Here is a 1,040,812-nt window from a genome sequence, read left to right as displayed (position 1 = left end):
ATCTGATCCTTCAGTGAGCCATAACTGTTTTTGCTGGTGGAGGATCTTGCCTCAATGTTGATGGCTGCTGACTGATCAGAGTGGTGGTTGCTGAAGATTGGGGTAGCTGTGGCAATTTTATTTTTCTTTCTTTCTTCCTTTGTTTTCTGAGATACAGTCTTATTCTGTTATCCTGGCTGGAGGGCAGTGATGTGTGATCATGGCTCACTGCAACCTTGGCCTCCCAGGCTCAAGCAACCCTCTTGCCTCAGCCTCCCAAGTAGCTGAGACTACAGATATGTGCCACCATGCCCAGCTAGTTATTTATTTTTTAAAATTTATTTATTTTTTGAGATGGAGTTTCATCCTTGTTGTCCAGGCTGGAGTGCAATGGTGTGATCTTGGCTCACTGCAACCTCTGCCTCCTGGGTTCAAGTGATTCTCCTGCATCAGCTTCCTGAGTAGCTGGGATTACAGTCATGCACCACCATGCCCGGCTAATTTTGTATTTTTAGTAGAGACAAGGTTTCTCCATATTGGTCAGGTTGGTCTTGAACTCCTGACCTCAGGTGATCCACCCACCTCGGCCTCCCAAAGTGCTGGGATTATAGGCATGAGCCACCGCGCCCAGCCTTATTTTTTAATATTTTTGTAGAGACAGGGTCCCACTATGTTGCCCCAGCTGGTATCAAACTCCTGGGCTCAAGTGATACTCCCAACTTGGCCTCCCAAAGTTTTGGGATTATAGGTGTTAACCACCACACCTGGCCGTGATTTCTTAAAACAAGACAGCAAATAAATTACTACATTGATGAACTCTTCCTTTCATTAAAGGTTTCTCAGTAGCATATGATACTGTTTGATAGCATTTTTCCCACAGTAGAACTTCTTTCAAAATTAGTCCTCTCAAACCCTGCCTCTGCCTTATCAACTACATTTGTGTAATATTTCTAAATCATTTATAGTTATTTGAACAATGTTCACAACATCTTCACCAAGAGTAGACTGCATCTCAAGAAATCACTTTATTTGCTTATTCATAAGAAGCAATTCCTCATCCTTTCAAGAGTTACCATGAGATTGCAACAATTCAATCACATCTTCACTTCAGGCTCCACTTCTAATTCTAGGTCTCTTGCTATTTTCACCAAATCTGCAGTTACTTCCTTCAGTGAAGTCTTGAATACCTCAAAGTCACCCATGGTGGTTGAAATCAACTTCTTCCAAACTCCTGTTAATGTTGATATTTTGACCTCCTCTCATGAACTGCAAATGTCCTTAATGCCATTAAGAATGGTGGTGAATCCAGCTAAAGCAGTGTTAAGAGGGAAATTTATATCACTAAATGCCCACATCAGAAAGCTAGAAAGATCTCAAATTGACTCCCTAACATCACAGTTAAAAGAACTAGAGAAGCAAGAGCAAAGAAATCCAAAAGCCAGCAAAAGACAAGAAATAACTAAGATCAGAGAAGAACTGAAGGAGATAGAGACACAAAAACCCTTCAAAAACTCAATGAATCCAAGAGCTGGTTTTTTGAAAAAATTAACAAAACAGATAGACCACTAGCTAGACTAATAAAGAAGAAAAAAGAATCAAATAGAGGCAATAAAATATTCTAAAGGGGCTATCACCACTGACCCCACAGAAATACAAACCACCATCAGAGAATAATATAAACACCTCAATGAAAATAAACTAGAAAATTTAGAAGAAACGGATAAGTTCCTGGACATACACCCTCCCAAGACTAAACCAGGAAGAAGTCAAATCCCTGAGCAGACCAATAACAAGTTCTGAAGTTGAGGCAGTAATTAATAGCCTATCAACCAAAAAAAGCCCAGGACCAGATGGATTCCCAGCTGAATTCTACCAGAGTTACAAAAAGAAGCTAGTACCCTTCCTTCTGAAACTATTCCAAACAATTGAAAAGGAGGGACTCCTCCCTAGCTCATTTTATGAGATTAGCATAATCCTGATACCAAAACCTGGAAGAGACACAACAAAAAAAGAAAACTTCAGGCCAATATGAACATCAATGCTAAAATCCTCAATAAAACACTGGCAAACCAAATCCAGCAGCACATCAAAAAGCTTATCCACCATGATCAAGTCGGCTTCATCCCTGAGATGCAAGGCTGGTTCAATATATGCAAATCAATAAATGCGATCCATCACATAAGGAGAACCAATGACAAAAACCACATGATTATCTCAATAATGCTGAAAAGTCCTTTGATAAAATTCAACATGCCTTTCTGTTAAAAACTCTCAATAAACTAAATATTGATGGAACATATCTCAAAATAATAAAAGCTATTTATGAAAAACCCATGGCCAATATCACATTCAATGGGCAAAAGCTGGAAGCATTCCCTTTGAAAACCGGCCCAAAACAAGGATGCCCTCTCTCACTACTCCTATTCAACATAGTATTGGAAGTTCTGGCCAGGGCAATCAGGCAAGAGAAAGAAATAAACGTTTTCAAACAGGAAGAGAGGAAGTCAAATTATCTCTGTTTGCAGATGACATGATTCTATATTTAGAAAACCCCATCATCTGAGCCCCAAAACTCCTTAAGCTGGTAAGCAACTTAAGCAAAGTCTCAGGATACAAAATCAATGTGCAAAAATCACAAGCATTTCTATACACCAACAATAGACAAGCAGAGAGCCAAATCATGAATGAACTCCAATTCACAATTACTACAAAGAGAATAAAATACCTAGGAATACAGTTAACAAGGGATGTGAAGGGCCTCTTCAAGGAGAAATACAAACCACTGCTCAAGGAAATAAGAGAGGACACAAACAAATGGAAAAACATTCCATCCTCATGGATAGGAAGAATCAATATCATGAAAATGGCCATACTGCCCAAAGTAATTTATAGATTCAATGTTATTCCTGTCAAACTACCATTGACATTCTTCACAGAATTATAAAAAAAAAAACTACTTTAAATTTCAAATGGAACCAAAACAGAGCCCTTATAGCAAAGACAATCCTAAGCAAAAAGAACAAAGCTGGAGACATCATGCTACTTGACTCCAAACTATATTACAAGGCTACAGTAATCAAAACAGCATGGTACTGGTACCAAAACAGACATATAGACCAATGGAACAGAACAGAGACCTCAGAAATAACACCACACATCCCCAACCAGCTGATCTTCGACAAACCTGACAAAAACAAACAACAGGGAAAGGATACCCTACTTAATAAATGGTGTTGGGAAAACTGGCTAGCCATATGTAGAAAACTGAAACTGGACTGCTTCTTACACCTTATACAAAAATTAACTCAAGATGGATTAAAGACTTAAATGTAAAACCCAAAACCATAAAAACCGTAGAAGAAAACCTAGGCAATACCTTTCAGGACATAGGTATGGGCAAAGACTTCATGACAAAAATGCCAAAAGCAATTGCAACAAAAGCTAACTAAAGACTTTGCTGAAGTTGCTTATCAGCTTAAGGAGATTTTGGGCTGAGACGATGGGGTTTTCTAGATATACAATCATGTCATCTGCAAACAGGGACAATTTGATTTCCTCTCTTCCTAATTGAATACCCTTTATTTCCTTCTCCTGCCTAATAGCCCTGGCCAGAACTTCCAACACTATGTTGAATAGGAGTGGTGAGAGAGGGCATCCCTGTCTTGTGCCAGTTTTCAAAGGGAATGCTTCCAGTTTTTGCCCATTCAGTATGATATTGGCTGTGGGTTTGTCATAGATAGCTCTTATTATTTTGAGATACGTCCCATCAATACCTAATTTATTGAGAGTTTTTAGCATGAAGGGTTGTTGAATTTTGTCAAAGGACTTTTCTGCATCTATTGAGATAATCATGTGGTTCTTGTCTTTGGTTCTGTTTATATGCTGGATTACATTTATTGATTTGTGTATATTGAACCAGCCTTGCATCCCAGGGATGAAGCCCACTTGATCACGGTGGATAAGCTTTTTGATGTGCTGCTGGATTCGGTTTGCCAGTATTTTATTGAGGATTTTTGCATCAATGTTCATCAAGGATATTGGTCTAAAATTCTCTTTTTTGGTTGTGTCTCTGCCCGGCTTTGGTATCAGAATGATGCTGGCCTCATAAAATGAGTTAGGAAGGATTCCCTCTTTTTCTATTGATTGGAATAGTTTCAGAAGGAATGGTACCAGCTCCTCTTTGTACCTCTGGTAGAATTCAGCTGTGAATCCATCTGGTCCTGGACTCTTTTTGGTTGGTAAGCTATTGATTATTGCCAAAATTTCAGAGCCTGTTATTGGTCTATTCAGAGAGTCAACTTCTTCCTGGTTTAGTCTTGGGAGGGTGTATGTGTCGAGGAATTTATCCATTTCTTCTAGATTTTCTAGTTTATTTGCGTAGAGGTGTTTGTAGTATTCTCTGATGGTAGTTTGTATTTCTGTGGGATTGGTGGTGATATCCCCTTTATCATTTTTTATTGCATGTATTTGATTCTTCTCTCTTTTCTTCTTTATTAGTCTTGCTAGTGGTCTATCAATTGTTGATCCTTTCAAAAAACCAGCACCTGGATTCATTAATTTTTTGAAGGGTTTTTTGTGTCTCTATTTCCTTCAGTTCTGCTCTGATTTTAGTTATTTCTTGCCTTCTGCTAGCTTTTGAATGTGTTTGCTCTTGCTTTTCTAGTTCTTTTAATTGTGATATTAGGGTGACAATTTAGGATCTTTCCTGCTTTCTCTTGTGGGCATTTAGTGCTGTAAATTTTCCTCTACACACTGCTTTGAATGTGTCCCAGAGATTCTGGTATGTTGTGTCTTTGTTCTCACTGGTTTCAAAGAACATCTTTATTTCTGCCTTCATTTTGTTTTGTACCCAGTAGTCATTCAGGAGCAGGTTGTTCAGTTTCCATGTAGTTGAGTGGTTTTGAGTGAGTTTCTCAATCCTGAGTTCTAGTTTGATTGCACTGTGGTCTGAGAGACAGTTTGTTATAATTTCTGATCTTTTACTTTTGCTGAGGAGAGTTTTACTTCCAACTATGTGGTCAATTTTGGAATAGGTGTGGTGTGGTGCTGAAAAAAATGTATATTCTGTTGACTTGGGGTGGAGAGTTCTGTAGATGTCTATTAGGTCCGCTTGGTGCAGAGCTGTGTTCAATTCCTGGATATCCTTATTAACTTTCTGTCTCATTGATCTGTCTAATGTTGACAGTGGGGTGTTAAAGTCTACCATTATTATTGTGTGGGATTCTAAGTCTCTTTGTAGGTCACTCAGGACTTGCTTTATGAATCTGGGTGCTCCTGTATTGGGTGCATATATATTTAGGATAGTTAGCTCTTCTTGTTGAATTGATCCCTTTACCATTATGTGATGGCCTTCTTTGTCTCTTTTGATCTTCGTTGGTTTAAAGTCTGCTTTATCAGAGACTAGGATTGCAACCCCTGCCTTTTTTTGTTTTCCATTTGCTTGGTAGATCTTACTCCACCCTTTTATTTTGAGCCTATGTGTGTCTCTGCACATGAGATGGGTTTCCTGAATACAGCACACTGATGGGTCTTGACTCTTTATCCAATTTGCCAGACTGTGTCTTTTAATTGCAGCATTTAGTCCACTTACATTTAAAGTTAATATTGTTATGTGTGAATTTGATCGTGTCATTATGATGTTAGCTGGTTATTTTGATCATTAGTTGATGCAGTTTCTTCCTAGCCTAGATGGTCTTTACAATTTGGCATGATTTCGCAGTGGCTGGTACTGGTTGTTCCTTTCCATGTTTAGTGCTTCCTTCAGGAGCTGCTGTCTGATTGTTCCTCTGGAAGTTTTGTCTCAGAGGAGTACCCGGCCGTGTGAGGTGTCAGTCTGCCCCTACTGGGGGGTGCCTCTCAGTTAGGCTGCTTGGGGGTCAGGGGTCAGGGACCCACTTGAGGAGGCAGTCTGCCCATTCTCAGATCTCCAGCTGCATGCTGGGGGAACCACTGCTCTCTTCAAAACTGTCAGATAGGGACATTTAAGTCTGCAGAGGTTACTGCTGTCTTTTTGTTTGTCTGTGCCCTGCCCCCAGAGATGGAGCCTACAGAGGCAGGCAGGCCCCCTTGAGCTGTGGTGGGTTCCTCCCAATTCGAGCTTCCCAGCTGCTTTGTTTACCTAAGCAAGCCTGCGCAATGGCAGGCGCCCCTCCCCCAGCCTCGCTGCCACCTTGCAGTTTGATCTCATACTGCTGTGCTAGCAATCAGTGAGACTCCGTGGGCATAGGACCCTCCGAGCCAGGTGTGGGATATAATCTCCTGGTGCGCCATTTTTTAAGCCCATCAGAAAAACACAGTATTAGGGTGGGAGTGACCCGATTTTCCAGGTGCTGTCTGTCACCCATTTCTTTGACTAGGAAAGGGAACTCCCTGACCGCTTGTGCTTCCTGAGTGAGGCAATGCCTCACCCTGCTTCGGCTTGCGCATGGTGCGCTGCACCCACTGTCCTGTGCCCACTGTCTGGCACTCCCTAGTGAGATGAACCCAGTAACTCAGATGGAAATGCAGAAATCAACCGTCTTCTGTGTTGCTCATGCTGGGAGCTGTAGACCAGAGCTGTTCCTATTCGGCCATCTTGGCTCCAGCACACCAGCACAATCTTTAATAAATAATTTTTGTTGTCTATGGCTGGGGACATGGGAGAGGAGTTCTGAGTCCTCTGATATTTTGGTTCTTTTTTGTCTTACAAGACCCTAAAGTAATACATTATAGGAGACATTTTATGTCTATAAGATTTATGATGGCCATCAGGCCACTGTAGTATCTTCTAGAAATTTTATAGTTGTATATTTGATGTTTAGGTCTAAGATCCACTTTGAGTTATTTTTTCATGAAACATATGAGGTCTATGTCTAGATTCATTTTGTTTTGTTTTGTTTTACTTGTGGATATGCAATTGATCCAGCACCACTTGTTGAAAAGACTATCCTATCACTATTGAATTGCCTTTGCTCCTTCATCAAAGATCAGTTGACTTTGTGTGGGTCTATTTCTGGGCTCTCTAATCTGTTCATTCATCGATTTGTCTATTCTTTCACCAACACCACACTGTACTGATTACTGCAGCTTTATATTAAACCTTGAAGTTGGGTAGTATCGATCCTCCGACTGTCCTTCTTCTCCCATATTGTCTTGGCTATTCTTTGTCATCTACATTGCCATATAAACCTTATAACTAATTTATTGACATCCATCAAACAGCCTGCTAGAATTTTGATTTGGATTGCATTGAATCTAAAGCTCAACTCAGGAAGAACTGATATCTTAACTGTATTGAGTCTTTCTATATCAGGGGAAATTCAGCCAGATATCAGGCAAAATTCACCCCCGATATTTCATGTAGGTTCTTTTCTATTTTCCATAAGTGTCACCCGGTCTGAGAAATAAAGGGACAGAGTACAAAAGAGAGAAATTTTAAAGCTGGGTGTCTGGGGGAGACATCACATGTTGGCAGGTTCCGTGATGCCCCTGAGCCATAAAACCAGCAAGTTTTTATTAGTGATTTTCAAAAGGGGAGGGAGTGTACGAATAGGGTGTGGGTCACAGAGATCATGTGCTTCACAAGGTAATAGAATATCACAAGGTAAATGGAGGCAAGGCGAGATCACAGGACCAGGGCAAAATTAAAATTGCTAATGAAGTTTCGGGCATGCATTGTCATTGATAACATCTTATCAGGAGACAGGGTTTGAGAGCAGACAACCAGTCTGACCAAAATTTATTAGGCGGGAATTTCCTCATCCTATTAAGCCTGGGAGCACTACGGGAGACTGGGGCTTATTTCATCCCTACAGCTTTGATTGTAAAAGACAGCCACCCTCAAAGCAGCCATTTTAGAGGCCTACCCTCAGGGACGCATTCTCTTTCTCAGGGATGTTCCTTGCTGAGAAAAAGAATTCAGTGATATTTCTCCCATTTGCTTTTGAAAGAAGAGAAATATGGCTCTGTTCTGCCTGGCTCACTGATGGTCAGAGTTTAAGGTTATCTCTCTTGTTCCTTGAACATTGCTGTTATCCTGTTCTTTTTTCAAGGTGCCCAGATTCCATATTGTTCAAACACACATGCTCTACAAACAATTTGTGCAGTTAACGCAATCATCACTGGATCCTGAGGTGACATACATCCTCCTCAGCTTACGAAGATGACAGGATTAAGAGATTAGAGTAAAGACAGGCATAGGAAATCACAAGGGTATTGACTGGGGAAGTGATAAGTGTCCATGAAATCTTCACAATTTATGTTCAGAGATTGCAGTAAAGACAGGCGTAAGAAATTATAAAAGTGTTAATTTGGGGAACTAATAAATGTCCACGAGATCTTCACAATTCATGTTCTTCTGCCGTGGCTTCAGCCGGTCCCTCCACTGGGGGTTCCTGACTTCCCGCAACATTTCTAACCATAATTACGGAATGTTTCTTCATTTATTTAGATCTTTTTTGACTTCCTTCTTCAGAGTGTTGTAGTTTGTCTCACATAGATATTGTACATATTTTGTTATAACAATTTCATTTTGGGGGGTTGATAGTGTAAATGGTATCATGTCTTAAATTTTAAGTTATACTTTTGTATTGTTGTAATAGTAGATAGGAAAGCAGTGGACTTTTGCACATTAACCTTGTATCCTACATTAACCTTGTATCCTACAAACTTGTTATAATTTCTTATTAGTTCTAGCAGGGTGCTTTTTGTTGTTGATTATTTGGGATTTTCTACATACGCAATGATGCTATTTGAAAAAAAGAGACAGTTTTATTTACTTATTTCAAGACTGCATGCCTGTTTATCTTTATTTCCCTTTTTTTTTTTTGTCTTACTGCATGAGCTAGAACTTCTAGTACAATGTTCAATAGGAGTAGTGAGAGGGGGTATCCTTGCCAAGTTTCTAATCAGGAGGAAAGCACAAAGTTTCACAGTTGAGTGAGATATATATATATATATATCTCACAGTTGAGTTAGATATATATATATGTATCTCTCTCACAGTTGAGTGAGATATATATATATATATCTCACAGTTGAGTGAGATATATATATATCTCTCTCACAGTTGAGTGAGATACATACATATATATCTCTCTCACAGTTGAGTGAGATACATATATATATATGTATCTCACAGTTGAGTGAGATACATATATATATATCTCACAGTTGAGTGAGATACATATATATATATCTCACAGTTTCTTTATCCACTCATTGATTGATGGGCATTTGGGTTGGTTCAATGTTTTTGAAATTGCAAATTGTGCTGCTGTAAACATGTGTGTGCAAGTATCTTTTTCATATAATGACTTCTATTCCTCTGGGTAGATACCCAGTAGCAGGATTGCTGGATCAAATGGTAGTTCTACTTTTAATTCTTTAAGGGATCTCCACACTGTTTTCCATAGTGGTTGTAGGAATGTGCCAAGTTTCTCACCATTAAGCATGGTGTTAGCAGTAGGTATTTTGTTGATGTCCTTTTGCAAGTTTGGAAAGTCTCTCTCTATTCCTGGTTTGCTGAGAGTTTTTGTCATAAATTGGTGTTAGATTTTGTCAAATACTTTTTCTGCATCTATTGATATTATCATGTAATTTTTTTTTGCTTTAGTCTGTTGATGTGATGGATTAACTGATTTTTGAATGTTGGACCAGCCTCACATACCTAGAGTAAATCACATTTGGTCATGACATATAGTTCTTTTTGTACATTGTTGGGTTCATTTTTCTCATACTTTGTTGAAAAGTTTTGCATCTTTGTTCATGAGAAATATTGGTCTATAGTATTTTTTTTGGTAAGGTTTTTGTCTGGTTTTGGTATTGAGGTAATGCTGACCATGTAGAATGAGTTAGGAAGTGCTCTGTCTGCTTCCATTCTCTAAAAATGATTGCAGAGAATTGAGATACATTCCATTTAAATGTTTGGTAGAATTCAACTGTTTGAATTCTACCAAATGTTTGGTGCTTCCTGTTTTGGAAGGTGATTAATTACTGATCATTTTATTTAACAGGTATAGGCCTTCTCAGATTATCCATTTTTCCTCATGTGAATTTTGGTAGGTTGTGTCTTTCAAGGAATAGGTCCGTTTTATCTAAGTTTTCAGATTTGTGGGCATAGAGTTGTTTGTGATATTCTTTTATTATCCTTTCAATGGCCGTGGGATCAGTGGTGATAACCCTTCTTTTATTTCTAGTACTAATAATTTATATCTTCTCCCTTTTTTTTCTCAGTTAGCCTGGCTAGAAGTTTATTAATTTATTGATCCTGTCAAATAAGCAGCTTTTTGTTTCATTGGTTTTCTCTACTTATTTCCTGTTCTTAACTTCACTGATTTCTGCTCTATTTATTATTGATTTTCCTCTCCTTACTTTGGATATAATTTGCTATTTTTTTCTGGTTTCCTAAGGTGGAAACTTAGAGCATTGACTTTTAGATCTCCTGAATGTTCTAATATATGCTTTTAATGTGAGAAATTTCCCTTGAAGCACTTCCTGCATTGCATCCCTCGATTTAGATCAATTGTGTTTTCATTTCCATTTAGCTTAAACAATTTTTAAATGTCTCTTAAGACTTCTTAAACTCGTGTTATTTAAAAGTATGTTGTTTAATTTGGAGATATTTCCAGCTATCTTTCTGTTATTGATTTCTAGCTTAATTTCATCATGATCTGAGAGCATGCTTTGTATGATTTCTATTCATTTAGATTTGTTAATGTGTGTTTATGGCCTCAAAATGGTCTATTAAGGTGAATGTTCCATGTGAACTTGAAAAGATTGTTGTATTAGTCCATTTTCACATTCCTATAAAGATATTACCCAAGGCTTGGTAATTTATAAAGGAAAGAGATTTAATTGACTCACAGTTCCGCATGGCTGGGGAGATCTCAGGAAACTTGTAATCATGATGGAAAGGGAAGCAGGCACCTTCTTTACAAGGCAGCAGGAGAGGGAGAAGAGTGAAGGAGGAACTTCCAAACACTTATAAAACCATAGCATCTCATGAGGACTCATTCATTATCATGAGAACAGCATATGAGAAATCACCCCCATGATCCAGTCACCACCCACCTTGTCCCTCCCTTGATACTTGGGGATGACAGTTCAAGATGAGATTTGGGTGTGGACACAGGAACAAACCATATCAAATGTGTATTCTGCTGTTGTTCTATAAATGTCAATTAGATCCAGTTGATTGATGATGCTGTTCAGTTCAACTATATCCTTACTGATTTTTTTTGACTACTGAAGCATCTATCAATTAATGATGGAGGGCTGTTGAAGTCTCCAACTATAAAAATGGATTTGTGTATTTCTCCTTGACATTCACTTAGTTTTTACCTCACATATTTCAACACTTTTAATTTATCTGTGTCTTTAAACTGGGATTCTTGCAGACAACAAACAGTTGGGTATCAGCTTTTTATCTACTCCAACAGGCTGTCTTTGAATTGCATTTTAACCATTCACATTTAAAGTGATTTTGATATTGTTGGATGAATACTTACCATATTTGTAGTTGTTTTTTATTCATCACCCTTGTTCTTTGTTTCCTTTTTGTCTTCCATTATTTTCCTGCCTTCTCTTGTTTTAACTGAGCATTTTGTATGATTTTAATTTCTCTCCTGTCATCTTAGATTATCAAATTAAACTTTAAAAAATATTAGTGGTTACCCTATAGTTTGCAATATATATTTACAACTAATCTAAGTCCACTTTCTTTTTTTTTTTTTTTTTTTTTTTTTTTGAGACGGAGTCTTGCTCTTTCACCCAGGCTGGAGTGCAGTGGCACAATCTCAGCTCACTGCAAACTCTGCCTCCTGGGTTCACGCCATTCTCCTGCCTCAGCCTCCCGAGTAGCTGGGACTACAGGCACCCGCTGCCACGCCCGGCTAATTTTTTGTATTTTTTTAGTGGAGACAGGGTTTCATCATGTTAGCCAGGATGGTCTTGATCTCCTGACCTCGTGATCCGCCCGCCTCGGCCTCCCGAAGTGCTGGGATTACATGCGTGAGCCACTGCACCTGGCCAGTCCACTTTCAAATAACACTATAGCACTTAACAGGTAAGGCAGGTACTTTATAACAGAATATTCTCAGTTCCCCTCTCTCATCCTTTATTACATTGCTTTCATTAATTTTACTTACCTATAGGCTATAATCACCCAATACATTTTGTTGCTATTATTATTATGAGCAAACTATTATCTGTTAGATCAATTAAAATAAGAAAAAAAGTTTTATCTTCATTCTTTCCTTGTCTAAAGTTCTTTCTTTATGTAAAACCAAGTTTCTGACCTATATCATTTTTCTTCTCTCTGAAGAACTTTTATGAATATTTCTTGTAAAGCATTTTTACTGTGATACATTCCTTCATTTTTTGTTTTTCTAAGAAAGTATTTCTCCTTCACTTTTAAAGGATAATTTCACAGGGTGCAGAATTCTATATTTTTTTCAAGACTTCATTTTATGCCACTCTTCTGTTTCTTTGCATAGTTTCTTTTTTTTAAATTATTTCCATAGGTTTTTGGGGAACAGGTGGTGTTTGGTTACATGAGTAGGTTCTTTAGTGGGGATTTGTGAGATTTTGGTGCACCCATCACCTGAGCACTACACACTGCACCCTGTTTTAGTCTTTTATCCCTCACTCCCTTCCCACCCCTTCCCCCTGAGTCCCCAAAGTACATTGTGTCATTCTTATGCCTTTGCATGCTCATAGTTTAGCTCCCACTTATGAGTGGGAACATATGATGTTTGGTTTTCCATTCCTGAGTTACTTCACTTAGAATAATAGTCTCCAGTCTTGTCAAGGTCGCTGCAAATGCCATTAATTCATTCCTTTTTATGGATGACTAGTATTCTATCATATATATATATATATATATATATGATGTGTATATAATACATATATATGTATATAATACATACATATATGTATTACATATATGTACACATATATACATATATATATATATATGTATGTATTACGGGAGAGATGAGGATCCAGTTTCATTCTCCTACATGTGGCTAGCCAATTATCCCAGCATCATTTGTTGAAAAGGGTGTTTTTCCTCTCTTTATGTTTTTGTTTGCTTTGTCAAAGTTCAGTGGGTTGTAAGTATTTGGGTTTATTTCTGGGTTCTCTATTCTGTCCCATTTGTCTACATGCCTATTTTTATACCAGTATCATGCTGTTTTGGTGATTATGGCATTATAGTGTAGTTTGAAATCATGTAATGTGATGCCTCCAGGGGAAGCTGAAATTATATCAAGCACTCTCTTAGACCACAGTGGAATAAATCTGGAAATCAACTCCAAAAGGAACCTTCAAAACCATGCAAATACATAGAAATTAAATAACCTGATCCTGAATGATCATTGGGTCAAAAATGAAATCAAGATGGAAATTTAAAAATTCTTCAAACCAAACGACAATAATGACACAACCTATCAAAACCTCTGGGATACAGCAAAGGCAGTGCCAAGAGGAAAGTTCATAGCCCTAAACACCTACATCAAAAAGTCTGAAAGAGCACAAACACACCATCTAATGTCACACCTCAAGGAACCAGGGAAACAAGAACAAACCAAACACAAAACCAGCAGAAGAAAGGAAATAACCAAGATCAGGGCAAAACTAAATGAAATTGAAACAAACAAAGAAACAAACAAATACAAAAGATAAATGAAACAAAAAGCTGGTTCTTTGAAAACATAAATAAAACTGATAGACCATTAGCAAGATTAACCAAGAAAAGAAGAGAGAAAATAAAAATAAGCTCAATAAGAGATGAAACAGGAGATATTACAATGGACACTTCAGAAATACAAAAGATTATTTACGGCTACTATCAACACCTTTACGCACATAAACTAGAAAACCTAGAAGTGATGGATAAATTCCTGGAAAGATACAACCCTCCTAGCCTAAATCAGGAAAAATTAGATATGCTGGGCAGACCAATAACAAGCAGTAAGATTAAAATGATAATTAAAAATTACTACCAAGAAAAAATCCAGGACCAGACAATTCACAGCTGAATTCTACCAGACATTCAAAGAACTGGTACCAGTCCTATTGACACTATTCACAAGATAGAGAAAAAGGGAACCCTCACTAAATCATTCTATGAAGCTAGTATGACCCTAATACCAAAACCAGGAAAGGACATAAGCAAAAGAGAAAACTAGAGTCCAATATCCCTGATGAACATAGATGCTGAAATCCTTAACAAAATAGTAGCTAACTGAATCCAACAACATATCAAAAAGAAAATCCACCATGATCCAGTAGGTTTCACACCAGGGATGGTTTAACATACGCAGGTCAGTAAATGTGATACACCACATAAGCAGAATTAAAAACAAAAATAGACGATCATCTCAATAGATGCAGAAAAAGCATTTTACGTAATCCAGCATCACTTTATGATAAAAATTCTCAGTAAAATCAGCATACAAGGGACAGACCTCAATGTAATAAAAGCCATCTATGACAAACCTACAGCCAACATAATACTGAAAGTTGAAATCATCCCCTCTGAGAACTGGACCAAGACAAGGATGCCCACTCTCACCACTCCTCTTCAACATAGTATTGGAAGTCCTAGCCAGAGCAATCAGACAAGAGAAAGAAATAAAGGGCATCCAAATCAGTAAAGAGGAAGTCAAACTCACTGTTTGCTGATGATGTGATTTTTTTTACTTAGAAAACCCTAAAAACTCCTCCAGAAACCTCCTAGAACTGATAAAAAAAATTCAGCAAAGTTTCCAGATACAAAATTAATGTACACAAATCAGTAGCTGTTCTATATACCAACAGGGACCAAGCTGAGAATCAAATCAAGAACTCAATTCCTTTTACAATAACTGAAAAAAAAAAAGAAAAAAGAAAAAGAAGAACAACTTAGGAATATACCTAACCAAGGAGGTGAAAAATCTCTATAAAGAAAACCACAAAACACTGCTGAAAGAAATCATAGATGACACAAACAAATGGAAACACATCACATGCTCATGGTTGGGTAGCATCAATATCGTGAAAATGATCATATAGCCACAAGCAGTCTACAAATTCAATACAATTCTCATCAAAATACCACCATCATTCTTAATGGAATTAGAAAAAACAATTCTAAAATTCACATGGAACCAAAAAAGAGCCCGCATATCTAAAGCAAGTCTTTTCATGGTTTCTGAATAGAAGTCTGATAGAATTCTTATCTTCATTTGTCTCTAAGTAAGGTATTTTCCCCCCCCTCAGGCTTCTTTTAAGATTTTTTTTTGTCTTTGATTTTTTGAAGTTTGAATATGATAAACCTACATGCAGTTGTAGATTTTTTAGTATTTATCCTTCTTGGTGTTGTTTTGAGCTTCTAAGATCTGTAGTTTGGTATCTGCTGTTAATTTTGGAAAAATTTTAGCCATTATTATTTTAAATATTTTTTCTGTTCCTTTTCCTCTCTCTTCTTCTTTTACTAATCCTATTACATGTAATGAAATGTAGACCTTTTGTAATTGCTTCACAGTTTTTGGATATTCTTTTTTTTTTAAATTTGTTCTTCTCTTTTCAGTCTGAAAAGTTTCTATTAACATATCTTCAAGCTTACTTGAAGATTCCTTCCTTGGCCATGCCCAGTCCTTTGATCATCAAAAACAATCATCAAAAGCATTCTTCATTTCTGCTACAGTGTTTTCGATTTCTAGCATTTCCTCTTGATTCTTTCTTAGAGTTTCTCTCTCTTGGTTTACATTACCCATCCATACTTGACTGCTGTCCACTGTTTCCATTACAGCTCTGGGCATATTAGTCATAGTTATTTTAAATTCCTGACCTGATCACCTAAAATTCCTGTCATATTCGAGTCTGCATCTGATTCCTGCTTGATTCTCTACAGTGTGTTTTTGCCTTTTGGTATGCCTTGTAAATTTTTTTGAAAGCCAAACCTAATATATTGAGTAAAACGAAGTGATGAGTTTTTGTTTATCTGGCTAGGGTTTTGGCTGTGTTTGTTTGCCGTAGCTATGGTTTAAGCCCAGTTTTTTGAGGGTTTTATCATGAAGATATGTTGACTTTTTTTTTTTTTTTTTTTTTTGAGACTGAGTTTCACTCTTGTTGCCCAGGCTGGAGTGCAATGGCGCGATCTCAGCTCACCGCAACCTCCGCCTCCCAGGTTCAAGCAATTCTCCTGCCTCAGCCTCCTGAGTAGCTGGGATTACAGGCATGCACCACCATGCCCAGCTAATTTTTTTTTTTTTTGTATTTTTAGTAGAGATGGGGTTTCTTCATGTTGAGGCTGGTCTCGAATTCCCGATCTCAGGTGATCCGCCCACCTCAGCCTCCCAAAGTGCTGGGATTACAGGCGTGAGCCACCGCGCCCGGCCGATATGTTGACTTTTATCAAATGTTTTTACAGCATCAATTGAATTGAATTTTTGTTCTTCATTCTGCTGCTAAAATGTTATCACATTGATTGATTTGTGTATGTTGAACCATTCTTGCATCCCAGGGATAAATCCCATTTGGTCATGATGAATGAACTTTTTAATGTGTTGTTGAATATCCTTTTTTGGGCTATTTTAAAAATAATTCATTGTGTAAAAACTTGGGTTTGCTGCTGATAGCCTTTTGAACTCTACAGCCTGTGGCTGGGGGAGAGTCATGCAAGCACTCCCTTAGCTGCTTTGGCTGGTGTCCTGGTAGGTCATGTGCCCCCCAGTCCACTGGCTCTGAGTCCTGCTCAGCAGCAGGACTCACGTAGGAGTTGCAGTCCTTGTGACCTAGTCTGAGTTTCAAGTTGACTTAGGATGCCAGAATACTTTAGCCTGGTGGTGAGGCTTGTCGGAACTCAAGTTCTGGCTGCTTGGATATGCAACTCCCCTCTGGCTAGAGCTAGTATATATGCTCCCTCTGTGGGTGGGCACCAGCTGAGTTACGCTAGTTTTGCTTTCCACTGTGACAGAGCAGCACTGAGTTTAACGCAAAGTCTAATAATTGCTGTGCTTTTCCTCCCCAAGCACACAGATCCTTTTCTCTGTGCCATGTGGAGGATGGCAGAGAGGAGGAATCAGCAATTCAAGACTGTCTTTCCTACCCCCTTCAGTGCCTCTTTCAGTAATATGAAGCTAAAATCAGGTACTCTGAGTGCTCACCTGATTTTTGTGATTTTTAGTTGTTATGAAGGTTCTTTTTTTGTGTGTAGATAGTTGTTAAATTTGGTGTTCCAGTGGAGCCTTCTATTTGTCATCTTGCTCCCCACCCTTCTGCGGGATATCTTTTTACCCACTAAATAGTGTCATTTGATGCACAAAAGTTTTTAATTTTGATGAAGACCATTTTACCTATTTTTTCTTTTGTTGCTTGTGCTTTTCATGTTATATATAAGAAATCATAGTGAAATCCAAGTAACAAAGATTTAGCCTTATGTTTTCTATTAAGGGTGTTATAGTTTACTTCTTACATTTGGATCTTTGATTCATTTTGAACTTATACTTACATATGAGGTGATGTAAGGGTCTAACTTCATTCTTTTGCATGTGGTTATCAAGTAGTTCCAGCATCATTTGTTGAAGAAACTCTTCTCTCCCCATTAAATGGTCTTGCTACCATTGTTAAAAATCAATTGATCATACATGTATAGGTTTATTTCTGATTTACTTATAGTCTCATTTATTTCTCAATTATATTCCATTATCTATGTCTATCTTTATGCCAGTTCCACACTGTTTCGTTTCTTGTCTCTTTACTAAGTTTTTAAATAGGAACATGTAAGTCCTCTAACTCTGTTTCTTTTTTTTTTTTTTCAAGATTGTTTTGGCTATTGGGGTCTCTTGCAATTTTGTATAAATTTTAGAATCACGTTTTCATTGGGGTTTTGATAGGAATTGTATTGAAGCTGTAGATCACTTTGGGTATCCCCTGCCAAAATTCATATTTCAAAATACGAACTCCCAATGTGATGGCATTAGGAAGTGGTGCCTTTGGGAGGTAATTAGATCATGAGGGCTCCACCCTCATGAATGGGGTTAGTGCCCTTATAAAAAGACACACAAACTTATTCTCTGTCTCTGCTCTTCAGCATGTGGAAGATACAAGAAAATTGCCATTTGCAGACCAGAAAGTGAGCCCTCAGCAGGTACTGGATCTGCTGGCACCTTGATCTTGAACTGTCTAGCATTCAGAACTGTGAGAAGAAATGTTAGTTGTTTAAGCTATCCGGTCTACAATAATTTGCTACAGCAGTCCAAACTGACTAAGACAGAAAGTATTGCCATCTTAACAATATTAAGTCTTTCAATCCATGTACATGAGATATCTTTCCATTAATTTAGGTCTTTAACTTCTTTCAATAATACTTGGTAGTTTTCAGTGTGTTAAAGTTTCACTTCCTTGGTTAAATTTATTCCTAAGAGCTTGTTCTTTCTGGTGCTGCTTAAATAATTTTCTTAATTTCATTTTCTAATTGTTCATTGCTAGTGTGTAAGAAAACTAGATTTTTATATGTTGATTTTGTATACTGCAACTACTGAAATCATTTATTAGCTCTAATAGATTTTTGGAGAATTCTTTAATATTTTCTATGTGAAAGATGATGTCATCTGTGAATATAGATATTTTTACTCCTTCTTTTTTGATTTGGATGCCTTTTGTTTCTTTTTCTTGTCTAACTGACTTGGCTATCAATTTCAGTACAACGTTGAATATAAGTGTCAAGATAAGACATCCTTTTCTTGTTCCTGATATTACGGGAAGAGCTTTCAGTCTTTTACCAGTATGATTTTTTCATACTTTCATTATTTTTTTCATTAATGCCCTTTAATTAGTTTGGAAGTTCCTTTCTATTTCCAGTTTGTTGAGTGTTTTAAAAATCATAAACATATACTGGATTTTTTCAAATGCTTTTTCTGTGTCAATTGAGGTAATCATGTCAGGGGTGTTTCCCCCTCTTTGTTCTGTTACTATGGTGTGTGTATTGGTTCAAATACTATCCCCCCAAAATTTATCCACTCAGAACCTCAGAATGTGACCTAATTTTGAGTATGGTCTTTGCAGATATAATTAGTTAGGGATCAAGATGAGATCATACTTAGTTAAGGTGTCCTTATAAGAAGAGGAGAGGACACACAGAGATGGAGATGTGGGCTGTGTGAAGACAGCCAGACATTGGAGTGATGGCTAAGAATGCCAAAGATTGCTGGGAGCCACCAAAAGTAGGGAAATATTTCTTCTCTATTGCCTTCAGTGGGAGCAAGACCATGCCAACAACTTGATTTCAGACTTCTAGCCTCCAGAACTATAAAACAGTACATTTTTATTGTTTTAAGCCATTCAATGTGTGGTAATTCATTTCACCAGAAACTAATACAGTATATTACATTGGTTTTCCTGTTTTAATTTACCGTTGCATTCCTGGGACAAATCCCACTTGGTCATGGTGTATAATTCAGTATGCTGCTGGATTGAATTTGCTAGTATTTTTTTTATAGATTTTTTGCATTTATATTCATAAGGGATATTGGTTTGTAGTTTTCTTCTGATGTCTTTGGCTTTGGAATTAGGACAATACTTTCCTCATAGAATTAGTTAGGAAATAATCTCCTTTGATGTTTTGGAAGAGATTGAGACATACTAGTTTTAGAAAGATAAGCTCTTTTTTAAGTATTTGGTAGAGTTCACTAGTGCAACCATCTGGTCCTGAGCTTTTCTTTTTGAAAGTTTTTTTGATTACTGATTTGATTCCCTCTTTTAAAGCTCTATTGAGTTTTTTTTTTATTTCTTCTTGAATAAGTTTTCGTAGTTTGATTCTAGGAATTTGACTATGTCATCTAGTATACATAATTTGTAATTGTTTATAGCGTTCTCTCATAACCCCTTTTACTTCTATAAGATTGACAGTATTGTCCCTACTTCCATTCCTTATTTTAGTAATTTGAGTCTTTTCTCCTTTTTCCTTGATCAGTCTAGCTAAAAGTTTATTAATTTTGATTTTTTCAAAGAACAAACTTTAGGTTCCATAGATTCCATTGTTTTCGTGTTCTCAATTTCATTTGTTTTTGTTCTCATCTCTTATTTTCTTCCTTCTGCTGGCCGTGGATTTAGCTTTTTAGTTTTCTCTTCTTGTTTTAGTTCCTCAAAGTATAAAGTTAGGTTATTAGTTTGAGAGCTTTCTTTTTTAAAATGTAGGCATCTCCAAATATAAATTCCCCACTGAGGGCTTTTGCTTTCGCTACACTTAACAAGTTTTGTTATTGTTGTGTTTTCATTTTCACTCATTTTAAAATATTTTAAAATTCATCTTCAAAATATTTCCCTAGTGATTTCTTCTTTGATTCATCTGCTGTTTAAAGAGTGTATTGTTTTATTTCTACATAGTATTTGTGAATTCTCCAGATTTTCTTGTTGTTGATTTTTAATTTCATTCCATTGTAGTCGAGATACTTTTTCAACTTTTAAAATTTATTGAGACCAGATTTGTGGCATAACATTGGTCTGTTTTGCACAATGTTCTGTGTACACTTAAGAAGGTGTATTCTCCTTTGGGTGGAGTATGCTACATATTTCTTTAGGTCTAATTGCTTTATAGTGTTATTCTGAACGTTTCTGTGAGGATGTTTTTGGGTGAGATCAGCATTTAAATCAGTGGACTTAAAGCAGATTGCCTTCTCTAATGTGAATGGGTTTCATCCAATGAATTGAAGTCCTAGATGGAAAGACTCACCTACCCCAGCAAAGGGAAATTCTGATGCAGACAGCCTTTGAACTTGAACTGCAGTGGCAGTTATCTCCCTGGGTCTTTAGTGTGATGGCTTTCGGACTTGAACTCATCAGCTCTTCCCTTCCCTGGTCTCCAGTCTGCTGGCCCACCCTACAAGTTTGGACTTGCCCCCACAACCATGTGAACCAATTCTTGAAAGTAAATCTTTATATACACACACATCCTATTGGTTCTATTTCTCTGGAAAACCCTAATTCTCCTACCTATAGAATATATGAAATTGTTGTAAAACTATAATCATTTAAATGAAAGAGTATTTGGAAAGTTTAGAATTAAATCTATCTATCTATCTATCTATCTATCTATCTATCTATCATCTATGTATGTATATATGCAGATGCTCCTTGACCTACAACGGGGTTACAATTCGATATACCCATAAGTTGAAAATATTAAGTCAAAAATGCATTTAATACACCTAACCTAATGAACATTATAGCTCAGCCTAGCCTGCCTTAAATGTGCTCAGAAAACTTACATTGGTTTACTACTGGGCAAAATCATCTAACACAAAGTCTATTTTGTCATAAAGTGTTGAATATCTTATGTGATTTATTGAGTACTGTACTGAAAGTGAGAAACAGAATGGTCATATGGGTACTTGAAGTACAGTTTCTACTGAATGCATACTGTCTTTGTACCACTGAAAAGTCGAAAAATCATTAAGTCAAACCATTGTTATGTCAGAGACCATCTGTATATGTACATATAATTAACCATAAAATTATATATAAAATTATACATAAGGGAATTAAGAATTCCTGAGGTTTCTTTTTTCCTCTTATTTATTTCCCCCACTTTTTTTTGAGACAGGGTCTTGCTGTGTTGCCCAGGCTGGAGTGCAGTAGTATGATCACAGCTCAACTACAGCCTCGACCTCCTTACTGGGCTCAGATGATCCTATCACCTCAGCCTCCAGAGTAGCTGGGACTACAGGTGTGCACCATCATGCCCAGCTAATTTTTTGTATTTTTTTGTAGATATGGGGTTTTGCCATGTAGCCCAGGCTGGTCTCGAATTCCTGGGCTCAAGCGATCCACCCGCCTCAGCCTCCCAAAGTGCTTTTTACTCCCTTTTGATAACATCCTGTTACCTATAGAGAGTAAGAAATTTAAGGATAAATCACTGCAGTTTTATTTAAAATTTTAGACAAAATTTAAATCATGTATATAAATACAAAGATGAACATTGGTTCTTTAAACACTGACAAAATCCTGAAACAATATAATGTATATATTTTAAGCCACATTTCCTATTTTTACAACATAGTTTACAACCTTCCCATTTTTACAACATAGTCTAAAACTAAGTTTATAAAAAAAAGTACATAGGAAAATATGATTGAAGCATTCTCAAATACATGGCTCTGAGGGTAGATTACTTGTTTTTTATCATTTAATCCATATACAATGCAGCAAATAGATACATTAATTATAACATTTTCCTTCAATTAATAGTTTATTCACTGTCATAGAAGCTCCATGAAGGGGCATCACTTAAGAAGCTCTCCAGGTTAGAGTCAAGCAAATTCTGAACACTTGGTCAAAGGCACATGAAAATGCCAGGTCCTGGCACAATGAGTAAATAACCCAGAAGGTGATATATGTCAGATCAAGACAATCTTAAGCACCATAGTAACTTTTGAGGCAAGTGGCACCGTACTCTTATTAAAGACAAGTCTTTACTGTTGAGGGCACTGGGTCTCTGGAGTAGATTTAGAAGACACATATAGAATAGGGTGTAATTTCTTACAAGTTTCTTTTTCCAATTTGCTTGAAGTTTCTTTTCCTTCTTTAACTTCTGTTTGAAGCTTTGATTCAGCAGCTAACCTACAGGCATTAAAGCATCCACTCTGAATTCAAATGTGGTTATGAAGGATTGAAGAAACAAACCCCCAGTATAATGGGCCTCCAATAAGGCATGGTATTCAAGGAAAAAAAATATAGTTGACTCTAATACTGTAAGAATATTAAGTCACTGGCTGTCTAAAAGTCTTTTTATATCAATAGGCTCAATTATTGTTATTATTACTTTTTGAGACAGAGTCTCACTCTGTCACCAGGCTGGAGCGCAGTGGCATGATCTCGGCTCACTGCAACCTCCGCCTCCCGGGTTCAAGCGATTCTCCTGCCTCAGCCACCGGAGTAGCTGGGACTATAGGTGCGCACCCCCACATGCAGCTAATTTTCGTATTTTTAGTAGAGACAGGGTTTCACCACGTTGGTCAGGATGGTCTTGATCTCTTGACCTCGTGATCCACCTGCCTCAGCCTCCCAAAGTGCCGGGATTACAGGTGTGAGGCACCACGCTGGGCCAATTATTTTTTAAGTCTAAAGAATATCTTTAAAAAGTCATGGCAAGCCCTAAATTAAAGAAAATATGACAGGGCACCTATCATGATAAGCACACCTAACACAAAAACTGAAATGTTACAGCAATATTTTAATGTTAACATGACATACAAAAGGCAAGACAAAAATAACATGGAATCTTGGGCTGCATGAATAGATGTCTATTTGTTTCATATTAAAAAATTGAGTTTCAACTAGTAGAATAAAGAAAAGATAAACAGTAGAGAGATTCTTAAAGGCCTGTAAAGATTCTCGGTAACAAGAACACCAATTAGTTTTGTAAAGCATGCAATAGTGAAGTTCCCAATAAAAGCCATATTTATTGTTCCAAAATTATCTTAGGATTGTGTATCTAAGTTAAACAGGCAGAAAACAAAGAGTCGGAAACATTTTAAGTTAGCAGATGGACTCACACACACACACACACACACAAATGTTTTGTGGTATTTTATTTTTTGTTTAACGAACAAGACAAAAAGTTTCCAACGTGCTACTTGAGTCAATTAGCCACATACATTTGCTTAAGTGATTTTTTATCAAGCAAAAAAAGGCAGAAAAAGGAATGAAGACAATACAGATAGCAAGGCTGGCACTTATCAATTCTGGAAATCCACCTCCAGAAATATACACTGGTCAAGGATGTTTATACAATGCATCACATATAAACAGGCATAATCTGCTGGATTCATTTCAGAACTCTTTGAAACCATGGGTATGTGGCAGATACTCATTTGAAGTTACTTTTTCCTTAAGAATGGTAAGCTTTTATTTTATGTGACTCAGAGGTTATAACATTCTATAAAAATCCAAGGAGGGAGTAATAAAATTACTATGCCTTATAATAATAGCAGCTAACATTGTTAAAGTGCTTTTACTGTTGAATATTACATTTAGTAGCACTGAAGACTTGGAGAGAAATCAGATAAAACATATAAGCCCTTTTAAACAGGGCTGTCTTACTCTCTCTACTCAAATGCACATTAGTAAAATGTCTTATTAATCTGTCTCCACTCTCTAAGACTAAGGTAGCCCTAGTAGCACCTTCAACATCTCATTTCATAGGAGATAATCTAGGCTAGTTATTGGCACATCTTTTTGAATGTCTAGATATTTGTTTTAAATGCCTCTAACAATCCCATTGCATGCAGACATCCTTCATCTTTCTTTTACTTTCTTCAATTTCCTCATTCACTTCTCCTGCTGCGCACATCCAGAACTCGAGCCTCAGCCACTGCTACTTACCTTTCCCTTCCATTCACTTTCTCTTACCTTCTGACCTCAATTATTTTTATTAAGACAAAGCCCTTGGGACATTAATTCCTTCAGACACACATATCTGACGCTATTTCTTTTAGTCACAAACTCAATTATGCAGAAACTAGAGGCTTTCAAGTTTTGGAAACAATGAAAATGAGTTAGCTTTGATATGTAAAAATGTCAAAATAAGTATTGAAGCCCATTTTTGAATGCCTAGGATAAGCAATTCAAAAGACATAAAAAATTCACCTAAGTTTCCTAGAAGGCTGAAATTTCTTAGACTACTGGAAAGCCCTTTGAGAAAGTAAGTTAATTTTTCTTTCATGGCCATGCTTGAACCAGGAGAAAAATAACAGTACATGTATTCAAACTGATAAAACATTCAGAGATGTGTTAAACTGTGATATTCCCTTTCATGAAACAGAAACGTGTAACTTTTTAATGTGATTGCCTTATTCAAGAGTCCTTTCCCTTTGCAATCAGTTTAGTCTTTCTTAAAGTTCTGGAAAAGTTGAAGGTAGGTAGATGAAACTGAGGAATTATACTGCATGCAATTGTAAGAAAGTAGATAAAGAAACAGACAGCACAGTTCATGCAGCGAGAGAGGAGAGATGGAGAGGTCTGCTGGCTGCCTGGAGGAAAAGAGGACACTGACCTGGGAGAGTTAGGGGTGTTTCCACTTCTTTCACTTAAGGCCTCAGCGTCAGCGGGAACTCCTATGAGTTTCACACATTTCTTTTCCTTCTTCAGCTGCATATCCACGGGCAGATTTTTGTGAGGAGAGAGACTGACTACTGGTGTGTATATAGAAACTGATTTTTCTAATTGCAAGTTGTTATCTTCTAAACTGTTAGGGCAGGACTGTGTCTCCTCTTTCTGAGGCGGTAATCGATAAACTTCTCCCCCGAGAGCACTGTTGTTGACACATGCATCTTTAGCGGTGGTTATATCCACAGGGAGCACCTCACGCCTCTTTTTCAGTACAGGCACTTCAACTGTCTCTGAGAATAAAAACGAGTGGGGAAAAGAAAAAATCTAAGAAAACAAAGACACAATCAACACAAGAAGCCAGAACTAGTTATATGTATACCTTTTTCCATTCTTTTAAAATGCAACCATCTCCTCACTGAAATGCATCCTTTGTTTCTACCTTTTATTCTTTATCATGGAATCTATATAAACTATATATTTTAAAGTTTATTTGGCTATATATTTTTCCTTGGGAATTCAATATTTTGACTTTAGGCATGAATGCTTCACTGTTCTCTCTTGGTGTTTTGAAAAAGGTGGTTCATAAGATCTCAGTGTGGAGATGAAGAGACAGCGGCAGAGTCCAGGTTCGAATCCTAATCCTCGTATGTGACAGCCATGTCTTTGGGGAATTATTTAACCTCTCTGAGCTTCATTTTATCTGTAAAATGGGGATTAAAAGCACCCACTTCACTTGGTATTGTGTATTAGAAGGATTAAATGACAAGAATAGGCCAAACTTTCTGAATATTGGTAATATATGCCTGTTAGCTCTACCTACAAAATATAAGCAGAATCAGACTACTTTTATGATGGATACTTCCCTAGTCCAATCCTATCATGTCTCATCAAAGACTACTGCAATGCCTTCTATCCTCATGGCCTAATATCATTCTATCTAAACAGGTCATAAACACAGCCACTGAATTAACTGCTCTAATATCTTTTCCCTATGCCCATTATCGATGTGTTTCATTTTCAAAATCAAAATGTTAGTGGAGTCTGAGGAACACTGGTAGCACAAGGGGTTGCTGTTTTTGCTCTACATTGTTGCTTTTAGACCATGATTTCCCCTTTTTCTGGCACTGCTCCTTTGAAACCCACATTATCAGGATTCACTACCCTGCCTCCTGTCTATTTGCTGTGTTCAGTTCAACAGATGTTTGAAATTCATAATGGATAATTCTTAATCAGGGGAGCCTATTAGAATCATGGAAGAAACAAAAAGAGTTAAGAGCAAGAGAAGCCTTTTAAAATTGTGTAAAAACCTTCCTATTTTTGGCAACCTCCCCACTATTGTTGAGAATCATAGCAGTTCACTGAGACAATACGAAGAGAGACTGAGGCATGTGCAGAGTGCGGGGACAAAAACTTGTTGAGAATCCTTAACCTAAAACATGTAACACTCTTTTAGGGAAGGGGTGTTGTAGAACCATCACATTCTTAGACTCCTTCACACTTGGCCTTTTGTTTTTGAATTTACATACAGTAAACTTCACTCTCTGTAGTATATAAGATGCAGAGACTGTATGGTTAGGCTACTTTCCAGCTCAGTCATTAGACTTGCTAGATATTCCCTAATATGTTTCATTGTTCTTTCCTTTCCCCCCCATTTTGGTGGAGAATGGGGTCTTGCTATATTGCCCAAGCAAATCTCAAATTCCTGGGCACAGCTATCCTCCTCCCTCTGCCTCCCCAAGAGCTGGGATTACAGGCACGAGCCACCACGCCTGGCTCACTGTTCTTCCTTAATAAAAGAATTCCCAATATTTAGTTAGGAACATGGCCCCTGAGAATCAAGACTGCATTTCTCAGCCCTTCCTGTCAGCAGGTGAGGCTGCATGACTAAATTCTGCTCCACAGGATGGCAGCAGACCAACAAACACAAGAAGCCTGAATCTTGATACCGTGGAGTGCTTTCCCAGTCCTGGAAGGCCTCCTCCAGACTTCCATCAGAGGCAGAGATAAAGACCCACCTTTTTAAAGTCTCCATTACTTTAGATTTTCTATAAACAGTCCTACCTCGTATAGCTTCCAAACATCAGCTGCTTCAACATAATTAAACTATTAGGTATGACATAAAATACTGTAATCTTAAAATGGGAAAGTCTCAAATCTCAAGTTTCTACTATACAGTATGATGAAATTAGATATCCAAAAAGGATACATGTTATATTCAGGCACACCCAGTATCCAGTTCTCCCTGAATTTTCCTACCTATTTTACACAATAAATTTGCTTTATTAACTATAGGTATATAACTACAAATGAGTTTGTAATAGAGTTGCATAAAACTACAGTAAGAAAATAATTTGATATAATTTCAGGTTACTCATAATTTAAAAGACAAAAATATATGAGACATATATACCTTCAGGTTCATATTTTAGTTTCAATTCATCTAGTTTAGCTCTCAGTTTCATATTTTCACTTTCTGAAAGCTGGAGGCATCTTTCATTTGCAAAAAGTTTTCGCTCAATATCTAGAGCCCGCTGGCTCTCAAATAATGCTTTCATTCGCTGTATGGACAATTCACCTTTAGTGCTTTCAATTTCTTTGCTATGATAATAAAAAAGGAGAACCAACGAGTATTAAGACAGCATATAATAAGTGTAGTGGTATAAATATTTCATCGCATATTTGAATTCTTAGTTAAAAATACATTTTTCTGGGGTTTTTAGTAACAAAGAAACAATAAACAATTTAAATAATCCTTAACAATAGTAGTGTTAAATTTAAAAAATACTCATGCATTCTTGAAAGGAAATGGACAAAGGAGGAAATAGTCTTTCAAATGTATTCACACATGAATATCTGCACAAAGATATTTTTGTTACCTTTCTTTTCGGAAAATTTCCTTTGGCAATTTCAAAAAAACTTTGTAGTCACTGACACTACCATAGTAAGCAAGTGACATGTTCATCTTTCCATCCACCAACCCAGACACTTACTTTAAGTTATCCAGCTTCATCTGAAGTAAATCTGTATAATAGGTGTTATCTTCCAGAGTACCAGAGTCGACTGAAGGCTTAGATTCCATACTGTCATATAAATTCTTAAAAAAGCAAAAGTTTGTATTACTTAAAATAAATAACAAATAAGGTTAGTGTATGTTTATTAATAATAGCACCATCACTTCCTGAATTTATATCCCTTGGCGTACTACGCTAAGAACTACCCATTTAATTTATCTGCCTTCTGAAGTAGGTAAATAATTAACATTCCTCTCTTACAGATAAGGAAACAGGCTCCGAATACAGATGAAAGTAAACCAAGAAGAGAGAACCTGAACCCAAATCTGACTACAAGGCCTAGGCTTCTAGCCTTACCTACATGCTCTGCCTTCTCTCTCCTGGCTTTGAAAATAGAAAAACAAATGCCTGCTGGATTAAATTCTGGCCTTTGTAACAAAACCATAAACTGGAAAAATATGAAAGGAAGATGAGAGCCTTACATTTATATCTGGTGTCCCCCTCTTCTGAGATTCTTCCCCCCACCCCAGGCAAGAATGTAGTGCAAGCTCTTCTGAGACTGATGGAAACTATACATTTCTCTAGTGGGATAGAAAAGGTAAATCTGCTTAAAAACTTGAAACAATTTCAGGTTATAAATAAAATTCCCCTGATTTAAGGCCATAATTTTCAGAGTATAGTTCTGAGCCCACTGATGGAAACATAAGGCTGCCAACTTAACCAAATTTGTAGTTCTTTCAACAGTTTTTATAAGACACAGAAATAAAGTTATGTAAACTTAATTAAGATTTTATGACATACTAATGGCTACAATTTAGAATGCCTAAGAGGTTATTAACATTTACAAAAATTTGTCATTTAGAACTTTAGTTCATTAGGAGGTTAATGAAGATATCAATGTTCCCTAAGTCAATTTATAAAATCTTAAATTGCATGCAATTTTAATAGAAAGCCAACAAGCTTTTTTTGGTGCTAGACAAGATGTTTGTAAATGAAAGCTAACATTCAAAAATAGACAGGAAAATACTGAAAAATAAAAAGTATAGTGAGGAAATAGTCCTACCAGATAAACATACTTAAAAGCCTTTATAATTAATAAAACAGTGTGGTACAGACACACAGAGAAGCAGACCAATGGCGTAGACAGAAAATTTAGAAACAGACTCAAGTATATATGGAAACTTGATGTATGATAAAGGTGTCAACTCAAATCACTGGGATCAAGATTGATTTTTTAACAAATGACTCTGGGACAACTGCCTACTTATTTAGAAAACATGGGTGAATTCTTACACACACACACACACACACACACACACACACACAAATGCTTACACAAATACCATTCTCAACTAAAATAAACCAATGTTCCTTGAAGAAATGCTAATCCCAGAAGTGGGCCAGGTGAGCTAGGAAACCCTTGTTGTGCCATAGAGTAAGGAAATATTCAAGTAAGAGCACTTCGACTATCAAATCTGGGACAATTTGAGTATCAGAGTAAATAAAGCAAGCAATGGATTATAACTCATAGGATAAAATAAGAATCCATGAGGCTATACTGATATAAATGAATGAGTAAGTGAGGAAAAAGATTTTTCTTTTCTGTCCCTTTACTAAAATTCCAACTAATAAATATAGAAGAAGTGATGGAATTACCCATTTAGCAATCATCACAGAATTATGTTTCAGGCAAGAATCACCAATGGATGTTTAAGTATAAGGAGAAACAGCCATTTACTTAGTCTCAAAGTATCTCCCACAAGATATTTATTAATAATTTAAACTTAAAAAACAAACCAAATTTTAAGATATTCAAATCAAAATTTGGATGTGTGTTTTTTTAACTGTTATACATACCTTAAATTTCTCCAGATTTCTAATTTCACCTAAAAGATGTTTTATTTCACCATTCTTCTGCTCCAACATGGCAAGCAACCGTTCCTGCTGCTCAAATTCAGTTTGAGACCCTTTCATCTGTAGCAACGTGGCAATTTGTAACTAGAAAAATAAAATTACCCCCTCTAATAAAATTAAGTGAGAGAAAGATTCTGATAACTACTTTTTTGATACAATTCATAATTTGTACTATATTACTTTGAACTCATTTTGGAAACTAAATTAGCTATTTCTAATCTAATAATAAATTTTTTTGTAGACATAACATTTGAATACTTATTTTGACTACTTATGAATGATAACTGAAGTCTGTAATGTAATTATTTGTACTTTTGTGAAACATAAAACTGACTTGCATGGCTGTGGTCTGAAAGCACACCACTGAACTGGTAAGTAAGCCTGGCCAAACGCTGCAGACTGCTTATCATAAGCACTCGCTCTTATTAAGGTTCTGATGGGTTTCTCAAAATTTTTAATTAACTTTAATTAAGTGAGGAAAACTAAGCTACTGACAGCCACAAATGTTAGATTCACAAATGACGTTAAAAGCAAAGATAAAAGGCTATCTTAGTATACTGGGGTAATCTTCAATATACCATGTTTTAATTTTTTTAGAGCAGCACTCAACTTACCTCATTATACCTCCCCCACCCCAAATCTGGAGTTGTGAAGCTACCAGAGGGAAATTAAGTAGACTCTAAATCTAGCATTTCTTTCTGCCTTTGGAAATTTCTGGAGTTGAAAAGAGTGCCTATTAGTTTAAATATAGTTTTGAGTAAAACAATCAATGATATGAGGTTGCAGATGACTTTTAACATTTTAAAGGATATCCTTTTTGTTCCTGTTTCAGATTGGAGGCTAGGCCCACTTAGCCTAAGACTCAGAATGCTTCTAGTCTCTAAAGATAGTTTGGGACATATGCAACATTGGTAGATTAAAAGTAACCCCAACAAATACTGTAAGAAAACTAAAGTAAACGTGAGAAAATTTATAAAGAAATACTTCCCAGACAGGGGAGAGTCTCAGGAAATGAGGCAGCACAGTCTGGAAACCCTTAGAAATAAAATTCACAGCTGTTGTTCATTAAACACTCATTTGCCAAGTAGCAGGTTAAGTATTTTACTACACTTTCATTTAACTGTAGGACAATTCTAAGAGGGGGTTCTATCATCTTCACTTAATAGATGAGGTACTGTTGCTTTCAAAGTTAAAATACTTGTCCAAGGTCACAGAGCTAGCAAGTGACAAAACTATGATTCAAACCCAAATCCACCTAACTCCCAAATTTAATCATTAACCTTTCCCATTTCTTTGGCAAAGCCCATGATTCTGAATAAAAGGAAGGAAGCCTTTCCAGATTCCAATTACTACCTCAGTAGAGTGAGGCACAATGGATGAGGGATCAGGATTCTAAGGACTGTTACAATACTGAAATCTTTCTAATTCCCACATGTTTTTCTGCTACCTCTTATTTGGCTAGAATGACAACCAACAAAACCCGTAAAATTAAAAGGGTCTATGTGCTTGACTTGAGGAGCTACAAGGAAAGGGAACCCTGAATAATCCAAATTTCACTCCATAATAAGCCTTGGTGAAAGAGCAGAGGAATGGTGAGGCAGCGAGTTTCAGCTGAAGTAGGAACCCTAGGGCTATGCTTGGAAAGACATCAGGCCAAGAATAAGAAATAAATACTTTTCTTTCTTCTACTCCACAAAGAAAGATTTAAGTCAAAGCTAGTGAGTAACCATTAAAACAAACAATAATCATTGCTAAATATACTATTACTAAATATTTATTCCAAGATTTTTAAACTATAAATGAATCTTTTAATTTCAAAATTGATTTTTTGAAATCATGCAGTTCTAGAAACAACTATATAAGTACACTCCTTGCAGAAAAAGCTAGTTTCTTTGATGTATTCATACATGTAATGCTGACACAAAATTTGTTTAATAAACCTTTGATAGTGAAAGTTCTATACCTTCATTCTCTGCATCTGTTCTCTGTTAAATACATTTTGCTTCTTTAGTGACTGATACTTGACTTTCATACTGATGAGCTGACGTTCCATTGCTGCCCTTCGATCTTCCACCTACAAAATATTAACATGCTTAATTGTTCTGGTAGTAAATGAAAATACCAATTTAGTAGTTAGGATACTTATAAGTACCTCTGCAAACAAAGAGTTGCCTTTACTATTGGGATCCAAGGCTTGCTGGAGTGCCTGGTCCAACTGTACCTGAAGATCTTGATTTGCTACACGAGCTTTCTAAATTCAAAAGAAAACAATTTAGGCAACAGAGATTACATTAGCAAGAAAATAAGTTATGATAAATTGGAAAACATGATGTTACTGTAATCATAGTACCTCTAGGGCATTATAGTAAGAAACTGCTTCTTTCTCTCGCTCCTCTTTTTCCTCTTTAAGCCGGTCTACCTGGCGCATTAGGTTAGTAATAAGAAGTTCTAGCTGTTCTTGTCTGTATTGTAGTTCATTCACTTCTTCTTTGAGGGTGGTCTATTTAACAGGAATTGAAAAGGAGGAAATTCTCTTGAATAATCTTTCATTTGGCAGCTGCTCAGTTTATCTCAGTTGTGGTTCACATCCAAAATTAAAACTAAAGAACCAGTCAAAAGTTGTCAGGTACATTCTAAAATAATAGAAATTACTATTACTGTTAAATTTTTCAACAAGGAAACAAATGGCTTTAGAGACTGCCCTTTTTCCTCTATCAATTTCAGGCTTTAATTTTTAATTAACCTTAGCTTTCAATGAAAAAACCAAGTTCACATGCATTTCAACTTCCACTGAGCCAACGTTTTACACTGGGCTCTTACGATAAAATCTGGGATCAGAGTATATGCCTCTAAATTCTTCCAGACGTTTCATTAATCTAAGAGAAAGGCTGCCTTACATAATCATATAGTCTAAAGCTATATTATGAATGAAGTCATCCACCTAAAAAAAACCCATTTTTTAATTAGTTAGATGCAAGTTAGGTCAAAAAATGTTTCAGCCTTCAAACTAGCTCTTAAGAATTATTACCAAAACATGTAAAAATATGCCAGAAAAAAAAAGAGAAAACCCTGAGAAACACATGCCATAAAAATTACCTTCATACTCTCCATTTCTGTCAGCTCAATTTGAAGAGCCAGCATCTCTGAAGACATGCTTTCCTGCACACGTTCAGACATTACGCGCAGTTCCTCTGATTTACAAGAGAGGAGTTCCTTCTGATGATCTACTTGGTGCTTCAGCTGCTTTTCACTAAGCCTGGCTTCATCTAATTCCACTTTCAGTTTTTCTATCTAAAGCCAAAAAAAAAAAAGTCATAAATTGAAAGTTATTTTCTTTCTAAAAACAATCACTGATTGAACTGATTGAACCAAACTTACTGAATGATGATACTATTGGAGTTTCCTATTTGCCCAAGGTTAGGCATCTTTTAACAGCTAGTGACACACCTTGTTTAATAAACATAGAAATAATCCATGAGTAATCGGGGTGGGTCTGGATGCCTCAGAAGCAATCTGGAGGCACTATGATGCGGACCACTTGGCTACTGTGTGAAGAATGACTGGCATGAAGAGAAACAATGGAAGCAAGCAACCTGGTCAGAAGGCTACAGCAGTAGTCCAGGAAAGAGATGATGAAGGTCTGGATTGGAGTGGCAGTAGCGTCATAGATGTTTTGTAGGTCAAGTTCTTAGAACTTGATGAATTAAATGTGAAAAATAAGAGAAGAAAAGGTATTAAAAAAATCCAAATTTTGGCATAAGTGATTTGAGAAAATCAGTAAAACAAAATATTTCACTAATGTACTCTTTGCTCCACCAAAAAAAAAAAAAAAAAAAAAAGCCATCTCTATAATTAGCCTTACCTCAGTCCTGAATACTCCCTTTATTACTCTTTTTTGTTTAGGTGATGAAAACTATTGCAAAAATAAAAATAACAACCAGAGGGGGAAGAAAGCACATCATTATCAGTCATTAGGGCCTCAAATCCGACTAGTTTCAGACAAGCTGGATGATATTATCTGTCAGAGTGGTATGCAAGATGATTATATATTACATGAAGGTATATTTAGATAGCTATGTTTGTTTTAGTGTATACTGGGAAAAAATAAGCAAGCTTAAATATGTAATTTTGGCCAGGCGCAGTGGCTCAGGCCTGTAATCCCAGCACTTTGCGAGGCTGAAGTGGGCGGATCACGAGGTCAGGAGTTAGAGACCAGCCTGACCAACATGGTGAAACCCTGTCTCTATTAAAATACAAAAATTAGCTGGGCGTGGTGGCGCACACCTGTAATCCCAGCCACTTAGGAGCCTGAGGCAGGAGAATCGTTTGAACCCGGGAGGCAGAGGTTGCAGGTGAGCCGAGATCATGCCACTGCACTCCAGCCTGGGCGACAGTGTGAGACTCTGCCTCAAAAAAAAAAAAAAAAAAAAGGAAAAAAAAATACTTTCATTGATGTTTCTTAAAATCAGTAAACATTAAAAGAGAGTCAATGAGAAATTAAGTAATAGTATAGGTGGTATACAGAAAAAGAAAAATCTTAGAGGCTGCTATACAAGAAGCTGAAAATTGGGTAACAGACTTCTGAGAAAGGAGGACAAAAGTCAGGCAAGTTTTGGTAGACAGTGTCTGGAAAAGTCAGAGTATAGACTATACACAAAGCAGATCCATGATAAAAAGTTCTGGATTCCTCAGAAGCAACCTGAAAGCACTGGCTAGCTGGGAAAAGGGAAAACCACTGACCAATCATTTATCTTGCGTTTATGTTTGAAATGGAGCCAGTGTAACATGCTGTTAGACTATGTAGTGATTCAGTAACACAGCCTTTGGAGTCAGACAGCCTCAGTTCAAACCTAGATGGAGAATTTCTAGTTCTTGAATTGTGTCCAATTTACTCAGTCTGTCTAAACACTGGCTCTTTCATCTGGTATATGGAAATGATAATGGTACCTTTCCACAATATTATTGTAAGAACTGGAGCACATGTATTAGTTTATCCTCAGTAAACAAACTATAAAGTGTCATTTGTAATGCACATTAACTAGTAAGAAACTACTGGTCTGTTTTACAGAATTACAAAGCATACCACTGACTGCAGGGAAGGCTAGGAGACGAGGCTTTCTGCAAGGGGCTGCTGTACCCACTATCAGCAAGGAGGCCATGCTAGTCACTAAACTAAACCTTCACAAATATCCAGCAACCAAAATTAAATAATTGTATTTAATTAATAGGATATAATTTATACAAGTCCCTTAGACAAACTCTTGTATCTCAGTGTTCCCACCCCCAATATTAAGATAATGAAGACTTAGATCTTGGCTATTTTGCAAAGCTGACACTTAAGAAAATCTTTATCATCTAAAGTTTACAGATGGCTGCATAAATATGGAATATTTTGTGCTGAAATACGCAGATATCCCAACCTTAGTTTTTAGTTCATTCACTTCCTGTCCATGGCTTCTGCTTAGTTGTTCTTCCAATTTCTCCAGGTGCATTTTTTGTTGTTGTTTAATAGCTTCACATTCGCAGCTCAAACTTTCTAACATTCGACTCTTGAGTTCAACTTCTCTTTGAAGGGTATATTTTTCTTGTTCATAACTCTGAAAACAGATTCAATTACAATTCAATTACATAAAAATAGCCTAAAGCCATTACATACAATCAGTTTTCAACTTCAATTGTTTCATTCTTATTTCAAGCATTTGCTGCTTTCCAAATAACGAAGACATGTTAAACCTGGAATAACTTTGTAGTTAATCAGTCTTAATAAACCCCTGAGGTGTATTTCGAAACTATGTTAAACCCATGCAAGGGATACCTTACTGCTTCTGTGCCTTGTCAAGGAAGTAAAATGTGCTCCATGGTATGTCAACACGTCAAGTCAAGTAATCTCTGCTAACAACAAAAAAAGATTTAACAGCACTTAAGCTTTCCTCATGAGAATTATTAGTTTGATAATGAGATGCTCTACTTGTAGCTCTGAACACAATGTAGTAGTAATAATAGTTGAAAAAAAAGAAATACTGAATTAGCCTTTACTTTCAGAATGTAGTCATCTGAGAAATGTCACAAAAGGTCTATCAGAATGAATGCAGAGCTGAGACAAAAGGAGTAATTAAAAGGGCTTTTGCTTACTCACAGGGAAGTTTAGACATTAAAAATGTTACAAGTACGAACTCCTTCAAGAGGCTTTAAAAAATGATAAAATATTCCCCTCAAAAACCATTTTATTTTAAAGGAAGACAAAGAGTATTAACTGTTAAACACTGAAATTTGACAAGTTATGACTCAAAATGATTAAGTATAACAGTTTTATTTTCTATTAGTGATATTTGTAATCTTTACTTTGCCTTTATGACTTTGCACTCAGTTCTTGGTTTACAACAGTACTATGTAGAAACACAAAGGTTGCCATCACTAGTTATTTTTACCTGCTACAGATATTTTTTACCTGCCATATTTACAATGTTGAGATTCAAGTTTAAATATGTTACTGAGCATTTGCTAAATTACCCAGATTTATTCATTCATTCTTTTAAGAAATAATCGTGTGGCAGGCATTCAGGATAGTGAACAAGGCATACAAAATTCCCTCTCTCATGGAGTTTATAATCTAGAGATAATTAGCAATGCAGATAATTAAGAGTGGAATCAGGGCCGGGCACAACGGCTCATGCCTGTAATCCCAGCACTTCGGCAGGCAGATTACGTGAAGCCAGGAGTTCAAGACCAGCCTGGTCAACATGGTGAAACCCCATCTCTACTAAAAACACAAAAATTAGCCGGATGTGGTGGCACACATCTGTAACCCCGAGCTACTCGGAAGGCTGAGGTAGGAGAATCTCTTGAACCCAGGAGGTGGAGGATGCAGTGAGCCAAGATTGCGCCACTGCACTCCAGCCTGGGCGACAGAGTGAGACCCTGTTTCAAAAAAAAAAAAGAAAAAAGAAAAAAAAAGTGAATCAGGGCAACTTTACATTACATAGTAAGGGCTGACCTCTCCGCTGAAGTGACATTTAAATGAAAGCTGAAATCTGAGGACTCAACCCAAGAGCAGTGAGGGGTAAACAACTCAAAAAAAAAAAAAAGGCAATAGCTGGTGTAAAGCCCATAAGGGAGGACCAGTATAGTCAAGAACAAGGCAAAGCAGTTTGAGGTGAGGTCAGAAGCTTGGCAGGGGTCAGGTCACATAGGGATCTACAAACCCAAGGATGGAGCTCAGATTTTGTTGTAAATAAAATCAGAAGCTGTTGTATGGTTTTTAGCAGGGCTGTGGCATGACCTTTGGTGTGTTATTCCACGACCACTTAGACGCTGAGTGAAGAATGAATGGCATGAATGGCAACAATGGAAGCAGGCAACCCGGCCAGAAGGCTACAATACTTGTCTAGGAGTGATGATGGTGATCTGGACTACAGTGCCAGTAGCAAAGATACATGCTTTGTAGTCTAGTTCTTAGAACTTATTAATGAGTGAAATGTGAGAAATAAAGGGAAGATATTGACTAAAAGTTCTAGATTTTTGGTATATAAAGAAACCAAAAATATACCAAAAATCTTTGGTATATAAAGATTTTTGGTGTTCAAGAAACTGAATGCTATTATATTTACTAAATAAGCTAAAAAAAATCGTAAAAGAATATTTGGTTAACGGACAGGGAATCCACTCTTCTGTCTGTGTTAAGTTTGAGAAGTCTATTAGTGGGCAGTTGAACACAAACCTAGATTTCATGGGGGAACTAAGGGCTTGGTGTAGTGTCATGGGGCACTTAGATGTTTAGAGGTCTAAAACAAGTGAGGTCTTCTAGGAAGTGTGCAGACAAAGCAAAATCTGGTAGTAAATGTGGCAAAGAGAGTAATGATAACTTGATCTTTCAAACTCTGAATACACTAGGGTGGAAAGAATAACAGGAATTCATTTAGTTCATTCTTTTTTAACAGGGACGGGGCAGGGCGGGAACTAGATCTAAAATCTTCAGAAAAGAATAAACTACTACTACTATTAATTGCTAAACAGGACAAATCTTCAATAGCTAAGCACACTCTTGCAGACAGAGGAGTCCAGAGTCCTACCTCAGTCATGGTCATCATTTCATTACGACATTTATCCAATTGATTCTGTAATTCATTTTGACTCTCTACTAGTTGTAAACCATACTGTGCAGCTTTTAGTCGCTCTTCTTCAGCCTCTTTGAGCCTGCATCGAAGATTTGTGATTATATCTGCCTCCATGTTCTTTTCTTTTTTTTAGCCAACTGTAAATAGAGGAAATAAAACTACTTAAGCTTATACAAAAAACTCCATGCAATAATATCAATAACAGAAGAAACATATCTACTCAATACTACTGTCGTATAAAAACATTAAAATTTTCTTCCTGACTAATAAGTAGTCAAATTTGCATTCTTGTTCCAAGAGCAAGAACTGTTCTGACAATTCTGTTACTGATTTGGGATCAAAAATTAAAGAGTGGAATAGAATACATTTAATTTTGCTTCTAAACAGTTCACCATCAGAAAACTGTTCAGTTGTTGTATGCTAAGCTTCCAATATGTTAAGGTAAGTTTGGTCTCATAATTGGACCACTATCCATATAATCAAAATTAAGGGAATAACAAAAAAGTAATCAAGAAACCTCATAGTAGCAGGTATGGTGGCTCATGCTTGTAATCCCAGCAACTGGGGAGGATTACTTGAGGCCAGGAATTCGAGACCAGCCTGAACAACATAGCAAGACTCCATCTCAATCAATCAATCAATAGAAATAAGGTGGGGATGGTGGCAAGCCCCCGTAGTCCTAGCTACTTGGGAGGCTAAGGAAGGAAAATTGATGGAGTTAGAGGCTTCAGTGAGTTATGATCATGGCACTGACAGAGCAAGACACTGTCTTGAGAAATAATAATGATAATAACAATAATACCACCAGAAAAGGAAGGTCTGGGTACTATAAACACATAAAATATAAAAAGGCAGCTGTGAATAAGGCTCATAAGGTAAAGTAAGAAATATCATGTCTGTAATTTTTCACAACAGTGTTAACTTCCTGAATATATTAAATCTGCTTTCCTGGAAAGAGATTCACTAGTATTTTTCTAGTTATTCATAAAAGTATGCAAAAATAGAAACCATATCCATAAGAATTAAAGGATGTTGCTTTCATTCTAGATTTATAAACAAAGACTTAAACATTATATATAGAAACATTCCACTTTAATCAACCTTACTAATTATCCTTTACTATTTGGTCCCAGCCTCCTAAGCGAGACTCAAACTCACCTTTGCCTTCAAAGGGCACCAGGTCATTGCAAGATGTTCCCCCATGTCTCAAGTCAATGTAGTCATTCACTGAACGAGTATTTCTTGAATGCCTTATATACTAGGTTCCATTCTGGGCAGTTCAGATTCATTAGGGAACAAAATGGACGAAAAAAAAGCTCCTCCCTCATGAAACTTACATTCCAGGAGGGGAAGATAAACAGTAAGTAACAGAATATTAATAAATTAGAAAGGGGAGATGAGAAAAAATAGAACAGAATAAGAATCTGGGAAGAAGGGACAGGTGATGTAACCAGGAGGCAGAAGATGAGAGAATCAGCCAGGCAGCTATTTAGAAGAAGAATGTTCCAGCAAGAGGGGAATCCTTAAGGCAGGAAGAAGCCCAGGGAGTGAAATTTGGCTAAGAGATAGTAGAGAGTGGGCAAATCAGGCCATTATAAGGACTTTGGCTCCTACTTTGGGTGACATGGGAAGTCATTCCAAAGTCTGGAGTAGAGGATCTGATATAATTTAAAAGAATCATTTTGGCTGCTATGTTGACTAGTTTAGAAGGGGAACAAGGCTGGAAGCAGAGACCATGTGAAATGGCTCAGACTAGGGTGGCAGCATAGGAGGCTGTGAGAAATGGCCAGATTTTGAAGGTTTTGAAGGTAAGGTCAATATGATTTTCTGAAAGATATAATTTGGGATGTGTGAAAAAGGGAAAAGTAAAAAATGCCTCCAAGTCTTCTGGCCTGAGCACCTAGTAAAATGGAATTGCCATCAGCTGAAGCACTGATGTAAATAATGTTTTGGAAATAAAATCAGGAATTTGAGTTTTGAACATGAACTATGTCAAGTAGGCAATTGGATATATGAGAAGAGGAATCTTGGCTGGATATGCAAATTTGAGAATTATCAGTCTATAGAGGATAAAAGTATTTAAAGAGAAATGGACCAACGACTGAACCCTGTTATGAGGTAGGGAAGAAGACAGCGGAGAATCAGGAGTGACCAGTGAGGTAGAAGGAAAACCAGGAGTATGTGTTGTCCTGGAAGGCAATAAACAGTGTATTAAGGAGGTGGGAGTAATCAATCATGCCAGATGCTGCTGCTAAGGCAATTAAGGTGAGAGCAGAGAACTGGCCATTGAACTTGAATTCCTGGAGGTCTCTGGTGACAAGAACAGTTTTGATATCCAGGTGGGGGTGAAAGCCTAACTAGAATGCCTTCAAGAGAGAATGGTAGGAGATAAAGATAGCAAGCACAGGTTTGCTGCAAAGGATAACGGATAAACGGAGCAGCAGTTGGAGAGGAAGTAGGGACAAGTTTTTTTATTTTTAAGATGGAAAAAAATAACAGTGTTTGTAGGTCATGGGATAAATCCAGGAGAGAAGAAAAACTGATGATCTAGAAGACACTGGAGAATTGCTAGTGATGTCCCTGAATAAACAGGATGAAGTTTAATGTAGAGACTGGTTTTAATAGAAGCATGGATATTTCATTTAAGCAAAGTATATGAGTTTAGATGCTGATAAGCAGGTACAGTGGTGGAAGTCTGTGTAAGTAACCTTTTAACTGCTTCAATTTATCAATGAATTAGGAAGCAAGGTCTTTAACTGAGAATGAAGACAAGGGAAGAGATACAGGGTTTAAGAGAGAAAAAAAGGTGTTCTAGGTAATCCCAGCTTGGCAGTCACTGCTCTAAAATGCAAGACCTTTTCAAAGCCTGTACATGATACGGCCAGCCAACTAAATGTTGTACTGTTCACAATAACTTACATTCGTTGAGGATTTACCATTTGCCATGCTAACTGCTTCAAATATATTATCTCATCTAATTATCTTGATGAGCTTGAGTTAAGTAAATACTGTCATCTCAACTACCAAAATAAAAATAGGGTTAACCTCAAGACATTCCAGCCAGGCATATCCAGAGAAGCCAAAAAAAATTTGCTTTAGTTTATTCAAAAAATTTGCTGGAATTCTTATTGTGTGAGACATTGTGCTAGTGTTGACAACACAATGGCAACCTAAAACAATATTCCTGTCTTCTTGAATCCTAGTCTATTAGTAAAAGACATTAAATCAAGTAATTGAACTATCAAGTTACAAGTATGATAAGTGCAAGAGAGACAGATGTATGCTACCTGAGCCTGTAACAAGGGGGAGCTGTCCTAATCTGGGGGGCAGCGCGTAGAAGGGAACATGGACAAAAAAATTTTCCTGAGGAAGTAACTTTTCAGCAGAGGTCTAATGGATGAGAAAGAGTTAACCTATCAATCTACAAAGAGAGATAGCCGTGGTTGATTAAAAACTACTAATGTGTGACAGACATTGTGCTTGGTGCTTTATACACATTCTTTTTTTTTTTTTTGAGACGGAGTCTCGCTCTGTCGCCCAGGCCAGACTGCGGACTGCAGTGGCGCAATCTCGGCTCACTGCAAGCTCCGCTTCCCGGGTTCACGCCATTCTCCTGCCTCAGCCTCCCGAGTAGCTGGGATTACAGGCGTGAGCCACCGCACCCGGCCGCTTTATACACATTCTTATTCAATCTTCTCAACAACTTCAAGAGGTTGAAGGTATTTCCCTCATTTTACACATGCAAGCTGAGGCATAGAAAGTTTTAAGTAACTTGCTTAGGGTTACCCGCAAGTTAAGACGCGAAGTGTGATGGGAACTAGAATCTACCTAGAAACCATGGTGCTGCAACCATTTTTCCTGTCCTGCTTCTCAAAAATATAGCACACACAAAGCATTTGGGACACAGGAAACTCTGGGAATCAAACTGCCTGAGTTCTTACCCCGCCTCCACTACTCACTGGCTGCATGAACTTGGACAAGTTATTTAATTTCTGGTTTAATCATCTATAAAAACAAGCACAATAACACCCACCTAATCGGTTACTGAAAGGATTAAATGAGATAACGAATGAAAAGCAATTAGGGTAGAATCTGACACACGGCTGGGGCAGTGCTGTCCAGCAGAAATATAACGCGAGTCATGTACGTGATTTTAAATGTTCTAGGAGCCATCATGATTTAAAAAGTAAACAAAGATGAAAAATTAATTTACATATTTAAACAAATACACTCAAAACATCATTTCAACATGTAATCATTATAAAAATTATTAATGAGATATTACTCCTTATGCGCTATCTCTGAAACCCAATATGTATCTCCCATCTGCACCATTTCTTAGTTCGGGCTAGAGGCTACCGTACCGCACAGCGCAGATCCAGTGGCGGTTATAATTTTGAGGACCCGGCAACCGACCCAACGTTCCATATTTGTCCAGAATCCCTGAGGGCGGCGAGGTGGTCCAGCGGAAGATAAGACCGGCTCGGAACCCAGTGTATAAGACCCCAGGGTTCCGGGGAAGGAGATGTTTCAGCTAAAGGCCTCGGCCGAGACCCCGGCCCCTAGCTTTCTTTAGGGCCTGTTCGACTCTCCCCACTGCCGCTCTCCACACCCACCTCCCACCAGGCCCCTTGCCCCTACCTCTCACGCTAGTCCCCTGCTGCCGCAGCCAGCGGCTCCTAATGGGAGCTCAGGGCGTCCACATTGAGGACGCTAACTCCACAGTCGCCGGCCCATTCGCTCAGCTAGCTCTCGAGTAAGCGCCTGGGATATTTGAATGCAGTTCCCGCGAGAAGTCCCACGTCTCACGAGACGTCCGCCCAAGCCGCGCGGAAAGGAAAAACCAAGAGAAACGCCCAATGGAGCGCCCACCCCCTCCTACAGCTACTGCGCATGTGCAAGTGGCGCGCCGTGGGCTTGGCGCAGGCGCAGGCGCAGACGTGGCTCCACATAAATTTTTCCTTGGGCTGGTTTCCTGCATGTCTTTTAAGTATTTGCTTTTAGTTTCCGTGTTTTGGTGTTTTGTTTGTTCGTTTTTTTTTTTTTTTTGTTTTTACGACAATGCCTTCTAGGGGAACAGTGTCGCTGGGCTGGGCGGTGGAGAGACACCTTTGGCACCATCGTGCGATCTCATGCACCCTACCAGTGGTAATACTGGCGTTAATATTTAAGTTCCCACCATGTGTTAAAGTTTACAGATTATCTCAGTTAAGCCCGCAGCCTTATGAGGCAGATATTACTCCTCGTTTTCTACAGAGAAAAAGCCCGAAGAAAAAAAGTGCCTTGTCCAAGTGGTAGAACTAGAATTGAATGCAGTCTTAGAGTCCAAGCTGTTTGCATGTGTTTTTAATAATAATATTTTGTAACCCTGATGCCTATTCAAAAATTGAAGCGATCAGAAATAATAATAGATAACATTTAATGAGCACTGATGAGTCCTAGTAACTGTTACATGAATCATGTCGTTCTTTCGAGCCCATCTTTTCTTGCCTATTTGAGAACTTGGCTCTAACTGCTCTTTTTTGCATCTTCAGTTTTTTCTTCTCTATTGGATCTTCCCTATCAGTTCATAAACATGCTGCAGTGATTGCCATAAAATCATTTCATGATTTCATTTTTTAAAAAATCCTCCTTGACACCAATCGGCAACCACCCCATTTGTTTTCTTCTCTTTATAACAAAATTTCTGGGGAAAAAAAATCTTTACATCCATTATCTCCATTTTCTTACCTTTTGTTCTTTTGTTTGTTTTTCCCACTTTAACCAGGATTTGGTCCCAACCAATACTATGAAGTGGCTCTTGTTAGGTTTACCAGTGATTCCTACCTTGCAAAATTCGGTAGTCAATATTTAGTCCTCACTTCTGGTGAAATTTGACAGAGTTGCTTGCTCTCATTGATTTGAGTCTTTATGTCTTGGGATGCCACACTCTCCTTGCCCTCTTCTTCTCAGTTTCTTTTGCAGACTACAATTTCTGCCTGAGCTAAGCCAGACTCAAAGGGTTGATCTGAGCTTTAAGATTGGCAACAAATTGCTCACAGTGTTGTCTCACAGATTTATCTGGGACTCCAATGAACCAGATGCTCATTCATTTGTAATCACACCTATGTTCTTGGAGAAATGAAACAAATACCATTTTCCCTATCACTGAACAAAGATTCCTTAACTCAGGGGCCAGGAAAAGATTGTTCTAGCTTAGGCCAATCATGACTGGCTGCAATTAGGTAATCTAAAATCGATCTGAACTTATTTTTTCTCCTTTGTTACAAGAGAAGGTATACCCTATGTTATTAATGTTTCTTCCTATTCTATTTTAAAAATATGTATTTTAAACTATTAATTGAGTGACTGCAATGTGTTAGGCATAGTGGAGGAATTCAGAGATGTGGTAAACTCGACTATTGCCTAGAAGATGCTCGCAATATAGTAGGAGATTTTAAAAAACAAATAGAACTTACAGGGCTGTAAATGCTATGCAAGTGGTATGTGCCCCACACTAAAGGAGTTGTGTGAAGGGAGAGGTATATTTTGTCTAAATGTTCCTTTAAAACTTCCCAGTGCATGTGACACTTCAAGCAGGGCCTTGAAGGATGGCAGAGCTAAGGAGGGGTGCATTCTAGGGGAGGGGACAGCATTAGGAAAGTCTTAGAGGTTACCCCATGTCATAATAAAGGTCATTCTTTAGGGATGGCCTGAATACAGGACTGCCAATACCACCACTGGACGCTAGATGTCACAAGTGAAATGAATTCTAGATGGGTTCTACTTTTAAGATAACTTAATGGAACTTCTGATTCACAATACCAGATGCAGATCTCCGTACTCAGGCAAGGTCCGCATACCATGGCCTAAATACCAAAGGTCAGGAAAAAGCAAAAAACAGCAACCTTGTATCTGTTATTTTCCATTTACGTAAGGAGAGATGGGACTTGGCCTCCTCACACAGTAGTGGATTCACCAAGCATAGGATGGGAGTTCAGATTCTGGGAAACAACACCCACCTCCCAACTCTGTGGCCCTCAGTTACAATTCCTAATATTATAGCTGTTCAGAACTGGGATAGACTCCTGTAGTGAACTTGTCATCATTTCTTCATTGTGACTGTTCTAGACGAAACGAGAGGATTAGACTGTTACGTTATATTGAAAGCTGCATATATTTTGACAGGAACTTATTGAATGATCATTTGTTTTGGGCATTACAAATGAATAGTCTCTGTATTAAACGAACTTAGAGTTTAGTGGAAGAGACATTTACCAAACAATAAACAGTAAATCCTTACTTAGAGGATGACTTAGACTTTCTTGTTCCTTCATGTTATTAAGTAGAGCTGCAAGCTAGTCATCGCTGGGATCAAGCAAAAACAAGCTCAGGACTCTGAGACACAGAGTCTGCAAATAAGAATGAGATTAAGCTGTAGAGTGCTGTGATTTATAGGATGGGCTGGAATATGAAGTTACGAAAGTTACACTCAAGGTTGTGGTCACTGAAACTTGGGGGATGGCCGAGATGAAGAAAAAAAGCTTTGAGAGAGAACGGAGGGGTGTGTGCAGGACTTTTGGGATTGTCCTAATCCATGGCACAGGAGGAGAATAAGGATCCAACAAGAAAAACAGGAGCCATATGAGAAGAGATCAGGAAATTGAATTGTCACAACTTCCACTGTGATAATTAGATATCAGAATGAATCATTGTACCAGGCAGGTGGGTTTGACTGTTTAATAGTAATAATGATAATGAAACCCAGTCTGCGATCTCTCCTGTATCAACAATGTATAGCATCAGCTTGAACTCTGAATGAGCCTAATAGCTATACTATTTTTTCTTTAAATAGGGGGAATCTTCTCTCAGAGAAAGAGTGCACCATCCCAATATAGTAGACATTTAACAGCTAACATCCTAGCATGAATTCCTTCCTCCTATTCCCACCAAGAGAATTCTGATTATTCTTTTGTATAATTTCTATTTTCTCAATTTTCAGCCATATGAATTCTTTAAAACTGATGCTACCTTTCATCTCTAGGATATCCCGTCACCCTGGTTACAGTAATTGATTCAAAGATGTGCATGTGATGGAATCTAAGCCAAAGAGATTTTTCACTGGGACAGCTGGAAAAATGGATTTTGTTAACTGCCTCTGTTATAGTCTGAATTGTGTCCTCACCTCCATTGCCCCCCACCCCATATTCATATGTTGAAACCCTAATTCCCAATGTGACTGTATTTGGAGACAGGGCCCTTTAGGTTAAATGAGGTCACAAGGGTGAGGCCTTAATTGATAGGGCTACTGTCCTTATAAGAAGAGGAAGAGACATCAGAGATAGATCCCCTTCCTCTTTATCTCTCCCTCTCTTTTCCCCACTACTCCCAAGTGCGCACAGCGAGAAGGAGGCTGTCTGCAACCCAGGGAGAGAGACTTCACCAGAAACCAACCTTAGTCTTGGACTCCCAGCCTCCAGAACTGTGAGAAAATGTCTGTTATTTAAGCCACCCAATCTGTGGTATTTTGTTACAGTTGCCTGAGCAGATTAATACACCCTCTGTACTTAAACTTTATAACCCAGAGCTTCCAGCTGACAACTTGGGTTCATGAAAGACAAATCTGCTTGGAAGAGAGGGAGCAAAGAGTTCTGGTCATGCCATTTGAGCCCTGCATCAAGCCTCTCATGAAGCTAGAGCTGTCCCTGGACTGTTCAGTTTTTGCTCAAACCACACAGCTTCACTTTGAGTTTTCTGTTTTCTGTTGTTTGCAACATAAAGGTTTTTTGTTGTTGTTTGTTTGTTTTGAGATGGTGTCTTACTCTGTCACCCAAGCTAGAATGCAGTAGTGCGATTTCGGCTCACTACAACCTCTGCCTCCCGGGTTCAAACGATTCTCCTGCCTCAGCCTCCCAAGTAGCTGGGATTACAAGTGTCCCCCACCACGCCTGGCTAATTTTTGTATTTTTAGTAGAGATGGGGTTTTGCCATTTTGGCTAGGCTGGTCTCGAACTCCTGACCTCAAGTGATCTGCCTGCCTTGGCCTCCCAAAGTGCTGGAATTACAGGCGTGAGCCACCGTGGCCAGCCAGCAATGTAAAGGGTTTTAACCAATACACATAGCAATACTTGTGTCTGATCTTGAGTAGACTAACATGTGATGTTTAACCTGTCAAGTTCCCATTCTACACTTAGGCTAAAATGGAAAGTTGCTAATTTCCAGAGACTGGATCTGGCTTCTTTGAGAAAAATGTCTCAGTTGAATGAAAAGAAAACTTATACTAAATAAAAGGGCTTAATCGTTTGTGGAGGAAAATAAAGATTCAAACAGCTTATGTGGAATCCCTTCCTTTGTTCCACTTCAGATTACCGCCACACCTCTAACTAACTTCTTCAGGTGATTTTAGCACCTAAGCCAGTTAGAATTAAGACTGCATGTTTCTATCAGTTATAGTTTTTACTTGCTAAGAAGTGTACTCACTCTGGTTAGTTTAAGATATACATGATATTAAAAACGAGAGTCCTAACTTTTGCAACCATTTAAAAGACTGTAGTTGTTATGGATTCCTCCTTTCTAGCACTCATTACATATCCCTTATATTTTTTGACAGTCCCTCCACTACTTGGAGGCTCTTTATCCAGTAAAGCAACCCAAAACTTCACTGTCCAATAAAACATATTCATTAGCCATGATTTACATTGCTCACCATTTTGTTGGCCCAAATTTATTTGGCCCAAGTCACAGAGGGATAGGATAAAACTTGGGGTCATTTTCTGTCTCTGAGGGCTTGAAACTGTGACACCATACTTTTCTGTTTGTATCTCAATTCAGTTGAAAGAAATGGTTGCTGATATCATAATGTTTAGGTTAATGTATTTTATTTCTAGATCAACCCTTTGAGTCTGGCTTAGCTCAGGCAGAAATTGTAGTCTGCAAAAGAAACTGAGAAGAAGAGGGCAAGGAGAGTGTGGCATCCCAAGACATAAAGACTCAAATCAATGAGAGCAAGCAACTCTGTCAAATTTCACCAGAAGTGAGGACTAAATATTGACTACCGAATTTTGCAAGGTAGGAATCACTGGTAAACCTAACAAGAGCCACTTCATAGTATTGGTTGGGACCAAATCCTGGTTAAAGTGGGAAAAACAAACAAAAGAACAAAAGGTAAGAAAATGGAGATAATGGATGTAAAGATTTTTTTTCCCCAGAAATTTTGTTATAAAGAGAAAATCCATTTGGGATTGCCCAGTGCACACAGTAGACATGGAAATTGATGATCAGCATCCCCAGGTAAGCAACTGGATATACCTCTTCAGAAATACCAGCCCAAAACCCACCTCCTGCCTGTTGCCACTAGGTGACAATCTTTGCAAATATTTTGTTTGAAGGAAGCCTCTTTCTGTAACAGAAATTAGATTCTGTTGGGAAATGTTTCTTTGCTAGTTTCAGTTAGATTTGCCAAGTGCACATATTTGTTATAATCTGTGCTCTTAGTCATTTGAGATTATAGTTATTTCTCATCTGGAACACTCTTTTCCTCCCTTTATTTAATTCACTCGTCTCATCCTGTTCTCTGGAGAGGTACTATAACTAATAGTTAAGCATACAATACATGTTCTGGAGTCAGCATCTGGGTTTAACTGCAGGCTGTGTTACTTCCTAGATGTGTCTACCTTTGACAAGCCACTTGCTCTTTTTGAGTCTCAGTTTCCCCATGCACAAAGTGGCAAAATCAAAGTATCTAATTCAATAGATCATCACTAACACTTTTAAAGCACCTTTAGCATAATGTCAGTAAATGGGAGCTGTTATTATTAAGAGTGCTGTCTTAGCTTAAATGTCACTCCCTCCAGGACTCTTTTTCTGAGTCCCTAGTCTAGGGCACGTCCCTTATATACAATTCCTAACACCCTGTGCTTCTCCTTCAGGCCACTTATAATAGCTTGTAGTAATTTGTGTAATTTATGTCTGCCTCCCTCGCTAAGCTGTATCTCCCAGCAAGTACCATAGTGCCTGAAACATGCCAAGGGCTAAAGTTAAGTTTGATGAATGAATGAAAAAATGCATACTCAAATCACTAGTATAAAATGAAATTCATTGATTTAAGTGGGAAATCTATGAACTCTTTTATATCTGTTAGAGATTAAAGTAACTTGTAGAAGAATTGTTATTCTTAATTCTGAGTGAAAAGCGCTGAGCATTTATTAATCAGTTTACGTGAAATCAAACTGAGTATACCAGTATACCAAATAACTAGTTTGGGATATTTGACACCCTCTGCAAGTTTAATTGCTTCATTCACTTATGACAATGTAGGTTTTCCTCACTTGAACAAGTATTTTTTCACCAAGAATTTATTTATTGATGTAGTATCTGTAATTCAAGCATTTTTAAATGTACTTGGGAATGTGCTGTGTAAAATAATTGAAGAGGCCTGGAAAGTAAAGAATGCTTGGCTGAAGTAAATGTTCACTTTTGTGTAAATACTCAATTTCACGTATTAAGTTATCTTAAAGCAAGAGCTACCCTTGATGAACTTAAAGCTTTAAAACATATATTTCCTAATATTTTATCATGTTATAGACAGATTTTATGTGTATCCTTCAAAACAAATCTGGCCCATGTTGTCATATTAATATTTCAAACTAGAAAATATTAAAAACATTGTATAATTTCAGGAATCTTTAAAGTCCTTTAGTTATGAAATGATCAACTGAGCAAGTAAGAAAGTTCAAAAGTACAGTCACGAGAAATGTTAGGTGTTTGTTTTTAAAAAATAATTTTATGTTTCCAAAGTTTTCTCAAAATATGAAGAATGAGAAGGTTTTGTGGACTTGAAATACCCTAGACAGACAGCAAAATCTCCTTTTCTTCCTACCATGGTGATAAAACCTGAGGTGGCCCTGACAGTAGATGTGTTCCTTTCTTTGTATTAATCGTTGCTTTTCTGGTCTGTTTACCTCTCCACTGCCTGGCAAGATGCTGGGACTCTGGCTTCATCACAAACGAATCCCATCAACTCACCCATGACATACTACACACTGCTAGCAGTATTTGGCCACTTTTGATAAATTGTTTAGTCGTGTGAAATACTTCCCTAAACTGAAGTTCTGGAACTCATCAGGTGTCTTCTCTGACAGTCATATCTTTCTTTGGCTCTCAGATTACCCAAGCAGCTGGGGTAAAGCCCATATCCTCCCACAAAGCATGCTTCTTTGGAAAGTCATATCTATTGGCTTTGGCACTCAAGTAATGTTCTTGCATTCTCTGTCAAGTCAGGGATGAATAATCTCTTGAGGGTGAGTAACGTTTTAAATGTTGGAGGGATCAGTGTGCATTTAGCAATTTGTAAGAAAGGTCAGCATCCCTTATGACCACATTTGCATTAGCAAGGCACAGATTATTCTTCTCCTTCTTTGACTTAGTCTGGAGGTTGGCATCACACTCTTCTCATGTCAATCCATCAGTTTGTGCAATCTTGATATACAAATGAAGTATGGCCTCCGAGTTCCATGGGTGTGTAATCGTTATCATTATATATGACTGAAAGCAGGAGTTGTAGAAGGGTCTTGGGTGACTGTCGTTCTCCCATCTATAAAACTCCTGGCAAAGGGATTAATACGCATCCTATAAAGAGAGCCAGAGTTAAGTTCCTGAAAACAACATCCCATTAATAAGGTTTAAATCTTGAAGTCAACATGGGAAAAATAGGTTTAAAAAGTAATATCTAATTTATTTTTCAATATGGTTGGAAGGTCAGATTTCATTCCTACTCCCACGAAAGTAATTAGAGCTGCTCTCTTCTTAAGAAACAGAGGTATATTAGGGTCACACAGTGTTTTCCACACTTTGTTCTGTATTAGAAAAGCCTGAGGAACTTTCACAAATCCTGATGCCCAGGCTGTACCTAGCACTAATTAAACCGAAATGTCTGGGGTAGGTGCCAGGTGTCAGTGATTTTCAAAAACCTTGGGTGAATCCAATCTGCAGCAAAGTTTAGGAACCTTGAGTTGAAATAGTCATACATTCTCTACCACACTTCAGCTTTTCTTCATTGCCTCTTTAGCTCAGTGCATCTTAACCTGACTGCTCTTTAGAATTAGGGAGCATCTTTAAAAAATTCCATTCTGATTCATTAGGTCTAGGGAAGGGTGCACTCATCAGAAACATTCAGCTTTCCCTAGTGACTAGCGTGCAGCCAGGGTGTAGAATCTCTGGACTAGCCGATCACATAAAGAGGCACATAAGGTGGATCTTTTGGCATTTTTCTGGCAGTTAAGAGCTTCATACATTTTAAAAATTCCCCTTCACTAGCTTTGTTGAATGAATTTTCTTCTTCAATGCACTAGGCTGTAAAGTCCAACCATCTTTCTGAATCTGTTCATAGCAGGGTTACCTGATAAAATACAGGATACCCAGTTAAATTTGATTTCAACTAAATGGATATTTTTAGTATAAGTATGCCTATGTGATATTTGGGATTATAATAAAAATTATTTACTATTATTGGAAACTCAAATTTAACTCGCACCTTGCAATTTTATTTGCTACATCTGGCAACACTAAAGGTGGGAGAGCATGGCTTATTCTTGGGAAAGTCAGCAGCTGAATTCGGGTTGAGGCGAGCACCATCCCTTGAAACTTCAGGGTTTGTGGCCTTTTAGCACTTACTTTCTTGCTGTGAAGGTGGTAAATAAAGAGCCACCAGCAGTATGGGAATTAAAATACTTCTAAAATCCCCCAGTGAGCCAAGAAGACCGAGGAGGTTTACTGTGCAAGAACTAGGATGTGGATAAAGGTGAAGACCTGAATCTGAGTATAGGTTTTGGTTCCAGGAACCCCAGCTCTGTACTCTCTAAGGGATCACTATTTTGCCACTTTGAACTTTTTTGATGATTTCAAGTGCCTCAGACTTGCTCCCATATTCCCCAACCCCCTTCACATTTTTTTTTTACACGTTATTCTTCTTAATCTATCTGAATATCAAATGCTTGCTGCCTTGGCTGAAATTGAGATAGTTTCCAGGTGGAACTGCTCTCATAACTCAGTGAGTCTGAACTAATGGAAACTTTGGAAGTCCTTTGCAGTGTTGTAAGAACCCCCTAATCTCAGGAGGCTTCCCAAGCAGTCTGGATGCTTTTCTGCCTCAGTCTCTAAGGACTGTTCACTACTAGCTGATTCCTGAAATTTCCTTCCTTCCTACCATCCCAAATAGACTTTGAACTGTAAATAAAAGTCGTGGGTGGGTGTATTTCTTAGCCAACAGCAGGTTCTCTACAAAGGGAAAAGGAGTGAGATTTCACGATAATTCCCAGAAAGCAGGTGTTATAATGATTTTACCAAATTGGAGCCTGACGTTTTGATGAATAACTCTTGAGAACCCCTCATAATTTCCCCCGTGGAGGAGATAGGCAAACAGGTAATATGTCAAATCCCCCTTTGCTGGTCCAAGTTTACTAATGGACGGAGGTGAAACAGGTGAAGCACATTAACTTTTAACCTGTTAACATTGATTTTTTTCACTAAGCATTAGCTACTTAAGAGAGAAATGCGCACTGGCAGAAAGGAGACAAGACAAAGGGTGATACAAAGGGGCTGGAAACTGGTCTGCATCTTGGAACATATTTGCAAGCCAGCTGGGCCCACTTTGCACAGATGTTTTTATAGGAACAAGAAGGAGGGAAAAGTGTGCTAGTGTTGGATGCATTAGCACAGCAGTGGAATATCTTTGTTAGCATTGTTCCTCCTTTCTCACTGTGGCTGGACGAGGATGGGGACTTGGTCAGAGGCTTTGGGATAATTTTATTGCCCAACCTTAATTAAAGGAAATTACATACATTGATAATAAGGCTTTTTACCAAGTTCATTTAAAAATGGTTAGTTTGTATTTGTAGGATGTCAACTCTGAAAAGCAAAGAATTGCAAGTTTATTTGCCTGTGGGTAAAACAATCCAATCATCACTAGCTATTTGGAGAAAATATATTCAAAATTTATCTCCTTAGGCATAAATGTTGTGGTTGTTTTATTACAATATAGGTTTACTCTTCCCCTCCACAGATGATTGGTTTGGTCTTCCACTGTTTGGTGTTTCAGTTGCATGTCTATGTGATTAAGGAGGTTGTCTGTAAGAAGGTTGCTTCTCTGTCTCTCTTCTTCCAGAAAATGGAAGAAGTCAGTTTTTCAGTATAAGTTGTAGGTTTGCAAATTAGTGGCCCACCATTGTGCTGTTTGGCCCACACACAGTGCAGAAGAAAAAAAAAATATTTGATTTAAAGCTGGAAACTTGGGAATTTACACACACACACACACACACACACACACACACACACACACATACACACACACACAATGTGGATTTCCAGTGTATTTTGAAAAATCAGATTTGGCTATTTTGTGTCCATACTCCTCATGTCAACAATCCACCAGTTCCTTGGATCTTATACTGGGTATGCTTTTTCCAGTTCACCAAGGCCTGTCACTTTATCATCGGCTTTTCTCAAAAGGGCCAGATATAAGAAGACATTTATATTACCTGTGTGTATGATTCCTGTATGCATTTGAATTTGCCATCCATGCCATGAGGCAAGATTCAATTATATTATCACTCCAATGTCCTCCAATCTGATTATAGGATTCTTCTCCTTTATACAAATGAAGTTCTTAATATTGCAATAGACTATCTGATACTCTGCTTGAGGAAAAATTTGTGTGGTAGCTCTAAAAGTCATTTTTGTCATATTTCAATTTAGTCTGCTTAGCATATGAATAAATTTATGACTAACATAATAACTCTTAAGTTGGTTTACTTCTTTGTGTTCTTACTGATGAAGAATTAAAGTATCATCTGGATAAGCTCATCTAGAAGGAAAAATAAAATTAGTAATTTGAATATTTAGAAGTGATTGCCTATACAGGTAAAATATAGCAAAGAGGTGCTTAACTGTTGACTCTGCTTCAACTGATATCAGACAACTTTAACGCTAGAAGGGACCTTAGGAATAAAATCTGGCCACTTCATTCTGCAGATAAAACTGAACTTAATAGAGGTAAAGTGATTTATTCTTTTTTTTTTTTTTTTTGAGACAGAGTCTTGCTCTGCCACCCAGGCTGGAGTGCAGTGGTATGATCTTGGGTCACTGCAACCTCTGCCTCTTGGGTTCAAGAGATTCTCCTGCTTCAGCCTCCTGAGTAGTTGGGATTGCAGGTGCCCGCCGCCACGCCTGGCTAATTTTTGTATTTTAAGTAGAGACAGTGTTTCACAATGTTGGCCAGGCTGGTCTTGAACTTCTGACCTCAAGTGATCCACCTGCCTCGTTCTCCCAAAGTGCTGGGATTACAGGCATGAGCCACCGCATCCAGTCAAGTAATTTATTCTTGATCACACTATGGGTTAGTGTCAGAGCTGGGGCCCAAATGATATCTCTTTCGACTTTAACCAAGGCCAATTATATTTTAATTACCCTTAATTGCCTGTAATTACATAGATACTGGTTTAGGTTTATTTCTTAGTTTTCATTGTTCTTTATTGTTTATTACAATAAGCATTATTTACAGTGAAAATTATAATGTCATAATTCTATAATTATAAGTATCAGAATTGTGATGAAATTCTAAATTATTTCAAAGGCACTTTTCTTGAAAATATGAAGATGACCCTTAATAATGAAAAATTTATATTTTAAGAAAGGCTTCCAGACGACAGGCAATGCTAACAGTAGTTGTCTTTGCATGTCTTTAGATGGCTTCCTCTGCTTCTTTGCTTTTATTATCTGTATGTACACATTTCCCATAATGAATCCACATCACTTTTAGAATTACTGGAATTTTTAAGCAGCTATGCAAAAGAAACAAAAGCAAATCCAGTCTGATAAAGACATGAAACATTTTTATGAAATTAAAATGTTCTCACACCTCATTCATTCCTATGAGTGGGATATAAAGACCATTTCCCGTGACTTAAATATGCACACGCAAAGAAAAACGATTCGACAGTTTCCCACAGTGAGAGAAAAATGTCTGGCGGCTGTGATTGCAAGGGGGCATGTGCTGAGAGCTGTGACCTAGAGTGCATTCCAGGCTGAGTAGCACCAACTTTAAAATTAAAAACTCAGCAGTTCCAACTCTCTCAACTATGATCCCTTCATAGTATCTGGCTGATATTCTGGTATAGACTTTTGGTTTCTCTGAAATTCTGAAAGCTAAAGAGAATTCAAATTTTGATTTACCTTTGCCTGGTTTGAAGGAACTTAAAGATAGGAAAGTTAGCACCCGCAATCCAACCTCTTTCCCAAAGGCGACAGCTGTGTGGTTTCCAGGGCAAGAGTTTACTTGGATGGCGAGAGAAAATACTTCTTGATAAATAATGTGTTTTTATGACTCCTGTTTCTGGGAAACCTGATACATACAATGCACCTACAAGTATTTGAGGTCAAGTTTCAACTGTGTTTTTATTAAATATTTGACTGTTTTGTGTGTGTGATTGTAATTGACTGAGTTTGAAACCTGAGTGATTAAGGAGCTTGTCTGTAAGAAGGTTGCTTCTCTATCTCTCTTCTTCTTTTTTTCTCTTCTTTCTCTCTCTCTATCTCTCCTTCTATATTTTTATATAATGTTAAGTTTTGTAATTAGCTGATTCTGCTTTCTCATGCTCCTTAATTTTGATTTCTTAGAAAGATGAAGCATTGGAAAGCACTGCATAGCTCCATGTTATCAATCAATTAATGTCTTCAGTCCTTTAATGTCCTCTGGACAGCTGGGATGCTTGGGAGAAGACTGTTGACAAGTCTTGTACGTGTGGAAGACACCATTTTACTTACTTTCCCTTTATTATGGAAGGAACACAAGCCTATCTTACAAAAAGATACATAGGACCCCGGAAGAACGATTTTTATTCTGAATCTCAATAAAATATTCTGTCACTTTGCTTTGTATCAGTAACTAACTCTTAGAGCAAACGTTCTCTTTTTAAGTTTTGGTATGTTTCTAAATAAGTCATGAATCCATTCACACACACACACCCACACACACACACACGCACACACTTCGACTCTGCATCTATAGACCTCTCCGTTGCAGTTGGGATGTGGTGTTGCTGCTGATGGGGTTGGACAAAGGATCCTTTCAGGCAATGCCTAGTGCTATTTCGTATAACATGGGAGTGAAATCCCTCCACTCTGATTTTCCTGCTGAGTATTTTGGTACATTGTCTCTCTTACTTCCTCAGAGTCGGGAGTGACAAGCTACAGCCTCAGGCTGGAGTGGCTGAGGCTCTAACACATAGACAGGAGAGCATTTAGGAGTAGCACAGAGTATCTTCACTCTGAAGGAAGAGTAAATGAAAAATCCCAAGCTGCTCCCAGTTGGTTCTTCTTAGGTCATTCCTGGAAACAAACTTTGATAGCCCAAACTCCCACTTCATGAATCTTCTTGCTTTTCCTCCTACAATGATGATTCTCACCTACAATTCTCACCCTGAACGAAAACGCGCTTGCACTTGCAGATGTTGGTAAGGACAATTCCAAAGGAGAGCTTTACCACAAGATTTAACTTCTTTGGAGAGTCTTAAAAATAATTTTTCAACTAGTTGTTCATTTAAAATGCTACTTAATTTGTAGAACAAGTGAACCTTTCAAATTACCTTACAGTTTATAAAGCACTTACAGATATATTATATATTTAGTAGAAGAAAATAGAGGTGTTCCACCTATGGGAAGTGGGCTGTGGGCCACTTAGTCAGATCCCTACTGACTAAGTGAGCCACTAAGTGGGCCCCTAAGTGGGCCACTTAGTCAGATCCCTACTGAGTGTGCAGTATTAATGTGCAATGTGCAAATTTGGGAAGGGAAATTCAGACAGGCAGTATAGCGAAGGAAAATGACGTGGGAAGCACCAGCTCTGAAAGTCCCAGCCTAGCACCGTGGAGTGGGAGGTCCTGCTGCTGGAGCCATACAGAGCTTGATTCTAATCTCAGCTTTGCTCCTCATAGGGTGGAGGCTTTGAAGCCACATTTCTTGGATCCAAATCAGGCTTTCACTACTTATTTTGTAAACTTGGTCAGCTTTCTGGTGTTTCTTATCTTAGGAATGGAGACAATAATACTACCTGATGCGTAGTATCGTGAGGACTAAATGAGATATGATGTACAATGTTGGGAAGGCGCTGGTGCATTTTATGTCTTCAGTAAATATTAGCTATTATTCTATGAGTGACCTTAGAAATGACCAGTCACATGACTGCCCCCTATTCACTGTCCACACATGTAAAAGGGGAAAAGATAATTGTTACAAGGATTCATAGAGAGCATGTGTTTTGTTAATTTAATTTTAACCTTTTAATTTAAAAAATTACAAATGCATGCAAAAGTAAAAAGACTAATGTAAATAACCCTCATGTGCCCATCATCAAGCTTCAACAATGATCACTTTTTGCCATTTTTCTTTCAATTATTTTCCCACCAGTTTTTGTTTCTGGGATGTTTTCAAGCAAATCACAGATAACATTATTTTAACTATGAATTCTTCAGCATGTAGCTGTGGAAGATTGTTTTCAAGATGACCGCAGTGATTCTTCCATGAGCAGCCCCTTTGCAGTGTGACTTTGCAGCTCATCCCATGAGGAAGTAGTCTGTTTCTCAACAACTTTGAATCTGGGTTGGCCTTGTAATGCACCTTGACTAATGAATGTGGCAAAAATAATGTGGGATTCTAAACCCATGCCTTGTAATTCCTAGGCAAAAGAATCGTCTAGCTGAACCTAATCCATGTTGCTGACATTACCAATTCATAAGTAAATAACACCACTAAATTTTGAGTGGTTTACCGTGCAGTGACAGCTAGCTAACATAGTAATGTGTTTTTTAAAATCCCTAACCTGGATCTTTATATATAACGAACATGAAACTTTTAGCTTCCTGTCCAAAGGACTGAACTCACAAGGCATGAGACATTTTATAACCCTGAGGGTGAGTGTCAGTAGCTGGGGTTTGTGTGGAAGTAGTATTCCATGACATTCATTCTAACCAAGAGCCTTCTGTGGCTGAATTATATATTCCAGCTCAAGTTCTAAAGGATACTGATCCTTGGTCTAAGATGATAGTTCCTAAGCTTTACTGGGTTACAGTCTCCTTTGAGAATCTGATGAAATCTATAAGAATTCTTCCCAGAAAAAATAATGTACATGTACACAGCCCCCTTGCTACACACACACACACACACACACACACGCACACACAGATCTCTATCTACCTATAGATTGTGTGTGTGTGTGTGTGTGTGTGTGAGAGAGAGAGAGAGAGAGAGAGAGAGAGAGAGAGAGGCTTGCTTATATCATAGGGTTTATGGACTAGCCAGTGCATGGATACCAGTTAAGAAACTCTACTGGGTGCTGTGGCTCAAGCCTATAATCCCAGCTACTTGGGAGGCTTAGGTGGGAGGATCACTTGAGCCCAGGGGTTCAAGACCAGCCTGGGCAACATAGCAAGACCCCTTTCCTTAAAAGAAAATTTTTTAATTGGCTGGGTGTGGTGGTGCATGCCTGTAGTCCCGGCTACTTAGGAGGCTGAGGCAGGAGGATTGCTTGGGTCCAGGAGTTCAAGGCTGCAGTGAGCTATGATTGTGGCACTGCACTCCATGTACTCCAGCCTGGGCCACAGAGCAAGACCGTCTCTTAAAAAAAAAAGGAGAAGAAGAGAGGGAGGAGGATGAAGAAAGCAGAAGAAGATGAAGAGGAAGAAGGAGAAGGAAGAGGAAGTAGGAGGAGGAGAAGAAGAAAGAGGAAAGAAGAAGAAAGAAGGAAGAAGTAGGAGGAGGAGAAGAAGAAGGGAAGAAGAAGAAACAAGGAAGTAGAAGAGGAAGAGGAGGAGGAGAGGGAGTGGGAGGAGGAGGGGAGGAAAGGGAAGGAGAAGGAGGAGAATAAACTCTGGTCTTACTTGAGCAGACCTCTACTTGTATACCCAAAATTGCATACTCAACTCTAACTGCCAAATAATCTGTTTGCCAGATATTTATTTCCATTGCTGTTGCTGTTGCAGCTACTTCTGAAAGAGGAGTAACTGTTGGTATGGGTTTCTGGCTGCATTTTAGGTTTAGGGTCTAAAACCTCCTTGAGCAGTGCTTGGTTTAACCAGATTTGGTTCAGGGTCTTTTGAAGCTCTGGGTTCATTCTTCCACCTCCCACCCCTTGACCTTCATTTAACCCAAGCATTGAGCAATATAATGCTCAGGAAGTTAGTTGGCAGCTGCCAGCAGGACCTCCGCAGCTGTACCTTACCATGCTACTGGCGCTGTCCAATGTGCTGGATCCTTCCACCATGTCTTGGCCTGTGTGCTTCTTGAAGATTTCAGTTGATAATTTATTGGCATAGGTAGGCTGTAAATATTGCCTTGGTTCATATTTTATCACTGCTTGATTGCTGTCTAGGCTCTTTATTTACCACACATTAGTTTGTTCATGGTCCTATTGATGGAGAAGGCTAGCCCTTTGGCCACTGAGTCTATACCTTGCTAATACCCCATAGGGCCAGAGGTCTCCAGGAATAGGTGAAGGTGGAAGGAAGCAAGAATATGTTGAGGACAAGAGAGGCAGCCCCAAACTCAGGTGAACTGAGAAGTTGGAATGCCTCTAAGATTGATATTAAAGTAACTTTATTGTTCAAAAAAAGAGACAAATGAAAGTCATAGATTATTAATAAACCTACAGTAGTACCCACCCCACATCACTGTCTTTCCTCTTACTTTGCTTTAGTCTTTGTAATAGCACTTACCACCTTGCATAACAATGCATGTTTTTGTTGTTGTTTGACTTCCTTCATTATAATGTAAGCCCTATTAGACCATGGGCTTAATTCACTGTTCCATCTCCAGAACAGTGGCTGGCACATTGTAGGTGCTCAGTAATTATTTTAATTACTCTTTGAACAAATGGATGAACAATCGAATGAACTGAAGGTACTAAATGGGTATTTTCCAAAGTTTTTTTTTCAAAATTTGTGCATGTAAGAATCTCCTAGAAAGGGCCTTTACAAGATGGAGCTATCTGGGATATATCTTTAAAGACTCATCTTTAGTGTCTGGAGGATTAAATTCCAGAATTGGATATTTAAGCTCTTTGAGTGATGCTGAGGCAAGTGGTCCTAGGAAAGTTGAAAAGTTGACTTATGTGATTCATACCCCCACAAAGATGCATACCAGGAATACTTAGCAAAACAGTAGTCTCATTTTTTCTCCTTGACAATTCAGGGCATGTCAAAATAATAAGTCGAATATAATCAAAATAAAAAATGATCAAATAGATAACTCAGTAACTCATTCTCATTTAAAATAGCTTTCTTCTGTTTTTTTTCCCCACATCTTTTTACTATTCCCTTTTCATAGACTTTTCTAAACAGATGCACATCTCACAAAGGCTGAAAATTCCTCTTAACCAGCTATTTCTTTCAAACTGAGAAAAATTTGGTAGCAGTCATTGAGAATGCAAAAAGAAATGTTTGGAATATTGTCAGACTCCCTTTTGCTGTTGGACTCTTTAATTTAAAGGGCATATAAGTCACCTGACCCCTACAACAAAAAATCCATTAAGCCTCTAAGGACACAATCAAATGATTCATTAAAAATATGAATGATTGGCTGGGTGCAGTGGCTCACGTGTGTAATCCCAGCACTTTGGGAAGTTGAGGCGGGTGGATCACCTGAGGTCAGGAGTTCGAGACCAGCCTGGCCAACATGGTGAAACCCCGTCTCTACTAAAAATACAAAAAAATTAGCCAGGCGTGGTGGTGCATGCCTGTAATCCCAGCTACTCAGGAGGCTGAGGCAGGAGAATCACTTGAATCCGGGAGGCGGAAGTTGCAGTGAGCCGAGACCACACCGTTGCACTCCAGCCTGGGCCACAAGAACCAAACTCCATCTCAATGTATATATGAATGATTAAAAAACACTTAGAAAATTTTAAACCTTTTTACATATTAAAGAAACGTGAATTAAAAGAGTAATGAGAATTCTCACTGCTGGTTTGGCAAAAATTAATGTCTAGAATGGGAAAATAGACCTTCCTTTACCCAAAAACAGGCAATTCCTACATGGCTTTGAACAAGCTTTCTAAAGAGCAGCTTGAAATTAATTGTCAAAATTTAAAGTGTGGATATCCTTTGGCCCAACAATTATATTTGAGGGAATGTATCCTTAGGACATTATTTGACAAGATGTATTTTCAAGGATATTAATGGATGGGCCATTTATCAAATCAAATATTTTAAGATAATTTGAATATCTACCAATTCAAGATTAATAAAATTAGTTGACATATTTCCATACAATAAAACTGGCTGACATTTATAGAGCTCTATTATTTGCCTGTCACTCTACTAAGTGCATTACAAGGATTAACTAGCTTAATTTGCACAACAATCCTGTACATAGATAGTATTATTATCTCATCTTAAATATGACAAAATTGAACCACAAAGAAGTTATGCAGCTGATAAGTGGTCACGTTAGGGGTGACACCCAGATGGTCTGGGGTGATCTGTGTTCTTAACAATGATACTTCATAATGGGATATAACACAGCAACCATATGCAGAGGGAACGAGGATATATTCGGTAGATGAAAGCAGATTTCAGAAGAACTTAGCATAGTTACGGAAAGAACAGAGTGGAGAAAGGAAGAAAATGTGCAGAACGCTTACAAAAAATGTTTTGAAGGGAATATACCAAATATGTAGGGAGTTACTTTTAGATGACTTTCACTTTCTTTTTATGATTCCCTACAATCAAAAATTCTTGTTAAATAAGCTTATATTTCTTTTACAATTAGAAAATATATTTTTTGAAAATCAGCCAACTGCTAGCCTTAATGTATTTTGGCAAACATTGAGGCAGTCTTTCCTGTTTGACTCAGTTGGTACTGGTTTTTCCTGCTAACATTTCCTATAAGCCAGTGCCTTCAAAAATCTCAGTTACTCAATAGTTTAATGTTGGCTCTATGTCCGTATTTTAGTCAAACCCTACCTAGATAACTATCCTGGGAGGTGTAATGAAGGAGATGTGTAGGGATATGAAGATATAATACAGAAATTATTGTGGTAGACATGGTTTCTTGGCTGACCCAAAAACCATAGAAAAGACTGGGATTTCCACAATTCAGGCTGGAGAAGCAAAGTCATAGGCACTTTGGACCTAGAGTTGGTCATATGACACATGAAACCAAAGGAGTTGGCTGCTGCAGGAGCTTCTATAAAATACTTTTTTTTTTCCCCATATAGAAAGATAAACCTGGATGGCACTCCTCCTGCCTCTACTAATCTTCCAGCTCTTCAGTCAGTCATGAGGATATGATTTTTGCAGTTGCGGCAGCCAGTTTGTGAACTTGAGGTGACAAGATAAGGGAAAGATCAAGGGATAGGCAAGGAATAGGCAAGGGATATGCTGACCCTAACATTGTGATGCTGCTGAGCAAAAGCCAGCTAAAGTCTACCTCCAGGCTGCTTGTTACGAGAGAAAAATAAAGCCTTATTTGTTGAAGCCACTGTTTACTTTCTCATTAGTTGCAGCCATGCATATGCCCAATGGATACAGTGCTCAAAATGCTCAGATATTACTCTTTCTTGAATTCAAGCAAATGTTTTATATCTTCCCTTGCAAGGAAATATTGTTTGAATCATTTTTAGGAAATCTAAAAGACTAAAATTCAAATTTAGAGTTCATCTGTTTAACTTTTTTTGACATGCAAAAATTAGTATTTAGGGAGAATAAAGGATTGCCACAGGGTTATAAGACTAGTGGTTATTTTCTCAACAGCAAAATTTTGCATGAGGACACCTTCAGGTGGCTATTTGTGTTGTCTACAAGTCATAAGCCATAAGAGTTATGGTATATGATGTACAAGATGATGGATAAGAACATTCCACAGCATCTCAATAGATAAACTTACTGACAAGAAATATGTCTGCTCCTTACCCTGAGCATGGGAACTGCTGGCTGATGGATTCACAGAAGATATGAGTGTAAGAATGCTTGCCTGGGTGTTCTGGTAGCTGTTCTTCATCATAAGCACTTAAGGAGTCATTTTGTTGGATGATTTTGGTCACTGATAGAGGCTGAGATATGCAAGTCGATGGCAGTCAACAAAGCAATGACCTCATTATTTTTGTCTAAAAGGCCAGCTCAATCCCTGCTGGAACATCTTTTTGGGATTTCTATATCACTTATAGCTAATGGGTCTAGCTTTGCCACTTACATTTTTAAAATGTCATTTTAGAATGAAGCTTAAAAAGGAAGTGGGAGGTAGCTGAGGGTATAATATAGAACCCTATCCACCAGGTGTGTATTCTAATCACTTCATTTAAATGTGCATGAAGGAGCCACATCATAAAATGACCTGAAAAATTAGACCATAGAGCTATATCCTAAACACTGGTGATTCAGGTCTCAGCTCATAAGTTACCTTCATTGGCACATTCCCTGATCTCTCAATCTGATGCAGTCCCACAGTCGCTCTATGACATCACCTATTTTAGTTTCTTCTTGGCTTTTACCATCATCTGGTGATTGTTTTATCGATTCTGTTCTTTGCTCATTGTCTCTCTCCCCTCTAGCACTTGAGAGGTAGCAGGACCCACTTTGTCTTGCTTGCTGTAGCATTCTGAGTGAAGATGTCAGGCCCCAGACTAGAAGTTCCATAAATGTTTGTGGAATGCACAAAAGATGATCATGATATTCTCTGTGACAACTTTGGCTACTTAGGTGACTACGTTGTCTTTTAAGGGTGGGAGGGATGATAGATTACCTCTCTTCATTTTCATTGGTATGTCAGACAAGCACTTGTGCACCTTAGTCCAAAGAGTTACAATATAATTATGTAAAAAAATGTGGGAGCGATTAGAATTGGCACATGCCTCAATCACAAATTCATATTTGCCCATGTGCATGTATGTGTGTGTGTTTATGTACATATACAGCTCAGGTTAATTTGTTTTTGCCTGAGTGGCCAGTGGTCTTGTTTACTGAGAAAAAGATATATATTTAAATTGTACCAGAATTTTATAGATATTTTCACATTTCACTGAGTAATATGTTATACAGATATTTTCACATTTCACTGAGTAATATGTTATACAGATATTTTCACAACCTACAATTGATCCTGTGCTCTACGCATGCATATGTATTGGTCGGTGAGCCCAATATAAAATGCACTGGAAACAAGGCAAGCATTAGCCTAGCTTAGGAAACCTGCAGCACGATTGATTGGAAGGAAACCTAGGCATATATGCAACCACTACATAACTAGAAGAAGAGCTTGACACTGAGCCCAAGAGAAAAGAGCCCATAGAGAGCCCCAGAGCTCCCCACCCCACTCTCAGGATAGAAAGTCATGTGGGACGTGGTGTAGAAAGAGCCTTATTCCGCTCCAAAGAGCAGCTAAGCTGCCAGCAAACTAAACTTTAGGAGTAAGATAAAAACATTAATTACAGATGTCAAGATTAGAGTTTGCTTTTTCTGCAAATTCCATGGGGTCTCTAAGCAACTTGATCTTTGAATCCCTGGGGTACTAAAAATCTACAGAGAAGAGATTGTTATCTTAATGTTGCAAAATCCCCACCTTGAGTGCTGCCAAGTAAAAATCCAGCTTAATGACACAAAGTAGAAGGAATATTTCTTGTCTTTTCTTTCTTTAAAAGAGGACTGACATTCAAACACAATTTAAGCTGACAATTATAACTGTAAAATTCTTCCAAAATTCTATGAGTATACAAAGTGCCTTGCCTGAGCTTAAGGAAACAACTATGTAATCACTAAAATTGGATTTTGATTTTAGAAAGCCTTTCTACATACTACTTTTAAAATGTATCAGTCAACTTAAAAATGTTTGTTACCCCGACAGAGAGGCACTTCCCAGAAGAAGAACTTGACTGCTGGAAGGCAAAAAGCTGAGCCCTCATTATTTGATATTCATAAATGTGAAGTCACCTTCTCTGTTCTCGCCCCAGTCCATTAATGCTGATCACAGGGGATCCCTGGGAAGAGAATACAGATTAAATTACCAGTGTTCAAAGTAGAGAATAAATTACTACTCTCCAAACAATATGTGTTTGCTAGAAAATATTGCTGTGAGTATAGACTCTCATGCCGCAGAAACACGGGTATATAAAAAATGTAATACTCCCTTTTTTTTTCTTAAGCACTGAACTTCATATCAATCCAGAGCCCCCATTCTGTGGAATAAATTTAGTGGAGTGGAATCAAATTAGTCAGTTGTGGGTGAGATCAGTCTTTCCAGATTAAACTCAGTAGTTTGAGCATTTTTTTCTCTCTACCCTTCTTCCTGGAATGGCAGGTAGCATCATGGCGTCAGGGAGAGAAGCCCACTGTCAGCCATTCACTAATTCCTCTGCAGTTTGGGAAATGATGCAAAGCCTTGGGTGATGTGGTTGGCTGCCCTCAGCCCTCTTGGCCCTCAACATCCCATGCAGCCCTCTTTACCTTATTCCTCTGTGCAAGGTTGCTGCCTCCCAAGAATCCAGGTGAGAAGTGGGGTACAAATTCCCTCTACCATCGTTTTCCCAAACATACTCTGGCATGTACTTTTCCTTTTGCAACAAACACTATCAAACACTATCTCCTTTGCTGAGAGTCCCCGACAAGCATCTCACTATTTAGTTTTTCTTTCTGATTCTCTTGTCTCCCATATAAAAAGTGTGTTTAGCTTTGAAAAACCTCAAAAAGTCTTACAACCTTCACAAAAGTTGTAAGACTAATATAATGAACATTTGTATACCTTTTATATAGATACAGCAATGGTTATGATTTTGTCTCATTTGCTTTGTTTCTCTCTATCCTCTCTCTCTCTTTTTTCCCTTTATCAATGGAGTTAGTTACCTACATCATGACATTTCACCCTGAAATACTTCATCATTTGTCTCCATAGAATAAAGCATTTTTCTACCTTATCAAATTTGGGGATTTAGTATCGATGCAATGCTATTACCAATATACATACATATACAACAATTTTCACTTGTCCTAGCAATGCCCTTCTTAGAATGTTTTCTTTCTCATCTAGGATCCTATCTGAAATCATTGACTGCATTCTGTCATCATGGATCTTCACTCTTCTTTAATTGAGAATATCAGCTCCAAGAATGATCTTGTCAGAGTGCAGCAATGGGTGGGGAGGTGAAAGTTGGGAGGGAGAAACTAATTTTATTCTTTAGGTCTGTCTAGTCCTTGGTTTTTAAGGTTTAGAATCCAAGAGATTAATTCTTTTGTCATTATTTGCATTTTTACATTTAGATGCCTAAACTGTGAGCAGTGAGTACCAGCTAAGGAAGACTGAAGGGGGAATAAAGCATGCTAGTTAATATTAATATTACACTTCCAATTATTGTCCTGCCCAATGGATTTGTATCTTTCATTGAAGTGGATTCTTGTACTGTGAGAGTTTTTGAAAGTCCCCCCGTGTCATCTTGTTCTGCCTTACAGAACTCAGTTTCTGGAGGACAATGTTCTTCCCTCTCATCTTGGTCTCTCTCTCCTCTGATTCCCTCCCTACAGGAGTATTATTGCAATTGATGCCAGAGAGCAAATTCTTTTAGCTGGCTTTTGGAAGGACTTTTTGGACATGCCCTAAGTTTTGAAGGACAATTATGTGAATCAAGTATGAAATCAGTGATATTGTGGAGGAAAATTTGAAGGACCCTGGTAATGAAGTGAATTGCTTTCACACAGGCCTAATTTAGCTAAAAGCCGCAGTAGCAGCCTCAAATTAAATATTGCAAGTTAAGAGTGTCTTTGTTTTTTGATAGTCTCTGAAAATGTTTTTTGGAGAATGAGCTCAATTTATTAATTACAGCTGATAACTTATGAACTTTAAATCAGTCACAGGCTTCCAGCTTAACAACGTCACTACTTTTGAGATGCTTGTATTATAAAGCCAACAACTTTATGACAATGAAATAAAAGCCCTTTGTGCTAAACAGTATTTTATTTGACATCAGGGAGATATTGTGTAAATATTCACTGGTGGAAACACAGAACAGTAATTATTCTTTTTCAAATAATAGCATAAACAGTTGAGCTTGGATTCTGGGATTTACTCAATAACTCTCAGAGCACGATTTGCTGCGGCTGAGATGTAGAGAAAAAAAGAAAAGAAAAGCAACAAAGAAAAAAGAAAAGAAAAGAGACCCTTTGAAAGACAAGTCACAGACTGGGAAAAATATTATCTATGTATCTATATGGCAAAGGACTTATATTGAGAATATTGAGAATTAAAAAATGGGCAAAAGGTGTAAACACTTTGGCTAGTAAGTACACAAAAAAGTGCCTAGTAACATTAGTCATCAGGGAAATGTAAACTACAGTGAGATATCACTTCACACCCACTAAAGTTAAAAAGGGTATGATATCCAATGTTAGCAACCCAAATGTCCATCAACATGTGAATGAAGAAACAATTTTTATCATGTTCATGCAATGAGTTTCTAGTCTGCAATACAATAAGCAGGGATGAGGCAACAGCATGCATGGATAAGCCTCAAAATAGTTATGCTGAGTGAAAAAGTTAGGTAAAAATGAGTCCATATTGTATTATTCCTTTCATATAAGATTCTAGAAAATGCAATATCATCTATGGCAACAGAAAGCATACCAGTGGGTGCCTGTGAATGGGGATGGAGAGGAGGCAGGGCGATGGGGGATGGATTACACAGGAACATGAAGAAACTCTTGAGGGGATAATGCATGTGTTCAGCATCTTGATTGTGGTGATGGTTTCATGAGTGTATAGATATGTCAAAACTCATAAAATTGTACACATTATGTATACATACTTGTGCACATAAATATATATAATTTATTATATGTCAATTATACCTCAATAAAGCCATTAAAACAAGAAAAGCATAGGTTGGGAGAAAATATTTGCAATACATAAAACTGATAAAGGACTAATATCCATTATATTAAAGATGAAAAAAAGTTGCTGCAAATCAATAAGGAGAAGAGGCAACTCAATAGGAAAATGGACAAATTTCTCTAATGGAATATATATCTGAACACAGACAGTAACATGAAAGTAAAAAGGCAGGAGAAAGGTAAATAGAGTTAAAATGCTTGCACATCTTTGAGTTTCTTGGGAAGTGGCCAAGATACTCATTTATATTAGACTTGGATACATAAAGAATGAATATTGTGATTTCCAGGAAAACCACTTTAAGGTAAGAATGTATGACTAATGAGACAATAGAGAAAGAAAATTTAATAATAAAAATATTTAATCTAAGAAAGATATAAAAAGAGAAAAGAGAAAATAGAATGGTTGAGAGATTTTAAGACTGACTTAAATTTACAATAAATTATTATTCATTTATAAAACTAGGACATATGTATATTGCTTAGTTTGTTGTGTTTGTGTACAAATTTTTTATACTTTTAAACTATTGCAAAATAAAAAAAAAGTAGACAAAAAAAGACAAATTACTCACAAAGAAACTAAAAACAACACTGACTTCTAAACATAAATGATGGAAGTCAGAAGACAATGGAACTATGTCCGGAAAACATGGAAAGAGAATAACAGTCAATTTATAATAGAGTGTCAAACAAAATTTTATATGAAGACAAAATTAAGACTTTTTATACAAATAAATACTAAAAGAATTTTTGAGCAACAGACTCACTGTAAAAAACATAATAAATTACTCAAGGGGAAGAAAAATGAACCCAGATTGTAGCACAGAGATGAAGGAAGTAGTGAAGAGCAATAGGACAGGAAGTGTGTGTGTGTGTGTGTGTGTGTGTGTGTGTGTGTGTGTGTATAGATCTTTTAGAATAAGTTGCACATGAATTCATTGTAGAAGTTTGGGTTTGCAGTTTGGGTTTCCTGGGATGCCAGCTCTGAGGACTCTGAGACAGTGTGTTGTATAGGATGTGTATTAAAGGGTTCCCTTGGGATAAAAACCTGTGAAAGTGAGGGGAAAGAAGAAAGAGTAGGCACAGAGATTATCTTAAACACACTATTTTGTCATTGTTGAAAGTGTAAATCAAAAAATTTTAAGGGTAGGGATTCTATCTTAAAGGTGGGGAAAGAGTCTTTGTTTTCATGTCCCTTGAGTTATAGTTACAGGGTTATTTAAGGAAGCAAAAATCATAGAGAATTAAAATATCCAATAAAATATTTGTTAATAAGCTGCCCATTTATAAAATTTGTTCTCACTCAGAAACACATTCTATGCTAATTAGCTTGCCAACAACTCTGCCAATCTTTTATAATAGAGAGCTTCTCTAAACATTTAACCAAATAATATAAATACTTAAAAAATGCAAGCATATTAGCTTTCTATTGCTGCATAAGACATCACCACAAACTTAGTGGCTTAAAACAACACACATTTACTCTCTCACAATTTCCATGGGGCAGGAGCCCTGGCATGGATTAGCTGGGTCCTCCGCTCAGGGTTTCATGAATCTCGTGAGTCTGAAATTACAGTGTTAGCTGGGACTCTGATCTCATTTGAGATTTGCAGTTGTCTTTCAAACATACTAGTTGTTGGCAGGATTCAGTTCCTTGTGATTATAGGAATCAAGTCCCCATTTCCTTGCTGGTTGTCAACAGGGATCATTTTCAGCTCCTAGAGGCTACCCTCTTGTCTTTGCACATGACCATCTCCATGGGCAGTTGTCTTAGTCCATTTTTGCATTGCTATAAAGGAATATCTGAGACTGGGTAATTTATAAAGAAAAGAGATTTATTTGGCTCACAGTTTTGCAGGCTGTACTTGTATGGAACCAGCATCTGCTTGGGTTCTGGTGAGGCCTCAGGAAGCCTTACTCATGCTGCAAGGTGAAGGGGAGCAGGCATGTCACATGGCGAGAGAGGGAGCAAGAGAGAAGGAGGAAGAGGTGGCAGGCTCTTTTTAACAATCAGATCTTGGGGTAATGAATAGAGTAAGAACTCATTACTGGGAGAATGGCATCAAGCAATTCATGGGGTATCTGTCTCCATGACCAAAACACGTCCCATTAGGTCCAGCCTTCAACACTGGAGATCAAATTTCAGCATGAGATTTGGAGAGGACAAATACCCAAACTGTATCAGCAGTTCACACATGGCAGATTGCTTCTCCAAGGCCAACAAGAGGAGCTCACGCCAGTTGGCTACAACAGAGACTTACAAAAAGAATAACATATTACAGGTGTGACTATCCTGTCATGTGTACAGTCCCCACTCTCACTCATGAGGAGGAAATTACACAGTTCATGTACACCAGGGGGCAGGAATCTTGGGAGCTGTCTTAGAATTCTACTTACTGCAGCAAAATTTAATGACATCAATGAAAATGATGTTTAGAGAACTGCTTGATTTCTACTCAGATCTATTGATCAGAGGGTAGGCTAGCTAACAAATAAAAAAAACACAGTAATTATAATGTTTCAAAAGAGAATGATTTGGCTATCAAACGATTAAGAGATGTCCTTGGGAAAAAATTGTTAACTGCCCTATTTTTACAAAACACTCAGATAAACTGTCTTGAAATGAAGGCTGTTGTATTCACTTCCATTCAATTTATTAGACAAATTTTGTTTCTCTAAATACAATTAAAAGCTGATTCTTTTTTGTCCTAATAATTCTAAGGCAATTATAACTTAAATTTTGTAAATTATAAAATAAAAACAGAAGTAACTTCATTTTTTAAAAAATTCATTTTCTAAAATAAAACCCCAATCACTTTTCCACCCCCTCTCATTTATTAGGAAATTTTGGTTCCTTTTTATACCACGTCATGTGGCCTTTATCTGGGAACAATTTCCGTTGGGTAATGAATGCCTACACTTGATAAATGCATGATTTGGGGGGAGATGATTCGGTGTGTCATATTCAGGAACTTTTGCCAGCTAGTGGTTAGCTGTCATTCAAAGCTGCCACCCAGTTAAGAGGACTAAAATACCATTTTTAATATCTATAGGTATCAGCTCAGCTAGTAGATTAAGCATGAAACTATTCATTGAACCATAGTTTTAGTTTTTCCCAGGGATAATATTCAAAGTTATTTACAAACAGTAAGGCATGGTTACCGATTAATCAAAATGGATGTCTTCCATAGCCAACCAGTAGGGGCATTCTGGGGCATTTCAGGCAAATATCATCTAGTTTTGGTTATTGCATTTCACACTGGATCAATGTCCTACTGCATTCGTAACCCCAGCTAATTTTACAAATTATTATGCTGATACCACACTAGCTAAAGAAAGAGGGTAAATTTCCTGTCAAAGCATTTAAGAGTCCAAATCTCAGTACTCAAGTACTTTAAAAGACTCATAGAAACTCTTCTCCTGCCCCTAAACAATCTCCTTTTCTCAGAATGACATCCCCAAAGGGAAGACTGAATAAGGAGGGAGAGAGACTTGTTCAGTCTGCATTCTGGGAGACGGTACATGGGATACCTCAGACTTAAACTCCAGATGTTAAAAATAAATTGTTATTATTACTATTTTTGTCTTGTAAAAAGAGGTGAGGAGAGAAAGAAGTCTATGCTATATGGTCAGAGCAAAAGCTTTGTGCAATACTGGCTGCTAAGAAGCAGGTGCTTTGACTTTGGTGACATTTTCAGTGTAAGGTTAGATCAGTGCCAAGCCTAAGGGTTGTGCATGTCATGGCCCTGAAGGTGGGTGCCTGTTAAAGTTTTTCATACTCAGCACCTCATCTGACTCATTGTAGTCCTGTCCTTGTATTAGACCCTTGACCTTAATAAACAGAGAATTCCTACATCTCCTTTCCTTAGAAACAGATTTTTGAAACACTGCAAACATTCACGTGTTCAGACTTCTTTTCACTGTTCTTGTTGATCCTTTACTTATCTACTGATTTTCAAAAATACGTATATTTAAAAGTATATATATATATATATATATGAATGAGTTGTGTTACAAACATATATAGATATATGTTTGTAGATATGTGTATCTGTAGACATATGTTTTACAAACATATAGATGTAGGTTTGTAAAACAACTCCCCAAATGTAGAAATACAGAGAGGAAGAAAGTGAAGATCTCCTTTCAGGTCTTCTGGTCATCAGATTACTCATTCTCTTCTCTAGAGATGATTGTTGCTATTGCCTGGTGCTTCCACACTCTCTTCTATGCATTTGTACACATACAGATGCACATCTGCCTACATGAACTCAAAAAATTAAGAGGATCATCCTTTACGTATTGTTTTGCAGCATTTTATTACCTCACAGTATACTTTAGAAAGTTTTCCATGGGAGGAGCTGTAGTTGGATCCTAGTCTTTTTTTTTTCCCTTCAACTTTTATTTTAAGTTCTGGGATACATGTGTAGGATGTGCAGGTTTGTTATATAGGTAAATGTGTGCCATGGTGGTTTGCTGCACAGATCAACCCATCACCTAGGTATTAAGCCCAGCATCCCTTAGCTGTTCTTCCTAATGCTCTCCTTCCCCTTACCCCACCCTCAATAGGCCCCAATGTGTTGTTCCCACCCATGTTCCTGTCCATGTGTTCTCATCATTTAGCCCCTGCTTATAAGTGAGAACATGCGGTGTTTGGTTAGTTTGCTGAGGATAACGGCTTTCAGCTCCATCCATGTCCCTGCAAAGGACATGATCTCATTCCTTTTTATGGCTGCATAGTATTCCATGGTGTATATATGCCATATTTTCTTTATCCAATCTATCATTGATGGACATTTGGGTTGATCCCATGTCTTTGCTATTGTGAATAGTGCTGTAAGGAACATAAGCATGCATGTATCTTTATAATAGCATGGTTTATATTCCTTTGGCTATATATACCTCATAATGGGATTGCTGGGTCAAATGATATATCTGCCTCTAGATCTTTGAGGAATAGCCACACTGTCTTCTACAATGGTTGAACCAACAGTGTAAAAGCATTCCTTTTTTTCCACAACCTCACCAGCATCTGTTGTTTTTTGACTTTTTAATGATAGCCATTCTGACTGGCATGAAATGGTATCTCATTGTGGTTTTCATTTACATTTCTCTAATGATCAGTGATGTTGAGCTATTTTTCATATGTTTGTTGGCTGCATATGTTGTCTTTTGAGAAGTGTCTTTTCATGTCCTTTGCCCACTTTTTAATGAGGTTGTTTTTTTTCTTGTAAATTTAAGTTCCCTGTAGACTCTGAATATCAAACCTTTGTCAGATGAATAGATTGCAAAATTTTTCTCTCATTCTGCAGGTTGTCTGTTCACCCTGATGATAGTTTCTTTTGCTGTGCAGAAGCTCTTTAGTTTAATTAGATCCCATTTGTCAATTTTTCCTTTTGTTGCAATTGCTTTTGGTGTTTTCATCATGAAATCCTTGCCCATGCCTATGTCCTGAATGGTATTGACTAGATTTTCTTCTACGGTTTTTATAGTTTTGGATTTTACATTCAAGTCTTTAATCCATCTTGAGTTAATTTTTGTATAAGGTGTAAGGAAGGGGTCCAGTTTCAGTTTTCTGCATATGGCTAGTCAGTTCTCCCGGCACCATTTATTAAATAGGGAATCCTTTCCCCATTGCTTGTTTTTGTCAGGTTTGTCGAAGATCAGATGGTTGTACATGTGCAGTCTTATTTCTGAGTTATCTATTCTGTTCCATTGGACTATGTGTCTGTTTTTGTACTAGTACCATGCTGTTTTGGTTACTGTAGCCTCTTAGTATAGTTTGAAGTCAGGTAGTGTAATGCCTTCAGCTTTGTTCTTTTTCCTTAGGATTGTCTTGGCTATGCGGGCTCTTTTTTTGGTTCCATATGAAATTTAAAATAGTTTATTCCAATTCTGTGAAGAAAGTCAATGGTAGCTTGATGGGGATAGCATTGAATCTATAAATTACATTGGGCAGTATGGCCATTTTCATGATATTGATTCTATCCACGTGCATGGAATATTTTTCCACTTGTTTGTGTCCTCTCTGATTTCATTGAGCAGTGGTTTGTAGTTTTCCTTGAAGAGGTCCTTCACTTCCCTTGTAAAAATATGGAATGCTTCATGAATTTGCATGTCATCCTTGTGCAGGGACCATGCTAGTCTTCTCTGTATTGTTTCAGTTTTAATATATGTGCTGCCAAAGCGAGCACCCCTAGTCTTTTTAAATGCTACATGATAGTAGGTTCAAAATAGCAACCATGCTAACATGAATTGTGTACCTGTTATGTCAGGCAGTGTTCTGGCTCTTTAAGAGTGGTACCTCATTTAATTTTCACAGCAAAACTCTACAAAGAAGAAAATCTTATCATCTTCTTTTTACATTTGAGGGAAACAGAATCACTGAGAAGCTAAGCAATTTGACCAAGGTCACACAGCTAGTAAGCAGTGGAACTGAGCTATGAACCCAAGCAGGCGAATTCTGGAGGCTTCGTTCCACTTTGCTCCTAATATAAACATACCATAATTTATTTAATATTCCCTTGTTCTTGGATACTTAAGTTACTCCAATTTGATTATTATAAATAATGTTGCACTGGAAATCTTTGTTTATGGCAAGTGTCCATCTGCAAATATTTCTGTAAGATAGAGCCCTAAAAATGCATTCTCTGGGTCAAAAGACATGCGCATTGCACAGTGTTATCATTCAGGTAAGAGGAGGCCTATTGCATTAGGTTAATTATTTACCTTGACCATGACTGAATTCAGAGCATGGTATAACAGGTATGTCTTCAGGACTTGAGAAATGCCTGAGCCCTCAAACCCAGTTTATCTTTTATACCGTGATCTCATTCTTTGTTTCCCGGACTCTCCAATACTCCTCCCCTGATTTGTCTCTGAGAAGGAGTTTGCTAGTCCAGATGTTGCTATGACCCAAATTACTGTTTATTTCGTTTGTATTTGACTTGTCTTATAATGGTGCAATTAGCATGCCTAGGAAGTCCTTTTGCCCAGGGGATTGGGAGTAGGGACCAGAGTTCTCTCTCACTGGGACCTCCTCAGGTTTTGTTGGTTGAATCCTAATAGTGCTGTTGGTTATGCTTTTTCTTGTGGTCACAAGAACATGAACACATCTTCTCTATCTTATTTTGTTTATTCAAAGATGTCATCAACTTATACTTTTTTTCCTAAAATTTTAAACTTTACTCATTTTGCTTTTACTAGTCTTACTATGTTTTTCCCTTCCACTGCAACATATTCACTTTTTGAGCAATATTGAAACTCAACATAGATGTCATTTGTTCAAGGTCACACATATCTATATTAAGTGCCTCATTTAGATGGGTGCCTTAACTGGGTACAGACAGCTAAAATATCTGAACAGTGAAGTATTTTTATCTTGATTTGCTGTAAATGCAAGCAGAAATTCATATCTGGGTGCCTTAGGCATGGAGTGAAAAGGGGATATGTTACCGAGTGTTATTTAATATGAACACTTCTCTTTCTTGGGAACCAGTTGAGAGTCCTCACCTGGATATACAAAGGGACCATTTTTGTGAGACCCTGACTCCATGATAATTTTCAGAGAAAACAGAATTTGAGCTTGTAGGTAGAATTGTATTCTGCTTTCCTAGAAAATATTCTTTCTATTTATACCTCAATAACAATCTATGCTTTACTGGATCTTTAATGAATATTTGATACTGCATTTTGTTCTTTGTCCTTTAGGCAAACTGATATAGAATGTCTAAATCAGGTGTTTAAGAGAAATTCAGTTACAAGCCTCCTTTCATTTTTACATCCACCCTACAACTTAGTCAAATACATTTTTTCCTGTATTTTAACTCTCCATTGCCTATTTAACTAATGACCTTTCTCACCCTCCACAAAGATGGAAATTAATTCAAAAGTCTTATCACTGAGTTAAAGTCAATTTCTGCAATATAACTTTGACCTCTTTATAGATTCTTGTGAGTCTCCCCCATGAAAATCTTCCCTGCTCATGAGACAAGGGGGTTATGAGGACAAGTCTTCTCACCCGAAGGGGGCTCTGCCAGTGAGCAGTGAGTGCAGTAAAGTGAGTTGCAGTCAGATGTGAACCAGCAGTGGAGATGTTGAGGGGTCTCCCGAAAATAGTATCTTCTGTTATCACCAAGTCTGCCATCACACAGAATAAGCCACTCAGGCATTTCGAGTTCTGGAGCATTTCCCAGATATATTCCATCTCTTCTGCTCTCCTTTTTGGTAGGAAATGCACAAGGTTAAGTAAACAAAGCACAAAGGCAGGCTGCCCGTGGACAATAAACTAGAGGGGGTAAGTGAAAGTTCTTGCATTTGTTGATTAGATTTGAGACACATAATCTGTTTTCTATTAAAATATGATGTCCTAGCAAAAGCATTTCTGGGGAAAAAACACTAGACAAAATACTAACAAAGATGTATCTATTTTAGTTGAAAAGTCTACCTTATACTCTCTTGGCCAACCAGCTGTCGTTAGATTGATTAATTGGAAAAGGTGAAATATGTATATCATCTAGTTTCTATTTAAGTTTCCAACATTTCCCTTTTTACTGATAATTAAAACATCATTTGAGTCTGTACTTTGAACTTATTTACACCTGATTCCTGAGACCTCCTATTTTCCACAGTAATAAGTACCTTGATAAAAGCTAAGTTCACTATCCTCCTCCTGCTCGTTGTCATATGACAGCACATTCTCACTGAGGAAAAGAATGTTTTGATGTTGTAAGCATCTCTGAATTTTCATAGCTCTGCCTTGCAGTTTCCATATGTTCTAAAAATGCATGGAAATTTCCATAGGAGACACTAAACCTGCCCATCACTTTGGTGTAATGGGCAAGTAGACTTTGTGGAAACTGTTTCCTTACAGAATTCATAGTTTGAAAAATATATCTCACTTCCCTGTGGGATTTGATTAAGTGGAAGGAAGGTACAACACATCTCTTACCACTATTGACATCATAAGGTAAATTAATTATATTCATGAGTCACTCTTAGTACAATCTAGCCAAATCACAGAGATGTCTGAATAGTTCTAACTATAGCCACCATGAGGTTTCATTTGAAGTCACTGCTGCATATTTACAAATAAATACATTTTTGCTGGGTTACCTCTGGAAAATATTATTAAATGGGGAAGGAGCTTGTCTGAGATGAATTCCTTTGAGCAGGAGAACATATTGAAACTACTGTGAATTCTGAATTGGTAGTATTTTTTAGGCTAAGGTCCATCTAAACAGAGATTCCTAGTTCATTTAAGTGTGAGATGTTATGATGAAGTTATTGGTTTCTTCGACTATTCTATTGAAAGAAAGGGGAGAATTTAAAACATATATGGAATTGCTTTATTTTTTGAGACTGTGTCTATACTAGAATGAGATTGACTTCATGAGCTCCATATAAAAATCACCTTCAGCTTCCTGCTATTGAATGCAGCACCATCCTGAACTTGAGACAGCACCATCCTGAACTTGAGACAGCACCATCCTGAACTTGAGACACGGCAACTTATTGCTGCCGTGACATTTTGCTGATCCCAGGCTCCCTTGCTCCAGCTGCTGACTAGGAATCCTCCTGGAGTAGCCTGATCCTGTGGGACCATGAGTGAAGAGCCCACCTAACGCTAAGGATCGTCTCTGCCTGGAATGCTAGACAGACAGACTCTACGACCAGACTGGGAACCTTTAGATATTAGTTCAAGCTTGGATCTAGGCTGACTTTCCCACATTCTTTTAGGCTTCCAATATTGGTAGCCTAAAGTAATGAGCCTCTAGTCTTGGAAGCCAGGTCTAGAGTCAGTTAATTCTCTGAGTCCTGGTCCTATCTATCCCCACTTTCCTTTTCTATCTACCAGCCTATGACATTGGCAGACATCACTGGAATTATAACAGACATGTGCTCAGAAAAGGAAAAAAGACAAATGAACTTGAATATGAGATCTCAAACAACTAGATAGGCAAATCTATTTTAATAATCTCCCAAAGTAAATCTAATGAACTATTGTCTAAGTATCATCTTCTGTTAAGAGTTTTATATATTGTCCTCCTTTTTATTTGAAAGGATAATGGAGAGCTGGTTAGATTTCCAGATGTATTACAATGAGTGGTTAAGTTATAAGCCACTGGATGTCACTCTTAGGCTATGCAAGTGTAGCTAGCTGCAGTGGAGATTTTCCAGAGTAAACTGAAGGTAGAGAGTTACAGGAGATAGCCGGGGATAGAAACCAATTGAACTGTTTGGATAGGTACATTTGAAATGTCAGTGAATTACAGCAAAGTTTACCCTTAGGTTCCTATATATTTTCTCTAGACTCATTTCTCAATGGCAGTTAAACAGGACTAATAATCAGAGAAAAATCCCCTTAGCACCAAAAAGCCAAAAAGGCATTCATTTATCCATTCAATACCTCCATTAATCACATGCTATAAGCAGGGTATTGGGCTAATGAACTATGGGATTACAAGAAAAAGTGAATTCATAGCATGCATACATTTAACTTACTGGAATTCAACTATGGCAAAAAAATGAAAGAAAAATAATATAAATATTGTAGGAAATTCTGCCTGTTATTTCACTCAATGAATTTGTGCCTCGGAGTAATTGTACCTACTGTCTGTCTCTCAGCCTTAAGCCCAGGCTTTTATACTCTGCTCTGTGACACTGGAGGCAGGAATCTGCAGACTGCATTTCCCAGACTTTTTTGCTATCTAGCTTCTGGTTAGGTTCTGCCGACTGGAGGCACTGGCAGGAAATCAGAGGGTGATAGGAGGGTAGAAGGATGCTCTTTCTGTTTTCAGTTCTGGTCGAAGTCCTTCCATCAGTAGCACTCAAGTAGGACTCCAGCTTATTTTAGCATTTCCAGCATTAGTTCCACAGTGGCTCCTTCAGAGGTACCAGTAGGAACTGCCACGTTCCCTCTTAGCACTCACCACTGGAGTCCAAGTAGCAATCACGTGACATCTCCTCAGAGGTTGCTGAGCCAGCTGTGCAGTGACACATTGGTGGTTGGAAAATCTGCTCTGTGGAGACCCTTCCCCCAAGAAATGGTGTCCTGGTAACACTATTTACTCTTTTTTAATCTTCCAGCCCTAAGAATCCTAGCTGCTTTCTATACTACAAATACCAGAGGTACCTGAACACCATTTTTTGTTTGTTTTTTTTTCTTTTTCTCTTTCAGCCCTCCAGACTCTGTATAACTGATCTCCTATATTAAATCACCTCTGTTTGAAACACTTGGCATGATTTCTGTTTCTGTTTTCCTGATGGGATCCTGACTGCAGTAAGAATGAGATGAGAGGCCAGGAACACGCCTGTAACCTCAGCACTTTGGGAGGCTGAGGCAGGTGGATCAGTTGAGGTCAGGAGTTTGAGACGAGCCTGGCCAACATGGTGAAACCCTATCTCTACTAAAAATACAAAAATTAGCCAGGTGTGGTGGCATGCACCTGTAGTCCCAGCTACTAGGGAGACAGGCAGGAGAATTGCTGGAACCCAGAAGGCGGAAGTTGCAGTGAGCCAAGATCGCGCCACTGCACTGTATCCAGCCTGGGCAACAGAGTGAGACTCCATCTCAAAAGAAAAAGAAAAAAAAAAAAGCATGAGATGAGAGACAGCAATGTTCTCTTTTCTTATCCAGTATCACACTTTGTGTACCTTTCATGGTTGAGACATCTCGTAACACTCATGTTTATATTTATATTTTCAAACAATATAAGCCTACTCACCAGCCAACTGGTTGTCAACCAAAACCAGTAGAATGTAAAGCTTCATAAAAATAAAGGATTTAATGATACACTGGCCTGTTCCAGCACTGAGAGAAAACTGGCCATGTTGGACTTAATGACCCATGGTTGTCAAATTGCCCCTTTCTAAGAAATTTCCAAGGATGATTTGGCCAGATAAGACTTTTGCCTTATATTGCTTTATAAACTGAAACTTTAATAACGATGTTTCCATAGCATACTCTTGCAAAGATGAGCAAGACCAGAGTTATTTCCTTCAAAAGCTCTCCAACTAGTAGAAGACATAAGGCATGTGCAAACAGAAAATGCATGGCAACATTTGATGGGAGCAAAACACACAAGGACCAACCCATTTGTCACCAGTTAGTAGTGAGAGTTTACGAAATAGGTTGGAAGAGGAGGAAAACATGATGCACTGGTTCTGCTACAGACTTCATTCACTGGCTTGCTCAGAGCAAGAAATGATCATTATTTCAATTTTAAAGACCTATTTGGAAGAAGATGCTTGCCTGATCATGAACCGTTGCTTAATATATAACTTGTCTTCTCCAGGTATATGTCAATGCCATTTTATTTTATTTTTCTCAATGGCCATGGAGAATACAGGTTTACTTCTTCAAGGACTCTCAATAATACACTCTTTAAAGGTTTAATACATTCGTGTTAATTTTTTGTTTTGTGCTGGGTTTCTTTTTCAGTGTGTTTATTTCCTTTCCTCTTCCTAGAAAACGTGATTATATTCCTTAGTTCCAAGTTCTATCAGCCCTAATTCTTCATGTCTCGCTTCTGGAGTTGATGAAATAATCACTCTCTTTTTAGCATAGAACACCAGCATAAGAAAGGCAAGAAAAGGGACCTTCCAGCTATAGTGCTGGGACCATCAGTCCATGGGAGCTTTTGAATCTCAGTATGTTTCATCTTACCAGGTCATCCACCTCTGAAGGTGGTGACTCACTAGGGTGAGAGATGACTTACTGATGAGGCTGTCTTCACAAGTTCTCATTTGAAGTGGCTTTTGAAGAATAAGGAGTAGATGTGGGAGGGGATTAGCAGTCAACTCTTTTCTTCCATTATTAAATATTTTGGAATTCAGCACTTTTTAAAATATATATTTGCCTAAAATTCTTAAGGATTCATTTAAAAGAGAGGAGCAAGAAGAAAAGAAAGAAGTTTGAAGCTGAAGAGAAAATACTTGTTGCCCTTTTTCCTCATGGTTTGAGCTTATTTGAACAGTTTTTGTCCTGCCATGTGACTTAGCTTAAGGAATTTTTTGCTGGTTTAGGACAGTAATGGGGATGTAGAACAAATTTTCCCTGAAAATGCCCCTCCTATTTCTTTGAACTATATCAAAGTACACTCCATCCATAATTCTATGCATTTATTTCCTCTTTTCATGGCAACTCGTTCCAGATGAATGTGACAACCTGATAGGTACCAATACAATGGAAGTAATAAGCTTATTTAAAACGGATTTTACTTTTCCCTAAAACAAAATATCTATGTAACTATAGCTTGCTAAGTAGAATGCAAAGCTTTTTTTTTTTTTGTAAAATGAAGGATCTAATGAGATACTGATATGTTTTGAATATTGGTCCATGAGATTGCTGGAAGAACTTGGCTGCCTTACAACATTACGTTATAGACAAACTTCAGCATGGAGTAATATAATTCATATACACCTTAATGGGAACCTCCTGGCTCTGACTCACAGCAAGAAATAAAGCCAAATACTCCAATCTGTGGTGCTTATTCAAGTTTCTGCATTTAAATCTGGAGTCATATTTAGTTTGTATTTATTTTCTGAAGTGAATGATATTGTGGTGGCCAGGATTCCAGGTATGATTAGGGGATGCCTCACCTTACAAAAAAGGTCAATATTAGATTTTCAGAAGGTAAGCGAGAAGAGAGACTTCATTTTCAGACAGAAAAGACATGGGCAAGAGCCCATAGACAGCAATCCAATGGGGGAGTTTAGCTTTATTTGAAAGTCATCTAAGCAGGGTGTGTGAAGGAGGCAAATGTGAGGTTATAAAAAAAAAAAGCAAAAAATAATTAAGAAGGCTAAATCTTAGCTTGCAGCACCTAGAATATAACTATCTAAAAGAATTGCAGATTTGCCATCAATTAAATAAAAATGTCAAGTCAGCTGTTGTTATCATTTGGGTTAGACAATTGGTTGATTAGTCATTTTGCTATCTTATAAAATGAAACTGGGAGAAAAAGTTTAATGTTAGTCATATCTATGTAATATGGTTAAATTGCTTTAGGACAATGAAATTAATATGCTTTACTATCCCCACAACTGATTGTGTTAAGGGTCGTTTGATCCACAGTGATGCAGCAAAATTCTGTTTTTGAGACAGGCCTCCATGGCTGGTTCAACTGTAGTCATTTTAGTTGTGAAAACACAGTTTCAGTCTCCATGACCTAACTAATACACATGGTTGAGGCAATTGTCCGAGTACTCTAATTCAGAGAAAACATTGGCTTTTCTGGAAATTACCTGGGTCATCTGACATGTGTTTTGCTTAAACTAGTTCAATAATTTTTCCAATTCTCTACTTTGGCCAGAAAGATACAATCTACAATGCCTGGACACAAAATATAAACTATATATGGGGAATTTTCTTAACTATAGGGCTTTAAATAGTTTTTTTTTTTTTTCTGAGCTGACAGGTGCAGTCTCACCTGAAAGTAGAAAAAAAATAGTTGATGTAGTTCTATGTTGCATTGAGGGTGCAGTGGGATGAAACAACAGAGATGTGTAGCTCCTCTGAATCAGGAACCAGAATGCCAGAACAGTAGCTTCGCAGTGAGACTTACAGATACGAGATCTTCCATACCAATGGTTTTCAAACGTTTCACTAACCATTCTATTCAATAATCAGGATTTCACTAATGTAGAAAAAAATCTATTTTCTAAACAGGGACATGTATATGATTAGAGTAGGAATTGCAAACTTAAATGCCGAGACAAGACGGCTAAATTAAATGACTAGGTGTAAGGTAATATGGAGTGGTGGAGACTATGGCAAACAGGAGAATTCATGTCCCATATAAAGGTGACAGCCATTACTCAGCTTCAGCCCAATTGATACCATGTGCAGATATGTCCCAGCCCTGCCAAATAATCCATTTTTTAACATGTCAGAAATCTAGATCTTTATATGAAATTTCCCAATGTTTAAATGCTGGCAGTCTCTTGGAGCTTGAGGCAGCCAATTAATAACAACATCCTCCTTCTCCTCTTTGTTCATTATGAATTAAGAAATGACACAGGAGTAAGACAGATGGAGATCAAGATGTCAGCATTATTACTGATAAAACTGATTGGAGAACAATGCTGCAATCTCTAGCCAAAATATATTTTCTAATTACCGCTCTCAGAAGAAATCTTTGGTATGCAGAACAGCCTTGTCAGGGGAGAAAGGGTAAAAAAAGAGAAATCATCGTGCTCTCAGATTGTTAATAACTTTACCCAATAAAGAAAGGACTAATGAATGTTGGAAATAACCTCCTACCCATCAGGGAGAGAGTTCAGAGAGCTCCTAGAGTAGAAATTCCCCCTACTTCAAACCACCACACTACTACATACACGAGAATAACGCAAAGATTTTGCAGGTTTGGTTACAGACCACTCCAATAAAACAAATATCATAATACAGCATATCACGTGAATTTTTTGATTTCCCAATGCTAATAAAAGTTATGCTTACACTATAATGTAGTCTATTAAGTATGCAATAGCATTATGTCCAAAAAGACAATGTACTTCATTAAAAAATACTTTATTGCTAAAAAATGCTAACGATCATCCAAGCCTTTACTGAGTCATAATCTTTTTCTGCTGGTGGAGGGTCTGGCCTGGATGTTGGCAGCTGCTGACTAATTAAGGTTGTTGTTGCTGAAGGTTGGGGTGACTGAGGCAATTACTTAGGATAACAATGAAGTTTGCTTCTTTTCATGAAAGTTTTCTCTGTAGTATGCAATACTATTTGACAGCATTTTGACCAGAGTAAACTTTCAAAATTGGAGTCAATTCTCTCAAATGCTGCCACTGCGTTATCAACTAAGTTCATGTAATATTCTAAATCATTTGTTGTCATTTCAACAATGCTCACAGCATCTTCACCAGGAGTAGATTCCATCTCAAAAAACCACTTTGCTCATCCATAAGAAACAACTCTCATTTGTTCAAGTTTCATCATGAGATTGCAGCAATTCAGTCACATCTTCAGGCTGCACTTCTAGTTCTCTTGCTATTTCCACCACGTTTGCAGTTACTTCCTCCACTGAAGTCTTGAACCCCTCAAAGTCATCATGAGTGTTGGAATAAATTTCTTCTAAATTCCTGTTAATGTTAATATTTTGACCTCCTTTCATGAATTATGAATGTTCTTAATGGCATCTAGAATGGTGAATCCTTTTCAGAGGTTTTCAATTGATTTTGTCCAGATTCATCAGAGGAATCACTATCTATGGCATTTTTAGCCCTACAAATTGTATTTCTTTCTTTTTTTTTTTTCTGAGATGGAGTCTCACTCTGTTGCCCAGGCTGGAGTGTAATGCCACAATCTCAGCTCACTGCAACCTCTGCCTCCTGGGTTCAAGTGATCCCCCTGCCTCAGCCTCCTGAGTAGCTGGGATTACAGGTGTATGTCACCACACCCAGCTGATTTTTGTATTTTTAGTAGAGATGGGGCTTCACCATGTTGTTCAGGCTGGTCTTGAACTCTTGACCTCGTGATCCACCTGCCTCAGCCTCCCAAAGTGCTGGGATTACAAGCTTGAGCCACTGTGCCTGGCCTACAAAATGTATTTCTTAGATAATAAGACTTGAAAGTCAAAATTATTCCTTGATCCATGGGCTGCAGAATGATGTTGTGATATCAGGCATGAAAATAACATTAATCACATTGTACATCTCCATCAGAATTCTTGGATGACTAGGTGCATTGTCAATGATCAGTAATACCTTGAAAGCAATTTTTTTTTTTTTTTGCAGCAGGTCTCAACAATGGGCTTAAAATATTCAGTAAACTGCTGGATGTGGTGGTGCATGTGTATAATCCCAGGTACTCTGGAGGCTGAGGCAGAAAAACCACTTGAGCCCAGGCATTCAAGACCAGTCTGGGCAACATAATGAGACCCTGTCTCAAAAAAAGAAGGAAAAAAATTCAGTAAATCATACTGGTAAACAGATGTACTTTCATCCAGGCTTTATTGTTCCATTTCTAGGGCTCAGACAGAGTAAATTTAGCATCATTCTTAAGGGCCTTAGGATTTTCAGAAAGGCAAATGAGCATTGGCTTCAACTTACGGTTACCACCTGCATTAGGCCCTGACAAAAGAGTATCCCGTCCATTGAAGTTTTGAAGCCAGGCATTGACTTTTACTTTCTGGCTATGAAAGTCCTGGATGGCATCTTATTCCAATAAAAGGCTGTTTCAGCTATTAATACATTGACAATCTGTTGTGTAGTATAGCCACCTTCATCAATTATCTTCTCTTCCTTTCCTTCAATTATCAGTTGTCCCTTTCACTTTAACACTTAGAGGCAATTGTAGGGTTATTAATTGGCCTTAATTTCAATTTTATTGTTTCTCGGGGAATAGGAAGGCCCAAGGAGAGGAAGAGAGATGGGAGAACAGCCAGTTGGCTGGGCAGAGAGTACACACATTTATCAATTAAGTTTGCTGTCTTATATAGGTGTAGTTTGCAGCATCTCGAAACAATTGCAATAGTAACATTAAAGATCACTGATCACCATAACAGATAACAATAAAAAGTTTGAAATCATAAAAAGTTTGAAATACTGTGAGAATTACCAAAACGTAACATAGAAACCTGAATATGTTGTTGGAAAAAATGGCTCTGATAGACTTGCTTGATGGAGGTTTGCCACAAACCTTCAATTTGTAAAAAAAAAAAAAAAAAAAAAAAAAAAAAAAAGCAATGTCTGTGAAGGTCAATAAAGCAAAGTGCAATAAAATGAGGTATGTCTGTATAAAATGTAAAGCCAAAAGAATGGAAGTTCCATTCTAACTGCAAGTAGTTCTTTTTAAAAAACACTGTTCAAGGCAAGCACAGATAGACTCAGCCCATAGATACCCAAGCTGCAACTTCTGGCTTATAGTCATTCTGTTTTTAATTTGTCAGTTAGTTTCAATTATTAGGACTAAAACTTGCAGTAATGTTGTAGGCATAAACACTAACATTGAAAATTTTCTTTACTCTTATGGAAATTCAGCACACCACTTAGAATACTTTTTGATGGCTTTGTACAATAATCGAGTCTTTCTCAGTAAGACAGGCTTTCCCAACAATGCATGTCAGGAAATAGATTTTAGTTGATGTCCAGCCCTATATTCTTTATTTACCCAACCTCATAAAGAAACGTGGCATGCACTGTTCACAGCCCCAGTTCTGACTTCCCACTTCTCTCCCACTTACGCTTTAGGTTCATGTCTGCTAAGGCTGCTACTCACCTCTCGATTTCTTTCCCTGCCTCACACTTCTATTTTGTTTTCCTGGTGACTATTTTGACTCCCCCATGATTCTGATTCCTCCTTCCCTACCCACTTCCAGCCATCCTCCCTCGAGATATGCTAAGTATACACTCCACCAAGTTCAACAGCGGAGACCCTCCTACACTGTGTGGGTCTCCCATTCAGTTTCCTGTAGACCTTTGAATGGGAAATGGCACTCATAGTTTTTCCATTCTTGGTGGTTCTGCAAATGTTTATTATTAAATGTAGTTTGCAATGAATAGTCTGTAGGCCAGGGCAATGACATTTGCCATAACAGGATCAATTTTGTTATCATGGTTTGGCATTGTAAATGGGTTTCTTATTCAGCAGTGAAAGTAAACAAAGGCCAGGTGCAGTGGCTCACACCTGTAATCCCAGCATTTTGGGAGGCTGAAGCAGGAGAATCACTTCAGCTCAAGAGTTCAAGACCAGCCCAGGGATTGTGGCGAGACCTCTTCTCTAATAAAAATTTTTTACAAAATTAGCTGGGCATGGTGGTACATGCCTGTAGTCCCAGCTACTCAGGAGGCTGAGGGAGGAGGACCACTTGAGCCTGGGAGATGGAGATTGTAGTGAGCTGTGATTGCACCACTGCACTCCAGCCTAGGCAACAGAGTGAGACCCTGTCTCAAAAACAACAACAACAACAACAAAACACAAAACAGTAAACAAAGTCACCCTTGACAGAAATGTCTTAAAAAAAGATTCCCACCCACCCCTACAACATGACTGAATTTCAATAAGTGATTTAAAATCTAGCTTTCATTTAAGAAAACTCCTTTCCTAGAATCATAATTAATTAAAAAGATCTTTTAAATTTTGTTGTAGCAGTGGTCTGGGGCATTTCTGATGTACAGCTCTAGTTTGCTGTTTTTTAGTTTGTTTCTGATTATTCAAAAGCTGTTTTTTAGGCAAATGGCATCCACATATCAAAATGATAATCCTTTCCTTGCATACTATTTCTTGCATTTCCTCATCTGGAGCTTTCTTCCACCAATATTCAAGGGAGGCCTAGAGGGACAGGGTGCTTTGAAGGGGGCACTAAATAAGATGTTGGAATTTATGCCTGTTTTGTCTTTTTGTTGAAAGATGACCCTGTTGGATAGATTTATCTATGTATAAGGGCATGGAGAAAAAAATCTCAGCCCTGGCTTTCTCAGCCTGCTCAGATATGGACCTTGAACTGCAGCACAACCCAAGAGTGAAGTTAATCTCCACCAAGGCAGACAGCCAGCCTAGAGGCTCAGGTCCACCAGCCAGGGCTGGGCAGTGATCCAGGTATAAAGTTGTAGCTTCTAACTAGAGTGAACCCTAGGCACGTGTCATCTACCAAAACTCAGCTACCACATAGCTTCTATTTATTGAGTACCAACCATGGTTTGGAACTGTGCTAAATGTATCTCACACATTATCTTTTTAATTTAATACTTGCTACCTCCATGAGGTAAGGAGCCTCATAGATGAGGAAACCCAGGCTCAGAGTTATTAAAGTCACACAAAATCACACAGCTAGTGAGAAGCAGAGCTAGGATTTTACTCTGGATGTCAGATTTAATGCCTCTCGAACCCGTCCATTGGCCTGTTCCTGCAATTTCAGTTTTACCTAGGCATTTTGATTAGCATTCTAGTTCTCTATTTGGCTAGGAGCCGTGGCATCCTGCCTGGATTTTAATAAGCCCTATCTAGGTGGATGCAGAGCTCCCAGTCTTGAGGTTGACTGTGCATCTCTTACTCTGAACTATCAGGTAGGGACAGTCTTAGTTTGCTGTGTCATCACAAAGTAGCACAGACTGGGTGGTGTAAACAACAAAAACGTATTTACTCACAAATCTGGAGGTTGAAAGTTTAGGATCAAGTGTCAGCAGCTTTGATTTCTTCTGAGGCTTCTCTTCTTGGCTTGCAGATGGCTACCTTCTCACTGTACCCCCACATTACATTTTCTCTCTAGTTGCACATCCCTGGTGTCTCTCCTTCTGTTCTCAGCTCCTCTTCTTATAAGGACACCAGTCCAGATTGGATTAGGGCCCACCTTAATAGTTTCATTTTCATTTAATTACCTCTTAAAGGCTCTGTCTCCAGTTATAGTCATATACTGAGGTTCTGGGGGTTAGGGCTTCAACATGTGCATTTTTGGGGGAGTGGAGAGACAATTTAGCCCATAACAGAGATTGAAGGGCCTGCTGCCAATAAATTGATTACTTGGGTCTCTGGTAATATATCTGACTGCTTTTGACCATCACTCTTGGCCCTGCTAGATTGCACTATTGTCTTGAACTACCTATAGGAGGGGACCCCTTTGAATGTGAAGACAGCTGGAAATTTAAGTCTTGTTTTTATGCCCCATTGCCGCATATTCTGACTTCTACCCTGCTATATAGTCTGAATGTCTGAATCCCCTCAACTTTCATATGTGGGAAGCTAATACCCAATGTGATGGTATAAAGAGGTGGGGCCTTTGGGAAGTGATTAAGTCATGAGGGATCCACCCTCATAAATAGGATCAGTGCCCTTGTAAAAGAAGTTAGAGCAAGCTCCCTGGTGCCTTCCACCACGTGCTTATACATAGAAGGTGCCATCTATGAGATATGGGCACCCACCAGACACCAAGTCTACTGGCATCTTTATCTTGGATTTCCCAGCCTCCAGAACTGTGCACAATACATTTCTGTTGTTTATAAGTTACTCAATCTAAGGCATTTTGCTAGAGAAACCTGAACAGACTAAGACATATTCTTTCCCTACTACCCATCCCGCAGAAAAAGATTTGAAAACACCAGTTTTTGTGCCTGGACTGAACAGACTGATGCTCAAGGCCATGCTAACATTCTCTTAACATAGAAGACTCCAGTTATAATACAGATTAAAGAGGCTCTTTATTTTCCCATTAAGGCCACCTTTTAATCTTTATACCAATAAGGTGACCCAGTGAACTTTATAGCTGGTGTTTAAAAGTATCTTTGGTGGGGGGCGGGTGGCAAGAGGTTCTTAGCAATAAAATATATCAATTAAGCACTCAAGCTCTGGGATATCAGATTGCCTGGGTTAGTATTTGAGTGCCATCTTATTACTGAGTGATCTTGGGCAGTTTTCTTGACCTCTTAATGCCACACTTTCCTCATCTGTTAAAGGAAAAAATAATAACACCTACCTGGTGGATTTGGGGTTAGGATTAAATGAGTTAAAACATACAATGAAGTTAAAACAAGGCCTGACGCATAGTAAGTACTCAATTTCAGCTCTAACCTTTATTATTATTGTGAGAATTTACAGAATTGCCTTTATTTCATCCTTTGCTATTAGTTTATCCTGGGTAATTTTTATAAAATGTACATTCATGTGATTTATTTGTCTATAAAAGATAAAAATTCAACCAAAACTGGCTTAAGTATGGGAAGGAATTTATTGTCTCTTGTAAATCAAGCAATTTAGGAGCATAACAGCATCAGATATGGCTTGGTACAGAGCCCAAGAGAACAAATGATGTCACCAGAACTCAATTTTTTTCTGTACATTTCTCAGCTATGTTGCTTCTATGTTTCTCTATTCTCTGTGATTTATTTCTTATGGTTGAAAGACTACTGTCATGAGCTCTTGGAACTGCATGATTCTAGGTTAAAATCCAGTTGAAAAGTGAGCATCTTTATTCTAGTATTTCCAAAGAAAATGCCACTCTTATTGGAGTAGGTTAGTCCATGTGCTTAGCTTTGGTTTGATTACTGATGCCATAAAAAATCAGGACTTTGATTGGCCAGATCTGGTTCATCCACCCCACTCTTGAGTTAGGGTTAGAGTCAACTCCATTGGAAGCACATGAGTTGAAAGTGGGGAAATTAGGGTATCACTACCAGAAAAAAGGTTACAAGATTCCAGACAGCAAAATAATAGATGTTCACAGCATGATTGTGTTTTAAATAGATTTGGAAGACTTTGGGCATATGTGGGGGCTCTAGCACATATCACAGATTTTTTCTGTTTTACTATGTGTCCAAATCCACAAATTGGATGTGAATTATGTCTGGCATTATATAAAGACAACACTAATGCAATTGAGATAGTGGGTCTCCTAAAGGAAGCAAGAAGACATATGTTAACATATACAATTGTGAGAATATGAAGGATTTTTACATTTTAGTTCTCATTAACTCTACTCTCCTTCATTCCAGCCCCTTTCCTCCACCTGGCAAAAGGGGAATTATGGATAGAGTCAGCCACTTTGGGTGGAGTGAGTCACTGTACAGCATTAAAAGCTCCATTTCCTCTCCTTCTGGGTGGTACACTGGCCTGGTCCTGTTGCACTGGGAGAAGGTCCAGGCATCTCTTTTTGGATGTTTTTCTCCACTAGATCCTAAGAATGCCCAGTTCAGCTTTAGGCACTGAAAGCTTCCCAGGGATAAACATACAACTAGTTAGGCTTTGTTCAGCCAGAATAGTCTTTCCACTTGCTTCTAGTCCATTCAAACCTGTCTTGCTTGACTACAGAAGCTCTCTATGGATTCTAGCCCAGCCAGCTTGAATTCCACTTTGGCTTTTGGGGTCAAAGCCCTTGTACTTTGTCTGCTTTGTTGAATATCTCCCTTGGAGATATTCTGAAAGAAGTAGTGGTGCACCCAAGGCAAGAATTTAGGTAGTGCTAGGGTCCTTAGCTAAAATATCACCATATTATCTTCCTATTACCATTTAATTGCACCTAATTATACATTCCAAACACAACTTTTGAGAATATTTAGTTTAATCTCATTGTCTTTAAGATCCAGAATTAAAGGTCCAAAGAACAAATAAAGGGGAAATCAAAGGCACTTTATATTGCTCATGTGCTTGAAGAATATGGATCAGTAGTCTGAACTTGGCTGTCAAAACTCTTCTTAAGAATAAAAGAATCTGGCTCCGACAGCCAAACTTGAGCAAAACATCTTAATGGAACCAACTGTTTACGAACATGATTTTCATGGGAGGATCTGGCCCTAGCTCAGAAAGATTTTTAATACAAACTAATCTACTAACAGGATTTGTTTTCTTAACCCAAAGCCTGAACACCATATCTGTGAAGTATACCACTGTATATAGTGTAATTGTTGTGTATTCCCCTCATTAGGAGAAAGAGTGGAAAATATCAAATCCTGTCAAATGAAGCAAAGGAAAAAAATTGGTCTTTCATTTGTAGAAGAGAAAATAACACCCCAGGGACTCCAAAGCCTGCTCTGTATTACCCAACATTCTCTAATTGAGCCCTCCTTAAAAAATCCAACTTCACAAGTGATGTCTTAGAAATTCCCTCTAATTTAAAGTACTCTACAGTTCAGCATCTGTGAATGTCCCCTTGTGAGCTAGAAAGACTAATGATCAAAAAGGAACCAGTGAGATATAAAGATATTTAACTTCTCTCATGTAAGTTTAGTGATTTAGAAAAGACTGATATGACAGTTTTTGTCTTATTTTAATGACCTTTCCCGCATGCAGCCTCCCTGATTCCCATAATAACACTTTGTTTATACAGATAATTTTCTTTCCAGCAAGAGCTCTTACATGCTTTCATAACCTTTTTCATAAATCAAGTCAATGCACTGTGAAGTTTGATGGGGCACAGGGGTCAGGAGTCTTCCCCTTGAGTCTGCCAATTGGGACACTGATTGCTTTGTTGCCCTTCCTGGACTTGTAAGTGGGCTGATGCTGGTGCAGGGACCTGGGGGAATGGCTTGATTGGGCAGGAAGGCCACCCCACAGTGGCCTAGGGGTAAGTGCAAACTCTATGAGAAACAGAATGTCTGAGAAGATCCCCCATGAAGAAACCAAACTCCGAATGTGTGTCCAGATTTTGGAAAGCTTAAGTCAGAGATTCTTGGGTTGAGCTTTGGTTATCTCTTAGGAATGCCATAATTTTTTTTTACTCGTGTCCATTTAAAATTAAAAATAACTTCACTGAATGACTCAAGCAGATCAGATGGTATTCTTTTGGTAGCACAAGAAAAAAAAAAGCCAGCCCAAATTGATATATACATATAAGAAAAAATAATGAATGATGTTACTGGGATATGCAAGGAGGACATCAGGTACAGTGTGATCCAGGGGATCAAATGGTATGAAGGAGTTTTTTCTTTCTCTCATCTCTTGCCTTAGGTTCCCACTAGATGTTTTCAGGTAGGCTTTTACACAGACTGAGAAAGATGGGAAAGACGGCAGGTAGCAACCTCCTGTTCTCATCTCATCCAAAGGAAGAGAGGAGCCTCTTTTCTCTTGTCATGTCTCTATCAGACTTCAAGGAGTTCTATGACTCTGTGATTCACGTGTATGGATGGGTTTCCCAAAGATGTAGTAGGAAGGAAAATGCAAAATTTCACTGTACTGACCCATCTTTGTCAGCTCTCTACTCCTCTTTTCTGAAACCTGCCCCGCCCCACCTCAACATGTGTGTGCGTACACACACACACACACCCACCCCTTGCTAAAATATTCTGAAAGGAAACCTCATATGATAAACATAAATAAATATGGCATGACCAACAAATTACGGTCATTTAGGATCTCATCATAACCCCACAGACAGTTGCCTGATGCCCTGATGCCACTTACAATATGTATTTCACAAACACTGTTTTATCTAACATATGTACCATGCACATGATTCTAAGTATTTTACAAGTATTAACTAACTCAGTTCTTTTTTTTTTTTTCTAAGATGGGGTCTCACTCTGTGGCCCAGGCTGGAGTGCAGTGGCACGATTTCGATTCACTGCAGCCTCTGCCTCCTCGGCTCAAGAGATTCTCCTGCCTCAGCCTCCCGAGTAGCTGGGACTATGGGTGTGCATCATCACACCCAGGTAATTTTTCTATTTTTAGTAGAGACGGGGTTTCACCATGTTGATCTAGATGGTCTCAAACTCCTGACCTCAGGTGATCTGCTGGCCTTGGCCTCCCAAACTGCTGGGATTAAAAGTGTGAGCCATTGTGCCTGGCCAACTAACTCAAATCTTTTAACAAACCTATGAGGTAAATACTGTTGTTGGGCCAGGCCCAGTGGCTCACACCTGTAATCTCAGCACTTTGGGAGGCCGAGGTGGGCGAATCACGAGGTCAGGAGTTTGAGACCAGCCTGGCCAACATAGTGAAACCCTGTCTCTACTAAAAATGTAAAAAATTAGCTGGGCATGGTGGTAGGCACCTGTAATCCCAGCTCCTTGGGATGCTGAAGCAGGAGAATCGCTTGAACCTGGGAGGCAGAGGTTGCAGTGAGCCGAGATTGCACCACTGCACTCCAGCCCTGGTTACAGTGTGAGACACTGTCTCAAAAAAAAGAAAAATACTGTTGTTATTCCCATTCTACAGATGAGAAAACTGAGGCTCAGAGTGGCTAAGGCACCTGTACACAGGTGGTAGGTGTCAGAGCCTGGATTTGAATCCAGATGGCCTCGAAACATTTTCTTTGAAAAGAACTTAAATATATTAAATACACTCTCTCCTGTTTATTAGCCCTTGTGCTATTGAAGTTACGGCATTAATGCTTTCTGTGTCCCTCTGCTTGAACCACACTTCAGAGTTACCAGCACACATCCTGTGTTCTCCACTGCTTTCCGATCCATCTCCTCATCAAGTACAGATAGCAAGGCTGGCATTGCTTTTAAGCTAGACAGACCTTAGAGATTCCATGCAAGGAATTTGACACATAGTGGACTCTCAATATGGGTTCATTCCTTCCACCTGTACCCTATTTTTTCCAGCTAATATTAACTTTGCTCATTTATTTATTTATTTATTTATTTATTTATTTATTTATTCATTCATTCATTCTTCTCTCTAGCTTTAATCTTGGAAAATGAGTAGGCTATTGCATCCCATTTGAAAAAGGCAACACCTTGAGCTTTGAGCAGTCAGGAAGAGCTTTGTATTCTATTTTTTCAACTTTTAAGTTCAATGGTACATGTGCAGGATGTGCAGATTTATTACGTAAGTAAATGTGTGCCATAGTGGCTTGCTCACAGATCCGCACAGATCATCCCGTCACCTAGGTATTAAGCCCAGCATCCCTTAGCTATTTTTCCTGATGCTCTCCCTCCCGTCATCCAAGTGCTTTGTATTCTTAGAGAAATGCAAATGCCTCTTTTCTTGGGATCTGCTATCCTATTGACCACTTACTCAGACAGATCATCCAGTGAATGAAGTCTCACTCCAGCCCTGGGCTCCTCCTAGCTTCCAACCCTGCCATAAAAGACTAAAGCCTTTGTACTAGGTTCAACAGTGTCCCCTCCACAATTTTTGTCCACATGGGATCACAGGATTTGACTTTATTTGGAAATAGGTCTTTATTTGGTAGATGCTCATTAGTTAAAATGAGATTATATTAAATTAGAGTGTCTAATAACTGATATCCTTATTAGAAGGCCAGGGGAAGACACGGTCACACAAAAGGAAGATGGCCATGTGGACAGAGGCAGAAATGGGATCAATGTAGCTACAGGCCAACAAATGCCAAGGACTGCCAGCTACCACTAGAAGCCAGAAAAGGCAAGGAAAGATTTTTCTCTACAGCCTCCCGCGGGAGCATGACACTATCAACATCTTGATTTCAGATGTCTGGCCTCAAAAACTGTGAGAGAATAAATTCCAGTTATTTTAAGTCACCTAATTTGAGGTAATTTGTTATGGCAGCCCTAGAAAGTTAGCATACCCTTTGCACTTCTTATTGTCTAATGCTTCAAGTACTCCTTTCTGTGTTCTGCTCCGTGATGCTGTGGCTGGGGCTTTGAAGCCACATTTCTACTTTGCAGCAGCTCCCTTTGCTCTTTGCCAATACAGACACTGGAGGGCTGCTTCGGAGTGGGTCAGAGTCATAGGACGTGCCTCTACCTGTTTGTCCCTCTTCCTTTGTGTATCAACACAACAGTGCTTCTGTAGCTTGAGTAGACAGTTGATCCCAATAGTGGTAGTTGATGATGTTTGCCATCGTGGCTGTGGAATGATGCAACAGCTCCAAATGTCATGGGAAGGGTGAGCATGTGCAATGAAGAAAAGTGAGATGATCCCTCTTAGGGAGTCAATCTTCATACAATCCCCCAAGAGATCCCCCTTAGGTCATATCAATGGGAATTGGGGCACACACCAACACTCCAGGTGGGGAGAGGTGTTGAAAGTGAGCACTTGGCGTTTGTAGTCTCCTATATGAAGGGCAGTCACTACCAGCTTACCAGCTTCCTGCACTTGCCAAGCCCTTCTCCAATCTGAGCCTCGATTTCTTATCTATTTTTTTGTTTGTTTGTTTTTGAGACAGGGTCTCACTTTGTTGCCTAGGCTGGAGTGCAGTTGTGCCATCAGAGGTCACTGCAGTGTCAAACTCCTGGGCTCAAGTGATCCTCCTGCCTCAGCCTCCACCACACCTGGAGTTTTTTTTTTTTTTTTTTTAGAGATGGGATCTTGCTATATTGCTCAGGCTGGTCTCGAACTCCTGGCTTCAAGGAATTCTTCCATCTCAGCTTCCCAAAGTGCTGGGATTACAGATGTGAGCCACCTCACCCAAGCTTCTCTTTTATTAAATAGGACTGGTAATAAGTATTCTTGCAGCAGTTTTGCAAGAATTAAATGAGGTAGGTGGGTAAAAGGTTTCCAGCATAATGTGTGGCATTCAGTGCACATTCAGTAAAAGCAGATCTGTTCTCCTGTTACCTGGCTGCTTGTCCAAGGGTACTGCCCATGCTTCATAACCAGCTGCTCTTGGTTGACTGAGGTATATCTGGGAACTAAGGGCTCAAGTCTCCTGCTCTAGCCTGTAGGTGTTCCATTTATGTGGCACCTTGTCTTTTTTGAAACATTGTCACCTCAGGTATATTCTTTACTCACAAAATCCCTGTGAGGAAGGGATTCACCCTCTTCCAAGTGTGTGAAGCACCAAGAAGGAAAGGGTTGGGATTTCTGTCTCCAACCTGTTCACCAGTATGGGTTTTCTTAAGCCTAGAGCTATGGAAACCATTCCTCCTTTAAGAATGGGTCTATATATCCGTAGTTATTTTGCCAGGAATAACGTAGACACCCTTCTGTGGTAACAGAACTCCTGTTCAAGGTCTCAACCAGTGAATTTTTTCTGAAGATTCCTAGGAGAAATATTTCTGTACACAGTTGCAAATGCATTCACCTACAGCCTGAGAAATATTTCTATCTTTGCACTTTGATTTTGACATCCAATTCCTCCACCTTGTTCATCTACACAGAAGACCCTCTTTAAATTCTGTCTGCTTTTGCTTAATTCACTAGCACATTGGAAGCATCAGGGAGAACATGAGGCTGTTGGATCTGGAGTAATGGGTTCTGAGGAAGGCAGGATGTACAATATGAAATGGCCCCGGGCAGCCTCTGGGACTAAGGGCTTCTCAGCTGGTTTCTAGGGCTTTTTGGGCATCTTCATGTTTCAGCCTTGCAGGATGTTGGGAGAATTACTCCTCTGAAAAATTAGGGATGCTCTGCCTTCTCCTTTCCTGTGTTTTGGCCTGTGTGTCATGCACATATCCCTCCTGGCATGGGCTAAGTGAACAGATTTCTTTACCACAGTGGATCAGTATGCAAAGAATATTCAAACAGATTAAGTGAGAGGTAAATTACCAATCTGCCTTGAATTCTAAGCATCCCTCTGAATTTTTCAGGAGTTTCCTATGGCACTAGTTTCCTTACCCTACCTTTCCCATGTTACTGTCGCCCTACCTCTAGGGAAACATTTTTTCTTTTTAAATCATGGAGACTCTTTTGCAGTGCAGTCACTCTCAAACCACAATGAAGATATTAGGTTCTACCACTTCATGTCTTGAAGGACAGTTTAGATGTGATCTGGTATGTGTGTGCACACACAAACAGCATATGGTGCATTGGAGGGTAGGCAATAAAATGTCACATTCTTCTCTAGGACAATGAGAATTTCTCATTCTCTTGTGTCCTCTGCAGAAAAAAAGCTGAAGTCCTTACAGTGGCTATAAGCATCCTCTTGCCATTTTTAATGGCGCCCCCCGCATGCCTTTCTGCAGTTAGTACTTAAAAGACTGCTTCTAAGTATGTGACTATTCTTGGAAGGGGACAGAGAGGGCAGGAGGTAGAAGGGGTGCAAGTTTATGAAAAGCTTCCCCTTCAGTCTGCAGGAAGCTTCTTGTCTGCTCTGTGGACCTCAGAGCCCAGCCAGCCATCTATAGAATCTGTGGGAAGTGTTATCAGGAAGGAAACTATTGACAAGTGAGGATTAAACTGGTCTTCTGAGTGGTAATTGGCATTCATGTATGCACAGTGATGAGGTTATCAGGTGAACTCGTCAGGGCTCCCTTTCATTTGAAGAAAATGCAAACAATGTCTCTGAAGCCAAATAAAGAAGGGCTCTCAAAGCATTCTGAGAAGTAGTGGAGACAAAACAACAAATAAAAACAAAGCATTTCCTTTTCAGAGAATTGGGAGGAACAGGAAACAGCCTGATTAGGAAGAAAGATTTTTCTCAGGTCTGGGTCCTGGTCTCAACCCTGCTGCTCACCCAGAGATCATGAGCAGGCCACTTAACCTCTTGGGGGATAAGTCTTTTCTTTTGGGAAATTTCAGAAGTGCGGGGGCATCCTGCTGTGAGTTGTGGGGCAAGCTGGCATGAACTTTCTGGTGGCAATTAGAGGAGAAGGGTAGAAATGGGACATCCACTTACAACTACTGAATTTTGTTTTGCAATTTGGAGTATCTAACACTTGGTGTATTTGTACATGTACAACATTATCTTTGTATTGCACGTTAAGCACAGAACAGTCACTCTGAGGGAGCGTTAGATTTTGGAATTCTGTACTTATGTGGCTCATTTGTAAAAAGTCTGAAATGAATTATTCTGTTTACCAAAAATGTTTTGGTGGAAAAGTTCAAACCTCAAATTTCTCTCAGTTCTTCTTCCAAGAAAGAGACCCTTTGGAGTTGAATATGAAGTCAAAATTTCTACACTTTTAAATAGGCTACAAGGGCCAAAAATTAATCTAATAATTTATCAGACTCAACAAATATGGTTCTCTGCACTGGAGACAAACTTTGATGCTCAAAAGATGGGGGGAGGTGAGGGAGATAATCATGGGTCTTAAATCTGCAAGCTTTTCATTTTCCATCAATCTGCCTCTTCTGTCACCTCTGCCACACCTTCCAACCTCTGACAAATGAATTCAGATACCTTCTTGCTAAACTGTGAGGACATCAACCATGTTGATTTCAAGAGTTAGAACTTAGCATTAAAAAACATTTTGTCTAAAGACATGATGCAATCACAAAAGCCACACTCTTGCCTCATACCAGTCCAAATTGTTTTACTATTAATAAGATAGAGAAAACCACTTTTTCATATCTTTTCCTAGGAAAATAACATGTTAACTAGTTCAATAATAGTTCATTCAGAGATAGAGCATATGACTAATCCCCAAGGACAAAAGTACTTCATTACATGCTATTATGAGCAAGGCTTCTATGAACATTCTTGCATTGTCTTCTGGTGCATGTACACAAAAGTTTGTCTGGTGCATGGGCTTAGGAGAGAAATTGTTGGAAGGTAGCAAATGTATTTGTTCAATCTTACAAAACAATGTTTCATTGTTTTCCAAAGTGCTTGTCTTAGTTCATTTTGTGTTGCTATGAAGAAATTTCTGAGGTTATAAAGAAAAGAGGTTTATGTGGCTCACAGTTCTGCAGGTTGTACAAGGGCACCTGCATCTTCTCAGCTTCTGATGAAGCCTCTTGTGCTGTGTCAAAACATGGTGGATAAAGTCAAGAGGGAAGCAGGCACACACAAAGAAGGACCAAATTTGAGAGGCATCTTGACTTTATAACAACCCACTCTTGTAAGAAGTAATCTATTCCCCCAAAAACCAATCCAGCTTCACAAGCATGAGAACTCACTTACTACTGTAAAAACAGCACCAAGTTATTCATCCACCCCCATGACCCAAACACCTCCCACTAAGCCCCACCTTCCAATACCACCATGATATGGTTTGGCTGTGTCCCCACCCAAATCTCAACTTGAATTGTATTTCCCACAATTCCCACGTGTTGTGGGAGGGACCTAGGGGGAGGTAATTTAACCACAAGGAGGGCTGGTCTAGTCTCATGAGATCCGATGGGTTTATCAGGAGTTTCCTCTTTTGCTTCTTCCTCATTTCTCTTGTGGCCACCATATAAGAAGTGCCTTTTACCTCCCCCCATGATTCTAAGACCTCCCAGCCCTGTGGAACTGTAAGTCCAATTAAACCTCTTTTTCTTCCCAGGCTTGGGTATGTCTTTATCTACAGTGTGAAAATGCACTAATACAGTAAATTGGTACCAGTAGAGTGGGGTGTTGCTGAAAAGATACCCGAAAATGTGGAAACGACTTTGAAACTGGGTAACAGGCAGAGGTTGGAACAGTTTAGGGGGCTCGGAAGAAGACAGGAAAATGTGGGAAAGTTTGGAACTTTCTAGAGACTTGTTAAATGGCTTTGCCCAAAATGCTGATAGCGATATGGACAATAAGGTCCAGGCTGAGGTGGTCCCAGATGGAGATGAGGAACTTGTTGGGAACTGGAATAAAGGTGACTCTTGTTATGTTTTAGTAAAGAGACTGGTGGCATTTTGCACCTGCCCTAGGGATTTGTGGAACTTTGAACTTGAGAAAGATGATTTAGGGTATCTGGTGGAAGAAATTTCTAAGCAGCATAGCATTCAAGATGTGACTTGAGTACTGTTAAATGCATTCAGTTTTATAAGGGAAGCAGAGCATAGAAGTTTGGAAAATTTGCAGCCTGACGATGTGATACAAAAGAAAAACCTATTTTCTAGGGAGAAATTCAAGCTGACTGCAGAAATTTGGGATAAGTAGCAAGGAGCCTAATGTTAATCCCCAAGACCATGGGAAAATGTCTCCAGCACATGTCGGAGGTCTTCATGGCAGCCCCTCCTATCACAGGCCTGGAGGCCCAGGAGGAAAACGTGGTTTTGTGGACCAGGCCAGGGGTCCCTGTGCTGTGTGCAGCCTAGGGACTTGGTGCCCTGTGTCCTAGCTGCTCCAGCCATGGCTGAAAGGGGTCAACATACAGCTTGAGCTGTGGCTTCAGAGGGTAGAAGCCCCAGTCCTTGGCAGCTTCCACATGTTTTTGAGCCTGCAAGTGCACAGAAGTCAAGAATTGAAGTTTGGGAACCTCTGCCTAGTTTTCAGAAGATGTATGGAAATGCCTAGATGCCCAGTCAAAAGTTTGCTACAGGGGCAGTGCCCTCATGGAGAACCTGTGCTAGGGCAATGTGGAAGGGAAATGTGGGGTCGGATCCCCCACATAGGGCCCCTACTGGGGCACTGTCTAGTGGAGCTGTGAGAAGAGGGCCACTGTCCTTCAGACTCCAGAATGGTAGATCCACCGACAGCTTGCATTGTGTGCCTGGAAAAGCCACAGACACTCAACACCAGCCCATGAAAGCAGCCAGGAGGGGGGCTGTACCCTGCAAAGCCACAGGGTTGGAGCTGCCCAAGACCATGGGAACTTACTTCTTGCATCAGCATGATCTGCATGTGAGACCTGGAGTCAAAGGAGATCATTTTGGAGCTTTAAAATTTGACTGCCCCACTGGATTTCGGACTTGCATGGGCCCTGTAACCCCTTTGTTTTGGCCAATTTCTCCCATTTGGGATGGCCGTATTTACCCAATACCTGTAGCCCCATTGTATCTAGGAAGTAATTAGCTTGCTTTTGATTTTATGGGTTCATAGGCGTAAGGAACTTGCCTTATCTCAGATGAGACTTTGGACTGTGGACTTTTTGGTTAATACTGAAATGAGTTAAGACTTTGGGACTTTGGGGGACTGTTGAGAAGGTGTGATTGGTTTTGAAATGTGAGGACATGAGATTTGGAGGGACCAAGGGCAGAATGATATGGTTTGGCTCTGTCCTCACTCAAATCTCAACTTGAATTATATCTCCCAGAATTCTCATGTGTTGTGGGAGGGACCTAGGGGGAGGTAATTGAATCATGGGGGCCAGTCTTTCCCATGCTATTCTCCTGATAGTGAATAAGTCTCACAAGATCTGATGGGTTTATCAGGGGTTTCCACTTTTGCTTCTTACTCATTTTCTCATGCTGCCACCATGTAAGAAGTGCCTTTTGCCTCCCACGGTGATTCTGAGGCCTTGCCAGCCATGTGGAACTTAAATCCAATTAAACCTCTTTTTCTTCCCAGTCTCAGGTATGTCTTTATCAACAGCATGAAAATGGATTAATACACACCACACTGGGGATCAAATTTTAGCTTTGGTAAGGACAAACAAACCATATCTAATCCATAGCAGTGCTTATACCAATTTACATTATTACCAGCAGTGCAGGTTGCTCTAAATTCTCACTGATGCTTGGTATTGTCAGACCTGTTAATCTTTGCCTAATACCCATCTACACGTTAAATCAATAATATACTAAAAAGAGTCACAAAAGATGACATAGGTTATATTATTTATATAAAGCTCATTTAAAAATAAAATAATACATTATTTAGGGATACATGCTTAAAACATTTTAAAAAATTAATGATAAGCCTAAAGCCCAACAATGGTTACTTTTGTGAGTGTAGTGGGATAGGATTGAGCAGGACCACGTGAGTATTGATAATGTTCTAGCTTTACTATTGTGATGGTTGATTGCAACTTGACTGGGTTAAGGGATGCCCAGGTAGCTGGTATGACCTTTTATTCTGGGTGTGTCTGTGAGGGTGTTTCTGGAAGAGTTTAGCATTTGAATCAGTAGAAAATCTCCCTTGTGAATGCCACTGAGCATTCAAAATTGAACCGTAGTTCAATCCATTGTGGGTCTGAATAAAACAAAAAGGTAGAGGAAGACAACTGCCGTCTCTGGTTGAGCCAGGACTTATTGGTGGTCCTGGTTCTTGGGCATTTGAATTGAGACCAGGACTTAGGACCAGGGCCATCACACTTCCCTCTCCCCGATTCTCAGGTCTTGGGATTCAGATTGAATCACACAAGCAGCTTTCCTGGTTTTCTAGGTTGCAGAGTGCAGATCACGGGACTTCTCAACTTCTATACCACATGAGCCAATTCCTATAGTACATCTCTTCATTTTATACACATGCACACACACACACACACAAACACATATAGATATATATGTGTGTGTATAAATATATAATCTTCTAATGCTTCTGCCTCTCTGGTGGACCCTTACTAATAAAACTACTATTCTTTGTAACTTACATGTATGTTGCATATATTCTTTTGTGTGCATCTTTCATAATAATTTAAAAGTAAAAAATACGTTTTCTTTCATTGAAGTTGAGATCCTGGAAAGGACTCAGAGGTTTAACTTAATTAGCTTTTTTAAACTTTTATTTTAAGTTCAGGGGTGTGTGTGCAGGTTTGTTATATAGGTAAATTACAGGTCATGGGGGTTTGGTGTACAGATTATTTTGTCACTCACATAATAAGAATAGTACCTGATAGGTAACTTTTAATACAACTAAGAAAAAGTGCAGTGGCAGGGAATGAGGAGCAGGGAAATGGCACTGAAAGGATTTGTGAGGCAGCTCAAATTGGACAGAAAGAAGGCCATTGCCACTTCTGAATTTGCGTCTTGATTCTGTCACTTAATAAGAATGTGGCTTTGGAAAGGTAACTTTACCTCTTGCTATTCCATTCTTCCTCTCTGTAAAATGGGGCTAATGAAGAGCATGCATTTCTTAAAGTTGTTGTGAGGACTAAATGAAAAGATGCAAGTAAAGCCTTTTATTTATAGCTGGCACCTTGAAATATTTTAGTGTTTGTTTTGCAAGAAGAACTCTTGTTGGAGCTTGAAGGCTTAAATAATAGGATGGGTATATTTACATTTGGAACCCAAGCACCTTTTGGAAGGAAAGCATTTGAAACTTTTCTTACTAGACACACACAGCAATTGAACTCCATCAGGATAAGTTGCAGTTGGTCTTTGCTAAGTCCTTGGGGCAGGAATGCATTATTATACCCTGAAGTAAAATTATCTTGGTGGTAGAATGATTTGGGGCCAGCAGACAGGTGGCTAAAAGAGGCTGTGACTTGACAGATGCACCAGAACTTGTCCTGATGCATGCATTGGACTTCAGTCATAGAACACACATGGCAGGAATGAATTGAAACAGTCAGAATCAAACCACCACCATCACACTGTGATAGTGATTTGCAACACTTGCGGTGTCAGCAACACAAACAGGAAACTCTGCCCCAGTCACATTTCTTCACAATGCTGGGTTTCCCTGAATTTTGACCTGGGCAGCAAAAAGTGGTGACATCCCAGGCTCTTATGACCCTGTTTGGATGCCTATTTCTGGAGTGCGCAGGACTCCAATGGGTAACACTCTAGCTCCAACTAAGGCATCTGTGGCAAACAGGCATTTCTTTGGCGGTGGCTGGGAAACCCCAGCCTCAATTGGAGTTCTGAGGAGAGAGCAAGCAGGTCTGGATCCTGGAGCATGATGAGTAAGCACCACACAGTTTGCATTTATGGACATGATAGAGGAAGGGAACCCCATGTGGGGGAAAGACAGGGCTTCCCTGCCAAGTTGGCCATGGGAGGGCTGAGTGGTTGCTGTATTTTGGACTATAACTGGGTAGGGAGTGAGGACCATTCACAACCCAATTTGTAAAACAAGATACTTCAACATGGATTAAAATAAGATGGCATGTCTTTGAGGGACCTGCATTACAGAGGCTGCTGCTGCTTGAGGTAGGTTCTGCAATTATGCTTTGCCATCAGGAAACTGGTATGTGTCCTCTTGCTTAGATATTGTGGGATGGGAGGAAAACTCTTTTCAGATGACGTACACTGGACAACTCAGGACCTAAAGCGGTAGGTTTAAGTCTTCCAAGTTACATTAATAGGTTTTTTAAAAATTACATTTGTATAATTTTAAAAAAAGATAATAATATATCAAACAAAATATAATAATATTCCCACCATATAATATTGTTGAGATTTCTTCTACTTGCTTAATTTTTAAAAAACAAACAAAACATTACAAATAGATCAAGTTTAAGTTCAGTTTGCTCACTCTTTCCATCTCACTTCTCTCCTGCTCTCCCTAAACCCACAGAGGAAACTAACTGATAGTGAAACGGGAAAGGTTCCCTTGCCCCCTCGCAGGGTGTGCAATGGAGTTGTGACTTGCTTCTTCAGTGCCCTGCTGCTCAAACCTCTAGGGGAGCATACAGATGGGCAGGCTGTGGGGCTCTGACCCCACGGCAGTGTCTAGGGGTTTACAGCTAAAGCCTCAGTAGGCGTGTGTTACAGGGTGCTCTTTTAGTTTGCCATCTATAGTTCGCTTGTGTTAGTCAGCTCAATTAGACCCCTGCCTTATTGCAAGGACAGAGGGATTTCTGTGTCCTGGGGTTCCTGCCTTGGTGTACCAGAAGAATTGGATCACACGTGGGCTTGGAGAATGAATGCAAGGTTTTATTGAGTGGAAGTAGCTCTCAGCAAATAGGGGAGCCAGAAGGGAGATGGTTTTCCTGTAGCGTGGGGCCACTCGGTGGCCAGGATCTCCTTTGACTGCCTTGGCCAACCTCCATGTCATTCTGCCAGTTGGTGGTCTGCCAGCATGCCGCTGTGCTCCTATGCCGGTGCATTCCTGTCAACATCCAGCTGTCTGTGTGTCTGCCTACTAGGCTCTCAGGGGTTTTTATAGGCACAGGATAGGGGCATGGCAAGCCAGGGTGGTCTTGGGAAATGCAACATTTGGGCAGGAAAACAAAAATGCCTGTCCTCACCTAGGTCCCTGGGCACAGGCCTGGAGGTGGAGACCTAGCCAGGGACCATGCCCTCCTCTACTCAGCACTTCCCTTCCTCTCTTCCGTAGCATTTAAAGGGACCATGCCCTTCTCTACCCAGCACTTCCGTATCAGTAGCACAATTTGGGAGGTGCTCTCCCCCTCCATGTTTGTATACCTTTACTACACATTGAGGGATCCATAAATATTAGATTTCTGTTCTTTGTTTTTTAAATCATCATCTGTGCATTTTCTTAAATTTTCCTTTTTCACACATTTTTTCTTTTTCGTTTTTTTGTTTTTGTTTTTGTTTTATGAAATGAGGTCCTGCTCTGCAGTGCAGTGGTGTCATCTCAGCTCACTGTGGCCGTGAACTCCTGTACTCAAGTGATCCTCCCAACTCAGCTTCCCAAAGTGCTGGGATTACAGATGCACACTGCACGCCTGGCCCATTTTGTTTTTGAGACTATCCATGTTGATGTATATAGAGCTAGTTAATGCATTATCACTGTGGCATAAAATGAATTCCATAATACAAATATACAATATTTTATTTATTGATTCTTTTATCACTGGATATTTAGATATATATTTTTAAATCTTCACAATTATAAACAAGGCTGTAATGAATATCCTCTTTAAAGACCTGCCTACTTTACAGGAATACATAGACTACTGTAGCATCAACATTAATATCAAGGACAACCAACTGCTTCTGTGATCACACTGTGCTATGCTGAGGTCAGCTTGTTTGGTCTGCAAGAGGTAATTAAAATTTCAAAAATGTTGTGAGCCAGTTACTAACACAGACATTATGAAAAATAAAATTTTGTAAATGTACAATGGAATAATTTATATTTTAAAAGATAATAATGACTCGAACCCCATCATTTCTCCTCCTCCTATTTTATAATTCTTTAAAAATGGGAAAGAAATAAAAAAAAAAATCAGCTAATGAACTTTCCAAAACTAGGAGCCCATGAGCTGTAACTGGCTAAGCCCTAGTGATAGAGAGAATGTTAATAATGCAGATTTAACTTAAAAGTGGTTGTGGGCTGGATGCAGTGGCTCACGCCTGTAATCCCAGCACTTTGGGAGGCCGAGGCAGGTGAATCACCCAAGGTCAGGAGTTCAAGACCAGCCTGACCAATATGGTGAAACCCCGAATCTAGTAAAAATACAAAATTTAGCTGGGCGTGGTGGCACACGCACCTGTAGTCCCAGCTGCTCAGGAGGCTGAAGCAGGAGAATAGTGTGAACCCGGCAGGTGGAGCTTGCAGTGAGCCAAGATCCTGCCACTGCACTCCAGCCTGGGCGACAGAGCGAGACTCCGTCTCAAATAATAATAATAATAATAATGAAATAAAATAAAAATTAGCCGGGCGCGGTAGTGTGCACCTATAGTCCCAGCTACTCCAGCGGCTTAAACTCGGAAGGCAGAGATTGCAGTAAGCTGAGATTGAGACTCCGTCTAAGTGGGGGGGGGGTGGGGGAGCGGGGAAAGTGGTTGCGTATATAGTTTTTACATTGTAAATAGCAGAAAAGCCTGAGGAAATATTCTTCCAATGTTTGAAAACTATTGCCCAGTTCAGCAAAAAAGTTACTCAGATCCTTCAAAAACAAACGAAGTTTTGACATATATTTTCATTACATATTTCACTTTCATCTTACTCATTAGTGTAAATGAAAATATCAACCAACATTCATCAGCAACTACACCTGGAAATCTAGTTGTTAAACATTCATCAACATCACATCCATTAAATTTATGCAGAGAAGAAGCCCTCATTCATCTAATTGAGATGTCGTATTACACTTAAATTGCATCTTTTCCCTCGCTCACATACACACACCACTCACATGGTTGCCAAATCTTCTTCTGTCTTATGTGTAGTCTTCTTATTTTTTACTTAAAACTGTATTCAAATGATGTTTATTATTAATATTATATCATCATTAGCAGCAGCATCACCATTTTACATCCTAAACCCCCACTAGACCATGAACTGCTCAAAAGTAGGGCCCATGGTGCAGTTATTCCCTTTGTACCTCAGTGTTCTCATCAGAAAAATGGGCTCAATAATAATAACTACCTCAGAAATTTCTTATGAGAATTCAATGATATAATATATGTAAAGTGCTTATAATGGTCCCTGGCATATAGTAAGCACTCATTACTGTTAGCTATTATAACCATTACTAACTGTAGAAGTATTAGTATTATCATCATCCTCAATATTATGTAGCTTTAAATCTCTGAATAATTCCTGGCCTATAGCAGGCACATTGCAATATGAAATTCATGTAGGTGACCTCTTTTTAGCATGTAGAATGTGACAATCAGAAAAAATAAATCAAACTAAACCACTTCTCATGTCTCTAGGACAGGGTGCTTGATGAGGTAGTGGTACTTAACTGAATAGGACATAAATGTCACTTGCCCCTACAACAGCAATCTACTAGGGAGGCTGACCACCCTAAACAGTAGAAGGAAAGAACCAGCAGAATGGAAGAGGCTCTAAGAGCCAGGGAAGCCAGTGGGGTGTTAAAGTCTCCCACTATAATAATTAATAAGTTCTGGCCAGGGCAATCAGGGAAGAGAAAGAAATAAAGAGTATTCAAATAGGAAAAGAGGAAGTCAAATTGCCTCTGTCTGCAGATGACATGATGACATGATTGTCAGATGACATGATTGTATATTTAGAAAACCCCACCATCTCAGCCCAAAATCTCCTTAAGCTGATAAGCAACTTCAGCAAAGTCTCAGGATACAAAATCAATGTGCAAAAATCACAAGCATTCCTATACACCAATAACAGAGAGCCAAATCATGAGTGAACTCCCATTCACAATTGCTACTAAAAGAATAAAATACCTAGGAATACAACTTACAAGGGATGTGAAGGACCTCTTCAAGGAGAACTACAAACCACTGCTCAAGGAAATAAGAGAGGACACAAATAAATGGAAAGACGTTCCATGCTCAGGGATAGGAAGAATCAATATTGTAAAAACGGCCATACTGCCCAAAATAATTTATAGATTCAATGCTATCCCCATCAAGCTACCATTGACTTTCTTCGCAGAATTAGAAATAACTGCTTTAAACTTCATATGGAGCCAAAAAAGAGCCCACATAGCCAAAACAATCTTAAGCAAAAAGAACAAAGCTGGAGGCATCAGGCTACCTGACTTCAAACTATACTACAAAGCTACAGTAACCAAAACAGCATGGTACTGGTACCAAAACATATATAGACCAATGGAACAGAACAGAGGCCTCAGAAATAATGGCACACATCTACAACCATCTGATCTTTGACAAACCTGCCAAAAACAAGCAATGAGGAAAGTATTCCCTATTTAATAAATGGTGTTGGGAAAACTGGCTAGCCATATGCAGAAAACTGAAACTGGACCCCTTCCTTATCCCTTATACAAAAATTAACTCAAGATGGATTAAAGACTTAAACATAGGACCTAAAACCATGAAAATACTAGAAGAAAACCTAGGCAATACCATTCAGGACATAGGGGCAAATACTTCATGTCTAAAACACCAAAAGCAATGGCAACAAAAGTCAAAATTGACAAATGGGATCTATTAAACTAAAGAGCTTCTGCACAGCTAAAGAAACTGTCATCAGAGTGAACAGGGAACCTACAGAATGGGAGAAAGTTTTTGCAATCTATCCATCAGACAAATGGCTAATATTCAGAATCTACAAAGAACTTAAACAAATTTACAACAAAAAGCAAACAACCCCATCCAAAAGTGGGTGAAGGATATGAACAGACACTTCTCAAAAGAAGACATTTATGCAGCCAACAAACATGAAAAAAAGCTCATCATCACTGGTCATTAGAGAAATGCAAATCAAAACCACAATGAGATACCATCTCATGCCAGTTAGAATGGTGATCATTAAAAAGTCAGGAACAACAGATGCTGGAGAGGTTGTGGAGAAATAGGAACACTTTTACACTGTTGGTGGGAGCCTAAATTAGTTCAACCATTGTGGAAGACAGTGTGGCGATTCCTCAAGGATCTAGAACTGGAAATACCATTTGACCCAGCAATCCCATTACTGGGTATATACCCAAAGGATGATAAATCATTTTTCTATAAAGACACACGCACAGGTATGTTTACTGCAGCACTATTCACAATAGCAAAGACTTGGAACCAACCCAAATGTCCATCAATGATAGACTGGATAAAGAAAATATGGCACATATACACCGTGGAATACTATGCAGCCATAAAAAAGGATGAGTTCATGTCGTTTGCAGGGACATGGATGAAGCTGGAAACCCTCATTCTCAGCAAACTAACACAAGAACAGAAAACCAAACACTGCTTGTTCTTACTCATAAGTGGGAGTCGAAGAATGAGAACACATGGTCACAGTGAGGGGAACATCGCATGCCGGGGCCTGTCAGGGGGTGGGGGGATGGGGGAGGGATAGCATTAGGAGAAATACCTAATGTAGGTGACGGGCTGATGGGTGCAGCAAACCACCATTGCATGTGTATACCTATGTTGCAAAACTGCACATTCTGCACATGTACCCCAGAACTTAAAGTATAATAAAAAAGTCAAATAAATTAAAAATAAAAATAAAAAATAAGTGCCCAAGCAAATACATAATCACAAGTCTTAATACATTGTATGAAGCAATCCAGCAAAAACCTGAGATAAAGAATAATGGGAGGCATTTAGTCATTTATTTAGTTAGTGAAGAAGAAGGAAAGGAGGGTCTCTTTAGAGAGGTGCATTCAAGCTGAGTCCTAGAGAGTAAGAAGACAAAGGTGGGAAGGGAGTAGATAGGATAACAGGGGTGTGAAGAGCTTTTTCTAGGCTATCTATAGGATTGACTGTTTGTTGGAGACAGAGAAAGCAGCCTAAACCACCCAATAGGGACTGGCCTGTTGGTTTTCTCTCTTTACGCAATGCTGACAGATTGGTAGTGGCTTCCCAGATTGTTGTGTTGAAAAGAATTTTGAGATCCTTAATGGCTTACTAGAAAAGTGGTCCATAAAAATTGGTCATGTATGCCATGGGAGTGGAGGGTTCCAGGGGCATATTTACTCTTCTGGCTCTATTTGTCCATTGGCCAGAAGTCCAATAAGTGAGCTGGGAAGACAATGGGGATGATGTCCAAGCCCTCTGCTATCCACCTTCATCCTTTAACAGCAGAAGGGTCAACAACTCATTCAGAAAACAATTAGCCATGAGCCTCAGGTTTGAATATACCTGACCCCATCTTACTATTCTGTGTCACTATTCCATAGCTCTCCTATGCGTCACTCACAGCAGATAGACAAATCCCTAGAGAAGAGAGAGATGAGGAATGAGACCTGCTTTCCCATTTTTAGAATCTTCTCATGTCTCTACCGTATAGAAAGCTGGGTGGGCTGTTCCTATGAGGTTGGAGAGATGCTGAGAAGTGCTTTGCAGCACTGGAGCTTCGGGAACTACTACCTCTTAAATTAAATGGGATTTGCCTCATTTAATAAAATACCCATTGACAAATGGGATCCCATCTCATGTGGAATGTGTGCAAACCTGCATACTCACAAACCATTTGGATTTATGTTTCCAAAACAGTGATATGCCTACCAAGGGTGATACAGAAGATAATGTTAGTTGGTATGAAAACTTTTAAATTTTCATGATTATTTTAATGCATATTGGAAAAGCATTGGCTTACCATTCATACAACAGATAAAGCTACCTTTTAACATAAATCTATTTTATGAAAACAAGGTGATGTATAAATATTAAAGGTGAGTCATGTGCATGGTGTGTGAATAGAGGAAATGTGTGATGATGATACATAAATGGCTGAAATTTGGGAAACACTGGTTTAAAGTTTGTTGTAGGTTGAACCATGCCTCCCTCCTCGCCCAAATTCATGCATTGCAGTCCTAACCCTCAGTTCCTCAAAATGTAATCTTATTTGGGTTGGAGTAATCAAGTTAAAATGAGGTCATTAGGGTGGGCCCTAATAATCCAATAGAACTAGTGTCCTTAGAAAATGGGGAAATTCAGACACAGAGACAGACACACATCAAAAGAAGACAGTGTGGAGACACAGGAAGAACACAGCCAACAACAAGCCAAAAAGAGGGCCCTGGAACAGAGCTTTCCCTCACAGCCCTCAGAAGGAACCAACCATGTTAACAACTTGATTGAGAACCTCCAGTGTCCAGAACTGTGAGACACTCATTTCTGTTGCTTAAGCCACTCAGTTTATGGTACTTTGTTACAGAGGCCTGAGGAAGCTAATAAAGAATTTATTTTCTTTGGTTCATGCCTGTAATCCCAGCACTTTGGGAGGCTGAGGCGGGCGGATCACAAGGTCAGGAGATCGAGACCATCCTGGCTAACATGGTGAAACCCTGTCTCTACTAAAAATACAAAAAACTAGCCGAGCGTAGTGGCGGGCAACTGTAGTCCCAGCTACTCAGGAGGCTGAGGCAGGAGAATTGGCGTGAACCTGTGGGACGGAGGTTGCAGTGAGCTGAGGTTGCGCCACTGCAGTCCAGACTGGGCGACAGAGCAAGACTCCATTTCAAAAAAAAAAAAAAAAGAATTTATTTTCTATGCTTGAAGCCAGTTGCCTGGTGGACAACTATTGCTATCCATGAGATGTGGGCTTCTAGTGAATGGGACCCTCTAAGTGCCTCTAATGCTCAGCAGCAGGTGCAGAAGATGGATTAATAAATCCTGTTTTCACAGAATGTCAATACTTCATCAAGTGTGGAAAATGGCAAAATGTGCCTCAGTGTCCAAGCCAGATAGTAGAAACGGCATGGGCTTTGGAATCTGAAGACCTAGGCTCAAGTTCTTACTCTGTCGTAGACTGTGGGGTCTTGAACAGGTTCTCTCCCTTGTAAGCCCTTCATAGCAGGGAGGTCATATGGTCCCCACTTAGTTCTTCCCCTCTCCTGCTTTAAGACTCCATGCTGAGAAGGTACACGTCCCTCAGGATTCCAGAATGTCAGTCATCTCCACAGCTGGAGGGAGGGAGGCAAAGGGCAGGGCTCATGGGAGATGTAAAGAGGTTTGCCTAGCTGTCTAGACAGATGGCCTCAATGTTTAAACTTGACTGCACATCTGTTAATTATCCAAGATGCTTCTGATGCTACACTGGCCTGCAGACAGTCACCAGGGGGCTGGCCACCAAAGATGTCATGTGATTGTGGAAACTCAGGGGCCACAGGATAGTTAGTGGGAAAGACACTACCTACAGCCTACTGAGAACCCAGATCCTAAGTGACAACTAGGAATTTGCCCGAGCTACTAGCTCTGGTCTACCACGAATGAAACTCAATTTTCCTTCTGACTGACAGGATTCCAGGCCCCAAATGCCTCATCACCAACTGTTTAGTCTGGATATAACAAAGTGGGTAAATTTTATCCTCAAAAAGTAAGTTATTTAGATTGGAAACAGTATCTCCTCCTCTAGTCTTTCCTTGGAGAGATGCCCCTTCCTCTCCAGCCACTCCCAACTTATTCTGAAATTGGATATTATCTCCTGATTCCTGGTTGTTCTCTCCCCCTTGGATGTGGCAGAATTGGGGGTGAAAATAAGAAAGGAATTTGCAAATCAATCAGATGAAATCAAATTAATCAAATTAAATGGTATCAATCAAATCAAAGCAAGTGTATAGCATGCTGCTTTGCGGGCCCCATCTTGGGGAGCAAGAATCAGACCAAAGCTCTAGTTTGGTTGATGTGGGTTAATTCCTATCTCCCCATACCATGACACTTACTGAAGCAGCATAGAAAAACAGGATCATTAGGTGGGAAAGAAAGAGGCTGTCCCTTAGCAATGTATTCAGCTGGCTTCAAATAAGGGGGGAAGGTGATCTGGGGAGGATGAAGTCCCTTTTTCAATACCACAATATCAATAACAGCAATACATATTTTCTGAAGCACCATGTTAGGAGTTGGGGAGTTACTGATTAGTAAATGCAGCAATGGTCCCTGCCCTCTTGGAATTTCAGGTCCAGTGTGTCAGGAGGGGAACCCAATGTTTGTAGAGCTCTCCAGATGTGCTAGTATGTGATGTGGATTATCTTATTAAATACTCCTAATGACCCTGTGGGGGGCATATTATGATCCCTGTTTTGTAGTTGGGAAACTGAGGGTGCAAATGGTTTAGCTTTGCTTATATTCACAAATCACAGATGTGGTGATGGTGGCATTTGGTTTTCAGGTACTCTAAGGCAGAAGGTAGTTCACCTAACCATCCTGTTACCCCACCTCCCAATGTGGTCTCATAGACAGAGTTAGATATCTTACCTCTGCCCTGTTTCTGTGTGTGCTGGTGCCAGGAAAGCCAGGACACACATCTAGAAGGCTTTAGCTGACTCATGGACATCTGCCCTCTCCCTGTAGGTCCTGGAGTTCAGGCTCGGCATTCTGGTTGGAACTCAGCTCTGTACCTTGAAAAGCTCAATTGTGGAAATGTTATTTCAGTTTTGCCATACAATTTTCCTCCTTCTCTCCACTGACCCTCTTGTTCTCTCACCACTAGTAACAATTTGATGAAGAGAGGTTATGCCTGAACCTGGGCTTTATTTCTTCCATAGTTTGGTTCTGTATTTGAGGTTTGAGGATGCCAATTATCCATTTATTTTCTCTTCTGGGTTCTTTATTAGCAGCCAGCAGAGGTTGAAGATAATCAAATTCCAGGATCAGTATCAACTTTATGAACTCCAAATTTGGGGCTGGATAAGAACTTGACATTTGAAGTCCTAATTGGGCTTCCCAATTCAAGTCCCAATTCGTCTACTTCCTCTTTTCTATGCCCCAAGTTTAAAATTTTGGTATGCTCTCAGTGTCTGCACAGCCGATATTTAGCCAGACAGTTATCTGGAAGGCTGTAGCAAGAACTACCTGGTGATTGGTGGGACAGGAAACTGAGGAGGGGGCTAAGACTCCAGGTCTTCCCTTGGAGGCAGATCCACAGCTGGCCTGGCATGCTTTCTGCCTGGCAACAGGAGCAGAGGGTGCAACACAGGCCACTTGCCGGCAGGTGGGATGTAGAGAGAGTGGACTGTGTACCACTGTGGTAGAGCATCTCCACTCATTAGATCCAGGACCTGGCTTTTCTGAGAATTCACTGGGCAGCGGGGTAGTGACCACATTAGAGGGTGGAGAGAAGAGAAGCATGGGCAGACGTCCCCTCTTTTCTGAAAGAGAGAAGGTGAGAGGAATAAGCATTTCCTTCAACACTCAGATGTGTGACATGTGATTTCTCCAGGTAGTAATAGACTGTAAAACTCTTCTTTCTGGATAGGAAAAAGAACCAGAGAAACAGAGGTGCAAGAGGCAAAGTCTTCATGTGGCTGATGAGAAAACTGAGAACCTTGGTGACTTGCCCAAGGTCACATGTCTGCTTAGGAACTGCATCAAGAGACCCAGAAGCCCCTCCTTCTAGCACCATGCCCCTTCCCTGAGAACATCCACACTCCTGCACAGGGTTTCAGCTTGCTCTTGATAGCCTCACTTAATAGCTGAGGTATCTTTGTTCAAGAGCTTTGATCAAGTGGCCTGAGGCAGTACACGGCTCATCTCATTCCCGATTCAATATGCTCTGTCTGTTGACTGTCACCTTCTTCCCAGCAGCTTTTTGTTTTATACGAGGAACCCTAAGGGCACAGCTGGAAAATCAAAGAGCCTTCTTGGTAGGTGCCATGCCACTCTGGACCAGAAGGGGACTGAGGAAGATGCCTCATTACCCTTCTTCCTTATCCCCTCCTGCTTCAGGAAGTTTTAGTATGAATTTCTATTTACTGTACAAATAATATGAGGACTAGAAAGAAAAGATGGTTTTTTATCACTCCAGAGAGGGATACAGGCAAAGGTCAGGCTTTGAATCAAAGAGGCCTAGATGCAAATTCCAGCTGTGCTACTATATCAACTTGCAACACTGAGCAATTGACTAAATTTCTTTGAACCACAGTTTCTTCATCTCTAAGTGGCAATAATAACAACTTCCTGTTTGTATGTGTGTGTGTGGAGTGGGGGGTTGGGGGTGGTAAAGAAATAATTTATTATATAAGGTCCTGGACTTGTAAGTTTAATAAATTTAGTTCTTTCTCACTCTCCTTCCTCAATGTAACTTTTAAATTTTGTTGTTCTCCATACAAGTTCTTATCCAAATGCAAAGATACTTTCACATATTGTGGATGTAATTTTGCTTTCTGTATTTTTCATGTAACATTAACCATCATCCCTTTTCCTCTGTTACTCTTAAGGTGAATGGGATAAAATTGCTGATACGCAACTATTTTGAGCTAGAAAGAACAATTTCATGATTCCACCTAATACATAGTTTTGAGAATCACCATAGTAAAGGAACAAATAATATTCTTTGGAGTTGATGTACCATGATTTATGCAAGAACTTCTTATTGTTGACCATTTTGGTTATTTTTCATTTTTCCCTATTAAAAATAGTTCTGTAATAACAATCTTCACATATGTAAATTATTTTCTTTCTTTGAATTATTTTTCTGGGATAGATTTCCAAAAGAAGCTCCACTTTTATTTTGAGGCCCAAGGTACTGTATTCATTTTGCCCATATTAATCACTTCCATAATCTGTTCCTTAGGTCTGGCTGGGAGTTAAATGTGTTGACAGAACCAACTCAGAAAACAATGGGAATTCTAGAAACCAGAACCTGGTGCTTGTCACAGCTGAGGCAGAGGGGCAAAGAGCAAAGATATGGCAGGAATTCTTCTCTGGAGGCCTGTTAAATTTCAGCAAGAATTAAAAAAAAAAAGACATTTCATTCATATTGACCTGTCAAGGAAGTCACAAAAAAAGAAATGCACAGAAAGGAGAACCTAGGGAGTCACTTACATGTCCATCAATGGACTAAATCTACATATAGCAATGTAAAAATTCTAAAAAGGAATGAATTTAAAAAATCAAGTCATAGTATCACATAGTATACCATTTATGTAAGCTGAAAAACCACACACAACAATATTTTGTATTTTTCATGGATATCAACACACTCATTTAAAATATTCAAAATACCTCTGGCTTTGTTCTTTTGGCTTAGGATTGACTTGGCGATGCGGGCTCTTTTTTGATTCCATATGAACTTTAAAGTAGTTTTTTCCAATTCTGTGAAGAAAGTCATTGGTAGCTTGATGGGGATGGCATTGAATCTATAAATTACCTTGGGCAGTATGGCCATTTTCACGATATTGATTCTTCCTACCCATGAGCATGGAATGTTCTTCCATTTCTTTGTATCCTCTTTTATTTCATTGAGCAGTGGTTTGTAGTTCTCCTTGAAGAGGTCCTTCACATCCCTTGTAAGTTGGATTCCTAGGTATTTTATTCTCTTTGAAGCAATTGTGAATGGGAGTTCACTCATGATTTGGCTCTCTGTATGTCTGTTATTGATGTATAAGAATGCTTGTGATTTTTGTACATTGATTTTGTATCCTGAGACTTTGCTGAAGTTGCTTATCAGCTTAAGGAGATTTTGGGCTGAGACGATGGGGTTTTCTAGATATATAATCATGTCGTCTGCAAACAGGGACAATTTGACTTCCTCTTTTCCTAATTGAATACCCTTTATTTCCTTCTCCTGCCTAATTGCCCTGGCCAGAACTTCCAACACTATGTTGAAGAGGAGTAGTGAGAGAGGACATCCCTGTCTTGTGCCAGTTTTCAAAGGGAATGCTTCCAGTTTTTGCCCATTCAGTATGATATTGGCTGTGGGTTTGTCATAGATAGCTCTTATTATTTTGAGATACGTCCCATCAATACCTAATTTATTGAGAGTTTTTAGCATGAAGGGTTGTTGAATTTTGTCAAAGGCCTTTTCTGCATCTATTGAGATAATCATGTGGTTTTTGTCTTTGGTTCTGTTTATATGCTGGATTACATTTATTGATTTGCGTATGTTGAACCAGCCTTGCATCCCAGGGGCAAAGCTTTATCATTTTATCCACAATGATAAAAGCTTATCATGGTGGATAAGCTTTTTGATGTGCTGCTGGATTTGGTTTGCCAGTATTTTATTGAGGATTTTTGCATCAATGTTCATCAAGGATATTGCTCTAAAATTCTCTTTTTTGGTTGTGTCTCTGCCAGGCTTTGGTATCAGGATGATGCTGGCCTCATAAAATGAGTTAGGGAGGATTCCCTCTTTTTCTATTGATTGGAATAGTTTCAGAAGGAATGGTACCAGCTCCTCTTTGTACCTCTGGTAGAATTCGGCTGTGAATCCATCTGGTCCTGGACTTTTTTTGGTTGGTAAGCTATTGATTATTGCCACAATTTCAGAGCCTGTTATTGGTCTATTCAGAGATTCACCTTCTTCCTGGTTTAGTCTTGGGAGGGTGTATGTGTCGAGGAATTTATCCATTTCTTCTAGATTTTCTAGTTTATTTGCATAGAGGTGTTTGTAGTATTCTCTGATCGTAGTTTGAATTTCTGTGGGATCGGTGGTGATATCCCCTTTGTCATTTTTTATTGCGTGTATTTGATTCTTCTCTCTTTTCTTCTTTATTAGTTTTGCTAGTGGTCTATCTGACTTCAAACTATACTGCAAGGCTACAGTAGCCAAAACAGCATGGTACTGGTACCGAAACAGACATATAGATCAATGGAGCAGAACAGAGCCCTCAGAAATAATGCTGCATATCTACAACCATCTGATCTTTGATAAACCTGACAAAAACAAGCAATGGGGAAAGGATTCCCTATTTAATAAATGGTGCTGGGAAAACTGGCTAGCCATATGTAGAAAGCTGAAACTGGATCCCTTCCTTACACCTTATACAAAAATTAATTCAAGATGGATTAAAGACTTACATGTTAGCCCTAAAACCATAAAAACCCTAGAAGAAAACCTAGGCAATACCATTCAGGACATAGGCATGGGCAAGGACTTCATGTCTAAAACACCAAAAGCAATGGCAACAAAAGCCAAAATTGACAAATGGGATCTATTAAACTAAAGAGCTTCTGCACAGCAAAAGAAACTGCAATCAGAGTGAACAGGCAACCTACAAAATGGGAGAAAATGTTCGCAAGCTACTCATCTGACAAAGGGCTAATATCCAGAATCTACAATGAACTCAAACAAATTTACAAGAAAAAACAAACAACCCCATCAAAAAGTGGGCAAAGGATATGAACAGACACTTCTCAAAAGAAGACATTTATGCAGCCAAAAAACACATGAAAAAATGCTCATCATCACTGGCCATCAGAGAAATGCAAATCAAAACCACAATGAGATACCATCTCACACCAGTTAGAATGGCGATCATTAAAAAGTCAGGAAACAACAGGTGCTGGAGAGGATGTGGAGAAATAGGAACACTTTTACACTGTTGGTGGGACTGTAAACTAGTTCAATCATTGTGGAAGTCAGTGTGGCGATTCCTCAGGGATCTAGAACTAGAAATACCATTTGACCTAGCCATCCCATTACTGGGTATATACCCAAAGGATTATAAATCATGCTGCTATAAAGACACATGCACACGTATGTTTATTGCGGCACTATTCACAATAGCAAAGACTTGGAACCAACCCAAATGTCCAACAACGATAGACTGGATTAAGAAAATGTGGCACATATACACCATGGACTACTATGCAGCCATAAAAAATGAAGAGTTCATGTCCTTTGTAGGGACATGGATGAAGCTGGAAACCATCATTCTCAGCAAACTATCTCAAGGACAAAAAACCAAACACCACATGTTCTCGCTTATAGGTGGGAATTGAACAATGAGAACACATAGACACAGGAAGAGGAACATCACACTCCGGGGACTGTTGTGGGGTGGGGGGAGGGGGGAGGGATAGCATTAGGAGATATACCTAATGCTAAATGACGAGTTACTGGGTGCAGCACACCAACATGGCACATGTATACATATGTAACAAACTGACACATTGTGTACATGTACCCTAAAACTTAAAGTATAATAATAATAAAAAAAATTCAAAATACACTGGGAAGATACATATTAAGATTATGATCCCCTTTGCCCATGGAAAGTGGCAATGGAGGAGATTTGAATTTTTCTGTACTATTTTTCACTTTTTAAACAAAACTACAAAAGGAAATATGACAAAAAAGTTAACAACCTATAAATGTTTGTTTATTATTTTTGGCTCTTTTCTGCATTTGTTAAATGTCTCAAATCATCATCAGTGTCAACAACAACAACTCCAGAGCATCTAAACATGAGAAATAGCATGGGTGGCAGATTGGAGGAAAGGACTATCCCAATGGAAGCAGCAGCCCTCCAAGGCAGCCATGAATTGGCAGGCTAGTACAGTCCCTTTGCTGCCCTATGTTAAGTCAGTTTTTCTTTCCACATTAAGTTGGCTCTATGCTGTTGTTGGCTTCTCAACATTTCCAAGTCTTTGGTCAGCTGGTGTTTCCAGGAAATGCTGAAACCCCAAAGATATCTTGCCAGTCTTGTTTCAAATGGACCACGGATGCTGACTCTCCTGGGAAGCCCTTCACTGGAGATTGCAGTGAAAAATTATTTGATGGGTCAGTTACTTATTTGATTCCAGAGCAAGTGCTGATGATTTGGACACTGACCAGTTACTGGTCCAGCTAATAAACAGTTTTTGATTCTTTCTTTTTGATAAGTGGAATAAGAAACTGCAAGGAAGGGAGGATTTGTGAAGGAGCAGATTTTTGATCTACAAGGGAATGTGAAGTCAGATTAAGCATGTAGGACATCATTGCCAGAAAATAGAATGATCCCAGGTAGAGCTGAGTGTCAAGCACAGAGGTTAAGATTAAAAAGTCAATAGCTCCTGTTGTCATGCTACCCAACTGTAGTGGATGATACTATGGTAGATTATCAGACTCTGCCTTTAGGAACAAGGCACTCATTCCCCCAGCTGCTAGGTGTGTTGGCTCCTGACAGCTGACAGCTGAATCCCTCCTATGGAATTATCGAAAGCAGTTGTCTTGCTCAAAATTGTTTCCTTTCCCCAGGTACACCCCACATCCAAAGAGTGGTCTTAGTGGACATAAAAAGACCTGGTTTCTTTGCTTCAATTGAGACAATTTGATGATCATGCCAGGACCAGAGCTCCCTATGAGACTGAATGAAGTCTGTTAAAACTACATCACAAATCAACTTCTTACTTCCTTCTCTGCCTCATCCTTCATCTCTTGTCTGTCATCCTCCAGAGGTGTTGATCCCAAGAGTGGTAACTTTCTGAATGCATATCTCAGAATCTCAAAACATCATCATCATCATTAATAACAACAACAACAACAACAAAAATCTCAGAATCTCATGATCTATTTTCCAAGAAATCTGGTCTATAACACCTACCAACCTTGAAATCCAACCTTTTCTTATACTTTACTTATTGCCATTTCAATAGTGTAAATTAGTCTTATAAATTGACATCTCTGGTTCCCATCATCCCTAGTAGCCAATCAACTACTGTGCTTGCAAGAAGAAGAATCAGATACAAGTCCTGATCTTCAGGAACTTGAAGTCCAGACTGAAAACCAAGATTTCAAAAAAAAATTAGCTAACCTCCTTTCAATTAAAATAACAATATAAAATTCTAGCTGAAGGAATACTACAAATTTCTTTGCCTAGTGAGTGGAACAGACATATTCTGTGACTTCAAAAGAGAGAACATGTAGTGGATTAGGGATGTTAGCAAAGAGATTGGAAAGATAGCAACAAATTTTTAAAGAATTAGGAAATTGACAAAGAATCAGAAAGTTTACAGATTATAGATTTAACAATGAATTTGATGGTTGAGGGGAGAATGGAGGTAATTTCATATTGGAGTTTGGATAGAAGCAGGAAATAGAGGCCTAGATGGAAGAATTGTCAGAAAAATGATAAGAAAAGTATGCTAGGAGACATAACTGAAAGCAGTTTAATTTCAGATTCTGAAGAGGGTTGACTATTAGGCTAAGGATCTTGGTTTTACCCTGAAAGCAATAAGGTAGGCATAGAGGTGAGGGTAGAGATGGGGGGAACAGACAAGCACTGAATACTTAGAGGCAGGCTAGAGATAAGAGGGCAGCAGTGTTGGAAAAGGCTGACCTGGGGGAGGGTGTGCAGGATGTACTAGAAGGGATGAACCCAAAGGTAGCCTGAGGCTTGTGCAGAAGCCCACCTAAAGGTATAAGGCACAGGATAATGATGGTGGGAAGCCAGTCACAGCACTGACCACTGAAAATTAGTGCAGGATGTTCAGTGCAACATATGTCACAATCATATCTACCTCTCTGCTTTTGATGCTGTTTCCCCAGTAACCTCCTCCTCTATCTGCTCATCTATATTCTACTTGTCCAACACTGCCCAGGACAAGTCATGCCTCCATGAAGTCCTGCCTGCTCCTTCAGTTCACAGTGATCTCTCACTCTTTGAACTTCTAGACAACCTGTTTAATGATTTGTTCTAAGTTTAACCTAAGTTAGCACTGTCTTACAAAATATTGTATTATAAGTCTAGAAAAGTGCTAGGATCTGACTTGGTACCTCCGTGCTGACTGATTTTTAATTCTTAAGCAGTTGGTGAGCTGCTCTTCTTCACCATCATCCCTAAAATATTCTTTTCATTTATCTTTTCATCTTCTGATTAACCAAAGACTTGTGTTTGGCACATAAGAGAGAGAATTTAAATTCATTAAGAACTTATCATATATTGAAACGCTGTTCTAAGTGTTTTGCATCTATAACTCTCTAACTCTCACAGCAATCCTAAGAGGTAAGTCTTGTCATTATCCCCATTTTGCAGATAGGAAAAGTGAGGTCCAAGAGGTTAAACAACTCTCTGAAATTTGCACAGCTAGTGAATAATAGAGTCAGAGTTTCAAATTAGGTGACCTGATTGCGGAACACCCATTTGACTTCCACCTTATTCAATAAAGGTCTCAAAAAAAGTACTTGACGTATGTATGGATGCATGAGGAATGAATTCAGCAAATGACACGTCCAAGTCTTGCTGCACAGTGAGAGATGAGGTCCTCGAATACTCTATGAATGTTTGCAAGGGAAGAAACTGCTACTGGTTTTGGGTATTCCCATAGTGAATCTAATGTGGTATATATGATCTGCTGCTGACCTCTTAGGCCCTGTCAAGTTCCTAAAGATTAAGAGATTGTAAAACCTGCTTTCAGGAAGGGTATTGAGACTTTGGGAATTCTACAAAGTGTGATTGACTTAGAGGTGTGTTTACATATAAGGTGCTAATTCACAAACTCTTTAAAGTATTGGTCATCTTCAGCTGTAGCTTCAAATCCTCATAAACCTTTCCAGATACTAGATAGGGCTATAGGGTTTGGGATTCCTCTGGGGGTCAGTTAATTTAAAAAGACTGAGGCAAATGCCAGCCCGGGTGTTTATCACCAACGCTCATCATTGTTTCCCACTTTCCTCTTTCTTATCAGAAGTCAAAAGCAACATGTAAGATATGTGGCTATCAGAGGGTTATCGCTTGTTGCCAAGTGAAAAAGCACAGCTGAGTTCGGTTTAGCTTGATGGCCCCTCTGTTGAAATTCAGGATCTCTTATCTTTGCTTCCACTTCTCCTGTCTAGACACTTGACAATGATTTGCAGGAAATTGAGGCACTTACCCCTGCTGAGAAGCCAGAGCTAAAACATTTCTAAATATAATTTTACTGTGTATGTGTGCGTGTGTTTAATGTGAGTTAATGTTAATTCAAAAGGAAAACATGTTTTTTTTTTTCTCTCTGGGAATGGGATTAGCTGACCCCCACTCAGGCAGAGCTATGTGATTTTTCAGTCTAGACTTCCTAGGCTAGTAAGCTTGTCTAGTTATTTAGGACACAAAACACCAGGCTCTCTTCTCTGACAAAAAATATTGTAGGATCTAACATTCTTGTATTCAAACACCTTTTCTTTTATTTGCTTTCTTTTTATTTTCCTTCTCTCATATAGATGGAGAAATAATTTTAGTCTCTCAACACTTGATATCAGAATCTCTTATTTGAAACATTGGCTTTTGTTGAGAAAATGCTCTGATAAATTCACTTTAAGATCTCAGGGCCTTGGTATTATCATCTGGTATCCAAGTTCTAAAAGAGTAAAAGAGAGGCTTTGCTACTAAACAGAGGAGAGGAGGACTGGGGATTTAACTTTCCTGGGGGCAGCCAGAAGGGATGCCTTCAGGGTGAAGCCTGCTGGGGAAAGAGAAGAGTAATGACTTTCAAAGTTGCCAAATTTAAGAAAAAAAATGGAGAGAGAAGAAAAAGGCTTTAAGATTTTCTCTGCAAGATGACTAGTGTAAAGTACTTCCAGTTCATTCCCCATCTCTCCTGTGAAACCTTCCAATTCAGGGGCTGGGGGGAGAGAAAGGGGAGCTAAGTCATATGTTCATGTTGATGACCAAAAATGCTTCCCTAGTTTCAAGAGCCAGAGTGTGGAGTGGGGGAAGCAGCTGCTTGGACCATGTTTTAGGGCTATTTAAAGGATTGATTTTTGCACAACATACCCAAATGGCCTCAGGTTGATCTGATTCAGTTAAGATATTTGGGGCCTCAATGACATTAGCTTTCATTCCAAAACACACTCAGGAAGGAGGAATTAAGGGCAAGCCAGCCATTTGTAAAATATAAATGAAACATTCCACATATAGTTTTATCTTGTGCAAATTGGTAAGTATATTAGTTTGTTAGGGCTACCACAACAAATACCACAAACTGGCTTAAACAACAGAAGTTTACTTCCTTACACCCCTGGAGGCTAGACATACAAAATCAAAGTGTTGGCAGGGTTGACTTTATTCTGAGGCCTCTTTCCTTGGCTGCCATCTCCCTTTTCTTGATGTGGTCTTCCCCTGGTCTGTTTTCTATGTGTCCTAATCACCTCTTCTTATAAGGACACTAAGTTCTATAGGAATAGGGCCCACCCACGTGACCTCATTTTACCTTAATTGCTCCTTTAAAGGGTCTATCTCCAAATACAGTCACATTCAGAGGTACTGAGGGTGACAATGAACATATGAATTTTGGCGGGGGACATAATTCAGCCCATATCAGTAAGGCATCTGCAGTTTGGGCAAATTTCTACACACATATACACACATTTAAATGCACCATCTACATCTGAAGACATACATGTTTTTAGCTGTTGCATTAAAAAGACACATACATCTTCATGAAGCTTGAAGGAGTTCTGCCATTGCTGGAGGCATGGTGGTGGGGGACATCCAGTAAATTCTACCTAATACAGCACAGTGTAGCCCACTAGAAATGTCTCCTCTTTTGCAGCACTCTTTGCAGTCACACTGGGGCTTCTTTCCCCATGTCTGTAAAATCCAAATGGTACTACTTTAAGTAATGTTACACTTGTGAAACTCAGACCTTGACTTTGTCTCCTGCAAGAGCCAGTGCTTTTTTTGCTTGTTTCAACCCAGTTCCCAGATTTCCTTAGTGCTTCTACAATTGCTCAAGCAGGACACTTATTCTAGTACCTATCAATGAAATTAGCAAGTCCTTTAAATCTCCAGCTTCCCATCTTGCTTTTCCAAGAAACCCATCAACTGTGACTGTGCCTAAAGATGTTCCATTTGTAGCTAGAGATGAAGTTAGCCATAGTGTGGCATATTTTCTTGTCAGAGTCCAGATTTGGTTTGGATGCCTCTTTTTGTGGCCATATGCTTGAGAAAGAGGGGACCCTGCTCTTGGGGAGCCTGTGTGAATCCTGATTTCCTTAAAGCTGTTGTGATACTTTCCATTGCTCTTACTAGTGATTAATTGGACCATGGAACCTTAGAGAAAGTCTGCTGGGTGGCTTCCGGAAAGGAGAAGCACACAGGAGACAGCACCCCTTCTCTTTATTACTGGTTCTCTTTTGGTTTGCATTTGGTACTTGGCATTGTTGCAGACCCTTGTGATGATGAAGGGCCTCTACCCACCTCGATATAATGGTATCTATTTCATAGGAGTGTTGAGAGGACCAACTAAATTAATGATTGTAAAACATTTAGAATTGTCTGGAATATAGCAGGCATTCAATAAGTATTATTATGAAAACAAGGGATAATATTATCAGCTATGTTGAAGATAGATAGCGTGGTTAAATGAGGGAAATCATCTCCTATGATGATATTGCTGAGTTGCTGAATTAACCCTAACCTAGCCCTGCAGTTGCCTAGCCACTGGAGATCTTGTTTTGTGAGATAATACATACCCTCCTTATTGATGACAATACTTTTATTGGGGCTTATGTAGCAAAAATCATCCTTACTGTTAACATAATTACTGATATCAATAGACTCTTTTGAGTAGAGACATGATATCCATAGAAGCTTCCATTGTTACCAGTGTTACTAACTGTGCTTGAGAAATTAGCCATTTGTTAAAGGTTAACCATATTAAGGGAAGCATTTTTAGTCTCCCAAGTTAATCATGCCAGGTACTCTGGGATTTCAAAAGCAGTTGGCTGGGTGCTCACACCTTTAATCTCAGTACTTTGAGAGGCCAAGGTGGGAGGATCATCTGAGCCCAGGAGTTCAAGACCAGTCTGGGCAACTTAGTGAGACCTGTCTCTACAAAAAATTAAAAAAATTAGCTGGGCATGGTGGCGCATGCCTATGGTCCCAGCTACTTGGGAGGCTGAGGTGGGAGGATCACTTAAGCCCAAGAGGTTGAGGCTGCAGAGGTCGAGGTGTGGTTGTGTCACTTCACTTCAGCTTGGGCAACAGAATGAGACCTTGTGTCCCCCCTCGCAAAAAAGCAATAAAGTCTGTGTTTCTTGAAGGCTGTAACAGTGTAGTAAAAAGGGCATGATATTTGTAGTCTAAAATAAATAGGTTTAAGTACCTAATGTGCCACTTACTGGTCTGTAACATTGGGCAATTTGATTAATATGTATGTGTCTCAGTTTCTTTATCTGTAAGATGGAAATAAATAATCTTCATGTATCAAGGTTAGTGAGAGGACTACATAAAATTACACATGTAGTATAATATTGAGGTTTTCCTATGTACCTCCAGTCACTTTATTAGAACAGACATTTTTTTCCCATTCGTGAATCTGCCTAAAACTGTATTAAATATTTTATCAAAGCAGGGTTCCATTTTACCCATAGATGTTTCAACTACCCTGAATGAAATTCTTGACACTGGGGCTCTTGAGCATTGGATTGAAACCAGTTATAGAAGAGCCTCTTTGTAGTTTATTGCAATTTGTGACATATTTGGAAATGGACATTTGGTTTTCAATGATGTGCTGAGAAATGAATTTTCCTCCCACTTGACATGAGTGCCTTAAAATTATCTCTCTAGTTTTGCTGTATCAGAAAGGCACTTATTTGATTTCAACATCCTTGAGAATGCTGCCAACTAAAAGGCTGTGGGTCAGAAAAGTTTGGATTGAACAAGGTCCTAAGCAGGCTAAAGGAAGGCTTGCCAAACACAGTTTACCTGGGAAAAACGTGTGTGAGGACTGGCTCACTGTCAGACACTCATGTAACTGCTGCGTTTTGAGTTCAGGTAAAGTGAGTGACAATGTTTCCATTAGGTTGGCCATTATTCCTTAAAATACTTTATAAATGAGTTCTGATTTTCATGTTCTTCTATTTAGGCAGAAAACAGTATGCTTTTCTTATATATAAGCTCATAATGAAGTTTACTTTTTATGCCTTAGATACCAGAAATCCCAGTGTTAGAATTTCCCAGTTAAAATTTCAATAGCAAATACATGGAATCAACCTCAATGCCCATCAATGGTCGACCAAAGACAATATGGCACATATATACCATGTAATTCTATGCAGCCATAGAAAAGAATGTGATCATGTCCTTTGTGCAACATGGATGGAACTGGAGGCCATTATCCTAAGCAAACTAACATAGGAACAGAAAACTGAATATTGCATGTTCTCACTTATAAGTGGGGGCCAAACATTGAGTACACATGGATTACAAAGGAGGGAACAACAGACACTGGAATCTACTTGAGGGTGGAGGGTAAAGGGTGGAAGGAGGGGGATGATAAAAAACAATTACCTATCAGGTACTATGTTTATTACCTGGTCGATGAAATAATCTGTACACCAAACCCCTGTAATACACAATTTACTGGCATAACAAATCTGCATATGAACTCCTGAACCTAAAATAAAATAAAAGGTAGCTCTTTTAAAAAAATTGTTTTTAATAGTGGTAAGCAGATTCAAGAAAGGGTTATGAGCAAATTATATTTCCCTTCTCCACCATTACATGGATCTTAATCAAATGTCCTTAAAATAGTCCGTGTATACTTTATGGTGAGTCACCTCAAATCTTCTTCTGGAAGTAGCTATTATTTGTGCATTTATTCACTCACCCAACTACCCAACAAATATTTATGGGTGTACATTATGTACTGTGCTATTTGCAGAAAAATCAGAAGTAAATAAGACCCTCTCCCTCTATTTTCATGATTCTCATAATCCACTGGATATTAAATAATATTACAGATAATTTTTTAAATTACCGAAAAAGGAGAAGGTACTATGAGAACGTGAAATAGGATTTATGGGAATTCATGGTCTTCACACGCACATTCTCTAACAAGGCTTCTAGTACTCCATGAATCTGAGTTGTAGATATCACTAAGCTCTTTGGCTGATTCATATAGACACAGATTGAAGGAGATGCTTTACACATTAAGAATTGGAACCTGGCCAGGCATGGCGGCTCACTCCTGTGATCCCAGCACTTTGGGAGGTCAAGGAGGGAAAATTGCTTGAGCCCGGGAGTTGAAGACCAGCCTGGGCAACACAGCAAGACCCCATTTCCGTAAGTTTTTTTTTTTAAAGAATTGTATCCTGATCATTATTTGGCATTTAAAAAATTTATTTATGTTTAGTTCATGACCGTCATCAACAAATATAATCTTTGAAACCCCAAAACCATAATATATACTTGAAAAAAATTTAGTTGGCATGCATTTTCTAAACACCTGGGTTCTGCTATTGTGATCCCTTTTCCCTTTATCTGCTAATCACTTGGAATGAAGTATAAGTTCCCAGCCGGAGGGTTCCACAGCTTCCTCCATCATTTTGCATCATGTAGTGCACCCGGTATGTGAGCTTGTTTCAAATAGGCATTTTGATCATTTTATTTTGAGATATATTTTCTCTACCAAGTCTTTGGAGACATGGTGGGCAGAAATCACAGCCAAGCATGTATGTTGACAGAGGCATAGGGAAAATTATCCAATAATTGAGAAATGTAAAATTTCAGAATTGGAAGGACCGAAAATATTATCAAGACCTAACCCCTCATTTGCATCTGGGGAAACTGTGTCCAGATAGGAGAAGTGACATAACCAAGAACACATTCTCTCTCAGGGTACTGCTTATGTCTTATTCCTGGTAGACTCCAAATTTCTTACCACTTATGATCAGTTTTACTCAAGTTGTTGAACTGACAAAGGGGTGACGGCAAAAGCATTCCAATATTAGGCCATGAAGAAGGTTGCATTTGATTGCAGTATTTAACTTCTTTTCTGAGCAGCATCTTGCTCTTTATCCATATATAAATCAGCATGCAATAGATTGAGTACAAAATGTAAAAAATGAAGGTTTGTACAAGGAAATACATTTATAGGAAAAGCTCAAGGAATCATTTTATGTTTTGGTTTTGTCTGGATACACATGGTTAGAGCACAATTTATGTGGAGAAAATAAAATGTGACATTGTTAGTTTTGAGGAAGGATGTGCCCTCTAAATCCAAGACAGTGAACTGATTATTACTTTTTTTAAAAAAAACCTATTTAGCCTGACCGAGAAACCTGCTGTTTCTTGCTACCCTTTGCAAAATTGCTGTTTAAATGTAACCTAATAGAAAATTTCATTGTTTTGCATCAATAATTTCTGTGGCCTTTTGTCTAACAGAAAGTCAAGGTCATAAAACGCTTTAAGTTATTACTTCGAAATAACTTAAGTTTCTGAAGCACAATGGCTGCCTAAGATGTCCTTTCAGGTGGCTTTGTCATTTTTTATGGAAAGGAGAAAAATGGGGCACCATGATATGAAATTTGCACCAGATGGTTATTTTGGATGGGAATTTTAAAGCAGTAGTTCTCACTTCTGGCTGAACGTTCCAATAATCTAGGGATCCTTTAAAATACTGTAAGTTCCCAGTCCTTCTGATTTAACTGGTCAGGGGTGAGATGGGGTCAGAATTATAATGGACACAAGCTTTGTGTACCTTCTAAGCTTCCCTTGATCTCTCCCATCTTTCTGAAGTCTCTTCCTGGCTGTCTGACCATGTCCTACTGCTTCTGTCTTTGCTGACCCTTACTGACCACTCCCCACCCCTCCAACCCCCACCTCCCATGAGTTGGCTGGAGCTCAAGGCAAAATCCTAGGAGCACAGCTCAAGACCCATATTCTGAGCTCATGGTACACCAAGTCATGTATCTTTTGATGTAGATTTTGATAAGTGTCATATTTCAAGGCAGGGGATCTGACTTTCTGAGAGCAGCCATTAGCTAGATGAGGCAGGGAGCAGCTCACTTTGACTGAAGAGAAAGTGGGGACAGGAGAGAACTGGGTGATAGATTCCCCTCTCTTTCTCTTCTGTGGACTGTCCCGAGGTGTGGCTTCTCCTTGTATATATCTGGACAAGTCCTGTTGAGCAAATGCTGTGTCTCTGCTCTGTCTCTTTAGTACTTTTTATAAAGTGTTGGCCAGCAAAGAAATACCACATAACAAAATGTAGCATCTTTCCTGGCCCACGTATTTCCTTGTCTTTATTACCCTTGCCTTATGCCACCCAAACAAAGTGTCAGCATTTTAATCCTTGCCTCAGGGTTGCTTCTACAGTACCTGAGTTAAGATAGGCTTTTTTCTTTATTCCCCTAGTGATTCTACAATATAGCCAGAATTGAGAAACACTGCTTCTGAAAAATACCTGAACTCCCATTTCTTTAACATCACATACAACAAAATTTTTCTTGCTGTCATTTTCTTTTATTTACTTTTCAAAACAAGTATAGAATAAAACTTAAAACTCTCATTTTTCCCATTCCCCTTTCTGACCATTTCCTATCCATTCACTTGCTCAGAGTTCCAGAGTTAACCACAGTAAACAGCTCAATGTGCTGCCTTGCAAAGATGCATTTCATACATAGACATAGAATCTCAAGGTTCTTTTATGTTTTGCGTGAGCATGATCATCTATCTATCTTGCTTTGTATTGGCTTTTGTCATTTAGCAATGTCTGTCAGAGATTATATATTACAAAGGGTTTCTTTATTCTTTTCAGTGTCACATGGTATTTCATAATGTGGATGCACTGGAAATAATTTCCTCTTAACCTTACTAATAGAGATTTAGATTACCTGCAACTTTTTGACATTAAAAACAATGCTGACTTGAGGCCAGGCACGGTGGCTCAAGCCTGTAATCCCAGCACTTTGGGAGGCCGAGGTGGGAGGATCACGAGGTCAGGAGATCAAGACCATCCTGGCTAACACGGTAAAACCCCATCTCTACTAAAAGTACAACAAATTAGCCAGGCGTGGTGGTGGGCGCCTGTAGTCTACTACTCGGCAGGCTGAGGCAGGAGAATGGCGTGAACCGGAGAGGCGGAGCTTGCAGTGAGCCGAGATCACGCCACTGCACTCCAGCCTGGGCAACAGGGCAAGACTCCGTCTCAAAAAAAAAAAAAAAAAATGCTGACTTGAACATCTTTACATGTGTATCTTTGTACACATATGAAAGTGGTTATCAAGGACAGATAGCTAGAACTGGAATTGTTAGGTTGAAAGGCACACACTCCCATTAGGTTTTGACAGATACTTCTAAAATTCCCTTAAAAATGGTGCCCCAAATTATATTCCTACTAACAGTATATGAGAATTATTGTTTCTCCATGCCTTTTGCCAACACTGGATATTATCCATTTTAAAGCTTGACAATTTGGGCAAATGATGCTGTCTCATAGTTGCTTTAATGTATTAAATAGCGTTTTAGAATCTTTATTTTAAGCCACTTTTGACCTTATATCTCCAGTTTGGAAGAACCTATTAAACTTTATTAGACTAGGATGTGAGTACCATGTAGCTGCTGAGAAGTTGGACTGTTCTTTATAGCTAATAGTCTTCTAAGCCGGGCCTCATTACTTCACACTCTCTATAATGCTGGGTCTTGGAATTTGGAGGGCTGAACCATTCCAGCTCTTCTCTGAGAGGAACCAGACCTGGGCACCAGACAAGATGATTGAAAAGACTTTCTAATATTTGGGTTACTGAAAGAAGCCTTCACACCTGCCTGGCCTGCTCGCCAAATCCCCTGTTGATTCTAACTCCACCCAGTCAGTTTGAACAGAAGCAGAACATGCTGAGAATTTTCCCCAAAGACAGACAGACATACTCTGCCAGGGAGTTTGTGTCCAGAGGAGCTGGGCCAAGATTTCCCTGGCAAACAAGCTTTAGGCAAAGCTGAATTAGATTTGCCAGTGTGGAACAGCCTAGCTCCTCAGTGTGATGGGAGCAGGATTGTTACATGAATAGGGAAAGTGTGGTGAAATTAGGCTTATGACCAGCTGTGGCTGCAGACCTCAAGCCTGCCCTGCATCGTCACTTCTTGCATAGATAATCAATATTCATGGGCACTACCTTTCCCCGGGAGAAAGAGTCATGGTCCTTATCCTTGGGATGCACCTGGTCTCTTAAGAAAGACATGGTCCTTGCTCCTAAAGTCTTTCCAAACTACCGAGAAAATGGGTGTTGTTATGTCTAGTTGGAATTTATAATATGATTGATGATATGAAACATCTTTGCCTAAAATGACTCAAAGACACTTCAAAAAGCAATGTGTAATGCATTTGGTATAAGCACATTCAGCACAGAAGGGAGCAATAAAAGTGGTTAATTTGGACACAGTTCTAAGCAGCAATGTTTATCACTTGGGAGCCCAGAAAGTTGGCATCCTTCCATTCTTTACACTTAATTTTCTATCCTTGCTTATTCCGAGGTATCTCCTTCACAGTGGCCAGAAACAGGAAGTCAGACAGTGCCCTGCACTGGATCTGCTTTCTAATCCATCCTTTCAGGAACAAGGCAGGTCCTGTTCAGTGTGATAAAGTTTCACTTAAATTATTTCTCTCTCCTCTCTCTGACAATTTGCCTTGTATGTAGGATTTAATTTAATTAAACATATTCATTGAGAAGCTCTTTAGTTCAGGAGTTGTGCTAGGTGCTAAAAAATGATAAAAACATAATCTCTGCTAACAATCTAAAGACAAAAAATATTTTAAAAAATGCAAATAGTGTGATGAATGCTACAGGGAGATTTAAACACGGGGATGATAGAAACTTGTAGGGTGGGGTGCTATTTATTTTCTACATATTGAGTTCAAGCAGCTTATGGGAATCTAGAAAAATATGACTAGTAAGTCATTGAATAAATAGGTCTAGGAATTAAGATAGACTGAGATGATAATGGAAATTTGAGATTCAACATATGGGTTTGTTTGAAACTTTGGAATAAGATCTCTTAGGGAGAAAGAGATGAGGTGAGGAATGGTTGCATGGAAAACATGAAGTTTTAAAGAGTGAACAGGAGCAATATCCATGAAAAACTGAGGAGGCACAGCCTTAATTGAAATCCTATAATCGGGAACATCCATGTTCACTTAATGGAGGATAAATGTGACCAAATTTGCCCTCCCACGTGAAACATCAGCATAAACAAAACAGAAAAATATTATAAAACAAAATTTAGAGACAGTATCAGGCAACAAAGGATGATGATGCATGTGGGATAGAAAACAAATGAAGCAAATCCTAAAATTGCACCAAGTTCCTGCCTTGAGAAAGTTTCTAGGGCTTCCGCCCAGAGGAGGGACCTCTGGAGGGACCTCTGGAGACCCTGGCAGTGCCCTCTGGAGTCTATGGGTTAAATAGACGGAGTGGAGAGTCTGGGAGATGAGGCAGATAGGACAGGATACCAGAGGAAGAGAACCGCACAGAAAAAAGAACTTTAGAGGGTGCCCCTTGAGTATTCAGAAGGGCACTAATCAATGCATGTGAGAAAACTACCCCCAAACCAAGGAAAAAAAATGACCTGACACCAGGGCTCATATATACAGGGCTGGAAGTAGTGTCAGGACTACCAACCAGGGTGAAAAGCTCATACTTAATTGTGTATTAATATAAGGGAGAGTACTCAGAAGGAGTTTAGCTAGTAGTACGGTAAATTAGCCCTACGATCAATGCTGATCTGTTTTCACCTAATACATATTTTTTCAATTCTTTCTTTTTTTTTTTTTTTTTTTTTTTTTAGTTTTCATACGGGCATGCAATGTGTAATAATCAGATCATGTAAAGTGAGATAGTCATCCCCTTAAGTATTTATCCTTTGTGTTACAAACAATCCAATTATACTCTTTTAGTTATTTTTCAAAGTACAATTAAATTACTACTGACTATAGTCACCTTGTTGTGCTATCAAAAACTAGGTCTTATTCATTGTTTCTACAATTTTTTGTACCCATTAACCATCCCCACCTCCAACCCCTTACTACTCTTTCCAGCCTCTGGTAACCATCCTTCTGCCCTCTGTCTTCATGAGTTCAATTGCTTTGATTTTTAGATCCCACAAATAAGTAAGAACATGCAATGTTTGTCTTTCTGTGCCTGGCTTATTTCACGTAGCATAATGACTTCCAGTTCCATCCATGTTGTTGCAAATTACAGGATCTCATTCTTTTTTATGGCTGAATAGTATTCCATTGTGTATAAGTACCATATTTTCTGTGTCCATTCATCTGTTGTTGAACACTTAGGTTGTTTCCAAATCTTTGCTATTGTGAAGCAGTGGTGCAACAAACATAAGAGTGCAGATATCTCTTCAATATACTGATTAAGTTTCTTTTGGATTTGTACCCAACAGTGGGATTGCTGTATCATACAGTAGCTCTATTTTTAGTTTTCTGAGGAACTTCCAAACTGTTATCCATAGTGGTTGTAATAATTTACATTCCCACTAACAGTGTACGAGGTTTCCCTTTTCTCCACATCCTCGCTAGTATTTGTTATTGCCTGTCTTTTTGATAAAAGCCATTTTAACTGGGGTGATATGATATCTCATTGTAGTTTTGATTTGCATTTCTCTGATGATCAGAGATGTTGAGCACCTTTTCAAATGCCTCTTTGCCATTTGTGTGTATTCTTTTGAGAAATGTCTATTTAAGTCTTTTGCCCATTTTTAAATTGGATTATTAGATGTTTTCCTATAGAGTTATTTGAGCTCCTGATATATTCTGATTATTAACCCTTTGTCAGATGGGTAGCTTGCAAATACTTTCTCCCATTCTGTGGGTTACCTCTTCACTTTGTTATTCACTTCATTTTATTTATTTATTTATTTTTATTTTTATTTTTTTCCTTTTGAGATGGAGTTTTGCTCTTGTTCCCCAGGCTGGAGTGCAATGGCACGATCTCGGCTCACTGCAACCTCTGCCCCACCGGGTGCAAGCGATTCTCCTGCCTCAGCCTCCAAAGCAGCTGGGATTACACCACCACACCCAGCTAATTTTTGTATTTTTAGTAGAGACGGGGCTTCACAATGTTGGCCAGGCTGGTCTAGAACTCCTGACCTCAAGTGATCTGCCTACCTTGGCCTCCCAAAGTGCTGGGAATACAGGCATAAGCCATGTTCCACCCGGTCCACTTCATTTTATTTATTGTTTCCTTTGCTGTGAAGAAGCTTTTTAACTTGCTATGATCCCATTTGTCCATTTTTGCTTTGGTTGCCTGTGCTTGTGGGCTAATGCTCAATAAATTTTTGCCCATACCAATGTCCTGGAGAGCTTCCCTGATGTTTTCCTGTAGCAGTTTCATAATTTGAGATCTTAGACTTTTTTTTTTTTTTTTTTTTGAGACAGAGTCTCGGTCCATTGCCCAGGCTGGAGTGCAATGGCACTATCTCGGCTCACTGCAACCTCTGCCTCCCGGGTTCAAGCAATTCTCCTGCCTCGGCCTCCCAAGTAGCTGGGATTATAGGCACCTGCCACCATGCCCAGCTATTTTTTTTTTTTTGTACTTTTAGTAGAGATGGGGTTTTGCCATGTTGGCCAGCCTGGTCTTGAACTTCTGACCTCAGGTGATCCACCCACCTTGGCCTCCCAAAGTGGGATTACAGGTATGAGTGACTGCACCCAGCCGGTGGTCTTAGATTTTAAGACTTTAATCCATTTTGATTTTATTTTTGTATATGGCAAGAGAGAGGGGTCTAGTTTCATTCTTCTGCATATGGATACCCAGTTTTCCAAGCACAATTTACTGAAAAGACTGTCCTTTCCCCAGTGTATGTTCTTTAAACCTTTGTCTAAAATGAGTTCACTGTACATGTATAGATTCATTTTTGGGTTCTCTGTTCTATTCCATTCATCTATGTGTCTGTTTTTATGCCAGTACCATGCCATTTTAGTTACTATTGCTCTGTAGTATAAATTGAAGTCAGGTAATGTGATTCTTGTTTTATTCACTTTGCTTAGGATAGGGTTGGCTATTCTGGGTCTTTTGTGGTTCCACATACATTTTAGGATTGTTTTTTCTATTTCTGTGATTGTCATTGGTATTTTGATAGGGATTGCATTGAATCCGTAGATTGCTTTGGGTAGTATGGATATTTTAACAATGCTGATCATTCCAATCCATAAACATGGATTTTCTTTCTATTTTTTGGCATCCTTTTCAATTTCTTTCACCAATGTTTTGTAGTTTTCATTATAGAGGTCTTTCACTTCTTTGGTTAAGTTGATTCCTAGGTATTTAATTGTTTTTGTGGTTATTACAAATGGGATTACCTTACTGATTTCGTTTTCAGGTTGTTCACTGTTGGCATATATAAATGCTACTGATTATTGTATGCTGATTTTGTATCCTGCAACTTTACTAAATGTGTTTATTAGTTCTAATAGTTTTTGCTGGTGGAATCTAGGTTTTTCCAATTACAATATTATATCATCGCAAACTAGGATAATTTGACTTCTTCCTTTCCAATTTAAATGCCCTTTATTTTTTTCTCATCTGATTGCTGTAGCTAGTTCTTCCAGTACTATGTTGAACAACAGTGGTGAAAGTGAGCGTCCTTGTTGTGTTCCAGATCTTAGAGAAAGGGCTTTCAGATTTTCCTCATTCAGTATGATACTAGCTGTGGGTCTGTTGTATATGGCTTTTATTATTTTGAAGTAGGCTTCTTCTATACCCAGTTTTTTTTAGGGTTTTTTAATAAGGGGATATTGAATTTTATCAAATGCTTTTTCAGCATCAATTGAAATGATCATATGGTTTTTGTCCTTCATTCTGTTGATGTGATGTGTCATATTGATTTCCATATGTTGAACCCTCCTTGCATTCCAGGGATAAATCTCACTTGGCCATGATGAATGATCTTTTTAATATATTGCTGAATTTGGGTTGCTAGTATTTTGTTGAGGCTTTTTGTATCAATATTCGTCAGAGATATTGGCCTGTAGTTTTCTTTTTTTCATTTTTGGTTGTGTCTTTTCTGGTTTTGGTATCAGGGTAACACTGGCCTTGTAGAATGAGTTTGGAAGTATTCCCTCCTTTATTTTTTTTGGAATAGTTTGAGTAAGATTGGAATAGTTCTTCTTTAAATGTTTGGTATAATGCAGCAGTGAAGCCACTAGGTCCCAGGCTTTTCTTTACTGAGAGACTTTACTACAGCTTCAATATTGTTACTTGTAATTGGTCTGTTCAGGATTTGGATTTCTTCATGGTTAAATCTTGGTAGGTTGTATGTTTCTAGGAATTTGCCCATTTCTTCAAGATTTTTCAATTTATTAGCATATAGTTGCTCATAGCAGCCACTAATGATCGTTCAAATTTCTGTGATATCAGTTTGTAATGACTCCATTTTCATCTCTGATTTTATTTATTTGGATTTTCTCTCTTCGTTTCTATTGGCATGAAATATCTTTTTTCTTTTCTTTAAGTCTATATTTATTTTTATAGATGAAGTGTATTTCTTGTAGGTAATAGACAATTGAGTCTTTTTTCATCATCCATTCAGCCATTCCATATCTTTTTACTGGAGTGTTTAGTCCATTTACATTCAACGTTATTATTGATAAATAGGGACCTACTTCTGCCATTTTGATATTGGTTTTCTGGTTATTTTGTGGTCTTCTCTTCCTTCTTTATTTACTACCTCTCTTCCTTTTAGTAAAGGTGATTTTCTCTGATGATGTGATTTAATTTATTGCTTTTTATTTTTTGCGTGTCTGTTGTATGTTTTTTGGTTTGAGGTTACCATGAGGCTTGCAAATACTATCTTATAACTCATTATTTTAAGCAGATGACAACTTAACACTGTTTAAACAAAGAAACCAGCAAAAAGAAAACAAATACTCTATGCCTTCATTTAATACCCCACTTTAAACTTTTTGTTATTTCGATTTATATCTTATCGTACTGTCTATGTCTTGAAAACTTGTTGTAGTTGTTGTTTATCATGTAGTCTTTCTACTTAAGATAAGATAAATTTACAGACCACAGTTACAGTGTTATAATATTTGGTGTTTTTCTGTGTACTTAGTGTTATAATATTTGGTGTTTTTCTGTGTACTTACTATTATCAGTTAGTTTTGTACCTTCAGATGAGTTCTTATTTCTCACTAATGTTCTTTTCTTTCTGATTGAGTATTCCCCTTAGCATTTCTTGTAGGATGGGTTTGATGATAAAATCCCTCAGCTTTTGTTTGTCTGAGAAAGTCTTTATTTCTCCTTCATGTTTGAAGTATATGTTTGCCGGATCTACTCTTATAGGGTAGAAGTTTTTTTCTTTCAGCACTTTAAATATGTCATGCCACTCTCTCCTGGGCTCTAAGGTTTCCATTGAAAAGTCTGCTGCCAAATGTATTGGAGCTCCATTGTATGTTATTTGTTTATTTTCTCTTGCTGCTTTTAGGATCCCTTCTTTATCCTTGACATTTTTTTCTTTTTCTTTTTCTTTTTTTTTTAATAGAGACAGAGTCTCACTATGTTGCCCTGGCTGGCTTGGAATTCCTGAGCTCAAGCAATCCTCCTGCTTCAGCTTCCCAAAGTGCTAGCATTACAAGTATGAGCCACATGCCTAGCCTAGTTTTGACGTTTGGAAATTTGATTATTAAATGCCATGAGGTAGTCTTCTTTGGGTTAAATCTGCTTGGTGTTCTACTACCTTTTTGTACTTGAATATTGATATCTTTCTCTAAGTTGGGGAAGTTCTCTGTTATTATTGCTTTGAATAAACTTTATGCCCCTGTCTCTTTCTCTACTTCCTCTTTAAGGCCAATACCTCTTAGGTTTGCCCTTTTGAGGCTATTTTCTAGATGCTTTAGGCATGCTTCATTGTTTTTTATTGTTTTTTTCTTTTGTCTTCTCTGACTGTGTATTTTCAAATAGGCTGTCTTCAAGACCACTAATTCTTTTTTCTGCTTAATTCTGCTATTAAAAGACTGATGCATTCTTTGGTATGTTGATTGCATTTTTCGGCTCCAGAATTTCTGCTTGATTCTTTTAAATAATTTCAATCGTTTTGTTACATTTATCCAATAGAATTCTGAACTCCTTCTGTGTTATCTTGAATTTCTTTGAGTTTCCTCAACATAGCTATTTTGAATTACCTGTCTGAAAGGGCACATATCTCTGTTTCTCCAAGATTCATCTCTGGTGCCTTGTTTAGTTCATTTGGCGAGGTCATGTTTTCTTGGATAGTGTTGATGCTTGTAGATGTTCTTCAGTGTCTGGGCATTGAAGAGTTAGATATTTATTGTAGGTTTCTCAATCTGGGCTTATTTGTACACCTGTCCTCCTTGGGAACACTTTCCGTATATTCAAAAGGACTTGGGTGTTGTGATCTAAACTGTATCTGTTTTGGGGGAACCCCAAGCCCAGTAATGCTGTGATTCTGGCAGACTTGAAGAGTTACTGCCTTGATGATCTTGGACAAGATCCAGAAGGATTCTCTGGATTATCAGGCAGAGACTCTTGTATTCTTCCCTTACTTTCTCCCCAGTAAATGATGGCTCTGTTCTGTTCTGAGCCACCTGGAGCTGGGTGTGGTATGACAGAAGCACCCCTGTGGCCACAACCACTAGAACTGTGCTGGATCAGATCTGAAGCTAGCCACAGCACTAGGTCTCACCCGAGCCCTGCTATAACCACGCCCTGGCTATAGCCTATGTTCACTCAAGGCCTTGGGGCTCTACAGTCAGCAGGTGGCAAAGCCAGGCAGGCCTGTGTCCTTCCCTTCAGAATAGTGAGATCCCCCAGGCCCTGGGCATGTCCAGGGGTGCTGTCTGTGAGCCAGGGACTAGAGTCAAAACGCTTAGAAGTCTATCTGGTGTTCTGTTACATTGTGGCGAAGCTGGCACTCAAACCACAAGATATAGTCCTTTCCCTCCCCTTTCCAAAGCCTGAGGAGCCTCATCCCATGGCCATCACCACCCCAGGCCAATGTGGAGTACTGCCAGACTGTGACCAATGTTCCTGTAAGGCCCAGTGGCTCTTCAATCAGCTGTGGTGAAGGCTGCCTGGCCTGAGACTTACCCTTCAGAGCAATGAGCTGCCTTCTGGCCCAGGGAAAGTCCAGAAATTCCATCCAAGAGCCAAGTCCTGGAATTGGGGGCCCCTAGAGCCCGCTTATCGCTCTGACCTCTGTGGCTTTGCTGGTACTTGAAGCCAGCAAGTCTCAAGAGTCTTATCCAAGGCCCTAGATATAGTATCTGGGCATTGCTGCTGGTTATTCAGGTCCCAAAGGCTCTTCAGTTGGCAGGTGATGAATGCTGCCAGGGCTGGGTCCTTTCCTTCAAGGCAACAGGTTCCCTTTTGGCCCAGAATGTGTCTAGAAATGTCATCTAGGAGCTTGGGCCTGGAAAGAGGGCCTCGCAACTCAACTAGTGTCCTATCCTGCTGTGACTGAGCCAGTATCCAAGATGTAAGACAAAGTTCTTCCCACTCTTCCCTATTCTCTCCTCAAGCAAAAGAGAGGGCTCTCTTTTGGAGCTACAAGCTGTGAAGCCTGGGGTTATGAGTGAGGTGATGCCAGCACTCCCATAGCCACCCCAGCTGGTGCCTCAGTATGTCACATGCACCCCTCAGTCCACTGTCTCTGGGCCCAGTTCAGCACTAGGCCTTGCCTAAGGGTTGCAGTCCTTAAGGCCTAGATTGCCTTAAGGGTGGGCATCAGCTCAGCTGAGTTTGGTCTAGTTTTCCTTTCTGCTCTAACAGGACAGCACTGATTTCAATACCTCACAATTGTTGTGTTTTCCCTCCCCCGAGGACCAGAGAAGCTTTCTGCATCATGTTGCTGGGGGTGGGGAGGGGTGGCATTGGCAATTTAAGACTCTTTTTTATACCTCTTCAGTGCCTCTTTCAGAGATATGAAATTAAAACCAGGTAGTGTGGTACTGTGAGTACTCACCTGATATTTGGTTCTTATGAAGGTACTTTTTGTGTGTATAGATAGTTGTTAAACTGGTGTCCTTGTAGGAAGGACAGTCAGTGGAGCCTTCTATTCCACCATCTTGCCCCGCCTTCTGAGCCTTCACATTATAAATCTTAAAACCAAGATTAAAAGGATCAAACTCTTTTCAATTAACCTAAGAATTCCACGGAAGAAAGCTCAAGAGTATTTATAGGAATACAGAAATATCCAGTAGCCCATAAGGTTAAATTCTCAATGTTTTGTATTCAACCAAAATTACCAGCTAACCAATTGAAATTGCTTCAGAACTGACACAGATGATAACAATAGTAGACAAGGACATTAAAACATTGTTATAACTGTATCCTGTATGTTCACAAATCTAGAGGTAAGATTGAACACATTAGCTGGTTAGTCATAGAAGATATTTTTAAAAGCCAACTCAGATGTTTAGAGATAAAAACTACATTATCTGAGATGAAAATACAATGTATAGGATTAATGTCACATTAGACATTGTAGAAGAAAATACTAGTGAACTCAAAGACATAGCAATAGAAATTATCCAAAATGAAACACTAGGCGAAAAAGAATTTTTAAAAATAAAGGGAATATCAGTGAGCTGTGGAAAAAGTATAAGAAGCCAGCATACATGTACTTCAAGTCTCTGAAGGAGAACAGGAAATATCTTTTTAAGAGTTAATTAGTGGCTAAAACTTTTTGAATTTTGATGAAAACTATAAACCCATACATCATGAACTTTAATGAACTCAAATATAAAGATATGCAAAAAATGATATCTAAGCACAACATAATTAAATTGCTCAAAACTGATAAAAAATGCTAAAAGCAGCTAGAGAGAAGCACATTATATACAGAGAGACATGGATAAGGATGACAACAGGCTTCTTACTTAAAAATGTAATAATGAAGACAGTAGGATAATCTCTCTAAGCACTGAAAGAAAAAACAGAAACTTTTAAAGCCATAATTATATACCCAATAAAAATATCTTTCAAAACTAAAGATATAATGAAGACATTTTCAAACATATAAGAACTGAAAGAATTCATCAACAGAATACCTGCACTACAGGAAATTTTAGAGAAAATAACTTAGGATAAAAATGATACCAGATGGAAATTTTTGCACAAAGACATGAGAAGAATCAGATATAGATTCTAATGGATAATTATATACCATTTTTCTTACTAAGTAAGTGTCACTAAAAAAAAAGTACTCTTTAAACAATGATAATAGCCATGTATTCTTGGATTTATTACATAGCTATAGGTAAAATATATGACCAAAATAGAAAAAAATGTGTAAGAACAGAAAGAAGTATACTATTGTAAAGTCTTATATTATGCATAAGGAATTATAATGTCAGTTTAAGGTAGACTGTAATAAATTAAACCTGTATATTATAACCCTAAAGCAACAGATAATTAAGAAAAGAAATGTAGCTAATAAGCCAACCAAAAATAAAAATGAAACAAATACAAATTATAAAAATATTTAATCTAAAAGAAGCATAAAGAAAAGGAAAAGGGGAACAAGGAACAAGTTAAACAAATATAATAAAAAACAAGTAGCAAGGAGCAAGGTGATAGACTTAAGCCTGACTGTATCACTAACACCATTAAATGTAAATGATCTAAACACACCATTTAAAAGGCAGAGATTTTTAGATTCAGTAAAACACAACTAGATACTGTCTATAAGAAACATACTTTAACTATAAAGACAAAAATGCATTAAAAGTAAAGGACTAGGAAAGATATACCATGCTAACACCAGTCAAAAGAGTGACTATATTATTGTTAGACAAGGTAGAATTCAGAGAAGATAATTTTACCAGAGATAAAATGGTCATTTTATAATGATAAAGGGACCAATAATTTAGAGGCTATAACAATTCTCCGGGTATATACCCGTAATAATAGAACTTCAAAATAGATGAAGCTGGCTAGGTACAGTGGCTCACACCTGTAGTCCCAGCACTTTGGGAGGCCAAGACAGGCATATCACTTGAGGTCAGGAGTAAAGGCCAGCCTGACCAACATGGTGAAATCCCATCTCTACTAAAATTACAAAAATTAGCCAGCTGTGGTGGTGCGTGCCTGTAGTCCCAGCTACTTGGGAGGCTGAGGCAGGAGAATCACTTGAACCTTGGGGGCAGAGGTTGCAGTGAGCCAAGATCATGCCACTGCACTCCAGCCTGGGAGTGTGACTCTGTCTCAAAAAAAAAAAAAAAAATGCGTGAAGCAAAACTGATTAAAAATACTAAGAAAAATTTTAAAAACTCCCAATTACACTGAGAAAAATCACTCAATCTCAGTAATTTTAGAACAAGTAGACAGAAAGCAAGCAAGTGTATAGTAGACTTGAATAACACTATAAACCAACTTGTCCTAATTGACTTTTATAGAACACTCCACTCAACAACAGCACAATGTATATTCTTTCCAAGTGTTCACAGAACATTTATGAAGTTAGGCCATATTCTAGGCTATAAAACAAGTCAATAAATTTAAAAGCATTCAAGTCATATGTAGTATGTTCTTTGACCACAGTGAAATTAAATTAGTTACCAATAATCAAAAGGTAAGTGAAAAATCTCCAAATATTTTGAAACTAAATAGCACTATTCTAAATAACCTGTGAGAGACAAAGAATAAATAAAAGGAAAAATTAAAACCTATTTTGAACTGAAGGAAAATGAAAACACAACATAGCACTTGTGGGATGCATTAAAAGAAGTATTTAGGAGAAAATTTATAGCAACAAATTACTACATTAGAAAAGAAAAAAGTCTCAAATCAGTGCATTCAGCTTCTTCCATTAGAAACTTGAAAAATAAGAGCAAGTTAAAACCAAAGTAAGGATAGAAAGGAAATAATAAGGATTCAAGCAGAAATCAATGAAATAAATAATAAATGGAATAAACAATGGAGAAAATAAATGAAAACAAATTTTTTGAGATGAATAAAATTGATAAATTGTAGCCAAATTGCTCAGGAAAAAAAAATCACAAATTACCAAATATCAGGAACCACTGAGGTAATATTACTATAGATTCTACAGATATTCAAAAGATTATAAAAGGGATATGATGAACAACATTATGCTGTACATTGAATGAACTAGAAAACTTGGACAACTTTTATTAAAAGACTCAAACTACCACAGTAGTTTCAATCAAGAAGCAATGGACAACCTTAATATCTGAAATATATTTAGAAAATTGAATTTGTAATTAAAAATTTTCCCATAATGAAGCCATCCAGACCCAGATGACTTTATTGATGAATTCTACCCAACATTTCAGGAAGAAAAATAATTACAGTTCTACACAAACTCTTCAAGAAAAATAAAGGAGAGGGAATACTTCCCTGCTAATTCTTTGATGCCATTCTTACCCTGACCCCAGAGTAAGATACAGACATCATAAGAAAAGAAAACTAAAGCTTGATAAGTTCGACTTCATGAACATTAAAAAACCTCTGCTGTTAACAGAATGAAAAGACAGGCCAAAAGCTGGGAGAAAATATTTACAAAGCATATATTTGATAAGTTACCTGCATTTAGATCATAGAACTCTCATAACTCAAGAACTCTCATAACTAAAAAAAATCAACCCATTTAATAAATGGGTAAAGATTTGAAAGGACATTTCATCACAGAAGATATCCAAATGGCAAATAAGCACATGAATAAAATGCTCAATGTTATTAATCATGAGAGAAATGCAAATTAAACCCATAATGATATACCCCTATTAGAATGACTAAAATTAAGAAGACTAAACCTTGTTAAGTGTTGCCAAGAATGTAGAGGAACTGGAACTGTCACACACTCTTGTTGCAAAATGCAAAATGCTACAATCACTTCAGGAAAACATTTGGCATGTTCTTAAAAAGTCAAATATATAACTTAAATATTAAGCTATTTTATTCCTAAGTTTTTCCCCAAGACATAAAAGCATATGTTCATATAAGGACCTGAACATGAATGTTCATAGCAGCTTCATTTGTAATATCCCCAAACTGGAAACAGCCCCAAAGTTCATCAACAGGTGGATGGATAAACAAATTGTCATATGTACATACAGTGGAATACTAATTATCAATAAATGGGAGTAAACTATTGATACAGGAAACAGTACTGATAGGTTTCAAAATAGCTGTGCTGAGTAAAAAAAGCAAGACTAGAAAATAAGTACCTTGCATGTTTCCATTTATACAAAACTCCTGAAAATGCAAACTAATCTACAGTGATAGGAAACAGATGAGTGGTTACCTGAGCGTGAGGGGTCAGGAGGGTAACAGGGAAGGATTACAATGCAGCATAAAGAAATATTTGCGAGATGGGAGAAAAATGGCAGATAAGAGGCAGGACTAGATTGCAGCTCCCACTCGAACAGACAGAGCAGTGTGTGGAGACTCTCATTGTGAACTTTTGCTCCAGAACTACTGCAGGAACATACCAAGAAAGCCAAGAGAACCCACAGACCCTCTGAAGGAAGCAGATTGCACCTGCTGGACCCGGGAGATGACCCAAATACTGTGAGTGCCCAAGCTGTGAAAGTGGGAAAGGGGGATTATCTGCCCCCAAACACACACCCTCACTGGGAAACATGACGATCTAGATCACAGGAGAAGGATTTGACCTTAACTGGGGCTGAGTCAATTTAGAGAGCCAAGCTAAATACAGGGGTAGAGGAAGCAGTGGGAAAAGCCCTGTGGGCTCTCTGGGTCCCCAGGACAGCCATTTCAGACTTGTCTCACAGGGGTCTTTGGGGAGGGCTGCCAGAGGTACATGCAAGGTACAGGGAGAAGGAAACCTCCAGCTGAACTTTGTAACAATTCCAACTGAATGCCAAGTCTCCTGGCCAGAATTTGGGGGAGAGTGTGAATCCAGTGTGCAGACTTGACAAGCAGGGAGGCGCAAAAGCCCTGCTTGCTTTCACAGCTGGGAGGTCTGTATACTGGGGCAAGTTCTCAGCCCTGCTCACCCACTGCCTGGAAACAAACTCAGTGCTGTTGTTGGAGGGCACAGTGGGAGTGAGACCAGCCTTTTGGATTGTATGGGAGCTGGAGGAGACCTGTAACTGCTGGCTTTCCTCCACTTCCCTGACAACCTGCATGACACAACAGAGGCAGCCATAATCCTCCTGAGGATATAACTCTATTGACCTGGGAACTCTCCCCCATCTCCCACAGCAGCCACACCAAGCCCCACCTAAGAAGAGTCTGAGCTCAGACACGCCTAACCCTGTCCCCACCTGATGGTCCTTCCTTATCCACCCTGGTAGCTGAAGACAAAGGGTATATTCTCTTGGGAGTTCCAGGACCCACCTACTGCCTGAACCTCCCTATACTAACACAGCTAATGCTCTCTTGAAATCCCCACCTCCTGGCAGGAGGCCAACCAGCATAAAAATAGTGCATTAAACAACCAAAACTAAGGACCCTGACAGAGTCCACTTCACCCTGTGCCATCTCCGCTAGAGCAGGTGCTGGTAGCCATGGCTGAGACACCTGCAGACAGTTCACATCTCAGGACTCTGTGCAGACAACCCGTAGTACTGGCCTAGAACCTGGTAGTCCTGCTAGGTGGCTAGATCCAGAAGAGAAATAACAATCACTACAGCTCGACTCTCAGGAAGCCACATCCCTAGGAAAAGGGGGATAGTACTACATCAAGGGAATACCCAGTGGGACAAAAGAATCTGAACAGCAGCCTTGAGCCCCAGATCGTCCCTCTGATATAGCTTACCCAAGTGAGAAGGAACCAGAAAAACAATTCTGGTAATATGGCAAAACAAAATTCTTTAACACCCTCCAAAAATCACACTAGCTTACTAGCAATGCATCCAAACCAAGAAGAAATCCCTGATTTACCTGAAAAAGAATTCATAAGGTCAATTATTAAGCTAATCAAATAGGCACCAGAGAAAAGTGAAGTCCAATTTAAGCAAATTTTAAAAAATGATACAAGAAATGAGGAGAGAAATCTTCAGTGAAATAGATAGCACAAATAAAAAACAATCATAACTTCAGGAAATAAAGGACACACTTAGAGAAATGCAAAATGTTCTGGAAAGTCTCAGCAATAGAATGCAACAAGCGGAGGAAAGAACTTCAAAGCTCGAAGACAAGTTTTTTGAGTTAACCCAATCTAAAAAAGGCAAAGAAAAAAGAATTTTAAAAGATGAACAAAGCCTCCAAGAAGTTTAGGATTATGTTAAATGACCAAACCTAAGAATAATTGGTGTTCCTGAGAAAGAATAGAAATCTAAAAGTTTGGAAAATAATACAAGAAGCTCAAAGAAAACTGGGAAATTCATTGTAAAAAGATCACCACCTAGGCAAATTGTCATCAGGTTATCTAAAAACAAGACAAAGGAAAGAATCTTAAGAGCTGTGAGGCAAAAGCACCAAGTAACCTCTAACAGAAAACCTATCAGATTAACAGCATATTCCTCAGGAGAAACTTTACAAGCTAGAAGGAACTGGGGCCCTATCTTCAGCCCCCTTAAACAAAACAATTATCAGCTAAGAATTTTGTATCCAGCAAAACTAAGCTTCATAAATGAAGGAAAGATACGGTCTTTTTCAGGCAAACGAATGCTGACAGAATTTGCCACTACCAAGCCAGCACTACAAGAACTACTAAAAGAAGCTCTAAATCTTGAAATAATTGCTGGAAATACATCAAAATAGAACCTCTTCAAAGCATAAATCTCACAGGACCTATAAAACAAAAATACAATTAAAAAACCCCAAGGTATACAGGCAACAAATAGCACGATGAATGGAATAGTATGTCACATCTCAATACTAATGTTGAATCTAAATGGCCTAAATGCTCCACTCAGATGATACAGAATTGCACAATGGATAAGAATTCACCAACCAAGGATCTGCTGCATTCAGAATACTCACCTAACACATAAGGACTCACATAAACTTAAGGTAAAGGGGTAGAAAAAGATATTCCATGCAAATGGACACCAAAAGCAAGCAGCTGATATAAGCAATTCTTATATCAGACAAAGCAAACTAAAGCAACAGCAGTTAAAAAAGCCAAAGAAGGACATTATATAATGATAAAATCTTTGTCCAACAGGAAAATATCACAATCCTAAGTATATATGCACCTAACACTGGAGATCCCAAATTTATAAAACAATTACTAGACCTAAGAAATGAGATAGACAGCAACACAATAATAATGAAGGAATTCAGTACTCCACTGACAGCAATAGACAGGTCATCAAGAAAGAAAATCAACAAAGAAACAATGGATTTAAACTATACCCTGAAATAAATGGACTTAACAGATATTTACAGAACATTCTACCCAACAACTTCAGAATGTAAATTCTATTCATCAGTGCATGGAACTTTTTCCAAGATAGACCATATGATAGGCCACAAAACAAGTCTCAATAAATTTAAGAAAATTGAAATTATATCAAGTACTCCCTCAGATCATAGTTGAATAAAACTGGAAATCCACTCCAAAAGGGACCTCAAAACCTTGCAGATACATGGAAATTAAATACCTGCTCCTGAATGATAATTAAGTATACAATGAAACCAAGATGGAACTTTAAAAATTCTTTAAACTGAATGGTAATAGTGACACAATCTATCAAAACCTCTGGGATACAGCAAAAGTGGTGCTAAAAGGAAAGTTCGTAGTCTTAAAGGCCTACATCAAGAAGTAAAAGAGCACAAATAGACAATCTAAGGTCACACCTCAAGGAACTAGAGAAACAAGAACAAACCAAACCCCAAACCAGCAGAAGAAAGGAAATAGCCAAGATCAGAGCAGAAATAAATGAAATTGAAACAAACAAATACAAAAGATAAGTGAAACAAAAAGCTGCTTCTTTGAAAAAATAAATAAAACTGAAAGACTATTAGCAAGATTTACCAAGAAGAGAGAAGATCCAAATAAGCTCAATTAGAAATGAAACAGGAGATATTACAACCGACACCGCAGAAATACAAAAGATCATTCAAGCCTCTTATGAACTCCTTTACATGCATAAACTAGAAAACCTAGAGGAGATGGATAAATTCCTGGAAACATACAACCCTCTTAGCTTAAATCAGGAAGAATTAGAAACCCTGAACAGACCAATAACAAGCAGCAAGATTGAAATGGTAATTGAAAAAATTACCAACAAAAAGAAGTCCAGGACCAGATGGATTTACAACTGAATTCTACCAGACATTCAAAGAAGAATTGATACCAATCCTATTGACACTATTCCACAAGTTAGAGAAAGAAGGAATCCTCCCTAAATCATTCTATGAAGCCAGTATCACCCTAATACCAAAACCAGGAAAGGACATAGGCAAAAAATAAAACTACAGACCAATATCCTTGATGAATATAGATGCAAAAATCCTTAACAAAATAGTAGCTAACTGAATCCAACAGCATATCAAAAAGATAATCCACCATGATCAAGTGGATTTCATACCAGGGACACAGGGATGGTTTAACATATGCAAGTCAATAAATGTGATACACGACATAAGCAGAATTAAAAACTAAAATCGCATGATCATCTCAATAGATGCAGAAAAAGCATTTGACACAATTCAGCATCCCTTTATGATGAAAACCCTTGGCAAAACTGGCATACAAGGGACCTACCACAATGCAATAAAAGCCATCTATGACAAACCTGTAGCCAACATAACACTAAACAGGGAAAAGTTGAAAGCATTTCCTCTGAAAACTGGAAGAAGACAAGGATGCTGCCCACTCTCACCACTTCTATTCAACATAGTACCGGAAGTCCTAGCCAGAGCAATCAGACAAGAGAAGGAAATAAAGGACATTGAAATCAGTGAAGAGGAAGTGAAACTGTTGCTATTTGCTGATGATATGATTGTATACCTATAAAACCCTAAAATTTCTCCAGAAAGCTCCTAGAACTGATAAAAGAATTCAGCAAAGTTTCAGGATACAAAATTAATTTGCATAAATCAGCAGCTCTTCTATACACCAACAGTGACCAAGCTGAGAATCAAATCAAGAACTTAACTCCTTTTGCAATAGCTGCAAAAAACCCCAAAATACTTTGTACCTAACCAAGGAGGTGAAAGACCTCTACAAGGAAAACTACAAAACACTGCTGAAACAAATCATAGACAACACAAACAAATGGAAACACATCCCATGCTCATGGATGGGTAAAATCAATATTGTGAAAATGACCATACTGCCAAAAGCAATCTACAAATTCAGTGCAGTTCCCATCAAAATACCACCATCATTCTTCACAGAACTAGAAAAACCAATCCTAAAATCCATATGAAACCAAAAAGAGCCTGCATAGCCAAAGCAAGACTAAGCAAAAATAAAAAATAAAAAACAAAAAAAAAAACCCAACCAACCAAACAAACAAAACAAATCTGGGGGTATCACATTACCTGATTTCAAACTAAACTACAAGGCTATAGTCACCAATGCAGCATGGCACTGGTATAACAATAGGCACATAGACCAATGGAAAAGAATAGAGAACCCAGAAATAAACCAATTTGTCAAATGATTTTTGGCAAAACAAACAAAAACAGAAAGTGGGAAAAGGACACCCTATTCAACAAATCATACTGGGATAATTGGCAAGCCACATGTAGGGGAATTAAACTGGATCCTTATCTCTCACCTTATACAAAAATCAACTCAAGGTCAATGAAGGACTTAAATCTATGACCTGAAACTATACAAATTCTAAAAACTAACATAAGGAAAACCCTTCTAGGCATTGGCTTAGGTAAGGATTTCATGATCAAGAACCCAAAAGCAAATGCAATAAAAACAAAGATAAATATCTGGGACCTAATTAAACTAAAGAGCTTTTGCACAGCAAAAGGAACAGTCAGTGGAGTAAACAGACAACCCACAGAGTGGGAAAAAATCTTCACAATCTATACATCCAACAAAGGACTAATATTCAGAATCTACAATGAACTCAAGCAAATTAGCAAGAAAAAACAAAACAATCACATCAAAAAGTGGGCTAAGGACATGAATAGACAATGCTCAAAAGAGGATATATAAATGGCCAAGAAACACATGAAAAAATGCTCAACATCACTAATGATCAGGGAAATGCAAATCAAAATCACAATGCAATACCACCTTACTCCCGCAAGAATGGCCGTAATCAAAACATAAAAAAATAGTAGATGTTGGTGCAGATGAGATGAAAAAGGAACACTTCTACACTGTTTGTGGGAATGTAAACTAGTGCAACCACTATGGAAAACAGTGTGGAAATTCCTTAAAGAACTAAAAGTAGAACTACCATTTGATCCCAGCAATCCCACTCCTATGTATCTACCCAGAGGAAAAGAAGTCATCATATGAAAAAGATACTTGCACATGCATGTTTATAGCAACACAATTTGCAATTTCAAAAATGTGGAACCAGCCCAAATGCCCATCAATCAGTGAGTGGATAAAAAAACTGGCGCATATATATATATATGATGGAATACCACTCAGCCATAAAAACGTATGAATTAATGGCATTTGCAGTAACCTGGATGGGATTGGAAACCCCAACCTGGATGGGATTGGAGACTATTATTCTAAGTGAAGTAACTCAGGAATGGAAAACCAAACGTTATTCTCACTCATAAGTGGAAGCTAAACAATGAGGATGCCAGGGCATAAGAATGACACAATGGACTCTGTGGATGTGGGAAGAAAGCGGGGGAAGGAGATGGGGGATAAAAGACTACAATTTGGGTTCAGTGTATACTGCTCGGGTGATGGATGCACCAAAATCTCACAAATCACCACTAAAGAACTTACTCGTGTAACCAAATACCACCTGTTCCTCACCAAACCTATGGAAATAAAAAATTTTAAAAAATTGTTTTTAAAAAAGAAATATTTGGGGATGGTGGATATACTGACTGTTTTGATAATGGTAATAGTTCCATGGGTGTAAAAATGTGTCAAAATGTATTAAATTGTAAATTAGTAGTTTATTAATAATGGATAGTTGACTGTATATCAAATCTTAATGAAGCAGTTTTACAAAACATTATAATCACTTTTCTGGATTTCTATAGGTAACATTCCTGCCCCATGTGAAATGTTGGATGAGGAAATCTTTAAGGTGAATTACAATTCTACATGCCCTTCTGTCCAACCACCATCGCAAATCAAAACAACCCACCATTTGACCATGATGTCTAAAATACCTTCAGTAGGTAACAGAGCCAATATTCCAACTTAGATAAGGCTTAAAGCTTCCAGGGGTACTTTGTGATTTCCCACAGATGTGCCATATGAGAGGAACCTCCTTTCTGTGTTTAGTAGATGTAACTTGGGATGGTATAAAATAGTGAGCAAATAAGAGCACTGGAAAGAGATTCTTTTCTTTGCTAGTAACTAGCTGTGGAACTTCAGGCAAGTCACTTTACTCTCTGTGCCTTTCTTAAGCTTTAAAATAAAGGAGTTGGACAAGATGGTTTCTAAGGCTCTTTTGGGCTGCAAAATTAAATTCTTAACTCGCCCTACCATCACAGAGAGGTCTTTAACACTGTTTCCAGCATGTGGAGTAATAATTTCACCTGTTATTCTTTAATAACATGATGATCCCACAGTTAGGTGGATTTACTGCTTACTGCAGCCACCTCCTGGCGTATTGCAGTGCAACGCAGGGCACATGAGCATATCAAGGCCTCTGGGGTGTCCTGCAGAGAAACAATGAATTTAATTGTATTAGCTCTCTCTTCCCAGGTTTTGACCACAGAAAACTTGTGGTCAAAGTTTTGACCACAGAATCATATGTTTCACTGAACACTTAATAAATATCTCATGATCCAGGGAACACTGATGTTGCAGGTTGTCTTCTAGAGAGCAAGAATTAATGTGGGGAGGGTGCTCTTGGAGGGCTGCTGGTATGCCAGCCATTTGGGACCAGGAAAGGGAGAAGTTGAAAAGGACGTGCATGAGAGTGACCAAGGATGTGGAAAGGGACAGCTGAAGGATCCCAAAAATGAGTAGACATTTTCGACTAGGCTGTTGGGGAAGGAGGGAAAGTGACTTCCTCCGGGGTGCGTATTCTGAGACCTTCAGAGTTGCCTTCATTACCTGCCCTCCCCAGCTCCATGCAGAGCTGCTGCAAAGTAGTTTCTGCACATCCATCAGTCTGCATGTTCTACTTGGCTTTGAATCTCTCTAATTGGATTAATATCAGATGGGAGTTTTTCTATTGCTTTGGCTCACTATCTCCTATTGTGTACAGAAGAAGAGTGTTTGGCGGGAGGGGGTTCTAGTCAGTACAAAGTTCCTCTGAGGCTGCTACTGCCGTCTCTCACAGACCTTTCAGATCCAGTGCTTCAGATACTTGAGGGAGCTCAGGTCTCACACCCCACTAAAATTGATGATTTTCACCAATGAAACAAACTTTGTTGCTTTTTCCTGTACATAAATTTGCTTTTTTATTTATTTATGTATTTATTTATTTATTTTTGAGGCAGAGTGCTGCTCGGTTACCCAGGCTGGAGTGTAGTGGCTCAATCACGGCTCACTGCAGCTTCAATCTCCTGGGCTCAAGGGATCCTCCCACCTTAGCCTCCTGAGTAGCTGGGATTACAGGCATGCACCACCACATCCAGCTAAGGTTTTTATTTTTTTTTTTGTAGAGCTGAGGTCTTGATACGTTGCCTAGGCTGGTCTCAAACTCCTGGGCAAAATAGCAAGCAATTCTCCCACCTCAGCCTCCCAAAGTGCTGGGATTGCAGATGTGATCCACTGCGCTTGGCCAGATTTACAAATATTCAAACAGATAAAACACTGCATAAAATTTTGAGAAAAACATGAAGTGAATTGACTTCTACTCCCTGTGAGAACCACTATCATTTTGATGACTTATCTTCCACTTTATCACTTTGTTACTTTACATATATATACATGCATTTCCTCTTTGTCACTTTATGTATCTATGCATCCACATTTGCACAAATGGGATCATAATGTATAAAAGGTGGAATAATGGCAACCTTAATTTCATCTGCTACTTTAACCCCCCTCACCATGAAATTTAACATCTTCATAGGTTCTGGGACAGGGACATCCTAATGTCATCCTGATGACATCACTGTCCTAATCTCCAGAACCTGTGAATATGTTACATTGCCAGGCAAAAATGTAATCACCTGGATCTTTAAATGTGGAAGAGGGAGGCAGAAGAGTCGATATCAGAGTGATGTGAGTTGACTAGCGAGTGCTGGCTTTGAAGATGGAAGGGCCAGGAGTTATGGAATGTGGGCAGCCTCTAAATGCTGAAAATCCATAGAACTCTATACATACCGTAAATACCGTTATTATCAACAACTTCTCCTCTCCTGAGTCTTTCGCCCTCCTTTCCTGGTCTTTACTTCCCCACCCCTGGTAAACAATGTTAATGACCTGGTATGTATCTTTTCCTGCATTTTCATGCATATACAGTCACACACATACATGCACATATTAACACATATACACACACAGATAGATGATTTTAAGATTATTTTATAGAAATGGAAGCACAATTCTCATTTTCATCATACTTGCACTTTTTAGATTACTTTCATAACTAAATACAGCTGCAAGTGACAAAACTGGGGTGGGAGTCTACCTGCCTTACAGTGATTTTCTCAGTGGTCTGAATGGGGCGCAGGGATGAAGCTAATACCATAGAAGGTGAAAGGAGAGATGCAAGGTTCTAAGCTGTTGGTGACCGTTTTTCAGCTTTTGGATTAAGCTTTGCTGTCTGTATGTGAGAGTCACCTTGGGACTTTTCAAGTACCTGGGCCAATATATTTCACTAATTTTTCAGCTGTTTTGAATTTTTTTTTTTGGTAACTTGGCAATACATTGCTTTGCTTTAGATATCCTAAAAGTCTCTTCCTCTTTGGCTACCATATTTTACAAGGTTTAGGAGGCTAGATGGCTTAATAGCTCCTTCCCTGCCACACCACCACATTTCAAATGCTGGCCACTAGTCAAACAACAGAAGCCCAATTCAAACAATTTTCCATATTCAAAAAGGAAGATTTATTAGCTCATGTACCCACGAAATGGAGAATCAGGAAACCACAGAAGTCATCCTCTCAGCTTGTTATCTTTCCATTTTCTCTGACCAGCTGCCTTCAGTGGACTAGAATGGTGGCTGCAAGCAGTGCTCAACTTATGGTACAACCAAAAAAGAAGGTACACTTTTCAATCCCAGCTTTGAAAAACCTAGGGAAAGGATTCTGATTGGCTGGCTTGGGTCTTGTGCTCTCCCACTGACCTAACTTCTGTGGACAGGTGATAAGCTCTGACTGGCTTAGCCTAGGGCACCCATCCACCCCTATGGCTATGGGCCGGGTCAGGGTCTGTTCCCAGATAAAGGAAACAAAACACAGACATTTCCACAGAGGATTGTCATTAGTCCATTACAGGGAATTGAGAGGTAAAAGGAGATAGAATCAAAGAAAGGTAAATCAGAGAACTCTCAGAGTTTCAGATTCTGTCCCTCTTGGGTCTCTGGGGTTTCTTGCTAAAATATGAGTAAATAGGACAAAATGAGGTATTTATGATGCACCACTGAGTGAGAGAAACAAGATGCATACAAGTGACATAAAATGCATGATTTGTCTCCTACATTTAACTCCTGGAAAGGTAGGCTGAGGCCAGTGGCTAATGAGGAAGATCCCTCTTGCCTCATGAAACATTCCCTAATAGGCCGGTAATTTTCAGAGGTCACAGCCTCACCTGTGGGCAGAAACACCTCACAGATGCTCACGTTCCTAGAGCTCTTCTGGCATGAGGGCTCTGGCTGTCGTGTTTTCTGTCCCTCTCTGCTGGATAAGTCCTCATGCTTCCCCTGGCAGCCAGACTGGATGGCATTTTGAGTCAAGCTGTCTCTTGGAAGCTGAAACCATTATGAGAGCCTGGGTTGGGATGGAGGGACAACTGGCATTCGGCTGAGTGGGAGGACAGGGAACAGCTTACCAGCTGCTGAGGAGCTTGTTTGCAAAGTATGAGAGAGGGGAGTGGGGAGAGAGAGAGAGAGAAGAAAAACTGTGTGTGTGTGTGTCTGTGTGTGTATGTCTGGGTGTGTCCATGTAACATTCAATTTATTATTACAAATACTTTGTTCTTTCATAACAGACTCTTTTGTCTTCTGAATGTTTCTAGAACATATGCTGACTTCCTTAAGATTATTCTCTCATCCAAGCCTGGGAAGGAAAAATGGCATGGGAGGCTCAAACCTGTCAGGGATGGAGTAGGGTCTCTAGGGGCTATGAGGCCAATGCCTACCTTACCTCCTGGGATAGGCTGTTTTGCATTGCTATAAAGAAATACTTGAGGCTGGGTAATTTATAAAGAAAAGAGATTTTATTTTGGCTCATGGTTCTGCAGACTGTGCAAGAAGCATGAGTCCAGCATCTTCTGGTGAGAGCCTCAGGAAGCTTTTACTCATGGCAGAAGGTGAAGGGGGAGGCACTGGGGGAGAAGCGTGTCACATGGCAAGTAGGAGCAAGAGAGAGAGAGAGAGGGAGGAAGTGCCACACTCTTTTAAACAACCAGGTTTTACATGAACTCAGAGCAAGAACTCACTCTCACAAGGAGGGCAACGAGCTATTCATGAGGGATCTGTCCCCAAGACCTAAACACCTCCCACCAGGCCCCACTTCCAACACTGGAGACTACATTTCAACATGGGATTTGGAGGGGACACCCATCCAAACCATGTCACCTCCATTGTCTGTGGAGGACTCAGTGCTCCTCCCTCATTTGCATTCCTGACGTGGGTACGTTCAGCTGTTTTGTGGGTTGGTCCTGGTGAAAGGTCCCTTCCATTCACTTCAGCTACCAGCCATCACGATGATATAACAGACCCTCTTTATTGAGCTCTTGTTATGTCTCAGTCGTTTTAAATCAGAGAGGTCATGGAGTGCAGTGGTTGGGAGTGTGGACTGTGCAGTCAGATGCCTTGACTTCAAGGCCTTCAAGGAGCTGGCCTTTCCAGCTCCTAACTTGGAAGCATCTCTTAAATGCTCTGTTTCTGATTTCTCACCTGGGACCCGGGGCTAAAAAAGTAGTACCCATTCCCATAGAGATGCTTGGAGCAGTTAATACGATAATAGGTGGAAAGAACTTAGAAAAAGTGTTTAGAAAACACGCAAAGTATGTTAGCAGTTGATGCTAATCCTCATAACCTTCTTGGAAAGGAGGTATCTTATCTGCATTTTGGAAATGAGAGAAGTTATTCTCTGGGACCAAAATAATAACTAGTCTGGATCACAAGAAATCTAAGTGATAGAGCCAGAATTCATATTCTTCCTTCCAAATGGCAAAGCTGACCCAAAAAAGGGGGGACCTCTTAACATTCATGAGCTTTTGGGAAGGCTCATTCCTAGCTACAAGACTTTGAGCAAAATATCATACATAACCTCTCTGACTCTGTTTCCTCATTTGTGTGAAATGGATGATAATACTTTTGCATACTGTTACGATGGCTAAATGAAATAATGTAGTGGAGATAGTAAATATTCATCTCTTTTCAGCTTCCTTTCTTGCTTTTTTATTGAAACAGGGTCTCACTTTGTCACCCAGGCTGGAGTGCAGTGGCACCATCTCAGCTCGCTGCAGCCTCAACCTTCTGGGCTCCTGAGTAGCTGGGACTACAGGTCTGCACCACCACACCCAGATAATTTTGGTATTTTTTTATAGAGACGGGGTTTTGGCATGATGGCCAGTTTGGTCTCAAACTTCTGAGCTCAAGTGATCCACCCGCCTTGGCCTCCCAAAGTGCTAGGATTACAGGCATGAGCCACCGCACCCAGCTTTTTCTTACTTTTTATTAAAACAATAAAATATGATGGACAAGGTAGATTTCTTACCTGAGAATTTGTTCTCAAACGTTAAATGAATCCTTTTTGGTTTATTCAGTGTTGGAGGTCATCTGCAGTCCCACTCTCTTTGTGCTGACAGAGTTAGCAGCTAAGGATCATCATTTTCTGCCCAAACAGCCTCTTTCCTCCCTGGAAGGACATGGGATATGTGTGCAGTAGTAGGTGGCACAGGGCAGTGACAAGCATTGGACAGGGAGCCAGAATATTGGAGCCCCAGCCTGGCTGCAATCACCCATCATGTGTGACCTTGCCAGTCACTGAATATTGTTTAGATCCCATTTCCAATTATAAAATGTTAGCAATGATGTGTACTCTGATGGCCTCACACGGTTATTATGAAAGACCTACGAAAGGATGAGGATGAAATATTAGTATTGAATATGATATTTTATCCTCAAAATCAAAATAAGTAACATGCTATACAAATCCAGGGATCTTGATTAATGTCAGACCCAAGCCTATCACTCTTCTTGGGAACTTCAGGTAGTCCCCACTTTCTCCTCAGTAGCCTCATAGTCAAGCCTGGCCCTAAATGGAGTTGGGCCCTGGAGGTCAGGCCATTTGGAGATTCATAAGGCCTCAGGTGATGGCCATCTGGCAGCCCCTCTGTGGTCCCTAGGAAAGTGCACAGAGAGAATGGTGAGCTGCTGGTGTGAAATTTAAACAGGCTGGACCCTCTTTAGTCTGGGAATGGAATTCACAACTGCCAGAAAGAGCAGGCAGGAAAGTGAGAAATGCAGAACGTGATAACAAGTGCTCGTTCCCAACAAAGCTGGGCTTGGCATCTACACACCACAGTTCAAATCTTAGCTGCAGGACTCAGCAAGCCACATCTCTTCTCTGGACTCACATTTCCTTCTCTGTGAAAATAGAATCATCACCCCTGCTCTGCCTACCAAAAGATTTGGCATGAAGATCAAGTGAGATCATGCATGTGAGTTTTACAAACTGTGTGACATCATATAAACTGTACAGCACCCAAAACAGGGAGTCATATGAATTCTTTTTTTATGTGAACAAGAAGGCTTCTGGTTTTTCTTCTCACCCTCAAAACTTTACAGTGACCCTGCCCCATTCCCCCGCTCTCTCCCAGCCTGTCCATCACCTCCATGCCCACACAATCCCCTCTAGCTATGATCGTTTTGAGTATAGGGCAGTGAGAGCATGGGACCAAAGGCAAGTTAACGACTGACATCAGACTGACCTGGTGACTGTTGTTCTCAGACCATCAGATGCTCAACCAGTGACAGTTAGGAGTGAACAAAGAGAGGAAGACTAGGGAGAATGGCAACCTCATTCCCAGGCTGCAGAATAAGGATTTCTGCACAGGGGTGATATTTAAAATATTTTACAACCTATAGGGCAGGAAGATTGGCCAATGCCCACTTGGTACTGGAGGAGGCCCCGGGAGCTCCCTGCAGTATTAGGCATACTCTTTTGGTTGCAGGGTGGTGTGGACGTCTTGGTCATGGGGGATGGACCAAGCCCCCAGTGTGATGGGTGGGAGCAATGGATACTAACCAACCAGTGTGCAAATCTTTCAGTATTTTCAGTTTACAACTATTTCAGTACTGACTTAACTGAGACTATCAGATGAGTATCAGACTAGCTTTGTTTATTCAGACAAGCGAACAAACGTTAACTTTATCTCCAAGGAGTTGGGCAAGGTGCCTGGAGCTGCCTTCACTTCCTTCTCCTCCTTCACTTTTCCTCCTCTCTCTCTTATTCATCCCTTTCTCTTTCTCTACCCTTCCCTTCATCTTTCTCTCCCTCCACACTTTTAACACAGTATATAAGAAAAAGTATGAAAAATAGTGGGTGCTTTCATGCACATTCAGACCTCATCAGACTTTGGCTCTCTCCCTTCTCAGTCATTATATTGAAATAATTTAATTCTCTCTTTAGCCTTAAAAAAATTGTTTATATTTCAGCCACAGGGTTAAGTAAACAATTGATTCAAACAGGAACAAGGCCCCTCCTTTTCTCCCCCAGCCTTCCTCTTAGAGCCAGACTTGAAGGTTTTCTTTTTAGAGAGGGATTTGTGATTGCCAGAGAGAATAATGGGGGAACCAAAGAGACGATTAATTAGGTCCTGCGTCAAGGCCAGGATGCAATAAAGAGCATTCATGGAACAAATTCATATACATTTACATGAAAACAATTTGTATGTAAAACTGTTTTTGTAACACAAATAGTGCTGCTTGTTGGTTTCTTCAAGAAAAGAGAAGCTGATTTGTGAACTAAAAGGTTATGTAAAGAAATTCCAGGGTGTGTGGACCCTGGGCTGGTCTATCTGAATCCTGCTCTACCCTTTACTGATTGTGTTAACTTAGGCAAGTAACTTAATAGCCCTGTTTCTCAGTTTTCTCGTATGTAAAATGTGAAAGAGGAAATAGTCCCTACCTCAGAGTTGATGTGAGGATCACATGAGATTGTACAAGAAAGCACTTAGAGCATTTTCTGGCATATAGTAATTGCTCAATACAAGTTGATTTTTTTCATGTGCTCTCATTCCTCACTGTGGTAGAGACAATACTCTGTGCCCATCAAAACCATGTTTTCTTTCCTCTTGGGTACACAGCTGGATGTTAATACTCAACTTTTTTTTAAGTTTGGTTCAGACATATGACTGAGTTCTGCCAATGAAATCTGAGTGGAAGTGATGTGAACCTCCAAACCAAGGTGATTAAGAGAGGGTTACTTTGTCTATGTCCTCTGCAGTGCTCCAGAATCTTAGGCAACTATGTGCAAGGAGGCTGGGTCCCTGAATGACTGCGTGGAGCAGAGCTCTTCCTTCCACCACCATTCTGTTTTTGAACTGTGACACAAGCAAGAAATAAACTGTTGGTGTGTTTTCTACAGATATTTGGGTGTTTATTTGTTATAGCAGTTAATGTACCCTGACTAATACAAAGTAAGCCTCTTTGCTTAAAATTTATGTGGGAATCACAGCTTTGTTTTCCCTTCTTCTTTCCTGAAGGAAAATAAGTTTTCTTTTTCTCACATGTCTGTTTTCTTAATTTTTTTTTTACAAGGAAACGCTTTCTGAAGAGTAGGCACAAGTTTAAGAAAATGCAAGGATGCATCTAATAGGCATTGGCTGTGATTCATGCTATCTGGGTCTTTCCAGATAGCGTCACATAGTAGCAAACACATGGAATCAGATAATTTGGGTTTGAATCTTGGGTCTGCCACTTACCAATTGTGTGACCTTGGCCAAGTTTCTTAACTTCTCAATATGTTTTCTTATCTTAAAAATTAGAATCATACAAAATTTAAAATGTACATGCCTTGGTCCGGAAGTCATCATATCAAAGTACTTCAGGAATTGATCGTATAAAAATACTCCCACATGTGTCCAACAATATATGTATGAAGATACTTGTTGCAGTATTATGTGTAATAGCCTAAAGTAGGTCTATCAGTGAGGGAGAAGCTAGATAATTTTGTGGTTTATCCATACTTTGGAATACCTAAAACTTTTTTTAAAGAAATGAGATTAGCATCATATATGCTGATCCCTAAATGCAAAAGCAAAATTCACAAAAATAGTATAATTCCGTTTATGTTCTTTAAATAGCTCTATATGTGTAAATATAGAAGTCTATTAGCACAAAGAAAAAGCTCTAGAAAGGCATAAGACTCTAGTGGTACATCTACAAAGATGTAGCATACCAGTAGGCACTTCTGAAATGGGGAGAATAATTGAGTTAGGTAAGAGAATAAAGGGGAATCTTTATTTTCACTCTCACATGTCTACTTTTTTAAATTTTTTACAATGAAACTTGTTTATGATAAAAGATAAAAAGAGAACATGGTGATAAAAATGGTAAATGTCTCACAAAGTTATAAAGTTAAATTGAGATAACATAAATGAAAGTTTTGGGAACACGGTAATCCTTGAGAAAAACAAGTTACTTTTGCACTGTTTTATTCTTCTTAGGGATTCAAACCTATAGGTTAGACTTTTAAACAATGTATTATATAACTTACAGACCCTTCTCATGTGGGCATCTGGCTCTCTCTGCTCTTTTCTCTCATTCCACTATTGTGTACCCTTTTCTTAGGAGGCTCTTCCTCTGCCATATGACCCTACTTTCTTCATTTTTTTTTTTTTGAAATGGAATCTTGCTCTGTTGCCCAGGTTGGAATGCAGTGTCACAATCTTGGCTCACTGCAACCTCCACCTCTTGGGTTCAAGCAATTCTTGTGCCTCAGCCTCCTGAGTAGCTGGGATTACAGGTTCACACCACCACACCCAGCTGATTTTTATATTTTTAGTAGAGACGGTGGTCTCTCCATGTTGGCCAGGCTGGTCTCGAACTCCTGACCTCAAGTGATCCACTCACCTCAGCCTCCCAAAGTGCTAGGATTACAGGCATGAGCCACTGCGCCTGGCCACTCTTTTTTTTTTTTTTTTTTTTTGAGACAGGATTTCATTCCTGTCCCCCAGGCTGGAGTGCAGTGGTGTGATTTCACTGCAGCTTCTGAGACTTCTGAGGCTCAGGTGATCCTCCCACCTCAACCTCCCAAGTAGCTGGGACTACAGGTGGACAAAACCACACCAAGCTAAATTTTTTTGTTTTATATTTTTTGTAGAGATGGGATTTTGCCATGTTGCCCCAGCTAGTTTCAAACTCCTAGGCCCAAGCAATCCTCCTGCCTCAGCCTCCGAGAGTGCTGGGATTACAGGCATGAGCCACCATGCCTGGCCATGACCCTACTTTGTGCTACCATGGCACTCTTGACTTTCCCCGTTTATGCCCCTTAAGCACTTTCTAGTTCTAAAGGGGCAAAAACTTACTCACTCAAAGCATGGCCTCAATCTTCTTCCAGCCTGAGCTAACTCTTCTGGTCATTTTATTCATACATTGCTGAGGCCAATACAATTGTGATCAGACACCAGCAGAGGAGTATCAGGACACTACTGCTTTTGGTCCTTGAGATTTTTGAGATTCGGAGTCTGAGTTTACATACTAACTCTGCTTTGTTGTAGATTCAATGGGTTGGGAATTTGGACAGGGCACAGAAGGGGTAACTTGCTCTATGCCAGGATGTCTGGGGCCTCAGCTGGGAGACTCACATGTTGGGAGCTGGAATCATCTGAAGGCTTCTTCACTCTCATGCCTGGTTATTGATGCTGGCTATTGGCTAGAGGCCTCAGTTTCTCTTCACATGGGCCTCACCAAATGGTCTCTCCACATGGACTTGATTGGGCTTTCTCATATGGTGACTGGGTTCCAAGGACAAGCATCTTGAGAAAGGTAGCCTTTTATGAATTAGCCTCAGAATCCATAGAGTGCCATTTTCACTGTATTGCATTCATCATCAGTCACAAGGTTTTGCCCAGTTTCAAGAGGAGGAGAAATAGATCCCACCTCTTGATAGGGAGTTACAAAGTTCTGGAAAAGTATACGGGACCAGAAATATTGCTGTAGCCATTTTTGGAATTATAACTTGCCACAGTTTACAAGCGCTGAAGTTCCTGGAATGGAAGAGACCATTCCATACTTGGAACTTCTGGATTGATGGCTAATTGAAGTGGTCTGGAACTTCTTGGGTTGATGGTTTGAGTTTATGGGCTGTGCTAAGGGCTGAGTGTGGGCCTGGATTTTAGGGTTTCTCCCAACTGTTTTTCTCTGGCAGGAAAGTGAAGACCTACAGCAGATAATCTTATTATATGTTCCCCACCATACTCTAGGCTGCAAACCTTCCAAAAATAAATTCAGCTCATAAAAGTTAAAAGAGTCAACTGAGCACATCTTCTACCTTTTTGATGAACATGTTTTTGGTACTTAACCTCCCAATATTTGGATTCCAAGGTCCTCCTAGTTGATGGCATGGACCTACATGCTTCCTTAGGACTTCTTGTGGGGAAGAGCCCAGAGTGGAGACCTGAACAAATATACCAAATTAGAAAAGCAGTCTTTCTTCTTGTAGAAAAGCTGCTAGTAAGAAATATCTGTCTCTTCCTCTTTACACATTCAGGTCTCTGCCTGGAAACATTCCACATAAAGATTTTAACCTGGTGATGGTGATAACAAACTCTATTTTTCTCTGCCCTAAGAGGAAAGGATTCAGTCCTAGGGGCCAATTGATGTATTTTTCTGTCTTTGGTACTCAAGCCACTGAAGATTGGCAACTGAAATTAATCTATAATGGAGTTGAATGAGATATGTCATTCTTTCTTATTCTGTTGGTTTCATTATATCTGCAGAAAACTCAGGAAATATAAATTTAGTTGTGACTGTAGTGGGGATAGTGGTGGTGGCAGATTACTGGGTGTGTACTAGGCTGGGGAGGAAGCTCTCCCTTTCTTAGGGCTGTATGTTGTCTTAATCAATTTGGGCTGCTATACCAGAACACCATAGACTAGGGGGCTTAAACAACAAACATTTATTTCTCACAGTTCTGGAGGCTGGGAAGTCCAAGATCAAGGTGCTAGCAGATCCAGTGTTTGGTGAGAGCCCTCTTCTTGGTTTGTGGACAGCTGCATTCTCATTGCGTCCTCATGTATCAGAAAGCAGAGAGGAGAAAAAAGCAAGCACTCTTGTGTGTGTCTTCTTGGGTTGATGGTTTGAGTTTATGAGCTCATAAGCTTATAAGGACATTTATCCCATTCAAGAAGGATTGCTCCACCTTCATGAACTAATCCCCTCCCAAAGGTTCTGCCTCCTAACATCATCATACCTGGGCTTAGGATCTCAAAATATGACTAAACGGGGAACATGTTCAATTTACAGCATGTGTCTTGTCTAGAATATCGAGTTGTGGCTGCTTGTTTTCAATCCATTTTTATTGTCATTGAGATACTCACTGTCCAGGCTGAAGACTCAACAGCTATCTAAAGGAAGCTCTTCTCAAGACAAGAGCAGGAGCACAAGATGGCCTGAGCTCAGAGCTTGTGCACTGCCACTTCCACTGCATCCAATTACTCAGGCAAATATCATTGCCAAGCCCAGAGTCAAAGGGAGGGAAGTATACTCCTCCCACAATGAGGCTGTGGCATAGGTATGGGTGCAGGAAGGGATGAAGAATGGGGGCCAATAATTCACTTTATCACAGTCCCTCTTTCTTTGTTTTCTCCCTCCTAATTATTTACTTGTTGAGGAAACCAAATCATTTGTCCTATGGTATTACTCACATTCAGAATTTTTCTGACTGCATTCCTGTAGTGTCATTTGACATATTTCTCTGTTCTTTGTGTTTTCTTTTCTTTCTTTTTTTCTTTTGAGTTGGAGCCTCACTCTGTAGCCCAAGCTGGAGTGCAGTGGCATGATCTCGGCTCACTGCAACCTCCGCTTCCTGGGCTCAAGTGATTCTCATGCCTCAGCCTCCAGAGTAGCTGGGACTACAGGCATGCTCCACCATGCCCAGCTAATTTTTTTTTGTATTTTAGTAGAGACTGGGTTTCACCATGTTGGCCAGGATGGTCTCGAACTCCTGAGCTCAGGCGATCTGCCCACCTTGGCCTCCCAAAGTCCTGGGATAACAGGCGTGAGCCACCATGCTTGGCCTGTTCTTTGCATTTTCTATACATTGGTAGTTAAATCTAGAGGCTTGATCTGATGTGACAAGGATCCTTTACAGGTAAAGTGAATGGCACTTTTATCAAGAGAAACATAATGTCTCATTGTCTCTCTTTTTGTGTTGTTAGTGGCAATCACTGATCCTTGCCTATATCTCTTATTTAGTTCGGGGTTTGCAAAAGGGTAATATAATTTCTTCTTCATTTATTTTAGAGAAGTCTTCCATCACCTGTTTAGTATCTGCGGTGCAGTTCTACAGGAAAGAGGTCTGGATGCTTGGTTCTTCCCTTTATTTACCAGTTTCCAGGGTAACGTATTGGTCCCCCAGAAGCTCCAAGGAGGACAATGAATATTGGTTTTAGTATCTTTATGAACGCATGGATTTTTGACATATTTGAAGTGTTTTAATCTCTTGGTTTGATATGATTTATATCAATGTTCAGTTCATCCCACTTTAGTCAGTAGAAGCCTCATTGAGTTGACTCCTGACTTTCTAACATGACTCTCAAGCTCTGACGGTGTTCTTGCCGTCAGTGTGACAAGACATTCCAGGATCTTGTCATAACATTTTCTTCTATGTTATTTTTGTTGTTGTTCTGAAGGTTCTTGGTTAACTCAGAAGAGCAGCTACATTAGCGTGCCAGATTGAAGATGCGTCAGACTGTCTGACACGTCTACCCTGTCTGGGGTAAGGCAGGGAAATTCAATGAGGAAATGGGCATTGAAGATGGATAAGATCATGTTTTTTGACTAGGCTACGAAGAAGAAAGTGGGAGTAACAAACTGAGGAGGAACCCTGGGATTTCAGGACTCTGACATTCTTATTTATCCCTTTTGGTCTGACTCCTGTAGACCCTGGGCCCAATGTTCTCGAGGGGCTTGTGGCTAGAACAAGAAATGCATGTAACAACTATTAATGAGTATAATGGATTCGTCCCAGGGCAAGGCTGTTTCTGGACAATAAAGCATAGCCTTCAGGCCCTGAGGCACAGCTTCATTTTGAGCTGTCTCCCTGGTTGTTCAGATAACCGTTTACAGATCAGCGCTTCATTCTTGGGTTATGAACAGCTGGTAGCAATTTTCCTGCACTAAAGAACTGCTAATTATCCTATACACCACACTTAATTCATTCCTTGTTGGCTGAGTTGCTAGTTCACCTACTCATTGTAATTACTCCTTACTTTCATCCCTTTTTTCACCGTCCCCTTCTCTCCCACCTTGCATCTTCAGCACCACAATACAGCCAAGTTTGATCCAATTGAACAGAAGTCCCTTAGCACTGGTGAGTCTCCATGGATCAGGAGTTGAACCTCTAGTTCTCTGCAGCAGACCACCTAATGATGAGAAAATGAAGGCTCCAGGGAGAAATTGTCATCTCAGCATTATGATGGAATCAAAAGGGTCACAAATGGGAGGCTGACACCATGGGATCTAGTACCAATTCTTCTGCTGTCATTCTGTTTATCTTTGACTGTGTCATTTAATTTTGTATCTCAGTCTTTTTTTTTTCTTTTTTTTTTTTGTTTTGTTTTTTTAATCTCTAAAAGAGATAATAGTTCTTGCCCTGCCCACTTTGCAGGCTAAAGAGGGATAATGTATATTAATAGAATTATGAAGTCCTATTAAGTATCCAAGTTGACAATTTAAGTTTTATGACATATTACTATATCCTAACAGTAAATGGTATGGAGAAGAAATTCCTCTAGGCATGTGAATAATAATCTGTTATTTCTAAAGAGTTTTTCCATGTGTTATCTTAATAGGTCCTTGTAATAAATGATGAGATGGATTGACAACTGGAATTATCCCTATTATGGGTTGAATGATGCACTCCCAAAAGCTATACTGAAGTCCTAATCCTCAATATCTCAGAATGAGAAGTTACTTGGAAATAGAGTGGTTGCAGATGTAATTAGTCAAGATGAGGTTACACTGGAGTAAGGTGAACCCTTAATTCAATATGAGTGGCGCCCTTTTAAGAAGAGGACACAGAGACACACAGGAGAATGCCATGTGATGACAGACAGAGCTTGGCATGATGCAGCTACAAGCCAAGGAACACGAAGGGTTGACAGCCAACACTAAAAGCTAGGAAGAGGCAAGGAAGGATTCTTCTCTACAGATTTTAGAGGGAGCATGGCCCTCTTGACACTTTTGTATTGGACTTCCATCTTCTAAAACTGAAAGAATGAATTTCTATCGTTTTAAGCCACCTAGTTGGTAGTATATTGTTCTGGATGCCTCAGAAAACTAATAAAATCCCCTATTTCTGGTCAGTATGCTGAGGTTTGAAAAAGTTTAATTGGCAAATGTTAATTGCCAAGAGCCTACTATGTGCTGGGTGGTCTTCTAGGCCTTGGGTATTCAGTTCTAAACCAAACAAAGTTAAAATTGTACTCCGGGGCACATGGCTTTTTAGAGACAAGTAATATGAAACCCCAGTCTCTAGGCTTCCAGATCAGCATTTCAGTTTTGGTTTATTTCAATTATGTCCTCTCTAAGTAAGGAGTGACTCTAATATTGACAGTGCTTATACTGACCATGAATGTGCCTGAGTCACAGACATCTCAGTGAACTCCTTACTAATGAACTTATATTTCCCCACAGATACCTTACATGTATCATTACAGCCTTTCTAGGCCTAAGAATGGACACCCTTTCTCTTTTCCTTGACCCAGAATTTGGGTTACAAATAATCCAATGGGAGAGCAGCTATTGATGATGGGGCATTTCGGAACAGAGGGAGGAAAAGGGGAATTCCAGATTGCTACAAGATTTCTAATTGTGGGATGGGTATTTAAAGCCCTGTGAAAGGTTGGAAGTCACTGGCTAAGGAACTTCTGCAGAATAGTCTCTTTGGAGCACCTGAACTTACTCTTCCAGGTATGGGGAAGAACAGATAAGGGCAGAGTGTGACCTGACTGCACCCCTCCACTACCCTGTCCCCTGAAAAACTACAGAGATCAAAATTTGGCCCCTCAGTTCCCTGGCGATAAGGGCTAAAGGACTTGGTTCTTTCATCACTTAAGGTAAAGAAAAAGTAAAATAAGTGTGTACAGGAACCCTACTCCATAAATAAAACCATCTATAACAATAGCCTTGAAAGACTTATTTCAAGACCTTCTCCCTCCCTCCCACCTTGACATTTTAATGGGGCCGGCAGTTTGAGCTTCATTGTAATGGAAACCAGAAGACAATCTTCAAAAGTGAAAGGCTACAATGGAGGTCCCAGCAGCCTTTGTGTCTGAATTTATCAGCTTTGTCCTCAGCAAATGGCAATGTTGCCTGACAGGCAATTACTGCTGTTCCTAATTGTTTCCATCAAACTCGGCTGTTTGAAATACCTAGCGCCCCATACCAAGCCATGTTTCAGCCAACACTGTTTTCTTGGCTTTGATTAATGCTTTATTTTTGGCACGCTGGTTTCTCTCTGGCAATTGAGTCGTTCAGAGCTGTTAAACTTTCCAAAGACCCTCTCTGATCAAAGCCAGAAGACAATCTAATTAGGTCCTGTCTTAAGTGGAAGATTAGCAAAGCAGAGTGTCTCCTGTGCAGCTTGTCAGTACTTGGGGAGAAGATGAAAGCTCTACTTAGAACTCTGCTCATAGATATACAGTCCACAATAGAGCTGCTTGACAGTGGCATTTTCTTGAGTGCATGTAGAAATGGGTATTCGTGTGGGGAACTCTGAGTCCCATGAGAAAAGATAAATGGTCTTATATTTTAAAGTATGTAAGTTTTGATAGCTTGCTATAGGAAGCATAATTTTTTTTCTTGACCTGAAAGGTTTCCAATGTGATTAAATTAGAACTCTTATTTCCCTCTACCCCACTTCAGTAGAGTTCACAACCATCTTCTGTTACCAATATATCTTAGTTCCCACCAGCTTGCACTTGGACTAGGATCATAGCTTTCTAACTGTTCTCACTGCTTCCTCCCTTGGCTCTCTCCAATTCATTCCCCGCAAGGCGGAGGAATGTACTTTAAAAAAATGTATATCCCAGAAAGAGCTACCTACTATATGGTCCTGTGTATACGACATTATAGAAAAGGCCAAACTAGAAGGAAACAATGTTTTCCAGGACTTTGGTCTAGGGGAGGGCATTAACTGCAAAGCAGAAAAAGGGATTTTTTTTTTTTTTTTTTTTTTTGAGACAGAGTCTCGCTCTGTTGCCCAGGCTGGAGTGCAGTGGTGCGATCTCGGCTCACTGCAAGCTCCGCCTCGAAAAAGGGAACTTTTTAGGGCTGATGGAAATATTCTATATCTTGATTGTGGCATTGGTTATATGAGTGTAGGTATTGTCAAAACTTATTAATCTGTACACTTAAAATAGTAAATTTTATTATATATGAATATGCTACAATAAACCTGACTTTAAAAAAATATAAAAAGATCCAATCTTAGGGCTTGTTTTATTTGTCTAATGCAGAGCTCTGCTCTGTATGGACAGCCTTATCTTTGGGGAATTTGTCAAAAACAAGCAGTAGCAATTGATTAACATCACAGCTGCCTGAGGTGTCCATACCATTTGGGGCTAACAAGAGACTACAGAAAACAAAAAACAAACAAACAAAAATCAAAAACAGAAACAAAAAAACCTTAAAAGGGAAAATTGGGGAATGAGATGTTTATAGGAAAATTTAAGAGACCTGACGTATTCTTGGCCATTCATAGGCAGGGCAGTGCACATGTCCAGGAAAGACATGAGAAGGCACTAATCTCACACCTCTGGCTCACAATCAAGAATCTAAGACTAAAGCAGAGTTGTAAGCTAACTACTAGGGTGTTGAAACCATGTCCCAACACAGATACAGAACCTCTTGACGACACCTGAGGGACATATTGGGTCAAGGCATTTGAGGAAATTTCTGTTGAATCATTGGTTGAATACTAAGCTAACCAAGTAGAGACCTCAGGAGCTGCACACAATAAAGAATACAGATTTTACAGAATTAGTCCTGAAAAGTCATTAAACAAAAACATAGAAACTGTCACAAACTCTGGGAAGGGACTGGAATCCAATTTCCAGAGTTGTTATATTATTTTAAATATCTAGTTTTCAAAAAAAATTATGACATATGCAAAGAAACAGGAAAGTGTGGCTCATACATAAGAATAAAAGCAGTAAATACAAACTGTTCCTGAGAGATCCCAGACATTAGACTTACTAGACAAAAAATTTAAATCAGCTGTTATAAAATGGTTCAAAGAAATAAAAGAATCCATGTAAAAAGTAAAGTATGAAAATGATATCTCCCAACTGGAGAATATCAATCAAGAGATAGAAATTATTTGTCAAAAAATAGAAATCCTGGAATTGAGTACAGTAACTGAAATGAAAAGTTTACTAGAGTAGCAGAAAAGTAAATTTTAACTGGGGAAAGAAAGAATCAGCAAGCTTGAAGATAAGTCAAAGTTTGCTTAAGAAAAGAAAGAAAAAAGAATAAAAAATATGAACAAAGCCTCAGAAATCTGTGGGAAACATCAAGCCTATCAACATACCCATTATGGGAGTCCTAGAAAGAAGAGAGAAAGAGAAAGAAGCAGAAAGAACATTTGAAGAAATAATAGCCCAAGCTCTTCAAGCTTAGTGAAAAACATTTAAATCTGCACTTCAAATATGCTCAACAAATCTGAAGTAGAAAAAACTCAAAGGGTTTCATATCTAAACACATAATAGTCAAGCTGTTGAAAGACAAAGAGAAAATCTTGAAAAAAGCAGGAGAAAAACAATAAGGGATATTCAATAATAATTAAAACTGATTACTCTTCAGAATATATAGAGGCCTGAAAGCATTGAGATGACACATTCCAAGTGCTAAAAGAGAAAGACTGCCAACCAAGATTTTACAACCAGAAAATTATTCTTCAGAAACAAAGGAGAAATTAAGACATTCTCAGATAAACAAAACCTGAGAGATTTTGTCACTAGCAGACTGCCCTACAAGAAATATTAAAGAAAGTCATTCAGGCTGAAATTTAAAAACATTAAACAGTAACTTGAATTCACACACACACAAAATATAAAGAACACCAGTAACGATAACTACATAGCTACCACTTACCTTGGTAAATATAAAAGAGAGTATAAATGTATTTTTTGTTGTAACTCTTTTTTCCTATTTGACTTAAAACACAAGTGCATAAAGTGATCATTGTCGATGGACTTTTAATATATAAATATGTAATTGATATGATGATAGCAGCATGAAGGGGAAAAATGAAGCTTTATTAGAGAAAAGTTTTCTTACATTATTGAAAATAAGTTGATATTAATCTGAACTAAATTATTTTAAGTTTAGATGTCAGAGCAACCACCAAGACTAACTTAAAAATATGCATAGTAAAGAAAATGAAGAGAATTAAAATGGTATAGCAGCAAATATCTATTTGTCACAAAAGAAGGCAGTAATGGTAAATAGATAAACAAGAAAGACATAAAACATATAGAAAACAAGTAGCAAAATGACAGATGTAAATTGTGCCTTATCAGTAATTACATCAAACGTAAATTAACTAAACACTTTAATCAAAAGACAAAGATTGGCAAAATAGATTTAAAAACATGTTTCAACTGTACATTATCCAAAAGAGACACACTTTAGAGTCAAATACATAACTAGGTTGAAAATAAAGTTATAGCAAATAGATATTTCACAAACAATAACCCAGGAGAACTGAGGTAGGGGGACTACACTAAAATCAGACAACATAGGATTTAAGACAACAAGTGTTACTAGAGACAAAGAAAAACATTTTGTAATTATGAAAGTGTCAATACACGAGGAAGATTTAACAATTATAAACATATATGCACCTAACAGCACAACCTAAAACACATGAAGCAAAAACTGATAGAACTGAAAGGAGAAATAGGTAATTCGTCAATAATAGTTGGAGATTTCAATACCCTACACTAGCTAGAACAACTATACAGAAAATCAAAAGGAAACAGAAGACTTAAAAAACAGGATAAATTAAGTAGACATAATATATAATTATAGAAGTGTTCTACCCAATAGTAGTAGAATAGATATTCTTCTCAAGTGCACATGGGACATTCCCCAAAGTAGACCATATTTTAGGCCATAAAATCCCCCAAATTTAGAAGGATTAAAACCACACAAAATACGTTCTCTGGCCCTTATGGAATTAAATTTGAAATCAGTAACAGAAGGGAATTTGGAAAATTTGCAAATATGTGGAAATTCAACAACACACTCCTAAATAACCAATGAGCCAAAGAGAACTCACAAAGGAAATTAAAAAATACTTTGAGGCCATGCACGGTGGCTCATGCCTGTAATCCCAGCACTCTGGGAGGCCGAGGCGGGTGGATCACTGGAGGTCAGGAGTTCGAGGCCAGCCTGGCCAAAATGGTGAAACCCTGTCTCTACTAAAAATACAAAAAAAAAAAAAAAAATAGCCAGGTGTGTTGGTGCACACCTGTAATCCCAACTACTCAGGAGGCTGAGGCAGGAGAATTGCTTGAACCCAGGAGGTGGAAGTTGCAGTGAGCTGAGATTGCACCGCTGTGCTCCAGCCTGGGAGACAGAACAATAATCCATCTCAAAAGAAAAAAAGAAAAAACAACTTTGAGATGAATGAAAACAAAAACACAGATCCAAAAACTTATGGTATGTGAAAGCAATGCTTAGAGAGAAACTTTACCTGTTACTGTTGATATTAAAACAAATCTCAAATCAACAGCTTAAACTGCCACTTTACAATGCTGGAAAAAGAAGATTACACTACATGCAAAGCTAGCAGAAGGAAGAAAATAATGCAGATGAGAGTGGAAATTATTAGGAAAAAAGGGATTAGAAAAAGAAAAGAGCAAACCAATGAAATCAAAATTTGATTCTTTGAAAAGATCAATGAAACTGACAAACTTTTAGCTAAATAGAGCAAGAAAAAAGAGAGAAGACTCAAATTGCTAAACTTAGGAAAGAAAATGGGAACATCACTACTGAACTTAACAAAATTAAATGTGTCATAAAGGAATACTACAAACAATTGTCTATCAACAAATTAGATGACATAGATGAAATGGACAAACTTTTAGAAATAGACAATCTGAGTAGACTTACAATAACTAAATGGAGTGAATTAGTATTAATAGTATCTTCCCACAAGGAAAGGCCCAGGCCCAGTTGGATTCACTCTTTAATTCTACCATATGTCTAAAAATAATTAATATCAACCTTTTGCAAACTCCCAAAATTTAGAGGAGGGAGCACATTCTAACACATTCTGTAAAGCCACTATTACTTTGATACCAAAACCAGGCAGAAGTATCACCAGAAAACTACAGTCCAATATCCCTTATGAATATAAATGAAAAAATTCCCAACAAATACTAGCAAACTGAATCCAGGAACATATTTGAAAGATTATATACCATGACCAAGTAGGATTTATCCCAAGAATGCAAAGTTGGCTTAACATATGAAAATCAATCAATGTAATACATCATATTAATAGAATAAATAACATAAAACACATGGTAATGCCATTGACTCTGAAAAGGTGTTGACAAAATGCTAACACCCTTTCATGACAGAAACACCTAACAAACTAAAAATACAAAGAAACTTTCTCATTTGGATAAAGGACATCTAAAAAATACAGACTTTTTTTGACACAGGGTCTCAAAAGGAGTGCAGTGGCATGATCATGGCTTACTGCAGCCTCAATCTCTGGGGCTCAAGCAATCCTCCCACCTCAGCCTCCAGAGTAGATGGGACTACAGGTATGTACTACCACATCTGACTAATTTTTAAATTTTTTTAGATGGGGTTTTTCCATGTTGCCTAGGCTGGTCTCAAACTTCTGGGCTCAAGGAATCCTCCTGCCTCAGCCTCCCAAAGTTCTGGGATTACAAGTGTGAGCCACTGCACCTGGCCTGTACTTCTAACATCATACTTAATGGTGAAAGAATGAAAACTTTACCCCTAAGACCAAGCACAAGAATAGTGTATACTATTAAAACTATTAAATGAGTTCAGGAAGGTTGCAGCATATGCATATTTCTATACACTGGTAATGAACAATCCAAAATGAAATTTAAAACATTCCATTTGCAGTAGCATCAAGAATAATAAAATACCTAGAAAAAATCTCAACAAAGAAGACAAGATGTATACAGTGATAAGTATAAAACACTATTGAAAGAAATTAAAGAAGAAAATTGGGGACTTACACTTCTCAAAACTAATCTATGGTAATCTAGACTGTGTGGTACTGGCATACAATAGGTTAATTCAACAGAATTGAAAAATCATAAATAAACGCTCACATTTATGGTCAACTGACTTCTTTTTTGTTGTTATTGTTCTGTTTTTGAGACAGTCTTGCTCTTTCATCCAGGCTGGAGTGCAGTGGCATGATCTCAGCTCACTGCAACCTCTGCTTCCTGGGCTCAAGTGATCCTCCCGCCTCAGCCTCCTGAGTAGCTGGGACTACAGTAGTGTGCCACCACACCCAGCTAATTTTTGTCTTTTATGCAGAGACAGGGTTTTACCATATTGCCCAGGATGGTCTTGAACTCCTGGGCTCAAGTGATTCGCCTGGTTTAGCCTCCCAAAGTGCTGGGATTACAGGCATGAGCCAGCACGCACAGCTCAACTAACTTTTGACATAGAGGTCAAGGTCATTCAATGGGAAAAGAATAATCTTTTAAACAAATGATGCTGGAACAACTAGATATCTACATGCAAAAGATAAAGTTGGATCTCTTTCTCCCATCACATACAAAAATTAATTCAAATAGATTAAAGACCTAAACATAGAGTTAAAACCATAACATTTTTAGCAGAAAATATAGAAGTAAATCTTTGTGACCTTGAGTTAGGCAAAGCCTTATTAGATATAACACTGAAAGCATCATAGACCAAAGAAACAAATAGGAAATTTGAACTTCATAAAAATTTTAAAAAATTGTTCTTCAAAGAACACCATGAAGAAAGTGAAAAGACAACCTACAGAAAGGGAGAAAATATGTGCAAATTATAAATCTGATAAGGAACTTTTATCTAGAAAATATAAAGAACTTTTCCAACTCAAAAATAAAAAGACAACCCAATTAAAAATGAGCAAATGATTTGAATAAGCATTTCTTCTAAGAAGATGTAAAACCAGCAAGAGACACATGGAAAGATGCTCAATATCATTAGTCATTATGGAACTGAAAATCAATACTACAGTGAGATATCACTCTATACCCACTAAGAAGGCTAAAATAAAAAAAGACAGACATTAATAGGTGTTGGCAAGGATGTGAAGAAAGTGAAGCCATCATAGGTTGCTGGTGGGACTGTAAAATTGTACAGCCATTTTGGAAAATGGTTTGGCAATTCCCCAAAAAATTAAACATAGAATTACCACATGAGCCAATAATTCCATTTTTAAACCTATGCCCAGGAGAAATGAAAACGTATGTTCACAAAAATAACTTGTATACAAGTGTTTATAGCAGCATTTTTCATAATAGCCAAAAAGTGAAAACAACACAAATGTTAATCAACAGATGAATAAAATGATATATTCATACCATATAATATTATTCAGCCATAAAAAGGGATGAAGTACTGTACTGATTCATGCTATAACATAAATGAACCATGAAAATGTATGCTAAGTGAAAGAAACTAGACACAAAACGTCACATATTGTTGATTCCATTTATATGAAATATACAGAATAGGCAAATCCATAGGAAAAAAAAGTAGATTAGCAGTTGCCAGGATCTGGGAGTAGGAGAGAATGGGAGAGGCTGTGAACAGGTATGGGGTTTCTGTTTAAGATGACAAAATGTTGTAAATTAGATAGCGGTAATGGTTGCCCAAGTATGTAAACATACTGAAAACCACTGCATTATACTCTTTAAAAGGATGAATTGTATGGTAGGTGGATTATATCTCAATAAAGCTGTTATTTTAAAAATATGTAGCTTATATTATTTTACATCCATGGTTTAAGTTGTGCAATAGCTTCTCACTCTTTGAATAAAGCCCAGATCTGGACCACAGCCATGCTGTCCTGCCCATGCCTCTGACTTGTCATGCTCCACAGCCTCTTGCTCAGTGTGCTCTGCTCACCCCGACCCATAGGCCAGATATTCTGCACTTTGAACACAGATTGCTCTTTTCTACTGCAGAGACCTGGCATTTTCTCTTTCTTCTGTCTGGAATTCTCTTCCCTGCTTTGTCCATGGCTTTTCCCATCTCATTTTTTCAATCTGTCTAGTGTAGTTGCTTTCCCATTCATACTTTTAGCACATCATGTTGTCTATTTTCTTTATTCACTTATATCCCAAGTTGAGATTCTCTGGCTTATTTATGTATTTATTTCTGTATCTGTTTTTTGGCCCCTAGCAGTACTCTCTACTATTAGGATATACCCTCTGCAGGGGAGGACCTTCTCCAGCTTATTCTTCACTGTTATCTCTAGTTCTGAGAAAAGCATTTGTCCAATAGTTTGTGTCCAGTACATGTTTCTTGAATAAGTGAATAAATTCCCAAGTCTGATGGCAGATATGACTCTAATTTTCTTATCAAAAACAATACATTTTACTTAAGAGTCTTCTTATAGGCAAACTCCACAAATGATTACTGAGGAACTGGATGGGTGGTCCCGCTTTTCCACTTGATGGATCAGGGAACCCCTAGAGACTGTGGCTCTTAACTTTACTTGGCATTTAATCCATTGAGCCCACATTCAGGTGTTTTGCCGGGCAGTAGAATACATAGGTGTGGAAGCTACCCTTGAGGAACTTACATTCTAGAGAGGAAAACAGACTCAAGCAATTGTGAAATAATACAATAAATGCTCCTAGAGAGCAACACAGTGCTAGGGAAGTAGCACATTGAAGATATTTAATTTTGGGTTGTAGAAAGATAGTGTTAGGGAAGACGTCACTGAAGAGGTTCAATTTATGTTTGGCCCTAGTGAGATAATGGCTCTAGACAAAATGTATCTTAAATTGGGGGTAGGGAGATGGGTTGGAGGTGATTTTGCATATTTGACCATGTCTTAGAGACTTTTTTATTGTCCCATCTAGAGGCAAGGAAAAGTGTTGCTGGCATCTAGTAGATAGAGACCAGGGAAACTGCTAAACATCCTGTAATGAACAGAACAGCCTCCCATAACAAAGAATTCTCCTGCCCTAAATGTCCATAGTACTCAGGCCGAGAAACTTGTTTAAGACAGTAACTATGAATGGCTGCTAAGACTGTTATGTGACAGTCTGATACGTAGTTTTAGGATAAATGGATAAAGCTAACAACATGTGGACCCACTGATCAATCCTAACATTACACACACACACAAAGACAACAGTCATTCTCTGTCACCTGGTATAATATATTAGAGAGTACACACAAGATACTCTTGCCAAAGCATCAAATCTGAACCTGATTAAGGCTCTCACATAGTGCTGGCCAATAAAAATATGTGAGCCACATATATAATTTTAAAGTTTCTCATAGCCACATTAAAAATAAAAAGATATTGGCCAAGTGCGGTGGCTCATGCTTGTAGTTCCAGCACTTCAGGAGGGTGAGGCAGGCAGATCACTTGAGCCCAGGAGTTCAAGAACAGCCTGGGCAACATGGCAAAACCCTGTGTCTACAAAAAATACAAAAAAGTTAGCCAGGTGTGGTGGCGCATGACTGTAGTCCCAGCTACTTGGGGAGCTGAGGCGGGAGAACCGCTTGAGCCCCAGAGGCCTAGGCTGCAGTGAGCCATGATCGCATCACTGCGCTCCAGCCCAGGTGATAGAGCAAGAATTTGTCTCCAAAAATAAATAAATAAATAAATAGATAGATACAAGTATAAATTAATTTTAATAATTTTATTCAACCCAACACAAAATGTTATTGTTTCAACATATAATCTATATAAACATTATTAGTGGATATTTTACTTTTTTTAAAACTAAGTCTTTGGAATCTGGTATGTATCTTACACTGACAGAACATCCCTGTTTAGACTAACCATATTTCAAGTGCTTAATAGGTACCTGTGCCTACATATTGGACAGAACAGCTCCGGAGTTAAACAAGTAGAGAACAGAGGAATATGTTTAATGCACACTGCAAAGATGCAATTGAAAAAGACCCACAATGTGGGTAAGTATTTAGGACAAAGAAAGGGCAAGTTTCTTTCACAAATAAATTAAAAGAAAAAGTTGAGGGGGGGAACAATGGATTACAAATTACTTATGAAGATACTAATCAAATAGGTTATGTGAATCTTATTTGGATCCTGATTTGAACAAAACAATGGTAAAAAATTATGTTTTGAACACTAATTATTTTATGATACTAAAGCATTTTTAGTTTTGTTGTGACCTACTGGTACTATGATCATAGTCAAAATAAAACTCCTTCTAAAGACACGTACTGAAATCCTTACAGGTGAAATGAAACCGTGTTTGTGATTTTGCCTCTCAGTAACACACTGGGGAGGGAGAAGTGGGTGTGAGTATAGATGAAACAACATTGGCCAAAAGCAGGTGATGGGTCCATGAGATACTGTTCTCTTTACCTTTGTAAATGTTTGAATTTTCACACTAAAGATTTTTTTAAATGTGCTTGGTTTTGTTGAATGTTGGCTATTGTTGCTCAGTGGCACATGCATGCCTCTGCCATTTGGTGATGGCTGTCCAGAGAGAATTCTGTCTGCTCTTCTCCCATGCTACTTACAGTAGTCACTTACAGGTGGCACTTTCCAGGGAAGTTGAAGAGTTCATGGTTACTTACGCTTTTCAGAAATTAGATGTTCTGGTGATTTTGCATATTCCTTTTTTTATATTATTTTTTAGACAGAGTATCATTCTGTCGCTCAGGCTGGAGTACAGTGGCACAATCATGGCTCACTGCAGCCTTGACCTCCTTGGGCTCAGGTGATCCTCCTATCTCAGTCTCCCCTCCTGAGTAGCTGGGACTACAGGTGTGCCACCATGCCCAGCTAGTTTTCTTATTTTTTGTAGAGATGCGGTTTCACCATGTTGCCCAGGCTGGATTTTGTACATTCTATACTTGAAATAAGAGCAGCAATTGGAAGTTGGCTTAAATGTTTACAATAGAAGCAAAAAATAAAAGAGAGAAGCAGAAAGGGAATCTTACTTCCCTACCTTCTTAGAGAGCATGCCCTCTATTAGGTATAAGAAGTGGGGTTTTCCCCTGAAAACTATGCCCCTGGGGTATGATGTTAGGTGGTACAAAGGTCAAAACTTTTAAACTATAATATTGTGTTTACTTTACAATGCAATAAAATAAAAACAATCTGGTTAGCATATCAAACATAATTTTATGAGTGCTGTCAATTGGGGCAGGTAGAAATAATTTTAAAATAATAAGTCAGTTTAAATAAAAATATTCAGTAAAAAAGGACCCAGTGCAGTGGATCGCACCTGTACTCCCATCACTTTGGGAGGATGAGGGAGGAGGATTGCTTGAGGCCAGGAGTTTGAGACCAGCCTGGGCAACATAGTGAGACTCCATCTCTACAAAGAAATACAAAATTAGCTGGGCATGATGGCATGTGCCTGTAGTCTCAGCTACTTGGGAGGCTAAGACAAGGGTATTGCTTGAGCTCAGGAGTTTGAGGCTGCATTGAGCTATGATCATGCCATTGCACTCCAGCCTGGGCAACAGAATGAGGCCTTGTCTCTTACAAAAAACAAAAGGTGAAAAAATAGTAAATATGAGCCACAGATATGGCAAAATCTCTAAAGTTAATCAAGAAATTAGTGAAGTTTGGGAAATGCTGGATATGGGAATTTTCTTCTCCTATTAACCTGGATCAGAGAGAATGGGAAATGCTGAAAAGCACATGGAGAAACAACAACACTGTATGAGTCAGGGTTCCCTAAAGGGTCAGAACTAGTAGGACAGATGTATATATGAAGGAGAGTTTACTAAGGAGTTTTGACTTTGATGATCACAAGGTGAACTCCCTCAATAGGCCATCTGCAACCTGAGGAGCAGAGAAGCTGGTCCAAGTTCCAAGACCTCAAAAGTAGGGAAGCCAACAGTGCAGCCTTCAGTCTGTGGCCGAAGGCCTGAAGGCCCCTGGCAAACCACTGGTGTAAGTCCAAGTGTCCAAAAGCTGAAGAACTTGGAGTCTGGTGTTTGTGGGCAGGAAGCACCCAGCATGAGAGAAAAGATGAAGGCTGGAAAACCCAGCAAGTCTTCATTCCACTTTCTTCTGCCTGCTTTATCTTGGATTTACTGGCAGCTGATTAGATGGTACCCACCGAGATTGAGGTGGGTCTGCCTCTCCCAGTCCACTGACTCAAATGTTAATCTCCTTTGGCAACACCCTCACAGATACACCCAGGAACAATACTTTGCATCCTTTGATCCAATCAAGTTGAAAATCAATATTAACCATCACAAGTCCACCCTTTGTCAACCTGAACACATTACACATCCCCTGAAATCACACATAATTGTCAAATAAAGACAATAATAAGGTCGCAATTATGCACAACATAATGCAGCTATCCTTCCTACAACTGGAAGTGCACTAATCCTTAATCTGAATAGTGTTACATAAAGTTAACAACTCTTAAATGCTGATATAAAGTCGATAAATCTTATGTCCCATGATACAGGAAAAATAAAGGAAATAAAATGAAAATATTTTCTTAGTACAAGTGTATACATGCACAGATGTTCTTAACAAAATAAGGAAATACTCATGACAATTTCAGTCCTCGTTTTTGCAACTGGTCACGTGGTTGTAGCTGGTATTGATAACTGCCTTCTTCTACTACACATTCTGTATTTCCTTTCCCTTCAGCAAGCACCTCAGTGGGTCATGGTTTTTTACCTGGTGGAGTGACCCAAACCTTCATTCCTGAAGGGTCTGGGCCATTTGTAGTCCTCCCTGAATTGGGTTGTTGTAGTTTCCTATTGACCTTAATCAAAGGCCTGGTAATACTGAGATGCCCTAAGGGATCTCCTGTATTCCACATGTACTCTTCCTTACCTCCATTGTGGAGTAATGGACTGATTTCACCTTGATAGTCTGGGTCAATCAGCCACCAAGTAGCTGGCTGATCACCCCAAGAAATGGTATCATATCGAGGGCTCAGTGTTGGTCTCTGGCGCTGGCAAATTGGGCAGTCAGTGGTGGCTGTAGCCAGGTCAGCCTTGGTGAATGGATGCCCATGTTGCTGAGCCTATGCATAACCTCCATCCCTGCCACCAGGGCCACTTTATTCATGGGCCTATTGGGCAATGACCGGGGTGGCTGGGGAAAGAGGCTGAGTGCTGTTTACAGAATGGGTCATCCTATCCATTTGATCATTAAAATCCTCCTCTGCTGAGGTCATCCTTTGCTGAGCACTCACATGGGATACAAATATCTTTACAACTTTTGACCACTCAGAGAGGTCACATACCTCTTCCCCAAATTTCATTGTCACCTATTTTCCTATCATGCTTCTTGCAAGTCCCTGACCATCCAGCCAAACCATTGGCTATAGCCCATGAATCAGTATATAATTGCACATCTGGCCATTTCTCCTTCCTTGCAAAGTGCACAACCAGGTGCACTGCTCAAAGTTCTGCCCACTGGGAAGATTTCCCTTCACCACTGTCCTTCAGGGATGTCCTAGAAAGGGGCTGTAGTGCTGCAGCTGTCCACTTGCAGGTGGCGCCTGCATATCGTTCAGAACCATCTGTGAACCAAGGCCTGGTCTCCTCTTCGTCTGTCAGCTGATCATAGGGAACTCCCCACAGGCCACTGGTGCAGGCTGGGGGAGAGAAGGCAGGGTGGCAGGAGTGGAAACCATGGGCATTTGAGCCACTTCCTCATGTAACTTACTTGTGCCTTCAGGTCCTGCTTGAGCCCGATCACGTATATACCACTTCCATTTGATGATGGAATGCTGCTGTCATGACCCACTTTATGGCTAGATGGGTCAGAAAGCACCCAGTTCATGATAGGCAGTCCAGGTCGCATGGTGGCTTAATGACCCATAGTCAAATGTTCAGTTTTTCTACCAAAGCCCAGTAACAGGCCAAGAGCTGTCTTTCAAAAGGAGAGTAGTTATCTGCAGAAGATGGCAGGGCCTTGCTCCAAAATCCTAGAGGCCTCCACTGTGATTCACCTGTGGGGGCCTGTAAAAGGCTCCAAACAGCATCCCTATCTGCCACTGACACCTCAAGCACCATTGGATCTGCTGGGTCATATGGCCCAAGGGGCAGAGCAGGTTGCACAGAAGCCCGGACCTGTTTCAGAGCCCTCTCGTTTTCTGGACCCCACTCAAAACTGGCAGCCTTTTGGGTCACTCAACAAATGGGCTGGAATAACACACCCAAATGAGGAATGTGTTGCCTCCAAAATCCAAATAGGCCCACTAGACATTGAGCCTCTTTCTTGGTTGTAGGAGGGGCCAAATGCAGCAACTTATCCTTCTCCTTAGAAGGCATATCTCGGCATGCCCCACACCATTGGACCACTAGAAATTTGACTGAGGTAGAAGGTCCCTGAATTTTAGTTGGATTTATCTCCCATCCCCTGGCACACAAATGTCTCACCAATAAGTCCAATCTGTTTGCTACTTGTTGATCACTGGATCCAATCAAGTTGACACTCAATATTAACCATCACAAACATAAAACAACTCAGGCTCAGAGATCATTTTAATCAAGAGTAATTTTCATTATGAGAGTGACATATTCATAGATTAATTCCTCTGTGTTGTGCCAAACCCGATTTTCCTATATGCAGTGCCTCCTGGAAGCAAAAATCTGGTGAGAAAATATGAGAGAAAGGATAGCAGCTTTTGTTTTAGGGACAACATGTGCTGGTTGAAAAGTCCCAAATAGGGGTGGAGAGACCTGTGCTTGCATCTGCTGTGTGACAGCCACTGAGTCCTGTTACTGTTCATGCTTCTATTTGGATTAGATAAAACCCCTCACCCTGGGCTCCAGGGTGAGCCCTGGACATACCTGGTCCCTGCTCCTCTTCAACCTCACCCTATAAGCTCGAGTTTTCTGCTCTCTGGCATACCAAGCTTGCTCTATCTCAGTTGAACTTGCTGTTTTTTCTGTCTACCTTCTCAGAGATCTTTGCTTGACTAGTTTCTTATCATTTATTCCCAGGACAAACATTGCCTCCTCTCAGCATCTTCTTATCTAAAGAACCACTTCTTCAATCACTCTTTAGCACAGTACGCTGTTTTGTCTTCTTCAAAGAAGTTTGCACTCCCTGAGATGATGGTATTTGTTTACTTGCTGCATGAAAGTAGAGCCTTGTCTGTCTGTTCGGTTTGTGGTATTTCTCCATCGTGCTGAATGGTGCCTGGCATGTGGAAGCAGCTTGGCAAATATCTGTTGAATGAATACATGAATTAAGATAAGCTGGGGTTTGGACTAGATCATCTCTGAGGGTCTCCTTCCAGCTATGAAGTACTGTGATTTTCAAAATCCATCACAAAAAGCATTCGTCTTTCCAACTGAGAGCTTTTCTCCACATATCGGCCAAGATAGGATTTCCCAGGGCTTAACTGCAATGGTGGGTAAGCAAGCAGAGTGAAACAGATGCCTCCGGGTGCCGACACAGCTTCCTCTGAGTTTTGAAGCAGAGCAAAGGGCAATCATCATAATCAGTACAGAGGTGGATGAGAGTTGCTAGGTCTTCTGCCAAATTGCCTTTGTGGATATCAGAGCCAGCTTCTCTGAAAACAGCCCTTTATTTAAAACATTACTCCAAGTGGAGCTTGCCCTCCACCCCCTACCCGCTTTTCTCTTACTTGGGCTCTCCACCTTTTCACATATGTGTTCAATTGCTTTCTTAACTTCAGTTTGGGTAACCCTGATTCAAGGGAGGTGTGAGAGACGGCCATTGGGTCTGTGAAGGTCTGATGAAAGCAACTTTAACACATAACCCTTTGCTTTGGCAGGAGCTTGGGCCAAGAGCAAAAGTCCTCTTGATGTGTCAAATTATAGATAAACACAAGTTTCAAAAACATTAGTGATATAACTGCAAATAAATGCTGGTAACTGGCAGGGTGCTCCGTTTACAAATAGTTCCTGTCATCCAAACAGTAAGAGGATAAACTTAAACACCACTGACTTCCCAAACATTTGAAAGCACTTTAATAGCAAGGCTCCAAGACTGCAAACATGAAAGAATAATAATTAAGGCTTAAAATACAACCCAGCCAACAGCAGAGCTGCTCAGAGCTGTGCTGTGGGATCTGGGGTTTATCATGATGACTCAGCTTCTGATTCCCTTGAGATGTTTCCTTGAGTTCCACCCTATCTTTTGAAACCCCTCTGAGTTGCCCACACCCCTGCTTTTGGCTTGAGTTGCCCTGTCCTCTTCAGGTCCAGAGTCCGAGAAGCATGACCTTGGGAACTGGCTGGAACAGTTGATACTTAAGAAGAGGTGGTACATTTCTTCTTTAGATGGAAAGCTTCAGGCCTCAATAGAATAGTGTATCTTGCAGATTCTCTTTAAAGGAACAAAGTCAGAAAGGACCCTTGTCCTGTCTATGAAGCTCCTTGGTGATGGTGGTGTGAGGAAGGTGAGAAGGGGATATATCTCCTTTTGCTCCTTGGCCACTGTGAGCTTTCATCCACCTATTTATCTTTGTGTCAAGAAATATGTACTGAGTTCTTCTGGCGTGCCAAGTGCTATACTAGGCACTGGAATACTTTAGTTAAAAAAAATTGGTTCTGGGATCTGATCACTATGATACAGAAAAACTCTGAACAAGGAAGCCAGAAATTTAGGTGCAAGTCTGAGTTGGCACTAACTCTGTCATCTGTGTGTTATAGCAGGGGCTTCAAATTCTACCCCTGATCGGGTAGTAAATAACTACAGCTGGTAGAGTGGAGACCCGGCTACTCTGGAAATTTCATGCCTCCCTCTGCAAAGGTGGTGCTGTGACCCACCTTTGGTGAAGTGTTTTTCTGCTGGAAAACAGCACTGGTGTCCAGATTTTCAAGACAAACAAGAAAGCTGACCTTTAAAATACAAAATTCGCTGATTTTTAAATATTAGTAATTATAGTAAAAGTTTTTTTTTTCTTTCTAAATCACTGATCAACACAAAATTAAGCCAGTTTACAGCCTCTTAGGGTAAAAATGAAGTCCTTCCTTCCTCTCAGCTTGATCATGGGTAAAATAAAGAGCTCTAAGTCAGTGGAGCCTGGCATCTGCATAGTAACCTTAGGGCTGCCATTGGGGCAGGAGGGAGGCCATCCTGATAGGGCACTGCCCCACCCATTTCAACCAGAGGAGCTCGGCTTCCATCAAGGTTCCCAGATGTCATTTGGGTTTTCCTTGCCTCCTGAGATCTTGTTTAAATTGCTTAAAATCCACCAATTCCAAAGTTCAAAATTCTGTGCAAGACTCTCAGAGTTCCCGGAATTGGAGCACATTTTTCATGGCCCCTCCTATCTCTCAGGCCACTGGATCACCCTGTGACATTGCACTGGGCCCAGACATGGGTCCTTTCTTTGGATTCCATAAAAATGAACTCGATTACCCAAAATATGTGTAGATTTTACAAAAGGCATTTTTTGATAGGGGTGAGAGGGAAGAAGTAAAAACAGTTTTACTTTACAGCAAAGCAAATTAACTTCAATAGCTGACATTTGTGGTTTTAAGATGCCATTTCCCCTACTCCTTGACTCCTCCATATTTGCTAGTTGTGGGATTTGGGCAAGTTACTTAGCCTTTCTGTGCCTCAGTTTCTCATATTTAAAATGAGGACCATAGTATTATAGTATCTACTTAGATTCATATGAAGATTGAATGAGTTAATGTAAGTAAAACAATTAGAACAGAGCCAGATATTATAGCTTATATATGCAAATAGATAGATACATGATGGATGATAGATATATAGATGATAGATAGATAGATAGATAGATAGATAGATAGATAGATAGATAGATAGATAGATCTCATATACGTGTACATGTTAGGCTATTACTACTATTATTTTAATTTCTGGTTCTTCTCAGTCCTGTCTCCATTCTTTCCCCCTCACTCACCAGTCCTCCTCCCATTCAGGAACAAAAACAAAAATTTGCCCATGTCCCTCCTCTGTTCTCATCCAGAATAGTTTGTCTTCTTTCTCCTCTGAAGTCTTGGCTCCCACTGATGTCATATCCCAGGCATGTTTACCAAGGTATTTTTTAAACAATGATAGCTTCCTCTCTTAGAGGGATTAAGATGTCAAATGTCAAGATAATATTTTTCAACTTGTTATATTTACACACACACACAAAGGGTTCCATATCCTTAAAAAAATATTAAAAACACCGGCCAGGTCTTCAGGGTGTTTACTCTCTCTAACTATCCTGTGATTCTGGGGAAATAAAGCTTCCTGGTGGTATGAGATGCCTCAATACATGTCTTATGTTAATGAACTCAGGAGCAGCATAGGTTGAGTGCCCAGTCTGACTGAGCTTCCTCCGGCTTGCTCGCAGGAGCTTCAAAATACTGTTGGCCCCTTTTTAAAGAGTCAAGGAGGCTGCAGTAATGGAAGGCCAAAACCTAGAAAAATATTCAGATAACATGCTTTTCCCCTCAAAACAATATTTGGTCTCCTAACTGTCAGAGTATTTCTAGTCTTTTTAATCCACCCCACTTCCAAAAAAAGTCAGTCACACAGATGACACAGATGGGCAGAGACTTCTCTCAGTAAAAATAGAATATTATTATAGAGTTTCTCAATCTTGCTTTATGTATTGATGTTGGCTTGTAGCTAGAATAAGCAAATACCGAATCCCCAAAGATCCATTCTTTTCTCATGCTCCAATAAAGCTGATAATCTCATATATATATATATATATATATATATATATGCTTTATAATTTTATGAGGCATATTTATATCTACTAGTATACTGGTAGAAAACAACATTAAAAAGAGAAACCTCCAAACCCTATCTCAGTTTCAAATCTGCCCTGTAAGTTCTTTCCTCCTTATTGCCATAGCCCAAATAAGAGGATGGGCATCTGATTTCTTCAGCCATTCAGTTGCTGTCCTTGGCATTTGTCAGAGGGAGAAGTTGACTTTGGAAGCGTAATAATAGAAACATAGTCTATTGTAAGTTTGGGAAGTAAACATTGACAAGATTAGAGGAACAGAAAAGGCGTGTTCTGCAATCCATCTCACACAGGTGTGTCATGGCCAGAGCATAGGAAACTTGGCTTTGAGTCTCAGCCTGATGCTAACCAGCTTTATGCTCTTGGGCAAACCACATTAATCTGTCTGAGCCTAGATTCTTCACCTGCAACACGGGAGGGACAGCACTGGCCTCTTGGTGCTGTGAAAGCTTAATAACGCTTGTAGCAGTGTTTGGTGCTCCTGTGTGAAACGTGTTCGTCTCTCAGAGTTTTCAACACCATCCTCTCTTGCATTTTGTTCCCACCTTTCTGGCTCCTCCTCTTCAGTCTCCTTTGCTGCCTCCCCAGCCAGCTTGAGTTGAAGCTCCTTAAGGCTCAGATCTAGAAACAATGGTCTTCACCCTTGATATTCTTTTCATGGGCAATTCTGCCCATACTATACCCATTCTTACTCCACTGGAAGGAGTGGGGAGATGGTTTTCCCATTACTTCATCGAATGGCACCAAGGGAAAGAAAATATATAGCAATATTTTGGCATATGGTTTGCATGTTTGGGATTTTTGTTCAGAAGACTTCATTCTACGTAGGTCAGAGCCTACCAGAGGAGCAGTGAGGGTTGACTGGATGGGAACATGCCCAGCTGACAAAACCTGTATTCATGACAGCAACATCCCAAGAACATGGAATTCTCATGAGACACTGCTATTGACTCCCAGGAATAATCAAGAGAGACTCTGAAGCTCTGTTTCTTTGCAAGGGGTGGTGGGGACACTGAGTTGCAGATGTGGCTGCGAATGTTAACATGGCCACATCTGTACTCCCAGGCTGGTGAGCTTAAGAACACTAGAGTGGTAGAGCGCTTAGCCTATTTAGGTTCTTAATGCATTTTAAATCTCTTCATCTCTCCTCCACTTATTGGAATCAGAGGCTATAAGTTCCATTTAGAGCTAATCATCTTGCTCTAATGATTGTTACTGAAGACTTCATAGAATTTTGTAGTTGAAAGAGACATTAAAAGGTCAGGTGACCCAACTCTTCCAGAGAGACTGAAGAAACTTACAGCTTCAATCACCATAGAATAAACCATTCAAGGGTAAAAGAAAACTGGGACTGTCTGAAGGATGCAAAAGAAGCTGATGGCTTTAGGCACCTGATTGGGGCTAATTATAACACTTGGGTAATACATCTTGGCACAAGCTTTCTGGCAGCAAAGAAGAAGTGGAAACATGTTGGGTTACTTAGTTTTGGTTGTATGACAATGGACAACATAAAAATTTTTCTGTAGAGACAAACTCTTTCCTGGAACCAGACTTAGGCATTTATCATATGAGTCATTGTATAAAGGACACTGAGAGACAGAATGGACAGTATCTTCTTCCATGGCTTCCTACAGAATTGTGCAGTTTTCTTCTGGAGGTTCTCATCTTGGCCACTCATGAAAGTATACATTTCCTAGTAACCAGGAACTCTCTTTCTGAGGCATTGAAAAAGTCTGAAATAAACCAAAAAAGGAAGCATTGATGCTGCCTGCCCTCCTCACCACTACCCTATGGAGACAAGCTGCAGAGGCAATTCTTTTTTGGTATAATCTGAAGGCAATCATGATAATAATAATTCCAATCATAACTACCTTTTATCAAGTGCAAGTACATTTTTAAGTACAAGCAAGTTAACTAGGGCTTCATAAGATTTAATAACTTTTCCACGCTCACACAGCTCATCCAGGTCTCCAACTCCGTTTGATTGGTGATGGGTCCCAAAAGCATGGTGTTGAGGAAGATTTAGAGGTCACATCTGATCACAGTAGAAATGAGAACCATTATATTTGCATATGAGAGGGGAGCGAGACATGCCTGTTATGAATTTGCCATCATTGTGTGATTCCATTTTCCTGCTAGCAAAGCAAATTTCATATGACAGTAATTAGCAGATAAACATGTTGCCTATAATTCCTCTACATTTGTTAGTGGAAATATCCCAAGATGTAAGCTACTTGACTACTTTTTATTACACACCACTTGGAACTTCAGAGCTCCCAGAAGCTGATTATGTGCATAGGAGGCAAATCAAACCAAACAAAAATCCCAACTTCCCCTTCCACCAAAAAACAACCCCTCAAACCCACAATGCAAATTGGAATTATTAATATGCTTCTGTAAGTCAGTTTACAAAAAATAGTAACTTTAAAAAAATCTTACGTTATAGCTAGTGACTATTTTGTTGTTGTCGTATTTAACTAAGTAATAGAATTTGTTAAGAGTGCAAGGGTCTCTGTGTGACATTTTGAATGATCCAGCAATTGCAGGCTGCATCCAGCAGCTGAAATATAGTGAGTCTGTATCGGGAAGGACCATGGCCCCTCAAGACAAAAGCTTGATTCCAAAGCTGCAAGAGGAAACTGAACAAAGTGGGCGTCAACTGCTTTTGTATGCCTAGCCTCTCTTAATCTGGTAACAGAGCCATCTCTTCCCCTATTCTTAGAGCATAAGGTTTTGGTGGAGCTGACTCCATCTCCTGGGGTGAGCATGTGACTCATGCTGGTACCACATTCTCTTGACTAACAAATGAATGATGCAGAGATAGGTGACATTACCAGGTCAGACCAATGAAGCCCTACTTTGGAGCTTTGCTGGATCTTGAGAACTAAGGCCTTCAGTATTCATTGGGTTGCTAAGCTGGTGGAATCAATGAGGCAGGTAGACATTCTCAGGGAGTACCCTGAGAATAAATCCAGCACCAAAGAAGGTAGTGTTGCATAGAGAAAAGGAGATTCAATGGCTTTGAGTATATTCACAGAGTTATCTATCCATCACCACAATCCCTTTTAGAATATTTTCATTAACCCAAAAAGAACTGTTGCTCCCCTTAACCATCATTCCCAACCCCTCCAGTCTCTCTCCTCAGTGCTAAGCAAGCATCAATCTATTTTTCTGTTTGTTCAGATTTGCCTACTCTGGACATTTTTAATAAATGGAATCATATAATACATGGTCTTTAGTTCCCTTTTTATGAACTTTCATAGCTCCCTTTAATTCTCCTTGCATCTCTTATTAGAATTAAAATTTAACATATATATATATATATATATATATATATATATATATATATATATATATATAATCATTCACTTAATGTTTGTTTCTCCCATTAGACCATACAGTTTCACCAAGGCAGGGACTTCATGTATTTAATTGCCATTACTTAACCCAATGCCTGTGCCTCACAGAATAGGCACTTAATAATATTTACACAATAAATAAATGAATAAATGGATTAATGAATGGATGGTTGAATGAATAAACTTGATACTCATCCTACTGCCACCACTAGGATAGATCCAGAAATACCAGTATATTTAGTGCAGTGAAAGGATTAACTTACTTCAAAACTAGTTCCCCATGTTAGGAGAAAGAGAAATAAATATCTATTTAACAAGAGAGAGTGTGGTTTCACATGCAGATGTGTAATATTTGTAAATAAAAAGTAGACTGTTTGTGTATAGGAGTAGAAGAGAGAGACTCAGTAGGCTGGAGCTAAGTTAAAGTAAACTATTTATTGCACTAACTAAGCCATAGTGGGGCTGCTGCCAACTGGTCACAACTGCATTTTTTTGGTTTTGTTTTTTTCTTAAAGGCCTCAGTCTCTGTAAGATGCACGTTGAGTAGTTGGAAAAGAAAGGGTCCTAATGCTCGGAATTTTCTTGGGCATCCTCAACTCTTTAAGGCCTTACCTATCAGTGTTTAGGTTGGATTGTTCTCTGCCTGTCCCTGTAACCAGACAGAAAAGAATGAGAAGGGAGATAAGTCAAACGTATGCCTTGTTACTTGAGCAAGCAGCTTGTAGAGTGGGACACACGCACTCCCTGCTTGGATGACTTCTCGATTCTGGGGTTTGGCAAAGCTGTTGCTGAAAACATTGAACAAAATAAACTGCAAAATATAGAAGGAATGCAGAAAAAGTCATGAAAAACAAATTGGTGATTCATACCGATTATGGTCTAATGGCTACAAGATTTTCCCAGCTTTTATTTGAACTTTTTAAAAAAATCAGCTGCAGTAGCGGCTCTGCTGGTGGTTTGACAAAAAGGGGATTTTCTATAAATAATGAGTTTATGTTTGGGGTGTTGATTCTATTTTTAATAAAGCAAATATCATTTTTATTTCTTTGCTCCTCTGTTGAAGACATAAATTCCCAAAGTAATCCCAGCTCTTAGATGGAGAAAGCATAAAGAATACATACAAACAAAGAGATTATTTCAGAGATGGGTCATTTTTTCTCTTTTGGTCATTCATAAAGACCTCAACAATTATATACAGAGTTATAAATGCCTTATGTGGCACCAGGAGGTGCATAGATATGTTCCTTTTCTTGGGCTCAGCAAATCCTTAATTAGAAATGCAGTGAAATTGATTTCTTGAATGAAGATCTCTATGATGATCCAAAGGTTATAATTTATTTCTTTTGAGACTCAAGATTCAAATGAAGAAGTCATCAGGACCACTTTAGAGAAATCCTGACCAGTGGGGTACTTCACAATATAGTATCGGAAGTGTGTACTCCCAGAATTACTGCACAAAGTTCAAATATCCAACCAAGCTCTAGCCGATGAAGGGATATACACACACCTACCCGGTGTAATCAGTAAAAGGAGACCTGTAGTGTGTGGCTTTACTTCCTTCCTCCCACCCCCCCCGTCAACTATCTCCCACTTGTCTGTAGCTTTTGCTATCAGAATCACCATTTATTTCTAATTTCTTTCAGATAATTCAGTGCCTTCTAAATTCTTCTGATTTAACAACCTGGCAAGCTTGTTAAAATTACAAATTCTAGGTCCCAGTCATGGAAACAGATTCCTCAGAGACATCTCTCTTTTTAGTAAGTGCCCCAGGTGATTCTTATGATAAAACAAATTTAGGAAAAATGAGGCAAATGATAATTTTTCAGTTTCACTTTATGATAGCAGAGTACTTTCATGAAACCCTTTCATGAGTTCTTCACAATGGATCTGTGACAAAAATATTATGTATTCCATTTTAGATAAGAGGAAACTGAGCCTCTAGAAGGTAAAGTAGCATGACCAAGGTCACGTGGGGCTGGCCTTTGACTCCAAATCGCTGGCTTCTTGTCCAGGCCACCTCCACCCCCTACCCCGCCAAGCTCTGCTGCCTTCCCAAAGCTTATGGTGATGATGGTGGCATTGGCACAGAGAAAGTCTTGTGGAAGCAAAGAAAGAAGAGAAGAGAATTATGATGGGGGCTTTGAGAACACCTAAAGGATCTCGAAGAAAGACAAATCATTTGATAGTTGAAGATGAGAGAAGAGAGTAGGTGAATAAAGTCATGGAGATCTGAATGGTAAATTGATCACTGATTAATGGAAAGCTATTGAAAATAGTTAGAGCCTAAGTAGCATTTTATAAATCTCTTCTTTAGAACACTAGTTCTACAAGATACTCCATGAAAGAGGGATTCTGCACTGAAATAAATTTAGGAAACTTGGTGAGCTTCCCTCCAGTGAATAGATTCCCAAAGCTCATCTGCATATCGAAGTCTCTGAGAAGTCCTGCGGCAAACACATCTAATTAAAAATTTAACAGGAAATATTCCAAACGTATTTGACTGTGGAACTGTCCCTCCATTTTTCTGTAAAATATGCATAAACAGCTATCTGAACACACTTTGGGAAATGCTGGCCTAGGATAGAGATTTAGAGTTGGGAATATATCCATGGGAGTGTTTAATACTATGTGCAATATTATAATTACACCCAAATAAGAAGTTTAATGTCCTACATTTAGGGTCAAGCTTCTACTAATTTCTTTTCCCTACTTAAAACTTGAGATTCTGTTCTTATGTGTTTTTCTATTGTGTCTTTGCTCATTCTGAAGACAGAGAGGGGAGGGGAGAGAAAGACAGAGAGAGCGAGCATAAAATAAGCAACAGAGTGTGCATTGCTCAAAAGTTTGTGGATTCTTTCTTGTTGCTAACACAAAGCAAGTGTATGGCATGAGAATCAAGTGGGAGTGGAGCTAAGCCCTGGAATGTGGAAACCCAGCCTGTCTGGAGCCCCTGGCTCTTTCCAGGCATCTGGATTGGAGGCCCAGCCTGTCTTCCTTTCTGCCCTTGCCAATCTGTCTCTCTGGGGATGGGACGACCTAAAGGTGTGCCTCACTGATGTGCTTCCTGCTCTTCGTGCATTTAACCGTAATTGAGAAGAGCTCTTGCATTCCGTGGACCTCTTGGGCCCCATGGCTGCCCTAATCACGGTCCATGTGGCCTTTAGTCATAGTCAGAAAGAATAGTAGCAGAAGCATAACTGGGCAGTCTTGCAACTGCATCAGTCTTTCCAAGATGTAGCACTACTCTGGCAAGAATGCGGATGCTATCTGCTCATGGTTATGAGTCCCATATGTCAGAGCCTGGTGGCACCCAGAGATGCCTCTCAGCTTGGGTGGGTAATTGGGTGGAGATGGGAGTGAATGTTTAATAGTTCAGATGATGGAATTAGGCTCACAAAGGGGGTGGGTAGGGGGTTAGGGAGGAATTATCCTCTTCCTCCCTTTATTATTTTTAAACTTAGCCTTTAAGCAGAGAGAAAACTTATTTCAGTTGTTTGTGCTCAGATACTTTGGAGATGATTGATTTCTCAACAGTGTGAGCTTGGTCATTATTACTTAATGGGGCCCTGACTTTGACCTGTCCTAGGTCTGATACAGCAAAAGAACAGTTGGAAGGCAATAGGTGAGAAAGTTTGATTTGGAAGAACAGTGTTTAGAAAAGTGAATTTGTATGCATTCTGAAGGGGTGGTGTACCACTCTCTCACTGTCTCCAGTGGTTTGCCGATAAATATTTAATGACCAACTCTCCAAAAATGAAAAAGTGTGTATATATACACATATGCATACACATGTAAGTTTATTATACATTTTACTGATATAAATGATATGTTGCAAGAAATTTATAAATGATACCATATAAAATACTCTTTATTGCAAATCTCATATAGTCAGTTGATTCTTATGGAATTATTTTGATGATTGCTATCAAACTTTTATATCCACAGATGATCTTTGGTTACAACTGATGAACAAGCATAGTTCCACTATGACTGCTGATGCTTTTGCTTATGTTAACAAATAAGATGAAAATGAAACAATAAAGATATATGTCTAGGATTGCCAGATTTAGCAAATAAATATAAAGGAAACTCCACGTTTGAATTGCAGAGAACAACAACTAAATTTTTAGTATGAGTGTGCTCTGAACAATATTTGGGATATACTTATACTAAAAATATTGGTTATTTGAAATTCAGATTTAACTGGGCATCCTGTCTTGTATCCAGCATCGAAGAACTTCACTTGTTCTTCAGTGACATAACTTCTATGCTGAATCACATGATGGTTTCTGAATGCTAGAAGAACATCTCTCAATTTTTTTGTGTTGTTTGGAATGTAACAACTGTACACATAAGACAATTTTAAGTTTTATCTTCATTCATGACATTTTCTTCATCACTCTCTTGAGCCTAGAGAATCAACAAAACTATAAACCACACCCTGATTCGTGGCATTTACCAGTTTCCATAATGTGTGTACTCCCACCATAGCCAGCTTTAATCTACCAAAGTGACATCCCTGAATGAGGAACTGGGAAGACACATGAAGGATTATATAGCATCCTACAGCATTTCCATTATACAGATACAATAGACACAAATGACCTTCAGAGCAACATTTAGTAAAATAATTAGAAAGTGATGACTTTTGAGTATTTATTATCTTTGTTTTTAATGTAATTTATTTATAATTTATTTAATATATATAATTTATTTATAATGTAATTTATTTAATGGTAAGTTAATAAAAGGTTTGTTTAAACTGCTCACAAAGTTCTTGACAATGACCAGCTAATAATGACCTGATAATGACCAGCTCTTGCAAGCGATGAACAATCATTCCAGCACATTACTGAATCTGTCCATATCGCCTTACTGTTTGATTCATTTCTAAAATATGCTTGGCTCCTAGAGGTGATTGAGTCAGTGACCTTTGTAAAGTTTCTGGGGAGATTTGAAAGAAAAGAAAAAACTACTCAAGGGAGCACTGAACATTTATTGGGCATTATCTCCATTTGAGTTATTGCTTTTTACTAAGGATTTAAGATTATAACCTTATAAGGCCCTATGCGATGTAAAAGCCAAAAACATAGAGGGATATGCACTCTAGACATAGACATAAAAAGTCACTAACATTGTAACGCAGAAGGTTAGGAGATGAAATCAAAATTTCTACTGCGATTATGATATTACTGATCATCTAGATATATCTACAGTAAAGGATTGGAAGGGATGGTTGTAAATAATTGTTTTTTTAGTAGTCTTAATGGGTGATGCATTTTCCTCTATGTTTTCCTTTGATCTTATGAAGATTTTTGGAAGATAAGTACTAAGTCCATGATACAGAGACAAATGCATTAGATTCATCAAAGAGGCAGGTTTCACAGAGCCCATGGGGAGCCTGAACTAGGCCTTAAAGAATGGGAGGGATTTATGTAAGTAGGGAAAACATTCCAGGTAGGGCACACTACATCAGTAAAGGGTTAGAGATAGGTATTTCTCTAACCTATCTCTAAAGGAACAATTAATAAAATTGTATGGCTAGAGAAGGTTCAGATTTATTTATAGAAGTGAAAGCTATTTAAAACCAGCCTCTGCAAAGTCCACTCTTGGCATGGAATCAAATTCAAAGAACAGTTGGAAATGTTGAAACTAATTTGAATCTTTACTACAACTTTTTACTTTTTATTTATTTTATTTTATTTTAATTTTTATTATTTATTTACAGACAGAGTCTCATGCTGTGGCCCCGGCTGGGGTACAGTGGCAAGATCATAGCTTGCTACAGCAATGAACTCCTGGGCTCAAATGATCCTCCAACCTCAGCCTCCCAAGTAGCTGGGACTACAGGCACAAGGAAGTATGCCTGGCCAATTAAAAAACAAAATTCTTTTGGAGACAGAGTCTCGCTATGTTGCCCAGACTGGTCTTGAACTCCTGGGCTCAGGCTATCCTCCTGCCTCAGCCTCCCAAAGCACTGGGATTATAGGTATTAGCCACCATGCCCACCCATATAACTTCTTAAAAAAATGCAAGAGCTGGACTACTTTTGCCCCTTACCACTGATCTTTCTCTCCCCTTAGGTTCTTATCCTTCTGGTGAATTACCCTTCCTCTTTCAGCGTGTCTCTGCTTCACTGATTACCTCAATCTTACTATTAAGTCTCAGGAAGCAAAGGCAAGGGACAGGGTTGAGTGGCAACCAGAATTTTCTTTGGTGGATAAAGGAGGAAATTATACTATGCATATTGTAAAGATGTGTTTTGTCTGACACATCTAATAATAATAGTCATACCCATACCTAACAATTACATCAATGGGTACCTATTTTATTCTTTCTTCTCTATCAACACTGCAATATTAAATTATGTTCGTTTCTTGATTTCTTTCTAGTATTCTCCCTAGACTTAGGGCTTTGTACTTGCTGTTTCCTCTGCATATACTATTTACTTCTTCTGTCTTTCACCCACTCAATCCCTGTTAATCCTGAAAGATTCAGTTTAGAAGTGACTTCACCCAAACTTCACTTGAACTGGATTTACTTGCCTTTCCTCTCGGAAGCCATAATACTGGTAGTTTCTCCTGTCTGAGCACTCACTACATTATCTTATAATTGCCTGTTTTACCCATCTTGTCCCCATTGGACTGTGAAAAATTTAAATATAAGCCCTAGATTTTATGTCTCATTTCATATATATATATATATATATATATATATATATATATATATATCTCCATATTTTCTATTTATGATATTTATATATAACAATATAGATATATTTTATGTAATATATATTTCTTGCTTGTGTATACACATACTATTTGTTTAGTACTCCTTTTATATTCTTGGGTAAATGAATCCATTTACTGGCACCATCTATATGACAGGCACTATATTAAGCAGGCAGCAAATTTATCTGTTTTCATGCTCTGACCAACCATACAAAGGAGTTACCCTTAATTCTCAAGAGGGAAATTCAGGACAGAAAGAGGTGCAATGATTGCCCAAGGTCACATAACCAAGTAATGACAGCACCAAAACCTGAACCCAGGGCTAGGTGATTGGCCCATGTATGTGCTGAAGCTTAAGAAAGCCATTACAGAGGCCATCTCTGGTTGGGTGAGGGGAGAAGATGTGTGTCTCGGAGGGAAAGGTGGAGGCTGGGGCTGTGAGCCAGGCCCTTTGTTGGCCACAGGGAGAGAAGCTTGTGCCAGCTGCTACTGCTGATTCAGTGACATGGTGAGAAATGGAAGGCAGAGAGCAGAGGCCAAGCACACATTCATCGTCTGTGATTAAGAGACTCTTGTTTATCTGTTCCTTTGCTTCTCTTATTCTGAGACATTTGAATACAAACAGCATTTCTCTTCAATAATTATTTCCTGCTCTCCTTCATGAAGGCTTTGTTCTGGGCAGAGTAGTCATGAAGCAGGCAGGCAAAGCCTGTCATAAGCTCACTGAGGGCCTGGATAACCATAGAGGACCATAAATAAAGATGTGTAGCAGGCCTCCTAGGTGACAAGCACATATTCTCTTTTGAAACTTATAACAATCTTATAAAGTTGTATGAGTCTTCTATTGCTGCTGTAACAAATTACCACTAACTCAGTGGCTTAAAACAACACAAATTTATCTTTAGGTCAGGAGTCCAACACAGGTCTCACTGGGCTAAAATCAAGGTTATCAGCAGGGATGCACTGGAGACTCTAGGGGAGAACTAATTTCCTTCTCTTTTACAGCTTCTAGAGACAGACTGAATTCCTAGTCTTGTGGCCCCTTGATCTTCAAAGCCAGCCACAGTGGGTCAAGTCCTCCTCATGCTGCTGTCTCTCTGCAATTGCTTTCATGGCCACATTCTAGGACTACAGCTGGGAAATGTTCTCAGCTCTTAAGGTTCATATAACTAGATTGGCCCTCCTGGATGTGACGCAAGATAATATCTTCACCTCAAAGTGCTAACACAGCTGCAACATCCCTTTTGCCATGTGAGATAACATATTCACAAGTTCTGGGGATTAGGGTGTAGACATATTTAGGGAGCAATTATTCTTCTTTCCACAAGTCTTTTTTTTTTTTTGAGATGGAATTTCGCTCTTGTTGCCCAGGGTTCAGTGCAATGGCATGATCTCAGTTCACTGCAACCTCCACCTCCCAGGTTCAAGTGATTCTCCTGCCTCAGCCTCCCAAGTAGCTAAGATTACAGGCATGTGCCACCATGCCCAGCTAATTTTTTGTATTTTTAGTAGAGATGGGGTTTCACCATTTTGGTTAGGCTGCTCTGGAACTCCTGACCTCAGGTGATTCACCCACCTTGGCCTCCCAAAATGCTGGAATTACAAGCTTGAGCCACTGCGCCTGGCCTGCTTTCCACAAATCTATGCCAAATAGCCCCATGCTACAGATGAGGAAACCATGACCCAGAGAGGCAAAGTGACTTTCCCGCAGTCACAGAAGTACTAACTGATTGACCTAAGATTCAGATCCAGGTCTGCATGACTCAGGGGTGCCTGCTCTTTCTGGGACAGCAAGCTGCCCCCCTCACATTTCTGTGCCAGCTGTAGGTGGCAGCTGGTAGAATGTAATGAATGGCTAGCTTTTCAGCTTGGAGCAGGGAAGCATCCTCCATTAATGAGAAAACACAGACTCCACAATCATCAAAAGGATATTGCTCCATTTCATCTCAGTTGTCTTTTTATCATTTCCCAGAACAGGTTACACCAGATGTGAGCACTATCACATGTTAGCTGTTGGACCATGGCACATAAGAGACACTCAGTAAATATTAGCTAAACAGACAATTGAATGAATGAATGAATGAATCCCATTGGTTGAGCAAATATTACATATCAGATATTTACAGGGACTTAAAATTCTTTGTTTTTTAAGTTCTTACACCACCACTATGGTATAATTATTACTATCTGTAGTTCTCTAGGTCTTGGTATACTAAGCTGTAATCCAAGGTAGTCTCTTAGTTTCCTTTCCACGTTAAGAATCTGTGATCTCATTAATGGCCTGCTGTGGGCCATTCAGGGCCCTTTTCTCCTGGCATCTCTGATCAGGAGTCAAGATTGTTAAGAGTCTTGGCTTCTGCTAAACTAGACTTTAGGTTATTTTCCTCAATCTTGCAGGTAGGTCAGCCTTCTGTGAGAGATGAAATAATATTTATTCCTGGACCAGCATTCTCAGTGGCTCAGAGGTCATTGGAAGGACAGACAGCATTGCCCCAGAGCACATTACCCAGAGTGGTTATGACGGAGGCGATTCACACAAGCAGAGCTGTGTACTATATGCACTCCTACCTGGTGCCAGCCCACACACATGCTTGCTTTGCACTTACTCCAACAATCCATTGAGCATCTGCTATAGTTTGGATGTTTGACATCTCCGAACCTCATGTTGAAATCTGATCCCCAGGGTGGCGATGTTGGGAGGTGGGGCCTAGTGGGAGGTGTTTGGTTAATGGGGGCGGATCCCTCATGAATAACTTGGTGCCATTCTCATGGGAGTGAGTTCTCACCCTATTAGCTCCCATGACAGCTGTTTGTTAAAAAGATCCTGGCACCTCCCCCACCCTCTTGCTTCTTCTTTCGCCATGTGATCTCTGCGGTCTCTGCACATAATGGTTCCCCTTCTCCTTCTGCTATGAGTGGAAGCAGCCAGAAGCTTTCATCAGAAGCAGACGCTGGTGCCATACCTGCAGAACTGTCAGCCAAGTAAGTCTCTTGTCTTTATAAATTAACTAGCCTTGGGTATTCCTTTATAGCAACACAAATGGACTTAGCATCCATTTTGCACCAGGTGCCAGGACTATAGAGATTATTCTACCCTTATGGTGTTTCTAGTCCAACCAGGTAGACGTATATGTAAGTCAGCAAGTGCAACATAGCATGCTAAATGCAACGTAAGAGGGAAGGGCAAGAGCTGCAGGAGTATAGACAAAGGGACACATAAACGAGTCTGGAAAGATAGGGTAAGGCAGGCTGAGTATGGAAGTATGAGAAGGATTTAACCAAGGCAAGAAAATAGAGGTAGGAAGAAAGGGTGTTTGAATTATGACTGTACCATACCTGTGTGTGCACATTCATAGTAAGAAACAGGGCAATATATATCAAGGTCCTTCAAAATGAGTATAACTCTTGATCCAGTAATTCCACTTCTAGGAATTTATCCTGAGGAAGTTATCAGATGTGCACATAAAGATTTATGTACATAGATGCTCAATGCTGTACGATTTGCAATAATAAAAAATTAGAAACAGCCTAAATGTTTACAGTGAATTGGATAAATGAATCCATATGATGAAATATAATATAGCACTTAGAAGCCATCTTTAATGAGGGAAAAGTGCTCAAGCTGTATTAAGTGGGAAAAACTAGTTTAAAATATGACTCCAATATGGTTAAAATTGGATATAAAGTGGGACAAAATGAATATTATAAGTTATGCATGGCAGAAAAGACTGGAATGAAATACATCAAAATGATCAGTGGATAGTAGAAGTATTGATTTACAAAACTTTTATTTGCATTCTTCCAAATTTTTAATAGCAGCATTCATTATGTTCATAATGTTAATGTACATTGAACCCCTTAAAGCTGCAGAGCATTGTTTAGGCCACTCATGCTTTCCCTGGCACCTTGCCAGTGCTCTATCCTCCACTGGTACCTGTGTCCTTATCACTACCTGGGCCTGTGCACTTGTCGGCAGCTGATCCCAGGGGCACCATTTGAAGATGGCCTTTCAATTTCAGTATCCGCAGCTTTTCTTTTTTTTTAATGTATCCTTTTCTACCTTCTTCTTCATTGCTTTTCCCCAGAAGGATCCTGTTCTGCCTAAGTACAGTTCCTGATCAGATCCTACTTTTAAGGAATAGAATAAGTACATTTACCTACAACACCCTATAAGATAGATATTACTATCTTCCATTTTACTGATGGAGAAACTGAGGGCCAAGGAAGTTAGGTGAACATTCCTGACTTCCCCTAATTCATAAGTGCTGGAACCTGGATTTGAATGCAGACAATCTGCATACACAGTACAGATTCCCAGAGATGCTGATACCGAACCAGGAACAGAACCTTTCCCAGGAAGGCATATATTTTAGTAGAAAGCCAAGTTCTCAACTGGCTTGAGCCAATGCAGTGGGCCTGGGGAAGTTAATGTCTAGGATATGTTAGGCCTCCCATTCCAATGAGATTCCCAGGGGCTTCTATGGACTTGTTGATATGTGGATCTTTATGATCTTATTTCTTTAAAGTTCACTTCTTGGCAAAAAGCCCTGGGAACAATGAAGAATTGGGCTCCTTCATGGAGCTGAGAGGGTGTGCCTGTAGAAAGGGTACAGAGAATTGTGTTCCATGATTTTGCAATTTCATGAGCCTCTCTGTTATTGTTTTTCTTTGTATCAAGGAGGGAAAGACTCAAATCTGTAAATGGTTATATGCAGAAAAAGGCTAGCTTGCAAAAAGGCCTGGCCAGAGCTTTTGTTATGTTGAGAACTCTGGATGGATAGGTTGCCATGTGAGCAATTCAGAAGGGGTCTCTCAGTGGGACAAGCTGGGTCAGCGTGGGCTGCAGAGGTGGGGGCCTAGGCCTGATGGTGAGGTGCACTGCCCGACATGCAGAAGCTGAAGTTGCAAGGAGCTCCAGCTTATTGACATTTACTAGCTTGGCCAAGTCCAACGGTGACCTTTTGCATTTGCACCAGCGTGTTCCATCCAGCTCAGACTGCCTGGTAGTTTTATCCTTCCAAGGGAATTCTTTGGCTTGCCTGAAAAGGAAATCAATTGTTGGAGGGGCAGGCTTCTGGACAGATTTATTTTAAGCTTTATTGTAATAGACTACGGTAGATAATAGTTGCAATAATATTGATAATACTCAGTTTTCTTTCACATATATCACCCAGGGGTAAAAAGAAGCATTCTAAAAACTACCTTGAGGTTCTTGGTCTGTTGCCTTTGTCACAGGGAGGTATTGCTTTGCCAGTCATCTTGGTTTCCTCTTTACATTTGAGTCAATAAGACAAGAGGAGTATAACTCTGAAGGCTCCTCCATCCTCCTCCTTGTTTCTGTCACAAGGCCTGAGTCACCCACTGCAGAAACAAGAAGCAAAGGCCACACAAATCCATACTATATGTTTCCAAAAGGTGAGATGGAAGGAAGTTTCTAGCGGATACCTTTAGATCAGTTTTCCTACCTTAAGACTAAAGGCGGTTGGGTTGAGGAAAAACGAGGGAGACCCCACAGTTAGAGAATGATGAACTAGGAGCTTCCAGCACAGCAGAAACTACTCATTACCAGAGTTAAATAGCAGCCAAGGTAGCACACATTTATCTTTGTCACTGTCACCCAGTGAGAATGACCAATCATCAGCCAGATAGTCCCCATAATCAAGTAATACTTGTGCTTAAGATGTTGCCTGGCCTCCATTCAAGCACCCCATGCAGACAACCCTTGTTTAATGGGCTTCCAGGATTCTCATGTATCCTGAAGAGAAGGGTGGACACTGCACTCTTAGAGGCCAGCTTCTGGCATGAGAGGGAAGCCTCTGCATTCTCACTAAGGTGGGACTAGATGGAGCCAAACCTGGAATTCTGACTGAGCTTGGTCAGAGGTGAAACTCCCTGTCAGAGTTGTGAGTGTTTTTTTGGCATCTGCTCTCCCTGTCTCAACAGCACGAGGTGTCTGAAAAGAATCCCAAACAGTGTGCAGGAACTTCAGGTTCAGTGCTGATTCACCAGTGACCAGTCTGTACCTTGGGGAAGTCCTCCCAGAGCTTTCCTTGGGTATCAGCTGTTTCAAGTAAAAATAACAGGCTAAGTGAGTTCCATAAGGTTTGGGGCTAGATCACCTGCTATCTCACTGCCTACCTTATGGCCTTGGGCAAGCTGACCCTCACCTCTTTGAACTTCAGTTCCTTATCTATGCATGGAGGATTTAAATATATACCTCAGATAATAAAATCGGACATGCGTGAGACAGTCATTTCCAACCCTGGCTTCATATTGGAATCATCTGGGAAGCTTTAAAATACACCAATGAAAATTATCAAGAATTCCATCACTGCGGGCCAACCACTGTTGATAATTTGATGCATTTTCTTCAAGTTATTTTTCCACCATGCTTATGCTCAGCAATTAACTTAATCAACAGCTATTTATCACTATTGATTGCATATCCACTATGTACCAACCACTGTTCTGGGTGCCACACTAGGTTACTACAGTGAGCATGACAAATGTGATGATAATTTTGCATTCTGCCTTTCCCACTCAACGTTTTACTTTGAGTGTATTATCCTACCTTGTTGAATATTCTTGCAAATCCAGGGTTGTTAGTGACTAGATTATAGTCTACTTCATGCTTATACCATGATATAACTGCTGCTGAACATTTATATTATTTCTCATAACTATTCAGATCTTTTAAAATTTTAAAACATTTTATTGCAGAAATATTGAAACATTATTTCTGCTCCTCCACTGGCTGACTACTTCTACCTTCTGCCAAACTAGGGGTAAAACTCAGCCACTTCTCCCAAAACACGCATCCCCCATATCCACACAGGCCCTCTCTGCTGCCCTCGGATTTTTACCAGAGCTTCAGCTTTGGAGTGAGGCCTCTTTCTGCACCTTCTGTCCACATCCCTGCTTAATTTTTCTCCATAGCACTTGTGTCATCCTATATATTTAAATTTTATTTATAATTTGTAAGCAGAGTTGTTTCCTACTTGGATCTCTTTACTATTGTATCCCCAGTGCCTGGACCAGGGATTTGCTGCATGAATAAGTAACACTTATCACAGCCCATTCCCAGTGGAGATGGGAAGGAGGGAACTACAGAGCCTAATTTCAGAACAAAGTTAAGGTGCAAAATCTCTTCTACTCTTGACTGTCCTGTCACCAGATTTGTCCTGGGACATGGAACTACAAGAAGCCATTCTCTAATGCCTTGCTCCAGGGAGCTGGGAGCTGGATTTCCTGTATCAGTATTGGTGCCGCTCTTTCTTCAGAAAGTTTGACCCTGAAGTTATCCACAGTGATTGGTCCAGTTCAATATCTATGAATATAAGCAACTCCCAAGAATTAAATGGTTCTGAGCAGACACAAAGGCATGGGCTCACAATGTCAGCTATTTGCAGGAGATGTTGACTCTCAGCCGTGTGGAGGCCTTTGTGTTTTTAGCTCATGGGTCCATGGGAAAAGTGTCAGCTGCCTGTAGCCCAGGTGAAAAGATGACTGGTATTCCCTATACCTGAGTCAGACAGCTTTGGGGGACCCTTTGTTATTTGTGTTCAGAATGGCAGACAGATCAATGAAATTCATTTTCAATCCCTAAGCCTTGTTAAACTGTAGCTACGGTCCAGCCTAGGGCTGAGGCATTGAGTGAAATAGCCTAAAGACAGGAAAAGGGCAGGGAAGGAAACCAGCAGTTATGACATATCTGCCAGAGCCGGCATCTGATTTATTTATTTGTTTATAATTTTTTTCTAAAATAGAACTCAAGATAAATAATACACACACAGGGTTAAAAAAATCAAATAATGTAAAGGACTTAAAATTGAAAGTCATCCTTCCACAGACAGCTATGAGTCATTTCTTCAGTCTCTTAGTTTTCCCCACCCAAAGGCACCACTTTTAGCAGTATTTGTGCATTCTCTTCAAAAATGTGTGTATGCATACACGTTTAAATACATGGCAGTATACTATACCCACTTTTCTGCACCATGTTTTTTCACTTAATATATCTTAGCAAATGTTCCATAGCAGATCAAATAGATCTTAATTTTTAAATGCTTCATCATATCTATTATTTGACTGAACTATAATTTTTTACCAACTCCCTCCTGTAGATTTTAGATGTTTACAATTTTTGCTATTAAAAAATTGCTGTGATAAACATCCATATATTTCTATGTTAAATAATCTTCTTAAATTGATTATTTAAAAATTTACTCATCTGCATAAAGAACTAAAGAAATATAGAAAAGCACAAAGAAAACAATAACATTAATGTAGAGATAGCCATCATTAATATTTTAGTATGTTTCCTTTGTTTTCTTGGTAGTTTACTTTTATATTAATATTAATAAAACAGTGCAATTCTTTATTCTTTACTTCACTTAAACGTATTGTGAGAATTTTCCTGTATCATTAAACAGTCTTCAAAAGCAACACTTTAGAACACGAGAAAATTATCTATCCTATGGCTAGACTGATTTATTTAAGAATAAATATTTTAGGACCTACTGTTGGATGTTCTGATAGTTTCTGTTTTTATTTTTTGTTTGTATATGCAGTGCTTCAATATACATGTTTGTACATAAATAATTTTCTGAGTTTCTACTTCCTGAGGGTTTGACATAAGAAGCATATAAACTTCCCGTTAGTTCCTTAATATGAACTACTAACTTGCTTTCTCCTCCTTTTAGGCATAATGTAAAATTACACTGCTCTACTGCCTTGAAGTTAGAAGAGCCTGTGTGACTTGCTTTGGTCACTAAAATTCCACTGATTGAAATTGACATATGTCACTTTCAGATGGAAGCTTACGTGGCCAGGTGAAAATTAGTTTTTGCCCTCCTGCCAGGACAACCAGGGACATTCTGGATGGTGGAAGCTCTATGTGCCTGGGTCTCTAGGGGAGGAGACTTGGGGCAAAGAAAACTCCCCGTCATCCCTCACTGGACACTTTGCATAAATGAGAAATAAACCTTTGCTTTTAAAAAGGACTGAAATTTGATTATCGTTTTTGATGGGGTTCCTCAAGAGCATTAAGTCTAAATGCCCCCAGACATCCATTGTAGGTAATGAATTATTTTCTCTCCTATATATCTAAATAGTGCTAATTATGTACCAGCCACGAGAGAATTGAGAGAATTGTCACTCTATCAGAGAAATCACACCCACCCTTGTTGCTATAGAAATTGTTTATTGTAACCAGACGTAAGGCAATCATCACGTGGTATTTCCTTAAAGGAATTGATTCAAGGATGCATCTGAAAAAGAGTGTGATTTTCTGAGCTATCATAAGCTAAATTTTTTCTTCCCTCTAGATACTGTCATGTCTGAATGGTAGTCCTGAGATTGCGGCAGCCCTCACATGATGAGCCAGAGGAGGAAGCCTCATGTGAAAGAAAGCAGGACCCACAGCCATAGTTGCACAGATCTATTCAAGCCACGCTGATCACTGCGCTAACCTCTGGATTTGTTTGGTTACAGCAGTGAGTTTTCAGTTACTTGCAGCCTAACACATATGTTGCTTGAGGTTTAGCTTTTCTGGATCGCCCTTTTTCTTAGCCCTCCACTCCCAGCCCAAGGTGGCAATAGAGAAGGTCAGCCTACCTCCCATCACTCCCTTGCCTTCCGCTCCTCACTCTGAGTGGGCTCTTTCCCTCACTCAATTCTTTTTTGGCCTCCTATCCTGGTGACCTGTAATGAAGAGGAGTCCTCATAATTAATCATTTGGACCAACCATGACTTTAGCTCTGAGGTTTGTGTAGAGCCCAGCCCTTCCATGGGGAACCTAGTGTGGATGCCCTAGCCTTTCCCAGAAAATCACCCTTTGAGCACTTCTCAGTTTGCTTGACAAGTTCAAAGTCATGAGCATTTTTGAGGTAGAGTGGAGAGGACTCCACCAGACTATTTCCCCCTAGGATGCTGAGAGAGTGAGAAAGAGGGTTGGTGCATACTCAACTGAAAGGAGATGTAAAGGACAACCGTGTGCTCTTCCAGATCCATTGACCCATGCTCTGCTCTTTTTCACCCTGGCCTGTGCCCTGTGAGACTGAGCTCTGCAGACTACACCACCCAAGCTCTCTTGCCTTCTGGCTTCTAGATTGGTAGGGCCAATAGGAGGCAGCAGCAGGAGATTAGAAGGAGAGACTGTCAGGTAGGGATATTATTCCCTCAACACTGGGAGGATTGGCATCCCTTTAGGACCACAGCTCCTGCCGAGTGCCCTTCATCCACAGCTGTGTCTCTCCCCAGAATCTGGGATCTTTGTCTCTCTTTACTCCTTTAGGCTAGGGGTAGTAATGGCTCCCTGGTATTTCTAGTCCCAGGGTGTTTCATCAGCTCTTAGGCATTCCCCACTGACCTCTGTGTATGCCTCTGTCAATAGAACAATTAAACTCCTTCACTTGAAACCTTTAAATGTGCATCTGCTTCCTGCCAGAACCCTGTAATGAATAACAGTTCTATGATTTTATTCCTGTTTTACAGATAAAAAAATGGGGACTCAGGAGTCCAAATGACCTGCCTTTAAAAAGTCACTGGTAGCAAAGGGTGAAGCTGCTTTGAGACCATGTTTTCCTGATCCAGGTTTTGTAATTGATCAACTCAATCCCTTGATGCCCACCAATCCCTACTGGACATCAAGAGTGAGAGTCACAAGCAGATGTCTCTCAAATGGGAACTGGCTGTCACATATGGTTAGTTTGATTTGTTCCAGGTTTTAAAAATCAGAGAATTTCACAGAATTCTAGATTTTTTACTTCTACTGAAAAACCAGAAAATCTGGAAGCAATGACATTATATTCTTTTGTGGAGTCAATGGCCTGGAACCAAACAGCAGCTTCCTCCTTTAGATGAGGTATGAGATTTCTGGTCCCCACAGTCCACACCTTTCCCTATTGCCTTGCAACTGGATCACTCTGCCCATGGCTGTTCCCTATCCAGACCCTGGATGCATTGGGTTTATGAATCCTGGCCTTGAATCTCAATGATGTGTTCCGCATTAGCCAGACAAGAATGCCTCGCTAGAATGTAAACTCCATGAGGGCAGGAACTGTCATCTGTTTTCTTGACTGTGTCTAAATGTGCCTTAGAGCAGTGTCTGGAGTGTACTCGACCTGCAATACAGATTTGTGAGTGAATGAATGAATGAATGAATGAATGATATCTTTGTGTGGTCTATGTGTTTTGGGGCTGATAGTCTGCTGAAAATGCGGGATCCCCTAGGGAGCCATGAGAAGTAGCAGAAGCCAAGAAAATTCTTCTGACTGAGACATATTTGCAGGGCCGTCTTGTTTTAAATCTCTATCAGACTATTTTGGTCTCTTCTTTCGCTTTTTTGTAGTTTAATACCATGGAGATTCCATCTCTTCCCCTTGCTGGGCTTGGGTTTGGGGACAGACACCCTGAATGTTGCAGACTCCACTTCTCTTACTGTCTACATCCTGCCCACTGGAACATTCTACTCCATCACCCTGAGGCCCCACAAGTATAAGCCCATCAGGCTTCTGGATCACAGCCAGTGTTGAGGCTATCTTTAAGGGTTCTTTTTTTCTCCTTCCTTAATTAGATTCTAGCATTCAATATACCTGCTTTACATTCAGAGCTCCAGATGTTTTGGGTGGATTCTTGGCAAAGAAAGGACATTTGGGCCTAGATGAAAGGTGTCAGAAATAACTGGGCTTGAAAATCATTGGGCTGCTGGAGATGAGATGGTTGGATTCAGAGATAGTGAAAAAGGAGACCTTCAGCGACTTTCTCTTCCTGTTTGGATCCACATAGAACCTCAAAGAGGCAAATTTCATCCTCCTGGCTCCACTGTGACTCCTTAGGCGGGAGTCAGGCACGCTGGGGCAGCAGATGGTCTATCTCCCCTAAACAGTGTGACAGAAGTGGGGCATGCTCATTTCTTGGCATCTGCTGGTGGAAGTCAGTTTTGCTGCAATGCGATGGCAACTTTCTATCAACCATGCAGAGACTGGCTTGGGAAGAAGTGAGCCCCCAGTCACTGGTGATTCTCAGGGCTTGTTTCCCCAGAGCTAGCTCCATGTTGAAGCATGGTGTTGGAGTTTGCCAGGCAAATGGCAACTCTTCACGAGCACATGCTCTTGCTGGGCACAGAGGTAGCTGCATATCGGTTGTCTCTTTTCATCCTGACTTTATTTTATATATACAGAAGCTGAGGCTCAGAGAATTTCAATGACCTTCCCAAAGTCACATAACCAGTAAATCCTAGAGCCGGAATTTGAACCCAGAATCCCAAATCCCCTGTTGTTGATGGCAGTACTTTGCTTTAAAAAAGATGGAAAGACCATCTGTGAAGAGGATGATGTGGATATACAGGATAAAGGATGAAGCACCCTTCATTTAGGGCCTGACATGGCTGGGGACCAGTAAGAAGTTCACGGTAGCTGAGGCAAGTTGAATTCAGTTGGAAACCAGATTGACCAGATTGCAAATGGCACCAGGGTAACTGTCCTGGGGAGAGAGGCCAGTTTTTTTTAAAGACAAACTTAATCATATTTTAAGAAATATGGTGAACAAACACATAAACGGTCCTGCTTGGGTATTGGAGTAAAGCTGAAAGATGTTAAAATCTAGACAATGAATAAGGAGCCCGTGCTCACTTAACATTTTCACCACTTAATCCTTAAATCCTCCGTTGCCCGCCCACACTCCGCAGCCAGGGCCAAAAGGGCTTTGGCTCCTCTTACACAGAAACTGTAGCTGCTTCTGTGGTGAGCCACAGCTCCCCAGGGCCCGGCCTCTGATGAGGGTCAGTGACGTCATCTTCGGCAGGAGTTTCAGACGGAGAATTCCCCCAAGACCTCGAAATCAATATGTCTCTGCCCCGCTTTGCCTTTCCAGCCAGAAAATATGCCCATTACTTGACTTTTGTCTGCTGCTTTAAGATCTCAGCTTGTTACCAAGCTTGACATGCCTTCTTATTCTCATCTCCGCCCACCTTCAACCCATTCATTGAAGCCCAGCTCGAGTATGGTAAACTTCAGAGCACTTCAGCAATAGAAATTCTCAAAGTTAGCAAAGTCATTTTCCGTTTGTCCTCTGTGGCTTCTTCAGTTACTAGAGAAGAAGCATCGGGGGCTCTAGAGTACCCTTCCCCCATGTCTTTTTGAGCAGATGCTCTTTTATCTGTTTTAGATTTTGAGTTTCTGCATGTAATTATTTTTGAACTGGGACTGAAACAGTTCAGAACACACCTCCTTATGGCATACTTGCACCAAGGTGGTGGAGGTGCTTGGGAAACCATCTGATTGCATGGCCTCTCTCAGTCTTTTCCCTCCTGTTTTTCTTTTTCTGGGAAAGACTGCATGAGACCCATATGGCAGGGCAAGTGGGAGCCATAATGTGGGTTCATGAAAGGAGCACGGATAATGGTCACTTCACAGCCTCACTTTCATTACTGAGAAGGTGGATGGAGGAGAATTACCATGCATCTCATTAAATCAATATTTTATTTCCTCCCTGCTCCCAGCTGCCCTCCCAGCTTTGATCTCTTTGCCTCTGGGGCAGTGCTGGACAGGTGACTTTCATGATGCAAATCAGGGTCGGCGGGCTGTCTGCCCAGGCTTTGATCTCCTACCTAAGAGAAGGCTGGCAAGGAACGCCATGGGCCCCAGCCCCAGGTTCTCTGTAACCTTAGGCGAGGTGGAGCCTGTGGAAGGACTGTTCTTTTGTCTTTGTGAACAGCAGGAGCCGTTAAACTACCTGAGTTCCAGTAATGTACACCATGTGAAGTGTTGGAGGAGCTAGACAGGAGAGGGCATCTTGTTTAACAGATATCTATTTATCTTATTCAAATATAGGTTAACTAGCTAAGTTTAGAACAAGGCCAAGGCATTGAGAAATAATAGATTCTCCACCTGTCATACTGGGGGCTTCTTTTCTTGACTCTGATAAAAGCTATGCATACTCTCCCTTTCCCCAATATTTGTTTTTCCTTCTTTTGCCATCGCTATTGATGCCTAGCCATGGTTCTGGGGTAGAGAGGAAGAAGGACATGACATAGCGGAAGTGAGAGTTCTTCCCTAAGCACAGTACAGGCTGACCAGGAAGGGGAGGTAAAAGCAATTCTCAGACGTTGCATTTCTGGAGCTTACAGGGAGAAAAAGGAAGATAGAGGGAGGAGAGGCAGGGAGAGACATAAATGTCTTCATCTCCTGATGACCAGGAATCTGATGAGTAACGCTTGGTGCTGGGGATCTGATGCTCTTCTGCTTCATATTTCAGACTCTCAGAGTAGATAATTTTACAGGCTGCCTTTATTAGTGTGAATAGAGTTAGGTTCATGAACATAAATTCTTACATTGTTTTTATATTTCTTATTACATTACAGAATTGTAAAAACCTTGTTAGTGCAAGTAATTATTCATAGACTAGCTTCCGGAAACCTCTGTCCTAGACTCTCTACTCACTAGGTTTCTATTTCTGTCTTGTTCCAGTTGGACTTTAGTTGGTTTGTTTATGTAATAAGGAAAGGAGATCCCCTCAAATTGCTTCAAATAAAAGAATGCTGTTTTAAAGATAGATATGGCTCTGTTGAGGGCTAGAAATCTTGGGCACCAATATCTGTCTTGGAGAGTGTCTTCTCTCCATCTATCCAATATCGTCTCTTTTTAAAAAAAAAAAAAAACCGTTTTTTTGGCCGGGCGCAGTGAATCACACCTGTAATCCCAGCACTTTGGAAGGCCGAGGCAGGTGGATCACAAGGTCAGGAGTTCAAGACCAGTCTGGCAAAGATGGTGAAACCCCGTCTCTACCAAAAATACAAAAATTAGCTGGGTGTGGTGGCGGGCGCCTGTAATCCCAGCTACTTGGGAGGCTGAGGCAGGAGAATCACTTGAACCCAGGAGGTGGAGGTTGCAGTGAGCCGAGATCATGCCACTGCACTCCAGCCTGGGTGACAGAGTGAGACTCTGTCTCAAAAAATTTTTTTTTAATTTTCTGAGTATATAGTAGGTATATATATTAGGTTGGTGCAAAAATAAGCGTAGTTTTTACCATGAAAAGTAATTGCAAAAACCACAGTTACTTTTGCACCAACCTAATATTTATGGTGATTCCTTCTCTATGGTCCTGTTGCTATGCCACAAACCACTCCCAGATGGAGTGGCTCAAAAGAACAGTGATCACTATTTCTCATGCCTCTGTGGGTTGACTGCACTCTCTAGTTCTTTCTCAAGGTGTTTCTTGTAGTTGCAGTCAGGTGGCAGCTGGGGCTAGATTGATCTGAAGGCTGAACCTAGCTAGACTTGCAAGGTGGCCCACTCACATGGCTGCTGGCTAGGAGTTTAGCTGAGGCTGCCAATTCCAGTAACTGTGTCCTCTCCATGTGGCTTGGATTTCTCTTGGCGTGGCAGCTGGGTTCGAAGGGAACATCCCAAGATACCCAGGTGGAAGCTGCAAGGCTTTTTACGGCCTATTTTTGAAAACCATGCTCTGTTATTTCCACCATGTTCGACCAGTTGTAGGGTCAGTCCCAATTCAAAGTGAGAAGACTATGAAAGGGCATGAATGCCAAGAGGACTGGTGGACTGGGAGGGCCATCTCTGGTACCACAGGACCACTCCTTTTCTCACCCATAGTTTATGCTCCCTCATAGCTTTAATTTACTCATGATCCACCCTGACAATTGCCCCTGGACTCTCTAGACACTTTTCCAGGATACTGTTTCAGTTCCTGTCCCTACTCTTACTGGCTTAATCATCCAGTTCTCAAATTTTAAATTCTTGATGGAGGACTCCGCTTGGTCTGAGATTCACTGGACAGCACGTGGATTGCTCTCAGACCCCGTCCCATCAGTTATGGCTAGATCTGGGTGGGGCCCAACAGCATTCAACATAGCGACCCAGATTTGCCTTCTCAATACAACCATGGGTAGGGAGGTCCCTCTAGGAGACATGTCTCATATAAATTATTTTTTCCTTTGCTCTTTCCCATAGGATTTGATAATAAAGTAGTGCAACTCTAAAGGGACCAGGAGTCCAGAGAGGTACGTTTGAGTCCCTCTGTCTTATTATGTCTGATGTCCAGTTTGCAGCTTTTTAAATTCTGCCACATATGAGTTCTATTAGAATAGACTCTATGAATCCTGGAATTTAACCTTGGCCTTTGTTGTCCATGACTCAGAGAATACACTCATGTATCTCAGTGCTTGAAAGGAGAATGGGTTATAAATTCTGGACCCCTTACTTTAGAGATGAGGAAACAGAGACTTTAGAAATGGATTGATTAAAAATTTTGTAAGTATGTAAAGGCAGAGACCTACGAAACTCACCTCTCAGTACTCCAAATACAGCACTCCTCACTTCACTGCACTGCTTCCCTGGGAGGAAGAGGCAACTTAGGAGCCAGTGAAGGTGGACACGCGGAGCTCAAAAGATAGCAGGTGGGCTCATGTTGACACCACCAACCCCCATGCTCACCACCTGAGAATTCAACAGCCAGATTTCTGCTGCCAGGTTGGCTGCTGGCATCTGCATCCAGCTGACCTGCTTCTAAGATTGAATGCAAGTTTCACTCAGCCCAACTCTCTACCCATCCCAGTGACCAGCATTGGCTCAGAATCTTCCATTCCAGCCCTTGTTTCTCAAAGGGAAAGAGGTCAGCATCTTGGCACATCTCTTTAAAGTCATGTTCACATGCTGCAGTAGGCTCTCTGGGGAGCTGGATAATATTCTGAGCTTAGTGACTTCAGCCTGTATAAACTCATGGAGTATTTACTTATATGGGATTTTTCAACCCAACTTTCCAATGTGGGCTGAAGAATTAGGCAAAATGCCGTGCATTTATCCTGGGAGTCATAAAATGGATTCTGCAGAGTGGTATTGGTTGAAAAATAGTTCTCCATATGGAACGTTGAAGAGTGCTGAAGAACCACCTCCCTGGAAGTTTTTTTTTTTAAGATAAAAACAATAATGCTTATGGCTTACAGATAAGTTGGGTGACAGGAAGAGCAAGATTTCTCAAGGTTTTGTTCAGGTGCAGCTCTTAGGAAGTAGTATTTTTCTTAAGTATAGTAAAGAAGAAGATATATTTCCCAATGTCAGATTTTTAAAAAATTACATCCTTGAAGCAGAACTGAGTCATTAAGGTCAACCAGCTTTGGGTCTACTTAGAAAAAAATTGTAAATTCAAGCAATCTTGCTTTCCCTAATCTATCATTTCTTTTGATATCTTTTCATTCCCATTATGGAAGCCCCTTTCTTTCCCTTGAAGTGGAATGCCATTCCTTTACTTCATTACTAAGATCTGCTAGAATGATGCATAATCTAACGTATATTGAGTGATGTTCATCAGCCAATATATTAATTAATTTAGGAGAGGAACTTCTCTGACATTTCTGAAATTGTTGCAGGCAGGAAGGCTCCTCTTTTACTTTATTCATGTATTGACCCTAGAAGAGTCTCTTGGCCTAGAGTAGTATCTTGGAAATAGCACTGTCTGTGGAGCCAGAAAGACCCATAATGTATTTCTGACTCAGCCACTTACTAGCTGGGTGGCCCTGAGCAGTTACCAACTTCATGAGCCTCAGTATTCTCCTTTATAAAACAATAGCTATTAGGGTGAACTCTATGAAATTGTCATTCCAATATCTCACCCTAATATCTCCCAGGGTTGTCATGAGATTTAAAGGAGGTAATGTGTGCAAATGGCAAAGTGTGGGCACATGGCTTATCACATATCAGATGCTCCCTTCGGGTTAGTTTTCCTGTTTGTTCAGTCTCCTCTAAGGCAATGACAATGGTATTATTTACTCTTTCTTTCTAAATATGAAAAACAGATCACCACCCATTTTCCATGGAAAGTCCCTTCATCATTTATTTCTGTTTCTGGTTCATGTGTTGAAATAACAGAGAGCTACTGAACTGGTAGGATTTCTTTACATTCAGAGCTTTCTTATCATAACTAATAATGGCCTCTTCCCCTCCAATCTTTTTTTTTAAATATTTTCCTCCAAAATATGCTTTGCCCCAGAAACTGGTTATTTACACTACGTATGTTCCAGAAATCCCTTGTAATGAACCATACAAATCTATTTGTCCTGCTGCTACTATAATTGCCTATATCTTATTATAACTTAATATGTAACAGATTTTTTTTGGCGAGACCAAAAGCAACTGAGCATTCACTGAAAACGCAGACGCTAAAGGTTGTTGAGGAGCCAGTGAACCCACTAATTGGATAAAGGGGGGATGGTGTGGAAATGTAATTAAACTGGCATTTGCTCTAGCTGCTGAAAATATTAATCAGAAAATGAGTTGTATAAAAAAGGTAAAAGGCAGGAGATGACATTAAAAATACCATCAGTGCTGTTCTTCCTGGCATTGATGAGAACAGGCTCTGCTTTCTTTCAGGAGGTGTTGGTCATCTGTCCATTGAGCTCTGCCGACAGCTTGCTTGGGCAGAGATCACAAAGAAAGACACTTGGAAAGCTGTGAGTTGGGAGGAGGAGTGTGAGATTCTTGATTTGGGGACCAGATGCATCTCTTGGCAGCCCTTGATACAAACATAAAGATAAAATATGTGTCTGAAAAAAAAGAAGAAAAAAGCCAATTTTCCCACTTCTTCTAAAGAAGTACTCCTCCCAACAAAAGATGAGCCGAACATCTGCATCCAGTCAAGCAATAATACTTAAACAATTGTCAAATTTGAGAGAGGTGGATGAGGTTTTGAACCAGGCATTTAAATACAGCCATAACCCAGGAGCCTCTGGACAGATACCACCCTCCCTAGGCCTGAAAACAAGAGTGGAGGAAGGCAAACACAGATGGGAACGCTTGTGTTTGGTCCAGGAGCTGCTCTGATAGGGCTGTTTAAGTGCTCTGAATGGCCTGCACAGTGGTCCCCCTAGAGACATTGCCCCCATCACCACTGGGGACACTTCCTGGTCCATGGGATGTTTCAGTTCAAGGGTGCCTTGCTTTAAGAAAATCTACTATGTGAAAATGGGAACTTGCACAGTGTGTTCTTGCTATTTTGTCAGGATTGCTTGTTTTGTTTTGTTTTGTTTTGTTTACCATTTGGGAAAACTCTGATGACCAATGCTGATCTGGGATGAAATTTATTGCAATCCTTTTATGTAAATTTCTACTTCTTGAGAGTGACCAGAGCCCTGCATACCTCTGTCCCCACATGTGACTCTGCTGAATGGGCACACTTTCCTGCAACCCCTGTTGCTGAGACCCCTGGTTACCTTCCCTGCTCTTCTTTTTTTGACCATGTAGCAAGAAGAGCGAGCAAGGAACTAGAAAGTGAGGGGCTATTTTTTCCTGGCTTCTTTAGTTTGCCCAGGATAGTCTTGGCATTAGTTTCCTAGGGCTGTTGTGACAAATTTACTATAAACTGGATGGCTTAAAAAAAAAAAAAAACAGAAATTTATCGTGTCACAGTTTTGAACAGCAGAAATCTAAAATCAGTGCTGATAGGGCCATGCCCCCTCTGAAGCTTCTAGGGAAAACTATTTTCTCGCCTCTTTGTAGTTTTTCGTGGTTGCTAGCAGTCCTTGGTGTTCCTTGGCTTGTAGACCCATCGCTCCAGTTTCTGCCTCCGTCTTCACATGGCTGTTTTTCCTCTGTGTGTGTCTCTGTGTCTCCCTCCCTTCTCTTATAATGACCCCCGTCACTGGACCAGGGCCCACACGAATCCAGTATAACCCCATTTTAACTTGATAACTCTGTAAAGATTCTATTTCCAAACAAGGTCACATTCACAGGTACTGGGGATTGGGACTTTGCCATATCTCTTTGGGAGATGGAATTCAACCCACAACAATGTTTATTGAGAGAAATGGTATTATTAGGTATACTTCTTCCACTTAGGTCCACATGCTTGTGTCAACCTGGATTTTATTTTATTTTTATTTTTTATTTTTCGAGACGGAGTCTCCCTCTGTCGCCCAGGCTGGAGTGCAGCGGCATGATCTCAGCTCACTGCAACCTCCGCCTCCCAGGTTCAAGCGATTCTCCTGCCTCAGCCTCCCAAGTAGCTGGGACTACAGGCACGTGCCACCACACCTGACTAATTTTTGTATTTTTAGTAGAGATGGGGTTTCACTGTGTTAGCCAGGATTGTCTCCATCTCCTGACCCTGTGATCCGCCCACCTCGGCCTCCCAAAGTGCTGAGATTACAGGCATGAGCCACTGCGCCTGGTCCAACCTGGATTTTAAATAAGGTCTATGATAGAAACAAAAATTGAATGTTCGAGCTTCTATTTATGTACTTCTGGTGAATGTGTGTTCCTAACATGATCAAACTTGTACCAAAAAATAAGTTACATTCAAAATAACACCACGAATTAAATGTATCTTGCCATTTTTCAACATTTAAAAGCTTTTAAAATCTCTATTTAAAAACCAGTGCACTAATGCCAACTGTCGTCTCTTAATTCATTTTGAGATTATAGCCTTTTTGCATTTTGGTGTTAAGATATCCCATCTATTATTATGAAATAAGGATAATTGCAAATGGTATTTATTTGTTTTTAACATTTATTTTATAATATCCTAACTTGGCAAAATAAAATATTGGCAGTCCTCTGTCAGTCCTAAAATATTTGAGGCCATTTTACTACTCAATAAAATCTAAAAGTGTGGGAATCATTGTAATAGGAGATATCTATTTTCATCCCTTATGCCTAAAGAGTTTCCTTTATGAAAATAATCTGCTCTTTAATAGAGACCACCACTAGTTTCACAAAGTTTGGGTTTTTATTGTTGTTTTTCATAAAATTAACTATTCATCTAGGAATGGGATGGAGTAAGAATTTGGAGAGAAACCTAAAACTGACCACAATGAATCACAAATTCAGGAACTTTGAAATGTGGTTGCCAATCCATATGGCAAGTTAATTCTGGTTTCCAAAAATTTTGCATGTTCCCAGCTTTGCAGGGGCCCATCTCCTACATCAAATTCACGATGTCATTTTCAAATTGTGATGCTGATGCCTGAATGCATGGAAATGATTCAATATTTTGTTTGCAAAACCCAAAATGCCACCAGTCTCCATCAAAGTGGCCTGAACATCTCTCTGTCTCCTGACTGTGATTTTGGAAGGCCCAGCTTGGCACCAGTCATCCTACAAGTTAGCAGGTCACAGATAGGATAGTAGAATGAATGAGTAGTTGAAAACACAGATTTCTAGATTTCCTAATGAGAAAAACTAGTTCATATCTACACATTTCAGCAGTAATGGCCTCTCATAGTGCAAGGGAAGTGAGGCGAGTCTTAGACCTGACAGTCAGACAAGATTGACTCTGGATATTGTCACTTAAGCTTATCAAAGCTCTCAGAGCTCTCAAGAGAGGTTGATTAATTATTGACAGGCGGGATATGAGGAAATGCTGACTGGATCATGATTACCTAGTGACAGGAGTCAACGCTGACAAATGGCTTAATAAAGTCCACCCACGCTTTCCAGCAAGGACCTAGGGAAAGGACATGGATTCCTATTGCAAGTAGACAACTGGAAGAACTTCCTCTCAGGACACTGAGGAGAGTTTTCAAATGAAATTGTGATGTCATTTTCCCAGAAATATTTTAGGTTTAAATGAAAGGACACGTGCCTGAAATGGGTAGACAAGTTATTTCCTCATGGGGTAGGAGAGAATCACTGAGCTGCATCCCATTGTAATGGCTGGGATTGAAGTTCCTCTTTGGAGGTAGAGGAGAACCAAGTGCTGAGAAGAGGCAACACAGCTTCAAAGACCTGCCCCAAATCCATCAAAAACAGTTCTTGCTCTGTCCCCTAGGCTGGAGTGCAGTGGCAGGATTATAGCTCACTGCAGCCTCGACTTCCCAGGCTCAAGCAATCCTCCCTTGGGCGGGGCCCCAAGTAGCCTCCTGAGTAGCAGGGACCAGAGTTGGTAAAATATGCAGATGTGGAACCTCAGGTTATGGAGGGCCTACTGTACGTGTGTGTGTGTGTGTGTGTGTGTGTATATATAGTTAACATTTGCAGTGCACAGATATTTTCATCCCCTTCCCTGAAGATGAGGAGGTGAAGATGGCTACACAACAGTCTCATGGCAGGTTAGCTGGTCTAAGGAGAAGGTGCTAGAAGGAAGAGGCCTTCTGAAGCTTGTGACTCAAGCACTCCCCACTGCTCTGCTTGTATGGTGTTAATAAATGCTATATTTCGCTCACAAAATATATACAGAATAAGAGCTATGTTTCATATAAAAATGACTCTTCTTCTACAGTCTCACTATGTGTTCCTGTGAGTACAAGGAGTGAGGGCTTGGCTCTCTTTACCAAGGCACTGTCTGTCTCCAGCTGTATTCACAGCACACATGTAGGTGCACTTATGTACAGATACGCCCTGTCTCACTGACACAGGACCCAGGGTCAGTTTTCATTTTGGTGAATGATAATTTCTAGATTAGGTCATTTTCATATGGAGTTTGCCTATTGGGGCATCCTAATCTGAGGAAAGGCCTTTGTGCAGAGAAGAAGAATTTCACCCCTCTTCTTCAAAATTCTGCCTAAGTCTAGAGGGAAGGAAGTTCTATACTCCCACTCCCACCCCTACATATATACATATTTACTTTAACAAAGCACTGCTAAGTCAAGGGGTTGAGCAAGGGGCATTTGCTGGGCCTCTAATGCTAGTGGGAGTTACCTGCATCAAGCCTCAGATTTGGTCTTTCTCCTCCTTGGGCCTCCTGATGCTACTTACAGGGGGATATTCTCACACTCACTCACAAAGAGATGAAAGATCTCTACAATAATTGGATATCATCCAATAGGGTATTAATATCTGGAATATATAGGGAACTCAAACAACTCAACAGCAAAATAATAATAACAACCTGATTTTAAAAATGGGCAAATGGTCTCAAAAGACATTTCTCAAAAGAAGACATATAAATGGCCGAGAAATATATGAAAAATGTTCAATATTGCTAATAATCAGGGAAATGCAAATCAAAACCACACTGATTTTTGGTAGGAATATAATTAGTACAGCCACTACAGAAAAAAGTGTAAAAGTTCTTCAACAAACTGAAAATAGAAATACCATATGATCCAGCAATTCCACTACTGTCTGTATATCCAAAGGAAAGGATGTCAGCATGTTGAAGAAACATCCGCACTCCCATGTTTATTGCTGCACTGCTCACAATAGACAAGATATGGAATCAACCTAAGTATCCATCAGCAGATACGTGGATAAGGAATGTGTGGTATATATACTCAGTGGAATGTTATTCAGCCATAAAAATAATGAAATTCTGTCATTTGCAGCAACTTGGGTGAGGCTGGGGACATTATGTTGAGTGAAATAAAACAGACACAGAAAGACAAATATTAGATATTCTCACTCATATGTGGGAACTAAAAAAGTTGAGCTCATAAAAGCAGAGAGTAGAATTGTGGTTACCAGAGTCTGGGAAGGGTACTGGGGGATAGGGAAAGGTTGGTTAACAAGGACAAAATTACTGTTAGAGCAATAAGTTCTAGTGTTCTATAGCACAGCAGGGTGACTATAGTTAACAATAATTTATTGTTTACTTCATAGTAATTAGAAGGGAGAATTTTGAATGTGCCCAACACAAAGAAATGATAAAATTGATTTCATCATTACACGTCATATACATGTATCAAATATCACATGTGCCCCATAAATATGTACAGTTATTGTTTGTCAGTTAAACACAAATTTTTAAAAGGTGTTTATAAATGTCCTAAATTAAAGACACAGCCTTATCCTACGGGATTTTCTGAAGCTGGCTTCCCCATTTTCTGTTCTCCATAGTTATAGGACAGGCTGGCAGGGGCAAGACTCGCTGGGGCCAAAGTAGACGTGTATGTTCTTGATGCGAGCTTTATATCCCAAACATATTGATTTTTATTCGGGAGTTTACCTAAACCATTTTTAGAGTTATTTCTATGTGCACAAGCTAATGAATCCAAGGATTCCTGCCTGCTTTGTAAAATAGCATTTTTAGCTACTGCTGATCTGACCCCTGGAGGTCTAGTTTTCTGGGACTGTCTGAACCTATCTCTGTTCACTCTATCAACGCCCAGCATGCTATTACACACCTCTCTTTAGTTCTTTCCTACAAGAAAGAATTTCTTCACAAGTACAGATACGTGTTTAAAGAGCCACTCACACATCTCCCTTCTCATCTCTTTGGTGTTCTAGGAGAAATGGAAAGGCTCTAAATATTGGATTATCTTCCTTTTTGAATCTTAACTCTACTCTTTGTTAGGGTGCCTATACCCCCAAAGGCAGTGTAACCTAGTGCCCAAATACATGCCTTAATATCTCACTATCAAGGTTCCCTCAAGTACCAAGAGTATGACTCCTCCAAATATAGGTCCTTATCTAAATGGGGATGATACTAATAATTTCTATACCATATGGGCTTTACAGGATTTAAATAAAACAAGTAATGTAAAGAGATTGGTATAGCATCCCAACTCACAATAATCCTCAGTAAATTAGAATTAGCATGAGCATTACCAATTGGAATTGAAATTAGAATTAGGACAAATATCAAATTAGTACCCATGTCTTTGCACATTTTTTGCCTCTATCTGTATTGGCCCTTCCCCTTGTGAAACTGGTATAAACCAAATCATCCTTCAACATCCAGTTCAAATGCCATCTCTTCCAGGATACCTTCCATGCTCTCCCAGGTAGAATGTATCCACTCCCCTAGTACCTTCTAATCTTTCTCCATGATAATACCAGTCCCTTTAAAAGGCATTCATGTGTTAATGTGGCAACTCACCTGTCCTCAGACTGTCCTTCTGAGAATGGGCATGAGTCTAGGTCATGTCTACACCACCTGTCAGAGAACTTGACAGAGCCGGTCCTTCTTAAATGTTCTGTAATTTGAAAAGAACTGCAAAAACTGCCTATGAGACAAGCAGATCCAGAAGTGTCCAGAGGTCTGATTACTGGGAAAAAAAAATCAAGATGGACCCCTCCAACCCAGATGCACTATATGAATTACAAACAGTGTTTCTTTTCATAGGAGATGGGCCAACTGTGCCGGTTTTGGGGGGCATTGAAAAAGTCTCTGCAAATTACACCATGTCTCTGCCAGAATGATAGGAACTGGTGAGTGTTTCTGCCTTGCCATGTTGTCAGATGCAGTGAAGACACTTGGGCATGTGACAGGGAACGTAGATAGGAGGCACATCACTTCTAGGTTGTTGGTATTGCTTTATTTATCTGTTTCATAGAAAGGAGAGTTGGGTGCTTTATGCTGGTCCTGATCCTTCCCTTGTATTCATGGAAGGCTTCTTTTTCTTCTTGGTATTTATTGCTGTGAGTCACTTCTCTGTGAACCAGAAGGAAGATTCAGAAGCTCCTGGCTGCCTGTGAAGAAACATGAAGACTGGGGTGGAGGTTCAGGCTGAGAGTGGGGAGAAGAAGAGGGCCTGGGTGGCGGACATCTAGATTTGTTTTTAGCTGGCTTTAAGCTCCCAGTCTCCTCCCTCTAGTCCCACGAGGTTTGATTGGCTCTGTAGAGATGGTTACTCTCATGTGTTTTCCCTCTTGCTCATTGAGGCCATCTGTAAATTTGCAGAAGAAACTTAATCACTGTGGGTCATTCATTCGACTCATTAAGCTATTGTTAGATTTGGTAGAAACCAAATCATCCTTCAACATCCAGTTCAAATGCCATCTCTTCTAGGATACCTTCCATGCTCTCCCAGGTAGAATGTATCCACTCCCCTAGTACCTTCTAATCTTTCTCCGTGATAATACTAGTCCCTTTAAAAGACATTCATGTGTTAATGTGGCAACTCACCTGCTAGACTGTCCTTCTGAGAATGGGCATGAGTTTAGGTCATGTCTACCCCACCTGTCGGAGAACTTGACAGAGCTGGTCCTTCTTAAATGTTCTGTAATTCGAAAAGAACTGCAATTTTTTGGCAAAGTTTATTCATGGCAGGCATGAAGGCATGATTTCCTGTGTGAAAAACGTGGGTGCTCAGGTCTGAGATGGTTGTTCTCCAGGCTGCTTACTCTGAAAATAAGTCTTACCTTTGTTTCAGAGAGTGCTGAAGAGGCTGTGTCTCCAGGCTACCAGATGCAACACTGGCATCGTATTTACTCTTCGAGGTTAGGATGACCACATCCATACAACCTGTAGCTTTGAGAACCTAAAGCTGTGGCCCTTTGGACTTGTACATGCTACATCCCTTCCAATAGCTGGGTTGACACGATCTCTTCCTTTGTTTTGTTCTCCTTCTACCTCTCTGATATCACTGTCTCTTTTCTTTCTTGTATTATAGATATAAGCAATATCCTTTACTAGATGATGACCAACTTGTAGGTAGTGCTTGAGAGTGCAGGCCTCAGGGGTTAGGAAAACCAGGGCAGCCTTGAGTTGATGGGTATATCTCCTTGGAAAACTCAAAATCTCTGAGCATTGATTTTCTATCTTCTTTTAAAACCCCTTAAAACTGTATAACGTGAAATAGACGTACAAAAGACATATAAAACATACATATACATAAGTATACAACTTAGTGAGTTCATATAAAGTGAATGCACCCAGGTCACTACCAATCAGGGCATGATATTCAATTTTACCAGGACCTTAAAAGCCCTCTCTGTGCCATTTGTCTATTACGCTCTGTCCCTTTTGCCTAAATAGACACACAATTCTGAATTATATGGTGGAATTCCTTGCATTTCTTTAGTTTTACCACCTAAATATTCCCAAATACTGTAGTTTGTTTTGCCTGTTTAGAATGTAGGTAAGTGAAACTCTGCAGCATGTATTCTTTTGTGCATGACTTATTTTCCTCTATGTTTGTGATTCAGCTTCCTTTTTGTATGTAGCTATAATTCATTTGTTCTTGTTATTTATAGTACTCCATTGTATGAATATACCACAATTTGTGTAGACCTTCTACTTGTGATGGGTATTTGGGTTATTTTCAGTTGGGGCCATCATAAGTAATGCTGCTGTGAATTTTGTCCTGGTCTCCTGGGGCACATGGGCATGGATTTCCGAATTGCTGGGTTGCAGGCATGCAGTATGTCCAAATTTTGTTGATAATGCAGAAGTGTTTCCAATGTGTGCTAATTTATAATTCTACCAACAGTGTATAAGAATTTCTGTTGCTTTCCATTCTCATCAGCATTTGATATTGCCCATCTTTTACCTTTTAGCATCATCTTTTCTTTTTTCTTTTCTTTTCCTTTTTTTGAGACAGAGTCTCCCTCTGTTGCCCAGGCTGGAGTGCAGTGGCTGCCATCTTGGCTCACTGCAACCTCCACCTCCTGAGTACAAGTGATTCTTGTGCCTCAGCCTCCCAGGTAGCTGGGATTACAGGTGCACACCACCACACCTAGCTAATTTTTGTATTTTTAGTAAAGGCAGGGTTTCACCCTGTAGGCAAGGCTGGTCTCAAACTCCTGGCCTAAAGGGATCTGCCTGCCTCGGCCTCCCAAAGTGTTGGGATTACAGGTGTGAGCCACCGCGCCTGGCCCAAAACATTATCTTAATTACTGTAACGTTACAATAAGTCTTAATGTCCAATAGAGCAAGTCTTTCCATTTTATTTTCCTTCTGTAAGTTGTCTTACTCTTCTTGTCCCTTTGAAATTCTATTTATATTTTAAAATCATATTTAAAATTTCCACAGCAAACAGTTTGGATTTTTTTTAATGCAAAATCAATCTGGGGAGAATTGAACATTTTTGCAATAATGAATCTTCTAATTCACAATCAAGGTATATCTCCATCTGTTTAGGATTTTTTAAAAAATTCTCTCATATAATTTTCCGTGAGGAGGTTTTGCAGATATTTGTCAGATTCATTGTTACAAACTTGATATTTTAAAATCTATTATAAATGGCATCTTTTTATAAAGTTGATTTTCAAACTGCTGTTTGAATTTAGAAATGCAGTTGTTTTTTTATATTGATCTTGTTAATTTTTTTAGTCATTTCATTTAGATTATCTTCATTATGCATTGACCCTTGCTGCCCATTATTTTCCTTCTGTTTGAACAGCATCCTTTACTGTTTCCTTTAGTGCAGACCCACTAGTGGCAAATTCTCTCCATTGTCTCTTTGGTCTGAAAATGTCTATATTTCATCTTCATCTTTTTCCAGTTTGTTTGTTTGAATAAAGATCCTAATGAAGTCTATACATCATAATTGCTTAATAAAAATTTTAGTTTTTTTAACCTGTAGTTTTATCTCCATAGATCTTTTCTTTTCTTGCAATTTATTTTTTGAAGCTACTGTTACTTATCCTGTGTAGTTTCCCCTTAACTTCCTGTAGTTTTATCTCCATAGATCTTTTCTTTTCTTGCAATTTATTTTTTGAAGCTACCGTTACTTATCATGTGTAGTTTCCCATTAACTTAGCTTTTGCTGATGGCCTTTCTGGAGTGTCACTTAACATGCTCCTCTCTCTCTTGTATTTTCCACAAATTGATAGTTAGATCTAAAGAATTTATTGGATTCAGATTCAATGATTGGGCATAACAGAAGCAGAGCTACACAGTACATGGCTATTTGATTTATGTCCAAGTGTCACTGCAGAGCAGTGAGGAAAGGATGGCATTTTCAATGAACAGTGCTGGGATAATTAGATATGTGCATGGGGAAAAAGGAATTTGACTCCTATCTTAACACAATACACACACACAAAAATAATTCTAGGTGGATTGTAGACCTAAATATGAAAACAAGCCTTCCCAGTTAGGCATAATATTGAGTGATAATGATAATATGCATCAAGAGGTGCATAAAATCAGATTGCCCTTTTTTGATGACAGAAGTTACTGATGATCAATTCCATCCATATTATGCCAATAACTCTCTCTTAATTTTGGTTATTGCCTTTCATCTAGTGCCTTCTTCAAAAGTACCAATGAGAATAATATTCTTACATGCTCATTGTTTGTTTGGGGCCTTTATCATTGAAAGAGAGTTTAACTGAATACATAACCATCCACATTCTCCTACGTGAGAATTTTAAATATATTACACCATTGTCTTCTGGCATAAAATATAGCTATTGAAATATCAGATGACAGTATAATTTTTTAAATAAGTGACTTCATAATTTTGTCTGGATGTTCAAAGGAATTTTTCTATTTCTATGAGGTTCTATTGTTTTTCTAGAATACATTTGGTATTAGTTGTTCAGGTTTGATTTTCCCAGCTAAGTAGTGTATCATTTCAATATGTATTTTTCATGTCTCTTCATTTCAATTCCCACAAAGTTTTCTTGAATTATAGTTTATTTTTATATTTTTCTGTTTATTTAGAGATGGAGTTTCGCTATGTTGCCCAGGCTGTTCTCACACTCCTGGACGCAAGTGATTCTCCTGCCTCAGCCTCCCAAGGTGCTAGGATTACAGGCATGAGCCACTGAGCCTGGTAAATTGTAGTTTAATATGGTTCCTCACTTGCATTCTCTTATTTTCTCTCAAATAATTTTAGTCTTTTCACTTCAGTTATTTTTTTTCTCCCTTTCACCTTCTAGTTCTCTTGAACCATTATCTATTTTGTTTGCTCATGTGTTCCCTCTAGTTTAATCATTATTTCTGAAATACATTTGTTTTCATTTTTTATTCTTTCTGGAATTCTACCACTTTGTTTCTGAGTTTTAAATTTCTATTATTTGCTCTTCTTTCATGTCTTTTATGGTTTTCTTAATCTCTTGTAGTTTGGTTTGATATATTAGGTTACAATCTTTGTGGACATGTCTTTGTGGTGTATCTTCAGTGTCTGTAGAAATGTTATTATATTCTTCATTTTATTTCTTTCATCATAACTTCATAAGGATAATGATTAATGTTATCTCCTGTTTTTCTTCTTTTTATATGAAATTTTTGTTATTGAACATTTAGGAAGAAGAGTGAATCAGTATAGTTTTTCTAACCTTGCTACTCAAGAGTTCCTCCTTCTGTTGTTTTGTAGAGTGTTAAAAAAAAATGACCTCATATTTCCTGAGACCTCCTGGCTTTTTTACCCTTCCCCTACTTTTATCTGGCTCTTCACTTTCCTGTGCCCTTTTTGATCCTGTTGTATTCAATTTGAAATATTTTATGGAAGTTTTTCTCTAGTGTGGGGTTTCATCCTGAAAGAAACTTTGAGCTGGTTAGTTTTGAGAATCTCTAGGGGTCTGGTTGTTCCAGCTATTGAAATCTTACCACAGGTCCCTTGCCTGCAACTGACAATTGTAATGTGAAAATTCTTCCCAGTTAAAGCTCCTAAATCTCAATTTGGACTCACGCTTTTCAGAGAATAACTACTGGGGATTCTGTGGTTTTCTTTTCAGGATAATCAAATGCCCTGTTGCTTCCCTCTGATTTCTTTTGCATACATGCTACACCACACATGTCCAGTAGCTACCTATCCAAATCACTTGTGTCTTGGGTAGGTGAAGATACCTTATACTTTATTTTTGTTTTATATATTGTTCTTGGTCTCTTAGTTTTGCAATCTCACTTGCTCTAATTTTTATATAATGATTTAGAAAGACTGAAAAACACCCTCTGCCATCACTATAGCTATCTTCCCAGAATTATTCTCTCACCTTTATTCTTGAAAATAATTTTTGCTGAAAATAGATTTCTATAATGGCATTATTTTCTTAAAGCAAATAAAAAGCTGTCACTCCACTCTGCTGGCTTTCCTGATTGCTATTGAAACTTATCTGTCACTCTTATTGCTATTGTTTTAAAGGTTATCTGTGTTTTCCTTTAGTTGTTTTAAAAAATATTTCTTTTCTAAAAAGTTCAATATAATGTGTTTCGGTGTGGGCTTATTTTTATATTTTGCTTAGGACTTATTAGTATATCTCAAATCTGTAGATTAATATTTTTATCAATTTTAAACCATTCTCAGTCGTTATCTCTTTTTCCCTATTTCTTCTGGGTCTTCAGTTACAGGTATGTTGGATCTCCTAACTATATCCTTGAGGATCCTACTTGCTCTTCTCTGTGTTATATACTCATTTCTCCTCAGGCTATTTTCTGAATAGTTTCTTCTGACCTTTCTTCCAGTTTATAAAATCTCTCTTCAGCTGTATTTAACAGACTGTTGAGTACAACCAATGAGTCCCTTTTTCAGCTCTATAGGTTTAGTTATTTTCCAAATCTGCTAAGCCAGCTTTCATAATTTCCAGTTCTTTGCTAAATACCTTAAATTCAACTTTCATATCTATGGAAATAGTAAGCTAATTGTTTTTACACTCTATGCCTAAAAATTGCACTATTTGAAGTATTTGGGGTACATTTCTGTTGTTCTGCTTTTCTTTTTTAATGTTTTCTTATCTCTTCCTGGCTTGTTATCGATTGTGGTCTGGCTATTGTATATAATAATTAATTTATAAAAATAATTTGATGACTGTCATGCTGTTGTCTTTGTCCAGAGAGGATTCTCACTTGTTTTTTTCCAGGTGCTTGTAGGGGTGGGGAATAATAGCAATATAAAATCATCTGAATTCAATTTTAGGGCTTGAAATTTTCTAGGCCACCCAAATGACTTACAACCAGGGTGCACTCCATATGAATGTGATTTTGTGATCATTTCTAGGATCAAGTCCTTCCAGGTCCTAATCCTAGGTATAGAGTGTTTTATAAGGACTCCTAACTTTGGCAAGCCCTGGATTTCGACTTTTGTTTCCCTAACTCTATATGACACTGTGAAAAGTACTGCTCAGCCTCTCATCTACTTCTCCCACATTAGTAAATATCCTCTGGGCTAAAAGAGGACCAAATGTAGGCTCACTTTTCAGATGTCTGTTTTCTCCCATATCTTTGCCTAATATTTCTAATCTAACTTGATTGCTCTTTGATGTTCTTAGAGGAGTATGTTTTACATTTTCTTCTAGAATTTTAAAAAATTTTCTTTGGCACGAAGATTGCTTAATCTACCATTACCCAACAAGATTTTATTTCTTCATTTATAAAATAAGGTCCATAAATATTGATCTGTGAGAACCCAAATGATATATAAACAAAATATTTAGCAAAATATGTGGCACATAATGAACTCTTAACTAAAAATAGCTATTGTTATCATCAAGTTATTAGCAAGGACTACATCTTACTAATTATTATATCTATGCAGCAACTATTAAATCTCTTTTGCAGGAGGAAAAATGATCATAAAATTAGCATCTCATTGAGAACTTTGAGTTATGCAAATTGAAAGAAAACATTTTCCCAGTTCAGATTTACTTCTGTGGCTAAAATAATCAGGAGGGAGTGGGCAGAAATCATTAAAGAATGGTTTGAACCCTTTTCTACTTCTTAAAAAGTTTTAACTAATTATCCATTGACTATAGAAGAGATATTTGACTGGTTTGTTTTTTATCTCATGTTTGTATCTCATATTTTTTGTTTCTGCTGGAAAATAAATCCTATTGGTCTTTCTAGTCTTCATCTACTTAACACTCTCCAAGATCACATGGTCTATAGGAGAGGCAACACAGTGTATTAATTTCTCAAAATATGGAATGAATAAAAGGTCACGAAGCTTATGGAGGTACTTTAATTTCTTCCCCTTTCACCTTTCAGCTGAGAGCTCTCTGTTGGCAGGAGCGACTGCCAAGTTTAGTGAGACTGGAAATGAGATGATATCAGTTTGGAGATTCAGATACCTGTCCTCCCATATCCAGTGGCTCTAATGACTTTTGCTTTCCTATTCAAGAGAAATAAAGGGTTCCAAGCTCCTTCACTGCTCATCCTGCCCCATTCTGTGTGAGGCCAAGGCAATCTGAACGCATTAGGCTTATGTTCCATTTAAGTTTCACTATTAAAACTATGCAATAATGACAGTAGTAAAATATAATTATAATCACTGACATGAATTATTAAATACTTTACATGTTTAAACTCGCTATGATCACAACAAATCCATGAAGTAATAGATGCAAAGAAAGTTTAATTAGTCATCCACATTGACACATTTAGTAAGTTCTTACATAGCTTTTAAACTTTATATTCTCCATCTGTAAAATGGTAAATAGTAATTAGCTTTGATGGGATGATTGGATAAGGTAATTATGCAATATGCCTGGCATGCAGTAGTACTCAATATCGTTACTTGGCTACAAAGGCAGATACATTTATGAACAGACACCTTTCAAAAGAAGACATACATGCAGCCAACAAACATACGAAAAGAAGCTAAACATCACTGATCATTAGATAAATGCAAATCAAAACCACAATGACACCGGTCATCTAACACCAGTCATTATGGCTACTATTCAAAAGTCAAAAAATAACAGATGCTGCCGAGATTGTGGAGAAAAAGGAACACTTATACACTGTTGGTGGGAGTGTAAATTAGTTCAGCCATTGTGGAAGACAGAGTGGCAATTCCTCAAAGACCTAAAGACAGAAATACCATTCAACCCAGCAATCCCACTACTGGGTATATACTCAAAGGAATATAAATCATTCTTTTATAAAGACACATGCACACATATGTTCATTGCAGCGCTATGCACAATAACAAAGACATGGAATCAACCTCAACCTAGTTTATCAATGACAGTCTGGATAAAGAAAACGTGGTACATATATACCATGGAATACTATGCAGCTATGAAAAAGAATGAGATCATGTCATTTGCAGGGACATGGATAGAGCTGGAGGCCATTATCCTTAGCAAACTAACACAGGAACAGAAAACCAGATACCACATGTTCTCACTTATAAGTGGGAGCTAAATGATGAGAACACATGGACACATAGAGGGAAACAACACACAATGGGGCCTTTTAGAGAGTGGAGGGTGGGAGGAGGGAGAGAATCAGGAAAAATAACTAATGGGTACTAGGCTTAAAACCTGGGTGATAAAATAATCTGTACAACAAACCCCCGTGACACAGGTTTACCTATGTAACAAACCTGCACTTGTACCCCTGAACTGAAAATAAAAGTTGGAAAAAAAAAAAAAGAACTGTAGATTCCAATAGACCATTTTCTTCTTTGGGTAGGCTATCTCGACTGTTATAACGTCTCAGTGCCTAATACAGTCCCCGATAAATATTTTTTAAAATAAAATCACCTAAATCTTAGAGTTATAAAAGGACCTTAGAAGTCATCTAATTCTACCTGATTCAATGAAAGATTCCTTTTTGGGGGAACATCCAAAGAGGGAGGGCAATTAATTGATTCACCATTTTTGCAAGGCAACACAGTCTATTGTTAAAGAATTCTTATTCTTAGAAAAGTCTTCTTTTATGATAAGGCAAATGATCTGCAAATTCAGAGTGTTAGCACTGATTCTACATTCTGGAGGTACATGGAATATGTCATGTTTCTTGTTTGTTTGTTTGTTTTTCAGATATTGTACTATAACTCAAGCTCATAGATCTACTTGATACCTTCCATTCCAGGCCAGACATGCCAGCAACTTGCATTATTACTCATGTAAACCAGATGTCAACAGAGGACACTTTGTCCTTTGAGATTTAAATAAAATTGGCTAGAGCCTCCTATCCCACATCCTGCGGGAAATCCAAAGCTCAAACCAAGGTTTCTGTGAATTCCTGGGGATTTATGTTCTTAAGGTGACCCCTTGTTTTGAGTTCCTAGTTCCACAGAGCTCATGTGTGGGTTTTTATTTTTATTTTGCCTTGGATTTTCTCAACTTTCCACATGGCCATCTTGACATAGTGGTACTCAGCCCCTTGAATCTCTAAACTGCATTCACAGAGCCTTTGGGTGCATGGCAGAGTTTTCCGACGGTGGTAATAGAGGCAATTTCTGCCGCCAAATAATTAATTTGAAAATAAAATATTTGACATTATTGTTCTTCAAATCCCTTATCCATTCTGTCACCAGGAATTAGTTATTTGCCTTTTTCCTTAGGCTATATTGTCTAGCATATTGCCCTAGTTCCCCCTCTCCATTACTCTCCCCATTTCCTACTCCTTTCTCTAACAACATTCAAATTCCTGCTCATTACTTACACAGAACTCTCTCCTTCAAAGCCATGCCCACAGGGTCTTATCTTCAATACCAAAGCTATTTATCAAAATATTTTCCTAAACAACAAAATTATCTTCCTAACAGCGCCCCTGCCACATATTTATGACATGATTTCAACCCTTCTGTCTCCTGGATGTCCTCATTTAACAAGCTTTATTTGTTAATCTCTGTCTCAGAATAGAGCTCCCAGAAGGAACATGGCGAGATCTGAGAAATCAGCTTTTGTAATGTAAAAAATGTACCTGATAGAGTTCCAGAATGGTGCTTAAATAGGGCCCCGCATGTAATATAAATGCCAGACATGAATAACATGGTGTCTGTTATTTCTTATCCCTCAAGGTGTTTCAGGCAGCTAGAGGTTTAATTTACATATGTATGCACCAGTAGAATCCTTAGTCGTTAGTCCAGCAAATATTCTGCACTAGGGATGGGACGCAGACACCTTGGACACATGACTCCCATTCTAAGTGATTAACATGTTTTCTTAATCTGCATGTTGTTGGGGAAAGTTCTATTAATGTTGCATGCATACTTTTAAATCTATACTTGATTGCTTAGGGATGTCAAGATGTGACTTGGACTTTTTAAAGCATCAGAAAGCAATCAGAGAGATCCAGAGTGATAATAGCCACTTAGGAAAGCCCCAGTTTTGGTCCACTAGTCATCATTTCTGTAGACAGCTTTGAAGGTACCTAGAATGCTAATTTGAGATTGTATTCATAACTGATGGCTTGAAGGACAAAGAACCTGGGACATTTTCAGCTATAATCGTGTATATTTCCTGAGTACTTGTTTTGGGGCAGGTACTGTGCTAAACACATTGCATACACATGACCTCATGTCCTCCTACCAAAAGCCTTAGGCTATAGGTAACTTTGTTCTCTGCATTTTATAGATGAGGAAACTGAGGTATAGAGAGATGAAGCAATGTGCTCAGGGTACCACGGCTAAGAATCAGGAGAGCAAGGAGCCAGGCCATGCTGGCTTGAGACCCAGTATTCTTAACCACTGCACTGCCCTCCTGTCCCACCCAGAGGCGGGAGAAAAGAGACCAGTCAGAACATTCTTCCTTATAATTTCTTTTTTTTTTTTTTTCCCAACGTGCTTCAATAGCCTCCTTTTGGGTCTCTAACATACCATTATTGACAAATCAAAACCAGGTGGCTGGTGGCTTTTTTCTCAAAGGGAGCCTGGGAGAGGAACTGCTGCTTTGTGGGAGCCAGAGCTGCACAAGAAGGAATGGAAGAATTCACTGAATCTTAAAGTGGAGTGAGGCTACAGCTCTGAGAGGGCATGAAGAGGTGACCAGAAATAGGCAGGGGGTCACAGCTATCAGAGATGAACTAGCCGCCACCTTCGTCTCTGCGGAAATGTCAGTCTCATTCAGAAATGATTGTTTTGAATCTTGATTAAAGTGTCTCAAGAGATGAGCCTTATTAAATAGAACCAATGGGTTGAAAGCGTGTAATTAAATGAAAGCATTTTTGTTCTTCTTAATGCCTTAAATACCTGTCTGTGTGGAGGCCTGAACATTGAATAACTTCCTCGGGCAAGACAGTGGGAACCATGGAGCTACAGTAGTGATAATTCTCTGCATGACCAAGAGCCCTCATATTGGCGCAGGGGCTGGGTCCTCCCTCCAAAACTCTCTGCTCCTATGTCACAGAAAATACAAACACGCATGTGGATACCCCCAGTCTGGATTAGACGAATGAGAGATATTTTTGGAGATTTCATCCACTCATTGATTCATTAATTGATTGATTCATTCATTTATGCAATATTTGGTAAGTGTGTGTCAGGCAATAGGAGCCAAGGAGTATATAAGATACAGTCCTTGACCTTGGGGAATTTATACTCTGTGTAGAAAGCACAGCAAGCTTCTTTGAGTGTTCTGCAGGGATGCATCCTGAGTTCCTTTCCTGTGCTTCTATTTTCCTTTTCTATTCTCACCTAGATGAGCTTGGTCATCCTCACAGATTCGCACCATTTCTATGAAGATGACTGAGAAACATATATCACCTGTCCTGTCCTCTCCCTGGAGCTTCACACCCGCATGCCTAACTGTCTATATGTTTTCTCAACTTAATGACTCATGAATCTCCAAGTTTACGTGTCTAAAACTCAACTTTTAACTGCCCTCCAAAACCGTTCTCCAATCTTGATAAATAGACCCATATTCCACCCAGGAGTCCAAACCAGAAACCTGGAAAACATGCTAAGCTTCCTTTTTCCTCTCACCTGAAATGGTTCCACAAAGCTTCCCCATGCTACTTTCGAAACTCATTTACTGAGACAATGTCTCTGCATCCTTCCTGCCACTGCCTTCCTCTGAACCTCGGGCATTTCCACCAGAACTACTACCCTGGCCCCCAGCTTCCATTCTCACCCATCTTCAACCTATTCATCACACAGCAGCCACAGGGGTCTTCCCAAAGGGTAAATTAGACCTCTCCATACTTTGTATAAATTGCATGCCGCTCCTAGTAATTACAGTGGTCTTTTCAAATCTACCTCAAATCTAGCCCCTGCCTACCCCAGCTTCTTAGAAATCTCAGACCCCACAGGCCTGGTGGGGTGTGGTGGGGAGATTATGTAAGAGAGTCTAAAGTCCTTGTAATAATAGCTACCATATGCTCAGCCCTGCACTTATAGAATTTATCATCTCAAAGCACAACCCTCTGCAAGAGAGGAATCACATACCCATTCTACAGATGAAGAGATGTAGATGTGAAGTCACATAGCTAATGGGTGACTGGAAGAACCTGGGACCCACCCCAGGCCCCTTTCATTTCCAGACAGATTCCATGTCTGGTTTGTCTCTACCATGTTTCTTCGTACCCAGGAAACATAATGCCTAAATTATACAGTATACAATATAACTATCTGAATCAGAATTTAAACTCAGAACTCCACAGCCTGGGCTTTTTTCAATGATGCTGTGATGACATCTCCTCTTCTACTAGGAAGCCTTCCATAGTGACCAGAAAGCTACAGGAATAGTCCTCGCTGTGCAGAAGGATTTTTAAGTTTGTCTGTCAGTGTCTGTCATCATAAGAGATCACCTGGAGAGTTTTTATAAAAGAATGGTGGTCCTACCCACAGGTAGTCTGATTTAATTGGACTGTCATGGATTCTGGGCTCCAGCTTCAGGTTGAGATGACCCTCTGGGGCTCTTTCTCATCTCCCTTTATGGTCAGCAGGCAGCTTCAGTATTGGATGACTAGAGTCTGATGGGGAGACCACAGCACTCCAAGTGCTGTTCTCGGACAAGAGAGTTCTTTGAGAAGCAGCCACAGTAAAGAAGGTTTTCTGGGGGCTTTTTGGTTACACTGGATCATGTGAACTATAGTTTTAGATCTACTCTGAAAATTCATTTCATGCTGAAAAACCCCAAGAGAATGCAATTCACATCTCTCTTCCTCCCATCCTCCAGCAATTTGTTTTCTAGCAGGAGATGACTGGTTCCTGGAAGTCCATCTCTAGGGGCTCCGGTAGCAGCAACTTGGTGAGCCTAGTTGCTTCCTGTGGGGAGTCTTGGGGGAGGATGAGGAGTTTAGGAAAAGGGTTGGATAGGGGAAGAAGATATTAATAAGCTCTCTCACTTTCCTATTCCACCAAGCTGCCCCTGTGTAGACATCACATGGTTCCTCAGCACATTAAGCTGGGAGTTAAAACACACTGTTTTCATTTTAAAGACTGGGAATAGCATTCATTTTGTTTGCAGTCTGTAGATCTTATCTTGTGGTGCAGAGATTGCCTTGACAATGAGCACCATCCTCCTCCTTCTCACCATCACATCATCATTGATCGCTGTCACCAGCATCCAAATCATTGAAGTCCCTATTTGCTCCCTTTGTAAGGGTAGAGCTGTATGGTTAGGCATCTGAACACTGGGGCTTGATTCTCTGGCTCATGAGAATCTGCCCCTTATGAATGGAATGACTTTAGGCAAGTTACTTTGCCTTAGATTCTTCATCTATAAAATAGGCACTCTGATTTATCTCATAAAGTTGTTAAGGGATTACAGGAATTAATATGCATAAAGGAATTACAGTAATTCCTGGAACTTAGCAAATGCTATATGAATATTTGTTGTAAAATATCATAAAATAAAGCCCACAACCAAATAGACTAACTGCCAGCTTGCCAAGCTCCTGTGAGGAATCCAGGAAAATGTTTGGTCTTTGAGTTAGGTAGCATTTCCCATCTCATCCACATTCTGCCATGAGGTACAGAGCAGAGAAGGCTTCTTGTGCCATCCAGCTCATCTGACAGGCTTGGGATATCAGCTGTAGCCTGGGGTGCTCCATGGAGCATGCCCCAGTGGTCAACAGAGGCATCTCACATCCCTTCTTAGGTGCCACTTTGTCTGTCTGCTCCCATATTTTCTTAATCCTTTCAATTCTTTTGTTTCCCCTATGTTTACTTCTTACCTTTCACCAAGATTCTGCCTAATCATTTGCTCTGACCAGCACAGTTAGTCACATATACAGCTCTTTTGCTTCCAACATTGCTTAAAGGTAGGAGGTTAGATCTTGAGAATGGAGCTAGGAAGGGAAGAAGATGCCTTTATCATGACTTAGCCACAGAATGAGTTTCTAAATGATCAGAACTTTCATCCATCAATATTAAATCTTTGCAGGTATATGTTTTATTTGGTATTGTGCTAAAAGTTTTTCTCTTCCACTTATTATCCTGGCTTACTATATGCCAGCTTCCATGGGAGGTGTATCTGTCCCACCACAAAATCATAACTAGTAGCTATTTTTTGAGCACCTACTATGTGGCACATATGAACTATATTGATACTATACATCCTAAGACCCCTCAAAAGGAGGCAGGTATTACTATTCTAATTTATAGTCAAAGAGATCAAGAATCAGAAGAGCTGGGTGCGATGGCTCATGCCTGCAATCCCAGCACTTTGGGAGGCTGAGGCAGGCAGATTCCTTGAGCCCAGGAGTTTGAGACCAGGCTGAGCAACATGGAAAAACCTATCTCTACAGAAAAATACAAAAAATTAGCCAGGCATGGTGGCATGCACCCATAGTTCTAGCTCCTCGGGATGCTGAGGTGGGAGAATCACCTGAGCCCGGGAGGTCAAGGCTGTAGTGAGCCATGATTGAGCCACTGTACTCAAGCCTGGGTGACAGAGCAAGACCCTGTCTCAAAAAAACAAAAATAAGTCAGAAAGGATTCCTTTTTCCATGTGCTGTTGCTTTTCAAGACGTCAAAAAGTGAGTCACTTCAAGAACCACAGCCACCACGAATGAAAGACTACTTTAACCGCATTTTTACATTTATTCTTTGAAACATCACAGTGAAGCATTTATTATCTTTCCCATTTTGTGAACAAGGAAACAGAATTGCAGAGAACTTAAAGGGCATGCCCCAGGTGACACAACCAGTATAAAACTGCGACCAAAAGCCAGGTTCATTGATTTGAATCCAACATCTTGTCTATCCTACCAGTTACTGTCATGATGTTGTGGCCTTTCTTAGGACAAAATTGGAGACTAGCATGCAGTAGATGATCATCAAATATTCGCTGAATGAATGAATGAAAAAGTGGAGCCCCCGGAGTCCCTTCTTCATTCCTTTTCCTGTGTACTCCCTAGAAGGCTCATCTTGGTTGACACTCGGGAAATATCTACCCTGTGACTTCCAGGAAGCTTCCAATTCCCCAAACCCATAAAAACATAGCCATCTTTTATCCTACTTTTACTAGGTTATAAGAACATAAATTATAAAACCAGAGAATAATTATTGAGTTAATTATACAAACTATGCATTAGGTACTCACTTATCCTATTAAACTCTTTTAGCAAATGTAAAGGTTTAGGATCATTATGTTCATTTACAGACAGAAAGAGAGAGACCTCAAAAATTACATGATTTACAGAGCTAGAAAGTGTAGGATTTGGTATTCTAACTCAGATTTATCTGACTCCTAAAGTTGAGGGTCAGCCTTGCTGCATTCTCTTGCCTCCACACGAAGCTGTCAGTGACTGCCAAGAGTTTATATTTTTACTCATCCCTTCTAGAGGGCATTTGCATTTTAATAAAGTTCTTCAACACTTTAGCTCAACGGTTATCAAAGTACAGTCTAGGGGTCTCCTGGGCCCTAAAAACCTTTCAGGAAGTCTGCAAAGTCGAAACTATGTTCTTAGTAATACTTAGATGTTATTTGCCATCTTCACTGTGTTAACGTTTGCACTAATGGTGAAAAAGCAATAGTGGATCTAACTGCCAGCCTAACAAATCAGGGTAGTGGCACTCAGCTGTTATTGCATTCATCAACATCATCCTCATAGGGGGGAAAAAGTCCATTTTCCTAAGAATATTTATGGTGAAGCAGTAAATATTATTAATTTTATTGTATCTCTACCCTTGCATATACTTTTAAATATATTCTGCAACAAAATGGGACGCAAACATAAAGCACTTCTGCTGCATAACAAATTTTCAAGGGAAAGCACTTGTGTGATTCAGCTGTGAGTTGAGCTAGCCACTATTGTCATGGAACACCATTTTTTTTCATGAAAAAATGACTGACAGGCCAACTGGTTATTCAGACTTGGGTATTTGGCAGACATTTTCTCAAAAATGAACAAAGTGAGCCTGTCGTTTCAAGGAAAGCGACTGACAGCATTTGATGTCAATGATAAAATGTGAGTGTTCAAGCAAAAATTAGAATTTTGAAAAATTTATATCTGCCACAGTGAGCTTGGCAGTCTCCCAATAGTTACAGATTTTTTTTTTCTGGTAAGATCAGTGGTGATATTAATAGATGTGATGTTTTTATATTATACAATGAAATGTGTCAACATCTAGAAAATCTACATAACTCAGAAAATCAATAATTTTCAAATGGTCAATGTTTGATTTTAGAAAATCATGCATGGGTAATAGGTGCAGCAAACCACCATGGCACATGTTTACCTATGTAACAAATCCACACATCCTGCACAGGTCCTCCAGAACTTAAAAAAATGTCAAAAAAATAAATACCCTGCACTGAGCTCCAGCACATTCATAGTGCAAAGACAAACCCTGAAGAAAAAAACAGGCAAAGGATAGGAATAGCAGTCGAATGGGAAATCCAAAGAGCCAAAAAATATGCTTAACATCATCAATACCATTCTGCCTCACAAACTCAAATACCATTCTGTCTCACAAACTCAAATTAAGAACAAACTCGTAGCCGATGGAAAGATGCTTACTAGTAAACAGGAAAATACAAATTAAAGTCACACCAAGATTCCATTTCTCATCCATCAGACTGGTGCACATTAAAAAGACTGCTAACTACAAGTGCTGGTGGGGATGTCAGAAGAGGGGTGCCCTGATCCATCATTTGTGTAGATGTGAATTTGTATAGCTGTTTGTGAGAATTAAAAAAGCAAAAACAAAAGCATGTCTTTGGTCCAGCAATCCTACCTCTGGGAATTTATACTTGCAGAAATCCAAGTACCTATTCATAAGAGTTTTTAGTAAAATATTTATGGAAGTGTAAACCAACAATACAATTCTAAACCCCTCCCCCCAAAAAGATTCATTCACAGTTCAAGACAGATCAATAGATTTTTTAAACTAATAGTTCTCATTTTATTTATTTATTTTTATTTTTTATTATACTTTAAGTTCTAGGGTACATGTGCACAACGTGCAGGTTTGTTACATATGTATGCATGTGCCGTGTTGGTTTGCTGCACCCATTAACTCGTCATTTACATTAGGTATTTCTCCTAATGCTATCCCTCCCCCATCCCCCCCACCCTACGACAGGCTCTGGTGTGTGATGTTCCCCGCCCTGTGTCCAAGTGTTCTCATTGTTCAATTCCCACCTATCAGTGAGAACATGTGGTGTTTGGTTTTCTGTCCTTGCGATAGTTTGCTCAGAATGATGGTTTCCAGCTTCATCCATGTTGCTACAAAGGGCATGAACTCATCCTTTTTTATGGCTGCATAGTATTCAATGGTGTATGTGTGCCACATTTTCTTTATCCAGTCTATCATTGAGGGACATTTGGGTTGGTTCCAAGTCTTTGCTATTGTGAATAGTGCCGCAATAAACATACATGTGCATGTGTCTTTATAGTAGCATGATTTATAATCCTTTGGGTATATACCCAGTAATGGGATCACTGGGTCAAATGGTATTTCTAGTTCTAGATCCTTGAGGAATCACCACACTGTCTTCCACAATGATTGAACTAGTTTACAGTCCCACCAACAGTGTAAAAGCATTCCTATTGCTCCACATCCTCTCCAGCACCTGTTGTTTCCTGACTTTTTAATGATCTCCATTCTAACTGGTGTGAGATGGTATCTCATTGTGGTTTTGATTTGCATTTCCCTGATGACCAGTGATGATGAGCATTTTTTCATGTGTCTGTTGGCTGCATAAATGTCTTCTTTTGAATAGTGTCTGTTCATATCCTTTTCCCAATTTTTGATGCGGTTGTTTGATTTTTTCTTGTAAATTTGTTTAAGTTCTTTGTAGATTCTGGATATTGGCCCTTTGTCAGGTGGGTAGATTGCAAAAATTTTCTCCCATTCTGTAGGTTGCCTGTTCACTCTGATGGTAGTTTCATTTGCTGTACAGAAGTTCTTTAGTTTAATTAGATCCCATTTGTCTATTTTGGCTTTTGTTGCCATTGCTTTTGGTGTTTTAGTCATGAAGTCCTTGCCCATGCCTATGTCCTCAATGGTATTGCCTAGGTTTTCATTAGATTTTAATGAAACAAAACAGAGTTTTAGAAGCTTACCAATGTGGGTGCATATCCCACAGTGCAACTAACCTGTTTGGTGAAGTTCAAGAAAAAAAAAAAAAAGAATCTCCACAGTTACTAAAAAGGCTGTTGAAATACTTCTCTCTTTTCCAGTTACATACTGTGTGAGGCCAGACTTTCTTCATAACCTCCAACCCAAACAACATATCACAACAGATTGAAAGCAGGAGCAGATATTCAAATCCAGCTGCCTCCCATTAAGCTAGACATTCAAGAGATCTTCAAAAATGTAAAATAATGCCAGTCTTCTCACCAAATATTTTTGTTTTGGAAAATATATAGTTATTTTTCTGAAAAAAATAATTTATGTTTACATATAATGGTGGATTATTTTTAAATGAACTAATACATTTTTATTTTAAAACTTGCTCAGTTTTAATTTCAAATATGGTTAATCTTGAGAGATAAAACTCACTACACAAAAGTCCTTTTTGGGGTCCTTGATTATTTTTAAGAGTAAAAAGGGGACTGAGGTGAAAATGTTTGAGAACCACTGCTTTGACCAAGGAGGTGATGATTTGGTTGTTTGGTTGTTTGTTTAAGAAAAACAGTGGAGTGCGTGTTGAGTAAGAGGGGCTTTTTATACTCCCTCCAGGAACCAACTGGACAATCTATGCCTGATCATCTGAGAGCACTGGCTCCCAGGGATCCCCCCACTCCCACCACACCGATCAAGACTTGAGTTCCATGCTCTGTACATCACCATTTCCACAACACCAGCTAATTATGTGCTCAGGCATCACCTGGGGGTGGTAGGCATTTGATTCAGACTTTTTTCATGGATCATGACCTTTAGACTACAGGAGAGGGCAAAGAGGGAGGCTATCTATATAGTACTGCTGGCAGGGTCTCTCTAACCCCCCATATGAACCTCAGTCTGCGAACAATTCTTGGCTGGGTCTGTGAGTCTGTATCTAATTAATCACCTCGTCAGTCACTCCAGTGGACGGCCCTTAGGGCAGGAAGGGAGAGGCCTGGGAGGTAGAGCAGAATAAACATCTTTATCCAAATCAAGACTGAGGCCAGCTGTCCAGGCTGTTCTTGTGGCCACAGCTCCCGGGGCTGCTACCCGCTGCTGCCTCTGCTCTGTCCCACTGTCCCTTGAAGGTGCCTCCTTTCCTGTCCTTCCCACAAAAGCAGCCAGCCCAGTGCAGGAATTTGTGGGTTGAACTCTAATTGCTAGCTGCACTGGAAAGCCTGCCTCCCTCTAATTCAGCTTTGACACAAATAGCTAGAAAGCTCACTTGCAAAGCCACAACTCCCACAGCAATGCACCGAGTTGGTCCCCTTCTAGAGAGTGGAGTTCTATTCCACTCAGGTCAACAATTGCTTACTGATTAGCATTGAGTTGGTGTTCAGTATACCCTGTGAAAAATGCATTCCAAAGACTAAATGGACAGAATCATAAAGGCTGGGAATTTCCAAGTATCTCAGTTTACAGTTCTACCCACACACAGGGACCACCGGCTTCAACTTGAGCCACTTGAGATATTTTTTAAAAGATTTCACTGGTAGAAAATTCTTTCTGTTTCTCTGAGAGAGGCAGCATAGCTCAGTGGTTAAATCAAATAGTCCTGGGTTTTAATCTGACCTCAGTCACTTACTGTGTGTATGAGCTTGAGCAGGTTGCTTTATCTACCTCTGTCTCAGTTTCCTCATCTGTAATGGATAAATAACATCTGTAATGGATAAATGGATAAATAACAAAACTCACCACAAGCCATTGTTGTATTCAAAGATATTATGCATGTGCAATGTATTGCCCATGTCCTAGCACCAATTAGCCTGTTTATTAAGTCAGTGTTCCATCATGTAGTCCTTTGGCCTTTGGCAAATTTGGTGGCTTCAGGCTCTTTTGTAAATGAAATAATGCCTACATCACAGGGTTCTGAGGCACCAGCTGACCAGCCTAGAGCACTTTGAGACCATCAACTTCATTATATGTGATGCAAAGCTTCTTAGAATACAGCCAAAGGTTAAATGGTAGACATGCCATATTGGTAATTCATACTGAGCTTGCAATCAACTTAAATCCCAAAGTCATTTTCACATTTACTGCTGATAAGCTATGTCTCTCCAATTTCATTCTCATGAAATTTAATGTTTTTAATTATAAATATAGGACATTTTCTCTTTTTTGTTTTTTATTCTTTTCAGCTGTATCAAGGATTCAATGTGTACAATGTGATGTTTTGATATATGTATGCATTGTGAAATGATTACCACAATCAAGCTAATTAACATATCCATCACTGCACAGTTACCTTGCACATGTGTGCATGTGCAGGTGCGCCTGTGCGTGTGTGTGCCTGGCGAGAATACTTAAGCTTTCTCTTAGCAAATGTCAAATACACAGTCCATTATTATTTTTTTGTTTTTATTTTTTCAGATAAAATACACTTCATTTCTTTTAAATTTTTTATTTCCATAGATTATTGGGGAATAGGTGGTGGTTGGTTACATGAGTTCTTTAGCGGTAATTTGTGAGATTTTGGTGCACCCATCACCCAAGCAGTATACACTGCACAATTTGTAGTCTTTTATCCCTCACCCCACTTCCTGTCCTTTCCCCCTGAGTCCCCAAAGTCCATTGTGTCATTCTTATGCCTTTGCATCCTCATAGCTTAGCTTCCACTTATGAGTGAGAACATTCAATGTTTGGTTTTCCATTCCTGAGTTACTTCACTTAGAATAATAGTCCCCAATCTCATCCAGGTCTCTGTGAATGCCATTAGTTCATTCCTTTTTATGGCTGAGTAGTATTCCATTGTATATATGTATACCACTGTTTCTTTATCCACTCGTCGATTGATGGGCATTTGAGTTGGTTCCACATTTTTGCAATTGCGAATTGTGCTACTATAAACATGCGTGTGCAAGTGTCTTTTTTGTATAATGACTTGTGTCCCTCTGGGTAGATACCTAGTAGTGGGATTTCTGGATCAAATGGTATTTCTACTTTTAGTTCTTTAAGGAATCTCTACACTGTTTTCCATAGGGGTTGCACTAGTTTACATTCCCACCAGCAGTGTAGAAGTGTTCACTGTTCACCGCATCCATGCCAACATCTATTATTTTTTCATTTTTTTTAATGGCCGTACTTGCAGGAGTAAGGTGGTATCACATTGTGGTTTTGATTTGCATTTCCCTGATCATTAGTGATGGTGAGCATTTTTTCATATTTATTGGCCATTTGTATGCTTTCTTTTGAGAATTGTCTATTCATGTCCTTAACCCACTTTTTGATGGGATTGCTTTTTCCTTGCTAATTTGTTTGAGTTCCTTGTAGATTCTGAATATTGGACCTTTGTCAGATGTATACATTGTGAAGATTTTCTCCCACTCTGTGGGTTGTCTGTTTATTCTAGTGACTGTTGCTTTTGCCTTGCAAAAGCTCTTTAGTTTAATTAAGTCCCAACAATTTATCTTTGCTTTTTAGTGCATTTGCTTTCGGGTTCTTTGTCATGAAATCCTTGCCTAAGCCAATATCTAGAAGGGTTTTTACAATGTTATTTTCTAGAATTGTTATGGTTTTGGGTCTTAGATTGAAGTCCTTCATTTATCTTGAGTTGATCTTTGTATAAGGTGAAAGATGAGGATCCAGTTTCAATCTCCTACATGTGGCTTGTCAATTATCCCAGCACAATGTGTTGAATAGGGTGTCCTTTCCCCACTTTATGTTTTTGTTTGCTTTGTAGAAGATCAGTTGGCTACAAGTATTTAGGTTTATTTCTGGGTTCTCTATTTGGTTCCATTGGTCTATGTGCCTATTTGTATACCAGTACTATACTACTTTGGTGACTATGGCCTTATAGTATAATTTGAAATCAGGTAATGTGATGCCTACAGATTTGTTCTTTTTGCTTAGTCTTGCTTTGACTATATGGGCTCTTTTTTGGTTCCATATGAATTTTAGGATTGTTTTTTCTAGTTCTGTGAAGAATTATTGTGGGTGTTTTTTTGTTTTTTGTTTCTTTGTTTGTTTATTTTTTGACGGAGTCTCACTCTGTTGCCAGGCTGGAGTGCAGCGGCACGATCTCAGCTCACTGCAACCTCCACCTCCCAGGTTCAAGTGATTCTCTTGCTTCAGCCTCCTGAATAGCTGGTACTACAGGCACGTGTCACCACATCCAGCTAATTTTTGTATTTTTAGTAGAGACAAGATTTCACCATGTTGGCCAGGAAGGTCTCGATCTCCTGACCTCGTGATCTGCCCACCTTGGCCTCCCAAAGTGCAGGGATTACAGGCATGAGCCACCACTCCCAGCCGATGGTGGTAATTTTATGGAATTACATTGAATTGGTAGATTGCTGTTGGCAGTATGGTTATTTTCACAATATTGATTCTACCCATCCATGAGCATGGGATGTGTTTCCATTTGTTTGTGTCATCTATGATTTCTTTCATCAGTGTTTTGTGTTTTTCCTTGTAGAGGTCTTTCACCTCCGTGATTAGGTATATTCTTAAGTATGTTATTTTTTACAGCTATTTAAAAGTGGTTGAGTTCTTGATATGATTCTCAGCTTGGTCACTGTTGGTGTATAGCAGAGCTACTGATTCATGTACATCAATTTTGTATCCAGAAACTTTGCTGAAATTTTTTTTATCAATTGTAGGAGCTTTCTGGATGAATCTTTAGGGTTTTCTAGGTAAATAATCATGTCATCAGCAAACAATGACAGTTTGATTTCCTCTTTACCAACTTGGATACCCTTTATTTCTTTCTCTTGTCTGATTGCTCTGGCTAGGACTTTCAGTACTGTGTTGACTAGAAGTGGTGAGAGTGGACATCCTTGTCTTGTTCCCGTTCTCAGAGGAAATACTTTCAACTTTTCCCCATTCAGTATTATGTTGGCTGTGGTTTGGTCAAAGGTAGCTTGTATTACATTGAAGTATGTCCCTTGTATGCTGATTTTGCTGAGAGGTTTTATTTTAATATACTTTATGTTCTGGGATACATGTGGAGAACGTGCAGGTTTGTTACCTAGGTATACACGTGCCATGGTGGTTTGCTGCACCCATCAACTCATCATCTACATTAGGTATTTCTCCTAATGCTATCCGTCCCCTAACCTCCCACCCCCCGGCAGACCCCAGTGTGTGATGTTCCTCTCCGTGTGTCCATGTGTTCTCCTTGTTCAACTCCCACTTATGAGTGAAAACATGTGGTGTTGGGTTTTTTTGTTCCTGTGTTAGTTTGCGAGAATGATAGTTTCCAACCTCATTCATGTTCCTGCAGAGGACATGAACTCATCCTTTTTTATGGCTGCATAGTATCCCATGGTGTATATGTGCCATAATTTCTTTATCCAGACTATCATTGGTGGGCATTTGGGTTGGTTCCAAGTCTTTGCTATCGTGAGCACTTTGCTATAGTGCTGCAGTAAACATACGTGTGCATGTGTCTTTATAATAGAATGATTTATAATCCTTTGGGTATATACCCAGTAATGGGATGGTTGGGTCAAATGGTATTTCTGGTTCTAGATGCTTGAGGAATCACCACACTGTCTTCCACAATGGTTGAACTAATTTACACTCCCACCAACAGTGTAAAAGTGTTCCTGTTTCTCCACATCCTCTCCAGCATTTGTTGTTCCTGACTTTTTAATGATCGCCATTCTAACTAGTGTGAGATGGTATCTCATTGGGTTTTGATTTGCATTTCTCTGATGATGAGTGATGATGAGTTCTTTTTTTTCATATGTTTGCTGGCCGCATAAATGTCTTTTTTTGAGAAGTGTCTGTTCATATCCTTTGCCCACTTTTTGATGGGGTTGTTTTCTTCTTGTAAATTTGTTTAAGTTCCACATAGATTCTGGATATTAGCCCTTTGTCAGATGAATAGATTGCAAAAATTTTCTCCCATTCTGTAGGTTGCCTGTTCACTTGGATGATAGTTTCTTTTGCTGTGCAGAAGCTCTTTAGTTTGATTAGATCCTATTTGTCAATTTTGGCTTTTGTTGCCATTGCTTTTGGTGTTTTAGTCATGAAGTCTTTGCCCATGCCTATGTCCTGAAAGGTATTGCCTAGGTTTTCTTGTAGGGTTTTTATGGTTTTGGGTCTTATGTTTAGGTCTTTAATTCATCTTCAGTTAGTTTTTGTATAAGGTGTAAGGAAGGGGCCAGTTTCAGTTTTCTGCATGTGGCTAGCCAGTTTTCCCAACACCATTTATTAAATAGGGAATCCTTGTTTTTGGCAGGTTTGCCAAAAGTCAGATGGTTGTATATGTGTGGTGTTATTTCTGAGGCCTCTGTTCGGTTCCATTGGTCTATATATCTGTTTTGGTACCAGTACCATGCTGTTTTGGTTACTGTAGCCTTGTAGTATAGTTTGCAGTCAGGTAGCATGATTGATGCCTGTAGCTTTGTTCTTTTTGCTTAGGATTGTCTTGGCTATACGGGCTCTTTTTTGGTTCCATATGAAATTTAAAGTAGGCTTTTCTAATTCTGTGAAGAAAGTCAGTGGTAATTTGATGGGGATAGCATTGAATCTATAAATTATTTTGGGCAGTCTGGCCATTTTCATGATATTGATTCTTCCTATCCGTGAACATGGAATGTTCTTCCATTTGTTTGTGTCCTCTCTTATTTCCTTGAGCAGTGGTTTGTAGTCCTCCTTGAAGAGGTCCTTCACATCCCTGGTAAGGTATATTCCTAGGTATTTTATTCTCTTTGTAGCAATTGTGAATGGGAGTTCACTCATGATTTGGCTCTCTGTTTATCTATTATTGGTGTATAGGAATGCTTGTGATTTTTGCACATTGATTTTGTATCCTGAGACTTTGCTGAAGTTGCTTATCAGCTTAAGGAGATTTTGGGCTGAGACAATGGGGTTTTCTAAATGTACAATCATGTCATCTGCAAACAGAGACAATTTGTCTTCCTATCTTCCTATTTGAATATCTTTTATTTCTTTCTCTTGCCTGATTGCCCTGGCCAGAACTTCCAATACTATGTTGAATAGGAGTGGTGAGAGAGGGCATCCTTGTTTTGTGCCAGTTTTCAAAGGGAATGCTTCCAGCTTTTGCCCATTCAGTATGATACTGGCTGTGGGTTTGTCATAAATAGGTCTTATTATTTTGAGATATGTTCCATCAATACCTAGTTTATTGAGAGTTTTTAGCATAAAACAATGTTGAATTTTATCGAAGGCCTTTTCTGCATCTATTGAGATAATCATGTGGTTTTTGTCTTTGGTTCTGTTTATGTGAGGGATTACATTTATTGATTTGCATATGTTGAGCTAGCCTTGTATCCCAGGGATGAAGCTGACTTGAAAGTTTTAATCATAAAAGGATGCTGGATTTTGTTTCTGCATCTATTGAGATGATCATGTGATTTTTGTTTTTAATTCTGTTTATGTGGTGTATCACATTTATTGACTTGCATATGTTAAACCATCCCTGCGTCCCTGGTGTGAAACCCACTTCATCATGGTGGATTATATTTTTGGTATGTTGTTGGATTTGGTTAGCTAGTATTTCGTTAAGGATTTTTGCATCTACGTTAATCAGGGATATTGGTCTGTAGTTTTCTTTTCTTATTTTTTTGAGATGGAGTTTCACTCTTTCACCCAGACTGGAATGAAGTGGTGTGATCTTGACTCACTGAAACCTCCACCCTCCAGGTTCAAGCAATTCTTCTGCCTCAGCCTCCCAAGTAGCTGGAATTACAGGCATGTGCCACCATGCCCATCTGATTTTTGTATTTTTGTAGAGATAGGGTTTCACCATGTTGGCCAGGCTGGTCTCGAGCTCCTGACCTCAGGTGATTCACCCATTTCAGTCTCCCAAAGTGCTAAGATTACAGGCATGAGCCCCCGCACCTGGCCTGTAGTTTTCTTTTTTGGTTATGTGCTTTCCTGGTTTTGGTATTAGGGTGACACTGGCTTCATAGAATGATTTAGGGAGGATTCCCTCTTCCTCTATCTTGTGGAATAGTGTCAATAGGATTGGTACCAATTTTTTGAATGTCTGGTGGAATTCTTCTGTGAATCCGTCTGGTCCTTCACATTTTTTTGTGTGTGTGTGTGTCGGTAATTTTTAAATTACCATTTTAATCTCACTGCTTTTTAATGATCTGTTCAAGGTATCTAATTCTTCCTGCTTTAAGCTAGGAGGGTTGTATCTTTCCAGGAATTCATCCATCTCCTCTAGGTTTTCTAGTTTGTGCATATAAAGGTGTTCATAGCAGCCTTGAATGATCTTTTGTATTTCTGTGATGTCAGTTGTAGTATCTCCATCTCCTTTCTAATTGAGCTTATTTGGCTCTTCTCTCTTCTTTTCTTGGTAAATCTTGCCAATGGTCTATCAATTTTATTTATTTTTTCAAAGAACCAGTTTTTTTTTTATTTCATTATCTTTTGTATTTTTTTGTTTGTTTGTTTCAATTTCATTTAGTTCTGCTCTGATCTTAGTTATTTCCTTTCTTCTGCTATGTTTGAGTTTGGTTTGTTCTTGTTTCTCTAGTTCCTTGAGGTGTGACCTTAGATAGTCTGTTTGTGCTCTTTCAGACTTGTTAATGCAGGCGTTTAAGGCTATGAACTTTCCTCTTAACACCACCTTTGTTGTGTCCCAGAAGTTTTGATAGATGTGTCACTATTGTATTTCAGTTCGAAGAATTTTTTAATTTCCATCTTGATTTCATTTTTGACCCAATGATCATTCAGGGGCAGGTTATTTAATTTCCATGGTTTTGAAGGTTCCTTTTGAAGTTTATTTCCAGTTTTATCCACTGTGGTCTGAGGGAGTACTCGATATAATTTCAATTTTCATAAATTTATTGAGGTTCATTTTGTGGCCTATCATATGGTCTATCTTGGAGAAAGTTTCATGCGCTGATGAATAGTATGTATATTATGCGGTTGTTGGGTAGAATGTTCTGTAAATATCTGTTAAGTCTGTTTGTTCCAGGGTATAGTTTAAATCCATTGTTTGTTTGTTGACTTTCCATCTTGATGACCTATCTTGTGCTGTCAGTGGAGTATTGAAGTCCTCCACTGTTATTGTGTTGCTGTCTATCTCATTTCTTAGGTCTATTAGTAATTGTTTTATAAATTTTGGAGCCCCAGTGTTAGGTGCATATATATTTAGGATTGTGATATTTTCCTGTTGGACAAGGCTTTTTTATGATTATATAATAATTGTTTATCATTATATAATTATATCATTATATATCATTATATAATGTGACATTATATAATGTCACAATGCTGTTTCTTTAAAATTTGTTTTGTCTGATATAAGAATAGCTACTCCTGCTCGCTTTTGGTGTCCATTCGCATGGAATGTCTTTTTCCACCCCTTTACCTTAAGTTTATGTGATTCCTTTTGTGTTAGGTGGGTCTCATGAAGGCAGCAGATGGTTGGTGAATTCTTATCCATTCTGCAATTCTGTATCTTTTAAGTGGAGCATTTAAGCTATTTACATTCAACATTAGTATTGAGGTGTGAGGTACCACTCAATTCATTGTGCTATTTGTTGCCTGTATATATATTTATTATTATTATTGTACTTTTGTTTTATAGGTCCTGTGAGATTTATGCTTTAAAGAAGTTCTGTTTTGATGTGTTTCCCGGATTTGTTTCAAGATTTAGAGGTCCTTTTAGCAGTTCTTGTAGTGCTGGCTTGGTAGTGGTGAAATCTCTTAGCATTTGTTCATCTGAAAGAGACTGTATCTTTTCTTCATTTATGAAGCTTACTTTCTCTAGATGAAAAATTCTTGGCTGATAATTATTTTGTTTAAGGAGGCTGAATATAGGGTCCCAATCCCTTCTAGTTTGTATGGTTTCTGCTGAGAAATCTGCTGTTAATCTGATAGGTTTTCCTTTGCAGGCTACCTGGTACTTTTGTCTCACAGCTTCTGAGATTCTTTCCTTTGTCTTAACTTTAGATACCCTGATGACAATGTGCCTAGGCAATGATCTTTTTGTGATGAATTTCCCAGGTGGTTTTTTTTTTTTTTTTTTTTTTTTTGAGACACAGTCTCGCTCTGTCACCCAGGCTGGAATGCAGTGGCGTGATCTCGGCTCACTGCAAGCTCCACCCCCTGTGTTCAAGCCATTCTCCTGCCTCAGTCTCCCAAGTAGCTGGGGCTACAGGCATGTGCCAACACACCTGGCTAATTTTTGTACTTTTAGTAGAGACCAGGTTTCACCATGTTAGCCAGGATGGTCTTGATCTCCTGACCTTGTGATCCACCCGCCTCAGCCTCCCAAAGTGCTGGGATTACAGGAGTGAGCCACCGCACCCGGCCAGCCCCAGGTGTTCTTTGAGTTTCTTGTATTTGGATGTCTACATCTCTAGCAAAGCTGGGGGAGTTTTCCTCGATTATTTCCCCAAATATGTTTTCCAAACTTTTAGATTTCTCTTCTTCCTCGGGAATGTTGATTATTCTTAGGCGTGGTCATTTAACATAATTCCAGACTTCCTAGAGGCTTTGTTCATATTTTCTTATTGCTTTTTCTTTGTCTTTGTTGAATTAGGTTAATTTGAAAACCTTGTCTTTGAGCTCTGAAGTTCTTCTGCTTGTTTGATTCCATTGCAGAGACTATCCAGAGCATTTTGCATTTCTATAAGTGCATCCATTTTTTCCTGAATTTTTGATTGTTTTTTATTTATGCTATTTCACTGAACATTTCTCCCCTAATTTTTTGTATCATTTTTTGACTTCCTTACTCTGGGCTTTGCCTTTCTCTGGTGCCTCCCTGATTAGCTTAATAACTAACTTTCTGACTTATTTTTCAGGTAAATCAGTGATTTCTTCTTGGTTTGGATCCGTTGCTGGTGAGCTAGTGTGATTTTCTGGGGGTGTTAAAGAACCTTGTTTTGTCATATCACCAGAGTTGGTTTTCTGGTTTCTTCTCATTAGGGTAGGGTCTGTCAGAGGGAAGGTCTAGGGTTTAAGGCTGTTGTTCAGATTCTCTTGTCCCACAGAGTGTTCCCTTGATGTAGTACTCCCCCTCTTTTCCTAGGGGTGTGGCTTCCTGAGAGCTGAGCTGTAGTTCAGCTGATTGTTATCTCTCTTCTTGATCTAGCCACCCAGCAATTCTACCAGGCTCGGGCTGGTACTGGGGGTTGTCTGCACAGAGTCCTGTGATGTCAGCCATCTGGATCTCTCAGCCGTGGATACCAGCACCTGTTCTGGTGGCAATGGCAGGGAAGTGAAATGGACTCTCTGGAGGGCCTTAGCTTTGGTTTTTTAATGCACTATTTTTGTACTGATTGGCCTCCTGCTGGGAGGCACTTTCAAGAGAGCCTCAGCTATGGTAGTATGGGGAGGAACAGACAGTTGGCAGGACCCTGGAACTCCCAAGAGTATATGCCCTTTATCTTCAGCTACCAGGGTGGCTAGGGAAGGACCATTAGGTGGGGGGCAGGGCTAGGTATGTCTGAGTTCAGACTCTCCTTGGGCACGGCTTGGTGTGCCTGCTGTGGGGGGATGGGAGTGTGGTTCCCAGGTGAATGGAGTGATGTTCCTAGGATAATTATGGCTGCCTTTACTCTTTCATGCAGGTTGCCAGGGAAGTGGGGGAAAGCCAGCAGTCGCCCAGCTCCCTTGCAACCCAGAGGGCCGGTCTCACTCCCACTATGCCCCGCCTCCAATAGCACCAAGTCTGTTTCCAGCAGTGGGTGAGCAGGGCAGAGAACTTGTCCCAGGCTACCCGCCTCCCAGTTGCAAAAGCAAGTAGGGCTTTCCAGCTTCCCCCACCTGTGGAGTCGGCACACCGGTTTCACGCCCTCCCCTGAGTTCTGGCCAGGAGACCTCTCGATTGGTTCAAATTGTTACAGAGTTCAGCTGGAGGTTTCCTTCTCCCCGTGGCCTTTTCCCAGTACCTTGGGCAGCCCACCCCAAGGACCCCGTGAGGCAAGGCAAAAACGGCTTGCGAGGGGACCCAGCAAACCCACAGGGCTTTTTCTGCTGCTTCCTCTACCCCTGTATTTTGCTTGGCTCTCTAAATTGACTCAGCTCCAGGTAAGGTCAGAATCTTCTCCTGTGATCTAGACCTTCAGGTTCCCCAGTGAGGGTGTGTGTTCAGGGGTGGACGATCCCCCACTCCCACTTCCACAGTTTGGGTGCTCACAGTATTTGGGATGTCTTCCAGGTCCTGCAGGAGCAATCCATTTCTTCAGAGGGTCTGTGGGTTCTCTCAGTTTTCCTGATTTATTCCTGCAGTTGTTCTGGAGCAAAAGTTCATGATGTGAGCCTCCATACACTGCTTGCTTTGTCCGAGTGGGAGCTGCAACCTAGTCCTGCCTCCTGTGTGCCATGATCCCCCCCACGGTACATTATTATTGACTATAGTCACCCTTCTGTACATTAGGTTAGGATGTTTTTTCTTTATCTCTGAAAAAATTCTTCTCTTTATTGTGACCCATTTTTCTCTTCCAGTTGCTTTAAAAGTAAATCTGGATTTTGATATCCAGCATGTTATCTACTTATTACTATCTCCATTCACAGATTGAGGACACCCTCAATTCATTTAATTAAATTTGAAAAACATTTTAAAAATTCAGTAGCCTTAGGGGTACGATGGTGGTTTTTGGTTACATGGACGAACTGTAGAGTGGTTAAGTCTGGGATTTTAGTGTACCCATCACCCAAGTAGTGTACATTGCACCCAATAGGTAGTTTTTCATCCCTTATCCCCCTCCCACCCTCCCCACTTCTTAGTCTCCAATGTCCATTATACCACTCTGTATGCTTTTGTGTACACATAGCTTAGTTCCCACTTATAAATGAGAACATGTGGTATTTGGTTTTCCATTCTTGAGTTACTTCACTTAGGACAATGGCCTCTGAGTCCATCCAAATTGCTGCAAAAGACATTATTTCATTCTTTTTTATGGCTGAGTAGTATTACATAATATATATATCATAAAATACTATTTTACACATGTAAAATGCAGTATATATACTGCATTTATATATATTCTACATATATACTATATATATACACACACATATATATGTATATACACATATACACACTGCATTTTCTTTATCCACTCATTGTTGATGGGCACTTAGGTTGATTCCATATCTTTGCAATTGTGAATTGTGCTGCAATAAACATACACGTGCAGGTGTCTTTGTTCTTTGTGTCTTTTTGATATGACTCCTTTTCCTTTGGGTGGAAGGGGAATGCAGGATCAAATGGTAGGTCCACTTTTAGTTCTTTGAGAAAATTCCGTAGTTTTCCATACAGGTTGTAGTAATTTACATTACCACCAGCAGTGTATAAGCATTCCCTTTCACTACGTCTGCATCAACATCTATTGTTTTTTGACTTTTTAATAATGGCCATTCTGCCCAGGCAAAGATTTCATGATGAAAACATCAAAAGCAATTGCAACAGAAGCAAAAGCTGACAAATGGAATCTAATGAAACTAAAAAGCTTCTGCACAGCAAAAGAAGCTATCATCAGAGTGAACAGACAACCTACAGAATGGGATAAAAGTTTTGCAATCTGGCTGGGCACCATGGCTCACGCCTGTAATCCCAGCACTTTGGGAGACCGAGGCGGGCGGATCATGAGGTCAGGAGATCGAGACCATCCTGGATAACATGGTGAAACCCCGTCTCTACTAAAAATACAAAAAATTAGCCTCGCGTGGTGGCGGGTGCCTGTAGTCCCAGCTACTCGGGAGGCTGAGGCAGGAAAATGGTGTGAACTTGGGCAGTGGAGCTTGCCGTGAGCAGAGATCACGCCACTGCACTCCAGCCTGGGCGGCAGAGTGAGACTCCGTCTCAAAAAATAAATAAATAAAATTTTGCAATCTATCCATCTGACAAAGGTCTAATATCCACAATCTACAAGGAACTTAAACAAATTTACAAGAAAAAAAAACATTAAAAAGTGGGCAAAAGACATGAACAGACACTTCTCAAAAGAAGACATTTATGCAGCCAAGAAACATGAAAAAAGCTCAACATTACTGATCATTAGAGGACTGCAAACCAAAACCACAAGGAGTGGCCAGTCAAAATGGCGATTATTAAAAAGTCAAGAAACCACAAATGCTGACAAGGCTGTGGAGAAATAGGAATGCTTTTACATTGTTGGTGGGAGTGTAAATTAGTTCAACCATTGTGGAAGACAGTGTGATGATTCCTCAAAGACCTAGAACCAGAAATACCATTAGACGAAGCAATCTCATTACTGGGTATATACCCAAAGGAATATAAATCATTCTATTTTGAAGATAGACACATGTATATGTTCACTGCAGCACTATTCACAATAGCAAAGACGTGGAACCAACCCTAATTCCCATCAATGATAGACTGGATAAAGAAAATATGGTACATATACACCATGGAATACTATGCAGCCATAAAAAGGAACGAGATCATGTCTTTCGCAGGGACATGGATGGAGCTGGAAGCCATTATCCTCAGCAAAGTAATGCAGGAACAGAAAACCAAATACTACATGCTCTCACTTATAAGCAGGAGCTGAACAATGAGAACACATGGACACAGAGAGGGGAACAACATACATGGGCCTGTTGGGGTGGGGCAAGGGGAGGAAGAATGTCAGGAAAAACAGCTAATGCATGCTGGACTTAATACCTAGGTGATGTGTTGATAGGTGCAGCAAACCACCATGGCACACATTTACCTATGTAACAAACCTGTACATCCTGTACATGTATCCTGGAACAGAAAATAAAATAAAACAAAAGAAACAAGCAAAAATGGCCATTCTGTCTGGGGTAAAGTGGTATCTCATTGTGATTTTAACTTGCATTTCCCTAATCATTAGTGTTATTGAGCATTTTTTCATATGTTTCTTGGCCATTTGTATATCTTCTTTTGAGAAATGTCTATTCATTTGCCCACTTTTTAATTGGATTGTTTTTTTTTTTCCCTTGCTGATTTGAGCTCCTTATAGATTCTGGATATTAGTTCTTTGTCAGATGCATAGTTTGCAAATATTTTCTCTCATTCTGTAGGTTGTCTGTCTACTCTGTTGATTATTTCTCTTGCTGTGTAGAAGCTTTTTAGTTTAATTAGGTCATGCCTATTTATTTTTATTTTTGTCGCATATGCCTTTGGGGCCTTAGTCATAAATTCTTTGCCTAGGCAAATGTCCAGAAGAGTTTTTCCTAGGTTTTCTTCCGGAATTTTTGTTTCAGGTCTTAGATTTAAGTCTTTGATCCATCTTGAATTAACTTTTGTATAAAGTGCAAGATACGGATCCAGTTTCACTTTTCTATGTGTGGCTGTCCAATTTTCCCAGCACCATTTATTGAATAGGGTGTCATTTCTAGAGTTTATGTTTTTGTGTGCTTTGTCAAAGATCAGTTGCTTGTAAGTATTTGGCTTTATTTCTGGGTTCTCTATTCTGTTCAATTGGTCTATGTGCCTGCTTTTATACCAGTACCATGCTGTGTTGGTTACTATAGCCTTATGGTATAATTTGAAGTTCGTTAATGTGATGCCTCCAGATTTGTTCTTTTTGCTTAGGATTGCTTTCACTGTTTAGGCTCTTTTTGGTTCCATGTGAATTTTAGGATTGTGTTTTCTGAGTCTGTGAATAAATGACATTGGTATTTTGATAGGGATTGCATTGAATCTGTAGATTGCTATCGGCAGTGTGGACATTTTAGCAATATTAATTCTTCCATTTCATAAGCATGGGATGTATTTCCATTTGTTTGTGCCATCTATGATTTCTTTCAGCAGTGTTTTGTAGTTTTCCTTGTAGAGATCTTTCATCTCCTTGGTTAAGTATATTCCTTGGTATTTTTGTGTGTGTAGCTTTTGAAAAAGGGATTGAGTTATTGATTTGATTCTCAGGTTAGTCCTTTTTGGTATGCAACAGTGCTATTGGTTTGTGTACATTGATTTTATAATCTGAGACTTTACTGAATTCATTATCAAGTCTAGGAGTCTTTTGTAAGAGTCTTTAAAGTTTTCTTGGTATAAGATCATATCGTTGGCTTCCTCTTTCCAATTTGGATGCCTTTTATTTCTTTCTCTTGCCTTATTGCTCTGGCTAGAACTCCCAGTACTATGTTGAATAGGAATGGTGACAGTGGGCATCCTTGTCTTCTCATTGTTACAGGAAATGCTTTCAACTTTTTTCCATTCAGTATGATGTTGGTTGTGTGTTTGTGATATTTGGCTTCTATTATTTTGAGGTATGTTCCCTCTATGACTAGTTTTTTGAAGGTTTTATCAAGTGTTTTTTTGAGATTCTGCATTTTATCAAATGCTTTTTCTGTGTCTATTGAGATGATCATATGGCTTATGTTTTTAATTCTGTGTATGTGATGAATCACATTTATTGACTTGGGTATGTTGAACCATCCCTGCCTTCATGGGATGAAACCCACTTGATCATGGTGAGTTATTTTTTTGATGTGCAGTTGGATGCAGTTTGCTACTATTTTGTTGAGGATTTTTGCATCTATATTCATCAGAGATATTGGTCTGTAGTTTTCTTTTTGTCGTTGTTGTTATATCCTTTGCTGGCTTTGGTATTAGAGTGAAACAGGCTGTAGAATGAGTTGGAAAGGATTTCCTCCTTCTCAATCTTTTAGAATAGTTTCAGGAGGCTTGGTCCCAATTGTTCTTTGAATGTCTGATAGAATTCAGCTGTGACTTCATCTAGTCCTGGGCTTTATTGTTGTTGTTGTTGCTGGCAGATTTTTTTTTATTACTCATTCAGTCTTACTGCTTGTTATACGTCTGTTCAGGATTTCTCTTTCTTCCTGATTCAAGCTAGGGGGTTGTATGTTTCTAGGAACTTATACATTTCCTCTAGGTTTTCTAGTCTGTGTGTGTAGGGGTATTTATAGCAGTGTCGAATGATCTTTTGTAGTTCTGTGTTGTCAGTGGTAATGTCTCCATTTTTATTTCTAATTGAGATTATTTGACTCTTCTCTCTTTTTTTATGGTTAATCTACCTAGTGGTCTATCCATTTTGTTTATCTTTTCAAAGAACCGACTTTTCATTTGATTGATCTTTTGTATTTTGTTTCAATTTCAGTTGGTTCTGCTCTGATCTTCGTTATTTCTTTTCTTCTGGTAGCTTTTCGGTTTGGTTTTTTTCTTATTTCTCTAGTTCCTTGAAGTGAAATGTTAGGTTGTCAATTTGTGATCTTTCTGCTTTTTGCTGTAGGCATTTAGCATTATAAACTTTTCTCCTAGTACTACTTTTGCTGCATTCCAGAGGTTTTGACAACCTTGTCACTGTTATCATTCATTTTGAAGAATTTTTAAATTTCCATCTTGATTTCATTATAAACACAAAAATCATTCCGGAAGAGATTGTTTAATTTCCATGTATTTGTATAGTTTTGAGGGTTCAGTTTGGAACTGATTTCTAGCTTTGTTCCTCTGTGGTCTGAGAAGATACTTGATATAATTTTGGTTTTTAAAAATTTGTTGAGACTTGTGGCCTATCATGTGGTCTATCTTAGAGGATGTTCCATGTGCTGATGAGAAGAATGTATATTCTGAAGTTCTTGGGTAGAATGTTCTGTATATATCTGTTAGGTCTGTTTGTTCTAGAGTGTAGTTTAAGTCCAGTGTGTCTTTGTTGACTTTTTCCCTTGATGATCTGTCCAGTGCAGTTGGTGGAGTGTTGAGTCCCCCACTGTTATTGTGTTGCTGTCTATCTCTTTTCTTAGGTATGATGGTAACTGTTTTATGAATCTTGGTGCTCCAGTTAGGTGCATATATATTTACATTGTTATAACTTCTTGTGGAATTGTCAGTTAATTAAATTATTGAAGGGCATAGATGAAACCAGAGCTCTGTGGATGAAAGAGAGCCCACCCCGCCCACATCCAGGTGGATTTTGATCAACATTATGGGGGTCTGGTCCATGAAATGGCTATAAACCTTCCACTATTTAATGAAATCCAGGTCATAGGTCTCAACCATTTCACATACTCAGTGATTGCAAAATGAGGAAATGAGAAGGTGATCTCATTTCCCCATGGCATAGGAGAAAGAGTATAGCAGAGAACTGGGATTCACATCTCTTTTCTTTAACACACTTGTAGTGTGTCTTGTAGAAAATTACTTAAATTTACCCTTGATTTGCTTATATGTAAAAAAAGGCAACACTAATCCCTTCGTCACCATTTATTGAGAAAATTAAGAATTGATAATAATTATAATAGATTCTCCATAAAATGCAAATATTGTGTTTCAGTAACTAGACTGGAACATAGATTATCTTTTATTCTTATATATGATTTGAATATCCTATACAAATAAAGAAAAGAGGCTCAGAGAAGTAAAGCACAACAAGAATCAAACTCATATCTGTCTTGCTTGAAATTCCATCATCTTTTCACAAAGCCATGGTACCTTGCTAAGATAATACATGTGAAAATGTTTTGTATTATAAAGCTCCAAATTGATATGAATTATTGTTATAATTTAGTTTACTAGTTGGAAATTCTACTGAAAAAAATTAGTTTTATTTGCTATAATTTGTCCTCAGTGAACCTGTGGCCTCCTGTGAGTTTCTTTTAAAACTATACTCACAAATTACCTGTCAATATTTTGTTTGCAGACGTGATAAGTTTATAAATTCTAGAATCATCTCTTCTTGCTTAAAAACATCAGCACATTTATCCTTCTACAGGTTTCTGGAACCTCTCCCATTGAAAAATATGGCATTTTTGTTGTTTTGGTTTTGCCTACAAAATTGTTACATGAAACAGAGAAACTAGACAATAAGTAGAAAGTTATATAAAATATAGTCAAGTACTAAAATGAATGACAAAGAAATGTTCAAGATGGTCAGGAAAGTGGTCAATGTGGGCTACAGGTATCAGCAAAGGCAAGGGCTATAACCTTAAACTCTTAAGAGATGAGTCTTTGAATGTAGACTTTTTCATAATCAAGCAAAGAGGCACTCTGTGCTTCTTGGAGATCTCAGGAATCTGTTTGCGTTATTCTGTGCCTGCCCAGTCTCCCTTCTCTCTGAATTGGTGCCTAGCAGCAAAGCTGAAACTCAAGGCTATCTGGTTACCCCTGTGAGGCTGTGGTCAGTGCCCTGAGACACACTGAGCCAAGAGAAGCCATCAGAGGAGTCTGTGGGGAATCCTATGATGACTGAAGAGCCGAGGAGTAGTCATTGCCCAGAATGTCTGCAAAATGGAGCTGCAACAAGCCCAGGCACATGTGCCTGAAGATTCAACTGTAGATTTTCAATTTATGAATATTCCAAATGTGTATTGAGCCCTTACTCTGTACCAGACACTGGGCTAAGTGCTGCAGATACAAAGTCAAGCTGAACATGTTTCCTAGGATGTTTCTCACAGAGATAGAGCTTGAGTTGACTTTTGAGCAGGCACTAGATATTGGTTGGATGAAAAGGACTGGTAAGGGGAGGTAAGGCATACCAAATCAGGGAAGCAGCTGAGGGAAAGGAAGCAAAGATACATCAAATAACTTGTCAAATTTTGGAAACTGCAAATGCTGCTGGATGGCCACATAATATGTTGACTATAAGAGAGTGATGGGGGCAGAGTGGTCAGCAGCCAGATGGTGAAGAACTTTGATTGCTAAGATAGGGAGTTTGCACTCTTATTCTGAAAATTACAGTGGTCATTGAAGGATTGTAATCAACAAAGTGAAATGATTATAACTGTCATTTAGAAAGAGGGCTCTTATAAGTGGTGTGGAAGATAAATTGGAAAAGGACCATTCCGAAACCCAGAGAGTCCAGGTAGGTTGCTGTGGCAGTAATCAAGGTTAGAAGTGATGGATACTAACTAAAGCCATAGTCAGTGGTGGAAATGGGGCAGAGGGGACAAATACAAATGATATTGGAGGAGATGGAATTAGCGACCTTGGCAAGAGGGAGGATGAGATGAGAAGAAAGCGGTTGTGGTAGAGGGGAGAGTCCAGAGTGATTCTCACATTTTTTATTTGGTTCACGGTATTGATGAAGGTTCCTTTCAGTGAGATAGGGCATGAGAAGGGAGGGTCAAGTTTTGGTGGTAAGATGATGTCTTCCACATGTTGAGATTTGGGTCTGCAGGGTTTCTAAGTGATATTTTTAGGTGGCAATTTTATATAAAAATCTAAATCTCATTTGAGAAATGGGGAGGGTAAGAGTGGGGAGACAGATATTCATCAATGTTTAAAAATGGTGGTTTGAACTTATGGATTGACTTGGGAGGAGCAGATACCAATAATCAATATTTTGAAGTATCTTTTTCTCTAAGAACTGTCTCTCACCTAACCCCTAAGTGGCATGTTTGTGCTGTGTGGCTCTGCCATATGTTCTAATAGTCACAGCAAATTGGCCCAAACTGGACCAATAAAATAATGTCGGCCAGGGAATCTAAGATTGAAAAAATCTTTACACAATAACTTGGTAGGTTTTTGACTGTGGAGATATAAAGTCGGGTACTGTGTGGCAGTCATATTTAGCTATAAAAAAGCTAAACAATTTAAGTCTAGAGGAATAGGGTTGAGGCTGGGGAAAAAACGAGAAAGAGAAACTGCATAATTCCTTACAGCTTTTGAGCCTCTGATAGTCCTTCATGAAGCCTTGGTGCCTGCAGAAACCTTAGAATCCTTCCAATATGTGTCACTCCACTCCCTCAAACATCCTTATTTTTTTCTTAATGTTGTAGAGAATTAAAAGTGCTGCATAAACCCAGAGGAAAAATTAGAATAATACCATTTTTAAACCCCTAATGAAATGATGAATTTATGCAATATTAATAGCTGCTAACATCACAAAAAATAAGCCATCTCCAAATGGAAGTACACAGTATTACCATGATATATTACTACCAGAAAATGAAACTTGAGTCTGATTAAGCATCTAAATCTCAATAGTTTACAGGAAATACAAAGTCCACAGGAACATGTTAAACTATACCAAGGGAATGAAATTGGGAATATTCAGACTATGGAAAGCACTACCAGACAAGTTATCCAATTTCATGGTGAAAAAAAAGAGATGTTGTTGTGATCCAATAAGTTAAATGAGACTTAAGGGACACATGAATAAATTTTAACATATAGGCCTTATTTTGATCTTGACTCACAGTTTTTAAAAGTTGTGAGATAATTAGGAAAATTTGTTCACGGACTGCATATTTTATATTAAAGAATTATCATCTTTTAATATGATGATGCTATTATGACTATGTATCTCTTAAAAGAGTCTCATACTTTCGATACCTATACTTAAGTATTAACAGATGAAGAATATAATTGCTGGGATTTCCTTCAAAATTATCCAATGTGGCAGAGCAAAGTGAGGAGTATAGATGAACAAAATTGGCTCTGGAATTGATAATACTTGAATCTGGGAGTCCATCATATTATTCTCTCTACTTTTTATGTGTTTTAAATTTTCCATAATAAACAGTTTTAAAATATATATATAAGAGTATTGACATACCTATGAATGCAAGATCGGATTAACATCTGAATATCAATTAATGAAATATACATATCAATAGAATAAAAAACAAAGAACATAAGGTCATCTCAATAGATGCAGAAAAAGCATTTGACAAAAATCTAACACCACTTCATGATAAAAACACCTAACAAACTAGCAATAGAAGGGGACTTTCTCAACCTGATGAGGGCCATTTACAAAAAGCTCACAGCCAACATCATACATACTTGTGGAAGACTTAGTGCTTTCCCTCTAAATATTAACAACAAGACAAAGATGTCTTCTCTTGCCTTTTTTTTTTTTTTTTTTTTTGGAGACAGGGTCTTGCTCTCTCACCCTGTGAGAGAGGAGTGCAGTGGCGTGATCTCGGCTCACTGCAAACTGTGCCTCTCAAGTTCAACCAGTTCTCATGCCTCAGCCTCCCAAGCAACCAAGATTACAGGTGTGCACCACCATGCCCGGCTAATTTTTGTATTTTTAGTAGAGATGGGTTTTCACCATGTTGGCCAGGCTGGTCTCAAACTACTGCCTCAGGTGACCTGCCCTCTTCGGCCTCCCAAAGTGCTGGGATTACAGGTGTGAGCTACCGTGCCCAGCCCTCTTGCCACTTCTATTTCAACATCGTACTGGAGGCTCTAGCCAGTACAACTAGACAAGAAAGTTAAATAAAAAACATACACAGTGTAAAGGAAGAAATAAAACTAGCTCTCTTTCAGATGATATAATCTTGTAAACAGATCTTGTAGAATCCTAAAGAACCTACTAAAATTATTAGAATAACATGACAAGTTTAGTAAGATTGTAGGGTATAAGAGCAATATACAAAAATCAATTGTATTTCCATGTACTAGCAATGAACAATCTGAAAATGAAATTAAGAAAATTTCATTTATAATAGCAGGAAAAAGAACAAGTAAGCTAAAATACTTAGGAATTAATTTAACAAAATAAGTGAACAACTGTACTTTGGAAATGACAAGACATTGTTGAAAGAAATTAAAGACCAAATAAGTATAAAGACACATCACATTCTCAGATCAGAAGGCTTAAAATTGTGGAGATGACAAAACTGCTCAAAGTGATTCATATATTCAATGCAGTCACTGTTAAAACTCCAGCTTGCATCTTTTCAGAAATGGACAAGCTGATTCTAAAATTCATATGAAAATGCAAGGGAACAAGAATTGCCAAAGAATCTTGAAAAATAACAATGTTGGAGAGCTCACACTTTCTGATTTTAAAACTTACTACAAAGCTACGTTAATCAGAAGTGTGGCACTGGCATAAGGATAGATTTATAACTCAAGGGAATAGAATTGAGAGCCCTGTAGTAAAACTCTCATATTTACAGTCAGTTAATTTTTTAAAAGAGTGCTTTGGAATTTAGATCTTAAGAAAGAATCCATATTTTTTGACTCCCAGTACAGTGCTATTTCCACTAAACAACATTCACTGAAAGAACAGGGCAGCCTCTATTGGGTTGGGGGAGAAGATAAAGGGAGGTGGTGAGCAAATGGCCCTACTTAATTTTGGTGACTTGAATATAGCCCATTCTACAACAGAGCTAAAGTCTTGCAAACATGTAAAAAGAGTCCATGAAAATCAGAGCATGCAAAAAGAAAAAAAAGGGATGGAGGAGAGGAAAGAAGACACTAACTACAACTCCTATGATGATGATCACAACAACAGCCAACTTTCATATAACATTCACTAAATGCTGGGCATATTTCTAAATGTTCTAAATTGATTGACTCATTTAATAGTCACTAGTCACCAAAACTATAATAAGTGTCATTACCATCTCATTATATAGATGAGAAAACTCAGCACCAAGAGTTTACATAACTTACCCATAATCAGAGAGTTGTAAATATGAAGACAGTGATTCTCAGTCCTGATTGCACAGCAGAATCCCCTCAGCAGCTTGCAAAACATCAGTGCTACGCCTGCCCCTCAGAGCAATTAAATCAGACTCCTGGTGGGTTTTAAAATCTCCCCAGGTGATTCCAATGTGCAGCCAAGGATAAGAACCATTGTATTGAGGTGCAGTCAATTCTTTCTCATTGAACAGGGTGAGAAGCCTGCTCACCTGATATACAACACCTCTGGATTGAAAGACAGAAGGTGGTCCCAGAATCTCGTCCCATGAGAACTTAAAAATAAAAATTATCAGGCCTCAATCCACACCTTGGATCAGTCAGAAGCCCTTGGATGGGTTGTCTCTAAGGTGACTTCTAATGTTTAAACTCTGCATTTCCCTGATTGCTACCTAATTTTCATAACTGATTCAAGTTCCTGGTGGAAGGAGGTTTTCCTAAACCATAGAAAAACACATTCTAATCTCCAGCCTTGAGAAGTTGGTATAGCAAACTGACTTCAGCAGAGCTGAGGAAGGCACCCAGAGGCATTCTTAGCTATGGGGAGGCAGTCAGTATGAGATGCTGAATGCTCTAGGTCAGAGGCATGAGAAGGAATTGTCAGGTGCAGAAAGCAGTTATGGAAAGGTTGAGAACAAATTTTACCCTCTTCACAATGTCATGTATTTCTGCCCCCTGGTTTGTGAAAATCTGTTACTCTCTCAGAAGCAGAGGAGGATGAAAAGTGAGAAACACTAAATCATTGCAGTGAAACATTTCTTTTTTTTTTGAGACGGAGTCTTGCTCTGTCGCCCACGCTGCAGTGCAGTGGTGTGATCTCAGCTCACTGCAACTTCCACCACCTGGGTTCAAGCAGTTCTCCTGCCTTGGCCTCCTGAGTAGCTGAGATTACAGGTGCATGCCACCACACCCAGCTAATTTTTGTATTTTTAGTAGAGACAGGGTTTGTCATGTTGGCTAAGCTGGTCTCAAACTCCTAACCTCAGGTGATCCGCCCACCTCGGCCTCCCGAAGTGTTGGGATTACAGGCATGAGCCACCATGCCCAGCCAAAACACTTGTTTTAAGAAACAGCTGTATTAGTTTCCTGGAGCTTCCAAAACAAAGTACCACAAACTGGGTGGCTTAAACAACTCAAACATATTGTCTCACAGTTCTGGAGGCTGGAAGTCCAAAATCAAGGTGTCAGCAAGGGTGGTTCCTTCTGAGGGCTGTGAGGGAAGATCTGTTCCAGGCCTCTTTCCCACCTTCTGGTGGCCCCAGGCATCCCTTGCTTATAGATGACACTCTCCCTATGTCTTCATATCTCTCCCTTCTGCATGTGTTTGTCTGTATCCAAATTCCTGCCCCCCTCCCCTTTTTTTCAAATCCTGACTTTGCCACTTGCCAGCTATGTGTGTGCCCTGGGCAAGTCACTTCATGTCCTCGAGTCTCAGTTTCCTCATCTGTAAACTGGGCAGAATTAAGAATACCTATTTCACAGTATCGTTGTGAGAAGAAATGAAATAATGTATAAAGTTCATGGCACAGAACCTGGCATGTAGCCAGTGCTCTAAAAATGGCAGATGTTATCATTTTTAATGGTTTTTTCTTTTAATCCTTATGAGAACCACCTAGGGCAGGTTATTATTATCCCCATTGTACTGATGAAGGAATGGGTTCAGAGAGGTTGAGTAACTTGCCCAAAGTCACATAGCTAGTGATTCAGTTATAGAACTAGAGTTCAAATCTGTATTTGTTCCTTAACACCCACTACCAAGGTAAGACTCCTACGAGCTGCTTTCTGTAAAGGGCAGAGTTGTAATCTTTTCTCCTTGGGGCTGGATCCACTTACAGGAAGCTTTCTATGGCTGGCAGATTTTTTTTTTCTTTTTGTTGTTGCTGTTGTTGTTCTGTTTTTCCTTTTTTTAAATTTTGTTTTATTTATTTATTTATTTATTTATTTATTTTGAGACGGAGTCTTGTTCTGTCACCAGGCTGGAGTGCAGTGGCGCGATCTCAACTCACTGTAACCTCCGCCTCCCAGGTTCAAGCAATTCTCCTGCCTCGGCCTCCTGAGTAGCTGGGATTTACAAGCGCCCGCCACCACGCCCAGCTAATTTTGTGTATTTTTACTAGAGACGGGGTTTCACCATGCTGGTCAGGATGGTCTCCATCCCTTGACCTCATGATCCACCCACCTCAGCCTCCCAAAGTGCTGGGATTACAGATGTGAGCCACCACGCCCAGCCTGTTTTTAATTGTATAAACATATGGGGTACAATTGTAATGTTGTTACAAGCATAGATTGTGTAGTGGTCTAGTCAGGGCATTTAGGGTATGCATCACCTGAATAACATACATTGTACCTAACACACATTGTACCCGTTAAGTAATTTCTCTTTATCCACCTTCCTCTCACCCTCTCACCCTTCTGACTCTCCATTGTCTGGCATTCCACTCTCTCCTTCCACGTGTACACATTTTTAGCACCCACTTTGAGTGAGAACATGCAGTATTTGACTTTCTGTGTCTAACTTGTCTCACTTCAGATAATGACCTCCAGTTCCGTCTATGTTGCTGCAAAAGACATGATTTCATTCTTTTTATGGCTGAATGGTATTCCAGTGTGTAAATGTACCACATTTGCTTTGTCTAATCACCTGTTGGTAGACATTATGTTGATTCCATATCTTTGTTATTGTGAACAGTGCTGTGATAAACATGCGAGTGCAAGTATATTTTTGATGTATTGATTTATTTTCCTTTGGAGTGATACTCAGTAGTGGGACTGCTGGATCAATGGTAGTTCTATTTTTGCTACTTTGAAAAATCACCATACTATGAATAGAGTTCATACTATGGGTAGATGTTGTATTAATTTACATTCCCACCAACAGTCCAACAGTGTTCCCTTTTCTCTGCATCCTCACAAACATCTGTTTGGTTAATTTTTTTTTGTCTTTTTAATAATAGTCATTCCATCTGAAGTAAGATGATATCTCATTGTGGTTTTAATTTGCATTTTTCTGATGATTAGTGATGCTGAGCATTTTTTCATATGCCTATTGGCCATATGTATGTCTTCTTTTGAAAAATGTCTATTCATATCCTTTTCCCACTTTTTAATGAAATTGTTTGGGTTTTGTTGTTGTTGTTGAGGCCCTTGTATATTGTGGATATTAGTCTCCTGTTGAATAAATAGTTTGTGAATGTTTTCTCCAATTCTGCAGGTTGCCTGTTCACTCTGTTCATTTTTTTTTTTTTTTTTTTTTTTGCTATGTAGAAGCTTTTTGGTTTAATTAAGTCTCATTTAGCTATATTTGTTTTTGTTGCCTGTGCTTTTGAGGTCTTATTCATAAATTATTTGCCTATATCAGTGTCGAGAAGAATTTTCCCTAGGGTTGCTTCTAGTATTTTTATAATTTCAGGTCTTACATTTCAATCTTGAATCCATCTTGAGCTGATTTTTTATATGGTGAGAGATAGGAGTGGTTTCATTCTTCTGCATATGGATATCCAATTTACTCAGCACCATTTATTGAAAGGGGCATCCTTTTCCCCATGTATGTTCTTGTCTGCTTTGTCAAAGATCAGTTGGATGTAAATATGTGGCTTCATTTATGGGCTCTCTATTCCTTTCCACTAATCTGTCTATTTTTATATTGGTACCTTGCTGTTTTGGTTACTACAGCCTTGCAAAATAATTTGAAGTCAGGTTATGTGATGCCTCCAGCTTTGTTCTTTTTGCTTAGAATTGCTTTCGCTATTCAGGCTCTTTTATGGTTTCATATGAATTTTAGAATTATTTCTTCTAATGCATGAAAAAATGAAGTTGGTATTTTGATAAGAATTTCACTGAATCTGTTGATTGCTTTGGGCAGTATGGTCATTTTATTGGTATTAATTATTCTAATCCATGAGCATGAAATGTTTTCCATTTGTTTGTGTCATCTACAATTTCTTTCATCAGTGTTTTGTAGCTCTCCTTGTAGAGATTTTTCACCTCCATGGCTAAATTTATTCCTAGGCATTTTATTTTCTGTATCCATTGTCAATGTAATTGCTTTCTTGATTTCTTTCTCAGCTAGATCACTATTGGTGTAAAAAATGCTACTGATTTTTGTACATTGATTTTTATATCCTGCAACTTTACTAAATTCATATATCAAATCTAGGAATTTTTTGGTGATGTCTTCAGGTTTTTTCCATTTTATTTCTATTTATTTTATTTTATTATTTTTTTAGAGATGGGGTCTTGCTCTGTTGCCCAGGTTGGAGTGCAGTGGTGAGATCATAGCTCACTGCAGCCTTGAACTCCTGGGCTCAAGGGATCCTCCCATCTCAGCCTCCCAAGTAGCTGGGACTATAGGCATAAGCCATCATGCCCAGCTAATTTAAAAAAATTTTGTTTTAGAGACAAGGTCTTGCTGTGTTGCCCAGGCTGGTATCAAACTCCTGGCCTTAGTGATCCTCTTGCTTGAGCCTCCTGAATCTGAAATTACAGTCACAGTCACTGCACCTAGCTAGGTTTTTCTAAATATAAGATCATAACATGAGAAAACAGGGAGAATTTGACTTCCTCTTTTCCAATTAAAGTGCCTTTTATTTCTTTGTCTTGCCTGACTTTTCTGGTTAGGACTTGTAGTCCTATGTTGAATAGGAGTGGTAAAAGTGGGCATCCTTGTCTTGTTTTAGTTCCTAGAGGAAATATATTCAACTTTCCCCATTCAGTATGATGTAGGCTGTGGGCTTGTGATATATGGGTTTTATTATGTTGAAGTATATTCCTTCTATGCCTAGTTTGTTGAGAGTTTTTATCATAAATGAACGCTGAATTTTATCAAATGCTTTTTCTGCATCTATTGAGATAATCATGTTTTTTGACCCTACTTCTGTTTATGTAATGTATCACTTTTATTGGTTTGCATATGTTGAAGCATACTTGCATCCCTAGTATAAAACTCACTTGATCGTGGTGCATTCTCTTTTTTGATAGGCTGTTAGATTTGATTTGCTAGTATTTTGTTGAGGATTTTTGCATTTATGTTAATCAGGGATATTGGTCTGTAGTTTTCTTTTTTTGTTACGTCCTTCTCTGGTTTTGGTAACAGGGTGGATTTACTGGCCTTGTGGAATAAGTTAGGGATAAATCCCTCCTCTTCAATTTTTTGGAACAGCTTCAGGAGGATTAGTCTTAGTTCCTTGTACATTTGATGGAGTTTGACTGTGAATCCATCTGGTCCTGGGCTTTTCATCAGCTTTGGACAAGAACAAATTTTCCCTTTTTATAAGAACACCAGTCATATTAGATTAAGACCCACCCTTATGACCTCACTTTAACTTATCTGCAATGACCCTATTTCCAAATAAGTTTCATTCACAAATACTGGAGTTAAGGACTCTAATAATATATTTTGTGGGGGACACAATTCTACCCATAATACAGCCCATGCCTTGCTCCCAACTTCTGGTTAACATCAGACCTGCACAAACTTTCCTTGGTTAATAGATTTCTTGAGCCTTCAGTTTTCTGACTCTAATTTAGGTCTGTGTGCCTTCCAGGCACATTCCTCAGTACTTCCTACCTGGAGAAGAATAAGGGACTACTGCAGCTTCCTGCAGGAGTTCTCTCCAGCAAAGAAAGGCCTCAAAGACATCTTCCTAGAGATTATTGTCAGACAGCTATTGCATGGAGAAGCAGCAGAGCTGGGAGGACCCTCAGGGGTCATATGGCCATTTTACAGAGGAATGGACTGGGTCCCAAAACAATTAAGTCATTCTTGTCCAGGTATGTGTCAGAACCAGGCTGCCAACTCAGTCTTCTCATTTGAAGTCTGGTACTTTTCTCATTCCACTTAAGACAAGCTCAGCTCTGTCCTAGACATTATAAGGGAATCAAAAAAATATATAATATTTCATTGAGTTAAAAATGCACATATTTCACATTTTTGAATCTCCAAAATAGAGATGCTATTTCCATTTGATGGCATGTCTAATCGGCAGCATTTTCTCTTTTTTAGTAGAACATAACAACAAACACACTTCTCACTTGGGAGTCTTAAGCCCAATAAAATTTGGTTTAAGGAGTATCCCCAACCTCTAGGGAGTCTCACATCTAATTTGGAAAATGAGATTGTGTCATTTAGTGTCACAAGAAAGTGTAAGACAGAACATAATTGAGATGTATGCATGAACAGCTTTGACTTATAGAAGGCAATACAAAGACTGAAAATTCACTACCACTTCTTTTCCTGAACCCTTCCCATGACTTCCTCTTGCTCTTCATATTAAGGCAATCTCCTTACTTGGGCTTCAAGTCCTGGCATGCCCTGGATCTTGCTAGTTTCCATTCTCATCTTTCAGCACACATCTTTACTCACTACAGTGGTCCTTCATGATCGTTCCCACCACACAGATTTTGCTCATGCTGTTTCCCTTTCCTGGAGTGCCTTTCTTCCAGTGGGGTTCACTTCCCTGGAGAAACCTTCCCTGAGTCTCTGCCTAGGTCAAATCTGTACCTTATAGGGCCTCAAAGCAACATGTATCTTTCCTTCTTAGCCCTTGCTATGGACACATACAGTTCTACACGCATTTGATTAATACCAGTTTCCTCCATTACACTTGAAACTCCTTGAAAATAGATTCCTGTCTTGTTTTCTCATCATTTATCCCAGAACCTAGCAGAGAGCCTGGTACATATATGATATCAGTAAGTATTTGTTGAATGAACGAATGATGAATATGTACATGTTTAGAGAAGATTTCATAATGGCTGTATGATTTGACCTTCATCTTGAAAAATGGTAGGCAGTAAAAAAGCACATATTGGGTCACACAAACATAAAGTAAAATCCCAATTCTGCCTTCAAAGGAATTATTGGGATAATTAAATTAAATAATATATAAAATATGTATACAGTGTCTAGAATGCAAATAACAATAACTCATAGTTTTTATTCTTCGTTTCTGTGCACATCTGTAATGGGCTGTTCAGGATGGGGGCATGCCTGATTCAATACTTTTGTCTATTTCTAGTGCCTTGTACCTACTAAGTGTCCATCAATGTACATTGATTAAGGTTAAACATGGTTTTTTATTTTGTTTGTTTGTTTTCCGTTCTGCTGCGCAGGCTGGAGTGCAGAGGCACGATCTTGGCTCATTGCAGCCTCTGCCTTCCAGGTTTAAGCGATTCTCATGCCTCAGCCTCCCGAGTAGCTGGGATTACAGGTGTTACCTGTAAAATTACCACGCCCAGGTAATTTTTGTATTTTTAGTGGAGATGAGGTTTTGCCATGATGACCAGACTGGTCTCAAACTCCTGATCTCAAGTGCTCCACCCGCCTCGGCCTCCCAAAGTGCTGGGATTACAGGCATGAGCCACAGTGCCTGGCCAAGGTTAAAAATGTTTTTGAGGAAAAGTACAGGAATGATTGAATTTGCTTTGTACCTAGATCCATATCTAAATAGGAACTATAAAAGTCACCTTCATGTTTTTTTTTTCTTTAAGCCCCATGCCAGCCTGGATACCTTTGTCATTTTTAAAGAAATTATTTATGAATGGTAAGAAATCATTCAGAAATGATTTAGGGAAATTCATCCAATCTCCCTCTCAGTGCAAATGTTTCTCATGCAATACCTGTGATTCAGCATCTTTTTCAGGTTTGTCATCAGTCCAGAGCTTTATGGGGGAAAGAATCTCCTAAAACAACTGATGTAGGCGAGGGGTCCATCAATACCACTGGCTCTGAGATTCCACTATAGCCCCCAGGACTGCCCACGGGCTCTTGGTTCTTTGCTATTTTCTCTGGTTGTCATTTTTGTCTGCAATCCCCATAATACAGAAAGTTTGACTCAGTGTGTTTAAGGATCAATTTCTTTTCCTTCATTATGCCTAGATTCTAGTGAGTCTTTTCAGTCCTTGAATATTGACATTTTTTTCAGCACAGAAACATTTAAATCTATTTTTACCTTTGACCATTGCTTCTAGCTCCATTTTACAGCACTATTTGTCCATATCTTGAATCTTTAATCTCTTGTCTCCAATTCTCTATGTCTTTATGACTTTGTTCTCTTTTTGTTAATTTTTAAATTTTGAGATCATTGTAGATTCACATTGTAATTGTAAGAAATAATACAGACACATCCCATGTACCCTTTGCTCAGGTTTCTCAGGGTAATATCTTGCCAAAATATCACAATCAGGATGTTTACATTTACATGATCCACCAATCTTATCAGATTTTCTGTTTTACTTGTACTGGTGTGGGTATGAGTAATCTGGGTGAGTGTGTGTGAAAGCGTATGTATTACTTAGTGTAAATACTTAGTTATGTGTAACTTTATTACATATGTTGGTCTGTGTATCCACCACCACAGTCAAGACAGTTTTATCTCCACAAATATCACCCCTGTTGCCTTTTTATAACCACATCCATCTCCCTTCTGTCCCACTTTATACTTTGTGTTTTTGTTATAGTTGTTGTTGTTTGTTTTTTTGAGACAGAGTCTCACTCTGTCTCCCAGGCTGGAGTGCAATGGCGTGATCTTGGCTCACTGCAACCTCTGTCTCCCGGGTTCAAGTGATTCTCCTGCATCAGCCTCTAAGTAACTGGGATTACAGGCACCTGCCATCATGCCCAGCTAATTTTTGTATTTTTGTAGAGACAGGGTTTCACCGTGTTGTCCAGGCTGATCTTGACCTCAGGTGATCTGCCCACCTCAGCCTACCAAAGTGCTGGAATTACAGGTGAGCCGCCAGGCCCGACCCCCAACTTCACACTTTGCTCTTTTTCTCTGCATTAAAATTTTGTATTTGTCAACTCTATTATTGACTTGATTTTCTGCAATATTAATTCTGACCTTTACTGCCTCTAGTAAAAATGGTAATTCTACTGTCATACTTTGTTTCCTCACAATCCTTTTTTAAAAATCTTATTTGTAAATCTTTTTTATACATCTTTATTTTTCCAGGTTTATTGATATATAATTGAGGAATTGTATAAATGTAGGTTGTAAAACATGATGTTTTTATATGTATACATTGTGAAGTGATTACCACAATCAAGTTAATTAACACCTATCATCTCATTCATTACCTTTGTGTGTGTGTGTGTGTGTGTGTGTGTATGTAGAACACTTGAGATCTACTCTTTTAGCAAATTTCAAGTATACAATACATTATTATTCATATCTCTTGTTTTATTGTCCTCTTTTCCCTTTGTGGCTATTTTCATATAAACATAAAATTGTGTAGAAGCCTGGAGAATCATCTAACCCAGGCAGGCAAATATGCTGACACATGTTTCTCTCCAATGGCAGACATTTCTGGTCAAATACTGCTTATGGGATGCAGTACACCCAGCAAATACAACTAATCGATTGAATATGGCCTGCAAAAGCAAGCCTGTTTGCCATTTGTGGTCTCTTCCAATCCTTCATTTTACAGATGGAGAAACTAAGGACAAACAAGAGAGCATGTACCAAACGTGTTCAGGTAAGTTAGTGCTAGAATTTCGTACTATCTGAAAATGATGAAATGGAAATCCATTGCCATTTGCATTCAGATAGTTCCGAGCGACTTGGCCTCAGGGAAGTTTTTCATCTGAGTTGGATCTATGGTACTTCTGGAAGGCCAAGAACTCTCGGGAAGGATCTGCTGACAAAGCTATTTTTCAAAGAGGAGAAGGAAGGATAGAGGATCCCACCTCTAAGGCTTTACTCTACTCGTTCTATTATTGGAGACTTCTCTTTTCTGCCTTTCTCTTGTGCTAGTCAAATCATGCTTAAAAAGCAAGTAGGATTTGGCCGGGTGCAGTGGCTCACGCCCGTAATCCCAGCACTTTCGGAGGCCAAGGTGGGCAGATCACCTGAGGTCAGGAGTTCAAGACCAGCCTGGCTAACATGGTGAAACCTCGTCTCTACAAAAATACAAAAAATAGCTGGGCATGATGGCAGGTGCCTGTAATCCCAGCTACTTGGGAGGCTAAGGCAGGAGAATCACTTGAACCTGGGAAGCAGAGGTTTCAGTGAGCTGAGTTAGAGCCACCGAACTCCAGCCTGGGCAACAGAGCGAGACCTCGTCTCAAAAAAAAAAAAAAAAAAAAAAAAGCAAGTAGGATTCAATTAGGCTGTGTGTGATTAAAAATACAAAATAGCACTGGTGAGAATGGATATTGAAGGACAATTTGCCATCTCTAACCCAAAGGATACTACCATATATGTAGACCTTACTTCAGAAGAGAGGCAGTTTTACTTAATGGGTGGAGCCATAGACGCTGGGTCCAGCTTCCTGGGTTTAAAGGCTTATTAGCTGTGCTTACCTCTAGAGCTTATTAGCTGTGTTCCTTGAGCAAGTTACTTCATCTCTTTCTGCTTCAGCTTCTTTATCTGTAAAATGAGGATTATAACATCAGTACCTGCCTTACAGCAATGTTGTAAAGATTAAATAAACCAACCTATGCAAAATACTTGAAAGGGTTCCTGGCATAAAGTAAGCAATATATAAGCATATAAATATAAATCTAATTACCATTTTCAACATGTTCCAGACACAATGCATATATTGGTCTTATGAAGTAGATATTTATTTTCTCATAAATGAAACAAAGACTCGGGAAGTTATACAACAAAAATAAATCCTGATAAGAATAGAGAAGAGAAGGTTCCTATTGCCAGCCTGGGGAAGTCCTTGAAAGCTTTAGGGAAGAGCAGGCAGATGAGTACAGATGAAAGGAAGGGGAGCATTGAAACATGAATAGATGGAGAAAAAGAAAAACATTCCATGCAGTGTCGTGGGTGCCAGGTCTCCTGGGAGAGGACATTAGATGCCCAGACTTGGACCAGCAATGACATTCCATTCACTATGCATTGAATGAGCATCCATTAAATACATACCATGACACAATTATGATGGGAAACGTAAGATAATACATGTAACCCCAGCCTCAGTATGTCTACTATATGTTCTGCCAAAATAGAATGAGTAGGTGAGGTGGAGGTTGCTGACCTTCATGCCCACCCTTTTATTGCATTATTTTCTAATAAATTCCTGAGCACTGAGCAGATGAAATATGCCAAAGAAATAATACTTTGAGGTCCATTCCTCTGTTACCAAAACTGTCATCAGAGTTTGTCTCCTCATTGGTAGCTTCAGAATAGGCTTTGCAAACACAAATGCCTATAGGGCCAAAAAGGCCCTTGAATGTTACTACACAAGTGAAACATTCTGGATATAAGTGCAGGGGCATCAGAATGTAAAAATCGGGGTGAAGACTCTGGAAACCTAGGGAGCACACCACCTGTACCAGGGATATCCATTCTTCACTTGCAGTGGGTTATTGCCAGGTCTTTCAATGCTTTAACAGAATCAGAAATGTGGTATGTAATGTAAAAGCTCCTTATCTTTAAAATGTTGCATCAAATATTGTAAACAAAACTAGGTGTGCCAAACAAAACATGTTCGAATGTCATTTTTTAAAAACTCTTGGCTACCAGCTGGAGCTCAAACAAACAATGACATGCAGTGAATGCTCTTATCCTTTCCAGGTCTCTAAGAAAACCCAAAGTCCCTGCCTCCAACCTTCCTCCCCGACAGATACCCACACTACATCCCCTCGCTCCTACTGGCTCCCCAGACAATGAGCTGGACAATATGACCCAAGAATTTCACTGCCAAGGTATTGCTGCCAAGGTTTTCGAGTTTCAAGTCCCTAGTTTAGAGTGAGTCATCTCAAATTCAATTAGTGGAGAGTTCCTCTGGGTTCAGTCACCAGTGGCAGAGGGAGAAATGACTCAGACGGTGGAGCATGCAGTGCCTAATGGGTCCAGCATGTGGGGGCTTTTGAGATTGTTGGGCACGGTGCTCATGGTGCCCGAGGGGAGTACAAAGCGGGGCTGGAGGTTGCAACATGCTCTCAGCTCAACTCATTGTTGGCTCTTTTGGACTGAAAGATATTTGAGATATTTGTATTTGACCTCAAACATATGGTGGATCTAGCACCTCAAGGATATATATTATTATAAGCCTGTTGGCTCCTATTCCAGCCTCGTTTCCTTCTGCCAGCCTGAACTGCACATTTTGCATTCTGGCATTACCAAACTATTGTAATTCCCCAGGCTCTTTCTTGCCTCTATACCTTAGTGGTGCCATTGTTTCCCTGGAATACCTATATGTGCTTCTGACAAACTCCTTTTTGTGCTTTAAAGCTCCAAACAGACATCACTACTTTTGGGAAAATAACTCTAACACCCCCCCATTTGTTAAACTTGTATTCTTCCTTTGTCCATCTATAATTTGAACTTACTTTTCACATTGTATAAAAACCATTTGCTTATCTGCTTGTCTGCCTAGTTAAGGAGAAGCCTTTAAGGTCAGAAAGCTTGTAATATTCTTCTTTACAGATGAAAGTACCTTATGCATGGGCAGGCAGTCCATCATAGTTTACAGAGCAATCTTGGATTGAAATACCACACAGCTCTGAAATGACTCAGCGTGGACTATCTCAATCCTATGGGCCAGACCAACAGTATCATTAACTCAGCCTCTGCCATGTAAGCCCTTCTGAGTTGTCTGTGGTCATAAGCACAATAGTTAGAGCAGGAAACACAGGAATGCACAGATAATCCAAAAGTCAATAGTTTAACCTAGCCCAATCATTCACTCAAATCCAGTAAACATCTTTTGAATAACTGCTCTGTCAGGCACTGTTCTGGGCACTTGGGATATAGCAATCAATAAGATTGCTCTTATAAAGCTTATATGTGGTAGGGAAGAGAAATTAAACCAGTAAATATAAAGAAGAGGATACCAAGTAATAAGTACCCTAAGGAGCATCACACAGGATAATGTGATACAGATGGATAAGGTGGGGTGGGATTTTAGATGGTGTGGCAGGGCTAGTCTTTCTAGGAGCACTGCATTTGTGCTGAGACCTGAATTATGAAGATCTAGCAATAATAAGATGTAAGGACAGAGAGAGCATTTCCATAGACCAGTGGTCTTCAACCTTTTTGGCACCAGGGACTGGGTTTTCCACAGATGGAGGCGAGGGTAGGGATGGTTTTGGGTTGATTCCAGCACATTACATGTGTTGCACACTTTATTTCTATTATTATTACATTGTAATATATAATGAAATAATTATGCAACTCACCATAATGCAGAATCACTGGGATCCCTGGGCTTGTTTTCCTGCAACTAGACTGTCCTATCTAGGGGTGATGGGAGAGAGTGACAGATCAACAGGCATTAGATTCTCATAAAGAGCACCCAACCCAGATCCCTCGCATGTGCAGTTTACAATAGAGTTTGCAGTCCTATGAGAATCTAATCCTGCTGCTGATCTGACAGGAGGTGAGCTCAGGCGGTATTGTGAGCCATGGGGAGTGACCGTAAACACAGATGAAGCTTCACCCACTCACCTACTGCTCACCTCCTGATGTGTGGCCAAGTTCCTAACAGGGCCCCGACCAGTACCATTCTACAGCCTGGGGGTAGGGGACCCCTGCCATAGAGGAAACAATGACTGAAAATACTTGGCACTGGAAATGAACCTTGTATGTTCAAGGAAGAAAGAAGGCCAAAGTGGCTGGAGCAAAGTGAGAGAGGGTAAGAGATAAAATGGAAGGTGTAATCAGGTGCCAAACCAGGAAGTGCTTTATAAGGCCATAGTGAAGAATCCAGATTTTTTTTGATGTGATAAAAAACCAATAGAGGGTTTTGTGCACCTTTCTTCTATTCTGTCACTTTCTTCCAGTGGGGATGTATGCTCTATGAGAGAAGGAGGAGAAACAGTAGAATGGAGTAGCTGAGGCTGAGATTGAGCACAAAATGTCCTTGTGCTTATGGGCCTAACTTCCAACTGAAAGGCATTTACTATTAGTGCTGGGGTCAAAGTCTTGGCAGTGCTATTAGGACACTTGCAGACTCCTTGAGGTGCATCATTATTGGAAAGATTAGACTACCTCAAAGTGCAGTGTCCTTTCTGATGGTTATAGGAATCTTTATGGACCTACATCCTTTTGCCCTATTAAATCGCCTAGAACATTGCTTCTCAAACCTTAACATGTACAAAAATCACCTGATGGTTGTGTTAAAATATGAATCCTGATTTGGTAGAGTTACTGCATTTCCCATCATCTTTTAGGTGATGATGAGACTGCTGGTCTGCGGTCTACCTTTTGAGAAGTCAGAGGACTAAAGTCAAAGTCCTTAGACTGCCTCCAGTTCTACTGTTCAGATCCAGTCCCATTGATTTGAGGGCTGGAGTGTTCTCATATAAAAAGAGGTAGAAGATGAAAAGTAACTGAGATTTGAAATCATATCTAGGCCACTGAACCCTGAACTAGGCAGTGAAGCCAGACGGACCACGCCAAATCAAAGCCCTGGAAGTTTCATGTAGTCATTCCAGACATGCCCCTGAGGCCACCAGAGCCATTTGTTCCAAAATCACTTGGAAGACAGAAAGCAATTTGAAATCATGCCTGAGCCCCAGGCACCCAGGGCTGCCCAGTGGGGTCAGCTGCCCCTGATTGAATGGCACTCCATTTCTGTCCCCCAGAAACACTGGGATCCCCAGCCTGTTCCTTCACGAAGGTTCTCTTTTTGTATTGCTTCAGAGTATTGCACAGGATATTAGCCACTTCCTTCTCTATAATTCATCCTTCCACTTTGCCATCTGGAATATTTCTCTTTTACAAGTGCCTAAGTTGTTACAGTTTGAGGCAGTTGAATCCTAACTTTGCCATTTGGGGTAATTTATTGTTTTTAATGCTTTCTTCCAAAAATTCAGATTCTGTGGTTTGAAACAGAATCCAGCCAAGATTTTTGCTTCCTAGTTGGACATCTGGTTGTCTGTCCTTTCCAGGTCTTCTCTGGGTTTATTTTTCAGCTTCCCGCAAGTGACTATCAGCTCACTCCTCTCACTACATCCATTATTTTCCCCATTCCCAAACACAAAGCCCTTGTGTTTTGTTATTATTGTTGTGACAAACACTGTCATGGCACTGTCATTGACTGTCCTCAATGTCACGGTCACATCCCTTATGTGGGAACTAAGAAAGTTCGTGGGGACCAGTAGGCTGTAGTTTCAGTTGTAACAAAAAGGTACTGTTTACCCTAAAACACCTTCCTACTGATACTCCAAATCCTAATAGATATTTTTTGAGTTACTTATCACATTCTTGATGTCTGGAAGACAGACAATAGGTGGAAATCAGTAAAAGATGAACAATGAGGTTGGAGGAAGGGGACCAAACATTTATTCAGTATTTACTATGTGTCAAAACTGAAACTGAATAGAATAGGTGATATCACCCCTACTCTACAGATGAAGAAACCAATACCCTGAATAGGTTTCCCAAGGAATCCTGAGTTACAGAGCAATGGAGTCAAGATTGAACAAGTTCTAACTCAAAGTCCTTATGTTTGTCATTATTTGATGCCGTGAGGTTAGTACTGGAGGGTTAGATGAGGAACAGGACACCAGGCAGAGAGATGAGAATTGGATTCTGGGAGTATTCGAGTGTGGGATAACTGAGCCTAATCAAGCAGGTAGCCAGAGTGGGCACAGAATTTCAGGACCAGGCACCAGCTACTAGACAGACGCTCCATCATGACCTAACCTTGGCATTATTGCAAGATTTTACAAGCTTCTTATTTATGGGAAGAGCCACACTCTGAATTTGGCTATCTTGAAGGTTACAAGTCAAAGTGAATGGCAGTAACCTGCTTTATGGAAACCCTGAGTAGGTGTAGAGCAAGACAAGTTTATCCCTGGAATCCCTTCCATGATCTTATTTGAAGAAGTATTCTTAGGTAACAATACCCCAATGGTTCCCAACCCATGGGAGCTTCTGAATAGTTAGTACACCTGGGACCCATCCAAGACCAACTGAGTTGGGTTTCTAGGTGTGGGGCCCTGGCATCTGTGCTCTCTGAAGTTCTCCAGACCTGATGAGCAGCCAGGGTTGAAACCACAGCCTTGGGTTAAATGAGCTTTCTGTAATATATGTTATTTCTCTGAGAGGTAGGACAGAGTTACAATGCTGCAGAATTCTAAGGGGCAGAGGGAGAAGGGGGAAAAGCTTCTGGTCCTAAAAGTTGAAAAACTGAGTTTTTCTCTTTTGGAAGAAGATAAAGGCAAGTTTTAAACACCTCACAATTTTGCCAAAGAATGGGCCACCTAGAGGTTCTCTGTCCCATGTTTGGTGAGTCTAACTTCTCATGTTTCACCTCTGTGTAGTCAAAGTAAGGTTTTACCATGGTAATATCTGACGCCCACTTTAAAAGCTTAGTTTTATAACTCATTGCACTACAGAGTCTCCCATTTGTCTAAAGTCCTAGCAGCCAGAGAAAATGGCATTTTGTCAGTTTTAGACCAGGGAATCCAAGAGACGGCATGGTTATTTGTTCTGTCCAAGGTTGCTTACTGAGTTATCAGGGAGCCAGACCTAGGTCTCTGTCTTCTCAGAGCTACTATGTTTAACTGGAGCACCACTTAAGATAGTCTTGGCATGTGATGAGAAATACAATCATGTCTATAAAATTAACAACAGGGGATTCAGAGGAGGGATAGTTTCTGTGTGCCCGGCTCAGTCTGGCCTCAAAATTGCTACCAGAGGACCCATGGGGGTGCTATGGTTATAGTTTTAACTCTTTTGCAAGTCGTTCTTTTTTTTGAAGTTGCTGCAAGACCCCAGAAAGATGAACTAAGTCCTACTGAGTCAGAAATGAACTGTAAAAAATGATGGGAACTTCAGAGAAAAATGAATTCCAGCTAGCATTTACCCTCTCCTGATTTATCCTGGAACTGTTTCTTGGGATCTATTTCAACTCATAAGAGAAGAAATGGACCAGAACTACTGTATCTAAAGAAGCTCTTTTCCTAAGAGAAGATATGGCCAAGAAAGGAAACATCGACATCCCTTAGAGTTGGACAAGGCTTGAGAGATCATCAAGGTCAGCAGATCATCAGGATTGAGTAGGAAATGAAAATCTCTCCCTTCTCTCACATGAGTGCATCTAAGTAGTGAAATCTAATCCAAATGCAGAACCCTAGCTGCAAGGAAGCCTGAGAAATAGTTTTTGTTCCTAACTTCTCCAAGCAGAAGGCTGGCAAAAAGCAAGTTGAGATCACAAATTCAAGTATCTGCCACAACCACTTCTCAAACTGCATACCAGAGAATAGCAAGAGAATGTGGCTAGATTGTTTTTGAGAGGTTTTGTTTCAAATTTATTTGAGCCATGCTGGGCAAAACAAAGTTAAATATGCGTCTTCTCTGTAATACATCTCAGGTTTCTTAATACCCACATGAACATCCCAGTTCTTCATATTTAAGGAACATAAATCAGCAAACATTTTAAGCCCATTTTACAGATGAGGAAACTGGCGTCCAGGGTAATTAAATAACTTGCCTAATGTTGAACAACCAGTTACTGGCAAAGCTTAAACCACTTAAAACACAATCTATGCCTCTTGACTAGTGAAGAGTGTCCTTTCTGCTAAGAGGGGATGCAAAGAAGTCCAGGGAGGCAGACAAGCAAGAAAGAAGAAACCCGATAGGAAGGCGAGAAGGGCTAGAAACCTAAAGGAAGGCTGTGGGTCTGTGTCTCCCCCAGTTATTGAAAGTAGAAAACACAAAATCACTCTGCCTCTGTCCCTACCCAGAGCCAGAATGAACTCGGTGAAGAGGTCAGAGCCCAGGACCCACATCTCGATTGCTGTCCACCGGTGCCTGGGATATGTTGGTGATGTGGCCTCAAGTAGTAACAAAGAAAACTGGTTCTGTAGGACATGTTTTTATAAATAGAACCAGAGTCCAGTGGTTTCCAAACAGTCAGGAGACACGCTGTCTTCCAGCATCAGCTATTTATTTGTATCTCTGCTTCATGGAATTCATTCTCCTGCATTCCAGGCTTTGCCACATTCAACTCCTGCTCTCCTACCCTGGATGTGTTGTACAGATTTCTTGGCCTCTTGACTCAAATCCCTGGATTGAGGACAGGGGGGACTTTCACCTCTGGTCTCTGCCAAAGTTGGGACCCTGGGGAGGATGTCTGTGTTTGTCAAGAAGTTGGGAGGACTTTGAATTTTGGCAGTGATTCCTCCCTAGATGATGCACTTAGACAAGAGGAGACAGAAAAATACCATTCTCAGCAGCCACGTCTCTTTCTCTTAATGAATCTGCACACTTGATTCCTTTTTTTTTTTTTTTTTTTTGAGATGGAGTCTTGCTCTGTGGTCCAGGCTGGAGTGCAGTGGTGCAACCTCAGCTCACTACAACCTCTACCTCCTGGGTTCAAGTGATTCTCCTGCCTCAGCCTCCTGAGTAGCTGGGACTACAGGTGCCCGCCACCATTCCTGGCTAATTTTGTGTATTCTTAGTAGAGACAGGGTTTCACCGTGTTAGCCAGGCTGGTCTCGATCTCCTGACCTCGTGATCTGCCCACCTCGGCCTCCCAATAATTCTTTTTAACCACTTTCGTGTGTGTGTCAGTTCTCTCTGGTTTGGGTTAATTTTGTCCCTCACCCAAAATGCAGACACTAAATAGTCATTCTGAAATAAAACTTTAGGCTAAACAGACCAAGACTTTATTAAAAGCCTGCTGGGCAGTCTGGTTGATATTATGATACAGATTTCCTCCCTCACTCCTGCCTTTCTTTTTTCCATGTTCATTTTTTTGCTTCAGGTAATAGACTCATTTCCAGCTTCAGTCAGCAAGGCTACAAGGACTTTGGGTTCCCCAGTAACAGCATTTCCTTCTCTGATAGGCTAGTGATTTTATGTGACTCATGTTGGAAATGGAGAACTCCATACTTTGTGAAGGATCCCATCCTATGGTCAAGACACTTTAGGTTGCAAGTAACAGAAAAGGCAGCTCAACTGGCTTAAATGCTGCCCCCCTCAAAGTAATGTATTGATTACCTAAAGAGCAAATAAGGGAGAAACCCACTTCTTATATTGCTGGATCCAGGAGCTAAAACAATGTCATCAGGATCCAATTTCTCTCTCTCTTCAGCCCCTAGTCATGCTTTCTCTATGTAATTTCATCTTCAGACAGATTTTATCCTTATCACGTGGTCCCCAGATTCCCCTGGCTGACATTCCACAGCTCCAGGTCCAGCAGAAGGTGAGACTGTGCTCTCCCACCACTCAACCAAGTCCCGTGATGTGTCTCGCTAGACCAAGCTTAATCACTTCCATTCTCCTGAACCAATAGCTGTGGCCAGTACCTGCTCAATTGTTTGACTGGCAAAGCCTGGGCCACGAGTCCACTTCTGGAGCCAGGGGTGAGGAACTGTCACCAGCAGTAGATGCTGATTAGGAAAAGAATACCCTCAGTCACACTCTGCTTATTCATCTTCATTCATTCATTTTGCAGAGATGAACTGAGGACTTATTTGTGCTAGAAACTAGAGACAGAATCCCAGATAACTTCTGCTCTTCCTTCACAATGTCACTCAGGAGTCATCAGTTCTATGATGAATTTGTTCATTTCCGCCCCCTCGGCAGAGTCAGTTATTCCCTCCTTGATGCTCTTGCTCTTCGCAGGATTATGTTGCTATCTCCCCATCTTTCTCCCTAACTTACTGTGAGCTCCTGGAGGACAGGTATTGTATCTTATTTATCTTGGCCTCCCCAGATACCAACAGCAGGCACAGACAAAGCATTCACAAACCTTTGTTGAATAAATATGCGAATGATGAGTTAATTATTTAATTAGTTAATTAATGCATATGCTCCTAATCCTGCAGGGATTTTTACAAACTATCAAGGAAAATAAATCCGTAAATAGCTGGAACACAGTGTGATCCACGGAGTGACAGCCACATGAGCAAAGGCTGGTGAGTGCAATGGAAGGTAGCATGTGTTCAACCTGAAGACAGAATTCTTAAAGTTGTTAAAGATATCCTTTGCTATTTCAAATCTAAATCATGCTCCCTATGACTTCTATTCACCTATTCTTAGTTCTTCATTCTTCAACACCCTCAAATAAATCTACCTAGTACTGTAGCATCTGGGATGATTCCTGACAACATATAAGCCATTCAGTAAATATTTCTGAAAAGAATGAATTGCTTCTTCTCTGCCATGCAACAATAGTGTGTAAAGATAGATATCTTATCCTCCTTTTTGGTATTCACTGCTGATGGCTCTGCCATCGTGAGAACTGAAATACTTTATTGTTGATAATCACCTGAATTTGAATGTCTGCATCCCCCAAAGGCCAATTGAAAATTGATTGTTTGGAACCTGAATCACATTTGCTTTTAGGTAAAATGTAATAAACGAGGCATGCCTTCCATGCTAGCCTGCAGTAGTTGAACTAGTGGATTCTCATGCTGACCCAGGATTCAGGAGTCAGAAACCTGACAAGAGTCACATTCTTCATTTGAAATGTGAGTTGAGTCTTCATCGTATAGTAGTTAGTACTCTGCATTGTGAAATGTGAGTTGGGCCCCCGGAAAAATTGGGTCATATTGGTCTTTGACCCCTGGCATCGTGCTGGTATCTCTCTTCCTCCCTCCCCTCTCCTGTTCATCTGTGGGCTGCTCCTGCAGTGTGGCTTCTACAGCTACAGTGGCCATGAAAATGTACCACTCAGATCTCCTTCTGCACCATGGAGACTATAACTGGCAGACACCACCAGCTGCTCTGCTCCAAATCCATGACAGTGTATGCTCTGGGCTTTACTTCCTTGGGCTGCTGTCTGCCAATGGTTGAGCACAAGAGGGATAGTAAGGTAGACCCATTCCTGTGAGATACTGGATAATTTGCTCTAAAATCTTCCATCACTGGTGAAACTTCCCTAGCACTGTGCTGCAGTGTGAGACTCTGTCTCTCAAACCCTGCTTCCTTTCCTCTCTCCTTCTCAGGATCAGACCTATCTTGCAGTCTGGCAGCACTCACTGCCTCCTCTGATTCCCCCCTGTTCCCCTCACAGACACTTCCTCAATAAATCTCCTGTATGTCTAATCCAAGTTTGGCTGCTGTTTCTTGGAGGACCAAGAGTAACACATCTGTGATCTGGAGATTGCACATAGGAAACATGCAGCAGGGAGACTTCCCCAACCCCAATGACTGGAAAGTCTAATGCTTCCTTATTTGAAGAGGAGAAAAAGAATGATTGGCCAGGGAATGAAGGAAGTATTGACTGGAGCAGGAAGAATTGGATCTACCTAACAGAGCTGAAAAAAAAATCCAAGATTCTTATACATGCCATCAGCACACACTGTCTCTCAAAACCCCAAAGCCAAATAGATGATCTGCTGTTCCCCAGTTCCTGGCTAATATTTGAGACTATTTCTTGTTTTGTTTTACTTCATTTCCATGTTAAATTTACTCTGAAGATTCACTTTGATCTGATTTTACATGGAAATAAATGCAAGTGGAAAGAAAAGATTTCCAGCACAATTTCCCTGAATTTCTGCCCCTCTGCCTCCCAGCACTATCCATGCATCCAGGCCAGACTGAGACAGGTACATGTGAGGTGAGTAACTAGGGGCCTCTTTATACTATTATTTCTTGCACGTCTGTTCAATGTTTAGCAGGAATGGAAATATGTAATAAAAGTATATGCTTTTTATGTTCAAAATAAAGATTTATTTTCCATGTACATATTACATGTGATTTTCTGAACTAGACAATTTCTTGAGAGGCATATGAAACTATTTAAATTCAGACATTCTAATAAATTGTTCCCACTAAAGAGCATAGACAGCATCATGAATTTTTTAGTTTCAGATTGTCAGCAGGCTAAACTGTTACAGGGAACTCTCAGAGGGCCAGTCTCAAAATTAGTGGTGAGGCCTTAGACACACCATGTAAATTGCACGCACCTAACACAAAAATATCAACAGAGTTTGGCTGGTAGCCACAGGGAGTGTTTAATTGCAGCCAAACCAATTTATGTTTCAACAGTTTTGTCAGCAGTCAGGTAGAGACCTGAATTAACTGGCTCCCTATGTGAATTTTATTCCAGGGACATTTTAGTTGCCCCCATAGATTGGTACTCTGAAGAGCTGCCCAGCAGCTCACTTATTAATCTGATCTGTGTCATCCTTAGCCTGGGTCATAGAATGGGCTGAGCCTGCAATATCATATCATGTCCATGAGATGCCCTCCTCCAGAGAGCTCCAGTGCCATCTGGCTGGGGGGAGACTGGGGACAGAGGAGCCTCATGGAGATAGATGAGGGAGTGTCGTGCTGATTTATGCACCTGGAAAAGCAGATGAAGGAGAATTGGACCTCACCTGCGAAGAAGGAGGGGGAGGCAGAGAGGTGTGGACCAATGAGCTCTCATTTTCCCTGGCTGACCTCTGACTTGCATACTGAGCCCTCAGAGGAAGCAAGACCCCTGCAGATGAAAGAAAGAGGCTGGGCTCAAGAACTGGTAGGATGCAGATTTGTGCAGAGAAGGGAAAGCTACAGGAAAACAGCTTTGTATTAACAATTTCTTGGGAGTAGAAGTGTATGTGTGGTACGGTTATGTTTCATTTGTCTAAATATTGTTTCCACAAGAGACCTTACCCTGTGTCCTGACTCTGTTAATGCATAATGAACCGCACTTAAGTGACTGAAAGCAAAATTATTAGTATTTCCCACAGTTCTTGAGTTGACTGGGCTTGTCTGGGTGCCTGTCACTTGGTCTTCTCAATATAATGATTGTCAGATGGTGGCTGGGGCTGTGGTCATCTGAAGGCTTGAGTAGCTGCCAGTGTAGAGTTCAGCTAAAGCAGTTACCTGGAACATCTGTAACCATCAACCACCTCCTACTTTTTGATGTCTCCAACCAACCCCCTCAACTTCATACCACAAACAAGAGCACCTAACATAGTGCTGTGCCAAGTATGTGAGAGGCAGTATGGTATAGTGGTTAAGAACATGGACATTTAGAGGCAGGCATACCTGGGTTTGAGTCTGGGCTTTTCCACTTACCAACTGTGGACCTTGTTTAACCTATGTGAGCCTCAGTTTACTCATTTGTAAAAGGGTGGTTACATAGATATAAAATCTCCATGTATGGCTGTGAAATTTAAATGTTGCCCAGAGAAGAGTAAGCATCCAATAATTATTTACTAATGGAAATAAAGATGAGAAGAGGCTGCTCAGTGCTTCCTCAGCACCCTTTGCTTATCCTGATCCAGCCACCTGGGTGAGCTCAGGGTGTGCTCCTCTACGAGGCAGCGAATGTTCAGGTCTTCAAAGCAAGGAGGCCATAGAGTACAGAACCTACAGTCAGGAAGATAAAGTCAAGTTTCTAGGAGTGGGTATTGCCAAGGTGACCTTCAGAGGACATAGAGAAGGAAGGAATTTGTCCTGGGGAATAAAAATGAAGAAGCAAGGTATAATCCAGGCAAAGCATATTGACAGAGGCTATGTAGTAGAAAAGGTGAGGGAAGAACTCTACCTCTGGCTCAAGTCTCTTCTCTTGTCTGAGCCTCAGTTATCTCACAACAATGGATGGGTGCAATTTGAAGACTGCCAAGTTCCCTCCAGTCTTGGCCAAGCTCTGCCATGTGAGAAATCCTTACATTGGTCCACTTCTTTCCATCAACTTGTTCCCCACTCTGGCTTAGGCTTCCATTCATAATTGCTCCCTTGATTGCTATAGATGCCATTTTACAAGTCCTCTTGCTCTTAATCTTTGTTTGTTAGCTCTCTGCAAAGCAGTCAGAATGATCTGTTTTGTAATACAAATGTGATCATGCCACTCACAGCCTGAAAGCCTTCTGTGCTTTTTATTCTCTACTTGCCCATCCAATGCCACTCCCTGTCCTTCTCTGCCCTGCTTTACACCCTGGTTGTTGGGAGAGGGCTCGCTGATTTTAATGGCTCCTTCTTTCTGGTTTCTGTTTGGATTCAGCCAATAAAAAAGATCCAGCAGGGACTAGAGGGCAACAGCAGAAAGAATGTGAAGTACCTGCTCCCTCCAGAGTGCTGGAGTCCTGACATTTGCTGTGAGCCTCCCTGACCGCAGCTCCTGCAGGGTGGGCCCCCTGTTTCCTCTTCTTGCTTCTTCACACCAAGAGGTGAGCATGGCTTCTCGATGTTGCTTTGCTTGGGTGCTTCAACATTCTTCCTGGGTTCCTTTAACTTCACCCACACCCATGAAAATAATGCCTTCTTGAAATTATCTCCAACACATCACTTAAGTATTGTTCGAGGAAACCAGCAGTTTCCCTCTGAGGCTTTAACTGCTACAGGCTCCAGTGGCTTCCTGTTGTTCTCAGGATGAGGACCAAGCTCTTCTTCACATAGCCTCCTGCTATGGTTTGAATATTTGTCACATCCAAAACTCATGTTGCAATTTCATTCTCAATGTGGTGCTATTAAGTGGTGGAGCCTTTAAGAGGTGATTGGATGATGAGGGTTCTTCCCTCATGAATGAATAAACTATAGATGAATTAATGGACTAATGGATTAATCATGGGTGTGGGACTGGTGGCTTCATAAGAACAGGAAGAGAGACCTGAGTTAGCATGCTTAGCCCCCTCACCATGTGATACCCTGTTCCACCTTGGGACTCTGCAGAGTCTGCACTTGCAAGGAGGCCCTCACCAGTTGTGGCCCCCAGTCTTGTATTAAATCGTGGCGGCTCACACCTGTAATCCCAGCACTTTGGGAGGCCGAGACGGGCAGATAATCAGGTCAGGAGATAGAGACCATCCTGGCTAACACAGTGAAACCCCGTCTCCACTAAAAATACAAAAAAATTAGCCAGGCATAGTGGCAGGCATCTGTAGTCCCAGCTACTTGGGAGGCTGAGGCAGGAGAATGGCATGAACCCAGGAGACGGAGCTTGCAGTGAGCCGAGATCACGCCACTGCACTCCAAGCTGGGGGACAGAGCGAGACTCCGTCTCAAAAAAAAAAAAAAATTTATCAGCCTCCATAACTGTAAAGAATAAATTTCTTTTCTTTATTAATTACCCAGTTTCAGATATTCTGTTATAAGCAACAGAAAATGGACTAAGACACCCCCAAGCCCCTGCTAGATCTAGAACCTGCCACCCTTTCTGCATCGAGTAGCCTGTCCTTCCCTGGGTTCTTATAATGCATGATACTCATTCTCACCTCCCAGTCTTCCTAGAAATCTCTTCTTTTTTTTTTTTTTTTTTTTTTTTTTTCGAGATGGAATCTCGCTCTGTTGCGCAGGCTGGAGTGCAGCGGTACCATCTCGGCTAACTACAACCTCCACCTCCAGTTCAAGCGATTCTCCTGCCTCAGCCTCTCGAGTAGCTGGGACTACAGGCACGGGCCACCATGCCCAGCTAATTTTTGTATTTTTAGTAGAGACAGGGTTTCACCATGTTGGCCAGGAGGGGTCTTGATCTCTTGACCTTGTGATATGCCTGCCTCGGCCTCCCAAAGTACTGGGATTACAGGCGTGAGCCACTGTGCCCAGTCTCTGGATTCTCATAATGCATGATGCTCATTCACACCTCTTCCTAGAAATCTCTTCTTCATTTACCCTTTTCCCTTGTCGAGTTAACTTCATTTACCCTTGGTGTCTCAGCTCAACTGCTGATTAGGAACATCTTCATGGATCACTAGATTAGGCATTTTACTGGTTCCTTAAATTTCCTTTATATCCCATATAGCAATTTTTGTAATAATTTGATCAGTCTGTCTCTTCTACTAGACAAAGAGACAGGAAAGCAGGCACCATGTCAATTTTGACTCACCTTTATGTCCTTAATATCTAGCATGGTGCCCTAGTACATTATAGACCCTCATAAATACTTTACAAGTAAAAATATAATCCAAAATCTCAAATGAATATAATTGCAAAATATATATCTTCAATAAATATACAAAGATATATAAGTGTATCTTCAATAAATATATATGAATTTATCTTCAATAAGTAGAATTCAAGATCCCATATTTTATGGCTGGAGGTCAGAAAATGGGTTTGTGCTCTATTTTTTTTTTTTAATAGAGACTATGATTAGGGCTCAAGTCATCAAATTTCATACAACTTAACTTGCACTCCCCTCCCTCATCAATTTCTTTTGGATATTTTTAGAAATCCTGCATCCAAACAAATCTCTGCAAGGAAGATGTATACCCCTACCCCCACCACCATGTGTGTGGTATGCAACAGAGCAGAAAAACAATCAGAAATCACTTGATGAAGGGGAATACAGCAGAACCTGAGTCCCTGGGCAAAGCATCTTGGGGAAGCCAGCCCAACAGCTGCTTGCATTAAAAATGATTGCTTTATATTTATGGCGGCCAGGCAACAGTAAGTGGTTTATAGCCTATAATCTAACACAAATGACTTAGGAAAATATTCTTAATAGACAGTTCAGCTGAGTGTCCCAGTGCATTAGGAAGCCCAGCAGGGAATGTGCAGAATTAGCCTTCGTTGATCTGACAAATCCTCCCTGGCCAGCTGGATGTTATACTAGCTGTCTTTGCAATCCTACATTCTCCCATTTAGGGAGACCCTGTAACAGAGTTACCAAACTCTGAGGGCACAGACCCTGCCAGATAGTCCCCAGTGTCCCCACAAGCTTCTTAGAAAACAGATTTTCAGCCCTGGGCTACATCAAGCCAGGAAAAATGAAGTGTGACCTTGTAAAATATCAGTTCCTGGTGCTTTTTTCCCCCTAATTTTGGGGATGTTATCATGGCAGAAGAAAAAATACCGTTTTTTCCACACTCCATCCTGGAAAATAGTATCCATCTGTGAAAATGCTGAGCAGGCATGATTGCTGTGGCCAAGCGTGGTATCAGACTGACAGGCTGTGGAGGGAGTTTGGGTTCTGTAAGGGGTCAGTTGGAAGAAAGGAAGTGGGTTCTGGGGGAATTCATGTTCTCTGTGGCATGGCCACATGAGAGAGAGGAACTGAATAATCAAAACAGCTGGAGGCCAAGTGGGAAGGAGGCAAGGTGGAATGTGGTGCCCTTGCTGGCTTAATGGAGCCCCTTCTTCTTGCCCTCTCCCCAATGCCCTGGGCTTTTGTGCTGCTTTGTGATGCCAACTGGAGCCTGGAACACTGTCTTATACTGTTGGTTCCTGTGTTCTACACGTTTGTCACTCACTGGACCACACGCTCCTCAAGGTCAGGTCCAGATCTTACACCTCTTTGTCCCTCCTGGACTTAATTAGCACAATCCTTTCTAGAAGAAAGCATCCACTCTCTTACTAGAAGGGAGTAGTTCTGTCTACTAGAAAGAACACTACCTTGTCCCACTGACCATGGGTGATACCTTGCATGGCTCCTTTCCCCAGTTCCATCACCTGTGTTAAATGGGTCTGCCTCCCCTGTTCTTCTTTTCTGTAATAGTTAAGAACTTAAAACCCAGAATCAGGGAGTCAGGGGCTGGAGTTCCAGCTCTCATAGCAGTGTGATCTTTGGGAGTTATTTTACACCTAAGAGCCTCAGTGTTCTTGTGTATAAAATGTGATAACAATGACAGCTACTTGACAGGGTCGTTGTAAAGATGGAGCGTGATGTGTATCGTGTGTTATTGCTGCTTGCATGGTGCCTGACACATAGTTGGCACTCAATCAATGTTAGCTTCTCCTCCTCCTCCTCTCTTCTTTCTTTCTTTCTTTTCTCTTTCTATCTTTCTTTTCTTTCTTTTTCTTTCTCTTTCTTTTCTTTCTTTCTTTCTTTCTTTCTTTCTTTCTTTCTTTCTTTCTTTCTTTCTTTCTCTTTCTTTCTTTCTTCTTTCTTTTTTTCTACCATTAGGAGAATAATGTCATCTTGGTCTACAAATACAGAGTTGCCAAAAATGTAGATGCTTACTACTAGAAAGGATTGTCCTAATTAAATCCAGGAGAAACAAAGAGGTCTAAGACCTGGATCCAACCTTGAGGAAAGTGCTGTCTAGTAAGTGATAAATGTATACAGTATAGGTACCAACAATATAAGACAGGATGCTCTAAATTCTCAGCCAAAGAAGGTATAAAATACTTTGAGCATAGAAGAAGGAATGAGTTCCATGAGTTTAAGAAATCTTATCACAGAAGCAGGGTCTTCAAGTTCTCAGAGACATGAAGAGAAGGTATAAGTATTCTGGAAAATAGTGTCAATAAACATCTTCACATAATAAATAGTGTAGCAAGCTCAAAGGACAACAAATAGACCATCTGACTGAGATGTCCTGTGTATGTCCTAGAGAGTAGCAATACAGATGGCTAGAGAAAGCCTTTGCTCCAGAACCATAGCCCCATGGGTATTTTTATAGACTAACTGGAGGCTATTCAAAAGATACACATGATACCTATGCCTGGAGCTTCAACTTACCTGAAAATTAAATTTCAAATACATCATATTGTCATTAAGTCAAATCCAGACATAATATGGAGTAGACTACAAAATTCACCTAATAATTTAAGATAAAACATGATAATTACAAATATTTTTATGACTATAAAATACTTAGAGCTGTGCCCCTGGACCTCATAGGAAACCTATTAGAGCACTTTGTGACATGTGTCTGAGACTCAGAACTAAAGCAGAGAAGTGCTTCTAGTGATGGAAACTGCATGGGGCAAACAGGGACATATGGGTCAGAGGAAAAGAGAACAGTAAAAAGATGTCAAATCTTTTTGTCTGCAGAGATAATGAGGTTTTGGAGAGAAGAAAGAAGGCCTTTGCCTGTGGCTCTCTGGTGCTCTTTAAATAACAACCAAGAAATACCTTATTCTTTGGAGTGCCTCTAATAAAAATTGTTCCTCTGCATCTGCGATGATCTCTCAGAATGAAACCTTACACCTTGTAGTAGAAACTTAGTGCAATGGTTTTCATGACTTGTAATTTTCCTGTGCCAAATGAAAAGCTTCCTGTTCAGTGGTCCTGAATTGAGACACCATTTCTAGTCTGCAGGAGGCTTGTAGGATGTCTTCCCCTGGCTGCTAGTGAGCTGTGGCTCATGTTGTGATTTTTTTTTAAGCCTCCAGCATTTTTCGCTTTCACTCTGATTGCATCGGGCGAAGTGGCTTCAGCCAGTCTAGGGTGACCAGTGGTGTACCCTGGATCCCGCTAGCAGTCAGGAGTACCAGAGAGATACAAGTCAGTGAGGTAAACCAATCCAGCTGCAAGTGCAGTGTCTGTGTGGGCTCCAGGGGAGCATGGAAATGTCACCTACTCCTGTGGCATCTGCACCACACCGTAGCAATGTGGGAAAAGCATGAGCAATAAATTACTTGCCAATGAACTCCAGACGTCTCCAGCCAAGTAAGCATTTCCTGGGACTCTAAGGATGGCGTCCAAGATAAAAACAGAGAAAACACATAAAATACGCAGAGCAGACAAAGGACTACATCAAAAAATATAAAACTTCCTCATAAATCAATAAAGGAAAGGCCAAGTCATGATAGAAAACTAGATAATTTACAGAAGAAACCTGGAAAGCCAATAATAATGGAAAAAAGCTTAACCTCATAGTAGCCTTATAACTGAAAATTAAAACTACAATGAAATAACATTTTAAATCTGTCATATGGAAAATAATTAAAAGGTTGAACAAGATCAAGTTTTGGCTTGGATGTTGAAGCGACAACAAACATTATATTCTCTGTTAAAATGCTTATAAGTTGGCACAACCATTTTGGACAGTAATTTGTTAATAAAGTTAATAATCTCCATATTCTATGATCCAGTAATTCCATAACTAAATATATAGCCTAAATACCCTTCTACAAATGTGTACAAAGAATATTCATTCAGCATTATAAGTTATAGCTAAGAATTGGAAGCAATTTAAATTCTAGGCCGGGCATGGTGGCTCAAGCCTGTAATCCCAGCACTTTGGAAGGCCGAGGTGGGCAGATTGCTTGAGCTCAGGAGTTCAAGACCAGCCTGGTCAACATGGTGAAACCCTGAGTCTACGAAAAATACAAAAATTAACTGAGTGTGGTGGTGCGCACCTGTAATCCCAGCTACTTGGGAGGCTGAGGCACAGGAATCAATTGAAACCAGGAGGCAGAGGTTGCAGTGAGCCAAGATCATGCCACTGCACTCCAGCCTGGGCTACAGAGAGAGACTCTGTCTCAAAAAAAAAAAAAAAAAATCATTAACAGAGAAATGGAAAAAGTTGAGTTACAGGGGAATACTACACAGTGACTAAAATGAATGAGCTGGATATATATTTATTAGCATATTTAAATCTTGAAAATATAGGAAAAAAACAAGTTGCAGAGAATAACCATAATATGTTGCCATTAGTATAAATTTAAATGACATATCAATACTATATACCATTTTTTAGACACATACATAAATAGTAAAAGTCTAAATACATAGATGGGAAGGATACAGCCCATCTTCAGAATACTTTTGGAAAGAGAATTGGGAAGTGGTACTGGGAAGGCCACAAAAGAGGCTTTAACCAAATGTCCTGTGGCTCAGAGAGGTCAGAAGCTTTCAATGGGAAATCTAATCCCCAACTGGTGCTTAGGGGAGTATGAGTCTAAATTTATACCACCTGCATAACATAGACATCTCCAAATGAGAAATATATGTTTAGAAAAAAACAGTCCTGGACTGATGGATTCCCAGAAGCACTTGGCAGAAACACTCTCACAACTTGGGGTACATGGGACTAACTAGCACACCCACACAAACATAAATCCCTACTGATGATCAGCTCACAAACAAAACATACAACACACGTGAGAAAGCATCCATCCTGAGGGAGAGTCAGTAGACACCATAAATGGCAGAATTCACCTCCCAAGAACCTGATATTATGGAACATTCCTAAGAAAACTATATAACAATCAAGGAGTTCCCATTCCCATTGTAGGGGCCCTCACAGCATCAGCCCAGTGCCATCTCAGAATTGCTACAGACTGATGACTGCTGTGTGTCTCTCTTTTCACCCCTTCTGAATGAATGAGTTTGTCGAGATTATCCTGCTGGTGTCCTGCCACTGTGTTGAGGAGAGGGGCAGATATATGGAGGGGTAGATATCTTGTCTCTATGACTCATAGGCCCCCAACTCAGAGGAGCGATGTCTAGATCTGATCCCATTCAAGCAGAGGAGGGCTTGACTGGGAAGAAGCAGGCAAAAGAATATTTGGTAATTGGAAGAGCAGAGACATTTACTGCTCACCAAGTATCTACGTGCTTCCCCATGTTTCTGGCCTTGTGCAATTAGCCAGGATCATGTGACAACTTCTAGGCAATGGAATGTAAGTGACACAAGTCCCTTCTGGACTGAAGCATAGAAGAGAAGGCATGGGATCTCCCACTTTCCCTTTCATTCCTCGGTGACAGTGGCAGCTGCGTCTTGAGACAGTTTAGCCACTAGATGGAAACAGCTGGATCACTGAATAACTTGCTTGAAAGGCAGCCTTAGACTTTGCATGAGAGAAAAATAAACTTTCATGTGTTAAGCCAGAACTCATGTTGTGTGTGACTCTTATACACAAACACACACACACAAATGCTCATTGAAAATAAATTCACATACAGGCTAGGTGTGGTGGCTCACGCCTGTAATCCTAGCACTGTGGGAGGCCAAGGCGGGTGCATCACCTGAGGCCAGGAGTTCAAGACCAGCCTGGCCAAAATGATGAAGCCCCATCTCTACTAAATATAGAAAAGTTAGCCAGGTGTGGTGCTGCATGCTGTAATCCCAGCTACTCAGGAGGTTGAGGCAGGAGAATCACTTGAACCTGTGAGGCGGAGGTTGCCAAGATCGCACCACTACACTCCAGAGCAAACTCTGTCTCGAAACAAAAAAAAAGAAAATAAGCTCACATACAAAAATTAAAACTACACAGGGAGGCAATCTACTATGAGGGGGACAGCCGACACACAAACTGAGAATTAGTGGCCCAGAAGCCCAAATAATAGAACTATTTGATAGAGGTTATATTAAAAAGTGCATTTTGAATAAAGTGCCATTTACAGAAACACAGGATACCATTTGGGAAATATGAAAAAAAGCTATTTGAAAAATAAATTAGTAGATCTTGTAAATTGAAAAACATTGCATTTCAAATTGAAAAGTCAGTGAAAGATACACACATCTATGTTTACCCCTTTATGGCAAAGATAAAACTGAAATGCAGTAGGAATTGAAGTGTATTTTCAAAAATTAATTTTTCATCAGTTGGATACCCATATGAGAAAACTGAATTTTAATTTATACTTTGTATTATAAAAGAAAGTCCAAATGTATTATAGATCTACATATAAAAATTAAGTTTTCTAAAGGAAAACACAGAAGAATATCTGTAGGCGAAGATTTCTTAGATAGAATAATCATAAAATACTAACAATAAAAGAAAGTTGGGCTACATTAAAATTAAGAATTTCTATTTGTCAAAAGACAACACTTTGAGAGTGAAAAGACAAGTTATACGGTGAGAGAAGATATTTATAGTACATATATCTCACAATTGATTAGTATTCATAATACCTAAGGAACTCATACACATTGATAATAAAGATATAAAACTCAATAAAAAAATGGGCAAAAGATTCAAGTAGGCACTTCAGAAAAGAAGCTTTTCAAAGGCCCATTAGCATTTGAAAAGATGTTTAACATCATTAGTCATTAGAGAAATGAAATAGGGAGACTGTCCTATTACCTGAGTGGGCCCATTTACAAGGGTCCTTAAAAATGGTAGCGGGAACCAGAAGAGAGAACAAGATGAAAGTGAGAAGAATTCAGACCAAAACTGCTGGAGGAAGTCAGCCAAAAAGTCAGTGAACGAAAAAAACTCAGGTGGTCTCTAGAAGCTGGAAAAGGCAAAGAAACACATTGTCCCCTAGAGCCTCCAGAAAGGAGGGTGGCCCCGATAACACCTTTATCTTAACCTAGTGAGATTCTTATTGGACTTCTAATCTACAGAACTGTAAGATAGTAAATTTGTGGTGTTTTAAGCCACTAAATTTGTGGCAACTTGTCACACCAGCAATGGAAAAATCCTTCTATGACCCAGCAATTCCACTCCTAAATATATACCCAACAGAAAGGCAAAGATATATGCACCAAAAGATGTGTACAAGAATGTTCATATAGCCTTCTTCATAATTAGCTTCAATGGGAAAATACCCAAATGTCCATAAATGTGCAATAGATAATCTGTAGCATCTTAATATAATGGAATACTAAACCACAACGAGAAATGAATGCTACACACAATATGATGGCTCTCCCAAACATAATGTTGAATAAAAGAAACCAAAGAGTTCAGATTGAACATTCCATTCCATATTAAGTTCAAAGACTAGTCAAACTAACATATGGTGTTAGAGTCAAAATTGTTGTTGCCTTGGCAGGGGGTCTGAGAGGGAGTGCAAAGGGGGTCTGCAGAGCGCTAGCAACATTCAGTTTCTTGATCTGGGTGCTGATTTCACAGTGTGGTTTGTGAAAATTATTTGAGTTGACATTTATGATTTATGCACATTTGTGTATGTATGCTATATTTCAGTAAAAAGTATTACTTTAAAAAGGCAATGGCATGGTTAAAAAACAGGTCAGACACAACCAAAGTGAAAATTGAAAATTGAGAAATAGATCTGAAGAAATTCTTCAGAATGCAACTAGAAGATACAAAAAAATGGAAAATATAAAAAGGATTTTAAAAATGTGAAGAATAAATTTCATCTATAATAAATGCTCCATAAAGAGAGAATAGAGAGAATGAGAGATAAAATATTTGAGGAGATAATGCTGAAAATGTTCCCCACTTAATAAAATATATGACTCCTCGGATTTGGAAAGCAGGATAACAAACATGAAAATAGACACATACTCTGAGATCTTGTAGTTAAACCAAGAAATACCGTTATACAATGACAGAGGATAAAAGGCAGTGGAGTAACAATTTTTAACTGCTGATGAAGAAACACAGCAGTCAAACTAGATAATTTTTTTTAACTCAGGTATGTTGAGGTATAGTTTCCATAATGTACAATTCTCTTTTCTAGCATATGGTTCCATGAGGTTGGACAAATGGATACTGTTGTGCAATCTCTTTTATAGTCAAGATTTAGAATAGTTCTATCACATACACGAAATTTCCTCATGCCACATTGTAGTCAACTCCTCCTCCCATACAAGTCCACGGCAACCCCCGATCTGTTTTCTCTCCCTATAATTTTCATTTTCTGGAACATCATATAAATGACATCATACCGAATATTGCCTTTTTGCATAGTCTTATTTCACTTAAAGTAATGCATTTGAGATTCATCTATGCTGTGGTGTATATCTGTAGTTCATTTCCAATTGTTGAGTAGTATTCCATTGGATGGATGGATGTAATATAGTTTATTTACCTTTTCACCAGGAGAAAGGCGTTTGGATTGTTTCCACTGTTTGGTATTTATTAATAAAGTGGCTATAAACATCTAGATAGAGAATTTTGTGTGAACATGTGTTTTCATTTCTTTGGGTAAATAACTTAGGAGCGATAGTGCTGGGTCATATGGCAAGTGTATATTTAACTTTACAAAAAACCTGGATAACATTTTTCTAAAGTGGCTGTACCAATTTTGCATTCTCACCAGCAATGTATGAGAGTTCTGGTTGCTCCACACCCTTACCAGCACTATTATTGATTTTTTCCCCAAATGGTGTGTAGTCATACTTAAATACAGGGGTTTTGTTTGTTTGTTTGTTTTTGAGACTGAGTTTCGCTCTTGTTGCCCAGGCTGGAGTGCAATGGCGTGATTTAGGCTGACTGCCACCCCCGCCTCACGGATTCAAGTGATTCTTCTGCCTCAGCCTCCCAAGTAGCTGGGATTACAGGCGCCCACCAATATGCTTGGCTAATTTTTTTGTAGTTTTAGTAGAGGCGGTGTTTCACCATGCTGGCCAGACTGGTCTCGAACTCCTGACCACAGGTGATCTGCTCACCTCAGCCTCCCAAAGTGCTGATCATAGGCATGAGCCACCACAGTTTTAATTGGCACCTTTCATGTGCTCATTTGCCACTGGTATACTTCTTTTGTTAAGTGTTAACAAGACCCATTTTTTGTGGGGTTGTTTTCTCTTTTTTTAAACATTTATTTTAGGTTTGGGGTACATGTGCAGGTTTGTTATATAGGTAAATTCACGTGATGAGGGTTTCATGCACAGCTTATTTTATCACTCAGGTACTAAGCCTAGTACCCAATAGTTATTTTTTTCTCCTCTTCTCCCTCCTCCCACCCTTCCCCCTGTGGTAGGTCCCAGTGTCGGTTGTTCCCCTCTATGCGCTCATGTGTTCTCATCTTTTATAAATGAGAACATGCAGTATTTGGTTTTCTGTTGCTGTGTTAGTTTGCTAAGGATAATTGCCTCTAGCTCCATCCATGTTCCTGCAAAGGACACGACCTTATTGTTTTTACGGCTTCATAGCATTCTAGTGGTGTATGTACTACATTTTCATTATCCAGTCTGTCACTGATGAGCATGTAGGTTGATCTCATGTCTTTGCTATTGTGAATAGTGTTGCAATGAACATATGTGTGCATGTGTCTTTATGATAGAATTCATATTCCTTTGGGTATATCCCCAGTAATGAGATTGCAGGGTCAATGGTAGTTCTGTTTTTAGCTCTTTGAGGAATCACCACACTGCTTTCCACAATGGTTGAACTAATTTACACTCCCACCAACAGTGCATAAGTGTTCACTTTTCTCCACAACCTTGCCAGCTTCTGTTATTTTTTGGCTTTTTAATAATGGCCATTCTGACTGGTGTGAGATGGTATCTCATCGTGATTTTGATTTGCATTTCTCTAATGATAAGTGATATTGAGATTTTTTTCACATGCTTTTTGGCCACGTGTATATCTTCTTTTGACAAGTGTCTGTTCATGTCTTTTGTCCACTTTTTAATGGTTTTTTTTTCTTGTGAATTTGTGTAAGTTCCTTATAGATTCTGGATATCAGACCTTTGGTGGATTCATTGTTTGCAAATATTTTCTCCCATTCTGTAGGGTTGTTTTCTCCTTTGATTGCTTTAACTGAATTTTGAAGGACAGAAGTTTTACATTTAGACAAAGCCTAATTTATTAATTTCTTTCTTTTATATATATGATGCTTTTGATATCATATCTAAGACATCTTTGCCTAATGTAAGATCATAAAGATTTTCTTCTATGCTTTCTTCTAGCAATTTTACAGTTTTAGGATTTACATTTTAGTCTATGCTTACTTTGACTTCATTGTTTATGATGCAGTGTATGGGTGGAGCTTTTCTCAGTCTGTATTTTTTTTCATATGGATGTCTGCTATTTTACCACAGTTTGTTGAGAAGATTGTTTTTCTCTACTGAATTACCTTTACACCTCTGTGGAAATCAGTTGATCATGTATGTGTGGGTCTATGTCTAAACTCTCTATTCCATTGATCTATGTGTCTATTTTTAAACCAATACCATGCTGTCTTAATTACTGTACCTTTATATGAAGTATTTAAATTAGGTAGTGTACATTTTCTAACCTTGTTCTTTTTCAAATTGTTTTGACTATTTTCATTCCTTTGCCTTTACTTACAAATTACAGCTTTTGTTAATTTCTACTAGAATATCAACTGAGATTATATTAAATCTGTATGTCAATTTGGGGAAGGACTAATATCTTTTAAAATGTTATGTCTATCAATACATGCTCTTGATATATTAATATTTCTCTATTTAAGTCTTTTAAAATTATTTTTAAGTTTTTTTTTAGTTTTAGCATATAGATCTCACACAAATTTTATTAAATGTCTATGTATTTATTTCATGACTTTGACAATATTGTAAATTATACTCCTTTTAAGATTTCTAGTATATAGAAAAAGAATTGATTTTTGAGTTCTTTTATCCTGTAACAACATACTAGTGTTAGTAACTTTTTAATAGATTCTTTGACATTTACTAGATAGCAATTTTACTATCTGGAATAGAGATAGTTTTACCTCTTCTTTTCTAATTTGAAACCATTTTTCCTTATTACACTAGTTAGGACCTCTAATACAATGCTGGGTAAGAGTCATGTGAGTGAATATCCTCACTTTGTTCTTGATAAAACATTGAATCTTTTAGCAATAGTACATCTACAAAACTCTCCAACTAACCTCACATTTATTGGGAAGAGATGAATACAAATACAAACATTGTGAACCACTATCTGTTGAGTGTGCTATGTAAATGGCACCATGCTAAGTTCTTTGTATATATTTTTTTACAACAATTCTATGAAGTAGATACTATCACTATCCTTTTTTTTGCAGATAATGAAAGTGAAACTCAGAATGATTAGGTAACTTGCCTATGTCATTTAGTCAGCAAATGACAAAGCTGGGTCTCTAATCTAAGTCTGATTAGTTCCAAGGCCACACTCTGAAGGATGCCCCTGACTGCTTTCCTGAGCCCTAGGCTCTGCTCACTAAGGACTCTGCTCCCACACTCGTGGATCTAAGATCTTTCCATTTCTCACGCCAGTCACCATGACATATTTTCTGACCTATACTCCATTCCATGGACAACCATTCTCACACACCTATGTTCAAAGATCAGTGGGTAGAAATGTCATCATAGACTCCTTCCTGCATGCATGATATGGTCGCAATGACCTAACTTCAGAATCATGAAGCCTGAACCCAGAGTTAAAGATGTGAAGAGACTTTTCCAAGGCACATTTGGAATGAAAGCAGAGGTTTCTAAGGGTCCTTTGAAATATAACATGCCTGTCATTCTTTTTAAAGTTTTATCTCAATAAATGATTTCATCTGAGCATATGAATAACTTGTCTTGGCATGGGTTTAATGGAGAAGCTTGGGTTTTGGAATTAGACATACCCACCTCTATTACCTACCATGTGAATTCAGGCAACTTGCTTATTAGATCATCCATTCAAGGACATTGGTTTGAAAACCTACTACATGTCAAGGTTTTGGGGCAGAAAGACTGGAAGGATGGAATTGCCATAATCTGAGATGGGGAAGGTTACAAGCAGAGAAGGTTTTAGAGGGGAGCCCAAGAATTCAGTTTTAAATATAAGTCTGGAATTTCCATTAGATATCCAAGTGGAAATGTCCAATAGGACATCTGTGTTTAAAGTCTTGAAACCAGAAAAACCAGCATCAGACACCAAAGCAGCATATTCAGCATGAAAGAAGGAAAACCCAACAGTATGGTAGAAGACAGTGTATTGAGAGTAATCCACTCTGTCAGATGGGTCAAGATGAGAACTTAGAATTGACCATTGATTCAGCAACACATGGAGCTCATTGCTGACCTTGATGAAAGCCTTTTTCAGTGCAGCAGTGAATGAGTTGCTTTTGCAGAAAGAAGTTTTTTAGAAAACTTCTTTTCAAAATGGAGCAAAGATGGTGATAAATGGTGGACTCAGGAAGAGTTTGATGGGATGAAAAAATGCATGTTTTTCTGCTGAAGGGAAAGGCCCAGTAGATAAATTTAATTACTTTGAAAAGACAGAAGAGAATTGCTAGAATGATAAGGGAAGAGAGGAGATGAAATCTGGTATGCAGGTCGGGGGTGCGGGGCTCAGCTAGATGGGAACAAGCCTACTTCAAACACAGGTGAGAAGTCAGAGTCTATGGATGGAAATCTAGCAAGCGGCTGGGTGTGCTGGAAGGAGCCTATAGATGTTCCCTTGTGATGGCTTCAGTTTTCTCAGTGACATAGGAATCAAGTTGGGACAATGGAGAGAAGAGAGGGGAGAGGTGTTTTTAGGGCATTTGAGGTGAGAGAAGATGTGAAAGTCACATATATCTTTTGACCCTCACTTGTATTATGAATAACAACTCATAACTTGCACAGATTTTGTAAAATCAAAAACCAGTGTTCAAAAATTCATCATTATCGTTATCCTTAAATCTAGTGTGTATATCTGCTTCTCTCTCAGGCTCTCAGTTCTCTGAGAGAATGAATCATGTGATACTATATTCTTTGGAGGCTACCTGGAAAAATATGAATTCCATTTGATTTTTTAATGTTGTAAAGCATAAGAAATTAGAACAAAAAATTACAAAAAGAGGAAAAGACAAACCACCCATAATTCATAATTCTCTCACCTCTCCTGGAGTTCTGCTTTATGTTAATTTTTATAGTAGTTTCCTCATAATTAGATATCACATCTCCATCCAATATTACATATTGTTTCCTTCATTTAATATTAAGCATTAAGCATTTTCCATAAAGTTAATCTCCAAAACCATCATTTCAATTGTTGCATAATTTTTCATTTGTCCATTTATGTGAATAAATGTACTATATGCTACACAACAATTTATTATTGGACATTTAAATTACTTCAAATGTTATTAAAATATATTATTATGAATGTTTTGAGCATATTTAAGCATAATTGATGAATTCATAATTCAGCTGTCTACCATTTAATGACCAATTATTGGCTGCCAGTTATGGTGCACTGTGCAAATGACTTTTCATACATCTCATTTGATCTTAATAGCACACAGAGTAATGTCTATGTTGAAGTAGTTTGTCACATATAAAAATGTAAACATAATATGGAAACACTCTTGAACTGATTGATCATTTTTGCTAAATATTAATATGTAGCCACATTTGTTTTAGAATTCTTTAAAAAGTAAAATATTTTACATAGAGTTGAAACTCCTCATCCTATTGCCTTCCCACCTTCCCCGTAGGCGACTACTATCCAGAACTTAGTGTTTACATCTCTATTTTCTAATTATTTTGCTCATATGAATGTGCCAATAAAGAACACAAGGAATTAATGTGCTTCTTTTAAGATTTATATAAATGGCATAATATACTGTACATATTTTTGAACTTCGTTGTTCACTTGTGTCTTAAAATTATATTTATGTTGATACATGATGATTTTGTTAATTTAAACAGCTGCATAGTTTTCCGCTGTATGTATAATCACAATTTATTTATGTGTTAATTTGATGAACATTTAGGCTTTCCCTATAATTTGCGTTTGCAAGCAATGCTATAATGAACATCTTTTTACATGTCTCCTTTGTGCACATGTGTGCACTTACATCTAGATGTGGAATTGCTCAGTTCTTTAGGACACATAGCTAGACGTGAAATTTATTAATCTAGAATGGTGTTTGAATCTGCGTAGTTTAAAGCCTCCCCTAAGTGATTCTAGTGTATAGTCAGGGTTGGGAACTGATGCCTAGATTTTATCTTTCTAGGCACAGTCGAATTATTGCCTACCTTTTTGCTTTGCACATATAGAACTAGGTGCATACAATCCTGGTTGCTGGATACTGCGTCAGTGTTCTGGGGGCTGACAGATCCTGAGAGCAGCTATATGAACAGAATCTCTCAGAAGAGAGATTTCAAAGCACACTAGTCCCGAGATGACACCTCTCCAATTCACCTTCCACCTCTCCAATTTACCGTAGAAGGCAAGAATCAAAATACAAGCCAAACAAGTTCATCTAGGACAGAGACCGTAAATGATTTTTAACTTATCTTTCAATGATAACCAATTGCCAGAAGCTGCTTTAGCAGAATAATGAGAATCACTGGGAACTAGCTATGGGCTCTATGGCAAAGATTGCTATGATTGATTAATGATGTCTGCTATGGATTGTATATATGTAAGGGTCATATGTGTGTGTAATTGCCCATCTGCCACCACAGTTGCCCACTGTCATCAAGGAAAAGCAGTTGTCTGGAGACTAGGCTCCGTTGTGATTAAAGAGGGAATCTTAAGGTTGTCAGTGGCTAGCTTATAGAGAAAAGTTTTGCAAAGCAATTTTTCTTTTTTTTTTTTAAATTTTCTTCTTTTCCATGAAACATAGGAACAAAGTAAGTTTTTGAAGTCTCATTTATTTTTCTTCTTCTAAAAGCTTGACCCAAATTAATTCCTGGGGCCAATATATCTTTGCTTATAGGCAGGGTGAGCTCTTGATCCTTCTCAGCCATGAGCTTTGCAGTCAGACCTGTGCTGGAGCCCAGATCTGCTCTTCACTGGATATGTGGTCCTGGCAAAGCTATTGAGACACACCCTGCTTCAATTCCTCATTGTAAAGTGGAGATCATACCTATGTCATGTGATAGTCATGAGGACTAGGTGTAAGTGTCCAGCATTGTCCTGAGTCCAACTTTCAACTAACGGTCATGGTTGCTATAGTATTATCATCATTATTATTGTTTGTTTTATATTATTATTTAAAAGCAAAATAATGACCATGGTGGTAGAGTTTGCAGATAGGTCTGATTTAGATCCAGATTTGGGTAGGGTTAGGTATTTGTCTCCTGTTGAAATAAATGAGTGGCAATTTGGGACCATAGAATGAGACACATCAGGACATTTGGGGGCTGAACATTTGTGAAGGTCAGATACTAAATTTAGGCAACTAGAATTACTGTTACCAATGGAATAGGATGCAAACATAGGTTGAGTTCTGAGGGCCAGTGAGGGAGTAATTTCAGGGGAAATAAAAGGGAAGAAATCACAAAACAGACTCAATTACTGAGAGTAATTATTATCAGCTATGAAAATGCATTTACAAGTCACACTGCTATATGTCAGCACCCTGATACCTCCTAGGCCATGAGAAATAAACAGTAACATTTTTGAGACTTCTTCTTCAACCCAGTCAACAAACATTCCATTGCAAAGTAAGAAAAGAGGGCAGGGCATGAATTTAAAAGCAAATTGTTCCACCATTGTCTGGAGTCTGGTGTCTGCTTCTTTCTGAAAAGATTATTGACTCTTTTCTGTTTCTTTTATTAAATGTCATATTCATTTAAGTGTTATGCAAGTTGCCAGTGTGTATGGAGCATAGTAATAGATGTTTTTCATAAATGCGTTTTATCTTTATTTATCAGTGACACAAAATGGCAAGTGATAATCAAAGCAATGACTTAGGAATCCTGACCAAGACAATCTTTCCATGGAAAAGGATCATTTTTAAGAAAATAATAATAGTGGCTACAATTTTTAAAATGAGAAAACTGAGGTTTAGGTGAGTTTTGTTTGCTTTTGTAAGGTTGATTGAAATATTTACAGATGGGAAAATGTGTCCTTTTTAAGAGTATACTGTGATGAGTTTTGAAAAGTGTATACAGTTGTGTAATTAAAATCATAACTAAGCTATAGAACATTTCCATCACGCAAATGTCCTTATGTCTTTTTATAGCCTATTATCTCTCCTCTCCACCACTCTCTAGCAAGCAAAAATCTAGTTTTGGGTCTGCTTTTTGCCTTTTCAGAATGCAATATAAATGTAAGAGAATTTGTAACTTTTGTGCCTTCTTTCACTAACAGAATGTTTTTCAGATTCATCTATGTTGTTGCCTGTATCAATGCTTTATGTTTACTGCTAAGTTATGTTCCATTAAATTCATGTACCACAAATTGGCTGTCCACTCACCAACTGATGACCATTTGAGTTGTTTCTTTTTTTTTTGAGAAGGAATCTCTCCCTGTCGCCTAGGCTGGAGTGCAATGGCATGATCTTGGCTCATGCAATTTCTGCCTCCCATTTTCAAAAGATTCTCCTGCCTCAGCCTCCTGAGTAGCTGGGTTTACAGGCACCTGCCACCATGCCCAGCTAATTTGTGTATTTTTAGTAGAGACGGGGATTCTCCATGTTAGCCAGGCTGGTCCTGGTCTTGAACTCCTGACCTCGTGATCCGCCTGCCTCGGCCTCCCAAAGTGCTGGGATTACAGGTGTGAGCCACCGCGCCCAGCCTGAGTTTTTCTATCATTTAATTATTATAAATAAAACTTCCATAAGCAGCTCTATTCAGGTCTTCTGTGGACATACGGTTTTGATTTTTCATGGTTAAAATATTAGGAGTGGGGTTTCTGGGTCATATAGTAGCTGAATGCATAACTTTACTAGAAACTGCCAAAGATGTTATCACTTTGCATTCCCATCAGTAATGTGTAGGAAGTTTCCAGTTGCTCTACATCTTCAACAGCACTTTTAAAATTTTAGCCATTCTAAAGGGTATGTGGTGGTATCTCATTGTAGTTTTAATTTGCATTTCCCTGATGATTAATGATGTTTAATTTCTTTTTATGTGTTTATTTGCCATCTATATTTCTTCTTTGATGAAGTGTCTATTCAAGCTTTTACCCATTCTTTTTATTGAGTTGCTTGTCTTACTGATTTTTGAGAGTTCTTTATATGTTATGGACACAAACCCCTTGTCAGATAAATGTTTTGCAAATATTTTCTCTTGGACTGTAATTTGTCTTCTTATTTTTGTAATATCTTTCAAAGAACAGATGTTTTAAATTTTGATTAACTCCAGTTTATTATTTTCTTCTGCTTTGATTTGTGCTTTCTGTATCTTATTTTTAAAATCTTTGCCTAACTCAAGCTTGAAAAGATTTTCTGTGTCTTCTTCTAGAAGTTTTTATACATTTAGCACATATATATATACCATTTCAAGTGAATGTTTGCATATGGTGCAGAAAAAAAGGGCCAAGGTTAGTTCTTCAGCCTATAGATAGCTAATTGTTCCAGCATCCACTGCCGAAAAGATTTGTATTCCTTAAACTACATTGGCATTTTGGTTGGAATGGAACATATATATATGTGTTTATTTCTGAACTCTTGATTCTATTCTTTTACTTTTTAAAATTTTTTATCATTTTTAAAAATGAAATTTATCATATATATTTTAGGTGTATAACGTGATGTTATGGGATGCATACAGATAGTAAAATGGTTACTCTAGTGAAGCAAATTAATAATTCATCATCTCACATAGTTACCCTTTTTTGTTGTTATTTTTGGGGCAATACAGTTAAAATCTACTCATTTGGCAGGAATCCCACATATAGCACAATTTTATTTTATTACCTATAGTTTTCATGTTGGATATAAATCTCTAGACTTGTTCAACTTACATATCTACTACTTTGCATTCTCTGACCTACTTCTTCCTGCTTCCTCCCTCCAACCCTGCCCCTAGTAACAACTGTCTTATCTCTGTATATTTGACTCTTTTCTTTTATTTTTCAGATTCCACATATGAGTGAGATCATGCAGGATTTTTCTTTCTGTGTCTGGCTTATTTCACTTAGCGTTATATCTTTCAGATTCATCCTTGTTGTGGCAAATGGCAAGATCTCCTTATCTAAGGCTGAGTAATATTCCATGGTGTCTATATATACCACATTTTTTTAATCCATTCATTGATGAACACTTGGGTTGTTTCCACATTTTGACTGTTTGAATAATGCGCAATGAACATGGGAGTGCAGGTATCTTTATGAGATGGTGATTTCATTTGCTTTGGGGATATGCCCAGAAGAGGAATTACTAGGTTATGTGGTGGTTATATTTTTAATTTCTGTAGAAGTCTCTTTACTGTTTTCCATAATAGCTGTACCACTCAACAGTCCCACCAAAAGTGTACAAGGGTTCCCTTTTCTCCACATTTTCTTGCCAGTATTTGTTATCATTTGACTTTTTGATAATAGCCATCCTAATGGGTGTCAGGTGGTACCTTACAGGGTTTTCATTTGCATTTTCTTGAAGATTAATAATATTGATCACTTTTTTTATATCCATGTTAACCATTTTTATGTCTTCTCTGGAAAAATGTCTGTTCAGGTCCTTTGCCTATTTTTAATTGGATTATTTGTTTTTCTACTATTGAGTTGTATATGTTCTTTATAAATTTTAAATATTAACCCATTACCAGATACATAGTTTGTAAATACTTTTCCCAATCTGTAGGCTGCTGTTATATTGGCTTTATTCTCTCAATCTCTGTGTCTCTCTTTTACCCAATACCACACTCTCTTGATTACTATAGCTTTATGATAAGTCTTAAAACCAGGTAATGTGAATCCTCTAACTCTGTTCTTCTTATTCACAATTACCTATTTTAGTTCTTTTGGGTCTTTTGTTCTTCTATATAAATTTTAGAATACTCTGTCAATCTCCAAAAAGAAATATTATGTTGGGATATTGATTGGAATGGCATTGAACATATAGAGCAATTTGAGAAAACTGACATCTTAACAACATAGAGTCTTCCAATCCATGAGCACAGTTACATCAATCATTTTATAAGCTCATTTTAGTTTCATCAAAATTTTGTCATATTCAGCATCAAATCTTGCACATATTTAGTTTTCCCCTAAATATTTCATGTCCTTTAATGCTATTGTAAATGATACTGTTTTGTAATTTCGATTTCCAGTTATTCACTCCCAATATCTAAGACGGCAATTTATTTTCATACATTGACCGTATCTTCTTATATACGACAACTTTACTAAACTCAATTAGTAGAATCTTTTCAAAAAGTTTTATTTGGATAATTTTAATGAGCACAAGAGCCGTTTTGTTACATGGAGATATTGTATAGTGGTGAAGTCTGGGCTTATAGTATAACCATTACTTGAACAATGTACCCATTAATATCTCATCCCTCTTCCTGCTTGCACCCTGGACCCTTCCGAGTCTCCAGTGCCTACTATTTCATACTCTATGTCCACATGTACTCATTATTTAGCTTCCACCTGTAAGTGAGAACATGCAGTATTTAACTTTCTGTTTCTGAGTTGTTTCTTTAAGATAATGGTCTCCAGTTCCATCCTTGTCACTGCAGAAAATACATGCTTTCATTCTTTTTGTATAGCTGTCACCTAGCAGATTCTTTGGGATTTCCTATGCAGATAACTGTGTTGTTTGTAAATAGAGATTTATGTCTTCCTTTCAAATCTGTATGTCTTTTTACTTTTTCTCATATTATTACACTGGGTAGAACCTGAAGTATGTGTTGAAAATGAGTGGTGAAATTAGACATTCTTGCCTTTATTTCTGATTTTAGGAGGGAAGCCATCATTCTTGCATTATTATGTACATTAGCTGCAGGGTGTTCTATAGATATTCTTTATTCAGTTTCAGGATGCTTCCCTTTTCCTTTAGCTTTCCGAGAATTTTTATCATGAATACATGTGAAATGTTGTCAAATGCTTTTTTCGCACCTATTGAGATGATAGTATGCTTTTTATTTTTTTTTAGTCTTTAAATGAACTAAGTGATATTGATTAGTTTTCAAATGTTGAATCAACTTTTCACACCTGGGATAAATGACATTTGATGATGATATATCATCTCTTTTATTTATTACTGCATTCCACCTTCTAACATTTTTGGTAAAGTTTTCTGAGTTAATTTTATGAGGGACATGGGTATATAATTCTTACTTTTATGATGTCTTTGTCTGGTTTTGATATCAGGGTAATTCTGACCTCTTTTAATAAGTTGAAAGGTGCTCTCTCCTTTTCTGTTTTCTGGAAGAGTTTGTGTAAAATTAATTCTATTTGCCAGTGAAACCATCTAGGCTTGGATTCTCTTTGTGGGAAGGTTTTTAAACTAAAAATTCAATTTATTTAATAGATACAGGGCTAGTTATTTATTTCTTCTTGAGTGAGTTTTTGTATTTTGTGTCCTCTGAGGAATTTCTCCGTTCCATCTAATGTTTGCCATAAAACCTTCCATCATATTCTCTTATTAGTCTTCTAATGTTAGTTGGCTATGTAGTAATAGTCCCTATTTTGTTCCTGATATTGATAATTGTCTCTTTTTTTCCACAACTACTCTGGCTAGAATTTAATTTTTTTTCATTTATCTTTTCAAAGAGCCAATTTGGATTTCATTGCTTTTCAAAACCATTGCATTTCTGTTTCAATTTTAGTGATTTCTGCTCTTTATTCTTTCCTTACTTTGTTTACTTTGGATTTAACATTCTCTTCTTTATCTGGTTTCTGAATGTGGAAGCTTAGGTTATTGATTTTAAACCTTCCTTCTTTTCTAATATAAACATTTAATGCCTTAATGTTCCCTCTAAATACTATCTTAGCTTCAGTCCACGAATGTTAAAATATTATATTTTAATTTTCATTCCATTCAAAATATTTTCTAATCTCTCTTGTGATTTCTCCTTTGACCATGATTTATTTAGAAGAATATGATTTAATTTTCAAAATTTTTGGTGATTTTCCACATATCTTTGTGTTTTTGATTTCTAGTTCAATTCTGTTTTGGTCAGGGAACATTTTTTTTTTTTTTTTTTTTTTTTTTTGAGACGGAGTCTCGCTCTGTCGCCCAGGCTGGAGTGCAGTGGCGGGATCTCGGCTCACTGCAAGCTCCGCCTCCCGGGTTCACGCCATTCTCCTGCCTCAGCCTCCCAAGTAGCTGGGACTACAGGCGCCCGCCACTACGCCCGGCTAATTTTTTGTATTTTTAGTAGAGACGGGGTTTCACCGTTTTAGCCGGGAGTCAGGGAACATTTTTATATAATTTCACTCTTTTTAAATTTATTGAAACTTGTCCTGTGCTTCAGACTATTATTTATCTGGATCTTCCAAGTAGACTTGAAAATAATGTCTATTCTTCTGTTGCTGGGTAGAAAGTTCTCCAAATGTCAGTTAGGCTTATTTGATTGCTAGTGTTTTGCAAGTCTCTCATATAGATTCTTACCGATTTCATGTCTACTTGTTCCAATAATTACTGCAATAGGAGTGTTAACATCTCCAACTATAATTCTGAATATGTCTATTTGTCCTTTTTGTTCTACTAATTTCTCTTTTTATGTGTTTTTATGTGTTTTGAAGCTCTGTTGTTGGATGCATACTCATTTAGGATTTGTGTGTCCTCTTGATGAATCGACTCCTTTATCATTATGAAATATCCTTCTTTATCCATAGGAATGGTGCTTATTTTTAAATCTACTTGTCTAATATTTGCCACTCTAGTTTTCTTTGACTAGTGTTTACATGCTGTATTCTTTTCCATCCTTTTACTTCTAACCTATATGTGTCTTTATTTTTAAAGTGGATTTTCTATAGATACCATGCAGTTGAATTTTGCTTTTTTATCCAATCTGACAAATCTCTGGCTTTAGATTAGATTGTATAGATAATTTACGTTTAATGTAATTATTGCTATATATGGGTTTTAATCTACCATCTCACTATTTGTTTTCTATTTGTCCTATCTGTTTGTCCTTACTATTTTCCTTATTTTCTTACCTTGTTTTAGGTATATTGAGAATTTTTAATGTTTTCATCTTATTTCCCCTATTGGCTTTAACTATATGTCCTTGTTTTATTTTATTTTATTTTTTTTGGGGGGTGGTTTCCATAGGGTTTACCACATATGTCTTTAACTAACCATAGTCTACTTTCAAATAATATCATACCATTTTACCTACAGCATAAGAACCTTACAACAGTATACAGTATACTTCCATTACTGTTCTCCCATTCTTTGTGCTGTTCTTTTCATATACTTTAACACCTATTATAACCCCCTTGGTACATTATTACTTTACTTTAAACAGTTATCTTTTTAAACACCTTTATTGTGAGGTACAATTTACATGTAACACAAGTCACTCATTTTAAGATGAGTTTGATGAGTTTTGGGAAATTTTTATAGTTGTGTGACTATCACCACAATCTAGCCTTAGAACACTTGTGTTGCCCCAAAGAGTGCACTCATGCCTGTTAGCAGTTTCCACTATCTGTCCCACCATCCCCTTGGCCTCAGGCAACCACTGATCTGCTCTCTGTCTCCATAGTTTTGCCTTTTCTTTACATTTCAAATAAATGGAATTCTATGGCCTGTAGTCTTGTCTTTGTGTCTGGCTTCTTTCATGTAACATCGTGCTTTTGAGTTTCAGCCATGTCATTCCACGTATCAAGAGTTTATCCCTTTTAATTGATGAGTAGTTTTCCTTTGCATGAATATATCATTTTTAGTTTTTCATCCAGTCATCAGTTGATAGACACATAGAAGTTTTCCAATTTTTGGCTATTATAAATAATGCTACTATAAACATTCATATATAACTAATGCTACTCTAAACATTCATGTATAAATCTTTGTGTGGACATATGTATATATATTTTTGTAGACATACATAAATATATACTTTTTGGTAAGGACTTAGAGTGAAATGCTGAGTTATATAAGTGTATGTTTAACGTGCCATATTGTAATTGAAACTGTTTTTCAAAGTAGTAGTACCATTTTCATTCTACTATCAATAAATGATGTTCCTGTTTTACCCAAACTTCAGTCTTTTTGATGCTGGTCCTTCTAGAGGTTATGGAGTGGCATCTGATTGTGATTTCAACTTGCATTTCCCTAATGACTAATAATTTTGAGCATCTTTCTATCTATTCATTATTTGTAACTCTTCGTATCTCTTCTTTGCTAAAGTGTCTCTTCAAACCTTTTGTCAATTTTTAATTTGTCTGTTGGTCTTTTATAATTAAGTTGCAAGAGGGGTTTTGGAGTTTTTTTTTTTTTAAACTAAATCCTGAATTCAAGACTTTTCGCTGGATTTCACCTGCTGTAAATTCTATCCAGTGTAATTTATTTTCCTGTATTGTATTTTACATCTCTAGAAGTTCCATTTGACAATTTTTTATTGTGATAATAGAAACACATAGCATGAAATCTACTGTCTTCACAAACATTTAAGTGTACAGTACAGTATTGTTAACTATATGCCTATTGGTGTATGGCAGATCTCTAGAACTTTTTCATCTTGTGCTACTGAAACTCTACATCCATTGAACAACAATTCCCCTCACTGAGTTCTCTCTACCCTATGTCACTGGCAACCACTATTCTACTTTTAGCCTTTATGAGTTTGATGACTTTAGATTCTTAATATAAATGGACTCATGCAGGATTTGTCCTTCTGTGACTAGCTTATTTTACTTAGTATTATGTCCTCAAAGTTCATCCATGTGTTAGCTTTTACAGGATTCATTTGGTTCTCTTTTGTATCTTCCACTTTTTCTTACCTTCTAAATTTATGAAGAATATTTATAATCGCTGCTTTAACATCCTTGTCTGTTAATAATGTCATCTTTACAATATCCAAGTCTGTTTCTATTTTTTTCATTTTTATAAGTTATATTTTCAGGCTGCCTTGTATTCCTGATAATTTTGATTGGATGTCAGTCATTGTGAAATTTAAATTGTTGGATGATCTTGCTATATTTCTTTAAATAGGAGTATAGAGTTTTGTTCCATCTCACAGTTAAGTTACATGAAATCAATTGCATCCTGTCAAGGCTTGTTTTTAAACCTTTTTTTAGGATGGGTCCAAGGTGCCTTTAACTCCACTACAAGGCAATACTCTTCTGAGGCTTTTACCCAATGCCCTAAATATTACAAGGGTTTCTCACTATGGCTGGTGAAAACACGAACTATTATCAGTCATGTGTGAATTCTGGGAATTATTCAGGCTACTGATCTTAAGTGTCTTTTCTTCCCAGGCTTATAGGGTTTCCCTCACAAATATTCAGCAAACACTCAAGGGAACCTCGCTGGAGATCTCTGGAACCCTCCTACTGCTCAGCTCCCACCTTTCAGGTATGCCGTCTTACAGTTCTAGACACATTGGACCCTATGATCTCTGTCTGCTCAACTAAGACAGAATGCTGAATCCTCCCTGCACTGCATCCTGGAAATTATTTCTAGACAATAAGCTATTATCATCATATAACTCACCTAATTTGTCATGTTAGAGAGCTCAGTAATGCACTTCCAATTTTCCAGCGTTTGAAAAAAAAAAAACATTTTTTTTCTGTATAGTTTGTCCGTTTTTCTTCTCGTGTAAGGTGGAAGAATAAATCCAGTTCCATTTTGCCATCACAGCTAGAAGCAGAAATCTGCATTGGAAGCTTTGGATCAGAGGAATGACATGATCTGACATATATATTAACATGACAGGACTGCTGGGTTAAAAGTTGACTACAGAAGGTAGGAAATGATGGCGGCAGGAGTTAGGAGTTTATTACTATAATCCAGTCCAGGAATGACAGTCACTTGTGGTAATGGCAGATATGAAAATAAATGGTTGGATTATGGACTTGAAGAAAAAATAAACAGGATTTGCTGATTTTTTTGGACGTTGAGTAAGAGAGGAATGGAAAAATGAGGGGTAATTCCAAGAATTTTGGCCCAGTTAACTAGAAGGATGGGGAGGTCATTGAAAAGAACAGTTTCAGTAAAGTGTTAAGGAGAAATTCTGGAAGGAGTGGGTTCAAGAAAGAATGAGAAGAGAAGTATCGGACCCAGTGAGGATGGACAAGTCTCATGAAGAGTTTGGCAAATCACATCTCATTTCTCAAGAGACTCACAGAGACTCATATTTCTCAAGAGACTCAAGAGACTCACAGTCTAACTGGGGAAGGAGGAAGATGTGTAAGGAGATGATTACATTAATGGAAGGAATGTAATGATAGAGGTTTATATAGCCACAGGTCAAATGAAGAAGTCTCTAATATGGTAGAGGAGTTAATAGGGAGGAAAGTATAAAATGCTTCACACATGTGTTGATGTATGGGCCGCAGGGGGAAGGACCAGGACACTGTGATCAGAGGGAGGAGGTGGGCAAGGGCATCCATAAAAGAGAGAAGAACATGGGGGAAGTTCACAGGTGAACCATCAACCCATCAATACTTTCAGGAAACGTTGAGTCTCCATAGCTCAGCCTAAGGCGGGAATAGGAATTAGTGAAGAATGAAGCAGGAGATAAAGACAGGGAAGAGAACACTTGACAAAGATCCTTCCTTACCATGTGTGTTTCTCAGACTTTAAGTAATGGAAAGCCCTCAGAGGCTCTGGAAAATATGACTGGACAGGAGTTGGGCAGGGAAGCCAGTTAAGGGGCCCAGGTGACAGGTATGGAGCGGAGGGGTGGATCTTACCACATATGAAGTCAAAGACTTGGAACCAACCCAAATGTCCATCAATGATAGACTGGATTAAGAAAATGTGGCACATATACACCATGGAATACTCTGCAGCCATAAAAAAGGATGAGTTCATGTCCTTTGTAGGGACATGGATGAAGCTGGAAACCATCATTCTGAGCAAACTATCGGAAGAACAGAAAACCAAACACTGCATGTTCTCACTCATAGGTGGGAAATGAACAATGAGAAAACTTGGACACAGGGCAGGGAACATCACACCCTGGGGTCTGTCATGGGGTGGGGGATGGGGAAGGGATAGCATTAGGAGAAATACCTAATGTAAATGACGAGTTAACAGGTGCAGCAAACCAACACGGCACATGTATACATATGTAACAAACCTGCACGTTGTGCACATGTACCCTAGAACTTAAAGTAAAATAATAATAATAAAAAAACAATAGGTCTTGGTGAGCTGATGAATGTGGGATAGGTTAAGAGGAAAAAAGGGAAGAGCTAAAGATGACATTTTAAGTTTTTGGTCTAGCCATCTTGGTAGATGATGGTGTCATTAGCTAAACTTTGGAAATGGAAATGTATACAATAAAATATTTTATAGAAATGTCCATGCCTTCAATGAGATGGCAGCTCCAAGGGCTAGAGGGGCTTTAACCTCCTACCCCAGTGGTCTTCATCAACTCCAACCCCTCGCCCTGAGCCACACTAAAAAGCTTAAAAGTTGTGGGAAAATATCATGCTGCCTATACAAGATAGCTTTCATAGCAATCCTCTAAGTAGATTGCCTTTGTTCAGCCCCCTGTATTCAAATACTACTAAAACTGCAATAGACTCTATGTCAAGTCAGATTCATCCCAAAGTTTAGGCTTCTCTTCTTTTTTTTTTTTTTTTTTTTTTTTTTGAGATGGAGTCTTGCTCTGTCACCCAGGCTGTAGTGCAGTAGCACAATCTCGGCTCACTGCAACTTCTGCCTCCCGAGTTCAAGCAATTCTCCTGCCTCAGCCTCCCAAGTAGCTGGGACTACAGGCACCCGCCACCACGCCTGGCTATTTTGTATTTTTAGTAGAGACGGGGTTTCCCCAAGTTGGCCAGGCTGATCTTGAACTCCTGACCTCAGGTGATCTGCTTGCCTAGGCCTCCCAAAGCGCTGGGATTACAGGCGTCAGCCGCTGCACCTGGCCAGACTTCTCTCCTTATACACAAATGAAAGGAGGAATGTCACTCACTGGAGTACTTCACATATACTGGGGTCAATGCAGTAGTGAAGGAGAAATAATTCCAACCTTCCCAGAACAGATCTCCTTCTCTATCTAGGATCTAACCACAGTGCCTTTCCTATGTTTCTCCAGCTATCGAAGTCATACCTTAAGGCCTTTGCATGTGCCATTGTCTCTCTTAGAATAATGACCTGCCCGCTTCCATATCTTACACGCCATAGCTAGATTCTTTTTATACTTTAAGTCTCCTTCCCTGACTACTTTTTTTGAAACTTTGCCAGTTTCTATTTATCTTTATTACATCACCCTATTCATTCCCTTCCTAACTTTTATAATTTGTAAGTATGTATTAATTTTCTTGTGTAATTGGTTGTTTTACATCTGTTTCCCATAAAACATTCTATAAGAATAGCAACCATGTTTCCTTTTTCATCACCATAACACTTACAGGATTATCGGCACCTAGAAAGTATTCCATAAATATATGTTGAAGGAATGTTAAGGTAAGTAAAGAGCAGATAATGAGGGTTCCTATTTAAAAGCATGTCAATGATTAACCAATAGGAGGAGGTATTATTTTGGGATGGAAGAATTTCCTGAAGTTTCTGAAATCATACCTCATAGGTAGCAGCTTTCTCTAAGATTGGTCCTGTGTGATTTGAGGAAACATAATTGCCAAGATTGCATCGGTGGTTCAAACCTTCAAATCTCAGTGGGAAGTTTAGTTTTTTTCTCATGGTACAGACTGTTTGGCCACCATCTTCTATGTGGTGATTTAGGGATTCCAGTGCCTTTCTTTCTGCGTCTCTGCCATTCTCTCAGGACACCCTGGGATCCTTCCCTGGATCCCCTCTATGTGTCCAGCTAATAGACAAAGAGAGAGCTGTGTACTGATTACATAAGAAGTTTCTAAGACCAAGTCTGGAAGTGGTATGCAGCACTTTTCCACATGCTCCTTTGGTCAGAATGAGGCACATGGCACCAACCTAACTGCAATGGAGGCTGGGAAAAGCAGTCTTCCCATGTGTCCAGAAGAAGAAACTAGATCTGTGAGCATCACGCTAGCCTCAGCAACAATAGGAGATTTCCTTTGGTTGTTGTGAGTATTCAAGACTTAATGTATGCAAAACACTCAGAATAGTGCCCAGCACTTTCACTCACATCCACAATTCCAGGTAAGTTGCAAGAGGAGTCCTCTGAGTTTTTCACTAATCGCAGCTTGCTAAACAAGGCTGGTGTTTGGAAGCCTCTGTCAAGCCCAACAGCTGGCTGGAGAGTATTGTGAGCCTCAGTGCCCAAGGAGGCCAGCCAAGGATACAGATGCCACAGCTAAGTCTGTGCAGCACATCCTCATGCTTTGTTTAACTTGATTCCCTGGGTGGGACAATTTTTATGAGCAGGTGTTCTGGTTAATTAGGTGATTAATGTTCCTCAAATTGGAGAGCCATCTCCCCAATGACAGTTCTTGCTTTGCTCAAATATGAGACAAATCTTCCCTGTACAATTTGGAGAGGTCCGTGATCACGTTAGTCTGTCTGCCAGGCCTCTCGGGTCAGCACTCTGGCCCTGAGGACCAAGAGCCTGACCCCACACCTGGCTGACTTGCCTCTTGCTGCAACAGTTTAGAGAACCAAGAGCTCCCAGATCATCTGGCTTCCTCTCAGACCAGGCAAAATTGAACTGGGGACATATTTCTGGTTCCTTTCTGGGGATTCCAGTCCGTATCACCTCTCAAAGTCAGAGCCATTGCCTCTACACAGAGTCCTCCAGTTTCTAAAGCAAGGCAACCAAGCCACAGCCAAGGGCAAATTAGGCATCAAAACTCTTTTTCTCCAACTGTCTCTCAGGCAAATAGAAATGTGCTCCAAATTCACTTATACTCCACCTTCTCAAAACCCTTTCCCACCTCAAACACAATTCTATTCCTACCACCCTCCCTCTGTTTCTCTCAATGCCAGAACCCTTCTCCCTCTCGTTGACATCAGCAAACCCATACATACTTCAAATGCCAGACTGAATTATTCAGCTGTCCTTCCCAGCTTAAAGTGATTTCTCCCTCTTCAGAATTTGTGTAGCACTTACTATGTGACCCATATCACGTAGCATTTAGTTATATACCATATCTTTTCTCTTCATTCATGTATCTTAATTTTGTCTTCCCAACTGGATTTTTGTCAGCTGTGGTTGTGTCATCTCCTGGGCATATATAAAGTTCTTAGTCAATGTTTATTTGATTGGTAAATTAAGCTGAATGCCACTTACACTTCTGGAAGATGGGTCAAATTTAGTCTCTTTCACCATGGTTAGTCTTGACTGGGCCACATGGATGCTCACTCCTGTTCCTCACATGTTCCAGTTTTAGCACCCCAGAAGGACTAGATCTCTTTCTCCAGTTTCAGCTGGAAAAATCCCAGGAAAGGACTCTGCTTGGCCCATTTCAGTGATGTGCCCGCCCCTTAAAAAATCAGTGTATTGAGAAAAGCAAGCTCATATACAAACAAGAAAATGTGGAATCATAATCACACGGTTGGAGCAGAAGGCCAATTAATAGCTGTCCACTACAGTTGAATATAGATTTTGAAAGGTTTTATCGCTCTGTCTTCTTCCTCATGATAAGTGTATTACTCCATGTCCATACTGCTGTAAAGAACTGCCCGAGACTGGGTAATTTATAAAGGCAAGAGGTTTAATTGACTCACAGTTCAGCATGGCTGGGGAGGCCTCAGGAAATTTACAATCATGATGGAAGGCGAAGGGGAAGCAAGACACCTTTTTCAGAAAGTGGCAGGAAGGAGAAGTGCTGAGCAAAGGGGTAAACAGCCCCTTATAAAACCATCAGGTATCATGAGAACACATTCACTATCATGAGAACAGCATGGGAGGAACCACTCCTAGGATTCAATTACCTCCACCTGGTCTCTCCCTTGACACATGAGGATTATGGGGATTACAATTCAAGATGAGATTTGGGTGGGGACACAAAGCCTAACTACATCAATAGGTTACTTATTGTAATATTCATTTATCAAATTTATTTTACATATTCATTCATTAAACATTTATGTATTCAGAGTAGTTCTCATCCCTTGGGGAGGCTCAATAGATTAACCAGCAATAAACCTTTATTGTTCATTCTTTTTCAGGGGAGAAAAAGGGAAGTATTTGCATTGAAAACAATGTCCTTCAGGCCGGGGCCTGTGGCTCACACCTGTAATCCCAGCACTTTGGGAGGCTGAGGCGGGCTGATCACCTGAGGTCAGGAGTTCGAGACCACCCTGACCAACATGGCAAAACCCCATCTCTACTAAAAATACAAAAGCAAATTAGCCGGGCATGGTGGTGCATGCCTGTAATCCCAGCTATTCAGGAGGCTGAGGCAGGAGAATCACTTGAACCCTGGAAGCAGATGTTGCCGTGAGCCGAGATTGCGCTATTAGACTCCAGTCTGGGTGACAGAGCAAGACTCTGTCTCAAAAAAAAAAAAAGAAAAAGAATAAAAGAAAACAATGTCCTTCTAGGTCCAACAGATGGTATCTTTTCCTTATCCTTTTTAGGCTACTTTCTTAACCCTTTTAGGCCATTTCTCCAGAAATGACCTAAAATTCACATACATGAGCTATTCTCTCTCCCAGGAAAATAGAATAGGGATCATAGTCTTAATCTCAAATTGGGGGTTTCATTTTCTCTCTCCCTGCTTCCTGTTCACCTACTCCTCAAAGATCTGCCTCAGCAGCTCAGTGAGGTAGTGTGTCAGTTTCAGGGTCCCTGGTAGGAAATGGATAATTCAAAGGAGTACCTGAAGAAAGTTTGGTAAAGGGACTATATGGAAAGGTGAGGCAGGGTTAAGAAATCAAAGAGGGGGCCGGGAGCTGTGGCTCACACCTGTAATTGCAACACTTTGGGAGGCTCAGGTGGGTGGATCACGAGGTCAGGAGTTCAAGACCAGCCTGGCCAAGATGGCAAAACCTCATCTCTACTAAAAATACAAAAATTAGCCAGGCGTGGTGGCTGGTGCCTGTAATCCCAGCAACTTGGGAGGCAGAGGCAGAGAATTGCTTGAACCTGGGAGGCAGAGGCTGCATTGAGCCGAGATTGCACCACTGCACTCTAGCCTGGGCGACAAAGCGAGACTCCATCTCAAAAAAAAAAAAACAAAAAAGAAAAGAAAAGAAATCAACCAGGGATGGGGACTGCCCAAAGTTTAGCAGCAGTGGAAAGCTATTTCCACTCCTGTCCTCTAAAGGCATAGTGAGACGGCAGTGGTTTCCAAGGAGACCCATAGCTGTAGAAGACAGCTGCTGAACACGAACTATGACCTTCAATAGGGAAAGGCAGCCACTGACAAACTGCAGTCCTGTGGAGGAAGCCTTGGCCTCTCTCCTCTAGCTCTCTGAGCTAGTTCCCCATATGGCTGGATCCAAGGGAGTTCAGGTGATGCAGTCTATAAAGGTTAGTTTCCTGGGGAACAGTACTGCCTCTGACAGTTGGCAGAGAGTGGATCTGAAGAGTCCACTGGAGAATAATGAGCAGAAATTGTTAGTCCTGATGGGGTGAAGCAAATATATCAGAATTGGGGGTGGCGAATGTGTATCATTTGCAAGAGCATTCTAGAAGAATGTAACCACACCCTCCCCCAAAAGATTGACTAACACTGATTAAACTGAATAAAAATACAATAGGAGAATGTCAAATAAGCTGGCTGATTGAGAAGATCATTCATTTGTTTATTCATTCATTCATGTATTCATTTATTCATCATCAAGATATCAAGATTTGCACCTCTAGATATCAAGATTACAAAACTTGATTAGACATCTCTATATGCCTGAAACTTTTTATAATACAAGTTTGAAAAAATTGGATTACACAGGGTCACTATCTTCAAGAACCTAATAGTCTGGACCAACAAGTCCAGAGGATTCCGCTTCTAAACTGGAGGATTCGGCTGCTACATGGACTCTGGGGTAGACAGACAGGAGAGCAGGAAAGGATGTTCTGGGACGGGTATTGAGTGGATGTGGAGGAGTGGTGGCAGATGAGGTGGAAGAAGCAGAAAACAACTCCAGAGTTCAAAATTGCATTGTCAGGTCTGTATTTAAGATCCTTGGATCATCAGGGCAAAGGACGGATTGGTGAAGCAAAAAACTAAGAAATAAAGTTAGAGAAATTATGTGGGGGCCAATGAGCAATACCTATGCATGAAACTAGGATCTGAACAATAGCAGGAGAACCAGAGATGAAGAGGGGATACATTGAAGAGATGGTCATGGGGAAGAATGAACAGAACTGAAGAATTAAATGGCTGTGGTGTGTGAGAGAGGGAAAATTCTTTGAGCTGTTTTGACTTCTCAATACTCCCACCCACTTTTCAGCTAATAGCTTCTGGGTTTTCCTTTGAGAGAAGGACTCCTACCTGCCCAACTGAGTGCAGTCTCCATAAAACTGTCACCCATAGTTCTTGTCTTCTCTGGCCAAAAGGGTGATCACGTGACTCAAGTCAGGACCATCAATTGCTCCCTCCTGGGAATTTGGAAATCTTGAGCTTGGCACCTAGATCCTGCCTTGGGTCTTGTCTTTGTTGAAGCCTCCATCTTCATTTTTTTCTGTAGATTCTGTGTGCTATCCATGGCTTTCTTTAAAAGTCATTTTTTGGGGAAATTCAATAAGGTAAAGTTTTTTGTTTGTTCTGAGGAACAGAACTGCCTCCGACAGTGGGCAGAGAGTAGATCTGGAGAATTCATTGGAGAACGATGAGCACAAATGGTTAGTCTGGCTGGTTGGAAACAGAAAACCTCCGCTGACTGTGGTGGCCACATGAAGGGTAGTATCTCACACAGGGAAATATACACAGGTTGACGAGAAAGTTTGAGATGGGGTTTCTTGCAGGAATGGGTGAGTAGTTTGCTTTTGAGAAACACAGGTTGAGGAGAAAGTTTGAGATGGGGTTTCCTGCAGGAATGGGCGAGTAGTTTGCTTTTGAAAAGCCTATGGAAAAGTAAAGGGGAAAATTCAAAAGTGTCCAGGGACTTTTACGCAACTCTAAAAATGACACCACAGAGTGTAAAGCCACCTCTGGCCCTTGGACATAGAAAGTTCTAAACAATAGCCTGACCTCCTAGTGATTTACCCAGTCTTCTCCAAGGAGGGTAATTGCTCCATGGGGTGGCTACCGCCTTCTGCAGATGCCCCAGAATCAGCTGAGGAAGTGGACAGAGCCACATGTTCAGCATTGGAAGCCCGGAGTCCTGGCTCTGGTTATTTCACTAATTAGCTAGGTGACCCTACATAAATGCCCGCCTTTCTCTGAAACTCAGCTTCCTTGTTCGTAAAATACAAGAGTTGAACTATATTTGGGTTCTCAAAGTATGTTCCAAGAGAATTTGCAGTTTACATGAAAAGTGGTCCTCTATACTGAGAAACTGGGTTAAATAAGCCTTAAACAGGTTTCCTTACTGCAGGACTTCTCAGGAACTTAAAAACACTCATCTGTGATGCAATTCTCCAAGAGGGGTGAAGGTGAGTAGCATTTCTCAATCTGTCTTTGCCCAAGGAGACTTTTTTCTCCTCCATGATGAAACATGTGGAATCAGTAGTCATCAGAAGGCACTTGTAGAAATGTTGGATTAGGTGATTTCTAAGGCTGTACCAGCCCAAACACTCCATGATTCTGTGTATCCTGGTGTTCTGGGCCCCTCCTGTATTTCCCACTTGCCTCCTCCTTGGGGATGATTGACTCTGAAGGAAATCCTCACCATCTGTTCTAAGGGGCTTCTCCCAGGAAAAGTCACACTTGAATGCCTATAAAGTCCCTTAAAGATACAGTCTGGCTCATGAAACCCCCCTGAGCAGCTTAAATGGAAAACGCAGTCCCCCACTGCGCTCAGAGCACAGATCCAGGACCAGCCCGAAGGGATTGCAAAACATGCTCTAGCATGCATTTGGGAAAACAAAGAAAACCGTACTGTTTTCTGCTCCAGACAGTCTGAGACGCTTTGTGCCCTTGGGCCCTTGCCCGGTTCTCTCATCTGCCTCAGTCCTGGTACTAAATTGGTTCAAGGTTTGGAGGAAAGCTTCAGAGCAAAGGGATAAAAGGATGTTTAGAGTTCTTAAATACCGAAGTCACCCTGAAGACCGGAGCATAGACCCTCGCCAGCCACCAGGGGGCGATAACAACAGCATCTGTACAGAAAGCCGTTCCCAAGAATAACAGCAGTAAATTGCACCTAATGTGTTTATGAATGATGAAGGGACTCGAGTGTGTGTGTTTGAGTGAGTGTGCGTATGTGTGTGTTTGTGTGTACGCGCGCGCAAGTGGGTGCCCAAAGCTAAGACTTTGAAAATCTGCTAAGTATAATACAATAAAATCTACAACTCTACTATATATTCACAGGATGTGGTCAAGTAGTTGAAAGTTTCCTTGAAGGAAAATGAGGTAGAAGAAATCAGAATAGTATTCTTATGAAAGAAAAGAGAAGCGCTCTCAGGAGTATAGTTGTCACTATGTGAGTGTGTGTGCGAGCATGCATGTACACGTGTGTGTGATTGCCGGTGTATAAATGGGTGTGTGTGAGCCTGAGTATGTGAGAGTGTGTGCGTGGCTGTGAATACGTAGGCACCAGTGTGTGTGTATATATATGCAGGGCTCATTCAGGCCTTCTCAGTGTGAGGGGACCTCAAGGAAATCTGGGCAATACTTCCTCCAGTTCCTGCCCTTTCCTTTCAAACAAACAAACAAAATCATTCCTACAAGTATTTATGGAGCCTCTAACGCACACGCCCCTCCCCACTGGCATCTGGAAAAGCTCAGACCTAGCCAATTTAAAGCGGGCGCTGGAAGAAAGAAGGCGCTGGGGACAGAAGGGATGCCTCGTCTGCGAATGACTTTTGCAAAAACACGTTCTCTTCTGTGATGCTCCAAACAACCCAGGGAGGTGAGGCCAGGTAGGACTGTGGCCCCGGATTTGAGAAAACGAAGGCTCAGAGATGACACGATTGGCCCAGAGTCACCCAGTCAGGAAGCAGAAACCCGAGGATGGAACAAGGCATTGTCAATCCAGGGGTCCAAGTCGCTGCCATCACTACTTTTACCAGTCCACCAAGCGCTGGGTCTGGGCAAAGCAGGGCAAGTTTCCGGGTAAGGTTTGCCAGCAGTGACCTCAACAACATGGACCACGGTGTGTGTGTGTGTGTAGCTGTGGAGTACATTGGTGTCAACCAAGGCTCTTCAGGCAAAATTGTGGATCTCTGCCATGAGTACTAGGTGCGGTAGGGAAGCGGCTTCGTGGGCGACACTGCCATGGTTTGGCGTCCCTAGCAGCTGTGCGACCTCCAGCAAGTCGCTTCACTTCTCTGAGCTGTTTTCAGACGACCCCTTGGAAGATCGTGGACTTAAGTAAAGAATATGAGTAGAGTGCTCAGCTCAGTGCAAAAATTAAAAAAAAAAAAGTGTCAGGAGCCTTATCCGTCCTTGGATCTTAACAGTGAATGAGTTTCAGTGTTTCTTTCCAGGGGCCCTGCTGGCCGAGCCCCTTTCCTTCCCTGGTTCCTTCTCTCTCCCTCCTCTACTGCCTCCTCCCTCCAGGCTCTCGGTCGCTCCAGCAAAGTTCCCAACTTAGTCGACATGACGCGCGGCGCAGCCAATGGGAGGCGGAGTTGGCGTTTCTTGGTCGGGGGGGGGCCGGAGGGGTGGGCCCCGCGTCTCCGGTGTCTGCCGTGCTCACTGAATGGAGAGAGCGAGCGCCGGCCAGCTCACCCGGCCGCCCCGTGCCCCAGCCGCAGCCGCCGCGCTCCCCAGCCCAGCCCCAAGCCGGACCTCCCCGGGCGCCACGCCCCATTGCGCTCGCCCCAGGTCCCCAACCCGGCCCGCGGGCCAGCGGGGCCAGGGGGCGCTCCGCACCTGGGCACTCCCAGCGATGCGCAGCGGGGCAGCGCCGGCCCCGCCGATGGAGCTGCTGTTGCTGCCGCCGCCGCCGCCCGGAGCGCCCCGCTCCGCCCGCGCCCCGTGCGCCTGAGCACCGAGCTCGCCCCTCCTCCGCGCTAACTCCGCCGCCCGCTCCCCAGGCCGCCCGCGCTCCCCGCGCGCCTCCTCGGGCTCCACGCGTCTTGCCCCGCAGAGGCAGCCTCCTCCAGGAGCGGGGCCCTGCACACCATGGCCCCCGGGTGGGCAGGGGTCGGCGCCGCCGTGCGCGCCCGCCTGGCGCTGGCCTTGGCGCTGGCGAGCGTCCTGAGTGGGCCTCCAGCCGTCGCCTGCCCCACCAAGTGTACCTGCTCCGCTGCCAGCGTGGACTGCCACGGGCTGGGCCTCCGCGCGGTTCCTCGGGGCATCCCCCGCAACGCTGAGCGCCTGTGAGTACCCCTGCCCCACCCCACGCGGGCCACCCACCTGGGTCCCACCGAGGGGGCCCCAGGCGCCAGATCCGTCCTTTCCCCTCGGCCTCCCTGGATGCAGTCTCTATTCTCATCCCTTCCTGGATACGATCCCTCACTCTCCGAGCTGGGGGTCTGTAGGCTTGGTCAGATCTGGAAAGAGAGGTCTCGAAACCCCCAGCGATGGGCAAAGAGCAGTGCCTCTCCAGGGGTGAGGGTTCCAGACGCAGGGCCCGCTGACAGCTTCCAAGGAGTAGCTGAGGAGAGGCGAGGGGAGGCAAGAGCACTGCAGCCTCAAGGTCTTAGGGTGAGGGTCAGGGGTCTGCGCTCGTTAAAAAGGGGGGCGGGCGAAGGAGAAAGCTATAGGATGATGGGCCGTCAAGGCGCGGAGGCGGGAGAGAGGGCCCGAGACTGTTGACCTGCTTGGAGATCAGAATGGGCCAGCCGCTCTCTGGCTGCCCTTGCAAGGAAAGTTGAGAGTGTGGGTGAAGGTTTAACTTCTGAGGAACTGGACAGATTCAGAGTGGGTGCTCGCAAAACCCGCTCTGCCTGGAGCGCAGTCTGGGAGATGCCAAGTTGCAGCCCCGGGTGAATTTTTTATGGCTCGGTTATAAATGCCTCCCCGAACGAAGGGGCCGGAGAATGGAAATGCTGACAGCCCTTCAAATGAGACCGAGCGTTATAATCTTACAAACCGCACTCAGCCTCAGATCCTGGGCTTGGCAGCGAATGGAGAGGCGCTTGGAGAATGGGGTGGATTGACCCTAGTTTTAGCCCCAATTGTGCAACCAAATATTTACTTTTCATATGTCAACGTTTTGGAAACATTTATCATTTTGATCCTCGGACCAGATTCAAAACTTGGACTCCGGGGTGGGCTCCTCTTAGTCCGCAGTTGGGGTGGGGTAAGGGAGTGGGGGAGAAACGCTGGAGTGGGTGGGAAGCCTTACTGGGAACCCAGCCGAGAAGTGGGTGAGGGTTTGCTCTAGTGTGGTAGATTCCCTCCGTGTCTTGCTCTCCCTCTTCTCCCCTTCCTCATGTGCCTTAGGGGTAGGCGCCTGGATCTTCCACTCTGCTTTCTTGACTTCAGGCTGGAAGAGAGTAGTGATGACAAGCATTGTCCTAGAGTGTGTTATTCCTGCTAGTCACCTCCTATCACCCCACCTCCTCTTCTCTTCCACTTCTTTGTGCATCTCTGGGTGGAGACTCAGCAGAACTGTCTTCCTTATTCCTGGTGCTCTCTTTTTCCTTTGGCTCAGTACTTTTTTGTTTTTCCACAAGTGCAGTGATTGTTTTGTTGGGTTGAACCACAGAATCCTAAAGGGTGAGAGCCGAATCTTTATTAACACATGTCGAAAACCAGGCTTGGAAGTGTAAAATGACTTGCCCAAGAAAACACAGCAAGTTGACGGCAATAAAGGGGCTAGAATCCAGGTTTTCACACCTTAATTCAGACATTAAGTTAGTCCATAGGAGTGAAAAACTTGTTTTAGTGGTATTTTTAGATACCTATAACTTGTAAACTAAGTTCCCCTCCTCGTCACACCAGTGCTAGCCACATGAGTTAGTGAAATAATAATTATAGCTAATGTTTGATAAATGCTTTTCATGCCTTGATTTGTGTATATGTATTATCTCATTGAATCACTCCAACAGTCCTGTTAGTTACATAGGCAATGCTTATTACTCCCTTTCACAGTTAAGCCATCTTGTCATTTACTCAAGGTCGTGCAGCTAGTGAAGTGTTTGGATCCAAGCCTGACTGGTTCCTAAGCCCACAACCGTTATCACTCTCCTGGTCATCCTTGGAACAAGGGTCAGTTTGGGCCACGATCTATAAACAGACAGTCTTGGGAGGGTTCTGGCTGGGCTTGGATCTTAGAATAGGCTGCTGTTGCTTCTGCTTCTGGTATACCCTGCAAATGTTCAGCTCACTTTGATGTTAGGTCTGCTGCTTGGGGTCTCGCAACTACATCTTCCGCATCTTCAAAATCGTGCTCCATGTTTGGGAAACCAAGAAGAGTAAGTCCCTCTCCTCCTGGTGTGTAGGAAGTTTTCCAGAGCTGCAGGAACCGCACCCATGCCAGCATGCCACCGAGTCATCTTCCTTAGGGGATCTGTGCAGCTCAGGGCAACCCATCAGCTCTAGAACTGGAGAAACAGGACAGAGACTGGAGTCCTGGTCATTCCCAGAGGCCCCCTGCTGCAGTCGTTAATAGGCAGTGGCAGAGCAGGAGCTTCTTTGATGTCTCTGGTCTCTTCTGCCTCAGTTGTGGTCACTGGTGCCACTTTGGCCAGGGTGCATGGGGGTGCCGCGATGGTATCTCATTCTAGTCTCCTTCCTCCCTGGGAATGGGGGACAGTCTGTAGGAGCAAGCTGGGTCAGGTTCACTGCAGGGTTTCAGGGCAACCCACCAACAGTCCTTCACCACCAAAGTCCTGCACCACACTCTCTCTCAGCCAACTCAAATGTAACATTTCAATTCTGAAAACTCTTGGGGGATATTTGGCATTTTTACTCTCTGCCAAGGATTTCTTCAGAGGAATCACTCATTTATTCCTGCCTTCATTCATTCAACAAACATTACTTGAAGCCGGGCGCAGTGGCTCATGCCTGTTATCCCAGCACTTTGGGAGGCTGAGGTGAGAGGATCGCTTGAGCCTAGGAGTTTGAGAACAAACATGACTTGAACCTCTACTGCATTCCAGAAACTGTATATAGAACCATTGCAAATACAGAAGAAAACCAGCACTTCAATGTAAAGAATGTAAGCAAAAGATAGAAGGAAACTTGCTTTGGTGAGCCTTTTGAACTTCCCAGGGTTCATGTTGCCATGGGGCACGTTTTGTCAGCACTGTCATCAGATGCTCAGGACCTTCCTAAAATCCAGTTTTCTGATCTCAAAGGTTTAAATTGTGTTTTAAAACAAAGAAACTGCATTTTCTCCGTTCTCCATTCTTGGTACTCTGCCTCCCAAAAAGGCTTTGATGAAGGGATTTGTGTGTGTGTGTGTCTGTGTATATTGCTTCTCTGGATGTTTTTGACTTCTGAAACCTTGTGTTATGACATTAAGGAAAACCTGAGTGGGGATAATGTGCTCACCATTTGGACTTTGCTTCAGGCCTGGAATGGGGCCTCAATTGTTCATAATTAAGCCAGAATCAGAATTGGGGGGTCTGTGTTCCAAGATCTTCCCTATAATGTCAGAACATCACGCAGAAAAAGAAACTCTGTCTTTTATAAACTACTGACAATTTTTCCCCCTCCATGAGGAGGTGACACCCACAAGAAAGCTAAATAAATGCAGAGAAGAATTCAGTGTAATTTATTATCCGTGCAGCAAAGATAGAGGACGAGAGGAGAGGAAGTGGATGGCGGTGCCTGAAACCAAACATTTACCATGGAGCACAGAGTAAACAGATGTTGCACTTACCCTTCTGACTACAAAAGGAGCCCACAGATGTAATTCTTCTCCAACCACAATCTCAGCCTGGAAAAAGAGGAGGCAGATGAAAATGAACTCTCACACGGGGCCACTTCTCCCCATCTTGCCGTCCTTGTCTAGAGGCAGGCAGAGGCCCACTTCTCACTGCAGTGAGGGGTGGCCTGAACGGTGGAGTGGGGGCAAGAGTGGACATCTTTGGTTTTTCACTTGGCTCTGGAACATGCTGGAGACTGCTGTATTTAAATAAACATTTCCTGTTTGCGAAGGAGAACGGGCGAAAGGCTGAAACGTGAGAATGTGGTAACTTAATTTTCTCCATCACTCCAAATGACGGCTAGCTTTGCCGGTGGTTGGGCCCAATAAAAACTGACACCATGTCATAGGCTTTCCCTCACTTGACCACAGAGGTCCTGAGGTCAAGTGAGAGACTTTCCAAGATGCTCAACAGCCAAGTCCTCTGTCCAGCCCTCAGGGCCAGCTTAGAGGACAGGAACAAGCTAGTGAATCATGGGGTCTCTCTGGGTCAACCACGGTGATGTGGCCTTTTAGGGAAACACAGTGCCCTCCTGGACAGACTAAGGAGCAGCTGAGTGGACCCGCCTCCAGTGGACCGGTATAGCCTCCATGGTGCTGTGCAACTCTGAACGGATTACATTACCTCTCTGGGCCTCATTTTCATGAAAGTAGAATTCTTGTATAGTCTTAGTGGTTTTCTTAGTGGTTATAGTCCACTGGGGGAACTGTAAGTATCCGCCTCCCTAGTGTCTAGAACAGTGCCTGGCACACAGTAGGTGTTCAGCAGATGTGTATTTAATAAAGGAATAATGAACCTCAAAACTACAAGTCTGTCTTTAGTTCTTAAAAGTGAAAGATGGGCCATTATAGATCTGCATTCTGGCATATGACTAAGGGATCCTCACTAGTAACCTATGACATGAGTTATTAAGGGTATCTAAAATTTGGATTTTATGAACTAATATTTATTGCCTTACTAGAGTTACCAAGGACTCCTGTTGAGTGATCTACTCTGGAGTCTGGTTGCCAGGCATTGCTTAGCAACCTTGCAAAACTCCTACTGTGCACATGCCCATGAAAAGAACTGGAAATCCTGAGCACTTAAACCACAGGGCTTTCTAATCAGGAACTCATCAGCGTCATCCTGAGTGCTCTGTGGGTTTTGATTGCTGCTCTTCTTGTATTAATTGATAAGTTCTGCTTTTGTTGATCATCTGGATTTTCTATTATTTCTGCATTTTTGCCGTTTTGATTGTTATGTTGTTTTCTCTCCAGTATTGTTTGTTGTCACAGAGTTCTGTCTCACCTGGAAAGTGAGAATGAACAGTGGGTTGCAGCTGTAGAACCTCTTGCCTTGGCAATGTGGGCTATGGCAAGAAGGTTCCCGACCCCTAAGCATCGTGGTTAGGGCAGGCGCTCCGGAGACAGACGACTGTGGGTTTGAATTGCAGCTCTGTTACATCTTGCTGTTGCACTGTGGGCATGTTACACTATTGCTGTGGACTGCAGTGTGTTAAATTCTTTAGTACCTTATTTCCACACCTGTGATACCAGGATGATGAGCGCACGGTCTTCATGGGGATGCTGTGAATGTAGCCTGAGGCAGTCCCTGTAATGTGCTCAGCACGGTGCCTACCATGTTGTTCACTCATTGCTGTGATTGTTTATCCCTCTATGATTTCTTAACTGTAAAATATGTATGATGACTCTACCCCATTGGGGGGATTAAACAAAATAATATACAGGAAAGTGCTTAACACAGTACAGTCATGTGTTACCTAAAATGACATTCTGGTCAACAGTGGACAACATAGAGGACGGTGGTCTCATAAGGTTAAAATGGAGCTGAAGAATTCCTATCGCCTAGTGACATCGTAGCTTTTGTAATGTCATAGTGCCATCACTTTATTTTTAATAAATTTAGTACAGCCTAAGGGTATAGTGTTGACAAAGTCTACAGTAGTGTACAGTAATGTCCTAGGCCTTCACATTCACTCAGCACTCACTCACTGACTCACCCAGAGCAACTTCCAGTCCTGTAAGCTTTATTCCTGGTAAATGCCCTGTGCAGATGTACCATTTTTTATCTTTCATACCATACTTTGATGGTACCTTTTCTATGTATAGGTATGTTGAGAAACACACATACTTATGATTGTGTCACAGTGGCTTACGGTATTCTGTAGAGGAACATGCTATGCAGGTTTGGAGCTTAGGAGCAATAGGCTATCACATCTAGCCTAGACGTATAGTAGGCTAGACCATCTGGGCTCGTGTGAGTGCACTCTATGAGGTTTGCACAATGACGAAATCGCCTAATGGTGAGTTTCTTAGAACGTATCCCCATCATTAAGTGATGCATGACCCCACCATAGGAGCCCTCCCTGAACTATTCATGTTAGTGGCCATGGCTATTACCTTTATATCTTCATCTCAGGCCCTATCCAGCTGGAAGGTTTGAGACGCCCATCCTAAACTTGCTCCAACCCAGAGCCCTGTGGAAGCGACTTCCTTGCCTGCCTGTGGGCTATGCCCAATACCCTCTTGGCTAGGCCCCTCCTTTTCTCTCTCTGCTCTTGGTCCTGCCCCCACAGCAGAGCCCAGGTTGGCTTCTGTTCCATAAAAAGGGAATTGTGGTGAAAGTGGTTTATATCTTTTCCATGGGTGTGTTGCTTTGTGGTATATTTAAATAAGGAATGCATTTTATTTATTTATTTTTGGGGGGTGGGTTTTCATGGGGAATTTTTGGCCCTGACTTTTTTTTTTTTTTTCAATGCTCATTCCTTCTATTTTTCCTTAAATACCTCCTTTTACTGACTTCCCATGTCTGCCTCTATTACTGTGTTTACTTGAAACAGCTGTATTTCCTAGCAGGCTCCACCCTCATTATGTAAGGTGGTCTTAACCCTTTTTAGGACTGCTGAAAAGAAAGGAAAAACAAGGGGTGGAGGCATTCCCAGAGAGCTCATCTGGACCACTGCTGATCACAAGCTAGATGGCTGTAGAGGGTGCCCTGGCACTGTGCTGAGCTCCCCGTGCTCTCCGTTCTTCATTGTTCTCCATCCTTGAATTCAAATCAGCCTTGCCAAGGTTGGATGCTCATGTTGGGAATCCTCTACCTCTCTGCTCTGCAGGCCTGGACGGTGATCTGTAACTACTGTGACTGCTGGCCTGTCAAGAGGCTAACCTTTCTTCCCCACTCACTGTGGTCTTCATAGTTGTGTTGTCAGTACCATGTTTGATACAGTGAAACCCTGGAAAAAAATTGGCCAAAGCGTGCATGATTAGAGCCTTCTGTACTGCGTGGACAGAGAAGATAGGAAAATGTGGCACTAGAGCCAGACTCTGGGGCCCAAAGCCCGGTTCTGTCACCTACTAGCTGGATGGGCCTCAGTTTTCCCATTTGCAAAATGGGAATAATAATAATACTCCCTTCAAAGGATGCTGTATTAATCCACATAGGCTGCCTGGAACCAAGGGCACCCTCCATCAATATTCCTATTGTTATTATGGTCAAAAGTCTTACTGAGTGTAGACCTCCTATCAGAGCATGATCAGGATGAAGCTTCATTAAGAAAAATACAGATCGTCAGCGTTGGAAGAGGTCCATTTGTCCAAGTTCCAACCACACGAAGGTTGGTCTTCCATCAGCATGATTTAGGGGAAGGTGGTCAGTTAGCCTCCTTTGCTTGATGATATCTAGTGATGAGGAGCTCAGTTCTTCCTAAAGCAATTTATTCCATTAAAAAAACCACAATCCTAATAAGAAAATGTTCTTTGTGTGGGGATTGGACTTATCTCTCATTGATTGTTGTAACCCAGAGCATGTATAATCTTTTTTCCAAATGACAGGTTTTCAAAAGTCTTATTGCTGTGGTGTTTCTCACCACCCATTTACCGGAGTCTCCTTAATTGCCTCAACTATTCTGTATGTGGTACAGTTTGGGCATAGGCCTCGTACTCCATCCATAGTTCTCTTCCTCTAAATAGGTTCCAATCTTCTTGGACTGTATTAGTTAGAAGGAGACCTTCCATGCCTTCACTGTTTTATTTGACTTCTATCAGCCAGCGCATTCAAAAGAACCTTTTCACTTTGGACAGCCACAGCCCTGGGTAGGCTCATTTTGACCAAGCTGCCTGACATCCCCATATCTCCCCAGTCTTCCCTGCTGTTAGCTTGTTGTCCCCTCTTCTAGACTTGTGCAGTTGACTTTTTGGAGTCTAAGTGCAACACTTTGCATTTATCCTAATTAACTTTTGGCAAATCATTTCATTTCATCAGCTTTTCAGGAGCATTTTCTATTTCGATTTCCTCATCTAGCAATTAACTACTCCTTTCCCCATCTCCCACTATTTATTTCCTCTGCAATTTTAATGAGCTTGCCCTATGGATCTTTATCCAAGTTGTCAATATAATCAGCAGAGTTCTCTGTGCATTTTTTTCAAAATCTTTCTACAATCTGGCATGTGGATTACATAAATATATTGCCCCGTTCTTTCCGGCTGGGATGGAAAAAAATGTTGAGGTCTTCTTGGCTTGTAGCATCTTCTTTCCCTGGGGTTCTGTTGGTTCATATTTTCTCTGGAATAATTTCCTATTAATGCTTAATTCTTCAGCTTGCTAAATTTTCTCTATACTCTTGGTTTCTCATGGAACTTTCCATAATGACTTTAGCTTCATTTTTGTCCTATTAGGCTAGTACCACAAGTCTCACCAACACAGGATATGACGCATGTATGTGTGTGTATGTTGAATGTGTATGTATATGTGTGTTATTCTCTCCTGGTAAAAAGTTCAGCCTGAGGGATTGAGCCTTTCTGCCAGTAGCAGAGCTCAGGTAGCTTCAGGTTTTTAAACACAGTGATTTCCCTTAGCATCTTGGGTACACATTGGCATCGGGCACATTTTCTGGAGTAGTTCTGGGAACAGACATGATGAAGAATGAAGCATAGGGGACCAGGGCCTACAGGGTCCCCAAGCCTCTGTAAACGACAACAACAACCATCACCACAACAATAGCTGGCATTTATTGAGCCTTTCTTTGTGCCTGGCACTGCTCTTACACTTTACATGCGTGGAGTCATTTCCTATTTGAAGAGTTATGTGAAGTAGGCAGGACTGTCTGCATTTTATAGATGTGGCAACTACGTCAGAGAGGTGAAATAACATCCCCAGTAAGGAACAGGAGAGGCAGGGTTCATCCAGCCAGGCTGGTCTCAGAGGCTGCACTCCAACTCCCAGTCATGTCATCCCTTCCAGAATCTTTCAAGTCAGCCTCCTTTTCTGTCTTCTAAACTCTATTCTCAAGTAACAACTAGAAGAAGACAAACATGATGAGTTCAACTTAAATCAAAGAGCCCCTGTTCGAGGCAAAGCATCAAGAAGAATGTCAATGATGTGATCTGGACACCTGGTGAAACAGAGCCATCATGTCCAATTTGGGGAAATAGGTGGCCTTTGTATTGGAGCGTGAAGACTAATGGGATCCCTGTGCGTAGAAATGGGAACGTGGTACAGTCACAGAAATTCATGATTAGATGCTCCTGAGCCCAACTTAAAATGATGGGAGCTGCACTTTGGGAAGTTTTATCTCATGGGGATGTTTAGAACAGAATCCAAATCTTAGGAAAATATCTCCATGGTATGTGTCCACTAACTGTTTTTTAAATTTCTGGTTTGAGGGGATACACCCTCCAAGAGTAGTTCTGATGAACCTTGCTGAATAATATTTTCCGCCTCAAGCATCTACTCAAATGTCGGCAGGAGTCATCTTCCTTTGCAGTTAGATGCACCACTTGCTTTCTCTTAGCCGGGATCTCTGGGCTCCTCCCACCCTGGCATCAGGTCTTGTTCCAACAGGATGTACATAAGATGTATCCTGGCTGGAGTCGAGTGTGACTGCACTTATCACGGCCATATCACTGCTTGTGTGGGCTCAGACTCCTCTTCTCTTGTCCTAACTGCCAATCTGGTTCCTGACCCCTGATTCATTCCGCACTTTGGCAGCAGTGTATCCTGTGGCTCCTGAAAGTCTGCCAGCACACTTAACCACCCACCTTGTCTACCTCTTGGGTTTTTCTACCTCTCTAGCTCCTGTCTGTTACCAGTCATATCCATTCTTTGCCCTAGCACGTGCCCTAGTGTATTCCCTAGTGTACACCCTAGCGTATGCCCTAGCATGTGCCCTAGCGTGTGCCCTAGTGGGTGCCATAGCATGTGCCCCAGTGTATGCCCTAGCGTGTGCCCTAGTGGTTGCCATAGCATGTGCCCCAGTGTATGCCCTAGTGTGTGCCTTAGCGTGTGCCCTAGCATATGCCCTAGTGCGTGCCCTAGTGCGTGCCCCAGCATGTGCCCTAGCGTATGCCCTAGTGCGTGCCCTAGCATTTGCCCTAGCATATGCCCCGCACGTGCCCTAGTATATGCCCTAGTGTATGTCCTAGCATGTGCCCTAGTGCGCACCCTAGTGTGTGCCCTAGCGTATGCCCTAGTATGCGCCCTAGTATATGCCCTAGCGCATGCACTAGTGCGTGCCCTAGTATGTACCCCAGTGTATGTCCTAGCGTGTGCCCTAGCATGTGCCCTAGTGCGCAACCTAGTGTGTGCCCCAGTGTATGCCCTAGTGTGTGCCCTAGTATATGCCCTAGCGTGTGCCCTAGCACATGTACTAGTGCGTGCCCTAGCATATGCCCCAGTGTATGCCCTAGCGTGTGCCTTAGCATGTGCCCTGGTGCGCGCCCTAGCGTGTGCCCTAGCATATGCCCTAATATGTGTCCCAGCATGTGCCCTAGCATGTGCCCTAGTGCGCACCCTAGCGTGTGCCCTAGCATATGTCCTAGTGCACACCCTAGCATATGCCCTAGCATGTGCCCTAGCATATTTCCTAGTGTGTGCCCTGGCGTATGCCCTAGTGCATCCCCGAGTGTGTGCCCTGGCGTATGCCCTAGTGTACGTTCTAGCATATGTCCTAGTGTGTGCCCTGGCGTATGCCCTAATGTACGTTCTAGCATATTCCCTAGTGTGTGCCCTAGTGTATGCCCTAGTGTGTGCCCTAGCATATTCCCTAGTGTGTGCCTTAGCGTATGCCCTGGTGTATGTTCTAGCATATGCCCTAGTATGTGCCCTAGCATATGCCCTAGTGTGTGCCCTAGTGAATGCCCTAACTCAGGTATGTCTGCATGCTGTGGAGTCCATGATCCTCTTCTAATCGGAGTTTTATGACTTGACCATAGAATTGTGCATGTTTGCATCTCTCCCTGAGCTTTAGCTACTCCTGGCTCCTGCCTTAATCCTTCTAGCTTGGCTTCTTGCCCTCTACTGCCCTCTATGTATTCTCCATAGCCTTAGTATTGAATTTGGACTGTCACCATCAGAACCCCAGGTCCTGAAATTGGATTTCATGGCCTGGACCTTCACTGGAGACTGCAGACTTGCAAGAACTCAGAGTTCTGCCCTGGAAACAACCTCAGACTTCGTCTTTATGGCCATCTGAAATCTTTTATCATGTCCAGGGTAGCATGTAAAAGTGCCCCAGGGCTGGACTCTATAAATGATGAATTACTTAGACATACTCCTGAACTCCCTGTATCCCAAATAGGACAGATCATTTTGTAATTAAAAAGCGCAGCAGTGATGATCTCATTGGAGAGCTGTCCTGTTCAATAATGTGTTGCAGAAATTTCTGGACTATCTAGTACTTTGCTGACATTCTTTCTCTCCTCTTCTTCTCTCTCCAGCTCTAGAATGTAGGTAGAAAGTGTTCTGAGTATGGGGATTCTAAGTGGAATTAGTGAGAAGCCAAGGGGGAGTACAATTTGGATGTAAGCCGAAATGAGTAGAAAGACCTAGGCTGAATCCTGGCTTCTGTCACTTTCTAACTGCCCGACCTGTCTGAGTACCTTTGCGGTCTCCATAGTCTCATCTATAACCTTTGGAATGGGAGAAATAACACTCATCTCAGGGGGCTGATGCAAGGTTTAAATGAGATCAGATGTCTCCAAATGCCTTCTAAATTTAGTGCTATGCGAATACCTTAATGAGTCCACCCACAATATCTGAATTGAACCACTAAATCCTGTATCTGGAAGACGATCAGGGTATATTTTAGAAGCTTTCATTTACAGATGAAGAAACTCAGGGAGCTCCAAAGCCTTGCTCAGAGTCACCCATGTCTTCAAACTCTTGTTCCAGTTTCCTTTTCATTTAACAAGATGCATCTTTTACAAATTAAAATATAACCTCATACCAGCCATGTCAGCAGCTTAACCAGGTGGAGTTTAGAGGACTGGGTAATTAATAAGTGACAGTGTCCAAGACAGTAGGACCAAATAAGGGAATCCATGAAGGATGGAGTCATTTAAAGGGGCCATTTATTGAGTGTCTACCACAATGAATAAAGCAAGTGAAATGTTCTGGTAACTAGAACAGTTCAAACTAACTTCAAAGTTAGTCTGGACTGTCTCTCCCTCTAAATGACTGACAAGGCAAAGGCTACCATGCTAGGTTCAGAGCAGGGAGATTTATGGGTTGGGAGAAATGCTAGAACCATGAAGGATGTAGCACCAAACCCTCAGGAATCATTGATGAAAGCAAGCCCCCTCATCCCTTTTAGTGGGTACAAATATGTAGAAAGCCTCCCACATCATAAAAAAATAGTACAAGTGGAATTAAAAAAAAACTCAAGGGGGAAATATTAATCTGAGAACAATTGTATCTGAGAAAGCATTCAAGTATGCCTCTGCAGCTAGCTGGCAAACAGCACAAGTTCTGCATTTTATTAGAGTTCTAACTCTGTGTAGAACACTGACCTTATTTGAGAAGCATTTCATAAACACTGACACACAGCACAGCAGCATTTGAGGCCATGAGGAGATACAGGGCCTTCTTTAGGGGGCCAGCTTCCCTTCCCCTCCTCGGCTGCAAGGGACCCCTAGGACATTGTTTCCCTGAGTGGTAATATCTTTATTTTTCTCTCTTAGGTTTAACTCAGCAGGAGGAATTTTCCTAGGGGAAAATGAGGGAGGGGGATTTGGAATAAAATTTGTACTTTGGGCAAGTTTGCCTAAGCATGGGGTAGGCGATGGGGAAGACCCTGCTCTGGGAGAAAGGGTCTAAGAACCTTCACTTGGCCAGTGGAGTTTCTTTTTGGAGATCTCACCTGGTGCCTGGAGACCTATGCTGTGGCTGTGTCAGAGGCAGGTTCTCAGGCAGCATTCACCAGGTCCTTTGGAATGCAAGACTTGTGGCTTGCAACCGCCCTGAGAAACGCGTCCACCACATCCCCTCCTGCTAGAAGCTGGCACCTCCCTTTCCATCTGCTGCCAGCGTACAAGTTCTGAATTTGTGCCACAGAACTTGGTTCTGTTCCTCCCCCTCTTGTTGGCTTCCCTAGCCAAGAGATTTTCAGGCTTTTGAGGTATCACTGGAGATCATCTGGTCTACTCCCTCCCCACTGATCTCAACCCATCTCCAAAGGGAAATGCATTAGAAAGGTCACCAGAGAGGACCTCAGCTTCCTGGTGTGGTCTGCCCTTATGAAAAGGTGCCTTCATTTCTGCCTCATCCTGTGCAAAGATCATGCAGAGCCATGGGAAGCCTCTGCCAATCTGGGAAGCTAGGGAGACAGAAGAGGGACCACATCTAGTACAAAAAAAAATAGGGAATCATGTGGAAGCAGAGGGGAGAGGCACCAGATGGGTGACTCGGGATGGCAGATCATATCCTGAGGGCTCTCAGCACCAAGCCTGCAGCTTATTTCGAGTCTAGAGAGGGAAGATCCCAGCTGAAGAAAACGGCAAGGGAAGGAACACTGGGAACCAGGACTGGAGCAGGAATCCAAAAATGGGAAGGCCAGTTGCTTCATGGGAGCTTTTAATGACTCTAGTTCCCTACCAACACCCCTCCCCTTCTAATTGCTTCATAGCACAAGATGGTAACCAATCTGCTCTGTTTACTCTGTTTAGGCATACATTTTAGTACTTTCTGAAACATTTCCCATAAGCTTCCCCCTGCCGTGTGCCCTCCTTGTACATTCTAGAAATTTTGCAAAGACCTAAGTCTCCTCTGGGTTCTTTCCTGACTGGAGCTGCATGCTGATTCAAGCCATATTCAGTCAGGAAGCTCTCTTCCCGTCTTTAAAACAAGAAACATCTTCTTCCAAGAAGACTGCACTACAGTTTTCTTTGTCTGTGTTGCTAACGAACAAAGAGGCCCCATTGCAAAACAGCATTTCACGAGCAGAGCAGGGCTGATAGCACCTCTTGCCAAATGTGACTGTGTGTAGTTGTGTGGGGGGAAAATAGCTTTGTCGAGAGGAGGGCCGAGGGAGGCGGCTCTGGGGAATTTTTAGCAACTGCAGCATGGTGTAGTGGAAAGAATGCTTGCCTGGGAATTTGGCGACCTGGCCGTACCTCTGACACACCATGTGACCTTGGACAAGTCATTTGACCTCCCTGGGCCTCAGTTTCCTGATCTTTAAAGGGGATGAGGGAAGTAGACTGGATGATCTCCAAGGATCCTTTCAGCCCTATGCATCCTCACTTCTGGGGGCTGGGATTTGGGGTTTAGACCTGAGCCAATATCCAATTCAAGAGACTTTCTAGAGGCAAGAGAGAGGCCAGGACAGCTGCTTCGGGAAGTGGCTGGTCCTTGATTAAGGCTCAAATAATTAGCTCAGCTCCACAGTAAGCCTTCTGAAATTAAGAAAAAAAAAGATGTTTAGTTTAAAAAAATAGCAGTCGGTGTTTCTTAAAACTGATTGGCTTGGGGCTTTGTAGGTTTTATTCAGAGACATAATTTTGCTTCCTCTATAGTACAGCAGTTTAGATTATTGATGCTTTGATGCTGGAGTTAGTGTGACCTGGTTTTGAATGCCATTAGTAGCTAAGTAATCTTAGGCATGGTCTTTAATAGTAACCTGCTTCCCTGGCTTACTAGGAAGATCAAATGAGGTAATACATGTCAAGCTTAGAGGACAGTGTCTGGCATTAAATAATCACTCCAAAAGCCATTATTATGGCTATATTTTGCTGCTTAACAATCCACCCCAAAACTTAGTGTTCTAAAGTGACAACCATTTTATCATGCTCAATGATTCTCTACGTCGTAGTGCAGTAGAGATGGCTTATTTCTGCTCCATACAGTCTGAGGCATCATCTGCAGAGTCTGGAATGACCAGGAGAGACTTGAATACCTGGGTGCTAGAATCCCCAGCAGGCTGTTCACTCACATGTCTGGCACCTAGGCTGGGATGACTTGAAGTCTGGGCTCAGCTGGGACTGTTGAGCAGGGTGTCTACACATGTGACCTCTATGTGGCTTGAGCTTCCTCACAACATGGTGGCCTCTGAGTAGTCTAACTTCTCACATGGTTGCTCCACACTCTGAGAAGAGGTGTGCAGCAACTCAGAACAACTCAGAAGTAGCATGGCTTTTTATGAATGGACTTAAAAGCAACATAGTACCCCTTCTGCTCTGCTCTGTGGCTCTGAACAGTACAAGCTTGCCCACATGCAAGGGTAGGGGTCATCTCTCCATGTAAGAAGTCTCAGAAGTTGCAGCTGTGTTTTAAAACCTCCACAGCTATATAGTTATGATCATCATTTTTCTGTACCATATAATCTAATCTCTTAAGTAGACAAAAAGTTCCTTGAGGACAGGAGCTGGCATTTCTCTATAGAAGCTTAGTACAATGCTTGTGAAAATAAGACAAAATCAACATATTTTCAAAAATCAAATTGAATTGGATAGGCAGCAGATTTGGTGGAAAGACCAGGAGCTTAGCGCCAAGGAGATCTGGATTCAAAAATCTGTATTCAGGCCCAGGTGCAGTGGCTCACACCTGTAATCCCAGCACTTTGGGAGGCTGAGGTGGGAGGATCAGTTGAGCCTATGAGTTTGACACCTACCTGAGCTACATAGTGAGACCCCATCTGTACAAAATATAAAGATAACAAAATTAGCTTGGCATGGTGGTACACAACTGTGGTGCTAGCTACTCAGGAGGCTGAGGTGGGAAGGATAACTTGAGCCCAGGAGGTCAATCTGCAGTGAGCCATGATTGCACCACTGCACTCTATCCTGGGTGACAGAGTGTGACCCTGTCTCCAAGAAAAAAAAAATCTGTGTTCAAAATGTGCCCTTTGAAAAATTACTTGTCTTTCTCATAAAAAAAAGACATAAAGACAATAATACTTATCTCAAGGATTGTTGTAAGAACTAAGGATAGTAAATGCAAAATGCCTAACACACATTCAATGCTCTAACTAAATTACAGATATTGTGAGGTAGTGTAGCATTGTGGCAAGCACCTGGATACTCCACTCAGACAAACCTGGTTTCAAATTCCATCACTTCTCATTGTGTGAATGTAGATAAGTCCCTTCATCTCTTTGGGTCTCAGGATCCTCATCTGTAAAATGGGTACTATAGTAACTGTCTTGTAGGGTTATTGTGAAGATGAGGAATGCTTCTGTCTCAGACCCTGACACATAGTAGGGACTTAAAATGGTACCTATATTAGCCACAGTTAACAATTTGTGTTCTTTTGTTTGTATATTGATTTGTCCATGAATTTATGCACTGAACAATGACTCATGCAATGCTAATAACTCACAATGGCTTCATTTTTCAAGTTTCTGCATGGTAGTGTCTGCTGATGCCTAGATCTGGGAAGATACCCTCATGGGATAGAGAACTAGCCCTTTGGAAAGGAGCTCAGGGTCCCAGGTAAGCTGCCCGGGACAGTACACTATTTTGACACATCCACAGCTGAGTTTTAATTGTCCCTGTTGGCTTTTGACCCTAGAGATCCCCTGGCTTCCTCCAGTTATAATCGTTTTGCTCAGAGGTTCACATTTTCTTTCCTCACCGGATAGATCCTGTCCCTTGCTGCTGTGCAGCCGTGGGCAAACATGTTAGCTCTTACCTTGTGTCTGTTTTTTGTCAGTGCCTTTTTTTTACAGCATTGTTTTATTGGCTGAAATTCAGCAAACTATACCAGCCTTGTCTTTGTGGTGTCAAGCCAGGTCACGGGGGTTCACTTTCCCGGGTAGTTCCTGGGACCTGAAGCTCTCTTAGGAACCATTGACTACGAGCTTCTCCTTTTCTTCCCTAAGACCTCCCAGGAGCCCCAACCTTACCTTTTCTGTTTTTTAAGAGTCTAAATAATCGGATAAAAGACATTTACCTTGTCTTTAGAAAAATGCACAGACCTCACAACATTTCGCAAATGATTTTGAGGCCATTCAGTGGCCACTTCTCCGGTGGCATATTTCTTCTGAATGATCCTTGTCTGTATTAGTGATTTTGATTGGATGAACCTTTGGATTTTTGCTGAGTTTGACTTTGGGATCATCATGTGGCTGTGAAATTGTCATAAGTCCCTCAGTCCCCTCCATTGTAGTAGACATGCATTGTTTTCTGGCTGCCTAAGACCCATTCACTCTTTCTTCCTAGCAGCAGCCTTTCTTTCATTATTGGGATGTCATCTTCTGCACCCATGGGATACAGCCTGGTAGATTTTTGATCAGGGCTCTTGGCCTCTCCTAGTCAAAGGCTAAGTTTATGACCCAAGTCAGGTCAATTGGATCCTTTCTTTCTGGAACTGGAATCTTGACCAGAGGAACAAGGAGATTGGACATAATGGTTTTCCATTTCATCTAAGCACTTTCAAAAGCATAGACCAGACTATGCCTGCTTCCCTCCCACCCCGCCAAGACCTGTTCTTAAGATGCTCATTGAATCCAGGAGTTCTTGATAGCTTTCTAGAGAATTCCCTTTCACTCAAGTTCATAAGATTGCAACCAAATTTCCAAATGAGTGAGAAAGCCACAAACAACAAACTTCTGGGGAGAAAATGGCACAATGAGAAAGATTATGCGTGGCCTTTGGAGAAAGGCAGACCAGGTTTGAATCACAGTTTTACCATTCACCAGCTGGGTGCCCTTAGGCAAGTTCATTTTTCCCTTAGGATGTCAGCATCATTGTAAAATAAGGATAATGAGTCCTGAAGCCCTGGTTCTCAAACTTGCCTGCATATTGCAATCATCTGGGGAGACTTAAAAAATTACTGATGCCCGGGCCAATCCCCAGAGAGTGTGATTTAATGATTTGGGGGTGCTTTTTGGATGTTGGGATTTTGTAAACCTTGCAGGTGTTTCTGATGTACAGCAGTGTTTGAGAAAATTGACCTCAAGAAATTCTTCAAATTATAGGGAAGAATAAATGAGGTAAGATATGTAAAACATTCAGCATAATGTAAGGATGATAAAAGTCACTCTGTTCTCCTTTCCTGTCCTTTCTTAAGGTGAACCAGAATCGCTTGCTGTTGCTTCTAGCACAGTTTTCTTTGTTTGGAGTAGTCATAGCAATGCATGACAACCACGATGCAATATAACCTCACTTATTTATCCCATTATAGGTGAAGGACAATCATAAATGTAGCCAGAATTATAGAATATACAAAAATGTGATTACTTTCACATCCCTGGAATAACTAGGGCGAGTTCAACAATCCTTTGTGAGAACGTTCTATGGAGTAACTGCTTTAATGGAGAGACATAATTGATTTATAATTACCATGGCAACAGCAAAATGGAGTGATGTCTTCCTGAGGGACCTGGACCAGGACCCAGGAGAATTCTCTCCTAGGTCTGCCCTGCAACTTGCTGAGTGACCTTGGCTCAGACGGTTCATCTCATAAGTCCACAGTTTCCCCAGAGCCTATTTTCTGACCTGTGCATCTTCAACAGATTTTTTTGAGGGAAATATATTGAGGTGACAGTTGCTAAGACAATGACGAGAAGAGGCTGTAGGAGGCAGAATGAAAGCAAGGCCTTGAGCCTCATAGAGGAGATAATTATAGATGCTGGTTCTCCCACCTGCCGGCTTCTCCCATATCCAACAAAACCTATCCAAGTCTCTATCTTCAAAAAGTTCTTTCTGTAGAGAGGATGCAAGGGGAAACTTCCACGTAGCTCAGGCTTTCTCACTTCAGTACTATTGACATGTTGGGTTGGATATTTTTGTTGTTTGGTGGGCTGTCCTGTTCATTATATTTAGCAACATTTCTGACCTCTTCTTCTTAGATTCCAGCTGTACCCTTGTTTCATAACAACTCAAAAATGTTTCCAGACATTGCCAAATGTCCCCTGGGGGGGAAAATTACCTCTGGTTAAGAAACACTGGCTAGCCCAATGTCAATGAAGTATGCTTAAATTAATAAAGCAACATAATTGTGTGCACACAGTGTTTAATCTCTGTAGTGCCCTCAGAAATTTTTGCAGATGTCCATGGAGCAGAGATGGTTATCAGGAATCTTTACATCCATTGTTTCAGGTGGGGGTTCTGAGTTACAGAGAAGTTAATAGTAACAGTAATAACGACTAATGCTATTGGCTCACATAATTTTTTTGTGTCCATTTCCCCCCATCAATTATTTATGTATTTATTTACATACATATATGCATACAACACAGTGTGGTTTTAAGAAAGGAACCGCAAATACAATAGCCTAGAGGAACTGGACAGATGAGATCAATGAGCAAAGCTGGGTCGAGTTGAGACAGATTCTTGCTCTGTTGCCATGCTGGAGTGCAGTGGCGCCATCTCGGCCTACTGCAACCTCTGACTCCCTGGTTCAAGTGATTCTTCTGCCTCAGCCTCCCAAGTAGCTGGGATTACAGGCACCCGTCACCACGCCCAGCTAATTTTGTATTTTTAGTAGAGACGGGGTTTCACCATGTTGGCCAGGATGGTCTCGATCACCTGACCTCATGATCCGCCCACCTTGGCCTCCCAAAGTGCTGGGATGAGCCACTGCGCCCAGCCTCCCCCTACCATTTTATAATAAGATTAGGGGAATACATATACAAATCTATTTCTAGTTTCTTTTCTAAAATAAAATCCAGCAACAGAAGCTCAGCTTGGCTCTATGGCAGTAATTGACTGGCTTTTATGTAGATGGGGTGTGTCTCCATTTCACTGCAGTCCCTACCACTCCCTATTGTGACCCCAACACTGAGACAGTACGTCAGCTGCCATTTGACATTATGTTTATTGTCTTTTGCTTGACCCAGCTTTGCTCATTGATCTCATCTGTCCAGTTCCTCTTGGCTATTGTATTTGTGGTTCGTTTCTTAAAACCACACTGTGTTATATGTATGACTGTTCTCGTTTTAAAAATAGAAAAACTGAGGCTCAACAAAAGAAAAGCTATTGCCCAAAGTCACACAGCAAGTCATCAGCAAAGCTGGGAGGGAGACAGACCTGAGCTTCCTACCTGGCCAGCAAAGCCCTGCCCAGCATCACAGAACAGCCACTGGTAGAGTCTCCCTGCATTCCGAGATGCTCCAGCCAGATCTTCTGCACCTTAGAGTTTCCTTGAAGAACCAAATCTCAGTGTCCCTTTTGCTCACCAGGAAACCCACATGTCACCAGAATGGCAAGAGTGTCCTCTGAGTGTAGCTTCCCAGACTACATTTTTCCTGCGTCTCTGCCACTCTTTGGGCTGTGTCCAAGGGCTGCTCACACACTCCCACATAGCCGAGGGGCCAGCTGGTGTGTGTGCTTCTGCCTGAGACGAGGCCGCTTGCCTGTGGGGAGGATGTGATTGCTTTAGGAAATTAAGTGGGAGTGATTAATTAGGAAATGTACTGAGGATGCTGGAAAGAAATAGCAGAAAAGAAAAAAAAAATTGGAACCCTCAATACCAAATGCTTCTGGCCACATGGCTAAGGATACTGCACTCAGTGGGACCAAAAGCATTTGATCCTGTTATTTCTGATGCTGCTGCTTTGATAGCACCTCCTTGCATGAGGATTTTGGAAGGAACCATAAAGTCAGCTGGTCCAACCTCTCCTTTCATTGAATGGCAAATGAAGGCACAAGGAGACCCCCAGCGGAAGCTGGGCAGCTTACAAGAAACAGCAGGACTTGGGACTCAGAAAGACCTGAGTTTGAATTCCTGATGCATCCTTGCTAGATGTATAATCCTGGGCAAATCTCCGAGTCTCAGGCTTCTCACTGTGAAATGAAGGTAGCATTGATGATTGCCAAGGATTTTTGCAAGGAATTAGTGAACAAAAGCAAGCGTGGTGACTGCTAATAAGTGACATGTGCCAGGCACAGTTTTAGCACTTTGTGATTTCTTAATTCTTACAACCATTCTGTGAGGTGGGTACTATTATGAGTTCATTTTATAGATGAGGAACAAAGGCACCAGAGGGGACATTATTTACTTCATGTCTGGAAGCTCATAAGTGGCAGAGTCAACTTTCCCATGCAATCCAATTCAAGAATTCACCTTGTCAACCACTAAGCATTCTGCCTCTTGTGCATATTATATAATTTATGGATAACATTATAAAATGAATAAAATATGAAATGTATGATATCCTTTTATATAGCTTATTAAATTATTATTTACATAATATGTTATGTTAGGTTGAACCCTGTGGAATTGGCACTTTTGTTAGAAAAGGTGGCATAGTAGTAATTTCAGAGAGTTCATCCTAATATGGAATATATGTAAGTCACAGAAATTTCTCTTTCTCTTCCTTTTCTGTATGTATGCATACAGATTCAGCTAGTTCCTAACTCAGAACCTCAGGTTTCCTCCTCCGTAAAATGGGGCTAACACTGCCTAACATAAGGTGCTGCTCTTCCATGCCAGTGAGACAGGATGTGGGGAAAGCACCTAGCCCCTTGCTCAATAAGTAGCATCTGTTGTTATTCTACACACACCTGCAGGGGTCTGCTATTTGATACTCCTTCCTTCACCACCCTTCACTCACACTTTGTTTTTGGTTAGAGAGTCTCCATGTCCAATAAAGCTTTTAAGTTACACACAGGTAAAGTATTGGGCCCAGAAGCTGTATTTTTATTTCACGGGACTTTGATATTTTCAATATGCTTCAGTGTAACACAAAGCTTCCTGTCAGGCCAAGCTGAATGCTGCCGTCTTCCCTACATGTAAGAATTACAGTGCTGCCAACATGAGATAATACCACCTTACCTAGCCTCATGGCTCATTCCTCCTGGATTTTCTCCCGGGTCCTCATGGTACAGCCCCCGTACCATGAATTCTTGGCCTGTCCATCAACCTTCTCTTTGGAAACTTTAACCAACTCCAGTGTCATCTGTGGTTTTAATGCAGTGAAAGTTCTCTGAGACCCCTTGAGCTGTGGGTTCTGGGCCTTGCAGGAGAGGCTGGTGGTGATGGCCCTGCTCTCTCCCCAAACCCCTTGCCAAAATGAGCTTTGAGGGATGGGTAGCCCATGTGAAGAAACATGGCGGAGGGGTTCCTTGTCTCAAACCTTGGCTCTGTACCTGGAAAATAATGAAGGAAATGAAGTCTGCCCTCTCATTCTGGAGCCACTTCTGTTTTCCCACAGACCTTGGGGGGTCAGAGGAAGTAGCAGAAGCAGGGTTTTCTTTGGGCCTGCGCATTAATACTGGAGCGTTACAGTAACAATAAGAGCTAACTTTTACTGAGACCTCACAGTGTGCCAGGCACTGTGCTAAGTGCCTTTATTGATTCATTTTAGTGCTCAGAAGAATAGGATTAAGTCCAAGTTAACGCACAGAGGGGATGAATAGTTTTCCCATGAATCCCCACATGGCAAGAGGCAGAACTGTAATTCAGGCCAGTCTGTTTAGCCCACTGCTTTGGTTTCTTAGTCACAACACTCTATAGCTTATCCTACTTTTCAGGTGTTACCAAGTGGGCTTCCTGATTCTAAAGCAGCAGGTTTTACTGATTTTCAGGCATGGAAACAATGCAGAAAGGTGGTACAGATGGTCGCTGGAGGAAAGCCCCCTATTTGTGATCTCAGTTGCTGCCTGGGTCTCTTCTGTGTCGCCAGGCTTCTATATGGGAGTTCCAGATCCTGTCAACAGGGGAGTCAGGGAAAAGTTGAGCAGGACATCACATCCAAAGGAATATTACAATATTGTAAGCAGGAGAGACCATTTATTCATTCAACAAAGCTATAGTCCATGCACCCATGTGCACCTCGTGCAGTGGTGAACAAGCCACGTCTTACCAATTTGCTCTTACAAAAAACAGGCTCATCACACCTACTGTGAAGGCTATAGTCAAAGAGAAAACATAACCCAGAAAATAATAAGTGTAATTGGAAATTGGAACCCTCCTACATTGCTGGTGAAACGTAAAATGGTGCAGCTGCTGTGGAAAACAGTAAGGCAGTTTCTTAAAAATTTAAACGTAGGACTACCATACGATCTGGCAATTCCAGTCTTAATTATATACCCAAAAGAATTGAAAGCAGGTACTCAAACAGATACTTGTGTGCCAACTTTCATTGCAGCATTATTCTCAATAGCCAAAATATGGAAAAAAACCCCAAGTGTCTATAAACAGATGAATGGATAAACAAAATGTGGTATATACATACAATGGAATATTATTCAACCTTAAAAAGGAATGGAGTTCTGATACATGCAACAACATGGATGAACATTGAAAACATTCTGCTGGCCACTCGTGGTGGGTCACCTCTGTAATCCCAGCACTTTGGGAGGCCAAGGCAGGCAGATCGCTTGAACCCAGGAGTTCAAGACCAGCCTGGGCAACATGGGACCTGCCTGAAACCCCATCTGTAAAAAAATACAAAACTTAGCTGGGCATAGTGGTGCAAACCTGTAGTTCCAGCTACCCAGGGTGCTGAGGTGGGAGGATCACCTGAGCCCAGGAGGTAGAGGCTATGGTGAGCCATGATCATGCCACTGCATTCCAGCCTGGGTGACAGAGCAAGACCCTGTCTCAAAAAAGAAGAAAAGAAAAAAGAAAGAAAAGAAAAGAGAGATTATGCTAAGTAAAATCACCCAAACACAAAAGGATATTACAGATTCCACTTACATGAAGTGTCCAGCATATTTCCAGAATAGGCAAATTTATAAAGACATAAAGTAGATTAAAGGTTATGATGGGCTGGGGAGGGGAGAAAGGGGAGTTAGGGCTGAATGGGTACAGGGTTCCTGTTTGGGGCAATGAAAAAGTTTTGGAAATATGTAAATGGTGATGGTTGCACCACATTGTGAATGTACTTAGTGCCACTAAACTGTGCGCTTAAAAATAGTTAAAATGGCAAAACTTATATGATGTAGATTTTACAGTTTTAAAAAATCTCATCACAAGAGAAACAAAAAGCCTGCTTTATAAAGGAGGAAAATTATAGAAATTCTTTTCTCATCCACCTCAGCCCCTAGACCTTATGTGTAGCGCACAGCCCAGCCTATAGTAGATGCACATTTCTGTTTTTGTCAAGCCTTACTGGGAACATAATCATTCTATTTGTAGTTGAAAATGGCACTGAGGCTGTTGAGTGTAAATTTTACTACCATGGCAACTGTGGAACACAAAGATGATAAATATGAACATGCAGCAATATTTTTGGCAGGTAGAGTCAGCTGGAGGTAACATGTCTCCTTGCAGGTAAGTGCAAGATTTGAGGGAGGGTAAATTGTTAGGAATTGTTACAAACTCTCAGAATCCCAACCAGGAAATATCCTCTTTGTTCCAATGAAGGGCATCCCGGCGACTCTTTGGACCAGTTGAACCAAAGAGGATAGAGGATGAAGTCCAAATTGGTAATGGACTCCAGGAATCTTTGTTAGCAGCTCTTGGAAGAAGATGGGAGGCCAACCACACTTTTCTCCGCTTATTGACGACACAGTTCAAATCATCAGGAAGAGACATTATGGGTCTACAGGTCTCCTGGGCTGTGAGCAGAGTCGCAGCTGGCATCTGGGAGAAAAAAGAAAGAAGACCACAATTTGGCCTTTAAGGAAATAGACCTGGGAGGAGATAAAAGGGAGTCATCTCACTGTGTTGTCTGATGGGCCAGAAACCCTCTTTCAGAAGAAATTGGTTTCTGAAAGCTGATGTGAATTTCGTGTAGCGTTCAATTGCTCTCTTTCTTTGTTTAGGCTTAGCTCACCATTTTTGGATTGAGGAGGCAAGACTTCGCGTCACTCCCCCGACCCATCCTACCCCACAGCCCACACACTGACATACACACAGACATGCACACAGACACATGTACACCCTTTATCACTGGCAAGAGGGACCAGTTTTACAATCCAAAAGCCTTATCTGCTGCAGGGTCCACCATCCTGACCCTAGCCCACCCATGACTTCCCTCTTCCAGGCTCAGTTCTGAGCTCCATCCCTGATATGGTTTGGCTGTGTCCCCATTCAAATCTCAACTTCAATTGTATCTCCCAGAATTCCCACCTGTTGTGGAAGGGACCCAGGTGGAGGTAATTGAATCATGGGGGCTGGTCTTTCCCATGCTATTCTCATGATAGTGAATAAGTCTCATGAGATCTGGGTTTATCAGGGCATTCCACTCTTGCATCCTCATTCATTTCTCTCTTGCTGCTGTCATATAAGAAGTGCCTTTCACCCTCCACCATGATTATGAGACTGCCCCTACCGTGTGGAAGTCCAATTAAACCTCCTTTTCTTCCCAGTCTTGGGTGTGTCTTTATCAGCGGCGTAAAAAAACAGATTAATACAATCCTTTTCCAATGCTGTATGTGACACAGCGACATCAGGACAAAGTCTGGCCCTCTGACACTGCAGCTAGGTGAACCTTGTTTGGAAAAGTCTTTAGGCAGCCTCTGAGGGAAGGCTGGGTGATTTTACAGCAGTAGAAAGGCTATGGGTTTTAGAATTAGGGCTGAACTTGAATCTCATTTTGACACTTGACAGTCGTATAACTAACTGATGGGTCACCAAACCTTAGTTACCTCATCTGTAAAATGGGTGCAGTGATACCTGTTGTCCCAGGGTTCATGTGTTCAGCACCTATGCATGAGAAGTACTTACACACCACCTGTGTGTAAGTACCAATCTCAGCAGCTACTGCTATTATGAAGGCACGTAACAACCATTTTGTGTTAATGGATCTGGCATTCGAGTGCACTGACATTTGTTGGCTTGAAAAATCTCAGCCCAGGCTAATTCTGCAGAGGTTAAGGCAGCATCAGCTGTGTGCCGTACAAAGCGCTAACGTTTATAGATCACTTATTATATTCAAAGGATCAAACTGATTTATACACATTATCATGTTTAATTCTCACAACAACCCTATGAGGTTGAACCTATTTATTACATCAAATTTCCAGAAGAAAAAGCTGAGGCTTAATGGATTTAAATGACCCACACAAGACCACCCAACTGGTAAGTATTTGAATCCAGATGGTCTGACTCCAGAGCCCAGGTGCATAACCAACACCCTGGGTGCTATGAGCAAGGAAGGAGGCTGAGCCAGGAAGATGCCAGTGTCAAGATTGGAGATGTTTTCTCACCACTCAGTCTTGGAAGCCCTTATCCTATCATGAAGATCTCCCTGTTTGCCCAGAGATTGTTGCTTTTCCAGGCTTGCCAAATCCAGTTCCCATCAGTCATGCCTGAATCAGTTCATTCTTTCCTTCATTCATTCCATCAACATTCATGTACTGAACGGCTCCCTTGCACCATGACTGCTAGTGTTGGAGATCATTTATTGGCTACTGACTAGGCCCCAGGCACTGTACTAGTGAATTTTATACATTATCTTATCTGTTTTTTATACAACTCTGCGTGGTTGGCCTCTAAAACTTAATGCTTCTTTCGATTTGACGAAATAGATGCATAAGGAGGTTAAAGTAGTTGCCTTTCATTGTCCCGAAATGTAAGTGTCAGAGCCAGGATTCAAATCCTACAAGGCTTTCATCAGCCCTAGCCCAAGGAGATGTCTTCCTTTTTCCAATTCCCACAGCATAAATCGGTCTTCTAGACTAGTGGTTCCCAACTTGAGCAGGCACCAGAATCACCTGGAGGGCTTGTTAAAACACAAATTGATAGGCCCACCTGCAAAGGATCTGACTCAGTAGGTTGGGATGAGGCCCTACAATGGGCACTTCTAGCAAGTTCCCAGGTGATGCTGATACTGCTGGTCCGGGAACCCCATTTGGGGGATTATGATGCTGTCTGAGCTCTTTGAAGATAGGGATTCTGCCTTTGTTGTTCCCCTAGTATTGTACAGTGCCTGGTACAAGGTTGCTTGATTGTTATTTTGGATTATTTTGAATTGTTCAGCTGCACATTAACTTATTTATATACCATATTGTGTTTTTGTATCAATGTGAAGATTCTTAGGCTTTACCATTTAGGTTTTAAGCTCCTTGGGGTCAGGAATTTCACACTAAGGACCTTCTGCAGAACATTGCACACACTAGATATTTGGTAAATATTAGCTGGTCCTTGTGGCCAAAGTCCTGAAGGTTTACCTTATCTTAAGCCCAATTCAAGCTTGTAAACTCAGCCTCAAAGCATAAGTTGGTGGATGGAATTTTCCAAGACTTGCCGTTCACCTCCAACAATGATTCTCAACCCTAGCTGCACATTGAAATCACCTGGGGCCTTTAAAATAGTATGAATCCTGGTCTCTATCCCCAGAGATTCTGGTTTAGTTGGTCTGCAGTGTGGCCTGGGCAGCAAGTGTTAAAGCTCCCTCAGGTGATTCTAATTTGCAGCCAAGACTGGGAATCACTGACCTAGAGCATTTGGCTGCATGACTTTCTCCTGGGCAATTTCAGAGGCTGTGTATGTGCATACACATGTACATGTGTGCAGAGAAGTGGGAAGCTATGCACGCCTCTTGAATGTACAGAGTGATCATCTCTCTCTCTGAGATGAGGATACAAAGGCCTGGAAGCCAAGCCTCAGGTAGAAACTTGGCAAAGCCAGAGGTACTTGAGAGCATCAAGGGTGCCTGCCTCCCTCTCCTGTGGCCACCTTTGGCCGAGTGCCGGTTGCCACATTCCACGGTGAGGGGACTCTGTTTCAAGGCCAGAGGCAGGGGGTGGTGGGCTGAATGCAGGTAGTATGGCTGTTGCAAGGCCTTTTTGTTCTCTCTCGGTTCAGAAGGGGCCGCCTTCCCAAGGGCTGAGGTGTGGGCCTTAGCATTTGGCACCATGTGTGTCGGTGCTGAGTTTATTCTTGGGTTTCTTGGTGGAAACACACACGGCTACTTGAGACCCATGAGCTGGCTGAGAGCAACGGGAAAGGTCATGCCTGGGCTCCCACCCCAGCAGGTTGACTGACTCAGCACAATCCCAGTGTAATTAAGCATGACAAGAAGAGAAAGGGGAAAGGGCTGGTGCTTGCGCGTGTGCACTCAGCCCAGGTCCCGGGGGCCCAGAGGATTCAGAAGTGCCAGCTGCTCTCAATTTTACTGGAGCCAATGTTTGGCTCACCTGCAGCCACCTCCATCTCTTTTTCCCTGGGAGCTGGGGTCAACTTCAGTAGACCTGCAGGATCAAGTCTGGCAGAGGGATGATGGGGTGAGTGCTTCTTGTTCCCTTCCCTTCTCGTTTCTCTTCTCACATGGTCTTGGAAGCTGTGAATGAGAGACACGATCACATCAGTGCATTCAAATCCCCCACTGTTGTTTAAGCAGTAGCCTGGGCAAGGCACTGTGCTGGGCACCAGAGTGAGGACTGATTCATGGGCTTGGTTTCTTTCCTAGCAGAGCTTTTACGCTAGGTTGGAAAACATTTCATAATTATGAAGTCTGCAGTTAGATCCAATTACCTACCTGGGCCAGACAGGTAATATAAATGGGTGAATTGGGCTGCTTGTGAAATCTTAGGAAGTAACAGGGACCTTGATGAACTAGGGACTGCATGCCCAGCTGCTTGCAGAGCCAACATTGCGTAAGCAGCCGAGAACATCTCCAGAGTAGAACTAGGCAAATCAAAACTTAACCTGGGATTGTGGGTCAGGGTGGAGGTGTGTGGTCAGGTTGCAAACGGAACAGGGACTCTGCCCTCCAAATGTGACATGAAGGTCCATTTCTCTCCTGTCCTTTTACAAGCAAGGGAACTGAGGGATGGAGAGAAGGGACGAAGTCAGATCCCCAGCCCCCTTACCCATGGGCCTCCTATAGCTCAGGCACTGCCCAGGCAGAGAATGTTGACATGGAGAGCTTGATGGGCTTCTGCCCCTGCACCTGCCCAGTTTCCCCTACTCTCCTCTGTACCCACTTGCCTGCTTTTCCCCAGCACTGTGCTCATTTGCCCATTACGAGTCTATGGACCCAGATGTCCCTTGGGATACCCTGGAAGCCTAGTCTGTGGTCTCAGCCTCAGAGCTCTACCCCATAATGATAGGGTCTACGGCAAGGCCTCTGTAGATAAAGAGGCCTGTATCTGCCCCAAGGGTTCTTCCTCTGAGAGGCTAAAGGAGACTTGGACTCATGGAATGGGAGTGGCAAGTGCTTTTCTCTGGAGTTTGAAGCACTCTGTAGCTTCCAGGGCTTTCTTGCTTCTGGTGTGATGCTATTTTGAGCATCTCTGTCTATATATATAGGATACTCCCGCAGTTGTTTTCTTTTTAATTGTCCATCCACGTGCTTGTGTTTTCCACAGAATATGTTGCGGTGAAATTGTTCCTGCAAAGCCCCTGCCTCCTTCCTGAAACCCTCTACCCCCTCGCAATGCCCCGTGCACCAGCACCGTGGCCCCAGGCCACGTCAGAGTAAACAAACCACAGAATAAAATTGCAGCCATTCAAGAGAGGAGCCTTTAATTTGAGCTTAAAATAGCCCACTGTCTGAGAGTTTGAGGGACCAGGAGCAAGGTGTAATCGCAGGAATGAGCGTAGGAGACTCATCTCAGGATGACTGAGAAGGGGCCGTGAGCTGGGAGAAAGGCAGGCATGGGGATTGTGGGTTGCACTGGAGCCCCCTATAGCTTATTCGAAGTTAGCCTCTTTCATGATGGAGTAGCACATGACATGGCAATAAAAATACACAGGACCTGCTGCCTCCATCTGGAATGCTTGTCTGCCCTCCTGCCTTTCCTCGAAACTATGAGCATCATTGTCATATCACCTACAGTCAGGACCACAACATTGCTGAATTCCTGGGCCACCATTCACATGATGTACTCCAGGTGTGCCATTTTCACTGTATACTGTTGAACGATGCCCCCTGGAGTTGTGTGAGCAGCAATACTGGCAACAATAAGAGCAAAGAGATGGAGCACTTATGAGCTAGGCATTGTCCTAGCCGTTTGACATGTATAACCTTGCCTAGTTCTTAACCCAACCTAAGGAAGAGGACACCCATTTTATAGATTATCCACATACTACAGATAAGGAAATAGAGGCACAGAGAGTTAAAATAACTTCCCCAGAGTCATGTTGCTACTTCTGTCCCCCAAGTGCAGAATAAGCTTCAGTCTGATGCAGAGTGAGAACCCACACTTTTAACCATTATGTTTCATCCACCATACTATTGTTGTGCTTGTTATTCTTATTTTTTTGACTGCCGCTTTCTTGTTTTCGACCCTCCTAGACTATATAAGCGCCTAGATCAGGGTCAGCAGACAGCCATGTCATACATGTATATTTAGGCTCTGGGTCTCTCAGTCTCAGTGGCAGCTACACAACTCTGCCCCTGTCGCGTGAAGGCAGCCATAGACAATGTATAAACGGATCAGTGCGGCTTGGTTCCAAGAAAACTGTATTTATGGATACTGAAATTTGAATTTCATATAATTTTTATGTGTCATGAAATATTATCCTTTTGATTTTTTCCAACCATTTAAAAATATAAAAACCATTCTTGGCTCCCAATCCATATGAAAACAGGCAGTGGGCCGGATCGGGCCTGTGGGCTGTAGTTTGCTGACCCCTGTCTTGGTGTGCGGGGATATGGAGCGTGATGTATTTATTTTAATCTGTGCCTTCTTAGGATTAGACTCGGTCCTGGCACTAAGTTGCCATTCATAAACGCTGATTGAATGAATTACTGTATACTCTTTCAGGTGTGCTGGATGACTTGGGGACACTGCTGCTTTTTGAGGAAAGAGTAAAAATTTTTCTGAGCAAGGGATGAGAATCCAATCTTTGTGGCAATGGCTGAGGAGAGGGCGGGAGCCTCCCTCTTGTGGGTCTTCATGGATGTTTGTAAGAGTAAAGAGAATTTTCATTTTTATGTAAAGTGTAGAGATCTATTTTTCACAAACAGACCTACAGAACGTGATTTGTAATAGGAAACAGATTTCCCTCCCCTTAAGATAAATGGAATGTCCCCACCTCCCAAACTGAGAAGAGAATTGTTTCCTCCTTGCAAAGGAAACAAATTGGATTCTCAAAGGAATAATCAGAAGTTTTAAAAATTGTCATAATAAGCAAGATATGGTTTCATGGATGATGAAAGGATGTTTGTCTTCGTTGGGAGTGGACATGAAGTTTTGGTTGGAGAGGCAGTTGGGCCCTTCTCCCTCCCTAATTCCTGCCCCTTGGCATTTTATCAGTGCCACATGGGAGAAGTGGCTTCTGCCTGAATGGGGTTGGTGGTCCCACTCTGGTCCCACTGTCAGACTGCATTCTCTTCCTTTCCAAATCTTCATCACTCTACTGAAGTAGGTCCCCATTCCTCAGCCAAGCTTCCTGACAGCTGCAGTTCATTTTGATCCATGGGAGAGGGTATTACAGATGGGAGAGTTGCCTGAGCAAAGTCATGGGGCTTGGAATGAGCCTGGTGAGTGCAGAGGATCTGCCTGGCTGTTTGGGGACACATTTCTAGGCAGCTGGGGCATTAGTTTGAGGCCTCTCATGTCAGTAAAGGTGGAGAACCATAGAGAGTGGAGGAGCCCAGTGCTAAGCACCTGGCCAAAGACAGCATCAGCTGTGTCTTGGGCCAAGGCCGGTTGCGTGGAGTCAACAAGAGTTGGTATATAAGTCAGAGTGGTTAAGGAGAGGGAGGACCTGCAGTCATTGGATCCAAAGGGTTTACCTCCCTAGTTCTTCCCTGGGTCCTGGAGACATGAAGGTGAACCCCCACAGCCCTTGCCCTTATTGCTTACAGGCTAATAAAGGAGACAAGCTGGGCACCTTCAAGTCCCTGAGAGTTTAGAGCAAAGAGCAGGGAGCTCAGACCATCCAGGCCTGTCCTCCAGAATCATTACTCCGTGGATAATACTTTGAAGATGTGTGAATTGGGGCAAGTTATTTAACCTCTCTGGACCTCACTTTCCCATAAATACTATTTTTGGCTTTCATAATAACATACGATGATGGTGATAATAAGAGTGTCCCCCTTATAGGATTCCTGTAATATTTCAGGGGAGATGAACAGTGCCTGATATGACATGATAAATCAATACGTGGGAAAACCATTATTAATTGTTATTTTTATAGTTTTCCAGCAGTACAACTTTTTAAAAAATTTATAAAATGCTTTGTCTTGCATTGGCTCACTTGAGCATCTCAAAAACCCTCTGAGGTTCTGCAAGTGCTGCTAACCCATTTTGCAGATAAGGGTGGTTTGCCCAAAACACACGAGTAGTAATGAAACTGGGACTGGAGGCCTGATGCTACAGCTGCTGTCCAGTGTTCCTCAACTCCGTGCCCTGTTGCCTTCTCTCATGGATATGGGGGCTGTGTCTGCTCTGTGGGTGATGCCCAGATGTGTAAGAAAGGTTCTCTGCTTTCAAGGAGTTTATATCTCATTCAAATTGGAAGAGCCTTGATCTGGAAATTGGAGAGTTCCGCCTGCAAGTGAGGGCCACTTCTGCTGTCTCCAGCAAGGAAAGACAGGCAGGAAAATGACTGGGAGTCTTATGTGGTGCCATCAGATGACATTCAGAATTTCCTTGGGTCGAACCTGCAGAGACCTGTCTCTGATTTCCTGCGTGTCACTCGGCAAATTCCCTCCATGTGTGAAATGAGCAATGAAGCTAACTCTCTGGTGCATGGTGTTAGCACCAAGTTGCATCACATTCCCCCCTCCGCCACTCCTCCTTCGCAACAGACCTTAACGTTATTCTGTGATTACTTCGCATCATCCTTCCCAAATGTGCATCAAATTAAAGAGTTATTAGGGCATGGCAGGACATGTTTATGGGGAAGAATTTCCTTTAAAGTCACAGCTCAGCCTGAACTCACTTTATTAGTGTTTATACAAAGTATGTAGCCTGTTCCAATGCAGTCCATGTTTATATTCCTGCAGCAATCATTGCATTCCTTGGGCTGTTCCTTCGTTTTCTTAAAGTGATTACTGCACCTATGTTAAAAGTTAATAGTGTATGTGCTCTGTGACTGGTTGGACTTGGGAGGTGGGCACCATTCAGAAAATGACACTTAACCAAGATGTGTCCTGCAAATAGCCATAGACTTAGAAGTGGTCTTCAGCCCAAGTGGACAGGAAGAAGGTCTCCTTAAGAACAAAGACATGGTGGGCAACCAGGCCCCATATGAGTATTTCCATTGTCACCCACTCCTGTTGCCGATATTTTGTGGCTCAAGCTGGGAATGACCATTTGTGTTGATCTGATCTTTGCCTGTTTCTGTGGTATAATTATTAATGACTTCCCCTTTAACTCACAAAAGTATTCAAGTTTGGATAATCATATGGTCATTCCAATTCTAACTGATACCCAGATTTACTGGTATAAGTGAAGTACATCAACTTTAGATCTCAAGCCATTGTCAATTAAGGGCAAATGTAACTCAGTTAAAACTGTCAATAAAGAGCTCAAGTTAACATCAGTCATTCAACAGATATTGATTTGTGCCTTTCATGTGCCAGGTATTGTGCTGAGCCTTAGGGATTCAAACATAAATCAGATATGGCCCTGGAGCCCAGTAAGTTGGAGCTTATTAGTTTAGCTAAACTTTTTGAGTATGTTACTAAAATTCTCTGACCAGGTCATTTCAATTTCTCTTTCACCCTTTAGGACTCTATATTTACTTGCTGCAAGTTGATTGCTAAATTTTCAGCCACTAATCCTTGTTCATTTGGTACTTCTCAGCTTGTGACCATAGACAGGTGTCTTAATCTCCCTGTGCCTCTATTTGTTCAATCATAAAATGGGACTAATAAGTAGCATCAACCTCATAGGCTGGTTGTGAGGATTAAAAAAGGCCCCAAATGTGAAGTGTTTAGCATAGTCCTTGGCACATGGTAAACACTCATTGTAGATTGGCTCCTGCATAGTAAATAGCAGAAAGTTATTTGGACCTTAATGTTGGTTGGGTGCAGCATTTGTACCTCTATTGACCGGAGTTAAGTGGCCTTCTTAAAAACATTGCTTAAGGTAATATGTGTTAGGATCCAAAGCCAGTGAGAATTATTGTGACCCTAGGGGATCAGTTTATTTTCCTCCTTTTAAAGATGAGGAAGGAAAATTTTACAAAGTCATGCTCTGGATTATCATGGATGAAGATCATGGATGCTTAACTTGGGCCATTCTTTCCTACTATGCCGTATTGCTAGGTGTATCAGTTAGCATAGACAAGGCTAAGCTGCAGCAACAAATAAGCCCAGATATATCAGTAACAAAACAATATAAAGCTGTATTTCTTCCTCTTCCTCCCACCCACCCAGTCCAGTAGAGCTGGTCTGGGTGGTGGTAGGTGGCTTATGATCCATATTGTCACTTAGGAACCCAGGCTGCTTTCCTCTGGGGGACCCCTCCATTTATGACACATGATCTCTACATGCCATGAAGACAAGAAAGGGAAGGAGAGTGTCATGCTTGCAGGATGTTTTATAGCCTTGCCTGGAAATGGCACGTATTATTTCCACCCACATTCCTTTTCTTCAGAAATCAGCCACATGGTCCCACTTAGATTCAAAGGGCACAGGAAATTTAATCTTGTTGTTTGCCTAGGAGGAAAATGGAACAGTTTGGTGAACACAGAGCACTATCCTTGCCATACCGTATTCCCTACATTTCTTGCCACATTTCCAAAGGTTGGCCCCAGTCTCTTCTAGGATTTGTTTCCTGCCTCCCGGTGATTGGAGGAGCCATTTTATCATGTGCTCTCCTATGCAGTGCAGGGAAGTGTTTTGAGAACAGGCCTTGCAAGGAGTTTGGAAGGGTTTGAGATTTCTGGGCATGATAAGGGAAATAAAAGGTGAAACTTTTGGACTGATAGTCGCCACCTGGAGGTTAGTGCTGAGAAAAGAATACGTTGCCTTAAGTCATTACAGGAAGAATTTAGGAAGAATTTTTTATTTCTGAGTGTGTTGGCTGGGTTGTCCTCTGTGTGACAGGAAGGAAGCACTGTCTCTGCAGATGCTTTGATGTGCCTGAAGTGGATGAAGGAGATTTGGGGTGGAGCTGTGGATTTGACCAGGTGCACCTTTGTGTTAGAAGCACGGAGGTCCTGCCAACATCATCATCTTACTTGTGCTCACATTTTGCCTGAATAATAATCAGCCAATTGATGGTTACTTCTTGAGTACTTACTGCATGACCAGCCCTGGGCTAGAATCACTTTATACGTATCATCTCATTTAATTCTTGCAGTATCCTAGGAGGTAGGTACTGTGATTATGGCCATTTAAGATGGAGAAACAGAAGCTTAGGGATGAGTTAAATAACCTGCCTAAAATCATGCTCTATTTGCTAAGATTTGAGCCCAGGCTATCTGATTCTAGGGCCTGCCACCTTAAGCGCTATGTTTGGCAGCAGGGATCTCAAACTCTGATGCGAAAAAAGATTAAGCAGGTAACTTGAGTGAGGGAATTGGATCAGGTGGACTGGTGAATTGCAGGCATGTACCTTATGCAAAGTGGGCAATTGCCTCTTAGTACCAGCTTATGATGGCCACTAAAATCCATTGTTATTTGATGGACTGACCTTTGGAGACAAGCCAGAATTGTAGATTTGTATTTGAAATGCTCCCAAATTGGCAATTAATTTGCATATGTGAAAATCACAGTGAGAACCAGACTACGCAGGTCTGCAGGCCAGAACTCACCGGTGGGCTACCAGTTTGCAAGTTCGTCTCTGCTGTTCCCAGTAAAGAGCTAGTTGTACGTTTTGTTTGTTTGTTTGTTTGTTTGTTTTTGAGCATGGAGCTGAACTGAGCAAAACAGGGGCAGGGAGTCCTCCTGGTGCAAGGGATGAAGGAAAAGAGACCCCATGCCCAATACTCCTCTTTACATGCCCTCACCATGACCACATCCAACCACCCGGGTTGCCCCTCTGTTTGGCCCATTCTTCTCCCTGCAGGTAGCTGTCTGCACAGGGCTGGCTGCAAGCTTTTGCAGGTGTAAAATTATATATGCGAGAGTGTTGCCAAGCCAAAAATTTAGCCCAGAGAGGCTTAGTTCCCAAACAACTGAGGTAGTGTGAAGCCAGTTTTTAAAATCAAATTCAGCTCATTTCTTTCCCAAATGCGTGTATGTTTTTAAACTTGCATGTGGTTATGTAACAGATGAGAACGAAGTGCAAAAATCAGAATAGTTAATAATGCCTCCTGTGGTGTGAGTCTGGAGAGGTAAAGCATGAGATGGGAGCCCTATAAGGGTGGCCCAAAGGGAAACACTGCTCTCCTTGACCTGGTAGGAAGGTGATTTGATGGTTTTCAAACACATGCTGTTTCTCTCTTTCATCAGGGTAGCTGGGTGGGTGGCATTAGGTCCTTTGGACTGGGGAGAGGAGACAGAGGAAGACACCCATTAGGACCGCCTGATGTGAGCAGTTTCAGAGGTCTGCCCTTGGGCTCATCAAAAAGCATCTTCCGGCCAGGCACGGTGGCTCACGCCTGTAATTCCAGCACTTTGAGAGGCTGAGGTGGGTTTGAGGTCAGGAGTTTGAGACCAGCCTGGCCAACATGGTGAAACCCTATCTCTACTAAAATTAGCCAGGCATGGTGGTACATGCATGTAATCCCAGCTACTCGGGAGGCTGAGGCAGGAGAATCCCTTGAACCCAGGAGGTGGAGGTTGCAGTGAGCCGAGATTGCACCACTACACTCCAGACTGGGAGACAGAGCGAGACTCTGTCTCAAAAAACAACCCCCAAAACCAAAAAGCATCTTCCTTTGGCTAAATGGCTAAAATTCCAGAGTCTTGAATGGCTTAAACTCTGCATGGTCACTTTATCTATGGGGAGAGTCTTAGGTTAACTGGACTCCTTTTTTCAGTGGTTTTTTTTGGAAGGTAGGAGGTATATTGAATAATACATGTTTACTCCAGAAAACATTGATAATACTGATAAGCAAAATGTAAAATGTTTAAAAAAAAAAAACCCCGTTTCTCCACCCCGAGAAACCTAGTGTACATTTTTCTGAGTGTCTCCATGAGGCCTTCATCCAAGGTGTCTGGAGGAAGTTGGGGAGTATCCTCTTCAAGGTCCTTTGGGAGACAAGGCAGACACACAGGAAACAGGCAGCAGCAAGGCAACGTGATGAAAGACCAAAATGAGTTGTGCAGAGAGAGGGTAAATGATCCAGAAGTTCAGAAGTTCAGGGAAGGGAGAAGCCAGCACGAGATGGAGCAGCTGGGGGAGGCTGCAGGGGGAGTGTGGGGTGTCTGTGCTATGGCAGCCCTAGCACACAGATACGCCCAGAGAAAGCCTGAACGTTGGGCGTATCTGTATGCTAGGGCTGCTGTAACAATGTACCACAAACTGGGTGCCTTACAACAGCAATCATCCTTTCAGACTTCTGGAGCCTCGCAATCTGAAATTGAGGTGTCATCAGGGCCAGGCTCCTTCTGAAATCTGCAGGGGAGGGCCCTTCCTTGCTCCTTCCTGGCTCCTGGGCTTGCCAGCAGCCCTTGGCATTCCTTGGTTTGTAACTGCATCACTCCAGTCTCTGCCTCTGTTGTCACACGGCACTATACCTGCATGTCTGTCTCGTCGTCTTTTTATTATTTTTCAGAGACAGGGTCTTGCTCTGTCACTCTGGCTGGAGCAGTGCAATCATAGCTCACTGCAGCCTCTGCCCCCCTGGGCTTAAACAATCCTGCCACCTCAGCCTCCTGAGTATCTGGGACTATAGGCAAGTACCACCATGCCTGGCTGGTTTTCTCTTTTGTAGAAATAGGGTCTTGCTATGTTGCCCAGGCTGGTCTCAAACTCCCTTCTGGCCTCAAGTAATCCTTCTGCATCAGCCTCCCAAAGTGCTGGGATTATAGGTGTGAGCCACTTTGCTCAGCCCTGTCTCCTCTTCTAATAAGGACACCAGTCCTATTGGATTAGGGTCCACCCTAATGACCTCAATTTAACCTGATTACATCTGCAAAGACCCTACTTTCAAATACGATCACACTCATAGGTAGCTGGGGTTAGGACTTCAATATATCTTTTGAGGCACACAATTCAGCCCATAACAGAGCAGTAGGATTTAAATGGACGCAGGACTTTGAGGGCTTCTGAGGCCAGCATACAGACAGCAGGAACATATGTGCCAATGAAGTGCCTAGCACAGTTCCTGGATCTGATAGGTGCTCAATACATGTCTGTGGCTATAAAGAAGAAAGAATTAAATGAGGCAAGCTGAGGGCAGTAATGAGAACCCCCTTCTTATTGAGCTGTGGAATGAAATTGACATTTGGGGGAAATTAATCTGGCAGGATTGATGGCAGGGGAATGAGGCTGAGGGCTCTTAAATTGGTGGTTTCCTTGCTCGGCCCCTTTTATGGTTCCAGTCCCCAAGCATGTTGTCAGCCCCATAGATGCCTCACAGCCTGGACACCACCTGCCTCTGTGATCCCATTTGGTGTCACTCTGCTGCCGTCACCTGGACCTTTTTGTTTCCATTCTTCCACCTGGAAACGTCTCCCTTCAGCCTGTCCTTCAACTGGATCCTTCTTTTCCTTCTAGTCTCAGACCAAATCTCACTCTCTAAGAGAGGTTCTTCCTGGACACCCTAGGGAGGGCAGTGCCTTCACTGCCTCTCACCATATCTTTATTCTCTTCACCTCACCCTGTACTGTTTCCTAGCTATGCCCATATTGCAGTCTGTAGTCTCCTTGTTTATTTGTGGTGGCCTATCTCCCCCTGTGTTTTTTATTGTCATATAATGATAGCAAACTTCGTGGCTTAAAACAACAGGCATTCAGCACCTTCCATTTGTCTCGGCCCTCTGCTTCAGGGTTTCATAAGGCTGCACACAAGGGTTTGGTTGAGGTTGTGATCTCATCTCAAGGCTCAACTGGAGAAGGACCTGCTTCCAAGCTCTCAAGGTTATTGGGATAATTCAGTTCCTTGCAGTCTATTAGAAGGCTTCAGGTTCCTGCTGGTTGTCTTGAATTCTTGGTTGGTTGTGGGTAGAGGCTGCCTCCAGTTCCTTGGCATGTGGGCCTCCCAAACATGGCCACCTGCTTCATCACAGCCAGCAAGAGAAAGAGTCCTATAGCAAGACGGGCATTGCCGTCCCATGTAACATGTCACAAAGGTGACATCCGACCACCTTTTTTGTGTTGCATGGGTTAGAAGCAGGTCTCTAGGTTCTGCCCACTCAAGGAGAGGGGAAGGTGTTGATACTGGGGACCACCTTAGAATCTGTCTGCGGCATTCAGCAAAGAAATAAAAGTTCCTTAAAAGGAACTTCTTTGCTATTGTTTTACTGTCTATCCTTAGCCATCAGCATAGTGCCAGGTCTGGAGTAGGTGTTTAATAAAAGTTTGTTGTAGGAAGAAAAGAAGCAAGGAAAGGAGGGAGGGATTTTAAAAAAAGGAAAGGAGATGGGGAGGGAAGGAAGGAAGGAATTAAGGAAAGGAGAGAGAGGGAGGAAAGGAAAGAAGAAAATAAGGAAAGAAAAGAAGAAAGAAGGAAGGGAAGAAAGATCTGTGTTTCTCTTGAAACATGCTTTAACAGCCAAATAAATCTGCTGGCAGTTATCCTGAGGCAATGCCTCTGGGCTTTTATACATGCTGGGGTTTTTTTTTGTTTTTTGTTTTTAAACCTAAAATTCTTTTTCTCTCTCTTGAATATTCCTATGCCAACCTGAATATAGCCAACTCTTTCTTGAGGTCTCAATTAAAATGTCACCTGTTCCTGGATGCCTCCCCCGACCCTACACCCCAATTACTCCATACTCCTTCCTCCATACTCTTCTGTAAGCTTTTGTTTATGCCTCTGGCATAGTAGAGAGCAGGAGTCTATAAACGACAGCCCCTGGGCCAAATCCAGCCTTCAGTCTGTCTTCGTAAATAAAGTTTTATTGGCACACAGCCATACTCATTTATTTATATATTGTCTAAGGCTACTCTCACACTACAAAGCTGAGTTGAATAGTTGTGATAGAAAACATGACTGGCAGAACCCAAATTATTTACTATCTGGCCTTTAAAGAAAAAGGTTGCCAACCTATGGTATACAGCGTTTATCATAGTCTATGGTAATTACTCCTTTATTTCTTCCTCTCTAAACTCTGAGTTTCTTATGGGCAGAGACCACGCCACTATTGTTTATAGCTATATACCAGCATTTAGCACAATTCCTGAAACTTAATGATGAAGACTTGTTGAATGAATGAATGAATGGTGTATCAGTAAGAAATAGAAAACAGGTAGAAAATTCAAATTAGGAATATTCCAGGAGAGTTGATTTATTTACACAGGGATCATTTCAGAGGTGTGGGTATGTTTCAGAGAGATACTGTAGAACCCAAGACCATAGAAGCAATGGAGCAATTATCACCTCTAAGCCAGAAGAAATAGGAAGAAAAGTGTCCTGGAACCAAGAAATGGACAGTCATAAAGACGAACTGTAACCTTTGTTGGCAAAACTAGCTAACGTGGGTGAGCTCTCAGGGAGGACGAATACCCCGTCCTCGGTCTGATCCTTCCTGCATCCCCTGCTTAGCTCATAGGGAAGAGAAAAAGCACAGAACCTTGCCCTTTCTGTGATGTGGCCCATTCAGGTGGAAAGCGTAGTGAGTGCATAACTGAAACTGAGGCCACTGCTTCCTTGCCAACTTGTTCTGATTTGGTTGGAACCTCTTTGCTGGTGGTAAATGAAGGGTCAGGAAGTGCTATGGGGGCCTCTTAATTCTGGCTCCTCTTACCCCTTTCCTGAGTAGGAGTCCTCAAATCACACTATGGGATTTTTTTTTTTAAAGTTGTTTATTTTTTTTAAGACTACTCAAGTGCAGTTGTGAGAAGGAGGGGAAAGAGTAGAACAACTACTTCAATCTGTAACTGAGTGAACAATCCATTGAGATAGCTATGCTGTGGGAACTTGAATGTGGAGGCGTCACACATTGAAAGGTTTATTCAGGAGCAGGAGGTCTTCTCTCTGACTTCCTGCTTGTCTACTCCCCTTGGTGTTTAGACCACATCCCTTAACGTTTCATTTTGCAAATTCTTGCCTTGTTCTCTAAGAATCTCCTGAGTCTTAGCTCATCCTCAGCTAGACTCCAGGCTCCTTGAAAACAAGGACCAAGCTATATTTCATTTTCTAAAAATTCATTTGGCTCTGGGCTCCCAAAAGATGACAATTACAGAGTTATTGACAGGACTCCATAGGTCATGTAGTTCAGCCTCCTACCCATCACAAGGATCTCCTAGACATCATGCCCAACATGAGTTAATTTTGCCTGCATAGCCTTGTAATAAGGAATAACTGCATTGTATGGTAGCCCCTACAGGTTTACTTCATGTTGAGACCTGATCTTCTTTCCTGAAACCCAGAAGGCAGTATTCTGTAAATACTCAGTGTACAGGGGACAGGTAGTCTTAAAAGTCTGGTCTGAGCAATGGTGTGCTCCCTAACTATCACAGATCTCACTATCACAGATGAACATCTTTTTAAAAGTCTATCCCAAGCTACACCATTGCATCCTCTCCCTACCTGTTGTAGCCCGTGGGTGAAAAATTAACCACTCTGAATGCTGTTTAGAAAGTACTTCCTTGGCCAGGTGCCATGGCTCACGCCTGTAATCCCAGCACTTTGGGAGGCTGAGGCGGTTGGATCACCTGAGGTCAGGAGTTCGAGACCAGCCTGGCCAACCTGGTGAAACCCCGTCTCTACTAAAAATACAAAAATTAGCCAGATGTGGTGATGGCACCTGTAATCCCAGCTACTCGGGAGGATCACTTGAACCTGGGAGGTGGAGGTTGCAGTGAGGTGAGATTGAGCCACTGCCCTTCAGCCTGAGCAAGAGAGCAAGACTCTGTCTCCAAAAAAAAAGTACTTTCTCAATTGAGCCTCATGGTGATCTGACAGACGTGGTATTTTGGGTCATGTTTTACAAAAGTCACAGCAACAACAATGGGAGTTCCATAAAGTTAAGTGCCTTTCTCAAAGCCACATAGCTAAGGAGTGAAAAGGTTGAGATTCAAATCCACACCATTTGAATTTATAATTGAAGCCCTTTTCCCCACACTATGCTTTCACTGAGGGCTGTTTTTTCACTCCTTGCTCTTCCCAGATGTGCCACAGCTGGAAGAAAATTTTGCAGGAATGCCACAGAATGAATAAAAAGAAGGGTATGGATATACATGTGCCAAGATAAGGCCAGTGGCCTGACCTAGAAAATGTCATTTTTGTTTCATTTTTTCCAGTGTTGTTCTGAATTCTTCTTTCTCCCTACCCCACCCAAGGTGTCAAACAGATGTGAAAATACCACAAAGCTCCAAGTCGCAGCATTGGTTTATGATTCACTGATTGGGATGGGGAAAAACAATCCAAATTACCATGGTGATGCCTGTTTATAGAGGCAACATGGCAGATGCTGAGCAACATGACCAAAACCAGACAGGGGTAAACACAGCAAGAAAGCTCTTCCTCCTTGAGCTTGCAGAGGGGCTCAGCCACTTCCCTTGGCCAGGACTTCACTGGGAGACAGGGTAGGAAATGTGCTCTGTTAGCTGGAGTGGGGGAAGCAAAGTTACTAAGGGTATGTCTTTGTTTTTCTCCAAGGCACGGGAGTGGGAAATTCTATTATGTTTGTTTGTGCATTTATTTATGCATTCTTTTAAAAAATTCAGTGGATAACCTGATGCAGTATAAAAAAAATGCTCTAATGGTAAATGAGCAGTAGGATGTGATAAGTGAAACTATGGCCTTTGCATTCAGAGAGCCCAGGTTCAAATCTCAGCATTACCCACTTCCCTGGTATGTGAACTCATGTCAAATTTCTTTATTGGTAAAAATCTTCTAAGCTTAGGGTGGGGATGGGGGAAACTAAACTTCAGCTTCCTCATGTGAAAAATGAGGTAATAGTACCTACCATATATGGTTGCTGTCTGGATTAGATAAATGAACACAAAGTCCTCAGCACAGTACCTGGTGCGTAGTATGGGTCCAGCAAATATCAGCTTTTATTAAGGCTGATCTACAGCATTTTAATTCGTTGAAGTAAGATTACCTACCTTTCAGAACTGTTGCAAAGAGAAGAAGAAGAAAGCATGGAAGGCTGGGCATGGTGGCTCATGCCTATAATTTTAGCACTTTGGGAGGCCAAGGTGGGCAGATCACCTGAGGTCAGGAGTTTGAGAACAGCCTGGCCAACATGGTGAAACCCCATCTCTACTAAAAATGCAAAAAAATTAGCCAGGCGTGGTGGCAGGCACCTGTAATCCCAGTTACTTGGGAGGCTGAGGCAGGAGAAGGAGAATCGCTTGAACCCAGGAAGCGGAGGTTGCAGTGAGCCAAGATCGTGCCACTGCACTCCAGCCCGGGTGACAGAGGGAGACACCGTCTCAAAAAAAAAAAAAAAAAAAAAAAAAAAAAAAGGAGGCATAGAAAGCTATTGTATCAAAGATATTTTATTTGTCAGCGTAGACTGCCATAACAAATAGTTTCCACATTTCAGTGGTTTAGGAGTTATTTCTTGAATAGGTCTGAGTTTAATGTGTGTAAATGGTTGTGGGGCGGGGTGGGGGCGGGGAGGTTGGGGTGGGGGGCTGTGGGGATCCAAAGGAGGAGAGGCCTCTGTTTCATGCAGTCATTCAGGGACTCGGGTTCTTTCAGTTTCCCATCCCTGGGATCCTCCAGTGTATCTACTGAATCCCACCCAAGATGAGAGAAGACAGTGTAAAGGATGGGGCAGAAAGTTTTATTCCTCAGGCCTGAAGGCAGCATATAGTACTTGTGCTCCTGTAATCGTGATGAGAATTCAGTCACATGGTTGCACATACATGCAAAGAAAGCTAGGAAATGTAATCTATCTGTATGCTCAGGCTGGTGAGTTGTCCACGATTATCATTCATAGAGCATTGTGGCAGACTGGTGAGTTGTCCATGAAACCTTTTTCCCTCTGTCTTGAGCACAACTCAAAACAACTCACCAGTCTGCCACAATGCTCAATGAATGATAATCATTACTGTGATTAGTAACCTAACATCATAGGTGATTCCCATGGTATCCTAAGCCCTACTTGGAGGGAGGGGCATCTCTAATTATGCAGTCTTTTCTCCTTTGAGCTTGAGAGAAGGAACAGTTCTCACCTCGTTCCCACAATAACTCGGGAGCCTTCTGCCCCCATGAGCCATCCTTGACCATAATGACAGGACTGAGGTTCTCAGAGGTGGCACAAAAGTCTCAGAAAGGCCTTGCCACCAAAAGCCATGTGAATGGGGTTCCATTGCTAATGGTAAATATTGTGTATTCAGAAGGTGGCTTTCTCCTCCTTTCTGTTCCACCTCTCTATTGTTATAAAATGAATCACCCCAAAACTTCATGCGTTAAGACACAGTGGTCACTTTGGTACAGTAATGTGTGTTTAACGACAGGGATACATTCTGAGAAATGTGTCCTTGGCAATTTCGTTGTTGCGTGAAAGTCATGAGTGCACTTGCACAAACCTAGATGGTCTAGCCTACTACACACATAGGAGATATGGGTATAGCCTATTGCTTCTAGGCTATAAACCCGCACAGCAGGTTACTCCACTGAATACTATAGGCAGTTGTAAGACAATGCTGAGCAATGGTGAGTATTTGTGTATCTAGATATATCTACTGTTTTGTTGTTGTTCTTTTAAGAGACAGGGTCTTGCTATGTTGCCCAGTCCAGTCTTGAACTCCTGGATTGCTCAAGCAATCCTCCTACCTCAGCCTCCTAAGTGGCTGGGACTATAGGTGTATATCACCATGACTGGCTAAATATCAGACATAGAAAAGAAAGGCACAAAAATAAAGATACGGTATAAAAGATAAAAAAAAAATAGTATACCTAAATAGGTACTTACCATGAATGGAGCTTGCAGGACTGGAAGTTGCTCCAGGAGAGTCAGTGAGTGAGTGGTGGGTGAATATGAAGGCCTAGGACATTACTATTCACTACTGTTGACTTGACAAACACTGTACACTTAGGCTATGCTAAATATTTGTACATTTCTTCAATAGTAAATTAACCTTAGCTTACTATATAACTTTTTTTTGAGGGACAGAGTCTTGCTCTGTCGCCCAGGCTGGAGTGCAGTGGCGCGATCTCGGCTCACTGCAAGCTCTGCCTCCCGGGTTCACACCATTCTCCTGCCTCAGCCTCCTGAGTAGCTGGGACAACAGGCACCCGCCACCACGCTCGGCTAATTTTTTGTATTTTTAGTAGAGACGGGGTTTCACCGTGTTAGCCAGGATGGTCTCGATCTCTTGACCTTGTGATCCGCCCGGCTTGGCCTCCCAAAGTGCTGGGATTACAGGCTTGAGCCACTGCGCCCTGCCAACTTTTTAACTTTATAAACTTTTAATTTTTTTTTATTCCTTCGTAATAACACTTAGCTTAAAACGCAAACTGTATAGGTATACAAAAATATTTTCTTCCCTTGTATGCTTATTTTATAAACTTTTTTTACTTTTTAAACTTTTTTATTAAAAACTAAGACACAAGCACGCACATTAGCCTAGGTCTACACAGGGTCAGGATCATCCATCTCACTGTCTTCTGCCTCCACATCTTGTCCCACTGGTAAGTCTTCAAGGGCAGTAACACACATGGAGCTGTCATCTCTTATGATAACAATGCCTTCCTCTGGAATACCTCCTCAAGGACATGCGTGAAGCTGTTTTACCATTAACTATTTTTTAAAATAAGTAGAAGGAGTATGCTCTAAAATAGTGATAACAGTATGGCATAGTAAATACCAGTAACACAGTCACTTATTATTATCAAGTATTAGGTACTGTACATAACTGCATGTGCTGTACTTGCATACAACTGGCAGTGCAGTAGATTTGTTTTCACCAGCGTCACATAAACATGTGAGTGATATGTTGTGTTATGATGTCACTAGGAATTTTTCAGCTCCGTTATGATCTTATGGGACCACCATCAGATATGCCATCCTCATTGACTGAAACATTGCTATATGTTACATGACTGTATTATCTCTTACAGCTTCTGTGGGTCAGGATTTCAAGAGTGGTTCATTCAGCTGGGCGATTCTGGCTTAGAGTTTCTCATAAGTTATAACCAGATGGTGGCTGAGGCTGAGTCCCAAAGGTATCTGCACCTAATGTGCCTGACCTCTGGGCTGGAAAGACTCAAGCCAGGGCTGGCATCTCTCCCTCATCCTCATCCTCTTCCTCCATGTGGTTTCACCAGCATGGAGGCTTCAGATCATCTGCTTTTCTCATATGGCAGCTCAAGGCTGCAGTACAAGTGAGGGGAGCGAGAGAGCAAGCCCCTCCCCTATTGCCTCTTCTAAGCTAGCCTCAGAAGCTCTGCAGCATCATTTCTGCCACAGTCTTGTTTGTCCAGCAGTCTCAAAGCCTGCTCAAGTTCAAGGGAAATTGGCATAGACACCATCTCTTGATAGCAAGTGTATTTAAAAAAAAAAAAGAAAGAAAGAAATGGCAGACATGTTTGGAGACCACCACACTTCCCACATCCACATCTGGACACTGTCCTTGGCCCCCATCCAGGATCACCCCTCCTGCTGACAGTTCAGAACCCATCCCAGGCTGACATACACTGACTCCCTTGAGGCCAGAGCTGAAGGTCATAAAGGTCTGGAGGAGCCTGGGCCGGGACAGTGGGGGCTGGCCTTGGGACAGGCAGCCTCTCCTCAGGGTCAGTGTAATCCATTCCCATTTCTAACCGCGTGTGTTGAATCCCCAGCTTTGTGTTTCTCATCATCCTATGGCCTGCAAGTAGGAGACAAAGCTCCTACAAAGCATGCAGGCCCAGAGAATGTAAGTAAGTTACTCAAACTCACCCAGACCCAGCTGTGTGGAGTTGGGGGCTAGAGGTATCTCACCTCAAAGCCCACGTGCTCCCTGGCCTTCCTGGCAGTATGTGTGTTTGGGAGGTGGGCAGAGGCAGGCAGCACAGCTCAGTGGGAGGGGAGAGCCCATCCCTCCTCCGTAGCCCCTGTGTCACTTGCACTTAGATACTAAGGAAATAGAGGTCACAGAAATGCTGCGAAGGACAGGCAGTGGGCTGGGGGAGTACCCTTGGCCCCATTATTCTATTTGTCAGCCACAAAATAGATGCCTTTTTTTACCCGTAGGAAGAGAGCACACCAACAAGGAGTGTCTTGGGGACCCCAGGATTCATCCGTGGGCACAAAGTTTGGGGTATGGGGCTGTCAGCTTCTGCTGGTGAACTGAAATTTCAAAGTTGAGATGGGAGAGATGCGCTTCAACTAATTACAGTAATAGCTGCCATGATTGAGTACTTAACAAGTGCCAGATAAGTGCTGTGTGTACATCATCTCATTTAACCCTCATCAAAGCTCCTGAGGTCAAGATTGTCAGCCTCATTTGTAAATGGAGAAACCGCACCTCAGAGATGAAGTGCACTGCCATTAGATCACTCAGTAAGTGGCAGGACAGGGATTCAAGCTCAGGACTGCCTGCCTCTGAAGCTCAGCTCCCAAACACTAACTCTGTGCCGGGGACAGTCCCACAGCACACCTTCTGCCCCCCGCCACATCCTTAGCATTTCAGCAGTGCACTTTGTGTGCTTTGACATAATAAATATTCAAAATATTAGTGCTGCAGATGCTGGCACAAGCTGCTGAGATACCATGCTGTGTCCTGGTAATTAAACCCTTGGTTGCATTGTCATATTCACAGTTGTCAAGGTCCCCAAACATCCATCTGAATTCAGATGGGAGGTAAGAAGAACACGTGTGATGCTTTGGAGTGTGTACAGATTTCTGTCTGCAGGTTTCCCATCCCTGCATGGATAACCCTTCTTTATTTTCCTGGGTAATTCTTGCTATGCTTTTTTTTTTTTCTTCTAAACCAGCACTCAGATTAGCCAGAGAAGTCTAAATACTGCTTTTCTCCATCACAAGCTAGTTCAGAAACAACTTTGATGCTGTTTTAGGTATTGGAAAACTCAAGGAGGAAAGGAGGAGGTACCTGTGTGAGGTTACTCAAGGACTCACTTGATTTTTATTTCAGTATTATGTCTGATACCAGGAGATTAATCCCTCCTCAAACTTGAATTTTTTATATATATATAAAGTGCTGGAATCTGAAAATGCCTTTCCTGTTCATTTTATGCAACTGTATAAAGGAGGCATAATTGCAGGGTGGCATCTTTAGGAAGCAACTAGGAAAACCGAAGAGATGAATGTTTGGATGGGGATTCATCATTGGAAAAATGGCTCTTAGTATATAAATGTTCAGAAAGAAAAGACAATTCACAGATACCTTGTTGAAACTCCAAGGGCCAAAACCCTGAAAAGTGAGGGTTAAAGAGGGCAGAATCTGTAGGGATCAATTATTCAGCATCCATTATTGAGAACTGTAGCATATTATTCATGGTTCCTTTTTTTGGCGTTCAGTCTTGTTAGATTATTTTAGTGAACACGGAATATTCATGCAGTTGTTCACAGGCTTGTTCGTGACTTCAGTTTTTCTTAACTGTTTTTCCATCATCCATGCTGCCCTCCACCCTCACTTCAATATCACCGCCACCACTTCAGCTCTTCTATGGCAAATCCTTCTCTTTGGGGCTATATTCAGGAGCTTAAGCCTATAAATTGAGGCAGGAGTAATCCATGCAAATGTCTTTACCTAACATGTGAAATGAGTTAAGTTACCTCTACTGGGTGCCAAGCACATACTCTATCTACTATGTTGGGTATGGAGTTAAATGAGATGTGGCCTTTGCCCTCAGGGAGTTTGCAAAGTAGCTGGAAAATAGACAATTTTTGTCTTGTTTGTTGGTTTCTAGCTACATACCAAAGTCAGGCAAATTCTTTTGATTTCAAGTGATAGAAAATTCAACTCAAACTGGTTTAAATCAAAATATAGGAGAGATGGGATAGAATGGGTCATACACTCTCAAAATACAGAGGTATCTGGCTTCAGGCATGAGTGAGTCTGGACATTCACAGGAGAGCACCATCTGCTCACTGTTTTTGTGGCGGTGAGATGGCTTCTGGCTACCCTGAACAGCTTAGCAATCCCAGTAGATAAACAGTTATTGGGATTTTGAGTCATTTAGGCATTTCTGAAACATTTGCTGTGGTCAGGAAAACTGAAGATACTTATCAGCCTGGCCTGGATCAGATGCCAGTGCCTAGAGCTGGAAAGAGGGGTCAGCCCCATTTGTATGACATGATCTGAGAGTTGGGGGAGGGGAAACTTCAACAGAAAAATTTGTTACCTAAAGAAGGGACCACAGAAGGCAGGCAGTTACATATAAAAGAGTTCTGCTATGTGCATAATGAATGGTTTATTCCATACAATATCCTTAAGGTTAGCCGGGCACGCTCAAGGGATATCGTTAATCATCAGAATTGCCGCCTTCTGGACAAGCAACATCCCTTCAGTCCAAGCCAGTCTGGATTAAATAGACCGTAATTGTAACCCACAAAAATCTGACCTGAATTTGCTCTCCATTGCAGTGACCTGGACAGAAATAATATCACCAGGATCACCAAGATGGACTTCGCTGGGCTCAAGAACCTCCGAGTCTTGTAAGTAGTTGATGGCTCTCAAGTGTGTTTTCATTTTTAGCTCTTCAGCCTCACAAAAAAATGTTCCACTGCCCCTGACATCACACTCCCAAGCCCTGGACAACAGGAATTCACCATTCTGCAGCAGAAAGCCCCTCGTTAGCGTACCCACATGCTTACAGGTATCACATTCTGTGTCTAGATGCTGCTGGCTGAGCTAGATCGATGGAAGAACTTAGTTCCAGTGATAGGGAAAGTGGAAGGCTATGAACAAATAAATCACCATGCCCAGCTTCTAGGATGACAGCGATGTCAGGTTGACTAACCATGCTTCCCTTTCATAGAGATGATAATTTCTTCTCCAGCCTGTGCATTAAAAGAGCAATCAGGACAAAAGTTATCTGTCTTGTAGCTTAATGGAGAGGAGGGGAGGAGAGCATCAGAAAGGGTCAGGGCCCTTGCTGAACACCCACAGCTGTGCAGACAGGTAGCAAAATTTGAAATGGGCATTGATGGACTAGAGGAGCAAGGAATATTAGGTTTCATTGCTGAATATTGAACACTTTCATCAATCCTTAAGTCTGTGAGTGATAAGAAACTTCCCAAGTGCTTGTCTGTCAAAAAGTCTAAGACATTCAGAGGTACAGGAAAAAGCAATTTAGATTTTATTTTCCATCTTTACTTGGTAGTTAATTTTGACCCATAAGTGTGGCTCCATGCAAGAAGTACAGACTGGGCCAATTGGCCACTGCCTTGGTATTTGTATGCCATGGAATCTTAGCTGGCAAATTGTTACTAGAAGTGACAGCTAAAGTCTTGGTACCTGAAGCTACCTTCTTTTTACTAATAGCCCTATATAATAAATATAATGAATTTTGTATTTGGTTCAGAAAGTACCAGGCTCTGGTCCTGATTCGGAATTAGCTACCCATGAAACCTTGGGCAAATTATTTTTCCTCCTTGGGCCTCAGTTTTCTCATCTGCAGTATAGGGAATACGTTGTTAGAAGTATTTTCAACTCTCATAGTTACACGTGTAGTGCTTCATTGTTTTAACATTTTCTGATTATTTTTGTGATTACTTGTGAAGCGTTAATTTTACAACATTGTTTGCCATTTCTGATTGAGTTGTTAGTAATAATGATGATGGATATGATACTTTCATGGGCTCAGCACAGTATTACATAGTGGTAACAAAAAGGTGGGGCATTATTATGAGCCCCTATTTGTAGCAGAGGAAACCAGAGGTGCGGATAGGTTAAGTAGACCCAACTCTACATAGCAGGTGACTGAAGGAGTTGGAATTGGAACCTAGACTCTGTGCTTTCTAACCTCCATGCAGTGCCACTGTGTATTCACATTATAGAAAGCTAAGAAAACTAAGACAATGATAGTCTACCCATTTTGTAAATGCAGCACTGATAATGTGGGGGCTTGTCAGAGTTTCTGTTATGTACACATGTGTGGGGACATGGGGAATCTGAATCCTGGGACTCCAGCTTGCAGATGCTCTCCACACCGACATGTTCTCCGTCTTTGGTCTCAAACACTCTCCTCTCACCACCCTCAAAGGGAAGGCACACCCTGTGCCAAGTCTTTTGCCCCAGCAGCCATGTATCTGTCAAGTAACTGGTAGTTCTGACAAGGTGTGCGTGGATCAGAATCGAGACTGAGATCAGGGTGGGGGAATTCCATGGTTCAGTTTTAGGGCGATTGTTATTGAAGAGGTATAGGTAGCAACTCTTGATTCTATGTCATTTGCCAGGTTAAAAAATAGATGCTTGTTTACCTTCTCACTTTATTTTTTTTTATTTATTTCCCCTGCATCTGTGAGAGATTTCCTTTTATATTTCACCTAATGCTTCATTTTCTAACAAAGTCAAAAACAACCCTTGATTTTCTTAGCGTTACATCAGAAAGACTAATAAAAACTCCAATTTTCATATCTGCTTTCTGCAAATAGAAAGTTTAAAATAATCACAAAAGATTGTTTTAATATCCCCTGGATGGTCTACAACATTCCTTTGACTACAGTTTATCTTTTCAGTTAATTGGTACATTCCTCTTATTTTGATAAGCAATGCCAAAAAGCCTTCCCCTACCCCCCATCCCCCAGTAGACTATTAATATACTCTGTTTCATTATCTTCCTTATCAACTCAAAGACAATCCCATTCAAGTGGCCCTTTATTACTGTGAAAGAATCTGCCTGGTGGAATAGCTGAAATGCTTTCTAACTAACACCAATAAAATATCCAGACATTTTTACCATATTTTTCCTCAATCGATTCTTTTTAGCTGAGTAACCTAGACAACTATCTTTTTTAAAAAGATTTTTTTCACACCTTGGCACATTCCCCATATCTGTTTCTTATTTACAATTTCTAGAGAAGCTAGAAAAGATTCAGTAGTCTTGAAAAATTGGCCACCCAACAGTTTCTGTGTCAAACTGTTAATATGGGCAAAAGCAGATAAAATGGAGATTGAGGAACTTCAGTCTCAACCCAGGGCAATTTTCCCCAAATGAAGAGCATTTAAGGAGAAGATAGAAGAATTGCCCAGGACATTTTTTTTTCTCCCATGGGATGGGAGTAGGAAAAAGTCTCTTCTGGTGGTATCAATTATGTCCCATTTCTTGGCAGTCTAAGGGCTCTGCTATGCTCACAATGTGGGAGCCAGCTTTATCCCAAATGGGGTTAATAAAAAAGTTAAACTCCACCCCAGCCGTCATCACATGGGGGGCGATTTCCGATCCTGATCCAGTGCTAAAGCTAAAAAAATAACAATGCCAAAAAAGCTGAAAATGAACACAGGCTCTGTTCTAATTCAGAACAGACTCCAGCCATGGACAGCCTTTCTGGGTGTCCAGCCCTTCCCGGATTCCCCTGTCTGAAAATGTGGGGAAGGTATCAGTGGCTTTTAGTGCATGCTCCTGGCTTGCATCTCAGCCCAGAAGTCTGGATGGGAGGGTCTTAGCTCATTCATTCACTGATCCATTTATTCATCAAATATCGATGATTTGTTGAGCCTCTGATTGCCAGGTTCTAGGCTGGAATGTGATGGAACTAGGAAGTAGATCTGGAAGGGATGTGGATACTTGGTCAGTGAGGGTCCCAGCAGAAAAGAGGGCAAATGAGGAGAGCGAAGTAAAGACTTATTTAGCGGTGTGGGCAAGATTAAGAGAAACGTAGAGGAGATAGTGTAGTTCCTTGAGGCTAGAGTCAAAACGGGGTCACTACTGTCCCCTGGGCCTTAAGGAGCACAGGGAGGAAGTGGTTATCAGAGCCTGGCAAAAGTAGGGACTGCTTGACAGAAGCTGTGGTCTTAGGTAGAGGGATGCAGTCAGCCTGAAGTGGCTTGGCAGGGAAGGAGAAGAGTAAATCCCCCAACCACACTCTTCCTCCACCCTCTGATCTCCTGCCGGTGACTCTCTTTGGCTGAACCTGACAGGAATCCAGAAGTCAAAAAACTTCTTGATGGTCTTGATGGCTAGATGTGGTGGCTCACGCCTGTAATCCCAGCACTTTGGAAGGCCAAGGTGGGTGGATTGCTTGAGCTCAGGAGTTCAAGACCAGCCTGGACAAGGCTGCCCAGGCTGGGCAACATCGTAAAACCCTGTCTCTATGTCCCCTCCTAAAAAAAATTAGGTGGGTGTGGTGGCATGCGCCTATAGTCCCAGCACCTTGCACCACTGCACTCCAGCGTGGGTGACAAAGTGAGACCTTGTCTTGGAGGGAAAAAAAAAACTTCTTGATGAAGCCAATAAAAGTCAGCTTTCCAGGGCCTGCACAAGGTGGAAACGGTGTATCTCATATAGATATCCTTGCATCTCTTCTATTCCCATCTCTGAAAGAAGCTTGAAGTGTTAGATTCATTAGCACAGAACTAAGATTCATTATAGAAGGGCTGGGTTAGGCTCCCTCAGAAACCCAGAGGGAATGTGGTACTTACAATACCCTAGAGTTGGTCCTTGTCATCCAGCAAGGAAATAATGACTACAAAGTCTGTGACTGATTTGATTGGTGGATGGATAGTAAAAACTTAGCTCAGCAAACCTCCAGTCAGTAGTGTTGAAGTGGGACCCTATTTAGCGTGACGTGCTAGTGTGAGACTATTAGCATTCCAAGGCCCTCCTTGCATATGGTGGAATGGAAAAGGAAGACGAGAAGGGAAAAACATTTTTTTTTTTTTTTTTGAGACAGAGTCTTGCTCTGTCACCCAGGCTGGAGTGCAATGGTGCAATCTTAGCTCACTGCAACCTCCACCTCCCGGGTTCAAGTGATTCTCATGTCTCAGCCTCCTAAGTAGCTGGGATTACAGGCACATGCTTAATTTTGTATTTTTAGTAGAGACAGGGTTTCACCTTGTTGATCAGGCTGGTCTCGAACTCCTGACCTCGTGATCTGCCTGCCTGGGCCTCCCAAAGTGTTGGGATTACAGGCGTGAGCCACTGTGCCCAGCCTTTTTTTTTTTTTTTTTTTTTTTTTTTGAGACAGAGTCTTGCTCTGTCACCCAGGCTGGAGTAGTGCAGTGGTACGATCTTGGCTCACTGCAACCTCTGCCTCCTGGGTTCAAGCAATTCTCCTGCCTTAGCCTCCCAAGTAGCTGGGATTACAGGCATGCACCACCACACCCAGCTCATTTTTGTATTTTCAGTAGAGACAGAGTTTCACCATGTTGGCCAGGCTGGTCTTGAACTCCTGACCTCCTGGTCCACCTGCCTCAGCCTCCCAAAATGCTGGTATTACAGGAGTAAGCTACTGCACCCGGCCAACATTTCTTAAGCCTCTAATTGTATAGCAGAACCTGGGCTAGATGATTTACTTATTTATTCCATTTTTGTTCTCGTAAGAACTTTTGCAGTGTTTTATTTTCTCTGTTTTACAAATGAAGAAACTGAATCTGAGAGAGGTTGGCTAGTTAACCCACTCTTATATCATCAGCTAATGTGCAAGCAAAACAGGGCTTCTAAACTAAATCTACTATGCTCACCAGACTGGGAGTTAGAAGGCCCACCCTACCTGGCTGTGGGAATTGGCATAAATAATTTCTCCTCGAGCAAGTCTTTTAGCCTCTCCCTTCAATCGTTTCTATAGGTGTTAAGTGAGGAGCTTGTAAGGGGCCAGAAGTAATAGAAATGTGAGAAGCAGAGCAGATGAGGACATGGCAAACTGTGGGGCTGGGGACCCTCGCCTGACCAGTTCTACTTCTGGTCAATGGATATTTGGAAATGTGAGAGCTGATTTGTCAAAAGGAGTTTCTTTTGCGGGGTGTGGGTGTGAGTACATGTGAAATATCTTGATTTTCAACTGTTGGCAACAAATTCACAAAAATGTAAAATATCATCGAGCCCAAACGAAACAGTTACCTGTCCCAGACACATATACAATCGGTGTGTGCCATGGCCCAAAGTCTTCTATAGGTTTTCATTCATTCAGTAAGGATTTATGAAGTGCCTGCTGTGCTAGGCAACTGTGTTAGGACTGGGAGTAGGATGATGGACAGAATGTCTATCTTCTTGCTCCTTAGGCATAGTGGGGAAGATAGACTTGGGAACTAAACACAAGGGCCCAAGTGTTAAGGCTGAGAAGTGCAGGAGGTTATGAAACATCTAATGGGGAGAGACTGTCATGGAGCATTCAGTTTGATATAAAGATGCAGCCTTCCCAGGGTTGCTCTTCCTCTCCATCTGCCATTTGCTTAGGTGCTTGTGGGTACCTCTCCTCCTGAGTAATCCAGAGGAATCCATAGCCCTTCCGAAACTCCACTTTCTAAAGAAACATTCTCCAATCACAATTGCATCCCCGTTAAGTCCCATTCAGCCACCATGTGCAATCTGTGTCATTTCCCAGCCTAAGGTCAGCCCCCAATGGAAGCTACATAGCTTCATTGTTTCTCTCCCCTGCTGTTCAGCTCATCCATTTAAGCGGCCATTTTTTTTTTAAGTTAGGGAAACAAACATTTCATTATATGCTAAATTCTTTGGATATACTCTATGCGTGAACCAGACTCACTTATACAGAGTGTTTAGGATTTGTAATCACCTGCTTGGAGGACTGAGGCGGGTGAGTGAAGCGTGTGGCTGGAGGGAGGGAGCCTGATCTTTTAGGACCATCATCATGAGATTGGGATTAGCTGGGGTCTCAGTGAGAGGAGTTCCTGGGACCAGGCTGGTTTTCTTAGCGACAGCCAGTCGTTTCACAATAGCCTCACCCTTTCTACTAGGGTGAGCTGGGAAGGCCCTTTTCAATGAAGTATTTTTGAATCCTTGGAGGAGGGAGCTCCCAGGGAAGAGATGCTGAATCTATGTGTGGTTTTTATAAAGAGCAGCTTTTACCTCTTCCTTTTCTGTGCAACATCCTGCAGTGCTTGGGGGGACATTTACTGAGAACATTCTTAAAATAGAGGCATGGAAACCAATCTGTCAGGTAGAAGTGTGCAGGCGGCAAAACCCTGGTTACCGTGACACCAAGCTGGGATATGAGTTATCTTGTCCCATCAGACTGATCCCAGTTGAAGGGACACTGACGATCATGGGAAGGGCTGAGTGACCATGCCTGCATGGCATGAAGCCTAGTATGAGGGTCCCTGAGCCCAGCTTTGTCCTTAGTCATTGCTGTCTCTGTGGTTGTAGGCATCTGGAAGACAACCAGGTCAGCGTCATCGAGAGAGGCGCCTTCCAGGACCTGAAGCAGCTAGAGCGACTGTAAGTACAGTACAGCCTCCTTTCTTAAAGTATTTATTTACATTTAGTGTTTTTTGTTTTGTTTTGTTTTGTTTTTGTAAATTGGCCTTATAACCTTGTTAAAAAAGGTCTCCAGTGTTTAAATAGAATGTTTGCTATTATACTTAAGGCACATTAGATGCATGTTAAAGAAACACTGAGATCCACTTACACTCCTTTTCTGTAAAAGTTGCTAGAATCAGCTTTCAGGGCTTGTTTCCCTTCTTCTCAGGCTTGAGCTCTGTCTTGGTACCTGTATAAGGGGCTGGTTTTTACCCAAGTGTAAACCTTCCCTTCCACGGAGGAGGGAAGTCTGCAGTTATCCCTGCCATGAGATCTGGCATCAGATAGTCCCTAGTCCTCTGCACGGGCAGAAGCTCCCTCCTGAGGCCTTCTCCTCCCTGAGTGTTCTCTGCCCCACTCTTGCGGGGAGAGGAAGGACTGGTGAGTGGGCGCAGCCTTCAGCGCGCTTGTATCTCCTGTGAGTGAGCATCAGCCTGTGTCAAGAAGCCCCCACGTTTCCACGAGAGAATGCATTGCCAGTGGTTTAAAAATAGGCCACTGTTCTGACTCAATGAGAGGGAAAGAGGAAAAGGGATGGGAATGGAAGATGGTTGGAGCCTCCATTTGTTTTGTTGATGAATACTTTTGCAGAAAACTCTTGGATTACTTTGAGGAGAGCTGCTCAGATGGTTAAGTAGGCAACTTCACCTTTCTTCTGTTAATCACATCTGGCAGCTCATAACATCTGGATATTTGCTTTCTGCCCTCTGAGCAGGGATTGTCCCCAAGAGCACTTAGTCATGCTGGTGGGTGGCTCTCTTCAAAGTTCTCTCTGAATCTTGGTTGCCCTGACATTTCAGCCTCTTTCTTCTGCAGTCAGAGGGATGAAGCTGCAACAGCTCACGGCTCTGCCGGCTTCCCTAGAAGAACTGTGTTCTGTTTACCTGTCTGGTTGCCAAATCTCATTTACAGAGGTGGGCTTGGGTAAGGTGGTGTGCTTGTCCCTGACTAGTTAGCTTTGAGATGTGCCATCTTTTCCCCTGGAGTCAATTTATCTGGGGCCACATAAGAACAGGGAAGGTCCCCATTGCACGTCAGTTAGTATTACCCAGAAAAATGCTTTCCTCCCTCTCTGTTGTGTGAACCGTCTCATTTATTGTTCTCCTTCTGGGTCAAATCCCAGCATATGTTCTGCTGGTGTTGGTTTGAAAATATGACATTTATTTCTTGCAAGGGAAAATAATTATAAAAAGAATGAATGTTGTCTCTGTTTACACGTTTATTTTTAAGTTTCTTAACACTCAAGTTCTTCTTATTTAGACCAAAGAGAACATAAAAGTATTTGTTGAACCTGGTTCCTTTGTATGAAATATTCAGCATTTCTACAGAAAAATGAATACGTGGTCCTTTGTGAAAAGGCCACCCCTTGCTTAGCCTTCTGATTAGAAGAGTGAAAACAATTCCCAATTCATTAATTTCCTGGTTTTGGGGAAGGAACTAATTGAGTACCTTGGACATGCCAGGAACTATGCCAGTGTTTTACATGCTATTTGTATTTTTTTATTGCCACAAAAATTCCTATGAGGTGTAATTACCCTCATTTTGCAGATGAAGAAACAGACCCAGAGAGACTGAGTCAAAGAATGGTCAGGAGGGGAGCCAAGATTCAAAGCCACTTCTGTCTGACATGAAAGATGATGTTCTTTCATACTCATGTGCAGCAGATACTAGATGAAGTGTGATCTTTAGTAAGGGCCCTGAGAGTAGCCTCTCGCATAAACATTTAACTCCAGGGAATATCGATGAAATATTTTGGCAAAGCCTCTTTTCTTTGGCTTGGTGAACAAGGCTGAAATACCCATGCATGTCTGGGGAAGTGAATGGATTACAGTTGCAGAGGAAACCTGATTATTTCTCCGTGTTGGTGTATTAGGTGGGGTAATGCTAGCTGCTGTGCTAGATAAACCCTCAAATCTCAGTGACTTAACACAGTGGACGTTTACTTATTCATGTAAAACCCAATATGGGCATTCCTGATAAGGCCTCTCTCCTCCAAGTGGAGACTCAGGGACAAAGTCTTCTTCTTCTCCTCAACTTTACCCTCCTTAAATCTTGGCTTCCAAGGTACCAGTGTTTGTCTGCATCAAGCCAGGAGAAGAGAAAACAGCATGAAAAATTTCACATGGGAAGTTTGCAGATTTCAAGAAGTACATGTCACTTCCAGTCTCACATACTTTGGGCTAGAACTCAGTCATGTGGCCACAGGAAACTACAGAGGCGGGAGGAAAGGTAGTTGAGCTTTGTGCCCAGGAAGTAGAGGAAACAGGCTTAGTGAACAGTTGGCCAATCTCTGACTTCTATTGCAAGTGATCTGAAGAAGTACTTAATCAGGAAGAACATTAGAAACACAGGCAGCTGGGTTCATATACACAGCTGAATAGTCATTCTCATAATACCTTTCAGTGTTAGCAAGAAGGGATGTGTGTGACATTAATCCTGATAGGCGTTAATCTGGTTTTGGTTATTCGTTCTGTTTTCATACAGACTGGGAGATGTAGAATTGGAAAACATAATACATTTGCTATTAATAATATGACGGTGGATTGTGCCTTTCTAGCTCTTTCTCCTGGCTCACCTTATCTGTGTCTTTGTATTTTGTAATAGATAAATCTTTATTGATCACATTCTAAGATAGAGCCTGGAAATAATAGGGGTTATAATACTTCATTTCTGGAGGGTTTATTTCCACTCTGAGTAGTCATTATTGGTTTGTTCTCTTGGGTCTTCCTGGGAAAGGGAAAGGAAGTCTGTCCTCTGGGTCTCAACTTAGAATTCTCTATTCCCCCATGAAAGTACCCTATGCCTCTGGCTGAGTTAGGTACCCCTACTCTCATAACACAGGTGTCTTCCTATCACACCACTTATGACACCATATTTTAATTCCCTGTTTTCTGGATTGTTTCTTCCCAAAACCATGACTGTTGAGGTCAGGATTCATGTCCCATTTAGCTCCTAATCTCACAGACTTGAGCGAGGCATGACAGTAAGTGCTTGAGGAATATTTATTAAAGCGCTTGAGTTTTTGTTCTATATAAGTGATTCTAAGCTGGGCCTAATTTTGCCTTCCAGAGGACACTTGGTAATGTTTAGATACATTTTTGATTGTCACAACTGGGAGATGCCACCCAGCCGATGGGGTATAGGAATATCTCAACATCTTTAAATGCACAGGACGGCCCTACAACAAAGAATTATTCAGCCCAAAATGTCACTAGTGCCAAAGTTGAGAAATTCTGCTCTTTATCATATGTCAGATAGCATGTCAGGCACTTTACATATACCATCTCATGTAATCGATGCAAGAATACTGTGAAGTTAGAATTATCATAAAATATGATGTGATAAAACATGAAACTCAAAGTATCACCTACGAAGTACTTTGCTTAATATATTTACCTAAACCTAATTTAGCTGGATCTCACTTCTGGTTGCCAGAGAGTGGATGGGATATAGGAAAAAGTTAAACCAAGAGGAAACAAACACACTTTGTAAGTGGGATATTCTTTGAGACAGCTGCCCTGATCTTTTAAAAAAGTCAATGTCAAGAAAAACATGGGAGTTGACTTTTAAGTTCAAAAAAAGCTTAGAATAGAATAGAAACAGTACCACAAAATTGGAAGGGTCAATGGAATTAAAATGTTCTAAGATCCTTAAATTATTCAGGAAGTAATAGTGCTAATATTTATTGCCTTATTAAGTCAAAGATGTATGTTGAAATCTGTAGCATAGCCTCTAAAAAAAAAAAAGCCAAAAAATTATGATAGTCTCAGGGGAAAGGAGCACAGTATGATACAAAATATGAATTAAAATGAAGGATAAAAGGGAAGGAAAATGAACATAGAACAAATAGACAACAAACAGAAAGATGATACATTTAAACATGAATATATCATATTACCTTATATGTAAATGCACTAATTCTCCAATTAAAAAACATAGATTGTCAGTGTATTTAAAAAATACCAAACATATACTTTTTACAAAAGAATAACATTAAACATAAGGATAGAGAAAACTTGAAAGTAAAAAAAAAAAAAAAAAAAAGAAAATGATAGCATGAAAACACTAACCGAAAGGTTAGTGTCACTCTATTAAAGATAATATAGACTTTAAAGAAAATATATTAGATATAAAGAGGGAATTTTGTAATGATAAAATAGGAAATATCCCAGGAAGATATACCAAATCTGTATTTGTATGTGTCTAAAAACATAGCCTGAAAATATGGAAAGCAAATATTGACAGAACTAAAAAAAAAATAGACAAATTTATAATCATAGTTAAGATACACTTTTTGGTAATTAATAGAACAAGGAGGTACAATTCTTGGTAAAAATATAGAATATTAAATAACAATATTTGTAAACCTGATGTAACTGATATATAGAGAACACTCTAAACAACATAGAATAGACATCTTTTCAAGGGCATATGAAAGTTTTATTATATACTGATCTAGAAAGCAAGTCAACAAATACCAAAGGATATCATATGGAGCATGTTCTCTGTCAGCAGGAATAATCAAGAAGTTAATAAGAAAAGTAGAAAAATCCAAAATATTTTGAGATTCAGTAATATACCTCTAAATACTCCGAGTTGAAGAACATATCACAGTGGAAATTAGAACATATTTTTCTGAATGTTAATAAACATACAATGTCTCACAATGTGTGGACTGCAGCCAAAGCCATGCTCAGAGGAAAATGTATAGCCTTTAAGCTATATTATTCAATTCATGGTATATATTATGTATAGTATCTATTTTAAAAGAAGCACATATCTTGATTAAAATATCCTCCTTACAAAGTTAGGGCAAGAACAACAGAACAGAAGAAAGGAAATTATTAAGAGCAGAAGTATAAGAAATAGAAATGAATGTATAATAGAAAAATTCTAAAAAGCCAAACTAATTCTTGAAGCAACTAAAATTACAGACACTGACAAGACATATCAAAACACAAAAGACTAAATTACCAACATGAAGAATAAAAAGGGGGATATTAGTATGGATATTATAAATATTAAAGTGATAATAGGAGCAGACTTTGAACAAGTTTATCTTAATGATTTTAAAGAGTAAATGAAATTGAAAATAGAAACAGGAAGGAATAGAAAATCTGTCTTATATCAATTAGAGAAATTAAATATTTAAAACATTCCATCAAAAAATCTAGGCTCAGATGGCTTTAGCAATAAATTCTAACAAAGTTTTAAGGAATAAAGTATAGCAACTTAATACAAACTCATTCTGTTAAAAGAATGAACATTTGTCTATTTAGCCAGCATAACCTTGAGAACAAAACCCAGTAAGGACATTTCAAGAAAAAAATATAAACCAATGTGATTCATGAATATTTTTACAAATTTCCTAACAAAATACTAGCAAATTAATTCAGTTATAGGTGAAAAGGATAATATATTCCAACCAAATTTAGCTTATTCAAAGAAGGCAAGGTTGGTTTAATAGTGGAAATTTCACCTCTCAAATAAAAACATGCTGAAAAACTAGGACAGCAAAACCAAAGACATACACAACATCTACAATAAAATTATTTGGAGCAGTAATTCAGTGAATCCCCAGTAGATGGTTTCAAGACTGTTGTGGTATCTCATCTGTGTGGGAGAAAGCAGAGGGAAGGCAGCTACGGTTCTTAGGACCCTGAGAAGAGGGCATCCCTTAAATTACCCATCTCTACTCATTGGAAAATACAGTGGCCAATCTGAGAAAAGCTGCAAAATATAGAAGAGAGTTCTATCAGATCCAATTCATGGTAAGTACAAAGGAACCATGATGTAATAATGACTGATAATACTTGGAACATTCTGGGGCCTATAAACTCTTCAAACAAAAATGAGGCTCTTTTCCTAGGAAAGGTCTAACATTGGTAAGAAACTTCTGGGAGCAGTTGATCAGAAAAGGAACAATAGTAGAAATAAAAAGAGAACTCCTTGAGAAGTATAATGTTAGAATTCACCAGAAGAGTCAAATCTTGGAAAATACAAGGCCATGTTTTTCATTGCTTTGCAAAAACCAGAATGAGCTCTAGAGTCTTAAATCTTAAAAAAAAAAAAAAAAAAAAGCTATTTCACTGCTCCATTCTAAAACTACAGGGAAATTTATTTCACTTAAAAAATAAGCAGTTAAAAGGATTCTGATTGAAGCCCATATAAAGGTTTTTAAATAAGAAAAAGTATGAGAAGCAGAACTTTCTTAGAAACAATGAAAACATATAAAAGGAGATACCCACAAAGCAAATAAACTGTAATAGAATAGTTGAAAACTGGCTAGAAGAATTTAAGAACATATAAATTATAAGAGTACAACATAAGTCTGAATTTCAAAAACTCAGAAATTTAATAAGAGAAATGTAGGATTTGAAAGGAGGGGTGAAGAACTCAAAAAAGAACTTAACAATAGAAGTACTTCAAAATAAGTACTGCCAATACAATACTGAAGAAAAACTAACTTGTAGAAATTACACTATCCAGTTTCAAGACTTACTGTAAAGCTATAGTAATCCAGACAGCATGATATTTGTGAAAAAATAGACACACACATCAACGGGACAGAATAGCGAGCCCAGAAATAGACCTATGCAAATACAGTTAACTGATTTTTGACAAATGTGTAAAGATAATTCAAGGGAGAAGGAATAATCTTTTCAACAAGTGGTGCTGATACAGAAAAATGAATCTGGATACAAATCTTACATCTTACACAAAATTGAAGTCGAGATGATTCATAGACCTACATGTAAAATGTAAAACTATAAAGAAAATATTTTCAAAACATGTATCTGATAAAGAATTTATATGCAAAATATACAAAGAGATTTAAAAACTCAACAGTAAGCAGATACCACTCTCCCCCTATAAAGGAAAGAAATGGACAAAAGATTCAAATAGGCACTTCATTGAAGAGGATATACAGCTGGCAAGTAAGCATACAAAAACATACTCAACAGCTTCTTTCATTAGGGTGATGCAAATAGGTGTGTAGTGAGATACTACTACACACCTATTACAGTGGTGAAAATTTAAAAAATTGACAATGCTAATTGCTGGTGAGGTGGAGTAACAGGAACTCTCATTCATTGCTGACAGTAATACAAAATGGTACAACCACTTTGGAACACAGTTTAGCAGCTTTTTAAAAAGTTAAACATAGTCTTATACAATCCAGATCTATGGTTGCTAGGGATTCAGAGCAGAAGAGGGAACCGAAAGTTGAATAAAGCACAGTGGGGGATGGTGGGGTTTAGGATGGTAAAACTATGCTATATGATAATGAAATGGTGGATACGTGACACTATGCATTTATCAAAACCTATAAAATTTTACAACACAAAGAGTGAACTATAATGCGTGCAAATTTTTAAAAAGTCATGTAGGAGAGTGGGGTATCCCGGGATGGAATGCAGACTGTGATGAATGTATGCATCAGCGTCACTGAACTTAAGGGAGCAAAGGTGCTGACCTAAGCTGTGGAAATGAGTGGAGTCTGTAAGACTAAAGGCAAAAGGAACTGCACAGAAGAACTGTACTCTAGTTGGTAAAGTTGTTTCCCCTGGGGATATGGGTTAACAGTTCTGAGACACTGTACACGTATACTGGAATTGAACAATAGATGGTGGATGGTGAGGACAGATTTCTTGCTGTTGAAATGGGTGGTTAGAAACAAACAGTGGAGAAAGCTAGAATATGTGGGAATGGACTAGAGTTTGAGACATCAGTATCAACTCATGTTTAGCCTACTGTAGGTACTTTTATTTAATATCAATGAATATATACATAGAAATATTTTTGATACATGTATTTATATGAATTAATATGCAAAAAATATTTCCTTGCTCTGGCTGGGTGTGGTGGCTCACACCTGTTATCCCAGCACTTTTGGAGCCCAAGGTGGGTGGATCATGAGATCAGGAGATTGAGACCATCCTGGCTAACATGGCGAAAACCCGTCTCTACTAAAAATACAACAAATTATCCAGGCATGGTGGCATGTGCCTATAGTCCCAGCTACTCAGGATGCTGAGACAGGAGAATCACTTGAACCCAGGTGGCAGAGGTTGTAGTGAGCCAAGATCACACCACTGCACTCCAGCCTGGGTGACAGGGAGATTCAGTCAAAAAAAAAAAAAACAAAACAAAACACTTTTCTTGCTCTGTCAGCAAGAGGGCCTGGAAGCAACAACACTGGAGTAGCAATGAGCATGCCCAGCACCCAGTTGATGATTTTTAAAATCATTTTCACACAAAAAGGAATTAAAGCGTCTTGGAAAAATGGTTTATTCTAGGACTGAGGCATGTTGTTGTGCCATAAAGGGAGTGCTCAAAACAAAATGTGAAACCCCACAATTTGGGGAGTATGTCAAAAGGACGTAAAAGCAAACAAAGAATTCTTAGTGGCCAAAGCTGGAACAATTTGAGTAACAAAATAATTATTGAATTATTACCAAAGTTTAAATATCCATGAGTCCATACTCACAGAAATAAATGAGTAAATAAATAAATGGAATAAAGAGAAAGATCCCATACAGAAAAATTCTAACTAATTTGTTGTGTAGGTTCTCTGCCCTCTAGGAGATTGAACCTAACTCACTGTTCCTTAAATGTGGACTTCACAGAGACACTTCCTTCGAAAGAGTTCTATGTGAAAAGGGAAGGGAGTGGGCAGTAGCTTTACAATGGAGAAATATGACACACACCACCTTAGCCGTGTGATCAAGGTCAGTGTCAACATTGATAAATCATTTGATAGTATGTACTTTCGATATGATGCAATGAAAATATTACTTTGTATCTGTGATCTTCCTCCCCGAAACCCATCATCTCAGTCTTAAGTGAAAAACATCAGACAAATCTCTATTGAGAAACTTCATAAAAAATACCTGAATAGTCCTCCTCAAAACTGTTAAGGTCATGAAAAACAAGGGAAATCAGAAAAACTGTCACAGCCAAATGGAGCCTGAGGAGACATAATGACTAAATGTAATGTTGTATCCTGGATGGGATGCTGAAATAAACACAGAAAGTAAAAACTAAGAAAATCTGAAAAAAGTATTGACTTTAGTGAATAATAAATGCAACAGGATTGCTTCATTAATTATGACAACTGTATTATATAAGATGTTAATAGGGGAAATTGGGTATGGGCTATATGAGAACTCTCAGTACTATCTTCCCAGCTTTTATGTAAATCAAAATCTATTCTAATATAAAAAGTTTTTATGCTGACCCATGAAACCCTTCTTGATTTACAGACTTACGAGCAAAATAAATGTTTTTTATGCCAAAAATACATACATATATTTTAATCTAGATGGATTTTAAAAAGAAATGGATGAATACTGCTTTAAAAGAAATAGAAGATGGAAAGAGTATTCTTAAGTCAACAAGAAATTAATATAGAGATAAAGGGATTTAAGAGAAAGTGAGAGTTAGGCAAAGAGGTTCTAACAAACTTATAATAGGAATCTCTGAGGAAGAAAACAATGGAACAAAACAAAACTGATAGTACTGATAATTACTATTCAAGAAAATGTTCTTAAAAGATGATTAGAAGGTACCTCGAGGAAGTGCACTGAATGTTTGGAAAAGTCAACTCTGAGGGGTCAAAACAAAATATGTTCTAATAAACTATTACATTTTAAAGGAAAAAGTCCTTAAGCATTCAATCAGAGACTCATAATGAAAGAAAATTGGATTTCTTGCCTACTTTTTGATGCCAAAACCTTATGTCAGAATACAAGTGAATAACCTAAAAAAATAAAATGTGAGCAACAGCATTTATATTTAGCCTTGCTGACATTCAAGTGCAGTGACTGCAGACTACCTATTATGAACATTCAAGAACTTAGGCCTCATGGTGCCCATGGACACTTTCTAAGGAGTCTACAAAGAACAAGCTTCAGGCTGGATGCGGTGACTCACCCATGTAATCCCAGCACTTTGGGAGGCTGAGGTAGGCAGATCACTTCAGGTCAAGAGTTCCAGACCAGCCTGGCCAACCTCGATGAAACCTCGTCTCTACCAAAAATAAAAAAAAAATTAGCCAGGTGTGATGGCACACGCCTGTAGTCCCAGCTACTCAGGCTGAGGCTGGAGAATCACTTGAACCCAGGAGGTGGAGGTTGAGGTGAGCCAAGATTGTGCCACTGCACTCCAGCCTGGGACAGAGTGAGACTGCATCTCAGAAAAAACAAAAACAACAAGCTTCATACAACCGAAAGACTGGAGAGACATTGGTATAGGACAGACACAGTCAACACTTCCAAAAATCCTAGAAGTTGGTGCGGAAATGTGACTGCGTCTGGAATTCTGTGGAATGAGAGTAGAAGTGACATGCCCTTCATGACCCTCCATACTTGTACTCTTTCCCTATGTTGGCTAAATTGACAGCACTCTAAGGAGGATGTAGAGCTACAAAGTAGAAGGATCCAGGGCCCCTGCTGACCTGAATTTGGCTGTGACATGAACAACAAATATACTTTTATTGTTTCAAAAATAAAGATGTAATTAATCACATTAACAGAAGAAATAAGAAAAGTCATTTCCTCTTCTCAGATACTGAAGAAAGTATTTAATAAAATTCAATACTAATTTGTGATTTAAAAGCATTTTACATATTAAGAATAAAAGGGAAATTCTTTACCTAAAAAACCTACAGCAAACATCGAAGTTGATGGTGAAATATTGAAAACGTTTCTCCTAACAGAACTAGACTCCTGCCGTCATAGCTTCTATTAAACACTGTATTGGAAATTCTGGTTCTGGCAATGATTCGAAAAATAGGAAAGGAAGGAAGGGAGAGAAAAGGGAGGGAAGGAGAGAGAGGAGCCAAAAAACCACAGAACCAAGGAAAAAGAATGGATATAAAGATTGGAATAAAACAAATTTAAGTGCCATTATTTAAATGATGGATTACATGAAAAATATAAAATAATCTACACATAAACTATCAGAATTCTTTTTTAAATTTTAAGTTCCGGGGTACGTGTGCGGTATGTGCAGGTTTGTTACATAGGTAAACGTGTGCCATGGTGGCACATTAGATTGTAAATTGTGTTGTTAGGTGCACAAAGGCTGCATGTATCAACCCATCACCTAAGTATTAAGCCCAGCACACGTTAGCTATTCTTCCTAACTATCAGAATTCTTAAGTAGATTTCTAAGGTCACTGGACACAAGGTCAATACACCAAAAAAAAAAAAAAAGACAATTTCTATATACCAACAACAAACAATTGGGAAATTAAAAAAAACTATGTTTACAATAGCACCAAAAAATACCAATGCCGACCGGGCGCGGTGGCTCACGCCTATAATCCCAGCACTTTGGGAAGCCGAGGTGGGCAGATCACGAGGTCTGGAGATCGAGACCATCCTGGCCAAGATGGTGAAACCCCATCTCTACTAGTAATAAAAAATTAGCTGGGCGTGGTGGTGCGCACCTGTAGTCCCAGCTACTCGGGAGGCTGAGGCAGGAGAATCGCTTGAACCCAGGAGGCGGAAGTTGCAGTGAGCCAAGATTGTGCCACTGCATTCCAGCCTGGTGACAGAGCGAGACTCTATCTCAAAATAAATATATATATGTGTATATATACCAGTGCCTAGGAATAAGTCTAATGAAAGATGCACAGGCCTTAACACAGAAAGACAGACATTACTGGAAGAAATTAAAGATGAGTCAAATATATGGAGTGCTGCATGGTGTTCATGTATTGGAATACTTAACATTGCAAATATGGCAACTCTCTCCAAATTGATGGATGGATTCAGGGCAGTCCTAATCAAAATGCCAGCAGCTTGTTGTTGTGGAAATTAAGATGATGCTAAAATTTATATAGGAATGCAAATGACCAAGAAAAGCAAAGACAGTCTAGAAGACCCAGATATAGAAGGATACTTGATTTTTAACAAAGGTGGCTCTGTGAGGCCACCTGGAATGGATGGTCTGTCTAAAAAATTGTGCTAGAGTAATTGGGTAACCATATGGAAAACTTGTTCTGTTGATCCCTACTAATGCCATTCATAAATCAATTACAAGTGGATTTTAGAAAGATAAAGACACTTCTAGAAAATAACAATATTTTTTGGCCGGGAGTGCTGGTTTGTGCCTGTAATCTCAGCACTTAGGGAGGCTGAGGTGAGTGGATCACCTGAGGTCAGGAGTTTGAGACCAGCCTGACCAACATGGCGAAACCCCATCTCTACTAAAAATACAAAAATTAGGCAGGTGTGGTGGCATGTGCCTGTAATCCCAGCTACTTGGGAGGCTGAGGCAGGAGAATCGCTTGAACCCAAGAGGCGGAGGTTGCAGTGAGCCAAGATCGCACCACTGCACCCTAGTCTGGGCAACAGAGCAAGGCTCCATCTCAAAAAAATAACAGAATATTTTCGTGGCCTTGAGGTAGTTGATATTTCATAAGCAAGGCACAGAAGACGCTAAAGAGAAAAGATGATTTGGACTACATTAAAATAAATAATTCGCCAAAATACATTATTGAAAGAACATGTCCCAGAGTGGGTGAAGATATTGGCAGTGCATATAACTGACAAAGGACTTATTTTAGAATTGAGAAGAACTCCTACAAATCAATAAGAAAAAGACAAATGACTCAGTAGAAAAATGGGTGAGAGTTTTGGACACTTCGCAAAAGAAGATAGAGAAGTGGCCAATGATCGTATGAAAAGTTGCTTAGTGTGTCATTAGTCTTTAGGGAAATATAGAATAAAACCACAATGACACATACCACACACTAATTGGAATGGCTAAAACTTACAATATCAAGTGTTGGTGATGAGGTGAAACAACTGCATTTACCATATACTGTTACGGGAGTTATTGATACAGTTACTCTCGAATATGGGCAGTACCAATCAGAGCTGAATGTACATGTACCTTCCACTCTTGGGTACATACCCTACAAAAAGACATACACAGGAATGTTCATATCAGCACTATTTGTAGTAGCCCCAGACTGGAAATAAGCCAAATACTCGTTGACATTAGAATAAATCAATAGACTGTGGTGTATTCATGTAATGGAATTGACTGGTAGAAAAAGAAAACAATGTGCAAAAAAAACTGCTGTCTGTAACCACATGGTAAATCTCAGAAGCATAATCGGGGACAAAAACCGGACATAAAAGAATATATATTACCTGATTCCATTTGTGTAAACTTCAAAAGCAGGCAAAACTAATCTATGGTGTTAAAAGCCGAGGTGGTGTTAAGCAATGGGGAGTTGCGAATGGAGAGGGGCACTAAGGGATTTCTGGGGCGTGTCATCAGCTGTTTCTTGATCTGGGTAGAGGTTTCATGGATCTGTTCAGTTGGTGAACATGCTTCAGGCTGTACAAATTTGATTTGTACATTTTTCTGTACGTGTTATACTTCAAAAAATTTATTTTAAAAAGAGACTCAAGAGACAGATATAACAACCAAATTTCATGCATGGCTCTGACTTGAAGCTGTGAGAAAACCCATACAGATATGGGACATTGCAAACTCCACAGAGACAGTGGTCTCAGCTGGGAAGTGATTTTTTTCCTAATCAATGTTACAATGAAGGGACATTGAAGGAAATGCCATTATTCAAGGATCTGCTGCACTTTAAAATGGTTCAGTAAATAAAATAAAACAAATGTAGCAAAATGAAAATAATTGTTGAATCTAAGTGGTGGATATAGGGATACTCAAAATATATTTATCCTTTTCTGTAAGTTTGACCATTTTCGTGACTGAAAACTTTTTAAGATGCATATTTAAAAAAAAAGTTTTATTTTGGCAGAGGAAAAAATCTGAAAGTCAGATAGTTAAAGAAATTTACCATTCTGAGATTTGAATCCAGGACTGTTCTGAATCCAGGTACCAGGAAAAGAAAACAACCTTCAGGAGTCAGAAGGAGATTGAGATATTGCATTATCCAATTTCCTCCTCTTACAGAAGAGGAAATAGGCTAGAAAGGAATTTGACTTTCATGAAATTTTAATGCGGAGTGCAACGTTTAAAGTTTAAGTTGCCTTGGTGTGTTAGCTCCGTTTTTCCAAAGAACAGAAAAACCATGACGTTTTTAGCTCTAACCCAGAGTTCCATTTACTCTTTCATTAGATGTGAAACAAATAATTAGATTACATATTTAAATGCATATGTGTGGCAAATATATTCTTTTAAATTACTGCAAGAGTTATTTTGCTCCTAGTAGAGAGGAATCGGCTTCTGTTATGTGCGTTATGTTCCTTAGAGGTTTAGTGGGTTCTAGCCTAAGTATGCAGAGATTCAGAGCATGAACTTTAGAGTTAGGATAAACCTGGATTTGAATCTGGATAAATCTTCTCATTTCACTTACCAGTCATGAGATTGCAGGCAACTTTCTTAGCAGCTGCGAGTAACATCTGTTAAATGGGGTTAATCATTGTTCAGTGGAGTTACCTTTTAAAGAGAGACCTGTTTGTAGAGTTAGCATGGAGGATAAAAATAGAATATATTCAAAATGATTGACAGGTATAGCTCCTAGAAACAAGACATGTAGGGCCATGTATACTGAGAAGTACCATTGATTACTGAAATTACACTCCATGAAATGCTTATACAGTGAGCAGCAGATGAGGACTGTGAGACCGAAGGAAGAGCAGATTCACATCCCTCGTCTCAGGGTCATTTGCGGGCACAGGTTCATTGAGAAGAATGGCTGTAGGATCTTCGGCACCTCGAATTTCTCACCTTCTCTTACTCCTTCCCCCTTAATTTTTGCTGGGTGCCTATGCTCAGGTTCACTTACAAGTTAAATGCATGTACGCCATGCCTCCATTAACCCACTTTATGAGGCTCTTATGAGATTACCTATATGAAGTGCTTCATTTTGAGATCGGCACAGCCATCACTCAGTGATTTCAGCACTGCTCCTCTCCCTCATCATCATCACGGCCCAAGAGTGATGAATAAGGAGAGAGAGAGAGAGAGAGAGAGAGAGAAGAATTTATTTGACTAAGTACGCTTTACATTTTTACTCATTGGCTTTAGTCCATCTCTTAGGTCAAACATCCCATGCCAAATACATACCAAACTGGCATTCTTTCCCTGTTCTCCCATCAGAAGCTGCTGAAGCATGCTTCTTCTCATCTGAAAAATGAACTTAATAGTCTTTTATGTCTGATAGGAATGAGGGTGTTGTCAGAAAGTATGTATGTGTTAAAGTACTCTAAAAAGACATACAGACAAAACAATGCGAGTTATCGTTCTTATTTCTATATTACTATCCTTAGTGGGTAAGCCCACATTAATCTGTTGAGAGTTGGGCCTCGCTCTTTCCCCTCAATGTCTTGAAGATCAAAAAAACTAGATTTTAGTTTTGTTTTATTCTTTAGATTCCATTTTTTTGGTAGAATTTGGAAAAAAAAAATAGCTGAAGGATCGACTTCTGCATTTCAAAGCATAACAAGGAGAATTGTTGTGAGCCTGGGTATATGTCAGCCAAGTTTTGAATCTCAAAATGCTTATGTCTCCCTCTCTCTCTCTCTGTCTCTGTCTCTCTCTCAATCTGTGTGTGTGCGCACGGCTTCTCCAAGATGTGGAGGTTTGGAATAAAAATGGTGATTGACCTTTAACGAGAGAGCTGAGAGAACTGCTTCTGTATATTACATGGCTGTGCGCTGGATTTTAAATGTTTGATTAAGTTATTAGAGTGTTTTGCTTTGGCATAATGTACTATAAATTCATGATTTCTGGCCAAAGCAGTTAGTCAGTGGAGAAGAATAAATTATTTTGAGAGGTGCTTCAAAACCAGGATTTTATTCTCTTGGAAAGACAAGGCTTTAAATAAATCACATAATATAAATGAGAATTTCCATAATTAAGGTTCTAACTAGGAAGATTCCTAGGAGCTTTCAGAGCAGGAAAATGAAGGAAGACATTCCAGTATGCTTTAATTCTCATGTTTTAAAAAAATTTGTATTCTGAATGTTCTATTTCGTTTTAGAGGCGCAGAGACCAAAAAGCACCAAACAAGCATACATGAAGTATATGTTGTTAAACACTTTGTCTCCAAGATGTGAGTGCTGTAGGGGGATTGACATGTTAAATGTATTAAAGCAAGTCCAGGAAGGCTCTGGTGTTGCATTGCTTCCAACAGTTTGAGGCCCCTGATGACGGCACCCGTGTCATTACTTAGAGAATTTCTCCGGGCAGTCGTCACTCCTTGTCACCCAGTAATTTCATTTTCTGGCAGCTTTTGTGTTTTCAGAGTATGTTCTCCTGCTTTGGTGACTTTAGAAAATCTCTCTTAAATGGCAGCTCCTCCCCTGGGGAGGCCTTTTTGGCCCTTGACCTCAGGTTCTCTCCCCAATATTCTTCCAGCAGTTTCCTCAAAGTCCCACAGTCGCTCTTCAGCACTGCTAGGTTTTTCTCCCAGGAGCTCCTAAGTAAATAAAATGCAATTAAATATATGTGATTGGTTCTTGTACTGTTTTATTTATGTGATATATGTACACACCAGAGAACTGTATACTGTACAGTGCACAAATGTACCATTTATAATTGATTCAGTAGGGCCATCATAGTCATTTCTAGAAAAAACATGCCATCAGGCCTTCCGTTGGGAACCTGGGCACTTACTTAGACATGTTTCTCTAGGATCAAATAAGATAAAGTTGGAAGATTGCAGAGTGCCCCCACCTGTATTGCCAAAATGCTGATATTTTAGACATCATCTTGAAGATGAGGAGCACAGGCTAAGACCTCAGGCTCCCCCTGCCTGAATCTCAGCTCCTCCTCTGCCAGCTGTGCAGATTTAGGCAAGTGCCTTCATCTCCTCATCTGCGAAAGGGGGTAATAGAAGTATTAGGTTAGTGCAAAGGTAATTGCAGCTTTTGCCATTAAAAATAATGAGAAAGGTCTGGGCGCGGTGGCACGTGCTTGTAATCCCAGAACTTTGGGAGGCCGAGGTGGGCGGATCACCTTGAGGTCACTTTGAGACCAGCCTGGCCAACACGGTGAAACCCTGCCTCTACTAAAAATAGAAAAATTGGCTGGGTGTGGTGGTGCGTGCCTGTAATCCCAGCTACTGGGGAAGCTGAGACAGGAGAATCACTTGAGCCCAGGAGGGGGAGGTTGCAGTAAGCCAAGATCGTGCCACTGTATTCCAGCCTGGGTGACAGAGTGAGACTTTCTAAAAAAACATAATAATGACAAAACCACACTTATTTTTGCACCAACCTAATACCTACGCTGAGTTGTTGAGAGGACTAATTAAGATAACGCATGTAAGGTGTCTAGCAAAGTGCCTGACACAAAGTAAGTCCCCATAATATGCATTAACCATTAACTATATCATCATCCTGATTATCAGATTTAAGTGGCGTAATTTAGTATATAAATCTTGTCCAAGAATGTAAGCAAGTGTAAATTAGAAGACAGACTGTTCAGCTATTCCCTACCTCATGCTTAAGTCTGTGCCTCCCATTCCTATATATGCCAGTGCCCACTAGGGGTGGCCCTGTCTCCTCTGTGTCTTCCACCCCTCCCACTTATCCATTATCTTGTAGACCTGTGGTTGCCTGGAACCCGCCCTTTTCCATGTTAGTGGGTTCCCCAGACACAAACACAGTGTGGGGGCTTTAGTGATAGGACTGAGGGAGGCAGGGCCGAGGGGTGTGAAGTATGCAGACAAAGTCACTGTCAGTCTAGCCTTAGTATATATCTCATTGAGGCATCCCCTTTGGTGCAGATGTTAAAATACCCGCCTCCAGTGTCCCACATTGTAAAACGTAGAAGTGAATCTAGGCCACGATTCTAGCAAAAAACTGAAAGTGAATCTTACCTGAGTCTTTGAGCCTCCTGAGACCCATTGTTACCACCTCTATAGATAGAGACAGAGTAAGAGAAGGGACTGAGGATAATATGGGGTAGGGGTTTTGATTCTGGCCTTAACCTCACCCCTAGAATGCATGAATAATGCTTACATTTATTAAACACCTACTGTGTCTCACACTGTGCTTGGTGCTTTGTGTCTACTGTCTGATTTCATTCTCTGAGCTAGCCTGCAAGGTGGGGACTATTATCAGCATTTGACAGATGAGGAAACAATGTCGGCGAAGGCACCCAATTTGTTTTTAGTCCCGAAGATCAGAGACTGCTACCTGGGACCAAAGCTCAGGCCCCTCTTAGTGTGTTCTAGGCCTTCAGGGACTCTTGTTTTGTGACTGGACTGAGTAGGGGGGTAGTGGGGATCAGGCCACTTTTTGTTCAATCCTGGAAGTGGGAAGGGTCAGGGGAAGAAAAGGGGCTGCAGAGGAGTCGAAGGTCTCCCAAAGGTGTGCCTCAGCAGGAGACTCTCTGACCCAGAAGCCCAGCCATTCAGCTTTGCCCCCCTACTCCTCTCCCCAGTTTCCTGAGAGCTCTGGTTTCTCTCCGGCTCTGTGTCTCCAGAGTGCCTGCTGCCCAGCTGTAAGTGGTTAGTGGGCATAAGGATGGGGATTCCACATCTGTATCGTTACACCCAGGGGCTGGCAGAGACTAAAGTGGGGTATGGAGGGCAGAGATGGGGGAGCTGCCTTCTACGGTTGGCCTTTCCCTCTCCCCTTGCCTGCTTATCCACTGTGCTGATCTCATCCGCGCCATTATCTTCTCTTGCTCAAAGGACTGCAGACCTCCTCTCTTCCCTGTCTGCTTCCACTCTGGCCCCACAGACAATGTACTCCACACTAGAGCAGCCAGAGTGAGCTTCCCAAACACAGACTATGCTTAACACCCTTCCTCAGCTTCCCTTGGCTCTTAGAAACCAAACTTTGGTTCCCTGCCATGGTGCTCAGGGCTCAGTAGCACCTGGCCCCTGGCCCCTGCCTCCCTCTCTAGTGTCACCTCTGCTTTTCCCTCTATTGGGAAATCACCCCCTGCCGCCCACCCCCTGTCTTCTCTTTTGTGGCAACTGCCATTCATTTTTCAGCTCAAAACAGTCACTTCCTCCGGGAAGCCTTCCCTGCCCCTCGGGCGTGGCCCCACTCCAGTCTCATACAGTCTTATGGGGCCTTTGTTAGTGGTGTTGGCTTGGCATCTCTCTCTCTCCTTAGACTATAAGGCCTCTAAGAGGGAAACCACATATTTGTGTGGCCAAAGCACAGTATCACTGGTACCTAGCATCGTGCCTGGCCGGAACCCACACTTGGTGATGTTTGCTGTGAGAGTGAGCAGCGTCCTGCTTTGGAATCCCAGTCAGAGCACTGAGAGAGGGGCAGCCAGACCTGGGAGCTCTGTGTTGCCCCTGCCATTGTCCTTACATCTCCAGTTAGAGAGATTTTGCTGGGTTATTCTTCAGCCTGCTCTTTTCCCACCCACTTGCAGTGGGAGTGGTAAAAATCTAGAAAAACTTCCAGTAGTTACCTTGTGGGGCCACACCCCTGTCCCAGTGATGGACCTGTCTGTAAAACACTTCTTGTAGAGCCTTGGCCTCTCCCTGGTTGTCATACAAGACTTGTCACATAGTGGGTGCTTAGGAAACATTTGCTGAATTCCCAGCAGCCAATTATTTTGAGTATCCTTATTAGTAGGAAGTACTTTTCTCTTATGATGTAATTTACATAAAATATATAGATTTTAAGTGTTACATATTTTAAAGTGTGTATTTAATTTAAAAAATGGGCCAAACGTGGGGGCTCATTCCTGCAATCCCAGCACTTCGGGAGGCCAAGATGGGCGGATCACTTGAGGCCAGGAGCTTGAGACCAGCTTGGCCAATATGGTGAAACCCCATGCCTAAAAATACAAAAATTAGCTGGGCATGGTTGCCGGCACCTGTAGTCCCAGCTTATCGGGAGGATGAAGCATGAGAACAGCTTGAACCCTGGAGGCAGAGGCTGCAGTGAGCCAAGATCGCACCACTGCACTCCAGCCTGGGCAACAGAGTGAGTCTGTCTCCAATAAAGAAAGAATAATAATAATTTTTAAAATGGGCCTGGCTGAGTGCAGTGGCTCATGTCTGTAATCCCAACACTTTGGGAGGCTGAAGTGGGAAGATCACTTGAGCTCAGGAGTTCAAAACCAGTATGGACCACATGGTGAGACCCCATCTCTACAAAAATACAAAAGGTTAGCCACGTGTGGTAGTGCACGCTTGTAGTCTCAGCTACTTGGAAAGTTGAGGTGGGAGGATCACTTGACTCCAGGAGGTCGAGGCTGCAGTGAACCGTGATTTTGCCACTGCACTCCAGACTGAGCAAGACCTAGTCTCAAAAAAAATAAATAAATAAATAAATAATAAAAAATTTTAAATGGACAAACCATTTGGAACCAGGTGGAATAAATACAGTATGTTGGTAAGCTGGGTGATCTCCTATCATAGTAATTTTCTATATGCCATCTAATTTCTGTAGTGATATCCTATTGTATGCCTGACAAATATGTATTTCTTGTTTTAATTCTTACCGTTACTCTATGGAGTGCATATTATCATCCCATTCTACCAGTTAAAAAAAGGACCCAGTGAGCTTAAATGAGACCAAAGTCTCATTGCTGTGAGAAGTGGAGGCAAGATTTGAAAGCAGCTCTCTTTAGCTTCAAAGCTAATGATCTTGCCATTTCCTAATCCGATGTATCTTCTTAAGACTACTTAGTAAAAGACGAGATATGATTACAATGTCAAAAGCCTGTTTCTTTTGTGTACCTTGTACACAGCCTCTAGAGGCAGAAACAAAGGTGAAGGACCCATTTATCAGCCCTCCCCATTGCCTGCAGCCTCCTCCTTTCCCTCCATGATATTCCTGCAGATGGTCCGGAAGACAGATTCACAGGCATTTCTACAGAAACAGATCTCTGAGTCAGCCCTTGGAAAAAAAAAGCAATCTCTTTGCTGGTTTTGTTTTTCTTGGTTGATTTATTTGACAAGGACCCATTTTGTACATCATTTTTGGAATTTCAAAATCTTTTTTATCTCCAAAGGTCTCTCCTAAAAAGCTCAAGGAGAAATAAAAGACAGGCTATGTATATGACTCCAGTGTGATGCTTACTGAAGCCTGAGCCCTGCCTTTGCACTTGGTTTTCTGACCCTCAGATCACCCAGGTTGCAGTATAGAGGCCTGAACAGAGCTAAATCCCATCAGGTAGGAGTCCTGATTTGCACTAATCCCTAACTGCACGTCTCTATCACTTTTGTTTGACTTGGCAGGACACCTACGCTGCTAAACGCCATAGAGGAAGAGCACATGAATTATTCACTTTCTAACAGAGGTTCCTTGGTGAGATTAGGTGTTAGAACCAGCCAGCAAAAGGAAAGGTCCCCAACTCTGGCTGGCTGCAGACTGCAGATTCAGTCACTCGTTCTTTACCTAGAGGTCATAGCATCCCCACTCCAAGGCTTTCTGCAGAGATGCTAGGCTGGTGTTCCTGGGATCTTGGTTTTGGCAACAAGTCATTTACAGAGGTATTTCTCATCCCGGCACATGGTATGTCAGATGCTATCAAAACAGGCACTGAGCTTCCCTGGGAATTCTCTCTGGTTTAACATGTGTTTCAGCTGTGGGAAAAGCACAGGAAAAAAAAATCCGGACTGAATTTACAGTTGCCTTTAATAACCCATGCAGCTAAATTTATTAGGTCACAGTGCCCCTTTGAACTGTGGCATGGAATTTTCCATGTAGCGTCTAGTTTCTCCGGTGAGAAGCAGACCTTCCCATTCGGTTTTGGCCATCTGTCTCCTTGTTGAGTGAACTCCCATGTCTCAGCCATTTTGGTTAACAACCAACTTTGGTCAACGGTGGGCTGGGGAGATTTCACCATGGCTCCTGGTGCTTCTCTCTGGGTGACAATGGCTGAAGTGCTAACCTGCATTCATGTAATGGCTCTGCATATACCAACACTGCATGAAAGGACTGGATCTGGAGACATTCTTCCTAAAGCAAAAATTCTGCATTATGTTTTGCAAGCTAAGCTTTCCTGAGTGCTTTGTTGTTTTACTAAGAGTAAGTTACGGCATAGCTTGTCAGTTTTCTTAGACCCTTCTACTTGAACCAAAAACTGAGGTGTTTTTTTCAGTAGCTTCCAAGTCTCAAGGCCTAGAAATCAAGGAAATAATTTGCTTAGATTAGATCCTGAACTATCTTTTTTTTCTTTCATCACAATCCTGACAAGTAATTGTCACCTGAGATCTAATCAATAATCACCAAATTGATATTGAGCATGTACTGTGTGTACGATTCTTTACTAGCAATGGTGGGAAATATAAAGACACAATGGAGTCTATTGACTTCTGAGTCATTATTTTCCTTCTACGTGCCCCAAGGTGTAGCCAGCATAGTATTTTCATGGATTTTTTTGGTGATGTATGTTAGATACACAGCTTTTCAAATGCATGACCCTACAGATACTTTTGCTTAGGACAAAGATATAGCAGACATTTAAGTAAAAATGAAACAGGAATTAATTCACAGAAATATATTAAATCATACAGATAATACATAGAAAGAATAACAAGGTAGTATGTGAATGATTAAAAATCTCAAAAGCCGCCATCCTAGGTGTACTTCAACACACATCCCCAAGGACCCAAGTCAGTTTATTATTCAAGGAGGTAAGCCAAGGGCTTTTGAGTATTTGACAACACCTGGTCATTAACTTGCATGGCTCAACCACACAGCCAAGCCATAATGGACTTTTAATGAAATTGTTGTCCTGTACATCCTATGTATTTCCCGGTGTCATTAAGATGTAAAGCAATCTCTGTACATCCTATGTATTTCCCAGTATCATTAAGATGTAAAGCAATCTCTGCAACCTTGACTGTCTGGATGAGGCAGAGACATAGTGGGAAGAAAGGAGCTTCTCAGTGAAGTGTGCACATCCCACTCTGTGCATTGGCATTGGAAGAGGGATACCAAGACGTGATGAAAGGCAGACACAGCACTAGGAACTGATGGCTGGCGGGGGAGTCAGAGGAGGAACGGAGGGCGAAGGATGTCTGAAGGCAAGTCACACACCACACATCACCTGAGAGGAGCTGGGGTAGTGACCACCCACCCTTGCAACAGAAGCAGTGAATAAATCCCACCCTGCGCCCCTGGGGGAGCCTAACACCCATTCAGATGTGTAATACTGTTGAGTGCACTGAGTAGACTAACATTGTCTTGGCATCTCTCTGGTGACTAATCTGTGGGCTCCCTGATTTGGTTCTGAGTTAAGTGGTCTTTATGTTCTAATTCTGGTAGCCCTCAACACTGATACATCATGTCCACGATTCTGCCCAGTGTATTGACACTCACATAATGACAGCCTGTTGAATGGGAAGAAACAGTGCATAAACAAAAGAGCCGGAGCCAGAGAGAAAGCACGAATTTTCTGAGCCATATTTGCTCTAATGGAATCATGAGATTTTCTTCTGTTGGTGTGAGCCAGGATTTCAAACCTCAAGTAGATTTGCTCTTGCACTTTGAGCTCTAAAAGAGCTTAAGTTTGATTATACAAAGAAATCAGAAACTAGCACAAAGGCAAAATTGCCTGATAGAGAAAATGGGTTCTGGAATCCTGAGCCCTCACAATGACTGCAGTGGGACCCTATGGGTTAGGGATCTCAGGGGTGTCCCACCCTAAGAAAAAGCCTGAGGGCACATCATGGGGCAAAGCACTTTGTCTCGAGAAACCAGATCAGTTGATTAATACAAAGAGTGAGAGCTGGAAATGGGAGCCAAGTGAAGGGTCAGATGCCAGAAGGGGCTGGTACAGAAGGGAGAAGTTGGGGGGTAGTAGGATTGTATAGATCGAGTGACCTGAAGGACACTGTCCCATGTTGGCTGACACCTGCACCAAGCTTTGGGAGTAGGGTTGGTTTGATGAGCCAGTTTGGAGCAGGCATGTGAGATGACCATATTTCTCTCAGCAAGTTCATGTATTTTTATTGTTACTATTGACTACTTTTGAAATTGAAAGTAGAAGTACATATTCATGGTGCAAAACTCTCAAGGATTAGAAGATAATATAAAAGATAAATATTCCTGCCTTACCCAATTTCTGGTTCCCCTTTCCAAATGTAGCTATTGTCGTCTGTCTTTTATATGCTTCCAGAAATTACTCTTATACAAACTTATGAGAGAGAATATATATGTGTGTGATCTCATATACCAATCAGAGCCAGCCTTATCCATAGTTGGAGAAGAGAATCATTTATTTGGTGTGATTAAAGAAACTCAGGAGGTCCCCTAGCCAAAAAAATACACATCCCCAAGGCCTACTGTAGATTGAATATTTTTCAACCATTTGAGAATTTTCCTTACATTGATTTTTTTAAAACCTAAAAATTTAAGCTTTTTTTTTTTTTTCCATTTGGCTAGGATCCATCTTCCAGTTTGTGAGGAAGAGGGCCTGTTTGCAAGTGAGTTGATTTTAGTATCTTCTCTCTGCCTGAGGATCCCCGCCATGGGACCAGTGGCTATACAGGGCACTGTGGTGTCCAGAGCAATGTGGGGTACCAAGGACAGGGCAGGAGGTGAATGGGAAAGCCATGAGTCAGGTGGCTTGCAAGAATGAGAGTGGTGCTGGGTCTAAAGAGGGGAGCCAGGAGACACTGCTGGAGAACTGGGGGCTGGGACAGGATCCCCATCATTGGGATTGGTCACCTCGTGTGTGAGTGAGCAGACGTGAGCTGAAGACACCGGCATGTAGCAGCGAATCACGGTATCCATGTCTGATTCTGCATCTGTGTCTCACACATAGAATGTCAAGTCTTGCCCACTGGAGACTTTTCGAGATCTCAAAAGGCTTTGAGAGCAATGAAGGAAAAGCCACTCAAGGAACACTCAGCTATGATCATGTTCCTTTGTTGACAGATGCCTGTCTTTATACTTGGGTGATAAACTGCTTCTGCGATTTCATCTTTTGAATTTCCATGTGGCTCTATCTCAGGATAGGAATAGACACCCCGGAATGTGTCACCACTGGCTTCTAGCTGAGGCTGAGTAAGATGAGAAGCCCTCCCTTGGGCAGGGTCATGCATCTGTGGGTCGTGGGGTGAGCCCCTTGCTGCATTCCTCAGCAGGGCCCACCCCTGCCACCTCTGCACAGCTCAGATAGCTCCCCACCCAAACAGGATGGACAGATAGCAGGTAGGTGTTGGTTGATGAAGGCACAGATAAGGTGAGAGGTGCATTCTGCACCTGACAGAAGTCCTGTTTCAGCCACTTACCAGTAGTGTGATGAGTTGTATGACACGTAACTTCAGTTTTCCGAGCTTCAGTTTTATTGTCTGTAAAGCGAGATTAATAATGGTCTGCACCTTCTAGGCATGTTGGGGGATTAAATTAATTAAAACCTACAATGTACTTATAGCACTGGCAGAATGCATTCGAGGAAGGTTAGGAGTTGCTGCTGTTACACTGGAACCTTATTCTGCCTGTCAGCAGAGGCTGTGGTCTGTGCTGGAGGTGGGACAGTCGTCTCCTGTGGTCTTTTTTCTTCTGATAATAAACCACCCCTGGGCAGGGCTGGAGCTGCTTCATGTGTGCCTCTGTCCTGGGGGAATGTGTCCTAAGGCGGCAGCGCTGGTGTGTTTGCTGATCTAATCAGGAGAGAGATTCAGGGTCCATTCTGTTGTTTACATTGGCTCTGGACCTAATCTTGTCTGTCTTGAACTGTAAGTCTAAGAGGATGGGCCAGATCTGATCTGGTTCACATACTGTTGCAGGATTGGAGCCTCCCAACATTTCAGTGATAAATCATTGCAGCTGGAGACCGTGGCTGGGTTGGTGGCAACCTCATCTTAATGTTACCAGTTGTATCCCTTTTTAAACATCTCATTACCTAAAGAGTACTCAGTTGGACCAGCATTCTGCATTCTGCCTTGAACACTGAGTTTTTAACAACCATGGGTAGCATGAATTCAGCAATTACCAGCTGCAAGCTCTGTGTTAACCACATCTATACGCATGATCTTAAGTAAGACTCAGAACTACCCAGTGAGTTAGCTCTGTAAGTCTCCCCCTTTGCCTAGATGAAGAAATGGAGTTTTAGGGGTGTTAAATCACTCGCCTAAGGTCACAGAGCTAGTGAGTGCAGAACCAGAGTTTAGGCAATCTAGCTGCAGAGCTCTAAACTCTCAATCCCTTAATGTTCCCGCCAGTCACCTGGAGATGTGGTTGTGATTGACAGGCAGAGTCAGAATCAGCAGATCTGGGGCATGGCCTGAGGTGCTGAGTTTCTCACAGACTCCTAGAAGATGCTGATGCTGCTGGTCTCTGGCCCATGTTTTGAGTCACAAGGCTCTCAACTAGGCAGCCACATAGCCTTGGCTGGCTTTGTTATCTAGTTTGTTTTGCTGGGTCTAAGGTGTGATATCATGCACAATTGCCTGGCAGCCATCCACTTACCAATTCATGGCGAAGGTGATATCTTGTGGCTTTCCTGAGATAATGATGATTAAGCAAAGATCTGAAGTGACTCAAAAGAATATGGGGACATTTGAAGGACATACAGTAAGCATGCAGCTGGTACAAACAGTCCTTGGTAGAAAGGAGCATGGCCTATGAAAATATCTTCAAGGAAGTCCAAAAGCAGACACCTTCTTCTTTCTTCACTACTCGGAGACCTCCAAAGCATTTTGCAACATGCTCTGCCCATGTTAGGCACTGAATTAAATTTCAAGTTTGGGTGTGAGACGAAAAGGTCTCGCTTTCTGTGAAAGGTCTTGCTTTCTGTGCAACCTCACCCATTTCTTCCTCAGAAATGTCTTAGCTGGACAGCCGGGAAACAGCAGCTGCCATTCCATCTCTGTTCTGTGTGTTTCAGCCAGTGAGGAATATTGTCTTTTTGTCTCAATGATCCTTTTTTACCACATGGTTAATGACCTCCCACCTCTCGGAATTGTGGGTATACTTTGGAAGAGATGTGGCCATAGGTAGGGGTTAGAATCACAGAGCGGCCTGTGTGTTGTATTCATATGCTCATTGATTCAGCAATTACTGGTTCGTTGCCTACTGCAGCAGACACTGGTGTTGAGCGTGCAGTAAAGAACCCAGGAGATAAATGCCCCTGACTTCCAGGAACTTGTGTTGTACCAAGGGCCCCCAGGAACCCCAGGCTGGATCAGGGCCACTAGCTCTTCATTAGACCTGTAGAGTGTTTGTGGCAATGGTGTCATGTTCTCCTGGATTACTACAACATTCAAATATGCTCCCCAAACCCAGTCATCCAACACTGGGGTCCCAATCCCTCAGCCACAAAGTCGAGCCCTGGGATTGCCACGTACTTCAGCTGTGAGCTCCTGGGACCTAGGCATAATTTGCTCTATATTTTCCCCAGGAACTCTGCCCTGCTTACAAGTGGAGAGTGTGTGAATTCTTGAGAGAGTCATTGTCTTTTAATAAGAAGAAAGAAAGAATTCCTTGTTTACACCCTGCTTGCTGTCTTCACACCAATTTATTCACACCCTTGGCTCACAAAAGAACTTAAAGTTTAGCTCCCCAAGGCTGGGGGAAGGGTAGAAAGTCTAAGTTTTTTTTTTTTTTTTTTTTTTAACCTACTCAAGGTCTTGTCCAAACGAGTTGTCACCGAAAAATGAAAGCCAGATGTTATTTTAGTGAGGAATAAATATGTGGCCAAGCTGTGGATTGAACCTGAGGTCTCCCCGGATGGTTTCCATGTGTGTTGGTAGCTGGACTCCCAGGTATCAGTGGCTCACATTCTTTCTCTTGTCTTTTAACTGAAGTACGGCACACACAGATGGCTAATGAGCAATTAACATCCGAGCCACGCATCTCCCCGTAGCAATACCTATCGGCTCATAAGTCGGTTTCAAACCAGCACTGCTGCGGGCTGCTGAATTTGGGATGACAGACATATAAAGACCCACATCCGGAAAAGAGAGAAAAGACAAACTCAGGCTGAAAGTGCTGCCTCCAGCTTCTCAATGAGTTATTTGCTTTTGTTGGGAGCCCTCACATCCTCACAGGTAGCATACCTCAGATAACCATCGAGGAATTACAGATGAAATCAGGGCTCAGGGCAAAGAGTGGCCCTTTGGGGTTTAACATTACAGCACGTTCTTCCCCAAGTCTGATTCAATGGTGAGCTTTTCAGCCAAAGAAAGTGTTTTCGGTAATTGGCCAAATCTCTATAGGAAGACTGCTGAACTTGCTACTGTTTCTATCAGAGCCTTTCTCATCTCTTGGATTTTTCTCACACTTTTCAAGTTCTAGATATAATCCATTGTGCATTAATCTTTGAAACGTGTCAGGTGGGTATTAGAACTTCCTTGGAGGCCAGAAAAATGGTGAGAGAAGGGAAAAGGGACGGAATGGAGCTCAAAGGGTCACTGGGGCCCAGAGCAGAGATGAATCCATTGGACACAGGAAAGCAGTGTCAGACCTGGAGATGGTGGATAAGGGAATTAGAGAGTTAGGTGAGCAGGTGATCTGCACTAGCCACCTGACCCCTGGCTGGTGGCACAGTGTGTGAGCTGATCAGGGCAGGTGGGAGGCATGGATTCAGGCCAGTCATGACAACTTTGGCAGAAGGAGGCCAACCCAGGGGCTGGATTCCAGGCACTGAGTGAGGGTCTCTAGGAAAAGAGGAATTGGCCAAGGGCAAGGCACAGCCCTGTCTTTAAGAAACCCCTCTAAGATTTCTTCCTATGTAAATTAGGGATAATAATAGGCATGAACTCTCATAATAGGTTTGAACTATCATAGGTTATTTTGAGCATGAAATAAATTAATCAATGTAAAATGTTTAAAAGAGTGGTACTCCATAAATATTATGATGATGATAAAGGGCTTTAGACATGAGGGAACAAGAAAAGACAATTCCTAAAATAGGAATTTCATTCTAGGAAAGAAGTTTTTCAAACAAGGTTAGCACTTGGCCTTTGAAATGTATCATTTATTTATTCAAATATTTATTCAATCTTTCCTTCTTTATTCAGGAAATCTTTAGGAGCTCCTTTGATGTACAAAGCATTCTGATCGGGCCAGGGAGATGGGCAGGGGATGGCAAGCAGCAGCCATGGGCCAAATTTGGCCCACTGCCTGCTTTTATAAATAAAGTTTTATTGGAACTCAGCCACACTCATTTATTGATGTATTGTTTATGGTTGCTTTTGCACTCCTTCAGCAGAATTGAGTAATGTTGACAGACACCATGGAGCCTACAAAGCCCAGAGTAATTACTGTTTGGCTCTTTACAGAAAGGGTTTCCTAGCCTTCATTCACTCTGTGATGAAAGAAACAAATAAATAGAAAATTATAGTAAAATAATGACAGAGGACTCTGGGAGTAGACAGGAGGATCAGACAGACTTCCTAGAATGGATGCCCTCTCAGCTGAGACCTAGAGGCTGAACTGGAGTTAATAAAGTAGAGGAGAAGGAAAAAGTATTCCAGATAGAACAACATCAGCAAAGGCCCAGAGGTGAGAGAGTGCGAGTTACGTTCAAGAACTAAAGGAAGTTCGTCATGGCTGGGGGGCAGAGGACAGATGACACAAAGCTTTCCAGGTAGGATTAAAACATTTCGATGATTTCCTGAGGGCAATGGGGAGCTACTGAAGGATTTCCAGCAGGAAAACAACATAATTAAGTTTGTATTATAGGGAGATCATTCTTTCTGCAATAAAGGTGGATTTAAGGCTTAAGTGGAAGGGTGAGGAGCGAGACTGGAGGCAAGGAGGTGCCCCTTTCAGTAATGCGGAGGGAAGATGGCAGCCTGGACCAGGGGAACGGCCATACAGTTAGGAGAAGGGGATTGTTTGGAGACATATTTAAAGATGCATACCTCATGGCATACAGCGATTGATTGCACATCATGAGTGTCAAGTGAAAAGGAGGGAAGCATGAGCCCTTGCTCAGAGCTATTCTCTGAGATGGGGACCAGGTTGGGGATGGAAGGAGATGACAGTGTCCATGGTGAACATGCCTTTGGGATACCCACAGGAGATGTCACGTTGGATTCATTGCAGAGCAGCATATCCCTTTCACTTTACTCTTGAAGACAATTAGGGAGTCTCCGTTAAATGTTGGGTAATACCCAGGTTCAGTATACTGGTGTTAAAGAACTCCACCCACTTCCACCACCACCATCCCCTCTACCCACCTTTTCACACACGGATTTGCCGCACCTCCCCTTTGGGAACTTTATTTGCCTCTCCAGAGGGCCCTCCCAGTCACCCTGGCCTCCTCCCAGTTTCCCAGACAAGCCTTGGTTGTTGCCACTTCCTCACTGCGGTTCCTGGGTTTTCCTCTGCCTCTTTTCTCTTTCCACATCCCAATTCCCCTTTAAGGCCCTTGTGGGAGCTGTTATAATTACTGCCTCACACAGTGCTTTCTCCTGAGCCCTGACTTCTGCTGCCTGCTGCCTTAGAGCAAACTCTGCATGGGACATCTTCTTTCCCCCTTGATGGGCTCTCCATGAAGCGGGTGTTGTCAACTTACTTGGAACCAGATATTGAGCACTTATTTTATATCAGGCAGAATACAGAGCCACTTATATGATTTCAATTAATTCTTACAACTCCCTTGGGAAGGAGGTGTTTGTCTTCTTTCCATTTAACAGATGAGAAGACTGAGACTTGATGAGTTTAGTCAATTGTTCTGAGTAGTAAATGACAGACTCTCCCAATGCTCATGGCTTAGCTCTCACCACCAAGTGGATGATGCCTGCTGTCTCTTTGAACTTGACCTATTACTTGCCATCTTGGTACCTTCGTTTGGCCACTCTTACTTTATTCCACACCTCTTTCTCCTTCCAAGCTTCTGAGTCTGTCAAAGCCATCACTATTATGCACATTTTTCTAGAACAGAAGCCTGGCTATTTCTTTGATTCATTTATTTAACAAATATTTATTGTGTCATGTGCCAGGCACTGTTCTTAGTTCTGGGGATATAGTAGGAAGAGAAAAAAGTTTTTACCCACATGGAATTTATATTCTAGTGGGAGACCATAGACAGTAAACAAAACAAGTAAAATGTGTAATAGGTCAGATCATCACTTGGAAAAAATTAAGCAGGGGAGTGAGTCAGAGAGCTCAGGAATGGAGTTGCAGTTTTAATGGGATGGTCAAGGAAGATCTCCTGGAGGAAGGGATATTTGAAGAGAGATCTGAAGAAAGTGAAGATGTCAGCTCTAGTTTGAAGTCAGATAGCATGATGCCTCCAGCTTTGTTCTTTTTGCTTAGGATTGTCTTGGCTATGCAGGCTCTTTTTTGGTTCTATATGAAGTTTAAAGTAGTTTTTTCCAATTCTGTGAAGAAAGCCAATGGCAGCTTGATAGGGATAGCATTGAATCTATAAATTACTTTCTCCTATCCATGAGCATGGATGTTTTTTTCTTTTATTTGTGTCCTCTTATTTTCTTGAGCAGTGGTTTCTGGTTCTCCTTGAAGAGGGCCTTCACAACCCTTGTAAGTTGTATTCCTAGGTATTTTTTTTCTCTTAGTAGCAATTGTGAGTGGGAGTTCACTCATGATTTGGCTCTCTCTTTGTCTGTTATTGGTGTATAGGAATGCTTGTGATTTTTGCACATTGATTTTGTATCCTGAGACTTTACTGAAGTTGCTTCAGCTTAAGGAGATATTGGGCTGAGATGGTGAAGTTTTCTAAATATACAATCATGTCATCTGCAAACAGAGGCTACAGTAACCAAAACAGATATATAGACCAATGGAACAGAACAGAGGCCTCAGAAATAACTCCACACATATACAAACATCTGAGCTTTGACAAACCTAACAAAGACAAGCAATGGGGAAATGATTCCCTATTTAATAAATGGTGTTAGGAAAACTGGCTAGCCATATGCAGAAAACTGAAACTGGACGCCTTCCTTATACCTTAGACAAAAATTAAGATGGATTAAAGACTTAAGCAAAAATTAAGATGGATTAAAGACTTAAACATTAGACCTAAAACCATAAAAACCCTGCAAGAAAACTTAGGCAATATGATTCAGGACATAGGCATGGGCAAAGACTTCATGTCTAAAACACCATGTCTAAAGCAATGGCAACAAAAGCCAAAATTGACAAATGGGATCTAATTAAACTAAAGAGCTTCTGCACAGCAAAAGAAACTATCAGAGTGAACAGGCAACCTACAGAATGGGAGAAAATTTTTGCAATATATCCATCTGACAAAGGGCTAATATCCAGAATCTACAAAGAACTTAAATTTACAAGAAAAAAAAACATACAACCCCAACAAAAAGTGGGCAAAGGATATGAACAGACGCTTCTCAAAAGAAGACATTTATGCAGCCAACAAACATGAAAAAAAGCTCATCATCACTGGTCATTTAGAGAAATGCAAATAAAAACCACAGTGAGATACCATCTCATGCCAGTTAGAATGGTGATCATTAAAAAGTCAGGAAACAACAGGTGCTGGAGAGGATGTGGAGAAATAAGAACACTTACACTGTTGGGGGGAGTGTAAATTAGTTCCACCATTGTGGAAGACAGTGTGGTGACTCCTCAAGGATCTAGAACTAGAAATACCATTTGACCCAGCAATCCCATTACTGGGTATATACCCAAAGGATTATAAATCATTCTACTATAAAGACACATGCACATGTATGTTTATTGCAGCACTATTCACAATAGCAAAGACTTGGCCCCAACCCAAATATCCATCAATGATACACTGGATAAAGAAAATACACCATGGAATACTATGCAGCCATAAAAAAGGATGAGTTGATGTCTTTTGCAGGAATATGGATGAAGCTGGAAACCATCTCAGCAAACTAACATAAGAACAGAAAACCAAACACCACATGTTCTCACTCATAAATGGGAGTTGAACAATGAGAACACATGGACACAGGGAGGGGAACATCACACACGGGCCGTCTGGGGACGGGGGGCTAGGGGAGGGATAGCATTAGGAGAAGTACCTAGTGTAGGTGACAGTTCAATGGGTGCGGGAACCCCCCAAGGCACGTGTATACCTATGTAACAAAACTGCACATTCTGCACATGTACCCCAGAATGTAAAGTATAATAATAAAAATATGCCAGCTACTTAGACATGTTTTCTAGGAATAAAAAAGGAAGAGGCCCAAAGGAAGGTGCACCCTAATGTGTTCCAGGAGTAGCAGGTAAAGCCACATGGCTGGAGTAGAGTGAGAGAGTAGGAGAGTGGTAGGAGGTGAATTTTGAGGGGTAACGGGATAGGGAGATGGACAGATCATGTAGGGATATATGGCCCATTGTAAGCACTTAGACTTTTACTCTGAGTGATGTGGGAGCAACTGAGGGGCTTTTGAGCAAAGGAATTACCTGATTAACATGGGTTTTAAAACGTTCACTCTAGCTGCTCATGGAAAATAGGATGTAGGAGCAAAAGCAGAAACAGGGGAACCAGTCATGAGACCCCAATCCCTCCTCCTCTGCATTACTCAGTTTTCCTTTCTAGCCAGACAACCTCAGAATCTCAGCGGCTTACAAAAATAAGCATTTATTTTCTTTGTATATGGGTCATGGGTTGGCTGGGTTTGGCTGTTTCAGATGGTCTTAGCTGGGCTCAGTTGGGTTTGGATTCAGGCTGTGATTTGGGTTCAGGAATATCCTTGTGACTTCTCCTTCTATTTGGGTTCTTGGCTATCAAAGGCATATTTTTTGATGGCAAATGAAATAAGAGATGAGATCAAGCCAAGTCACTCAAGCACATTTAAAATCTCTGCTCACATCACACTCACACCAACCTTCTGTTAACCAAATCAAGTTACATGGCCACACCCAACATCAATGGAACATGGAAATATATACTTCCCACTTTAATGGAAGATACTGCAAAATCACACGGCCAAACCCTTGGGTGTATAATTCTACTAGTGTGCGGAAGAATTGGAAACAATGAACCAGTTTCCACGCCCTGTCTCTATTCTAACTGTCTTCATCCCATTTGCCACTAAGTTTTGCCTTGTCTCCTGTTTCTCCTCTTACTTTGATTCATTCATTCCTACCTCTGGTCCCCTTTGACTCACACAACGGTCTTTGTCATGTTCAACTCCAGTTTCACCCCCACCACCCAACACATTCTGCATACCACTGCCCAAGTTCTCTTCCTACTAACTGACTTTCTTCATGCCAGTCCTTCCCAGGAAACTTCAGTGACCAGCTGCTGAGCAACACATCATTTTCCAAGTGCCAGTACATTCTATACCTTCTTCATGGTTTTTGTCAATTCATGCAACACCTTTACTCAAATTATTTTCTTTAATTTGACTTTAAGTCAACTTCCTTTCTTTTTCCTTGGCCTCTCTTTAATAATGACCATGAGAGAGTTACGCATTTTTGTAAAAACATAAAAAATATAATGCAAGTAAATTTTTTTGTGCATTTATTTGCCCTCTGAAATCTTGAGAGATTGGACAACTGCATTTTGGAACCCGCTGGCTTCCCACAAGGCCCCATACCTTCATCCTACCTGTCTGGCCTTACCTCTCATTTCTCTCTATGTCCGTTGCCTGGGTCATGATGCACCCCTCACTGTGGACTGCCCTGGGTAGCTATCTGCCATAGCGATTTCTCCCACAGCTTCTGTGTTTTGTGGCACACATCACATGTTCACACGGGGCTTATCTTGCTTATCTTATTCTGCTGCTAGATTGCAAGTTCCTTAAGGAGGAGGTCTTACTGAATTTTGTATCTCAGAGTATGATGCAGAATAGGCACTTAGTAGACATTGAATTTTATAATTTTTTTTTATTATACTTTAAGTTCTGGTATACATGTGCAGAACGTGCAGGTTTGTTACATAGGTATACGTGTGCCATAGTGGTTTGCTGCACCCCGTCAAACCATCTTCTACATTGGGTATTTCTCTTAATGCTATCCCTCCCCTTGCCCCCTACCCCCGACAGATCCTGGTGTGTGAGGTTCCCCTTGCTATGTCCATGTGTTCTCGTTGTTCAACTCCCAATTATGAGTGAGAACATGTGGTGTTTGGTTTTCTGTTCCTGGGTTAGCTTGCTGAGAATGATGGTTTCCAGCTTCATCCATGTCCCTGCAAAGGATGTGAACTAATCCTTTTCTATGGCTGCATAGTATTCCACATGTGGCATATATGCCACCTTTTCTTTATCCAGTGTACCATTGATGGGCATTTGGGTTGGTTCCAAGTCTTTGCTATTGTGAATAGTGCTGCAATAAACATACATGTGCATGTGTCTTTATAGTTGAATGATTTATAATTCTTTGGGTGTATACTCAGTAATGGGATTGCTAAGTGAAATCTGGTTCTAGATCCTTGAGGAATCGCCACATTGTCTTCCACAATGGTGGAACTAATTTACACTCCCACCAACGTGTAAAAGTGTTCCTATTTCTCCATATCCTTTTTAGCATCTATGGTTTCCTGACTTTTTAGTGATCGCCATTCTAAGTGATGTGAGATGGTATCTCATTGTGGTTTTGATTTGCATTTCTCTAATGACCAGTGATGATGAGCTTTTTTTCATATGTTTGTTGGCTGCATAAATGTCTTCTTTTGAGAAGTATCTGTCCATATCCTTCGCCTACTTTTTGATGGGGTTGTATGTTTTCTTCTTGTAAATTTAAGTTCTTTGTAGATTCTGAATATTAGCCCTTTGTCAGATGGATAGATTGTAAACATTTTCTCCCATTCTGTAAGTTGCCTGTTCACTCTGATGATAGTTTCTTTTGCTCTTCAGAAGCACTTTAGTTTAATTAGATCCCATTTGTCAATTTTGGCTTTTATTGCCATTGCTTTTGGTGTTTTAGACATTAACTCTTTGCCCATGCCTATCTCCTGAATTGTATTGCCTAGGTTTTCTTGTAGGGTTTTTATGGTTTTAGGGCTAACACTTAAGTCTTTAATCCATCTTAATTTTTAAGTCTTTAATCCATCTTAATTTTTGTCTAAGGTATAAGGAAGGGGTCCAGTTTCAGTTTTCTGCATATGACTAGCCAGTTTTCCCAATACCACTTATTAAATAGGGAATCATTTCCCCATTGCTTGTTTTTGTTAGGTTTGTCAACGTTCAGATGGTTGTAGATGTGTGGAGTTATTTCTGAGGCCTCTGTTCTGTTCCATTGGTCTATATATCTGTTTTGGTACCAGTACCATGCTGTTTTGGTTACTGTAGCCTATTAGTGTAGTTTGAAGTCAGGTAGCATGATGCCTCCAGCTTTGTTCTCTTTGCTTGGGATTTTCTTGGCTATACAGGCTCTTTTTTGCGTTCCATATGAAATTTAAAGTAGTGAACTCCCATTCACAATTGCAACCAAGTGAATAAAATATCTAGGAATACCACTAACAAGGAATGTGAAGGACCTCTGCAAGGAGAACTACAAACCACTGCTCAAGGAAATAAGAAAGGATACAAATAGGAAAACATTCCATGCTCATGGATAGGAAGAATCAGTATTGTGAAAATGGCCCTACTGCCAAAGTAATAATATGTAGATTCAATGCTATTCCCATCAAGCTACCCAATGACTTTCTTCACAGAATATGAATTTCTTAATTTATAAGTAAGCAACTGGAATTTTGATGTTTCAAAACACTACTATGAATTCTTTGAGGCAGATCTTTCCTTTTCTTTTTTTTCTTCCCTGTTTGCCCCCAGGTAAGCAAACAGTAGGTGCTTGTTAAATTTGACATAAGAATTGTGTAGTCTTAGTCCATTCCAGCTGCTATAACAAAATAGCATACTCTGGGTGGCTTATAAATAAATAAGGGGAAGTCCAAGATCAAGGAAGGTGCCAGTATACTTGGTGTCTGGTGAGGACCCACTTTCTGGTCATAGATGGCGCCTTCTAGCTTATGTGCTCACATTGTGGAAGATGCAAGGAAGCACTAATCCCATTCATGAGGGCTCCACCCTCATGGCCCAGTCACCGCCCAAAGGTCCCACCTCCAAATGCCATCATCTCAGTGGTTGAATTTTGAATGTGAATTTTAGTGGGGGAAGGACAGAAACATTTGGACCATAGCACAGGGGAACACAAGAAGGCAGCTAAGATGGATAATGAACAGTGATGATAATTCAGGTCATTTAGCCGTTCTTAGTTCTTTTAAGCCTAAGCTGAGTTTGAACATCAAACACATCATGATTTTGGTTATTGAAGGCACAAGAGTGTGAATGTGGAGCCCTTTGCCTTCATCCACAATTGAAAATATGTTATTTGTGTTAGGTAACTACCTCTGTTCATCCTATACTGGCTCTAACTTGGAGATGACGTTGAATTCTTTTCAGGATGGACTTGGTGCCGTGTGTGTGTGTGTGTGTGTGTGTGTGTGTGTGTGTGTGTGTGTGTATGTATGTGTATGTAAAACAGAGAAAGATAGTGGTCCAGAGGCCAACACACCTGGAATCTATTTGTGAGGGTCCCTGCTTCAGTCCACGAATTGGGCCATTCATTTATTTCTCAGTAAGTGAACATCTGGGATTCAGTTTGAAACGCCAATAAGTTTGGATGGGATCGCAAAGCTGTGGTTGGGATGTGGAACTGCTCGCCTGAGGTGGGAGTGAGCGAGGTGAGCGGGGGCTCTTAAACTATTTCTGCAGACTTCAGTTCAAATGCAATAGCCAGAGGGTTGAGAAATCCTTCCCGTGCTGGAAAAGCATTAAAAAAAAAAAAAGAATAAGGAAAAGATTCAATCAGATCGAAGTGACAATGCAATCTGAAAAGTGCCCCTTTCCCCCTTTTACCCAGCTCCCTTTCCATCCTACAGTTCTCATATTATCCAGGTATCTTCCTTTTCTAGCAAAAGAAAAAAAATAACAAAAAAACCTTGGACCTGAATCGGGAAGAAATGCTATGAGAAAATAAAAATTCTAATTAGTTATAGATGAGAATTGGTCACAGATAATTATTCTACGTTCTTTGGCTTATGCCAGAAAAGGCTTAAAAGAACTTTTTTTGTTGTTGCTGTATATGTAAATGTAGATGTAAATGCCTAGATAAACACACAGAGAGGCACACCATCATTAAGAGATCTTGCAGATTTTGAGTGTTTAGAACAAAAATGAAAGAGAAATTTGTCATTCACAAACTAGGAATGTTTGAATCGTTTACTGTCAGGACTTTGTCACTTTGAACTAACTCAAAACAAAAGAAAAGGCCAATGGGTTCAAACAGGATCATTTTAAACAGTACACTTCCAGAAAATTTGTGCTGAGTTGTACCTGCCCTCCCTGATATCTACTAGCTAGAGTATTTCTATTTCAATTTGCATCTGGCAGTTTCCTACCTGTGAGTCGAAGGGGTTGGAGACCTAGATGAAAGGCCTAGAATAACCCAGAGAGAACATGGAGAATCTGTGGTGGGCTGTGCTCATGCCATCTGATTTAGAACCAGCTTTGCTGCATTGTTTTGGGGGTCTTAAAAGGGGAAAAAATCCTAATAGCTGCCTGAAGTATTTTTCTCTTAATTCCTCATAGAAATGAGTAGATATTAACCACAGGCTGCCCAAGGCATGCTTAATGTCTTGATGGAGCGTGCTTTTGCAGAGTGTTGCTAACGCATTCTCAGTCCCTCTTCCCTGCCCCCAACATAGCCCTGCCATATTTATTCCCAGGCAGCATGGAAAAAGAGAAAGTTAGCTTTTGGGGGCAATCTGCTTTTTCCTTTTATTAATTGCACCCCTCACTCTTCTCATATAGAAACCTTATGTGGATGTCCCACCTGGTGTAAGAATGCTTGCCCTGACTCTGGCTTCACTCTGTTCTGAAGCTGCCTCTGCTTCTCTCACCCTACTGCACAGAACTGCTGGCATGAGCCTCTTGCTCCAAGCTCTCAGGACCCTCTTTCAAGCAGTATGGGTCAAAGTGTTTGATTTGTGCTACTGTGATTGTGACTGTTCAGTAACCTGGTTGCGATACTCTGGAAGGTGCCTAATGAAATACTCTAGTTTTAACAGCTGAAGTGAAATAGCCAGCACAGGGGGCTTGGGCAGCAGCACGCAACTTATAGCACTTTCAGTTCTTCACAAAGTTTGCCCCCTTTGGCTCATCTGTTCCTCAGTAATTCTGTTAGATAAGTGGAGTAGATATTCACTCATTTAGTCATTCAACCAACCAATGAACCAACCAACCGATGAACCAACCAACTAACCAACAAGTATTTATTGAGCACCTACTAGTTGCCAGGCTCAAGTGGCAGTGAACAAAACAGACAAAAATCTTCTCATGGCACTACACATTTGAATGGATATCCTAGTAGGTATCATTATGCCCATTTTCACATGAAGAAACCAAGGCATAGGGAGATTAAATCCTAAGGCCATGCAGTACATTAAAATTCAAATATTCTCTCCAGCTCTCAGAATAAGGAGAATAGAATAGGTCATCTTAGGACTCATCTCATCCAACCCACTGATTCTGTTGATGGAGGAAACCAGGGCTGTGGTTTACATGGAGTTGCATAGCTCTAGGGCAGAGCTAGAATTATATAGCACAGCCTTCCTAAGCCCCAGCGCCATGCCCTGTCCAAGAGTTCTTAGACCCTGCAGAGGCATATAATTCATAGACTTTGTCGTTTGTCACCATTCCTCACCCGCTTAATGAGGCCCCCTCCCTCATTACTCAGCATAGATTTCATGGCTCATTTTCATAATTGCTCTCAGCACATTCCCTCAATTCCTGGGCCCCTCTCTTCCTCCATCATAGTTGCCTGGAAACGCCCTAACCTTGGCTGAATTCAGCCTTCTATTGTTTGCACCCTCTCACCCAGGGGACTTGAATGTTGCTGAAGAAACACACACACTTCTGTGGACGAATCTCACTTACAGCTCATGACCACTAACCTCAAATGGGCATTGGCTGCCGCCCGGCAACCCTCCAGCCTTTCCTAAGCAGCGATGTCTCACCTTTCCTTCTCAGTCATCATACCTCCTCATCTCTCCCTGGCCTCTGCTGAGAATCTGGCTTTGTTTTTCACTGAGGAAACAGAAGTGGTCAGAAGAGACCCTCCACAGACACCCACCACCACATCTGCCACCCCCCGTCCCCTGACTTCTGCCTTCCCGCTGTTGCCACAGGTGACCCGTCTCTGGCCCTGCCAAAGGCCACTGCCATCCCTTTGCACTGGGATTACCTCTGTTGCCTGTTCAGGAGCTTCACTCTAAAATTTTTCTCCTCTCTCCCCTGAATCATCAATGTGCCTCGCTCCTATGTCATTCTTATCAGCACTGAAGCATGTCACGATTTCCTCCATCTTAAACAATAAAACCCGACTTGACCACATTCTCTCCTAGCTATCAACCCGTTTTCTCTCCTCCTTTATTTTGGACGTCTCAACATCATTGTTCCTTTTTATTTTCCCCCACTCTTTTTTGAACCACTCCTGCTAATAGGTCATGCCCATCTTTGGACCAAGCAACTCTTTGCAGGGTCACCAGTGGGCTCTTCATTGCCCAACCCAATGTTATCCTCATCTTTCTCTGTGTCTCAGCAGAAGTTGGCTAACCAGTTCCTCCCTCCCTCCCTATCTCCCTCCTTTCTTGAAACTCTCCCTTCACTTGGCCTTCACAACTATGCTCTCTCTTGCTTCTCCCCCACCACACTGGGGGCTGTTTCCTCCTCTCTCTGGCTCGTGTAGCCCAGAACTCAGTCCACACTCCTCTTGCCTTGTCTTCATCTCCCACGGTAACCACATCCAAGTTCATGGCTTTAAATTACCACCTACATCTCTCTATCTTGGTCTTATCCCTGAGTGCCCCATATGTGTATATCCAATCATCTGTTGGGCATCTATAATTGGGAATATTTGTAGGCATATCAAATTTAACATATCCAAATCTGCCCCCAACCCCCTGCTCTACCCACAGTCTTCCCCCATCTTGGCTAACAGTAGTTCCAAAGTTTTAGATGCACAGGCCAAAATATCAGCCTCATCCTTGACTCCCCTTTTCTCTCTTGCCTTGCCTCCAATCCATCAGCAAATCCTGTCTGCTCTACCCTCAAATTATTTATAGAATTTGACTACTTCTTAACACCTCTGCGGCTGTTATCCTGGTAGCAGGGTAAAGAGCATTCCCAGAGAAGGGAAGAGCATGTGCAAAAACTCTGATCCGGGGAAAGCTGCAAGAGTAGAAAATCTCAAAAGAGATCCAGGAGTGATTCTTGAATCTGGGGAGTTGTCTGCTTTCTTGGCCGCATTGTGAGATGTCATGGGGAAGAGGTCACTATAGGGATGCAGCTTTGGTGATTGCCAAGTGGTCTGACTGCCTGAAATGGATCTGGCCAGCTCTGAAGTTATAAATGACTATTAACTTGCATGTACATTATTATCTGCTGTGTGTGTGTGTGTGTGTGTGTGTGTGTGTGTGTGTGCACATTCACATGCACGCATAAATATGTGCTTTCTTCCACCCTAGATATGTTTTCTTGGAGTCTGAGCCCTAGTGTACTAATATATACCCTTGTACAATCTTCTGGGGCTCCCCAGAGACCCATGCCCTTGACTTTAGTCCTAGATAAAGCAACCTATTGGCTACGGCCTCTGGGGTTCCCCTGCATTGTTCTGGGCAAAATTTACTTAGGCCTGTGAGTCAGCCATCCTGGAACTAGAGGACTCACAGTGCCTTTTGGCCCATTCTCTGCAGAACCAGTGATTTTCCACCTCTGTGTAGACAGGACTCTTGTCCATCTTCTCCCTCACCCCCTTCGTTTCTCCTGAAATCAAGATCTTCTGGATGCAGGGGCATTTGTGGGCATCAGGGGCATATGGGAGTAGCCAGGGCAGGGGTCAGAGGCAAGGCAGGCTCAGGCCATTATGTACTCTACATTTCCCTAACAGCCATGTCATTGGAGAAAAAGTAATCCAATGTGAGGTACAGGAAAGGTCAAAAGAGATTGTTTGGTATGTGTGTGTTGCGGGCAGGGGTGGGGTGGGGGGGCTTTGTGCTTGTTTTCTTTTCATACTTGAGTCCTGAGCTGGATCTCAGTAGGATGTGATCCTGACCAAGCTCCCAGAGTTCTCTATAACCACATAAATAGGGCAAGGATTTCCTGAGACTCTCATAGCCTTCTTCTGAAACCAGAGAGGCATGGCCGGCAAATATTCCTTGTTTCTATCCTCCCTGCTGGGATTATTGGGCATCCTTCTGTCAACCAAGGCTCCAAAAAGTTAGAGAAGCAGAATGGCAAGGGGGTTAAAATCACAGGTTTTAGTGTCCAAGAGACCTCTGTTCAAGCCTTAAGTTTGGGCTGTGTGGTTTTGGAAAAGCTACATAACCTTGCTGTGCCTCAGTTTCCTTATCTTAATGACTGTAACAGTGTCTGCTTCAAGAGTTTCTTTAAGGACGAAGTGAGATAATACAGATAAAACACCTAACACAACACTTAGCTCATAGTAGTAAGTGCCCTATGTGAACATAAAAAAGGAAGGAAGGATGGATAGATGGACAAGGACAGAGATTTTTATTTTATTTTATTTTATTTATTTATTTTTGAAATAGGCTCTTGTTCTGTTGCATAGGCTGGAGTGCAGTGGGATGATCTTGGCTCACTGCAACCTCCACCTCCCAAGCTTAAGCAATCCTCCCACCCAGCCTCCTGAGTAGCTGTGACTATAGGTGTGTGGCACCATGCTCAGCTAATTCTTTGGATTTTTTGTAGAGATGAGGTTTCACTATATTTCCCAGGCTGCTCTCAAACTTCTGGACTCAAGCAATCCTCCTGCTTTGGCCTCCCAAAGTGCCAGGACTGTAGGCATGAGACACTGCACCTGGCTGACAAAGAGATCTGTGCTGTTTTGATGCTTAAGGCATACTGGTGGTTAAGATAGTCCTCAACAAAATATCCAAGTGTTCCTGTAGATTTCCCAGCTTCCTTTGCAGCTAGGTTTGTGCCATGTGACTAGTTCTGGCCAATCATGTGAGAAGTGGTATGAGTCACTGCTGGGTCAAGGGAGTTAAGAGCTGATGTACTTCCTCCTTCCTTCTCTTCCCCTGGCACAGCAGCCTTGGAGGCCACATGTTCTCTAAGGTATCATACCATATGGAACAAACCCTTTATGTGAGTGTGGAATAAGTGTTTATTGTGTTAACCCACTGAGATTTTGGAGTTCATTTGTTATTGCCTTGCTGACTGATATAGTCATCTATGAAGGAGAAATAAATCTCCTGAATTTCCAACCTCTTGGGACATCTAGGGACAATTATACTGATAATAACAGTAGCTGTAACAGCTACCACTTATTGAGCCCTTGAGAAACATTGCAAAGCCCTTTACAGATGTTAAACCATTCAGCCCTCTCAGATATCCCATGAGGTACATGTTTTGCTATTACATAATAATTGTGTTCCTAAAATAATCTTTAGGTTATTTTTTAAAAGGGTTCTTGCAAACATCTTCAGTGAGGGTAAAAAAAACTGCTTAGGGATCAGAATTTTAAAGTATGACCACAAACTTCTTTCTCCTATAGAAATGTCAAAAATAAAGGGGTTTTTAATTGCTATTAGGACTTTCAGAACTTACAAACTAAAAAATAACTGATTTCAAAACTGATGTAAGCCAGCCTAAATGTCATTGATCAAATACTGAATACCATGGAAGACAAATCTCAGGTCAACTTGCAGCTAAGCCATCAAAATAAATTGTGGGTTGGTCCACACTTACTATAAGGAAGCTCCATTATATCTCAATGAAGCTGCTTGTCCCTCCAAAAAAGGGAAGCCTCAAAGGCAAAGAATAGCATCATTCAACTAAAATGGCCCTGGGTATTGAGTCTGTAAGCCATTAGACTTTCCTGCCCCACATATGGGGACCATTCCTGATCATGACACTGGTATAAACCAACAACCATCACAAATTAGCTTCCTTGCTGAATTGCTCAGATTACATCCAGTTTGCATTATGAAAATTTGCATAGCAGGAAAAAAAAAGCCTGAATTGGCTGTTAGACAGGTGAGGAAACCAAGGAAGTAAGAGGCCTTCAGTGACTACAGTAAACAACTAGTGGGAACAGCCCCAGATCAAGGATCTCTACTCTTTTGACTCTCCAGAGTTCAAGTTTTTTGCCCCCGATTTATAGTGACATCTGTACATCTTCATAGTTGATGATGTCATCTCTGAACTGATGTTTGAGGCCTGTGAAGTTTGGTTCTGCCCTTGCCCGGAGTCTGTAGTCATCATCCCTGGCGCTTGCTGGCCTGGAGCAGCAGCTGGCAGGAAGCATTGTCCCTCTCCCTCTCTCCATTGGGGGTGACTTGGAGCTTTTGCACTAGATAACAAAGCTGCTTGGGTTCTTGTTGTTGAGACATGTGAGTGTTTCTGAAAGTACCAGTAGACGGAGAAAGAATTCAGGCTGCCTAAGAAGCTGCCTGGGGAAGGGGAAACAATTGAGTTCATTACTAAAGCAAGCAGTCCTGGTGACCTGTAGGGGTTAGCACACTTTGACTTTCTTCCTCCCTCGGGCCTGATTGGGCAGCTGACAGCCCACAGCTCCCTGAGGAAAGGAGGGGATTTGATGTGCAGTGGGCCATGCCCAGGCCCTAGTGGCCCCTCACCCCTTCCCTTTCCTGAGGGAGGGGAAGTAGTGACCCCTTCGCCCTGCTCACCTTGCTTGTCAGTGAGGTTGATACCTCTGAAAGCTGAGTCTCTAAGAAGTTTCTGAATGATGAAGACAGACTCAGGTAGGCAGGCCCTCTGGGAGCCCTGTTTACCCTCACACAGTGTGACTTCCCGGATCAGCAGGGCTATTGATTCATCAGGCTCCCCTAGCTGGCCTTTCCTACCTTTTGATTTATTCATGAAATTCAGCAGGCCCTTCTGGAAGGTTCTTTGTGTGCCTGATGCTGTGTTGGCTACTGTTGGGACGCAAAGGACTTTTTAGTTGTATTTCCCACCCTTAGTCCTTGAAACTTAGATGATAAGACAGTTTATAATGAAGGGCTAAATTAAGAATTCTCACTACACATAGTAGGTAAGAGCACAGGCTTAGCAGCAGGCACCTGGGTTCAAGTCCCACCAACTATCACGTTGGTCAAGCTTGACTTTGGGCAAGTTCTTAACCTTCTTAGGCCAGTATTTCCTAAATATAGGGATGCTAAGAGCACTGGCCTCCAAACGTTTCCATGGAGATTAAATGAGGTAGTGCATGTAAAGTGCTCAGTACAATGCCTGGCTCATGGTTTTAGTATTATTACTAACTACTGCTATTAGCTGTCAAAACATATTTGAGAGATTTCAGCATTGCAGAAATCCTGAATCTAAACACACCACCTTCCGCACAGTGTTCCTCCCTTCTCTATTCCTCTCATTAGGGATTGGTAATTTGACTGATCAGTTACCCCACCTGGAGCGACTTTTCATACCCGCACTCCTGTAACTCCCTGAATCCTCACGTACATCCTGTCACAAAACCCAGCCGATTATACCTCACTTCTCTCTCCTACACTTCAGCCACACTGTTATCCTTAACCAGGTCTTCACGCAGAGACCAATCCTCACGTACATCCTGTCACAAAACCCAGCCGATTATACCTCACCTCTCTCTCCTACACTTCAGCTGCACTGTTATCCTTAATTAGGTCTTCATGCAGAGACACTAGTTACCCAAGAACACTTTTAACTGGTTTTCCTGCTTCCGATTTCAACCTCCTCCAAACTGGGCTTACTGCTACTCAGGAGACATGTGTATATGTATGTATGTGTGTGTGTGTGTGTGTGTATTTATATATATATATATAAATATACACACATATGTGTGTGTGTGTGTGTGTGTGTATAGTTTGTTTGTTTGTTTTTTGAGTTGGAGTCTTGCTCTGTTGCCCAGGCTGGCTTGCAGTGGTGTGATCTCAGCTCACCACAACCTCTGCCTCCTGGGTTCAAGTGATTCTCCTGCCTAAGCCTCCCGAGTAGCGGGGATTACAGATGTGCATCCCCATGCCAAGCTAATTTTTATATTTTTAGTAGAGACGGGGTTTCACCATGTTGGCCAGGCTGGTCTCGAGCTCCTGACCTCGTGATCTGCCCACCTTGGCCTCCCAAAGTGCTGGGATTACAGGCATGAGCCACCACGCCCGGCCAGGAGAACTTTTTAAAATTCAAACCAGATTATCACTCCCTTGCTCAAACCCTTTCTCTGGCTCCCTCTTACTATCTGTAAAAAGCCAAACCCAAATTCTTTATTATGGATAAAAAGGCCCTTTGTGGTATGACTGCTGCCTAGTTGTACACCTTCATCACTTGTGTTCGCAGGTCACCTCTGTGTTCTAGCAGTGCAAGCCTGCTTCCCAAATGCTCCTGTCTCCTGGCCCTCCATGGAGTACAGAGCACATACTGCTCTCTCAGTCTAGAAGTCTCCACCTCTGTCTCCTAAAGAGTTCTAGTCATCCTTTAAAACTAAACTCAAAACCATCTTCCTTGGGAAGCCTTCTTTTAACAAGGACTGGGTTAGCTGCTGCTCCATTGTGTTCCCACGACACCTTCGCTTTCAAGAACATGGCAATTTTTTGTTTTCAGGTCTGTCTTCTTCACTAGCATATGACATTTTTAAAAGAAGGGGCTGTATCTTATTCATTTTTGTATGTTCATATTGAAAAACTGGAGAAATGAAAGAATGGATGGATGGGTAAATGGTGGTTGGACGGATGAGTGAATGCTTGGGTAGATGGGTTGGTTGATGCATAGATGGATGGTGGTTGGATGTACAGATAAATGAACAGTTGGATGGATGAATGGTTGAATGGATACATGGATGGGTTCGATGAAGTGGCAAAAACTTCTATTTATATCTTACACCCAGGTACATCTAGAAAGGCCTTTAGTGGTTCCACAAAGACAAGGGCCTATTTCTTAGTGCTTCTCAATTCAGGCTGAAAAGCAGTATGGCTTTGCAACTCAGCAGCCAGTTGGTTTTTTTTTTACCTTTATGCTCCCCATTGTTGCATCAGGAAAGCTGAGGAGTTTTGATCTTAGTGGGAGAGGGAATACCTAGGAAGGCCTTATCCTGTCATTGCCCTGGCCCACATCTCATTTGCTGACTTCCTCAGTTCTGTCCTCATATGAGTTCCATTCAGTCCTGTTCTCCATTCAGTAATCATGGATTTACTTCCAGCTTGAACTATGGCAGGAGATCTCCACCTCTGGACCCAGAGTAACAGAACAGCAGATGGCATGAGTGTACCATGGCCAATAGCCACTGTCTGCACCCGGCACTTACCTGTTTATCAGGAGAACAGCATGTCTCATTCTGTTCATTTTCCTGTTGAGGGGCTGCTTTCACAGAAGCCACATGGGAAGTGTACCTTATGCAGCTTGGAGCCTTCATCATCTTTTCAAGGAAGACTTTCCAGGCCCATATTTACTCAGTAAATATGAGTAAATCCTGGAGTTACCTGGAAATACAGTATCTAGCTCCTTCTGATATTGAGAACCAGCAGGCGACCTGCTCGAGCTTAAGTGGAAAGGTCCCAAGGCTTTTGGGAGCAGAGCCCCACCCATCTGTCCCAGAATCCTCATTCAGGGTTTATGAAGCAGTGGGCAGCACACAATTGGCTAAATTTAGTTATATTTTTATTTTTGTCCAGCCACAAATACCGGCAAAAAACTGAAAATGATTCCTTCCCTTCCAGGAGCCTTGGAGCCAAGCTGGTTTTATTTTTAGCTTCAACTCTGGTTTAGGGTTTTCAGCAAACCGAACACCCTACTCACTGAAGACAGCAGCAAGCTGGGTTTTAGGATTTTTGCCTGGAATGGAGTGTTGGTTCTCTGAATATAACTCTTAAAAGACTTTGTACAGTTGTGACAATAGAGGGTGGTTCCAGACAGACCCACATAGAGACTCAGTTCTTGCCTTAGGGACCTCCAAGAGAGTTCCTTTCCAGGGAAGGCAATGTACACAGGGTGGTTCATTGCCTTGGATGGGTTGGAGGAAGTGGCAACTCTGGATGAAAAGAAACAGAAAAATTAAGAAAGGGAAAGGGAGAGGGAGCTGTTGTTTATTGAAAGGCTTTGAGTAGCATGGTGGTTCAGAACTAGAGCTCTGGAGTCTGACCGACTGGGTGCAAATCCTGCCACTACCACTTCCTGACATTGTGGCCTTGGGGATGGCTTGACCTCCCCAGGCTTCAGGTTCATTCTGTATGAGACAGGATTAATAATGACACCTACCATGAGCACTGCTGCAGTTATGATCCTGCCTGTGTAGCACGTGGCATGGCGTTTGACATGCATGTAGAACTCAATCCATACCATTATCATCACTGTTGTCATGCTCTTATTGCAGTGCTGAACGCTTGCGTAGACACTGTGTCATTTAAGACTCACTGTAACCCATTTTGCAGATCTGAAACTGAGGTCCAAAGGGCTAGATAGCTTGCTTCAGATCCCACAGCAAGAGCACAATATAGCCAGACCTGTGCCCAGCCCCGGTGAATCCCACATACATCACATCAAGCCTTCTCCAGTTCCAACGGCTTCCACCTGTTATCGCTGAGTACATGGGAACTACTCAAAACATAAAAATAGATGTTGCCTCATCCTCCTCTTCCTGGAGTCCCCCTCTTTTTTTTTTTCTACTTTAGTGATGGGAACACACAAAAAGCAGATACTGGCAGTGGTCAAAGAGCACCAGGCAAAATCAGAGACAGACAGTGGAACGGTGATTGCCAGGGGCTGGGAGAAGGAGGGATGGGGAGTTGTTGTTCAACAGGGACAGAATTTCGGTTTTGCAAGATGAAAAAGTTCTGGAGATTAGTTGTTCAATGATGTGAATATACTCAACGCTACTGAACTAACTACACTTTTAGTGTACAGTTTTTTTATTGCTAAGAAGATAAATCTCATGATATGTGATTTTACTGCAATTTTTTAAAAATAAAAAGCACTGGGGTAAGAGTCAGGCTTCCCTCAGCCGGGCACGGTGACTCACTCCTGTAATTCCAGCACTTTGGGAGGCTGAGGTGGGCGGATCACTTGAGGTCAGAAGTTTGAGAACAGTCGGGCCAACATGGTGAAAACCGTCTCTACTAAAAATACAAAAATTAGCCAGGCATGGTGGTGTGTACCTGTAATCTCAGCTACTCGGTAGGCGGAGGTGGGGGAATCACTTGAACCTGGGACATGGAGGTTGCAGCGAGCCGAGATTGCACCATTGCACTCCAGCCTGGGCAACATAGCGAGACTCCGTCTCAAACAAAACAAAACAAGAGTCAGCCCCAGTGGTGGCCAGGGAATTAGAGCTTATCTTATCCAACTTTCCAGCCTTTCCTCCTTGCCTCCTCCTCATCAGGAGTCTCGTGGATGGCTTCCCTGCCCAGTGCTTACCCACTCGCTGCATGGCTGTCAGGCTGAGTAGCACCCTCTTGACAGTGGGCTTATTATATGTGAAGTCTTCAATGCTTCTCTATCACATGCTTTGTCCTGCTTGACCTCCTTCTAGTCGCTCATCCCTCTAAAGTTGTTGTCCATAGACCTAGGAAGAAAGGGGGGAAATGGGAGCAAAATCCCAAATAGGAAATCATGTCTGCTTGGTGGCAGGGGAAGGGGGCCAGGGCTTTGGGGCCAGGAGCTAGGGAGAAGCTCACCTTTTCTATTCCTTAGTTAGCTTTAGCTCTCAGATGGGGATCATATAGTTACATCATGTAATAGGCCATACTCAATTCACTCTAAGTAGAAAAATTCATCCAGGCTATGAACTGCTCTTTGGCTCTGAAAGATTCTGGGGGACTGTGGGGTGTATGCTTTAATCATGGTTTGGGTGGCTTCCTGTTTCCCTTGCTAGGCTGTGTCAACTCACTAGGGCAGAGGGGCATGGGGCTAGCATGCAGCAGGGCGTCTCTCTTGGCCCAGTGCTCCGAAGAAAGCAGCCTTCATGGAGATCATAATGATGGCTCTGTGTCACTTAAAAACTCAGGTAGCCTTTCTGTGGGTGTTTAGCATTGACCATGCTTAAGAGAAACTGGCTCCGTTGGCCAACATCCAATGTGAGCCATCCCTACTGGGCAGATTTTGCCACAAGCCATACCTCATGCCCAGACCTTGGTCCCTGACCCAGGGCCTACTTCTCCACCTCCAGGGATGGTGATAAGGGTCTACAATACTGTTAGGGGCCCATGAAAATGTTTTAATTTCTTCTAATATTGGAAGACAAAAATGAACTTTTGGGTAGAAATGTTATGTAATAATATATTTGCATTTATACCGACATAGTTATAAAATGTAATATTAAAAAAAAATTTGATGTAGAAAGCAGCCCACAAAGGCAAAATTGCCAAGGACCCACAAAACTCACAATGGAATCCTACTCTGGTCCACAGAGCCAAGATGGCCAGAATTCCATTTTGTTCCTCAGTCCAAGGTGATCTGCCATGCCCTCTTCTTTGTTCCTGAAGCAACTACTATCTGCTCCCACAATCACTGTTTAGGATCCTGAATATTTCCTCTGATATTTCATTTAAGGTTTCTTTTTCTTCTTTTTTTTTTTTTTTTTTTTTTTTTTTTTGAGACAGAGTCTTGCTCTGTCGCCAGGCTGGAGTGCAGTGGCACGATCTCAGCTCACTGCAACCTCTGCCTCCTGGGTTCAAGCGATTCTCCTGCCTCAGCCTCCCAAGTAGCTGGGACTACAGGCATGCAGCACGATGCCCAGCTAATTTTTTTGTATTTTTATTAGAAACGGGGTTTCACCATGTTGCCCAATGATGGTCTCGATCTCTTGACCTCATGATCTGCCTGCCTCAGCCTCTCAAAGTACTGGGATTACAGGCGTAAGCCACCGTGCCTGGCCCATTTATGTTTTTAGGTGTGTATTTCACATGCCAGTTTCATCACTCAGTAATAGCTACACGAAGCTCATGGTGAGAAAAGTTCAAAAGTCTTGTCTGGAGTCCATGGGAAGGAATATTGTGATCCATTAGTGATGTCTCTCCAAGACTGATGGAGGTGTGGCAGCACAGCGCATGTGCTGTATTTTTACTTTTGACTGACCTTTGCTTTGCATTCCCAACCTGACTCTAAGCCCCGCCAACAGGGAATATACCTTACATGTGTTGAGCAGCCCATACTGAAAGACGTAGAGAGTCTCTTAATGCCTATTGATTGATTGACTGATTGATTAAAGTGGTATCTGAATACGTTTGATCTGGTTTAATGTCCCCTTGACATCCTTCCATTCTCTTTCCTCTTTAGGCGCCTGAACAAGAATAAGCTGCAAGTCCTTCCAGAATTGCTTTTCCAGAGCACGCCGAAGCTCACCAGACTGTGAGTAGAGTTGCCTTGTGTTCTCTACCTTGTGCCTTGCCTGGCTTGGGTGATGTGGAGGATGTGGTTTGTGGAGCGCCGTGCCGTGTGGAGCTTGGCAGTTAGGCCCTGACATAGAGACTTGGAGCAGGGCTTTGACATGACGTCTACCCCCAACAAACACTTCCAGGCCTGACTTCTTGCTCCTTCTCTCAGACATCAGCGGCTTGCATGACCAGTGAGGACTAGTGATGTGTGGTAGTCCATCGTTGCCTTGCAAGGAGGGAGGCGATGCTTCCATGGATTGTGGGTCTGAACTTACTTCAGGTAAATTCCCTGAGGTGGGGTTTGAGATAGGTTTATTCACACGAGACTGTCAGTGGTCTCAGAAGGCAACGGTTTGGACCGAACATGGCAACCTCATCACCTTGCTGGTTGAAGCAGCTCCTGCCTTTTTCCCACTTCCTAGCGCTGCCAGTCTAGGAACCCTGGGTCTGGGGGTTTATGATTTTGTGGGAAAAGGAAGAAATGTGTTGAATTTTGCTTTATTCTCTTCAGAGATCCAGGGTAAAATGAGGAGAGGGGAGAGTTGGAGATACTTCTATTTATTCAGTGGGAGAATTTGGAAGCCCAGGAGCTGGAGTTGCAGGTGAGGGTGGAGACTGTGATTCATGTATTGTAGATGTCAGGCAAGTGCTAATTAAATTATCGACAGTGAACCTGAAATCATGCTGGCAGTGACTCAGTTCATGGGGTGTACTGAATTGCCTAAGGTACACCTTTCTGAATGAAGCGACACAGTCCTGGATGGCTTTGCAGTCAGGTAGCAAGATTTACAGCCTGGCTGGGAAGGCTTTAACATTGCAGGGAGGCTCCAACGTTGTGGCCACCATTCTCATTCCCAGTGGTTGCATTTAATGCCTACTTGTGCAGCCAAACACTGCATATAGGCTCTGGGATAAATTGGGAAACATGAAACACATGTCAGTGTGTGCACTTACGAATGAGTTCTGAATTAGGAATATATATTTCTATATGTCTATACACACACACACACACACACACACACACACACAGAGACTATATACATAAATTTATTTTAAAAGGGCACTTTGCTGGAACAAGAACAGGCAAGGGTTGGCTGGTATTCCAATCATGCAGTGGTCTCGCTTGCCTTCTCTAGGACACACCTGCACTTTGTCAGGTCTCCTCTTGCTGTGTGCCCCATCTCTCTGGCTCAGTCGCCCTAGCTGACTTTGCTAAATGTAGGAAAGGCTATACCCTCCTTTTTACTCTTCCAGTCTGGGTCTGCCTGGATGGGCATGGGGGCGGAGGAAATGCTGTTCAGCAGCCCGGGGGTCCAGAAGAGCTGGATAAACTATGCCAAATGGGCATACCAGAAACACCCTGGTTTGTAACATCCCCTGCCTTTCATAGCCCTGCCCTTAGATGCTCACGTAATCACTATCTCTCCACCCAGTACTGCATTGCACCTTTCAACCTGCTGTTAACTAAGTACTACAGCAGAGTATATACTATTCATCTGAGACATAAGCATCAATTTAAAGGCAAAGGGAAGGTACCTGGGAGGCTGGAATGCTGGACGACTTTATGTGGGTGGGGTCTGAGCATCCCAGCTGCTGCAGCATGTCAGGTGGGCTGGTTCTTGCTCACAGAAACCTTCCCATGGCTATCAGGTGATGGCCATTTTTTGCAGAGTTGGTCTTGATCCAGGCAAAGTAGGAATTTCAAGTGGTGATAACAGGTCTCTGAGATTCTGGGAGCCAGGCACGTGGGCATGGGGAACCTATGAGTTATGTCCTCTGCCACGTCCTGAGAGCTTGAGAGAGTCACTTTTCCTTCGGTATCTAAATATCATCAGTAAAGGGAGATACCCTCTCCTCCCTTTTACCTACCTTGTAGAGGAACTGTAAGTATCCAATGAGATCATGGTGTACTTGTGTTTTGTAAAGTGCTGTATAAGTGTAAGCACCAAGACAACTATTATTACTCCTACAATTCCTGTCTTTATAACCTCAGTTTCTGATCTCCTTTCTCTGGGAGGCATGAAGAGACTAGGAGTTGCAACAAGCACTGAGGTAAATTACCCTGAGCTTTTGCTTCAAGTCAGAGAGCTGCAGCTGGGAAGGCAGGAATGGTATTTGACTCATTTTGGTATCCATCTCTTGCTGGGTCCGTGTCCGGGCATAGCTCGGCACACATAGGCACTCCATCAGTGATGGTTGAATGGTTAGATGAATAAATGAATGATATAGGCCTAAAGATATAAACAGTGCCCTTGGTGAGCTTTGATTCTTTTATCCACTATTCATTCATTTATTCATTCACTCACGCATTCAGTAAGGTTTTCCCTGGGTGTCTGTTCCAGCATGGCCTCTGTTCTGGGTGTTGAGCTGTAGACATGAAGGATGCCCAGTTCTCTATGTGCCCTATTATGACACACTTTGAATGGCTGCCAAAAAGCTGAGAGCTAAATATAATTTTTTTTACTGAAGCAGCTATATTAACCCAAGTTTGGGCTATAATCAGCAATCCCTTTTTCTCTCTGGGCTTGATCTTTGATTTTTCTTAATGGCCCTCTTGTGTCATTGTCTTATTTTGTCAGCCACTCCAGAGCCTTTTTGGAAGTAAGCAGGGTACAAATTAGAAATCAATAGCTGTGCAATCATGAGTGTGTATACATATGCCACTGGCTCTGTTTTGAAAGAGCACTGCATCTCAATAGACACAGTGAGGCATTTTTCATGCTAAATGTGGATTCTATGTGGGTGGCTACACCAGAGTATGCCATGTGGGATAAACAATTCTTGATACTACTTTTTTTATTAGTCTTATAGGCAAAACTACTTAATATTTCGTGTTTATCTGAAGACTATCTCTTGGAAAGTCTATAGTCATGTAATAAAAACAGGCTTTGAATAGTAATGAAAAGGGAAATAATATTTATTAGAACCTATGCTGTGACTATAACACCACTCACTAGCAAGTGACAGAAGTTAGTTTAGTGACTAAAGTTAGTTTAGCCCAAAGAGGCAATATATTGATTCACATAACTGAGAAGAGCAGTGGTAGTTATGAATGGCTTCAGGAACAGCTGGATCCAGGGGCTTGGTGATGTCATTAAGTCTTCATCTTGCTCCTTCACTCCCTTGGAACCGTGGACTTGTTTGTGAGCTAATGCAAAAGACTCAAAATGCACTAATTCAGAGATCCTGGTGAAGAGGGCCTTGGTCAATGTTCCTGTCAGAAAGAACTGAGGGTAGACACTGATTACTTAGCTTGGTCATATATGCCCATGTCCCAGCCAACCAATGCTTGGTCATATATGCCCATGTCCCAGCCAATCAATGTTGCTAATGAGATGGTGTCCTCTGATTATCAAGCTGTGTTCATCCCACTTGCTTAGAGAATGGGTTCCCCATAGTAGAGAGTAATTTTGTTATCAGAAGACAGAAGAGGGGATGTGAAATGTAAAAACAACAGATGTCTGCTAGTGTATTGAGCATCCACTGTATGCAGTTCCCTGCGCTTTGAGTACTTTGGATCCTTACAATAGCACTTTTAGATAGATAATAGCGCTAGTAAACACGTTGAGTGCCAGGTGCTGTTCTGAGCACTTCATGTCTATTAACTCATTTAATTCTCCTAACAACTCTGTGGGATAGGTACTATGGTTAGTACTGTTCTATAGATGTGAAACAAGTGCAGAAAGGTTAAAGAATTTGAACAATATCATACAACTACTTAGCGGCAGAACCAGGATTCACATTTGGTTCACATTTTGGTAAACCTGACTCCAGAGTCTGCATTTGTCTCTACTGGGAGTTCCCTGCCTAAGCCTCAATCAATGCTCTTATTTTATAGAGGAGGAAATTAAAGCTCAAAGTTTAGATTACTGCATATATATATATATATATATATATATATATATATATATATATATATATATATCCCATCTATCTAAGAAGCAGTACTGTACTGGGCACTTTGCCTCAATGCTTAGACTTAACCATCACAACAATCATGCGAAGAGAATCATTAAATCTATTTCTAAAGCTTAGGGGTATCTAACTTACCCATAGTTGTATAACTAGGATGCAATGGAACTGGGACTCAGTACACATCTGTGTCTCTGCCAAGTCCTTATGTTTTCTACCATACCACACTGCCATGCTAATTACCGTGGGCAGCTGAAGTTATGCTCAAAAGGATTGGTGATGGACCTGTCATATATCCAAGGGATTCCCTTAGGATTTTGCTGGCTACCCTCCGTGCACCCATCCTCAGAGCCAGTGCCATCCGACTCATGTGTGTATTAGTGGGGTGTCTGTCCTCTTATTCTGTGTTCAAACACACAGAACATGAGCTATAGAATCCCAGATCTTGGAAGTTCCCTGAACTTATATCGCTGTGGTCTGCAAAATGCCCAGTGAGGTCTCTACGATGCTTGGGTCACTCAATAAATATTTGTCCCCTGCCATCCTGACGTAGATCATGGTCAAGTGTGGAGACTGGGCTTCTGTTCTTTCTAGGCTCTTGCAGCACCTGACCCAGAGCAGAGGACAGGAGGAGGTAGTCAAGTGAAAGGGTTAAGGGGCTGCCCACTGTGTATCCTGAAACCTTTGGCAAGTTACTTAACCTCTCTTGTCTCAGGTTCTTATCAGTAACATAGACAATGGTAGAACTGACCTCTCCATGTTGTTGTGAGGATAAATGGGAATTATCTGGGGGAAAATAATTGGCATTGAACAAAGCACGTAGTAAATGCTCCATGGAAGATGGCCACGGCTGACCTTGGCTGGTCAGCTGATGAGAGTAGTGCGTATGCTGGGGCTTTGGGCTCTGTGGTATAAACTTTGTAGCACCTAGGGAAGGAGTCCAGTCTCCAAATTAGAGGAGGGTTGGATGAACACTGCACTTGGAGTGGGAAGACCTGAGTCGTCATGCTGGCTCTTCTACCTGTAAGCTGTGTGGCCCTGGGCATGTTACTTGGCCTCTCTGGGCTTCATCTAGAGAGGACAGGATGGAGCATGATCTTGCATGGCCTATGGGCTATTAATTTCTCCCTTTGCCATCCTCTTCCAGGTTTTTCTTTAACCTACTCATGGGAGAGACAATGAAAGATTTCTGGTTATTTAAAGGCTGACTGGTTAATATTGCCGGAAATTCTTTAGAAGGAGCAGAAGGCAAGATGCAGACAGTGATTAAAATCCTCTGCGTGGCTGGAAACAGTGGCTCATGCCTGTTATCTAAGCAGTTTGGGAGGCCAAGGCAGTCGGATTGCCTGAGCTCAGGAGTTCGAGACCAGCCTGGGCAACATGGTGAAACCCCACCTCTACCAAAAATACAAAAATATAGCTAGGCATGATGGCCTGCACCTGTGGTCCCAGCTACTTGGGAGGCTGAGGTGCGGGGATCGCTTGAGCCCTGGAGACGGAGGTTGCAGTGAGCTGAGATCACACCACTGCACTCCAGCTTGGGCGACAGAGTGAGACCCCATCTCAAACAAACAAAATACACCTTCTGTCTTTTACCAGATGTGAGAGCTTGCGGCAGGGCGGAGGGTGAGTGGTGAGGGACACATGGGTTCACAACTTTTTTTTTTTTTTAAGAATTTATCGTTGCAGCTGGGAGCGGTAGCTGACGCCTGTAATCCCAACACTTTGGGAAGCCGAGGCGGGCTGATCACTTGAAGCCAGGAGTTTGAGACAAGCCTGGCCAATGTGGTGAAACCCCGTCTCTACTAAAAATACAAAAATTAGCTGGGCGTGGTGGTGCATGCCTGTCATCCCAGCTATTCCGGAGACTGAGGCACAAAAATCACTGATCCCAGGAGGTGGAGGTGGCAGTTAGCCGAGATTGTGCCACGGCACTCTAGCTTGGATGGCAGAGCGAGACTGTCTCAAAAAAAAAAAAAAAGAAAGAAAGAAAGAAAAAGAAAAGAAAAAAAGTTTATCCTTGCCCTATAAGGATGAGCAGACCAAGGGGCTCCTTTTGGCCCACCTATCCCAGATTCAGGTTCAAATAGTGTGTTCCATATTTGGTAATGGTTTAAAACTTATAGCTGCTGCCGGCCGCGGTGGCTCACACCTGTAATCCCAGCACTTTGGAAGGCCAAGGTGGGCGGATGACGAGGTCAAGAGATAGAGACCATCCTGGCCAACATGGTGAAACCCTGTCTCTACTAAAAACACAAAAATTAGCAGGGTGTGGTGGTGCGTGCATGTAGTCCCAGCTACTCAGAGGCTGAGGCAGGAGAATCGCTTGAACCCAGGAGGCAGAGGTTGAAGTAAGCTGAGATCATGCCACTGCACTCCAGCCTGCTGACAAAGTGAGACTCCGTCTCAAAAAAAAAAAAAAAAAAAAACCTATAGCTGCATAAGCAGTTGTACTCACAGCCAGATGGAGGACTTATTTATTCTCCATTCAGTTATACGAGGTATTTGACAGCTTTAAAAAAAAAAAATGCCACTGAGGCTAAACCTGCTGTCATTCACTTGGGCAGTGGAGTTGCAAGTGACTTGGAAAGTTAATCCCCAGGCACCCGACAACTATATGCAATGTGGCCAACCAACTTAGCCCCAAGTCACTGGCGCTGTTATCATGGTATCATGGTGGAGCAGATTCCCCACCAAAAAGTTCAAGGCTGCTAGACTCCAGCTTCCAGGGAACTTGCTTCCCAGGGCTGAGTCCTCCTCTGAACTCTCATCTTGGCTAGTCTGCGCCGCCTCTTCATATTCACCATTTTCTGCTTTTATCACAGGTGTCGCGTATACATGCTCCAAGCCCACACAAATTGGGAGCTGCATTCAGAACCATTATCTCATGTTTCTTTGAGGCAGTCCAATATTAGAGCAAGGATCAGAAACTTGGGAACCAGACAGACCTGGGTTTGAATTCCACCTTCTGGTGACCCTGGGCAAGTGACCTCACCTTTTTCAGTCTTGTGTTGGTTAGCTACACAATAGGAATGCTAATCATAGCTCCTATAATAGCTTGCTCAGCTACCATCACAAAATACCACACACCGAGTGGCTTAAACTACAGAAATATATTTTCTCACAGTTCTGGAGGATAGAAGTCCAAGATCAAGATGCTGGCTGGATTAGTTCCTCCTGGTGCCTCTCTCCTTGGCTTGCAGATAGCCACCTTCCCTGCTGCCTCCTCACGTGGTTGTGCCTCTGTGGTAGCATAACCCTGGTGTCTCCTCCTCTTCTTATGGGGACACCAGTTATGTTGGATTAGGGATCCACCCTAATGGCCTCATTTTAACCTGATAGCCACTTTAACAACCTGATCTCCAATATGGTTATATTCTGAGGTATTGGGATTAGGGTTTCAACATAAGCATTTCGGGGAGGGAGGGTCAGGGGCATTTCAGCCTTAATCAGTTCCCAAATGTGTGTGGTGAATTTACTAGGGGCAGGTCCTCTGCAAAGTGCTTCACCTATATTCTGTCACTTCCTCTCAGATTTCAGAGGTAGATACAATATTATCCCCATTTTAGAGATACAGAAACAGAGGCCTAGAGATTTAGACAGCTTGCCCAAGGTCACAGAGCCAGTAACTGGCTGAGCCAAAGTTGAAACTCAAGCTTGCCTGACACCAGAGCCCACATTCCTAACCGTGATTCCTGTACTGTACTTTGGAGAAGTTACTAACTAAAGTGCCAGGCGCCTAGTTAGGAATTTAGTAAATGCTAGCTCCCTTATCTCTATGAAGCCCTAAAAGAGCTCAGAGTTGTTGAATGACTGGAGCCCTGTACCTCTAGGTAGTGCTTTCTGCTACTCACAGAGCCCTTTGCAGTCACCTTAGTCTTCCAATTCGGCACTAAACTTTAAAACATAACTACAAGCAAAATGTGTCCCTATAAAACTCTGCATTGATGTGAAACAGTGCTATAAAAGTGAAAAACCAGTGGAGAAAACAAAAACCATACTACCCAAATTTCCAGTGGAGTTATTGTCTGATGTGGTGAAATGATAATAGCACAACAGAAAAACCAATCCATCAGGCTGGTGTGGGGCTTCAGAGGCTGCCCCCCTGCCTGAAGCTGGATGCGGAGACCTGCTCCCTTGTGCGCTGGCATGGATTTCAGAGGCCGGGGGACGGCAAGACCAGCCTCACCATCTCATACATGGGGTCACGTTTTTTCAGGGACACAGCCACCCAAAGCTCATGGAAAATGTCCCTGCAAACTGAGTCCCGATTTCCTGATTTTTCTCCTTGTTCCCCCAAACGCTGAACACTGCAGTGAGGCCAGCCTTGTGTTTGCTTTATGGCACATGTCATCAATTCCAGAGTTTGTGATGCTTTTGAAGACAGGTTTTGCTTTAATCTGTGTGTGGACAGAGAATGGATTATGGTGGTTGCTGTGTCATTCTCTCTGTAGTACCTGAAGCCAGAGCCAGGGATGAAGGCCTGGGAGGTGTCGTCTCTCTCCTCCGATAGGATGTGTCCAGCTGAGCATAGAAGCCTGCGGACTTGCCACAGAGTTGATAACAAAGCCAACATTTAAATTGCCTTGTAGATTCTTGCATTACAGAATTTTTGAGCTAGGAATAGCAATCTAGACCAGTGCTTCTCAAACTTTAGTATGTATCTGAACACCTAAGGATCTTGTTAAAATGTGGATTCTGATTGTGTAAGTCTGGAACACGACCTAAGAATCTGCATGTCTAACATATTCCGAAGTGATTGTGCTGGCCTAGCACCACAGCAGAGCAAGGACCTAGGCTATGGTTGGTTTTCAAACTTAGCATATAGAAACAAATATCTTGAAAGGATGGTTAAAATGCTGCATCCCAGGCCACACAGCCGGGAAGTCTGGTTCATTAGATTTGGAATGGACCGGGGGATTTGACTTTGTAAATAGGCACCCTAGGTGATTTTGTTGTGTGTCACTTAGGGGCATACTTTAAGAAACATCGATCTCATATAGCCCCTGTTATTTTATATATTTTGAAGGAAGGAACCAAACATCTTTTGAGCACCTAATGTGTGCTAGGTACCTTATGTTGATGCCAACTCCTTCAGTCCTCCCAAGAATCCTGCATGAAAGGTGTTTTTATGCTTGCTACACTGATGAGGAAACTGGGCTTGAGTTTCACTCACTCACCAGAAATGAACCCAGGTCTCTCTGACTTTCTCACCCTCTTACTCCTGTGAGTTTTTTCCCTACCTTATGATGTGCTTTCTATGCAGAAACACATCTTGAATGGGAGAGGGATAACAATCATAAATTTATGAAGCTTTCATGGTTCAGTATTTTGAACTTATAAGCGCATATGAGTATATATAAGCACGTGCTCTTATCTGAGATCTAGGATATTAATACTTGAAACATTGAAAGAAAAAGATTTATAGACCTAAATACATGCTAGCAAGTAGACCTTTCTAAATTCCCTACAATTTATCAAAGGTAGAGTTGGGTTTTACATTTTAGTCTCTTCAGCCCTGTGGGCCAGCAGAAGAGTTTTCTAAAGTGATCGGGCAATACTTGTACTGAGAAGTACATTCTGCCAGCTTGGAAATTGTTTTTAAATTTTTTTTAAGAAGGAAAGAAAACCAAGCTGTGACTTTACAATGCTTTGGAATTACAGAATATGCTTGTAATTTTTACAATTCTGCACAGACTTCTTTGCCACATCTGGTTGATATTACTGGAAGGGATATATGGGGGAATAAACCATGGTCTGGAATGTGAAACATCCCACAAAATGAGTTTCTTATAGGTTGCTGCATAAAACATTTTGAATCTCCTTCTCTTTGGAAGGGTGGCTTAAGTGATTTCATGGATTTAGTATTTTCTTTGGTTTGAAGGTAAGGGCTTTTGCTGGTTTACTTGGTGGGCCTTCCAAGATGGTTTTCTGAAGATGTTTGTGTCATCCTAGAGTCATGTCATGGACCAGAGTGAGAAAAGCCATCCTTTAAGGAAATCAGACCAACCTTTGTTGAACAGCACTGGACCATTAGAGATAATGGTGAAATGTGGGACCAACTGAATCCCTCACTGCAAGAAAGGAGGCATGTAGGGAGAAAGGGTTGTATGTGTAAGGGCTTCAGAAAAACCTCCTAAATCTTGGCCATGGTGGTACATTGAACAGCTGATGGCAAGACAAGCTCACCTCCTCGCACATACAGCTGAAAGCCTTCATACATCAGTGTACTCTCTTTACTACGTATGAAAGTAGTGAGTGAGGAAAATGGAAAAATAAAACAAACACCCAGCTTATACTTGGGACTCAGTCAATTCCCTGTTGTTAACATTCCTGCCCCCTTTCTAGGAAGAGAAGTATGTGTCCAGGGACAACTAAAGTATTGTTGAACGCCTACTGTGTGTGTCACTCCAATGTGCTGGTGGTTGGGATGCTGAGTATAGAACCCAGAAATGTCTAACCTGAGCCCGGAGGGTATAAGTGTGGGCTTCTTGCCACCTCGCTCTTTCTCAGACTTCCTTGGCTGGGACCCACCTGTGGAGTTGAAACTGTGACAGCTGAGCCCTTTCTGCACAAAATCAGTGCTGCTCTCAGCACCCTGTGACCTGTGGTGGGGTTGGCCAGCCTAGGCAGGGTTTTGTGGCATCACCAAGGGTACTCAAATAGTCATCTCTTTGTTAAGAACGAGAACCAGAAGCCAGCCTTCACCCATACCATTCTTCATTCTCTTTATCTGGAGTTAGAAACTATCCATGGAATTAAATATTAGGGAAATACTGCATTGTATATAGAAAAATAACAACCTTTTGAGGTGAGCAGAACCCAAACACACATTCTTCAGTTGTCTGAAAGATGCAAATGTACCCACATCAATAATCTTGAAATATTTGTTCCTGAACCACATTCAGCATCAACAGAAACATTTCTAAAGAGCCTAATTATCTCTCATTTTCAACCAACATTTGGGAATCCCTCCAGGGGACAAATAGTATTTTAATTTGATGCCCCAAATTCTAGCATAATTTCAAATCACCAAAAACATCTGTAACTTTGTCTTTCTTCTGGCTTTCCTATGGACTCAGTATCTTGGATTTGAACATTAAATTCCATTTGTAAGGTTTGCAGTTCATTTACAAAGTCCAGGAGGTTGAGGTCTGTAATGAAAGTGTTGATACAATATTAACAACAGCAAAGCTATGATAACACAGCACTGTCCAAACCAAATAGAAATGGAGACGTTTAAGTCAATTTCATGCTCCTTGCCTAAATTTGGTGAGCTGGACCTGAGTTTTTGATTCATGGTTTAGAATAATATTCTGATGTTTTATTCATGATGTTTCTTTTTTCCCATCGTTCCTTTTCTAATTCTCCTCACCCTACTTATGGTGATGAAGCCTGCTTAGAAGTGTGGCCCGCCCGCCCCTTGATTAGCACTGCCTGTTGCGTAGCCAAAAACTCTCCCCACGGTTGGCCAAGTGGAATATCCTGCTGTTGAACTGATGGTTTGGCCTCTTGTTGGCGTGTCTGGGGCTCTGGACTTGAATTTTTAGTCAACGAGTCAGCTTTTGATTGAAATATATGTTGAATCATGCCAACGTTTCTCCAGATAAAGGGAACATCTTGACTTTTGGAGGTCAAAATGCTCTGTCTAAAGAAGAAAACTGGATTTTCAAGAGAGTACAAGGATAACCTATGACTAATCTCTTCTATCTCAGTCTCATTCAATTTGGGATTTGTGAAACTGTATTGTGGATCAAGATACTCAGATAAATCTAACTTCAATAATTTTTTTTTTTTTTTGAGATGAAGTCTCGCTCTGTCGCCAGGCTGGAGTGGCAGTGGCACGATCTTGGCTCACTGCAACCTCCACCTCCCAGGTTCATGCGATTGTCCTGCCTCAGCCTCCTGAGTAGCTGGGACTACAGGTACGCGCCACCACACCCAGCTAATTTTTTGTATTTTTAGTAGAGACAGGGTTTCACCATGTTGGCCAGGATGGTCTCGATCTCTTGACCTCGTGATCCGCCCACCTCAGCCTCCCAAAGTGTTGGGATTACAGGTGTGAGCCACTGCACCCGGCCAACTTTAATAATTTTTTAAAGATGAAAACCAGTGGTAGCAATCTAGAGAGAAATGAAAAATCATCAGTTTTACTGATATTGCTCTAATAGTCTTCTTCCTATATCTGTCTCCCACTCTGACTCCTTTTTGTTAAAAGCACAGGCACATACACCTAACGTACCACGCACACACACACAAAACCTCTCTATAGGAGAATCCCAGACAGATAAATGAAGATCCTTTTTGGGCTGCTGAATTAACTCACAGATATAATTTCACTTTAGTGCAAGACATTGACTATTAAATTAGCTCAAATTATTGGGCAATGCTATGGTGAGATATTAGGGATTAGAAAGGCAGCTGCAGTGATGGTTGGGGGAAGCTCTTTGACTTCTTGGCTCATAATTGGTGTTTTTGGTCCATAGAGATGATAGTGGCAGATCTGTGTCAGAGACAGTAAATTATTACTGTAAATGTTTTCTGGCCTCCAGGGAGAGCTCTCTTTTCCCTGGAAGAGATGTGCATGGGTCAGGCTTCCAACTGAGACCTTCAGGGACTTTCATTTCATGTTAGAACTCAGAACAGACCATTGCCAACCACCAGTTCTCAAGGGCGTAGCCATCAAACAACATTATCTTAGGAAATAATTGTTAGGGGTTCCATTGCTAATGGTATTCTCTGCAGATCCTTTTCCCTTATGTGTGACACTTCCTTTATTTAAATGAGAGTGAAAGGTGGGAGATCATTAGGTCTAATGGGGCTAGAAAAAGAAGCAGCAGGGAAAGACAGAGTTGCTCAGGGAATATTCTGTTCTCCAGTTCCTCCCTGAGTAGAGAGCTGTTGATGTGAGTGATGTGCATATTGGGTAGAATTTGCCATCTCTGTCTTCACCATGCATTACCAATATGTTCACCACCTTTTGTCTCTGTTGCCATCACCGTGGACCAGCAGTCCTTCTGGCTGGATTTCAAGGACCTCAGTAATCTTCCTGCTGTGTCTCCTATTCCTGTGTTGTTCATTGTCAATCTAACAGCCGCAATTATTGTTTTAAGGGAAATCAGATCTCCTCTTTTCCCCAGTTAAAAGTTCCAATGACTTTACATAGTCCTGAGAAGACATCCTAAGCTCCTGCACTACATCATCTGACCCCTGGTACTTGTCCTAGTGCCATCTCATGCCACTCTCCCCACATCCACTGCACTGAAGCATCATGAGCCTTCTTCCTGTTGCTCCAACAATTCTCTTCTTGGCTTTGCTGTTCCTTCTGCCTGGGATATGCTGACCTCAAATGTCAGTGTGGCCAGATCCTTCCTGAAATTCAAGTCCTGGCTCAGCCATCACTTCCTCAGAGAACTCTCTCATGACAACCCTGTCTGCAGTCATGGTCCCCTTCCTCATTGGTCACTGTCTACAAGATGATCCTGCTCTATTTTCTTCATAGCACTTATCACTACCTGAAATTCTTTTTGCTCATTTATTTGTTTACTTGTTTGTATTTTGCTCTTTCATCCCCCCATAGATTGTAAGCTTCTTGAATGCAGGGATTTTATCTGTTTTGTTGACTCTACAGTCAGTTACCTACCACTGCATCTAGCACATGGTGGGTACTAGCTACACACTCTGGAAATGAGCAAATGAGAGAAGGAACCTGGTCTCTCCAAAATCTGCTATTCCCTCTCACTATATGGTCAAAGGTGCCTTTTGTTCCAAACCAGAGCTCTCTCCTCATTGCCCTGCAAAAGCCCCGAATGACTAGTTAACAGCATGTGTGCACAGACACACACACACACATATGCTCATGCACACTCACACAAGCACACACAAATGAGAATAAAACTAACTCGGTGGCAGGAGGATTTCATACTCCAACAGTGGGTCTCCCACCAAAGAGAAAGAAACAGCCTATGCTAGAATCTCTTCAAGCAGATGTGAGCCAGTGCTTGAGACTGAGAGCTGGGGAGGGGAATGTTGTTTTTGATGCAGTTTCAAAGATCTGGGAATAATATTCTGTGATACAGTGAAATGGAAAGATAAGCTGTGTTGGCTTCATCTCTAGGCCTCATTGATTTTTTAACTTCTAATAGACATTGAAAGGGATTGTCTAGCTATTGGAGGCCTCACCTTAGTGAAGGCTTTACAAAAATAACCTGTGGAGACTCAAACAAAAACCAAGCCTTGGTCTGGAAAAAAAAAAAAAAAAAAAGAAAAAGGAATAGGTTTCACTAATTTATTGAACATTGACCTAAACTTCCAAATTATTTTTTTTTCTTGATCTGAGATCTAAACCAGAGGTTGTTTGAAAGACCTCTGGTGAATTAGTCCAGACCTGAAATGAACCATATCTTCTAAAATAATTGAACCAGAACCACACTGGTGCAACAAAATATTAATGTTTTCCAAACTAACTCTGAGACTCTGGCTTGGTGTTGTATAAAGCTGTACCACCAACCTACTGTTTGTTCTTCTCCTACATCCTGCCCCCGCACCCCTACCTGTCACTTCTCCTTTCTGCAAACCTACCATCATTCAATCATGGGCCCGTCACCCACATTGCACCGAAGAATGTGAGCTCTTGAGACTCTCTTTATTTGCTCAAGAGCAATAAAGTCAATGAGAGAGGCTGCTGTTAGGAACAACCTGACTTCATCACTATCTTTAATCCATGTCACAAAGAAATAGAAGAGGTGTCTTGTGAGTGAGGATATATTCATTAAATGAATTGGGTGGGGGAAGGATTATAGAATGGAAAGAAAGGAAGACAACCTGAAGAATGGAAGAAGGGGAGGAAGGAAGAAAGGATAACAGCAACAATAAAATTAAACAGGGAATAGGGGTGCTAAAGATAGAGATCTGGTAATAGAAAGGAAAGAAAGAAAATAAGAATCGTGTGTGTGTGGTGGGGTGCGGTATATCTCAGGTTTGTTTTAGTCTTTTTCTGGCTCCTCCCAAAGCAGCTGGAAGAATCTCTGATCGCACGTGTGACTCTCCATTCTGTGCCAAGCTCTGTGTAAGCTCTTGTCTCTACAGCAACCGTTCAGTGTGTAAGGAGCCACCTTCATAGAATGCCAGAGCTGAATGGCACCTTCTGGAATTTCTATATCAATGCCCTCATTTTACAATTGGAGAAACTGAGGCAGGGAGCAGTAGGGGACTCACAAACCTCAGCACTCAGATTTCTGGTTTGTTGCTGTGGGCACAGCCCAAAGGTACCTGCTTACCTTAGCCGTGATTTTTCATTAAGCGACAGGGGAATCACAGAAGACAGAATCTTAGCTTACAAGAAGTAAAGGATTGATGCTTCCCTGGTTTGGGCCAGCTGGGATAGCAGTTACTTTTTTAAGAAAAGGATGTTGATGATACTGGTGATAGATTTGCTGCAGAAACTAAGGATTAGCAATTCTCACCTGTAGAAAAATTGTGAGTGGTTCTACCAAAGCACTAGGACTGCCTCCACGTGGTTGCTGTCATGATGTACTTTTTTTCTCAAGGAAAGGAGCTGAAAGGACAAACCTCACGTGAGAGTGATTCCAAGGAAAGAACCAACAGAAGAGGCAATCAGAAGGAAAAATTGGAAGATGACTCCCTAAGGATTCCATCCTGCTGTTGGGAGAGTGGCAGTGCCATCCAAAGGAAGGGAAGAGAAAGGAAGTCTCCTTGAGGTGGGGGTGACAGTGACTGCTTCCCAGAGCTCACAGCAGTTCTAGGGAAGACAATCCATTAGGAGTCCAGTCTCCACCCTCTAGGCATTTCAGAAGTTAAAAAGCTAAAGTCAGCTTTGAATCGGCATCATTTTCTTTTCCATCCCAGATAGTTACTTCTCCTTTATAAGGAGCCTTTGTATTTAAGAAAAGACCCCAGCCTGGTACTTAGAATCCCACAGCCACTGAGGACCTGACCAGGCTTTCCTGGTGGGCAGGGTCACTGCACCCTGCTTACCTACTATATATAACTCATTTACCTGCAGCTACTTAGCCAGACTCCAGTGAGGAGTCCCAAATTGCTATGCTAATGATGGTAGCCCTCCCCTCCCAAGAAGTGCTGATTTCCCCGCTCAGCATGAGGGACTTCAATAATATCTCTTTCCAGTGATATAATTTGATTCCTCCATGGGATGCTGCTTTGGTCCTAGTTCACTTAGCACTAAATCTCTCGTTAGATACTCTCATGACTTAATCTTTTCAGGCCCCAGATCAGCCCAGGCCTCTTATTTATTTATCTGGGGCCCTGTTTACTTCCCTGTTGTAAATTACTTCTGGCTCCTGGCCGTCTGATTGCTGCAGTGATAGACTAATAGCTCAGAGCTACTGCATTTGCCTTGTGTGATGAGGCAAATAATATGCTTAACTTATGGGAGAGAAATGCACCCTCCATTTATTTCAGTGGGGGAAAATATTACTCAGGGGAAAGGGCCAAATCATTTACCTAATGGCTGCTGGTGGAAGTCGATGTAATTACTGACAGAATTATGTGAAACAAATTGTCATGCCTATAAATCTAAACCTCCAGTTCTCAAAGGCAGAGGGGGGATTTCAGTGGCTTTCATGGGCTCTGCCTCTGGAGCCCTCGAGGTGGATTTCTAAGAGGGTGCTGGCAGAAAGAGGGAGGTTGGCCCTCTAGTTTTCTTCACCAGGGGCATGTTCTTCACCAGCTCCAAACCCAAGCCTGGGCAGACTACAGCCTGTGAGCCAGTCCAGCCCACTGCCACCTGCTATTGTAAATAAAGTTTTATTGGAACACTGCCACACCTATTCATTTACATATGCTATATGGCCCCTTTGGTGCTACAGGGCAACGTTACATAGTTGTGGCTGAGACTATACTGGCCCTTTACAGAAAAATGTTACTGATCTCTGATCCTTATTCTACCAGAAGAAAAAATGTCAAATATTTTATATGGAAATGGAGGGATTAATTTAGGTCACTCCTCTTAACTTCTTTCAAACAATTCAATGCCATAGTAAGGAAATTCGAAGGATCTAGGATGGTTATCACTTACTCTGTATTGCTTCTGCCTCTATTCATTGCATCTTCTCTCCACAATCTGGTGGCTAGTAAGTATTAGAAACCCATTTGACGGAAGAGAAAATCGAGACTCTGAAAGGTGTTTTAGGCAAGCTCATTCAGCGAAGAAATCGCAGACCTGGCATTCATACCTTGCCCGTCAGGCTTTAAATTCTACCTTCTTTCAGGTAAACCTCACTGTTTCCTGAGAAAAAGAAGGAAGAAGGCATTGGCTTTCTTGGGGAGACTTATCCAGGCCTTCCCTCTCTCTGCAAAAGAGCTGCTGAGAGGAGACATGTGAGCAGTCAAGGCAGAGGCACAGAAAGCAAGAAGAGGAGTGGAGGACTTGGTTTCCTTCAATCTGCACTCACTGTGGGCTTGGTGGTGGAGCAGGCCCAGAAGTACTTTAGCTGTTGAGAAACATTACAAATGTTTATCAAACAACAACAGAAAAGCCAAAGAGAAGAAACCCTGGGTGATAAAGAGCTTACTTCATGGACTTTGTTGCCTGAGCGGTGCTGACTGCTGGAGAGAGAGCAAGGTCCATATGGCTTCCTTATGGGGGACGTGGAAGTCACCAGCCCTGCTGCAGCCAACATGGAGACATAGTCATGGCTCTCACCCTGCAGGAGCAGCTCTCTAGGCTTTGGGGTAGCCTGGGGCCAGATTCTGTTGCCCTGAGCTTCAGAAACAGGCGAAGGAAAGAAAGGTGGTGTGTAGGAAAGGCCTGCAGATATTACCAGCTTGTCTGTGGAAGCCACAGACATCTCAGGGTGAAAACAGAGACCAAAAGTACCTCTTGCAAAATAGTCATTAGGCTGTGAACATAGGAAGACGAGAAGATATAGTGGAAATAATAGTCAATAACACAACCACGAAGCAGCAACTATTATTTGTTGAACGCTTACAAAGCACCAGGGGCTCTAAATGCCATAATCTTCAGAATCTCCTTTAATCTTCATAATTATCCTGGGAAATGGGTATTACCATTTCATTTTATTATGGAGGAAATGGGGCTCAGAGATGATAAATAATTTGCTCAAGCTAAAATTTAGATGGTGGCGCTGATAACCCAAATTGCCTAACCCATTAACCTTTCTGTGTACTAGGAGTGGGAAGAGGGGAAACCGCAGATTTGAAGCCACACTACCATATCCCACCTCCACCACATAGGTCCATAATTTTGTTTTTCTAAGCCTCAGTATTCACTGTGTAAATGGATATAGCAACAGCCAGAGTTGTGGAGACAGTCAAGGATAATGGTGTATTGTAAGTATCAGTCTATTCTCTGACTCATATTAAGGGCTCATCTGGCCCTTCTTCATTTTGTTCCTTCTTCCCATGACTAAGACACAGACCCAAGCTTTCCATCATTGCCGTCATTGTTCATTGTCTATGGTATTCCTCAGAGCTCTGCAGGAAGTGGGATCCACAGACCCACCTTCTGCCTTTGAAGTATTTGCCATCTAAAATGAACATACATTTATGGAACACACAGTCAGGAGCCAAGAACAGCCCAAACAGTTGTGAAAAGAGCAAAGGGTATTTTCATCATATGCATGTCAAAGGGAGTTGCATTTTAGAGGAAGATTTTTTTTTTAATCATTCGTCTTTGTTGAGCTTCAGCTCCATGGGATAAAGAGCGGAGAGAGATCTGGAAATATGCAGGTGGGACAGGTGAGGACAGGCTGTCACTTTTTTTTTTCTTTTGATCACACTGGGAAAGCTCTTGGCTCAGATATCTCCTCTCCTGGATTTTTCATAGATTGTGACATACTCTTAGATGAGTTGGCCTTCAGTAGAACTTAAAATGAAAGAAAATTAGCAGTGTTTTGTACTGTACTATGTGCTGGGCAGGTTCTTTCTCCAGCATCCTCAATTTATCTTCCCAACCCTGTGAGGGAGGGTATTAGTGGTATCCCATTTGACGTCAAGGGAAAGAGTTTAAAGAACTTGTGATCTAAGAGTTAAGAGATGAAGACAAAACCAGAACAAGAGTCTTTCCAACTTGGAAGCTGATCATACATATCAGATGCTCTGTCTTCACTCTGAGAAGGAGAGATGCTCTCTTCACTTCCTCTACCTTTCTAATGTCACCCCAGCTGCTGGAAAGAAACTCTAGGAATTATCGCAGGGGCTGTGTGTGGTCTCATGGGGGTCTGACTACTTCCACCCTAGAGGAACTGGTTTTTTTAGGACTCTCAGGATTATCATTGACAGAAATTAAAGAAATGCAGGATAAGGGAAAATGAACCAACAAGCAACAACATTGGCAGTGCAGAGCCTTGAGGTAGGATGGCCCGAAAGACCCCAGGCTCAGAGCCCACTAGGTCTTGTCTTCATCCACATCTCACCTCTGCATCTTGCAGCTTCTTTCAGGTGTGCCCTTGTGATGGAGCCCTGGCAGATTGGCACCATATCCTTACTGGTTTGTAACCAGAGAAGGGTCTTCTGTACCGTTTGTACCAGAAAACCCTCAGGGAAGGACTTCTGTTGGGCCTGGCTTGAGCCACATGCCTTTCCCTAGACCCATCACTGTGGATGGGGCCTGGGGTCTTGGATGAGCTGAGTGTGCATCACATGTCCACCTTTGGTGACTAAAGAAAGGGAGATGGATTCTAGGCATACAGAGACTGGAGCAAACACACTTCAGCCAGCAGGAGCGCTGAGCAGGATGTATGCAAAAGATGACAGTCAGCCTTCTATCCAGAGTACCAGGCTTCTTCAAGCCCAAAGTCAGGCCTAGAGTGCCATGCAATTTAATTCCCTTGTCCTCTGAAAATAGGGAAAATACATCTGCAGCTATTCTCAAGAACGACCTAAGGGAGCTACAGAGGAGCATTTAATACAGTGGAGGAGACGTCAAGACTGCTGTGGTAACTGCCCAGATTAGAACATTTGCATTCCTAAGACTGGGAAAATAATGTGAGGAAGGAATGCACACTCAGGAAGGGTGTGCCCTTGTTTTCAGATCTAGGAGACAGCATCCTTGAAGCTTGGCAGAACTATAGGACAATGGAGGGACTCGATGGAATTCTAGATTTCACCTCTTCCTTCTCCTCCCGCTTTCACTCCTTACGTACTCCTTTCAGTCCTAGCCTTTTGCGGTTCAGTTACCATGTTTTCTCTTCTCTGCATCTTTATGCCTTCTAACTCATACCTGGAACCATCCTCTCACTTTCTGCTATCCAACTGAATCTCATTCTTTTTTGTTTTTGAGATGGCGTTTCACTCTTGTTGCCCATGCTGGAGTGCAAAGACGCGATCTTGGCTCACTGCAACCCTCGCCTCCCGGGTTCAAGCGATTATCCTGCCTCAACCTCCCAAGTAGCTGGGATTATAGGCATGTGCCACCACACCCAGCTAATTTTGTATTTTTAGTAGAGACGGGGTTTCATCATGTTAGTCAGCCTGGTCTCGAACTCCCGACCTCAAGGTATCCACCCCTCTGCGCCTTTCAAAGTGCTGGGATTACAGGCTGAATCTCGTTCTTTAAAATTCATTGCTCATCTCTCCACCTCTAGGAAGCCCTCCCTGACTATGCTGGTCTTATTTATTAGAAAGACTTCTTCTAGCTCTAGCTTCCCCAGCAAACTATTATTGAGCATCAGCCATACTCCAACTCCGAGACTGGTGCTTTAACTGCCTTCCCCACCATGCTATGAGCTACTTGTGAGCGGGGAATTGTATTTTTATTTTTTATTAGCAGGGTTTAGTACAGCGCTAAAATATTTTTTAATGGAAAAAATGCATGAATGGGAAGTTGTGCTGTAAGAGCAGATGTCAATTTTATGGAATTCATTACCTCAGAGGTATTTGAGGCGGAGGATGTGAACATCAGCTTCCCAAATGTCTAGATGTGCGTTTCCCAAATGCATTCATTTTAATGGGTGTTCAGCAACAAAAGGATCCTGGTCAAATAAATTCAGAAAGTGTTGTGCTAAAGGATGTATGGAAGGCTTCTTGATTGCAGGACTTCTCAGGGTATTTACCATGTTAATATGCACCGTGAATTTCCAAGATGTGAAAGTATATACGCAGCTAGTTCCCAAACACCTTTTGACTATAGACTGTGTTTTGGATGCATTTGGTGGGACTTGAGCTTTATAGGACTGGTGTTAAGAAAATGGGAAGTTACAACTTCTTAATATTAGGTTAATTCATAGGTTAAACTGACATAAAAGGACCCTGAAATAAGTATCTGAGGACAATCTGGTATTTCTCCTGGGAACCCAGTGGTGATCAAAATGAACCAAAGATTTGTCAATGCAGGTTGGCAATTCTGTGGTCCCATTTCATTTCAATCTCAACATGGCCTTTGAGAACCTTATTGTTATTATTAGTCCTTTTGTAGCACCCATTTTCCTCTCCAGGACCTTTTATCCACTAAAGTTGAAAAACATTTCCGAGGCTTTCTTATCCCCCTACCTCCTTCCCAAAGCTTCCTCTGATTTGCTAGAAGAAAGGTGGCATTTCCCCTCCATGCCTACACTGTCTAAACTTGCTGGACCTCTTTCCTTCACTCTTTGTACACCACCCTTCACACTTTCTCAACTCTATTTCTGGCAGATTCCTCTAGCCCCAAGGGGGCAGAGAATAGCCGTAGGCCCCTTAGGCATTCTGGGTGGGTTGTTGGAACTCAAATCTCTTTCTGAATCCAACATCCCCATTCTCCACCCCACCCCATTTTCCTCTAGGGATAGAGTGAATTTTTCCCAGCTGAGTCCTCCGAGGTAGATGTCTGCAAATGTTCAGCAACTTCTCCAAAGCAATGAATATTCATGTATTCACAGGGTGGGCTGCATTCCAGCCTCAGGGCAGGGACCTTGTTTGCTCTGCCATCCTGTTTCTCAGGACTGAGGTCTAATCTGTGTACCTCCAGTTGGGAGACCACATCTTTGGCTGAAACCTCTTTCCTGAGGCTTTCAATCTAGGGAGTGCTATACAATCCTTGGGGCTGCTACAACCTCTGGAATCTTGCTGTTGGATATTTGTGAAAAACACACAAGCACAAAGGAAACTTGCAACAGACACTTGTACTTTTTCCCTCCACCTCCCCACACACATTTATTTTGCCCATTGCTGCTCTACACTTTTGCTCAAGACCATTCTCCCTGCCTGGGATACCTTGCCTTTTTTTCCAAGGATCATCCAAGTCTAGAGACAGTGCCATATGGTTCTTAAGAGTGAGGGTTCTAAACTGGAAAGTCATTGCAAACATCACGTGAAATAATCCTTACAAAGTGTTGAGTACAATGCTTGGTGTTCAGTAAACACTAGCTATGTTATCTAACCCTCAAGATTCAAATCCTCCTCAATCAGTGAAAATGCTGCAGCCATCTCTCCTCACTGAAGTCTCTCTATTCATCTGTGCCCTGAATTCCTCAGCATGGTCAGCAGAACCACATCAGTCACACCTTTTATGATGTCTTTGGCATTGTTTTAATGGACTGCTTCTCATTTTGGTGTTATTAACCAAGATGTTCCCTCTGTTTCTGCCTTTTCTTCCCCAACTACATGGTTGGTAACCATGATGTCTGCCAGGTAGACTTTGCACAGAATAGATTGTTAATTTACTTGTTTTTTTAATTGGGCCACCTGATTGGTCAAAGTCAAGGATTTGGAAAAACCACCCTTGTTCTCCCTTTTTTGAAACTGTCCTTTCAATGAAAGAGATTACAAAATGGCAGTCCCACAGGTTGATTCCTGCCAATAGGAATGTTTGGCCCATACCATTTTTTAAAAATGAGCTGACTATATTTAAAACTGGAGAGATTTTATATAAAAATTCAGATTGTTTGTTCCTGTCCCCAAATTGGGCGCTCTGGTGGCAGCAGCAACACAGGGTTTGGTGTCCTCTAAGGTAGCAGCCTGCAGAGCCCGTTTAGAGGGGCGTGTTGTCTCCAGCTTGCTTCCATTCCCATCAGTCTCACTGTCCCGCATGGGCAGTCTTTTAAGCTTGGGGGACAAAACCGTCTTCATTCCCCAACAGTGCTTCACAGAAGAGGTGACTGAAGCCTGCAAGCCCAGGACCAACAATTGGCTGCTGAGGCAGGCTGGCTCTTAGGACTCTTCCTCGCTCCTCAGGAGGAAGAGCAGGCCCCTAGCAGGGCTCTCTCTTCCTTGGTTGCCTTTGGAAGTTATGACTCTTCCGGACTTCTGTTTGATATTTCCGCAGTCTTTTCACCCCTGAGAAGTAGATGGGACCAACATCATGGTCTTCATCCCAAAGAATAGGGTGCCTAGCAACATTGTGGTCCTCAGATGCTCTTCCCAGGATCTGAAAGCCAGTGGGTGTGGAGGCGGCATGAGGTGTTCAAATGTGGGTGTCAGTGTGATCAGTTGATCTTCATAGCACATTTGTTACCTCCCATCCAGCAAGGCCACATCCCTCATCCGAGTGCAGTCAGGAAGGGTCTGGAGGTTCCCTCCTTGGCTTCCCTCCAGGAAGCCTTTTGCCTGAAGGGACTATTCCCTCTGCGAGGAAGGGCATTCCTGAACTGCCTGCCCACATCACAGGCTTCCACCCCAGGGGAGGGCTGGACTTGCGCTCTGTGGCCAGTCCCTGCAGCCTCTGGCATCACACAGTCAAGATCAGGACTTGAAGTTTCTCTGCCTGGTGGGGCTTTGCAAATAGAGGGTTTGGAGCAATGGGTAGATGTGTTTTGAATTGAAGCAGTTACCTCATTTCATCTCCTCAGTCAGGTCGTGTTTCTGTGGTGATGCAGCTTCTCTCTCAAGTTTAGTCTTCTCTTGTCTCCAAGTCTTAGTTATACTGTTGCTGGCAAGTAATTTGGGGTGTGCTAATTACCATCTGAACTGAGCAGCAATTCTCTGATAGGGACCAATTTGTGGTAAGGAGACTTTCCTTGCCAGGGATCCCCTCTCTAATTTTCGGAACCATGAAAACTTCTACCATTCTCCCCAGTTTGACATCTCAAGGGCCCCTGGCCTCAGACCTTTTTGCATGGAAAGGCTGGGAGAAACCAGCTAATTTATTTTCCTGAGTTATGTTATTGAAACCTGATTCCATTATTTATTTCAGAAAAAAATGTGTGTTTTCATACACTTCATATGTAGACAAGCCATGTAATGATATATTACTCTGGAAGCAGCCTTTGAGAGCTTCTAGTTGAGGCATGGCAAAGAGATTATGTCCTGGATGCCCACTCGGATTAGATAAATGGTGCTCAGGGTAATATATTGAACATGACTCTGAGGTCAGAAAAGCTCAGAAAAGGCATCTGGGGATATATTAGGCCTGGATGCCGTGGACCCAGGACAGGGAACGGAGCACATTCCCTAGGTGCTGTCACTCCCATGGAACTCATGCTCTTCATCTAGCAGGTTAGGAGCCGGCACCTAGAGATTGGAGGCAACTAGGATGCTGCTGTTGCTTACAACACCTCTGTGCGAGTTAGAAAAAGGTGATCCCCCCCCCACTCTGGGCTGACCCTGCTCTGGGATCACAGGGCTTGGGATGAATCCTAAGTGAATGCCTCTTAAGCAGGCTCCCTAGTGCTTTGGTGGAGGGAGAGGAGCATAGAGCTGAGTGGTCCCCAGTCTGTTGTCCCAGCAGGGTCTCTGGCCACTGGCCAATGCCAGCAATCAAGGAACTTCTCCATAATTTGCCCCAATTTGCCCCCATTTCCCCTTGTTCCTCCTGAAGGATGCATGCAGCTCAGACTTCAGCCATCAGCCATCAGAGCATCCCTGACAGTTTGAGGCCTTGAAGGGGATCAGGTGTAACTGAGTGGTTTAAAAGTATGAAAACCAGACAGATCTGGGTCTGAATCTCGACTTTGTCACTTTGGGTCCTTGGCCAACTGCTTAATTTCCCAGAGATTCGGTTTGGTTTGGTTTTGAAGTAGTGACTCCTACTACTTTTTGATTTAGTGACACCTAAATCATAGAGCCGTTGTAAAGATTAAATGAGATGCTGCATGTAGAGCTCCCAGCACAGTGCACAGCATTTAATTAACACTGTCTCAGTAAACATTTGCTATTTTTATCATCTGACTAGTGGAGTGCATTTTCCCCTGTCAGAAAGGCTTCAAGGCAGGGGAGAACTTAAAGCCAGATTGTGCAGCAGCCCCAGAGAGCTGGTGTTCTGCAGTCGTAGAACAATAGAAGACAAGATTGTAGAATATTTATTATCTTTTAAAGTTATTTTTCACCTTATTAAGAATGATTTGAGTGAGCGGTTTTGGATATAATACTAAATCACAGTTTTGTAAGATGCATAGCCTACTTTCTGGAAACTGTTTTCATTACTGCTAGACTGTAGGAAGGGGCTGACCCGTGCTTAGAGTGAAGGGCCCAGGAGGATGTGAGGGATTTGGGTTCTGTTGACCTACGGTGTAGGAGAAATGCTTGAAGAGATGGGGAGGAGCTCCCACAGGAAATTCTCATGTTTGTGCCAGTCTTTGTTGCCAGAAATCTCAACAGAACATGAAAGTTCAGATCCCCAGAGTGGACAGGCTAGGAAATTCTCAGGTAGAGTTCCAAGAGAGATGTGTGTACCTTCCTTCAGGAGGAGTAAGGGGAAACGGGGGCAAACTGGGGCAAATTATGGAGAAGTTCCTTGATTGCTGGCATATGGCCAGTGGCCAGAGACCCTGCTGGGACAACAGACTGGGGACTAGGTAGTGCAGCCAGAGTGTCAGTGAGGGGTTGCTGGGTGGCAGGTGGGCGGGGCAGAGGGTGCTAGGAAGTGGGTAGAGGAAGCAGAAGTTCAGGTACCAGAAGCCAGCCTGCCTGGGTTGCCACCCTCTGCTCCTTACCAGTGCAGATTAGCCTCTCAGGGTCTCAGTTTTGTCATCTGTGAAATGGGCATGATCATAGTACTTCGCTCCCAGGATTGCTGTGAGGATTAGGTGAATTATTGCTTAAAAGTGCTTAGAGGCCGGGCGCGGTGGCTCAAGCCTGTAATCCCAGCACTTTGGGAGGCCGATGTAAGCGGATCACGAGGTCAGGAGATCGAGACCATCCTGGCTAACACGGTGAAACCCCGTCTCTACTAAAAAACAAAAAAAAGTTAGCCAGGTGTGGTGGTGGGCACCTGTAATCCCAGCTACTCGGGAGGCTGAGGCAGGAGAATGGCGCAAACTTGGGAGGCGGAGCTTGCAGTGAGCCAAGATCGCACCACTGCACTCCAGCCTGGGTGACAGAGTGAGACTCCATCTCAAAAAAAAAAAAAAAAAAAAAAAAGTGCTTAGAACAGGGCCTGGAACCAAGAAGTCATTCAGTTCATATTGGTCAATATCATCGGTTTTTTTTGTTTTGTTTTGTTTTTGTTTTTGTTTTTAAGAGACAGGGTCTCACTCTGTTGCCCAGGCTGGAGTGCAGTGGCACAACCATAGCTCACTGCAGCCTTGAACTCCTGGGTTCAAGCAATCCTCCCACCTCAGCCTCTAGAGTAGCTAGGACTATAGGTGTACATTATCATGTCTGGCTAATCTTAAAATGTTTTTCAGACATGGAGGGGTCTCGTTAGTTTGCTCAGGCTTTTCTCAAACTCCTGGCCTCAAGCATCCTCTCACCTCAGCCTCCCCGAGCACTGTGGGATTACAGGCGTGAGCCGCCGTGCATGGCCAGTCATTGTTATTAACAAAGGGATAGGGGAGGTACATGGGAAAGTCACTTTGGAGAATATTCTACATTCTCCAAGTGACATGGGATCATACACAAACCTATCTAGATAGGAGGCATCATTCTTTTCATTTCTTCCATTCTGGAGTTACTCTCACCTGTGCTTTTTGGGCAATGACTGAAGTAAACCAGAAACTGGAAACAATGAGGCCTGTAGCATTAGGAAGGTGATATTGGGGATGGACTGGGTGGGTTGAAGAGGGCATGGTAATAATACCATGGAGCACCTGTCGAGCTCCCACCCTTTTGTTATGTGCTGAATTTACCTAACCACAAACAGATGCCAGGAGAGGTGAAGTGACTTGATCAAGATCCCACAGCTGCATTATAATGAGGTCTCACTAGCATGCAGACCGAGATGTGTGTGACTCTGGGACTCTCGCTGTTTCTGCCACCTCAGCCCACTCCCCCATTGCTCAAGATGATCTCCACTGCCCTGCGAACTGTAATATGGCTCTCATGGGCCTTGATGTGCCCGCTGCTAAATGAAGCATCTGAGCATGAACACGTTGAGAGAATAATTCACCAGGCAGCCCTTTTCTCATTAAGAACATGTGTCAGCAAACGATTCTCTAGCCCAGCATGAACAAGAACTTTGGGGGGAGTCTTTGGTCTCCATGGCAAAGACGGCTAAAAAACAAAGGCAGTGACCCCAGAAGAGGAGGAGGAGAAAAAAATTAGTAGCGTTAGTCTTAGATGGAAAGGTGAAAGAATGTAGTGCTTGGTTTCTGGAGTCAAATCCTGGCTTTGATCTTTACTGTGTGACCTTGGGCAAGTTATTTAACCTCCCTGTTTCTGTTTCTTTATGTGTAAGATAGGCATGATGATATGAATAGTGCCTACCTCTTAGGTTTCATCCCATCAACAAATATCTGCTAAGCACTCATTCAGAGCTAGGCACTCAGAAACTATTTCATTCTAGGTGCTGGGGACATAGCTGGGAATGAAAGAGCAAAATGCCTCTCCTTAGAGGGCTCATATTCTAATGGGACTCCCATTCTAGTGGGGGTGCACTTGATAGACAAGGTAAACACATAAAGCAACTGGTATGTTGGACAGTGATACATGCTAAGGAGAAAAATTACACAAAGCAATTGTCTTTGGGGGTGGAAGGGTGGAGTGAATTTTAGATAAGGTAGCCAAGGAAGGCTTTAATAAGAAGGTGACACTTGAGTAAGGACTTGAAGAAGACTTGAAGAAGGTGAGGGAAGGAGCCATATGCATATTTGGGGAAATATTGAATGAACGAATTTGTCAAATGAATGAATCCGTGAAAAAATAGGGTTGTATGGATGAAATGTGATCACAATAAATGTAACGCACTTAGAATAGTGCAAGATGCATAGTATGTGCTCAATAAATATTAGCTATCTTCATATTTAGCAGATTAGGCAGTGAAGTTGTTGCTGTCACTCCCCCTACTTCTGGCTTTCTGAAAGCATTTTCAAGATACGCAGAAAGGAAGGATACAGAAGCCTCTTCTGATTCTATTAGCAGACTGCATACAATAGGATCTCTCTTTTAGGTTGGCCTAGGCACAAGTTAAGACTCATCACACACACCTGGATTATAAAAATTCTCTTATGCATGCAGCCCTTCTGAGGTTTCTCATACTTTTGTGTAAATTGCATCACTTGTTTCTTCCAACATCCCTGTTGGGTAGCAAGGCAGGTGCCTTTAGTTACCCCCTCCCCTAGCAAAGGCAAGGGATCTAGCATTTCCTGAGCACCTACTATGTGCCAGGCACTCTGCTAGTTGTTTTGCCTATATATGTTGGCTCCCTTATCCCTCCCTAGAGTCCGGGAGGTCATGCATTATCATTACTGTTTGAAAGATGAGGAAATCTAGGTCTGGCTCCCCAGATTGGCACAGCAATAAGCTGCTTGCTGGGCCTGAAGCCCAGGCATCCAACGGCAGGGTATCTTCTGTGGCTCACGCAGTGAGCCTGCCCCCATCTTTGTCCCGAAACCTTGGCATGCCACCCCAGCAGGGCAGCCTTGCCTGGGAAGCCTGGGAACAGGGCGTGTTGTTGGCTTGCAGTTTAATTGAAGTGGAAAGCAGCCCATTGAGACAGGCCCAGATCTGTTAATCCTGCTTGTAGGAATGCTGGAGATAAAAGCAGCCATGGACCTAGAGAACAATAGCTCCACATACCAGCAGGAAAGGGCACTGTCATTGCCCCAAACCAAACAACTGCCAGGGCCTGGAGGGTCTGGCGGGGAAGGCCCAGGATGAGGCTGACTCATAGAGATGACAGAACAGCCCGGAGAGAATGGGAAAATGTAGAAGGCCAAGTTTACCCCAGTGCATATATACTTTGGGGCTGAGTAATGTGGTAGACAAATCACTCCCTTCACCATCCCACCCAGAGTGGAAGCACACCCTGAAGCCTCAAGGATAATTTCTACTTAAAACAGTTGAGTAAAATGGAACCACAGACTCTGCTGCTTCTTCAGGAAAAGGGGCTGCGGTCCTGAGACTCCCAACCCGTTGTGCTAGAATGGGACCTTGGGAAGGAAAGCTTTCTCCGAGGGAATTGAATTAGCCGGAAATATTTAAGATCCCATTTTCCCTCCCATTGGCTTGTATTTACTGGTCTTGATGGGGAGTCCGAGGATGGTACTTAGAGGCCCTGCAATGGAAATTCTAAAACAATTGACCAGACTTTCGAATGTGTGGTTATGTTTAGATGTCTTGGGTTGCTTTCCCCTGACTTTGAAAAGGAGCAGACAAAACATGTTGATTTGCGAACATCCTTCCAGAACATAAATCACTGGGGTGAGTGTGGGGTTGGAGTCTGTCATAGCTCACTGGGAGATGGGCCCACTGCCTGTCTTTCATGGTCTCCCCTTTGCACTCTGCCCTCTGCCCCATGGACATTCTCACTGGGGGCCCGCAAGCATCACCTCTGCCCAGGCCCAAAGGAACGAATGGGGCAAAAGTTTGAGGAATTTGCCTTGGTGAGTTTTATAGAAAAACTAGCCTGAAAGTGGTAAGATTGGAAGAGCGCAGGAGTGGTCACGTCACCCTTCCTTCCGTTGTCCAGTAGAATGACACTAGATAGTTCCTGAACTTCCTTAGTATTTCCCGATATGCTCTCTGCAATGATAAAATATCCAGATTTTATCTGGGCTGATAGCTCATGCTATCTGTCTAATCGCTTTGGTGAGGTTGCCAGCCTCAAGGAGAAATCAGGGAGAATCAGAAATTAAACATTTTTCAGTCATTTTTTTCACACATATAAGTTGCATTTTGGTTGTTCCTCTAGAGAGACACTAGGGAAAAGGGAGCCGCTATGATGTCCACAGCCCTCATTCCAAACACCCATTGATTAAACAGAGCCTGGCTCAGAAAGCCTGTGTCGGGATTAAGGTACTCATGTATCTTAAGTGCAACTTGGATTTCCCAGTTCAACCTGGGCTTCATGCATTGGAGTCTGCACGTTCAAAGTGAAAGTCATGTAAATCAGATGAATTTGACTATCAGCCTGGCACACCTTTTCATTTCCTTTTTTTTCCTCGCACGGTGGCCTGGGCTGGAATGCAATGGCACAATCTTGGCTCACTGCAACCTCCGCCTCCCAGGTTCAAGCGATTCTCCTGCCTCAGCCTCCTGAGTAGCTGGGATTACAGGCACACACCACCATGCCCAGCTAATTTTTGTATTTTTAGTAGAGGCGGGGTTTCACTATGTTGGCCGGGCTGGTCTCGAACACCTGACCTCATGATCCACCCACCTCGACCTCCCAAAGTGCTGGGATTACAAGCGTGAGCCACCGTGCCCAGCCCCTTTTTTAATGATCATCAGAGCCATTTTCTTCTCCCTCCTGTCTGTTATTGAGATATTTACTCTGTGTTGGAATCAGGTTCAAGTTCCCCATTCTCTGCAGGTCTTTCTCCCTTAGAGCTATCTCCCTACTCCTACCTTACCTTCCTATTATGATTTGGCAGTGAATCCTGTATCACCTGGCTGACAGATCTTAATGATGACCCTGGCCATTTAGCAACTAAGCCTCCTACCATGTGCCAGGCATCATACAAGGTCATTGCCCTAACTTCATTTTATCCTTACAGCAGCCTGAAAAGGTAAGGGGAGCCAGGCCCAGTGAGATTAAGTGACTTCATTAAAGTCCCACTCATAACAATCGGGGTCAGGAATGGTGTGAGCTCTGTTTGACCCCAAACCTCTGAACACGGATGCTTTGACTCATGGTGTGGTCAGTGCTGTTGGATAACTTTGCGCACATGCTTGTCTGGTTTTGATAATTAGGGAATATGCTTTGCAGGGCAGGAAGCTCACATTTCTTTGTGTCCCCATGGCATCTGGCACAGCACTTTTCACTCCAAAGACCTGCATGACTGTGTGTTGCTTGAGAGGTCTGAGCAGCTCATGTTCACTTTGTGCTGATAACCTGGAGACAGGAAGGAAAGGAACTTCTTCTCCTGCTGTAAGGGCAACATGGCGATACACAGCACATCTCAAACTCTGTGCATCCCAGTCTCCTGGAGGACTTGTTAAAACAAATCGCTGAACCTACCCACCAGTTTCTGAGCCAGTGGTTCTGCATGGGGCTGGATAATTTGCACATCTACCAAGATCCCAGCTGGTCTTGGACCCCACTTTGAGGATGACTGTCATACTGGGAAGTACAACCCAAATTCGAATCCCATCTCTGTGGCTTACTAACCACGGGCAAGTTTCTAGAACTCTCAAGGATCCAGTAGCACCCTCTGTAATGAAAGCATAATAACATCAACAAGTTGTTGTGAAAATTAACTGAATATCCCATATATACATAGTATTTCTTTAGCAAATACAGATACAGCACTTTATATGTGCTAAACACGTGTTGGCACCCTTTACAAACATGAACTTAATTCTCATAACAAGGCTAGGTAGTAGTCCCTCTGTTTTCTTCCTTGTACAGAGAAGGATACTGAAGCCCAGAGATGGTCTATGACTTGCCCAGGGTCACCCAGCTAGTAAGTGTGCAGAGCTGGGCTATAATCCAGACAGCCTGGCTCCTGAGGCCCCACCCTCAGCTACCACAGTGGACAGTACCTGGCCTGTCTCTTCCCCATTCCCAGGTTACACTAAGAATGGGCCCTACAAAAGGGCAGAGATTATTTTTCTAGTTCATAGGCAGATTAACCATACATGAAAAAAAAAAAAAAAAGACTGTTTTATGACCACAGCTTTGAAACCACATGGTTGGCCTCCCTTCTGATATCAGTATGGTCAGCCGGGAGTGACTGTTTCTCTTTAAACATCTCTGGCACCGAGGTTTATCATTGCTCAAGAGGACGGTGCTTTAAAGAGGCCTTCAGGCTGAAGGAGTGGAGGCGGCAGGATGCGGGTCAGTAATAAAAGTGAAGAGAGATTTGCAGCTCCCCCATGGAGGGCCTCAGGAGTCTAGCCAGTGGGCGGGTACAGAGGCTCGGCCCAAGGAAGGGGCAGTGATGGACAGGGTGGGAGGGGAGCAAATAGTTTCAGCATGGCAGAGTAACTGAAGCTGAGAGGGCAGGCAGTGGGAGAATTCCAGCTATGTCATGGGAAATGGCTATGGCCAGGGCTCTGAATTAGCGGCCGACCACAAATCCCCTGGGACCCTGCCAGGGGTCAGGAGACTGGGGCACCGCTGGGATGCCAAATGGTATGCCATATTTCATTGTCAGAGGAGGAGGAGGCGATTTTAACTGTTATCCCTAGATGTGAGTGCTGGCACTGCCAGGAGCTGAGAGCTGGGTGGGGACGTATGTAGGAGTGAGAGAGAAGCTAGAAAAATCCGCTTTTCATTCCAAGGAACAACATAGAGGAAAGACCAAGCCATGCCGCTGGGGATTCGCATGATCTCAAAGCTTTTTTGGCCACCATCTCTGAAGGCTTTCTGCCCTTTTTTCTTTTCTCTGCAAGGTGAGACATCAAAGTCTCCCATTGCCATGTTAGAGAGCTAAAAGGGAAATGCTGACCTGGATCCCTCAAAGTGTAGGTGGATGGAACAATGGGGCTTCTGGGAGAATGGGCTTCACGTGGTTGGCCTGTTTGACATCTTTGGCTTGGAGCTGAGCAATGAAATGTGGAAAAAAATCAGCTTTGAAAGTAAACGAGCTCAGTGCCCAGCCCACGCTGGGGATGCTGGGAGGGATAGGGTTGTATCACTTGATTCATTCCTCCAGCTTATCTCAAGTCCTGGCACCATGAGGCCTTTATAAATGTTTGTTGAGTGAATGAGGGGACTGATTGATTAATTGCTTAATTATGTCCAAACGGATGATAAATTCAAAAAGAATCTTGGCTAACTCTTTAGAAATGCTTGATGAATTAAAGGTTTTTCTGAACTCATCATCGCCCCCTGTGACTGTGAAAGGAAGCCTTTCACCCAGGCTAAGAGGAATGGACACGTCTCTTTTTTCTTAGGTATTTCACTGGATTTCATTTACACTGTAAATAAAGGTTAATAGCCTAGGCCTTAAAGTTAGACAAGTGAGGTTCACACTGGGCAGGTGAGATGTGTGCCCTTAGGCAAGTCACTTAACTTCTCTGAGCAGTAATTTTCTCATTATAAAAGGAAGATAATAGTAGTGTCTTCCTCCTCAGACCATTAAAATAATCTCTCTGAATGGCATGGCACAGTGATAGACATGTAATAGCCTTCAGTAAGTACAACTCTTTGGGATCAGTGAGGATTAAGTTCAACTAAAGGAACATAAAACCCCTTAGTAATGGCTTAAACAAGGTAGAGATTTGTTTTTCTTTATGAATCTACAATTAGGAAATCTATAGTTGGTATGGTAGTTCTGCTCTACCAAGTGCTCAGAGACCCAGGTTGATTTGGCTTTGTTCTATTATCCCTATGTTGTGGCCTTATCCCAGTAGTCTAAGTTGGAGTGGCAGCCATTATATACATTTTCTAAGAGGCAGAATGAAGGAAAAACAAAAAATGGGAAAGGGCATGTGCTGGTTGCATTTTAAGGGAAGTAGCCATGTAGCACTTTTGCTTATATCACGTTAGCGTATAGTTGGGTCATGCTTTTTTTTGTTTGTTTGTTTAAGAGACGGAGTCTTGCTCTGTCACCCAGGCTGGAGTGCAGTGGTGCAATCTGGGCTCACTGCAAGCTCTGCCTCCCAGGTTCACGCCATTCTTCTGCCTCAGCCTCCCGAGTAGCTGGGCCTACAGGTGCCTGCCACCACGCCCAACTAATTTTTGTGTATTTTTAGTAGAGACGGGGTTTCACCATGTTAGCCAGGGTGGTCTCGATGTGCTGACCTTGTGATCCGCCCACCTCAGCCTCCCAAAGTGCTGGGATTACAGGCGTGAGCTACCGCGCCTGGCCTGGGTCATGCTTTTTAAAAAAATCTACCAGTCTCTGTTTTTTGCTGCTGTTGTTGTTTTGTTTTTTTGAGATGGAGTTTCGCTCTTGTTGCCCAAGCTGGAGTGCAATGGCACGATCTCAGCTCACTGCAATCTCTACCTCCCGGGTTCAAGCCATTCTCTTGCCTCAGCCTCCTGTGTATTTGGGATTACAGGCATGTGCCACCATGCATGGCTAATTTTTGTATTATTAGTAGAGACAGGGTTTCTCCATGGCTAATTTTTGTATTATTAGTAGAGACAGGGTTTCTCCATGTTGGTCAGGCTGGTCTCGAACTCTTGACCTCAGGTGATCTGCCCACCTCGGCCTCCCAAAACGCTGGGATTACAGGCATGAGCCACCATGCCCAGCCTCAGTCTCTGTTTTTTAATTGGTATATTTAGACCTCAGGTGATCTGCCCGCCTCAGCCTCCCAAAGCACTGGGATTACAGGCATGAGCCACCATGCCCGGCCTCAGTCTCTGTTTTTTAATTGGCATATTTAGACCATTTACATTTAATGTAATTATTGGTGTGCCAAGTCTGCCATTTTATTTTTTGTTTTCTGTTTGTTCTGTTTTTAGTTTCCTTGTTTTCTTGTGGGTTACAAGAACATTTTTTAGAATTCCATTTTGATTTATTTATAGGTTTTTGATTCTTTTTCTGTATAGCATTTTTAGTAGTGCCTCTAGGTATTATATGTGCATAACTTATCACATTCTACTGGTGTTGACAATTTACTAGTTAAACTGAAGTGTAGAAACCTCACTTCCCTTTATGTTCCTTTGCCCTCCCCTATTACAATATAATTGTCTTAAATATTTCTACATAAACTGGAAAACCACACCAGACAGTAGTTATAATTTTTGCTTTAATCACCAAACATAATTTAGGAAATTTAAGAAGGAAATATATTTTCCCATATTTTTACTCTTTCCATTGTTCTTCCTTTTTCTGAATATTCTAATAGTCATTTTCTTTTTGTTTAGAGGATTTTTTTTTAGCCATCTTTTAGGGGCCATCTGCTAGTGACAAATTTTCTTAGTTTCCTTTCATCTGAGAATTTCTTGATTTTCCCTTCATTCCAAAGGATATTTTTGGCTGGATATAGAATTCTGGGTTGACAGATCTTTTCTTTCAGCCCTTGAAAAAAAATTGTGTCACTTCCTTCTGGACTTCATGGTTTCTGATGAGAAATATGCAGTCATTTGAATTCTTTTTCCCCTGTAGGTAAGTCAGTAAAGTATTGTTTCTCTCTTGCTGGTTTCAAGATTTTGTTATTTCCAGAAATTTTTCTATGGTGCGTCTTGGCATAGATTTCTTTGGATTTATCCAGTTTGGGATCTTCTCACCTTATTTAATCTGTAGGTTTCTGTCTTTTTCCAAATTTAGAAATGTCTCAACCATTATTTCTTCATGTATTTTTTAAGCCCCATCCTTTCTCTCCCTCTTCTTTTTGATATCTGATTATACAAGTGTTTGATCCCTGGGGCTCTGTTCATTTTTTTTTTTTAATTCTGTTTTCTCTCTGTTGTTCAGATTGTGTAATTTTTATTGTTCTACACTCAATTTTACGGTGGAACCCATTCATTGAATTTTTTATTTTGGCTATTTTTTCCTGAAATTTTCATTTGGTTCTTTTTTCTTTGTTTTTTGCTGAGACATTCTAGTGTTTCATTTCTATCAAACATGTTCCTTATTGTTCATAAAAACATTTCTAGCATGGCTGTTTTAAAATCCAAATCAGTGGTGGCATCTTTTGATTGTCATTTCTCATATAAGTTGGTTTTTTCTTATTCACTGCATGATGAGTGGTTTTCTATTGAAACTGGACATTTTGAGTATTATGTTGTGCGACTCTGGATCTTATTGAATCTTCTGTTTTAGCTGGCTTTTGATACTGCTCTGACATGGGAAGGGGAGGCATTGCATTGTTATGGCCAGATAGGGGTGGAAATCCAAATTCTCTACTTGGCCTCCACTGATACCTGGGGGGAGGGGATCTTTGTTACTGCTAAGTAGGTGTGGGAATTTCAGCTCTTCACTTGGTGTCTGTTGATACCACCTGGCTGGGAGGGCAAGCATGCCTTATTACTGTTTCCCACATGGCCTCCCAACACCTCAGGGTAGAAGGGGCAGGGGTGGCTTCTTTACTGCTGGGTGCTGGTGAAAGTACTGACATTCCATAGAACTCCTCTGACATCACTCCCACAATTATGTCACAGGGGAGGGGTACCTTTTATCTGTTGCCAAGTGGGCGTGGAAGACCAGCCACTCCTTACAGTCTCTGCTGACATTGTATGGAGGGACTTCATCACTACTCAGCAAAGTTCAGAGTCCTAGCTCCCTACTTGGCCTTCTCTGATACTACTCCAGCAGGGACTTGGGGTACTTTGTCTAGGCTCCCTATTCAGCCAGTGCTGGTGGAGGTGGGGGGGGCCAGATTTTTTTGTGTGTGGTATCTCGTTAGAGTCAAGTGATTATTGTCTTCAAGTTTTCTGTTTACTAAGCTGCCAGGTTGGAGATATATGAAGCAAAAGGAAAACCCAGAGAACTCACCACCATCTGTGTCATTCCTGAGGTCCCAAGTCCCTTGCCAGCCTGCCTTCTGCTCTCCTGCCTCTGAGAGTCTTCTGGTGTTTGTTTTGTATAATGCTCAAGGCTTTAAATTCAACTCAGTGTGATGAATAAGCAAAAGCACATCTACGCCATCTTTCCATAAGTAGAAGTCCTCTAGATAGCTTTTTATGTATATCATCAGGTACCTCAATGGTTCTGACAGAGCGACTTGAGCCACCTGGTGGTTTGCACCATCGTTTGCTCATGTATGATTACCTTTCAATCTCTTAGTGAGTATTTTTAGTGATACTGCCTGGTGCCCATCAGTAATGTTGTAGAAGATGCTCTCCACCAAGGGGAAAAAACAGCCCAGACAGGGCAGGAAATGGGCACAGATGTGCCTTCCCATCTCCACAGCCAGGGAATACGTCTGCAGATCCTAGAACCAGGCTTCTCGAACACGAGGACTATTGACAGGCTGAGAGTTCACTTGTCAAATTAGCCATTGGGGGTGAGAGATCAATTAGGGAATGCTTCATTAGGGTGATAAAGGGCATTAAAGAGGATGTTACTTGGCCCTGTACACGTGTGCATGTACACTGTGGCTTTCTGGGAGGCATTTATCTTAGAGGAAAAGGTATTTTCAGAGGCTTCCCTTTACTCCACTGTATTGATTTCTCACTCTTTGTCAGAAGGGAATGAGATAGGAAGAAAGTTGTTCGTTTTCTCTTTACCAGTTAGGAGAATGACCTGGGCATCTCATAGTAGTGAGCCTGACATTCTGCAGAATGTTTCCTGAGGCTTCTATGGGGTGAGAAGTTAATAAGTTTTCATGATCAAACACATTTGAGAAATATTAGGTTAAAATAAGTAAAATAACTTTCTGTGGAACCTTTGAAGAACCTTTAATATGCTGATGTACATTGCAAATCTTCAGTGTTTTTCAACTTTACCCCGTCACGGATCCATTTTGTTATGGAGCACTGCTCTCTGGACTGGTGTCCTGAAGAGGCAGCTTATGGGATGTGCTACTGTAGGCGAGGTGGAGCAGTTCATACGTTGAACAGAAGGAGTAGTGGTGGTCCTTCTAACCAGGGTGCACAGGCAACTTTTCTTACTATCTGTGGCCACTTCTGTCCCTTTAGAAAAGATAAAGCCAATTTACATTTGTCACTTGGAGAATTGGAGGGCTATGCCTTAGTCAGATCCATGTCCCCTGCAAACTCTTACTTCAAAGGAAAGGAAAAACCTCAGAATTCTGCCTTGGGTTTCCTCCAAAGAGCCAAGTCCCCCAGGTTACCCAGAAGCATAGACTCACTGCAGTGAGCAAAGACTCAGGCTCATATTTTCTCTCTACCTTCTCCCAGTCCCAGCCTTGTATCTACGTTAGAATTGAGATCTCTTTATATTTGGGGATCTTTTGCTCCAAGTGCTTTGATTTTTACCTAGGACAAAAGGTTTATACCTTTAGCAGCTTGTGGGGCAGTGGGGTTTTCAATAAATTAATTTCAGATCCAAATTATGCATGATGTTGCATTATGTAAATGTGACTTAGGCCAGGAAAAAGGTTTGGATCACTATTAGCTGCAGACACCGAGGTGTTGACGGTGGTTGGAACAGTCTTGCTTTGTCTGAGTAGGAATGCAGCCTCCAAAAGCTGACTGTTGATAGGGAAGACTTCAGTGTATTGTCCTTTTGTTAAGGAAAATATGTGGATGTGCTTGGCAAATTGGTCCCTATCTGACTCGCAGACACAGGGTTGATTGGCTCAAACACTAGCTGCTGACGCTAGGTTACCAAAAACTGCAACTTATTGTGCACACTGTCATTACTTTAACCAGGTCTTGGTGAAGCTGGTAAGCCAAACTGACTGTCTTCAACTTTGTCATCCTATCTGATTCTTAGAGCTGATTTTTAGATGATTCCTTCTGTTGATGTTCCTGAGGAAAGCATTCTTTTTACCATGAGATGTAGTCCAAAGATGGCTTGGTCTGAGATTGCTTTGAAGGTTAATTTGGAAAAGCCTCGATGAGCTTATAACATTCAAGAAGAACGTTCTGCTGATCATGCTTATTTTCTTTGATCCTTGTTCTCAGTTTGCTACATATTTCAAACTAAGTTTTAGAATTCCTGAATGTCCACACCACCCAAGGTAATAACTAACATTTATAGTGCATTTTAAAAGTACCAAGCATTGTGCTAGCCTTTATATTCATTACAAATTTACATTCATCACAAATTTAATTCCCTCAATAATTCCATGAAGCTGTCTTGACTTTATTAATGAGGAATAAAGTGATTGAGGAACATGTTCGAGTTTGCACAGCCAATGGAGCTCTGGGGCTGGGATTTGACCCAGAGCCTATGCTGTTAACTCAACAGTCCCTCTCTCAGGATGCACCTGAGCATGGCCTTGTTCTCAGCAATGAGATGTGTCTGCCAGGCAGGAGCTGGACCTAGAACCCTAGGACTAGGCAGAAGGGGTAGAGAGTCATGCCCACCTATAGGATGGCAGCAGGCAGAACTCAGGAAGTGCAGGGTATGGCCAAGGAGCCAGCAGCATAGGGAAGTACAATTAGAAGTAATAGAAGCAGAACAAAATGATGGAAACATTAAGAGTCTATGTTACCCAGAGCTCTGAAAAGGCTGGCAGCATCGGCCAGGCACGGTGGCTCACGCCTGTAATCCCAGAACTTTGGGAGGCCGAGGTGGGTGGATCACGAGGTCAGGAGATCGAGACCACGGTGAAACCCCGTCTCTACTAAAAATACAAAAAATTAGCCAGGCTTGGTGGTGGGTGCCTGTAGTCCCAGCTACTCAGGAGGCTGAGGCAGGAGAATGGCGTGAACCCAGGAGGTGGAGCTTGCAGTGAGCTGAGATGACACCACTGCACTTCAGCCTGGGTGACAGAGCAAGACTCTGTCTCACAAAAAAAAAAAAAAAAAGGCTGGGAGCATCAAGGGAGTCTGTCAAGGTTACAGCTGGGTGGCTGGGGTTCAGAGTAGGACCCCATGCATGAACTTGAACTAAGGGGCCAAGTAGTTCACCTTGATGGAGTCTGGCCGAAGGAAGACATCTGCAGCCAATAACCAGAACTAGAGTTCAAGGAGAGACTCCACACTGAAGGCAAAAGTTGAGCTAAAAGGAAAGGGTTAGAATCAGAGTCAAAGCAACATTCATGTTGGGGAGTCCTGGCCTGCAAGGCAGAAATCCCAACATCCCCTCTGCCCAAGAGATAATTAACTTCTTGTGCTGATTTAGGACAAGCCCTTCAGGCAGACTACTAGCAGCCTGTGCCTGACGTTCAGCCTGTCCTAGAGCCAAAGATAAAACGCAGGCCTGCATATTTAAGAAAAGCCAAGGATCTGAGTATTGTCTGACAGTCTGTTTGTAGAGAGAGTAAGACAGCAAACTTGGGTTTTGCAATACCACTTTGCTGCTCAAATAAAATACAGTCCACTGCCACAGTTTACAGGTTGTAATATTTGTTAAAAGAATTTGAATTCTGCAAAAGCACCTGAAAGCTGCCCAATATGCTTTCCATTGCTGTGTGAAGCCTGAAGAGTGCACATGGCAGTTGTGAATTTCAAGGGTTGTTCAGGGAGAGAAAATCGTTACTTGTCCATTTGCCAAATAATTGGGAATTTAGCTAAGTCAAAGTAGCGGGTGGGGGTGGGGTGGGGCTGAGGATTCCTCCTCCCCTCCCCATTGGCCCAAATGGAGTGAGGGGTGGGCGACATAGCTTGATTTGAGGCGACTTGTCAGTATCCTGCTGTGCATTCTGAACCTGGCCCACGTCAGCCGAAGTGATGTCTTATCCAGACACACACTATGGGAAATGTGAACTGGATTGAAATCAGAGCAGGGATGACTATGGGGACATTCAGAGCCTTCTGAAGGTATTTTTAGAATGCTTTTAACCTGAAAAAGGGAAAGTGCCACCTTTCTGGAGACCGTAGAGCTGAGAATGACTCACAGCGAAACCAGGCTATACCTAATTTGGGGGAAGCCCCCTTTGGCTGCTTCCTTGGGTCCAGGTGGGAGTGCCTGTTCTTAAGCTCTGGGAATGTGACATACCGGGGTAGGTGTCATTACAGCCCCTCACACTCTGAGTCTGAAACTAGGACACTCACAGTGTCAGGGAAGGAAATAATTATTCCCTATATTTCTGAGTATGGTTTACAAAACACATGGATAGATTTTCTATCACTGATGGTATTGGATACACTGGGCAGGCCTGCTGTCTTCCACTTTTCTGATAAGGATCTTGACGTTCACCATGTGCCACGCCCACACAGCTCTAGAGTAGACTCTCAGCCCATATACTCACCTGTAAGCCAAAAAAGGTACACGTGGTCAAAATTACCCCGCAAAATGCTGCAAGTCATCCCCACGAGGCGGTGCCCAGACACTTTGCCCCCGAAGAGCTGGAAGAGATTAGTTCCTTCAGTGGACTACCAGCCAAATTCAGGTGACTTACATTTAGAGGTCAAGTTTCTTAATACTCAGCCTGCTGAGATGCATGCACGCGGGACACCTGCAGAAGCTGAGGGATCAGCAGGTTCGAGTCTCCCCTTCCACGCTCACTGCAGGTATTTGCTTTCTGAGTGATGTGGCAGGTGACCATTTCAGTTGTTGACTTTCTCTTTCTTCTTTGTGAGAAATGCACATAGTTGAATTTGCTCAATTTAAATTTGTGTGTGCTGTGGTTTTCCTGGAAGTTACAGAGCAAGCATTTGAGCCAAGGCCCCCTGACTTCAAACCTGGGGCTCTTTGTACCATAATCACATGACCTCTCTGGGTCCAGTGTTGCCTGGTCAAGGAAACATTCATCTACTAACCTTTCAGCCATAATAACAAAACTAATAATGATGAGGATGTCAACAGCAAGTATTGAGATCTCATTTTGTGCTAAGTGTTGCACAAGCTTTATTCTATTTGCTTTTCAAACAACACCTTGAGACAGGTGCTCTGATCATCCTCATTTCATAGGTGGGAAACTAAGGCAGAATGATTGAATAGGGTTGCTCAGCTTGTAAGAGGCAGGGGCAGGATTTGAAGTCAGATCTAGCATCTCCAAAGCCTTCACCAGTTTGCTCTTCTGCCTCTTTCTCTATCTTTTCCTGACCACTGAGGGATGTGCCCACTTACTCGATGAGGAAGGCAGGCCTTTCAGAGGCTAAAAGGAGCCGACCCTAGTACTTTACAGGGCTGGGCTCTCTGGCTTGCTCTCATCACAAGCCTGGGAAGTTAGTAGCAAATGGCCAAGTCATCTCACTAAATAAAGTTTCCAAGAAAGATGACATTGATGCCAAGTGAACAGGCAGCCAGCATGTCTTCTCCCAGGGCTGACAAAGTACTCAAATTCTTTCTTGTGTACTCTCAAGGAAGCTCATTTTGGTCCCTTACAGGAGGGCTGTCCCAGCATTGGTTTTTCTCCCTGCCAAAGCTGTTATTCCAGGCTGGCTTTTAAAGTGAGTGAGCTCTTTGGAGTATTCTGCTTTCAGTGTGATAGGCCATTAGAACCCAGTCGCAGTGGTACTATGGATGGAGCTCAGGGAAGTCTCAGAAATGAGGGCAGGAGGTTTGATCCCTATAAAAGGGGAAGCAGGACCACTCAGGGTAGAGGGAAATACACTCCCAGGCGGCAATGGGCTGCAAATGATGCATTTAATGAAAGGGCCACCTGCTGTGCTGAGAGAGAGATGGTCAAGGCAAGGCAAGGAATCACTTGCTCAGTGGGAAGCAGGGGGTGGTCACTGCTTCTGTTTCAAACGTCGATCCTGGTGTCCCTTTCACTTCTCTTCTGTGTTCCAGCCCTGATTCCTGAACTGCCACCTGGGTCCCAAGTCCCAAATTGTATTTTTAGAGTTTTTTTTTCCTCACTACTAGATCCTTCTTATCTGGAAGTCCAGCTGTAGGGAGCTTAGGACCCTCTTTCTTAGGGTCAGAAAAGGTTTGAGTTTTGATCTTTCCAAATTACTGGAGAATTAATTTCAGCAGATGTTTCCAGCATCTCCCGCATGAAATCAGATTGCTGATTCCCAAGCTACGTGTAAGGGTGGGTTTTTAAGAATGGCAGGTAATTTACAGGGTGATGGCTGGATCCTGCTCCATATCCCCAGATCCTTTGGAGACCAGTAGATAAGACCTCTCTTATGCAGATGTGAACTCTTGTTCAAGTTCTTGTTCAAGGTCACAATGCATTAGTATTAAAACACAGCAGGAGGTAGTTTACCTGACTCTTAAGTCAGCCTTTCACCTCCTTCATCCTGGTGCCTCCATAAGGCAAAGAGGGGCCAGGGCGATTAAAACAGACATTACTGCTCCATTACTCCATTCAAAGTTTGTACATCCCTATGTGAGGTAAGGGTGTGTGTGTGTGTGTGTGTGTGTGTGTATGTGAGTGAAATAGAATGGGATGGGAAATTGTTCCTCGATCCCAGTCTGGGACAGAGACCATTTTTTCTTCCTTAGTTAGACCTTTGTTTAGGCCCAAGTGTTCTGCATGTCTCAGAGAACCTGCACAGCCTCACAGCTTTATCCTTATCTTATTTTGTATTTAACCTCATTAGCCATTTGTGGTCCTGGCCTAGACCAGATCATGGCAAGCACACAAGGCATCTGTGATGTTTTTCTCTGCCGTGAAGTGCCTGGTATAGTAATTAACTTAGAGATCTGGACTACAACAGGATATTAGGGGTTGGAGCGGGGAGCAGATTCAGAAAAACTCTTGCTAATTTGCAGAGGTCTTCATAAAACAGAAACTAATTATTTGTTGATTTGTTGCTCATATAAGGCATATTTATAATATCCAATTGCCCATCAAAATGTAATGGTGTGAAGAGCCTGGTTTTGGCATCTAACTTCCAGGGTTGAAATCCCACACACTGGCCACGTGATGGTGGGCAAGTTATTTTATCTTCCAGAACCTCGATGTCTTCATCTGTAAAACAGGAATGATCAAATGAGAATTAAAGGAGATACGCAGTGATAGTACTTGGCATAGTTCCTGGCATAGAGGGAAGTCAACAAAAGTAGAGGGTCTCATCTAGCCTGCTGCAGCCATCTCATGCCATCACATCCACTGTGGCTAGAGCTTAGATTCTGCTGAAGTAAGGACCAGCTAACATTGACCATCTCACCTGACTCGGGAGAGAAGAATCTGTTGGAATTTGATCACAAGTGTGTGCTGTCAGATCGTCCTAGTTCGGGACACTTTTGTGTAACCAGATTTTAAAAACCATTTTACGTTATTCATGCCCTTGATCTTTCAAGCTGTGGAACATCAATTTCCTCCTCTTCACTTTCACCACTGTTCACAAAAGTAGGTAAACGGTGGCCCCTTTTCCCCTCCCAGTTTCTTTGATTCTGTGGACTTGTGCTGATAGCCACTAGAGGGTGTACCAGGGGTCTCTGGAGTCTGGGTCTCTTACAGATGGATTTGAAAAGTCAAAAGTCAATCATTGCAGAGCCCTCAGAGGTGAAGAGCCAGACTGCAGTGCAGATGCAGGAACAGAATTTTAGAGCTGGAATTAATCAAGGAGAATTACCACAAGTTGAAAAAAAAAAAAAAGCCCATGTTGTATTCTCTCATAAGTTTAGGCTGTATCTTTTTTTCTAACAAGACCATTTACAATAATTTTACCGCCAAACAATCATTGACTACAAAATGCCTTTCTATAAGCAATCAAATAAAATCTGTTAGCGTCATTTCCTCTTAATTTGTCATGCAATTAGTGTGTGATTAGAATTTCCCAGGCTGTGTTTCTTCTGTTTTAGGAGATCGGACTAGCTTGTGGCCATGGAATTTAGAGTTAAGGAGATCTGGCTTTCAAATCTCAGTTTCCTCCACTTAATAGCTCTGTAGCTTTTGGCGGGTCATGCAGGCTTTCTGTCTCTGTTTTCTCCTCTATAAAATGGGAATAACGATACTGCTTTAAAGGACTTCTGTGAATAGTAGATGTACACTGAGCACAGCGTCTGGGATAAGGTTTTCCAATAAATGGCAGGTATTGTGATTTTTTTTTTTTTAAGTAACACTGTTAGTCACAAACATCACCGATTTGTCTTGGAGAGCAGTTTATGACTTCTAGGATATAATTAAATGTGTCAGCTCCACTACTGTTTAAATTTTATCCACTCCGTTTCCTTGTTAAACATTTATTACATTATTTAAGGAATATACATTTTATACTGAGCACCAATGCCAAATCACAATTAGTAACAATTTTTATACAACACATAACCGAGGTCAGGGATTGTTTATGCGAGATGACGACAGCCACAGAACAACGTGCAAAGAAAATATTATGCCTGCTTGGCCATTCCTAACATTTCAAGTCAAGGTGTTGCATTTAATTACTCTCTAGAAGGTTTAATCTCAGACTTATTAAGAGCATGATTTTGTGAAGGCAAACAAACACCTCTGCTAGCAGCACCAAACATGTTTATTCCAAATAGTTAATTAAATTGTGTCAGTTCCTGCCCTGGAGCTTTCAGGCTATTCTGTTTTTTCTGCCCGTGTGGACGTTTTGTCATCATCATTCATTTTTATTTCCTCTTCGGCCTTTTAAAAAGAGCTCTGAGCAGCAGCCCAAGCATGTGTATAGTTGGAGCATTTTGCAAAGTTAAATTGGTTAAATACGGGCCCGGCATTGGCTGCTGGGACCATCTACATTTTTCAAAATCCACTGAGGTTTTTCAGTGGCATCAAAACAAACGTGAACAATTCTGACCCTGAACATAAGCAGCAATAGTGACTGAGGCCTGGATTACTCTGGAAGGACTTGGAGCTGCATGGAAGGAGGACCTGAGATTGGAACCTGGTACGTGGAGATATGATGGCTGACTTCCAAAGCTGGCTAACCCACACCTCATCTTCTTTCCCTGACCTGCAAAAACAGACAGGAACGAATCTTCTTGGAATCTTTCTCTAAGAAAAAAAGGGGGCTTCCTTTTTGGCTTCAGGCGTACAGGGCACCAGCCAAGGAGGGGGCAGAGAGAAGACGGAGGAAAAGGGAAAGGCACACAGCTCTGTTTTCATGGCAGTAGGTGGGGTACTGAGAGAGTCAACATCAGGAGGGTTTTACTTCTTAGACATCTAAGGCCCAGGGATACTTGACAGCTGGCGCAGGTTGCACCAGACACCCTCTACTGAAAAGCAGGAGGCCCCTGGTATCTCTATACTCTCATCCTGGCCCTCTTCAGCTGGATTAGAGAGAAAGGGGCAGAGGGCCAAGAACTCTCAGATCAGTCCATAGAAAGATAAATACTTGCAAGTCAATACTAAGGATAAAACCACCTAACCTCGTGGATAGTGCTGTAATGTACAAAGCACCATCAAATATTGATTTATGGCCAGGCGTGGTGGCTCATGACTGTAATCCCAGCACTTTGGGGGTTGCAGATGGGCAGATCATGAGGTCAGGAGATTGAGACCATCCTGGCTAACACGATCAAACCCTGTCTGTAGTAAAAATTAGCCAAGCATGGTGGCACGTGCCCATAGTCACAGCTGCTCAGGAGGCTGAGGCAGGAGAATCGCTTGAACCCGGGAGGTGGAGGTTGCAGTGAGCTGATATCGTGCCATTGCACTCCAGCCTGGGCAAGAGAGTGAGACTCCATCTCCAAAAATTTTTAAAAATATTTTAAAAGATGGATTTATGTGTTTGTCAAAGTCCTGCTATGTGCCAGACCCTCTGACATTTTTTTCTGATGTGTGGCTGGAACAAATTTGGTGAAAGGTGTATCTACCCAAAGATGTATCTAGCCTCAGAAATAGCCCTGTGCTGGACCCACTGTGGGGGCTGCATAGGAGTATCAGATATGGTTGCATCTTCAAGGAGCTATCAATCCAGTATGACAGACAATAACAATTGACATTTAGCAAGCACTTACTATGAGCCAGACACTAGGCTAAGTAGTTTTCTTGTATTAACTGCAGACCACACTGTGAGATAGGCACAATCACTATCTCCATGCTACAGATGAGGAAACTTAAGGCACATAGAAGCTAAGCAACTTGTCCAAGTTCACACAGCTAGTAAGTGGCAGCTCCAGCATTCTGCTGCATAAAAAGATAATGGGTTGGTACCCTGCATTTAAAAATGTACTTGTAAATATCAGCTAGGCAAATATATGTGCAAGGTGAGGCCTAAAAGCCCTCAGGATTATATTGGTTTGAAGGAAGAAGGGGGGCTCTGTGAGCTGGGTGTTTGGCACAGGTGTCAACTGGGGGTGTGACTTGGGTTTGGAAGAGCTTAGAGAAGCAGGGAGAGCATCCTGGTGGGTGAGAGGTGTGCAGGTAGCAGTGGAGGCAGGAGGAGCCGGGTGATCTGAGCAGGTGGATAACAGAGAAGGGGGTGTGGAGGTCAGAAGGGATGGCTAGAGCCAGCTGGCTTGTGAAGGGCCTTGAACTTCAAGCCATTGTCATCAAACCAGAACCAGGGGAAATGAAGTGATGAAAGCCCTGCAGCTGATGGAATCCCGGGAGGCATCAGGCTCCGTCAGGGCAGTAGATTCCCTCGTTTGAAAGAGAAAACCGCCATTGGTTAGCAGGAACATGGGCCAAACACTGCGTCATGTATTATTTTGCAACATCACCAGCCTGTGCTTAAGAGGGAATACGTTTTGCGGTTAAGAACAAATACCTTGCAGCCTGGCTGCCTGGGTTTGAATTCTTGTTTTGCCACTTATTAATTGCATATCCTTAGAGAAGTGACTCAACCTATCCGTGCCTCAGTTTCTTCTCAGTACTGTAAAATGGAGAGATATTCGTAATACATTCCTCATGAGGTTCTTGTAAGAATCAAAAGTGCCTCACATGTGATAGGATCTCAGTATGTGTTAGCTATTATTTTTTTTGAGACAGAGTATTGCTCTGTTGCCCAGGCTGGAGTGGAGTGGTGCGATCTCGGCTCACTGCAGCCTCCACCTCCTGGGTTTAAGTGATTCTCCTGCCTCAACCTCCAGAGTAGCTGGGACTACAGGTTGTGTGTGCCACCACACCTGGCTAATTTTTGTATTTTTAGTAGAGATGGGGTTTCACCATGTTGGCCAGGCTGGCCTCGAGCTCCTGACCTCAGGCAATCTGTCCGCCTTGGCCTCCCAAAGTGCTGGGTTTATGGGTGTGAGCCACTGTGCCTGGCCAGTGTGTGTTAGCTGTTATTGTTGTTGTTGATATGTTATCATCTTCAGCTTTGAGACTTGAGCATTATTCCAGAGCCCAGAAGCTGGCAGGAATAGGTTATTACTCTGCATGTATGAGTATGCAGTTTTATCCATACAGAGCATCCCTCTCTGTTTCTTAGCCATCTGAGGTCATTAGCTCTGTTAACGGGTGACAAGGAGCCCAATGTATGTGGCTGGGCCCCTTAGCTATAAAGAAGTTAATTGTAGCTGATTTACTAGAAGGCTAATAACATAGGTGTGCTTCCTTTTACATGGAGAGCCTCATTAAGTGGAGGTCTGTGGGCTTTGCCTGCAGCTTTGGGCATCTCTAGCATCTGCACATGTATACCTTAGAAGCAACATTGACCTGGGAAGAAACTGACACGCCCTGCAATGTCTCTACCGGAAAGGCCCCTGTCCTCAGCAGACCTAGTGGGCATCGAGCAATAATAAATTGTGTTTCCTCTGTAGTCCAGGAGACAGGAAGCTCCAAATTGGACTCTAATTAACTCTGAAGAAACAATGGGTTTCTCCAGAGCCCGGCAATTCTGGTCAGGTCTAAGGAGGTGTCACGCAGCCTTGGAAAATAATTACAACCATAATGACGATGCCTCCAAAGTCGGGCTTCTGATGATGCACCTTGAACAAATGTGTGTTTCTCCTTCCTCACAAGGTTCGCTGCCCTTAATTGCTACCCTCCTTCATTAAGGGGCAATTAATTTTGTGCCTTGGTTTAAAACGGCGGTAATTATAAGGTGAAGACAAAAAGCCCATGGTTAAACATAATCAGGCTGGATGTAAAAGGTGCTCCCTGGCAGATTAAGGAAGGTGGGAGGGAAGGAGCATGCATCGTCCCAGGCAGGCAACATTTTCCGTCTTGCTACTTCTTTTCTCAATTCGTAACTGCTGTTGCAGGGTAGGGCTTAGGACAAAGCCCGTCTTTTTCTGCCCAGGTTGCAGGACTTTGCGTCTTGCGGGTCTTGGGTTTTGAGGTCTTGGCCATTGGGCATTCTCCTGCCATAGAAGTCAGCCCGAAGGCCTGGACTGAGCTCAGTGGCCCAGGGCCTTGGGTGGTGGACATGGCTTCCCAAAGAGACCAGACCCTTCCTGAGGATTCACATGTTAGGGGCACTTTTTATTTCAGTGTCATTCTAAACACACCTTCCATCATTCACTTACTTGTCAAACATTTATTGAGAGCATCTAGACGCTGTGCTAGATACTTGGGATGAAATGGTGAGGATGACAAGCATGTTCCATGCCTTTAAGAGTTTATACTCAGGTGGGAGAGCCGGATGTTAATGAAGCAATAACCCAAATAAATAATTAGAAGCAGTGAAACATTTGCAAAAGGAAAAGTACAGAGACTATGGGAACGTAAAGCAGGGGCCATGACAGTAATGAGGAAAGATGGCCCCGACAAAGGGACTTGGGGGCCGAGATCGGGAGTGGAACTCAGCAAGGTAAACATGGGAGGGAAGGAGCATTCTGCTCCTAGGGAAGAACATGTACAAGGACCCCAAGACAGGAACGAGTGTGACCTTCAAAGAATGGAAAATAAAGGGCACAGAGCTGGGCGAGGTGAGTGTCACAAGACAATGGGAAGAAGCAGAGATACCATAATGGCCCTCATTTTTCCCATCCATAAAATAAAAATGGTATTCCCTTGTCTCATCTACACCATGGAGATTCTACTATGCACCTTGCTTTTCTCTTACAGTGGAGAGTCAAAGCTGGAATCATAGTCCTTAACTCACACTACTTACTGTTGGCAGCTGAGAGAATAGGACATTCTACTTTGATATTTCTGTATTTTCTCTCCACTTTTTGCCATGGAGCCATGTGACTCTGCCCATTGTGAGTGCTCTCTCACTTTCTCTCTCCCTGATATATATTAATGCATGCATCACACACACATGTGCATACATACTGTTTTTGTTGTTTTTTTTCGTTTTCTGGCTCTGTCACCCAGGCTGGAGTGCAATGGCACGATCTCGGCTCACTGCAGTTCCACCTCCCAGGTTCAAGTGATTCTCGGGCCTCAGCCTCCTGAGTAGATGGGATTACAGGCATGCACCACAATGCCCGACTAATTTTTTGTATTTTTTAGTAGAGACGGGTTTTCGCCATGTTGGCTGGGCTGGTCTTGAACTCCTGACCTCAGGTCATCCACCCACCTCGGCCTCCCGAAGTGCTGGGATTACAGGTATGAGCCACTGCACCCGGCCAATGCATACATACTATTTATGCAAACAAAGTTGAAATCATACTGCAGCAATGTAGTGTGAGGGTTAGGGCATCGACTTTGGTGTCAGATTGAGTTTATATCCTAGCTGTACTAACCTTTAGCCACATAACTTGATGATGGTATTTAACCTCTTTAAGAATCAGTTTCTACATCTTCAAAAGGAAGGTGAGACTGTCTATCTATTGGTGGTGTTTGGATTAAATGACATTCCATGGAATGCCCTTAGCAAACTGTAAATCCAGAATAAATAGTAACAACAATTACATTGTTATTACTGAATGGCATGGTACAGTATCTGGCACCTAGTAGGTGCTCAGTTAATGATGATATACTTGCTAAATGTTTCATAATCTGCTTTTCAGCTGAAGATAGTATTAATAAGGTTTATTTGGGTTAAAGTGGCAGAGACACAACTTACATTAAAAATAGGGACTTACTGGCTATTAGGATCCACCCTCCTTTCCTATCTGCTTCCTTTTGCATCTCAGCATCATTCTCCCTGGGGCAGATGGGCTCCCTTCACATAGCAAGAAAGGTGGCCTCTGGCAGCTCCAAAGATATATTCTTTTATTACTGACCAACCTGGAAAGAAACATTCTCTTCCAGCTCCAATTTGAACAATCTCCATCACAGATTATTGACTCAGCTTGGAGTACATGCCTATCACGTGGACCAATTACTGTGGCCAAGACCTGAGTTGGAGCTATTGACAGTCTCCACCTCATGGTTGGAGTGAGGAGTAGGTGTGGGGGTAGGAGCAGGTTTTCCCATAGAGGGTGGCAAAGTTTAGCAGAGACATGAACATTAGTGAAATCCCCCAGTTAGGGCTTATGTCCAGAGTGTAGCACAGGCTCACCCTATGGGTTCTGTTGACCCAGCTTGGCCAGCCATGCAAGTGCCAGGGGTGGCGCACCATAGTTTGACTTGGAACCTAGTCATTCCAGGAGTCCCAGTTTATACTCTCAGTCTTAGAGCTAATGAACTGCTTTGCTATTTCACTGTGTCTCTGGGCTGAATCCAGTGGGCAGTGACCCAACACCTGAGTGATTTGTGGGCCTGAAGGAAGACGAGAGAAGCTGATTATGGAGTCAGCAATTACTCTGCCCAAGTCCCTGCTTGGCAGGGCCTTATCTTTATTTATAGCTGGCTGAGCTACCCAGAGCCCTGTTTTTACCCTTGAGTGACTAGTGCACTGCAGTTTTAGTTCATAAAACACTGTTTGTTTATAATCCTTAACGGATTCTGTTTTATTAAAAGAGAAGGCTCCATCCAGAGTATAAATAAAGTTAACTGGTTAAGTTTTAGCTTCTATTCACAGTGAATGTGCAATGGATGGGAAATCACCGTGGAATTATGCACCCTCATGACCTGACTTTATTTATTTATTTATTTATTTATTTATTTATTTATTTATTTTTATTTTTATTTTTATTTTTATTTTTTTTTTGAGTAGGAGTCTCGCTCTGCCGCCCAGGCTGGAGTGCACTGGTGCGATCTTGGCTCACTGCAAGCTCTGCCTCCCAGGTTCACGCTATTCTCCTGCCTCAGCCTCCCGAGTAGCTGGGATTACAGGCATGCGCTACCACGCCCAGCTAATTTTTGTATTTTTAGTAGAGATGGGTTTTCACCATGTAGGTCAGGATGGTCTCGATCTCCTGACCTTGTGATCCATCTGCCTCGGCCTCTCAAAGTGCTGGGATTACAGGCATGAGCCACCGCTCTGGGCTGAGATGTTAACTTTTTTTTTTTTCTTTTTTTGAGACAGAGTCTCACTCTGCCACCCAGGCTGGAGTGCAATGGCGCGATCTCGGCTTACTGCAAGCTCCGCCTCCCGGGTTCAAGCCATTACCCTGCCTCAGCCTCCAGAGTAGCTGGGACTACAGGCACCCGCCACCACGCCTGGCTAATTTTTTGTATTTTTAGTAGACACAGGGTTTCACCGTGTTAGCCAGGATGGTCTCGATCTCCTGAACTCGTGATCTGCCCACCTTGGCCTCCCAAAGTACTGGGATTACAGGCATGAGCCACCACACCCAGCCTGACCTGACTTTATCAAAAAACAAAAAAAAAAACAAAACAAACAACAAAAAAAAATCTTACAGTCTCTGAGGTCTCAGGCCTGGACAAAACCTTTTCAAAGATGGGGAGGTGGCAAGGAAAGAGGCAGAATTAAGATCCTAAAATCAGCTTTGTTGCAGTGGATTTGCTTTAAGTTTCCTTTTGTTTTTGTTTATTTGTGGGGTGATGTCGTAGTCAGTATGTCTTTGTGTATAGTTCCATGATTTGGGGGTCATGTCGGGGTAGACCTAATTCTATTTCTATTCTATTTTGAGGGAGAAAGGATCCCCAAAGCAAAGGGAATAGTGAAATCTTCTTGGAACAGGTAGCATCGAGCTGAGTCTTGAAGGATAGGTCAGATTCTGATCAATATGGGAGCAAAAAGAAAGGAAAAAACGTAAGTTGAGTTTATCGCATTGTGAAAAGGAATTGTTTTGGATATGACAAGAGGATTAGTTTGCATAGGGCATGAAGATGACAAGATGGAGATTGGATTCAAGGGTAGGGTTCTACTGTAGGGTGATGGCCAGATTTAAAGAGTTTTATATTTAATTTAGAAGGCAGTGAGGAACCACTGAGGTTTTGAATGGGAGAGGGGTATGGTTGGTCTAAACTTTGGCCTGCATTATTCTTTTTTGAGAGAGGGTCTCTCACTCTGTGACCCACATTGGAATGCGACGGCGTGATCATGGCTCACTGCAGCCTAGACCTTCTGGACTCAAGAGATTCTCCCCTCAGCCTCCTGAGAGGTTGGGGCTACAGGCACACAGCCATGCCCAGCTACTTTTTTCTCTCTTTGTAGACACAGGGTCTCACTATGTAGTCCAGGCTGGTCTCAGACTCCTGGCCTCAAGTGATCCTCTGCCTCAGGCTCCCAAAGTTTAAGGATTACAGGTGGATGTGAGCCACCGTGCCTGACCGCCTGCGTCTTTTTTTTTTTTTTTTTTTTTTTTTTTTTGAGTTAGAGTTTCACTCTTGTTGCCCAGGCCAGAGTGCAATGGCGCAATCTCTGCTCACTGCAACCTCCGCCTCCCAGGTACAAGCAATTCTGCTGTCTCAGCCTCCGAGTAGCTGGGACTACAGGCACACACCACCATGCCTGGCTTTTTTTTTTTTTTTTTTTTTTTTTTGCATTTTTAGTAGAGGCGGGGTTTTACCATGTTGGCCAGGCTGGTCTCGAAATCCTGACCTCGTGATCTGCCCACTTTGGTCTCCCAAAGTGCTGGGATTACAGGCGTGAGCCACCGCACCTGGCCCCGGAGCTCTTTGTGAGCACACCTTCGCCCCATCTCCAGCTGCCTGTGCCACTTGCCCACCGTCAGGACTTTATTTTAGTATTCCCTGGACTCTTGCTCCCCAGTCAGCCTTGGTTCTAGGGCCCTGCAGAGATTCCTCCACCAGGAAGAAGGACCCATTTCTGGCTGTGATGAAGGCCTTGGAGAGGTGGCAGCAGGCCAGCCCGCCCCTCCCTACTGAGGCATGTTAGCTGCACTTACAGTGTCTGAGCTGCGGTTAATATATCAATATTTGCTCGCGAGGGTATCTGGCACAGAACAGGTTCCTGGGATGCTGGCAGATAGATTGCTTTCTCTTGTAGCATTCTTCAGCGGCATTCTGTTTTGGCAGGGATGGAAGGGGTTACTAGCTGCTGGCAAGAGTGGAAAAGGAGTCCCCATTCTTCCCAGAAGTGCCTCAGTCTCACAATTTGGCCCTGTATGATATTGTCAGCACCTCGTGTTCCCTCCATCACTAACTATTTCCTGGTGTATTTTGCTCATTGCAGTTTTTCTGGAATTCTGTTCCTTATACCCATGTTTTGTTTTGATTGCTCAACTAGGAGCCCCTGGGGGGGTGGGCTAGTGCTGGAAGGAGTAGAGCTTAGTAGCTGAGTGTGGGGCTGGGATCAGATGGCCTGGGATGAATCCTGCTGTTGCTGGCTAGCTGTGTAACCCAGGCATGCTCCCTGACCTCTTGATATTTCAGAGGTCTGAGAAACTAGGATGATGATGATGCTGGAAGAGCTGTAAGGATTAGATAACATCACACATAAAAAGTAGTTTGCAAAAACTTGATGCGTAGTAAATTCTCAATAAATATTCCATTTTGTTAATCACCATTCTTCTCATTCAATAAATAGTGCTTCTTGGATCCTTTGGCCTACCCTAAGTTTCTTGAGGACAAGGACCAAACCTTGTATTTTTCTGTAGTTCTGTTTCTAAGAGCACAGTGCTAGGTACACAAGAAAGTCTTCCTTCAACTTTAGGGCTTTGAGAAAACAATCTTACCCCCAAGGCTGGTGCTCATGGCACTGGGCAGTAGTACCCAGGGAGAAATCACCAGTGACAGAGGACTTGTCTCCAGTCTTGAGACATGCTGGTGAAAAGTGAGGGAAGGAACTGTGATCTCTTCAGGAAGCTGAGAAAAGAGGGTCTGGGCCTGGAGAAGGTCTCCAAGAAAGGCTGGAGCAGTGGGGCTGGATGTGGACATCAGTTGTCCACTGCCATCAGTCATGAGCAACCTCTTAGGATAGTCCTGGAGCTTTCAAGTGATCACTTTAAGACTTCGAACAATTTCCCCATGATAATATCACTTAGGGCATTTTCATTGCGAAGCACTTGCTTGACTCGCAAGTCAGAGATTGTGGGATACCCAGAATGTGTTGCTGGATATGCCATGCAAGTGTGCCATGCGTGGGGGCATGAGATAGCACGAGTGGAACCACAGAGGGGAGAACACGCAAGGCTCGCAGTGCCATCGGACAAGCTCTATCCCAGACGTCAGGACAGAGCAGTTGCAACGTGGGAACTTAACATGTGCCAGGCTCTGACATAAGCATTTTCTGGACATTATCTCATTTAATCTTCCCAGCAGTTCTATAAGGCAGTTGTCTTAGATCACTTTCCCAGAGGCAGAACCTGAACCAGGGATTCTTGTGCAAGGGATTTGTGTAGGAAGTGCTCTAGGGGGGAAGGGGTTAAAGAAATGGGGGCAGCAGGAGAAGACAGGGGAGGAAGCCAGGCAGATATGTGGCTGCAGGAAAAGTCTAGCCTTAGCCTGACACCACAGGAGGACCCATGCGAATGGCACCACAGATCTGTTCTCACTTGAGGCAAGGGGGCAGGGCTTCCGCTCTTTTCCGTCCACCAGTCATTGGCTGTAGGTCACATCGCCCAGGACAGGGTGGGGTATAAGTCCCATGCGTTTACGGGAGAGCTCCCATATTGCAAGGGCTATATTGAGCTGTTAGCAGCCAAACTTCACAGCAGCCAGGGTCAAATGCACCAACACAGAAAAGGGGAATTGGGTGGTGTACCAACAGCATCTGCTGCTATTGCCCCATTTTCCAGATGAGAAAACTGAGGCCTAGAGTGTTTATGTAATTGGCCCACAGATGTGCTGAGCCAGGATCCAAACCCAGGCATCTATCTTGATAGTTTTTGGTTTTGCATGACTCCCTTCTCTGTTAAATCACATGTCCCACTCAGGGGCCAGGTGAGATCTAGTAAATGAGAGAGAGGTGAGACAAGGGCCCAGGAGTCCTGGAGATGAGGAAAAGGTCATAAAAGGAGCCCACAGGTCAAGACCAGACTCTAGGCTGCTGTGGTGTGACCAACTCATCTTGCTTTGTGAGGGACTGCGTGTTTGGCTCTGAAAGTCTCACATCGTGGGAACCCCATCAGTCCTTGGCAAATGGGGATAGTTGGTCACCCTAGGTTTCTGGGTGGGAGCAAGGCAAGGATGTGAGGGTCTCTGTGGCGCTATGTGGCACCGTATGAGGCAGTTTAAAGGTAATCACAGTTGTCATTCCCCAGGGCACCAAAGTCAGAGCCACCTAAGCAAGTGGCCATTTGGGGGATGTGGATGAAGGGACGTAAGCCAGGAAAAACCCCTGTCAGGAGGGTATCCTGGCCAGGAGCTGAGCAGAGAAGGTGGTCTAAGATCCAGGGTGGGCTAATGAGAGGAGAGATTTGCATTGATAGGAGAAGACGAGGGGAATAAGTTACCAGCCCCCTGAGGCCTCCTCAGGGATCTTGCCGGAAATAGATACCCTTCCCCTGCTTCCCGCTGTGAAGCAAACTGTTTCTCTCTCTCTCTCTCTCTCTGTGTGTGTGTGTGTGTGTGTGTGTGTGTGTATGTAGATAGAAAGAGAAGAGGGGGAGATTAATTGAGAGAGAGAAGGGGAGAATGAACATTGGAATCCAATGAGGAAATGTCCTTGTAAGTTCCTATCCCATCCGTAGAGTTGGGCGAGGTAAAGTAGGTTCCTGTGCTTTTGAAAGGCCTGATGGTCTGAATCTAAGGAGTCTTCCACAGAAGACCTGTCATGAGAAGCTGTCGGGAAGTCCAGATTTAAGAAGCTCATGCATAATCATGCTCGCCCCTTGGTGAAGCTTTCTGGGTAAGAGACAAAGAAACTGGCCAGGTGTGGTGGCTCACTCCTGTAATCCTAACATTTTGGGGGACCAAGGCAGGAGGATCACTTGAGTCCAGGAATTCAAGGCCAGCCTGGGCAAAATAGGGAGACCCCATCTCTATTTTTAAAAATTAACATATAAAAGAAACACATAGGGTGGCTAGGATCTAAAGTCCAGAGGCCTAAAAGCAGAAGTGGGTCCCAGATCCCCAGTCTTGCTCCTTGCGTTATAATGGTTCAACTCATACACACTCCCCACCCCCAAACACACACAACCTCCTCCTAGCCAGAAGAATACCCTGGCCCATTCTCCAATGGGAAAGCAAATCCAGGCCCATAATGAGGCATTGAGGCATTGGGCTTGTTTTTAGGCGTTGAAAGATGGGGCCAGAGGTCACCAAGTTTAACATCCATGATGGTCAGGTTAGCAGTTTCCACCATAGCCTTGTTGACATGTGATCCAGACTGACCCACGACGGGACTATTGTTTCCTGCCATTTCTGGAGCAAGGTTGGTCAAGGGACCGTTCACAGTCATAGGAGCGGTAACAGCAAAGTTCTGGCCACCACCTCCACCCTGTCCAGAATAGAGGAGCTGCTGTGCTTAGTGGCAGGAGTCCTTTGTGAGGGAGTGGCTGGGGCTCAGCTGTGTGGGTCTGTGGGAGATGTTGGGAAACACCTGCCCTTTAATGGGCAGGGTAGCAGGCACTTCAAAAAGGCAATGCCCTGACTCCCTTTTATTTGAGTCTTTAGAATCACCACTGCTGTTTCAGTCTCGTAGTTCATGCTACTTTTTCTTAAGTTTCCCATGTTGACGGAAACTACCCACGATTTCTGAGGCCTGATCTGGAGAGGCGATTGTCCCCCTCCCCTCAAGCTGGCTTCTGACTGTGATGTCCAGTCTAGCTCCTATTTGGTAGGAAAAGAGAGAAACAACTTTATTTCTAGTTCTCCCCTTCTGGTTTTCTGACCTATTTCCTTATGTTCAAGAGACTGTCCCAGGAGGGAGCAGGGTTGGAAAAGAAAGGAGTTTGTGTATCCGTGTCCGTGATATAGAGAAGTGATCTGTAATGTGAGGGGTGGTAGAGACAGGACGAGATGGTGACACTTTCTTCTGTGTACCAAGGCTGTGGCCTAAAGTTTCTTCTCAGGTTCCTTGGGGCAAAGTGATTCTATCCTACTTAGAAAAACCTTCCTGGCCTGCCATTGGTGGTGAAGGGGTTGTGGGGAGAAGGATCTTAGAAGGACAAGGCTGGAAGCAAGTTTAGAGCTCATGGAGATTGCCTAGTTCTGTCATTTTCCAGCTTCCAGTATTTTGCGACTTCCTGATGTTTTTTGTGTGCATCCCACAGAAAGAGATATGTATAATTTATATCATGACTCAGGAAACAGAAGCATATATAAATATTGGAAGAAGAGTGTCATGAAACAATACTTGTCCTCACTACCACTGATAAAAGGCATGACTGATGGTGAGGGTAAGTATTGTTTCTGTGTTCCTGCTAGTTTCTGTGCTATTTCATGTTTTGAAAGTATTTGTGCTAACAGCTGCTAAATTGGTCTTATGAACCCAGGAAAAGAGAACAACTCATGGATTAAAAAAAAACACTGATCTGCCGGGTGTGGTGGCTCACGTATGTAATCCCAGCACTTTGGGAGGCCGAGGCAGGCAGATCACCTGAGGGCAGGAGTTCAAGACCAGCCTGGCCAACATGCTGAAACCCCATCTCTACTAAAGATACAAAAATTAGCCAGGCATGGTGGCGGGCACCTGTAATCCCATCCCATTGACTCAGGAGGCTGAGACAGGAGAATTGCTTGAATTCAGGAGGTGGAGATTGCAATGAGCTGAGATTGTATCACTGGACTCCCACCCTGGGCAACAGAGTGAGACTCCGTCTCCAAAAAACAAACAAACAAAACACACTGATCAAGTCCACCCTCTCATTTGTTAGAGGGGAAAACAGATGCGTGGTGAAGGGAAGTGATTTACCCAGTGTCACAACACATAGTCCATGTATATTTATAGAGCAGCTACTATATGTCAGAAACTGTTTGGACACTGGATATATAGTGGTGAGCAAGACAGCTGTGCTCTGCCCTGAAGATGCTTAGTCTTGTGGAGGAGGTAGGCCTTATGAAAATAAAACATAACAAAAACCTACATATAAAATTCTAGTCCAAGCTGCAATAAATGCCACGGAGGGGCCTAGCCAAGAGCTCTAGTGGACCAGCTGGGGCATGAAGGGTCAGGGCCTACTTTTTTTATTATTAGTATTATACTTTAAGTTCTAGGGTACATGTGCACAACGTGCAGGTTTGTTACATGGGTATACATGTGCCATGTTGGTTTGCTGCACCCATCAACTCGACATTTTCATTAGGTATTTCTCCTAATGCTATCCCTCCCCCAGCCCCCAGCCCTCCGACAGGCCCCAGTGTGTGATGTTCCCTGCCATCAGGGCCTACTTTTTATAGGGTGGTCAAGAAAGGTGTCCCTGAGGATGCACAGTTTAAGTTAAGTCCTATGGAAAAGAATGAGGCAGCTATGGGGGAGTGGGAGAAAGGGAGGACAGAAGGCAAAGGAGTAGGGGAGGAGTGTTTTGGGCAAAGGGAGCAGCAAGCATGAAGACCTTGGGTCCAAGAAGACTTGAACTTAAGCTGAAAGAAAGCCAGTCTGGCTGCAGCATGTGAGAGGGACAGAGGCCCCAGGTGGTTGCAAAGAGACCGAGGGGCCCACTCCTGTTAGACCTTATTGGACTTGATTCTAAGCTCAGTGAGTAGCCATTGAGAAGTCTTAAAGCAGGGACGTAACATGATCTAATTTATGACTTTAAAATATCCTGTTGGCTACCATGTTGAGAGAAGATTTGAGCAGATAAGCGTGGAATAGGGGAATCAGTTGCTTTTTATCTATAGTCTCTAGAGGAAGGCCAGTGGATCTGCCTTTGCAATGGCCCAAAGCTTTGCACATTTAGAAAACCTGCATTATTAATGAAACATTTGCATCTTAGGAAATGATAAAACAGGCTGCTACATGTAAAAATTAAGTAACTCAATTTGTTTTAACAGCTTGTGCTCTAGTACAGCAATTTGTTTGGCATATACACAAGACTCCATCGGAACAGTAATTATGCCATGCTAATTATTTTACTGCATTGTGTACATCTGACGTTTAATTATGGGAAAGTATGTGAGGGTAGATTTTCTTCCTCCCTTTGCCTGCCTGACAGGTAGTTTTGTTTCCCATACCTCTTTTGCACCTACATTGTCTTTATGCCAACTTGTCATCTGCAGTGAAATTGTGTTTCCATGACAGCTTTGCTCAGCCATGTTGCCTGCAAGTTGCAGACAATCACCAAAATAAACAGTTGACACAGATGTCATTCTCACCCTCTCATTCTGCCTCTCCCTCCCCCTTAATCTAGCTCCTACTATAAAGATTTTATTTTTCTCCCACCTCGAGAAGGAAAGTGATCCCTGACAACCTTGAGCATCCTTTGATACGTCAGCATGTCGCTCAGTGACTTCTCTTGTAACCAGTGCCCTTCTCCATGGAGACTGTTGGCAAGCCAATTCCCATGGCTCTATGCATAGATGACACAGCTCAACGGCTATGGGCTGTAGACCAGCAGGCTCTAGGCTTTACATTCATGGGGAGGTGGCAAAGGTGGGCTCTCACCACTCAAGATTCCAAGAAGTTGAACCACAGCTGTGGCATGTCCTTCACAGAGTGCATTGACAAACACTGTAAAGTGAAGCAGGCTTGTGCCTGGGCCGTGCCCACAGAGATAATGGGCTTGAGGGATGCAGGTGGGGAAAGGGAATGGAGAAAGAGGAAGTTCCTGCCTACAGGTAGAAATATAATATCTCGACTTGGATAAAAGAAGGAAAAGAAGGATAAGGTGCAGATCATAAACTACAGGCACCTCTTGCTAGCCATCATCACAGCTAATGCACCTGTAACCGCCTCCCCACACACAGGAAACAGTTGTCTATGTCTCTCTACTGAAGAGGTAGTTGCAAAGAGAAAAGACATTGTGAGAGTAGAATAGGAACAAAAGCAATGGCTTGAAAATAAAAATAATACCAAAAGTCATCTTTTCAAAAAAATAAATGCCTGGCAACAAGACTGTACACCTCAAAATATAGCAAATGCCCATTAAAATATTTGCACAACCCTGTTATGAGTATAAAATAAATGTCCAGAGGGATTACAGATCACGGGAATCTTCCCAGAGCTAGACAGGAGTCATTCTTTCTTCTTGGTGTGCACCGTATTTCCTTGTATACTTGGGGTTAGCCAAGAAATTTAGTGCATCTCAGGAAAATAGAATAGACATACAGACCTTCAGCTTGATACGGAACATGCTTTTTGAGAAGTCCTGGTTCCTGCTTAGTTCATGCAAACTTAGATTTGGATCATTCCAGCTTATGTTTTGCTATTTCAGATCTACTGAAACTGCAAACCCTCTGGCCCAGGAATTTGCATAAGTCAGCCTTTCCCTTGAGTGCCAGGCAAATCTCTGTTGGTTCACAAGATGATTTTTGGTGGCACGTGGACCATGTTTAAAAAAATTTTAATAGTTGTATGTTCATTTTAATATGTATCAAAATATGTCTAACTGGCACCTCAACCCTGTGTTTTAATGGATATAACACAGTTTCTTGTGTAAATACAGACTTGGCATGCCTTCTTTTTCCTCTCTTTCAGGCCCTTATTCCCTTTACAAACTTGCTGAGAACTTACTACTTTGAGGTTCCTGTCTTCTGGAATTTCACTTGGCTCTCTTCAGCCCTCTGTCATACCTCTCTATTTCTTCCTCCGCCTTTTCCCCCTTCCTTTTTCTTTACCCCGTTATCGTCCACAGGCATTCCTTAGAGCATAGTGTGTGCTGGACATGTGGGGTACTTCAAACAGGAATGTGTACAACTATAGTGGCTTAAAGAAACAGGACTCTGAGTCCTGAGGAAGGCAGAATAGAGCTGATGTGGCTCTTCTAGGATGGTGTGGAAGACCCAGGCTCCTTCTGTCTGCCTGGGCTACCATCTTTACCATGTGGCTTCATCTTTAGGTTTGCAAGACAGCTGCTACACAAAAGTGATACTTGTGAAGTGCCCTCTCTCTAGACTTTGTTTGATATTTAAGAAGCTAAACCCTTTCCTTCAGATCTCCAAGGCCAGTATTGCTTCACATGTTCTGCAAGGGAAGTACAGGGAGTTCATGCTTTTGCTTTACAGCCTCAATTGTAGAGGAAGGCAAGGAAGAATCGGGTTATGAATGGTTTAGGCATAGCTAAGCCACAGAGTCAGCCAAGGAGGAGGATAGTAAGAAGTACAGATAATGATCTCTGGCCTTCCTTTTCCAAGCTGAAAAAGTAGGTGTTAAAAGTTAACAGCTTTCTAAGTTGGTGCATGATCGTAAACCTGCAGAATCAGGAAAGAATTTAGAAGTCGTTTGGATGAGATTTATATTTTAAAAGATAAAGAAACTAATTCAGAGATAAAAGGGACTTAGGGCTCAGTGGGACAAGAGCCCTTCTCAGAAGACCCTGCTAATTTAGTGGTTCTCATCTGGAAGTAAGCATCAGAATAACCGGCAGTACTTGTTAGAATACCTATTGCTGGGTCCCACTCCCAGAGTTCAGAATTCAGTAGGTGGTCTGGCTGGGGCCTGAGAACCTGCATTTCTAGCAAGTTCCCAGATGATATTGATGCTGCTCCAGGTACTGCGCTCGGAGAACCACTGTGCTAACCTATTCCAAGCATGTAATTTACAATCAGTAATCCCCAAACAGATTTTCGTATGTTTTACTATTTTAACTTGTGCATTGTTGTGTGTTCGTTAACAGCTAAGTAATGTAGTTGCAGATAATTAATGCAGCCAATGGGTGAGCTAACTTAATCTTAGACCTGTCTATAGCTATGTTATTTGAAACCCAGAGGGTCTTTGCTCCTATGACCTGGCTGTGCCTCAAAGGGCACTCTGCCCTTTTCCGGAGATGACCACTACTGTGTATTTAGTGAACCTCTGTGGTCCATGTTTCTTGATTTTTTTTCACCACTTAAATACGTATCTATATGTGGCACATATTGCAACATTTTGTATATTTTCAAACATTATACATAAATAGTATACTCTATCATTCTGTAGCATGCATTTTTCATTCAACATTATGTTGAGCTCCTCATGCTGACACATGATCAGTCTAGTTTAACTAACTGCTTTGTAGTATTCCATATTCATATACTAGAATGTATTTTTCCTTCCCTCATGTTTCAGATTATTTTTAAGCAGATTAATGAGGCTTCGATATTATTATTAACAGCAACAATATATTGAAGTGGATGACATATTGAACTATTTCCATATATTTGCTCATGTAACAAATATTTATCAGGTGCCTACTTTGGGCTAGGCACTGTTTTAGGCAGGGAGGATACAGCAGTAAATGAACAACCTCACGACCCTGATGATGCTTATTCATATGACACCTGCAACAGCTCTGTCAACCAGGTGTTATTATTTTCATTTTTACATATGAGGAAATGGACATTCTGTGAATTTAAGTGACTTACCTGGGTCCCACCAAAGAGAACAAGGGAGTTTTGAATCAGATCATCTCACTGTTATCTCAGCTCTTTCTACAGTTCCACCAGGATGTCTGCTGAGCCTAATAACAAACACCATTCCTTATCTTCCTAATTTTCTTTGGAGGTCATGACTTTTGTTTAAATATGCTTTTTATTTTGGAATAATTTTAGATTTACAGAAAAGTTTTAGAGATAGTACAGAGAGTACTCCTAAACCTCTAGTCTGGTTTCCTTCATTAATAGCATCTTACATTACTATGGTACATTTGTCAAAACTAAGAAACTGGCTGGGCACGGTGGCTCATGCCTGTAATCCCAACACCTGGGGAGGCCGAGATGGGTGGATCATGAGGTCAGGAGTTCAAGACCAGCCTCGCCAAAATGGTGAAATCCTGTCTCCACTAAAAATACAAAAATTAGCCCGGCGCAGTTGTGGGCACCTGTAATCCCAGCTGCTCAGGTGGCTGAGGCAGGAGAATCGCTCGAACCCAGGAGGTGGAGGTTGCAGTGAGCCGAGATTGTGCCATTGCACTCCAGCCTGTGTGACAGAGCAAGACTTCATCTCAGGAAAAACAAACAAACAAACAAACAAACAAACAAACAAAAAAAACCACCAAAGAAACTGGCATTTGTATATTACTATTAACAGAACTCCAAACTATATTTTGGTGTCACTGGTTTTCCCATTAATATCCTCTTCTCTTTTCCAGGATTTACTCCGCAGTGCCATGTTGCATTCAGTTGTTATGTCTCCTCAGTCTCTTTACTGTGACAGTTTTTTCAGTTTTTTTCCTGGTTTTCATGACCTTGACCTTATTTTTAGTTTATCCCAAATGTCCAAATGAGGCAGTGTCAAGAATTTAGAGAACTTTTTTTTGGGGGGACTGAGTCTCGCTCTATTGCCCAGGCTGGAGTGCAATGGCGCAATCTCGTCTCACTGCAATCTCTGCCTCCCGGGTTCAAGAGATTCTCCTGCCTCAGCCTCCTGAGTGGCTGGTATTACAGGCGCCCACCACCACATCCGGCTTATTTTTGTATTTTTAGTAGAGACAGGGTTTCACCATGTTGGCCAGGCTGGTCTTGAACTCCTGACCTCAAATGATCCTCCCCACTTGGCCTCCCAAAGTGCTGGGATTACAGGCATGAGCCACCACACCCAGCCTAGAGAACTATCAATATAAGTATCTCTTAAGAGAGTTTGGATTTGATTGCCATTTCAGCACATTAGAGAGGGGCATCTTACTCACACGTGCTCTCCTGGTGCAAAAACACAGGGAAACAATGGAGTGACGCATGGCCTTTCGGGCCAGGTGCTTGCAGAGTATGGCAAATTGTAGGTTTCGATGAACAAGCAGCTTACCAAGGAATTATAACCCCCGCTCCCCTGCCGTGTCCAAGTCCAATTCCAAGTGTCTTATAACCACAGTTTGATGCTGCTGGCTCCTCCCCCAGCTCCACCTTTGCCTGTGAGTATATGTATCTTTCAAAAGTCATCTCTTATTTCCAGTAACTCCAAATACAAGCCGCCTTTTAGTGACAAGCAGATGAGCGTGAGCTGCAGTCGCCTGGAGTGTGCAATGCTGTCACCAGAGAGAACTTAGTAATTACATTTGCCAGGCTCACCGTCCATGTTGGCTGGCAACATGAAGGGATCAGAGAATTCTTTGAAACAATATCCAAGTTCTTGGTTAAAAGAGATACAGGCTGGGCGCGGTGGCTCACACCTGTAATCCCAACACTTTGGGAGGCCGAGACAGGTGGATCACTTGAGGTCTGGAGTTCAAACCAGCCTGGCCAAGATGGTGAAACCTCGTCTCTACTAAAAATACAAAAACATTAGCCAGGCGTGGTGTTGGGAGCCTGTAATCCCAACTACTCGGGAAGCTGAGGCAGGAGAATAGCTTGAACCCAGGAGGCGCAGGTTGTGGTGAGCCAAGATTGTGCCACTGCACTCCAGCCTGGGCAAAACAGGGTGTCTCCACCTTAAAAAAGATAAATAAATAAAGATATATAGCATTACACTACAGGATGGAAGAGCCCAGAAAAAGGATTCCTTCTTAGAAGCTACTGAAGAGCGAAGTGATTTCTTAGGGCAGTGTTTCAGACAAATTTAAAAAATTTATATATGCACACATATAAATTATATATATATATATAAATATATATATGTATATATATATAAATGTGTGTGTGTGTATATATATAATCCATGACCCGTGTCCCAAAGAAAATTATTGACATTTTGCCTATTTTCTTCTATTTATGCTTTTTAAAGAACATTATATAACATGCTTTTTAATATGCTTTCATTCAACATCATAAGCATTTTACCTGTTTCTTTTAAATAATTATTAAATAAATAACAGTTTTTCATTTAAATAATCTTTAGTTCACCTAATCATTCTATGGTACATTTGGTAAGTTTTTAATGCCTTGAGAAATAATTTTTAAAATAGGATGCTTCCCTCCTTATTTATTAGATTATTTCTGTAAGTTAGATTCCCAAAGTGGGATTACTGGGTCAAATGTTATAAACATTTTTAAGGCTTTTGAGCCATTTTGGGGTTGAGGAAAAACCCTTCTTGTTAGAGCTCTACAGAAGCCAAGTAATGATGCTAAATTTCCTAATTTGCCGTATGTCACTGTTTGCTCTCTGAACTTAAGTGAACTTTGACTTGGCCACAAAACTACAGTTCTGATTTAATTCATTCATTCACTCACACAGGTTTAGGTGTCAGGTACAGTGCCAGATGCTAAAGATAAGAGACCAAGCGAAACCAGAGCCCCTGCTCTCATGTCCAGAATAGCATCTGACCCAGAAAGACCCTGATTTGCTTGACAATAGAGTTAGATAAACCCATTTGAAAGCATCTATTTTTACCAGAGACTTGATGCTTGAATGCTGACTATCTTCTTCCGGTTTTGTTCTTCTAAGTTGCTCCGATTTTAGACAAAGATGACCACTCCACATTCTATTTGAAAACCATTCAACTTGAGTTCAGGGCACAAAACTAAAATATTTTGTCTGTGCCTGGGCAAACCATTTTGTGTGGAGCCTCATGGGCCTAGCAGCTGCTGCTTCCTTTTAGTAATTGGGAAGCACTGGGATTTCTGATAAATAATTGAAAGTGTACTCTGGCAAGTTGCTACAGCAGTTTTAAGGGCAGTGCCTATTTTACCATTCTCTGCATTGGAGAGTAAAGCCCTTGATTTTATGACTCGACTTTTCTGATTGTCCTCATTGGTACTCTTAGCCTCATATAAAACATTTTCTTTTTCCTTTTTTTGTGATGATGACTGAGTGTGAGAGGTACCATCTTGAAATGGCTTCCTTGTAGGGATGGAAGAAGAAATTGTCTGATCAACAGGAGTAACTATCAGACCAACTCTCTGATGATGAAACCATGGTAAGTCATCTGGGGAATCTTTTGGATAAATTACTTGAGGCCTTGAAGTCAGTGCAGACTTTTCATTGTAATTATGTGGATCGTGAAGTCCTGATGACTCCCAGTGGATCTCAGTAAAGAGTGACTAATGGATCATGGGGTCATTTGGTTAAGTGGGAGAGAAAAATCTGGGCAACCAAGGATCAGGTTTGAAGTGATCCCCATCTGTGGCCTAACCTCTGGCAAATGCTGTCTCCTCCTGTCACCTCTGGGCTCTGACTCAGCAGGGCCTGCCTCTCCAGCCTGATTAGAAGAAAGATCCAGACAATTTGGCAGACTCGGGCATCTCCAGCATTGCCCCTTGCACCCTGGTGCCTCCACTGGTTAATGTTGTCGTGTCAAGGGAGCAGAGCCTGTGTCTGAGCAAAGCAGATGATGTAGTGCTTGTGAGAGGCAGTGCTCTGTGTCAACCATGATGTCATTTGAGAGGGCCACCCAGTCCAGGTCTAAGTTGTGCTTTTCATGATGTCACCACTAAAGTCCCTTGACTATGAATCAAAGACATTTCTCTTATGCTGACTTCTTTTGTTAATTGGTAGTAAGAGAGGAAAGAGGCTCTGAGGATTACAAAATATCTTACCCTTTAGCAACATCATGGTGTTGCCTGCGTGAGGTCTCACATCTCTCTCTGTCTCTCTTTCTCCTTTCCCTCTTCCTCTCTCTCTCCTGCTTTCCTTCTCTCTGTCTCTTCTTTATTTAAATACATTTGCTTTTTAAATTTTTCCAGAGCACTTGTCACTTCAGAACATAAATAGGATGTCTAAAATACATGATTTTTAAAATAAAAATTTATCAAAGGATCCTGCAAAGGAAGATAGTCCTACAAGGTCCTTTGATGTCTAACGATGTGCCATTGGAGAGCTAGAAGGCAGCAAAGCCCGACTTTCTAAGATAAATGTAGCATCTCTTGCAATAATTCCATGGGCCGCTTCTGTCTGTGGGTCTCAGTGCAAACCTGCCACCATGAGATGAGCTAAAAAGCAAGCTTGCAAAATGAAGTTCCTGAGGAGTGTGATCTCTAGGGCCCTAGTTGAGGTACTCTTACTACAGCCAGGCTGAAAGCATATTTCAGCTTGTAGCAAGCTGGTTTCGTCTCTACCTGAGGAAAGATAAAGAACTTTGCTCAGGAAATGTGAGCCCCTGTTCCCAGGCTTCATTCCTCTCAAGCTGATGGACAGGTATGGAAGGAATGCGTTCGTTGGCAGGAATTAGATAATGCCCAGGCACAAATGGCAGTCACGTTCTTTTCCTCCCTCTCTCTGCTTTGGGGGAAAAATGTGGTAGGAGGGGATGCTCTGCAGGGAGAGGGGTGCAGAACAAGCTGTCTCAGCTTCAGCCAGCTGCCGTTTGTCACTGGATTCTGACAATGGCATCTGGCTCCGTGAGTGTGGAAGCCAGGGACCTCCCTCACGGTGAAGGCCGAGTGACCAGTGGGAGTCAGGGTAAACCTTCACTGTGAGTCAGGAACAAGCTCCCCTGGATATATTTTCCCAAAGAAGGGCATTTCTCCACCTTTTTGTTAATAGGTTATATCTTCATCCTAACTACAAGACTTGGTGATTCCTTTGCTTTTGTTTCCAGCGAGAAGGCTTTCCATGGCATGCAGGTGGCTAAGACAGGAATTAAGAAACCTAATTGCGGCCGGGTGCAGTGATTCATGCCTATAATCCCAAGCACTTTGGGAGGCCAAGGCAGGTGGATCACCACGTCAGAAGATCGAGACCATCCTGGTCAACATGGTGAAACCCCATCTCTACTAAAAATACAAAAATTAGCTGGGCATGGTGGCGTGTGCCAGTAATCCAAGCTACTCAGGAGGCTGAGGCAAGAGAATCACTTGAACCAGGCAGTCGGAGGTTGCAGTGAGCCGAGATTGCGCCACTGCACTGTAGCCTGGCGACAGAGTGAAACTCCATCTCAAAAAACAAAAAACAAAAAACAAAAACAAAACAAAACAAAAAAATAAAAACAGAAAAACAAAAAATAAAAACAGAAAGAAAGAAACCTAGTTAGCCTGAAGTTCCAACCATAGGATTGGCCAAATGTGTAATAGGTCAAGAGAATGCTACATTTCTGTTACAAGGGGATGCTTGAAATATATGTTAGCTCATATGTGAAGAGGGCAGGATATAATAGGCTAAAAACAAAGGCCATGAAGTAGAAGGTACAGCACAATACCACATCGGTATTCTCCATATGTATTCATTTTAAAAAGAAGAATAGAAAGCATCACAACCAACATTTAAATAGGGATGATCTCTCGGTGATATTATTGGTAATTACTTTTCCTTTGAGGTTTCTCTGTTTTCCAACTTATTTCCTTGAAACGATAAACATTTAACTTCTTTCTTTAGATGGCTTTTAATCACTCTATTTCTCACAATCTTGACCTATATCCATATCTACATCTATACTTCTCTCTAGAGTTGCTGTGTAGAGCACTGCACCAGCACCTAGTTTAGAAGGGGTGAAGTGGTATCTGGAATCAATCCCTTCTTTGATCAGCTTGTTAAGTCATCCCTGACATGGGTCAGTGTCTGCCCAGAGGAAAGGGAGCTCTTTTCCAATTTTCCCCAAAGGAATGTCTTGTTCTAGTCCACACAGTGATACTGGATTTGCTCACAGCAACCCTGCTTGTCTATGTGTGTGTGTATGTGTATTTAAGGGGACTTCAAAAAGTTCATAGGAAGATGGAGTTAAAAGATACAAAATAAAGTTTATTTCCCAGTACAACTCCATCAAGGTCAAGATACTTTTGTAAGCAATGATACCTGCCATTCAGTCTATTCCTAAAGAACTGAGGGTCCTGGGAATTTAACCATATCAATGCCATCTTTTTTACATTAACTGAAGAAAAAAGGGGGCCCTTTACAGATTTTAAGACTAGGAAGTAAAAAGAAGTCAGAAGGAGCCAAATCAGGACTGTTAAGTGGATGCCTAATGATTTCCGTCTGAAACCCTTGAAAAATTGCCCTTGCTTGATGAGAGGAATGAGCAGGAGCATGGTTGTGGTGGAGAAGGGCTCTCTGGCGAAGCTTTCCTGGGTGTATTTCAGCTAAAACTTTGGCTAACTTTCTCATAACACTGCCATATTAAGCACACTTTATGGTTTTTTGGCCCCCTAGAACATCAGCAAGCAAATTGCCTGGAACATCCCAAAACACTGTCACCATGACTTTTGCTGTTGACCAGTCTGCCTTTGCTCTGACTGGACCCCTTCCACCTCTTGGTAGCCATTGCTTTGATTGTGCCTTGTCTTCAGGATCATACTGGTAAAACCATGTGCCTCCTCATTTCAATTCTTAGAAGAAATCCTTCAGGATCTAGATCTCATTTGTTTAAGATTTCCACTGAAATCTCTGCTCTTGTCTGCAGCCTGTTTGGGTACAACAGTTTTGGCACCTATCAAGTAAAGGCCTCGTTCAACTTTATTTTTGCAGTCAGAATTGTGTGAGCTGAACCAGTTGAGATGTCTGTGGCATTGGCTATGGTTTGCGCTTTTAATTATCAGTCCTTTTCAATTAGAGCACAAACAAGTTGAATTTTTTTTTTTGGAAAATTGATCTAGCTGGTTTATTGTGGGCTTCATATTCAACATCATCTCATTCCTTCTTGAAATGAGTTACCCATGTGTAAACTACTGACTGGGAGGTGGGCTTTGTCCCCATCAACTTTTCATAAAGCATCAATGATTTCACCATTCTTCTACTCAAGCTTTGTTATAAATTTGATGTTTGTTCCTGTTTCAATTTTAGCAGAGTTCATGTTGCTCTGATAGAGATTCTTTACAAACTGAAGTCTTACCTTTCTTAGTACCTCAAACTAGATCCTGTTCAGACATGTCATAACAAGCTAGTATAAGTTGATTTTGGTGCAGTTTTTTTTTTAATCCATGCATGGTTTTTTCATAGTAAACGTTTTCCATTAAGTTTTTGAAGATCCCTCATATGTATTTTTCCCATTAATCATTTTGGTCATTTCATAATCACCATATTGTATTATAAAGAGTAATTATTTCTCAGTCTACATGTATCAGGATTCTTTTTACTCAGGCCTAGATTTTAGAACTAGCTTTCTGTAGGGGTAGGTAAAGTTCAAGGATTTTGTAGAAGAATGAGCTTCTTTGGACCTTTCTACTATCCTATTATGTGCCTAAATCCATATTTCCTAGGGATGGGGATGGGCTGGGAGAGAAGCAAGAATATTTGATGTTGAAAGGTCGGTCATAGACATTGACCAATGGGAGACCCAAATAACCCTGTGGTGCCAATAGAATGCAGGGAGCTTCATTGTTCTAGGAGGTGGTGATGGTGTTACCGGTAACCTAAAATAAAGGGACACTGTGACCATGTGGCTATGCTCTGGGGTGAAAGATGGTGTCATCCTCTTTTCAATCTGTATCCCTTTGTTGTGTGGGGGGAAACTGATATAGCTTTACAGAGAGAACTGCCTGTAAGCCAGAAACACCTGGTAAACAAAAAGTGATGGAACCAAATGGCTCCCAGGGTTCTTGCCTCAAGTCAGAGAAAAGCTGTGATGAGCCAAAAAATACTCCAGGTACCAGAGCTCAGGGCCTTGATGCACATGTGAAAGGCAGGCACCTTCCAGAAATAGCATCCCTGACCCCAGAGACTTGGATGGCCTTGTTTTAATTTCAGGGTTAGAATAATGACCATTTTATGAGCAACCAAATAGTTATTCTTGGTTCTCCTCTCGAGAGTGTGGTCTGAGACCTTGGCTTGTATAGTCTAAGTATGTAATAACTGAGTGTGTTTCCCATGATCCTGTGACAGCCTTCACTTTGAGTTCTATTTCAGAACATCCTCTTTCTGGAGACACCTAAACATAGGCCCTAGTGAAATGGAATTTAGAAGCAGCATTATCTGCAGGGCAGTCTGGGGCCAAGCTGGCCAACTCCTCACCCTCAGTTCAATGGAAAGCAACCGGAAGTTGCCCCTACATTTGGGGGATGGTAAAAGGAGCTACCATTTGGTAAACCGAGTGAGTGTCCCAGGGCAGCTTATGAACAACTGGAATTCTCTGAGAAATCAGTCAAATTGGAGTGTTGGGCGGTGACTTGGAGTTGAGAAAGGAGCACTAAACTGGAATTCACAGCAGCTCCTGCATAACCACATGTGCGTCATTATCCTGGATACTGTCATCTCTGGGTCATGGCCAGGGCCCTTCCTGCTCTTAAACCCTATGCATGGTTTTATGCACAAGAACCACTAGCTCAGGATGCCTTACAGAAAACTTTTTTGCAAGAGGAAAAGCCTTCAAACCAGGAAGAAGTGTTGATTGTCCTCTCTCTGTCATAAATGCCTCCATTTTTTATGATAATGGCATTTTTTAAATGTTAATGATGAGATTGTTTTCACCTCATAGAATGGCTTCCAAAACTAAATACAGAGCAACCAGGAATATCGGAATGAATGATCCCTTGAACACTGGTTAACTATGGAAGTGAAACCCTTCTGAGTTTTGACAGGACGCAGCAGCCTCAGTGTCAGTAAATACTTAGGACAGGCAGGATATTGGGTTCAGGGGAACCTTTTGGAAGAGTCAGGTGATGGCTGGTTGCAGGGGCGGGTTCTTTTTGGAACCCCAGTGGCCGATGGGTCTAAAGCCACACAAACTATGCCACATGAGAATGTGACTTTAATCTAGCCCTCTCTTGAATGAAATCAAGTAGAGATTAAGTCAGTTTTGACTCTCATCAGAAAGGTTTAAGGTATTGGAGTTCCTAAATTTCATCCTATGTCTTTGGGGTTAAGAGGTGAGGCTCTGGGCCACAGCTCCTGATGTCTCCTGGAGGGGTGGTTCATGAGAATGACCATATCGAAGAGTCCTTGAGAACATAGACTTTGGAATTATGCAGATCTAGGTTATAATCCTGGCCCTACCATGTACTAGGTGTGTAAATTTGGCCATTTAATACCTCTCTAACTTTAGCCTCTGTATTGCTAAATGGGAAAAATATAGTATGTTCCATGTAGTGAGTAGTTAGGAGAAAGGAAAGAGATTTCATGATAAATTACCAAGGAATGGGGGCTGGGCTTATAAGAAAGGGTCTGGCATCAATCCTGTGAACAAAACACTAGGATTAGACCCATCACCTCTAAAGCAGGAAGAAGGAAGTTAGCTGGGATATGGGTGGTGGGCCAGTGATTGCAGAGGCCCATCAAGTAAACCAAGACTATAATAGGGAAAATAGAAGACCTACTGGGGGCTGAGCACAGGTAGGATGCAGCTCTCAAGGTGGGCACAGAACAGGCACGTGTGCAAGGTGCAAGTCCTTAGATCACTTGGTGTATTCGTTTCCTACTGCTGTCTTAACAAATTACCACAGATTTAGTGGCATAAAGCGACACAAACTGAGTCTCTTACAGTTCCATAGGTCTGAAGTCCAAAATGGATTTCACTGGGCTGAAATCAAGATGTTGGCAGGGTCACATTCACTCTTAAAATCCTAGGAGAGAATTCATTTCTTTGCCTTTTTCCTGATTCTAGAGTCCACCTACATTCCTTGGCTCAAGGCTCCTTCCTCTGTCTTCAAAGCAGCAGTGAAGCATCTTCAAGCCTCTCTCTCTGCTGTGTCATCACATCCCCTCTTTCTCCTCCCAGGCCCAGTGTGGAACTCTGTTGGATGGCACTAGACAGAAATCACATCCCTCCTACAGGATTTCTACAAAGCACGTGTTCCTGGAGCAACTATTATGAGGAAGATAGAGAAGGCCTAGAAAATTTGGTCCCTGTTGCCTTTGAGACTTGCACCATCACCCTGCAACTGAGCACTCTGACCAAATATCAAGATCAACTGTGCTTTCTGAAAGATCAAATTAAGTCTAATTTTAAATGGGACAAAAGGTAGCACTCTTTTTATATTCCTACTTAAGAAGATATCCTTCTTGGTTCTGTTCCATTTTGCACATGGAGTAGTTTTAAAGAGCCACATCCAAGGCTGGATTTGAAAGCTGATGAACGTAGCTATGAAGAGCTTTATGATGAAAAGGGTTATTACTGGCCTCCCATCTACTGGCTTATCTTTTTTTATTCTTTAAGTCATGTGACAAATGAGGGTTCTGATAGGATTGTCTTTGGTGTGGTTTCATGAGTTGACATAATTAAGAGCCATTTCCATTTGGCAATGCTGCAAGAAAAACATTTCCAGTCAGAAGAACAAGGAAATAACTTAATTAGCAACTCAGGTGAGCGCTGGCTCTTTAGAAAGATGTTAAGATTGGAGGGAAGACAGGAGACCCACAGAGGCAGCGTGCCACAGTTGGGTGTTTAGCCAAAGACACGTTCTTCTGTCTCTTTCCTCCTGCATGAGTCTTTTCTGACTGTTCACCTGAAATTGGATATGGAAGGGCTCTGCTGCTGCTGCTGCCAGCCTGGTAGACAGAAAACGTCAGTGTCAAAGAAAAATGATTGTGTGTTTGGTTCCCTCCAGTTTTCACGAAATAAACATCACTTGGCAATTCCTTGGAGATGAATTAGCCACTATTTCATTCCTGTTAGTCCTTCCTGCTGGGTTAATTATTGCTGTGAACAATGGCAGCATTAATCAGCATGATAACAGTTTCTAGTCATTAACAGTGTAACCAGCTTTTATGCATATGGAAGTCCCTCTATCAAACCATCATGAAGATCAGAAACTCATTCTAGGGGGTGCTCCTTCCTAGGAGACCCACAAGTGTCCAGGCTGGGAATTGTTCCTTTGGGTGATTTAATTTTGAATAGGTTCCAGGTGTCATCTGCGTAACAAGGCTGAAGAAGTCTGTTTTGGTGGAACTCCAAGACTTTTGCTCTGGGTCAGAGTCTTTGACTTCCATATGTATCAGCTTTGATGCTTTTAAAAGCTGCAGAAGCAGTCCAAGTATCATGGTTTAGTAGACAGATTTTGGATCCAGACAGGCATGGATTCAAACATGAGCTTCTGGACTAAGCGGTCGTGGGACTTTGGGAAAAATTTAACACTTAGGGATAAATATAATCTATGTAGAACACTTTCACATAGTGTCTGGCACACAATAAGTGGTCATAAATGGTAGTTTATAAAATGAGAATACCACTAAAACTGTAAAAAAAAAATTAAAAATTATGTGACTGCAGCCTGTTTTCTGGGGCTTTACCAGCAAGGGGTATATCCTCAGGGAAAGAATACCATCAGTGCCACTCCAGGTGAAAAGGTGGCTAGAGTGTTCCCTACTCTTAAAGCAAGTCACTATCAGAGTGGCAGGTTTTTACATGAACAGGTTCCTGAAAATGCCAAATGGCAGTACCACTCCTTGTAACAACTGCTGGTTTCATCTAGTGATGGCCAAGGTCCTAAATCCTCCAGACCTATGTATCCTACAAATTCCTGGGTCATTTCTTCTTTACAGAACCAGAACAGACTGCCTTGCCCGCTTTCTCCTGGGTTAACAATGGGTCTTGACTCGGTCCTGCCTAGGACCTCAAGAGCAGCAGAACAAAACCAGTAACTCAAAATTTTCTTTCGCTTTCTTGGTCTCACCTGGCCTTTCAAAAGTCCAAGAACCCTCAAAGACTAAAAGGAGCATTTGGGCCAGAGGCACCTTCAGCCAGTGTCACTAGGGAGACCAGTTCAAGAAGATGACCAACCAATGCATGGTCTTAGCTCCACCCCCAGCACACACATGTCCTCCATATATGACTCCACAGAATGCAACATACAACATATCTAATAAAAATCCTAATACAAATTATTGAGGAAATACAGATTCTTTTATATGTAGGCATTGCAAATGTGCACATTTCAAAAAATCATTTAAACAAATTTCTTTAGAGACAAGGTCTTACTCTGTCGCCTAGGCTAGAGTGAATTAATGTGATCATAGCTCAGTGCAGCCTTGAACTCCTGGGCTCAAGTGATCCTCCCGCCTTGGCCTCCCAAAGCACTGGGATTAATAGGTGTGAACCACCACCCCCAGCCACATTTCAAAAATATTCAAGTGGGAAGGCAAAAGGCACACATCATAGAATGTGACAACCATAACATTGTCCTAGTGTGTGATGCTGGGCCTGTATGAGAGCGTCTTTTCTTAGTTATGCTAGTTCGTGCTTAGGAAGCGCTGTGGCCTGTTCTTGGGTGTCACGTAAAGGGCCAAGGAGAGAACCTAGAGTTTTCAAATTTCTTCAATCTACTTCTGACTTCATTGGCAATATTTGGCACTCACCTTGTATAGGAGAAACAGAGTTCTCCTTTTGAGAATAGAGACCCCTTTGGGTCGCAGGGAATAGAGTTTGTTAGATATCTCCAAAGAACGGGAACCCTGGTACAGCTTGGGTGAGACTTTTTAAACAAACAGAATTCTGGCTAACACCTTCTCTTAGTCCCTAGAAATCCTCCATTCCTCTTCCCCACATCAAACTTTGAGGTAGAGCTGGGATTGGCAGCAGCTTGGCTCTGCCATCGTGTCCAAATTCCACTATTTCTGTCCTGAATTTGCATTTCCTGGCAGACTTGAGCCAAGTCCCAATGAAACAGCCATAGCTTTTCAAAATTACAGGCAAAATCAGGCTGGGAAGAGGTGAGGGGGGCAGGGAGGGGACGGGGGAGAACATGCACAGTAATTGTCACGAAGGGCCCAGTGATGTGGATCTGGACTGAGGAAGTCATTTCACATGATCTTTGCTCACTCACTTCCAGTTTGGCTCTTCCAGCTCCTCAATCCGGGCATGGAGCCGTGCTTTTTATAGATTGTAAGTCCATTGTGGAGTTATGTATCCTGGCAGTTTGTAAAGTGGTGTTTTCTCTATTTTTATGGGTGCCCTAGGACAGTGCAGGCACACACACCTTTCTTGGTACCTTCTCATTCCACGCTACTTGTGATTAATGAAGAAGGACTGCCACCTCCAGTCGCTTCACAGGATAGACTTGGGGCAGCCTCTGACTTGCTGTGTGTCCCTGGTGGAGCCAACCCTTTCAAGCCCCCTGCTCCCTGCCCCCTGCTGGATATTGTGGGAGTGAATGAGGGATGAGGATGACAGTAAACCCTCCCTGAAGGGTTATGTAAATCTGAAAGGCTCTGTGGACTTTGAGGCTGGCCTAGGGAAACCTCAACAAATCAGCTACTCCTTGCTTCCTTGCTTTTTATTAGATTCCCTATAAACAAGTAGGACATGATTGTGGGGGAATCAGAGGACATGGGGCTCCTTCATGCTTGAGGACTTTTCCCCAGCACTGGTGCCAAGTAGTTAGGGCCTCTTCTCCTGATGCAGCCCTGATTAGCCTGTTTCTCCCTCAGACCTCAACCTTTTGTTGAGGGGAAGAAACACTTGTGGTAGAAGGAAACATAATTAATGGAAGGATCATGTGCATGGACTATCATCTTATCAGTGATGATAATAGGCCTGGTTGCCTAGATCTTTCCAGTCAGCCGCCATGTTCTGTCAGCATAGCTTTCATAATGTCCTCTTCCTGTCATTAACAATGTCTTTGGGTTTCTGGGTTTTCTGTCCTCAAATTCATCCTGAACACCATAACTAGGTCGTTCATCCTGGAGAGATATCTTGGTACTTTGCCTCCCAATGTTTAAAGGCTCCCTATTGCCAATGATGAAGTCCTAACATTGTATCCTGACATCTGCATCCCTACACAGTATGATCTCCGCTCATGTTTATGATCTTCTGTCCCACTCTTCTTCCGTGGGAACCAGACCATTGAGCTCTTGGGCCTTCAGACACCTGTCTGCTCACCTCTCTGCTCAGAGTTCTTTGCCCGGACTGCCCTGCAGTAATGATTTTTTTGCCCTGCAATAATTATTGCAATAATAAATACAATAATAAATGCAAAAATAATAAAAATAATCCAAACAATAATTATTGCCCTGCAATAATTATCTCTCCATATCCTCATCTCTCACAGAGAAGCCCTGACAGCCTCAGCCCCAGGGAGTCTCTCTCTTTCTCTTTCTCTGAGCTCCATCAGCATTGGCTAGCTGGGAACTTGTCACTGGTTTATGTTATTATCTAATTGGTTTAGGTGCTTTATAGAGTATCTACCCTAAGGGCAAGGACTGTTGTCCACCTCTTTGCAGGGCGCACTGTGCCTGATATGCTGGGTGGCCCTTGTCCAAAGTGGGGGTGGCCTTCCATGGCTGTCAGGAGCACCGGCTCAAGTGTGAGGATCGGATCCCACCACAGGATCCAACCACAGGCGAGCTCCTTCATCTCTCTAGTCCAGAGTTTCCTCATTTGCAATGTGAGGAGTGATGACTCTCATTTTATACAAATACTTGTAAGGATTAAATTAGATATTCTGGTTTCTACACTTGGCATAGTGCTCAGTGTATGATTATCATTATCATCATCATTAAATCAATGTGTGTTGACGACCAGGAATTCTGGTAACAGGATCCTGGGCCTTTCTGAGGGGCTGGACATTGCCTTGGTCTGCCTGTGGAATCCCTCCCTGGCCTGGCTTCCATACATGTGCCTGTGTCTCAGTTTCCTCGTGTGCATATTGGGACAACAGGAATACCTACTGCCCAGGGTTATCATAAGAATTAAATATGACAATGGCTGGAAAATGCCTACATTTAGGAAAGAAAGGCTTGGTAAATGAGAAAACCATGGAACTCTGCTAATTGCTGTGAGTAAATGGTCAGGAATTATGGCCTGTGTCACAGCTTGAGCTTTCCTTGATGGACCTGTTTCCCAATCCCTGTGTTGAGTCTAGGTGGGATGGGGAAGAAAAGCTTCCAAGCTTCCTTCTGGCTCTGACTTTATAAATTCTGCTCATATGCCTCCCTTTACCCACTTAGTCTAGACCAGAGATGAGAAAGTTTTGGGATTTTGGAGAACGATTTGTATTCCTTGCTTAGAAGGATGAGACCCTTCAAGTGGCTGAGTTGGATGGGATCACCTGTTTGCCCCCAGGCAGCTCATGAGACCCCTGCAAACTTCTCCAGGGACACAGAGCACCCCTGGAAATATGTACATTCTCTAAACCATAGGATCCAATGCAGGCAGATTAGCACACCTCCTTCCGCCCTCCCCCTCCATTTCATCAGCTTTATGCTGAGGTGGATAATGTTTCTCTAACTGCCTAATTGGGAGAATTTAGCTGGAAAATTGCCATCGTGTTCTTTTAAAGGGTGCCAACAGCCCACGGCTGCCAGCTATAATGTCAGTGGGTAATCCCGGCTCTGCCGCCACGGAGCCAGGGAGGACCCGTCTTTCTCCAGACTCCTTCCCAGGTGGTGAGAGCAGGCCTCCAGCCCTAAGAGGAAAGAACACCAAGGAGGAGGACAGAGGTGGCCAAGAAAGCAGCTGCAGGCACAGGTCTGTTTCCCTCCCTCCTCATGGCCCTCCCAGCCTGCACCACTGGGAATTGAAATGTACTGAAATTGCAATGTCACACCAGGACACCCTGGCCCTATGGTGTACTGCTCAGCTTCATGGACTCCCACTGCAGCAATCTTGAGTTTAGACTGAGTCTGGGGGTTGTTCAAGAAAAGGGAAATCTAATTGCTAAGGCTTGTTCCTAAGTCTGCGAGAGACAGTGTAGAATAGTGTTGAGGCGTACAGACCTTTGAGCCAGGCTGCTTGCTTATGTTCTAATCCAGGCTCTGCTACTCGCTGGGCAAGTTACCACATCTTCTAGCTTCATCATCTGTAAAACAGAGGTGATAATACGAGCACTTTCCTCTGTTCACATATCAGGAGGCCCAGGCAGATGGAGGCTCTGCTATCTTTAACACGTGGCATCCGGGACCTTCTTGCCAGGTAGGCATCTAGCCCACAGAAAAAGAGAAGGCATAAAGGATTAGGTAGGGAGGTTTTTGTCCTACTCTGGTCACACTCCACTCTCTAGACTGCAGTCACATGGTCCCAGCCCAGCTAGGTGGGGGAGGGTAGTTGAGCTGCTGCTAGGGATGAAGAGTCTCTGCCACACTCAGAAAACCTCCCTAATCGTAACAGTAGCTGACGCTTATTGAGTGCTTTCTGTGTGCCATGCACTCACACATTCACTTGATTGATTCAGTTATTAAAAATGGCATGATGAGCCATGCACAGTGGCTTATGCTTGTAATCCCAGCACTTTGGGAGGCTGAGACGGGCAGATGACGAGGCCAACAGATTGAGACCATCCTGGCCAACATGGTGAAACCCCGCCTCTACTAAAAATACAAAAATTAGCTGGGCATGATGGCACATGTCAGTAATCCCAGCTACTTGGGAAGCTGAGGCAGGAGAATCGGTTGAACCAGGGAGTCAGATGTTGCAGTGAGCCGTGATCGAGCCACTGCACTCCAACCTGGAGACAGAGCAAGACTCCATCTCAAAAAAAAAAAAAAAAGAAAAAGAAAAAAAAGGCATGATGATATGAGATATACATTATATATCAGTGAGGGTCATGGTAGGAACCCAGATGGAACCCTCAAAAGGACAGTTAAAGAGGATCGAATGGTATTTGTACACCCATATTCATCATTTGTACAGCCATCATTAATTACGTAGCCAAAAGGTAGAAGCAACTCAAGTGTCCATCAGTGGATGGATGGATAAACCGAATGTAATATAGACAATGAGATATTATTCAGTCATAGAAAGGAAGAATTCGGACACAGGCAACAACATGGATAGACCTTGAAGACATTATGCTGAGTGAAATAAGCTAGTCACAAAAATACAAATACTATATGATTCCGTTTATGTGAGGTACCTAGAGTAGAAAATTCATAGGAGCAGAAAGTGGAATAATGGTTGCTAGAGGGGAAGGTAGGGAAGGGCAAATGAGGAGCTGCTATTGAATGGGTCCAGAGTCTCAGTTTTTCAGGATGAGAAGGGTTCTAGGGACGGCTGATAGTGATGGCTGCACAACAAGGCGAATGTACTTAACGCCACAGAGCTGTACACTTGAACGCCATTAAGATGTTAAATTTGATGCTATGTACACTTCACCACAATGAAAAATAATTTTAAAAGAGGGTTTCAGGAAGGAAATTTTTACAAATAGATGGGTGATAGGTGCTGATGAGTGATGGTTAAACATGAGGAAGTAGCAACTGTAGGAAGCTGCATCTACCCCTAGGCCTGAGGGGTGCATGGAAGGAGAGTTACTGGGACAAGTCGAGAGCAGTAGCCATGGGAGAAGGGCCGCCCAACAGAAGCTGTGGCTTTTGGGAACTAAGCACTTCCAAACCACAGCCCAGCAGAGAGGATCCAGGAGATAGATACCTGACTTCTGTCCTCTTGCCCTCTGATCTCCTGCTCATGACTCCCATTGGGTGCCCCTCTCTGGAAGTCAGCAGCCAAGGGAAGCTGGTGATGTAGTCCATGAGAATCAGCCTCCCCAGGGCTCAGAGAAGGGTAGAGGGTGAAGAGCAGACTTTGAGGTCCGCTAGAAAGTATGCCTTGCAGCTACCACCATGGGGCAAAAATGAGGTAAAGTCACTCGCCCAAGCTCACACTATTAGTGACCTGGGTTGGCTTTGAACCTGGAATGCTGACCCCAGAGCCTCCAGATGGAAGAAGGAGAAACTAAAATGTTATGAGGGTCTACCTTGTGCCTGGCACTGTGCTTTCTCCTCTCTGATGAGTGAGAAAAGAATCAGAGAACTTAATTAAGGAACGTACCCAAGATCAAGCAGCCAAGAGGTGGCAGATCCAGGATTTTACTCCAAAGCTGCTGTCTCTCCACCAACTGCATGACCTTCAGGCTGAGAGCCCCTCACTGTCAGCGCTGTTATCACCAGCATCAGGAGCAGGCACTGAGCAAGGGCCGCTTTGTGCTGTGTCAGAACAAAGGGAGCTACTGTGCATAGCCCCGGTGCCTCTCCTGCCCCCATTGAGCCTTCAGGCTGGGGCATCTACTTTGTAACAAGCCACACTAAACATGGACACAAAAATACTGTTCGTTCCCCATCAGCAGTCACCAGAATACTAGTCCTGAAAGGGACATTTGAAACCATCTTTCAAACTCCCTCATTTGCTCTGGACCCAAAGGACCCATTCATCCAGTGTGAGTTTAGATCCAGAGTTCCACATGGACTGAGCCCCTGGCTGAAGTCTACTCTAAACTAGACATAGGGAAGACCCAAGATGCAGAGGACACCCCCAGATATCTAGTACAGTATCCTCTCCTTTTCATTTGCATCACCGTCCCCTAGACCCAGAGTCCGAAACTGCAGTACACACTGGTCACATCAACCTTCTGCCTGTTCTAGTGAATAAAGTCTTTTATTTATTTATTATTTATTTTTTGACAGAGTTTTTGCTCTTGTTGTCCAGGCTGAAATGCAATGGTGCAGTCTTGGCCCACTGCCACCTCCACTTCCTGGGTTCAAGCAATTCTCCTGCCTCAGCCTCCCGAGTAGCTGGGATTACAGGCGTTTGCCACCATGCCCTGCTAATTTTTGTATTTTTTGTACAGATGGGGTTTCATCATGTTGGCCAGGCTTGTCTTGAACTCCTGACCTCAGGTGATCTGCCTGCCTCAGCTTCCCAAAGTGCTGGGATTACAGGTGTGAGCCACCACGCCTAGCCATGAGTAAAGTCTTAATGGTGCACAGACACACTCATGCTTACCTATCTTCTATGGCTACTTTCATGTTATAACTGCATGGTTGAGTATGGCCCCAAAGCCAAAAATACTTATCATCTGACACAGCTTATCATTTACAGAAAAAGCTTGCTGACCTGACCTAAGCCAACTGTATGAGTTCCCTAAAGCTGCTGTAACAAAGTAGGTGCAATTTATAGTCTCACAGTTCTGGAGGCTGGAGGTCCATATGGCCAATCACAGTGCCTGTGACCTAGTGAGCCAGGGCAGGGAAGGCTCCCTGAGAAAGGATGCTCAGGATAGAGTGTGAAAGGTAGAGAGGACATGAACAGGTAGAGACGAGGTGAAAAATGGCCTAGGCATGGGGCAGTTTACAGCAAGGCCCTGCGAGGAAGGATGCACGGGCAGTTTGAAAAACTGAAAGTCAGTAAGGCCGTTGCAGAGAGGGCAAAGGCTTGTGGGGTAGTAGTAGGTGGTCAGGGCAGTCAGAACAGACTGTGCGGCACCACAGCCCATGTTACAGAGCTCGGTCTTCACCCACTGGATGTGCACTGGAAGGTTTCCATTAAGAGGGTGACACAATCCCATCTGAACTATGAAATAATTATTCTGGGAAGTGGACAGTTGGCTGTAGAATAAGGGTTTGAGGGTGGGGTGAGCTACGCTGCAAAAATGGGAGACCCGTTAGGAAGCTATTACAATAGTCCAGGTGAGAAATAACGTAGCCCGGTGTTATGCATTGAATTGTGTCCCCTAAAAAGACACTGAAGTCCTAACCTCCAATATCTGTGAATGTTACCTCATTTGGAAATAGGGTCTTTACAGATGATCAAGTTTAGATGAGGTCTTTCGGATGGGCCCTAATCCAATATGACTGTGTCAGAGAAGGGGAAATTTGGGCACAGAGACAGACATGCATAAATGAAAAATGATGTAGGGTACAGAGAGAATGCCTTCTACAAGACAACGAACACCTAAAGTTACCAGCGCTAGGAGAGAGGCCTGCAACAGACCCTCCCTCACAGCCCTCAGAAGGAGCCAACCCTGCCAACACCTTGATTTTGGACCTCCAGCCTCCAGAACTGTGAGACTATAAATTGCACCTACTTTGTTACAGCAGCTTTAGGGAACTCATACAGTTGGCTTAGGTCAGGTCAGCAAGCTTTTTCTGTAAATGATAAGCTGTGTCAGATGATAAGTATTTTTGGCTTTGGGGCCATACTCAACCATGCAGTTATAACATGAAAGTAGCCACAGAAGATAGGTAAGCATGAGTGTGTCTGTGCACCATTAAGACTTTACTCATGGCTAGGCGTGGTGGCTCACACCTGTAATCCCAGCACTTTGGGAGGCTGAGGCAGGCAGATCACCTGAGGTCAGGAGTTCAAGACAAGCCTGGCCAACATGATCTATCTACAAGTGTAATGCTCCAGGGGTGTAGTGATTCTGGGATTACTATGTCTCCTTGTTATTAGACGCTCCATGAGGATGAAAAGAGGATCTTGATATTCCTGCTGTTGTTTGACTTCATATCTCAGCAACTGGCACACGGTAAGCCCTCCAAAACCATGTGACAAAGGTAGGAGAAGGGAGGAAAGAAAACAGAAGGCAGCCAGGGCCCCTTGAAGAGCTCAGAGCCTCATGAGTGAAGTCAATATGGAAACAGAAAGGGACAACATAGCATCAAAAGTATTATAGAGAAAACATAGGGAGCTTTGCAGGAACACACACCAGAGACTCCTAAGATGAGAGCAGAGTGAAATAGGGAGATGGTAGTGCCTAAACTTAGTCTCATGAGAGTCCCTTAGTTTTGTTCTTCCAGAGAGAGGGAAAAGTGTGATTAAAAGCCTAGAGGCTGTATTCATTTTCAATTGCCCTATAATAAGTTGCTACCAGCTTAGAAGCTTAAAACAACACACATTTACTATCTCACATTTCTATGTGTCAGGAGTCTGGGCACAGTGTAGTTGGATCTTCTGCTCAGGGTCTCTCAGGACTGTAAACGAGGTGTTGGTTGGACTGCATTTTCATCTGGAGGCTTGACTGGGGAAGAATCTTCTTCCAAGCTCATTCAGTTGTTGGCAGAATTCATTTCTTTCTGGCTGTATGACTAAGGGTCCCACTTTTTGCTGGCTGTTGGTGAGAAACCATCCTCATGTCCTAGCAGTAGCCTGCTGTTCCTTGCCAAGTGAGCTTCATGCCTTACTTCATCACATTAACAAAGAGAATCTCTCCAGTCCTCTGAGACAGAGTCTCATGCAACCTAATCTAATCACAGGAGTGACATTCTATCCCTGTTGCCATATAACATAATGTAATCCTGGGAGTGACCTCCTACTGCCTTTGCTATATAACTTAGCCTCATCAAAAGAGTGACATCCCATCCCCTTTTCCATATGCTGTCAGTGAGAAGCAAGTCTTAGGTCTTACCCACACTCAAGTGGGGGGCATCACAAAAAGACATGGACACAAGTTGGCAGAAAATCATCAAGAGACCCCCCAAGGGCCTGTCCACCACAGACAGAGGCCTGAAAGAGCATGTGGATGAGGATACTGACAGTCTTTTCTTCACTCAGCCAGGATTCGTAGAGTACCCACTCTGTGCTAGGCAATGTTTTAGTGCTGAGAACACAGTGGAGAACAAGGCAGACAGAGCATCCACCCTCTTGGAGCTTCTCCATTGCAGAGTAGTGAGAGTGTGCAATGAGGGGGAGGTGGCTCTTACGAAGGTGGCCTTTGGACATCTTCCTTCTGAAGTATGGCATGTGGAGGGACTTCCTTCTCAAAGCTACCCCATCCACCAAGAGCATTAAAAGGAGTCCTTCACCAAGCCATGGCTTCAACCATTCCTCAAGACCTCAAGGGTTACAGATACCTCCAGTCATCTCTAGCTGCCAAAGCTGCCATGGTTCACCCTTACAACAATTGAGCCAATCTCTCCTTTGTGCCCTTCATCTGCCTCTACCTTTCCTCCAACCCAGCTTCTTCCCTAGCCTGGAGGAACATCTCTCTGAAAGATTCCTCTGGACTTTGGATCCATGGTAGAATACATGCCTGTGATCCATTGTGCTGGTGGTCTTTGGAGTATGCTGTGCCAGCTCTGTCTATATCTGCCAGAAATCCATTCTCAAATGTGGTGACTCCAGCATCCAAATGTCAGGGCCAGGACTTGAACCCAGGTTGCTTGACCCTGAAGACTCTTCTCTTCCACTGTCTCCCACTGTCTGAAAATAATTGGTCCTTGCCTTCCATCTGGAGAACTTTTGACTTTTTGTTTACTCTGCATGTTCATTGAGTAGCTACTGGGTGCTACTTTTGAGTAGCTACATTAAACCTGTATCAGATGCCTTGGGGCAAAAACAAGCAGGGCTCCTACTTTTGATGAGGAACTATGGTCTGGTCTGCTGGGGGAAAGAGGTATGGATTGAAGCATTACATGTCTAAGGGGAAGTAACAGTCAAAATGAGTGTGAAGAATGAGCAGAACATCCTGCTTGGTGATAGGAGAGCCTGGGAGGCATCTCAGCCCGATCATCGAGGTCAAGAAGGCTTCTCTGAAGGAGTTCTCAAGCTGCAATTAAAAGGAAGAAGAAAGTTAGCCAAGCCTAGGGCATGAGGGGAGGCAGTTAGAACAGTAGTCTAGGCAGAGGACACAGCACAGGCCAAGGCCTTTATGTGGGAGAGACATTGGAAGAACTGAAAGAAGGCAAATTGGGCTGGAGCAAGAGAGCCAGGTGGCTGTTCTTACTGAAGCTGAAGTCGGGCAGCCAGACCCAAACAAGGAGAATTGAAAGGCTCCAAGCCTTCTGCACATTCCCAGGCTCCCTGTGATCCCAGCATGGCCGGGGCCTCCCATTTGTCATTCTAAAAAGCCCCGCCATGCCTCCTCCCTGGGGCTGTCACCCCTTGGGAGAGGTTATCACCACGCAGAAATCTAACCAATTGGCTCACCATGTTCAAAGCACAAAGCTTAGAATAATAATTTTTTTCAAGCCTTCAGGAATGTCAAACCCACATCTACTTGCAATGAAAGACCAGTGATATACAGCTCTTAGCTCCAGGGAGCTATGCAGACCACAGCTCTTACGAAATTAAATAAAGCTGAGAAATGCATCAGGGTCTATAAAATCAAGAGGGACGCTTGATTTTCCACCCTGTCCACCTCCCCAACACCTTCACACTTGGGAATACAAGCTTGAGCTAGGAGAAGTGTGAGCCACAGGGATCTATGAAAAAGAGAGAGGGAGACAGACAGCCTCACTCATCTTTTCTGCTAGCAGCCAGGAGCAGGGTCCAGCCATATGGGCAGCCATGAGGAGGCAAGGACTGTGGAGCCTGCTCAGTGTTAATTAGAAGCAAAGGAAGGCCTGGCTGAAGTGGCTGCAAGGACGCCCAGCAGCGACCATTTCCTGCACAGGGCAGGCGGCCTTGGATTAGGGGCTGCCAGGTGCTGCCTCCTCTGACACGTTTGGCAGCATCTCACCTGCTCCTGCAGCTTGTCCCTAGATGCAGGTGACCTTGGAATGCTAAGCAAAGCTGCATTTGGCTAAAGATTCTACAGGGTACTACTGTCTCCCCAGCTCTCTCTCTTTTGCAGGTTTGTCTGCAAAAACTGAAGGACTTTTGCTTTTTTGAAGTTCAACATAAGGATGGGTGATATTTGGCCCACTGCTTTGACACAGGGTCATTTTGATGTGACCTAGAAATGAAGTTAGTAAATTATCAGTATCTGTTGTGATGCCTAGCAAGATGGGATGCCTTTGCATGCTACAGGGAGACAGGGAGGGGATGCAGTATGTACAGTAGCATCAGGGATGGGGAAGCTCAGAACTGAGACAAAGATTGAGGAGGATGTCGGAGATGGTGAAGCATCAGGGATGATGAGGGTTAGACTCAATACTGGTGATTTTTTTAAAGAGTGTTTTGCATGTTGATACAATTTTGGCACTGGAATGATTATAGCAAGATGGCCACATCAAAATGACTCACTTTGCATTGGAGATACTAAGGAAGGGTTCACTTGACAGAAATGTCCATTGAGTTCCCTCATCTCTCCTCCCCTTTCATGCCTTTGGTACAGACCCTCATCACAAGCCACTCATACTATTTAACAGTCCCAGCACTAGTCGCTCTGTGGTCTCCCCTCCAAACTGCAGCCAGAGGGATTTTTCTCAAACACACCTGTTTGAAAGAGGACCCTTGGCTTCTGCATTCTGATCTCTGAATCCTGTTTTTGTTTTTCTTCAACTTTGAAGTTCCCGGGTTCAGGTGCAGGATGTGCAGGTTTGTTACACAGGTAAACATGTGCCATGGTGGTTTTCTGCACACATCAACCCATCACCTAGGTATTAAGCCAGGCATTCATTAGCTATTCTTCCTGATGCTCTCATTCCCCCTGCCCCCCCAACAGGCTCCAGCATGTGTTGTTTCCCCCCATGTGTCTATGTGCAGAAATACCATTTGACCCAGCCATCCCATTACTGGTTATATACCCAAAGAAATATAAATCATTCTATTATAAAGATACATGCACATGTATGTTCACTGCAGCACTATTCACAATAGCAAAGACATGGAATCAACCTAAGTGCCCATCAATGGTAGACTGGATACAGAAATTGTGGCACATATACACCGTGGAATACTATGCAGCCATAAAAAATGAATAAGATGATGTCCTTTGCAGGAACATGGATGGAACAGGAAGCCATATCCTCAGCAAACTAATGCAGGAACAGAAAACCAAACACTGCATGTTCTCACTTACAAGTGAGAGCTGAACAATGAGAACAGATGAATCTTGATCTTTCTACTTGCTCCTGCTCTGGAACATGTTGGTTTATCCAGGGATGGCCTCGGGATATTGTCTGGTGGGTGTGTCTAATCTGCACAGGCCTGATGCCCTTGAAGCTGCCTGCTACCCCAAAGACAACTCCAACCTTGGTAACGCTTGGCGTGACTTTGGACGAGTGTGTTCTCACCACAGTCATCATGGCGTGTCTGCATTTCTTTGCCTGAAAACTGCTTTTTCCATGAGGATAAAGATGGGGCGAGAAGTCGTACCTTGGGTATTTCGTTGGTTTAAAAGGAAAAAGAAAAGCCTCCTCGATCTGTGCAAGCATGTACATATATGTGCATTAGAATCATTAATAGTTCTTTGGAGAGAGGTTAAATTTATGTGCGGTTTAACCAAATGATGTGTCTCCAGGGGAAGGAGAGGGAAGCCGTCCCCCACCCACATTAAACAGTATTTGTGACGCATGGAAAAAATAAAAGAAACCCTGAACCCACGAGCCATGAGAAAACAAAGGGGAAATCGAAATTGTGGATCTGCCAGAAACCTGCCGTTCACAGAGCCCACAAATCACAGGCAAACAAAGGGAAATGGAAAGATTTGGTATTAAAAACCCATTCTTCCCTGAACCTGTGCCAGCATCTATAAAACAATTACATGTGATCGTACTTGAGGCTTTTCTGAGACACTAATTCTTTTCTTGACATGAAAATGGCGCGCATGTTTCTTTCAAAATGCCATACCCTGGAAAGAAGGGGAAACAATTGGAAGGGCAGACCCAGAATGTGGGGCAGGTTAGCCCAGCTCCTAAAAACTGATAAATCTCTGTGGTTTTCTTTCTTTTCTCCCCCTGAGAGTTTTCTTTTGAGCTGCTGATTCTTGAATGGGGTATGACAACCTTGTCTGGTTCCCAGATGGTTCCTTGGTTGCCAGGAGACCAGACATGGGGGTGAGTGGATCCACGAAGCGCCCCTCTCCAAAATACGAGAAAAAATCACCAAAGCTCATGACCAGGAGAAGATGATAAGGCTGGAGGCTTGGCCCAAGGTGGAATGAACGCCTGTGCTCAGTTTCCAAGGAGAAAGCTGACCTGCCAATCCATTTGTTGACCCAAAGTTCATCAATGCATTCAATGGTTCTTTGACTTAAGATTAAATAGGACCCCTGTGTGAAATTGGCTGTTAGTTTTTAAAGCCTTTTCATTTTGACAGGTGAAAACCTCATCAGAATTACCCTATGCAAAGATGTCAGGAAAAATATACAAGAGGAAATTGGAAAATGTGATTGAGCTGAGCGTACGCTTCCTCTGCCCTGGAGTTCTGCGTGGGCTTATTTATTTCTTGCCCCTTTGCTCTTCAGGCATTTTCCATCACTGAGGCCTAGATGTAAACATGCACAAAAGGCAGGTGATTCCACGGATGCTGGCTGCTTCCCGGCGCGGCTTCATGGGTGCACCTCTTGGCAAGGGACCCACCTTCAGATCAAATATGGGGGTATTTCCAAATTGAGCTTTGAGGGGTGGAGCCCAGAGAAGGAGAGGTAAGAAGAAAAATAGGAGAATTAAGTGAGAAGCATGTTGTGGGCCAATTAATCAGGGCTAATGCATCAGGCCCAGTATTGTTTTTGGAACTGGATTCGGGAGTAACAGGATCCCTGACAAGTTGTAGCCAGCCCTGGGAACGAGTGTCTCTGGAGTTCACAGACGGGTCTGGAGGAAACTCCAGCACAGAGCAGCAAGTGGCAGGGCCACTCGGCCCTGCATCCTGCCCCTGCCACCCATCAAGGGCTCGTTCTTTCCCTGGCCTTGCTGCCCTTCCCACTGGTGAGAGACGAGGTCGGGAGCTGAAGCTTCTGAGCAGGGTGGCGAGCCCCAGCCTGAGCAGGCCTGCCCTGGCCCGAGGAGTGAGCACACATGGGGATGGGTGGGAGGGGGATGCCAGGCCATGTTTTCAGAAAGTTCCTGTGTTGCAGGCTGCAAGCAGTTCCACCCTGGACCTAGGAACGTGGCAGACCCACCCACCTCCCGGTAACAGCATGCCCACCCTGGGGAAGGGGACTTTGAGACAGGGAACTTAATCCCTGCATTTTGCAAAGAGAAATAAAATATACCCAGAAGGAGAAAAGCCTCAGCCCAAGGGATAACTGGGGGACCTGACAGCCACTTGCTTTCAAAACTCACCAGGCAGAGTTGACTTTTCATTGCAACCAGGAGCACAGCATATCCTCGTCTTAGTTTTTCTCAGACTCTGAGGATCACCTGGGCCAGGGCTTTTCAAACCCTTTCTCAGAGGCTGTAACTCCAGAGGCTATAACATTGCCTGGAAGAAGGAGCCTGAACCTCCACTTCAAATAAAACAGGCTTGACTTGTCTATTTTACACAATGTGATGGGTAAATAAAAATCCCACTGCTTGGATCCAAAAGCAGTTTTCACTATTTCCGAGCTATTTTGTGTTGAATATATTATCTAGCCATTCTTTTTGTGTGCTCTGGTTTCCACCTCTGTAAAATGGGAAGAATAATTAAGAGTGCCTATCTCATAGGATTCCTGTGGAGTTTAAATGGGTTAATGCATGTACAATACCATGAGTAGGGCGTGGATGAAGTAATCACTCAAAAAATGTCACCATGACTATTTATTAGTATTATAACTTTTATTATCATAGTCAAGTTTTAGCGAAGATTCAGTTTGAGGAAAAAATGGGGTTTCTGAAGGTTAAAACAAGTTTAAAATCCAATGATTTAGAAGAGAGGTGACTTGTGATTTGTATGTCAGCTCAACTCAGCTACAGGGTGCTCAGGTATTTCGTCAGATATCATTCGAGTGCTTCTGTGAGGATGTTTCGGGATGAGATTAACATTTAAACCTGTAGACTGAGTAAAACATCTTGCTCTCCCTAATGTAGGAGATTTGGATATTCCAGCCTTGAAAATCATGTGAGCCAATTCCTAATGATAAATCTCCCCCTTTCTCTCTTTTTCTAGCTACACACACAAACACACACACACTTGTCCTCTGTATCCATGGGTTCCATATCCATGGTTTCAACCAACTGCAGATCAAAAGTATTTGGGAAAAATAATACGATAATAAAAATAATACAAATTTTAAAATACATCTAATAAATATTTACATAGCCTTTACATTGCATTAGGTATTATAAGTAATCTAGAGATGATTTAATATATGTGAGAGGATGTGCAGTGGTTATATGCAAATACTATACCATTTTATATGAAGGGCTTCATGGATTTTGGTGTCCTAGGGATAGGTTCTGAAACCAATCCCCCACAGGTACTGAGGGACAACTGTATATATATTCATGAATATGGATATATATAATCCAAAAATGTCTATGTTCTTTGAAAAATCAGGAGATTTGGCTGCAGTGGCCTCAAATTGGCTGGGAGTGATTTCAACTCTCCCCTTCAGGCAGGGGATGTCCCCAGTTCTCATCCCCACCCCAACACACATGTTTCCTTTTAGCCAGCTCCACACAGGCAATGGCATAACTTTCTGGGGACTGCTGGGCAAATTGCCTGCCCTCCAGAATACAGGATTCATTCACGGAGTGAATATTCATTGGTTAGGTGTCAGGGTCAAGGTGAATAGGACAGGGGTCACTTCACTCAAGGAACTCACATTCTGTTGGAAAAGACAAATAAGTCTAGAACTGTGGCGCTGAATGGTCAGTGCTGGGAAAGGCCAGGATCTCTGAGGTTATCCAGTCTGGAGTAGAGGGGATGTTTAAAAAGCCCACTGAAAAGTAGAGAATCCTTGAGCTGAGTCTTGAAGGTTGTACAGAAAGTTAGACCGGTGGAGAAAAAGATAAAAGACACTCTAAGCAGAGCAGAATAACATGTGCAAAGGCCCTGTGGTGAGGGTAGCCAGAGCATATTGCAAATAGTACCCAGGCATATTGTGGCACTCAGATAATGAGACCAGAGAGGGGTAGCGAGTGGCAGGATCATTAAGGATCATTTTTCTTGAAACTGATTCAAGATTATTGAGAGATTCTTTTAGCAATGAAATGCTCAGTATATTTCCATTTGTGGAAGTTCTTTCCAGCTTTGTTGTGGAGAATGAATTGAGGAGGCAAGGTGTAGGCAAGGAGACCAAGGAGTCCTGGAGGCAGATGGCTGAGCATTCATGGATCTCATGGAGTTGAAGATCTCCATTCTAGTAGTTAAAGCTTAGATTCCTATCACACTGTTAGTGGGATAAGAATTTAATCTCTTAACACACTTCAATGTGAATGAGACTGGGGACCTCTCCCAAGAGCAAGTTTCCATGGTGGGAGGTCTAGAGGGCACTAAGGCATTGAAAACAAACTTCAGCTTTACCCACGTCCTGTCCTGTGAAGAGGAACCATTCAAGGGACCAGTAATGACCTTGGGTGGGATGTTTGTGGGCTGTTCTTCTGGACTAAATATTGTGCAGCAAAAACCAAAGTGTTATTGCCTCCAGATGCCCACATTCATGGCTTTCTTCTTAGAAGATGACAGTCAAGTTTCTTTTACTCCCTAAGACCATCAAAGTGGAAACACTAACTTCAGCCTCCCATGGCACTCAGGACAAAATGAAATATGCTCAGTATTAAGTCACTATTCCTTTGTCAAAGCAACTAGAACTCAAAACCAGCTAGGCAGGATGAGCCCAAGGAGGACTCCAATGGTCAACTTTCACGCTGACTCCCATGCTGGGCTACTTATTTAAAAAACACAGAAGGACACTTTGAGAGGCAGCAACTAGCATTCTCTTGCCAGCAGGGTTTGTTGACACATGGGATTTTCCTGCATCAGCTTGTCATCTGCCAGTGACCGCAGAGAACCCTAATGAGTCAGCCTCTTAAACCCTGAGGTATCCCTGGTTCCTTTGGTGAAGATGGAGAGGATGGAGGTGCCTGGAATTGGTCACAGGATCACTGGAGGATGGAATGACCCAGTGTCTGCTTGGCCTTCCCACCACCACGGACTTAGTATGGAGGCTCTGGGGCAGATGGTTACAGTAAGGTTACAGATCATGCTTTTAGTGCGTTTGTGTCCCTCTTGTCCCAACCCCCAGGATCTGAAGGAATGACTTAGCATTATTTTCATTGGTTGAAGCACCAATCTCTCCTGAGCCTAAGTGACAGCATGGACCCATATTCCTGACGCCTTTATTCTGGGAAACTCTTTACCTGCTTTCATTTACAAAGCATTTTCTTCCACTCTTGCCTTTGTGCTACGACAATCCTGGGAAGTGGGTATCATTTTCCCCATTTGACTAATAGGTAAACGAAGCCTCATCTAGTTTGAAGGACTTGACCCCAGTTCACAAATCTTTCATGTGACTTTGCCAGGACTGATCCCAACTGTTAAGTCCAGGGCTTTTTGCTGTCCTCTCCTTCCCGTCTGACTCATGCTGTTTACCACTGTTTTCTTGGGCCCAAGGGGATTCCATGTTCACCATTCTTCCTAGGCTCTTCTAGCTTTGGACTGGATCCCTCATTCTGCTGGCTCTGCTGCAGGCTTGAACCTACCTGTTTGTATAGACCACACACTCTACTCTGTTTTTTCACTTACCCCCAGCATTAGCAGTGCCAGAGAGAGGCTTGGCAGGGTGATGAGATAAGTGTACGTGAAGCAGAACAAGGCGTTCCAAGCTAAAGGCCAGTCATCTCTCTGACATCTGCTCCCCAGGAAAGAAGCTGCTTTCTGGCTCATGGTCAGTCTGCTTTCGTTCAGATAAGCCCAGCAAGTGGGCCTGGACCTGCCTCTTCCAGCTGGCAGATGCCCTCCTTGCCTTCGGGGCACACCTTAGATGTTATCTTTTCCTTGCAACATTGCCTGCCTTCTTGACCTAATGCAGGGTTAGATGCCCGTCTGGTAGCACTTGTCACACTGTGTTACCATCCTCCCCTTACCTGACCACCTCGCCAGCTACACCATGAGCATACATTGAGGTCATGACCGGCATTCTGTGTCAGGATATGGCATGGTTGGGACTAAGATGAGCTGGGAAGGCAGACTGCCTGGATTTCAACCCCAGCCCCTAATAGCTGTGTGACTACTTACAGGCTGAATTGTCATATCTGTAAGATAGGGCTAATAATCATTTCTAATCAAAAGGTTATGAGAATAAAATGGCATAAAGTCTAGAAAACAGTCAGCACTGTGAAGAGCACACAGTAGTTGCTAAACATGTGTTAGTGATTCTTTTTGCATCCCCAGTGTCTAGCACATGGAAGGGAAGGAACAGGAGCTAGGAGGAAGGAAGTGTTCATTGAATTAAGGAATGATGAACAATTGAATGGATGATGAACAAGTCACACAAGCATGAGGATAAGAACAGCCCCCAGAGATACCCTGAGACCATCCTGCCAGGTTTGTATGTCAAGGCCACTGTCTTGGGGGCTTCTGTGCCTGCAAATCGCCTATTTCATGCCAACACAAACCGTAACCTGAGAGGCATATTCCTTGCTGAGCAGAGAATTTCCTCAGGTTGTTTTATCCCTCCAGAAACAAGGAAGGGGCTAGGTCAGAAGAAGATGAGATGACAGAACACTGGGGAGAGGGGCTGGGGTAGGGAAGATGCTTGCTTTAAATCCTCAAGGGAATTTCTGGAAGGTCAAGCAGAGGCGGTAGATGTAGCCACCAGGCAACTGGGAGTAGCCTATGAGCTTTTGTGCTGCTGGAAGGGTGCAGGCATCTGAGATCTGACCTGGGATCTCAGTGTTTTGGCCTTTTTCTGCCGGCCCAGGTGTGTGACCCTCCTACCCGCTGGAATGTGGCTGTGCTGGAGATGTAATCAGTAGAATTCCTCCGGCTTCTCAAGGAATGCTCCTTTGGGAGAGAAAAGTACAAAGAGGTTGGAAAAATGTGAATCCTGCTTCTTGCAACTGAACAATTGTCCCATTGTAATGACTGTGTCCGGTAAAGGAGACGTATGATCAAATGACGTCTTCATCAGAAACCATCTACACTTAACCCTCCTGTCATTTGACACATTTGTAGGTGGGCACATCAATGTCATCCACTTCGTCCACTTTTGCTCTTGTGTGTGTTTGCTGAGCTATTTCATGTCTACTAAACTGTACGGGACATCTGTCTGTCTGGAATTGTCAGAGCTGTGAACACTAGCGTCATGCAATGTGTGGAATAGGTGGAGATCCCACTGATAAAATGGAGTCCTCTGTGCATCCCAGCATTTGTTCAGATTCTAGCTTAAGGCTATAAAAATCATCTCTCCTTAGGCTGTGGGCTTGGGAGCCAAAACCTTCTGCATCTACTAATAGCGGATTCACATCTAGGCCAAAAATGTGCTTATGATTGTGCATAGTTATCGGTTGCATGTATACTGTGTGTATACACACACGTGTGTGATTTGGGTGTGGGGTGTCCTCGTTAAAAGGGATGACGTTCTTTTTATAGAAAGACACTTGGTCATTTGGCTCCATAGAAAGGGAAGTTCTTCCTGGAGTAATTCGTGACTGAATAATTAACTCTAAGGCATGAAACCCCATGTGTGAGAAGAAGCCTGCTTTCCAAAAAAAATCAAGCCGGGGCCCAGGGATACCCATTGGGAAGGCCCAGGCAGCTTGCCTGGGGTCAGAGTTTCTCTTTGCTCTGGGCATCCTTTCTGACAGGTTTTCCCCAAATGGGGAAAAAGCACTTGTCAAGTATATTTTAAAAATTTTTTAAAAGAACATTTTGAATAGCCCCTGCTTCAGGCTCCCTGGGGGTTCCCTACTTATATTTTTAAAAGCTCAGGCCTTGGCAGGTCTCAGCTTTTCAGTTGGCATGAAACGGACTGGAAAATGCACTTGATCCTCCAACTTGTGCCTGGGGAGCAGGGTTTGGACCTAACAAAGGGCAGATGAGAAGCAGCATCTGGGACCTTTTGCAGGGTGGTGGGGGGCTACAGAGCAAGCTCCAAGGCACCAGTGCCAACCTGACAGCCCTCCTGCTACTGCTGCTGCGCCTGACTGCCTCCTCCAACAGCCCCCTCTGGCCAGAAATGTCTGTGGCTGCTAAGCTGACATCATCGTGTAACTACTCTTCGTAGAATAAACATCTCCCTGGTAGTCTGCCTTTGATAGTTTTAACAGTTCTCCAAACTGTCCCAAAAAGGTGAAAGCATATTGGATAAATACAATTTTGAAAATGCGTCTACATGTCACAGTGGGATTCTTTTTTCTCTCCTTTCTCCCTCCTTCCCTTTCTTCCTTCTTCCCTTTTCTCTTCCACCTTCTACCTTTCTTCCTCCTTTTTTCCTTCCTTCCTCTCCCATTTCCTCTCCCCTTTTCCTCCTCCCCATTTATCTATCCATCTTCCTTTCATTCTTTTGTGGGTAAAACACAAGCAAACTGTAATACCACATCTCACACTTAATGGACTAAGTGGGGAAGAAAAGTGAGGATTTCTAGGCAGAGAGAGGAGTTTTAAGTTACAACTTCTTGGCCCTATAGGCAGGGAACAGTGCACATTTCAGGTAGAGACAGCAAATGGTAATGTTTCAACACTAAATAGGTTCCCAGCCTCATGGGTCCTAACAAGGAATCTTAACCCGAGGTTCATGGGTGGCACTCAGGAGCTCTGTTACCTGAAATTGCAGACAAACTATCTATGCATATTCCTGGGGAAATGGTCCACCAGAACCATCTAAAAACCATTGTTGTTACAACCCCCAGGAACTTAAATGTTGGACTAGCTGTCTTTTGACCTGTCTGCACTCTACCTCTTCTCCCTTTAACAGTAGGACGACATTGTAATATAGTGGTTAAAAATGCAGGCTTGGAGTCACGCTACCTGGGAAGGAATCTCAGCTCCACTCATTACCAGCTGTGTGACCTTAAATATTTAATATCACTGAGTTTCAATTGACTCAGTGGGAGTATGGATTCTACTACTACATAGGAATGTTGAATGGACTAAATGAGATCATGCCCATAGCGATGGGCTACATCTCACTGGCTCAATATATATCAGTAGCCATTGGTGGTGTGGTGTCATGCCCTAGATCCATCCCTAATCCATAAAACATAGATGTACTTGTTGGAAGGTATACTCTAAGCCAAAGGACAGCAAACTGTGACTTTGGGCCAAATTCTGTCCAATGGCTATTTTGTAAATAAAGTTTTATTAAATTACAGCCACACTCACTTATTTACATATCTATGGCTGCTTTTCAGGCACAAGGGCAGAGTCCAGTAGTTGTGAAAAGAACCTTAAGACTTGCAGAGCCTAAAACATTTCTATCTGGCCCTTTGCAGAAAAACATTTGCTAACCCCTGCTCTAAACAATTAGAAAACAATAAATCATATATAATCTACCTTGGAGACACACACAGGTACACAAGGAGTCATAGACAAGGATGTTTATAACATCATTATTTTACTCTCAAATAGCTGGAAACAATCTAAATGTCAATCACAAGAAGAATGCTATACTTACACTGTGGCAGTGAAGAAGAATGCATTCTATCTACATTGAGTAATGTGGAAAAATTTCCAGTAGGGATTGTTGAGTGAAAAAGGCAAAGATGTTACCATTTGTGTAAAATGTGCAAAACATATTGTATATTTTCTCACAGTGCATATGTAATTATGCAAATGCATAGAAGGGACGCTGGAAAAATATGCAATGGACAGATAATACTTGTCTTGCCTTGAGGGAGGAATGGAGCTTAGAGGTTTTTGTCAATAGAGACTTGAGCCCTATCTGCAGTACTTTTACAGAATGCATTATGATCAGGAGAATGCATTCATGTACTTATGTAATTAAAATTGTTTTAAAAAGTATTGTTTGTAAAATGTAAGATACTTGGGCAGAAGGTTGAAGAATGGGTGTAATTCTGCTAGACTTCTGTGGTGGGGCAGGAACGAGATGTCAAGGAACCACAAGTGCCAATCAATGGTGGGCTGGAAAGGCAGTGAGGCCGCTTGACAGTGAGGACACAGATTGGTATGGCCCATTGAAGGCAGGAGAAGGTGATGCATGGGAGGGAAGTCATTTTTCACAATAGAGGGCCCCCTAGGGACTTAAAATGTTACACCTAATGCCACAGCGAGCCACTCCAGAGAGAGATGGCAGGTGGGAAGTCCATGGATACTTACACAAAAGCTGGACAGAGCCCCAGCCTCGGTCTGGCCTGCCTGAGTCAGGGGAGGAGGCTTTACTCTTCTCAATACCCTCATACCTTAGTTTTAATTTCTTCAGAGTATGTCCTAGGGACCAGAGAACTTGTTATGCTTCTCAGGGCTTCCTAAAACTGACTGGGCAATTGGATTTGGATTTTTTCATTAGGGGTGAAAATGCCTGCTTCTAAAATGGCTGCCATAACATGTAAAAGTGCCAGTCAGATGTGGTTTTCGGTGCAAGATGACTCTGCATTCATATTTTTAACATTAGGCAATCAGTTCAGATGGAAGAGAATTTACATGTGCTTCCCGGGATGATCAGTAGTTATACAATGAATAAGAAGAAACTAAATGGCTAGATCAGGGGATTTTGATTGAGACAAGGGTTTGCCTTGGTAGGAATACTTGGCAGAAACGGGAAATAGGGCAGGGAGATAAAGTTTCAAAACTACCGAGATTATTTTCAAACTTCATGTCTTTGACTAGCTGTTAGGAAAGCAGTCATTTCGTGTCCTCCTCCTGGTCCCTGTGGTTTAAGGTGGTGACCGTGAGTCATGAGCCATCCTGGGTCCTCCCCAGGCAGGGGTGGGCCGGCAAGCTGTCTCTATGAAGTGCCAGATAGTAAATATTACAGGTTTTGCAGGACATGTGGTCTCTGTCACAGCCACTCAGCTCTTCTGTTGTGATGCAAATGCAACTGTGGACAGTAAATAAATGAATGGAAATGGTTGTGTTCTAATAAAGCTTTATTTACAAAGCAGTGGCAGGTTAGGGCCACAGTTAGCAAACTTCTATCCTAAAGCAATGATTCTTCACACCTTGGTGTGTCAGCACTCTATTCTGCCCACAGGGGATCTGTAGTACATTTGGAGGGGGCATAGTGAGTGGATAAGGGCTGTAATTTTTTTTTGAGACTGAGTCTTGCTCTGTTGCCCCTGCTGGAGTGCAGTGATGCAATCTGGGCTCACTGCAACCTCCATCTCCTGGGCTCAAGCTATTCTCCTGCCTCAGCCTCCCAACTAGTTAGGACTACAGGTGTGCACCACCATGCCTGGCTAATTTTTTGTATTTTTAGTAGAGACGGGGTTTCACTCTGTTGGCCAGGCTGGTCTCAAACTCCTGACCTCAGGTGATCCACCCGCCTTGGCCTCCCAAAGTGCTGGGATTACAGGCGTGAGCCAACACACCTGGCCTGGGCTATAGCTTCGAAAAACAATTTGGGTTGGAATTCTGGCTCAAAGTCATTATTAGCACCGTGACCTTGGACAAGTCGTTTAACTTCATGAGCCTCTGTTTCCTCATCTGTAAAACAGGAATAGTAATGACCTCATTGGGATCTTACAAATATTAAGTTAAATTAACAAAAAGAATACAGGGTGCAGATTTACTGGACTCAAATCCTGGCTCCAACATTTATTAGCTGTGTGATCTTGGACCAATTTCTTTATATTTCTATTTTCAGTTCCATCATCTATAAATGGGATTAACATTCATTCCTACTTCATAGTGTTGTTAGGACCATGATGTGAGTTCACAGATAGGAAATGCTTAGAACGGTACCAGGAACATAGTATACTCTTAACAAACATTAGGTAAGGAGAAAGGTATTACTTCTATTTAGATATTACTTCTATTCTTAGTACTTTTTAAGAAATAATTTTTACTTGAAATAAAAATTCATAAGGCCTCTTCAAGGCCATGCTTATAAGATCACACTTGATCATTTGTATTGCAATTGTGATCAACTGATCACACTTGATCAATTGTGTATTATTTTAGAGAGTGAGGAATGAATGGAGCATCAGCTTATAATCCATAGCCTGACTTATATCTGGCACAACTAATGGGGGATGCAAATAAATTCTAACAATAATATATTACTTCTTATAAAAACAAAGACTAAAACCCATGAGCTACTCTATTGTAAAACTCTGCTTCCCATAAGTTGGGGCAGGAAGGGTTGTAAGGATCTGCAGAGAAATCTGAGAACATTTTCAGGAATGATCAACTCGACCCTCAGCACAAGCCAGACCTGGGCCAATCAGCTTCTGTCTCCCACCCCCACCCCCAAGCCCCTGCCCCAGGACCTCATTGGGTTCTTTTGAATATTAAGTTAAATTGATAGAAAGAATACAGGGTGTAGATTTACTGGACTCAAATCCTGGCTCCAGTTTGCCCAGTTATAATCAGTTCCAGAATTTTGCTGGACCTTTTGGGAGAAGAGGGTTTTCTTTAACCTACAATAATCACTAAACTGGTAGGGTACAATCCTGGAGAAGCCGGAAACCAGGTGATGACTAGAACCCACCTAAGAATGAAACCAGTAAAGAAGAAGCAAGAGAGGTGAATTCTTGATAATACTTACCTCACCAGATCTGGCTGTACCTGGGTCCTGTTAACCCTCATAATTTACAGTTATAAATAAATTCCTATTGTTCTTAAACCAGTTTCTGTCACTTGCCCTTAAAGAGGCCTAACAAATATATCCAACTTATTGTTTTGTGACAGAAATAAAAAATATTGAAAACCGTTTTCCAGAACTCCGCCCTGGATAAAACACAGCAAGCTCTCTGCACTTCCTCCATCCACTTAGAAATAAGCCGCTACACACTCTGTATCAGGTCAGCATAATAGTTCTATGCCCACGCTAGCTGATGTAGATGGCAAATTGATGTACAAAAAATGAATCAGGAAGGTGTCAGAATTGCCGGAGATCTGAAGAATTGGGCTCAGGACAGGGATGAGAAGAAAGGAAGTGGGTACACCAAGACCACAAAGGGACAGGATGGAGAGAAGGGCACTGCCACCACTGGTGCTGGCCCTGGATGTGGACACCTCACTCTGGTACTTCTGCCCCAGAAATGGACTGTGCTGCCTGCCATCTCTGCAAGAATTATGCGTGCTGACAGACACTGCTTTTTCATCAAAAGCTCCAGATTCAAAAGTCTCAGGCTAGTGTGTCTCATTGGCTGAGCCTAGGTCACACGCCTGACTACGGAGGCAACAGGGAAACTGAGGACCTGACCATTTTGGCTTCTGGAGTGGAGGGTAGACTACAACTCCCACTGAGACTTCGGTAGCAAGAAATAAAAATGGAATGGGATGGAATACAATGGAATGGAATAGAACAGAACAGAATAGAATTGGTACATCTCCGCTATGGTCCATATGTCCTTTCCCAGAAACACTGCCACTCCTCATGGCCATTTACTCACCATCCTTGGTCCCTAGCAATGGCCACAGCTCCTCTCCTTCACTCTGTGGGTCAATATGAATCTGATTTGACCAACCCTGCCTACCTCTGAGTCTTTTTTTTGAAACAGAGTTTCACTCTTGTCACCCAGACTGGAGTGCAATGGCACGATCTCGGCTCACTGCAACCTCCACCTCTCGGGTTTAAACGATTCTCCTGCCTCAGCCTCCGAAGTAGGTGGGATTATAGCTGCCTGCCACCACGCCTGGCTAATTTGTGTATTTTTTAGTAGAGATGGGGTGTCACCATGTTGGCCAGGCTGGTCTCGAACTTCCAACCTCAGGTGATCCGCCTGCCTCGGCCTCCCAAAGTGCTGGGATTACAGGCACGAGCCACCGCACCCACTCTGAGTCATTTTTTCTGGGCCTCTCAGTGATTTCTGGTACATGTTACCATCCCAGGCTGTCAACCTTGGGCAATGTGATTTCCAGAAGGACCTTGGCCCAGCCCATGCCATCTGTGAGCAGACTAAATATGTTCAGAGCACTGGGTGATAACTGATTATCAGGCCGGTCCAGCTTCGCCACGAGGCTTTGCACACGTCTGCTTGCACTGTGGGGAGGAGAGCCAGGCAAGGAGCAGCCAGAGGAAACCACGAGCCCCATCAAGCCTGCCCTCCTTGTCATTTCCCTATGGTCTCCCTTGAAACTAATCTCATTCCTCTTGACGACTGCACAGTGAGGCTGCTTGCTTCAGTGATTGTCAAGGTAGCTTATCCTTTCGTTAATTAACTACTCAGAAAAATGCTGTACAACAGTGTGCTGTTTAGCTTCCAGCTTGTTAACATGGGGGACTCCAGAGGAACTTTGACCTGGCCCATGGCCATGAGTTGCATGAGTCAAGAGAAAAGCAGGATGGAAGAGGTGTCTTTTTCTCCATGGCTCCCCCTTATTGTCAGGAATTACAGGTTGAATGGGTGGGAAGAATGGGACCAACCATGCCGTTGGAAACACTGCATTTTCTGCCACCTAAAGCAAGAATGCATCCCTTACAGGGTCTTGGGAGGTAAGGGCTGGCTTATAGGGTAGGAAGATATGCCGTGTAGAGTCTGCCTAGATGACTAGAAATATTAGAATGTGTTAACTTCTTCATTTGGGCAATATGAAGAAATAAGAGATCAAAGTTAAGATGTGACTTAAAACCTAAAGTCAAGTTAATATTTATTTGTCATCCATTATATACCCGTCACAATGTTGAGAACTAGGGCGCTCTCTCTCCAAGATCTAATTCTGCCCTCAAGGAGGTCAGCCTGGTAGGACAGATAAGACAATGCAATAAGCTGCTTCAGCATGAAAGGACAATGGGCACGGGACAGAAGCCAGGGATGCTGTTTTGGGAATACGATGGAGGAGCACAATACACAGACTTGTAGCTTAAGATAACAGTCACGTATTCTTTCGCAGTTCTGGAGGCCAGACTTCTGAAATCAAGATGTGAACAGGGCTGTCTTTCCTCTGGAGGCTCTAGCAGAGAATTTGTTCCCCGTCTCCTCCAGCTTCTAGCAGCTGCCAGCATTCCTTGGCTTGTGGTGGCATCACCTCCATCCGGCCTCTGTCTTGTCTTCACATTGCCTTTTCTTCTGTGTGTCTGTCTATGAAGCCCATCCAGAAAACCCAGCTTCAGTCTCTCTTTTCAAGATCCTTAACACGTCTTAGTCACATCTTTTGTCATATAAGGTAATATTCAGAGGGTTGAGGGATTAAGAAGTGAACATTTTTGGGAGGCCATCATTCAGCCTACGAAGGCCCCTATTCCAGCCTGAGGTGGGGTGGGAAAGGCTTCCTGGAGGACAAGGCCTGCCGATCCTGGCCCTGTTTGCCTCAAACCCATTCTTCTTCCTTCACCTGCTCTGCTCTGTGACTCCGTGGGGTTGTTGATCTCTGCAGGCTGCAGTTCCCAGGCTTGCATGTCAGCTGGCTTCCATCTGGGCCCTGACAAGGAGAGTCATTCATGAGAGACTGGTGGTGGAGGCACTGGGAGGGAGAAGCAGAGTATCATTATTATTACTATTATTTCTCCTCCTTCTCTGCTCTCTTTTCCTCCCTCCTCCCCTTCACCCTCTTCTTTGGTTTGACAGCCTCTCTGGAAATGGCTGTGTCACCTTGGTATTTTCATCTCCTGCCAGACAGGCCCCTGGGCTCTGTAACATCACCCGTTCCCTTTATCCCTCTAGCGTACAGGTGGGAACAGCTCCCTGCTGTTGCTTATCTATGGGATGTCTCAGCATTCTGGGTTGGGCTCTCAGTTCTCTTGTCACCTGCATACACAATTCACCTGCATTAAATTCTTTCTGTAGGAAATACCTGAAGTGGTTTTGATTCTCTTGGTAGGACTCTGAATGATACCAAGTCCAAGCTGAGATTCAAGGATGTAGCCTAGGGTAGGAAGGATCATCGTGCCATGAGTTATAGTGGTCAGCCACACACACAGCCCCTACCTCTGGAACCCTAGGCCAAGTGGAAAATACACTAAGCAACTTATCACTCAAGTTAATCTATGGTTACAAACACTGGCAAGTGTGTGAAGGGGAAATGCAATAGTTGTAGAGAAGTACAGTGATGGGACTTCCAGTCCAGGATGGAGGGTCCTTAGGGCTCCCTGAGGAGGAGAAGTTTGCTGAGATCTGACAGGTACAGAGCTCTCCAGGGTCTGAAAGGTCAGTGTGACTGGTGAACCCACAGCCAGAGTGAAGGATTCACCACTAGGGGCACAGAGTGTAGGCAGAGAGTGCACGGGATTTGGGTTTGGGAAAAGGAGTCAAATGGTATTGTTTGCTTGGAGCAGAAGGGAATGTATTCTAGGCTAATAGCTACCTAAGACAGGCCTTAGCTTGTCCACAGGAGAACAGGGACAGACAGCACCCCTGCTAACCCTGCCTTGGAGTTTGAGCAGCCGGTTTTCTTTTCAAGAAATGAAGTAGCACGTGGTGAAGTAGAAGCCATGCAAGAGAACCTCAGGCTTTAGACACTCTCAGGAAGAGGTTTCTAGAAGTTTCCAGCACAAAGAGACCTGTCACTCTCCACCTCCCAAAGAGGTCCTTACACACAGTGGTGGATGACAAGCATGAAGGATGAAGCAGGTTCTGCCTCTGGTTGGGAAGGGGTCCTACATTTCTTTATTAGCACTTGTGTGCAGATAGCGGTACAGGGCTGCTGCATCAGAATCCTAGGCACATCGGTATGAAACACAGATTCCCTGGCCCTACCACTGGAGAATCAGAGTCAGCACTTCTTTTTTTTTTTTTTTTTTTTTTTTTTTTTTTTTTTTGAGATGGAGTCTTGCTCTGTCTCCCAGGCTGGAGTTCAGTGGCATGATCTTGGCTCACTGCAACCTCTGCCTCCCAGGTACGAGCGATTCTCCTGCCTCAGCCTCCCAGGCAAATGGGACTACAGGCATGCGCCACCATGCCTGGCTCATTTTTGTATTTCTAGTAGAGACAGGGTTTTGCCATGTTGGCCAGGCTGGTCTTGAACTCCTGGCCTCAGGTGATCTGCCCACCTCAGCCTTCCAGAGTGCTGGGATTACAGGCATGAGCCACCGTGCCCAGCCACAGTCAGCTCTTCTCAAGAAGGGCCTGGAATCGGTATTCCTCAAAGCTCCTTGGAGATTTGGATACCCAGCCAGGTGCAGCAGCCAGTGCTCAATCTGATTCTCGGAAAGACCCTTGCCCCAGCTCATGGTTTTGGTGTAATTATCAGTCTCTCCATACTGCATTCCTCTGACCAGTCTTGCTCACTCCTGGACTAGTTGTAAATCCCTGGCTCAGAAATGCCGTTGCTATGGAAAGGGTTTTATGCTGTGATTCTCTTTGGGTTTGCTATTCTTATGCCAATTGTTTTTGTTGTCATTGTTATTGTCGCTGTTGTTGTGGCAAAAAAAAAAAAAAAAATCGAAGAAAAAGAACTTTGACAGGGGAGTAGGAGGCAGTACGGATCTCAGCATTTTGCAAACTCCTGGATGATGGACCCTTTGTAATACGTGCTGTGTCTTCTGAAACACCGTGAACCACCTGGCTAAGATGAGACCAACTTAGGAGGGAGGACAGGCTTATTTATGAACACAAGCCATACGGCCAGCCGACACACTGCAGGAGATAGAGTTGCTCAGTCCCTTCCTTCTTGAAAGCAACTGTCCTTTGTTTCCTACTTTAGAGAATCTGGAGAGTAATTGGCCAAGAAAACAGCGGTAGGGAATGGCTACCATGCAGAGAATTGTAAGATGTTGGCAGCTAGGGGCACCTCTGCCCTCCTGCCTATTTCTCGAAGTAAGGAAAGTCCTGGCCTATAGGTGGCCCAGAGAAAAAGGGTGGTAGGAGGATAAAGAGAACGGAGGAAAGTAGGGGGATGCCAAGTTAGAACTCAATATGTTGGTCTACAGAGCAATTTGTTTTCCTTTCACTAACACTTATTTTTGATTATCAAAGGCATACATTCCTCCCTGTGAAAATTATAAAAAATACAGAAAGTATAAAGAAAGGAAAAAATCACTTAGGATGTCATCAGTCACTACTGGCATTTTGGCCTATTTCCTTTTAATTTTTGATATGCAATGTTTTTTCTTTATTGGTTGTAACTGTACTACAAAAACCTTTGCTGGTTTTCTGGGTTTTCATTTAACAAAAAACATACTGAGATCATTGTGCCATATTATTAAAAGCTTTTTGAGAATATTTAGATGATCATATAATATTCCACTGGGTGGCTGCAGCATGCCTTAGCTAACTATTCCCCTCATGTTAGGCACATAGGTTGTTCCTAATTGTACACTGAAATAAAAGCTCCCCAAATGTGCAGAGGCCAGGGGTGCATTCTTAGTCCTGACCTCACTTTTCTCTTGAAGCAACAGGAGAAAGCACTGCCTCACATCCCTACAAAGTGAGCCCAGCTCCAGAAATCAACAGCAGACAATAGAGATTTGCCTACAAATGCCCTGGGCCTACCTGGGAGATGGCAGCATTACCAACCTCACAGCAAAATATAGTTGAAAATCTCCACTAGACACTTCTGTCCTCTACCCCTCTCACCACCTTCTGGACTCTGTTTTCTCCTCCCCTGCCACAGCCACCCCCTGCAGGATGCCTCCCTAGCAGTTAGTGCTTTGCAGAATATCCGGGGGAAGAAGCTAAGTTGTTTTGTTGTTTTGTTTTGCTTTGCTTTGTTGTGAAACACAAAATAGCATGCCGGGAGGGTGCAAGATGTCAAGCTGCTAAATATTTACTCAGTTGCTGTATTGCTGACTCTTATTGCTGGCTAGTAAGTAGTTGCAAGATAGACTCTAGTTTTTGGACGGCACTTTGCATAGCACTAATCTTCAGCCCTTTCCTTTTATGCTCAGCAGTTTCTCACTTCTTAGCTTCTCCAAACTTGCATTCTCACACCATCATCCTGCCCAACAAAGACTTCTCCTTTGGATGTCCCCCTGTTAGAAGGCAGTCAAGGCCAAGTTAATTATACCAGTAGTGCTGAAATGAACATTTGGGCCTAAACCTTTGTCCACATTTCTGCTTAGGATAGATTTCCCGGAGATGAATTAAGGGTCAAAGGTCAAGGGCATTCTTAAGACTCTTGACCCACGTTACCAAACTGCTTTCAGAAAGTTTGCACAAATTTTCATAATCACCAGCAGGAGTTAAGAGGTCCAGCTTGACTGAATCCATGCTAATACTGACATCAGTTTGATTTTCAAAATTTCATCTTTGCTGTAGTGAAGTCAAGGAAAAAAATACTATCTCTGAATGGTTCTAATGTGCATTTCTTTTATTTTTAGTCAAGCCGTATATAGTTCATGTGTACTTTTTACAAATGAATTTTCAGGCCGAACTGTTCAACCACCAATTAGAAACAGATAAAGGAATCTCATTGGTGTTATATTTCCAGAACACATGCATTAACTAGTTAGATACCTGTGGGCTGGGAGTCTGGCCAACACTTGTCAAAAGCTTTAAAGAGAAATCATTCTGAGATCCAAACAATGGATTCACCAACACACTTTCAGAACTTACAATAGTGGTTGCCAGTTCCTGGGTTCTGATCCTTGCTGCTTGCCATCTTGCAAGTCATTTATATTTTGTTCATATGTAAAATGGGGTGGTTAGCCTATGTAACCCTCTACGCTCTTAAAAAACAAAAAGAGGTATTTGTGCCCCTTGGCCTTGACTGTTCTCACAGGGGCCACGAGAGCTTCTGAAGGACACGTTGGGGCTGTGAGGAAAGGCCGTTGGCTTTAGGGGAGGGTTGCCATTTCTGCTGAGGAGGCTAGCTGTAGGGAAAATGAGGGCCTCTGAAAAGTGATTTGGGGAGCCCTCATGGAGTAAAGGGTGCTGCTGACTCTTGCCGCTGCAGGCTGGTGCTCTGTGGCTGAGTCAGATGGAGGTCAAAGACACCAACGTTGGACCAGCTTTGAAAGGTGGCAAGATGGGGCTGCCTAGCAACACCCATGTCATTTCTGCCTGTGGTTTGCACGAGATCCACCCAGCTGTGAATATCACAGAAGGAATTTTCACGAACTCATGGACCTTTCATTACTCCAGAAATGAGAGCGATGACAGAGCGTAGGCATTGCATGTCTCTGGCTGGTCCCTTTAAGACGACGATTTGTCTTGCTGAGCTGGGGCAGGCTGTGTTGGGTTTGGGTATTGACACCAAACAGTTCTGATTCACAGCGGTAACCTCCTTCTTATTTCCATTTCATTAATTTTCATCAAGGCTTAAACAGCCATGCATGTGGCCTGGATTTGGGGAATTGGGGTGGATCTGGACAATTAAAAGTCCCTTAAGTTTTGCAGTTTATCTCTGAGTAGAGCAAGACCAAAGAAAAAACCCCTCCCACGCCCCTTTGCTGCTGTGTTAGTTGAAGCGATTTCAGTGGGATTAATTGACTGCTGGAATGATTTGCATTTTATTGCCCAGGTCTGCTCACTGGGTCAGAAGATGTCATAAAAGCAGAAACCCCAGGTTGCTGACAGCCTCAGAGACAACAGGCTGCTCCACAAAGAAATTGGACCAGCCGTTCTCATTCTTTATAACTCAGCAGTGTAATAAGCCACATGTGTTTCCAGCCGACCTGCTCTGGCTCTGAGAGTCAGATTTTGTGTTTTTCCAGGAGCCCAGGAAGCAAGTAAACCCCAGTAGAAGTTGGAGGGCTGAATTTAAGAAAGAAAGAAACCTGGAGTCTATAGAGAATTGGATGTGGTTGGTAACCCAGTAGGAATTTTCTCCAAGGTGTGGGTAGAAATCTCCTCCACGTGTTGCTGCTGTTAAACTTGTAAAACGTTTATAGCTGTAGGTTGTTGTTGTTGATAGCAGGGATTAGACACTCCTGCTGGGAGACACGGGTAACATGAATGGGTGAGGTTGGTCAGGTGGTGAGTGGAGGGAACTGGGCTCCCCTGGCCCATGGGAGCCTTTGTGTGGATTAGGAAAAGGGGCCCCTTCCTCCCAGTGGAAGCCAACTTGGCCCAGCTTTGATTTGCGCCCCTCTGGGCCCCCTCAGCAGGTACAACCTATCCAACAGCATGCAATGGCCCTGGCCCCTGAAAGAGGGGAACTCTGCTCTGCTCAGGACCAAGTTTGTCACCCAGGGGTATGGACCCAGTGTTGCTGCAGCTTCTGGTTTTTGGTTTTGTTTTTCAAAAGAAACTGAACATTTGATTTCATGTGTGTAAAATATCCCAATTTTGAGGCTGGGCACGGTGGCACACGCCTGTAATCCCAGCACTTTGGGAGGCCGAGGCAGATGGATCACCTGAGGTCAGGAGTTTCCAACCAGCCTAACATGGTGAAACCCCGTCTCTACTAAATACCAGAAACAAAAAAAAAAAAAAAAAAAAAAAATCTGGGCATGGTGGCGCATGCCTGTAATCCAAGCTACTTGGGAGGTTGAGACAGGAGAATCACTTGTACCTGGGAGTCAGAGGTTGCAGTGAGCTGAGATCACGATCGCGCCATTGCATCCCAGACTGGGCAACAAGAGCGAAACTGTCTCAAAAAAAAAAAAAAGAAAAGAAAAAGAAACATCCCTATTTCCCTATTTTGGAATGTAAGCCATGGCTTCAATCTTTTTTTTCTCTTAAATACTGTTGGAGTCAACCAACAGAGGTGTGTGTGAGGGAGCCTAGGCTAGAAGGCTGCAGACTCTGGTACTGTATTGTCTAGGAGTCTCTAATATCCCGCTCTCGGCCAAACTGAAACAAGAGTTGAGGATTCCAGAAATCTTTTGATTCTTACACTCAAACAAGCACACTTTTGGAAAAGAACAAATGCTAAGCATGATCCTGGTCACTGGTAAGGTGGAGACTGCCCTCCAAGCGAAGGGAGTAACAGGCAGAGAAAGTGAGGTACAGGGCTTGTGAGAGAGCAGGTTTACTAAGAAAGGCAAGCAGAGCTAACCACGAGGGACAATTTGCTCCAGGTGGGTATTCTAAGTAGGCCCTAGTGAGCGCTTCCTCTTTAATTGCCAGACAAACAGGAAGAGTTCCAGGTCACCCCCTGGGGTGCTGAGAATTGGGAAGAGGAAGGAGCAATCCTAGAGGGTGCTGGCATGCCAGCTCCTTGGTGGACAGCTGTGAGCCGTGCTGTGTGCTGCCCAGAGGCCTGTGATGGCTGACTGCAGCCCTGACCGTGTTTGGTCTTCCCCGCTGAGCCCAGATTGAGTGCATATAGATGGCTAATTAAACTCTGAACTGACAAACACACATGCTGGAGAGGCTCCCCTTTGAAGAGCAGGAGATCACAGGGACAATTTCCTGTTTGCCAATGTGCAACCTCAATCTCATCAGTTTGGGACTGTAAGTTTAAGGCGTGCTGATAGCCCTCAACACCATTCACCTGTTGCAAGAAGTGCTAAGCCTGGATTGGTGTTGATCTCTTCTGCCCCCACCCCCTAACGCCCCATTTCACTTTCAGGTGTGTGTGCTTTGAAGTGGGAGGAGAGATGTTAGACCAGTAAAGCTTTAAGGTCTCAGTTAACCTAGAGTCTTTTTGTATGACTCTCTTGAGGGAATAAGTAGATATCCTTCTGCCCATGTGTGTATATTCGCACATGTATCCAGATTTCCAAATGTATTTGACAGGTAAATGCAAATACCTGTCAGTGCAAATACAAATAGAGTCAACAATGAAATTAGTTTGGTTTGAGACCTTTGTGTGATCCATTCCGCTTCTGAGTGACCAGTTAGTTCCGAAACTGTGTTGAGTAATGATGTTTCTTCTCACCAGCAACTAAGACCAAATTCTTATTTTGAATAACATATGTTACATATGGTAGAGATTTAATAAAGATCAGTGTTTCAGATTCTGTGATCACTTTATTTGCTTTGGAGCTCTAAGAAAGATGCATAAGTTCAAATTGTGGATTTGCCCTGTATTGAACTGCTGAGAAGACATTTGTCAATGTGTGAGTGGTGTTATTGAGGCAGAGAAGGAGCAGAGATAAATTTAGCCGAAAGGGGTATGAAGTTGCATACAGTTGCTGATGTAAGGTACCAATCATGTAAGGTCGAAAGATAAACAATGGCTCTTACAAAAGAGAAGTATTAAACAACATCACATCTTCATCTACTATTTTTCTACTCTTCATGGTTGCCAGGATGTGCTGAACCAATTAAATGGCAAGTTGTGATAACTCTTAATCTTTTGGTTCTGATGCGGTCATTCCTACAATTCTACCACAGGATTCAGGTAGGTAGGTAGAGAAAGAGAGAGACACACACACACATAGAGACAGGTACTTTTCAAAATCCAGGCATTGGGGTGGGAAGAATAGGAATCAGAGAGTAAATAGACAAACATCCAACCCTTGAGGAGTTTACAATTTAGTTGGTGGAGGTGGCTTTGTGTGTTATTTTTTAAAGAAGCTATCTCATTACTCTTCTGAAAGTAAGTAAGGCATATTTTAAAAAATTACTCCAACATAATCGTAACTGGGCCTTTGGCCAGCAACTTAAACAGGAAACTCTGTAGGTTAAAAAACACAATCAAAGCATAATATATGAGCCGTGTGTCTTCAATGTCTGTGAGTTGCATTGGTGGGAAAATAGAAAAAGTTGAAGGCTTTAGACTTGGCATAGAAAGCAGGGGTTTGTTTGGCGTGGCTTCCACATGGCTTCTACTCGAGGATTGTATTGCTGGCATGTCTACGGCCTGTGGAGTCCCTGCTAAGGACACTTACTGCATGTCCCTACACCTCTCCGAGTTGTTTTCCTTATCTGCAGAATGTGCTAATAATAAGGATCTCAGAATTGTTTGTGTTAAATGGGATAACGAATAGGCACAATGTCGCTAAATGTTATGCTGTGGGGGGGTCTGGAGTCAGGCTGACCTGGTTTCAAATGCTGGCTCAGCAACAACCCAGCTGTGTGGGCCCGGGCAAATCACTTAGCCCCTCTGTGCTTTGGTCTTCTCAAATGAAGAACTGGGCTGCTAATACCGTCTCAGTGTTGCTGTGAAGAGTAAGTGAGACGGTGTATGTAAGAGCAAAGCACAGGGTCTGGCCTGGGATAAATTTTTTAAATACATTCGGGGGTTATTCCCTGCTTTGAATATAATTTGCTCTGTCCAACCTCCTACTGCCATTGTGAATTGCTGCCGGGACTCATGCCTTCCTCTAGCTGTCTGCTTAAGAGGACCATGTGCTGCTCAATGGAAGATCTTCTGGAGGCTTCTGGGACCTTCTCAGAGCAAGCCCTGCAGCCTAGCATCCCCTTCTCCTCGGGGGCCCTGAGGGAAGAAGACTCTAAAACATCCGGTTGCTCCAAAACATGCCATAAAAACCCCAGGAGGAAAGGGCCCCATTAGCACCTGCACATTTGGGGACCCTTGTCAGCAAAATGGCCAGGAGTTTCCTGCTGAAACCCCAGGGCATGGCAGGTTTACGGAGACCCTTCATTAAGATGAATTATGAACCTGTGGGTCTCTCTGGTTCCATTTGGCCCAGGCTGGGAGGCAGAGGCCCAGCTGCCCCGCTGGCTGCACTGCATGAAACCTCCTTCCTCTCCTCTTCCCAGGCTCCTTCCCACCCTGCTGTGTACCCCCTACCCTTGTTTAATGAAAGAGAAAAGCACTGCACCCCTCCAGGGGGCCCCAGAGCGGGAGGCAGAGTTCAACCTGAGAAAATTGTTTTCTTGTAAGTGGCAGGCACCTGGTGGGCCAGGCCTGACCCAGGCCTTTCGTGATTGTGCAGAGTTGGCTCCTGTCCTTCCCTGTTCCCCCAGGCCATAAACAAGTCCTGGAGCTGGAGCGGGGAGCCCTGGGGAAGGGGGGCGGGGGCAGCCACAGTGCTCTCTGTGCATTTGTTCCTATCTCATGTGACAGCTCAGGGGTTATCCTGTTGGCTTCTCCAGGGTACCTGGTTTTTTACATTTTTTTTTCTTTTTTCTTTAAAACCATGAAATATGATCAATGGTTGTTCAGAGAAGCCAAGCACAAATGCTCTCCAGAGCAGTGGTTCTTAGGGTCAACATGCTTTTAAATTGCCTGGGTATCCAGGCATAGCAGGAAAAGCACTACAGTGCAGAAAGGCAGCCAGCTGAGGACGTAACTGCAGCATGCAGGATAGAAGTTAAACAGTCAGTCAGGTCAGCCCCGGCCACAGAGTTGGCTGTATGGTAGAGTGGCTGATGGTTTGGGGAAGAGGCCAGGTTTGCAAAAAAAACAGCTTCCTCAGAGGTGTTAAGGAGGAGACCCATATTTACTAGGCATCTACCACGTGCTTTATAGCTCTCACCTCGGAGGCCCTAGAACACAGCTGGTGCCGGCAGGCTCTGGAACCAGACTCCCTGGGATCAAATCCCCTGCTCACAGGATGTGGGCAAGTCAAATCATGTCTCCCAGCCGCAGACTCCTTGCCTTGGCCGTGGAGGAGATCATAGTACCCACCTCCCCAGATTACCTTACTGTGGGTTAAATGAGATCTATGCAAAAGTCCCTAGCACAGTGCTTGGCACATAAAGGCTCAATACCTGCTAAATGCTATTATTTTTATTATCACCGACAAACACGCTCTCCTTAGCCAAACTTGAGTCAGGCTCCTCTGAGGCCTCTTTTTGACTAGGCCCTGACTTTGGGCCCTGACTTTGGCCTAGTTAGTCCAGTTTTAGCAAGAAGCCTGTTGAGTGGGTCTGGCTAGTATCCCCCTAGCCTTGATGTTTCCTCCTAGTAATTTTCCTTCCACCAGACTCCTACCTGCTCCTTAGCTATACATGTCCACTTGTCCTTATATTGGAGTTGAGCCCATCTCTCTCCCCTATGCAAACCCCCGTTGCAGTAGCCCCCCTTAAATAAAGTCTTTCTTACCAATTTTAACAAGTGTCGTGCATAATCTCCTCCTCTTCTTCCTTCTCCCTCTTCTCTCTCTTCCCTTTGCCATTCCTCTTCCTCCTCTTCTTCTTCACTCTTCCCTTTGCTCTTCCTCCTCCTCCACCTTTCCTCCTCCCTCCCTCCTCCTCCTCCCTCCCTCCTCCTCCTCCCTCCTCCTCTTCCCCTTCCCTCTTCCTCCCTCCTCCTCCTCTTCCCCTTCCCTCTTCTTCCCTCTTCCTCCTCTTCTCTCCTCCTCTTCCCTCCTCCTCCTCCTCTTCCCTCCTCCTCCTCTTCCCTCCTCCTCCTCTTCCCTCCTCCTCCTCTTCCCTCCTCCTCCTCTTCCCTCCTCCTCCTCTTCCCTCCTCCTCTTCTCTCCTCCTTCCTCCTCCTCCTCCCTCCTCCTCCTCCCCTTCTCTCCTCCTCCTTCCTCCTCCTCCTTCTTCCTCCTTCTTCCTCCTCCTCCTTCCTCCTCCCTCTCCTCCTTCCTCCTCCTCCCTCCCCCCCTCCTCCCCCACCCTTTCTCCATCTTCCACCTCAAAGTTTGGGATCCCATCCCTGACCCTGGTCTCTTAGCCTGGACAGTGGGAGTTTTCGTTTCAGCTGATGAACTTGACATTTTCTCTGCCTGGAGACCAAGGATGAGAAGGAGAACTTCTTTGTTTAGCTAGAACTATAAGATCTGAAAACAAAAGAGAGCTGAAAGCAGGCAGGTGTGGAACAACAGCCTCATCCCTTTGATTCTGTGGGTTACACACCACCTGGACAAACCCTGGCCTGAAAACTTGGGGCTCCTTAAAGCATTTTTTCTCCCAGATAGAAAAGGAAAGAATTCATCAGTGATTCATTGCCTTGAGATACGGCAGGATGAGTAGCCAAGGATCTGCTTTTCTGTCTCTGTCACTGTCTCTGTCTCGCCTTCTCTTCTTTCTTGTTTAGGGAGCTAAAGGCAGAGACTGAATTTTAGGAAGCAATTTTTTTTTCCAATCTCCTCCAGAATTCTGTGCCATGAGAAAGCTTAAAATCCAGTGTGATAAAGGATTTTGAGTTTGAACTATGGCATTTAAAAAACTAATTAATTCCTCCAAGTCTTAGTTTATTTCTTTTTGAAAACAAATAATAGGAATATTTCCTAGACTACAGCTCCTTGAGGACAGGAATTGGGTTTGTTTTCCTTATTTCACTTGGCGTGTCTGGTATGATATCTGCCACACCATCAGTGTTCAATAAATATTGGAATGAATACATATCACCTACCACACTGAGTAGCTGAAATTATGTATTGAGATATTGTGTGCAAAAGCTCCTAGCACAGTTATTTTCATTAGTGCTCATTTTTTCTGATTTTAGACATATTTCTTAGAAGGATGAAGATGAAGGGTAAAGAAAGGAAGGTGATAGGAGGGAGAAGCTGGAGAGTAACAAGGAAAACAAGGAAATGAGTGAAGTTGGTGAAGTAGGAAGGGTGCTGGGTTTGCGGGAGACTGGCCTTTTATTCCCCACCGGGTCTGTGATTTCTGCTTGGTCATTTGACTACTCTGAACCTCAGGTTCCTCTTCAGTAAGATGGGAATACAAATCTTCACTTTATCGGTGGTGGGTATCCAAGGAGAAATATATTTGTGAAGGCAGCCCCCAGAGTTCCTGACATGCCTTAGGTACAAAACGACATGAAACCTGAAGGTGGAGAGGAAACCAGAAACAGAGCGTAGAAAGGAGAATAGGAAGCCAGGGAATCTTTTGGCTGGTTTGCGTTGGACTTGGGCCTGGGGAGACATTGCATTTGGACATAAGCCCCTTATCGATGAACCCTGTATTTGTAACCTGATGTGTTGAAATTGAAGCAGTGGGTGGTTGAGGTCAGGAGTGGGTAGGCACAGCATGTGATCCCTGTGGGTGAAGCAAAATGAACACAAGGCCCCAGATCATGCCCCTAGAAAGTAAAGCAAGGTTTCCTAGGATTCTCCAATGCACAGACTCAAGCTGAATCTTGATCCTGTATGGGTTGGAGATTGTGGTTGTCAATGAACTTGGCAAGGCAGGCAACAAACTGGCTGTGTGTAGAGACACAGCCTTAAAAAAGGAAACTTAAAAAGTGTTGCTATTTTTTAAAATAATATTTTTTTACAATGACACTTTTTTTTTTTTTTTTTAGTAATTGAAGAAGTTGTGGACATTTATTCTGGAAATTTTGGAAAATGTAGAAAACACATATAAGCCCATCAAGTGATAACCCATCTCTCCGTGACATTTTGATATACATTGACCCTTGAACAACACAGGGGTTTGGGGTGGTGACCCCCCACACAGTCAAAAATCTCTGTTTAACTTTTGACTCCCCGAAAACTTAGCTACTAATAGCCTAATGTTGATCAGAAGCCTTACTGATAACATAAACAGTTAATGAACAGATATTTTATATGTATTACTGTTTTTTGTTTTTTGTTTTTTGTTTTTTTGAGACGGGGTCTCACTCTGTCACCCAGGCTGGAGTGCAGTGGTGTGATCTCGGCTCACTGCAACCTCCGCCCTCTGAGTTCAAGTGATTCTCCTGCCTCAGCTTCCCAAGTAGCTGGGATTACAGGCACCAGCCACTGCACCAGGCTAATTTTTTGTATTTTTTCAGTAGAGACGGGTTTTCACCATCTTGGCCAGGCTGGTCTTGAACTCCTGACCTTGTGATCCGCCCGCCTCAGCCTCCCAAAGTGCTGGGATTACAGGTGTGAGCCACCGCGCCCGGCCTACATACTGTATTCTTACAATAAACTAGAGAAAAGAAAATTATTAGGAAAAACACAAGGAAGAGAAAATATACTTACAATTCATTAAATGGAAATGGATCACCATAAAGGTCTTCATCCTTGTCCTCCTCACATGGAGTAGGCTAGAGAGGAGGAAGAAGAGGAGAGTTTGTTCTTGCTGTCTCAGGGGGACAGAAGCAGAAGAAAATCCACATACAAGTGATCCCAGGTAGTTCAAACCTGTGTTGTTCAAGGGTCAACTGTTTATCCCTCTAGGGTGTGTGTGTGTGTATGTGTGTGTGTGCGTGTGTGTATGAGAGAGAGGGATTTTTGTGTGTGTGAGAGTTGTATAAAATTGGGGCATATTTTTATTATATCCTAAGTACTTAGTTGTCCCAAGTCTCATCAACTGAGTAGCACTTGATTGACTGTCAAGTCCTGTACTCGATGAATTGAACTAGATTCTATTTCTGCTTAGCTCAAGTCTTTAAATTTAAAAAGAATATTCTTGGGAAAGGTTATATTCACCCACATCCTACAACCAGTTCTAGAGTTTTCAAGGACTAGAATTTCCAAAAACTGAGTTATAAAATGTTCCCTGTCTCTCTCAGGCTCTCAAGACAAATTTCTTCCACCCTCTCTCTCCTCTTAAAGTAAGTATGAGATCAGAAAAAAAAGAAATCCATTTTGACAATTTCTTTCCTGTTCTATAAAAAGAAGTTTTAGCAAGCTAGAGAGAGAGAGGTAGGGAGAAGGGGGAAAGGAGAGAGAAATGAGGGTAGAGACAAGGCAAAGATAGTGGAAGAAAGGAGGCAGGGAGATGGAGAGGGAAGCTCTAGTGCTGCTTTTCTTGCTGTGAAACTTGGGGAAGTCACTCATTTTACTAATATTTACTGAATGCCCATTACATAGCAGCCCTGGGTTATAATCACAGCCTCCTGAACAATCTCTAGTGCTAATATATGGTCTCTCTGATCTCTTTTAAGTCTGAAAAGGCCCTCAATTCCTTGGCTTTTGAATAGCACTCTTTATGAACTACTGGGGAAAAGTCAATGCATCTTCCTTCCTGTGATCCCCCAGCAACTCACTTTGGCCAGTGCCAGACCAAGGACAGGAGTCACCACCAGGCCCATCTTCTCCAGAATGAAACCCCCCTGAGGGTCCTGCCCTTGGTGGGCCACCTTCACTCTCATACAGAGAACAGAGGGGCTCAGCTTGTTAAGGAAACTTCCCTTAACACCTCTCACCACATTGCAGATTCTCAAAGAGACTGGGAATTGAGCTTATCACCCCTCCCCAAGATGTAGATTCTGTCCCCCAACTCTTCTGGCAGGTATTGGCTTTATTTAAGCCTGCAGAGACAAACTAGGTTGGTAGGTAAGTAGATAGACAGACAGACAAACTATGTAGATAGATAGACAGAAGGTCTGCCTTTACTAGCATGGCTGGAGAAAGTACTAGATGAAATCCGAAAGAGAAGCACAGAAGAGCCAGATCATGTAGGATTTTGCATGAAAGGCAATGGGAATTCTCTGAAGAGTGTGCTGTGGTTCATCATTTTCTTTTCTCCATTGTTCTATCTGCATATAAGAAGCCAAGTCTCTCTTTTGCTTCCACCTAGAATGTTGCTGGGCTTGAACCAGGCTCAGGCAACCCATCACAAATTTCCTTGAAGAAAGCTCTTATACAGCCCACTCCAGCATAGCTAAAATTTAGGTAAACACTTTCCTCACTCTGAGTTTTAGAAGCAAGTGTTTCTTAACAAAATGCCTTCAACTTCACGATATTTTCGAATACAGCTTTTATTCCAGGATTTAGAGACACAGACACCACAGCACCAAAACACACCAGCAGAGAAAGCTCCAGGTCCTCACTCAGTCCTGATGCAGACACTTTATTTCCCTACGTATGTACTTTATTGTTGTTGCTTCAGGAAAAATACATGCAAAAATCCTGGCATCAACAGATCCCCTCTTTCCTCCCCTTCTTACCCTAGTCACGATTACTTAGACTTTCTTGTAGAATAAGAAAAGATGACTAAAATGTCAAACCCCACCATCATCCCAAAATGTCTGGTCCAAAATTAGAACAAGGAGAAGACAATCAATCACTCCCAGGTTACGAATCATGACCCAGCCATAAGCAGAGTCTCTCGGTGATGTATTATGTTTATATCTGACTCTCCTTCTTGACAGTTGGCCTTCTGTGATCAGTTTCCTGCATTGTAAAACTACTCCAGATGTGAGAACAGCTCAATAGCAGAGCTCTCAGCCTAATTAATTCAATCACAGGATGGTGATTAAGAGGTCAGCGGTGACATTTCCAGAGTGCACCTTCTGTCTTCCCAGCAGTTAGCTTGTCCTAAGGCTCCAAAGCCCTCAGGTGGCTCTGGAGCCACAGGAGCCCTTGGGGGCCTTGTCCCACCCTCAGGTCTTGCTTCAGCTGTTTGCAACAAGGCTGACCAAGAAACAAGGCCACGGCCACAGTTTGGTCCTGCTGGGAAGTGTAAATGTTTCCCCGTAAAAATGTTCACCCTAGATCCAAACACAAAGGAGCCAGAGTTATGAGTCCCTGGTATGCTGACTTTAATTTTGAAATCCATACTTAAGTCTGCATCTTAGGAGGCAGCAGAAGGAAAAGGTGAAACTTGAGACCTTCAGAAAGGTACTCACCTCTCCGAGCTTTTACTCCCTCAACTGTAAAATTGGGTTTCTGATGGTTACTTCATAGGATGTGTTTTAGGAATACATGAGTTATTAATTGAAAAACTTTTGGGACAGTGCATAGAAGGTAGAAACACTCCATAATGCTAGCTATCATCATCATTATTATTACTACTACTGTTATTATTAATGTCATTTATACCTGAGTTGTATCACTCAGGATACACACTCAAGCCACAGAATCTGACTTAGCTGATTTAAGCAGAAAAGGAATGCGTTAAAAATGATATTGGGTGACCTACAGAATTTCTCTGAGAGCTGGAAAATGAGACCTGGAGACCACCCAGCTAGCAACAATACCCAAAATACAGTGGAGACTTGCCCTGTGAGGGTAACACTGTTGCCCCTACCCAGCTCCAGAGATTATAGGGTACATGTTAGACATCATCCACCTGGGGCTCTGAAAACTACTGCTCCCTCCATCCACCACTGCCCCAGAACTTAATCTTGTTCAACCAGCTGCTGTCTCTAGAAAGGATTTTTCCAAATCCCCACTTCTTTGAGGAATTCACTCCTTATTCCCTTGCGGTACTATTCTGTCTGATTGATAAAATATCAATGGTGTGTCCCTCCCCTTACTGCAAGAGAGTCTGGGAAAGCACACATCTGTCTGTATTGTCCAGCTGCATTGCACTAAAGGAATTCCTGAGGTTAGGAAATAAAAGAGGTTTATTTTTGTGCACAGTTCTGCAGGCTGTACAGGAAGTGTGGTGCAAGCATCTGCTTTTGGTGAGGGCCTCAGGGAGTTTACAATCATTGCAGAAGGTGAAGGGGGAGCCTTCACATCACATGGCAAGAGAAGAAGCAAGGTTGTGGGGAGGTGCCAGGCTCTTTTAAACCGCCAGCTCTCAGGTAAACTCAGGGCAAGAACTCACCCATTACCATGGGAATAGCACCAAGACATTCATGAGGGATCAACCTCCATGACCCAAACGCCTCCCACTAGGCCCCACCTCCAACATTGGAGATCACATTCAACATGAGATTTGGAGGGGACAAACATCCAAATCACATCACTGACATTGTCTGATTCTACTGTAGAAGACGACTTTGCCTCCCACCAAGACCCAGAGAATGGAGAATTCCCCAAATGTTGGAAGAAGGAGGTGCAGTACCAAAGATGAGAACGAATGACAGAGGAGGCTGTTGATGAGGATGAGGGCTTGTGTAAGATTGAACCTTGTGCAGCATGGTGTGATTATTGTATATCCAAGGCCCAACTGACCAACTGGACCACCAGGTGTTCATCCTGCGGGGCTAAGGATTGTCCTCTTACTCTTTTAATGTGCTAATGCCTCTGGAAGTACATGAGAATTAGGATATTAAGGTCTCTCCCCTCCCTTGTTACATGGAGAAACCAAGTAACAGGAAGGCACTGGGAAAAGAGAGGTGGCGGTGTATGAAAAGGAGCCTTCAAAGAAAAGCATCACAAGGGACCTGAAGGATCTGGCCTGAAGGATTCACGATTTGCACTCTCCCTGCGTTGTGTGAGCACTTACCAATAAATATTAAATGAATGTGCTGTAATTATTGGATGAGTCTCTGGCCACCTGAAGCTACCCACATATTTGAGGTAGGCTGGGATCTGCTGTGGAGGCTGCTGGTATTTCAGCAAGTGGCGGGCAACCTTTACAGCAACAGTTGGGTCTCCTGCAGAGTCAAATGCTGCTTTGCAAGAAGGAAGGTGTTGGAGACTGAGAGTGACTAAAGGTGGCAGGAAGAGCTCCCAGATGCTCAGACCAGGATTTGGCATAAGGCTGCCCAAAGGATTACTCTGGCCAGTGCCTCCAGCCGTGCAGAAGATCTGGTATGGCTTCTGTCTTCCGTGGCTGGGCCCCTACTGTTCTATGCTGACCCTGCCCAGCTGAAGTCTAGAAACATCCCTAACCTCCTCCATGGGTGGCTATGTCAAAATGATGATAAAATGTGTTCAGGCAGGCTAGATCCAGTACTTGCATGGTGGCTCTGTTTGATCCACCTGAGACTCTTCAGCCTTGAATAAGTCACATCTTCATTTGTACTAACCCTTCCTCACAGTCCCTTTGGAGCTGGAGAGACCTGGAATGAATAATGTGAGAGTTGCCTTTGTGCAGAGTCATCCATGCCTGAAGTCATTTGCTCCTCTCCACCCATTGGGGAAGGACTAGCAGATATTTATTTGCCTCATTTGACAGATGAGGCATCTAGGGTTCAGAAAGCTTATGTGACTTCTCTAAGGTCACAAAGTAGTACATTGAAGATAAATCTCAAGTCTCCTGTCTCCCAGTCTGATGCCAGTGCATTTTCAAGTTTTTCAAGCTTATCATTATTCTCTGCTGCTCCCTGGAACACTCTTACATGCATGGACACTACCACCATCACCACCATACCCCCATACCTCCATCACTGCAGGAAGACCCCTCTATTTGATGCAATACTTGCATGTGGGGACCATCTTCCTCTCCCCCTAACTGGTTTTGGAATCTGGATGTGGTCATTCTCATACATAAAGGATGCTTTGGCTATTTGGGGATCAAAGCTGAGCTATTGTTCTAGTTCCAACTCAAGCCAACTTACATCCAAGCAACATCAAAGGGAGCTTTTGTTACCTTCTACTGTCTCTCTGTGACGTTCCAAGAGTCTTGAACCTATCCTTTCTCCCCTTCTTCCTCTAACCAAAATGACCCAATCCCTCTGCCCTGCCCACTCATCCCACCCTCCTAACCACTCGCACAAGGAATTGATAAGGCAAGAGTGGCTATTTCCTGAACAAGAGGCCAAGCAGTCATTGTGGTAACTCAAGAACACAAGGTCTATGTGGTGGAAAGGGACCGCCAGGCAGTTTCCATTGCAACCACGACTTGGATTCTACACTTGCACACAGTAAAGATTCCATGTCAAAGGACTGCCACAAAAACTCCCCTGAAGTGGAGGCTGGCATTGCTGGGAGGAAATATGGAGCACAGCTTCATTAGAGGGGCTGAAACCAGGAAAGAAACTTCCAGAGTGAGAAAAAGCTCTCATAATACATTTTTCCACTATAGTCATTTATCGCTCTGGGTGCCCTCCACCACAGTAATCAGTGTTTTATGAACTACCTTTCCCTCAAACGCTCTTTCTCCTCTTTATTTTGCCCAAAATAAGAGTTTAATTAAACTCTAGATTTCTCCTGCTGCTACTTCTTAGAGAAATATAGTTGAAGGCACTAGGCTGTGGAGAAATGATTTTATTGGTTGCTTCTGTTTATAAAGAAGAAGAAAAACAAGCATAGTCCCTGGTTTTGTGTTCATTACATGAGCCCCATTCAGGGACTGAAGCCAACATGGCACTTTCTGGGGGATTAAGTGTAAAAAGGTGTTTTGATCGTGATAACCCCACTTATCAAAAACTAACCACAAATCACAGCCTGTAACAAGCACAGTCTCAAGACTCAGGGCATATAGCCTCTTAATTATGTTACCTGTGAAGTAAGTTCTCTTACATTTTACAGATGGGAAAACTGAGGCAGGTTTGAGTACCTGCCCAAGGTCCCACAGCTAGGAGGTGGGGAAGCCAGGATTCAAAGTCAGTATTCTGTCTCCAAGGACCAAGTAGCTAACCTCTATGGATGCTTCCTTTTAAGGTTAAAGGTTGATGACGGTTAAAGTGGCTCAGCAACATGTGATTCTAAATGTTTTTTTAAGGTTAATTTGGAAGTTAGGGCTTCAGGCTTTTGTTTTTTGTTTTTGTTTTTTGTTTCTTTTTTTTTTTTTTTTTTGAGGAAAATGTAGAGAGCAAGTCTAGGCAAATGTTGGTAGACAGCACTATGGAATTCAACACCCATAGATTTGGGAACTCAAGTGGTGAATCTGGCCTTTGCATCTTTAAATACCTTGGAAGGTCAGATTAGCACAGAAACCCTGATGCTGAACCGAACACTTGGTCCTCCCAGTTGGCAAACATTAGCTGGTTGAAATACTTCCTGATGGAAATACCGATAACACGCTGACAAAAGTTCAAACTTGTTTCTAAAGGTCATCTCGACTGGCAGAGTAATTAGTTCAAGTTTGCCTTTTGCTTTTCCCTGGTGAGAGTTTTAGCTGAAACCTCAGATTTTAGCCCTCTTTGCAACATACAGTCAGTGACAAGAGACAGCCTGAGATTCTACCCAATACAGAGTGTGTGGTCATCAAAAAGTTTCTCTTCATCTGGGCCAGAACTGGAGTTAGACATTTACACTGGAACTTAATGATAGCAGCAGCCTCTCCAGAGGAAATCTCCACCCAGTCCATTACTTGGATTCCCCAGGATGCCCCTTCAATCCCAGAAACATCCAGTTACTTCAAGGACACATCACTCGAACATACTGCAAACCCCACAATACCACCTGTTGAAGTCCCCTGAGTCCCCCTTTCTCTGTATTGCCTGTCACCTTTCAGCCAGCTCCCTAGGATTCTGCTCAACCTTCCCTTTTACCCAAAATCTAATCAGACCAATCCTACCTTCCAAATATCACTTTTCATTTCCTTTTCTCTTCCCACTGCTGTCACCTTGTGCATGGGCTATTACAGCTGTCCTATCTGCATCCCACCATCCTCTGCACTGCACGTGGAGTAACCTTTCTGAAACCTCCATTGGAGCTTGACTTGACTCCACTTAACATCTGAAGATCTTTCCGAGGGTTCCCCACTACCCAGACTCTCATCATTGCATGTGTTCCTCTGTGGTCTGGTCTGGTGCCTGCCTGCTTCTCTGTTCTCATGGTGTACACACTCACCACACTCCATTTGCTTCATATTCACTCTGTCTGTCTGTCTGTCTGTCCACCTCCCTACCTCCCCTCTCTCCCTCCCCTACTTCCTCTCCTCATACCAAACCTCTTGGTGATCCCCAGTGGGTCATGATGTATAAACATTTGCACATAATATTGCCTCTACCTGTCATAACCTTGTGATAACCTTACCGCACATAGAGTGTGCTAAGTGTCCAGTGCTCCCAGAGACCCCTGGGCATGCCTCTAGGGGACCACTCCTATAGGTCTGAGTTCCCTCGGCACCCAGGGTAGGGCCCTCTCTCTCTAGTGAATTGCAGAGGGCCTGCACATGGGAAGTGCTCACAGCCTGCCTGCCTCCCTGCCTGTGGAACAAATGGGATTGAACTCTGACCCTAAAAGGACTGTGACGGTGATCTCCTGGGACATGCATTCTAGGGCCCTCCAAGGCAGTTCCTCTTCCTCATATTTCACCTGTCGTGTGCATGTCACTCCTCTCTCGACTGTGAAATGGGAGCACCTGGAAGGTGGTACCCAGCAGCAATGGACGGTCTCTGGAGTCAGACTGGCACTCCAGACCCCTCTCAGGCACTGAGGAGTTGTGTGCCCCCTTAATATGTGCCAAACTCACTTTCCTCAACTGTAAATTGGGGGTGGTCATTGTTATCACCTCTAAGGATTGTTGCAAGGATTAACTGAGATAATTTGCATAAAGCACATAGTCTACATCTTTGCTCTTCAATAAAGGGCAGCCATTGCTTTGTTATTTCCTAGCTGTACCTTCTACTTGATTGTGGTAGGGTTCATGCCTATCCACTTATTTATTCTATGTGTTGTAAAGACCTAAAAGAAACACCCAATAAATATATTAATTGAAATTTAATTGCCACTAAGTCACCACTACTTTAGAAGGTAAACTTTTCCTATGGGATCATAATAAAAGGATTCTGCATTTTTTTTTTGAGGCTTTTAAAATGTGGATATTTAAGAGGGTTTTTCCCGTAATGAGTATGATAAAGGCACTGTGGCAGAGCTTCTCCAGCTGGGTGGGTTGTGTTGTGTGTGCTTAGTGCATGCTTGAGCCCAGAGATGTCACAAGAAGCCATCCTGAAACTTGCTGGGGGTTGGCCTACATGCATTGTTGGGAACATTGTCCTTTTCAGGATTCACTGAAGAATTTTCTGTCAACCCTGAGTTGCCAGAAAGGATTATATTTCTATAAAATGAGTGCTATGTTTGGAAATTTTCTCTCTTTGCTTTGGCCACTAGGAAGCTGAGTATAATATGCAGCCCATCTTAAACGAAACCCTCTGGTGATCAACATGGTGTTCTGACTTGGCCCCAGGCTTCGTCTTAGTGATCTACATTATTCTCCTATACTTAGTCTCTTTACCTCAGCACCTAGCTCGATACCTGGCTAACGGGTGAAAAATTCTTAACCAGTCTATTTCCCAAAGTCTATTTACCAACAGACTGCTCTTCATACATTTTTCTATACTTGTTTCATATATTTTTTGGAAAATGGCGAGATATAAGTGAAGAAATGTTATATTAACATTTTTTTCTTTCTCTTCCTCTCTTTTTTCTTCCCTCATCTGTCTTCTTAAAACATAGTGAGAGTTCCCTTACAGCAGATTTATTGTACTTTTACAACTGAGAGGGGAATAGTGCTTATCAGCTTGACTGGTGGAAAATTTCCAAGCTGCACAGTTCACTAGTTTATATTACCTAATAGAGAGATAAATAAGCCATGATTCTTCTTAAGGACTGGCTTTTAATTAGATTTTTAATGGATCCTCTTTGACTTTCCCAAGCATAAGTACTGCTGTATTAGTTCATTATTGTGATTAAAAGCAGCTAATAATTATCATAACTAAATAATTTTCCTCAAGTGTGCCAGCCCAGTTTGATGCCCTGAGCGTTAGCAGCCGCTGGCCTAAGCCTGTCTCTTTTTCTTTGCTGTGCATAGCAGAGCAGCTATTTTGAGTTGGAGGCTGGGAAGCCTGCAGACATAGGAAGGCACAAGGGACAGAAAGTGCCAGCTGTCAGAGCCTGTGTCTTGATGCTCTGTGTGGTGCTGCTTGAAACACCCTCCATTTCACTCCTCTGATGTCTCAAATTTTAACCCAACTGGAATATCTCCCCAAGTATCTTTAGGTCACTAGTCACGGCATAAGTCAGGATGCCCAAGTAGCAGGAGGTTTATGAGCTGCAAAAGGCTCATTCAGAGGCTCCGCAACATCAGCATTGGACTGAGAATCAAACTTGCAGCATCCACTTCTCAGCCTCCCAGCCTTTTGCCGTGGAGGCACAGAGATGGATGGATTGTCCCAGGAACCACACTGCCTATGTGGGGTAATTATTCTTCATTCTTTTTTGTTGTTGTTTTATTTTTTTTTGAGGTGGAGTCTCGCTGAGATGGCCAGGCTGAAGTGCAATGGTGTGATCTCTGCTCACTGCAACTTCTGCTTCCCAGGTTCAAGCAATTCTCCTGCCTCAGCCTCCTGAGTAGCTGGGACTACAGTTGTGTGCCACCATGCCTAATTTTTGTATTTTTAGTAGAGACAGGGTTTTAACATGTTAGCCAGGCTGGTCCCAAACTCCTGACCTCAGGTGATCCACCCACCTCAGCCTCCCAAAGTGCTGGGATTACAAACATGAGCCACTGTACCCGGCCAATTCGTCCGTCATTCTTTACCTTTTTAAGAATATAAGAATAAACAAAGATGTCATGGTGGAAATTTTTGAAAATGACTAACAGGAAGCGAATAATAATCACAATTAGTTTTATTACCAATATTGTGTGTTTGTTCTTCTTGTCTTTAGGCATGTATGTCTTGTCTTTTTTTTTTTTTTTTTTTTCAGGAAAGGGATCATGGTGTTGCCTTAGCAATATATCATGAATGTTTTTCCATGTCATTAAATTGTCTTCCACAAAATCATTTCTTAAGTTCAGCCAAGTAGGTCATTATATAAATGTACCATAACTTATTAATCTCTGCCTTTTGTTGGACAATTCAGATGATTTTAAGACTTGTATTATATTGTAAGCAACATTTCAATTAATATCCTTTTTAAAAAAATATTTGAGTATACCATGATGATTTCCTTGGGCGAAAACTTTACATGCCGGTCAAAGGGAGTGGAGAATGTTAATGCTTTTGCTATATAGTACCAAATTGCCTTCTAGAAAAATGGAGCAAAGTAAACTTCCACTAGCAGGGTATGAGGATTGATTACTTCTTCATATGTTGTCCAACACTGGGAATTATCATTGTTATCATTAATTATTTTCCTAGGTTTCAAGGCACAGGGAATGGTGGTTGATTTAATTTGCACTTTTTTTGGTCTTGTAAGTTGAGCGTTTTTTCATGCATATGTTGGCCATTTGAATTTCTTATTTTGCAGATTGCCTCCTCTTGTTCTTTGCCCATTTTGGGCTGTGATGTTAATTTTGGTGTGATTATCTTTTGAAGGATTCAGATGGTCCTACTTTACCAAAAATAATTTTCCCCACTTACTGTCTGTATTACCTCATACTAAAGGGGAAGATAGGATTGACCCTGGGCTTGGGACTGGAGAAATGTAATGGTAGCACTGCAATGGTACCACTGCAGTCAGAATATAATTTAACAAATTCCAGACTGCTCAAAAATAGTTTTTACATTTTAGTGCCAGCTATGGTTGTATTTGCATTATTTTAGTTAGACTGTGTTTGAGTCCTGGATTTGCCATTTACTAGCTTTGTGAGCTTGGGCCAGGTTACCGCACCTCTCTGAGGCTCAGTTTCTTCATCTGTCAACTGGAATGACACCTGCCTTGCACACTTTTTGCTAGTAACAAATGTGATGAAGTTCATGAAACATAGTACCTGGCACAAGGATGGCAGCCATTAAGAGATATTTAAGAGACTATATGTATGATACCTAATTTTCTACTCAAACGTGTTACTTTAAAGTAGCCTTGATGGAATCATAAAGGTCTCCCTCACCCTCTGTTCCTCCCTCTTTGCTGAAGGGACAGAGAAGCAGGGGTGCATGCTATGTTGGGAAGAAGCCTTCCAGCTCCTATGGAATGGGCTATCCGGGAGGATTTGCAGAGATCTTGCCCTCGTTGCCCCACAGTGGCATGGGAATAGCAGTGCTCCCAGGACCCAAGGATGCCTTTGGGAGGGTGACAGGGCCTTCACATTCCTTAGCAATGAGCAGGATGTCTGATGTGACGAAGACAAAGGTCAAGTTTAAAAGAGGACTGTCTTGATGGCCAGGCTCCTCCCATTCATTCCCCAGAGAGACAAGTATAGAACTTCTGGGGACACCAGGACGTGGGCTCAACTCTACAAACACTTCAGAGGGGCCGCCCAAGTGGAGGGGAATGGATTTACAAGGACTTTGACATGGACCTTGGGCTCTGCTCTGTGTGATGGCTTCCATATTAACCATTTGGCATCAAATGGGGAATATTTCTTCTATCATTCTTTTTTTTATTCTAGCAGGCTGTGTGATACACTAGACGGTAGCTGCCACCAAGGTGAATACTGAATGTTCATCAGACAGTTGGAGGGCAGCAGTGACTGCGTTTGAAGCAGGTTTGAAAAGGGCACTGGTCTTACTTTATATGCACATCTAAGATTCTCTAAGGAATCCTCTGAGCATTTTAGGTGGTATCTGCAGGTTTCGCTTTGCACCTTTCCACTAATATGACATATGACTGTTTAACCATATGAACTTGTCTCCTCTGTGCTTCTGGTTCTTCAAGGACCATACTAATAATTTCCATACCTTCCTCAAAGGCAAAGTTTTGAGGATAAAATTAAATAGTGGGAATGAAAGGTCAGAACTCTTTGTGTCAAGGCAAGCAATTAGGCTGGGTTCTAGTTTCGAAACTGCCAGGGAAAAGTCCTCTGAAGCTCTTATTTCCGTTTCATTAAAATGAGGAGGTCGGGCTGGAAAATCTCTTTGGTCCCTCATAGGTGTAACGTTCTGGGAGTCTATATGAAATATTCAAAAGGATTCATCAACAGCAAATCCCTAGAACATAGTGCTCCTAGAATTGAATCAATATTGAAGGAAATCCAGTGTCTCGGGACAGAAGATGCACAGAGAAGAGCCGGACTGACCTTTCTTGTAGCTGCAGTCACAAGAGACTTATGGCACGGGAAGCCGTAACACTCATCATACAGCCAGTTATTGCATGTGAAGTGTGTGAAATTTGGCAGCAGAAGAACCTGGGTTCAAATTTTGGCTCTGTTAGTTTCCAGCTATGTAACCTAAAACAAGTCATTTTACATCCCTGGCCTCAGTTTCCATCTCTGTGAGGAAAAAAGAAAAAGGACAATACTCATGCTGGGTCTTGTGAGTGGCAAATAAGATCATATCTAAAAATACTGGCATATTATAGGGCCTCACACATAGTGGGCATTCACCAATGTGACCGCCATTGCTTTTATTGGACTAAATCAGAGAAGACAAGTTTCCATTTCAACCACCCAAAGAATTAAGAGGCAGTGGCTCGGAGCCAAGAATACTTCAAGCAGGCAAAGAATGTTTGTTCTGTCCCTTGCCTCCCCTCCCGACTTCAGTTAGAGTCCTTTCAGGAAGTCAGAGGTGGGTCACAGGGTTTTAATAATTCCAGAAAGAGCATCTGTTTATCTGTTTAAAGGAGAGCAACAGAATCCAATTTTCTGGCACCAAGCAGAATGGAAAGGTGTTCATTTGTAATGGGCTGGTTTCAGGCCTTAAGCCCTTCCCTTTTGAAAATAATTTACCCTGCTAATTACATCATATTAACCAACTACTCCCGGTATAGATTAAAGGACTGCTTTTTCAAATCATTCTATAAATTAAAAGCAGTCCTCCCAGATACATGATTTCATGCATAAATACGGCATTTGTGTTGTCAGAATTTATGTTGAGAGGAAATGGAGGAAATGTATCCTTAAGGAAATATTTTGCAGTAGTTGTTAACACCTTCCACTCCTTCTGCTCAGTGCTTCTCGTACCATAATATAAATGTGCAAGCTGTTAGCGCGAGATGAACATTCCGGAGCTTCAGGGGCCACCTGCCTGTGTGGCTGACTTGTTATTTAAATTCCCTTTGCATTTCACAGATTTAAATACTGCCAGGGTCCTGATTTATGGTGTCCGCATCACACACATAAAACTTTCACTAGGATCTCCCTGTTTCTCACTCACGCACACGGGAGGAAGTCAATTGTGGCCACAGGTGGAATAGATTGTGGAGCAAGTAATCCCCAGCAGGGTGTAAAGACCAGAGGGGTGTGCCCCCGAGGCGGGTCAGAAAGCAGCAGGGCTTGGGAGCCTCAGTTCCAGGAAATCTGTCCCTACCCTTCCTGTCAGCCACAAGAGAATCGAGGGAATGTGGGAAGGATTGAAGGGGTAGAGACATTTAAGAGAAGGAATGCTGAATGGGATCATCTGGTCCTGGTAGGAAGGAAACTTCCAGCCCCTCCTTCCAGCGCTGGGTCTCATGGCTATCAAGGGGCAAGCCTGTAAGAAGCAATCAAAGCAAATAACTGACGAATTCAGGACTGACCCTGAAAGTCTGCCCTGAATCATGCACTGACCCTCATGCAGCCGGCATTAAGGCCAGTCATGGTCCTCTGTGCAGGGCTGGCACGGGGGCTCAATTGGCACTTATGATTACAAACTTCGTCCCTCTAGGTATTTACAGCTGACAATGTGCTAATTTATCCAAGCTTCGTGGTTAAGCTTGGCAGACCAGCAAATGCACCCAAATGCACCAACAGGTACATTTCGAAAACAGTTCAAACAAGAACAGTTTATATTACAAAATGTGAGAAACATCTTAGAAAAGGCTTGATTTTGAACAGGTTTATACACACTTGCACACACAGCCTCTTGCTGGTGCTGTTCACCTTCCTGGACATTCCTGTCATTCTTGGTTAAAGGTCTTTTTCTTCCCCAGCTACTTTGAGAATTTCTCCATATGGGAAAGGCAGGGAAGGAACATGAAGGGGGAAATGATGGTCACAACAACTTACTGGACCCAACTCTGAGCCAGGGGGACTCATGGGTAAAGAAACCTAACAGGCAGAATCTGTGCTCTTATGGAATTTACACTGTTTTGAGGAGAGAGACCATACAAACCAAACACATGAGTAAATGAAATAGTTTCCACAAAGTGTAAAATAGGAAGACAATGCAATAGGATGATACACTAGTATCTAACGGCAGGAGCAAGAAGATAGGACAGGCGTGGAAAGTGGAAGGGACAGAAAGTCACCTGGAGCACAGTGAGTGAGGGCAGAGGAAGTGGACAGATAAAATCAGAGAAGAAGGCAGAGGCCAGGCCTTCTAGGGCCAAGGCAGGAACTCAAAGATGATGAGTCCTTGCCTACACTATGAAGGTAAGGAGAAGGATTAAGTCGTTACCAGGTCTATTCCTGGGTGTCTATGTAGCATTCATGTGGCACCCAAAGCCTTAATAAGCACTAAACAAATGGGGTAGATTTATCTTATGTCACTAGAGATTCTGCTTAGAAGGGTGAGTGGTGAATGCCTGTCAAATTAACTGTCTAGAGTTCTTTCTGGGATGGTATAAATTCTTTATTTTTTATTTATGTATTTATTTTTTTGCTGAGACAGAGTCTCGCTCTGTCGCCCAGGCTGGAGTGCAGTGGCGTGATCTCGGCTCACTGCCAGCTCTGCCTCCTGGGTTCACACCATTCTCCTGTCTCAGCCTCCCGAGTAGCTGGGACTGCAGGCACCCACCACCACGCCCGTCTAATTTTTTGTGTTTTTAGTAGAGACGGGGTTTCACCATGTTAGCCAGGATGGTCTCGATCTCCTGACCTCACGATTGGGGTGGCGTAAATTCTAACTGTCCCCAAGGCAGTGGGATAGACTCAGTCTCTCTGGTTCCCTTTCTGGCCCCAGAGGGTAGGGAGTGGGGTGGGGAATGATTCTATCATCATGATCTTCACCTCCAGCTGGAGGGGAGGGGATTGTTTCTGAGGGTATCCGTCATGATCTGAGATGAATGATGATCCAGCATTTTCCCAGGAAGGGCTGGAAGCATCCCAGCGATGCTGGCTTCATCGTTGTCCTAGTCCAGGCCCTCATGCATCCTTGCGCTGCATCGTGCATGGCTTATACAACAGAAACAAAGCTAGCCTGGACCTTCCCTGCATCTAACTGGGCATGGCTCAGTTAGAGCCCTTGTAGTAAGGTCAGGTAGAGATGGGCCAGGCATTAGGTGCCACGCAGATGTGTCTCTCCACCAGTCCTCGCCTTGGGTGATAACAAGATGCTTTGCGATCAGAACCATGGGTGGATTGTAGGGAGCCGAGGGGCAGCTATTGGGCCTCTGCCTAAGAATAGCGTTCATAGTTATGGCTGATTGAGGGGAGAATTATGAAGAGTGAATACAGACCTGAGGGGCAAGCAAACCTGGGTTCTGGTCCAGGGAAGGCCTCTAGTCAACATCCAGCCACCTGCACAGCATCTTCCAGCACAGAGAGACATCGGTCAGAGCTTCACTCTCCCTGGTCCCTTGGACCAAACTGCTGAAGAGAGCCCAGTGACACCATAGTAAAGGGTCATTTTCCACCCTGGCTAAGTTGAAAATCCCTCTAAGTCAGCCAGGAAGAAAACATTCATGGGAAAATGTAAGTATTGCTTCTGTTTATTAAATATTTATTCTAGAACCGTGCTAGTGGATTATTTAATTGAACACCCACAGCATCCCAACAAGGTAGATTCTATTTATATTCATGCTTTGCAATAAGGAAACCGGGGTGCAGGGAGGTGACAAAGTTGCTCAAAAACACCCAGCTTAGGAAGCAACTGCACAGGACTTGAGTCCTGTTGACTCTGACCCCACAGCCCCTGTGGATACCACTAAAGGTCCCATTTAGATTGGAAAAGAGATTCAGCATGAGCAGACAGCTAGAGGGGCCATGATTTTCCCAGAGGCACTTGGACAGCCATTCATTTTTCTAAACCCAGCTTCAAGTGGACTCAGACCCGGTATGGACACTGCTCCACTCAGCCCAATGAGCATTCTCTCATCCTGTTGTTCATAGAACTTCTCTGCCTGAGCTCTGCTCCTGGTCAGCCTTAGGCTGAAATTCCCCCAGGAGCAGGGGCTAACCCTGTGTCACTTGGTGCAATAGAGAAGAGGAGACATAGAGCCTGATGCAGACTCCCAGCTAATGACGCTCACACCCCAGTTGCAGCTCATCTCCAGGGAAGTGGTGACATAAAGCAATACACAAGATTAGAAAACTCACATGCCCACAGTGCTGTGCAGGTTACCTGAGTGACTGAAGCAGCTGTCTTAGTCCATTTGGGCTGATATAGACTGGGTAGTTCATAAGCAACAAAATTTATTTCTCAGTGTTTTTTGTTTGTTTGTTTGTTTGTTTGTTTGAGATGGAGTCTTGCTCTGTCACCCAGGCTGGAGTACAATGGTGCGATCTTGGCTCACTGCAACCTCTACCTCCTGGGTTCAAGTGATTCTCCTGCCTCAGCCTCCCAAGTAGCTGGGACTACAGGTGTGTGTGCCACCACACCCAGCTAATCTTTGTATTTTTAGTAGAGACAGGGTTTCACCGTGTTGACCAAGCTGGTCTTGAGCTCCTGACTTCAGATGATTCACCGGCCTTGGCCTCCCAAAGGGCTGGGATTACAGCCATGAGCCGCTGCGCGTGGCCTATTTCAAACAGTTCTAGACACTGGAAGTTCCAGATCAGGATGCCAGTGTGGTCAGGTTCTGGGGAGGGCCATTATTCTGGGCTGCAGATGGCTGGCTTCTTTCTGTGTCCTCACATGGCCAAAAAAGGATGAAAGAGCTCTCTAGGGTCTCTTTTTATAAGGGCACTAATCTCATTCAAAAAGGCTCTGCCTCATGACCTAATCATCTCCCAAAGGCCCTGCCTCTTAACATATCACTTTGGGCATTAGAATTTCAATATATGAATTTGAGGGGAACTCAAACATTCAGACCATAGCCCCAGCCAAATGGAGTCTGTTCCCCTTCAAAGGGCAGCTCCTCCTCAGCCTTCAACCTGCTGGGCCTCGTGGCAACGTGGGACTGGTAGACTCAGGCCTTTTCATTTTATTTTAAGCCAAGTCAGACATTTAGTTTTTAAAGGTGAAATCTCACATCTTTAAAATGTTGGCAACCATTTTAAAAATTTGTTTTTAATGTTGTGCTGGGCATGCTAATTACATGTGTGGGCTGGAAGAGGCCCGTTTGAGGCTTCTACAGTGTAGACATGGATAAGGGGCTTTGGGACCGAGAGCATTGGGTTCAAATCACTGCCCTTCTACTTTCTGGCAGTGCAACTCAGGTAAACGACTTGATGTCTGGATAAAGTGGGGATCCTACTCCCACCTGGCAGGCTGTGCTGTAGGATTGAATGGGTAAGGCTTACAAAGAGCCTGGGACAGTGCCTGGTGCTTAAAGAATGCGGCTTTTGTTGTTATCCTCATTCTGGAGTATGTGTGAACGGTGAGCTCCCTGTCTCTGCCCCACTTTGCTCCTAGAGGGGGGACAGTGCCTTTTTTCACTTGGTGTCTTCCATAGAATCTCTGTGGTCTTCTCTTTTGGTCTTCACAGCCAAAGAAATTGCAGGCTTCTGTTTGTCAGGAGGATTCTGACAGTGACTCTACCAAGAAGTCAAAGGATGCCTAGAGCTGGCGATTAGCTCCCTTGGCACCAGCTGAAGGATGAAAGCAAGTGTTCTTGGAGCTCATGCTTGAAAATAAACCCTCCAATTCAGGGCTTCTCAGCTCCCTTGGCAAACTCTCCAGCATTTGGGTCCCTGGCTTTGGACACTGCAACGTCCTTACTATGTTTGGTTTGTGCAAAGGTGCCCAACATGGTGGCTTCCTGGCCTGGAATATTCTGTTGCTCTTCCTTGATACTCTCTAGAGCAACAGGAAGTCCTTCTCCTGAGAGATGCATTTTCCAAACCTGAGGCATCTTATTCTTTCTTCTGATCTCAGCCTTCCATTTAGATTTCATCAAAGGAGAAAGAAGTAGAGGACTTACTTACCAAGGTGTGGTATATCCAGAGTAGGAAACAGATTAGAAATGAATGCAATCCATAGAAAGCCAAACTGCTTCACATCCTGTCCCCTCACAGGAAAGCATTCAGACAGAACCACAGACCAGCAGCCACAAGGAATGCTTTTGACACTGTGACATGATCTCAATATTTAAAACAGCTTCTCAAAACTTAAAGTGCAGGATTTCATTCATAAAACACAACAAGCTTTCTCTGAATTTTTTCTATATCTCATATATCAGGCAGCAGGCCCCTGTTCCCCAGCTTCTCCCAAATATCCCTCCAAATGTGTCCTGAGCCGCTCTTGCCTCCTTGACCTGCGTTCTTACCTTTCAGATCTAGTTTCTTTCTAACTAAGCCTTTCCAATGGAAACCATACTCACCTTCCTGGCTTCCCTTGTTTGGTGGCCCTCCCGGAACCCTAAGCAGCACAGTAAGCAAGCAGGTGGACAAAGAATCGGTGTTGGAATACTAGTGGGGAGAAAGGCTGTGATGGTATTTGCATCTGCACTTTGCCGCATGGCATTAACACAGTGGATGTCACAAGGCTCGGGGAGAAGCGGTCTGATGGTAGCTTTTAATAGGCAGAACATCTGAGAAGTCACGTGAGAAGACCTTCCGTGCAAGAACACAGCAGTCCCTGCATCTGCAATAGCGCTCGTCTCATTTGACACTGTAGGAAATTCCATGCTTTATACCTTACAGGGTGGGGTCGATGGTTTAATAACTCACTACATGCTGGGGCAAGCAACCAGGGTCCCTGGGTATTTTCTATAGCTGATTTCATCTTGATCTTAAGCCTCTATCAGCCAAAAGAGAAGGGAGAAAACTCTACACCTTCCCCATAAAAGAAAGCTGTGTCTTTTTGCTTAAGTGGCCTTTTTGGGGTGAATGCTCAGCATTTCAGGGGCACTCCTCATTTTCTTAACCAAGAAGTCACAGAGGTCGCCCCACATAGCAGGGTGGAGTGTGGAGTGTGAGCCTTATCATGTGCTGGTGCATCCTTTCTCACCCCAGTCTATGGCTGAGGGTGCTGTGGTCCCTTCTTCTGGCACCGTGGGGAGTCATGATAACCCTACTCCACCTTCTGCCCTTCCACATTCGGCCAGTGCCGTGTCCAGACCCCAGCATATCCCTTTCTCTGCTTCTACTGAGAGGTCCTCGCACGCCTGCTTCCTAGTAGAGCCTCTGACTCCCTATTCTTAGCCACCCTCTACATCCCCCTCTGGGAGCTTATGGGCACTTTCAGACGCTGCTTTTGCACTCTATTTCTGGATTCTCTCTGCTTAACCTCACCATACCAGCATTTCTGGGCTCACCTGGCTGCCCCATGCTGGTGCCAGGCCACTAAGCAAAGCGGGCTTCCAGAAAAGGGAAGGGACTTTGTACAGCCTCTTCCCAGTTTCTTTGACCCATCTTTCCAGACCTCAGCTCAGGGTTGTGGGGGAACTGGACATCTTCCCCTCTCCCCTAAGTCTCATCCACTCTGAATTTCTCCCCTGTGGTTCAGAAGAGCATGCTTTTCCCTTCTTGTTTAAGATAACTTATCACTATGTTAGACCCTCCTTCTCAACTTCCCTAGGTCACATGTGGGAGCTACCTACCCATTCCTTTCTTGGAATATCAAACCTCAATGTGGCCTTAATGGCAGATAGGACATAGATGGAAGATCTTGCTTACCACAAAAAGTGAAATATATCAGAAAATATATTGACACCATTTATTTCACTTACAACATGCCTGCTCTTGTCATTATGGAGACAGGTAAGGCAGATAGCATTTTCTTACTTTACAGCTGAGAAAATGAGGCTCAGAGAGGTTAAGAGACCCAGCAAGGTCACACAGCTTGTGGGGGGCATAGTCAAGAAGAACATGTGAGCGTTTGGACTCTGTAAGAGTATTCTTTCTGTGGCCCTGGGCCACCTCCCCTGCTAGGGCTCTCTTTTCCTCCATGGGACTGTGAAGTCAGCCACAGGGCACCGTCAGCTCCGCCAATCTGCTCCCTTGTCTCTTAAAGTGATTATAAAGTAGAAACGATGAAATCCACAGCTGCAGGAACAGTAGGAATTCTGCCTCAAATAGGCATGAATCCTGGAAGCCAGCATTTAATGCTGAAGTCACTACGAACTTCATTTAATCTTTTTTTTTTTTTAAGAGATCGCCAGCTATGAATGTCTGGAAGGTGGCCAACGATCCATTATAAGCACTAAATAATTTGTAAGTCAAACCTATCGATGGCAATGTGGTGTCAAAATCACTCAACAGTGTTCATTGAAAAGACAAATCAGTTATGCCTGGGCCTCTGCAAAGGTGGTTTGGGAAGGCAGCAGATGGTCATGTAAGTATGCGTAAACATATATATTTAATGGACTGCAGAAGGAACAAAAACTGGCATAATAATTGAGGAATCTTTTGGACTCTACAATTTTTCTTGCTGGGAAACCTGCCCAGCCAAGAATCCACAAGGCCTGTGAATCAAGTCGGCACCCTGTCCTCATCCACTGAGCTTATGAAAAAATGAGGGTTTGACTGCTGATAGCAAAGGTTCCAAACCTACTGAGACCTCCCTTCTGCATAATGCTTTTACCTGAGAGGAGAAGATTTTATACCCCCACTCCACTGCCTCCTCCGAGCCCCTTCATCTTGTTCCTGGACTTCTACAAAACCTGCCTAACCAGACTCCCAGACTCCACTCTGCCCCTCTATAATCTATATTCAAGGACAAGCCAGGGTGGTCTTTTGAGAACCAAAGTCAGATCATGTTATGCCTCTTGCTCAAGCCTGTCTTCTCTGGTTTACCATTGTATGTAGAATAAAATTCTTAATTTCGTATGATGGCCAACACAGCCCTCCCTGTTTTGAACACTGTCTACTTCTCCAACTTCCTTCTTTTTCTTTTTTCTTTTTTTTTTTTCCTCCGAGACAGAGTTTCACTCTGTCGCCAGGCTGGAGTGCAGTGGTGCAATCTTGGCTCACTGCAACCACCGCCTCCCGGGTTCAAACCATTCTCTGCCTCAGCCTCCCGAGTAGCTGGCACTACAGCTACCACACCCAGCTAATTTTTGTATTTTTAGTAGAGATGGGGTTTCACCATGTTGGCCAGGATGGTCTCGATCTCTTGACCTATGATCCACCCGCCTTGGCCTCCCAAAGTGCTGGGATTACAGGCGTGAGCCACTGCGCCCGACCTTCTCCAACTTCTTTCATACCTTTGCCCAACTCTCTCCCTAAGCCTTGACCTCTTCCTGGCCTTTTTGCTGTTACTTGAATAGGTCAAGATGTCCCTGCCTCCGGCCCTTTGCTCAAGCTTGGCCTGAGTGTCCCGCTTTCAACTTTGCACATCATTCAACTCTAATCTCAAATGTCACCTCCCAGAGAGGCCTTTCCTAACCAGTCATTCTCTGTTGTATTACTGTGTTTTGTTTCTATTACCGCGTAACTCCTAAAATATTTACATGATTACTATCCATCTTTCTAATCTACAATAGAAAGTTCCAGAAAGCAGGGACTTGGTCTTATTCACAGCTATATCAATGGTACCTAGAGGGTCACTTGTCTCATGGCTGGCATCCTCATGAAACTTGTTTATTGACTGGGCTACTCCTTTCTTCCCCAAAACTGATGGTCTCCTTTACCAGTTGAGCAACAACCATATTGAAGTTTACCAGTGATCCAATCATTTGTTTTTGTAAAGTCATCTGTTTAACAAGAATTTACTAATTTCCTACCATTTTCCAGCCCATATGCTAGGCATGAGGGCCACAGAGCAGCCTCTGACCACCAAGAATTCAAGATCTGGAAAAGTCCATGATACCTGTTCAATGTGGGAAGAACCAGAACAAATGTGTGCATTGTGTACTCAGATAATGGGACCCCCTAGGCCAGGGGTTTCCAGGGAGGCCTTCAGAAGGAGATAGACCTTGAGCTGTACCTTGGAGGATGTGTAGGAGTTAGGCAAACAGGGGCTTGAAGTATTCTAAGCGTAGGAAAAGCAAATATTCAGAGCCCAAGAGAGGCTGGCAGACGTCGTTCCGCATGCCTGGGGTAAAGGATTCCCTGTAGGAGAGGCAGACGGGTTGGAGTGGGACTGGCCTTTGTAATATTAAGGAGCTTGGACTTTACTTTGAAATAATTATAAACTCGTAAGAAGGGGAGGGACTTAGGGTTGCGTTTTGGGAAGATCACTTTGGCCATGAGGGAGAGGATGTATCGGAGGAGAAAACAAAGGAGACAGAGACCTGAATTGCCTGGACAAGAGGGGTGTAATAGTTTCCTAGGGCTGCAGAAACAAATCACCACAAAGTGGGTGGTTAAAAGCAATGGAAATGTATTCTCTCACAGTTCTGCAGGATAGAAGTCCAAAATCCAGGTGTGGACAGGGCCAGGCTCTCTCCAAAGCCTCTAGGGAAGGATCTTTCCTTGCCTCTCCCAGCTTCTGGTAGCCCGCCCCCAGTATTCTTTGGTTTGTGGCCGCATCATCCCAATCTCCGCTTCTATCTTCACATTGCCACCTTTTTTTTTTTTTTTTTTTTAGTGTCTCTCTCTTCATATGGCATTTTCCTCCTCTTATTGGAACACCAGTCATGTTGGATTAAGGCCCACACTAATAGCCTCAATTTGACTTCATCTGCATAGACCCTATTTTTTTTTCTTTTCTTGAGAGAGAGTCTCACTCTGTCAACCAGGCTGGAGTGCAGTGGCATGATGTTGGCTCACTGCAACCTCTGCCTCCCGGGTTCAAGAGATTCTCCTGCCTCAGCTTCCCGAGTAGCTGGGATTACAGGCGTGCGCCACCAGGCCTGGCTAACTTTTGTATTTTTTTTAGTAGAGATGGGGTTTCACCATGTTGGCCAGGCTGGTCTAAAACTCCTGACCTGAGGTGATCTGCCCACCTCAGCCTCCCAAAGTGCAGAGATTATAGGCATGAGCCACTGCACCTGTTCCCTATTTTGAAATAAGGTCACATTCACAGGAACCAGGGCTTTGGGCCACAACATAATCTTTTGGGGGGACATAATTCACCTGTAACAGGGAGTGAATGAAAAGAAGGGGGCGGGGAATTCCAGAGTTGAATAGAGTTGGATTCAGTGAGTGGTGGAAACTAAACAGATGTAAATGCTTAAAGGAGAGAGGGTAATCTAGAAAGATTCCCAGATTTTCGGTTTGTGCAATCCGGTGGAGGGTGAAACTATTCATTGAAATATAGACTATATCATATAAGACAGAACCCAAGGTCCCTGTTTCTTTTCTACAAATACTTAGCACATTATTCAAAGCAATCTTAGTAGCCCAAAGAACTCCCCTAGAGAGGAAGAAATGGAAGAAATGGCAAAACAAAAAAAGGCAACTGCATGAGCAAAGCAAGAGGGAACGTTAGCTTCCTCCAAGTTTAGACCAGAAGCAGAAATGAAAATTGAGTTACTGAACTCAATTCATGTCTTAAAAGTTAGAGCCACAGACACAATCAGAGTTTTCCTTGTGGAAGAAAGGAAAGGAAACCTGTTTTCCCAGCCTCATCTATTGACCCTTCATTCATTCTGGAGCCAGGTTGGAATCAATAGTGTCTTGTTTGGTTTGAAATCCTTAGAAAAGGGAATCCAACTCCCAACTGTAGCTACAGAGCTTATTTCAGAAGAGCATTAGCATGCGCAGGAAGCAGCAGACCCTACAGGTATAACACCTTCTTCTTTGGCCCTCATAATCCAGGTCTTGTTCTGATGTGGTTCATCCGGTGCCGATAGCTCAACCTCTTTGATGTCCAGACCAAATGTGGCCCACTTTCCTTTGGGCATCGGTGCCTTTCAGCCTGTTTACCTGGAGGCGGTGGTTCTCTGCAACATCTGCCTATCCTTTGAAACAGAGTGGGGTGAGGGAGGGTGGGTGCTCCCCAGGAAAAGGCCGATTGAATTTGCAGGCACCAGACAGAGGTGATGATGCAGTATTTCAGCAGTGGTCTGAGAGGTAGCTTGGGTAGCGTGGAGTGAAATCCACCTTCCTACCACTTAAAACCCAGTTCAACCTCAGAGGACCGCAATAGAATGATAGCTTATTGGGACTGAGACATTGTCAGGGACAAGGCCAAAGAGGATGTGACCTACCACATGTTACACATTGTTGACAGACAGGCTTACTGGTGCTCACACTCCATATTCTTTTTGACATTCTCCTTCCCTCCTGTTCTTCTGACAGTTGGGAAGTCTTACGTGGCCTCGCTGCCTTTAACAAGCTTTCTGTTGCCTGAGGGGGAAAACCACCTCTGCTCTTAACCTGACCCAGCTAATTGGCCCTGGGGAAGTAAATTATGTAGAAAGAAGAGCCCTCCCTGACTCTTGCCACAAATATCTCCTAACTATAGGAGACACTGAGAGTGACCACAGCCTTCTTATAAATCTGTTGTGGCCTCATGACCTCTGAGCAATAATAAATAGTACTTTCACAGGCCGTCCTGTAGATATGAAGATGTTTTGTGAGAACATCTGGCATTCATTGACTCAGGAAAAGAAAGAAAAAAATCACAAGCCTTGGGACAGAATTTCATTTTCTTTTCATGTTTCCATGTGGGTGAAGGAGCCCTCTCTGTCTTTAACCAAATGTGGGATGGGGGTATATGAGCTCCCTTTCAAGTTTTAAAGGGGAAATAAAAATGCACACGCATTTCTGTGAAGAAGTTCTCTGGCTGGAGGGGGGCATCTTTCTGAAGGGGGCTGGGGATGTCCGGTTATTGTAACTAGCCTTCAGTACATCGCCTTTCCTTCTGGTCCTGTGAAGTTTTCTCTGTGCTGCCCTCTGGGAAGACCTGGGTTGCAGATGATGGATTCTGTAGGTTGGTTTGGGGACACCAAGGCGTGCAAGCTTGAAATGGATGAGAGCCGACAGTGCTAGTGTTCTCTCTGCCTCTCCCTCTTTCACTCTCTTCCTTTCTTTCTGTCTCTCCCCCTCTCTCCAGTGCTGTAGAACGACCTGGCTCATAAGCCCTAACAACCACAGATTTAGGCTCTCCTTGGAATGCAGTGGAAACTCAAAGCTCATTTCTGCAGGGTGGATTTTCCACTTTCCCACAGGATGAGCATAACTCTTTGCCCATACAAAAGCTGGCTGCTCTGTGATCAGTGAGTTTAAATCAGAATAGGTCTTAGGTAGCCAAAGTGGCTTAAAATGTTAGCAAACAGTGGGATCCCTTTTAATTTTTAAAGGGAACTCTAATTCTACCCTTTATGACTTGGTTAATTATCCTGGGCCCCTGAACAGCTGTCTATTGATTCCAATTAACATGATTGACATCTCCTCTGGAAGGTAAAAGCTAATCAACTACAGCATCTCCCACTGAGAATTCATTTCCTTCTTGGAGTCACTCCTGGGCAGGAGGAAACTTAAATATGAGAATCAAGATTCAGCACCCACAGCTCTGATTTACTCTTTTATATACAGCCTCACAGTATCTTGTAGAGGGGAAAAAAAAAAAGGCTAGAAATGTTTAAAAATGGCAGTGTATTTTTGAACCAAACTAGAGTTAATTCAGTTGGCTTTCACTTTCCTTCCTATTTTTCGTGAATCTAAATTGATCCCTTGAATGTTTGATTTCCTTTTCCTTTCCGGTTCTGAAGGACCCACAAAGTCTACTTTTATTGCTTCTGACAACAAGTTTAGAAGTTGACATGAACTTCCTGGTGCAGCCAACCTTCAATTTTTCATCTCCGTTTTGCAGTGATTTAGATGCAGATCTTGATGGTTTGCTAGTGACGTTTTCAGATAAAACAAAAGCCAGTAAGAGAGAAGTTATGTCAGATAACCAACCAGGGTCCATAAGACAGCAGAGCGCTGGAAGGCTGCTGAATCTAAATGCGAAACATAAATAGTGCCAACAAATTCATTCAACACATATTTCTGCCTATTGTGTGCCAGGTACATGGAAATTTCTGGAAGGGTGGAATGTGATCTCGCCGTGATACCTATGGCGTCTTTCCATGTGTATTCTTCCTCTTCAGAAAGGAAATCTACACGTTACAGTTGGCAGCAAGCTCAACGTGAAGTGTTATATGGTCGCCAAAAAAAAAAAAGTGCTATTATAGGCTGCGTAGTATCCAGTTCAAAGGGGGCAGTGGTTAAACAAATCCTAACATTAATTGGCATTTTATTTGACTATAAATTTCATAAGGGCAGACACAACGTTGGTCTTGCTGCTCACCACATTCCAATAACCTAGCTCAGGGCTTGGCACACCATGGACACTGAATAGATATTTGATGAATGAACCAATTATCTGGGCACAGACCCAATCGTGGCAAAGAAACAGAGGCCAACTTTGTGCTGGGTAAGCTGGTCAGATAGGATAATTATGGGATGGATGGGTGGATAGACTGGGTAAAGTGACATCAGAGGAAGTGAGATGAGATTTTGTTTTGGACAAATAAGATGGGGATAACTGATAATGGGCAAATAAAACTCAAGGTTCACTCTCAAGAAAGAGCTCACAGGCTTTGGGGATTTGTGCATGAGGAGATACAGTGCTGCATTCCTAACTGTCGAGTGACTCTGCTTTAATTAGGTTTGGGCAGTAAGTAGGAAGAACAGTAAGAGACTCCTTAACATCAGACAGTGTGGCCCAGCAAACGGCCTGCTGGATGTGTCTATTCTGTTCTGTTGCTGACTGTAGAAAACGCACCCCTCTTCCTACACACCTCTTCTTTTATCTCTCTTTCTGGAGCCATCACATTTACTTAGAGGAGAAATGGGGAGGAGGGGAAGCAGCCAGGAAAAAAAATAGATGGCTCAACTATACCCAGAAACCAGTGTCCAAGTCTCATGTTGCAAGGCCAGCACCTCCCTAGTAAAGATCAAATGCTTATAGTGGCATTTCTTGGCCAAGATAGAGCCAACAACAGCAAATAAAAACAATACCACAAACCCACCCTGGGAACTACAGAACTCTTGTATTTTGTTTCTCTTCTGCCCACTTTAGAGTTTAGGTTTCTGTCTAGCAGATTTAAGTGTGTTGCCTATCATTCGTCAACCCCAAATGCCAGTTTATGTATCTTAATGTCACTTGTCCTTACCGCTACAATAGATCTTCAGACAATTAGAAGCCGCCCGGCATCCTGCAGGGAGTCTAGGGCCCTAGGCTGGACTTCGTGGAAAGAAACTAGAGAATTTCTGATGTTCTGTTCCTGACTATTTGAAAAATTACAGCGCTCTCTACATTTCAGATAATTCTTTCCAGTTCTCCACTGCTGTCACTGGTTGGTCTTTCTTGTTTATGTAGCTTTGCTGTGTTGGGGGAAGGTGGGCAGGAGAGACGTTAACGGCATAACCTAAGAGAACAAAAGTTAAGCAAAGCAACATCGAATTCCAGTAAATATGTAGGTTGATTCCTGCTGACTTCCTCTGGTTACCTTAGCACCTGTCAAAGCCCCGAGACCTCTTATTTTGGAGGAACCCCCTCCCCCACCACGTCGAACATAGTGAATTACACTTAGATCACACATTAGATGTAGCATACAGAAAAATAGAAACAATTATTATTTTGTTTCTTGTAATTTTAACTTTATACTTTTTGTATACTGGGGCCAGTGTAATTTTTTCCAACTCTACACGTTTGTATTTGCCCCCAAAAAGCTCATGTGACATAGGTCTTGACTAACATGGGTAATGGCCCTGCCTGCCGTAGCCCTGGCGCCCTCACAGGCTATTGACTTTTCTCGAAGAAACTGCCCGACTATTCTCTCCATTCAGTCAACCAGGATTTTCAGTCATCCACTGAATGTCCAATACTATGCTGGTTGTGGCGTCACTCTCAACTTCTAAGGGCCTCTCCCAAAGCTCTGGCCTGGTCATTGCTTAGCCTACTCTGAAACTCCATATTTCAAGAAGAGTATCTTAATTAAGTGGGGAATTTTTCCAAGCAGCTGAACCAATGGGGCAAGGGGTCTGGGTTTGCTTTCCCAGACTGTGATTCGTTCCAGAAGAATCCTATACCACCTCCAGAGATGAGATAGAGGCAATGTCTGTAACAACTTAATACGGCTGTTATTATCCGAGGCAAAAATGCTGTGTGGCATTTAATGTGTATTACTGTACTGGGACTTGGGTATGATGTTGCTTTTTATACTCAAAAAGGACAAGCTATTTTGAGTACTTGGTAGCAACACTGGAAGAAGTCTGTAAGGCAAACTAGGTAACTACTGTGTGAATGGCTACGCCGCCGGTGATGCCTGACTTCTGTTGTGGCTGGTTTAAGGAAATCCATGTTCTTTATTGTCATACCTGATCTGTCACCCTAACCAAATTACCAGCTTCACCAGGGCAGAGATTATCTTAGAGCTTGAGGACTCTATTCAGTAAAAGGTCATAAAAATGGTAATAAGAAACAATAACAAAAGTTAGCATTTCTGGAATGCTTCCGTTATGCCTGGTTTGTTATGAGAATGTTTTACACCTCATCCCACTGGTCAGATATTATAGCTCTATGTAGATGAGCTTATGATTCTCCGTTTAAGGATGAGGAAATCTGAGGCTTGGAGGGGTTCAAGAAGCCATCCAAGACCACCCATCGTCAGAGAGTGTGTTTTCAAACCTTGCTTGTCTGCTGCTAAGCCTGTGCTTTCAGCCTCATCAGTTTCTCCTTTCTAGCTTGAATTTTAGTCAAGGGGCATCAGAAGAAAGAAATTGAGGTTTGGGGGCAATTAGTGGATCTTGAGAGCAGTGACAGAGCAGAGTTTGACATAGTTTCTTCCATTTGGTTTTCTCTTTTTTTCCCCCTCCTTCCTCCTGCTTTCTTCCTTCCACAAGCATCTAATCGATGCTTGTGGCACCATGCTAAGTTGCTGTGAGACAGAGATGACTGTCACCTAGTTCCTGCTCTGGAGCTGCTCAGGACCTAGAAGAGGATATGACGATGCATCTTTTCAGGAAAACGGGCTAAGGACCCTCATAGACCTACAGCTACATCCTGGTCTGCCAGAGCACAGCGGGAAGAGCAGCTGGGGAAGTGAGGGGAACAAGTATCCCAGCCAAAAAAAGAAAAAAGACAGCATTGTATATGAAGGCCCCCAGAATGAAAGCACATAACCTATTCAGGGAGTGACAGTGTAGTCGGGGGAGTTTGGTCAGCCCAGCTGGACTGAAGGAGTGATCATGGGAGATGATGGACATAAGGCTAGATGGAAGGGTAGGCTCCATCTAGGTCTCCAGATGGAAGGGTAGGTTCCATCTAGGTCTCCAGATGGAAGGGTAGGTTCCATCTAGGTCTCCAGATGGAACCTCCAGTCTGCCGTGAAGACCTCTGGAGACTACTGAAGGCAGAGACCCCAATAAAGATGGGAATAAGGGCCTGTGTTAGGACAGCGGGTAGCAGAGATGGGATGAATGGTTAGATTCAAAAGGCATTTCAGCTGTAAAATCAGCAGAGCTTGGAGACAGATTTGAAAGCGGGAGAAGAGGTCAAGGGGAAAATGAATATGAGGGTTTTAGCTGAAGCGGTAGGGTAGATGAGGGACATTGTTCACCAGGATAAGGAGGATGGTTGCAGGAGGATCCAGAGGAGGCTCGAGAAGGTGGTTAACCAGGGAGGAGTCAGTGAGTGCACTTTTGGGCCCGTTGAGTTGGGGGCGTCTGCAGGACATCCAGGTGGGGAAGTATGTTTTTTCAGCTATGCATTGTTGTGGGGTTTTTTTAGGTTTTGGTTTTGCTTCTCCAGTCTACGAATAGAACTTGAATCCTCCTTAAATTCATGAACTTGACAGTAACAATAATGTCAGAATTAGTATGTCTTTACTGCGGCCAGAGTAGACACCCTGTAGCAAGCGCCTAGAATATAGAAAGCAAATGGTGTTTTTGGCAGTCTGATACAGGCACCCAGCTGCTGAGTAGGGGCACAGGCCTGGAGAGAGGGCTCTGGAGCAGAGGGGTGCTGGGGAAGGGTGCAGAAAAGGGAGGAGAAGAATTATCTCTAAGAAGAAATCACTTTTGATTTTAATTTTACACACATGGGGCTCATAATACTCTCAAGAACATGCTCAGCAATGAAGGAAGATAGAGAGATAAGAGCAAGCCTCCCTTTATGGTAGGCTGGGGGACACTGTTGCTTTCTGCGGAGCAGTCTCCAGCGCCCAAAAGGAATGTGTTTTTGGTGCAAGGCAAGGAGAAAGTGATTCTCAACCCTTGCATGGCTTTCTTCGTGCCTTCCTAAATGTGCAGTTTACCTCTCAGTTCTGATCTGCTCCAAGTGTAGGGATAGGATTATGGATCCGGAGACATTTTAAATATCCAAAGAGAATGTTGCTCTCTCTCTTGCATTTTATTCTTATTTACTTAGCTACTGACTTGCTTTTAAAGCAATGTCAAAGGGAATCTATATGTTCTGCAGTGTATCTGATTCTGGAGTCTCACCTCCTTTCTTGTGTTAATTTAGGAATGTTTCATTTCTGCAAAACTAGTGCTGCGATCTTTGCTTTTCTATGCATGCCTTTCATCTGGTGCTCACAATGTGCTGTACAGATGTTTCACTGCCAGACCCTACTGCCCCCTAATTTGCTTTGTGATTCCTGGCTAGTTACAGTCCCTCTAGGCAATACCACCTCTTTACCTATACCAAAGCACAAAAATAAGGCACCTTTTGGGGGGTAGGGAAGGGGTCTCCCTCCATACACTGTCTCCTACTTCTTTGTCCATCATCAAATCCTTCTCATACTCTGGCTTCCCTGTTCAGTCTGTGTGACTCCCATTCATCAAGTGATAAATTCAATCATTAATTCAATATGTCCGTAGTGAGTGATATATTATACTAAGAACTGTGCCTGTTGTATCCCTAGAGATATAGCAATGCACAAAACACAGTCAGTTACTGCGTCTAAGTGCTCACTAAATGTAGTGGGTGAAATGAATGAAAAGTGAGCACAAACTTAACAATCTGACTCGGTGTATGGTAAAATCGGAGGACTCACCAGGTGCTATGGGAACATGAAGTGTAGGCCACAAACTCTTCTTAATTAGGCAGAGAATGCTTCCTGTAGGATGGAAGAGCTTGCTGTGGTTTGGCTCCTGGGTCTGCAGTTTACAAGCTGTTTGACTTTGGGCAAGTCACTGTACACCTCTGTGCATTTAAAATGTGATAATGATGTAAAAACTTAGTACAGCACCTATCACATAGTAAATACTCATATACACATATTCATTCACTCCTTCTTTCAGTAAAAATCATCTATTGAATACCTACCGTGTGTCAGGCAATGCCCTGGAAAGTGTGGATGGTGCACCCAGGTCTTGAAATACTAATATTTCCAGGAAATAAACTACATCATCTCAGTTCTTTTTTTTTTTTTTTTTCCTGCATGGACTACACTTGGAAGAAGTCTTTGAAGTAACAATAGTAGAAGTTCTTTTTTGCTGTCTGTTGAAGCAGCAACTCAGAGGATTTTCCTAGGTGTGAGGGAAAGCCCGGGCAGTGAGGAAGTAGCAAGTGAAGCTGTGCCCAAGTTGCACGTTTAGGGTTTTCATCTCACCAGCAGCTCCAGCCTACAGGAGTCACCCCTCCCAACCCCCATCCCTGTCTCAAATTAAGGTCTGCTTCACATAGCAGGGCACAACAGGAATGCATTGTCGTCTTCTGTTGCTGTCACAAGTGGTCTGAAAACCTTTAAGCTGTGCAATCCCCCACTGCTGCTGAATACTTGAAGTTCTTCTATGAAACCTTAGCATGACCCCGCATCTCTGGTGCTGCTTCATCTCGCAGAAACCTGTGAACCATGGAGGAGTTCTTCTCATCCCGTGATGGACAGAAGGCTGCTTCTTCAGAGAGAGAAGTATGAGCAGTGGGAAGCTAAGGAAGCTTACACTGTTGTTGATGATCAAAAAATGCAGCAATAAGCACTATCCTTCTCCAGGCCCAGAAACAGAGCTGGGGTCTACAGGCCAGTTGAATTAAAAAGGGGAAGCCCCACTGTTTAGAGACATTCTCTTTCTAGCAACCCTGGCCCTTTCTTTTTTCCTTCTTTTTTTCTTGAGATATAGTTTAACATAAGATTCACCATCTTAAATTATATCATTCAGTGCTTTTTAGTCTATGCACTATGTTGTGTGACCATCACCACTGTCTAATTCCAGAGCATCCCATCACCCCAAAGAGAAATCTGGTACCCATTAACAATTTCTCCCCATCCCCCCCCCCACCTTCCTCCAGCCCCCAGCAAATACTAATCTACTTTTTGTCTCTATGGATTTGCCTATTCTGGGTATTTCATAAAAATGGAATCCTGCAGTATGTGGCCTTTTATGTCTGACTTCTATCATTTAGCATGTTTTCAAGATTCATCTGTAATGCAGCATGTATCGATACTTCATTTCTTTTTATGGCTGAATAATATTCCATTGCATGTTCCACCTTTTGGCTATCATGAATAATGCTGCTGTGAACAATGATATGCAAGTTTCTGTGTGCATGTATGTTTTCAGTTGTATTAGGTATATACATAGGAGCAGGATTACTGGGTCACATGGTAATTCTATATTTAACTTTCTGAGGAACTGCCAAACTGTTTTCCACAATGGCCACGCCATTTATATTCATACCAGCAATGTATGCATGTTTCAGTTGGTCCACATCCTTGCCAACACTTGTTATTGTCCTTTTCATTTTTAGCATAGACATCCTGGTGGGTGTGAGGTGGTGCCCTTGCTTCTGTGCATTGATTTGGCCACTTTAGCCTTTATCTACTACTTCTCTCTACTCAGGGTAGTCTCCTATCAGAATAAGTTTCTCTGATCTGGGATCCAGAGTATTTCCTAAATGGAAAGGAAGATATGAACAGTTTTTAACATGTTCTGTCGTAGTTATGTCATTCTTACTGTTGACTTGACCAGAGTCTGCATCATCCCAATCTTGAGCTCCCAGTTCGGATGACTCTCACTGCTGTTTGCTAATTATAAGGCCTACCTTTGGTAAGGCAGAGATAGCTGTTCCCTCTTAAATCAGCCACTCTTCTTGCCCAGACAACTGGAGTGGGGAATGGAGAAACTCATTGCTTTCTCTCACAGTCTCTTGCTTCTCTTTATTGCTAAGCCAAGGGGTTAATGAAATATACAAAGAGCTCTTGTTTGAAAGAAATTAAAATCAGAGCATAATCACATCAAGGCCTGCTACTCAAAAATTCGTGATCCCTTGAACATAGCTCATATAAAGTGTTTTCAAAAGAGAGTTTGATAGGCAAGTTATCAAGTTATACTTAACCAACTTAAGGGAACAAAGTATTTTCATGCATTTTAGTTGGGTGTTTCTATTGCCTTTATACAGTGGGGTTAAGACTTATAATTATTCTTATCATTGAAGGAAGTCCTGAAGGATCTGCATCAAACAGTGAAACTACCAACTCATTATGTGTACTTGTGGGTAATCTGTGGATATGTTGTAATTCAAACTTTTCTAGCAAATTTAAACTATAATGTGTCTCAACCAGCCCAAATTAATGAGGCTTTGGAGTATGACCATTGAATCTAATTACTAACAAGACCTAAATGAAGTGCAAAGCAAAACTGACTTTGGCTTTGAATTCCAGGTCTGCGCTGGCTGTATGACCTCGGGCAAGTCATTTTTTTTCTCTAGTATAAAATGAGATTCTGATATGTAGGTTACAGGGCTGTTTTGAGAAGTAAATGAGATTACTTATATAAAGTGTCAGTACAGAGACAGTCACATAAATAGGAGGCATTCAATAAAGGAAGCCATTAGTAGTAGTACAAAAGATGTCTCATTCTATAAATAATGGATGTATTTCAAAAATGTTGCCAGTAAACACCCTTTTGTTTTATGGATAATGAAACATTAACTAGATTAGGGAGCTGATTTTTAAGGAAGCCGATAGTAAGCCCTCTTTTGTAAATGGACAGATCGTTTCCAGTTTTTCTTGTTTTTATAGCTCATTTTTGAATAACAGGATTTCTTAAAATGGAACACACCTGTTCAGAATCCCAAGCCCAGCACCCTCATCTCTTACCTCTACTTAAAAAACAGTTTGATTCTCGGGTTGGCAATGTTGGTGTAACAAACAAACAACAAAATGCCCCTTTGATGTGACTGTAATATATAAGGGAGCTCCAAGGTCTCTGAGTCAAAGGAGCTAGTGGCTCCTGGGAGAACAGGGCTGATTTCACTAATCTCATTCTTCATCAGGCTTTGAAGGGAAATCTCACAAAAACATTTAGGTTAAAATGAAAGCAAAAGTGCTCTCGCTGTAATAAGGATCTCAATTATAACCCTAGGAGAGCAGAGGGGCACCGGATTTGATAGAAAGAACCCTTTTAGCACATCCGTCTTTGATAACATCTAATGCAAAGAGTGAAGCCTTTGAAATTAGTTGGTCAGTCCAAAGCAGTTTTTAAATAATGCAACTGAGGACTTTTTGTTATATAGAACAGTCCTTACTGGTGCTGACTTTGAGGGTTGAATTAATTTTTCATGAGATCTTGGAACTCCAGGCTACCTTTCCAGCCTCTTCTGGTTTCTCAGGACTTTTTTCTAATGTGTAGGGTGATTAAAGTGTTTCTGTATGAAGGTATTGAGGGGCTCTGTTTGTCACTGTCTGGAAGTGTGATTCTGGAGAGTCTGAGAATTCTCCAGTAGGCCCTTATGAACTGGACCGTTCTACGATATCCATTCTTCATCTTCCATTTTCCTTGCCTATGCCCTGTGTACAGCACTATACATGCAATCATCAAACCAAGAAGACAGGTGGGAGAAGTATACTTCACTCTTGCAGAGAAGTGCCTTTTTTAGAACTGCAAGATTTAAATGAGGGAAGAGATCAATAGCTTATTTTTTCCTATTCATTTCCAGGAAGGGATCTTGGCACCCTATACCTATCCACTTGGGTTCCTAAGAGGAACTATCTTTCATGCGTCTGATTGCTGGAAATAGGGTCTTGTCTAACAGAAGTGGAAAGTACTGACTTCATTGTTAGCCTTAGAGAGTAAACTCAGCTGCTTTATTTTCTGAAGCATCTCCCAAATATTCTAATCTACCCAGATTGCTTCTGTTCTTCAAACTCCTATAATATATATTTGTAGCAGAAAAAAAGTAGAAAATAGCTTTAAGCCTGCCTTTCTTTCCCAACATTTCATTATAAGAATTGAAGAATATCTGACATTTACTTATATAACTGCATTGGGGAAAGAAGGAAGGACAGGCACTGTAGGACTAATTATTCTATGGAAGCTTTAGTGTAAGTGCTGAGAGCGCTGTAAATGTAATGGACAAGAGGAAAAACTCTGAATGCCTTCTGAACAGCCCTCCCTGCTGTCTCCCTCTCAAATCAAATCCATGATAGATGCCACTCTGCTGTACTCCCATGGTATCCAGTACTCGGCTCCATCCGGCACTCATCATACTCTGTTGTGATTACCTGTGTGCATGTTTGTCACCTCCACTAGACTGAGATCCACGAGAACAAGGACTGTGTCTCATTCACATCTTTATCCCCAGTGCTCAGCATACAGCCTATGTGCTCGGTATATGTTTGTCGAATAAATGATTGAGCAAATGAGTGAGAGAGCCATGTGAAGTAGTTGGGGCCACGTCTCAAAAGAAGTGTTACTGAAGAAATATTAGGTGAATATTCCAGATATCAGAATTGATTTGAATGATATTGTACTTCTGAAACCTACCAGAGTTTGGGCATATGATACTAGGAATCATGGAAACAGTGACAAATGTGGAATATTCATCCAGTAAACAAATTGTGGGTAGCTGAACATTTTTGCAACTCTCTTCATATTGTATTGACAGTACACCTATGAATCACTCCCTTCTTCAGAGTTTATCAGTCTCACATTAATGCATCAATCATCATTTGCAGAGGTGGGGAGTAGGAGAAATGAGCCAGCTCTAAGAAAGATTGCCGCTGTTTATGGGTAGCCAATCGGCAATGGGCCGATGCCTATTGGTAGGATTCTTCAGGTCATAATGTACATGCACAAGACCTTTTTTTCCTTTCGAAAAGGGATAATTGATTGAGGTGAGAAGATTGGAGAGTCCTAGGAGATTTTTAATCCAGTGCCATCACGCAAAGCTTACTACATCGGTAAGACAGTTCCATAGGGGAATGGAGGAGTAATTGAGATGCCACACCAGCTGGAATCCAGATGAAGATACATTTGGAAGCTTAATCACAATCATGTTCTACACTAAATATTCATCCGTCTGTCTCCCAAAGAGGAGAGGAAATTAAGTTGTCAAGGGCAGGATGGGGATGAGGGTTTAGCTGAAAGAAGAAACCCACACCATATCCTTAATCTCTAAATATGCAAGACTGTCTTAAATGGTTGAAGCAAGGGCTCTTCTTTCCAGTTTTATTTCCTGAGAAATATTTGAGCTGTTTATACACAATTTTGTCAGCTTTACAGTTACCAAAATGGACTGTTAAGATAACTTAGCCTCCTCTCTGTGGGATAAATACAGATGAGCAATGCCATCTCAAAGGAAAAAATGCTTTATTGAGCCAATATAGAAAAGTATTAAAGTTGTGTAAACATGCAGGAAGAAGCAAGGGAATTCCTAACAGAGCTGACGGGCTGTGATTGCACATGCCTTGATATACTCTGTCCCAAAAGTTGAATGAAACCCTGGATGTGGTCGATAGGAATTAGATTACGTGTTGTGAGGGCTTTTTTTATTTCCAAGTTAAACTGTTTATATCTCATCTAAATGGTCTCATGGCATCTAAATTTTATTTCAAATCATGATTTCAAAAATATTTGTTGCTGCTATATGGTTGCTGCTATACACTAAATGATAGGGTCCTTTGAAATTCTGACTCAACAATGTGAATCAAACATTGGCTTTTGTTAAAAGGGATAGTGAAGTTCAGTATTGTATTGTGCCCTGAGGCGCTTGCATTAGGTAGGGTGCCTTTGGCTGCAAGTAACAGAACAATCCCTGTTTGAATTCGTTTTAATAAGGCATTGTACTGTATCACGTGATAAGGAGTCGTTTGATAGGGGTTGCTCCAGCTGTAAGATGTCCTGATTACACGGGACATCATGTCATATGTCAAGTCAGTGTTGGGACTCCATCCTGATACTTTGATTAGTGGTGGTGGAAGGAAAGGGTATATTGTTTTTCTATTTCAAGACAAAGAACTTAACTCCTGGCCGGGTGAAGTGGCTCAAGCCTGTAATCCCAGCACTTTGGGAGGCTGAGGAAGGTGGATCACGAGGTCAGGAGATTGAGACCATCCCGGCTAACATGGTGAAACCCCGTCTCTACTAAAAAATACAAAAAATTAGCCAGACGTGGTGGCAGGCGCCTATAGTCCTAGCTACTCAGGAGGCTGAGGCAGGAGAATGGCATGAACCCGGGAAGTGGAGCTTGCAGTGAGCTGAGATGGCGCCACTGCACTCCAGCCTGGGCGACAGAACAAGACTGCATCTCAAAAAAAAAAAAAAAAACACAAAAAAAAACTTAACTCTTACGGAGCACTGTTTGGTTATGCCGAAGCCTGAAAGTAGCCTTCTCTCTCTTTAAATGCAAAGCCTGTACCCCCTCAGGGTAATGTACTTCCTCTGTTTCTTTGTGGTTATCTTGGTGTGCTGCCTTTCCCAGTGTGCAACACCATCCTCAAACTGGGTCTACAATATGGCACATGTATACATATGTAACTAACCTGCACGTTGTGCACACATACCCTAAAACTTAAAGTATAATCAAAAAAAAAGATGACTGAGGGATGTCCTGGCCATCCTATCCCGATGTTTCAATCCCCAGCAGAAGAAGGGGGTCATCTTTTCTCCATGCTTTTTTCTTAGGAGGGAGTAAACTTTTCCTAGAAGTTCATCAGTTGGACTTCTTCTCACTCAAAACCTACCCAGGCCAGCCCCTTGTGATTATTTTATGGTGGTCTTTGCTTGGAGGTGGAGGTAGGAACACAGCCATTCTCTTTGTACTGTGTGTCATATGAACAAAGCATAGCTCCCTGTGACACCACTGAACAATGTGGTGCCATAGAACGCAGGCTGTGGAGCCGGACAGTCCTGTACCTGAATCCCATCTCCATCACTAAATAGCAGCGTGACCTTGGCAAATCGCGTAGCCTCAGTGAGCTTCACTGCCTCTTGGGTAAATATGGGTGTGAACACCAGTCCCACACAGAGCTTGGAGAATTACAGCATGGAGCACAGGAGAAGCACTGCTCAGTCATTCTTCCTCATCCACCTATACCTTTCCATAGAGAGCGTCATGGTGCCAACTCGTTACCTAATGCACTTTTTTAAAAACCTAAGTATAGGTCTTCCTTTTGTAAACCCCATCTTCTTATTTACACATATGTTATGGTATAAAGTATAATTTGATTGAACGTATGTGCATATACCAGTATTTGGTGTGAATGTATTCCATATGTGTACATTGTAATATGTGTATATATGTTATAATTCATACACATATTCAATCAGCAGTTCCATATTGAGAAGATATTCTTTGCTCCCTATTGTACCAGGCATTCTAGTTGTTCTGGTTTAATGATAATCAAATGAGGTCCACAGACCCGTGCCAGTTAGCAAACTGTGTGTTACTGGTCTATGACAAGAAATTTACATTAAGCATTTAGACACATTTATAGTCATTTGACACTACTAAGGCATCCTAGTCCATGTTCATTTTTCTAATCATTTTGATTATACAAAAGTATTGGCACATGAGAGGTTGGAAATTTTTAAAAAAAACGAAAAATTCTGTATCATTTGAGAAGCTTACTAGGATAGACACATACTGAAGATACTCTTGGCCTTCCAGGCACTAAGGTTTATTTGGAGTGAAAAGAGATTGTTATACAAAGTTGTTAAACAATAGTGTAAACACAGTCGTGAAAAAGAATATCATGAGGCAGCTGTAAATGGCCCAGTGCGCCACATCAGTGGCTGCGGTAACACTTGCCACAGATGTCCGGAGGACGAGGTCACAGTGCGGCAGTCTCCTTAAGCAGGTGGACTTGTTTTGATTTCCCCTGCGTCCCAGGCCTCCCGTCAGGGCCTACTCTGTCCCCTCTCACTCAGCAGCCTGGCGGGTTAATCTCCCGGTGAGCGAGAGCCTGTGAATGAAGCTGGATGGAGTTATATGTCAGACTGCAACAGGCATGCACTAAACATCTCGCTCCATCATCCTTGACGAGGCTTTGATGTTAGCGTGAAACACGTCCAATTACACGAGACATCATGTCATGTGTCAAGTCAGTGTCGGGGCTCCATCCTGACACTTTAATTAGTGGAGGTGGAGGGAAAGGGTGTATTATTTTTCTATTTCAAGGCAAAGAACCTGACTCCCACTGAGCACTGTTTGGTTATGCCCAAGCCTGAAAGTAGCTTTCTCTCCCTTTAAAAACAGAGCCTGTGCTGCTTAGGGTAATGGCCATTGTCTCCACTAACGAATAAAGCTATGGGCCAGTAAACCTAGTCTACCAGGAGCTGCTTTGTGAGCTACCCAAGCTGCCAAGTGTTCTCATCTTCAGCAACATAAATGCTTAGTAATTATGGACTTTGTTTCTTGACATTAAAAAGTGACTACTAATGCTCTTGTGTATCTCACAGGAGTATTAGTTGTTGAAGTTGAAGTAGTGCCCCTGGCAATGCCTTAGAGGCACGAATGAGACTACATGAATAGGCACGATGGAGGTGGGGGCTGAGTGGAGAGAGAGGGTGCAGTTAGGGACCTCTGCTCAGAAGAGCCCTTGGTCAATTAGCAGTGGTTTGTCCCACACCTGAAAACATCTTGTTTTGCTTGTCCCACTATGAGCAGGTGTTAAGTGTTGTGGTTCAGGGATATATTCCACCTAGAAAAGTGTCTAGGCATGAACACAGCTCTTTGCCATTTGTGAAGATGGCCCTGGGTAATGAGAAACCAGCGCTTTGCTCTCTGGTCCCGGAAGAAGGTCGTCCAACTTAATACCGAGTGAAATCTCTGAACGTCAATAAGCTGCATTCATTTTGACATCTAGACTCCTGTGTAATTAAGATCTCAGGTCTGGCGTTTGGTTTATCGAGCATGTGTCAATTCTCATTTACATAAGACTTTGGTTTTTCCCACATCTCTGCACAGACGCCGCCAAAAAAAAATTACTATTAACAAGGAGAGGGCTGAGGATAGAGTTACACAGCCCATCGTGTCTCTAATCCCTGCTTAACATTTCCCTTAAAAAGAACATTGCCCTATTCGGAAATTAAATGCTGTGCGTTTAGATGTTCTTTATGGAGGGAGAGGGGAGGTAGGTTTTCCACTGCTTTATATTGAGCTTGAAAAACATCCGATTTCATGCCCCTTATTCAACTGTGAAGCAGAATTTGATGCATAATTGGAGGGTGGTTTCTTTATCTCGCTCTTAGAAAACAACTGGCTGAAGCTTCTCTCACCTCCCTGTAGCTGGATGTTAAAAGCTGAGGCTGGCCTCACAGATTCCCTAGGTGTATTCATCTAGTTCTGTTTATTCAAACTGAAGTCTGCTGGGTGTAACTGGATCCCACGAAGGAGGAAAGGCACTTCAGGGACTGCTGGAAACCATCCTTCCCTCTATTTGGAGCTTCCTCCAAGGCAAGGGCGATGCGGACCCAACACTTTGGATGCCTCTTCTTCTTTCCATGTTAATGGCTACAAAGCAGATGGGTTTATTTTTGCAACTCAAATGAGAAAAAACATATTTGAAAGAAGTTAGGGCACTTTCACAGGACCACACATGGAGTTGGTTATATGACCTGGGAAATAGGACAGTCTTTATAAGTCTTCATTTTCACATCAATAAAATGTGCTCGTCTGTAAAATTAGGGATGGGGAAAGAAGTCTAATAAAAAGGCTCAGAGAAAGGAGATGCTGGAGTTGATGTAACAGGATTCAAGACTCTACGATATTAACTGTTTCAAGTAGAAAACCATCAAGAAAGGATAGAAATTTAGGATTGCTTTCAAGGAGCCTCTCATTCCAGATTTACTACTTAGTACTGTGTGACCTTGGGCAAGTGACTGTACCTCTCTGGGCCTCAGATGCCTCATCTTGGAAATAGATTATCGTGGTACTCACTTTGTAGTCTTGTTGTGAAGAGTAAATGAGGTAATTCTTTTTTTTTTTTTTTTTTTTCCAGATGCAGTCTCACTGTCACCCAGGCTGGAGTGCAGTGGTGCGATCTTGGCTCACTGCAAGCTCCACCTCCTGGGTTCATGCCATTCTCCTGCCTCAGCCTCCCGAGCAGCTGGGACTACAGGTGCCCGCCACCACGCCTGGCTAATTTTTTGTGTTTTTAGTAGAGACGTGGTTTCACCGTGTGAGCCAGGATGGTCTCGATCTCCTGACCTCATGATCCACCTGCCTCGGCCTCCCAAAGTTTTGGGATTACAGGCGTGAGCCACTGTGCCTGGCCTAAATGAAGTAATTCTTATAAAGCACTTGGAAGAATACTGACATAAAGTTGGCCTTCAATGTTGCCATCAGTAGTAGCAGTATTACTCTTACTACTACTGTTAATATTATTGATCAAGATGACCCTCTCCTCTGGATAACATAACAGTGATTGTCTCCACTATGGCCAGGTTCTTCTCTTACAGTCTATCCACAATATTTGTCTAATCCTAGAAGTTCTAGAAGGCATCCAAGAATCTAAGTTAGTGGTTCTAAGTCTCAGTTCACATAAAAATTATCTTAAGGATGCTGGGCACTAGTGGCTCACACCTGTAATCCCAGCACTTTGGGAGGCCAAGGTGGGCAGATCGCTTGAGCTCAGGAGTTCAAGACCAGCCTGGGCAACATGACAAAACCCCGTCTCTACCAAAACACACACACACACACACACACACACACACACACACACACACACACTAGCTGGGCGTGGTGGCTTGTACCTGCAGTCCCAGCTACTTAAGGGGCTGAGGTGGGAGGATCTCCTGAGCATGGAGAGGTCAAGGCTGCAGTAAGCAGTGATTGCAAGCCACTGCACTCCAGTCTGGGTGACAGAGCAAGACTCTGTCTCAAAAAAAAAAAAAAATCATAGGAAATGTTTAAAAATCCTGAGGCTTGGGTCCCATGAACTGAGATTTTTATTTATTTGATCTAGCGTCTAGCTGGGCCTTATGACTTTTAGAAACACTCCAGGTGATTCCAAGGCACCACTTGGCCAGTGGAAGGCCATGTTAATTTTATATTGAAAAAGACCTAGAATATAAATGGTTTACTAGTCAACTAATTTTCCACAAGGGCACCAAGAGGACACAATGGGAAAAGGATAGTCTGTTCAATAAATGGTGCTGAGAAAACTGAATTTCCACATGTAAAAGAACGAAATTGGACCCTTAACTTATACCACTCACAAAAAATAGACTCAAAATGGATAAAAGACCTACATGTAAGATCTGAAACCATAAAACTCCTAGAAGAGAACACGGGGAAAAAGCTCCTGGACAATTGATTGGCCTTGACAGGTTTTTTTTGGATATTGCACCAAAGGCTCAGGACACAAAAGCAAAAGCAAATAAATGAGAGCACATCAAACTAAAAAGTGTCTGCATAGCAAAGGAAATAATCAACAAAATGAAACAGCTTATGGGTTGGGAAAAAAATATTTACAAGCCATATATATGGTAAAGGGTTAATATCCCAAATTCATAAAGAACTCATACAAAAGGCTGGGTGTGGTGGCTCACGCCTGTAATCCCAGCACTTTGGGAGGCTGAGGCAGGTGGATCACAAGGTCAAGAGATCAAGACCATCCTGGCCAACATGGTGAAAACCCGTCTCTACTAAAAATACAAAAAATTAGCCGGGCGTGGTGGTGGACACCTGTAGTCCCAGCTACTCGGGAGGCTGAGGCAGGAGAATCACTTGAACCCGGGAGGTGGAGGTTGCAGTGAGCCGAGATTGTGCCACTGCACTCCAGCCTGGTGACAGAGTGAGACTCCATCTCAAAAAAAAAAAAAAAAAAAAATCATACAATAGTGGAAAAACCACATAACCCAATTTAAAAATGGGCAAAAGACCTGAATAGGCATTTCTACAGAGAATATGCAAAAATGGCCCACAGGTATATGAAAAGGTGCTCAACATCATTCATCATTAATTAATTATTAATCAAAACCAGATGAGATACCACCTTACACCCATTTGGATGGCAACTATCAAGTCACAAGATAACAAATGTTGGTGAGGGTATGAAGAAAAGAGAACCCTTGTACATTGTTGCTGGGAATGTAGATTGGTCCAGCTGTTATGTAAAATAGTATGGATATTCCTAAGGAAATTAAAAATAAAATTACCAGATGACCTAACAATCTCTCTTCTGGGCACATACCCAAAGGAAATGAAATCACCGCCTCATAAAGAGACCTGCATGCCTGTGTTCACTGCAGCGTTGTGACAGTGAACATAGGCAACAACCTAAGTGTCCGGTGACAGACAAATGAATACACTGTGGTATATGTCTAGATTGGAATATTATTCAGCCCTAAAAAAGATCTTGCCTTTGCCACAACATAGACGAGCCTGGAGTGCACTGTGTTAAGTGAAATAAACCAGACAAAGAAAGAAAAAGATTGCATTGTTTCAAGTATATGTGGAATCTAAAAACAAACAAACAAACAAAAACCCAACTGTACAGAAATAGAGAACAAAACAGTGATTACCAGGCAGGGGATAGCTAGGGAGGAGATGGGAGATGGAGGTCTGTATTAAGTAGGGAGGGTGGCCAGGTCTGGAGACCTAATGTACAACCGGAAGACTATGGGTAAGAAAACTGTGCTATATTTGGGATTCATGCTACAGGAGTAGATTTCAGCTGCTCTTGCCACCAAAAAAAAAAAAAAAAAAAAAAAAAAAATCAAGGAAAAATGGATACTTATGAGATGATGGCTATGTTAATTTGCTTCACTGTGGTATCTTTTTTACTATGTGTTTGTATCCCATATCATGTTGTTCCTTCAATATACACAATAAAATTCATTTTACAAAATGAGTAGAATAAGCTTTTGTTTCCCAAGCATAGTATTCATGAGTGTTATATGAGGTCCTGTTAGATAGTTTAGATTATATGTTAACAGTCCTCCAACTATTTTCATGTGAATTAGGACAAAAAAAAAAATAACTAGCAGATCGACTCCATGACTTCACATGTAGTATTCTTTACACTGAAAAAAAAAAAAACGAAACTAAAACATGGAGGGGAATCTATATAAGTTCAACTTAAGTAAAACATCAAGTTACTATTTACACATATATGGTAAAAAAAAAAAATGACTGGCACATAAGTGAGTAAGGCTTAGAAGACATGGTATGAACTAAATATGACTATTTTTATAATTCTGAGCAAATGTGATTGTTCTAAAGATTAAAGTGATTTTTATTCATCAATTGTAAAGTTTCTAGCATAAAAAAGGTAGATTTATGAAATACAAATCCAAACTTCTAACCTAAGGACACAAAAGTCTTGGTTTCCAGTAACTTATTTTCAGGACACAGAGATAAAAAAAATGTTCTTTCATATTTACTCAGAGCTGTAATTATAATTACTTTGTATATATGGACATGGTTAATGATAATGACATCCTGTATTTTCATAGTACCTTCCCATTTACAGTCGACTTTCACTGACATGAATTAGGCATCCTAATAACCCGCTGAGTTTGGATTATTAGCCCCTTGTCACAAATGGGGAAAATGAGGGCCAGAGGGGTTGGTTATGTGGCCTGTCCTACGTTACACATCCAGGACATGGAGGTGCAGGATTGGAACCACATCACCTAATCCAAAGTAGTGCTTTTTATTTTCTACCATGCTTACTCTTCTAAGTCTTGTCCATGCTGTCTGCTCTCTCTTCCACATTCAATTAAAAAATCCCTCAAGGGCACCTCTAACTGTGTAACAAAGGAAAACCACCTAATCATCTCCTCCCAGCTCTTTTGTTTATGCTTTTGACCAACTCCAATTTGTTCTCCAGACAATAGCCGAAGTCATCATGATAGTCAATCAATCATGATACCTCTTACTTAAGTCCCTGCAATGACTACCCAACTTGCTGTGTATGAATTCGATGCCCTGCTCCTCCTGACCCCGTCTCCCATCTCCTACTACTCTGTTCTTGCTCACTGGGCCCCAGCCAGCTGTGTCTCCTCTGGATTTCTCAACCAGGACAAACACTTGCTGCATCATGCCAGACGGTGCTGTTCCATGCAGCAGGTGTGCCCTCCCAAGAAAATCTAGCTTCGGTGTAACCTCCATGAACTGTAATTCCCTGACCTCCTGTTTGGGTGAGACCCCACTCCTTGCTCTTTCATGCAACAAACAGATCTTTCCTGCATAGCTTTTATTACGATTTGGAATTATTTATTGGTAAGATTATCTGTTTCAGATCTATCAGAAGGCATCTTCTATGAGGGTAGAGGTGAAATCACCTCCATATTTTTTTTCTACCCCTCTAGTCCCAGACGCAAACACAGTACTTAGCACATAGTAACTCAACAAATATTTGTTGAATTAATGAACAGAATATGAAATGGCTGAGGGGTAACTTTCCTACTCTGAGGACAAAGTGCAGTTTTCACTGCCTACACTGATCACAAGCCAGGGAGTCTGAAATGCTTGCAAAAACTTCAAGGCTTCCCAGGGCCATCTGCAAGGATATTATCCTGAAGCCACTGCTTACACCTGACTAGTACGACTACTATGCTGGATACTCAAGACAGGAAATGAGGACCTGTCAGGGGCTTCTAAGTTGCTATTCAGGAGAGGAAAGCTTTTAGTTAAACCAGTGGTAGAATACCCTGAGCCCTGTCTGCCTCGCCTTTCCAAGAAGAAGCATGCAAGAGCCCGAGGGTCACAATTTTAAAACCACATATCTAATAGATAAATACAGAACCAGAAATTAGAAAGCCGTATTCTATTCCCAACCATACCACGTTCTACTTCCGAGCCAATAAGTTGCTTTTATTGGCCAAACTTCAGTTTTCTTACCATTAAATAGATGTAATATTGTTTATCCTCCTTAACTCATATGATTGTTTTGTGGATAAAATAAGACAAAGATGAAAATATTTTGAATAGGTAGAAGTACTTTACAGTATTATTTGAGCCTGAGTTACACAGATAGGGTTTCTTCTCCTTAGAGGCTTCAAAATTAAGGAAGATGCACTGATTTCCATAGATACAAAAACATTCCAAAGACATAAACACAGTGAAAGGACAAATGCATTATTCATTGGCATTATGGATTTAGGTGGGTGGTCAGAAAGAAACAGTGTTCTATAATAGATCTCCGCCTGCGGATCAGGAGTCCTGGGTTTGAACCTACCTTGTCATCCATTTACTAGCTGTGCCAGTTTGGTAGGTCACAAAATCTCTGAAAGCCTCAGTGGCCCCCATCTGTAAATTGAAGAGGGAGGGTGAGAGTGGGTGGGAAGTGGAGAAATAGTAATGATATTATGATAGTTTGGAGGATCAAATGAAAAGTGGACTAGGAAAGGCCTTTGGAAACAGTGAAGTGACTTAGCAATGCAAGGCATTAGTATTATCCAAGCATTTGTGTGTTTAGCCAAGGGGCAGTCAGAAAGTCGTCAGGGAAGGCTGCCCAGAATAGCAAAGAAGTATCAAGAATGACTTAAATAATAGCAGGGAGAGGGCAGGTCTAGTCAAAGAACAAGTTTCAGGGGAGGGTGCAGCCTAGGAGAGGGCAGGTTTCCAAGGGGCTGGCAGGACCCAGCCAAGGTGGTGGGTAGCTCCCCTCTTTCCAAAAGCTGAAGTGGTTCCTAAAAGCCCTGGATTACAAGGCAGAGGACAGCATTCAGGTGGGGAGAATGTGTTAAAAGGATCTCAAGTACACTCAAGGATGTTTGTTTTTGATTAGAAGATGAGGATTAACTGGATTAATGGAGCCTCATGAATGGAGAATGTGCAGATGCTAATTGCCCCTAAATTACAGTGGATTCCATTGGAATTGTGTATTCCTCTCCACAAACCCAACCACTGCCTGCCTGCTCTCTCCTTCCCTCCCTCCCCACACAATGCTAAAATGAATGTGTCATTGTAACTGAGATGAAAGGCCTTGAAATTGATTTTCTACTTCCTTCCAAGATCTCTTGTTTGCAAAACACAGGAAGATGTAAGTTACTAATCGAGTTCCAGTTTATTTCAAACAAACAAACAAAAAATGTATTCTAGGGATTCAGTTGCTGGAAGGCTTTTTCAAGCCCTCATTTCTTGCTTAGTTTCTCTGCCACACCAATTAACTTAGTGGTTCTCAAAGTTGAGTGCACACCAGAATTACCTGGAAACCCTGTTAAAACAGATTGCTGGGCCCCACCCCACAGTCTCTGATGCAGTAGGTCCGAGGAGAGGACCCAAAATTTGCATTTCTAACAAGTTCCCCCAATGACAGCTATAGTGCTGGCCCAGGGCCACCCTTTGAGAACAAATGAACTAGGAAAATATCAGAGTATTTTAAGGAATCTGGCTAACAAAAAGAGTGCAAACCTCAAAGTCCTGTGGCTATGTCTTCTCGGAGAAAGTGGTGCAATCACTCAGAATTCAACAAATACCTACTGTTTCCTAAGTCAGCTATGCATAGATTCTCTTGGATTTGGTGAAGCTTACGGATAGCTTATGGGATCAACTTGCTTTGCTATTGCATGGGAAATGCAGAAGAATTTGCAACTGGGGTGTTTTCTTCCTGGAGTCCCCACCCATTCCTCCTCCTATCTGGTTTGCACACCCCCTCTTCTGTTGATTATACATGTCAAGTGGTGTTTTCACAGCTCCACAGCCATCACACACCTCCAGACCCCTGAACACTCCCTTTGCCTTGAAGCCACCAATATATGTCCAGGCCTATTCTACATTTATTTATAGGTCACTTTTGTGCAAGGCCTGGGCTGCTTTTGCTAGTGTTGCCAAAATTTTGGAAAGCAGTGGAATCAACACATTTTGGGTTCTAGCTCTCACCTTGCCTCTAGGTTACCATGTGATTGTCGAAAAAATACTTAAACCTCTGGGTAGGATTTTACTCATCAATTAAAGAAGTTATTAGTCTAGCTAGCTTAGTGGTTCTTCTCCTTTTGGGGGAAATGAAAATGAAATGTATGGACCTCTTCCTAGGAAAGTGGACATGTGCAAATAAATGCAAAATATTGCTCACAATTGTTAGACTGCCTGAATAATAATATAGTAATAACAAGCAATGATGATTATAGCATTTATTAAGTGCCAACTATGTGCCAGGCACTGTACAAGGCACTTTACATGTGTTATATTTAATCCTTGCAAGAATCCTAGGAGGTCACAATGCCCAGTTTCTAGATGAGAAAACCGTGGCAAAGACAAGAGAATTCATCTCAGTTCACCCAGCTGGTAAGCGCACAATGGGATTTGTGGGAGCCTACACAGCCCTGAAGCTGACCAATGGTCCTCTGGGACATGTATGACCCTGAGTTAAGAGTAGACGCAGTTCTAGGTGATAGTTCAAGTCCCCCTGAGCTCTGAAGTACATAATTCACAGATTTTTTTTTTTTCCCATCACTAATAACCAAACATTTGGAGAAATAACCCCTGGCATTCTTAAGGCTTCTGTGCATCAGAGGTGGTCACAAGGTTTACAATTTAAAGAATATTTGGGGATTAAACTCAGAAAACCAAGCCACCACAGTGCCACACTTCTGTCTTTTGTGGGTGTCTTAAAAATGAATGCTTTCTTATCGTAGTTTCTGACCAGAGGCAGCTTCCTTTAAAGGCTAAAGGAAGCAGCCCGTCTCAGCTCCAGCAGGTCAGTAATGTGACGAGATAAAGGGCAGTTCCTTAATGAAAACCACTCTCCCTCCTGCCAGTAAAGGAGTTTTCTTAGTGCATTTCAAGTCCTCTAACACCTCTTCCCAGATCAATGGCTTTTCATAAATGCACCAGGAGATCTTTGAACCACTAATGCTTCAGGGGCTGTTTAGGTTTGGAGTCAAACTGTTTAATATAACTCTCCTCCAAGTCTGGCTCTATTGAAAGGTCTCAGGAAACAAGGCAGGAGGAATGTATAAAAAGCAGAACCGCTGCGGCCAAGTGACGTCCCTCGCCTGCCTCGGCCTTCTGTTTATACAAGCAAATTGGACCAGGCTTATTACATTCAGGAGGGGGAAGGAGGAATAAAGTGGCATATGGGTCACGGCGGAGAGTTGAGTGAAAAGGAATCAGATTAAAGGTGCCTTTTGATTGGAGTGGAGCAAGTCATTTGCTTAGGAAGCGGGGAAAGCCATTGATTGACTTCATCAACAGATTAAGCACTACAATAAAAACTGCATTGTGCTGGAGAAGTGTGGGCCAGACTTCTGCATGTTCCTGGGAAAATGAGTGCCATTTAATTTAAATACTTGTTTAAACACTTACGCTAGAGGAAGTGTCTTTTCAAAAGGGACATGACTATGAGCATCAAGAAATATTATAACAAAGGCTAGTCTTTTCTATCTAAAGCTGTTCCCACACTTGCTTTCTCCAAGCCCTTGGTAGGAATGATAAAATAATCAGAAAGGTGGGCATTTCCTAAATGTAGCCTGTGCAGCACTGTGCTATGTGCTTTACCTCATCTACTGTTACTAACTCTACTTTCAGATGGGAAAACTGAACCCCAGGGCACATGAGCAACTTGAGCAATATTATACCAATCTGGGATGGGCACCTCAATTTTCTTTTACTCAACCACCATCCTAAGTCTGTCTACCCATGGAAACATGATCCACTGTCATCTAATGTTTCATTCTTTTACTCCTAAAGATCTATGACTTACTGGTAAATTTCATGTTGTTCCACACAATATCCCCTCATTCAGACTTCAAGCCTCCTGAGGGCAGGGACCATGTAGTTTTAAAATTTTGCCTTCCACCACAGTGCCTGGTACAGTAGAGACCTGGTCCCTATCCTTTATTCTTGAAAAGTCAATCTAAAAGTAGCTCTAGAGTTTTGGGGTGGGTTTTTTTTTTCTGATGATAGTATTCATAGAAGCTCACTGCATAAAATATTGTTTTAGGCGCTAAAATTATATAAAAATTAAAAAAGCCAGCAGAGGTAACAGTCATTAACATTTCAGTATATAGCCTTCTACTCTTTTCCTTATATACATACACATGTAAAGATATATTTTAAATAGGATTATGCTATGCATGTTGTTTTGTAGGCTGATTTTTTTTGCTAACAATACATCATGGGCATCTTTCCATATCAATAACTCTAGATCTTCAGCAGTCTGTATATCATAATCCTGCACGGTGTTCCATTGTGTGGTTGTGTCATGATTCACTTAGTTCACAATGAATGGACTTGGGTGGTCCCTGATATTTGCTTGTCTCTGCAAAGATGGAGCAGACATTCCTGAACTTACAAATTGATGCTCCTCTTTCAGTCCTTGTTCTTGACCCAACTTCTTGAAAGCTTCACACCCACCACATTTGCTTGGATTGCAGTTCTCCTAGAAATGGCAAAACAACATACTTTGTCTATTTCAGGAAGCCTTCTTACAATTTCATTTTTAATATTAAAATTAGGCTGTGGCATTTCCCTTCGAACAGAAGGAAGTCACAGGTGCCCATTTCTGATGCAGTTCTCAGAATATCCTAATCTCCTCTCCTGCTGAACAGTCTCTGCCAGGGAGTCACCACACCCAGGAGCTTAAGAGTCATTTTCATAAATTCCCCATCTATGAAATTGCTGTGGACAGTTAATAAACCCAGAGTCAAAGGCTAATGGATGCCAGCAAGAGCATGGGGAGAGGAGACAGGCTGGTGATTGGGGGATTTGGGAAATTAGCCACTCACCTTTTAAGCATCCTGGGAAATCGCAGGTGGCTATAGCTATGCTAGGGCCAAGCCAGGTATAAAGGCGGAACTAGGGGAGAGTTCAGGCTGGTAGTAACAGATAATACAAAGTGCAGGCCCTGGGAGCCTTATTTATTATTTTCCATCAGCCAAGTGAAGGCAATTTTTAGATTTAGACTTTTTTTTGATGAACTATCACCATGGTGATGGAATTGGAAATTCTTTTCCTGACAACATTGCTGTTAAACCATTTGTTTAATTATTTGCATACCATGACTCTAGGAGGCCCCTAGAGCTGTATGCTTCTCTCTGTACAAAAGAGAGTTAATCTCAGGCATCTCTTAGTTTCCTTACAGCACAGAGATCCAAGTTTTCTATATGCCTCGTCTTTACCAGGTATGGATTGAGGCTCCTGGGGGTTCCACAGAATTCATCTTGCAAAAGATGTTCATGAAAGAACAAGATTGAAGAAAAGAAAGAAGAGCAAGGAATGTACCATCTGTTCTGGGAAAAATGGTTTTGAGCCTCTCTACTTCTTCTCTGGACCCAACAGATTTGGTTTCTGGCACATCACATCTACAGAATCACCTATAGGCCAGAGATGTTGGAAGGAGACTTTCAGTAAGTACCTTCTGGTACGAGCTGGGAACTCTGGAGTCTAAGTTACCTTTTCTATTATGGGGCTGGAGCCATTTCTGAATTCATCCCTTTCCTTCCTTGAATAATAGTGTCTTTAAAATTCCAGATGGATTCAAGATATATTTATGTATTTTAATCCCCTCTCTTAACTCTGCAGCTGACTCCAGAACCATATCCAGAAAGGTCTCTTCTAAACATCCCTCCCTGATTTGGGTCGTGCTTATTAGCGAAAGAGAATGAGCTTGCTTCCTGAGTCTTCCTATACTTTGCCCTGACCCACACTTCCATTCAGACCTGGTCTCTGAAAAATTACTAGCCCCAATTATAATGAACAGTTTCCCCATGAGAAGTAATTTAATTTTGCAAATTGTTGTCCAAGTCATAAGGGTTGGAGGTGTCTGGAGACTTTGGGAGCGGCAGTTGTTCTCTAATCCTGTGGCCCTGTGGGGATACTGTGTACATCAGGGTAGGAATTTCTTCAAGCTGAACCAATGTCTCCTCTTTCTGCCTTTTTCCTTATTTTGTCTCTTTCTTGCATCACTGCTATTCTTCCTTAAAGACAGGCAAGGGGTTGGTGGATTCCAGGCTGTTACCACCCCGCTTCTGGAGGATGTGGTGCGTGTGACAGCTTGGGCAAGGCACAGAGCCCAGGCTGTGTGTGTCACACTCCGTTCCCACCGACAAACACTGCTGCTCGCCTCCCTGTCCAAATCTGATACCACGTATGTTCTCCCGATCCTGTGCTGTTGCTCTGGAAACCAAGGAAGCAGCAGGATCTGGAGTAGGTTCATGGCCGAGTCAACCTTAAAAGTCTCCCAGACGTTTCAGCAACTTCCGGCAGGAAAAATGTACCTGCACCCCCTGCCCAGTGAGAAGTTTTTGACTGATAGCTCTCTCCCCCGTGGAAAAGTTTGCCTCCTGAAGTTAGAGAATGTCTGTCTTCCCACGGCTCATGTTGTGGGCAGGGTAGTATATTGGATGAAGATTCAAACTTCAGGATCTCAGGCAAATTCCAGCCCTGCTGCCTACCAGGTCATGCACATAACAAATAAATAAGAACGTCATCTTATCCCCTTCAAATGCCACTCTGCTTCCTCCCGGGGTGGACTGGCCATCTTGCAGTCTCCACATTGCTGAGTTCCGGTACTGTGTTCACGCTCAATAATCTGCTCTTGGGATTAAGTTCCTGGCTCAGAGGCTTAGCAGCTGGGTGACTGGCATGTTCTTCACCTTTCTGGTCCATCTACTGGTTATTCACCAAAAGGGAGTAATTATGCCTACCTCGAAGCTATGTTTTGAGAAAGAGAATTGCATACATGAGGTCCATAGGTCAGGACACAGCCCCAATATGACCAGCTGGCAGAATCACATTCTCCAATTGTAGCATGCGAATGTTTCCACTGGGAAGAAAAAAATTTCTTTCCCTTTTCCCAGCCTCAGTCTTTCATTCCTTTCGAAAGATGCATCTGACTTCATAATACCAGCTCACCTCTGTCTTTAGAGATAGGTAAAACAGAGTTATAAAACTCAACCCCTGACCCTGTGCCCCACTCCCACCCACACACAGCCATCCCAGCATTATTACCTTTGCTGGCACCAGACAGGTAAGCCCTTCAATATGGTGGAATGTAGGTGGGGGAGCCTAGGAGTTTAGGGCAAAGAAGATGGGTTGAAGATAACAGAAGAGTGAGAGCAGGTAGCTGTGGTGGGAAAAAAAAAAGAACAGAGGGTAGAAATACAAGAGGAATGAGGAAGAGAGCAAGCAAGGAGAATGACCCTATGAAGTCAGCAGCCTCCTAGGTCCACAGAAGTCTGGGGAGAGTTTACTGTAGGCCTCTTCTCAATGCACATATCCTACAACCCAGAGGCCTAGAGCTGTTTCGAAAACAGATGACAGAGCTTTAGTCTTACAATTATCCTTTTAATGAAAATTCCACCCCTCTTTTTTCTTTGAATACAGTCCTAAAAAAATTTCTACACACAGACAAAATAGCTATTTTTCAAGTAACAGAGGAAAACAAACCCCAAACCCACCCATACAACCATGCTCACTCCTCTGCATAGCAGCACTAGGTCCTCACAGAGGAGCTCATACCAAAGCCTGAGTGTTCAGGATCTTCAGTGTGTTGGCATTGTACCTAGTTATATGCATGTACACACTCATGCAATTCCTAAAAAAGACATCCAAAATGATGAAAATATGGCTGGTGTAATAATAACCTGATTAAGAAAGATAGCATGCTTGGATAAGGGAAGTTAGAGCTTCCGTTTCCTCAGGCAACATCATATACACAGAACACATCATGTTAGAGTGGGTGGCACTAGAAGTACAAACAATACTGGACTCTTAGTGAAATGGTGATATATTTTTTTTCTTATTACCTGTTCACCTTTTGCCCATTTTCTTGTGGAACAAAGCAGGGCTGTAAGCTGGGGTGGGTGTGTCCTTTTTGGGTGTACTTAACATGTTTGAGCTTAGAGCGCTCACTCTCTTGTTTCTTGGCTTGGCTTTTGCTCCCCTCGGGAGGATGTCAGGGCACACACTGGACAATGCCACCACTTGTTCTCACGCAGAGTTTCATCTAAAACCATGAGGGGCCTGAAACTTCTTCCTGCCTTTGCTTGTTACCCCCCGCAAAAACCATCACATTTAGTAAGATGCTTTTAGGTGTGAGAAACACACATCTCTGGCTCAACCTTTCTTGAGTTTTCAGTCTCATTGTTTTTAGCTACAGGATCATTTTTGTACAAGGCAAACATAGGAAATACATAGTGGGTGAAAACTCAGTCTACAAGTGTCTGTATCCAAGAAAGGTGACTTTTATTGTTTGTAACAGTTTCTCACTGATGTTCACTTTTCCCTGTTCACAAAAACTAAATAGCAGGCACTTGCAAATAATCCCTCTGCCTCCTTTCCAGGACTGTGTCCAAGTTTCAGAGAGTATAGCGGTGCCCAGCCTAAGGGAGGAGGTAGTGGGCATCTAGTTCATGGAACCTAAGTCTGTCCACCTTGGTGTCCAATGAAATAACCCTTTCTCACTCAATATGCTTCTTCCCTACAATTCTCGAGGGCACAAAAAATCATCCTTTTACTTACTGCCTTGCTCCTCAGCGGCTCTGGGAGACTCTCGAAGGCTGTCTTTCAGGCGATGCCGCTCATTGCCATCATGAAGCCATTCCTCCTTGAATGCTCCTGCAGTGGCATGGAGGCAAGGGAATTCTCAGAGGCTTGCCCCCTGATGTTTTCCCCAGCTGGAGGAATCTTTGGTGGAGGGAGACTCCTAATTCTGACTGATCAAGTATACTCTGAGCACACTTAGGGTTTAGATCTACAATATCCAATAGAACTTTCTGTGATGATGGGTGTGTTCTATATGTGTACTTCCATTACAGTAGCCACAGTCACACGTGTCTAGTATGACCAATGAACTGAATGTTTCATTTTAATTGACCTCAAATAGCTCCATGTGGATAGAGGCTGCCATGGTGAGCAACGCAGGTCTAGAATTTTGAAACTGAGAGACGAAGAATTAATGTCTTTATTCTCTATGCTATCCTGGGACAATTGGTCCTTAAGGCAAAGGTGAATTATATCTGGTCTGCCTAGATACAAGGGAGTATGAGTGTCTTGGAAGGGGCAGCAACACATAGGTTACTATTTTAAAATACTATCTTGGCTGGGCACGGTAGCTCATGCCTGTAATCCCAGCACACTGGGAGGCCGAGGCAGGTCGATCACCAGAGGTCAGGAGTTCGAGACCAGCCTGGCCAACATGGTGAAACCCCGTCTCTACTAAAAATACAAAAATTAGCCAGGCATGGTGGCTGGTGCCTGTAATCCCAGCAACTCTGGAGGCTGAGGCAGGAGAATCACTTGAACTGGGGAGGAGGAGGTTGCAGTGAGCCGAGATCATATCACTGCACTCCAGCCTGGGTGACAGAGCAAGAGACTCCATCTCAAAAAAAAAGAAAAAAGAATACTATCTCACCATAAATACATAAAAATTCATGTTGCTCAAGTTGAATTTGTGGGCAGCCCAGAACCTGCCCCTTGCCCATCCCTTAAGATACTGAGGCACCTCTGACAGATCACAGGCATTCTTGGAAGCTGCTTTGGAAACCTCTGAGCTAGTTATAGCTAAAATCCAGTCTGGTGCTGACATTCCAGGGTGTAGACATCTATATATCTATAGACAGAAGAACTACATCTTCTAGATGAGGAAGTCCTGGCTTCCAAGGTGTAGTGACTTGCCTTAAGCACATAGCTCATTTCTAGAAGGTTCTGAAAGCCAGGTCTGTCACACTCTATTCAGAACACTTTCCTCCCTACTTCATAGTCTTCTATAGGACTCTAACCCTGACACTTCACTGTTCCGTCTCCCCTGGAAATAATGATTTCCTGGAGGAAGGGTTATCTTGCTCTAGCACTGTGTGTGGCAGGGCATCTACTGGTCAGTGATGGGGAAGACAAATTCATTATGTGGGTATTTTAGAAAGTGAGCAGAGACTTCAGGCAAAAGTAGTTTCCGCGACCACTGTCCTCTCTGGTTCTGCGTGTTTCTCTTTCCCCTTTACATAGGTAGCAATCCCTTTACCCACCATCCATGCTTTTGCAGATGGTAAATGTGTTCTGAATGAGAAGATTTCATTCCTTAACTCTAAGTTCTAACCTAAGGAAGGAGGCTCTGTGTTTAAGTTAAATTAATTCAGCTGCTGTAACAAATGAATTTAATACAATGTATAATGACTCAAATTGATTGAGGTTTATTTCTCTCTCAGATAAAGACCAAAATGGCTTTTCTTAATGAGTAGGTGGCTTCCTTCCAAGTAATGATTAAGAGACCCAGATTCCCAAACTCCTTTACTCAATTCATGATTAAGAGTAATCATTAAGAACTCTGCCACTTTCAGCAGTAGGTTCAATGCTAGGTTTGTCAACATCGTGGGGGATCAAACTCAGGGAAGTTTCACGGACCAAGCCAGGCCAATTTCCTCTCCTTGAATGGAACTCAGTCACATGATCAGGACCAACTGCAAAGGAGACTGGGAGATGTAGTCCTAGTTATGTAGCCAGGAAGACAAGGAAATATGTTTGTTCAACTGCCAGCCAGTCTCACTACCCTTCTAAACCAACATTTGGCAAACTTTCTGTAAAAGGCCAGATAGTAAAATATTTTAGGCTTTGTAGGTCATACTGTTTCTCTCTTAACCACTCACCTCTGCCATGATACTATGAAAGTAACCACAGACGATATGTAAAAAAACTAAATGGCAGGACTTCCGATAAAACTTTATTACAAAAACAGGCAGCGGCCAAATTTGTCCTGAGAAATGGCCTTTATTTGTCAGTCTCTGTTGTAGCCCAGGGAAAACACTTATTCCCAAGCAAAACACAGAACAAAGAGCATTTTAAACTATCTGCAAAGAACTGAAAAAGTTATGTCTGTTTTCACTGCTGGAGGCAGTGAAAGAAAATGGATTAAGAGGACATAAAAAGACTCAAACATATTTAATCCTTTATAAAAGAGAAATGTTTTCTGCTGTGCTTTGAAGGAAAAGAGTGATAGCTATAGGAAGAGGACATTTATTTAAAATGTAAATTTCAGGATTCCACCCTTAGTATTTTGGAGTTGGGGCCCAGGAGTCTGCATTTTCCATATGCTCCCCTGCTCATTTTAAGCAAGTGGTAGAGGTAGCAGGTGATCATAATTTGCTAATTGCTGCCAAGCCATCAGTTTTTCTGACATTTGTGGATGTAACTACTTATGAGCCTATGGAATATGTGAGAAATAAGATACCGTGCATATGCAAAGCCGCTGACCTAGGTAAGCCTAACTCTTCTTTTACCTTCAAGGAAGCTATCAAAATACAAGGGAATGTGAGTGATCATACAAGTCTCCCTAATTTATTCTTTTAATGAATTAACTTGGGACTCTAACTTATAACTAGCAACTTGTGCTGTGGTGCAACCCACAATTTAACGCAAAGCAAAGGGCAGAGAGTCAAGACTTCAAACTAGGCTGTGACCCGGAAGGCAGTTTGGCTTCTTTCAGGCATTCCATCACTTGCTTCCCGCCTCTGCAAAGGTCGACCCCCAGGTCTGAGAAGGGACAGTGTTTGCACTGGCAAGAGAGATCTGCAGTCTTGTGGAATGAGTTGACCCAGCTGGAAGATCCCAATTCTGAGTGCCATGTCACTTCCTTTCTCCTTCCCAGGATGCAGCTAAAAGTTCTCCCTTTGCTGTCTATGAAAGATGTAGCCCTGTACAAGGCTTCCTTCCTGTTGCCCAGCAACCCAGAGTGGGGGAGGCAAATTGGCCTGGAGACTCGGGGCGTGACTAGTTGTCAATGCAGGGTGCTAATGGGCACCTCAGCAGAGAGAGGCAAAACTGCATTCCGAGTGACCTTGAGACAGCCACTGCAGGAGTTCCTAGGGAAAGGAGTCCCAGACAGCCGTCAGCGTGTTCCCGTTCCAAAGATGTAGTCAAAACAGAAGGAAAAGGAAAACTGCCATCAGACCCCCTGCATTTCCCTAGAAATAGCCAGTCATCTACCAGAGTTGTCGGAGATATTTTAAATTCCCTTCGCAAGAAGACTGCAAAGCATTGAAGAGTGAAGAGCAAATCAATACAGTGTTTCCACAGTTCACCACCCAACTCGGAGATAAGACAGAGAAAAAAATTACCCAAAGATTTCTTTTTCTGGTAGACGATAGGACTCTTGCGCTCACGCCTGATTTCTCGGCATGGAAATGTGCCCTTAGCTGTGAACAGATCTTCATGTTTCTTGAGTCCCCATGTCTCTGGGACCATGTCCAGCATCCTCCTCTCACCTGTCTGTCTATGAAAATGGGCTGCTAAACCCTCTTTGACTCAGCAGTCTGGCAGTGTCCTGGGCTCAGGTTGATACTCTGGCAACTGAGCAGCTCACCTCCCTGCAAAAAAGAAGGCTTTATTTTTATTTTACTGCCCTTTTCAGATGGGTTTGGTAAAATGTATGAATTCAGAAAATTCAAGCTGGAAGGGGCTTGCGCCGGCTTTGGTTCACTCCCCTAATGCAGACAAGGGACTGCTTCTCGATGACTTCAGTGTAGATAGGAATCACCCCAGGAGCTTGCAAAAAATGTGGGTTTGGGGGCATCCCCGTCCCAGGGATCTGCCTCAGTTTTCTGGGGTGGGGCCTGAGAACTTGTATTTAACATAAACTCTTCAGGTGATTCTGACGCAGACAGTATGAATGTTGCAGGTAACTCTGGAACTAGTATAAATAGGATACATGCAGGCTTCTGGGGGGTGGGTGGAAGATTTGTTTTGTGTCAGAATTCCTTCTTGGAGATGTATGGGTAGAACCATAACCTCGTCAGCAAGAGAATCTAGCAATCTTACCAGCCTGTGTTTCTTTGTCCTGCTGGAATTTTCCTCCTGCTTAAGCCCATTTTTCCTGTCTTTGACTCTTAGTGGCTCCAGATTACTTCTCTGACTCCTCCTTATGAAAGCTAATAAACCAAAGAAGACTTAGGAGATGCTTGGACACACTAAGCTGTTCCTTAAGCTTTTTTTTCTCATAGACAATATTTATTGACAAGCTTCTTCCTTGGACTGCTTATTTACACCCCTTTTGACACCTCTTTAGAATTACTGCTGCAGCATGCACCTTCAAGGTCATCCATTGCTGCAGGAGATTTAGCCCATTGCCATGCAGAGGCTTGTGGGAAGCATCAGTTGACTCAAAGGAGCTGGCTGCAATTTGTCCTGCTCCTTTCAGCCCTGCTGCCAGCGAGGCCTTGCCTAAGTGTTATGAATGTTCCTCAGGCTGCCAAGGTGGCTGCTTTCCTTTCCTTAAGAGCTTCCTTTGGTGAGAGCAGCTAGCATTTCCAAGTCTTGTATCTTTCTAGCCCCATTTCATGCCATGCTCTTTTTAGCTCTTTCGTTAACATTTCCGTATTAGGGACCTTCAGTGCCTGATGTGAGCTGGGCATTGGGAAGGAGTCGAAGGGGATGTCCCAGGAGAGTCCAGAGTGGGGATAGGTGGGGAAGTCAACTATCTGGAATCACAGATGATAACATGCGAAGCAGCCTGATCTCCCTATCTCAAAGTAAAGGCCATAGATGTCTAACTTAAAGGTCTGTCTATGCCACGAATTTGCCTGACCTCTTTCCAGGGCAAAGTGATTTTAACTGAAGATCCATAATGACTTTTAAAGGCGGACTACAGGACAAGTCACACAAAGTGCTGAGTTACTTGAGGATTTAAAGCAGTTGCTTTCAAGAATACTAGAGTTCTGCAGTAATAATTCACTTCACAAGGAACAGCACAGTATGGAGCTTAGAGACGGAGCTGGATTCAAGAGTGGGATTCAAACCCCACTCTTGCTCTGTGACCTGGGATCAGTCTGTTGCTCAGTCTAATGCTCTCTGTTCCTCCCTCAAGTAGCAATATGTGTAAAAATGATACAAACTCCAAAAAATAACATTTATAGAGCATTTACTATGTTCCTAATGTTGTATTAAGTGCTTTACATAATTTTTTAATTGAAAAATCACACCAAGCCTTTGAGGTCTATACTATTATTTGTCCCATTTCATAGATGAAAAAGCTGAGGTGCCAAGGGCAGAATCTCTGAGAGTATTAACATGCCTTTAACACTGTGCTGTCGTTGATCTGTATGTTATTGTGAGGATTAAATGAGATACATATATGAGGAGCTCAGCACAGCTCATAGCATACAGTGCTCAGTAAATAAGAATTACATGTATTATATGTTTTTAATGGATGGATATGTCCCAAATGGAGTGACTTCTCAATAGGAATAGATACACTTAATAATGATAATATCATTTATTAGTTTTTATAAACTTGCATATTATATCCCCATTCCTAGGAAGGCTTTCTGGTTCATAAAAATCACTCCGCCAGTAATCAGCATGATACCTTAGTTGCTGGTCATTTCACCCGTTAGCTGTGTCTTGATTTCTACAGCAGAAGTGTTGCATTTCTGTGAGCACATGTGCTTCTGTATTAGACCAAGTGTCTTGGTGCAGGGGCTGTATTTATTGCTCTGTAGCCCCGGGACTTAACCAGGAGACCTTTGCTTGCAGACTGCCTGGCTTTTCTTACTCAGCACTCAACAGGAGACTTGGGGATTTATCTCACAGCCTGAGAAGCACGTGGGAAAAATAGCTACTCAAAACTTTGTGAAGAAAATTCCTAATTTGCTGGCTTCCCTGGTCTGCGGCTGGGGCTCACTGGCCTTTGTGAGGCAGACGAAGGAGATTTGACAAAGAGAGGAAAGAAGAAAGGCAGAGATGGGACAGGAAGAGCAAGGGGGCAGACAGAAAGTTGTGTGTGTGTGTGTGTGTGTGTGTGTGTGTGTGTGTGTGTGTGTGTGTGTGTGTTTATATTTTTCTGAGTCAGAATCTCATTCTATCAGCCAGGCTGGAGTGCAGTGGCATGATCATAGCTCACTACAGCCTCAAACAATCCTCCCACCTCAGCCTCCCAAGTAGCTGGGACTATAGGCAAGTACCACCACACCTGGCTAATTTTTGGTTTTTGTTTTTGCTGTGTTTTGTTTTTGTACAGACAGGGTCTCACTATGTTGCCCAGGCTGGTCTTGTATTCTCTTGCCTCAGCCTCCCAAAGCACTGAGATTATAAGCATGAATCACCACACCTGGCCAGAGTAATGTTTTCCATAAGATTATAAAAGTTTGAAACCGGGGAGATCCTTAGAGAGTATCTATTCCAAAGTCTTAATTTTATCAATAAGGTTAGAAAGTTCCAGAGAAGTTAATTGTGCAAAGTTACACAGCTATGGATTATGTATCACTTTTGGACAGTTGCAGCGGACACTGCTCCAGCCTGTCCATGCTTGCACAAATGCATGCATATTGGTCAACTCTGGCTTTTGGAACATCATTGCTGAGTGGCTCCTGGAACTGTCCCTAAACAGAGTTCCCCACAGTCATTAACACACACCTGCAGGAGCTTCCCTGCCAGATCCAGGGTCAGCAGAAAGCAGGCCCTCAACCTGCTCTTGCAGGAGGACCCTTTACCTCCTGAGCATAAAATCAGCCCTGTAGGGGAGGGGTGTGAGGGAGGGATGATTATGATGACAAGGGGATGTCCCAGAGCCACTCTTGTTTTGTCCTTTCCTAATACACAGAAAAACCAGGCTGAGCCAAATATATCAACTCATAGATGGTGTTGCTTTGTTTTTTTTTTGTCCAGTTAGTTGGTTTGTAATTCATTTTATATGGATGGATAGCCCTTATCAATGACAAGGTTTTGCTTTTTGCCCTCCTGCAAGTTTGGTTCTGTAATCTACAAGGTCATTATTGCCACCTTCTGAGGTTGCATTTTTATTTTTATTTTTTTGAGATGGAGTCTCGCTCTGTCACCCAGGCTGGAATGCAGTGGCATGATATCAGCTCACTGCAACCTCTGCCTCCCGAGTTCAAGTAATTCTCCTGTCTCAGCCTCCTGAGTAGCTGAGACTACAGGCATGTGCCACCACGCCTAACTAATTTTTGTATTTTTAGTAGAGACAGGGTTTCACCATATTGGTCAGGCTGGTCTCAAACTCCTGACCTCAGATGATCCACCTGCCTTGGCCTCCCAAAGTGCTGGGATTAAAAGAATGAACCACTGCACCAGCATGAGGTTGCTTCTTAATGCTCCTACACTCAGGGCTAGCTCACCTTCTCTGCCCTATTTTCCTTCCTTCTCTTCATTCCTGTGTGCAAAAGGCACTGTTTTCCAGCTCAGAGGAGCGAAGGAAAGTGTGTGTGTCTGTGTGGAGGAAGCCGGCTTGACGTTGGTCTTGACCTGTCTAAGTCTATCCTAGGCTTCAGCCAAAGAAAAGCCCTGGCTGTGGCTATTCTTTCTCTTCTCCACCTCACCATCCTCTCCCCCACCAGTACTTCAGGTTTCCTGGCTCTCATCAAATTTGTACTGACTTTCCACTCCATGGACTTAGGTATTCAGGACCTGGCCAATTTTGGTTCAGAAAATTTTCTGGATATATATAGCTGGAGAGAGAGAATAAGAATACATGTATAATGTATAAAGGCAGGTGATACTACCAGATAAAATTATCTTCTTGAGTGATTCAGTCCCTTTGTATCATGCCACAAAGATTATGTTCACTCCATGAGTGTGTCATAAAGCTTTGAGATATCAAGAGTGAAAACATAACCAACCTGCCTGCCTGCCTGCCTGCCTGCCTGCCTTCCTTCCCACAAAACATTCTGTATTGTGCAAGCTTCTCTGTAATACCAGGCAGGCAGACCTCAAAGTTTTTGCGAGGCATTTTATGACTTTTATCCTTCTCCCTCATCCACTCAGTGCAATAACTATCACACACAGGAACTATAGCATGAACAAGACAGGCAGTCTCTCTTCTCAGGGAACCAACAGCCTAGAGGCCTGCAAGCCAGAGCAAGTATGCAGATCTATAAACCAGGCACTTTAGAGTAAGTGGCATGAGAAAATACGACAATGTGAGGAAGAAGGAAGAGGTAAGTAACTGTAGGTTTGGAGGGCAGGTGAATGAATATTTGAGCAGAGACCTGAAGGAGTAGGAGCCAGGCCTGCTCAAAATACATTTGTCTTTCGAGGAGCTGCATGGGGCCCCGGCTGCCCTGGGCCACCTATTTAGCCCGGGTTTAATTCCACATGAGCCTTCATCTCAGAACGGGCGTAAGAGGCAGAGGTCAAGCAGCTGCTGAAAGTGGAGTAACCCAATCTTGGGCACAAGTTGGCCTTTAATAAGCATCCAGGTAGCCCTTTGAAAAACGAAACCTGTGGTCAGGTCTCTGAGAGCAGAAGGATCGGGTTTCAGTTTTAATTACAAAACCAAAGAGCTGTCCCATTTTGCTCCATTTCGGCTTCCCCCAGAAGAGGTTTTCCTGTCTCCCATCCTGGGGGCCCTGACGTGCTTACCTGACACAGAGATGGGCTGCTCTAGGTGCAGCACACGGAGCTTGAGTTGGCCAGGCTTGCGAAATGGTAGGATGGAAGCAGAGGCCCCAGATGGGATGTGAGAGCGGGTGATGAAAAGCATGTGGGAGGTGAGGACTGGGTTTGGGGGTTGTTGGAGTTCACATTTGTGGGCTATGGCTCAGATTATGACATCACAGAAGGATGGGACAACTTTGAAGCCCAGGAGAATGTGCGTGTCTTTTCTTCTCCCTTGTCCCCTGCACCTGGCAGAACCTCTGCTCAATGGAAGATAAAGCGATAAGATGGGGATGTGGCCAGTGCTAGTAAAAGACCCCTTTTAATCGCTCACATTTTTGGCACTTGCTATGTGCTAGACACTGGATTAAGCAGCTAACCTGCATTATTTTGCTTAACTCGGTCAGTGTTTCATACAGCAGATAGTAGCGCTATTCTCATTTGATAGACGCAGAAAGTGAGCCTCAGAGAGGTTAGATAAGTGGCCCAGGCTCCTCCGTGAGTAGGTAATGGCCGGGGTTCATCCCAGGTCTGACTGAAGAGTCCATATTCTTTACATCTTTGCCTCACTGCCTCTTCATGTAAGCTCTGGACCTGCCATCATAAGACAAATGGGAAGAGGTGTCCTACCTTCCTAAAGGCATTTTCCAAAGTGATTTCTGAAGATATCTGATATGGGCAACTTTCCAGAATTAGTTCAGTTGTTAAAGGTTTCACGGATGAATAAATGGTGTGGGGGATGGGGGTTGAGAAGAGGTCAGAAGGAGAGACAGCGTGGAGAATGATTTCCAAGGCTGGATCTTTTCTTTATTTGATTCTAGTAAATTTTAACGAGGCCCTTAATAAAATCCCAGTGCTTAGCAGAGCCTCCACATTTACAAGTTGCCAGACCTGGGGCGGAAGAAGGGAAGTTGGAATCCTGGCGCTCAGCTTAGTCCTGCTGACCTTTCACAGTTCAGGCGAGCCAGGCTTGTAAGATTGAGCACTGCACTCTGAGCAGAGCACTCCTGCCCAGATCAAGTGGCCAGAATCCTCACCCCAACACAAGGCTGGTCCCATCTCCTTCGAGGTGGCATCCTTCAACGGGCACACCTGAAGTGGATGGCTGCCAGTTGGTGAGACACTGGAAGGAAATACACACAGTTATCACAGGTCAGCAGAGCTTCATGCCATTTTGCTTCAGGATTATTACAAAATAAAGTCTTCTAGGCAATCATCAAAATCCTCATCTCCCAATCTATAAGATGCCCTTTCCTGTACCCCCGAAAAATGGCTTTCATCAACAATGAAGAGTTATCATTTGTATTTGCTATTTAGTAGATAATAAATAATGTTTATAACATATCAAGTTATAAAGAATAAAAAATGACAATAAAAGTGGTTCCTACCTTCTAACACCTAGTTAAACCAAAAAAAAAAAAAAGCAAGAAAGAATATTACTCTGTTTTTGAAGTCCCCTATGTTGAATGAATAAATGATATTTTTATCAAAGTGGGCAGTGCTATACAGGGGGCTTCCCCAGAATCATACTCTTTATTTCCTACAAGATTCATACTTAACAACAACAAAAGTACCAGCTTTTGTAATAGCAAAAACAGCTGCAGCACATTTGCTGACAATAACATCGGGTTACTTTTCAAGTGTGGTTGAGTGTTTTCCCTTCCCTTTGACCTGATGTCCATAAGTAAAGATTTTAGGATGTGTAAAACCCTGAGCTCTGACAGAGCAGGCCCCTCCTCTCCCCCAGCAAATGACTGTCTTGAGTGTGCTGGGCAGTGCATTCCTCAGCCTTCCTCCTCGGGGGTCTACAAGGGACCTCTGATAGTCTGGCCTCATTCTTTGCACGGCTCTCTTCTCCATAAATCACCTCCATAAATCCACACTGTCCTCATTGAGCCGCGGAGGAATGAAGCCATCTTCCTATTTGTAGATGGGTGTCACCTGGCCTGGAAGATGATAAACCAAAGCTTTAGTAGCTAGACCTATTACAATTTTGCCTAGAAGCCACAAGCAGTGGAGACTTACTATGGTCACCTCTCCAAATTAAATCTTTTCATAGTTCTGGCTTTTTTACACACTGGAGAGTGGTAATGTGGAGTCGGACACGCCAAAAACTCCAGGGTTCACAAAGGCTTCTAAGAGCCATTTTGGAACAGAACTCGGTGATGTCATTTCTGGGATGCTGGAGCCTGGGCCAGGCTGGGACTCAGAAGCAATTCAGGGTCCAGGAGCAGAGCTGGACTGGAGGCTGAAGCAGGTGTTGGTTATAGCTTCGGCCCTTATAGACTTAGAGTCTTCAGTGGGCTTAGCTTCCCTGAGCCCTGCTCTTCTTTCTGGAAATAATTAGACCCACATTTCTCATCTCAGTAGGTTATGGGAAGAATCAGATGACATAGTCCATGTGAAGGGGCTTCATACTGTAAAGCACTCTAAAAATAAAAGGCTTTTTTTTTTTTTTTTGGAAACAGAGTCTCACTCTGTCGCCCAGGCTGGAGTGCAGTGGCGCGATCTCGGCTCACTGCACCCTCTGCCTCCGCCTCCTGGGTTCAAGCAATTCTCCTGCCTCAGCCTCCCAAGTAGCTGGGACTGCAGGCATATGCCGCCACGCCTGGCTAATTGTTTTGTATTTTGGTAGTGACGGGGTTTCGCCATGTTGCCCAGGCTGGTCTCGAACTCCTGAGCTCAGGCAGTCTGCCCACCTCAGCCTCCCAAAGTGCTAGGATTACAGGCATGAGCCACCACACCTGACCAAAAGGCATTATTTTCTGATAGGGATGAATCTCATTCCACAGACTGAGTTTTACAAACTCAGGTATGAGTTTTAGTCCACATCATTTTGTCAACTTAATTTCTGTTTCATGATCTATCTAGGGCTGCCAGATTTAGCAAATAAAAATACAGGACACCCAGTACAGGGCATCCTGTAATTCACTGGCAACTTTAGCCTTACCCTTCCAGGCCACCATCCAGGAAACCATGGTCAAAATCGCTTCAGTTCCACCCTCAGTCTGGGCCATAGTTCTAGGGACTTGGGCAACATTAAAATAAAGGAGCAACCAAGCAAGTTAACTCTGGATTGCCCCTTCCCCTTATCGCTGTTCATCTGGCATTGTTAGGGCTAGCAACTCTCTGTGGTCACACTGGGTACCTGAGAAGTTGCTGCCAAATCACCTCTGGTCCTGTGTTTGCCTAAACATTCCACACCGCCACTTTTTTAGGGTCTTGTTCAGACAAAATTCATGACACTAGGTCCCCTTTGCAAAGCACCCAGCTATGCTTTTTCCCACAAACCCTCGTTTGCCTCCTTCCTCCTGTAAAACTCGATTGGTTCACCTCTGGACAACAGCTTTTGGCATTTCAAAGCCAGGGAGTCTTGCATGCTACTTTTCCTTTCTGTTTTACAAGTTATCATCCCTGAGGCAGTGAAGGCAAGGCTGATTGGCTACTTGCTTGAGGAACAAGAACAGAAAATAGATGAAAAATAAATATAAATTAATAGTTCAAAATATGTTCCAGCCATCATTAAAATTATGTTCATCTAGCATGTATTTAATTATACCCTATATTACAGTGTTCCTTTCTCAGTCCTTTCCCGCCCTACATTTATAATTCTGGGAGGGATAAGCATATACTTTATCATGTCTGATGTCTTACCTGAAGTAAGTGCTCAGTGAATGCTCAATGAACTTGTTTTGGTGGCACGCAGCTACTTAACATGACGTTAGGATGTAGCATTAATCAGCTATGAGGCTGTCACTATCTGTAACCTAAGCCCCTTTTAGGAAAGGTAGCTTCTCTCAGTGATAACGACAGACCAAATATGACAACCCTGGTTTACTACAGGTTTGTTCTTCATGGGTGTCTGGGTGGGGCCAGGGGGCCTGGTGCAGACAGTTGACCTGGAAAGAGCTGGTGACTACACAGCGTGCTTGCTTTTCGGCGAGGAGGGAAGAGCCTGTTTGCAAACAGACTCCTACATGTGACATTTGGCATCATTTCTCACTAATGACATCTTTCTGAGAGCCTTGCAGAGATTGTCTGCTGACTCACCCAAGTTACGGTCACCCAGAGACACAGCTATGTGGGATCTGAGAAGCGAATTAGCAGGTTGTTGGTCTCTAAAGGTGCAGGGGAGGACATGGATGTAGAAGGGGAGTTTCAAGAGGAGGAAAACCATCTTCTAGTTTAATAGCTTTCAAGGACCATGTGCACTTGCTTTGTGCTCTAAGATAATTGCTTCCTCCTAATTAACCTTTCCTGGTTTCTCTTTTAAAAAAAAATTGTAATTTTGGCTCATATTGAAATGTTACCTTGGGTGCAGAGAGGTCAAGCTGCCTTGGTTCAAATCCCAGCCCGACCAGCTGTGTGACCTCACACAAATTACTTAATCTCTGAACTCCAGTTTCTTCATCAGTTCAATGCAAATAATGACAGCACATAAATACATTCATCATGAGGTAGTTGGAGGGGTTATGTGAGAAAATGTGCTCAAGTGTTTGCTGCAGTACCTGGAAAATAGTAAGGGCTTAGTGAATGTTTGCTATTATTGCTTTCAGAATAGTTTATCTGTGAGGCAAAGGAAGGGCAGGAATACTTTCCATTTGAAAAAGAGGATGCAAGGCAGGAGGATCACTGGAGTCCAGAAGTTTGAGATCAGCCTGGGCAACATACGGAGACCCTGTCTCTATTTTTATTAAAAAGTTAAAAAAAAACAACAACAGCAGCAGCAACAACAAAACAGATGGTGAGACACAGAGAGACCGTGTGGCTCATCCAGACTCACAAGGGAAGTCAGTAGCTGAGCCGGGAGCCCCTCTTTCTCAATAGAAAGGTGGAGCTAGCCGGGACTGCAGGTCTTATCTCGTCTGGGCCCACCTGCCCAAGAGGTCTGTGGATTTCTCTGGCTCCTTCCTGATGCCAGCTCTAGCTATTGCTATGGCCTCTTCTCCAAACCCCTGTGCTTCTCTTCATGGCTAGGGAAGTCAGGCCCGTCATGGCTAGGGAAGTCAGGCCCTTGTCTTGGAGCCTCCTCCCAGCCTTGCAGCTTCATGGCCACAGATTATGTGGTGACCCAAAGATGACTGCCCACAGGAATCATTTGCTTTTTTTCATGAGTCTAGAGATCCCTTTTCTATGAGACCCAATGTTTTCTCTAACTCACATCCTCCCAGAGATGATTTCTTTTCATTGCAAAGAATTGATCTTATTTTTGCCTTTAATCTTCATCTTTCCTTGTGTGAACTTTACCCAAGAGAAGAATAAAATTATCATTAGTTCACCAAGAGCCACATAGAGCTGGGAGTCTATCTTACATCATGGCAGAACAATGGCCCTCTGCCTGGTAATACCAAAAGAAAGTGTCCGGTTCTCCAGGGATGGGGCTCCACAAAGCTCAGGACCAGACCTCCAGGCAGGCTGGCTGCTTTGCAAGGAGATCTCTGTTTGGTGTCCTATAAGGCAACAGGGAAAAGGAAAATTCACAGGGAAGATTAATGTCTAAATTAATATCTAGCGATAACTTTTTTGGCCCTGAGTGCTTCAGCAAGAGAAGTCATGGGGAGCCCAATTTCAAAAGGCAAAAGGTGTGTATGTGTGTACCTGCATTATAACTGCATTAGTTAAAGGCCATCTTTAGTTCTGATTACTCTCGGGAAGAAACGCTATTAAGAGGGGCTTTCTACTTGGAGAAAGTGAAGATAGTTAAAACTCTAGCAGAGCAAGTCAGTGTATATTCAGTGAAGCAGACAGGCTGCAGTGTATGTAGGCAAACACATGCAGACTATACACCCAAAATACACACTTAACACACACATAGGTATGTGTCATGCAAACTACTTACCTATCCAGAGATTCCTAGACACTTTCAACCTAATCTTATTTTAACATCTATTCGTTTTGGATCAAAAAGCACGTAGAATAAGGTTGGGTCCAAAGGGACTGCCTGATGTTCCACCCCTTCATCCTTGGTGATCAGGGCAGAGCCCCTGGAATTGTCAATGAGTCATGATGACAGACTAGGAAAACATCCAAGATACTGAGACTTGGCAGTATACAGGTTGTATTAGTCTGTTTTCACACTGCTTTAAAGACATACCTGAGACTGGGTCATTTATAAAGGAAAAAAATTTATTTGAGTCACAGTTTCACATGGCTGAGGAGGCCTCAGGAAACTTACAATCATAGCAGAAGGGGAAGCAGGGACCTTCTTCACAAGGTGGCAGGAGAGAGAAGAGCAGGGGAAACTGCCCTATAAAACCATCAGCTTTTGTGAGAACTCACTCACTATCACGAGAACAGCATGGGGTAAACCGCCCCCATGATCCAGTCACCTCCCACCAGGTCCCTCCCTTGACCCCTGGGGATTACAATTTGAAATGAGACTTGGGTGGGGACACGGATCCTAACCACATTACAGGTTGCAGTTGGGGGGTGGGGTGGGCAGGGCTGCGTGATGAGAGTAGCCTGGCTTACCAAGTGCCCAGGGCATGCCTCAGGCACCATGTATGTGTATCCAGACACTCTGCAAAAAGGCCAAGGGGCTCGACTCTCATGTCCAGCAACAGGAACGGTTGGGTGGGAGGCACTCAGGCTTCCTGGTAAAGCAGTCTCTCATTTAGGGAACTTTGGGGAGGAAAAGACAAATGGAGGTGAAGAATTAACTTTTCTTTCTTTGAATTTTCAAATCCTGTTTCTAATAGTAAACACTAGGTTGTTGTCAGCTCTTTGTGCTTGGAGAGTTGTGTGTGTGTGTGTGTGTGTGTGTGAGAGAGAGAGAGAGAGAGAGAGAGAGAAGAGGGGGAAAGAGAGAGAAAATCTTTAAATTTTAATTGGTCTGCAATGGAAGATTTAACTGTTTAAAAAACAAAACCCTCTTGGTCCCAGACCACAACTTGTGTGTAATGTGGGAGGCTGGGGAATAGTGAAGAAAGAGGGAAGGGAGGGGTAGATTCCTCATGGCTCCACAGGGAGTCGTGTTGTTAAGGGATGAAGGAACCAGCCATATGGACAGTAGAATACAATCCAGATCTGCCAACTCTCTCATTGTCGCATCTCTTAGGTGAAGAAGCTAATTTTTTGCTTTTTGTATTATCCTATAAATAAAATAGATGATTAGAGAAGAGAATGCTTTAAGGTTTACCATATACCCAAATTCAGAGGATGGCCAGGCTGGTTGGTAGTTACGCTGCAAGGCCCTGAATTACAGTAAGACAGCAGTGGCCTTGGGGACCAGGCATTACCACTTGGTAGGATGATTTTTTTCTTGTCTGTGTCCCCTTTCACTTAGATTATGAGGCCTTGCAAGGCTGGAACTGGGCCTGCCTTGTCCACCACAAGGACAAGGGCCTAGCACAGTGCCTGGCACTGAGGAATTGCCTGTTGAAGATTCGACAGCAAATACCTGTTGAATTTTCTATGGGCATTTTGGGGAAAGTATAAACTTGAAGTTCCTATGGCCCTGCTGACTTCTATGCACTGCTGTTTGTTTGCAACACCAACCTTGAGCAATAACATAGGTTGCCTTTGAAGCCTTTTGCGCTGCGTTTCCCCCAGAGCTCCAAAGGCGCAGAGTGCCAAAGGCACAAGTACTCACCAGCAAGGCAAGTATGATGTCTGCCCTGCTTGCTGCTGTACCTGAAACTCTAGTATAAAGTGTCTGGAACATAGTAAATATTTGTCGAATGAATGAATATTACAGCTGTGTCCTTTGCTATATCCTGATTATGTAGCTGAAAGATGAAAGTAGGGATATACATACTGGTAATATCATGAGTGTCATTTGCAAATCCTTTCCAAATGGTGTTAAACTGAGTTGAATGTATTGTCTCCATTCTCATTCAACCTTGGCCCAGGTCATCAGGGAAGATGCTGGTGGTGTTGCTGATGATCATAGCAACCACACTGGTTATAATGTTTACCGTTCACCTTGCCATGGGCCAGGAACTCTCCTATACATGTTACATGCATCATCTCTCAAGTGTTTGTAGCCACTCCATAATGCGGACGTTAGATTCTCTGTTTTACAAAAACTGAAGCTCAGAGGCTGTTGTAGTCAGCTCAGGCTACTGTCACAGAATATAGGCCTACCTGGGGGATATTATGGGTTCCATTTCAGACCACTGCAAACAAAGTGAGTATCGCAATAAAGTGAATTACACAAATTTTTTAGTTTCCCAGTTCATATAAAAGTTATGCTTACACTGTTCCATAGTCTATTTTGTAACAGCATTATGTTTTAAAAACAATCTGCATAACTTAATAAAAAATACTTTATTGCTTAAAAATACGGACACAGAAACACGAAGTATTCCTGCTGTTGGAAAACATGACACCAATAGACTTGCTTGATGCAGGTTGCCACAAACCCTCAATTTGTAAAAAAGAAGAAAGCTCAATAAAACAACGTGCGCCTGTACCATAAACTGGGTGGCCTAGACAGCAGACACTTATTTTTCACAGTTCTGGAGACTAGGAGGTTCAAGGTCAGGGTGCCAGCATGATCAGATTCTGGGGAGGGCCTTCTTCCTGGCATGCAGCTGCCTTCTAGCTGTATCGTCACATGGCCTAGAGAAAACAAGCTCTCTGGACCCTTCCTATAAGGGAATTCATCCATCATGAAGATTCCATCTTCATGACCTCATCTATACCTAATTCCTTCCCAAAGGCTCCACCTCCAAATACCATCGTCTTGGTGGTTAGGCTTTCAAACATGAATTTTAGTTGGACACAGACATGCAGTTCATAGCAGAGGGGTTACCTGTAGTCCCAAAGCTACGTAGCTAGGGAGACGCAGAGGCAGAATTTTCACTCAGGTCTGTTGAGCTGAGTCCAAAGCCCCTTCTCTCCTCTCTGCATCACGCTGAGCAGTATCATACTCAGCGCTTGGAGGAAGGCCCAGAGGGCTCAGTAAAAGCAGCTGAAGAAAAACAAATTGGAGGGAGTTTATTATGGTTGATCTTAAAAGCCTTGTAATGACCTTATTTTCTCCAGAGGACATTCTGAAAGCCAGTGATTTACCCTGGCAGCCCAGCTGGGGGAAGATGTCCAGGCAGCCAGTTCCCCCTACCTGTGCCTCTGGGCATGGCAGAACCGAACCCAGCAGGGACTCCCGAAGGAGCCATTCCCATCCACTTTTATTTCTCTGAGATGCACAGAATATCAGCCCTTCGGGTTTCGTGTTGTTCTGTTTTTTGGTGTGTGTGTTTTTTTTTTCCCAAAACAGTCGTGGGCTTCTAGCCAAAAGTCCTTTCAATTAATGGACTAGGAACAGCACCCATGAAGAAAATTAAAAACAGATAAGAAAAGAAGGGCCTTCATGCGCAGAGTAGAGGAAGGGAATAATTCTTGGATTATGCTGATGATTTACCAATGTTTTCCTAACGTGAGAATCAGTCAGCAGGGGCCTGGGTTTTTTATGGAAGAGGAACCTCTTCCAGACAGCTCACTCCACAACAGGCCTGATAAATCCCCACATCCCCACTTCCAGCGAGAACGCTGCCCCCTCCAGAGCCACCATGTCAAAGCCTGTTTAGCTGTTCCTTACTTATCAGCCACAACCCCAACATTAGTTCATGCTTGGAATATGAAGCCATTTCATATTTATTCTTGTTATATCTGGCAAGAAGCCTTAAGGAAAAAAAGAGAGTCCCCTGTTGGTGCTGTTCAGCTCTTATATCTTTATAGTCTCCCAAATTGATTTGACAGGGCAATTGCAGGCCATGGGTGAGACGAAACTCTTCTCTCAGAAAAGTCTGGGAGACTAGGCACAAATACACAGCCCACTCCTTCAGCTTCTGCCCTGAGCCTGTGTTCACGTCTGTGTTCACATCTGTGTTCACGGCCACTCTGGCCCCTGCAGACCAATGCCATAGAGTTTCCTCGTGTCAATTTTCTGGTAGGAGCCTCTGAAAAGAACTAGGGTATCGGAGGAGACGTTAGCAATGGAATTCACCACAGGACATTCTAGAAGCTGAGCAGGGTCAGACTCCCACAGAGGGTACTGCAGACACTCAGTAGGACTTCAAGGCCACATGAGCTTTGGGAAGATGTACTGAGTGCCCTGGTCTGCCCAGAAGCTAGGGCCCATATTCTGCAAGCCTCAGATGGGTCAAAAGAGTTTTAATCCAAGGAATAGTGACAACTTGAAATGATATGCAAAGTTTGTTTGTGCGTGCTCAGACACACTGAGTATTCTAGGAAAAAAGGACTAGATTTTACTGCATACATATGTAGATACATACTGGTAATATCATGAGTGCCATTTGCAAATCCTTTCTAATGGATTTAGTAGGTAAACAAAGGAATCTATGACCCCAGTAAGCTTAAGAACCTGTGAGCGAAGGCAGCCTTCCCCCAAAGAATAAGTGCCCCACTGGTAGTTTGAGATGATTTTAAGTAAGATTCAGACAAACTTCTTCTTTTACTAGGCATATACTTGTTTTCATACAGTTAAAACCTATATGTAACTAATATACCAAGTTTGTAATTTCACAGACATTGCAGATCAAGGTGAGGATAAAACAGATGTTTAAATAAGAGTCATTAATGGATAAGGTAAAACAAGTAAACAGTAGTACAAGTTTTGTGCCTCTATGGCAAAATTAGCTAATAGTGAGAAGAGACTGCTAAAGTTAGGGAAATACTTTGATCAAGGAAGAAAAACACGGAAAAATGTAGTCCTCATCCCCTCTTGTCCCAAATACTGAGATGTTTCTACATTAGAGCCCCTGTTTCTAGTCTCTTCCACTGGTTGCCTGCACACCATTGCCATTCCCATACTCACTCACTCCACGTGACTTTCCTGCTCTAGACTACACAATGGCTCCCTGTGGCCATCACATTCTGTCCACACTCTCTAACTGGGTTTGCAAGTCCATCCTCCCACCTGATGTCATCTCCACTATTTCCTAGTTCTGAAACTCTTCACTTCCCAGACCATTCTTTTCATTGTCTGCTCCAAATCTCCCCATCTGCCCCATCTGTACTCATTGATGCCCCATTGCTTTTTCTTTTTTTCTTTTTTTTTTTTTTTTTTTTTTTTTTTTTTTTTGAGACAGAGTCTCGTTCTGTTGCTCAGGCTGGAGTGCAGTGGAGTGCATCCTGGCTCACTGCAACCTCCACCTCCCAGTTCAAGTGATTCTTCTGCCTTAGCCTCCCTAGTAGCCGGAAGTACAAGCACACACCACCATGCCTGATTAATTTTTAATTTATTTTTATTTTTAGTAGAAATGGGGTTTCACCATGTTCACCAGGCTGTTCCCGAACTCCTGACCTCAGGTGATCTGCCTGCCTCGGCCTCTCAAAGTGCTGTGATTACAGGAGTGAACCACCACACCAGCCACATTGCTTTTTCCTATAATTACCTTCATACCCCCATGCTCCCTATTCCTCTTTTGAGTCCCCTCCTCTCCCTACTCTAAAAACCTACCGTTTGCAGTTCCCACCAATGTCTCCCTTCTCTGGAGTACTGCTGCCCTGCAATTCTGTATGTCAAGGGGAAAAAAAAAGGAGGGAGACTTTGGTTAATTACCACTTCACTTGGCACCAGGAAGGGTAGGCTAAGAGAGGAGCTATAGCCAGGAGTCTAAAACTTTTCTTTTGGCTTGTTTAAATTGTTGACAAAAATGGGATTAGTTTGAGATTAATCACTGAAAAACAAGGGAGATAAACTCCTGGGTTCCAGAGATATTAATTCCTTGGTTCTCATCCCAGCTTAGGTTATCAAAACCAAGAATTGTTCATTTTTCACAGTTTATGAGGTTTATCTTTGGCCTGTCATGAGATGCTGACAGAAAAATGAAATTGGTCTGTTTCTAGTCTATTTCACTTTCTCATTCCCACTCTCATAACAAGTCAAAATGTTCCATTGTAACACTTAAGGAGGGAAAAAAAAGACGTGACCCGCCTATGTGCCTGTACTTCTTGTCATTATTTGGTGTTTTTTTATTCTAAATATTTTTATTGTTCAAGCCGAACTCAAAAGATAGGTGCCTCTCCCTTCATTTCAAGCAGAAAGTGAATTTTAAGTACTTAGTAGGAAAAGTTGATGGCAAATTAATATGTGGGGGTGGTTTGAGAACTTTTCATTTTTCTCAGGATAAGGCAGACAAGACAGGTTCAAAATACGGACAGTGGCGATGAGCTGGAAGTGAGAAGTTTCCTCAGAAAGGGCTGAAAGGGTTGGCTGAGAATTTTTTTTCATTTCATCCTCATCAGATGCTCATTTATAAAAATAGCAAAGCACTTGGATAAATGTGAAAGTGGTTTGAAATGTGAAAAGTACTATGGATTTGCAGAAAGCATCTTTTTCCCATTGAATGGGATTATTTATGTCCCTCTGTCATATCACAACTTTCCTAACAAATAAGATGACAAAGTAATAAACTTCTTCCAGGGGAGCCATTCAGTGCAGAATTCACTAAGAAAGCTTTCCGACGCAACTCAAATAACCGCTTGGCAGGAAAAGTTATTTGAGAGAGATTTTAGAACTGAAAACCCCAAAAAAGAACATCTAGTATAAATTAAATAATGCTTCAAGAATAGGTTGTCGGGTCAGTTGTAATTGAATAGCCAGCCCATCAGTATTTATCAGATGCTTACTGTATGCTCAGAGCTCTAATAACTGTCAGCCGTGTATCTTTCTTTCTGTTGCTGTTTGTGTGAAGGTAATTTCTGACCATTCTTCAGTGAGTTTGATACTGACCAGATCTATCACGTTCAACTCTGTATCATATTATTAACGTCATGCTCTGACTTCTAACACCCTTAAGTTTTTGTTATGAGTTCTTATGTAAAATTTTTGTTTTACATAAGATTATTGTTTTTAGGTTATTGAACACTTTCTGTGAGTTTTTTATTGTTCTTCTCTTTGAGTAATTCTTCATTGTAGGCTTAAGCGTTGATGCAACTGAACTTTCCATTTCAGAAAAGATTACGTTAATATCCTTTACAAATCTTTTTTTTTTTTTTTTTTTTTTTTTGAGATGGAGTTTTGCTTTTGTCACCCAGGCTGGAGTGCAGTGGTGTGATCTCAGCTCACTGCAACCTCTGCCTCCCAGGTTCAAGCGATTCTCCTGCCTCAGCCTTTCGAGTAGCTGGGACTGCAGGCACACACCACCATGCCCAGCTAATTTTTGTATTTTTAGTAGAAACGAGGTTTCACCATGTTGGCCAGAATGGTTTAGATCTCTTGATCTCATGATGCGCCTGCCTCAGCCTCCCAAAGTGCTGGGATTACAGCCACCGCACCCGGCCATAACTTCTTAATAATGATCGCAGCATTTGTTGAGCACTGATTTTTTGTCGTCAATAATGATCGCAGTATTTGTTGAGCACTGATTTTAGCAAGTGATAGGCATTACTTTACTTCTGCTATTTCCTAAGAAGGATGGGGATACCCAGACCCCAAGTGGAAAAAATCATGAAGGGTCTTTGGGTCATCTCCCTACTCCAAGCCATGAGCCACAAGGCCATCGAGCTCAAGAGGAATGACTGAGCAGTCCAGCAGGTCCACTTTTGCATGGGTCTTCCCGTGCAAAAGCTCCCAGGTGGGCGTCCACTCTGTACCTGCAGCCCCAGGGCCGGCCCTCCATGGTGAAGCCAGGGCTGCCTTTGTGAGTCCCGTGGCTGCATATCCTCTGTCCACATTCCTCGGCTTTGACAGTGTGAGGCAGGGACTTGGGCTGTGTGCCTCCTCTGCAGACCTTCACCCTCTCACCCTATAGGGACACTGTCCAAAGTTTGTGGGAGGCAGCACTAGGAAGCCAATGTGAGTGGGGACCAGATCCCTGAGTCCTTCAGAGGAGTTCATCAGCAATGGAGCCCATGTTCTGGTCTCCATCTGCCTGCTTCACATGGGTCTGGAATTGGAAGGGGATGGGGATATGATTAGTTATCACTCAGCACCCCAAAATACCCACACAAGGCTCTATGTAGCTGTGCTGTTTTATTTGATCCAACAACCTTATGGGATGGGGGTAATTATTACTGTTTATCCAATCAGAAAACCAAATTAAGAGAGGTAAAGCCAGCAGCACAAGATGAACTGCTGCAGATCCATGCCTGCAGATCTGGGATTGAAACCTGACTGTATCCCACTCCAGAGCCAGAGGTCTTGAACCCATTACCAGAGGCTCTCATACTTGGAAGTTCATTCATTACCTCCTAAAGGGTGACTCACCTGTAATCCCAGCGCTTTGGGTGGTAGAGGCAGGAAGATACCTTGAGCCCAGGAATTCGACACCAGCCTGGGCAATGTAGTGAGACTCTGTCTCTAAAAAAACAAATTTAAAAATAGCTGGGCATGCTGGTGCACACCTGTAATCCCAGCTACTTGGGAGGCTGAGGTGGGATAATCACTTGAGTCTGGGAGGTTGAGGCTGCAGTGAACCATGATCACTCCACTGCACTCCAGCCTGGGCAAAAGAGCGAGATCCTGTCTCAAAACACACACACACACACACACACACACACACACACAGATTTCTGGGTCCCCTCCCAGAATTTCTGATTCAGTGGGACTGGGGTAGGGCCCAAGAATTCATATTTCTAACACATTCCTAGGTGACAGTGATGCTGCTGGTCTGGGGACCACACTTTGAGGACACATCTTTTCACCCTGTTCAATGGCCTTTTGTTTTGTTTTGTTTTGTTTTGTTTTGTTTTGTTTTGAAATGGAGTCTTGCTCTGTCGCCCAGGCTGGAGTGCAATGGTGCGATCTCGGCTCACTGCAACCTCTGCCTCTCGGGTTCAAGCGATTCTCCTGCCTCGGCCTCCTGAGTAGCTGGGATTACAGGTATGCGCCACCACTCCCAGCTAATTTTTGTATTTTTAGTAGAGACGGGGTTTCACCATATTGGCCAGGCTGGTCTCGAACTCCTGACCTTCTGATCTGCCCGCCTCAGCCTCCCAAAATGCTGGGATTATAGGCCTGAGCCACCGCGCCTGGCCCATTTCTTAGTTCTAACCTTCAAAGTTTACTAGTACATGGGGTGGCATCAAAACATTATAACTAGAAGAGTAACCTTAATTGGATGTTTAACTAAAATACCTACAACCTTGCATACAAGGCAGACCCTTTGGAGGCATTTTGGAGGTGGTGCTGGTTGTCCTTTCTATAGCTGAAAAGAAACAAGGAAGGGATGAAACGGATGTGTTTCATGTGTTTTAAGCCATGACAAAGTATTTCATTCTTCAAATACATTTTCTGGTGGCATTTTATTCTAGAGCCAATCTGGATGACTTTCTTTCTTGTAACTCTGTGAGATCAGCAGCCATCCCTGTGTCCCAAGTGACTCCCACAGTTTATTATTGAGAGCTTCCACCTGGCTTTGAATATGAACAGAGGAGAGAGAGGGAGGGAAGGGGAGAGATGGAGGGAGAGAGAGGGCATGGGGCGGGTAGAGAGAGAGAGCTTGGCCTCAAATTCTGGGAAAGGTTATCACATGAAGAATGGAGCCCTGATCTCTTTATAGACACTACAGATAAAGCCATGCAAGGGTTGCGGTGGATGTGAAGTGCCAAGGACAAACTCAGGTGTGCCAGAAATACCACTCCTTTGAACCTGATGTTGACACTTGAATCCCCATGTCATAGGCTGGTTGGAAATGCCGTGCCAGTTGCTACCTAGGTCTTCTCTCCTGTTTCCCTTCCAGGACCCCTCCCAGCAGAGTTAGGAGTTTGCATGGTGACCGGAAACAAAGGATGGTCATCAGCAGTCCCAGATCACCCAGGCCCACTGAGGTCTCCTGCATGCAGCAGCTCTGCATTTCTGGGCTTGGATGAGAAAGGGAATTTGGGGCAAGGCTTCTAGAAAGCCACGCGGCCATGACTCTGTGGGGTCTTTTGCCTCTCCCAAATCCTTGGGCCCCACGCATACCTCCCTCTACCCCCATCCCTTTCTAGTTTTGGAGAAGACCCTCCCTCTTTCAGTTAATTCTATTCTTTCACAATAGGACTTGATTCCACAAACCCAGAACCCCAAATCCTCTTTCCAGGGGGTACAGAAAAGTAATTGCAGTCTCTCCCTCTAAAGTGGGGGGATGGGGTAGGAAAAACAACAGAGCTCAAATTTGACACAAATTCTCAGTCGAAGTGTTTGCCCCTTCCCAACCCTCCAAATCCCCAGGGAGCCTCTGAGCCCAGCTTTTCCCAGGTCCCAGTGTGACCTCTCAGGAGACCAGCTTCCAGACCCTGTGTCTGGGAAGGTACAGGTGTCGCTCTTAGAGAAGGGGCACGCGATGCGTCACAGTCCCCTAGTGCACCAGGCATAAAACTGAGGGCCACAGGAGACAGGATTATTGATCAATGAGGCGGTTGATCCCTCCCTTTCATCATGATTTCTTGAGAGTGCACTAACCCGGCCTGACAGCTGTGAGGATGACCCACTCACAGAGACCTGCAGCAGTCAAGATGGTCCTGCAGAAGCTGAAAGGATCCTGAATGTAAATAGACCATGAGCCACATTCTCCCACACATCACTCCTCCACTCCACCCGGCTCAGGCCACCCACCTCCTGAGACAGGCCTGAGACTCACTTGCTTTTGCATCCCAGCGGAAGCCGTAAAAATATTGGTAGCTGGGGCCCCTCACCGTCAGGAGCACCACTTCCTATCACCTCACATGGGGATTGGATGGATGACCTGATGCCAAGTCACTGGCCAGCCCAGAGGGACATGACCATGTATGAAGGGCCACTAAAAAATCCGCTGCTGTAACATTCATCAGTGAAATGTCTACAAGCCAAGAGTTGTTGGGGATCGAAATCAATAGCTTCTTACGTGTTTCTGAATTTACTGTGGCATCACGAAGCGCTTGACGTTATATCCAAAGCCCCAGATATATGCAAACAAGCCCAAAGTCACTGGAAGAAGTAGACTATTTCTTTTGCATAGGTTTGGGGCAGGGGGACAGTGTACCTAGGGAAGAATATTTTATTGATGTTCATTAAAAATGAAACTTTAGCTCCATTTTCCCCTCTTCCCTTCCCCCATCCACTGAAAATGGAACCATTTAATGTCACCCTGGTGTGAAATGGGAAAGGATAGTTGGAGCTCAGATGTCCCTCTGTTGACTTCAGCCTAGGTAAATCATGTGTCTCTCGGGAGGAGGCCTGCAGGTCAGGCTTTGCGAGGGCTGTGCTTGCAGACTTAATGCCTCTCTGTTTGTTCTCCCTCTGAAAGGGCAAAGGCCTCCCTTCAAGAAAAGAGCTTCTCCCAGCAACAGAAGTCTCCCCACACCCTTCCCTGTCCCAGCTGCCACCAGCCACACTGAGCTTTGTGGAGCTCCTGCCCTGTGCCTGGCCCCGTGCTAAGTGCTATGGTGGATATCATTGATCTCAGTGTCAGATGTCTCTATAGATGGTCACCAACTGAATGTCCTGGGGTGGGAGGGTGATGGGGTTACTCACGGTTGGTCAAGAGGAACCAGAAAGAATACCAGTGCTTTGGGAATTGGCCACAATTGCCAACCTTCTCAGGGAAATCAAACATGGTGCTGAAGCTTTGTATGAGAACAGAGGCCCAGATGTCCAAGGCTGCTGGCCTTGCCACTGAGGAGTTGGGCTGTGTGCAGGGTTGGGGTCCCAGCTTGGTGCTGGTTTGCCAGGTGAGCAATTACGCCAGAAAGGAGACAGGGAAGCAGAGGGAGCAGGGGAAGCTGCCATCGGAGACCACAAGTTCCCAATCCTTGGAAACTGTTTTCGTCTGACCAATGAAAACCGTTTATTTTGCAAATGTGTCAAGGGGCTCCTTTCAGGAGAAGAACCTTCTTGATACTGATGATTCTCAGTTTTCTGACAGTAGATTACCCAAGGTTTTGGGTTTTTCCCCTCATACCAACGAACACAATTAAAAGCACTTTCTTTCATCACTTAATCATTGAGTACCTGGGGAAGACAAACTAGATTTAGAATTAGCTTGTGCAAGCATGACTAAGGTATTACAATGAGGAATAGATACTAAATGTAATCGTTTATTAAAATCATGTTCTTAATTTGGTGGCAGAATCAAAGTGACTTTTGGCATGTCCATCCTGTTGGATGATCTAAGTGGCTAATTCTTCCCTGTTCTACTCCACACTACCCCCTTTGTAGACCAGCCTTAAACAGCTCCTTTGTGAACATTCTTCTGCTGTGAGTATAGGAAGGCTTTGTTTGCTCTCACACTGGGTCAATTTGCTGGTTGCACAGTGGAGATCTGAAGGTGCAATATGCGTGCTGTGGTTGAGTGACGTACAGAAGATGGGACTCTTAAGTAAGATCACCTGGTATGAGCCCTGCCTATATCCCCTACTGATTGTGTGATCTTAGGCAAGACACCAGATTTCACTGTGCCTCAGTTTCCTTATGGAAAAATAGGCATAATAATAGCTCCTAACTTCATAGGCTTGTTGTAAGCATTATAGGAGACAAGACATGCAAAATAGAATGCCAGGGCTGGGCGCAGTGGCTCATGTCTGTAATCCCAGCACTTTGGGAGGCCAAGGTGGGTGGATCACTTAAAGTCAGGAGTTCAAGACCAGCCTGGCCAACATGCTGAAACCCCGTTTCTAGAAAAATACAAACATTAACTGGGCATGATTGGTGGGTGCATGTAATCCCAGATAGGAGGCTGAGGCGGGAGAATCACTTGAACCTGGGAGGTGGAGGTTGCAGTGAGCTGAGATCACATCATTGCACTCCAGCCTGGGTGACAGAGCAAGACTCAGTCTCAAAAAAAAAAAAAAAAAAAAAAAAAAAAAAAAAAAAAAAAGTAGAATGCCAGACACTGGTACATGTTAGTAGCATTAGATATTATTATTCTGTTTGTAACCACTTTGACCAGCGAATGGCAAAGCTGTTAGCCTTGGAGGTAAGATGGGATTTATGTGGGTGTGAAAACAGATAATTTGGTTGGGAGTAAGAGGGGATTGAGATGGACAGATAACTAAATTCTGGGATGGTACCTTTCGCCTTTATGGGGTATGAGCAAGTTCCAGGTAGGAAAAGTGTGGAAAATAAATGTATAGGACAATGTCAACCTTAGGGCTGGTTTTCTGTAGGATTCCAGAGGATGCCTTTGATTCTCAGTAAACCCCAGAAAGCCCTGAGAGAGGCTCTTCACCAGCTCCAGCAGCAGAGGCTCCTCCCCTATCCCAGCACTGAGGATTCCATTCACCTTGTTTTTCTTTAGGGTCATGACTCTTACCAAGGGGTTGTGGAGTCTTCCGAGGAGCCACCCAGCTGTCCCACTCCAGGGCCTCTAGGACAAGGGTGTCTGCAGACAGCCTGGTAAAGTCTTTTTCTTCTCCACCGTCTCCTCCTACAGCCACACAATGAGCCAATCAGGGGCAAGGTTGCAGCTGGAACCCTGGCTCCCGATGTCTTGTCTGCATCCCTCATACCCATCCTGGGCATCCTGCAATTCCCACTGACTCTAGAAGCCCTCAGTCAGCTGCTGTGAGAAACTGACATTCTGTAAATTCTGTGTTTTGCCTTTGTTTTGTTTGTATTATGTTATAACATCAAGAGAAACCCAAGGGCTTTCCCCAGAATGGGGAAAAAGCGGGATGATTTTGATCACGTGGCTCTACCATTTACTCAGTGGGGAAGAGAAGGTGGCCCCTGACCAGGAACAAGGTGATAGATTTCTGTGCCCGTCTTCACTTTGTGTCTTGTTTCTTTTCTGCCTATCATCATTTAGTCAGGAGTTTTTTTTTTTTTCCTGTGTACTTAGAAAGTATATGAGAAAACAGAAACTCTTTCCATAAATCTTGTTAGGAGAGAGAAGAATCCTGTAGTTACTTAGGATGGAAAATCCTTCTAAGACAAAAGGGCCTTCAGAGCAGGCTGTGGGAGCACATTGAGCCCACAGAGAGAGGTTGACCCCCATGGGGGATTTTGTCTGGCCTTTCACTTCCTAATACCTTGTTGTCCACATCTGTGTAGTGGGTCTCCATCTGTCCTGCCTGCTTCTGAGAGATGACAGAGGGAGTCTCTGAAAAAGCCAGGCGTCAGATCCTGTAGGCGGGGTGCCATGGGCATGGCCTGGACAAGTGAAGCCTGACATGTGGGTGCTCTCCTCCGGACCCGGAGCCCCCCTGAGAGTGCAGAGCCCTGACCCTCACAGCAGCCTGTCAGCAGCGCCTCGAGCACCTGGCTATTCTGCGCTTGGCTGACATCTCGGGATTCCTCAGTCTCTTAGGAGAAGGAGAGGAAATGTGTGTTTTCAGTTTGGGAAGGAAGACACACCTCTAAATGTCAGACCTGAGGCTTCCGATAAGCCCATAGGATATTTTCATTTCGGAACTGAAAAGAGCCGACCCAAACACCTACCTACTGAGGCCCATGAAGCTCACACTCCCAGAGAGGTTCAGGGGTAAATCTTGCGCCGCGTCACCCTTTCCAGTGAAGAGACGGCTTTGAAGCTTGCGCCTCGCTCTGGGCTCATTGTTCTGCGTGTAAAGGGCCTTTGCTAACACCCACTGGCATTTTCTAGTACAAGGGAACACTGTGTCAACCTACATGAAAACGGAAATGCTAATGCACCTGGGATTTGAGACCACAGCGCCCCCTCCATGTTCAGTAATCCTGGAGGCAGCGACTGGAAAATACATTCCATGCAGCACAGATTCATTTAGAGCAATGTCTTTCAGACTCTGTCCCTTGGAACCCTGAGGTTCCACAGAACACATCAGGGACTGGGGCAGGGGGACAGATGGCCGCTGGAAATGGGTGCCCTCCAGGCCTGAGCAGGACCCCAGGCCTTCCTTTCCAACCTGACCAGAGAACTTTTGCTTCCATTTTTATGCTGTGGTTCTGCACACAGCTCCATTCAACAGAAGGTTCCCCTGCTTTAAAAAAGAGTTTGAAGACCCTTGGCCGAGGTAGAGGCTCTATTCAATCTATAATTCTATTTACAAGACAAAAATAAATAACCTATTTATAAATCCAGCTTAATTAGCCCTCGCATAAAGTAAAAGTAAACCTCAGCAGAATTCTACAGGATTCGGTCATCATAATTCTTTCTCCTCCTTCAGATGTAGTTGAGGGTCCTTGCGTCTGTCATTAAGCTCCTCACTCCCCATTCATAAGGCTGCCTTGTACTTTTTGAAGGATTTCCACAGACTCCTTGGCTGGGAGCGTGAGCAACCTCAAAAAACCTTCACCAGCCCGTATGAAGTGTCTGACTAAAACGCAGGAGGTCATTCTCTTTTCTGCCAGGGGCAGCTTCTCAAACACAGAAGGGTGGCTCAGGAGAGGGGGTGGGGCAGGGGCCAAGTCCAATGGCAAAGGCAATGGCTTTGGGCCAAAGGGTAAAAATGCTTGTTTTCAGGAAAATTAGAAAAATTTGCCTGAGGCAGGTCCCACTTACACACTGAGTTCTTATATGGGCCCTTTTATATTGCTGTTTACTTTGCTTTTTAAATTAAAAAATCAGTGCCTGCCAGTCAGGGGGCCTCTCCGGCCCTGAAAGGGTCTGCCGTTGCCCCCACCCCAGCTCCCCACCCCAGGCTCCTGGGTCAGAGACTGATGGGAATTGGGCGTCAAGAGGGAAATGTGTGGGTTAGAGGCGAATGTGGAGTCTGGGCTGTTTTTCTGTATGGTAATGGACAAGCCAGGGTGGCCATTCTGAGACAGGCACTTTCTCCTCTCCAGTCTCTGGGGTAGGCCTTTGAAAACAATTGCCAGCCAGAATGACTGAAAGAATTTTCCTGGGGATCCTGAGCAAAACCTCTGAGAGAAGGGGGAGGCTTTCCCTCGTCCTCCCTGATAGATCCCCAGGGCACTGCATTCCCCAGGCTGGCATTTCCCCACTCCTGCCTACAGGTTTGCTGCTGGGGGTGGTGGGGGCAGTGGGGAGGCCAACATGGGAAGCCACTGTTTGTGATGCCTGTGACTCAGCCCAGCTTCTAGAGGGCTGTGGCCCACACAGCACCTGGGGCTCCCGTGTCCCCTCCCAAGCCTGGGGCTGTAGGCTCTCCACCTGCTTCCCAGCCAGGCAGGTGACTGCCCCATGCTGGTGAGAGCTGAGGCCTTGGAGCAATTCAGACTCTATTCCTACCACTTCCTCCTTTGGAGGCCTCTGAGCCTCAGTGTTCTTAGCTCAAAAATGGGATTACAACTACAATTTGCTTGATAAGGTTTTTGGAAGGACAAAAAAAGAGACAATCTTTATGAAACCCCCCAGTTCAGAGTCCTTGGCACATCATAACCACTCCCCAAAACATTAGCTATTATGAGTTACTATAGTTAGATATTCTTGATGGGAAGCAAGTGCTTCTAGTATAGTATCTAATAAGAGCACCTCCCAGCGGTGCCAGTTGCTAGCTGTGTGATGTCAGATAAATTCCTTTACCTTTCTGACCTTCACTTTCCCCCTTCACAGAATGAAGATGACCATTCCCATCCCACAAGGTGACAGTGGCCCAATGAAAGCAGCAAATGCAAACAAGTACTTAGTGCAGGGTCTGGCACTTGGCAAACAGGCAATAAATGATAGCTGCTGTTACTCGTGGCAGCTGTCGTGTGGCATTCTCCAAGGACAACATAATGTTATTGGGTTTTGTTTTTCTCTAAGACCTCCCTGGAGCGTGTTCTTGCAGACTGACCCAGCAGTCAGCTGAGGGACATTACTAACCCACCCAAGAGGGACAGGACCTGCCTGAGGTCCCTGTACCTGCACACAACTCCATTCGACAGAAGGTTCCCCTGCTTTTAAAAAGAGTTTGAAGACCCCTGGCTGATGTAGAGGCTCTATTCAACCTATAATTCTATTTACAGGACAAAAATAAATAACCTCTCTGGGTCCCCTTCACTCTCCCTTTAGAATGATGCTGTTTTGACACTGGGCTGGGGCAGGGAGATAATTGTTTTAAATTTTTTTATTCTCATCAAGTTTGAGAGAATGCTTTTAAGGCTGTGAGGTGGTCATGAAAGGTAGAGTGAGAGGTGAAGCCCGCCATGTGAAAGTGAAATAGAATTGAGAAGATCTCACGGGATCTGAATCACTTCAAACAAACAAACGTTTAGCATTCAAACAAAGGCTTTCTGTAAAGGTTTTAGAGCTGGGGCTGGAGTTTCTTACCCTGTCCCACCCTCACCCTTCTCTGTGACTCTCTCCTTTGTTGACTGGGGATGCAGGGAAGAGAGGAGAGATTGTGGGAAGAGAAGGTGGCTCGTGGCTATGCTTTGCAAGGCTGCAATTGCCAAGGGTGCAAGATGGACATCCTGATGGACCCTGATGTAGAAATCTTGCCTCAGTTGGACTGTAGTGAGTTCATTAGACAATCCCATCCTCTCTCACATCTTCAGGGGAATGGAACTAGGAATCTGCCAGCTTGGCCTGAGAAGAGGGCCCTGTCCTGAACCCACATGAATAGCAGGATAGGCGGCCGTGGAACTTTGATGGCTGAACCTGGACTTTCTTGTTTACTCAGCTTAACCTCTTGACTATAATGTGCCAACTACATATTTATTCACAGAACTGTTAGAGATAAAAGGGACCTCAGGGGACATTCAACCTGGCCCCTTCACTTTGCAGAAAACGGAAATGAAACTTCAGATGGGTGAATAACTTGTTCAGGTCCCATCCTGGTTTCTGGCATCATTGGGGTGAAAATCCAGATCTCTGAGCTGATTTTCTACGTTTCTTGTTCATTCTCTCTGATCTTCTCGTTTTAGGGTGGCTATGGGAACAGTGACTACCAATTACTTTCCTGGGTCTTTGCCCTGCTTTGCACTAGTTTGTGCCTGCATTTTCCATTCTGGTGGATGTTGGTTACCACTCAGATTTGCCTCACTCTTTTAGGATACAACTAGTTCGCGCTTTAGAACTTTCAGAATTACATTAGATGCAGAGATGTTAGCTGGAACTTGTCACCTCACATTCTCCCTCTGCTCGGGCTCTCCTCCTTACCCCAAAGAGCGAGACAAGTGTGGCAAATCCCACCTGAAAGTTTGCTGCAAGTCTCCTGCTGTGTTTTCAGCAAATTCATTTCAGGTGGCTGTGCCTAAGTTTGCAGCTCATCTTCTATTTTGTAGAAGAATCACTTGGGTGGTTCCTTCCTCTCATAGGTGCTTTCCTTCCCTGTCAAGTTTGTTTTGGAAACCAACTTTTTAAACTTTTTGTTACTAATAAGAATTTTGTTTTGTGGGAATTCCTAACCGAAAACAAAACAAAAGATCATTTCCTAAGGATGTATGCTTACCATATTCCGTCTTGTATGGATTTGCCTGCTTTTCATGTCTTTGCAAAAGAGGCATTCTTTCTGTTCTGTTCTGCAAGGCTCCTGTATTTGGTGTAGCTTTCTAATAAAATACTTGAATTCAGTGGTGTGTCTCTGAGGCAAATTAATTTAGTGCCATGGTTGAGACTGAAGATGTAAATGTCCAATAACATTGAGAGCAGGAGTTTGCTTTAGCAGGATTTGTTAATGAAAGTACATCCAGAAACTTTCACTTTCTGCAGTGAACAGTGAGGACAAATGCTGGCCTGGCTGAGATGGGGAGAGTGGTGTGCCAAGGAGATCCCAGGAGAGAGATGCTGATTCTTTTCTCTGGAGGCAAAACCCAGGAAGGCTTTCGAGGCTCAATTCTAGTGCTGCCTGCCCCTGGGGGGGGGTCTCCTAGTTGATTCTCCTCCAGTGTGCCAAAGTGAGATCCGTGAAGATTTTCCATCCAGGTGAAATTTAAATCCCACCCATTCACCCTTTTATATAACGTATGCATGTTAATTGCATCCCTAAGTATTTGGTTGGAAGTTTGCTTTAAGTTAGATCTCGCAGTCTTCCTGAGTTCTGCCCTGTTTTGCTATTTCCCAGAAGCTCTTTTGAGGGAACGTCCAGGAAGCCACACACCCTCCTTCTATACCCTGCAGCTCCAAGTGGTCGGGAGCCCTTGGAAAGAGCTGAGAGTTAGACTCAAGGATCTGGGTCCTTCCCTGCCAGCCCAGCCATGTGACCTGGGCAAGACCATTCTACTCTCCCCATCATGCAGGATCTGAGTGTTGTCTGTGTTCCCTTCCAAATATAAAATTATGGAATTGTAGGACTTTGGGAAATTGCATGTCCACAATTTCTTTTTCCATGGGAAAAAAAGGGAAACCATATCTATGGAGTTACAGTGGAGATGTAGCAGAGATGCCCTAGAGCGAGCAACCATCTGTGTTTGCCTAGCACGGAAGGATTTTCCAGGACACAGGGCTTCCCGTTTTAAAACCCAGAAAGTCTCAGACAAAATGGTCACCATAGGTGCACATATGGTCCATTCACCAGACTCCCTGACACCTTAATACAGGTGCAGGATGGCGAAGCCCAGCCTAGGGAGGTTTCTAAACCCCGCAGGCTTTCTGATGGAGTGTGGCTGAAAGAAAGGGGGAGACAGGTGCCAGCCACATTCCCTAGAAGAGAACACCTTAATGTGCAGTTGACTTGTTTGATCTGCTTCAGCTGTGACACAGTGGTCCCATGTGTACAGGTAGTGCACTCACAGAAAATGGAACCAGGGGCCTATGAGGATATTCAGTCCCCCCACCTACCTAACACCGAAAAAGAAGTCATCTATATATTCCATAAGAAATCATTTCGTTCTTTCCCGTTCTGGAAATAAAAGCTTCCTCCATAATGGGTGGGCTGCCACCTTGTGGCCATGAGTGGGAATGTGGGAAAGTACAGGTAACCACAGAGGACTAAATGCCTCTGGGTTTAAATCAATTCGGTTCCTATAGGGTACGAGGCAGTGAGCTAGATGCTTGTGTGGCTAAGACTATCATTATGTTACCAAGGGTAGAGCTTTACTGTGTGCATGTGATAAATACGCTTAGCAGTTTGCATGTAGTATCTCCTATAGTGTGCTTAACAACCCTGACAGGCAGGAATCATCACCATTTTACAGATGAGGAAACTGACACTCAGAGGTTAAGTACATTTTTAAGGTGACACAGCAAAGAGCTAGGATTTGAAACCAGGATTGGCTGGCCCTAAAGCTCATGGTCTGGACCACTAGGCTATACTGCTAGAGAGATTAGCGTGAATAGAAAAATAGGACCACATAGATAGTCTGGGTGGGAGAAATAGGTCATTGTGAATATGTGGGAGAGATTAACTTGGTGAACATAAAGGAAGAATGCAAAGCAGGGAGTGACTCTGACATCAAAAGCAGTGGAATCCAGAGTAAAGAGGGAGAGAGAACTAGAGTTGTCAGGATTCCAGGTTAAGGGGAAGGTGGGATTTGAAGTAGCTGTTGAAGGATGGATAGGAATCAGATCAACAGAGAGAGCTACAGCTTAGTGACCATTAATAAGCTGGCCAAGTCCGTGTTTGATAAATATTAGCCTTCTTTTATTTTTTGAGATGGAATCTCGCTCTGTTGCCCAGGCTGGAGTGCAGTGGCATGATCTCAGCTCACTGCAACCTCTGCCTCCCGGGTTCAAGCGATTCTCCTGCCTCAGCCTCCTGAGTACCTGGGATTAAAGGTGCGTGCCACCACGCCCGGCTAAATATTAGCCTTTGTAAACAATGTGTATATCATGAGTTAAACCCACACTAAAGGCTTTTTATATATGTATCTCATTAATGTGCAAAGGCCCTGCAAGGTCTTTGTTGTTATGACCCCCATTTTATAGGTGAGGAATCTAAGCAGTAGAGAGGTGGTCACTCACCCATGGTCACATTCATAATAAAGGAGTCACAATGTGAACCCACGTCCTTCTGACTCCAAGCCTGTGCTAAAACTGCTTGTGGTGGAGAAAACTCCCACTAGCACAGGAAGGGAGGGCCATGCTCACAGCATGCCTGGATGGTCCAGGTCATGCAAGTTATGATAAAGGAGAGAGCGTGCAGGGGTGGGATGGACGAGGACACTGAGAATGGAGATGGGGGCCTGGATGCTGATGTTTTCGCTGATAAATATGTTGAAGCCTCTCCCTGCAGCTACCAATGTACCAATGTGAGCTGAAAAGCATCATGGTACCCAAAGGGAGAGGAGGGCTATGGAGGCCATGTAAGAAGGGCGCCACCGTCCAAATATTTCCTTTCCCTTATCTACACCACTGGGAAGTGCGGTGCATGGCTCCTTCACAAACTGACCGATCTCAAGTGGGTTAATTCTCCCCTTTTGGCCTCCATTTCATCATCTATCATATAGGGATCGTGATTTTTGCCCTACGTCATGAAATTTGCCTACTTAGCATCTAGCACTGTCAGGGAATTGGGAGAACCAGACGTAAGAAAAGACATGAAAGAACTGAAAAGTATGAGGTATATTACATATTCTGATTTTGTAAACTGAATGCATATGCCTTTTGAGAAGACTCAGTGTCAGCCCCTTATAGAAGGCATTTCTTCGTGAGGCTGGACGTTTCATTTGAAAAGCCTTACTACATGATGAAGTGCCTTTCAGTCACAAGGTTTTAGGGAAAGCAAACCCAAGTTTAAAAAGAGATGATTGACTTATGGGTCTGAAAAGCTTGGGAGTGCGGCACTCCCAGGCATGATTTAACCAGGGGTTCAAATACAACCACCATACTCTGTCTCTGTATCTCTCTTCCTACCCCCCGCCATCATCCCTCCTTTCCTTCTCTTGTTTTTTCTGCATTGGCTCCATTTGCAGAGAGGAGCCCTCTCCTCACTGTAGCAAGACGGCCACCACAGCTGCAAACCTCACAGCCTCCCGGTTCAAGGTGAGTCTTTGTCCCTGCATTCCTGTGAGCACATCTGCTCCCATTGGCTACAGCATGGTCACGGGACAGAGAATGAGAAATGCTAATTGCCTTAGCCCAGACCACATGCTGCGCCCACCATGCATAGGAACTGAAATTAGGGAGGAGTGGACCTGCAAATAAAAATGAGGGCTGTTGCAGTAAAACACAGGGAAAGAAGTGCTGGGAAGGCAAGCAGTCAACCACTCAGTTGTTCCCATGCACCATGATTGCTTTTCTCCTTGGTTTGTCATCACCAGGACACAGACTCCCCTTGCCGGAAGCAAAGCCTTTGCATCTGGTTTGCTCCACGGCAGTTCAGAGATTGCTGAAGCCCAATCTCATATGACGATCCAAGATCTTAGGAAGTCCAGAAAAATGGGCAGGATAACCTTGGAAGCCAAGATGGCATATTCGTGGCTCAGTTCAGATGGTACAAGGAACTAGGTCCTGACTCCTGGGCTAGTTGTGGAAAAAGTTCAAGCGATCTTTAGGTTCAGTTTAATTCCCCACCCAGGAATTGAACTCTTCCTGCAAGGTGCAAAGCCCAGGGTGGCCACGGAAGGAACTCTGAACATCCCTGATCTTAGAGAATTCATGTCTAGTAGAGAACACAGTTGGGGGTCAAGTAATTGTCATTCTAAGAAATGGCCTGAAAATTTTAGATGACTCCCTTACCGGTTTCTTGTTGCTTTCCTCTTAGCATTTCTCTCCTATGTGTGATATTTCTGGATCATTACTTCTCAAAGTTTATTATTATAATCACCTGGATGCTTGAAAGTGCAGAAATAGAGGTCTTACTTTAGACCTCCTGATTCAGAATGGGAGGTGCAGAGAGCAGCAATCTGGTGTTTAACAAGCAGCCTGGGTTGATAAGGCCACTAAAGTTTGGGATGTTTTTCTGTGATGTATCCATTTTTCCTGTAACTCACAGTTTAACACTTAACTGATAATCAGCCTTATATTACATTTGTTTGCCTCTAAATTCTGAAAGTAGCCCATTAAAGCATAGAAAACAGTGTAAAAGGGGCCCTTCTCCTTGGAAAAGTAGGGCACAAGTGGTTTTCAGAGTTACCCTGACATTTTCACAGCAAGAGGTCATTAGGCCCCATGCAGCCTCACCTTGATATTTCAGTGGGGCTGGAAAAAGCTTTCCCCTGTTGTTGGTCTTATACAGACAGCTTGGAGGCCCTTAACTTCACAATGATCAGAGGCGATAATGGTTAAAAGACAAAGTGAGCCAAAAGAGAGGGTATTGACAGGAAGCATGCCAGGTGACTTAATTGAATTTGGGCAATTCAGATGGGGTAGCTGGTTCTCATTTAGGAAATGCAGATTGAATAACCAGTTCTCTTGTTAAAGAGGGCGATGCAATTTGAGGAGCTCTGCATCAGGCACCGACGGGCCCAGCCAGTCCCCACATTGAGTTCTTGCCCCTACCCGTGCTCACCAGCACTTTAATTTACTTGAGATTTGCTTTTCCTTCCTCCTTTGAAAATTTCTAAAGTTCTATCATTATTTTTAATTTTATGGTACTCAGTTTCAAAATCAAGTAATATTCTAGTTTGTTGCAAGTACATTTTACAGTATTTATATTAATACTTATTTTATCCATTATTTTTCCATTAAAAAAAATATATATATATTTTGAGACAGGGTTTCTCTCTCTCACCCAGGCTGGAATCCAGTGGCATGATCATAGCTCACTGCAGCCTCAACCTCCTGGGCTCAAGCAGTCCTCCCACCTCAGCCTCCCAAAGTGATGGGATTACAGGCGTGAGCCAGGCCTCTCTTTTCTTTTCTAGCCTCCTTTTAAGATAGTAATGATGTCTTAATGTCATTTTAACCTAAGACTCAAATTTGGGGAGTTTGGTTCTTTTGAGAAAGGAAGAATTTGCTGTGATTTCTCTGCTCGTATCATACCTCCAAAAACCTTTTGGAAATAGATTATACTGTTTTAAATAAGTACATAATTATAACAGCTAATGTTTACTGTGCACCAAGCACTGTTCTAAATGCTTTATAATTTAATTTTTATTTACCATAATAGCAGGAGTTAGGCTCCCCCATTTTGCACATGAGGAAATTGAGGCACAGAGCCACTTATGTGATTTTGCTCGGGGCTCACAGCTTAGAACAGAGCAAAGAATGGACATCAGCCTCTGCCCTTCTCCACCACTGTGTGCTACCACCCCAAAAGAATCTTAGCTGCGGAGAAACCAGACATCAAAGTCCCACTGAGGATTTGTGATATTTCTGATGAAGAAGATATTTTCTCCCATCCTAGGGGAACGGATTGCAGGGCTTAGGTGAAGAAAACTGTAGCACTAACTTGCTACTGATTTATGTGAAAAGATAAATTGGCACCAGACAGGGAAATCCCTGGCTTTAGGTGATCTTGGGGAGTTTACCTGGGGGATAAAGCTTGTGAGATCTCTACAAAGTGAGATGCATTTTATTGTATAGAAAGTGATGTTTTGATCCCTAAGTTTTCTGGAGCCAGTAGATATCAGGAAATCTGACTTAGCCTTTTGACATTCAAATCCATCTTGAATGAGAATGGCAATGTGGCTTGAGACAGGAGCATCAATTCATCCAGGTCTTCAGGTCAGCAGTATGACCCCTTCTTGCCTTTCAGTTTTAACTATTCCATGACTTCAATAACATGGGAAAATACATGATTATTCTTTCTCAAAAGAAACTAAAAATGTTTCAGTGAAATTACAAGGCAACAAGGGACCATGGGGATAATGATTGTGTTTGAAATAAGGTCTCAGAGCCAGTACAACAGGAGTCCCTCGGCATAAAATAACAAGATTACACTCCAGAAATATCTCAATCCATTAACCCTCCATCAGTTTAGTCCAAAGAGATTCTTACAAGGCCCTGATGATCCTTCGAAGCACCACTCAGCTAGAGTTTTAGTTCAGAGACAAGGCTGTACCCCAAATGTCAGCTCTAGTCCACTCTTGATTGTCTTAATTAATAAAAACTTTGTGAGGACTAAGCCCATGAGTCACAGGCCCAAACCTACTTAGTGCTTCTCCAATTATGTGTGGAGATGGATTTTTTTCTTAAAAGACTGCAACCTATAGACTAATACATTTGTAAAATACTATAAAAATAACTTACTAGAAAAATGAAATAAAGATATTGTTTTAGTCTGTTTTCTATTGCTTATAACAAAATACCTGGAGTTGGTTAATTTGTAAGACATTAAATGTATTTCCTTCAGTTCTGGAGGCTGGGAAGTCCAAGGTCAAGGGGGTGCATCTGGTGAGAACCTTCTTGTTGTTCAAGACTCTCTGAAGGGTCCTTAGGTGGCACAGGGTATCACATGGAGAGAGAGCTGAGTGTGCTAGCTCAAGTCTCTCTTCCTCTTCTTATAAAGCCACCAGTCCCACTCCTATGATAACCTGTTAATGTATTAATCCATGAATCATCTCTCAAAGGCCCCATCTCTCCATACTGCCACACTGGGAATTTCAACATGAGTTGTGGACAGGACAAAAACCATAGCAGATATACAGAATAGAAGCACAAATATTTAATTATTAGATTACACAGGCATAAAATTACATTTCAAAAAATATCAGAATGCACATAATTAGAAGAAAGGAAAGAATTACAAATCTGTGCATGTGGGTCATGGAAAGTGTGGTGGTTAATATCATATATAGGTGGTTAATATCATGTACACAAATGCAGCAACGTCACATTGCTATCATCATTTTTAGATACTCTCAACTTCAGTGTTTATGTCTTCAGGGACCTGTAATCAACAGTTCATGGACTGGCAATGATCACCTAAGAGTTAATGGGACTCCATTCTTAGCCTTCAGTGCCCTTAAACATCCAGGCTCCTAGAAGTTTCTTGGGAAACCAGATGTCTTTGATACAATAAGCCAAGACTCTAAGAATAATGTGCTTTACATTAATTCAAACCATTTATCAGAGGAATATGAGAGCAGATGCTGTATTTTAGAATTCAGACATGGAGTTATTGATCAAAGAAGAAATTAAGACTTATGGTTATTATAGTAAAGGGCAGGAGGGATGGGGGCAGCAGTGCTTGGAGTCCTGGATAACCCATTCAGCTCTATCTACAATAATGGAAGTCAGGGAGTGTTGGCAGGATCAGTGTCTGCTGATTAGGTCTACTCTTGGCTCCTCTGGTGAGGATTTGTTTTATTTTGATGGGCATAAGGGAGGCTCTGCGCATGGAACCTCCACCACATGCATTGGTGCTACTGCTTAGGAAGAGGGAGTGATCCTCCTGCCTCAGTCCTTGAGGCCCCCAAGCCTCATTGCAATCCCGGGAATCTGTCATCTTCACCTGTCTATTCAGATCCAATCCCCACCCTCTTTCTCCCCTACCCCCATTTACCAAAATCTGAACTGTTGCGTAGTCAGTCCCTATTGGCATGCACCCCACAGTGAGCCAAATGCATATTAATGAATAAACTGACACGTGGTCCAAATTACATGCTACACAAATTGTAGCAACTTTGCTTGTGTCTAATATCAGCATTGCGCACATAATGACAAAATCATACATTGAGATAGTTTCTAAATAGCGCCTTGCATGTGAATGTTGAATATTTTCAATGCTTTTATTCTTATTTAAAAAAATATCTTTTTGGGAAAAATATAAATTAGCAAAAAGAAGAAATTCATCTAAGTCAGTACTTGTATAGAACTAAATCATTCTTTTCCATAGCTTCATGGTATTTCATTGTATAGATTTACCAAAATGATGGTAACCATTGCTTTTGATGGACATTTGGTTACATATTCAAATTTTTTTCACTTTACATCGTAAACATTTTCCCACATCACTAAATATTCTTCTACCCTAGTGTCTTTAATGACTGAATACTTGCATGGTATTCTATTGTATGGATATAATGCTAAATTCAATCAGTACCATATAATTACTTTTCTCCCAAACTTCTGCTGTTATCAATAGTGTTACTGCTGATACCGTTGTAAATCTATCTTTGTCTGCCTTCATAAGTATTTCTTGGGTTAAGTTCTTAGCCTTGTAGCCCTGGATCAAAGGGCATGCAATATTCTGGGGCCTTCCTGAAGCCTTGCCATATTGCCCAAGTTGAAATATCATGTGGGAGGTGGAAAGAGCTTGAAGTGTGGAGAAAGACAGGCCTTGATCCTAATCTTTGCTCTGCCACTTACCAAGCTGGGTGACCTTTGCCAAAAACTGATATTCTCTGAGCCTCAATTTCCTTGTATAGCAAAAGGATGAAAGTAAAAGCATTTACTTCGTAGGACGGTTTTGGGACTCAGATAAAATCATGCATTTTGAGCCTTCTGTGGGAAGCAGCCTTCCCCTTGGTCATTTTGGAATGGTGTACAAGCAAGGATGCATTTTTAATTCAGTCTGCCTTCTCCATCAACTTTTACACGCATCTCAGAACCCGGGCACCACTCCATAGAACATTTTAGCCAGGGAGGAGAGGGCGTGGGGGCTGGAATTTCAAAGGCATGTAGAACTGGTCTAGCTCTCTTATAATGTGAACAAAATTTCCACAAACAAATGGTTACTAGATAAAAAGGGTTTGGGATTGGAGTCTTTTGAGGGCTGTGTCCCCTGCTCTAAAGTGTGGGGCCTCGGAGTTGTGTGTTTTTGCTGCTTGGTGAACAGGATGACAATGTCTGGTTCTGAAATCCCAGGAGCTGAGGGAAGCCCCTTTTTGCCCAGTTCCTGTTCTCCGAGGGTTTTTTGTGAAGTGAGCCTAGGAGCTAAGAAGAGAGAGAGAAATGAGGTCTGCTGATCCCCAGCAAAACTACATGCACCTCCCTTTCATCTGTTTTGGTTGAAAACCTACGAAGGTTAAAATAGAGAAAACCTTCAGGGCAGGCAAGCTATATGTGGTTAGCTTTGTGTGGGAACCTGAGTCCTGGAGACTGCCCTGACTTTTGCAGCAGGCACATTTGTATGTTTGGATTTTCCAGAAGGGATAAATCACACAAACAGAGCACCTTGGGAATCCTTCAGGGAGTCCTGTTTGGCCCCAGCCCCCTTCTGTTAAACACACACCCCATTCTCCAGGCTGTGGAGAGTGGTTCAAACACTGCCCTTGTCTGAAGAGCTTTCTCTGGAAAACTCATTCTTGGAGAGAACTTTCTTTGTGTAATAGTTCAGCCTTTTAGACTAAACAGACGAGAAAATAGTGAAGTACAGAAAAAAAGGAGTTCCTCCTGGTAAACAGGGGAAGAGTTCCTTTGGGTTTGGTATCCTCTGCCTCTCTGATTGTTGCATGCCATGTTCACAGTGGTACCCCAGCCAAGACAGATACTGAGAAACAGATCCTCTTTTCCACTATGTCTTGTTTTCTCATTGCTTGGATGGTGTTGCAAGCCTGTCTGGCCTCCAAGTGCACATCTTGTCCTCTTCGGGCCCCAACACAGGCCTGTGATATTTAGCCTGCAGAGCAGCATTCGTTTAAAATCAAAGCTTTGAAGGTTGATCTGGTTTGAGAGCAACCCCGAAGCATGAGATTCTTTGACATGTGGGCCCCTTGGGGCTGTGCGGAAAGAGGAGAGTCCAGTTTTCCCAGGATGAGCCTGGAGTGAGGTTGAAGGATAGTCTCCTCATTTATGGGCCTAGCTCTGAAACCAAAGGAAGGACAATTGCCCCAACCTCCATCCCCATCCTACCTCCAGTCAGGCTGGTCTGCAGTGCACACATCCTGCTTTTATTACAGGGTGCATTTCACTTACAGACCCTTCCACCCCAGCCACCCCACCCCCACCTACACCCCCCTGAAATGAGCTCCCCATTCCATTAAGGTGGATGACAGCACCCTCCCAGGGTTAAGCTTCCAATGGAGGAGGGAGAGAATGTTGGACCAGCAATTTCGGAAGACAGTTAAAAGATTAGATAGTAAATTTACTTAACAGAGACTAATCACCTGGGACTGGGTTTCATATCCTGTTTTGAAATAATGTATTTTCTTTTGTGCTCTGGTCTGAATCTGTCATCCCTCCTCTAATAATGAGAGGCAGTGGATTTTTAATCTTTGACCTTCTTCCATATAATCTAATCACATGGTTTTCTGATCCTTCTCTCCTTATGTGGTGAAGTTCTGGAAAGAAAAAGAACTCATTTCTCAGGCATTGCTGGGCTATTCTCCATTGCTATAAGGGGCTGAGTTGACAGGTAGAATCAGGTTCTGCCTGTTAGATGTTCACCTCTAGGCCCTTAAAATCAAAGGGTGGAGGAGGAGAAAGAAAAGAAAGGAAAGCCCAAGGCTCTTAGGTCTGAATCAGATGAATGAAGGGTGGCAATTGGAAACTACAATAAAACATTCACAACATCTGTTTCATACCAGTGCAGCGTAGAGAGCTGTGAGTCACAAAATGGGAGCAGTCATAGGTGAGGCAATTTCTGAGTGTAATAGCACTAGAAATGAGACCTTAGGTAATCCTCCAATTGTCTGCACATGGAAACTTCTACGCACTTAGCAGCTTTATCTTCACTTTCAAACTGGGAGGTCCTGGGTGTCTTTCCTTCCTCTTGGGTTTGGCTCATAGGCGGGATGCCTGGGGTGCCTGACCCTAGGCAACCCCTCCAGAAGTCTTCCCTCTGTGTGGGATTGTCAGATGAGGTGTCTCTTCAGACTCCTTGACTTTGGGAGTTGCCCCAACAGGAGTCCTGCAGGCTGGGAGGTTGGATTCAGTTCTAACTAGAAATGGGAGCGAGAGGACAGAGGAATGCCTTCACTTCACCTCCTGCCCATCTCCCTATTGATGTAATTGTTGCTTGATTGGCAGAAGAGGTGTAGACAAGATCTGTAGCCCCTCCCTCTTCACCTTTTCCATCTCTGAGGGCTCAGGGACACTTTAGATACAGCCATGTCTTTTGGCTGCTTAGCCAGAGTTCTCTAAGTTGAAAGCAACAAAACACACTCAAATTTAGTTAACTTAAAAAAAAAAGCATTTATTGAAAGACTATGGGGTGGGGCATCTAGAATCAAAGGGAAGGTTGAAAAACAAGGCTTGCAGATCATCTTCAGAAGGTATTGAGAGCAGCAATTGCTCAACAGTCAGACCCAGGCATCAGCGCTAGTGAACAGATGCCACTTACCCTCGGTCTTTTGTGCCCTTTGTCTGTAATTCAAATGTCATGGAGGGAGAACCTCACTGACCCAGCTTGGGTCATGCATTTGGTCAGAGCAAGGTAGGGCATCTGGATTGATAGTCCTACCAGATTGTACCCAGGGAAAGGAAGTTCCTCAAAAGGTAATAGGAGGATGTGCTTTTACCCAAAGAAGATGAAGACAATGGTAGGTTAGCCATAAGGCCAGCACATTTCTGCCAAACATCCACAAATCCATGTCTCACTGGAGTCTGACCTTGCTGAGTAGGTCTTGCGATGGGGCAGGCAGAGCAATCCAAAAGAGATGGCAGGAGAAACTGATGGTGCTCTCTTCTCTTGCCTCCTTCCCTTCACACTGTGCCACTGTCGTTACCACTCCTACACCCATCCCCCCATCATTATCAGAATGGGCAGATTGACTCCCAGAAGTTAAACTTTTGGGTTGAGGTTATTTCATTTCTTATGAATCTCCCAGGTTCTAATCGTCACTTGTCTTCATTAACTTCCCTCCTGGGCCCCTTTGTTCCCCACTGAGGACCTCCCCCAACCCCTCCCCCAAATTCACAGCTGAGATAAATAATTCAGAGGTAAAATAAATGTCCAGCCCCCACCCCAGCTCTGTGTAATTACCTCCCTGGTGTGTGTTGGCTTCGCCCTTATGGGAAATGTGAGAAGGGAAACGGGTCCTTTTAGCCTGTGAATGGTGCTTTATTATTTTGATGCATGAATGCAGAAGGAATAAGAGACAAAATAAAGTTAATAATACATTGCAGTGTAGATAATTCATCACTTAAATCAATAGGAACTGCAGGTCACTGAACTGGAACTGGTGTTACTGTGATCCAAACATGGAATTAATAATTGAAACTACACTGATCTGTCTTCCTGGAATGGGAAGACAGACAACCCCAGGGATAGATGCACACAGCACAGGAGGAACAAGGCAATAGAGATAGACAGATGATTCATTTAATTCCTGCAGCTGTCACATACAGTAAATATGAAAATCTGCTTTCTATCTGGAATCAGCTTCATTTGGGAGCGAGGCTAGTTGAATTATACTCTCAGCTCTGTGTTTATTTTTTTCATTTATTGCAGGAATTTTAAATGATGGTTAGCATGGAATGCTATGTTCTCTGAGGTTGAAAAGGCTCTCTAGCAACAACTAGGCAGTGGTATGCATAGCATCTGTGGCCCCATTAGCTCTTACACACCCACCTGAAAATTGTGGGTACTCAGTCTCCCAGGAAGTTTGGCTCTGCAGCCACATTGAGAACGATTGAATCAGTGACCTGTAGTTTGCAAAAGAGTGTATCAGAAGAGTCAAGAAAGTGGACTCAGGGAGCTCCCAAGTGGAACAACCTTGGGCAAGTTACATAGTCTCTCTGAGCCTCAGTTTCCCTCCCTATAAAAGTAGGTAATGACAGCACCTACCTCATAAGAGTGCTTGAGGGCTGAGTGAGATCATGAATGAAAGCACTGAGAATCACAGCTGGCTCCTGGTATCCAGCGGTGCCTGCATTACTCTCAGAGGTCATGGAGCTACTGGGCCAGGGTAAGGGTGAAGTTGGTGGTTTATGGAGAGAGATTTAGTGTTGTTTAAAATCGACACTCCCTGCTTTGGCTTTTACAGGGATAGAGTTGATCGTAGAAGTTAATCTCTGTACTGCTCCCTTCCTCTTGCAGGAGATGGGTGGGAGTGAGATCAGGACGCCCACCCGTAGCTCTGGATGCATGGCAAAAGTAGTAACTCCATTTGGAGGTAGGGATTGGGCACAGTTAAATTGTTCTGCCTAATGAAACGGAAGGAGGTGGAGTGAGGAACAGGTTTCTAGAGGACTTCTGGGGAGGGAAGCAAAGGGGAAAATCCAGGGAAGAATGTAAGAAACAGAATCCTACAGAAAAAAGTGGCTGAATTTTTTTAGAACAAAGATGCTTAAAATTTATTTTTAAATCTCCTTCCTTCTATACAACCTTCACGTGAGCCTGCATCCTGTGGGTGTGTGCCTGTGTGTCAGTGTGGGTGTCTGTGTAGGTATATAGATACGTGCCCATGTGTGGCTGTGTCTGTGCAGATGTCTCTGTGTAGGGGTGTCTATGTGGATGTCTGTGTGTGTGGGGGGGTGTCTGTATGTTCACAAATGAAGGAAAAGGGGTTGGATTTCCTGGCTGGACTGACATGGTCCAGAACAGGACAGCATACGTGAGACTGGCCCTGATGATGTATGCACTGATGGATTTCAGCAGAAGTAGGATTTCAGAAGCAGAGTTCACTAGGAAAAGCCCCAGTCCTTGCCCTACCACATGCTCTGGAGAGCCCGGTGGCTGCAGGGCTTCCTGGGCAGGTGAGGTGAGTCTTGCGTCCACTTTACTTGCTCCTCCACCTCCACCTGTGTAGGCTGTGGAGGGACTGGCTGGGGACATCATCTGCCAGGTATAGGAAGGCACCATGTCCAGGAAGTCCCTTTCTACATTCAGCTGCATTTTTGCTCAGTAGGGGGGTCTGTGTGCCCCTTGTGGTAACTTTTCTACCTGCCTGGAGCACCAGTCTGAGGATGCTGTGGTTATGTGTGGTCGATCTTGGGAGCGAGAATGGTGATAGACCAGCCCCTGAGCTTAGGGAGGAAGTCCAGCAAATGAACAGGGTTTCTAGAAGGACCACTTGCAGTCCTTTCCCCATTCTCCGGGGTGTGCTAATATGTGGAAGGCCAGGGCCACCTCCTCTGGGGATTTCCTGAACCCCCTGCAGCAGTTGGGATCAGATGCATGGGAGTTAGACAGTCAGGGTATTTTGGAGGAGAGGTTGGCATGGCTGAGAGCCTTTTCGGCAGAGGACCTGGGGCAGAGTTGGTGGGTGACAGCCCCTCCCTAAAGAGAGAAGTGACCACATTCTGAACTGGTGTCTTTAAAGGGCCACCCCTCCTCTTCTCTCAAGATGATTCCAGAGCCCAAAAGCCTCTTCTAAGAGGAAAAGTTCTACGGATCTTAGAACTTTTGGAAGGAATACAGTAGTCTATTAAATGCAGGCCTTTGGATCTAAAGCCACAGTGATATGAAAATCTGTGCAGTCAAATGTACCCTTGAAAACCCCTTCAGTCACCCTTAAATCTCTAGAAACTGGTCTCTTCAAAATTCAGAAGCCAAACAGGAACTTACTTTTTAAAAGTCTGTTTTCTTTTGGGATCTGGCCTTTCCTGGAGTGGTAGAGGCCACAATCTAGTTTGAACTGGAAAGATAATGGGGTCAACAAAGAATGTTTATCTTCTTGCTGAGCAATATAGTTGAGTTTCATGAGTCAGATGCCCTTAGTGATGTGACTTCAGTAGAGTGTGAAGCAGGAGAAGGCAGTGAACCAAGAGGCAAGAGAACTTACTGGGTGGTCCAACAACGCTGCAAAGTAGTTGTGTGACCTTGAACAAGACGCTGCACCTCTCTGGATATAATTTTTCAAACTTCAGAACAAACTCTGAAAATATTTAGATGGGTAGGTAGATAGGTAGGTGGAGAGAGAGAGAGATGCCAGCTTCTTAAGAAATGTGTAATTTAGTGTTCCAAACAACACGAGAATGAGATGATTTCATAATTATGGTTTTCTAGTTACCCGTATTTTTCATGAGAGCTCCATTAGCAAGGAATCCAACTTTTCCCCCTTGACATTGTTGAATTGCATTATAAATGTCCAGAATTTATATACAAAGTGTTAAGCATATCCCATTTCAGGATTGAAATTAGCTAATATTTAAGACGTCTTCCTTGTCAATTAAGAACAATTCTTCCTAACAGTGAGGTAGGCATGGTGTGAGTCCTGATTAGTGGTTGCTCAGGGCTAGGTAGGAGGAAGAGGGTATAGGAGTTTGTGGCTAAGGGATATGGGGCTTCTTTTTGAAGTAATGAAAACTGTCTAATATTGACGACAGTGATGGTTGCACACATCTGTGTATATACTAAAACCACTGAATTCTGTCCTTTAAATGGATGAATTACAAGCCGTGTAAATTTTATCTCAATAAGGCAGTTTAAAATTTTTCAGTGAAGGCCAGGCATGGTGGCTCACGCCTATAATCCTAGCACTTTGGAGGCTGAGGCAGGTGAATCACCTGAGATCGGAGTTCAAGACCAGCCTGGCCAACATGGCAAAACCCCGTCTCAACTAAAAATAGAAAAATGAGCTGGGTGTGGCAGTGAGCACCTGTAATCCCAGCTACTCAGGAGGCTGAGGTAGGAGAATCGCTTGAACCCGGGAGGCAGAGGTTGCAGTGAGCCGAGATAGCACCACTGCACTCCAGCCTGGGCAAAAAGAGTGAAACTCTGTCTCCAAAATAATAATAATAATAATTAAAATTTTCAATGAAAAAGAGGGAAAAAAAGTTATTTCTAGATGGTTTTGCTTCTGTGCATGGGTCAGAAGCCAGCAGTTAGAAAACTGTAGTTATATTCATGGCTGTCATGGAAACAAGGCATGGGGGACTGGTCTTTGTCCCATTATTGCCTTTGGGCTCTTCAAGGACAAGCTGGAGCTTAACATACTGAAGTTGGAAAGAATTTCAGAGGTCATCTAAGGAAAGACTGTGCCAGCTACTCTCAGCATTTTGCTTAGCCAAACACTTCATCTCTGCTTTTACCAGGAACTTACACCTAAAGAGGAAAAGAATCCATGTGGGGGATATCTGTGGCACGGCCTGGGGGGACGGAAGGACTGGGGAAAGAATGCATTTGACCTGCGAACAGAAGGAGAGAGTAGAGTGACAACAGCTGCCTTGAAGTGTGGATGAAATGTTACATGCTTCTCACACCCAATGTGAGGCAACAAGCAAACTCTGAGTTAAAACAGGCAAAGACAGGTATGAGTCTAGAGAAGACAGCAAGAGGAAGGAAGGAAAGGAATCTGACAGGCATGGAACCTTCATCAGGATTTCATTCCACACTGAGTGCTTCCCAGTGGCCATCTCGTGTCATCCCTGCCTCGGCCCTACCTCAAAGGTAATATGCCATTTTCACAGATAAGAAAACCAAGGCTCAGAGGTGTGATGTAACTTTTCAGAGCCACTCAGTTGACAAGTGGGGAAACTGAGATTCAAGCATAAGATCTAGGGAGTCCTCACCAAGGTGGCCCTAAAGCAATCCTAGGAAAAGGGTCCGCCATAATCCACCCAGTTGCTCCAGCCAAAAACCTAAGACTCTTTCTTTTCTGATTTCTCTCTTCACACACACACACACACACACACACACACACACACACACATGTTGTCCTGCAGCTAGCCATCAACAAGCCAGGTTGAATCTAACTCCTTACCTGATCCCTCAAGGTCGTGCTTCTACCTGGCTTCACCTACCCTGCCCAACCTCATCCTGCACCATTCTCTGCCTGGTGCTTCCTCTTTCCCCAGTCCACTGGGAGGACAACTGTGCTTGCTCTGCCTCTGCCTCTGCCTGGATGCCTCTCCAGGTCTTCTCACTGGAGCCCTCCCCTTCAGGTCTCAGCTCAAGAGTCATCACCTCCCCAGAGGGACCTTCCTCGCAGCCCTGTGTAATATGGCCTCCTCCAAATACTTCCCATCACCATGACTACATAACAACTTTTTTACAGAAATTATTTTTTGCAGTTTATCTACATGTAGTCTTATGTGTTCCCTATTTCCCTAACTATAACCTAAGTCCATTGAACTCTCTCGCTCCCCGAGGTAGCCTCAGAACCTAGAAGGTAGCCCTGGAGCCTAAAAGGTGGTAGCTCCAGAGCCTTGCTCATGGAATATGCTCAAGGGAGGGAGGGTGAGAGAGAAGGTGGAAAGGTTTTCCCTCAGAAGAAAGAGAATCAAAGCAGACATTTCTATGGAGCAGAGGGCTCTGGGATGCTCTGGTTTTCGGCTTACTTGCTGTGGACATCTGCACATCTTTCTTATGCATTTGTCTCTACAGATATTTATTGAATGTTTTTTATTAAAAACAAAATCCACTTCTCAATGATTGAAGACAGATATCCTGGGACTCAGGAAATATGTATGCTAAAGTTTACATTTGACCATGAGGTGCAGTTATGAAGTCTGTTTCGGGATTGGGAGTGGGAAGGGGCAGATCAACTAGGAAAAGAAAAAAATCAGATGTATTTCAGTTTATACTAGGTACAACCATGTAGAAAGACAGCGAAATGAAGGAAATGATTCCTGCAATGGGGTACAGTGGAACCTCTGGTCCCTGCATGGTGCAGTGGAAGCTCCCACCACCTGGCCATGTTGTCCTCAGACTAGATCCACCCAACCTCTCACATGTGTAATGCAGGCATAAAGCATGAAAACCACGTGTCCACAGTTGGGACAACTGGTCTGTCACAGTGATCTCAGGTGATTCATGCATGGTGACGCTGAAGATGATGATAATAGGGCAATGGTCACTAGATGGTGCACACTTGAAATATGCTAATAGCGTACTTTCCTTGCATACATCTCATTTAGCCTCATTTGTACAATTTCTCCACACACATACACTCCACAAGATGGGAAACTTGCCTTCTTTACTATGAATCACCAACATCTAGAGTAACATCTGGCCTGTGGATGATGTTTAGGAATGAATTGTTGGGCAGATGGATAAAGAAGATGGGTCCACCAGCATGCAAGCTCTTCATGGAGGGGACTTGTCTGATTTACCACCACAAAGCTGATGCCTGCAAAATGCCTGGCATAAAATAAGTCCTCCATAAATATTTGCTGAATAAATGACTCTCCATTTCACAGATAAAGAAACTGAGGTCCAAAGATATTACATACCCTGCCCAAGGTAACATAGCCAGGAAGTGATGAAATGGTGATGATCTGGGCTCTTTATAGTAAGAAAAAGAGGATCTTTCTGGTTTCAGGGTGGGAGTAGGAAACTACATAGAATAGGGCAGGGGCAGGAGTGAGTTTGAGATACCCCACAACAAATGCCATAACTTGCTATGACAGCTGTAAGCAATATAATCTGTGGCCATAAAACAGCCCAGTGCTGGACTCCTGCACAAATCTGCCTTGGAACTGTCATACACTGTTTTAGTTCAGAGGAGCTGTTTGTTTTTTGTTTTGTCTTTGTTTTTTTTTTTTTTTTATTTGAGACAGAGTTTCACTTTTGTCGCCCAGGCTGGAGTGCAGTGGCGCTATCTCAGCTCACTGCAACCTCCGCCTGCGGGGTTCAAGCAATTATCTTGCCCCAGCCTCCCGCGTAGCTGGGACTACAGGCATGTGCCACCACGCTTGGCTATTTTTGTATTTTTAGTAGAGATGGGGTTTCACCATGTTGGCCAGGCTGGTCTTGAACTCCTGACTTCAGGTGATCCGCCTGCCTCAGCCTCCCAAAGTGCTAGGATTACAGGTGTCAGCCACCACGCCTGGCCTTGTCTTTGCTGTTTTTTGTTTGTTTGTTTGTTTAGACAGAGTCTCTCTCTGTTGCCCAGGCTGGAGTGCAGTGGCACGATCTCAGCTCACTGCAAACTCCGCCTCCTGGGTTCACACTATTCTCCTGCCTCAGCCTCCCGAATAGCTGGGACTACAGGCGCCTGCCACCACACCCGGCTAATTTTTTGTATTTTCAGTAGAGAAGGGGTTTCACCGTGTTAGCCAAGATGGTCTCGATCTCCTGACCTCATGATCCACCGGCCTCGGCCTCCCAAAGTGCTGGCGTTACAGGCGGGAGCCACTGCGCCCAGCCTTGTCTTTGCTTCTTAAAGGATGATGAGGAAGAAATTAGCTAAGCTTGCTGTTAATGAATCTTCCATCCCCATGAGAATGTTAGTTTTGAGAGCCCCAAAGTGAACCTGAGCCAAGTGTTCCCTTCCCGCTCTCCAGGAGCTGGGGCTGCTATAGGGGAAGAAAGCAAGTTCATGGAAACTGCACCTGTCACCAACAAATTCAAGGTGTCTCGTTCCCATTTATCAAGCTGTCAGCTCCTAACCTGTCAGAAAACCATCTAGATGTGTTTATCAGCCAGATTGAGCGGAGCAGCCCCATCCGGTTGCTTTTCTTGTTGATAGCTTTATGGCTGTTTTCAGGATGACCTGCAAGGGAGGGATTCTCTTCCTGCTGCTCTTTCCCTCAACAGGAGAAAAACAAAAACAAAGTCCTGCAATTTGGGGTAATGTAGATGTCAACAACAGAACCGCCTGTGGCCAAGGATTGCACAGGTTAGCTTTGTCTATTTTCGTCCAGTTAAACGCTGACTCCCGGGCAGTAGGCAGCTCAAAGTACAACATGTCAACTGAGGAGAAAATTAAAGCCAAAAACCTCTGCATAATTTATTCATCACAACCTAAAATTGACTCCCTGCTTGTCTGCATTCAGGTTGAGGCTCATTTAACTGCCTCCACTGTGTCTGTTTAAAGAGAAAATAGAGGAATTGGCTCAGTGGGGTAAGATAAACCAAACACAAAAACGCCCAACAGTTCTTTCATTTTACTCCTCACGTGACTTTGTTCCTCTCTGCTGGTTAAGATGAGAATGACTCTACATCAAAATGATTAATTATTATTATTACTTCAAGTTTGGTGTATCTTGCGGGGGAAAAATAATCTGGAATTTTTTCTGAACAAAACTCCTCCAGACCAAGTTGGAGGAAACTGCACCTATCACCAACAAATAGGCTTTGCCCTATTCGTAGACTCCACCTGGGTTTCCTTCTGCTTCTGAAGTCATCAGTGCACAGTAGACATTGTCAACATTTTATAGATGAAGATCAGAGAGGTACAGTAACTTACTCAAGGTCACACGGCTAGAAAGAGTCAGAGCTAAGACAGACCTAAGTCTGTCTGAGTCAAAGCCTTTAAATTTTCCTGAGTTTCATGTAGATCATGCTCAGTAGGGCAAAGACCTACAGAGGTGTGTAGCCAAGACAGTGTGAAGTTAGGAGATGAATTTGGTAAACAAGAGAGGATACTCTTAGCTTTAGAAGACCAGTTTTGGTTGACAGGTGAGGTGGGAGGCAGATTGCTACTGGATGAGCATGTTAAGTTTTATGTCATGTCTCCCCAGTGAGATTTTAAGCTCCTTGAAGACAGGTGCTTTCTAAGGGTATACACAAGTTCATAGGAGGATTCCCTTTGTAATGAACCCAACAGGGCCAGATACAAAGACACCTTCCAAAGTTGGCAGCGAGACTGTTGACAATGATGGCAGTGAAGAGTGGTGTCTGCCAAGGTGACAACAGGGATGGGATTCGTCTCTCTGCTGCTGTCCAAGTGTGAAGTCTGGAGCTCCTATGCCTGCCATATTTGGGAAGAGAAGGAGCTTGAATTCCAGGGTAACAGGGAGAGGCAATGAGAAGATTTACACGTTGTGTTGGGAGACCCAAGAAGAGTAATGATTAAGCAAGGGCATGGGAGGAGAGGGGGGCGCTAAGCTTGCTGATAAGGATGGTGCTGAGCAGTTGCCTTAGCCTTGCTGACCCGGGAAAGCAGAGGGGGAGATGACTGGAGAGAAGGAATGGCATATTTAATGGGAGGGGAGAGATAAATCATTCTTAATCTTTATGTTCAGGGAGGAGAATGGTAAGGAATCTTAAAAACCCACTCTCCTTTCCAAGGCCTGGGGAGAGCCATGAGGAAGGAATTTGAATGCCTGCCAGAGCAGGTGAGCAAAGCTTGGGAAGAGAATCTGGTGCAGGCACGAAAGTGCTAGCAGGAGGTACGAGAGTGTCTGAAATCTCTACTGGAGAGTGCAGACATCATCTTTTCTGCCAGCCTTGCATGGTGGGAAGTAGAGTGGGAACCCGAGGCTTTATTCTTCCTGCAGATGAAGGCTGACCACACCAGATATTGTGATTGTAGAGGGACAGGTGCAATGAAAGGAATGAAAAATCCCTCAAAGATTTGAGATGGGCCGGGCGCGGTGGCTCACGCCTGTAATCCCAGCACTTTGGGAGGCCGAGGCGGGCGGATCACGAGGTCAGGAGATCGAGACCATCCCGGCTAAAACGGTGAAACCCCGTCTCTACTAAAAATACAAAAAGATTAGCCGGGCGTAGTGGCGGGCGCCTGTAGTCCCAGCTACTTGGGAGGCTGAGGCAGGAGAATGGCGTGAACCCGGGAGGCGGAGCTTGCAGTGAGCCGAGATCCCGCCACTGCACTCCAGCCTGGGCGACAGAGCGAGACTCCGTCTCAAAAAAAAAAAAAAAAAAAAGATTTGAGATGGCAGTGCCAGAGGAATGCAAGGCAGCTTAGAAAAATTATGACGCAAGTGTTATATATTTACTGTAGAGAAGTTACATGAGACAGAGAAGCCAAAAAAGAAAAATAATTTAAACTCATGATTGTTCACCTAGAAATAATCACTAGCAATATTTTGGTGCAATTTTACCCCAGTGTGTGTCTCTCTTATATACACATGCACACACACATTTATAGCATTGGATTATACTATATGTACTCTTTGGAAACCTACCTTCTCACTTTAAAAATATATACAGAGCATTTTTCCAAATTCATAAATAACATCCTTTTTAATGGCTATTGTTCTTCCATTGTAGTAGGTGGGCCATGACAACTAGCTCCTACAGTTGGGAAATTTAGGTGGTTTTCAATTTTTTCCATCATCCAAAGTGCTCCAGGGAACATCCTTGTACATATATTTTTGGGGGGCTTTGTCATATTATTTCCTTAGGAGTAAAGCTCTTAAATAAAAAGTTATGTGCACGTTAAGAGCTTTTGAAATATATTGCCAAATTGCTCAACTGAAAGACATTACCGGTTTATATTCCTTCCAGAAATGCATGAGAGCACCTGTCTCTTTCTGTCCTCACGTTCATGGGGGATCATCATTTAACAAAATGGTAGATGCTGTTAAAGTTGGAGAGGCTGGAAGGAACACCATGACCTAACTCTGACTTGCATCTCTCTTGCAACTCTCCAGACAGAAGAGGAGTAGGCATGGGGGATATTTAGAGTGCCCAGAAATAGGTTTTGCAGAATCAAGCAACATTTTGGAGGATGCATTTAAGATATGTGTGAGGGCAGTGACTAGGAGATTCTCTCACCACCAGGTGTAATATGTAGACTCAAGAAGAAGCTTTTGTCCCCAGAGCTGACATTGTAAAGACAAGGAGGGCAGTCCCATGGTAGCATACCAAGAGGCAGCACTGGGATGGATCCCTTTAGTTCTCTTTCAGTCTCATACCTCCTGGTGCCCTGACCCAGGCTGCCCCTTCAATTCCAAGCAAAGTCCCAAAGCTTTGCCTTTCTCTTATAAAAAATCATGCTGGCTTCTAAAATTAAAAAAAAAAAAAAATCCAGCGAACCTCTCAGACTCTTCTAGGCAAATGATTGAACTTCATCTGGGTCCCATTTGAGAAGAGCAGGCATATAAAAATCTACATACATGGCACAGATAAGATCGAGAGCTCACCTGGGGAGACTTACAAGTGTTTCACATTCAAAGCACATGTCTCTAATGCTAATCAGATAACTGTAGAGTTTAATTCTTACATCTGGCACAAAACTCTTGCTTTTATGTTGCCTATTTTTTCCCGGAAGGTAATAAAATTCACAATCGTATCTCATAATCAATATAGCATCTCTTCAGGCACTTCTGCACATTATGACTGCCTAAGCTTTGGCCTGCTTAGGTAAGAGAACCACACGCTGTTGCTTATTTTTCCTTGTTGAGATACTCAGCTCTGAGGTCTTGCCATCTTGTGGCTTAGAAAGCAGATCTTGTTTCTCCCACTAAACAGGGTAGGATGAAGTACAGAGAGAGAGAGCGTGCGCTGGCATGAGTTCACAATTGGAGAGGTTGACACCTCACAGTACATCCTAACTGGGATTGTTGAGCTATTTACCTAGAAACCAGAAGCACCAACTCAGAATCAAGTGGAAAGTTTGCCCTCGGAGAGACAGTAAACTTTTAGGTGTCATTGCTGATAAGCGATAGAGAAGAATTCTGTCTGTACTTAGGGTAGGTGCATAATAGCAGTTTGCTACACTGGTATGTCAAAGTGCTGTTGGCATGAAGTTCATTTTGGATGAGCAAAAGATACACCAGAAGAGACCCATGTGTGAGTAGGCAGAACTCATATTTTCCTAAACTAACTTAATATTGGTCAAAATGCAATGAAAACCACAAAGATGTATTTTGGGGCTATATGGGCAAAGTAATTTAGTATTTTATAACTTTCTCAAGTTCATATTTGAGAGTAACAAGAGCAAAGGTCCCATCAAAGCCTGAACGTTTGCTCCTTAGCTATTATGATTTCAAAACCCATCTTTCTGTTTTAGATCCACTTAAAGTGAGTATCTTTCCTTGTTGAAGTGAGCAAAGTCGCCTAAACAACATGTTTATCTCTCAAATGCTAGGAGAATAGGCTTATATCTTAAGTTCTAACCATTTTTTCTTCCAATAGATATTTATAATCATAGGAGTTTTCTCTTTCATAGTACAGTACCCTAAATGAAGGAGATCATTTCTACCCTTTGAGAGTGACCCAGGTGAGCTCAATTGTTCTGAGATGAACAAAGTCCCACATACAGCATAGACTGTGCTGAGACAAGCAAGGTGCCCAGGGTGCACCATTTAAGGAGGCCCTCTCTCTTTCAGGGATGTGAGTGCTTCCTTAGAGATGTGCCCTGGGTGAGTCTCAGACACGTCTCCCTAGTCTTGGTTCTGGTCCTGGTTGTGACCTGCAGACTGCTTTTGGACACATCAACCATACCTACTATCTTTTAGAGCCTTCTTCACTGGAAATGTATTAAGGGCCCTAGTGGGCATCAGGAAATGTATTTTGCAATGTGTGCAGATGATACAGAGCAGGCATGCCTTATGGCAAAGGGGTCCCTTTGCTTATCTCCAGAGGGTTCACCTACTAACAACTGAGATTGACTGCAATTTCTTTGATGCTCATCCTGGCTTATGTTATATCTTTGCCTCAGTTATAACATTTGGGCCGAAAGATTCAAAACAAATTCTATTAGGTGACCCGAAGGCTGAAAGGTTGACTGTGTTTAACTGGATTATTTTACATTTTCTCAGTTTGTGCTTTATTTATACGCAGTAAGTTTCACTCAATCCACCTGACTTCTTACCTTTTGTCCAGCTTGAAAAATGAAATGAGTTTGGGCTTTGGCACTATGTGTTTCATAGGCTCCTAATCTCTCTTTGTATGTTTTGTTGGCCAATAATACGTAAAACTATGCCCCAGGCTTTCTTGAAGTGCATGTAAATATCTGCCTCTCTCTTATCTCCCATGGTAGTAATTCATCCAGGAAACTTACTTCCAACAGGTTAGGTATTAAACTCTCCCTCACATAAATCCACATTGGATGTCTCTGATCAAATTATAATTTTCAAAGTATTCCATCACTATGTCCAGTTAAATCGTTCCTAATATTTTCCCATGACTGGGTGACTTTTTAAAAAATCTTGATTGTGCTACAGAAGTGTTTTCCCAAATGCTTTATTAAGACTTGCACAAATGCTCACCATTTATCAGCAGGAAGTGTTTGCCTGCTTGGAGGAAAATCAAACTAGTAAATTATTTTATTTTATTTGCTTTTATGTAGCCCCCTGCATTTCTGTCCATTTGGGCTGCCTTCTTTGAGCTTGCTATTATAACTAGGGACAACTCCTCGTGGCCTCATAAATCATAATCGTTGATATTTATTGCTCAGTAGGTCTTTTAAAATCCAGTTGGAGGGGTTCCCTCCTCCCTTAAAACTCTGCCTTTTATTTTGCTTAAGGCACTATGGTAGGAAACTGAAACATATTTTCCTGGTTTTTACTTAAACTAAATGTAAGGCAAGCCTTATATAAAGCCAACAAAAGAGAGCCTGAGGTTTGAAGATGAAGGTCAGCCTCTTGGTCATTGATTCGACAAGTTCCAACCTGGCATTTGCAAGGGTTTGTCTCGCAGCAACTGCCTATCAGACGCCTATGATGGTCCAGACTCTGAATCAGGTACCTAACACACTGCTAGACAAGCAAGGCTTAGTCTCTGCCCTCGTAGAGTTGACAGTCTAATCCAGGGGTCACTGATCTTTTTCTGTAACACAGCAGATAGTAAATATTTTAGGCTTAGAATAGTCCCTGTCACAACCACTCACCTTTGCCTTGTGTGGTGAAAGCAGCCATAGACACTCTGTAAAGAAATGAGCATGAGGTTAGGCACAGTGCCTCATGCCTGTAATCCCAGCACTTTGGGAGGCCAAGGCAGGCAGAATGCTTGAAGTCAGGAGTTCAAGACCAGCCTGGCCAACGTGGAGAAACCTTGTCTCTACTAAAAATACAAAAATCAGCTGGGTGTGATGGTGCATGCCTGTAATCCCAGCTACTCAGGAGGCTGAGGCAGGAGAATTGCTTGAACCCAGGAGATGGAGGTTGCAGTAGGCCAGGATTGCACCATTGCACTCCAGCCTGGCCAAACAGTGAGTGAGACTCCATTTCGAAAAGAAAAGAAATAAGCATGAGTGACTGCATTCCAGTAAAACTTTATTTACAAAAACAGGGAGTGGGATCAGATTGGCCCCGTAGGCCATAGTTCGCCAACCCCTCGCCAAATGAAATAAAGAAGCAAAAAGCAAAAGTAAGTAAGAAACTAAATGTAATAATGACCATGTATGATCATTGCCATAAAAGAAACAAATGGGGTGCTGAGATGGACAGTTTCGGGGAGACTTGCTTTGGATGGAGTGATGGGGAAGGAACGGCTGCTGTGAAGAGATGTGATTTCAGCTGAGCCCTGAGGGAGGGGAGCAATCAGCAGTGTGAAGAGTGGGAAGGAGAGGATTTTAGGCAATGAGAACCACAGGTTCAAAGGCCCCAAGGAGGGAAAGTGCTTAGTGAGTCTAAGAGCTAAAAGGCAGCCACTGCGCCCACCTTTCATCCCTCCCAGCTTTCTTCATCCATGAAGTGGGATGTGTGGGAGTGTTGGTCTACCCCAGAGTCTGGTCATAAGAGCGCCAGCTCAGGCTGCCCTGGGGGGCCTCAGTGGGACTCCAGGGTATGGATAATGACCTTTCCTTTGGCCAACCAGGGGAGATGGGGGTTGGGCTCACTTTTTTTTTTTCTTTTCTTTTCTTTCTTCTACTTCTTAAGCAAAGACCTTTCATCAGCACACGGAATATAGAAAGCTTGCTCGGAATGTGTCAGGCTAAGCAAAAACACATGGTCTGGTTATATTCTCCTAAAATAGAGCAAGAGAAAGGCGGGAAACAGAACAGCCTCCCATAAATCATTATTTGTCTGGGGAAAAAGTCTCTGACAGATATGTGGGGTACCACTGTGTGTGTGTGTATGTGTGTGTGTGTGTGTGTGTGTGTTGTGGGGTGGGGGGTGTGGTTTGATTTCCAAGGCAGAATTTCACTGTCTGATCCTGTCTGGAGGGCAGAATGCTTGTGCTCTCCACATCTGGAAGCTGCATCTCCAGTGTGACCAGCCACTTGGGAGATGCCCTGAGCCTGTGGGACATTGAAGCCCACTCCCACCCCCACCCATGGGTACAGAAGCTGCCCAGAGATGCTGGTGGAGGCAGGATTCCAGCAGGTAGATCACCAGGGAATCTAGATGGAATCCATAGTTCTGCCCTGCAAGAATGCTGCAATTCTGTACCGTGGAGGAGCCAACAGAATCACCAGGCTCTGTGACTCAGTCACAACACCCTGACCTGCCCCTGTCCATTCTCCATATCATACCCAGAGTGGTCTTTTCAAAGCACAGCTTTGACCAATTCTCTGTCTTTCACACATACACACACACACACACACACACACACATGCGTGCATGCATGCCTGAAATAGTATAGTATTGCTCTTAAGATAAACATTAAAGTTCCTACCATGGTACAGAAAATATATGTAGTTAGGCCCCGTGGCTCTTTCTTTTCCAGACTCCTCTTACCCTTTTCTGCAACCACACAGAGCTTTTTACCAATTCTACTAACCCATCCTGCTTTCTGCACCACAGAGCCTTTGCACATACTATTCTCTCTGCACAGAAGGTTCTGTTCCCTGGTACCGGTTCACCTTGTTCTCAGATCAAGCATCTGCCTTCCTCATTAGGTCAATTTTCTCTAAACTCCTATAACACTCACATTTTGTCTTCAACGTACTTATTGCTATTATAGTTTTATATTATTTGCTTGTATTATTAATGTTGGTTAATCTTTGATTAATATGGGCTCTCACCTCCCACTCTCACCCTGCTCATCAGTCTTGGTGCAAGAAACAGCATAGAGTCTGTCTACAGCTTTTAGTTTTGTTAATTTTATTTTCATTTTGTTATGTTTGTTCATCAGTGCACTCAGACCATGTCTGGTACATGGCTGAAATAAAATACATGTCTTTTGAATGAATGAGTGGATGTGCTGGCTATTTCTTCCTGCAGTGGGCACCTGTGTAGTCTTTAGTAATTATGTCCTGTTACCTAGGGGTTTCCTCTCTACCAGGGCTTTGATCCAGTCAAAGACGCAGTGGTCTCTCACTGGATATTTTAGCAGTGAAGGGGGAAAGGGGAGGTAAGGAATGGCCATGCCTTCTGGGAATGAAGATTTTCTGAGCTGGAGGGGATGTTAGAGATTATCCATGGACTCCTCATTACACAGGTGAGGAGATGGAGCTTTTTAAAGGTCAATGGCTGGTTAGATTACTAGCCATCTTTACAGTCCAAATTGTCAGTTCTTAGGACACAGGCTCTTGCCAAAAGCCTTGCTTCCTGGCCCCTAGCCTCAGTCCAAGATCTTTCCTGAGTACAATGCCCCCACTTTTATTCCTTAAGTAAGATTAGTGTTGGCAAACTAATAAAGCTCCAGCTTTAGGTTCTATGACTGCAAAACCCTGCTGGAGCCCCAGATAGCTTCCTTTCACCAATCATAACTCGGGTTTGTGTTGCTGGCCCTGCCTTAGAATCTTAGCATTATCTGGGACACTGAGGAAGCAGCCACCACTTCCTGTCATTGAGCTGTCATCCAACCCAAGAAGGTAACTTCGGCCAGGGTGGTTTCATTTTGGACTCACACTAATAAGAACATGCCTCCTGTCATGGAATGACATGAATGATCATGGCACTTTGGAGTCAAATAGGCCTGAGTTTGAATCCCAGCTCTGCCACTTAAATCTGTGTGATCTTAAACAATTTACTATAATCCTAGAGCCTGAGCTTCCTCTGCATGTAAAGGAGATATGGGATTGTACCTCGTTTGGTTGTTATGATGATTAATGAAACCAATCACACCAAACACTTAGAACAATTCCTGGCATATAGTAGGCATTTAATACATAGTTTAAATTCTTTCTTTTCAAAAACTTTGTAATTCAGAGAAGAGGCATGGCTCCTTAACTTCTGCCTTCTGGATTCTATGCACTCATCTATGTGTGCATACATTAACCAGAGAATCACCAAGCACCGACTATTACCTGCCATGCAGTACGCCAGGTACCATAGGTACAGAGGAGAATGAGTAAGACATGGCCCCTGCCCTCCTACAGTTTAAATCCAAAAGGCAAGACAGTCATTTGACCATGCTACATAGACAATATACAACAGAATACCTGAGACTCTCTGGAGCCACCAGCCATGTTATATGGCTAAAATTCAGGACTCTGGAGCCTGCCTGCCCATGACTGATTCCTGGCTCTGCCTCTTACTGCTGTGCCTCCTTGGGCAAGTTAACCTCCCTGAGCCTTCGTTCCCTTAGCGCTAAAGTGAGGATGATAGTAGTTCCTACCTCACAGGACTGTTAGAAGTGTCCAGGCACCTCACAGTGCCTGGCACCCTGTGAGAACTCGGTAAATGTTGGCCATTATCATCTGGGATGGCACGAAATGCCACAGCCAGGGTCCTGAATGTCTCAATTCAGCAAAGGAGAAGCAACTCCAAGCTGACTCCCAGCTTGGGAGGGAAGACAAAGAGTTGGGGCCTGGGAGCTACAGAAGAACTGAGCAGCTGTGTCCTCAAGCTCCAGACGCCCTCTTCCCACGTCACTTAGGATGGATTCCTGGCCCCCACACCTGAAGTTCTGTTCTGGAGAGACCACCTACTCCAGGCAGCCTGGAGGCGGGGCCTGTGACAGGTGGTTTCTCATAATGTGAACAACTGACACTGTGTTTGCTTTTTCTTCCACTTATAGATGCTTTATCCTGCACAGACGCAGACAATGAGGCACAATGGGCTCTCCAGGGTGGTTTTCACGTGTGGGATATTTTCTTATACAGGTTTGATCACACAGTCCTGTCAACACAGACAGGGCCTTTCTTTCCCCTGATGAGCTCCATCTGGCTTTGAACACCTGTCAGAACCTAGGATGTTATTCTTGGAAGAGACTTTAAGTTCTCTATAGCACAGGCATACCCCCTCACTTACAGATGGATAAACTGAGGCCCAGAGTGAGACATAACTTGCACAAAGTCACAAGTTGGCATCAGAGCCAGGATTAAAACCCAGGCTTTGAAGTTCTCAGATATGTGGTATTTCTAATTCGCCATTTCTACATGCTATTTCCATTACTGTGTATAAGGCTTAAGGCTGAAAAGCAACCACATTCTTTTCAAATCTCAGCCCAGATTGACTGACTGGAGTCGTCTGCCAGGAAGGGTGGCATGGCCACATTCAGCTCCTGAAGGAAAGAGCTGTCATCGATTAGCAATGCCTGCCATGCATAGGAGATGGGGGAGCCCCCTGTAGCACACATTCATTACCCTTGGCCAGGTGGAAGTAAAAGGGGTACCATACCACTCATGGTGGAGGTTCATTCATAAGCCATGGATAGGAAGGAGATCCAAGGGGTTAGGTTAGATTATGTATTGGGAGGGAGAAGGATGGAGTTTGGAGAAAAGAATGTCGGTACACATGACACCTTCTTCCACCACAGCACACACAAACCATTGAATTGCCCCTTGCAGGTGACCTTCTGATCTCTTCCCGAAACCCTCTTCTCTCTCTAGGGGGAAAAGTCTTCCCAATCTATATCAAAGAACTGTCATGGATTGTGTCAAAGATTGTGGTAGATGTGAAAGGTGGAAGTGTCATATGGTGATTAAGGGCATAGTCTGTGCAGGCAGAGAGTTCTGGGTTTGAACACCAGGTTTTCACTTGATAGTTGGCTTACATTATCATTTAATCTCTTTGGGGCTCAGCTTTCTATCTGTAAAGTGGGGATGACAATACATCTTTCACAGGTTTCTGTGAGGATTAAGAGAGAATGCATATAAAACCTGGAGGACAGTGGCTGACATATAATAAATTCTCAAAAAACTGGCAGCTGGACATGAATATATCTTTAAAATACAAAATGCCATGCAGTTTCCTCAAGCAGTTGACCATTCATAAACTATCCTTCCAGTTAGATACTGATGTGCATGTATAATGAGGTCCTTGAAACCCTATTCACCACTAGGAGGTTTTCTGAATCCGTGATAGCTTTAAAAAACTTTCAGTGCTAAGTGGATTTTCTTACATCCTAATCCTTTGAAATATATGATGAGTAAATGGTTTATAGGGTCACCATATATGGTTAATAAGAATGCTTCATTTATCACACTACTCTATCCACTCAATATACTGGAGTTATCTTAGTGGCAGGTATGAAGGCAACAATTCTTAACAGTCCCTCAAAAACATTTCAGAAAGACATTTGGGTAGTGGAGAGAGAAAATGAAATAGTTTGATGATGATTCCTATGTTTTAATATTTGGTTAATGATGTTTCATTAACCAAACTGGGTTGTTTTATAGAACCCCCACCCCAATGCATGAGTTGAACGACTCGGGACTCAGAGTGGTTAAGTGACTTGGATAAGGTCATGCGGTGAGTAAGTAGCTGAAGCAGATCTAGCAGCGGTGGCACCTGTGGCCCTCCCGCCCCCAACACATACACAGTGGAGGGTGCAACAGAATCACCGGAGGAGCTTGTTAAAAACACACACCCAGGACCCTGTCAGCAGAACCTCTTGTAGGGGTGGGGCCTGGAAGCTGTCTGCTTTGACCAGCTCCACAAGTGATTCTGAGACACAACCAGGCTTGGCAACCATTGCTAGGCCCTGGCTATTCAAAGCGGGCCTGGGAACCAGCAGCATCAGCGTCACCTGAGCTTGCCAGAAATGCAGGGTCCTGGGCCTCACCCCAGACCTCCTATACCAGAATCTGCATGTTCAGAGGATCCCCTGGGGGATGTATGTCCAAAGTGATGTCTGAGTCACTTTGGTCTACAAGACACAGAAACACGAAGCCTTTCACAGCCAGTTCCAAGGTCAACACACTAAAATGGGCTGAAGGGGCTGGGCACAGTGGCTCTTGCCTGTAATGCCAGCACTTTGGAAGTCCAAAGCAGAAGATCACTTGAGGTCAGGAGTTCAAGACCACCCTGGCCAACATAGCCAGACCCCCACCTCTATTTTTTTTTTTTTTTTTGAGACAGACTTTTGCTCTTGTTGCCCAGGCTGGAGTGCAGTGGCACCATCTCAGGTCACTGCAACCTCTGCCTCCCAGGTTCCAGCGATTCTCCTGCCGCAGCCTCCAGAGTAGCTGGGATTATAGGCACCCGCCACCACGCCCAGCTAATTTTTGTATTTTGAGTAGAGACGGGGTTTCACCATGTTGGTCAGGCTGCTCTCGAACTCCTGACCTCAGGTGATCCACCTGCCTCGGCCTCCCAAAGTGCTGGGATTACAGGTGTGAGCCACTGCCTTTTTTTTTTTAAAGTGGATGTGGAGGCTGAGATTAATAATGCCTTGAGGTGAAGAGAATATGCAGACCTGGGATGAGGTAAAATTAGGCCTTGATCTTGTGGGTATCTCAGCAGTATTTCAAAATCTTGCTACCTTCTGATTCTTTTTGTTGTTGTTTGTTTTGATGGAGTGTCACTCTGTCACCAGGCTGGAGTGCAGTGGCGCTATCTCGGCTCACTGCAACCTCTGCCTCCTGGGTTCAAGTGATTCTTCTGCCTCAGCCTCCCAAGCAGCTGGACTACAGGCGCCCGCCACCACGGCCAGCTAATTTTTGTGTTTTTAGTAGAGATGGGGTTTCACCACGTTGGCCAGGCTGGTCTCTGTCTCTTGACCTCCTGATCTGCCCGCCTTGGCCTCCCAATGTGCTGGGATTACAGATGTGAGCCACCATGCCTGGCCCCCTCTGTGATTCTTTATGAATCAGCTGGTTGAGCCTTCTCATTGTAGGTAAAAGGTAATTTGATTTTTTTTAATAAACCTAAATATTTCATCATATATACTTTGTGTCAGTCTTACTTACTATTGCCTACATAAATGTAGACAGTTTTCTCCAAGCTGTCCTTTTCTCACATACGGAGAACATCTTTACCTTAACTTTCTAGTACTCCGATTTCTCAGAGATGCTACTGGCCTTTTATGCCCTTTAGAATAACGGGCTGGTTTTGAAGATGACTTTTGTTCTAATGTTACTTTCAACATTGGATATATGTGAAGTGGGAGATAGACAACCTTTACCTTCAAGATAAGGTGGGAAGGAATTGATTTCTCTCTGGGAAAGTTTATTGCTTATTTTCTAGTTTCACAAGTGCTATTTGTCTATATTTTCCCCTTTAAAACTCAAAATGAGTTTTGCTTGTTGATGGTGGGGCTGCATCCAGAGTTTGGATTGGACCAGACCACCCAATCACTGCCCTTCATTTTGCCGCTATGGACACAGCCCAGATGCTTGTTGGCTGGTCTCCATCTTTTAGCACTGGAAGACCATATTCAGCAGGCATGGCATCCCTGAGCCTGAAGTCGTAGCTCCTAATGGAGATACTCTGGTGGGGGCAGGAAGGGAGATTCCATCACATGTCACAATGCAAAATTTAAACAGACTCACCATTAGAGATCTCCTCCCTGTGGGTACTCTGTGGGGCCTCATCTCCCTCCTTGGCCTCAACACAGTCTTTCAATTCCCAGCTCTTAGCCTGGGCCTTTTGGCAGTGGGCCTAAGGCCATTGTGCTTTCTGGGCTCAACAAAGACTTGGAAGTTGGTTCCACAGTGACAGGTCTCCCAAGCCTGCCCCCTTGCAGGCACCAGTTCACCTGCCATCGGGTGGGTACTGGAGTGTGTCCACCAGGGCCATGGGGTTTGAGCTCATTCCTTCCCCATGGCTTAGGTTCCTAGACCAGCCTAACCCATAGAAGAGACTCAGCAAACACCTGCAGCCTGAACGAGTGAACAGGCTGAGCCTGTTGGTGGTGAGGAAAAGAGGAGAAGCAGAGCTGTGGGGAGGGAGAGTGGGGAGCAATTGAGTCCTAACCATTAATATTCGCAACCTAGAGAAGGCAGCCACACAGTCCCCCTTGGGAGAGCCTCTAGGGAGCACTGCTGTCTAACCTGCAAAAATAGAAAAATAATTTTCTTTTCAAAAATGCCACACTACCCAATTGATTTGCTAATGGGTTCTGGCAGCCTTTGTATTAGTCTAAGCAGCCATTCAGACCACCATTGACAATGTCAAACTTATAAATTGCTCTTGTTGAAATCTGTACATCAAAATTAAATAGGCAACACCCGGTAAGCTGGGCCTCACCCCCACCCCACCCCCACCACCCCCCAACATCAGGAAGGCCAGGAGTGCCTCTAGGTGGCCTGGGCTGTGTAGCCAGGGAACAGGCCTTCCTCCAGAATGCCCAAAGACATTCTGAAGTCTCTGGAAGAAAAGGTCAAGGAATGAGGCCGGAACCTGGAAGGCTTTGGACGTAAGGCTAAATCTGACACATAGACACGTTTCTTAAAGTTTTCACCATTAAAACTCCAGAGCTTTCATTTTGCTTGAAAACTCAGAAGATCTGGCCACTGTGACCTGCATTCTCTCAAGGCAACAATCAGCTAGAACTGTCCTCTTTAAACAATCTCTTTACTCATCAGTTTACCAAACAATTGCTTTCCTGCCAGCCACTTCCCCCTCCTGCCTTACCTGCCTGGCCCCAATTAGCCTGAGTTTGAGCTCCCTCAGTGCTAGGGTCTTAGGCTTTGGAGACAGAAGACCTTGGCTTCAAATGACGTTGGAAAGGCTACATCCTTTCTTCACGTGTTACTTGTCTCATCTGTAAAATGGAAATATTTTTGTAATCTTGAAGTACTTTGTTGATTAATGGATAGATTATCTCCAGGATCCTGCTTTGCAGGAGCTAACCAGCTTTGAGCTGTGAGCCGGGAATCTGACAGGTGTTAGGAGTAAGTGTTCTTCCTTTACTCTCGGAGAGTCCTAGTGTTTATGCTCCCCAGGCCCCACCTAAAACTAAGCCAGTGTTTCTAACAAATAATTGCTATTCATTATATATATAATTATATATTAATGATTATAATAGCTAACCATTTTGGAGAGCCTCATATGTGCCAGATACAGTCCTCTCACATTGTGTCCATTATCTGTGCTCCCCTCCTCCAGCCCGATATCATTTGGGGTAATTATTCCCAGTTTGTCGCTAAGTGGTTAGGGTTCAGGAGGGTAAGTAACCTGCCCAAGGTCAAATACTCTGAAGAAGCCAGTGCCAAAGCATTCTGCCCCCCTTCTTGCCTCCTTCCTCCCGACGCTTGATCATCTAGAATAAGACCATTTTCCATGAACTGTTGGGCTCTGGAGTGACACTTGTTTCCCCCCAGCAGAAATGACACCTTTGAAGTAAAATGTCTCAGTTCCCAGCTCCACAGGAAAAGCCTATTTGGGGGCCCATTATGACTGTATTCTAGAAGTCGTCAACTCAGATGCTTAAATATAGCATTTCTTCAGTGCTCAGCCGCCGGCAGCAGTGAAAACATTTTGAAGGGCAAATAAATATTTATGTATGAGAGCTCTTTGTGCACAGTAAATGTTTGATTCTGTTGCCCCAATTCCCTGGGCCGAGAGTAAATTATGGAGCCCAAAAGAGAGTGTGGGTGAGAATATGCTTTCAGCGCCTACCTTCATCCAGCAAGGCTATATCAAGCATCTGCCACGGATGTGCCAGGCACTGGGCTCTGCCAGGCACTGGGCTCTGCAGCAGTGGTAACAGGCTATAAAGTGCTTCTCTGTGCCTGGAGACCTATACAGTGCTTTGCACCAATTATCTTACTTAATTGCCACAGCCTTGTGAGATAGTTATCATTAGCTTCACGTTACGGAGGAGAACCAGCTGTGTGTTCCTATTTCTAAGTGATCTGTTGTATAAAGACATGGGCCAAGAATGTAATATTCTGACATATTCTCCCTTTCCCCACGAAACTGTAGGCTCATTGAGGAGTAATGGATGATCATAGTAGCTAAGATGCTGTTAAGTCCTTCCTGGGTGGTAGGCCCTTTACTAAGCACTTCCTATTTCTTTGAATCCTCACAACGGCACTGATGAGATGGGCATAGTAAATTGCTCAGAAATAGCTGCTAAGTCAATGCATGAAGGTCGCACTGATTTGCTTGCAGCCATGGGCGTGGAAGAAGCATCCATTTGGGTTATACTGACCAAGAATCTCTCTCCATGACCAAACTCTAGTCAGGATCCTTTGAGTCCTGTTCCCAACTAGGCCTTGACTTTGGGACTTTCATGTATAATTTTTGCAAGAATCCTACTAAGCCTGTTTAGCCGGAATCCTCCACCCTTGATATCTGGTCAAGGTCCTCATCCTCCACAATCCCCCAGGTGATGTCTGGTCTCCCCGACCCGTCCTCAGCAAAAACCTTGTTAGGTGGCTTTAGCCAGAACCCCCTTCACCCCTGATGTGTGTTCTTGGTCATTTTCCATCTGCTGACGCCCTCCCTGCTCTTTGGCTATAAACCCCCACCTGCCCACACTGTATTCAGAGTTGAGCCCAATCTCTCTCCCCGACTGCGAAACCTCATTGCTGTGGTCCCACACCCATCGCAATGGTCCTGAATAAAAGGGTCATGAATAACTTTTATCTTTAACAAGGCCTAATCTCTGGAAAAAGTACAAGAGCAGACAGCCTCCAATTGGGTCAGCCCATTCATGGGTTTGTCCACTCTCTTTGTTTCCTCTCACTTTTCCTTTTCTCACTACCCTTGCCCTTTCTTTCTTCTTCATGGTAGTTCCTTTTGCCTTTTGTTCTCTCCCTCTCTGTCTTTTTTTTTTTTTTTTAAATCCCTTTGCCTTCTCCCCTCTTTTTTTTTTTTTTTTTTTTGGCATTTTCCCTTCTTCTCTGAGATTGTGGGGAAATGTTGGAGGGGACTTCTGAGGGTGACAGGGCCGGGTGCCTGGTGCAGAATGCAGCCACTTGGGGGAAGTAATACCAGATGTGACGCTGGTGCCAACAATCAGCCTGAAATGTAAACGTGAGCTGAGCTCCAGTAATAAACCTCTTACAGCTGGAGCACCAGGAATGCCAGAAAAGAGGAACGAGGCCTTGCTTCTTAACTCAGGATGGATCAAAATCTGGTCTTTGCATATATTTATGCCCACAGCATCCTATTTTGCGTTTTCAGAAAGGTGATCCGTCTTCTCCCAAGTTTATTGGAGGCGGTTTTCCAACACCACTTTTAAAATATTACAGGCGGCCCCATGATGCATGGCTTCGTTTATAACCCACAGCACTTGCGATCTTTGGGGGAATATTTCTCATTAAATCTATTTCCTAACTCTTTGTAGCTGCCTCCTACTTCCCCAGGAAACTCTAGAAGATTCAAGACAGGCTTGAGCAGCCAGGCGAGGTGGGGATCCAGGGCGGTAAGCATGGATGCTAGGGATGAGGGAAGTCAGAGTGACCTTCCCACTTTGTTTCTCTGGGGTGGCACCATATATTTCTTACATCCCTAACAGCCCTGTGCATCAAAGACCTTAAATCATGGGTGTCTTTACTCTGCATCTTTCTTTGGCAGAGGTCTCTCTTCATGAGACAGTTTTATAGGGATAGACAGAGACAGGAACAGATGAGCCTTGGCCTGGATCAGGCTTTGGTCAGCAGGAACCTCCTTATTATGAAGAGGGTTCCCTTCTAGAAGGAGTAGGGCAGGAGCTCATTTCTTGGATTTTCCCATCAAATGCTGCAACTCCTTCCTATTGTCAAAAGCAACATTTTTCTTACTAATAAAAATTGTTTATAGCTGGGAATCAGTTGTTGCTGTAACCAGTGTTGACATTAAGTCACTATGCCTTAAATACTAGGCCAAGTATTTGTAAGGGTTTCACAAGAACCTTCGTGCTTTGACCATTTGAAAGAAAACACTGGTGCTAGTCTCTTGCAGAATGCTGGCAGAAAAACATAGCCTGAACCCACCTCCCCCACCCAGTGGCTGTCCTTGCCTGATCTTCTACCTGGGGCCAATTTTTCTCCTTGTGACTGTTATCTCCTGAGATAAAGGGACAGAACCTTATGTATAATATTCCCTTTCCCTGCCCCCCATGGCTTAGATGTGCTGTATGCTGAATCTATAAGATGCACTATAACTCACTGAAATTAAATAGATTTGATGGGTTTTGTTTTGTTTCGTGTTTTGAGACAGTCTTGCTCTGTCGCCCAGGCTGGAGTGCAGTGGTGCAATCTTGGCTCACTGCAACCTCCACCTCCCAGGTTCAAGCAATTCTCCTGCCTCATCCTCCTGAGTAGCCGGGATTACAGGCAGCTGTCACCATGCCTGGCTAATTTTCATATTTTTAGTAGAGATGGGATTTCACCATGTTGCCAGGCTGGTCTCCAACTCCTGACCTCAAGTAATCCACCAGCCTTGGCCTCCCAAAGTGCTGGGATTACAGGCATGAGCCACTGTGCCTGGCTCAGGTTTGGTGTTTGTTTTCATATTTATATATCGAATTGTGAAGGCTAGTATGCAACTTATGGAATCCGACACTGTGCTGAGCCATGAGAGGCAGATAAATCATTTATATACTGGGCAATTGCAACTGCCATTTTGGTCAGCGTATGTGCAGGGTGAGTCTGAGGTAAAAACATGAATCTGCTCTTCAGACCTACTTTCACATCCTTACGTGGTAATGTTTTGAGGCAGGTATTTTTTTGTAAAATGGGTTTTCCCCCTCTTTATTATGTTTTGTAACAGAAGTTCAGCAAACTATGGCCTGGGAAACTGGCCCCTAGGCCAAGTCTGGCCCACAGAATGTTTCTGTAAATAAAGTTTTATCGAAACAGAGTTCATTCATTTGGTACTATCAATGGCTGCTTTTTTCCTAGAAACAGAATTGAGTGGCAACAGAGACTGTGTATGTTGCCCACAAAGGCTAAAGTATTGACTGGCCTTCTAAGAAAACGTTTCTCTTCCTCTGCTCTATATATTAACATGCACATATGACTATGCAGAGCTTGTTTTGTTCCACTGGGGCTCTTATAATAAAATACCATAGACTGGGTGACTTAGAACTTCAGAAACTTACTCTTCACAGTTCTGGAGGTTAGAAGTGTAAGATCAAAGCTCCAGCGGATTTGGTGTCTGTTGAGGGTGTTTCCTGGATCATAGAAGGTGCCTTCCAGCTACTTCCTCACATGGAGGAAGGGACAAGGCAGCTCTCTGGGGTCCCTTTTATAAGGGCACAATTTCATTCATGAGCATTCCTCCCTCATGACCTAATCACCTCCCAAACTCCCCACCTCTAAATAGCATCACATTAGTGATTAGGCCTCTACAGATGAATTTGGGCGGGGTGGGGTGGGAAATAAATATTTAGACCACAGCAGACTGTATGTATATTCAAAGCCATCCAATGCTGTATTTTTTCAGTGGTTTAAGGAACTTTCAAGGGTAATTTTAACTAGCTGTGACCTCACCTTACACACTGGTTTCTGAATCTAAACCTAGAAAAGATTCATCTTGGCCAGGCATGGTGGCTCACACCTGTAATCCCAGCACTTTGGGAGGCTGAGGTGGGTGGATCACTTGAGTCCAGGACTTTGAGACCATCCTGAGTAACATAGTGAGAGCCCATTTCTACAAAAAATTAGCTGGGTGTGGTGGCGTGTGTCTGTTGTCCTAGCTACTAGGGAGGATGAGGTGGGAGAATCACCTGAGCCCAGGAAGTTGAGGCTGCAGTGAGCCGTAATCTCGCGCCATGCACTCTAGCCTGGGCGACACAGCGAGCCCCTGCCTCAAAAAAAACAAGACAAAAAATTCATTTTTACTGTTGTATATTTGACAGTTGTTCTTTGGGTCTTTTGTCTACATGGGTCAGCTGTTTTTGGCCTTGTGTATCTAGTCACAGCACACACTTTTGAAAGATCTCTGTAAGGAATCTTTCTCTGGAGGATAGGCTGGCTATAATAAGAGTGAAACCATCTCTGTGATACGTTCCCAGGACTGAGATTTCATGGAACCACATGTGTATGACATACCACAGATATGAACTTCATGGAGCCCCCAGTTGCTTTGAATTTCTCATGGTCTCATTCCTCCTGGACTGTCTGCAAAGACGCTGAACGGTCCCCATGACTGCAGGATTCTCTGTGGCCCATGCTCAGTGACACTTACTGGAAGGGAAGCTTAGCTTAACCAAATCCAGTCAGGTTTGCCTGGAGATAAGAGCCTCAGAACACCCGCAGGTGAAACTCCGTTCACCCCACAGGTCAGCTTGTTCAGGGGTGAGCTGACCTGACTGTTAGAGTCCCCAGACACACTCATGAAAAATACAGATGCTCATATGCCCCAGGAAGTTCTGATCCTGGAGAGGTGGGGTGGGCATAGGCATCTGTGTTTTTAACGACCTCTGCAGAAGAGCCTGAAGGGCAGCCAGGTGTGGGAACTGCTAAGCTAGTCCACACTCCTCCCTTCATAGCTCAGGAAGACACACCCAAAGTTGACTCAGCAGATGACCAGAAAGGACCAAATCCCAGGCCCTGACAATTAGTCCCCACCAATGATTTCCAAACCCACTTTAGCAGAGCCCTGCGGTGCTCACAGATGTCTTTGACACTATCCTGGGTAAGAGAATAACCCGGGGGCAGCCCTAATAACAGAGTTCTGGCCTTCTTCATGGTTAATCAGAATCCATGTATATGCTTTAAATATTGGGGTCACATTAGACTTTGTTCCTAGAGCAAGAGCTGCTGAGACAAACAACTGCTAATGGGGGAAAAAAATACAATTGAAATTCTCAGCCCTGCATCTTGCAGTGAAATCAATCCACCAAAGCTTCCTTTTCTTAAAAATCTCCAGAAAGGGAAAATTCCACAACTTACACCTGCCTCAGAAGGACTTGCAAAGTGTCTCCCGACCTCACAATCATTTCTCTCAGGTGCTGAGAGGGAGTTTCTACCTGCAGCCTCACATCCATCTGCAGCCCCCTCAGGCTCCGGCTCTGTTCTCTGTATGCACCTAAATCACATGACACCTAAACCCTGCCTGTTCCAACGGAGCCTCTTCCTTCGCTGAGTCTCCTCTGAACCCAAAAATCCACAGCCCCCGTTTGCTGTGGGGGCTTCTGTTGCCCTTCTGTTGCCATGACTATTAATAGTGGGCAAGCACCCACTGTGTGCCAGGCAGTGCATCAGGCCCCGGACAAGGCAGGGGTGTTGCTGGGGTGGCGCGTCAGGTCCGGCAGAGAAGGGAAAGTGTGGCACACAGTCATTCACTGCCCTTCCTGTGGGTGGCAGTTTTCAGGATAATAATAAAAACAACTTGGCCAGGCATGGTGGCTCAGGCCTGTAATCCCAGCACTTTGGGAGGCTGAGGTGGGCGGATCACTTGAGGTCAGGAGTTTGAGACCAGCCTGGCCAACATGGCGAGACCCCCATCTCTACTAAAAATACAAAAATTAGCCGGGTGTGGTGGTGCATGCCTGTCATCCCAGCTTCTCAGGAGGCTGAGGCAGGAGAGTTTTGAACCCAGGAGACAGAGGTTGCAGTGAGCCAAGATCGAGATTGTACCACTGCACTCCAGCCTGAGTGACATAGCAAGACTCCATCTCAAAAAAGAAAAAAACAAAACAACAACAACAAAAAAACTACCTTTCAGGCTCTCCTTCCCCATTATTGCCCAGCCCCAGCCCTTGGGTCTGCATCCAGCCTCAGGCCCTGCATGTGGGGCACATTCTTCCAGGAGGATTCCACCAAGCCAGCTCAGTGTATGAAGAACCAGGCCCCCACTTTTCACACTGGCAGCCCTGGTGCCTCTGTCAGCCAGGACCCAGGTGGCCCTGCCCCTGACCTGGGCACAGCTGTGGGGCAGAAATCCTCAAGGCCCACCACCCCAGCCTGTTTTTTTTCTTCCTATGCCTCCTTTTTGGGCCACAGTCCCATGCAACATCTCTGCACTGCCACCTCCTGGCCAAAGAGAGCAGTGAGCAGGGGCCTGGGGGAGTGGAGTCCAGGCACCAGGGCGGCAGACGGTGGCTCTCCCTGCAGCTCCCGAGGGACCCAGGGAACATCCCAGAGTGCAGTCTGCAGAGATGACACCCACAGGCCAGGGAAAGGTGATGGGCAGCATCAGCCCAAATGTTCCCCCAGAAAAGTCCCCAGCAGAGGCAAGCATCTGTTTTTTCTCTCGTTGCATTTCTCTTTCAGCCTTTTAGTTTATATTGCCCTTGGTTTCTGTTTAAATGTTTAAATACTTGCATATTTATGTGTGTGTGTGTAGGATCTAATTCCTTTTGTGCAGTGTATGTTTCTTACTTCCATAGACAATACTGACTTTCTCATGCAGATCAAAACAAAGGGGACACCACAATATATAGAAACTAGAAAATGCTAGTGTGAGACATAATAGTAATAATAACAATACACCCCCATACATTCACCATTTAATTGTGAAATCTTTTCTCTTTGAAAAAAAGACTGAGCTAATTTTTAGTTCCAGAAACCTGTTCTCTATCATCAGATGGAGCTGATAAAAGGCTTTGCAAATGGAGAGGTGTTCGAAGGGGAGGGGAGCAGCTGTGTGTTCCAGTAGGTCAAGTTGAAGACACCCTTTCTAAACCCTGGAGTAACTGAGCAAAGAGTAGGGAAGGGGTGAGAATGAGGGATGAAGGCTGGGCTAGGGGGTGAGCGTGTGTCCGGTGTCGAAAGACCCCAGGCAGGCCGCAGAGGGGATTGTGGACCCACAAGCCCCCAGATGCCTGTCCTCTGATGATTCAGGGCCTGTGCTTGCAAATCAGCCCAGAAACCTGCAGAAGATGCTGGAGCCAGGTGGTCCCTGCCATCACCAAGCCTCTCCCCTGGATGTCACTGTTGTGCTGCGTGAACAAGGCTGGGGAACACTATGGGACCATGAGAATCCCTCCCTAACAGCCGCTGCCCCTTGGGGCTTGGGGAGGCACAGTAGGAAAAGGCAGGGCCCAGGCTATCTGCAGGCATTTGGGAGGTTGGGGCCCAATGTCTCCAGCCCAATGCTGCTGCCCCATGGTAGCATCTGTGGGTGATACTAAGGCTCTCTGGTCCTGTAGGTCCTGCAGCAGGACTGATTCTCTATTACAAAGAGGCTGGGGAGGCTGAGAGGACTGGGGTCAACTGAGTCCCCTCCCTTGGTCTCTCAGGCCCTTGGATAGGTTCTCAAATCAGCAGCCATAAGAAAGAGCTAAAGGGTCAACGTGTATAGTGATTGCAAGCACAGACACAAGTCCCAATCCCAGCCTCATTGAAAACCAGCCAGGTAAACTCAGGGAAATTGTTTCATCTCAGAGCCTCACTGCTACCACCTACATTTGATGTGACTCCCCCCTAGCATTGTCGTAAGAATTAAATAAGAATACAGCACATAAAACTTAGTACATAGAGTGCGGCTATTATTGTAACAAGGAATTTAGAAACAGTACGCGAGAAACTTTCCAAGTTCATAGCCTGGGAGGAAAATCTTGTTTCTAATCCAATCATGACATTAAGCACAAGCCCAAAGATTAGAACAAATCAAGAGATATTTGGCCCAGGCCTAGTGGAACCACTGCCCTCTTTCTTTGTACATGGTTTTGGGTTTCCCTAAGACGCTGGCTGCCTCTTCACAGAGCCACATATGCATGCGTTTTGTTGCACGTGTTGGGAGGAGGAAACACCCGAGTTTAGCCCTAAAGCAGTCGGGATTGTTTTCTCTCTCTCAGTGTTGATATATTTGGAATAACTGAAAGCAGACCTAGAACATATTAAAAGTATAGCATGTGGAGAGGGTTCCAGGCGGAGACACAGAACCTCTGTGGAGAGGCCAGGCCAGAATGTGTGATCATCTCTCTTGCCTAAGACCGGATACTGGGCCGGGCGTGGTGGCTCATGCCTGTAATCCCGGCACTTTGGGAGGCTGAGGTAGGCAGATCATAAGGTCAGGAGTTCAAGACAAGCCTGGCCAACATGGTGAAACCCTGTCTCTACTAAAAATACAAAAATTAGCCAGGCATGGTGGCACATGCCTGTAGTCCCAGCTACTTGGGAAGCTGAGGCAGGAGAATCACTTGAACCTGGGAGGTGGAGGTTGCAGTGAGCATTGCGCCACTGCACATCAGCTTGGGTAACAGAGTGAGACTTTGTCTCAAAAAAAAAAAAATGTGGATACCAATCACGAAGCTTTTGATCTTCCTTTGGTTTTCTTTTCTGGAATGCAGTTTTGCATGGTCAGTCATTAAAGCAACTCCCTGATATGTTATCAGTGTGATGTGACTTTGTGGGGCATGAGCTAGCAGGGTCCCATTCCCTTTCCAGAAGTTGAGTGTCAGTGTTGCCAATCTTCTGAGCTGAACAGGTACCACCCTGGGGCCTCTCCTTCCCTCCTTCCTCTTCCTTTCCTCGGGTGTCACAGGTCAGTCCCAGTTGGGGTCCTGATACTCATCTCTATTTCATCAGCAACCTGTGGACAACTGGAGGTACAGACCCTTCACGAGGTTGGCATGGGTTTATTGAATGGAGCCACTGTTCTTACCTCAGAGTAAGTTAGGGATACAACTGAGAGGCCCATTTGATATTAAAGAGCCATCAAGTCACCATACGAAGTAGCTTAGGGGATGGCAAGCCCACACTTGCTCACGACTTTCACCCATAGACAATGGACAAACTGGGAGGTGGAAGGTACCCTTTTAGTTTTGTTATACAGTTGAATTTTCTGTTTTTAGGGGACAGTTTTGGCATCTTAACTCCATATTCACTGACTCAACCCATACTTCCTCTTTCAGGTCATTTTTTGGGCCTACTACCCCAAAAGAGGTGTTATGTCTTTGCTGTAGGGTAACAGGGACAGCAGAGGCAAGTATGGCATGCTTCGGTGGGGGAAAGGTAAATTGAAAAATGAGAAGGGAAGCAGTGCCCAAGCAGCTGCAAAATTGTTCAAAACCATTTTCTCAACTGGGTTAATTGTTCTTCCCCATGGTGCAGAGATACCTACGCCTTCAGAAGTCTGCATTTCTTTATTGCAAGGAGCAGCCTATTAAGAGAGACAGATTGTCTACCAGGAGTGGCTGACTCTCCACCTCTCTTCCCTTTGTCTCTCTCTCACTCCTCTCCTGCTAACACCCTGCCCCACAAGACACAGCTATCTGACTCTCCCCGCCCCATTGGTATTAGCTTTATCACTGGGAAGGGTTGTCAGCGATAGGAGGGGTGGGCAGACTCAAACCAGCTCTGCTTGAAGAGTAAGAATAATTACAAAATCTCGGGCCGTTATCCAATTACTTTGACATGTGGCCATTCTAGGGAGTTCTAACTGGATTAAGTTCATTATAAAAAGATTAGTCCTAGGATGGGGACTGTGCATAACAAAGTGAACCTTCAGAATGTGCGCTGCTGGGCCACCAAGGACTGTGGGGGTAAAACCGAGTGAATGGCTTTGTTTATTGAATTACTGCTTAGGGATTCGCCAAGGAGTTTTGTTCAGATAGAGTTTGTGACTTAAAGCAACTGTCAGCAGTTTCCTGTTTGTTTTCCTTTTTTCAACACTATTCTTCAATGCCATTGTAGTTACTGTCAAAGCACTAATTCAAGGTGTTTGTCCCTAATGTTCTGTGTGAGCATGGAGGTGAGATTATTGATCAAAATGGATCTGAGACACAGGGAGCTCATATATTATTCATAAACTGTGTATATGTGCACATATAGAGAGAGTGTGTGTTCACTCATATAATACCTTGCACTTGCATAATGCTTCCTAGCTTTACAAAGCACTTTCATATTTCTCATTTGACCTACACAGCAATGCTTTGGGATAAATAGGCATTATTATACTGATTTTACAGATAATGAAACTGAGACTTAGAGAAGCTAATCTAGAGTCACCCAGCTAGATTGTCCCAGAACTGAGATTACTACTCAGATTTGCTGTTCTTAGCCTAGCATGAATTCAGTTTACACATACATTTTAAACACAAAGTACGTTCAGTTCATGGCAGTTGACTATTTGGATTCACCAGCTGGTTGAGATCAGTTTTCTTTCTCTATTCCCTATGAGAATTGTATCAGATATCAGTTTTGAACAACTAATTTAGTTGCTAAGTACTTTTTTCTCCTTCTTGAACTCGGGAAAATTTTACATGCAGACAACACCATGGAGCTGTTCTTTGGAAGTTATCCCAAACCCTTCTTCTGGTGTATTCACTACAGTTTGTCCTACTTTAGGAAAACTGATCATCATTTCATCTTCCTAGAATAAGTGCCCCAGCTCCTTTTAGGATCCTGGGACATGGATATTGGTGTCAGTGGAAAGATGTAAATTACCAATCAATCTTTTATATTAATAATTTATCTTAGCACCTTACTTTCTTGGACCTCAAACTCCCCCTAGGTGAACTGGTAAGAATTAAAACTCTAAACTGATAAATCTGAGCTCTAAATGTTTGTTAGGATCAGCAGTGCCTCAGCTTCCTCCCCCTAGCCCACTGCAGGCATTGTTAATGGATCATCACACACTTTTCTACTTAGCCTAGGCTTGGACTTCCACAAATCTCAAAACAAATCGCCAAGCAGCCATCAGCAGTCAGAAATTGGCTAGTAAGATGGTCTCTATTTATCATTCTGATCCTAGGCTCTGGTCACCCCCCACAAACTCCAGAGGCCCTGAAAGGCAAAACCAGACCAGCCAATGTCTAATGCCATCTTTATGGCCCATCTGGTGATCAGCAATTCAAGATACCAGGAAAGGCCAAGGGGAATGTGGAATGAATAAGTACATATATTCGTAGGATAGTTACAGTAAAGTTTAGGGCAGAAGCCAGTTTGCTAAAACAGAGAGGTTTCTGTGTAAGCAGAAATCTAGAATGCTGTAGACTAATGATTCTGTCTACCCCTCTTCCCCAGAAAGAAATGTGCATAGATACATTTTGTACAAATTTTTACTTCTTAAAGAATATCTAGCTTATAGAACAAGGTTAAAGACAATATCTACTGTTGAAGTATAGTCGAGATTCTCATTTGCAAATAATAGAATGCTAATTCAAAATGGCTTTTTTAATAAAGAAAGGAAACTTGCTCATAAAACTAAAAATTCAAAGAGTCCAGGCAAGGCTGGATCTAGTGGCTCAATAATGTCATTGAGACTGTTTTTACATGGTGGCTCCCAGCATTTTCATTTACCCTCTTCAGCATGGAGTTTGGCAGATAAAGGAGCTTCTTTTTCTAATAGTTCCTGTAAAGGTTCTGGAGCTTATTCTCATTGGCCCAGCTTGGTCATGTGCCCATCCCTGAACAAGTCACTGCTTCTGGGGGATGTACTGTTCAGATTGGCCAGGCCTGGGTCATGTGACCTCCCTGGAGACTAGCCTGGCCCCACTCCTCCCTTTCATCCCGAACAGCAACACTGAAAAAGATGCAGATGTGGTGGCTGGAGGAAAGGTGACAGCCTCTCAATTGGCTGCTTGCTATGTCCCAGACCCAGTGCTGGGTGCTAAAAGGAGATGTTACAGACGGGTCCAAAGCTTAACAGTCTGTAGACCTCTTTCATGTAAATAATCTTATTTGACCCTGACAAACACCATGAGGTAGGTATTTTATTATCATGATTATACAGACCAGGAAAGTTATGTTCAGAGGGGCTCTGAAATTCTCTCAAATAGACCTGGTGCTTAACCTTCCTTTGGTCCAACTCCAGATTCTGCACCCTTTCGATGAGCCTTTTATCATGATCCGTGAGAATTTTAAGGTGCAGAGTTTAATTTCCTCCTTCAGTTACCTGAAAGGGCAAGTCAGAGACTGGATTTCCATTTCTCCACTTGGGAAGAAGTCTTGAACCCCAAATGTATGATAAGGAGAATTGTATCCCCTACTGTTCTTCAATACTTAGGTACGGTGCAGAAATAATATCAGCTATAGGTCCTTGAACATGTACTATGTACCAGACACTGCACTAAGCACTTTACAAAGAATGTCCCATTTCATACTAAAAACAACCCTATGAAATAGTATGTTTTACCCCGTTAGATGCTGAGAAAAGGAGGTGTGGGAAGGATGAAATGACCTAACCTAGGGAGTATATAGAGCCAGAGTTTGAACTCAGCTCTGACTTCGATTCTGCTGTTCTTCCTGCCGAGAGATGGATGGCCCTAATATCTTTGATTTCAGCCACAGACCAATTAGAATTCAATAGGACGCTGGGTAGACAGGAGACAAGAAAGTCATCAATCCCAAACTTTGTGGAAGCCCCCCAAAAAGTGGAACAAAATTAAATTTTAGACAAATTGGTGGTGATTTAAGAGACCTCAAAATAAAATAAGGAGAAACAAATAAGCTACAGGTTACAACAGGAATATTGTCTTTCAAAGGTTTCAAAAGTTAAAATTGACTAGGTTTTCATTGTCCAAGTCCTGTGGCCTGGTTTGCTTTTATCCGAGAGCCTTGTGTTTCCCTTGCTTCTATAACTCAGGAATGACAACAGTCCTGGGGGATCCTGAGTGGTTGCATCTGGAGAAACGGGCATGCCAGCCAGAGCTTCACTTAAACACAGCACGCACCCTCCTCCTGGAAACCCTGTCCCTTGCCACATCTGGTTGCTGCAGATTGGCATTTTCACATTGGTTATGATTTTCAGGGTATACATCTCATGACAACACTGGCAGCTTTCAATTTATTAGGCATATTAGCAAATAAAACTGTCCCGAAAAGCCCAGATTTAATATCTGGAAGATTCATTTCAGGACTGATTTAATGCAACCTGCATAGTGGTTTATTTCACATCTCCAAGTTGGGACTAAATCATCCTTGTCTTGTTGATACCCATAATACAATGGTTGGTATTTGCAAAATAGACCAGGCTATAAAAGAATCTGAAGACTCTAGTTGCTCTAAATGTTTTTTACTTAAAAAAAAAGATAAAGATACTTTATAATTTTATGTGTCTAGGAGATTTAGTTTTTTTTCTTCTTTGCTCTCAGCGATGTCATTTAAATAGAAATAATAGGAAGTATGTTCAGAGATGTGGTTCTTCTTAACTGTTGATTTGCAGCTATGGGGAATCACCTTCTTTCTCTGGAATCACCACACTGCACAAAGAACTAGTGACATCTGGCATTCAATATGACAAACTATAGAAGCACCATCCAGAAACAATTCATCGTTTCAGTATACTTGTTCTTAAGCCCTGGGCTGCTATCATACTTTTTCAAGATGAAGACTTGAACAGAGCAAACCTGTTATTACCAAACCAGCTAATGGCACTTACCAAGGGCTATTACCCTCTGTTAGCATTTATCACCCGCATCTCATTTGACACTTATCATTTATTGCCTGACAGTTTTATTTATCTTTTCTTTTATCCTCCCCGACTGTATTACCATCTGCTGAAAGCCTGGGCCCTAGAGTTAGCCCAGTTCAATTCAATCCCATCTCTGCTACTTACTACCTAGGTAACCACAGCTGTAGAACTTAACCGCTAATCTCAGTTGGCTCATTTTTAAAACAGGCATAAAAATAGGATAATAGGATTAAATTAAGTAATATATACAAAATCTTTAACACAGTGCCAGGCACGTGGAAAGTGTTCAATAACATGATAGCCACTGGCATTAAGATTAAGACAAGGATAATAACACTGATAGCATAAAATGTGGTCTTAAATGTTGCTTTCCATTTCATGTACCAAAGTCCCTTGCATAAAAGTAGATAATGTGCATCTGTGGAAAGTCTTGATTATAGAGCATCTATGAAAAAGAGCCATTTGTTTGCATTTTAAGATTGTGTACATCTGAAAGTGAACTTGTGACCCATCGAGGTGCTTAAGGAAGCTTATTTTATAGGAGAACTCTTAAAGTTGCTGAATGTGTTTACAATGCTTGGTTTTTCTAGAAACTTGTCTTCCTCTATCTTGTTTGCATTATTAAGTTGCTTAGCTAAGCCTTCCTTTATAGAATCTACTTAGATCATCTTAAGCCTTTCTGAGTTAGCAAAAATTCCAAACTTCTGCAGTGTAAGTTTTGCTGTATTTGTGGGATCTATTAAGCTCACCAGACAGCAGTTCCAGCCAGAATTCCTTGTCCAGTATACATCCGTGCTCTTCCCTATTACGTGTTATAATGTAGTGATTCAGAGGCCTGATGACGCTGGCTTCCTTTGGTAAAATGTGCCCGAGCCCAGCGGTGATACCTGAAGGCCCTTCCTCATCAATCATAGCGCTGACCCACAGCGCAGCTACGTAAGTTGCCCAGGGGGTTTGTATTTGACCTGGTGCTGCTTTGTCTGCATTGGGTTCTTTTAGTCTGTGTTTCCGGTTCCTCGCATGCTTCTCCCAAGGCGCCCATTCCTTTGCTGCCTACAGGGTTTTATGTACCCGGTGATGAGATTTTTCCATATCATTGTCCTGCAGTGGATCTGTAGCTCTATCATGCCTTCCACTGTGAACAAGTATCTCTGCCTTCCAAATCAGGGTATATCTCTATATAATCATTGTATAGGCTGGGCACAGTGGCTCACACCTGTAATCCTAGCACTTTGGGAGGCTGAGGTGGGCAGATCATGAGATCAGGAGTTTGAGACCTGCCTGGTCAGCATGGTGAAACCCCGTCTCTACTAAAAATACAAAAATTAGCCAGGCACGGTGGTGCACACCTGTAGTCCCACCTACTAGGGAGGCTGAGGCGGGAGAATCGCTTGAACCCGGGAGGAGGAGGTTGCAGTGAGCCGAGATCAGGCCACTGCACTCCAGCCTGGGTGACAGAGTGAGACTCCGTCTCAAAAAAAATAATAATAATCATTGTGTAGAGAAAAGGATAAGGCAGAAGGGGAAGGAGATTCAAAATAAAATCACTGTATCTAAATACCCTGAATTTATACTCTTAAAAATCACAATACCCATGTATCAGTATTTGTTCTAGAAAACAACAGTATCATCATTGGCCACTGCTGCAACAGTACAATCAGGCAAGGATCCATCTGTCACTTTCTCAGTACCAGGCAATATGCTAGGCACTTTCTATATATTTCTTTCCTATTTCCTGTTTAAATGCCACTTTCTCTCACATACTGATGTCTGCTATTAGAATCAAACATTCTCTGTGAAAGTTAGAGATTTATCCATATCATTAAAATCTATCCATAGAATAGCACCTAAATGCTGGCAGGATTTTTTTGGTGGGGATGGATGCTTATTTGCCTAGTATTTAGCCAGAATATGTTCTTTGCCTCATATTCTGCCATCATGGGCAAAACACAGCAAATGTATGTATCAGAAGAAGTTCACTCTTCCTCCAAGTAGTTTACTCCCAACTGTCAGAAAATTGTTGTGATATATTGGTACGTTAGAACAAGATTTATTGCCGTATTCTGAGGAAAAAGTAATGTAATAAATATACAGATCCGCAGTATCTACCATGTGGATGGAGCCCCTGGATTTATGACTGCATTGTATACTTGCATTCTGGAAGTCAGAAGTTGCACCTAAGGTATTTCTGATCAGAAGCTTTAGTGTGAATCTGAGGGTTTGCTTTGGGAAAAAAAAAAAATGCATAATGATTATAATTGCTATCGTTTATTAGAGTCTTTTCTTTGCCACGTGCTGTGCTAGGCACCATTCTTTATTCTAGTCCTTAAAAATATACAGGATAGCTGTAAGATTCCCATTATTCAGAAAAGAAAACTGAGGTGCATGAAGAGCTATGTGGCTCACCCGAAGTCATGCAGCGAATCAGTGACCGACCTGGGATCCTCACCCAGGTCTGTGATCCCCGCCTACCACCATCCTAGTTGCTTCCAGGTTCACAGGCTCAGAGAATGCCAGGCCTCCCGTTCCGCCGCACAAGGCCAATGCCATCTAGATCCAACTCCCCCTTACCCCAACCCCTTATCTGATCTGCCTAGTTGACTGGACCTGCTAGGTGTATACTCAGTCCATTTCACCTCTGCCCCTCTGCCACCCTCGAAGGCCAGGCTGCCACCACCTTTTGCCTGGTCTGCTCCCTTCTCAGTGTTCTCTCCTCACTCACTCAGTCTTCTCTTCGTTCAATTCATTTCCCACAGAGTGAATGTCTGTCTTCCAAAATGCATGTTCGATCCCTCACTCTCCTGCTCACAACACTTTAATGGTTTTACCTTCTCTTAGGGTAGAAACGATAATGAAAATCCTCCCACATGGCCTTATAGGGACCTGGGTGATTTGACCCCAGCACTCACCCCTTGGCCTCTGTGCTCTGGGTGCACTGACCTTCTCCCTACCCCTCCAGTACGCTGGACTCCTTCCTACTCCAAGGCTTCATATGAGCTTTTCCCCCCAACTTCACCTGGTTGAGTCCTCAACCAGCGAATTCTTCCAATGCCAGCTCAGGTGTCACTTCCTTCAGAAAGCCTTTTCTGATTGCATCCTTGCCCCCATATACACTGCCTTGTGTGATAAACTCACTTTGATTGCACTAAGCCCAGCTATAGTTAACAAGCTATTTGTATAGTTGTTTAATCTCTAAGTACATCCCCCAAAGTAGAAGCTCCAGGACAGCATGGATTATGCTTAAATTTTTACCACAGTAGCCCCAGTTCCTAGGATGAGACAAGCACCTAGTAGGTGCTCAATAAGTATATATTGGTTGATAAAATGACTGAATGATTCCAGTGCCCCTCCCTTCACTGAACGCCAACCACCCTGTATCCATTAAGGGTCAGTGTTAGCATGTCACCCAGCCTGGGAACAGGCCAGTACAGGAAGTCACCGGATATGGAAAGCTGCCCTGCTTGTTATTCCAGCATAATGTCAGCTGCTTTTATCATTCATTTTCTCCCTTCTGGGGAGATTCGTTCTTTCTCAGTGGTGACTGTTGCTTGGGAGGTCTCTCACTGGCCGCTTGCTCTAAGAGGAAAAGCTACCAGGCGCGGTGGCTCACGCCTGTAATCCCAGCACTTTGGGAGGCCTAGGCGGGTGGATCACGAGGTCAGGAGTTCGAGACAAGACTGACCAACATGGTGAAACCCCGTCTCTACTAAAAATACAAAAATTAGCTGTGCTTGGTGGTGTGCGCATGTAATCCCAGCTACTTAGGAGGCTGAGGCAGGAGAATCACTTGAACCCAGGAGGCAAAGGTTGCAGTGAGCCGAGATTGCACCACTGAACTCCAGCCAGGTGACAGAGAGAGACTCTGCCTCAAAAAGAAGAAAAACCGTGGCCCAGGAAGGCATGTGAATGAGCTGGTGCAGCATTTGGTCTTGGCCCAGTGGATGTTGATTTCCTGTCTACAAGTCATGGGACCCAAGTACCTTAATGCCATGAGGCAGCTTTGGTTAGAATCTCTTTGCTCTCTTTCACTAATTTCACATCCACGTGGTTCTCCCTAGGCTAGCAGCCCTAATTTTGTGGGGGAAACTAATTACAACTATGGGATTTCAGAGCTTTCCTTTGGTATGCCAGGTTCGTTGCATTGTTTGAAATTTGCTTTCAGCCTGATGCATTTTTTCAGTTGCCAGACAAATATAAACAGATTTGCTTCTTTAATGTTTGCCATCTTGGAAAGAATATTCTTTAAACAAAAATCAGACACAAATACAAAGGATGTTGCTCAAAGAAACCGTACCACAGTTGTCTGTGAGCACAGTGATGGGATTGCTCTGAATTTCTCCAGAGCCCTAAGAGCTTAGAACAGAATGTCATGATTTGTGCTGAAGCTTTCTTTTCTTCCTGCTCATTGTAATCCTATATATCCCTATTTATGAAAACACCATGAAAGCTGAAATGCACTCAAACTTCCCTTTTGGCCAGGAGTTAGAGGCATGTGTAGATCCAACAGAGTTTTCCACTTAAAAGGATCATTTCATCAGTGTGGCGTCATGACCAAAGAATGGTCAATCCATTAATACTTATTGAGGTGCTATGGTATAATTAACGGAATGAATGAACACACTGAAACAAAGAATGGAGGCTGCATTCCCTGACTTTGAGGAAGGTACTCTCTGGTTGTAGAGATAAGATGGAATCCAGAGCTGACCACAATAGGAACAAATCATCCCTGCAGGCTGATGAAGTCAGGGAAGGCTTCCTGGAGGGGGTGTGGCCAGAGGCCCTCAATGCACAGTGTAGTGGTTCAGACTTTAGGAAGTGGAGAGAGAAAATGAATCCCAACTTCACCACATTTTAGAGTGTGCCCTCAGACAAGTTAGTTACCCTCTCTGAGTCTCAACTTCTCATCTGAAAAATGAGGGCAATACCTCTTTAATAGGGTTATTATTCTTTTTTGTTGTTGGTTTTTTTTTTTGTTTTTTTTTTTTGAGACGGAGTCTTGCTCTGTCACCCAGGCTGGAGTGCAGTGGTGCGATGTCGGCTCCCTACAACCTCCACCTCCCGGGTTCAAACAATTCTCCTGCCTCAGCCTCCCAAGTAGCTGGGATTACAGGTGCACGCCACCATGCCTGGCTAATTTTTGTTTTTTTTTTTTTTTTTAGTAGAGATGGGGTTTCACCGTGTTGGCCAGGCTGGTCTCAAGCTCCTGACCTTGTGATCCGCCCATCTCGGCCTCCCAAAGTGCTGGAATTACAGGCGTGAGCCACCGCGCCCAGCCTTCTTGTTTCATTTTTGAAGATATGTGAGGTAACATGCATAAAGCATTTAACATAATGCCTGACCCACAATAAGTGTTCAGGAATAGGCAGCAAGTATTGTTGTTGTTCTAATTCCCAAAATAGACCCTCTCTTGCCTCCAGACCTTTGCAGAAGTGCTCCCCTTTCCTACAACACTCCTCCCCAGTCTCAAAGGCTGCCTTTGCTCTTCTTTGGGGATTGAACTTGCATGTCAGTTCTAGTAGGAAGGCTGCTGTGATCCTGTGTGCTCCCACAGCCGCGTGCCTTTCCCATCATCTTGTGGTATCAGCCTGTCTCTTCCACCAGCCTGACATCCACAGAAGGCAGACACTGTAAGATTGTCCTCTGTTTCTTCCCACAATACAGTCAATAATTATCAGTAGAATTAATGGATGAGTAAATGAATTAGCAATTTCTCTCCCATAGTTCCACCCCCTGCAGAGAAAATGTGAATCATTGACTGGATCATTTAAAGACTGGCTATTTAAGTAGAATCTCAACCAGCAAAGAGGAAAGCCAGACTTGGGTGGCTCAAAATCATCAGGCTGTTGAGCTCTCCAGTCTCTTCCCTCAGGAAGATGCTTCCCATAGGTTAATTATTCCTTTGGGGAGTTGATGGCAGGTGATTACTGCTGTGCCATCTACGAGGAGCGTTCTCCCTCTTTGGCAAATGGATCTCTTTAGAGGACAATAAAGCTGAAATCCTGGTGGGCTTCCGGGAAGCAGGTGGAGCCCATCACTCCCTAAGGAACATGGCAGTTTGTGTATTTGCCACAACTCCAGAGCCACCACGGCCTGTTAGAGCAGAGTGCAGGCTCTCAGTCAGAAAGGGAGGAATTGGGCAAGCAGCACCAGCTTAGTACCCTGCTCAAGAAGTATTGGTTGAATAATAAATGAAGGATGAACTCCTTCTTGCCCCTCTGTATTCCACAGGCCACTCAGCCCTTCCTAGCCAGGCTCCTCCTCTTAAATCATCTGTTAGCGCATCACTCTTGTGCTGAAGATCTTCTTTTCCTTTATTGCTTATTCAATAAAAATCCAAACTCTCCCATTGGCCTTTGACGACCTCCAGGGTCTCAACCAAGATTATCCTTGTTTTCTCTCCAACCCTTTACTCACATCAATGCTTCGGAGCTAGAGACCCTAGACTCAAGTTCTGGCTCCAGCACTTACTAACCACGCTTTTAGGAGAAGGTACCCAGCTCTTTGGAGCCTCAATTTCCTCATACTTAAAAAGGGAATCACAGTTCTTACCTCCTCTGGCTGTTTTTTTTGTTTGTTTGTTTTGAGATGGAGTCTTGTTCTGTCACCCAGGTGGAGTGCAGTGGTGCCATCTTAGCTCACTGCAACCTCCGCCTCCCGGGTTCAAGCAATTCCCCTGTCTCAGCCGCCTGAGTGGCTGGGACTACAGGTGCATACCACCATGCCCCACTAATGTTTTGTATTTTAGTAGAGATGGGGTTTCACCATGTTGGCTAGGATGGTCTCGATCTCCTGAGCTCATGATCCACCCGCCTTGGCCTCCCAAAGTGCCAGGATTACAGGCTTGAGCCACCGCGCCCAGCCTCCTCTGGCTGTTTTAAGAATTAGCAGAGATGCTGATCAGAAATCCTTAGTGGGCTAAGGTCTTAAAGTCCTTTCTCATATGCTAATGTTATTAAATACCCTCACCCTCAGCCCCATTTCCTTATTTCACCACCCCCCTGCACATCTCTGCCTTGCATCTTTGTTAATGCTGTGTTCTCTTCAATCCCACAAGCTTCTCTTGATCCATTGATAGTGAATATTGTTCACCTCTGTAAGCTGGCAATGCTTTCTCTTTCCCTGGTATGCTTGCCAGTATTATTCATGTGGAAAGCTCAGTTACAGTGTAAGCTTCCGAAGACAAGGACTGTATCTTATAATAGTGGCTACTGACTGAGCTCTTTCTATGGGCCAGACTACCACACAAGGTTATGCATGTTGTGCGATGTTCAGCTGTAGGTGGGGCGATACTCAAATCGTAGCCTAGGCTGCTAGTCTTTACATGCACAGTGTGGTTTAGATGTGTGCTTAATTCTCACAGAAGCCCTACGGGGCAGGCATTCCCGTTTTACAGATGTGGAAACAAACTATGAGGGTAAGAATTTGGCCAGGGTTTCACAGCTAGGATATGGAGTTGCTGGGATCTGACCGCAGTCCTGTTTCCTTCCTAATCCATTGGCTGCCCACCAGGCTGCCCCACGGGGTGTCCCTGGGCAGTCGCTTATCTATACTATCTACCTTTACATACGTTGATTGGCTGGCTGAGGTGAGTACACTAGGACTTGACTGGAAAATTTTACAAACCAAGAAAGCAAGGGACTTCTGTTCCTCCTACCTCCTAGTCTTTCTGTCTCCTAGGGAAAGAGAAAAATTACAAAGAAGAAATCTCTGTGTGTGTGTAGGGTGTGTGTAGTGTGTGTGTGTGTGTGTGTGTGTGTGTGTGTGTGTGTGTGTGTCTTTTTCCCCTCTTCCCTTTCCTCTTTTTATCTGGTCCAGAAGAATGATTTGAAATATATAGTGCCTTGTACCAAAAAAAAAAAAAAAACACAACAACAACAAAAAAACTGTGTCAGGAATGGGTAGGGAGTTGGCATTTGGGGCTGAATTAGGAGAAATCGTCCAAACAGGTCCTGGCTGCTTACCAGGGAGCACCTGGCATATGGCAGCCACAATCTCTGCGGTGGGCAGCCTCCATCTTATGAAGAGCCTGTGGTTCTTAGTGATAAAGCATGGTCTTAATCCAACCATGTTTGACACCACCATCCCATCTGGGACTTTGTGATGGCTACAGACTTGGCAGAGTCAGGGTTCACTACAGAGGGAGCTAGGATTCCCTTCCCCACAGTTCTGTTACTCAGAAGAGTAGAGCGTCAAGGAGCATTTTCTGAAGTCTGACTTCAGCTCTTGGGTACGTGACACAGACATCTCTAGGGAGCTACTAAAGTGGTTATTGCAAAAGGAACCTCCGGGAGTCAACTCAGGACAGAATATCACGGGCAGTTCTTCCTGTGCAGTGGTGTGTGCTAGTAGACACCCTCATCATACACCTACTTGCTATGAGTCACTGTGTTATTCACTGACACTTACTTAGCACAATGTAGGGACAGAGCTATGAAAGCTGGGAGGCTGGGCCTGCAGCCGTGAGATTGCCTGACCCACCCTCCGGCACCCAGCCTAGGTCCTATCCCCTCATCGTATACTCAGTACACACTTTCCCTTTCCTTCTCCAAGAGAGCTTTGATCAGATCTCTAAAATTGTGACTTGAGATTTTTGCAGAGGGAGCAAGTGGAGTAAAGGTCACTCTCCCCCTTCAACCTTAGGCTCAGTGACACCAGGGGCCATGTCTCTCTTTTGCTCACCCCTGAATCCCCAGATACTCCCACAGTGTCTTGCACATAAAGATGGACAATAACATTTGTATGACGGATGGATAGAAAGATCAGTCAGTCAACTATTTGTTATTCCAACTCCCTCATCTTGCAGATTTTGGTTTTGTTTGTCTTGTTTTTTCTGAAAAGGCAATTGCCAGGTAAAAGGTAGTCCATACATAATATAAGATAAAGGGGAAAATGAAATTAAATGCGTTCTTTCTCTTTTTCAAGCACCTTTACAGCAACTTCCCTGACTTCCCTAGGGAGTTTGATCTATGCCTTTGTTTACTTCCTCCCAAATCATGGGCTATACCAATAAGACAATTAGAGAGAGTCCCCCGAGTTTTCCCTGACAGGGACCAGGAGGGTGTTGGGCCGGGCTGGCTGTCAGCAGGTTATCAGGAGAGGGGGAGACGAAGGCAGTGGCATTGCCAGACCTGTGACGTTCCAGGAGGCTTTGCAGGCTCTCTGTGGATTTGCGGTATTTATCCTCTGAAATAGGATGTTTCATCTTCACTGGGTCCAAAAGCCCACAGGTTATTGTCTAGGAGGCACATCACTCATGGCATGTGGCACCAAGAAAGTGGCCAAGGGACTCAGTGTCCTGGGTGGATCAGGCCTCTCGGGGGGCTGCTGGTTTGAGAGTTTCCAGAACCGGACCTTAGCTTCTCATGTGAACTGAGCCACAGGTGTCAGCTGCCAAGCGCTCTCCAGGCCTATTTCTAGACATGATGGAGAGGGGTTCCAGGCCACAGACTTCCTTCCTAATCATAATAACAGCAGTACTGTGCTAAGGGTCTGTATTCATTGAGTACCTATTATGTGCCAGACACTAAACTCAGCCCTCTGCATGTTTTATCTCTTCAGAGCCTCCCCACCTACAGTAGGAGCAATTACTATCTCTACTGCCCCGATGAGGAAACTAAGGCTGGGAGGGGTTTACATCACTTGGTCAAAGTCACACAGCTAGAAATGGCAGACTCCGGATTGGAAACCAGATTGCCTGACTTCAGAGCCTCAAACAGCAAACCATTCAGCATGCAAATGTGTCTGCCTATTTTTATTGTTTGCTTGAATATACACCTTTTTCTCTGGCAAGCTTGTGTAGAGAAAATTAACAAGGGTTTACTCTCCTCCTCACTGATAGCCCTCCTTACAGCGTATGGCTCTCCCCACTTTCCAGCCAAATTTTCTTTTGGCAAAAATGCGGGCCATGGGGTGTCAAAGGTAGGAGGGATAAGAATCACTTGAAGACACTTAAATTCCCAGTCCTCACTCCCCGAGGTGCTGTTTCACCTAGAGAAATGGCCAGGAATCTGAACTGTCACTTCTCCCCAGGAATGCAGGTGAGACCTCCCTGGCCTGTGTGACACTGACTAGGACCTCACCTCTGTCTCATGGGAGTGACTTATGCTGCAAGTCCGTGGGCTCACTGAGTCTCTTCTAAGTCTGCCTTCCTTAAGCTCTGAGTCCTAAGACACTGAGCTCAAAGGTAGATGTGGTCCCCGAGGAAGGACACCCCACAGAATAAGGCAGGCCAGCTGGAGCCTGACTTTGGGGAAACACCCGCCTCCTCTGCTGTGGAGGCCGGCCCACGCCATGTCCCCGTGGCCCATATGCATTCCATAGCACCTTCTTTCAGCTACAGCCCACGAGCCAGTATGAACTATTTGCAGTTTCCCATTCATTTCTTTTCCCCATAGGTGCTAGGTTTTACTATCTGCTCATGTACAAATAGACTTCTCAGGTAGACTTCAGATAAATAACCTGCCACTCAACAGAGACAGCTATCCCTCCAGATTAGCCAAGGAAAGTTTTAATTCCAAGAAGTCTCATTTCCAATTGTGCAGAATTGACCCTCTCTTTCTGCTCTTCTCTGGCCCATGCTGGCCTTGATTCCAGAGCATCCCTGGGTTTGAATTTTGCCTCTACCTCTGTGTAATTATGAACAGCTTTTGCTAGGCTGGTTAACTGCACTGTACCTCAGTTTCCTCATCAGTAAAAGGAAGGTCATGATAGCAACTACTCATTGGATTGTCATGGTGATTAAATGATTTAAATCACATAAAATAAAAAGTTTAACACAGTATTTTGCTCATGTTAAGTCCTCAGTAAATGTTAGCTATCTCCATTATAACAGCAACAATAATAACTGTTCTTAATATTATTATGGAACATTAATAATAGCATTTCCACACTTGGGGGTAAAATGGTTTATCCGATGGTTTAAGGTAGAGTTGGGAAGCACTTGCTGTTGTAACCCTGAGCAGGTGACCCAAGCTCTACTAGCCTTGGTTTCCCCATCTGTGAAATGGACACAATTAGAGTGCCTAATTCAGGGTTGTTGTGAGGATTGAACAGGTTCCTAAAATAATGCCTAGGAATAAGTATCCACCAAGTACTGGCTATTATATTATCATCGTTATTACTTAACATTTTTATGAATAATTATTCATTATTGAGTCTGGGCCAGTCATATATAACCTAATGGGAAGAGTCTTACGCCAAGAGGCAGAGGCAGACTAGCCCAGGGACTTTCAGCAGAGGTGCTTGGATTATCTCAGCCTGGGTTACTTTCTCTATCCATAAAATTCTGCCCACTTCTCAGCTTCCTTCCAGAAATATCATGAAAATGGGAGAAATAGGTGTGAAAGTGCCTTGGCTCTAAAAGTGCTATTTTAAGTAAAGTAGTACCTACAGTATTAACTACAGCCATTCCTGTTTAAATGCTTTTTTAAAAAATTTCAGTCCTCCAAAAAAGACTGTAGAATGTTAAACACTGGAGATATGTTTTTAAAGGTTTTTGGTATTTCCTCCTTCTAGAAAGACTTGCACATACACAAAGAGGCAGGCAGTGACCTATTGAGCCACTTTTCCAGGCAGAAGGAGGGAAGGTAGGCAGAGACGACATACACGGCAGCCTTTGTTGCCTGACCTGGGACTTGGCCCCAGACCTGGTCCTTGCCAGAGATCCTCAAGGGACACCCGAGGAGTGTGAACTCTCACGGTGGTTCTTGTTTAAACAACTGTTTTTCAAATAATGACAGTCATAATTTTAGTGCTATACAGAAGAACGTTCTAAAATTTAATCATTACTCATTTAATGCATAATAGAGCAAAATATAACTAGCATATTAAAATCTTTATTTTTACTGGTATTTCCTTCCTAAATTATTTTCTTCTTAAAGCAGTTTTTAACATATGAGCCAATTTTAAAGGGAAGAGTATTTGTAAATACGACGCAAATCCTGAAGGTGAAAAAAACTGCAAAAATTTGGAACATGCCACATTAAACAAAGAGTACCTGTTATTTGTCAAGCACTCTCCTGGGTACTGGGAAGGTAACACTTAATAATGTATGATCTCTGACTTGAAGGTCTTCATCTGATGTGAGGAATAGCTACATCCACGCTAACGGGAATGCAGTGGGATAGGTGATGTGCTGGCAGCTCAAAAAGGGACAAACTAAGCCAGATAAAGCAGAGATCCATCCTGCTAGGGCAGCTGAGAAAAGCTGAAGAAAGGAAATGACATTTGAACTGGCTGTTAAACATGTCTCAGTTATCCAATTCATCATAGGCACCCAGTCCTGCAGTATGTAATAATATTTAATGTCCCTATGTCATGGCCCTGACATTCTTGCAGGCAAAATCTCAATGGTCAAGGACATATGTGATGTAATTGTGAGTTTTGACAAGCTACATGGTAAGGGCGGGGGCCCTGCGATGTAGAGCAGCTCAGGGAGACAGAGACATGAACGGGCATGGTGAGTGCCAGGAATGGCTGTATGGCTGATTTTAGGAAGAAGCAGTGGGTGAAGTCTAAGAGCAGATTGGATCCCAGGGGTCTCCGGTGTTGAATGCCACACCAGGTACCTTGGACTTTTATCTCTTTTTTGATTGTGATAAAATGCAAATAACATAAGATTTACTATCTTAATCATCTTTAAGTATGTAATTTAGTAGTGTCAAGTCTATTCACATTGTCGTACCACCAATCTTCAGAACCCTTTTCATCTTGCAAAACTGAACCTCTATGCCCATTAAACAAAAACTCCCTATCCCCTCCTACCCCCAAACCCTGGAAACTACTAGTCTCTGTCTCTGTGAATTTGGCTACTCTAGGTACTCATGTAAGTGGAATCATGCAGTATTTGTCTTTTTATGACTGGCTGATTTCACTTGGCATAACGTTCTCAAGGTTCTACCCATGTTTTAGCATGGGTCCAAATTTCCTTCTGTTTTTTAAGGCTGAGTAATATCTCATTATATGTATATACCAAATGTTTATCCATTCATCCATCAGTGGACACTTGAATTGCTTCCACTTTTTAGCTGTTGTGAATAATGCTGTTTTTGGTATGCAAATATCTCTTCAAGACTCTGCATTCAATTTAGGGGGGTATATACATAAAGGTGGAACTGCTGGATCGTATGGTAATTCTGTTTTTTAATGTTTTGAAGAACCACCATTCTGTTTTCCAAAGCAATTGCACTGTCTTCCATTCCTACCCACAGTGCATAAAGATTTTAATTTCTCTGCATCCTTGACAACACTTGTTTTTTTTTTGATAGTAGCCATCTTAATAGGTGTGAGTTGATGTCTCATTGTGATTGTGATTTGTGTCTCCCTAGTGATTAATGATGTTGACACCTTTTCATACACTTGTTGACCATTTGTATGTCTTCTTCGTAGAAAAGTCTATCCAAGTCTTCTTCGTAGAAAAGTCTATCCAAGTCCTTTACCCATTTTTTAATCATGTTGTTTTGTTGTTGCTGTTGAGTGGGATTTATCTTTTAAGCAATGACAAGCTAAAAGGTTTTTAAGCGGGGCTTTAACACGGTTAGATCCAGATTGTAGAAATATAGGTCTGCCGGTAGGAAAGATGAATTGACTGGTAGAAACACAAAGTAGGGCTCCCAGGGAGTTGGCTTTGTGATGGTCCAGCTGAGAAATAGTGAGAGCTGGAACTAAGGCAGTGGTGATGGTTATCTGAATAATTAATAATTACTGTCTACTCACTCCCGAAAAACTGCAGTCCCTCTAATTGAAGATATATGTTCTCTCTTAGAGAAATGAGCCCCTTCTCAGGACCTCATACCCACACCTTTCCCCACAGTTGGATAGACAGACGCATCCGTCCTGCTCTGGGAACCATAGCTTATAGTTTTTTGGCTATCCTGAATTCCAAGTCACCGCTCCCAAGAGAAAAGCAGTGTTATCACTGAGAACCCTGTTGGATGAAAACATGCCCTCAGTAGATCACTTTCTGAGTAGTGCACACCTTTCCCCACAGTTGGATAGATAGACACATCCATCCTGCTCTGGGAACCATAGCTTGTAGTTTTTTGGCTATCCTGAATTCCGAGGCACCGCTCCCAAGAGAAAAGCAGTGTTATCACTGAGAACCCTGTGGATGAAAACATGCCTTCCGTAGATCACTTTCTGAGTGGTGAGATGCTGAAACAAACAGTGGAGATTCCAGGATTCTACCTGACTGGGTTCCTGGGCTATCCCTTGTCCGTTGACTCTCATCAGTTTCTCAGCAACCGGCTGAGCTCTGAAATGTGTTGTTTTGGTAGTTAGGGGACTAATACCTCACTTGTTACTGCCTTTAAATATAACAAACGACATTCTCTTTCCTTTTATTGGAAAAAGCAATGGAGCTTAGAGTTGGCAAACCTAGAGCACCTCACCCTCAGGAGCTCAGCTTCCATTTCTGTAAAGTCAAGGAAACAACACCTCCCCCTCTTTTTTTTTTTTTTTTAACAGGGCAGAGACTACAGATTGCCTTACTCAATATCCACTGTGGCATCTTTCTCATCTACCTTCTGGTCCTGCAGAGATGGGAATGCTAGAAATGACAGTCCCCAGACTCCTCTGCATCCAGGGCTGTGGTTGTGATTCAGTATCTGCCTGTGATGGCAGAAGACTGGAATAGAGAAATGAGTTAGGTGGGAAGAGAGACCTGCCAGGGAACCCTCTTGCTGGTGCAAGTCATGGTGTCGCTCTGGAGCTACAGCTCTGGATATAGATTTAGAATCTCCACATGGCAGCTCAGATGGTCTAACTCCAGATCTGGCAGCTGGGGTGGCTGCTTCCCACTTCCCCAGCTTGTGCATAGTAGCAGCTCCCTTGGTGCGTCAGTTCTGCAATGCTATTCCTGCAAGTTACTCCCAGAGGTGCTCACTGGAACCTGCTCCCCGAGCCCATTCAACAAGTTTGTCAGCATGTACAAGTTTGTCTTTTGCTACAGAATTGACAGATGCTTACCAAATTGTTGGACTTCCTGCTTAAACTGTCTATAATGGCTTCTGTTACTTGTAGCCAAACCCAGACTGGTTTACAGAATTTAGGAGGTTAACAGAAAATAACAAGCTAACACTCCTAGCACAGTTCCTGGCTCTTAGAAGGTGCTCGATAAATATTGGTTGACTCTGAAACTGAAATCAGGGCTGATTTCATCTTAGTGGAGGAGGCAACTGCTTACCTTATGATGGGATCTCAGGGATGCGTTCTTTCTTTCTCCGCTCTGCTCTGCAGAGTCCACTTACCTGCTCGTTGGTTTCTTGAAGAAAACAACTTTGCCAATTAGAAACAAGGCTCAAAACTCAAATGCAGCTGGGTGCGGTGGCTCACGCCTGTAATCCTAATACTTTGAGATGCCAAAGCGAGCAGATTGCTTGAGCTCAGAAGTTCAAGACCAGCCTGGGCAACATGGCAAAACCCCATCTCTACAAAAAGTACAAAAAAAATTAGTAGGGTGTGGTGGCATGTATCTCTAATCCCAGCTACTTGGGATTTTGAGGTGGGAGGATTGCTTGAGCCTGGGAGTTCAAGATTGCAGTGAACTGTGATTGTGCTGCTGCACTCCAGCCTGGGTGGCAGAGGCAGAGTGAGCTACACACACACACACACACACATACACACACACACACCCTTACACACCCTTAAATGTTCCTTATTAATTATACTGGCTTGCATTGAACTGAGGTGTAAGTGGTCGATTTGGACTCCTTTCCTAAAAGAAGGGTTTGAGAGGGGAGGAGTGAGAGAGATGGAGGGTACTGGGTCCCAACCCGCAGGAAGGAGAGAAGCAGGACATGGGAAGAGGAAGCCAGGCAAAGACTGGGGGCTAGGAGTGCCCTGGATCCCAAAAGTCTGTGCCCCAGAAACACATGGTCCAGTCCAGGCCGACACATGACCACTTAGCTCCATGTCTATGGCTCCTGTGAGTGGCCAAAAGTCTGCCACCATGACTGAAATGACAGAGCAGAAGGGTCAGAGGTGTGAAGAGAGACTGGAGAAGCAGACGGGTCAGATCATGCAGGGCCTTGTGGACCCGGGTACAGACTTCTATCTAGTCCAGTGGTTGGCAAACCCATTCTGTAAAGGACCAGATATTATTTTAGGCTTTGCAGGCCAGACAGTCTCTGTGACCCTATTCCATTCTGCTGTTGTGGTGCAAAAGCAGCCGTAGACAACATGTAAATGATTGAGCGTGGCTGTGTTCCGGTAACCTTTATTTCAGGCAGCAGGCTGGATTTGGCCCACAGGCCATAGTTTGCCAATGCCTGGCTTAGTCTAAGGACACTGAGAAGCCTTTAAAAGATATTGGCAGGACGTGATGGCTCATGCCTGTAATCCCAGCACTTTGAGAGGCTAAGTTGGGTGGATCACGAGGTCAGGAGTTCAAGACCAGCCTGCCCAACATGGTGAAACCCAGTCTGTAGTAAAAATATAAAAAGTTAGCTGGGCATGGTGGCAGGTGCCTGTAATCCCAGCTAACTGAGAGGCCGAGGCAGGAGAATTGCTTGAACCCAGGAGGCGGAGGTTGCAGTGAGTCGAGACTGTGCCACTGCACTCCAGCCTGGGCAACAGAGTGAGACTCCATCTCAAAAAAAAAAAAAAAAAAGATATTTAGGAAGGGGGTTACCTAATCATATTTATGTTTGTGAAGAGCCCTGTGACTTAAGGTGGAAGGTAATTGTCAGGAAGCAGAGGGATTTGAGTAGCCCAGTTGAAGGGATGGTAGCTTGGGGGAGGATGCTGCCAGTGGAGGTGAGAAGTGGACTGAACAGATATTTGGGAGTAGAAATGCTAGAATTTGGTGGTTGGTCAGATATAAGGATTAGGGAGGGGGAGCTTCAAGACTGACGCCCAGAACTGTGGCTCGTAGGATGTTCTGGGGCTTAGCTTGCTCACCCTGCTGTTTATCTGCCATCCTGTGGTTTGTTAAACTGTTTCCCCCAAAACATTCTCAATCAAGGCATTTCTCTTCAGTGTATGGATTCACCTGTCATTGCCCCAGTCCTAAAGGTTCCGAGCTGGAATGATTCTTGACTCTTTATTTCCTACAAGTCCCCTCTGCTCCCATCTAGTCAAGCACATGATCTGGTAACTCCGCTACTCAACCTCTTAATGAAAGTATCCTCACTTTCCGTATCTACTCAGTTCTAAGTTCAGATGCTAAGACTTTCGCTACATATGTTCAGGTATTAAGGGAATCCCAAAATGTTTGTCGAAATCACTTCAGTTCCTGCATTTAGGATAGTGAGAGTTCACCTAGCATGCAGCACTCATAGTTTCATATTCAACACAAGCACCTGGCCCTAGCTGAGCCCTCTTTGTCTTAGGCCCAGACCTCTTACCTGTGTATTTATCTCCCTTATCATCAGTTGATACATCACTGCCTGATCAAGCTTCATGAAGCTCTGTTCCTGTGTACCTGCTGGAAAAACTTCTGATGGTTGCCCATTGCCTCCAAACTGAAGCTCCTTGCCCTTTCCCTGGCACTCCAGCATCTGCAGTTGAAGACCAGCTCTGATCTGTGCCCTTTTTCTCTCTCTCTTCCCCTTGCAGACTCCTTAATCTTGGTCAGCCTGTTCTCAAATGCATCATGCACGTTCCCACCTCTACGGATTTTTACTTGCTATGGTTCCCACCTTCCACTTCTTTTTTTTTTTTTTTTTTTTGAGACAGAGTCTCGCTCTGTTGCCCAAGCTGGAGTGCAGTGGCACAATCTCGGCTCACTGCAAGCTCCGCCTCCTGGGTTAACGCCATTCTCCTGCCTCAGCCTCCCGAGTAGCTGGGACTACAGGCACCCGCCACCATGCCCGGCTAATTTTTTGTATTTTTAAGAGAGACAGGGTTTCACCATGTTCGCCAGGATGGTCTCGATCTCCTGACCTCATGATCCACCTGCCTCAGCCTCCCAAAGTGCTGGGATTACAGGTGTGAGCCACCGCACCTGGCCTCACTTCTTGTGTTCTATACAGAATTGAAATTAATTATTTGCAGTTTGAAACCTTGCTCCTTGACTTACTAACACTGCAGCATGGGGCCAGTTACTTCTCAGAGCCTCAGTTTGCTCATCTGTAAAATGGAGTTCATTTCATTAACCTTGCATGGTTGGTATATGGATTAATATAGAAAATTCCCATAATGCATTTAGGATATGGCAGGTGTTCCATAAATATTGCTTTTCTTCCCCTATACTTCCTAAGAGTGATTTACATAATTAAATGAGCTCATAATTAAATGAGCTTAGACCAGTGTCTCACATGTAGTATGTGCTCAGTAAAGGTTAGCCTTTTTGTTCTAATTTAATTTGAAGAAGGATAGCATTTATAAACAAAGTGTTCTCCTTCTCCTTGTCATTCCATCATTATGATAATCAGTTCTGGGTACTCAAAGATCAAGGATGCTCCCTGAGCGGGTGGGAGGAAAGTAAGCAGCTTGGAGCCGGGACAGGAGATGCAGCCGGAGGAAAGAGGAAGGCATTAAATGTGTACATTTCCCAAAATCAACATCACCTAATTTTTAATTTTGCTAATGGCTAGTCTTTAGTTGAGATGTCATGCTGAAATAACTCTTTTAATAAAAGAGAACTAATGCGCTCATTTTTCCCCTTCCTTCCTCTATATCAGCAAAGACTTGGTGCAATGATGTATATCACCCTTTTATTTTAATTAAGCATATAGCTTTGAGAGGCTTGTAAAAATGTTGCCAACAGAGAAATGCTTTAACAGATGTGAACTTGAGGTTGGCTTCTCCCATATATCTTTACTACAGAAAATTGCCCTCTTCATTTTGTACGTGAGGTGAATGGATGAGCCTGGGTATGCGCCTTGGAGTGGAAGCGTGAGAGAAGTAAAGTATTCAGGAACATAGAGTGTGGGATTATAAGCATTTTTTTAGAAGGCTGGGGAGAACAGAGCAAGGAAAGGAGAGCTATTTTCTGTGCAGGATCATGTGTGGAGAAGTGTCCTGTTGGACAGAAGTTTTCTATCATTTTCCTTTCCACATGTCAGATGACAGATGATGTCCAAATACCGATTTTGAGGGGAAAAATCAGGGTTTTAAATCCGAGACCCACAACTTAAACTCCAGCAATCTGACTCCAGAGCCAGATTACCAAGAAGCTAAACCTCTTGACAGCTCAAGGAGCAGAGCAATGTGTCATGATAGTAAGGCTGCAAGCAGTTATCCCGTAGGATATAAATGAAGGAATGAGCGATGTGTGGTGGGTATTTATGCAATGGCTTTTACCTAATCTATCAGTGAGTACAGCATGGAAAAGCTTAATGGGTGGTATTTCTGATTCCTGTTTTTTAAAAAAAATAGGGAGAGAGAGACTTGGAGTTTAAATAAGCTAGAAAAAGAAAGAAGCAGAGACAGACTGACAGACTGACTTGTACAAAAGAGAACTTAAAAGTCAAAAGAGAAGTTCACCCACGCCAAGAGAAGTAAGCCTGAACCAGAAGCAGAGAGAAGCAGCAGTTCTGGAACCAGGGCAGAAGCTGCCTGAATGCGAACACACTTGCTTCACACCGGCTGGAAAGACGCATTAAAACTGAATAAGGAAGTCGGGGAGCTGTAGCCCAACAGCAGGCATCTGTATTCCTTCCGTGCCGCCGTGATGGTCTCGCTGGTGAATAATTCATTCTGAGATTATCCTCCCTGCCTCTAGTTAAGTTGTTGCCCCTGCTCTCAGCAAAATTAGCCCAGGTGTGTGTGGCTATTGTGATTCCTAACGTGTGAGGCATCCTGGAGAAGGGAGTTAGCCACCCGGTGAAGTCTGTAGATAAGGGGCCTCTGTACATGGGGGCTGCCCGGAAGGGGTTAGAGGCTCCAGCTCGCTAAAAATCTTGACTCCCAAAATAAAAACCAGGTGAATCAGGTAAGTGTGCATAGCTTACCCAGAGACAGGGCTGACTTCCTCATTTTGTAGCTATTTATTGTCCTCTTCTAGAATTCTGCCCAAGTGAGGACCAGATACCCAAAAAGCCTTTATATCCCAAAAAGAAGGTCATTGTTGCAGAGAGCCTGATGTTTCAGCAATGCAAGGTGCTAGAGATCCCTTCTAGAAAAAAATAAACACTCACTTCCACGTAGTAGAAACCCAAAACCTCGCTTGATTTTAACACCTCTAAATAACTTAGTACTATATCTACTGAATATTGACATTAACTCTTCTCAGAGGAAGGTACTAGAATAGAAGAAAGCATATTGAATAATATCAAATTGAGTGTACATCAAAACCTCGCATCAAAGAAGTTCCCTTTTTTATGTGTTCTCACTTTTTAATCAATGAAAAAGTGACTTGAAATGACAAATGTGTAGAATCCAAAACATAATGTTACTATTAGGATCGAAAAAGTAAAGCCTTTTGGAGTTTAATCTGAAAAAGAAAAGACTAAAGTGTAACTTTATCTTTGTTAGACAAGGGACATTTCTTAAAGTTTTTATAATAATTATAAAGTTAATGTTCTTTGTTTTTTTTTTAAAAAAATTACATATTACCTAATTTTACAATACAACAGTTCCCATCCACCCCCATATTCTCCTATACAGAGGTAGCCATTATTAAAAGCTTAAGTCTCTTTCCAGAGAGTTTCTCAGCAGAATCAAATGGAATCAGATTACACCCCATTTTAAAGTTTACTGTTTTGCTTAACAGTATATCATAGTTATGTCTCCATCTCAAAACATAATTATTTTTCTTATAAACTACATGGTGTCCTGGTAGCTAAGTGCACTAGAATTTAGTGTAACATTAATGGGGCAATCATTGATAGAGATTTAAATTGTTTCTAGTACTGCTAATACAATGCTGCAACAAACATCATTTTGTTTGTATATATCCTATGTTTCTTTTTTTTTTTTTTTTGAGATGGAGTCTCGCTGTGTCCCCCAGGCTGGAGTGCAGTGGCGCGATCTCGGCTCACTGCAACCTCCGCCTCCCGGGTTCACGCCATTCTCTTGCCTCAGCCTCTCGAGTAGCTGGGACTACAGGCACCCGCCACCACGCTTGGCTAGTTTTTTGTACTTTTAGTAGACATGGGGTTTCACCGTGTCAGCCAGGATGGTCTCAATCTCCTGACCTCGTGATCCACCCGCCTCAGCCTCCCAAAGTATCCTATGTGTATTTTGCACATTACTACTAGTATATCTATAGGATAAAATCTCCAGAAGTGGAATGTCTGGGGCAAAGGGCATGAACATTTTATGTATAAATAGGTATTGCTAAGTGGTTATATATGGTGAGGATTTTTTGACTTTGAAGAAGGAAGTTGGTATGTCTGCAGAAATTTTTAAGAAGAAGTGAAACACATAAATTAAATCCAGAGTTCTTTGAGCTAGACAAAAAGTAGAATTTTATTATCCACATATAACCTTGAATGTGTCACTGAAGCTGTAATGTCTCCTTTCCTGAAGAACTTTAAGAAGAGCAATCTCTTATCCAAGCCCCAAATGCTGCACTGTCTCATTGATGCTTAGGGAGGCCATAGCCACATGTCCGTTTATGGATCCAAACCACTAAGAGCTGAATTCTTCCACCTGAGCATAATAAATGGCAAGTGCAAGGAAGTTGTCAGAAACACAAATCGGGTTCACAAACCTCTTATAAAATGTCTTCTCAAACCCTCACCTTAGTGCAGCCGTTGACAAACAGGCTGGGGCCCTCAGTGACAACTGACATACCAACTTCCCTTATCAAAGTATTACTAGCCCCAGGGGCCCTTTAAATTTCATTTTATTTTTGTTCTGATGCAAGTCAGAACATCAGGCAGAAATGCATATATATGTAAGATGAATGCAGTGCGCAGTTGAAATTTCTCCTGCTATGAGTCTCTCCACACCTTGAATTTTGGACTCTCAAGTCGTTTTTAAATGCAGCTTCATTTTTCTTCCCTGTCATTACCTGATTTCATCTGAAAATCTCAGCATGTGGTTCTCTTTTCCCTTAATTCATTAGATTTGGCATTGCTGTTTATTATATCAACTTGACATCTGTCTAATATAACATCTCTGAAGCACCAGGATGTTGGGAAAAAAAAAGGGAGAGGGAGAAGAGGATTTAACTCTTCAGGGCTAACTGAAGACTGTTTAAATTTATAGAGGTGACTTTAGCCCTTTGTAGATCTTCCTCTAGATAGAAATATATTTGTAATCAAAATGATAATCCATACTCCCTCTTTCTTCTGCTGAGATGAAGGGAGAGAGACTTGGGGGAAGGCTGAGCTATTTATTCACAGATTGTTTTAAGTCAGAGTTGGTCTGTCCTGGGAGAGAAGATTGTATTAGCTTGATAAAGCTAACCCTTTCAGCCTGGGGAAAAAAGAATCACACAATACTGCTGCGAAGGTTTCCTTGGCTTCTCCAAAGAGGAATTAGATTTTAACGTGCCAAAACCTTCCAGATTGGAGGGTATGCTTCTAGAGATAATATGGACATAAAAGCAATACTGGCTTTGTGTTTTTTGATGGGAAATAGGAAACATTACAACAGACTCCAGGTTTTAGAGAGAAGGCTGACAGGGAACCCCAGAAGCAGGGGGAAGGGCTGTGGCCATCTTTCTTTAATACAGAGTCTTGTAAAAAATTGTTATTACTATCTGCATCAAGATGTGTCTTGTTTGGAGTACTGGTTGGAATTCCTCAGCATGGAATATCAATAAAAAACAAGGGATTTGACTGAGATTTATGTCAGGGGACCAGTTCTTTCCATGCCTGTAGTGCCACACACAGATTCAGAGGTAGGCAAGAACACAAGCTGGGGCTGAGACACAATGCCCAGGACCACAGCAGAGCAGGAAGGGTTCAGAGCCGTTAAAATCCAACTCGTAAGTCTCAAGGTATAGTAAGACTAGGACTTGGCTAGGAATTGCTGTTGATTCTGGTCTGGGAACCAAAGCTCACCTCCACTTGATCTTAGGTAGGGTATTGATTTCTGATTCTTTTCAAGTCTCTCAGATTCTAAACCTGATGATTATTATGCAATGATGTTGGGTCGCTGTCTATTCCTAGTTACTCATCATCCCACTAGAGGGATAGAAAAACTCCTATTTAGCAATCCCTTCATTTATTTCCGTCTCCTTTGTACCTCTGAAGCTGAACATATTAGTCATGTTGTATGACAAGGAATTCCCAGCTGTTCAGAAGGAGAGAGGGAGAAATGACAGGGAGAGACGCCGCTATCAATAAAACAAAGCACCGTGGGTGAGGTGTGCAGCATTTTGGTGTTGTCAGCAATCTAGCCAGCCCCGAGTCAATCTACCTGTATAAGGCTTCCCCAGTGGAGCTGGAAGAAAAGTTGCCTGGAGAAAGAAGGAGAAAAAAAGAAGAAGAATCTCCTTAAGACTGAGAAATACATTATTTTTTAAATTGGCAATCCTTTTTGATGAGTTAAATGGAAGCAAGTTGTGATCTAAATCAATGGAATTGATAGTGTTTTTATCTTGAAAGGTTAACTGTATTTTTGCCACTCTCCTAACTCCCAAGCAACTTGGCTTTTAAGAAAAAAGAAATAATCCTCTGGGCAAGGAGCCTGGGATACACTTAATTTAGGGCTGATGTTTATGACTGGTCATTGACCTTGAAATTCCATTAGTGCTAATGAAGGACAGTGCTGGATGCATCCGGGCTGAGTCCAGTAAGTGACGTGCTTGGCGCCTGCAGGGCCCCGCCCCTTTGTCTCTGCACTTGGCTGGGACCTGTCTTCTCTGGGTCCTGATGCCTCAGCAGCAGCTCTGTCTTGCAGAGCGAAGCACCTCCCACAGCTGCAGGTTCTCCCAGGCCTTCCCTCCAGAGGAGAGGAGAAAGCTCTGTTGGATTAAGAGTGTGGTGCTTGCTCTGTGTGTGTCTCCCTTCCTACAGCAATGACATTCAGAGGCAGAATATGCAGCTGGCATTCTAACATTTTCCATCTAAAAAGAGCCTTAGAGATCACTCAAATGTGGGCTCCACATATGCCCATCACTTAGATTTAACAATTGTAAATATTTTGCTATTTGTGTGGTGGTGGTGGTGGTGATTTTGCCATTTTAAATTACAGACATTGTTATACTTTATTCTTAAATATTTCAGTATGCCCCACCAAAAAGTAAAAATATGTCTATGTAACAAACCTGCACGTTGTGCACATGTACCCTAGAACTTAAAGTATCATAAGAAAAAGAAAACCATAACACTATTATCATACCTAACAAAATGAATATTAATTCCTGAGTGTCATCCCATATACAGTCCATATTACAAGTCCCTCAGTTGTCCTAAAAATGTTTTCCAACAATTGGTTTGTTTAAACTACAATCTATACACAGTTCACATATGACATTTACTTGTTAGGCCTCTTTTTGTCCAAAACGATGCGGTTCCATACAGCAGCCTCTGGACACATGTAGCTGATGAGCAGATAAAATATGGCTAGTCCAAATTAAGGTATGCTGTAAGTATAAAATGCAAAGTGGATTTCCAAAACAGTATTCAAAAAAAAAAGAATGCATAATATCTCATTAACAATTTTAAATAGATTATATGTTGAAATTATATTTTGGATATGTTCGCATAATAAAACATTAAATATATTTAAAGTTATAGCTTATATATAAGCTGTTTTATAACAACTATTAATGTATTGGGATAGAAAAGCAACTTTACAATAGAGGGATTGGTAAATCTTGGCCTGACAACAGCGAACCAATTCGTACGAGGAACCTCTCGATTGGTTCACTGTTGTCATGCCGAGATTGATCAATTGCTCTATTGTAAAGTCGCTTGTCTACCCTCACTAGCAGCAATCACCCGTCACTGATAATTTGGCATCCTAAGAATCAAACTTTAACTTCAAGGTTTTAGCATTCATTGATGACTGTTGCCTGAATCAGTTATTTAATTAGAGGTTGTAAAATGATTTTTCCACACTTCGTTTAAATATATTAGTCAGAATTCATATGAAAAGCAAAGTTCAGAAACCCAGACTATGTGGTTACCGTGAAGTACAGTTACTATGGGAAAGACCGGATAAAAGCTGAATTCTCCCCCTTTTAACTATCAAGTTTCAGAATAAAGAATTGGTAAAAGCTACCTCTTTTGACAGATTACGTATTGCCTGCTTTCACATTTAGAGTATTATTATGAACTCATGGATTTTTATATACTAAATATAAATAGAATTTTTAAAATGTTTGAATTAGTTTCTAGCATTTAAAAAAATCAAGAAAAAGAAATCTGGCTAGTGACAGTAAGCCTACATTTTTACCCCCCAATGTCCTCTACAGTGGAGTTTGGGCTCCATCCTCAGATGGGGCATGTGTTCTTTTATGAACGACCCTCCCCACCCAGACACAGGATTAGGTTGTCTGCCATGTTCCTGTGAGTATGTGAGTTTGTAGCCCCAAGTCCAATCACCTATGTCATAAATTAGGAAATTACAGTACAGAAAAGAGAAGCACAGTACAGAAAAGAGAAGTACGCTACGGAAAAGAGTACAGAAGTATAGTACAGAAAAGAGAAGGGACTGGCTGATGGTGGAATAGCAAAACGAGTGGCAGAGTTGGGAATAGAATCCAAATGTCCTACTTCCCAGGAGGACCAGTGGTCTCATCCTCAGTTACCAAGAGATGTTCCCAGAAAAGTCCAGGTAACGGCAGCAGCAGCTAGTGGAAAGTGCCCATTTAGCATATGCTCTGCATTTTCTGTGTGTAGAAGAAAGCTTATTGCTATTGCCAATGTGGCTCTCTCTGACCATGATTTAATCTTCCCCAAACCCTGGGCAGATTCAGAGGCTGCCCACAACATTAGCTCTAGTTCCGGGCCTTCCTCTGGGACTATGATCTACAGAGTCAATGTGAACTACTCCAAATAAATAAGATTAGTGCAACCTAATTAATTCGGAGACCCCCTTGGGCAATATATTTATCAAAAATTTAAGTGCACATAGCCTTTTTGACCAAGCAGTCCCACTGCTAGGAACTTTTCTAAAACTATATTCACAAAATATTCCAAGACATGTGTACCTTGAAGTTCACTGTTCTCATAGAAAACCGGAAGCAACCTTCAACTGGGTACCAGTTAATAACTTATGGCACATCTATATGAAGAAAGAGTATGTGGCCATTTAAAAGAGTTAGGTAGAGTTACATGTGCTGATACTGTAAGATACACAGTTAGGTGAGAAAAGGAAAATGTAGAACAGTGTGTATATTTTTTAATTGTGCTTATTTTAAATAATACGTATATATACCAGTATATGCATAAACATTTTTAAGAAAGATATATAAGAAAATATTAACCTCTTTAGAGGAAGAGACCAGAGGTCAGAGTGGGGGAGAAAGATATGGGTTTTACTTTTCATTTTACGTCTATTTTTTGTTTGTTTGTTTTTGTTTGTTTGTTTTTTTTTTTGAGACGGAGTTTTACTCTTGTTGCCCAGGCTGGAGTACAATGGTGCCATCTGGGCTCACTGCAACCTCTGCCTCCCAGGTTCAAGCGATCTCCTGCCTCAGCCTCCCGAGTAGATGGGATTACAGGCGCCTGCCACTGTAGAGACAGGGTTTTACCACGTTGGCCAGGCTGGTCTCGAACTCCTGACCTTACGTGATCCACCTGCCTCGGCCTCCCAAAGTGCTGGTACTACAGGCATGAGCCACTATGCCCAGCCAGATTATTTTTTAAATCATGGGCATATATTCTTTAATATTAAATTTATCAACAAGTTTGAGTGTTTGAATAAATCAGCTGGGTTACGGAAAAGCTAATGGTACCTTTCTTTTTAATCTGGTGTTGTGGTCACTTAATATGAGGGCGTTAGTAATGCTTCTCAAACCAATGGCAGCCAGTTGCCTTACTAGGCGCATCTGTTGAACTCCGTATGTATTGATTGGTGCAAAACTAATTGCAGTTTTTGCCATTAGAAATAATGGCAAACCCTAACCCTGACCCTAACCCTTTGCCATTGGAAGTAATGGCAAAAACTGCAATTAGTTTTGCACCAACCTAGTAAGTTCTGAGCACTTAGCCAGGTGCGATGGGCAGTACAGGCAAGTGGTAAGGAGCTTGCAGTCAAGTTTTGGAGAAAAGGCCAAAAATAACTCATCAGTAGCAGGGGTCTGGAATTCAAGGCTGATGGGGACTTCTAGACTTTCAGTGCCTCAGAATACAAAAGAAAATCTATCAGGAAACCAGCCAGACAGGGTGGAATACCTAAGCCGAATGAGCTGTAACAAGTGAATCCAGGCTGGATGGCACAAAGGGGAGGGAGAGCAGTGTGGGAGAAGGATGAACAGGACCAGAGCAGTGGGAGAGAGAAGGACAAAGTAAGGGAGCCGTGCAGAAAGTTTGAGGATGGTGATGTGGGGAGGAGATGGGTTTATAGCCCAGCCTGGCCACTTGTGGAGGGACCATGGGCAAACCCTAGTTTCTTCATAAAATGCATAAAATACATCATAGAGACATAGTAAAGATTCAAGTGTATAATGCATGATCAGTGTTCAGTATGTTTGTAATATACACCCAAACTTTGCTGGCTCTATGTAAGTATGTAGGGGAGGAAACAGTAAGAATAGAGGCAGCTAATGGCAGAGCCCTGAGTCACATAGTCTAGTTCCAATTCTTGACTCTACTGCTTTCTGGCTCTGTGACATGAAGCTTCCCTGACCTCCTGGATCCTTGGTTTTCTTTTCTGGTAAGTTGGGAGAAGGTGAAAAAACTGGTGCATGCTATATACATTTGACCCTTGACCGAAATAGGGGTTAGGGACACCAACCTCCCTCCTGCACAGTAGAAAATCCACATATAACTTTTGACTATCCCAAAACTTAACTATTAAGGCATCCAGTTAACAGTAGGCTCTTACCAATAACATAAACAGTCAATTAACACATATTTTGTTTGTTGTATGTATAATACACTGTATAAAATATGTTAAAATACTGTATTTTTACAATAAAGTAAGCTAGGGGAAAAATGTTATTAAGAAAATCATAAGAAAAAATAAATTTACCGTTGGTTAAATGGAAGTGGGTCATCATAAAAACCTCCGTCCTCATCTTCATGTTGAGTAGGCTGAGCAGGAGGAAGAAGAGGAGGTTAGATTTGCTGTCTTGGGGTGGCAGTGGTGGAAGAGAATCCACATATGAGTGGACCAGTGCAGTTCAAGCTCGTGGTGTTCAGAGGTCAAGTATACTTCATACATGGCAGTGGATTGTTGTGTAAGTGAAAGTCAATGCAAAAAATAAACGGGAGTTCAGCACAGGCAACATTTTACTCATGCAGTGTAGGTTTCATGCAGTTTTAAAACATTATTCTATCAAATCCTTTCTAAGACTCTCTAAGATAATTGAGGCAAGAGAGAGCTACAACACATGAGGGAAAGGTTTCTCTAAAACCACACATGATGAGACTCAGACTTGAACCTGAATTTGCTATGCTCTAAACTGCTGGCTTTCCCGCTATGATCCCGACATCTTATATGCCATCTAATCGTAAACCTTCCTTATTCCAAAATCTTGGACTGGAATTATTTAGAAGGGTAACTGAAGGATGGCTAAATGATGGCATTTCATGCTGCCAGAATGCATGTATGTATTTTCATTATGCTGACATGACTTGTATGTGGCGAGCCGGTTTCAAGAAATAACTTCCTAAGCTATGCATTTAATTTAGATACTGTGAAACCCTGTTTTTAATCAGAGATTCTTCATTAAAAGCTTATTCACTGGGAGCCAATGAAAAGTCATAGAAAGTACCTTTAAATCCACAATGCAGTTGTTCTCTTGTGTGTGGTAGTCACACCAGCATTTAGAGACCATGCAGAAAGGTCGGGTGGGGTGGGGTGAACGCTAATAGGATAGCTACCGGCAGCTCCAGGACCCCATAAATCATTCAAAATGTGTGCACGGGAGTTTAACATACATATATCTATTATATGCACAATAATTATTCCTTCACAAGTGTTTTTAAATAATCATTTTGTATTTAATTAACGTGCAGTATTTGTCTTGGGATGTTGAGGGTAAGGGGCAGAGAGAGGAGAGTTACAGGCAGAGAGAGGAGGCTGGCATTCGTCAAACCCATCAAGAGGCTGCTTGATTTTAAACGTAGCTTTTCTGCTTTTGGTTTCGTACCTGGTACAGAACAGCGGGCTGCTCTCCCCATTTCTAAGGTCTAATATTTTCATGAGTGTTTTCTTTACAAAAAGGCATGAGGGCTGTGATTTCCATGCCAATCTCATGGGATGGGGGCTCTAGTTGCCCTTCTGAAGGACACAAAGCATAAACTGTGTTTTAAAAGAGGTTCTCTTTGCAGAAGGCATTCTGATCAAGCATACAGATATGTTTGTTATTACCATCTCACTTTGCAATTGTGATGTTTTTTTCTTCTTTTTTCTTTTTTTTTTTTTTGAGACAGAGTCTCACTCTGTCGCCCAGGCTGGAGTGCAGTGGTGCCATCTCGGCTCACTGCAAGCTCCGCCTCCCAGGTTCACGCCATTCTCCTGCCTCAGCCTCTGGAGTAGCTGGGACTACAGGCGCCTGCCACCACACGCGGCTAATTTTTTTTGTAATTTTTAGTAGAGACAGGGTTTCACCGTGTTCGCCAGGATGGTCTCCATCTCCTGACCTTGTGATCCACCCGCCTCGGCCTCCCAAAGTGCTGAGATTACAGGCGTGAGCCACCACGCCCGGCGGCAATTGTGATGGTTTAATCCATCATTGATATATGGCCAAATATGTGTGTGTGTGCGAGTGTGTAAATATACAGATGCATGTAAGTGATTATGTAAATTTGTATGTATGTGTTTATGGATGAAAATATTTCTTTAAATGTCTGGAGTGAGCTAATATAGTAGAAATTGTTCATTTAGACACTTGAGTCTTAAAGATGATTGCTCTATGACAACAGAAAGAGAAAGTTACATTGAGCCTTCAGTTTCCATATCGTGTAAACACACAGACTTCACTACATAGCTAGCCTGAATCAGCCAGAGAAGTAAATACTCTAAAGTGACCCATCATCAAGGGGAGAAGACAATTCTTTTAAGAAGCTTGTTTTCAGCCCAGATGGTTTGGTCCTGCCCACAATCATTTGATGATGTGCTGCTTTCAGCTTTGGAATCACATACCTCTCTGTGCATGTTTCACAAGAAGAGAAATGCAGATTTGTAACAAATTTAGTGAATGGGTTTAAAGCAGGTTGTGCAAAAAGGAAGGTGGGCTTCTTTTGGGAGACAGAAAGGTTTCTCTAAAATGTGATGTGGCTCAGACTTGAACCTGAAAAGTAGAGCCAAGTCTAAAGAGATAAGTCCGGAGATCTTGGCTCAAAGGACGGTGAACTTCAATCCCTTAAAACGTGCTCAAACCCAGACCAGAAACCCAGGTTTGCTGCCAGGAGGAGCTGAGTTTGGAGACTAGCGGAGAGGAAAGCAGGAGGCATCGTTTTGTTCTTTGTGTCTCTTTCTTCTTATAATGCCTAAATAAATCTTCAGGCTCTATTCTCAAAACTCCAGGCCAGGGATTACCACTCAAATGTCTTCAAGTAAAGTCATTGAGTGAAGTGGGCAGGCATAATAAAATTATTTCTCTACGATAAGAAAAATAACAACGCAAGCTCAATGATAAATGGCAGTGGACACAGGGGCCTTAGTGTTAGGAGGCAACAGGGACTCCTGTGGGCGATGCTAAACTGGAAATAAGAATTGCCTGTACCTTCTACAGAGGGCGGCTGCCACTAAGCTTTGCGCCATGGGGGAGAGGACCTAAATTGATGGATATCTGGAGTTTGCAAAGGAAACCAAAAATCCAGATAGATGTTTGTGTGAATTTCCTGATTATAAAATGTTGACTCTGATTTTTTTTTAAAGAATTTGCAAGCCAAATTAAACACCAGTTTCCAACACATGCTGTAAGCAAAGGAGGAATCCATAAAAAGTAGGACTATGCCCAAAATATCAGTACTATGTGTGAGAGCAGCTCGGGGGTAGCCCTTGCTGTCCTAGCTGCTGTTTATTCACATACGCATGCAGGCATGATAGATGTGTGACCGGAGGACGCAGGCCTGTGGGAATGACATGGGTCTGCATAGACAAGCCTTTGAGTTGTTCTATTTGGAGAAAATGCAAGAAGCCTGGCGGGTACCTGGTGGTTTTCATGTCACCTTTCACAGCTGTAAGGGAGGTCACACATCCAAGTAGGGGATAGGTAGGCATTATGAGCATTTTTCAGGACCCTCTTATGATGGACTTGTAAGGTGTGCACCTCTCTGTGAGAAACATCTGCCATTCCTCCTCAGGTCTTACCATGGGAAGCATTTTTAGTTGAAATAGTAGTTGAACACCTCCATCGTTTGTAATAGATGGTATAGGGTAATAAAGGTTGCAGTGAACCTTATTGTCTAGCCTACTTTTCGTATGATTTCAGGATAAAGGAGTTCTGTAATGAACCCTGCTTGCTGGTCCTCAGAGTTGCTTTCAAGTGCAGGTCTTTGCCTTGTTCCCTTGCAGTTTGTTACCCTGATTATAGGTGTTCCAAAGTCCCTTGTCTTAAAAGCAGGGAGAAGTCCCTGGAGCCACCTCAGGAACAATCAATCCAGAGCACTGCTTCCCTTCTCAGTTTAGCAGTGCAGTCCACGAAAGGTCTGGGAATTGGAGACACTATTAATTCAGGCTCTTCAGTGTCTCCCGTCCTCTCCACCGCTCATCCGTCTTGACATCACAATTCATTCCCACAGGGTGACATCATCTCTGCTGGAAACCTGCCCTCACTCTTCCGCAGACCAAACCGTGGACTGCATGGCATTCAGACAGATTAGGAGAGGGCAAGGGTATGAGAAGGTCAGGACGACCCAGGTGACTCGTCTACCACTGCTAAGCATCTGCCATAGACACTGTCCCTTCCAAAATGTTTGCAAGGAATATAATGCAACCATTTAAAAAGACGAGTATTCAGAATGCAACAGCATGGAAAATGCTTACTGCAATATGGAATTATATTTTAATTTATTGGAAAATAGGCATTACATTCAAATGATTCAAAATTCAAAAGATATAAAAGGGTATAAAATGAAAGTCTCCTTGCCTCTCCTGTGTACAGCCACCCAGTTTGTGATGTTTGGTGAAAAAAGAATATGAAATGAAACCCCCCACCTCTCTCTCTCTCTCTCTCTCTCTCTCTATATATATATATATATATATATATATATATATATACACGTATAATATATATATAAAATAGATATAGATAGATCTATATATATATGATATATATCATATATCTATATGTATCTATAGATATAGATATATGTATACTTATATGTGTATGTGTGTAATGAAACCTCGTTCTCTATACACACATACATGTGTATGTATAAACAGATAATTTATCCATAGAAGAAAGACTGAAAGAAATAAGCAAAATATTTACAGTGGTTATTTTGAACAGAAAAACTACAGGTAATTGCTTCTACGCTTCCTGTGTTTTCCAAAATGTGCTATGCTATATGTATTTCTTTCAGGAAATAATAAATGCATTTCTTTATCATACATGTAATACACAGTCATTGAAGTCACTGAAGCAAGCTTGGACATGACTAGTCATCAAAAAGAGGAAAATGGAAGTCATTCGTTTTATCACAAACCCAGAACTCACGACTGATGGCACTTAACATGGTCACACACTACCTTCCTGGCCTTTTCTTTGCAGATACATGATTATACTTTACTACATAAGAAAGAAAGGCCCTCTAACTGGGGAGGATCTAGGTACATTTGCAACCAATCAACCAGCAACGTGGAAGAGGAAAAAGGATAGAAAGGAATTAGGCTCTTATGGTCAGCCTGTCAGTGTGAGGCCTTATGGCTGAGACTACCCCTCCAAGCTGACCCAAAGCTGTGGCTCTGCACCGACACAGGGCTAGGTAGGGCAGAAAGGCTGCTGTCAGCCTTGTGGAGCACAGAGACTTAAAAGACTGGTGAGAAAGTATAAAAAAATCCCAGCTGGGCGCGGTGGTTCATGCCTGTAATCCCTACATTTTGGGAGGCCAAGGCGAGTGGATTGCCTGAGCTCAGGAATTCAAGACCAGCCTGGGCAATGCAGTGAAACCCTGTCTCCACTAAAATTCAAAACATTAGCCGGGCTTGGTGGCGTGCACCTGTAGTCCCAGCTACTCGGGAGGCTGAGGCAGGAGAATCGCTTGAACCTGGGAGGTGGAGGTTGCAGTGACCCGAGATCACACCACTGCACTCCAGCCTGGGCAGCAGAGTGAGACTCCATCTCAAATAAATAAATTAATTAAATAAATAAATAAACAAAAAATCAATCCCTGCCTTGCTCCCAAGGACAAAGGGCACTTCAAAAATACAATCATTCCCTGAATTTCAACTTTCAAACACACACAACCTATAAACACTTTATTATTAAAATGATTTAAAATGCAGAAATATCTAGAGTTACAAAGTACATGTTTTTGGCCAGAAATTTTTCTTTTCCTCTATTTCGGAAAAAAATATATATATAGAAGATTCCCACTAAACCCTCTTCTCCCAAGGCCACTTATCCACGTAGAGGTAACCCCTGTGACGGTTTGGGATCTCAGCAGACCTTTTCTGATGCACTTGCATTCAAATTCACAGTCATGCACAAACACATAATGGATGCAGGTATTTTAAGAAAATTAAACTCTCTGTTTTTTCGTTCTCTGAGCTCTAAATCTCACTTATTTTAAACTCTTTTCCAGAGCAATAATGTTTCCCATGTATGAATCACCAAATGCTAAATGTGCTTTTCTCAGCAAATGCAATTCATTTGAGAATAGCTCCCAATAAATTGCCTGTGATGTTCCTTTATCGCTAGAGACAATGGGCAACACAAAGGCAAGGAAGGGTCGCACCAAACCAGTCATTAGTTTTAATTTGGTCTGGCAGTTTTAATCCTTACTGTATTTTTAAGTATAATAGCATAGTACGGTATGTTCAGATTTTCTTTTCATTCTTCTTTCCTTTCTTGAACATTAAAATATTGGGCAAGGTGGGGAGAGGAATGTGATCTCTTCCTTATGAAAAAACACACCACCTACCCTATTTTGCAGACTCCATGGAATGTGGGGTGGAAATTCGGGCTTGCTGATGATTAGAGTTCAGGACTTGCTGTTTCTACAGCTCCAGCTGAGTCCTCAATAGATCTTCGTATCTCTTTCGCGTTCACCTCCTTTAATGCTTTGCTTCCTGGCACTCCAGAATGATTGGTAATATTAAATCAGGGAGATACCACCTTCTTCTTTCCAAAGTCAAAAAGTCTAGACATCATCTCTGTGCCCACGTGTGCCTAAATATTTCCTTCTTTCTAAATGGGTGATGGTGGAAAGGCAGGGCAGGCATGCTAACCCAGGCTCCTCCAAGGAAACGCTGTGGTTCAGCAAGGGGTATACGAGTTTCTGGAGGCAGACAGACATGTGGAATTCCAATACCACTTTTCCCTGTACCCTAGGGAAAGTTGCCTAGTATTTGAGCTGTAGTGTCTATATATGTAAAACCAGAATAGCAGTACCTGCTTCTGATGTTTTGAAGTTGAGATGAGCACACTGTAGATGTGTTCACCTCTCCGAGTCTGTGTACAGACCTGAACCATGACTCCTCATATTTTATAGTCACACACTACTTTCCTTGCCTTTTCTTTGCAGATACATGATCGTACTTCACTACTGTTGAATAACTTGCCTTCTGATTAACAAAATATTAAGGATATCTTGATAATGAAAAAACAATTTTCAAAAGAAGAAGGCTGCACCAGCAAGCATACAGGTGTTGACAAAAATAGAAAGGCCCTCTGACTGGGGAGGATCTAGGTACATTTGCACCCAATCAGCCAGCAACATGGAGGAGGAAAAAGGATAGAAAGGGATTATGCTCTTATGGTGCTTCATGGGTGCACCTCTGTTGATGAGCAGGGTTTGGACATCCCCATTTTTTTTCTTTTTTTTGGAGATGGAGTCTCGCTCTGTCCCCAGGCTGGAGTGCAGTGGCATGATCTCAGCTCACTGCATCCTCCGCCTCCCGGGTTCGAGCAATTCGCCTGTCTCAGCCTCCCAAGTAGCTGGGACTACAGGTGCACGCTGCCACGCCCAGCTAATTTCTTATTTTTATTTTTATTTTAGTAGAGATGGGGTTTTACTATGTTGCCCAGGCTGGTCTCAAACTCCTGAGCTCAGGCAATCTGCCCGCCTCAGCCTCCCAAAGCGCTAGGATTACAGGCGTGAGCCACCACACCCAGCCGGATATCACCATCTTTGTAAAGAAGGCTGTGAGTTTGTAACATTGAGAAAACCCCAGGAATGTCTAGAACTCCTGTGGCAGCCTGGGGCGTCCTTGTGCTGCTGAAACTGGCACAAACTGCCCTCCCCCAGAGACCAGAGGCCTGATCCCTCTTGTTTGGGGTTTCTCTAATTGCACACACATGTCTATCAGAAATGTATGATCTCCATAGCAGTTCACCTTCCTGACGTCATTCTTGTCCCCAGAGCTGGAATTAGCATTTTGCAGTGAAGTCTGGGAGTTTTTTCTATATTCAGAAAGGGACATTGAAGGCTATGCCAAAAGGCTTAGAAACATACTAGCACATGATAAGTAAAGATGAATGAGGTATTATTATTATTATTATTATTATTATTGTTATTTCTAAAGTAAGATTTTCTGGATTAGCCCCACAGAGGAGAGTCAGAGGCTTTGATATTTTATAACTGCCTCTCTGAGGGGAGCTGATTTGTTGCTGTGAATACCAAAAGACTGATTATCAGGACTGGAGAATTAGTCTATTTGGTTTATTTCCCCCCATTGGAACCTTCTCACCAGTCTTCTACCAGAAGCAAACTTAGCAGAAAAGTCCAGGAGGGAAACAAAGGTTTATTTTTTTAATCCAGAATGTGTGATCCCCAAGTTGGCATGGTAGTCAGCAAGTGCAGGCGAACAAAACTTTGAGTCTTCATTGTCTCCCCCTACTCAGCACATCTCTAAGCTTCTGGGAGCGGAGTGAGAATGAGGAGGGCGCTGGACACAGGGGCAACAGGGCCTCAGTTTCAGTTCCCACTTTGCCAAGTGCCTCACACAAGGTATTTACCTCATGCCTCAGCCTCCACAGTAGTAAATTGAAGGGGTTGGTAAGGTCCAAAATACATCAAAGTGCTCTAAGCTACTGGGGTTCAACAAACTCAGTTCCCCTGTCATCCCACCCAGTGTCCCCACTTCGATCAGAGAAGCTTCAGTGTGATGATTTCTGTACATCAAGGTTTTATGGAAATGCCCATTTGACAAAACAATTCTACATTTGGTTATTTAATAATAATTCAAACCAGTGAACGAGGTGCTGGGAGGGACCGCCATGATTCTCTGATCTTTATGAATTGTAGAGGGGGATCATAGTGGGAGGTCAGGGACAATAACAGAGAGGAGAAGAAAGGAACAAGATGGGCAAGGCCCTCCAGGAGGGCCAGAGACAGGCCTTTGTGTTCCAGCCATGCATGCACAGCAGAAGGACCATTCCTGAAGACCCTGCTGCCCCCGTCCTTCACTCCATGCCCCCACAGGTGTCCTCTTTTTGCCCGAGCAGGTAGAACAAAGAGCAGGCAAGTCAGGGGTCATGCCCTGGCTTACTGTGACCTTGGCATCATGCTGCAAAGCCTCAGCCCTCTGATCTAGAGAATGGGATCCAGCTCTCACCTCAAATGAAACACAGGTGCTGAGAGGTTTATAACTCATCAGAAAATGCCAAAATAACTAAAGCCCTGACAGGGAAAACTGTGCTGGAACAGGAAATTTCAGCTTCCAGGGACACCAGGTTTGCACCCCCAGGAAGCCTGGCTGCTTGTGAATTCCTTGTCTTTTCATCTCCAGCCCTATGTGTATGTGGAGACTCACGGCTTATCCCTCACTGCAGAGAACTGAACGAGGAAGAGGCATATGGTGAGAGAGTGCCAGTCTGTGGCTTTTTAAATGAAAATTTACATGTAAATATGAATTAGCTGAAATATCAGTTATTTTTTAATTGGCTCTTCAAATCAGCACAAGGAAAACCTGTGCCTGTTGGTCTGCTGATTGAGTGATGTTGGCTTAGAGATTCTCATCAACAGTCAATGAAGAACTACACTCTCTCCTGCTGGAAACCCTTCCATGGCTCCTTCTCGTCCTCAGATCATATCCAAATAAGATCCCATCTGCCCATCACCTCCTGTCCTCCTAATCAGCCGCTATTCCCATTCTCATTCACTCAGCCACTACCCCCATTCTCATTCAACAGCCTCCCCTGCCCATGCTAACCACAGTCACCTTCATCTGCTTCTCAAATTCATGTATGTCATGTGCTCAGCCACCTCAGAATCCTCGTGCAGTGTCCCCTCTGCCCAGCAAGCTTTACACCAGTGGATTCTCAAACTTTGGTGCTCATAAGCATCACATGGAGGGGTTATTTAAAGCACAGGCAGTTGTGCCCCAACCCCAGAGCTTCTGATTTAGAACAGCTGAGATTAGATCTGAGCATTTCCCATTTCTAACAAGTTCCCAGATGATACAAATGCTGCTGGTCTAGAGACCATACTTTGAGAACGGCTGCATCAGTCCCCCACTAACACACACCCTTCCCTTGCATAATTCCTACTCTTCCTTCACTTCTCAGTTTAAGCTGTACTTCCTCTGACTGCTTATCACGCATTGAGCTCTCCTGTTGTGCATATTCCCATCATACAAACATCTTGTACTTCTTTACAGCACGTAACAAAAGTATAAACGCTTATCTGTACAGTTGTTTTCTTACGTCTATCTTCCCTACAATTCTATAAGCTTTATAAACAAAGATCTATAATGTTCCCCACCTATGCCTTTTGCCTGACACTGTGCCTGGCATACGGTGTTTAACAAATGTTCGTTAATATTTGGATGAATGGACAGGTACATGGATCTAGAAAGACTATCCATTTCAGGCCAGGCACAGTGGCTCATGCCTGTAACCCCAGCACTTTGGGAGGCCAAGGCGGGCAGATCATGAGGTCAAGAGATCAAGACCATACTGGCCAAAATGGTGAAATCCCGTCTCTACTAAAAATACAAAAGTTAGCTGGGCATGGTGATGCACACCTATAGTCCCAGCTATAAGGCAGGAGAATCACTTGAACCTGGGAGGCAGAGGTTGCAGTGAGCCGAGATCGCGCCACTGCACTCCAACCTGGGTGACAGAGTGAGACTCCATCTCAAAGAATATCCATTTCAACTATGGGCAGAGCACTAGGAGGACTGTCTATTCAAATGTCACAGGGCATATGGCAAAGAGGTAGCCAAGGAGAGAGGGCACCTGCCTAGTTAGCCAGATCAGCTGCTCCACCCAGACTTCCCTCACGCCCTGCCCTCTTTATATACAGCAGAGAGACACACAGGGAGGATCAGAGTGTTCCACACAGTCAGGACCTGTGTTCTTGCTTTAGGCTATATGACTTTGGGCGAGTCCTTTTTCTTTCGGAGCCTCAATTTTCTCATCTGTAAACCAAGATGGTTGGATCTTTTAGCTCTAAAATTTGTTGATAATTATGGGTTCTGAAAAAAAGATGCTTCCTTTTTAATAGGATCAGTAATAGTTGGGGTGTTGGTCCTCTTCCCTAATCATGGCAAGATCATGTCAGCAAAGGAAGTCAAACTGGGAGGACTGACTGGGTTGTTGGGTTGAGGATGGAGATTCTTTTTATTATTATCTGTATAAACTTATGGGGTAGAAGTGCAATTTTGTTTTGTTTTGTTTTGTTTTGTTTTGTTTTGAGACGGAGTCTCACTCTGTCACCCAGGCTCGAGTGCAGTGGTGTCATCTCAGCTCACTGCAAGCTCCGCCCCCCAGGTTCACGTCATTCTCCCGCCTCAGCCTCCCGAGTAGCTGGGACTACAGGCGCCCGCCGCCACGCCTGGCTAATTTTGTTTTTGTGTTTTTAGTAGAGACGGGGTTTCACCATGTTAGCCAGGATGGACTATCTCCTGACCTCGTGATCCGCCTGCCTCGGCCTCCCAAAGTTCTGGGATTACAGATGTGAGCCACTGTGCCTGGCCTGCAATTTTGTTACATGCACACATCACAGGGTGATGAAGTCAGGGCTTTTAGGATATCCGTCACCCCAGTAACGTACATTGTACCCGTTAAGTAATTTCTCATCATCCAGCCACCTTCTACCCCTCACGCTTCTGAGGCTCCATTGTCATTCTCCTCTATGTCCATGTGTACACATTGTTTAGCTTCCACTTCTAAGTGAGAACCTGTGAAATTTGTCCATGTCTGACTTGTTTCACTTACAATAATGACCTCCAGTTCCATCCATGTTGCTGCAAAAGACATGATTTCATTCGTTTTTATGGCTGAATAGTATTCCATTGTGTATATATACCACATTTTCTTTACCCAATCATCCATTAATGGACACTTAGGTTGATTCCATATCTTTACTATTGTGAATAGTGCTAAGATAAACATACAAGTGCAATTGTTTTTGTTTTGTTTTGTTTTGTTTTGTTTTGTTTGAGACAGGGTTTCACTCCCATCTCCCAGGCTGGAGTGCAATGGCACAATCTAGGCTCACTGCAACCTCCGCCTCCCAGGTTCAAGCAATTCTCCTACCTCCACCTCTTGTGTAGCTGGGACTACAGGCACATACCACTATACCCAGCTAAGTTTTGTATTTTTTGTAGAGATGAGTTTTCACCACGTTGCCCTGACTGGTCTCAAATTCCTGAGCTCAGGTGATCTGCCTACCTCAGCCTCCCAAAGTGCTGGGATTACAGGCATAAGCCACTGTACCAGGCCATAAGTATCTTTTTATATAATAATTTCTTTTCTTTTGGGTAGATACCCAGTAGTGGGATTGCTGGATTGAATGGGTAGTTCTATTTTTAGTTCTTTGAGAAATCACCATACTGTTTTCCATAGAGGTTGTACTAATTTACATTCCCACCAACCACGTATAAGTGCTCCCTTACCTCTGCATCCTTGCCAGCATCTGTTATTTTTTGACTTTTTAGTAATAGCCATTCTAACTGGGGTATGATATCTCATTGTGGTTTTAATTTGCATTAGTGATGTTGAGCAGTTTTTAGGTATATATTCTGGCCATTTGTATGCCTTATTTTGCAAAATGTCTATTCACAGAGAATGAATATTCTCGCTTCTCTTTTCCCGGGGCCTCTGTGTGGAGCCACCATTCCTCAGGAACTGGGAGGGGGTTAGTGGTGAAAGGGTGAGAGACCACAGACACAGCCTCATAGGCCAGAGCCTCAGGGACATCACAGAGCACAGAAGTCCAAGGGGTGCCCACTTCCTGCTTCCTGTCATCTTAGGGGCAATGTTCCATCCAATGGCCTGGCTAAGGTTTCAGAACTCAAGCGTTTAACCAAGATTTTAAATATATTTGTGAAATATTGCATGAAGGCCCCAAAGAAATTTATACTCTTTTCTTTCTTTTTCTTTATGGCAATCATCACTGTAGATAACAACTCTGAACCTACATGGCAATGCTTATAGCTTCATTCATTCTGTCTCTGATTTATTGGAAGGGATCCACAACAGTAGTACAAATGCCCAGCATCATGTACTTGTCATCTTTGCTTTTTGTGGGCTTTTTTTTAAGAGGCAGGATCTCGCTCTGTCACCCAGGCTGGAGTGCAGTGGCATGATCACAGCTCATTGTAACCTCAAACGCCTGGGTTTGAGTGATCCTCTTGCTTCAGCCTCCCAAGTAGCTGGGACTATAGGCATACACCACCATGCCCGGCTATTTTTTATTTTTCGTAGTGATGGGATTTCCCTGTGTTACCTAAGCTAGTCTTGAACTTCTGACCTCAAGTGATCCTCCTGCCTTAGCCCCCCAGAATGCTGAGATTACAGGTAAGAGCCACCAGATCCAGCCCACTTTTTATGTTTTTAGGTTTGCACCTGTCTAGAAGTTCTCTTTGTTTTCTGTTCTTAAGGGAATACAATTGTGGTTATCTACAGAAATAAACTGATGAATAAATGATTTAGAAAAGCTGAAAGAGCAAAAGGGTAGGAGAAGAAAAGAGAAGCCAGAATTTTTACTTTCTTGACTCATTTAGAGAAAATATGCTTTTAGCCTGACTTTTACAAAAGAGATTAAGAATACTTTTACCCAAATGTTTGGATGTTATGGTAATAGCCTTCTCACATAATGTCTTTTAACCTTATACCCTGTTTTCTTTGGGCTTTTGTCAGGGTGGAGGCTGTTTCTCCTTTCTGTGGGTGTACCAGGGAGCTCTGGTTGCATGTTATTAAAAAGCAAGCTCTAAGGACCAGAAGAAAGTGAGGGCGTTTGCAGGTTCAATGGTGTGAGACTTAGAAAAGTTGATAAGAAGGATTAGAATTGAAGGATAAAAAGACTCTTACAAAGCCAAGCCATTATAGGCCCCATTACTTTATATACATTCTCCAAAAATCACATGAATGAAGGGAAAGAAAGGAAGAAAAAAACTGGCTACAGTTCAGAACGTCAATTATGTCCTCTTTTAATCCCCTTTTCACGATTTATTTGACATTTTGAACAGTGGCCAAAAAAGCTATTATAACTATAAAACATATTCATTGGTATAAATCTCATTCGTTGAATGATTTAATTAAGGTATTGACATGCTTAATTGATATGCTAAGCCAGGACCATTTTTATATCTCATTTCCATATGCTTTCTGCTTTAAGAGAAGAGAGGAGCTGGATCTTTAAAAAAAAAAAAAAAAAGTCTCCCTCCATAAAAATGCTATAGATTCATCTGTGCCTGACATCCCGGGGGACCACTTCCTGCCACTTTTCTTGATTTCGAGCCAGCCACTCCTCTAAGTGGCGCTGCTCAGAGGGAAGGTGATGTATACCCAGCTTGAGTGCCTGTCAGGCCCTCTTATGATCAATAGGAGAATATTTATATTAATAAAGCACCAAGTTAATTAAATAAAATGGTCCTCTGGGTAAACTTAAGATACTAGAGGATGGGCAGGAATCGATATATTCTGCAATTTGAACATTAAGTATGTGCCTTGAAATTTTATGGAGCTTTTAAAAACTCGCTTTGTAATGTAAAAAGTTTGAAACCACAAGTTTTCTCTGCCAAAACCTTGTCTCTGGCTTCTGAGCTGAGGGGGACTGGAAGGACTGGAGCTGCTGGAGATGGGAGCTTAGGGGAAGCCCCAGCCGACCTTCCCCTGTTCTGGAGCTCCCCTCTGGCTGGATGCAAAGGTGGGGGGGTGTCTCAGAGGACAAGGCTGGGCTGAAGCACAGAGACCTGAGCTCGGTGCAGGGTCCAGGGAGGATGGCACGTCCTCATCCCCAGAGGAATCTCAGGAGGAGATCCTGGGGAAGCCCAAATGCTAAGATCTTTTGCAAGAACCTCTGTCTGCCAGCCCCATACTTGCTTGGCCTTTCCCTTTTGTTCTCTCAGCCTGTCTCTTTCTGTATGTCCCTTTGTGTGTGTGTGTGTGTGTGTGTGTGTGTGTACGTGCACCTGTCTCCATCCTCTTTCTCTTTGCCTCACATCCGTATCTTTCTCTGTGTGTCTCTTCCTTTCACGGTCTCTTCTGTGAAATGACTGTCTCTGTGTATGTGTGTTTCAGTCTCCGACTTTTATTTCTCTTTTGCTTTCTCTGGTTTTATTGTCTCTGTCCCACTGTGTCAGTCTCCCTCTTTAACTGTCTTTCTCTCCCTCTCTCTGTCTCTCTCTCTCTCTCATCTTTATATCTGTCTATCTTTAAAGGGATCACACGTTCATGGACTCAGCCCCTCAGCACTCAGAGGCTGACTTTCTGGTCTGTCCCTGGCTCCTGGAGCAGCCTCCTCCATGGGGTTTGGAGATGGAAAAGAGGAAAGACATCCAAGGAGTCCTGCCTCAAGCAGCTGGGTCCGCTTGCAGAGGTGACATCATACTTGTCACCCCACTTGTCCGCTCCCAGGGACTGTCTTCTTATTTTCTTAGTGTTGACCTGCAATGCCTAACGCCCTGGGTACATAGTAGTCACCCTAGTAATGATGATGCTTCATTGAAATGTAAGCCCCAAGACAGGTTTAATAGGGTTGTGAGGATTTCCTTCTCCAAAGAGAGTAGCCACAACTAAGGAATTTGTTTTAGTGGTGACAGATGAACCTCCCATTCCCACCTTGCATAATGATGGCTTTTCCTGCACGGCTCTGGACCCCTTTGAAGCTCACCCAGACCCCAGCCTCCTTTGAAAGGCAGAAGGGTGCTTTGACTTGCCCTGAGCCGGCACAGAAGTGGCTGGACCAACATTCTGCTCTTGGCCCAGATCCTGTGCTTGGGCAGGGGCCACTTCCCAGTGTCTTCCCACTGTCCCACCGACGCCCTTCAGGCCCCCCTTCTTTTCCCTTCTCTTTGTGGGAGTCTCCTGCCAACTTCTCCTCTGCACAGCAATTGCTGCACAGTCAACCATTTTCCAACCAGCCTCGTAGGGGCTGGGAGGCTTTAACCTGTGTTCCCATCTTTGCCATCTTTGGGAGATTGTGGTAGATTCCACGAGAGAGAGTCTCCCTGCAGGCCCCAGGAAAGCTTTGAGGCATGACAGGCCAAATGGAAACCAATTACTACTTTCTTTCATATTGAACTTGACCTGGAGTTGCTGCTTTACAGTCTTAGTGTTCCTCTGTAATATTCTGTGGGGCAAGAAGGCAGGGTTTTTCTTTTACTCACAGTGTTGAATGCTGACTTGAACAGATGCAAGTACTGATAAGAACCAGTACTTATCCAGTGCTGGTTTTTTATGAGGGACACAGCATGTGATGAACTCGAAATTCATTAACTATTTTATAATAATTCCCGCACGTAGGTATTTTCATGGTCCGCATTATACAGATGCAAAAACTGAGGCCCAGTCAAGCAAGTGACAAAGCTGGAGTTCACACCAAGGTCTTTTAGGCTCCTGAGCCGTGCCTTCACTACGGTACCTCACTGCCTCCTGGGGTCTTGGCCATAGGCACGACTTCTAGCAGGCATGTAAGGCAAGGAGTTGAGTTACCAAGAAAAGTATGGCTTGGGCTATAGGGGATGAACAGTCTCAGAAACACAAAGGAAGCATTTTAGAAGTTTCCCCCCTGCCTCCTACCTTGGAGGTCCTTTTCTCTTTGCTGGGGACAGGGGAGTTGATTCTATTTGGCACGAGACTAGTGGCAGCAGTCTCACATTTGTCACTAATGAATTTCATCTCTGCAGTTCATTGGGTCCTCCCAGTGCTCATGTCCCTTGTCTAGTGCCTTTCAGGCTTAATGGCCAGAAGCAGGTCTGGGATTAATTATTAGTGTTAACTTCCAACTTGGTGTAAATCTATTGAACTGCATCCATTTTTACATAAATAAGCAAGAGAACAGCATCTATTCTCCTGTAGTCAATATCAGCACATCCACAGGTGTGAGTTATTAGCAATAACTGTAATTGCTTTGAATGGAACAATAAATAGCGCATGGGGTCATGATGAGAAACGTCATTCTATAGTATTAACATAGCTTAATGGCTTAAGCTCCTATATATTTCATCCGTTACTGGGCTTCTGGAGGCCAGCTTTGCAACTCAGGGTGCTGAGCTCTTGCTGAATTGCTTTCCTGCTTTGGTGGAAGATAATTTTGAGCTTTTCTGAAGCATACTGATTTTATCAGCAGATGGCCCCAGGATAGCATCTCACCTCTACCATTGAGGTTTCACTTGTTTAATGGTCTTCTGAAAAGTTACAAGAAAGCACAGACATATACAAGTCCCATGTCCTTGAGCTGCAGTGCTGCCTGCCAAACTCCAACCTCTGGGCAGCCGCAGCCCAGGCACAGCCCCTCCCCACCCTGCCCTGGCATGTTCATGTTTCCTCAGTGGAACAGAGTGGGCCACATAAGAGGAACTCTAGTGCCATATCACAAAGAGTGTTAGGGTTAGGTAGATCCGGAGCAATGTTCCAAGAATCCTTTCTTCATGATCAAGCTGAACATTTAAGGTTACAGTGGGGTAGACACTAGGAAGTGGCTTCAACTTCTCCCAAACTGCAGTGCCTTAGCCCGCTGACTTCCTCTCTTTTTCTTACCTCCTCACCTCACTACAACCCTCAACTTTATTTCTGTACATCTTCAGCCTCTGGGAGGGTTTCCAGAGCTTTTAGACAATTTGCCTGGAAGGAGTCAGATCACAGTGTAGATTATCCCAAAGATCATCAGAACTTCCTCACTGCCAATGACCCTCTTCTAACATCTCCTGGAGGCTGTTGCTTAAAGTATCTCCTTCTGTACCTGAGCTTCATTATCTGTATTATCCTAATCTCTATGAGTGCCAGAATTCAGAAAGGAGGAGGGGAGAAGTTGTTCTTGGAGATGAAACGCTGTCAGGCACACAGCCCTTTTCTGGATTGAATGCATTTTCCAAATCTATTGTACCCTCTCAGGCCAGGTTTAATCTGTATTCCGAAAAATCAAGTTATCTGTCCACTTAGCCTACCTTCCCACTGTAACTGCTCATTCCCACGCCTCAGCTTAGCTCACTAAACCTTTCCCCATCAAAGGCTTTATCTGTGGCTCCTTAGTTCACAAGCCTGTTCTAGGAGCATTAGTTCTCAAGCATGGTATGCCACCAGGGTTGTAGAGGTAGAAGGATGGAGGAGGACAGCCAGAGCTCTTTGTAATCCAAAGGGACAAACTGGACTTGGGGGAAAAAAAGATTCCCATAGCTTGAGATGTATTCTCAGTCATCCATGGACCAAGCAATGGCATAAAATCATGTTCACTTATTTTTTTTATCCACTTAAATTTTTTAAAGCTATGCATCAGGCCTCATGCTGAGCAAATGCTCCTGCCTACACGAAGCTAATAATTTAGTCAGAGAGCCATCATAAAACACTACATTGCCAACCTCCCCATAGTCGGCATGGTGAAGCAACCAGCAACCTTTCCAAAACCAAACTTACTCTTTCCTGTGCCCAGGTAGCTACTCTGCCTTTAGGTTTTTTGATAAAGTCAAATTTGACAGGGCCCTGGGACAAGTTACTGAGTTAAAAAAGACCACCTTGGTGGAGGATCTGCCATTTTATTTGAGCTTTCTTTTTCAGGAAAAGATAAGAGGATGTAGAAAAGAGGTTGAATCAATCAGCCTCACTCCCCTCCTTCCTGACACCAACAGAAATGGGCCCAAGTGGTAACTGAGAATATAAATTTAAGAAAAACATGTTAGAAGCACACTCCCCATCCCCTTAATTTTTGCTAATTATCACATAAGTAGATCTTCACCTATGGGATACTATGCCTCTGAACCTAGGCTATCAGGCCACAGACCTAGGAGGCAAATGAGGGGGCCCAGGTCAGCAATTAATCACAGAGCAGGCCAAATGCACACACTTCATTTCAGAACAATTTCATAAACGTTCCCCTGCCCCTGCCACCTCCCCCTCACTCACAAGATTTCATCTCCTAATTGCAAAAGCTTTTTGGCATGGGAATGTCTTTGTGAAGAAGAGAGGACTCAATTTGGGCCATCTCTCTAAAGAAGACACGGGAACAAGGACGCTTCTCCAATTAATCAGCAAATGCTTGGCTCCAGCTTTCGGGCCAAAGGATCGATTTACATAAAGCTACTTCTTGAGATGAATTTGCCTCCCCCTCTCCTCCCCCTGCCTTCCCCTGCCTTCCCCTTGTCCAGCCAGCATTAGACATGCTACTGGATTTCAGATTGACAGTGTTAGCTATGACAATCAAATTAGGGATGAAAGCCTCAGATGGCTGCCAAGGAAAAGGGACAGAGGGGGTGGGGACCAGTATGTCAGCCTCAGAGGAGGATAGATTGTATAGAAATGGGTTCCCTTTCCCAAACCCCACTGGGCAGACACACAGCTTCAAACAATAAGAGATAAACAAAACGCCAGTCTCCATCCTTTTGAATCAGGTGAACAAGCTCCCTGTCCACACCCAACCAAGGTTGATAAATTAAACCAGAACTTCTCATTGGGTCCAAAATTGGCAGGGGACTATCTCAGGTACTCAATTAGATCTTTACAATCAGATGATTTTCAGCACCAGATTTCTGCACACAATGTGAAGACACCAAAATCGCAGTTGTACCCCCTGAAGTGTATATAATGAGGTACGTGTGGACTGTGGAATCAGACGCCTGTGGTTGGAACCCCACTGATATTTCCTGGACCACTTAGTGACACAGGGAAGCCTGGACCAGAACAGAGGGCATAATTGGGCTGATAATGAGAGCTCCCCAATCCCACCTAATGTAACTAACTGCCTTGTCGCTAAATTGAGATAATCCCAGGGATTAGTGAGCTGTTGAGAAGCTCAGCCTCTGTCCCATTTGCTGGAGATGATCAGTCAATTATAATGCTGTTTCATGAACACAAAGAGCCTTAGTTGGAGTTGCATATGATAATTAAATGAAGAAAGCTTCCGTTTGGACTGGAAGCATCAGTTAACTCTGATAGCCCTGGAAGAGTGGTGGTTTGGAAAAACTCAGATTAAATCCTATGGCTGCAAAGAGGTATCTGTTCACAGGAGGAATGGCTGAATGAATGGAATATTCTAAACCATGGCTTGCTGCCCTGGATTCAGGGCTTTCAACCTTGACTGATTTTCCTCCACATTTCCTATCTGTATACTCAGAACCCCCAAGCAGTCTTGTATCGGGCTCCTTAGATTGGTTCCAACATCTGAAGACTTTTTCCCTCCTTTGGCAATGAGATGCTGCGTAGCTACAGCATCAAGTTCCTTATTCTAAAACATACTGTCCAATATAGTAGGCACTAGCTATGTGTGATCACTGAGCACTCAGAATGTGGCCAGTCCAGATTGAGGTGTGTGTAAAATACACATCAGACTTTAAAGACTTGGAATGAAAAAAGGAATGCAAAGCATCTCATTAATAAATGTTTATATTGATTACATCTTGAAATGGCAATCTTTTGGATATATTGAGTTAAATATCATATTAAAATTAATTTCAACTGTTTCTTTTTACTGTTTTTAATATGGCTAATAGAAAATTTTAAATTGCATTCTTGGCTTGTGATATATTTCCGTGGGACAGCGCCATTCTAGAATTAGCAGATCGCCCCTGAGGAGGTGACAGTCTCTGCATCCTCACTGGTCACAAATCTGAGCCTGCAGGCCAAGTTCTTCCCAGGGTGAAGCATCCAATTGGCTGGCACAGAGAGTTATTTGGTTTTGATTTTGTTGAAATAACATCCCCAGCTCGCTTTCTGACTATTCCTGTTGTCCACATGCAGCCCGACTTCCTCATTTACTTTACCTGCACAACCCTGAAGCATCTGAGTTTGCAATCTTTGGAACACCTGCCCAGAAAGAGACAAAACAGGCACTCGTATTGGTAACTAGTCACAGAGCAAACCTATAATCTCAACTCCATCTGTAGCATTTTGTAGAAGCTTGCAGCCTAACAGGTTCTTTTCCTTTTTCCCTTTGGTCAGAATGCTCCCCTGGGACCAAGCATCTTATCTCCATAGTGCTTGGACCTCAGGCCTTCACCCTCAGTCACAGCTCCAGGACTGTTTCTCAGCCTGGCTGTTCAGCCCTGTTCATCACCTGCCCTCTAGTGATTTCTCCCAGATTTCAGCCTTCCTAGAAAACTGTAGGGAATCCCTGGTCTGTGAGGCCTTACCAGGAATGTCCTAATCCCAGCAACCAGTCTCCCCTCCAAGCTTGAAGGAGTCCAAGGACAAAGTGCTTGGTTTTCTTCTGCCACGTCTCTGGCTCCCAGGGGAGGGTGTAACCATCCATGGACTCTTACCCTTCTAGGTCAGCCTCCCCGGGCTCCTGAGTGGCTTTCTGAAATACAGATTAAATGTCATCATTCTCCCCACTTCAGCCTTCTCCTGTGCCTCTGCCTATCCCACAGGCATTTTGCCCAACATCAGCAGTCTCATGTCTGAGACACAGGAGGCCTTTGCATCCTGCTCCCAAAATTTTCCCTAAAATTAGACTTTAACATTTAAGGTAGTAGGATGCTATATTTGTGAACTTCATGCTAGAACATGAAGATAGGAATTTGCATTATATACTGCATAAGAGTTTAGAAAGCACTCGCTTGTCCATTATCTCTGATGCCTATCCCAGTTTCTTAGAAGTGCAAGTTGAGATTCAGAGAATTGAACTGGTGCTCTTAAAGACACACAGCATGTTGAGTAGCAGAACCGGGATGTGAACTTAGCACCTAATCCGATGCAATCATCATTCCACCCATGGTTCTCAAACTTGTTTAAAATTAGACTGAAGCCCATCCTTAGGGTTTCTGATTCAGTAGGTTTGGGATGGACCCCAGGAATCTGCATGCTTTTTTTATTATGGAAAATGTCACACATACATAAAAGCAAAGCACAGATGATAAATGAAACTCCCTTGTACTTATCGCCAAGCTCCAATAAGTATCAACCCATGGCCAACCTTGTTTCATCTATTCTTCTACCACTTCTTTCTCTCCTATATTATTTTGAAGCAAAACTTAGAGATCATTTTATTCTTAATTATTTCAGTATGTATCTCTCAAAGATAAAGACATAAATGAAAGAAAACATAACCACAATTCTATTCTCACTTTAAATTTTTAAAAATTAACAGGAATGAATGTGTATTTTGTTCTCATAGCAAGGTTCATGGTCTATCTGATCAGAAGATTATTCTATGACAACAACAGCCCCATACCATCCCAATTCTTGATAATATCTTTGTACTATTCTGATTTTTCTCAAACTGTCCACCTTGAAAGATAAAACCAAAGTACCTGATGAAACAAGCCTGCATTCCCTGTGAGTCCTCTTGATTCAGATTGGCATCTCTCTCTTTTCCTTCCGAAAATTTAAAAAGATTTTGGGCCCCAGCTAAAATAAACTGTAAAATCTTTTGCTTGGTCTGGGAGCAATCCATAGTGTGAGTTTAGAGACAAGCTTTCTTCTGGATAAAACGGAGAAACAGTGAAACTGGTGCTCTCTCTCTTTTTTTTTTTTTTTTTTTTTTAGATGGAGTCTCGCTTGTCACCCAGGCTGGGGTGCGGTGGTGTGATCTTGGCTCACTGCAACCTCCCGCTCCCGGGTTCAAGCCATTCTCCTGCCTTAGCCTCAGTAGCTGGGATTACAGGTGCCCACCACCACGCCTGGCTAATTTTTGTATTTTTAGTAGAGTTGGTGTTTCACCATGTTGGCGAGGCTGGTCTCGAAATCCTGACATTGGTGATCCACCCGCCTCAACCTCCCAAAGTGCTGGGATTACAGGCATGAGCGGCCACCCATCCTTGCTCTCACTTTTTGAGGTGTCTAGATGTTTATTTTATATTTGTAGAAGTAAGGGGGTCTATTTCTTTGTATCTGGGATAAATAAGGATGTAAACTGCAGGAGGACAGAAACTTAGGACTATCCACTTTTCTATCTCAACTTCAACCATAGTGGAACACATAGTAGGTATTCAATTCATTTTTGAGGGAAATAAGCATCTGAGCTGACACTTAATCCATCAGTATTAAACATCTGAATGGCATGGCCAGGACTTTTCTGATGAATCTGTGAGGGAAAGGATTGCAGAAGGAGCTTTTATTGATATCCTTCATCCAGTAACTTTTTAACCTCAAGGGAACACGTAAAGTAAACTCTCACTGCAATGAAATATTCAGAAACACAACTGGAGCAGTGGGAAATAATTGGCGTTTTTTTGTCCCCCATTGATACTTTGATTCCCTGGATCCCTGAGATAGGTGTCAGTTCTTTCAGGAAATTAGTCATTACTCCATTGTAATCTTCCTCAGACAAAGGCTGCCATTGACTAGACACCCAGCTGGAGGTACCAGAGCTTAGCTGGGACATATGCTTGGTGCTCATTTGATTTTGACAGTGACCCAACTGCAAACATACAATCTTGCTTATTAAGATAAATTGCCTGCAGAAGAGATGTACCTATTAAGATAAATCTTCCCTGAAGTCCACATTGTAGAATCCCCAGGGGATAATTTTTCCTGCATGTTTGTCCCTCCTGCTGTATAAAATAAAGTAAGCAAAACAGTGTCTTTCCCTTTAGCTCCTAGCACAGAGCGATGTGTCACTGGGTTACTATATATTAGAAAGTTGGGGTTCAGGGGGCAGGAAGAAAGAGTGCAGCTTTATGTAAGATGGTAGTATTGAGAGTACAGGAAATTTTAGATTTGTAGATTATCTGTCAAAATTTTTTAAATCCCTAAATGAGTTTTGATTGATACTGAATGCACCAATGGGCAGGTTTCCTCCTACTGGGCAGAGAATGTGAAAGTAATTTTAATATATATTCAGGCCAAAGAGAATCAGAATGGTAATTCACTGCCCTGATCCCAAATCCAATAATGGTTCCAAACATAAATGCTTTGAAGATCATCCCCTATTTTAGCCTAACTAATCAAGAGTTGATGGAATTTTTTTTAATGTTATTGAAAAGGCACCACATTGGTCTCAGTGCAGAGGGATTGAAGAGGTAGTCAAAGAAGTGCAAACCTCATCAGATGCCAGATTGGGTTGTTCCCACATTCTTTGGTCAGTTAGTTTCCCTTGTAGCCTCTTGATCTGTGGTCCTAGATATGCCGTCTTTTGAGAGTGATATTTTAATCTGCTGAGGACTTGTAGATTCAGAACTATCCCCGAAGCCTTCTTAGGAATACTTTGGGGTGGATCCCCTTGGGTTCCTTCTGTTGCTACTGGGTCCTATCACCTGCTTCTTTGAACTTCACTGCTAAAGTCTCCTAGCTGGGAACATCTTCAGCAATCTGTCCTTGGGTTGCTGGAGTCACCATACCCAGCATTCATGGAGGGCAGGCAGAGCCTGGGAGTTTACATTTCTCTTGAGTGGTCCCTAACCAAGGACTGTCTGATGCAGGGCTGCAGAAGCCCAGCTCCCTTGCTCAGAGACAGGAGTTCCCCATCATATTGGGCTAAGGCCAAGACTTCACCTGATTGTACTTTTATTTGCCTTTTCCATTAGGTTTCCATCCTCACTGGTCTCTCCCGGGAGCACTTCATTAATCACTTAACCCCCGTGTCCTTGGCTCGGTGTCTGTTTCTGAGAGAACCCAACATAAGACAGACCTCTTATTTCTGAATCCAGCTCTCTTGTTTTATCCAAAAGAATCTAGAATCAAACATGGCTACCCCTGTCTAGATGACAGAGGAGAGAAACTTTTTAATCCCTCCCTCAGATTTTATGGAAAGAGTACAGCAACATTTACGTATTTTATTCTTTGTAGAGTTGAAGGCATATGTCCTGGGGGTGCTGAAAAAGGACATTTTCAGCAATGTCAATCCAGTGCTAAATGGGAGGAAATTACAAAAAGGAAATGCAGCTATTCATTGAGTGCCTACGGTGTTCTAGGTGCTGTGCAGAGTGCTCTGCAGAGCACTACAAGCTGTAGTCTAATAAGTCATAATGGCACCTGTATAGACTTCCAGGTGGGACTGTGATGTTTCTGGGCGCACTATCCGTATGACTTAGGAAAGCAGTCCCATTTGACAGTTGGAGATGTGAGACAGAGTCATGCAGTTGACCAGATTCACACAACTAATGTGCAAATGATTCCACACGGTGCTCTACGTGTAATCATTTCGCTCTCACAACTAACTGATGAGGTTAGTAAAACTAACAACCCCACTGTAAAGATGGGGAAACTGAGGCAAAGAGCATTTTAGTAACTTGAATGATCATACAGCTCATAATTAGCCCCACCCACTTCAGAAACAAGAAATCTCCAAGTTTTGAGGAACTTCCAAACCCCATTTTGTAGCTTCGGAATTAATTTGGGAGTGACCTCTAGGATCAAATTCCCTCCACCAACTGCCATTTAACACAGACAGGATTTCCTGGTAGCATGAATGTGACCAAGACAAGTGCATTGTCCCCAGCAGGGCAAAGAGGAGAACATGTTCCTCCTCCTAGTCTTGCAGGGGTAGGGGTGAAGGTGGGAACTGTCATTCTCTGCTCCTCCAAGAACAAAGCATGCCTGACATTGCAGGGAGAGCCCCAGGAAGCATTTCAAAAGCTCCACTGGAACTAGACAGCCTTTCAATCCATTTATCAAAGTGTCTGCAGTTCCCATTTCAAGGGTAGATGAAGCAATAATAAATTTGCGAAGAAAGTTAATCTGTGTCCAAAGCATTTTAGTAAATTAAAAAGGTGGGGAGGGTGGCTGGAAGGGGGATATATTGGTTCTTGCCAACTCCTATTTGACTTACTGTCTCCTTAATAAGTCCTCTTTGGTCTTGTGTTTTTGGATGGAATAATCAGTTGGTTAATCATTTTCCGGAAGCTGGAAAATGCACTTTAGCTAATGCAGTTCTCCTTTTCTCTCAGAGCCCTAATTATTTAAAAAGGCATCCCAATTCCTAGCCCTACTCCCCAACCAAGAAAGCCTTTCCCACCAGCCATCTTCCTTTACTTACCCAGAAAAATACTGCACACCTCCCACTCCTGCACCCTACTCCAATCTCATGCCTTTCTTCTAGTGTTTAGAAAAACAAAAATCCCCTTCTCAGGTCACTTCTGAGCATGTCTGCCCTCCTCAGCCCTGAGCTGCTTCCCTCGTGAAAGGGGAGACACTAAAACCCCAACAGGAAATTGGCCAGCGCTAGGCTCTTGGGCATCGTGGATAGATTTTGTTATTTTTATTTAAGTGTCAGTGGAAAATGGTGGCTCTTGTCTCTCTCGAGGATAGTACTTAATGATAGCTCCATGCTCTGGCACCACGTAGAGATAAACACACTATTAGGAACTCTCACAAAGGCCCTGCGATAATTGTGAAGGGACTGTTACCGAAAATGAAGCGCCCAGCCCTGAACCCTCCTCCACGCCCCATCAGTAACACCATTGAAGCTGTCAGTTTGTCAGCCCACTGGAGGTATTTATGAAATCAATATACAGTCCTGCAGATGGATGGCAGCAGTATTGTTAGCCGGAGAAGGGAAGCTCAATGGAAAATAAAATTAATAAAATTTACAAGCAGATTGTCATGGGGATCAGATAAATTCCCTACAATCTACTGTTTTGCTCAATTGGGACAGGAGGAAAGCAGTGACAGGGAGATGGGAAGAAAGCTGTGTTTCAACTGGCTCCGTAAAGTAGGAGCAAGGCTGGTTATATTTACAGCAAGAAAATAGTGAACAGAAACCAAAGCGCTGCCCCACCCAAGTGCAGGATTTTGCCTGTGTGGGAGGTCTCCCAGCAACATGGCCAGATTTTTCTGCTTAAATATCGCTCTCCTCTCCTCATCCCACCGTATTGCAAATCAGAACCTTTGTACGACTGCTACTCCTCCCAGTGTATTATGGGATGTTGTCTACTCAAACAAGGTTAGTGCATTACTGGAACACATGCCCCCTCATCCAGCTTCCAGCTATGGTTCAAGCTGACAGCTCTAAACCTCTCTCCTGTTTGCTCCCCCTGCCTCTGATTTTGATCATCAACCATTTTCCAAAAGTGTGACTGGGGCTCATCTTCCAGAGCCGCCAGAGAGAGCAGCCAATCCTGGGAGGGTAGTGGGCAAAGGCTCGGTGGCCTACAGACCAGCTTCATTTGGCAGAAAAGACTGGACTCATTGTGACTGCCAGAGCCTCGGGTGCTGCCCAGATGCCTGGTGGAAATTGCATTAGTCAGATGACAGGACCTGGGCCCCTGCTCCGGAGGCTGATGGAGAGCAGCTGAGTGGCCTTGGTGACACCGCCTGACCTCTGCTGTCATCGTGGGCTTTGTTCAGCGCCCCGACTCCAGGCTGGAGCCCTGCTCATTGAATCAGGCCTGGCTGGGGGAGCCTGAGACAGCGCTCATTGTGCATCTGAATTTACTTACATCGGTTGCAGACAGAGGAAACTGGATTTGAGATAGGGAGCACCCTGTTACTCAGCCCCAGAAGCCACTAGTACTCACACCGGCACTCTACCCCAAGTCAGCCTTGTTTTGTGGGCCTAAAAGTAGCCCCAGATGATCGTCAAGTTTCGTTTTAGCTAGCTGCTCAGAGCACATGGCTTGTCCCAGCAGCAGATGGGAGATCAGAAAAAAGTGGACACCTCTTTTCTGCTTCCTCTTTTCCCTCCTGCCCCTTTGCAAAATGTTCATTTAGACTGCCCAGATTTTAGTGGAGGGCAGTCGTCTGATGTCTCCTGCCAAATATAACTGGAGTCATCTAAAGCTTTTGATTAGGTGCCCTTGGAAAATCAGCATGGAGTGTCCACAGGTACAATCTGTCCGTAGGTCAACTCAGGACCCATTTAACCTGTGACCAGCAAGTTCTCCTTCTAGGACCCCGTACCAAGGAGATAGTTAGACAAGTGTCCCCAAAATGTGCATGCACAGAAGTTCACCCTAGTGTTTTCATTAAATAGCAAATAAATAAATGCCTACCCAACAATTTGGGACCCATATAGCCACTCATACAATTGGACGATATACAACCATTAAAAATGTTGATATCAATGCACTATTAATGACAGGGACAGATGTTCTCAATATAGCAAGCAAAAATAATAGGTTATAATAGACTGTATATTGTGAGGTCATATTGGTGGAATTTCATATATATATATATATATATATATATATATATCTCGTAATTGGTAGCAGTAGTTAGATCTGCAACGTTTTTTTTTTACCTTAATATTTGAGGGTTTTTCGGGTGTTCTTTTAAAAAATAATGTGTATGTATAGCACTGTGTGTGTGTGTGTGTGAGAGAGAGAGAGAGAGACACCTTTTATATCTGAAGAAAGTGTAAAGAGCTCATTGTGTCCCTAGCCCCCGGCTCTGCACCCCCCGACCACGCCATAGTCCTCAGAGAGGCTTCTGCAGCCTGTGGCTGTGCGGGAACAGCCTGGAAGGAGGCCTGGCATGAGTGTTTTGCAGGGCCAGTTTGCACGCTCTGGAGGCCTGATGGGTCGGTCTTTACAGATTGATTACTCGTTGAGATCCAAGCAGGCCTGCGTTCTTAGTGAAAACAAGTGCACATGTTTGGTCTAGCAAAAACTAAATGTGGGAAACAAACCAAAAAAAAAAAACAGCCCATATCTTTCTTAGAAAGGAAGTAAGGCTTTGGGAATGCTTACAGTCTGGGGACATAGGTTTAGCCAGCTGTAGAACCTGACACTATCCCTCACCCTCCTCAAAGCAACATGCTGGCACTGCTTAATGCTAGATGAGGTGCCTGTGGGACCCCCACTTTGCATGGACCTGTGGAAATGCAATTTGAAATTATCGTGCCTGTCACTAAGAAGGTCTAGGGGCCCCCAGGAATCTCTGGGACTCTCGAGTAAGCTGAAGTGGTCATCCCCCATCAGAAAATCAGAATGGGCAGGCTCTGTTCCAATCCCCTGTGACAAAGGCAGATTGTCCTGAGCAGCAGAGGACAGCACTGAGAGATGGGAGATTGAGCGGCGTTGACCCCACAGTGGGGGAGGAATGCCGTGTGGGGGTTGGGGGGATGGGGGGCAGGGGGTTGTCTCCGGGAGGTGGGAAAACAGAGAATTGGGTGCAGTGTGTGCAACAAATAACCCAGCCTCTTGGCTCGTGGCCTGGAGGTGCGAGACCACCCACAGAGCCTGCCCTGGAGGCGAGCTGCTCCGCCTGGTAACCATTTCAGCAACGGCCATCACTTGAAGAACAATGTGAATGCTTGTAGCAGCCTGGGGCCCGAGACCAAACAGCCGCCATACACTCTGACCGCAGAGGCAGCAGCCTGGGTGGGGGGGATTGTTATCATTTAATGAGATGCAGATCAAGACAGCCTGGGTCTTTAATGCAGTGTGCCTCTTCTCTTCTTGTTTAGAGATTTGAGTGAAAACCAGATCCAGGGGATCCCGAGGAAGGCGTTCCGCGGCATCACCGATGTGAAGAACCTGTAAGTGATGTTTTCCTTGCTTCACTACGTATGTGGCTAACTTGGGCTCTCTGACCAGAGTGAGGGTGAGGGATGGGACAAGAGGGTGGTCCAGGTGCCTTCAGAGATGAAATTGAGGGCTGTGCTTGAGTGATTTCTAGGGAACACACGTTGGATGCCACAATACTGTCACAGAAACCTGTGCTTTGCTGGTTAGTCATCCCCAGATATGAGCACTGGAGCCTCAGTGCCTGCTGAGTTAGAGCCTGGCCCTACAGAGCCTTGGTGCAAGCCAGCTTTGCCCAGCATCATTATCATCTTCTGTAAAATGGGGATGGTAACCTTGTGGGCATGTTTTGTGCAACTGAGAAAGTGTTCAAAAGGAAGAAATATCTTAGTGCCTCATACATAGTACGTGGTCAATCAATTGGAACCTTGACGATGATGGTGCTGAAGCTCTCACTCTTATTAATAGGCTCATCATCGGCTCCTGAGAGAGCATGGGGACTTACATCCCAGGAAGTTGGAGAGACATAGCCAGATCCATTTCCACTGGCCTAGGATTTTTTTTTAAACTTTTTATTTTAAAATGATTTTTGATTCGCAGGAAGTTTCAAAAAATAGTAGACAAGTCCGTATACTAGTTTCCTCCAATGGTAGCATCTGACATAACCGCAGTACAGTATCAACACTAGGAAACTGGCATTGGTACAATCCACAGACCTTAGTCTTCAGATTTCACAGCTCCACGTGTGCTCACTTGTATACGCCTGTGTGAGCGCAGGCATAGGTAGTTCTGTGTGATTTCATCACGTGCAGATTTGTGCAGCTGTCACCATAGTCAAGCGCAGGACTGTTCCAGCGTGACATTTTTGAACTTTGACGATTTCCTACCTGGCTTCTCCTACTGACCCCTTATTCGTGACTCCTGGGCCCCTACAAGGACTATGCCTTGAATTTTCTGCCTAAACCTTTGTGCCCACGGGGTCGGAACATGCTTTTGGAGAGGGGTAGGGAAGAAGGTCTGATTTGGCTGAGCAAGCACTTCTGCCCAGCAGCCTTCTCTGCAGCCCCAGATTCAATTTGAGACGTCTTAAGGGAGGCTTAAAAAAAAGACATTGTCACTTTTCCCTGTAATGAATGCAGGGGTTTTAGTTTACTGGCACACTCAAGGCAGCTGGTGATGGCTTCCAGATGCAGGTTATCTGCCTCCCCTGTGGACTTAGCGGAAAGCTTTTGGTGTTTTACATGCAAAGCACGCAAGAGGGCAGAGGCGTCTCTGGGGGTGGGTGGAGGGAACAGAGAAGCAGAGAGGACTTCGCAAGGGGCTCAGGGACAAGGAGGCCGCCTGCTGCTGCTTCTGAGGGTGTTTTCCCAAGAGCAGGAGAGGGCGGGGTGGAGCAGCCACACCCACAAAGAATGGGAGCTCCTTTGCAGGACAGGTGTAGGCTTCTCGCAAGAAACAGCCTCCTGAGTTTATATCTTCCTGAGAAAATGAGATACAGAAAAGCCAAACCTTCAAAACCACTAAATAAATAATGAGAGATCTCTCATCCTGAACTGGCACTTTTAACATGTCAGAGCGCTTTTCTAGTATTTCGTTCCATGCATTCCAAGAACTCAAGACTGTTCACATGAACCAAAAACAACTATGTTAATTAGCCTGCCAGAACGTCAGGGTATGAGAAAATGGAGGCCCAGAGAGGGGCAGTGACTAACTCAGGGTCAACCAGCTTTCTGGTGGTTGAACCCCAAAAGAACATTTTGCGTATATAAAGTGATATATCAGTCAGATCTCATGACACTAATTTTAAATGGATCCATTAACCAAAAAGAACATATTGTAGTGATGTATAACCAGAGCTGGACAGTTAATTGCTGACTATGTTTTTGATTGTTAAGAAAGTGAATAAATCCCACAATTGTTCTTAATAGTTGCTAGGGTTTCTCAGATTTTGTTTTACAGGGTCTCTTTTCCCCTCTTACAATATCTCTAACTACGCAAAGGCCTCAGGACTTGAAAGGTTCAAGATTCTACAAACCCAGACTCCTAAGTCACTCCAGCACCCACCATCAGACCACCCTCTAAGCCATGCAAATGTGTATTACTCAGGATCCTAAACTCAGTGAGGATCTTCTCTTTGTTTATACTCACTACTAGCAGCTGGGCTTGCGGGGAAGAAGGAAAGGGGAGTGAATTCACTGCCTAAAGGATGAATTAACCAAAAACACCTAAGGGGAATTGAATACTGTGTACCTCTAATCAGTTCAGTCAGCAGGCACTTGTCAGGCAGGACCCAAAGGCCCCAGAGGTACAATTCATGTTCTCCAGTAGCTTACAGTGTAACTGGGGACAAGAATCATGTACATACAAGAAAATGTTTAGTAAAGTACCAATCAACATGAAAGTTGGCTAATAAGTAGCTATACGTAATGAGGGGCTGTCAGAGCTCAGAAGGAACAGACAGCTTTAGGCAATGTAGCCTAGCGGTTAGAAGCATGGTTTTGGCGGTCTGATAGAAGTATGTATGAATTCCATGTGTTCTAGGTTCTTAGTCTGTGATGTTAAGTACATTACTTGACACTTCTAAGCCTATGTTTCCACTGTATAAAATGAGGATAATAGTTGGACTTACCTCCTAGGGTTTTTGTGGAGGTTAATAAAATAATGCATATGAATAACTTAGTCCTACGCTTGATGCATGAAAGGTATTTAGAAAGTTCTAACTACTGTTGCTGCTGTATTCCTTTGTTACAATAGTGAAGACTGTAGCTGGGCCTGAATGGTGGTTAGAATTCACAAAGTAATAAAGATAGTACGTGCAAAGTGTAAAGGCAAAACTGTATAAGATGTGTTTCCAGCAGAGACATCTCATGGGAGTGGAGGGATCTGGGGCAGAAGAGTGTGTGATTGGGTTAGAAAGAGAGGTGGAAGCCGGTTGCTGGAGAGCCTTGACTGCGAGGAGCATGGGCTTTAGATGTAGGCACTGAGAATGTGGATGGCTTTTGCCCTGGGACAGATCACGGTGAAAACATTTGTTCTGGAAGGGGAACCGGGGACAGGAGGAGGTGGCAGAAGGAAAGGTCGGGGCAGGAGATGAGGCTGTAGTCCAATGTGAGGGTTTAGGCTCGTATCTCTCTCTCACGCTGTCTCTTGGGAGAGAGAAGCAGGAAGTGGAGAAAGAGGCCAAAGTAAGCAGTCCCTGGGGACAAAATCAACAGAGCTTCGCAGTCAGTGAGTTGCTAGAGGCCATGGAAAAGGAAGTGAAAAACGATTAGTTCCAAGTTCAGACAATACAGAGAATGATGGCAAATTCTCATAATCATTCATTCACACTATTTTTTGAGTGCCTTCTAAGTGCTAGTTCTGGGGGAAACAGCAGGGAGTAAGATATATCAATATAAATCTGTGAGCTCTGTCTTCTTGGAGCTTCCACTTCACAGAAATGGGAAGTTCAGGAGGAGGAGCCAGGCTTGGAAGATCCTGAGTTGGGTTGTAATCACATTGGGTGTGAAGTGATGTCAAGTCTTCTGTCAGCATTGTGGACAGAGCATCTTCTCTGTGTGAGGAAGTTTGTGATCTGACATCCTGTCCAGTTCCTGCTGGTTGAAGGACTTTGCTAAAGCCACGCTATGTCTCTGGTCCTCAGCTTCCTTGGTTTTAATAAGAGGGAGTCAGACTAAATAATCTTACAGCCCAAGAGAAAAACTCATGTGAGTAATTAGAACTGTAGGACCTGAGCTGAGGAGCTGATGCTTCATGGAGGAGAAGCATCTGGACAGAGGTGATAATGAAGCTGTATGTTTAAATATGCATCGGCACATGGAAAATAAGAGACATTTAGCACAAATTAAATTTCTATAAAACCTGCTAAGGAAACACTCCTCCTCCTACCAGTCCTCAGTTATGGAGATTGTCTACCTTGTGAATGATAAATAGCAAATTTTAAATCTCAGAGATGCATATCCTTGTCATCAGCTTGTTTGAGAACCACTACCCAGCCCCCAAGCCTGCTCCACCACAGTGTGTGAGCTCAGGGAATTCACACCATTCCACTATTACCTTAAAGACTAGAAGATAAACTGCTGGCATATCCAGCTTCAAACTGCATGCTATGTAAAATGACAACCAGTTGGGCCTATGTGTAACACCATACGCTTTACTACACGGAGAAAATAAAAAACTATCTGGTTTAAAAAATAATTTTGTAGTTTTGACGTATATTTTCTTTGCTTGCGCTGACATTTCCCTTCAAGAAAGAAGAGGCTGTGGCCAGGTGTGGTGGCTCATGCCTGTAATCCCAGCATTTTGGGAGGCCAAGGCGGGTGGATCACCTGAGGTCAGGAATTCGAGACCAGCCTGGCCAACATGGTGAAACCCCATCTGTACTAAAAATACAAAAATTAGCTGGGTGTGGTGGCAGGCACTTATAATCCCAGCTACTCGGGAGACTGAGGCAAGAGAACTGTTTGAACCCAGTAGGCAGAGGTTGCGGTGAGCCAAGATCGCACCATTGCACTCCCGCCTGGGAGACGAGTGAAACTCAGTCTTAAAAAAAAAAAAAAAAGGAAGAAACTGTGATACCCACATTTTCCACATAAAATTAAGTTTTCATCAATGTGTATAAGTTGGTAAAAGTCAGCAGATAAAATTAGGCCTAGGCCTCTGCAACTAAGCTACCATCCATCAGTAACACACCCAACCATCTTTTGGACTTTCGCCATGGACACTTCTGTCTACCCGGGTTCCTTTTCTCACAGCCATGCCTGCAAACAGGAACAATAAAGTGACCAGAAGCTGCTACAGAGCAGAGTCCCTATTCACCTAAGCAAGTAGGCAAGCATGCAACTTTTATCAGAGCCCAGAGAAAGGACGCAGGCGGCCTCTGAGCCCTGTGGACCTGAGGAGCCACAAGCATGATGCTCTCAGTGAAGGGACTGGACGCCTGCCCCTCCAGACAGCAGAAGGAAGTCCCTAATTGCTTCCTGCTTCTCCAGAGAAGAGAGAGAACGTAATTATCTGGGGATGCCACTCTACGCAATTACTGAAAGCTGGTTTAATGGGCTGGTCTCATTCTCCACTACTTGCCTAGAAGGGCGGAAGGTGCTGTATTTAAAGAGAGACAGGCGGTTCGATGGACAAAGTGATCTGGATGAAGAAAGAGACCCTTAGAGAGACTGTCCTGTAGAGAGACCAACACTCACCACTCCAGTATGAAATGCCTACTGTATGCAGAAACTGTGCTAGGTACTGGGCAAAGGCACAGCGAAAAGGAGAGAGGAGGGAAAGAAAAAGAAATCACGGAAAGACGTAGAGATAGAACCAAAGGAAATGAATTGGGAAAACAAGAGAGATGACAGGCCACAATCCAGCCAAGCCTAATAAGAAAAAGACAAAAACCAGTAGGGATTGTTTTTTTTTAAATGTCCCCTTGCCCTGTCTTTCTCAGCAGTTATGTTTTCCTCTGTTTTTCAGTTTCTATTTGCGAGGACTGTGTAGGACATGCATTCCAGAAGGGAAAATCAATAACCCCTGTCTCTGCCAGCTAGCAGAATTTGGAATTGACGCTTTGAAAACAAAGCTGGGCAGGCAGCCTTTGTGTTCTCTAGTTAGTCTGTGTTGCCGCACCGCCCGTGTCTGCCCTCCTGCTTCCTGAGATTAATGAGGGCTGTCTCCGCCCCGGTGAGCAGGTGGTAATCTCATGTGAGGGTGAGGGAGGTGTGGGGAGGGACACCAGCACCCGTTCGTTGGTAGCATCTCTGTCTGCTCATCTCAGCAGCCATTTGTTTTGTCACTGCACCTGGAGCAGTGTCCACACTCCTGGTCTTGTCCTGCAAGGCTGTACGTGAACTGGGTGCTCTCACTTATCTCATGCTTCCCATGCTCCTTTACATTCCCTGAACACCCCAAGCTCCTTCCTGCCCCAGGACCTTTGCACTTGCTGCTCCCTTAACATAAGATGCTACACCCTCAGACCTCCACACAGCCAGCTCCTTCTGATCCTTCACATCCCGGCTCAAATGTTGCCTACTGTCCCCCACTGCCTTCCCTCTCTATCCCATCACCCAGTCATATTTCTTCAGAGCACTTATCACCCTCTGAAATTATCTCATTTATTTCTTGTTACTGGATGTTATCCTGTTATTACTTGTCTCTGGATGCACATAGCAAACCTGTGTACACAGATATCCTGCCTGTTTCAATCACTGTGTTGTCCCCAGTACCCAAATGGTTCATGGCAGGAGTAAAGTGGACTAGAAATGTATTGAAAGAATGACTTTGTTCATTCATTTCACAGGTGTTTGCCGATGGCCCGTTACATACCAGAAATCATACACATTGTTAAAATGCTTTATATGAAAATTATATATACCATATACTATAGAAATAATAATATACCATATTGTATTATTATTGTGTAAGAATAATATACTATAGGAAAGAATAAGGTGCCATTCTTGTATCCGAAGAACTCACAGTCTAATGATATTCCCATTTTCCAGATGACAAAATTAAGTTTACTAGTGAGGGAGTCAATTAGTAAACCCGCAGTCATAGGCCATGGATTAAGGCTTCGTTGGAGCTAAGGACAACTATATGTGGAAGCCCAGGGAGACAGGTCTCATTCTGGCTTCACTCAGGAAATGACATGAGTTGGGTCTTGAAGGATGCATAGGAGTTCATCTAGGGGAAATGTATTGCAGGAAGAAGGAACAGCATGTGAAAATTCACCAACATATGTAAAGGGACAGAGGTGTGTGAAAGAGTTGATGCTCGTGAGAGATTTGTGGCTGGAGTATAGCTAGCAAGAGAGGCAATAAAGAGCAATGAGGTTAGGGAGATGGGGAGGTGCAGGAAGGTAGGACCTAGAACCCCATGATCCATAGAGCAATGGGGGTTTATTGGGGGGTTCCTAATAGGGGAGTGGCATGATCAGATTTTCACTTAAGAAAAACAGCTTCAGCAGCAGTGGGGAGGGTAGATTGCTGAGAGGCAGAGACTGAAGCTGTGTGGGCAGAGAGGAGACTTGTGCAGTTGTTCAGAAATATGGGGGACCTAAATCGAGCAAGTAAAGTGGATCTAAAAAGGCAGAGTCAAACTGCAGGGACTCAGGGGCTAGCTGGGTGGGGGAACTGAGTGCCTGTTACCAGGGCTTATCAACCAGAGACAGAGGTGTACTTCAGTGCAAGCCGGCTCTGACGCAGGAAGAGTGCCTGGCTCTCGTCTCAAATGGGGTGCTGCATCTTGAAGGGGGATTTAGGAAAATCTGCTCATCCGAGGCAAGGCCATGCAGATTTATCATCTCTGGGAAGTGCAGCAAGTTCCCCAGCCTTTCCTGCTTTGCATTCCTGACTGAGAGTGTCAGGTTCAGAATTGCTGCTAGAGGAAGTTGCACTGGGCCCCAGTTTGCTGAGTGCTACCTAAAAATGCTATCTAAAGACAGGGGTCATGTCTACCTTCCTGCCTGCCTCCCTCCACCCTTCTCTTTCCCTTCCTTTCTTCCTTTTTTTCCTCCCTCTTATCCTCCCTTCCCCCTCATTCCTTCCTGTTTCCCTCCCTTCCTCTCTTCCTGTCTCCCTTTCTCCTTTCATTTCTTTTTCTTTTTCTTCTCTTTCTCCTTCTCTTTCTTCTTCTTCTTCTTCTTTTTTTAAGGCGGAGTTTTGCTCTTGTTGCCCAGGCCGGGGTGCAGTGGCGCAATCTCGGCTCACTGCAACCTCCGCCTCCTGGGTTCAAGTGATTCTCCTACTTCAGCCTCCCAAGTAACTGGGATTACCGGTGCCTGCCACCACACCTGGCTAATTTTTTTGGATTTTTAGTAGAGACAGTGTTACACCATGTTGACCAGCCTAGTCTCGGACTCCTGACCTCAGGTGATCCACCCGCCTTAGCCTCCCAAAGTGCTGGGATTACAGGCATGAGCCACCATGCCCGGCCACCTTCCTCCTTTCATTTCTCCCTCCTTCCTCCTCTTTCTTCTTTCTTTCTCTCCCTCCCTTCTTTCCTGTTTTCTTCCCTTCTCACTCTCTTCTTCCCTCTCTCTTCCTCCCTCCCTTCCTTCTTCTCTCTTCCCTCTTCCCCCCTTTCTCTCTTCCCCCTCTGTCTTCCTCCCTTCTTTCCTCTTTCCCTCTCTTCCCTCCTTCCTCCCTCTCATTCTTTCTCCCTCCCTCCTTTTCTCCCCCGCTTCCTCCCTTCTTTCCTCCCCCTCTTCCTCCCTTCTTTCCTTCCTTTCTTCCACTCTTCCTTTTTATTCCATTCATTGTTACACAAATTACCACTGAGCCCTTACTCTTGTCAGACCTGAAGCAAATCTTAAGAAAGATGACTAAGACACGGTCCTGCTCTAGTGAATTTTTGTCTACAGGGGGAGACATGCACAGCAAGCATATATCACAGGATAAGCACGCCCCAGGGCACTCTTCTCTATTTGCCCCGGGGCCAATGGCATAAGTGCTCGATAAATACCAGCTGATTAGTTAAATTTCCTGAAATGAGAAAAATAGTAGAAGAAACAGGTAGATTTGACTCCATTAGTCTGATAAAGACATATACAGTATTATCTAAAAGCAAGGAGAGAGTGGTGGTAAATGCCCCATCCCAGAATTTCTGCCTGGGATTGGAAGTTGCATTGGTGACAAGTAGAATTTCTTCTAGGCCAAGATGACACAGTTTCATAGACAGTACCACAGGTCTTCTGGCAGACTTTGCATATTTCCTAAAACACCCCTCCCTGCGTTATAACTGTCTACTCAGCTGTCCTCCTCCTCCTATAGCCTGTAAGTTACGTAAAAGGAGAGGTTGAGTCTGCCTTTTTCATTGTTCTGTTTTTAAGAGTTAGTCCTATGCCTAGTATGTAATGCTCAATAAACAATAAGCGAAGGAATAAATGACTTGCAGAACAAAGAGACTCCCGTTTTTAGGGAACAGCTGAAACCCTGAATGAATGAATGAATGAAGGGGCATGATGATATCCTAGCAAAGAAGAATAAAGTCAAGGCAACAAGAAGGAGCCCAGAGAAGCACTGATGTTTTTTCAGGATAATGGAGACTATTATTTTAAAGCCAGCAGTACAATTTATTATCTGAGACAATTTGATTTGTGGACGAATTTTTTTTTTAACTCATTACAAGTATTTAACCCCTTTGAGCACTAAATGTACAGCAAGCAAGTTGTTTAAAACAGGCATATAAAATATAATCCTGTCTTTTATATACTCTGGCAAAAAGGAACAGTGATTCTGACCCCCTCAAAGTACGACTCAGGGGTCTTAGGAGACATTTGCCATTGGACTGAGTCTTTGCCTGGTGATTTTTAGCTCCACAGAGAAATGTAAGGGACTTAGGAGGAGATGAGTATTAACATGGAGATCATACTTTGAGGCTCTGGTATTCGTTGATGTTCTGATTCTTTATCTTATTGGGACCAAGTGAGTATAGTGATTAAAAGTATGAGTTTTGGAATCAGGTTTGGTTTTTTTTTTCAGCTTTGCCTCTCACTACCTATGTGAGCTTGGGCAGGTTTCTCAACTCTTAGTCTATAAAATAGAGAAAATACTAGTGAGGAGTCCAGGAGGGAGAAACTCTGTGCCTCGCATTTGTACGTTGCTTTCTGGTTTGCACGCAGCCTTCACGTGTATTATCTTATCTTTGAGAGAGAGAGAAAGTAAGTCTCGCTGTCAACCAGGCTAGAGTGCAGTGGCAGGACCTTGGCTTACTGCAGCCTCTGCCTCCTGGGCTCAAGCGATCTTCTGCCTCAGCCTCCCAAGTAGCTAGGATTACAGGTGTGAGCCACCACACCCGGCTAATTTTTTTTTTTTTTTGTAGAGACAGGATTTTGCCATGTTGCCCAGGCTGGTCTTGAACTACTGGGTTCAAGTGATCCGCCTGCCTAAGCCTCCCAAAATGCTGGGATTACGAGTGTGAGTCACTATACCGGCCATATGTATTATCTTGTTTAATTACTGCAACAGTCTTGCAGGACCACTAGGGAAAAGTTGCTTATCCTCTAGGTATAGAGGTGGAAATTGAGGCTTAAATTCAGAAACTCTCCCAAGGCCACAAGGCCACAGAATGGGTCATGGCAAGGCTACAGCGGGATCCCAAGATTAGCGTGGACTCTCAGGCAGTGTTTTTCTGAGAGATTGGCCGGGAAAAACCCTGAGATTTGGTGAGCATGGAGGGATGCCTGGAAGGAAACAGCAGATACAGACAGATTCATGGGGAGTGTTGGAAAAGCATTTCTGGCTTGGTATCAGCCAAGACCCAAGGTAGGAGCAGGCTGTGAAGGTCACAGTTGGGACAGAATTTCCAAGAAGACCATCAAGATTGTCTGAAAGTATGAACTTTTGGCCAGGCACAGTGGCTCATGCCTGTAATCCCAGCACTTTGGGAGTGCAAGGCAGGTGGATCATGAGGTCAGGAGATCAAGACCATCCTGGCTAACACGGTGAAACCCCGTCTCTACTAAAAATACGAAAAATTAGCCGGGTGTGGTGGCGGGTGCCTGTAGTCCCAGCTACTCGGGAGAGGCTGAGGCAGGAGAATCACTTGAACCTGGGAGGCAGAGGTTGTAGTGAGCTGAGATTGTGCCACTGCACTCTAGCCTGAGCGACAGAGTGAGACTCTGTCTCAAAAAAAAAAAAAAAAGAAGAAGAAGAAGAAGAAAAGAAGAAAGTACGAACTTTAAAAAAAAAAAAGACTTTAATTTTTAGAGCATTTTTATATTTTTAGAGCATTTTGAGGTTTACAGAAGAATTGAGTGGAAAGTGTAGAGAGTTTCCATATACCCCCAACACACAACCATACAGTTTCTCTTGCTATTAACACCTTGCTTTAGTGTGGTATGTTTGTTACCACTGCTGAGCCAATATTGATACATTACTAACTAAAGTCCCTAGTTTACATTAGAGTTCACCGTTTGGTTTGTACGTTGGATGGGTTTTGACAAGTGTGTAATGACATGTATCCACTATTACAGTGTTATACAGAATAGTGTCAGTGCCCTAAAATTTCCCTGTGTCCCACCTATTCATCCTTCCTTCCATTCCCCCAAACCCTCAAGTGTGAGCTTTTAATCATGCAGGTAAATTCTTTCATTTTCACAACAGCTTATATTTATTTGGTTTTTCATACTCTCAGATAAGAGTCTCCTTTTTCTTCTTTGAAAAAGGGTAAGTGACTCCCATGTGTCAAAGTGCATAGAGCAGGTCAGCAGGACAGCCAAGCCCTGACTCAGCTTCCCAGCCACAGTGTGAAGCGTATGAGTGTGAAAGTCTCTCCTTCAGAGAAAAGACCAGTGGTCCAAAGACCCTGCCCATTCCCGTAGCTGTGCTTCCCCAAAGAATCTCTGAGGAGGTTGACATAATGGTGAAGTGCTCAGACTCTGGAGTCAGGCTGCCTGGAGTCAAATCCTGGTTCTTACCACCTTTATGACCTTAAGCAAATTGCATGCCTCCTCCTTAGCCTCAGTTAACCCATATGTTAAGTGGAAATAATATAATCCCCCTTTATGATGTTGTTTTGAAGAGTAGTAATTATTATTGCTGCTTTTATTCCATCTCTGAGAATTAACTAGGCCCAGGTTATCACATCTTAGAGACTAAATCTTCCCTTCCTAGACAAATATGTGCCCCCAAAAAAAGTCATATTTATAGTTTCCTGGCTCTGAAATGACCCTCCCTAACTAGTAAAGATATTTAACTTCATCACTCTTTCTGTTATTTCTTTGAGTGGGGCTGACCTCTTCCGGCATATGGCTTCTAATGGGCTAGGTATAAAGTAGGCCAGAGAAAAAGAGGGTGTAACTTCCCTGCCCTGTCCCTTCCTCTTGTCCCCACCAAGACATGGAAAGGACGAAAAGAACTGAGGAGTCCCAGCTCCGCTATTAACCGCTGCCTGCCTAGGGTAGGCTGAAAAATGGCTCTTCTAAAAATGCCTACATCCTAAACTCTAATGTATGTGAATGTGTACTCCACATAGCAAAAAGGATTACAAATCAAGAATTCAGGTTCTTCAAGTGGATAGATTATCCTGGATTATTTGAGGGGATCCAATGTAATCAGAAGGGTCTTCATAAGAAAAAAGACATGTGCTGGAAGCAGAGAGAGAGAAAAGACCACGTGATTCAGGGAAGGAGGACAACCCCGATCCTGGAAAAGACAGGAAAACAGATTGTACCCTGGGGCGTCCAGAAGGAACGCAGTCCTGCTGACACCTTGACACGAGCACAGTGAAACTGATCTAGGACTTCTGACCTCCAGCATTCTAAGACAATAAATTCGTGTTATGTTAAGACGCTCAGTTTGTGGTAATTCGTTATAGCAGCCATGGGAAACCAGTACTAGAACCACCCTCAGGCTGTCACCAAACCCTGTCGTCTGGATTTCCTCTTCTATTAAAATAAATCATTGACATAAAATCAGTGAATTTCACCTTGTATTCTGAGAAACTCTGGTGCTTCAAGAGCCCACAAATAGTTATTTTCAACAGTGATAAAGATTTAAATTGCCTCTTTTGACATTAGTGTGCAACATGAGATTTTGTGTCACAAAGAGCCTATGGGGAGAAAAAAGGCTTGAAAAATAACCACTGGACTTGATAAATAATCTTTCAGGTCTACTCATATCACAGAGTTTGATGGTTCTTTGAGGCCATCTTCCACCAGGAAGGAGCTAGGTTTTGTCATTGAGGTAAAATTCCGTGGCAGGGTCAAGAAGCCAGCACCAGGTAGGGACAGCATAAAAGAGAATCAGGATAATGCCAGGTCTCTGGACTCAGAGCTGGACTTTGGAAGCTCAACTCCAAGGTTGAGGGTCTGAGCTGGGCTCACTGTGGGAGGAAAGGAAAGGAGAAGGGTTGGTGTTGACTGGGAGGTGATTACCTGGAATGGGGCTTAGGGCTTTTGAAAGTTTCCAGATATCCTTGGGACTGGTTAGGGATTTCTGCAGCAGGGCAAAGTTTAACTGGCTTTCTTGGCCATTCTCCCTTCCTTCTTGTAGCCCCAGATAAACTACTTTGCATCTGGGGGCAACAGCCAGTTCTGGAAAGAGAATTATTAGAGACTCATGTGAAGACATCGTGAGCCAGTCATCAAAAATATTTGCTAGATGAATAAATAAGTTGCTTGTGCAGAGTGCAGGACGGTGGTTTTCAGAGCCTGAGATCTCTGCCGCAATACTGCTCATGGTACATGTGGGTCTCTTTTATTGGAGCAGATGTTTCAGAGCAGGCTTGTATCAGAACTGACACATCCATATGCATAGCGCCTGCCGTGCCGGCACGGAGCACTTCTGTGTCTGCCACAAGCATTCAGCTCTATAAATGGATGTGTTACGATGTGTCCATTTACACCGACAGCTATTATTTGCCATTGTTAACATTCTCCTTTAAAGTTCTCTCTGTACGCAGTCCCCAGGCACAAGTGCGCAAACCTAAATTACTTTTAAATGCCAATGATCCGTTCCTGGGTACTGTGTCTGCCAGGAAAACTTCCTAGCCAGACAAGTAAGTACCCAGTGGATAAGGTTTGGTACATACAGCACATGGTCCAGTAGCAGTTCCAAGATTTCCCAGCTAATTAGCATTCTGTTTTTAAGGTTGTACTCCTCTTTCTGCTAATAGAGACAACACCATTTCTTGGGCTGAGAGATGGGGTATTTGTCTGAGATAACTTCTAAAGCCCATAATTTACCCCCAGGTGATCATATCTCCCCACTGCCGACATGTACACCAAATAAACAGAGGCTGTGTCAAGGAAGGAATGAAGCCTCAGAGACTTTCCTTCTTAGTAGGCAATAAGCTTTTGTCAAACCCTGACTGCATATCAGACACAGTTCTTATTAATTTCTACCTATTATCTCCCTTAATCCTTGTGACAACCTAGTGATTACCATCACCAGTTTACAGATGATAAAACGGAGGCATACAAAAGTGAAATGATTTACCCAGGGTCACATAGTCACTGAGTGGCAGAACTGGGATTTGAACTCAGTTTACATCTAGAACCTGTAACCTGAACCACTCTGCTATGCTGCCACAGATTAGAGAAGTATTTAATGAAAGGCAAAAACTGTGATCCAAATCCCAGCTCCAAACAACTTCAAGTTTCTTTTTATGGGGTTTCAAAAAATCAGTAAATTTTGCTTGAAAGTCTGGATTTCCAGCTTCTCTGGAGAAATTAAAAGTGTTAACACTGGGTGCCCAGTCCTGCCCGGCAACCACAGGCCAACCAGAGTGACAGGTCCCCTCTTAAACATACTGTGTGCCCTCCTATCTGCAGGGGGCCTGCTCCATGAGTCCTGCAAGCTTCTAGGGAGTCCCATTGATATGTGGCCACCTCTTACCCCAGAAAGATCCCATTCTCCAATAGAATAGGTGAGATTTTCTCTTTCTGTTTTGCTAGCTGGTGATCTTGGGCACACTGCTTCTCCTCCCTAAGCCTTCATTTCCTTTTCAATAAAATAAGGATGATTAATCCTTAACCAAACCATAATTTTTGCCTTTCTTTTTCTTTTTCTTTTTCTTTTTTTTTTTTTTTTTTTGAGGCAGATTCCCACACTGCCACCCGGGCTGGTGTGCAGTGGCGTGATCTCAGCTCGCTGTAACCTCTGCCTCCTGGGTTCAAAAGATTCTCCTGCCTCAGTCTCCCGAGTAGCTAGGATTACAGGTGCCCGCCACCACGGCCAGCTAATTTTTTGTATTTTAGTAGAGACAGGGTTTCACCATGTTGGCCAGGCTGTTCTCAAACTCTTGACCTCGTGATCCGCCCCCTTTGTCCTCCCAAAGTGCTGAAATTACAGGCGTGAGCCGCTGCGCCCGGCCAAGCCATAATTTTTAACGTGAAAGTTAAATGAACCTATAGTTCCAGCTGCTAGGGAGACTAAAGTGGGAGAATTGCTTGAACCCAGGAGTTCAAAGTTGCAGTGAGCCGTGATGGCACCAGTGCACTCCAGCCTGGGCAACACAGTGAGACCTGACTCAAAAAATAAATAAGTCAAATGAGATGACACATGGAAAGGACTTATTCAGTAGAGCCTGGCACAAAGTAGGTGCTCAATAAATACAATGTTAGTATTCTGCACCCTCATCCTCATGCATCCTTCATCCTTCATTGATGCACACAGAGTTTATCTTACAGTTGGGCTATTGGCTTGCGGGGTTAGAGGAGAAGGAGTTTTGGGGTTTGGTTTGGTAGTCTTGGGATTTTCTCTGATTTAGAAACAAGAAATTTAAAATTTTATTTGAAATTACTTGATTTTGAGATGTTGGCACCTAATGCAAAATCTTCTTAAGCACTAAGTGTCCATACCATGTTGGGCAAATCCAGTCATCTGTGGGTCCCATTCAACTACTGGCCTCTGATATAGATCATGCCTCCCAGTCACTGGGGTGAGCCTGCTGCAGGCCAAGGATGTGAATGGAAGATTCTGGTTTTTCCTGCAGCTGCAGGTGTCAATAATCTTGCTAATATGTTAGCAAGTCTTGATGCCATAATCCCTTGAATCAGTTTAAATCCAACTGCCTGCCAAGGCCTTGAAAAAGCGACTCTAATCGTGGCAATCAAGAAGGCTCGGGGGAGGCAAATATGGGAGCAGATCTTCCCAAAACCAACTCACATGGACCATTGCTAATTGTACAAAGCAGAGCACTGTTCCTGGACTTGAACATCCCTTTCTACTACATCTTGTAGTGTTTTGAGGCTGAGCACTCTGCCTACATCAGGGTATGGCCCTGGCATGTTCCAGAAGTGAGTGACTTTGCCCTACTTCTTCAAAGTCACACACCACTGGTCATTTTCACTGAAGCATCCCAAAGACTCCAAATACCGAGGGACCAACACATTCTTTAGCTTGACTCATCATTGTTTATTTAGACAGATTGTTTCCTCAATACATGCACATCTATGTGCCTCTCTGTCACCAGCACCATCTCGACTCTTGTCATTGATTGCCTGTTCTTTGAGAACAAAGTAGAGTCAACGACTCATAAGTCCTACAGTTCCCTTCCCCGGCCTACTCTAGAATTTTTCTCTAATTGTTTTTTAAAGTCATAATGGTAAAGTAATAATTGCATGGTTTCATTGTAGCCACGTGCAATGTTTCCAAGCATAGTTTGAAAACCACCTGCTCCAGAATCTCCCAGACCTTATTTAGAATGCAGGTTCCTGAGCCCTGTTAGCAACTAACTGAATCCTGATTTCTGGTCAAGGCCCAGGAATCTGCATGTTTAAACCACTCCACAGCTGATTCTATAACTTTTGAGAACGACTGGCATGCAGAATACAGACTTGGCATTGAAATGAGAAGAGATCTGGGTTCGAGTCTTAGTCTCCCCACTAGTCCTGAGCCAATTGCTAGCTTCTCTACTAAGCTTGGTTTCTTCATAGAGACTAAAGGTAGTACCTAATGCAGAGAATGTTTGTAAAAGAGTTAGCACTAACACACAGTAAGCACTTCAAATGTTAATTATTATTCTTATATCATTTAATTGCTGTAACAACCCAGTGGGGTTGGTGGGATTATCCTTCTTTAAAAGATGAAGAAACTCGGACTCAGCAAGGTTAGGTAGTTTGTCCAAGGTCACATAGCAGAGTCAAAATATGAATCTACATTAATCTGACTCACTGTTAACAGTGTTTAAAACAATTGGGGGAAATCAATCCAAAATTAAAATGAGAGTGAAGAGGCCTGAGAATAAAAAGTGGGGGAACTTCCACACATGTAAGGCAAGTGTCTGTTGTCTGTGTTGGATTTTCCTGTGTGCTGTTCGGCATCTGGCCAGGAGTGGAGATGAGATAGGTGATGGTTGTGGCTCACATTGAGTCCTTTGTGCCTAATATCCAAGCCTTCATTGCTCTTAATTTGTCAATCCCTTAGAATGTTGTCAGGCAAGGAGGTCCCACATTATGACAGTGGATTGGAGAATGTGGGAGGGCCTCATGTGGAACAAAGGCAAAGAACAAAGCCTCCCTCTCAGTTACTTTGAGACTTTTTCTCCAAACAGTGGAGGGTAAAGGACCTCTGGTTCTCTTTGGAGCCTTTTTGAGTTTCTCCCTGTGAGTGGCCTACAAGCTGAGGATGGAGTCTGGCCCGGCTTTCAGCAAATGCTGACTCCGCCTGCACTTTGGAAACATGACCCCGGCTAGGCTGCGAGCTGGCTGCCATCTGTCCCGGGCCAGTTTAATCCACACATCTTGTAGAGAGAAGGAAAAAGTGAAAAAGCTGTCTTGAAAAAGAGATGCAAAGAGTCACAGAGCTTCCTCAAATTGGGTTACTCTACCATAGTTGGGTAGATGGGAAGGTCAAGCTGCTTAGGAATGAGAATACAGTTTGAGATAAGGAATTAAACCATTAAAAAATCTAACCAATATATTATTAGTATTTTGTTTAACAAAGCAGATTATCAAATCATATATTCCAATTTAATTAAATAAAATGGAAGGTACATTTAAAAGTTTGAATATGATTTTATATATGTATATATTTGCATGGGGAAAAAAGCCTGAAGGACATAAACCAAATGATAGCAATTGTCAACTATAAGTGATAGGAATTTGGATGATTTTATTTTTTAAGTCAACTTTATTGAGATTTAATCTACCTAAAAAATGCATCCATTTCATCTGTATGATTCTATTTATCTTGACCAGTGAATAGCCATGTAACCACCACCAAAATGTCCTTCTGTCTTCAGCCAGTCCTCTCTCCCATGCATGGATCCTGGCGAACACCAATCTGCTTTCTGTCACTGTAGTTTTGCCTGTAGAACTATTTCATATAAATGGAATCACACAGTATGTTACCTTATGTAGCTAACATCTTTCACTTAGCGTAGTATTTTGAAATTCACCCTGTGTTGTATTGTCAGTAATGTGTTCTTTGTTACTACTGAGTAGTATTCCAGAGTATGGGTATACTTCAGTGTGTCAATCCATTCCCCTGTTGATGGGCATTTGGATTGTTTCCAAATTTGGGTTATTACGAATAAAGCTGCTATGAACATTGAATTATATGAGTCCTCGTGTGAATGCAAGTTTTCATTTCCCTCACGTAAATACTTAAGAGTGATTTTATTTTTTTTCCTTATCCATGTTCTTTTTTTTTTTTTTTTTTTTTTGAGACGGAGTTTCACTCCTGTTGCCCAGGCTGGAGTACAATGGCACAATCTTGGCTCACTGCAACCTCCGCCTCGCCTCCCAGGTTCAATTGATTCTCCTGCCTCAGCCTCCCAAGTAGCTGGGATTACAGGTGTCCACCACCACGCCTGGCTAATTTTTGTATTTTTAGTAGAGATGGGGTTTCACCACATTGGCCAGGCTGGTCTTGAACTCCTGACCTCAGGTGATCCACCCGCCTCGGTCTCCCAAAGTGCTGGGATTAGAGGCGTGAGCCACCGTCCTTATCCATTTTCTAATATTGCTACAATGACCAAACATTACTTAACAACAATGATGGCAAATACCAGAGTAGGGAAAATCTGTCCTCTATCCCATTGTCTTAGAAAACTAATGTAAATTGCGAAGAAAGCCTTCATCAGTATATATGGCCCATGGTTATCTTGACTTCAGACGGCATATTCAACTCCTTCCCATGAAATTTAGATGTGATTAGAGAGAGTTCTTGAGTTCTTGGTAAGAATTCAGAGGATGCTGAATTGGCAAGGGTGCTGGGCCATCTTTCACACTGACGGTGGGAATGCCAATTGGTATAACCCCCTCAACAGGCAATCTGGCAACAGCTACCAAAATTGAAAATACACATACTCTTCAATCTATCAATTTAACTTTGATAAATTTACTTAAACATAATCTCATTTAAGTCCCCAGAGATGTTTAGGTAAGTGTTATTTGCAAAGAAAATGTCTTGGGAGCTACCTAAATTCCAATAGGACCCAAAGCAAATGAATCATGGTATGTTCATTCACTGAACTATTGTAGAGTAGTTATAAAGAATGAGGTTGATCTTTATATATAATATGAAACATATCCAGAGCTCATAAATGAGAAAACTAGGTGCAGATGGTCTGTACAGTCTTTTACCACTTGTGTTTTTAAGCATTATGCTTGTATTTGTTCACATGTGCCTTTTATTTGAGACAAGGTCTCACTTTGTCGGCCGGGCTGGAGTGCAGTGGCTCACTGCAGCCTCGACCTCCTGGGCTCAAGCGATCCTTCTGCCTCAGCCCCTGCAGTAGCTGGGACTACAGGCACATGCCACCACACCCAGCTAATTTTTTTTTTTTTTTTTTGTATTTTTTTATAGAGATGGGGTTTCACCATGTTGCCTAGGCTGGTCTCAAACTCTTTGGTCTTCCAAAGTGCTGAAATTACAGGCATGAGCTACCGCACCTGGCCCACACATGCTTTTATATATGTGAAATATTTGTGGACAAATTCATAGGAAATGCTGACAGTAATTGCTTCTGGAAAGGCAAACTTCTCAACTTGGGGAACGGGGCAGAAGGGTGTTGCTTTTCATTCTATACTCTTTGATCTCTCTGGATTTTCTTTTGTCATGTGCATATATTTGTGTAACATAAAACAATTTTATGAGTTAAATCCACCTGATCTCAGCCCAAAGAATGGGGGTGCTCCCATTTCACTTGATTCCCTGGCATCTGATGCCAGAGCGCACTTTCCCAGCAAGAACTCACAGGACTCTGAGTTGGCCATGCCCTGCACTGCCTCTGTCTCTGCCACGGTTGACCCTCCATAACTGGAAACCATGATCATTACCATTTGCATAAGTACAACCACATTGACCCATGGCTGTGGCTGTCAGTTTTGAATGAGGGGAATTATTTGTATTCAACGGGCATTTCTGATTGTGGCCTTGACCAGCCCTGAGATATCTTTCAACAACGAATCACCAGCAGCCAACCCCATGACCTTTGGAAAATGAATTTGCCTGCCATTGGGCCGGCCTCAGTTCTTTTGCCCAAGTAAAATGTCAATTAGATCACTGGCTGAATATCGCTTTTGTCTACTTAAGCATGTTCAGCTCACAAAGCCATAAATGTTTGCTTGCTTCTTTCTTGAAAAAAGACTCCACACCCAAGTTCAAAGTATGCTCCTGGCTCCATATGGTCACTGAAAAAAAATTGATTCATTGGAAAAATGCAACTATTGAGTCATTATTCAATCATCAGGCAAGTCAGACTTTGGGTCATTGTCAACAGGCTGCATGTGTTTTGGGTCCGTGGATGCTTTCAGGCTCATAGAATAGGTGTTGTATGCATGGCATTCGTCTCCGTCTGCACCCCCAGCCCACATTGTTATCTACACCAGACAATGAAGAAGATAAAACCCAATGTTCAGTCTGGGCGCAGCGGCTCATGCCTGTAATCCCAACACTTTGGGAGACTGAGGCAGACAGATCACCTGAGGTCAGGGGTTCGAGACCAGCCTAGCCAACATGGTGAAATCCCGTCTCTACTAAAAATACAAAAATTAGCCAGGCATGGTGGTGGGTGCCTGTAGTCCCAGCTACTCGGGAAGCTGAAGCAGGAGAATCACTTGATCCTGGGAGGCAGAGCTTGCAGTGAGCCAAGATTGTGCCATTGCACTCCAGCCTGGGCGACAAGAGCAAAACTCCATCTCACAAAAAAAAAAACAACAAACAAACAAACAAAAAAACCAATGTTCTATTGAGTGATCTCTAGGATTTACATAGATTAGAGAAAAATGAATAGGGAGAGGGTCGTGGCTGAGTGATGGTGATTCAACCCAAAGCAATAAGAGTAAGGAGGTCACCATCATGTAGTAACACTTCAATTAACTGTAATTAGTTTCTGGAGTTTTCTGTACTTGACTTTTAATACATTTCACAGGAATTGAAACACAAGGAGTTTTCCAAAATTTTTCTTTAGCAGGATGTCCCTGGCCCCATTCCCTTTAATCTGCCTTTTGCTGCCCATACCTTATTTTTTATTTCCATAGGTTTTTGGGGAACAGGTGGCATTTGGTTACATGAACAAGTTCTTTAGCGGTGATTTCTGAAATTTTGGTGCGCTCATCACCTGAGCAGTGTACCCTGTACCCAGTGTGTAGTCTTTTATCCCTTGCCACCTGCCGCCCTTTCCCCCGAGTCCCCAAAGTCCAACGTATCATTCTTATGCTTTTGTGTCATGCCTTAAATATCTCGAGAGATTCCTTTGACCCAGTGTTAGCCTTAAACATGGTTTCCAGCTACATGAAAAATAAATAGACCACAAAGCCAAGATTCTCAGCTTTAGCTCTGCTTCAGAAATGGTCTTGTTTTGTTCTCTAAGGACAGTGTTGGTGTCTTGTAGTTACATCTCCTACGGCCCCATTAAATGATGCTCTCACGGCTGCTAAGCAGCTGCTAATGTTAAAAGGGGTACATCATTGCCCTGCACACCAATACACCAAGGTTCCCAAGCTAAGCCCTTCCTTATTGTGTGCCTCAGAAGTTGAACAGTTTAACTCTTCCTGGGCTCTCTTTACATGTTCTGGCCATCTTAAAGTGAGGGCTGGCACTGAACTTCCATTTGGGTCCATTGTGAAATTGCTTCACAGCATTTACACCTTTCCAGCCATTAGAATGGTCCACATGCAGCTTGGGGAACCTGCTGTCAACCCGTACAGTTGGGTTGTGGATGTGCAAATTTTCTCTGGTGAATTGTTCGTTGTCATGGAAGATGAGTCTTCTTGGTAGACAGTCAAGCCAAGTCCCTTTTCTGGAATCAGCTCCTTAATGCAATTAGATTTCCTGAAATGATTTCCTTTCTTTGCCCATTTTACTACCAAGGCAGGTATGAGATGTGCTTTTATAATAAGTGGTTTGGCTAGCATGCAATTCCTCTACTGCAGCCAGCCTTGCTGCCTATTGAAATGGGGCAAATTGGGCGGGCTGGTGGGGGCGGGGGGCAGGGGTTGGGGACGGACACGCATGGAATTCAGGTTGCTCTACCAAGAGTCATAGACTTACCAAGCTAGAGAGGGCTTTAAGAAATACGTCATATTCACAGGAAGGGGAACATCACACACTGGGGCCTGTCGTGGGATGGGGGGATGGGGGAGGGAAAGCATTAGGAGATACACCTAATGTAAATGACGAGTTAATGGGTGCAGCACACCAACATGGCACATGTATACATATGTAACAAACCTGCACGTTGTGCACATGTACCCTAGAACTTAAAGTATAATAATAAAAAATAAGAAATATGTCATACGGTCTAAATTTCTCCTTTTAAAAATGTGGCCAATTGGCCAGACCAGACCCTGGGTTCCCTTGGTCTGTGTCTGGGTCTTAATTTGTAAAGGTGACTGTTGGATGATACAGAGAGGTCAATGCCATTTACAGAAAATTTACTGTTACTCACAGGTCCCTAGAAATGAGAGGCACAGCATGTCATGCAGGGCCGCAGGGGAAGCACCAGAGTCGGGCAGAAACAGGAGCAAGGGGAAAGCTGGGGCCAAAGCCCTTATTGGGGTTTCATAGGAAAGGCAAGGCAGGGCAGGGGAAACAGCTTAAGAATGGCTAGTTTGAATAATTCATATGGGCCTTGGGGCATAAGGGCTATTCCTAGTCATCCTGTACCCAGCCTTGGGTTGATTTAGGGCAGAGTAAAGGCTGGCTTGGTGTGTGAGCTAGATACAGCTGGTGGTTAGGATATGGACTTGGGATTGGTTGGTCTGTATCTGAAAGATAGGCTCATTGGCAATTTGTTTACTATCTCTAGGAATGAGCTAGCTCTGGGAGGGGCAGTCTCTCTCCCCTGCCAAGAACCCTTCCCTCCCCCACCAAGATGTCAAACTATTTTAAAGTAGAGAAAATTTAAAAACATAATTAATATACCCCTAAATCCCTGGGACTCCTCAATCCCTCCCCATTAGGCCACCATTCCTCACCACATTTGAAGCCCCAGATGGAATGAAAGAGTCAAGCATCCCTGAGTTGCAGTAGCATTTCAGACTTAAAGATACAATTTAATCACCTTTTATTGTTTTAGTTTTTTCACTGGTATATCAGGTGTCACTTGTCTCTAAACAGTGTGACCCAAGGGGTTAGCAATCAAGTCCTTACTTCTCTGCCAAATGCTATCTTAGGATTTTAAGTAATTCTTCTCTCTAATCCTTACTTTCTTCTTCTGTTGAAAATTATGGGCTTGCATCTGATGATCTCTGAGATCACTTTCAACGGTGGCATTTTACAACTCTATAGCTGCAACCACCCAGAGGGCTGGAATCTCCTTCAGCAGAGTTGAAGTTCATAGTAACTCTGATTTTGTTAATAACCTAAAGGCAAACGGTGATGTTCTGAATTTCAGTGTGTGGATAGGTAGGGAAAGAGGAAGGTAGGATCATAGATAAGTAAGTAGGTGAATGTTTCCCAAGAAATCTCAGTGTTACAGTTGGTAATCAGGGCTCAGAAAATTAGTCCAAGGAAGATAACTCCTTAGGACTGGAAGACGTGGACAGCCCATCCCCTTCCTCTCCCTCCCCATCCTACTCCCACTCCCAAATAAAACAAAAAGGTCATCTCCTACATGCACACCCCTGAATTCTGTTCTGAAATATGTGGGATACATAAAATAGCAAATGCCGTCAGATCTCAAGTTGGGCAAATACAGAGACAGCATTTTTAGTCTCATTGAAAAGTAGTTGTCAGAAATATGCCATTCACTCAGAGTCTCTAAGTGCTCTGTCAAGCTTTAACTTGATTAAAATTGAAAACCACATTGCTTGAAAACCAAACGTGAAATCGAAATCTCTTTACTCAGTGCTCTTACATTCTGAAGCCTGGGCTTATGGATTATCCTCAGTTAATTTATGCCATCTTTGTGCCATACATTAATTTTGAATATATTTGTTGAAAATTTCCTGTAGCTTGCATTTATGGTTGTCAAAGGGGCTTTTATCTTGAAAAAAATGGTGCTGGTTTTAATTACAATTCTAAATAGCTTCATAACCATCGTGAACCCTGGATTTACATCATCTTTATGACAGCCACGCAATTCCCACTTTATCGATTTTGTCATTTGCTTCATTACAGTTAATGCAAACCTTTTGTACAGAGACAATTCTGGGGCCTCTCTCTTCTTGGAGGGGTTAATATAGAACATCATGACCAAGATAGACCCCGTCCCTCCACCCCCTGCTTCTGCCGCAGTGCTGACCCAAGGAAAAGTCAGGATGGAAAATATTTCCAAAGTGGCTATCCATCACAGGCAAAGGAAACGTTAGTGCTGATTATCCAACCTTTCTGATCAGGTGGGTTCAGACTTCTCTGCTTTGAAGTCCTAGAGATAGCATCACTCATGTTGCAGGACTATGTGTCCACCCCACCGCAAGCCTCACTCTCTGTTTAGAGAAGGGTTGCAGCAGCAGCCACCCACTTTTGCATTTCACATGTAGATCTTGCACCCCCTGCACCCAGCCCGCCCAGGGGCCTTAGGAACCAAAGCATAGTATGGTTGATGGGGATGTGCTGAGTCCCCGGGATGTAAATGCCAAGAATGCCTGTGAGTAACCTAGGATGGAAAATCGAAACCTTTGGTGATTAACTTGAAATGGAACATTTTAAAGAAAAGAACAGAATGAGGGAGCTTAAGGAAGTATAGGAAGACACAGCTCATCCATTTGTATCCATCAGGGACAGGCTTCCAAGGGCCAGGAGGGCCAGGAGCAGCTGAGGGAGCTCAGAAAGCTGCTGGGAGCCCAACGCGTAAGCCCAACGCTGCTGCAGGGGAGTTTGTGGATAGAGTCCAGGGCACTATGTAAGTGGCATTTGGATGGCTGAGAAAATAGCACATTTGATCTGGAAACAAGGAATTTTTCCCCCTAAGTCTCACTTGAAAGGACCTTACTTTCCCCAAACCAAGGCTTATAAGACAACTAGCCTTTAACGGGGATATAAAAGTAGAATGAACTTGCCAGAAAGGGCAGTACAAGTCCAAAGATCATTTCTGAAGGAGACAAAGGAGTGGGGTGGCCCATTTCTAATGTAATTTACTGGAGAATGTTGGGGAAAGTCCTAGAAGGCCCATTCTCTGCCCTTGCATGTCCCAGAACTTCTCAGTGAGTCGCTCCATTTGGGACTATCCCCGGGGATGGCTTTCTCCTCTTCCTCCTTCAGAGACTGTGTTCCGCACTTCTAGACTCTCATTTTTCCAGTAGATGTGGGAGTCTAGCCTTCGCTTTCTAAAAGCTATGAAATTATTGAATGCTGGAAACACTGTTGAATGCTCCTTAAAAGCTGTTTCTGTGACAAATGGGATGGGAAAATATGCTGTTTCTAAGACACAGAAGAGCTGAGCAGGAAGAGGAGACATCTCCAGAAGATGGGGTAGAAGGATCCCCGGTGGCCCGACACCTTGTGTCTAACCCCGTATGCATCCAGAAGCTGGAGAGCCAGTCTTGTCCCGCCTAAGAACTCCTACGTGAATCTCTACCTGATAGGCACACCGTTGAGGGCTTTTAAGCTCGGTGGTTTTCCGTGGAGCGCTTTGGTAGAAGTTAATACCACATTCATTCATACTTGTGTTTTTTTCCACCCTGCTGTTCAGCCCTCCGACCCCCTGGAGAGTCCTCGTCTTAACTGTTCAAAACCGGAGTAAATTCACACTTACATTCTCAATGTACTGCATTAAAAATAAAATCTGACTCCTCAGACAGTACCTATAACAACAAAATGAGAAAAACTTCATGTGAGGACTCAGGGACTGAATTAAAACTCAGCAGCCCTGAGTGCCAGCTCTTGAGGGGCCCATAGAAATCATCTATTTCATGCCTCTGTTTTACCGATAGGGAAATTTTAGCCCAGAGAAGTTAGGCCATAGTCCGACAAGGTCAAATATCCTTGTCATCTGATTCCTGAGCAAACTGTTTTTATTTTTCCACTAAATCACATCATCTTAAAACAAAACAAAACAAAACAAAACAAAACAAAAACAAAAACTCTACTGCTGGCAAATGAGAAAAAGAAAATCACTCTTTCTTATCCCCTACCCAGAACAGTGGCTGTCATCCTCAGTTCTTAAGTGTGAACAATGCACTTATTTCCCCTTTTGGAATCAGGGAAGGAATTAGAAATTTCTTCAGAAATTTCTTCAGCCAATTAAGTAGAAGTAGCTGCAATGGAGAGCTCTGGACCTGGAAGCTTGTGGGTAGAGCTGGCCTTTGCCCAGGTGGTCCCCAAGTAGGAACCATCTCTGTGGGCCCCCCAGATGTTTTCGGATTTACTTAGCTCGGTGAGACTGACTTGGCTGCTCCCGAGAGTCCTGGGAGAATTTAGAGACAGCATGAAGGAAAACTACTCACCATTTTCACCAGGCCCCCCCACCATCCCTTCCCCAGGAGCCGTCGCACGTCCGTAGCCCACCCAGACCAGAGGCCTCTGCAGGAAGGGGTTTCTGGTCAAAGGCACTTCCCTCACTGCCCTGAGTGAGGGTAACAGCCTGGCCTCCTTCCTTGCCTTCTCTGAGAACCAGTCTGAACAAAGGCGTGCGCGCGCGCGCACACACACACACACACACACACACACACACACACACACACGAGGAACTCAGCTTCTGAAATGCAAATGCAAATGCAATCTACTGAGATATCTGCGCTGGCTACTGATGCAAAAGGAGGAGCAGTGGTGTGGAAAATACAAAACAGTGGCTAATCCCACACTATTTTATGCTGGACTTGGGAGCCTAGCGGTGATTTTTCTCCTTCCATCAAGTTTACCGTCCTCATTCTCTTTGCCTAAACTGACATTTTCCCCCCTGAATCTTGAGTGATTGGGAGTACCCCCAAAGCAAGCTGGGAGAGAGAGTTTTAAAATTTGTTATAAATAATTCCCAAAAATAGGTGAATTAAATTCCCTCATGTTTCTCTCCTTCATTCGCATTGCTCTTCAATGTCAAGGTAGTTCTTCTCACACCCAGATAGAATCAGGTTTGCTATCTCATCGTGTAAGATCTGGTCCTAGGCTTCCCTACCTTTCACTGTGATGTCGTCAGAGGGAAACCACCCTCAAAATGGGGTGGTCTCATAAAGTTCCTGCCTGTCATGGAAAGAGCAAGCTTCACTTTTTCTCCTTTCCTACGGTAACATTCACATAACATAGAACTAACCGTTTAAAAGTACAATTCAGTGGCATTTAGTACACTCGCAATGTAGTGCACCCATCACTTTTATCTATTTCTTTTTGTTTTTTTTCTTTTGTAAGATGGAGTCTCACTCTGTCACCCAGGCTGGAGTGCAGTGGCACGATCTTGGCTAACTGCAACCTCTGCCTCCGAGGTTCAAGCGATTCTCCTGCCTCATCCTCCTGAGTAGCTAGGACTACAGGTGCCCGCTACCACACTTGGGTAATTTTTTTATATTTTTAGTAGAGATGGGGTTTCACCATATTGGCCAGGCTGGTCTTGAATTCCTGACCTCATGATCCGCCCGCCTTGGCCTCCCAAAAATCACTCAAGACTCAGGGGGAAAAAATGTCAGTTTAGGCAAAGAGAGTGGGGACGGTAAACTTTTGTCTATTTCTAAAACATTTTCATCACCCCCAAAGGAAACTCTGTACCCATTCGGCAGTCACTCCCCATTCCCTCCCTGCCCCCAGCCTCTGGCAATTGCTGATCTGCTTTCTGTTTCTATGAATTTACCTGTTCTGGATATTTTCTATTCATGGAATCACACAATAGTTGACCTTTTATGTCTGGCTTCTTTCACTTAGCGTAATGTTTTCAAGAGTCATCCATGTTGCCGCATACATCAGTACTTCATTCCTGTTTTGTAGCTGAATGATATTCCTTTATGTGTACATACCACAATTCGTGTATCCACTCATCCGCTGACAGACATTTGGGTTGTTTCCACCTTTTGGCTATTGTGAATGGTGCCACTATGAACATTTGTGTGCAAGTTTTTGTTTGAACACCTGTTTTTAATTCTTTTGGCTATATCCCTAGGGATGGAATTGCTGGGTCATATGGTAAGTCTATGTTTAACTTTTTGAGGAACCACCAAACTGTTTTCCACAGCAGCTGTACCATTTTACATTCCCTCCAGCTATGTAGGAGTGTTCCAGTTTCTCCACATCCTCACCGAGCACTTATTGTTTCTCATTATTTTAATTACAGCCTTTCTAGTGTGTGTGAAGTGGAATCTCATGTGATCCTAGGGCTTTTTACTGAGCACCTCCTGTGTGCCAGGCACTGTGGGCCAGGTACAGTAGTGTGTAAAACAGAGACTGTACCCGCTCTCCTGTTGCTGATAAGTTCAGGCATTCATTATTCCTTGAAAGTAATAGTAAAGAAAAGGAAGCTGGCCTCTTCTAGAGTATTTCCATGCTGTGTATTAGCTAGATCGAAAGCAGCTATCAGCACAGCACGTGCTGCTGAGTTTTGATGCTCCTTTTTTCAGCAGTTAATTACAAGGACCTTGATATCCCCCGAACACTGAGCTTGCAAGACATGTTTTAATTGGCTTCTGCTGCCACAGACATACCTTTGAGTGATGCCTCGCTAATGGCCACTCACCCCGAACACCCTACGACACAATCTGGTTACTGCTGTCCTGTTCCTTTGGTTCCCGTGGCTTGTATACCTATGGAAGACAAGCCTTGTCACCTCTGGGGAAGGCCATGCCCAGGAATGATGGCTTCGAATCTGCGTAATTTACCACTTTTGCCTGGAGCAAAGAGAACCATTTCTCCGGAGAGGCCATGCCTCTGCCCAAGAGAGCACTATGCTGTCCCAGCCTGGTCAGAAGGCCACCCATTGGATCCTACTAGGTGATCTGGAATTGAAGCATCCTCTCAAGGTGCAGACACCCATCCATGATCCTCAGTGACTGGAGCTAAAATCAGTTACCATTCCCAGTGATCCTAAAAGTCAAATGGACTGGGACTCCCAAGGAATCTGAGAGACAAGGAGGCAATGGTGGGGACACTGTTGAGTGTGCTGCTCCCCCCACCCCCCACCCTCAACACCATCTTCTGGGTAAGAATACTTTGCAGGCCAATGAAAGCAACTAGTTCCCAGTGACAAATACTGAGACTAAAGCTTGGCTTCCTCCCCATCCTCTTCCCAGGCTACAATAACTTGAGTTACACCCACACAGTCATATTAGGCTCCCTGTCTTTGTATTTTGAAAGTCAGAGAAAGGTGGAATAGCCTGATGGGTAAGCCCCGAGACTCCTGGATTGGGAAGGCAGGTTTGAACTTGACTCTCCCATGTACTAGCCGAGCTCCTTTTTTGATGCTACATAACAACCTCTCTGAACCTCGGTTTTCTCCTGTATTCAGAATTCGTCCTACTCTCTGAAGTAAGTGCTTGAATGAAGGGATGACCGAAGGGCCCTGAGAGCTTGGAAAGAGCAGTTCATTTTGCCTGAGTTTGTACAGGAAGGTCTCCTAGAAGATGTGGCCTTTGAGGAAGGCCTTGATGAATGAGGAGGGATTTCACAAACAGGGTAGGGGGCAAGGACAAGCATAAGTGAACGTGGAAACATGAAAGTACTTGGTGTATTCACATATTGCACAGAGGGAGGTGTAGCAATGTCATGCTAAGGAGTCTGGGCTGTTTCCAGAGGAGCAGCATCTCTTACAGTCATCGTGAGCATGGACAGAACTGGGTTCAATGCCAAGTTTAGAGACGTAGCTCTCAATGCCTCACTTTCTTCTTCTGTAGGAATTATTGTGAGATCAGACTGGCATAAGACACTTAAAAGGTGCTCAGTTCAATACTGGATGCTTAGTAAGTGTTAAATAAATGTTGTGTGCAATCATTATCATGGTTGTGATGGTTTTGTGATTGCTACAATTTATCATGTGAGCCACAGGGAGCCACTGAAGGTTTGTGTACAGCTTACGGAATGTTAAGATTAAGAACTTATATGCCATAGATGGTGCGGCATTTGACTATTTTAGGTGGTACATTACTTGATTGGTTATTAGTTGGAAGTAGCCACCAAGAAATGAGATTAAATTTTGCAATTTCTCTCCTTAGTTGTGTCAACTATGGGAATTGTGAATATGTGCACACATTGGTATCCTTCTTTCAGTAAGGGAGCAATTTGTATTTTCTTTGGTGTAGGTTTTTGGTGGCTTCTTGTATTTCAATCTTGTAATAGCAGGAGAAATACAAAAAGCATGTGAGTCTGAACTGCTGCCCTTAGTCCAGAAAGAATATATTGAATATCTCAAATAATAGATTCTTTGGTCTGGGATGGAAGAAGAAGGGACAAAGAGATAGGTTCAAATCACAGAAGGGTCTAAGTTAGATGAACAAGAATGTTTTTAGAATTTCATAAGAAACCAATTTCAGGTCATATAACTTCAGAGCTGAAGGAGAGCTTGGAGATTATGTAAAAAAGAATTCCTAAATTTAATATTACTTGTTTTAAAGCAAATAAAATTAAGTAATGCCACAAATACATTTTCAGAGTGCACACACTTCATTAATACACAAAAATTCCTTTTGGACTAAATGTTATCTGCCTTTTACAACTGAGACTGAGGGGCATGGATGTGAATCACTTAGTTTGCATAGTTACAAATTATACAAGCCCTAGTCTTCCACTTTTATAAGAAAAAAACAGGTAGCCAATAATGAGAGCCTTCAAAGGGTTAGTTAGTATGGGCTAGAAATGTGAAAAAATTCAAGGAAGTCTTAATTTTCTTGATGAGTGATCTATGTGATGTTTTTAAAGGGAAACAAAGATCTCTCGAGGCTGAAGGAGATGATGTGGTTTCAGTGCACTGTCAGGGAGCACTCCCCAGGATGTGCCGATTTGTGTCCTCGACCCTGAGTGGGGATGTTTGCCATCTTGTATTTGAATGAAAACTAACATCTCACCTGGGCACTGACCTCCTATCCAGGAAGAAATGTCTCAGCTCTGGCTCTTGCTTAGTGGTCATATTCACGCAGCTGGAATCATTTAATCTTTAGAGCCCAGTGGGAAAATTTTCTGAAACCCCCATGGGGATAAAAAGAAAAAAACTACCTCACTACAGTTTGTGCTGGGTGATTTAGAAAAACAGAGTAAAAAAACAGAGATGTGGGAGATAACTTTTCATGCCCGTTAACAAAAGCACATTTCATCTTCCCAGTTTCTCGCTTCTTCCTCCCTCCTGCGCCTCTGCCGGGGAGGAACCACAGATGGTTATCGCTCAAGAGTGTAACTAGGGAAACCATAAACCTGCCCCCATCACTATGGAGACAGCCATTTATTTGTCCAGCCTCTGAGTATTCATGACATCAGCAAGGCCGGCAAGTAAAACACTGATACTTCTTACAAAGAAATTCTAATTCCCAACGAGGAAGGCAGAGAATGCAAGGCCCAATGTTTCAGTGACTTTCAAGGCTCCCCCTGGCCTTGTCATGGGCTTGTTTGCAAAGAGACAGCCCATTTTACAGAAGCTGCAGTGAGGAGCCTTTTAGAGCCAACAGAACTGAAAGCTGGGTTTGCGAGTCAACAGACATTTTAAGGTTTAGGGATATGGTTGAGGGAATGAAATGCCAAGAATAAATCTATTTTCAACTGAGTCAGCCCCATGGGGTATAACAGGGTAAGCAGCCATCGCAGTTGGCCTGGAATTGATTTGTTTCCCAGGATCGAACACAGGAGTTTCAATGCTAAAACAGGGAAGTCCCATGTAAACCTTGGGGAGTTGGGCCACCGAGGTATAAAACCCTTTGGTCCAAACATGGGGATGACCACAGGATGCAGGTAGATTTGAGGCAAGCCTCAAAGTGTGACAGCACATTTTGCAAACAGTAACCAAACTTCCTTGGTCCCCTCGTCTAAAAGTTGCTGGAAAACAAATGATACTGTCTCGCTGTGAATATGAGGTGTTTTCGTTTGATTTGCTTTGGATTTGTTTGTTTTGTTATTGTTGTTCTTTTATTTATCTAGAAATGCCAGAAATTTGTTTCAAATTTAAACTCGCCAAAATTAAGTGGGATCTCTGCTTGTCCCCCGTAACTATCTTTTTTTTTTTTTTTTTGAGACGGAGTCTCACTCTGTCGCCCAGGCTCGAGTGCAGTTGTGCGATCTCTGCTCACAGCAAGCTCCGCCTCCCGGGTTCACGCCATTCTCCTGCCTCAGCCTCCCGAGTAGCTGGGACTACAGGCGCCCGCCACCACGCCCGGCTAATTTTTTGTATTTTCAGTAGAGATCGGGTTTCACCGTGTGAGCCAGGATGGTCTCGATCTTCTGACCTCATGATCCCCCTGCCTCGGCCTCCCAAAGTGCTGGGATCACAGGCGTGAACCGCTGCACCTGGCCCTATCTTTAATGATAAAGTGGTTTGCAGGGATCTTCCCCCTGCATTTTTCAACACAAATTCATTTGCCAAAAGCCCAATATACAGGAAAGTATGTAAACACAGAAGTGGAGTTATTGATATTTCCCAGCGATGTGTAAAACACCTCTTTATTCTCCAAGGTCTGGTGTGCCTCTTTGTGGCTAATCCATCATCGCTGTTTGCATTATTGCAGAGCTTGCTTTCAGGAGCATCTACTGGAGTGGATGCAGTTATTCTCCTGCTGAGAAGTTGCATATGTTGAACGGCATTATGATCTATATGAAATAGAAGGTGTTATGCTAGCTATGTGGCAAAGTATGCATAATGACATTTGTTGAAATAGACTTGTTCAATTTCCAACTAAGTTCTAAGCAGGCTATTCCGATCAGAGAGCTTAATTAACCTAGGACTTTGTCCTTTACAAAGTAGATTTGGTTGGTTGAAGTCTTTGGAATGCTAACAATCAATTATCTAAATATCTCTGTAAATGTAACTGGCTATACCACATTAAACGTCAGAGGTCAACAATTGCTTTACCAGTTATATATATTTGTATTTACATGGACACAATATTACATGTAACTACATATGTAGGAAAAATAGGCATAAGAGTTGTCAGTTTTATAGACAGGGGTCTTTGTGGATACTTAAATAATTCATGAATCAGTAAACATATCTATATGTATTCTAGGGTCTGGTGGGCAAGTGTACAAAATGAGCAAAATGATAGATTCACCTCCTTTTGCTCATTTGAGATGTTGTTTTAATGTAGAATTACAGTAGCCCTCAAATGATGAGAAGCAGTGACAATTCATTAGCAGATTGTGGCTTAGATCAAGTGTTTGATTTCTCTGAGGAAGTGTAACCAGTACTCAGTTATATGAAGTATATGCGTTTCTTTTGAAGATAATTTTTTTCCTTTTGTCAGTTAAAATAACCTTGAGCTTTATTTTTTTCAAAGACCCCAGCTAGCAGCAGACAAATGCTTCTATAATTTGTTCTTCAATAATGATTTTTTAGAATGTTAAACTGTCATAAAAAAAAACAACCTTCAAAAGCGCTTCTAGATTTCCTATTCTCTGCTTAAAGGACAATTGGATAATAGGGAGGAAAGAAATAGCATGTCAAGGCTGCTTCACATTTTGTCTTCTGCCTTGGTTCATGAAAGCAGGGATTCCCCTGGTTTTCTTTTTACAGTTACAATATTCTATTTCTCCTCCGTCTAGAAAAAGAATACTTCAAATATGTACATTGATGAACATATATATATTTCATCAAAAACTAATTCAAATTATTATAGTTTAGGTGTTTAAATTCCCTTAAACCTTTCAGTATAATTCAGCTGTGAAAACCAGAGGTGGCAACTTTCTTCCAAATATTTTCAAAGCGTGTCTTATACTTTATTCTTCATCCTGAGTACCTAAGACAGTGTGAACATCTAATAGTACTATGTTACTCTTATGGGTTAATTCCTTGTTGGATTTCATGACTGTTGACTTGCTTTGGGTTTCTAGTAAGGCTTCCCTTGTGAATTTCATGCAGAAGTCCCCACACTTATTTGGCACATTTGGTAGGGATAGATTTATTCAGAAATTAGCAAATTGTTAAACTCTAAAGGGTGCTGAGCCTTAGCTACTTCTCCCATTTAGCATGAGGAGGAACATGAACAGAAGCTCAGAGCAGAACGCTGCTGCTGGATTTGGGGCCTCTGGAGGGACAGTGCCCTCAGGCTAAGTTTAACCATCCACCTGATGAGATGCTGGGCCCCCAGAACATCTGGATGAGGAATGAACAACTGGATGGGTATCCCCTGATGTGCAGACCTTGCATGTAGATACCTAGTTTGGAATTCGACTTTTCTTCCAGATACCCAAAGCCTATTTCTGAAGATATCTATTTTCAAGGTATTCTTCATGGGGACTTAAATGCATCATTGAAATCCTGAATTTAAAAAAAATTCTTTTTCTTTTCCTTCTTTCTTTATCTCTTTCTTCTTTTTTTGGTTACTGTTGGGAGATAGTTAGAAGCTTTTTAAATTGTAGTCAGTTTTTTAACCCTTTGTAAAGGATTTAGATAGGCTGCTTTAATTTCTGAAGCACAAAAACATTTCTAATCCTGCTTCAATTACGAAATTTCACATTGTAATTGAAAGAGATGAACTGTGATAATAGGAGTATATTATGCTTACTAATGGGAATTCTTTCAAAAGTGCTATCTCCCAGTCTGCCGTTTGCGGAGATTATTTTAAGTCCTCACTCACGCTGGCTTTCCTTTCTGCCTTGTTTATATTCTCAGAGTATAAAAATACAGTAGTCAGAAAGCTGCTCTCGGGGAGTCTGCATTTAGTGCTTGTCGGAGGATTCCTCTCTAAATGGACTCTGGTATCATTTTAGCACTCATATTGTTTGCCGAAATTCGAGCTTCCTGGGGAAATTAGAGCAGTTAATTTAATATCATGAAACATTTTGGGGCTTCTTGGCTTATTCAGAGACAGGGGAGTGTAAATCAAACTGAGTATCCTGTATAAAGTAGAAGACAATAAAAGTGGCCTCCAAAAAAATAGCCAGCCTTCCCAAAATTTCTTGCCTTCCCGTTCCCCATCTTCATCCTGGACCCATAGAAATCTTGTTTTATTTCAAGTCTCCTTCCCAAGGGCTCCCTGATAGAGGTCTGTGTCTCAGAAAGACAAGAAGCAGGGAAGGTGCTTAGCCCTGTACAGTCACAGCAGGAGGGCTCAGTCTTTATTGTCGTCACTAGAAGGGCCACAGGGCCACAGTCATGACGATATGGCTTAGAGCTTTATTCCATACGGCTTGGGCTCAGCCCTGACACCTTTTCCTAGAAGGACTCATTCTGCAACCATTGGTGACCATCTGTGAAGTGGCTGGCACTGCGCTAGGCACTGGGGTAAGTTATGTTGCATGATAAGAAGCAAAGATTCAGCAGCTGTGGGAAATACACTTCTTATGGCCCAGGAAAAATTGAAAGAGAGCTCTCAGGCATCCTCCAACTGCTGGGTTCTCTCTGCTCACATTTCCAAAGCCCTTTTTGCAGATGCCTCCCGAGTGATAGCGTGCATGTTGCAGGGTAGGCAATGGGCTTTGTTGATTTGTTTTTGAGAGGGTCTTTGAAGGAGGCCTTTCAAAGGCACGATATGGACCTTTGACCTGAGAGCTCAGAATACACATCAGTGGCCCCCCGGTCACATCAAACCCCAGAAGCAAACTGCTAAATCGAATGTTTTGGCCTCAGCTTCGGAAGGTTCTCTGTGTGTTTAGTAACGCTCCACTCCACCATCCTCAAAGAAATGCTGGGCTTGTGTTTATTTTGCCTCCCTTCTCCTGTGCATCAGGACTAACTTTTATGTCGCTGAGGTGTCATTTTGCAAAGAAAAAGAAACCTGTCTGAACCAAGTGTGTATTTACTTTGTTTTAGAGACCTAGTGTATTTGCAGGAAGTATCAGGAATGCTCATGGACAATTAATTGGGCTTTTTACGAATACGCTGATGCTCGGTGCCATGGAGATGTAAGAGCTGGGAAGTGGAGTAACCGCTGTGGTTTTTGTTTACCTTATGGGGCCCCCATAGGTGTTAAACCCTTGAAGACCCTGGTAATGAATGTGGCATCTTGTCTTGAGAATGGCTCCTTGACCATCATGGTTGGAATATCCTGTCTGTTTTCATTTATCTGTGGTTAGAACAAAAGGAGACAATCTCAGTTATAATAAATGTCTTCTAGAAAAGCACACTTATGCATAAATATTTTAAATTTTGATGTTTCGTGTTTTAAAATAGTCTATAAAATACACCCACAGAGATGCTTATAGTAAAGCTCAGTTTTCCCCATTGCAAATAAACTTGATGTCAACTTGTGCCACCCACTGAAAATATTTAAACGTCACGTAATTAGTAACATATTAGATGTCTCTGCTTTTAGCCTGAAAATGATCAGAGCCCTCTCAAAGACTCTTGTCCCCACCACTTCAGTTTGCTGAGTAGCAGGACTGTGATGGGATATTTACTAGTGTGTGTTTAGTCTTTTAAAAAAATCTTTTGGCTATCTCCCCTCACCACATACTTTTTTTATTCTCTTTCTCCCACTTTGGTTTATTCTCTTCTTTCTATGGCATTTTCTTCTTCCCTGCAGATTCCATTCTTTCCACATAAAATTCTGTACATGTAGAGTCTCCTGTTTGATTTCTGGTGTTCTCAAAAAGAAAAGGAATAGAAAATGCTTCACAAATCCAGTAAATAAATAATATACTAATAGCAAGGACCTTTATGAAATGTCTGCACGAAAACCAATGCACCACAAACTGCCATCTCTACACACCCCAGACTTCCCAATGTGATGATTTAGATCCTTTTCTACTTAGGCGGATGGTGCCATTTTTGCCGAATTCAGCATGTTCATTGAACAGTTTCTCGAAGCCAAAAGCCAACTCCACTGCATTTCTGCTTGGTAAGGTTTGGTGGCCTTGGCGTGGGGTAGAGGTTGTTGATTCACCGGCCTCTAAGCTGATGATAAATCTAGAAGCTGGGCAGCAGGACTAGACTGCCTTCATAGAACCTCTGCAGGGAGTCGGCGGCCCCAACACTGCAAGAAATCTATGAAAAAGAGGCTTAGCAAACCCGTGTGAATAAAGGCTCCAGAAGAATTAGGGGTCGAGAAGATGTGGTGAGACTCCGTGTGAGTGGGCATCAGTGAGAACTTTGAACACTAGATACAGAACTCGCCAACTGAAAATGTGCTTCTGCTTCTCGAGATGCCTGTGGACTGTTTATTTTCTTAGTCTAAATATCTAAATCTTCTATCATGAGCATCTATTGAGATGATGTATTAATAATTGTCCATAATATCGTGACAGAGTCTGTCTGTTGTAATGCACGGTATCACTCTATTGCGTTTTATTTGTGTGCATTTATGCAATTCTACATCTGGATACTTATCCAAAGATAATAGTATTTTAATTTTAATCTTGCCTTCAGTAGAAAATAAAGCCCTGGAAGAGGGTTCCCAAAGGTAGCTTTGACATGTCTTTTGTGGAGAGTTGTCCTGGGATAGTTTAGCTCAATTTACACATGAAAATTCCAACACCAGGAAATCCCTCCACCTGAGAGGTGGAGAAGATTAAAAGAGTCTAGGAGTTTTTTAGTACAGCCATAGCTCTTTTCACCTGTCCTGCAGCCCCAAAGACCATAGTGTGCTCTGCAGACCGAGTACAACAATCTGGTGTCAATAACCAATTCCTGTATAACACCTTTTTTGTTGTTTTTTATGGTTTTTTAAGGAATAAAGTGGGTTATGTATGTAATATATGCTATTATAGTTGGGGTGTGATCATGGTTGATATCCTGACTTACACATTATATATATTTTGATTTAGGAAAAAAAAAACCCTGGTATCTGTGTATGATCCCTCAACTAAAATAGCTCAGTCTCCAACTAGAATGTATATTAGTCAAGGCATCTTTTTAAGAGACATTATTTTCATGCTCACAGGATCACAGGATGGAAAGGGAAATTACAAAGGAGTCTGGAAATAGGTGCATTTAATTCTTCCCAATTTAAATCAAAGTGGTGCATCTTTAAGGCAATAACGATATTCCTTCTTCCCCTCTTCATGAACGCTTCCATCAATGAATTTCTTTAATGTTGATGATGGCTGGTGCAGTTTGAGGGAATCTGTATTTAGTCAGAAAATGCTTCAATAGAATGACCTACCAGATGGGCCCCGTAACAATGCACAGAGGCATCAAACCACCACAGACATTTGGTGCTTAGAATAATAAAAAGACTATAAAATTAGATTAGTTGAGTCTAATTTGGAATTGGTATATTCCCCATGCACCCTTGCCGCTCTTGGGTAGATAAAGCCTTGAGATTTAGCACTGTGTCAGAGCAGAAGACTGCAACTTCCAGTAAAAGGGAGACGGGGGAACGGGAGAGAGGAAAAAAGCATTCTGGGAGGTCGCGGAGGGCAGAGCAGTGACCTCCAATGATTTACAGGCCTTTAGCTTAATGAAATTGTTTCAGTGACATGACGGTAAGAGCTCGTAATGGATTGGATGCCCTAATGTAATGAAATTACTCCCTTCTGCCTAAAAAAAAAAAAAAAAAAAAAATGCGCAATTAATATTTACTGAGACCTGACAGCCTTTTGGTGCGCTCGTCTGTGTAGTTCTCTCAGACAGTCAGAGAGGAGAGACGGAGCAGCGTGGCAGACAGGCTGGCTCTGCACGAGCTCCTGGCGGGGACCAGCAGCGCCTGCAAGGGGGTGGAGGGACAGGCGCTCGGGTGGCCTGGGCCGCCGGCCCCTCACGCTGCCCCCGCTCAGCCTTCATGCTCTCCCCTGCTTTTCCACAGGCAACTGGACAACAACCACATCAGCTGCATTGAAGATGGAGCCTTCCGAGCGCTGCGCGATTTGGAGATCCTGTGAGTTGATTTTGCGATCGCTGCCTTGTGTGTGCGTGCATGTGTGTGTATGTGTGTGTGTCTGTGTGGGGAGGAGAGAGGGGGAGAGTGTGTGCAGGAGGGTCTGTGTGAATGCATTTCTGGTCTCTGCTGCAGTGCTATTAAAATTGGGAACCAGGGGATCCCTCCGGCTCACCTTGGTCAAAGTGTTTGCAGGCAGCCAAGTGTGATTTCTTACCTCCCACAAACTGAGGTTCCTGCTAATTAAGTCTCAATTGAGTCTTTCTCCTTTTCCCCCAGTGCTCCTGCAGCATTCGTTGCTGGGAGAAACAGATGGGCTGGAGCAGAACCCCCCAGAGCCTGCCACAGCATCAGGGACAGTGTGTTTGAGTGCGGGCACACTGGGAGACAGGGGCCGGGGTTGGGGCCAGAGAGAGGGGTTAGTGCCAGGAGGTCAGCTGGAATTACCTGAATCAGAAAGGGACCTTGGCACAGGGCAGGGGAATGCCACACAGCCTGGGAAAGCCCAGTCATTGCTATTGCTCCTGGGATCTCATCTCAGGCTTCAATTCAAACTTTAAACAGTGACCGTGACCTTAAAGGGGCCAGGGGTAGGGGGGCGGGGGGCAGGAAATAGGGGGAGATGAGAGGAGACAGCCCCTTCCCCAAAATCCTACCCTATACACCTTGTCTAGAAAGAATGTGTAGCTGCCTTTCTGAGCTCTGGATTTTCAAATGAGTCTAACTAAGAAAACCTAACTCCCAGGAGGAAAGTCAGCTAGGAGTCATCTTGGGGTCATTCCAACTAAAGTTGAATTGTGTAAGAAAACATTTTGGTTATTCTCACCAAAGCTACACTTCTAGCTGTCCCTGATTTAGAGAAGCCCAGAGAGGAAGGCAGTACAGCACAGGAGAACCTGTGCCACTTCTGTCAGGAGACGTGTGGTTGAGTCCGGATTCTGCCACTGATTAGTCGTGTGACCTTGGGCAAGTCTCTTCGGCTCTGGGAGCCTCAGTTTCCTCATTTGTAAAATGAAAGGGTTGGTTGCTCTGTCTTGGGAGTGACTTCCCCTTTCCAAATTATGTAGCTGCTTGGTTCTAAAAATAATTCCCATGGTACGATTCTAGCCAGTGACTGATAGCAGAGTGGGGTTTCTCAAGCCTCCTCCTAAAAATAAAAAATTACACAGTCACAGGTTACCTATCTCTGATTCCAGAAGAATCAATGAATGCCAAATAAACAGGTGAATGAATATTTTGAAGCATTCCTTTGTATGTGAGAGAATGAGTGAAAGGTCCTCCCTCCACCTTCCTCTTCACCTGGCCCCGCAGATACTAGCAACGGGTTGGAGAGAGCCTCTCCACATTATTTGAGAGGAAGGTGATTCCAAGAGGAATCACGGGAAATAAAAGGGGATGCTGATGCTGCAAGCTGCTTGAAATCGGATGAAAGCCGAGAATTCCCGGTCCAGAAAAGACAGGACCCACAGCCAGGGAGGTCAGATTGTCATTTCTGAGATAGATTGTCTCTCCTCACTCAAACTCTGACCCTGGAACTGGCAACAAATGCCCGTCTGCCAGAGAGAGGATGCCAGCCCAAATTTAGTAACCTAGGACTCCTCTTATCAGGAGGCTGGGGCTGAGAAGGGTAGGCAGGATTTTCCCTGCCTGCAAAATAGCATTTGTAGAAAGGGCTGCTCACAGCACATCACCTTTTTCCTCCCTTGACAGAGAGAATGAGAAAGATGAGAAAATTCCTTGGGAAGAGACCAGGAAACGGAAGTCACCAGCTGCCACGAAACAGCTGTGACAACCTGACAGCCCTCACGGTCATTCTCTGTGCTAGGAACGGTGTTGTCTTACCTCACCAGGAAGGCAGTCTGAGGGAGAAGAGAGGGCTTTACAGCCAGACACACCTGGGTGGGGCTTGGGTCAAGTGTCTTCATCTCTCTGAGTCTATCTCCCCAACTTTTAAAAACAGACAGTGTATGTACTACATAGGAGGGGCTCTCATAACTGCCATCCCTTCCACTTTCCTAACTTTGCCCCCATACACCCTCACCCCCATCAAGCCCTTGCCCAGGACAGATTTGGACAGCTCTCCTCTACTCAGATACAAAAAAAAAAAAAAAAAACGAAAAAACGGTATCCAGATGCACCAGGTGTCTCCAAGTTGAAGCTTTAAAAACCTGTGACTGAAAGAAAAAAAAAAAAGTTCTCATTCCTTATCATTGCAAAGAGCCCATAGGATCTGATTAGTTTATCTTCTCAATTCCAAACAAAGCCAGATCAATAGCTTTGTTTTAAAGACACTCTCATTTGGCTTCACATGGCTAAGTACTTAAAATTAATCATAATCAGTTATTCCATGGGTTTTTAATTTCCAGCAGAGGCACACAGCTTTGAAACCATCCATCTTAATGGTGAGCCATTCTGAACTTGGCTGGAGCTGACATCTCCATTTAAAGAACCTCCCCTCCCCACCCCTAGACCTTCCAAATCTCATCCACACATTGACATTTTATAATGCTTCTCTGTAATCACAATTTAGGCTCCATAAAGAATCCTGACAATGAAATAATAAATAGGAACTCAGTGACAGTATTACACATTAGCTTGATAAATTTCTGAGTGAAAGAGGAGAGTTCAAAACATCCTATCCCCAGAAAGAGCATTTTAAAATATCTAAAGCTTAAAAGTCTGCAAATTAAGAAGACAAAATGTAATGTTTCGGGTATGTTTTCTCTGACATTAGGCAGCATGAAGTAGAAATCAAGCAAAGACACATTGGTTGTCCCAGAAAGCTCTCAAATTAACTTAAGGAAAGTGTATGGATGTCAACTGCAAGTAGAAGTATTTCGCATGCAATAACCCTGTTATTCCATCCCTCCTGTGGATGGAAATACCATAAAACTTCTTTCCATCGAGGCTGACAATGGTTTTACCAGTTACATTGAATGAGAACATTGGAGGTGAGCCTGAGAGGGAACCACTGACTATGTATGAGAAGAAATGAACTGGTACAAGGTTGGGAAAGACTGAAATCTGCCCACTTCAACCTCATTTTTGACTCATTCCCGATGGGGGATGTCCAGTGCAGAGTATGGTGGACAGGGAAAGGAGCCATCCCCTCCCCTTTCCAGGAAGTAAGAAGAAAAGCATAGTATCGGGGGCGAAACTTCTCATTCCTTCCATGCCACTACGGAGGAGGAATAATGAGGAAAATGAAAATCGCTAGCAGTTACTCAAGCCCAGTGATACCACCAGTGCTTTTACATGCACTAGCTCTTGCCATCCTCACAATCTCTCAATAGAACTACTGTTACCCTCACCCTGCTTTTACAAAAAAAGTAGCCCATCTCAGAGAAGGCAAGTAACTGCTTAGCTAATTAGCAGCAGAGTCTGTGTGATTAACCATTCTACCAAGCTGCCTTTTGGATGCATGTTGCCAAGGCTGCCATGGTGTTTGGCTGCCCTGAAGCATGGCGGCTGTGGGCTGCAGGGTGGTGTGAACTGGCCTCAAGAACTGATGGAGGCAAACTAGCAATGACTCACAATCCCGCTGGGGAGAATGTCGGAGCCTTTCACAGGCTTGTGAAATTGGCCCTGCCATTCCCTTTACCCAGTTAACGGGTGCCCACAAAGTTGAAGGTAAATCAAACTTGCAGGAGTAAGGAACTCGTCCTGCTTTTTCACTGATACACTTGTCGCCCCAGAGATGATTTATTCCCACTCGTGGCCATTGCCATAGACTTTGGCACTCCACAGTTTGGGGGCTCTACTTTCTAGAACTGTCTCCCCCTCCTAAAAAAATACAGCCTCAACTTTGTGGCATTTAAGGTTCTTAATTGAGGGACCGAGGCTCTGTGAGTCAGACCCTCTGCTGTTACTCAAATCATTGCCCTTTAATTTCCACCTGTTCTATGCTTTTGGTAATTCGCATACAACACTAGGTTTTCTCCAAGTAAGTCGTGCTTATACTGCAGTTGAATATGCCAAGACTGCATTCCTGGCTCTGTGTGGTCAGGATGCACTGTGCTGGTGCTCTGAGCCCTGGGTTTCTAGCCCATACCAGCCAGGCTGAGGATGGCCAGGCATTTCACCAGTTATAGTGGCACCTCCCTGACTAACGTACCATCATGGGTCAGAAAAAAAAAAAAATGCTTAACTCTAATGAAAAAAAAAAGTAGGGACAAGTTAAACAAAAATGAGAAAACCTGATTAATAACATATGTCATGAATTGTTTTTCGGTAGTATTATGGGAGAATAAAAAATACTTTTGGACATTGTCCCTTGACTAAAGGTAGCAAGTCAGAAGTTCAATAAATACGTTGTCAAAAATGCCGGACCACAGATAACAGAAACACATCCTGAAAATGCTCTCATCTCCTGGTGATTGGTCTGCCCTTGAGAAATCACTGGTGCCAGGTAAATGGCATGGAGATCCCAACAGGTCCATAGATAACCGGCGTGTGCTGTTTGGAAGCTCTCACTCCCATTTATGTCACTTGCCAATTTTGGAAATTCACTGACATTATTATAGGTTGGCGCTGGTAGGACCTTAGGTGTCTCCAGGATGACCTCTCACTGTCCAGATTAAGACCCAGAGAGCAGGCACTGGAGAGAGGCCCATGCCACCTAGCATTCTGCACCCTGAGCACCTCGCCTGGTTCACCCTAGGCCTGGCCCTGGCTAGGAGACTTGCCTGAAGTCAGCAGCAAGTTGGCGGTAACAGGGGAACTTAGAATTTGGGACTCCTCACCCGTGTTTCTGTCCGCATTGGGCACCTATATGCAATTGTTCAGAAGGGAGCCCCTGGTAAGATTGGGAATCCCAAGCATAGTTCATCCTTTCAAAACCCACCATTAAGTTTTGGGTATTATTTAGGAGACTGGGGGAGGGCAAATGTTTGTCTGTGACAGAAACAAGGGATGATCCGGCTCTTAGCTCTCTTTAAACCGGAGGCTACAAACTAGACCACACACCATATTGCTCCCATAGGTGAGATTTTTCTTTTGTCCTGTGGAATGTTTTTTAAAAATTGAAATTAGCATTTCACATTTAAAAATTGAGATATCTTACATAAAAAGCCCAGATTTCCAGCTTCTCTGGAAAAACTAGAAGCACTGGCAACTGTGGGCCGGCATTTCTGCATTGCAGTCAGCTGTGGCTGGGGAACACCTGTCCTCCTTGGACGGGGCATGTAGACCCCACTCTGCCACTGACCCCTACCAATTTACATTAACTGCCAGCCCACGTGGCCCCTGTGCTGACCCATCCAAGAAGAAAAGACACGCTGTGTGGCCAGCACAGTGCTGGGCGCTGGGTACAGTAAAGCTTGAAGTGAGCAGGTGCTTGGCAGGCTGAGCTCCATAGGCCAGAGCTCACCAGCATGATGGAGTGGACACACAGAGAGAGCTTAGTGATGTGGAGTCCAGGACGCCCGAACCTAAGCAAGGACACCCCAGAGGCAATCACGAATCCCTCATGTCTCACCTTCTGAGGAGCTCTTCTCAAGGGTTAAACTAGTCTCCAAATTGCCTTTGATGTTACAGCAGTTGTAATTGGTTTTATGCCTATGAGGGTGAAAAACAAGAGGTGACCCTAGCTCCACGTCTTCATCACAAGAGCCGCCCCACCTGCCCTGGTTCTTGTTCCCCAGGCCCCTGGATCAACTGGTGTACTGAGGCCACCAAGCCCACGTTTAGAGAGGAGAGATTGAAGAGTTAAAGCAATAGCAGAACTAACCAGATTTTTAGGGTAGTTCTAATTCAGTCATATCCTGGTGGGTTCAACGTGGCCTGATGCGGAACCCCACAGGTAGACGCAGAAGAGTGAATGGGGAAAAGGTCATTTTCTGGTACAAGAGGAAGGCAGTGGAAAAAAATCGACAGCAGTCCTGAAACCTAGGTCAGGGTGTGCTCACTCTCCTAGAGCGGGGTTGGTGTCCTGGTACAGGGTGTTAGGATATTCAAGCACGATGTTGCCCACTTCAGAGAACCCAGAGTTTAATGCAAGTCGCAGTGTGTTGGCCACTTCAGCTGAGCTTCCTCTGGATGCAGAGCCAGAGGATTAACGAATAATAATAATGACGTAACGATAATATATAGTACCATGGTACAATAATTATTAGTATGATTATATTATCTTGTTAGAGTCCCATGTTTGAGCATCTACTATTTTTGAGAGTCTACTTCTATTTTTGAGCATCTTTAGGTACTGTGATAAGTCAGTAGAATGAGGCATCTCAATTAAATCTTCACCACAACTTTATGAGGCACATCCTAGGAACTGCATTTCACCAGTCAGGAAACTGATGCTTAGAAAAGTTGACTGACTTGCCCAGAGTCACAGTGGCAAGTACGAGGGGACTACTCTTTCCGAACTCAGATCCAGTTCTGCCTGATATCTGAGCACCTGCCCTTAACAAAAATAAAAATTAAAATTAAAAGCACCTACCGGAACACACATACATAGAAACAATTATATGCACTAGTGAGATCATTATCTGTAGTGAATGCCCAGAAAACTTCAGAAACCATAGTTATTGAAACACTGACCCTTAGGGTGCTTAGATCTAAATTTATGACCTCAGCTTAATCAGCAACAGATCCAGTTCCACAAAACTGCCCCAGACATAAAGGTACAGAGCCATGGTTGAGCTTTGGAGGGGTTAGAGTCCTCTCATAGAACCAGCTTCCAGCTCATCTTTACCAGACTAGGTGGTTTGGAGTTCATTTCCTTATTGAAAAATGGAAACTGTAATTCCCAACCCTGAGAATAGCTGTGTTGGTTAAAAGAGATATCGTTGGTGTGTGCCTAGCAAATAGCAGGCTCCCAATCGGGACGCTCATAATAAGTAAAGCTGGTAAATACTTCTGTACTGTTTCTCTGCTTTATGTCCACATCTCACTCACTCCTGGCACGTACTAAGTGGCCGGTTAAAGTATGTGGAACCAAATCGAGTTGAAATTAATTAACTGAATTGAAGCCCACAACACCAGTCTCTAGAGTCCCTGTTATGGCTTGTCTCTGAAGAGAACAAGATATGGTTGTCCTGGAATCATTTTAAATGTTGAACAACGTAGTATTTTACTGAACCAGTCCACTTTTCACATTACCTTTGATTTTGCATTTCTCTGGCTAAATGGTGATCTTTCTTTCTCATTTTAATAAGGAACAAAATCGGAGCTACAGTGAAAATTGGTGTGTTACAGCAGAGACTAGACTCATTTTTATTTATTTATAAAATGTTTCACCTGGGTTTCTCTGGGAGCTACAAACATTTTATCAGGGTGTTTAGTCATGACATAGTTTTGAATATAGAACTGTCATGGCTTAATGAAAGTCTTAAAATATCTCCAGATATTTTTCTTTTGGTACTGTGCTGTAAATTGTGATATGTTCATGCAATCAGGATTAAAATTGCACTCTATAGAAAGCATCTGTAACTTCCATTCAGCCCCTAGAATACTAGGAAAGAAACTGGGTTTTCTATAAATGCTCTCGTGCCACTCAACACACACCTCCTTCTTAGTCATCCAGACTCCAGGTTCCATGACAGTCATGCTCTTCAAATGACTAGCTTGGTTTTGAGAACCCCAGCTTAAGGAAAAAGTAAAAATTACTTTGAAATCTAAATTTTTTTTTTCCATTTAAGTAAGTAGCACTTTCACCTTTAAAATACCTGGAATCTGCGGGAAACTTGTGGTTTTCTAGTTGATTTCACTTTCCTGTTAACCAAAAGCTAGTTTCATCTCTGAAGTTGAAAATGTATTGGTGTACATTCCTGGGTTAAGAGGATGTGGAGAAGATAATTGAATTGTTTTTGATCAGCAAAGGATCTTGAATCAACGAACCTCCTGTTAACTTCTCCCGTGAGTAGCGCTTAGGGGGAGTCGGCAAGTCGTGGTGGTCTTGCTGTCCCCAGGGGCCACACATTCCAGCTGCCAGATCTCTGCACTGGAATTCAGACTTGACAAACTTGGTTTGGGAGCAGTCTTTTGAAATGCTTTGTCCCACCTAGAACAAATGGGAAAAATAGTTCTCCATGTTTGGAGAAAGATTCCAGAGAGTTTTCTTTCAAGGGCAAGATGTGGAGGGCAGGGGAAATACCGTAGAGCAGCCACATGCCTACAGCGGTCAGTTCACTCCTAAGACCGGGCTTCTGTGCTGATTTGCAAAGGTGCCCCTGCCTGATGGTCAGCCTCTGCCCTTTCACCATCCCCTCAGCTCCCAGCAGGGGCTTTGGTGACCAGTATTTGAGAATGTTTAGTGAATAACTTGCCTCTAGATCAGCGCTCATCCCATGACACTCATGGACCTCCAAGCCAGGGAGCCTTGTTCCTCTTGAACAGCCAAACCTGCCTGCCACAGCTGCTGCCATTCCCACCAGGGATGCCCAAGATTGGACAGCTCAGCTTACCTGTGGCTGAGAGTCTGCTTTTCTATAGACCTGAGTCTTGAAAGTCAAGATCCTAGGAGCTTTCACAGGAATTTGGCCCTCTCCTACCCACTGGCTTAATGGAAGGAAGGATGATGTGGAGAAGGTGATGGAGACACAAGGCTGGGAAGAACAGGATCAACATTGCTACTTTTCCCTGAGCTTTCATTTTCTATCTTTGAAGGTATTAAAAAGTAAGGGATGGACCAGGTGAAGTAGATCATGCCTGTAATCCCAATGCCAAGGCAGGGGCATTGCTTGAGCCCAGGAGTTTGAGACCAGTCTAGACAACATAGCAAGACCTCTACACAAACTAAAACAAAAACAAAAACAAATTTTTTTTTTTTTTTGAGATGGAGTCTTGCTCTGTCACCCAGGCTGGAGTGCAGTGGTGGAATCTGGGCTCACTGCAACCTCCGCCTCCCCAGTTCAAGCAACTCTCTTGTCTCAGCCTCCTGAGTAGCTGGGATTACAGGTGCCAGCCACCACGTCTGGCTAATTTTTTTGTATTTTTAGTAGAGACGGGGTTTCACCACGTTGGCCAGTCTGGTCTCGAACTCCTGACCTCAAGTGATCTGCCCACCTCGGCCTCCCAAAGCGCTGGGATTACAGGCATGAGTCACCGCACCCAGTACAAAAAACAAAACAAACAAACAAAAAAACAACACTTTTTTTTTTTTTTTGAAGTAAGGGATGGTGGATGAAGGAGGGATGAAGGAAATAATGACTCCATTTCTCCAAGGTCATATTTGGATTCTTCAAACTCATTGTCAAAAAGCTCTAGAGAGTCCATTTTCTTTTAACTTGTAACTAAATCGGAGGACTCCAACTGCTGGCCCATGGGTTGAATGAAAACAGCAGATGTGGGATTTTATATTTTTCTTTAATTTTTTTGTTTACAAATAATTAGAATTTGTTGCCAACATTTAAAACTCAAGTAATTTTATGTAAAATTTATAATTCAACTTCCAATGAATATCTAGAAGGTTTGCCAACCCTGGGCCCGCCTGTGGCTAGGATCTCTCCAGCAGCACCGTCCAATAGAACTTTCTGTGATGAGGGAAATATTGCATCTCTGTGTTATCCAGGATGGAAGCCCCTGGCCACACGTGACTCTTGAGCACTTGAAGTGCATCTTACACAACTGAGAAACTGAATTTTTAAATTTTTAATTTTAATTGATTCCAGTGTGAATTGCCACGTGTAGCTCATGGCTACCTTATTGGACGGTGCAAGCTGGGAGCGAAGTGTGGGTGGGTACCCTGTCTGGACAGGGCATGTTCTGCAAATCACCATAGCTCCCACCAGGTCTGCTTCCCTGTCCTGCTCCAAATCTCTCCAGCCATTTCACATCCATTAAGAATGTTTAAACAGTGTCTTTTCTAGCAGTAAATCTTTGAAATATCTGCCACTCCCCTCACCTTCCACCTCCATCTTTTTTTTTTTTTTTTTTTTTTTTTTTTTTTTTTTTTTTGAGACAGAGTCTCGCTGTGTGTCCCAGGCTGGAGTGCAGTGGCATGATCTCAGCTCACTGCAACCTCCACCTCCCAGGCTCACCTCCTGCCCTCAGCCTCCTGAGTAGCTGGAATTACAGGCATGCACCACCATACCTGGCTGATTTTTGTATTTTTAGTAGAGACGGGGTTTCACCATGTTGGACCCCCCGGTCTCAAACTCCTGACCTCGAGTGATCCGCCCGCCTCTGCCTCCCAAAGTGCTGGGATTACAGGCATGAGCCACTGTGCCCGGCCCTTTCTCCATCTAAATTTAAGCATCTGGGTCTTATACCCACAAAACACCCATTTTTATCCAAACCTGGGAGTGTGATCCTTACAACAATGGCCCACCAAAAGGAAGCCCTTTCAGTGTAAATTCGTTCCCTGATCCCCATTATTTGCTTCTCACAGCCTTGCAAATGACTTCCACAAAGTCAACTGGGTAAGAAAATCACTCCCCTGCCTGAGCCCTTCCTGTCTCCACAGGTATACTAGAGATGCGGCAGCCGGTTAGGGAACCAAGCCCATTAACCCCACAGAAGCTGAGCCAGGTATTTGCATAAACAGAGAAAGAAAAAGAGCCGGCCCTGCCTCACTGTTTTCACATGCTGCACACTGGGGGCTAGTTGTGACTTCCAGACTTTGGCCAGATGTCCTGTCTGTGCAGAGCTGGGCAGATCTGGGCATCCATGACCACTTCTTCTAACATCTGGAAAATGATTCCCAATCCAGAAATGCTATTTTAGAGCCAGCACAACCCAATTGGAATTAGAGAGTGAAATTTAGGCTAGAAAGACCCTGGAGGTCAGCTGGTTCCACCACTTCATTTAAAAAAAAAGAAACTCCCTCACAAAGGTTAAATGACTTGCCCACAGCCATAGGAAAAATTCGTGGAAGAACCAGGCCAGAAAGCAGGTCTTTTGGCTCTTTATCCAGTTCTCTTTATTGCTGTCTGCTTGCCCCTATATTAGCAGACAGGAAACAATAGTAAGTGAAGCCAGCTTTCATGTCCTGTTCATGCCATCACCTTTTAATCTCTAGCATTTTGCTAGAGGGAACGTTTTGCATTCAGCATGAGGACAACACCCTCCCTTTCTAGGGCCTTCCAGGCCTTTGGCCACTGCTTGGGAAATGGCCACTCTAGTGCCCAATAGATTGTCCAGTCAGATGGCAGTCTGGAAGAGACCAGATTCCACATCATTGATCCCTGGCTGCCAGGGATGACCAGAAACCCGTTGAGTAAGCACTGGAGTCCCCTGCCCATTGCTGAGCCCAGTTAGCCCAAGCTGTAAATTGCACTCAGCTTCCTGGGAGACTCCCTCCCTTGCAAATATCAGAGGATAAAAAGCAGGACCTCTCTGGCATCTCAGCCCAGGAACAGAGCCTCATGCACCCTGTGCAGCTTTTTCTAACAGCTCTGAAGTGGCTCAGTTTCGACTGTCCACAAAAAGTGGCCTATATGTTTGGCCACAGAACTAATGAGTAGCATGCAAAAACCAGACAAGAGCTCACCTGCCTGGTGGAAAACAGTCTTACCTTTAGAAACAGAAACTTATTCAGGGCTCTTTGTCCCCAAGTAATGATGGTTGTGGGGGGAGAAACAATGAATAATTTACAATCATTTAAAGATAATTCATCACTGGTGGCTGCCCTTTGGGAGTTGCAGTGTAGAAGGAAGGTTTCAACTACATTTCACCATAATGCCATTGAAGCACTTTGATTTTCTTACTATATTTTTTTCTGATTTAAATTATTGAATGAATTTGTTTGGTTCGGAGACCAAAAACTGGCACCTGCAAGCCAGATCCAGCCCCCAGGTGTTTCATTTGTGGGTTTTGATACTCAAGGTGTTTTAGCTGCCAATATTAAAAAACCAGGAGACCTCATATGAAAATTCTAGACGTCTGGCTTTCTCTTTAAAAATAACAAAAGGGAAGAACTGGCAATGCTGCACCCCCATTCCAGCATAACACAGTCTCTTGAAACAAGAAGTGACGATCCCATTTAGTAAGGCTGGGTTTACGACAGTCCCCACGCAGCTCACTCACTTATATGACAAGCCTCACTCCCGTAGGCAATTGTGTTTGTACTCCTGGATTAGCCCAGAAGGCTGTTCAGAGTGGGAATTTATTTGTATCAAAAGATGCCAAAAACCTGACTGTTCATGCTTTGATATTCGCCAGCCCATTCAGTAAACAGTGAGGCTTCCTATGTGCCAAACACTGGGCCAGGCTCTGGCTACGTAACTACATGAAACAGACTTGCTCTCTGCCCATGCCTAGTATACACATTCATGGATATTTTCAAAATGTCCCTCTTCTTCCTCTCTTACTGGCTAGGCACCAAATGCAGCTGAGGTGGAAATTGCCTGTTTCTTCCCTTTTCAACTGCAAACTCACCTGTCCAGTAATGTAAGTTGGAGGTCACTCTTGCATCTGTGGACACGTTGGCAATTGCCTGATTTCTAAGTCAAGACTGTCCATGGTCTCAGTCTGTAGATGATGAAACAGAATTGGGAGACCAAGGCCATCTCATTCACATGGTCATTTAAAGTACATTTTAAAATAAACTCCATCATTGGAAGGCAGTTGAGCCATTCTGAATCACTGCTAGGCAGTATCTGTGATCATCTCAGTAAATGAATAAGGAGTTCTTCGGAGTCAAGGGACCCCCAAACACAGGATCTGATTGAGTAGTGACAGGATTTGAGGATTTATCTTTCTCTTTTGATCTTCCACTTTTAACATTTTTCGGAGGTATTGTTTTTCTTTGAACACCGAGGCTCTGCCGAGTGGATGGAGACGAATTTCTGCCTGTCATAATATGAATATATAATAAAAGAACCAAAGACAAGCCCTTTTGTTAAGGAATCTGTATTATCAAAGGCCCAAATTGGCAGCTGATTGTTTTTATTTATTTCTGTAGGTTTTACATGACACCTGGAGACCATTTAAAATGTTACTTGGCGGTGAGAGCTGTGTGTTTAAAAATAACGCTCACCCGGTGCCAAATCACTTTAGAGTCGGGTACAAATATTGAGACAAAAACCCCAGCTGTTATTGCTTTGGCTGCTAATTTGAGGTGTCAAATGAGAGCTCGACTGCTATACGTCAGTGAATAAGGCCCCTTGTGAGATCATTATGTTTTCTAACAGTTGAGAGTAATGGACTAATCAGTGCAGCATCAGTTGTTTTCATTATATGCCCACACAATGGTTATGAGCTTTAATTTAAACGGTCCACAGGGAGATCAAGGAACTCAGTAATATGCAGCACCCAGGATAGTCCAGGAAAGCAGGTAATGCGAAAGAGATGGCTTCCCACCCTTGTCTCACCTCTCCCTCCACTCTCCCCCACCCCCACCAATCTCTCTCACTCCTCCCGCCTCATATGCCCTTGGAGACCCATCGCCCACTCCAAACAAGCAAAAGAGAAGCTTTGCTTAAGGAGCAGGCAGATCTGTACTTTCTATTCTACAGGGTATTCTTAAAATTTCCAGTCAACCTATCCAACAGTAAGGGCCACTAGGCTTTTGGCAACACTGATACGTGTTAGCCAAACTTTGACCTTAGACGCCTTTGGGACCTAGTTGTCCTCTGTCCTGCGTTGCCTCTCCTGCTTCCCTCACTGTCTGTGCTGAGCTGTCCCTGCTCCTTGGACAGGAGGAGGGCTGTCTAGTGCTGTTGCCTTGGAGCAGCCTCAGCAGTGAGGCCAACACCATGTTCCCTGCCACTTCTGGGACCAGTAAAGGATGGGTCCCTCACAAACTCATGTGATTCACCTCCACCTTGGAAAAATGTGGAAGCTGGAAAGGTGACATCTGTCTGTCTGAAGACAATCCTGTAAGAGGCAGTTTTGTGTAATGATGAAAAATATAGGTCCTGGTGTCACACCTCTGGGCTTTGAATATTGGCTCCGCACCTCTGGCTGTGAGATCTGAGCAGAGTTTATGTCATTTCCTGGGCTTCCAAGTGGAAGTAATAATATCTCAGGAGTGTTGGGAGAATTAAATGAGATAATGTATGAAAAGTGCTCAGGCTAGTGCTGGGACTTAGTAAACACTTCATAAATAGTATCAGCATTATTTCTGCTATTATGAACATCATAGATACCTTTACTGGAAGATTTTGGCAAGCTTCAAAGCGATATCCTTGACTAGTCTAGCTCATTAGAGGAAAGTAGTGTGTTCACAGGAGAACCTATACTATTCTGCTTAGGTTTTCTCTAAGGATGCTTTATTGCATCGTTCTTATTCCTGGTTTCTGGAGCTTCCTAGAGCCCCCAGGCACATTAGAGCAGTGTACAGCTGGATGAGAAGGGCAAGTTCAACCTGGAGATGAGGGAAACAGTAAAGGGAGTTTCACTTAAAAATGATAGCGTACTTAGGAGGAGGTGCTGAGGATGGAGGCCCTGGGCTGAGCGGGAGGCTTGGGGATGCCCCTCTCAACCTGAGGTTGAGAGAGTGGGGTTGAGCATTCAGTGTATGCTCTCCTGGGACCAAGTCCACAAAGAGAAGCCATCCATGCAGATTCTAATAGAGCTGAGTCAGCCAATAACGATCACTCTTAGGACCTGAGTGTCGTAGGGCCTGGTCATCAGCAGTAGGCCCTGATTCCTGGTCCCATGTTGGCTGCCCATCAGCAGCTGCCCAGCAAGACTGAGAAGAGTGGCTTGCTTTGACCTGTGAGCCAGAGAGGAGAGCAGGCACATAAAGGACAGCCCCAAGAATCTGTAGTGTCCCCAGTTTCATTCCTCTTGCCCTGCCTGAGCCAAGCAAGAGGGATGGCCAGCAGTGAGTTCCCCTTGAGGTCCGCACACTGCCAGAACCCCTCTGTGCACATCGTCCCCTGCCTGTGGTTTAGGTGTTTCTCACAGGGTCCGGCCACAGGACTTATACTCTCAGCTGCTCTTCAGGAAAGGAGTCTGGTACTTTGGCTGCATCCACCTCTGTTAATTCACTGTAGGCACTGGCAGAGATTGCACTTTCTTCTAGGCTTGCTGTGCTGGCCATTGGATGCCCACATTTGTAAGTACAACTCAGGGCATGTCTCAGCCCACTTTATTAAATAGATATCCTGTCGTCATGGTGGCTGATGACTTACCAAGAGTCTCCTTCTTGGGGGCCATTAAGGAGGAAACCAGCTTGCTTATGTAGACTTAGGGAGAAGTCTATCTGCCTTGAGACAGGACATGAGTGGGCCAGCCCACCAAGAGGATCTCTTGGACCCAAGGAGTCTGGATCCCCACCTATGTGGATGGCAAGAGGAGAGATTCCAAGAATACCCACAGGAAGGTTGGCACACAGAGAGGCTGCAGTGGCACTTACTGCAGATGCCTGGTTTTGCAATTATGTGATACATGCTCACAGATAATATTGTTGCATTAGAGCCAATTACATGGTGTTATGGACACACAACACGCAGATTACAACCAGAGCCAGGAAAGCACAGAGTGAAAAAGCGATGGCCTAATCGGAGGAGACAGAGGGAAACATCAGCCTTATTAAGGTTGCCAGGGTGGGGTGGCTGCAGCTGGACGTGTCTCCTCCAGATCAAAGATGGCTATCTTGAGGGATGCAGTGGAGAGCCCCACGTTGACACTCAGAAGGGAACAGTGGAAGCCAGGGGCAGAAGCCAAGTTGGAGCTCTCCAAAGGTGGTTACAGCCACCTCCGTTGATTTCAGAGTTTAGGCTTCTTCCTAAGTGGGGAAACACCACGCCTGCCCCAGAAGAGGCCTTCAGTCCTAGTTGCTGCAAAAGAGCATCCTGTATACTACCCTCTACACTTAAGTAAAGGCTCTATTCTTAGCTTTTTCCGTAGTTCAATGGTTTTCCAACACGAACTTGCATGAGACTCCTCTGGAAAGCTCATTAAACACACAAGGCTGAGACCCACCCCAGGGTTCCTGATTCAGTAGGGGCTTGAGCATATGCATTTCTAACATGTTACCAGGTGATAGGCCTAGTCTAGAGACCACATTTTTTTTTCTTTTTTCTTTTTTTTTTTTGAGTCAGGATCTCACTCTGTCACCCAGGCTGAGTGCAATGGCATGATCCTGGCTCACTGCAACCTTGACTTACCAGGCTCAAGTGATCCTCCCACCTCAGCCCCTCAAGTAGCTGGGACTGCCGTTGCTCACCACCATACCCAGCTAATTTTTATTTTTTTAATGTATTTATTTTATTTTTCATTTTTTTGGTAGAGACAGGTTCTCCCTATGTTGCCCAGGCTGGTCTCAAACTCCTAGGCTCAAGCAGTCCTCCCGCTGTGGCCTCACAATGTACTGGGATTATAGGCATGAGCCACTGCACCCAGTCTGGGGACCACATTTTGAGAACCACTGCCCAAGTTCCTTCCATGCACAACCCAAGGTGGATTCACCTGTCGTCTCTCTTGAGCAGGGCCTTCCCCTAGGTTCCGATTCCATCACGGCATTGCAGGTTCCAGAAAGAGCGGGACTGATCTTCCAAGGTAGGAGTGAGACTACCTGCTTTTGAATCCCAATGCTACTACTTGCCAGTTGGGATTTCTGAAAATGTTTTTTGTGGTTTTTAAGTTTTGAATGCCTCTGACCTAAACCCCTCTTCTTTCCGAGCAGTTATGTGCCTTGCCTAGCATATCACATTTAATCACTGACAAAGGCAGAGACAGGATGGTTCAGTTCTACAGCAGCCAAGGGCCAACAAAATTTCTATAAAAATCCAGATAGAAAATATTTTAGCTTTGCAAGCCATATGGCCTGTGTGTCAACTACCCAGCTATTGTAATGCAAAAGCAGATCGACAATACAAAAGTGAATGCGTAAAACCAGTTTTACAAAAACAGGCTGCATTGGATGGGATTAGGCTTGTGGGCAGTTGTTTGCCAACCCCTGGAGCTGTCCATTATGTGAATCTTCATGTATTCATCCCGCCTGGGGAGCCCTTGTCCTGCCTCAGTACCCTGGCATTGAGCTAATAGGCCCCCAAAGATGTCCATGACCTCATCCCAGAAACCTATGAATGTTGTCTTACATGGCAAAAGGGACCTGGCACATGGGACAACATTAAGGATCCTGAGATGGAGGAGTTATCCTGGATTGTTCAGATAAGCTCTAAGGGTAATCACGAGGGGCCTTGTAAGAGGAAGGTCCCAGGAAGTGGAGATCACAGTGAGTGTCAGGAGATGTGACAACAGAAGCAAGAGGCTTCAATGGCTGTTTGGAGCTGTGTTCAAATATATTTTTTAAAAAATCGTTGAGTAACAAAAAGAAGAGGTTGAAGTGACGCAATGAAGCAGCCATGAGCCGAGGGGCATGGGTGGTCTCTACAAGCTGCAAAAGGCAAGGCAGCAAATTCTCCCCTGAAAGAAACGCACCCCAGAAACCCATTTTAGACTTCTGACTGCAAAACTGTAAGAGAATAAATGTGTGGTGCCTTGAGCCACCAAATCCATGGTAATCTGTTACAGCAGCCATAGGAAACTAACATGGGCCTCATTCCTGGACTCAGTCTTGCTTGGACTCAAATCTTGGCACTACCACATGCTTCAATCATGAAATGGAGGTGATATTAAAAGTCCCTGCCTCGTGGGATAATTGGAGGAATTAAATGAAACGATACAGGCTGGGCATGGTGGCTCACACCTGTAATCCCAGCACTTTGGGAGGCCTAGGCAGGCGGATCACCTGAGGTCAGGAGTTGAAGACCAGCCTGGCCAACATGGCAAAACCCTGTCTCTACTAAAAAACACAAAAATTAGCCAGACGTGGTGGTGGGCACCTGTAATCCCAGCTACTCAGAAGGCTAAGGCAGGGAGAATTGCTGGAACCCAGGAGGCAGAAGTTGCAGTGAGCCGAGATCACACCACTACCCTTCAGCCTGGGCGACACAGCGAGACTCTGTCTCAGAAAAAGAAAAGAAACGGTACAATGCAGTACCCTTAGCTCAGAGCCCGTCTGGCATATAATAAGCTCTCAGTTAATGTTAGCAGTTATCAGTAACATCTCATCTAATTGCCACTAAAGCTCTATGAGCCCAGTGCTATTATTATCTCCATGTTACAAAGGAGGAAACGTAATGAGATTAAGAAATTTACCCATGGTTGCATAGGCTGTAAGTGGCAGAGCCAGTCTAAACTAGTCTCTGCCTTCGAGGTCCATGCTCACCACCTCTCCTTGGCATTGGGGTTGTAACAACAATTCCTTCATTGAATGCCAGCTACTTAGGCAGCGGCACAAGAAGCAAATAGAATGCAGTACTCTGTGTGTGGGCAAAAGCTGCCAAGACTGGAAATCAAATAAATCTGTGTTTATTAGGGAAACGAAAACTGTAGCTGTCGTAGCAATCAGCGTCTGAGAGGTTACCAACCCTCTGACATCCCCGGGCTGGCCAGCCCCAAGCAGCAAATCATGAAAGTCTGAATACTGTGTTTAGTCATTTTGGTTCTGGAATAATTGCTATTATCGTAAATGTTTTATAGCACTCATTACGACTCACATTTAAATATCAGTGTAGTAATACATTAATAAGTCATCGCTGCTGGACTACTGCCGGATGCAGTTATAGTTGAGGCCCTGCTTATAATTGTACTGTATATTCAGCTAAATTAGAGCCAGGCTGTGAACTCCACCTGATGTTGAATGACTGGGTGTGCTTGGAAAGAAGCCCCTTCTCTGCAAAGGGTTCTTGCTCTTTGAAAGATAGGGAGGATGCTCAGATTTTTTTGTCTGGTGGTCAGTCAACAACCTTAACTTGGTTTCCCCTAAGTGTGGAGCCCAGAACTCTGAAATGGACAGAAGGTGAAATGGAGGGATCATTTCTGCCCTGGAGGCATTTCTAATCCAATGAAGAAGGGGAGAGAAGCATAGCCCTCACCCCCAGGAAGCTCCCTGCCAAGGCAGAGTGCCTGGTCTGATAGCAGTGACAAATTCTTCAGTGTTGTTTGATGAGATCTTCTGGAAGCTTTCTGGATGGACAGAGGCAGGATAGATTATCCCCCACTGAGCATCTCCCCACATACACACACACAGAAAAGAAGCCATATGAAACAAAACCGCTAAGTGGGCTCAACTTCATAAAATGCCAAATACCTGCATTGGCGAGTTAGTGAAGTCATAAAGTAGGCAGGAGCAGGCAATGTAAATTTTGTCTGTTCGTTCTTCTTTACCATCCCATATGCCTAACAGTGTCAGACACATGGTAGGTGCACAGTAAATATGGGAGGGAGGGAGGGAGAAAGAAGAATTAGGTTCTGTGCCTTTCACCACGCAGATGATAAGTAGATGTGGGGGATTACACGGATAGTCTGGGCCAAGGGAGGTGAGGCCACTGGAATCCTGCTTTGGACTGGGCTCACAAGGGGCTGGAGAAGGAATTGTTACAGGTCCCCTTGGGTAGGATGGAGAATATGGGGGGCACTGTATGCTGAGTAAACCTCTATTTCCATGGGGGTTGGAGTAGAGGGGAATATAATAGGCCAGGCCAGGACTAGATTCTCTCCATGAATGTCAGTAACATAGTGGCCTCCACTTACTGAGCACATACCCCATGCTAAGCCTTTTACCAGCCTGTGAGGTAGGTACCATTACCTGTTTCCTCCCACAAATAAAGAACCTGCAGATAAGAGATATTGATAACTTGCCCAAGGCCACACAATTCGGAAGTAGTAGGATTTGATTTCAACCATGTACAGAGCAGGACATGAGGCTATGGTAATGCACAGGACAGAAAATGGTCCTGCCTTTGCAGACGTATGATGTAGAGGGCATTTGAAGCGGAAGATAATGTGTTTACGAAAAGCCAAGGGCAAAAGACATCTGGCTTAACCCATGAAGGCTTCCAAAGAAAGGGTCCTTCCTGGGCCAGTAGGGACCCATGGAGGCTCAGGAGAGGGTAAGAGGAATTGGATTGTTGAGTAAGGGATGTCTGATGTGGTTCTGGGAGGAGCGGAGAATAGAAGGGCACAGGAACAAGTGGCCACCATGAGGAATTGTACCAAGGGCTGTATCCAACTCTTCCTCTTTGGGAGGTATAGTGAGGCAGGTGTGGGGTCAGGGAGCTGAGAGCTATGCCTGACTTCCCCACATATTATGTCTCTCCACCTGGGTAGTCACTGAAGTAACTGATGCAAAAGGCCCTCCTGCTACGTGATGTTTCTGCCTCTGCAGATGGCCTTCCTTAGGTGCCATGCTTTCCCTAGGCTTCCATAATAGGTTTCTCCAGAAGGGTAAGCCCGGGTACTTGCCTATAGCCTGGCTTCATTCTTCAACAGCCTCATTTCAGTCTGGTTCATTTATGGAGCTCACACCTTTCTCTTTGCTTTTCCCTGCACAAAAGTACCTGTCAGAGCTAACAGGCACCGTAGGAGCTCCGTTCATGGTCGTAGAGATGCACCGGAAAGAAGAGATGCGCAGAGCTCACAGACTTGTTTGAGATTAGATGTGCTGAAGGCTGACACAGTGGCTCACACCTGTAATCCCAGCACTTTGGGAGGCCAAGGCGGGGTGGATCATGTGAGGTCAAGGAGTTTGAGCCCAGCCTGGCCCACATGGTGAAATCCTGTCTCTACTAAAAATACAAAAATTAGTCAGGCGCCTGTAATTCCAGCTACTTGAGAGGTGGAGGCAGGAGAATCGCTTGAACTCGGGAGGCGGAGGTTGCAGTGAGCTGAGATCGTGCCACTGCACTCCAGCCTGGGTGACAAGAGCGAAACCCCGTCTCAAAATAAAAAGATTAGATGTGCTGAAAGAGTCAGAAGATGCCTAGAAAATACAGAATCACCTATCCCCACAGCATCCTGTGCGAGGCAACACATGCAATGGGAGTATCAAGGAGAATGCAGCAAGGTAGTGCTGGACTCAGATCCCACCTCCAGAGCTTTGCAGTGATTGTTCTTGGAAAACTTATTTTGCCTCCCTGTGGCTCAGCCTCCTCATCCATAATATGAGGATAACACATTTGTAGATTTGTGTGTTATTAAGCATATCTGTTTCCTTCTCCATAAACCGAGGACAGGAATAGGTAACTGGCATTGTAGATGTAAGAATTAGAGATGTTATAATGAAGCACTCAGTGCATAGGAGGGTTTCAGGAAGCGATACTCTTACTCAAGGTGGGTAGGCAAGTCCTGAGAGGACAGTAGAGGGAAGGAGGGCTCCACCTGAATAAAAAAGTCAGGGCATGCTCTTCTCGTCTGGAGACCTGTCCACTTGTCTTCAGCTGCTCCACTGGCTGGGCCATGACTGTTGACTCATGGTCTTGCGGTCACAACCATCCCTCCCCCGACCTACTACAAGCATCTTGGTGCCTCCCCTGCTGCTGCCTGGCTGACCATCTCCCTTGTCTATCTCCACAGTACCCTCAACAACAACAACATCAGTCGCATCCTGGTCACCAGCTTCAACCACATGCCGAAGATCCGAACTCTGTGAGTAAGAAGTCTGTGCATCTCTCCCATTTTCTCCCTACCTCACGCCCAAAGTGCAGCACTCTACGCTGCTTGTCAAACCTACCATGCTATGACTAGGCAGATGGTTCCGACATTCAAATTCCTCCTTCTGCTATTAACCAAGGGGTGCCTTGGCGAGTGAGGGTAGATGTAGAGTCAGGTCATGGTGCCACCAACCATGGTTCTGAACCACCGTTCTGCGTCAGACAGACTCATTTCTCTTACCCTAGAACTGTGGGAATTCTTCCTGTGTTGTGTGCATGTTTTCCGTCCTGATAGAAGAGATTAGTTTTACATTGTCACAAAGCATATAGAACTCTGACTGAATGATTCACCATTTGCTTAGCTAATGTCACGTAACATCAGCAGTTCTGTCAGATTGCCAGTGGTTGCAATGGTTTTCCCCTGAGGAATGACAGTACAGGAGAGTCACTCCTTCTCTCCACCCAGCCAGCCCCCACCCAGCACATTTCCCTGCTCACCTGCTCCCTGGATGATATTCTGACATTAGAATGCCGTCTTTCTCATACTTGGTTCTTTACCTTTGATGTCTTAGGTGGGCTTAAGTTTTCCAGGGTGCATACTCAGGAAACAAATCTCCTCATCGTGACCAATACCGAGAGCAGTTCTAGTGCTCTTATTACCTGGGGAGTTCCCCTCTGCTCCCAGTCAGGAACCTCTTTGTAAGTTTCTCTGTAAGTGGACTCTATCAGCCTTTCCAGAGAGGTTCAGACTTGATACTTGGCTTGTGTTGGTGGAGCTTCGGTGGTATTTGCCTCACACTGGTCAGGGAGAGCCAGCTCCCAAGGGTGTCAGCCAAAAACATTTAGGGCCAAGGCCAAGGGCTAGAATTCCTGCAGTCCCCTTTATTAGCTCTGTTTCCTCTGTTCCCTCCTCTATAAATAGGAATGGTGGTGAGGATCAGATGAAATTAGATATTTAAAGTGCCTGGCAAGCAGTAGACAATAAATGATATTGATTGTTACATTATTATCACACGATCAGAAATCTGGACTGAAAGTTCCAAGCAGCCATCTGATCTGTGCTGCCTGTACAATCCATGAGATTTGGAAATCCTTAGAGCAGAGCTTCCACAGTGGGGTCCCTAGACCAGCAGCATCAATATCACCCAGAACTTGTTAGAAAAGCAAGATTTCAGGCCCCATACCAGACATACCAGATCAGAATCTCTTGGGGTGGCACCCAGCAATCTGTTTTTCATAAGCCCTCCAGGAGATTTTAATGCTCATAAAGTTTGAGAACCACTGCATTCATGAGAAAGCAACTTTATCTTCAGGCAAAGATAAAACAAAGACCAAAGAAGCAATTTATATAAAGAGGTAATACAGAGAACCCTAAGAAGGACACAGAGTTTGCAGTTAGGCCTGAGTTTAAATGGGAGCTCTGCCACTTAATTTGAGCAAGTTTCTTCATTTCTCTGTGCTTCAAGGAAAGTGAGTTCATGAATGCTTGCCTCAAAGTTGCTGTGAGAATGAAGTGCAGTTTAACACATAAAGTGCCTGGTACATGGTGTGCACACAACAAATACTCGTTATTATAAAGAATAATAATCTGAGCCCTGCTTCCATCTTTGCTTCCCAAATTCTTTCCTGGATCCCTCATTGAAAAGCATAACTCAGCCAAGAAAATCTGTTCCTTTCCCTCCCTCTTAAAATAGGGTAGTGCAGTAATGGAATTTTAAGAAGCCATTTGGTCTTCAAAGACCTCTTCAAAGTTCCCAGCAAACCACAGATGAGCTGGGGAAAAGTGGGACCCAGGGCTTCTGGGCAAGAAGCCAAGAGTGCACCTCAGGGTGCTGGGCCTGCATTACCCCAGACATGTGGGTTGCATCGAAGAAAAATGACTCTCACCTGCAGGAATCAGCCGTCCAGCTCCTGTGAGCTGTTCCTGTGATTTATCCTTCCCTTCTTTGTTATTTTCAGTTTAGAAGCAGCAATAACAGAAGCTGGGCTCATTCCCTGGGAGTTGTAGGGACAGGGTTAGGCCTGGATCTGGGGTACTTTGTTTGGGCTGCAGTAGGGCGGGGGAAGAGAACAGGAGGGTTTTTTTCTACTGGTTTCTGTTGTCATTCTTCTCTGCCATCCCGAACATTCATCTGATGAGTTCAGATCAATCAATCAATCTCGTCTGTTCTCTTTGCTCCCTGCCTGCTGCCATTTTCTCTTTAGTTTAATTTCAGAGATGGCTCTGTACAGAACTCCCTGGAGACTTGAGCTGACTAATCCCCCTTCACTGTAATTAAAGTGTGTATGGGGTTGGGGGGGACGGCTGGTGGTGGTGGAGAAGCGGGGAAGAGGAGAGAGGAAGGAAGCCATAAATGGGATTTCTAAAGGAAAGCTTTTATATTGAATTTAGAAAGCCACATTTTATAGAAAATGAACACTGACCCTCTCTAAAAGGATTTGCTGGAAATTTAATTTAGCGTCTGTGGCTAAAAGGCACCTTTTATAAATTGGCATTTGTATTCATTCACCTTATGTTCTGTAGAGGTGGTTTCATCAACATGGAATATGATGTGTCCATCAGCAAAAGATTGCAGAACAACATGCAGGACCCACCTAGCCACCTCGGTGCTACAGTATCTAAATGAGAAACTGCAGCCTTGTCCAGGCAGGGCCATGGGCTGGGAAGAGAGTGAAGTCTGGAGCTAGTCTCCTGTCAGTCGTAATTAACAGTGAACATTTCTTCAGTGGTTTGCTGCGTGCCAGGCCTTGTACTAAGCACTTCCCATGAATCATTTCAATTCTCACAGCAGCCCTAGGAAGGAGGCATCACTAATATCCCCATTTGACAGATGATAACACTGAGGCCCAGAGTTAAATTGCCACCCGAAGTCAAAGTCAGAAAGCACGGAGCCAGTGTCAGACTCAGGCAGTTTGCCATCACAGCCTGAGCTCAGGCCATTCATCAGGAACAAAAGCAGAAGAGCAGGTGCCAGGTGAACAGAAGAAGGGGGATAAGAGCCTCTGCACAGCCCAGGAGCCTATGGAGGCCACCCTCCCTTGTGTCGTTGCTGTCACACCTCACCAAAACTATTGAAAGTAATTAAAATAATGTCCCTTCTCACTCAAGAGGATTAGCGCTACCCCTGACAGTGCCTAAGCTCTAATTTCATGCCATTATGATTATTTTTCTTTTACTATTTGACATGGTATTGCTTAGCTTGATCTCCCAAACATGTTGTGAAAGGCAAGAATCTACCCAGCTTGACTCTTTTAGCATTTCTGGTGGATACAATTCCAAGAAGAGGGAGTGGAGTCTGTTCACCACCCTGGACTCCACTGCCCTGGGCTTTTGACGAGAGCCCTCTGATGGCTCCAAATCAGTCTGGGTCACCTCTTTCCTCTGGTGCTCTTGGGAGGAGAAAAATTTCTATTAAGACGGACAAAGGGATAGGAACTATCTGTATCAAGATTAAGAAGAGAGATAGCTTGGGGCCAGCCAGCCAGGATTGAGACAGGATCAACCTAATAGAATCTTCCAAAAGGGAAACCTCTGACATTTTTATTATCCCAGAAATTAATCAGCTCAGTAAGGATCTGACTTACCTAAACGTCATTTTTGTTGTTCCATTGATCTCTTACCCTTGATCGGAACCGACGGGAATTTGTTTGCATTGATCTGTGATCCGCCACATGCACACATGCTCCTTGGCTCATAGAGAATCCCTGTTGCCTCAGCTTCCGCGCCTCACTGCACAAGAGGGCAACCACCTTTCCAAATAAAAGCCAAACGCTCATTAAAAGGTTCTGCTTCTCCCGGCACACAAAAGAACGGCACCTCAGCCTGCGCATGCCACGGCAGGCTGCCCTGTGGTCTGCTTTGTCCCAGACAGACCTACTGTTGCCGTGTTCCTTGGGCAACATTTATACCCGGCGAAAAGTCAGCTGAAAGTCCACTGCCAAGCCTCCTCTCTGTTTTTGGCATAAAGTGGTTAATGCTTAATGAATAAACAGAGGTTTTGCTTTCCCTCCTAGAACTGAGGTCCTTCCCACCAGCTTAGGATTCTGGTTCGCCAACCCCTTCCTGCCTGTCTCACTTCTTTCCAGAGTCCAGGCGAAGAGCAAGCAGTGCTTGCTTCAGCTCAAGAACTCTAAGCTTTCAAACTCAAAGGGGAGAACTGCGTGGGACCCATTGTACTCACTGTATCTTGGGCCCAGGAGCCTGTGAAAGTGTGTGCAACCCACTGGGAAATGCAAAAAGGAAATTACATCCAGATTAATTATTTTTGAAACAAAATCATAAAAGTCTTTTTCAAAATTGTTAGCAGAAAAAATTACATTTTATATGGGATATAGGTTCATTTAATCTATCTGATATGATGGGATCTGGAGCCCCCTGCGGCGGCCAAGGCCCCAGTGGCCCAGGCCTATGGGAGGCTTTTGCCCACACAGTGGCAGGAAGGCCCTGCTGGCATCCAGCAGGAGGTAGCTGCACTTGGCCAGTGTTTGGCAATGTTGACCTTACACTAAGTGGAGCTTGGTCAAGAGCCCTTCAGCTCTCTCTATTCCAGGCGTGGAGGGGGCTTGAGCCTCTCCACAGGGCTGACACTCAGTAATAACTGGCTTGACACAGACTACTTGAAAGTCTTTATATACTGCTAGCTGATTAGCATGTCCAGGATTTAGGCATTTAAAATGTGCATCCGAAATGCAAGTACATGACAAGCTGACGTGATGAAAACTTACCCACTACCAACTTCTAGTGACCTAGGGTTGTAGGGAACGTGGAAATGGGAAACCCCTGATAGAGAGACCTTGGGGGAAGAACCTGGAATATCCGTAGTTTGCCTTAGAAGCCCCTGGATATCCTTAGTTTGCCTCCCTGGTAGTGGAAAGGAAGTTCAAGTCACTTAACTTGATGGGATTCCCCTCAGAAGTGAAACACACAGATCCCTCCAGGGATTCTTATCTACTCAGGGGCAAGAAATTCATCCGGAACCACAACTACCAGAGGGGGAAAGCCAAAGCGTCCTAGAACTGGTTAGAAAATATTTTCAGCCATACCTGAATCAGTCAGAATAGCAAATACACCAGACAGAATTGAACACAGGAAGGAAAGCAAGGGCACTGTGGAGAGATGGCTATGGATTGCAAGAGTCTGGTACAGACAACACCTTATTTAAGTGGGAGGGTGGAAAGAAGGTACATCCTCTAAAAATTTCCCTTCTGTCTGCAGCCTGCTCACTCCAGCTAGTGCACACAAAGTGGTATTGGTTTTAAGCCCACAAGCATTACATGCAGTGGGTTTATTAAAGGACACTTAGCGGGGGAACGAAGAACAACTCAGGGAAAGGCAACAGCGTCTCTCAGCTGCATGTCGCTGGAGATGGGGGCATTGAGATTGAGAAGCATGTTTCAAGCAACCTGTAACTCATGCTGGCTAAAGTGCTGAAATTTACAAATAAATAGCCCTTTTGTAAGTTTGACTCCAATCAGGATGTCACTGTAATAATGTCACTCCCCTTTTCTCATGTGCTGAGGCTTGCTTGAGTGAAAAGAAAAGAGGGTGGACTTGCTATTAAAAAATGAGCTTTGCTCAGAACCCCGGAGGCATCCTTTGGATGTGACCTGGCAATGAAAGGGTTGGGGCTCCCATGTTTTTGGTAGTGCAGAGGGAATTGCTTCCCTGGGCTCCTAGGGATTTTCACACTGGAGAAAGGGGCAACAGGGGTTTTGGTCACTCTGTCTGGCCAGTGACAGCCTCCACACTTCACCTGTGACCATGCCTTCTCTCTGTCCCGCCCTCTCCCAGGCGCCTCCACTCCAACCACCTGTACTGCGACTGCCACCTGGCCTGGCTCTCGGATTGGCTGCGACAGCGACGGACAGTTGGCCAGTTCACACTCTGCATGGCTCCTGTGCATTTGAGGGGCTTCAACGTGGCGGATGTGCAGAAGAAGGAGTACGTGTGCCCAGGTGAGGATGCTTTACCTGCTCTCCCCTCCTGTGCTATGACCCACCCACCCATGAGCTCCCACAACATCACCCTGACCTTGAACACATACCCTAGCCCAGAGCTTGGTGTGGAAGGAACCCCATAGGTCGTCCTCAGTACTCAGTAGTCACTTAAAGAACTGTGACGTGCCTCAAAGGGTTTTAAAACAGAAACTCTTGTCATCTGGTAAAGGGAAATGCTAAAAGAATTCATGAACTACTTTTTCAGCCCCTAGTCCATTGATACTAGAAACCGAACATTTGTTGAGCCACACATAAAATGGAAACAGGTATAACGGAGGTGTTCTAGCATCTGCTAAACATGTTCCTGTCGTCCCATTGCTCATAGAAATTGGAAGACAAGATAATGTAGGCTCTGGAGTCAGCTGCTTGGCTGGAAATCTCAGCTCTGTCCCTTAGTGGTGTGTGACTTTGGCAAGTTACTGCTCATCCGCAATATGGAAATAATAATAGTTCATAACTCAAAGAACAGGTGGGAGGATTAAGTGAAATAATGCATATAAAGCACTTAGCATAATACACAGCCCTTGGTAAAAGCTAAATCAGTGGAGCTTAATTATTATAGTTTAGTGGGCTCACAAAATGTGCTGAGCAAACATAAGAGTTTGATCTGTGGGTAATCGAAATGTAACAGAAGCACAGATTGCCTATGTGGCACAGAAAACAGAATGATGCAGACACATAACTGAAGGCAGCTCAGATCTCTGGGGATGGGAGGTGGCTGAGTAACCCAGGAAAATCTTTCCAGGGGATGTAGCTTTAAAACAGAGTCCTGGCTGGGCACAGTGGCTCATACCTGTAATCCCAGCATTTTGGGAGGCCAAAGCAGGTGGATCACCTGAGGTCAGGAGTTCAAGACCAGCTTGACCAACATGGTGAAACCCCGTCTCTACTAAAAATACAAAAATTAGCTGGACGTGGTGGCGGGCACCTGTAATCCCTGCTACTCAGGAGGCTGAGGCAGGAGAATCGCTTGAACCTGGGAGGTGGAGACTGTAGTGAGCCAAGATCGCACCACTGTACTCCATCCTGGGCCACGACAGTGAAATGTCTCAAAAATTAAAAAAATAAATAAAAGAACCAGGGTCCCAAATTTTAGTTGTTTGCTTTTACTTTGCATTGGCACCTTCCATTCTCACCAACTCTTCCTTTTTCTGTGGTAAATAAGTAGAGCTAATTCCTTGACTTCCTAAAAAAACAAACAAACAAAAAAAACAGAAAGCATTCAGTTGAGAAATTTCCCAAAGAGGTATTTTGATTTCCAGGAAGCCAGTCCCAGAATTGGGGCCCAGTGGCCTCTAAAGGCTGAGTCTGGGGAGTTGGCATGCAAGAGGAAACAAGGACCCCAGGGAGCTTAAGCACTGTGAGCTCTGCATTTCTCTCACCTTTCTAACTGGTGCCCACCTTTAGTACTAAAGGGTTTACCGGGCCCAGCATGGGCTGCTGGACTCCAGTATGGCCAGAAGCGCAAACTCTCTGGCCTCTTCTGCTCTTAGATCACACTTGCGATATACAAGAATTTTCCTTGAATTCAACTTCATCTCATTCTCTGCCGCTTCCTCCTGTCATGTTGTTATTTTACCATGTTATTTATTATCTGAAAATATTTTAACATGTCTCAAGCAGTACCTCAATAACTTCCTATAGACACCCACTTAGAAATCACTTCCCATCAAACACATATAATAAAACCATTTATCACGCAGGCACCAACTTCAAATATAGTGACTATAATTACAGTAATTATTCGGCAAAGGGTACAATATCGGCATAAGTGAAAGAAATAATTATAGAGTACGAGAGTCATCCAAGAGGTAGTGAGAAAAACTAATTAGAATGATAAAACACATCATTACAGGTGAGTGCCAGGTTTAATGTAGTGTATGACCTCACACACCACTTCATCAGAGAGCACCTTCCTGTCAAAGGTGCAGCAAGACATTGCTCACCCAGCAGCAGTCAGGATCCAAAACCAGGGGAGAAAGGCTGACCCTCCAAAGTCCATTAAATCTGAATGCCTCACTCTTTCTCCTTTGGAAAGGCTAGGTCCAGCGGACAGGTTCGTAGTTACGTGGGAGCACCTTTATCAACTTCTGTTTATAGCAGTTAATCCCATTGCTTGTGATGGTCCCTGGAGCTTCTTAGTATGAAGCCAGGTGTCTTTTGAGAACATGAGAATTTAGTCCAAAGGCTCCAGACATGACTATGCTGTTAACCTCCACCCTCTCGCCTGTAGTATGAATTAAGGGCAGGGACATATTGAGACCCCTATGCATGAGGGATTCTTTAAGTGCCTTAGCAGACTCCCATGGGTTACCACCTAGAATGCTGTGAGCCGTTACTCTCTGAAAAGGTCAAGGTCAGATATAAAGATCTGGGGGCCCTGGTGCAGTGAACATCCATGAAGATTGAACTCCTACCATCATGAGTCAGGTGCATGTGGAACATGCCCTCCAAAGACTTCTGCTATTACGTGGGTGCAAAAATAATTGTGGTTTCTGCCATTACTTTCAATTGCAAAAACTGCGAATACTTTTGTACCTTTTGCACCAACCTAATGCGTTTTCAAAAATTGTTAAATACACTTTGTGAGACAATGACAAAACCTTGAGAGGAAGCAATGTGGAGGAAGGTTCAGTCTGTGAGTGTGCAGTTGAAACATGAGTGGTCAGTCTTTGAGGCCCTAGAGAAGGAGGTTAAGGAGAAGAGCTATTTTCAAGGACTGACCACACTCCACACGCCACCACCAACAACCAGTCCTGCCCCAATGCCTGAGCCCCACAAGGCATCTGAAGGATACTGTTTTGTATGGACCTGTCTATGGTGGGGTGTTTGTTTGTTTGTTTGTTTGTTTGTTTGTTTGCTTGAGACAGTTTCATTCTTGTTACCCAGGCTGGAGTGCAATGGCAGTATTTTGGCTCACTGCAACTTCTGCCTCACGGGTTCAAGCAATTCTCCTGCCTCAGCCTCCTGAGTAGCTGGATTACAGGCACCTACCACCCTGCCTAGCTAATTTTTTGTATTTTTAGTAGCGATGGGGTTTCACCATGTTGGCCAGGCTGGTCTCAAACCCCTGACCTCAGGTGATCCACCCGCCTCGGCCTCCCAAAGCCCTGGGATTCTAGGCATGAGCCACCGCACCCGGCCCTGTGGTGGTTTTTAACTGCAAAAACCCCAAATGCCCCTCATTCAAGCTATTCACCTGTTAAACCACAAGAGGAGAAATTCAGTCAAGAACTGAAGACAAGAACTTCTCTTACAAAATAGAGGTCATCCACTCAGGAGGAAAAGAGGCATTGGGGTAGCAATTAAGCCATCCCTGGGCATAGCTTCATCACCAGCAGTCCCCATCCAGGCAGCATAAGAAAAGCTCCCTGAGCCTTTAAATGGTATCAAAAATTTCACCAAACACATGGCTCCAGAGACAGGAAAGAGCTTTATCTCGCTCAGCCTGTGAGGGCTCTGCCTGCCCAAGTGCCTGATATCTCCCTTTGAATTAAATCCAGCTGTCTGGAGCCCAGCTTCTTCTCCCCAGAAGCCCTGGATATGGGCTCCTTATCACTCCAGCTAACCCAGAAATTTGCTAGCAGTGCACTTTGGCAAAATTCATCTCCTCTGTCAACTGTACCTTTCCAGTTGAAGGCATTTATTTTCTTCCCCTGGGTATTGGGAATTTTTCACAAGGGTGGGGAAATAGAGCTTTATCTTTTTATTAACTTTTTTCCCTATGTTATACAACTTGACTACTTGGCCCCCTTCAGCTTCTGCTGAAAGGATTTCTGTGAACTTTTCTTGTTTCAAGAGGAAGGTTAAGGCCCTACGGCTGGAAGTGTCTGGTTGCTTGTGGCCTGAACCCGACCAGAACTTTATCAAAGTTCATGATCATAGACCAGAGAAGAAGTTCATGTTACATGAGTTGCAAGTTGTTGGTTTTTTTTTTTTTTTTTCATCCTTATCTAAAGGGTTTATTTGGGGGTTTAAATTTTAGGATTTACCTTCCACTTGTTAATTTTCTGGTACCTTAATCTGGAAGGGTTTCTACCAGTCGCAATTTGTAATTCAAGGTTATTAGTTGACCTCCTAAATCAGTTATCTCTTTGCTTTGAATGTCTTTGAACCCATTGGTTTGTCCATCTGTTTCACACTTACCTGCCCTTGGCCTTAAATGTGAGATATCCTTTCCTACAGACATTAGTCTTGTCTTCTAGTAATGAGGGGCCACGTCGTACACTTTTTCAGGTGCCCCAAATGCCTAGAACAAAGCTTGAACCTAATAGCCTCTCAATAAGCACTTCATTTATTATTAAAAATGAAATATGCTTATCTCTCTAGAAACAAGAAACTTTCCCTTTTCATCGTCTTTTTTTTTTTTAATTTGGGACTAGTTACTAAGTACAAAGATAATTAAGGTAAGCCATGACCAGCCACCCATCTCCTTAGGAGGTTTTAATTAAAACACCATAATTGGACATTGCAGGAATGAGATTATTAGCTTTATTTAGCCATTCCCAAAATTATCATGCCTCTGGTATTTAAATCACATTCATTTATATTCTCATCATAATTGCTCGAGTCCCATTGTCATCGCAGTCTGTTGTTGGCTTTTGAAAGGCCAGAGGCCAGTAAGGATGCTTAATTTGAATACTGGAATTAATTTATTTCCACATGCTCACAAGGCCATTGGAGCTTTTGACTCTGCACTTTTACCAAGTGAGGTTTTTTTGTTGTTGTTCAGACTTTCAAAATATTCTGTAAATTTTTTTATTTTGTTTTGAATTGACACACAATAATTGAACATACTGATAGTGTACAGTGTGATGTTTCAATATATGTATATATTATGTAAAAATCAAATCAGAGGATTTAGCATGTCTGTCACCTCATACATTTGTGTTGGGAACATTCAAAATGCTCTCTTCTAGTTATTTTGAAATATGCAACACAATATTGTTAACTGTAGTCACCCTACTGGGCACTAGAACACCACAACTCACTCCTCTCTAACCATAACTTCATACATGCGGATCAGTCTCTCCCTATGTCCTCCTCCCGAATACCCTCCCCAGGCCCTGGTAAGCACCATTCTCCTTTCTACTTCTATGAGATCAACTTTCTTAGATTCCACATATAACTTAGATCATGTGGTATTTTGTCTTCTGTGTCTGGATTATTTCACCTAACATAACGTCCTCCGGTTCCATCCATGTTGCTACAAATGACAGGATATTTTATGGCTGAATAGTATTCCACTGTGTATATACAGCACATTGTCTGTATCCATTCATTCACTGATGAACACAGGTTGATCCCATATCTTGGTTACTGTGACTAATGCTGCAATGAACATGGGAGTGCAGATACCTCACCAACACAATGATTTTATTTCCCTTGGATATGTACCCAGTAGTAGAATTGTTGAATATGGTACTTCTGTTTTGAATTTTATGAGGAACCTCCATACTGTTTTCCGTTGTAGCTGTACTAATTGACATTCTCACCAACAGTGTATAAGAGTTCCCCTTTCTCCACATTGGTGCCAGCATTTGTTGTTTTTTGTCTTTTTGGTAATAACCATTCAAACTGGGATGGGGTGATAGCTCGTTGTGGATGAGGTTTTTTAAAGATGGAAAGAAAGAAACACTGCTCTAACACAACAGTGTTTGATCATCTCTAGTGTAGCTTACACAACCTGTGTCTCAGTCCCTGAGCCTGCTCTTCCTACCTCTTGAGATTCCAAGGCTCTGATGGTTTTCAGTTTCATGGCAATAAATGGAGGAATTTGGGGTTCCTTTTGGCAGAGCAGACAGAAAGAAGAGCACAGGGCTAAACATTAAAACATTGTTGTTCACTAGCTTTATGATCTTGGACAGTTTGCTTAACCCCCTATTCAGTTTCCTCATCTCATGCTAAGGGGGAAAAAAAGAATGGAACCTAAATCATGGGTTTTATGAGGATCAAGTGAGATAATATATACAGAGCACTCAATGCAGTGTCTGGCACATAGTACACATTGAATACATGTTAGTTGCTATTACGAGACTGATGGCTACTCTTAGTTTGGACCCCACTGTGTCCTTGGGCAAGTCCCCTCCTCTCTCAGGGCTTCTCTTTCCTTGCCATCTCCATGGGCCCATCTAAGTGTGAAATTTGGTGGTCTTTTTCCCACTCATCTCAGCAGGCAAGTTAGGACCTTTCGCTTTCACCTTGATAATCATCCCCATTTTACCATTTAGGAGAAGAACAATGTGGCTGGGCAGGAGGCAGGTCCCTGGTTATGGCTCAGTCTTTCTTCCCTCTGATAACTTCAGGGGGAGTTATACAAGCAGCAGAGATGGGATACTGGGCACAATACCCATGCAAGCAGCCGCAGGGACTTTCCCTGTGAGAGTTTGGGCTGGAGACGCATCCCTCCCCTCTCACTCACTTGAGTGTTCCCTGGACCGGAGGCAGCACCACTGATGATCAGTGAGGAGCTGGGAGGGGCCTCCATTCTCCCAGGCTCTGCTCTGTCCCCCTTGAAGTCATCAGGCCATGGTCCAGGGGGCCTTAAAGACATCTGAAGGTTAGGAATTGTAGTTTCTGCCCCGTTTGGCACAAAGACAGCTTTGGCTTCAGATAGAGAGCCCAGAGCCGAAGTGGTGACCAAGTCCCCCCCAGAGGGGAGACGCGTATTGAGCCACATCCTCAGCCCCCTTTTCTGGAGAAGAAATCCACCCCAGCAGAGCAGCATTTTAGTGCCACTGAAAGAGCTCCAAGAGCAGATAGTGTGGACACTTATTTAAAAATGAAGACATGCAGAGCAAGTCCACATGCTCCTAATCAAAACATCTTATAACAGGGGTTCTATAGCCTGGTGCATCACTGTGCTCTGAGTTAAGGCCACCTTCCTTGCCAGTACATAGGCTCACTCAAGGACAGTGTGGGTCATGAGACCGCCATAAGAGCATGCTGTACAAGAGGAACACACATGTGCATGCAGACAGATGCTTTCATCGGAGATATAGAAAGTGATTCCTTCTATCCCAATATAAAATTGCTATTCCCATTCCTCTCTGTTTCCCAACTTACAGTCATATAATTTGCTGGGTAAAAAGGTAGGTGTTTCCTTACTTTGTCCTCCTTGGAAATCCACTGCCTCTACCTTCCCCAACATGTGTGGACAGTAAGGGCTGGAAGGGGTGGATTTGCTGACAGAGCTCAGTAGACTGCTTAGGACACCCTGGCTTGTGCAAGTGAGATAGGCTCAGAGGGGCCCCAGGTGACTTGGACAAGTGATTTTGCCAGCATGGAAAGCTGTGGTGGAAAGAAGAGAGCTGCAGACAGAGTCCCATCTCCCACGGCCACTCCACCTCCCCATTCTACAGCTCATCCTACCTACCAGAGGCCAGGCACTCAAAACTCAGGAAGCTTCCCTCAGGGCCCTTCCAGAAGGAACACTCACCTCTGTAGCTTTGTGACATTTAGCCCCTCCACATGTGCCAGGCTTCTGGGCGAGTGTCCTTATGTACTTATCTTCTCATTTAGCCAAGGTATGCTTATGGGTCCGTGCTTTGTATGGAGCCCTGTTTTAGGCACTGAGAGTACACCAGTGATTAAGACCAAAAACACCACTGCCATTATGGAATTTACATTCCAATCTCAGTCCAGACAGGGAGCAAAGTGGAGGGACTTCTGCCATCTAGCTCTCCGTGGCCCACAGGGAATGGGCTTGGTCCATTGGCATCGATCACAGGAGAATGTTTCTAGGGAAAACGAACCCATCTTTCAACCTCATTGTAAGCCAGAAGTGTTTCGTTTAAACAGGAAGGTAACGTCCTCACCATGTGCGAATGCCTGGCTGGTGAGCTGCCAGCCCAGGGTGCTATCAGAGGCTATAATTACCATTGTTTCTCTCTGCCTAATTAAAGGTGGTGTTAGTGACCTGGTTAAGGAATCTTTTTCAAAGACTTCTTTTGCCTTGACAGCATCCCTTGAAATGTAGCACACACTGCCAAACAGAATGGGAGTCACCCTGCGGAAGACCCAGCCACTTCCCAGAGGGACTCAAGGCTGTGCCCTGGGTCTGGTTTAGAACAGAATTAATTTCAGCCTGGAAGTCAGAAAGGGGTACTTTTGGAAGAATTCCATGTTAGAACTTCCACCGCCATTATAAGCCCTTGAATATGGTATCTTTCTTTCCCCTTTTCCAACACACCCCATTCAAGTAATATTTCACAGATCAAAAGAGGGAGGGCCATCCAGTCCCTCCACCTGAACAGATGGAAAATGCAAGAGTTCAGACTCCCATTCCTGACATTTCCAAACAGGAAGGTGTCCCAAGTGTGGGACTTCTCCCTGGCTTTGTCAGGTGTGCTCTCCTTTTGATGTGGAAGGCCAGGCTCCGCAGTTTTCTTTAGGGAACGCCATCTGTACTTCAAACACCCTGACATCTGAGGCCAACTGCTCCCAACCTCCCTTCGATGTGGGTGATGGGATGGGAGCCTTTCACACCGTAGAATTCCCTTTGCTGTCTGCAAAGAGAGGTGGAGCAGGGGAGGTAAAGATGTTAGGTATTTTCACTCCTTCTCAGAAAGAACTTCAGTAATCATGCAATCCAAACTCCTTATTCACTGACATGGCACCAAAAAAAGCTCAGAGAGAGGTACTGTGACTTGCCAAAAGTCTTACAAACAATTTGTAGCAGAGCAGGCCCAATAATAACAATGAACATTACCAAACTCTTACCCTGTGCCGTGTATTCTAATAAAGACGTCTCAGGCATTACCTACCTTTGCCTTCACAACAAAACCATGCTATGAAATAAGTATTGTTATTTTCCCCATTTTACAGATGGGAAAACTGAGGCACAGGGAAATAATGATGAAATGATAGAACCAGGAATCAGATAGAGGCAGTAGGACCCAGAGCCCACATTCTCAGCCCCAACACTCTCCCATTCCTGAGCTGAGTCTCTTACAGGTTGGCTCTCTGTGGTTGCCACTTTCTCAGAAGTATAAAGGCTTTCCCAGTTTGGAACAAGGCCAGCATCACCACTCTCTCTAGGAGAATGTTCCAGCTGGGAATTCAGTGTAAGTCATCATCTTTCGGGCATTTTCCATGGTCTCCATTAGATCCACTTGTGTAGCACTGGCAACTTTGAGGTCCATGTACCCTGGACAAGAATATTTTCTCAAACATCCCCACTATGAGGCCATTTTTTCAGTTTTTGTTTTGTGTATATGTAAGTGAGGTCGAGGGAAATAAGAATCTTTGGTCATTGGGCTGGCACTTTCTGGGGAGGTAAACGTTCCAAATTAAGCTGTAGATGTCAACTGGAGCCCCTGCAGGAGGATCCACCCTTGGGGCCACGAGGACTATTGAACGCGGAGAGCGCACCACCTTCTGTTTGAAGCGTCCGCGTCCAAACGGGACACCAGGCTCTGCTGGTCGTCTGGCTCAATCCCTGTAGCTAGACCCACTCTGGCTTCCTAGACTCAGTTTCTCCAGTGAACAGGGGCCAAACCAAAAATCACTTTTTCCCTGCAGACTTTTTTCATGTTCTGTGTTTAATCTACAATTAAGAGCCCCCAGCCAGAGGCCCCATGTCCAAGCAGTGAGGCAATCTGCAGACCTCATCTAAGTTTGGTCTCAGTCATGGCTCTTTTCCCTGAGAGGACAATCTGGAAAGACATTGAAATAACCCCTGTTAGCTGGATCCAGCAGCAGTAGGATGAGGTCCTGGGAGGGATGTGGGGTTGGGCTTCTGTTTTGGACCAAAAAATCCACATTTGGAAAGCTAACCATATGATTAAGAGTCTTACCTCACTTTGAGGGAATAGTCATAGCATGCAAATGTTTACAATGTCCTTAAAACATTTGCATTTACTTCTTGTATTCAGGATTTAATGTGACCACCACAGAAAGTGATTTAGATTCCTGGTGACTCTTTGAATCTTGAGTTGGGTTAGTAATGGATATGTCTATCTACATTTGGCTTTCTAAATGAGCTCCTTAGGTACTATTTGCTTGGCTTTCTGTCACTTTGCTTGAAATTCACACTGATTCTCACCTCAAACAAAATTAACAGCTGGCTTCAAAATCTGTAGTAACTTACTCACCTTTTTTTCAGGCGAGATAGCTTTTATTTGCATGTTCCCTGGACAAAGAAGCCATTTGGAAATGCCTTGGGTGTAGCTGCTGGTGGGGGTATTAACACTTTGACAACATCAATGCCGCAAATGGGGACATTCTGCCACTTGGTTTTGATAGCCCCGTGGCTTGCAGCCACTAGAGAAAGGTCTAAAAGCTATGTTTACACTCAGCGTCCAATACCAGCTAAAACCCCAGGATGCATCCTGGGAAAGTGGTCCCATCATATGCTCTTTGGATTCTGGCAGCATATTTTCATGTGTGACTGACTCTGAGGGCCCCTCTTTCTCCAAAAGATGGAGATGACAGGATAACAGAGCAGGCGGAGCAACTCAAACAGTGAGGTCAAGTCAGACTCTCTCCTCTTTGCTGAATATTTAGCCTGTGGCACCTGTGTCTCCCAGGTGAAGGGAGATGTCAGCTGGTGATCATTTCTCAGATGGCTGTCAGGTCATGCTTTGCCCTTAGGATGCTGGTTAAGGACACAGAAGCCCAGGCAGCTCCTGACACTGACATAAGTTGACCGTTGTGTCTTGGCTCCACAGCCCCCCACTCGGAGCCCCCATCCTGCAATGCCAACTCCATCTCCTGCCCTTCGCCCTGCACGTGCAGCAATAACATCGTGGACTGTCGAGGAAAGGGCTTGATGGAGATTCCTGCCAACTTGCCGGAGGGCATCGTCGAAATGTAAGTGCACCTGTCTGACACCCCCAACAACTGTCGCCGGAGAATTCAGCTCCCTGTCCCAGCCCATCACCCACTAGGCCATCAGCGTGTGGGGCTGCTGGAGCTGACCATTAAAAACACTCAGGAATCTCTTTGCTGTCCTTCCACACTTTCCCAGCTATGATAGCTTGGTGGTCAAGAGCATAGACTCGAGATCAGAATCAGCAAGCTATAGCCTAGGGCCAGGGGTTCCCACTGCCTATTTTTGTAAATGTTTTTGAATACCTCCACATCCATTTATATGTGTCCTGCCTGTGGCTGGTCTCATATGGCAGTATTGAGCAGCTGTCACAGAAGACTGCATGGCCCACAAGGCCTAAAAAGTATGTTCTCTCTGGCCTGTCCCAATGAGTTTGCAAACTCCCCTTAGAGTCACGCTGTATTTGTATCCTGGCCATACCGTTTACTAGCTGTGTGACTTCAGGTAAAATAATGTCTCCTTCATCCTTTGTTTTCTCACCTATATTAATGTGACAATTATAGTATGACACCTCAGTGGGTCATTGTGAAAACTAAATGTAATACTACACGTGGAGCCCTTCATACAGTCCTCAGCACATGGGCAGGTACTCTGTAAAATAGTGGTGGAAGTGGTGGGACGTAAACAAATGATTCACTCATTTCTTAGCTACCATTATCTGAGAGGGGGACTGAGCTCTTAATTATCTCAGATCTGATTTTTGTCCTCTAGATTAGATCATTTTTAGGTAATGACACAAGATGGTGTTTGTCTCTGTGTATACATGAATGTCAAAAATTCCAGTAAAATGTGTTTGTCCACATAGTTCGGTCTAGTCCACTCTCCCCTCATACATTAGAAAATGGCCAGTATCTCATTCTAAAATGAGTAGAGGGCCAGTCAACACTGACCTCAAGATTATTCTTTAAATAGCGACAGTTGTTTTCATTTTTTTGCCTTCACCTTTAGTTGGCTTGATTAAAAAGATCATTATATGGAGCCCTTCTACTGAGAACATCATTAGGTAAAATCCCTCCAAATAAAAGATACATATTCCCCTTGCCTTTCTGCTTTGTCGTAATCTCCCCCCTTTCTTCTTTCCTCCTCTTCCTCCTCCTCCTCTTCCCCCTCCTCCCCTTCCCTGTGTGTGCCCTTCTGTTCCCAATGCATTCCAATTGATGACCATTGACTCCTTCATTCATTCTTGTATTCATTCAGTAAACATCTGTTGTGAGCCCACTATTTTCCTGTCATTGTTCTGTGCTTGGAAAGACAGAAACAAACAAAACAGACACATTTCTGCCTGTATGACACTTGCCTTCTAGTGATGGAGGGGATAAACAAGCAACAAAGTAAAGTAAGTTAGATAACATGTCAGAAGGTAGATTCTGTGGAGAAAAATAAAATAAGAAAAGGACATGAAATAAGCGAGAGAACCAAATGGCTATCTGGAGGAAGAGTATTATAGGTTGAGGGAATCGCATGTGCAAAGGCCCTGACGCTGGAGTGGGCCTGATGCTCCAGAAGGCCAGTGTGGCTGGAGTAGAGTAGACAAAAGGGATGGTAACAGGGGATGAGATCAGAGAGGTAAGGAGGGGCCGCATCCTGGGACGTTTTAAAGACTTTGGCTTTACCTTGATTGAAACGGGAAGAAGCATACGACTTACCACAGTGGAGTGGAGACTTCGCTTCTTCTTTCTTCACCTACTTTGCCAGCTTTTCTTTAATTCCTTTACAGTCCCATTTTCCAGCCATAGTAGACACAACCCATGCCTCCGCACCCTCTGGCAGGCAGGAGCTGGTTAGTAAAGAGTCCTTTCTGCCTGCCCTCTCCGCCTTCTGCGGCCCTCCACCTTCCTTTCCACAAATACTGACAATTCATTCCCTTAGGGTTTTAATGCACCTCTCCTTCAGTCCCTGTGGTCCAGTGCTCTAGCTTTAGAGAGCGCTCCCTCTACGGAATCTACTTAGTCCTCACCTACTTCTCCTGCTCCTCCTACGGCCTTCCAACATACTATCTAATTTACTTTAAATATCTCCCTCCTTCCATCATTCCTCCTATTTCCTATCCTTGCTCTCTTTCCTTTTTGCACTGTTTCCCTTTCATCTTTTTTTTTTTTTTTTTTTTTTTTTTTTTGAGAAAGAGTTTCACTCTTCTCACCCAGGCTGGAGTACAATGACACAATCTTGGCTCACTGCAACCTCTGCCTCCTGGGTTCAAGCGATTCTCCTGCCTCAGCCTCCCAAAGTAGCTGGGATTATAGGTGCCTGCCACCACACCCAGCAAATTTTTTTGTACTTTTAGTAGAGACGGGGTTTTATCATGTTGGCCAGGCTGGTCTTGAACTCCTGACCTCAGGTGATCCACCCGCCTCGGCCTCCTAAAGTTCTGGGATTACAGGTATGAGCCACCGTGCCCGCCCTCCCCTTCATCATTTTCTCCCTCCCTTGATGCATTTCTCCCCTTCTCTCCCTTGCCCTACCCATGGTCTTCCCACTTCTCTTCCCCACTCTGCCCACCTCTTTCTCCACCCAGTTAACCTTCACTTCCCTTCCCTCAACATCCAGCCACAGTGAGCCTCTGGCCCTCCCACAGTGGATGTTCAAGACAGAATTCCTGCCAGCCCTCATCTCATTTCAGATTCCTATGGATCGTTCCTTTCCTTCCCTGCCCTACCTTATTCTTTTCTCCTTCCATCTGCCAGGTTTTTTTCTCTTTGGCAGCCATAGACCGTCCCTCGGCTAGGTTCCCAAACTGCAGTCTGATGAAAGAGTCCAGTCCAGGTAGCCAGGCTGTAGCCAGTGAGCCCACCCCAGCCCTGATTGAGGGGCTCTGGGCCTGCCACCCCCCTTCCACTTCACATCTCTATACTCTCAGTTTGGACCTCGTGGATACACAGCTCAGCTCTCCAGGAGACAGAAATTGCAGATAACAACATCAGAGGTGGGCTCTGTGCAGGCCAGACCATACCTGAAAGGTTGGACTCACACCTGGATGTGTTGAATTTTAAAAGCAACATTGACAAGCTAGAACAGTAATTGCCAAAAGCCTGTCTATTACGACTGAGTTTTTCTCTGATATCAGGTAAAGTGAGAAAAACAAGAACAATGTGATATTTTTCTATTGAGCAAAAATATTCAGTTTAAAGGAGCATCCTTTCAGTTTTTGGACTTCCTTATTTTGTTATCATCGTTTTTAAAAATGTCTTTTATTTTATAAAATGATAGCCACTGAAGACAGAGTAGTCTCTGTGTGTTATCTATGTGTAATTATTGTATAATTATACTTTATGTGTATTGTATAGTAGATACACACAGATTGCCATAATTGGCAAAATAAAAGGTCTTGTCACCACCTTGTCTTTGAAATCCAAAAGTCTGAGAATGATCATCCTAGCTAGAGTGTTTCCAGAAATAAGGAGATACAAACAACCAAGAGGTTAAGAGTATAGACTGTGGATCCCAGCAGACATACATTCCAGCTTTGGCTCTGCCTTGTAGCCATGGGCAGATAACTTTTCTGAGCCTTGGTTTCCTCAGTTGCAAAACGCAGAGGCTAATGGCACCTCCTTACTGGTTCTTATGAAAGTTAGGTGAACGAATATAGTAAAATGCTTAGCATTGTGTCTGGTCCGTAGGATATACTATATTAACAATGCTTGTTGTTAGTTCATACTGGCAACTACTACAACTATCACCACGACCTTTATTAGGATGATGACAATGGTTAGAAACCACATCCTAGGAGCTGGAGCTACCTACACAAAAGATCCCTCCGTAAACATAGGTCAGTTCTTTGAAGGGTTATGGTTGAGAGAATAGGTTCTGGAACTAGGCTAGCCACTTGCATTATGACTTGAACCTGGGAGTAGCTCATCTTCATGCAAATGTATTCATATATGTAAATAAGACTGCCCCTGCGTATTGGGCACCCACGGTCTACCAGATGGATTGCCGAGGACTTTTCTTGCTGTGCTTGCCTCCTCCTCCTCTGTGATAAAATGAAACTGAAAAATTAAAGCAGAGGCGGCAAGTTTCTATGGCTGGATAGGGCAGTTCGAGAGGTGACATGTAAGAGAGAACTTGAGAGCAGGTTGGAGGGGGGATCCTGCTTCTTCCATGTACCTGGGGACCTGTGTGATGGCCTAAAAGTCTTCTACCATGTGAGAGGTCAGCAGATGGGTGGGAAGATGAGAAAAAAGGGAGCAGAGAGTTGAAACAGCAGGATGCACCCCAGGATGAATAGGAGTTATCTGATTTATCATTCCAAAGACATCCAAATGTCTTTTTTTTTTTTTTTTCTTATTGAGAATTCCACTCCTTGTCCATGGCCACCCATATAATCCAGATTTGTACTTTCTCCTTAGGAATGCTTGGTACTGTGTTAAGCTCTCCACTCCCTATTCTCAATCCTTAGCTACTAGTGATTCTCTTAAATTGCCTTAACCTTGGGTGGGGCTCTGCACTCCCCAACTTTAGGGGAAGGGGAGGGGGTTGCCTATCTCTCATGCAAAACAGTCTCGCAGACTCTCTTCAGTGTTTTCCAAAGCCAAAGCAGCTCAGAGGAGTGTGTGCTGGTGTCCCCGAATACCAGAGCCCATTCCTCTAAAAATAGTTTTCTTCCAGAGAACCCACAGTGAGATGATGATTCACTGCAGATTTTCTTCGAAGCTGAGCTCCCACCGATGGCACCGTTCTCACTGCACCCTGTCGGTTCTCTGAACCAGCTCTGGCTTCCAGCAGGTTTTGATTATGGGAAGCCCCAGAGACCCACATGTTCATCTGCTCTGTGGTCTTCAGACGCCCTCATGAGTCTTCAAAAGCTCTGGAGGGACCATCTGTCTTTAGAGTCCCATCTTCTTCCACTTTTGCTCTGTATCTCCCCATGGTGGTATCCCGTGTCTCGTATCTTCTGCTATGGAAGCTAAATGTCTTCCATGAAGAAGGGCTATGGACAGGCTTCCGTGTCCAGTCACAAGTGAGAGCATCTGGCAGGGGAAATAGCCCCAGTTTTCACCCTGCCTCCCCTTAACCACAGTGTCTCTCTGAGATAGGGAGGCAGCCACTTAACAATAGCAAATATTCCATTCTTACCAGCCACCAGGGGGTTTAAAAGACACACAGAATTAAAAACACAACAAAACAAACCAGCAAACAGAACCAGAGAGCTGGAATGTTCTAGAAATCATGGACATCAGTGACTCTTGGATTTTCTGAGAGCACCAGGTTTCCATGTAAGGGACTGTCACATGGAAGGAGGGGTGATAGGGTGGGATGGGAGCAGGTGGTACGAAGGAGAAGCTGATCAGACAGAGTGACTGGGAACAGAGCATTGGGATCCACACTTGGGGGTTCGAATCCTTGTTCTGCCTCTTACTTTAAGCACATTCCTTAACATCTTCATGCCTCATTCAGTTCCCCACTTTGCCTAAAGGGGGTCATCATACCTACCTAGAAATCTCCCGTGAAGATTAAATAACATAACATGGAGAACTGTTTGGAAGCTACTAAAAAGAATGTAAAAAGCAAAAACATCTGCACATGTATATGTGTGTGTCATCACAGAACGATTTAGTCTCAAGTTCCCATGCAATTCTTCATCCATTTTGTTCTAAGACAAAAAAATAATTTCCTCTGTGGCATCTGAGCACATGCACAGAATAAGCAAAGCAAATCTGGCTCTGTGCTGTGTCTGTACCTCTGCTTTCTGTAGGCAATACCAGGTGTCTACACACAGCACAGGTTGGGAATGGCTTTTCTCAGATATGCCTACATTCCTCATCTTCTCTATGGATCAAACATGTAAACTGGATGGGAGAGTCTAATACACTTTACCTTTCTTTCTTTCTTTCTTTTTTTTGAGACAGAATTTTGCTCTCATTGCCCAGGCTAGAGTGCAATGGTGTGATCTTGGCTCACTGCAACCTCCGCCTCCCAGGTTCAAGTGATTCTCCTATCTCAGCCTCCCAAGTAGCTGGGATTACAGACACCCACCACCATGCCCAGCTAATTTTTTTGTATTTTTAGTAGAGATGGGTTTCACCGTGTTGGCCAGGCTGGTCTCAAACTCCTGACCTCAGGTGATCCAACCGCCTCAGCCTCCCAAAGTGCTGGGATTACAGGCGTGAGCCACTGCGCCCAGCCAACAGTCTACCTTTCTGAAGAACCATGAGGACCAATGGTAAAGAAAGAGAGAGGCCAGAAAGGGACTGCCCCAGAAGGTGGGCCCAGAGCATAACCTTGAAAGGAACCTTCCTTTTTAGCCTTCTTCCAGCATAGGGAAGCATCAGGAACTGAACCTTTGGGGTCTAAGTTGTCTGGTCCAACCAACTAGCCCAGGATGACTTAAAGGAAGAATAAACATGGGGCTTCCTTCCTTCAGCGTGATCTGGACATCCTAACAAGAGTTCCCAAGTCAAGGAAGGCTGAGAGAGATGGGAAAGAGTTAAGAAACCACAAAAGTGGCTTCTGGGTGGGAGGCAGGATAGCCTAAGGGTTAAGAACACAGGGACTTCAACCAGACCAACCTGGATTCAAATTCAGGCTCCACCATTCACTAGCTACCTGACCTTAGGAAAATTGACCTCTTCGTACCATTATTTCCTCATCTGTAAAATGAGTACATTAATAATACTACTTGGTTCATAGTACTGTTGAAAAAAATAATTTGAGCCAGTGTGCAAGGAAGACAGTGTCTGACATATCAAAAGCCCTCAATAAATGGTAAATGTTCATATTATCACCACCACCACCACCACCAATGTTTCCACACACTCCAGGACCTTTTAACCAGGTGACTTGCAGACATGCCCCTGTGCCGGCCGTGCCCCTGCCAGGCTCCCTGGCATCATGTTGACTTCTGTATTGCTAGAAATATATTGTGTTTAGTCACATGTTTGCAAATGACAGATCATTAAGGAAGCATCTGAGGAACTAGGGCAAATCAATACAGAGCACAAATGGCTGAAATCCCCATCAGATGTTCCCATTGTTTTTGCTGGTGCGGGAAGACACTCAGATGTTTGATTTGTATGTTTGTTTTTATGCTAGTTCTATTAAATCAGTTTGCAGCCTGAAGAGTGTTTGCCAGACAAAGAAAGACACATGTGCCAGTTAAGAGAGACCTAAATCAGCTGTTGGCTTCAGACACATCCCTAAATGTGACAGTTTTTGCTGATGCAAATGCTTCTTTTTGTCCTTTCCATTGAGCTTTTCACACTAGGAGTCTGGACCTTTGCATCCTTGTTCTAGGTTGCAGGACTAGGCTAAGTGCAAAGACTTCCAGGAGTACCTGCTGCACAGAGACTGCATGTGAACCTGCACACATGTGTGCACACTTTCCAACCTTGCTTGCATGACAAAGGGGCCATTTTCCCTGTGGATGAGCTGGAAAGGACTAAGAAAATGAAGGCCCTTCAGCTCCAAATGGCATTCAGCAAAGCCTGGTGATTGAGAGTCTGGGCTTTGAAGTCAGATGAACTTGGCTTTGAGACCCAGCTCAACCTCTCCCTGACTTTGTGAATTTGGGCAAGTGACTTAATCTCTCTGAGCCTCAATTTTCTCATGTTTAATGTGGAGGTGGTAATAACTAATAAGATCTGACTCATAGAATGTGACTATTAAGTCAGACAGACCATGTGAAACTCTCAGCCTGGTGCCTAACAACTAAGCACCTGATCCATCATAGCTCTTGGTGGTAGTGGTGGTTATGGTTATCCCTCCCCTTTCCTTTACTTTACATTGAAGGTACACAAACTGTTCGCAACCACGCTCCCACTGCAGACAAATTCCTGCTGCCTCCTGGGGCAGGGTTGACCCTCATCATGCAATGGCCTTGGCACTCCAGGAGGGGCTGGGTGTTCAGCCAGTGCCCAAAACAGCCTGAGAAGCTGAGTAACTGCAGACAAGAATGAAACCCAGGCCAGGCGTGGTGGCTCACACCTGTCATCTCAGCACTTTGGGATGCTGAGGCAGGAGGATTGCTTGAAGCCAGGAGTTTGAGATAAGCCTGGCCAACATAGTGAGACCCCTCTCTCTACAAAAATAGAAGTTAAAAATTAGCCAGGCATGGTAATATGGGCCTGTGGTCCTAGCTACTCAGGAAGCTGAGGTGGGAGGATCACTTGAGCCCAGGCGTTCAAGGTTGCAGTGAGTCATGATCACACCACTGCACTCTAGCCTGGGTGACAGAGCAAGACTCTGTCTCTTAAAAAAAAAAAAAAAAGAAGAAGAAGAAGAAAAGAAAACCAAAAGCCAGAGTGAGCAAGTGTGAGGGGTGCAGGATGCAGAGCAAGATCTCTGCCAGGCTTAACAGGCTAAGCCTGGAATTCTTTTTTCTTCGTTTGGAAGCCACACCTTTGTACTCCATTTATATGTCTTATGTGTATTCACATCTATATTTCATCTTCTCTGGGCTCCTGCAGCTTTTCCCTGAATACCTACTTCCACAGAGACTGCATGACGTCTCTGTGTGTGAGCCCTGGGGTCCTAATCCCTTAAACTGTTCTGTGACTTTGAGAAAGTCCCCTTCAGTTCCTCCATTTTCACAAATATATAGAGGCAGCATATCCAATGGATAGAAACAGAGATATCAGTTCTGCCCGTTCCTGGCCCTGTCACTTTGGACAAGCTATTTGATTCCTCTAGGTTTTCTTTTCCTCATCTGCAAAATGGGGCCAATATGGTTTACCTCACAAGTGGAAGGATTAAAAGAGATAATAGACATAGTCAATTAGACCCCATAAATGATGGCTCTTGATGTTTATTATGGTAGCAATAAAATTTGGTTCTGTGATGCTCTTGGGCTGGTCTCTCTCATCAGATTCTCAGACTCCTTGGGGCCAGCGTCACATCATGTTCCTTGATTAGTCTCTCCCTCAATTCTTGCACCCATCATTAAGATGGAGGGTAATTGATTAGGAACTGCATAGAGAGCCCACAGACCTCACACCCAGTGCTAGCCTGACTTGCATAGGCTCATTGGCCTGCAGTTGGGAGCAGTGGATCCTCTTGCAAAAACTGAGGGGATTGCCGTTGTTACAGACAGTGGCTTTCCCTGGAGGCATCATCCAGCTGAAATCTCTTGCCACAGTGGCAGGTGAATGACGGGATTCCTGGAGAGCACGCACCACCTGACTGGCAGCCCCAGAGATCCATGGAGCTGCTGCCTTGGCTAAGAAATCTCTGCTGAACTCTATGCTCAGCTGGAAAATGAGCATGTCCTTGGAACTTCTCAGGCAAGGCAGGCTGCCTCAAGTCTGCTGTCTCTGTGGGTGGCTGTATCCAGTAGCCCACAGTCTCTGAGACCCTATGGTAAGCTTTTGTGGCTCTCTGTGAGCAGGCTAGCCAGGCCTGTGACTGTGCTCCCGGTAAAGTGCACTCCCCGCCCCCCTCCAGCAGGGTACAAAGGCATTGTTAATAGATCGTGGCAGTCTCATTTGTAGACTCTATTCATCCGGCAGCCAAGAATGATATGTCCTGATACTCCCTCTCTCCTCTCACCCGCCTTTCCCCTTTCTCCCTGCTTTCCCCCTTCCTTTTGCCTGGAGAGTGATTTGTCTGTGTTATGGGTTGGCCTGACAAACCATTCCACATTAGCAGCTGAGATGTTGTTTGAAATGGGAAAATTGCTGGCAAACTGCTCCATTAGCAGTTCCAGTAACAAATATTCTGTTCCCCCAATGAAGATGAGATCACAGAGGCACAAATTAATACGACTGTCTCCCCCACTCTACAGCGGGGATTACTCTTCAAGATGAATGGGTTCATCCCAGCCAGAAATGTGCATCCACTAGCTGTAGGCTTCAAGGAAGCCCGTTCCTCCCATCTACCCCTTTTGCTCCCACTACGTCCCCTGCCACACACACTTTTTTGTGTGTCTTCCCAGCTGAGGGTTTGGGGAGCATCAAGGCCAAATGAGGGGTGATGAAAAGACCTGCACCTCGGAGAGAAGGGAGATGGATGAGGATGAGATCCTGAGCCTGGGCCAGGGTGCCATTCATCACCCCGAATAGAGCGCCCCACCTCCCCCACATGCCTGTTTCCCACCACACCTGTTCTTGGTGACAGGAAGTCATTTGAGAGATGAAAGAATAAAGAATGGAAATGCTCACTCATTCCCCACGGCCCCTTCTCTTCCAAGGAAGTTCTGGGCCCTGGGCCTGCAGCGTCTCTTGTTGCTTTCAAAGTAATAGGAGAGGAAGCATTTCAGGAAACTCCATAAGAGGTTAAAGGCACAGATTCCAGCAGCAGACCCGGGGAGTGGTCCAGTCTGGGCCCCTGGGCCTTGCAGGATGTCAGGGAGCCAGTTTGATGAATGTCAGGCTGGGAGCCTAAAGACGTTAAGGCTGTTCCTGCACTGTATTAAAACAGCCCATGGAAAAGCTCAGAAATGAAGTCAACCATTGACATTTCTGCCCCATTAGCAGTGTGGCTGACTGTTTAACTGAGTAGTGACATGGTTCCATGACAGATAAGCATTGCTGGCCCATGGTCCATCTCTTTTTACTCTTCCTTCTCTTTATCCCTTTGACTTATTCCGCATTCTGCTTGGTTACTTCTACAGCTTTCTCTGAAGAAGACAGCTGCTGCCAAAAGCAGTTTATAATAATCAAGAATCAAAAATCTTCAAGGAAAGATCATCCTTTCCCTCTTTCTCCAAGGAGAGTTAGACCCTTGGACAGGTGCTCCATGTACTAGGACCTGAGTTCTCTGACTGCTGCAGTGTTTTGTCTGGTCTGCCACAACCAGACCGTGCACCTGTGACAAAAAAGACCTCCCTGTCCTTAAGGCCAGAGAACACAGTAGCCCTCAGTGACCACTTGTTGACAGGTGGATGGTTAATTCACTCTTCTCTGCTCTGTTTCCCAGACGCCTAGAACAGAACTCCATCAAAGCCATCCCTGCAGGAGCCTTCACCCAGTACAAGAAACTGAAGCGAATGTGAGTTTCCCCTGTGGAGAAATGGGCCCAAATGTTTTCAATTTCCAGGGTTGTTTGCAATGTGTAGTGGGCAACCTGTCCAGGTGACGGACCATGTCCATTCCTCCTGGGCAGTTCTGTTTCAGACCTGGAACGCTGTCCTAAGCTTGGGAGGTAAGATGTGGAAGTGTTGCCTGAAGATTGTGAGGTGTGTGGGCTTGGACATGTAGCGCTAAGAGCCTCTCCAACTAAAGCAAAGTAAAACTATCTGTGTGGGAGGTAGAGACGAATTAGCCTGGAAAATCCATTTCACCATTTATACTGTCCCTTGGCTCCAGTGATGTGGACCTAAAATAGGAGTTTCAGCAGAGATGTGATGGTGGCCCCGCAGCTGTCTACACCACTGTCACCAACATCCCTCCAACCAGGCATACATTCATATAACAAATACCAAGTGAATGTCTGCTGCAAGCAAGGATCTATGGATAGAGCAGTGAACAGAAACCAAGTCTGCTCTCACGGAGCTTGCATTCGAGTGGGAGAACGCAGAAAATAAAGAAACAAATATCAGAAATCAGAGTATCAGTGATGGTGGGAGGGTGTCTTTTAGGTAGGTGTGCCTATGAAGGTCTCTATGTGCAGGTGGCCTAAAGAAAGGAAGGAAGGGAGCCCTGAGCTCTCAGGAAAGACTGTCCCAGGCAGCAGGAAAAGCAAGTGAAAGGCCTTAGGGAGCATGTGTCGATGGTTTGTGGAATAGCAAAGAGTGGAACAAGTGAGGGGAGAGGATGGGGCTTGTGTTGGAAAAGTTGGTACTAGATCACATGCATCCTTTACCGTGGTACAGACTTTCTGTTCTTCCTGCATGAAATGAGAAGCCTCGGAGGGTATGGTCAACATGTGAGCACCCCCTACATCCCCATTAGCTCTGTAAGTCACACCACTCCACCACTGCATTACATCAGTGCCGGGTGATACCAACCCTGCTGTTCCTCCCTCACCACAGCAGCCTGGACGGCACCATTGCATCACCGCCCTCATCCCCACCATGTGACAATGTCATCATTCTTCCCCATCCCATGACGACCTTGAGCACTGCTCTGTGAGTCACTCAGAGCTGGGGGCTCTGCAGGGAGGACAGTAGGATTCAGAAACAGCCCAACCATTGCCATCAGTTCTGCACAGATACTCCTTCCCTTTTTGAGGCTAAGAAATCATTTAGTAGAGCCCAGTAACCGAGTTGCTGTTTTCATTCCACTTACTCTTTTCACATCCCCCCACACCTCACCCTCCCACAGAGGAAAGAGAGAGTCAGGTAGAAATATGCATGGACTCGGTCCTGCTTCTTCCTTCCACACGAGGCTGATTCATTGCTTTCCCTCGAGTGGGAGGGCCCACAGTAAAGAGGTTAAGTGTCTGCTGATTCCTTTTATGTTAAAAATAAATATCCCTGCGAAACAGTGGCATTGGTAGGCTTTACCCTCAGATCTTGGGAAGCCAACTTCCCATCTCCCTGGAAATCCAAACCAAACAAGCTTTTCTTCTGGTGCAATTCCAGAAGTGGAAACCAACATAATGAGGCAGCTCGAAGCACGTACTTCTTCCCTCCTCTTGGCAGCATTCCTGCTGGAGGAGCTGTATAAATATAGGCCTTAATATTTAAAACCTCGGGCCATTAATCTCCTGGTGTCCCTGCTTCCCCAGCCCGCTCTCCATGCATCCCCCCCCCCAATTCATTTTTAAAGCTCAGCTTGATTATGCAGCCAGATAGTAATTTCAGTGAAAAATGACAAGTTCAGTCACTGCCCCAACCTATATCTCCTACATGATTTAAGTTATTGCTCTAATTTTTTGTGAAGTCCAGGTAATTTAAAGCTTGACTATGTTTTACTGTTCCTTCTCCAACCTATTGGACTTGCCATGATCTGTGCATTCAAAATTCATAAGACCTTCTCAGTCACGACCTGGAAAGTGAATTTAATTTTTGATCACTTATGATGCTACTGATATTTATTATGATGCCCTTTTTTTCCCCCAAGAGGATGGCAATAGAGAAGAGAGCACACTTAAAAATGTTCGACTAATGGAACTTCAGAAACCTAGACTGAAGTGCAATCAATGGTTTGGGAGAGGTAGGGTCCCTGGTGAGAATGGATTTCAAAACCCTAATTTTTCCTAAATATACGTGACCAGTTTATCCCTAATATCTAACAGGAGGAAGTTTCCCCCTCAACTGTGACTGAACCACATCCTGCTCTTGTCTCTTACCAAAAAAGAAAAGAAAAAAGGGGAGGGGGGAGAGAAAAAAAAGAATTCTCTCTGAATGAATGGCTTTGTCTCTGCCTATTCCTAGTGGTTACCTTCGTATAAAAAACATTCCAAGTACAAACTAAAAGGTTGAGTATTCCTTATCCAAAATGCTTGGGGCCAAAAACATTTCAGCGTTCTGAATTTTTCAAAGTTTGGAATATTTTCACATACATAATGAGATATCTTGAGAATGGAATCCAAGTCTAAATATGAAACTCATTTATGTTTCATATATACCTCACACACATAGGCTGAAGGTAATTTATACAAAGTTTTTAATAATTTTGTGCATGATATGAAGTTTTGACTGCAATCCATCAGTCACATGAGGTCAGGTGTGGAATTTTCCACTTGTGACGTCATGTCAGTGCTCAGAAAGTTTCAGATTTTGGAGCATTTCAGATTTTGGATTTTTGGATTAGGGATACTCAACCTGTATCAAAGCAGAGAAGCAGTAGAAAGCACTGGAGACAGCCCCTCGGTCTTGCAAATTTGGTTAACTGACTGGTAGGCCTGACACCTGGGCTATCTATTATTGTGCCAGAATGGGGTGTTGGGAATTCTTTTCTCTTTCATGCTCTTAGGCAGAGCAACTCATTCCACAAGCTCCAGGACTTCCTAATATCTCACACTTATATTCCCTGCATGACCTTTGTAGGCACTTGAATTTGCCACCTCTATTCTGAACAGTCTGGAAAAGCTACCCCTTCTTGGTCATCCAGTTTATAAGCCCCAGAGGACCAACGTGGGTCTGAGACCATTTTCTAAAACATTGCGGCCTGAAGTATATGACCTAGGGACCACCTACATGGAATCACCTGGAGATGTGTTACATATACAGATTCGTAGCCCCAACCCCCAGCCTACAAATCAGACACTCTGGAGTGCATTTTTAATCTACACCCTCGTGAGGTTTGAGAAGCACTGGTCAAGAGTCATCCCAGTGCCCAGAATCAGTTCTAGGAGCAGCTGCTGTGGCTAGGGACAGGGTCATGCATGGAGGTCAGTGGGCAGCTGGAGCCATCTCCCATCTGCCTTCCAGCTCAATGCCCTGCATTGTGCCTCCATCACAACAAAATAGCAGAGGGGGCCTTGAGCTGATAGGAGACTTGAGATGCTTGCTCTGTGCCCAAATGGCTGTGTCCAGTCACTTATGGCTCCAGGTACTTCACCTCTCAGGGCTGCTGTTTCCTTCTTGCAGAATTAAGAATTAAGACGCAGTTTGCCAAATGTTCTCACTTATACATGGAATCTAAACAAAGCCAAACTCTTAGAAGCAGAAAGTAGAATGGTGATGTTCAGAGGCCGGTGGGGTGAGGGTGGGGTAGAGATGAAGATGACACAGATGTTCGTCAAAGGGTGCAAAATTTCAGGTAGACAGGAGAAGTAAGTTCAAGAGATCCATTGTGTTATACAACACGGTGAATGTAGTTAACAACAATGTATCGTATACTTGAAAATAGCTCAGAGAGTAGATTTTAAGTGTTCTTACCACAAATAAATGATAAGCATGTGAGGTAATGCATAGGTTAAGTAGCTTGACTTAGCTATTCCACAATGAAAGCATATATCAAAACATTGTGTTGCACACCAAATATGTATACATTTTTAAAAGACTAGTTGAGTACAGTAGTGAAAAAGGAGGAAAGAGTAGAACAAGGAGTTTGATCTGTAACTGACTGTGAACAATCCATTGAGAGAACTCACTACCTTTGAACCAGCCTAAATATGCAGTTTTTATAATAATAAAGAAAAAGACAAAGTGACCAAGGTCAATTCCCAGCTAAACTGTCTATCACTTCTCCAATTCCCACTCTCCAGCACCTCCAAACCGTGGGGCATCTCACCTCATACTGTAGGGAGAGATGGGTCCAGAAGTCTAGTTGTGGACTGAAAACCAGTTTGCCCTCCCAGAGCTAAAGCAGAGGGTTTCCGTGCTGGCCACATAGCTTCCTCTTGCAACTAGAGGTCTCAGCACCTTGAAGGGACAATTCATAATCAGGGGAAAAAAAGACAACACAGGCCTTCCCGCTAGTCCAGTCTAAACAGATCCTTCGTGTTTGTCTGGAATGCTTTGCATAGGCAGCCATGCTGAGGGCAAGTGAGATTAGGATAATCCAGAGTATTTGCTTGTTAAGACCCTTAAACAAAACCGGAGCGCGGAAGAAAAGCCCGGTGTAAGCTGACGAGTTTGTGAGTGCAATCTGCGGATTTGTCGGAGGTGATTTCGCCAGCTAAAGGGATAAACTAGACAGCTGTGCCGAAGAGCCTTAACCTGTGAAATATCGTTCAAAGTACAGGCTTTGGAGGCAGGGAGGGGAGGAAGTAGAGGCCTCAGCAAAGGTTGTGGCATGGTTCTTTTGAAATCTATTAGAAGAAGGAAGGAAACAGGCTCAGAGAGATTCCCACTGCATGTGCTTAAGAGGCTGGAGTGTCTGGCTTCGCTGGAGTCAATTGCTTAAGAATCTGCTCTGTTGTGCTTTTTTTTCTCCACATTCTCTCTTCACCTCCTTGTTGACCTTCCAAGATCCCAGCTCTCCCACTTCTGCACAAAAGCAAAGACCCATTTATTTATTTTGTTAAAGAAAAGGAACTGGAGAGGTTTGATGTCGCAGGAAATTGGAGCATCTCTCCTTCCAGTGACAGGATCCCAGAGGCCATCCCTGAGCTAATGACTCTAAGAGAAAGAATTTCCCCTCAGTGAAGGGCCATTAGCAAGAGCTGGTGTCCAGGTTCTCAGAAGTCACTGGGATGCCCGTAATTGAGCAGCCTCAGGGCCTCTGGGAAGGAGCCAGGGTCGAGGAGATTCCTTTGCACCTGCAAAGCCTGGTTAGCTGCCCCAGACCCCGGGCCCAGCATTAATAGAATCCTCCTGGCCCACAGCATCCCTCTTGCTCTCATTATCCAAAGCCTGGGACATTCTTATGCCCTGGACTTGCTCCCAGATGAGGAACACACTGCCAGCCAGTGACAAGCCCACATCTCCAAGGCGTCCCCTGAGAATCCCAGGATGTGCTTACATCACACAGCCTAGAGTTTGCACCAGACCAGACAGAGACTTAAGTCACTGCTCAAAAGCTCCTTTCAGGTCAGGGAGGAAAAGTCACTGGGGAGGTGAAATGACTCTGGACTTTCTGGGAGAAAAATGAGCAGCTGCTGAGGCATGAGGCAAGAAGATGATGCCTACAGGAACCCTGGCTTGTGGTTGGTTGGGTGAAGCCGGTTCCTGTTTCATCTGTGTCGTTAATTGCTTGGTAATGAAACGTAAGGCCCTAATTTGACTGGGCTCAATTTTCCACCTACAAAGTGATGGTTCACGTGTTCACAGCCTCGTGTCCCGATGAAGATGCCACGGGTGAGTATTCTTTGAAAACCAAGAAGAGTGATGTAAATGTGGTGCACTTTATCATGAGGTAGTTGAACTGAAGGCTCTTTAAGCTCCTTCTCTTGCACTATGAGTAAATGAATTGCTTGATTGATTGATTAATCCTTACCATTTTGAATGTCTGAAATGCTTGATTCACACTTAGGAGTGACCGTTATCGCACCTTTGAGCCATGTTCTCAGACTTTACCGTTAACGTTTTCAGAGACATCAGCAAGAATCAGATATCGGATATTGCTCCAGATGCCTTCCAGGGCCTGAAATCACTCACATCGCTGTAAGTGGGGCCCGAGTTGGGGCCTGAGGTGAGGGGAGGGGGGGCGCTGGAGGGAAGAGAGACGCAACCATATTTCTCAGGAGGTGTTTATCAAGACTTTATGTTCCCTTACACACTTGTGGCAACCTGGTAAAAGAAACAAATATTTCTTCAGGGGAAATTGATCTTGGGGAATATTTCTACAACCCAAATGCATTATTTTTATTGATTAAGCGCCTGGCAGCTTTCCCAGTTATTGGCTTCTAATTCGAATGCATCTTCTACTCCAACCTCACGTCCCCCTCCCACCCCACGTCCCCCTCCCACCCCACATGCCACCGCAGCGCTATCTTTCTGGTGTAAGGAGAGATGGTGATGCGTGTTTATTACCGCTTGGCCTTGCCAAGGGAAGAGCTCGTTTTCTTCTGCTGATTTTCAGGCTTTCTCTCCAGACCACCCTCATGGCCATTGTCCTAAGAAAACATCCACCCCATCCTATAGCCCTTCCTGTCTTTGATTTTGAAACCCATAGGCAGCCCACTGGTTGGAACCAAAGCTTCACCCACCAGGGGTTCCAAGACCCCTGCCGGCAGGAAGGTATAGAATGTCCTCATTCTGTCAGTCACTCATGTGTGGCATAGGGAAGTCACTTGAGCCTTTTATGGATGCTTCTTAGTAGGCAGGATGGGGACAGTGATCCCATTCCCTCCTAACACATCCAATGATGATCACGTGTACAGTAAAACAGTAATTAGTAGTGTTTACTGAGCATTGACTGGGTACCAGGTACTGTTCTAGGAGTCTGTCAAGTTTAGTCCTCACCACAACCTAAAATATAAAATATATTGTCATCTCATTTTTACAGCTGAAGAACTCAGACAATCTAAGCTCCACCGAGACAGGGATTATTATCTGTTTTGTTCACGGATGTATCCCTAGTACCACAAACTGTGTTTGGCACAGAGTTAGTATGTCAAAAAAAAATCTTGTTTTGTTCAACCATTTACTTACTCTAAAATGTAACTTATCCAAAGTCCACAGTAACAGGTAGAAAAGGCAAGATTTGAACCCATGCTGTCTGGCTCCAGAACCCACACTCTTGATCAGTCTGTCTATATTTTGCCTCTCCGTGCAGCTATGCAACCTGTTTACCTAATTTGAGTGGGCAGGTAACCAGATGCACATATTCCCCCCACCTGGCCCCATCCCACCGGGAAGGGGATGAGGACTGGGAAGTCTCAGATTCAGCTGTTGCCTGCTGCTTGCAGAGTAAATTAGTTTCATTTATCGAATAGAACATCTGGCTGGGATATCAAAGATGGGACCATGTGTGAGATTAGTGTCTGCTTGTGCTGAAGATCACAGAGGAGAAGGGAGAGGAGCCGTCTGCCACCAGGAACCTTTCTCTGCCCCCACCCTCTCTCTTCCCTTGTCTGGTTTCCCTCAGCCAGGATTTGGAGACAGTCTGAGGGCAGTGAGGTGCTTCCTGTCTCGTAGGAAAAGGAATTCAAAATCTAGTTGCCAAACATGAAATTGGCATGCTGCTGCCCGATTCTGAAATATATGTGAGCATTGTTTAAGTGAAGCACCTCTCACTCCCGATTTATTCATTCATTCATGCAGTAGATGCCTACTGTGTACTGGCAGTATTATAGGCACTGCGAGTGTGGCAGTGAACTGTACACACAGGATCCTTGGCCTGACAGAGCTTACAGTTGAACACAAGCACACACAATCCCAGCTCAGGAGAAGCCAAGGTAAAGGGCTGGAGAGCCTTTACCCCTTACCTGTGCGTGCATTCATTCATTCAACAAATATTTATCGTGCTAGACTCTTCTATTTTGGGGTCTAGAGACCCAGTCATGAACAGCCATGTAACGTTACTACACTCATGGGGCCTACATGCAAGGGAGCTGGGAGGTGCGGGGGAGGGAGGCAGAAAAAATTAAAATTAAATACATATTTAAGCAACATAATGTGACATAAAGATAAGCGATATGAAGAAACTAAAATAGGGTAACAGGTGATATAAAACATTAACTAAAATATTAAAGAGACACCTCCCAAGGAAGAGATGTTTGAGCTCAGACCTGAAAGGCAAGAAGAAGGTAGTCAAGCCAAGACCTGGGGTGGGAAGCCAGACAGGGGTACACCCAGATGCCTGAGGAGACCACACAGGCAGGAGAGCCTCAGCCCGCCTCCACCTGCCAGGGAGTGGTTTTGACGCACTGGGCTCAGAAGCCTGCTATCCCAAGGCATGGCGGGTGGTGTGAGGACCCCTCTTGCCCCAAGCCCCGTGGCTTCTGCTACACTAGAAGTCCTGACATCAGCTGACACGGGCAGACAGTGACATTACTGCATTTGGCACAGTGAGCGGTGGGGCATTAATATGAATTACAAATGTGTGCCTGAGCTATCATGCTGACTTTTATTTAGTCATTAATTTGTTGAAACATTAATGAAACACACCCGTAGGCTGATGGAGACATTCACTCTTCACTCCCAGTGGCGTCTGGAAAAGGGGGGTTTGGTTTATCATGCCCATTTACCATTTCCGCATCCTAATATTTTGTCTCCTCAAAGAAGGATTACAGCCTGGATTGCGATCCGAGTGAAAATTGAATATTGCATGCATTCAGTGCACTTCAGGGCTCTGGAGAGGACTTAAGAAAAACAACCAAACTCTCCTACGATCAGTTCCCTGGGTCACAGAGGAGGCTGGACCCAAGAGACAGCAAAGCCCGTGCTGTGGTTGGGAGCAGAGAGAGGCCAGCCGAGCTTCTCTAGTGCCTTTGAAGAGCACCAGCAAGGGCCAGGCATAAAGACGCCCCTGAGCACTGTGCTGGAGTGGGAGACCCAGTAGCCTTCCTCCCCAGGCCTCACCAAGACACCAAAGATGAGGCCCATGAATCAGAGACACCAGTATGAGGGTCACTGGAGGCCCGTAAGAGAAAGGGGTAAAAGGGTTCTGAGTTCCTGCGTTCCTGGAACTCAAAGAATAGGAAAAGCGGATAGAAAGTAAAAGCTGCCATTACTGTGAGACAGCAAAGCTCCCTGGTTTTTCCCGAGAGCCAGTCCTTGACTCAGCAGTCCCTGCACCATCTGGAGATGACCCCAGATGCACAAAGCCCTGTCTAGATGGATGATTAAATGACTCAGCTTAGGAATTCCTAAGATGCAAAGGGATATTAAAAGGAAACGTCCTGTAGGCTGGGCTCAAGCTGATCAATACCCATTGAAGACACAGGGCCAGTCTCCCACACAGTGTATTTATTGCTGGGGTGTGAGTCATATTAGCAGCTTAGGGAGATACCACAAAGAGACCGCTTCTTCCTGTTGGGGATTATGTATTGGGCTAGGTTGCCCAGGAATGGAGCAGGATAGAGCCCATTTCTACTCACCTCCCAGACAACCTGCCCTTCCAGCCCCTGGCTGCTCTTGGCTGCCTCTGTCTCGCTGATGAGAAGGGATTAGGCAGGCCGTGGAAGGGGTTGTCCTGAGATCTCATACCCAGAACTGGCCGAGGTGATGGCTTCCTGCAGGACTGGGTTCTGGTGGCCTCACATCCACAGTGATTGCTGTCTTCTCCTTCTCTCTTTCAGGGTCCTGTATGGGAACAAGATCACCGAGATTGTCAAGGGACTGTTTGATGGGCTGGTGTCCCTACAGCTGCTGTGAGTAGGAACTTTGTCACTGTTGGTGTCTTTGGTACTGTCGGAAGGCTCCCACCTGAAAACGTTGAGCCATGCTCTGGAGAGTTCTTTTGACTTTCTGCAGACAAAAGAGAAAAAAATGTTTGAGCTGTCCACGCTTCACCTCCGTTTCCTATTTTTATGAAAGGAGAGTCAGCGAGCGGGCAGAGGAAGACCGAGGTCAGTGTGCATAAACCCAAATGATACAGCCGAGGGCCCTGGCCCAGGCATGAAGATACTAAGCACAGGGTCTGGGGATAGAGATTAGGAAAGAGTCAAATCCAACAAAAAGAAAAACATTTTTCAGTAGTGTGCTAAGAATGTAAGGAACTAAAACATCCACACACCAAATTCCAGTACTAAAGCTGAGACACAGCTGCTGATGGACATGTGACCTTGAAGAGGGGTCGGGGCAGAGGGAATAATTCGAGAGGAGCATAATCAGTCACCAGTGTGAATCCATCTGGGAAAGACAGGGTGGAGAGGAGTGTTTACTTAATTTAAAGGAAGGGTTGTTGCTTCGAATTTTAAGCTCAGGGATTATTTGTTTGCATTTATTTCATTCTGGTCATTTGAGCTTAAATGTTTGAAGAAGATAATTGAACTCTGATGTGGAGAAGGAAGGAAAAGAATTTAGCTCATAGTATAGTTTAATTTTTGTGCTGGTAAAATCATCTCTGATTTGTGACAAGGCAGCTATAGCATCTACACACATGTACTATGGGTGTGGGAGTGTGTGTGTGTGTGTGTGCATGCATGTGCACATTTGCTCTGTCACCATTACAGTTCTTCTGGATGTTAGGAACTGATCTTGAGTATCCTTTAAGCAGTGGAGAAGACCAAGTCTCGGAGAGATACATGACTCTCCCCCAGTCACACAGCAGAATAGGTATGGAAACTGGAAAAGAATCTACATGGCCATGCCCTTCATTCAGAAACCTCCCAGCCCTCTGAATAGCACATGATGTATGTTTGCAGAGGTGTGCAGGTGTGTGTGTGCGTGTGTGTGTGTGTGTGTGTCTTTTTAAAATCACCTCCAAGTCACAGGCAGTGAGGAAGAGGCCTGGCACCTCCCCACCTCCTACGTAAAGTTCAGAGGACCCACAGCATGGGTTTGTGGGCCAGGACTCAAGCTGGGGCTCTAAAGGGGTGGCAGGCACAAGAGCAAAGAAGGAGAGAGGAACAAGGGACACATCTTATGTGGTTGATGCCCAGGAACTCTTCAAGAAAGAGGAAGTGAGACTTTTCCTCCAGCCCTTTCTTACATCTTTCCTCTACCCTTCCCATGTCCTTTAAGACTCAGCTCTGGACAGATTCTCCCAGAACACGCACTAATGTGAATTATGTAGGCGTGCGATGCCCAGCAAGTTTCCAGGGAGCAGATCTATCATACCAGCAACCAGGTTTGTTTCAGTGAAGCTGAAAGCAAGAGAGAGAAAAGTCTCTCTTTCTCTGCATCTCCCCCATCTCTGTCTTCCTGTCTGCCCCACTCTGTGTGTGTCTGTGTGGGCAAATTCCTGTTCAACGGTCCCAGCCTTTGGTGGGCTTTTAAGGCTATGTGTTAGAATGACAGGCCAGGGCTCTGCAGGGAGCTGGGTGTTTCACAGATGGTATTCTTTGCTTGTAGCAAAGAAACTGTGCATTATAACTGCCACCATAAGGCTAGTTAACTGTAGCTATTAATCCCTTGAAAGAAGAGTATCAATAGTATCCACCTTGAGGTGGATTTGGCAGTGTTGTGTTCCACCAAGCTGGTGTGATTTTCCTTTTATAATCTGTGTGTGTGTGTGTGCAGGAAGGAAAATGGCTTTGCACACATTAAGGATACACAGAATGTGTATCACAGTGCCTAGCACAGTGCATGTATACTTAAAAAGATGTGTATCTCAGCTCCAAGCTAATAGCAGCCATGAGGTTAATAGAACCAACAGGACTTTGCATGGGTCGCGAAGGCAACTCCAGTTTACTGTCACCATTTTGAGCAGATGGAATCGAGTAGCTTGGGGTAAAGAGGAAGCAACTCTCCTCTCTTGAGACCAAGAGTTGACACAACTCAGGCAGGCCTTACCAGAAAGAACCAGTAACTGGGACTCAAGTAGCTGTCATTGGGTTTTGACCTGCCATTGAGTGGTTGGAAAGCAGGCCCTGATTCGATCTAATTTAGTGTTCAGCCTGCTGTAGATTGGACTTCTCCCTGTTAGACTGGAGACACTGATAAGAAGGCTCTGATTAGAATACTCTGGTAGTCTGAGTTATTTTCTCTCCTTTGACTCAGAGTCTCTTTGTGAGAGGATTGCATTTTTTCTTCTCATTCCATCTCTCAAATTATGGGTACTCGCAAAGCTGAACTGCCTCTGCCACACGAAGTGGCCCTGGACATTTCCTTTCTAGCACTTGCTGTGATGCTGGCGGTAATAAAGTGGGTACATTGTAGTTGGTTCTCCTGCCTGCCTCCCATCTTCCCCCACTCCTCTGGACTTTTTGGCCATCCTATCAAACTTGCCCAGTCCAGTATGTACACAGCCAGCCTCCTGGGAGCTTTTCTCGGTGTGTTCCTTTGGGCAAATGCCCAAAATTCTTGGCCATTCTGGAGAGAATGTCTCCGTTTTTTTAGAGGCTGCGGCAAGTGCATCCACAAGGAACAAGCCCCAGCTGTCCTAAGCATGATATTCTGTCCTTGGTCCCCTGGAGCCTCACAAGTTACCCCCTTCAGTTTAAGTTCCAAAATCTTAGCGTTCAAAGGAACATCAGGGCTCCAAGCACAGCCTCCTACCTGGCTAGGACAAGAATCCCTCTCATGCACGCTCTCACAAATCCTTCTGTCACTCGTTTGCTGATGGTTCCTCTGATAAGTCCTCACTGCCTAGTTGGAAGGTTAGAAAGCTCTTTCTTATACTAAACATCGTAATGGTTTCTAGAAAACTCAGAAAAGTCTGTTATCATTGTCTTCAGATGTTTGAAAATAGCTAGTATGTCTCCCTATAATTAATCCTAAACACGTTCAGTTCCTGCGGCCATTCATTGTATAAACACGCATTTATTGTTTATTACTAGCAACCCTTATTGTCTTTGGGGGATGCAAGGTAATCTGTCAGCTTCCCTCCTTAAAACTGGCTGCTAGGAAGTGAGTTGGTGCCCATTTGGATACTAGGAAGTATGTTTAGAATTGAAATATCCCACATGGAGGCATCTCAGAACCCAAGGTGAGAAAAGGACATATCACTGGGCACATGATCCCAACTCCAGGGGTGGGAGCAGCTCAATTATTAGAGAAATGACCTGTCTTCCTCCTCACTGGAAGCTCAGGGTGAATGGTCTTGCTCCTCTACCTTCCCCTGCCCACCCAGGCTCATAGGCTCCTGGGACATCTGTGGAGATGGTGATCCTCTATGGGCAGCCAGCCCTCGTGCCCTGAGATCCCTCACCTTGTAGCTCAGAGGTCCCTCCTCCCAAAGCAGGAAAAGGCTGTCATTTCCTCCGCTGATGGACAGCTGCAAGCTGCGTTGTTACACCTCCCCTCCAGGGAGTCAGGAGCATTCATTTAGTGCTCATCGATCACATGACATGCATAGGAAAGCCACTTAAGTCGGGAGGGCAGTCATTTGAGGTGGAAGCTTTTAAACCCGCTCCAGGTGGTCTTAAACCAAACCAGACTGTCTTCGGGCTGGAATAAGTTAAGACAACTCTAGCACCTGTTGTTTAATTTTCTTGGAAGGCAGACAAGACCATTTGAGGCTCTCGGAGTTTGCCAAGCAACATGCCAATTACAGAGCAGTGAGCAAAACTTCACTCCCTATAGTTCACTTTTCCCCACCAGCTGTTTCACAAGAACTACTTACTACTGCTAATAATAGCAGCTAACATTTATTGAATACTTAATATTCTTCAGGACCCGAAACTGCTAAGCAATTTCATGTGCATCATCTCATTTAATCTACCACAACGCTAAGAGGAAGGTGTTGTGGAAAGGCCCATTTTACAGAGGGGGAAACTGAGGGTTAAGTGACTTGACCATTGTCACTTAGCATGATGGAGCCAGGATTGGAACCTGGGTAGTCCATGCCCTTAACCACAGCACATCCATCCAGAGACATCTGCTTCACCCAGTCACAGGCAGATCTGCAGAGCCGGTTTTTTGATCTGCAGAGCAAGAAATTCTCAATGGATCAAGCCACAGAGAGGGTGCTGTTGAACTGCAGATCAACTCCTTTTGTTATGGCTCAGCATAATTCACGGCTCTGTGTCCATGGAACTTTCTCTGGTTCATTGTCTTCAGCCCACTAATGTTTGCTCTATGAGAGGATAGTCAAGGAGCTGCTTGTGTTTAGAGACCCAATCGAGGTGGGACAATGAGAATTGTCTCCAGCAGAAGAAGCAGACTGACTTGGCGATGCGTTCTTGAGGGAAGGGTTCTTCCCTCTCTTGTGTACCTGGAAAGCCATTGGGTAGACTTAAATTCTGGAATCATTCCATGCTAGTCATTGAATGAATGGTTCACCCCACTTAAAGGACTGATTGGTAACCATGTGGCAATCAGATAGGAAAGTTACCACCCTAATAGTCCTGAGGGAAGGAATGGGCAAGCCACCACAGGTGAGGTCACTTGATCTGGTAACCAAATAATAGTTCTCCCTCTCTGGTCTCTAGGAATCTCAGCTTTCATCTGTTTCCCTTAGGAAAACCCAGTGGCTTACAGCCCATTCCTAGCACCCTCCTATGTCTCTGGGGTAGAAAGAGGTCTTGTTTTTCAGACAGGCCGCCCAATGGTGTTGCTGCATGCCTGGTTACTCTTGCATCGGGAATCACCATGACAACCCACAGCCATTGACAAGCAGTGCAGTCACCAACAGGAGAGAAGGGAAGAGCCACTGTTGCCCCTAGTTGGGACTTGGAGGGCTCCTCCTGTTTCCCCTTGAGTGTTTAGCAAGACGTGGCCTACAGCACCCATTTTCAAGCACAGAGAAGATTCTGGGCAGGGTCAGAATTCATGGCATCAGCTGTCATTGGGTTCTTCCCCACATCCAGCCTCAGTAGGTTGCTGAAGGTCTAAATTAATCCCCATATTTTATAGGGAAAGGATGATAACATAATGTTCTAAGGTGGGAGAGTGGTCCCTATTACAATTAATGGATAAAGAAATTCAGGATGACAGAGGGTTAATACTAGAGAAATAAAAAGAAGGAAGGCATATTAATGCGGAAGGTTTGGCTCTATATCCTGTAGCTTAATTAGGGGTACAGAATAGCTCCCCTAGTTGGTGTCTTCACTAAGCGTTCGTGCCAATGTGTAGAGGTGATAACTACTTCCAGGGACACACAGAGCACTTTTTTAAATAACAAAGAGCCTTCATAACCCACTTTTTGTAAATTCTCCTACTAAAGGAGCTAGAGAAAGGGTTATGCCAGACGCCTATTGGCGCCATCTTTCTCCTGTTGTATATCTGCATCTGAGTGTTCATGAAACAGAAACAGACTCCCCATCCCTGTTTTAGGAAAAGAAGGCCCACAGAGTATCTTTCTTGGCAGGAGCCTGGGCCCATCTTCCTATCCCACAGTCTTTTCTGGAAGAGCTTCATCCATTCTCCTGGAAGGGCCACTGCATTCTTTCTTGGCACCAGTTTTCTGAGGAGGCCTTGCTCTCTGGAGTTTGGAATATGCTTTCAGCATTTCCAGACAAATACCATAGAAGTGGGAGGGGCAACATAACCCATGTCCTCCACAGACCCTTGGTCAAGTGTGGACGCCACCAGAATGATTGCACTGGGCCACTGAGTCAACATGTGAATTGCTGGAGTTGCCAAAGTGATTTTTGATGCAATTGATCATTAAGCCTGACTCCAGATGTCTGTGTTTTCCAAACTTTGCAAAAAAGGCCTGTGGGCTCCAAGGGCAACCTTCATTGAAGAGCGGATCAGAGCAAAGGCAGTAGCTAACAGTGGGGCTCAGCGATCTTCTCCCCATGGGGCTTTTCAAAAGCCTGGGTGTAGTGGGTCCTTTTAGTGGATCATAATGGACCTGGTTTTCCCCCTGTGGGCCATCTCCCCATGTTACCTGGACCCCAAATGAAAGAAGCTGGAAGCTGCTACTAGTGATAAGAACACCTGGGACTTTTCTGCACAGGCCAGCCCCGGTCCCCTAGCAGAAAGACTTGAGTCACGAGGGTTCTCCCTCATCCCGACACAGGCATTTCATTTCCCTCCTCCAGCTCTAGCTTTTTTGACTCCCAGTGGCTTCTGTTTTCTGCTTTGGTTTTCCTGAAGGCCACAGCTCCCAGAAAGCAAGAGCTCTCAGCAGCACAGCTATGCTGGGTAGTCAATGGGCTGAGTGCTAATACCTCTTGACATGGAACATATGTGGCAGCCAAAAGTGCTCCAAGGAAGGGGGTGGCAGAGGGCCTCCTAGAGCTCACACTTGGAAATAAATTTAGAAGGTGCTGTACATGCCCTCCCACTCTCCAATGTGCCACTCTCCTTAATTTCCTCTGATGGGAGCATGGCTCTTTTTGTTGTTGTTCTGCCTTATTGTAAAATCACCCGCTGCGTTGATGGAGTGGCTACAAACAGGGTACCTCCACCGCCTCCCATCAGCCTCAGGTGGCTCCCTTAGGCTCTTAGTGAGAGGGGACTGGCTCTCACAGCAGCATGACGATTGGAAACAAAATCTTTGGGCTATGATGTCGTGAGTCCAAATACTATCCTACCTCTTACGGGTTGTGGAACTTTGGTCAAAGTTATTTAAGCTCTATGAGCCCCAGAAGGGTCACCTGTCAAAGGGAGATTAAATGGGAGTACCTGGCCTTGTGAAGTGTGTAATATGCATTACCTGTTAGGCCATGTGGCCCCTGCTGTTCACCTGGTGGCTGTGGTTCACCTGGTCGGATCATCTCAGCCTTCCCTCTCTTTTCATTTATATGATCTCCGAGGGTCCTTTGAGAGATAGATCTGGAGCAGGTGGCCCCAAAAGATCACTGGATCTGCATCTGGGGAAATACCGATGAATACAGTATTCACCAGGCAGTCCAGCCTGACTCACTGGATCCAACAGCAGATTGGGCTGAAGTGAGATCTTTGGCTGGGATGTCACAGTTGTCAGTTTGAGCGCCAGGCAGCCTCTTGAATGAGGCCAGCTGGGACATCCCACCTTGTGTGCTATTGCTGTTATCTCTGTCCTACGGTTGTCCCTGGCCTGCTCAGAGTAAGGGGATCACAGAGCCAGGCATATCAGCTCCCACGTCGGCATTCGGTCAGTGATCCTGAAGGGGGAAGCCTTGCCTCGTACAGATGCAAGCCACTCAGTAAAGAACCTGCCACCTCGTGCCAACGAAGGCTTGATCAGCATCACACGCTGAAGCTCCTTCCTGGGAGTCAGGAGGACTTCTGATGCCTCTGCACTCCCAGGAGGCAAGCAGGGTCTTCCAAACCCAACCAGACCTTTGTCCATCTGAAGCATACCCAGGTACAGTGAAGGCTAGCAAAAATAGCCACTCCTCACACATAGGGAAAATGGAAAAGAGAATATAGACTTTAAATAGTAGATAAGAGATGGCTTTGGAGTGAAACAGGCTGGAGCTTCGCTTATTGCTGGGGGACCTTGGTTGAGTCCGTCACCACTCTGAACCTGTTTTCTTATCAGAAAAATGAAGATAATCATAGTGCTGTTGTGGGGGTTACATAAGATAGTGCCTGGAAAGTGCGTGGGAAAAGCACACAGAGATGTAGTCTGTAGAGAGGATGCTGCATTATTATCATTTCACACAGCAGTTACACCAATGCTCCTCAAACAGGGATGAACCAGGACGGAGCAAGCATCCTGGAATCTCTGCTGCAAAAAGGGGGAATCCATCCCTCCGGTGAAAGAGGGAGGCCTGTGTTCAGGATTCCTTATAGAACTGCTAAACCTCATTTCAAATGTTTGTTTACTCTCTATTTGCTCCATAATATGGTGCTTTTAAAATTCCCCTCCAACTCTTGTCCATGTACCAGATAGCTAAGAGCTCCTTTCATGGAAGCCAGGCTGAGTTGACTAGCTGCCAGCCTTCCTCCCAAAGGAAAGAGGGCACAGGGACAGGCTGTTAGATCTTGCTGATGCTGGGGACCAGTGAGGCTGTCCTCAGCATCTAATTCTGGATAAGCAGCTTAATTTTATCTCTCCCTGCACCTACACACCTCGCCTGAGGGAGCCAAGCATCCTGGGAGAGAATGAGTGACCAGGAGACTCTGCCCTTTTGTGTTTTCTTTTGCTCCATGCTTCATGAGCTCTGCACCTTGGGCTATCTTTGCCTAGTAATTCTGCCAGCCTGGGTTGTTTTGATGCCTTACATATTTGAAGTAACATCCCATGCTGAGAGATCTAGGAGCAATAGGAAACAAAGGAGCATCTGGATGAGAAAAAAAGAGCCTCAATAGACCTGATGAGTGAGAAGGATTGCCAGCGTGGCATTTAGTTTTTATGAAGGCAAGTCAAGTTGCCATTTCTTTCTCCCCATGGCCATCGTCCTTGTCTAGTGCCTAATATGCGCTAGAACCAATTGCTACAATTGGGCTTATGAATCTGCACTGGGGTTTCAAACCTAAATGACCACTAAGGCAAGGAAGGTCAAGTAAACTAGTGAAGGGGACACAATAGGGAATAGTGAGGACTGTGGCAAATAGAGAGCATATGTCCTATCTAAAGGGGGCAGCTACTCCATGGCTGCCTCCAGGGAACCTAGGGTTGCCTGAGCTCCTGAATTTTGTTTTTCAAGAGAAAATAGAAATTTGATGTGGTGTGGTGTGGTATGGGGGGTGTGTGTGTGTGTGTGTGTGTGTGTGTGTGTGTGTGTGTGTTGTATGAAATTTTCCAATTTTTAAAACAGAGGAGGATTGAAAAAACACATATATGTGGCATGACGCAAAATGCTGCAATAAGGATTCCATCCTCAGGCTATCAAATGGGCACCTCTGACCTGTTGTGTACTGAATAGTTCAGTGTTTCTTGACAAGATGATGTACTCAGAAGGCCCTGAATGTCAAGGTTTAGAACAAAACACTCACCATGTGTGTACTTTAAAAAAAATCAAAACACTGTGTGTGTGAAGGGTCCATTCCTGAGCCCTGGTTGCTGGACCCCGTTGAGTCCTCCAGCTTTTCTCCCTGTTTCTCTGCTCTATCACATTTCCTTCAAATGCCCCCAAAATGCAGTGACACTGACTAAAATTTAATACACAAAGCATCGGAATTTGCAGGGGGGAGGGATGTTGCAAAGAGTATAGACCGATAGGATGGGTAGACAAGACATTCGTAAAGAAGAAACTGAGCCCTCTAGAGACCTCAATTATCATAACCGCTTCCAGCATGCTCCCTAGAAACATGTGTGACCTTGAAAACACCTGCCAAACTCTCAGCCTCAGTTTCCTCCCCTATCACTTGTGAGTCAGGTTCTGTCCATCTGCCCAGGTTCCTGTGAGAATAATGGGACGTTGGGAAAGCACTTTGGAAAACACAGTATTCTAGCAGTATGAGCATTTTTTTTCCACTGCCAGGCAGGAGGACATCTGTGTGAACCCTTGGGACCTTGCCCATTATTAGACAGATTAAACAGGCCGTTCTTCTTCCACTTGTCACTGCCACAGCTGCTTGCCTGCACGCGGGGTGCACCGGGACCGTGGGGAGTATGAGGCCCGCAGCTAAGGGAGAGGTGGCATGGATGATTTAGCACCATGGGCAGCCCCACCGTTGCCAACTGCAGACCCCCTGGATCCTGGTATGGAGAGACTCCTGAGGCAGGCCAGCCCGGCATCCATCTCATGTGTCATTCCCCACCAGGGAGGGGCTGAACCAGCCTCGAAAGTAAAATTCTTGAAATGCAACATTTCTGCTGGTTAGTTTATTTTCCCCTTCCCCCAGTTTCATTCGAGAGGGGATAAGAAATGATTTTACATTGACTACAAGGCATGTCTAGTCAGTCTAGGATCAGTAAAGGTAATTCTTAGGATCTCAATGTGCTTGACTTGCCAGCCCTGCTCTGGAAAACTGCCTGTCACCCTCGTGGCATCCTCTGCTTTCCCAGACTTCCACCCAAAGGGTAGCTTCCTATGATGATTTTTTAGGGAGTCTGAAGAGCTAAAAACAGCTTCCTCATGGATAGGAAGGCTGACCCTGGAAGGGGTGAGGGATGGGTGCCGCCTTAGAGAAGTGAGACCCTTGAAGCTGCATATGGAGTTATTATACATCTTAATAAAGAATAAGCACTGAGAAGAAAGGGAGGAATAAAATGGCTGTCATTGGTGCCATTATAGAGCTCCTAATCCTGTGTGGAAGGCCAATGGTAGATATCCTATAATCACAAATTGCGATGAGTGCCAGGAGGGAAATAAACGGGGGTGTGAGAGACGATAATGGAGTGAGGGTCCCATTGTAGATGAGGGGGTCAGGGCCGGCCTCTCTGAGGAGCGGACATTTGAGCTACAGTGGAAAGCAGGAAAAGAAGGCAGCCCTGCTGAAAGAAGGTAAAGAGGGTGTTCAAAGGTCCTAGGGAAAAATCTGGTGTGTCTGAGGAATGAAAATGCAGTGGTAGGCCGGGCGTGGTGGCTCACACCTGTAATCCCAGCACTTTGGAGGCCAAGGCAGGCAGGTCACCTGGGGTCAGGAGTTCGAGACCAGCCTGGCCAACATGGTGAAACCCCGTCTCTACTAAAAATACAAAAATTAGCTGGGCGTGGTGGTGCACACCTGTAATCCCAGCTCCTCAGGAGCCTGAGCCAGGAGAATTGCTTGAACCCAAGAGGCGGAGGTTGCAGTGAGCCGAGATCACGCCATTGAACTCCAGCCTGGGCGACAAGAGCAAGACTCCATCTCAAAAAAAAAAAAAAAATGCAGTGGTGGGACTCAAGGGTAGTGAGTTTGGGGTGAGTGGGGTTAGGATGAGGTTGGCGAAAGGGCCAAGGTCAAACCACATGGGGCTCTGTGCTCTCTGTGGGTGTGCACATGTGTGTATGACAGAGAATCCATATGTATGCACATGTGCCTGCCTACACATAGATGCAGTTTTTCCAGGAGGATGACATATAACTTTCATCAGATTTCCAGTAGGATCAGTGATCCAAAAGAACTGTAAGGAATTTTCTGAATCAAATTGCCCGTAGTCAGTCAACTAAAGCTCTAAAACAATTATGCCAAATGATTTTTTTTCCTTTCCAATTCCTGGAAGCTCTGAATCCTAAAACAGAAAGTGAAGCACTTAGGGTGCCTTTTCAGGTCTTCCTTCAAGGCCATGGGTGCAAGAGAAGGTGCCAAGTGAGAGCAGTGTATGGCATAGTGTCTGTAGTGACAGTGTGTGCAGGTGCCCAGAAGTGTTTGGGGTTTCGGTAGACACAGGAAGGCAGGTCTCTCTCTTTTTCTGTTCTGCAGCAGGAGCTCAAGGCTGCAAGGATGAGTGATGGGAGCTTTGCAGCCCATCCCCTGCAGGTGCAACCCTTGCCCCGCAGGTAATTACCAGGATTAGTGAATCAACCAGGCTCTCTTCTGTTTGCAGCCTCCTCAATGCCAACAAGATCAACTGCCTGCGGGTGAACACGTTTCAGGACCTGCAGAACCTCAACTTGCTCTCCCTGTATGACAACAAGCTGCAGACCATCAGCAAGGGGCTCTTCGCCCCTCTGCAGTCCATCCAGACACTGTGAGTACACTGCCTCGGGTGCCAGTGGGTGCCCAAGCAGCAGGAGACCCCAAATGCCCATCATGAAAAACACCCAAATGAGGGCAGCACGAGCACATCCAGGAGGAGTTCTAGAGCCTGCAGGGAAGCTAGAATAATAAAAATCGGAATAGCTTATCAGTACCAAGCACTTACACTGTGCTTGACACCACATGGAGTACTTACCCTGTCTTAAAACCCTTAAGCCTCACAGTGACCCTACTTGGTGCTGTTACTATCTCTTCTTTCTACATAAGGAAACCAAGGCATAGAATGGTTAGGTAACTTCCTCAGGGTCACACAGCTAGTAAGGAGCAGGTTTTGAATCCAGGCAGAGGAGGTCCTGAGCTACCCTCATAACCCCTGTGGTCACTGTATTCTGAGCAGACTCCATTTCTGCAGATAGCCCACTCCTGCCCCCGCTTAACCCCCTCCACCCTGCAAAACCAAGCATCTGAGGTGGGCACTCTTCCTCTATGGGAAGTATATCCTCACTTCCATGCACTACAGGTATTCATAAATATTTCACTTAAATAGATGACCTCCAAGTACAGATTTCAGCCCATTTTTTGATGGCTCCAGTCTCAGGCATAGACCTCAGCCCCATGCCCAGGTCTGCAATTAGCCTCGGGGCTTCTGGAGACCCTGTAAGTCATCTGGTGCTTGTTGCCTCTGTAGCCAGAGACAGGAACCAAGACACAGTAGGAGCAGCTGCTATATATTGACGCCGACCACGTGCCAAACACTGTGTTCGGTGCTTCACAGTTTTTCTTACTGAGGCAGGGGAAGCAAGACCCATGGTGCTCTTATGATGATAAGGATAATTACAACAATACCCGCTACTATATATGGAACACCCACCATATGCCAGGCGCCGTGCCAGCTGCTTTATGTGCCTAGTGTCACTGAGCTTAGAGAAATAAAATGCATTCTACCCCAAGTGCAAACCATGACTGGGTTTGTCTGTCAGAATTGGCGTGGGTGAGAGTAGAAGCAATCGGTGGTGGGTCTTGCCCCAAGTGGGAAGAGCTGGGAGACCGATTCCCCAGACCAGATGCTAGCTGCATCTGTGACTGTCTTTTGCAGACAGCAGGCCTCAGACCCCCTCTTTGAGCCCTGTCTGAAAGTAGCACCCCCTAAGGCTTCCTGGGGCGATGAGGCAGGAGGCCAGTCCTTGCAGTGGATTGCCAGGGCCCAGCGCGAGGCAGGGTGGTGGTGGTGGAGCAAGACGCCGTGGGTCACTCCTGATTAACGGCCCCATCCCTCTCGCAGCCACTTAGCCCAAAACCCATTTGTGTGCGACTGCCACTTGAAGTGGCTGGCCGACTACCTCCAGGACAACCCCATCGAGACAAGCGGGGCCCGCTGCAGCAGCCCGCGCCGACTCGCCAACAAGCGCATCAGCCAGATCAAGAGCAAGAAGTTCCGCTGCTCAGGTAATCAGGTTACGGGGCTGGGCCCCGCTTTCTGACTCAGAATGCAGCAGCCCCAGAGAGGCCAATAATCCAATCTGGAGGACAGCGAGCACTGTAATGGCTCCTGGGGAGCATCTTTGCAAATTAAATTGGGGAAATTCAGTTAGCCCTGCAGAAAACCAGTTACCTTATGGATTTAAAATAAAACACACACACACACACACACACACAATAAAAGCATGGGGAGGAGGAGACGGTTGCAGGGGAGACAGGACCCAGGCAGCAGCGTGTCTCCAAGAGCTAAGGAGAAGGTGGGGCTGGGGCGGCCTTTGCACATGTGCCTGTTACAGGCTAAGATTTATATTTTTCGTTTCCAAAGTGTGCTCCCCAAAGGGCAAGTAGAGAAATACATATAGCTCAGGCGAGGCTACAGACGGTGTGTAATCTTGGGGACCTCCCACTCCCTTCGGAGACAGACCATGGTACAGCCCTTTGACCACAGTATGTTATAGGTTCCACATGTTCACGAAAAACACTTTCACTAGCTTAGCTCCTCCATCCCTGATTACTGTGTTCTGAGTACGGAGAGAACAGTAAAGAGTCGTGCTTGGGAAGAAACAAAGCCTCGTTCTTCTGTGCCCAGGATCTCTCTAGAAAGCTTCCTTCTCACTGCACCCAGGAAGGACATGGGGGAAAACAGCAGGGGAATTCTCAGCCTATCTTGGAAAGAGAAGTAGCTCTCCTTGACCCGACAGCTACATGAACAGGCAGTTAAAAATTACTATCATTTGTGTTCTTTTCTACTGGAAAAAAAATCACCAAACTGCATTGTGCCCCCAATGGTGAAAGACTGATAGCATGAAGTGCCCAGGCGGGTTGCAGCCAACCCTCACGGTGTGTGCAGCAGCAAGAGCAGTGCTTCTCCCCTTGCCCAGGAGCTTCTGATGCAGGCGAGTCTTCCCGGGGAGAATGCCAGCGTGGGGAGAGGTTACTCCCAGGCAGACTTGTGCTTCTTACAACATCTTCTTGTCCTTTAAGTCAAATTCTTTAGTCCATGTCTCCAGAATGATAAGCTTTAGCTCTTTAAATTTTTTTAACAGAAACTAATACCTTGGGAGGGCTTGGAGATAATACAGAGACTTTGTGGCACTGTGAAAAGTTGGTACCGACTTCCCTTCCCTAGAATAATGATGTCAGTTACAACAGCCATCTTTCACCTGCGATGAGCGTGGTACTGGAGGCTTCTAGTCTGATTTGCTTCTTCCAATGGTCCTGGGAAGTCAGTAGGAGAGCCCTTTGCTCTATAGGAGAGGGAACTGAGGACTTAGAGGTGAAGGGGCACTCCAAGTTCACAAGCCAGCAAACAGCGGAGGCAGGACTAAACCTCAGGTTCATTTTGGTCCTCACACCACACAGCATCTGGGAGAGAAGGAATATTTGGGGATGACAATCAGCTGCTTGGATGACCTCCTTCCCTGGTCTCATGCTCCCACCCCTACCCGCTCCCTGAACACTGTCCTCAGGTTCCTTCCTGGGCCTGGCAACATCTCTGGAAAGAAAATCTCACCCAAAGCACAATCGTCCTATCCCCAGCACCTTTCCTCATGACTCACGCCAACCTTGGCCTCTATTCCTACCCCTGTCTGGCCAGGGCTGAGTTAATTAGCTCTGCCAAACAGTGGTACCCAAAAAGAAGGACAGTGAGAGCCAGAGGAGGGCAGGGTATTATCTGCCAACCTTGACCCTTTGGTCTCATAAGTATCCTGTTAGTACTTTGGACCCCAAATGGATGTGGCGGCCCTGCGTGGCACAGCAGGGAAAGAGTGCAGGATCCAAGGACTGGTATCTCCCCAGGAACACAGTCTTGGCAATTTTCTGGGCATGACTGTGGTTGGGGGTGGCAAGGTGGGGGTGGGGCTATAGAAAGAACTAAGTAGGAGAAAAGGAAAATGGAAAGTGGACCTAGGAAGCAGTAGAGCTTAGTTCTAACTCTAGCTCTGCCACTATCGTCCTACCTGTAGATCTGCAGGATCCTGGCTGCTTTTCCTATGTGGGGGAGGGGAAGCTGAACATTTTAAAAAAGAAACAGGGAGAAGGAGCCAGGTTCTTGGATTGACTCTAAGATACCTTTTTTAAAAAAAAAAACAATGCTAAGCGAAAGATTATTCCTAAAAAGTAGAGATGTTTGGAGCTAGCATGAGACTGACACGTAGCACTCTATTTGCTTTTATTTTATGTCATTGCAAAGAAAGCATGACTGCTGAGCTCCAAAGGCCTTGGCTTTGAGAAACATGGGGTTCCAGACCTGCCTTGGCCTTGGAGGGAAAGAAAAACCATAGATGTAAAGCTCTGTGTTTCCAGGAAGCTCCAGAAGAAAGAAGGGGGGCAGGTGACACAGACTGGATGTGACAGATAATAACTCTGCGTTTTACTTTTTCCTAAAAGCACCCCCATTGAAAAGACAGCTGATGTAATTAGGAGGCAATTTGAGGGCTGCTCCGTAACACATCCTGCCCCTCCTTAGGCAGGGCGTCTGGTTTCCCAGCTGCCTGTGTCTGCCTCTCTCTATCAGCTGCATCCGCCGCCTTGGGCAGCAAGATCAGTTTAGGGTTGGATGCTGCCGGCTGGGGTAATCTGACCATCAGATTAAGTCCTCCTGAAAAGGCTCCGTCTGGCTGCCTGGGACCCCAAGCCCATCCCTGGGAGCACTTGGCAGTTGCAGGGTGCTGTCTGTCTTCCTTCATGCCTCCCCGCTTTGTGTGAGAAGAAACTCTCTTGCTGAAAAGTACAGAGGGTGGTGACGCAAAGTGTCCAAAGACGGCGAACAGCAAGATAGCTCTCAAGGAATTACAGAACTTTTAGAAACCTTAGAGGTCATCCAGTTTATTCTAGAGATGGATAAATTGAGGTCCACACAGCAGAAAAATCTTATCTAAGGTATTGAGTATTATTTTTAGGGCAAGATCTGAAACCCAGGACTTCTGACATACTGTGAAGACTCTTGATAATTTACCTACAAATCCCTCCATTTCTTTTTGTAGGAAGAAACCAAAGAGAAAGAAAATTAGATTTTAAGGCTTGGTGAGGGTGGCGGTTTGCACGAACAGGATGGATTTCCCCTGCTCTTGTACCAGGGTCCTAATCAAACTCACATTTGAAGTCCCAGAACCACAGTGTTCACAGAGCCCTGCATAGGTGTCAAAGCAGAGTGGAGTCCAGATTCTAGTGGCTGACTCTAGTGCGTGTGATGAGAGACCTTAGGAAGGAGGAGAGGCCAGACAGACCCAGAGCTGTGGGCTGGCTCTTCCTAACTGGTCCAACATGGCAGACAACCTATGCACCGTTGAGATGCTGAGACCATCTAGAGGATATGCCCAGTCCCAAAAACACATAGTGGAAGAATGTTGATACTGGTTCTCATGTCAGAGGTCAGGCAGGGAGGGTCTCAGTCACTTAGCCTTAGCTCCAGTTTCTTCAAGATGCACATCTCCAGCCTAATGCCAAGTGGGAGGAAGTCCCAAGTCAGCAGGTTCATGGAAACTGACCCTGATCTATCACAGAGAGGAATATAAAAACTGGGTACCCTCACCTGGGCCTTTGGCATCCTGACAGTGGTTATTGGTTCATCCTGTTCGCTCCCATAATTTCCAGCTAAGGAAGAGAACAAGAAATCAAGAAGGACCCCAGAATTCAGTGTCTTCCCCTCAGACTCATCACTTGGCTTCCCTTTCCTTCCTTCTCTTAGTCTCAAAGAGGCCCTTCATCAGGAGGCGCACTGGCCACCATCTCTGTGAAAGTCAGTGTTCTCAAACAACAACTATGATTGCAGGTTCCTCAGTCCAAACCCTACGGCCCCATTTGTTTTCCTGTCTTTCTCTCTGGCTAGAGAGATATATTTTCTTTTGACACCCCACTGCTCCTCTATTAAACCTCAAATGATCTGGGATGAGTGTCTATCAGCCAGAGCATTCCTGCTGACCTCAAAGGATATAAAGGAGACTCCTGAATTGTGGAATGTCAAAGGGGGCTTTTTCCTAAAGAACAGCATTGAAGGTTTGCTAGACCACTGGGAACTGTGGATTGTCTCTTGACTTAAGGGGCTAGAGGAATGACTGTGATGGAACCACTCAGCTGTTGGGGGGATTGGGCCTATGTTGCAAAGCATGCAGAAGATGCTTTTCTAAGTTTAATGTCTTGTCAGACCAACTGGTGTGACTGAATGGAGTTTAGAGGCTCAATTCAGGCATGTGATAGGATCACAGATGTCTGAGTGTTCTTTCTTTCCTTGGGAAGGAACCATGCTGTCCTGAAGCTCCCGAGTATGGGCATCCAGTGATTTCCCTCCCGTTCTTCTCCCTTCCTACTGTGTCTCCCTGGGGTGGGGCACAAGGGCAGCAGGGCTGCAATCTTCGGAAGTGTTCCAGTGGAACCCCACTCCTGATACTAATCACGCTCAGTGGGGGCCTGCTCCGGCTTCCGCTTCTCCACGCTGCTTCCTCTGAGCGCTCCTGTCCTCTCTCTGACGCTGCTTCCTGACCTTGACTCTGACCAGTCGCTGCGGGGCTTTCCTTTGTGCTTGATCTAACCATGTGGTGGAACGATGGAAACGGAACATGGTTCTGTCAAGCACCGCGGAAAGCACCGTGCTCTCCTGCAGCATGGCCCGCCACCGCCGCCACCACCGCTGGACACCTCTCCTCTGCTCTGGAGCACCGCAGCCCACCACCTGCCAGACCCACCTCTCCCAGTCTCAACTCACCAAAGGCAGGAGGGTAGGAGTCTCAAAGGATGCAGATACAGAGGGAAATGGGTCTGGAGAAGCACCCTGGGGAAAGAGATCTGTATCCACATCTCTTTCCCAAAATGGAGTCACCCTCCCCCAAATCTAGTCTGGATGTCAGACAAGGAGTAATAACTAGGTTCAAGCTCAGAAACTACTGTGTCTCTTCTTCCACTGGAAGGGAACAAGTATACCCAAGGCATACGCCCCATGGTTTCATGGGAGAGTCCCAACCCAAGGTCATTTTTCCAAGTGGCAGCTAACCCAAAGGGGAATTCCTACTGCTTGTGACCCCCGACCCCTCCCACCACCACCTTTATTGGTATTCACTTTATTTGAAATGAACGTCAGCATGAGAATGGGTGAAACTCATGTGAGTCTGAGACTTTGGGTTTAACCCAAGGTTCCTTCTGAACCTCATTCCCATACTTTATGAAAACACAGTCCCTGAACCCCATGAAACCTAAAGTCCAGTCTGTTTCCTTGACCTGCAAAGCACAGTTAACGTGGAGGTGCTGGGCTCCTCACCTGGTGCTAATTCTGTTTCAGGGGAGGGGAGTGTGTGTGGACGTGGAAACCTGCTATCTCTGATAATAAAGAGAGGGATCTTGGTACCTCTTATTTTGCTTGTTCCTTGATAAATCCTAGACCCAGTGTAACCAGAAGACTGTGTTGTTCATTCCTGTCCTGGAGTCTTTGTCCTATTCTGCAAGAGAGAGCTAAGGTGGGAACTTTAGCCTAGCTCAGAACTAGAAGCTGAGCCCTGGGCCCCCATCATGAGGTGTGACTCTTATTACCTCGTCTATCTGAGGTTACCCCTCAGAACCAGGAGCCCAACCATTGCTTAGTAGTTTTTTAACATACATTGAGTGCTTGCTATAGGCCAGGCAGTGAACTGTTTTCACATCATTACCTTGTTTAATGTTCACAAAATCTAAAGTCCCACTTTACAGATGAGGATATTGAGGCTCAGAGAGGTTAGCTAACTTACCCAGGGTCATCTGATTCCAGAATGGCTGCACTGTACTGCTGTAATACCCACCTTCCCAGCTGTGGACAACCCCATTGCCTTGAATTAGAACATTTAAAAACTGTGATTTGATAGGGACTTGAAATTTGCTTAAACTCTCCCTTTCAGACTTTCATCTGTTAGTAGAAAGAACTTGAGTAAGAGAGAAAGCATTATTCAAATGGCTGTTCCTCTCCAGCATGGACATACAAAGATCCCATTTAACACAGAGCAAATCCTCGAGCCTGGAGAAGTTCCCTTTCCCACCTTACAGAGAGGGGCATTCTGAGGCCCTCGGCACTGCCCCTAACATGGCAGGGACCAGGCCTCTGGGAGTGGGTCCATAATGGTGCCCTTCCATCAGTGCTTTACTGGCCCCGCAGCCACAGGCTGTGATGAGGCAGTGCCAGCCTCAGACCATGGGTATTTCCCTCTGTTTTCAGGCAGATGGCTGCACTCATAATAGACTCCAAAGGGGATAGCTTACTAGGACGGCTCCCTGCCCAACTGGTGACCAAACTCCTAGTAAAACAGTTGGCATCTTCCAGCCACTGGCAGCTGGTCCCCCAGCCTTGCCCATGAGTGGATGTCTGTGTGCCTGGCAGTGTTCTCCTTAGTCATTCATCACTTATGACCCTTTGCTTATTCACATCACTGTCTTTTCAAGCTGATGAGGCCTGACAGGACTTACGCTCCCCCCAATTCCTCTTTCTGCTTCTTTCCTCCTTTCTTTTATTCCACTCATCTTAGGGATATTGGGAATAGGGGAGGAGAGCTCTGGAAACATGAGTTAGCAAGTCCATGATGATCAGATAACAATGAATTTATGACTCCCAGTCAGCAAACTGGCTGCCCAAAGGATGATACAAAATGCATACCGTTGATGGCAGCAGCCATCCTGGACCTGGTGCTGGCCTCTGATCCCAACCCAGCCAAGTCCATTCAAACATGGGAGCTTGGCTCCCTACCTGTCCCACACCCCTGGTCATCCAAATGTGACAAGTGTTCCTCCTGGGAAGTGGCTGTAGGACAGGGATGTATAATAAAATTGTGTTGCTGTAATTTCCACCTCCTACCCCCACCCCCCCGTCTATTAAAGCTTGTCTGTGATCACGTACCAAGTGTCGTTGTTCTGAGCTGCCCGCGAAAGGGGAGGAGGGCTCCAGGGGCAGGAGCAGGCAAGATGCCAGATGACATCAGCTCTTCCAAGGCTGGTTTCAGCCGAGGTTGAGTTTTATGGCCCTTCTTCAAATCCTCTGGGATCTCTTCTGTCTGAACTCACCCCAAAGAGAAGAAGCAACAGCCTATTGCAGTCGGTCCTCTATTACTAAGTATTTCTGGCAGTGACAAATATGCACTGAGATTGAAATTGACTTTTAAAGCTCTGGAAAAGTTAAAAATACTTTGGGGTAGTTATGAGCATTAGGCATAACAAATGGCTCTGAGAAACCCTGAGTAGTTTCGGTAATGAAATATGAAGTGATGGAGATGGCATTTCGGGCTGGCTCTGACTGGGGAACGAACTTTTTCGGTTATGTACATACGCCGTTATTAACATTTCTGGCTCCCACTCGTATAAAATATCACATTCCGACCCCCTTGTTATTACAAACCAGGGCAATAACAAAAACAGCAGGGGGAAAAATGCTGGAAAGAACACATTAGTCCATCGAATCTAATTGCAAAATCATTTCATTAAAATGGGTCAGCGGCTCCATTGCAGAGGTCCACCAGTTATAATCTAACTATACTACTGAGAGCGATTCCTGCTAACTACAGGCTGCTCTCACCTTGATTAAAATGAAAATGCATTTAATAGGCGGCTGTCCCCAGCCACAGCCCAGCCGGTGCACGCCTTCAGGCTCATCGCCTTGAAGAGCAAACTGTTCTTCCTCCTGTCTTTCTGCCTTTGATCAGCAGTCAGGGTTCCTTCGCTTTGCAAGGATCCCATTATAGACACATTGTGAAGGAAAAATCTCTGTATGTGTGTGCAATGCCCCTTCGTGCCATCACTCTGTGGATCCACTGGTGCGGAGAACAAGAGAAGGTAGTCATCTGACAGGGTTTGCAAAATGAAATTCGCCCAGGACTCGGCACGCTGATGGGTCTGGAAGAAAATGGTGCAGGTCAGAGTTACCAAAAGGGACGAAGCTGGCAAGCCAAGGGCAGGAGATTTGCATAATACAATGAACCAGGAAGCCACTCGAATAACTGTGGGGATACGTGCACGGAGTTTGCTCACACAAGCCTAGCGGTAGAAGGGGAGATGGAGGAGCGGAAATGGAGAGAGAGCAGAGAAGGAAAGGAGGACAGGACCAGGCTTCTGACTCCCTGTCTTAGGTAGGTAGTGTCACATCAGAATTAGAGACCCACCAAGTTCATTCTCGATCAGGAATTACCACAAGGAAATCACAGAAGGCATGCAAAACTAAGAGGGTGGGAGAGATCTGCGTCCTTCACCACCATAGCCCACTATGGAAAAATACCCCATTCAATCCACCTGCACCAAATCTGGCTAGATGATCATTCCTACAGGGACCTGGGAAAACCTTTGGGGAGAAGCAAGTCTGCAGCAAAACATGTTAACCACATGGAACCAGACAGCAGCCTGCGCAGACTGAGTGACCTGTGGGCCTCAGTTTCCTCGTCTATAAAATAGAGTTATCCTAACCTCAGAGTGTTGCAAGGATTAAATGAGATCATTCATTTGAAATGGAAAGAATAGTGCCCGGCTCAGTATATGTTCAGTAAATGGCCACTGTTACTGCTAGCTACATTCATATTTTCACAGCCTCTGAGCTGCCAAATGTTCTGCCAGGTTGTAGAAAAAAAGCAGTTGCTAGAGTCACAAGCATGCATACCACTCCTGAGGCTCTCCACCTCCTTAATGTTACTTTCATCTGCACAACAGCCCCTGGAAGATAAGGGCAGTTATTTGATTCCCATTTTACATGGAGAGAGACTGAGACTAGTAAGTTGCCAAGGCCTGAACGAGCCTGTGCTCCCTTCTGCTAAAACCCATGAAAAGCTAATGCTCCTAAATGCAAATAAGATCACCAAGTTGCCTCACCTAGTGGAGCAAACAAATAATGTTCACATTCTCTGAAACACTTCCCAATACTCATGTACAGGACACTCAGGTGCTCATGACACCCCACTCGTGCATTGGACAAATGTGGACCCATCTCTTGTTTTGTGTCTCGCATTGTGCTAGTGAAATGTTGAGTGTGAAAGGATGAAGAAAACCTGGCCCCATCAATAAGCTTATGTCTGATGGGAGAACCAGAGCTCCTTCAGTTCCAACCAGCATGATTCAAGGTCTCACAGAGGTTTGCCCCAGTGCCCAGGGATCATTTGTGATCATTGAGGCAACTCGCCGAGGCATTTCTCAGAGACACCACGTTGTTGGTCCCATTACCATTACTGTGCAACTTCGGGAGATTTGCTTTTCAAAAAAGCAAATCTCAGCTCCAACTTTTAGCTCATCAGAACGTGCCTTTCACTATAGTTATGTAGAATGTGCTCTGAAAAACAGAGGCCAAATCTGACCCTCAGATACAATTTGCTCGTCCTCGCGGCATTTTAAATTGGAATTTATTACCAATATTGTTTATATGGATTCTCTTTTTAAAAAACAACAAAAAAGCAACATCAGGCAACCCTGAGCCAAATTTCCAAGCATTAAGGCTGGGGCTCCAATTCCCCAGGTTCCCAACCCTCGTTGTCTTCCCAATCTTACAGCCAGGCGTCGATGGTCATTTATTGCCATGTACTTGGCCTGTACTCGTTTTATTACCTGCTGGGGTAATAAAGGCCCCTAAGTTTGCAACCCCTTCCCATAATTTACCCCTACCCCTGGCATAGCCCCCGTCAAAGCATCATCAAAATCTTGTCATTTGGATTTTCATGAACATTTAGAGGGTCCATGAATGATAGGAGTTGTGAAGCAGGTAGACCCCCTAAAATCGTAGACTGTACACCTGCACCAAGGAGCACTTCCCCGAGGAGAACATTCATAACTTTCATCAGCTTCTCAAAAACGTCTGTGACCCCCAAAAGCATAAGGGCCCACAGATCTTGAGTCTGGTCTTCCTGAGGATGGTGATGAATAACAAAGATCCATGGGAAGGAGGCAGTAAGGCTGGGGACAGGGAAGGCACCAGCAAGGTGGCCATATAGCAAAGGCGATGCCGTGTCTGTTACTTGACCCCTAACAGCCCCCAACTCATTCCCCCATCTCTGTCTCCCACCCCCACTACCCACAACCTGGGGCTGTGCGTGGAACTCGGGTGACGCTGACGTCCCCTCTTTGGCCCCTCCCAGGCTCCGAGGATTACCGCAGCAGGTTCAGCAGCGAGTGCTTCATGGACCTCGTGTGCCCCGAGAAGTGTCGCTGTGAGGGCACGATTGTGGACTGCTCCAACCAGAAGCTGGTCCGCATCCCAAGCCACCTCCCTGAATATGTCACCGACCTGTAAGTCCAACCTCGGCGTGAACTCCCTACTCCTCCCCACACGCCAGTCACCCGGAGCCAGCGTGGGCAGGGTCTCCTGGCGGTGACCCCTTCCTGGCTCAGTCATGTGGTGTTTGTTGGCTGTCTTTCACATACTGGTCTGAAGGTAGATACCCAGGCATCTCCTGTGGACAGCTTGCTTGCAAATAAAGACAGTTCATTCCTTCATTCTACACATATTTTCTGAACACCTACTGTGAGCCGGCATCATGCTAGGCCCACCAGTTTCTACAACAGAGCAGAGCAGGTAGTCCCTGCCAACCCTTACGGAGCTTACAGTAAAACCAGAAAGTTGGGTGCTAAATGAAGAATGGTAGTGAAGTGAGAAAACAACTAGAATGATTAAATATATCTGAGCCTCCAATTAGCCATGTTAATAAAGGGATGTGTTGGTTTATCAAAAAAAAAAGAGCTAAAAAATTATAGCTGGGCCATGGTTGGTGGGTCATGCCTGTAATCCCAGCACTTTGGGAGGCCAGGGGGAGAGGATCACTTGAGGCCAGGAGTTCAGTACTATCCTGGGCAACATAGTGAGACCCCACTCCCTTACCCCAGTCTCTACAAAAAAAAAAAAAAAATTTTTTTTTTTTATTAGCTGGGCATGATAGTGGCATGCACCTGTGGTCTCAGCTACCGGAGAGGCTAAGGCAGGAGAATCACATGAGTCTAGGAATTCAAGGCTGCAGTGAGCTATGATCATACCACTGCACTCCAGCCTGGGCCACAGAGTGAGACCCGGTATCTGGAAAAAAAAATTTTTTTTAATTAAAAAATTTTTGAAAAGTTATAGCCTCGTGGAGGACAAAGGCACAGCATGTGGGGACCGACAGACATGGGGCTGACACCTGACTCTGGCAGGCTTCCTAAGATTAGGCCATTTGCTCCTTGGATCTGAGACTCAGTTTCTTAGCTGTCAAATGGGGGAGATAATTAATGCCTACCTCCTACAGTGGTTGGGGAGACTAAGAAAGATGATGCAAGCATGGAACTCATCTTGAATCCTGGCACAGAGTAAGCCCTGGATGAGTGGTAGTGGTCTTCATTATTATTATTATTGTTGTCCTCTCTAATTTCACAAGTCATCAGAGGAAACAGCAGGCCCCTTTCCCTGCCCTGCTGCTCTCCCTGAATACCTGTGAAGTTCCCGAGCTGCTCCTGGTAGAGGGAAGTGCTTAGGAAGGAGCTGAAGGGCTTGGAGGGTTGGGAGACCCTGGAGAAACCTTCCTGGGGGTTTTAAGTTGTCATTGGTATGTCCACAAAATGAAAACAGATCCTTGGTAATTGATGGGTGCTGAAAACAACGCATGCCCACGCGGAATACTCAGAAAGTCCCCTAAACCCCAGCCGAAGGAGGCTTCCTCCAGGAGAAGGAGGAAGCAGCACTGCATATGCCTCCCCAAACTGCTGGGCCCCTCTGTTGATGGGACTGATGTCAAAGCTTCCGATGGCTCTGTGGTCCTTCACCGAGTGTGAGGTTCAGGCAGCAATGCAGCAAAGCCATGGGGGGTGGAAGGAGGGGCCTCGTCCACAGCTAACCTACCACTCATCTTGCTTCCTACACAGGCGACTGAATGACAATGAGGTATCTGTTCTGGAGGCCACTGGCATCTTCAAGAAGTTGCCCAACCTGCGGAAAATGTAAGTCAACTTCAGGAACTTGGCAGCAGCCTCTGTTCTCTAGCCAGAGCCTGTGTTCTAGACTAGAGGAACCAGGGGACCGGCCTCTCCCCCAGCCTCTGCTCCACTCCCTCCCAGCCTTCTCCTCAGCCCCGCTGTGGCCTCTGTTAGGAAGCAAGACATGTAGACACAGACCAAAGTGATGCTTCATGGTTTCAGTTGAGTGTTATACAGAGCGAGCATTCCACACCATCCCTGACCCCTCCCTGGACCCTCTGCTCACCCCACCCCTACACGCCATCCAACACCTACCCCAGGGCTGGTGGGTGGGACTCAGGTAAGGACTAGCAATGGGGCACGGGTATCTAAGGTATATGCTATTTGGCAATTTTTGTGTGGTGACAGTTAAATGTCTGTTTTCAAATGGAATCAAAAGACCCCTGCATCAGTGATACACATCAGAATGAACATGCCAGCAGCTTCCCACAGTGGGTTTCCTCCAGGAGTCCGTGGGTCTGACCATGCCTTGGCCTAGGCAAGGGCCCACTTGCCTATGTTGGCTTCTCCACTGCCAGAGATGCAGATCATCCTAACCCTCTCCCTGCACAGGAGCTCAGACCTAGTCATAAAGGTAATGAGAATGATGTTGGTGCACCAGTAGAGTCCTTGTCCTGAGCTAAGGACCATGCTCCCTGCGTCACACCCATTGTCTCACTGAGTCTTCACCCACCCATCCAGTGCTGGCTTCACAGTCCCCTTTGTGCAGGTGAGGAAGCCAGGGCTCAAAAAGTTTCTGTGACTTCTCTAAGACCACACAGCTAATGGGTCCCCGAGCTGGCATTCAGACTTGGGTCCACCTGCAGTCATGCTAGTGTGAGGCTGGCTTGCTTCTCCTCATCTTCCGTGCGGGGTCCCCCAGCAGAGGTACCAGCACAGAAGAGGAGGCTCTTTACCATCTAATCCCCAGGGGGGCACTCTTTGGCCCCTCTGCCTTACCCCACCCCCTACTTCATGTCTCCTGGCCCCAGAGTTCAGGTGTGCCTCGAAGACCAGGGAAGTAAAGTCCATCCTCATGATTCATGGATTCCATATTTGAGAATTCGCCGACTCACTGACATTTGTGTAAGTCCAAAGTCAAGACTCTCCGTGCCTTCACAGTCATTCTCGGGTGTGCACAGAACAACAAAACAAAAACCAAAACAAAAACAGAGTCACCCACACCCACGTTCTCAGCTGGGGTCGAGCGAGGCCACGCTCTGCCTTCTTCTGTCACCTCTCATGCTGTAAACCAGTGTCCTTTTGCGTTATATTCAGTGCCGTGGGTTTTGCATGTTTGTGGTTTTTGTTGGTGATTTTGCTGTTTAAAATGGCCCCCCAGACATACTGCCGAAGGGCTGTCTAGCCATCCTAAGTGTGCAAAGGCTGTGATGTGTCTTACAGAGGACATATGTGCGTGAGAGCAGTTTTATTACAGGCTTGAGTTATAGTGCTGCTGGCCATGAGTTCAACATTATGGATCAGCCATATGTATTACATAAGCTATCTTTAAACAGAAGCATACATATAACAAGGTTATACGTCGATAGGTTGATAAAAATGTGGAGACCAGAGGCTCGCAGGACCCTAATCTTGTATTTCCCTAAGAGCAATGCTTTGGTATTCACTAATGCAGTGTTCCCAGCAACTGTATACAACATAACTACTGTGAGTACTGGTTGAGTATCCCTTATCTGAAATGCATGGGATCAGGAGTGTTTCAGATTCCAGATTTTTTTGGATTTTGGAATGTTTACATGTACACAATGAGATGTCATGAGGCTGGGATGCAAGTCTAAACACGAAATTCACTTGTGTTTCATGTACACCATATACACAGCCTGAAGGTAGCTATGTGATATTTTTAATAATTTTATGCATGAAACAAAGTTCAAGTACATTGAACCTTCAGAAAGCAAAGGTGTCAGGTGTGGAATTTTCTACTTGTGGCATCATATCAGCACTCAGAAAGTTTCGGACATTCTGGTTAGGGATGCTTACTTATAATGAGAGTGGACTGTACCACCTCGTTTTTTTCTCATTACCCATGCTCCCACCCATCAGTTCCCTGTAGACAAATATGACAGAGGCCTTCTAGGCCCTGGGCAGCATCTGGATCTCACTGGTGCTACTCAGATCGCTTTCCTCCCTCCGTCCCTGCCTGCAGCCACCACCTTGGTCATGGCTCCAGCGAATGCTGTGTAACCGGGTGCAGTGGAGAGCACGTTGGGGGGCCAGCTGAGAGAAGGGCACACTTGGGTGAGGATCATGGCTGTCACTGGGGTCCAGTGCCCCACTAGCTTCAGGGTCCCAACACAAACATCACCCATCACCTACCAGGAATTATTCTTTTTATTTCAAACCAGAGAAATGTACTTTGTTTTTAACCTGAAGACAGAAACTTACAGGCCTGTGGGCGTGAGGCAGATATTAAGATGAATCAAGCTGGCCAAGCGCATATTTGTCTTCTGAACAGGATCTGCTAGTCTTTGCTTCTGCGAAGAAATACGTACTCTCCCATTTGAGGTGAAACTCAAGCACTTGGAATCTTTCATCCTCCCAGTTTTGATAGGAACATGAGTGTAGAGAATATTTCTGTATGCCCCAGAAAACAACAGCACAAACACATGATAAGTGTCAACCAACTCCCAGCATCAGCAACCAAGCAACAAAAGGGAGTGGTGAGGTCTCTGGAAAAATATGGGCCTAGATCTCATCAAAAGGGACAGATGTCACTCAGCTCATCCCAGTGCTTGCCATGTTGGAATAAAAGTGAGGGCTGCCAAATGTTTCCATTTCTCAAGAGCTGCCACAACTCCCGGTGTGGAAGGAAAATGGGCAGACAAGCCTATGTGAGTTCTGAGTTCAGCTCTGCCCTTCCCAGTTATGTGACACCAGGAATGTCCTTAGCCTTTCTGAGCCTTAGTTTCATCATTTACATAATAGAAATAAATCCACCTTCCTTATAAGTTATGATGTGGATCAGAAATATGAGGAAATAAAGATGAAAGACATGGCTGTGGTACTGGGGAGACAGGGTGTGGAAAGACAGGAGAGGGCATCTGAGTTGAGTGACCCAGAGTAGCTGGTTATATATTTAAAACAGGGGTTGGGTTGGGCACGGTGGCTCACGCCTGTAATCCCAGCACTTTGGGAGGCTGAGCCAGGCGGATCACAAGGTCAAGAGATCGAGACCATCCTGACTAACACGGTGAAACCCCGTCTCTACTAAAAATACAAAAAAAATTAGCCGGGCGCAATGGCAGGCGCCTGTAGTGCCAGCTACTCGGGGGGCTGAAGCAGGAGAATGGCGTGAACCTGGGAGGCGGAGCTTCCAGTGAGCCGAGATCCCACCACTGCACTCTAGCTTGGGGGACAGAGTGAGACTCCGTCTCAAAAAAACAAAAACAATAACAACAACAAAAATAGGGGTTGCACACCCAGACACTTTCAGGAGCCTGGGAGTAGCACAAATGTGGAACTTGGCTGCGTGCAAGGCCATAAAAATAATAATAGCTAGCAGTGAGCACAAATTAAACACTTTACCCTGCGCTAGACAGTACAGATATTAATGCACTTAACCCTCACCAAGAAACCCTCAGGGGCTCTGAACTAACCCAAAGATGGAGAGAAGCCCCCTGGGTGGCCCTGGTTTTACATTTTGTGGTTTCCTGGGATCTGGGGCAAGATACTGCTCTAAGAATGTGATCGGCTCTTACAAAACCTCCATGCACTTGTTTTGTTTCTGGAGTGTTTGCCCCAGGCTGCACTTTCTGTCCTTCAGCTACTGCTGCCTGTAGTTGCGAGCAGTGCTTTGATGGATGTAGAGACGGCAGCAGCCAGCTTTTCTGGAAAATTATATCCCCCTCTTTTTTACTCTCCTTCTGTTTTCCATTCTCCCAGCCTGAGGAAATCCAATTCACAAACCTTACAGTAATGTGATGTTAATTTTGCTCATTTAAAGAAACAGATGTCAGGAAATGGGAACCCTCCCACTTCATAGCTGCTTTAACTCATCTGCATTGCCCATCACTTGTATTTTAATCCCCACCCTCCCCAACAAAGAAGCTCAACTCTGGAGCAAAAGCCTTCTCTTCTGGCATTCGGGTGACTTATAGCTGCTGGAGAGCCTTTATCTCTCCTCCTGCATCTCATTTGGGGGTAATTGGCAGTCTCCTCAGGGCATTACCTTCATTCCTGGGTTATCCCAGACCAGGGCTACCAGGATTTATAAGAAAACCGGCCAAGTTTAAGGAGAACCAGGCAGGGAGTGGAAATCCAGTCTGCGAGTCTGCTGACTGTCTCAGACCTTGGGCGAGGGATGCTGGGAATGCTTACTCCTGTTTTCCTGGCAGGATGGGAAGGAGAGAAGGAGAACGAGGTCATGCCAAGGAGTAAGGAGGGAACCAAGGCACCGGCTGTTTCCTCCACACCTGCCCACAAGCGCAGGCATGGCCTCACCCTGGGGGCCTGGTCCCTCCTTGGGAAGAGGGCAGTCAGCCTGCATTGAGTCCCCAATTCTGTCACTTGCTCCAAGTCAGTCCCTAAGGGAGTTCTCGCCCCCTGGCATTGTTGTGGGTCAGCCCAGAGCTCAGACCAGGGACTTGGTATGGTCCTAGATCCCCTTCCAATGCTCTGTGACCTGGAGCAGTGCCCTCCTGCTCTGGGACTCAGTATCTTCAGCAGTAAAATGGTCCTGGTCTATCTCTGCGAGCCCGCCAATTCTGCCAGCTTTCGTGTGCTCTGTGAGTTCACGGGCTCCACCTCCACCTGCGATTTCCTTGTTTGCAGAAGATGGTTCCCCATGCAAGGCTCTGAATAGGCTGTCTGCTTGGGAGGCTGGACTCTCCCCTGAGCTAATATAAACACTGTCATCACCTTCAGTTCATCCATCTGGCCAGGGATGCTTTCCAGGGCCAGGCATTTTGATGGTCCACACAAGCCCCCCAGCAACCCTGCCAGGGAGAACTGCTAACTCGCAGTGCTAATGGCTCTGCAGCATCTGCTTGCTGTTCTGATCTCTCTTGAGGTCTGTGCAGGATGTCAGCATGCAGCCTCGGAGGGAAGGGCTGCTTTCAGACCTCAGGGGCAGACTCAGAAATGGCAGCACCAGCCAGGCATGGCGGCTCATGCCTGTAATCCCGGCACTTTGGGAGGCCAAGGTGGGTGAATCACCTGAGGTCTGGAGTTGGAGACCAGCCTGGCCAACATGGTGAAACCCTATCTCTACTAAAAATACAAAAAATTAGCAGGGCATGGTGGCAGGCACCTGTAATCCCAGCTACTCGGGAGGCTGAGGCAGGAGAATCACTTGAACCCTGGGGGCAGAGGCTGCAGTGAGCCAAGATTGCGCCATTGCTCTCTAGCCTGGGCAACAAGGAGAGAAATTCTGTCTCAAAAAGAAAGAAAGAAAGAAAGAAAGAAAGAAAGAAAGAAAGAAAGAAAGAAAGAAAGAAATGGCGGCACTGAGGGTTTGATAGGACCAAGCTCACTTTAAGCAAATACAATATCCAAAATCTTGAATTTTGTAAAGAAGTAATATCCACATAGTCAAAGGAATACTCACTTATGAAAGAAGAGGTTCAATGGAGTACATTTGATATGCCAGAAAACCTGGCTTCAAATCCCAGTTCTGTCAGCTGGGTGACTGCAAGCAAGTTAGTTAATCTCTGTGAACCTCAGTCCCATCATCCGTAAAATGAGACGATAATAATAAATGAGTCCGACAGCCATCGTTTTGAGGGTTTGATGTGGTTGTGTTGGTCAGATCCCTCATGAGGTGCCTAGCACATAAGAAGTGGTCAACAATAGTAACTGGAAAGCACCAATTTATTTGTATCAGGGATCCTTAACTGGTGAGAAAGCTTAGAAGTTCCACAAATGCCCTAGTCCCAAGGAGTGGGGAGCATGCTTTATATTTTTCTCCTGCCTTCCTCTTGAAAATCAGTGCTTAGTGAGAATCTCTAATGAAGACAGAAAATAAGTTTGAGAGTCACTATTTTAACTCTGTCAGTCCCCCAGAGCATTGAAAAGACAATTACACAGAAAAAAACTTCAAATCCCATCCAGCCTGTTTTTTTAAATTGATACATAACAATTATACATATTTATGGGACACGTGATATTTTGATACATGCATGCAATGTACAGTGATCAAACAGGATATTTAGGATATCCGTCACTTCTAACATCTATCATTTCTTTGTGTTGGAGGTATTTCAAATCTTTTCTTCTAGCTATTTTGAAATACATATTGTTGTTAACTATAGTCACCCTACTGTGACTGTCACCCTATCTAACACTAGAACTTATTCCTTTTAGCTCCCCCATTAACCAACCTCTCTTCATCTCCCTCAAACCTTCCCAGCCTCTGGTAACCATCCTTCTACTGTCTCCCTCCATGAGATCAACTTTTTTAGCTCCCACATATGAGTAGGAGCGTATGATATTTGCCTTGCTGTGCCTGGCTCATTTCACTTAACACAGTGACCTCCAGTGCCATTCATGTTGCTGCAAATGACAGGTTTTCATTCTTTTTATGGCCAAATAGTCTTCCATTGTGCATATATACACCACATTTTCTTGATCCATTCATCCACTGACCATACAGTCTGTTTCACAAAGGTAGCTTCACCTGTATAGGGCCAGGGTCCCTGCTCCCTGGGCCAGATGCTGAAGACCAAAGTTCAGGGAGCCCCAGACTGAGCTCCTTCCACCATCCAGTCCTCAGTCTCAGGGGCCCCAGAGAGTCCCCAGCAGCTGCAGGGCAAGTCATCCCCTCCCGGCATCAAGACCATCTGCTCCTTTTGATTCTCCCCTATTCTGTTTCTTCCTTCTAGAAATCTGAGTAACAATAAGATCAAGGAGGTGCGAGAGGGAGCTTTCGATGGAGCAGCCAGCGTGCAGGAGCTGATGCTGACAGGGAACCAGCTGGAGACCGTGCACGGGCGCGTGTTCCGTGGCCTCAGTGGCCTCAAAACCTTGTGAGTGCCTGGGGTGGGGCCTGGGCCAAGACCCAGAGGGAGACGGGAGGGCAGGGGAATTAGAGACAGACTACGAAGGCAAGTGGGACCCAGGCACTGTCTTGGCCTGCTGAATCCCTCTCTTCCTGGAGTCAGAGTCATCAGACATTCTGGAGCCTTGGATGGGAAAGAATTTAGCATGCTGAACACCTCCAGCATGCACACTCACACACACACACCACACACACACCCAACATAGTCACCCACTCTCGTGTATACACGTATATAGATTTATACCAGAAACTTGCTGAAGGAGGCACACAAACAGACATTTACCCACAAACATAAGCATAAGGACCTTTATAAAAATGATATATGCAGACACGTGCAACATGCACATAAACATATATACAAACAGGCACAGACACACAAGCACACACATACATACAAGCTGATGTCTACAACCACGTCTTGATTCTCTCTTCTCTTCCCAGAAATATGTGTGCACACCCTAGCAGCCACACAATATGCGTGTGTATACACACATATGCATGACATGTGCTTCCAAGAAAGCATGCACAAACAATAATGTACATACACATTTACACACAGCCCCAGTGGGGCTCCAGTCCCTGCTATCACAGGACAAACCTGATCAACATGGCTGGACTGAGCTTAGAATTGGCAAAAGCATCTCACCTATACACACACACACACCACCGTGGCACCATTTGGGACAGAAAAGATCATGCCTGTGCTCTCTCATCCCCACCCCTCTCCCTGTAGGATGCTGAGGAGTAACTTGATCGGCTGTGTGAGTAATGACACCTTTGCCGGCCTGAGTTCGGTGAGACTGCTGTCCCTCTATGACAATCGGATCACCACCATCACCCCTGGGGCCTTCACCACGCTTGTCTCCCTGTCCACCATGTAAGTTCTCCTGGGTCCACTGCCCACGGACTCTGGGATCCCACTCTGCAGCGCTCTCTCCTCCCAGCTCCCTGCTACCTCTAGCCAGGCTCATCTATCTGTCTGTCCACTTAAAAACTCGTCAGGCTTTCTGTATGTGCCAGGCAGGCATCGTCTAGGTGTTGAGGCTGCACACACCCGGCCCCTCCTTCCTGGAACTCACAGCATAGTGAATTGCCACAGAAAGCATGTCCACAGTGATTTGAAAACCCAAGCTGGAAGGCCAGGCATGGTGGCTCACGCCTGTAATCCTAACACTTTGGGAGGCTGAGGTGGGTGGATCACCTGAGGTGAGGAATTCGAAACCAGCCTGACCAACATGGTGAAACCCCTTCTCTACTAAAAATTCAAAAGTTAGCCAGTTATGGTGGTGAGTATCCGTAATCCCAGCTACCTGGGAGACTGAGGCAGGACAGTTGCTGGAACCCGGGAGGCGGAGGCTGCAGTGAGCTGAGATCATGCCACTGCATTCCAGCCTAGGCGACAGAGCAAGATTCCGTGTCAAAAAAAAAAAAAAAAAAAAAAAACCAGGGGCTTTGTTGAGAAACACTGGAGCTGTATTCTGGAAGGTAAGTGGGAGGTAGCTGTTGAAGAAAGTGGACAGTGCAGTTCCTTCAGAGGGAAGGGCATGTCCAAGGGCCCTGTGGTTGGTCGCAACAGAGCATATATGTGGGACTGAACATCTGTCAGCATGGTCACAGTGCTGAATGAGGGAGGGCATGACATAAGGCAAGGCTGAAGAGGAAGCCAGGGTCAGGCTGCAGGACTGCTGTGGGCCATCTCGTCTTTGTCCAGAGCACATTAGGAAGACTGGGACCTTTAAGTAGACCTTAAGTAAGACATCACCAGACAGGGGTTTTAAAAAGATGTCACTGGCAGCCAGGCTTGGTGGCTCACGCCTGTAATCCCAGCACTTTGGGAGGCCGAGGCAGGTGGATCACAAGGTCAAGAGATTGAGACCTTCCTGGCCAATGTGGTGAAACCCCATCTCTACTAAAAATGCAAAAATTGCCTGGGCGTGGTGGTGGTGCACACCTGTGGTCCCAGCTACTCAGGAGGCTGAGGCAGGAGAATCGCTTGAACCCGGGAGGTGGAGGTTGCAGTGACTCGAGATTGTGCCACTGCACTCCACTCCAGCCTGGCAACAGAGCGAGAGCGAGACTTCGTCTCAAAAAAAAAAAAAAAAAGATGTCACTGGCTGCTTTCAGTGGGTATCAGGACCAGAATTAGAACCCAGCTTTCTGGGCACCTAAAGGAGTGCTCCTGCCCGGGTAGTGCGCTGTCGTGGGAAGGGAGCCTCTGTGGAATAATGGGTAAGACTCTAGAGCCAAATTTCCTAGGTTCAGATCCTGGCTGTGCCTCTTGTTAGCTGTGTGACCTTGGGAAAGTGACTTCATCTCTGTGTGTTTCCATTTCCCTTCTGCATAATCTACCTCCTAGGATGGTTATGAGGATTGAATGTGGTGATGCTTGTAAAACACACAGCAAGGGCCTAGGTGTAGAAAGTGCTCAACACGTGTGTGTTTTACAGCTGCTCGTCGTATTTCCATGTGGCTCTGTTATCCTTAGTCGCTGGTTTATTGTCCCGTCTCTAACCTTCCCCAAAGACCCTTTAGAAGGCAGAAGCAAAGGCTGCTGCCACACCTCCTGTTGCTGCCCTATGCCTACTGCACTTGGAATCAAAGCCGAAGTTAGAGGAGGGCCTAAAGGCCGGCCCCACGTCATCTGGCCCCTCATGCCCTGCCTGTCCCCTCCCTCTCTCCATTCTAGCTCCGTGGGGCTCCTCGCCATTTTCCCATGATCCAAGCCCACTCCAACCTTGGAACTTGGCACTCCCTGGAGCACCCTCCCCCAGCCTCCCTCCCCCTAGCCTCTCTCCCTTCCACCTTTGCTCAAGGGTCACCTGCCTCACCCCGTTCTACCCCTCTGCCATAGCCCCAATCCCTCTAGCCCTGCCCCTTAATATTACAAAGCACTAACCATGTCCTAACATACTGTGTCATTCACTAACTTGCTGTTAATCATATATTATCTGCCCACCATCATATAAGATCCCGAAGGACAGGGATTTGTGGCTGTTTTGTTCACTGCTGCATCCTTAATGTTTAGATCTGTGCCAAGAGCACAAGCAGATGCCCGGCATATAATTGTTGAGTAAAGGAATGAATCGAATGAACGAGTGATGTCAACAGGAGAGGACAATGGGTTGGGAGCTAACATCAGTGAACTGGTCCATTTTAGTCCATATTTAGCCCCTCCTAGGTACCTCCACATTGGAAATCCAAAGACACCTAAGATGCCCAGAAGGGCAGAGTCCCAAAGCATTCAGGGAACCAGCTCTGACCCATGAAGTAACTTGCCCCGCTTCACACAGCTACTGAGTGTCAGAGCCTGGACTCCAACCCCGAAACAGCCACTCTCAAGCCCTTCATTGCTGTATCATCCTACAGCCACTCAAGGGCTGTCTGTCCCGCTTAAATAAGCTCCCCAAGCTTCACTTTCCTCATGTGAGAAAAGGAAGATAATGTTACCTCCTTCATAGGGTCGCTGTGACAGGAATGAATGAGACAATGGATTTATAAAGTGCGTGGCATGGTCCCAGTCCTGTAGTAAACACTCAGGAAGGGATAGCTGCCATCATCCCCTCATCTCTCCATCAGTCCCATTGTTTCAGTCCACAGATGCATATAAAGTGCCTGTGATGACATAACGCTAGTTTCTGGATATGCAGAGGCAAACAGACCCTACCCTCGTGTATGTAGAGTCCAAGGTGCAAGGCGAGCACAGAAACCAGTCACCGCACACTCCCATGGGTGCTATGGGGAGAATGAAAGGGAATGAGGGAAAAGATATGATAGGGCTGAAGTATCCCACTTGATATGGGGGACTCAGAGAAGGCTTCCTTGATGAAATGTCATTGAAGCCAAGGACTAAAGAATGAGAAGAAGCCAGCCAGGCAACCTGTAAAGATACGGGTTCCCAGCAAGGAGAGTAGCAAGTGTGAAGGCTCTCGGGGTGAATCTCTGCTAAGGACCCAAAGGCAGTTCACACAGCCAGGGCTTGGTACCCAAGGGAGGGCATGGCGAGACACCACAGCCACATCCATCAGAGGCGAGGGTCTGGAATGAGACCCTCACAGAGACTGCATCTGGGGAAGAGCCTACGTTTCCTTCCTGAGACCTCCTCCTTCCTGGCTAGGAGAGCTGGGCTCTGGGCAGCAGATCCCAGGGCCGCTCCCACAGTAGAAGGATGGAGGCTAAGCACCCTTCTCTCTTCCTAGAAACCTCCTGTCCAACCCCTTCAACTGCAACTGCCACCTGGCCTGGCTCGGCAAGTGGTTGAGGAAGAGGCGGATCGTCAGTGGGAACCCTAGGTGCCAGAAGCCATTTTTCCTCAAGGAGATTCCCATCCAGGATGTGGCCATCCAGGACTTCACCTGTGATGGTAAGAAGGCTGTGGGTCAAGGTCTGCGGGGAAGGCCCTGGGAAGGCAAGGAAGATGGCGAAGATGCACAATCAGATACTCCCTGAGATCCAATTCCACTTTGCTTTGGGCATGCAGCTGGAGCTCTGGAGAGCTCTGCAGATCTGCTACTAGCCCACATGGCTCCTTCATGCAAATTAAGAAAAGGTGCCCATTTCAGCAGTCATTTTACTTCCATCAGTTAGAAATCTGTCATAATATATTGATTTCATTAAGACAAGACACCTGTCCATTAAAACAAGATACTGCCATCTATGAGAACACTGTTGTACCAAATATACTCATCTATCATGTCCACAGTGAGATTGGTGCCCCTTAAATGATATGGCACCCTTGTGGAGTGCACAACCTATACAACTGTACATGGGAGCCCTGGCCTCAGTCTTCCTGTCAGCATCATGATGAGACTCAGTATGTACTCATGAGAAACAGACTTCAAGAAAAGTCTTGTCACTGGCTGGGGATATGGATATCTGAGGCTTTGGTTCTCAGGATCCCAGAGGGCATATTTATTTGCATAAATTCAAGCCAGCACAGTTCTTTACTTGATCAACTTTGGGTTATCTAGAGACAGATAATTAACTGAGATTAAGGCACAATGGAGGCTTGGGACATACTCAACACCCCGGAGGGACTGTGTAGTTGTGGGAGCAGAGAAAGAAAGGAGAAAGAGGAAGGGAAAAGACAAGGCTCTGCCCCCCTCCCCCTGACCACTCCTTCAATCAATTCGGCTTATTCCTGATATGGTTAACGGTGACCTCTTTCCTGTTACTCTTGCTGAGCCTCCTTGATGGTCTTCATCTTATGTCAAATGAGGTAAAAGGTAGGCGACACCCGCCAACCACGGATGAGACCAGCGGGTACCCTCTTCCTGGTTCTAGAACACAGCGGGGACAGGGGACAACTTGTCTTTGTGGAGAACACGCAGCCTTGCTCACTGGCTCCCCCTAGTGGGGCTTATCTCCCACAACCCTCACCCTCTCTGGGGCTCTCCACAGGCAACGAGGAGAGTAGCTGCCAGCTGAGCCCGCGCTGCCCGGAGCAGTGCACCTGTATGGAGACAGTGGTGCGATGCAGCAACAAGGGGCTCCGCGCCCTCCCCAGAGGCATGCCCAAGGATGTGACCGAGCTGTAAGTACCCCCAGCTGCCTCCAAGCACCCTGTCATCTCACCACCAGCAGCATCCTCCATACTTTACCCCAGAATCTCAAGCAAGGCAACATGGCGAAACTGCCGGGGGGAGACCCTACTTGAATGGATCCCAGCAAGATGGCAGTGGAGCCCTCACCAAGATGGCAGCCATGGGCTTTGACAAGGGCACAGGAAACATGGCTCCCCCAGTGCCTCTGCCTGGCAGAGGAGGAGTCTCTGACCCTGTAATTCCTAAAGATACCCTGAGTATAAGTGGGAGGGTTATTGCCTCATTTTCCGTATCACCCCTGAAACCTCTGCTCTGTACACCCTCTTCCTAAGACTCCTCAGCAGTCTCTCAGTCTGATCCCGGCAGCAGTGCAGGATAATTGTGAAAACATTGTCCAGCGGGCACCGTGGCTTACAAAGCACTTTTCTGAATAGGATCCTATTCCACGTTCAAACAGCCCTGTCAAGCATGCGGCCCCATTTTACAGATGAGGTCTTAGCTCTGAGTCCCATTCATTCTCAGAACAGGAGCTTTCTTATTCCACAACCCGAGCTCCTGCCACTGACTCCTCAGGTCCTGTTTCTGCACCAGAAACTCCCAGCTCAACGAAAAAGGTGTTAGCCTCTTCCTGTAGGGCTCTTAATATTATGGAGAAAATCCTATTTCTGCCCCCCAGGAAAGCACAGACAGAAGGACAAGGCACGGTCCCCCAGTGAGGGGGCCTCCCTGGAATGCACCAAGAGCACTGCAGCTAGGACCAGAGGAGCACCACACACTCACACAACCAACACACACCATGTGCACACTCGCATCCATCCACTCCTTCACTCATCCACTCAACGCATATTGACCAGGTTTCTCAGGTATGAAGTACTCTGCTCACATTGGAGAGACAATGGCGAGCAAAATGGGTGTGACCCCTACACTCACGGGGCTCGTGGTTTATTAAGGAAGGCAGACATTCACTCGATCATTGCAGATGCACATGCGAAGTGACAACTGTGAAAAATGCTACAAAAAGAGAGGTACAAGGTTGCTAGGACACGCAAAGTGAGAAGTGTGACAGAGACATGAAGCTCTGAGAAAGCTGCCCTGGTGAAATGATGCTAGAGCCGCAATCTGAGGGGTGAGGGGCAGGTCACTAGGAGGGAGGAGGCAGTGCTCTGGCTGAAGTTGCTGCATAAGCAAAGGCCCTGTATGGGAGCGGGCAGAGCCAGGGAGAGGCAACAGGAACAGCCTAAGTGCCTGAGCAGCAACACACCCACAAACCCACACCACACACCACCACACCACACACCACACATCCACACCACCACACACCACACACCACCACACCCACACCACCACACTCACACACCACACACCACCACACCCACACCACCACACTCACACACCACACACCACCACACACCGCCACACCCACACCACCACACTCACACACCACACACCACCACACCCACACCACCACACTCACACACCACACACCGCCACACCCACACCACCACACTCACACACCACACACCACCACACACCGCCACACCCACACCACCGCACACCACCACACACCGCCACACCCACACCACACACCACCACACCCACACCACCACACACCACCATACCACCACACTCACACACCACACACCCACACCACTACACACCACCACACCACCATACTACACACCACACCCACACCACCACACTCACACACCACACACCACCACACACCACCACACCCACACCACCGCACACCACCACACACCGCCACACCCACGCCACCACACTCACACACCACACACCACCACACACCACCACACCCACACCACCGCACACCACCACACACTGCCACACCCACACCACCACACACCACCACACTCACACACTACACACCACCAGACACCACACACCCACACCACCACACTCACACACCACACACCACCACACACCCACACCACCACACTCACACACCACATACCACCACACCCACACCACCACACCCACATACCACCACACCACACATCACCACACCCACACACATCTGATGCTTGACTTTGACATCTCTTTTGCCAGGCCCCATGCACATCCCCTTTTCTGGGCCAGGTTAGCACGTACAGGCATACCTTGGAGATATTGTGGGTTCAGTTCCAGACCACCATAAAGCACAAACTGCAATGAAGCAAGTCGCACAAATGTTTTGGTTTCCCAGTGCATATCGAAGTTATGTTTATACTATACCGTAGTCTATTAAGTGTGCAATCTCATTGTGTTGGAAAAAAACCAATGTACCAATGTACATACCTTAATTCAAAAATGCTTTATTGCTAAAAAATGCTAATGATCCCCTAAGCCTCCAGCGCGTTATAATCTTTTTCCTAGTCGGGGGTCTTGTCTTGATGTTGATGGCTGCTATCTGATCAGGGTGGTGGTGGCCAACATTGGGTGGCTATGGCAATTTCTTAAAATAAGACAGTAGTGAGGTTTGTCACATCAATGGAGTCTTCTTCATGAAAGATTTCTCTGCAGTACACAATGCTGTTTAACATCATTTTCCCATAGTAGAAGTTCTTTTAAAATTGGAGTCAAGGTCAGGTGCCGTGGCTCACGCCTGTAATCCCAGCACTTTGGGAGGCCAAGGCAGGTGGATCACTTGAGGTCAGAAGTTCAAGACCAGCCTGGCCAACATGGTGAAACCCCATCTCTACTGAAAATACAAAAATTAGTAGGGCATGGTGGCATACGCCTGTGATTCCAGCTACTGGGGAGGCTGAGGTATGAGAATGGCTTGAACCTGGGAGGCAGAAGTTGCAGTGAGCCAAGATCGTGCCACTGCACTCCAGCTTGGGCAATAAAGTGAGACTCTGTCTCAAAAAAAAAAAAAATTGGAGTCAGTCCTCTCAAATCCTGCTACTACTTTATCAACTGAGGTTATATAATATTCTAAATCCTTTGTTGTCATTTCAACAACGTTCACAGCATCTTCACCAAAAGTAGATTCCATTTCAAGAAACCAATTTCTTTCCTCATCTATAAGAAGCAACTCCTTATCTGCTCAAGTTTTAGCCTGAGATTGCAGCAATTCAGTCACATCTTCAGGCTCCACTTCTAATTCTAGTTCTCACTATTTTCACCATATCTGCAGCTACTTCCTCCACTGAAGTCTTGAACCCCTCAAGGTCATCCATATGGTTGGAGTCAACTTCTTCCAAACTCCTATTAATGTTGCTATTTTGACCTCCTACCATGAATCACAAATGTTCAAATGGCATCTAGAACAGTGAATCCTTTCCAAAAGCTTTTCAGTTTACTTTGCCCAAATCCATCAGAGGAATCACCATCTATGGCAGTTATGGCCTTACAAAATATATTTCTTAAATAATAAGACTTGAAAGTTGAAATTACTCCTTGATCCATGGGCTGCAGAATGGATGTTATGTTAGCAGACATGAAAACAACATTAATCTGTGTGTACATCTCCATGAGAGCTCTTAGATGACCAGGTACATTGTCAGTGAGCAGTAATATTTTGAAAGAAATCTTTATGTTTGTGCAGCAGGTCTCAACGATGGGCTTAAAATATTCAGCAAAATATGCCATAAACAGACATGCCATCATCCAGTCTTTGTTGCTATATTTCTACAGCACAGGCAGAGTAGATTTAGCATAATAAAAGCCCTAGGATTTTCAGAACGGTAAATGAGTATTGGCTTCAACTTCAAGTCACCATCAGCAGTGGCCCCTAACAAGAAAGTCAGCCTGCCCTTTGAAGCTTTGAAACCAGGCATTGACTTCTCCTCTCTATCTGTGAAAGTCTTAGATGGCTACTTCTTTTAATAAAAGGCTATTTTGTCTCCACGGAAGATCTGTTGTTTAATGTGGCCACCTTCATCAATTATCTTAGCTAGATCATCTGGATAACTTGCTACAGCTTCTCCGTCAGCACTTGCTGCTTTACTTTACACTTTCCTGTTATGAAGATAGCTTCTTTTGTTTTGTTTCGTTTTGTTTTGAGATGGAGTCTCGCTCTTTCACCCAGGCTGGAGTGCCGTGGCGCAATCTCGGCTCACTGCAAGCTCCACCTCCTGGGTTAATGCCATTCTCCTGCCTCAGCCTCCCCCTTAGCTGGGACTACAGGAGCCCGCCACCACGCCCGGCTAATTTTTTGTATTTTTAGTGGAGACAGGGTTACACCATGTTAGCCAGGATGGTCTCGATCTCCTGACCTTATGATCCACCCGCCCCGGATTCCCAGAGTGCTGGGATTACATGTGTGAGCCGCTGCGCCCAGCCGGCTTCTTTTCTTAAACCTCATGAACCAACTATTGCTAGCTTCAAACTTTTCTTCTGCAGTTTTCTCACCTCTGTCAGCCTTCACGGAATTAAGGAGAGTTAGGGCCTTGCTCTGGATTAGGCTTTGGCTTGAGGGAATGTTTAGCTGGTTTGATTTTTCTATCCAGACCGCTAAAAGTTTTTGCATGTCAGCAATAAGTCTTTCTCATGATTCATGTGTATATTGGACTAGCACTTTTAATTTTCTTCAAGAACTTTTTATTTGCGTTCACAATTTGGCTATTTGGTCCAAGAGGCCTAGCTTTGATCCGTCTTCGTTTTTGATATGTCTTCCTCACTAAACTTCATCATTTCTATCTTTTGATTTAAAGTGAGAGATGTGTGATTCTTAGAGGCCGTTGTAGGGTTATTAGTTGGCCCAATTTCAATATTGTACTTTGTCTCCGGAAATAGGGAGGTCCGAGGAGAGGGAGACAGGGAACAGCTAGTTGGTAAAGCAGTCAGAGCACACACAACATTTATCAATTAAATTCATCATCTTTGATGGGCATGGTTCGTGGTGCCTCAAAACAATTACAATAGAGACATCAAAGATCACTGATCACAGATCACCATAAAAGTATTATAATAATGAAAAAGTTTTAAATATTGTGAGAATTACCAAAATGTAACACAGAGACATGAAGTCAGATATGCTGTTGGAAAAATGGCACTAATAGACTTGCTTGTGGCGGGGTTGCCATAAACCTTCAATTTTTAAAAAACGCAATATCTACAAAGTGCAATAAAGCAAAGTGCAATAAAACAAGGTACGCAGTACCCTCAGATGTAAGTGACAGAACGCGACCCAGACTCCTCCAGAGTTGCTTTGATCTGCCCTTCTAATAATGCTTTTGGGGACAGAACCTGAACATGCCAGTTTCTTAGACTAGCACATGGCGTGAACCTCCAGGGTTCATGCCATTTTCCTGGCTTAGCCTCTCCGGTAGCTGGGACTACAGGCGCATGCCACCACGCTCAGCTAATTTTTGTATTTTTTTTTTAGTAGAGATGGTGTTTCACCCTGTTGGCCAGGATAGTCTCGATCTCTTGACCTTGGGATCTGCCCACCTCAGCCTCCCAAAGTGCTGGGATAACAGACACATTCTGACAGTATCATTGCAGTACCTGCATCCAGCCCTAGAGCCCGGTATCTTCCAGTGCCTTCTTCAGTTATCTGAGTTGATAAATTCTCTTTATGCTTAAGGTGGTTTGAACTGATTTTCTTCCTCTTTGCCCAGGAGGAAAGCTAATATACCACTTCATAAGCTAGCTGTAAGCATTAAAAGACCAGATGCCAGTGGTTCAGAAGCACTCAGTCACATTAGCTATGATGATTGTTATCACTGTCATGACTCCTCCTCTATGTTTTTGAGTGGATTTTGGGGCCAGTCCCCTGGGAGTTACCCACATAGAGTAGAAGCCTGAAAGTGTGCAGCTGGTATGTCTCAAAGGCCGTGGTGAGTCCTGTGACCTGATTCCAGGACTGCAGAGGAGACATTGCATCTTGGCAGAGCGGTCAGCACCTGTCCCCTTTCTCTCTGCATCTTCCATTTCACCCCACTCCTCAATTCCCATCAGAGGCCTCTCTGGGTGAGGAAGAAAATGCCTCATTTTTACATAGGCCAGCTCCCTCCAGTCTGAAATGGGTGCAGATAAAAACATGCTAGCCTGCGATGGGGAAGCAGGTAGAATGTGGTAGAAAGAGCACTGGGCTAGGAGCCCAGAGGTGAGTCCCAGCCTTGGTTCTGCCTGTGCCTTGGGGCTACTCAGCAGCATCTCTTCCCACTCCTGCCCCCAGAAGCCACATTGCAGCCACACCTGTAGCTTCTTGTGATTCCCCCAGTGCATATGCCTTTCCTGACTTCAGGGCCTCTGTCCAGGGCATTTATATTCTCCCGGCCTAGAATGTTCTTCACTCCCATCCCTACTTAGGTAACCCCCTCTGGTTTCTCAGTCTCAGTCCTGGAAGCACAAGTTAAGAGGAGTGATTCTGAAAACAAATAGTCTTGGGTTTAAATTCCAACTTTACTACCTACTGATTGCATCACTTTGGGCAAGTTACTTAATCTCATTCAACCTCTATTTACTGATCTGTGAAATGGGGATAACAGCGGTATATCCTTCACAAGGCAGAGGGTGACTAAGATAACATAACTAAAGCACTTAGCCCTTTGTGCAGCACATAGTCACGGTTTGATGAATGTCAGTGCTGATTATTAACCTTCCTTTCAGAAAGCCTTTTGGGTGGCTAAGACTGGGTTAGGTGCCTCTCACTTGTATCCCCATGGCTCTTCTCTCAGGTATCGCCTTGTGTTGTAGTTGCTTATTTACTTATTTCCCCTTCTAGACCAAGAGCTCCCTGAGAGCAGCAATTGTGTCTCATTCACTGTTTGTTTTCTTTCCCCCTCCAGAGTTAAGCACAGCAACTAACCCGTAGCAGGCATTCCTCTCTGAATCTGTCTTGTCTTCTTTTTTTTTTTTTTTTTTGAGACCGAGTCTTGCTCTGTCGCCCAGGCTGGAGTGCTGGAATGCAGTGGTGTGATCTCGGCTTACTGCAAGCTCTGCCTCCCGGGTTCACACCATTTTCCTGCCTCAGCCTCCCGAGTAGCTGGGACTACAGGTGCCCGCCACCATGCCCAGCTAATTTTTTGTATTTTTTAGTAGAGACGGGGTTTCACCATGTTAGCCAGGATGGTCTCAATCTCCTGACCTCGTGATCCGCCCGCCTCGGCCTCCCAAAGTGCTGGGATTACAGGCATGAGCCTCCGTGCCTGGAGGCACATGGATTCTTGAGTGTGTGTTGTGGCTCCAGGCATTTCCCAATGCTCAGAAAAACTGAAACTAGGGCTGCCAGCCCAGGGGAAGGAAGGGAGGTCTTGACAGTTGCTAAAAAGTTCATGTCCACCGTGAGTTTGAGCTGGGGTCATGCCCTGGAAGTTCTGTGTACAAAAATGCCCCCACGTGCAGTGAGCTTCCTGCCCTTCCCTTGGACCGGGCTGTGCCATGGGACGGGGCTGCAGAGAATGACCCAGTTATACTCTCCTTCCTGGGCCAATTGAGTGCCAAGTGACACATGTCAAAGGACAGAAATGCCATGACGATAGCCCGTGAATGCTTTTCCCCAAAGCTCATGGAACGAAAACTGAAATAACAAAGATAATTGGCTGCAATTATAAAGTAAACTTCAGCACTTTGGGAGGAGACCTGATTTTCTGATTTGGAAATGGTATCACTTCCCTTGGCCAGGCATGGCTTCCAAAGTGCACCGAGGAAGGCAGCCCTCACTTCTTTCCCCAAACCGTCTTCCTGGGGTGGAGGGTTGGGGGTAAGCAGGAGAATGAGTGTCAAAGAAAGTGAAAGCTGGCAGACCTGGAGAATTATGGCTGGGAGCCTCTGGTTCAGAGACATTGGCTGAGTCCAGATCCAGGGTTTCCAATGCAAGCTTTTCAGCTCCCTTGGGTCTCATTAGTTATCTCAGGCAGAGCTGCCAGCTTACAAAACAAAATTAAGTTTAATTCACCAAGAAAAAACAAAAACAAAGTTGCCCAGCATTTCTCTAAAGGGCAGAGTGTGAGAGGCTGTTGCAAGCATGCAAGACCCCAGCAATGCCATCTGAGCAGGAGGTGATTTTTTTCTCCAGTCAGCTCTCTATTAACCCTCACTGGCCCTTCTCTCACAGTCTCCTTTCAGTTCTACCCTGGGTGAGTCAAGCCAAACTGAGCCTCATTCTCACATTCAGTCTTGCAAGTGCTCTTTGAAGTAGGGCTACAGTACCAGTTGCCCTCTTTGTCTGACCCCAAATCCTGTGCTCATGCCCATTCCACCAGAGGCTCTTAAATGTTTAGGTCTCAGGACTCCTTTATGCTTTTCAGAAGCATCCAGGACTCCAAGAACCTGTGTTTATGTGGGTTATAGCTATTGATATTGATCATATTACTAACACTGAGAAAATGTTAAAATATGCATTAATTCCATTTAAAAGTAACAATTATATACCCATGACATGTTTATATAAAAAGCACATTTTTAAGACAAACCAAAAGAAATGCAGGTGAGAAGAGTTTCATTGTTTTATATTTTTGCAAATCTTTTTAATATCTAGCTTCCTAGAAGACAGCTCAATTTTCATATCTGCTTCACCATTCACTTTGTTGTGGTATGCTTTTTGGATGAAGGATAAGAAATTTGGCTTCACACAGAAATGTATTTGAAAAGGGAGGAGCCGGGTGCGGTGGCTCACGCCTGTAATCCCAGCACTTTGGGAGGCCGAGGTGGGTGGATCAGCTGAGGTCGAGACCAGCCTGACCAAAATGGAGAAACCCCGTCCCTACTAAAAATACAAAATTTGCCAGACGTGGTTGTGGGCGCCTGTAATCCCAGCTACTTGGGAGGGTGAGGCAGGAGAATCACTTGAAGCTGGGAGGGTGAGGCAGGAGAATCACTTGAAGCTGGGAGGCAGAGGTTGTGGTGAGCTGAGATTGCGCCGTTGCACTCCAGCCTGGGTGACAGAGTGAGACTCTATCTCAAAAAAAAAAAAAAGAATAAAAAGAAAGAAAAAGCGAGGAATACTTTAATAGTCTTTTCAGGTAATTATGGGTGTTCTTCTTTGATTAAGACCAAAGCTCAACAAGTGGCATTTTCTTAAAGGCTAGTTGTAGTGTGGAACTGCACTTGTACCAGTGAACCTTTGGTCCTCTGTTACATAACTCTACCGATCTGTCTTACGCTTTGAATGGAACTTTCCCCATGCACGATCTTGTAATATCATGTGTTGGTCAATGGAAAAATATCGGTTCACTGAGTTATGCAGATCTTCCAAATGCTAACACATTTCATTATACAATATATTTTTTAAATAATGTCCTTTGATATCACCGCTGATCTCATCAGAAAAGTCTTTAAGTGAGGGAAAGTTGTTAAGCTCAATGTGGCAGTGAAAAGTTTTCCAAAATTTTAATTTTTACTTGGAAGCACGAATTTATCATTGGCAACAAATACTGTGAGCTGCTTTTTTTTTTTTTTTTTTTTGAGATGGAGTCTTGCTCTTTCACCCAGGCCAGACTGCAGTGGCGCCATCTCGGCTCACTGCAAGCCCCGCCTCCTGGGTTCACGCCATTCTCCTGCCTCAACCTCCCCAGCAGCTGGGACTACAGGCGCCCGCCACCGCGCCCGGCTAATTTTTTGTATTTTTAGTAGAGACGGGGTTTCACCGTATTAGCCAGGATGGTCTCGATCTCCTGACCTTGTGATCCACCTGCCTCGGCCTCCCAAAGTGCTGGGATTACAGGCATGAGCCACCGTGCCCAGCCTGTGAGTTGCTTTTTTTAAAGTGATGGGCTTACTTTGTTCATTTTCAAGAAATTATCTACTAAATAGCCATGTCTGAATAATGAGTTTGCCAGTCTTTCTTTTAGGTAAAAACAGTGTTCCATGAAAAAATGTAAAAGCCAGCTAGTTCAGCTTGCAACTCAATTACACAGGTACTTTTCTCTAGACAACCAACATGCTGTGTGTGTACATCTCCCATTTTGTCATACGGGACATTAAAGGAATGTGTGCTCAAGAGTTGAATGTTAATACAAACAATAATTCTTGGTACTTCATCAAGGGCATTCCTGGTTTTGGTAAAACCTGCAAGTGCACAGAGGTGAAGAATACAGTGACCACCAGTTTCATTTGGTAGCGATGTCCTGATTCATGCTGAGGTGCCAGCAGTTTTACCCTCCACTAATTTTGTACCATCAGTGCAAATGTCAACACAGGGCAAAAGGAAAATAACATTTTAACCTTATTGTAAATATAGTTTTGGCCTCATAGACCCCTGAAAAAGCCTCAGGGACCCCCGGGGTCTATGGATGACACTTTGAGAACCACTCTGGTCATTACATATTGGTGGGCAATGGATAGAGAGAGATAACTGCTCTAAGTCAGCACGAAGTTCCTAATTTAAAAGGCAAGCTTACAGAATCTTATGGAAAGCAGGACAGAAGCAAATACAGGACATCTCAGCCCTCAAAGTCACCAGAATACTCTCTGTGAAGGTAGGGCCTCACTGCCTTCAGAAAGTACAATTATTGCCATGCAACTGTCCTTTTAAATTCATGCTTACCTCACTATTTTAGAACTGAAACCTAAAAATCTGCTTGCTTCCATTTATGGAAATGTTTACAAACATCAGGTTTCCTGGTTCTGGAAACAAACTCTGCAAAGCCTACATCTTCATAACGGTTAGAGAAGAAATGCAGAATCCAGTGCTGGTGAACAGCTTTCCCCCATATCTACCCCTGGTTAATATCCATGATGTTTAGACATATATTTTTGGTCTAAGGACAATGAGCATGGATTTGTTGTCCTATAACTTGATATCCCAAGGAAAAGAGGGGGGAAGGATGACATAGCTCCAGGCACAACTATTGGAAGAAAGGATTTGTATTAGGATGCGGGGTCTGAGAACACTGTGGGAAGCAGGCTGGCAGTGTGCATATGCATGTGCATGTGTGTGTGTGTGTGCACAGCACTGACAGGAGACAGGAAAAGGATGGGGCTCAACCAGGAGGTAGGAGGGCACAGGGCTGAGATGCAACTCTCTGAGAGTGAGTGTGGCAAGAGGTGATGACAAGAATGCACTGGTTGAAGAAGCAAGAAGGACCTGGCCTGGCACTGTGTGGGTTCCAAGGAGTTAGGGGATGGAGGTCTGGGGTCCAGAAAGCTCAGTGGCACTTGGTCCTCATCCATAGTTTTATTGGGGGAGACATGCAGGCAGGAGAAGGGGGAGTGCGACGCAGCAGATGACAAGCACAAGGGAGTGGCTCAGGCAATATGTGCTCTGGGAAGAGAGGAATCCAGGAAATTCTGCCCACCTGGCCTTTAAGAAAGCAAGCAAGAATGTCCTGCCTATGCTACAAACCACCACAGCCACCATTTCTAGAGCATTTACTGTGTACCAAGTGCTGTGCTGGGTTTTCTTAATAGGTAATCTCATTTCACCCTGCTAACAACTCTTCAAGGCAAGTGTCATTATTCCCATTTTGCAGGTGAGATAACCGGAGCTACTGAAGGTTGAATAATTTTTGACGATCACACTGCCAATAAGCAGCAGACTATAGACTCAAGCCCAGGTCCATCTGACCCCAAGTCCTCCCTGTGGCAGAAACCCAGGTCCCTATGTGTTCTGCCCAGTGGCCTGGCTTGCTGGGGGCTTACATGGGTCCTCTTGAAAACTGACATCTGCATTGCAGCAGGGAGGAGGCAAGCCCAGGCACTCTGCATTGCAGCAGGGAGGAGGCAAGCCCAGGCACTCTGCATTGCAGCAGGGAGGAGGCAAGCCCAGGCAGCCTGCCATGAGGCTATAGGTACCTGTCAGTGGTTCTGGCTATGTCCATCCTGACAGCTGGGCCTTCTCTAGCAAGGCAAGCTGCTGCCCGAGAAGAGCCTGCTGCTTTTCATATCCCCCATGCTCCCCAGAGCACTTAATAGAACAACTGCCCAGCACTGACTACATCCTTGACATTCTCTGGCCCAGGGAGAGAGACTGAAATGTGCCTCCAGCCAGCTGGAGGGGTTGATCACATCTTTGGAGAGTGGACCAGCTCTGGGCACAGCAGCACTTATGAGTCCTGGCACAGGCTCTGGCCCAGAGAAGACCTCAGCAGATGGCACCAGTAGAGGACACTTCTCCACACTATTGGACAGTGACAGCCATCTATGGGAGGGGCTGTGGGTGGCCTGAGCACAGGCCGAGAGCTGAGAAGGCTCCCTTCCATTCATTGAGTTCATTGTGCCACACACTGTGGTAGCAGCTGAAGGTACAGTGGCTACCATGACAGATAAGATCCCTTTTCTCAGAAACTGAGAGTAGGGGAGAAAGACAGTAAGAAAACCGACCAGATCAGGCATTTCACACCAGGAGTAGAGGGGGATTTCCCAGGAAAGTAAAGGAGGGAAACAGAGTAGAAAGAACATGTTTTATGAAGACCTCAAGGTGGAAAGATCTTAAATTCAAGAAACCAAGAAGGCTGTGAGATGGAGCAAATAGGATGACAAAGAGGGTGATGTGTGCTGAAAGCTTGAGAAGGGATATGTAAGTTCTTGTAGGTATAGGGAGAGCTGACTCCAAGAGAAATGCAGGAATCCAGGAAGAATTTTAAGTGGCATGATCCAATTCTCATTTTAGAAATACTACCCTGGAGGAAGAAGAAGAGAATGAACAGCAAGAGGAACATTATCTTTCAATAAGCTATGTGTATTATTGGATGGAGATGTGTGTGTGTGTGTGTGTGTGTGTGTGTGTGTGTGTGTGTGTGTATCTATCTGTCTATATGTATGTGTATGTATATTTAAAATGTGTTGGCCACCAGTGTGCCGGGTACTGCTCTGAGAACTGTTCACAGAGACTCAAATTTAATCCTCAGAATCACATCAAGGTGGTGATCATTATAAGCTTTGTTTTACAGGTGACTAAATGTAAGCTCAAAGAGGTTAAGTACTTCACCCAGGGTCACACAGCTCTTAGATAGTAGAGCCAGGATGTGAGCCTCAGCTGCCTGACCCCTGAGCTGCCCCCACATCACTCCAGGACTCTAGTGGAAATTCTGGCCTGGAGCAGAGTCTCTGGGAAGGTGGCTTCCCTCCCTCTCCATTAACATCAGCTGGTTTGAGTTCTTTGTGGGGCATCAGTCAGCACCCCAAAGCTCCAAACAGGAATGGGGAACACCCATTCACAGAGATCTGTGTGGAGTTTCATGCAAGGCAGATGTGTCCTTGTGTGTTTGCACTGGGGCTGAAACAGAGCATTTAAATGCAGGCCAAATGCAAAGGGTGACCTGCCAGAAACACTCCGGCAGTTCTAAGGCTGGTGGGGCAAGAGGGCAGTCTCCTGAAAGGGTCCCTCTGGGAGCCTGGACTGTAGGCTACAGACAACTTTGGAGTTCAGAGTTTTCATGAAGGGCCTGCTACAAAGAGAGCTCTCCCCACCACTGCATCTGCATTTCTGATGTGAAAGCTTTGATTCTGAGTCTTCTGAGCTGTGCTGCCAGGTCGCCGGGGACATTCTGCACTGAAAGCAACTTGTGCTTGGCTCCATCATGCCAAACGCAGCTCTCCCTGAGGAGTTCAGGGGTTTTCATCACACAGATGACGTTTCCTGAGCATCTGCTGTTGCCAGGCAGAGTGCGAGAATGCTGTGGTGAGCCAAGCAGACATGATTCTGCCCACATTAATCACAGAATCACACGAAAGATGTCACCATGGGGGTCAAATGCTGTGATGAAAAGACAGCCAATGCTTTGGCTGTCTTATATAACTTTAGGCCAAAAGCACTTAATAGACATTTACAGAGATTCTACCCAACAACTACAGAATATACATTCTTTTCACCAGCACATGGAACATTCTGTAATATCACCAGCACATGGAACACCTGTAATATCATTGGTAGGTGTGGGAACTGATATTGAAAAACTAATGCTGGAGCTGAGATCCATGCATCTGTAGGAGTTAACCTGGCAAGGAGGGAGGAGAGACACTAGTGTGTACAAACACCTGCCCCCCACCAGAGGGGATGGGGCATTTTAGGAAGGTTAAGGCCAGTGGAGTTGGAACCAGAGGTCAAGGGAAAGTCTGATAAAAGATGAACCAAAGACAGGAGGCAGGGCTCTAACAGTTAATTTCCTGTCTCAACTGGGTAGGCTGTGGTGCTCGGTTGTTTGGTCACATACTTGGTCTAGATGTTGCTGTGAAGGTATTTTGTAAATGCAATTAATATCTACAGTCAGTTGACTTTTTAAACAATATATTTAGGAGGTACAAGTACAGGTTTCTTACATGCATATATTGTGTTGTGGTAAAGTCTGGGCTTTTAGTGTACCCATCACCCAAATACTGAACATTGTGCCCAATAGGTAGTTTTTCAGCCCTCAGCACCCTCCTACCTTTTGTAGTCTCCAGTGTCCATTATTCTACTCGGTATGTCCATGTGTACCCATTGTCATGCTCCCACTCATAAGCAAGAACATATAGTATTTGACTTTCTGTTTCTGAGTCATTTCACTGAGGATAATGGCCTCCAGTTCCATCCACATTGCTGCAAAAGACAGGATTTCATTCTTATTTATGGCTGAGTAGTATTCAATGTATATAGATATTCCACATTTTCTTTTTTTTTTTTAATTTTTTTTTATTTTAAGTTCCAGGATAGATGTGTGAATGTACAGGTTTGTTATGTAGGTATACATGTGCCATGGTGGTTTGCTGCACCTATCAACCCATCATCTAGGTTTTAAGCCCTAGATGCATTAGGTATTTGTCCTAATGCTCTCCCTTCCCTTGCATCCCAACCCTTGACAGGCCATGGTGTGTGTTGTTCCCCTCCTTGTGTCCATGAATATACACCACATTTTCTTTATCCAATCCTCTGTTGATGGACATTGAGGTTGATTCCGTATCTTTGCTATCGTGAATAGTGCTGTGATAGACATACAAGTGCAGGTGTCTTTTGGATGTAATTATTTATTTCTCTTTGGGTGTTTACCCAGTAGTGGTGTTGCTGGATCAAATGGTAGTTCTATTTTTAGTTCTTTGAGAAATCACCATACTGTTTTCCGTAAAGGTTGTACCAATTTACATTCCCACCAGTAGCATATGAGCATTCCTTTTTCTCCACATTCTCACCAAAAATCTGTTGTTTTTAGACTTTTTAATAATGGTCATTCTGCTGATATGATATGGTATCTCACTGTGGTTCTGATTGGCATTTTTCTGATGATTAGTGATGGTGAGCATTTTTCATATGTTTGACCAATTGTATGTCTGTTTTTGAGAAATGTTTATTCATATCCTTTGCCCGCTTTTTAATGGTTTTTTTTTTCTTGTCAAGTTCCTTATAGTTTCTGGATATCAAACCTTTGTTTAGGCATAGTTTAAAAGTATTTTTCCCATCCTGCAGGTTGTCTGTTTACTGTTGTTTCTTTTGCTGTGCAGAAGCTTTTTAGTTTAAGTCCCATTTTTATAATTTTGTTTTTACTACATTTGCTTTTGAGGACTTAGTCATAAATCCTTTGCCTAGGCCAATGTCCAAAAGAGTTTTTCCTAGGTTTTCTTCTAGGATTTTTATATTTGCATGTTTTACATTTGGGCCTTTAATTCATTGTGAGTTAATTTTTGTATATGGTGAAAAGTATGAGTCCAGTTTCATTCTTCATCATATGGCTATCCAATTTTCCCAGCACCATTTATTGAATAGGGTGTCATTTCCCCAGTGTATATTTTTGGCTTTGGTGAAGATCAGTTAGTTGTAGGAATGTGGCTTTATTTTTGGGTTCTCTGTTCTGTACCATTGATTTATGTGTCTATTTTTATACCAGTACTGTGCTGTTTTGGTTACTATGGCCTTGTAATATAATTTGAAGTCAGGTAATATGATGCCTCCAGCTTTGTTCTTTTTGCTCAGGATTGCTGTGGCTATTTGGGCTCTTTGAATTATGAATATGAATTTTAGGATTTTTTTTCTAATTCTGTGAAAAATGTACCAAATGACATTGGTCATTTGGTAGGGATTGCAATGAATCTGTAGATTGCTTTGGGCAGTATGGTCATTTTAACAACGTTAGTTCTTCAAATCCATGAGCATGGGATGTTTTTCCATTTGTTTGTGTTGTCTACAATTTCTTCCATCAGTGTTTTGTAGTTCTCCTGATAGACATCTTTCACCTCCTTGGTGAAATATATTCCTAGGGTTTTGTTTTTGTTTTTGTTTTTGTCCTTGTCTTAGCTATTGTAAGTGGGATTGCCTTCTTGATTTGGTCCTTGACTAGATAGTTATTGGTGTTTAGGAATGCTACTAATTTCTAAACATTAATTTTGTAGCCTGAAACTTTACTGAATTCATTTATTAAGTCTAACAGTTTTTTGGTCAAGTATTTAGTGTTTATTTTCTAGATATAAGATCATATCATCAGCAGAAATATTTGACTTCCTCTTTTCCAATTTGGATGCCTTTTGTTTCTCTTTGCTGATTGCTCTGGTGAGGACTTCCAATACTACACTGAATAAGAGTGGTCAAAGTGGGTATTCTTGTCTTGTTCCAATTCTTAGAGGGAATCCTTTCAACTTTTCTCCATTAAGGATGATGTTGGCTGTGGGTTTGTTGTATATAGCCTTTATTATTTGAGGTATGTTCCTTGTATGCCTAGTTTGCTAAATTTTATCATGAAGGGATGCTGAATTTTCTCAAATGCTTTTTCTGCATCTGTTAAGATGATCATATGGTTTTTGTCCTTATTTCTGTTTATGTGATGCACATTTATTGATTTGCGTATATTGAAGCATCCTTTCATTCCTGGAATAAATCACAACCTGATCATGGTCTATTATCTTTTTGATGTGCTCTTGGATTCAATTTGCTAGTATTTTTTTTGAGAATTTTTATGTCTATTGTCCATTCAGGATGTTAGCCTGTAGTTTTCTTTTTTCATTGTGTCCTTGTCTGGTTTTAGTATTAGGGTGATACTGACCTCATAGAATGAGTAAGGGAGAATTACTTCCTTCTCAGTTTTTTAAAATAGTTTCAGGAGGATTAATACTAGTTTTTTGTGTGCTTGTTAGAATTCAGCTATGAATTCATCTTTGGATTTATGGTCCTGGGCTTTTTGGTGGCAGTTTAGGGGGGGATATTTTGTATTACTGATTCAGTCTCTCTACTTATTAGGGGTCTACTGTTCAGAAGTTCTACTTATTCCTGGTTCAATTTCAGGAGGTTGCATGCTTCCGGGAATTTATCCATTTGCTCTAGATTTTCTAGTTTGTGATTGTATAGTTGTTCATAATAGTCTGATGATCTTTTGTATTTCTGAAATATCATTTGTAATGTCTCCTTTTTCAGTTCTGATTGTATTTATTTGGATCTTCCCTCTTCTTTTCTTGGTTAGTTTAGCTAGTGATTTATCAATTTTGTTTATCTTTTTGAAGAACCAACTTTTTCTTTTGTTAATCTTCTGTATTATCCTTTTGGTCCCCATTTCATTTAGTTCTGCTCTGATTTTTGTTATTTCTTTTCTGTTTTGTTGTTCATACTAGAATCCTTAGTCTCAGCATGATCTTTGTTATTTCTCTTCTTCTGCTAACTTTGGGGTTGTTTTGTTCTTCTTTTTCTAGTTTCTTGGGGTATGATGTTAGGTTGTTAATTTGTGATCTTTCTACCTTTGTGAGGTAGGTATTCAATGCTATTAACTTCCCTCTTAGCACTGCTTTTGCTGTATCCCATAGGTTTGGGTATGTTGTTTTTTCATTTTCATTCATTTGGATTTTTTTTTAATTTTAATTTTAATTTCTTTGTTGACCCAGTGGTTGTTCAAGAGCACGCTGTTTAATTTCCATGTATTTGGATAGTTTCAAAAGTTTGTCTTGGTATTGATTTCTAGCCTTAAATTACCGTGATCTGAGAAAATACTTGATATAATTTCAGGTTTTTTAATGTGTTAAGACTTGTTTTGTGGGCTAACTTGTGGTCTATCTTGGAGAATGTTCCATGTGCTGGTGAAAACAATGTATATTCTGTCATTGTTGGGTAGAATTTCTGTAAATGTCTATTAAGTCCATTTGGCCTAAAGTCCAATTTAAGTCCAGTGTTTCTTTGTTAATTTTCTGTCTCAATGATCTGTCTAGTGCTGTCAGTAGGGTGTTACCAAGACCCTACTATTATTGTATTGTCGTCTGTTTCTTTCATTAGGTCCAGTATTATTTGTTTGTGTTATTTGAGTTCTCCAATGTTGGTTGTGTATGTATTTAGGATTATTACATCCTCTTGCTGAATTGTTCCCTTTGTCATTATCTAGTGACCTTTTTTGTCTTTTTTTTTTACTGTTTTATGTGATATGTCTTTTTTATCTGATATAAGTGTAGCTACTCCTGCTCACTTTTGGTTTCTGTTTGTATGGAATATCTTTTTCAACCCCTTTACTTTCAGTCTATTTGCGTCTTTATGGGAAGGATAAGTTTCTTGTAGGCAGGATATAGTTGGATCATGTTTCTTTATCCATTCTGACAATCTGTATCTTTAAGATGGAGCATTTAATCCATTTATATTCAGGGTTAGTATTGATATGTGAGGCTTTGTTCCTGTCATATTGTTGATTGTTTTCAAGTTGTTTTATAAATTCCTTGTTTCTTTCTTTTTCTGTCTTTGTGGTTTGGTGAAATTCTGTGGTGTTGCCATTTGATTCCTTTCTCTTCTTCCTTTGTATAATTGTTTTATATGAACTGTGAGTTTTATATTTTCATGATTTTTTGTGATAGTGAATATCGACCTTTCATTTTCACATTTAAGACCTCATTGAACATTTCCTATAGGGTTGCTCTAGTGGTGGCAAATTCCCTTAGTATTTGCTTGTCAGGGAAGGACTTTATCCTTAATTTATAAAATTTATTTTGGCAGAATACAAAATTCTGGGCTGACAGTTTTTTTTTTTCTTTCAGCACTTTGAAAATGCCATCACATTTCTCTTCTAACCTGTAAGGTTTCTGTGAAAAGTCTTCTGTTAGTCTGAGGGGTTTCCTTTGTATATGACTCCATGCTTTTCTCTTGCTAATTTTAAAATCCTTTATTTCACTTTTATATTAAACATTCTGAATATAATATGCTATAGAGATATCCTTTTTGCAATGTATTTGCCTGAAGATTTCTGGGCCTCCTGTAAATGGATGTCTAACTCTCTTGACAGACTTGGGAAATTTTCATCAATTACTTTCTCAAATATGTTTTCTAAACTTTTTGATCTCTTTTCCCCCTTGGTAATATCAACAATTCATAAGTTTGGTCACTTTATGTACTCTCACATATCTCAAAGCCTTTGTTCATTCTTTTTATTCTTTTTTCCTTATTTTTGTCTGACTGGATTATTTTAAAAGACCTGTCTTCAAGTTCTGAGATTCTTTCTTCTGCTTGTTCTAGTCTATTATTGAAATTTTCTAATGTATTTTGTATTTCCTTCAATTAATTTTTTAGTTTCAGAATTTCTCAGTTGGCTTTTTTTTTTGTTTCTTTGGTTTTTTTTTGAGACAGAGTCTAACTCTGTCACTCAAGCTGAAGTGCAGTGGTGTGATCACAGCTCACTGCAGCCTTGACCTTCCAGGCTCATGCAATCCTCCCACCTCTGCCTCCCTAGTAGCTGGGACCACAGGCACATGCTACCTTCCCCAGCTGACTTTTTATTTTTTGTAAATACAGGGTCTCACTATGTTGCGCAGGCTGGTCTCAAATTCCTGGGCTCAAGCAGTCCTCCCACTGGCCTCCCAGACTGCTAGAATTACAGGCCTGAGCCACTGCACCTGGGCTTTGGCTTTTTTATTTTTTTTAAGATGTCTGTGTCCTTGGAAATTTCTTATTTATAGCCTACATTGATTTTTTAATTTATTTGTGTTGGTTTTCAGATTTCTCTTGCATCTCATTGAGCTTCTTTAAGAATAACATTTTCAATTCTTTACCTGGCATTTCAAGGAATTCTTTTTGATTGGGATCTGTTGCTGGACAATTGTGGTCCTTTGGTAGCATCATATTTCCCTGCTGTTTCATGTTTCCTGTGTCATTACTTGGATTTCTGAACATCTGGTGTAGCAGTCACTTGTTCTAATTGTTTGAAATTGCTTTTGTAGGGGAGAATTTTCTCTGAGGATATATATATATATATATATATATGTTGTTGATTAAGATACTTTGGGTTTGATTTTGAGTGCCTGTGGTAGTGTGATCTTTGTATGAATTCCTCGGCAGGGCATAGGATCAGTGGTCTCTATAATCACATCCTCAGTGACTTAGGGTACCATTATTAGTTGAGGTGGTGGTGAAGTTTAGCTGGAGATTTACATGCAAACTGAGCCAGTCTTTGGGCCCCAGTACTGGCAGCATAGAATGAGCAGCATAGAAGGTGGGAAGCCACTGTCAATCTCAGGTCATACCCCTTCCTAGCAACTCCCTCGGATCTCCCTGGAGAAGAGATCCTCCCTGGACCAGCGCTTCTCTGCCTGTCCTGCTCATTCCTCCAGCTCCTGCCTCCAAGCTCCCCATAGCCACACTGTCCACAGAACACTTCCTGCAGGTGTGTGAATTATGGCCCAACAGTTTGTCCTCCCCTTCTTCAGCCTGCACAGAGCAGAGCCTCCCTGCCCAAAGGAATAAGCTGGATACATACCCCCTCCCAGTGTCTGCTCCTTCCCACCACCGGCTGAGCCCCTGCCCCTGTTTGGGGAGTAGGGCAAGCATTCACTCAGAATGCAAATACCCCACAGCCTTTCATGCAGGGAGGGCAGAGGGTGAGTACAGATGAGAGGCCTGAGGAAGCTCTGCAACACCAGCCTCTGCCCTTGTCTGCAGTCATGGCCTCTCATTGTGCTTTGAATAAAATAATCTCCAAGGCCTCAGCGTGATCTACCCTGTCTCCCACTGTCCTCTCCAGGCCCATGAGACTTCAGCCCCTCAGCCTGCCTTCTCTGCCTTGGAACTCAAGCTCTGGACTGTCCACAGGCTGCATTCTTGCCAGACTCTTCCACCTCCCCTGCTCTTTCCAAGTCTTCACCCTTTTCACCTACCAATCCTCATCTGAAAATATGTCCTCCTCAGCTGTGCATCTTCCTTTTTTTTCTTTTTCTTTTTTTTTGAGACGGAGTCTCACTGTGTTGCCCAGGCTAGAGTGCAGTGGCACCATCTCAGCTCACTGCAACCTTGGCCTTCTGGGTTCAAATGATTCTCCTGCCTCAGCCTCCCTAGTAGCTGGGACTACAGGCATGCACCACCACACCTAGTTAATTTTTGTATTTTTAGTAGAGACAGGGATTTGCCATGTTGGCCAGGCTGCTCTCAAACTCCTGGCCTCAAGTGATCCACTTGCCTCAGCCTTCCAAAGTGCTGGGATTACAAGAGTGAGCCACCGTGCCCAGCCAGCATATTTCTTTTTTTTTTTTTTTTTGAGACACAGTCTTGCTTTGTCGCCCAGGCTGGAGTGTAGTAGTGCAATCTTGGCTCACTGCAACCTCTGCCTCCTGGGTTTAAGCGAGTCTCCTGCCTCAGCCGCCTGAGTAGCTGGGATTACAGGCATGTGCCTCCACATCCAGCTGTATTTTTTGTATTTTTGTTTTTATTTTTGTTTTGTTTTGTTTTGTTTGTATTTTTAGGAGGGGGGTTTCACCATGTTGGCCAGGCTGGTCTCAAACTCCTGACCTCAAATGATCCACATGCCTCGGCTTCCCAAAGTATTGGGATTACAGGCATGAGCCACCACACCTGGCTCTTCAACTGCATCTTTCTGCAGTAAGCCCCTTGGTGTTTCCTTGCTCCTTCCCAAGAAAGCACAGATTGCAATTCATAATTTATATTTCTTTATACATCTGCCTGCTTGCTCTCCTGTATGCACTGTCTCTCTCCCTGCCTCCCTCCCTCCCCTCCCTCCCTCCCTCCCTGCCTCCCTCTCCCTCCCTGCCTCCCTCTCCCTCCCTCCCTTCCTCCCTCCCTCTCCCTCCCTCCCTCTCCCTCCCTCCCTGCCTCCCTCTTCCTCCCTGCCTCCCTCTGCCTCCCTGCCTCCCTCTGCCTCCCTGCCTCCCTCTCCCTCCCTGCCTCCCTCTCCCTCCCTGCCTCCCTCTCCACCTATATTTGATTTTTAATTGCCTGAAAGCAGGAATTATGGCTCTTATTCACCAGTATATACGATACTTGGTACATCATAATCGTTCAATAAATACTTGGGCTTGAATGAATGCATGCATGAATGAATGCATTTCTCTTGGCTTTTCTGTCTGAGGGCACAATCTAAGCATGTGCATGACTGAATTTTAGGCTCCCTGAGACAGAAATGGAATCTGGTTCATCTTTGTATTTCTCCCAGGATCTAGCATAGCTCTTGGCCCATAATGTGTACACAATCGAGGATCAAAGCAAAAGGACATCAGTCCAATATGCCATGGCCACCTAAGACCTTATTAGGTCCAGTCCAGCACCCTGTGCCATGAGAGTCCCCAGGGGCCAGCCATAGGAGGAAAGTTACTTGGTCTTAATTAAACAATTAAAGATAATGCACGTTCCAATGTGGCCTTAAAGCTAAGGCTGGTTCAGTCATTGACACCTTGACCCATATTCTGTTTTAACCCATTTCTATCCCATTTAGTCATTTTGTGGTAGGTCTACTGGACACCAGGTAGTGTGCTAGCACCTTATTACTCAAAATGTGGTCTGCAGACCAGCAGTCACCACCATCACCCAGGAGCTCATTAGAAATGCAGATTCTCCAACCTTACCCCAGACCTAGGGTCAGAATCTGTGGTCTAGCAAAATCCAGGTGATTTGCATGTATGTTGAAGTTTGAGAAGCACCAGGCTAGCAAGAGATAGACCTAGGTCTAGCCTCATGGAGCTTAAGGCAGACACTTGACAAATGGACAGCAGTGGCTATGTGTTGACTCTTATAGGAGAGGATGCTATGGGAGCTTTAGATCACCAAGGAGATCAAAGCAGTTCTTGTAAGCCATCTTAAATGTTCTTCAGCTTTGTCCTGAGAGCAACAGAAAGCCTGGAGAAAGGGGTTTACAGCAAGGGTGGCATGTCCCCACTTGAGGATAGCATTAACTTTTATTTATAGGTAGGAATAACCTTTGTAATTCATGATTACATAATTACAATGAGACGTTCTTATCTTAAGCCACACTTGAGTCTCTAAGGAGGCGGCCTCATCCTAGGTGAGCAGGTCAGTGTAGGATGCTGAAGTCCAGGCAGATCTTAGCTCAGCCTTTGCATGTCCAGAAGGAGTCCCCATCTGTTGGGTGCAACCTCACTCTGAACCCCTGTCCCCTCCTGCCATGTAGTCCTTCTGCTGGGAACTGTAGTACAGTGCTCCAACAACAGAGATAGCCCCCCATTTCCTCAGTTTCCAAATGTACATCAGAGATAGTCAACATTGAATTAGGGTTCTTAATCATGCCTGGCTCAGTTCTCCCAACAGCTTCCGGAAGCTAAGTGTGGAATTGTGGTAAGACTACAGTCAGAGCTGGGTTCAAGTCCTAGCTCAACCACTTGCTTGCTGCATGACCTTGGGCAAGTGTTTTAACATCTCTGAACTTTTCTTCAACTGTGACTTCCTGCTACATAAGGATATTTTGAGGGCTGAGTATAAAATGAGTGCTTTATTTATTAAACAAATATTTATTGAATACCTACTATGTATCAGCTCTGTAAACAGCCACGGGGGGATCCAACGGTGGGCAATTTTAGACAAGAATCCTGCCAACATGAAATGTATAAGTCCAGTGGAGAAAAAAATGTCATTCATTGGATAATCAAATAAATATTAAATGACAAATATAGTAATGCTTTGAAGTTGGGGAGGGAGGCTCTAAGAGTAAAAGAGGGACCTAATCCAGCCTGGAAAGTCAGGGAGGCTTCTCTGAAAAGGTGAGAATTTGTACAGTGTCTCTTTCTCAGGTGTTGTCTCTCCACACCTCTTTCAGGTACCTGGAAGGAAACCACCTAACAGCCGTGCCCAGAGAGCTGTCCGCCCTCCGACACCTGACGCTTATGTAAGGAGCCCAGTATTGGGTGGGATGTTTATTTTTCCCTGCTGGGGTCGCTCAGGAAACTGAAGTGGATGGTAAGAGAGAACAGAGCTGCAGGCTGATGCAAGTGGTAATTGAAAGATGCCTGTCTGCTTAGGACCAGAAGCCAGTCTGCAAAGGGAAAGTGGGAGATCTTGCAGAATGAAAGAGCATTACCCTTGGGAAAGTAGGAGACCTTCTCTGAAAAGCTGAAAGAACACCATCTCTCTGTGGGATGGATTCCTATAAACTCCTGAAACCAGCCTCTAGATAAGGATTTCTCAACTTCGGAACTATGGACATTGGGGTTAATTATTCGTTGTTGGGAGGCTGTCATAGACATTATAGGATGTTTAACAACATCTGTGGCCTCTACCCACTAGATGCCAGTAATACTTACCCCAGTATTGACAACCAGAAATGTCTTCAGACCTTGCCAAATGTCACTGAGGGAGCACAAGTGCCCCCAGTTAAGAATCACTGCTCTAAAGCAATGGTCCTCACCATCAGCTGATTAGAGGAATCACCTGAGCAGATTTTTTTCAAGCTACTGATGCTCAAGCCCATGCTAGACCAATTAAATCAGAATACCTGGGCATGGAACTCAGGCATCAGAGGATTTAAAAGCTCCCCAGGTGATTCTAATGTGCAGCTAACATTGCCACAGCTCTGGATGTTTATCCCCGCAGGGAAGCTCGAGGTTGCAGCTGGCAGAGGACTGCACCCCCACCAACCTCAGTCCTCCTAAGACAGAACCTGATAAGACGGAGTAAATGAATGCCAGAAAAGAAGGGGGATAGAGGAACAGTGAAAAGAATTAATCAGGGGAAAAAAGTACTAAAACAAGGAGAGATTGTTATTATATGTATCATATTTTGTTGGTACAGTGAAATGGATGAATAGTCATGTAACTGAATGATTGACTAGCTGCATAAGTGAATAGATGGATAAATGAATGACAGTTGCTTGAATGATTGAATAAGTGTTTGAATTGAAAATGACCATTTGGATGAATGAGTGGGTGGATGAGTGAGTAGATAAGTGGGTGGATGGATGGTGGGAGGGAGGAAGGGAGGGTGGGATGGATGGATGGGCAGGCAGGCAGGTGACTGCCTGGGATAAATATGATAAATATGTGAGGGGTAGATGGGTAAGTGGGTGGGTGGGTAGATGTATGGATGGACGGATGGATGGGAAAGCGGATGGGTGAGCAGGAGAGTAGATAAACAGGCCAGCAGCGGGATGGATAGATGAGTGAGTGAATTAATGAATAGGTGGGTGGATGGGTGGATGGGTAGATGAGTGGGTGGATGGCAGGTATGTGTGATACTTGGGAATGGCCTCCTACAGATGCAACTAAGACAAAAGCATGACCCCTCTGTTTTACTTTTCCTAGTGACCTGAGCAACAACAGCATCAGCATGCTGACCAATTACACCTTCAGTAACATGTCTCACCTCTCCACTCTGTGAGTACACTGAGATGCTGTGTTTACCATGCCCTTGGGCCTAGCAGTAGATGGTTACTCTTTCCCTCCCTCCCAGCAGGACTAGTTTCTCTGCCCTAATGACCCTCAGGCCTATGGCTGCCCTAGCATAAGATACACCTTAATCATCAGAAGGAAGATAAAGTAGGAAGCCCTCCACTGTCCAGGCAGTTAGAGAGGAACTAGAACCTCGTCGCTTCTGAAGAAGGCTGTCTTAGGAATACCTTTTGTGGTTTGTGAATTTTCTTTCCCGGAAATGGTTTTCCTACACAATTATATTTTGCTCACACCCATTTATTTCCCATTAGCTTTACACATTGTGAGTACTCATCATTGGACAGGAGAGAGAGGTGACGAACAAGCTGGTTAGAAAGCCAGCCTGCCACAGAACTTGAGTAAACTGAGGAAATAAAGCCAGTGCGCTTCCTGGATTGGTGAAGAGGTTTCTTGTCCCTTTAGGGGATGTTCTGTCAATATATCAACATTGAAAAGATAAACCATTTGCTTTGTTTCACAACGTGAACAGTGCACCTATGCATGGTAGAGAATAGAAAGACACAACAGGGCACATGCCTCCTTTTCCACAGGATCCTGAGCTACAACCGGCTGAGGTGCATCCCCGTCCACGCCTTCAACGGGCTGCGGTCCCTGCGAGTGCTGTGAGTACCCCAATGTGCTGATTTTGACTTACACATTGCTGAGTGACAGCAGGAAGCAGACTAAGCACTCCCCTTCCCCACTCTCTGCCCAAAGCCCACTCCACCCCCAAACACACCTTCCTACCCAGCACCCTTATTTGCTCAGTGGAGTAGAGAGAGCTACCTTTGAGAGTCTGCCATTCCCAGGGTCCAGCGCACTACCACTGTGGAACCTTGAGCAAATCACTGAGCCCCTTCAACTTTCTGCTTCTTTATGTGTAAAATGGGATCAATAGCACCTCCTTTGTGAGGATTAGGATATGCAATTGTATTCTACCCTCTAGTATTGAGCATAGTGTGTGGTCATAGCCACGTTTCGATGATCATTCTGTTGACAGTTGTTTCCTCAGAGGGGCAATGCAGCATGGTGAACCTCTGCATGGAAACAGCTCCTACCCCAGAGATCACAAGCTGGAAACCCAGGGCCCCCGTCCAGCTCACAGACAGCTATTAGTTAGCAATTGTGGGGTTGGCTCATAGAGTGTCTTTTTAAGAACACAAAGCTTAATAAGCTGTCAACATTTAAATATCAGATTTCTTCCACAAATCCCACTCTCTATATTCTTTTGGAAAATTGAGAGACCTGGCCGTACCAGGGCCCTACCCCTGCATTCCTGCATGGCTGAGCAGCCCTGCCCCTTTAAACAGAGTTGTGCAGGCTGCAGCCTCCACAGCCGGCCCACTCTCCTCGCCTGCCTGGCCCTGTCCTACACATGGGTAGCTGAGTGTCTTCTCATCCATAAAATCAGATAATTATGGTAATTGCCTCACAGGGTCTTATGAGGATTAAATGAGATACTGTATATGAAGTACTTAGTGCAGCTCTGGCACTGTAAATGCTTAACAAATATTCACTTGTTATTATTCTTATATCACAGCTTGCTAGGGCAGGAAGGCACCCCACCACCACCCCCAATCCTGGGCCTGATTAACACCTGATTTTTGTGCCTTCCCATCTTGCTTCTATTTTATTAGCACATTCCTTTGAATTCCTTTGGTCCTTTGAATATCACCCTTGAATGCTATTCATGAAAACAGAGATGCCAGATACTCCGCCCCCAAACCTATCAACTTCCTGACTTTCTAGATCATTATTACTATAATAGTGATCAACATATTTTATGGGACAGTTTTCTTCGTCTAACCTTTTGCAACACTGCTGTGAGACCAAGACAGTTCTGCCCATTTTAAACATGGAGAAACTGAGGCCCAGACTGGTGAAGTAACTGGCCAAGGTCTAGCAGTCAGTAGGTTGCAGAATCCAGCCTCCTGGGACCCGGGAGCCATTCCAGGGCCGAGTAGCAATCCACAAACAGCACCCAACAAGCTAGTCCATTTCAGAGCCTCCAGGCTGATGTGATTTATTGAGGCCCACAAAACACCGGTGTCAGTGACAACTCCCGCCACATGTCATCTGCGCTGTTATTAAAAATCAATTCTCTGGGGGCAAAGAAGTGCCCGCGCTGACAGTGTGCAATCTGTTATTGTCACTTATTTATTATCCACCTTCTCTGGGGAGTTTGAGAATGGATACATCAGCACAACCATTTCCCTGTTTCCAGTTGAACACAGCAGGAGATGGGCTCGTATCACTGGCCAGGGCTGAAGCCGGACCTGCTCCCCCTTCCTTCTCCTACCATTCCCCCTCAATCCCAACCTATTGTCTTCCATCCCAGTCTAATAGTTCCGTGTGTGGGTTCACTGCCAGGAGGTGGGACCTGCCAATTTTAAGGAATCTGCATGCATCTGTTCATAATTAGAGTAGTGATGTTTGGGGCAACTCAATATGTAAGAGGGAGAGAAAATGTTTGCCCGTCCATCTGTCTGTCTTTTGGGGTGGTGGGGGTGATGGGGTGAACACCACCAGCCTGACCAGGGTTTTCTCTTTCCTCAGCATCATTTGTCCCAGTCTGGCACTACTACTGCCATGAGTTCATCAGCGGTACACGTAACCATACAACACGCTAGCACTTGCTTCTTGAAATACGAATTAGTAGGCTTGCCCCAGCATGGTGGCTCACACCTGTAATCCCAGCACTTTGGGAGGCCGAGGTGGGAGGATTGCTTGAGCCCAGGACTTCAAGACTAGCCTGGGCAACATAGTGAAACCCTGTCTCTACCAAAAAATTCAAAAAATTAGCCAGGCATGGTAACATGCGCCTGTAGTCCCAGCTACTTGGGAGGCGGAGGTGGGAGGATCATTGGAGCCTGGGAGGCAGAGGTTGCAGTGAGCTGAGAGCACGCCATTGCATTCCAGCCTGGGCAATAGAGCCAGACCCTGTCTCAAAAGAAAAAAAAAAGAGAATTAATAGGCTTTTAGCATCATCATTTTAGAATCATGAGATCTTGTGCATAAAAAGGGATCTTAGAGCACCTCAGTCCAACCATCTACCTCAGTGGGGAGCAACCATTTTCTGCCTAAGGGCCAATTCAGGAAAAGTAAAAATGTCCTTTCTCCCACTAATTACACACCTAGGAATTTAGGTTAAAGAATCATCCAAAATGAGGGAAGATTCTGTGCATTAAAATCTTTGTTGTACTGTTATTTTTAACCTAAATTTTAAGTATTACCTACAAGGGCCACAGTGGGGAAATGTTTAAGGAAACCATGAGGCAACCAGTCAATGAAGTACAATTATTAAAAGAGGCAAAGATGAAAACTAGATAGCAATGTGGGAAAGTGCTTATCACATAGCGTTACATGGAGAAATAAACCTAACTTGTATATATGTTACAATTATAACTTGTAAACATTTATACCTATGAAGAAAGACTGTAAGAGAGCAAATGAAAAAAATTGTGATAGTTAGTGTTTATATAAAGTCATTTCTATAACAAATGAAGGCAAAGTTGAAGATGAATGAAGACCGGGCATGGTGGCTCACGCCTGTAATCCCAGCACTTCGGGAGGCCAAGACGGGTGGATCACCTGAAGTCAGGAGTTCAAGACCAGCCTGACCAATATGGTGAAACCCTGTCTCTACTAAAAATACAAAAATTAGCCGGGCATAGTGATGTGTGCCTGTAGTCCCAGCTACTCAGGAGGCTGAGGTGGGAGGATCAATTGAGGCAGGCAAGTGGAGGCTGCAGTAAGCAGTGATTGAGCCACTGCACTCCAGCCTGGGTAACACAGAGCAAGACCTTGTTTCAAAAGAAATAATAAATCAATAAAGATGAATGAAGATGGTAACATATTTACAACTGAGGGAGTTGGAAGAAAGATTGGCTTTTTAAAATCAGGAATTACATTATCTGCAACTGCATTTGAACATTTGTATATTCTTTCCTCATTTCTGAGGGGTTTCATTCTTTTAATTAAACTTTCAGAAATGACCAGAGACCCAGAGATGTTGGGTGTTTGCGGCAGCAAGAAGAATGAGCATCAAGGTTTAGTTTGGGCGTAGACAAAGGCCAAAAAGTGATCTGGAAAGCAGGAAGAGAAAACTGACATTTAAGAGAGAGAGAGAAAGAGAGAGAGAGAGAGAATGTGTGTGTGTGTGTGTGTGTGTGTGTGTGTGTGTGTGTGTGTGTGTGTGTGTATGGGTGGATATGAATACATTTCAGGAGAGCACAACAGGAGGGTGGTCTTTTAGCCCTGAGTACAAAACATTGTGTGGAAAATGCTTTTTCTACTTGGCTCCGAATCTGAAAATAGCGAAAAGAGAACATTCTTGTGGACATCTTCATCCATCTTAGGGGATCCATGCATTCCCTGATCTTTGCTCCACACCAAGTCACATGCCTTGTATGCGTGTGGTCCCAACTGTCTTGCCCCAGTCGCAGGAGGGCCACCTGGAATCAGTTAGCTCTGGGCAGGCAATTTCAGTGTGTGCTCACGAAGGAGCCAGTGGGATTATCATTCACCATCCTCAGTATCTTTAGCTCCTAGTCCCCGAAGTAAGAATTGTGCTGTTTATACCCACGGGGCTGTTCATCACTGCTCTACCAATTGCCTGAGTTCTCCTTAAAACATCCCTGTAAGGGAGCCCTTTGCTTGATTACCTTCTGAGACAAAGAGATCACTCCCTTACCAGGCAACTCTATTCCACTTTTGACCAGCTATTAGAGCATCAGAAAATTCTTCTGCTGAGCCAGAAGGTGACTCACTGTGACCTCCCAACCATGGTCCAGGGTTGGCACTTTGACATCTGTAAAATAAAAATAAGTAAACAAAAGTTTAATTGCAGAATTTAGGATTGAAGAGTGAATATTGAAAATTTTTCTGTCCAAACGTTTCATTTATAAGAAGAAAAGACAGGCCGGGTACGGTGGTTCATGCCTGTAATCCCAGCACTTTGGGAGGCCGAGGCGGGTGGATCATGAGGTCAGGAGATCGAGACCATCCTGGCTAATATGGTGAAACCTCGTCTCCACTAAAACTACAAAAAATTAGCCGGACGTAGTGGCGGGTGCCTGTAGTCCCAGCTACTTGGGAGGCTGAGGCAGCAGAATGGCATGAACCTGGGAGGCGGAACTTGCAGTGAGCAGAGATCACGCCACTGCACTCCAGCCTTGGCCACAGAGCGAGATTCGGTCTCAAAAAAAAAAAGAAAAGACAGATTCAGAGAGGTTTAGTGACTTGTTCAAGATCATTGTCTTATTCATCCTTTCCTGAATACCTGCTACCGGTTAGTTGCTGTGCTTAACTCTGGAGGGGGAAAGAAAGCAAACAGTGAATGAGACACAATTGTTGCCCTCAGGGAGCTCTTGGTCTAGAAGGGGAAATAAGTAAATAAGCAACTACAACACAAGGCGATACCTGAAAGAAGAGCCATGGGGATACAAGTGAGAGGCACCTAACCCAGTCTTAGCCACCCAAAAGGCTTTCTGAAAGGAAGGTTAATAATCAGCACTGACATTCATCAAACCGTGACTATGTGCTGCACAAAGGGCTAAGTGCTTTAGTTATGTTATCTTAGTCACCCTCTGCCTTGTGAAGGATATACCGCTGTTATCCCCATTTCACAGATCAGTAAATAGAGGTTGAATGAGATTAAGTAACTTGCCCAAAGTGATGCAATCAGTAGGTAGTAAAGTTGGAATTTAAACCCAAGACTATTTGTTTTCAGAATCACTCCTCTTAACTTGTGCTTCCAGGACTGAGACTGAGAAACCAGAGGGGGTTACCTAAGTAGGGATGGGAGTGAAGAACATTCTAGGCCGGGAGAATATAAATGCCCTGGACAGAGGCCCTGAAGTCAGGAAAGGCATATGCACTGGGGGAATCACAAGAAGCTACAGGTGTGGCTGCAATGTGGCTTCTGGGGGCAGGAGTGGGAAGAGATGCTGCTGAGTAGCCCCAAGGCACAGGCAGAACCAAGGCTGGGACTCACCTCTGGGCTCCTAGCCCAGTGCTCTTTCTACCACATTCTACCTGCTTCCCCATCGCAGGCTAGCATCTGTTTTTATCTGCACCCATTTCAGACTGGAGGGAGCTGGCCTATGTAAAAATGAGGCATTTTCTTCCTCACCCAGAGAGGCCTCTGATGGGAATTGAGGAGTGGGATGAAATGGAAGATGCAGAGAGAAAGGGGACAGGCGCTGACCGCTCTGCCAAGATGCAATGTCTCCTCTGCAGTCCTGGAATCAGGTCACAGGACTCACCACGGCCTTTGAGACATACAAGCTGCACACTTTCAGGCTTCTACCCTATGTGGGTAACTCCCAGAGGACTGGCCCCAAAATCCACTCAAAAACATAGAGGAGGAGTCATGACAGTGATAACAATCATCATAGCTAATGTGACTGAGTGCTTCTGAACCACTGGCATCTGGTCTTTTAATGCTTACAGCTAGCTTATGAAGTGGTATATTAGCTTTCCTCCTGGGCAAAGAGGAAGAAAATCAGTTCAAACCACCTTAAGCATAAAGAGAATTTATCAACTCAGATAACTGAAGAAGGCACTGGAAGATACCGGGCTCTAGGGCTGGATGCAGGTACTGCAATGATACTGTCAGAATGTGTCTGTTATCCCAGCACTTTGGGAGGCTGAGGTGGGCAGATCCCAAGGTCAAGAGATCGAGACTATCCTGGCCAACAGGGTGAAACACTGTCTCTACTAAAATTTAAAAAAATACAAAAATTAGCTGGGCATGCTGGCGCACACCTACAGTCCCAGCTACTCAGGAGGCTGAGGCAGGAGAATCGCTTGAACCCAGGAGGTCGAGGTTACAGTGAGCCAAGATCATGCCACTGCACTCCAGCTTGGCAAGAGAGTGAGACTCTGTCTGAAAAAGAAATATGTAGGCTGGGCGCAGTGGCTCATGCCTGTAATTCCAGCACTTTGGGGGGCCAAGGCAGGTCGATCACCTGAGGCCTGGAGTTCAAGACCAGCCTGGCCAAGATGGCAAAACCCCATTTCTAATAAAAATACAAAATTAGATAGGCCTGGTGGTGCACATCTGTAATCCCAGCTACTCAGGAGGCTGAGGCAGGAGAATCGCTTGAACCGGAGAGGCAAAAGTTGCAGTGGGCCAAGATCGTGCCACTGCACTCCAGCCTGGGCAACAAAGTGAGACTGTCTCAAAAATAATCATAAAATAAAAAATAAAATGTACCTCTGCCTCTCGCCCTGTTTTCCTAAGTGGATTTCATTCTCAGGCAGTCTTTCTCTATTTAAGACACAGAGGGTCCTGATGGGCTGAAAGTTTACATTCTAGCAGCTTAGCAGCCCCACAAAATTAAACTGCTTCTGCCCTCATCGTTCCAGAGAGAGCCCCAGAAGTGTCTCTCCTTGGCTCCCTTAGGTTGCATGCTCAACCTCACACCAATCACTGTGACTCTGATTGGCCAGACCTGAGCCATAGGTTCATACAGAGGCCAAACCACTGGGACCAAGAGGTGGGGAGGGGTAACCCCCAGTAGAAAACAGAGGAACGGCTACAGAAAACAGCATTGATGCTGAGAAACCCACATCCCCTAAAAATGTCTACTATATGTAGTTACTAAGAATTCCTCCATTTTAGAGATGAAAATATCTGAGAAACCAAAATATCTGAGAAACCAAAAAATCTGAGAAACCAAAAGTCAATTGTCTCAGCTCACACAGCCAGTATCAGACGAGGGATTCACACCCAGGCAGTCTGACTCCAGAGCCTTGGGTTCTTAACCCCCAGATCACCTGGGAATAGCTTAGCCTGCTCAGAAGAGAATTCACCCACCCACACCCACATTTAGAATGAGGATAGTTCCCACTGTTTATTGTATTAACCGTAGGACCTAGGGGTTCAGAGACCCAAGGTTCGCGCAGCCCAGAACTAAGGAATGGTTATGCCCTAATGTTGCCCTGATGGTGCCCTCATCTGCATTCTGAAATTCTTAAGTTTGCCTTTAACATCCCCTAAGAGTTAGGCAAAGAGGAGGAGTTCCAAGTGCTTGAAGATGAGCCACTGAGAGTTGACAGTTGCTTGCCAGCCCAGCCGCTGGGAGGCATCAGGGAGAAGGGGAGGAGAAAGGGGAAGGAGCACTCATTCTCCCACTTCTCTAGCATCCTTTAGGATGGTTGTTTGACAGGCAAGAGTACTTCTTTGGGGGCCAAACCAGGATGGAGAACCTGCAGTGTAGGCGGATTTAATGAGTTGTCCTAGTAAATTATAATCCTGTTACTCTGCAGGGTTTTTTTGTTTGTTTGTTTGTGATGGAGTTTCACTCTTGTCGCCCAGGCTGGAGTACAATGGCACAATCTTGGCTCACTGTAACCTCTGCCTCCTGGGTTCAAGCAGTTCTCCTGCCTCAGCCTCCTGAGTAGCTGGGATTACAGGCGCCCACCACCACACTCGGCTAATTTTTGTATTTTTAGTAGAGAATGGAGCCTGACTTGCAGGTGTCACAATGCTAAAGCTGCCCTTGGGTCCTTCGGTGTTTTAAAGTTAGGCCTCATGCCTCTCCAGGGGCCCAGGCCTCATTTGGAAATGACTAACAATAAAGCTGGGTGCCTATGCAAAACAGCAAGCAGCCATGAAGCCATGCAGGCAGGGGCTGGTATGATTCATAAATAACCTCATGAACTAGAGGCTAAATGATGCTGATAAAAGTGTTAGGAAGTGCTTCTAGCTCTTCCTTACTCGGGGAGGTGAGAAGCTATCGTGAACACTCTAGATGGCTGTTTGCCATCTTCCTGCTGTCCTAGCTGCCTAAGCACTGAGGCTCACTTTCACCCTGAGAATTTCACCAGAGAACTGTGAGGTGGGAGGAGAAGGAGCTGATGGTGATGAGGATATCAATGGAGGGTAACTAAGAGGAGAAAGAGAAGAGCAGATTATATGGGAAGAGGAGAGAAATAAGGGCCTTGCCTTAAAGCAATAGGAGAAACCTTTCTAAACCCTTGCTACTGGCGTCAGCATCACCTCAGAGTTTGTCAGAAATGCAGAATCTCAGGCCTCACCTCAGACCCACTGAATCAGAATCTTTGGAAGTGGGGCTCAGGAATCTGCATATTCACTAGCTTCCAAAGCTCACTCAGTGTGAGAGCCACTGTTCTCTATCAAGAGTAATTAGGCTCATGTCTCTGTCAGCTGAAGACCAAGGGCAAGCTAACTTCAGTTGAAGGGAGAAGAAGAGCAAATTCATTCGTTATTATTCCATCTGTACTTCCACTGTCAACACTAATCGTCTCTTTGTTCTACTAGGACTCACTGCCTGCAATAAAGTTGTTAGTCCTTACCCTGAAGGGTGATTATTGCCAACACAGGTGATGGTGCCCATCAGTCACTAAAGAAGCCTTTGAGTTTCTATTAATTTGCAGATTTTTTTATGCAGTTGATGATTAATCCTTTAATGGAGAATATAATCCATGCGTTGTGGATTTGCTCGTGTTGCTACTTGAGCACGGAGCAGTGTTCATTGAGGTTTTTCATGCACCTATCCTCCAGGCATTTGTGGAAGGCTTAGTATATGGCACCACTGTGTAAGTGAGAATAGCTCCTAGCTGCCTACACCACAGGGTGGAGAGAGGCATGATTAATACCAAGTGGGGTGCCCGGCCCCTCCAACGTGCTGTGGGAAGATGCACTCAGGTGCACACAAGTGCCAGACTCGTGTATGTGTGTGGCTGATGCCAAAGCCGTTTCCATAACAATGAGTGTTCGGCTCCAGAGACTCTCCTCGGGAGCTGAGGACCCCCTCCCTCTGTCACCAAAGCTGGGATTGGTAGCATTTCTCAACGTGCCTAAGATCTCTTTAGGTAAATACGAAGGAAACTAATTTACTGACCTCCTTGATACAGATACCCTTCAAGACTCTTTCACAAATATTAATATTGATTAGTCATTTAGCACTTAGAAAATGCTGGCTCTCTCTACGTGGATTAACACACCCATGACAACTTTCCGTGGCAAGCCTTTTTATTCTCATACCTGTTTTACAATAGAGGCTGAAGCACAGAGAGGGTAAATTGCTTTGCCCTTAGTCACACAGCTGGTAAGCGACAAAGTCAGGTTTGACTCACACAGCCTGGCTCCAGAACTTCCGGTCTTAAGCACAGCTCTTCATATGATCTCTGAAACTCCAGTAACTCCCTTGGGTCTCTTCCTTTCTCAGCTGCAAAAATGAAGGCCCAGAAAAGTGACGTAACTTATCCAGCATTCCACGGCTAAGAGAGACTGGTTTCTGATTTCGCCTCAGGTCTATCAGATTGAAAAGTCCACCCCCTTCTTCCGCAAACCCTCTACTCCCTCCATCCTTGCTGCTGAGCTGGGCATAGAACATTCATGCACCCAGAGCAAAGGGGGCAGCAGCTACTGCTAGGAGCAGTGGGGCTCTGAGCAAAACTGAAGGGTGGCAGGGCCAGGCACTGGAGGCCCTGAGAATATGCTAAATTCAAATTAGTGGATGCTAACCTTCCGACCTGTGCCCTCTGCTTCAGAACCCTCCATGGCAATGACATTTCCAGCGTTCCTGAAGGCTCCTTCAACGACCTCACATCTCTTTCCCATCTGTAAGTAGCAGTGTTTCTCCCCAATGAACATTCAAAACATGAAAGCATGAAAGTGTCAGCGACAATGTCATCACTGTCAGCATTTTGGCAGATGTCCTTTCCTTATGCATACAGTATATTATACAACTATGTATCCACACTATGCATATTGTCTTGTTTCCCACCTCAGAAGCCTTCAAAGGAATCCTCAATTATGTAAACACTGTAAATATTTAATAAGAACTAATAGAAAACATGTACTATGGGGTAAACACTTTAGATAAGTTTTCTATTTATTTCTTACAACTGTAAGGCATTTTTATCCTTTTATTATATATAATAACATTGTGTCTAAGCATGGCACAGCTAGCAGATGGCAGGGCCCAGGATCAGATCTAGGTTTGCCTTGACTCCAAAGCACATATTCTTAACCACTTTGCACTCTGCAACAGGTATTCCCTTCTTATTTTACACAGGAAAAACTGAGGCCCATAAATATTAGGTGACTAGCTAAAGTTTGACTATCAGGTCAGTGAGATGTTGGACTAGAATCTAGATTCCCTCACTCCCAGGCCAGACCTCTCTTCCACAGATCAGGAATCTCTACATTTTTTTATACACCTCTGTCAGTGAACATTTTCGAGTTTGTATTCCTTCTATATGCATATTTAATTATTTTCATAATGTGTGCATACACTATAATACGGATATACTACGTATGCATATTCTAAAACTTTCAAAAGTAGAATTGTTAAAGGATATAATTTAAAAAAAAAAACAGAATTTCTAGTATTTTCGTCCCAGTCACAACTGGGATGAAAGTCTAGCCAAGTGGTTTGAAGCTGCTCCCTAGGTTGCTGGGTTTCAGAACCTTCTCTGCAGAGTATATCCTCCAGTGGACCCTTCAACAGGGCAAGGGAACCAGATAATCAGATGGCCAGTGATCCAGGAAGCTCCCTAAAGGAGCTAGGATGGGGTTGAGTTGAAGAGTGAGTCTTACTTGCGTAGGTGAGAGCCACGCCTCAGAAGTGGAAGGGGCTGGGATGGGAGTTGAAACTTCCACAGGATTGGAAGTACACTCTGGAGATATTAACTTTGCCACAGTGGAGACGACTACTCCGCTGGCCCCATATTGGATACCTCCAGTCTAGCCAAAGTCTGAAAATGCATTTCCAGAGAGCCAAGGATATGAAGGCTACTGGCCAAGCTGGGCAGGGGGCCCTGACTTCCTGTTCTGCCTCCTAGGGCGCTGGGAACCAACCCACTCCACTGTGACTGCAGTCTTCGGTGGCTGTCGGAGTGGGTGAAGGCGGGGTACAAGGAGCCTGGCATCGCCCGCTGCAGTAGCCCTGAGCCCATGGCTGACAGGCTCCTGCTCACCACCCCAACCCACCGCTTCCAGTGCAAAGGTAGGTGACGCCCACACCCCACCCTCCCCTGCCCCTCTTGGGGTCTGCTGTGTTCCCAGCAACCTGTCAGAGCAGGGTATCTCAACAGATGTGGCTTCAGAAACCTTCACCCTGTCTCTTCCATGGGTCCCACAAAGAGGCTCAGATGCTGACGCTGATGTGAACCCTCATCTAATGGGCCAAGTGTCATTCTCTCCAAGTTCCCTGCTGGCATTGCCACACATCTCCTCACTGACTTCTTTCTGTACATGTCTTTCCATAGTGGAGAATATCTTTTTTTTTTTTTCATCTTTTGTAGAGACAAGGTCTCACTATGTTGCACAGGCTGGTCTCAAACTCCTGATCTCCAACGATCCTCCTGTTTTGGCCCCCCAAAATGCTGGGATTACAGGCATAAGCCACTGCACCTGGCCTTGAGAAAAATCTTCAACCTGCATTTTTTAATCCAACATTATTAAAACATAAGCATTTTCCCATTTTATCCAGCAAACTTTTGTACATGTGATTTTTTTATTGATCATATTATAACAACAAACTACTACTGAGTTTGTATGCAACAGGAATGATGGTAAGCACTGTCTCATGTATTTTCTTCTCATTCTTCATGTAACAACTTATTTAATTCTCTAATACCTCTATGTGATCAACTTTTAATATTATCCTCATTTTTAAAAATGAGAAAATTGAGGCTTACCAGGCTTCCAGGTCCATCTGATTCCAGAATGCGCAGTCTTTATCACCAAGCCATAATACTCCACTGCCACTTAATCCATTTCTGGTTTTGAATCTTTCGAGTATTTCCATTTTTTTGTCTTACCATTGACACATAAAGATCTTTCTCTGTTTGAAATCATGTCCTCAGATAAGACTCAGAGAATAGAAATTACTGAATCAAAGTACATTATTATTTTTAAGGTCTTCACACATTTTGCCAAATTGATTTTCAAAAAGGGTTATAACCAATTTACATTCCCAGTAGCATCCTTTGGTTGCATTTTTCATTAGACTCTCATTATTTTCTCTTATTTTCTCATTGCTAATTCAATAGGTTAAAAAAAAAAAACTCCTTTTATTTTGTCTTTGATTATTGGGGAACCTGAATTTTTCATCAAAAACGTACTTTTCATTTGTATACACAGTTGTTTGATAATCTCTTTTGCTCATCTCTGAGAGGCTTAATACTTATTTTGATATATAGATACACTTTAATTACCCTCTCAAACTTTAGTGTGTCCTACACTTCTGCTGCAAGCAGAAAAACATTCCATTGGCTTAAAGCTAATTTTAATTTTCCTCCTCCTGCTTCTAAGCTATCTGATCTGATACTAAAGAGGCTCACCTAGGCCAAGAACAGTATAGGTCTCAATCTTGGCTGCACATTTGGACATCATACAGGAGCTTTTAAAATTACTGAAGCCTGGCTCCACCCTCTAGGTTTAGATTAAATTGGTCTGGGGTACAACCTGGGTGTGGGGACTTTTAAAAGCACTGCAGCCAGGGTCCGGGCACGGTGGCTCATGCCTCTAATCCCAGTACTTTGGGAGGCTGAGGCGGGCAGATCACTTGAGGTCAGGAGTTCAAGACCAGTCTGCCCAACAAGGGGAAACCCCATCTCTACTAAAAATACAAAAATTAGCCAGGTGTGGTGGCGCATGCTTGTAATCCCAGCTACTTGGGAGGCTGAGGCAGAACTGCTTGAATCCAGGAGGTGGAGGTTGCTGTGAGCCGAAATTGCACCACCACACTCCAGCCTGGGCAACAGAGTGAGACTCCATCTCAAAAAAAAAAAAAAACAAACAGAAAACAACACTGTAGCTGGTAGTGTAAGGCAGCTAAGTCATCTGGGTTTTGTCTGGGCCATTCTTGGTTTTAGCACTGAAAGCTCTGTGTCCTGCAAACCCCCTCAGCCCCAAGCAAACCAAGACAGATAGTCTTCCTCTTCTAATGTGAAGTCGGGTTGAGCCCCTGGTACCAGCTCTCAATCAGGCCATTCTTTTTACTCATCCACAAACAGTCACTCACTGAAGTTCATCTCAGCCCATCTCCAAGTTGATAACTGTTAACCCCAAGGTCATTTATAGTCCTGACACTAAATATGGCCTGTTTATCCAGGGCTCATTGTCAAAGCTGGCTGCAGCAGCAGGACACAGCCCCCTTTGCAAAGCTCTGGGAAGGACCCTGACCTCCCTCCAGTGCTCGCAGCTAAAGCAAGCACACGGCTGAAACGGTCACAGACGTAACATGTACCTGAGCAGTTTTCTGTCCATTGTCAGCATCATCGCTGTGTCCTCTGGGGCCATCCATTTCTTTCTTCCAAGGTTTTCCAGGGGGGACTTCCTCTGTGTGCCTTTGGCCCAAGCACTGTGCCCTGCTTAGCCTGGCACAGACTATTCCATGGGGAGGGGTGTTTGTGGGTAGAAAAATGGGAGGTCCGAATGGAGCCTGGGCCCAGAGCTTCCTGGAATATGAAAAGATACACAGGGGGTTTCTAATTATGGTGCATTGTTTGCAGATTAGCACCAAAATCGGATCAGGCTAATTACAGTAATTGATTTGACTGCAGAAGTGTTTCTGAATGATGTCCCACTGTGATTTTTCCTCACTGGACAGTGGCTGAATTAATGGGACTCTAGCTGGACTGGATGTGCTGGCTGAGGAGAGCCAGCTGCCATCTGGGCATGGAGTTGGGAAGGGGCTGGCGCTGGCTGAGGGAGGGCCCAGAGCAGAGGGGAAGGGAGGTATGGCAGTGAGCGCACTCAGGACCTGCCATCAGTACTCTGGTTTTGCTGCCCAGGGCCAGTGGACATCAACATTGTGGCCAAATGCAATGCCTGCCTCTCCAGCCCGTGCAAGAATAACGGGACATGCACCCAGGACCCTGTGGAGCTGTACCGCTGTGCCTGCCCCTACAGCTACAAGGTATGCTGGAGGCCCTGCCCCCCCGTGTTCATGCCTCAGGCTCCTCCTTCAGCCCTGGCCCTAGAGAGGGGCACCATGCCCTGCGTACCCTCCCTTCTCCAAGGGACAGCCTGGATGAGTCCATCGCACAGGTCACCACTCCAAAGCAGCATTTGCCAGTAACACTGTTCTCTGAACTAGCGGGAGCTGCCAGTCAGAGAGGCCCCCATATGGTCTTGACAAGGATGTCCAGAGAGAAAGAGGAAATGTAACATTTGTATTTTCTTTGTGAAACATGGAGAAATTAAGTCTCAGAGAAAAAGTGTTTCCAAGTAGAGGCATCCCTTGAGCCCACTCTCCCAATTTCCCTTCTAAAGGGATTTCCAGAACCTCCACCCCACCATGCCCCTGCCAAACCCCACCCTCAGAGCAACCAGCCTTGAAAGTGCTGGTTCCAGCTTGATGTAAATATAGGGATTGGGGATTGAAAGGCCTAGGGGCTGCAAACTCACCCAAAAGGTTGATCGGCTAAGATCAGCCAGCAAGAGGATGAGATCCCAGTTCTCCCCTCTGTCCTCCCAGACTACCTCCAAGACAGTCCTTCCTTCTTTCACCCAGAGCACGGTGTCATGCCCCTCTGCTGACCCCTGTGGATATCGACCATGTGCCTCTCACCAGCACCTACCGAGTACAGACTGTGCCAAGTACTGTGCTTGGCATTTTACTCACCTGTTCAAACACCCCCAGCAAACCTAAGAAGGCCTCATTATTCCCTTTTTACGGATATGGAGACTGGGCCTCAGACTGTCAAGAGTTCAACTCAATGTCCGAAGCTTGTAAGCAGTAGAGCTGTGATTAAGACCCTGGGCTTTGTGATTCCAGAACCCAATCCTTTTCCCCTGGAGGGTTTCCTGGATAGCTGAGCCCTTCCTTGGGCTTCACTGGAATCAGCAAAGCTGTGGCTCCATCCTCTTCTGCAGGGCCCGCCCAGCTTCCAGCCTTCCCAGGGCACCCATCCAAAGGCACTGGGCAAGCGCAGAGTTTCAGGACAGCCCCACAGCCTGTCTAATGCACACATCTGATGCAGGTGGAGTGAGAGTGAGCTGGCATCCCCAGGTCTCTGCCCCCAGTGGGATTGTGTGTGCGTAGTGACAGGCTTAGAGGCAGCCTCATTCTGGGGAATGGGACTACCTGATGTATTTCTAGACGATGGCTGTGCTTCTAGCAGATGGTGTCAGAGTGCCACCTATGGGCCTGGGACAAGAGAGCCAAAGGATTCCCTTTGAAGCCAGCCACCTCCAAAGTCTTAAACTTACCACTGAGTCCCAGACCCATACACCGTCATTTCATAAGCTGATTATAAAAATCAGAGAAGAGACTAAATGCATAAGGTCCAGATGAGTGCCTGGCCTTTACTGATGATTCAAAAGAGAACTATACTATGTATGGAATTGAGAATGTTATAAATTCAGTCACAGGGCACCCACACACACAAAAAAAATAATAGGAGGGGAGAATAGAGATTAACAGCAGACATACTCAGGATGTGTGGATCCTCTCAAACTCCCTTGTATGGATTCAGCAGAGAAAATTCAGACTGTGCAATTACACAGAGAAGCAGGTGTGGATTCCAGCTTTGTCATTTACTAGCTGTGTAGCCATTGCTAGTAATTTCATCTGTCTTCCCAGCTGCAAACTAGGACCTGTCTCATAGGTTTGCCGTAAGAATCAAATGTACAGTAATGTACGCAATACACTAGGATGATACCTGGCATTCAGTGAGCACTCAATAAGCTGGCATACTGCTGCCTTTCACCTTTACCCTTGCATGGTGGTCCCTCATACCTGGGTGTGGAATAGGCCATCAGTAACAGGTGGTATGTTGCTAGTTTGATCCAGGATTATCAGTCTATGGCACTGTGAACTGCCAAGAAACTTCAGTCATTCTCCTAGAACTGTGACTGCATTTGTAACATTCTCAATTCCATACATAGTATAGTTCTCTTTTGAATCATCAATAAAGGCCAGGCACTCATCTGGAGCTTATGCATTTATTTTCTTCTCTGATTTTTATAATCAGCTTATGAGATGGGTAGTATCATCCCCATTCTAAAGATAAGGTAAACTGTTTCACATTCTGATTCTTGCTTCCTTCTCTTTAAAACTGGCCTGAGTCTGAAAGTAGTAGAGCTGGGTTTGAAGTCCAGGCTTCTTCCAGCTACACTTGACTGTACTATGAAGCATGACCTGACCGTCAGTGTCAGAGCAAAGAGAGTATCTTCAGAGCTACTGCAGGATAAGGCCACTTGTTTGAACTTTGTTCTCAAGATTCTGAACATCATGTCAATTTTAGAAGAATGTGAACAGAGATTTTGATCTTGAGGAAAGTGTTGAGCCCAGGCAGGTCTAGGGTGCATGATGTTGATGGTGATGGTGAAGATGATGATGGTGAAGGTGATGATGGTGATGGTATCGGTGATGATGACAAAGGTGACAATGGTGATGGTGTTGATGATGGTAATGGTGCTAATGGTACAGATGGTGGTGATGATGATGATAACTATGATAATAACAGTAACATAAGAGCCAGCATTTATTGAGTATCTACTATGTACTGACAGTAGACTAAATAAGGTACATGTATTATCTTGCATACTCCTCATCAGAGCCCTAGAATACAGTTCCTAAAATGACCCTCATTTTACAGTTGAAGAAACTGAGCATGGTAGGTAAGGGAGTTGGGATTCAAAGCTCAGAACCAACTGACTCTAGAAGCTGTGCTCCTGGCCACTGCACTCACTGCCTGTTGGCAAGTGCAGTGATTGCAGGGGCTAAGGTGGAAGATCCCTGACTATTTAGGACCTGTCTGAATTTCCAGGTTAGAGACAAGTAGAGTGTAGCCATGGGAAGAACACCAAGCAGGACCCTCTGGAGCCTGTGCCTATGTGATGCATGACCTTGGACAGAACTCGCTCTTCTCCTCACCTCAGTTTCCTCAGCTGTAAAATGGAGGAGGTTGAACCCAAGGGATCCTTTAACTGAGGGTTGCATCAAATTCTCTGTGCTATGTCCCTGCTTTCCTTCTTGCCGGGGTTAGAGCCCGCCCAAACAGAGCGACTAAGATGGTAGTTCTGCATGAGTGGCTAACAGAAATCCCCAGATACCCACAAAACCAAGCTCAAAGTTCAGGCATTTACCTCTTTCCAGGTATCTCCATTTTCCCATTGACTAGCTGAGTGACCTTGGGAAGCCACAATATTATAAAAAAGCACAGGAATCACTGTGTAACATTTGGTAGCAGCTACTCTTAATCTACTATAATGCCAGGCCTTTGTGAAGCAGTTTAAACACATTATCTCTTGTAGTACTCTTAATCACCTTGTGAAATAAGTTTTATTATCGTCTTTTAATAGATGAAACAACTAAGGTTCAGAAAGATGAAATAATTTACCCAAGCTCTCACACTTAGGAAGTGCATGAGCTACAACCAGAGCTCAGCTATCTCTTGCAACAAAGTCTCTACACTCACAACCACTCCAAGTCAGATTCTCCCTAAGCCTCACTTTCCCCACCTGTAACTGAGAATACTCATACTCATGTGCAGGGCTGTTGGAAGGATGAAAAGGGGCTGTGTGTGTACTTTGCCTACCTCAGTGCCAGGATTCAGTAGATACTTCACAAAGGGTCAGTATTTTGCCATTATGTTAAGATTTGGGGAAAAAATATATCTGTTGGCTGATTCTTTTTCAGCCATTTAGTTTCAGGCACATATGTTCAATGTCTCAGAACAGTGCTTCTCAAACTTTTGTGTGCATAAGAATCACTGGAGAGCTTATTAAAATGCAAGTTCTAGTTCATTAGATCCGAGGTCAGGCCTGAGAGTGTGCATTTTTTTTTTTTAATCAGCTCCCAGGACATGCCAGTGCCACTAGTCCAAGGAGCACGCTTTGAGAAGTAAGGACTTAGCAGCATTCCTCGTGCGATCTCAGAAAGAGGTTTCCAATGAGGGCAGCTGTTCCCAGTGTCTTTTTTTTTTTTTTTTTTTTTTTTTTGGAGACAGAGTCTCACTCCGTTGCCAGGCTGGAGTGCAGTGGCATAATCTCGGCTCACTGCAACCTCTGCTTCCTGGGTTCAAGCAATTCTCCTGCCTCAGACTCCTGAGTAGCTGGGATGCCCACCACCACGCCCAGCTAATTTTTGTATTTTTAGTAGATACAGGGTTTCACCATGTTGGCCAGGATGTTCTCAATCTCTTGACCTTGTGATCCGCCCACGCTGGCCTCCCAAAGTGCTGGGATTATAGGCGTGAGGCACTGCGCCCAGCCCCCAGTGTCTTTTAAAGGTTGATTCCCAACCTTTTTGGCACCAGGGACCAGTTTCATGGAAGACAGTTTTTCCACGGAACTAGGGTGGTGGGCATGGTCTCAGGATGAAACTGTACCACCTCAGATCATCAGGTATTAGTTAGATTCTCATAAGGAGCGTGCAACCTAGATCCCTCGCATGCACAGTTCACAGTAGGGTGTGTGCTCCTATGAGAATCTAACGCCACGGCTGACCTGAAAGGAGGCGGAGCTCAGGTGGTAATGCTCCCGCCCCATCTGCTCACCTCCTGCTGTGCAGCCTGGTTCCTAACGGGGACCGGTACCAGTCCATGTCCCAGGGGTTGGGGACACCTGTTTTAAAGGAAGCCAGTCAGGATTCCTGGCCATGTCCTACACACACACACACACACACACACACACACACACACACACACACACACACACAAAGTGGGATGAGGGGTAGAAAGTGTGGTGGAGGACCAAGGAGCACCACAAATCTGGTAGATTTGAGCAAAATGAGGCTGAAGAGAATTGAATCAGGCTAATTAACCAGGCGTTGGCAATAGTGATTATTTTTCAAGGAGAGGTAAGTGACAGAAATCCCCACTTCCAGGCCCAATTACCATGTCATCAAGCGCTAGGCTCTGCCTCCTGGATTTCTGTGCTTGGCGTAAAGGGCTGCAGGAGTTGCCACCACCTCCACCACCACCGCCATAGTTGGGAGGGTTTGACCTGGAGTCACTGGTACTTACCAGTTCCCCAGAGCAGGGGCTAACCCAGGCAGGGGCTAGAGAGGTCTTGCCTTGACCTTCTCAAGGTTCTTTGTCCTGCCCTTCACGGTCCATGTGTTGGCCACCACCACTCTCATATATGCACCTCTGGAACTACTTGGCACCAACCAAAGACCTGAAAAAGTATTTTAGTCACTCACATTCAGCCCTGCCTCAGACCCCAAGCATCATCATCATCATCATCATCATCATCATCATCATCATCGCTATTATTTATGGAGCTGCCATTACATGCTAGGTGTCTTACATATATAACCATTAACTAATTCCCCATAGGGTAGTTCATATTATTTCCATTTCATAAGTGGTAAAAACAAGGCTCAGAGAGAACTAGTCATTTCCTCAAGGAACACAGCAGCCAACTTAGAATGTGCACTCCCATCTGTGTGCCCCTAGAACGCATGTTTTGAGAGGGGCTAGCCAAGTGGTCCTGCATAGAGGCTCCCAGCACTAACTTTGGGCTGGATGCCTGGGTTCAGCTGCTTGCTCCCCATTTCACTTACTGCTGTGCGATCTTGGCCATATTACCTCACTTTCTAAGTCTGTCTTTCCTGTCTGTAAAAATAGTGTAATAACAATCACACCAATCTCATAGGGTTGTTGTGAACATGATATGCGATCATGAATATAAAACACTTAGCATGAGGCCTGGAACGGAAAATGTGCTCGGCAAAGTGGGTGAGAATTAGTATTACAGTTTCCATTCCACACCAACTTTCAGAAAGGGGCCCTGTGTTGTTATGGTTTAGGATAAAACCAGATACCAGCCCAAACTGCACTCTCCCTGTCCCCCTCCAAGAAACCTCTGACTGGCCCCTTTGCTGGGACAGGGCATGAAGGGAACCAGACGGACATGGCCCATGCCTTCCAGCTGCTGAAGATGGGCCTGAGGCTCTGGTGTTTGAGAGGGTCCACAGCAGAGGCTGTCCTGGGCCCAAGGCCTTCAGCCCAGTTGGCTGCAGCGTCGCAGCCAGGAAGCCCCAGTTCCATTCCATCACATCACCAGCAACAGCAGAAGAGGGAAGAGGATTTTCTCAGGCAGATGGCGAGCAGGTGGTGTGGCAGTGGGTGGGCTCCCATGATCACCTCCACCAGGTCTGTGCCAAGCCACTGAGCCCAGGGCCCAGAAAGGATGCAGCAGTCACCTCCCCAGGCCCCACGCTACCAGGTCCTGTAAGGGACTCCATGCCAAGCATTGGGTGAGACTGGTCTGTCAGTCCCAAAGGAGAAGCAGGAGCCAGAAGGCCAAGAAGAGTCGGGCTGTTCCCTGGGACAGTGGGTCTCATGGAGCTCAGTCTCCACCTTGGGGCTGCCTTCCTCAGGGCCGCTGCCCTCACTGCTCCTGCTGCCTGGCACGCTCCTCTCCCCACCTTCCACACAGTTGGCTCCTTCTCAGCTCACACGTCCCCTTCAGAGGGGCCTGCTCCAAAGAATCCCACACCACCCTGAGTTCTCTATCGCAAAGGTTCCCCACCTGGCCTAACCTTAGGCTTACCTTCAGAACTTTAGAATACCAAAGCCTGGACCCCACTCCAGATCAATCAAGGATGGTTCTCTGGGGTTGTCACTTTGTAGGAGACAAGGTCTGTTGGCCATACTTCAGCCTTAGTCTTCCCTACTCAAGTTGTGGGTTATATTTAAGGTTCAGTGAGGCTCATGGTAATGTTATCTTCTAGCATTTACAGAATGCCTACTATGTGCTAGGTGGATTACACACGTGTAACCTTTTCCTTACATGAAACTTTTCCTTACATGAAAGCTCAAGTTTAATTCTCATAGCAACCCTGTGAGGTGGACTTGGAGAGGTCAAGAGGCTTTTATGAGGTCACGATCAGCCAACCCAGATGGGATGGAGCTGGAATGTGAAACCAGCTGTATGTGAATTCAGCTTTGCCTGAATCCATAGCCTGGGCTCTTGCCCTGCAGTTTGGGATACAGAAGGGTGCAAATTCTGCGAAGTAGTGAGGCTGGAACCTGAACTCCTGGCTTCTCATCACTCTTCCCCTTCTTACTGTCCAGTGACTAGGGGTTAGGGCTCCCATGGGTGGGCTCCAAGTCACACAGCAGGCCTTTCCTAGGGGCTCCTTGTTGTCATCTCCCCAGCCTCATCACAGAGAATGCTGGAACCCCTGGAGTCCCCTGGGCCATGGCAGCCCCAGAAGTCCCCCTAACCAGGTGCTTCTCCCTCTTTTGCTCCTCAGGGCAAGGACTGCACTGTGCCCATCAACACCTGCATCCAGAACCCCTGTCAGCATGGAGGCACCTGCCACCTGAGTGACAGCCACAAGGATGGGTTCAGGTAACAGTTCACCCCTGGCCTCCCTCACTGTATTAGTTTGCTCTCACACTGCTAATAAAGACATACCCAAGACTGGGTAATTTATAAAGGAAAGAAGTTTAAAGGACTCACAGTTCAGCATGGCTGGGAAGCCTCACAATCATGGCAGAAGGCAAAGGAAAAGCAAACATCTTAAATGGCGGGAGGCAAAAGAGAGCTTGTGCAGGGGAACTCCCATTTATAAAACCGTCAGCTCTGGTGAGATTTATTCACTACCATGAGAACAGTATGGGAGAAACTGCCCCCGTGATTCAATTATCTCCACCTGGCCCCACCCTTGACACTTGGGGATTATTATAATTCAAGGTGAGATTTGGGTAGGGACCCAGCCAAACCATATCACTCACCTTGGAGGGCTCCCTGGGCAGGCTAAAGAAGCAGAGATACGACCAGCGAGGGCGTGCCCAGTGCCCGTGCTGTGCTGGCCCTGTATGAGAATGATCTCAAGGCTCTTCGCACCCTGTAAGGGAAGTACAATTTATCCCCACTGTGCAGATAAGGAAGTTCAAGCATCAGAGGGACAAATCCTCTGCCTAGAGTTACATTAAGCATTGGCACAGGGATTTGAAACCAGGTCCCAACCTCGTGCTTCCTCCAAGGGAGGTGTCTGCTGCTGGCTAAAGTCAGAGAAGGATTGGGTGAAGGCTTAAAGACTGCCCGTCTGGCACTTCCACCATGCTTTTCTGAGTTATAAAATAAGTGGCATTTATTATATGCTCACTATGCCAGGTACCAACTAGTCAAGTATTTTCTCATTTAAATCCCTACAGACCCTATCCAGTAGGTAGGTATTATCTTCATTGAACAGATGGGGAAGCTGAGACACAGAAATGGACTTGCTCTAGGTCGTATCTCCTGATGCTCATTCCTGGATCTTCCAGGCCCACCTCCAGCCCTCTTTCCTTCCTGACATTAACATTTCAAGAAGAAAAGGGAATAGAAGTCACTTAGGTTTTTCTCCTCCCTGTCCTAGGAATGGGATTGGCTTCCACCCAACCTCAGGACCCCTTCCTGCTTCCCACCTTCCCCAGCAGCTTTTAGATGCCCAGTTTCACTGGCCTGTGGCTCTGACCAAAGCAGACTGTTGGGAACGGGCTCCTTTGGCATCCCTGGTGAGCCAGTCAGGAGGCGGCAGCCCCTTGGCAATAAAGGCAGGGGCACCCCATGCCAAGCCATGTGTGGGTGTCTTAGAGCTCAAGTTGCAACCAATTAAATATCAAAAGCACTCTGGCCAGTGCTGCCGTGTGGTCTGGGGAAGAAATCAAATTCCAGGCTCCCGGTTCTCTTCCCCCGGGAACCCGCCCGCCCACGTGTCCACCTGCCAAGCCAGCTCCATCAAACTCTGCCTCCTGAAAAGTGAAATTCAAGGCAGAGTTCCTTTTCCTGCCTGGAGTCAGCCAAACCACCCACTCCTGCTGGCTCACATAGAGCAGGGGTGAGAAGAAACTGCAGGGAAACATGGAGGTGGCCACGGGGCCCCAGCCAGGAAACACCCCTCCAGGGCACACAGCCTGGGCTGCCCCACCCAGGCGAGGGATTGGGGGGGTCAGATGAGGGAAGAGCTCCCCGCTGCAGGCAACTGTGTTTCTCCCATCTCAGCTGGAGGTTCGGTTGAGCAGAAATATCTCATTTCCATCTTAAGTTGTTGAAGAGTTTCAGATGAACAGAAAATATTTTTAGAACTTAATGTAAAAGGAAAAGGGCCCAGATCTACAGGATCAGGGAAATGGGGTGGAAGGTTAAGGCAATGAGGCAGTTACTAGGGATGGGAGAGCTCGTATGCAGTCCTCAAGGAATAGGGAAACTCTTCTGCATCGGGCCAGCACCTGGTGGGTGAAGGGGAGTGGTGCTTGTCAGGAAGCTCCCCTTTGCTCCCCTCTTCCATTCTAGAGTAATTCCTTAGGGCTGCCATAATAACCACAGACTGGGTGGCTGTAATCACCAGAAATTTACTCTCTCACAGTTCTGAAGGATAGAAGTTCCAAATCAAGGTGTCAGCAGGGCCATGCTCCCTCTGAGCCTCTAGGGGAGGGTCCTTGCTTGTCCCTCCCTGGCTTCTGGTGTTCCTGGCAATCTTTGGCATTCTTTGGCTTGTGGCTGCAGCACCCCTCTCTCTGCCTGCATAGTCACCAGTGCTCTCTCTGTGTCTGCTTTCCCATGACCATCTTCTTTTAGAGACACCTGTTATATTGGATTAGGGGTCCACACTCTTTTAGTAGGACCTCAACTTAACTAATTACATCTGCAAAGATCCTATTTCAAAATAAGATCACGTTCTGATGTACTCAGGGTTAGGACTTCAACATATCTTTTTTGGGGGGAACACAATTCAACCCATAACAGGTCTTAGTCATCAGCATCACCAGCCTCTTCATACACATGCTTCTCTAATCTTGCTGCATTGCCTGCTCACAAAAACAGCAAAGGTTGGCAGAGCAGGCCCCACAGAAGACCAACACAGGAGATGAGATCTGCTCTCATCCCCACAACCAACTCATGGCACCTGGAGTCTCCTGGACAGCTCTCCAAGGTTTCCAATGAAGACAGGGAGACATCAGCCTCCTTCCACCCTGTCACTCCTTTAGCAACCTCTCTTTCCTCGACCAGCCACCATATCTCACTGCCAGGTAGCCCTAAGGCTCTGGGGGAGCCAAAGTAACTGGTCTTTAGAAAAACAAATGGGCAACACCATGGTTTAGGACTTTCAGAAACCTACCCTCTGTCTGGCTCTGAAGAAGTAGCCTTTTTCATGAGTGCCCAGAGTCCCTAACAGGAAAAAAGAATGAGTCATTTTGCTGTACCCCAAGAGCTGAGACCTGAGAGGCCCCTGGCCTTTTGTAGAAAATGTGATATGGTTTTCAGTTGTAGAAAGGAGACCAATTAAGTAGGATTCTAGGACCACTGAAATTCACTGCCTGTTAGCTGAGTGTAGTTTACTTTTTTAGCTAAATCCCAAGTCAGAGCAATCTCTGAAACCTGAAATTCCAGATCTGAAGCTGAAGCGCACACTCATAGATGGAGTGAGAATCCCTGACAAACGGGTTAGGCCAAAGAAAGATCGAGATTCATTGCAGCATTTATTTAATCAGATGGATGCTCACTCCACCCCCGACTCCCATCCCTTCCGCATGGCCTTTATCTGTTCTAACCGATCTTGCACGCCCAGTCCTGGGGATATGACCAAGATCAGGCAGAGATGCAGGCAGTTGAGGTTTTTATCCAAGAGATTTAACACTCTAGAGACAAGTGAAGGAAATGCATCTTGCCGCCCCACAGCGTTTGAAGCCAAGTTGACCCGAAGGCCTCACTCTTGGCAGGCGAGGGATCCTCCCACTCTAGCCTTCATCCCCCAGAAGCTGGAGGGGCTCAGAAGTAGCAAGAATACATGATGGGAAGAAATGGCATCCCTGAAGAACAGTTAAGGAAGTAGGGTGGTTTTGTGTAGAACTATAGCTTGCTAATGGGTTCTGAGCATTTTCTATGTGCTATGTACCCTTTTAAACATTTTGCTTGTATAATCTCAATCTTCACAACCACCCAGGTCAAGGTCAAGTAGCTAGAATGTATCAACAGGAATTCATTCCCAGGAAACCTGGGTACAGAGTCTGGGACCTTGGCCACTATATTCTGCCCACCCCCTCACCCTGAGATAGAAGGGCTGCCTTTGAGTAAAAAAATCACTTAAAGGAGGATGTTTACTATGCTGTCTCTCTTTATTTGCAAAAGAGATTGTGCCTCAGAAGAGCCAAAGGGAGGGCAGTTTGGAGGACAGCTGGAGGAATTTAAGCCATATCCAGGAAACCACTTCCAGCTGGGGGAATGATGACACCGGCCTTGTTGGTGGACATTAGCCCCAGAGCGAGGCAGCCAGCATGGGCCAGGGGAGATAGAACATTGCCTGGAGATGGGGTTGGATGAAATGACCTTTTAGGTTCCTAAGGGTCTTCCTGCTCAGGACCCCAAGGCCTCATGTGTCCAAAGTGCTTTCTCAGACCTCCATCTGGAGGAAAAACTAATTGTATTTCCCACCCGTGTCTTCCTCTCTGCCATCCCAACCCACCTCTCTCCCTGACCCCTGACTCCCCTGCTCTCCACCCCTCACATCCCAAAGCTGCTCCTGCCCTCTGGGCTTTGAGGGGCAGCGGTGTGAGATCAACCCAGATGACTGTGAGGACAACGACTGCGAAAACAATGCCACCTGCGTGGACGGGATCAACAACTACGTGTGTATCTGTCCGCCTAACTACACAGGTAAGGATCTCATGACTGTATGTATGGTGGGGTGGAGGGGTGTCGCTAGAATACCATTTTCTTAACTTCCTCCAGGGACTCTCTTCCTCTCTCCCTGAGGACAGAGACTAAGACCCCAAGACTGTGATATGCCAAGAGGGGCTCCCCAAAGGCCTGTTTGCTTCTCCGTGTCCTCCACCACCAGCCACCAGCAAATCACTGCTCCTTCCCACTTGAAACAGAGTCCCAGGCTCTTTAGCTGCTGTTCATCTCATTGCTGGCCATTACATCCTTTAGGGCCCCTGTAGACCTAGTGGTGTTTGAGGCTGGCAGAGAGGCGCTTGCATTGTGTTTATGCTTCCTTCAGGTCTAGTCAACCGTCTCTTGAAATCCACATTTTCCAGACACTTAGCTAGGAGCTAGGGATACAAAAATGACCAAGACAGAGTTCCTTCTCATAAGAAGTTTATAGTCAGGTGGACAGAGGCGTGGATTCATTAGAAAGAGAACATAACATCTATAAGCCCTGGGGTGTGGGATCACACAGAAGGAACCTAACCCAGCCAGAGAATCCAGGAAGGCTCCCACAAGAGAGCATTCCTCAGGAAGATCATTCCACCCACCTACCCCCCAAACACAAAACCTTTATTTTCCTACATTAATAACCCCTAAAAAGGACAGTTAAATATATCATTAGATTGTGAAGCAAAATGCTACCAATTTTGGTGCAAACACAGCCCGCTTTGTTATGAGATCAACCAAAGTAGCGTATCCCAGACTGGAATTCCATGAATTTGAGGAAAAATCCCCATGAGACAAGAAGTTTGGGAAGCACTGCATATAATAATAACCTTCTTCTTGGTGTACCATGATACAAATAAGCATATTAGAGGTTCCAAAAATTCCTGCTTTAAAGAAAGCTGTTTGTTTAACCCAGCAGTTCCCAAACTTATCTGATCTCAGAGCTTCCCCTTTCCCCATCCTCGAACACTATTCCCAGCCCAGCGATCCTGTGTTGCAAGAAGCACTTTTAGGAAATACCAGCCTAAGGCAAGGAGAAAATGAGGAGGGGGAAGCTCAGGGACTCCCATGTCCTGGACTACTGGAACCAGGCCTTTATGTCAGGAGTGAAGTGGGTGGTGGGAAGCTGTGGAAGATGAATAGAAGCATCCTTGAAGATGGCAGAGAAGGAAGCCAAATGGCTCCCATTGTCCCTCATAGCCCATACCTTTATCAAGCCTCCAGCCCATAGACAGTATCCCCAAGTACACTCTTGAAACTGTAGGAACGTACCACCACCAACTGAGAAAACCACTTGCTCTAATAATCCTGGGCTTCCTAGGACCCCAGACAAGCTTCTGTGCTGGGAGAAAGTGCATGGAAATCTGCTGTGGGGGCGGATGCAGTGGCTCACGCCTGTAATCCCAGCACTTTGAGAGGCCAAGGCAGGCAGATCACCTGAGATCAGGAGTTCGAGACCAGCCTGGCCAACATGGCAAAACCCCAGCTCTACTAAAAATACAAAAATTAGCTGGGCATGGTGGTGGGCACCTGTAATCCTAGCTACTCAGGAAGCTGAGGCAGGAGAATCACTTGAACCCAGGAGGTGAAGGTTGCAGTGAGCTGAGATCCTGCCACTGCACTCCTGCCTGGGAGACAGAACAAAACTCTGTCTCAAAAAAAGAAAGAAAGAGAGAGAGATAAAGAAAGAGAGAGAGACAGAGAGAGAGAGAAAGACTGACTGACTGACTGCTGAGGGGTTACCTCCCCTTCCCTCTTTCATCTTCTGAGAGCGGAATTGTAGCCAAGAGTTGCATTAGCAACAGGCAACACTTACTGTGCACCTACTGTATACAGACTACTAAATTAGCCACTTAGAGAGACCAAGAAATCTAAGGTATGCCCTCAGCCCACAAGGGCTTCTGGTCCATGAAAAGAATCACTGTATAGAGTTGAGTCATTGGTCAAGAAGAATCAGCTTAGTGCCAGAAGAGAGATGACAGAAATCCCAGTAGTGAAAATGGAGAGGGCAGTGGGGCTCTAACAAAGGCTTTGTGGCAGGGGAGGGGCTTGAACTGAATTTAGAGCAGGCAGATGGGCAGCAGGAGGGTACTGAGGAGGCATTGATGAAGTGGTTTCCTGCCGCAGTTGAGGCCTACCTGGTGTCTGCCGTTGACCAGGGTGCACTGCTGATTTGTTGCACTTTGGTCCTGAGAGTGAGTGCTTGTATAATCTCATTTAATCTCCACAACTGCCAAAGTCAAGGTCAAGCAGCTAGGAAGTGTCAACTAGAATTCATTCCCGGGAAACTCAGGTACAGAATGAGGCTTTGTGGTTTGCTCTGTCCCAGAAAATGTGCAAGTCCCACACAGATACTTGTCTGCTTCTCTGGGTGTCTCCAGATGACAAGAAAGAGGAGGCTTCTCAGGAACATAGTGCCTTCTGTGGTCTTGAGAGGCTGAAGGCAAAATTTGGAGAGGGAGGGGTTCAGTGCTCCCTCCCAGGACATGGTTGGGGTCAGCCTCTCCCCACCATAGCAAAGAACAGACTTAGGGGCTATCTGTTACTCATTACCCTGCAGCCAGCCCTCTGGACCTACCTGCCTATACCCTGGGAGCAGGAGCTAAGGCAGCTTTCCCCGCCCTGCTCCCACCCCATTCCTGGAGAGAACGTTCATGGTTAGACCTTTCCCTCTCTTAGATCACTCTCCATCTGGCTTGACCTAGTGGAATTTGAGGAAACCCAAAACTCGGATCTTAAAAGCTGGTGTTGCTTGGGAGCTGCTGTCCTGCCTTACCGCCCTCCCCCACATTCCTAAAACACATTTTCAGGTGGTGTAAGCTTTTCAGGGCTTATCTGCAAGGGCCATCCCTGGGTGTTTATGACCGTTAGGTATTTTGTAGCACTGCAGACTTCAAAGGCAATGTGTCTAGAGACCAGAACTTCAAATTCCTTTCATACTTCCTTCCCTGAAAAATCCAAGGGGCTTACTTTTCTGTAACAGGTGAACTGGGCTGCTAAGCCTTGTCTGTGTCTCTGAAGCCTCCTCTGACCTCCTGGGGGAGGTTATGGGTCCCCCTTGTGCTTCCACAAAGTTTGCCCTTCTGGTCACACCTACAAGTCTGTATTGTAATTGCCTGCTTATTTGTAGATCTTCCCAAATAGGCTGTGGGTAGGAAAGGACCCAGTCACTGTTGTGTCCCCAGTGCCTGGCACAGTACCTGCCACACAGGAGGTGCTCAGTAAATAAGTGTGGAATGAAAAAACAAATGAATAAGCATGGCCCAAAGTGAGGGCCAGGCATCCTGTGCTCTCAGCTGCACCTGCCCCTGCCCCTGAAAGATCAAGTAAAACAGCCAAATGGTGATGCTAGGACAGTGTCCAGGAGGACACCTGGAATCTTCCCGTGGTCACTGCCAAAGAAACCAAGGCAGAGGTGCAGGAGGATACACAAGGAGTGAGAACACAGGACTCCTGACGTCCATGCCCACCTGACCAGGGGCTGGATGAGTCTGATCTTCTGGCCAGGATATCCCCCCTAGTACTCTGATCTTCTGGCCAGGGCATCCCTACCCTGCCTGAGGCCTGAGCTATCTCCCCCATCTGTGCCAGGTGAGCTATGCGACGAGGTGATTGACCACTGTGTGCCTGAGCTGAACCTCTGTCAGCATGAGGCCAAGTGCATCCCCCTGGACAAAGGATTCAGGTAAGACCTGGCTTCGTGCCCCCAGCACAGAGTCCATGAAAACTCTGCCTCTAACAGTCTAGGTTTTAGGCAGTCTCTGGTCTCTCTGCATGCTCTCTCTCTCTCTCATGTGCTTCTCTGCATCTCTGATTCAGCCATGATCTAATTATCTCAGTCTGTTTCCCTATGCGTGCCTCTGTCTGTCTGTGGGTGTCTCTAAGTCTCTGTAGATAGACAGGTAGGTAGGGAGAGAGAAAGAGACAGAGAGAGAGAAAGATCCACTCTTTCTCTTCCCTGCCCCTTCTTCCTTGCCTCTCCTCTCCTACCAACTTCCCAGTACTCTCAGCATATCCCTCCTTTCTAGAGCTAAAGAAGTAGAGCAATTCCACTGGGGAAGCAGCGTCTAAAGGGTATTTGGTCACCTTCTCCATGTGCAGCCTTTGCAGTACGCTGCCCCTCCAGTCTACAGCAAGTTTTTCAGCTTATGCACCTGTTGCAGGGGAAGGGGGCAGGAGCACTGTGGTCCAGCAGCATGGCCATTGGCGGAGCTGTCTCCATGGTGAGCAGCAGAGCCCATAGGAGCCAGGGGAGCACGTGAGCAGCCCTAAGGGTGGATGGAGAGGCTGCCTCAGGTCAGAAAGCCATGCAGCTCTTGAGGCTGAGGATCCAATGGCACTCCTGGGAAATCCCTCCCAGGCCCTGTACTCATCTCTTCCTTTCACCTTCCTTCATGAAAGCTTTTGCCACTGCCTCTTCTAGAGAAGATTGTGAGACCCTTGAGACTGGGGGTTTTCTGACATCGAGAGGGAGATCCCAGAACTCTGTGGCCAAAAACATTCTTCCCAACCCCAGTGCTGCCTTCTACACCCAGCTGCCTCCTTCTTCTCCCAGCAATCTCTGTCCAACACCAGAGGAAAGCCACTAGCACCAAGGAGTCAGGGTTTTGGGAAACAGGCAGTCCGGGGCAACTGGAGAGACCCCAGGATGTTAGCAGACCCCATAAATGACCTTACAGAGCCTCCCCTAGAGATGAGGGCCCTGGGCCCAGAGCTCCATGCCTGTGCTGATGAGTCTTTAAGGAGAATGCCCACCAGTGGCATCTCCAGCCTCTGGGGCCAGAAGCTCATGCTCTAGGTCTTGATGGGTCCAGAAGCTGTCATCACCCAGAATCTGTCCTGTTCTCAGTCACAGGGCAGAGAGTTAGACTCTGGGGGTATTTGTGACTATGATTCTAAACAACAAGACTTAGGACTTCAGGGAACCCCAAGATCTCAGAAAGCCCAATCACAGAATCTTAGAAATTTAGAATCATAGAATCTCTGAAACTTGAACTTGTAAGCTCTTAGAATCTTAGAATCTAAGAAGCAGGAGTTCTAGTTGTTGCTCCAGCCAGCCCACCCATCAGTCCACAGATCTTGATTGTGTGGAGTATAGTGGGGATTGGAAGATGGTTTTGATTCATCTCCTCAAGGCCCTTGCCATGGACCTAGGGGAAGAAGATTTGACACTGAGCAAATATTTAGAAAAGAAAGAAGTTCTAGGCCCCACGATTCTGGCTCTGTTGCTGGGGTTCTGAGGAAGGAAAAGGCTGCTGGAGGAGAGAAGCAGCCCCACCCCTTTAGGAATAGAATGTGGGTGACCCTTGAGGGTGGGTGGAATTTGGATGGGTTGAGAGAAGGAAGGACGGCTCCACTGGGGGAAGAAGAAGCAAGTAAGTAAGGGTGACAAGCAGACATGAGCATGTCTTTTATCGTGTCTTCCTTTTCTATTTTCACATCACAAGCCTAGATCTCATCACCAGGGGAAATGCCAAGAGGCTCTGGTTGCTCAATGAGACCAAATGAAGCTTCAGCCCTTCCATGTGTCTACCCCATTCCTATCTACCTCATCTGCCCCATGCCCCCTCAGATATGCCAGGTGGGACTTTTAGGCAGTCAAGTTACCTGAGTACAAGGGTGAGAGATACCTCACAGGACCTCCCCGCCTACTTCCACCCCCCTGATTTGACTTCAGTTCACTGCTGATCTTTACGAAGTATGGGATACTGTGAGGGGACAGGGAAGAATGAAGGGGCAAGGGGTGGGAAGAGACATGTAAATGCAAACGTGAACTCAAAGCAGAGCAGGCCAGGCAAGCAGAGTGCTCTGGGCATGCCCGGGAAGGGGCAGGGAATGGGGATCTGCCCATGGAGAGGAGATAAATTGCCTCTTGGCTGAGTGGACAGCAAGCTCAGAGGACACAGGCTTACACCAGCACTGGTCAGAAGTGGTCTAGGGGCCACCCTGGCCAACATGGTGAAACCCCGTCTCTACTGAAAATACAAAAATTAGCCAGGTGTGGGCACACTCCTGCAATCCCAGCTACTCAGGAGGCTGAGGCAGGAGAATCGCTTGAACCCAGGAGGCGGAGGTTGCAGTGAGCTGAGATTGCACCACTGCATTCCAGCCTGGGTGACAGAGGGAGACTCTGTCTAAAAAAAAAAAAAAAAAGAAAGAAAACAAAAACGTGGTCAAGGGTGCAGGTGTGGGGTTGGTTGGAGTGCTGGAGAGCTAACACTGCCAGGTTTTTATGATCCCCAGAACTTATTCCTAGAAACCTCTATTGTAACTAAAGTTCCTTGAGTTCTAAGACAATATAGGAAAGAATAAAATCAGTCTAGCTTTCATAATCTTGAGATATTGTATTTATATGTGATGTCATTATCTTGAAAAGGTCTACAGGCCAGCTCAATGTTAGTGTTTCATTAAAATGTGTTTAAATCAAAAATTATTCTTCCAGTGCAACATTTTATCATTTTATCTCCTTCATCTCCCATCACCAAACAGCTCATATCCTATGGCAGCCTGTAGGGATATTAGCCAAAGAGATACACAGTCAGGGTGACGTTTGTCCAAGTGTGAAGATGTTTATCCTTGGAGTTCTCCTTGTACGTTCCCTCTCCCTCAATGAGGTCTCAATGAAGGGCAGATACTACCTGTCCATAATACAATAGCCAAAAGAAAGATCACAATGACTAGCATGTACTGCTAACTTATTCTTTGTCAGGCAAGGTGTATTATCCAACATCCAACAATCTTAGAACGTAGAAACTCATTCACATTTTATGAGGCTCACTGAGGTGGCATAAGCCACCTCCATGCACACATATAAAGGGGTGGGGCTGTGAATCAGTCTGGGCCTGACTGATTTCTCAGCTAAATCCAGAGACTCCAGATGTCCTGGAACCAAGGACAGCATGCGGTTACTCTCCCTTGTGCAGAATCAATAGACCCAACACATATTAAAATGCATAAAATTTAACTAGAAGAAAAAGGCAAGCATTTGAGAACAATGGAGAATGCAGGTTACAGCACCAGCTGCCTCTCTTTAGTTGATGGAGAAGTACTATATAGGTCCTTGCTACCAGAGGTTCTTGAACCAGCAGCATCAGCATCACATGGGCGTTTGTTAGGAATGCTAGTTCCCAGGCCCCACCCAGACTCCCTGAATCAGAAGACACATTTTAACAAGATCCCTGGGTGTTTTGTATGCTCATTAAAGTTTGAGACTTGCTGGTATTGAGAGGGCTGTAGCATTTTAAAAGAAAAAGAAGGTCAATACATTTGCCTCCCGACCTCCACTGCTTAGTCTGAGAGTGAGAATAGCTTCCCTAATTCTTAATAAAGATCTCACCAGTAGCCTTGAAGTCCAGGCTTAAAATATTGGATTTTATCTTGTAAGTATTGGCCAGCTATTATTGCCTTGGAGAAAGTCATATAGCTTAAGTTGTTCTGCAACTACTTTTTAGAATTCAAGAGACACACAGATGGCTTCCTGGGCCAAGTTTAACACAGTAGCAGAAGTATACATGGTGCTGTATTGAGCACATGCCCCTCAAAGGCATTCTCAATGTGTTTCCTTAAAAGACTGGTTGAACATGTAAGTTTGTACTTCCAGTGCAGCAATAGGTTATGTATTTCAAATTTGCCAATCAAGTAAACGTGAATTGGTCAGATCTTAGCGGATTTCAATTTTTGAGCATAGGCCAGTAAGTCCTCAGTTTCAGGAACTTGTTCCAGTCGAGGACACATCACCCCCTCCGTGTCTTACCTAGCTATGAATCTACAGCCTGCATCATGCTCTGCCAACCACAACGATGCCAGTGGGGTTGCCACTTGTGGATTCCACCCCACTTCTATCCATTCCTAAAGAGGAGAGGGAGGAGAGGGATGAGGGAGAACCATCCCTTTGCCCTGATTCTTCCGTGGGGCTGCTTATTAGACAATCTAAGAGTTTAGAGAGCTTGCTTCCCCCCAACCCTCACCTCCCTGCCTTTGTCACCTCCTTCTGCCATGCCGCCTCCTCCTCTGACTTGGATAGGTTGTGGCTATTATTTTTACCTGCCCACTAGAATTCAGCTGTTGGGCCCAGAAAGGTACACAGGCTTTGCAGAAGGCAGAAGCGCCAGTAAGCATTTGCTTATATGTGCCTGTGGGTGCACCTAAGCCTCTGTGACTCAGCCCCTCGGTGCATTCAGGTGTGTTTCTATGCTGGGATTTTGGTTGAATGTTGCCCCAGACAGAGGAGCCCAGAGATGCATGTTTCTGGCCCACACTCAAGGAGGCCAGGTTTTAGCTGGGGCAGCTTCCTCTGGCCAGGTTTTAAACCTTGTCTAGAAGGGGCAATAATGGAATTGCTGACGCACCACTCTTTTAGGAAGGGCCAGATTGGTGTGCAGGGCCTGGGGCAGAGCAGGTGTTCCCATCCTCTTGCCCAGGTAATATGAGCCACTTATTAAGGCAGAAGAGATTTTTGCCTTTCTCATCCTGGTCTGAATCTCAGAGTGCAAACAGTATCGTATTCCTCTTCATTCATCTTCTACATGTCATGTTGAATATTTAACGTTTAATGCACTACACAAAGCATATCATATCATTTTTAAAGCAACCATAAGAGGTGGAGTTATTTATCAATTGCATTTAAAGATGAAGAAACTGAAACACAGAGAGGTAATGAGTGACTGACCCACTTAGAACAGTTTATGACACGCAAGTGTAAACTAAGTATTATCACTCGATGGGGTGTGGGGGTCCTCAGGGAAGTGCCTGCAGTGCTCTCTGCCCTCTGGTTTCTTCCTTACGATGGAGTATGGTAGACCCTCCCTTACAGGGTCCTGAGAGGCCTCAGTGAGAACTCAGTGAAAGGGGCATAGCACAGTGCCTGACCCAAAGGAAGGACCAAACTGAATGTCAGTTTCATGTAGGAAGTGGCAGATCCAAGCCAAAAGCTGGATGAGTCCAACCCTGTGTTCCTCACCCTGGCTCTGGAACACAAGACTCGCCCCACCATGAATGGAACAAAGGCCATGGGCCACCAGGGAAACCTGCTGTGGAGCCAGGCTTTGCAGATCCCAAAGGAACTTGGGTAGATAGAAGAGATGGGGAGAGGCCACCTGCTGAGGGGGGCTGGAGAGTGACTGCCTGCAAGCTGGCTTTGCCTTGAGGAACGGCCTTGCCTCTGCCTATGTTCCAGCTGCGAGTGTGTCCCTGGCTACAGCGGGAAGCTCTGTGAGACAGACAATGATGACTGTGTGGCCCACAAGTGCCGCCACGGGGCCCAGTGCGTGGACACAATCAATGGCTACACATGCACCTGCCCCCAGGGCTTCAGGTAAGGCAGGAGGGCACCTCAGGAAGGAGACAGCCTGGGCCAGGTGGCAGGGGCTGGGGCTGACTGGCTAAGGTGGCCAGAATGGAGACTCAGGCCCAGGTGGCTGTAGCCCCGGTTCTGGGTGATGCCTTTATTCCCCTGATACCTTTGCAGTCCTTACATGTCCCCATGAGGGAAATAGAGCAGGTATTGGTAATCCCACATTGTAGATGGGAGAAGAGCTACTTGTGGCAACTCCACGTGAAAGCTGGGCTTAGGTTCAGCTTGTGTAATGTCATGCTTGGGTAGGATTCCATCTAATGGAAGATGCCACCATCTTGAAGCCCAGCTTGCAAGGTGGAGGTAGCCACATGGCCACACTGGCCAGAATCTTCTTTCTAGGATGAAGAACAAACATGATGGTTCCTCAGTGGTAACCTCTATTCTACTTCTGTTGCTATGAATTTGGCTACTCTAGATGCTTTATATAAATGGACACATACAGCATTTGTCCTTTGTTGGGCTTATTTCACTTAGTATATAGTGTTCTCAAGATTCAACCATGCTGTTGGGTATGTCAGAATTCCCTTTGTTTTTACTGCTGAACAATGTTCCATTGGATGGATGCGCCACATTTTGTTTATCCATTCATCTTTCCATGGGTAGGAATGTGCTCTTTTAAGAAATCACCCCCAGGCAATTCTGATGACACTGAAGTTTAGGGACCTCTACTCTAGTCCAACTCCATGATTTTATTTCTTGGAGCCGGAGTCTTGCTCTGTTCCGCAGCCTGAACTCGCACTCCTGTGCACAAGCGATCCTCCCCTGTAACTGGGACTACAGGCTCATGCCACCATGGCTACCCCAACTCTCTTAAAAATGGGAAATATGGGACTTAGAGAAGGAAAAGGTCTTGCCCCGGTTAGTGGCAGGGCTGGAACTAGCCCCTAGAACTAGTGTCATTTCCCATCTCACTCTACCTCTCTGCTCGAGGTTCTTTGGCCTGAGTAACTGTGATTGTCTCCTCTTGGCCATTCTCCTATCTCCCTCCCCATTCTCTCCTGCCTTCCAGTGGACCCTTCTGTGAACACCCCCCACCCATGGTCCTACTGCAGACCAGCCCATGCGACCAGTACGAGTGCCAGAACGGGGCCCAGTGCATCGTGGTGCAGCAGGAGCCCACCTGCCGCTGCCCACCAGGCTTCGCCGGCCCCAGATGCGAGAAGCTCATCACTGTCAACTTCGTGGGCAAAGACTCCTACGTGGAACTGGCCTCCGCCAAGGTCCGACCCCAGGCCAACATCTCCCTGCAGGTGTGTCCCGCCCTGCCCTGCCCTTGGAAGGACCTCAACATGCCCACAAGCTCTGATAGTTCAGAAAATTGCTGGAATGCCCCATCTTAACAGTAAAGCACCATCAGGGACAACACTCAGCTTGAGGACATCTGGACCAACTCATCCAGAGAGTTCTATAGATAACTCCTGACCAGCTCTCGCTGCAAACTGCAGCCCCCACTTCCAGCCTCATTCACTCATTCCTCCAGAAAATATGCATTCAACTATTGTACACCAGACACTGTGCTGCAGAATTGGGATTCAGTTCAAGACAGACAAAACCCCTTGTCTGAGGCCTATCCACTAATCCAAGAATCTCATTCTGGGTGGCTGGCTGTGAGTGCAACTTCTGAAACCAGCAACTTTCAACCTTGGCAATACTTTAGAATCACCTCGAGAACTTTTTAAATTATCTTTGGCCAGGTGTGGTGGCTCATGCCTATAATCCCAACACTTAGGGAGGCTGAGGTGGGTGGATCACTTGAGGTCAGGAGTTCAAGACCAACCTGGCCAACATGGTGAAACCCAGTCTCTACTAAAAATAAAAAATTAGCAGGGCGTGGTGGTGCATGCCTGTAATCCCAGCTATTGGGAGGCGGAGGCATGAGAATCGCTTGAACCTGGGAGGCAGAGGTTGCAGTAAGCCGAGGTCATGCCACTGCACTCCAGCCTGGGCAACAGGGCAGGACTCTGTCTCAAAAGAATAAATAAATAAATAATAAAATTATCTTTGCCTGGGCCCCACCCGCAAGAGATTCATGTGTAGCTAGTCTGGGGTAAAGTCTAGACACTGGAATTTTTTTTTTAATTCCCCAGATGACTCTTAGCATAGTGCCTGGTTCCTAGCAAACATTGAATTAATTATCATTGTTAGCATTTTCTTTATAACTCTTATTAGCCAGGTGCAGTGGCTCACGCCTGTAAGCCCAGCGCTTTGGGAGGCCAAGGTGGGTGAATCATTTTAGGTCGGGAGTTCAAAACCAGCCTGGTTAACATGGTGAAATCCCGTCTCTACTAAAAATACAAAAATTAGCAGGGTGTGGTGGTAAGCACCCGTAGTCCCAGCTACTCAGGAGGCTGAGGCACCAGAAACGCTTGAACCCAGGAAGTGGAGGCTGCGGTGAGCCAAGACTGTGCCACTGCACTCCAGCCTGGGCCAAGATTCTGCCTAAAAATAAATAAATAAATAAATAAGACTTATTATTCTTCTTTATACAGAGAAACCAAAGAAGGGCCTGAACTTGGGCGGGATCATGTTATGCACCAGAGGGAGAGGGCAGATTAGAGTTCGGGCCTCCTGACATACATTAATATATGAACATAGTGGTGCACAGTAGGCACTCAGTAAAAATGTGTTGAACTGGTTTGCTCAGTCAGCACTTGCTGAGGTGTAAGTCTAGGCCTTACCTTCTGGGGATTTACTGACTAGATGGAGGAGGAAAGATGGACATGAATTTAGACGCAGCACAGATTCAGAAGCTGCTGCCTGGAAGAGGGCTCTGTGAGATGGGCAGGGAAGGTTCAGTCTCAGGTAAGCCCTTACTAACACGCCCCGGCTGCTTTCTCCAGGTGGCCACTGACAAGGACAACGGCATCCTTCTCTACAAAGGAGACAATGACCCCCTGGCACTGGAGCTGTACCAGGGCCACGTGCGGCTGGTCTATGACAGCCTGAGTTCCCCTCCAACCACAGTGTACAGGTAAGGGCCTCTCTCCCTCCTGACCCACTGTGTGTTCCTCCGCATCCTTCTGCCTCTGGGCCTGCAACTCAGAAGGGGGATTCAGGAGAACTCGGGTGTCCCTTCTCCCCGCCCCTACCACGCACATGTGCGCACACACACACTTCCTCCTCACCGAGTGGTGAGTGGGAGGGAGAAAGGCGTGTCAGAGGAAGAGGCAGAGGAAGGCAGGCCCGCAGAGGGGAGGTGACACCTCATCACCATAAGATAAACAGGCAGCTGGCTACTGTGCGGGAGTGCGCGCTGCAGTGGGGACGAGGCTGCTTAATGAGGTGCCCTTTTCAAAATGTCATCTTAATCTTTTATTAGTTTAAGAAAGACAACAGGGCACAATTAGCATGCAACTCAAGGGGAAGAAACTCAAGGGCACGGAGGGAGCAGGGCCACCCCTTAGGTGACTTTCAAACCATCCTGAAGGGCAGCTTTTCCTAAACTTCAGCCTCTCCAGCAGCCACCCTGGCTTGTGTGTGATGGGTGTGGCAGCTGGACTTTCACTTCAGATGCTGCCTTACAGCAACTTTCAACTGCTCACTTTCTTTTCTTTTTTTTTTTTTTTTGAGATGGAGTTTTGTTCTCTTGCCCAGGCTGGAGTGCAATGGAGCAATCTCGGCTCACTGCAACCTCTGTCTCCCAGATTCAAGCAATTCTCCCGCCTCAGCCTCCCTAGTAACTAGGATTAATTACAGGTTCATGCCACCATGCCTGGCTAATTTTTGTATTTTTAGTAGAGATGGGATTTCACCATGTTGGCCAGGCTGCTCTCGAACTCCTGACCTCAGGTGTTCCACCCACCTCAGCCTCCCAAAGTGCTGGGATTACAGGTGTGAGCCACAGCACCCAGCCAACCGCTCACTTTTTGCATATAGCTGCTCCTTAAGGAATGAACATCTGGGGAATCACAGATATGTTAGTTGGATATGTTAGATTTTTTTCAGCTTCTCAGTAAAATAAATGCTAAATATTAAAATAAAAATTTAGTTATAAATATTTTTATAATAGTAATAAAAATGACTACTAAAAGTTAAAAATGTCTGTGTTACACCTAAAATCATGTCAAACTACCAGTAGAAGGAGAGCCAAACCTTAGGGAAACCACAGTACAAAAGAGAGGCCACACTGTCCCCTCAGAGGCAAGAGCACATTTCATAGGGATTGGTGAAGAGCTGCAACTTTCAGACTTTCTTCCCCCTGCTAACTAAATCTTTTCTTCCATTAAAATCTTATATTAAACTTAAGAATTGTAAATACTTAGAAGCAAAACCGCCCTGCAGTGTTGAAGCAAAGATCCCCCCTCCACACACACTGTTGTCAAGGCCCCTGATAAATCATCCAACAAACCCAATTTGAAAGCCATTGGTTAAAACCAGTGGTTCTCAAAGCGTGGTCCCCAAGGCAGCAGCACCAGCATCACCTACAGACATGATAGAAATACACATTTTCAGACTCTACCCCAGAACTACTGAATCCAAAACCCTAGGGGTTGGCCCCAACACACCTGTGCTTCAGAGATCCTTCCAGGTAATTCTAATGCACAAGTCTAGGAAACACCAGTTTCCAAAGGAAAACTTCCTGCAGAAAGAGCAGTCTGAGTTGGGCCTTGAAGAAAGGGAAGAACTTGTGAGAGCAGAGAGAACAGGTGGGCAAGGCATGCTGGGAGGTCAGCAAAGACAGATGAGGAGCAAAGAAAAGGGTGTTGACCAGAGCAAGAGGCTCCCAGTGGAAGGTGGATAAAGACCAGGCAGGTTAGGACAGTTGGGCACAGTGGACACCAGAAGAAAGAGCTCACCCTGGTGGTCTCCCTAGAGCCTGGGCCGCCTAACATCTGTGTCCCTGGAGCCACAGGTCCTGGCCAAGTGGAGAGGACAGAGAGCCAAGGAGGCAGGGCCAGGGCAGCCTGTGAAGCATTTGCTATCACATAAATCCAGATGTGAACAAGTGATTCAGCCTCTTTGTGCCTCAGTTTTTCCCCCTCCCCCTTCCCATGTAATGTGAGCAATAGCAGGATGTACCTCTTAGGGCAGTCACTGAGGGTTGAAATAACACTGGAGGAAGTGCTTGGCAGATTAAGCCTTTACGCAGACATGTCAAGGACAGAAGGTGAAAGCCAGGCTTCCAGAAGCAGCTGAGCCCTGCCCTGAGCTGGGGGCCTTCCCAAACAGAGCCCAGCCTTTGCCCTCTGCTGACGTTAGCTGTCAGGGCTGGTGATTTGGTAGAAGGCTGGTGTGGGTGGTAGGAGTGTCGCAGCACTGTGCTGAGTTATGAAATGGAAAGTCAGAGAATTGCTGTCCAGAAGCTGCTGTCAGGGAGCCCTGAGTTTGAGCAGGTAGGTGGCCCTGGAGAGACACCAGGCTCTGTCTTAGCCACAGGGAAACCAAGCTAAGGATGCCCTGGCACTCCTGGCCTAGATCTTCATGCTGAGCCTGTAACAGATCTTTAGTACCCTTCATTCAGTTTCCAATCCTCAGGGGCCCAAGGCTCTAGCAATTCCAGATTAAAATGATTTTGCTTCCAAACACTTTTCCCTGAGGCAGCCCTGTTTCTGTTGCCATTAGTACACTCTCACTCATTCCACATCTACCAGGCCCCATGTTTGGGCCAGACCCTGGGCTAGGTGCAGGGGCCACAGAGCTAAACAAACACAGTCCAGGGAGGAAGACACACATATCAACAAGCAGTGGTTCCACAGCAAAATCAAATCATTCTCACTGGAGACACTGGTGTCATGCTACAGGAACACCAATGATGAAGCAAAGTTTTTTTGTTTTTTGGGTTTTCTTGGAGACAGTGTCTCACTGTGTCACCCAGGTTGGAGTGCTGTGGCATGATCACAGCTCCCTGCAACCTCCACCTCCCAGCCTCAAGTGATCCTCCTACCTCAGCCTCCTGAGTAGCTGGGACTGCAGGTGTGCATCACAACGTCTAATTTTTGTTTTTTTCTGGAAGAGACAGGGTTTCATCATGTTGCTCAGGCTGGTCTTGAACTCCTGGGCTGAAGCAGTCTGCCCACCTTGGCCTCGCAAAGTGCTGGGATTACAGGTGTGAGCCACTGTGCCCACCAGGAGCAAATATTTTTGCTTGGAGGACCTTGGAGGAGGAGGTGGTGTTTGAGCTGAGACATGACCTGTGCCTCAGAATCATTTTCTCAGGCTGAGCAGCGAGGAAGCCCTGGGGAGGAGGAGGCCCCATCAGCCTGCATGGAAGCCATGTGGGAGGGCTGGGGTTAATGGAGGGCACAGCCTGAGCTGACCAGCAGCCGAGGGGGCCAGGAGGCCAGTCCAACCACAAAAAATGAGATCTCCTCCTCAGCATCAGTACAATAACCTCTAGCCACCCAGGAAGGCCACCTTGGCCTCAGGGCCAGAGTCAGGGAGCCCAGCCAAAGCTATTCTAACTGGGGGAGTTGGCAGCCACCAGCTTTTGGCTCACTAAGGCCCACTGACCAGCTTCAGAGTGAGGATGTCAGCCTGGGTTCCCAGCAGGGACCTGCAGGCTAGATTCCATGGTCTCCATTCTGTCCATGCCTGATGTTGTTCATCTGCACAGCCATAATCACAAATGGTGATGAGGGCACATGAAGATTCTATTCCAGGCCCCAGGGCAAATACACAGAGAAGCCCACCTGAGCCCCTCCTTGCCCCAGAATGGGGACAGACTTCACTGTTCCTTGGCACTGAGACTTGTGAGAAGGCCAGACTCACATGCCAGCAAGGCCAAATGGCCACATAGGTAACAGACATGGGGAAAATGGGCTGGAGTCCCCATAGGGAGTGGTGGGGGCTACAGTAGCCTAAAGGGTGGAGCCCCATCCAAAGGAGTGGCTGACCTCAGCTCCAGCAGACACTGCCATGTGGGAATATAGATTATCAAGAGAAGCGGGACCACCGGGGTTTCTATGTGAGATATCTAAGTTTTTGAGTGTTGGCCATTTTAAAACACCGCGTGGGTGTGCTCTTTGAATGCAATGCAGTGCATGCTCTCTGAGTCTTGATTTCTACAATCCTGTCCACTGCCAAGGTCTTTGTCTCATTGGATCCTCACTCCTGTTTTAGGGATGAGAAGCCTCATATTAGAAGCCCAGTAAGTGGCAGAGCTAGGATTTAAATCCGGGTCAGTTTTCCACCCAAACCAGCTCTCCCACCGTGCTGGCTCCGGGACATGAAAGACAGAGCCGAGAGAGTGTGGGCTGTGCTACAGGAGTAGGGGGTTGCTGCAGTGGGGCCTGAGGTCTCCGCTTGCTGCCTACCCGAAATCCCAGGAACTTTTTGTTACTGCGAGGCTCTATCGCCACCTAGTGGTCACGACTCAGCATTCAGGTTAGAGCAACCAGCACCTAGAGGAATAACAAACCCTTCCTCCCTCAAGTCCCTTAAGACTTCAGGCTGAACACCTAAAGTCTCTGACCCTTAAGTCTTTTATTTGAAAAATGGAGGAAAAAGTGTGCCTCCTTCCTGGGGGTTGTTAGGATTAAATAAGAGAATGCAAGTTAACTGCTTAGCATAGGGTAGCACAATGCCTGGCCTCTACTAAGGGATTAACACGTATCCACCATTATTATTAAAAGCAAAAGAAAGCCAGGCATGGTGGCTCACGCCTGTAACTCCAGCATTCTTGGAAGCCAAGGCAGGAGGATCGCCTGAGCCCAGGAGTTTGAGAGTATCCTGGGCAACATATTCAGACTCCATCTATGCAAAAAATAAAAAATTACCCAAGCATAGTAGTGCACATGTATGGTCCTAGCTACTTGAGAGGCTGAGGCAGGAGGATCACTTGAACCCTGGAGGTCAAGGCTGCAGTGAGCTGTGATTGCACCACCGCACTGCAGCCTGGGTGAGAGAGCAAGACCCGATCTCAAAAAATAAATAAATGCAAAGGCAAAAAGGCCATGGGCCACTCTGGCCAATGCCTGTGGTTATGCCAGTTCCAGGCAGGATGCGTCCAGCCCCACCCTGACAACTCCAGAGCTCTCCACCTCCCACTTGGCACCAGTTCAGTCTGGCCCAGTAGATAATGAGGAAGACCCTCAGAGCCCCCTTCTCTCCCCTGAAATCCTTAAATATCTCTCCAGGAGACTAATCATTGGGGCTTGGGACCACTATATCATCATTTCTTTTAGTGTGAACCTTAGGTTGTTACTATTTTTTCCTTTTTTTTCCTCTACTTTTGTCACAGTAGAGCCATTTTCCCATTATTTTGTTTCAAAGGCTAAGATTTAATAATGATTTTTGTTTGTTTGTTTGTTTTTTTGAGACAGAGTCTCACTCTGTCACCCGGGCTGGAGTGCAGTAGCGCGATCTTGGCTCACTGCAACCTCCACCTCCTGGGTTCAGGTGATTCTCCTGCCTCAGCCTCCCGAGTAGCTGAGACTACAGGCACCCGCCACCACGCCCGGCTAATTTTTTGTATTTTTAGTAGAGATGGGGTTTCACTATGTTGGCCAGGCTGGTCTCGAACTCCTGACCTTGTGATCCGCCCGCCTCGGCCTCCCAAATTCCCAACAGGGATTTGTCAGGGAGAATTCAAGGATGTAATCCCAAAGTGCTAGGATTACAGGTGTGAGCCACCGTGCCCGGCCATGATTTTATTTTTTTATTTTTTAAGGCAAGTAGAAATGGAGGCATCCTGACTTAGGGATGCTGGTAAAAAGCCAGAGCCTTTAGCACTGCCTACCCTGAACCTCCAGGGATCCACAGTTTGAAAAACACTGGCTTCAGCCATTATATCCAGGAGATCTGGTTAAAAGTTGCCAGGAAGAGGCGACCTGTTAACCCATGAGCACCTACCGGCATAGATAACATTATGGGAGGTTTGGATTTGGAAGCAATCCTGACTTTGAACCTGAGTTCCAGCACTTCTTAGCAGTGTGGCCCCTATCGGGTTACTTAGCTTCCTTCCCTAAAATGGGACTCACAAGAGTCCCCTCCTCAGAAATGGGAATGAGCCAGTGGGAGTATACAGAGCCCTGAGTGGCTCAAAGCCACTCAAAGCCCTGGGTGGCTGTAAGTTTGCCAAATCCATAGGCAGGTTCTTCCAGGGCCCACTAACCTACTCCCCCACCCCAGTTGCTGCCACACCCAGCTCCAGCAAGCCCAGAGTAAGGTCAAGGAGTCATCATTTCCACCTTTCACTGAGCACTTGCTAGGTGTCACAGGCCACGTATTGCCCATTAAAACCAGTGTAGGGCCAGGCACGCTGGCTCACGCCTATAATCCCAACACTTTGGGAGGTCAAGGGAGGAGGATCACTTGAGGTCAGGAGTTCAAGAACAGCCTGGCCAACATGGCAAAACCCCATCTCTACTAAAAATATAAAAATTAGCCGGGGATGGTGGTGGGTGCCTGTAATCCCAGCTACTTGGGAAGCTGAGGCAGGAAAATTGCTTGAACCAGGGAGGTGGAGGTTGCAGTGAGCTGAGATCACGCCAATGTATTCCAGCCTGGGCAACAGAGCGAGACTCCATCTCAAAAAACAAAAACAAAACAAAAAACAGTGTAGGCCGGGTGCAGTGACCTGTAACCCCAGCACTTTGGGAGGCCAAGGTGGGAGGATGGCTTGAGCCCAGGAGTTCAAGGCTGCAGTGAGCGATGATTGCACCACTACATTCCATCCTGGGCAACAGAGCAAGACCCCTGTCTCTTACTAAAAACAACCAAAAAACCAATGTTGTAAGATGAGTATAAAACTCATTGAATAGAAGCAGAAACAGGGGCTTACAGAAGTGATATGACTTGCCCAGGGTCCCTCAGCTGGCAGGCCCAGTGTGATCCCAGATCTCTCTCCTCAAAGCATGACCTGGCTGAAGGCTATACCTCGAGCCTACCTAGGATTCTCCCATGTGGGCATCAGATGAGGCCCTCCAGGAAGCCCAGCACTGGGGCACTGCAGAACCCAGCACTTTGTCTAGGGCAAGAGCCAGTGACCACACAGCCCTCTCTGATCTGTGGCTTCTGCCAGACCACTGTCTCCAGGCTGGGTACCCCTGCAGGCTATTCACCAGCACCTGGGATGGCAGGAAGGGAAGAAGGAGTTGGGCCTGGAGCCAGCTGCCAGGCAGGAGTAGGTGGTATGTGTTCGCTGTGTCTGTGTGTGTGTGTCTGTAATGGGAAAACAGCTGCCCTGACTCCCTGAATCATAATGTTGGAAGCGAGTGCCTGAGCTGCAGTCTCTTGACAACTCCCTTTCTGACAGGTGGCTGTCCAGCATGTTGACACACCTCCAGGGTGGTGAGCTCATTTGCATCCAAACAGCATCCATTTCTAGGACGCTGTGGGATATACCTGCATATTTTTGCATGTGTGGTTAGAAAACTGTCTGAGGGCTCAAGGTCACAAGTTTATGGTCTCTGCACGGGGCCATCCCTCCCCTTCCTGCTTTTACCAGCCCATCTGTAGGATCAGAGGCCTCTGCCTTGCCCTCAGCTTGCAACTTGGTGCAGCTGGAGGCTTCTGAAATAGAAATAGCTCTACCTTCATAGGGCTTTTTGGCTCCCCATCAAAAAACCAGATTCCTCAGTGGACTCTTTTACCCACCACTCCACCTCCCACTACCCTATCTCTTGGCTAGACCTTACATTGATAAGTTGTCATTTACTTTATAGGAAAGGCTAAGGAAAGTGGAATGGAAGCTTTGTGAGTGCAGTTACCCTATCTTCCCTGTTTGTCACTGATCCACAGCACCCAGGACGAGGTGGCCCATAGCAGACACTTGGTGGGTGGGCGGATGAAGGGTAGATGAAGGATGGATGGATGGATGGATGGATGGATGGAAGAGAGTAGATAAATAAGTAGGTGGGTAGGTAGAGAGATGGATAGGTAGATGGATGCAGAGGAGGGTGGGTGGGTAGATGAAGGATGGATGGATGTGATGGGATGAATGGATGAAGAGGGTAGATAAATAAGTAGGTGGGTGGGTGGAGAGATGGATAGGTGGATGGATGGAGAGGAGGGTGGATGGATGAATAGGTAGAATAGATGGAAAGGAAGTATAGATGGTTGAATGGATGGTTGGATAGTTGGATGAATGAGTGGGAGGAGAGATTTCCCAATGGATTTGAGTGGGTCCTGGGCTCCTGCATGTCCTCTGCCATCACTTTCTCCCAGGGATCAGCACTAGAACAGGGATCACTAGCTTTGCAGGCAATGGTCCTTGTTAGTCTTCTAACACTAAAATAACTGCTCACATTTTCCCAGTAATTGACAAAGCGCTCTTTTGTTGTTGTTGTTTTTTAAGAAATAGGGGTCGTGCTATGTTTCCCAGGCTGAACTTGAACACCTGGGCTCAAGTGGTCTTCCTGCCTCAACCTCCCAGCTTGTCAAGTAACTAGTGATACAGGCACATGCCAGCATGCCTGGTTACAAAGCACTTTCACGTACCCTCTCTTATTTTATTTGAACATCACAATAGTTCTGTGAGGTTATTATCCCCCTTTTACAGATGAGGAAACTGAGACCGGATGTTCTATTCCTATGGTTGGTTATGGTTCCATCCAGCAGTAAGGGGCTAGAATGGACTCTGTTTTCTTCAGTATACCCCAATTTAGCCTGTCTTCTCCCAAGCATTTCTCTTGCCTTTTTGGCTGCTGAGATTTCTAAATCTGAGTTAGTCACTGAAATGGTCCCTGCCTGCCTAATCAGTGCCACCCCCTGCTGGGATCCTCTTGTTGGAGCCAACAAGGATTTGTCAGGGAGAATTCAAGGAGAGAGGAAGCCTCCATATGTATCCCTGATACCTGAATAGATAAGACAGAGCTCAGTCTACTCCTCAGAGAGCTTCAGGGAAGGAAGAGGTGTCACATTCCCCAACTCCCATCATCTCCCACCACTGTTCCCTCCCAGCCCCCGCCGAGGGTGGAGCGCTGGAAAGAGCACAATTTGGGAGTCAAAAGTGTTGCCTACAAATTCTGTCTCTTGCCTGTACTAGCTGGGTGACCTCAGGTAAATCACTTAACCTCTCTGGGCCTCGGTGTCTTCATCTGTGAAATAGGATATCTGGCACCCACTTCATAGAATTATTGTAAGGTTCAAATAAGTGAACCACTTAGCACCATGTCTGGCTCATCTGGGCCCTCGGTGAGTGGCTCTTGGCCCTGTTAGAGACAGCATGGGCAAGTAGGATGTGCACACTGAATATCCCATAACCAGCCAGGCACGGTGGTTCATGCCTGTAATCCCAGCAGTTTGGGAGGCCGAGGCAAGTGGATCACGTGAGGTCAGGAGTTCAAGACCAGCCTGGCCAACATGGTGAAAACCCCATCTCTACTAAAAACATAAAATTAGCTGTTTGTGGTGGCATGAGCCTGTAATCCCAGCTACTTAGGAGGCCGAGGCAGGAGAATTGCTTGAACCCAGCAGGCAGAGGTTGCAGTGAGCCAAGATCATGCTACTGCACTCCAGCCTGGGCGACAGAGTGAGACTCCATCTCAAAAAAAAAAAAAAAAAAAAGTGAATATCCCATAACCAAAACATTTGGGACCCAAAGTGTTGAATACTTGCATTATGCTGGTTCAGCATCTCTAATCCGAAAATCTGAAATCCAAAATCTTCTAATGAGCATTTCCTTCAAGCATCATGTGGGTACTCAAAAAGTGTGGGCTTTTGGAGCTTTTCAGATTAGGGACATTCGACCTGAACCTCAGTTCAAATCCTTGCTCTATGTCTTACCAACTGTGGTGCCTTAGGTAAATTCCTTAGCCTCCCTGAGCTACCGTTTCCTCATTTCTGTAGTGGAGATAACAAACTTACCTAGCATGAGTATTATAAGGCAGTATTTCCCCAAAAGTGGCATGCATACCACTGGTGGTACCTGAGGTGACCTTAGGGGGGACAATAGCAAACTATTGAAATTTTAACTGTGAGAGAGTTTGTTTTATATGTACTAGAAAAAAATATAAAAACCACATCAAAACTATTTTTTAGAACAATGCTAACCTTTATCCTTGCTGATATTTAAGGGGGAAATTGGGCAATTGAAAAGAACAAGCGTGTTGAGTAAATAGTGGTCCAGGCAGCATGCAGATAGAGCAGGATTGAGAAGGTGGTCTGGGAATGGAGTTTGCTTAACTCTATGAAATAATAGAAAAGAATACAAATAATGATAGCCAAATGCAATACCTGACCCTAGACTAAATCTTGGACTGGAAGGAAATAAATGCTGTAAAGGACAGTATTGGGTCCAATGCAGAACTGGAATACAGATAATAGACTAGATAACAGTGTGGTATCCATGTTAAATTCACCAAAGTTGACAACTGCACTGTGCTTATATAAGAGAATATCTCTGTCCTTAGGAAATGCACACTGAGGTATCTAAGGATAAAGGGCTGTAATGTATGTAACTTACCTTTAAATGGTTCAGAAATGTGTGTGTGTATACATAAAATGCACAGAGAAAACCATAAGCACATTGGAGTAATGGGAGAAACTGGGTAATAAGCATCTTCTGTACTGTTTTTATTTTTGCAACTTATGTAAGTTTAAAGTTATTTCCAAATAAAAAGTAAAACAAAATGTAAGCAATGCAGGTCAAGTCCACAGCACAGGGCCCAGCCATGGAAGGCCCTTAGTGAACTCTCCGGCTTTCTCCCCTTCTCTACTGGCCAGTGTGGAGACAGTGAATGATGGGCAGTTTCACAGTGTGGAGCTGGTGACGCTAAACCAGACCCTGAACCTAGTAGTGGACAAAGGAACTCCAAAGAGCCTGGGGAAGCTCCAGAAGCAGCCAGCAGTGGGCATCAACAGCCCCCTCTACCTTGGAGGTAATGCCCTCTTTCCCTACCACCTCTACCTCCCTCTGGCCCTCTGTGCTCCAGTACAGAAACCCAGGCCACTGCCAAAGCCAATCAGGGAAGGCTTCCTGGAGGAAGGGACAACGAAGCTGATCTCTAAAAGGTGAATAAGCACTAGCCAGGCCATGGAGGAAAGAGAATGTGGGACAGGTGCTTGGAAAGGAAAGAGAACAGGACTCCTGGAAACTACACGTTGTGACGGGCAAGGGTGAGAAGGGGGAGGCAGGAGATGGAAGCAGGGTCTAGGCTCTGCTGAAGTCTGCCAGCTTCAGGTCATATTCCCTCTGCTCTGCCACCTCCTCAAACCCTCGGAGGTTCAATTAATGAATGTAGAAGAATTTGAGATTAAAATCAAAGGCCAAAAATGGAAGTAGGCCAGGTGCAGTGGCTCACACCTGTAATCCCAACACTTTGGGAGGCTGAGGTGGGAGGATCACTTGAGCCCAGGAGTTGGAGGCCAGCCTAGGCAACACAGTGAGACCTCATCTCTACAAAATATTTAAATTAGCTGGGCACAGTAGTGAGCACCTGTAGTCCCAGCTACTTTGGAGGGTGAGGCAGGGGGATTGCTTGAGCCTGGGAGGTTGGGGCTGCAGTGAGCCATGATTGTGCCACTGCCCTGCAACCTGGGTGACAGAGTGAGACCTTGTCTTTAAAACAACAACAAAACACAAAAAAGTAGCCATCAGTTAGGCAGACTCTGGGCCTGAAATGCAGCCCCTGCACTGATAGTTCTCAAGGGGTTAAGTGTAAAAAAAGCTACCAAAACTGCTCGTTCAATCCTAAGATTCCCAAGACTTTACCCAGAGTCCACCTGCAGAGACTAGCACGGGCCCAGAAGAGGGTGTTGTTAATGGGTGGTTCAGATGTAGGGAGGCCAGGGAAAGCTCTGTGCCGAGGGCAGCCCCAGAAGGGACACCACTTATCCCTGGAGGAGGACCGTGCCCTGTGCCCCACCTGCTCCAGGTGCACCCAGAACGGAACTGGGTGCCCTGCTTCCAGGCCAGTCCCAGGCTCTCAACTATAGAAGGTGGGCAGGGAATGGTGTAGAAGGGGAGCGAAAATACAAATTATTGAAAAGCAAATTAGGTCTTTACTAACAGTCTCTTGAAGATCCTGAGAAGAGGGGTACACCGCACATAAGGCAGCAAACTGGTCTAAAAACCCTGAACCCCAAAGTTTCGTTGATCAAGCAGCTCCCCAAAACCTTATCTTATCTCCTCAGCTGTAGCTCACCTGCCCTGGATTCTCTTGTGAGGCCTGGATCAAAGGGCTGAGGAGCCTGGTGGGGACAGCAGGTTATTTGGTGCACTTGCCTATTGGGGGGAACGGTCTCCTCAGTTCAGCCAGTGGGATCATAGGGCAATGGGTGACCAGATCATCTCATTTTTTCTAGGGAAGTCCAAGATACAAATTTTTATGGGAAATTTTCTAATATTACATATTGGCAACAAATTCACGTTTTTTTAAGGAGTCCCAGTGCAGGACCAAGGATGCACGTCCCTGTATGGAGGAGGTCCGAGGTTTTGGCCCGTTAACCTCGTTTGAACAGCAGAGGCCCAGAGTTCTGGCCATGAATGTGTGAAAAGTGCTTTTTCGCTCTGAGGACAGCAGGGTGGCAGGGGAGGGTCTTCAGGCCACTGTCCTGGCTCCCCTCCCACAGGCATCCCCACCTCCACCGGCCTCTCTGCCTTGCGCCAGGGCACGGACCGGCCTCTAGGCGGCTTCCACGGATGCATCCATGAGGTGCGCATCAACAACGAGCTGCAGGACTTCAAGGCCCTCCCACCACAGTCCCTGGGGGTGTCACCAGGCTGCAAGTCCTGCACCGTGTGCAAGCACGGCCTGTGCCGCTCCGTGGAGAAGGACAGCGTGGTGTGCGAGTGCCGCCCAGGCTGGACCGGCCCACTCTGCGATCAGGAGGCCCGGGACCCCTGCCTCGGCCACAGGTCAGTGTCCCAGGAGCCCTGGCTGTGTGCTCGAGCTCCCAGAATGGCCTCAGTCCCTACCCCACCTGAGAAATAGGCACTACTGGAGGCTGGAGGAGTTGCAGTCAGACCGCAGATAGGATCTGTGTAAGTGTAACTGCTTAAGAGGTCAAGAGGCTGAGCTTACACATCTGAGCAGCCAGACCTGCTTGGAGGGATCAGCATAAGAGGGCCCTGCTCAAAACACTAGTCTCTGCCAGGTGGCCTTTAGAACCTGTCCAGAGCCACAGTGAGCCCCCACTGTCTCTGTGGGAATTAAAAAAGGCACCCACATGGGCAGACTCAGCCTGTGCAAGGCACCAGGTGTATATAACCACACATCAAACCACATTTAATAGTTTAAGCAACTACTCATTCAACAAAGATTTACTGAGGTCCTACTACGTGCCAGGCCTCATGCTAAATATAGGAGATCCAGTACTGTCAGTGTTAAGAAACCTGAATCAGCCAAAACTAACACCAGAGCCAACACTGGAAATGTGGTTGGCTAAACCAGTCAGGAAATGATTTTTTGGATCAGGAATAAGGGACAGCTATACAGGGTTTGAGCTTCTTGTGTTGCTCTTGAGCATATGTGTGTGTGTGTTTGACTCTATAATACGGATCCTGGCTCTGCATGTCATCTCAATAGGGGCAGTGGTGCATCATGATTCAGAATATAGGCTTTACCTTCATTTTTTTCCATGGGTGAAATGTACTGCATAGGAGCAGCAGACAAGAGGTTATGATGGAAATTCAGAGCAATACTGGGTGTAAAGCACTTAACACAATTCCTGGTACATAGCCAGTGGTACCTGCTGGTAGTAGTGGGGTGGTAGTAATTCTTATTTAAGATGGTAAAGCAATTAAAATGTTTAGAGAATGGCTAGATTCTTTCAAGCAGTTGTTTGCTACTTGGCTGCATGAGGTGTGTGTGTAAATCAGCAAGCCAGCCTCTGCTGTGGTCACAGCTCACAGTGGACACTGGGTGACACTCGCAGGCTTCTGGCTGGTTGGCCAGGGGAACCAAGGTGGTTAAGAAAAGAGATGCTCAGCCTAGGAAACAGAGAAAGCTATTGGACTGTACTCAGCTCCGGGTCCCCTGGTCCCTGGCTGGGTGGACAGAGGGAGTCCCCAGCAGCACCAACTCTGATCCAGTTCCCTTCTCATCCTCCTCTCTGCCCCTAGATGCCACCATGGAAAATGTGTGGCAACTGGGACCTCATACATGTGCAAGTGTGCCGAGGGCTATGGAGGGGACTTGTGTGACAACAAGAATGACTCTGCCAATGCCTGCTCAGCCTTCAAGTGTCACCATGGGCAGTGCCACATCTCAGACCAAGGGGAGCCCTACTGCCTGTGCCAGCCCGGCTTTAGCGGCGAGCACTGCCAACAAGGTGGGTCTACTGTGCCTGTGGGAGGGAGGAAGTGGGGGTCAGAGTTGGACTTCACATCCAGATCACCTCAGTTCCAGTTCTGGCTGTGCCACTTAAAGGCTGCATGACCTTGGTTCAGTCACTTTCTGAGCCTCAATTCCCTCAACTTGAAAACGGAGGCAATACTATACCTTCCTGTATCAGTTATCTAGTGCTGCATAACAACTTAGCCCCAAACCATAGCAGTTCAAAACCACAAAAAACATTTTTTTTAGCCTACATTGTTCCTGTGGGTTGGGAATTCAGAAAGAGCGTAGCTGGGATCTCTCAGGGTTGCATTCTACACAGCCATGGCTGCAGTTCTCTGTAGGCTAACCCAAGGCAGCAGGATATGCTTCCAATGTGCTGCACTCCCATGGCGCTGGGTGTTGGCGGGAGGTCCCAGTTCTGCCCTGCATGAGTCACTACACAGGCTCTTTGAGGGTCCTTGCGCCAGGGCAGCTGGCATGTCCCAGAGTGAATGGTCCAGAAGAGAGTAAGCCACTTGTCTTGTATGACCTACAATTGGAAGTCACTCACACCATCATTTCCACCACATTGCATTGGTTACATCAGTCAGGTACATTCAGTGAGGGAGGGGACCACATAAAGGGCATCAATACCAGAAGGTGGTAGTCACTGGGGGCAATCTTGGAGGCTAGCTACTGTGCTTCTTTATAGGGTTGTTGGGAGGAGTACGTGAGATGTTGAGATGTAAAGTCAGAAGCAACATTGTCACGATGAAGGCCAAACTGTCATTTAGAATCTGCATGACCTTGACTATCCTGGCCAACATGGTGAAACCCTGTCTCTACTAAAAATACAAAAATTAGCTGGGCATCATGGCGGTCGCCTGTAATCCCAGCTATGCTGGAGGCGAGGCAAGAGAATCATTTGAACCCAGGAGGCGGAGGTTACAGTCAGCCAAGATCAACCTGGGTGACAGAGTGAGAGCCTGTCTCAACTCTGCATGACATTGAGCAGCATACTTGTGGTTCACTTCCTCATCTAGATAGGGCCAGGAGTGGTGGCTCACACCTGGAATCCTAGCATTTTGGGAGGCCGAGGTGCAAGGATTGCATGAGCTCAGGAGCTTGAAGCTGCAATGAATGCACCACTGCACTCCAGCCCAGGTGACAGAGACAGACCCTGTCTCCAAGAAAAGACAAAAGTGCAGATAACTCATACTGCCAAAGTTAAGATTCTAAAGCATGGACTTTTTAAAGATGAAACAAGTGTAGAAAATGGTCCTCAGTGGACCTCTGCAGGGAGAACACATGAGCAGTCTGGATGGTTCTTTTCTCCTCTTTTCCAGCTGTTGGCCCTTGAGATGCCATGCCTTCAAAACTAATGAAACCCTAGCCACTCAGAGTGGCCCCCTGACATTGACCAGCACCACTGACATCACCTGGGAGTCACCTGGGGCTCCCAGGCCCCACCCCAGCCCTTTTGAGTCAGAACCTGCATTTTGCAATGATTCGCATATGTATCCAAGCTGATGGCATTGCTCCACAGCCTCCATCCAACCCTCTTGCCCTTACTGGGTCAGCAGAAGCCAGTTCTTTGGTCTGACCTAAACAAAGGAAATTATATTAATATTAAAATGGTTGTCTTACCTTGGGGGATCTTTCTCCTGCATGGACACTGAGAAGTCTTGCTCCCTGCCACCAGGATCCCAGGCAGTCCACCCCGTGCCTTGAGGACTTTTCCACATTTTATACCTACACGAAATACTATTCTTAACCAAAACTCATTTTTAAAATGTTATTAAATAGCTTATTCTGAAATAATTTCAGACTTACAGAAAAACTGTCAGGACAGTATAAACAGCTTAATCCCTTCACCCCAGTCATTAGCATGTTGCCCCATCTGCACTCCCTGTCTCTCCCCATGTTATACACATGCACATGCACACATTGTCATTAACCTCTTTCTAATCCTTTTAACAATCTCATAATTTTAAAGACTTTTAACAACACCTGAAGCTTTAAAATGCATAAAGCCCTTTCTCCTTCACAATCGCCTCTGGTGCCCGTAACAGCCTGGGAGTTGCTGGAAGGACAGGTAAATGTGTTACCACTTTGCAGACACGGAAACTGTGACTTGCTTGTCAAGGGTCAAGGGTCATGGCTCCCTTCCTCAAGTGCCTTGCTGCAGACATTCTCCCACTGTAGTGAGGACAGTAGAGGGGTGGAAATGAAAAGCTGGGTCAGGGTCCAGAGTGTTTAAGCAGATACAGGGGTGCCCTTTCCCAGCCTGCAGTTATTTCTAGGCCTTCTGGAAAAGCTCATCGCAACACCTGCTTCTTATTCAGATATCAACTCCAGCTCATTTCCCAGAGAAGCCTCCCTGGCCCCTGGGCCAGGTCAAATGCCTTTTGAATACAAATGTCTTATAGCATACAAAAACATATACTGTATGTTCTTGTATGAACATCTTCCCTTTCTTTATAGCATCTACCTCAGTTTCTTTATTAAATATATTCACTTAAATAGTATCTAGACTCTAGGCCAAGAGAGACAGACTATTGGGAGTGGTAGTGACTGGGGCAAACTGGAGATTGCCTGCCCCATCTAAAGCACTCAGCTTCAGCCATCACTGCAGTGCAGGGTTGCAGGCTCAGCTCTGCCAGACCTCCTTGTTTTCAAGGAAGGCAGAAATCCAGATTTTCAGGTGAAATCTCCTGCTTTTTGAATGTTGACATTTAATTAATTTTTAGGCACATGTAGGGTGATCCAAATTGGTCTGGGGTCAGGATTTGGCCCACAGTCTATCAGTTTGCGTCATCTAGTTTTAGTTTTGACTTTAGGTTTCTTGAAGGAAGGGACCAAGCCTGCTTTTGTCATCATTATATCCTCACGGCTTAGGTGTAAGCCTGTCAGAGAGCCTGGTACAGGAAAGGCACCTGTTTGTAAAATAGATGGGTGGATGGAGGGGAGGGTAGGCAGATGGATGAGTGAATAAATTCTTACAGTCTTCAGAGCACAAGTATTTCAAAGCAGCCTACCTGGGAACTGCTCATGGTCCTGCTGGCCACCTAGACCACCAATGCCCTGACTTCTATGCCCTCTGCAGAGAATCCGTGCCTGGGACAAGTAGTCCGAGAGGTGATCCGCCGCCAGAAAGGTTATGCATCATGTGCCACAGCCTCCAAGGTGCCCATCATGGAATGTCGTGGGGGCTGTGGGCCCCAGTGCTGCCAGCCCACCCGCAGCAAGCGGCGGAAATACGTCTTCCAGTGCACGGACGGCTCCTCGTTTGTAGAAGAGGTGGAGAGACACTTAGAGTGCGGCTGCCTCGCGTGTTCCTAAGCCCCTGCCCGCCTGCCTGCCACCTCTCGGACTCCAGCTTGATGGAGTTGGGACAGCCATGTGGGACCCCCTGGTGATTCAGCATGAAGGAAATGAAGCTGGAGAGGAAGGTAAAGAAGAAGAGAATATTAAGTATATTGTAAAATAAACAAAAAATAGAACTTATTTTTATTATGGAAAGTGACTATTTTCATCTTTTATTATATAAATATATTACACCATCTGCGTATATGTACCATATAGTGAGTTATTTTTACCAAGTTTTGTGTTGTGTATTTGTTGTGTTTTTAAAAATAGCTGTTTAAAAATTTAAGAAAAAAATAGACTAATAAAAATGCTTTAAAACAAAAGGATAAGAATAAAGAATGATAGCCTGTCTGAGGAAGGAGGAAGATGTTTTCATGTTTATGAAACGGTATTATGTCGGCAGTAGACCAAGAGCTGCTCATTGAGATCAGAAAAAGGAATAAGAGGAAGAGAGAGAAGGAAAAGACCTTTGTTTCTTGTTTTTTAACTCCCTTTTATTTTTCCTCCCCTAAAATTACCCAGCTTTTCGGAGTCCTGGATGTCAGTGCCCAAAATGCCCAGTTCTTCCAGGAAAAGCTGCTGAGCCCTGGCCTTCTCAGTCTCACTGCCACTCAAAAATATTGCTGTCCCTGTCTGTCCCAGACCCCCCTTCAGGGTATCTGAACCCACTGGGGGACCCCTCTTCTCCTTCCTGGGTGGCCCTGGCTTCCGTATCTGAACCCACTGGGGGACCCCTCTTCTCCTTCCTGGCTGGCCCTGGCTTCCAATCGAGGACTGACTATTGAAGTCTGCTACAGGTGTCATTTGGAACTGTCTTACCAAATTTTAAAACAGCTGCTATTTTTCCTGCTCCTCCCCAGGAGAGGGGTCTTCCTAGAGGAGGCGAGGGAAGAGAATATCATGGTGTCTCCTCAGGACCCATGCACTGGCCCTCTCTCCTCCTTCCAGGTAATTTTTCATTGGAATGTATCCCAGTAGAGAAGGTAGTCAGCCCTTCTTGGAAGCGGAAGGCTGGGAGCCAAGTCAAGTCTGCCCACAGCGCTAGATGTCCAACTCTGGAAGGTTCTTGGAGGCTCTTGTTGTAAGACAGGCCTCTGCCACCTGATCCTCCAGGTCACCAGCATGACGATAGAGACTCCTTGCCCATCTGTGACACTTTCCAATGCATATCCAAACTTTACCTTATTTTATCTATGCAACCCCTGCCTCCCTGGGAAGGATAAGGGAGTAGAGCTGGGTTCACTAAGAAGGAAGTTTAGGCCCTCACAGGCTCTGGAACTTGCCTTAAGCCACACACCAGATAAGTGGAGGAGCCAGACCAGAAGTCCAGACCCAAAGCTTGAGATTCTTCCTCTAGAATGGGTGAGCACAGGTGATTCAGGCGGCTTAAATCCATCAGAGCAGCCCTGCCGGAAAAGGAAATAATATGATGTTTTTTCCTGCTCTTGTTCTGCCTTGCTCACTCCTTCTCCCTCCGCAGTATCTGGAAAGATTCTGGAGACCAGGGCTTATGCATCTAGGGAAAGTGACCAAGGGCAGCCTATCCAGCCTCTGCCTCCATTCCTGAAGGGGACTTCCCTGCCCCTGTTTCTTTCCATGTCTCTCCCTCCCTCACTCCCATTTGCCCCCTTCCACCCCATCAGGTTAGCCACATATCTTCCAGGGCTCAGCTGTTCACACCAACTCCCTGGCTCTTATCATCCATCCCTCCTTCCCCCAGGAGCTTCCACTGTAGGAGTTTCAGGGAGAAGAGTTTGGAATTCATTGGACCTTTCAGCCCTCAGGTTCCCTAGAGGAGCCTAGTTGATCTGTGAGTACCAATGGTGGGCCAAAGACGCAGGGAATAATGAAGGGAGAAAGAAAAGAAAGGAAGATGGAGGAAAACGAGGCAACTGGAAGAAGGAAGGAAGGAAAGAAGGAAGGGATGGAGGGGATGAAGAGAAGGGAGAGAGGGATATAGCTGAGGAATTTATCTAAAAATGTGCATGTAAATCTCCATTATGTTCCAGGTACTGTGCCTTATGATGGCTTTGTTTTTTGTTGTCATTAGAGACAAGGTCTTGCTTTGTCACCCAGGCTGGAGTAGAGTGGTTCGATCATAGCTCACCGCAGCCTCAACCTCCTAGGCTCAAGCCATCTTCCTGCCTCAGTCTCCCAAAATGCTGGGATTACAGGTGTGAGCCACTATGCTCAGCCTGTTTCAAACATTATTATAATAGCAGATTTATTTAGTACTTTATTATACATCAGATACCACTCTAATTGTGAAATAGATATATATTCATTTAATTATTGAAACAACCATGTAGTTAAAACACTATTAACTCATTTTACAGTTGAGTAGACTGAGACACAGAGAAGTTAAAGAACTTGCCCAAGAGTAAATGTCTAATAAACCGTAGAGCCAGGATCTGGGCCCAGGCTGTCTGACTCCAGAACTTGCTCACTCAACCACTAAACCATCCTGCTTCTCATGGGAAAGAAACACATCCTGCCTTTGAGGATCCTACAGCCTGTGACAAAAACAGTCATAAAAATGGACAATTGCCTTATTACACAAGGAGCTCTTAAGTGGCAATACAAGCAATGGAAGTGGCTGTCCAGAGGAGGGAACTTCTAGTCCTAGGTCTTTAAGGATGAATAGGAGTTTGCCAGAGTGAGAAAGGGAATTGAACTTTCCTGGGAGTGGCCTTTTAAAAAGCAATGAGATATGGCCAGGCCTGGCTTGTTTGGGGAAGAGTCAAAATCTAGGGTGGCAAGAGTATGGGAAGCACACTGAGGAGCAGAGAGAAATGGGGTAGGTAGGAAGGTAGGGTTTTGACCACAAAGAGCTGTGCATGCTAAACTGGGCCACAGGTGCCAGCAGGGTTGTTTGAGGAAGGGAAGAGCAAGACAAGCTCTGGTTTAGGAAGAGAGCTGTGGCAGCATAAAGGCCTGAAAGAGGAGACAGAGCTGTCACCCAAAATGGACTTGAGAGCTCCCTGTGGTTTACTCTGTGGCTAGAAAACACTGCCGGCCAGATGGATCACAAATGTCTATGGTAGCTTAGAAGCTCTGCTCTTGAAGAGGATCCTGGGATCTGCCCAACACCCTTCCCAACCTCCATTTCCCCATCCCCACCTCCATTGCCCCATCCCCCCTCTCCCCCTAGGCAGGTGGATCTGAGCCTTATCCCACCACCAATGCCCCTGCTAGCCTCTCCCCACCCAGCCCAGAGCCTACTCAGCCTGCCATCTCAAGAGCCCCACCGAGGGTCACTGGCTTCCTGGGAGGAGTCACCAGGCTGCCAGCTTTCCCTCTGCCTCCCCAAGGAACCTGAGACCTCCCTCTGCTCATCACCCTGGGCCCAATCCTGAATCCAGCCCCCATCAACCAAGACAGCAAAAGGGCCAGGTCTGTCCCTTATAATTTTGAGCCTTCTCCCTCAAGTTTGGAAGCCCTGACTTTAAGAAATGCCAAATGCAAGGACCATTAAGAAAATTCTCCCCGAAATGAGGCTCCTCTAACAAATGATGATTAAAACGCTCTCTCCTTGAGCAGTCACATTCTAGAAACAGGACATTCCATGAGGCAGGAAGAGTTCAGTTAATTTGCTCCTGAAAAAGTGTGGTTCAGTGTTTGTGTGGCAATGTACGTGGGCAGAAGAGGCCGCTCAAGCTGTGTCCCCCCTGAGCAGGATTCAGGAAAGGGAAAAGAAGTTCTCTTCAACTCAGCCAAGGGGCCGTACGATGGCCGATGAGATTATGTATTTAAAAGTTCTTTGTAAAGTGTAAACTAAAAACCTTAAATGTAAGATGCTGTTGTTATTATTACTGTTGTTGTTGCTGTTATGGACATGCCAAAAGGCCCTTGTTAGAAGACAGTTTTGCCTTTTCAATCTCATAGCAAGGAACTCAAGTCTGATGCTTCAAAAAGATGAGAAGAAGGGCAAGAAGAGGGATAACTCCCAAGCTCAGAGGGAAAAAAAAGGTGGGGGAAAAGAGCCCCAGGGTGACCTTCAGGAAAGGCCAGGACCAGGATGATCTAACCTTTCCCTTCACCAGAAACAAAGCTATTGCCAGACTGAACCCTAAAGTCAAGCAGTCACCCACTGCCTTTGCTGGGAGCAGAAGCCCATAGCAACAAGTGACCTGCCCCTCAGACTCAAGATCCCAGATACCAGAGCTGGAGGAGTCATAGGGCATTACTGGTAGGCAGGAAAACTGAGGGTCGAACAAATGGAAGAATGCGGTGATCATAGACCAAAGACACACAGATAATTAACCCCATGTGTCCACCCAGGCCAAAGTTCTTCCTGCTACCCCACAGTGGATGTCCAGGCAGATGGTCCCCACATGATGGGGAAGCAGAGGGCATAGTGTGGTTTTGTGGGACTTGTTCATGTTTTGTAGTGTGGGCTCAACAGTGCCAAAGGAAACACTAGGGAAAAGTTGGTGAAACATGCCAGCTAGCAGGACCAGTAAAGGCATAATCAGGCATTTGGCAAAGCTTGCTTTTCTAATTCAATGATAGGTTCTAATAGGAAATTTTTGAAGATTTTTTAAAACAATGTTATAGTGGCACTTCCCCAGTATGGAATAAATAACATGCATTCTTTTTTCAATATACTGTCATATTCAGATGTCATTAAAATAAATGGATGAGTCACAGAGGAGCTATCAGATGCTCTCATGACTACCATAACTCAGCCCTGCTCCACGGTGTCTGCTTTATTTTTACCCCTGATTTTCAAACCCCCTGGAACAAAGATGACTGCATTCATGGGGTCTGGGGAAAGTCTGGTGTGGAATTAGATCAAAGAATCAGTTTCTTGGATCATGAAGTAAGAAAAATGGATCCAGAGTTCACCAGAACCATTGAAGAGACGACCCAACACACAGCTTAGGGTCAGCAGGGGATGTGGTCCCTATGGCCACAGAAGGTGCCAAGGGTCATGGGGAAGAAAGCCACTACAGTTCAGAGGAAGAGAACACCCTACTGATATGTGAAGGAATATTCCTCCTTATAGGACTCCAATGCCTAATTAAATTTCTCCTTTATCAGTTCCTTCAACAAGTATTTATTGAGCATCTACTATGTGCCAGGTACTGTTCTACGCTTTGAGGACTCCAAAGATGATCAAGACCAAGTCCTTGTTCTCCTGGAGTTTAACTGAGGGGGTTTGTGCCAATCAACAAATAAAGATAACACCCGATAGTGATAAGTTCACTTCCACAAATAAAGAAGAGGAGACACTCCAGAATAGCTGGGTGGGTGCTTCATGCAGTGAGGTCAAGAAGGCCTCCCTAAGGAATTGGGACATGGGGTGGGGCAAATACCAAGAAATGGAAGGGGAAGTAACCTGGCCCTGCGGTACTCACTAGATATTTGCTTTGTGTGGGTGTCATCCGAGGGAGGCAGGCAGCCCGAGCAACTTAGGAAGCCAGAGAGGATGGCCTGGGCAAGACAGCATGAGAGGGAGGGGAGGGGCAAGCAGGGCTCTCAGCCTCTCAGCCCTGGGGCATCCTCAAGGGGCTATGCACTTTTAGAAGGAGGATTGCTAAGGGTCTGGAGGCTGCCACTGGCTGGCTGGAGGTCATCCTCACTTCCCTGGCAGATGGCCTTCCATCTGCCCTGTGGAGACCCCTCTGAGAGCAAGACACTAGTGGGCAGCAGATGCACCAGGTGCTAAAAAAGGGGCTAGACTCTGTGGCCCCCAGCCGGTTGTTCCTTCTTCCCCCAGGTCTCCCTGAGCAAGACAAGGTCACACTGACTGGGGGCCCTAAGCCTCCAGCAAAGATGCCCTTGTATAGTTTTATACATTTTAGTGTGCATTTATCTGAAATAGGTAGGGAGTGGATTCTGCACTGACACACACCATGTCAGACAGCCTGGATTTTCCTGCCAGGAGGAGCTACTGCCAAGAAACCTACAGTGTCCATCTCCCATGTTTATGCCAGGAGCCCCTCCTCCCAGGTTTGGGACCTAGATGTGTATCCCTCTATCTCAAATTCCCTATTATATCAATCGATAGCAGAGGTTCTCAACTGGGAGAGGTGTTGACCCCACCCAGGAGACATCTGGCAGTGTCTGCAGATATTTTTGATTGTATAACTGGGACACAGGGTGCTATTAGCATCTAGTAGGTAGAGACCAGGGGTGCTGCTAAACATCCTACAATATACAGGACAGCTCCTTGACAACAAAGAATTATCCTGCCCAAGATGTTCATAGTGCTAAGATTGAGAAACCCTGGCTTAGCCAAATCAGACCTTTCCCTGAAATACCTGGGTGGAATCACTCACAAGGAAAGAAGCAGGTTGGAGTGCTAAATAGGCAACAAATAGTGAACTTCTCAGGATGCCTTGGTTGGAATACACGGCAGGCTGGTGGTCTATACCTGTATTTAGAATACCATTGGTTTTTGTTGTTGTTGTTGTTTTGAGACAGAGTTTCGCTCTCATTGCCCAGGGTGGAGTGCAGTGGTGCGATCTCAGCTCACTGAAACCGCCACCTCCCAGGTTCAAGCGACTCTCCTGCCTCAGCTTCCCACATAGCTGGGATTACAGGTGCCTGCCACCACGCCCAGCTAAATTTTGTACTTTTAGTAGAGATGGGGTTTCACCATATTGGCCAGGCTGGTCCCGAACTCCTGACCTCAGGTGATCCACCTGGCTTGGCCTCCCAAAGTGCTGGGATTACAAGCGTGAGCCACCACGCCCAGCCAGAGCACCACTGTTGATGGGAAACTAAGACCAAGACATTTCTGGCAATGGGGGACCACCATGATCCTTCCTGCCATTCTTTGTTCTTACCACTTGGTCGCTGAAAATGGACACAGAGCAGTGGATCCTGGATTTAATATGCTCAGGCAACATAAAGTATGGCAGAGCATGTGACACTCACCTTTGGACCTGCTGCTGACAGAGAAATAGAGAACAGGATAAATAAAAATGCTATGCTTCTATTTCCTGAACTCTACCCTTCATTGCAGTGCTGGCAGGAGGCAAAGATCAATGGGTTCTCAAATCAAGATATGAGGACTAAGGATTTCTTTATGGTGGTTCAAAGGGGAGTGAAGATATTGTGGCTCAGAAGCCACAAGCAGCTCAACTTCAAGATTCATCCAGGGATGCTAAATCGACTCTAGTAACTGACAGCAGGATTAACTGGTTGGCAGAGGAACCTAGCCTACTTAGAGTAACCTTGTAAGGTGCTTCAGGGACAGGAGATGCTCTTATTTACACTATAAATGTCCTTATTTACCAGTCCCTGCAGGGGGACAGGAGATGAGCAAAGTGCTGGGATTACAAGCATTAGCCACTGTCCCCAGCCTGAAACTCTCTTCACTGGACTCAAAAGGCTAATTTCACTTAAAATTAAAAATTAAATTTAGGCCAGGCACGGTGGCTCATGCCTGAAATCCCAGCACTCTGGGAGGCTGAGGCAAGAGTATAGGGCTTCAGAGTAGGGTTGAGGGAGGTTCTAAGGAAGCAGGCCTCATCTCCTCCAGCTCCACTTGCCCAGTGTGTAGGGGGCGGGTGGTTTACCCCATCCTTCCCTGCATCCTGCTGCTTAACTTTGGCAATGTCAATGTGAACTTCAGTTTCTCTATCTAGGAAACAGGAATGGCAAGACTGATATCAAGGCTCTGTAGATTACAAGAGATTCAAAGCAATTCAAACCAACTTAAGGCAAAAAAGGAACATGTTGAGACAAGTAATTGGAAGACCTAGGGTAGCTCCTACTGCATCAGACACGGATGTTTGGATCCTAGAGCTCATACACTGTCATAAGGGCTCAGGGTGTCTGGTGCATACTTGGCTTTGTTTTGCCTTGGCTTCATTCTCAGGAAGCCTCTCCTATGCAAAGGGGAAAACTGACTCCCAACAGCTGCAGACCGAAAGCTGTAGATACTACTAATTTCAAGCCCAGGGGAAAGAGGGCTTCTTATCTCCAGTGCTTCTGAGATATAGCCCAGAATTGAGTCTCACTGGCTCTGATTAGCCTGCCTTGGGGCAAATGTCCATCACTGGATGAAACAGCAGGGGCAAAAAACAGTAATTTTAGTAGCAACCATGGGCTATGAAAAAATTAAAAAATAAACAGCACTCATCGGACAAGCCTGTGTCACATGAGAAATACGTGGTCGGGGATGTGAAAGAGTTTCCCCAAGGAAATGAGGGGACAGAACCTGGACCAGCAAAAATAAGACAATAACTACTCACCATAGGTAGTTTTTTAAGAAAATATGATACGATATTGATATGATATAATAAGGCTGGTATATCTACTTTGTGGACTCCAGTATAGCAAATAAATATAAGCGATAAATACAGATATTTTAGCAACAACAACAACAAAAACACTGTTTCTTACTACCATTCTCGAAAATAAGTCTATCAAACTTACATTTTTTGTTGTTTGTTTTTTTCTTTTTTTGAGACAGTATCTCACTCTGTTGCCCAGGCTGGAATACAATGGCATGATCTCAGCTCACTGCAACCTCCACTTCCTTAGCTCAATCAATCCTCCCACCTCAGCCTCCAGAGTGGCTGGGACTACAGGCATGTGCCACCACACCCAGCTAATTTTTTGTAGAGACAGGGTTTCGCCATATTGCTCAGGCTGGTCTCAAACTCCTGGGCTCAAGTGATCCACGGCCTCCGCCTCCCAAAATGCTGGGATTACAAGTGTTAATCACTGCACCTGGCCTGAAACTTTCTTCATTGGACCCAAAATGCTATTTTCATTTGAAATTAAAAATTTAGGCCATCCATGGTGGCTCATACCTAAAATCCCAGCATCTTGAAAGGCCGAGGCGGGAGGACTGCATGAACCCAGGAGTTCAAGACCAGCCTGGGCAACATGGTGAGCCCCTGTCTCTATAAGACAATTAAAAATTAGCTGGGCATGGTGATGCCCACCTGTAGTCCCAGCTACTTGGGAGGATCATGTCAGCCCAGGAGTTCAAGGCTGCAGTGAGCCATGATCACACCACTGCACTCCAGCCTGGGCCAGAGAGCAAAACCCTGTCTCAAAAAACTAAAATAAATTTTTAAATCCAGCCTAAAATATATCTGTTCTCCTAAACTGAGGGAGGGAGAAGGAAAAAGAGAATAGCTGCTAAACTCTACTTTGAGTTCTAGAATAAAATATAACTAGCTGAAGAGGGATTCATTCACCTTTGAAGTGTATCTCAGAGTGACCCCTCTCCAGCGACCTTGTTTTAAAAATGATTTCATCTCCCATGTCCTTTTGATGGTGGATGATAGGATGTAAGAGCAGCGATTAGAGAAGTGGAAGATTGCCTAGTTACAGGTGAGAAGGTGAATTCACAGAATGAGATGAAAAATCTGACATTCATTGAGCACATACTCTTCATCACACATTTATACACATCCTTTTGTGTAAGACCAAAGCAAAGCTGCCAGCAGGTTCAGTTGTCCTCATTTAAGCAGTGAGAAAGACCTGAATCACATGGCTAGGAGATGGCAGAGATGTGATTTGAACCAGGTTGGACTAAGCCCAATGCCATGTCCTTTCCACCACAACACCATGATTTGCACATAACAAGCCCTTGATGAATGCCTGTTGAACTCTTTCCCACATACAGGATATCTTGTGCAAGATACTGGAACTCATGGGATTAAGGAAAGCTGACGAGCTAATTAATTGGAAGACTGAAACCAGACCTTGTGTAAGCATTGGAGTAAAGCCAACGCAACTATGGAGGAAAATAATGGGAACAGCTCTCTTTTACAGAGTGACTGGGACATGCCAGAGTTTTTGCACGTTTATCCCCATTCCTCACAAAAATTCTGCAAGGCAGGGGTTGTTACCCCCATAGTACAGATGAAGAACCTGAATCTTAGAGAAAAGGGTCATTGCCTGGAGTTCCACGGCTAGCAAACTGCAGAGCTGGGTGGGTCAGCTGAGTCTAAAAGCACATGCTTTTCCACTCTGCCAGGCTGCCCCACCTTTGGTTATGAGAACAATGATCTCTATTCTACATTTTCCATGGGTGGAGGAGAGGCTGCCAGATACGCATCTGAAGAATAGAGGAGGTTGTGGGTCTGGGCAGCCCAGATCAGTGGTGTGAGTCACATAGGCTAGGCAGGCCTTAGCCCATAAGGAGCATAGTCCATATACATCTTTGTGGACAATTAGGACTTTTCAGCTGATAGGGGCCACTGCAATGTAACCGATATCCTCTACCTCCGCCTACACTTGAGAAAAAGCAAATGAAATGGAGTCCTGGGGCTGCCACTGACTTGCTGTGTCACTAGATATGTCACTCTGAGCATCTGAAAAATAAAAAGGAGGAGGAGGGAGGGAAGGTGGCCTGATAAAATGTACCTATGCCCCAGAAAAGTTGCTGGCAAGAACTTTTTATAAGAAATAAATTTTTATGGCCGGGCGTGGTGGCTCACGCCTGTAATCCCAGCACTCTGGGAGGCTGAGGCAGGTGGATCACCTGAGGTCAAGAGTTGGAAACCAGCCTGGCCAACATGGTGAAACCCTGTATCTACTAAAAATACAAAATTACCTGGGTGTGGTGGTGCATACCTGTAATCCCAGCTACTTGGGAGGCTGAGGCAGGAGAATCGCTTGAACCCACGAGGTGGAGGTTGCAGTGAGCCAAGATCACACCACTGCACGCCAGCCTAGGCAACAAGAGCGAAACTCCATCTCAAAAAATAAATAAATAAATTTTTTATAAGGGATAAATTTATGTAGTAAATATATTTTGTAAAAACTCTAAGTGCCATAGAGGAATGGATTAATCCTAGAAACAGTATCTAATCTGTATTCCTTTCTCAGGGCTACCATAACAAAGTACCACAAACTGGCATAAAACAACAGAAATCTATTATCTCACAGTTCAGGAGGCCAGAGATCCAAAAGTCAAGGTGCCAGCAGGGTTGGTTCCTTCTGGAGGCTGAGAGAGGGAAACCGTTCATTCCTCCCTCCTACCTTCTCTTCCGACGGCTGCCGGCCATGCTTGGCATTCTTAGCTTGTGGATGCATTGCTGTCATCTCTGCCTACCTCGCCTTCACAGGACCTTCTTCCCTGTGTGTCTGTGTGTCCTTTTCTATCTCATAAGGATACTTTCACTGGATTTAGGATTCGGCCTAATCTAGCACAATCTCATCTCATATTCCTTTACCTTAATTACATTTGCAAAGACCTTATTTCCAAATAAGCTCACATTCTAAGGTTGTAAGTGGACAGGAATTTTGGGAGAGACACTATGCAACCCACTACAGAACCTAATGTCCTCATTTGAGGAAGCTGAGGCCTTGAAAATTTAAGTGACTTGCCCAACCAAGGTCATACAGTTTTATACAATTTAATGTGCATAAACAATATTAGAGGAGAGGCAGGTGCATGGTGTGATTTTCAGAGACCACGCACCACTGGACAAACCTTCATAGATCAAAATAATAAGACCATCCTGCATGAACAAAGTCCAGAGGGAGCCTGCCCAAAATATGTTCTATAACTTCAACCCATATTTCTCCCTCCTGGGGAACTGAAGGGGGTAGGTGTTAGCACCACAGAAAAATTATCGAAGCCAGAAAGATCAGAGAGCCAGCAGTGTCTTGCCAGCCATCTCTGTAACCAAACACACAGTTTGAGAGAAGCCCCCACCTCCAGTTTCCTCCCCCTACAATTTCCCCTACTTACAGTTCCAAAACCCTGCCATGATATTAATCAGAGAAGCACCCAACCTGGCCCACACTTTATGATGTGTGTCTCCGAAACCTCACCAGTTCTCATGGCCAGGTGTAGCTGTTAGGAATTTAAGTGGCAACTTGATCCTTAGCTGTTTCTCCACGATTTTCTGCCTGATTATAAATACTGCTTTGTGAAAATCCAGCCACACCACAGTCTCAGTCGAGCTGCATTTTTTCGAAACTCAGCTTTCCTTCCTGGGCATACAGCATCTGTTTCCAGTCAAGAGCCAGGGCGAGCCCGGCTTCCACGTGGCCTGCCACAGAAGGCCCAGCCATGGTACTTAAAAGCTCGTGGGCCTCAGATAATTGGCCTCCTAACCAAATTCAGCTGCTGGGGCCTGATCAGAAACTGCTGGGTTTCTTTTTCCCTAAGCCGATTTAATTCCCACCGCCAAGCCCTCTGACCTTATTTTCTTTCTTTCTCTGGCCTAATTCCTGGAAAATGGAGTCTGGAAATACCTAGGGACTACTTGGGTGGGCTCCAAAGCTTCAGGGAGAAGAGATAGGACTGAAGGATGCAAAAGGGATGAAGAGAGAAGCCAGGCACCAAGGCCACATCTTGTGACTCCATTTACAGGAAATATACCGTTTAGGTAAATGCATATCGGTGGCTGCCAGGGGCTGGGGGAGACGGAACTGGGAGTGACTACCTCATGGGTACAGAGTCTCCTTTGAGGGTGATAAAAATGTTTCGGAGCTAGATAGAAGTAATGGTTGCACGACATTGGGAAGGTACTGACACTGAATGATATGCTTTAAAATGGTTAATTTTATGGTATGCGAACTTCACCTCAAAAAAAACAGAAAGAGGGAAGGAAAAAAGAGGGGGTGGAGTAGGATGAGGAAGGAAGCCCTGGAGCTCAGGAGCAAGAGCTACAGAGATGTTCTGGAACAGAACACAGCTAATACTAAATTAACCCCTTGCTTTCCAACCCAATGCCTCAGGCCGAATGCCTAGAGCAGTTTCCCTAGGCACTGTGGCTGAGGAATTGTGCCCTGGGCCAGCTGGTGGGCCCCCTAAAGCTAAGAATGTTCTGCCTCTTCAAAGCATCTGCTCAATCCTGGACTCTTTTCTCTGACAATGTTTTCAGAGGGAGGTGCCCTCCCTATTTCAGGAGCAGAAAATGAACTCAAGTGTCGTGAATTACAGTGGGGGAAAAAATTTATTTTTTTTAAATTTAGGCTTCTCAGCCTTCTTACTCAAAAATACTAAAAATATACATTGCCTTTTCTAAATTAAACTTAATTCCTACTTTGAGCCCCCATCCTGCTTCATAGCAAAAACTTAATTATCTCATTCAGTTCAGTGTCTGGCATTTCTCTTCTCCAGGATACCCCTTGAGTTCCAGGTGCCTCACATCCTGTGAAGATGTTTGCTCCTTGCTGTCTTCATGTATTCATGCCAGCTGCCACGATGGCCTGGACATCTAGACTACGTTTGCTTTAACTCTGCAGCAAATCTTTTCCAGGTCTGCAGAGTCTATATGTCATGACTCTGCTCCCCCTGGAAGTCTGGGGACACCTGGAGGCTGCTATGCCATACTGGCACTACAAGAAATGAGGTGGAGGCCAGGCACGGTGCCTCACACCTGTAATCCCAGCACTTTGGGAGGCCGAGGTGGGTGGATCACCTGAGGTCAGGAGCTGGAGACCAGCCTGGCCAACATGGTGAAACCCTGTCTCTATCAAAAATACAAAAATGAGCTGGGCGTGGTGGTGGGCACCTGTATTCTAGCTACTCAGGAGGCTGAAGCAGGAGAATCACTTGAACCTGGGAGGCAGAGGTTGCAGTGAGCCAAGATCACGCCCTTGCACTCCAGCCTGGGCAACAAGAGCAAAACTCCATCTCAAAAAAAAAAAAAGAAAAGAAAGAAATGAGGTAGAGCTGAGGTTGTTCACCCACTTGTTTGCTACTCTTAGACGCACAGAAAAATCATTCTACTGCTCCCACGTTACCCAGGGTATTGGGAACCCTTCAAGGCTGACTCAGACCCGGGATGGAGCAGCTATTTCACCCCTACTTCTTTTGTGCCATCTTGTGGCACAGGAAGAGATTCGTGTATGTGCCCCTTTCCCAGGTTCCACCTGCAAAGCAGGCACAGTTCTCCTCCTCTCTCCAATTTTCCAAACCTGTATGAGTCTCTGAAGTGGAATTCAAATATACATTTGACTGAAAAGCTCGGGTACTTCCTCCTACACATTACCTTGTTGGAATGTGTGTGTGTGTGTGTGTGTGTGTGTGTGTGTGTGTGTGTGTGTCAGGATCTTGCTCTGTCTCCCAGGCTGGAATGCAGCGGTGCAATCACAGCTCACAGCAGCCTCGACCTCCCAGGCTCAAGTGATCCTCCCACCTCAGCCTCCTGCATAGCTAGGACTACAGGCGTGCACCACCACACTCAGCTACCTTGTTGGATTTAATTGGCACCTTAGAAAGATGTAAATCTTTTGATAGCAGTTGAGGTAAGGAGACTTTCAGGTATAAAAACAGATAATCCTACATAGTGGAGCCTCAAGAGCATTGTTAACAGGGTGCAAAAACAGAAACTGTCAAGCAGAAGTTTGTCAATGTGCCCCTGCCTGCTCTGTGTGCACACATTTCACCAAAGCTCTGGGGTCCGGATAGGAAAGCCCTGCTGGGACGAAGTGCACTTGGAAAGTCAAAAAGACACAGGGGTTTATATAAAAATGAATATCTGAATAATTCCAGGCAATGAACAAACCTTGAAAACATGCTAAGTGAAGGAAACCAAACACAAAAAGCCACATATCCATTTATATGATATGTCCACAGTAGGCAAATCCATTGAGACACAAAGCACACTGGTGGTTGCCAGGGACTAGGAGGAAGTAGAAATGGGGGTGACTAATGGGTCTGGCATTTATTTTTGGGGATGATGAAACTGTTCTGGAACTAGTAGTGATAGTTGTACATCATGAATGTCCTGGAAGTTACTGAGTTACACACTTTATACTTGTAAAAATGGTGAATTACTATGTGAATTTTACCTCCTTAAAAAAAATCCAGGCCAGGCACAGAGGCTCAACACCTGTAATCTCAACACTTTAGGAGGCCAAGGCAGGTGGATTGCTTGAGCCCAGGAGTTGGAAACCAGCCTGGGCAATATGGCAAAACCTCATCTCCACAAAAAAATACAAAAATTAGCCAGGCATGGTGGTGCATGCCTGTGGTCCCAGCTACTGGGGAGGCTGAGGTGGGAGGATCACCTAAGCCTGGGGAGGTCGAGGTTGCAGTGAGCTGTGATCTCACCACTATACTCTAGCCTGGGCAACAGAGTGAGACCCTGTCTGAAAAAAAAAAAATCAAGATATATTTGGGTTTGGTCAGAGGTCTCAGGGAGGGAGGGAGTCTACATTGAAGTAGGGTTTGGGGGTACGCTAGCTTTTGTCTTTGGATATGCAGTTCAGGACAGTTTGTCTTTGGATATGCAGTTCAGGACAGTTTGTCTTTGGATATGCAGTTTTAGGACAGTTTTTGTTATCTCCTAGCTTTTGTCTTTGGATATGCAGTTCAGGACAGTTTGTTTAACTCCATCATCTCATCACTCTAAAAATTTTTGGTGTATCTAGTTCAGACGCTCCAGCCCTTGATAAGTCTTAACTGGAACAGAAGAAAATTCTGAGATTTAGAATTTTGCTTATTTCCAAACAACTGTGAATGTCTAGAGTTGGAGGCAAAGACTTCTAGTCCCAATAGAAGGCACCAATCTACTGTCTGGAAAAATCCTTTAGCCCTGTGTCCCTCTCCTTCTAGCCCCACTGTGAAAGAACATATCATTCTCTAGTCATAATAGTGACCATCGTGGGTTAAAAACCCTTACTATTTGCCAAGTCTGGTGCTAAGCATTTCATTTAATCCTCATCAAAAAAAAAAAAAGAAAAAAGAAAGAAAGAAAAGAAAAGAAAAAGAAAATGGCAAATGGCAATACAAGGTCTCAATCAGTTAAGCATCATTCTTAAGATCACACAGCTGATAAGTGGCAGGACTGGGATTCAAAACCAAAATTGCCTCCAAAGCCCCATCCTTAACCATTATATCATTCTACCTCTTTCCGATTAACCCTGGTGAGTTTTGCTTAGGGCTCTTATCATTGGTTCCTCTCACATTCAGTGGTGTTGAGATTCTAGGGTGAAAATTGAGCAAGAGGTTCAGGATCTGGTAATATCAGAATAGCTTATCAAACTAGCCCTCCCACATGTAACAATTATCTAATCTGGACAAAATAGTTTAACAAAACAATTGCGTTAAAGCACTCTGCAGCAACCAAAAGAAGGCAGAAAGGGAGGGGATCCAACCCTTGAATGAAAGACAGCACATTGAGTGAGAGCTGCGTTCACTGGCTCTTCCCCTGAAGGTGTGTCCCCATCTATACACTGCATGGGGAATGGAGTGGCTGGAAATTTAGGGAGAAAAATCTTAATCCTAAGTGACGGAACCATGGAAGGGGTGCCCTAAAATCTGTGTACCAATTATCTTCAAATCCTTGGCTGACTGCTAAACAGTTCATATGCAGGGTGAGATTGTAAGTTTCCCAGAGGCAAGAAACTGCATCAAGACGAAAGAGTCAAGCCCTGCCAAGGTAGAGAAGCTTTGTAGACACAGCGCCCTTTTTGTTGAAACACTTGCAGGGCCACACCTTAGGAATAAGGACCACATCTTAGAATTTAGGTCTATACCCTAGGAATAAGGACAAAACTGAAAGAGATCCACTCCAATAAAGGCTAAAACTAAGCTTCCACAGGACTAAGATTGTCTGTCAACGATTTAGCCATCTGCTAGGGCAAAACTCAATGCCTTTCAAAGAAAGATAGTAAACTCCAGAGACTCTAGAGTGTGTTACATAGAATAAACATATAGTATAAGCCAGACACAATGGCACATGTCTGTAATCCCAGCTACTGGGGAACCTAAGGCAGGAGGATTGTTTGAGCCCAGGAGTTCAAGACCAGCCTGGACAATATAGTGAGCCCTTGGCTCAATTTCTTTTTAATTACTTGGCATATGATATGGTTTCAATATTTGTCCCATCCAAATCACATGTTGAAATGTAATCCCCAGTGTTGGAGTTGGGGCCTGGTGGGAGGTGTTTGAGTCATGGGGGTGGATCCCTCATGGCTTCGTGCTGTCCTCACAATAGTGAGTAAGTTTTTGAGAGATCTTGTTAAGAATGTGTGGCACCTCCCCCGCACTCTCTCTTGCTCCCACTCTTGCAGTATGAGACACCTGTTCCCCCTTCACTTTCTGCCACAATTGTTAAGATTCCTGAGCCCCACCCTACCAGAAGCCAAGCAGATGCTGGCACCATGATTGTACAGCCTGCAGAACCATGAGCCAATTAAATCTCTTTTCTTTATAAATTACCCAGTCTCAGATATTTCTTTATAGAAATGCAAGAATGGCATAATATAGCATACAAACAGCCAGAAAAATATGACAGTCAAGAGAATAGTCAACAGAAGCAGACCCAAAGATGAGTCAGATATTGGAGATAGCAAAGACCTTGAAAAAAATTAGAAAAAACTTTAAAAATGCAACATACAAACAGCCAGGAAAATATGACAATACAATCATGTGTCACATAACAACAGAGGAACGTTATGAGAAATGAATCATTAAGCAATTTTATGTATGAATATCATCGAGCATACTTACACAAACCTATATGGTATAGCCTACTACATACCTAGGCTATATGGTATAACTTATCACTCTTAGATTACAAACCTATACAGCATGTTGCTGTACTGAATGTTGTAGGGAATTATAACACAATGACAATTATTTATGTAGCTAGAAATATCTAAACTTAGAAAAGTTACAGTAAAAATATGATATACAAGATTAAAAAAATGATACACCTATATAGGGAACTTACCGTGAATGGAGCTTGCAGGACTGGAAGTTGCTCTAGGTGAGTCAGTGAGTGGTGAGTGAATGTGAAGGCCTAGGACATTACTGTACACTACTGTAGACTTTATCAACATTATACTCTTAGGCTGTACTAAATTTATTTTTTAAATATTTTTTCTTCAATAATAAATTAAACTTAGCTTACTCTAACTTTTTTCCTTTTAAACTTTTTAACTTTTTAACTCTTGTTACAAAATAATGTGTTTGTGCTTAAAATAAGTTTTGTAATAATTACTTTGTAACTAAAGTTATTTCATAAGTAAAATTAATACAAATATAAATAATACAAAATACAAATTAATACAAAATAATAACAGCTGTACAAAAATATTTATAAACCTTATAAGCTTTTATCTATTTTTATTTTTTTTTACTTTTTAAACTTTTTTATTAAAAACTAAGACACAAACACATTAGCCTAGGCCTATACAGGGTCAGGATCAATGTCACTGTCTTCCACCCCCATATCTTGTCCCACTGGAAGGTCTTCAGTGGCAATAACACACACAGCTGTCATCTCCCATGACAACAAATGCCTTCTTCTGGAATAACACCTAAGAAACCTGCCTGAGGCTCTTCTTGTGGAGGTGTCACTCTTTTCAGAAATATGTCTATGGTCACTTAGTAGATTTGCTTCATTTTTTCTCACAGATTTGCTTGTAAGCAGATTACGCACCATTCCTCTCTATTAATGAAAATTTTTTAGTCCCCATGACAGTTTACCTATATAACAAACCTGCACATGTACCTCTGAACCTAAAATAAAAATTATGATAAAGAAGACTGTTTGGTGTTGCCTCCACACTTCCAAGCTTTTAAAGGAACTTGCTAAGGTCTGAAAAAGCTTGTGCTACAAATCCTTCACTGTCCATTTTCTTGGGGGTTCTTCTTTTTCTTCCCCTGCAGCGATATGGTTTGGCTGTATCCCCACCCAAATCTCATCTTGAATTGTAGTTCCCACAATCCCCATGTGTCATGGGAGGGACCAGGTGGAGATAATTGAATCATGGGGGCAGTTTTCCCCATACTGTTGTGATAATGAGTGAGTTTTCATGAGATCTAATGGTTTCATAAGGGGCTTCCTCCTTCGCTCTATTCTCATTCTTCTCTCTCCTGCCCCCTCCTGAATAGGTGCCTTCTGCCATGATTGTAAGTTTCCTGAGGCCTCCCAAGCCATGCAGGACTGTGAGTCAATTAAACCTCTTTCCTTTATAAATTACCTGGTCTTGGGCAGTTCTTTATAGCAGCATGAGAACAGACTAATACATGCAGTTTCCTTTTTTCTTGCCTCTTCTTCAGCTATGCATTCCTGTTTCATTTCCAACAACTCCTTATTAGTCAATTCCTCAAGAACCACCTCTAGGAGCTCCTCAGTGTCATTCTCATCCACACCCAGGTCAAAGCTGTTTGCCATCTCAACCACAAACTTGTTGATTTTTGCAACCTCCTCATCCTTGGCAAATCCTCTGAAGTCATGGAGAAATGCTAAGTGTCTTCTTCCAGATGCCATTCACATACTTCTTGGTGACATCACCCCAAGCCCAACCAAGGTTCTTGATGCAATCATACCTGTGTTGTAATCCTTCCAGAATTGCATCACTGTCATCTCAGTCTCTCCCTCAGGTGTAGCAACAGCCTGGACAAAGGTCTTCCTCAGGTAGCAGTCCTTAAAAGCTGATATAACACCTTGATTCATTGGTTCAATCAAAGAGGTAATGTTTGGAGGGAGAGACACTACCTTGGTATTGGGATGAAGATCACCAATAAAAGGAGGATGTGTGGGAACATTATAAACCATATGCAAAACCTTGAAAGGTATCTTATTCTCCAAATAGTACTTCATTTCACTGGCATAGCAATTCAGGAGTAGCTGGGTCATCTGTGACTTCTTATTGCTCCTGTGGTGTGCTTACTGGTATGCTTGAAGGCCCTGGGGTTCTCACTGTGCCAGATCACAAAGGATTTCAGTTTGTAGCCTGCAGCATTGCCTCTGAGAAAGACTGTTGTCCTGTCCTTAAAAGCCTTGAAACCTGGCATTGACTTGGTCTCCTTCTAGATAAAAGTCTTTTCAGGCATCCATTTCCAAAATAGGGGGTTTTCATCCATATTGACGATTTGCTCTGGCAAGTGATTTTCCTCCATAATCAGCCTTTCTAGAGTTTCCAAAAATTCTTCAGCTGCCTTCACATCAGCATGCACAGACTTGCCACTCACTTTCACAATATGTAATGAATTACGATGCTTGAACTGTTTAAATCACCCAGAGCTAGCAATACTTCAACACTGTAGTTAGGTCCGGCCTTTTCTCTGAACATTGCAAACAAACTTCGTGCTTTGGCCATGATTGTCGTAGTGCTGAGAGGGATACACTTCTGTGCCTGGTCTCCAACCCAGGTCATCAGAAGTTTCTTCATATCTTATAGAGGACCTTCCTGAATTTCTGTTATCTCATTGCCTTCAATGAAGCAAATCCTTTAACAGCTTTCATCACTTTTTTTTTTTTCTGAGAGAGAGTCTCGCTCTGTTGCCCAGGCTGGAGTGCAGTGGCTCAATCTCGGCTCACTGTACCCTTTGCCTCCTGGGTTCAAGTGATTCTCATGCCTCAACCTCCCAAGTAGCTGGGATTACAGGCGCATGCCACCACACCCGGCGAATTTTTGTATTTTTAGTAGAGATGTGGTTTCACCATGTTGACCAGGCTGGTCTCAAAATCCTGGCCTCAAGTGATCCACCCACCTCAGCCTCCCAAAGTGCTGGGATTATAGGCGTGAGCCACCACGCCCAGCTAGCTTTCATCACTTTGTTCCTGTCCTTTCAGATCATAGCTAGGGTCGATGGGGCAGGCATTTCTGGCAAGAAATAACCATCACTGATTTTCCACTTTCATAGTCCTTAATCATTTTTTTAATTTCTTTCTTTTTTTTTTTTTGTAGAGACAGGGTCTCACTATGTTGCCCAGACTGGTCTCGAACTCCTGGTCTGAAGCCATCCTTCCACCTCAGGCTCTTGAAGCACTGGGGTTATAGGAATGAGCCACTGTGCCCTGTCCCTTAATTAATCACTTTTAATTTCATTTCCAGGTCAGTTACTCACTGTGGCCTCCTACTGACAACATTAGCAGGATATCTTGTACGCTTAGGGACCCATAATGAACAAAACAAAATGAGATTAAATCATACACAAGAGAAAACTGTGCAATCAAGAGCTACAATAAAACACAAGATACATGAAGCTGCTGCTGGTGTAACACAGCATACCATTTTACAGTAAATTTTTTTTACAACTAGAAGACGTACACGCTAAAATAACAATAAAAGTATAGTATAGTTATATCTTTATCAAGTATTATATACTGTACATAATTGTATGCACTATACTTTTATATCACTGCCAGCCCAGTAGGTTTACACCAGCATCACCACAAACACCTGAGTAATGCGTTGTGTGGAGACATTATGATGACCACAGTGTTACCAGGTGATAGGAATTTTCCAGCTCCATTATAATTTTATGGGACCACTGTCATATGTGGTCCATAACTGACCAAAACATCATTATGTAGTACATAACTGCAACTTTTTTTAATCTTATAGGAAAGGATTAATGTGACAGAAGAAGAACTGTGAATTATAAGAGAAATAAGAAAACTCTAAAAAGTAAGCCAAATGTAAATCCAAAAATTGAAAAATATAGCAATTGAACTTAAAAATTCACTAGACAGAATAACAGCATATTGGATACTCTGAAAGTATAAGAGAAAACAGGTTGATAGAAATTATTCAAACTGAGCAATAAAGGAAAAAAATGTTTTTAATATGAGCAGAGCATCAATGGGACAACCTAAAGTAGGCTGACATATGTGTCAGACTCTCAGAAGAAGAAGAGTAGAGAGAAAAAATAACTGCAGGAATGATGGCCAAAAATTTTGCAAATTCAATAGAAAAAAATTCAGTCAAGAGATTCAAGCCAGGCACAGTGGCTTATGCCTGTAATACCAGCACTTTGGGAGGCCAAGGAGGGGGGATTACTTGAGGCCAGGAGTTTGAGACCAGCCTGGCAAACATGGCAAAACTCCCTCTCTACAAAAAAAATAGTTGGGTGTGGTGGCACATGCCTGTAATCCCAACTACTCAGGAGGCTAAGGCATGAGAATTGCTTGAACCTGGGAGGCAGAAGTTGCAGTAAGCCGACATCTTGCCACTGCACTCCAGCCTGGATTATAGAGCAAGACTCTGTCTCGAAAAAAAAAAAAAGGAGATTCAAGAAACTCAGAAAGGCCCTCTCCCTCTCCCTCTCCCTGTCCCTCACCCTCTCCCTCTCCCTCCCCCTCTCCCTCTCCCTCTCTCTCCCCACGGTCTCCCTCTCTTTCCACGGTCTCCCTCTCATGCGGAGCCGAAGCTGGACTGTACTGCTGCCATCTCGGCTCACTGCAACCTCCCTGCCTGATTCTCCTGCCTCAGCCTGCCGAGTGCCTGCGATTGCAGGCACGCGCCGCCACGCCTGGTTTTGGTGGAGACGGGGTTTCGCTGTGTTGGCCGGGCCGGTCTCCAGCCCCTAACCGCGAGTGATCCGCCAGCCTCGGCCTCCCGAGGTGCCGGGATTGCAGACGGAGTCTCGTTCACTCAGTGCTCAATGGTGCCCAGGCTGGAGTGCAGTGGCATGATCTCGGCTCACTACAACCTACACCTCCCAGCCGCCTGCCTTGGCCTCCCAAAGTGCCGAGATTGCAGCCTCTGCCCGGCCGCCACCCCGTCTGGGAAGTGAGGAGTGTCTCTGCCTGGCCGCCCATCGTCTGGGATGTGCGGAGCCCCTCTGCCTGGCTGCCCAGTCTGGAAAGTGAGGAGCGTCTCCGCCCGGCCGCCATTCCATCTAGGAAGTGAGGAGCGCCTCTTCCCAGCCGCCATCACATCTAGGAAGTGAGGAGCGCCTCTTCCCAGCCGCCATCACATCTAGGAAGTGAGGAGCGTCTCTGCCTGGCCGCCCATCGTCTGAGATGTGGGGAGCGCCTCTGCCCCGCCGCCCCCTCTGGGATGTGAGGAGCGCCTCTGCCCGGCCGCGACCCCGTCTGGGAGGTGAGGAGCGTCTCTGCCCGGCCGCCCCGTCTGAGAAGTGAGGAGCCCCTCCGCCCGGCAGCTGCCCCGTCTGAGAAGTGAGGAGCCTCTCCGCCTGGCAGCCACCCCATCTGGGAAGTGAGGAGCGTCTCCGCCCGGCAGCCACCCCGTCCGGGAGGGAGGTGGGGGGGGTCAGCCCCCCGCCCGGCCAGCCGCCCCGTCCGGGAGGGAAGTGGGGGGGTCAGCCCCCCGCCCAGCCAGCCGCCCCGTCCGGGAGGGAGGTGGGGGGGTCAGCCCCCCGCCCGGCCAGCCGCCCCGTCCGGGAGGGAGGTGGGGGGGTCAGCCCCCCGCCCGGCCAGCCGCCCCTTCCGGGAGGGAGGTGGGGGGGTCAGCCCCCCGCCCGGCCAGCTGCCCTGTCCGGGAGGGAGGTGGGGGGGTCAGCCCCCCGCCCGGCCAGCCGCCCCGTCCGGGAGGTGAGGGGCGCCTCTGCCCGGCCGCCCCTACTGGGAAGTGAAGAGCCCCTCTGCCCGGCCAGCCGCCCCGTCTGGGAGGTGTGCCCAACAGCTCATTGAGAACGGGCCAGGATGACAATGGCGGCTTTGTGGAATAGAAAGGCGGGAAAGGTGGGCAAAAGATTGAGAAATCGGATGGTTGCCGTGTCTGTGTAGAAAGAAGTAGACATGGGAGACTTTTCATTTTGTTCTGCACTAAGAAAAATTCTTCTGCCTTGGGATCCTGTTGATCTGTGACCTTACCCTCAACCCTGTGCTCTCTGAAACATGTGCTGTGTCCACTCAGGGTTAAATGGATTAAGGGCGGTGCAAGATGTGCTTTGTTAAACAGATGCTTGAAGGCAGCATGCTCGTTAAGAGTCATCACCAATCCCTAATCTCAAGTAATCAGGGACACAAACACTGCGGAAGGCCGCAGGGTCCTCTGCCTAGGAAAACCAGAGACCTTTGTTCACTTGTTTATCTGCTGACCTTCCCTCCACTATTGTCCCATGACCCTGCCAAATCCCTCTCTGTGAGAAACACCCAAGAATTATCAATAAAAAAATAAATTAAAAAAAAAAAAAAAAGAAACTGAAAAAAAAAAAAAAAAAGAAACTCAGAAAGAACCAAAAATATGGTAAATACAAAGAAAACCATGTCTAGGCACATTATAACCAAATTACTGATGACTAAAATAAAAATTATAAACATATCCAGAGAAAAAGACAAATTACATACTGAGGAACAACTTATTCATCAGAAACAATGAAGGCCAAAAAACAATCAAATAGCATATTTTAAATGCTTGGAAAAAAGGGAGGGGTCCACCCCTCCAACACCCGTGGAAAACTTACCCACACATAAAAATTACTTTCTTCATCCATCTGCTCCCAATATAGAAATGTTTTATACTGTCTCATTTATACAAAAGCAGCCCTGAGCTTTTTGTCTAAGTCCCAGTTCTATAAGTGCATTGGCCATGTGCCATTTAACCTCCCTGAACCTAAGCCCTTATCTGTAAATGCAGATGATAATAGCATCTATACTTCACAGGGCTACTGTGAAAATTAAATGAAATTAGAGATGTGTATTAGTCCATTCTCACACTGCTAAAAAAAGGCATACCTGAGACTGGGTAATTTATTAAGGAAAGAGGTTGAATTGACTCATAGCAGCATGGCTGGGGAGGCCTCAGGAAATTTACAATCATGGCAAGAGGGGAAGGAAACACGTCCTTCTTCACATGGTGGCAGAAGAAAGAAGTGCCAAGCAAAAGTGGGAAAAGCCCCATATAAAACCATCAGATCTCATGAGAACTCACTCACTATCATGAGAAGAGCATGGAGGGAACCGCCCCCATGATTCAATTACCTACCCCTGGGTCCCTCCCACAACACATGGGGATTATGGGAACTACAATTCAAGATGAGATTTGGCTGGGGACACAGTCAAACCATATCAAGATGTAAAGTCCTTTAGCACAGGACCAGTCCTAGCCCAATATACAATGGGCTAGAGACCACACAGTGGCAGAGGATGGAGAAGACAGCATGGCCTGTGCCTCCCAAAGACCTTTCCAAGTAGCCAGGCAACCAAGCTGTATGGCCAAGGAGATGGGATATTCTCATACACCATGACCTTGATCACAAGCATCTCTGTGATAGGTGAATGGGACCACATCTGAGCTACCTGGATAGAGAATGAAGGAATGCAAGGTAGTACCCCAGATTAAAACTAGAAGCTGTTACTAAAAAAAAGAATAATGGAGGTGGGAAGGCAAACAAGTGTTCACCCTGGGCTCCAAAGATGGATCACAGTTTTTCCTGCAGGAGCTCATGAATTAGGAAACGAGTTGTTAGACAGGCAGAATACAAAGCACTAGGTATTAGGACAGAGGGATGCACCAGTTATAAAGAGGCTAAAAGGGAGAGGAGAAATGACGGCCAGGAAAAGCTTCCTGGAAAAACTAAAATTAGAAACGAATATTGGGGGACAAGTTGGAGTTCACAAACAAGGAAGAGGAAAAAAAAATTGTCAGGCAATTGAGAAGAGACCTGGAATAGTCGGCAGTAGATTAAGCAGTAGAGAGAAGAAACAGGTCATGCCCGGCCATGCCGGGCCTTGTAAGGCATGCTAAGCAGTGCTAAGGAATTTGACTTTTTCCTCTAATGAGTAGCTTTCAAAGTTTATTTGTGTTTGTTTTTGTTTTTTTACCAAGACCCATAATAATAAAATTATTTAACATGGCCACTTGGACCACACATATATATATACATACATCATAAATACATAGACATATCCCAGCCTGGCCAACATGGTGAAACCCCGTCTCTACTAAAAATACAAAAATTAGCCAGGTGTGGTGGTGGGCACCTGTAATCCCAACTACTTGGGAGGCTGAGCCAGGAGAATTGCTTGAACCTGGGAGGTGGAGCATGCAATGAGCCAAGATCACGCCACTGCACTCCAGCCTCGGCAAGAGAGTGAGACCCTGTCTAAAAATAAATAAATAAATACATAGACATATGTATGTGTAAGTCTCAAATGTAACCACTTTGGAAAATTGTTTGGGAGTTTTCATAGTTATCATACATCTATCTACCCTGTGACCCAGAAAATTTATTCTTGATAGTATTGAGTGGATATGTCCACAAAAGAATTGAGTGGTTATGTCCACAAAAAGACATGTACAAGAAGCCAGGCCCATAGTGGCACATGCCTGTAGTCCCAGCTACTCAGGAGACTAAGGCAAGAGGACCCCCTCAAGCCCTGGAGTTCAAGATTACAGTGAGCTATCATCATGGTACTGTACTCCAGCCTGGGCAACACAGTGAGACACCATCTATAAAAAATAAATAAAAATAAAATTTAAATTTAAAAAGGACATGTACAAGAGCTTTGTTTATAGTAGCCAAAAATTTGAGAAACAGCCCATATGTCCATCAACAGGAGAATTGGATCATTAAATTCTGGTGTGTGTATACAATGAAATACAGCAATGAAAATGGACAAACTACTTCTATCTGCATCATCATGAATGCATCTCATGGACACAATGTTGAGCCAAAGACCCAAACCCCAAAAAGTATACATTCTTAGATTCCATTTACATGGAATTCAAGAACAGGCCAAACTAACTGATGGTTATAGCAGTCAGAATAATAATTGACTAGGAATGGGCATGAGGCCTTTTTGGGGTACCAAATATATTATATATCTTGACTTAAATGAGAGTACGCATATGTAAAAATTCATAAAGCTGTACCCTTAAGACTTGTGCACTTTACTGGATACATGTTACACCCAATACAAAGTTGTTTAAAATCATCACATATTTGACAGCATGTCAAAACTATCCCAAATCACAGTCAAATATGGTGTCTCAAATTCCCACTTAGAATATATACTTAACATTTTTTAAACTCTGAAACAAATGTTTCACAGAGCAATAATTACATGTGATTCAGGCTGGCATTCAGCCTATTAAATAGTTTAAATCCTGGTTACAACTCACTAAATTGATTCTACAGCCCACAAACAGGGTCATAACTCATTATTGAAAAACACAGTTCTAAACACTAGGAAGCCACTGAAAGTTTTTAAGAGGAGGAGAGACACAAACAGGATAGTGTTTTAGAAAGCTCCCTCTTGGGCAGTGTGGAAGATGGATTCAAGGTGAAGTCTGAGCCAGGGGATCTGGTGAGGAGGCCATTAGATTTCGGAAAGGGCCCTAGAGGAGAGGGCCTGGAGCCAGATCCTTCAGGTCATGGGTTTTTACCTGTCCCTTTGGGCCTCTGCATTGGCCTCTCAGTCTTCATCACACCTGGCCCCTGATGTCCCACATGGTGTCATCCCCACTAGTTCTACAGGTGAAGGCATTCGCCACTGGGAGTGGCTGGCTGGGAAGAACTGCGCCTATTACAAGGGTGTGGGGCAGAAACCTTTCCTCCCTGTCTCTTCCCAACAAGCAGCGGTTTCCCAGTGAATACTATTAGAGACATTGGTGTGGGGAAGAGCTAACATGGAAAGAAAGCAACTTGTGTGCCTATTCTTTCCAGGCACTATGAAAGTCACTTTATGTGTGTTATTCAATGCATCCTTACAACAACCTTTTTTTTTTTTTTTTTTTGAGATGGGTCTCACTCTGTCACCCAGGCTGGAATGCAGCAGTGGCGCAATCATGGCTCATTGCAGCCTCGACCTCAGGTGATCCTCCCACCTCAGCCTCTTGAGTAGCTGGGACTCCAGGCACACACCACCGTTCCCAGAGAATTTTTTTGTATTTTTTGTAGAGATGGGGTTTTACCATCTTGCCCAGGCTGGTCTTGAACTCCTGGGCTCAAGCTATCCTCCTGCCTCAGCCTCTTAATAAAAACACCCTTTAGAATAGTGTTATCTCCAAGGATAAAGAAAGTGAGGCTCCGAAAGGGAGCACCACACACACATCCAAGATCCCACAGCTGGTATGTGATAAAGCCAGGCCTAGAATCCAGGTCTGTGGATGCAGTGGCTCACCTCTGAATCCCCACACTTTGGGAGGCTGAGGTGTGAGGGTCACTTGAAGCCAGGCATTTAAGATCAAACTGGTCTACATAGCAAGACCCTGCCTCTATAATTTTTTTTTTTATTTAGCCAAGTGTGGTGGCATGCTGCTGCGGTCCTAAATACTTGGGAGGCTGAGGCAGGAGTATCCCTTGAGCCCAGGAGTTTGAGATTACAGTGATCTATGATTATGCTACTGCACTACAGCCTAGGCAAAAGAGGCTCTGTCTCTTAAAAAAAAAAAAAAAAAAAAAAATTCCCAGTGGCTGGGTATAATCCCAGTGCTACGGAGGGCTGAGACAGGAGGATTGCTTGAGGCCAGGAATTTGAGACCAGCCTGGACAACATAGTGAGACCCAGTATCTACCAAAAATAAAATAAGAGTCTAGGTCTGCCCAACAAAAGAAATCTAAGCTCTTTCTCAACAAGAGGCCTAACAATGTGAGTACATCCTGTCTTGGTTTGGGTTGCTGGCTGGAGAAGAGGGGCCTTGTTCATGCATGTGCCCGGTTTGTGGATGTGCCCATGGGCTCTGTGAAATCTTTCAGGGAGGGTGGAGAAACTTCAACTATGCAGTCTGCTGTCTGAATGGCACTGAGATTTCACACACACTGTTGAAGTGTGGTAACTTATGACTTTTCCCCACTTCTTTAATCCTTTTCTCAGCTAAGCCTAAGTGCAATAAATCTCAAGGCTCCAGCACCCAGCACTGGCAACTTAGGTGGTTGCTCTTTTACCCCATGTCCTTGGCCAGGGATAACAGGTTATGTGATGGACAGCAGGAAGCCTGGAAGCTCAAGGAAAGTGGAGGTCTGGAAGGGCCATATCCCTGGAGACCAGGCCCAGGCTGACCCAACAACCATCCTTATATTTGCACATGAGTGTTACAAATGAGAAGAAGCTGCCAAAATGTCTTGGCTCTGAGCTAAGCACCATGTTTCTTTCTAGTCACCTCCAAGAGAATTCTAGAAGGAGAAGAGGATACTAGTTGGAAGTCCTGAGGTCATTCTAAGCTGGGGCTCTCTGAAGGAGGATGCTGAGAATAATGGGTGTCTCAGCTGAGGTTCGACTTTGTAAACCAAAAATAAAACTCTAAGCCTTTCAACCAACTGAATGCACCCCTCCTTTCTGCCAAGGGCATTCCAAAGTTAACTGAAAAAGTACTTCAGGCCATGATGGGAAGCAGGGGTCAGGTATGTCTTATTATAGCCTCCTCCCTTTGGAATTCAGGCACAGCTGATCAGCATTAACATTAAAACAGAGAAGTTAAGACTGACAAAAAAAGACTTTTCTTTAGCAATAAAACACCAAATTCCAGCCTGAATCTAGTATAGCATAACATGACAGACAGCAGGCCCTGAAAGAAACTAAAGTATTTTACGCCAAAATATATTTATTTGACATTTTTTGAAAAGGCCCTGCAAAGCTATCTCTTGAGGGGAAGATCTACATTCTGTAGAGAAGCCCCTTCCCTTTCCAGGTCGTTTCCCTGATCCAGGAGAAAATTAACCAAGAATCTGACCTTTTTTAGGTCTGGTAAGAGCTCTGAAGCCTACTACCCGGAGGCTTTATCTGCATGATAAAACCTTGGTCTTCACAACCCCTTATCTTAACCCAGACATCTCTTTCTATTGATTCCAGGTCTTTGGATAATTCTTTTTTTTTGTTGTTCTATACTTTAAGTTCTAGGGTACATGTGCACAACGTGCAGGTTTGTTACATATGCATACATGTGCCATGTTGGTGTACTGCACCCATTAACTCATCATTTACATTAGGCATTTCTCCTAATGCTATCCCTCCCCGCTTCCCCAACCCCACAACAGGCCCCGGGGTGTGATGTTCCCTGCCCTGTGTCCAAGTGTTCTCATTGTTCAGTTCCCACCTACGAATGAGAACATGCGGTGTTTGGTTTTCTGTCCTTGAGATAGTTTGCTCAGAATGATGGTTTCCAGTTTCATCCATGTCCCTACAAAGGACATGAACTCATAGTTTTTTATGGCTGCATAATATTCCATGGTGTATATGTGCCACATTTTCTTAATCCAGTCTATCATTGATGTACATTTGGGTTGGTTCTAAGTCTTTGCTATTGTGAATACTGCTGCAATAAACATACGTGGGCATGTATCTTTATAGCAGCATGATTTATAATCCTTTGGGTATATACCCAGTAATGGGATGGCTGGATCAAATGGTATTTCTAGTTCTAGATCCTTGAGGAATCGCCACACTGTCTTCCATAATGGTTGAACTAGTTTACAGTCCCACCAACAGTGTAAAAGTGTTCCTATTTCTCCACATCCTCTCCAGCACCTGTTGTTTCCTGACTTTTTAATGATCACCATTCTAACTGGTGTGAGATGGTATCTCATTGTGGCTTTGATTTGCATTTCTCTGATGGCCAGTGATGATAAGCATTTTTTCATGTGTCTGTTGGCTGCATAAATGTCTTTTCAAAAGCATCTATTCATATCCTTTTCCCACTTTTTGATGCGGTTGTTTGATTTTTTCTTGTAAATTTGTTTAAGTTCTTTGTAGATTCTGGATATCAGCCCTTTGTCAGAGGGGTAGATTGCAAAAATTTTCTCCCATTCTGTAGGTTGCCTGTTCACTCTGATGGTAGTTTCTTTTACTGTGCAGAAGCTCTTTAGTTTAATTAGATCCCATTTGTCTGTTTTGGCTTTTGTTGCCATTGCTTTTGGTGTTTTAGTCATGAAGTCCTTGCCCATGCCTATGTCCTGAATGGTATTGCCTAGGTTTTCTTCTAGGGTGTTTATGGTTTTAGGTCTAATATTTAAGTCTTTAATCCATCTTGAATTAATTTTGTATAAGGTGTAAGGAAGGGATCCAGTTTCAGCTTTCTACATGTGGCTAGCCAGTTTTCCCAGCACCATTTATTAAATAGGGAATCCTTTCCCCATTTCTTGTTTTTGTCAGGTTTGTCAAAGATCAGATAGTTGTAGATGTGTGGTGTTACTTCTGAGGGCTCTGTTCTGTTCCTTGGGTCTATATCTCTGTTTTGGCACCAGTACCATGCTGTTTTGGTTTCTGTAGCCTTGTAGTATGGTTTGAAGTCACGTAGTGTGATGCCTCCAGCTTTGTTCCTTTGGCTTAGGATTGTCTTGGCAATGCAAGCTCTTTTTTGGTTCCATATGAACTTTAAAGTAGTTTTTTCCAGTTTTGTGAAGAAAGTCATTGGTAGCTTGATGGGGATGGCATTGAATCTATAAATTACCTTGGGCAGTATGGCTATTTTCACGATATTGATTCTTCCTATCCATGAGCATGGAATGTTCTTCCATTTGTTTGTGTCCTCTTTTATTTCGTTGAGCAGTGGTTTGTAGTTCTCCTTGAAGAGGTCCTTCACATCCCTTGTAAGTTGGATTCCTAGGTATTTTATTCTCTTTGTAGCAATTGTGAATGGGAGTTCACTCATGATTTGGCTCTCTGCTTGTCTGTTATTGTTGTATAAGAATGCTTGTGATTTTTGCACATTGATTTTGTATCCTGAGACTTTGCTGAAGTTACTTATCAGCTTAAGGAGATTTTGGGCTGAGACGATGGGGTTTTCTAAATATACAATCCTGTTATCTGCAAACAGGGACAATTTGACTTCCTCTTTTCCTAATTGAATACTCTTTATTTCTTTCTCTTGCCTGATGGCCCTGGCCAGAACTTCCAACACTATGTTGAATAGGAGTGGTGAGAGAGGGCATCCCTGTCTTGTGCCAGTTTTCAAAGGGAATGCTTCCAGTTTTTGCCCATTCAGTATGATAGTGGCTGTGAGTTTGTCATAAATAGCTCTTATTATTTTGAGATACGTTCCATCGATATCTAGTTTAGTGAGAGTTTTTAGCATGAAGGGCTGTTGAATTTTGTCGAAGGCCTTTTCTGCATCTGTTGAGATAATCATGTACTTTTTGTCTTTGGTTCTGTTTCTGTGATGGATTACGTGTATTGATTTGCATATGTTGAACCAGCCTTGTATCCCAGGGATGAAGCCAACTTGATCTTGGTGGATAAGCTTTTTGATGTGCTGCTGAATTCGGTTGGCCAGTATTTTATTGAGGATTTTCACATCGATGTTCATCAGGGATATTGGTCTAAAATTCTCTTTTTTTGTTGTGTCTCTGCCACATTTTGGTATTAGGATGATGCTGGCCTCATAAGATGAGTTAGGGAGGATTCCCTCTTTTTCTACTGATCAGAAGAGTTTCAGAAGGAATGGTACCAGCTCCTCTTTGTACCTCTGGTAGAATTCGGCTGTGAATCCGTCTGGTCCTGGACTTTTTTTGGTTGGTAGGCTATTAATTATTGCCTCAATTTCAGAGCCTGTTATTGGTATATTCAGAGATTCAACTTCTTCCTGGTTTAGTCTTGGGAGGGTATATGTGTCCAGGAATTTATCCATTTATTCTACATTTTCTAGTTTACCTGCATATAGATGTTTATACTATTCTCTGATGGTAGTTTGTATTTCTGTGGGATCAGTGGTGATATCCCCTTTTATCATTTTTTATTGCATCTATTTGATTCTTCTCTCTTTTCTTCTTTATTAGTCTTTCTAGTGGTCTATCAATTTTGTTGATCTTTTCAAAAAACCAGCTCCTGGATTCATTGATTTTTTGAAGGGTTTTTTGTGTCTCTGTCTCCTTCAGTTCCGTTCTTAGTTATTTCTTGCCTTCTGCTAGCTTTTCAATTTGTTTGCTCTTGCTTCTCTAGTTATTTTAATTGTGATGTTAGGGTGTCAATTTTAGATCTTTCCTGCTTTCTCTTGTGGGCATTTAGTGCTATAAATTTCCCTCTACACACTGCTTTAAATGTGTCCCAGAGATTCTGGTACATTTTGTCTTTGTTCTCATTGGTTTCAAAGAACATCTTTATTTCTGCCTTCATTTCGTTATTTACCCAGTAGTTATTCAGGAGCAAGTTGTTCAGTTTCCATGTAGTTGTGCGGTTTTGAGTGAGTTTCTTAATCCTGAGTTCTAATTTGATTGCACTGTGGTCTGAGAGACAGTTTGTTGTGATTTCTGTTCTTTTACATTTGCTGAGGAGTGCTTTACTTCCAACTATGTGGTCAATTTTGGAATAAGATGAGTTAGGGAGGATTCCCTCTTTTTCTACTGATTAGAAGAGTTTCAGAAGGAATGATACCAGCTCCTCTTTGTACCTCTGGTAGAATTCGGCTGTGAATCCGTCTTCACGGATTCACAATCTGTGTTGCTGAGATTCACAATGTGTTGCTGAGAAGAATGTATATTCTGTTGATTTGGGGTGGAGAGTTCTGTAGATGTCTATTAGGTCTGCTTGGTGCAGAGCTGAGTTCAAGTCCTGGATATCCTTATTAACCTTCTGTCTCATTGATCTGTCTAATATTGACAATGGGGTGTTAAAGTCTCCCATTATTATTGTGTGGGAGTCTAAGTCTCTTTGTAGGTCTCTAAGGACTTGCTTTATGAATCTAGGTGCTCCTGTATTGGGTGCATATATATTTACGATAGTTAGCTCTTCTTGTTGAATTGATCCCTTTACCATTATGTAATGGCCTTCTTTGTCTCTTTTGATCTTTGTTGGTTTAAAGTCTGTTTTATCAGAGACTAGGATTGCAACCCCTGCTTTTTTTTTTTTTTGCTTTCCATTTGCTAGGTAGATCTTCCTCCATCCCTTTATTTTGAGCCTATGTGTGTCTCTGCACATGAGATGGGTCTCCTGAATATAGCACACTGATGGGTCTTGACTCTTTATCCAATTTGCCAGTCTGCATCTTTTAATTGGGGCATTTAGCCCATTTACATTTAAGGTTAATATTGTTATGTGTGAATTTGATCCTGTCATTATGATGTTAGCTGGTTATTATCCCGTTAGTTGGTGCAGTTTCTTCCTAACATTGATGGTCTTTACAGTTTGGCATGTTTTTGCAGTGGCTGGTACCGGTTGTTCCTTTTCATGTTTAGTGCTTCCTTCAGGAGCTCTCGTAAGGCATGCCTGGTGGTGACAAAATCTCTCAGCATTTGCTTGTCTGTAAAGGATTTTATTTCTCCTTCACTTATGAAGCTTAGTTTGGCTGGATATGAAATTCTTAAAGAAATCCTTTTCTTTAAGAATGTTGAATATTGGTCCCCACTCTCTTCTGGCTTGTAGGGTTTCTGCCAAGAGATCTGCTGTTATTCTGATGGACTTCCCTTTGTGGGTAACCAGACCTTTCTCTCTGGCTGCCCTTAGCATTTTTTCCTTCATTTCAACCTTGTTGAATCTGACAATTATGTGTCTTGGGGTTGCTTTTCTCGAGGAGTATCTTTGTGATGTTCTCTGTATTTCCTGAATTTGAATTTGAATGTTGGCCTGCCTTGCTAGGTTGGGGAAGTTCTCCTGGATAATATCCTGAAGAGTGTTTTCCAGCTTGGTTCCATTCTCCCCATCACTTTCAGTTACACCAATCAAACGTAGATTTGGTCTTTTCACATAGTCTCATATTTCTTGGAGGCTTTGTTCATTTCTTTTCACTCTTTTCTCTCTAAACTTCTCTTCTTGCTTCATTTCTTTAATTTGATCTTCAATCACTGATACCCTTTCTTCCACTTGATCAAATAGGCTACTGAAGCTTGTGCTTGTGTCACGTACTTCTCGTGCCATGGTTTTCAGCTCCATCAGGTCATTTAAGGTCTTCTCTACACTGTTTATCCTAGTTAGCCATTCATCCAATCTTTTTTCAAGGTTTTTAACTTCTTTGTGATGGGTTCGAACATCCTCCTTTAGCTTGGAGAAGTTTATTACCAACTTTCTGAAGCCTACTTCTGTCAACTTGTCAGAGTCATTCTCCGTCCTTCTTTGTTCTGTTGCTGACGAGGAGCTGTAATCCTTTGGAGGAGAAGGATTTTAGACTTTTTATGTCTCTGGCTTTTAGACTTTTCAGCTTTTCTGCTCTAGTTTCTCCCCATCTTTGTGGTTTTATCTACCTTTGGTCTTTGATGATGGTGACCTACAGATGTGATTTTGGTGTGGATGTCCTTTTTGTTGATGGTGATGCTATTCCTGTTTGTTAGTTTTCCTTCTAACAGTCAGGACCCTCAGCTGCAGGTCTGTTGGAGTTTGCTGGAGGTCCACTCCAGACCCTGTTTGCCTAGGTATCACCAGCAGAGGCTGCAGAACAGCAAATATTGCAGAACAGCAAATATTGCTCCCCGATCCTTCCTCTGGAAGCTTCGTCTCAGAGGGGCACCCAGCTGTATGAGGTGTCAGTTGGCCCCTACTGGAAGGTGTCTCCAATTTAGGCTACACGGGGGCCAGGGACCCACTTGAGGAGGCGGTCTGTCCGTTCTCACTGCTCATACACCATGCTGGGAGAACCACTGCTCTCTTCAGAGCTGTCAGACAGGGAGGTTTAATTCTGCAGAAGTTTCTGCAGCCTTTTGTTCAGCTATGCCCTGCCCCCAGAGGTGGAGTCCACAGAGGCAGGCCGGCCTTGTTGAGCTGCGGTGGGCTCCACCCAGTTCGATCTTCCCAGCCTCCACCCAGTTCGATCTTCCCAGCCGCTTTGTTTACCTACTCAAGCCTCAGCAATGGCGGGCGCCCCTCCCCCAGCAAGGTTTGCCACCTCGCAGTTCGATCTCGGACTAGCAGTGAGCTCCGTGGGCGTGGGACCCGCTGAGCCAGGTGTGGGATATAATCTCCTGGTGTGCCATTTGCTAAGACTGATGGAAAAGCACAGTGTTTAGGTGGCAGTGTCCCAATTTTCCTGGTACAGTCCGTCACGGCTTCCCTTAGCTAGGAAAGGGAAATCCCCTGACCCCTTGCACTTCCTGGGTGAGTTGATGCCCCACCCTGCTTTGGCTCACCCTCCATGGGCTGCACCCACTTTCCGACCAGTCCCAGTGAAATGAACCAGGTACCTCAGTTGGAAATGCAGAAATCACCTGTCATCTGTGTGGATCATGCTGGGAGCTGCAGAGCAGAGCTGTTCCTATTCGGCCATCTTGGAACAGACCCCCTAAGAGCTGTCTTTGGATAATAATTCTTTTAACAGATTGCCAATCAGAAAATCATTGAATCCATCTATGACCTGGAAGCCCCTGCCCCGCCCCCACCTTCGAGTTGTCCCACCTTTCCCTACTAAACCAGTGTATCAATGTGCATCTTACATGTATTGACTGATGTCTTATGTCTCCCTAAAATGTATAAAACCAAACTATAGCTTGACTACTCTGGGCACATGTTCTTAGGATCTCCCGGGGCTGTGGCACTCCTATTTGGCTCAGAATAAATCTCTTCAAATATTTTACAGAGTTTGACTCTTCTTGTTGACAACTTCCAGTTCTCTCTCATTCTCTCTCTGTCACTCTCTCTCTCTCTCTCTCTCTCTCTCTCACACACACACACAGACACACACACAACACACACATACATAAGCCAACTCAATCATCGTTATATCTGTACCCTGAGAGGCTAATCCCAGAGGACTGCATGACTTGTGTTCCCTCGCCAGCTGGAAGCCCAGCTTGTTCTCCTGGTGCCCTTGCCTACTCAGGGAGGCTCTAGCCAGCCCCTTGCCTTTAGACAATTCTAGGAAGGAGCAGGCATCTGTCCCATATCACCCCTAAACTCCACAAGATGCTTGTTAACATTCTCCCCAGTAGTTCTCAGGGAGCCCTTCTCTTCACTTAAGGTATGTGTGGGCAGGGGAAAACACATAGTAGTTAAATAAGTTCCTGCTATTAGTCCTCTCTCCAACATCAACCAGGCTCTTTTAGATCCTTAAAGGACCAGGTTTTCTAGGTCCCCATTTAGCATGCTCTGCATAGCTTGTCTAGCACCTCCCTTTGGAAACTGAGGGTTCTTAACACCTTTTGTTCTCAGCTATATGGGTACTTATGAGTACCCATAAACAGAATATTAGAAAATCAAGAATACTATTACCCCTCCCTCACCTTTTTTAATTTTTTCTTTTTTTCCCAGAAATATTCTTACCCACACCTTCCTTGTTTGCTTGCTTTTTTTTTTTCTGCATATCTGAATGTAGTGGATAAATTCTACCTTCCAACACACACACACACCAAATAGCTGAAAACAGAATCTAAGAGGTGTTATCCCTACTAATATCATCTGAGCCTAAAATACTCTGTCACAGGCCCCCTGTGAAGACATTCAGCCTGGGTATGGTGAAATTTTGCAGGCCTGGGGTCCATTTGGCCCCCTTCAGTTGTATTTCTATGCATTCACTTTGTTGTGGGACTGTGGGAGACAGCCTGTCTCCTCAATTCTAAGCTCCCAGGGGCACCTCACAATGAAGTAGTAGTTCCCTGATAATTACAGTAGAATCACTCCAAAAAAGGAGCTTCCAGCCATAATCTGTGTCTGTGTCTCCCCAAGGGTCATCACTGGGTCTGAGCTTGAATCACTGAGTCCTGGCATGATCTCAGCCAATAACCAGGCAAAACTGGCTATCTTCAATGAATGCCTTTCCCTCATCAGCACTAATGGCTCACAATTCACGGAGCCCTTCCCCACACCTGGCCTTATCTCAGTCCTGCATGGAATCTCTGTGAGAGGAATATTCCCAGTCTCTGGGAAAACTGAATATGTTAATTTTAGGCCTATTGAGCTTTTTCATCAACCAAACTGAATACACTGCAAGGACCCCTGATTATTCCTCCATCCCATTTTCCCCCATTGGAAACTTACCTACCTACAGTAACAGCCATTCTCCCCTCCCCATCTCCTGCAACTTTGGGAAATAATCCAAGCCCCACCCCCAACCCCACCCTTCTGCCTTCTCAGGGGAAGTCCTCATTAACCATTTGTTCCTTCCCTCCTCCAGCAGCCCCAATCTCAATCTCTCTCTTCTCAATCTCTCTCCCCACCTCCTCCCTGTCCCCTCTCCCCTTCTATACCCCCACCTCTGGATTTTCCTAGTCACCTAGGATATATCTTTAGAAAGATGCCAAGTTAAACATATGGACATAAACTAGAAGGAAGGAAGAGAAAAGAGGGAAGGAGGGCAGGAGGAGGAAGGAGGAAAGAAAAGGAAAAATAAATAGGGGAGATGGAACTGGCTCTTTCCCCACAAGAAACCAGCCCACTTGCATTTCTTCTGACTTGACATCCCTGCCAGCTATTGCCTTAATCTCTCTTCTTCACAGCCAAGCATTTTTGGGAAAAGGTCTATATTTGTCTCTACTTCCTCACCTCCCATTTATTTCTCAAGTCAGTGCAATCTGGCTTCTGTCCCCTTCTCTCCACTAAAACTGATCTAAGTTCACCAGGGAGCATCTACCTGAAAATTCCAATAGACTAATAGACTGGAAAAAAAAAAAAAAAAAAAAAAAAGCTGCCTTCTTGCCTTCTGCTGGGCATATGGTCCTGAGGATGGCTCACTACACACACCTCAAGAGTGTCCTTTCTCTGGCCTCTGGACTCTCCCTTTGGCAGGCTACGCCCTCCCTCTCCATCTTATTTTCTTACTCCCTCCACTAACCCTTAAACAATGGAGCCACTTCCCAAGCTTCCTTTATTCCTTACTCTATTAACTCCCTTAGGGAAATGACATTCAAATCTACCATCCAACCACCAACCTCAGCTCCCTGCCCAAATGACACCATAACAACAACAATGAATGTTTATTAAGAGATGCCATGTGCCCATGCTATGACAGCTGTCCAACAGCCTTTGAAGCAGATAATTATTCAGATTTCATACATGTGAAAACTGAGACACCGACAACTTCAGGGATTAGCCCAAGGTCACATGACCATGAAGAGGCTGCTCTTAAAGTCCAGACTCATGAACCACTCTGGTTTCTGGCAAGGTGATAAACAAGGGCTGCTGGCTCCTTCCCCTTCATCCAATTCTGGAGAAATCATGAAGGTGCTAGGAAGGTTCACGAATCTGAGGAAATGATGTAAAAACTATGATCATCTCCTGGGCAGCCAGAAGACGGTTGGGTCCCAATGTGGGATGGAAAACAGCTCAGAAAATAAGAGGGCAGGCAGGCACCCACCCAGGAACAGTCTGTAAGAGATTTTAGAGACATTCTTTTCCCTCCCCTGTTTCCATGGTTGAGGGCATGGGGTGGGGAGGAATTGCATGCTTGTCAGGGCTTCGAGAGTAGAGAACAGCAGGTATACACAGAACGCCTGGCTCTGGCCACTCCTCCTCATACCCTTAGCCAAGGAGACAAGGAGATTTCAGCCAAAAAAATGACAGCTCTTAGAAACAGCAGTGTCCAAGGGTAAAGCACAACAAGGCCTCCCAAGGACAGGGAAATAAGAAGGCCTGGGTTCAGGCTGCAAGGCCAGAGATCATCCGAGGCCTACATCCTGCTGCACATACTCACATGCTCAACACTGCCGAACACAAGCCATGGCCTACCCTTCCCCATCCCCGCATGCCCCTGGACACACATTACCAGACAGGTGAGACACCCAGGGGAAGGCTAGTGTGTCTGGGCTCATGAAGTAAAATAACATCTGAGTGGGGGAAACACCATTTAAAAAGTCAAAAGGATTGAAAATAAACAATGGAGACTGGGCCCAGTGGCTCATGCCTGTAATCCCAACAGTTTGGGAAGCTGAGGTGGGAGGATCCCTTGAGCCCAGGAGTTTGAGACCAGCCTGGGCAACATAGCAACACCATCTCTACAAAAAATTTAAACTAAGGCCGGACATGGTGGCTCATGCCTGTAATCCCAGCACTTTGGGAGGCTAAGGCAGGTGGATCACCTGAGGTCAGGAGTTCCAGACCCAGCCTGGCCAATATAGTAAACCCTGTCTCTACTAAAAATACAAAACTTCGCCAGGAGTGGTGGTGGGCACCTGTAATTCCAGCTACTCAGGAGGCTGAGGCACAAGAATCACTTGAACCTGAGAGACAGAGGTTGCAGTGAGCCGAGATTACACCACTGCACTCCAGCCTGGGCGATAGAGAGAGACTCCGTCCCAAAAAATAAAATAAAATAAATTTAAAAAATTAGTTGGGCATAGTGATGCATACCTACAGTCCCAGCTACTCAGTAGACTGAGGTGGGAAGATCACTTGAGCCCGGAAGGTTGAGGCTGCAGTGAGCTGTGATCATGCAACTGCACTCCAGCCTGGATGACAGAGCCAGACCTTGTCTTGGAAAAAAAAGAAAGAAAAAAATTAAAAATTGGTAAAGCACAGCTGATGGGTCACAGTTCAAAATAAGCACAGCAAATATCTTCAAAGACAAAACAGGAGATCACAGTTTATAAAATGTTTCAAGAATAAACACATACTGAAAAACAATGAGCAACAATGGGTCAAAATATATCTGTGGAAAAAAACAGATGAAAAATATAATGGTGTTTTAAAAGGAACTTAATAGATTAAATAGCAGAATGAAGAAATCTAAAGAATGAATTAGTGAGATGGAAGTTTGGGTCAAGAAAATCACCGAAAGAATGTTGGAAATTAAAGGGTATGAAATGTATATTTAAAAAAAGAACTTAAGAAATATGGAAGACAGAAGTAGAAGTGTCAGCATGTAGACAGTAAAAATCCTAGAAGGGAAACAATTGTGGTGAATCACACCTATAATCCCAGTGCTTGGGGAAGCCAAGGTGGGAGGATGGCTCAAGGCCGGGAGCTCAAGACAAGCCTCAGCAACACAGTGAGATCCTGTCTTTAAAAAAAAAAAAATTAAAAAGCCTAGAAGGAGAAAATAACTAAACATAGGTAAGAAAATATTTATTTATTTACTTATTTATTTTGAGGTAGGATCTCACTCTGTTGCCCAGGCTGGAGTGCAGTGGCACAATCACAGCTCATTTGCAGGCTCGAACTCCTGGGCTAAAGCAATCCTCCCATCTCAGTCTCCTGAGTAGCTAGGACTACAGGTGCAAGCTATCATGCCCAGCTAATTTTGTTTATTTTTTGTAAAGATGAGGTGTCACTATGTTGCCCAGGCTGGTCACGAACCCCTGGCCTCAAGCAATCCTCCCTCCTTAGCCTCCCAAAGTGCTGGGATTACAGGTGTGAGCCACCACACCCAGCTGAAAACATTTAAAGAAACAATAACTGAAATTTGTTCCCACGATTAGAAAAAAAATGAAAGACTTTAGATTAAAAGATCTTATAGAGGGATAAGCAGGTAAGAATAAACTCACTCTTAGTCACATTATATTAATATTTCAAAATATCAAAAGCAAAAAGAAAATGTAAACACTTCCAGAGAGAAAGAGCAGATTACCTCTTAAAATCAAACAATGGGATTTTGGAAAAACTTTTATTCAAGTATTATACATATGGAAGGAGCGGGGGGAGAGGGGGAGATGGGAAGATGGGAAGATAGGCAGAGAGGGAGAGGGAGAGAGGGAGAGAGGAAGAGAGGGAGAGAGGGAGACAGGGAAAGAGAGAGAGACAGAGAGAGAGAGAGAGAGAATGAACCCATCATAAAGTACAGCTTGATTTCGCAATGTGAACACATCTGTGTAACTAACCCCCATGTCAAGAAAGAGAACATTACCATCACCTAAAAAGTCCTCCTTGCCCCTTTCCAGTCACCATTTCCCCCCGAAGAAAACCCTATTCTGACTTCTAACTCCGTGAGTTAGTTTTGTTCTGATTTTGAATTTTACATAAATAGAAGCACACTGTCTTTACTCTTTTGTATCAGGCTTCTGTTGCTCAACATTCTGTGTGTGAGATCCACCTATGTGGCAATAGTTCATTGATTCCCATTAATGTATAGCAGTTTCTCAACCTCAGCACTGTTGACATTTGGGGCTAGATAATTCTTTGCTGTAGGTGACTATGCTGTGTATTGCAGGGTATTCAGCCACATTTCCAGCCTCTGCCAACTGAATGCCAGTAGCAATCCTCTCCCTCCCATGTAAGTTGTGATAATGAAAAAATACCTCCAGATACTGCCAAATGTCTCCTGGGAGGTGGAGTGGGGGGGCAAAATCATCAGCAGTTAGAGCCACTGCCATGTAGTATCTGGTCGTATAAATGTATCAAAGTTTATTTATCTGTTCTCTGTTTAGGTTATTTTCAATTTGGGATGATTGTGGGAAATACTATTATGAGAAGAAACAATATTTTCAAAAGTTTTAAAGGAAAATAACATGAAACCCAAAATTTTAATCTACATAACAAGCTTCAATTGTACCACTCAAAGATCCTCCATGAAAATACTGTTGTAGGTAGCATTCTAGCAAGAAGAGAAATAAATCCAGGGGAACACTGCAAGCCACAAAGGAAGCAAAGGTGAGTAAATAACACAGTAAAGTAAAGAACTTCCCCTTCTGGGTAGGCTATTGGACGTTGAAACAGGCCACACTGTCAGTAACAGCAACTATTAAGACCTAAATAAGCTGGACATGGTGGCTCATGCCTGTAACCCTAGCACTTTGGGAGGCCAAGGTGGGAGGATCGCTTTAGGCCAGGGTTCAAGACCAGGCTAAGCAGCATAGTGAGATCCCATCTCTATAAAAGATATATATATATATATATATATATATATATATATATATATATATAATTTAGAAAACAAAAAGACCTAAGTCAATTTTAAAAATCACATTTTAAAGGTGTCAAAGGGTTGTGGAAGCAGTAAGGACTAGATGGACTAAAAATCCCAGAGAAGAGAGAATAGTTCAGAGAATGGTCAAATTGGCAACTGTTATTTTCCCCTGGGTACAGCTACCAAATCTGAGCATGGGCTGAAGACTGGATCAAAGCTTTCCATTAATGCGTAAGGCTTGAGTGACAAAATCAGGAACATGAAGAGCCTCAGACACACCTGATTTTCCTCACTAGACACTCTCTGAATCCTAAGGCTAGGGGTACATGAGGCTAAAGAGCTAAGCTCAAAGTTTTTGGGAGCCAACTAGAACCTAATGCAGATGCTAGGCCATAAAACAAGTTTTGACAAATGTAAAAGGATTGAAATTATACAAAGCATGTTCCCCAACCACAATGGAATTAAATTAGAAATCAGTAACAGAAAGAAGTGTGGGAATTCCTCAAATATTTGGAAAATAACCATGTTTCTAAATAATCTATAGGTCAAATAAGAAATCACAAGACAAATTAGAAACATTTTGAACTGAATAAAAATAACAATATATCAAAATTTATGGGATGCAGCTAAAGCAATGCTTAGAAGTGTGTACCTTTAAATACCTATATCAGAAAAGAAGTCCTCAAATAGGCTAAGCTTCCACTTCTTAATAAACTAGAAACAGACAACCCAATTTAAAAAGGTACAAAAAAATCTCTTTCTAAAACAGGATACCCAAATGCCTAATAAACAGATGAAATGGTATTCAACTTTGCAACTTTCTTTTTTTATTTATTATAAAGACAGGGTCTTGCTATGTTGCCCAGGCTGGTCTTAAACTCCTGGCCTCAAGTGATCCTCCCTTCCAAAGTGCTGGGACTACAGGCATGAGCCACCATGCCCAGCCAGTTTTGGAACTTTCAACCTTATAGGAAAATGCAAACAAAAAACACATGATACAAACTCACCAGAAACAGAATGGTTAGACAAATACCACATGATCTCCTCTATATGTAGAATTCTAAAAAGTCAGACTCATGCAAGTGTAGAGTAGAACAGTGGTTACCAGGGGCTTGGAGGTGGAAGAAATGGGGAGATGTTGGTCAAAGGGTACAAACTTTCAATGATAAGTTGAATAAGTTCTGGGAACCTAATGTACAGCATGGTAACTATAGATAATAGTACTGTATTGTTTACTTGAAATTTGTTGAGAGAGTAGATGTTTAGTGTCCTCATCACACATACACTAAAAAAAAATGGTAACCATGGGTGGTCATGGATATGTTAATTTGATTGTGGTAATCATTTCACAATCTATATACATATCAAATCATTGCATTGTATACCTTGAATATCTGTAATTTTTACTTGTCAATTATATATTGTATACCTTTAATATCTACAATTTTTATTTGCCAATTATACCTTAATAAGGCTGGGGGTGGGGGAAGAATGAGAACAACTCAAATGAAAAGGATGGGGAAATATCACATGTAAGTGTGACTGTGGAGCAACTGGAACTTTTTTTTTTGAGACAGGGTCTTGCTCTATTGCCCAGGCTGGAGTGATTATGGCTCACTGCAGCCTCGACCTCCTGGGCTCAAGGGATCCTCCCACCTCAGCCTCCTGAGTAGATGGGACTACAGGCACAGACCACTACACCCAGCTAGTTTTTTTTTTCTGGTAGAGACAGGGTCTCCCTATGTTGACCAGGCTGGTCTCGAACTCCTGGGATCCAGCAATCCTCCTGCCTTAGCCTCCCAAAATGCTGGGATTACAGGTGTGAGCAACCACATCCAGCCGCAACTGAAACTCTTATGCATTGGAGATGGGGGTGTAAAGTGGCACAACTACTTTGGAAACCTGTTTAGCAGTACTAACCAAAGCTGAACTATGTATACCTCATGAACTAGCAATTCTATTCCTAGTTATATACTCAATAGGAATGCCCACCTATGCTCACCAGAAGCCATGCACTAGAATGTTCATGGTAGCTTTATTCATGATGGCAAACCAACCAGAAACTGGAAAATACACAAACGCTCATCAACAATAAAATGAATTAGTAAATTTAGTGTGTCACATAATAAAACACTATACACAAATACTATACAACAACAAACTACTACTACATACCACCACATAAATGAATCTCACAAACAAAAGGGTGAGCATAAGACAGATACAATAATATACACTGTATGATTCCTTGTATATAAAGTACAAAAACTGGTGAGGCGTATCTATTTTTTTTAGAAGTCAGCAATTGTAGTTTCCTTCATTGAGTATGAGAAGTCACTGGAAGTGGGCATAAGGGTAGCTTCTTGGGTGCTAGTAATGTTCTAGTTTTTTATCATGCTCCTTTAACTGTTGTGTTCTGTTTTGAAAATTCATTAAGCTATACCCTTATTATATGTTTGTTTGTTTTTCCTTTTTGAGAGAGGGTCTTCCTCTGTTGCCCAGGCTAGAGTATAGTGGTACAATCACAGCTCACTGTAACCTTGAACTCCTGAGCTCAAGCTATCCTCCCACCTCAGCCTCCCTAGTAGCTAGGACTATAGGCACATGCCACCATACCTCGCTAATTTTTTTATTTTTTATTGGTAGAGACAGGGTCTCACTATGTTGTCCAGGCTGGTCTCAAACTCCTGGTCTCAAGCAATCCTCCCACCTCAGCCTCCCAAACTGCTGGGATTTCATGCATGAGGCACCATGCCCGGTCTTGCTCATATCTTTATATGTATATTATGTTTCAACTAAAAAGGTTTTAAAATCATGTAGTAAGTGACCGAGACAGGATTCAAACCCAGCCAGTCAGATTTGAGAGCCCAAACCCTAAATCTTACATCTAGAATTAGAATCAGGGTTATACCATTCTCTAACAGTTTAGGAAAAAAAAGTTTTCTCTCTAAAGAAACAGAATCAACAGGATATATGTGTGTGAGAATATGTGCATGTGTGAAGAATGAGAGAGAGATTTTAAGGAACTGGTTCATGCAATCATGTGAGCTAGCAAATCTAAACTGTAGGACAAGCCAGCAGGCTGGAGACCCAGGAAACAACATATGCTGCAGTTCAAGTCCTAAGGCAGTCTGGAGGTGCAATTCCTCCTTCCTCAGGGAACGACCATCATTTTTTCCCTCAAGGCCTTCACCTGATTGGGTGAGGCCCACCCACATTCTAGAAGGTAACCTGCTTGACTCAAAGTCAACTTGTGATATTGTGATACAATAATAAATATATTTTTTGGTCTTCATCCCCTGGCACAGAGCTCCTAAAACTCTGTGAAAGGTTAAAAGACTGTCTTTTGTCATTTATCACAAGTCATTTTCAAACACACTTGAGTTTATGTTAATGAGGTGACTTTTGGAAAGCCCCTAAGGATGGAGGGGGAACTGTTTGCCAAGGGAACCAACCATGTGATTAGAGAGCTGGGAGTTACAGGCCATTTTCTCCACCTCCCCACCTCCAGAAAGAGGGGAGGACCTGGAGATTGAGCTTAATCACCAATGACCAATGACTTAATTAATCATGTCTTCATAAAACCGCTAAACTGGGCATGGTGGTGTGCACCTATAGTCCCACCCACTTGGGAGGCTGAGGCAGGAGGATCGTATGAGCCCAGGAGTTTGAATCCAGCTTTGTGCAACACAATGAAACCCCATCTCAAAATGAAACAAAAAACAAAAACCCTAATTGAGGCTGGGTGCAGTGGCTCATGCCTGTAATCCCAGCTTTTTGGGAGGTCGAGGCGGGTGGATTATTTGAGGTCAGGAATTTGAGACCAGCCTGAACAACATGGTGAAACCCTGTCTCTACTAAAAATATGAAAAAAAATTTGCCAGTTGTGGTGGCGTGCGCCTGTAATCCCAGCTACTCGGAAGGCGGAGGCAGGAGAATCGCTTGAAGCCAGAAGGCAGAGTGAGCCAAGATGGTGTCACTGCACTCCAGCTTGGGCAGCAGAGCAAGACTCAGTTTCAAAAACAAACAAACAAACAAACTCTAATCGAAGAGATTCAGAGAACTTCTGGGTTGGTAAACACATCCACGTGCTGGGAGGGTACCGGGAAGATGGCATGCCCTAACTCCCTGGGTACAAGCTCCTGCACTTGACCCTTCTGGACAGCATCCTATGTACCTCCTCATCTGGCTATTCTATATTCTTGTCACATCTTTTATAACAAATCGGTAAACATTAAGTGTTTCTCTGAGCTCTGTGAGCCTTCACAGCAAATTATCAAAGCTGAGGAGGGGGTTGTGGGGACCCTCAATTTATAGCTAAATCAGACAGAAGTGTGAGTAACTTCGGGACACTTCAGATTGCAATTGGCATCTGAAGTGGGGGGCAGTCTTGTGCTCTTAACCTTAGAGTCTGCACTAACTCTGAATAGTGTTATAATTGAGTTTAGGGTATCCCTTTGATGTCTAAACAGTTGCAGAATTGGTGTAGGAAAAACTCCCATACATCTGGTGTCAGAAGAGTTGAGTATAGTAAAGTTTGTGTTTCCTATATACTACTGATTTAAACGTTAATCTAAAAAATATCTTCAATCTAGTAACTAGCCACTGCATATAAAAAAATAAAAATATAAATATAAAAAATGCCTTCAAAGTGGCATTTAGACTGGTTTTTTATAAAATATCTGGGTACTGTGGCTTAACCAAGTTGACACATAAAATTAACAATTATATTGGTGAGACGGATGCTTTCTGAAAAAAAAAAAATCATTATCATTATAATCCCTAGCAATTCAAAACTAAAAATCTAGACAGTACTATCATAGTTGGGCAAGGGATAGGGAGAGTGGAATGAAGTGGGGCCAAGAGACAGAGAATAGGGAAATGAATGCATGCTAACATATTTGTCTTGTTCAGAAGGAAGATAGTGATGGGCTTGGTGGCTTATACCCGTAATCCCAGCACTTTGGGAGGCCAAGGTAGGAGGATTGCTTGAGCCCAGGAGTTTGAGACCAGCCTGGGCAACATAGCAAAATGCTGTCTCTACAAAAAATAAAATAAAACAAACTGGTTGGGTGTGGTGGTGTGCACCTGTAGTTTCAGCTACTTGGTAGACTGAGGTGGGAGGATTGCTTAAGACCAGGAGTTGGAGGCTGCAGTGAGCTATAATTGCACCACTGCACTCCAGCCTGAGTAACTAACGTAACAAAACTCTGCCTCTGAAGTTAAAAAAAGGAGGAGGAGGAGGAGGAGGAGGAAAAAGAAGAAGAGGAGAAGATAGTAATACTGATAAGTTTTTTAAAAGTTAGACAAGATATGCACACACATTTGTCTTAATTAGTTAAAAATAGGATGATACATTTCAAAACAGAACAAAATTCAATTTAATATAAGGCAGGAAAGGAAAAAATAAAAAATAAAGTTTAGTAAATGTGAAGTAATATAGAAATCAATCCATATATAATATTAATTTTAGTTTCAATCAAAGTAAACTCACTGCTTTGAGACAGACTATTGGATTTTTTTTTTTTTTTTTTGAGACAGCGTCCCACTCTGTCGCCCAGACTGGACTGCAGTGGCACGATCTCGGCTTTTCAGGCTCACGTGATCCTCCCACCTCAGCCTTCCAAGTAGCTAGGACCACAGGCATGTGTCACCACTCTCAGCTAATTTTTGTAGAGACAGGGTTATGCCATGTTGCCCAGGCTGGTCTCAAACTCCTGGGCTCAAGTGATCCTCCTACCCTGGCCTCCCAAAGTGCTGGGATTACAAGTATGAGCCACAATGCTTGGTCTATTTTTTTTTTTTTTTCTAGACAGAGTCTTGCCCTGTTGCCCAGGCTGGAGTGCAGTGGCTCAATCTCGGTTCACTGCAACCTCTGCCTCCTGCGCTCAAGTGATTCTCATGTCTCAGTCTCCTAATCAGCTGAGATTACAGCTGTGCCAAAATGCCTGGCTAATTTTTGTATTTTAAGTAGAGACAGGGTTTCACCATGTTGACCAGGCTGGTCTCAAACTCCTGACCTCAAATGATCCACCCGCCTCAGCCTCCCAAAATGCTAAGATTACAGGCGTGAGCCACTGCAGCCGGCCCAGGCCTGGCCTATTTTTAAAAAGATCTAGTAAGTATGTTTCCTATAAGTGATTGGTAAAATATATGTCTACAAATAGCTAAGTAAATTTGGGGAGAACAAAAGAGAAAGGAAGAGATGCTTACCTTACTAGATGTGAAGGCATATTTTAAAATCACAATAATTAATCCAGTGTGGTGGTGTTTGCCAGGTGAGGTATCAGAGCTCTGGTATCAGAAAATGGTCAACTCACAGGTTGATAAGAAGGATTTACTGACAGCAGTATAGGTTTGAAAAAGGAAAGTTTTATTAGAAAGAAAGAACACTGCAGATGGGGTGCAGGGGGGTGCCTTAGCAAGAGAGAACTAAGCCCACCGTGGTGAATTTTCCTTAGGAGCATTTATGGACTTCAAAGCAGGAGATGAAGAGTAGTTTACCTGATAAATGATTACATTTGTAGACATTCTGATGTCTTAATGTCAGCAAGGGTTGCACAAAGAGTTTTGCCATGCATGTATTCTGAGATGTATAGAAATTCTTGTTACCTGTAAATTTTAAGTTGAAAAGAGGCCTGGAACCAGGTGCTGACTTTAGATAATAGGGAAGTCTAATTACTTCTAAAATTCCTCAAATAAGGAGGTTTTTGGTCTCTAAATGGCCCACCTGATGGCCACCAGGTGGGCTTTGCTCCCTTCATTATACTTCTAAATTCCTCAGATAAGGAGTTTTTGTCTCCATGGCTGCTGTATGGTCACCAGGTGATTTTTGCTGTCCTCAGTGTTAAGAAAGAAACCAATGGAACAAAATTGAGAGCTCAAAAATAGGCCCATGAGAATTTGTTATGTAATAACAAATAAAATGGAAAGATTTTCTTGGAGATTATGTTGGGAAAACCAGTTTACCTAGAAAAATAAGGTTGGATGCTCACAAACCCCTATATGCAATGGTGAATTACAGAAAAATTAAAAACATAAATGGGAAAGGTATGACTATACAATTAATAGAAAATAATATCTGTGTGACCTGTGAGGAAGGACCTGTTAAAACAATAAAAGCACATCTTTTTTTTTTTTTTTTTTTTTTTTTTTTGGAGAGTTAGTAGAATTTATTGGTGAGTATTAAGAGGGGGGCAGCACATTGGAAGCCCTCATGAGTGCAGGGCCCGCCACTTGTCCAGAGGGCCACGATTGGGGATGTACTTGACCCCACAGCCATCTGGGATGAGCCGCTTTTCAGCCACCATGTCTTCAAATTCATCAGCATTGAACTTGGTGAAGCCCCACTTCTTTGAGATGTGGATCTTCTGGCGGCCAGGAAACTTGAACTTGGCCCTGCCCAGGGCCTCAATCACATGCTCCTTGTTCTGCAGCTTGGTGCGGATGGACATGATAACTTGGCCAGTGTGAACCCTGGCCAAAGTGCCCTGGGGCTTTCCAAAGGCACCTCGCATGCCTGTTTGGAGCCTGTCAGCCCCAGCACAGGACAACATCTTGTTGATGCGGATGACGTGGAAGGAGTGGAGCCGCACCCGGATATGGAAGCCATCTTTGCCACAACTTTTTACCATGTACTTATTGGCACAAATTCGGGCAGCCTCCAGGGCTTCAGAGGACAGCTGCTCATATTCATCTGACACCATGTGGCCACAAAGTGGAAACTCATCCACTTTTGCCTTTTTCCGCCCCAGGTCAAAAATGCGAATCTTGGCATCAGGGACACCTCGGCAGAAGCGAGACTTTGGGTACGGCTTGTTCTTACAATACCGGTAACAACAGGCGGGGCGGCGGCCCATGGCAACACCAGGATCTTCAGTGGCACACCGAAGGGAAAGAGCGCATATATCTTTTAGGAAAAAAAAAATCCTACATTTTGACTTCATCAAACTTAGACATTTTACAGGCAAAATGCACAGATGACAAATTAGGAAAAGATACTAGTAGTATTTAAAGTTGATAAGAAGTTACTATCTGAAATACTCCAAAACTTTTGAAATCCCCAAGAAAAGAACTGGAAACCCAACAGAAAAATGATCAAGTGATATACCTAGACAATTTACAAAAGAGGAAACTTGAGTGGCTAATAAGCACAAAAAAAAGAAAGAAAAATAGAAAAAGAAAAAAAAGCCTACACTTACTGCAAACAATGAAATATAAACTAACATTAGATATCTCCATCAGATTAGCAAAAATTTGGAAGTCAGAAAATACCAGTGTTGGCAAGGACAGGGGAAATGCCAACAAATCCTTTTGTATTACTGATGGGAGCGAAAATGAGTAGAACTAAACCCGAAAGCAATCTGGCAGAAGTTCCACACTCATCAATTCTAACATACACGTTTTTGGTGCGCCATGAACTGAGGAGAGGATGGCCTGCAGAAAACCTCATGTTCACTCCTCCAATGTCCTGTAAACCTTCAGTTCCTCATGATCTAAACAGAAGTCATCACCTTGCCCTACCTGCCCACTCCACCCCTACTCTGTTTCTCCTACTGAAGTCCCTACTAGTGATAGTGACAGGAGGCAGACAAATCCGAGGCAGACAAATCCTAGGTAGACAGGGATGGGTCCCCAGTAAAACCCCACCTTCAAACCAAAGACAGTTTAAAGCCTGAAAACCAAGCTGCTGCTTCCGGATGAAGTCTGGACCAGAGTGAGAACTTGCATTCCTATTTACTTGCTCTTTCCCAATTGATTCTTTCTGAATAATGGCTTTGAACCAATAAAATGTTGCCTTTTCTAATGCTACCTACATCCTGCACCTCCCCCATTGTGTGCCTATAAAAACCCCAAACTCAGCCACACTGGGACACAGAGAGACCACCCGACTTTGGGTGGTAGACCATCCTCGTGTCCCCTCTCTGCTGAGAGCTGTTTTGTCACTCCATAAAACTCTTCACCTTGCTTACCCATGGCTGTCAGCATAAGCTCATTCTTCTTGGATGCAGGACAAGAACTCAGGACCCTGCTGAATGCCCATATGAAGAAGGCAGTAACACCATAGCCCATCAGCCACCCCATGCAATGGGAAGTAGTGCTGGGGCTGAACTAGCCTCTGGGCTGCTGGCCAGAGCATGGTGATGAGACTGACAGAGAGCTCTTAATGCACCGCCATCCATCAGGCTGTGGATGGCGGGATTGAAAGAGCTATCATCACACCCCCTCTGGGGCCTCGGGGTCACAGGCACCCCTGTTTGGGACCACCACGTTCCCCTCTTCTGGACACTGGAGTCCACCAAGGGAGTTGCTTGCAACCTGCCTGGTCCAGCCACAGCCCCGCATGGAGCCTGCTCCTGGAGCAGCCAGCCAGACCCCACACTCACTCACTCACACACTTCCTCCCACCATGGGCTGAGCATGCAGTCATTGTGGCCACAAGATCTGCGCCAGAGTAGTCAGGGCCTCTCCTACCGTGGGCCCATACTTCAGCAAGGTTCATGAGGGGCATCGCCAACCGGAAGTTTCCGGCCCACAGAGTGACCAAGAAAAATCCTTCATCACTAGGTTAATGGTATCACCATGTCCCAGTGACCTAAGAAGACAACTTGGGAGTCAGCGTGTAGTGCTCCCACTCCCTCCGGGTCACTCCTCAGTCAGTTACCCATTTGATGGTTCCATCTCAGAAGGGTCATGCATCCCTCCACTTCATTTCATCCCTACTGCCACAGATTTAATGCAAGACCCAATTATTCCTCTTTTCAATGACTCCAGTAGCCTCGATCCTGCATCTTCCCCTTCCCTCCCCTATTCATTCTGCACTCCAGCTGCCAGGGTGATCTTTCTGAAATATAAATGGGTTCACATCACTCCCATGCTTAACAACATTCCAGCAGCTCACCAAAGGTCAAGTCCTTTAAATTGGGTACAACATCTTCACCATCTGGTCCCTGCCTCTCTCTTCAATCTCATTGCTCTGTTCTCCCACATGCAACCTTTGATCCCAAACATTCACTCGTGGCACCATAGTCTACTCTGCCCTGGAAGGTCCAAGGCTGGTCAGTTAAGAGAAAATTAGATTATATAAGTAGTTAGTCAGAGTAGATTAGCATAATAAATATTTACCTTAAGCATTTTTACAACTCTGGGTTTTACATCATTGCAATCTTACCCCAAAACTGCATGAGCAATATAAAAAAACTTCTGTATACCTTTTACCCAGATTCACCTATTGTTTCTATTTAGCCCCATTTGCTTTGCTTTAAAATTCTATTTTTTTATATCATTTATCTCAACTCTTTGAAAATATATTGGAGACATTATTCCCCTTTACCCCTAAATACATCAGGGTGAATTTCCTAAGAACAAGGATTATACATAATCATGTATAATTATCAAAATCAGGATATTTATCATTGATATGATACTATTTGTTATCTACAGCCCATATTCAAATTTTATCAGTTGTCCTAAAAATGTTCTTTAAAACTGTTCAGGATTACATATTACATCTATTTGTTATGCCTCTTTGGTCTCCTTTAATCAGCCCATCGTTGATGTTGTTGTTGAGATAAGGTTTCCCTCTCCCACCAGGCTGGAATGCAGTGACACCATCATAGCTCACTGCAGCCTCGAACTCCTGGGCTCAAGAAATCCTCCCACCTCAGCATCCTGAGTAGCTGGAACTACAGGCACTTGCCACCATGCCCAGCTAATTGTTTTTTCATTTTTGGTAGAGACAGGGATCTCACTATGTTGCCTAGGCTTGTCTCAAACTCCTGGCCTCAAACAATCCTTCCACCTCAGCCTCCCAAAGTGCTGGGATTACAGGTGTGAGCTGCTGCGCCCAGCTCACTGCCCTTCTTGACATTGATATTTTTTAATTGTGCAGGCCAGATATTTTGTAGAATGTCACTCAACTTGTGTTTATCTCATGTGTCCTTGTGACTAGGTTGAAGGTTTGCCTTTTTGGCAGAAGTACCAGTGAAATGATTTAGCGTGGTGCTCAGTGCACCACATCAGGAAGTACATAATGTCAGCTCCACCCAGTATTCATGATGTCAACTTTGATCACTTGCTTAAGGTGGTATCTGCCAGCTTTCTGCACTTTTAGTATTTTAGTACTTTCTCTTTACCTTAAACCACATTAATGTGTATTCACTCACCAATCTTTTCATTCAAGGCCAAGGCTTTTTTTTTTTTCTTTTTTTAGTATAGGTCTGCTAACTGGATCTGCCAGTGTGTTTTCTATAGTGGTGTTGTTTCAGATTTTCAATTTCTGATGACTTAAAGAAGAGCAAGAACTTAAAGCCACCTTCGAAGTAATCTTGAGTGCTGAATTATTCTAGAATTTCTATTTTCTCCATTTTTTACGTAAGCAACTTGGCTTCATCAATTTCTTCCAATGTTTTCAGCTTTGTTTTCATGGTAACAACTCTCTTTTCATACTCATATTAATTGATAGATATAACATTTAACTAATTTATATAATTACTACAACAAATGTGGAAGGTGTGGCCTAATCTAGCAAGGCAATTAAGTAGAAGTCAATTAACACAGCTTTTGCTGTAAATTAAGATTCCCAGAATTGAATGAGTATTCAAATTGAAAAATTCTACCAAGCATCAAGCAAAACAAATTTAAGACTCATCCCAAAGGTTCATCATTGTGAAATATCTCTTTACTGGATAAAGAAACAATCCTAAAAGAACCCAGAGAGCGAAAAAAAAAAAACTCACATATAAAGGAAAGGGAGCCATAATTGCAACCGATTTTTCAACAGGCTTGAAAATTCTTATGAAAAATTATTTTCAATCACGACCTCTCTGCAAAGCCCAGCTATCAATCAAGTGTGAGGGAAGTCCAGCCACCTACTTAGTTATGCAAGATCTCTCAAGCAATCTTTCTTATGGAAGCATGAAGAATGTATAAGGAATGCAGTAACACAGTGGAAGAGAAAATAGAGGGCTAACCCACACATGTGGCAGGTATCAGCTGGCTAGATTCGAGAAAGAAGATGTAGGGAAGCAGAAGAGAGGTCTCTTGGGGGGTGTGGAGAGAGGGGGAAGCATGGAATTGATAATCTGATGTCTTCGAACATTTATAAATCTTCTTGATAGGCATTTGACAAATCTGTGGAAACACTGGGAACAAAAAGCAGTAAGTACCTTGAAAACTGAGCAAATGCCAAAAATCGAAGCACCTCGTTAACGAGAAAGAAAAGCTAATTACAAAAGAAAAAAGAGGGCCAAGTGCGGTCGTTCACACCTGTAATCCTAACAACTCAGGAGGCTGAGGCTAGAGGATCACTTGAGCCCAGAAGTTCAAGGCTGTGGTGAGCTATGATCACACCACTGCAAAAAAGTGTCATAACACACTTATTGACTGAATAAAGGGAATATTTATCTAGTTCGTGTAATGCAATCTCTAGTGACTTAACAAAAATGATGTATACCTAGAATATGAACTTTATGACAGCTGAGATCTTGCCCTATTCCCTTCTATATCCAAGTATTTCAAAGGTCAGTATAGGGCATATTAATTTTTTTCTTTTAATTATAGCATTTGAGTCCAGAATTTTCAATAAAAGGTAACAGAGCTTTTCTTTAAGAGCTCTACTGTGAGAAAACATTAGACATTCTGGGGACATACAGAAAACTAGCTGGTGAGAAGCAGCCCACCATTCTCCCTGGCATTTCATCTATAGGAGAATATGTTGCTCCCACAGATTGTCCCCAACGTCAATTTCCTCTCGTGGCGTCCCAGCCCTGAATATTCACAACTGGGTCACTTTGTACTTATGCTATGCCTGTTAGAATAATTCACTGAACTTGAAGCGATGTCAGTCATCAGGAATGCTGTGAATGTCCTAGTGAAAATTTCTTTTCTAAGGCACACTTGTTCATGGCTTTAGCCTATCTTAACAGACAAGAAAAGCTTCTAAGGTTCTTGGGCCCCAGAGTCTGCATCATTCGGTTCTATAAGTTTTTATTCTCCATACAGCTGTAGATCTCGAATTGCTCACAACGCAGAAGATCCTTTATCCCAATTGTCTTTAACTTTTTGCTTCCTGATTACCGACATCAGAAACAAAAACCACAGAATTTTTAGAAAACGTAAAATAGAAAAACAATCCTTCCTAATAACCAGAGATGACACTCCTAAGCTTTTTCTTTTTCTAAGTGATTTTTTTTCTTCTCACCACTGAGATAGTAATATCTCAATATGACTAAGAAGCCACTGTAGGTGTCTAGTTTATTAACCATACAAAATAAATATTTTCTCACTCATTAAAAAAACTCTTAGGACCTGTAATCCCAGCACTTTGGGAAGCTGAGGCAGGCGGATCACTTGAGGTCAGGAATTCAAGACCAGCCTGGCCAACATGGTGAAACCCCATCTCTACTAAAAATACAAAAATTAGCCAGGCATGGTGGCGGGCACCTGTAATTCCAGCTACTCAGGAGGCTGAGGCAGGAGAATTGCTGGGCAATAGAACGAGACTTTGTCAAAAAAAAAAAAAAAAAGAAAGAAAAAGAAAAACCTCTCAGGAACAGTATGAAAGATTTTCAAAAATTATTCCCTTTAGGGGAGATTTATAGCTGATAGGTAAACACCTTTTTATAAAAGTGGTAACAGATTCCATATTTCTCTAAGAAGCCCTCTCACAGGGCCTTTCCTTGGCTTTTTGACTCTAGGAAAGTGCATGTGATATAGTGGGGTGCTGCTTATGATCTGGGGCTCTGTACTCAGGCCAACTTCCATCCTAATCCCAGCATGCCTCTTACTAGCTAGTGACTTCAGAAGTTTCCTTCTCTGTGACTCACTTTCCTTATCTGTAAAATAGGGATGATTATATCTCCCTCACTGGGTTATTAAGAAGATTAAAAGAAATATGGCATGTCAAGTGGTAGCCCCTTGCCTAGAAAAGAATAAGTGCTCAATGAGTACTAGCTGCCGTCATCTTCCCTCCTTTCATCATCGTCAAAATTAAGGATTAGGAGAAGCAGACATTCCTAAGGATTGGTTACATCTCCTGCTGTTAAGATGGCAGCTCCAAGCCTCTTGTCTGTTTATTTCATCCTGCATATTTCTGTTCCAATTAATACATAGCTTCTTGGAATGCAGGAGGATTGTGCCTTCTAAAGTGAGCATTTAATGAATGCTCTCATTCATTCTGTGCCCTACCTTCCTATCCTTGAGAAACTTAAAAGGCTAATTGACAGCTTTGGCCTCAAGCCACATGTGAGTAAATAGAGGCGTGGGCTAAATATGTAGTTGTAAAATGAGAAGAAGAAAGATAATTGGCATTAATTGAGTGCCAACTGTGAGCTATAACCTGGGCTAGATGTTTTACTCACCAAAATTCTGCAATACAGATGTAAGACTCTTTCTTGGTAGATGAGAACACCTTGGCTCAGAGAAGGGAAGTAAGTTGCCCATAGTCACAGAGCCAGAAAGTAGTAGAGTCAGAAATATAAGCCAGTTCTCTCCGACTTCAAGGTACTGGCTTCTTCCACTCTATCATGCTGCCTCCAGAATCCCCACTGCCCCCAGAAATTCAGATAACACTTCATTATCAATAACAGAATTCTCAGGAGGTAGAGGCAGTATTGCTTGAGCCAGGAGTTTGAGACCAGCCTAGGCCACATAGCAAGACCCTGTCTCATAAAAAATATGGCTGGGTGTAGTGGCTCAGGCCTGCAATCCCAGCACTTTGGGAGGCTGAGGCGGGTGGATCACCTGAGGTCAGGAGTTTGAGACCAGCCTGGCCAACATGGTGAAACCCCATCTCTACTAAAAGTACAAAAATTAGCCAGACTTGGTGGTGAGTGCCTGTAGTCCCAGCTACTCAGGAGGCTGAGGCAGGAGACTAGCTTGAACCCAGGAGATAGAGGTTTCAGTGAGCTGAGATGGCACCATTGCACTCCAGCCTGGGCAACAAGAACAAACTCTGTCTCGATAATAACAAAAATAATAATAATATAGTGTTTACTCAGCAGTCACTAGATGCCTAGCATGATCCCTAAGTATATTTCATGTATTATCTCATTTCATCCTCATTTCAATTCTATGAAGTAGATGTAGCTCTCATCCCCATTTAACAGAAGAGGAAACCAAGGCTCAGAGAAGTTGTCACTTGCCCAGGGTCATGCTGCTGCTAAGAGTCATCACTGCGATTTCAACCCAGGCCTGCAGGAGCAGGCTCTGAACACTATACAGTCTTCCTTCCCTGACATCCCTGCCTGTCCTGCCTACCCAGAACATCTGGTTGAAAAGCATAAAATTGGTGCTTATACCCCAAGTTCTTCAGGTTTCATGTTGATTCTCTAACTCAGTCAATAATTACTGAACATGTAGTGAACATCCCAGGAATCGAGAGAGACAAAAAAGAACACAATCCCTATGGTGTCTGTGATTATCTAACTATAGGATTGATCCCACAGGGCAAACCTGGCTCCACAGCCACATTTGCCGGGCCTCCTCATCGTCCTCATGCCAAAGACCGTCCCAGCATATCAGTGACGTGGCGTCACAATGAATTAAAATGTCTTCAAACCTGAAAGCGTTTTCCAGAGAAATTGGGCCAAAGGCCAAACCTCTTCTTGGAGCTTCTGTACCCTGAGGCTGAGGATCTCCTTTCTCCTATGACAGATTTGAAGAAGAAAGGAACAATACAATCTGTGCTTCTTGGCAGGAGAGGGGGCCAATGACTGCTTGGCATGGGGAGATAGAAAAAGCAGGCTCCCTTACCTCAAGTTGGGGCCATCTCTGTGGCACCATTTGTGCTCCAGAGAGTCACAGGGAAACCAGGCTAAAACCAGATTCCCACTGAGGCCACATTCTGAAAAGCTTAGCTTTTCACCAGCTTTATCTTGTTTCCTTCATTCCCCTTGTTTTTTCAAAAACAAAAAACAAAAAACAAAAAAACCCACTTTAACAAAAATCCCCATCTTAGGCTCTGCTTTCAGGAAAACCAACCCAAGATGAATCAGTACCAGGAGTGACTGAGAAGCAAACTCTGTGGTTAGGTCCTTCTCTGACAAGATGGCAGTAAGCACCCATCATTGGTGGCACTACTGAGAGTGACTGGTGTGCCACAGTGCGTGGGGGGCTAAGACTTTCACTTCTGGTGAACAGGGTCAGGTAACATTGGAAGGGGTACAAGAGCTGATACGGCCTCTCTGGCATTTGAGAGGTCAGAGGCAGGGGTACTGTGAACAAAGAGTGTGGAACTCAGTGGCTTGCTAAGCACTGCTGATTTGTTGAAGAGAAAAAATGATGGACACGTTGGACAACAACTTAAAGCAAAGTCTAAGAGTCAGCAGCCCATTTGGCAGCATTTAAGAGACCCTCATCGCCTGCAGCTAGAGGGTGGGCACAGTTGAAGAACAAGCACAGGACTGCATTATAAGAGTGGCAGGACTTCAACAAATGCCAATTACCAGCAAAGCATGTGTCTTTATACCAAACACAAGGCTCTAATACCAAGAGAGGAGGCCCTGAGCCTAAGAAGGGGCTATTTAAAGGTATAAACATAAGAACTTTGAATCTCCAGGTACTCCTGAACCCTTTGAAACTGCAGAAGTGTCCTTGTAACCCCTGCTGGATGATAGAGCCCCCACCTCCATGCGTCTTACTGGAATACCATGCAGAGGCCTTAAATAGGGCAGGTGCCTTATAAAACAATGCTGACCTCCCTCGGGATTGGCCCCACCTCTTCTCCTAGCCACCAAACTGATAACCCAGGCGAAAAGTGTCTGCCTAGATCAACTCAGGAAATACTGGGCCTGTTATGGAAAGAAAGGGATTGTATATCAGACCTGACCAACGTGTACAAGCCCAAACTTGCAATGGCCGGGTGGGATGGGAGTGACTGTGGAGGATTCTGGGGGATGCCTCAAGGGGGGTGAAGTATTAACTGGGTAAGGTAGAGTTTGTTGATGTGCAGGGGCTCTCTCCAGTGTCACAGGATCTAACACCCTGGCAAGAGCTCAAGGGGATGGTTCAGATGTGCTGCCCAGATGGCTCTTAAAAGATGGAAAAAGTAATGACCCACACTGAACAATGTAGAGATGCCAGAACTACCACTGCAAAGTGGAGGGAAGGATGAAAAGGCTCAGAGAAATGGGCGTGCTAGCATGGGCCTCCTGGATGAGACAGAAAAACCCACCAGCTGACCATGTCCCTGGGAAGGCCAGGAGGGCTCTCCATTGACCAAGGAGATAGGAAATGTGTGGGCAAGGAGCCAACAGTGTCATGAGAAGCTCAATGGTGGTTGTTTTCTACAGGAGATGCTGTTACAGAACTCCAAGAATGGGTTTGCCTTTCCTTCCCGCACTGTTTTAGCCAGTACAACCATCTAAGGGCTCATAGGCTGTCTGATTTACCCACATGGGGTCCTGAATAATATTGCTTAACAAGCAGACTTAAAGCAAAGCAGGTGCTATGGTGGGCCCATGAGGTCCTACTATGTGCCACACCATCCAGAAGCTGCCAGCCTGATGGAGTAATGGAATGGCCATTTGAAGGTGCAACTGAAACACCAGCTTAGAGATTTAAACCGTGTGTGTAAGGGGCATGGCATATACCTTAAAACAGTGGCCATTATATGGTATCATGTCCCCCACAAGTAGGAAATATGGGTCTTCAGACAAAGAATGACACCACTCTCAGGGATTCACTTGGGGAATTTATGCTTTCTGTTTTTGAAATTTTACTCTCTGCAGGTCTAGAAGTCCTGTTTACAAAGTGGGGAAATGTTTCCACCAAGGAGCACAGTAAGAGTCCCACTAAACTTCAAGTTACAGCTGCCTGGTCACTTTGGGTTCCTTGGGCCAGAGACCAGCAGACACTGAAAGGAACTGCCACATTGGCAGAGGTAAATGTCCCTGATGAGAAGGAAGAGGTAGGACTGCTGCTACATCACAGGAGCAGGAAGAAACATGCCTGGCACTCAGGTGCTCCATGGCATCTTGTGTGTGCCCATGCCCTGGTATAGCTGCGAATAGAAACAGCAACCATGGCCTGACGATGGCATGGTAACCAGGAAATCACACCCACCAGGAGAGACGCTCAGACCAGCAGATGTGCCAGTCAGAGGGGTGGGAAACCTAATATAGTGTTGGAGGAAAAAGGTGATGAGTATCTGTGATGCCAGGGGAAACAACTGCAGAAATGAGTGCTGCGATTTCTCCCACTCACCCTTCCCTGTGTTTTCCAGAATTGTGACCAACCAGGGATCCTGTGAAGGCATGGGGAAAATTCACATGAGAAGCAAGTAGATTTGAATTGACACAAGAAGTGGATTATAGTGGTTGCTTTTGGTGCCCAATCCAGATGCCCTTTCCTGGACCTGGGTACTTACTCCCAGCTTCTGTGTTAGCTGATGACACCTGATAACTGCTCCCTTCACTGGAGAATTGCCCTCAGCCAAGTAGGAGCCATCTCTCTAGGGAAGCTGTACCCCACACAGCCTATGAGACCATGGTCAATGACTGCAGGGTCTGGAAGTACCAGAGGCCAGCCCCTTGCCTGGAGTAGGGACTAACACTGTGGTGTATGTTGCACTCAGTTTCCCCATGGGATCAGACTGAAGCTAGTCTTTGGGTGAGACAGCATTCTTGCTAAGCTTTTTCTCCCTGCCCTATCCCCTTCTCTCACCCCAGGGCAGGAGCATCAGACCCATGCAGTCACATAGGGCCAGCTGTTCAGAAGGGCCCCATGCTTCTGAGAAGAAGAAGAAAAAGACACTCTTTTTCCCTCTTTTTTTTGTCTTGAAGGGGTCCCTCATTTTCATTTTGCTCTAGACCTCACAAATTAGGTAGTTGGTCCTGCTCCCTCCCCTCCCCCTGAAATCACTGACCCAGTGCATCACTGGAACATAAGTCCCTGCGTCAGACTCTGCTTCTTAGGGAAGCTTAACTGGGTCCAACTTAATCAGGAAAGAAAAACTAGAATTCTCAAGGACAAAAATCACAAAAGCAGCAAGAACTAGGACACTGGGTCCTGCAGCAAGAGCAGCACCCAGCTGCCCTCACCCCAGCTCCTCTCTGAAACTAGTTGTCAGTTGTCAGGAGTTGTCTCCTCGGTGCTTCCCTGACACCTCTGCCCATCCACTGCATAAACAGGTGTGAAACACCTATAACAGCTGTCATTTACAGAGTAGGGCCCACACATCTGGCAAGTGCTTCCCATACCTTACGGCCAGTGCCCGGGTCCACCCTAAACGTGGGTAACAGGGGATCCATGTTACAGAGAGGACACTCGGCCTCACTGAGGGGAAGTTCCTTGCCCAGGGGCACTCATCTAGCAAATGACAACTCAGGATTAGACTCTCGGGCCTTTACCATACTACCCGGCTTCTTTCTGCCCTATGCTACCACTGAAGCTGGAGGAGAGAACAAGACATGGTCCTTACAAAGGGACCTTGTATTAGTGAAATATTGGCTTATTTACACATATTCCAGGCTTAATGATATTGTCAAACATTTTTGCATTCCACCAGAAACTCCCAAAATAGAAAGGGAGCTCAAAGTCAGTCCAAATGTGCCCCTCCCAGTGTTGTCACACTTCTGGCTACATCAGTCCAGCTCCTCTCAGACAGCTCTAGTAACCTCTCAGACTTGGAAATCCCATCTTTACTCCAGCAATTACTATTGGAAGTAACATCCTTAGAATCTGCTCCTCTTTAACCTCCTCTCCTTGGTCTCTTTTTGTTTGTTTGTTGTTTGTTGTTGTTGTGTTTTTTTTTTTTTTTTTTTGATTGAGTCTTGCTCTGTCACCAGGCTGGAATGCAGTGGTGCGATCTCAGCTCACTGCAACCTCTGCCTCCAGGATTCAAGTGATTCCCTTGCCTCAGTCTCCTGAGTAGCTGGGACTACAGGCACCCGCCACCACACTCAGCTAGTTTTTGTATTTTTAGTAGAGACAGGGTTTTACCATGTTGGCCAGGCCTGTCTTGAACTCCTAACCTCAAGTGATCCCCTCACCTTGGCCTCCCAAAGTGCTGGAATTACAGGCGTGAGCCACCGCGCCCGGCTCCTTGGTCTACTTCTGCCTCCCTAGGAGCACACCTACCCAGACTAGACAGGCTGCCCAGTGACAGCCCCTCTAGACAGGAAATCTCCTCTTCCTCAGGCCTAACACTGCTAGGCACCCTAAGAGTTCCTGCTATGGAATGGCTCTCAGACCTCCTCCCATCCTGGCTGCCTCCTCCACACACTCCACTTTCAGAAAGTCAGATCTATGACTCAGAACTCTTTTGATTCCAAGTGTCATAAACCAAAATCAAACTGACTTAACAAACACAAAAGAATACCACCAACAAAACCCAGAGGAACTGGGTTTACTGGCTCAAGTAACTGAAAACAAGATGGAAGAATTCAAATGGTATTATGAGCATGGGTCTCTCATCTGGTTGGTCTTACTGTTGTCTCATTGGCTCCACTCCAAGATAAGCTCTCTCCAGAGGGTTAAAGCAGGAGAAGCAGCTTTCACCCCCATGGTTTAGCATCCCTGGGGAAAAGAAAGACTAGTAAAAGCATCAAAATTGAGCCTTGTTGGCCCAGCTTTGGCTCACATTGCCATCTTTGAAGCATTGTGGCCAGAGAAACAGGACATGCTGATTGCCAGGCCTGGTCACACACTTATCTGCCTGAGAGTAGGAGAAGGTTGGTTCCCCACCACCCCCCACCCAAAAAAAAATCAAGTTACTATTCCAGGAAGTAAGAATGGATATTGGATAGATGAAACCCACAGTTGCCTTCTATACACCCATAGACAAAACTAGGGTACTCATGACACATACGTAACAAACCTACACATGTACCCCTGAGCTTAAAAGTTAAAGAAAAGAAAGAAAAAAAGGCAGAGTACAATGCAGTCTGACAAGCCCAAAGATGATGAGATTCTAATTTTTTTTTATTTTTTATTTTTTTGGTCCTGGCCAAAAGGAGTTAGTTTCTGTAGCTCCAATGAGAACTGGGTATGACTTGGATATGAGTTCACATCTTTCTTTTTTCCCTCTTCTCACTACTTTCTTACCCAACCTACTAACACTGGTGCAGACTCCCTCCCGTTGAAACAGAAAGCAAAAAGAAAAGAGTCACACACTATGCCAAGGGACCTGGATTCCTCCACCACCCCCACCCCAGAACCTTGGCAGGGCACCAGTCCCAAAGACACTTTCAGGGGAAAGGGAATTGGGGACTGATGGGATTACCTAGAGGTGTTCAGGGGAGCTGATGGAAAAGAAGATGCTTCCAAGTGATCAATTTATGCAACTCACTCTTCCAGATTGGCCTCACTTTATGTAATACAGATGTTTCTGTAAAGTCAGTATTTTTAAAACTCAAATAATAGTTTGAATGCACTGTGAAAATGATAGCATAATAAATGGTAGCTAGTTTTTATTAAGTATCCTCTATTTGCAGGGATATTTTGGAACTCTGTGAACTAGGTATTATTATCCCCATTTCACAGATAAGAACACTGAGTCTCAGAAGCTGCCCAAGGTTCCAAAGACATTAAGTGGTAAAGTAAGGATTTGAAACCAGATCTGTCCACCTCTGAAGCCCCTATTGTGCTTTTTTATTGCACACTCTAAAGTAAAGGAATCCCATAGCAATGATTTTTAATAACATTCTTAATAATCCCTCAAAATATCTATCTTGTACATGCAAGTTTTATATGCAAATTTTGTTATAGTGAAGTGCATCTGTGGATGCAGAATACTGATGGTGAATGAGAATAATCAGTGCCAAATGTCTTCCAATGTTGAGGTCACAGCCATATATGACTTTGTTTCATCCCCTCAAATGTGCTCTGTGCCCTACCATGCCTTCTACTTGCAGTTTAGCGTGCTAGTCAAGAGCATCAGCTCTGAAGTCAGACTGCAAGATCCAGCTCTAATTAGACCTTGAACTAGTGATGAACTTGAAAAAGTGGCTCATCGATTCAGGCCCTTAATCATCCCTTCTATAAATTTAGTACAATAGGACCTCCCTCATAGGATTTTTTTTTTTTTTTTTTGATGACCAAACAAAATAATCTAAGTGAACTCTCAGTACCATACCTGGCACTCAGTAAGTGTTCAATGAATGCTCCCATAATATTATAACCTATGTGAAGGCAGAGAGGATGTCTGCCTTTTTTCACCATTGTAACTCTAGAACCTACAGTAGTGCCTTGCACATTGAAGGCACTTAATGGACACCTGTTCAATGAATAGTTTATTTAGGCTAGCTTGTATAATCCTTAACACGAACCTAAGAGGTAGGGATAGACAATAAGCACAATTTTTTTAAATACAAAATAATTATAGGTAGCACTAGGCAGTAAAAGCAGAGGAGAAAGAGAGTGACAGGAAAACAGGAGAAGATGTACTGTAGATGGCGAAGAGCTAAATCAAGGTAGGGACAAAGTTAGGTGAAGGTCTAACATGGAGTGTTATGAAAGGAATGTTTGTGTCCCCCCAAACTTCATGTGCTGAAGCCCAAACCCCCAGGGTGGCTGTATTTGGAGATGCAGCCTCTAAAAAAAGTAATTAAGGTTAAACAAGGCCACAAGGGTGGGTCCCTGATTCAACAGGACCAGTGTCTGCATAAGCAAAAACACTACAGTGTCCCATCACTTCACCTTCCTCCCACCACAAGCCAAGAGAAGAGGCCTCAGAGTGAATCCTACTCTGTCAGCACCTTGATCCTGGGCCTCCAACCTCCAGAAACTGAGGTATGTTTGGTCATTTAAGCCACCCAGTCTGTGGTATTTTGTTATGGCAACCTGACCAGACTAAGACAGGGTATATTCTAGGAAAAGGGAACATCAAGTGCAAAGGCCCTGAAGGAGCTTGGTGTTCAAGAAATAGCAAGATGGTCAATAAATGAACAAAGGAGAAAGTGGTAAAATAGAGTGTCACAGAACTATGCCAGTCCTACCCCACAGGGTCTGATTGTAGAATAATGCCAAAAAAAAGTCCCAACCTCAGATGAAATCATTACCACCATAATAATCTTTATTTATTTATTTATTTTTTTGAGACAGAGTCTCGCTCTGTCACCCAGGCTGGAGTGCAGTGGCATGATCTCAGCTCACTGCAACCTCTGCCTCCCAGGTTCAAATGATTCTCCTGCCTAAGCCTCCCAAGTATCTGAGATTACAGGCATGCTCCACCACCCCTGGCTCAGTTTTATATTTTCAGAAGAGATGGGGTTTCCCCACGTTGGCCAGGCTGGTCTTGAACTCCTGACCTCAGGTGATCCACCTGCCTCGGCCTCCCAAAGTGCTGGGATTACAGGCGTGAGCCACCGCGCCCCGCCACAATCTTTAACATAAACATTTTTTTCTCAATTTTATATAAAGTGTAAATAAAGGCCTTTTTTTTTTAAGAAAACTAAGATATTTTTATAGTCGTATAACACAATCTATGGGTCAATTATGTGCTTACCAAGCCAACTCAGTTTCTACCAAAATCAGATTGCTATGCCCATGGCCCCCCTGTTGTGAAATTCTGGAGCAGCCTCTGGAAACAGAACCCCTTCCCCCTCTCCCTCAGGCAATAACTAGTGTGTTGCAGCTAAGAGCCACCAAAGCCATGACCCTCAACCCCCAGCTGGGGCCCATGTGAAAGGCACAGGGGAAAGGCTCGGGTTTCTCTGCCCTATCAGATCTGGCCAAGCCTGTTGTTTTTTTATGCCAGGGTGGATCAACAGTCCCAGTCTGCTGAAATCACTGGAGGTAATTAAGAGGGCAGGACTGGGCTTGGCCTCAGAGATGGAAGGACGGAGGAGGCTATACAGATTTTCCTTTCTGCAATGCTAGCACTACAAAATTGGCATTGGTATCTAGTTTCCTCCTCATGTCAGCTTGTTTAGGAGGCAAAAACCTAGGGAAAAGGAATCATATGTGAGGAGAATAAAATCACCTGGTGACCACTGAACAGGCCCCGAGACAAAAACTCCTAACCTGAGGAATTTAAAAGGGAGCAAAGACCACCTGGTGACTATCAAACAGGCCATCCGAAGGCAAAATTCCTTACCTGGGGAAAATTAGAAGTAATTAGACTTCCCTAGTATCTAAAGCAGGCATCGGTTCTAGATTTATTTCCCCGTCGAAAAAACTTATAAGTAAAACTAGAATTTCTATGCATCTCTGGAACGCCATGTCGAAACTCATTGTGCAATCCTTGCTGACATTAAGGCACCAAAATGTCTACAAATGTAATCATTTATCATGACCTATGTGGCTAATATGGTTCAAATTACCCTTAAGCTCCCACTTTAAGGTCCATAAATACCCCTAAGGAAAAATCACTGAGGCGCCTCGCTGCACCCTTCTGCGGCATTCTTTCTTTCTAATAAACCTTCCTTTTTCAAGCGTATACTGTGGTTGGTAAATTCTTTTTACCAACCCGCGAGTTGACTACTTCTCAATGCTGGGGCTCTGACACCTCACCCCGCAATACAAATTGGGAAGTGAAGTGCAAAGGTGGGTGCTGGGGTCTGCAGCTTTAGGCATGAAGGTCTGGCATTTTATCTAAAGCAGTGGTTTGCAACTGGGAGCAATTTTGCCTTCCACCCCAGCAATATGTGGAGACATTTTTGCTTATCATAACTTGTGCTGGGGGGTAGAACTACTAGCACCTGGTGGGTAGAAGCCAAGGATACCGCTAAATGTCCCACGATGCACAGGATAGGCCCTAAAACAAAGAATTACCCTGCCCAAGATGCCATCCCTGATTTAAGAGAACAGGAACAGGAAATAAAACTCAAATATGTAAGGACTTTCCATGTGCCACATGATCTGCACACACACACATGCACACACACATACATATGCGTAATTTAATTTTCATCCCAACTCCACAAAGTGATGCCCATTTCCCAGATGGCAAAATGAAATCCTCAATTCAGTGGGAATTTCACCCAGCTAGTAACTGGCAGAGGAGGCAATTGAATTTGGCTTTGGGTGATTGTCATTAGACTGTAAGCTCCATGAGGACAGGGACCTTGTCCATTTTGTTCACCTCTATGTGTCCAGTGCCTAGCAGAAGTTATTACTTAACTGAAGTTCAGTAAAGACTTTCTTGAATTAATGGGTTAATAAATGAATGTATGACTTAATGGCCCTGAAGTCCATGCTTGTTCATCCCCACCACTCCTTGAGAATAATGAAGATCCTCAAAATGTCCTTCTAGGGCTCCACAGAAGGCAGTATGTTGCATGCCAGGAACAGAAACCTCCTCAGGCTAACTCAGGTCAAAATGGGAGTTTATGGTAGGAATGCAGAGGTATGATAGAAACCAAACACAGCCAGGACTTATGGGGTTACAAAGCCACCAGGAATCAGAGCGCCCTGTGGTCTCTGTCATCGCTGCATCTCAGTTTTCTCTCCTAACAGATGACTTCCTGTGGGTAGCCATCTTACCCATGGCTGAGTATAACAAATGCAACCCTATTTTAACTCTAAAAGTCCACACGGCCTCTCAGCATAGCTCCCCTTATTAATCAGGTTAGTCTGTCAATATCTCAGTTACAAATTCCCAAAGGAAAAACTCAATTAGTTAGCATGGGCTAACCTTCAAGATGACACTTGCCCCAGCCAGACAACTGCAACTTCACAGGCGACCCTGAGTGAGAACTGGTTAAATGAACCTTGCCAAGCCTGAGGACCAGAAGCAATAAAAATCAAATTACTGCTGTTATTTTAAGGAGCTAAGGTTGGGGTGATTTGTTACATGGCAACAGACAACTGGAACCCAATATTAATTGATATTAGAAGTGTGTTGCTACTATAACAGAAACCTAAACATGTAGCATCATCCTTGTGCTTTAGTAGCAGGTAGAAGCTGAGGGGCCTTGATGAATGTTAGTGAAGCCTAATGGGTCTTGCGGACACCTTACAGGGAAGTGAGGGAAATGCTACTGGAAAGAAGGGAAAGAAGACCTTCACAGGTGGTGGAAGGTAGAGGCATTGTTGTCAGTTGTGATGTGGGAAAGCAGGAAATGTACCTAACGAATATGATGATCTAGCCAAGCTGCATATAGTACCAGGCAAATGAGAAAAAGCAGCTTATGAGAGTCAGAGGATGAGAAAGAAAGAAAAAAAAAAGCAGCTTAAAAAATGAAACTGTTTAGATTTCAAGCAAAATTTAGAGGGTATAAAAAAGAGGCTGGGCAACGTGGCTCAAGCCTATAATTCCAGCACTTTGGGAGGTTAAGGTGGACAGATCTCTTGAGCCCAGGAGTTTGAGACCAGACCAGCCTGGGCCACGTGGCTATATCTGGTCTCCACAGAAAATACAAAAAAATTAGCCAGGCGAGGCAGCATGTGTCTATGGTTCCAGCTACTTTGGAGGCTGAGGTGGCAGGACTGTTTGAGCCCAGAAGGCGGAGGTCATGGTGACTCAGGATTGTACCACTACACTCCAGCCTGGGTGACAGAATGAGACCCTGTCTCAAAAAAAAAAAAAAAAAAAAAAAAGCCCAGATTTTTGGGGTTTGAAAATGAAATTGCTTCTCACTCCCAGCCTCTCCAGAGGGCAAACTATTCTCAAATTAAGAAATAGCTTCCCAGCAAAGGGTGGGTACAGCATCTCTTGTTAAGAACACAGAAAGGTTTAACTCAACAACCCTTTCAAACAGACAAAATCCTTCTAAGAAGCTTAAGGGGTGCTTACTGTTTCTCTTTATTAAACAATTGGATTTCTAAGAATATTAAGGGCATTGTCCCACAGCAGCCTCAAAAGGAACCTAAGGCAGAAAGGACTCATATGAGCCAAAAGGATGTGAGGTCACAGCTTTTTTCCCAATGGAGGAAACCCCAGTAAGAATCATAGAAAATTCTCAGTGTTTTAGAAGCTGCTTGGACTAAAAGGGAAGGAGACAGTACAAGGTGAAAAGGGAGCTTTGGATCTCAAAACCTCTATGGGCAGAAAGGAGGCTGAGAAAACCACCCAGGGGGAAAAACCACCCAGGTTACATTTTAGAAAAAGGAAGATTAAATTCAGAAATTGGAACCAAGAGCCCAGAAGGCAAAGCCGTAGAGAATCATTGAGTAGAAATGGACTGTGATCAAGGAACCAGCAACACGTGCCTGACAGGATTTCATAATTGCCACAAACCAGCAACTGCTGTGCACCTCCTGTTTTCTCTCTCTCTTTTTCTTTTTTGTTTTTGTTTTGTTTGTTTGTTTGTTTGTTTCAACCAAAGTTGAAATGAAGGAAAAAGTGTTAAGGGCAGCCAGAGAGAAAGGTCTGGTTACCCACAAAGGGAAGCCCATCAGACTAACAGTGGATCTCTTGGCAGAAACTCTACAAGCCAGAAGAGAGTGGGGGCCAATATTCAACATTCTTAAAGAAAAGGATTTTCAACCCAGAATTTCATATCCAGCTAAGCTAAGCTTTTTAAGTGAAGGAGAAATAAAATCCTTTACAGACAAGCAAATGCTGAGAGATTTTGTCATCACCAGTCATGCCTTACGAGAGCTCTTGAAGGAAGCACTAAACATGGAAAAGAACAACTGGTACCAGCCACTGCAAAAACATGCCAAACTGTAAAGACCATCAATGCTAGGAAGAAACTGCATCAACTAATGGGCAAAATAACCAGCTAACATCATAATGACAGGATCAAATTCACACATAACAATATTAACCTTAAATGTAAATGGGCTAAATGCCCCAATTAAAAGACACAGACTGGCAAATTGGATAAAGAGTCAAGACCCATCAGTGTGCTGTATTCAGGAGACCCATCTCATGTGCAGAGACACACATAGGCTCAAAATAAAGGGATGGAGGAAGATCTACCAAGCAAATGGAAAACAAAAAATAGCAGGGGTTGCAATCTTAGTCTCTGATGAAACAGACTTTAAACCAACAAAGATCAAAAGACACAAAGGCCATTACATAATGGCAAAGGGATCAATTCAACAAGAAGAGCTAACTATCCTAAATACATATGCATCCAATACAGAAGCACCCAGATTCACAAAGCAAGTCCTTAGAGACCTACAAAGAGACTTAGACTCCCACACAATAATAATGGGAGACTTTAACAACCCACTGTCAATGTTAGACAGATCAACGAGACAGAAGGTTAACAAGGATATCCAGCACTTGAACTCAGCTCTGCACCAAGCAGACCTAATAGACATCAACAGAACTCTCCACCCCAAATCAACAAAATATACATTATTCTCAGCACCACACCACACTTACTCCAAAATTAACCACATAGTTGGAAGAAAACCACTCCTCAGCAAATGCAAAAGAACAGAAATCACAACAAACTGTCTCTCAGACCACAGTGCAATCAAATTAGAACTCAGGATTAAGAAACTCACTCAAAACCACACAACTACATGGAAACTGAACAACCTGTTCCTGAATGGCTACTGGGTAAATAATGAAATGAAGGCAGAAATAAAGATGTTCTTTGAAACCAATGAGAACAAAGACAAAATGTACCAGAATCTCTGGGACACATTTAAAGCAGTGTGTAGAGGGAAATTTATAGCACTAAGTGCCCACAAGAGAAAGCAGGAAAGATCTAAAATCGACACCCTAACATCACAATTAAAATAACTAGAGAAGCAAGAGCAAATAAATTCAAAAGCTAGCAGAAGGCAAGAAATAGCTAAGATTAGAGCAGAACTGAAGGAGACAGAGACACAAAAAACCCTTCAAAAAATCAATGAATCCAGGAGCTGGTTTTTTTAAAAAGATCAACAAAATTGATAGACCACTAGCAAGACCAATAAAGAAGAAAAGAGAGAAGAATCAAATAGATGCAATAAAAAATGATAAAGGGGATATCACTACTGATCCCACAGAAATACAAACTACCATCAGAGAATACTATAAACACCTTTACACAAATAAACTAGAAAATCTAGAAGAAATGGATAAATTCCTGGACATATACACCCTCCCAAGACTAAACCAGGAAGAAGTTGAATCTCTGAATAGACCAATAACAGGCTCTGAAATTGAGGCAATAATTAATAGCGTACCAACCAAAAAAAGTCCAGGACCAGACGGATTCACAGCCAAATTCTACCAGAGGTACAAAGAAGAGCTGGTACCATTCCTTCTGAAACTCTTCCAATCAATAGAAAAAGAGGGAATCCTCCCTAACTCATTTTATGAGGCCAGCATCATCCTGATACCAAAGCCTGGCAGAGACAAAACAACAACAAAAAAAAGAATTTTACGCCAATATCCCTGATGAACATCGATGCGAAAATCCTCAATAAAATACTGACAAACCGAATCCAGCAGTGCATCAGAAAGCTTATCCATCACGATCAAGTCAGCTTCATCCCTGGGATGCAAGGCTGGTTCAACACACACAAATCAATAAACATAATCAATCACATAAACAGAACCAAAGTCAAAAACCGCATGATTATCTCAATAGATGCAGAAAAGGCCTTCAACAAAATTCAACAGCCTTTCATGCTAAAAACTTTCAATAAACTAGGTATTCATGGAATGTATCTCAAAATAATAAGAGCTATTTATGACAAACCCACAGCCAATATCATAATGAATGGGCAAAAACTGGAAGCATTCCCTTTGAAAATTGGCACAAGACAGGGATGCCCCCTTTACCACTCCTATTCAACATAATGTTGGAAGTTCTGGCCAGGGCAATCAGGCAAGAGAAAGAAATAAAGGGCATTCAATTAGGAAAAGAGGAAGTCAAATTGTTCCTGTTTGCGGATAACATGATTGTGTATTTAGAAAACCCCATCGTCTCAGCCCAAAATCTCCTTAAGCTGATAAGCAACATCAGCAAAGTCTCAGGATACAAAATCAATGTGCAAAAATCACAAGCATTCCTATACACCAATAACAGGCAACCACAGAGCCAAATCATGACTGAACTCCCATTCACAATTGCTACAAAGAGAATAAAATACCTAGGAATCCAACTTACAAGGGATGTGAAGGACCTCTTCAAGGAGAACTACAAACCACTGCTCAACGAAACAAAAGAGGACACAAACAAATGGAAGAACATTCCATGCTCATGGATAGGAAGAATCAATATCGTGAAAATAGCCATACTGCCCAAGGTAATTTATAGATCCAGTGCCATCCCCATCAAGCTACCAATGACTTTCTTCACAAAACTGGAAAAAAACTACTTTAAAGTTCACATGGAACCAAAAAAGAGCCTGCATTGCCAAGACAATCCTAAGCAAAAAGAACAAAGCTGGAGGCATCACACTACCTGACTTCAAACTATGCTACAAGGCTACAGTAACGAAAACAGCAAGGTACTGGTACCAAAACAGAGATATAGACCAATGGAACAGAACAGAGGCCTCAGAAATAACACCATACATCTACAACCATGTGATCTTTGACAAACCTAACAAAAACAAGAAATGGGGAAAGGATTCCCTATTTAATAAATGGTGCTGGGAAAACTGGCTAGCCATATGTAGAAAGCTGAAACTGGATCCCTTCCTTACACCTTATACAAAAATTAATTCAAGATGGATTAAAGACTTAAATATTAGACCTAAAACCATAAACACCCTAGAAGAAAACTAGGCAATACCATTCAGGACATAGGCATGGGCAAGGACTTCATGACTAAAATACCAAAAGCAATGGCAACAAAAGCCAGAATAGACAAATGGGTTCTAACTAAACTAAAGAGCTTCTGCACAGTAAAAGAAACTACCATCAGAGTGAACAGGCAACCTACAGAATGGGAGAAAATTTTTGCAATCTACCCCTCTGACAAAGGGCTGATATCCAGAATCTACAAAGAACTTAAACAAATTTACAAGAAAAAATCAAACAACCGCATCAAAAAGTGGGAAAAGGATATGAACAGACGCTTCTCAAAAGACATTTACGCAGCCAACAGACACATGAAAAAATGCTCATCATCACTGGCCATCAGAGAAATGCAAATCAAAACCACAATGAGATACCATCTCACACCAGTTAGAATGGCGATCACTAAAAGGTCAGGAAACAACAGGTGCTGGAGAGGATGTGGAGAAATAGGGACACTTTTATACTGTTGGTGGGACTATAAACTAGTTCAACCATTATGGAAGACAGTGTGGCGATTCCTCAAGGATCTAGAACTAGAAATACCATTTGACCCAGCCATCCCATTACTGGGTATATACCCAAAGGATTATAAGTCATGCTGCTATAAAGACACATGCACACATATGTTTACTGCAGCACTATTCACAATAGCAAAGACTTGGAACCAACCCAAATGTCCATCAATGATAGACTGGATTAAGAAAATGTGGCACATATACACCATGGAATACTATACAGCCATAAAAAATGATGAGTTCATGTCCTTTGTAGGGACATGGATGAAGCTGGAAACCATCATTCTGAGCAAACTATCACAAGGACAGAAAACCAAACACCGCATGTTCTCACTCATAGGTGGGAACTCAACAATGAGAACGCTTGGACACAGGGTGGGGAACATCACACACAGGGGCCTGTCATGGGGTAGGGGGAGGGGGGAGGGATAGCATTAGGAGATATACCTAATGTAAATGACGTGTTAATGGGTGCAGCACACCAACATGGCACACGTATACACATGTAACAAACCTGCACGTTGTGCACATGTACCCTAGAACTTAAAGTATAATAAAAATATATACATTCTAAATGTATCTCAAATCATAAAGAATCTATTAGCAGGAATAAAAACATTCTGTGTGACAAGAAAAAAAATCAGAAAATGCATGTAAATCCCTTAGCTCAGTGCCTGCTACATAGTAAGTGCTCAACAAATAGCTGTCTTCATTGTTACTTGGTCATTGATATTGGTTGAGCTGGTGTTGACTGGCATGGCCTCAAATAATGAATAGGACTTCTAGGTAAGAGTACTAAGAATTCTATTAAGCATGCTGGGCAAGTGCCAGTTTGCCTTGTGCAACAGGCTCTGTGGCTGGATAACTCTGGAAGCAGAAATTCCAAACAGAGTCTAGCTATTTGTTTGGTTCCAGATAGAAATCACTCCAGTTCAGCTGCTATTGGAAACTTACTCATCTGCTAACCTTGAGGATCAGTGGCTGTGAAGGTAAACAGGAAAAAAGTAAACAAGGTAAAAGAGACAGACTTCTGTATCATGAGCGAGATCAGCCTTGCTCACAAAGGCTCAACTTCTCTAGAATGGACAGAGAATCTAGCTTGATTTTATATTAGCTAGTCATTTTTGCCAGTTAAATGTTAATTAAAAATTGACTTGCACAAAAACTGAAAGTTTGTGCTGAAGAACATCCATAGCAAAAGGTGGTGAGGCTCCTGCCACAAGGAAGCTTGTTATCTAGTAAATGCTATGAATTCACTCATTCTTACATTTATTCTCTCATTCCACCACCAGAATGCCTTCCCTTAGCTGGTTTCTTTGCCTCCTGTCCCGCCTAAGCTGTTATCTTTACCACAGCCAGAGTAAACTTTCCAAAATACAGTTCTAATCCTGACATTCCCCTGCTTTTAAATCTTTGGTGGGTCCCTTTTCCTTGAACAAAGTCCAAACTCTAACATGGTTCACAAGAAACTTTATGATCGGGCTTGAAACCTCCCAGTGGCTTTGAATTGCTTTTGAAATAGAATCCACACTCTTCCTTGTGTCCTACTAGGGAACTCAGGCAGCTTAAGGAACTTGCTTAAGTGGTAGAGCCCACTCTGACTGATTCCAAAGCCCATGCTCCAAACCAGAGCTGCTCAAAGCAGCTTTACAGTGAACTATTTGTTAATGGTCCAAGCCTAGGGCAGTGACAGCCTGGGTCAAAATGTAAATCAATGCAATGCTACCTTCATGGAGAAAGTCTTACTGTGAAGAAAATACCAGCTGAACTACAAACAGTATGATTAGTGATGCAGTTGACTTACCTCCTGCTCCATATCTTGTTGGAAGCCAAAAGCAGTCTGGGGATCAGCAGCCATCTGTGTACCACACTTTGAATAGCATTGCTCTAACCTGACCCCCACGCTGTACAGTAAGTCCTCACTTAACATTGTCAATAAAATCTTGGAAACGCAACTTCAAGCAAAACGATGTATAAGGAAACCAATTTGGCCATAGGCTAATTGATACTAACAAGAGTTAAATTCCTATGGCATAGTTCTGGTAACAGAATCATCACTAAACTTCTCATAAAGACTGAAAACACTTCTAAAAGTTAAACATTGAAACAAATGTGAGCTATACAGTCATTTAGGAAAGATTAATAAAAAGAGATAAGAGAATTATTTACCCAATTAATCCAGTTCAAGGTCCTGGGTGGCTGGGGCCTATCCTGGCAGCTCAGGGCACAAGGCAGGCACTAGCCCTGGACAGGACGTTATCCCATTGCAGAGCGCACTCACGCACACACCCACATTCACTCACACTGGGACCTTTCAGACACACCAATTAACCTCAGGTGTGCATCTTTGGGATAGTATCCTAGTGAGAGGAAAACAGAGTACCTGGAGAAAATCCATGCAGACTTGGGGAGAATGTGCAGACTCCACACAGACAGTGGCCCCAGCTGGGAAGAGATTTTTTTTTTCTCATCAACATAATGAAACGGCGTTGAAGGAAATGATGTTATTTGAAGACGTGCTGTTTTCTTACTCTTCTTATTCCTTAGCTGAGGTCTTCATATGAGGCACCTGATTTACTCCTGGCCCCTTCTTTCCTGCCTTCTGTGGACTTCTGCACAGGAACTGTCAGATAATCTGTATCATAGATGAAGAAGGGGTTTTAAAAAGTATATCCTACTTTTCAAAGCCAGCAAGAAAACCTTTTTTGGAATTATCCTCAGTTTGGGAATTTTCACAAGGCTCTAAGTTCCAGAAAGCTATTCTTGCTGGCTAGTTGGCTAAGCTTTCAGTAAAAGCCCTGATTTCCACAGCAGAACTGTGCAAACTATTCTTATATGCACTGGCCTCACAGCTAAGGCAGTGGCAGCCTCAAAAATCCTGAGATGCGGAATTCTATGATCCTGTCCTTATGTGCTCTTAGTCCTTCCTTATACTGCTGAGGAGCTCCCTAATCAGTCTTCCTCCATTCTCCATCACCATGGGCTTTCTACTAGCTTTTTCACTTCTAGCCTTACTGAATAGCCCCACCACACACACACACACACACACACACACACACACACGCACACACACACCATGCTAAGATCTTTAGTGGTAGCAGCCGTTAGGAAAGGTTTGCTTATTCATTCTTTTGTTTATTCAAATATTCGGTCGGAACTGTCTCTGTACCAGGAACTGTGTTAAAAGTTAGGAACACAATGGTAAACAATAAAAAAGACAGCCGCGCCCTCTGGGAGCTTTCTGAGCTGAGTGAGGATGTCAGACTAAATGACATCGTGATGAATGATATAAATAAAAGTATTAAAGTTCTATGAGGGCCGGGCACAGTGGCTCACACCTGTAATCCCAGCACTTTGGTAGGCTGAGGCGGGCAAATCAATTGAGGCCAGGAGTTTGAGACCAGCCTGGCCAAGATGGTGAAACCCTGTCTCTATTAAAAATTACAAAATTAGCTGGGTGTGGTGGTGCATGCCTGTAATCCCAGATATTCAGGAGGCTGAGGCACAAGAATCACCTGAACCCGGGGAACGGAAGTTGCAGTGAGCCGAGATAGCACCACAGCTTGGGCGACAGAGCAAGACTGTCTCAAAAATAAATAAATAAATAAATAAATAAATAAATAAATAAATAAATAACTTATCTGAGAAAGTAAAGCAGGCACCTATCTTAGAAAGTAAACTAATCTGTTTGCAGGCAGAAGTGATACTTACATTGAGACTTAAATGTCATCATGAATTTTTGTCTAATAGTCAACATCAAGCCAACTCTTTTGTTCCCAATGCCAAGTACTGAGTTGAACACTTTAGATGCATGAAGTGATTTCATCTTCACAAAGACTCAATGGCAAGGGAGCCATTTTTATCCCCATTTTATAGATGAGAAAACTGAGAAGCAAAATTACCACTCTAAAGTTGCACAACCAATCAGGGATTGGGACCTAATTCTGCCTGATTACAATGCCTAGTTTTTAACCACTCTACTCTAACCTGATGAAAGCCTTGATAAATACACTATTAGGCATCGCAAGTCCAGGAAGAGGGCCACCTGTAATTAGAGCTGCCCCTGATTAAACATCGTGTGAGGAAGTACATGATGGCTCCTAGGCCACACTGTCTAGTCCCACCCTTCTAAAATACCGTGATTCATTCCTACAAGAGGTGCTAGACTGCTTTTGTTGTCATTAATTATGTTTCTAGAAGTTTCTACAAGAATAAGACTTTCCAGGTTGCATCTGAAGGACCTGGGCCAACACCCATCCAATTTAATTATTTGTAAGTCCCCATATGGGGGCAGATCCCCTGCTAGGCTTGGGGACACTGAACAGAATAAGTCACAATGCTAGCCTTCAAACAGCTCATCTGGCAGTGAAAGAGACAGGCAAGTAAACGGATCACTGTATTATTTTGCAGTGAGTGAGAAAACTAGAAGCACATGCAGGGACCAGAAGTAGCATAGAAGAGAGGAAGCTTTTCTGGAGGAGGGGATTTCTAGGTTGGGTTTTAAAGTAGAAAAACGTGTTCAATGAAACTCAAAAAGAGAGTCTTCCACTTGTGAAAGGAGTGAGGACATCAGGCAGCAGCAAGCATTTAGTTTGCTAGAAGCTGCTTTTGTCTGATTGGAACATATAATGAAGGGTGAGTAGAGGCATGAGATGCAGCTAAAGAGATACACAGAGGCCAATCATGACTGGTCTTATACCCTAGGCTCAGGAGCTGGGATTTTTATCTTGAAGACAACATGTCAGGAAGAGACAAGGTCCTAAGCCCTGAAAATGATACATTCTGGTTTGCTATTGAGAAAACTCTCTCTGGCATGGGTAAAGAGGGTGGGTCAGATAAAGGCAGGCAAGAGGCAAGAAGGGTCTTTTTTTTTATTTTTTAGAGACAGAGTCTTGCTATGTTGCCCCATCTGGTCTCGAACTCCTGGCCTCAACTGATCTTCCTGCCTCAGCTACCTCAGCCTCTTGAGTCATTGGGATTACAGGCATGAGCCATCACACCTGCCAGGAAGGGTCTTGTTTGTTTGTTTGTTTGTTTGAGATGGAGTCTGGATCTGTCGCCCAGGCTTGAGTGCAGTGGCGCAATCTCAGCTCACTGCGGCCTCTGCCTCCTGGGTTCAAGCGATTCTCCTGCCTCAGCCACCTGAGTAGCTGGAATTACAGGTGCGTGCCACCATGCCTGGCTAATTTTTGTATTTTTAGTAGAGACAGGGTTTCACCATGTAGGCCAGGCTGGTCTCGAACTCCTGACCTCAAATGATCCACCAGCCTCGGCCTCCCAAAGTGCTGGATTATAGGTATGAGCCACCATGCCCACCAGAAAGGGTCTTTAAGAGTATAAATGAGAGACGCAGAGGCTGGTGCTCAGTTGAGAGCAGTGAGGTTGGACGGAAAGGAAGAGACAGGAAGGTAACAGCAGGAAGACTCGGTGACTGGTTGGATGTGCACTGTGACGGGGCAGGAGGAGTCCAGAATGACTCCTAACTTTCTGTGCTGGGCAAGTGGGTGGTGGATGGAACCACCAGCTGAAACAGGGCCTTTAGGGAAATGAAGAGGGAGTGGGAGAATGATGAAACTGGACTATTGAGGTGGAGGTGCCAGGAGGCAGGGATCGGCAGGCAGAGGAGAACTCCAGGGAGAGGCTCTTCCCTGCTCCCTAGGAAATGCCTGGTAGGATGCATTCCTGGGCAGAGCAGAAGTCTGTGACACCCACACTGGGGGCCTCTGAGATGAAAATCACCAACTGCTGAAACCAGCTGACTCCTATGGCAAGACATGCCTAGCATCCCCAACCTGAGCTGAGGAGTGGCTGGGAGAATCAACCACTTATTTACTCTCCAGGCTTCCCTTCTTAGTAAATGACACAACTACCTGTCTCCTCTGAAGTGCAAGCCCAAACCCTAAAACCTACTACACTTCCTGCCTCCTTTTCCCCATACCCATGCATCTAATCTAATTAATCTTCAACAATCACTCCATCTCAAACAGTCCCGATCATTCTTGGTCCCCTTATCTTGCCGTATCATCTTCATAGCATTTATATGATCTAAAATGATATTATACTGCTGCCTACTGGTTTACTACCTTTGTTGTCTCTGGAGCGTAGGCTCCAGGAGGGCAGGGGCCTTATCCCATTCATCTCCATATCCCTAATCCCTAGAACAGTGCCTGGTGCATTGTCAGAGCTCAATAAACGTGAATTAAATGAAGTTCATTTTTTTGTAAACTTCTTCAAACCTTTTTCAGCTTTACTAATATTCACCCTTCACTAATACCTGACATAAATTCTTAATTTTTTCTTTTTCTCTCTCTCTCTCTTTTTTTTTTTTTTTTTTTTTTTTTTTTTTTTTTAGAAATGGCATCTCACTATGTTGTCCAGGCTGGACTCAAACCCCTGGGCTCAAATGATCCTCCTGCCTTGACCTTCTGAGTAGCTGGGACTACAGGCACATGCCACCACACCCAACTATTAAATGAAATTCTTGATCCAACACTTCTCCCCGTCTCTGCTGCTCCCATAATGATTCAAGTCCCTGTACAATGCCTGGAGTGCTCCGGGAACCCCTCAGACTTGGTGACTGACTCTGTGTGGGTTGAGAAGGATGGGAGTCTCTTAGTCTTTTCATTTCCAAGTCATAACTCCTCTCCCATCCAGTCATTCTCCACAAAGCAGCCAAAATAATCCTCTAAATTCATGGACAAATCACTCCCTGCTTAAAATTTTCAGGTGGCCCTCAAGGGCCAGCAAGCTCAACTCTTTGATTAATCTCCTATCACTTTACACCTCACTCTCTACTCCTCACACATTGCTGCTTCTGTTCCTCAAAAAAAAATCTACCTTCAGGACCAGTCACACCTCTGTCGGGCACACTCTTTCCCAGCAATCTGCATGGGTCCCAGCTTAAATGCCACTTTCTGAGATTATCCTCCTTGGCCCATCCAATCTAGAATAAAGCCTGAACCCCCAACCAATCTTCCACAGCCCCAGCCACTCTTTAGCACATCAACCTGACTATTTCCTTCACATCACTTATTATAGCCTATTCTTGTTTATTGATTTGTTAACTTAATTATTGTTTCTCTCTTTTTCACCTCTCTCCACCCCCAGCAAGTACTCCAGTGCCTGGAAGATAGTTCAAGCTTAATTAGTATTTTTGAATTAAATTGTGCTTCCACTATCATGATAGTGATGATGACGATGCTGCTGCTGCTGCTGATAATGATGATGACAAGGATGATGACTGAGGATGCTAATATTCATGATGTTCTCCCCTAGCTTATTTGAGTTTGTGGATCCAATGACTGACTG

General features: G+C 43.1%; 2 protein-coding genes, 9 long non-coding RNA genes, 2 other non-coding genes and 2 pseudogenes across 34 annotated transcripts, besides 24 other annotated features; 5 read left to right on the top strand and 10 right to left on the bottom strand.

The window, feature by feature from the left end:
- SPDL1 (spindle apparatus coiled-coil protein 1) lies at nucleotides 21,842-42,847 on the bottom strand. 13 transcript variants are annotated; one of them, XM_047417344.1, is made up of 13 exons: nucleotides 42,731-42,847; nucleotides 39,248-39,421; nucleotides 38,045-38,226; nucleotides 35,396-35,572; nucleotides 33,072-33,266; nucleotides 32,326-32,475; nucleotides 32,128-32,226; nucleotides 31,939-32,049; nucleotides 29,919-30,059; nucleotides 28,041-28,144; nucleotides 27,461-27,648; nucleotides 24,995-25,340; nucleotides 21,842-22,560 (listed from the first exon to the last, which is right to left on the bottom strand). In XM_047417344.1, exons 3-13 carry the CDS (start codon nucleotides 38,201-38,203, stop codon nucleotides 22,413-22,415), a joined length of 1,818 nt encoding a protein of 605 aa, XP_047273300.1. In that variant the 5' UTR covers nucleotides 38,204-38,226; nucleotides 39,248-39,421; nucleotides 42,731-42,847; the 3' UTR covers nucleotides 21,842-22,412. The 13 variants fall into 13 exon arrangements, with proteins under 13 accessions (XP_047273300.1, XP_047273301.1, NP_001316572.1 ...); XM_047417345.1 differs by having other exon boundaries at nucleotides 39,248-39,359; NM_001329643.2 differs by lacking the exon at nucleotides 39,248-39,421 and adding an exon at nucleotides 35,791-35,867.
- Nucleotides 42,220-43,220: an enhancer, noted in NCBI's record as "NANOG-H3K27ac-H3K4me1 hESC enhancer chr5:169010404-169011404 (GRCh37/hg19 assembly coordinates)". NCBI's record gives its function as "activates a minimal SCP1, AML or CMV promoter by ChIP-STARR-seq in naive and primed H9 embryonic stem cells {active_cell/tissue: H9 hESC(naive and primed)}" and the evidence as "EXISTENCE:reporter gene assay evidence [ECO:0000049][PMID:30033119]".
- LOC105377714 (uncharacterized) lies at nucleotides 42,959-169,013 on the top strand. 4 transcript variants are annotated; one of them, XR_941199.3, is made up of 4 exons: nucleotides 42,959-43,237; nucleotides 47,956-48,136; nucleotides 48,277-48,358; nucleotides 55,739-55,992. It is a non-coding gene; the product is annotated as an uncharacterized LOC105377714 (long non-coding RNA). The 4 variants fall into 4 exon arrangements; XR_941200.3 differs by lacking the exons at nucleotides 48,277-48,358; nucleotides 55,739-55,992 and adding an exon at nucleotides 166,684-169,013; XR_941198.3 differs by lacking the exon at nucleotides 48,277-48,358 and having other exon boundaries at nucleotides 42,962-43,237.
- LOC105377715 (uncharacterized) lies at nucleotides 64,898-166,236 on the bottom strand. 2 transcript variants are annotated; one of them, XR_941204.3, is made up of 4 exons: nucleotides 166,138-166,236; nucleotides 157,380-157,520; nucleotides 152,073-152,195; nucleotides 64,898-65,081 (listed from the first exon to the last, which is right to left on the bottom strand). It is a non-coding gene; the product is annotated as an uncharacterized LOC105377715 (long non-coding RNA). The 2 variants fall into 2 exon arrangements; XR_941205.3 differs by lacking the exons at nucleotides 152,073-152,195; nucleotides 166,138-166,236 and adding an exon at nucleotides 161,385-161,473.
- On the bottom strand, nucleotides 74,065-74,171 carry RNU6-477P (RNA, U6 small nuclear 477, pseudogene; annotated as a pseudogene).
- Nucleotides 167,842-168,637: an enhancer, noted in NCBI's record as "OCT4-NANOG hESC enhancer chr5:168884987-168885782 (GRCh37/hg19 assembly coordinates)". NCBI's record gives its function as "activates a minimal SCP1, AML or CMV promoter by ChIP-STARR-seq in naive and primed H9 embryonic stem cells {active_cell/tissue: H9 hESC(naive and primed)}" and the evidence as "EXISTENCE:reporter gene assay evidence [ECO:0000049][PMID:30033119]".
- A 30,704-nt stretch (nucleotides 169,014-199,717) lies between the features above and the next one.
- On the top strand, nucleotides 199,718-205,875 carry LOC124901131 (uncharacterized). The gene is made up of 2 exons (XR_007059043.1): nucleotides 199,718-199,858; nucleotides 205,576-205,875. It is a non-coding gene; the product is annotated as an uncharacterized LOC124901131 (long non-coding RNA).
- Nucleotides 209,607-209,736: an enhancer, noted in NCBI's record as "active region_23592". NCBI's record gives its function as "activates an Ori minimal core promoter by ATAC-STARR-seq in GM12878 lymphoblastoid cells {active_cell/tissue: GM12878}" and the evidence as "EXISTENCE:reporter gene assay evidence [ECO:0000049][PMID:35858748]".
- Nucleotides 252,240-252,741: an enhancer, noted in NCBI's record as "H3K4me1 hESC enhancer chr5:168800883-168801384 (GRCh37/hg19 assembly coordinates)". NCBI's record gives its function as "activates a minimal SCP1, AML or CMV promoter by ChIP-STARR-seq in primed H9 embryonic stem cells {active_cell/tissue: H9 hESC(primed)}" and the evidence as "EXISTENCE:reporter gene assay evidence [ECO:0000049][PMID:30033119]".
- On the top strand, nucleotides 325,481-964,880 carry SLIT3 (slit guidance ligand 3). Of its 3 annotated transcripts, none has more exons than NM_003062.4 (36): nucleotides 325,481-326,107; nucleotides 375,161-375,232; nucleotides 381,844-381,915; nucleotides 433,070-433,141; nucleotides 743,284-743,355; nucleotides 781,965-782,036; nucleotides 803,289-803,360; nucleotides 809,157-809,320; nucleotides 820,033-820,174; nucleotides 831,042-831,113; nucleotides 836,989-837,060; nucleotides 840,642-840,713; nucleotides 852,242-852,385; nucleotides 853,676-853,839; nucleotides 863,931-864,081; nucleotides 865,684-865,758; nucleotides 872,613-872,756; nucleotides 873,522-873,665; nucleotides 876,985-877,148; nucleotides 878,186-878,318; nucleotides 902,136-902,204; nucleotides 903,616-903,687; nucleotides 904,293-904,364; nucleotides 914,266-914,337; nucleotides 915,562-915,725; nucleotides 918,520-918,644; nucleotides 925,941-926,038; nucleotides 930,189-930,328; nucleotides 933,920-934,013; nucleotides 939,504-939,641; nucleotides 940,693-940,933; nucleotides 942,524-942,654; nucleotides 953,289-953,443; nucleotides 955,137-955,422; nucleotides 956,629-956,837; nucleotides 959,931-964,880. In NM_003062.4, the coding sequence occupies exons 1-36, from the start codon at nucleotides 325,911-325,913 to the stop codon at nucleotides 960,164-960,166; spliced, it is 4,572 nt and encodes a 1,523-aa protein (NP_003053.2). In that variant the 5' UTR covers nucleotides 325,481-325,910; the 3' UTR covers nucleotides 960,167-964,880. The 3 variants fall into 3 exon arrangements, with proteins under 3 accessions (NP_003053.2, NP_001258875.2, XP_016865268.1); NM_001271946.2 differs by having other exon boundaries at nucleotides 918,499-918,644; XM_017009779.1 differs by lacking the exon at nucleotides 325,481-326,107 and adding an exon at nucleotides 353,921-353,940.
- On the top strand, nucleotides 362,926-363,019 carry MIR585 (microRNA 585). Its single transcript, NR_030311.1, has one exon. It is a non-coding gene; the product is annotated as a microRNA 585 (primary transcript).
- Nucleotides 461,077-461,941: an enhancer, noted in NCBI's record as "OCT4-NANOG-H3K27ac-H3K4me1 hESC enhancer chr5:168591683-168592547 (GRCh37/hg19 assembly coordinates)". NCBI's record gives its function as "activates a minimal SCP1, AML or CMV promoter by ChIP-STARR-seq in primed H9 embryonic stem cells {active_cell/tissue: H9 hESC(primed)}" and the evidence as "EXISTENCE:reporter gene assay evidence [ECO:0000049][PMID:30033119]".
- Nucleotides 461,942-462,808: an enhancer, noted in NCBI's record as "OCT4-NANOG-H3K27ac-H3K4me1 hESC enhancer chr5:168590816-168591682 (GRCh37/hg19 assembly coordinates)". NCBI's record gives its function as "activates a minimal SCP1, AML or CMV promoter by ChIP-STARR-seq in primed H9 embryonic stem cells {active_cell/tissue: H9 hESC(primed)}" and the evidence as "EXISTENCE:reporter gene assay evidence [ECO:0000049][PMID:30033119]".
- Nucleotides 484,669-484,837: a silencer, noted in NCBI's record as "fragment chr5:168568788-168568956 (GRCh37/hg19 assembly coordinates)". NCBI's record gives its function as "represses an EF-1alpha promoter that drives an FKBP-Casp9 reporter gene in an ReSE screen in phorbol 12-myristate 13-acetate-treated (for megakaryocytic differentiation) K562 erythroleukemia cells {active_cell/tissue: K562(+PMA)}" and the evidence as "EXISTENCE:reporter gene assay evidence [ECO:0000049][PMID:32094911]".
- Nucleotides 498,779-499,280: an enhancer, noted in NCBI's record as "NANOG hESC enhancer chr5:168554345-168554846 (GRCh37/hg19 assembly coordinates)". NCBI's record gives its function as "activates a minimal SCP1, AML or CMV promoter by ChIP-STARR-seq in primed H9 embryonic stem cells {active_cell/tissue: H9 hESC(primed)}" and the evidence as "EXISTENCE:reporter gene assay evidence [ECO:0000049][PMID:30033119]".
- LOC105377712 (uncharacterized) lies at nucleotides 535,469-546,736 on the bottom strand. 3 transcript variants are annotated; one of them, XR_007059040.1, is made up of 5 exons: nucleotides 546,624-546,724; nucleotides 544,651-544,771; nucleotides 536,637-536,708; nucleotides 536,178-536,306; nucleotides 535,469-535,924 (listed from the first exon to the last, which is right to left on the bottom strand). It is a non-coding gene; the product is annotated as an uncharacterized LOC105377712 (long non-coding RNA). The 3 variants fall into 3 exon arrangements; XR_941191.3 differs by having other exon boundaries at nucleotides 535,469-536,264; nucleotides 546,624-546,736; XR_007059041.1 differs by lacking the exon at nucleotides 536,637-536,708 and having other exon boundaries at nucleotides 536,178-536,264.
- On the bottom strand, nucleotides 588,622-613,393 carry SLIT3-AS1 (SLIT3 antisense RNA 1). Its single transcript, NR_109897.1, has 5 exons — nucleotides 613,236-613,393; nucleotides 600,223-600,309; nucleotides 596,164-596,234; nucleotides 590,255-590,489; nucleotides 588,622-588,939 (listed from the first exon to the last, which is right to left on the bottom strand). It is a non-coding gene; the product is annotated as an SLIT3 antisense RNA 1 (long non-coding RNA).
- Nucleotides 618,791-619,990: an enhancer, noted in NCBI's record as "MED14-independent group 3 enhancer chr5:168433635-168434834 (GRCh37/hg19 assembly coordinates)". NCBI's record gives its function as "activates an origin of replication core promoter dependent on BRD2, BRD4, P300/CBP and CDK7 cofactors, and independent of MED14, by STARR-seq in HCT116 cells {active_cell/tissue: HCT116}" and the evidence as "EXISTENCE:reporter gene assay evidence [ECO:0000049][PMID:35650434]".
- Nucleotides 632,432-633,644, bottom strand: LOC124901130 (uncharacterized). Its single transcript, XR_007059042.1, has 2 exons — nucleotides 633,559-633,644; nucleotides 632,432-632,545 (listed from the first exon to the last, which is right to left on the bottom strand). It is a non-coding gene; the product is annotated as an uncharacterized LOC124901130 (long non-coding RNA).
- Nucleotides 641,794-642,375: an enhancer, noted in NCBI's record as "OCT4-NANOG-H3K4me1 hESC enhancer chr5:168411250-168411831 (GRCh37/hg19 assembly coordinates)". NCBI's record gives its function as "activates a minimal SCP1, AML or CMV promoter by ChIP-STARR-seq in naive H9 embryonic stem cells {active_cell/tissue: H9 hESC(naive)}" and the evidence as "EXISTENCE:reporter gene assay evidence [ECO:0000049][PMID:30033119]".
- Nucleotides 675,799-675,848: a silencer, noted in NCBI's record as "silent region_16600". NCBI's record gives its function as "represses an Ori minimal core promoter by ATAC-STARR-seq in GM12878 lymphoblastoid cells {active_cell/tissue: GM12878}" and the evidence as "EXISTENCE:reporter gene assay evidence [ECO:0000049][PMID:35858748]".
- Nucleotides 707,960-710,878, bottom strand: LOC107986472 (uncharacterized). Its single transcript, XR_001742973.2, has 3 exons — nucleotides 710,814-710,878; nucleotides 709,751-709,790; nucleotides 707,960-708,031 (listed from the first exon to the last, which is right to left on the bottom strand). It is a non-coding gene; the product is annotated as an uncharacterized LOC107986472 (long non-coding RNA).
- Nucleotides 734,476-740,048, bottom strand: LOC105377713 (uncharacterized). Of its 2 annotated transcripts, XR_941197.3 has the most exons (4): nucleotides 739,915-740,048; nucleotides 735,131-735,297; nucleotides 734,762-734,804; nucleotides 734,476-734,653 (listed from the first exon to the last, which is right to left on the bottom strand). It is a non-coding gene; the product is annotated as an uncharacterized LOC105377713 (long non-coding RNA). The 2 variants fall into 2 exon arrangements; XR_941196.3 differs by having other exon boundaries at nucleotides 734,476-734,804.
- Nucleotides 802,869-804,068: an enhancer, noted in NCBI's record as "BRD4-independent group 4 enhancer chr5:168249557-168250756 (GRCh37/hg19 assembly coordinates)". NCBI's record gives its function as "activates an origin of replication core promoter dependent on BRD2, P300/CBP, MED14 and CDK7 cofactors, and independent of BRD4, by STARR-seq in HCT116 cells {active_cell/tissue: HCT116}" and the evidence as "EXISTENCE:reporter gene assay evidence [ECO:0000049][PMID:35650434]".
- Nucleotides 839,859-841,058: an enhancer, noted in NCBI's record as "P300/CBP strongly-dependent group 1 enhancer chr5:168212567-168213766 (GRCh37/hg19 assembly coordinates)". NCBI's record gives its function as "activates an origin of replication core promoter dependent on BRD2, BRD4, P300/CBP, MED14 and CDK7 cofactors, with strong dependence on P300/CBP, by STARR-seq in HCT116 cells {active_cell/tissue: HCT116}" and the evidence as "EXISTENCE:reporter gene assay evidence [ECO:0000049][PMID:35650434]".
- On the top strand, nucleotides 858,365-858,474 carry MIR218-2 (microRNA 218-2). The gene has a single exon (NR_029632.1). It is a non-coding gene; the product is annotated as a microRNA 218-2 (primary transcript).
- Nucleotides 870,550-871,377: an enhancer, noted in NCBI's record as "H3K4me1 hESC enhancer chr5:168182248-168183075 (GRCh37/hg19 assembly coordinates)". NCBI's record gives its function as "activates a minimal SCP1, AML or CMV promoter by ChIP-STARR-seq in naive and primed H9 embryonic stem cells {active_cell/tissue: H9 hESC(naive and primed)}" and the evidence as "EXISTENCE:reporter gene assay evidence [ECO:0000049][PMID:30033119]".
- Nucleotides 872,213-872,712: an enhancer, noted in NCBI's record as "H3K4me1 hESC enhancer chr5:168180913-168181412 (GRCh37/hg19 assembly coordinates)". NCBI's record gives its function as "activates a minimal SCP1, AML or CMV promoter by ChIP-STARR-seq in naive H9 embryonic stem cells {active_cell/tissue: H9 hESC(naive)}" and the evidence as "EXISTENCE:reporter gene assay evidence [ECO:0000049][PMID:30033119]".
- Nucleotides 872,713-873,214: an enhancer, noted in NCBI's record as "H3K4me1 hESC enhancer chr5:168180411-168180912 (GRCh37/hg19 assembly coordinates)". NCBI's record gives its function as "activates a minimal SCP1, AML or CMV promoter by ChIP-STARR-seq in naive H9 embryonic stem cells {active_cell/tissue: H9 hESC(naive)}" and the evidence as "EXISTENCE:reporter gene assay evidence [ECO:0000049][PMID:30033119]".
- Nucleotides 879,475-880,046: an enhancer, noted in NCBI's record as "H3K27ac-H3K4me1 hESC enhancer chr5:168173579-168174150 (GRCh37/hg19 assembly coordinates)". NCBI's record gives its function as "activates a minimal SCP1, AML or CMV promoter by ChIP-STARR-seq in naive H9 embryonic stem cells {active_cell/tissue: H9 hESC(naive)}" and the evidence as "EXISTENCE:reporter gene assay evidence [ECO:0000049][PMID:30033119]".
- Nucleotides 880,047-880,619: an enhancer, noted in NCBI's record as "H3K27ac-H3K4me1 hESC enhancer chr5:168173006-168173578 (GRCh37/hg19 assembly coordinates)". NCBI's record gives its function as "activates a minimal SCP1, AML or CMV promoter by ChIP-STARR-seq in naive H9 embryonic stem cells {active_cell/tissue: H9 hESC(naive)}" and the evidence as "EXISTENCE:reporter gene assay evidence [ECO:0000049][PMID:30033119]".
- Nucleotides 905,075-905,619: an enhancer, noted in NCBI's record as "H3K4me1 hESC enhancer chr5:168148006-168148550 (GRCh37/hg19 assembly coordinates)". NCBI's record gives its function as "activates a minimal SCP1, AML or CMV promoter by ChIP-STARR-seq in primed H9 embryonic stem cells {active_cell/tissue: H9 hESC(primed)}" and the evidence as "EXISTENCE:reporter gene assay evidence [ECO:0000049][PMID:30033119]".
- On the bottom strand, nucleotides 905,736-919,693 carry SLIT3-AS2 (SLIT3 antisense RNA 2). Its single transcript, NR_130737.1, has 7 exons — nucleotides 919,353-919,693; nucleotides 917,973-918,183; nucleotides 916,420-916,565; nucleotides 914,240-914,335; nucleotides 913,849-913,940; nucleotides 908,435-908,551; nucleotides 905,736-906,681 (listed from the first exon to the last, which is right to left on the bottom strand). It is a non-coding gene; the product is annotated as an SLIT3 antisense RNA 2 (long non-coding RNA).
- Nucleotides 913,309-914,508: an enhancer, noted in NCBI's record as "P300/CBP strongly-dependent group 1 enhancer chr5:168139117-168140316 (GRCh37/hg19 assembly coordinates)". NCBI's record gives its function as "activates an origin of replication core promoter dependent on BRD2, BRD4, P300/CBP, MED14 and CDK7 cofactors, with strong dependence on P300/CBP, by STARR-seq in HCT116 cells {active_cell/tissue: HCT116}" and the evidence as "EXISTENCE:reporter gene assay evidence [ECO:0000049][PMID:35650434]".
- Nucleotides 942,243-942,742: an enhancer, noted in NCBI's record as "H3K4me1 hESC enhancer chr5:168110883-168111382 (GRCh37/hg19 assembly coordinates)". NCBI's record gives its function as "activates a minimal SCP1, AML or CMV promoter by ChIP-STARR-seq in naive H9 embryonic stem cells {active_cell/tissue: H9 hESC(naive)}" and the evidence as "EXISTENCE:reporter gene assay evidence [ECO:0000049][PMID:30033119]".
- Nucleotides 954,711-955,286: an enhancer, noted in NCBI's record as "H3K4me1 hESC enhancer chr5:168098339-168098914 (GRCh37/hg19 assembly coordinates)". NCBI's record gives its function as "activates a minimal SCP1, AML or CMV promoter by ChIP-STARR-seq in primed H9 embryonic stem cells {active_cell/tissue: H9 hESC(primed)}" and the evidence as "EXISTENCE:reporter gene assay evidence [ECO:0000049][PMID:30033119]".
- Nucleotides 988,615-989,115: an enhancer, noted in NCBI's record as "H3K27ac hESC enhancer chr5:168064510-168065010 (GRCh37/hg19 assembly coordinates)". NCBI's record gives its function as "activates a minimal SCP1, AML or CMV promoter by ChIP-STARR-seq in primed H9 embryonic stem cells {active_cell/tissue: H9 hESC(primed)}" and the evidence as "EXISTENCE:reporter gene assay evidence [ECO:0000049][PMID:30033119]".
- RPL10P9 (ribosomal protein L10 pseudogene 9) lies at nucleotides 1,009,565-1,010,309 on the bottom strand (annotated as a pseudogene).
- Nucleotides 1,025,770-1,026,312: an enhancer, noted in NCBI's record as "NANOG hESC enhancer chr5:168027313-168027855 (GRCh37/hg19 assembly coordinates)". NCBI's record gives its function as "activates a minimal SCP1, AML or CMV promoter by ChIP-STARR-seq in naive H9 embryonic stem cells {active_cell/tissue: H9 hESC(naive)}" and the evidence as "EXISTENCE:reporter gene assay evidence [ECO:0000049][PMID:30033119]".

Source organism: Homo sapiens, chromosome 5, assembly GCF_000001405.40.
Source record: "Homo sapiens chromosome 5, GRCh38.p14 Primary Assembly".
Taxonomy (NCBI): Eukaryota; Metazoa; Chordata; class Mammalia; order Primates; family Hominidae; genus Homo; species Homo sapiens.
This window is presented reverse-complemented; position numbering and strand designations above follow the sequence as displayed.

Excerpts from the sequence above, each read along its gene's own strand:
- SPDL1 (NM_001329639.2), bottom strand. The coding sequence starts at position 38,203 with ATGGAGGCAGATATAATCACAAATCTTCGATGCAGGCTCAAAGAGGCT. Across the intron at positions 35,573-38,044 it reads AAATGATGACCATGACTGAG|AGTTATGAACAAGAAAAATA; the intron begins GTAGGACTCTGG and ends ATCTGTTTTCAG. Across the intron at positions 33,267-35,395 it reads TGAATGAACTAAAAACTAAG|ATAGAAAAACTGAAAGTGGA; the intron begins GTTGGGATATCT and ends TTTTGGCTTTAG.
- SLIT3 (NM_001271946.2), top strand. The coding sequence starts at position 325,911 with ATGGCCCCCGGGTGGGCAGGGGTCGGCGCCGCCGTGCGCGCCCGCCTG. Across the intron at positions 914,338-915,561 it reads CTCACATCTCTTTCCCATCT|GGCGCTGGGAACCAACCCAC; the intron begins GTAAGTAGCAGT and ends TCTGCCTCCTAG. Across the intron at positions 956,838-959,930 it reads CGGCGAGCACTGCCAACAAG|AGAATCCGTGCCTGGGACAA; the intron begins GTGGGTCTACTG and ends TGCCCTCTGCAG.